At 43.6% G+C, this 1,153,433-nt stretch overlaps 3 protein-coding genes and 1 pseudogene across 4 annotated transcripts; all 4 read left to right on the plus strand.

Moving 5' to 3' along the window:
- The first annotated feature begins 274,998 nt into the window (after positions 1–274,998).
- Positions 274,999–333,448, plus strand: LOC126267739 (homeobox protein Hox-D9-like). Its single transcript, XM_049973042.1, has 2 exons — positions 274,999–275,339; positions 333,169–333,448. The coding sequence occupies exons 1-2, from the start codon at positions 274,999–275,001 to the stop codon at positions 333,446–333,448; spliced, it is 621 nt and encodes a 206-aa protein (XP_049828999.1).
- Positions 275,282–768,788, plus strand: LOC126267006 (zinc finger protein 629-like). Of its 2 annotated transcripts, XM_049971770.1 has the most exons (7): positions 275,282–275,339; positions 396,276–396,327; positions 505,887–505,960; positions 680,479–680,555; positions 753,273–753,501; positions 758,015–758,306; positions 760,852–768,788. In XM_049971770.1, exons 5-7 carry the CDS (start codon positions 753,305–753,307, stop codon positions 761,716–761,718), a joined length of 1,356 nt encoding a protein of 451 aa, XP_049827727.1. In that variant the 5' UTR covers positions 275,282–275,339; positions 396,276–396,327; positions 505,887–505,960; positions 680,479–680,555; positions 753,273–753,304; the 3' UTR covers positions 761,719–768,788. The 2 variants fall into 2 exon arrangements, with proteins under 2 accessions (XP_049827727.1, XP_049827725.1); XM_049971768.1 differs by lacking the exons at positions 275,282–275,339; positions 396,276–396,327; positions 505,887–505,960 and adding an exon at positions 543,169–543,350.
- LOC126268449 (5S ribosomal RNA) lies at positions 499,008–499,125 on the plus strand (annotated as a pseudogene).
- A 231,643-nt stretch (positions 768,789–1,000,431) lies between the features above and the next one.
- Positions 1,000,432–1,002,638, plus strand: LOC126266985 (uncharacterized). The gene is made up of 3 exons (XM_049971724.1): positions 1,000,432–1,000,830; positions 1,000,991–1,001,167; positions 1,002,077–1,002,638. The coding sequence occupies exons 1-3, from the start codon at positions 1,000,591–1,000,593 to the stop codon at positions 1,002,239–1,002,241; spliced, it is 582 nt and encodes a 193-aa protein (XP_049827681.1). The 5' UTR covers positions 1,000,432–1,000,590; the 3' UTR covers positions 1,002,242–1,002,638.
- Positions 1,002,639–1,153,433: the final 150,795 nt, after the last annotated feature.

The raw sequence follows: 1,153,433 nt of genomic DNA on the forward strand, positions 1-1,153,433 counted from the left end.
AGTTGATTCTGTGCACGCCTCTCGCTAAACAACTGTAAAATACATCCATTCAAACTAGCTCCTTGTCTTCTACAATTTTTAGTCCCATTCTTACCTCGTCACCAGACTGACATTCATTGGTGCCTCAGGATATCAATCGATATCATCTTTTTTTCGACTTCTGCCATAAATATCTTTTCTCCTCAGTTCGATTCAATGGACTACCAAGCGGGACTTCAAATAATAAGACTGCCCAACGAAAGGGAATGTTATAGGAGCCAGAAAGTCGAAAGTCAGAAGTCACAATGCAGAAACGAAGTTACAAAGTCTGAAAAAGCAAATGGGAATGCTCAAACTAGATATAGTAGGCGTCAGTGCAGTGAAATGGAAAGATAATTTTTCCAGGAAAATATATAGTATTATCCACAGCAGAAGGAAGTGTGTAACGGGAGCTATCTCCTTGTTTGTGATGAATTGGAAAGTAGTTTGCGACGAATAGGTAAGAAGGGCACAGAGTGAAGGGTTTCTCTCGTTAGAATCGGCAGCAATCCAGCGCCTGCCATAACAGTTCAGTTATACATGCTTACCTCAAAAGCAGAAGATGGAAAGAGAGAGAGAGAGAGAGAGAGAGAGAGAGAGAGAGAGAGAGAGACAGGGACGCAGTATATAAGGATATTCAATGGGTAATTTAGTATGTAAAGGCAGATGATAATCTAAATCATTCTAAGAAAAAAAAAAGAAAATGACGCACCACAAAAGAATTATCCAAGTTGGACTGAAATCGTTAGATGTGATGTATATTTACAAACAAAGAAATGATTACAATCTCAGAAAAACTTGATGATTTATTCAAGAGAATGGTTTCACAAGTTGAGTAACTCAATAACGCGTTGATCCATCTCTGGCCCTCATGCAAGCAGTTATTCGGGTTGACATCGATTAATAGAGTTGTTGGATGTTTTCCTGAGGGATGTTGTGCCAAACTGTCGCTTTACATCGTCAAAATACCGAACTGGCTAGAGGGCCCTGTGCTTGCCAAAGCCTACCTTGGCCAGTCAGGTTCCTGGATCTCTGCCTAACAGAGAACGTTTGCAGCATTAGAAGTAGGACCCTTCAATCATCTCGGCATTCTAAAGATGCAACGCGCCAATTGGACAGAATTTGGCTCGATATCTCTCAGGACATGCAAGATGTCTATCAATCAAAATGCGTTATTGACTTCCTGAATTGGTGAAGCTCATCCTCTTCAATAAATCATCCGTTCTTTAAAATTTTACTCATTTGTTTTGCCTGTACATGTACATCACAGCTATCGATTTTTGTTGAATTCGGATAATTCCTTAGTAACGCATCTTTTTTTTGGCTTAGAGAATATCATGAGGGAATGGATCATGGTAGAGGGAAGTTATAGGAGAAAGAGGCATGGGAGGATATGGAATTAGTAGTAGGAATTAGAGACAAAAAGAAAAATTGAGATTTGCAGTAAAGCTAGTAAAAGCGAATACTTTATTAAAAATTAACAGGGGAGGGCGGTTTTCTTAAAACAGGCCTGGAGACACGGGACTCTTTCATGTGGATTACATCATGGTCAGACAGACATTCTGAAACCAGATATCAGCTTGTTAAGTATACATCTAGAGGTTAAACAATAAAGAACAATAACACAATTCAAAACGAACTGTTTGTTAATAAAGACAAACACTTAACCTGTATAGTAGATGTAACCGGTATGTGAGATAGTAAAGAAGTAAGCGTAGATCCACTATTAATACAAAACTCAGTGTCCAGTCCACTGGGAGTGCAGTACAGTAGTTAGGCAGAGACACTCTGCGTAGACTACATAGAGTCATAGTGGACAGTGTCTGTTAACGCTTTTTGTCACACTCGTGTACCTCCACGGTACAAAACTCATGGCCAATCGCAGACTGAGCGTAGAGGCCTGTGAGGCTGGATACAAACAGCGGCAGCGCTGCAGAGCTTTCTCGTAGGTGTGGCCCTATCTCGCGTTGTAATTGGCCCCGCTATCTGGCTGCTACGGTTCCAGTAGTTCCTGTGGTGGTGCCAGCCTTGAGCCTCATGACAAATATTGATGACCGCCTTCGCACGTGGGCTTCCAGGAGGAGGGAGGACGGAGGAGGAGGGGGGAGGAGAGGTCTGGATGCAGAATTTGCTGAGGGGACAGGGTATGTGAGTATGACCGATGGCATTCCCCTATATACATTCAGGTATACACTATGCGAGTGGCTGAGAACACCAGCCGAAAAACCGGCCATCGCGTGTACGTCTGCATCCAAGAATGGAGTTGCTGTTGAATGGCCATCCACGACTACAGCTGTACCCTGCAGGGCGACCAGAAGTGATTCCTCGACGGATATCGTCTTGGGCTGTGGTGACACTGAAGGTGGCTGTTCCACATTCATTTACGTGGGTGGCCCCACAGGAGGTGGCGACTGTACTGAATGAAAAGACAGAGGAGACGGCTGTTGCTGTGGAGTCCTGCGGAGCACTTGATCTGTGGATAAAGAAACTGCAGCAAAATCACATAGCCAAGAATGGCGCAGTTGATACTGATGCCGCTGGTATAGCCCTATCAGACACAGAACGGTGTACAAAGATCTCCAATACATCTGTTCTCATTGACGACCACTGCCGAACTTCCTGAGAAACACAGTGTTCTGTAACTGAAACGTTGCGGGGCGTGACGGAATGTAGGGCTTACGTGGTGAAAGCATAAGATAAAGAAGCATTCGGTGGCGACGGCAATGCGGGATATCCGCCATCGACTTGCCGTCTCGAGGCAAGGAGAGACAGAACTGAATAAACGGTGCTATGGTGGCGTGCTGGATGCCACTGGCCTGGCAAAACTGACGGAAGTCCGCCGACGTGAATCGTGGTCCGTCGTCAGAGACAATGATTTTGGGTAGCCGTTCAAAACAAAAGATAGGTGTGAGGGCCAATACAGTATTGGTAGTTATTGTGGACTGCATGGCGACAACAAAGCGAACCTTGCTGTACACGTCCAACTGCAGAAACCGTGAAGTATTCAGAAGAGTCCTGCAAAATCTACTTGAAGACGTCGCCATGGCCAATCAAAATAACATTGTAGCAGAGTGTACTTAGGCTCCACACGGTCTGCACAGTGGATGGTCAACTGTTCTGTTTGGGCATCCATACCCGACCATCCACAGTGGGCCGAGATAATTACAACTTAATACACCCCAATGACCGTGACAGTAGAACGACTACAGCACCTGGAGGGACTGAACGATCAGAACACGCAAATCATCATTCTCCCATGTGGAGCAGTTGAACCCAGATGCAAAGAAATAGCGTGCGGTGCGCAGCGTAACAACTCACCAGAAGGTGGTTAATCTCTTTTAGAATCCAAGGCCAGCTGTTGGGCAATTACTACAGAATCCTATGCAGAGCTGGGTCAGATCCAGAGTAACGTACAATCTACTGACGAGAAACCCGTGAAGTGTGTCTAAATCCTGAGAATCTATGTAACAGTAGGAATCCTCAGACAAATTAAAGGCAGAATTAGCATTCGTTGGTAATTGAGATAACGTATCAGCATTGGAAGCTGTGCTGGGCTATACAGAAAATCATACCTGAAACTGGATAACAGGCCCCATCGTTGCAGCTTTTGCATTGCCAAGGGTGGGACAATCTTGGAGAGGCTGAGTAGAACTTTCAGCAACCTGTGGTCTATAACAAGTATGATATCGTCCAGAGATCATCGTGCTACAGAAAAGTCAGCACCGTGCATCGATACCACAAACATCAGCGAGGGCTTGATGCAATCAGCAACGATATATGGGAGGTGATCTAGAAGATCACGCTTCCCTCTCAGCAACAGCAGCGCCCTCACACTGAGGTCCCCATAGTATCGATCTTGCAAGAATTATGCTTGGTTCGAGACCTCTGCTATGACAGTCACCATCATAGTGTAGGGCCGGTGAGTAGTTAAAGATTCACATGAATATTGTAAATGTTGCGTTTCCTACTGTAAGAGAACAGTTTTTTACTTAGGTCATAGGCTATGACAGTTGTAAATTATCCAGTACTCCTGTGGCAAGAACTATGCCAAAGTTAAGTAAACCATTTATTATTTTATGCAATAAAGTGAAGTAATAATCTGTTGTAGTTAAATCCGTACCATCTCGCAGAGAACTCAAAGAACCCACAGCTGTGGCTGGACGATTGTAGTTTTGTCTGGTCACAACAAGATAAAAGTGTCGCCCATACAAGTATTGACGAAATTTGGTAAATCCATAAACAGTGGCGAGCACCTTTTTTTCCAGCTGACCATAATTTTCCTGGGATTTGTTCGAATTATTTTAAGGAAAAGCGATGAGTCTGTCAGTAGAACGTATCCTGTGGGAGAGAACCGCTCCAATCCTGCCGGATAACACATCGACTACGAGGACAACTGGCTTGTTAGGGTCGCAATGAATCAGACACCGATCGCTGAGAAGGTCATCCTTGAGATGCTGAAAAGCTTGCTCACATTCCTTGGACCACACAAACGGAATACCTTTCTGGCATAGCCGGTTCAGCGGAGAGCACCAATCTGTACTGCGTTACAGATAAATTTTATATGAGTTTGCACATCACTGTCTGTAGCTCTTTGAATTACAAGGCGCTGCCAAAACTTTCATAGCAGACTAATGCGGCTGTGCTGGATTAATGCCCTGATCATGAATGAAAACCTCGATATTCCATTTCCGTGTGGAAAAATGAGCACTTTGTCTTGTTGCTGTTGAGTCCTGCTTTTGAAAGCACTTTTTAGACCCTCCAAATTGTATAAATGTTATGCCTGTGTGTGACACGAAGCCACAATGTCATCCAGGTAGTTGGAACACGAAGGATCCTTTGCTTTCAGCTGTTCCAAAAACCATTGAATAACAGCGGGAGCCGATGCACTGCCAAATGGTAGGCATTGAAACTGAAGGAGCCCCAAGTGTATATTGATGACAAAAAAGTTTCGACTGTTCGTCCAATGGTATCTAAAAATACGCTTCTTGTAAGTCGATAGGTTGGTCAGCCCGAGGCAGAGCGAAAGAGTCAACAACTGGCTGAGGATTATCTGTAGATTTGAAATCTACACGGAGCTGTAATCCACCCAACGCCTTTTTTAGAACCAGGGTGGAAGCCTACTGACTCACGGAAACAGGATGAATTACCCAAAAATCCTGACACATTTGAGTTCCTAGACGATATTATCGCGAGTGGCATGTGGGACAGGCCTAGTGCGACAAAATATTGGATGAGCATTATCTTTAAGTGTTATGTGAATCTCGAAATACCGAGCTTTCCCAAGTCCTTCTTGAAATAATTGACTGTATTTATGACACAAATCATTGACATTGTCTTGAGCCGCTGTAGAATTAAACTGAAATACATTATTTTGAATAGCAAGAACAAAAAAACCAAGAGAATCAATACCAAAAACGTTTGGGCTGACTCTGGAACACAGTATATTGCAGAACGTTGCCGGACGGCTGCAAACGCCTATCACAGGATTATGATGTCCATTACGCGTCAATAGCATGGGATGAGGCTCCCGAAGCGTGGACTCCCTAACAACACGTAAGTATTTCTGTTCAGTAATGCAGCGGAAGCACCTGTTTCTAATCTCACTTTCACTGTACGTTGATGCATTCGTAAATATAAATAAAGTGTGTTCAACAGTCGAGGAATCACTACTGAACGTTTCTTTTTGCGTGAAGGTCAAGCCACTGCTGGCGTTCCGTGCACAGACTCGGCGGATATCAGGAAAGCTGCCTGGTTGTTGTAAATACACGGATTGAATATAGCCCCTGTTTCTGGTCATACGCACTAAAGCACTGCGCGGAAGACTTCCTAGCATTAAATTGTAAAGTGACACACACACAGTTACTTACTGAAACTGAGCTTTGCATGATATGTGAACTGTGATCGATGAGTGGATCGACTGCATTGCACACTGTTCACTAACGAAATGCTCGGAGACTGCAAGTCAAATTCAGCCACGTCTAAAATGTCCTACGAGTCTATAATGGGGAGTACAGTTTCCATAATATGTTTAGGTAACCTCAAAATTGAGGTGTGAATACGTGCATCACACACATTTTGTTTAATAGCGTCACTGGGCATAGCAACGTTGTATGATAATCCAAAAGAACACTTGAACTTACAGCGTCTGCTACGCCCCCGTAGTTCGGCTACCCTGTGTTCACTTGTTTTTTGGACAGTTTGCTTCCTCAACCGAAAGAACTTACAACGGGCAACTGCGACTTGCACCTGACATTCAAAGTGTGCATCTTGTCGCTCCATTAACACTCTGCCGACAAGATGGATTGGAATGGCGTTAACAATAAGGTTGGAATCCCACTCGCGTAGTACGTATCACGGAGCAGGCGACCATTCCAATATTGTGAGTGTGACGAGCTATAGACGGTACACTAGCTGGGGATTAAGACCTGAATCACACCGCCCAGGTGCACTAAGGTAAACAGGACGGGTGGGTGGTTTTCCACCCCACCTTGTGGGCAGAGGGTCAATGATTCAGATTCTATTTGCTCGGGACGATAGTCCGGAAATAATTTAAGGCGCAAGCGAAATACTTCGACACCCGTATTAGCAATAAGACGAGCTTCATGCTGCCTGCCTCGGGGCGCTGTAAGCAGAGAAGTGCGGACACGGCCCAGTCCACTCGCTGGCCCACAAGTCGTCGACCCTTGTGTGAATAAGTAGCTTGTTGAGGCGCAGCTGCTCCAGTTTGTAAATGCGTTAGCTCAGTGACGCTCTGCTACCTGTTCGACTGAATAGCTTCTGTCAGAGAAAGTTTCGGGGATGGAACGGACATGACGGACATGATTATTCAGAAAGAACACACAAACACAGTAAATGAAACGCCGCCGTTGGTCTCAAAACAACTGATCGCCGACGTTGTGTCACGCCTAGAAGGGAGTGACATTTAAAGATAAAACAATAAAGTAAAGAGGCATAATTCTAAACAAAGTATTTACTACTGAAGACAAACACTTAACTTGCATAGCAGATGCGGCCCGTACGAGTAACAGTTCAGCAAAGAGCGTAAATCCACAATTAACACGAAACTCAGTGCCCAGTTCACTGGCAGTACAGTACAGTAAGGCAGAGCCACTCTTCGTACACTACACGCACTTTGACACACTCGAGTAGCTTCGTGGTACAAGACTCGGGGCCGAGCTTAGAGCTCTGGGGGCTACGCTTCTAGTAGCGACTGTGGTGGTGCCACTTCGAGTCTCGTTGCAAGTTATGGATGACACCGCACGCAGGAGCACATGTAAACTCAGAGAGAATGTACTAATGTGGAAGAGTAGGGTGAAGTTTAAGAGAATCCTCAGGAAGAACCAATGTGAAAAGACGGACACTGAAGTACCGAGCTATGATGATATGCGTGTGAAGTTCTCTGAGGCAGCAGTTACAGCTACAATACACTGAAGCGCCAAAGAAACTGGTAGAGGCATGCGTTTTCAAGTCCAGAGATTTTAAACAAACAGAATACGTTAATGCGGTGGGCAACGTATGTAAAAGACAAGTGTCTGGCGCAGTCGCACAAGCGATGGTACACAGTATATCCGAGATAGCGATGAAGTGGGGATTTTCCCGTACGACCATTTCACGGGTTTACCGTGAATATAAGAAATTCGGTAAAACATCACATCTCCGACATCGCTGCGGCCGGAAAAAGATGTTGCAACAACGATACCAACGACGACTGAAGAGGATCGTTCAAAATGACAGAAGTGCAAGCCTTCCGCAAATTGCTGCAGATTTCAGTGCTGGGCCATCAAGAACAGTCAGTGTGAGACCCATTCAACGATACATCATCGATGGGCCCAAGGCCCATTCGCGTGTGCTTCATGACTGGACGGCACAAAGCCTTACGCCTCGCCTGGGCTCGCCAACACCGACACTGGAGTTTTGATGACTGGAAGCATGTTGCCTTGTCCGACGAGTCTCGTTTCAAATTGTATCGTGCGGATGGACGTGTACGGGTATGAGACAACCTCATGAATCGATGGACCCTGCATGTCAGTAGGGGACTGTTCAATCAGGTGGAGGATCTGTAATGGTGTGGCGCATGTGCAGTTGGGTTGATATGGGACCTGACTGACAGGCGACACGCACTTATGCATCCTGCCTGATCACCTGCATCCATCCACGTCCATTGTACAATCCGATGGATTTGGGATATTCCATTAGGACAATGCGGCACCCCAAACGCTCAGAATTGATATATTGTTGCTCCAGGAAGAGTTTCCTGAGTTAGACACTTCCGCTGGCCACTAAACAACCCAGACATGAACATTATTGAGCGGATCTGGGATGCCATGCAACAAGCTGTTCAGAAGAGATCTCCACTCCGTCGTACTCTTACGGATTTATGGACAGCCCTGCGGGATTTATGGTGTCAGTTGCCTCGAGCACTACTTCAGACGTTATTCGAGTCCATGACACGTCGTGCTGGGCATTTCTGAGTGCTTGCGGGGGCTCTACACGACATTAGTCAGGCGTGCCAGTTTCTTTCGCTCTTTAGTGTAGATACCATTGTATGCATTCTGCTGAAGAGGAAAGGATGTCTCTAAAAAGAACAGTTACAGAAGGTGGATTAGACAAATGTGGGTACAAGAAAGGTAATTTCGAGAAACAGAATATTAGAAGTAACACACTATCTGATCAAAAGTACCCGGACATCTATTAATGGACTTTAATAAGGGGAGTGTCCACCCTTTGCCTTTACGATGGCTTGAGCTCTAACGGGAACACTTTCAGTGACGTGACTGAATATCTGTGGAGGCACGACTGCCCATTTTTCTTCAAGAATCGAAGTCAGAGAAAGTAGTGATGTTGAACGGTGGATTGTACAGAGAAGCAGACGTCCTAAGTCAACCCAAAGTTGTTGCGTTGTGTTCAGTTCACACCTCTGGACAGGCCAGTCCATTTCAAGAATGTTGTCCATTAACCATTGAATTACTCATGCTGCTTTATGACACGGTGCCCTGTCATGCTGATGTAATACAAGAATCGTCTCCGAATTGTTCCTCTACTATACGGAGTACACAATGCTATAAAAGGACTCGTGTTCCTCTCCATTTAGCGGTTCCTTAAGCACAGGAAGTGGACCACACTATAATCGCAAAAATAACACCTCCATACCGTAACACCACCTCCTCCATACTTCACTGGTGGCATTACACACGGTGGCAGATACAGTCCTCTAGACATTCGTCAAATCAAAGCCCTTCTACTGGATTACCACAGGGTATAGCGTGATTCATCACTGCCAGTCATTCGTTTCTAGGCATCCACTGTCCAGTGGCGCAGCTCTTTACACAACCTCAAACGTCCCTTAGCATTGACTACAGAAATTTCGGGCTTTTGAGGAGCTGCTCGACCGTTGTACAAGATTCTTTTTAACTCCCTATGCATAGCCATTCTGCTAGTTGGACAGCTGGTAGCACCTTGGAACTCACGCAACTCACAAGTGATTCCTTCTCTAATTTCATGTAATTTTTTACAGCCAGGTTCCGTAGAGTTTGACTCTTCCTATCCACCAGTACATGAGTTCTGTCTGGTATTGTTTTAGGAATGGTTGTTGATTCGCGTTTCCGTTTGACAGTCGCATCACCAGCAGTTGATTTGGGCAGCTTTAGAACGGTTTAAATGTCCCTGGTGGATGTGTTATTCACGTGGCTTTCAGTGACAGGCCTACTTTTGAAGTCGCTGAGCCCTCCGGAGTGACCCACTCTGCTGTTGCTGCTTCTCTGCTGACAACACAGAACTCCCCGTCTCCTTTTACGCTGGATGGACTACCTCTCGGGGCATACAGTGATATATTTCCCAGTACATAGAGGCGTCTGCATATTTTTGATGAAATATTGTCTAAGTTCGTGCAATTAAAATTTTCTTGTCATCTGTTATATTCATCACTTGAAAAGCTATTAAGCAACGAGCTGTGGTGAATTTTAAAATTACCAAAGACCTGCTTCTGAGGAACTGCTTCACAGCGTCCTTATCTGATAGCTGAAAAATGCTAAGAAGCATATGTGGCGCATGCATTGTAAGGTGAATAGTGTTTTACTTTCAAAACCAGACAGGGAAATGGGATCCATAAGGTGATCTTGTATCAATATGAATGGACAAGGCCACGTGGCTGTATGCATGTATAAATGAAATCCTCTAACGAAATAAGTACGCAAAATATCAGAAATGAATGCTAAATGCTTCAAAGTAATTCTACAGAAATTTTAGTCCAAATGGATAGTACGAAACATCAATACAAGTTATGTAAAAATTCGCAGATTACATGCTCAATTGGCGAGACCTAAAACGGATGCTTAAAAATGTTTTACTTGTTTTATAAGGGAGAAAGAGAGATTGCAAGTCATTTATATTCACGGATGCGACAATTACCAATGAATACTGGCATCCAGCTGTAAATGTTAATTCGAACAAATGAGAACGTTGAAGCCCCCTTGCAAATCCAGTGTACAAGTGGCACGAGAACCCATTCTGAATCAATATGACTTGCAAAATATACTTGAAAAGCACGAAAAGTACTTGGAAAGCGTATGAAACGCACGACTAAAGCCTTCAGCAGGCATGCTGAAGCACTGAAACGGGCACCATCGTGCAACGGGGAGTCTATTTACACCAATGCCGGACCCAGAACCCGAAGCGCTGCTTCCTCTTTCACCCCGAGCATGTACAACTAACATTGGCGGTTTGTGCTCTAATTGGTTGGCGCTAATCAAAGCTCCTGAAGTGACAGAGATATATTGTACCCGGAGGCGGGAAGAAATCAGCCACTTGCTGATCGGAGTCGCCAGGCAGGCGACACTCGGCAGACAAGTGATTCGCTCTGGGCGTGCTTGCGCACAGTACATGAAAGTATGAAGTAGGGCGATGCGCATGGTACCAAAGTGTCTCAAAGGATCTACCGCAAGGAATAATAAGCAAAGAGCACATAGTATGTTTCATTGGTTATGTAGACAAATGTACACTCCTGGAAATGGAAAAAAAGAACACATTGACACCGGTGTGTCAGACCCACCATACTTGCTCCGGACACTGCGAGAGGGCTGTACAAGCAATGATCACACGCACGGCACAGCGGACACACCAGAAACCGCGGTGTTGGCCGTCGAATGGCGCTAGCTGCGCAGCATTTGTGCACCGCCGCCGTCAGTGTCAGCCAGTTCGCCGTGGCATACGGAGCTCCATCGCAGTCTTTAACACTGGTAGCATGCCGCGACAGCGTGGACGTGAACCGTATGTGCAGTTGACGGACTTTGAGCGAGGGCGTATAGTGGGCATGCGGGAGGCCGGGTGGACGTACCGCCGAATTGCTCAACACGTGGGGCGTGAGGTCTCCACAGTACATCGATGTTGTCGCCAGTGGTCGGCGGAAGGTGCACGTGCCCGTCGACCTGGGACCGGACCGCAGCGACGCACGGATGCACGCCAAGACCGTAGGATCCTACGCAGTGCCGTAGAGGACCGCACCGCCACTTCCCAGCAAATTAGGGACACTGTTGCTCCTGGGGTATCGGCGAGGACCATTCGCAACCGTCTCCATGAAGCTGGGCTATGGTCCCGCACACCGTTAGGCCGTCTTCCGCTCACGCCCCAACATCGTGCAGGCCGCCTCCAGTGGTGTCGCGACAGGCGTGAATGGAGGGACGAATGGAGACGTGTCGTCTTCAGCGATGACAGTCGCTTCTGCCTTGGTACCAATGATGGTCGTATGCGTGTTTGGCGCCGTGCAGGTGAGCGCCACAATCAGGACTGCATACGACCGAGGCACACAGGGCCAACACCCGGCATCATGGTGTGGGGAGCGATCTCCTACACTGGCCGTACACCTCTGGTGATCGTCGAGGGGACACTGAATAGTGCACGGTACATCCAAACCATCATCGAACCCATCTTTCTACCATTCCAAGACCGGCAAGGGAACTTGCTGTTCCAACAGGACAATGCACGTCCGCATGTATCCCGTGCCACCCAACGTGCTCTAGAAGGTGTAAGTCAACTACACTGGCCAGCAAGATCTCCGGATCTGTCCCCCATTGAGCATGTTTGGGACTGGATGAAGCGTCGTCTCACGCGGTCTGCACGTCCAGCGCGAACGCTGGTCCAACTGAGGCTCCAGGTGGAAATGGCATGGCAAGCCGTTCCACAGGACTACATCCAGAATCTCTACGATCGTCTCCATGGGAGAATAGCAGCCTGCATTGCTGCGAAAGGTGGATATACACTGTACTAGTGCCGACATTGTGATGCTCTGTTCCCTGTGTCTTCGTGCCTGTGGTTCTGTCAGTGTGATCATGTGATGTATCTGACCCCAGGAATGTGTCAATAAAGTTTCCCCTTCCTGGGACAATGAATTCACGGTGTTCTTATTTCAATTTCCAGGAGTGTATTATCAGATATCAATTTCTGTCATATTATGAACAGTACATGGAAATGTAAAGTTTGTGAAAACTTCACAATTTTGGCAAGCAGTAGTGATTATCAAGAGTAGTTAGGATATTCCTAGAAAAACTGTTCTGTCTTTGGGCTTTGACTCTGAAATGTACCAGAGTAAACAATTAATCATCTGTGAATGAATTACAGAAAAGCAATACTACACTGAATTTTTACGAAAAAATGAGGTATCAGATTTAAAGCGGCTACTGGTTTGCTCAGATAGATCACGTTATGAATAAATTTTGAGATCTTGATAGCGCAAGAGGAGTAGTAACAAATACAAGTCTCGATCAATGTGCAAGTGTTATTCTACTTAAGGCATTCGCTTATTGATGTGTGTCAATTTTTACAAATTAGCGACTGCCTTGGCTTCGCAAGGGTACAATTACAGGGTGGTTATAATTAAAATTACGTTACTTGAGAGGGCCCCCATTAAAAACGAGTGATCGTAGGACAATGAAAATTTGTAAAAACATTTGTAAGGACGAGTGGAACAAAAATAACGAATAAACCATTGAAAGAAACATATTTTAACTTCCAAATGAGAGTATAACATTTGCTAATTGCGTACCACGTTTACATTTCAGGTTAAAAATGTTGCTCTATGTGGCGACCATCTGAATCTACGACAGCCTGGAACCGCACTAGAAATAAAATTCCACAATGTTGTTCGCAACACTTTGGACTACGGAATGTTCAGCTGTCGTGCACAGCTCGAAGATAGCACATGGCGTCCACGATTCTCAGCCATGGCAACAGTAACTTCATCAATCTGTGGCGCAGTTGGCAGTCGGCTTCTCTCGATAGCAATTCCCAAATTGCCAGTTAATTCGAACATCCGAAACGTGTTCTTCAACCCCAGTACGGAAACAGGACCTCTCCGCATTCCTTTAGTGCGTCGATACTCGCAGAGAGCAGCCAGCAGTATTGCTGTTGTTTTGATAAAACAGCTTTCTGAGTGGCGCCCTGCTCACTTTGTTCAGACCTATGACTGCCTGCAACTGTAGTGCACATTTATGCTTGTGTTTCGAACCTATGTCACCATTCCATTACTGGTGCCTAACGGCAAATCTTGATACTGTAAAAACGTAAATCCTTCCGTGCACTGTTTGAACATCATTGGAATTATTTAGTTTCTAACGCACAATTCAACAAAACCTGACGTATTAATTTCACAGAATGGGCATACAATTAGTGAAACTGACAGTTCAAATTTCTAGGTGTTCAGATAGATAGTAAACTGTCGTGGAAAGCCTACGTCCAGGATCTTGTTCAAAGACATAATGCTGCCATTTTTACTATTGGAACGGTATCCTAAGTAATTGATAGTTCGACACGAAAGTTAGTTTAATTTATTTTCATTTGATTATGAAGTATGGTATTATATTTTGGTGTAACTCTCCCCATTCTCAAAGGATATTTTTGGCTCAGAAACGGGCGGGGCGAGCAATATGTGGTGTAAGTACACGAACCTCTTTTCCATCCCAGTTCATTCATTAGTCTGGGTACTCTGACACTGGCCTTTCAATATACATATTTTTTACTGTCGTTTCTTGTTAACAATATCAGCTTATTCCCAAGAATTAGCAGTTTTCACTGAGTTAAATACTAAGCAGAAATCCAATCTGCATCCGGATCGCACTTCCTTGACCAGTGTAGGAAGGTGTCCAATACACTGCTGCATTCATTTTCAATAAGCTACCACAAGAATTCAAAAATTTTATCAGTAATCCCAGCGCTTTCAAATCTAAACTGAAGAGTTTTTCATGGTCGATCTTTCTATTCTGTAGAGAGTTCCTTAAAAAATTAAGTAGATTCCTGTGTTATATTGTTGACTGCGATTACAGAAACATATGGCTTGCCTTTTTTGGGTTCATAAACATTTTATTTTGTCTGTTTTTATTTTTATGTTGTAATTCCATGTGCTTCCACGTTCCATGACCTTGGAGATTTGGTCTTCAATTTGGTCCTACCGAACTTGACGGGTAACATAAAATAAAATAAAGTTGGGTACCCATATGGTAAATAGTTCTGCGTTTACTCTGCCTCAAGCAGGGAAAGCCTAATTATGACCAGACTGCATCTACATATATATGGGAGGTATACTCAGCCTCATGATGGCAACTGAGGAACTACTTGACCGAGTAGTAACAGCTTCACGATCTGGAAATTTTGCGAAACGCCCAGGAGAACGTTGAGCTGCCTGCATCCCCCTCCATACCGCATCCTCATGAGGCCGCAAGGAGGAGGATGACACGGCGGCCCTAGACATCCCTTGGGCCCTCACGACCTGGCGAGGAGGTCGCCTCATTTTGTATACAGATACAGAAGATATGTATAGATATATAGATTCTGGTGAAGTTCGCTGCTCTCTAAAGTTTCGGCAGTTGTTCACTGCTTTTCTCAGCAGATACCGCCTCATCTGTAGCAGATCAACTCAAAGGTCCCTTAACTGCCACAGAATGTCACTCCAAACACCAATTCAATATGAACCGTTAATAATACATACATTACACATTTGTCGTTACTATAATTATTAATTATATACACAAACCTCCCTTGCGAGCACGCAAAAGTGCCGCAACATGACGTGGCATGGACTCGACTATTGTCTGAAGTAGTGCTGGAGGGAACTGACATCATGAATCCTGCAGGGCTGTCCATAAACCCGTAAGAGTACGACGGGATGGAGATCTCTTCTAAACATCACGTTGCAAGGCATCTCAGTTATTCCCAATGGTGTTCATGTCAGGGGAGTTTGGAGGCCAGCGGAAGTGCTTAACTCAGGAAAGTGTTCCTCGAGCAACTTTTTAGCAATTCTGAACGTTTGGGGTGCCGCATTGTCCTACTGGAATTGCCCAAGTCCATCGTAATGTACAATAGACATGGATGGATGTAGGTGATCAGGCAGGGGGCATACGTACGTGTCGCCTGTCAGAGTCGTATCTAGACATATCAGGGGTCCCATATCACTCCAACGTGTCGCCTGTCAGAGTCGTATCTAGTCATATCAGGGGGTCCCATATCACTCCAACTGCACACGCTCCACAACATTACACAGCCTCCACCAGCTTGAACAGTCCCCTACTGACATGCAGGGACCATTTATTCATGAAGTTTTCTCCATATCCGTACACGTTCCTCCGCTCTATACAATTTGAAACGAGATTCGTCCGACCAGGCAACATGTTTCCAGTCATCAACAGTCCAATGTCGGTGTTAACGGACTCAGGCATGGCGCAAAGCTTTGTGACGTGCCGTCATCAAGGGTACACCAGTGGGCCTTCGGCTCCGAAAGCCCATATCGATGATGTTTCGTCGAATGGTTCGCACACTGATACTTGTTGATGCTTTGTTCCACGCAGCCACTGTTACTGCTGAAAAGTGAAGCTCGCCAGAGGCAAGAGTTCATCTCATGATGATAGTAACCTTTTGCATTACGGTACTAAGCTGGTGCCTCCAGCAGAAAGCCACACTACGTAATCAAAAGTATCCTAACACCCCCAAAAATATACGTTTTTCATATTAGTTGCATTGAGCTCCCACCTACTGCCAGGTACTCCATATCAGCAACGTCAGGAGTCATTAGACATCGTGAGAGAGCAGAATGGGGCGCTCCACGGAACTCACGGACTTCGTACGTGGCCAGGTGATTGGGTGTCACTTGTGCCATACGTCTGTACGCGAGATTTCCGAACTCCTAAACATTCCTAGGTTCACTGTTTCCGACGTGATAATGAAGTGGAAACGTGAAGGGACACGTACAGCACAAAAGCGTACAGGCCGACCTCGTCTGTTAACTAACAGCGACCACCGACAGTTGAAGAGGTTCGTAATGTTTAATAGGCAGACATCCATCCAGAACATCACACAGGGATTCCAAACTGCATCATGATCCACAGCAAGTACTATGACAGTTGGGCGGGAGGTGAGAAAACTTGGATTTCATGGTCGAGCGGCTGCTCATAAGCCACACGTGACGCCGGTAAATGCCAAACGACACTTCGCTTGGGGTAACGAACGTAAACATTGGACGATTGAACGGTAGAAAAACGTTGTGTGGAGTGTGGCGATCAGAAGGCAGGTGTGGGTATGGCGAATGCCTAGTGAGCGTCATGTGGCACCGTGTGTAGTGCCTACAGAAAAAAAAGTTCAAATGGCTCTGAGCAATGTGGGACTTAACATCTATGGTCATCAGTCCCCTAGAACATAGAACTATTTAAACCTAACTAACCCTAGGACATCACACACATCCATGCCCGAGGCAGGATTCGAACCTGCGACCGTAGCGGTCACGCGGTTCCAGACTGAAGCGCCTTTAACCGCACGGCCACACCGGCCGGCACGATTGAGCACCTGTTCATAATGCACTGCCCGTGGCGGAGTGATTACACTACAATAACATCCCTTTAATGGACTGGCGTGCACAGTGTCCTGACCTGAATCCTATAGAACACGTTTGGGATGTTTTGGAACACCGACTTCGTGCCAGGCCTCACCGACCGATATCGATACCTCTCCTCCGTGCAGCACTCCGTGAAGAATGGGCTGCCATTCCCCAAGAAACTTTCTGATTGAAAGTATGCCTGCGACAGTGGAAGCTGTCATCAAGGCTAAGGGTGGACCAACACCATACTGAATTCCAGCGTTACCGATGGAGGTCGCCACGAACTTGGAAGTCATCTTCAGTCAGATGTCCGGATACTTTTGATCACATAGTGTATCTCTGTATTTCAATACGCATGCGTATACCTGTTTCTTTGGCAATTCAGTGTATATTTAGGTAGAGATATCGCTGATGAAAATATGCAGTAATGTTAACCGAGCGCAGTAGATCAGTTTGCACCCTACTACCTCAATCCGCGGAGGTCAGAAGTGGCCCTCGGCTGCGCGCAGAAGCAGTGGCCGGACAGGGCGTGCAGACGAGCGCCTGTCAGAGGGAGACCCCACGCCGACAGCGCGACAGCCTAGCGTCCAAGCGCGCCTTCCTTTATGTATGCACGCGACCGCGGGACGGGTCAACGGCCGTGCCGTGACATATTGTTCGCCAGCCCCCGTTACCTGAGCATCTCCAAGTCAATGAGAGCGGCCGCCGCGGAGCGCCCTCGCACACAGCTGTCGTCGTGGAGACCGCTGATAAAGTCGCCAGCAGCCGCTGCCTCCTACCTGCTACCTGCCCGCGAGACGTCGGCGGCCTCTTTGCGAGTTACGCCGGGCGATTTCGCGGAAAGAACATCCTCCGTCCGAGGAAGCTGGCTGACATCGTGTTGTTTCCTTACGTATACGCTCCCTCCGTGTTGCCTTCTAAACTACCGTTACGCAGGACGCGAACGTGGAGACCATTATCTATAAGGGAAAGATGTGCGACCGGATTGTAGTCTTCCTGTGGTAGGACTAGTCCGGAGTCGTCTTCTACGACGTCACGGCCATGATGGTCTACGAAGTCAGCAGCTGGTTATTGCTAGAGATACTAAGCACCTGGAGATACTTTGTTGTCGTTGTTTTGTGATGTTTAATCCGAAGACAGGCTTCACACATCCCTCTACGCTACTCTATCCTGTGCAAGTCCCTTCGTCTCTCGGTAACTACTGTAGCCTCCTTCCAAGCCTTGCTCTCCCCTTCACACTTCCCTCTTTATCCAAACTAACCGCACCCCGATCTCTTCTTTTGGTCAAGTTGTATCATGAATTTCTGTCCTGCTTCGATCGATTAAGAATCTGCTAATTGGTTATCCGTTCTATCTTCAGCGTTTTCTTGTAGCATCTCATTCCAAAAACTTCAAATCTCTTCATTTCTGAGCAGTTCATCCTTCACGTTTCACTTCCACAAAGGCACACACTACAGACAAACATCTTCAGAAAAGGTTTGTAACCAAATTTCTCTTGTTCAAAATGCTTTCCTTGCTCCTGTCAGTTTTCAGTTTATATGTTCTCTACTTCGTCCACCGTCAATTACACAACTGGCCGTCAAAACTGCTACACCACGAAGATGACGTGCTACAGACGAGAAATTTAATCCACAGGAAGAAGATGTTGCATATGCAAATGATTACCTTTTCAGAGCATTCACACAAGGATGGCGCCGGTGGCGACAGCTACAACGTGCTGACATGAGGAAAGTTTCCAATCGATTTCTCATACACAAACAGCAGTTGACCGCTGTTGCCTTGTGAAACGTTGTTATGATGCCTCGTGTAAGGACGAGAAATGCGTACCATCACGTTTCCGACTTTGATAAAGGTCGGATTGTAGCCTATCGCGATTGCGGATTATCGTATCGCGACATTGCTGCTAGCGTTGGTCTAGTTCCACTGACTGTTAGCAGAATATGGAATCGGTGGGTTCAGGAGGGTAATCCGAACGCCGTGCTGGATCCCAACGGATTCGTATCACTAGCAGTCGAGATGACAGGCATCTTATCCACATAGCTGTAATGGATTGTGCAGCCACGTCTCGATCCCTGAGTCAACAGATGGGGACGTTTGCAAGACAACAATCATCTGCATGAACAGTTCGACGGCGTTTGCAGCAGCATGGACTATCAGCTCGGAGACCATGTCTGCGGTTACCCTTGACGCTGCGTCACAGACAGGAGCGCCTGCGATGGTGTACTCAAAGACGAACTTGGGTGGACAAATGGCAAAACGTCATTTTTTCGGATGAATGCAGGTTCTGTTTACAGCATCATAATGGTCGTATCCGTGTTTGGCGACATCGCGGTGAACGCACATTGGAAGCGTGTATTCGTCATCGCCATACTGGCGTATCACCCGGCGTGATGGTATGAGGTGCCATTGGTTACACGACTCGGTCACCTATTGTTCGTATTGACGGCACTGTGAACAGTGGACGTTACATTTCAGATGTGTTACGACCCGTGGCTCTACCCTTCATTCGATCCCTGCGAATCCCTGCATTTCAGCATGATAATGCACAACCGCATGTTGCTGGTCCTGTACGGGCCTTTCTGGATACAGAAAATGTTCGACTGCTGCCCTGGCCGGCACATTCTCCAGATCTCTCACCAATTGAAAACGTCTGGTCAATCGTGGTCGAGCAACTGGTCGTCACAATACGCCAGTCACTACTCTTGATGAACTGTGGTATCGTGTTGAAGCTGCATGGGCAGCTGTACCTGTACACGCCATCCAAGCTCTGTTTGACTCAATGCCCAGGCGTATCAAGGCCGTTATTACGGCCAGAGGTGGTTGTTCTGGGTACTCATTTCTCAAGATGTATGCACCGAAATTGCGTAAGAATGTAATCACATGTCAGTTGTAGTATAATATATTTGTCCAATGAATACCCGTTTATCATCTTCATTTCTTCTTGGTGTAGCAATTTTAATGGTCAGTAGTGTACTCGTATTTTGCTGCCCAAACAGAATGTGTTACTTTTAGTGTCTCGTTTGCTTATTTGATTCCACCAGCATCGCCTGACTTAATAGCCTTCATTCCATTACCCTTGTTTTACTTTTATTGATATATTCCCACATCTTATAACACCTTCTCAAGACACTATTTATTGCGTGCAACAGATCTTCCATATTCTTTGTTATGTTATTAGCAATGTTTATTTATCCCTTTGAATTTTAATTTCTTTTGAAATTCCTCTTTGATTTCTTGCACTATGTGCTCACAAACAGATAAAATAATATTGGGAGTAGGATACAGTCCTGTCTATCTCCTAAGCCACTGTTTCCTTACACGTCTTTCAGATCATAGTTCCAATCTGGTTTCTGTAAAAGTTGTAGGAAGCTTTTCCCGCTTGCATTTCATTTCCGCCATCTGCAAATTTTCAAATAGAATCTCCCCTGTCACTCATCAACGCACAAACGTGAATATTTTTCGTCAGTGGTTCAGAGGTTAGTGAAATTACCTTAGATAACGAAGCTGTTAATAAGGTAATAAATCCACAGACAGGGAAATCTCAGCACCAAGAAAGAGTTATGTGACATAAACGAAAGTTGGTAGGAGTTTTCTTACACCTGAAAGATTATGTCTATTCAAATTTCATGCCAGTCGCAAAAGAGTGGCGCTAGCTGCGTCAGTATATTGATGCAAAATCTTTTGCTTTAAATGTACGCTGTTAGGGTCGTGAACGTTAATTATCCTGGAGACTGGACGTGGTTAGTTGATGTTAGTTAAGAAATCCTTTAAGGCTACAAATACCTCAATGAGTTTGAACTAGATCGTGTAATACAGCCACGAGAAACTGGATGCTCCTTCTGCGATATTGCAGAAAGCCTTGGCAGGAATGTAGCCACTGCATGTGATAGCTGGCAGCTGCGGCCACTGGAATGCACGGTCGCAAGAAGACTGGGGTACAGACGGCCACGTGCCACTACCGAGAGGGAAGAGCATCATGCTCGACGTATGGCTGTGGCGCATCGCACTGCACCGGCAGCCGCAAGCTCAACAGCAGTTGGTGCGATGTGGCACAACGAAGCGCTACACATCGGTCACATCAAGGACAGCTCCGAGCCAGACGCCCTGTAGCGTGCATCCCACTGACCCCAAACTACAGCCATTTGCGACTTCAGTGGTGTCAAGTGAGCGCTCATTAGAGGGCAGGGTGGAGTTGTGCTTTCTGATGAAAGCTGCTTCGGCCTCGGTGCCAGTGATGGCCGTGTGTTGGTTAGGAGGAGGCCAGTTGAGGTTAAACACTCAGGTATTTACAGAACCAAGTGTGGTTCTTGTGATGGCACATATGTGGAAGCACTTAGGGAGCACTTGGGTGTCATTTTCGAGAGAATGGTCATCAATTGCCTCCCCCCCCCCCCCCCCACACTCAATTCACGTGCATAGGCGTTCAGGTCTATATCGTTGAATTATGGAACATGTTTTATGCACAAAAATTATGAATTTTTTGGAGAACCAAAAATTGTTCCATATAAGTCAATATAGGTATCGCTAACAGAGACCTTGCGAAATAGCTCGCTCTGGTCCTGCATGATACCCAAAGTGCCGTAGCCAACGGCGCTCAGGTTGATGCCGTGTTCCTTTACTTCAGGAAGGCATTTGACACAGTCTTTCACTACCGTTTAGTGAAAAAAAAATACTAGCTTATAGAGTATCGGACCAGATTTGCGACTAGATTCAAGGGTTCGTTCCAGAAAGAACTCAACACGTCGCTCTTAAGGGAACAATCCACAGATGTAATTTCTGGAGCACCCCAGGTAAGTGTAATGGGACCGTTGCAGTTTACAGTTAATGTAAATGATCTAGCACAAAGCGCCGGATGCTCTTTAACACCGTTCACAGATGATACGGTTGCCTTAAGAAAGCAGCAACGCCAGTGGACAATACCGATCTGCACAAATGGCCTGCAAAGGATTGATGAATGGTGCAGGCCCTGCCATTTGACCCTGAACGTAAATCAATGTAACACATTGCGCATACACAGAAAAGAAATCCACTTCTATACAACTACACTACAGACTATAGATTGCTTAAAAAAGAATGTTCTGTAAAATTTCTAGGAATAACTGTCAAGAGCGACGTTAAGTGGAACGATCACATAAAAGAAATAGCAGGAAAAATAGATGCCAGACTGAGATTGATTGGAAGTATCTTAAGGAAATGTAACTCATCCCTGAAGGAAGTGACTTGCAAGACGCTTGTTTGGCAGATTTTTTTAAGTTTTGGTCATCATTACTGGGTAAGAGTGATAGAAGAAATACAGAAGAGCCGACGGAGAGGGGCACGTTTTGTCACGGGTTCAGAATTGCTACAGAGTAGCCACAGGGACACTCTTCTGAGATTAAACACTTCCGCTGGCCACAAAACTCCCCAAACATGAACATTATTGGGCATATCTGAGATGCTTTGCAACGTGCTGTTCAGAAGAGATCCCCACCCCCCTCGTACTCTTACGGATTTATGGACAGCCCTGCAGGATTCATGGTGTCAATTCCCACCAGTACTACTTCAGACATTAGTCGAGTCCATGCCACATCGTGTTGCGGCACTTCTGCGTGCTCGTGGGGGCCCTAGATAATATTAACCAGGTGTACCAGTTTGTCTGGCTCTTCAGTGTAGTTTTTCATTTCTGCCTACATTCAGGAAGTCAGACTTCCTATTTTTTCTCGTAGGGAAGGACGTTTCCCTTTCTGTCTTACGGCCCTCATACACAGATGAGTCTGGTCTGGTCTGCCCCGACCCGTTCGCCTGTATCTGGGTGATGGGCTCGGACTGGATCCATGGTCTGGGTCTGTAGTTTCTCTACCTGTTTCCCGCGACCGGCACCTGCAGGGCCACACTCTGTGTAGGGAAGTAGGGTTCAACGAGCAGTTGCCAGTGTCCACACACTGTTGGGCGGATTGGCGTGAGAGCCGGAAAAGGGTCGCCCAAACTGGAAATGGGCTCCTATACTGAAAGCTTCCTCGGGACTCATTACCCGTGTCGGTTCGACCCGTACCAGCCTTCTACCAGGCTGGAATGTTCGGTACAGTCAGTTAGGCCACAACTTGATGCATGTGGGGGGGGGGGGGGGGGGGGGGGGGAGAGAGAGAGAGAGAGAGAGAGAGAGAGAGAGAGAGAGAGAGAGAGAGAAGGCGGCATCACGCAAACAACTGAAATATTTGTGTTGAAAATATGGTGTAATTTCTAGAATTCCTTGGCATTTTCGAGACACTCTGTTTTCATTCTAATTTATTCTCCGAAATTTAGCTGAGCATTTCGGAAATTTCTGTATGTAAAGTTACAAACACCTTTACTAATATTTTTTTAAGGGCAAATGGAGGGGGAGAGGTGTCAAAACCAGAAAGATTTCCACTTTGTCGCCACATGACCTTTGAACTACGGAATAATCGTCAAACGCCTTACGAATTTGTGGCGAAGATCGATTATGTTTAAGAACGGCTTTTAACGTCGATTCATTCGCGTGACTGCTCTAGAAAAGAGGTGCGTCCTATCGAACAATCTGCGCACAGGCGTTCTAGCCGGCAATTGGCGACCTATATCCTGACGTTGAGAATAAGGTTGCCTTCATTATGGTTGCGTGTCAGACTGGATATCGTCGGTACATGCAGACCTTATCCAGCATCACAAAAGTGTTAGTTCCTAGCGCAAAATGTGAAACAGCACGAAATAGTAGGCACAGCAGGTTCATGGTTTCTATATTATCTGAATGAAATAAACAAATATGCATTTGTTTCATGCCAATCATACAGTCAAAGGCAGAATTTGAAGTAAACAGATATGGTGTACCATAACGTTCGATTTTTGATACTCTTCTGGATCTGATCTTCATTAACGATCTTTCACTTGTTGTTTCAGAAGGTGTACATTTTATGATTTTTGCAGATGATACTCGTATAGAGACAAAGAATACTATTAGTCCCAAACTCGAAAGGCACCTGATGGAATATTCGAGAACATAAGCAGGTGGCTCAAAGCTAATAGACTTACATTGAATGTCGCCAAGACTCAGTACATACAGTTCAGTACTTTTTACAGAAATCCACGAGCCAATAAAATAAGTTTCTCAAACAATGAAGTATATGAAGTAGAAATTGTTAGTTTTTGGGACTGCAGGTAGATCACAATCCAGTCCGAAAACCTGCAAATAATGAAGCACCTTGGTTTTTCTATGTTCGCACGACGTATGATTACTACTACAGGCGATTTAAAAGTGAAGAAAATAGTTTATTCTGCATATTTCCATTTACTGATACGTTATGGAATTATATTTTGGGAAAATTTAAGTTACAGGAATAGTATTTTCAGAATAGAGAGCTCGTTATAAGGATTACATCTGATGTTAATTCTAGAATATCCTGCCAAAATCTCTTCAATAAATTGGGTATTGTAACAACTACTTCACAGTATATAAATTCAAATTCATCCACGTCCTTTGTCATTACTAATATTTCACTTTTCGCGAAAGCTAACATTAGCACAGAAAGGAGTCAGATACAAGGGTACACATGTATTCAACCAGAACACATTAATTGTCACGTACATAAAGCCGTGTAGTTTATATCTGAATTTAAGAACTATCTGTCGGGCAATGCCTTTCATTTCATTCAAGTGTGCCTTCAGAGAAACTCTTAAATTTAATAAATGATAATTAACTGAAACCCTCAGCTGCCGATAGGTGTTGTTGGTATACCTCAATGGGGACATCTGAAAGTGTGTGCACATTTTCAGTTGTCCCCATTGAGGAATATCAATAACACTTGTCGGCATCTGAGGGTTTCAATTCATTATGATTTATTCTAGAGAAGCTTCATGGTCATCAGTGGTATCTGTTCTTTCGAGAACAGTTAGTATCTTCATATTCAGTTAAATGACAATCCGGCCATTGACCTTCATCTGTGTGAATGCTCAGAGGTTGCCCGAACTGTTACGGGAATCTTCACCTTAGTGTGGCGCAGTAATGAGTGCACGGGCAAATATCTATTAGGAACATTACGTATGTAGATTGTGGACAGTTGGGAATGTGGGGTCTCACGTGAAGCGTGCAAGGGATAAGTCCCTACAATCGTGCTGTTTATCTGTGTCCGCGGTGCCACAGTCTGCCTTCGGCAGTGCTACGGCACGGACGTCTGTTTACGTCCCTGCCGGAGTAGTTCGCGCTCGCGCAGTTGTTTACCTCTTCGGAGTACTCGCGCGTTTAGACGACTCGATACAGAATGGCACATGCATACCGAAAGTCGACTCTCAAGATTAGTTTTTCGAATGTATATGCGAGACCGAAAGCCTACGAAATAGAAAGGTTCCTACGAGACGAAGTTAAACTTGACTACAACGAACTTATCGGAATCCACCTCTCCATAGTGAGCAGTGTCGTTTACGTCAAGCTGATTAACGATGCAGTATGTGACAGAATCATCCGAGATACTAAACATGGACTCAAATTTCGTCACTCTGATGGACATGTTGGAGAAGTAACTATTGATCATGCAGGACTGGGCTTACGAAACATACGCATTTTCGAACTTCCCTTCGAGGTTCCGTCTGACTTGGTCATTGACGCCTTACGCCCGTATGGAAGAGTGCTCAGCCACGTTCAGGAAAAATGGTCCAACTTCACGACTTACCCCGTTCTCAATGGGGTGCGTCAAATCAGAATAGAACTGACACAACATGTACCCTCGTACTTGTTCATCGGCGGATGCAGAGCTATAGTCATCTACGATGGACAACCCAAAACATGCTCAGGATGCGGGAAAGAGGGCCACGTGCGTTCCGAATGTATGCAGTGGAGGATAGTGCAAGTTCCAAATGGCGAACCTGTACCTACGTCCACGTTGACGCCGCTGCCACTAACGTATGCGGACGCATTCCGAACAGATCCCATCCCGAAGAATGACCAGGTACAGAATCCTGCCAGTTTACGGCAACCGACTGCAGCAGAGACCGCCTCCAGTGACGAAACGACGCACACTTCTGCCGCTCCGGCGCCGACGACGCCCTTAACCGAGCGGAAAGGATCGGTAGGAGATATGGAAATTGATCCTACGGTTGTGCCGACAGCTGCTTTCGTCCCTGAGCACCGGGAGTCACTTCCGCACTCGGATACGGAGGCGCACACGCGCAAACAACGGTCGCCGAAGCACCACAAGAAACGACGGCTAGCGCCGTCGGATACCTGCTTACTGCAGTCCATGTCAGACGATCTTGGGTGTAACGTCGATACAGTGCATCCGGAGGCGCAACGGGAGGTTCTACCCCCCACACAGCAGTACGACGCCAATCACGCTAGACAGGAGTTGAATACAGACACACCGGACGGAAAGCCGACGGAAGGAGACCCTCCACCCACCGCAGCAACGCCACCGCCTTCGGTCAGCCCGGTCGGAGAGACGCGACGGGAGCTGGACCTCCAGCACAGTAACTGGGCCGACGAATCCGATGCTGACCCACACACTGACGACGCACCCGCAATGGCGAGTGCTGCGTCCACAGGATGTTAACCGCGCAGAAGATGCAGATTGACGCACAGACAGCAGGTCACCGGGCAGCAGCACACAAATTAACATAAGCGTTCATGTGCGCTTTACGCACTGAGGAACAGCGGCAGGCATATCGAACAGCCTCTATTAATATTAATACGATCAGAACGCCTGTAAAATTGCAGTTATTACGAGACATGTTGCATGCGTCAGACGTCGACATCGTTCTGCTGCAGGAAGTATGTGTTGAGAGCTTCCCCGACCTCTATGAGTACGATACGTACATTACACCTACTACCGACGGCGGCAGCGGAACAGCGATACTTCTACGTAGTGGCATAGTAGCCGAGGACGTGGTGTACCTGCCGTCAGCACGAGGACTGGCTCTCACAGTGCTGGGAGTACGGGTCGTTAACATTTACGCACCGTCGGGGTCCGACAGACGGCGCGACCGATCCCGATTTTACGCAGAGGAGATTGCAACACTATTCTTAGGTCGGTATGAAAATGTCTTATTTGGAGGCGACTTCAACTGCGTGCTCGCACCAAAGGATCAACACCCACGTTATACTTCATGCCCGGAGCTGCGACAACTCATACAGGACATGAATCTCATTGATACATGGGAGAAGATACATGGCGACAGACGTGGATACACCTACGTCACGAGTCACTCTGCAAGTCGGCTCGATCGCATTTACGTAACACGTCGTCTCGAACCTGCGATCCTCGATGCGGAATTGTGGCCTGTCGCCTTTTCAGATCACATAGCATATATTTGCACGGTCTCCCTGAGTCGCCAACAAGTTTGGAGGAGTCGCAGTGTTTGGAAACTGAATACAGCACACCTCAGGGAACCTGAGTGCAGACGCATAGTCGAAGATGCTTGGCACGTGTGTGAACGACGCCTCCCGACATATCCGACGACGTTGCAGTGGTGGCTGGAATGCGTTAAGCCTGCATTGCGCCGAGCGTTAATTGCATACGGAAGAGAGCAGATGATGTGGAGGCGACACACGACGGAATTTTATTTCACGATGCTCCGCGAACTTTCTGTACAAGCACCTTCACAGGAGCGTCGAGCCGGTATAAAACGAGCACAGGCCCAAATAATTTCCATAACGCGCCGCCGTCTGGAGGGAGTCGCAATCCGTACAAGGGCCTTTGAACGAGTCCGTGGAGAATCACCGTCGATGTATCACGTTATCAGAGAAAAACAACGTAGCCGCAGAACCTTAATACAGACGGTCGTACTGCCAGATGGTCGCCGCATGACAACGCAAAAAGACATTGCCAACGCTTTCGTGGAACACTACGGTTATCTCTATGAAGAAGCGGAACACGATCAGCCAGCCTTTCAGGAGGTCCGTCGAACGCTCTCCGCGTGTCTCGACGAGCCGGCCAACCTGGAGTTAACAGGTGAAATCACAGTTGACGACGTAATGGAAGCGATTGATAAGGGAGCGTCGCACAAATCGCCGGGGCCCGACGGGTTTCCGTTAGAGTTCTATCGTACATTTAAAGATCTCATGATTCCACGATGGACTGCCATGTACTGCGAATTGATGTCTCCCAACATGCCTCTTCCACCCGCCTTCGTGGAAGGAATGATCATCCCCATCCACAAACCATCTGGCGGCACAGGGATACAGGGCTACCGGCCACTGACCCTTCTTAATTGCGACTACAAGATCTACGCCAGGATACTTGCAGCACGTTTTAAACGCGTAATACGTCAAGTGATTTCACTCGACCAAACCCAGCTAGGAGGAGACAGCAATATACAAACGGCACTCAGTGACTACCGCGATGTTATCGCACTGGCATCAACATGTCGTCTCCGGGGTGTATTGGTATCGATAGACTTCGATCGCGCATTTGACAGGCTGAGTCATGCTTATCTCACGGACGTTATGACAAAAATGAAGTTTCCGGAAAGTTTTGTCACCGTCGTAATGAGACTACTCCACGGAGCCGCATCCAAAGTGCTCATCAACGGACGCTTGGTGGGGCCCATCACCATCTCACGATCGGTCAGACAAGGGTGCCCGCTGTCAACGATATTGTATGCCATCGCTGTCGAGCCCCTGCTCTGCGGGCTCCGGAATCGACTCCAAGGAATGACGATAAGGCACAACAAGTTTATATGCCGAACATACGCAGATGATCTAGTGTTTTTAGCACGGTCAGGAGACGAGGCAAGAGCCTCCTTGCATTGGATTAATTTGTATTGTATGGCTACGGGAAGTCGCCTGAACATGGCAAAGTCGGGAGCGATGAACATCGGGAGAGGACTCCCGACAGGAAGTGTAGCACCATTACAGCCGATCAACAAGATGAAATGCCTAGGAATTATCTTCACTACAGACGTTCGACGCACGGCGGCACTAAGTTACAGACATCTTCTGCAAACAATTCGTGCGAGTGTCCGAAGTCACAGGTTAAGAGCACTGGATATGATACAACGGGTCACCTTTGCCAACACTTATCTAGCCTCTCGCATCCCCCACCTGGCACAAGTTCTTCCTATGCCGGTGGTGCTGGCCCGCCGAATCCTGGCGGCACTAGGATATTTTGTGAGCACGGGTCTGCTTTTTAAGGTAGGATACGAAACCCTCACCCTTCCTCGTAGTCGTGGAGGTCTTGGACTAGTCCACGTACGCAACCGAGCAGTGGCTATTTATGTAACCACAATGATAAAGATGTGGACACGACACCAGACAAGTCTGACGGGCACCTTGATAGACGTACTCGCTCCACCTTCTCGTTCGGCTCCGGTAGCGGTGGCTCACATCTCACCATCGCTTATCCATATGCGAACCTTTTTTGTGGAGCACAGTTATGTACATATGGAACTACCGACTACCAGGACGGCAACGACACGTGATATATATCACATCTTAACTCGACGACGTCCGAACAATGGCGCAGAGCGCCGCCAACCAACAGTTACGTGGTCAGTGGTATGGCGTACAGTGCACCATCCACACCTTGATACAGGAACGCGCGCACTGTGGTATCAGGTGGTAAATGGGAAATACGTGACTCGTTCCAGGTTGCATACAATTCATATGGCGGACGAGCCACTGTGTCCGCAGTGCAATGTTATAGACACAGAGGAACATCGCCTGATATGCGGTCCTTCGGCGGACGTATGGTGTTTGGTCAAAAAAATGATCGCCTTCCTCCTTCGGGTGGGGCCGCAAACAGTAGAACCACGCACATTACTTCTCCCAGATAGGACATATTATCCCCGAACAAAGACAAACGCAGTGACTTGGATTCGAGGTTTGACTGTACGTTATCTTTTCCGAGACGGCAGTAAGAATGTGCTTGACTTCTGGGCCTTATTACAGGAACATCACTCACAGCTTATGAGACATCCGAGATATAGAACATATTACGCAAATTTTTTAGGGAGTGCCTTGCTTGATCCCCCACCCAGTTGGGGTGTCCCGGGTAGGAGAATGTAATTATTACCTATAAGTATTAGAACAAGAAAGGACCAGGACAGTGGAGAGGATCCACAAACACACGTGAAGACGTACCCGACACCAACGCGAGGTATGACGGGATTAGCGAGGTACGCGCCTGAAAGAGGAACGTAGACCGTTGTTGTTTTGTCCTGACGGAAGCAGGATTTTTTTTTATTTTTTTTTTCCACACTTATGTAAAAAAAAGGTGGACAGTCCACTTATTTACGTTTCCCAGAAAAAATTTATGTTATGAAGTCATCGTCTTCTATATTAAAAAAAATGCTAGAAGCAGTTTATGTTTGTAAAAAAAAAAAAAAAAAGTTGGTAGATCACTTGCCCGCGAAAGTACAAAAAAAAGAAAGATAGAGCATCTACCATGTAAGCAGGAGAGCCCGGGTTCGAGTCCCGGTCGGGGCACACATTTTGAGGTATATCAACAACACCTGTCAGCAGCTGAAGGTTTCAATTCATTATCATTTATTCTAGAGACGCTACACGGTCATCAATAGTATTGGTTATTTCGAGAACAGTTACTATCTTCATATACAGTTAAATGACTATCCGGCCATTGACCTTCATCTGTGCGAATGCTCAGAGGTTGCCCGAACTGTTACGGGAATCTTCACCTTAGTGTGGCGCAGTAATGAGTGCACGGGCAAATATCTATTAGGAACATTACGTATGTAGATTGTGGACAGTTGGGAATGTGGGGTCTCACGGGAAGCGTGCAAGGGATAAGTCCCTACAATCGTGCTGTTTATCTGTGTTTGCGGTGCCTCAGATGGATAGTCGGGTGTGTTGTTGTTTACCGCGCCGGCGCGCTAGTGTTACGTATTGCCGTCACGTTCCTGACACACGATGGCTCTTTCGTATCGGAAAGCCACGATCAAGCTGCAGTTCGACACTACGTACTCTAGACCCAAGGCCCACGAAGTAGAGCGTTTTTTACGCGATGTGGTACATGTTGATCCTAACGAGCTGATCGGTATCCACTTATCTATTGTCTCCAGCGTCGTATATCTTAAGTTCACTGACGACGAAGCATGTGACAAACTTCTCAGACGCTCGACGGCAGGTTATCGGTTCTGCCACTCAGACGGAAACGTGGGTGTGGTGACGCTTGAACGTGCTGGATTGGGAATCCAAAATGTGCGCGTGTTTGAGCTCCCTTTTGAAGTTCCAGCGGATTTGGTCACCCTTGCTCTTCGACCCTATGGAACAGTTCTCGGCCACACGGCCGAAAAATGGAAGACCTTCGACACCTACCATGTCCTTAACGGGGTGCGACAAGTCCGTATTGACCTGCATCGCCATATTCCTTCGTATCTCACGATCGCTGGTTGCAGGGCAATAATTATTTACGACGGTCAGCCGAGAACCTGCTCCGGTTGTGGCCAGACGGGACACATGCGTACCGAATGCCTGCAACGCCGTCTCGCGCAGACACCCTCGACCGACCAGATTCGTCCGTCGACACCGACCTCTCTGCCGATTACGTATGTTGCGGCGGCGAGACGGGAGACGCCAGCTGTATATGACGACCCCACTGTATTGGTGCGAGCTTTGGAGGACCCTGCAGTACCTTCCACGGAGCCCCAAGCGTCTTTCAGTGCTGATGCTACTGATGTCCTTTCGTCGGACCCCGGCGCACCGTCACAACGGCTCGCCGGCGGTGCGATGGAAGTTGAAGCACAGGATGCAGCGTCCTCCCCTTGCCCTACGTCGGAAACAGAGGCGCGGCAGCGTAAGCAGAAATCACCCAAGCGTCATAAGAAGCGGCGCAAGACAACCGACGACGTAGAACAGCCCGAGGCGACACCGCTGGATGACGAGGTGCCTCAACCGCTCCACCGCGCCGACACAGGCGACCCTACCGTCTCACACGGTTCGACGTCTTCTCCCACTACCGCTGGGTCTGGACCACATGGGGATGCGGGAGATCACCGCAGCTCCGACACCGGGGATGCACCCTTGCCTCCGTCTGCCTCTCGAGATCCAGTGGTGTCAACGTCCCTGGGCGACTGGGCGCAGGAGATGGAGTTGCAGGATGCGTTTCAGAACCAAGACGATGCACCGATGCCGATGGCAGCGTCTACGCGGCCGGCGACAGACGCCTAGGACGGCATGAGCACCTCTCGTCGCTGCCTAGCACTTCGCAAGAACGGCGCTCCACGTCACGACTACTGCCCTCCTGTCATACCATGGTCACCCCCCGAGACTTGATGGACCAGGCATACCGCCTCGCCACGATCAACGTCAATGGCATTACATCTGATGCCAAGACCCGTATGCTGAAGGATACGTTACGCGCTGCGGATCTGGACGTTGTTTTCCTTCAAGAAGTCCGATCAGGACTCTGTCTCGATGCCTACGGATATGACGCCTACACTATGCCTGCAGATGTGGGCGGCGGAGGTACGGCGATTCTACTGCGGGAAGGGATAATGGCCACTGATATCTCCTATTTACCGTCGGCCCGGGGGGTCGCACTCACGATTGGTACAGTACGTCTGGTGAACTTATATGCTCCTTCAGGCACCGGCAAAAGGAGAGAACGGCGCACCTTTTTTGCCGAAGATATAGCCCCGCTCTTCCAGGGCAATACCGACCACTTGGTAGTAGGCGGCGATTTTAATTGTGTGCTCCGCCCATCCGACCAGGAGCCACACTATACCACCTGCCCGGCACTCCAGGCACTTGTACAGGACTTGGCCTTGTTGGACACCTGGATCATCCAACACGGCGACCGTCGAGCACACACCTACTTTACTAGTCACTCCGCGAGCCGTTTGGATCGAGTCTACGTCACCCGCGGCCTACGATCGGCCGTTGTCGACGCTGAGATGTGGCCGGCAGCGTTCACGGATCACCTCACATATGTGTGTACTCTCACCCTTCCCCGCCAGCGCGTCCGCCGAAGTAGGGGTCCGTGGCGCCTCAATGTGGCCCTTCTTGATGAGATAAATTGCAGACGCGCAGTCGAGTCCACATGGAGCAATTGCCACCGGCGTTTACCCGCCTACCGTTCTGTACTTCAATGGTGGTTACGGTGTGCAAAACCCGCACTGTGCCGAACATTAGTCAGCCATGGACGCGACTGAGCGCGCTGGTATACTGCGACTACTGATTTTTACTATACTGCGCTCCGCGAACTGGCTGTACAACCGCCGTCGCCAGAGCGACAATCAGCAGTACAACGCGTCAAGGCACAACTGCTTCGTATCAACGCCGTACGTCTTGCGGGTGTGCGGGTGCGAGCGAGGACGACTGATGATGTTCGTGGTGAACGACCTTCCCTCCACCATATCATTCAAGAACGCCGAAGACGCAAGAGGCAGCTCATTACCGAGGTTGAGACGGAGGACGGGCGACGCGTTGACGCACAAATGGATATCGTCCGAGCGTTCACACAGTCATATAAACTTCTTTACGAGAGGGAGTCCCACATGAATGTAGGGGTCAGGGAAGTCCTATCTGACCTACCAGTCTCTCGGAACCTACAAGATGATGCTACGCTCTTGTCGGCGGTGACTTTGGAAGAACTGCGAGAGGCTCTGTTGCGTGGCTCTCCCAACAAAACGCCTGGCCCTGACGGCCTCCCTCTTGAATTTTACAAGCGGTTCTTTGATCTCATGGGCCCAATGTGGGTCAGGATGTACAGTGAACTCCTGGACGCCGATTTTCAGGTACCATCTGACTTTACTGAGGCTCTCTTGATCCCTGTGCCCAAACCCGGCGGAGGCCGTCGCCCTCTTGATTTTCGCCCGTTGACAATGCTAAACACTGACTATAAGCTGTTGACACGCATGCTCCGTGAGAGGCTCAAACCTACGGTAATGGCGGCCATTCACACTGATCAAACCTGCCTCGGGGGCGACACTAATGTGTTTACGACTTTAAGCACCTATAGAGACGTGGTGGCGCTCATGCAAACTTGCAGCCTCCAAGGCGCTCTTGTTGCGCTGGACTTCGACCATGCTTTCGACCGCGTTAACCATGGTTTCCTGCGTACTGTTATGGAACACATCGGTGTCCCGCGTCTGACGACGTCTGTTGTGCTTCGATTGATCCATGGGGCTGTCACGAGGATTATGATCAACGGCTGTCGGTCCGCCCCCGTCCGTGTCAACAGGTCCGTCCGGCAGGGTTGTCCTCTTTCTGCCATGCTCTTCGCCGTTGCCCTCGAACCAGCTCTTCACGGACTACGGCGACGCTTAGAAGGACTTACCCTCCGTTCCGTAACCTTTCGATGTGGTGCATACGCCGACGATGTGATGTTCTTAGCACGGTCTGGTGACGAAATACACACGGCGTTTTCCTGGCTCCACCAGTATGGGGCGGTGGCAGGCAGTGTGCTCAACCTTCGGAAATCACGCTACATGGAGGTGGGACGAGGAATGCCTGCAGGTCTGGCCGTACCTCTGACAAAGGTCCCGATGCTCAAGTGTCTAGGGATATCACTACATCGACAAATACAACGCACGGCGGCCTTTACGTATCGTATGGTCTTACGACGACTCCGTTTAGAGGCTCGTCTCAATAAATTCAGATCATTGAACATTTTGCAACGCGCCCAATACGTTAACGTGTACATGGCTTCTCACCTTAACCATTACGCCCATGTACTGCCGATAACGGACACGATGGCTTCCAGGATACAGGCAGTGTTTGGACACGTGGTGAACGATGGTGCTGTTTTCAAGATCCGTTTTGTTACGCTTACTTTACCCTTCGACAAAGGCGGTGTTGGACTCACTCACGTCAAGCACAGAGCGCTGGCACTGTATCTCCGTTCCATGAGGCGACTCTGGCTTTCACCAACAGCCAGTCTCCCCGGCCTACTGATTGAAGAAGTGGCCCCACGTACGCTGTACCCACCGGTACCAGTTGGACATTTATCGCCCTCGCTGTCACACATTAGAACGTTTTTCGTAGAGCATAGCTATGTGTTGCGGGTTATATCGGAGACACGGAATCCGACAGCGAAGACTTATTATAGTGCTCTCCAGCACTGGACTCCGGATAACGACATTGTACGGCGCCACCCTACGGTCGACTGGCCACGAGTATGGCGAGCCATCCACGCGCCGTTCCTGTCTATTTTCGTGCGGTCGACGTGGTATGTGGTCGTTAACGAGAAACTTCCAACCCGACAACGGCTGCATGCCATTCACCTAATTGACGACCCTGTGTGCCCCCGTTGCACGACGTTAGACACGGACGAACATAGACTGAACTGTGGCCCCGCGCGTGAGTGCTGGAAACTGATCCGCCAGATCCTGGCTTTCCTGCTCCGCCGCCCCTACGTTTCGATTTTACCCCAAGAACTCTTTCATCCCGACGCTGTCTATTTCCCTATGACCCGGATGAATGCGGTTAATTGGGTACGAGGAATGGCGATACACTACATATACCGCGATGGAGACAAAGACGTCCTCGATTTATGGTAGTATATGATCGACGAGTTTCTGGTCTTAACGAACAGACAGGATTACCGGAACCTTTTTGCGAACTATTTGGGTTCGTCATTCATGGACCCACCACCCAGCTGGGGTGTGAGAAGACATTAACTTGTAGATGTGATCTTTCCACGATTCCCCTATGGTAACAGAAACAGTCTCTGACTGTGTGCAGCGGCCCCGGGCGCTCCAACGATTGGTGGCTGGTGATGTCCAATGCAATGACGACCGCCCGTTCCTGGCCGCCCGCCTAGCAATGTGACCGCGCCGAGCAAGATGGCCCTTTTTAGTTCACTTTATTGGCAACTTTTTGCGCATGGCTGCCTTGTTTTTTTTATGCATTCTCAAAAAAAATGTAGTTAGTAGTTTGTGAAATAAGCATTGTAGGCTGTGATTATATTTTTGTAGAGCTTAATAATTAGTGTGTGTAGAAACACCATTTTCTTTAAGTATTCATTGACATATTTCTGTACATGTTATTTGCATAAGTGCCTTATTACAACTTCAGTTTTGTGGCTTTGTCATCGCATTTCCATGAAAGTAACCAAAAAGTTGGGAGGTTATTTTATGCACAGACTGATTTTTTCTTTTCTTTTTTTGTAATATTTTTATTTTCCATTTGAAGTGTAAAATTTGAGCTTAATAGTTATGTTCTGCATCACAAAGGTGAAGCTTTGTAAGCCTTTTCCCAATAAGTTGTTTTCTTGTGTACTATTTTGTAATTGAATCTCATTTGTATTAAAAAAATAAATTTTGTACTATAAAAAAAAAAAGTTGGATAGAGCGTCTGCCATGTATGCAGGAGATCCCGGGTTCGAGTACCAGTCGGGGCATTTAAAATAAAAAAAAAGATGGATAGAGCATCTACCATGTAAGCAGGAGAGCCCGGGTTCGAGTCCCGGTCGGGGCACACATTTTGAGGTATATCAACAACACCTGTCAGCAGCTGAAGGTTTCAATTCATTATCATTTATTCTGGAGACGCTACACGGTCATCAATAGTATTGGTTATTTCGAGAACAGTTACTATCTTCATATACAGTTAAATGACTATCCGGCCATTGACCTTCATCTGTGCGAATGCTCAGAGGTTGCCCGAACTGTTACGGGAATCTTCACCTTAGTGTGGCGCAGTAATGAGTGCACGGGCAAATATCTATTAGGAACATTACGTATGTAGATTGTGGACAGTTGGGAATGTGGGGTCTCACGGGAAGCGTGCAAGGGATAAGTCCCTACAATCGTGCTGTTTATCTGTGTCCGCGGTGCCTCACATGGTTAGAGCATCTACCATGTATGCAGGAGAGCCCGGGTTCGAGTCCCGGTCGGGGCACACATTTTGAGGTATATCAACAACACCTGTCAGCAGCTGAAGGTTTCAATTCATTATCATTTATTCTGGAGACGCTACACGGTCATCAATAGTATTGGTTATTTCGAGAACAGTTACTATCTTCATATACAGTTAAATGACTATCCGGCCATTGACCTTCATCTGTGCGAATGCTCAGAGGTTGCCCGAACTGTTACGGGAATCTTCACCTTAGTGTGGCGCAGTAATGAGTGCACGGGCAAATATCTATTAGGAACATTACGTATGTAGATTGTGGACAGTTGGGAATGTGGGGTCTCACGGGAAGCGTGCAAGGGATAAGTCCCTACAATCGTGCTGTTTATCTGTGTCCGCGGTGCCTCAGATGGATAGAGCATCTACCATGTAAGCAGGAGAGCCCGGGTTCGAGTCCCGGTCGGGGCACACATTTTGAGGTATATCAACAACACCTGTCAGCAGCTGAAGGTTTCAATTCATTATCATTTATTCTGGAGACGCTACACGGTCATCAATAGTATTGGTTATTTCGAGAACAGTTACTATCTTCATATACAGTTAAATGACTATCCGGCCATTGACCTTCATCTGTGCGAATGCTCAGAGGTTGCCCGAACTGTTACGGGAATCTTCACCTTAGTGTGGCGCAGTAATGAGTGCACGGGCAAATATCTATTAGGAACATTACGTATGTAGATTGTGGACAGTTGGGAATGTGGGGTCTCACGGGAAGCGTGCAAGGGATAAGTCCCTACAATCGTGCTGTTTATCTGTGTCCGCGGTGCCTCAGATGGATAGAGCATCTACCATGTAAGCAGGAGAGCCCGGGTTCGAGTCCCGGTCGGGGCACACATTTTGAGGTATATCAACAACACCTGTCAGCAGCTGAAGGTTTCAATTCATTATCATTTATTCTGGAGACGCTACACGGTCATCAATAGTATTGGTTATTTCGAGAACAGTTACTATCTTCATATACAGTTAAATGACTATCCGGCCATTGACCTTCATCTGTGCGAATGCTCAGAGGTTGCCCGAACTGTTACGGGAATCTTCACCTTAGTGTGGCGCAGTAATGAGTGCACGGGCAAATATCTATTAGGAACATTACGTATGTAGATTGTGGACAGTTGGGAATGTGGGGTCTCACGGGAAGCGTGCAAGGGATAAGTCCCTACAATCGTGCTGTTTATCTGTGTCCGCGGTGCCTCAGATGGATAGAGCATCTACCATGTAAGCAGGAGAGCCCGGGTTCGAGTCCCGGTCGGGGCACACATTTTGAGGTATATCAACAACACCTGTCAGCAGCTGAAGGTTTCAATTCATTATCATTTATTCTGGAGACGCTACACGGTCATCAATAGTATTGGTTATTTCGAGAACAGTTACTATCTTCATATACAGTTAAATGACTATCCGGCCATTGACCTTCATCTGTGCGAATGCTCAGAGGTTGCCCGAACTGTTACGGGAATCTTCACCTTAGTGTGGCGCAGTAATGAGTGCACGGGCAAATATCTATTAGGAACATTACGTATGTAGATTGTGGACAGTTGGGAATGTGGGGTCTCACGGGAAGCGTGCAAGGGATAAGTCCCTACAATCGTGCTGTTTATCTGTGTCCGCGGTGCCTCAGATGGATAGAGCATCTACCATGTAAGCAGGAGAGCCCGGGTTCGAGTCCCGGTCGGGGCACACATTTTGAGGTATATCAACAACACCTGTCAGCAGCTGAAGGTTTCAATTCATTATCATTTATTCTGGAGACGCTACACGGTCATCAATAGTATTGGTTATTTCGAGAACAGTTACTATCTTCATATACAGTTAAATGACTATCCGGCCATTGACCTTCATCTGTGCGAATGCTCAGAGGTTGCCCGAACTGTTACGGGAATCTTCACCTTAGTGTGGCGCAGTAATGAGTGCACGGGCAAATATCTATTAGGAACATTACGTATGTAGATTGTGGACAGTTGGGAATGTGGGGTCTCACGGGAAGCGTGCAAGGGATAAGTCCCTACAATCGTGCTGTTTATCTGTGTCCGCGGTGCCTCACATGGTTAGAGCATCTACCATGTATGCAGGAGAGCCCGGGTTCGAGTCCCGGTCGGGGCACACATTTTGAGGTATATCAACAACACCTGTCAGCAGCTGAAGGTTTCAATTCATTATCATTTATTCTGGAGACGCTACACGGTCATCAATAGTATTGGTTATTTCGAGAACAGTTACTATCTTCATATACAGTTAAATGACTATCCGGCCATTGACCTTCATCTGTGCGAATGCTCAGAGGTTGCCCGAACTGTTACGGGAATCTTCACCTTAGTGTGGCGCAGTAATGAGTGCACGGGCAAATATCTATTAGGAACATTACGTATGTAGATTGTGGACAGTTGGGAATGTGGGGTCTCACGGGAAGCGTGCAAGGGATAAGTCCCTACAATCGTGCTGTTTATCTGTGTCCGCGGTGCCTCAGATGGATAGAGCATCTACCATGTAAGCAGGAGAGCCCGGGTTCGAGTCCCGGTCGGGGCACACATTTTGAGGTATATCAACAACACCTGTCAGCAGCTGAAGGTTTCAATTCATTATCATTTATTCTGGAGACGCTACACGGTCATCAATAGTATTGGTTATTTCGAGAACAGTTACTATCTTCATATACAGTTAAATGACTATCCGGCCATTGACCTTCATCTGTGCGAATGCTCAGAGGTTGCCCGAACTGTTACGGGAATCTTCACCTTAGTGTGGCGCAGTAATGAGTGCACGGGCAAATATCTATTAGGAACATTACGTATGTAGATTGTGGACAGTTGGGAATGTGGGGTCTAACGGGAAGCGTGCAAGGGATAAGTCCCTACAATCGTGCTGTTTATCTGTGTCCGCGGTGCCTCACATGGTTAGAGCATCTACCATGTATGCAGGAGAGCCCGGGTTCGAGTCCCGGTCGGGGCACACATTTTGAGGTATATCAACAACACCTGTCAGCAGCTGAAGGTTTCAATTCATTATCATTTATTCTGGAGACGCTACACGGTCATCAATAGTATTGGTTATTTCGAGAACAGTTACTATCTTCATATACAGTTAAATGACTATCCGGCCATTGACCTTCATCTGTGCGAATGCTCAGAGGTTGCCCGAACTGTTACGGGAATCTTCACCTTAGTGTGGCGCAGTAATGAGTGCACGGGCAAATATCTATTAGGAACATTACGTATGTAGATTGTGGACAGTTGGGAATGTGGGGTCTCACGGGAAGCGTGCAAGGGATAAGTCCCTACAATCGTGCTGTTTATCTGTGTCCGCGGTGCCTCAGATGGATAGAGCATCTACCATGTAAGCAGGAGAGCCCGGGTTCGAGTCCCGGTCGGGGCACACATTTTGAGGTATATCAACAACACCTGTCAGCAGCTGAAGGTTTCAATTCATTATCATTTATTCTGGAGACGCTACACGGTCATCAATAGTATTGGTTATTTCGAGAACAGTTACTATCTTCATATACAGTTAAATGACTATCCGGCCATTGACCTTCATCTGTGCGAATGCTCAGAGGTTGCCCGAACTGTTACGGGAATCTTCACCTTAGTGTGGCGCAGTAATGAGTGCACGGGCAAATATCTATTAGGAACATTACGTATGTAGATTGTGGACAGTTGGGAATGTGGGGTCTCACGGGAAGCGTGCAAGGGATAAGTCCCTACAATCGTGCTGTTTATCTGTGTTCGCGGTGCCTCAGATGGATAGAGCATCTACCATGTAAGCAGGAGAGCCCGGGTTCGAGTCCCGGTCGGGGCATGCATTTTGAGGTATATCAACAACACCTGTCAGCAGCTGAAGGTTTCAATTCATTATCATTTATTCTGGAGACGCTACACGGTCATCAATAGTATTGGTTATTTCGAGAACAGTTACTATCTTCATATACAGTTAAATGACTATCCGGCCATTGACCTTCATCTGTGCGAATGCTCAGAGGTTGCCCGAACTGTTACGGGAATCTTCACCTTAGTGTGGCGCAGTAATGAGTGCACGGGCAAATATCTATTAGGAACATTACGTATGTAGATTGTGGACAGTTGGGAATGTGGGGTCTCACGGGAAGCGTGCAAGGATAAGTCCCTACAATCGTGCTGTTTATCTGTGTCCGCGGTGCCTCAGATGGATAGAGCATCTACCATGTAAGCAGGAGAGCCCGGGTTCGAGTCCCGGTCGGGGCATGCATTTTGAGGTATATCAACAACACCTGTCAGCAGCTGAAGGTTTCAATTCATTATCATTTATTCTGGAGACGCTACACGGTCATCAATAGTATTGGTTATTTCGAGAACAGTTACTATCTTCATATACAGTTAAATGACTATCCGGCCATTGACCTTCATCTGTGCGAATGCTCAGAGGTTGCCCGAACTGTTACGGGAATCTTCACCTTAGTGTGGCGCAGTAATGAGTGCACGGGCAAATATCTATTAGGAACATTACGTATGTAGATTGTGGACAGTTGGGAATGTGGGGTCTCACGGGAAGCGTGCAAGGGATAAGTCCCTACAATCGTGCTTTTTTATCTGTGTCCGCGGTGCCTCAGATGGATAGAGCATCTACCATGTAAGCAGGAGAGCCCGGGTTCGAGTCCCGGTAGGGGCATGCATTTTGAGGTATATCAACAACACCTGTCAGCAGCTGAAGGTTTCAATTCATTATCATTTATTCTGGAGACGCTACACGGTCATCAATAGTATTGGTTATTTCGAGAACAGTTACTATCTTCATATACAGTTAAATGACTATCCGGCCATTGACCTTCATCTGTGCGAATGCTCAGAGGTTGCCCGAACTGTTACGGGAATCTTCACCTTAGTGTGGCGCAGTAATGAGTGCACGGGCAAATATCTATTAGGAACATTACGTATGTAGATTGTGGACAGTTGGGAATGCGGGGTCTCACGGGAAGCGTGCAAGGGATAAGTCCCTACAATCGTGCTGTTTATCTGTGTCCGCGGTGCCTCACATGGTCAGTTGCGAGTCAGCCGCCGAGCGGGACGGACGTGTGGCGGAGCTGGACGTCTGACTGTAGTAAACACAGGCTGAGTCGCTGCGTTTGAGGTTAGTGGTGCTGCTAAGCCGCTATTCGTATTGCACTTGTATTCATGAAGTTCTAGAATGAATAGGTCGAATTATTTGAGGAAAGACACAATCAAGTTTACTTTCGATCGAAATTTCGTTCGACCTAAAGCATTTGAAATTAAAGCATGGTTTATCGAAAAAGTATTGATTAACGGTGATGATGTTGTCGGAGTTTATCTCTCGTTTGTGACAAATGCTGTGTATCTGAAGATGAAAAGTCCAGAATTATGTAGTTCCATTGTGGATCGTTGTGGAGGTAGCGTGAAGTTTAATCATTCTGATGGGAATGTGAGTGACGTTGCTGTTAGTCATGCTGGGTACGGGATTCGTACGATCAGAGTGTTTGAGCTCCCTTTTGAAATTCCGCCCGAAGAACTTAATGTTGCCCTTCGGCCTTATGGCAGAATTATTTCCAATGTGGCAGAAAGGTGGTCTGAAGCTCATATGTTTCCTGTCTTGAACGGCGTAAGGCAAATTAAGATTGAATTACAGAAGCATGTCCCCTCATATCTTAATATTTGTGGGTATCGTGCTTTGATTATCTATGATGGGCAACCGCGGACTTGCGGTTTATGCAATTCCACGGAACACATTCGTGCAGAATGTTCACGGAGGCGTGTCCTGCAGTTACCGCGTGACGAGATGCCGAGTTCCGGCCCTGTTGTTGGTATGAAGTTGTCATACGCTGCCGCTGCTGACTTCCGCAGCGAGTCGGTGCCGCCTGTGCGCGGGGAGCCTGCTGCCTCGCGGGCGGTTGTCGATGATACTCCGGCTTCAAGCTCTAGATTTGCGGATGGTCTGCCGATCAGCTCCGCGCCCCTCGAATCTATGCCGACGCCAACTTTTTCCAACTCTCCCACTGTGGTTGCTCGTTCTTCCGCGGACTCGGCCGAAGATCCCCAAATACCCGCAACGGAGGTTTCCTTGCGTCGTCAGGATTCCCACCAACGTGAGGATATTGCCACTAGCTTCCGAGGAGTGGACGCTCCAGGCATCCACTCTGCGGGAACTATGAACGAAGATAGCAATCTGGACATTGGTTTCACGTTGGCGCCCACAGAAGACACTTGCGTCAAGGAAACCACAACGAGCGATAGTGTAGAATTGGAGACTGGGTTGCTACCAGTGGGAGCCATGGAAAAAGATGCGCCTCCTTCTGCCGTTGTGGAATGCGATACGCGGACTTTTGTCCGAAAAAAGGAACAGGCGACGTCAGACGTATCATCCGGTACTTCTCCTGACAGGTCGCAAACTTCATCTCCTGCTAGATCGCCGAAGAGATCTTCGAAGAAAGGCAAGAAGAGGAGATTGGCACACAAAGCAGCAGAGAGTTTAGCTCCTGCATTGCGGGAAAAGTTAAAACATTTAAGGGATAATGAACGACTACGAGAACAATGCCCAGTAGCACGAGTTAACGAGTGTACTGAAGCGGAGATGAGTCGTGCCGATGCAGATGATCTTCAACAACAACCTCGCGCACCGCTTGGCGTCGCAGGTTTGCAGACCGGCACTACTATGGATTTAGACCGAACTGTCTCAGGAAAAGGACTTGATTGGGCCGATGCCCAAGAAGATCGCACCGACCACGGAATGGAGATGGACCTGACACATGCTAGTGGCATTTAATTTTTTTTTTAATGTCTATTTTTCTTTCTGACAGACAGAATGGAATGGTACAGACGTGACTCTGCATGGGGTATACTTCATTAGCCAATTTCTTTTACCTGCACCTATGCCAACGGAACTGACATATAATGTGACCACGATCAATATAAATCGGATTCGCAGTGAAACGAAAGTCGCTTCTTTAAAAGATTTCCTTTACCAGTCGGATACTGATATAGCCCTCCTACAGGAATTTAATGTCCACAACTTTTATGTCCCAGGTTTTCAAGAGATTTTAAATATTGCACCGGAAGCCACATGTGGGACTGCGATCCTTGTCAAAGATGGTATTGATGTGAAGGATATCTGTCTGTTAGAAAATGGGAGGGGCATCAGTTGTAAAATTTTTACTACTACTGTTTTAAATGTATATGTCCCCTCTGGTAACAACGCTAGAGATGATAGGGCTAATTTTTTTAAGAACGATATGGTCTATTTACTTAAGGGGAATCCGGCGGAAGCTTTAATCGGTGGTGACTTTAATTGTGTACTTCACAAAAAGGATCAGCGACCAAATTTTAACTTCTCCAGGGAACTGGCGGCTTTGGTGACAAACATGAAGTGGACAGACGTGTGGGAAAGCAAATACCCCACGTTAGTCAAATTTACGTACATCAGTAGTCGCTCGCAAAGCAGAATAGACAGAATATACGTCACAGCAAACCTGGAAAATAAAATCAGTAGTATCGAAGTAATTCCCACTACCTTTTCGGACCATCTCGCAGTGAAATGCAGCATTCGGTTTCAGAAGCAAGGAACGTATTGGGATCGCCCCTTATGGAAGCTGAATACCCATATGTTGTTCGAGGGTGCCCTATCAAGAACAGTAGCGGAGGTATGGCAGGCTGCTCTACGTATGCGCCATAAATACAGCTCTCGCCTTGCGTGGTGGACCTCATGTGCTAAAAAGAAATTGAGATCATCCCTAATAGCTTACGGGAGGGAGCGAGCGATGTGGTCTCGCAATACCGTTGAATTTTACTATACATGCTTAAGGGAACTATCAGCTCAGCAGATGACTGATGAGGTTTTCATTGAAATAAAGAAGATCAAGGCTCACCTCATAAGTCTCAAGCGACAACAGCTGGAGGGTTTAAAAATTAAATCTCGTGTCCCGACAACGGTGGAGGACGAAAACGCATCGCTGTACCACTTACTCGAACATGAAAGAAATAGAAGACGAGCGTTTATTGCTTGTCTTAGAGTGGGCGATAACCGGGTGCTGACGGAACACTCTGACATTTTAAATGCAGTTTATGGATTTTATCGTACGTTATATACTGATACCCGGTATAATCTAGACTGTGCGAACGATTTGCTACGAACTACAGGTATCGACAACGTTATCAATGACGAGGACAATGTGTCCCTTACCACTGCGATCACATGTGAGGAGGTGTTTGATATACTTAATATTCGCCTACCCGTAAGTCCCCAGGGCCTGATGGCTTGCCTGTAGAGTTTTATTGTAAATTTTGGCCTCTCATCGGTAATCAATTCACAGAAGTGATAAATGAAGTGTTGCAAGGTGTTACTGTTCCACGCGAGTTCAAAGAAAGCGTAACTGTGCTAATACCAAAGGGAAGGAACGCGACAGTTAAAGATCTCAATCAATTGAGACCAATATGTTTGATGAACTCGGATTATAAAATAATTGCACGTGTACTGAAGGAAAGACTGAGACCTCTAATGGAGAAGATCATAGGTGACCACCAAACCTGTCTCTCGGGGCGGAATATTTTTAAAACTGTTTGTGAATATAGGGATGTCTCTGCAATTTTTGCAACGTCATCCTCACCAGGAGGCCTTGCCTTTATCGACTTCTCAAAGGCTTTTGACAGGGTCAACCACTTATTTTTGTTCAGAACGTTGACCTATGTGGGTTTTAGTCAACATTTTGTGCAAGTTTTAATTAACATTGTTGAAGGCATCCAAACACAAGTGTCTGTAAATGGGCATTTCACTCCACCCATTGAAATTCGCAACGGCGTCCCGCAGGGAAGTCCTTTGTCAATGCTCCTGTATGTTGTTGCACTGGAGCCTTTACTAAGGAGACTCGATGTCGATCTTGAGGGCATCACGATATCTGGCGTTAACAACGTCACCAATGCATATGCTGATGACGTTGGAGTGGTTATTCGTAGTAACGAAGATTTAGAGAAATTAACTACGAATATTCAGATCTTTTGTGAAGCTACAGGCGCTAGGGTTAACGAGGTGAAGAGTTCGTTTTTAAATCTTAAAGGTCTTCAAAATGTCCGTTTGGAATGGGCACGCTCCGTCGATCGTCACACCGCTCTGGGTGTCACCTTTTACCGATGTCCGCTTCAGACCATGACCTACAATTGGAAGAAAGTACTGGATACAATCAGAGGAGCCACAATACTCAATCAGACCAGACATCTGAACATTAAACAACGAATCAGAATAATTAATTGGTCCATTTTATCAAAAGCTATATATATAGGTCAAATATTGCCAGTTTCGAAACCCATTGCCAAACGTATAATGAGTATCATTTGCCGATTTATATGGACAGGGAATATTTTTAGAGTAGCAGTCGGTACAGTTACGTTACCTTCCGCTGAAGGTGGCCTAGGTTTAACAGATATATGGCGGAAGACTACGGCGTTATATATAAAGAGGACCCTACAAATTATAGAAAAACATCCACATAGTATTACAGCCAGGCTGTATCGACTCCTACAGCCAGAAAATTTACGTCCACCCATAAATATAGGCGGAATTAATTATAAATTGAAATATATTCGCCAGTTCTTTTTAGAGATTAGCTACATGGACAGTATTGTCACGAATCCACAATCAAGGAATTGCAGGAAATTAATGGAACTCTTAACAACGAAAGAACATGTCAACAAAATGGAGTGCAGATATCCCGACAAAGACTGGAAAAGAATTTGGAAAAATATTAGTAATCGTGAACTGTCTTCCGACATTCAGGCAACCTGGTACCGAGTTGTTAATAACGTAGTTTCCACTAACGAAAAGTTGCACTCCATTGGTCTTAGTGACACGATTGTGTGCACCCGATGTGACGCAGTTGACACATTGATCCACCGCTTTCTCTGTGGCGGATACGCCGAAATATGGAGGGGACTCCAACGGCGGGTAGCCTTTATAACCAGAACTGTTAGTACTGAGATCAATGTTGAAAAATTACTCTTCCCCGATGGTGTTTTCTTCCCTGTCCAGAAAACCAATGCTGTGTTGTGGTTGTTTGGCAATTATGTACATTACGTTATATCTGAACACGGCAATGACCGTGTTTTAGAATACGAATTATACGAACGAGCAAAATATTATCAGATATGTACGCGCAGGGACCACAAAAAAACTTTTGGTAACATGTTACACATTCTGTTTCAGAGACAATGGATTGGATAAACATCTTAATAGCCCTCGTCTACGAAAAATGTAGTCACAGACCAAAGTAGGGGATCGCTGTTGAGGGTGAAGTACGGTGGGGACTTCGTGTGCCCCAGGGCCGCTACGGTAGCCGTGAAGGCCTCGGACAGAACCCCGAAACGGCACTGCGGCTTCACACTTACTGCTGGATGAACCCTATATCTCCAGCAACCACTTTCATCTATGATGATTTTCCAGGATCTCGGTAATATCGGAAGGTGGTTTCGTTGCACACAATGCAGTGGAAGCTTCTTGCACGTGTTCCTCAGTTACAGTCTTTCTATTTTTGTTTAATTTTTTCAGTATGAAGCAAGAGTGACAATTTATTAATTCCCAAGAAGCCTTAATTTTTCAATTTTCAGTTCTACGGAGGAGAAGCCTCACATGGCGAAGAAGCCAAACATCATTTCATTTCCCTAACTGTCACAGTCAATTTGAAAAAAAAAATCAGTCGATATAGCATAGAAGCTCGCCGAAGAAGGCATAAAAGGAGAGCGAATGGATGGGCTGTGTGGGGAGAAGGGAGGCCCAAAGAAAAAAAAGAAAAAAAAAAAACATGGATAGAGCATCTACCATGTATGCAGGAGAGCCCGGGTTCGAGTCCCGGTCGGGGCACACATTTTGAGGTATATCAACAACACCTGTCAGCAGCTGAAGGTTTCAATTCATTATCATTTATTCTGGAGACGCTACACGGTCATCAATAGTATTGGTTATTTCGAGAACAGTTACTATCTTCATATACAGTTAAATGACTATCCGGCCATTGACCTTCATCTGTGCGAATGCTCAGAGGTTGCCCGAACTGTTACGGGAATCTTCACCTTAATGTGGCGCAGTAATGAGTGCACGGGCAAATATCTATTAGGAACATTACGTATGTAGATTGTGGACAGTTGGGAATGTGGGGTCTCACGGGAAGCGTGCAAGGGATAAGTCCCTACAATCGTGCTGTTTATCTGTGTCCGCAGTGCCTCACATGGTTAGAGCATCTACCATGTATGCAGGAGAGCCCGGGTTCGAGTCCCGGTCGGGGCACACATTTTGAGGTATATCAACAACACCTGTCAGCAGCTGAAGGTTTCAATTCATTATCATTTATTCTGGAGACGCTACACGGTCATCAATAGTATTGGTTATTTCGAGAACAGTTACTATCTTCATATACAGTTAAATGACTATCCGGCCATTGACCTTCATCTGTGCGAATGCTCAGAGGTTGCCCGAACTGTTACGGGAATCTTCACCTTAGTGTGGCGCAGTAATGAGTGCACGGGCAAATATCTACTAGGAACATTACGTATGTAGATTGTGGACAGTTGGGAATGTGGGGTCTCACGGGAAGCGTGCAAGGGATAAGTCCCTACAATCGTGCTGTTTATCTGTGTCCGCGGTGCCGCAGATGGATAGAGCATCTACCATGTAAGCAGGAGAGCCCGGGTTCGAGTCCCGGTCGGGGCATGCATTTTGAGGTATATCAACAACACCTGTCAGCAGCTGAAGGTTTCAATTCATTATCATTTATTCTGGAGACGCTACACGGTCATCAATAGTATTGGTTATTTCGAGAACAGTTACTATCTTCATATACAGTTAAATGACTATCCGGCCATTGACCTTCATCTGTGCGAATGCTCAGAGGTTGCCCGAACTGTTACGGGAATCTTCACCTTAGTGTGGCGCAGTAATGAGTGCACGGGCAAATATCTATTAGGAACATTACGTATGTAGATTGTGGACAGTTGGGAATGTGGGGTCTCACGGGAAGCGTGCAAGGGATAAGTCCCTACAATCGTGCTGTTTACCTGTGTCCGCGGTGCCTCAGATGGATAGAGCATCTACCATGTAAGCAGGAGAGCCCGGGTTCGAGTCCCGGTCGGGGCACACATTTTGAGGTATATCAACAACACCTGTCAGCAGCTGAAGGTTTCAATTCATTATCATTTATTCTGGAGACGCTACACGGTCATCAATAGTATTGGTTATTTCGAGAACAGTTACTATCTTCATATACAGTTAAATGACTATCCGGCCATTGACCTTCATCTGTGCGAATGCTCAGAGGTTGCCCGAACTGTTACGGGAATCTTCACCTTAGTGTGGCGCAGTAATGAGTGCACGGGCAAATATCTATTAGGAACATTACGTATGTAGATTGTGGACAGTTGGGAATGTGGGGTCTCACGGGAAGCGTGCAAGGGATAAGTCCCTACAATCGTGCTGTTTACCTGTGTCCGCGGTGCCTCAGATGGGTAGAGCATCTACCATGTAAGCAGGAGAGCCCGGGTTCGAGTCCCGGTCGGGGCATGCATTTTGAGGTATATCAACAACACCTGTCAGCAGCTGAAGGTTTCAATTCATTATCATTTATTCTGGAGACGCTACACGGTCATCAATAGTATTGGTTATTTCGAGAACAGTTACTATCTTCATATACAGTTAAATGACTATCCGGCCATTGACCTTCATCTGTGCGAATGCTCAGAAGTTGCCCGAACTGTTACGGGAATCTTCACCTTAGTGTGGCGCAGTAATGAGTGCACGGGCAAATATCTATTAGGAACATTACGTATGTAGATTGTGGACAGTTGGGAATGTGGGGTCTCACGGGAAGCGTGCAAGGGATAAGTCCCTACAATCGTGCTGTTTATTTGTGTCCGCGGTGCCTCAGATGGATAGAGCATCTATCATGTAAGCAGGAGAGCCCGGGTTCGAGTCCCGGTCGGGGCACACATTTTGAGGTATATCAACAACACCTGTCAGCAGCTGAAGGTTTCAATTCATTATCATTTATTCTGGAGACGCTACACGGTCATCAATAGTATTGGTTATTTCGAGAACAGTTACTATCTTCATATACAGTTAAATGACTATCCGGCCATTGACCTTCATCTGTGCGAATGCTCAGAGGTTGCCCGAACTGTTACGGGAATCTTCACCTTAGTGTGGCGCAGTAATGAGTGCACGGGCAAATATCTATTAGGAACATTACGTATGTAGATTGTGGACAGTTGGGAATGTGGGGTCTCACGGGAAGCGTGCAAGGGATAAGTCCCTACAATCGTGCTGTTTATCTGTGTCCGCGGTGCCTCAGATGGATAGAGCATCTACCATGTAAGCAGGAGAGCCCGGGTTCGAGTCCCGGTCGGGGCACACATTTTGAGGTATATCAACAACACCTGTCAGCAGCTGAAGGTTTCAATTCATTATCATTTATTCTGGAGACGCTACACGGTCATCAATAGTATTGGTTATTTCGAGAACAGTTACTATCTTCATATACAGTTAAATGACTATCCGGCCATTGACCTTCATCTGTGCGAATGCTCAGAGGTTGCCCGAACTGTTACGGGAATCTTCACCTTAGTGTGGCGCAGTAATGAGTGCACGGGCAAATATCTATTAGGAACATTACGTATGTAGATTGTGGACAGTTGGGAATGTGGGGTCTCACGGGAAGCGTGCAAGGGATAAGTCCCTACAATCGTGCTGTTTATCTGTGTCCGCGGTGCCTCAGATGGATAGAGCATCTACCATGTAAGCAGGAGAGCCCGGGTTCGAGTCCCGGTCGGGGCATGCATTTTGAGGTATATCAACAACACCTGTCAGCAGCTGAAGGTTTCAATTCATTATCATTTATTCTGGAGACGCTACACGGTCATCAATAGTATTGGTTATTTCGAGAACAGTTACTATCTTCATATACAGTTAAATGACTATCCGGCCATTGACCTTCATCTGTGCGAATGCTCAGAGGTTGCCCGAACTGTTACGGGAATCTTCACCTTAGTGTGGCGCAGTAATGAGTGCACGGGCAAATATCTATTAGGAACATTACGTATGTAGATTGTGGACAGTTGGGAATGTGGGGTCTCACGGGAAGCGTGCAAGGGATAAGTCCCTACAATCGTGCTGTTTACCTGTGTCCGCGGTGCCTCAGATGGGTAGAGCATCTACCATGTAAGCAGGAGAGCCCGGGTTCGAGTCCCGGTCGGGGCATGCATTTTGAGGTATATCAACAACACCTGTCAGCAGCTGAAGGTTTCAATTCATTATCATTTATTCTGGAGACGCTACACGGTCATCAATAGTATTGGTTATTTCGAGAACAGTTACTATCTTCATATACAGTTAAATGACTATCCGGCCATTGACCTTCATCTGTGCGAATGCTCAGAAGTTGCCCGAACTGTTACGGGAATCTTCACCTTAGTGTGGCGCAGTAATGAGTGCACGGGCAAATATCTATTAGGAACATTACGTATGTAGATTGTGGACAGTTGGGAATGTGGGGTCTCACGGGAAGCGTGCAAGGGATAAGTCCCTACAATCGTGCTGTTTATTTGTGTCCGCGGTGCCTCAGATGGATAGAGCATCTATCATGTAAGCAGGAGAGCCCGGGTTCGAGTCCCGGTCGGGGCACACATTTTGAGGTATATCAACAACACCTGTCAGCAGCTGAAGGTTTCAATTCATTATCATTTATTCTGGAGACGCTACACGGTCATCAATAGTATTGGTTATTTCGAGAACAGTTACTATCTTCATATACAGTTAAATGACTATCCGGCCATTGACCTTCATCTGTGCGAATGCTCAGAGGTTGCCCGAACTGTTACGGGAATCTTCACCTTAGTGTGGCGCAGTAATGAGTGCACGGGCAAATATCTATTAGGAACATTACGTATGTAGATTGTGGACAGTTGGGAATGTGGGGTCTAACGGGAAGCGTGCAAGGGATAAGTCCCTACAATCGTGCTGTTTATCTGTGTCCGCGGTGCCTCAGATGGATAGAGCATCTACCATGTAAGCAGGAGAGGCCGGGTTCGAGTCCCGGTCGGGGCACACATTTTGAGGTATATCAACAACACCTGTCAGCAGCTGAAGGTTTCAATTCATTATCATTTATTCTGGAGACGCTACACGGTCATCAATAGTATTGGTTATTTCGAGAACAGTTACTATCTTCATATACAGTTAAATGACTATCCGGCCATTGACCTTCATCTGTGCGAATGCTCAGAGGTTGCCCGAACTGTTACGGGAATCTTCACCTTAGTGTGGCGCAGTAATGAGTGCACGGGCAAATATCTATTAGGAACATTACGTATGTAGATTGTGGACAGTTGGGAATGTGGGGTCTAACGGGAAGCGTGCAAGGGATAAGTCCCTACAATCGTGCTGTTTATCTGTGTCCGCGGTGCCTCAGATGGATAGAGCATCTATCATGTAAGCAGGAGAGCCCGGGTTCGAGTCCCGGTCGGGGCACACATTTTGAGGTATATCAACAACACCTGTCAGCAGCTGAAGGTTTCAATTCATTATCATTTATTCTGGAGACGCTACACGGTCATCAATAGTATTGGTTATTTCGAGAACAGTTACTATCTTCATATACAGTTAAATGACTATCCGGCCATTGACCTTCATCTGTGCGAATGCTCAGAGGTTGCCCGAACTGTTACGGGAATCTTCACCTTAGTGTGGCGCAGTAATGAGTGCACGGGCAAATATCTATTAGGAACATTACGTATGTAGATTGTGGACAGTTGGGAATGTGGGGTCTCACGGGAAGCGTGCAAGGGATAAGTCCCTACAATCGTGCTGTTTATCTGTGTCCGCGGTGCCTCAGATGGATAGAGCATCTACCATGTAAGCAGGAGAGCCCGGGTTCGAGTCCCGGTCGGGGCACACATTTTGAGGTATATCAACAACACCTGTCAGCAGCTGAAGGTTTCAATTCATTATCATTTATTCTGGAGACGCTACACGGTCATCAATAGTATTGGTTATTTCGAGAACAGTTACTATCTTCATATACAGTTAAATGACTATCCGGCCATTGACCTTCATCTGTGCGAATGCTCAGAGGTTGCCCGAACTGTTACGGGAATCTTCACCTTAGTGTGGCGCAGTAATGAGTGCACGGGCAAATATCTATTAGGAACATTACGTATGTAGATTGTGGACAGTTGGGAATGTGGGGTCTCACGGGAAGCGTGCAAGGGATAAGTCCCTACAATCGTGCTGTTTACCTGTGTCCGCGGTGCCTCAGATGGATAGAGCATCTACCATGTAAGCAGGAGAGCCCGGGTTCGAGTCCCGGTCGGGGCATGCATTTTGAGGTATATCAACAACACCTGTCAGCAGCTGAAGGTTTCAATTCATTATCATTTATTCTGGAGACGCTACACGGTCATCAATAGTATTGGTTATTTCGAGAACAGTTACTATCTTCATATACAGTTAAATGACTATCCGGCCATTGACCTTCATCTGTGCGAATGCTCAGAGGTTGCCCGAACTGTTACGGGAATCTTCACCTTAGTGTGGCGCAGTAATGAGTGCACGGGCAAATATCTATTAGGAACATTACGTATGTAGATTGTGGACAGTTGGGAATGTGGGGTCTCACGGGAAGCGTGCAAGGGATAAGTCCCTACAATCGTGCTGTTTACCTGTGTCCGCGGTGCCTCAGATGGGTAGAGCATCTACCATGTAAGCAGGAGAGCCCGGGTTCGAGTCCCGGTCGGGGCATGCATTTTGAGGTATATCAACAACACCTGTCAGCAGCTGAAGGTTTCAATTCATTATCATTTATTCTGGAGACGCTACACGGTCATCAATAGTATTGGTTATTTCGAGAACAGTTACTATCTTCATATACAGTTAAATGACTATCCGGCCATTGACCTTCATCTGTGCGAATGCTCAGAAGTTGCCCGAACTGTTACGGGAATCTTCACCTTAGTGTGGCGCAGTAATGAGTGCACGGGCAAATATCTATTAGGAACATTACGTATGTAGATTGTGGACAGTTGGGAATGTGGGGTCTCACGGGAAGCGTGCAAGGGATAAGTCCCTACAATCGTGCTGTTTATTTGTGTCCGCGGTGCCTCAGATGGATAGAGCATCTATCATGTAAGCAGGAGAGCCCGGGTTCGAGTCCCGGTCGGGGCACACATTTTGAGGTATATCAACAACACCTGTCAGCAGCTGAAGGTTTCAATTCATTATCATTTATTCTGGAGACGCTACACGGTCATCAATAGTATTGGTTATTTCGAGAACAGTTACTATCTTCATATACAGTTAAATGACTATCCGGCCATTGACCTTCATCTGTGCGAATGCTCAGAGGTTGCCCGAACTGTTACGGGAATCTTCACCTTAGTGTGGCGCAGTAATGAGTGCACGGGCAAATATCTATTAGGAACATTACGTATGTAGATTGTGGACAGTTGGGAATGTGGGGTCTAACGGGAAGCGTGCAAGGGATAAGTCCCTACAATCGTGCTGTTTATCTGTGTCCGCGGTGCCTCAGATGGATAGAGCATCTACCATGTAAGCAGGAGAGGCCGGGTTCGAGTCCCGGTCGGGGCACACATTTTGAGGTATATCAACAACACCTGTCAGCAGCTGAAGGTTTCAATTCATTATCATTTATTCTGGAGACGCTACACGGTCATCAATAGTATTGGTTATTTCGAGAACAGTTACTATCTTCATAAACACTTAAATTTAATGTTTTCGGTGTACTTGTAATTATAATTAAAAGAAGAATACAAGAATGTAATGACATTTCACTGTATTGCACTTAAATTTAATTAGCTGTACATCCTTCATTTATTGCCCCATTCTAGAGATCACTCTCCTTGTAATCCATGGAATACGACCAATGTAAAGCACGATTGTCAAGAATACTTGTTAGTTTGGTTCACAGTTAGCGTCAGTCTATTTTCTTCATATACTGGCTACTTTACCTAGACAAGTATTCACGATGCTAACTATGCGGAGAACAGCTTACACATCGTCTCATACACCACGCTAAGCACGGGCCCTGACAAATCAAAGTTAAGGATGAAAATTTAAGCGGGATGTCAGACGACCAGCTCAAGAAGTCGCAATTTCTAGTGCATGACACTGTCCGCCTCCGAGGCCACCATGCTAGATGACCAACTGCCTAACACACTGAAATCGCATTCAGAAGAGTAACGCTCAAATACCGTCCGCCCATCCTGATTTAGGTATTGCAGGGCTACTTCGAAGAACTGAAGATGTGCGAGAGCAGCAGTTAAAATGCCCATTACGTTACTGGCATAGGTAAGACGGATTTTATCTCTGTGCAAAGAACATGAAGTCTCCCGCATGGCAGAGCACTACATTTACCTTGACCAATCTTTCGTCGTCACATTACGATGCGCAGAATGGGAAAGGATTTATCAAGACTGACTCATTTCCTTGGCCTAGAGGATGTTCTCCGATGAGCTATTACTGCGGAAGATACTAATGTCGGTTTTGGTATTCTATAGAGACAAAATAGGCAACATTAGGAACAACCAAAAAGTTCACTGAAAGTCTAGAGGGTGGCCGAAGGGTTGGCGGTGGGAACCATAAACGGATGTCACACAAACTGCCTCACATCCGGTGACACTTCAGTGACCTACATGCAGGCAATATTTTAGTATACCGCCATGAGGTTTCCACTAGCTAATTCGAAACATTAACCAATTTTTGTGTGACGTGCAACCTTTGTTTTTGGTCAGTGTACTTAGTGGAACGGAGCCGTGAAACTTAGATGTCAATGGACGGTATATTCATTTCATAAGAGAAATAACATTTCAGTATCCTTAACTGAAGAGGCCCTTAATTTAGCACTGCTTCATGTCGGTCAATAACAAGAATCTACTCATTATAAAAACTTTATTGGCGCCTTTTGGGAGTACCCTGTGATTAGAATACAAGAAACAAACTTGATATGAAGTAAGGTGTGAAGCAGGAACTCTACTGTGAACCAGCGTTAGTAGAGTTACCATTTGGCAAAATAATTGTAGCAAGTTTATTTCTGAAACGCGTCAACAGAGTTTTGTGAGAAGTGAATTCTTGTTACTTAACTATCCGAAGCTGTGTAAAAGGCATGCTCGGTAAATTGTGCGATGGTCGCAGGTCCCCTGACCACATGTTGAAAGTTAAAGCTAGAAAATCTGTTCTAGAACATATTCTGAGTTGCTCCAGAAATCTAGAACATGTCCTGACTTCGAATGTAATACATTTCCTAGCGACCAAAAACCTTATGTTCACGAATCAGCACGGTTTTAGAAAGTATCGCTCGTGTGAAACTCAGATTTCCCTTTTCTCAAATGACATACTGTGAACTATTGATGAAAGGCAATGGGCAGATTCCATATTCCTAGATATCCGAAAAGCATTTTGTACCATACCCACTGCAGACTGTTGAAGATAAGAACGTAGGGATTAGGTTCTCAGACATGTGAGTGGCTCTGAGGCTTCTTAAGTAATAGGACCCATAAGAGAAAAGGGTATCATCGGGGAAGTATGACACGACCGCTATTGCTTTCTATACATGATCTAGCGGAAAGGATCGGAAGCAATCTGCGGTTGTTAGCTGCTGATGCTGAGGTGTGTGGGACGGTGTTGGCGATGGGTGACTGTGAGATCATACAAGATGACTGAGACAAAACGCCTAGTTGGTGTGATGAATGGGAGCTAGCTCTAAATGCAGAAGAATGTAAGTTAATGATGATAATTAGGAAAAACAAACCCGTAATGTTCGGATACAGCATTAATAATAATCTACTTGACGCAGTCCCTTCGTTTAAATATCTAGGCGTAACGTTGTAAAACGATATGAAACGGGACGAGCATGTGAGTATCGCTGAAGGGAAGGCGTGCGGTCGACTTCGGTTTATTGGGAGAATTTAAGGGAAGGGTGGTTTCTCTGTAAAGAAGAATGCCTAAAGGACGCTATTGCTACCTGTTCGTGAATAGTGCTCGAGCGTTTGCGAAACGCACCAGGTCGGTTTGAAGGAAGGTATCGAAACAGTTCACAGGCGGGCTGCTAGATTTGTTAGCGGTTGGTTCGAACAACATGTTTCTGAGGTGCTTAGGGAACTCAAATGAGAATCCTGGAGGGAAAGTGACATTCTTTTCGAGAGGCACTGTTGAGAAAATTTAAAGAACCGGCATTTGAAGCTGACTGCCGAACGTTTCTACTGCCAACAACATACATTTCGCGTAAGGACCGCGAAGTTACGAGAAACTAGGGCTCGTACGGAAACATATAGATAGTCGTTTTTCTCTCGCTCTATTTGTGAGTGGAACAGGAAAGGAAGTGACTATTAGTGGTACAGGGTACCGTCCACCTCTCACCGTACGGTGACCTGCGGATTATGTGTGCAGATGTAGATGTAGGTATAAACTAGCGGCCTTCTATGGCATGTGTCCTATGAACACTAGAAATTGACCATTCATTAAGTATGCTCGTAACCCTCTCCTTATATTGAATCTCTTATAGTAGATAAGCCAACGCGAATTTGCATAAGCAACACTACACAGGATAATTTTGCTACATTGGGACAACTCTAGGAAACGACCGTTGAGAGTACAAGGGGGGGGGGGGGGGGGGGGGGGGGAGGTCATATGGACGTATGGCCGCAAATGTATGGTATGTAGGCTAGAAGGTATTTATTAATTCGCCATGCCTCTGTAGTACAACGTAGTGCACGACATGCTGTGAAGAGACCACCGTTCGACATGGTGTTTGAAATGGCCTCCACAGCCATTGCAGGGGCGAACACCTTCGAATGAGCCATCCTGCAACCGGATGGCACCACAGGCAGCATGCGCTTCGTACACGCTACATCTTCCAGGTGCCCCCAAAGGTAGAAATGTAAAGGGTTGAGGTTCTGCAGCAGGGCGGGACATCCGACTCTAAAGCAGCCTTTGGCCACGGTAGATGTTTTGGAGATGTCTTCGTACGGAAATGCGTAAGTAACTTTCATATAACCGAAGACACGGTTTGTGGCACGGGAGGCAGGCTCGCCCGCAACTGTGCACACATGCCTTGCCTATGACGCTGTGGAACGATGGCTGGTCCCACGACGCGGTCGCCAGGAATTTCCTTCCTTACAATGATGCTGAACTGGTGGTTATGGTTCGCTGCCACCATAGCGATTCGCCGTAGCCCACAGGTCGGTATTGTGAAGGTGACGATACTGTTCCTCCTTAGGGTAGCCTCATCTGCGAATGGGACGGATAACAGAAGTCTCACCACGATGGAGACCTGTCCGACGAATCAGCATCGAAACCGCAACCACGGAGGCAAGTCCGTGGATAGTAAGGCCTGTTGGCGGTGTGATGCACATGGTGGCAGTTGTCGTGGAGAACGTTCCACGCGTCTGGCTCCATACTGGCAGGCCACCTTATACCGGGTTCGTGCTGCACAGTGATCGACAGCTGTTCCTCCGAAGCCGTAAGTATGTACCGGGTGCACTCACCTTTCTAGGTTACCCATTTTAGTACAAGGGCCTGTCCAACTCGAACGACGAAACACTGTTGCGGATATTTTATGCCGCGGTTGAAAAGGAGGGAAAAGGAAGATACAGTTTAACGTTCTGTTCATATGGAGATCATTACAGACAGAGCACAAGCTCGGATTGTTCCAAGCGGGATGGGTGGAAGGAAATCAGCTGTAAGCGTCCCAGCATGGAGAGACGCAAATCTGAATCGTCGTCCTCTCGAACTCGAGCACACTGTGTTAACCACTGCGCCACACAGGTCGATGGTAGTGGTGCGACAGCTGATGGCACAGGTACTTTTCTAGGTAAAATCGAGCTAGGCACTTCAGTCCGGAACTGTGCTGCTGCTGCCGTCGCAGGTTCGAATCCTGCCTCGGGCATGGATGGGTGTTCCGTCCTTGGGTTAGTTAGGTTTACGTAGTTCTAAGTCTAGGGGACTGATGACCTCAGATGTTAAGTCCCATAGTGCTTAGAGCCATTTGAATCCTTGTGCATTGTAATGTGTGCTTTCAGACAATGAAACATATGCTGTCAAAGAGCGTTGATCTTTGCCTTCGAGTGTATCTTCTTTGAAACTCATTTCCGGCCATATATGTGTATGAGCTTTTTCCTTCCTTATTCTCTCAGTGACTGTTTCCTGTAGTTTCTTCCCATCTAGCGAAATCCCTCTGTACAGCCCGGACCTCTCTGCGTCGGCAGTCGTACCGGGTGGTTATAACCACAGTGCAGCTACTCACTCAAGTCCAGCGTGGGCTGTAGCTATCATATGGCAGAGAAACTTGGTAGATCTTCTAATGCGTTAGTGCGGAACCGATCTGCGGTGGGAAAAAAATAGTTCCAATTTTGTCCACCAGGTGCAAATCTGATGCTTTGAATGCAAGAAATACATACAGAGATGTCTCCGCATGTAATGGATTAGAAACGGAACGTGGGGAGAAAGAGTCAAACAAATGAGAAAGGCATTGTTTGTTATTAATCGCCACTTAAACTGTTTGTATGAACACTACAGACGTCGATGAGATGCTGCCTCCGTAAAACGACGCGATCAATAGTTGCTCTCAGCATTTCCGGCGGAATCTGAGCAACGTATTCCTGTATACTGGCCTTCAGATCAGATAGAGACCGAACGTGTCCCCGGCAAACGCGTTCTTCTAGATATACCCACAGACAAAAGTCACATCGTGGAGTCAGATCAGATGATCTTGCAGGCCGTGCATCTGGTAAACCTCTGGAGATAGCACGTTCGTGGAAGTCTGCATTAAGCAGATCATTCACCGGGCGAGCGATATGAGTTGTTGCCTCACCTTTCATGAAAGCAGTGGTTTCCACATAACTGTGCTCTTCCAAGGCAGAAATCACATGCGGTAAAAGGTGGTCTCGGTCACGTGTAGACGTCACTGTATACCTGGTAGGCCCTCTCGGTGTATTCTCTTCAACGAAGAACGGGCCGAGAATAATGGTCTCATATTGGGGAGTGTAAGGTCTCTTGGGGTACAACACGCGATTTAACAGTACTCCGAATTTGGCAGTTTTGTGTATTCACAGATCCCTGTAGTGAAAAATGTGCCTCTTCACTCGATAGGACATGGCCCAGTCACATATCAACAACTTCGATCCGTGCCAGAAACAGAAGAGCAAATTCTGAACGTTGCTACGGACCATGTTGTTTCAGTTGCTGCGCCGTATGGACCTTGTACGGGTACCAGTGTAAGATAGACCTCAAAAGTTTCATATGCGATAGATATTTCTCAAGACGCTGCATGACCACCAATACCACTCGAGGCACGTGCTTCATGGTCAATTACAGCAACAACATTAAGGCTTGTCATATGACAGCGTAGTGTAGTACAGTGTACAGCTCCCAAACTGCTTCTATTGGCCACAACTGGAACTAATTTGTTTTCCAGCGTAAATCGATTCCACATTAACGCTTTATCGCATCTACCAAGTTTCGCTGCCATACACCAATTACAGCCCACACTGGGCGTCCCTGAGTAGCTGCGCTCTAATTACGATCACCCGGTATATGAAAACTTCTGAAAACACTCCGAGCCTCGTGCTGAACACAACCGGATGTGTTTCCTTTAGCCATCTTTATTACAAAACCAACTGTGCTATCGTTAGTCAAGTATCCCGCTGTTCTTCACATACTGGTAAGTAAACCTGTCCACAATCTAATCGCTGGCATGGATGCCGCGGTTTTTATAGGGATATTGCAATTGGGTGTGGGGATGCAATCTATGTGTTCCCACCTCTTCGAGAGCACAAGTCCACCCATTCAGCAACGTATGGTCATTCGGTGTAACGGCCGACTCCCTGGTAGCTGAGTGCTAGTCTGCCTTCGGCGGGGCAGCAGTGCGCAACGCGATCGGCCGTCCAAGGCGATGCGCACGCGGAGTGTTTGTTTACTTCGCCGTCACCGCTCTTTCAAAATGGTTCATATGGCTCTGAGCACTATGGGACTTAACATCTGAGGTCGTCAGTCCCCTAGACATAGAACTACTTAAACCTAACTAACCTAAGGCCATCACACACAGCCATGCCCGAGGCAGGATTCGAACCTGCGACCGCAACAGCAGCGCGGTTCCGGACTGAAGCGCCTTGAACCGCTCAGCCACAGCGGCCGGCGCCTCACTGCACTTCTCAGACGAACAAGCTATAATGGAAAACTTTTACACGAAGAACTCTCTTAAGTTCACCTTTTCAGATGAATATGCACGACTCAAAGCACTGGCCGTCGAATACTTCCTCCGCGAACATGTGAAGATCACCGTGACAATCTCATCGGCATGCACCTATCGATCATTAACAGCATCGTTTATGTTAAGATGACTTCCGACGCTGCCTGCAACAAGATTATTCAACGGACGCGACATGGACTAAAATTCCGACACTCCAACGGCAACTTTGGGCCTGTGGATGTCGAGCATGCAGGACTCGGCCTTCGAACGGTCCGTGTATTCGAACTGCCTTTCAAGATGAATGAAGATGAAGTCATCGCGGCGCTAAGGCCGTACGGAAAAGTCTAGAGTCACGTAGCGAACATATGGGCACATTTTACGGCGTGCCCGGTGCTTAATGGTGTGAGACAAGCCCTAATAGATCACAAACAGCATTTACGACGGACAACCTCGAACACGTTCCGGTTGTGGCAAACAAGGCCACGTCCAAAATGAATGCCTGCAGCCCCGCATCACAAGACTACAGCACGACGATACGAACACTGACCGAACCACAACCGCCCTGCGAATCACCTACACGGCTACACGGCATGTCCATCCCTCACAAGACGCCGTTCATGAGCGTCTCTCTGGACCGATATACCCGGAGGCGTCACAGCACCTTGCCGCCGGCAGTGCCGCCCGCGAACATGACTTACGGCCGGACGCACCCACGCTAGAAGATCACAAGGATACCAGCGAGAATTTTATGGAGACCGAAGACCGCATCATAGCACCCGCGGCTTTTGTACCATAACGACGCGAATCTCTTCCTTCCTCAGACACCGAAACACATTGCCGGAAGCAAAGTCGCCCAAACGACGAAAAAAACTGCGCGAGACGTCAGATTCGATCACTGAGCCCCTTACGCAGGAGGAAGAGATGGAACATAAATCTGACGAAGTATACGAAAACTCTTTTCCCTCTGCTACGGAGACGCGTCATCCACAAAATGGTGAGCCGTCCAAAAGAGATCGTGGGCAAGCCCCGCGCCCAGAAGCCATGGAACATAGCACGCCCTTCGTCAATGGCGCAACTGACCCGGCTCTGCCAGCGCTGCCACCTCTCAGTAATGTTGAAACTGGCGCACATTTTTCATGGGCGTATGACACGGATTTATATACCACCTCCTATACAACACAAGCCAAGCAACTGGGGTGGTGTTCCTGGACATCGAAAAGGCTTTCGATCGTCTATGGCACAACGGCCTAATACGCAAACTCAGCGACGCAGGGTTCCCCGACGGGCTCGTACGTCCCATACACTCATATCTCATGGACAGGAGTTTCAACACCGACGTGCAGGGCAAACAATCGACACGACACGATATCCAGGCAGGAGTTCCCCAAGGAAGCATCCTAGGGCCCTTACTGTTTAACCTCTATATTAACGACCTCCCAGCTACACACAACACGACGGTGGCAATCTAAGCGGATGACACCGCCATCCTTGCGCAATATTGGAAGCCGTCTAACATTAACTCACGACTACAGACTGCACTCCGAACGGCAGAGCCTTGGCTGGTAAAACGGCGTGTTAGGGTAAACGTCGACAAGTGCGAAGCCGTTCTGTTCACTAGAAGACCGAAGCTACTGCGCAAACATCAGCATAGCAACCCAATAACACTACATGCACGCCCAATACTTTTCCGCTAGAAGTTCAAATACCTCGGTGTCTGGCCGGAGCGGAAACTAATCTGAGGGGGGGGGGGGGACCACATTCAACACGTGACAAAGCAAACGCGAGGCTCAAACAACTCTACCCTATGCTTAACAGACGTACCACACTGAATAGGAGGGTGTCTAGGTCCATGTACATGACACTTATTCGACCGCTGATGACGTACGCAGCCCCTGTCTGGGGATACGCTGCGCCCACTCGCCTGCGCCGTCTGCAGCTCATACGGAACAAAGTACTCAAAATAATAAGCAACGCCCCGCGCTTCACATGCATCGCAGACTTTCACCAGGAATATCAGCTAGATACCATCTTTCAGGTATTCCAAAAACTCTCCACCCGACTGTACAATAACACGACACACTCGCGCAGCCCGTTTATCCTTTCTCTGGGTAATTACGACCACAGCCATAGATGGAAGCATAACAGACCAAAGACACTTTTGGCTAGGAACTAAACATCTATGGTCCATAGCGCGCTAACACGACAGTACCGGCGAGCCCCTGCAACACAGCTACTAGTGGCAACCCCAAAAAACAGGCAATCGCAGGGAAACTGTACTGTCCACAGTACGCAAACAAGCCACACACACACCCTACACTGTGAGCTGATCTATGACCGATCGTCCACTAATGTATTACGACCCTGAACTGTTGCAGGGACGCAGCAACTGCAGCAAGCCCCGCAACGAGCTCCCGCAACGGCAAAGGTAACGATGCACGTTACCTCGCACTAACAAAACCACACCTTGCATGCACTGTCGCAGATAGCAAGCCTTTACTACCCGTCCTACTGTCGCAGAGGTTTTTTTCCCTTGGCGCTTGCTTTGGCACTTTTTTTCCTCTGCCCTTACAACCGCTGCCCTTCGATCGCTTTCGACCACTTTCTATCTCCCGATGGACCATGTTAATGAGTAATCTTACCCAGACTCATGGATAACATCACAGCCCGCATCCTGTGTCTCCTGATTCAAAAACTATCATGTTACACGGAGGTGACAGTAGAACTTTCAGTTTGGTCACCACGTTGGTGTGGGCGAGGAGCGGTCCCATCCTTAATATTCCACCTCCACCCGATGCGGAAATGAGATCTATTCCTCCGTTAGACCAACACCAAAATGAGGGATGTTTCTACGACGACTTCTGCGACTACTACGGACTTCCAGAATCCGCCATGACAATATGCACCAGCTACGAACCTATCGACAGCACGGATCTCCCATCAGGTACACCGAACAGCTACCATCAACACTCATAATATCGGCTCCCACATTAAACTTCAACTGCTCCGCGACACGCTAAGAGCAGCGAACATCGACATAATACTGCCACAAGAACTCAGGATAGTAACTTGGTCCGGGTGTTATGGATACGATACGTTCGCCGTCCTGGCGGCTATGGAACACACAGGCGCAACCATCCTCCTTCGAGAAGTGGTTGCGTTTCCGATGTCGCACATCTCCCAATGACGCGAGGAGTGGTCATAGCAGTTGAAGGAATCAAAATCATAAATCTCTACGCCCCATCGGGCACTGATAAACGGAGGGATCGCCCCTAGTTCTACGCAGAAGATATCACGCCTTTATTCCTAGGAGATGGTCCACGACGACCGCCCGGGGCATACACACATCACGAGCCACTCCGCCAGCAGACTCGATAGAATATATATCTTTGACTCTCTAAAACCCTTTCTCCTCAATTCGGCCGTCTGCCTTTTCGGATCATGATTCTACTATAACGCTCTACAAGAGCTCATGGATCATCCCCCATCCCCGGATCGTCTAAAAGAAGCTCAACGCATCAAGGCAAAGATTTTAGCCTTGACCAGGTGCCGCGTAGAAGGAGCCATCGTACGAGCACGCAGCCAAGATAGAATTAACGGTGAAGAACCTTCTATGCATCAAAGTGTTCAAAACGTTCGTCGACGCCGACAGGCCTTAATGTCAACTTTAGATCTACCTGATGGACGATGGCTGACTTCGCAAGCTACCATTGCGGATGCCTTCACAACGCACTAGAGACTTCTTCTCTACCAAGAAGTACCTGCCCATACAGAGGCCATTGCTGAGGTTGCCCAGGAGATACATTGTACACTAAACGCCGCGACTGCGACCCTCCTTACTGTGGAAGTGACCACAGACGACGTCATGGCGCTGTGGCCAAAGGATCACTGAATCGGTCTCCCGGCCAGGTTGGTTTACCGCTCGAATTTTACAGAACCTTCCAAGATTTGATGATGCCACGATGGAGAGACATCTAGTGGGAACTTTTGTCCGGCTCAGCACTCTCGCCACGTTCATGGAAGGCTTACTCATACCAGTCCCAAAAACTGGAGGAGGAACACGACTCGATAGTTATCGGCCTATCACGTTAATCAATTCCGACTTCAAGATTTTCATACGCCTTCTAGCTGTGCGACTCAAACATGTATTACGAGAAATTGTTTCCCACGAACATCCTTAGGTGGCGCTCATAATATTCAAACAGCCCTCAGTGAATATCGATATGTGTTCGCTGTGGCAACACACTCGTGACTGACAGGCGCTTTAATCTTCATCGACTTCAGTCAAGCGTTTGACCGTGTTAATCATGCATTCCTCAACGCAATGATGGACAGGATGGCGATTCCCCCGAGGTTCACACTAGTGATTATGCGGCTACTTCGTGGGGCGACGTCCAGGCTTCTCGTCAACGGCAGACTTACAGGATCTATACGGATTGAACGCTCAGTACGGCAGGGTTGCCCACTGTCGAAGGGGCTTTATGTCACTGCGCTGGAACCACTCGTTTGCGGATTAGGCGACACTTGACAAGTATTCCACTCCGGGATCGTGTGTTCGGTTGCCGAGCCTACGCGGACGACTTGGCCCTCATCGTACGTTCAGCGGCCGACGTACAAACTGCGATGCAGTGGATTACCCGTTACAGTGCAGGGGCAGGGAGCGCTATGAACGGCACAAAATGATGCGCCATGAAGATCGGCCGCGGCCTTCTCGCAGACAGTGTAATCCACTGTCGTCTGGTGGACATCCTTCGCTGTCTCGGATTGGTGTACGCGTGAGACATTCGCTGCTTCTCAGCGATCAATTTTCCATCTGGCAACCCGGATACCGCGCATCGCGCAGATTCTGCCCATCACTGCGACAATGTCAGCCAGACTACAGGCGGCTTTCGGGTATTTTGTGTGTCCTGGACACATCTTCAAAGACCAGTATGCTGCTCTCACCTTACAGATGCGGGATGGTGGCCTCGATCTGGTTAATGTGAGAGCCAGGACTATGGCACTTTACACCAATATTATGCTCCGGTTATGGAACAGCCAAAATGATGGTTTTACTGGAATGTTGACCACCGAGCTTGCACCTGTTTCTAGACACCCTCCGGCGCCTTTGGCACACATTCCACCTCCGATGTCGCACATCGGCCGCTTCGTTTTGGAATACAGCTACCCATCCACTGAGCTCCCCAGGACCAGAAAGACGACCACCCGCGACATCTACGGCCTTCCCCGAAAGTATCCACCCCGAAACCCCGTCGAAGCACCTCACCTCCAGATCTCATGGCCTACGGTTTCGAAAACGATCCACCAACTATATCACACCAATGACACCACCGCGACGTGGTACCTTCTCGTAAACAGCAAATACACTGCAAGACAAAATTTGCATCGCATCGCGCGGGTGGACTCACCTCTGTGCCTCAGGTGCAGTGTCGAAGACGCAGATTTACATCTTTTTGAGTGTGGGCCAGCAGCAGCTGTCTGGACCTTTGTACAGAATATTGCGGCTTTCTACCTCTGAGTGTCCCCGCATCACGTTTCTCCTACAATGATGATATATCCTGGCACGACCTGCTTTCCATCGTCTAAGTTGCACGCCATCACATGGATCAGTGGCATGGCTATCAACCACCTCTTCCAGGACGACATCGTCGATCCAGCTGACTTTTGGACACGCCTTCAAGTACACCACCACACCCTTCACCGACATCGACACCATCGGGCCACTTTCACAACATGGGGGAGCACACGAGGAAGAAAACAAATAGGCTGCAGCTACAGAGCTATGCGTGAACTGGATAAATATGCGCAAGGAAATAAAACTTAGAAGATGAGCTGAAAAGAGAAGTGAAAGAAATTAGGAATATGTGCTGCGCCGTGCTCCACTTTGGCACGCTATCAGAACAACGCCCATTCTATCATTGACCATTAGAAGGGGAATCGTCCAGTCTTGGCTGGCAAGTTTCGTTGAGGTTCCAGCTCCAAGGCGGATTGGTGAAAATACTCTGAAAATAGTTTCTTGAGAGTGGCCCGATAGTGCTGATGTCGGCGGAGTGTGGTGGTCTACTTGGAGGCGTGTCCAGAAGTCCGTCGGATCGACGATGTCGTCCCAGAGGAGGTAGTTGAATACAGGTACTGTGAAAAATCAGCTGTGGCCAAGCACAGCCTGTTAAATAAAGACAACGAGAATTCTTGCTCATGTGTCGAACTACTGGGACTCTAAACAGTTTTTGATGCTGCTGAATAACAGTCACGCAATAATTTTTAAATGAACGCACCGCAATTTGACTGTATTGTTGTTTATTCAATTACGACCCACGTTTCGGCGTTTTATGTCATTTTCAATTGGCTGAGTTTGTCATTAACACATATTGCTGGACACATGTCCCTGAGCCGTAATGATAGGATTTCACTATCACTACAACTCAAGGATATATGTTCATCTTTTATATACAAAAATAAACCTGTTCTTATTAAATATGACGCGCTCTCACTATTGTTTACTGATATTTTTACAAGTCGATGATTTTTACATCTGGCATTTTGCTGGGGAATGAATATTTTTCTTAACTTGTGGCCAATTTTGAGCTTTATGAACTCCAATCACTTGACAATTGCGTAAAAGATCGAAACCTGGGTCATAATTAACAACAATACGGTCAAATGGGGTGGTTTTTTTTGTTTTTTTATTTACGAGGGTCGGTCAAAAAGTAATGCCTCCCATTTTTTTCCTACTTAAAAAAATTAAGTTAAGTGAAAAATTTGAATTTGGCGCCATTCCTCAAACCTTCTTCTGCAATCCACTGCAGTAGTAACTTTCTGTGTCAACAGGTGGCAGCACAGCAGAAGTTTGTAAGATGGCCGACATCGATGTTCGTTTGAGACAGCGTTGTGTGATTGAATTCTTGAATGCAGAAGGTGAAACGCCCATACGCATTCATGAAAGACTGAAGAAGGTGTATGGTGTTGTGACAGTGGATGTCAGCACTGTTAGACGATGGGTTCGTCGTTGTAAGGAAGCTGAAGGGCAAACACCGTTGACTGACGAAAAGCGGAGCGGCAGGCCGGTGAGTGCAGTGACTCCACACAACATTCAGCAAGTTGATGACAGCATTCGTGGTGACCGTCGGGTGACTGCAGATGAAGTGTCGCATTATTTCTCTTAGTAAAGGCAGTGTGATCACGATTATTAAACAATTGGGGTACTCAAAAGTTTGTGCACGGTGGGTTCCAAGAATGTTAACCGATCAGAATAAAGAGGCACGAAAAACAATAGCCTCCCAACACTTGCAGCGCTTCCGTTTGGAGGGAGACGAGTTTCTGAAAAAAATTGTGACCGGGGACGAAACATGGGTGCATTTTTTTGAACCCGAATCAAAGAGGCAGTCAATGGAGTGGCGTCACACAAGCTCGCCGAGGAAGAAAAAATTCAAAACTGTGCGATTGGCAGGGAAAGTTATGGCAACAGTTTTCTGGGATACAGAGGGTGTGATTCTGGTTGATTTTTTGGAGCAGGGATGCACAATAAATTCTGTTCAATACGTCACAACCCTCAAAAAACTTAAAGCACGTCTTCAGCGAGTTCGCCCAACAAAATCAATGGCAGATGTTCTTCTTTTGCATGACAATGCAAGACCACACACCAGTCGTCACACCTCTGACGAGATTGTCAAAATTGGATGGGAAGTTTTGCCTCATCCCCCATACAGCCCTGACCTGGCACCATCAGACCTCCATCTGTTCGGGCCACTAAAAGAAGCTCATCGTGGGATTCATTTTGAAGATGAGGAGGCCGTCAAAACATCCGTGCGTCAATGGCTTAGGAAGCAGAGCTGTGATTTTTACCGTGCTGGGATACATGCCCTTGTTCAAAGATGGACCAAAACTGTAGAGATGGGCGGAGATTACATTGAAAAGTGACAAAATGATCCTCAATGTTGTGGTTTTCAACCTATGTAATTGCATTTAAATTTCCTGACAATTAAACGTAGAAAAAAAATAGGAGGCATTACTTTTTGACTGACCCTCGTACGAATTATTGAGAGTGTGATCATGGAAACAGTTGAAATTAGACTATACGAAAACAACTTTAATAGCGACACAGACTATGCACTTAGCAATGCATGGGAACATGCACTTGATAAAGAAAGAGCACAGAGGAGCCGGCCGCGATGGCCGAGTGGTTCTAGGCGCTTCAGTCCGGAACCGCGCGACTGCTACGGTCGCAGGTTCGAATCCTGCCTCGGACATGGATGTGTGTGATGTCCTTAGGTTAGTTAGGTTTAAGTAGTTCTAGGGGACTGAGATGTTAAGTCCCATAGTGCTCACAGCCATTTTGAACCATAGCACAGAGGAAGACTCCTCGCAGTTTACAGCACGATGCGAGCGGCGACGCTGTATCGAGAGCTCAAACAAGAACTCGCCATTTGCGATACGTCATCATGACGTAATCTAGCCAATCAGATGCAGTCCTTTCGAGATAAAAGTGTGAGCCTCCCCAGTTCCACGACAGTCATGCTTAAGCCCTCAAGACGATGACGGAGACAATAACTGAAAACACGGGACTTTATCCGAATTTGACGCAGCAAGCATATTGAAAAACTTTTATCCTTTGAAAAATATTGTTTGTAAAATGATTCTACCATCTGTATTTAAAAGGTCTAAAGGTGACAAGCTGGAGAATGAAGCATAAATAGTACATAATCGGTACAGTTTATTAAGAAGTCAAAAAATGACGCGTAATACAAATTGCGAGCACCAACTTTGAAAATTTCAAAAACAGGTCTCAACACAGTAATATCCGTAGTTATTCTTCCCTCAAACGTATCGGCCATCAAGGGAAGCATGCACCCAACAGGTCAATGAGTGCTCATCTTTCGCACAAATGTTGAAAATACTTAGGTATAACAAATGCTGCTCTAGTATGAGTTTTCGAAAAAAAAATCGAAGGTTTACGGGCCAGTTGAATACCATAACATGGGGCCATTTTGCAATAAGGAAATTTTTTACTTGTTATGCAGACACAGCGGTGTCACTGTTCCTTATTATACCTCACCATGAATGCATCACAATGTCTGTCATAAATATTATTGTTCATTTCCGAAGAAACAGCATGTGTTGTAGCGAACGGGTGTTTCGTGGAAGATCAGGGAAAAAATTGACAAGTCTCGAACGCTTCCTGTCCTCCAGCCCGGCCTTGCGCTCACCATATTGGCCAAGACCTGCATTCGCTGTCTTCACAATCTTGTTCCACGAAATAAGCAGGATGATGTCCTTCTTCTAATGACGGCACTTAATAACTTGTAGCAAAAAGTCTTCTCGTGAAGTGTACCTCTGAACGAAATTATCGGTCTTCAAGTAGGAGATAAAGTATCGTACAGTTTCACGATGCCCTACTAGATAAAAATTGCTTAAATATGAAAATGGACCCAGCTCACGTGAAAAGAGCAATAGAAAATTTATCAGTGCCTATAAATCCAACCTATTGGGCTTATTCTGCCGCTCGATGACTGGCGCTCTAGTATGGTATTCAACTGACTGATAAAACTTTGAACCACGATTCCTCAAAATCATTTGAGAAGTACACTACCAAATCAAAAGTAGCATGATATCTATTAGTGGAGATTAATGTGGGGTGGGTCCGCTCTCCGCCTTTATGACGACGGTTTCAGTAAGATGCCTGAATGTCTGAGAAAGAATGATAGCCCATTATTTCACAAGACCCGAAACCAGAGATGGTACATATGTTTGACGCTAGAGTCTGGAGCAAAGTAGACGTTCTAATCAGTGGTGGTCAAACTGCGGTCCGCGGGTCGCATGCGGCCATAGTCAAGTATTCTTGCGCCCCGCGGCTCTCAGCCGTATTTCAGAGGCGTCTGCACCTAGTGGCTAACAGCCGAATCCAAAAACATCAGCTAACGTTACTAAGTTCTTAAGAGTGTAGTTTTCATTCCCCGTAGAAAACAAAAATACTTACATAGACAATAATATTTCGAGATGTACTTAATTTTAATTTATATTGGTTCTTTCGATCGTGAACTGAGGAAATTGGCCTCTTACCACTGTATTGAGGGGTAAGTACCACAACTTCTGCGGGGTGCGAGACAGGAAATGTTTTGTTGTTTCTCTTCCCGTACAGACAACACACAGGCGTGCGCAAACCTACCGATCGGCTGTTAAGGTATACCTTTTGACATGGAAGTAACGTGGATTAGTGACTGCTCATTATAGAGACGATAATCTTCAAAAGCGGTCGATATTTGCAACAAGGATTATTAAATTACATTAAGGCTATTGTACCAAAATGCAGTGAGCAGAAGGAAAATTACATTCAAAATATTTAGCAAACATTTGCGATCGTCTCTCATACGGCATAAGGCATTTAAATATGTTACAGTTAGCGTTATTAATCAATTAATCGCCCGGTCGCACGGACAGCACAACAAGACTTCGTTAGTATCACAACTTTGGGGTCGCTGAGGGTAGCAGCAGTACGAAACAGAGAGCAGTCTACACAAAGTGTTCCGAATGGAGACGACTTTTAACGGTCAGTACTAATGCGCCAGTTGCGAACTTATTACGCTCTTACTGCAGCTAATCTATTGGGGATTCATAAGATACTAAATTATGTAGCTTATCAATTAATAACACGATCTGTTAATATGCCGCCCATGGTGCCGGCCTGTAGTCTCAGTATTGGCTCTTGAGCATGAAAGTTCGACGACGGCTGTTCGTAGCAAATGTGCTCCATTGGGTTTAGATCTGGACTCTGGGCAGGCCAATCGATTTCAGGAATGTTAGTGTCCACAGATCACTGCCTCACATTTGCTGCTTTATGATAGGGAGCATTGTCATCATGAGATAAACAGTCTTCGTCTCTGAATTGATCCCTGCTGTATACAGAACGGAATAATGTAAAATGTGTTCATTCCCTCCGCATTTAGCGTTTTCTTAAGCACAATAATGAGACCATACCCTAACAACGAATAACATCATTATAGAGCAACACCACCTTCTGCATATATCCCAGTCACTATTTCCCTAGTGGTACTACACGTGATAGTAGGTAACTTTCTTCAGGCATTCATGAAAAGCGAACCCTTCATTCGACTTGCATGATTCATCACTGCAAATCACTGTTTCCCGGTCACCCACTGTCCAGTGGCGTCGCTGTTTACAGCATCTCAAGAGTGTTTCCTTCGGCCGATTTCATGCAGTTTTTTACAAGCAACCACTGCAATTCTCGACAGTCCCTGTACGTTAGGCCGGTATTACACTACCAAATATCTTTGTCAAATATCTTTGTCAAAAATATTTGTCAAAGATATTTGATGAAGCAATAGGAAACTTTGTCAAATGTCGTCCAATATTTGATCAATCTAGGGCCTCCCTGTAGATTTGATCAAAGAAGTCGCTTGTCTTCTGTTCACTGCAATGTGACATGTTACCACATGGAGCGCTAGCATCGCTGCAGCTTTCTGTCGTCTGTAGCGTTTTTATAAACATTGCCGATAAATACAATTGGTGTGTGCTGACAACTACAAAATTAATAGAGCTGTATGAAACTAATGCGGGGCTTTACAACATGAGGCACCCTGAATACAAAAATAGATTAAGAAGATTGGAGACCTGACCTGACCTGACCTAACCTAGCCCTCTCCTGTAGCAAGGAATCGGAGTGTTACAGTGAGCCTGTCTTCTGCAGATGTAGCAGTTCTTAAGTGAATATTTTGGTTTGTGATATGAGGATACACTTCACTGAGCACATACAGAAATGTAAGCTCATCCATTCTTAAGTAATTGATGTACGACTTGACGTCCTCCACTATAAGCTCACGTAACAAGTTTTGTTGAATGCTTTTATCGTGTCGTCGTAAAACCCACGGCTTCACCCAGGTATGTTTCCATTTTTTCCTCCGCTTCTCTTCCGCATGTGGACACAGTGCAATTGTGGTACATGCAACTGCTGCGGTTAATAACAAGTTGTTGTTGTCAGCCATCTTGAACTTTGGCGAAAAAATGTTGACAGTGTAATACCCCTTCTAGCGCTATGTCAAAGATCTTTGTCAAATATATTTGACGGAATATTGGATTACATCTTTGATCAAATCTTTGACTAAGAAACTTGATAGTGTGATACCGGCCTTAGTAAATGAGCTCTGACTGGTCTTGGTTTAGCTGTGATTGTTCCTTCGCGTTTCCACTGCACAGTCACATCACCGACTGTCAACTTGGGCAGATTTAGAAGAGTTCAATAGTCCCTGAGGTACTTGTCACTCAGATGACATCCAGTGACTGGTTTACTTCGAAAATCAGTGAGCTCTCCTGATCGATCCATTCTGATGTTGTTGCTTGTCTGCCGGCCGCGGTGGTCTTGCGGTTCTAGGCGCGCAGTCCGGAACCATGCGACTGCTACGGTCGCAGGTTCGAATTCTGCCTCGGGCATGGATGTGTGTGATGTCCTTAGGTTAGTTAGGTTTAAGTAGTTATAAGTTCTAGGGGACTGATGACCACAGCAGTTGAGTCCCATAGTGCTCAGAGCCATTTTGTTGCTTGTCTCTTGACAACACAGTACTCCCCGCCTCCTTTTATTCTAGTGCTCTGCCTGTGGTGACACCTAATGGTCATTTCCGCGTTACACAGACGTGTCCGGGTACTCTTGATCAGGTACTCTTGATCGTACTGTGTGTACTACTGATACGCGAAAGATAACCAAAATCAGTGATCCGTCTCGTGTACGCTTCCCTTGTAAAACGAAAATAGAATTGGAGCATAGACGAAACACTTCCCACGCTCCACCTGTGAACGTAATGGGGCGAAACATTAATACGTACGACAGGGAAAAGTAGCCGTTGTCATCCACTTTGAACTGAGTTGGTAGCTTGCGGACGTTCTTTTTTCCACTGTTGGTAATTCCCATCCTAACGCAACGCTGCAAGAATGTGAGAGTGTAGCCAGGTGTCTACTTCCTCCGCATAGTGAGGGAGCCGTGGGCTGCTTCGGAACGGGGAAGTAGGCGCCTCGATGAAAGGTTTGCTACCCTCGCGGGGCCTCCCCCGTTGACCAGGGGGCGGTGTGGGGCGACGCCCCGGCAAGACCGTTACCTTGCGAGGCGAGGCGTGGGAAAGGAGGCGTCGCCCAGACAGCTACGCAGATCCCCCACACAGCCGGCGTCGCAGCGTCCGCTGACGCGCCTCCCGGCGCAAAAACTGCGCGGGAAACTCCTGGCCGTCATTCTCTCAGCCCGTCACCAGCGGTAAACAACTAGCGAGATCTACATCTGCATCTACATCTACATCTGCAAGCCGATGTGAAGTTCATCGCAGGAGGTACTTCCCATTGCACCAATTATACTACTGGCCATCAAAATGATAAACGGGTATTCATTAGGCAAATATATTATACTAGAACTGACATGTGATTACTTTTTCAAGTAATTTGGGTGCATACATCCTGAGAAATCAGTACCCAGAACAACCAGATCTGGAGCCGGCCGGTGTGGCCGAGCGGTTCTAGGCGCTCCAGTCTGGAACCGCGCGACCGCAACGGTCGCAGGTTCGAATCCTGCCTCGGGCATGGATGTGTGTGATGTCCTTAGATTAGTTAGGTTTAAGTAGTTCTAAGTTCTAGGGGATTGATGACCTCAGAAGTTAAGTCCCATAGTGCTCAGAGCCATTTGAACCATCTGAACCACATCTGGCCGTAGAAACGGCCTTGATACGCCTGTGCATTGAGTCAAACAGAGCTTGGAGGGCATGTACATGTACAGCTGCCCATGCAGCTTCAACACGATACCACAGATCATCAAGACTAGTGACTGGCGAATTGTGCAAGGATCGCATGAGAGCTTCTGTAAAGTTTGGAAGGTAGGAAATGTGATACTGGCAGAAGTACAGCTGTGAGGACCGGGAGTGAGTCGTGCTTCGGTAGCTGGTAGAGCACTTGCCCGCGAAAGGCAAAGGTCCCGAGTTCGAATCTCGGTCGGGCACACAGTTTTAATCTCCCAGGAAGTTTCTAGTGCATACCCCTTTGCAAGATCCCATTCAACTTCCTGACTGTTACACCGATTATTAATGTACATTAATGTACACTTAACTCACACTTACATTAACCTGTGATCTTGCAATGTTAATCACTTAAATATGTTTCCTTTACAAACATATTCCCGAAATTTCATTGCTCCACATTTATTATTTTTTGAAGCTACGATTTTTTCCCGTGAGTGTATATAAACAGTTGTGAAATTTGAGAGCTGTGGAAGGCGATTGTCGAAGACTTCACCCGGCTGCCTTAACGTAAACTATTTCAAAAAATAAACAGTTATTACGCGTTCCACACGTTTGAGTAGGCCTAATATTCTAGGGTGTGTTGCAGGAATGATTTGTAAGCAATCTCCTATGTTTCGTTAATGTCTAACAACAAACCGGAGCCTATCATTTGGTTTCCCTACAACATTCCATTTTACATCCTCACATCCAACTATTTGTATAGCTGATCAATTCCATTTGTGAGTGATGTTGTAGTCATACAACACTACTTTTTTTTGTGAGGACCACAATTTTACGTTTCCGAAGATTTGAAGCAAATTTCCATTCTCTTTTCACTTACGTCTACATCTCTACTCTGCGAAACTACTGCGAAAAGTGCAAGGCAGAGAGTACTTCCCATTGCAGTGTTGGAAGGAGGATTGCTTCAATGCCTTTGTGTGCGGTGTAATCAATATCATCTTGTTGTAAGGAGCGATACGTAAGGAGTTACGGAATATTCCTGGACTGTTGTTCGTTCCCGAAATTTTCGAAGTAGGCTTTCACGGAAAAGGCGTCTTAAAAGGATCTGGGAGTTCAGATTTTTCAGCATCTCCGAAGACACTACCAGGGCTCAAACTCGCCACCATACATGCTGCCCTGCTTCATATCCCGTGATACTCCTATACGGTACGCATGAGCTATATATTCTGCGACGAATCGCTCGATTGTTTCGGAAGTAACCTCTTTTGAAGTCTGATTGTGTGTTCCCGGTAGCCTACCAATAGATCGATGTATGCCTCTTGCTTTACCTATGACTTGGCCTAAGTGATCATTCCACTCCTGCGTTTCCACTTTTGTCAAATGCACAGTTTTACATTTATGTACGTTTGCAACTAATTGCCAATCGTCGCAACGGGTTGAAAACTTTTCAGGATTTTTGTCGGACAGTGCTTCATTATAAATAACAGCAACACCTGCAAGAAGTCTGAGGTTACTATTAATTTTGGATGGCAGGTCATCGATACACAACACGAAGAGGATCTCGACAAACTTACGTGGCACATGACTGAAGTTACTCCAGTGAAACGGCTTTTGGTGCTCAGTATGATCGTACTTTCGTTGATAAGGTTTGGTGTGGTAGTGAATTAAATACTTTTCAGAAGTTTTGAAACATAGTCTCCTCCTGACTGCCATAATCCATGTCGTGTGAGAAAACCTCGAGTTGTGCTTCGCATGGCCGAAGTTTTCGGAATCTGTACCGGCTGGAATGAAGCACGTCATTATGTTTGGAAAACTCAGACTTTGTTCCAATATTCAACAACAGATATGAGGAAATAATATTGGACGGTAATTTTGTGGACCACTTATGCTATCCTTCTTTTAGATGGGCGTGAGCTGTGCTCTCTTCCAACGATTGTGCACAGGTTTCCGTCGAGGGATTCGCAGTATTAAAACAGGGGCTAGTTCAACTGCAAATTCTGATGGAGACCCAACTGGGTCCTAGAGCGTTGTTAAGTTTTTGCGATTTCAGATGCTTCTCAACGCTACTGACACTATTGCTGGACTGGACTGATTCTGGGGGAAGAGACCAAACAGCGAGATCAGCGGTCTCATTGGATTAGGGAAGGATGGGTACGGAAGTCGGCGGTGCCCTGTCAAAGGAACAATCCCGGAATTTGCCTGAAGAGATTTAGGAAAATCACCGAAAACCTCAATCAGGATGGCCGGACGCGGGACTGAACCGTCGTCCTCCCGAATGCGAGTGCAGTTTGATAACGGTCACTATCGCCTTCCTTATATTTGCTTCTCTGTTCTCTGCCGTCAAGGAAAACTGAGAGGGTAACTTTATTTATTTATTTATTGTATTTTTAAGCGATCCCACGATATCAGTCCTCTGACGGGTTTGACGCGACCCATCATAAATTCATCTCCTCAGATTCAAACTTACACCAGATACTGCCGGCCGGCGTGGCCGAGCGGTTCTAGGCGCTACAGTCTGAAACCGAGCGACCGCTACGGTCGCAGGTTCGAATCCTGCCTCGGGCATGGGTGTTTGTGATGTCCTTAGGTTAGTTAGGTGTAAGTAGTTCTAAGTTCTAGGGGACTGATGACCATAGCAGTTAAGTCCCATAGTGCTCAGAGCCATTTGAACCATTTACACCAAATATCCTCGATTTTTTCCTCTGATGCTTTCCCTACGCTAAATCGTTTTTTAAATTAAAAACGCTTTAAAAATGACATTACTTCATAAAGCACGCCAGGAGCGTCCAGTTTTAATCTCTGCGACAGTTTCCTTATAGCCTATACTGGACACGCTTTAGAAACTCGATACGAGCAAAACATTCGCAGAATAATACGGCGCCTGGGAAGCATACGACGGCGCGAAGTCACTAACTGATGAACATGGCATGAAAGCAGCCAATTTTACACACAATACCGAAAGAGAGGCTAAAGGAACTAGGGGTTTAAAGTGATCGTATTCGGACCGGATCTTATACGAGAAAAGTGAATTTAACGGAAACTTTTGTTAAAAATTTTTGAGAGTTTATATCTCGTGTTCAGTGATTTTCCGGCTAATGGAGTGTCTCATAGCAGGACGGTTGTTGTTTGCTTTCCATGTTTGCAAGAACTGACGCCGCAGTTCACAGTTGCCGTTACGTTCCGTGGGCGCGCGGTAGATGGCAGGCACGTTCCTCCTCGCCCATCTACACGTCGCTCTCGCACAACTCCAAATTTCACGATGCTGATTTGCGGATGGTAATCTTTCAAAAAAATAAAAAATAATCTTTATGTTACAATCATTTAAATTTTGATAATTTGTACATTGCTCTTCTGGCTCTCTTCACACTTAACTGTCCCAATTTTAAATTCCGACGTACGAACAAGCACGGCATTATTGTCAGTGATTTTATTATTTTAATTGCAATACAAAATCATCTAACTTTTTTAAAATTATAAATGTTCTGCACCAGTGTGTTCCTTTTTTAAAATCTTAATTTTGCCACCCGTTTTTCTGTTAAAATATTACCTACTGTCTACTAATGCGTTTTTAAAAAATCATCACTTATTTCCTATTGTTTTCATACATTCCAAGCCATCTTTTCAATGTGTGATGTAACCAGACTCGCATAAAAAGGGGGGGCAAGGGGCAAGTGCCACCCCTCCCCACACACACACACCTGGAATATTTTGGGTTAGTAAATGCAATGGAAATTTTGTAGTACCAAAATGCTTTCTTAATATTTTTCATTCTTGAACAGGACTCAAATCCAAGTGAAAGGAGATTCAGGTGTAAAGAAATTTATGAAAAACAGCAGAGGGAACATTCACGAAACTAAATGAGGCTTCAATTCTTATAGAGCGGAGGAGTAGATGGTGAACAGTTTCATAACATAATTAAATCTGCATTTGTGTACAAATTTCAGTGTAATTGAAAATGTCGTCAGTATACTAGCTGGAAGAAGGCGAAATGCTGTTGATGAATTGCATCAACTGTTTCTGTAAGTTGCAGAGCTCTGTAAAGAGCTTGGTGTCGACATCCGATTGCCACGTTTGGTAGGGAGACAACTATCCAGTGAGAGCACTTCTCACTCAACACTTGAACACTTCCGCATTAGTCTTTACACCCGTTACATTGAGATGTTACACAATTAACTGTCATAATTTTTTTTCCTGACATCAGAATGAGTGTCTTAAGTTTAGCAACACCTTGTCCCGAACTCCATTGTTGAAGTCGAATTGTCAGATGTACAGTCCATTAATCACCCCTACAGTAGTGGCTCCCCGAGTTCAGAAGTCTTTTGAAAAATGAATTCGGGAGACGGAAGAAGGAATGGGGAAATGTCGACCAGATAGACAAGCCGCAGAGCGCAGTCGAAACATCAGGAAAGTTCTCGGTGATTTTCTTCCCAAACATTTGAACACTGCTTCAAGTATTTGTTGTCCTCCTTGTATCAACCTGCAGTTGTGAGCGAAGTTTGAGCGGTCTGTGGTCGTCCGAAAACTCACTTGCGCTCGACAGTGAAAGCCGAGACACTGAATGGACTGGCACACCTGTCCATCAACTGTCATTAATGCGGACCCTGACGTTATAACTGACATTTTCGTTCGATCCCCTTGAAGATCTGAATTGACTTTGTAGCCTTCTGTTAGCTTCCTTGAATTTTTCTAGGTATTTGCTTTTCTACTGCGTACTATGTGACACTGATACTTCGTGAACATGGCTGTCAATTAAATAAATATTTATCTAATATGCGGAATTATTTGATAGCAACACCTCGTATAAGACACACATCCAGACACCCATCCAGATTTACGTTTCCCGTGATTTCCCTAAACCGCTCCAGGTAAATGTTGGGATGGTTTCTCTCAAAGGGCATGGTCGACTTTCTTCCCCGTCCTCGACAAAATCTGAGTTTGTGCTTCATCTCTGATGATGAAGACGGGAAGTTCCATCCTTCCTTCACAGCTGCACTAGAGCGGAGTTACTAAATACGGATTTCCGGAATTACTTCACCAATGAAACCGAAGTAAGTATTGGAATTCGAATGTAGAACTGCTGCCAACTTGAATAACTTAGAAGCAGATATCCTCTGGTGTAGCAAAGCACCTTACATCATTTAATAAAGGCAAATCCTCCGTTCCAGACTGTATATTAAATAGACTCCTTTCGGAGTATGCTGGTTTAATATCTCCGTACTTGACAATTATATACAACTGCTCGCCCGACGAAAGATCTGTACCTAAAGACTGGAAAGTTGTAATGGTCTCACCAGCACTCAAGAAAGGAACTGCGAGTAATCCGATGAGCTACAAATCCATATCACTGACGTAGTTTTCTAGTAGGATTTTGAAACATATGTTCTGCTCTAACATTATGAATTACCTTGAGGAAAATGATTTGTTGACGCACAGTCAGTGCAGATCGAGAAAATATACACTACTGGCCATTAAAATTGCTACACCACGAAGATGACGTGCTACAGACGAGAAATTTAACCCGTAGGAAGAAGATGCTGCGATACGCAAATGATTAGCTTTTCAGAGCATTCACACAAGGATGGCGCCGGTGGCGACAGCTACAACGTGATGACATCAGGAAAGTTTCCAATCGATTTCTCATACACAAACAGCAGTTGACCGCTGTTGCCTTGTGAAACGTTGTTATGATGCCTCGTGTAAGGACGAGAAATGCGTACCATCACGTTTCCGACTCTGATTAAGGTCGGATTGTAGCCTATCGCGATTGCGGATTATCGTATCGCGACATTGCTGCTCGCTTTGGTCTAGTTCCACTGACTGTTAGCAGAATATGGAATCGGTGGGTTCAGGAGGGTAATCCGAACGCCGTGCTGGATCCCAACGGATTCGTATCACTAGCAGTCGAGATGACAGGCATCTTATCCACATAGCTGTAATGGATTGTGCAGCCACGTCTCGATCCCTGAGTCAACAGATGGGGACGTTTGCAAGACAACAATCATCTGCATGAACAGTTCGACGGCGTTTGCAGCAACATGGACTATCAGCCCGCAGATCATGGCTGCGGTTACCCTTGTCGCTGCATCACAGACAGGAGCGCCTGCGATGGTGTACTCAACGACGAACTTGGGTGGACGAATGGCAAAACGTCATTTTTTCGGATCAATGCAGGTTCTGTTTACAGCATCATAATGGTCGTATCCGTGTTTGGTGACATCGCGGTGGACGCACATTGGAAGCGTGTATTCGTCATCGCCATACTGGCGTATCACCCGGCGTGATGGTATGGGGTGCCATTGGTTACACGACTCGGTCACCTATTGTTCGCATTGACGGCACTGTGAACAGTGGACGTTACATTTCAGATGTGTTACGACCGTGGCTCTACCCTTCATTCGATCCCTGCGAAACCCTACATTTCAGCAGGATAATGCACGATCGCATGTTGTAGGTCCTGTAGGGGCCTTTCTGGATACAGAAAATGTTCGGCTGCTGCCCTGGCCATCACATTCTCCATATCTCTTACTAAATGAAAACGTCTGGTCGATGGTGGCTGAGCAACTGGCTCGTCACAATACGCCAGTCACTACTCTTGATGAACTGTGGCATCGTGTTGAAGCTGCATGGGCAGCTGTACCTGTACACGCCATCCAAGCTCTTTTTGACTCAATTCCCAGGCGTATCAAGGCCGTTATTACGGCCAGAGCTGGTTGTTCTGGGTACTTATATCTCAAGATCTGTGCACCCAAATTGTGTGAAAATGTAACCACATGTCAATTCTAGTTTAATATATTTGTCCAATGAATACCCGTTTAACATCTGCCTATCTTCTTGGTGTAGCAATTTTAATGGCCAGTACTGTAATATAAAATGTCACACTAGGTAAGAATAGATTTTCGATTTGCACCCTTCCCCCCAGAAAAATAATCCTGTGTGCGTGTATGAGCTTAACCTATGGCTGAAGAGAGGTTTTATCCGCTGTCAAAGCGTCCATTCGTGGGGAAAAAAATAGGCACGGCAGTTAATTTTAAGTTATCACAGTTAGCGTTAGATGGCGACTTGGCGTGTTCGGATCTTAACTAGATGTAGGGTAAATGCTTGTTTTTCTCTTTAGCTTGCATTTTTTAATATTGTTCATTGTTGTTTGCATGTAACAGTAAGTTTTGCATTCTTGTCTCAGATAAGGTGTTTACTAAATGATCAGTCTTACACGTAAAGATGTAACAGGATAATTGTAAAATGACTACAGAATGTGACCAAGACATTTGTGAATAAAAACGCGTATTATAAATAGATCGTGTGAGGTAATTCGACGCTGCCAACTTTGAAAGAACTCCTTTCCAGTGAACTATTGTTGCTGAAATCTTCACCATAAAATCAGACTTTTATCGTTCCGTCGTTTCAAAGCTTAGATTTACCGTTATTTATGCAAAATACTTCGTGCCAGTACTGTGATGGTTACTTTACGATGACAAGGCTTATCCCATCACACTATCCCTGCCATGTTCAGTTACTGCTCCGTGGGCAAAAACCTCGATGGCGACGGGACGTTTAACGCTCTCCCTTCTTCCTTTTGAGCATATTTATGTTACATGGAGATACAAACATTTACTATCCCGACAACAAAATTATTATATCTTGATGAGGAAAGATTTCGGCATTTGAATTTAGAGGCTCAGATCAAAGCAACTTCGGGGTAAAAGTGGGCGTTCGTGCAAAGTGGAACCATCAAATACTTCAAGGACCAGTAAGCAAAGGCAGGCTATGGTTCATTGCTAAGGCCAAGTTCATCTGCAAAGAAAAGGTGATAAATAACACTTACTAGTGAAATGTACTCTAAGGTACGAATAAAGGGAAACTAATGTGTATCGACAACAGTTGGTAGATAGAAACATAAATTGACGAATGGCTGAAGTCCGTTTGGAAAAAATGTGTTTAATATTTTTCAGGCAGCAACATTCTGTTGCAAATTAGAAATATTACACAGTCTCCTACATACGAGCGTCCCAGGGAGAGCGGTCAGTATTCGAAGATATGACAAAAACGATCATTCGAAACAAAGAATTCTAGTTAACATGGGCTCTAAAACCTTCCATACTGTGGAACAATTCTCTTCTACAGTAAGCTCTTTCTTTTCATATTTTGGGAATAGGTAGTATGGACCAAAGCAATAAAAAATTGTCAGGTAAGCATGAAATCTACAATGTATACCGTAAGAACTATAAGCGCTTGTTAGTTTTCGCTACGGTGAAACACATCTCTTCTGCTGAATATGGACCATTTCTCCTGGGACACCGTGTGAGCCGGCCCCAGTGTCCCAGCAGGTTCGAATCCTGCCTCGAGCATGGCTGTGTGTGATGTTCTTAGGTTAGTTAGGTTTAAGTAGTTCTAAGTTCTAGGGGACTGACGACCACAGATGTTAAGTCCCACAGCGCTCAGAGCCATTTGAACCGTTTTAACACCGTGTGATGTTCATACAGTAGTTAACTACACCCGTTGCGGAGATATGTAAGTAGTCATTATTTACGCAATTCTTCACTTACTAAGTGTGATGCATATTTACTAGAATGGCACAATTATTTGCGTAAAACAGAGTCCTTTCGACCGTCAGCAATTGATTGTTGGACAGATGCTGGCCTATCGTGACAGAAGAAAGAACGATACCGTGTATGTTTTTGTCACCTGTCTCATGAACTCACGCCCAGTCTCTTGAGAGCGTTTAAAAATTATGTAACAACTGCAGTGGGTTCCAACCTTCCATGAACGAGTATCAAATACATTCAGTGACACCTGCAGTAGAAATGTCGTCGACCCTCAGGTTCACATCGAAATATCACTGAATCGCTGCCGGAATATTTAGAGGTCACCTTGACGCTGTGACGGTAAGTATTCATAATCTGATGCAAATCTCCGTCTCACGTCTTGAAAACATTTCCGAGCGTACGGCGGCCAGCAGTCGGACAGGCGCATTATTATAGGTTAATCAACCAATTTTTAGCATATTTATGAGACCTCGTGAGCGTTGTTATTCTGAGACCTTGAATAAACGACTCGAGCTTCCGTTTCAGTTGCTCTCATTTCGAGTACGGGAGACGGGCGACATCCAGGCGCTGATATGGTCTGGCGATAAGGACACATGTCGGTGACCTCTGTGCATATTGTTTGTGTGTGATTGCTTCAGGTTCACCAACCTGGTGCGTGTCATAACAGAAACGACATGGGATCACTCTGAAAATAATACCAACTTAGAATACACGAGTACTTACAAGACCTTCGATTATTTTGCCCCCAGCATTTGCAGTGTACACATGTTTGTTAGAAGTAAGTCTCAACAACTCTGCAAGTTCTAAGAGAATGGAGCACTCATTAAGACACTGAAGGTGTAGCCTATTCCAGATAAACGGAGCTAAAAATACGCACACTTGGCTATTTTCTACTTATGATTTTCGTGGCTGCGGCAAATTGCTCCAGATGCACTGCAGAATTATTCCGCTACTAATACGACGGCTGTTTTCTCCTTCTTTTGTTCTTCAAACAAACCGACGCTGTCGACGTGTTGTTCATTTGTAACAGCTTTTCCCCTCTTTCTGGCTTTCGAAATACAATCTAAGAGCAAAGTTTTAAAGATGACTGCTTGGTTCAGTGACCGTTTCTAAATTAAAATTGAAACAAGTGAGCCCTCGGTCACAATTATTTTAGTCTTATTGTTCAGTTTTCAACACTTCTAAGAGTGCCTTCATCAGAATTAAAACAATTAAAATGGCCTATAACATAGTTACAAAATTACAGGAAAAGACACATTTATATAAAAAGTATTAGTACTGACTAACAAAAGACAGAGGCAGGACTTACATGTCACATATCAAATAACTGCATATAAAATAATTGCAACCTGTGGCTGTACAGGTACGAGCAGCCCACAGTGGCTCGCTTTCACGCATTCCTTTTCATATATTTTGTGACTAAAGCCCTTCTGGCCTGTTAATTATTTTATATGTGACATGTATGTATGACTTGATATGAAGGGCAACACGGGACGTAGAATATCACCGACATACCGCTGTGGTATAAGGATGCCGCGTATGACAACAACAGGTTCAAATGGTTCACATGGCTCTGAGCACTATGGGACTCAACATCTGTGCTCATCAGTCCCCTAGACCTTAGAACTACTTAAACCTAACTAACCTAAGGACATCACAAATATCCATGCCCGATGCAGGATTCGAACTTGCGACCGTAGCGGTCACGCGGTTCCAGACTGACGTGCCTAGAACCGCACGGCCATACCGGCCGGCGACAACAACAGGGGTCCTGCTATGAAAGGAAATGGTACGTCGAAACAACACCCCTGGTTGTTGGGCCGTATGGCGGGCGACGGTCGGGTTGGTATCCCACCGCGGTCCGAGCGTCTTCAGAGACGTCATCGGCCTGAAATCCCATTGAATGGAGTAGAATTATCTTCAGCGATGAGTCTCGCTTTGAAATGAGCGCCGATGATCTCCTCATACAGGAGCTGACGTCATTTCCTTCAACGTCTCTATTATTTCCTTACTGCTCGCGTGTTTCCCTGTTATATATTCTCCACATATTTATAATTTGCCGACGGGGCCCTCTGGTATTTTCCAGTTCCCAGTGGTTCAAAAATGGTTCAAATGGCTCTGAGCACTATGGGACTTAACTTCTGAGACCATCAGTCCCCTAGAACGTAGAACTACTTACACCTAACGAACCTAAAGACATCACACACATCCATGCCCGAGGCAGGATTCGAACCTGTAGCGCCTAGAACCGCTCGGCCATCCCAGTGGTAATCAACTTCCGCTCTTAATCAGCTATGTCAATATACTGATCGTATGAATTCACTTATAATCATGTTTTCCTAGAGAAATTTAAGTCTCATCTTTATCTACGATAATGACGGAAGCTGAGTAAATGAATCAAGATTACTGCCACGGCCGGGACTTTATTATTGTAGATATAGGTGAGACTTAAATTTCCCGAGGAAAATTTAATTATAAGATCTATACAATCACCTGAGGTACAGGTCTTCCCCATTACGTCCAGTGTTAGGGGGCTATTTCAATGCCGGAGAGCCCTGCAAATAGTGATGATTTAGGGGGTAAACAAGCTGAAGGTATGAAATTTGTGTTGGGAGAGGGAATTTGGCGTCGGTAGTCCGAGCAGCAAAGTTTGACAGACTGCCACGGTAGCTTAGAGAGCTGGCTGTCCTCTGAAATAAAAAATAAAATGAATAAATAAATAAATAAACTGAGTGGAAAGATGAACAACGAACTTCCACGGATGTCATCTGACGTCCGCTACAACCAATTACGACGAAAAATTACGAAAACAAAGACATTGTGCTATGGTCATGTACTGGTCAGTATCCCTGCCTAAGTATGCAAGGAGACCCGGGATTAAGTCCCGGCCGTGGCAGAAATTTTAATTCATTTATTCAGCTTCCATCATTATCGTAGATAAAGATGAAACTTAAATTTCTTTAGGAAAATTTAATTATAAGATCTATACGATCACCTGAGGTACAGGATTTCCCCATTACGTCTAATGCTGGGGTGCTATTCCAATGCAGGAGAGCCCAGGCAATACTGACGATTTAGGGGGAAAGTAAGCTGAAGATATGAATTGAAGTTTGTGTTGGAGAGGGCACTGGACTTGGGTAGTCCGTGCAGAAGTGTTGACCACAGTGCTGTGGTGGTGTAATGGTCAGCATTCATGCCTAGCAACCAAGAAAACACTGATTCACGTCCCGGTCGTGGCAGTAGTTTTAATCCATTTATTCAGCTTCCACCATTATCGTATAAATTAACGTAACAGCTCCTATAACATATCGGTTCCAGGCGGTTTTGGCTTAGGCTACACAGCTTGAGGCTGTTTCCAATGGGCGTCACTGTGAGGGCCGGAAGTGAGGATCCGTGGGACGTCCGGCAGGTCCCACGCATTCTCCTATGGCTCACTACTGTGGCTGTCGCAGGTACTGCCCGCACTGAAATTGACCTGTCCCCCATGGTCGAATGGGAGGTCGCACCAAGGAGAGGCAGATAGCGAAAGATTTTTGGGAGGTCGCTACAAGGAGAGGCAGCCAGCGAAAGGCTTTCCGCGGAGCCGATCGGAGGGCCACTCCAATTTGTCTGACGAACAGGTTTCGGGCGCTATCTGTGTACTTCTGGATGCCATGAAGAGCACAGGATGCAGCCAACTGCAGTTGGCGGCTCACGTCGGTACCAATGATGTGTGTCGCTTTGGATCGGAAGAGATTCTCCTTGGTTCCGAGCGGCTAACAGAAGGCTCTCAGTCTTGCTAGCGAAATGAAAGCACACCTCGCCATTTGCAGCATAGTCAACAGGACCGATTGGTGACCTCTAGTCGTGCGGTTCTCGGCGCTGCAGTGTGGAACCGCGAGGCCGCTACGGTCGCAGGTTCGAATACTGCCTCAGGCATGGATGTGTGTGATGTACTTAGGTTAGCTAGGTTTAACTAGTTCTAAGTCCTAGGGGACTAATGACCTCAGATGTTGAGTTCCATAGTGCTCAGAGCCATTTGAACCATTTTTGACCTATAGTACAGAGCCAAGTGAAGAGTGGATCAGATGGAGGGGATTCCCTGAAGATCAGTGGCTTCAAAAATGGTTCAAATGGCTCTGAGCACTATGGGACTTGACTTCTGAGGTCATCAGTCCCCTAGAACTTAGAACTACTTAAACCTAACTAGCCTAAGGACATCACACAACACCCAGTCATCACGAGGCAGAGAAAATCCCTGACCCCGCCGGGAATCGAACCCGGGAATCCGGGCGCGGGAAGCGAGAAAGCTACCGCACGACCACGAGCTGCGGACGGTCTGGATCAGAGACTTAGACGGTTCTGCCACCGCGATGGTTGCAGATTCCTCGACTTGTGCCATACGGTGGTGGGTGTCCGGTTTCCGCTCATAGGAAGCAGCTATACGAGTGTCTGAGACTGTGTGGTGGGGACTGGGCGGTTTTTTAGGTTAGAGGGTCTCGCGAAACTACAGAAAGCGCGTCAGTCTAAAGCGGTGCAGGAAAAACACAGGAAAGCAGACCTAGAAACAATCGGTACTGTAGTTATAAATTGTCGTAGCTGTGATGGAAAAAAATCAGAGTTCCAATAGAAAACACTGAAGCTCAAATTGTTATATGTACGAAAAGCTGACTAAGCCCATAAACAAGTTCAGTCGAAATTTTTACAAACGACCTGACCGTTTTCAGAAAAGACAGATTAAATACATTTGGTGGCGGCGTGTTTATTGCTGTCAGATGTTGTTTGCCTTGTAATGAAATCGAAGTAGATAGTTCCTGTGAGTTAGTAGGGGTACAGGTTATACTTGACAACCGGAAGAAATTAATGACAGATTCCTTTTACCGACCCCTCATCTCAGATGATACAGTTAAAAGAAAACATGAGCCTCCTTTCAAATAGGTACCCCACTCATAAAGTCTACCCTCGATGTGATGGCGAAAGTATATGTTTCAAATCATTGTGAAGGCGTTATCAGAGTCCACAGCTCGTGGTCGTGCGGTAGCGTTCTCGCTTCCCGCGCCCGGGTTCCCGGGTTCGATTCCCGGCGGAGTCAAGGAATTTCTCTGCCTCGTGATGACTGGGTGTTGTGTGATGTCCTTAGGTTAGTTAGGTTTAAGTAGTTCTAGGGGACTGATGACCATAGCTGTTAAGTCCCATAGTGCCCAGAGCCATTTGAACCATTTTTTGCGTTGTCAGAAAATTAATTCGAACAATTCGTTCAGGAGCCAACTAGAAGTGTAAGCGGTTGCGAAAACATACTTGACTTGGTAGCTACAAATAATCCTGATCAATCAGGAAAAATCATCACGGACACAGGGGTTATTGACGACAAGGTTGTTGTATCGGGACTGACTGCCGTAGCATTCAAACCCACCAAAAATAAACACAAAATATACCTATTTAAAAAAGCAGATAAAAATCGCTTGAGGCCTTTCTAAGAGTCAGTTTCCACTCCTTCCAATTTGAATACGTAAGTGTAGACCAGATGTGGTTTAAATTCAATGAAATAATATAGAAAACTATTGAGAGACATACACCAAATAAATTAATAAGCGATGGTACTGATCCCCCAATGTACACTAAACAGATCAGAACATTGATGCAGAAGCAACAAAAAATGTATGTCAAATTTAAAAGGACACAAAACCCCCAAGATTAGCGAAGTTTTACAGGAGCTCGAAATGCACCACGAATTACATTGCAAGATGCTTTTAATAGTTTCAATAATGCAAGTCTCGAAAATTTAAAGAGTTCCTGGTCCTAAGCAAAGTATATCAGCGCAAAGATGTAATCAATATTATCACCGCGCGATAACAATGTTGATGTTACTGATGACAGTGCCAGTAAAGCAGAGTTGCTGAATACGGTTTTCCGAAATTTCTTCACCAAAAAGACGAAGTAAATATTTCAGAACTCGAACCAAGAACAACTGTCAACATGAGTACCTTGGAAGCAGATATCCTCGGTGTTTCAAAGTAATTTAAACCATTTAATAAAGATACGGCCTTCGGTTCTGACTGTTTGCCAGTCAGGTTCGTCTCAGAGTATGCTGATGCAATAGCTCCGTATTTAGCAGTCGTATACAACCGATCGCTCGTTGAAAGATCCTTACCGAAAGACTGGAAAGTTGCACAACTCACACCAGTACCAAGAAAGGAAGCAGGTTAATCCGCTGATTTACAGACTCGTATCGCTAACGTCGATTTGTAGCGAGATTTTGGAATATACACTGTGTTCGAACATTATGAGTTATCTCGAAGAAAAGCATTTATTGGCAAACACCTAGCACGGATTCAGAAAATATCGTTCTTGGGAAAGACAACCAGCTCTTTATTCTCGCGAAGTAAGGAGTACTATTGACAGGGCATGTCAATTTGATTTCATATTTCTAGATTTCCAGTAGGTTTTTGGCACAGTACGTCATAGATTAGATTAGATTAGATTGGTTTTTCGTTCCATAGATCCGTGCTGTGGAGATCCTCGTGGATGTGGAACATGTCAAATTTTTTTTAAGCTGAAATAACAATACTAATAGTATGAATATATACAATACATCATTTGTTTCTATTAAAAAATTCATCAATGGAGTAGAAGGAGTTGGCCACTAGTAAGTCTTTCAGGCTCCTTTTAAACTGATCTTTATTTGTAACTAAATTTTTTTATGTTTGCTGGCAAATTATTGAAGATGGATGTTCCTGAGTAGTGGACCCCTTTTTGAACTAAAGTAAGTGTTTTTAAGTCCTTGTGCATATCATTTTTGTTCCTGGTATTTTACGTATGAACTGAGCTGTTTGTTGGAAAAAGAGATATATTATTTAGGACAAATTTCATTAAGGAGTAAATATACTGAGAGGCAGTGGTTAGTATACCCAGTTCTTTGAAGAGGTTTCTACATGACGTCCGTGAATTTATTCCACAAATAATACGTATTACACGCTTTTTGACTCTGAAAACTTTTGTTTGACTTAAAGAGTTACCCCAAAATATTATACCATGTGACATTATGGAATAAAAGTAGGCAAAGTATGCAAACTTTTTCTTTTTTATGTCGCCTACGTCAGCTAACACTCGAATTGCAAATACAGATTTATTAAGACGTTGATGCAGTTCTGTGGTGTGCTCCTCTCAGCTGAATTTATTATCAAGTTGTAATCCCAGGAATTTAAGACTGACAACCTCTTCTATCTGCTCTTCTTCATACTTGATGTATATACTGGGTGGAAACCTCTTACAGATTCTGAATTGCATATAATGAGTCTTTTCGAAGTTTAATGTCAGTGAGTTGGCTTTAAACCATTCATTAATATCCATGAAAATATCATTAGCAGATCTTTCTAGAACTACACTCGACATACTATTTATTGCAATACTTGTGTCATCTGCAAACAAAACGAACTCTGCTTCTGGCAGTGTAACTGATGAGAGATCATTAATGTACACAAGAAACGACATCTAATCAAATTGTGTGTCTATGGACTATCGTCTCAGTTGTGCGACGGGTTTCGTGATGTCCTGTCAGAAATGTCATTTGTAGTAAGTGACGGAAAGTCATCGAATAAAACAGAAGTAATATCTGGTGTTCCCCAAGAAAGTGTTATAGGCCGTTTGCTATTCCTGGCCTACAAAAACCAGTTGAGAGACGATCTTAGCAGCACTCTTAGATTGTTTGCAGATGATTTTATCATTTACCGTCTTATGAACTCATCAGATTATCAAAACAAATTGCAAAACGGTTTAGACAAGATATCTGTACGGTGCTAAAAGTGGGAATTGACTCTAAATAATGAAAAATGTTAAGTCTCCCGCGTGAATACCATTAGGAACCGCCTAAATTTGGTTTACACTACAAATCACACAATTCTAAAGGCCGAGGCCGTAAATTCAACTAAATACTTAGTGGTTACAATTCTGAATAACTTACTTTGGAAAGATCACATAGCTAATGTTGTTGCTAAAGCAACCAGAACGCTGAGAAAATGCACCAGGTCTACTGAGAAGACTGCCTATACTACGCTTGTACGTCCTCTTATGAAGTACTGATGCTGCGTTGTGATATCCGCTTCAGATGGGATCGACGAAGGACATCAATATAGTTCAAACAAGGACAGCTCGTTTTACACTATCGCGAAATAGGAGAGAGAGCTCCAAGGAAATGATACGTGAATTGGGGTGTCAGTCATTCAACAAAGGCGTTCTTCGTTGTGACAGGATCTTCTCATGAAAATTAATCACCAACTTTCTCCTCAGAGTGTGAAACTATTTTTTTGCCGCCCATCTACGTAGGGATGAACGATACACATAATAAAATAAGATAAATCAGAGCTCACACAAAATTTTAAGTGCTCATTTTTCCTGCGCGCTGTTCGAGTGTGTAACGGTAGGGAAAGAACTTGAAAGTGATTCGATGAACCCTCTACCAGGTACTTAATTGTCAGTTGCAGAGTAGTGATGTAGATGTACACTGAAGTGCCAAAGAAGCTGGTTTGGGCATTCGTATTTACGTTAGGAGATACGTAAACAGGCAGAATACGGCGCTGCGGTTGGTAACGCCGATATAAGACAATAAGTGTCTGGCACAGTTGTTAGATCGGTTACTGCTGTTGGAATGGCAGGTTATCAAGATTTAAGTGCATTTCAACGTGGTGTTACAGTCGGTGCACGAGCGATGGGACACAGTATTTCCGAGGTAGCGATGAAGTGGGGATTTGCCATACGAACATTTCACGAGTGTACGGTGAATATCAGGAATCCGGTAAAAAATCAAATCTCCGACATCCCTGCGGCCGGAAGAAGATCCTGGAAGGACGGGTTCGATGACGACTGAAGACAATCGTTCAACGTGACAGACGTGCAACCCTTCCGCAATTTGGTGCAGATTTCAAGGCTGGGCCAGCAGTGTGTGAACCATTCAACGAAACATCATCGATTGGACTGTTGATGAATGCAAACATATTTCCTGGCCGGACGAGTTTCGTTTCAAATTGTATCGAGCGGATGGACGTATACGGTTATGGAGACAAGCTCATGAATCCATGGACCCATGTCAGGAGGAGACTGTTCAAGCTGGTGGAGGCTATGTAATGGTGTTGGGCATGTGCAGTCGGAGTGACGTGCGACCACTTATACGTCTACATACGACTCTGACAAGTGACAAGTACGTAAGCATCCTATCTGATCACTTGCATCCACTGTGCATTCCGATGAACAAGGGCAATGCCAGTATAACAATGCGACACCCACACTTCTAGAATTGCTACAGAGTGGCTCCGGGATCACAGTTCTGAGATTAAACACTTCCGCTGGCCACCAAACTCCTCAGACATGAACATTATTGACCATATTTGGGATACCTTACAGCGTGCTGTTCAGATGGAGATCTCCTCGTACTGTTACGGATTTATCGACAGCGCTACAGAATTCATGGTTTCAATTGCCTCCAGCACTACTTCAGAGATTGGTTGAGCCCATTCCACGTCGTGTTGCGGCAATTCTGCGTACTCGCGCGGGCCGTACCGGATATTAGGCACGTGTACCCGTTTCTTTGGTTTTTTAGTGTAAAATAAGAGAAATCAGAGTGCTTGTTTTTCCCACACGCTGTTTGAGTGTCACGGCAGGGAAATAGCTTGCAGATGATTCGCTGAACGTTCTGCCAGGTACTTAATTGTCAGTTTCATAGTACTGATGTAGATGTAGATGTAGGTATCATAAGATGAGTGAGAAGTGGTTCTTGGAAGAGTAGAGGAAGTCCCATATTAATGTCAGTAGTTCTGGAAATAGCTTACAAACTGCTACACTGCGGTAAAGAAGGAACACGATTTAATGAGACACAACAGCGCTGTTTGTTGATGACATTGCACTGTTTGCCCAAACTGCAAATAAACTTCAAGTACTAAGAGAAAATCTTAATAGAGTACGCTTTTACACTAGGTCTGAAAATCATTTATAACACCATAACGAATAATCTACACATGCAGAAGAAAATAGGACAACTTGTCAACTAACTCAAAGAACAACTTGGTATTTTTTAATTTTTTTGTTTTGAGGTGAGTTGTAAAAAATTACAACAGCGTGGACAACAAGAAGTGCAGGGTACTTTAGGTACGATGCAAGCGCTGTCTTGGGCATTGCACGGAACAAATATCGCTGCAGAGCCCTGCTGCACTAGATGCCAAAGGAGCTCTGATGGCAGAAGCGTCGGATACGAGCATGGGACATAGTGAAGCCTGCCGCACCTGCCACTTAGCAGAGACGGCAACAAGAGGTTCTGCTGGCAGCCGGTCCCACACCAGGACGCCAGCAAACCTAGAAAGAACTATGTGTCACTCACCCGCAGACGTACTTTCGTCCACGTGAGTGCTATGGACAGATTTGACACTGAATATCTTGTTGTTGTGGTCTTCAGTCCAGAGACTGATTTGATGCAGCTCTCCATGCTACTCTATCCTGTGCAAGCTTCTTCATCTCCCAGTACCTACTGCAATCTACATCCTTCCGAATCTGTTTAGTGTATTCATCTCTTGGTCTCCCCCTACAATTTTTATCCTCCACGCTGCCCTCAAATACCAAATTGGTGATCTATTGTTGTCTCAGAAAATTTTCTACCTACCGATCCCTTCTTCTAGTCAAGTTGTGCCACAAATTTCTCTTCTTCCCAATTCTTTTCAATACCTCCTCATTAGTTATGTGATCTACCCGTCAAATCTTCAGCATTCTTCTGTATCACCACATTTCGAAAGCTTCTATTCTCTTCTTGTCCAAATTATTTATCGTCCATGTTTCACTTCCATACATGGCTACACTCCGTACAAATACTTTAGGAAACGACTTCCTAACACTTAAATCTGCACCCGATGTTAACAAATTTCTCTTCTTCAGAAACGCTTTCCTTTCCATTGCCAGTCTACATTTTATATCCTCTCTACTTCGACCATCATCAGTTATTTTGCTCCCCAAATAGCATAACCCATTTACTGCTTTAAGTGTCTCATTTCCTAATCTAATTCCCTCAGCATCACCCGACTTAATTCGACTACATTCCATTATCCTCGTTTTGCTTTTGTTGATGTTCATCTTATATCTTCCTTTCAAGACACTGTCCATTCCGTTCAACTGCTCTTCCAAATCCTTTGATGTCCCTGACAGAATTACAATGTCATCAGCGAACCTCGACGCTTTTATTTCTTCTCCATGGATTTTAATACCTACTAAGAACTTTTCTTTTTTTCCTTTACTGCTTGCTCAATATACAGATTGAATAACATCGGGGACAGGCTAAAACCCTGTCTCAGTCCCTTCCCAAACACTGTTTCCCTTTAATGCCCGTTCGACTCTTATAACTGCCATCTGGTTTCTGTACAAATTGTAAATAGCCTTTCGCTCCCTGTATTTTAACCCTGCCACTTTCAGAATTTGAAAGAGAGTATTCCAGTCAACATTGTCAAAAGATTTCTCTAAGTCTACAAATGCTAGAAACGTAGGTTTGCCTATCCTTAATCTATTTTCTAACATAAGTCGTAGGGTCAGTATTTCCTCACGTGTTCCAACATTGCTACGGAATCCAAACTGTTCTTCCCTGAGGTCGGCTTCTACCAGTTTTTCCATTCTTCTGTAAAGAATTCGCGTTAGTATTTTGCAGCCGTGACTTATTAAACTAATAGTTTGGTAATTTTCAAATCTGTCAACACCTGCTTCCCAAAGAAAGGAGGTTTTGACAATCCCAATCCCAAAGAAAGCATGTGTTGACTGAATCTCTTATCAGTCAGAATGAGATGAGGGCAGTAACATGACGACCTTTACCAATCAGATCAAAGTCCCATGCTCGAGGAATGAGCGTAGAGGAGCTCATTCAGGAACTGTGTATCGTTGCCAAAGCCAAGGAGATGGTTTGCCAGTGCCTTTCTCCGACCTGTTATGAAGTATCAAGTGTGTATCTGTGCACACGCGGATGACTGAGTGTTTGTTATGGATGAAGGGAAGGGAAAGTATGAAAAAGCCGGTGCCAACACATAGCGTACTTCTCTTGGACAGCAACAAGAAGACCACCGAGCTTAAACCAGCCCACAATCTAGCATCAACCCAGAGGAACGGCTCGAACTTTTACTGTTTCTACTGGTATTTCCTACCTGATTGCATCAACATGGCTCTCATAATTCAAAATATTCACTGACAGCTCCAAAACAAGAGAGGGCATCGGCTTTGCTTACTTCTGTGCAGATCCACTATCTTGGTCTATGTTTAAACTACCGACGGGTGCCAGCATCTAAACTGTCGAAGTTCTTGCAATTAAGGAAGCCCTTCCATATGCGGCAAATCAATTCGACGACACCCTTATTATGACGGATTCGAGGAGTAGACTGGAAAACCTGGGAAAGCAGCGACGGGGATCCACCACTAACCGCCATGTGTTCGACGTAATTATCAGTGTAAAAGTCAACTCAAACGTGTCTGGTTATTATGGGTCAAGGGGCACTTTGGTATTTCATGTAACGAGATGGTGGACCACCTGGCGAAACAAAGTCTGATTGACGACAAATATTACTACACTTTCTTTCGGCATACAGATTGTATTACTGGCGTAACGAACGGTCACCGAAGACGTTATTCCACAGTTCAGCCGAGTATTCCGCGAAAAACCTTGCTCTCCCAAATCAAGCTATCCAGACGTCATACCACTATCATAACGCGCATCCGGCTGGATCAGGACTGTTACCCCTCACGTCTTTATAGGATGAAGGTTCAGTCATCTCCATACTGCAAGTTGACCCAACTGAGATTGCAGACGTCAACCATGTGATACTAGGGGGTTCACGCTATGACAGACAACGCCGTAAGTTTTTTAAGGACTTGACCAGGGTAGGAACTCTCCAACGTACATATGTGACGGACCTGTTTCGACAGCTGACCACAACGGACTACGCCCGTCTTGCCCAGTTTTTTCAAGAAGCGGATATCCAGTTATAATTTCGACTCTAAGGTTCCAGTGTAAGAAGTTGCTATATATGGATTGTGTTGAGTACGTGAATGTATAGAGTGTACCATGATGTTTACCTGCAGTTAATGTATTTCCTAATGTCTATGCTGTATAGGTGATATTGTGTACCAGATCTGTAGTAATTCAGTTCTCTGGCTAAATGGTTAATGAGAACGGCCAATAAATTATGTTCCACGCGATGGAAAGATTACACAAATTACTGACATCAATCTCACTGGCACTCACTCCATAAGACACTGAGGAGAGGTTTGGAATTTAATCCTAGGTACTGGCGCAAAGACTGGTAATTAGGAACTTTGCGCCAGCAACTGTCCTCCCACTGTCGGTCAAATAACGTCAGTTAAAGTTCAGCATCACCAGGATTTGATCCGACTTACCTTCGAGTCGAGCAGAGCCTCACAGGCGTGCGTTGTGACCTCGGCTATAGAGTCGGCTACCTTCAGTAATAGAGACTGGAAAACAAGTAAACGAATTCGGAGTAAACTTGAGCTCAAGGCAGAATGCAATTGAAATGGAGATGGCCAGGACATGTAGGCACACGAATGAGTGATCCACGGAGCAAATCATGGCTAACGGAATATAAGAAACGACTTACCAGAGTGCTTAGTGTGAGAGAGGTAGGCGACAGAAAAAGGTTTGATGCATGAGGCGTCCGCAGCTCGTGGTCGTGCGGTAGCGTTCTCGCTTCCCACGCCCGGGTTCCCGGGTTCGATTCCCGTCGGGGTCAGGGATTTTCTCTGCCTCGTGATGACTGGGTGTTGTGTGATGTCCTTAGGTTAGTTAGGTTTAAGTAGTTCTAAGTTCTAGGGGACTGATGACCATAGCTGTTAAGTCCCATAGTGCTCAGAGCCATTTGATGCATGAGGCGGAAGATCATAACGCATGGACAAGTATGGAGTGGGCGTTTCTTGGCTGCTGCATTTGTTGATGATAATGAGAAATTTCCAGATAGAGAGGATTCCAAGTGTGGGTCAGCTTCTCGGTGTAACGTGTAAGTGACACTGAAATGGAAAACGTCTCGCAATATTTCGTGAACCGAATGGATGGTGCTTGTCCTTGGGGAAGCTACTCTGTATTACCTTGATGAGAGGACAGTATGAATGCCTATTGTCCATGAGCTCCTTGTATTCGCCGGAGTTATTTATCGTCTTCATCAAGGACAGCAGCGAAAGACCAGAGCAGAGGGCTAAGTAAGACAGTAAAAATATTTACTGTAGAACACAGTATACAAAATAAGTGCGGTGCGTGCAGAATGTTGCAGCTTTGGATCGCGATCTATAGAACGTGCCTATCTCGGCATACACCCTATTACATGCCAAAGAACAGCACTGTCTGCTGCACAGCCAGAAATTGGAGGCGTTACCTAGAAAAACGTCCGTCCAAAAGGTTGAGAAAAAAATTCCTGCATTAGCATGACCGAACTTCCACTGGTGCCTCAAGACGGAGGGGAGATTGGTGCGCAATTAAGCGAATTGCCCTTTGTTTTAAATTTTTTTGTTGATTTATCATATTTAAAATTGTTTATTCCTTTAACATGGATATTGAAGTATTAATTGGTATACATACTTCTAACTCTGTTTTACATTAAGAGTCCAAAATAATTTAATGTAGCCTTAAATCGTGTGCATATACGTGCCCCGGTATGGATCAGCTTTACGATGGCATGCTCGCATACCAGAGAACACGGTAATGAGTAAACAAAACACACTACAAAAATCTTCAAAAGATGATTTATTGCCAGTGAACAAAATTACAGGCTTATTTGTACCATTTAGGATGGTAAAACACAACACTTTTACTGGCAGCAAGAACATTTCTTGGCAAACATCCATCTGTTAGTATAACATGGTCTACAAGAAGTTCGAATGTTGAACAAAGACCTAGTCGTCATCAGCGCCAGAGTTGCAATTCATGTACACAAAAAAGTGTTCCTTGTGTCTCAATCGTCGTCAGCCCAGCTTTTACATCTAAGGTCTAGAACTATTCTTGGTTTCTTTTTGATTGGTTGTATCGTTTCAAGCAGTAAATACAAAGGTAATTTTCAACCTCCTCATAAGACTGCAGCAGATGAAGAATTTACAGGACATTAGATGAGACGAAAGTGCTTGCAAACAGACGCTTTCAAAGAACTGCTTTGTGGGAGGACTTTGAGAGGAAAGAGGAAAGAGGAAATACAGATTGAGAGACGAGATAAGGGGAAGCGGAAATTACGCAGAAGACATGAAATTATGGCGACTCACCAGGTGAAAGCCTGCTTTTGTGCAGAGCGCTGATGACATCAGAATTAGGCCCATCTACATTGTTTCCTTTTCTTGCTTTTAGCATGTTTTTGCCCTTGCCTGTCCTTGCTCTCATAGAATTAATTCTTTCTGCTTGAGGTTCACTAGATTTAAAGAGGTTTTTTTTTAGTAATTCTTAGCTTTTACTATCCTCTGCCATAATTTTTTTAACTGGAATTTCCTGTTGTTGTCGTCCGAAAATTTCCATTACTCTGGTATCATTTAGAAGGCCAACGCAAAATAGTGCTTTGAGGTACACCAACAGAACTGCGAAAACATGCCCCATCCCAATGTTTCGATTAGTTTCAAAAATACAATAGTAACTTCCAGGATTTTAAATTACTAAAATGTACCTTGTAAAGTGGAGCTATTTCCTGTAAACGAACATAAATTTATGTGTTCACAGTTCTAAGAGGTATGCTCCCTAGCACCTCCGTCATTCTAGCACGAGTGGTTCCCAAAACCAATTTGATCCTTCTTCTGAACACAAGCGGCTCGTAGTGAAATTCCGTGCTTATGAAATATCGTCTCAGTTATGTGACTGGATATGTAATTTCCTGTCAGAGAGGTCACAGTTCGTAGTAATTGACGGAAACTCATGGATTAAAACAGAGGTGATATCTGGCGTTCCCCAAGGTAATGTTACAGGCCCTTTGCTGTTCCTTATCTATATAAACGATTTGGGAGACAATCTGAGCAGCCGTCTTCGGTTGTTTACACATGACGCTGTCGTTTATCGACTAATAAAGTCTCAGAAGATCAAAACAAACTGCAAAACGATTTAGAAGAAATATCGGAATAGTGCTAAAATTGGCAGTTGACCTTAAATAACGAAAAGTGTGACGTCGTTCACATCGGTGCTAAAAGGAACTCGTTAAACTTCGGTTACACGGTAAATCAGTCTAATCTGAAAGCCGTAAATTCAACTAAATACCTAGGTATTACAATTACGAACAACTTAAATTGGAAGGAACACATAGAAAATGTTGTGGGAAGGCTAACCGAAGATTGTGTTTTATTGGCAGAAAACTTAGAAAATGTAACAGACCTACTAAGGAGACTGCCTACACTACGCTTGTCCGTCCTAAAAAATGCTCTGAGCACTATGGGACTCAACTGCTGTGGTCATCAGTCGCCTAGAACTTAGAACTACTTAAACCTAACTAACCTAAGGACATCACACACATCCATGCCCGAGGCAGGATTCGAACCTGCGACCGTAGCAGTCGCACGGTTCCGGACTGCGCGCCTAGAACCGCGAGACCACCGCAGCCGGCTTATCCGTCCTCTTTTAGAATACTGCTACTCGGTGGGGATCCTTACCAGATAGCACTGACGGAGTACATCGAAAATGTTCAAAGAAAGGCAGCACGTTTTGTATTATCGCGAAATATGGGAGGGAGAGTCACAGAAATGATTTGGGCTGCAAATCATTAAAAGAAAGACTTTTTCGGTGCGGCGGAATCTTCTCACTAAATTCCAACCACCAAATTTCTCCTCCGAATGCGAAAATATTTTGTTGATACCGACTTACATAGGGAGGAACGATCACCAAGGTAAAATAAGGGAAAACAGAGCTCGCACGGAAAGATATAGGTGTTCATTCTTGCCGCTTGCTGTACGAGATTGGAATAATAGAGAATCATGAAGGTGGTTCGATTAACCCTCTGCCGGGCACTTAAATGTGATTTGCAGAGTATCCATGTAGATGTAGATATATGTAGAAACAGGATAGAAAGAAAGATTAAACTTTGGAGTATAAATGAATAGCACATTCTCTTTCGAAGCATAGTGTCTCGTCCAGGCTCGATAACCGATTGTACCACGTGGTGCGTAAAATCAATCACCTTTCATCGCTAAGAGATGCCGTGAGCAGTGGAGGTGAAAGCTTACATTTGAAGAGGAGTCGCGCAACTCGCTGTGATTAGCAACGGTCAAAGACTGCTTAAGTGTACTTTGTATGCTGTTAGTGTTTACCCGGCAAATCCATGAAATTGCAGATATCATCTGGTGAGAGATACCCGCCGGAATGTACGTGAGTGGAATGAAATTGTAAGTTCATAGACCTCGCACTTGTTCGCAGCTGATGGGTGTCGCTAGGAATGGAGATGACTGACTGACGTCACACCGTTACCTCGGAGCTTGAGAGTTCCTTGTTTCTATTAAAGGAATGCAGACGGCTAAGGTATGTTATCGCACTTGCGATGTTATACGAAATTGCTTCACAAAGTTTTACACAAGTAACACGGATATATACCCTAATCGATTATTATATTCGCATAGGAAACGTATTCGCAGCTGCGAGTACGGATAACTATCAGCTGTATAAGGAAATTACGACATATAAAATTTATGCTGCACCGGGACACGAACCCGGATTCCCTGCCTTATTCGCTGTGGCTATCCATGCACGATTCACGACCAGACCCAAACTACCAAAGTTCATTGTTGCTGCGTCACAACCTGTATTCTTACACACATGAAACCTCTGCCAGGCACTTAATTGTGAACTGCAGAGTAATCATGTAGATGTAGAAATCTATCTCTAGATGACTGTACACAGAAGGAAACTCCACTCTTCTCACAAACGAGACAAGTGTTGTTACCTCTGCACCACCTAGATCAGTGCTAAATTAAGGGCATTTAATTCGTTCTCTCCGAAATAACAACATTGAAAGGACTGTCATGCCTAACTTAAGGGGGGTAGGACGTCAAACGGGCCGACTTGGAGCAGGAGAGGCACCACAGTACATTTTAATTTCCACTGTCTATACTTTTACAAGTAAATTCATAAAACTTTGTCAGCATGACCAGTAAGGATTCAGGATTCACACTCGTAGCAGCGGAAGTTCAAACCATAACAAAATAATTTTTTTTGCATGTGAAATTTCATCATTTTTTTCACTTACTATTGGCTGCATTTGTTACTATAGGTACACTTTTCTTCATAAGTAAGTGAGACTGTTGGATCAATTTTGCACAGCATACAAACCATACTTACAGGTGTCTGAAACTCTAGAATCTATTTAATTTATGAAAAAGTGAATGAGCTATTAGGTTTTAAACTTTATGTTTAGAAAAAAATCAAATTTTGTAGTTAATTATCTTAATTTTTACCACAGTTCTTAATAGATTTGGAAAATTCTAGAGTGATGAAAAATTCACCTATAGCAACAAGTGCAGCCAACAGTAAGTGAAAAAATGATGAATGTTCATATCTAAAAAAAATTATTTTGTTATTTTTTTGCACTTCCACTGTTATGGGTGTGAATCCTGAATCCTTCCTGGTCATGCTGACAAAGTTTCATGAATTTATTTGTAAAAGTATAGACAATAGAAAATAAAATGTCCTGTGGTGACTCTCCTACTCCAAGTCGGCCCGTTTGACGTCGTACCCCCCCTTAACTACATTATTTCCTTCGCGGAAAATCTTACTTCCAAAATCGACACTACTGTCTGAGAAGTGAGGCGCATTACAAATAAAACAGTTTTTGCGTCAATCACTTGTTTATTTTACCAATACGGGTTTCGATGGTTCACACCATCATCTTCATGTGGAGAATTGTTTATTTACATGGCTGGATGGCTGGTGTTCGTGAAGAGTACAGACGTCTTTTTACAGTCGCAGACCAAAGGCAGTACAGATTATTTTGCTTCTTTTCATAATGATAAAAACTGTTTATTTAGCAAAAGCAGTGAACTGAACTTATTGGGACGGTAGACTCGTAAAAGGTCTGGAGAGGACATAACATCAGACAACAGTAAGCAGACCTTTTACAACTCTACTCTCCTTGCAAGTGCAATCCACTGCCAGAAATTCATGTTATGAACCTCTAAAGTGCCTTTTCGAAACAAACCAGTTTTATCATTGTCAAAAGACGCAAAATAACCTATATTTCCCGTGGTCTGCGACTGTAAAAAGACGTCTGTGCCCTCCACCAATACCAGTCATGCAAATAAATAGTTGTCCGCCTGAAGATAATGGTGTGAACCGTCGAAACGCGTAGTGGAAAATAAACAAGTGATTGAGATTGTTTATTGTATTGATAAACAGTCGGAGCCCTCGTAATGCCGTCCCTTATGGACGAAATATTCTTTCACGCGAGGAGCACGTTAAAGCCGACTGGGACGTCATGTATTCGTAATACGCATTAGGCGATATTTCGTGTCCATCTCCGCATTCTCTCGCGTAAGTGTCAAACGTCGCTTGCACATCGCTAAATTACATTACGCCACACCTGATTAGATGTATAATTAGCTCTCAGTTGCACACCCATTCTGATAGACACCGTGATTCTTGATGTACAAATGAATTTCAAATATTCACCAATCTGAGCACTCACGTCACGAAATAGAGTACTGGAAATTGCAGTGGACAATTCCATCAGAAAATCAGAGATGTCGTAATGTTAAACGCACAGGCTTACTCCTTGAGGGGAGGTTCAAGATCCATTCAGAGCGTGACGAAAGAGATTTCCACGATTTATCCAAATCCCTACAAGTTATTCCTCCAAAAGACAAAAGACACCTGAGCTAGCACTCCATCAATCAGATTTGCTCTCACTTCCTGCCACTCTTTTGTACTCAAATTCTCATTTTTGCCTCTCATTGACATTGTTCGGAAGGCAAGTATAACGTCGCACAAAAAATCTTTATTTTCTCTGATAGTACATATACAGGCTGTAACGGGTATAAGTGTACGAACAACGTTACATCAGTATTTACGTTATTTGCAGTCTAATAATTATAGCTATAGCAAGTCATATGGTTTTTGGTGGGATAGTACCTCCAAGTGCATGTGGCAAGAGCAAGGCATTAATACTTATTTTTCCCTTGCCACACGACCGGTTGGACGCAAAATGTTTACTTTATACTGAGAGACGTACTCCGTTTAGTGTTTGAGTTAAGACCATGCAAAAAACATCAGTTCGTAAAGTCCGTGACGTGTTACAAACACTAGACGCAGAGAAAGAAGAACCAACACTTTGATGAGTGTATATATCAACATGGAACATATAAAAATATCTGCACTTACACGCGTCACATGCTGTATTCTTCTTGAACACACAGAAAAACTCATAATTACAAGTTAATTGAATTTACAATACCTACAAAGCACATAAAATCACAGACATATATCCAACTACTAAATGTGTTCAGTTGATGTCCCATGTTTTAAATTTTCAGTATTTACAAAGCTCAGAAAGTCACATATATCCAACTGCTGAACACATTCAATTAATGTCTGTTTACACATTTGAATCGCCAGGAAATGATCGTTTTGGGCACGCACACAGGGGAAAGCGTTGCACCTTGCAACGATTTTCACACTTTCGCCCCATAATAATAGAAGCTTAATAAGCTTAACATACAGTATTATCTTATTTCATATTGCTGAAATGATAGAATTCACTTTATGTGTCCTGGAGTCTTATCCTGAAATTACAAAAACTACTCCAGAAAAGACCTATATGTCATTCTAAAATCACTAGACCGAAACACCGACCAGGAAGCATCGTGTGCTTCTAGGTGCACTGTCCCCCAGGTGCGACACTCCCCCTGCGATGTGTTGAACAATTTACGTTTGCAAGACAGTCACAACGGAGCCATGTTATTAATCTCGGTTTGTACACTGAGTCAGTGCATCTTCTGCTATTTGCGCTTTCAGTTCTCCTCAAAAGTAGGTGGCCATTAAGAGATGCAGGACATTTTAAGCTGTTCTGAGGTACCAGTTTTCTGACATATTTCTGCCCATTAATCTGTTATTATTACTACGTTGTCCATCAAAAATTTTGCACTGTCTAGAGATGGATGAAGGGAGCGAAGTCTGTGCAGGAATGTCATCGTGTGGAGGGAAATAAGGATTGCCATCTATGTTTGTGAACTCCCGCTTGAAAGCAGATTCTCGCCCAAAAATGGAAGAGCTATGTGCCTGAGAATAGGCAAGGTTGGATTGTTTCTGATTGTTCCTTTGATGGCACGCAAAATTTGGTTGAGCTATATGTTAACTCGTCTGCTGTATGGGCTTTTGACGAAACAGCTTCCAATAGGAGCAGGTTGTCTCGTCTATGATGACTTTTTTGGACACTAAGCAAGGCGTCTGTAGCAATAACACAAGTTTGTGAGCACGAATCCAGAAAAACTAAGCTGTTTCGCTCGTTCATCAAATACAAAAGGTCACACACAGCAGATCCATTGTGTGTTGATCTACATCTACATTACATGGATACTCCGCAACTCACACTTAAGTGCTTGGCAGAGGATTCTTCAAACCACATTCATAATAATGCTCTATTGTTCCAGTCTCGAGACTGTTCGAACAGCGCGAAGAAAAAACAAGCACTTATATCTTTTCCCTATTTTATTTTGATGCTTGTTTCTCCCTATGTAGGTCGGCGTTAACAAAATATTTTCACATTCGGAGGATAAAATTGGTGATTAAAATTTCGTGGGGAGATTCCGCCGCAACGAAAAGCGCTTTTCTTTTAATGATGTCATCCCCGGTTCCTGTATCGTGTCAGTGGAATTCTCTCCCCTATTTCGCGATAATACAAAATGTGCTCCTCTTCTTTAAACTTTCTCGATGTACTCCATTACTCCTATATGGTAAGGATCCCAGACTCGCGCAGCAGTACTCCAGAAGAGGACGGACAAGCTTAGTTTAGCCAATCGCTTTAGTAGATCTGTTGCATTTTCTAAGTGTTCTGACAATAAAACGCAGTCTTTGGTTTGTCTTCCCCACAACATTTTCTATGTGTTCTTTCCTATTTAAGTTGTTCGTAAACGTAATTTGTAGGTATTTAGCTGAATTTATGGCCTTTGGATTTGACAGATTCATCGTGTAACCGATTACCAGTGTTGTCGTTGTTGTTATTATTGTAATGATTTCTAAAGATGCTTTAGTGCAGGTGTCCATGCTTCACACATGAACAAAAGTGCTGCATCACTGCGAATTGTCGAACAGGTATTTTCCTACTGTGACAATTCCTGTAGCGTTGGGAAGGCCCCCTCTGAGCGCTATCTACAAAAAATGGTTCAAATGGCTCTGAGCACTATGGGACTTAACATCTGTGGTCATCAGTCCCCTAGAACTTAGAACTACTTAAACCTAAAGAACCTAAAGACATCACACACATCCATGCCTGAGACAGGATTCGAACCTGCGACCGTAGCGGTCACGCGGTTCCAGACTGAAGCGCCTAGAACCGCATGGCCACGCCGGTCGGCGTCGCTGTCTACAGGTAGAAGGCTGCACTCAAATGAATGGCAGAATTTCACTTGAAAGTAAGGCAACAGTAGGGACACACTAGAGACGTCTGTTGAACTATAAATTTAACATTCATCGTGCCAAAGAGGACAATCGTGACCAACATCGGGTCGGCATCATCACGTTACACGCAGAAAGCCAGGAAAGTCGCTCGCCGTGTGCGCCGGAGTCAAAGTGACATGGTGCGGATATGGAACCGATTCCCATTGACAGCTTCTGTTGAGAACTTACAACGACAGGCTGTCGACGTTCATCAGGTGTACAGAATGATCTATATCTAGGACTACTGAACGAAAGGAACCCTGGGATTAGCGCTCCAGAACTGAATTCGACGTCCGAAGAGGGTACAGAACATCATGTATCGCATCAAATCACTGGGAGACGATTGCATGATGCGAATCTCCATTCGTGACGACCATAGCGACCATCACGTCGTACACAACACAATGGGAGCGCCAAAACGTCATGCAGAATGGACGCCACAGTAGTGGGCAAAATATTCTCGGTTTTCGAGCCATGTCAATAATTCTCGAGCTTTCGATGACCAGCTCCGCCATCGTCGTCAGGAGTAAAACTACTGACTGCCGGGACTGTATTTTTTTTCCTTTATTGTAATTTCGTGCCCCTGCCCCATATAGGCAGGGGAGATCTGGCAGCGGCACAGTCCACCAGTCTTCAGCAGAGTGGATTTGCAAAAAATATAAAAAGGGGAACTCGTACATAAAAAGGGCGAAATAAAAACATAGTAAATGGAGATAGTGGAAGTTAAAATACACTAACACAGAGACATTCACTGAGGCCGGGACTGGCACTATTTACCGCTTATGTAACTACGATCACGGTCGCTAGGACCAATCAGAGAGGGTCGAAACGACGTGTGTGCGGAAAGCGAGCTGGGCAGCTCATAGCAGCTCCGGCCCGCCGCGGGACGGAGGCCTGCGAGAAAGACAGGCCGCGGCGCGTAGTCCACGAAGGTAGTCTTGCGCTTGTTCGCTCAACTCAGCAGACAAACGACCTTTCTACACCTATTAACTCGTAACTAGATGTGTACGTACAAACAAGTACTGCATCTTCTACTGGAATCCGCTATTATGGAGTCTTACTGTTATTAGTCCTACAATGATGGGAGATCCATGGGCCTACTTATAATCTGTTACGGTTGTAGTGGGATACAACAAAATTAAAGTCATGTCAAAATGATTATCAGTTGCACTGGGCATCACTTCTTGTGTGAAATGAGAACTGTTAAGCAGAAGAGACTAATTGCTATAAAAAAGCCCTTCTACCATTTATATCGAGTACTGATATTAAATTTTGTTGTAGTACTGTCAATGAGTGAGGCTTCATAGTAGCAGATTGCAGTAGAAGATGCAATTCTCGTTAGTGCGTACACGCCCAGCTGCGAGTTAACAGTTTTGGAAACGCATTTTGTCTGCTCAGCTGGGCGAGCGAGCGAGCGAGTTCAGGCCCACATCGCGCGGGACCGAGTGACGTCAGTTGGCGCGACAGGCCGACGCCACGTTTGAAACTTCCGCGTCGCCTCCCTATAAGCGTCAAGCGTCCGCCGTTGCTTCCTTTCGACATCCAGAGCCCGCCCCCATGACCAACTCAGTGTGCAACCCTAGTCTCTGTTGAAATTGTCGGCCGGAATGGCCGTGCGGTTCCAGGCGCTACACTCTGGAGCCGAGCGACCGCTACGGTCCCAGGTTCGAATCCTGCCTCGGGCATGGATGTGTGTGATGTCCTTAGCTTAGTTAGGTTTCATTAGTTCTAAGTTCTAGGCGACTGGTGACCTCAGAAGTTAAGTCGCATAGTGCTGAGAGCCATTTGTTGACATTGTCGCTGTTCATTCTAATCTCAGCCGCCTCTTTTACAACAGAGTCCCAGTAAATTGACGCATGAGCCAAGACGCTCGTGTTCTCGAACTGTATTCTGTGTCCGTTTTGGAGGCAATGCTCAGCTATGGCCGACTTGTCGAGCTCTCTTGTGCTCGGAACAACGTTCCGCAACTGTGCGAATTGTCTGACCTACATAGATGCTGCCGCACTAGCTAGGGACGCCATAGACACCGGGCACACGAAGAGCTATGTCGTCTTTAACAGGGCGCAACATATCACATATCTTGGGAGCGGGCCGGAACACTGGTCTCAGTCCATGTGTCTGCAGTAGACGCCCTAACTTGCTGCTCGTTGCTCCACAGTATGGCAGGAAAGCCGTCGGCTTACCTTCTTCTGCCGATTCACAAGGCGTCCTTCTTCGGTGACGCCTGGAAGAGTTTGCAATTTCTCTTTTGCTGTAGCTGTTCTTCCTCGACACATGCCTCAAGTACTGCAATTCGGAATGTAGGTGGTCGCCGTTAGAAATAACTTTAGCTCTGTGTATTGACGTGTTCAGGACCACTTTCATGTGCGTACAGGATGGTGAAAACTACCGTAGTTCAAATATCGATCAGTGTCCATCGGCTTCCTGTACACTGAACGACCTAGCCGAGCCTCCTGGCCACTTTTGCAGTGACGATTCTGCGTAAGTCGAGCAGAGGACGTAGTCGTTGTCGTCATCCAGACATAGCTCGTTTCAATCGATATCACGCATGTTCGACTGGGTTAATGTCCGGGCAGCAAGCAGGCCACCTCATGCTCGTGCTCCTAGTATGCTGAAGGGACGTGTTCGCGAGAACGGTACGACGAACACCCATAATCCATCGAGATGAAGCTGATACCAAAGTGTTGCCGATACGGTCTCATTATTGGTAGCAAAACTTTGTCACTGTAACGTAGAGCAGTGAGATTGTATTGGTTTCAGATCTTCGTCCCTGTAACGTAGAGCAGAGTTCAGAGCCTGTTCCTCAAAGTGCTCGAGACTCGCAGACAGTTGTTGGAACGCTCACGAAAATGAAAACAGGTCTAAAGGACATAACGGTTATTCTAGACGTGGTGTCACTCTTTACGAGGGTACCAGTACAAGACACACTGGATCTTTTGGCCCAATAATTTCCACCTGGAAGCGTCAAGTTGTTCCGCCATGTTCTAAGGACGACGTACTTCTTGTACCGCGACGAATATTATGAAATGACGGATGGGCTCGTCACTGTCTCCTGCAGTCGCGAATTTTTTCATGGAACACTTCGAGGAGCGGACTCGGAACTTTGCGGTGTTGCATCCGTCTTTCTTCCTTAGGTACGTCGATGACAGTTACCTGATATGGCCTCAAGGTGAAAATACACTACAGCAGTTCGTGGATCACATGAACGGGTCCACCCCAACGTCTTCAGGACAGCTTTCTTGTGTAGAGGGTGCTGAAAACTACCAGAGTTCAAATATCTATCAGTGGCTTGAGGAAGATTATGATGAATTCACGTTCATCTCTCGGCGGCCTAATTCGCTTGATGTAAATCCTATGGAACTCATCTGGGTTGCTATCGGGTGCTATCACCGAGTACTCGCAACAGCGGCCTGTTATTTACGCCAATTACGTGACCTGTACGTAGACATCGAATGCCAAATTCCTCCAACAAACTATCGGGTTCCTGACACGCATAATCAGTATAAAGCTATTAAGCAGGTGATCATAAGTGCTTTGGCTCATCAGTGTACATTTCCATGCAGTTTCTAACTTTTGACTGTAATATTTACACTTACCTGTTGTTGAACAGAAATTTAATGAGAATTATGAATATAAAATACAAAGAAGTAAATAAATGCCAAATGTATGGGTTAGAACGTAAGGTCAGCCTCTTACCTGGTGTATCTGTAAGACCGCAATAAACTCTTACTGTACTATGAGATTTTAATTGCACTTCGTACTTTATGTAAGCTCAATAGGCCGTGGTAGCAATTGGTAAATCACAGTTCAAGGTGACGATGACAAATATGTTTTTCGTTTCGGAAAGTACACTCGTTTAGAAAAGTCATCTTGTCCAGTGGGTAGAGATAATGAACTACTACAGTGGTCACGGTTATTATCTATACAAGCTGTATACAAATTACCTAGTTAAAAAGTACTTAAAACGAATAAAGTGGTACTTTTAATAAGATAATATGAAAAGGAAGTCTTTCATTCGTCATTAATAAGTTACCTTCGTAAAATGTAGGTATCAAGCTGGGCATCCATAATCCCTTTGGTAGTTAAAAGTTCAATTTATGTTAAAATTTTCCACAAATGGTTTTCGAGCAAAATCGGTATGCAAACTCAGAAGCCTGTTAAAAAAAACTTTCTAACGATACCTTGTTCATCCCTATACAATTAGTATGTGAAAAAGAGATGGCTTGAGGAATAAACTACTGGGTGGTTGTAATTAAGCTTTCCCTATTTAACACGTTATAACACGGAAACGAATTACAGTAGGAGTACCAAACTTGGTAGTATTAAAGTCTAGGGTATGGAGTGCATGATTTCCATGCGTTGCAGCGCCACCGTCCAGTTCCAACTATGGCCACCAGGTGGTCTCACACATCTGACCAATCGCTGTGCACTTGTTGATGTTTGGACAAAAGGAGCAGGGCATTATTGGTGAAGCTCCATTATCAAAACAACAGTAATGCTGCAGCTGCACTTCGAAAATATCGCCGGCTGAATGGATTACGGTAGAGTCCTCTTTTTCCTCTTACTGTGCAGAGTATAATGCAGAAGTTCGAATCAAGTGGGGAACTGGGCGTCGCTCTAGGAAGAGGCCGACGATTGGTTTCACCACAGGTGATTGACAAAATCGTTCTTGCTATGCCAGACAACGCTGCCCGCAATCCAGATCGTCAGGCTGTGTCACGACAGTTGAACATCCCGTGGTCCACTGTCCGGAAGGCGTTTCGGAACTTTCTCCGTACAGCTTGCACCACAGGACGTGCAACGACATGTTGACTTCGCTCTGCACTTTCTCGCTTGGACTGAAGTTGAGGAACATCTTCACCTCCCATCACAGTGGATGGCGTTCCTCTGTATGGTGAACTTGACACCGTATGGTATAGCTTGACGGCTGCGTTCATCATTGGCCCATTCTTTTCTGAACAGGTTGGGCCCCAGTGACCAAAGATATGCAGTGTGACTGCGATGTGCTTCGCCAGCATGTCATACCCGCCCTACAGGAAAGAGACGCATCGAACTCAACAGTGTTCATGCAAGAGGGGGCCTACCCTATATCGCTCGTGAAGTTCACCTGATTCTCAGAAACACATCTGGAAACGATCGAATTATCAGCCGATCGTTTCCAAATGCTTGACCGGCACGATCTCCTGACCTCACTCCCTGTGGTTTCTGGTTGTGCTGATCTGAAGCGCAGCATATCAAGAGAGGTAGCCAGCGTATCTACAGACAAGCTTCGTTCTGCTGTGCAGAATGCAGTTTTGGGCTTTCAGACTCTTCTTGACACTGATGGGCGCCATACTGAGCACCTTTTGTAGCAGTATGTAATGGTATGATGTACCGTATTAGAACATTAAAAGTGAAACTTCCTGGCAGATTAAAACTGTGTGCCCGATCGAGACTCGAACTCGGGACCTTTGCCTTTCGCGGGCAAGTTCTCTAACAACTGAGCTACCGAAGCACGACTCACGTCCGGTACTCACAGCTTTACTTCTGCCAGTATCCGTCTCCTACCTTCCAAACTTTACAGAAGCTCTTCTGCGAAACTTGCAGAACTAGCACTCCTGAAAGAAAGGATATTGCGGAGACATGGCACACTCCGCTGCAGAGTGAAAATCTCATTCTGGAAACATCTCCCAGGCTGTGGCTAAGCCATGTCTCCGCAATATCCTTTCTTTCAGGAGTGCTAGTTCTGCAAGTTTCGCAGAAGAGCTTCTGTAAAGTTTGGAAGGTAGGAGACGGATACTGGCAGAAGTAAAGCTGTGAGTACCGGACGTGAGTCGTGCTTCGGTAGCTCAGTTGTTAGAGCACTTGCCCGCGAAAGGCAAAGGTCCCGAGTTCGAGTCTCGGTCGGGCACACAGTTTTAATCTGCCAGGAAGTTTCATATCAGCGCACACTCCGCTGCAGAGTGAAAATCTCATTCTGGAAACATCCCCCAGGCTGTGGCTAAGCCATGTCTCCGCAATATCCTTTCTTTCAGGAGTGCTAGTTCTGCAAGTTTCGCAGAAGAGCTTCTGTAAAGTTTGGAAGGTAGGAGACGGATACTGGCAGAAGTAAAGCTGTGAGTACCGGACGTGAGTCGTGCTTCGGTAGCTCAGTTGTTAGAGCACTTGCCCGCGAAAGGCAAAGGTCCCGAGTTCGAGTCTCGGTCGGGCACACAGTTTTAATCTCCCAGGAAGTTTCATATCAGCGCACACTCCGCTGCAGAGTGAAAATCTCATTCTGGAAACATTAAAAGTGTTTCAGTTGAATTAATTCTGGGTTATTTCCCTACCACATATACTTGAAATTAATGCTACTGAGTTTGGTACTCGTACGGTAATTAGTTTCTGTGTTATAACGTGTCGAATAGGGGAAGTTTACTTATAACCACCCGGTATATGATAAATAATCGTACCAACGTACACACAACGATTATAATTTTGTTTCTGTCCTTTTTCTGTTTCTGCCACGTTTCCTGCGTTACAAACGAGACTCATACCAAGTTCATTTCTGGGCGCAGAACATTTCTCTATGTTGTTGTGGTCTTCAGTCCTGACACTGGTTTGATGCAGCTCTCCATGCTACTCTATCCTGTGCGAGTTTCTTCATCTCCCAGTACCTACTACAACCTACATCCTTCTGAATCTGCTTAGTGTATTCATCTCTTGGTCTCCCTCTACGATTTTTACCCTCCAATGCTAAATTTGTGGTCCCTTGATGCCTCAGAACATGTCCTATTCTCTTCTTGTTCAAACCATTTATCGTTCATGTTTCACTTCCATACATGGCTACACTCCATACAAATACTTTGAGAAACGACTTCCTGACATTTAATTCGACTACATTCCATTATCCTCGTTTTGATTTTGTTAATATTCATCTTATACCCTCCTTTCAAGACACTGTCCATTCCGTTCAGCTGCTCTTCCAGGTCCTTTGCTGTCTCTGACAGAATTACAATATCATCGGCGAACCTCAAAGTTTTATTTCTCCTGCAGGGATTTTAATACCTATTCCGAATTTTTCTTTTGTTTCCTTTACTGCTTGGTCAATATACAGATTGAATAACATCGGGAAGAAGCTACAACCCTGTCTCAGTCCCTTCCCAAACACTGTTTCCCTTTAATGCCCGTTCGACTCTTATAACTGCCATCTGGTTTCTGTACAAATTGTAAATAGCCTGTCGCTCCCTGTATTTTATCCCTGCCACCTTTAGAATTTGAAAGAGAGTGTTCCAGTCAACATTGTCAAAAGATTTCTCTAAGTCTACAAATGCTATAAACGTAGGTTTGCCGTTCCTTAATCTATTTTCTAAGATAAGTCGTAGGGTCAGTATTGCCTCACGTGTTCCAACATTGCTACGGAATCCAAACTGTTCTTCCCTGATGTCCGCTTCTACCAGTTTTTCCATTCTTCCGTAAAGAATTCGCTTTAGTATTTTGCAGCCGTGACTTATTAAACTAATAGTTTGGTAATTTTCAAATCTGTCAACACCTGCTTCCCAAAGAAAGGAGGTTTTGACAATCCCAATCCCAAAGATAGCAGGTGTTGACTGAATCTCTTATCAGTCAGAATGAGATGAGGGCAGCAACATGACGACCTTTACTAATCAGATCAAAGTCCCATGCTCGAGGAATGAGCGTAGAGGAGCTCATTCAGGAACTGTGTATCGTTGCCAAAGGCAAGGAGATGGTTTGCCAGTGCCTTTCTCCGACCTGTTATGAAGTATCTAGTGTGTATCTGTGCACACGTTGATGACTGAGTGCTTCCACACAGTAGTGTTTGGTCAGTGTTGTTGTGGATGAAGGAAAGGGAGAGCATGAAAAATCCGGTGCCAACACATAGCTTACTTCTTTTGGACAGCAACAAGAAGACCACCGAGCTTAAACCAGGCCACAATCTAACATTGACCCAGAGGAACGGCTCGAACTTTTACTATTTCTACTGGTATTTCCTACCTGATTGCATCAACATGGCTCTCATAATTCAAAATATTCACTGACAGCTCCAAAACAAGAGAGGGCATCGGCTTTGCTTACTTCTGTGCAGATCCACTATCTTGGTCTATGTTTAAACTACCGACGGGAGCCAGCATCTTAACTGTCGAAGTTCCGTCAATTAAGGAAGCCCTTCCATATACGACAAATCAATTCGACGACACCCTTATTATCGCGGACATTGCCAAAAGCTTTCTCTAAATCTACAAATGCTAGAAACGTAGGTGTTTCGTTTCCTTAATCTTTATTCTATGATAAGTCGGTCAGTATTTGCTCACGTGTTCCAACATTTCTACGGAATACTAACTGACCTTCCCCGAGGTCGGCTTCTACCAGTTTTTCCATTCGTCTGTAAAGAATTAGCGTTAGTATTTTGCAGCTGTGACTGTCAACACCTGCTTTCTTTGGGATTGGAATGATTATATTATTCTTGAAATCTGAGGGTATTTCGCCTGTCTCATACATCTTGCTCACCAGATAGTAGAGTTTTGTCAGGACTGGCTCTCCCAAGGCCATCAGTAGTTCCAATGGAATGTTGTCTACTCCCAGGGCCTTGTTTCGACATATGTCCGTCAATGTTCTATCAAACTCTTCACGCTGCATCATATCTCCTATTTCATTCTCATCTACATTCTCTTCCATTTCTATAAGATTGTCCTCAAGAACATCGCCCTTGTGCAGACCCTCTGTATACTCCTTCCACCTTTCTGCTTTCCCTTCTTCGCTTAGAACTGGGTTTCCATCTGAGCTCTTGATATTCATGCTGTTAGAAACGTCCAACGACAGGAGTAAAACGACGTCATGGAGCCGTTGCTTCGGCGCTTCCGCCAGCACTCCAGTTTGGCAGCGCGTTTGTCGAGGGCCGACTCACCCGTGACGGGCCCTGTGAGGTCAGCAGACGCCGGACAGAGGCGCCGCCCCGGTCCCTGTGTCCTCTAGGTGTTCCCCCGTGTCGCCGACGAGTCGCACCGCGCCGGCCCCGCTACGCAACAGCTCGCGCCTGACGGCCGCCACAAAGGCGATTCCGGCCGCTTTTTGTAATCTCCGCAGCGCGCCGGTCCGGCCCTTTGAGAGACGCTTTCATTAAGTTTGTTAATGAAATTAGGCGGTCGGGCGATGGCCGCGGCAGTGACTGCGCAGTTTTCGGCCGCGGCGCCGACTGCTCAATCCTGTGGCGCCGCGCTCGCCCGGTCTGGCCCACACCTAAATTGACGGCTCCTCTCGTAGACCGCAGACGGGGAAAAAAGCTGACCGGCAATTAATCCCTCGGCACCCAGACACCACTCAGCGCTCCCACCTCTAGAGAGCACAGCTTCGCCATCAGCTTCAAATTTTCTTCGAATTTCCAGACAGTGACAGCGTACCTGTATCGTGTCATTGGTCCGAACTGTGATCTTGTGACTAGAGTTGTAAAACTACCATGGACTACGATAGACTACGGTACGTAAGCGAAGACTACGGTAGTCTTCCTACTAGCTTTGATCAGATAAGGTTGCAACTGCGTTACTTGTACGTTAGGTGTGTTGCATACCAACAGGGCGTTACCTTATTTCGATTGCTTTGCGTATGCGATCAGTATCTTATACGGTACCGGTACCTCTACAAACAGAAAGCGTTGAACTGCCTGAGTAAGGAAAAGGGCCAGATAACCTAAGGGACATTCTTGTTCTGCATAGCTACCTCGCTATCTGTTCCTTAAAAATAAACAGTATTTATAGAAAAATTGAAACTGTCAATGTTTAAGTCCGGTTGGGATGTTATGAAAATAAAAAAAAGTATTATAGATTTATCATATAGGGCTTTAATGCTCAATTTCCTCAAAAAAAAAGATAAAATAAAAAAAACACAAAACCAAAATATATCAAACATCGCTTCAATCCTTTGTCGAGCTTATGTAGAACATGTTTGTGTTATTTCTAAACAAGTTTCGCACTTACCAGTAATATCACTAAGGTCACAATAAACTGTAACTATACTTTGAGATTTTAATTGCAGTTCCTATTATGGGAGGACATTAGACCGTGGTAGCAACAGGTAAATCACAATTCAAGGTGAAAATGCGAAATATATTTGTCTTTTCGGAAAGTATATTTGTTTAGAAAAGTCATCTTGTGTGATGAGCAGGGATAATGAACCACCACAGTAATCAGGCCTATTATCTTTGACAATGCTGTATACAAATTAAGCAGTTAATAAGTACTTTAAAACAAGTAAAATGATAATTGTAATAAGGTAATATGAAAAGGGAGTATCTTTTGCGTCATTAATAAGTTACCTTCGTAAAATGTAAGTATCAAGTTACTCTTTCCTTTGGTGATAATGGAGAACTTTCTAATGAGCACAAAATAACAATAATAATTTTAGAGGTTATTTTTGTTTACGCATGTTAACTGTACTTGCGTCAAAAAACTCTGATTTGATTATATAGAAACGTAGAATGTACACAAGCAGCTAATTTTTATTACTTGCAAAACACAATTTATGTTATGTAAGGATACTAAGTACCCAGTGGACTAACACTTAAAGACGTGCAGTTTTAATAAAGGGGAAAACAAACACATAAATAAAACAAAAAACAAAGAGAAGGCGTCGGCTCTCAGTTTCTCTGCAACACATTTATTCATGTTGCTGTCTATACCAATGCCGCCGATATAGCGGTAATCCTACCACTCACTACGTCATTTACGTACTGCAGCAAAAATAATACCGAACCATAGTTGTGGCAGAACACTATTCTACTTGCTACGAATTCTCATTTATGCTCGTCGGACACACACTGCCTCACTAAAAATCATCCAGAAGACGTGGTCGACTGTCAACATAACTTCGTACATACCACTCAATCGTTGGGTATGTAAATGATTGGAGCAGCAGTGCTCTTTGACAACTAGAGCGGCGACCAGTATGCATTCATGGTGTCAGGCCTGATAGGGCATGTGAAGCGTGAGATGTTGCGTGATCACTGTGAACGGCACAGACATGCCACACACGTCTGTGAGACAGCATTATCATCACTTGATAAAATTTGAAAGGTGCCTCTGTGTGGGTTTCCATTTGGCCGTCTGGTCGGATCGCTCAGTATCCAGATTTGTGGGGTATTCGAGAGTCACATTGGGTCCCATGTTGCACTGCATGGAAAGTTGGAATGTAGGTAGGGTACGAGCCCAGGGAAAGGGGGATAGACGACCTGCACGTCTGGTAGTATAGTGACACTGTAATTGACAAGCAGTCAATGTCGAAGGGAGGAGAGACTTACTGACAGAAGCTGCTGATATGAGCCACATGTGTAGACTAACTGGACAGCTCAGGCCTGCAAAAGGCAAGGTTTTAATATGCCAAGATGTTTCATTCTCATAATCATCGACATCAATATAAAATAAAAGGTCACACGCGCTCTGCACAGAGACGGGAAAAAACTATGATGCTCAAAACAGTTATAGTGCCATGGGCCTATCCAAGTGCTCACTGCCGTAACCACGTTTCTTCCCTACGTGAATGTAACTACCCCAGGTGTGTGACCTGACACCAGAAGCCCTTATCATTGACCTTGATATAAGATCTCTATCTGGTCCAGAACCGGTACTGATAACCTACTATTTGTCAATTACAGTGTCACTATATCACCAGACGTGCAGGTTGTCTATCCCTCTTTCCCTCTGAGCTATGCTTGAAGAAACAGATTTTTAACCTTTCCTTGTGTCACTGCGGTGCTAACTGCTGCTCGGATTGCTGCTGCAGACGCAGTGCGATGCACCCCAGCCATACGCCGGACACAAAGATCTTTCCTCTCGGTAGGGCCACGTGGCTGTTCAAATGGTTCATACGGCTCTAAGCACTATGGGACTTAACATCTGAGGTCATCAGTCCCCTAGACGTAGAACTACTTAAACGTAACTAACCTAAAGACATCACACACATCCATACCCGAGGCAGGATTAGAACCTGCGATCGTAGCAGCAGCGCGTTTCCGGAATGAAGCGCCTAAAACCTCTCGACCATCACGACCGGCCTCGGTGTAGTTCAACGACTTGACGTTTATTAGACTCAACAAGTATCTGGAAGTTCCCTGCAAAAATACTGACCCAATACTGCCTCTATCGTCGTCCTTAGATGCGAATGTGTTGCAGGTGGAGAATTTTGTGCACGAACTGACCTCTCGATTATGTCCCATAAATGTTTGATGAGATTCATGTCGGGTGATGTGGGTGGCCAAACCATTCGCTCGAATTATCCAGAATGTTCTTTAAGCCAAAAGCGAACAACTATGGCCGCGCGGGATTAGCCGAGCGGTCTCGGGCGCTGCAGTCATGGACTGTGCGGCTGGTCCCGGCGGAGGTTCGAGTCCTCCCTCGGGCATGGGTGTGTGTGTTTGTCCTTAGTATAATTTAGGTTAAGTAGTGTGTAACCTTAGGGACTGATGACCTTAGCAGTTACGTCCCATAAAATTTCATACACATTTGAACATTTGAACAACTATGTCGTACGTAAAAATGCCATCGTTGTTTGGGATTATGAAGCCCATGAAAGGCGCAAATGATTTCCAAGTGGCCGAACATTACCATTTCCAGTCACTGGTCGGATCAATGGGACCAGAGGACCCAGTCCATTCCATGTAAACACAGCTCATACCATTCTGGAACCATCACCAACTTCCACAGTGCCTTGCGGTCTGCACCACATTCGAACGCAACCATCAGCTAAACACACGTCTGCGGCTACTACCACAGCTCATTAACGCCGAATTCAACCTCTTTGTCCTAATGGATACGTTCGCTGTACGCCCCTCATTGATTTCTGCGGTTATTTCAGGCAAAGTTATTTGTCTGTTAGCCTGGAAACTTTACACAAACGCCGCTGCTTTCGATCGTTTTGTGAAGACCATCGACCATTGCGTTGTCCGTGATGAGATACGATGCTTGAAATTTGGTATTCTCGGCACATTCTTGACACTATGTATCTCAGAACAGTCAACTGCCTAACGATTTCCAAAATGTACTGTCCCAAGCATTTACCTCCAACTACCATTCCGCGTTCAAAGTCTGTTTATTCCCTTCGTCTGACCATTATTATGTCGGAAAGCTTTTCACATGAATCACCTGAGTACAAACGACAGCTCCGCCAACGTACTGCACTTTTATACCTTGTATACGCGATATCACCGCTCTCCTTATACGCGTATATCCCTATGCCATGATTTTTGTCACCTCAAAGTCAGTGTATATTTACAATATTCTCATTCTTCTTGCTTTATTTTCCGCGTTTATAAGCATGACACAAACACTTTCACCTCGTGTGACACACAAAAATAGCGCAGAGCGCGCCATGTTGGCGACTTACCAGTTAGTTAGGAAATTAGGTCTACAGTAAAAGATACACTTCGCTCAAAGACTTAAAAGTACTGCTAAACACAGTTACGTGCACAATTAAAATATTTTTGATTTAAGCTTCTGAATGACTAAAAATTAGAACTGCTTAGCAAGCAATGTACAGTGCCATAATGACTTGTCAAGTAAACTATACTTCTATATTATAAATATCATACAGAAAATTTTATACAAATGGATTAGTACTATATATAAAACGTACCGCACAGTTTTTGTAATATTCATTACAGTTTAGTAAAGCAATCACTAGAGAGGACTGTATAGTGTATACTAACGAAAAAAAAGTCACTCAAAAGCTTAAATTAAAAATATCTAAAGTATATACCTAACTGACTTCAGCAGTACTTTACGATTTTGTAAGCAACGGGTAACTTCGAGTGTAGGCCTAATTTTCCGACGTAAAAAATGAATGCTGCACTGTTTTTATGCAGCAAACAAAGAAAAAGTGTCCATGCCACGCTTATAAATGCAAAAATAAGAGCAATAAGGAGCAAAATAGAAAGTAAGTGCATCTATCGAGTAATATATTATAAATATACAGCTCACTAAGAGTAGCACATAAACAAAATTATTTTACGTAGGCTAGCTACAGTATCCAAATTTTAGTCGATGTTTTTAACGATATGCTGATTGAAGATTTAAATGTGTATGACACCAACTGAAGATGTGCTGAAGCCCGAAACGCATGTTGGTACAAATAAAAACATATGAAAAAGGGTCTGGTTGCTGTACTACTTAAAGAGAAATACGTGAGTCCTAGATGTGTATAATGAATAATGTAACAACTGCTATCGGAATTTCCTCTCTCTCACGGTACAAGTCATACTTTTTGTACCGACGAGTTCCACTGTATTTGCAGAGCATCGTCTTTTACCGTTTTAGTTTTCTCACTGTATATACTACCTTTCCAATAAAAGGAAATCCCTACTCCTTTACTGCTTTTGCACGACTGTAAAAACCACTTCTGCTTCAAATATTACGGCACAGATGCACTACAGCAGGTTGTTACCTCTGATAAATGTATCTCGGTTTTCTTGCTGCGTCTGTACCTATGTGACTTCTTTAAGTCATTGAAGGGCAAAGCCGAAATGGTTTGTTAAGCGAGAAACAACCGATTCCTTCCCAATTTTGTTTCAACCGTCTTAAATGAGTTTGATGTCGACGAGGTGTTATTTTTTGAGATGCTGTACCTATACGAGGTCAAGGCGGAAACAAACTAGGCTTTTCGGTGAAATACTGTGTCCGCTTTTTACGTACGTAGCTACTTTTTTTATTGTGTAGATTTTCTCCGTGAAGTATGATCTTCAGAACGGTAAATACCCACATATGCGTGGCATAAATTCTTAATTGGACTCAAAACGATTCGAAGCTGTATGTTCTTCACATGTCGTAATAACAGAAAGTGAGTTGTCATATTTGATGAATATGGTGTTTACTCCAACATTTCGATCTTAAAAGGACTTAGATGTACCATTTAAAAAGCTGTTTTTTCCCCCTGATATAATAACTTTTTTACTTTTGCAATCCACTCTCGACCTAAAACAGTTGCGTAGTATTAACCATTATATTACTGTCTACAAGGTAATGTTTCCAAAGACTGAATATCGCATAGAATAAAACTTTGTCCGAAGCATTTCTGGCAGAATAAAAAGTTTTAGTATTTTCTGGTGCAGGATCATCGGTTTACAGTATGCGTAGATAGCTGTTTCGTTTCTTCTCTAAAGAAGTGGACCAATCCCAGTTTGACAGTAATGATTCGGTACTTGAATAATTAGAATTTAATTTAAAACCGATCCACACATTTCGGAGAAATTCGTTTCAAAATTTTGGCTATATCCAACATATACAGCACTTGTCCTGAAAAAAGCACTTTTTCAAAATTAATTATTCAATTAAATGTGTAATACTGTTTCAGTATCTCCATTGCGTCAACTAAGTCGTATATCTATATATGCCGATTGACCACCACCGCATCATGCATTTTCTCAATTGCTACATAGGTGTTGCTGCTGCAGAAATTAGTCAAGAAGTATCAGTTTTAAGATATGGAAAAAATACTAAGTAGGATATGGTAGGAAAACGTCTATGGATGACCGTGAACAGAGGAGAGGCAGGGTAGTGAGACATCTGTTAACAACATCCAGGGATTGTTAGTTTAGCACTGGAAGGAGCAGTATAGCACAAATTTAGTAAAACCAGAATTTGCAAAATAGATTACACAGCGTGTAATCTGGCTAATATCGTGTAGGGCCCCCGCGAGCACACAAAAGTGCCGCAACAAGACGCGGCATGGACTAATGTCTGAAGTAGTGCTAGTGGGATCTGACACCATGAATCTTGCAGGGCTGCCCATAAATCCGTAAGAGTATGACGGAGTAGATATCTCTTCCGGACAGCACGTTGCAAGGCTGGGCAGTTTGGTGGCCACCGGAAGTGTTTCAACTCAGAAGGGTGTTCCTGGAGCCACTCTGTAGTAATTCGGAACGTGTGGGTTGTTGCATTGTTCTCCTAGAATTGCTCAAGTCCGTCGGAATGCACAACGGACATGAATGGACGCAGGTGATCAGACAGGATGCTTACGTACGTGTCAGAGTCGTATCTAGAGATATCAGGGGTCCCATATCACTCCAACTGCACACACCCCACACCACTACAGAGCCTCCACCAATTCGAACAGTCCCCTGCTGACATGCAGTTTCCATGAATTCATGCGGTTGTCTCTTTACCCGTACACTTCCATCCGCTCGATACAATTTGAAACGAGACTCGTCCGAATAGGCAACATGTTTCCAGTCATCACCAGTCCAATATCGGCGCTGATGGGCCCAGGCGAGGCGTAAAACTTTGAGTCGTGCACTCATCGACGGTACACGAGTGGGCCTTCGGCTCCGAAAGCCTATACAGGATGTTACAAAAAGGCACTGCCAAACTTTCAGTAAACATTGCTCACACACAAATAAAGAAAAACGCTTTTTTTTCATATTAGAGCTCATTTTATTACTTCTCTTGAAATCACATTAACCATGGAATGGAAACACACAGCAACAGAACGTACCAGCGTGACTTCAAACACTTTGTTACAGGAAATGTTCAAAATGTCCTCCGTTAGCGAGGATACATGCATCCACCCTCCGTCGCATGGAATCCCTGATCCGCTGATGCAGCCCTGGAGAATGGCGTATTGTATCACAGCCGTCCACAATACGAGCACGAAGAGTCTCTACTTTTGGTACCGGGGTTGCGTAGACAAGAGCTTTCTAATGCCCCCATAAATGAAAGTCGAGAGGGTTGAGGTCAGGAGAGCGTGGAGGCCATGGAATTGGTCCGCCTCTACCAATCCATCGGTCACCGAATCTGTTGTTGAGAAGCGTACGAACACTTCGACTGAAATGTGCAGGAGCTCCATCGTGCATGAACCACATGTTGTGTCGTACTTGTAAAGGCACATATTCTAGCAGCACAGGTAGAGTATCCCGTAAGAAATCATGATAACGTGCTCCATTGAGCGTAGGTGGAAGAAAATAAAATGAGCTCTAACATGGAAATTAAGCGTTTCCGGACACATGTCCACATAACATCTTTTCTTTATTTGTGTGTGAGGAATGTTTCCTGAAAGTTTGGCCGTACCTTTTGCTAGCACCCTGTATAAATGATGTTTCTTTGAATGGTTCGCACGCTGACACTTGCTGATGACCCAGCACTAAAATCTGCAGCAATTTGCGGAAGAGTTGCACTTCTGTCACGTTGAACGATTGTCTCCAGTCGTCGTTGTTCCCGTTCGTGCAGGATGTTTTTCCGGTCGCAGAGTTATCGGAGATTTTATGTTTTACTGGACTCCTGATATTCACGGTATACTCGTGAAATGGTCGTACGGGAAAATACCCACTTCATCGCTAACTGGGAGATGCTGTGTCCTATCGCTCGTGCGCCGACTATAATACGACGTTCAGACTTACTTAAATTGTGATATCCTGCCGTTGTAGCAGCAGTAACCGATTTAACAACTGCGTCAGACACTTATTATCTTATACAGGCGTTGCCGACCGCAGCGCTGTATTCTGCCTGTTTACATATCTCTATATTTGAATACGCATGTCTATAACAGTTTCTTTGGCGCTTCATTGTAGTTCGTATTTCATCAAAATAAAACTTCACACAGTATAGAAGAAGTGAACAGAGGTTGCTTCACACACAATTAAGTATCAAAAGTCACAGAACTGATATTATCCACAAATATCATTCAAATGATCCTAAACATCGTTTCATTGTCTAATGCTCATTATTGTAACACAGCTCTCTCAACCCGGTTTGCACGAACGGATATGTAACTCAAAAGGTTGCCGAGGCTGGGCTGGTGAACAGCCTAGCTGTTTGAACCGAAGGCTGTGAGTGACACCAACAGAATGACTGAAAATCGCGCGACCTTGAGCCTTATAAAGACTTGCTCCAGGATATTACTGAACTTGGTTATTTTATAACAGTTTGCAAATACAGTATCATGTGTAAAAAAGTTCATCTTCTATTGGTTACGGATTTTGTCATTATAATTTGTGTTTATATTATTTCTCATGAGCAATATCTATTGAAGTATGCAGTACTAGTTTGTGTCTATAGACTGGGAATCCGGGGTTTATGATCTTGGGATACCTCTCACACGTTAAAATTTAGCAATTGGAAATCCAGTCATTTCTAATTAAGTACTCCTGCACATTAATGTGGTTGTCAATAAATTCAGAAAAATTCAGGTGATCAGAAGCATGTCAACAGATCCCGGAAATTTACAGTAGTTTAGCTATAATTGAGATTGAAAGTTTGGACTAGGTGAACTCTTTAATTAATAATATATTTTAAACTAATTATGTATGGGTAAACGTCATCAGTTTACTGAAATAGGAAAAATAGCTCTTTAATTTGGTACTGGCCTTTACTTGTAAATTTACCTGTTAGCTCATGAGATTTTTCCAATGGATAGATGCACGAAAATTTATAATTGCAATAACTTTTGATCCATCTGAAATGTTTGATGGAATCGTTAATTAAGGACAGTGAATACTATGAAATTTGAATAAGCTTGCACGAAGGTCTCTCTAGCAATGTGCAGAAAGCTGGGGTCTGAGTCCCATTGTCTGCCATGTATGGGTGGGAAAAAAAGGAAAAAATAAAAAAAAAACATGCAAATGTGAATAAGTATCGTCACTTACGTTCTAAAACCTCAACCTTCACATTATCTCCTAGATAACAAGAAGACGGTATTAGGCGCCACAACTCTATCGACGAAGCAAAATTTGTATTAAAAGTGTTTATTCGTTGCAACAACCATTTCAGAAATATTTTTGTACACTGCTGTTTCCCGTTATGTGCCACTACGCATTTACATAGCTATTTAGCTAGCTGAAGGAATGCAATACTTCTTAAACTACGTAATAAGGAATTTTGATGGGATTTAAGGGAGGCAGTCTTAGAAGACGAAGCACAGTACCAAACCAGTCGAAAAACTCTGGACTTACAAGAAATCTCCCGTAAGAAAAACAAACAAATAAGTATGCCTTCTTAGTTGTCCATTTGTACGAAAGCTCTAAAGGACTACTACAAAACACCGTATAAATAAAATCGTTATTTATATTAAGTCGGCCCTCGACTCACATTATTGCGCAACATGTGCCAACATGGACAGCGCCAAGACATCTGGAGCCCCACGGATCACCAACACCGTTTCGATTGGTGCGGTTGGCTGTGAGGCAGCAACAGAAAGAGGCGCGGCGGCGCTCCGAACAATGAGAAGGTACTCAACGTCGTCTTTTCAAAAGAGTTCCAGTTCCACCTATCGCATCACGAAGGACTTACCCGCATGTGGAGGCTCCGAGGAGAAAGACGTTGCCAGACTGCATTCCTGATAGTTATTTATGCCCGGCACCTGGCACCGTGGCATGGGGCGTCATTACAGTCCAATTACAATTACTTGATAGTTAGCACTTCACGTGTTGGGGATCGTTTCCTCAAATCAAAGCGCTCAGAGTCACTTCTGAACCGTTTACCGATACCAAACTGACACAATATTTGGTCAGTTCACAGCTAATTCCTTGTCTCGCTTCCTTTTTTTGACATGTTTGTATCCCGAATTCTGCCTCTCGCCAAGGATGAGGGAAAAAATATCAGTGTGTCAAAATATCGATATTTTCCCATAGTAACATAGGTTTACACCGGCGAAATCTTAGATTGAAATATTGCTCAATCGATATTAGATACGATGTATCGAAAAGGATATTTTTTAGTGTCTGTCTTTTTTTGACTCGCAGGCACTATAGTTCTCATCGGCAGCTTTGTTGTCCATTCCATCTACTTTGTAATCTAGCAGTAAATGTCTTAGAACGGGCCTAATTTAATTTCATTTTCAGTACTACAAGTGAGCACCAGATTTGAATATGAATGTATCTGTATTGCACATTTATGAGAGTTTGTTACTTCCGTGTGTCATTACCGCGATTGCAAATTATACACTCCTGGAAATTGAAATAAGAACACCGTGAATTCATTGTCCCAGGGAGGGGAAACTTTATTGACACATTCCTGGGGTCAGATACATCACATGATCACACTGACAGAACCACAGGCACATAGACACAGGCAACAGAGCATGAACAATGTCGGCACTAGTACAGTGTATATCCACCTTTCGCAGCAATGCAGGCTGCTATTCTCCCATGGAGACGATCGTAGAGATGCTGGATGTAGTCCTGTGGAACGGCTTGCCATGCCATTTCCACCTGGCGCCTCAGTTGGACCAGCGTTCTTGCTGGACGTGCAGACCGCGTCAGACGACGCTTCATCCACCCCCAAACATGCTCAATGGGGGACAGATCCGGAGATCTTGCTGGCCAAGGTAGTTGACTTACACCTACTAGAGCACGTTGGGTGGCACGGGATACATGCGGACGTGCATTGTCCTGTTGGAACAGCAAGTTCCCTTGCCGGTCTAGTAATTGTAGAATGATGCGTTCGATGACGATTTGGATGTACCGTGCACTATTCAGTGTCCCCTCGACGATCACCAGAGGTGTACGGCCAGTGTAGGAGATCGCTCCCCACACCATGATGCCGGGTGTTGGCCCTGTGTGCCTCGGTCGTTTGCAGTCCTGATTGTGGCGCTCACCTGCACGGCGCCAAACACGCATACGACCATCATTGGCACCAAGGCAGAAGCGGCTCTCATCGCTGAAGACGACACGTCTCCATTCGTCCCTCCATTCACGCCTGTCGCGACACCCCTGGAGGCGGGCTGCACGATGTTGGGGCGTGAGCGGAAGACGGCCTAACGGTGTGCGGGACCGTAGCCCAGCTTCATGGAGACGGTTGCGAATGGTCCTCGCCGATACCCCAGAAGCAACAGTGTCCCTAATTTGCTGGGAAGTGGCGGTGCGGTCCCCTACGGCACTGCGTAGGATCCTACGGTCTTGGCGTGCATCCGTGCGTCGCTGCGGTCCGGTCCCAGGTCGACGGGCACGTGCACCTTCCGCCGACCACTGGCGACAACATCGATGTACTGTGGAGACCTCACGCCCCACGTGTTGAGCAATTCGGCGGTACGTCCACCCGGCGTCCCGCATGCCCACTATACGCCCTCGCTCAAAGTCCGTCAACTGCACATACGGTTCACGTCCACGCTGTCGCGGCATGCTACCAGTGTTAAAGACTGCGATGGAGCTCCGTATGCCACGGCGAACTGGCTGACACTGACGGCGGCGGTGCACAAATGCTGCGCAGCTAGCGCCATTCGACGGCCAACACCGCGGTTCCTGGTGTGTCCGCTGTGCCGTGCGTGTGATCATTGCTTGTACAGCCCTCTCGCAGTGTCCGGAGCAAGTATGGTGGGTCTGACACACCGGTGTCAATGTGTTCTTTTTTCCATTTCCAGGAGTGTATATTATTTGTGCATACTTGTTCGTTTCTCCCGTTTTATATTTTGTGAAGCCATTTATTTTACCCACTCTCGTTACAATATGTTTTTCACTATACTAATCTCGTTCAGTGTCGTGGACGTTCATCACAGCGTCTTTAAGCATTAACCTCATTACTGTTCATACGATAATGTACTTCTGGTCTTGTATGGGTTTTAAAGAAAGTTAGCAAGTCTTGCGTTACAATGGCGTCCTTTAACATTCTTTATTTCTCACTGGTGCATTCTTAGTTCTGCGCAACCTCCAAGAACTTCCACTTATTGGCCGTTTATGCCGCAAGCGTACTTTGATCTCGTCGCTCGCGCCTCCCAGCTTGTTTTCCTGGTGTTCAATCTCCGTTCCCTGCCTGTCGGCGTTCATAACGTGAAATGCCATTTTATTTGATTGGTTTTATTTCTGGATTGATTAATTCTTGCTTGACATGCGCTAATAATAGAGGCCAGCACAGTTAATAATGTATACAATGATGTGCATTAACAACGTATTTTCATTGGACTCACGTTACATCACATCGTTTTTTCCAATGTGAAATTTTTGTAAGTAGTAGTTTTATTCTTTTGTTTACGTTTTATGATACATGTGATGTTTCTGCCACTTAGTGGGGCTCTAGTCTCTGTATGCGGAGTACTTTTGGATACGTATGTACCCGGAATTGTAGTTATTGCTGTTACATTGGCTTCGGGTTATATGTACTTCTGAAGAAGACAGGTTTACATCCGTTGAAACCATGGTCAAAGGTTAAATAAAACTGCCTTCGGTTGCAACTGGTTGGCCGAATCCGAAGACTTCGAACCTATGCTGTACGAAAAGTAAAACGTGTGCATTAGGCTTGCATTGGATGTCTTATACGAGACGTGGCTAAGGCAGGAATTGATAATGTAAACAGCAGCGTGTGCTGATGAACAAAAATAAATAAAAATTGTATTCTTACTTCAAACGTCCCTTAATGAAATGTCATTCTACCAAAACATTGCATCCTGGTGGAGGTTCGAGTCCTCCCTCAGGCATGGTTGTGTGTTTTGTGCTTAGGATAAATTAGGTTAAGTAGTGTGTAAGCTCAGGGACTGATGACCTTAGCAGTTAAGACCCATAAGATTTCACACACAAAACAAAACATTGCATACTTCTGGTACCACGAAGCGTACTGATCAACAGTGCTCCTTAAAAAAGTTCATGAAAGTTCTGTACAAATCATCAGTAGCTAAAAGCCAAAGGATGATCGCCAATCGGGTTGCAGCTGGTCTGCAGTCTCTCATATTTGTATTGAATTAGGAATTTTCGGACCCATTGTTTGTATGATATATTCGAAATAGTGTTTCGACATTCTGGTAAAACCCTGGAACAGGTATGTATCCAGCATCAGTTCACGAGATAAATTTTCAGAAGCATTCCACTTAAGAACACATTCATAAAGCCCACTTTGGGCGCCCGTAAGCTTGTGCCCCCCCCCCCCCCCCCCCATAAAGTCCGATTTCTCTTGTTCTTTCTAACTTGACTCCTTGTGTGACGTATAAACAGTACAGACACACTCACTTCCACTGTCTGGTGTTCGTCAGTTTGTGGTAATACGCTGAGGAGCCAAAGAAATTGACACACTTGTGTAATATCGTGTAGAGCCCCCGAGAGCACGCACATCTGCCGGAACACGACGTGGCATGGACTAGACTAAAGTCTGTAGTAGTGCTGGAGGGAATTGAACCATGAATCCTGCAGGGTTGTCCATAAGTCCGTAAGAGTACGAGGGGCTGGAGATCTCTTCTGAACAACACGTTGCAAGGCATCTAAGACATGCTCAATAATGTTTATGTCTGGGGAGTTTGGTGGCCAGCGAAAGGGTTTAAACTCAGTAGATTGCTTCTGGAGCCACTCTGTAGAAATTCTGGACGCGTGGGGTGTCCCATTGTCCTGCTGGAATTGCTCAAGTTCGTTGGATTGCACAGTGGACATGAATACATGCAGGTGATCAGACAGGACGCTTACGTGTCTGCTATCAGAGTCGTATCTATACGTAGCAGGAGTCCCATATCACTCCAATTGCACACGCCACAAACCATTACAGAGCCTCCACCAGCTTCAACAGTACCCTGCTGACATGCAGGATCCATGGATTCATGAGGTTGTCTCCATACCCGTACACTGGAATGAGACTCGTCCGACCAGGCTACATATTTCCAATCAACATCAGTCCAATGTAGGTGCTGACGGGCCCAGGCGAAGCGTAAAGCTTTGCTTCGTGCAGTCATCAAGGGTACACGAGTGGGGCTTCGGCTCCGAAAGCCCATATCGATGATGTTTCGTTGAATGGTTCACACGCTGACACTAGGCCCAGCATTGAAATCTGCAGCAATTTGCAGAACGATTGCGCTTCTGTCGTGTTGAACGATTCTCTTCAGTCATCGTTGGTCTCGTTCCTGCAGGATCTTTTTCCGGCCGCAGCGATGTCGGAGATCTGATGTTTTACCGGATTCCTGATATTCACGGTGTACTCGTGAAATGCTCGTACGGGAAAATTCCCACTTCATCGCTAACTCGGAGATGCTGTGTCACATCGCTCGTGCGCCGACTGCACATAGGGTTCACGTCCACGCTGTCGCGGCATGCTACCAGTGTTAAAGACTGCGATGGAGCTCCGTATGCCACGGCAAACTGGCTGACACTGACGGCGGCGGTGCACAAATGCTGCGCAGCTAGCGCCATTCGACTGCCAACACCGCGGTTCCTGGTGTGTCCGCTGTGCCGTGCGTGTGATCATTGCTTGTACAGCCCTCTCGCAGTGTCCGGAGCAAGTATGGTGGGTCTGACACACCGGTGTCAATGTGTTCTTTTTTCCATTTCCATGAGTGTAGATAAGAGCTACAAAACGAATGCGCTTGGTAACAGCACTGTATAAGAATGGTGAAAATTACCACTCTTTGCTCCCAACTACTACACTCTTCTTACTCTCTCAGTACCTGGATCAAGAAAAGGTGGACGCACTAGAGTTGGCAGAAAAGTCACACCCAACCTTCACTTAGGGTTAGTGAAAAATGGGCTCTTGTTGTCTGAAATGATTATGATAAGTAGAATATTTCATGCACAGAGCTCATATCAGAAGTGTTTCACTCGCGAGACTTCTCTCGCGTAGGGTCGGCCCAAATATCGATACTTCAGAATATCGAAACTTGAAGATATCAATATTTTGTCTCGATAACATGACGTCTTTTCTAAAAGTCTGATCAATACAGATCGATATTTTTGAAATTTTTCCATCCGTAGATCTGGCCTTTAATTTCGTGTTTCATCACGCTTGATAATTACACCAAAAACAAAACACACCCACAATCATATTAAGGAAATACGCACGTTTCATACGCGGCACTGCCCAAACACTGATGGATCCTTCCACACAAGACGCGATTCAGCGTCACACGTACAGTTATCACAGTCACAGAGATCGGCTTACATAAGGAAGCTTCCCGTGACACCGCCTGACGCCGAATTTTAAATTCCTGCAATTCGTCGTTGCGACTGGGTCACCAAGGTGATAAATGTAACAACCTTAAACAGTACATTGGCGTAGTGTATAAACGCGACGTGTAGAAGATCTTAAGTTCGAATGTAGTCAAATGCACCAATTTATTTTATTTCTATTGTACTGAAAACACATTGATTACTATTTTTATTCCACTAACTGGCGTAAATGTATTTTTATCTATAATACATTACCGTGTCATTTTCGTCATCGTATTCACTTTTTTATTGGTTCTTAGTTTTCTTCCTATCATTTTGTTTTTGTTTGGAATATGCCCGTGTCGCCTATAATCTGCAACCAAGTGCCAACCACGCTGGCCAACGCAGCAGCTAGTGCAGCCAGCGTGAGGATGGTTTCTGGTAACCAGTAATAGCGAGAAGTTACAGTCTACTCTTCGCGCTGAAACTGAATTTGCTCGTAGTGGTTAACATTAAGCGCCATGAAAAAAGCGATAGGCATTTTAGTTCTGGCACAGATTATTGACCGCCGTTTTCTCGGATATTTTGCTAATCACGTGGCTGTGGTTAGATTAGGACATGAATTAAAATTCAGGGCTACAAAACGTGTCGTCTGCCGCAGTTCAATCACTGGTCTTTTAAAATCAGCTGTCGACAGGACAGCTCGCATCTCTGTCATACCTTGCGGCGGCCGCTTCCAACATTACTCTGCGTTACACATTAACAGGATTTGTGAATTTCTTCCAATCCATATGTGGCATACAGCAAACCAGTGCTTAACAGTATTGGTAAAAAACAGTCTTGGTTGCAATTTGGGTCTTTTCTTATTTTTCAACGACGCGTTTTGTCTTATTTAGGCATCTTTAGGTATCTTAATTTGGTATTTCTTAGAAGAATCCTTTACTCAGTGTAGCCAAAGGGCATCATCAAATATATCAGGCCAACATCGCCTTCGTTAAACTGTTTAAATAAGGCGAAACGCGTCGTTGTAAAATAAAAAACTAAAATTGCAACCAAGACTGTTTTTAACCAATAGGTTTTGTAAAGTCTTCGGACATGCTTGTGCATCGCCTCTAACCGAACGGCAGTCGGCAACCGATGTGGGAACAATGTAGCGGCAAGTGACAGACGTCGACTGTCAAGTCATTCTAATCGGGCTATAGGTACACAATATGACCACTTCTGGTCCGCACAGCCTGTAATTTGGACAACAGGCGGCACATTTCTGACGTGTTAATGCTGGTAGCAGAGCCCTAACCTCCAGATGTTCACTTCGTTATCTTTCAACGATATAACGCATGACTGCGTGTTATTGGTCGTGTTCTGCTCGACCTCGTTACAGAGCCTTTTCATGTGTTGCCCTAGCCAGCATGTTATTCAGACCTGTCAGCCGCAGAAAACATGCGGTCACGAGGTGCCGAGAGAACGGTTCGACTCCGCTCGCCAGCTACACAGATTGGTGGACTCTGGCATAGACCTGTATCCATCGCCCGAGCTCACCATGACACGATGCCTAGCCGGGTTAAAGCCATTGTTCCTACCAGATGTGGCAGCTCTGTGTACTAAATTTCCCTCCCTGTACACGCCCAAATTAAAAATGCGAAAGTAATTCTGTTTGTTACGTTTTCGCAACCAAACCACTTATCTGAGTCTTAACATTTTTAAATATGATATACGTGAGTCCAAGGACGTAGCCAGGATTTTGTCAAAAAGGGGGGGGGGGGGAGTCTGATTTGTTAGAGAGGACCTAAAGAAGGCTCGTGTTTTTATTTACTGTGAAAAAAAATTATTTACCCTTTTAATTTTATGTACATAACTCACTTTCGGGAGGTATTCATACGTGTAGTATTTGGTCTATAAAATGAAACAAGAAAAACTTTTCTAAGTAAGTATAACACATATTGGCAAACTGCCCGTTTAACTTCTGCCTGGGCTTCTTCCGCCGACGTTTGTTTGACGATTTTTTTGGCGTTTCGCCAGCACGAGTGTTTGGCATCGTCAAGCTTCACCCTCTATTGCTGGTGGTGGACTGGAGTCGAGATTATGAAATGTACCCGGCGCGCCAAAGTGCACGGGCTTTTCCGCAGGCTTTTCCGGTGCAGTTCTCCTGCTGCGTGCAACGGTTGTCCGCTGCAGCACGGGAATCCAGAACCCGTTCACCTTGAGGCTTTCTTCTTTCTTGCTGAGGCTGTTCGCATGTTTATGCATTTCTATAACTCCTCTGAACAAGCGGGCGCGATAACCCTTCTCTGCAGCCAGATCTTCCGTGTCGGCACGTAGTAAAATACGTGGTCGGCCTCACACAGCGCGTGCTCTGCCGCGGCCAATTTCTCAATCTGCCCCAACCCGCAATGCCGCTTATGTTCTGTGATCCTGGTCGCACTACCACGGAATTAATCATGCCTCTTTTCTGGCTCAGGTGGTGTTTTGACAATTTGCGCAGGTATCGGTTGGTGTGTGTCATTTTTTGATACACGGTGCGTCCCAGGTTTTCACGATCACATCTAGAAAGGGTAGCTGTCTTATCATTTTCTACTGCCATGGTAAATTTTATGTTAGGAAGGAGACTGTTCAAGTGTCTTTCGAAGTCACCGAACCGTTCCTCAACATGGCTCTACACAACGAAGATATCAATGGTTCAATGGCTCTGAGCACTATAGGACTTAACGTCTGAGGTCATCATGCTCGAGGCAGGATTCGAAACTGTGACCTTAGCGGTCGCGCGATTCCACACTGTAGCCCCTAGAACCCCTCGGCCACTCCGGCCGGCAAAGAAGATATCACCGACGTATGTGTACCACACCTTACGTTTTGAAGGAGCCAAATCCAGTGCCCGTGGTTCGAAAAGTTGCATGAAGAAGCTGGCCACCACTGGACAAAGAGGACTACCCACGACGACGCATTCCAGCTGTTCATAGAAGTTACCGTTCTACGTGAAACAGCTCGTGGTGAGACGTGGTTGTTGTTCGCAGCACTGTCTGGTATGTTGTGTTTGACCAACAACTACATCCATACCACCTCCAACACTCCATACCACTTCTAACCCCCTTTGGCACGTGAATGATGCTCGAACCAGATAAGAGAGATAGGATAGACGTCAAATGACGTCAGCCAGTCCGACATAAGCACCTCCCACCATGACTACCCTATTGCAAATCTACCTCACAAAGATGTTTTGAAACAGCTGTAGCACAGAAACTGTGCGTTTCCGGATATAGGTCCCTATTCAAAATATTATGCACTAGCTCCCTCCAGAAGTCCTAGAAGTCTGTAACGGATATTTCCGAACATCCTGTAGTACCACGTACATATTTGCAACTCATCATAACGCTAATAGACGAATCAAAATTTATTTGCCTCTTCTTTCCTGTTACAAACTTATCTGTAGTCAGAAACTATCACAACATCACACAGAACAGAAGCAATTGACGGCAAGTAAGAACTGAACTGATTAATAAAACAACAACTAACCTCAATAAAGGTCACCAATGTGCAATAGTTGGTCTTGTTAAAATATGGATGGCGATAACTGATCTTGCTGTTGTCTTCAGTCCTGAAAGTGGTTTGATACAGCTCTCCATGCTACTCTATCCTGTGCAAGCTTCTTCATCTCCCAGTACCTACTGCAACCTACATCCTTCTGAAGCTGCGTAGTGTAGTCATCTCTTGGTCTCCCACTACGATTTTTACCCTCCACGTTGCCCTCCAATACTAAATTTGTGATCCCTTGATGCCTCAGATCCTGTACTACCAATCGGTCCCTTATTCTTGTCAAGTTGTGCCACAAACTCCTCTTCTCCCCAATTCTGTTCAATACTTCCTCATTAGTTATGAGATCTAACCATCTAATCTTCAGCATTCTTCTGTAGCACCACATTTCGAAAGCTTCTATTCTCTTCTTGTTCAAACTATTTATCGTCCATGTTTCACTTCCATACATGGCTACACTCCATGCAAATACTTTCAGAAACGACTTCCTGACACTTAAATCAATACTCGATCTTAACAAATTTCTCTTCTTCAGAAACGCTTTCCTTCCCATTGCCAGTCTACATTTTATATCCTCTCTACTTCAACCATCATCAGTTATTTTGCTCCCCAAATAGCAAAACTCCTTTACTACTTTAAGTGTCTCATTTCCTAATCTAATTCCCTCAGCATCACCCGACATAATTCAACTACATTCCATTATCCTCGTTTTACTTTTGTTGATGTTCATCTTATATCCTCCTTTCAAGACACTGTCCATTCCGTTCAACTGCTCTTCCAAATCCTTTGCTGACCCTGACAGAATTACAATGTCATCAGCGAACCTCGAAGTTTTTATTTCTTCTCCATGGATTTTAATACCTACTAAGAACTTTTCTTTTGTTTCCTTTACTGCTTGCTCAATTTACAGATTGAATAACATCGGGGACAGGCTACAACCCTGTCTCACTCCCTTCCCAACCACTGCTTCCCTTTCATGCCCTTCGACTCTTATAACTGCCATCTGGTTTCTGTTCTAATTGTAAATAGCCTTTCGCTCCCTGTATTTTAACTCTGCCACCTTTAGAATTTGAAAGAGAGTATTCCAGTCAAAACTGTAAAAAGTTTTATCTAAGTCTACAAATGCTAGAAATGTAGGTTTGCCTATCCTTAATCTATTTTCTAAGATAAGTCGTAGGGTCAGTATTGCCTCACGTCTTCCAACATTTCTGCGGAATCCAAACTGATCTTCGCCGAGGTCGGCTTCTACCAGTTTTTCCACTTTTGTCTGTAAAGAATTTGCGTTAGTATTTTGCAGACGTGACTTATTAAAATGATAGTTCGATAATGTTCACATCTGTCAACACCTGCTTTCTTTGGGATTGGAATTATTATATTCTTCTAGAAGTCTGAGGGTATTTTGCCTGTCTCATACATCTTGCTCACCAGATGGTAGAGTTTTGTCATGACTGGCTCTCCCAAGGCCGTCAGTAGTTCCAAGGGAATGTTGTCTACTTTCGGAGCCTTGTTTCGACTCAGGTCTTTCAGTGCTCTGTCAAACTCTTCACGCAGTAGCATATCTCCCATTTCATCTTCATCTGCGTCCTCTTCCATTTCCGTAATATGGTCCTCAAGTACATCGCCCTTGTATAGACCCTCATACTCATTCCACCTTTCTGCTTTCCCTTCTTTGCTTAGGACTGGGTTTCCATCTGAGATCTTGATATTCGTACAAGTGGTTCTCTTTTCTCCAAAGGTCTCTTTAATTTTCCTGTAGGCAGTATCTATCTTACCCCTAGTGAGATAAGCCTCTACATCCTTACATTTGTCCTCTAGCCATTTTGCACTTCATGTCGATCTCATTTTTGAAACCTTTGTATTCCTTTTTGCCTGCTTCATCTACTGCATTTTTATATTTTCTCCTTTCATCAATTAAATTCAATATTTATTCTGTTACCCAGTGATTTCTACTAGCCCTCGTCTTTTTACCTACTTGATCCTCTGCTGCCTTCACTACTTCATCCCTCAGAGCTACCCATTCTTCTTCTACTGTATTTCTTTCCCCCATTCCTGTCAATTGTTTCCTTATACTGTCCCTGAAACTCTGTACAACCTCTGGTTTAGTCAGTTTATCCATGTCTCATCTCCTTAAATCCCCACCTTTTTGCAGTTTCTTTAGTTTTAATCTACAGTTCATAACCAATAGATTGTGGTCAGAGTCCACATCTGCCCCTGGAAATGTCTTACAATTTAAAACCTGGTCCCTAAATCTCTGCTTTACCTTTATATAATCTATCTGATACCTTCTAGTATCTCCAGGATTCTTCCATGTATACAACCTCCTTTTATGATTCTTGAACGAAGTGTTCGCTATGATTAAGTTATGCTTTGTGCAAAACTCTACCAGACGGCTTCCTCTTTCACTTCTCTCCCCCAATCCATATTCACCCACTATGTTTCCTTCTCTCCCTTTTCCTACTCTCGAATTCCAGTCACCCATGACTATTAAATTTTCGTCTCCCTTCACTACCTGAATAATTTCTTTTATCCCATCATACATTTCATCAATTTCTTCATCATCTGCAGAGCTAGTTGGCATATAATTTTGTACTACTGTAGTAGGCATGGGCTTCGTGTCTATCTTGGTCACAATTATTCGTTCACTGTGCTGTTGGGAGTAGCTTACCCGCACTCCTATTTTTTTATTCATTATTAAACCTACTCCTGCATTACCCCTATTTGATTTTGTGTTTATAACCCTGTATTCACCTGACCAAATGTCTTGTTCCTCCTGCCACCGAACTTCACTACTTCCCACTATATCTAACTTCAACCTATGAATTTCCCTTTTTAAATTTTCTAACCTATCTGCCTGATTAAGAGATCTGACATTCCACGCTCCGATCCGTAGAACGCCAGTTTTCTTTCTCCTGATAACGACGTCCTCTTGTGTAGTCCCCGCCCGGACATCCGAATGGGGGACTATTTTACCTCCGGAATATTTTACCCAAGAGGACGCCATCATCATTTAACCATACAGTAAAGCTGCATGCCCTCGGGAAAAATTACGGCTGTAGTTTCCCCTTGCTTTCAGCCGTTCGCAGTACCAGCACAGTAAGACCGTTTTGGTTAGTTTTACAAGGCCAGATCAGTCAATCATCCAGACTGTTGCCCCTGCAACTACTGTAAAGGCTGCTGCCCCTCTTCAGAAACCACACGTTTGTCTGGCCTCTCAACAGAAACCCCTCCGTTGTGGTTACACCTATGATACGGCCATCTGTATCGCTGAGGCACGCAAGCCCCCCCAGCAACGGCAATGTCCATGGTTCATGGGGGTAACTGATAGTGCTGTCGATATATCGCTAATTAGATCTATAGATGGCCTGGCTATCAAAAATGGGTCAAATGGCTCTGAGCACTATGGAACTTAACACCTGAGGTCATCAGTCCCCTAGAACTTAGAACTACTTAAACCTAACTAACCTAAGGACATCACACACATCCATGCCCGAGGCAGCAGCATTCGAACCTGCGTCAGTAGCGGTCACGCTGCTGCAGACTGAAGCGCCTAGAACCGCACGGCCACACCGGCCGGCGGTTGACTATCGACAGTGTGCATCCTTTTTTCGCTGTATGATTGAAAATCAATGTTGTCTTTCAGTTTCATTACAGTGCATCTAGGTCTTACGCAACATCATTTAGGTGACTGGGGGGGGGGGGGGGGGGGGGGGGGGAGGATAGGGTCCGGGTCAGTTGGACTCGCGTTTGGCTACGTCCTTGGTGAGCAGCATGTAAATGACGCTGGCGCTACGTTCGGCGACTATTAATGTCTATAGATTATTCTGTGACGGTGCAAATCCATTGCGTTTGGTTCACGATACAGAATTCCTACACCACATGGTGTAGCTGAAGGGTTTTAGTGGAGATACAACAATAAAATCGTAAGATGAGCCCGAGAACCATTTTTAAAACTATTACCATAGGCCTCGTAAGTCTAATTTGCCGCATAGTTGTAAGAGAGCTCAAGCTGCGAAAGTTACTCGAATCCAGCAGACATCAGAGCAATGTCGTGTCCACTGGAACTTGGATGCAGAACGTCAGACGGCCTTATGAGCTACAGAGGCATTAGAACAGTCACAAGCCCGTCGCATTTTAGACGCTGAGCGCCATTCGTCTCTTACAGCTTCCAAGACGCTTGAAGACTCACAATGACAGTGTTATTTGAAGGCTGTACGACGAACAAAAGCCATACCTTTACATGTGGAACGTGAGAGACTCTTTATTAGGTTGCATTCGATTATGATCTATTAACTATTTCAATCATACGTTAGTCATCATAGGAGGAGGAATCAAAAACGTAGGCGCCATAACGCATTAAAATGGAAGGTAGAAACGGTTGGTATGTGTTACTATGATGCCAGATTCTCACATCCAGTACTAGGTGACCCACAGAAACCCTAAAAACTCTTCTTATGGAAGAATATAATGAATCGATGGAATTTTAAATTTATACATGCTTTCAGATTCGACATACAGCAAAATAACACAAACATGTTCGTCATGTAACTACACACTAGCGTGGCATACATTTTTATACATACGTCTCTACACCACTATATACGTAGATACTTCGTAAAATTTCTAGCTTACTTAGACACCATCGCCACGACAACAAAACCATTGATGTGCAACTGAAGCAGCGGATAACAGTTCCTAAAATTTTAATCAGTATAAACTCCCTTCCCATTACCTGGTAATCTTCCTAGTGTTGCAAATTTAATGACCAGCGATGTATTAGGCTGTCCGCTAAATGCGGCATGTCTGACTGCCATGAGCAGGACCTGGGTTCGATTCGCGGTATTGTCACGGACTTTTCCTTACCAGGAGGACCGGATGGCACGTGATTTCAACCAACTGATGGACTACGAGGATTGAATGAAAAGTAGTGCATTCATCTTCGTTAATTCGGTTTGGATGGGTATGTTTTAATAAATCATACGCAGAATAATCACCTGCCCATTGGCTACATTCCTGCCAATGATGAACAAGTTTTCTGAGGCCGTCACGGAAGAAGTCGACACTCTGTTTCCGCAACAACAGTCTCACAGTTCTCTCAACGTCTTCATCAGAAGCATAATGATGTTCCCGCAGATCATCTTTCATTATCGGGAACAGATGGAAGTCAGACGGTGCTATCTCTGGACTGTATGGAGGACGCCGTTCGGTGGTGAGATTCAGTCTCTGAAGTTCTGCTGTGGTGGCACGTGAATTGTGTGGTTTGGCATTGTCATGCGGCAGGAAAACTTCTCGCTTTTCCTTTCGGACCCTTGTTAGCCGTCGTTTCAGAGTTCGCAGCGTTGTGATGTAACATTCTGAATTTATTGTTGTTCCACAACCAAGGAAATCAACATGGATAACACCATCTGCGTACCGGAACACTGTGGCCATGATTCTTCCAGCGGAGGGCTGCGTCTTGAATTTCTTTTTCTGAGGCGAGTCTTTGTGTCGATATTCCACAGACTGACGGTTCGTCTCCGGATCGTAAAGGTGTACCCAGGTTTCGTCTCCTGTCACAACTGAATGGAGAATGACGTCACCCTCATTCTCGTAATGCGAGAGCAGTTCCTGGCAAATTTCAAATCTGTGTGCTTTCATTTGCATCCGGGGTACCCATCGTGCACAGATCTTCCGATAGCCAAGCAAAGCAATACTGTGACCACACCTTCTTGTGAAATGCCGATTATGCTTGCCATTTCTCTCTGAGTGATACGACGATCGTCCTGAATCAACCTGTCAACATTTTGCTTGCGAAACTCGGTGGTTGCTGTCACAGGACGTCCAACTCTTTGTCTGTCACGCATATTTCCGCCTCAACATCTTTAAACTTACTCGCCCAATAACGCTCAGTACTCACATCAACAAAATGGCCATAAACTGCTTTCGTTCTCTGATGAATCTCCTTTGGGGTGACACCTTCTGCTGTCATGAATTCAATGACTACACGTTTCTTAAATGGCATTGACCGACCGCCTGCGCAGGATTTCATGCTTAAAACTGTAACAACACATCCGTTCAATGCTAAGGCTTCCAGCCGACTGGAGCTGTAGAGAAGAGGCTACGGAACAAGCCAGTACCTGCCGCATACCAATGCGGTCAACCGTTGAAGAGTTACGAAGGTGGGTGCATTACTTTTCAGGCAACCGTCGTACTTGAATGTGAACTAGCGGCTCCAAGGTCTAGGAACCTGCGACAATCGTAAGAGCTGTGTTGTGATGACGCACCCCTCCATAACGCACCCGAGTAACGGCGTTAACAGAGGATAACACGAAAGCCCGTTGGTGCTGAACTGCCCGACAATTATTTAGCTGAAAAAAAGGGGTACGGCCCACCCATACGATACCGCAAAAAAAAAAAAAATTGCTCTGAGCACTATGGGACTTAACATCTGTGGTCATCAGTCCCCTAGAACTTAGAACTACTTAAACCTAACTAACCTAAGGACATCACACAACAGCCAGCCATCACGAGGCAGAGAAAATCACTGACCCCGCCGGAAATGGAACCCGGAAACCCGGGCGTGGGAAGCGAGAACGCTACCGCACGACCACGAGATGCGGGCTACGATACCGCAGTTTTGATAACGTGACCCGCAGGTACTAGAATGTCGCTTACCTCTGCTTCATACTACTGCCACAGTTTTTACCTACAAGCGTGCGCCAGTGTCACTTTGACCCTGGGCTTCTTTTGTTTGTCACTGTGCATGCGCCACCATACATACACAGCTCGCTACAACCAGTGTAAATTCACCATTGAATGACACATAGTAGAGGACCTACGGTCGAAATCGTGACATACAGTTGGTTAATTAATTTGACAGAAATTTGTTCTGAATGGCCACTGTGACCCTGGAGTACAAACTTCGTAACTAACCAATCGCTGATTGAGAAGTGCATTATATGAAACTACCATGTAGAAACGACATGTAACTAACGGTGGACGCTGTATGGAAAGCACTGTCAGAAGAACTCAATGTGAAAGTGACATAAGTGACTTTCCTGATGAAAGTGATTCTGAAGCTGACGATCCTGCTGCAGGTATGGGCAATACAGAACCTGATCAGTCTCCCGAATCTTGAGACAACTATGAAGAAAATGCGGTAAGAATGGTCATTGTTGGAACACAGCTGTCCCTAATAGAAGAGGACGACCGATAACTTCATAACCCACATTTCAAGAGTTGGAAGTAATCAATGAACGGATTTACGGATAATTTAGGACACCTCAAAAAAATGAATAGCAACCTAATTAAACTACAAATAAAATATCTAGAGCTGAATCACTTTCAAGTTACATCATTTGTCTCGAATTCTGGATGTGTTAATATCAATATTAATTGAAAACGTACATGAGGGAGGTGAAATAAAAAGTGATTAGTACATTAGAGTCCAGTTCCCAGCAAATAAATGGTCATTAAGACCCTGGTGTACACTTTGTTGTTGTTGTTGTTGAGGTCTTCAGTCCTGAGACTGGTTTGATGCAGCTCTCCATGCTACTCTATCCTGTGCAAGCCTCATCTCCCAGTACCCACTGCAACCTACATCCTTCTGAATCTGCGTAGTGTAGTCATCTCTTGGTCTCCCTCTACGATTTTTACCCTGCACGCTGCCCTCCAATACTAAATTGGTGATCCCTTGATGCCTCAGAACATGTCCTACCAACCGATCCCTTCTTCTGGTCAACTTGTGCCACAAACATCTCTTCTCCCCAATTCTATTCAATATTTCCTCATTAGTTATGTGATCTACCCATCTAATCTTCAGCATTCTTCTGTAGCACCACATTTCGAAAGCTTCTAGTCTCTTCTTGTCCAATCTATTTATCGTCCATGTTTCACTTCCATACATGGCTACACTCCATACAAATACTTTCAGAAATGTCTTCCTGACACTTAAATCTATACTCCATGTTAACAAATTTCTCTTCTTCAGATACGCTTTCCTTTCCATTGCCAGTCTACATTTTATATCCTCTCTACTTCGACCATCAACAGTTATTTTGCTCCCCAAATAGCAATACTCCTTTACTACTTTAAGTGTCTCATTTCCTAATCTAATACCCTCAACATCACCCGACTTAATTCGACTACATTCCATTATCCTCTTTTTGCTTTTGTTGATGTTCATCTTATATCCTCCCTTCAAGACACCGTCCATTCCGTTCAACTGCTCTCCCAAGTCCTTTGCTGTCTCTGGCAGAATCAAAATGTCATTGGCGAACCTCTCCCTGAAGTTATTTAATCTGTATATTGAGCAAGCAGTAAAGGAAACAAAAGAAAAGGTTTACACTCAGAGTGACAATTTCAGAGGTGTACACTAATAGGGTGAAGTCTAAAAATTCAGAGAAATAATTTCCATTGCAGCGTCAGTGAGAGCGCAGTACGTCTGTCAAGCAGATTCCCAACCGCTTGCATCTGCTCTGCTGTATGTCTCTCGCCGCAGAACACGAGCGCGTTTAGTGGTGTGGAGTAATGTCTGGCAGACACGGAACAAGCCGACCAGTCGCTCTGTTCCCTCCGCCCACCCCTGCGCCTCGCGCTGTAACTCACTGACGTGCAGTAGGTACTGTACACTACCGCTGCTGCTGCCAGACATAGACCCTGTCCACAGCTGCTACTGCTGCAGCTGTCAACCGCAGTTACGACCCTTGTCTTGGCGTGGCTTAACGCTGCTGTTCTCGTAACCGTCGGGACATATCCAAGGCTGAGTCCAGAAGACACTAACTCTCACCGTGTTTCTCGCTGTTTCCTACTGGACGACGTAGCTGTGACCACCCGACACACAAGAAGTTGCTAGTTCATACTTATTGTAACCACCCTCCATGAACCATGGACCTTGCTGTTGTTGCGGTGGCATGCGCGCCTCAGCTATACACATAACTGTACCGCAGGTGCAGCCACAAGGAAGGGCTATCTGTCGAGAGGCCAGACAAACGTTTGGTTCCTAAAGGGGATAGCAGCCTTCTCAGTAGTTGCAGGGCAAAAGTCAGGGGCCGGCCACGGTGGCCGAGCGGTTCTAGGCGCTTCAGCCAGGAACCGCGCTGCTGCTACGGTCGCAGGTTCGAATCCTGCCTCGGGCATGGATGTGTGTGATGTCCTTAGGTTAGTTAGGTTTAAGTAGTTCTACGTTCTAGGGGACTGATGACCACAGATGTTAAGTCCCATAGTGCTCAGAGCCATTTGAACCATTTGAAAAGTCAGGGTGACTGACTGATCTGGCCTTCTAACATCAACTAAAATGGCCTTTTCGTGCTGTTACTGCGAACGGCTGAGAGGAAGAGGAAACCACAGTCGTAATTTGTGCCAAGGGCGTAGTGCTCTAATGTATGTTTAAATGATGTTGGCTTCTTGTTGTGTAAAATATTCCGGAGACAAAATAGTCCGCCATTCGGATCTCCGGGCACGGATTACTCAGAAGGATGTCGTCATCAGGATAAACAAAACTGGCGTTCTACGGATAGGAGCGTGGAATGTTAGATCTCTTAATCGCGCGGGTATGTTCGAAAATTTAAATAGGGAAATAGAGATGGTACAGTTGGACATAATGGGAAGTAGTGATGTTCCGTGCCACAAGGATCAGGACTTCGGTTCAGGTGAATATAGGGATATAAATTCAAAATCAAATAGGGGTAATGCAAGAGTGGATTTAATAATCAATAAGAAAATATGATTGCAGGTAAGCTGCTATTAACAGCATAGTGAACATATTATCGTAGCCAAGACAGACACAAAGCCAACACCCTCAGCAATAGTACAATTTTATTTGCTAACTAGCTCCGCAAATGATTAAGAGATTCAAGAAATCTATGATGAGATAAAAGACATTTTTCAGGTAGTTGAAGCAGGCGAAAATTTAATTATTATGGAGGGATTGTTACTAAGAAAAGGAAGAGAAGGAAAAATTCTAGGTGAATATAGACTGGAGAAAGGAATGAAAGAGGAAGCCTGGTAGAATTTTGCACAGAGCGTAATTTAATCATCGCTAACACTGGGTGTAAGAAGGCTGTATATTTGGAAGAGACCTGGACACGCAGGAAGGTTTCAGACTGATTATATAGCGCTAAAACAGAGATTTCGGAACCATATTTTAAATTGTAAGACATTTCCAGGTCCTGATGTAGACTGATCACTATCTATTTGTTATAAACTGTAGAGTAAAACTAAAGCAATTGCAAAAAGATAGGAAATTAAGGAGATGGGACCTGGGTAGGCTGAAAGAAACAGAGGTTATTGAGAGTATCAGAGGGAGCGCTTGACTAAAACAGGGTTATGGAATACAGCACAAGGCGAATGCGTAGCGTTGAGAGATGAAATAGTGAAGGCAGCAGGGGATCGAATATATAAAAAGACAATGTCTAGTAGAAGTCCTTGGATAATACAGAAGATATTCAATTTAACTGTCGAAAGAAGAAAATATTTTTTTTAAAAAAGAAATGAAGCAGACCAAAAAGTACACAAACGTCTAAAAATGAGACTGACAGGGACTGCAAAATGGCTAAGAAGGAATGGCTAGAGGACAAATTTAGGGATTTAGAAGTATAGCATACTAGGTGGGAGACAGATACAGCCAACAGAAAAATTAAAGAGGCCTTTGGAGAAAAGAGAATACGCTGTATGACTATGGAGAACTCAGAGGGAAAGCAGCCCCAAGCAAAGAAAGTAAAGCTGAAAGATGGAGAAGTATATAAATGGTCTGCACAAGGGAGACGAATTGGAAGGAAATATGATAGAAATGCAATAGGGCTTAGGTGAAGATGTGATGAGAGACGTGACATCGCGAGACGAATTTGATGGAGCACTAAAATGCCTAAGTGGAAACAAGGCCCCTGGAGTACACAACATTCCATCAGAACTTCCGATAGCCTTGAGAGAACCAGCCATGAAAAACTCTTCTTTTCTTTCCGGTGAGCAAGATATATATCAGACAAGCAAAATACCCTGAGACTTCAAGAATAATGGAATATTTCATTCCAAAGAAAGCACGTTCTGACAGGTTGAACATTACCGAACTATCAGCTTAATAAGCCATAATTACAAAATACTTACACGAATTCTCTAGAGAAGAATACGAAAGTTGATTGAAGCCGACCTCGGGGGAAGATCAACTTGGGTGCCGGAGGAATAAAGGATCGGCGAAGTAATACTGACCCTACGATATATCTTAGAAGATAGGTTAGGGAAAGGCAAGCCTGCGTTTACAGCATTTATAAACTTTGGAAAACCTTTTGACAACGTTAACTGGAACACTCTCTCTGAAATTCTGAAGGTAGCAGTGGTAAAATAGGGAGTGAAAGGCTATTTTCAATTCGTTCAGGAACCAGACGGAAGTTATAGGAATCGAGGGGCAGTGCGTGCGAGATCGCATTTACATATGCTTGAAAGGTTTTCGGACGTTAACGACGGAAGCACTGTGCAGACTGCACAGCTGCTCCACAGATGCACCTGAAGTGACTAGCAGCTGCCTCGTACAAATATTGTGCAGTTTCCACAATACCGTCCGACGTAACGCCAGAAAACTTTCAAGCGTTTATTTCGTCGGTAAAGCATCAAAAAGCATACCGTTTCGTTTATTGAGGTCGTCCAGTTAATCATTGGTTACTAACAGCTCGTAAAATTTACATTGTAGCTTGTAAAATAGGACTTTTTGTACTTAATTTGGTTTATAACATACCGTAGGATATCTGATGATAGTAATTAAGAATTGCGTAACCTATAAATTATGATAATTCCAGTCTTAGGTCACGATGTTTATTTGTAATCATGTATTTTTCCTCCGGTAAAGACCATCTTCAGACTTCTGTGCTGATTATCTGTTTCAGTTTACAAAGCCTTTTAACTTTTAGAAAGAAACTTTCACTCTTCAGCGGAGTGTGCACTGATATGAAACTTCCTGGCAGATTAAAACTGTGTGCCGGACCGAGACTCGAACTCGGGACCTTTGCTTTTCGCGTGCAAGTGCTCTACCAACTAAGCTACCCAAGCATGACTCACGCCCCGTCCTCACAGCTTTAATTCAGCCAGTACCTCGTCTCCCACCTTCCAAACTTCACAGAAGCTCTCCCTCTCGGTAGAGCACTTGCCCACGAAAGGTAAAGGTCCCGAGTTCGAGTCTCGGTCCGGCACACACTTTAAATCTGCCAGGAAGTTTCATATCAGCGCACACTCCGCTGTGGAGTGAAAGTTTCATTCTAGAAACATCCCTCAGGCTGTGACAAAGCCATGTCTCCGCAATATCCTTTCTTCCAGGAGTGCCAGTTCTGCAAGGTTCGCAGGACAGCTTCTGTGAAGTTTGGAAGGTAGGAGACGAGGTACTGGCGGAATTAAAGCTGTGAGGACGGAGCGTGAGTCGTGCTTGGGTAGCTCAGTTGGTGCCGGCACAGTAACTCAGCGAGTTCGGTCAGCTGCCCTCTGCAAAAAAGAAAACAACTGAGATAATAGATCAAAGACGACCTGAAACGATTGTCTAGCGACATCCGCCACGAGCAGACACAACGTACGTAAACGAAGAAAATGAGATAAAAAAAGTTGGTAGAGCACTTGCCCGCGAAGGGCAAAGGTCCCGAGTTCGAGTCTCGGTCCGGCACACAGTTTTAATCCTTTTGACTTTGTCGTGTGCCACACTTAGTCCCAAAACAAATTGTGACACAGTCACGGAAAGAAAACCTGTAAACTGAAACAGAAAATTAGCGCATAGGTCTGAAGTTGGCCATCAACGACTGAAATTATTAACTTGATTAACAATAAACATTGTGATCCAAGACTGCAGTTATAATGAGGCAAATATTTTCCTGTATCGCTGGACACTTTTTCATGACTACGTCGCCGGCAGGAGTGGCCGTGCGGTTCTAGGCGCTACAGTCTGGAACCGAGCTACCGCTACGGTCGCAGGTTCGAATCATGCCTCGGGCATGGATGTGTGTGATGTCCTTAGGTTGATTAGGTTTAATTAGTTCTATGTTCTAGGTGACTGATGACCTCAGCATTTAAGTCGCAGTGCTCAGAGCCATCTGATTATGACTACGTCGCAACTTGTAAAAATTATAACTTCCTTTGAATAAATATGGAATAGTATATTTCCCCTCTTTAATGTTTTAAGATTAAGCACAAAGTAGATGAATTCTGTGTGCAAGAAAATCCTAAATTGTGCTTTGGTTACTAAATAATATTAAATGGAAGAGCGTACTAGAGGTTTATGTGTAACATTGGTGGACCTAAGATAAAGCCTTGAGGAACCACTTCAAAGTTATAACATGCTGGGCACAACTGCCATGCTGACAGGGACAGTGCCTTCCCCTGAAGAGCCCCAGCGCCACCAAGATGCAAATGTGGATAAGTAGGCCAGGTCGCCTTGCTGTCAGGTGGGGCGGCGGCGGTCCAGAGCAGCTGTCGGCCACCGCGGGCTCTGCTTCCGATTTCCCGCGCTTTCCCACGTGGGCAGGTGTGTGGGTACGCGCCACAGCTGTCCGGCTGTTGCGTCACGGCCGTTTCTCACGCTGCGCCCCTCCTCGTGACGTCTTGCGCCCACGTCACGGCCGGCGCTGACTCGCAGTACCGGCGCGCAGCTCCACAAAAGGGCAGGGCGCGCCCTACACCCTTGCGCACCTTGCCTGCCTTCCTTCCTTCCTTCCTTCCTTCCGCTCTTTCCCACGTCGCGAGCCGGGGGCAGGCTGCGCACACTGTATACAAAATCTCCCAGGCCCGTAATTTACGGGACTCCCCAGTCCCCGGCTCACAGCTTTCGTTGGCCGTCGCGGAAGTGACATACCGGTAATGCCTTAATGTCCGCCCGCAGGCGACAACGGCAGCCCAGATAATATCGCCGTAGAACAGAACCGGAAGGACTGCGCCGACCGTGCTCGGAATTTTCCCCTGTGTCTTGCCACTAACCACTGGCGTATACAAAGCTTCAGGCTGCATCGCCCTCTTTTCTCCCTCTTTTTGTCGGTATATACCACCGGCGAAATTCCCACAGATTGTGTCTACCTCGTTTAGAGGGAGGAGCAGCACCGTCCCTCTAGTTATAACATTACCACCTGCTCCGTGAAAAATGAAGTTCTTTTGTTGTGACACATGGCGGTTCGTAAGCAAAACCAAACCGGTGATGCTGACTTATTGTTTTCGTCATAGTACTCGCTTTCACTTCCGTATCTCTTACTTATGACAGCGTTGCGCTAACATAAAATGTACTGATTTACTCACAACTGCGGTAGAGTATCTACAATTGGTGCTGCAGGTAATTTAAATCAGAAATATCCTGCCTAGCTTGATCCACTATTGCGGCTGTCACGAAAATAGCACCTCAGGGTCAGCTAACGGTTTGACAGCATTGCCAGTTACTGATAATTTCAAATCTTAGTAAAAATTCCGTAAAACATAAGACATCCCTATTTTCATTATAGAATATGATGGTGTCTTTCCAAAAGAAAATTCTCACCAATTGCTACTGATAAAAAATTAACGTTACAAGAACGTTTGGAAAAAATAGTTTCTTATTTCAACATGTGAGGAAAAACAGAGCCATTGACATATTTAAATTGAAAAAAACCTAGGAGCATTCACAAAGTTTATACATGCATTTGGTACATATTTCTTCGTCAAAACATACAAGTTTTCCGAGGTAAAAAATAAAATACGATAATAGGTGTGAAACTGTTCTGCCTGTGTAAAGAAAAATATCGGCACTGTTGAATTTGTGTTCTATTGAACCTTGTAGAAATTTCCAGCAAAACAATAGTTAAGAAAACTATAAAATTAATTTTGGTAACATGTGGGACATCATTATTGTATCGTGTGACCCAGGAATGCATTTTATTTACGAGAGACTCTGTGCGCGACAGCGCTCGAGTACTTGTAAGCCGCTGCCATGGCTGAAGTTCCGACAGCTCGCCCTATTACCACAGAGAATTACCCCACGAATGTTTCTTTATTTGCGTCCGTTACAGGCCCGTCGTGGCTGCACCCATCACCCATATCGCCGATATACACTATTCAAAGGAAACTGTAGGTATCTTCGCCCATAGTTTCCGTTGAAGTCGAGCAAAATATATTTGTCCTTATTGTTTTATTGTCAAACGCAAATTTTATCGAAGTTCTCAGAACGCAATAAGTGCATTGTACACAAAAACTTTGCTCTTCTTGGTGCAAAGTCTCTGCATTTCATTAAAATTTTCTGAACTGGAAACTAAGAAAGCCGAGAAGAAGAACAGAATTATTTGATGGAGATCGCCGTGTATTTTTTTTATCCGTCGGATGCTGTCCAAGTACTGTTCTACGCGCTAAATTTTTGTGAAAATCGTCAAGTTCCGTAGATTTCAGTTTTCTTTTGTATCGCTTTCTTGGAGGATCAAAGCAAGTGCTCACAACTGGATACTCTGCCGATACTACTGCAATATTAATATGGAATTCTCTCATTCCTGGAATACCACGAGGCATTGCTATCAGTTTATGAATATGTACAAAATTTATATTATGGTTCTTAACTGTAGGCCAAATCAGAAAAAAGAACTTAAGCACATTCGGAACGACAATCTTAGTTTATTTCCAGATGTCTTGTCACCCTTTACGCACACCAACCAATTGAGATCCTTGCTCCTCCATTACCCCCACTACAAAACGAGAGCTAATGCAACTTTCTACAGAAGACTGCAACTGTACTTGAACACACATATCACACGCGAACACTGAAAATGCAGCTGGAACGACCTCCATCTTTGCTGCAGTGCATGTATGTGGCACACAAAGCTGCTAAGCCGTTAACTCACAGTGGTGACGTCAAGCAGCGGGCCTGACGTTGAGGTACCTATTTTGGTGATGGACACTTAAAAGAGTCAATGATTTATATTTTGGAGAAATTTAACTAACGGGGGCAGTATTTTCAAAATGCAGAAGTAGATTGTCAGAAGTTTATCATGAGTTAGTTTTAACGTATGTTGTACAGTTGTCTTTAAAATTGTGATTTTAACAACCGATTCAGAACACATTAACATTTATAAGCCAAAACTTTATGACCACTGCCCACTGTAAGACTGAATATCGCATGGTGGGGTTGCGGGATATTGCGGGATATTGCAGTAGTATCGGCAGAGTATCCAGTTGTGAGCACCTGCTTTGATCCTCCAAGAAACGTAAAGCGGTAAAGAAAGTACGGTATACAGGGTGTTACAAAAAAATACGGCCAAACTTTCAGGAAACATTCCTCACACACAAAGAAATAAAATATGTTATCTGGACATGTGTCCGGAAATGCTTACTTTCCATGTTAGAGCTCATTACTTCTCTTCAAATCACATTAATCATGGAATGGAAACACACAGCAACGGAACGTACCAGCGTGACTTCAAACACTTTGTTACAGGAAATGTTCAAAATGTCCTCCGTTATCGATGATACATGCATCCACCCTCCGTCGCATGGAATACCTAATGCGCTGATGCAGCCCTGGAGAATGGCGTATTGTATCACAGCCGTCCACAATACGAGCACGAACAGTCTCTACATTTGGTACCCATAAATGAAAGTCAAGAGGGTTGAGGTCAGGAGAGCGTGGAGGCCATGGAATTGGTCCGCCTATACCAATCCATTGGTCACCGAATCTGTTGTTGAGAAGCGTACGAACACTTCGACTGAAAAGTGCAGGAGCTCCATCGTGCATGAACCACATGTTGTGTCGTACTTGTAAAGGCACATATTCTAGCAGCACAGGTAGAGTATCCCGTATGAAATCATGATAACGTGCTCCATTGAGCGTAGGTGGAAGAACATGGAGCCCAATCGAGACATCACCAACAATGCCTGACAAAACGTTCACAGAAAATCTGTGTTGATGACGTGATTGCACAATTGCGTGCTGATTCTCGTCAGCCCACACATGTTGACTGTGAAAATTTACAATTTGATCATGTTGGAATGAAGCCTCATCCGTAAAGAGAACATTTGCACTGAAATGAGGGTTGACACATTGTTGGATGAACCATTCGCAGAAGTGTACCCGTGGAGGCCAATCAGCTGCTGATAGTGCCTACACACGCTGTACATGGTACGGAAACAACTGGTTCTCCCGTAGCACTCTCCATACAGTGACATGGTCAACGTTACCTTGTACAGCAGCAACTTCTCTGACGCTGACATTACGGATATCGTCAACTGCACGAAGAATTGTCTCATCCATTGCAGGTGTCCTCGTCGTTCTAGGTCTTCCCCAATCGCGAGTCATAGGCTGGAATGTTCCGTGCTCCCTAAGACGCCGATCAATTGCTTCGAACGTCTTCCTGTCGGGACACCTTCGTACTGGAAATCTGTCTCGATACAAACGTACCGCGCCACGGCTATTGCCCCGTGCTAACCCATACATCAAATGGGCATCTGCCAACTCCGCATTTGTAAACATTGCACTGACTGCAAAACCACGTTCGTGATGAACACTAACCTGTAGATGCTACGTACTGATTTGCTTCATGCTAGTACTGTGGAGCAATGAGTCGCATGTCAACACAAGCACCGAAGTCAACATTACCTTCCTTCAATTGGGCCAACTGGCGGTGAATCGAGGAAGTACAGTACATACTAACGAAACCAAAATGATCTCTAACATGGAAATTAAGCGTTTCCGGACACATGTCCACATAACATCTTTTCTTTATTTGTGTGTGAGGAATGTTTCTTGAAAGTTTGGCCGTACCTTTTTGTAACACCCTGTATATGTCGAGTAAAAGCGAATGGTGAATCATTCAGTAGACGGAAAGAACCACAAATCACACGTAGGCGACTTAAGCGAATGGCAGTTTTTTATGGCCCAGCACCTGGAAACGATCATCTCGGAAAAGGTGAGGCTCGTCGGGTGCTAGCCTGCTACTACAATGAACAGCTACAGAAACTGGTTTCAGGACTGTAAAGAAGACAAGTAATGTAGGTTATATCCCAGGAGACCCCAAAATAAAGACGACAACATGTAGGAAACAAGAAGTTGAAAGTCCACTTCTCATTACAGAACGTCGAAGTAGAAGGCTTGCTCCCCCCCCATGAAGTATGAGGGTACGCGGCAAATGTGACAGATCTAACGACAGAGTACAATCCTGTTGCAGACACAACTGTTGCCGAACACACTGTTCATTGTATAATGTTCAACACGGGACTCCGTGAGAGACGATCTTTACAGGTTCACATGTTGACTCAGCAACTTCACTTATGATTCCAGTGGTCGGGAGATCATCGAGATTGGACCATGGATAAAAGGAAAAGTGTCGCCTGGTCGTACGAACATGTGTTTCTTATTACACCAGGTTAATGGTGGTATCCGGGATGCAGGCCGGTGGGTGCAGTGTTATGCTTCCAGCAGGAATGGGAATCTATCGGAGGAACAAAAAACGCCAATGTGCCCATGTTTTAAAACTACTATGACTGAAAAGTAGAGCAGCAGCTGCCTCATTCTTTAAAAATTTTGACATTCAAAAATATCACGCTCTTTTTAACATGCAACTCACATCACACTACAACTTCCCATGACTGTAACTAGCTCACAGCCTCTAGTCCATCGCTGTAAGTCGCTCATAACCATCCTCTCCCTGCGCGTTCTCACTCACTCACTTAGTGCAACTCATTGTCGTTATCTCTTTGTGTCTCTCTAACTTTCACTGCTTCCGGTGGCGCAGACGTGTACTTCTTCCTGTTCTAAAACAACTTTCTCCTCTCGTTGTCACTGTCTCCCTCTTGCTTTGTCTTACTGCTGCTATCTCATTCATTACTTGTCATTGCTGCTGTCTCTTCTCACTCTCACCATCTCTCTCTTCCTCTTTGACGTTGTCATAGACTCCGCCACACATTATTACTGGCTCCAACCACATCCAGTTTACCTTTCTCTTGATTCGTCTCCCACTGCCACTCGCTCCTTCACTGCTCTCTCACTATCATCATTGTTCAACTGCCACTTTGTCGCTCTCTTTAAGTCACTCTGCCATTTTTTCCTTCGCTCTTTCCATATCGCAACCACTGTCTACTATATTCCAGAATTTATTACTTTTCTGTCTCTTTGCCACTGCCACGGCCTCTCTCGCCATAAAAATGCGCGAATATATTTGCACGCCAAAAATTTTGGGGAAAATTTCAAAGGTGCTCAGGAAGGTAGAATGAGGCAACCGGTACCCCAATTTTGCAGAGTCCTTTAAACAGGAGCATTTTCGTCTTATTTATGTTCCGACAGCAGCATGTTTTCGCTGGATCCCCTATTTTCCCTGCCACAGCAGCGCATGTCACTAAAAATATCTTTAGAGATCAGTACAATTTTGATAGTTTACTGACGTTTACTGACGTGAAACTGAAAGAACGTAAAACTAATTTTATTCCTCAGACCGGAGTTTACGTGTACAAAAATTTTGCATGTTCTTCAGTACTACAAATTGGATTCCGAGAACCCTTCTGATGATAACGAAGATACTTTACATTCTCCATGTTACGTCACTTTAGAAACTGCATGTTAGCATCACACCGGATTTTACGCGTAAAAGTCAGGTGAATTGGAACCTCTGTATCTAGGTATCTGTCTTATACCAAGACAATTTTCAAGTCGGGTTCTTAGGATTATATCGTAAAAATTACAGCCATTTGCTGTCATGGAATAGGCGGTTCGGTTTTGGTACGGAAAAACCATGATTTTTTTTTTCTCGATAACGGAAGGCTGGCACTTCTAGATAAACGTCTACACAAAATAGCGTTAAAATTTGACCAATTTTCTGCTGTTATTTGTTATTTAGATTTCACCTCACCACACATTTTGTGTGCGTATTTCACGTGTGCAACTAGGTAAATTTTGAACCTCCATATCTCGGTAACGGTTAAAGATATCAATAGAATTTTCAAGGATGTTCGAGATCTGGATCTTAGGAAAATTTTGTGAAAAGTTTAGCCATTTGCTACTCATAGTCGTCGAAGAATCTGCGCTCGGTTTTTGTACCCAAAATCGGCTTTTCTCAGGAACTGCCAATGAACTAAATGATGTCTCCATAAGCCCCTCAAGGTGTACCACAGACCACAAATAGTTCAAAAAGAACTAACCGATTTGTTCCATTTGCCTAAGCTGGAAGAAAAGTGAGATATTCAAACTTTGACCCTATACTGTAGGATGGTTACAGTAAGACGACCCTTGTGTTGGGTATACAAATGGTCCCTAGCCCAAGGGCTGTCCGTAACACTTGACCCTATCTTTCTGTCACCATTGCAACCTGTGATGTACCTTTTGAATTTTTTGCTTTTATATTTTCGATTTCTTCAAAGGCAAAGAGAAAAGGCGAAGCGGTAGCCCAGCGTACAAATGTTAAAAAGTGTAAGATGTTTTTCCTGTTCCTCCGTTAGAGGAAGGACTCGCTCTCTGTTAATGAACAAAGGTAGACGCACGTTATTTTAGAGCGGAATCGGTGGTAGCCATTTTGGTTGTGAGAATGAGTAAAAAGTCTGTATTTTTTATAGAATATAGCATTATTTTACCAGTGAGGTTGTATGAGTCATTATCCCAAGTAGTACTGTAATATATAAAAATCCAAGAAGCCCACCTGTGTATTTCGGAGTTATCACGAAGATCCGATTACAATATCATGGACACTGTCAAGATTTTGTAGGTGGATACGGCGATCTGACGTAGTATTATTAATTGGTAAGCGTAAATCTACAACAAGAGAAGGACTATTTCGACTATGTAGTGCTAATATGAAAAGATTCTTTTCTCACTTACAGCCATAGCCCAGCTTATTGTGCTTATCCGACATGCCGAAAAATTAATCTCATTATCTCCATATATCTAAACATTTATTATAAATTTTTTATTATGTTATAAAAGCGAGGTATGAGTTCCGGAAAAATTCCGTTTTTGTGCACGGTGTTTTGGAACACGTCAGGTAGCGTACGATGGTAGGCAATGAAAACCTCGTAAATCCACCAGTCTGTGAAAACCTCTAATTCCAGTAACCGGGAACTCTATTATCAAAGACAAATCTCAACGTCCATGAATTTCTTTAATCTGTTAAAATAGGCTTCTGGTATGTAGTTACACTTGTTGTAACTTATCTGTATCACTTTATATTATTTTTAAGAAACCGTTTTTGCTTCTCATGTGAAATTTACCAAAATGGAGTTACGAGGTTTTTATTGCCTATCATCCATGCTGTCGCATGCGTACCGATGGGTTACGTTCACCTGGGCTTCTTTGGAACCTGTGGTAGTAATCGAAAGCACCATCACAGCTATAGACTACGTGAGCATTAATTCGGACCGCAAGCATTCATTTATGCTTTGTGTCTTCCTCGATGGTGATGCTACCTTCTAGTAGGATAACTGAGTCACAAGACCAGAATCGTGCTACATTGTTTTGTGGAAACTGGCAGTGAACTCAGGGCGATGTCTTGCTCACCGAATTCACCTGATCTGAACCCGATGTTACACATCTGGGACGCTATTGGGCGCTATCTCCGCATCGACAAACCACTCGTGCGTTATATACGGGAAATGCGTGACCTGTGCATACAAACCTTGTGCCACATTCCTTCGGAAATCTAGCAAGGACTTATCTAACCCATGTCACGCAGAATCGCTGTTTTATTGCGTTACGAAGCTTCACCAACACACAGCTAGGCAGGCGGTCATCAGTGTCTCTTGAAATGTCATCCTTGTTGCCAGCAACCTAGTTCAGTGAAATAACTGCAAATTGTTTGAAAAGAGGAATTGTCGCGAGCTACATGTCTAGCATCAGTGAGTGCTGGCGGATCCCAGTTTAATCACGGGAAGGTGCCCTGACGACGAACAGTATCACCTGGAAACCGCCTGCACATGGAATTTGCTTCTCAATAAATACAGGTAACGGAACAAAAATTATTTATGTCTAGTATTTGAATCAGCAAGATTTTTGATACAGCCATTTTCGCAGCAAGAAGAAAAATAATCGCTGCATAAATTAAGTGCCGTTTTTTTGATGTAATAAAAGTATTTAATCTACATTAGTGCAGCAAGAAAAAATTATTCACGTTATGAAACGACTGTTTCAAAATGAAACATTCAGAAAACTACGAGCAACAATATTCTGTTGTCTACATCTACATTGTAAGTAGGCTGTTTACGTTTTTTTTTTATTGGTAACGACACGTAGCGCTCTGTATCACCATCACAGCTATAGACTACGTGAGCATTAATTCGGACACTGGCTGTGCTGTGTGCAGTCTGTGGCTGGTTTGCAATGTTGTTTGCTATTGTAGTGTTGGGCAGCTGGATGTTATCAGCGCGTAGCGTTTGCGCAGTTGGAGGTGAGCCGCCAGCAGTGGTGGATGTGGGGACAGAGATTGCAGATTTTTAAGAGCGGACGATCTGGACGTGTGTCAGCCAGAAAGAGTAAATTTGTAATACTGTATATCATGAACTGATATATATGTATATGATCACTTTTGAACGTTATTAAGGTAAATACATTGTTTGTTCTCTATCAAAATCTTTCATTTGCTAATTATGCCTATCAGTAGTTAGAATCTTTTATTTACATGGCAGTAGTGGCGCTCGCTGTATTGCAGTAGTTCGAGTAACGAAGATTTTTGTGAGGTAAGTGATTTGTGAAAGGTATATGTTAATGTTAGTCAGGGCCATTCTTTTGTAGGAATTATTGAAAGTCAGATTTCATTGCGCTAAAAAAATATTGTGTGTCAGTTTAGTGTTGATCAGAATAGGTAAAGGGCGAAATGTCTGAGTACGTTCAGTTCTGCTCAGCAGTTTGAAAATCAAATAATGTAAGAGGTTTATCAGCAAAGTAATCCATTAATTTTTCTAAGGGGACGTTTCAATATACATATTCCACAAGCCACCACGCAGTGTCTGGCGGAGGATACTAGGATACTTTGCACCCCGCACCCCTCCCCCCCACCCCCTTCATCTGTCCTACATCAGTCACGAATGGTCCCACAGGAAGAACGATTCTTGGTAAGCTTTCGTGTGACCTCCAATCTCTCTAATTTTACCTGCATGTCCCTTTCTCGTGAAATGAGGGGCTTTCAAGACACAATGCAACACATTTTTTTTTTCTGAAAGCAGGTTGCCTTTATTCAGGGTTCCAATAAACCACATTGTTACCCATTCTTTTGACGATAAGACCTCATTTTCATCATAATCTCCGTTCAATGGGACGGCCTTACGCCACCTTGTATGCCCGCGTGGTACCAGTCTACCGATAGACGTGGGAGACTACGTCTTACTGCTTCAGTAATCTCCCCATCATCCACGTTTTGCTTCCCCCGGAGTGCAACCTTCATTGGGCCAAACAGATGGAAGTCGGAAGGTGCGAGATCTGGCCTGTAGGATGGATGAGCAAGAACAGTCCAATTTAGATTTGCGAGCTCCTACTGGGTGCACAGACTAGTGTGGGATCTAGCACTCTCACCGGAAAGAAGACCTTACTGAAGCCATCTCTTCAATTTTCTGGGGGTAGCCCAATACACTTATGAGTTCATCGTCGGACGTAGGGAGAAGACGTCAAACAGAAGAAATCCTTCAGTCCCAGAAGACCATCGCCATGACTTTAACGGCTGAAGGTGAAGGTTTGAACGTTTTCTTCGGACATGGCTCCGTCCCACACATTGCCGTTTTGTTTTCGGTTCGAAGTGATGAACACATGTCTCATCGCCCGTGACGACGTTCCACAAAAAACTCCGCACTTATGGTCCTTCGTTGCTCTTAATGGTTTTCTGTTAGGCGACGAGGAATCGAGCGCTGAGTATCCCAAATGGTGGACGAGTGTCAGACCTACCAACACAGACGTCCAGTTGTAGTGTCGATCGTCACGAATGAGAGTTTCCACACGTTCCAACACTGCATGAGTCATAGGTGTATGCGGGCTGCCGGCACGCGGGAGATCGGGCAGGTTGCGATGATGGCAGACGCCTCTTCCAGCGAATCAGCGTGCTTTACTTCACTGCTGGTCTGCGTGGACACGCTGCGTTCGGCAGTAGTTTAATAGTGGCATCGCTCCTCTTCAAATATCGAGCGATCCGCCGATTACTCCAACCGGCTGAGCCAATCACACGTACGCTCTCTAATGTTTTCATCTTCGTAAGGCCCCAGGAGTAGACAACATTCCATTAGAACTACTGACGACCTTGGGAGAGCCAGTCATGACAAAACTGTACCAGCTGGTGAGCAAGATGTGTGAGACAGGCGAAATACCCTCAGACTTCAAGAAGAATATAATAATTCCAATCCCAAAGAAAGCGGTGCTGACAGATGTGAAAATTACCGAACTATCAGTTGAATAAGTCACAGCTGCAAAATACTAACGCGAATTCTTTACAGACGAATGGAAAAACTGGTAGATGCGGACATCGGGGAGGATCAGTTTTGATTCCGTAGAAATGTTGGAACACGTGAGACAATACTGACCTTACGACTTGTCTTAGAAGAAAGATTAAGAAAAGGCAAACTTACGTTTGTAGCATTTGCAGACTTAGAGAAAGCTTTTGACAATGTTGACTGGAATACTCTCTTTCAAATTCTGAAGGTGGCAGGTGTAAAATACAGGGAGCGAAAGGCTATTTACAATTTGTACAGAAACCAGATGGCAGACATAAGAGTAGAGAGGCATGAAAGGGAAGAAGTGGTTGGGAAAGGAATAAGACAGGGTTGTAGCCTCTCCCCGATGTTATTCAATCTGTATATTGAGCAAGAAGTAAAGGAAACAAAAGAAAAATTTGGAGTAGGTATTAAAATTCATGGAGAAGAAGTAAAAACTTTGAGGTTCGCCGATGACATTGCAATTCTGTCAGAGACGGCAAAGGACTTGGAAGAGCAGTTGAACGGAATCGACAGCGTCTTGAAAGGAGGATATAAGATGAATATCAACAAAAGCAAAACGAGGATAATGGAATGTAGTCAAATTAAATCGGGTGATGCTGAGGGAATTAGATTAGGAAATGAGACACTTAAAACAGCAAATAAGTTTTGCTATTTAGGAAGTAAAATAACTGATGATGGTCGAAGTAGGGAGGATATAAAATGTAGACTGGCAATGGCAAGGAAAGCGTTTCTGAAGAAGAGAAATTTGTTAACATCGAGTATAGACTTATGTATCGGGAAGTCGTTTCTGAAAGTATTTGTTTGGAGTGTAGCCATGTATGGAAGTGAAACATGGACAATAACTAGTTTGGACAAGAAGAGAATAGAAGCTTTCGAAATGTGGTGCTACAGAAGAATGCTGAAGATAAGGTGGATAGATCACGTAACTAATGAGGAGGTATTGAATAGGATTGGGGAGAAGAGAAGTTTGTGGCACAACTTGACTAGAAGAAGGGATCGGTTGGTAGGACATGTTTTGAGGCATCAAGGGATCACAAATTTAGCATTGGAGGGCAGCGTGGAGGGTAAAAATCGTAGAGGGAGACCAAGAGATGAATACACTAAGCAGATTCAGAAGGATGTAGGTTGCAGTAGGTATTGGAAGATGAAGAAGCTTGCACTGGATAGAGTAGCATGGAGAGCTGCAACAAACCAGTCTCAGGACTGAAGACAACAACAACAACAACATAATGTTCACGCGCCTATCTGCGAGGCATAGCTACTGTTCAACTGAGTTCACGGAATGAAATTCGAAAAGACTATTCCCTGGTATCGACGTGTCCCCTGTGTTCTGTGCTCGCCCTTGGTGCAGTGAAATTGCGCTACAGTCTCACACAGTCATCCATCGGCTGCCACAGTTTAAAATTTTGCATTTTCCGGTGATACGTGGATGAGCATCAATTTGTGACCAATTTGAATAACTATTTCGTGCTGCGTCGTTTTTTTATTTTTTTTACCCTATTTATGTTTGAATTACTTCATGACGTTTTCTTTTTATTTCTGTAGTGCTACAGTTTGTATCTTTGTCACATTATGCTTACTTTTATAGTATTGTACGTCATTATCCCTCTTGTTTGTAGGTATGGATCTGAGGATGACCTGTTATAACAAACTGAAACCGGTTTTGCTGATGGAGCGTACCAAGTGACCCAATTTGTTTTTTCTTCGTTACAATTACAAGTGGTCACGTTTCGCTGAACATTACGTCTTTAAGTGTGACATCCGAAATTATTACGAATTTTCGTAAGTGTTTGTGTTCTGGCCAGTTTGTTGGCCACTTTGGACGTGGTGTTCAGTTTTCCCAAGTACCAAAGGCATGTTGAGAGCTGTGGCGCGAATTTAGATCTGGCAGACGCGAAGGTACATGAGCGAGGAGGGTGCAGCAGTAGGGCAGATGGAGATCAGAACCGCTGCAGGGATAATGTGGGGGTTGGGTCATTAGGATGAATGGGCAAAGACGGTTGCCGTCAGGAGGTCAGCCGCGAGGGAGTAGCGTGGGGCCCGAGCAGACTGCGGCGACGGCGGCGGCGGCGGCGGCGGTGGGCGGTTCTCACAGCGCAGGTTGGGGGGCGCCAGGAGCCGCCGGGGGGAGTTGAGACAGGCGCGCATTGTTCCGCGCACATTGTCGTGGTGTCGTCGAAGGGTGGGGCCGCCTAAGTCGCAGCTGCCGCCCGCCGGCCGGGTTCCCACGGAGCCGCGCCGAGCCGCCACCTGCGCGATGCCGGGACTCGAACCCTCGGGTGTGGCCAGCTGCCCGCGCCTCCACCTGTCCGCCGTCGCTGCCGAGATTCACAAAGACCGGCTTATTAACGCGGCACTCCCACTTCCCGCGCCTTTCACCGCGCGCTCTAATAGCTCCACAACCCGGCAGGCATGACCTCACATCAGCGGACGAAGCCAGCTTTTGGAGGATGCCCCTAACTCAAGGCACATTACAATAATCTGTCCTGACTTTAGCCACCAACGTACCACAACGTACGACGTAATGAAGTTTCTCCAAGACCCATACATTGTTGCATGTGTATTTTCTCTGACAATCACAATGAGATGCAAGTATAGGGGGTGGGCAAAAGAGAAACACTGCAAGAAAATGATGCTTGAACATATAATGGGCAGTTAAATGAAAACTAGGCACGGAAAAGAATTGCCCAAGTGCGAGTACGAATAGCGCACTGAGGTTTCCGTACAAATGTAATTATATATACAGACAGTTAATCCATTCCGAAAATATAGGATCTCGACCATTTTTGCCTATTATTAACACTGATATTGGCAAGGGATCACAAGACTTTCGACACTGTTTTAGTTTCCAATCTGAATTCGGATAACAAATAATAACAGAAATATTTTTTCGTGTGATATACTTACAAATTCACGATTATCAGATTCTTTCCTTTACTTGCACAGTGAATCATATCTTCTTGCCAAATACGTCAAGGGGAAGTACACTATAGACTTTTATGAGTGAGTTTGCGAACATCAAGTCGTGTACGTTGTCTTGACATAGAATCTAAATATTTTTCCACTACCATGGTACTACAGACCTCAGTATGTGACGTAAATTTCACCTTGATACGTCTATTTGTTCCCGAGAAAAAATGAGTGTTAACAGACGTACGGACAGACATACAGTCTGATAACAAATGACAATGTTTTTTCGTGTGATGTAACTACAAGTTAATAATTTTCATATATTTTTCTTTTCTTGTATTGTGAAACTTAGGTTCTCGGCAAAGTTCTTGATTCCCCGTCAACGGGAGGGACCTTGCAAGTTCTAATGAGACAGTTTGTGAGGATCAAAATGTATGACATAAATGGCTATACGGTTTGATTGCTTCGGCCCCCAAGAAATCGTAGTCCTTAGAATGCGACATAAATTTCACACAGACGAACAGACAGTCTGATAAAAATGACAAAACAAACTTTTTTAGTGTGAGACAGGTACAAAATAACAATTTTCGGACTTTTTCCTTTGGTTGCAGTGTGAAACCTTACTTTTTGCCATATCTGATTATTCTGGGTAAAGGGAAGTACCTCGCAGGTTTTGATGACTGAGTTTGCGAGTCCCAAAATGTGTGACATCAATCGCCGTATCTTGTGATTGCACTGACTTACAAGCGTCCCTTTCTACATTGCCAAGGAACGGTAGACTCAATATGCGAGACAAACTTCAACTCGATACGTCTACTCGTTGCCTTAAAAAAAAGTTTGGAACAGTCGGACTTACATACAGACGAAGAACAAAGTGATCCTACAACAATTCCGTTTTCATCGATTGAGATACGATATCCTAAAAAGTAAACAAACTGTTTATTACATCAAAAGTAATGGTCATAGCTGTTAATAAATTTATCTCACCGTGAAAAAAGACGATCAATATCTGCATGAATAAATGCTTGTGGCTGCCAACGGAACCGCGATTGTACAAGGGCGTGCGCCTCTCCGTCCGAAGCAAACTTACAGCCACGAACGTCTTTCTTGAGGACTCCAAAAACATGGAAATCGCAGGGGAGAGATCGGGATTGTACGCAGGATGTGTAAGGGCTTCTCAGCGAAACTTCTGCAGCATACTAGAAACAACCTAGGCAACATGTGGGTCTGCCTGTATACAACTTAAATGTGACACAGCAAAGCTAGACACATATGAGAAAAATGGATTGGCATTAATGTCAAATAAATTGATAATGAAATGTCCAAAAATAAATAATACCCACAGAAGCAGTGAACTAAAAAATTGAATAATATTAACAACAAAATGTCTGCAGGTAAAACACTCATAGTAAAAGCTGATAAGGAAATACGGTTGTCATTATGTATGAAAAAGAACTTGTAGTGAAAACCTTACAATTTTTCAAAACTAACATTGCCGTAATAAAATCTGTATTGTATTGTACTGTATATTTATTGATCCTGTGAATCATACACTGTACAGGGGTACATAATGATATAGTACAAGTTAAACAATTTGTAATAAAGTTTAACAGAAAAACTGTTGTATCGTTTTCAGTATATAGCAATATAACGCTAACATATGGGAATAACATTTCACAAATACACAAATAAACTTTACATGCACACATTTCATACTTTCTGCCTTGATTATACAGACACACACATATATGTAATAGACCACGTATAATACACAGATAAATCTACATGTACACATTTCTTATTTTGGCCTTAATTGTATAAACTATTTAAATTTTTCACGTATTTACATTGTGGATAAAAATTCATCAACACTGTAGTAGCAATTCTGTAGCAAGTAGTCACTCACTGCAGTTTTGAATTTATGCATGCCAGTTATTGCCTTAATTTTTTTTAGTTCGTTTGTTATACAGTTTTTTCCTGCTTTCAAGGGTTCTTTTTGTTTTAGTGTTGTATGTGAAAACTGCATATATAAATCTTGATCATTCCTTGTGTTGTATGAATGTATATTTTGGTTTTTTGGGGCAATCTTGCTATTTTCATCTACGATTTTCCTTATAAACATTATTGTTTCTAGGATATATAAGCATGGTACTTGAAGAATATGAAGCTTTTTAAATAAGGTTTTGCATGGGGATCGAGGTGCTGAGCCTCCCATGGCTCTCATAATTCTTTTTTGTGCAATAAAACAGCTTTTGCTGGGTGGTGAATTTCCCCAGCAAATTAAGCCATATGTTAATAGTGATTCTGCTTGGGCATAGTACACCTTTTTTATGGCTTGCATTGATGTGCATCCAGCAAGAATTTTTATACTATAACAAATGGTATTTAATTTACTACATAGGTGTTGTGTGTATTTCTACCATCTTAGGTCATCTTGGATCCAAACTCCCAAAAATTTGGTGCTATTTACAATTTCAAGTCTTTTGCCTAACAGTTCTATGGTTGCAATTAAAGGCTGTTTATTCTGCACTGTGTGTAGATGCATAGTGTTTGTTTTATGTGTGGTTATTATTAAGTTATTCATTGCAAACCATTCTGATACATGTAAAGTGCTGAGCTCACTATGAAATTCCAGAATAAATCCTGTAATTTACTTCGTAACAGTAACTTTCTATTGAACAAATATGAAGTCCACAACTGCAAAGCGACGAATCCCTCAGCAGGCAAGCTCATACAAATATTCATAAAGAGAACTGTCCCAAGTGCCCAATAGTTTACTCAGTAAAGAGTCCTGCGTACCTTATAAGCCAGAAGCTAAAAGACCTCATTGTGAAATAATATCCTTTTGAAAATAGCTACAACACACACAGCATATGCAACTTCATAGACTTTATTGAAAATATCTACATCCTATCCAGAGCGAAATTGAAATCACTAGACACTGTCAATCTACATACAACAACAGACGGACTCCACAACTCAATAAAACCGATAAAACAAAGCCCCATGGAACAGAAATTCAAAAAGTATTCACTTCAAAATAAATAAATCTTCCACAGAAGCCAAACGTAAATGTACTGTTATCTCATACACAGGCCCACTATCATACCATACACTAAACTTACTTAAAACCAAAAATATTAAAATCAGTTTCTCTACTAACAATAAATGTAATCCATCATGTAAATGCTTCCAAGCTCCCCCCCCCCCCCCCCCCCCCCCGCAGAAAATCACGTATCTACGTGCTCAAATGTGATTTATTCCCAAAATTCTACGTTGGTCAGACAGGCAGAAGTTTTCAAGTTAGATACAAAGAACATCTTGATGCTTTAAGACTTGGCAACTTAAACAAATGTATATTTGAAGCCCACATTGCTAACGAAAACAGTTAAATGAGAAACACAGAACTATATGAAAATACTATAGTTAGCAGAAAGATGAACCACTATGTATTTGTAACCACCCTGTACTTGATTTCATATGTTGTAAGTAAATCAAAACATGGGTGTGGATTGGTAATTAGTTTTGTGGCCCAACGAAAGTTATTAATAATGCAAACCACCGAGATGAGTGCAGCGCTGTAACAGATACTCATATGCCTTAAAACATCGCGCGCAGAATCGCTGTTAGCCAAGACAGCAGACACTTGTATAGCCATTCAGACATTTGTCTCACTATAGCTGTTACAGTATATCAAGCAAGCTTTGAACGACGAACTGGAGCTGCCGCCCAGGTAAAATAGTGCTAGTCGATTACTTCGTTTTGCAAAATATTTTAACTGGAATAAAATTAATGCTCAGTTAATGGCACCATATGTATGTGCACCACTCGGATTTTACGTGCAAAAACATACAAAAAACCACTTTTTTCTGGGAAGGTTTTGAAGCGCGCCACTTCTGTACTTTAAACTTGTACGAATGGGTTCAAACTTGGCACGAAGGTGATAAATGGATAAAATCAAAACGAAAATCTTTTTGCCCAATAATCTCTAACCGTTGTCGAGATACGGTGGTTGAAGTTCGTGCTAAGTGTAACACGTAAAATTGGTGCCTATGCGAACTGAATGCGCAGATACGGTTTAAACTAAGATAAATAAAAAATACTTTCTTAGATGGAATTGGAAACTCGTTTTCAAAAAATCTAACTTCAGTCAGATGATACGTGCAAAAAATACGTTCTTTGTGAGTTTCATTACGCGCGGAACTTCTATGTTTCAAATTTGTGTGAAACAGTTTAAGTTTTGTAAAAAGACAGACAAAGACATCTAATTAATCGTCGTCCTGTTGCTTTGTCAAATCTTTATCCGTTCCCACGATATAAAAAACAGGACTCAGACAAAAGCGTCAGGCATCAGTCGTTGCCCGACTCAACAAAAATCTACATCAGTTGCCAAGCTATGGCCATCTAATGACAAAATTATGGTAGAGTAAAAGTTAGGAATCAGAACGAAAAATGTCAGTCACTCAATGGTTACCACATCCGATGCAAGAGAAGTAAGTCAGTGGGTACCATATCAGGAGAATAAGGGTGGTGAGGCCAAAGAAGCAGAACGAAATGGGGCGCTGTCGCAATGAAAAAACAATCTCTCTGACAGCTTCTCGCTTCATCTCTACAGCATCCCGCAACTTCATCAGGAGATTTTGGTAATATGGGAGAGTGACAGGTCGTCCCTTACGAGAGTAATCTATTAACACCACGCCATGGCAGTCCCAAACAGCACTCAGCGTCATCTTGTCCATTGATGGTTGGTTCCTCGTCTTTTACGGTGGTGGTAAACCCACATACTTCTCATTTTTCTCTTAGGGTAATAGTGGTACACTCAGCACCCATCAATGGTTATTGGGAGTCTAAGGAAGTTACCTTAATTGACCTGACAAAGATTCAAAAGTTTCCTCGGCTCAAATGGCTCTGAGCACTATGGCACTTAACTTCTGAGGTCATCAGTCCCCTAGAAATTAGAACTACTTAAACCTAACTAACCAAAGGACATCACACACATCCATGTCCGAGGCAGGATTCTAACCTTCGACCGTAGCGGTCGCGCGGTTCCAGACTGTAGCGCCTAGAACAGTTCGGCCACTCCGGCCGGCAAAGTTTCCTCGGTTCGGCGGGCTTTCTGAACTGGTCTGAGAATTCGCGGAACTTATCCATAACTTATTTTCCCATAAATAAACTATGTAAGTGGGAGGCACAGTTACTCATTTCATCTGCAGTCATCTGACCGAGAAACAGTGCGAAAAGACAGCTTGTTACCTTTGTGGGGTAAACCAACCTAACTCCGTGACGTACTTTATTTCGTGAAAGCAGACATTTTCTTTGTCCTTAAGTAAAGTAGGCTCTCTATACACAGTTCCAACCCTCTTCAACAAATGGTAGGAATGTCTTCACACGAGAAAGACATTCTGAGCTGGAATGAACGCTTTGTGCGGAACAGCTCGTGTGCAGGGAAATACGTCGTTTGCTGCACTGGTCCTGTAATACCATTTCTTTAAAGTAAGTTGTTGTATTACCGATGGAACATACTTATAATCTTATTCGTCATAGTTGGATTTAAGTGCCTTATTATTGAATCATTCGCTTAGGAAAAAGGCGGCAACTCTCAAGGTTTGTGACCATTTAAAAAACAACAGCTCCATCTCTAAACAAATGTGCGAAGGAGAAGAAGCGAAAAATGTGTTATGTGAGCACGAGAGGATAATCTAATTCCACTTATAACCTTAGTGGAGCACTTTAGAAGGTTTTGGGAAAAGTGATCGATATACAAACAGGTCAAACATTTTTCCATTCCATGGAGTACTTTAAGAGACCATGTAGCCCTTAGTGATGGTAACATAGACAATGTGAGCATTGGGAAAATGAGTAGACCGTTTGCCTTACCAGTGATTTGGAAAATAATTACTTTCGTAATAAAAATGCAGAAAATAGTATTCGGCCTGAACGTCAACCGAATAATCTACTAAGCATTGTAGCACTGGGAAATCACTGTTTAAGCGAAAACAAAAGTCAAAGACAAAAGAAATTAAGAGACCTGTGCCAGTTGTAAAGAGAGCTACAGCTATGGAAGAACAAAAGTGCTCGGAATCAGTGCTGTCTTTGTCTGCGATGGTTCAATGAAAGTCGATGTATTCACCTGATGCAGCGGTATTTATATATATTAGTTGTGCAAATTTTAGTGACAGTGACACCGATACTGAAAATGAATGAAAAGTGCGTTATGTGCACTTTAACAATGAAAAAGAAAATTATCCCCCAATTAAGCACATTATGACGAAATTAAGTATATAGGCGCCACAGAATTAGGTACCCTATGACGAGATTAGGTAACAACCCCAGTTTGTTTACTAAGTTTTATAAGTTCAACAGTTTCTCTTTTCTTAAACGTTCTTTACCATGGTTTGGTAGAGCAATGAATTGGTTTCTTACATGTAAAATGTACAATCTGTTGATTAAATGATTGTTTTGCGTTTGCATTTACAATTCTTAATATCACGAAGTTGGCAGGCTTACCCTATGCAGGGCAAGAGCTCTTTGTTTCTCCCTATGGCGCAACCGATGCGAACGTCAGTGTTTTGTTTCCAGGACCGGCTGTGGCCACGCGCTTGACGGTTTTAGCTTCACAAAATATGCTTCCTCAACGAGACACAATGTTGTGTCGCCTCACTTAACGCCGCAATCGATGTTAAAATACGCTCTGAGACACGATCTGAATCACACTTTCTTCGTCCCGTTATTGGCTTTTTATAGTCGCTGCTTTGTAATTCCTATCAGGGCTCCCCGATTTCTTTTTGATGTAGATTATTGCTACTCGGGCGGCCAGCCGCGTATCATAGAGGCATTTCGGGAGGCACATTACCAGCGGAATACATCAGGAGGCAGTCCCGCCGTGTAGCCGCGTCGGAAGCTTGTCAGGTGTTTTAATGGTTCTTGCGGTTGCCGTTCGATGAAACACTACTATCATCTCCAGGAAGCAGTGTCACGAGCACTTACTGAAATGCACTACAATGAACGTAATTTTCCAAGTGATAGGAAGAGCGCAACGTTTTCACGCTGTGTCGCACAGGTATCCACATTCAGGTTCTGTGTTAGGTTTCTACGAACTGATATTGTTACGACGTTTCATTGTGCTACCTCAAAATGGTAATAAGTAAAGCCTGATTAAAAATTTTAAGTAGTTGATCCTCCCTTTGTTCTTTTGCAGTCTCTTTTCCAGCAGCTGAGAGCTGTTAGTGTAAAATAAGCTTTATATTTTGTTTAGACTGTGCGCTGGTCGACGCAAAAAGAAAAGCTTCACACAGCAGTGATAAGCCAGTAACGAGAAACAAACGAGGTATATTTTTTGCGAGGTGAATCGGTATTCATCATAGTACTTTCCGCCTGGCTGAAGCATTTAATGCGGTCGCTCCACAGCCCCTCACATTGTGTCCTCTGTCCTGTCGCACAAATTATTAATGTACAAAAAGTCAGATAGCTCCATATCCTCGAAACCAGAACATAACCGAATCCATGTAAGCAGGGAATCATATATGCTTTTCATTGTTACGAGTGCTGTATCACGTAATGAGTTTTGTAGGTGTGGAGAAGGGAAAAAGTTCAGGCCTCGTTGTGGAACAATGCCACCATTCGCCTGAACTGTTTTAGGAAAATCATAGAAAGTTTAAAAGTAGCAGACCCGTACAGTCTTCTGAAGCTTATTGCTCCCGTTTACGGAACTATTGTCGCGCCCATGTATCAGCATTCTTCTTTGTCCATAATTATCAGCATTCTTCTTTGTCCACAATTTCATGACGCCATCATCGTCCGAGTATAGACGTCGCGCACAAATTGACAGAGCTGATAGAGGAGTCGAAATGCAACAACTTTGGAACAGGAACTTACGGTCTTAGAAGTAATCTGAACAATGAAAGCTTTTAAATGCCAAGAAGAACAATGACAATCGATGCACGTCTCCTCATTTCACTCACAATGTTGACAATTACAGAAGGTATCCAAAGTGATGGCCATAGCATTCGATACAGTCGTAACATCTGCGTAGGGAATTCTAGTGCACCCTTCCTTGTATACTAGGTACCTCACAAACATTATCTACCTAAAAAAAAGAAGCGTCATGTCAGGGGAGCGAGGTAGTCATGCAACTGGACCTCACGTTCTGATCCAATGCATGGGATAAATGTTCAAATGTGTGTGAAATCTTATGGGACTTATCTGCAACGGTCATCAGTCCCTAAGCTTACACACTACTTAACCTAAATTATCCCAAGGACAAACACACACACCCATGCCCGAGGGAGGATTCGAACCTCCGCCGGGACCAGCCGCACAGTCCATGACTGCAGCGCCTTAGACCGCTGGGCTGCATTGGATATGTGGCGTTGAGTACGTCACGTATTAGCACAGAAATGTGTGAACGTGCTCCGTCTAGTTGCGTCGAGCCACACACACACAGAAGCATCACATCATCTTTGCTGAAGGTAAGGCACGCGTACATTCATTCTCTTTGTTGTTCCTGACGTTTCAGAGGTTTCACTGGCCCAGTATTCCTTACAAGAAGTCTATAACAGGAATTGTGAAACACACTATATATATATATATATATAATTGCGTCAGAGCCCCAGTATGGTGAAAGTTATGGTGATTCTCGTGTACGACTGTGATAGTGTTATCCTAACGCATTACGTTCCTTCACGGCAGATCGTCAATGCACAGTATTACTGTTCGTTTTTGGAGCATCACCTGCGACCAGCTTTGCGAAAGAGCGGCGCCACCTTCTGCGCAAGCCTTCCATAATTTTGCACGACAATGTGCGGGCGCGTCCAGTGCAAGCTGTGGCTGCTCTGTTCGGTCGATGGGACTGGGGAGTACTGTACCATCCACCATACTCCCTGGACTTAAGTCCTTGTGACTTTGATTTGATTCCGAAGATGAAGGAACACTTCGTGGCATTCGCTTCAGGACTGTTCCATTGATTCGGCAGGCAGTAGACCGCTCCATTCTACACCTACATCTACATGGTTACTCTGCAATTCACAGTTTAGTGCCTAGCAGAGGGTTTATCGAACCATTTTCATGCTTCTTCTCTACCATTACACTCTCGAATGACGCCTGAGAAAAAGGAACACCGTTCGAGCTCTGATTTCTCTTATTTTATTATGATGATCATTTCTCCCTACTTAAGTGGGACTCAACAAAATATTTTCGCATTCGGAAGAGAAAGTTGGTGATTGAAATTTCGTAAATAGATCTCGCTGCAAAGAAAACCGCCTTTGTTTCAGCTACCCCGACTCGCGTATCATACCAGTGACACTTTCACCCCTATTGTTCGATAACACGAAACGAGCTGCCCCTCTTTGCACTCTTTCTATGTCCTCCGTCAATCCCACCTGGCACGGATCACATACTGCGCAGCAATATTCCAGCAGAGGACGGACAAGTGTAATGTATGTTGTCTCTTTAGTGAGTGTGTCGCATCTTCTAAGTTTTCTGCTAACAAAGCGCAGTCTTTGTTTCGCCTTTCCCACAATATTATCTATGTGGTCTTTCCAATTTAAGTTGCTCGTAATTGTAATTCCTAGGTATTTAGTCGAATTGACAACCCTTAGACTTGCGCAATTTATCGTATACCCTAAATTTATCGGATTTCTTTTAGTACTCATGTCAAAGACCTCGCACTTTTATTTGTTTAGTGCCAATTGACACTTTTCACACCATACAGGAATTCTTTCTAGATCATTTTGTAATTGGAATTGATCATCTGATTATTTTACTAGATGGTAAATTATAGCGTCATCTGCAAACAATCTAAGGGGGCTTCTCAGATTATCACCTAGATCATTTATGTAAATCAGGAACAGCAGAGGGCCTACGACACTACCTTGGGGAACGCCAGATTTCACTTCTGTTCTGCTCGATGGTTTACCGTCTATCACTACGAACTGTGACCTCACATTCGCACCATCAACAGAATAGGCTCTGCCAACGGTATACTATTCCCTCCACATCGCTGGGAACGGGTTCTACACAACGCTGGTGATTACTAAGAAGCACAGTAACACGTGCGAACATATAACTCTTTTGCATCGGTCGTGAATAAATAGTTGCCACTACTTAAGTTGAGGGTTGGAACTAGAGTTTATTCACAAGAGATACAAAAGCGTTATATGTTTTCACATGTTACTGTGCTCCATAGTAGTCACCAGCATTGTGTAGAACCCGTTCCCAGCGATATGGAGGGAATAGTATACCGTTGGCAGAGCCTATTCTGTTGATGGTGCGAATGTGAGGTCACAGTTCTTGTGACAGACGGTAAATCATCGAGCAGAACAGAAGTGAATATCACAATTCCTGTTAGAGACTTACATGGATTGTAGAGCAGAGGAGACGGTGGCAAAATAAGTTTGAAGATAGGATCACTTTCAAACTTCCCGCTTCATGGTAGAGAAACAATTACACAGCTGTTAGCGTATGCTGTCGCATGCGTACCAGTAGACCATCTGATTGCTAGGCGCTGATAGAGACTAATTTTTATGTCACCGAACCATCACTCGTATATCACCCACACGTCTTCGTGAACGCCACCATCCAGCCAGGCTAGGAAATCCTTCTATAATCGTACTAATAATAGTCAGTTCTGATTATTTTCCATATCACCACCTCCCTGCCCTAACGCTTGGGGGTGGGTATCTTTCTAGCTAGTAAGTGATATATTTGTTTGAAATTGCTTCAACCCCTGCAGTTCATGTAACTATCTACGCATCTCACCAAATCGATCCCTATAAATCACTGGTCATAAAGGCTGCGACCATTCAGCCCGAATACTAAACATTCTACTCTGATATTCGTCGTTTTAGATTGATTTAATGTCATCATTTTTCTCATGTCGTCCCTTATCGCCAGCAAAATCTGATGGATAAATTGATTTCGTGGCTGTGACCAATCAACCTAAAAACATCAAAAACTATCGATTCCAGACTAATATAAATCATTTTGGATTATTTTTACCTTTCACGTCCTTCCCACCCACATCCTGGAAGTAGCTGTGTTGGCTTACATGCTCCCCCATTTACACACCACTCCCCGTCCCAAGCACTTCTTCCGTCAAACATTGAGTCATACACGGAGTAACTTCTATTGTAATATCTTCACGTGTTCCAAAGTTATGCTCACATGTGAACCATTTTCTCCCCTATCTCAGCTTCCAACCCACATCCATGGCAGTGCTAAGGATGTTTGTTCTGGCGTGGTATACGTATGTGTACTACTTTTGGTTGAAATTCCTCCAGACTAAATAAGTTTGAAGATCAGGTCACTTTCAGATGTACCGCTCAAAGACACACACACAAACTGAGCAGAGGGCGCCTTTGGCAGTTCCTTTCGTAATTATGACTTCACACATCGTTTCGTCCGACTGCAACAATGACTGCGAGAAACTAGCACGTACGCAACTATGAAGGACGAATGTGGTGCCCCACGGCCGTTGCCACTTTCGTCTTTGGAGATGACGTCCTTCGTCATGTAGAAGAGAAACCGACGATGAATATCCGAAACACTAGCCATGCCATGGGCTTCTGCGGAGCCCACAGGTAACAGTCCTCTCTGTGTGATCACCGTGAAGCAGGAGGTTTGAAAGTGATCCGATCTTCAGACATATTTTGCCTCAAAACTCTATACTTCTTGACATGAGTTCTTTGTCAAAACTTTGTCTACTAAGTCTCCTCTACAATCCCTAGTAGCCTATAATAGATATTGCGAAACACTCCATACACATAGTGATTCAAAATGTTGCTCAAGAACTAATAGATGAGCCGAAATACAACAAGATTGGAACAACAATTTGTGGTTTTGCCAGGAATCCAGGGCCAGTGAAACCTCTGGAACGTCAGGAACAAATAATAGAATGAATGCATACGTGTCTGACGTTCAGCAAAGATACTGTAATGGTTCTGTGTGCGTACGGCTCGACACAACTACACGGAGCGCGCTTAGAAACGGGATTTTAACGGGCTCGTGCTCTGGTATGAGAAAAGTGGGGTCAAGTGTTTTGATAGTCCTTGGATTAGGGATCATTTGTATACGCAACAGAAGGTTCATCTTCTTTAACTATGCTATAGTACAGTGTTGAAGTTTCAATGCTATACACTTCTCAGTAAGAGAGAGTTAGAGGGAGACAGTCACAGTGAGAGGAGATTGTAGTAGTAGGAAAGAGAGTAGGAAAGAACGAAGGAGACTGTGGTTGTAGGACAGGAGACAGTGTCAAACAGGCACAATGAGGTAATAATGATGAGGTGGGCTGAATGAGAGAGAAAGGGCAACTGAGAATGGCTGGGAATGAGCGACTTACAGTGATGGACTAGTGTGCGTGAGGGAGTTACAGTTAGGGGAGATTGTGGTAATGAAAGTCGAGTTGCATGTTAAAAATGGTGCGAATATGTGCACAAGCCAAAATATTTGGGGAAAATTTTACAAGTGCTGAGGAAGGTAGAACAAGGCAGCTGATACCACACTTTTCAGTCAGTCTTTTACTAAACAGGAGCATATTCGACTCTTTTCTGTCCCACATATGCACTAAAGTGCCAAACAAACTGATATAAGCATGCGTATTGAAATACAATGTAAAAAGGCAAAATACAGCTTAGCGGTCGACAACGCCTATATAAGATAGCAAGAGTCTGACGCGGTTCTTAGATCGGTTACTGTTGATCGGTTACAATCGCAGGTTATCAAGATCTGAGTGAGTTTGAACGTGGAGTTATAGTCGGTGCACGAGCGATGGGACACAGCAACTCCGAGGTAGCGACGAAGTGGGCATTTTCCCGTAAGACCATTTCACGAGTGTACCGTGAGTATCTGGAAACCGGTAAAACATCAAATCTCCGAAATCGCTGCTGCAGGAAAATGAAGTTCGGGACCAACGACGACTGAAGTGAATCGTCAACGTGACAGAAGCGCAACGCTTTTGCTGGTTGCTGCAGGTTTCGGTGCTGCGCCACCAACAAGTGTCAGCGTGCTAACCATTCAACGAAACATCGATATGGGCTTTCTGAGCCGAAGGACTACGCGTGTACCGTTGATGACTGCACGACCCAAACTTTACGCTTCGCCTGGATCCGTCAACACCGACGTTGAACTGTTGATGACTGGAAACATGTCGGTCGGACGAGTCTCGTTTCAAATTTTATCTAGCGTGTACGGGTCTGGAGAGAAGCTCGTTAATCCATGGACCCTGCATGTCAGCAAAGGAATGTTCAGGCTGGAGGAGGCTCTGCAATGCGTGTGCGGTTGGAGCGTATCGTTACGTCTAGATACGACTCTGACAGGTGACAAGTACTTAAGCATCCTCTCTGATCACCTGCATTCCTTCATGTCCATTGAGCATTCCGACGGACTTGGGCAATTCCAGCAGCAAAAGGTGAAACCCCAGACGAGCAGAATTGCTGTAGAGTGGCTCTAGGCACACTCTTCTGAGTTGAAACATTTCCGCTGGCACCTGTACTCCCCAGACAACAACATTATTGAGCATAACTGTGATGCCTCGCGACGTGCTGTTCAGAAGAGATCTCCACCCTCTAGTACTCTTACGGATTTATGGACAATCCTGCATGATTTATGGTGTCAATTCCCTCGAGCACTACTTCAGGCATTAGTCGAGTACATGGCACGTCGTGCTGCGCACAACTGTGTGCTATCGGGAGAGCTACACCATATTAGCCAGGTTGTAAGCAGGCTGTTTAGGTTATTATTGGTAGCGCTCTGTATGAAAACCACTGGCTGTGCTGTGTGCAGTCTCTGGCTGGTTGGCATTGTTGAAATATTCTCTATTGTAGTGGGTAGTTGGCTGCTAATAGCGTGTAGCGTTGCGCAGTTGGAGGTGAGCCGCCAGCAGTGTTGGATGTGGGGAGTGAGATGGCGGAGTTTTGAGAGCGGATGATCTGGACGTGTGTCCATCAGAGACACTAAATTTCTATATATATAGTTTGTTCTTTATCAAAATCTTTCATTTGCTAGCTATGTCTATCAGTAGTTAGTGACTTCAGTAGTTAGAATCTTTTATTTAGCTGGCAGTATTGGCGCTCGCTGTATTGCAGTAGTTCGAGTAATGAAGATTTTTGTGAGGTGAGTGATTCATGAAAGGTATAGGTTATTGCTAGGCAGGGCCATTCTTTTGTAGGGATTATTGAAAGTCAGATTGCATTGCGCTAAAAAATATTGTGTGTCAGTCTAAGTACAGTCGTTTATAATTTTTCTAAGGGGCGTTTCAAGGTGTACCAGTTTCTTTTGCTCTTCAGTTATATGGAGTAATAACACCGAAAGTAAAATCAGAGAAATTAGGTATTACACAGAGACCTTATAACTGGAATAAAATTATTGTGGTACACTCTGTATGCCCTACCATATACGTACAACACAAAAATGGCTCTGAGCACTAAGGGAATTAACATCTATGGTCATCAGTCCCCTAGAACTTAGAACTACTTAAACCAAACTAACCTAAGGAGATCACACAACACCCAGTCACCACGAGGCAGAGAAAATCCCTGACCCCGCCGGGACTCGAAACCTGGCGTGGGAAGCGAGAACGCTACCTCACGACCACGAGCTGCGGACCGTACAACACAATAGCTTGCAGATTAGGCATGTAGTTGCAAAATGTGAGTTCCGTTGCACTATTTTTGTACCTTCCCGATCAGCGCCGAAGTTCAGGTTTATCGGCTTGTAGTTACAGAAGCAGGGAGACAGAAATCATAACAACGGGGACAAGGACAGAAAGTCCAGATGAGGAATAGTGTCAACATGATCCTCACGCTGTGGCTGCACTGTACGTCATTAGTTGCCCGCTGCATGGCACCTTCATCCCATTGCTGCGCGCTTAATGTGGATGGTCGCAGCGGGAGATGTCGGTATCGGAACTGCCGCCGCCGTCGAGTTGCGCAGTGAAGAGGTGTCCACCGGCTACGCGCGGCCACTGCTCCCGGCGATCGGCCCGCGAGAATCGTCAGGTGGCCGGCGCTGGCGGAATGGCGGATGAACCAGGAACTGCGCCTCTGGGGCGCCCCGTTGAATATCATTGCTATTATAATGGCCGCGGGCCGTTAGTGCATCTTGCGTAACGCTGGCCTCCGCAGTGCCCCCCTGCCGTGGACCCGGACACGGGAGCTGTGGCTGCAGGCGTAACGGAGCAGCTGCATTACTGTGTCGCACCGTATCAGTACAGTTACCACTGCACCAGGAGTAGTCATAAAGCATTAATTATTATGAACAGTTAACATGAACTGCAGATTTAACTGTCTCATTAAAGCCCACTGAGATAATTATATCTGTATATATACATATGGATCCAAAATGCCACAAGATGATTCTACATCTACATACATACTCCGCAATCCACCATACGGTGCGTGGCGGAGGGTACCTCGTACCACAACTAGCATCTTCTCTCCCTGTTCCACTACCAAACAGAACGAGGGAAAAATGACTGTCTATATGCCTCTGTACGAGTCCTAATCTCTGTTAACCTATCTTTATGGTCTTTCCGTGAAATATAAGTTGGCGGCAGTAAACTTTGTACTGCAGTCAGCCTCAAATTCTGGTTCTCTAAATTTCCTCAGTAGCGATTCACGAAAAGAACGCCCCTTTCCTCCAGAGACTCCCACCCGAGTTCCTGAAGCATTTCCGTAACACTCGCGTGATGATGAAACCTACCAGTAACAAATCTAGCAGCCCGCCTCTGAATAACTTGTATGTCCTCCCTCAATCTGACCCAAACGCTCGAGCAGTACCAAGAACAGGTCGTATTAGTGTTATGTAAGCGGTCTCCTTTACAGATGAACCACATCTTCCCAAAATTCTACCAATGAACCAAAGACGACTATCCGCTTTCCCCACAATTGCGATTACATGCTTGTCCCACTTCAAATGTACGCTCAAATATTTAATCGACGTGACTGTGTCAGGCGCTACACTACTAATGGAGTATTCAAACATTACGCGATTCTTTTTCCTATTCATCTGCATTAATTTACATTTATCTATGTTCAGATTTAGCTTCCATTCTTTAAACCAATCACAAATCCTGTCCAAGTCATCTTCTACCCTCCTACAGTCACTTGACGACGACACCTTCCCGTACACCACAGCATTATCAGCAAACAGCCGCACATTGCTATCAAACCTATCCATAAGATCATTTATGTAGATAGAAAACAACAGCGGACCTACCATACTTATTATTATGCGATATTGCTTCTCTACACCCTCATATTCAAACCAGTGAAGTCTACGGATTAAAAATTTTTCAATTTTTACGGCGGAGGCTGTGGAAATTTTGGAAGCAATTAAGTTTGTATCTTCAACTTCTTAAAGATATTACACTTGTCGTATTCTCAGAGTGTTCTTAACAGTATTCAAAGCCGAAGATGGAATAAAATACGTAACCATAGTAAAGGACAGGTAATCATTCAGCTGTTGGTGCATTCCTATCCTGGCACCTGCTACAATGAGGAAGTCGATGTCTTAGTGAAGCAAGCTGCAGCTACAGATACTGTTCTTGATTTGCAATTGCCGGCATACAGATTACTTACGTTAAGTCAAGGGCAGTGGGAAATAGCAATGACAAGAGATGTGGAATAAGTCCCAACAAACGAAACTTGGATATTACGCTGTATTATAAACTTTTAATTCTGAAAAGTTGAATAATGATTAATGTTATATTTCTTCATTAATTCTTTAAATTCTTTGTTATAAAATTCTTTACCATTATCTGTCTACAGATTTTTTGGTCTCCTGGAGCAGAATATTTTTGCGAATGCATCAGCCACATTCTTACCTGTTTTTTCTTAACAGGAACAGCCCAAGTAAATTTTGAAAATACATCGATAACAGTCAATAAATATTTGTATCCTCGATTTATCTTCGAAATACCTTTCAACTTGCCCGAATCCATTTCGACTACGTCGGATTGCCATAAATCATTTATACCAGGAGAATTTACATTTCTTCTTGTAAAATTTTTTCTTATAGGCTTATGTAATTCATTAATTATTTCTTCACGAATATTACCACTTACAATTTTTTTTGACAAATTTACTTTTCTTCGTTTTACAAATTGTACAACGACCTTCAATTCTTTGGCTATCCTTTTTAGTTGCTACTCTATGTGGATTATGTGTACCAGTAAACTTTTTACACTTCAAGCAATAAATGTGATAGTCATGCGATGTGTGGTTGTCCTTTTATATATAGATAAAATTTATTTAACATTTAAATTATTTCACCAAATACAATCATATTTTCATCCACAGGAACAGTTTTAACAGAATCGTTCAATATTACAGTTATAAAATTTGATTTGTGTACCATTATTGATTGATTATTATTATTTATTTGATATAGCTTATCAGCTACACTTACAGTAACATCAAAGTCCAAGTCTTCATTTATATTTTTACCATTAACAATAATTCTTCTAAGCCTGAAATCGTATTCGAAAATGAGCATTTTTTGTTCGCCTCCTGTCAAAAAAGAAAATTCAATTATTTGTTTATCATATACTTTTTCTTTAAGATTACTTAACTCTTCTAAGTATTGAGTTAAATCTACTTTTGATAAATAATCCGAAAAAGCTTTTTCTTCTTCTTTTTTGGTAAAATAATTATTAAATTGTGCAAGATTTACGAGGCCGCATTTGGACCGATCCACGATTCCCACTATCATTCGACTCCGCTTTACCCTTTCCCTGTTTCCTGTGTACCTGCTTAGAATCAATATCCATGTTTCCCACAAGTGAATGTGTTTCAGGTCGGAAACTGATGTAAACCACATCTTGTTATCCTGTTCCAAATATGACGATGAACGATCGGAATTTCTAAACAGATGAGTATGGGTTACCTCCTGCCTCAAACAGAGTCTTCTCTTTTGGTTTCTGAAGACATTGACCAGGTCAAAATAATTTCTTAAGCGTGTAGGTAAAAATCTGCACGACACATATTATCATTTATCAGTATACTGATAACATGAATATGTATAGCTTACTTATCATTCTATTTGTTAAACACTTGTTGTGGGAAAAAAATTGAGAGCTTCAGCTTTCAGTTCTGTAAATATGCATTTATGTATTTTCTCTGTACAGTTATTTATTTCATGTAAATATAAGTTCTCGATGTCTAAATATATAATAGAATACAAATTCTGGAGGCAAAATAAAACAAACAAGTAAACAATCACAGAAAGAATGAAGTTGCACCCATAAAATCTGATGATGGAGTTAATCCGTCTCTACACAACTACGCTTCAATACAGCGCATTTTTCCCGATGATAGGTAACTTGGCGGAGACCTTGTTTGTTAGAAGTCTGCATTTTTCCTGTCCAGGAACGTTCCACCAAAAACTAACTTCGTCGCCGTTCTGTAAATGCATGGCAAGCAATTATTTCTCCATCCGAGGAAAGTGAGAATAGTTGGTTGCCTGTCAGGAGAATACGATAAGCGAGGTAAATTTGATAGCTCAAAGAAGCAACACGTGAAACTGTGTCCTTTGCCGAGTAACCTAGTGCGTTCTTATGAAATTTTGAAGTTGCCCCTTACGAGAATAATATGTTAGCGTCACAACATGGCAGTCCCAAAAGACAGCTTTAATGCCCTTAATCGTTAGGTCTTCGTAGTTTTCGGTGATGGTTAATTCACATACTGCCTGCTTTGCTTATTTGCGTCCGGGTCCTGCACTCGTCCTCCATGGTGATTAAGCGCCTAAAGAAGACATCTGGATTTTTCTGAGCGTTGCGACATTTCAGATTCTGCCTTTCGACTATCATTTTCAACAGGTATGAGGAGTTGCAGAGCCCAGCAGCCCGGTGATGTAAGTCACGTTCAATGTGAAAAGTGCAAAGTGCTGAAAATTGATCCGTGATGGATTTTCAGTTTTTTTTGCGATAACCGGTTCCTCACAGTGAGACGGTCTGCCACTTTGTCTTTCCCCGTTCAGACTTGTTTGACTACATTGGAAGCTTCTACGCCACTTGAGCACAGTGTCATATCATGATTCTATTTTGCAGCACATTCACGCCGTCACACGGTTGGGCAGAAACCCAAAAAAGTGGCCATAAATGAAAAAAATTTGGACTTAAAAAGTTTCGTTTAATAGGTTTGCTAGAATAACGATGTGACTATTGAAGTTCGGTCTTAGAAGCGCCCAGCTGTTTCTTCCGAAGGCTGAATTTCAGACCAACGCGACATTCATTCAGCGAAATAAGACCGATTTTTTTTTAAGTGGAGGCTACTCCAGGAGGTATGTACTTAATTAGTAACACTTATTTCATTATATACTCGCTAATCATTAATTGGCTTTTACTAATTAACTTCTTACCGGAATGTAAGCATACAAATTGTAAAACGCTAGCTAAAAAACAGTTACGTTTTACATTCCAGGACATTCCGCCTTTTTCATTCCGTCCTTAAGTACGTAAAAATTATCTTCGCGAATCCACCTACTACCCTCAACTCCGACTTTACGGCAGTTGTAAAATCCCGTTATTTACATTGAGAAACTAAAATTTAAAATTTTATTGCAATAGGAATGAAACAAATTGTGTCATAGAGTACTCATGTTGCAGTATGCCAACAGGTGTCCGTAGATCATAACTGCATCTACAATTTTACCAGTCGTCAACTGTCGGACGATGTACAGAAATCAACAAGCGAGTTTATAAAGCAGTATCGCCTAAGCTTTTCATGGAATTCTCGCTTGAAAAATATGGAGGATATGTTCCGGGGACTTCCGCCAACCGCTCATCCCTATATTTCTTCTTCTAAGGTGAGAGATAATCGCCGAATTGCCCCCTATGTCTCAACGTACCTCATCAAACCCCAAGAAAGTTCTACCTGCAGCTGCGTCTACATCATTTTGGTCCCTTGTGGAAGCTTGCACTTCAGAGCTGCTACTCGCCTTCTTGCAACACTCTGAACCATTCTTCTTCATTACATACTAATGGCGAAACACGTGAGCAGTGACACAAAATCCTCTTTGTTAAAAAAGATTCCCTGATGAGACTCTCCCTAACTGTTAATGACATTCGTTTCTCATTCTTTAGTATATATTACTTAATATCACGACTCTAGCGTACTACGAAAGCTTCAGCAGGAGACTGAAATTTTTGTTTGACTACAATGAACGGGGCAAAGCAGGAACAGATGTCTGAGCAGAAGGACTGTCACTTGAAGCGTTGTTAAAACAGCTCTTACATCATCTTAGTGTTAAATTCGTTGCTATAAAATGTCTAAACGTACTTATTTTCAAGACTTGTCTGAGCAATAAGATGTTCCATGGATTTGTTTACCTGTACACCTGTTAGTTCAGTCCATTAGTAACGCTGGGGATAGCCGAGTCGGTTTTGTTTTGCGGGTTGCCGAGAGCTGCCGCAGTAGGCGCTACGGTTACAGCTTCAATGCTCAGAGCGAGACTACCATGTGCCCGCCAAATTCCTTAGGGGCGATAACTGCTTGAACAGTCGGTCTTGAAAGCTGCTTCATGTGCATCGAAATTACTTCACAGAAAAACAAAAAATACTGTTATGAAGATTTAGGTAACGATTACACTTTTTTCATTATGAAGGAACATACGAATATTACACTATTTATAAGAAAGAAATGACAAAATTTGACCATGTTATTCACCAGAGAGGAGAGGTATCTGGGTGAAAGTACAGAAAAATAATATAGTATGCTTGACTGAGGGCTCAATGTCAATACTACAGTTTTCGGCCGGCCGAAGTGGCCGTGCGGTTCTAGGCGCTGCAGTCTGGAACCGCGAGACCGCTACGGTCGCAGGTTCGAATCCTGCCTCGGGCATGGATGTGTGTGATGTCCTTAGGTTGGTTAGGTTTAACTAGTTCTAAGTTCTAGGGGACTAATCACCTCAGAAGTTGAGTCCCATAGTGCTCAGAGCCATTTGAACCATTTTTTTTTTTTTTTACCGACAGTTTTCGAAGGAAACCTGTTCTTATCAGTAGGCATTCTTGATGCTAATATGTGGTAGGTAATTACCACCAAACTCATTACGGAAGAAAATTAACGGTTCCCGATTACACGAATTTCCGACAAACGTCAAGCACATTTCAAGTCCTGTGGTCCACTGGATGAGCTTTAAGATGTTAAGACAGAAAATTTCAAAAATACAAAGTAGGAACGGAAAAGCTTCTAACAACCAACACTTTGTGGGGAACAATGTTCACATCAAATATATGCTGTCTGTTACATCCGAAGTGTACTTAAAGAGATACGTCCCATTTCACTAGATTTAGGAAAGGCAGATTTCTGGATGTCACCCTCTCGACACAGAAGCGGTTTACGATCTAATTTCTCGCTATATAAAAATTGTCTTTGATAGTTCGTGAAATTCAGAAGAGCAGAATCATGAATATTCTTTCAAGAAGGGTGGTTTAGTAGAAATTAAAATAATTTTTGTGCTATTTTCTCGAATACTGACATTCTGAGCCCGTGGCCGTGTTCAAAATATAGGTTGACTTTTACAGGGAAGATAACAGCAACCAGCCACTTTTTACAATGCTATTTTTTATTTAAATATCGTCGATATCGGTTTCCAACCGACAGGTTCATTTTCAGACGGCTAGTTCACGTTAAGATACAGTTTACATTAGCTTTCACGTTTTGTTTTCCCAGATGATGAAATGTCGGATGGTGGTGCCCTGCAACCCCAAACAAGATGTGAGACAATGTCTTTTTAACTGCAATTGTGCCTCGCCAAGTTTTTGAATGATGTAAACAATTACAGTTAAAAAGACATTGTCTAACATCTTGTTTTGGTTGTAGGGCTCCACCACCCCAAGGAAATTTCATCATTTGGGAAAACAAAAAATGAGAGCTTATGTAAAGTGCATCTCAACATGGTCTATCCGTCTGAAGAAAAACCTGTCGGTTCGAAATCGGTAACGGTGCTATTTAAAAAAAAATAGATAGCATTGTAAAAAGTGGCTGGTAGCTGTTATCCTCCCTGTAAGAGTTAACCTATATTTTTTTGCACATCCACGTTGTAAATTGAACCATTGTCCATATTCATTTTTTTATTCGTTTTAGTCCCACATTTTAGCTCTATCAACAATGTAAATAGTTATGATAGTCACTATCAGTATGCACTTTTACACATAATCTGATTTTACGATCTTTTAGGTATTTCCCTATTCCTTATTTCCTTTATTTCTGATTATTTCTACTATAAACACTAATATTTCGATGATCCCCTACAAGTTATTCCACATTCAGTTTTCTTACACAGTATTTTTACATTCTCAAAATGGTATCCCTTTCTTATCACAAATAAAGATCCATAGGTTTTCGCCATGTTGAGTCTGTTTTAACTGACTTCATCACTGTCTTTGTAATGTTGTCTGCAAAACAATATCAACGCTTAATGACAGCAGAGACTGCAATGAGATCTAGAAATGTTAAGAGAAAATTTTCCCACAGTGTGACAGAAGTCGCCTTTTAGCCTCTGTAAATGATTATCATCCTCCACATCATCATCATCATTATACTTTTTCATCCTTTCCTGCGAACTAGTCGTCCAGAATTCTTCAAGAGTTACGTTACGTTAGTTTTACTGGATACGTTTGTCGTGTTTCCTAATTAAACCTATCTTACATTAATTAGGTCTTCATATGACAATTTCTTCTAGCGTATAATCTACTGAAGAATCTTCGTCCATCATCTTTCACTTCTTTTGGCCGCATACCATTCCCATATTCGTACAAATTTCACAACCTCCACTGTGCCTTCCTTAACTCCTGTTGCTCTTTAATTTGTTTTCTCATTGTATTGTATCATTTCTAACAGTCATCTTTCCATTTATCATTAAATACCTTCACTGTCTAGATACTTTGCGCATTTAGTGTTCACATCCAGCATCCGTAAATTATATCTGACGGTACACATTAAAGAATAAGTCAAACAGTTTTACATAAGCACATGCTCAAGAACTGGTTTGTTGTTTTCCCGCTTGCTGCGCCACATACAGAATGACAGTTATTGAACTATACGAAAAAAACCTAAATTGGTTACAAACTACGGCGTGCACACACTTTAACATGTAAACAACCTTACAGATATTCGTATATATTAAGGAAATTCTACATGATCCACTGAAGTGACGGAATATCTATGCTGTCGATGATCTCCTGAATTGCTTTTTTTCAGCTGAGCAATAGTGTTGGGGTTATTGCTGTACACCTTGTTTTAATATATCCCCACAAAAAGTAGTCGCATATGTTCAGATTTAGAGCATATGGCGGCCAACCGAGGCCCATGCCAGTGGCCTTTGCATACCCCAGAGCCAGAATGCGGTCCCCAAAGTGCTCCTCCAGGACATCAAACACTCTCCTGCTACGATGGCGTCGAGTACCGTCTAGCATGAACCACATCTTGTCAGGGTACCTTAGGAAATGGGGATGAAATCATCTTCCTAAATCTTCACGTACCGTCCGGTAGTCACGGTGCCATCAAGGAAACATTGACTGGACATTGCACACCATACAGTCATCCGTTGAGGGCGAAGAGACTTCTCGATCACAAAATGCGGATTCTCAGTCTCCCAAATGCGCCAATTTTGCATATTGACGAACCCATCAAAATGAAAGTGGGCTTCGTCGCTAAGCCAATCCATATTGTTGTTGTGATCTTCAGTACAGAGACTGGTTTGATGCAGCTCTCCATGCTACTCTATTCTGTGCAAGCTTCTTCATCTCCCAGTACCTACTGCAACCTACATCCTTCTGAATCTGTTTAATGCATTCATCTCTTGGTATCCCTCTACGACTTTTACCCTGCACGCTGCCCTCCAATACTAAATTGGTGATCCCTTGATGCCTCAGAACATGTCCTACCAACCGATCCCTTCTTCTAGTCAGGTTGTGCCACAAATTTGTCTTCTCTCCAATTGTATTCAACATCTCCTCATTAGTTATGTGATCTACCCATCTAATCTTCAGCATTCTTCTGTAGCACCACATTTAGAAAGCTCCTATTTTCTTCTTGTCCAAACTATTTATCGTCCACGTTTCTCTTCCATACATGGCTACACTACATGTAAATACTTTCAGAAACGACTTTCTGACACTTAAATCTATACTCGATCTTAACAAATTTCTCTCCTTCATAAACGTTTTCCTTGCTATTGCCAGTCTACATTTTACATCCTCTCTACTTCGACCATCATCAATTATTTTGCTCCCCAAATAGCAATCTTAAGCGTCTCATTTACTAATCTAGTTGCCTCTGCGTCACCCGATTTAATTCGACTACATTCCATTATCCTCGTTTTGATTTTGTTGATGTTCATCTTATATCCTCCTTTCAAGACACTGTCCGTTCCGTTCAGCTGCTCTTCCAGGTCCTTTGCTGTCTCTGACAGAATTACAATGTCATCGGCGAACCTCAAAGTTTTCATTTCTTCTCTATGGATTTTAATATCTACTCTAAATTTTTCTTTTGTTTCGTTTACTGCTTGCTCAATATACAGACTGAATAACATCGGGGATAGGCTACAACCCTGTCTCATTCCCTTCCCAACCACTGCTTCCCTTTCATGCCCCTCGACTCTTATAACTGCCATCTGGTTTCTGTACAAATTGTAAATAGCCTTTCACTCCCTGTATTTTACCCCTGCCACCTTCAGAATTTGAAAGAGAGCATTCCAGTCGTCATTGTCAAAAGCTTTCTCTAAGTCTACAAATACTAGAAACGTAGGTTTGCCTTTCCTTAATATTCCTTCTAAGGTAAGTCGTAAGGTCAGTATTGCCTCACGTGTTCCAACATTTCTACGGAATCCACACTGATCTTCCCCGAGGTCGGCTTCTACCAGTTTTTTCCATTCGTCTGTAAAGAATTCGTGTTAGTATTTTGCAGCCGTGGCTTATTAAACTGATGGTTCAGTAATTTTCACATCTGTCAACACCTACTTTCTTAGGGATTAGAATTATTACATTCTTCCTGAAGTCTGATGGTGTTTCGCCTGTCTCATACATCTTGATCGCTATATGGTAGAGTTTTGTTAGGCATAGCTCTCCCAAGGCCGTCAGTAGTTCTAATGGGATGTTGTCTACTCCCGGAGCCTTGTTTCGGTTCAAAAAAAAAAATTGTTCAAATGGCTCTGAGCATTATGGGACTTAACTTCTGAGTTCATCAGTCCACTAGAACTTAGAACTACTTAAACCTAACTAACCTAAGGACATCGCACACATCCATGTCCGAGGCAGGATTCGAACCTGCGACCGTAGCGGTCGCGCGGTTCCAGACTGTAGCGCCTAGAACCGCTCGGCCACTCCAGCCGGCCCTTGTTTCGGCTTAGGTCTTTCAGTGCTCTGTCAAACTCTTCACGCAGAATCATATCCCCTATTTCATCTTCATCTATATTCTCTTCCATTTCTATAATATTGTCCTCAAGAACATCGCCAAACCATATGCGCATACTATTTCCCATTATACCCCATGGCCAACCGTGCTATTTGGACGTCCTAACGCAAACCGTTTTATTTCAAATGTTCAATAATTGTCACCCTGTAGGCCACATACATAAATAGGGGACTCCTAAGCATAAAGCGTTTTGTGCTCTGATATTTGGTAAGAGCGAATCTCTAATTTTAATTGAGGTTTCAGAACTCGAAATATGTCGTGCTTCAAACAAAAAGAATTTTTGTGACTGGAGGCGAATGATTTTTCCTCCGTGCTTGAGTTATTATATGGGCTGTAGCGTTTCAGGGAAATCGACGACGTAAGAGGCGGCGGACGTTGCTCAGGTGGGAGCCGTTCAGAGTGCAGCGGCTGTAGCGAGCTAGGGGCCATCCGTCGCCGCGGCTGCCATTTAAGGGCGGCTGCGTCAGCCCGCATGCACGGCAGGCGTGTAGCGCGCGCCGAACGACGCGCCCGTCGACTGCAGCAGTAGTGGCGCAGCGGCGCCGGCACTTGTCCGCCGCTGGCAGCTGAACAGTAAGTGCCGTCCCGGGATGGCGGCGATCGCGCGCCGCCTCCGCGTTTAGCATTCAATAGGCGGGCGGGCTCGGGGGGACACCGGCTGCTAGGCTACGGCCGGCGCTCCGTACTGTCCGAAGCGACACGGCGGCCCAGCCGGGACACCCTTCACTGCTGCCAGCCCAGCCGCCACCGAGGCTGCCTCACCTTTCACACCCAGTATCAGATATACGGGAAATTGACGTTTCGCCGACGACACTGTAACTGACCGCAAATCGAGTGGAACTCTGTACATACGAAAGTAGCTTCATTGACTTTCAGCGTTGATACCCAGTTTACGTTTCTCAGCAGCATCACTTACAAGTGGAGGCCATAACTTTGGGATCACAGATTTATTTCAAACTTTATACACCTTTAGTAGGCCATTAAAACAACATGACGTGAAAGTAGTAAGGTACACTATTCTGACAATTCTCAGAAATAGCGAGCGAAGTTAAAAAAAAAAAAAAAACAAGATTCAAATGGCTCTGAGGAGCATGGGACTTAACTTCTGAGGTCATCAGTCCCCTAGAACTTAGAACTACTTAAACCTAACTAACGTAAGGACATCACACACATCCACGCTCGAGGCACGATTCGAACCTGCGACCGTAGCGGTCGCGCGGCTCCCGACTGTAGCGCCTAGAACCGCTCGGCCACTCCGGCCAGCGAAGCTCTACACGTCTATTACGTGGCGTATGTACTTGTACGTAGGTTCCGGACGATATTGTTCATTGTGGTCAAGCGGTTAGTGTTCGAGCTTCGTAACACGAATGAGGCGACGATTTGGCTCCAACTGAGACATAATTTTTAGTACATACTATCGGAAAAAATCTCGGCCTTACGGCAGGTCTTGTCATGGGAGAAGTCTCGTCAGAGAGGTCCACCGCATGAGAGATAGGGAAGTGATTCCAGTGGTGGTTTGCCGTTGCCTTCCAATGATAATGTTGATGATGATGATGATGAAATGATAATGCGGACAAAACGACATTCAGTCGCTGAGCGGCGAAAATTTCCTATCCAGCCGGAAATCGAACCCGGGCCCCTTGGCGTGACAGACCGCCGCGCTGACCACTCAGCTATCGAGAAAGAAAAATTTTTCAAAGTGTCAACGAAGTGTGTTTTCCCTCAGAAGCTCTGAACATTCCCTGTAAATGCGGGAAAACTGCATTCATTCGCTGTAGTAGACGCCGTTTAAAATTATGTTTTCCACATCTGTATGACAAATACCATCCTGCAGCGTGCGATATCGAGAGCACATCCGAGGAGTAATAGTACATTACTCTTGTGGCCTGACAATCTGTGACTTACAACATGATTTATCACGTTTTGACGTTGGCTTTCTAAGCCTGTCCGGCTACACACTATAAAGAAAAATCGATAAAATATATTACAAAATCACGATAAGAAAGATCACGAAATCAACCATAAATTTAATTAAAAATAGAAAATAGTCAAATAACACATGAAATTCACGACAACTTCATGAAAATGCGCGTGTTTTTTTTCATTATCTTTCCTCTCAAACGTCATATCAGTTAAATAATGTGACAAGTAATGAAAAAGTTTAGATTAAAAAATAAATGTTGACTGGACTGGAGCCGTTGTCTCGTCCGCGACCCACTTACCTAGTGCGAGCGCTAACCACTTCACCACAACGACTCTACAGCCTGTCTCTTCGAGCACATACACCAGTCACATAATAGACGAGTAGAGCTTCTCTTGCGATTTTTTCAGAATTGTCAGAGTAGTACACCTTGCTACTTGCACATCATGTTGTTTTAATGGCCTAGTAAAGACGTACAAAGTATGAAGTAAATCCGTGTTCCCAACGTCGTGGCGTCTCCTTGTTATATATCGGTGCTTCTATAAATTCACAGCGAAACGACGATCGGCTGGATGCTATATCTGGCAGCCCTGCAGCCATTGTGATATTTCAACATTAAACTACCATATCTGAATTGTTTTTCATATTAAAATCATTTTCCACATTAGTTAGAGTTAAATCTGAAACAGAAAAGGAAAAACCATATATTTGCGTTGTCACATTATGTTTTCGTTGTTCCATCCCTCTTGTTGTCTGCTTGGAAGAGTGTTCATCGTCTGTTGGAGTGTCCATAAGTCTTTGGACTTGGGGTAAGTTCCTCGGAATGTAGGGACAGTTTAGCCATCTTTTGTGTGTGGCAAAGGGCACTTCTTCTGGGTCAGAGAGACACCGGCGAGCAATGATACGTCGCGTTTGTGATAGAGTGCGAGAAAGTGTGCATACTGTCTGTGCGCCGGTTTACAGTCCGCCGTCTTTAATTCATTCCTTAGTGGGTTTCATTTAGTACAGAAAACTGGCGTAGGTAGGAGCTGAGAATAATTTCACGATTTTGTAATTTTCAGCAATGTTTTAGTTACGCTCTATAATTTTGGCTCTATGAGTGTGACTAGATTCTTGAATAAACCGTGTAACTGATTATGAGCACTGCGTACGGTTTAAAATTCGGTAGTCATATTAAGAAAAGGCCAATGTGTTTTGTACACGTTTGTGTGAGGTTTTTTGAGTGCCTGGTCGGTAATCGTTAACACTTGCCTTGTCCGTGAGATTCTGCTTTAGTATTCTGTAGTTGAAAATGAGTCAGTTTTCCTGCTTAAATAAATTCCCGTGCTTTAATGGTTGATTTCGTGATCTTTCTTATCGTGATTTTGTAATATATTTTATCGATTTTTCTTTATAGTGTGTAGCCGCGTGGTTAGTTGTGAATTTTCTGAAGAAATGTTCACAGAACGTGGTTCCTATTCATTGTTCTCAACTGCAATTTCGCTTAATTTTTTATAAATATGGGAATAATTTTCTGTTAAAGTATTCGACCATCGAGTCTAGTCTCTCACTAAACCAATTTCATTTATGAAGGTATTGAACAAATACTTTCTCTGCGATGAATGGTTAGTCTGAATGTGTGCTTGTGTAATCCATCTTTCACACAACACCTCCACTTTCAAATGAACGTGTTATTCATGTACGTATTTCAGTTCGTTAACCAGCAATATCAGTTCCAAAACTCTATGGCAGGTTGAGGTTATTCTCTTAATTATACTTTTCTTCATATGATTCCCTTTTAAATAATAAATCTTGAAGTAAATATATAGTAGAAGGCTGTCCTGATGTTAAATAACTCACTCGTTATCTACCTGATTTCCTATTGAGGCTCTTCCATGCCAGCTCAAACGTGGATAATTATTAATGTATTTAAGAGCATTTCCCAAAGCTGATTCTCATAGAGATTTGATCAAGAACTATCGTGGAATATCAGTATTTCAATAAGTTTTCCTGAACTGAGTTCTATTCACAAATTTTTTTAAGTATATGTTCAGGGTAATTAAGTTGCAGTTCGATTAGGTGGCGACCCGAGGTTTCTTGTTTTACATATTCCCTATTTACACTCCTGGAAATTGAAATAAGAACACCGTGAATTCATTGTCCCAGGAAGGGGAAACTTTATTGACACATTCCTCGGGTCAGATACATCACATGATAACACTGACAGAACCACAGGCACATAGACACAGGCAACAGAGCATGCACAATGTCGGCACTAGTACAGTGTATATCCACCTTTCGCAGCAATGCAGGCTGCTATTCTCCCATGGAGACGATCATAGAGATGCTGGATGTAGTCCTGTGGAACGGCTTGCCATGCCATTTCCACCTGGCGCCTCAGTTGGACCAGCGTTCGTGCTGGACGTGCAGACCGCGTGAGACGACGCTTCATCCAGTCCCAAACATCCTCGATGGGGGACAGATCCGGAGATCTTGCTGGCCAGGGTAGTTGACTTACACCTTCTAGAGCACGTTGGGTGGCACGGGATACATGCGGACGTGCATTGTCCTGTTGGAACAGCAAGTTCCCTTGCCGGTCTAGGAATGGTAGAACGATGGGTTCGATGACGGTTTGGATGTTCCGTGCACTATTCAGTGTCCCCTCGACGATCACCAGAGGTGTACGGCCAGTGTAGGAGATCGCTCCCCACACCATGATGGCGGGTGTTGGCCCTGTGTGCCTCGGTCGTATGCAGTCCTGATTGTGGCGCTCACCTGCACGGCGCCAAACACGCATACGACCATCATTGGCACCAAGGCAGAAGCGTCTCTCATCGCTGAAGACGACACTTCTCCATTCGTCCCTCCATTCACGCCTGTCGCGACACCACTGGAGGCGGGCTGCACGATGTTGGGGCGTGAGCGGAAGACGGCCTAACGGTGTGCGGGACCGTAGCCCAGCTTCATGGAGACGGTTGCGAATGGTCCTCGCCGATACCCCAGGAGCAACAGTGACCCTAATTTGCTGGGAAGTGGCGGTGCGGTCCCCTACGGCACTGCGTAGGATCCTACGGTCTTGGCGTGCATCCGTGCGTCGCTGCGGTACGGTCCCAGGTCGACGGGCATGTGCACCTTCCGCCGACCACTGGCGACAACATCAATGTACTGTGGAGACCTCACGCCCCACGTGTTGAGCAATTCGGCGGTACGTCCACCCGGCCTCCCGCATGCCCACTATACGCCCTCGCTCAAAGTCCGTCAACTGCACATACGGTTCACGTCCACGCAGTCGCGGCATGCTACCAGTGTTAAAGACTGCGATGTAGCTGCGTATGCCACGGCAAACTGGCTGACACTGACGGCGGCGGTGCACAAATGCTGCGCAGCTAGCGCCATTCGACGGCCAACACCGCGGTTCCTGGTGTGTACGCTGTGCCGTGCGTGTGATCATTGCTTGTACAGCCCTCTCGCAGTGTCCGGAGCAAGTATGGTGGGTCTGACACACCGGTGTCAATGTGTTCTTTTTTCCATTTCCAGGAGTGTATATTCGCATAATAATGTACCTGGCTACGTAATAGAGTAACGTTCCATTGGCCAAGCTAACAGGTAGGCTAATTTTTCAAATTATGGGTATAGCGCGACCTGACATTCACTAAAGAACAGTAGCAGAAATGAAGAAAAACAAGCAGGAAATAGACCCCAACCATTCCTCGTCTGGATATGAACCATAAAAACCTAGGTTGAGGTCAAGGAGGAACTTCATGGGCACATCAGCACTTAGACCACCCCCTGGAATTTGCCGAACAGAGTTATTGCGAAATGTATTAGCTGAAGCGGTTGGGAGGAAGTCAAAGAGAAACATGTTGAGGTATTTCATCTGACTTCCTGGCAAGAGTGCCGCGATGCAAGCCGATCTCAGGTCGTGGGGCGTCAAGACTGAGATGACTCCTGTGAGTGTGCCGACGTGCAGGCCCCACAGCTCTTCCTGGTCTGCAGAAACCTGCCCAATGCTTGCACCAGAGAAGATCTATATGCAGCAAGCGATACGGCCATCAAGACAGTTAAATGCTGGAGCTTAAGGTACATCTTCCGGAAAATAAGCAATGCCTGGAAGAATTTTACTATTGTTTTTATTTTTCAGTATTATCTCAGTCCTGGACGAACAAAATAAATACTGTCTCTAGTACATGGCGTTCCATCTCACTTTAGATAAGTTCATAAGCACGGATTGGACAATAGGTCTCAATACATCTTGTCCCGTCCAACTTTATGACGTTATCACAGTGAGATGTGTGTTCATTTACACGGGGTGTATCATAATCGATGGCGAAAACTGACATAGGTGAAAGTGTCTGATAATAGAATTTAAAACGTTCCAAGATACATTGTAAGCTGCCACTCATTTCAGAACTGTATTCGCGTGTTCACAAAATATTATGAACACGGATTATGCCGTTAAATATACCCCCGACAGTCAATATAAGCCGAATAACGAGATCTGGTTTTCGAATATCAATAAATAGACGGTAAAGTTTAGGGAAAGAGCAACGAAAAAAAAGGGGAAAGTTGCTCAAGAGTAACACAATTGAATATTGGACACGAGCACGAACTGAAAACCACATACTATAAAGCCAAAAATAACAGAAATCGTGTCTTATAGGACCGATTTGTGCAAGGTCAAATGTATTTGTCGTCTGCTACCAGCACTACCCAAGAATCTGAAATCACAGAACTCATGCGGCGAAATCGAAGACTTCCAATTGCTCCGTCTTCGCCAATGGATATCAAGAAGAACTGCAGCCACATAAATGTACCTGGATTGCTAAAATTTCTTATGAAAAAAATGGAAGAGAGTCACGCACGTACAATGCAGTCGCTGAACAAAATTAAACGTAACTGTATGGAACATCTCGCACATAGAGCCGAGCATTACGATACAAACATGGTGGCAAAATACACGAGGGAGAACTGGCAAGTCAGGGAAAAAGAGTACAAGATAACTAAGTCGTGAAGTCGAAATGCATAATAAACCCAATATAATACACTTAGAAATCATATTATGGCTATGAACAAACATCCAGTCAGAATATCTAACATCTCTTCCGAAAATCATATCACAGAATTGGAAAAAAAATTTCGTTGGAAATGGTTTAGAAAGAAAGTCGCAAGTGAGAGAAGCTGTTTATAAATCACTTGAATTTGCAAGATTCGTAGCACAGAGGAACATACCGACCACCGCATTTACATTTAAATCTACATGAATAATCTGCAATCCAGAATTAAGTGACTGGCAGATGGTTCATGGAAGCACCATCGGCTCATGAACGGCGTTCGGGGTAAATTAACAATTCAGTCTTTCCTTGCGACCTCCGATATTTCTTATTTCCTGGTGATGATCATTTCTCCCTATGTAGGGGTGGGCGTGAACAAAATATTTTCGCATTCGGAGGGGAACACTGGTGATTGAAATTTCACGAAAACATTTCGCCGCAAAAAAAGTGTCTTTTGCATCAAAGACTGGCGTCCCAACTCACACATCATTTCCGTGACACTCTCCCCTTTATTTCGTAATAATGCAGAACGAGATGTCATTCTTTGAAGTTTTTCAGAGTCTTCCGTCAGGCATATCTGGGAAGGATCCAACACCGCGCAGCAATATTACAGCAATGTACTATGTGTTCTGAAGCAGTTGAAAATGAGAACAAAGACCCAACATAATTAATTTTATTTTGGATTTGAGGTCCGCCAGTTATGCAAAACACCGTTTTTCTTTAACACCCAAACATGTTTCGGCACCACTGTGCCATCATCAGTGGGTTTCCTTTTTATTTTGCACTGTAATATGAACATTTATGTTAGAAGTTTGTGAGGTTATGTTAATATTTAGTAGAAACAATCGATCGCTTTTTTGTATATACCTTTACATTTGATGAATGTGAAATTTACAGATCCCTTTTATGTTGTAGCTTGTCATCTGTAACCAAACAATGTTGTTTAGAACGTTTTTTGGTGGGAATTAACCTATCATCTGGAATGTAATTTAGTTACTCGCGATGTTTTCGCGCCTATATTCGGTTATTACTTACAGTTTTCCGTGGCCAGCACTCTCATTTCCCGCATTATGTTGACGTGTAGTGATGCACACGCAAGTATAGCCGGTTTTATCACAAATATCTTGATGAAAACACTTTTCCACCTCGCCAAAACACAGTATGATCGCGGTTTGTTGTGTGTCCCATCCCAGTCGATGTTCATTTGTTCACTAGAGAGTTCGGCGCTAAATTTGAATCTTGTTTGTGTTTTATCTTTGTGTGTGCGTGTGTGTGTGTGGGTGTGTGTGTGTTTTCTGTACGCTTCTTTAGCTTTTTGCGTTGTCATTTTTATGTGGTATTTCTTTTGTGTGTGAATGGTGCGTCTTTGTGAATTTTTTTTTTTGTATGTGTGTGTGTGTGTGTGTGTGTGTGTGTGTGTGTGTGTATGTGTGTGTGTGTGTGTGTGTGACATAAAGCTTACCACTCACGAAAAGAGCCTACTAGAAAAAGGACCAAAACACAACATTAACACAAACATATCACACAAAACGATAGAAAACCTCATAACTGAAACAGAACACATTATAAAGGAACAAGAAAGACTGAACACGCCAAATTTTAATGCAAACTTGACAAGAGAATTAGTAGCTGCAGAAATAACACAGATAATCAGAATACACAAATCCACAATCATTTCTAATCATAAAACATCAGAGGAAACCACAGCCAGCAAGCTAAAACAAAAACTAAAACAGAACAATGCCATAGTAACAAGAGCAGACAAAGGGAATATTACTGTAATTATGGATGAAAAAGAATACACAGAGAAAACACTAGACTTTCTCAAAGACAACAACATCACAAAGCTGACCAGTGACCCAACAGCAAGATACCAGAGAAACATTCAACAGACACTGAAAAACATCAATAATACATTCTCAAAAGGCCAGATAAAGAGAATGATACAGAAAAATCCAAAAGCACCCACCCTAAATTCCCTACCAAAGGTTCACAAGGATAATATCCCAATAAGGCCTGTCATTAACTTCCGAAGTGCTCCATCCTACCACGTAGCCCAGCAAACGCACTTACTACTGAAAAAACTGTACACTTTTGACAACAACAGAAATCTGGAAAACTGAATGGAGTTAATCGACAGAATCAAGAACATACACATACCGGACACAGCAACCCTCATATCATTCGATGTCACATCAATGTACACTTGTATTCCAATAAATGAAACAATCAACATCATCACACAAAGACTGAAACAACAAGGAAACACACCGGACACACACATCAAGGAAATAACAACCATACTCAAGACCATAACATCACAAAATTATTTCACATTCAACAAAGAATTTTATTCTCAACAAGAAGGACTGCCAATGGGATCACCAATCAGTGGCCTCCTGGCTAACATATTCATGAACAACCTGGAGAACATGATCTTCAGATGCATAATAAAACCAAAAAACTACAAAATTATATACTGGTACCGTTATGTCGATGACATTATATGCCTGATCGATGAACCACATACACACATAGAACAGCTACACAATGAGATAAACAATTTACACCCAAAAATAAAGTTCACATTAGAAACACAAACTAACAACACACTACATTTTCTAGATCTCACCATACATAAAACAAACAACACACACAACTTCACAATATTCAGGAAACCAACAACCACAAGCACCACCATTCACAACCTATCAAACCACCCATCAACTCATAAGCAAGCAAACTTCAGATTCATGCTCCACAGATTAAACAGAACACCCATGAACAAACAGAATTACACACAGGAACTAAACACAATAAAACAAATAGCAGTGCAGAATGGTTATACAACACATATGGTAGACAAGTTAAATCAAAAAATATACAAGCAGTACAGGAAGGAACATACCACACACAACCAAATCCTCACCCAACACCGAACAACACTAAACACAAACAATGACCACACACGAGACACAACAGAGCAACAACAAACACACAAAACAAAATGGCATATACTCACTTACGATAACAAGATTGTTCACAGAATAGGGAACATATTAAAGAAACAGGGGCTCCAAATAGGATACCGGACGGAGAACACAACACAGAAAAAGATCAGAACACAAGAAACACCCATGGATAAATTCAGCAGATCAGGAATATATGAACTCACATGCAACACTTGCCAATCAGTGTACATAGGACAAACATGCAGAAACTTCAAAACTAGATATTCAGAACATCTCAGAGCTTTAAAAAGCAACAGCTCCCATAGTACATTCGCTGACCACCTTGTAGCCCACAATCACCACCCAACCACAATAGAAACAGACTTAAGAATACTAAAACCCAGGCACAGCCTATACAGCAAACTGACCATTGAAGAAAACTTCCATATACAAAAGGCAATAGCAGAGGGAAAACAGGTCTTAAACGAATACACTACACTCTGCAAGGGCACACTATTCAACACATTAAAGGAACTTTACAAATAAAGACAGCACAAACAGATAAAGTCCACACACACACACACACACACACACACACACACACACACACACATACAAAAAAAAAATTCACAAAGACGCACCATTCACACACAAAAGAAATACCACATAAAAATGACAACGCAAAAAAGCTAAAGAAGCGTACAGAAAACACACACACACCCACACACACACACACGCACACACAAAGATAAAACACAAACAAGATTCAAATTTAGCGCCGAACTCTCTAGTGAACAAATGAACATCGACTGGGATGGGACACACAACAAACCGCGATCATACTGTGTTTTGGCGAGGTGGAAAAGTGTTTTCATCAAGATATTTGTGATAAAATCGGCTATACTTGCGTGTGCATCACTACACGTCAACATAATGCGGGAAATGAGAGTGCTGGCCACGGAAAACTGTAAGTAATAACCGAATATAGGCGCGAAAACATCGCGAGTAACTAAATTACATTCCAGATGATAGGTTAATTCCCACCAAAAAACGTTCTAAACAACATTGTTTGGTTACAGATGACAAGCTACAACATAAAAGGGATCTGTAAATTTCACATTCATCAAATGTAAAGGTATATACAAAAAAGCGATCGATTGTTTCTACTAAATATTAACATAACTTTACAAACTTCTAACATAAATGTTCATATTACAGTGCAAAATAAAAAGGAAACCCACTGATGATGGCACAGTGGTGCCGAAACATGTTTGGGTGTTAAAGAAAAACGGTGTGCCGAAACATGTTTGGGTGTTAAAGAAAAACGGTGTTTTGCATAACTGGCGGACCTCAAATCCAAAATATTTTTAACTGCAAACACGGCCAATACAAGGAGCTGCACATCAAAATGATGAATATAATTAATTTTAATTTTAATAATGAATGCCTCAGTTGCACCGTTTATCTAGAAATTTACCTAGGTTTCAGTCGGGATAACCCAACCTTCTTCAGAATAACAGTATCTATCGTTTGTCCATAGTGGACATCGTCAAGCTAAAACTACAAATCCATAAATTATCGTCAGAATGTAAAACTTACCTGGCATTGCCTCGGCTCCCACTTCGCGACCGCGATGCGGCAGCCACGAATGCTGTGTACAGTGTCAGATAAGCTTTACATTCCGACGATAATTTATGGATTTGTAGTTTTAGCTTGACAATGTCCACTATGAACAAACGACAGATACTGTTATTCTGAAGAAGGTTGCGTTATCCCGACTGAAACGTAGGTAAATTTCTAGGTAAACGGTGCAACTGAGGCTGCTCATTATTAAAATTAAAAGTAATATTTATACAGTTGCTGTCAGGGCCGCGAAATGTTGAAGATATTTACCCAGCATTCTGCACGTGAAGACACATGCAAAACACAAGGCGAGTAAGGTAGCTCACTAGCATGTTATCACTGATCCCAGTCATATGAATGCAGCTGAAATCCTCGCTCCTTATTGCCTTTTCGCATTTGTACTAAAGGTTGCTGGTCGAGAGCGTCCCTACGGAGAGGTTTGCTGTTAAGGGGATATGTTCCAAAAACAATTTACTCCCTCGTATTTTCATATCATGAAAGTGAAGTCGGGAAAAGTTGAGCTCATAAGGAGGCTTATCTCTAAGATCGTTCTTCAGGCGCACCCTTCTACACTGCTGTCCAAAATTAAAGCAACAATCCGCTATTTCCACGTCCTGTATCTAATTCCCGATATAATCATACAAACTGTCACGAAATCGTGTTCTGCAACACGGAAGATGCCATTCCGGTCAACGAACAATCACGGAGACGATGACCTAAGGGCGCCTGACAAACGGAGTAGTATTTGCCGGGTAATCCCAAATCCACACAGTCACAGACGGTGCAGTATGGCACAGTGAAGACACCTACCAGACTCTCGGAGGTGGAGTACCATAGGATTGAGTACTATGGGACTTAACATCTGAGGTCGTCAGTCCCATAGAATTTAGAACTGCTTGAACCTAACTAACCTAAGGACATCACACACACCCATTCGGACCTGCGACCGTAGCAGTCGCGCGGTTCCGGACTGAAGCGCCTAGAGCCGCGTGGCCACACAGGCCGGCAGAGGACCATAGGAAGAACGGAAGCAGGACAGTTGCAAACTGGTGTGGCCCGATGGGTCAATGTGAACCGTTCTGTTCTTTTAAGGATATGGCGACACTTTATAGAGATCAAAATTGTATCCCTTGACAAGGGCTGCGTGAGTCCCGATTTCACCTGGACAGTGATACTCGACGGATTCGCATCTGGAGGGAAGGTGGAAAATGATTTCGAGATCGAACCGTCGTTGAAAGAGACCGATATCGAGGAAAATCCATTATGGTGTGAGCAGGGGTAATGTTTACCATTCGAACGCATCTTCATGAAATTGTACGGGTGAATAGGCAGGGTTTAACTGGTGTCGGGTGTCGTGACGAGATATTGGGACCTCAGGTACGATTGTTGCGAGGTGGTGCGGGCCCAGACTTCTTAGGTGGACGATAATGCTCCACCTCATAACGCACGGGTCGTTGACGCTTTCTTGGAAATGGAAGATACCTCACGCATTGACTGACCTGCTCTTTCTCCCGATTTGAATCATGTAGAGCACGTCTGAGTTGCACTAGGAAGACGGGCTGCATAACGTCAGCATCCATCAGCCACTCTCCAAGACTTGTGAGCAGCTGTACAGGAAAAATGATCGTATTTGCCCCAACATGAGTCTGAGTACATCATTCTCAGCATACCCCGACGTTGTCAGGGCTGAATTGCTGCCAGAGGTGGTCACCACCCCATACTGAGTACATTAACAAGTTGTCAGAATATATGTACAAATCCGTCGAGTTGGAAAAAAAAACAAATAACACTTTTATCTACTGTTGTGCGTGTTGCAGTTGTTTACGTTCTGTATTCTTTAGTTTGTTTCTACTTTACTGTCACCTGCTTATGCTGTTTTGTGGCAAAATAAACACAACCTTGCAAAATTTCCGTTTGCTGCATAATTTGGACATCAGTGTACGTCTGTAATCAACAAACAATGTGGTGGCGAGGGCAGTGTAGCACTGTCGTTTTCCGCCTCTCCTGTTCCAGTTACGACTGGTGCTGGGAAAGAACGATTGAAAACCACCGTTTGAGAGATTCCCTCCAACTTTACATTCATACTGTTTTAGAGAGTTACATGCAGGACGAAACGATATGTTGTTGACTCTTTTAGCACCGCATACTCTCTGAACACTGAGCCACACTGTGACGCACAACCTTTCTCTTGTAGCGTCGGTCAGAGGAGAAGTATGGGCAATGCCATGAGGTTCTCGGGCTTACCAAACGAATCCGTGATGAAGTGCTCTGGTTCTGTCTGGAAGTTCTCTATTTCATCTATCAATTCTGCGTGGTAAGGATCCCAGACTGATAGGCTATACACAGGTACCAGTCAACCGAGTATTTTGTAGCCTACATCCTTCTTGGATGTACTTCTCTTCGTGGGATTTTTTTCCAGTAAGCATCAGGCAGGTTCAAATGGATCAAATGGCTCTGAGCACTATGGGATTTAACATCTGAGGTCATCAGTCCCCTAGAACTTAGAACTACTTAAACCTAACTAACCTAAGGACATCACACACATCCATGCCCGAGGCAGGAGTCGAACCTGCGACCGTAGCGGTCGCTCGGTTCCAGAATGAAGCGCCTAGAACCGCTCGCTCACACCGGCCGGCCATCAGGCAGGAGTTTTGTGTGAGTACTTTTACGTAATCGTACCACTCACTTGTTTTACATAATCGTACCACTGACTTGAAACACAACACAACATCGGGGGAGGGGGGGGGGGGGGGTGGCGGTCCACTCTTCACCATTAAGAAGGCTTGAATTCTGATGGGGATATTTTCATAAAGCAGAATTTCTATGGAGGAAAAGACGAAACCATTGAAGGTAGCAACGTAGGACACTGGCGCGTCACAAAGCTGTTCCATTGGGTTCAGGTCGGGAATCGGAGCAGACGAGTCCATTTCAGAGATGTTCTTGTCCACAAAACATTTCCTCACAGAGGCCACTTTGTGGCAGGGTGCACGGCCGTGCTGGTACAGTCGTCGTCTCTGATCTGTACCTATACTGTACGCAGTACACAATTCTGTAAAATGTCATTCAGCGTTTACGTAAGGGCAATAAGGGGATCCCACCTTAGGCAGGAAACACACCCCGATGCCATAAGACCACTTCCTCCGTACTTACTGCTGGTAATACAGATGATGGCAGGTAACGTTCTCCGGGCATACGCCTAATCCAAATCCTTCCATAGTATTACCACGAGGTATAGCATGATTCATATCGCTAAGTCACTCGCTAAGTCATCGACGGCCCAGTGGCGTCGTTCTTTACACCATTTCAATTGTAGCTTACCGTTAAGAACAGAAGTGAGTGGCTTATGAGGAACTGCTCGACCATGTATCCCATTCTTTTTAACTCCCTATGTATAGTCACTGTGCTAGCTGGTCTGCAGGTAGCATTTTGGATCACAAGACTACTTGCGTGTGACCCTTACAACCAGCTTCTGCAATGCTTCACGGTCCCCGTGCGTCAGTCTGCCTTGTCTTGGTTTGGGTGCGGTTGTTCCTTCGTATTTACACTTCACAGTGACAACACTAACAGTTTACCTGGGCAGCTTTAGAAAGATCGATGTACCGTTGAGGGATTTGTTAATCAGGCGGCATGCAATGAAACGAAATGATCGTGTGGCATTGATGGCCGGTAGGCCCCATCAGGGGAAGTTCGGCTGCCGAGTTGCGAGTCTTCTTTCAGGTGACGCCTCACTGGGCGATTTGCGTGTTCAAATGGTTCAAATGGCTCTGAGCACTATGGGACTTAACATCTGAGGTCATCAATCCCCTAGAACTTATAACTACTTAAACCTAACTAACTTAAGGACAACACACACATTCATGCACGAGGCAGGATTCGAACCTGCGCCTAGAACCGCTTGGCCACACCGGCCGGCGATTTGCGTGTCGGTGATGATCGAATGATGACGAGTACAACATGACACCCAGTCTACGAACGGAAAAAAATCTCAAACCCGGCCAGGAATCGAACCCGGGCTCGCTGCATAATAGGCAAACACGACGCAGCTAAGCAGGTGTACATCCAATACCTACACCACGTTTAAATCCACTGAGCTCTCCAGACAGACACATTCTGCTGTTATATTTCTACTGACAAGATATTACTCCCTGCCTCTTTTCAAACTGGGAGGAAGGCCTCTCGCGACATGTAGTGGTCAATTCCGCATTGTGTAGGGATGTTCAGATACTTTTGATCAGGTACTCAGATCTGTTTAATCGATTAGATTTCCGCAGACGGAGGAAAGGGAGGAAATGGTAGTGGTACCATCCGTGGCAAACGGTAAACTGGTTTCGCAGAGTATTTACGCAGTTGTATAGGTGTCGGCGGGCAGAATCGCTGCGGAGGCGAGCGCGGTGTTGTGCTGTGTTCGGCGTGTCGGTGCTCGGTCCTTGGCGGAGAGAGCGCGCATGTGCACATATATGCATGTGTGGTAGTTTTGAGGGCGGTGCTGCGGCGGCGTGGGCCGCGAGACAATGGTAATGTCGGGCGGGGCCGGGCGCGGCGCGGCGCGGGCGGCAGCGGGCGGCGGGCTGCGGCGGCCACAGCCGAGGCTCCGAGCAGCCAGCGGGGCCAGCTGCCGCCGCACACGTGCCGCCCTATCCACGCAGCTCTCTGCACCTCCCCTCACCCCTCACCTTCTCCTCCTCTACGCCTCCGCTTCTCCTCACAAGTGAGTAAAGCAATGTAGTGCACTTCACCCCTGACAATACCTCGGGAGAGAACGGCAGGTAGAAGCTCTGCTGCATACCCCCGACTTTCATGGGTGCGTCTAGACACGAGGTGTGGCTACAAAATAACGGGACGGATGCTGTCACAGAATAAGTAAGCATCCACCAAAGATGAACGACCAACAGCAGTGAAGCGCGAAGCCTCAGTCGAATGCAGCATCTCTGGTGTCTGTAGAGCAAGCATGGGCTTCGTTTGTGTAACAGCTGTTATTTTAGAATGAAATTTTCACTCTACAGCTAGTTATGCAATGTTCGCAGGAGAGATTCTGTGAAGTGTGGAAGGTAGGAGACGAGGTACTGGCGGAATTAAAGCTGTGACGACGGGGCGTAAGTCGTGCTTGGGTAGCTCAGTTGGTAGAAAACTTTCCCGCGAAAGGGAAAGGTCTCGAGTTCGAGTCTCGGTCCGGCACACAGTTTTAATCTGCCAGGAAGATTCAGCTGTTATTTTGTTTTGCCAGAAAAATGGGTGTTAACAGAATAGCGAATTGTCGTGGAGTTTCATATGAAGCTTGAAAAAACTGCTATTGAAAACTGTCTTTTACTAAAAGGAAAGTATGGCAAAGACTGTTTATCGCGTACACGAGTTTTTGTGTGTTTCAAGCCGAGAAGACGTTGACGACGACTCACGCCTGGGACGCCCTTCAGCATAAAAAACGGATAAAAATATCGAAAAAGTATGTAATCTGATCCGATCGGACCGTCGCTTGAGTATTCAATCGACTGGTAAAACTGGAGGAAGCGACAAACAATACATAACGCAAATGTTACATGGCCAATTTAACGTAAGAAAACTGTGTGCAAAACTGTTGCGGAAATTCTTCCGATCGAACAAACAGAAGCTGATCAAAATGTTTGTACTGACACTTTGAATATTATTGAAGATAACCCTAATTACTTGGAATGAGTAATAACTTGTGATACATCTCACATTTTCACTTATGATCCAGAAAATAAGTGCGAGTCCATGCACTGGAGGGGACCACCTTCACCGACAGCAAAAGAAGCTCGAATGAACAAATCAAAATTCAGAGCGATTATTTTTTTTCGATATTCATAGAATTGTGTATCTTCAGTCCGCGTTACTACCTTGTGGTTCTTGATAAACTCCGTAACGAAAACGAAAATGACCCGAATTGTGGAAGAACAAGTCGGGTTCTGCGTCAGGACCGGGTACCATCTCATACCGCACTGTCTGTTAACAGGTTTCTAGCGAAGTAGAGTATACCACTGTTAAGCGACACACCTCACTCACGTGACCTGGCACCGTATGACTTTTATCTATTCCCCAAGGTTCAACCTGCATTACAAGGAACAATATTTCAGTCCGTTGAAACAGTGACAGAAAAAGCGCCATGCGTCATCAAGAAGCTCACGGAGGAGAACTTGAAGTATTGTTTCCATCAATGGAAAATTCGCATGGGTCGTTGTAGGGATAGAGAAGAGGAGTAAGGAGAATATTAAGGGTGACAATAACTAAGTATGGATGTTTTTTAAACTAAATGTTTTACAGTAATACTCCCATTATTTGATAGCAACACCTCGTATAAGGCACACATCCAGACACCCATCCAGATTTAGGTTTCCCGTGATTTCCCTAAACCGCTCCAGGCAAATGTTGGGATGGTTTCTCTCAAAGGGCATGGTCGACTTTCTTCCCCGTCCTCGACACAATCTGAGTTTGTGCTTCATCTCTGATGACTTCGATGAAGACGGGAAGTTCCATCCTTCCTTCACAGCTGCACTAGAGCGGAGTTACTAAATACGGATTTCCGGAATTACTTCACCAATGAAAACGAAGTAAGTATTGGAATTCGAATGTAGAACTGCTGCCAACTTGAGTAACTTAGAAGCAGATATCCTCTGGTGTAGCAAAGCACCTTACATCATTTAATAAAGATAAATCCTCCGTTCCAGTCTGTATATCAAATAGACTCCTTTCGGAGTATTCTGGTATAATATCTCCGTACTTCGCAATTATACAACTGCCCGCCCGACGAAAGATCTGTACCTAAAGACTGGAAAGTTGTAATGGTCTCACCAGCACTCAAGAAAGGAGCTGCAAGTAATCCGATGAGCTACAAATCCATATCACTGACGTAGTTTTCTAGTAGGATTTTGAAATATATGTTCTGCTCTAACATTATGAATTACCTTGAGGAAAATGATTTGTTGACGCACAGTCAGTGCAGATCGAGAAAATATACACTACTGGCCATTAAAATTGCTCCACCCCGAAGATGACATGCTACAGACGCGAAATTTAACCGTCAGGAAGAAGATGCTGTGATATGCAAATGATTATCTTTTCAGAGCATTCACACAAAGTTGGCGCCGGTGGCAACACCTACAACGAGCTGACATGAGGAAAGTTTCCAACCTATTTCTCATACACAAACAACAGTTGACCGGCGTTGCCTGGTGAAACGTGTTTGTGATGCGTCGTGTACCATCACGTTTCTGACTTTGATAAAGGTCGGATCGTAGCCTATCGCAATTGGGGTTTATCGTATGGTGACATTGCTGCTCGCGTTGTTCGAGATCCAATGACTGTTAGCACAATATGGAATCGGTGGGTTCAGGAGGGTAATACGGAACGCCGTGCTGGATCCCAACGGCCTCGAATCACTAGCAGTCGAGATGACAGGAATCTCATCGCTTGGCTGTAACGGATTGTGCAGCCACGTCTGGTCCCTGAGTCAACAGATGGGGTCGTTTGCAAATCAAGAATCATCTGCACGAACAGTTCGACGACGTTTGCAGCAGCATGGACTAACAGCTAGGAGACCATGGCTGCGGTTACCCTTGACGCTGCATCACAGTCAGGAGCCCCTGCGATGGTGTACTCAACGACGAACCTGGGTGCACGAATGGCAAAACGTCATTTTTTCGGGGGATCCTGGTTCTGTTTACAGCATCATGATGGTCGAATCCGTGTTTGGCGACATCGCGGTGAACACACATTGGAAGCGTGTATTCGTCATCGCCATACTGGCGTACCATTCGGCGTGATGGTATGGGGTGCCATTGGTTACACATATCGGCCACCTCTTGTCCGTTTTGACGGCACTTTGAACAGTGAACGTTACATTTCAGATGTGTTACGACCCGTGGCTCAACCCATCATTCCATCCCCGCGAAACCCTAAATTTCAGCAGGATAATGCACGGCCGCATGTTGCAGGCCCTGTACGAGCCTTTCTGGATACAGAAAATGTTCGACTGCTGCCCTGGCCAGCACATTCTTCAGATCACTCACCAACTGAAAACGTCTGGTCAACTGTGGCCGAGCATTTGGCTCGTCACAATAAGCCAGTCACTACTCTTGATGAACTGTGGTATCGTGTTGAAGCTGCATGGGCAGCTGTGCTTGTACACGCCATCCAAGCTCTGTTTGACTCAATGCCCAGGCGTATCAAGGCCGTTATTACGGCCAGAGCTGGTTGTTCTGAGTACTTATATCTCAGGATCTGTGCACCCAAATTGTGTGAAAATGTAACCACATGTCAGTTCTAGTATAATATATTTGTCCAATGAATACCCGTTTATCATCTCCATTTCTTCTTGGTGTAGCAATTTTAATGGCCATTAGTGTAGTTCTTATGAATCACGGCTAGCTCTTCATTCACACTAAATACTGAGTGCTTTCGACAGGGTATCTCAAATTGTTTTTTATGTTTCTAGATTTTCAGAAGGCATTCGACAACATTCCTTACAAGTGACTTCTTATAAAACTGCGTGTCTATGGAGTATCGGTCTCAGTTGTGCGACTGGATTCATGATTTCCTGTCGGAAAGTTCGCCGTTCGTAGCAACTGACGGAAAAAATCATGGATCAGAAATGATATCTGGCGATCCCAGAGGAGGCGTTACAGCTTCCCTCTCGTTCCTAATCTGTATAAATGATTTAGGAGAGAATCTGAGTAGCGCTCTTACAGTGTTTGCAGATAAAGCTGTCATTTATCGTCACTTAAGATCATGAGAAGATCAAAATCAAATACAAAATGATTCAGACAAGACACCTGGATAGTGTGACAAGTGGCAGTTGACCGTAAATATTGAAAAGTGTGAGGTCACCCACATGACTGCTAGAAGGAATTCCTTAAATTTCAATTACACTGTAAATGGCTCTAATCTAAAGGCTGTCAATACTTATGGATTACAATTAAGAAAAAAATTGGAACGATCATATAGATAGGATTGAGGGAAACACAAACCAAATGCTGCGTTTTATTGACAGAACACTTAGAAGATGCAACAGGTCTACTAAAGAGACTGCTTGCATTGCGCTTGTTCGTCTTCTACTAGAGTATTCCTTACCAGATACAACTGACGGAGGACTTCGCAAAAGTCCAAATAAGGCAGCTTGTTTCGTATTATCGTAAAGTGGGGTAGAGTGTCATAGATCCGATATGATAGTTGGCGTGGCGATCACGACGTTTTGCTTTCGGTAAGATTTCCCAGTAAATTTTAATCTCTAACTTTCAAAAACGAAATTTTTTTGTTGACAACCACCTGTATAGGGAGAAAAATGTTCAAATGTGTGTGAAATCTTATGGGACTTAACTGCTAAGGTCATCAGTCCCTAACCTTACACACTACTTAACCTAAATTATCCTAAGGACAAACACACACACCCATGCCCGAGGGAGGACTCGAACCTCCGCCGGGACCAGCCGCACAGTCCACGATTGCAGCAGCTCAGACCGCTCGGCTACTCCCGCGTGGCTGTATAAGGAGAAATTATCATTCTAATAAAATAAGAGAAACGAGAGCTTTCACTGAAAGATTTAAGTGCGCGCTTTTCAATAGTGGAAAGGTAGAGAAGTGTGAATCACAGAGTAGTGATGTAGACGAACGCAAAATATATGCTGTACCAATATTATCCATTTTGTGTCCTATTCCATTTGGTATTGAACGAGTGCAATAATTACTGTCTGTGTACGCCCCGTAATCTCTCTTATCTTATTGTCATGATCCTGACACGAGAAATACGAAGGTGGCAGCTTTATCGTGGCACAGTTTTCGTCGAATACACGTTCTCTAAATTTACGAAACAGGGTTTCAGGACAAGTGGGTCGTTTTTTTTCCCACGAGTTTACATTTAAGTTTGCGAGCTTCTGTGTTACACTTTCGCATGGGCTATATTCCGGTCTGCTTCGGTTCTATCTGCGCGTCCCTGAATTCGTCCAATGGCGGTTGGCACCCCTACTCATAAGGAATCTAAACAATGGAGTGATACAAAGTTCTTAAAGGTTTCTTGGCCACTTTCTGACGTACTGCCCGTTGGTTTTCGTTTCGCGATCTTCAGTCGACGTCTGATTAATAATTTTTTTAACGTTTCGAGGGCACGACTGGCTGACATTGTCAGAAATTCTCCCTCCATTGCTGATGGCGGATGGTCTGCGGATTGCTAAATTCCATGTTGTTTCTGTTGTTCACTTCTGACAACCATAATGGTTTTCCTACTTCCACAATAACAGTGTACGGATAGATGAAGTCATATGCCATGCCCGTACCGTAGCAGTACGCAATACAAGAAACGACTCTGTATCAACGTGACCATACTTTATAAACCGGAAGCATATAGAATGGAGAGTACTGATTGACCTGCAGCTACATTCTGATCACAAACAACATATCCAACCAATCCACGGAGCGAGGTGGCGCAGTGAGTAACACACTGGGCTCGCATTGGGAGGACGACTATTCAAGCCTATGTCTGGCCAACATGATTTAGGTTCTCGTGATTTTCCTAAATTGCTTTAGGCAAAAGTCAGGACGATTCCTTTGCAAGGGCACGGCCTGTTTCCTCTCCCATCCTTCCCTAATCCGGTGGGACCCATGACCTCGCTGTTTGGTCTCTTCCCCCAAAACAACCAACCAACCACACCAAATGATGATAAATCCAGAGTTCTGTTGTGTCAATGCAGTGAGCTGCGCTTTACTACAGAGCCCAACTTGCTACTGTTTGTTTTGACTAAGGATGAGACCTGTGTCTGAACTGACGCAATAGTCGTGCTTGTTTCAAGTTGCCAGCTACAATTCTGAATCAGCTTGTAGGCTTTAACTGCACTAGTAGCACCTTATTTGCTGCCACTTCGTTTGGATGGAACACCTGCAGGTGCGCTGAGTTGCAGTTAGAAACCTAAGTAGGTCTCGTCGGGCCCTCTGACCGGACTATAAAAAGCACTCAATATCCTCTTTAACTTATTTAAAAGACAGTAGGTGTGCTATAAAAAGATAATTTCAATAAATGAATCCCTGTAAAAATTACAATTATGGCATATGATAATGGGTCCACAGCAAACAACTCACGATTAGGCAATTATGTAGGATGTAGCAATTTAGTGATGTATAATTTCTTCAAAAAATGGTTCAAATGGCTCTGAGCACTATGGGACTCAACATCTATTATCATCAGTCCCCTAGAACTTAGAATTACTGAAACCTAACTAACCTAAGAACATCACACGACACCCAGCCATCATGAGGCAGAGAAAATCCCTGACCCCGCCGGAAATCGAACCCGAAAACCCGGGCGCGGGAAGCGAGAACGCTACCGCACGACCACGAGATGCGGACATATAATTTCTGATGTGATTTCTTGGTGAGTCAATGCTGAACTAATGAACTTCGGATACAAAGGTTATGAGATTTTCATCTATCACTTATCACTTCTTTCAGCTGTGTCAACGTTTGTTGCAGCTAAAAATGGCGAGTGTCAGCGTGGATCGTGGTTACATTAAAATATGGGTATCCCTACAACTGACTGGGTAAGTCAGGACAAAGATTGGAGGACGTCAACGGCATACCACTTGCTATACGACCATGGCTGAAAAGCACTACCTTGTTCAATCCAAGTTTCAGGTCTTTGACAGCTTTACCTTTTTTCTAGTTTCTAATACATTGTAAATACGCGACTTACTGAATAGTTTAAGAAGTGTATCAGACGGTCAGATGGCGTCTTCCATGATACACAGATATAACCTGCCAAACAGGGTGGAAGAGGGGGGAGGGAGGAGAAGGGGGAGAGAAAGGGGCGGTTCACAGTACTTCAGTATCCTACTTCTGTCCTCATTATTCTTTCTAAGATTCTCCTAAGTTTCAACCGTTTTCCATCATTACTACATTATCGTCTGAATCTACCTGCTCCTGGATACGCCTTAGAATTCAGTATCCGATTTCTTAATCTGTCTCACTCTAATGTAATGCAGCTGTTATCGTCTCATGGCTCCAGGCCTTTTCCCAGTATACCTCCTCCACTTGTGATTTTTGAACTGTGATTCGCTGTTACCAGCTGAAGTTTATTTCAGGACTCTATTCGTCTTTCTTATCTCTCTTTCCTACTACCAAGCCCATATTTCCCCGTAAGTCTGTTTTCTGTTCCTTTCCCTAATACTGCGTTCCAGTGACTCACTATTATTAGATTTTCTTCTTTGCATAGTAAATTGCACTTTCAATATGCCCATATACTTTCTCTTCATCTTCTGCCTCAATGTCTGGAGGTATAAATGAAATATAGTAGTCGGTACTGGTTTGCAGTAGAATCTAATGAGGACAACCCTATCACTGAACTGTTCATGACAACTCAATCTCTACTCTACCTTCCTATTCCTGGTCCCGTTATACCATTTTCTGCTGCTGTTGATCTTCTAACATTTGTTCCATTTCACTTCCCTGACCCCCCACTGTATCTAGATTGGGAATTCGCATTTCCCTCAGATTATAAAATACAAGCCGTGTTTCAGTTCCGCCACTGTGGAAATCATGTCACTTACGATCTGAGGGTGCCCGACGCCAGCCAAAACTGGGAAATTCGTTAGAGATAAATGTGACTGTACCGGATAACTAAACTATTCTCAAAACAATAAAGTTCTGTGATCTCCACCTTCTCAGAAATGTCGTTCCTTCCAACAAAGAACAAAATTTACGCGATTCACAGATAGACTCCTACACAACTTGCCTCTAACGACCGTGGCGGCAGCGAGAGCGTCCGGCCATTAAAGTCAAAAAATGAAATCAGTTTGTCAAGCCTTTTTTTAAAAAAAGTAGACTCAGGCCCCGTTCTACGGGAAAATGCTAAGAAAGGCAGAAAAATACTCAGTTTATTAATGTCTACCAGCTACAATTTGACCCCAGAGTTTTGGCACTCACCTTATAATGAACACTGCTGGAAGCGCAGAACTTTTACGTGCTGAAGTAAACCGCAAGTTCAGCCGTGGGGGAAATACCTTGGTCACTATGAATACAGGAGTTTTTCACACCTAAGTAATGAACACAGTGAACTTCTTAAAATATTAACATAATTAAATATCAACAGCTATATACGCGATTACCTGTAATTATTGTAGACGCTTAAGTGGTAGGGGCCGCTGTTGCAGTCTGCACACAAAAGATTTATTTCAAAAAGCACTGCTAAAACAGGCTCAGCACGCGAACGCCCTCCAGGCAGTTCCTCCTTTCTAACATTTTTCAGTCTGTCCTTCTGGCGAATAATTTCGCAACGGAATGCATAACTGAATAGGAATGCTAAGCTTAAACTGCATATTATGCTTGCTGCAACATTTATTTGTGTACATCTATTCGAAGTCAGCTTAGACTGGTTTTAAACAGTATGAAACACTCTCTAAATATTACCTGTCGGCTTGAGAATTGTCAGTTTCAGTATAACCAACAGTCAGTCTCTTCGAAACGTAATGCAGGAAGTGACCTCAGGATTCGTTATTTATTTATTGTTGTTTAGCCGTATCCAATTAGGGCGTTAAGACTCTCTCTTACATCGGACCAAGAGCAACACATACCAAAAAATGTTACCGAACATTCTCAGTTCTGTGCTTATTACTACCTCTTATGTGCACCTGAGAAATTATTATAAAAATTGTGTCTATCAACGCAACAGTAATAGTGAATAATAATAACTGGCATTAATAATTAGAACAACAACAAGAAGCTCTAGAACAAAGAGCTCAAAATAGAGAAAATGGAGGTATCCAAGAAAGGAACCTATAACAATTCAGACAATAAAGAAAATAAACATAAACATAATCGGGAAAATCAAAAGAACCCTCGGAAAATCTCAGTGTATAGAAATACAAGGTAATTTCACTAAACGTAACACTAAATTAGCAGCTGGAGCTAGCCAGTATGCAATTTCTAAATAATTTACTAGAATTGTCCACAGAAATTAAACACAACTACAGCCCCTAACAATCATAACTATGCACAAAAATGAAACCTGTTTATGACGTCAGTATATAATATAAACTATCATGGTGAAGAAATGTGTTGCTCTCATCCCACCCTCTCCCTTTTTCATTTTGCATTTCTCTCCATAAATTTAAAACCGTAATGATAATCAAACGTCTATATACTCGGATATAAATAGTATGCACTCAGTTGGCTTTAAAATATTTCGTCATTTCAAATTGTTCAAATGGCTCTGAGCACTATGGGACTCAACTGCTGTGGTCATTAGTCCCCTAGAACTTAGAACTAGTTAAACCTAACTAACCTAAGGACATCACACACATCCACGCCCGAGGCAGGATTCGAACCTGCGACCGTAGCAGTCGCACGGTTCCGGACCGCGGCCGACATTTCGTCATTTGGTCAGAATCTCCGCTGGCAATTACATAAAAAAGAAATTTAAAAAAAAAGCTGAAAACAGCTTGTCCTATAACACTTTAACAAGTTCACTCTAGAGTGCAAACATTTTTCTGTTATCACCATTATCTTTGTACCTTTGCTTAATGTATAATATTTCCACTGTACACAAAAGCATCAAGTGTATAATACGTGTTTGACGCTCAAGAGTGACTTTAAGAGTATTACGAAGTCTGCCACACTAATTTATTTACAATATGTGTGTTGTTCACAATTCAGCAACACATACTTCGACTAAAAAAAACAATATGGGAAACAACAAAACATTCGTCGTCTACTGGAACTCATGTAACTGAACTGTATCGCATTATATCTAAATGAATGTAAGCACTTAAGCATCTTCTTATTAATGAAACAACTTATAAAGTGGCAGTGAATATTCAAACATTCTCGTGCGCTGCAGCAGTAGACGAAATTCTATTCATCAAAACATCTACGTAAATGAAAATAGTGGATGCCCGAAAGTGGTTACAGCACTGAAATAACACATTTTAAAAAGTGTGCGTGGCTAGTTACATCATCGTCCAACTATACTAAAACAATTACAAACTTTTAGATACGCACTGGAAGTGTATCAAGCACCAGGTATTTGATTTATTTGTTTCAAAGTTGAAATTGGCGAAATAGGATTAAATTAAAAAGAAAACTAAGAAATACCAGAAATATGAGCTCTAAAACAGTCTAGTTCCGACAATCAAAATTAGAGCATCCAGATAAAGCAGAAAATCTTGAGGAAGATTTCTCACAAACATAGCGAGAAATTCAGGAAGCTGTCAAATCACTAAAAAACAATAAAACAAATGGCAAACACTCCAGCAGAATTATTGAAATGGAATTATTGAAATGGTCAGAACTAAAAACTGTAAGTGATCTGCACTTGAGTTTTGAGCACATTTGGAAAACAGAAAATATTCCAGAAGAATGAAAAATAGCATTAATCCACTTGCAATGAAATGTCAGCAACTACAGAGTGGCATACAAAATATTACCAAAAATTTTCCCGAACTGAGTTGAAGAAACTTCAAGCAACTGGGAGAATATCATGGCGATTTTCGAAAGGAAAGTGCCCTTACAGAAGAAATTTTTAACTAAAAGTCAATAATTCGCCGCAGAATGTTAACCAGTAATACTATAATAGTATCATTTATTGGTTTCAAGAAAGCATTTCATTCGTAATCAGAGAAACAATTCATATATTCATTAGAGACTTTGGTTTTAAAGCAAAATTAGCTAATATAATACGTGGTACTCTAAGAAATACGATATCTAAAGTTAAATTTATGAGAGAAGTGTCTCAGTTATTTTAAATAAAAACTGGGTAAGAGAAAGGGAATGCCTTTACCCTTTATTGCTTAACTGCGTTTTGGAAAAAAATTTACGAACCTGGAATTACGGGTTAAAAAAATTACAAAATATATGCAATAACCCTGGGAACTAAAATAAATGGAATTAAGATAAAATGTCTGGTATATGCAGAGGATTTTGCAATACTTTCATAAAATATAACAGAATCAATTACTCAAAATTCCTGTAAAAATAGCGAGCAGAACTGGTCTCAAAATTGTTACTGTGAAAAATACACGAAAGATACAAAAAGTGTACCAAAAGACAGAGAAACACAAATAGGTAAAGCAAAGCGAGTTAGTAAATCTGAAAATCTTGCAAAACTGTGCGGCATTATGAACTGCAAAAGTGTGCAGTAGATGTAAAATGTAAGAATAGATAAATGGAAAAGCGTTGACAAGAAATATCTACAACAAGAAACTCACATCTAGAAAAACGAAACTACTCGGATAGTGAGGAAGAATCGATGAGTTGAGCAACTGTTAACAGATTTTTCCCGGCGAAATGAACACTTGATGAATTGTTGGGCCTACCCCAGGGGTGTCATTCAGTTACTGTATTATCATTTCGGTTACAGATCTTTCTAATCATTTTCAGAGTTATTCGAGAATTTTGCTGTAGTTATAGTATTTGAATTTATGCCCTCACACTACGGCAAAGTGTAAGGACGTGTCCGTGTAACTCAACGCAAGACGAATCACCCTCGGAACATGGTTGGAACGTCACCCAGGAGTGGCATGTCCTGCTGTGTGGCGAGCGAAGGAGATCCGCGCCACCTGGTGCCTTACGGTCAACGAAAAGTTTCAGACAATACTTAGACTACGCGACATTGCTATAGCTTTAGCTGACTCCCCATTGTGCAATCGATACGGATGAACATCACCTAGAATGTGAACCTTCCACTGATGTGTGGCCTCTAATTCAGGAGATGACCATAACTGTTAATATTTTTATCTCACTGTGAGACAAGCCCGTCAACGTCTTCATGGAAAAGTGTCTGCGGTTGCCTATGGAACCATAATTGTACCCAGGTGAGCACCTCTTCGTCCGATGCCAATCGACGGTCACAAATGTCTTTCTTCAGATATCCAAAGTTGTGGAAATAGCAAGCGGAGAGATCGGGACCGCGGGCAGGATGTCTAAGGACCTCCAAGTGAAACTTCTTCAACGTAGTCGAAACAACATGTGAACAGAACGCCAGCCCACATGTCGCCAAGGTTGTTTCGAATATGCTGCAGAAGTTTCGCTTAGAAGTAGCGATTTCTCCCCTTGCGATTTCTGTATTTTGGATCCCTGAAGAAAGATATTCGTGACCTTCGATTTGCTTCAGACGAAAAGCTGCTGGGTACAATCATGTTTCCGAAGGCAACTGCAAACATTTTTCCACGAACTTATTAACCATCTTGTTTCACAGTGGCATTAATGCATTAACAGTTATGGCGACTACTTTTGAAATAATGCATTTACTTTTTTCCATCCATTCTGTTTTTTCGTGCTTGGCGAATGTACTACGCAAATCATTGTACAGTATAGGATTATCACCAGTTGGTCTGCACGTTCGTTGTACCTAATACCAAGACATCCCGTATACGCTCTAGGTGAATCTGATGGGGCAGTTCATTTTTCTGTTGGGATTTCTCAGTATATCATGTGCCAAGGGATTTACAACTTTTCCTTCGGCTCACCCGTTAAGAAACTGTAGAGCACTCGTCAAGTTAGTAAGTGTGAGTATTTTGTCGACTTGTAAATCTACTAGGTAAAGATTAGCTTGACGAAGAGCAAACAACTACGTAGTTAACACAAACACATCTGTTGGTAACAAGAAGAATTACACGACAGTGTTTGGTCATCACAAAAGAGGGCAACTCCACCCTACTGTTTGGAATCGTCCATATATCACTCAGGCTAGTTACGGCATAGTTTTGACAGTAAAGAGGCTTTCAGTTCAGTCGAGAGTACGAGTCGTTTAGTTATTCGTCCAATTGTCCTCTCTTGTATTACCTGCCGACAAGGAGAACACCCAGCCATAAAGATTAAAACGGAAATAGACTGCCTTACAGAAAAGCACACAGAAGACATGGTAGAAGTCAATATAACTCGTACACAACATCGATCGCCTCGTAGATGACTGTATATTAAATTCTTTGCGTCAGGTAGAACGCTCTCGATAGTGTTGTTCGTCTTTAATGTAGTTTCAGGAGCTTATATACCCTAACATTACACTAACATAAGTAATGTTAGGGTATGTAAGGGCGTAAAGAGCATGAGATGTGCAGTGGTAACGGAGTTCAAAAGGTGTTTAATTGTGGGTCTGGAATTGGCCTTCTGGTCGAATAGTGCAATGTCCAGGTTTGTGGAGTATTTGGATGTGGCAGTAGCTCGGTTTTGGACTGCGTGATAACACTATGGCAAGCGTATTCATCGTGAAGTGTCCGATCGGCCATGTTTCACCACTAGGAATGATTGTCGCATTGTGCACCAACCACATCATAATCCCTTGACATCTACGCTTGCTATCCAAAAACAGGTAGTGAACCCCTGCAAAATTCTCTGTTGTCTCGGACCGATAGTGTGAGGCTAACAACAGCCGGACTACGGAATCACCGTGCCATGCGTAGGCAGCCTCCGACACCACAACACAAACAGAATCGTTTTGAGTGGTGCCGTGTTAGGAAAGTATGGCCTGCTGAGGAATGGTGCCGCACTACCTTCTGCGATGAATTGAGGTTCTGCTCTTCCATGGATGACCGTCACCGGCAAGTTTGGTGGTGTCTGAGTAGAGATCCCATTTGGTGCCGCGGTGTGTGGAGCCATCGAGAACAGGTCACGACTTGTAGTGATTGAGGGAACACTGACGATCCTAGTGCGTCAGCTCTCATATGACAGTATCTTAATGCCATGTTCCAACACAACACTTCTCGTCGACGCACGGAATGTGTCTCTATGAGCAGTCTGCGTGATGCTGGCTCATCCCGTGGCCAGCTAATTCCTCGGATTTTCCCCCGATCTGTTGGACCGCTCGGACGTCAACTACTTCCCGCTGCCAGCATCGAGGATATTAAGGACCAATTACAACAGGTATGGGCCACTTAAGGGAGAATACTACAGCTTTAGGACTTAGCGAGTGAACCAAGTGAGAGTAGCTGCAACGTCATAGTGATAAGTGGGCTCGTACTGCTAAGTTACCTGTAATTTTGGCTCGATATTATAATCAATGAGGTAACATCACACAATCTCAACCCCTGAACGTTTGTTTTGTTTCCCTCTTTTGGGTGCTTCGTTTTTATTTATTTATTAATTTTTTTAGGTAGTTTAAATTTGCATTGTCATGTGCGCCGAGATAATCACTTGTAAAGTGAAACTGTGAAAAATGCATTTCGTTACTACTATTTATCTAGTATATGGGTCTCGCGTATATTGCCGAAACACAATTTGTAAAACACACAACGTTTCTACGAGATACCTGGTTCAAATGGCTCTGAGCAGTATGCGACTTAACTTCTGAGGTCATCAGTCCCCTAGAACTTAGAACTACTTAAACCTAACTAACCTAAGGACATCACGCACATCCATGCCCGAGGCAGGATTCGAACCTGCGGCCGTAGCGGTCGCTCGGTTCCAGTCTGTAGCGCCTGGAACCGCATGGCCACTCCGGCCGGACCGAGACGTCTGCTCGACATCGTCAGGTGCCGGCTGCTTGTTACTGCTGGCAAGCAGCAGCTGCAGAAATTCTGTGATATTTGCAATCTGTGGTCCAGCGGAAGATCTGAATGCCATTTATCGAACGTACCTGCCGGGAAAGCCTGCACAGTTCAAAAGTTGTTTACTGCTGAACTCTGCTTATCTTAAGTGCATTTTGTTGCACATCCTCTTGGAAAGGAACCAGTGCTCGGTCCCTATTGACGTCACCGTTGGCTGTGCTGCAAACTCCAACCTTCGTCCCCTCGACGTGCGCCGGAGGCGGAGGCAGCAGAAAAAGAAGTGAGGTTCCTAGGATCACCCAACTGTTGTTCGAATTTACGCCTCGTCCGTGCACGAATTCCTCGGCCGAGGGAAGGGGCCGGATAGAGTTTAGCATGTAGTTGGAAGGCAGCTGCTGCGTTTGCGGCGCTGATTTACAAGGACGCCAGCGCGGGGGTAACGCAGCAGGAATGCGCGCCCGGCCTGCGTGGCTGCTGGCTATCGGTGCGTTGCAGACGAGCGCCGGCCGGCGCGCCGCAGCATACAAAGCGGCCGAGGCGGCGACGGCAGCGGCGGCGGCGACGACGGCAGCGACACGCGTATGAGCGGCGGCGGGCGCGCGCATTCCGCTCCACTGCCCTGGCGCTGCCTGCCTGATCAGGCCGGGCTGCGGCCGCTGCCTGCCAGCGCGTCCGCCTAATGGCCGGCGCTCGGCGCTCGCCACCTCTTCGCGGAAACGCCTCCGTAACCTTTCACGCGACGCCGGGAGCGAGACTTGCGGACGTGCCTCCCACAAGGAGGGGCATTCAGAAAGAAACGAGCCGGATGCTCTGATATGAAAACCACTGAAAGGATCGTGATGTTCAAAATGAACATAAACTGTCTCGACCGCAAGAAATCTTTATTTTTGTGGTTAGTGGATACGGTCAGTTACTCACCATCTTCAGACTTGATACCACGTTGTTAGCCGGTGGCGGTGAACGGAACAGGCTTTACGAACTCCACGAAAGTCAACTGCACAGTTGACGATGCTCATACTCTTACCAAACCTTGTGCAACATTTCAGTGGCGTACCGGACGGTTGAAGCGTCGGCGTGCTCGCTCTGTTGCCACGCGTGTGAGCGACTGTGTCCCTCTCGCGTTGAGTCTGGGACCTGAGCGTTCTCATTGTAAGATGGCAAGAACTGTGCCCCTTACATGAAGTCATTAAAGATCACCTAACTCGCGTTGAGCGAACAGTAGGGCTGAACAAAATGATTGATAGGGCAGAATGAATCTAGTAGAGGGTATAGTATGGACATAGTGGAATAATTAATGTCGGGTGATGGTTTTAAAGCAATTCACACGAAATGAAAACTTTGTGGAAATGAGTCAATTTACTGGACGCTAGTTTACCCCAGGGAAGTATTTGACCATGGCCGGCCTACAGAGCGGCTGAGGGAAGCGACAATAGACAGCTTAGAGCGGTTCAAGCTCTGAGAAAGCGGTAACAGGGCGCGGCCTCCAGCCGCCTTAAGATGAGTGACAGTGAGTGGGTGGTTGACCCCGACTCCATGCTGGTGTACCGGGAAACAGATGGAGAACTTGTACGCCTGTTGATAAATGTCTGTCGTCCTATTTTCTGTGAAACATGCGAGAAAGCCGCGCAAAGCTATAGTGGAGCGGTCAACAGAGGTCAAAATATGTGTGTTCGTGACTATTTCAACTTCACGCTGAATTCACTGTCCGCAGAGCCTGAAGTAAATCAGATGGAGTGCGACAGCATGAAATACGCCAGCCTCCGATGGGAACGTAGGACCAAGGAATTTGAAGTACTCTCCTGGGAGTCAGAATTCCGGAAAACTTGGTGTTTGTGCTGACGCTAATCTTGATGGGTGGCCTGGGGGGAGCTAAATAGAAGAAGTTGAGAGGAAGGGAAATTTTCTGGGAATTTGTTCACCTCCCAGAGCAGGCATTGGTCTGCACTGGGAAGCGACGCGTAATTAACATGACTTGTGCTGCAATTGGCGGAAGTGATTTTGCTGGAGGGGAAACTGAGGTGAAGAGCGGACTGGCAGAAGTCTCAGAAGTGGTCTTCTGTTCCCAGCTTCCCTAGAGTGCGGACGTGGCGTTCTTTACTCAGCTTGCCTGAGAAGGAGTGAGCATCTCTGCAGTTTAGGACTTAGCAAATGGAACAATTGAGCTTGGAGATAGAAAGTTTTGGTTCAGCTACGTACTGAACAAGATAGCTTGAAGTGAATAGACGAGCACAGCCTCGCAGCACCACGAGGTTGGCTGACGCCCACACAACGACGCTGCTCCACCACGCTGTATTCGGTGATATTGCGCCCGCTCCGGCCACTGATTAATTTGTTGGATCACGTCGGCAAAGTTTCCACGAGGGTTTCATGGGCCATGTACTGTATAATTCTTCTCGCACTTCATATTACGCCTGGGTCAGTCGATAGGAATTACTTTTGAGTTATCGAGCTTTACTCCACGCAAACGCAATTTATTCCCACTGCCTGGTAGAGAGTCATGTAATGTAATGGTTGAAGGTAGTGAGTTAAAATAAATTTGTGATAATCGACTGGATCTGTTTTCAAGCAAGTAGTTGAAATCCCAAGTCACTTAATTTTACGTTCAACATTTGCATCTGGTGTTCAATAGCTGCATATAACATCAATTTGCACCCCTTTTTAATTAAAAGTGATCAATTCTGAATAAATTAATGTCAACACTGCCACCGCAGTTCAATCAGGAGTCACAGGGCCTTCTTACTTTCTTTGCGTTATCCGATATTGCGGCAGTTTTGCACTCTCTGTTGATCTGTTAGTCAATTAGCTGATAAGCCAGATAAGTGACGGGTGAGGTGTTACATTATAGCGACCGCACCTTCATCCGCATGCAATAAAATCACGATCAGTAATTTTTGAGAACTTATCTCGTGGAGAACAGCGGTTTTTCTTAGTACTTTAAAATGGACGTTGGCAGGATTCGAACCAGCGACCGTAGCGCCTAGAACCGCTCGTCCACAACGGCCGGCTGAGCGGTGGCCGCTAAGCGTTCAAATGACGTTAGGCCAAAGAGAGTTTAGAAGAGAAGACGTATCGTGTTCGACCATTAGGGATATTTTATTGCTCTAAACCGAGGAGAGAGGAGGCAACGGCTTTATAGCCCTTCAGGCAGTCTCCCCGCTAAAATATCGCTGAAAACAGCGAGTTATAAGAAACAAAGGGAGGAGAGCGACAGCATCTTACAACAGAAGGAAGCATTCTTTTAATAAACCGAGCGAGGTGGCGCAGTGGTTAGCACACTGGACTCGCATTCGGGAGGACGACGGTTCAATCCCGTCTCCGGCCATCCTGATTTAGGTTTTCCGTGATTTCCCTAAATCGCTTCAGGCAAATGCCGAGATAGTTCCTTTGAAAGGGCACGGCCGATTTCCTTCCCCATCCTTCCCTCACCCGAGCTTGCGCTCCGTCTCTAATGACCTCGTTGTCGACGGGACGTTAAACACTAATCTCCTCCTTTTAATAAGGAATGTGCGAGGTCATTCACGCCGGACACGGGTTGTCCTTCTGCAGATCTTCTCTAGTACGCCTTAGGACAGTTTTCTGTACAGAGTATGAACTGCGGGCGATTAGCTGGCAGCTTCATGGCCCTGGAGTGGGAGGCACTGCTCTTAGCGCAGGGTTTCGTTGCCGAGAGCGCACACGCGGACACGGCGAGCGTTGCTTTAACGGGCATGGTGTGTGTAAAGGCTCATTTACATCTGTGCGCCTTGAGGCTAGTCGCCGTGTGGCTGTAGCTTACCCAGTGTGAACGGAGGTGTAAATGGAATCACTCGCACGCACATGTCGCGAAAGAGGCACGTACCAACATGCGTGCCTCTACTCGCATGTGGGGCAAGCTAGCCGCAAGACGCACAGTTGTAAACTCATCACAAAAAGTACTCTCCTGCAGGTGTCGAAAGGGGACACATCGCGACTAGAAATTTTGCTGACAACGGCGTCCGTTAGAATTTACAAAGTGTCGACTTCGCCACTAGGAGCGAGTTCAGTCACTTCTCTGTAAGGAGAGTGACGATTCTGTGCTTCTCTGTGGACTCTGAGGCATATTGAAGTGCTTATCAGCAAACAGAAATCTCGACTCGTGTTTTTGTCGTACTGAAGTAGTTTCAGCTCTAGGAGTTTTTGGGCGGTGCATTACGTCCACTGTGTTGAAAGAATTTATAGGTGGGCAAGGTGCATCCTCAGCACGGCGAACAACGGCATCGAGCAGATCGACGCTGCAGAACCACGCCTACAAGAGCTGTAATCGGTGATACACACAGCAGACAGGAAAGCGGTCGCAGTAAATGTGGTGAGTTCCATTTGCGTGTTCTCTGAGATCTTTGCTGACTGTGCCAGTCAGGGCGGAGATCTTCTGTTTCCCAAGCCTAATCACTATCAGCCAACTTAATAAGTCCGTCTGACGATTTTGAGGAAAGTTACGAATGTTCTCCCAATCTCTAAGCTAGTTTAAGAGTAGAATTTAATATTCTGTAAGTAATTTTACGGTATCTAGTTGTATTGATTCTAGTAATTTATTTTTTTCAGCATTATCGATCTTCTAAGTACGCTAGAGTAAAATATCATCACGACTAGGTATCTCATCTAATGTATTTGGACGGATTACTTCGCTGTTTGGTCCCCTCCCCCAAATCAACCAATCAATCTAATCTATTCCTCTAGGTGTCGGTTATCAGTGGCAGGGCTATTTTTGATACGTTTGTAGAGTAGAATATTTTCCCTTACTTTACACAAAATTAAACAACCATACTTACGCGCACCCTATTACACAAAAACACCGGGGTTTTACAAAGGAATGAGCATTATATCTCCTGGTGTAACTGATGTTTCTCCGCTGTCCTAGTGCAGACTTCAGTGACGTGTAATATAAGAATTATTTCTTATTTAGTTTTTGTAAGTTCAGACATCAGTCTCTTTCGATTACGCGAGATCTGCTATGGTGACTGGTTGTCTGCTATATCAGACGGTAAAATACACTGAGTAGCTGAAAGTCATGGGAAGCCACAGGAGAGGATGTTTGGTCACCCTTTGCTGAAGCCTATATTATCCATGTGTTTCCGTATATTATTGACAGAAATGGGTTCCTGACGCCCTACATTCAAATCGACGGTGACTTGACACACAATATACCTAAATGTTAATAAAAACCACCAGGCTGTATTGTGGTACTTTCGTTACTCCTCTGTTGGTTTCGTTCCAAACGAAAATCTTCAGCTGACGCTGAAAGATCACCAAGTCTGCATAATCAATTCTCATAAAATGGCAGAAGTGTGCCTCTGTCATGATTCTAATCACCACACGTAATGATAAAAGCCACGCTTGGTTTTCTAAATTCTTTTATGAGTATCGAGAAACTTAGCGAACAACTTCATCGTTGCTATGTACAAGGAGACTGGCTACTGAACGAAATCGTGACCGGTGATGAGACGTGAGTTTCCTATGTTAATGCATAGATGAAACATTATCCAATGTCGTGGAGGCATGCTGCCTCATCCAACAAACCAGTGATAGTACATCCAATTGCGTCAGTCAGAAAGGTTTATGGCTATCGTTTCTTAACGAAGCTCAAGTAATTTTGTTTGTGTATTTCATTCAACGTGGAACGGTAACTGGTTCTGAAGGATATTATGAGACACTGACAAAAATGAGAACAGACGCGGTCTCTTGACTACAAGTGTGGTGCTCTCGCACGACGACGCTCGGCCACACTCCATCCGAGAAACATAAGACTTACTGCGTCGGTTCAAATTGGATATTTTGGGGCATCCGCTCTGCAGCTCAGATGCGGCCCCGATGGTATCCACCAATTGACGCACGAGAAAAGTGGCTTGGTTCCCAACGCTTTAACTCGACGAAGAGTTCCAAGATACTTCCACGGGCAGACAGCAATCTCAAGTTGCCGAAGTCATGGGATGTTCGGTCGTCGGATCCTGAAGTCTAAGAAGTGGATTTGACTCCCTACAGCTCTGGTAGGAAACCGTTGCTGACGCCTCATTTTAAATCGGCGACGTTCCAATCGACTGGCCCTTGCGGAGGCGACGTGACGTCGGTTCGTCAAGCTCCTTTGGTCGCCTTGACCGACGTTTATATGTGTGGAAACATTATCTCTTCGATACTGAAAACGACCCTACAAACTACTGACCCTCGAAATCCAAATTCTTGTGTAAGGCGGTCCATTGATAGTGACCGGGCCAAATATCTCACGAAATAAGCATCAAACGAAAAAACTACAAAGAACAAAACTCGTCTAGCTTAAAGGGGGAATCCAGATGACGCTATGGTTGGCCCGTTAGATGGTGCTGCCATAGGTCAAACGGATGTCAACTTCGTTTTTTTTTTAAATAGGAACCCTCAATTTTTATTAGATATTCGTGTAGTACGTAAAGAAATACGAATATTTTAGTTGGACCACTTTTTTCGCTTTGTGGTAGATGGCGCTGTAATAGTCACAACGTATAAGTGCGTGGTATCACGTAACATTCCGCCAGTGCGGACGGTATTTGCTTCGTGATACATTACCCGTATTAAAATGCACCGTTTACCAATTGCGGAAAAGGTCGATATCGTGTTGATGTATGGCTATTGTGATCAAAATGCCCAGTGGCTAGTTACGTTATTTAAGGAAACACGAAATGTTCAGCCACATGTGAAACGTCAACCACGACCTGCAACAAATGATGATGCCCAAGTAGGAGTTTTAGCTGCTGTCGCGGCTAAGCCGCACATCAGTAGCAGACAAGTGGCGCGAGAATCGGGAATCTCAAAAACGTCGATGTCGACAATGCTACATCAACATCGATTGCACCCATACCACATTTCTACGCACGAGGAATTGCATGGCGACGACTTTGAACGTCGTGTACAGTTCTGCCACTGGGCACAAGAGAAATTACGGAACGATGACAGATGTTTTACACGCGTTCTATTTAGCGACGAAGCGTCATTCACCAACGACGGTAACGTAAACCGGCATAATACGCACTACTGAGCAACGGAAAATCCACGATGGCTGCGACAAGTGGACCATCAGCGACCTTGGCGGGTTAATGTATGGTGCGGCATTATGGGAGGAAGGATAATTGGCCCCCATTTTACCGGTGGCAATCTAAATGGTGGAATGTATGCTGATTTCCTACGTAGTGTTCTATCGATGTTACTACAAGATGTTTCACTGCATGACAGAATGGCGATGTACTTCCAACATGATGGATGTCCGGCACAAAGCTCGCGTGCGGTTGAAGCGGTATTTGAATAGCGTATTTCATGACAGGTGGACTGGTCGTCGAAGCACCATACCATGGCCCGAATCTGAACTCCTCGGATTTCTTTCTGTGGGGAAAGTTGAAGGATATTTGCTATAGTGATCCACCGACAACTCCTGACAACATGCTTCAGCGCATTGTCAGTGCATGTGGGAACATTACGGAATATTTCTCGCTGACCTGCGTTACATGAAATATGTAACGCACTAATACATTTGTAAAGTAAACAGAAGTTTGAAGCTGTTGTATATATTGGAGTTGGATTCTTTAAAGAATCGTGCGGTTTGCTCGTAACTTACTACCCGGAAAGAGGCACTGTGCCAGTATGAATCACTTGCCTTCCATACCGCTGGGAGTGGAAGAAAAACGGGTGACACGGAAGTGTAACTCAGGAATGTCCGGAGCAATTTCCACAAAAATTGATTTTTATTTATTTTTCTTTACACGTCAAGTTCCGTAGGACCAAACTGAGCAGCAAATCTCCAAGCTCGTGGAACATATCAGTACACGAAATTACAACTTAAAAGTAATAAAAGATAAAGTTATGGCTTGAGTGTTTTCGGGTTCATAAACAGTTTATTTTTAAGTAAATGCAGTCAACAATACAACAAGAATCAGCTCAATTTTTCAAGGAAGTCCTTGACAGAATAGAAGGAATGACCCATAAGGAAACTTTTCAATTTCGATTTGAAAAAGCGTGGATTACTGCTAAGATTTTTGAATTCTAGTGCTAACTTATTGAAAATGGCTTCAGCAGTATACTGCACACCTTTCTGCACAAGAGTTAAGGAAGTCCGATCCAAATGCGGGTTTGATTTCTGCCGAGTATTAACTGAGTGAAAGCTGCTTATTCTTGTGAATAAGCTAATATTGTTAACAAGAAATGATACTAAGGAATATATTATTGAGAGGCCAATGTCAAAATACCAAGAATCGTGAGCAGTGGTCTACAAGCTGTTCGTGCACTTACACGACTAACTGCCCGAATCGCCCATTTCTGAGTCAAAAATGTCCTCTTAGAATGGAAGAGTTACTCGAAAGTATAATACCATACGACATAAGCGAAAGAAAATAAGCAAAGTAGATTAATTTTCATGTTGAATGATCACTTTCTTCAGATACCGTTCGAATAGTAAAAATGACAGCATTAAGATCCTGAGCGTGGGCTTTCCACGACAGTTTACTATATGTCTGAACTCACAGAAATTTGAACGTTCAGTTTCACTAATCGCAAGTCCATTCTGTGAAATTAAAAAGTCAGGTTTTATTTATTTGTGTGTTATAATCCTTAAAAACTGATTCTTACTGTAATTTAGCGTTAGTTTATTTTCTATAAGCTATGAACTTATGTCATGAACTGCACTATAAGAAACAGATGTTGCACACAACATCCTTTACTACCAAGCTAGTGTCATCAGCAAACAGAAATATTTTCGAATGACCCATAATACTAGAGGGCATATCATTTATATACATAAGGAACAGGAGTCGCTCCAACACTGATCCGGACCTTACTCCGCTGGAGCATTTCCTTTGGGGAGCAGTGAAGGATGCTGTTTACCAACAGGAACCAACAACACCAGAGGACATGAAGCAACGCATTATTGATGCTTGTACAGCCATCAAAGAGGAAACAGTAGCACGAAGTAGGGCATCCTTCATCCCCAGAGAGACCCTATGTATGCAAGCCAATGGGCATCACTTGGAGCATGAGATGTGAACGCTATGTTTAGTATGTAGTGCTGGTATCAGAGTAGAAGTTTCTACAAAGGGCCATTTTACCCAGTGATGTTAAGAAACATTTGTTTGCAACAATTTTTCATCTAACGCATTAGATAAACATAACATTGATAATTATGTGATAATAAAACTAATTGGTTAAACATGTTTACATTCATCTTCTATGTCCTATCTGAACTTCCCAAATCAAAACTTTTTACCTAAACAACGGTAAAACTTTTAGTCCACTTGCTCGTTTCACTAAAATCATCAACATGAATTTTACTATCGCGAGCGAATGATTAACTGTCACTTGCGCTAGATCTACAGTAAAGTAAAGTTTTAACGTTGAACGGCATTACCTTTTTAGTAACGGATTAACGATAAGCGAAGTTAACTTTGTGACTAACGTTGCGGTACACGGATATGTTACAGAACAGCATCCCCCCTAGCCTATGGGATAACTACCTGCTGGAATGTACGACGTTAATGCAGGATGGCAACAGACCGTATTATTCGTTTCGGACCTCTTGATAAGTATGGAAGTGTGATTACGCATGCCAATCACATCGCGATTACGGGCAGCATGGGGTTCACGCCTGAGCCTCAGGACGTGCGCTAGCAGCGCATGTCGGGTGTTTCAAGCGTCAACTTCGTGTCTCAATATCTCGGGATGTAATGGGAATATTGCGATGCAATCAACGCCATTGTGTATGTGCTTCGTCATGCTATGGACTGCTGAAGAAAAAATATAGGAGGTCCATTTAAAAAAAAAACATAAGTTTGTGTTAAAAAACACATATGTTTTCGTTTTAGAATGTTTACAAATATGTACATTCATGGGCCCCAGCCCTACATTGATACCGGTGAAAGTCGTTGTTATTGTTCCAGAGATATTTTGGGTGGACAAGATAGCTGGGACACCCTGTGTTTGTGTTAAAAAACACATATGTTTTCGTTTTAGAATGTTTACAAATATGTACATTCATGGGCCCCAGCCCTACATTGATACCGGTGAAAGTCGTTGTTATTGTTCCAGAGATATTTTGGGTGGACAAGATAGCTGGGACACCCTGTATATTTAATCTGCCTTGCTAGTAACATTTTTAAGCACCTTACAGTACTGTTTGTAATGGGGTACTGTAGCTTGATTGACACACACATGATTCACATTTAGTATATAGGTATTGTGGGAATAAGATAACCCTGTTACCCCAAGGGATGGGGATGAGAAGGGCTGATATATAAAAGTGTTCTAAAACGACCTGTTCGCATTTCTTTCATATACTGAGTTGACTAGACATATTTTAAGGCAATGAAGTGCAGTTTGTCTCTTACTTCTGCTGTTCAGTGTGCCAACAAGGTAGAGAGAATAATCACTGAGTGAGCCAGTAATATTTTGAATGTGTTTCTATACGTAAGATCATGCCTCACGGCTGAACACCATATATATGGCTCGAATGGCTCTGAGCACTATGGGACTTAACATCTGAGGTCATCAGTCCCCTAGAGCTTAGAACTACTTAAACCTAACTAACCTAAGGACATCACACACATTCATGCTGGAGGCAGGATTCGAACCTGCGATCGTAGCAGCAGCGAAGTTCGGGGCTGAAGCGCATAGAACCGCTCTGCCACAGAGGCCGGCAACACCATATATAAATTCATTGTCCTCTATGGAGTATTGTGCAAAGCAGCAGAGAATCAGACATATCGATGGTAGACATTGAAAACCTTGTAACTCCATTTTATTAAATTTTACAGGAGACGCAAAAATAGTATCTTAAAAAATAATGTAAGTGATGCAGATAAAGTTGCTACACGTGTAACTATATGGTAGAAGGCTAGTTACTTACAATTAGAAAAATTCATGCACTTTCAAATCTTTCTTTGTTAATGGAGTTACTCGTTACTGGAATTACGAGTTTTCCACACACATATGGAGTTACCAGGTTTTCATTGCCTACCATAGATATATGACTGCAATATAAGTGACATGTGCGTATGTGGGCGAAGCCGCGGTTAAAAAGCTAGTCTATATGCTACGACCTTTGCGTTTTGTATAGATTATCATCCCACGCTCAAAATCGGAAACAGCTCACGAGCTGGTGCCATGTTCAACATTCACCTGTCGGTAACAGACTGTTAGATACTGAGTCTACACCGACGCTATAAGCCGCATCTATCCGCAACATTCGGAAGTCGTACACGGTGCATCCTCAAATGGGACAATCCTTCCCGTGACTTTTGGCCCCTCAGTTAAGTATGTACCGCTAATCTGTCAGCTCGTTAATAGTTACAGTTAATGCTTAAATCTGAATAATGATTATGAAGAGAAGTTATATAAAGATGTAAAGATCTTGATAAAATGTTTGTTTTTAGTTATTCGGGCATTTATTCGTAGGCCACTGGAGGTCAGTATCCGGAGAGCTCTCGTAAATCTACTGCAATTTGTGGAATTTACCGCGGAGGAGTAGAGGGTTATGGCGACAGGTTGTTTGGAAAGAAGGCAGAGGCATTGGGGGGAGAGAGGGGAGAGGTCATGCAAAGCGTCGCTGCATAGAAGAAGGGCCTGGCGCTGGTAGAGAGATCCGGGAATTTCCAGCGGCCATCGCAACAGTGCAGCGCATCCTGATGTAGACGAGTAGCGAACACTCTTCCTCAGCCGCATCCTACGGGTGACTGACGCCTTTGATGATCATTAATAAACTCTTTACCCTGTGGATGCAGATATTGCTGTACCCTCGTCACTGTGACGTCATACGTGGAACTAATGTGCACAGAGAACTATACTGCCTGAGAAACCCTACGACCTAGAAGACGTGGTCATTGTAACTTCGTTGGCGCACACACCGGCATTGGGTATGTAGATGATTAGATATGCAATTCGCTGTGGCAGGTGGAACGACCGCCAGTACACGTTAGTGTTGTTCGTGTTTAGTTTGTTACTAGGCATACGAGGGTATACAAGGAGCATGAACAATATGTTCAGCGATCACTGTTGAGGGCACAGAGATAGTGTATGTGAGACAGAGACCTAATTGTGAGTCTCCGCTCGGCAGACTGGTCGAATCGGGCAAGATCCAGATTTGTGGGACAACCGGCTGTGACGGTAGCCCGATTTTGGACTACACGGGAACGTGATGGCAGGCATACTCTTACTCTAGTTTCTGTTCCACCACGTTGTCGCATTGTGCACCAACCACATCATAATCCCTTGACATCTACATTTGATGAGCACAAAGGAAGATTGCTGTATTGTGCACCAACACGTCGTAACTCATTCACATCTGGGCCTGGAATACAAGAGAATGTAAGGGGCGACCAGTGAATTTGTGTGTCATACCGCACAATTGGACGGAGACTAGCAGCAGCCAGGCAAGGGGATTTCCGTCACATGTGTAGGCTGACACTTGATTTCAGAATCATGAAAGGAGTTTGTATACATGGAAGAACCCTGCAGGTACTAAAAGGTATCAGATAGATTATATAATGGTAAGACAGAGAATTGCGAACCAGGTTTTAAATTGTAAGACATTTCCAGGGGCAGATGTGGACTCTGACCACAATCTATTGGTTATGAACTGTATATTAAAACTGAAGAAACTGCAAAAAGGTGGGAATTTAAGGGGATGGGACCTGGATAAACTGAAAGAGCCAGAGGTTGTACAGAGTTTCGGGGAGAGCATAGGGAACAATTGACAGAAATGGGGGAAAGAAATACAGTAGAAGAAGAATGGGTAGCTTTGAGGGATGAAGTAGTGAAGGCAGCAGAGGATCAAGTAGGTAAAAAGATGAGGGCTAGTAGAAATCCTTGGGTAACAGAGGAAATATTGAATTTAATTGATGAAAGGAGAAAATATAAAAATGCAGTAAATGAAGCAGGGAAAAAGGAATACAAACGTCTCAAAAATGAGATCGATAGGAAGTGCAAAATGGCTAAGCAGGGATGGCTAGAGGACAAATATAAGGATGTAGAGGCTTATCTCACTAGGGGTAAGATAGATACCGCCTACAGGAAAATCAAAGAGACCTTTGGAGAAAAGAGAACCACTTGTATGAATATCAAGAGCTCAGATGGAAACCCAGTTCTAAGCAAAGAAGGGAAAGCAGAAAGGTGGAAGGAGTATATAGAGGGTCTATACAAGGGCATTGTACTTGAGGACAATATTATGGAAATGGAAGAGGATGTAGATGAAAATGAAATGGGAGATACGATACTACGTGAAGAGTATGACAGAGCACTGAAAGACCTGAGTCGAAACAAGGCCCCCTGAGTAGACAACATTCCATTGGAACTACTGACGGCCTTGGGAGAGACAGTTCTGACAAAACTCTACCATCTGGTGAGCCAGATGTATGAAACAGGCGAAATACCCTCAGACTTCAAGAAGAATATAATAATTCCAATCCCAAAGAAAGCAGGTGTTGACAGATGTGAAAATTACCGAGCTATCAGTTTAATAAGCCACAGCTGCAAAATACTAACACGAATTCTTTACAGACGAATGGAAAAACTAATAGAAGCCGACCTCGAGGAAGATCAGTTTGGATTCCGTAGAAATACTGGAACACGTGAGGCAATACTGACCTTACGACTTATCTTAGAAGAAAGATTAAGGAAAGGCAAACCTACGTTTCTAGCATTTGTAGACTTAGAGAAAGCTTTTGACAATGTTGACTGGAATACTCTCTTTCAAATTCTGAAGGTGGCAGGGGTAAAATACAGATAGCGAAAGGCTATTTACAATATGTACAGAAACCAGATGGCAGTTATAAGAGTCGAGGGGCATGGAAGGGAAGCAGTGGTTGGGAAGGGAGTGAGACAGGGTTGTAGTCTCTCCCCTATGTTATTCAATCTGTATTTCGAGCAAGCAGTAAAGGAAACAAAAGAAAAATTCGGAGTAGGTATTAAAATCCATGGAGAAGAAATAAAAACTTTGAGGTTCGCCGATGACATTGTAATTCTGTCAGAGACAGCAAAGGACTTGGAAGAGCAGTTGAACGGAATGGACAGTGTCTTGAAAGGAGGGTATAAGATGAACATCAACAAAAGCAAAACGAGAATAATGGAATTACATTAGGAAATGAGACACTTAAAGTAGTAAAGGAGTTTTGCTATTTGGGGAGCAAAATAACTGATGATGGTCGAAGTAGAGAGGATATAAAATGTAGACTGGCAATGGCAAGGAAAGCGTTTCTGAAGAAGAGAAATTTGTTATCATCGAGTATAAATTTAAGTGTCAGGAAGTTATTTCTGAAAGTATTTGTATGGAGTGTAGCCATGTATGGAAGTGAAACATGGACGATCAATAGTTTGGACAAGAAGAGAATAGAAGTTTTCGAAATGTGGTGCTACAGAAGAATGGTGAAGATTAGATGGGTAGATCACATAACTAATGAGGAAGTATTGAATAGGATTGGGAGAAGAGAAGTTTGTGGCACAACTTGACCAGAAGAAGGGATCGGTTGGTAGGACATGTTCTGAGGCATCAAGGGATCACCAATTTAGTATTGGAGGGCAGCGTGGAGGGTAAAAATCGTAGAGGGAGACTAAAAGATTAATACACTAAGCAGATTCAGAAGGATGTAGGTTGCAGTAGGTACTGGGTGATGAAGCAAGCAGCTTGCACAGGATAGGGCATCATGGAGAGCTGCATCAAACCAGTCTCAGGACTGAAGACAACAACAACAACAACAACGTGTTGGCTGACTTTGGTGCCGCACTGCATTCAGCATTCAGTCGTGGTTCTGCACTGCCACGGATGACCATCGTCGATGAGTATGCCGGTGATTTGGGGAGAGGTCCCATCTGGCGTCTTGGTCTGGGCAACCAACATGTATGACTTCACATCTAGGCTGTTAGTGACTGACAATCCTAATGAGTCAGCTATGACAGTATCATGGTGCCTTGTTTCAACACGTCAATACTCGTCCACAAACAGAACATACATTGTGATCAGAAATGAGTCGCGGTTCTGCACTACCCGGACAACCATCGTCGGTGAGTATGGAGGCAGCCTGGTGGGAGGTCTTAGTTTTCCAATGTTTTGGAGAGGCACAGCGGTTTGCCACCTGGCGTTATGGTGTCACTGCTGGTGATGATTACGGTAATACTATCGGCACAACGGTACGTCATCGACGTCCTGCGTCATCGCATGCTACCTTTCATGCGACGGTATCATGGTGCCAGTCTTCAATATGACCATGCTCCTCCACACATGGCACGAGTTTCTGTTAAATGACTGCGTGATGCTGATAAATTCCCTGGGCCAGCGAGGTTCCCAGACCTGTCCCCGACAGAAGGTGTGTGGAACTGGCTCAGTCGTCTACTATATCCCAGTGGCGGTATCTACACTCCTGGAAATTGAAATAAGAAAACCGTGAATTCATTGTCCCAGGAAGGGGAAACTTTATTGACACATTCCTGGGGTCAGATACATCACATGATCACACTGACAGAACCACAGGCACATAGACACAGGCAACAGAGCATGCACAATGTCGGCACTAGTACAGTGTATATCCACCTTTCGCAGCAATGCAGGCTGCTATTCACCCATGGAGACGATCGTAGAGATGCTGGATATAGTCCTGTGGAACGGCTTGCCATGCCATTTCCACCTGGCGCCTCAGTTGGACCAGCGTTCGTGCTGGACGTGCAGACCGCGTGAGACGACGCTTCATCCAGTCCCAAACATGCTCAATGAGGGACAGATCCGGAGATCTTGCTGGCCAGGGTAGTTGACTTACACCTTCTAGAGCATGTTGGGTGGCACGGGATACATGCGGACGTGCATTGTCCTGCTGGAACAGCAAGTTCCCTTGCCGGTCTAGGAATGGTAGAACGATGGGTTCGATTACGGTTTGGATGTACCGTACACTATTCAGTGTCCCCTCGACGATCACCAGAGGTGTACGGCCAGTGTAGGAGATCGCTCCCCACACCATGATGCCGGGTGTTGGCCCTGTGTGCCTCGGTCGTATGCAGTCCTGATTGTGGCGCTCACCTGCACGGCGCCAAACACGCATACGACCGTCATTGGCACCAAGGCAGAAGCGACTCTCATCGCTGAAGACGACACGTCTCCATTCGTCCCTCCATTCACACCTGTCGCGACACCACTGGAGGCGGGCTGCACGATGTTGGGGCGTGAGCGGAAGACGGCCTAACGGTGTGCGGGACCGTAGCCCAGCTTCATGGAGACGGTTGCGAATGGTCCTCGCCGATACCCCAGGAGCAACAGTGTCCCTAATTTGCTGGGAAGTGGCGGTGCGGTCCCCTACGGCACTGCGTAGGATCCTACGGTCTTGGCGTGCATCCGTGCGTCGCTGCGGTCCGGTCCCAGGTCGACGGGCACGTGCACCTTCCGCCGACCACTGGCGACAACATCGATGTACTGTGGAGACCTCACGCCCCACGTGTTGAGCAATTCGGCGGTACGTCCACCCGGCCTCCCGCATGCCCACTATACGCCCTCGCTCAAAGTCCGTCAACTGCACATACGGTTCACGTCCACGCTGTCGCGGCATGCTACCAGTGTTAAAGACTGCGATGGAGCTCCGTATGCCACGGCAAACTGGCTGACACTGACGGCGGCGGTGCACAAATGCTGTGCAGCTAGCGCCATTCGATAGCCAACACCGCGGTTCCTGGTGTGTCCGCTGTGCCGTGCGTGTGATCATTGCTTGTCCGGAGCAAGTATGGTGGGTCTGACACACCGGTGTCTATGTGTTTTTTTTTTCTATTTCCAGGAGTGTAGTATATCGAGAACCATTTACGACAGTTGTGGGCTAGCTTGCCCCAGGACAGCATATATTGGGTTTATTAAATCCTTCCCAACCGAATGAGGGCATGCATCCAGGCCACAGGAGATGCAGTGCCTCTTTGATAACAGAGCTCTGCTACCAAGTTCTTTGTAAATTAGACTCTATTTTGTAGCCTCTGCAATAACATCAGACACCGTTTCAAGACACGAAACTTTATTTTGTTTCCTCCTCCCCTTCTGCGATCTTTCTTCTTTTCCTCTTCAGCCAATGAGCCGTGTGTGGTTCGCGGTCATGCCGTTTATTGCTTGTCATCTTGTCTTTATCGTTCCGTCGCCTCGTTTTTTTAATTTTTTTGTTCGATTTACTGGCGTCACTAAGTTGCTGGTTTGCTTGCCCGTGAGTAGCAGCAGCAGCGCTTATCGATAAGTGCACTGTCGTACTATCCTTGGAGCGACCGCTAGTATTTCCGGGTTGTCGTCTGTTTGAGGTCAGTTGGGACGGAGCGCCAGTGAGGTCCGGACAACCAGTACTCGCCGACCGCTGGTGACACACATGCACTATCCGACGGAAGGAGACTGGAGCGGGAACGACCCCTGGTTGGTCGTTGGGTAGGTCGTCTCATCGGGCGATGTGTGTTTGGTCTTTTGACCGTTTCTGGCCCTCGTCAGTTGGTCATCTTGCCGGACATGGGTCGGTTCCTTCCTTGTGCAGAGATGTTGGGTCGCCAATGGACAAGTGTTCCCTCTGCATGGTTGGGTCCGAGCCAGTGTGTCCGGGCCGTCGTGTCTCAAAGTTCCGAACGGACATCAAGGGAGTCGGGATGGAGCTGCAGTGAGGTCCGGACAGCCAAGTCTAACCCCACCGTTGACGATACACATGACTTGAGTGGGGTCGACCTTGGTTGGTTATTCGGTCGGTCCGCTGATCGGACGACGTGTATTTGGTCCCCGACCGCTTACGGGTTCTCTGTGTGTCTCGACTTGTGATTCGTCCTTGTTGTTCCATAGTGATTGCTTTTAGGATTGTTTGAGTTCTTTTGGACTGAGCAGTTATGTTAATGTTGCCTGCGTACTGGAGTTGTCAGTCGGTCGGTTGGGACAGAGTCCGGCACGGCTTGTAGTTCGGCAGCCTTTGGTGTTGTTCGTATTTTTGAGTTACTATTGCGCCTTGGCTGTACTTACACGTCAATATTTGAAGTCGTAGTGCTGCTGGTATCTTCGTCCTAGCTGACATTTTCCATTGTCGTGCCGTTGGTCGGGTGGAAGGGAATTGATTAGGTGGTTGGTCGGTCCTTCAGCCGTCCCTGGGTTGGGTTGCCATCCGATTGCTTAATCTTACTTTGGCTGCCTGTCTCACATAACTTTACGTTGGAGTTACCTCCTCAGGCCGACCCTTGGATCACTTCTGAGCACCACTGGTCTGTTGGTTTTACATTGCGATTTTCTGTTAGCCTGAAGTACTGTGTGTGGCCTTGAGCCGTCTATTAGTTTAGTTTGTTTTAATTCTAAAATAAGGCCATCAGCCAACTTAAACTAAGCTTTCAAGACTGATTTGTTTAAAACTATTTTCAAAAAGAGATTTAGCTCCATTTGAAATCTTTGTTATCCAGGCCTTAAGCTTTGAGTTGTTCAATGTTTAGTATGTGGCCTTCAGCCGAGGTTTTACGGGAAATGTTTTTAAGATAAGGCGTTCAGCCGTCTTAAATTAAAACTTCGAAGATTCTTGTTTAAACTAATTTTGTTTAAAAACAAAGAGGAATTTTGCTCTAGTGGGAAGGCCTTAAGCCTTGAGTTGTTCTGTGTTCAGTATGATGCCTTTAGCCGAGCTTTTACGTGAAGTATTTTTAAGTAAGGCCTTCAGCCGCGTGTATTCCTTAAAGCAATTTTTAATAACTTGTGCTCGGGCTTTCAGTCGTATTGTTTTGAGTTCTTTTAAGGGCATGTGTGATTAACTTTTTTAGGAAAATAAAGTCTGTGTGTTTGGTGCAAGCGATAGTAACTGATTTTGGCCCCTTTCCACAACCATAACCTCATCCGCTCAGTCCTGCGAAACCAGATTTCAGCTAATAAACAAAATTTGTGTGAGCATTGACTACATCCTTTATAGCCAAATTTAATCAACCCATAGATGCTCTCTGCCGACAGTATGACAAATGATAACTCTTCAGAAGTTATGAGCTTGAAATACCTATCCGGCTATTCTAATGTTACTCCAGATCTTGTCCAATTTACATAACGCTTTGTCTAATCAGCTTGACTTCGAAGAAACGTTAAAGTTTCCATCTTTTCAGTCAAAAAGAAACCGATGAGTATGAAAGGAAGTGCATTAAGTGAATTTAGCATTGTACAGTCCCAGAACCTTAACCGTAAACCACACCGTGACGATCAATGCCTCTTTTGTAGCGTCTGCCACTGGGGCTGAATGAATGTGTTCATGACGCTTCCGTGCTTACAAATAGTACCCGTCACGAAACAGGCTGCTCATCTTTGAATATTCTCTTTTCAACTTACAATCCCAGAGCGATGAATATTATTCAGGTATCTGCTACACGAAACTGTTGATGGCTACCTCCTTCAGCGGATGGACTACTCTTCCTGAGGTCTCTTCCAATGACTTTCGTACTGCCATCCATCCACCTTTTACGCAATATTTCCGCTTAAAGTTGTTCCGTACACGTACTCACATTTATTTAAAGGATGCGGACGTTTCCAGTGATTGTTTGGCAAGTCTTCGTGCATTTCGCTGTAATTTTATAGCTCTGCGACTCTCTGTGAGTTGGTATTACTCTCGGACAGCTACATAGATCTCTCGATGTTATCCTCATGTCATCTATATATATTATGTTGAAACGACTACCGCATTTTTCTCTTCGTATTTTAAGATTAGCATCACGAACTACTGTAGGGTCTTTGATACAGTTTTCTCTAACAGATAGTCTGCTTCCTAGGGAAAGTCTGTGTGTACAACGCGTTCGAAAATTCCCTTTACTAACTTCTAGGACTTGTGGAGGGAGTGAATACATAATATTTTGAATAGCAACCGTTCCAGAAACGTACCATTTCCGATCTACGACGGTTTCAGTTCAGATGTTTAACTCATCCACTTCTGCTTGGGGAAACTGAATTAGGCGTGACGTAGTACGATTATTAAGTAACAGTTCGAAAGGAAACATAACGGAACATCCATTTATCACTTAAGCGCATTTGTTTTCCAAAAAAATGGTTCAAATGGCTCTGAGCACTATGGGACTCAACTGCTGTGGTCATTAGTCCCCTAGAACTTAGAACTACTTAAACCTAACTAACCTAAGAACATCACACACATCCATGCCCGAAGCAGGATTCGAACCTGCGACCGTAACAGTCGCACGGTTCCGGACTGCGCGCCTAGAACCGCGAGACCACCGCGGCCGGCGCATTTGTTTTCTTTTAACGCGTGAATATTATGTGTTTTTGCATTCTTCCAAAACAAAAACAAACTCAGCATACTGGGTGTACAGAACAGTACTGATGTGTCAGTTAACAGACGTTGTGACTACGAAACATGTTCTGGTGCATACTCTGCATCCCACCTGGTGTCTCTTCAGTGTATAATGCAGCGACCAGAAATCGTGCCAGCAGATCTTCATGTGTCTCTACAGGAGTTAGACATTGGATATGCCCCATAAGAAGTAGTCCATAGAAGTCAAATCCAGCGGTCACAGGGGCCACGCGATTGGACCACTTCGGCATACCCATCTTTCATCGTATTGTCTGTTGAGATGTCTCCGAACCGCAGGTGAGAAATGAGGTGATGAACCATCATGCTGAAACCACATTTCCTGACGGACATTCACTAGCACGGCTTCCATGAACCGGTCCAGTACATTTTGCAGGAATGTCAAGTATGCAGGACCAGTTAGCTTGAGTGGTAGGAGGTGTGGCCCAATCACTTGATAGTCCAGCAGCAAGGCAGACGCTAAGTGACATCACGTGACCGTCTGACGTAGTGTACGTCATCTTGTCTGCACTGTTGCATACCAGGACAAACAGCTCAGAGACTTCTCTCTTTCTCTTAGCAGATGTACACGCGTTACACATCTGAACTGAAACCGTCGTAGAACTGAAACGGTACATTTCCGAAGATGCGTTTCTATTGAAAAGATTATGTACTTCCCACCCTCTACAAGTTCTAAAAGGTTGTAACGGAAATTTCCGAAAACCCTGTATAATTTACTACTGCTACGCTGGAGAGGTCTCCCGGCCGGAGGTTCTCACTCGCTTACAGGTATTGTGAACAGTTATGAACCTATAAAACTCCTTCGGTGAGCGCCTGAAGTTACTTTAACATCCACAGATATCTCTCCGTTAAGAATGCCATTATTGGAAAGTGTTCAACCTAATCACAAAGCTAGGCTAATATTCCATATCCCCGTATTTTGTTCACTAGGTGGCAAGTATATCAGACTATTTGCGGAAATCAAGGAAAGTGGGAGCAACCTTCGCGCAGGTATCTACTACCTTTAATGATCTGTAACGTGGGCATAGCGCTTCTTCTGTGGATCAACCGCGGTTGATGGAACACCTAGATCGTGGGGAATGATATATTGCCAAGCAGCGAAGGGATGTAACGCACACTGCTCGTTTATTGTTGGAGATGTAGCCTGGGGTGGGAAGGGGAGGAGGCGCTTACTTCCGAGTCTGGTGGCCAGGTGGAAGTCGCGCCCCTGCCCTGGGAACTTGTGCCATAGTGGGAGCGGGGCTAGCAGGCATTCTTCAGGTGCAGGGAAGCTCCGTCTCTGTGAGCTGCCAACGTCGAGAACAAATGGGAATTGTTCATTGGACCTCCTAACTCCAGATTAACCCTCTTCTGCATCGGTGTGCTGTAACTTGCAGGGATGGTGTGGCGTCCCTTTAGTCTTCTTGTCCGTGATGCAGTTGCAAACGGTATTCATGCAGCGCAGGACGTGTGACAAAACAGCGTGTAAACAACGCGAAGGTGCGTAAGAGATGCGATTCAGAAGCAATAAGGGACGAGAGTTCCGTATGAGACTGATGACACTTGTCTGTGAACACAATTACAGAAAACTGTAACCTTATGAAACAAGCTGTGTAAACTACCTGCAGTTGAAATACTCCATTGTACAGCGGCAAATATTTTGCGACATTATCTGGAGGCTCCGTTCAAATGGTTCAGATGGCTCTGAGCACTATGGGACTTAACTTTTGAGGTCATCAGCCCCCTACAACTTAGAACTAGTTAAACCTAACTAAACTAAGGACATCACACACATCCATGCCCGAGGCAGGATTCGAACCTGCGACCGTAGCGGTCGCGCGGTTCCAGACTGCGGCGCCTAGAACCGCTCGGCCACTCCGGCCGGCAGAAGCTCCGTGAAAGTTCGGACTGTACAGTTTTATTTTATTGGTATTTATATTAACAAGCGTGATTTTTAACTATTCGTGATTTTCATTACCAAATTAGATTTTTTCCTTACTCCTTTTCGAAAGACACTGATTACGACGTACAACTCATTCTTTTGTAATTACTTGTCAGGTTCTGGCAAACAACATGGTGTATTCTTTGTTTTTCGCCCTATTTTTTTCTGGAGTCTCAGACACACAAGAATTGTGTAGTTTAAATACCGTCTTTCGCAACTATAATGAAGTATTATTAAGACCAAACGCGTTTCGCGTCATTCTAAAGCATGTTCAGTGGGCACTGTAACAATATCATTTTTTTCTTTTACAATTTTGTTTGCTAGTCATGGACAGATCGTATGTTTTAACTTGTTACTATAAACAGTATCAATTACTATCATTACTCACGGTTTCTTGTTGCCTTCGTCACAATTCCTGTTCTACAAATGTGTGCTGTATTTTAGCACACAGTACATTCAATGACACTAAATATATTCACGTTTTTGTTTTGTGAAGAACCACTGTCATCTCGCCGTTTCGTGTGGTTTGTTTTGCGGGATGCGTTCCTGTTTTCTTTTTGCTGTGGTAGTAGTGGCAGCGTGCTGGTGTGTACATTTTCTGATGAGTATTTTCGTTTGTGTGTGTGTTTATGTTATTCCACAGGTTTTGTGTGTGTGTGTGTGTATGTGTGTGTGTGTGTGTGTGTGTGTGTGTGTGTGTGTGTGTGTGTGTGTGTGTGTGTGCGTGGTTGTGTGTGTGTGTTTGTGTGTTTTTATGTTTCTAGATGATTTCATTGATTCATGAGTTACTGTGTTTGCTTCTTATCTTATAGTGGTGATACATTTTATTCTTAGGAAAAGCAAGAAAGATTAGGTTTTAACGCTCCGTCGAGACATCAAAAATTCTTCAAATGGTTCTGAGCCCTATGGGACATAACATCTATGGTCATCAGTCCCCTAGACCTTGTTGTTGTTGTGGTCTTCAGTCCTGAGACTGGTTTGATGCAGCTCTCCATGCTACTCTATCCTGTGCAAGCTTCTTCATCTCCCAGTACCTACTGCAACCTACATCCTTCTGAATCTGCTTAGTGTACTCATCTCTCGGTCTCCCTCTACGATTTTTACCCTCCACACTGCCCTCCAATGCTAAATTTGTGATCCCTTGATGCCTCAAAACACGTCCTACCAACCGATCCCTTCTTCTAGTCAAGTTGTGCCACAAACTTCTCTTCTCCCCAATCCTATTCAATACCTCCTCATTAGTTACGTGATCTATCCACCTTATCTTCAGTATTCTTCTGTAGCACCACATTTCGAAAGCTTCTATTCTCTTCTTGTCCAAACTAGTTATCGTCCATGTTTCACTTCCATACATGGCTACACCCCAAACAAATATTTTCAGAAATGACTTCCTGACACTTAAATCTATATTCGATGTTAACAAATTTCTCTTCTTCAGAAACGCTTTCCTTGCCATTGCCAGTCTACATTTTATATCCTCTCTACTTCGACCATCATCAGTTATTTTACTTCCTAAATAGCAAAACTCCTTTACTACTTTAAGTGTCTCATTTCCTAATCTAATTCCCTCAGCATCACCCGATTTAATTTGACTACATTCCATTATCCTCGTTTTGCTTTTGTTGATGTTCATCTTATATCCTCCTTTCAAGACACTGTCCATTCCGTTCAACTGCTCTTCCAAGTCCTTTGCCGTCTCTGACAGAATTACAATGTCATCGGCGAACCTCAAAGTTTTTACTTCGTCTCCATGAATTTTAATACCTACTCCAAATTTTTCTTTTGTTTCCTTTACTGCTTGCTCCATATACAGATTGAATAACATCGGGGAGAGGCTACAACCCTGTCTCACTCCTTTCCCAACCACTGCTTCCCTTTCATGCCCCTCGACTCTTATGACTGCCATCTGGTTTCTGTACAAATTGTAAATAGCCTTTCGCTCCCTGTATTTTACCCCTGCCACCTTTAGAATTTGAAAAAGAGTATTCCAGTCAACATTGTCAAAAGCTTTCTCTAAGTCTACAAATGCTAGAAACGTAGGTTTGCCTTTTCTTAATATTTCTTCTAAGGTAAGTCGTAAGGTCAGTATTGCCTCACATGTTCCAACATTTCTACGGAATCCAACTGATCTTCCCCGAGGTCGGCTTCTACCAGTTTTTCCATTCGTCTGTAAAGAATTCGCGTTAGTATTTTGCAGCTGTGACTTATTAAACTGATAGTTCGGTAATTTTCACATCTGTCAGCACCTGCTTTCTTTGGGATTGGAATTATTATATTCTTCTTGAAGTCTGAGGGTATTTGGCCTGTCTCATACATCTTGCTCACCAGCTGGTAGAGTTTTGTCATGACTGGCTCTCCCAAGGCCGTCAGTAGTTCCAATGGAATGTTGTCTACTCCGGGGGCCTTGTTCAGACTCAGGTCTTTCAGTGCTCTGTCAAACTCTTCACGCAATATCGTATCACCCATTTCGTCTTCATCTACATCCTCTTCCATTTCCATAATATTGTCCTCAAGTACATCACCCTTGTATAAACCTTCTATATACTCCTTCCACCTTTCTGCCTTCCCTTCTTTGCTTAGAACTGGGTTTCCATCTGAGCTCTTGATATTCATACACGTGGTTCTCTTCTCTCCAAAGGTCTCTTTAATTTTCCTGTAGGCAGTATCTATCTTACCCCTAGTGAGATAAGCCTCTACATCCTTACATTTATCCTCTAGCCATCCCTGTTTAGCCATTTTGCACTTCCTCTCGATCTCATTTTTGAGACGTTTGTATTCCTTTTTGCCTGCTTCATTTACTGCATTTTTATATTTTCTCCTTTCATCAATTAAATTCAATATTTCTTCTGTTACCCAAGGATTTCTAGCAGCCCTCGTCTTTTTACCTACTTTATCCTCTGCTGCCTTCACTACTTCATCCCTCAGAGCTACCCATTCTTCTTCTACTGTATTTCTTTCCCCTATTCCTGTCAATTGTTCCCTTATGCTCTCCCTGAAACTCTGTACAACCTCTGGTTCTTTCAGTTTATCCAGGTCCCATCTCCTTAATCTCCCACATTTTTGCAGTTTCTTCAGTTTTAATCTACAGGTCATAACCAATAGATTGTGGTCAGAGTCCACATCTGCTCCTGGAAATGTCTTACAACTTAAAACCTGGTTCCTAAATCTCTGTCTTACGATTATATAATCTATCTGATACCTTTTAGTATCTCCAGGGTTCTTCCACGTATACAACCTTCTTTCATGATTCTTAAACCAAGTGTTACCTATGACTAAGTTGTGCTCTGTACAAAATTCTACTAGGCGGCTTCCTCTTTCATTTCTTAGCCCCAATCCATATTCACCTACTATGTTTCCTTCTCTCCCTTTTCCTACACTCGAATTCCAGTCACCCATTACTATTAAATTTTCGTCTCCCTTCACTATCTGAATAATTTCTTTTATTTCATCGTACATTTCTTCAATTTCTTCGTCATCTGCAGAGCTAGTTGGCATATAAACTTGTACTACTGTAGTAGGTGTGGGCTTCGTATCTATCTTGGCCACAATAATGCGTTCACTGTGCTGTTTGTAGTAGCTTACCCGCATTCCTATTTTCCTATTCATTATTAAACCTACTCCTGCATTACCCCTATTTGATTTTGTGTTTATAACCCTGTAATCACCTGACCAGAAGTCTTGTTCCTCCTGCCACCGAACTTCACTAATTCCCACTATATCTAACTTTAACCTATCCACTTCCCTTTTTAAATTTTCTAACCTACCTGCCCGATTAAGGGATCTGACATTCCACGCTCCGATCCGTAGAACGCCAGTTTTCTTTCTCCTGATAACGACATCCTCCTGAGTAGTCCCCCTTAGACCTGAGAACTACTTAAACCTAACTAACCTAAGGACATCACACAGACATCGTCATTAGGGATGGACCAGAAGCTCGACTGGGGGACGAGGTGGTGCATGGACCGTGCGCTTTCTATGGGAGCATCCCGGCATTTGTTTTGAGCAAATTAAGGCTATCATGCAAAACCTAAATCTGGATGGCCGGTTGGTTATTTGAACCGTCGTCCTACCGAGTAGTAGACCAGGGTCTTACACTTGCGAGATCTCACTCGGTTTTTTGTTCTTGGCATAGGGAAACATACTCCCCTGCAATGCAGTCATTTATCTCTGTAACTCTTTCATCTACAATTTCTTCTCTTGATAGCAGTACTGTTCGCACATTTGTCGGAAAATCTCTTTCCAGCTTGGCGTGACGTCACAAAATATGATTCTATTTGATGTTATTTAATGGCGATGACCTGAAACTTTAATCCCTTACGGGAATCGAGAGTGTTATCATGCAATAAGCCGTGCGCGGTGGCCGCGCGGTTAGAGGCGCTATGTCACGGATGGTGCGGAACCTCCTCCCGGAGGTTCGAGTCCTCCCACGGGCATGGGTGTGTGTGTTGTTCTTAGCATAAGTTAAATGAAGTTAGTTTGAGTAGTGTGTAAGTCTAGGGACCGGTGGACTCAGCAGTTTTGTCCTGCAGGAATTCACACACATTTGAACACATGCAATACAAGTTTCTAATATCTCACACCGCTTGCATGATGTCGCTATTTTTAAGAGGTTTTTTCTTGTTTCCACAATGTTTTAACCTTTTACCAGAAGCATCCTAATACTTTTGATAAGAATGTGTTTGTTACGAAATTAACTCTTCGTGCTTCTAGTACCATGCCCCACCAACTCCACTATCTGCGCAAGATTCAGGGACGCAAACTGGAGGGGCAAATGTTCTGAAGCACTGGGGTACGTTTAGTGTGCATATCTTTTTTTAAAATTTAATTTTATTTTATTTCTTTACAGAATAACCCTGTTTCCGACGGGACAACAAACAGTAATCTCTCTTCCTTCCTTTCAAAAGGAGAAACGGCCGGTGCACTGCTATCCTGACGTTAATTACTTTTGGAACGGGAGCTGGCTTCATCTCCAAGTACCTCCTTTGCTGTCCTCGCGTGGCTGACCACACACCTCTCCAGTCTTTCCCCCAAAGAAAACTCGTTGATTATTCCCGGGTTAGATATCTGTTCCTTCACGTAGCAACGATCAGCTCTGACCACAGAGCTGCAGAGGCGGACGGGGAGTAATAATAATAACTTCGCATTAGTGAATTACTCTAGCTTATAGTAGGGATGTAAATGGCAGTTGGAGGTAGACCGAAAGCACGTGTAAGCGGTCTCCTGGGCGGGCAGAGGCGGGCGGCGCTGCCCCCGCGCGTGGGCGGCGCCCAGATGCGTCGGCAGCGCGCGGATTCCATAAAGTGGCGGCTTTACGGCGCGACCTCAGTACACTTCCCACGGCCGGCTGTCAGCGGAGGCGTCGCCTCACACACGCCACGCACCTGTGGGTTTCCAGCGCCGTGGGCTGCGCCGGCCACCGGCTATTCCTGTCACGGGGTGCCGCGTAAGGCTCTGGATAGTTTCTCACATTGACACACTTATACACTTGGACTTCACTGGTCTCGTATATGTTGATTTCTACTGCCCGTACTAGGTATTCCGTAAGTAACGCAACGCGAGACCCTCACAGTGAACACCTTGGAACAACTGCACTGTCTACAAAGTCAGCCCCCATAATCTTTTTCTCTCCCCTCTAATTTACAATCCTAGAACGCTCATGCGCCAAACCGAAACATTCCACCAAACCTGTATCTACACATACTCCACATCCTCTCCTATCGAAATTGCAAACGTGTCCCTCTTCCACCGAATGAAATCCGCCCCAGTAATTATTCGTCGTAGCAACTAGAATACCATCCCACGGCTCCCCCTCTCCCCTTCCATCCTTGGCTTTCGCTATCCCTTTCCCCTCCCCTCCCCATCGTTCCATACCCCTTTATATGTTGGCCCTACTCACACCCCAAACTACTATCCTCTTCCTGTCTTCTCAACATCCACTCCTGCCCTACTAAACAACTTATTCCCTTTCACAAGCATACAAATTTTACCGAGTGCAGGTCCTTGAACTTTTGGTGAAAGTGCGGTGCTCACGTTTTTATTTGAAGGATCGGTTTATAGGACGAGTTTCAAATGTATTCTTATTCTTCTACTTTAGTTCTTAAGTTTTTTCTTGTTTTGCGTTTCTTTTGTACAGGGTGTTCAGAAATAGTCTGAAAAATTTGTAAGGGTGTTTGTTGTAGGGAAGGCTGTGCTGAGAAATAATTGTTAAGAAAAAAATCGATACGTTCCTCCGATTCCGAATTAATTAGCGTTGAAGTTAGCCAGTCAGGCCGTTGCTGTCGCAAATTCAAGCTGCTCGCCAGAGAAGGTGTCGTCACATGAGTTCTTCGTTCGGTTTCCCACAACTGGAAAAGAAAGCAATACAGAAATTTAAAATGGGACACTAGTTAGAATCGAAACTGAGGCAAAGGCTGAACAGTCTCGTGTGCTATCATCTACGCTATGAGGACAACTGAACTAATTGTATCTGGCGGGCTACTTGAAGTTTCGCGCGTAACGGCCTGATTGGCTAACTTCAATGCTAATTAACTCGGAAAAGGTTCAACGTATCGAATTTTTTTTCTTAACGATTATTTCTAGCCCGTCTTATCCTGCAACATCCTCACAGAAATCAGAAAAATTATTTTCATGTACCCTTGGCCTCCTTGTCTAAGGTTCAGAGGGGAGGTATGCCTCCAGATGCACAGGTTTTTGACAAGCTCTCATTTCAAATAACGCAAGAAATCAGTCTCTGCATAATCAGATTGTCTGATTATCTCACTTCCTAAATTGGAATTCCATGTTAGTTGAATGACATATAGTATTATACACTGTATATGGATCTGTACGTAGTCGGCAAACAAAAAACTATTGTGCTAAAAACGTTGTCGTCATTTATACGTTAAGCTAACAATACGAGCTAGCCTAAAACGATGTCTTCATTTATGCGTTAAGCTAACAATACGAGCTGACCTAAAACGATGTCTTCATTTATGCGTCAATCTAGCTATACGAGCTAGCCTAAACAATAACCGTTTAAAATAACTGAGGAAGCAATAGCATTTTTGTTTTTTAAATTAGCGGCTTCCTTGTTAATTTCAGTGCGGCGAACTTAGCTTGAGTAAGGACAAATACTTTGTAATGACTAAATGATAGTTCATTGTAGATACCGTTTCTAACAGTGGCTTTGATTATATCATAATTAATGGTGTTAATGCATACAGTTCAAGATACACGATAAAAATCTAGTAAAATGGGCTCTAATATGCATACCTTAACATGTATGAGCATTTCTTTAGTTTAAATACTGTGAAACAAATCCCTTCTACTGCAAACTCTTTGTTTCCCGTGTTTTGCGAGATGGTAGTATGTACCAAAACAAGAAAAAAATATGCAGTAAACATAGGCTCTAAAGTGCATACCTTAACAACTACAGATATGAGCACTTGTTCATCTTCACTATTATGAAACACGTCTCTTCATCTGTATAAGTACACGTTTTGAAGCCCATGTTTATTAGACAATTTTTTCTTGTTTTGGTTCATACTACTTTCTCCCAAAACATAGAAAGCAAAGAGCTTGCAGCAGAAGAGACTTGCTTCACATTCTCGAAGACGAAGTAGTGCTCATAGCTCTTTCCCTCCACAGGCATAGGTACCAGGTTCTAGTTTAGCCCAGATCCGACACACAGTTTTAATATGCTGGCAAATTTCATATTCCTGAAGGTTCCTTCACGACGGGACCTGCGGAACACGATGATTGAATGGATCGATGAGAGCGGCTGGCATTAACTTAGCCACAGGTGTTGGAGCGACGTGAGAGCTGGAAATGGACTGAAATTCGGAAATATGAGCCCATGTAAGTCATGGGATTTGTGTTTCACCTGACAATGCGAACAACAAATTCCTCTTATTGCCCAAACATATTTCAGCACGTCATTGCATAATTTCTCTCATTCATACCTGCTTTATTCAGATCTTAGTAGGTAGAACGTTAAGATGTGTAGGACGTTCTTTAAATCGTTATATAACTTGTCATTGCTATTCTCTCAGTCCTTGTTCTCATATGCATGTTTCTTTCTTGCAAGTAGTGGCCCTACAACACGGAACAAACTTTTTAAAATCTCCCCATTGTTGTTGTCGATGCAATCTCGGAAATTCGCGCCCGCAATTCCTTTTATTATATGAAATACTATAGTCTTCTTCCGGCTGCAGTTTACTGGTCTTAATAGTCCGAATAATATACATGATCAATTTTGCAATACTCATTCCAACATCAGATGTTTCTGGGAAACTGATCACGTCTTTGTCGATTCAATCAAATATGTGCATGCTTGGATAGCAGTTAACATACAAAAAAATTGCGTAACTGTTCGTGATTTAAAAACTATTTTCACATAACGTTACATGATTTTATCTACGTCATAAAGGTTTATGAAGGAGACTATTAGTGATTTTCCGGTACCCTGCATGGACGTAATTGATTAAATTGGTACAGATGTTATTGGTTCCTCAGAGAGATCTGATGATGGAATATGTATTGCGAAATAGATTGTGCATGTAGAACTAACTTGTCCTCTTTGTTCCATATTATTGTCTACGCTGTTAGATCAGTTCACTATATCTACTTCTACATGACGACCCTACAGTTCACATCTAAGTGGCTGACGGATGGTTTATGGAACACTGTGAAAGTACTTCTCTTCCGTTTCACTCTGAAACAGCAAGGGTGAAAAATGAACAATTAAATCTCTGATTTCTCTTACTTTTACCGCGATGATAGTTTATCCCTACGTAGGTGGGAGTCGATAAAATATTTTTTGCATTTGTAAGAGAAAGATGGTAACTGAAATTTCGTGAAAGATCTCACAGCAACGGAAAAACCTTTGTTTCAATTTTTACCACCCCAACTTGTGTGTCATAACCATGACGTTCTCTCCCTTATTTCACTACTGTTTTTTGAACGAACTCTACCTCCGTCAGTTATACCTGATAAGAAACCGATACAGCACGGCAATACTCGATAGTTGGTCTACTAATAAAATACAGACTTTCGTTCGCCTCCCCAGTAACATAATCTATGTGATTGTTTCAAATTTAAATTGTTCTAAATTTTTATCCATAGGTATTAAGTTGAAATGAAAGCTTCAGATATATGTGATTTGTCTCGTAACCGACATTTAACGGATCCTTTTTGTAACCATATGGCTGACCTCAAACTTTTCATTGTTTAATGTCAATTGGCATTTTTTGCATCGTATGGATATATTGTCTAAACCATTCTGCAACTGGTTTTGATCCTCTGATGACTTTACTGTATGGTAAACGACAGCATCATCAACAAACAATGTATGAGAGCTGCTCCAATTGTGGCCTAAATCGTTTATATAGATTATGAACAGCAGAGAACCTGCAACACTTTCTTGGGACCACAGACATAATTTCCGTTTCATTGAACGACTTCTCGTCAATTACGAACTGTGACCTAAGTGACCGGAAATCACCAATCCAGGAGGGCAACTGATATGAGAGTTCGTAGGCAAGCAGTTTTATTAGAAGCCACCTCTAAGGAGCAGTAATTAACATAATCTTGTCCTCGCGGGCCGTACGGGAGTGATACGAGGGTGTTTGCAATTTATTCCTAGAGTCTTTATTTGCTGATGCTTCTTGAAGGTTTGTGAGTAGACTTCTGGAAGTCTAGAAGTACGGAATCAATTTGCGATACAAACTCTTGTACATCTACATGTACGTTCACGTCCATACTCTGCATGAAGTGCATGGCAGAAAGTACGTCCCATTGTACCGGCTGTTAGGGCTTTTTCCCGTTCCATTCACTTATGGAGCCCGGGAAGATAGATTTCTTTTAAATGCTGTGCGCGCAGTAATTAATATACTCTTGTCCTCTCGATCTCTATGGCAGTGATACTGGGGGAGGGGGGGAGCTTCTAGTTCATTCCTTGAGTCGTCATCATTTAAACCGGGCCTTGGAAGTTTGTTAGTAGCTCTTCCTGGGATAGTTTACGTCTACTTCCAAAAGTCTACTGGTTCAGTTCTCTCGCTATCTTCGTGACATTCTCGCACGGCTCATTCGAACCTGCGAACATTCGTGCTGTCCTTCTCTCTATAGGTTTAACACATTCTGTCAGTCCTACTTCGTTCGGATCCCACAAACCTGATCAATGTCTCAGGATGAGTTGCACGAGTGACTTGTAAAAAATCACTTTTGTAGACAGACTGCATTTCCATAGAATTCTAGCATTAAATCCAAGTCTTCCACCTGTTGTATCCAAGTCTGAGATTACGTTATCGTTCCATTCCATATCGCTAATAAGTGCTACACCCAGATAATTGCATAAATTGACCGATTCCAATTGTGACATTGATATTATAGACATTTCTTTTCGTTTTGTGAAGTGCTCAGTTTTAAAATTCTGAACATTTATAGCAGGTTGCCAGTCGTTGAATCACTTTGAAATCTTTTCAAGATCTGGCTGAATGTTTGTACAGCTTCTTTCAGACAGTACTTAGTTGTAGATAAGTGTATCATCGGCAAATATTTTGAGGTTACTATTAATACTGTCGCAAGGTCATTAATACACGCGAACAGCAAAGGATCCGACACACATCTCTGGGGCATACCCGAAGTTACATCTACAGGGTGATCAAAAAGTCAGTATAAATTTGAAAACTTAATAAACCACGGAATAATGTAGAAGAGAGGTAAAAATTGACAGACATGCTTGGAATATCATGGGGTTTTATTAGAACAAAAAAAAAAACAAAGTTCACAAAATGTCCGACAGATGGCGCGTGAAAGATCTCTTGTGCGCTTCGTTTGGTGATGATCGTGTGTTCAGCCGCCACTTTCGTCATGCTTGGCCTCCCAGGTCCACAGACATCAGTCCGTGCGATTATTGGCTTTGGCGTTACCTGAAGTCGCAAGTGTATCGTGATCGGCCGACATCTGTAGGGATGCTGAAAGACAACATCCGACGCCAATGCCTCACCGTAACTCCGGACATGCTTTACAGTGCTGTCCACAACATTATTCCTCGACTACAGCTATTGTTGAGGAATGATGGTGGATATATTGAGTATTTCCTGTAAAAAACATCATCTTTGCTTTGTCTTACTTCGTTTTGCTAATTATTGCTATTCTGGTCAGATGAAGCGCCAACTATCGGACATTTTTTGAACTTTTGTATTGTTTTGGTTCTAATAAAACCCCATGTCATTGCAAGCATGTGTGTCAATTTGTACCTCTCTATCTACATTATTACGTGATTTATTCAGTTTTCGAATTTGTACTGACATTTTGATCAACTGGTATATCTGTCGACGATTCTCCGTCCAGAATAACTAGTTGCGTCGTCCCTACCTAAAGATCCTCAGTCCAGTGTCAATTTTTCCCTCGATACCCCCCATACGGTTGTACTTCCTGTAACAAACGTAAGTGTGCCTCTGGGTCACATGCTTTTCACAAACCAAGAAATAGAGCATGTACATGACTACCTTGATCGACGGCTCTCAGTATACTATATGAGAAGTGTGAAAAGTAGCTATCACAAGATTCATGTTTCCATAATCCATACTGGTTGGCGTGGAGGTGGATATTCTGTTCGAGATACTTCATGACATTTGAGCTCGTAATACGTTCTAAGATTATACAAGATACGAATGTCAAGAATATTGGACGGCAGTTTTGTGCGTTACTTCTGCTACAGACAGGTGTGTCCTTTGCTTTGTGAATAAAGAGGCAGCTGCGCATCACGAGAACGCCGTTTTCTGTCCCGCTGTGCAACCACTCCCGTCGCACGGCTCGGTTTCACCCGCGCCGCACGAGACGCCCGGAGGGTTCCCACGGCGGACACGGAGGGGGAAGTGACGTGGTGTGTCGCAAGGCTGGAGGCGGTGGCGGCGGCGGCGGCGGTGGCACCACTTCCTCTCCCGCCGATAATTGGCGCCGTGCTTGCAGGAAGGTGGCGGTTTCTCCCGCTGACCACACCTCGGCCTCCGATAAGGAAGCTCCGGTCCAGCCCACGGTGCGTCTCGCCTTCTGCAGAGCAGCTGCACAGGGAACGGTGGGCGCACGAGGATCGTCCAATAAAACCTCGTCAGCAGCAGCAGCCAAATCACTCACTTAGAGATGTGGCCTCCCTGAGTCGGCGTGCTACGTAGGCTTCCAGCAGGTTCTTCCAATTCTGCCTATTTTGCGCTTCTTGTTGCCGTCTGAATACAGTTGTCTTTCATCATCTGGACTTACCTCCCTTGCACTCGCCTTGCTTGAAGCTAAAATTATTACACTACTGGCCATTAAAATTGCTACACGAAGAAGAAATGCAGATGATAAACGGGTATTCATTAGACAAATATGTTATACTAGAACTGACGTTTTCACGCAATTTGGGTGCATAGGTCCTGAGAAATCAATACCCAGAACGACCACCTCTGGCCGTAATAACAGTCTTGATATACCTGGTCATTGACTCAAACAGAGCTCGGATGGCGTGTACAGCTACAGCTCCTCATGTAACTTCAACGCGATATCACAGTTCATCAACAGTAGTGGCTGGCGTATTGTGACGAGACAGTTGCTCGGCCACCATTGACCAGACGTTTTCTGTTGGTGAGAGTCCTGGAGAATGTGCTGGCCAGCGCAGCAGTCGAACATTTTCTGTATCCAGAAAGGGTCGTACAGGACCTGCAACATGCAGTCGTGCATTATCCTGCTGAAATGTAAGGTTTCGCAGGGATGGAATGAAGGGTAGAGCCACGGGTCGTAACACATCTAAAATGTAACGTCCACTGTTCAAAGTGCCGTCAGTGCGAACAAGAGGTGACCGAGACGTGTAACCAGTGGCACCCCATACCATCACGCCGGGTGATACGCCAGTATGGCGATGACGAATACACGCTTTCAATGTGCGTTCACTGAGATGTCGCCAGACACAGATGCGACCATCATTATGCTGTAAACAGAACCTGGATTCATCCGAAAAAAATGACGTTTTGCCATTCGTGCACTCAAGTTCGTCGTTGAGTACACCATCGCAGGGGCTCCTGTCTGTGATGCAGCGTCAAGGGTAACCGCAACCATGGTCTCCGAGCTGATAATCCATGCTGCTGTAAACATCGTCGAATTGTTCGTGCAGATGGTTGTTGTCTTGCAAACGTCCCCATCAAATTCAAATGGTTCAAATGGCTATGAGCACTATGGGAATTAACAGCTGAGGTCATCAGTCCCCTAGAACTTAGAACTACTTAAACCTAACTAACCTAAGTACATCACACACATCCATGCCTGAGGCAGGATTCGAACCTGTGACCGTAGAGGTCGCGCGGTTCCGGACTGAAGCGCCTAGAACCGCTCGGCCACAACGGTCGGCAAACGTTCCCATCTATTGACTCAGGGATCGAGACGTGGCTGCACGATCCGTTACAGCCATGCGGATAAGATGCCTGTCATATCGACTGCTAGTGATACGAGGCCGTTGGGATCCAGCACGGCGTTCCGTATTACCCTCCTGAACCCATCGAATCGATATTCTGCTAACAGTCATTGGATCTCGACCAACGCGAGCAGCAATGTCGCGATACGATAAACGGCAATCGCGATAGGCTACAATCCGACCTTTATCAAAGTCTAAAACGTGATGGTATGCATTTCTCCTCGATACACGAGGTCTCACAACAACGTTTCACCAGACAGCGCCTGTCAACTGCTGTTTGTGTATAAGAAAGCGGTTGGAAACTCATGTCAGCAAGTTGTAGCTGTCGCCACCGGTGCCAACCTTGTGTGAATGCTCTGAAAAGCTGATCATTTGTATATTGCAGCATCTTCTTCCTTTCCATTAAATTTCGCGTCTGTAGCGCGTCATCTTCGTGGTGTAGCAATTTTAATGGCCAGTAGTGTAGACACACTGATGAGCCAAAACATTATTACCAACTGTTTAATAGCTTGTTTGTCTGTTTTTAGAACGAAATACTTCATTGGTTCTGTTTATCTAGGATCCGACAGGCTCTTAATGGGTTGTGTAGGTATGCGGCATTAGATGTCTACGCGCAGCACATGTAAATCACGTAAATAACGGTCCGCTGATTTGCGTACGCGCTGATGACGTTCGATAGCAACCCAGATGAGTTCCATAGGATCTACGTCAGTTTACATAAGGCGAATTAGGTCAACAAGACATCACTATCATGCTCCTCAGGCCACCGTAGCAATATTCTGGCTCCGAGACGCGTACATTTATGCTGCTTAAAGATGACATCGAAGTCGGGACTGACATCAAGCACGAAAGGATGCAGGTGGTTCGCAGCTGTCTGCGTGTATTTGATTACTACCGCATATCCCATGCAAGGGCGGGAGAATATCTGTCACAGCGTCATACTGCTCCCACCAGCCTGTGTCCCAGGAGCGCTGCACGTTTCCAGCCGCCGTTCACCTCGATGACGGCGCTTGTAGAGACGACCATCGACCCAGTGTAGCAAACATGTGATTCACTCGAAGAGCCGCCACGTCCTCATAGATCGGCGGTCGAATTCCAATGCTCCCGTACCCACTACTATCGCAGTTGACGAAGTCATTGGGTCAACATGTGAACACGTAGGTATGCTGCTGCGGAGCTCAATGTCCAACAATGTACGATGAATGGTGTGCTCCGAAACACTTGTGCGTGCAAAAAAAAAAAAGGCTCTGAGCACTATGGGACTCAACTGCTGTGGTCATTAGTCCCCTAGAACTTAGAAATACTTGAACCTAACTAACCTAAGGACGTCACACACATCCATGCCCGAGGCAGGATTCGAACCTGCGACCGTAGCAGTCGCACGGTTTCGGACTGTGCGCCTAGAACCGCGAGACCACGGCGGCCGGCTTGTGCGTTCACCAACATTGTGCTCTTTCGGCAGATATATTACAAATCACCATCTATACTGCTTTACAGAGCACACAAGCCTCCGAACCCCACGTACTGTGAAGAGTTGTGGACGTCCAATCATTTAGCACCTAGTGATTGTTTCTCTGCCCTTCTACCTCTTTCCGGAGATGCTCACGACAGCAGCACGGGAACATACGACAAGCTACTCCGTTTTGGAGATACTCGTTGATAGGCTGTGCGTAATAATAATCTGTCTTGGTCTAGATAGAAAAACAATAAATCTGATAAGCGCCACTTTAAATAACACAGTGTCAAAGGTTAAGTTCAGAGGCGAACTATCACAAAAAATGGTTCAAATGGCTCTGAGCACAATGGGACTCAACATCTGAGGTCATAAGTCCTCTAGAACTTAGAACTACTTAAACCTAACTATCCTAAGGACATCACACACATCCATTCCCGAGGCAGGATTCGAACCTGCGGCCGTAGCAGTCATGCGGTTCCGAACTGAAGTGCCTAGAACCGCACGGCCACCGCGGCCGGCCGAACTATCACAACCATTTGAAATCTGTACAGGGATGAGACAAGGTGACCTGCTCTCTCCACTGCTTTTCAACTGTGTCCTGGAAAAGATCGTCTGAGAGGGGAAAACAGCCGTACCGCCAGGTTACGGGATTCACATTGGACACAAAAGAAATGGTCTCAGTGGAAACGGTTTGGCTTTTGCTGATGATCTGGCACACATTGCAAATAATATTGAGGAAGCTAAGGTTAAAGTGTCCAGCCTACAATCAATTGCTGCTAAGACTGGCCTAAAAATACCATTTAACAAAACTGAATTCATCGCAAATATCAAACACGCTCCTTCTCATTTTGAAATGCAGCAAAAGAAAATCAATCAGTCGAAGAAATTTAAATATCTTGGAGAAATAATTGCACCTGACGGATCAGAAAATCCACTTGTAGAAAGTTGTTGTTATAAACTAAAGGTGCGTTTCATCTGTGCAAAGACTTATACAAAAGCAAAAGCATGTCTTTAAACCTAAAACTTCGACATTATAACATCGTAATTAGACCGTCGTCTTTGTATGCATCAGAATGTTTAAGCATGACGAAGAAAGGACCACTACGAAAACTTGAAATAAAAGACCGAAAAATTTTGAGGAAAATCCTTGGCCCTGTCAAAGGAAACGGAAAATTCCGCCCAAGACACAACTGTGAATTATACGAACATACAGAAGACATCGATCGCTACCAGCATCAGGAAGCGGAGATTGATGTTTTTTGGTCATCTGGAAAGAATGAACCCGCAAAGACTTACTCATCGCATACATTCATCAATTTCAAAATCAAAATCGTATTCAAAATGGGCAAGCCAAGTTAAAAAGGATTTACAGGAAGCTGAAATGTCATTTGATTACATTCAGGATCGAGAAATTGTCAGAGAAATAGTCAAAATTACTAAAAACCTTATTTCACTTACTACGCCAGTTCCACGTCCTGCTTGCAAATGGTCAAAACAGAGAAAATAAGCACAGTCAGCCAAAATGAAAACCTATTGGCAAAAGAGGAAAATACAGTCAGGGAAGAGATAAAAATCTTCGTGGTTCATAGCAGGCCTAAACGATAGCAAAAAGCTGCCTTATGTCAAAGTCGCTTATTTCAATGCACTTCCCCATTTGCAGCCCATATCTTCGCTGGGGTAATCCCTGTCCGTGTCCCTGCTAAAAAAAATTTTGCTATCGCGCCACGTGCCCGCAACGCTACCAGGCGGCATGCCACGTCGCGGTGGGCAGTGACCGTAATGTTTTCGCTGATTAGTGTATAAAGTCCGCCTGTAATGCAACACAGCTTTTTCATTTGATCCAAACATATTACAGCACCTCTGTCAGTGAGTTTAGTTTACCAAAATATGTGAAAAGTAACTCTAATCTACAAAAATTAAGCTTGTTTTGTCATTACTTTAATTTTACATTATACGCTTCTACAGGGCCACTCGTGCATTATCTTGCACTGGTAACCTGTCATCTGCAACCAAACGGTGTTAATGCGAATTTGGTTGGCGGGTTAACACATAACTTTACGTTTCGAGCTATGGGATTTGTGGCCAGGTTCCCCCTTCAAGAGAATTAAGCTGCGGGGTGCAAGCATTTTTATTTTACGCCATTTCGGTGCCTTGAGCGTCAATGATGATGAAGAGCACACACACACACACACACACACACAGTCCCGAGCGGAAAAAATCCACGTACCGGCCGGTAAGCGAACCCAGGGCTCCGAGATCAATAGTCAGGAACGCTAACCAAGTGCACACGAGCTACTGACTGTTTAAACGCAATTTCTTGTCACGAACCAAAAAGTGATGTGTTAACCCGCCAAAAAAATTCATATTAACATCGTTTGCTTGCAGATGACACGCTACGAGTACATGATAATGCACAAATATTCCTGCAGAAGCGTATAGTGTAAAATTAAGGTAATGACAAAACATTCAAAACTTGTCAAGAACCATAAAGTTATGTGTTAACCGCCAACAAAATTCATATTAACATCGTTTGGTTGCAGATGACACGCTATGAGTACATGATAATGCACAAATATTCTTGCAGAAGCGTATCACGTAAAATTAAGGTAATGACAAAACACACAAAAATCCGTTCTTCAGGCTTAATTTTTGTAGATAAGTTACCACTCAAAATATTTTCACATTTCAGAGATTTTCATAAATAAAACCCACTGATGATGACACAGAGCTGCTAAAACATGTTTGGGCCTAAAAGAAAACGATGTTTTACTTAATAAGCGGACCTTATATCCAATTATTTTAACAGCTGTCTTTCTTAAGTCTCTATGCCATCTGCCCAGTGGTCTTCCCTTCAATCTTTTTTGGTAACCTAACCCCAATATAGTATTCCTTCTGGCCATCTGCCATTCTTCCTTTGAGCGACATGACCAGCCCATTTCCATTATGTTGCTAAGCTTTGTTCTACGTCTGATATCTACTGCTTATTTTCTGACTTCCTTGTGTAGCCCAACTTTGATTTTTTCACTCGTCTTTGGGCTATTGTGAGGTTTCTGACATTGAGTGCGCTTAAGGGGGTAGCCCTCATTGAATGGATGAATAAATAGTTAATTTTTATGATGTTTCAAGTAAAATAAAAAGTAATGCTAAATCTGATGATATAGGTTTATTTCTTACACTTTTGTCTCCAGCAAATCATTTTAACGTCCACACTGGACGCTCCCGGCAACCGTTTCACCAGGTGCAAGGATCTCTTGCAGTCCCAAAATTGGTCACCCGCGGAAGTTCCCGAAGCCTCCTATTGGACCTGTAACAAAATAATTTTCTGTAATTCATTTTCAACATATTTTATATGAGTATACATAGGACAACTGAAAATATTAAGTTATAACAAAATGGTGCTATGTGGATACAAATGTCATTTTTTTCGTCAACAAAATTGACACACAAGAGTGCACCGAAAATAGACTTTTGAAGATATCCGAAATGGCTACGTACGCTGGTAGAGAACTCAGTTTAAGGTGGCGCCATCATATTCCGATCAAAATTGTATGTTCTGTTCTCAAGCTATGTTTCCTACTAATTTGGAAAACACGGTTTCGAAAAAAAACGTGTTTAATGTTTAGGGTAACATTCCTTCTACTTAAGTTCAATACATCTCTAGTCACCGACCCCTTGACCACACAACAATCCTTCCAGATCCCAAAGGAGGCCCCCCTCCATGTTCTTCGTGGAAGTTGTGGTCATATGGGTGTATTTGGCAGCTTCTGCCATCTGCTGCCCTGCTCGCTTGATAAGCTTTTCGTCCGCTTTTCTGTTCAAGTTGTAATAGGCTGTTCCGATCTAAAGTTCGAAAACGTTCATAATTTCCACAATGTCTGTCATGTAGTCCTTGAAATCACATATAATTTATTTTCCCGCCATGAAAGTTTTGGAGACGCTTCTCCACATATCGCCTTGTAACTCTATAGCGAAATTTCTGGAGAACTTTCGATGAACACTACTATAAAGCTGACATCTCAGACAACATTTCAAGCGAAAAATCGCTTTTTTTTTTAAATTTATATGAGGATCGCTTACATTAATGTCCAGTCTCACAGCCACAACTTATTACTGGTAAAATACATTGGTCAAAAACTGTTTTCTCAACTCAGCCGACATCTTCGACTTGAAAACTGAAGATTATCTTTCGTAAGCCTGCTAGCCCAGTTTAATACTTCGAAACATTTCTTGTTTCAAGTCATCTTTCATATTTACAAGCTGGCCAAGATAAACATGTTCTGTGAGCCTTTGTAGTTGTATATTTCCAAAACACATATTTCCCTCCGGTGTGATAAATGGACACCATTCAGTATACAATGCCACACAATTTTCTCTGAACATCTTATTCTTAAGAGTTAGAATTTGGTGAGCACATCAATTTATATTTTTTTCAAGTAGTCTGCTATTTTTCTACATAGTCTCCATCACGTTCAATGACCTCACACCAGGATTGTGTAGAGCATGTATTTCCTGTCGGTAACCATGATTTCACTGCTTGAATTATTCTCTCATCATCTTCAAAATGTATCCCACGTAAAGAATCCTTAATTAGCTGAAAGTAATGGGCGTCCTAGGGCGACAGGTTTGGGTTATAAGTTTGAAGAGGCCGTAATTTCCAACCCAATTTGGCGATGTTTTTTCAGGTTCAGAGACTTGTGTATGGGCGTGCATTGTCGTATTGGACCAAGACTTCTTTTAGATTCTTGTCAGACGAAAATGTCGAAAACGGTCCTTGAAATAGTTTAGGGTCTTCACATAGACTACGTATCTGAATTAATGGTTTGCTCTTTTGCCAACACATTCAGAAGAATGACAGTATCACTATCCCAAAAGACTGTCACACGACTTTGCCAACAGAGGGAGCTGCCTTAAATTCCTTATTTTTACGGTGAGTGGAAATGATGCCACAACAGTGACCGCTTTTTTGTTTCTGGCTCAAAATGATGCTCCCAAGTTTCGTCATATTTGCCTGTAATGCTACGTGACAGAAACATCACTCCATTTGGGCTCAAACTGCTCCAACAGTTTAGATGGTTCACTACTGTTCTACCATTTAAAGGAATTGTTCGCATGTGCAGACGAACCATCAAATTTGAAGCGCCTACAAGGTAATCTTCCTTAATTTATTAATGATCGTGAAAAAAATGGAGCAGTACTTACTAAACCACTCCAGGAACATCTTCATGGTACTTTTCCCTCAAAGGAAAGTCTTTTCACTACACAGACGAAAAAATGAATTAATGAACCTTCTCAGGCTCCCGTAGTCAAAATGACTAACGCATTATAATAAGTTGCTGCCTCTAATTTTGGTATTGGCAGTTTGTTTTCAACGCAGGAGATGACACTGAAGTAGGCAACGTAGAAATGATAGCACCGGTGGGAGCAAGACATAAGATTAACAGATAGAGAATGACCTAAGTGAAACAGTTTCTCAATCACATCGAGCCAACATATGTAAGTATGATAAAGTCAGAAACCAATAAATCAAAAAAATATTCGTGCTATTTCTTTCTAACTGTGTCATATTTACATACATTGGCTCGATATGGTTAAAACTGGTTTCTACTCAGGTCTTCAGATGTTCATGATGGACCGAATTTAATTATCGGGTCCGTTACTGGAATCAATATAAAAGAACATTCCCTGGACCGCTGTGGATCTTGCTGCGACTGTATTGCAATTCGTATATTTATCCTCTGCGATTAAGAAAGGAAGTAAAAAGGAATGTGTAAACTATAGAGGCATAAGTATAATGTAGGGTAGACTCTGCAGACGAGTGTTAAAAATCAGGACTGAGAAATAATTCAAAGAATCAGAAAATAAATATTAGTTAAGAGACGGTCACTCACCAGATAGTGGTATAGAACTGTGGAAGTAGTTCCTGAAGGTGCTCGTCTGGAACACAGCATGGATGTGAAAAGTGGACCATGAGGAACAGGGAGACGAAGAAACTCGAAGCATCTGAAATGCAGCGTCACTTAAATATTTTAAGAGTTAAGTAGAAGTCGAGATGCAGGATATTTGCGAGAAGATCGTGAAAGAAGAAAGGACACGTTAATAGGTCATTTGCTTCGACATCGAGGAATAGTTAACTCGGTGCTGGCACAAGCAGTTGGGAAAAATATAGGAGGTGCACATAAAGACTAAAATATGGAAAACAGGTTATTGAATATGTCTAGTATAGTAACACAAGGTAAGGAAAGATGGAGGACAGCGTCCAGTCAGGCAAATGGCTGTGTGAGCAAGGTAAATTGTCTTGGTGAGCGGACGTGAATTTAAATCGTTGTACCCCTAACGCAGTCCGGTGTGTAAACTAGTGCGCCATCTTGTATGCTTTGTTAATGGAGAGGAATGCAGTCGAAACGGAACTACGAGAGCTGGTGCAGTGATGGACGCTAGAGTCGTGTCGAAGAGGTGTGACATGCCAGTACCAGTGCAGCTACGCGTTTTAAAGTTGCCGGGGCTTTCCCAAGTCATGTGAGGCGTACACTGGGATGGCTCTTATCAACGCCACTGTCAATCTCGTCCACTGTCGCAAACTAATGTAACTCTTGCTTCGTCCCCAATAACCTAAGGGCGACAAACGCTATATTCTGAACTTGTTCGAAAGGAAAATTATAAATTCTTGCTCTGGGGCACTTTGTCTTGCGGCTAGTGCTTGCTTTGTATTGTACGCCACAGAGAGAGTTGCAAAAAGTGTTCGACGTTATCCATCACAGATGCGAGGACTCGTAAGTAGTGAGGAAGCGAGGTGGATCGATGCTTTTGGGGCACTGGATTGGCATTTTGCAGCAGCGCTGGTCAAAAATCGCCTTCCGACTATATGTTGTTCCCCGGATTAAGTAAGGCGGACACCAGGATACCTCCTTTCAAAATATTCCGACCCATTTCCCGTCCTATCCTTGACCCTTCGGAGCTGGAGCTCCATCTCTTATATTCTTGTTGACCGGGAGTCAAACTTTTATCTTTCTTAATTACATTTTTGAAAGGTACGCTAGCAAAACCATCCCTACCTGACGTACTCCTAGAGAAAATTCTACGTTATAAATTCCCACTTGATGATTGGTCTCATGTTGGGAAGTGTCAAGGATAAGGCGTTACAGTATGTGATGTCAGAAGGCGACAACCAATAAAAGGAATAATTCTGCAACGATGTCAAGCGACTACGAAATTAAAACTTGAGCAGACGCCAGTGCGATCGGTACGATCTAATTAGAAACGATCGAGCGAATAAGATAACACATTTTTTTGTGATGAATGCAATCGTTTAAAGCAGGAAGATATCAGAGACAAGAAAACGGAGTATTTAGAGGGAAAAACGGAGAGAAATTGGATAGAAAGAAGAAAGATGACCACATCGTCAGGCTAATATAGGCATGACAAATTCGGATTTATGAAACTGAAAGTCCTAATAAGCGGGTCTCACATACTTCATTGGACTGTCCTTCTTTATCCAGAATACCGCCAGGATCTCGCACCTTCCGACTTCCATCTGTTTGGCACAATGAAGGATGCACTCCGTGGAAAGCAGCACATGGATGAAGTGGAGCCGGTAGAGCGGTACTATATGGGGGTACGGGCTCTCCAAGTAAGGTGGCGTAAGGCCGTCGCAGTGAACGGAGATTACATAGCAACATAGGCCTTTGTAACCAAAAGAGCAGGGAATAATAAGGCGCATCGGAATCCTGAATAAAACCAGCCTGCTTTCATAAAAAAAAAATGTGTTGGATTACTTATTGAGGTCCCCTCGTATGTTCCTAATTGTTAACGTAATGTTATCAACGAGTTTATTTTGCACTTAACCGGTTCTGAACAAAACAGCAGTCAGACGTTTTGGTTCTCAATAGTTGTGCAAGCAGCCACGGTGAAATTAGGCAGGTGGCGTTTGCTTGCACCAGAGCTTGTGTGTTCCCCTTCCCGCATCTGTACTGTTCCTCGGCTGAATGACCGCAGACGAGCAAGTTAGCTGCGGAGGGAGCGGGAGGTGGAGCGAAAGAGGGCACCAACAATGCTTCCTATTCACGCCACTAGCTCCCCCTTCTGTTGTACCCTGAACCGCTCAATCACTAACGTGCCAGACATATATAATTTTGTGTTTAGCTTGAGCGGCACTAGAATAAATTCCCTCGCTATTGTCTTCCTCTAATGTCCAACTGAATTTAACATATCCAGACTAACAAAACGGTTATGTTGTGCGGCAGCCGATAACGTTTCTTCTTTTGCTGTCTTTATTAGGCAGATGAGAGGCCTTTCATACTGTATATAGCACGTGTAGCACATGTTACGGGCCCCGTGATGATGAGTGCACCACACCATGTTTGTTTTCTCCACGGCAAATTAACGATCGATAGTTTCAAATTGAAAGTAATGATACCGTTTAGGACTACCAGCGAATGATTGTGCAATATTGCTAAAGCATTGGAAATCGCGTTATGTCTACAACTTTGCTTCCGCCTTTTTGTAATAGATGGCACTAGCGGCAAGTGATGGTGCAGGTGGTTTGGTCGTAAGTGTAGTAGAATAAGCTTAGAAATTTGTAAACATAACGCCATCAAAACATTAGTTGATTTGTGATTTTATCATAAAGTTGTTCTTGACTGAATATGTCAACTTGTGAGCCCAATTCTCGTCATTTGAGGGGTGTTTTAATTTTCTGCTTTAACAAGAAGAAATCTGCGACGCAGGCTCATAAAAGGCATGGTAAGACCTATGGCGAAACACCTGTTAGTGAAACAACGTTCAGAGAATGATTTCAGCGGTTCCAGGTCGATGATCTTGACGGTGGAGACCGGCATGGTGGTGGAAGAGAGCAGATTTTCGAAGCTACTAAAACCGACGGTACCAATCACTTGAGATCGTTATCGAAGGCAATTGATGCGTATGAGCCGAGCACTGAAAGACAAACAGCCCACAAAACACCGACAGTAATGAAAAGGCGATTTAGCATCCTGACAGTGCTGAACACTATATCGCAAAAGCAGTCAAAACATACTTGAAAACGTTGAAATGGAAAGTCCTACCCCACTCGCCGTATTCTCCAGACGTTTCTCTCTCTGATGACCACATTTTTCAATCAATGGCTCACGGTCTGGATGAACAACACTTCTGGTCAGATGAACAAGAGCAAAACACGATCGATTGCAGGATCTCTTCAAAAGAGTCCTACTTCTTCCGCCATGGGATTAATATGTTTCCAGGTAAATTGGAGAAAGTAGTGGGCAACGATGGCCAGTACTCTGAGTCGTAAATTTTTTGTAAGCTTATCACAATAAAGCTTTGAACTTTAAGAAAATAACGTCGGAAGCTAGGTTGTAGACCTAATAGATCGCTGTCATAAATCTATTCATATTTTCAAACCTTTCAAAAATGTATTAGATATAATGCTATTTTATTAAACCACTTTACAAAACACACATTACAAACAGGCACAAGAGTTTATTCAGATAGTATGTTTCAGTATTATCTATTGTGGATTTTTACGAACCTGCGCCACAGTATTGTCGACAGCCTTTGTCTGCTTTACATGCTTAACGAAGATTGTCTATAATTCGTTTGTCGATATACGCTGTGTAGCGTCATTTTAATATGTGACGAAGAGTTACTTAATGTTTTGCGAAATTTTGTCGCATACAGAGTATTATACTTTGCAAAGTTATAGTATGACGTATTTTACTTTATAACGTGAGTTACAATAAAATGAAAAAACTTTCGAGACAGTCTGCTCAAGTCAGCAACTGCAGCGACGGGGAAATTTAAGTTCTGCCTCGTTGTATTTAGAAAAATGGTAAAAATGAGGAAAGTGATGAAATCTTTACGGGTTATCAGCCGAGTGGCGTCGACTTCTAGTCGCAACGTTTCAGTGGATTGCGTATCCATCATCTTCAGGCGAAGTAGAATGTATATCAAAAAATGGGTCTCTATACTTAGCCTAATGACGAGTGACAAAAAAATCTAATTTTAAAATTTAAATTTCAAATTTTTATATTTGCTGTTTTTTTTAAATTGCATAGTATGCGTAGGTGTATAAATCAGTGATAAGAAAATTTTGTTACACGTTGTGTTCCTTTCTTTTATGGAAGTAAAGTAAGACATTTGAGGCAATTTCTAAATACAGGCTCAGTAGTTTATCATGGTACGAGTCCTGCGCTGCCTTAAACTGGCAAAGGACACTGTACCAACAATAAGCATAATGTACGTGCAAAATTATGTAAAAACATCATTTAAAACTAACATCGTATGGGAATAAAACGTTCATGAATTTTCTTATTTCGAGTGCATTCTGCGTAGCTCATTAACTGCACAAAATTGCCTGGCAATGTATTTTTCACGTACGAAGAAGACACGGTGTTTTCATACAGGTTCCAAGTACGGGTATTCTGGGGAAACGCCCGACGTAGATAATGTTTTATAGGAGGAGGTTGTGTATGCCCGTTACTCTTTCAACCATAAACTAAACTAAAGTCCGTCCGACAGGCTTTGGAAGGTCCAACGGTACCGACCGGCCGCCCTGTCATCCTCAGCTCACAGGCGTCACTGGATGCGGATACGGAGGGGCGCGTGGCCGGCACACCGCTCTCCCGGCCGTAGGTCAGTTTACGAGACCGCTTTCCACTAAAGCGTGATCACAAAATAATTCATAATTTTCTCACTATAATTACTAATTTCACACAAGCGGATTTCAGGACTAAACACTGTGTTTTCCCTTGGAAATGGATAATAACAAAGGCTAAGCACATCTTTAGGAAGTGAAAATATCACACGTAAAAGTTTGCTACTCTTTCCCTTTATCACAATATCGCTGTCGTAATGTAGCTGAAAACGCATGCTCAAATTTCGAGAGAGGGCGCTCCTGCAGTCATAATACTGACAACGTATATTTGTCGTAGTGTGTTGTAGTAGATCAGATAAATTAAAGTTTCATGAAAATACCATGTAACTAACTTGCTAGGTACCGTACAGAGGAATCTGTTCCGAGGAGTTAAAAAAAAAAAAAAGAAAAAAAAAGAAAAAAAAAGAAAAAAAACTAAATTCCAGATCTCAAAATTTGTTAAAGGCTTACATACATTGCAAAATATTCGTAATTATAAACTGTTGACAAATACCCTCATAAGAAACCGGTTCACTACTTCTGTTACTGGGGAATAAGCCCTCTGGTTGGGTATTGTGTACATAAAGTCGTTCAAATTACTCTCTTCTTCTCGGTCAAAGCGAGAGAGATGCGAGGAGAAAGGGGAACGGGGGGGGGGGGGGAGTATTTGTCTTGGTTCTTCACTTAGCACCGGTTCCTGTAACTTTGTAAGTAGACTTCCGCGCAGTAGTTGCCACCTGCCAGTTCAGATTTTTTTTCTTGTTTTTTTTTATTTTTTCAGGAGGGTAATACGGAACGCCGAGCTGGATTTCAACGGCCTCATATCACTAGCAGTCGAGATTACAGGCATCTTATCCGTATGGCTGTAACGGATCGTGCAGCCACGTCTCGATCCCTGGGTCAACAGATGGGGACGTTTGCAAGATAACAACCATCTGCACGAACAGTTGGATGACGTTTAAAGCAGCATGTGGACTATCAGCTCGGAGACCATGGCTGCGGTTACCCTTGACGCTGCATCACAGACAGGAGCGCCTGCGCCTGCGATGGGTGCACGAATGGCAAAACGTCATTTTTTCGGATGAATCCAGGTTCTGTTTACAGCATCATGATAGTCGCATCCGTGTTTGGCGACATCACGGTGAACGCACATTGGAAGCGTGTATTCGTCATCGCCATACTGGCGTATCACCGGGCGTGATGGTATGGGGTACCACTGGTTACACGTCTCTGTCACCCCTTTTCGCTTTGACGGCACTTTGAACAGTGGACGTTTCATTTCAGATGTGTTACGACCCGTGGCTCTACCCTTCATTCGATCCCCGCGAAACCTTACATTTCAGCAGGATAATGCACGACCGCATGTTGCAGGTCCTGTACGGACCTTTCTGGATACAGAAAATGTTAGACAGCTGCCCTGGACAGCACATTCTCCAGATCTCTCTCCAACTGAAAACGTCTGGTCAATGGTGACCGAGCAACTGGCTCGTCACAATACGCCAGTCACTTGATGAACTGTGGTATCGTTTTGAACCTGCTTGGGCAGCTGTACTTGTACACGCCATCCAAGCTCTGTTTGATTCAATGCCCAGGCGCATCAAGGCCGTTAATGCGGCCAGAGGTGGTTGTTCTGGGTACTGATTTCTCAGGATCTATGCACCCAAATTGCGTGAAAATGTAATCACATGTCAGTTCTAGTATAAAATATTCGTCCAATGAATACCCGTTTATCATCTGGATTTCTTCTTGGTTTTACAATTTTAATGGCCGATAGTGTATATGTTACCCACATGGCCAAGGATTAGTAGGAGCCCTCATTTAAGATGAGCAGATTAGGCTCTGGTTGGAAGGATCGGGTGCGTTGTGGTCAAGGAGGTAATGGCGATTAAAATTAGATTGGTATATAGCATGTAGTGTCTGGAGATGAAAGGGAAGTTACATGTGTTCATGCAGGAGCGACAACAATCCAGGTTTCTCATGAAGGCTACAGGCAGTTGGAACTCAAGTTTACAGGAGATGTAGGTGAGGCCAAGACGTTCTAGGTTTTTGCGGTGTGGGAGCTTTGTGAACTCATTCAGGATATGAATGGAGAACCTATCCATGGTGGCTCAGAGTATGCCCTATTATTGTACAACAGATGCAAGCCATTGACAAAACTTTTGACCATTACCACCAAAGTCATTGTCAGGAAAGATGGATTATCGGGACACCTGCCGAGGTGGCAGTACTCAGCCCACAGACGGCTTCTGATTGCTAGGAAATTAAGTAACGCTGCCATAATTAGCGTCAATGTCTACGCCACCGCTCTTGTAGCAGCGTAAAAGATGCGGTTCTGTTTCTTCTCCAAGTCGAAAGCTGGTTTCCATGCACCATTAAGATTACACGTACTGTCTCCGTTGAAATTATTCTCACAAATTCTTATTTCCATCGCTTATTTAATAGCCAAATCCGAATTAACAGCATTTTGTGTCTGTTTTGGAGGTTGTTTCCAGCAACTGATGATTTCACAATTCAGAAAATTTTAATTTGTCGTTGGTATTCTACACAGTGATCGGAAACGATGTAGTTGCTTCTGCACTCACAAGAGATATTTTATGTCCCAGAGACCGTGATGCCGATACCGTCCTGAACTGCGTTCTAGACTTCCCTTATAGTCTTAACAAACTCCTCGTCCAGGTCCAAAGTATCTCAACCGGCCGCCTTATAGTCTTAACAAACTCCTCGTCCAGGTCCAAAGTATCTCAACCGGCCGCCGTGTCATCCTCGGTCTTGCAGCGTATGCGAATGCGGTAGGGAGAGGCAAGTCGACAGCACATGGCCCTCGCGGCAGTTTCGCCAACTTTGCAGACCGTGGAGACGAATATCCTTGGCAGTACCAGAAATCGAACACATGTCCTCCGTATGGCAGCAATCAATGCTGACCATTCAGCTACGTAGGCGGGCATCTTAATTTTTTTAGGTGATCCGAAATTAGGTCTTATTTCTCGTCATTATAGAACTCTGCCTCTTTGGCTAGATGTTGCACTGCAATACAGTCGGTCTCTCATCAGTTGATTGTTCCATATTTTGACGCTTCTGTTTCTTTGGAGTGACCAACTTTATATCTCATGATCTTTAGCCACTCTTTCAGAACATGTACTTCAGATGGTTAATTTTTGAATCAAGGTGGTCCTCGCCAGAAACAGTCGTTGCTCTATACATCAATAAATCTAAAACAGCTCTTTTCTAGATTGTATGGTAAAGGTATAAACCAATGTACTTCATTTTGTGGCACACAGAGTGGCCGAAAGTTGCCCATCTGATCATCGTTGTACCAAAACATTGGCAGCTGTTCTTCTTTCTCTGTTCTGACAGTCAACTTGATGTATGGGTGCACGCTATTCATGTGTTCTGGGACTCAGGAGCTTTGACTGCATAGGACCACACCATAAATGTGTCGTCAACATAACGATAAAATGAAGGTGGGCAAAATGTAGCAACATTTAATGCACGTTCCTCAAAATGTTCCACAAAAAGGCTTATCACTGCAGGAGACAATAGAGAACCTATAGCTATTCTGTCCATCATTTCACAAACTTCACAGCCATGTAATAAGTAGGTGGTCATCGTAGCAGGCTGGAACAACTTTATAGTTTCAGGAGGAAAGCTCTTTACTAACAGTTTGTGCTCTTGAGAGAAAGTTTAGTACCTTGAGATACCACATCCAGGTCGACAAACATATCGTTTGGGTGAACCTGATCTTCTCAATGAACAATCAGAATTATTAATGCGATGTTCACAGTGGCCATATATAGGACTCATTAACCTGATTAGACGTTTGGATGGCCTGTAGGTGGGAGAACCGATAGCACTAACAATAGGTCTCAATAGTACGCCTTATTTGTTGAATTTTGGTAATCTTTATAGCCTGGGAGGTTTAGGACCTAGAGCTCTTTAGTGTTATTAAGAAATGTGGGAAGAAGTCCGAGAATCGATGCAAATTATAAAAGTGGTTGTATGTAAGTACGTATGTATGTATATGTGCATGTATGTATGCATATTTATTTCAAATTTCCTCCTAAACCACTGAATCGATTTCAACCAGTTCTGGAGCATATCCTACTTACTGTCTGAAAATAACCACTGTGATGGTTAGAACCACCTATCTGTCAAAGTGGTGGGGGCGCAAGTGAAAAAAAGCGTAGGTCACAACGTACAAATAGATTATACTCATCCAGTATTTGAGATGAGAGTACTTTAGTGTCTTGCAACAAGCATTACACACGATTTGAAACATTTACAAAACTTTTTCTCGCTCACATCCCCACAAAATGATGGAAGGAAAAAGGTTTATCGCTTACTAATTCTTTCTGTTCATGCAGTAAAACTGCCACATCAGCCATGATCTTTTAATTTAATACTTCTATACTAATAGCTTTATTTGTAACGCTCTTTGCAGACAGTATTTACATACACTATTGTATGTACGTGCAAAAACGTATCATTGTATGAGATGTAGTCTAGGAAACATGAAGTCATAAACACTGAGACGCAGGAAAAACTACGGCATCATGCAAGAAGTTTTAACCTATTACTTTTTTACTACTAACTCCGTTTGCTACACATTTTGCAGACAGTGTCCACATATACCTATGGATATTTCTGCGAAATGATACAAGGTCCAGGCGATATGATGTCATAAACACTAAGCTACGTGAAAACGAAATTGCAGGCGAAATTCGGTAGAGATAAAGGTGAAGTACGTTTAAAGATATTTGTGAAATAATGAAATATGTTCGAAATGTACGTTAGATGTGTGTATGTGGGCAAATCTGAGGGTAGAAAGCTCGTTCTGACCCCGTGGACCGATTTCAACCAAACTTGGCACACATATTACTAACTATCTGGAATAGGTAAGAACAGCATTCGGTCCTTTTTTATTGTGTAGCGTATGGCTTAAAGAATTATATTTTAGAAGTACATACAATTATGCTGATGTAAGATAAAATAATAGGAATCAGTTCAGGCATATATATATATATCAGTTCAGGCATATATATATATATATATATATATATATATATATATATATATATATATATATATATATATATATGAATTTTTGTTTTGGGCAGTCATGCGAAATGTGCCCCAGGTTGGTTTTGATGTTCCGCACTCGTAGTGATCATCACTGGTAATTCTACACTTGTATAGCTTCCCTTTGGTCACGGCGTGTCCAGTGCTGATACGGTTGTGGGAGCTCCATATTTTTATTGGTTGAGTCGCACCCGGGAGTTGGATGTTCAGATGTATATTACCAAACTTCTTATGACCATGGAAGGATGTCTACTGATTTCCCCATTCATCTCATAGATTATAACTTTCTGGGGCGGGATGGCCAGTATTTACCCAGACTGGATTTCTAGATTTTAATCGAGTGAGTGACGGTCTGTTCGGTGTTCCATGTATAGGTAAGTCTCTGGTTGTTTTGAGTTTCATCCATTCATGTATTGCTGCTTTTTGTCTTCGGAGCTTTGGAGGGCAACATTGGCGAATACTGACAACCATGGTGTTGATCGCATCATTTTGTTGACGTGGCTACTTCTGTTCCGAACAGGAGAACAGTGTGCGGCGACAGGTTATCAAAAGTCCTTGTGCTGTACTTCTTAACGTGTTTGCATTAGATCCCTAGCTAGGACGGGGTGATAGCGTGGAGAGAGAAGGAGGAGGAAGAGATGGACAGATAGAGAGGGGGGAGGAGAGATTTGGACACAGACATAGAGGAGGAGAAGTTGCACAGCAAGAGGGGGATGTGAAACGAACAGAGAACGGGGAGAGGAGAAGATGGATGGAGAGAGGAGGGGAGGAGATGGACAGAGAAAGGAAAGAGGAGGCGACGAACAGAGAGAGACAGGGGGGGAGGAGATATTCAGATCCAACTTTAGTATTGTCCTGCTTGGTACAGTTACATCTTTCAAATATCTAAATGTAACGTAACAAAGCAGTATGAAATGGAACGAGCATTTGAGGACTGATATAGGGAAAGCTTACGGTCGACCTGGGTTTATTGGGAGAATTTTAAGGAACTGTGGTTCATCTGTAAAGGAGACCACATACACGACGCCAGTGATACCTATTCTTGAGTACTGCTCGAGTGTTTGGGATTTGCATCATATCTGATTAAAGAAGGACACTGAAGCGCTTCAGAGGCAAACCTGCAGATTTGTTACTGGTAGCTTTGAACAACACGCAAGTGTTATGGAGATGTTTACGGAACTTATATGGGAACCCCTGAAAGGAAGGCGGCGTTCTTTTCGAGAAACACTATTGAGAAAATTTAGAGGACTGGCATTTGAAGCTGACTGCAGAAAGATTCTACTGCCAGTATCATAAAATTCGTGTAAGGACCACGAGGCGTATAGACAGTCACTTCCCCTCGCTCTATCTGCGAGTGGGACAAAGGAAACGTGTAGTAGTGGTATGGTTACCATCCACTATGCACTTTACAGTGGCTTGTAGAGTATTGATGTAGAAGTAGATGTAGAAGTAGAGAGAGAGGGGAAGAGAAACTGGACAGAGAGGGAAGAGGAGGGAATGGACAAAGAAAGGAGGAGGAGGGTCAGAGAGAAGGGAGGTGGAAATGGATAGAAAAAGGAAGATGAGATGGACAGAGAAAGGAAAGAAGAGGTGATAGACAGAGAGAGAGAGAGAGAGAGAGAGAGAGAGAGAGAGAGAGAGAGAGAGAGAAGATGGAAAGGAAGAGGGGGAGAAGGAGATGGACAGAGAAAGGGGATCAGGAGATGGACAGAGAAGGAAAGAGCAGATGGAGAGAATAGGGAGGAACAGGTGGAGAGCGACAGGGTATGTAGCAGATGGACAGACAGAGGGGCAGCAGGACATGGAAAGAGAAGTGGGACAAGGAGAGGAGGGGAAAGGAGACGGACAGAGAGGGGTAAGGATGAGATGTAGCAATAGAACTGAAAGAATTACACACCTGGACAGCGTCAGGCGCTAGAAGAAAGAAGGATGAAAATTAGCAGGACAAAGAATATTTAGCACTGAAGGATGTGCAGATGAGGTCCTGCAAGATCCAGGATAATGAGCTGAAATCGGTCTGGAAATTTAAATATCTCTGGTCGTACATACAGAGGGACAGAGGACTGGAAAGCGAGATACAACACCGAATAAATTGCGGTTGGAACAACTGGAGGAAAATAAGTGGAGTGTTGTGTGACAAGAAGGTGAGCATTGGGTTGAAAGGGAAAGTGTACAAGTTGGTGGTAAGGCATGCTATGATATACGGGGCAGAGACATGGCCAATCACAGTAGCCCAGGAAAGGAAGATGGAAGTGGCGGAAATGAGGATGCTGAGGTGGATGTGTGGGGTAACAAGGAAGGACAGGATTAGAAATTAATTTGTTAGAATATCTGTAAAAGTGGGACCCACGTGGAAAAAGATACAAGAGAGAAGACTAAGGTGGTATGGACACTTACAGAGAAAAAGGGAAGAGTATATCGGAAACAAAGTTGAAGATATAAAGATTGAAGGTGCGAGAAGGAGAGCAAGAACGAAGATGAGGTGGAAGGATAAGATATCCCTGGGACCTTGTGAGGTAGCATGAGCCCCCTCTCATATTTTTATCTTTGAGTAATTTCAATTCCCTCTCTAATTGCATGAGGTGAAAAGTCGCTATTCCTTCACATGCGGACTTCCCACGCAGCGTCTCTCGTCACCCGGGTGGTCCGGTGACAGGCGGGCTCTGCTGATCTTGAAAGGGTTAAGCTAACGGGTGTGAGGGAGTCGTGTGGATGCTTCCCAGACGCCGACATTGTCATAAGAGCGGGAGCAACATGCCCACAGGGGTCTGACGGAGTGGCTGGACTAGAGATTCCATTACTTCACAGAAACTTACTGAAAACACTTTCTGGCGGGCTACCAGCGAGGCGTGGGAATGACTTGTGTTCCCAGGCAGTCTTGGCGGGCAAATTCCCGCGTTTTCTGCAGAATCATGACTGTGATTGGCTGGCTCAGGGGATAGCTCTGTGACGTAGCAAAATCGGCGCAGAAATTGGCGCCAAGTATCTCCATTGGTGGAATAGTAGTGCGTCGGAAAAAGAGTGGAATTTTCCGCCGGTTTTCGATTTGCTGACTGGAACGTTTAACAACCGTTACTGTCGTGGGTGTGGCAATGTTCTGTGTTCGGCTTGTACAGGTGCTCTTGAGAGAGTCGGCTCTCGCCTTTTCGGTCGGAGTAGGTTACAAGACTGAGCTCTCGCTACTATGGACAGCCTGCCTTCTGTTAGCTGTGTAATATACTTTCATTTACATGTAACTGTTTGAAGAAGTTGCTGAAGTTTCCACTTCAACGTAACTTTCCGAGTACAGTTGGTAATTGAGAATTCTGTGTACAAGCGGCCTATGTTGTCCGTCTTGAGCAGTTTTGGCTAAAGTTGACTGTATAGGAGTCACTGTGTGACTTCTCTTGTTAAAACCACTCACTGTACCTTCAGTGCTTGTGTAGCGAGCCTTTTTCGTCTTCCTCTGAGGCATATTTTTGTTGCTAGGAAGTCTTTAGTCTGGAACAACCAGACCAGGAGAATTTGTTTCGCCCTATACTCGCCACATTATCATCACCATGACGGGACGTCGAAGCAACCAGCCATCGCCTCCGGTACGGCAGATCGTGTCCTTGCAGTTAAGAAGACAGCTTGGTAATGTATGTCCGCAGCACCGGCAGATTAGGGAATTTTGCTCTGTGATAATAAGAGCTCAGGCCTGTTCCAGTCTTTTCTTACGTGGTTCTGTCTTGGATGTTCATTGTCTGAGTTCTCACTACTGTAGCAGCAATTAACGTTGGGTTGGCTGGGTGTTTCTCTTCAGATTTGAGTTGCAAGGAATTAGCACCACATACCACTTGGTCATAAACGTCACAAGCTAGTTTATGGACAACTTCACCTTCACAACATTTATTTGAATATCCTATTTGACGTATTGTAAATGTTTCATGTGTTTTGATCATTCTTTTGAGTTTAGTCATAATAAATCAAATTGTTATTTTGTGAAGAACTATCATTCCGTGGATCGGTAAAGCAACCCTTTCATTTCTCACTACGTTAATGAAACTTTCCTTTATCTAATTAATTTCTATTCAATCAAATTATTGCAGGTGCCAAACTCTTTTCTACTCCACTTGCAGGGTCGATTACAGTCAGTTCGCGTTTCTTGTTAATCCATGTGCAACAGCAAAAGTCGGAGTTAGAAAAGGGGGGGCTTAATTTCATATGAAGATTCTAGAAGAATTTAGTGTTAAATACACTGCTCCTCGGCACCTCGCAACCTAAGGGAGAAAGGATGGAAGAAGGAAGAGGCAATGGTTATAGTATGGAGGAGAAGGATCCAGAAGAGTAACGCCGACCCTACGTGACGTGGGACAAGGCGACGATAAAGAAGAAGAAGAAAAAGAAGAAGAAGAAGAAGACAAGGTCAGGTAATCAGTATTTTACAAAAGAGTGTCGTCGCGAAAAACTGCGTTCTCAATGGACGGTGTTTTGGCTTCACTTTTTGCAGACGGGTTTGAGCTGTGCTGACTCTGTTCGTTCAGACAGGTGATGCGGCCAGCGACATCAGCACTACGCGTCAGGACAAGACGCGACCGCAGCAACCCGACATCGGCAAAAGCTGCGGCAGGCGGTCGAAGAGGCGGCGGCCGCGGTCGCGGCTGGGGATTTGTTTTGGCGGCGGCGTGTCGTGTGCTGCGGCGCAGCGTGCCGTGGCCGGCAGGGGCAGCCGCGGGGGGTGGAGTGGGCAGCGGCGGCGGCGACGGCAGCGCCGGCCGGCGGGTGGTGGGGGAGGGAGGCGGGCCGCCCGCACCCCGGCGCGCCGCAGTGCTGCCGCGGCCGCACCGCCGACCGGACCCACGCCGCGCGCGCTCCTCGCCGCAGCACAACAGGTAGGCTCTCGTGGGCGGCGCGCGCCTCTCCCTCTCGCTGTCCCCGCCCTGTGCTCTACGTCTGCTGTCATCGCGTAAGCAGCTTTACCTGAAGCATGTCACGCACACGCTATTGTTATGGAAGAGAAATCCAAACAACTGTCACTTTTCTTTCGCGACGCTTTTTTCCAGGTGCACCACAGCTTTACACGAATCTTTCTTTTTCTTCTCCCCCCCCCCCCCCCCTTTTTTACTGATTGTCATCAGAAGAATTTCGCTTCTTTTCGAAGACGTGCCAACAAAAAACACGTTGCACTTCGTCGTATACACATACACTTGTTTTGATATGATTCTTCGTGCAGAGAACCTTGCTACGGTTCAGCTGTTTTCCATTAATGCACTGGATAATTCATTCGCCTGTTTCGTTGATGCCATTTAATTCACGTGATCGATTTCAAAATTACAGAATTTCATCTTTATGAACAAAAACACTAAAGTACTTAAAGTGAGCTACGAATTTTTCGATCTTCCTAGCTCGCTTAGTTGGGCAGGCTTGAATCTTCGCCTATTGCGTGATTCGCCTTCATATTGCGTGCACGTAAGAAATGGCGTGTTTACGCTTACAGCAGCATTACTGATCTTCGACAAGTTACGTCAACGTTTTGGTTCAATTGGATACAACTACAAACACGTCTGAAGGCGAAATCGACTAATTTCGAAAACGGTCATGCGAATTAAATATCGTAACAGTACATTAACACATATAAGAACCATTCAGTATCATGTATTTTATCAACATGTAAGCCCTCGAAACGCGTCGTGCAAGGAAATGAAAGACAGGTAATTAATTTTTTTTTATATATCATAAACACTGGTAATTTCCAAATCCCACTCCAATATTGACGAAATAAGGTTATGACATCATTGTTACACAATACAAATGTGTTGTTACGTACTTCTGTGTAATTCTGCTTAATTATTGACACAAAAAAACTCCTGTCAAATGAAACACGCGTTTGCAACTAACCATCAAAGCACTTTCCAGTATTTCAATCATCCTCCCCGTAGACTTGCTGCAAGTGTATACGGGTTCCGCACATATCGCTTGGTTTATAAAAGGCTTTTACGATTTACGACGTACTTGTTGCGCAAGGTATATGAGGCACCATATGTAATATGACACTACGAGAGAAGGCCAGAGATTGTGTTGACGTTGTTACGTAATCCAGTCCAAAACTAGTGGACTGTTTACATAGTAAAACCAAAGTCAGGCAAGATACGTATCCGTCAGTAACAACCAAAACAAGCCTTCCCAAAGTCTATTTCATTTCCCCTATCTATTGCAGGTTTGTAGAGACGTTGTATATAAGGTTTAGCTTCCAAAGAGTTTTATTTTAAGACTTTCCTAATGCTTTCTCAGCATTTAAGTTGACTATCAAGGAATTTTGTACGTGCTTCTACTACACGATTTTTATAACAAGTTAATTTGCATGGCCATCGCCCGCAGCAAGGTCAGAAATTTTCGTTTGGTAAACAAAAACCGCCTCATTCTTGTTGCTGTGTACTTTCTTTGTTCCAGAGCCGTTTCGCCTTTTACTTTAAGGCATCTTCACTGGAATCTAAAATGACACAGTTTTGTTTCTATCTGCGATATTTGTAGATTATAAAACTGTTCACTTCTTGTTTCTTATGAAAAATAAGTAATTCGAGAGTTTGGCTGGCCAAAAAGTCGAATAACTTTAAGCAATCGCTTATTTACGTAAAACAACAAGACGCGAACTGTTTTATAATCTACATATCGCATGTAAAAACAAAACTGTGTCGTTCTAGATTCCACTGAAGGCGTCTAAAAGTAGGAGGCGAAACGGGTCTGGAAGAAATAAAATATGTTGCAGCAAGAAAAAGGTGGTTTTTATTTACAAAACGAAAACAATTTTTATGTTTAGCATTCTGTGCGGCAACAAACTTTTCCCCGGCGTACATATCACACAGTATTCAGTCGCCATCAATACCTGCTGCCTCCACATATTAAAAGTGTAGCGTGTAGCTACTGTCATTGCGTAACAGGTCTCAACTGAAGCATTTCATATACACTGTGTTGTTAGTAAAAGTAGGCTAAAGCTGTCACAAGGCTGGTTTAACCGACACTGTGCTTTGCCAGGCGTAGTTCTACTGCACGTAATATGCCGTTGCCTTCCCCCGACCTCTGACCTATTATTACCCAGCCATTTATAGGGATACCAACAATATTTGACGTGAATTCCGAGACACTGTACAACTCGACATTTTTCTCATTAAAAAATATTCCCAGGGGTGAACGAAGTGCTAAGTAACAGATAAAAATCGTTGGACCTGCCGAGGTTTGAACCTCTGACTTTTGGATTGTTAGTCCTGCAAGACAAATTTATCTGATTAACATGACACTACGACAAGAAGACAGATATTCATCCCGTGTGTGTGTGTGTGTGTGTGTGTGTGTGTGTGTGTGTGTGTGTGTGTGCGCGCGCCCGTTCATGTGTCATTTGTTACACATTTTTAATTCTGCTCAGCTGTTTATATGAGAAAAACATTCGAAGTCAAATAAAATAGTTGTTCGTCACTAAGAATCAAAAACAAACTTTCTCAACAGGTTTTGCTGACCGGGCAATTTCCGATAAAAAGTATGTGAATATCCGTTAGAGAAAGTTCAGACACTTTTACTTGTTGCCGTATAATATTTACGTTTGAGACGCATTTCTTATTTTATATTAAATCTTCAACTGTGGATTTTTTTTAAGAAAACCAGTTTCTTGTTCTGTGTCCTTCAAAAATCTGCTTTTCTACACATTGTAATCTGTGACAAGATGAGAGGATACGCAAATTTTGGCAGTACACAATAATATAAAAAAATAAAATTTAAATTAAATTCACTGAAGACACATTTAATATGAAAAGAGAAGTGCGTGTGAAAAGGAAAGATTGTATCGCAAGACGAAAGAGGCGTTTTGATTTACAAAAGAAAAATTTTCCGAAGTTCCAAGCGTTGTCTCCGTAGAGCTGTTTACGGTTCACACGAACCGCGCACATAGCGTTTAGTTTCTAACACGTTTCATTTTACCGTCAAAGACATCATTGTGTGTGTGTGTGTGTGTGTGTGTGTTTGTGTGTTTGTGTGTTTGTGTGTTTGTTTGTTTTCTACGAAACTGTATCAAATTATTGTTGACTCCTTATGTCAGGTGTCCCAGTACAAATGTTCAAGATTCAGGGGTATCACAGGAACGATCGCTCGAAGCAATAATTTGTAAACATGGGTTCCGCAATGCAAACCTTTTGAGCTGTGAGTACTTATTCATCTACTTTATTGTGAAACACCTCCCGGCTACTGAACACGTGTCCATAGCTCTTATGGTATGCGTTTTAGAGCCCATGTTTACCAGACAGTTTCTTCTTGTTTTTATCCATATCATCTTCTCCTAAAATATGGAAATTAAAGAGCTTCCAGTAAAAGAGGTTTACTTCACAGGATCAGATGGAGAAGTACTCATTGCTCTAGTTTGCGTCTTTGCTTAGAATGATCGATTCTGTCACATCCCTGAACATTAATAATTTCACCTTGTACGGTCCCTATGAATCAAAACAAATTTTACGCCGTTTGATTATTCTAATTCTACAGCTGTAGCAGACCTACTGTGACACCACTTGCAAGGACTGGTATCCATCTCATTTCACGCTTGTCCCTGTGCTTTCTCGAAATGGGAAGTTACAGTTGAGCTATTTCTTTACGCAGGACTCTGCCGCAAAACTTTTATGTTTATCTTTCTTTGGAGCTGCGAAAGTGAGAATGGTTTCAGTCTTCTTATTTCTTGGTGAGTCAGTTATGTTGAGAGAACATTTATATTTAGTACACTGACATCTTGTCATTCTTTGCAGTATTTCAAAGAATTCCGTTGAGAAACACAGTTTCGGGCTTAAATAACAAATATTTTTAACTAGTCGCAGTTCAACGTTGTGATAATTTATTCCTTTTTTTATATTGCGACTTTCATCATTATAAAAAACTGAAATTTTGTAACCCAAGTCCCTAATGAATCATTATTGCAAAAATTGCAGTCTTATGTTATAGCAGTTTTTCCTACGCTAGCAAACGCTTGACGTTCGTGGCTCCGAGCACATTGCATTAATAGAGATTGTACTTTGTTGAAAGTGTATGGTATTGTCAGTGAATAGTATTCATTAATTTTAATCATCAGTGATGGTCGAAAAGTATCCAGTAAGGATGTAGAGCCTTTTCAAGTATCCTTGTGTACAACTGGTCTAGTTACCTAGCGATGAGACATATCTCATAAGTTAAAAAAAATCAGTATGTGTGTGTTCCCATAATACAAATATATATACTATGGTAGATTTCTGCGGCAGTGATTCAGCAATTACTAGTGGCACATTGCAGCTTCATAAAGGAAGGAGTCTGATGAGAAACGAGCTATTACTTTCGATTACATTAAATAGGAGTAATCATGAAATTATGTTTATCGCATTTGCGTAATCTATTGTATCTATGAGTTTTACTTTAAAGTACGTCACACGCCCCCCTTCCTTTCTCTCTGCGACGTCGAACGCGTTCTTTCCCGCATTTCACTGAATGTATGACATTTGTTACTTAGGAGTTATTTGGTGTATGGCAATGGTTAATGACGATGGTAGTACTTTGTATTCCGTCTGGTGTCACTTTAGTAGGTAATTGAGAGACTGTTGATTATCATGGAAACAGTTCTTTACTGTTGTGCAACATGACGCATTTCTGCCCTGATATACTATGTAGGTGCTGTTTGCTGACATAGGCGATAGTGCCATAAGACATGTAATACTATCTTTTATCCAATTAACACTAACGTGTTTATTTCTGTGGCTCTTAATGTATATTATGTACTAATCTTGACTGAGATATTTATTTTTGTTATTGTTGCTCGAATTCCATCTGTATGGTGCCAAGGTGAATCCTCATAGCGTGATGAACTGTCAACTATGACTTGTTTATTGGATCTGGTTTGAAAAAGTGAGATAAAAATCAAATACTTTACTCGGTTACTGCTGGCTATTATGACAGCATGTAGCAGTGCGACCAGTGACATAGCACATTAACATACTAAGCGAGAGATGTAGGCCTATATAGTCTGTAAATGCTACGTATAAGCAGGCTATAACAGTTGATTAAAAATCATAACGACAGTTGTCAAAATAACACTGTGATATCGCTTCGTAGAACATATGAACATATTCGAATATTAACTTAGGTTGCTAATAGTTCAGAAAAAATAGTTTTTCTCTGTTTTCCTACAAGATATAGGGCACGCTTTAGTTGAAACGTCCCCTTTGAACAATTATACAAGATTGTGCTTAAACTGACACAATAATTTTACCGCAACGCAATGTGACTTTCAAAAATCCCTACAAAAGAATGGCCCTTACTAACATTAACCTATACGTTTCACGAATCACTTACCTCACAAAAATCTTCGTTACTCGAACTACTGCAATACAGCGAGCGCCACTACTGCCAGCTAAATAAAAGATTCAAACTACGGAAGGCACTAACTACTGATAGGCATAGTTAGCAAATGAATGATTTTAATAGAGAAGAAACAATGTATTTACCTTAATAGTCATAATATATATAGCAGTTCATGACATCCAGTCTTACAAATTTCAAAGCTCCGCAATCTCTCTCCCCACATCCACCACTGCTGGCGGCTCACCTCTAACTGTGCAACGCTACGCGCTGTTAACATCCAGCTGCCCAACACTACAATGGCGAGTAATACAACAATGCCAACCAGCCACAGACTGCGCACAGCACAGCCAGTGATCTTCATACAGAGCGCTACATGGCGTTACCAATAAAAAAAACCTAAACAGCCTACTTACATAGTTTATATTTACTCGAGAGAATTACCCTGCAAATTAACATAGTGTTTTATTTTCTCAAGTTCTTATTATATATTGGCGTTATATGTAGAAAACATTGAAATCGTTTTACGATCCCAGTCTCTACGAAATGTTATAGCAGTAACACGTAGGCGAATTGCTGAATTCTTACCCTTCGTCCACACATGATGCCAACGCTGGCGCCAACATTGGGCAATATTTATGGGATAGCGTTCCAAACATTGGAACCAACATTCACTTGAATTCGTGTACGTAAACATGTCTGATCCACAGATTGCGGCCGGTGCATTTGCGATTTCGCAAGTGAATGATATTGCTCCACTTTCCTGAGATATTTCGAAAAACTCAACATGCAGATAAATGCCGCGACGATGAACGAGCGAACGAACGAACAAACGGACGAACGAATAAGCAAGCAAACTCGGTTTCTAAAAGGCAGAGAGAGAGAGAGAGAGAGAGAGAGAGAGAGAGAGAGAGAGAGAAACAACGTTTGAACAAATGCGTAGTCGGCGTATCGATATTGGCATAACGGCCTTTGATGTTTGGTCACAATACCGATAAGTAGCGGAGTCGTACCAACATATGTTCCATTGCTGTTTCATCGATCCACACGTTGGCGCCAAACTTGGCCCCAAAGTGTGAACCCGGCCTTAGCTTCAGCAGCGGAGCAGCGTTGCGTGTAAGTTAAACACGGACTGCTGCTGCAACGTTTGCCTATGTATGACACGTCGTGATAAATCTCAAAATATGCGTGCTCGTTGGTCCGGCGTTCGCCCTCCCAGCATCGGCAAGTGGCTCATCTGATACCAGTCGCTGCATTAACTTCAAGCAGCATTCAAACGAGTGTCAGCTAAAACTGGGTTAGCGCGTAAAAGGACTCCATTACGAACGCGCGCATTTCTTTCGGAACAACGGGGGGAGTTCTAGGTGGCCGACATCTCCCTCCGTGACGCTTTCCATTGCCATGCTATGGCATCGGTAATAAACTGTCGCTTTGGAGATTAAGTCTGCTTCGAGAAATAAGAGACTAGTGGATATTATCGCGAGAGGGGACAGTGCCGACTTGCAATCAACATACGTCACCTAAGAACCATGGCAACTGCAATGAGTTCTGGTACCTAAATTGAGTGTGTGTGTGTGTGTGTGTGTGTGTGTGTGTGTGTGTGTGTGTGTGTGTGTTAAAGGCATCTAATAAAAATCGACTTTCTTGCAGCCGTCTCTCTGCTTTGCAGATCAACGATTATTTTGATATGACGCACTTCTCAGTATAGCACTCATTCATTTTTTTTCTACGAATAGAACTACACTAGTAGAACTAATAACGTGTGTTTGTCTTATCAGTCGTGTTGCTGAAGCTAATATTAGATCGCATTCAAAATACAAAATTATTTCCTATAATTAGGCTCTGCTGTGTCGATCTCGTCGGAAACTGAGTACAGTGAGATGTTCGAATACTTTAAGTTTAAAATTTTCATTTTACTCAACGTTTCAGATTTAGTATGAGTTCGGCAGATACAATTTAATTTCCATTAATCAAAATAAGGATGAAAATATAAATAGAGCAAAACATACAAGGAAGTTACACGGAGTCGTCGTCTTGAACCTGTATCCTTTTACGCTCACGATAAACCCTTCAGTTATCCTTCGCGCCCGACAGATTTTCATCCATTATTGTTGAAAAAAGATACGACTATAATTTCATTTCCATCAACATTCTGTAACTAAATAAAATCACGAAATTTGCCTAGATTCAACAGGAAAAATAAATTTTTCTATCCTTCAACAACTAGCCTTGACACGGAACTGAATGTTATTTCTTGCGCTTGTTGTGTAATTATTCACAGGAAAAGAAAATATTTGGGTTTGTTGTATGATTATTCAACAGAAAAGAAAATAAATCTGCACTTTATAATAGTACTAGCGGAGAAATCCGACGTTGCTCAGGTATTTATTTATAGCTGTGCGTCGACGCCCGTATCATAGAGCGTTTGGCCGTGTGCTTCATGTTTGTGACGTAATATCTCTTGAACTACGTGTCGTACAGTGATATAAGTTCGGAGATACATTCAGCAGCACATGACGATGCTGTCTGCAAAATGTCTTGCGAATGGAGCTAGCAACAATGAAGTAGTAAATTTCAATTTCATGCAAAATGCTTCACGCATTTCACCCTTTATGACGTTATACCTCATGAACCATGTGTCGTACAATGATATGTAGGTATATGCAGCGGTGTACGTGGATACTGTCTGCGAAATTTATTCCTAGTAGAGTAAGTAGCAAAGAAGTAATAAATTTCAACGTCATGCATGATGCGTCAGTTTTCTCGCATGCTATTGCTCATGATGTCATCTTGAACCACGTGTCGTAAAATTTTGCACCTACATTCAGTGACATATGTGTTACTTTCTGTAAAATGTGTTGCGAATACAATTAGTAGTAAATTATAACGCCATGCCTCATGCGGCACTTTTACTAAATGACTAGTGCAAAAGTAGTAACTGGTTAACATTTTCCTAGTTTTCTAGGGGTTGTCAGCGAGAAAAGAATTCTTAAAGGTTTGAATTTATGGGTGAAGTTTGTTGCAAGTAGCTAAGTGCTCTCTCCCCAAACTTTGGATGAGTAAGTTTTGGGAATTCACGTGTATCGGGCTAAGCATCTTTTTGATCCTCACGTCCTCTGCTTTGCTAGATAGGTGGTTATAACCCCCACACTCACTGTCGCCTGACAGTAAGGAATATGTGTTCTAAGTCTGAGAAACGCTGGGTAGCCGAGCGGTCTTAGGCGGCTTGTCACGGTTCGAGCGGCTCCCCCCGTCGGAGGTTCGAGTCCTTCCTCGGGCATGGGTGTGTGTGTTGTCCTTAGCGTAAGTTAGTTTAAGTAAGATTAAGTAGTGTGTAACAGTTTGGTTCCGTAACACCTTACCACAAATTTCCAAAATTTACTAAGTTTGGTTGAAATCGGCCCAGTCGTTTAGGAGGAGATGTGGAAAACACACACACACACACACACACACACACACATACTGAATATAGATTTCTATAATATGTATGGATTTATATTATTTGTTTCATAAAAATTAGCCGTGGAGCGCATGCTGTTTCCGGCACCTTTCTGTTACTGCTTCTGCAGTATTTGTCCATAGGACAAGCCTTTCCGGTAAGTTATTACAGACTGCAAATCCTAACACTTCTGGCTTTTCTGAAGCATGTTTATTCTCTGTTAGACAACGAGGTATACTGAAGTCATAAATCATGTTGTAACTACATCAAAAGGAAAGTATAACAAGAGCAATGAAGTGTAGCTGAATTAAATCTGATGGGGCTGAGCGAATCAAATTAGGAAATGAGGGGCTAAAAGTAGTAAACAAGTTCTGCTGTTTGGGCAACAAAATAATTGACGATAGCAGAAGTAAAGATGGTATAGCATGCAGAACAGCAAAAGCAAGAAAAGCTTTTCTGAAGAAGAGATATAGAATGGAATAGAATCTACAGAAACGTGAGGCTGCAGAAGAGTAGGTCGAGTGACTAATAGAGTGGTACTTAATACAATTGGGGAGCAATGAACTATACATTACGACTCAACGACTAGGATACATCACTAGCAATAGGGAACAGATAACTTAGATGTAGTTCGCAGTAGTTACACAGGGAGGAAGAGGCACGGGCAGGATGGGCTAGAGTAGAGCCCTGTATCAACCAGTCTCGGAGACAAATACATCAACGGTCTCAATTGTACAGTGATCGCCTAGGATAGGCAATCAGAGCAATGCCTGTGGGCACCTTTGTTACGCTACAAGTAATTACAAAGACGTTTAATAGGCATTATGTCGGGCCGTCCGGGTGGCCGAGCGGTTCTAGGCGCTACAGTCTGGAACTGCACGACCGCTACGGTCGCAGGTTCGAATCCTGCCTCGGGCATGGATATGTGTGATGTCCTTATGTTAGTTAGGTTTAAGTAGTTCTAAGTTCTAGGGGACTGATGACCTCAGAAGTTAAGCCCCATAGTGCTCGGAGCCAATTGAACTATTATGTCGGGTCTCTGAGCATGTTATTTCAGCAAATCCATCAGAGTTTCTAAAAACGACACGATTAGTTCTGCTGGCTTATCGTACTGATCCAGAAAAGGGAAGAGTCTAAACAGTTACCTTCCTGTCTGAAGTTGCTAGTATCTAAAAACTTCATTTCCTCATAGAGTAAATGGAGAAGTCGGAACCGAAGGGAAAATGGGAGCTCCAGACACTCCGACGACGTCCACGGAATTTCACCGCCACCTTGACTCTTTAGTACGTACAGTTCAGAAGAGATCTACTGGTGCACTCACTTCCACCTGATGACAAAAACGAATAGCGAGACTCGTCACTTCGTAAGTCCTTCTTCCATCATTCCACAGACAAACGGAAATGACTATTTTCCCAATATCCGACAAGGGAACCGCCCATACCAGTCATCACCGAATTCGTTCAAATTTGTTATATATGCAGGACTTGGCAATATATGGAAGTGACAGAACTGATAACTCCAGACGGCCAAGCGTTTAAAAAACAATAGCATTTATGGCGCGGGTGGGTCAAAGCAAGAGTCGTCTGTGCTACTGTGGTTTCCAGGCAGCGGTTGTCGCAGAGGGGAAAATTCAGAACTGTAACACGAGGGTGGTGGAATCCAGTCCCTATGTGGACACATTTTTTTTTCTTTTCTATATTTACGTTTTACGTTACTTTCGCCGCAAATAAATCGAAATAATGCTCACTGTATTGCATTTATTAACATATTCATAAAAGGCAAGAGAAAGCAATGCAAATTAAAATTTCGATTTGCAAATAATTTCCAAGAGACGTTTGTATTTGCATCCATGAAAACTTATCACTGTGCCGTGTTTTCCTTCCTTTGTGTGTGTGTGTGTGTGTGTGTGTGTGTGTGTGTGTGTGTGTGTGTGTGTGTGTGTGTGTGTGTGTGTGTCTAACTGGCCGTAAAGCTGTCACTACGTGGCGGATCTGTCAGTGTAATCTGGTCTAAGTTACCTTCCACTATTCAGTCGCTTTTTTGTTTTGTTCTCCCTTACCACTGCCGTTCGCGAACTTATTCCTCTTGACTTCGGCTGCTGGCAAGGTGATGCTGTAAGAGAGAGTGTCACTACTTCCATCTACTGACTGACGAATACGTCTTTTGTATATTTTTTTTCAACTGTGTACATCAATTGTGAAAACAGATCCTAATATTTGTAATTCATAAATTCAAATACATCAACTTGTCTTTTACAATCTTCATTTGTCTTAAGCGTTTTCATTCTAGTGTTCATGACACCTTCGAGGGGCGTCACCAAGGTACAAACGGCCACGTCCAGCGTGTGCTACCGCGCACACAACGCCGCGCCTTGCCCCTGCTGCGTTACGTCCCTGCATACTTACCATCTCTAGAGCTCACAGATCGCGACGCGCACAATGTATTTTGCCCACTACATAAAATGCTTATAAAAGACCCGACCATCTTTCACCAGCGTGAGAGCCCATAGAGGAACATAGATCGTTACCACGAATAACCCATTTCAGACTACAACTGTACTCGTAATTAAGGCTTACAGGACTTTGGTCGGTTTCATTTTGATCTGTTTTGATCTCTCAGCCGCCCTCGGTAGCTACACCCGATCAATACGTTCCCCTGTTTTACCCTATCAACCCATCACGTGTAAATCTTCAGCTATAAAATAATAAAATCTAATTTTACATACGAAGTTCTCACGAACTCGTTACATACTCTTCCTGAAAATCTATTTGCAGTGCCAAATTTTCTTTCACCTTTTCTGTGCATGCCTGTTAAGAAAATATTAATACATACATTATACTGAGCATTACTTCTGTTTATTTAAACAAGTGACGTAAAAACTGAAACAGAAAAATTTCGAATTGGGGACTCAACCTCATGATCCTCAGATCACCGTTTTGCATCCTTTTCTATGCGCCAGCTGATGTTTGCGAACCATGTTAGCATAGATGGCTCATGTATCGCCCGACCCGAGCCAAAAGTACTATTTTTTTTAATAAACGCTTGGCCGTCTGGGTCTCCTACTTCACCACTTTCATTTCTAGCAAAGCCATGGATACACCATAAATTTTGACGGGTTCGGTGATGACGAGTAATCGCGATCCCCTTGTGAGAAATGGTCAATATCCGTTTTGATGAACGGCTTCTGGGCAAGTTGGAAACAGTTGTTTGCTTGTAGACGGATCATTCCCGCTCTGTACAGTGAGCTGCAGCAAAAATCCTCTGCAACTTTCGATGATAATGGCTGTTAGGGCAGTGGGCTTGGGATTTTTACCCTCGTGGCCTCTTATTTCTTAATGTACATGAATAGTAATTGTGTTGATTGCTATCTTGGCGTTTGTTGTTCACAATGATAATGTGAACAGTGGATGTTCCCACTTGGTAACGCGCGTGAAATTTCGGAGGATGTATCTGAATTTACAGGTCTTTAGTTGCGCTCATTTTGCCGAAAAGAGGCAACTACGATGACTTCCCTGCACTTGCATGCGCTAGTAGGTCGCAGGGAAAGCATTCTTCGGGACGTGCGGAGACTTGACGCAACACATTGGATGCCAGGCAAAATCAGATGCTAATCAATAATTCCTGAGAATGTGAATCCGAAGAATAAGATGGACCTTCTATAGTTTTACCGGATTACTGTAACAATACTAAAGGGCAGAGTCATACTCAGAGGTCTACGTTGGTTGGAAGGAAAAGTTGTAGAAGCCAACTAATGTGAATATGAAATAAAGTATGTTCGAAGTTGAAAACATTTCCTCCATATTTAATACACGACATTACGCCGACAAGTGAGTCCTGCTTCGTAAAGGGTACAATCATTTCTAATTTTCCTGTGAATCCAACGTTTTAGTTCACATTCACTCCACATTTAACGCACTTATCTACAAAATAACAAAAAATTGTACCCTACAGAACATAATAGACAAATCTCCGAGGAGTTTTTTAGTGCGTACTATGTACACACATTGCACATCAACCATGAAAAATCCAAGGCGGAGGGGAGAGGGGGGCACTTACTAACTGTAATCCTTTACCGAAGAAATAGTCTGCTGAACTCAACGTGTTTCAGGTTACAAGAATATAATTAATACGTAAATACGTACGTAGGAGGTAAAGGCGTCTCTAACCGGATCCTCTAACTACCGACATACAGGTAGCAATATGTTCAACAAGGAAACAGCATTCTGCTCATTATGTATAATTCTAATCTTAAGAGAATCTGATGTTTCCTCTTGTAAGAATTGGTGTCACGAACTGATATATATATTATGACTATTAAGGTAAATACATTGTTTGTTCTGTATTAAAATCTTTCATTTACTAACTATGCCTATCAGTAGTTAGTGCCTTCAGTAGTTTGAATCTTTTATTTAGCTGGCAGTAGTGGCGCTCGCTGTATTGCAGTAGCTTGAGTAACGAAGATTTTTGGGAGGTAAGTGATTTGTGAAACGTATAGGTTATTGTTAGTCAGGGCCATTCTTTCGTAGGGATGTTTGAAAGTCAGATTGCGTTGCGCTAAAAACTATTGTGTGTCAGCTTAAGCACAGTCTTGTATAATTTTTCAAAGTGGACGTTTCACTCTTAATAAATAATTCTCACATCAATTCGCATTCTTCGGTAGACCTGAGTTTGTTAGGTTTCCAGTTCATGGCGCGAATGAAAGGGCAGTCCTAACAAAGAGGGCGTACTGAAAGTAATGCCTTCAAATTTTATAAGTGAAAGCTCTTAAACGTTTCTAAGAAAACAAACGTTACTAACATTCTACATCTTTATTTTTCGTGTCTGTCTCTGCCGCTACAGGGCTCCGAATTGTAGCGTGTAACATGGCTGTGGGTAACCCACCTATGTCGGTGCGTGAGAAACAGCGTGCTGTGATCGGGTTTAGAATTCGAAAACTTCGTCCACACATGCTGTACCCTCTCCTTCAGTACGATAATGCAAGACCACACACGAGCGCTGGGACATCTGCAATAAACCGATGCCTTGGGTTCACTGTCTTCCATCACCCTCGCCGCTCGGGATTAGCCGTGCGGTCTTAGGGCGCTGCAGTCATGGACAGTGCGGCTGGTCCCGGCGGAGGTTCGAGTCCTCCCTCGGGCATGGGTGTGTGTGTTTGTCCTTAGGATAATTTAGATTAAGTCGTGTGTAAGCTTAGGGACTGAAGACCTTAGCAGTTAAGTCCCATAAGCATTCACACACATCTGAACATCACCCTCCACACATTCCCGACCTGGTCCCATCCGAGTTTCATCTGTTTCCAAAACTTAAAGAACACCTTCGAGAACTTCATTTTGATAGTGACGAAGCGGTGCAAGTAGAGATGGTGATGTGGCCCCGTCAACGGTGTCAGACATTCTACAACGACGGTATCAAAAAATTGGTTACTCGTTGGAAGAAATGTGTTCGTTACCAGCAGAGAAATAAGCATGTAGATATGATGAATAAAGATTAGAATGTTACTATATGTGTTTTATTTGAAAGGTTTTACAAGTTTTCACATAAAATAATGAGAGGCATTACTTTTCACCACGCCGTAGTATTTTATCATTTTTTCGCCGATTCAAGCAATAGATTCCACTCTCCCGCGAATTTAACTGAAGTTTAGACACATCGTCAATTCACAAAGCAATCCGTGAATGACTTATGTAGTGTTGGTAAGTAATGCTCCCCCAACAACTGGCTGATCCCATTCCGCCTTTCCTTACATTTCCTGTATAACTTCTCACTTCTTAAATCCATGTTAAAAGCTAGGGTATTTACTGCTTAAGACTCCATTCCTAATACCTTGTTCCGTACTCTTCAACAGCGATACCACTGGACGTAAGCAAAGACGAATCCCAGTCGCATAATAATCTTACAGGCTCTCTCGAATTTCATTAAAAAATAATTTATCGTGCGCATCATGGCATCAACATTTCCTGGATTATTATCTAGCTGTTGCCACAACGTTGCTATTCATAACCCTTTGTAAAATATCATCTGTAGCCGGCTGAGAAATGGCAACGCTCCTAATTTAGAAAAACTAGCAAAAACAGGTTGTATGAGCATGGAAACGTGATGCAGACCAGTCGCTGGCGTTTTGAGTACTGTTTTGGTGATGTTTCTCTGACCGCTATTCACAACCGGCACTTTGTTCTTTTTCGGGAGTGAATTGACATGATTCTTCATCTTACTTGAGGGTTGAAACGTGAATATGTTCCAATTTGCTGTCTGTCGACGAGTAAACATTTCTATAAATCTAGCTGAAAATATTAGTAGCAGACAAACCTTTAGTGAAAAGTTACATAAAACACATGAAGGTATATTGCCAATTAGAGGACAGCTGTCCACGAAAACGAAGATGGTGTCACTGGTAACCGAATATGTCCTGAGTGTAGAGAATCTAAAAGAAATGTGGCACGTACGAGCGAGTGACATGGGTGACAAGTCGACTTCCGCCGACAATACCACTGAAGTTCCTTGAGCACATCTATTAGACTTTGGCACGAGCTACAATGGCTTGTTAACATTCTGGCAGCGCCTCTCTGAATACCCTGTCTGCTGTCATGCCACCTTGACAAGGACTTCAAGCATTGGAGCTATACTGCAGAATTGTTTGCACCAGCATCTTCTATGCACGGCAGTTTCTCATGATGACTCCCCCCAACAAAGCTGTGTCTGTCTTCGATTTGCCTTCCTCGCTACTGATTTTACTTGTCATCTCATTTAATATCGTTTCTCGCTATTTATTCTAAATATTTTCGATCGCGATTGAGGCTGCACTTCAGTTGTTGAAGTCTTTGAGAGGTGTGAAGTGTGTCTCAAAAGCAATTTCCACTGGCATCTGGACATCATCAATTAACGGAAGCACTTAATGAAGCAGTCAGAAACCGAAAGAGAGTCTTATTGTAGCTAGTTATAGGGAAAATAATTTAATGAGTAATTCATGAAGCTATACTAATGCTTTGGCAGAGATAAGGTATCACTTTTTTCTCATCATTTAAAAAGAAGAACCTGTTAATATCGAATATACATTTAAGTATCAAAAACCCTTTATGGAAGTATTTGTCGGTAGTGTAACCCTATATAACAGTCAAAACAAAACGAAATGGCACCCCAGACGATCCTTTTGGTTGTCGGGCTGTAGCGGGCCGCTGTGGCCGAGCTGTTGTAGGCGCTTCAATCCGAAACCGTGCTGCTGCTACGGTCGCAGGTTCGAATCCTGCCTCGGGCATGGATGTGTGTGATGTCCTTAGGTTAGTTAGGTTTAAGTAGTTCCAAGTTCTAAGGGACTGATGACCTCAGATGGTAAGTCCCGTAGTGCTCAGAGACATTTGGACCAATTTGTCGGGCTGTGTGGTGGGCGACAGTCAGGTTAATATCCCACTGCTGTCCGGACGTCTCCAGGCACATCTTCGCTGATCATCGTGGCTCAGTTTGAAGCGGAACTTGTCATTGAATACAATACCACCACAGTGAATGAGATTCCAGACCGAAGACTTATCTGGAGATGCTACGGACAGAGGTGGGATACGAACCTGACGGTCGGCCACCCTACGGCTCGATAACCAGGAGTGGTGCTCTAGGGTGCCATTCTTTTCACAACAGAATCCCTTAGGTTGTCACCCGCAGCACCCTTGCAGCACAGCGGCTCGTCGACGACATTCTACGTCCCGTTTTGTTGCCATGCAGGGCTTAAATTTCAGCAAGTTAATTCCCGCCCGCACACTGCGAGAGTTTCTACTCCTTTTCTTCGTGCTTCCCAAACCCCTTCTGTGGAAACAAGGAGCTGCGCGGGATTAGCTGAGCGGTCTGGGGCGCTGCAGTCATGGACTGTGCCGCTGATCCCGACGGAGGTTCGAGTCCTCCCTCGGGCATGGGTGTGTGTGTGTTTGTCCTTAGGATAATTTAGTTAAGTAGTGTGTAAGCTTAGGGACTGATGACCTTAGCAGTTAAGTCCCATAAGATTTCACACACATTTGAACAATCTTTTGGAAACAAGGTCGCCGAATCTCTCCCCCATTGGGAACGTTTAGGGTAATATGGACATGACCTTCCAACTATCTCGGGATTTTGACGACACCAGTTGAATAGAATTAGGCACGATATCCCTCCGGAGGACATCCAAAACCTCCATCAATCAAAGCCAAAGGGCCGGCGGCGCCCCTATGCGTTATTGACTTGCTCGATTTATGCAGGTCTTTTTCTTGGATAAATTATCCAATTTTACAGAAATTGCATTCATTGGTTTGTATATGTACACCACATTCAATGATTTGCATCCCATTTGGATAATTGCTTCGTGGTACGTCAGTTCTTTTTTTTCTCTTTTTTGCCTTAGAGTATACTTCTGCAATGGGGGAAGGGTGGAGGTTACAGTTGTAAAGGGAGTCCAAGACTATACTATAGACTGCAGATCTAAATGGATGCAGGTTGCAGTAGTTATGCAAAGATGAAGAAACGCACAGGGAAGACTATCATGAAGTGGTGCAACGACCCAGTCTTTGGAAGGAGAGCCAAAACAACAAAAACAACGGTTTTCAGACACGTTTTATGCGGTGTTACGTTGTGACAATCTCCTCCTCTCAAAGTGGAACATACTCCTAATGTCTCCAGTTATTTTTTCCATATATTCTAGTTTATGTCCTCCTCCACAATCTTTCCCCTCTACTTCTCCCTCTAGTTCCACTGAAGTTACTCCCTAATCCCTTTAGCACATCTTTTATCATTTTGCCACTTTTTATTTTGTATTTGTCGCATATTATTCTGATGTTTTATCACATAAAGAAGAACATGTCATCCGTCACGCACAACCGAATTTTAATTATCGTTTTTCACCTCATCGTATCCGGCATTTCAGCAGCTCCACGAAGAATAAGAGTGATGATTCTATAACTAAAAACTTGTTATTGTGAAGTATGTAATGTTTCCTGGCAGAATATTTACAATTACGGGATTATGATTTAGCAATAAATTTTTCGTGCAAGCAAGCAACGCACAGCAAGAAAGGTCATGTGCACTCAAATGTAAAATATTGGTATGCAGTTAACTGAAAATTTGTATTGTGGTCATCTAATGCTTAACAAGAATCAATCGGTGAGGATAAAGAATAGGAGAGATAAGTAAGTACTAGACCACAATCTTGTAACTGTAAGTAGTGTAAACAGTAAGATAGACCGAGGTACTGCCACATAAGGCACCATTCATCACAATACAACTATTGCCCTTGCTTTTTTCTTTCTTTTCTTTTCTTTTTTTTATATAAAGTCAGTGAAGATGGCTAATACGAGTAGGTGAAATACTCCTGGTAAAAACAATAACAAAAATTGAGTTGCAAACAAGAATAATATCTGTCCTTGTGTACATGACACCCACAACTGCGAAAGAATGGATGCATATACAAGCTGCCTGTTCCTTTCCTCGTCTTATTTTATAGGTCTTCTCAAATTTTACTATTTTTCTGTAACGTCGGTTCTCAAACGTTTCGATTCTCTTCTTTTGCAGATATCCTTCAGTCCATAATTCACTTCCATATATTTTGTGCCACAGGCGTATATTCTGAGAAACTTGTTCCCCAAATTAAGGTCTATGTTTGATACAGGTAGACTTGTTTTAACGAGGAATGTCCTCTTTGCCTATGCTAGTCTGTTTCTTGTATACTCCTTGCTTCGACCATCATGTGTTCCACTCTGTCTAGTATGTGGATACCAATTTTGATGTTAAGTTTGTCCCTGATCTCATTTCTGCTCTTCCTCACTATTCCCGCCTTTCTTTGGTATCTCAGTTCATATTCCGTGGTTAGGCGACTGATCATTCCATTCAGTACTCCTTCACTTTTCCAGAAGTTCGCAATGTCATCAGCGAAACTTGTCATTGATATATTTTCACGCTGAATGTAATCCGGCTCCTGAAACTTTCTTCTATTTATTCAGTTCTTCTTTTGTGGTCAGGTTGGGCAATACAGCCCTTTGTAAATCGAGCACCCTGGTCTTGGTCTTTGAGTCTTAATGTTTCCTCGTAGTTTTGCACACCCCTCTGCCCAGTGTACAAGTTGACTTCTCTAAACGAATATACCTTCCGAAAAGGTAAACATATTTATCATTGTCGCCTTGAACTGTGATTTACCTATTGTCATCAAAGCTATTAGTGCCAAATACGTGAAGGAATATACCAACACATCAATAGTGTGCGTTAAAAATCAAGATTGCACTATAATAAATGAAGAATGTGAAGAACATTGTGGAGGAAAATGGAAAGATTTCCTACACTTGTCACTCTGTTCAGTTCGACAAGTGGACTGACAACCAATTCTATCAGCCTGTAGAATTCTTACACTCATTAAATCCGTCAGGATTCCAGCCATATAAACTTAGAATGAAGAAAAACACAATCGTCATGTTGATAAGAAACCTCAACGCCAAACAGGGCTTAGTCACTGGAGCGCGTATTGTTCTAAGAAAACTCAGTGAATTTACAATTAATGCTCGGCTAATTGACACCGGGAAAACTGTTGTAATATCACGGATAAACTTAAAACCATCTGATCCAACCATGCCTGCGTGCCTTTTCAATTGACAAGAAGACAACTGAAACTTGAACATAGCATTTGTACTGTATTTTACGAAATGTGCTGAAACTGATGATCACCAACCACAATGCAAGCAAGACACCCGCGAACAAGATTATGACGTACCCTAACAAATAACATTGGTGTGTTTCGAATCACATCACAAGCAGCTACAATTCAGGCCACTAATTCCATCTCCGTATCCACTGGGTTCTCACATACAAGTGACTTTAGATATTCCCATACAAAATAATCAACGGCATTCAGGTCAGGTGACCTCGCAGGTCGTGGAATAGGATCTGCCCTTCCAAACCAGCGACCAGGAAATGCCGTACCGGTATTTCTCCATTGTATTGTACTGTACGTCTCTGAATAGAGCTGAGTAATGAACGGGTCTGCCGTTGATTCGTAGCACGTTCTGTCATTGGGAAACGTAAATATGATACCACAGAGCAATCTTATGGACAAGTTAGCAAAACCTGCATCGCGACTTCCCAGTAATCAGGCTCGTCCTCCTTTGGAGAAAATAATGTACACGTAAATAATCAGAACAGTACGTGTAAACTTGTACGCATGTTAGTTGTAAATAAGCTGGAAAGCACTAATGCTAGACAAATCGGTCGACATGAGGAACGTAGAAGTAGATATCCTCGGAGTAGTGAAACTACTTAAATAACTTAAAAAACAAAGTCTTCCGGTCCAGAGAGTATATAAGTTAAGTTCCTTTCAGAGTATGCTGATACAATAGTTCCAGACTTAACAATCATATACAACCGTCCGCTCGACGAAAGATCAGTAGCCAAAGACAGGAAAGTAGCGCAGATCACAACAATATTCAAGAAAAGTAGTAGGAGTAACTCACTAAATTACAGGCCTATACCATCAACGTCGATATGCAGCAGGATTTTGGAACGTATACGAACATCATGCATTACCTCGAAGAGAACGGTCTATTGAGACACAATCAACACGGGTTTAGAAAACACCGTTCTTGTCAAACAGAACTAGCACTTTAATCACGACGCGCTGTGTAGCCGTGCGGTCTATTTCGCCTTGCCACGGTTCGCGCGACTCTCCCCGTCGGAAGTTCGAGTCCTCCCTCGTGCACGAGTGTGTGTGTTGTCCTTAGCGTAAGTTAGTTTCAGTTAGATTAAGTGGTGTATAAGTCTATGGACCGATGACCACCGCAGTTTGGTTCCATAGGAAATTACCACAAATTTCCAAATTTTTTCTTTAATCTCACGAAATGTTGAGTGCTATTGGCAAGGGATTTCAAATTGATTCTGTATTTCTAGACTTCCAGAAAGCTTTTGGCGCTGTACCACACAAGAGGCTTGAAGTTAAATTGCGTGCTTATGGGATGTCGTCTCAGTTATGTGACTGGATTCGCGATTTCCTATCAGAGAGATCACAGTTCGTAGTAACTGACTGAAAGTCATCGAATAAAACAGAAGTGGTTTCTGGCGTTCCCAAGGTAGTGTTACAGGCACTTTGGTGTTCCTTACCTACGTAAACGATTTAGGAGGAATCCGAGCAGTCGTCTTGGGTTGTTTGTATATGATGTTGTCGTTTATCGACTAATAAAGTCATCAGAAAATAAAAAAAAATTAAAAAATTGCAAAACGATTTAGAAAAGATATCTGTATGAAGTTAAATTTGGCAATTGACTCTAAATAACGAAACGTTTGAGGTCATTCACATAAGTGCTATAAGGAATCCGTTAAACGTTTTCGATTTCACAATAAATCAGTCAAATCTAAAGGCTGTAAATTCAACTAAATACCTACGAGCAACTTAAATTGGAAGAAACACACACAAAATGTTGTAAAGGAGGCTAACCAAAGATTGGGTTTTATTGGGAGGACACTAAAAAAATGTAACGGATCTACTAAAGAGACACTACGCTGGTCCGCCTTCTTTTAGAATACTGCTGGACGGTGTGGGATCCTTACCAAATAGGACTGACGTAGTACATCGAGAAAGTCAAAGAATAGCAGGACGTTTTCTATTATAGCGAGATAGGGGAGAGAGTGTCACTAAAATTATACAAGATTTGGGGTGGACACCATCAAAAAATTCTCACGAAATTTCAATGACCAGCTTCCTTCTCCGAATGCGAAAATATTTTGTTGACGCCAACCTACATAGGCAGAAACGAACATCATAATAAAATAAGGGAAATTGGAGTTCGCACGGAAAGATATAGGTGTTCGTTTATTCCACACGCTACACGGGCTCGGAACAAGAGAGAATTTTTGTGAATGTTATTCGATGAACCCTCTGCCAGGCACTTAAATGTGATTTGCAGAGTATCCTTGTAGATGTAGAAGTTTACTTCCATATCTCTTTAAGCTGGCTCCTCCAACCCCATGTTCACTACCTCAAATTGTGAAGTGGAGCATTGTCTATGTCCTGTTACATTTTTGGACCCTCTTATGGAAACACCGTGTCTAGTATGACAATATGTTACTTTATTGCAACAACTGAGTGCTGACAGAGACGGGCTCTGCGGGCGTTTGTGGACGCCACGTGCCTTCAGTGTCGGCTGCCGGCTCTGATATACTGTTACGAGTATTTACCACGGGCCCGCGCCTTCACTCGGCGTGTAGTCACTTCCCCGGCACGTCACTCGACAGCCCTCCGGCGCACAGGTACAAAGGACCGGCCCGAGCCATTAATAAATCCGGCGCCACGCAAGAGCTCTTGCTGTAGCTGGGGAGCTGCTGCCCGACACAGCACAGTGCTGTCCCAGTTTCGGCTCTACCGTTCCGTGGTCCTCGACGGAGCGCCTTGGCGTCTTCTGACTGGTCGCCAGAGGGGTGACGGAGCAAAATTCACGCCTTCACCGTAGCGACTTATCTAATAAGACTAATACCGTAATGTGCCTTCCTTATCATTTTTTTTCTTTTCGACTTAGGTGGAAAACTGTCCAGTTATCTCTGACGCTAGGTTCATACTAGGCCAGACAGGGGTGAACGTCTCGTTCCCTGCTGCTTTCCCTGAAGAACCAAAAGTGCCCTTTCGTCAGTAGACATCTGACGGATCATATTTCCCTGATTTCTGTTTACACATACGGGGATTGGTGCCTAGGTGGGTATGTGTCACATAACACTTCCAGAGACCCTACATTCGAACCCCTTTTCTAGCGAGCACGTAACAAGACGTCGGTTGATTTGAACAGCTGATAACTTTGCCGTGCGCAGTCGCACTGCCGTCTTCTGAACTGAGAACCACCTCACTCTGCCAATCACAACAGAGGCTACAGTTTTGCACGTAATTTGAATCGTGAGCCAACTTGTTTTTGGTCAGATGTTTGCGCAGAGGGAAAACAAGGCACCCTAGACGTTAAATGATGCATTTTTTGTGAGAATTTTCATAGCTAACGAAGGGTGAGGAAATGCACAGATTGAGAATATTTAGTTATGAAAAACTTAATTAGTGATTTCAGGAAAAATTGAAAAATTTCTGAACATCTGCTGCGATGTAAATAAAGTCTAAAGAAGTTTACCTCTTCATGGTCTACCAACTTTTCACGTTTAACTGACAAAATTTTATAAAATATTGAAAAAATGACTAACGTTTTCTGGAATTATTTGTCTAGAAGTAAGAAGTAAAGCAGAATAGAGAAATTTGGCATGCCGTTGAATGATGCTCGAAATAACTTTAGCAAATGTAATGATGATAGGGAATTTAAAGTTCAGTTTTTAACATAGAATCTTAAAGTTTTAAAGAGGACTAGATGAAGCGCATCTTGATATTTTCGCATCGTATTAATCCATCTACTACGACTCGGAAGTGCAGGCTCAGTTTATGCTCCTGCAGTCCCGGAATTTAATTGATGAAATACGAGATGATACACGGTTCAGTCACATTAATGTGACCACCGTCTATGTTCGACGTGTAATAACCACTCACAGACGGAAGGTGGCTACACTAGCACTGTAGGATATATAAAGCGTGTAGAAGGGGGGGAGGGGGAGGCGGGAGGAATGGGAGGTGGAGAGAAGGGGAGGCGCATCCGTTGTAATGCAGAAACTGAACGATTTATCTGACGTCCAAATGTGCATTATCATTGGCTTTCGGGCCAAGGGTGAGAGGATTTCAGAAACTGCTATGCCTGAAATCTGTTCGCGTGTCGCTGTGGTTAAAATACACCGCGCATGGCAAAATGGCGCTACCCAAAACCGTGGTGTAACACCGGCTATAGATGACAGAGATGAATGATGGCTGCAGAGATGTGTACAGGGGAACAGACGTGCAGCCGTTGAGCGACTGACCTAACAGGTGAACCACGGGGTTATCAACAGTGTCTCCTCAACGACCGTACAGCGAACGTTGCTGCATATGGGCCTCCATAACAGGCGCCCGGTTCGTGCAACTGTGCTGACTATTGTCTGTCGCCGACTAAGACTTCAATTTGCAGTAACGCAACAAGACCTTCACTGAGTGGCGGAAAGTGGTCTTTTTTAGATGAATCACAATTTATGCTCCGTCGGACACATGGCCGTCGGATCGTTGGAGTCCCAGGCCGGAGGAGGGAGCGTTATGTTCTGGGGGAATGTTTTCCTACCATTCTCTGGGTGTTTTGTGATCTCGCCATTCTGAAAGGTACAGTGGATCAACACAAGCATGCATCTATACTTGGGGATCACGTCTACTCCTAGATCATGTAAGAGCAACATGCTGCACAGCTCGCAGTGTAAGGGCGTGGTTCGAAGATCGCCAGGATGAGTTCATCGCACACTCGTGTCTACGAAACTCGCCGCATCTATAACCAATCTAGAATCTGTGGGACCACATCGATCGGGCTCTTTGCACCACTGATCCTCAACCGGAAACTTAGTGCAGCTGGTCTCGACACTAGCGTCGGCATCGCTCCACATACCTGCCTGTTCCTTCCATAACTCTCTGGCTCTCTTCCTGCACCTCGTGGTCTCGCGGTCGCCTTCTCCCTTCCCCAGGACGGGGTCCCGAGTTCGATTCCCGGCGGGGACAGGGATTTTCAGCTGCCTCGAGATGACTGGGTGGTTGTGCTGTCCTCATCATTTCATCATCATTCATGAAAGTGGCGAGACTAGACTGAGCAAATAGTTGGGAATTTGTACGGGCGCTGATAACCGCGCAGTTGAGCGCCCCACAAACCAAACATCATAATCATCATCATTTTCCTGCACGTTTCGCAGTGGTCCGCACTGTAAAAGGTGGTTGTTCAGGCTTCTGACGGGTGCTAACATTAATGTGACTAGACAGTGTATTTGTCTAGTGGATTATTATAGACCATGCAGTCCCATTTGCTGTACGTGATTTCGAACCTCATAAAAGGCGCGTCACATGTTTTTTCTAATCTATTTTATTTCTTACTTTTAGACAAATAATTTAACTAAACATGACCGATTTTTAAATTTTTTAAATACTTTTTTACGTCTGTAAAACTGTCAACATCCAACTTAGCTCTACACATGTACAAAAATCAACTTGTTCTGTGGCTCGAGTTACATGGAAGCTGTAAAGCTCCATTATGATTGACACGGGAAGCTGGTCCTTGACTCGAAAGACCGCAGTGGGATTGTGAACTACAAGATCAGTGCTGTTCAGATCAGCCAACCAGAAGATTTACCAAAAATTGACAGACTGTTGTTTTTAGAAAATCCGCAATCAGAGATTAGTGGCTATGTAACTAACTTGATCTGTCTGGATTCTATATACTCGTAAAGTGGTGATCACTTTCGTTTTCATTAAACCATGCTTAGATCTAAGTAGCTCGTCTAAAAGAATACTACGTCAGTTTGCATACCCAAATGTGCACGCGTCGTCTTATAACAATATGATATCACACTGGTACGTCACAATTTTAAAAATGCAATTTAGACAGTCAGTACCATTTGTCATAAGATATATGACCGCTTTACTATTATCACGGACAAAGAGCGTTTAACATTCAAGATTCTGATCTACGCTTCTTGGAACGTAGAACATAAATTGTGTTATTCGTGATTTTAAATACAAAGTACGTAACATTAGCTCATTTCCCTAAAAGGAATGTCTCTCTTTTTCTCAACCGCCCCCTTCTCCAGTCTCTCTCTCTCTCTCTCTCTCTCTCTCTCTCTCTCTCTCTCTCTCTCTCTCATGAAAGATAGTAAGTGAATAAAGAATTTTCAAAAGTAATTTCATGGTTTCCAGAATTTACTGCGCATTTTGTTTACTGCAGAGTAAAAAAAAAAAGAATGGTTCAAATGGCTCTAAGCACTATGGGACTTAACATCTGAGGCCATCAGTCCCCTAGAACTTAGAACTACTTAAACTTAACTAACCTAAGGACATCACACACATCCATGCCAGAGGCAGGGTTCGAGCCTGCGACCGTAGCAGCAGCGCGGTTCCTGACTGAAGCGCCTAAAACCGCTCGGCCACAGCGGCCGGCTATTGCAGAGTCGGTTATCTATTTGTGACCATTCTTTGTTATATCAGTGATGTACTGCGTAGACACCAGTTTGAACAACAAAATTTCACAGGTTATTCTGGGATATTTTCTGAGTATGTTGGTAAAAGAAACCCACGGTATACGGTGGCTCTTTACACAATAATAATGTAATTATTAATTATTCTTTCTGACTGCATAGTTCCCATTAATTCTGTTAAAATACTCTCATAACAGTGAGAAAGCATATAATATGCAATCATCAAAGTGCGAAACACTGTATTCGGTTTGTGCAGAAGCAATAATAATGTGGTGTGATTGCCGTTGCAGTGGGAACAGCTTACTTTAGTGACGTTGTACTGCTCTTCTATTACACTCAGTGACCCCATACACGAGTTGCATATCGGCCAATTCTTAAGCAGAACACTGTTTCGTATAGCGAGTGATGTTAAAATTCGGACATCACGAGATTTTTTTAGTTTGTACCACCATAAATTTATTCTTGACAAAACAAACAGAAAATATAACCAAGTATTAGGTCAAGTTACACGTCTTGTAAAAAAATAGCAAAAACTTTATTAACGTAACTTACAAAAATTCTTTAGTATTACGATTTAAATAAAACTAGGTCCTATTTTCATGTTACTTCAATATTCGGATACTTTTCAGAATTAGTCATTTCAAGAGAGTTTTTTTTGTGTAAAATATATGTTTCAATGTCTTTTCGGCTAGTCATTTTATTGTCTCACTTCTTTCAAACGCTGCCGCATACTGATGATGATCTTTTGCAGAAAATACACAGACAGCCCAATTCTTCTTTTAACCGACGCTTCGAAGTTTCTATGGGAGATAATGACGTTATTCTAACACGTCGCTCTAGTTCCCTCCACACATTCTCAATATACAGTCAGCTCAATATTCATGATTTTAAATTCTTCATTCTTCTTCCGCCATTCCATCATTCATCCATCTGAAACAAAAAAATGTTAAACTTACTTTAATTAGTAAAATTAACCTCGTTCCACGATGTTTCTTCCTTCGTACTATACTCTTTAAGTAAAGTCCAATCCATTCTTTAGATTCTGTTCATGCCGGTACGGTTTCTTCCTAGTCACTCCTTCATTGTAGCCACTATCTTTCAATGTTCTACGAATCGTTTGAGGATTTACCTTCTTTCCAGTCTCATTTAGAAGCTGATTTCCTGATTTGTGTGTACCGAATGTAGACTCCTTCTTTATTTTTCGTATTAGCTTCCTCTTGTCTCGTGCATCCAACTTATCAGTTTCGCACTTTTGAGGTATACAGTCTATACGGTCATCGGTTTTGAAATCGTCAGACGATATGTACTACCATACTCTTACTCATGTTGAGCGTGGCAGCAGTTTGTGTATGTGATTTACCTATTTAATTATGAAAAATCACAAATTTTCTATATTAAAACTGGTTTAGTTTTGTATCGTCTCGACAGTCGACCGCGCTTGTAAACAAATACTGCCTTGTGACTCAGAATATATAACTTGACGTCAACCATCAAAGCAAATGTTACTACACTGCCAATTGTCCACATATTAAAGTAACTTGAAAATCGAACGACGTTTTATTTAAATCGTATTATTTAACGACTATTAAAGGTTGTGTATCAAAAGTTCAGCTGTTATATATATTCGATATGTATCTCAGTATAGTACTTGATTATTTTTATATTTGTTTTGTTAAGAATAAACTTACGATGCTGCAAATTAAAAATCTCTTAATGACTGAATATTAACATTATTCGCTGTATCACTGTTAAAGTACAACGAACACTGCGGAAAAACAAACCCGAGACTGAACCGAGCAGTACATATTGCAGGCTTCAGGCCGGAGAGTAAAGTGGGCGTTACTGTGGCCAACAGCAAGCGCCGTTAGTTGTTTCCAAACAAGACAAACAACGCATACCTTCGACACCTGCACTGTTACGCAGATATTTTCACTGCAGTACTCACACAGAGAGAAATGAGAGTGAAAAATGAAACGAAATGTAACCACGCCGCAACGAGCCACTGGAGATCACGGGCCCTGTACACCAAATTACTCAGAAAATATCTCTGCATAATTTCCGCAATTTTGCCGGTGGATCTCTTGTTCTCCCTGTGGAAGGAAAAGTCGTCTACGCGAAGCTGATGTTACTTTCAGTTGGAATTAACACACTAGTTTATCATTTTAACAAACGACCGCTAGCGGTATTTAAAAGCGGCAGTTGTGGTTTCGTTAATATTCATAAACTGCGAGTTGACAGTAGTTCACTTTGTCGTTTCCGCGCACCACTTACCTTCTCTCTGCGGTTGGCATGCACGCGTATTTCGTGTTCAGGATCAACCGATAATGAACCGTGAACGCGTCTACAAATCTACATCACGATACACTTCAAATTTTTCCGATGCCTTCGTATCAGTTTCTGACCAAGTGGGAACTTGACTAGGTTGTCCCCGATAGGGAGCTCATTATACGGCGACATAACAGATTGTGGGCGTCTTCTAATGTGCAGCTGTTATGCAGGGATTCCCGGCGCCCCCGCTTCTGACACCGCGCCGTACTTTTCCACGGCAAACACCTCGGCTCACCTGTCCTCCCACCGCCTACATAAACACGCCACCCAGCGCCCGCTCTCGGCGCACTTAGCTTCCAAGTACCTGTTGCTCACTTAACGCTTGTTGCGGTGACTAACAGAAACGGTTGCAGCAGGTACACTGACTCATCAAAAGTATTCAACCGTGTAATGCGGAATTGAGCACTCGATGTCGCGAGAAGTTTGTGCGCCAGTCTAAAAAGAGGCGGGGAGTATTGTGTTGTCAGCACAGAAATAGCAACAGCAAAATCGGTTGGTCAGCAGAGCTCAATGACTGGTCACTGAATGTCGACTACTAAGGGGAACTCACCATCGCAACCACCTCATATTTAATTGTAAGATAGCCCACTCGATAGCCGTCAAAAACTAAAGGCAGGCCAAGAAAGAAAACAGGAAGATGTACTGAACTATGAAAAAAGAAGCAATATGGAAGCAGTGAACGATCCCAGCTCAAGATATACAGCAACGTGCGACGGTAAGTGACTTTGGTGTCATGGTCATGCGGTGATAGTGTTGGACTGCGAAGGAGAGGATCTGCGTTGAAATCTCTCCGATTCCTCACTTTTTTGCACAAAATTATGAACTGTCCTTTCGGTCATTGATGTATCTGCTCGTTCTATTCAAATTAGTGCCTGTGTCGTGGTGTAATGTCCGTTTGCGACAGCGTCGCGTAACGAAGGAACCTCCTGACGCACATATCTTTTATTTGTTCTACATAAGTACCAAATGTCATGCCTCTTGCGTTCCGTTTCGCAGGTTTTCACTCTTAAATTCTTCGTTGTAACGTAGTTCACAACCGTTTATTTGTTGTTTTCAATTCTGTGAGAGGTCTATGAGGCATCTTGCCTGTTCTCACCCTGTTTAATTACCATGCTAATTTATCCGTACCACATGACTCAATTTCTGTAACCAATGTATAGTATGACAATTGCCAATACTACAGAAGGAGAACAGACACGTAGTGACTGAACGAACAACTCATAGCCGGCCGAGGTGGCCGAGCGGTTCTAGGCGCTACAGTCTGGAACTGCGCGACGGCTACGGTCGCAGGTTTGAATCCTGCCTCGGGCATGGGTGTGTGTGATGTCCTTAGGTTAGTTAGGTTTAAGTAGTTCTAAGTTCTAGAGGTCTGATGACCTTAGAAGTTAAGTTCCATAGTGCTCAGAGCCATTTGAACCATTTTTGAACTGTTCATAAATTTTTGAAAAAAAAGAAAGGCGCGAGAGAAGTTTGAACTTGGACATCCCACTTGGCAGTCCAACAGCGCGACTACACGACCACGACGCTGTGTTGCTTGCGAGTCACTCGATGTTGCACATCTTGACCTTGGTCTGTTCATTGTTTCTATTTTGCTTCTTTTCTCACATTTCAGTACGCTTTCTTCCTGTTTTCATGCTTGAGCTGTGCTCAGCTTTTGACTGGCTACCCTCTGGGCCATTTTACCATTAAATCTGAGGGGCTTTTCTTGATGGAATGATTTACCTACAGCCGTATGTACTGTAGAAATTTATTTCATTTTATGAACTTCTATACGCTACTAGTTTCGGCATTAGATTGATGACATCTTCAGGTCCCACATGTCAGAGTCGCAAAATCGCTATACACGGAAGGAGCCGTATAACTGGATCCGCGAATCAAATCTAAAATACAAAACAGTGGGGTAAATAATAGAGTTTCAAGAAGACATCAACACACTACGTTTTATGCTCGACAAACCGTCATGCAACAGCTCTTGGTGGCCAGGTGACATAGACTATGGCATGTGGGGCCTGAAGATGGCATCAATGTAATGCCGAAACTGGTAGCACATAGAAGTTCATAAAATAAAATAAATTTCTACAATACATACGGCTGTTGGTAAATCAATGCATCGAGAAATTCATGCCAGCCGTTGTCCCACGGTCCATGATGGATTAACGAAGTTTAAATCTGAGGGGCTGCGATGGGGAGTTTCCCTTGTCAGTAAAAAAACCGTAAGAGACATTTAGACCCTTCTAAAGCTTCCTCAGGCGACTGTTGGTGATGTGACTGCGAAGTGGTAACGCGAAGGAACAACCATAGTTAAACCACGACCAGACAGACATCATCTACGGACACACAGAGACCATCGAGCACTGCAGAGGCTGGGTGTAGAGAAAAACGCATGAAATCAATGTAAAGAATCACTTGTGAGTTCCAAAGTGCTACTAGCAGTCCAGCTATGGCAATTATTGTGCGTAGGCACTTAAAAAGAATGGAGTACGATGGTCGAATAGCTTCTCATCGACCACATATTTCCGCAGTGAATGCTTAGTGACACTTGACAGGGTGAAAAGATCGATACCACTGTACGGTGGGTGCTTGGAAACTAGTCACCTGCAGTGATGAATTCACTTCATAGCCAGTGGCAATCCGATGGAAGGGTTGGAACTTCGCGAATGCCAGGGAAACTTTACCTGTAGCCTTGCGTAATGCCAACGGTGACGTATAGAGGAGGTCGTGTTACCGTATGGCAGTGTTTTTCGTGGGTAGCGCGTGTCCCCTTACTGCGCTGAAGAAGACGTTAAATTTACATGGATATTAATATCTTTTACAGCACTGTTTACAGCGCACAGTGGAAGAACAGTCTGGAGATGCTGAGTGTTTGTATCAGTATAACAATGCACTTGCCGCGTGGTTGGAGGCGCCATGTCACGGATTGCGCGGCCTCTCCCACCGGAGGATCGAGTCCTCCCTCGGGCAGGGGTATGTGTGTTGTTCTTAGCATAAGTTTCTTTAAATAGCGTTTAAGACGTGGGACCGATGACCTCAGCAGTTTGGTCCCTTGGGAATTCACACATAATGCACCCTGTCATACAGCAGGACAAATAACGCATAAGTTCGTGAACAATAACATTTCTGAAATAATTTTCCGAATTGAACACCTTACGAGTGAGTTAGAACGTCCTTTTCGCACCAGATCCGGCATGTAACGTCAATAGCTTCTCTGGTTTCGGCTCTTAAAAATGAATAGGCTGCCATTCGTCCTCAGACCTACAGACACCTCATTGTAAATGGCCACAGCAAAGTTAAAGTCGTCGTAAAGGAGGGTGAACGTAGCCCGTATTAATGTCCAATAATAAGTGTCTCTTTATTTTAGATCAGATAGTGCATTTTTTGAAATGTAGTAAGCCTGGCGCTAAACACCTGTCTGCCGTGCGTCCAAGCCATTGTATCCTCATCGTGGTTCCCACGTATTCTTCTTTTATTTATTTATCTGTTTATTCAGTGGGTCCCGTGAGGTGATGTGACCCAAAGCTACTTGATCATGTGACAAATCAGTTTTACAGATTGCTGATGATGATAAAATTTAGAAACTAAAAAAAACTGATAAAATTTGTGTGAGTATATAGGAATAAATGACAGTTGATGGAGAAAAATATCAGCTACTGCAAGGAATTCTCCTGTACAGAGTAGGAGCGTGTCACGCGGAAGCATTTGGAGATTTTAAAACTTGTTTTACATTCCTAAGTTTTGTCAGTTGTGCTGGGTATCTACCGAAAAAGTAATCTGCTGAACAGCGCACAACATTCTGTAGGAAGGTTAAGGAAGTGTCATCTAAATGTAATTCCTTTTTGTGTTTAGTTTTCACGAAACACATGTTTCGGTTTCCTCGGAAGGAGACAATATAGCTAACAACAAAGCCAGTCATTTAGTGTGTGTACAGGGTAGCAGACGTAGAATTCTAAGACACCTGCAAAGTCTGTGCACCCCATCCGCTGTCTTCACACTGAATGGAATCAGTTCCTCAATCGGCCCCTGGCAAGTCTGCAAAACACCCATTTACAGCTTCTATTAAGTTCTACATTGAGTTCTAACGGCATTTCAAGCACCTTTCAGACGTGGGGATCAATGCCAAAACATCTGAATAAGGTGGAAATTCCAGCAATTCGTATTTCAGATGTCTGTTTTTTCCCTTGTTATTCTCTAAATGAAAGATAACTTTTATTTCGCAATCCAGGTTTCGTGTCTCACTTTTCTCCGAAAACTTCATTAAGAAATGCATATTTATCCACCCCTTAGAAAGTGATTATTAAAAAACAGCCTCTTCTGTATCTGAGAACCTTTTGGTTCTAACGTTTCCTGCACATAATACCAAGTAGTCTCGCTCGAGTGCTGGGCCACCAGCGTCGCCACACTCCCTATAGCCACTTGCATACAATTTCCAATCCGAATAACTTAATGCGTAACAGTTCTTAACGTGTTTAGAATTTGTGCCCATCTTTTAACTACGTCGATATTTATGGAGTTGGAAGGAATCTTCAGAATTGGACATTATGTGGTATCACGTAGGCCATTTAAGGAACGAGACAGACGAAAAATAGCACCGTGTATGTGACACACACACACACACACACACACACACACACACACACACACACACACACACAAATTCGATACGACGAGGAACCTTCGTTGAACTTAATGTACTGTTAACCTGTATTTATCTGCTACCAGAGGACCCATACGAAACTTTCGCACTTTTGTAGTTTTAAATAATGACAATATTTGGAGTAAGCGTAGACGTTAGGATAAGGGAAGTTGTGGGAATGAAGAGAACTATCTTTTGTAATTTTTCCTCCTATCTATGTAATTATGTAGTTCTCAATTCGTTCGAGAAATCATTCATTCATAATAGGAAAGTCACTCAAAATGATTCAGAAATTTTATTTGTTAGAATGAAATCAGGCGATGATTCTTCTTCTCTGCAGGCTCGTGCTTTGCGGCAGTCTGCTAATCTGTACAAATAAAATGCCTCGTATTTTTGGGAGAGTTATATAATCAGTCGGGAAACCTCAGATCAAGCGGATATTTGGCTTTGATGAAGTTTAACCTTCCGAAGAAGTAATGGAGCTCTTGGATTATTAAATGCAGGTTCGTATCCAGTCTTTCGGAAGTTCCCTTCTGATTAACAACTACGCAATATATCGATGACTATCATTAATTCTCAAATGACAAATAATGTAAATTGTTACACACCTTTTTTTATGAAGGAGCAATATATATATATATATATATATATATATATATATATATATATATATATATATATATATATATATTTCCCTTTTACTCGTACAGTTTCGTATCAGTTATCTTTTGTCATAAATCTCAATATTCAGATTACAATTCTTCAAACAATACTCAGGCTAATCGGCACGAAGACAATCTCGGAAGCTTTTTTCTAACAACCACCAGAGAGAGTACTACAAACAATAATTATGCGCTCATGGGATAGCTATTGTATGAAACTACTTTCCGCATGGATTCTGCGAGTATGAAGATAGAAAATTAGTAGACGTCATTCAAGGGTAGAATTGTATCAGAATAACTCATCGAATCTAAAGAGGTATTGCACTTTAAACATGAAGCGAACAACGTCAAATAAGAATCATGAATTTGTGATACATCCTTGTATATACATTTCTGTGTGTCCAAAAATGCGTTCTGCACTCGAGAGTGTCTTTCCTGGCTTGTACGACGGTCAGAGAGCAGTGTCAGTAGGGCCACATAACCTATAACTTTAGCTAGACTAACATTTCCAATTACAGTAAACACGTTTGGCCATAGCAGGAATACGAAAATAACAATTCAAGAGGCAATGGCAAATATGTTTGTCGTTTCGGAAAGTATATTCGTTTAGAAAAGTGAACCTCTACATCGAGGCGGTTCTAGGCGCTTCAGTTGTGAACCGCGTGACCGCTACGGTCGTAGGTTCGAATCCTGCCTCGGGCATGGATGTGTGTGATGTCCTTAGGTTAGTTAGGTTTAAGTAGTTCTAAGTTCTGGTGGACTGATGACCACAGATGTTACGTCCCATAGTGCTCAGAGCCATTTGAACCAATTTTTTCTACGTCGGGCAGAGAGAATGGATTACCGCAGTGGTCACGGCTGTTTTCTGTGACAATGCTATATACAAATTTATCCTGTTAGTAAGTACTTTCAAACAAAATCGTATTTGTAATAAGATAATAGGAAAGGGGGACTCTTATTCCTGATTAATAATTTATTTTCGTAAAATACAGCAATGAAGCTGACGCCCTTCTTTCTGTGATACTTGAAATGGTCTTTTATGTTAAATTTTTACACAAATAATAAGTTTCAGCGTCCAATCGATGTGCAATGTCAGACGCCGGCAAAGAAACCTTTCCAACGATATCACATTCATCCCTGTATGATTAGTAGGTTTTGGAAAAGAGGGATGTTGACTTGAGAAATAATATACATGATATACAGTAGTTCACTTTAGCTATTTTGTCGCATAATGTCCCTTGTAGACTTTATGCATACGTAGCTCACTTGATAATAGCCAACTGACCAAAACCAGCTGTCTGTGAATGACGATTCGTCACAACAGCTGTCGGTGTTTTGACGACGCCGTTCCTGAAATCTGAATGACTATTCTGTAGATACGACCAGATACATCGAACAAATGAAGTTGCGCCATCTACTAATAATTCAGCTGAACCGAAAACGCTGAAGGAAGCAGGACGTGGCATTTCCGGGTCCGACTTTTAAAGTTACGGCACTAGACACGCATCTGTTGCTTGCGTAGTCGGATACACTGTGTGCAATTTTTTCAGTCTTCCGCTCCGCTGATGTGCTCACTGGAGACTTGATGCAGTCAGAAGCATCCAGCATATCGCAGTTACTAGCAAGCGTTTTAGGTGCATCTATTCGGCATGCAGACCGTACTGTGTTATACCGTAACGAGCAAAACATTTGTTAAGAACATTCTCAGCCGAAATCCCCAGCACACTCATGGTTAGAAGTCTCTTTCCCGCTTTATGTACAATCACTTAAATGCTTCCGGTGATTTTCGTTCTCTACCTTGTATGCTCTCTTATCAAAATCCATGATAGTAATATTCAGGACCTCAACTATTTGATATGGTGCAACTATGAACTTCCACATTTGTAATTTTCGGTTCGTATATACACCGCGCAACAGAATTAAAGTATCACTTTTTCGAAACTGCGTAATGGCATCACATTGCGACGCTCAAATTTCAGATTTGGCTGGAAGGAGTCTGTAGCCCTCCTCAATAACGTTGCTAAAGCTTGGCGCCCTGCGACGTCATCCTCAGGCTCGACTATACTTCAAACAGCAAGGTGACAACACATGCCAGAAATAGGCAACAGCTCGGAAGTTCATGTGCACTCTTATGTGGCTTAATAACATCTCATTGGCACCAAATTTCACCGCAACTCTGCTCAACGCAACAGTGGACGTATCATACGATGAGAAGGTCGTCACAGCCTTTCTTACCCACATTTATTCATTGTATCGTATTGTATTGTATGTTAACCGGGGGCCTAGAAACGACGGAGAGGCTCCGTCCCCGCCGCAACCGCAGTGGTCCACAACCCCACGACGACTATCGCAGTCCACTTCACCCCTCCGCCGCCCCACACCGAACCCAGGGTTATTGTGCGGTTCGGCCCCCGGTGGACCACTCCAGGGAACGTCTCACACCAGACGAGTGTAACCCTTATGTTTGCGTGGTAGAGTACTGGTGGTGTACGCGTACGTGGAGAACTTGTTTGCGTAGCAATCGCCGACATAGTGTAACTGAGGCGGAATAAGGGTAACCAGCAGCATTCGCCGAGGCAGATGGAAAACCGCCTAAAAACCATCCACAGACTGGCCGGTTCACCGGACTTCGACACAAATCCGCCGGGCGGATTCGTGCCGGGGATCAGGCGCTCCTTCCCGCCCGGAAAGCCGTGCGTTAGACCGCACGGTCAACCGGGCTTTCATTCCGTACTTCGGCATCTTTGCGTTAGAGGACAGCGACGCGACGCCCAGAATTAAAATCACGCGGTTTTCCTGTGGGCGACCGAGGAAAAAATTCCGGACACACCGCCGTCCAGCACTGACACGGAATGGCCTCAGGGGGTGGCATAAAGGACGTCAATGAAAACACCCCTTTCCCTGGAGCGTTAATTCCCACGCACTTCGCGGTCGAAAATCACAGTTCGCTGTGCGATGAGCAACAGGAAGATAATCTTGACAACTTTTGACACTGACAACACCCCTGGATGTTTCAACTCTTCTCTAAGGACTTAGTGTTGTTGCATCCCCATCAAAAGTGATCGCACCCCTTTGGAATGCAGCGTGACCGCAGGTTTTGCCCTCGTGTACATGGTGGAGCCATTAAGGACAGTTCAAAACCATTCGACAAAATATTAACACGAGCTGAAGCAGCAAGAGTACTTAAGCTTTTTCAACTTTCCCGTTTACCGCCCTCCTGTAGCGGATTACGCGAGAGTGTGTAACGTTATGGTTACAAACTGTTCACATAACATTTCGACAGATAACATTTGTAGATACCCTATAATTTCTATAGACAAGAAATAAAAGATGATTTTTACAGCCAATCGAAAAGTATCTTCATTGTAGATTTACAACCAAATTAGCAAGCACACAGTTGTCAAGAAAACATAAATTTCTAGAACAGACAAAATGCATATTACACGTAAAAAAACTTCTGAGCACTAACATCATAGAAAATGTTAATTTCAATAACGAACGAAAAGACGAAAATTACAAATTGTGCAATATTGTGAAATTATTAATTAAGACAGAGACACTGAAATGCTACCTAGTTTTGTCGGATCTATTCCAAACAAAAAATAGTTAAGTTTGAAATATGAAAATTTCGTCGTAATTTTTAATTAAAAAGCATCGTTGATTCACAAAACTATTCACACCAAAACCACTTTTATTATTTGTAAGTCTTGATATGAAATACAAAACAGATGTGACCTATTTGTAGAAAAACACAAAACTGCAAACACCTATTTGACAAACAGAGTGGAAAACACGCCGGAGTCAAGTATACCTCCATCAACTCAATACAAACATCATATTCTCATAAATAATTACCAATAGTTACAGTAAATATTATTCTCAACTTGTAAGTTTCATATTTTTCTAGATTTTGTAACCGCATTAACCCGTGTCACAAGCTTCCAAACAAACTATAGAATGACAACTCCAGCCTGAAACTGGAGGTTTTACAAGGTTTATGACGTCTCGAGGTAGACGACATACTTGGTTGTCACAGATGGTAGGAAATGCACATGCTTTTAGGGTCACTAGTAGATGTGAATTTTGTAACCAGTAGTGAAAGAGTATCAGAATTTGGGAAAAAAACATCTGGTGGAAAATGACAATATGGCCAAGACTTTTTATTTAATGAAAAACGTCAAACCTCTTACCAGAACCTATTTTTATAAATTTGCACAACAAACAGCAGCAGCAGCAGCAACTGGGAGACATCGTCCGAAACTTCAACAACATCAAAAAGCTAAGTGAACACTAGTTCAGCTATGCCTTCTTTACTTTGACCAAATTTAAATAATTTAGACTAGAAGACGAGTGCTGGAATCTGGTCGTACTCGAAGGGGTATTAGGACAGGTGGATGAAGTGACGTTAAAAGTCGTCAGTTACATGTGCGTGAATGAAGCAGCAAAGGGTCTCCTAAGAAGGCTGGCAACACCTTCGGTCCGCTCACGCACCTTTGTTGAAACCGTTAAAAATGTACCTTCACAAATTTCAAAATCGAATCAGCATGGTGCGGGCTGTAACGCCTGAGTTTTGCGCAACCCCTTCGACACCCCTTGGATGCGGTTTGTCTACCATGCTTTTACACCATTAAAGAGGAAGACTGTAGGCACCTATGAGCAAATTTCAAACTTGCCCGTCGCAGTGGGAGGCAATTATGCGGTTTCGAAAAAGCAATCTTCTAATTTTGTTGTGTAGTGTATTTATGTAACACTCACCCGTGTTTGTTCCTGCTTAAAATAAAAGTCTCAATGCACACGTTTTAGGTAAATCCTTCACTAGTACCCTGGCGAAGAAGCTGATACTCTTAGATCATCTTAAGAAATTAAATATTAACAGTGGATAAGGCAACTAATTTAAAGCCATGAACAGAAAGCATATAACGGGTAACACTATTTAAAATTTCACCACAGGACATTTATAAAATTAATTTTTTTGGCTTAATTCATGTCTTGATTCTGCTTCTGACACAGAGGTGGAACTCACATGCGCGTCTAAAATATACCAAGTAACTAGGTGATAATGATTAATGTGAAGTTACTCAGAGAGGTCCAGTGTGGGTTATAATTATCGTATGGTAGTAAAAGTTGGTAGGTAATCTAATGCGTTAATGTACAACCGATTTACACTGAAAAAAAATTAATTCCAGCTTTGGCCACTAGGTGCAAATCTGGCGCTGTGAATGCAAGAAAGACGTATATAAATGTTTCCATATGCAATCAATTACGAGTGGGAGGTGGGTAGAAAAGATCAAACAAGCGAGAACGGCGTAACGTTGATGTTGCTATTAACCGCCATTTACACTTTTTGTTGCGCATTATAACGGAGACGTCTCGAGACGCAGTACAACGTCAAATTTGCACCTAGTGGCCAAAACCGTAACTAATATTGCAGCGTAACTAGGTCCCGTGTTAACACATTAAAATATCCACGAAGTTTCGGTGCCATACGATAATTACAGCCACACTAGACCTCTGTGACCAGCTGCACACTAATTATAACCACGCGGTACGTTGGGACAGACTTACCATTATAATTCGTACGGCAAACACAGTTGAAATGGACTTGATACGGCTGCTACGCTCTTCTGTCACGATCAACGATGCAATGCGATTTTGTTTTCGTTTCTATGGTAACGCCTGTGTTGCCGCACTGTTAGTCAGCTACGGCTTAGTCAGTGTTGCGGCAGCAGTTTCCACTTCGCGGTTCAAAGCTGGCAACAACGCTGATCTTCTCTCGTCGTACGGAGTACAGCGAGGTGTGAAATTTGCTTTCTCTTTCTGATCTTTGAAGAGAATGAGAATTTTTACTGTATTAATTAACATAACGAATCAAGGTAATCGCCTGGTATTCTTTGTAGAGCAGTGGATCCCCAGCTTTCTGAATTTGTCAACATATAGGGACATCAGATGTCAACAAAGTGTACCACTTAACTAAAATTTAGGACGGAATAAATTGTTTGGTTTATTAAGGATCTTATTTTTAATATGACTAAAAATAAATCAATTTATATAACGTTCAGCCAAATATAATTTCCATAGATTGGTATATATCTTATTAAAGCAAGAAATAATGTGTCAATGGTATGGTTTTTGCTGTTTGTTTATATCATTCCCTTTATATTCGGTTTGGTCTCATTCCATGCATATCGTATGTCATTCACCACCTTTATTCTATTCTTTGCTTTTTCCGTTGTTACTATAGACGAAACGTCACTTTCATTTCTTAACTTGTGCTGAAAGGAATCAGTTTTTTTAAGGCTTTCTGTGAACCTTTCGCCAATATGTTACCTGTTTTGCTTTATTAAAATCTTCGGTGTGTTGTCAGAGTCCGAGAAGTTGTACTTTGTTTCGACGTTCACTGTGTGAAAATGTTTCTCTATTCACTGAAACTGGCCTTAAAACCCAGGAACTTACTTTCCATTTCCCAAACAAAAAATAGTTGTGAATAGAATGGATTTCTAGTGATAAGATCTGACTAATTTCATCTGTGACTGAACATTTTTCATTGTTTGCGTCGGGCATCATTATTTTTTTGTGAATGCGCTGGATTATCTTCAGCTTCAGCCTTGCATTAGTAATTTTCCAATTTTTGTAGATAACTTGTAATGCTATTGTAAATATAATACTGCCATTAATCAAAATATTTTAAAATTTTTTGTTCCGTAATAATTTTTGAAAAATTAAGCAAATACTATAACGAGAGTAATCTTTGTTAAGTATAGATTATCTGTTTAAAATAACCTCTTTGGCGTAGGTGTAATAAATGTATTAAAACATATTTCGTAAATAATTATGTAATGTTTCAAGTACAACTGTAATTCCAGAATGAGATTTTCACTCTGCAGCGGAGTGTGCGCTGATATGAAACTTCCTGGCACACAGTTTCGATCTGCCAGAAAGTTTCACAGCTGTAATTAATTATGTAAATTTTGTATGCATATTCTGTCATGCAATTGTAGATGGTTCATACATAGGGTTTTTGTAAGCAGATGTGTAAATTGAAAAGGTGTAGGGATCATAGGTAGAACGGAACTCCGTTCTGTGGTGGACTGGAAAAGGTGGTGGTGCGCGCGAGTGATAATTTGCGCGCAAGTGGCACACACAGTCGGTAGCTGCACTTGGACGTGTTCTACATGATTGGCGCAGTACGGCAATAAATTAATAGCTCAGAAATTTGCAATTTTATCGTCGCCACAAAGAGGAAGACAGAGCTATGTACAACAAGAGCCGTACCTGTGCAATGTTACTACGCAGCACCGCCTCACGCCACCCTCGACATCAGTAACAGGCAATGTACTTTATTTGGAAGTGTATCACAGTATGAACCATCCATCTTCAAGCAGTGGAATATAAGTGTTGAATGTACCTTTGTGTTTAACCGTAAATTTCCTATTTCATTTAGCTCAGTAGGGTCCTTACCTAAACGAATTTATTCCGAGTATCCTGATGTTTATTGAAGCTTGAATAATAGTAAATTACTGGCAATAGTACTGTTTTGGTAGTAAATTCTGAAAATCATTATTAAATACTAAAGTTTGCATGTATCAGTTTAAGGGCCACCACTTTGCGTCACCATGAAGATAAGTTTTCAATAGCATTTCTGAAAGTAAAGTAACATAATTGTTTAACTGCAACAATCTTAAGAGTAATTGTTCGTGTTGCTTCTCCATGTCAAAGAAAGCCAGACAAATATTGGTGTCCTAAAGAAATGAAATTTAGTCGTGTTAAATAATAGTTTTGGTCATATGAATGATAGCTGTAAGTTTAATTTCTTTTTTTTTTTTTTGTATCCTTGTTGAATCATATGAGTCTCTTCTTCAAATAATAACTGAAGTATAGTGATAAATTCAATAAGTAACAGAAAGTGGGATTAATAGTACTTACTGCCAAGTGACCGTAGTAAATGGAAATTAAGTGGTTGTGTTTAAATTACGTAGTAATTGAAAGCTATTATTTATTCAGTGTCGAAATTTGACTTCATCTTTTTGTATAGTCACTGTGCCCGATTTGGGCTGCCGGCCGTTTTATAAAGCGAAACAGTTTATTGTTATAACAGGCTTTGTCTGATAAAAGAGATCCAAAAGTAATTATTCTCACTGCTTTTCCCACAAACTGTATGATTCGGAGATAAATAGTTCGATACTTTACCATTGGGTTGAACACGGTTAAAATCTCTCTCCGAGAGTCGATGGTTTGGAGTGTTAGTGCTGCGTGATTTTGTGGTAGTGTTCCTGCCGCTACTTACTACACAGTTCTGACATTCCGAATCGCGGATCTTCCGTCTTTACAGTGGTAGAACTTAAACATTCTGATACCGTACTGACGAAAACGCGAAAGTAACGTTGCACATGTAGCCGCGTGACAGGACGTTTGAAGCGGCGAAAGTGTAGAAAGGTCCAGGGATACGAATTTGTAGCAGTTTGGGAGATGTGAGTCATTTACGGGACCATTTAAAAGTAATTTGTTAGCTATATTTAATAAAATCATGGATAAAGAAGTAGGCATGAGTAGCCCAGTAACAACAACAGGGAATGTAATTGAGCAGGCCGAAATGGACAGCCAGACAGACAAAAATACAAAGCAACAACAAAACACAAAACATAGCAAGAGACAAAGAAAGGGATGATGTCATATGTGAGATGTGGAGTCCATCACCCATTAAGAAAGAAAGAGTAGACGAGGAAACTGTAGAAGAATCAGGCTATGTAGCTGAGAAAGCCAAAATTGAATGTAGTAATGTCTTGGACATTCACGACTTACTGAGAACATCAGTTCAACAAAATAGTAACCTAGAAAAGAAAATCGGTACACAGATTAGAGCACAAAATCAACAAATTTGAGGAAAAGAGTAATCAAATTAGTAAACAGGGAGAATACATCATTAAGAGAATTGATGATGTGGGCCAAGTGTTAAATATAGTTACAGGCGAAGTTAAACGAGTGAAAACAAGAATTAAAGGGGTCGAGGATAGAGTAACAACTGTAGAAAGTCAGGTCAAGGGAATTAAGGAAAGATTCGACTCCGAAATTGAACACATTCAAGAGAATGTTAAACCCCTCATTAATGAGACTATAACCGAGCGGTTTGAAGAAATTAAATCTGAAATACATATTGAATGCCAAACAGAAATCTCAAATTTGAGAGGAACTGTTTGGAAGTCTGAAAATATGTTAGCAGAGAAAGTAGACAATTGTAAACAAAAGTGTAATAGGAACACTTCCAATATTCTCGGTCATATTAAGGAGCTGGAAAAGAAAATACAGCAGGTGGCACTTAGTCAAGTGGTAACTAAAGTAGAGTATCATAAGGTATTGGAAGGGGAGGAAAAAATCGATCCTTCCAAGAAACATAATGGATGGCATCCATTAGATTTTCTGAAAAATTGTGAAAGAGATTTCCCCGGTAATCTGAGTGACAAGGAGAAAATAAATTTGGTAATTAATGCTATGACAGGAGACGCCGAAAGATGGAGTCTCAATCTAGAAACTGAACGTATGTCTTTTGATGAACTCAAACAGCAATTCATCGACGAATACTGGCCTACACAGAAGCAGGATTGCTTGTGGCGTGATTTTATGATGGCTAAAATGTATGACAACAGGGGCAGAACGTCTATGAAAAACTTCTGTGAGTCGTGGTAGAATAAATTGATACATTTAATAGGTCGCAGATCCGACTCCGAAATTATCTGGGGGGCTTTGGAAGAAGCACCCAGAAGACTCGAAAAGATACGTAGGAAGCGACCATCGCAATTTAACGGTCCTTCTAGAGCGCATTGAAGACGGAGATCATTGGAGAAATAACCGTGACAATAGACCGAATAATTCTATTAGGAATTATCGGAATGTAGACGATGATAACAGGGACGATCACGACGATGGGTACCGAGTCAACGCCATAGTGCGGGGGCGTGGAAGAGGTCGCGGTCGGGGTGGACCAATTGATAGCGGGAGAAATTATGGCCCGCGAACACAAGAATTCAATGAACAGGAAAACTAAGGCCCGCGTGGGTGGAGGGTCGTCGAAGCGCGGAAAGACAAGACCCGGTAGAGAAAAGTTCCAGCCGCTAGGTAGGCTGCGTACGCAAAGTAATGGAGAGGGCAGCCAGGCGAGCACAGCGATGCAATGTAACGCTCACAACACGCCATACGGCGCCGGCAGTGGGACTCGGCCGGCAAGCCGACACTAGTCAACGGGGATCGGGCGAGAAACAGTACAGAGATAAATCACAGAACGATCTACCGCAATATCGTTCACGAGGCGGAGCAATTAACAGCTGTGCGTGACACCACAGGAGAGTTCGATGAACTCGTAACCAGCAGGAATGATCCGGTACGCGTGAAAACCACGCAGAATTTCAATCAAGTAAATCGTCCTCATCTCAGCACACCAACTAATGTGAAACAAAATATACGCAGGAGTAGGACTAGGAGATCGATTTCTAATGTATACTGCGTTTTCCGGTGTTTCCACGAAGATGTAGAGTTGGAGAAAACAGGCGATGTGTCTCAGAGTTTGATGCACATGACTACTGTTTAGAAAGAATTGATGGAGGCGGGGTTCAAATCCTTGTACGGTCATTTAGGATTACTGTGGTTTCTCTAAGTCATACCAGATGAATTTAAGATTACTTCTTCTGACGAGGCTGCGAATGATTTCCTGATCCCGAACGTGCACAACTGAGCACTTGGAGAGGCCTCTAATAACACTAATGTCAACAGGGCGTTAGTGCTTCAGCGAGGTATCATAGATAGAGTACAGCGAAAGTACATACACTAGCAACCATTGCCTACATCCAGATCACAATACTTTACTAAGCACTGAGTTTCCCGGCTCCGACGTGAAAATTGGCTTTTGTAACCACTCATGAAACGGCCATAGGCTTCCGCGACGGGGGTCAGTTTCCATAAAATTATTCTGCCACATGAAGGTTAGCAGTGTCAAAAAACGGTCGTTCGTTATTCCACGACGTGACACGGTCCACAACCCAGAATCATTTTCCTGATACATTTATATAAGAGACTACAGTTTAATGCAGTGTCCTAGTCGGGATTTTATCTCAGTACAGAAAACATTACTAGAAACATAAATAATGGTCAGTTATAGTAAACGTCACCACTGCTTCGATTCAATAACCTTCGATTAGCAGACTCACACTCGTTCAACCACCAGGCTCCACAGCTGTTGGAGCAGAATTCATAACTGTGTCAGTAGATCTCTGTTACACTGAAGAGCCAAAGAAACTCGTACATCTGCCTAATATCGAGTAGCTCACCCGCAAGCACGCAGAAGTGACGTAATACGACGCGGCATGGACTCAACTAATGTCTGATGTAGTGCTAGAGGGAACTGACAGCATGAATCCTGCAGGCTGTTCATATATCCGGAAGAGTACGAGTGGGTGGAGATCTTTCCTGAACAGCAGGTTCCAAGGCCTCCCAGATACGCTCCATAATCCTGAATGAGATTTTCACACTGCAGCGGAGTGTGCGCTGATATGAAACTTCCTGGCAGATTAAAACTGTGTGTGAAGGACCGAGATTCGAACCCGGGACTTTTGCCTTTCGCCGGCAAGTGCTCTACCAACTGAGCTACCCAAGCACGACTCACGCCCCGTCCTCACAGCTTTACTTCTGCCAGTACCTCGTCTCCGACCTTCCAAACTTTACAGAAGAGTGGGTGGAGATCTCTCCTGAACAGCAGGTTCCAAGGCCTCCCAGATACGCTCCATAATCCTGAATGAGATTTTCACACTGCAGCGGAGTGTGCGCTGATATGAAACTTCCTGGCAGATTAAAACTGTGTGTGCCGGACCGAGACTCGAACCCGGGACTTTTGCCTTTCGCCGGCAAGTGCTCTACCAACTGAGCTACCCAAGCACGACTCTCGCCCCGTCCTCACAGCTTTACTTCTGCCAGTACCTCGTCTCCGACCTTCCAAACTTTACAGAAGCTCTCCTGCGAAGCTTGCAGAACTAGCACCCCTGAAAGAAAGGATATTGAAGAGACATGGCAAAGGTCCAGAGTTCGAGTCTCGGTCCGGCACACAGTTTTAATCTACCAGGAAGTTTAACGCTCCATAACGTTCATGTCTGGGGAGTTTGGTGGCCAATGGAAGTCTTTAAACTCGGAAGAGTATCCTGGAGCCACTCTGCAGCAATGCTTTACGTGTCCTCCTGGAATTTCCCAAGTCCGTCGGAATGCACAATGGACATTAATGGATGCATTTGATCAGACAGAATGTTTGCGTACGTGTCACCTGTCTGAGTTGTATCTAGACGTTTCAGGGGTCCCATATCACTCCAATTGCGCATGGCCCCACACCATTACAGAGTCCCCACCTGCTTGAACAGTCCCCTCCTGACAGGCAGGGTCCATGGATTCATGAGGTTGTCTCCATACCCGTAAACGTCCATACGCTCGATACAATTTGAAACGAGACTCGTCCGACCAGGCAACACGTTTTCAGTCATCAACAGTTCAATGTCGGTACTGATGGGCCCAGGCGAGGCGTAAAGCTTTGTGTCGTGCAGTCATCAAGAGTACATGAGTAGGCCTTCGTTTTGGAAAGCCCATATCGATGATGTTTCGTTGAATGATTCGCACGCTGACACTTGTTGCCGGCCCAGCATTGAAATCTGCAGCAATTCGCGGAAGGGTTGCACTTTCGTCAGTCGTTGTTGGTCCCGTTCTTGCAGGATCTTTTTCCGGCGGTAGCGATTTGAGAGATTTGGTGTTTTATCGGATTCCTGATATTCACGGTACACTCGTGAAATGGTCGTACGGGAAAATCCCTATTCCACCGCTACATCGGAGATGCTGTGCCCCATCGCTAGTGCGTCGTCTATAACAGCACGTTCAAACACACTGCTGCACCACTGTAGCAGCAGTAACCGATCTAACAATTGCGCCGGACGTTTGTTGTCTTATATACGCGTTGCCGGCAGCTGCCTGTATTCTACCTGTTTACATTTTTCCGTACTGAAGCTTATACCAGTTTCTTTGGCGCTTCAGTGTACAAAAGTCATTTTCCTGACTGACTCATCATCGCCCCGCCCAAACCGCTAAGGATAGAAACTTGAAGTTTAGAAAGGGTGTCGATCTCATACTGCAGGTATGGTTTAAGAAGGGATTGTCCGAAATGCCACTCGTAATTGGCTGAAACAGGGGATGAAAGGCTTTTTGAAAATATTTCGTTGTTATGAGAATTTTGAAAATAATACTACGAAAACTGGTATTTGGTTTCCGAGACAGAAAATAAAAAAAACCACGTGTTTCAGCAGTTTTGGAAATTCAACCACTAAGAGAGTAAAATAGCTGGTGAAAGTTTTTTTCGAAAATAAACAATTACTAAAGGCTTTTAAGGCTACATCTATGAAAATTGGTATTTGAATCGTAGGTTAGAAATTAAAAAAATACGTGTCTTCAAGTGTTTCTGGAAATTCAGTCCCTAGGGGAAGGCAGAAGAGGATGACAGTTTTTAACAAAAAAATTCGTTACATTAAAAAAATTTAAATCTAAATTTATAAAAATTTCTGCTTCACTTTTCGGTTAGATATAAATAAATATTTATTACGGGATGAAAGTTGCTATGAAAATACCTCCTCAAGAAGGCAAAAGAAATGATTAGCAAACACTTTCGACCCCGGCTACCAGAATCGCTTTTTGGTCAGAAGTACATTCCTAAAAGACCATGCTTATATGGCCTTAACTAATGTGAAAAGCTTAGATGATGTTGCAATTACTGAACGACATAAATATTCGATTAAATAAATACAAAAACAAAAGAAAACAAAAATCTCTGCAGGTCATACAGTCCACGCGAGCGAAGCATTGGACGCTAAGCTAGTGAGATATATAGCTGTGGTAAAAGATTTCCGTTTCTATATCGCGTCCTCACTGTAAACGTAAACAGTCTCCGTGGCTGATGTCGCCAACACACCGCTCGACCCTAATCACTCCACAGACTTTTAATAGATACACACGAAACATTGCGGAAGAATGGTGAGAATATACGCGAACAATTCTTCCAAATACTCAGCTGAACAGCCTTGCGGTCTCAGGGCCTACAATGCAGTACGTCAGTCTCTTTTCTACCACAAGAGTTAGTGTTGGTCTGTGCTTTTACTGATCACATTGGCTGTAGTACTGATACTTAAAAGTAATTACAGAACTCATGTGTCCATTAAGGAAGCCATTTCAATGTTCCGTTTCCCAAAATATTTGGAGTCTTAATTTTACTTCTGTGGCAAATCAAATGAGAACTTTTGACGACCTCACCCGGAGAAGAAGCACAGTATACAGCCGTATGGTAGGTTTAGAATACCCATTCGTTTGCTACTTCACGTCCTTAGTTTGCGTCCTAGCCTTATCCCACACGTCTGAGACGCAGTGCGTGTATTGAGCAAAGAACGACTACGGAAAATGCCGCAGTTCTCGATACTTCTTATCACTAACAGTACCGCACGTCGATTAGTTCACTCACGATGTCATACGCCTCAACACAATAAAATTCTTTACTTACTATCACATCCAGGAATTTCTCTTTCTGAGAAGTTTCAACTAACTTCGCGATGCGAGATCTTTTTCCCCGAAAGGAGACAGAGAAATGATAAGAGGAGAGACAGATTCTTATCTTGAAAGCTTCTATTTCGAATATGTTTTAAGATTCGATCATAATACAAGGCACCTTTACCAATGGTCATTCAATATAGCACTCGAATATAATGCACGATCAATGGTTTGGAAGTTAGTAGTCGTACAACACAGGAAACGGCTTGCAACTTGTTGATCATATTACTGTAAGGAAAAAAAGACGTTTACCTCCGTATAACAGTATGTCAAAATACGCATTAGCTCACCCTGCATACGAACTGAAAAGTGTCAGTGGCGGAATGTCGGGGATTATGGCACTATAAACGAATATATGATTGTACCATCATCAATCTATGCAATTAGAAATAGCTGTTAATAGAATCGGTACCTACCACGTCTGAGAAGTCCTAAGAGAGACTTACTTCAGCATATTATTTTGCCTATATTTCAACAGGACGATAATCTCGCAGTGTATTGCACTAAATATGAATACTTCCTCGTAACATTTCGTTTACGATGTCTTCTGGGCTATTATGTAAAAGGCCCCGTCTTCAAACACGCAGGCCACTGCGACTGTTTGCTTCCAGAAATTTGTACTAGTTAACAGTAATTCTAATGGAAAAAAGGATACCAGGCAGTTTCCCAGACAGTAATGCGAGGGACGTTCAATAAATAATGCAACACATTTTTTCTGAAAGCATTTTGGTTTCATTCAGGATTGCAACACACCATATTATTCCGCACTATCTTGGCTACAAAACCTATTTATTAAAATAACCTCTGCTCTGTGCGATGCCCTTACAGCACCTTACTGGAAGTACGTGCATGCCTTCACTCTACCGGTCAACATCGGGGCAAACGTCTTGGTGCATCAGTAACTTTCCCACCATCCACGTACTATACCCTGCGGAGTGCATACTTAAGTGGGTCAAACAGATAAAATTTGAAGGTGCGGGGATCTGGCTGTAGGGTCGATGAGGAAGAACAGTTCAATGAAGCTTTGTGAGCTCCTTTCGGGTACATAGACTTGAGCGGTGCCTTGCGTTGTCATGCAAGAGGACAGGTTCGTTTTCCATTTTTGTGAGGATGGACACGCTGAAGTCGTTTCTTCAGTCTCCGATGGTAGCGTAATACACTTCGGAGTTGATCCTTGTACCATGAGGGATGACATCAAACAGAATAAACCCTTCAGAGTCCTAGAGGACCGTCACCATGAGTTTGCCGGCTGATGGTGCAGCTTGAAGCTATTTCTTCGACCCTCCATGGATTACTGTTTTGTTTCGGGTGCGAAGCGATGAACCCATGTTTCACAGCCTGAGAGGAATTTCGACTAAAAATGGTCACGTTCAGCCTCGTAACGCGTAAACAATTCCGCACACCCAAGGACTCACGGTTCTGTTATGAGTTCGTCCATGGCGCCCACGGGGCTCTGAGATATTACAGCCCACTCTTCTTCCTTCCCAGGTTGCATTTCCTTCCCTGTGCCCCTCCCTCCCCATCCTCGCTCCTCCCCCCATGCCCCCGCCTCCCCCCCCCCCCTCTCTCTCTCTCTCTCTCTCTCTCTCTCTCTCTCTCTCTCTCTCTCTCTCTCTCTCTCTCTTTTCCAGTGTTCGTACTTACGTCGATGTGGCTATTCATCTCGTTTCTTGTATTTCATACGGTTTTGTCCCCCTTGCCTTTTCTTTTTCCTCATTCCTTTTTGACATTTTTGGTCCGTCTGTGAGGTCTGACCTCCACTTGTAAAATTTCTCTCAATTGTGTGAGCCATTTGGGGAAGAACTCCCTCCCTAACGTCCCCTCACCCCTTCCTTCCCCTCTCCCCTCCCCGCTGTAGCCCTCCTCTGCCCTGCTAGGTCATCAGCACTGATAGCTAGTCCGTGTGGTGGGGCTGTTATGTACCCATCTGGCTGAGCCCATGACAACACAGGGATCACACTTCTGATACCTAAGCTGTTGCTTCCCCATGTACGTCTAGGAGTGGCTGGTTGTCATTCTGGGGCATTTGAACTCTCAGCAAGGGCCACCATGCCAGACAGACGTTGCTGTGCATAGCTGGCACCCATGGGGAGACCTCCTGCTTCTTAAGACCCTGAAGCCTTCCCTTCCATGGCTACACCCAGGGAGGTGGGCCAGGCTCGATGGCTTGGGGTGAATCACTTTCCCTGGTACATTGTCTGTACTAGAACAGATGGGGACACGTTCACCGCCAAAAAGCTGTTATTCTTTGTAGAAAATGTCGAAGACAAGTTTGTCAAAGTGGAGTCTCTCAGTAAGATGTGATCCGGTTCTCTGTTCTTCAAAACTTCTTCTGCCATCCAATCTGAACCCTTTTGCTCATCTTGGCGACGTCCCAGTGTCCATTAATCCTCACCAGTCTTTATATGGTTCAGGAAGTCATTTTTCATATGGACCTCATCCTCCAAACTGATGAGGAACTTGGAACAATCTACAGTGACAGGGTATTCATTTTGTTCACTGTGTACAGGAAGGTCATAATGACAATCGCAACGATAGTGGCCGCCTTCATTCTGACTTTTGAAGGAGATAACCCTCCGATATATGGTCATAGTTACAGGTTATCAGTGTGATGGTGGACTTTCCAACGTGCTGCCTGGCCTCTGTATACCAACCAGGTCGTGTTTACACTTTCTCTGTCAGGTTGAATTGATGAAATCCTCTGTGATCTGTCCGATAAATTAATTCACACTGTCCCATCTCCACTCCCACTTACCGAGCGAGGTGGCGCAGTGGTTATCACACTGGACTCGCATTCGGGAGGACGGCGTTTCAATCCCGTCTCCGGCCATCCTGATTCAGGTTTTCCGTGATTTCCCTAAATCGCTTCAGGCAAATGCCGGGATGGTTCCTTTGAAAGGGCACAGCCGATTTCCTTCCCCATCCTTCTCTCACCCGAGCTTGCGCTCCGTCTCTAATGACCTCGTTGTCGACGGGACGTTAAACAATAATCTCCTCCTACTCCCCCACTCCCACTTAAGGCCTCATTCGCCATTCACCAGTTCCATGGTGGAGCACGGCCACTGCTACTGCTATCCATAATTGTCTTTGTGCCTTGCTATATATTAAGTGGCACCTGTCCTCCGATCGTCTGGGTACCTTTAAAAATCTTTGCACCAAAACCTATTACGTAACCAGAGCAGTGCGTGTGTTGGGAATGCTTTGTCTCCTCTCTAGGGCCTTCTGTTCCTTCGTCACAGCTGTGGACTACTCTATGAACTATGCAAGGTTGTCAGCAGCAGTCTTCCATTCTGGATCTTTCCCCACCAGATTTCCCTTGTAAAGATCCATCAGTTCTTGCAGAACACCTCACGACTCATTTTGCGATAGCATCGTTGTCAGCCTCCTATACAGCCGCCTTTCTCCTCCGGAAATAGTGGGCTGAAGCTTCCCACTTATGTTCTACCCCTTGTCAGGTAATGAATCTTTTACTGGAAGGGATGTTCTTCTGGTCTTCTCCTGTTCCCATGGTTCAGCTCTTGGCCATGATTCCATCCATAACCAATTACCTCAACACCAGATTCCTCCACAACTACAATATCTCCTTCAGTTTTTTAACCATATTTGGCTCCAAGGCATTTTCCCCTCTCAGTGGAGAGAGAGTAGTGTGGTTCCTGCCCTTAAGCCTAGCAAGGATCCGCCATCCCTTGATAGTTACTGACCAGTCAGTGTGACCAATGTCCCCTGCAAGTTACTAGAACGGATGGTGGCTTGTTGACTCAGTTGGGTTCTTGAACCTCATGACATTTTATCTCAACAGTGCGACTTTCGAGAGGGACAGTCTCTCATTTGGAAACTGCAGTTTTGCAGGCCTTTTCTAAGCACCGCCATCTTACTACCGTTTTCTTCGATCTCCATAAGGCCTATGACACAGCTTGGCGCCATCACATCCACCTTACACTCCATGAGTAGGGTCATCGAGGCCCTTTCCCGATTTTTGTTCGCCAGTTCTTGTCCCAGGGGTCACTCAGAGTCCAGGTTGCTGACGTTCTCAGCTCTCCACGAACCCAGGAAAACGGAATTCCACAGGTCTCCATATTAAGCTCCAGGGAGCAATCTAGCGCACTTCTGTGTGGAGACTCTGGCATGGTTTTCAGTTCTTCCATTAAATCAAGTGTGGTGCATTTCTGTCACTCTACTATGGTCCATCCTGACCTGGACCTCTACCTCAGCGCCCAACACCTGACCATGGTCTGCCAGTACCTTGTCTTGGGTCTTCATTTTGTCAATGAGCTTACTTGATTGCTCCATATTTGCCCTCTCAGTGTAGACTGTTTTTGAAAACTCAATGTCATTTGCTTCCTTGCACACACTTCTTGGGTTATAGATCGTTTGACCCTCCGCTGCCTTACAGAGCAGTATTTCTCTCTCATCTGGCGTATAGTTGAGAAGCTTATGGATCAGCTGCCCCTTCCACGCTGCTCCTCTTGGACCTGGTTCACATCCTTGTATCTGTTGAAGCACCAGTGCCTTTAACACTAGCCCTTTCAATCGTCTTTAGGTTGGCATTGGGATATGTCGCCTTTCGATTCGGCAGTCTCAACTCCTTCTGGCTTACTGTGCTATCACCATCTGCTTTAGCCCTGCTCATCCCTCCTATTCTACTGTTTTCGCAACTTTGGGCCATCGCCTGCCCACTGCCTGCCCTTGTGTGGGTTTACTGGTTGGGCTTCGTCTCTCTTCACCATGACTTCCATCATCCCTCTTTGTCCTCTTACCCACATTCTCTCCAGACTATCCCCCATTGGTTAGTTCCTTAGCCCTGGATACGGATCGATCTCTTTCAGGGCCTGAAAGGCTCTGTCGCTCCAGCGGTCTTCCGTTGTTTGTTCTGAATGCTCTTAGTTGTTTTTCACTCCAATGGCTCTAAATCCGCCGATCATGTGGGATATACCTTACATCATATGTTGTGATGGGACACCATCTCTTGCCTACCACACGTGAGGCGTTTACTGCGTAATGATGACCATCCATCAGGCCCTCTGATTCATTAAACAGTTTTCACTTCCCAAGTTTCATGATGTACAGACTCAATGAGCGGCCTTCAGGCTATCGTTAAGAGTTTTTCCCACCACCCCTTGGTCTCTTTCACTGGCGATCTTTGTGATGCTGCTTGTTTGTTTGATTTGCTTTGGGTTCCTGACCACGTAGGTATCCCTAATAAAAAACTTGCTGACCGTCTGGTTGCAGGGGAGGCCACCTACCCCCTGTCCTCTTTGTCCCCTCTGGGAATGGGTTTGTGGCTTTTCATCAACCCCCTTTTGCTCAGTCATGGGCCAATTATCGAAGGGCTACCCCCTGTCTAATAATCTACGAGACTCTTACCATTTTGTGTTTTTGTCTCTGCCTTCCCAGTGGGAACCTATCATCCTCGGCCTTTTTCATATTGGCCATACTAAGCTGACCCATGGTCTTTTACTCTGTAATGAGCCGATGATGCACCTACCCCCCCCCCCCCCTCCGCCCACCCCAAACCCCATGTAGTTGCGGGGCTCCCCTCATGGTGAATCATATTTTGCTGGGTTGCCTCTGCCTTTTGGCCTTCCACAGTAAATATGCCCTCCCACCTTCCTTTCTCGGGTGTTAACAGACTACCATCGCATGTTTGCACCTGTCCTCGGTTTTCTTCGCGAAAGTGATTTGTTCTCTCAGATTTAAGTCCTTGAAGTTGCCTTTGGAATTTGAGTTCCTCAGTTAGTTATGGAGGCCTTGACCTTGCCTCCACACTGGACAGATTTTCCCTGCCTTTTCCCTACAATTTGTCTGGTATGTAATGCAGATTTATTTCTCATTTTCTTGTGTCTTCTTCCCTTCGTATTGTCCCCCTTGTAACGTGATAATATCATGATTAGGGTATCGGAGCGGGTTGCTGATGGTGCTGGTGCCTCACCACGCATAGCACCCCCTCTCCCCTCCTTGCTCTTTCCTCTTTCTGCTACCTTGACGTCCCTTTTCCCTCTTGTGTGCACATTAGCCCTTATCCTTTACTAGACTGTGCTGTTTGTGTTGTTCCCACCTTGATGTCTGCCATCTTAGATCATGGGAATGATGACCTCGCTGTTTGGTCCTGTCCTTCCCGCAATCAACCAACCATTCGTTGGTCTTTATGGTCTCATGTTAGCCGGCGACGAACCCAGCGGGCACACACCTTTGTGTACCGCAACTGGTGGAAGAGTGTGTCTTCATTACCAACAGAGACGTCCAGTTGAACAGCGAGGTGTTTGATTGTGATCGTCGATCACCTCGAATGAGAGAGTCCGCACGTTCCAATATCGCAGGGTCACAGCCGTGTGCGGCTGTCAGGCGCGCGGGAGGTCGGACAGGTTTGCACTATCTTGTTGCAATGACGACAGACGCCTCGCCCAACGACTTACCGCGCTTTCGTTCGCTGCCAGCTCTCCGTAGATATTCTACAGTCACCTACGAATCTCTGCAACGCTCTGGTTTTTCGCCAAAAGAAACTCAATGACAGCTCTTTGCTTGGAACGCCCCTCAGTTACAGTTTGCCATTTTGAAGACTACGTGTAGCGCTGCCACCTATCGGAGCTTTATGATACTAGCCTATAAGGGGTGAAGCGAGAATATTCCACGATGTTCCACAGCAAGTTCCGCATTTTTCAACCGAAATTGGCTGGGAAAACATGTTTTGAATTACCTATTGAATACCCCTTGTAGAAGCAAAAGCATTCCAGCAAAAGAGGTGTTTGCGAGATAACTGTGAATGTGTGGTTACGACCTGCTACTTACCTCAGAATAAAATTTTGTCCCAGTCAGTGAAAATGGATTTGAAGTGTAAACTTTTCGGTTAAGTTCACATCAAATTGACCTCAAGTTTTAGCAATGGCCTTCCTTGACAAGAAATACAATAACTCTTCAGTGCGTTACATGTTACATTTTAACGCACACTTTTACCTGTGGAAAGGAGGCGCTTCACCTGTCGTCCTCGCATTTGAGTGCAACACTGCATTTGTCTCTGCAGTGAGTTACATATTTTTTCAAACACCTACGTGTCATCACATGAATTTTGACAGCACCATACAATCTGCTGTTCCAATTCTTCAACTACATCACTTTTGAGACGACGCAATGCAGAAAAATCCAGGGGATTGAAGAGCTGTCATCCTTTTCGTCTTGCCGGCCGCGGTGGTCTCGCGGTTCTAGGCGCGCAGTCCGGAACCGTGGGACTGCTACGGTCGCAGGTTCGAATCCTGCCACGGGCATGGATGTGTGTGATGTCCTTAGGTTAGTTAGGTTTAAGTAGTTCTAAGTTCTAGGGGACTAATGACCACAGCAGTTGAGTCCCATAGTGCTCAGAGCCATTTGAACCATCTTTTCGTCTTGGACCATACTGGAGCGTTAGATGTTGGCTAATATAAACAGCAAATCGTGCTGGTGCCCCTACTTGCATCCACCATACTCTCCAACCATGGCGTATAGAATAAATTAGAACCAAGTTACATGGAGACTTGATCGAAAGGTTTAAATTTCAAATTGTCCTAAGTAGCAGGTGGTTATAATAAAATAGAAGCTACACACGAAAGTCAGTGGACTCTAACTATCGTATGGCAACAAAACTTGTTGGATTTGTAATGTGTTACTGTGGAATTGAATTGCACTGAAAAAAATTCTAGTTCCAGTTTCGGTCACCAGGTGCAAATCTGGCGCGGTACCGCTTCTCGTCGACGTTTCCGGTCCTCACATTGAACAAACTGTTGAAACAGCACTTCATAACATCATCAATATTATGCCTTTCTCACTTGTTCGTCTTTTTCTTCCCACGTCCCGTTCGTAATCCACCACATGTGAAACTTTTCACAGCGCCAGATTTGCAACTGGTGGCCAAAATTGGAAATAATTTTTTTCCAGTGTAAAGTGGTTCCGCCCTAGCGCATGTGAACATCTATCAAATTTCACTGCCATACGATAATTAAAGCTCACACTGGGCCTTTGTGAGCCGATGCACTTTAATTAAACCACCCTGTAAGGCACTTTTCGTACTGAAATCAGCGACCACTTGTAAGCAGACATTTGCAATTATCTCGCAAGCGCCTCGTTTGCGAACTCATCTTTAGTGGTTCATTTTTGCTTCTATTGTTGTATACTTTCACCTGTGTCAGTCTTCAGTGTTAATTTTCACACCTCCTGGATATGAGCTAAATTTGTATTTTGCTGTCTTTTTTCTTTTTATTTGTCTTGTCTTGGTCGGGTATTAAGTGAGAGGAACCGAAGGCCTAATGGTGATACTGATGTGAGAACTACATCTGAGTAGCAACGGCTGAGTCGCAGATGGATGGAGGAATTAGCATCAACGGCGTCCCATTCTCTCACTCCGTGAGCTACCGCAGGGAGCTTTAGTTGAGTCCAGCCCAGGAAGCTGTCCCTCAGCAAAGTGATCGAGAATTGTGTCTCATTAACTTTATTTCCATTACTTTACCCATTTGGTTGGAGAAGCTGCTGCTGTTTTTGTAAAGTACACAGTAGGAAATACTGCAAGCAGCTACACGTTTTCCTAAAATGATTTTATTACACCATTACTAGTTTCGGGCCTGAGCCCATAGTCAAATAGTATTGTTGCCTTCTTTGCAAGTTATAAATATACAAGGACATCCACAGTAAACCTAACAGCATACTGAATGGTGAACCAGAATTCAAAAACCAAATGCACCTGCAAAATTTCATACAACACCTATAATTTGAAGCGATGGAAACAATAAATAATTAACAGGAAGGAAATTTTTCATTGACCTTTACTAGCATTTTTCAAGCCTAAATTATTAAACGCCTAACTTACTAAAATAATGTGTATGTAGAAGTATCTTTGAAGTAACTCCATAAGTCTAACATATCTCTACACATATCAGGTTGTTTGACACTTCAGATGAGCAGGGGATGTAAACAATACATCCGCCATCTTGTTTTTAGGTCATTTCATTGATCTGTATGGATTGAAAAAGAATATCAAACCTCTATCCTAGAATACGTAAAGGAGGGCTTTTAAGGAAGGAAGTACAAATGATTGAAATGCCTGTGAGCACTATGGGACTTAACATCTGAGGTCATCAGTCCCCTAGAACTTAGAACTAATTAAACCTAACTAACATAAGGACATCACACACATCCATGCCCGAGGCAGGATTCGAACCTGTGACTGTAGCGGTCGCGCGGTTCCAGACTGAAGCTGAAGCACCTAGAACCGCTCGGCCACAGCGGCTGGCGTAAGTAAGTACAAAGTATGGAGGATGTATAATGTAACACTACGTAATCATAAAAACTTTGTCAAATTTTACGACGAGATTGTAAAATGTTTTGTAAGCTATACACCACAAAAATGTTGTTATATTTTATGACATAAATGCAAAACTTGCAAAGAAATTGGCGCTATCATCTGACGGTGGGCTCAGGCCCGGAACTAATGATGATATAACAAAATCATTTCAAGAAAGCTAGTGGCTGGTTGCAGTATTTCCTACAAAGTAATTGCTTCCTGTTGCTTTTCAAATTCTGGGGGTGAGAGTGTAACGAGCTACAGTGGGATAGAACGCCTCCGGCTACCCACACCCCTAAGGAAGTGTAGTCTTAATTTGCCGCTTGTGTTGTTCAGTCGCTGCTATCAGGAGCTTCTCAGCGCCAGGATGTGCCCGTGCCGCGCGCCGTGTTTGTGTAGGAGACGGCGGGTCGGCCTTCCGCAGCGGGGCAGCGGCGTGGCGTGTCGCAAGTGTCCGTGCTTTCACCCACACTGCGGCAGGCCGGCCCACGGCGCGGCATTCCACGCAGTACTTCCCGACCACGTGCGCCCTTGGCGGCGCCTCCGCAGCTTCGACCCTGCCACCAGGGTGTAGACGGCTGCGAGCGGGCCCCGTCTTCACCCAGTTGCTGTCATCAACGCCTTACTAACACAGCGCTTCGGAAACGAAGTGTCACTAGCAATTTTTTTATTTTCTCTGTGGCTTCGTTTAAAGAAAGAGATAGCGTGATCCGCTCACAACTAGCAGGCGCCGAGGTAGTCGTCCTATCATCATCATCATCATTTAAGACTGATTATGCCTTTCAGCGTTCAGTCTGGAGCATAGCCCCCTTATAAAATTCCTCCATGGTCCCCTATTCAGTGCTAACATTGGTGCCTCTTCTGATGTTAAACCTATTACTTCAAAATCATTCTTAACCGAATCCATGTACCTTCTCCTTGGTCTGCCCCGACTCCTCCTACCCTCTACTGCTGAACCCATGAGTCTCTTGGGTAACCTTGCTTCTCCCATGCGTGCAACATGACCCCACCATCTAAGCCTGTTCGCCCTGACTGCTACATCTATAGAGTTCATTCTTAGTTTTTCTTTGATTTCCTCATTGTGGACGCCCTCCTGCCATTGTTCCCATCTACTAGTACCTGCAATCATCCTAGCTACTTTCATATCCGTAACCTCAACCTTGTTGATAAGGTAACCTGAATCCACCCAGCTTTCGCTCCCGTACAGCAAAGTTGGTCGAAAGATTGACCGGTGCACACATAACTTAGTCTTGGTACTGACTTCCTTCTTCCAAAAGAGAGTAGATCGTAGCCGAGCGCTCACTGCATTAGCTTTGGTACACCTCGCTTCCAGTTCTTTCACTATGTTGCCATCATGTGAGAATATGCATCCTAAGTACTTGAAACCGTCCACCTGTTCTAACTTTGTTCCTTCTATTTGGCACTCAATCCGTTTATATTTCTTTCCCACTGACATTACTTTCGTTTTGGAGATGCTAATCTTCATACCATAGTTCTTACATTTCTGATCTAGCTCTGAAATATTACTTTGCAAACATTCAATCGAATCTGCCATCACAACTAAGTCATCCGCATATGCAAGACTGCTTATTTTGTGTTCACATATCTTAATCTCACCCAGCCAGTCTATTGTTTTCAACATAAGAGCCATAAATAATATGAACAACAGTGGAGACAGGTTGCACCCTTGTCTTACCCCTGAAACTACTCTGAACCATGAACTCAATTTACCGTCAACTCTGACTGATGCCTGACTGTCTATGTAAAGACCTTTAATTGCTTGCAAAAATTTGCCTCCTATTCCATAATCTCGTAGAACAGACAATAACTTCCTCCTAGGAACCCGGTCATATGCCTTTTATAGATCTATAAAGCATAGATACAATTCCCTGTTCCACTCATAACACTTCTCCATTATTTGCCGTGAGCTACAGATCTGGTCCTGACAACCTCTAAGAGGCCTAAACCCACATTGATTTTCATCCAATTGGTCTTCAACTAATACTCGCACTTTCCTTTCAACAATACCTGAGAAGATTTTACCCACAACGCTGATTAAAAGGATACCTCTGTAGTTGTTACAACCTTTTCTGTTTCCATGTTTAAAGATTGGTGTGATTACTGCTTTTGTCCAGTGTGATAGAACCTGTCCCGAATCCCAGGCCTTTTCAATTATCCTGTGTAGCCATTTAAGACCTGGCATTCCACTGTGTTTGATGAGTTCCGACTTAATTTCATCCACCCCAGCTGCTTTATTGCACTGCAATCTATTGACCATTTTCTCCACTTCCTCAAATGTGATTCTATTTCCATCATCATTCCTATCCCATTCCACCTCGAAATCTGAAACACTACCGATCGTATTTTCACCTACATTGAGCAACTCTTCAAAATATTCCCTCCATCTGCCCAAGGCATCCACACGATTCACCAGCAGTTTTCCTGACCTGTCCAAAATACTTGTCACTTCCTTCTTACCTCCCTTTCGAAGATTGCTAATTACACGTCCCATGTCAAAAGAAAATATTTACAGAATGAGATTTTCACTCTGCAGCGGAGTGTGCGCTGATATGAAACTTCCTGGCAGATTAAAACTGTGTGCCGGCCCGAGACTCGAACTCGGGACCTTTGCCTTTCGCGGGCAAGTGCTTGCTCGGTCCGGCACACAGTTTTAATCTGCCAGGAAGTTTCAAATGTTCAAAGTGTGTGAAATCTGATGGGACTCAACTGCTAAAGTCATCAGTCCTTAAGCTTACACACTACGTAACCTAAATTATCCTAAGGACAAACAAACACACACACCCATGCCTGAGGGAGGACTCCAACCTTCGCCGGGACCAGCCGCACAATCCATGACTGCAGCGCGTCAGACCGCTCGGCTAATCCAGCGCGGCGCAGGAAGTTTCAGAAAATATTTTATCTGCGCTGTGATGCACAGCTTTGATAAAAGACATTGTTATACCGGCTGAACATTTAATAAAACGGACAAAATGCAAGGGCGTATTCCTGACTGGAAATGGAGGAAAAAAGTTCTGTCAGCCCGTCCCGGAAATGGACGGCGCGTGTGCAACGACAACAAATCGTCCCGGAGCACAGAATAGAGCCTCATAGTAGCCACGTGACAGCAGATGTTCAGAGCGACCTCCAAAGGACTGCAGGTGATAGGGATAGTAATGTTGGTGATGCAGGATACAAATAATCCTTTCTCTTAGACCATGTTGGCGGGCCACTTGGCTGGAGATTGAGCTAGCGTTCGGCTCAATATCCTGTAGAACACGGTCCTTCAAACCTGGCGTACCCACAGTCCGCCGCCACCCTGCAAGTTCGTTCGTCTGTCTGGAAGGACTCATGGCCACACAAACGCCCAAAAAGGGTTTCTAATTTTGTGTTGCCGGTCGTTGTGGCAGAGCGGTTCTAGGTGATTCAATCTGTAACCGCGCGAAAGCTACGGTCGCAGGTTCGAATCCTGCCTCGAGCATGGATGTGTGTGATGTCCTTAGGTTAGTTAGGTTTACGTAGTTCTAAGTTCTAGGGGACTGATGACCTCAGAAGTTAAGTCCCATAGTGCTCAGAGCCATTTGAACCATCTCCAAATGTTATGTGATGTGGTTGGTATCTGTGGGGGTATTTGTTTGTGACATAGCCCCCGGCCGGAGTGGTCGTACGGTTCTAGGCGCTGCAGTCTGGAGCCGAGCGACCGCTAAGGTCGCAGGTTCGAATCCTGTCTCGGGCATGGATGTGTGTGATGTCCTTAGGTTAGTTAGGTTTATGAGTTCTAAGTTCTAGGCGACTGATGACGTCAGAAGTTCAGTCGCATAGTGCTCAGAGCCATTTGAACCATTTGATTTGTGACATAGCCGTACTGCCTCTCGGCTGTTTCCGTCTGCTTGGACATACAAAAACACGATTTCGGCTTCTTCCCTACATGAATACTGGACCATTCTACTGCTTACAGTACACTGCATTGATCACACAGCCTGTAACACACAAGGACACGGAACGTAATCATAGGAACTGTCATGCTCCAGCTCCGTCTACAGCGGCGACAATGTATTTCCGGATACATGATCATAGCATCATTTTTTCATCCATTTCCAGTGGGGAATTTGTCCCTGCAGTTCGTCGGTTTTATTAACGTTCATCCTGTATATAAGTCACCAGAAAACTGCTGTAACTCTTTATTTTCTGCATCTACTTCGACATATTTTGTCTTCATATGTCAGACCTGGATATACACCTCCTGATAAAAAGAGTCCGGACACCTGTTCGTGCCGCGCGGGATAGCCGCGAGGCTTGAGACGTCTTGTTATGGTTCGCGCGGCTCCCCCCGTCGGAGGTTGGAGTCCGCCTTCGGGCACTGGTGTATGTGTTGTCCTTAGCGTAAGTTAGTTTAAGTAGTGTGTAAGTATAGGGACCGATGACCTCATCAGTTTGGTCACATTGATGATGAGATCCCATACTCCGACAGCGTAGGGGACGATGCGGGAGACCCGCACCGCTGTAGTAGGCAAGGTCCTAGTGGAGGTGGTCTGCCATTGCCTTCCTCCGACGGTAATGGGGATGAATGATGATGATGAAGACGTCACAACAACATCCAGGGATCTCGAGGCAGGAAAAATCCCTGACCCCGCCAGGAGTCGAACCCGGGACCCCGTGCGTGGGAAAACGAGAACGCTACCGCAAGACCACGAGCTGCGGACGGTCCCATAGAAGCTTTCTATAAATATTACACCTGTTGCTGGACATTACTTTGGGCTGTGTCCACCCTCCGCATTTATGACAGCTTGAACCCTGCTGATGACACTTTCAGTAAGGTGTCTAAATGTCTGTGGAGGAATGGCGGCTCATTCTTCCTAAATGGCACAAACCAGTAAAGGTTGTGATATTGGACGTTTGGGGGTCTGGAACGTAGTCAACGTTCTAGCACGTTCCACCGAGCTCAAGTCTAGACTCCGGGGAGACCAGTCCATTTCAAGAGTGTTGCTGCCCCAAACCAACACAGGCTTTGCTTTGACAGGCTGCACTGTCAGCTGATACAAACAACATCTACATCTACATCTACATGACTACTCTGCAATTCACATTTAAGTGCTTGGCAGAGGGTTAATCGAACCACAATCATACTATCTCTCTACTATTCCACTCCCGAACAGCAAGCGGGAAAAACGAACACCTAAACCTTTCTGTTCGAGCTCTGATTTCTCTTATTTTATTTTGATGATCATTCCTACCTATGTAGGTTGGGCTCAACAAAATATTTTCGCATTCGGAAGAGAAAGTTGGTGACTGAAATTTCGTAAAAAGGTCTCACCGCGACGAAAAACGTCTACGCTGTAATGACTTCCATCCCAACTCGTGTATCATATCTGCCACACTCTCTCCCCTATAACGTGATAATACAAAACGAGCTGCCCTTTTTTGCACCCTTTCGATGTCCTCCGTCAATCCCACCTGGTAAGGATCCCACACCGCGCAGCAATATTCTAACAGAGGACGAACGAGTGTAGTGTAAGCTGTCTCTTTAGTGGACTTGTTGCATCTTCTAAGTATCCTGCCAATGAAACGCAACCTTTGGCTCGCCTTCCCCACAATATTATCTATGTGGTCCTTCCAACTGAAGTTGTTCGTAATTTTAACACCCAGGTACTTAGTTGAATTGACAGCCTTGAGAATTGTACTATTTATCGAGTAATCGAATTCCAACGGATTTCTTTTGGAACTCATGTGGATCATCTCACACTTTTCGTTATTTAGCGTCAACTGCCACCTGCCACACCATACAGCAATCTTTTCTAAATCGCTTTGCAACTGATACTGGTCTTCGGATGACCTTACTAGACGGTAAATTACAGCATCATCTGCGAACAGTCTAAGAGAACTGCTCAGATTGTCACCCAGGTCATTTATATAGATCAGGAACAGTAGAGGTCCCAGGACGCTTCCCTGGGGAACACCTGGTATCACTTCAGTTTTACTCGATGATTTACCGTCTATTACTACGAACTGCGACCTTCCTGACAGGAAATCACGAATCCAGTCGCACAACTGAGACGATACCCCATAGCTCCGCAGCTTTACCTCCGAATCATTCCTCTACTTTACGCAATACAGAATGCTGCAAAATGTAGTTGTTGATGAGGCTCCAGAGCTGTATGGCCGTGGTCAAGGAAGCTTTTAGGTTCCTGGCTTTTCACTCAGAACAGTGCTGGACATCTTCGGAGTGCTCCGGCGACTCTGAGTCTTTCCTATTGACGAGTCGGACCTCGCAGAGCGACAATAATGCTGTGGGCGAGGTCGATTTTACATATGATTGCACATAACGTTCTCCAGACATTCACCAAACCTAAAGCCTTCCATCGGATTGAAAAAGGGTATAGTGTGATTCACCACTCCAAGTCACTCATTTCCAATCATCTATTCCCCAGTGGCTTCGTCGTTTACGCGGCCTGAAGCGTGGCTTAGCACTGGCTGAAGAAATGTGTGGCTTACGAAAGAACTGCTCGACAACTGTACTCCATTCTTTTCAGCTCTCTACGCAAAGTACTAGTGCTAGTAGCATCCCGGGTTCGATTCCCGGCGGGGTCAGGGATTTTCTCTGCCTCATGGTGAGTGGGTGTCGTGTGATGTCCTTAGGTTAGTTAGGTTTAATTAGTTCTAAATTCTAGGGGACTGATGACCATAGATGTTAAGTCCCATAGTGCTCAGAGCCATTTGAACCATTTGAACCATTGCTAGTAGCAGTTTGGAATACACGAGTGATTCTTTCCGTTAATTTCGTTCTACTTTTTACAACTGTCCGTAATGCTAACGATGCCTGACCGTCAGAGCAACAGAGGTTTCTTCGCGTTTCCATTTGTTTTGGGTAAAAACAATGCTCCTTCAGAATAAATATTCACTATTTCAACCATTCTGACATGTTTGTGAACGACACGTTTTCGTTTCTACATCTGCGTTAGTGGACGTGCAGATCGTTCAGTTCGTGCTATTAGTCTATCGAAGTGAATTGTGCGGCTGAAGGGTGGAATTTTAGAATCTTTTAAGTGTGCCGATGCCCTCTTTGTCAACGAATGCCAACGAATTTGTACTCTAGGAATCAAATGAACTGTCAAATATTATAGTTCGTTTTTGCCATTAACGTCTACATTTCTTACGGCTCATATACAGGTAAAATTTTAATTTCTAGCAGCAGGAGTTGTAACACATAAAGTACACGACACTATTTTCAAACGCACTGTGGCTAGAACCAAGAGACCCAGTGAATTACTCATAGTAATCTACAGGGTGAATGAGGTACCGTCACAAAGATTTTTTAACCGGTTTCTAGCACTGCCCACTGACTTGGCGCTGAAACTTACTGTTTGTGGATGATATTAACATATGCGATCTCTATAAAAAAAGTCTCAGGAAAAAGTGCTTCAAAGAACAGGACTGTTTTTAGCAAACAGTGTGTTTATTCACGGACCATTGTGTAAAGCCTTTTCAGGGGTAACTAAATCAACTAAAATTTTTGTATCCCTTTAAGAATATGAAAAACAAAAAGTACGTCAAGATTATATTCTTACGTCACATATCGTTTGCACCGAGGTATTGTAATGCTTTGTAGAGAATTTTGTTCAAAATTATGTGCAGGAAAATGTATACACAAGGATGTATTACAAATTCATGACTATTAGTTCATATCGTTCGGTTCATTTTTAAAGATGTCATCTCTTCATTCCCACAACTGCCCTTATCCCAACGGGTGGACTCATTCCCAATACTGTCATTATTTACAACTGTGAAAGTGCAATAGTTTCGCATAGGTCCCCAAATGCTTTATAAACAGCAGAAGCTAATTTCACAATTCCTTCAGTAAATATCAGACTTCTAAAACATACAAACTGCAGCTTTCATATCAGCTTTGGTTTCTTCGCTTTTACTTTGATAAATGTTCTGACAACGACCGCTTTCGAAACAATTCACATACCATGGGAGGGGAGGGTACCTTGATTCTATGGCCCTGCTTTATTCATGTTCCGCCTATATATTTCTTAATTTGACACTGGTCGTATTACTACTCCCGCCGCCTTGTTACCGCACCGTCGAGATATTAATTGACAGTCGTTGAAATCCTCCTTTTATATTAGTTACCTCGTTTTCTTCGATTATGGACGCATCTTGCGCAATGTTTCGATGCTGCGATTACCTCTCGTCGATGTTGCTTTTGTTTCTTATAGATTTTCGGTGGAATACCTCATGTTTCAAACATAATATGACTGCTAGTGACAGATAGTGGGGTGAAAATTTATTAGGTCTACACACCAACAGTCAGTCTGTTTTCTGGACGAGGGGCCAGTTTGGAAGTAGAAACTCTTATTTATAACTGTTGCGTCGATGAATATTGCAAGACTGAAGGATGTTCGGCATTGGTAGACGTATAGTGTGGGAAATCAAAGTGCAGCTCCAGTTTTGATTCTGATTTATTTCCATGAACGGTTTTACATCATCAGGTTGGATAAAGTTGTATCTTTAGTTGGGAGGCAATCAGTTTTTGAGCAAAGTAAATGCTAGACAAATGAGAGGATTAATTCCATTTTTTTCTATTCAGAAAAAATGAGGAAATAAGGGCCAATCGGAGTAGGTCCTTACCAACATTCTTTTTTATGAAGTACAAGCCGTACCCGGCCGCGCTTTACTGTGGCTTAGTCTGCTTCCATAGAAAAGAAAGAAAAGGAAAGCACAGGTTTCTGATATGCAAAGGAATTGGACTTATATCCTGATTTCCTTCTCTCCCCTGTCTCTGCCTATCCCCCTCCCCTATCTTTGTCCATATCCTCTCCCCTCTGTCTATCCCCTCCTTCCCCCTCTGTCCATCTTCCCCACCGCTCTCTCCCTCGATCTCCTCCTCCCCTTTCTCCGTCCATATTCTCGTCACCCCTCTCTGTCTCCTCCTGCCCTCTCTCTATCTCCTCCTTCCCCTTTTCTAAGTCCATTTCTTCCCATCCTCTTCTTTCCTCTCTCTGTCCTTGACCCTTGTCTACTGTTACTGCAAAATCAGATACTGTAGCAGTATTCTAAACATAAATTAATAAGGAAAAAATACAACGTTCCTATTTGCTAACAACGTTTTACTATTGTATAATTAATGTATATATTTCTATATTAAGCTGTATATGGTCTATATATGTGTGTACGTTTATTTCAATAACGTGTAAAAATCTGAAGTAAATCGGAAAGGTTTATTTTGAGTTTTTTTTGTGAAAAATGTTTACCTGTTAAAATAGATATATATTTTAAAGATTAACGTACATAAAAACAACAGGTTTTAGAATCCAACATTGGGTCAAAATATCAAAGCAATTGATCAAGAACTTTCGGAGACTAATGATTTTCAATCTTACAAAACTCTCAAAAAGTTACATAGTCTTACATTATACAAATCATATTAAAATAATTAGGTACCTAAACACACGTCCGTATTAGAATTCAGTAGCACGTTTTGTTAAATTTTCGAAGCAATCGGTCCAGAACTTTCAAGAGAGACACGATTTTGAACAAACCAATATTTACATTTTTATTTATTTACACACATCAAAAAAAGTTTTGCATCACTCTGGTTCCCACAACACATGAAGATAGACGTTGACTATGGATATTGTATGACAGAAACAGTCCCTTTGACTGTTCAGAGATGTCATTAAACCCGCCGCCGGCCGGGGTGGTCGAGTGGTTCTAAGCGCTACAGTCTGGAACCGCGCGACCGCTACGGTCGCAGGTTCAATCCTGCCTCGGGCATGGATGTGTGTGATGTCCTTAGGTTAGTTAGGTTTAAGTAGTTCTAAGTTCTAGGGGACTGATGACCAAAGATGTTAAGTCCCATAGTGCTCAGAGCCATTTGAACCATTTTGAACTAAACCCGTCCAAAGATATGAACAACCATGCATGAGCAGCAACTATTAGACGGATGTGGTCTGACAGGCGATCAGTTCGTCATTCCACCAGGAAGGAGGTAGACGGCTCGTGTTGTGTGTAGTTCAACCGTGCCTTGACGGTCAATAGCGCGGTTCGATCGCGTCCGCGTTGTTGCTTTTTGCCAGGAAGGGCTCTCAACACGTAAAGCAAACGGGTGTCTCGGAGTGAACCAAAGCGATGTTGTTCGGACATGGACGATATACAGAGAGACAGGAACTGTCGATGCTGTACCTTGCTCAGGCCGCCCAAGGGCTGTGGATCCACTTCCTACGGATTATGGGTCAGAGGAACCCTGACGGCAACGCCACCATGTTAAATAATGATTTTCGTGCAGCCACAGGACGTCGTGATAAAACTCAAGTTGTGCACAACGGGCTGCATGATACACATCTTCACTCCCGACGTCCATGGCGAGGTCCATCTGTGCAACCACGACACCATAGAGCGCGGTACATATGGTCTCAACAACATGCCGAATGGACCGCTCAGGATTGGCATCACGTTCCCTTCACCGATGAGTGTCGCATATGCCTTCAACCAGACAATCGTCGGAGACGTGTTTGGAGGCAACCCAGTTAGGCTGAACGCCTTAGATATACTGACCAGCGATTGCAATAAGGTGGAGGTTTCCTGTTGTTTTGGGGTGGCATTATATGGGGCCGACGTACGCCGCTGGTGGCCATGGAAAGCGCCATAACGGCTGTACGATACGTGAAGGCCATCGTCCGACCGATAGTGCATCCATATCAGCAGCATATTGGTGAAGCATTCGTCTTCATGGACGAGAATTCGCGCCCCCATCGCGCACATCATGTGAATTACTTACTTCAGGATAACGACATCGCTCGACTGGAGTGGCCAGATTGTTCTCCCGACATGAACCCTATCGAACATGCCTTGGATGGATTAAAAAGGGCTGTTTATGGATGACGTGACCCACCAACGACTCTGATGGATCTATGTCGAATCGCCGTTGAGGAGTGGGACACTCTGGACCAACAGTGCCTTGATGAACTTGTGGATAGTATGCCACGACGAATACAGGCATGCATCAATGCAAGAGGACGTGCTACTGGGTATTAGAGGTACTGGTGTGTACAGCAATCTAGACTACCACCTCTGAAGGTGTTGCTGTATGGTGGTACAACATGCAGTGTGTAGTTTTCATGAGCAATAAAAAGTTCGGAAATGATGTTTATATTGACCTCTATTCGAATTTTCTGTACAGGTTCCGAAACTCTCTGAACCGAGGTAATGCAAAATTTTTTTTGATGGATGTAAATCCATTAGAAATTTCTGCAGTGTTGCTTTACTTCACACAAATCAAACAGTGTGCTTAAGAGAGCCGAACTTACTAAGTACACATGGTATGTAAGAAGCGACCTTAATGAAACAGCATTGTGTCAAAAATAACGGCTTTTTAGTAATGTCTGTGTGTCACTCCAGATCACATATGTGAGAAAACACGAGCAAGAAAATGGGTATGGCGAAAGAGACATTCCATGATTGCACGTTCTTACATTGTTTAGATTTGTGACCGACAAACTTGATTAGTGAAACTTGAATTACGTTAGAGCATTCACCTGACGGTTGCAGTAGCGGAAAGAGACTAAATGGTAAACATGAATGTTAAACTTTCCTGCTAGCCTCATTATGTCGAGCAGTTGCAAGTATAATCATTGAAGTGATTCTTTCCAGTCCGAGAGTGGAAATATAAAAATGGCTCTGAACACTATGGGACTTAACAGCTGTGGTCATCAGTCCCCTAGAACTTAGAACTACTTAAACCTAACTAACCTAAGAACGTCACACACATCCATGCCCGAGGCAGGATTCGAACCTGCGACCGTAGCAGTCGTGCGGTTCCTGACTGAGCGCCTAGAACCGCGAGACCACCGCGGCTGGCAGTGGAAATATAAAACTGTAAATACTATACATGAGCTTCTAAAATAAATGAGTCATGGGTCTATTACAAAGAATGTACAGTTGACATTGTGGAATGGAAGAATGTGTTTTCGGAACTGAGTTACGAATCCTTTCAAGACTGAGTTATTTGTATGTATGTATCGAGGTATCGAGGTGCCCACACAACCGTAAATAATTCAGCTGCTTCATTTACGTGGACCCATATAAGCCTAGAAGGCAGTAGGCAATAAGGATGCTGAAAAAAAAGAGATTAGAAGTTAGGGATGTTCAGCGATCGTTCTGAAAGAATGCTGGAGGGTAAAATAGTAGACATCGCATATATCTGACAAAGATCTCATCTGTAGACTACCAGTGAATTTATGGAAGCTCAGAGGCTGTCTCTTAACTAATCATAACAATCTGTTGCCTGATTAAAGATGTATTGAAATGGAAATTCCTGAATATCGATTTACAACGTTGTTTGAAGAATGCGATAGACTTTGAGAATTAATTCAATACCTGTAGAGGCGAACATTCGTTTTTGCAACGACAAAAGAAATGAAAACCGTCAGTCCACTCAAAGATTTACTCTGGAGTTAAGATAACGGTGAAACGAACGTACCTGTGACCAGCTTTGTTAGAGCAGAGATCCGTTTTGGTCATTGGTAGTTTGCAACCTGGCTCTAGCACGCTTGCGTGGCTGTGAATATGGTTCAAATGGCACTATGGGACTTAACTTCTAAAATCATCAGTCCCCTACAACTTAGAACTACTTAAACCTAACTAACCTAAGGAATTCACACACATCCATGCCCGAGACAGGATTCGAACCTGCGACCGTAGCGGTTGCGCAGTTCCAGACTGTAGCGCCTAGAACCGCTCGGTCACCCCGGCCGGCGGCTGTGAATAGCTTAAACAATTTGGGCAATATCAGCTGTTACTCTTGGAAATATTCATCCATGGCCACTTGAGGAATACCGAGACCCTGAATGAAATGACAGACTTCAAAAATTCGCATTTCTCTCCAATTTCACTACAGTAGATTTAGAATAAAATTCGTTTGACTCTAGCCCCAGCAGTAGCTTAGAAATATATAAAAGAAATTAGTTTATATCATCATTTGCACAATAATATTATAACAGGTGCTCAATTTGTAATGTATTTCGTCAACCTACATCTGGAATACGATAACAAGACGTGCAGAAGACATGTAAACATCTGACACCAGATAGATCGACAGAGCGATAGTCAAATCGAAACGGGCTGTATTTTGACCGCCATTTTGTCCACTGCACTAAAGATTTGTTTTTGTGATCGTGTTTCCAAGTTACTGTTACGTGTGTGAAAATTTGAGAACAGTGATCAAGAAAGCCAAGAGAGCCACGAAAATGGAAACACCTCAGCTCATCATAACGAGACTGCCACGCCAGAAGAACAAAGTGAGTGACTGTTACAAAACATTTTCATGTAAACAACAGTCTAGCTTAAAACGTGACATCGCCTCTTACTAAGTTTTCTCTCCTTCCACAGGATAACCACAGCATATAAGACTGTGTAATATCTGGATGATCTTATTGTGAAATTGTTTTTGTAATGCCATTTAGCCTGAAGATGTATTCTCTCAAAACATGTCTTGACTGGTAGCAGTAATTAAAATAAAAACTTTACAAAGCTGTTACTCTGTTATTTGGAGTATTAATGAACTCTCCAGCTGTATCGAAAGGTCTTGCTTCATTTGCTAATGATTTTGGTACTACAATGCACCGTCATCAGGCTCTTGTATGATAAAGCGATATCCGATTGCAACAGGAAGGAACCCTATCGTCTGGTTCAATAATTACTCTCTGCCATAAATTCCATAGTGGTTTTCAAAGTATGCAGAAAATACGTGTACATAAAGTTTTAGTCAGTTTCGAAGGTCAGATGAAATTAGTTTCACAATTTGGTACTGGGGGGCAACCGAATATTGTTTAAAATATACTGGTGAAAGATACTGGTGGGAGAATATTTTACACGAAGAGAAAAGAAACAATTACGACACAAAAGCATCAGAAAGGCGACACTGTGTCGATGGAGGTTGCTGTGATCTAGTTTTATTGCTGTAGTAAACTCGGCCGAAAACGGTAGTCTCTGTAAATAAGAGGAAATATCCTGACTGACGGGCTCATCACCGCTCAGCCTAAACCGCTAACGACAGAAATTTGAAATTTTGAGAGGACATTTTGAGAGGGATTTTTTGAAATTCCGCTCCTAAGACTCTGAAATAGTGGATACAAGTTTTTCTTCATCATGTCGTTATTCTAGCATTTCTAAAGCTATAACTACGAAAATTGATATTTGGTTTCTCGATCAGGTATAAAAGAGTAGGCGTTTCGGAATTTTTGGAAATTCAATCCGCAACGGAGTGAAATAGTGGTTGAAGTTCTTCTGATAATTAATCATTATTAGAGAACAGTTAAAGCATTTTTAAAGCTACATCTATGAAAACTGGTATTTGACTCGTATAGAAAAATACGAGCTTCGATGTTTCTGGAAATTCAACCTCTGAGGGGGTGAAGCCGGCAGCAGTGGCCGAGCGGTTCTAGGCGCTTTAGTCTGGAACCGCGCGACCACTACGGCGGCAGGTTCTAATCCTGCCTCGGGCATGAATGTGTGTGATGTCCTTAGGTTAGTTAGGTTTAAGTAGTTCTAAGTTCTAGGGGACTGATGACCTCAGAAGTTAAGTCTCATAGTGCTCAGAGCCATTTGAACCATTTGAACTTAAGGGGGTGAAACAGTTTTATGAAAATATTTCGTTATCTCAGTTCCTCCTGAAAAGTGCTGTTCCGAAATTTCAATAGTAAATCTCTCCGTGATGCCCAACGCCTCTCTTGCAACGTCTGCCAATGGAGTTTGTCTATCATCTGCGTAACGCTCTCCAACCAGCTAAACGTTCTCGTGACGAAACGCGCCGCTCTTCGTTGGATCTTCTCTATCTCCTCTATTAGTCCCACCTGATAGGGATCCCAGATAGATGAACAATATTCAAGTATCGGGAGAACAAGCGCCTTATAAGCCACTTGTTTCGTGGATGAGTTACATTTCCTTAAGATTCTCACGATGAATCTGAGTCTGGTGTCTGCTTTTCCCACTATCTATTTTATATGGTCATTCCACTTAAGGTCGCTCTGGATAGTTACGTCCAGATATTTTACGGCAGATGCTGTCTCCAGCTGTTCGTCACCAATAGTGTAGCTGTATAGTAGTGGATTTCTTTTCCTATCAATGCGCGTTATGTTACCTTTATTTACGTTCCGGGTCAACTGGCACAGTCTGCACCATTCATCAATTCTCTGCAGGTCGTTCTGTAAGTTTTACTATCTTCTGGCGTTGCTACTGTGGTATAGACAACGGCATCATCTGCGAATAGCCTTAAAGAGCATCTGACGCTTTTTACTAGATCATTTATAGATACTGTAAACAGCAACGGACCTGTCACACCGAGCGAGGTGGCGCAGTGCTTAGCATTCGGGAGGACGACGGTTCTAACCTGTCTCTGGCCATCCTGATTTAGGTTTTCCGTGATTTCCCTCAAACGCTTCAGGCAAATGCCGGGATGGTTTCCTTTGAAAGGGCACGGCCGATTTCCTTAACTAATCTGAGCCCGTGCTCCGTCTCTAATGACCTCGTTGTAGACGGGACGTTAAACACATATCTCCTCCTATCACATTTCGCTGTGGTACTCCGGATATTACCTTTACATCTGCCGATTTAATTCTGTTAAGAGCAACGTGTTGAGTTCTATCTGCAAGAAATTCTTGAATCCAATCGCAAGTCTGCTCCGACACCCCGTAAGTTCGTTTTTTTTTTTTCATTAATCGGCAGTGCGGGACGGTGTCAAACGGAGAATGTGAAAATTATTCTACCTCCTCCGTTTGATAGTCTTCCATGTAGGCAATCCTTCGGTGATACTAATTAGCTGGGTAAAATAAACCTAACGATATAAAACGATTAATTTAGCTTTATGAGTTATTTATTAATTAATCCGACCAGTTTCAGTCTATTACAAATGAGTTCGAAAATTTATAGGCAGCTGGAATCTGTGGTTGAAATCATCAAACTAATTTTACTTTTTCTATCTTTCTTTGTGATGTGGACTGGTTGGTACAGCCGTTGTGGCCGCGCCATCCTAGTTGTATGGCCTCAGAAAATAATAATAGTGAAATTGCAATAAAAGTGCAGTTGCGCGGGAGCAACCAACGTGACTGCTGCAAGTTTCCGAACGCGAACCATACTAACCCACACGGACAGTTCTGGGTGTTGTTGGGCGCTTAAGACGTTTGGCTAGGAGCGTCCGGATTTCCCTAATGTCCCTTGGTACACGGCCGTCCCTGGCAAACAGAAGGAATGCGGCGAGCCCGCAGATCGCTCTGTGTGTAATCCTTTTCCTGCTTTCGTGTCCCTCAGGGTTAGGTAGCCGGCGCGGTTAGTAGACGGTAGCAGATAGGATGTAGCTGCTCCTGAAACCTGTCTCCTCCGCTACCTTACCTTTGTGTAGAAGGCAGCTATTCGGATTTCCCGAAAGAATTAAACTGCGTCTTTTGAAAGCTGTCTCTAAGTGAGGAAAGGAAGGAAGAAACGTTAAGGCCACACACGGGAGCAACGGATCGTTGCGACCCCCCACGAATACTTGCAAAAATATAATAAAAAAACGGGAATTGTAATTTATTAAACTTGTTTTGAAACGCTTGTCTTGGCAACCGTAGGTTACTTTACAGAATATATTGCATTTTTCAGTGACGCCAACTGCGTTGTGTACATCTTCCTACTGTGCTAATATAGTTCGTTTTCCTGTGTTAGTCCTCAATTCCATTTTTATTTATTGGTCTTATACTTACATAACAAAACGAACGAACCGTTGTCTAACTTTAAAACTTTTATGGTTTTAAATAACGACAGTATTTCGAAGAGGTGTAGACATTGGGATAAGAGTAGTTGTGAGACTGAAAGGAAATTTCCTTAAAAAAAAACCGAACGACGCGAAATAATAATCATGAACTTATGGTACATCTTTGTACATACACTTCCATGTGTCTAAAAAGGTGTTTTGCATTCGGAATGTTTGTCCTGGCTTGTACGACGAACAGAGATCAGAGTCTGTCAGTAGGGCCACATAACCTATATATAACTTTACCTCGACAGTGATTTTCTATTACAGCAGTCACTTTAGGTCGTAGCAGCAATAGGTGAATCACTGTTCGAGATGACAATGACAAATATGTCTGTCGTATCAGAAAGTATATTATTTAGAAAAGTCAACTTGTATACAGGCAAAGATAATGGACTGTCACAGTGGTCCCGGTTATTATCTATGACAATGCCGTATCCAAATTAACCATTTAATAAGTATAATGTTACTTAAAAACCGACTTGATTGCAAATATTTTTATTCATATGACCGGTTTCGGTTCATTCAGAACCATCTTCAGATCTGATATTTCAGTTACAGGAGTAACCCTTCCAAATCCAGCAGTTTTCACATGGGTGTAGCATGCAACTTAGAACTACTTAAACCTAACTAACCTAAGGACATCACAAACACCCAGTCATCACGAGGCAGAGAAAATACCTGACCCCGCCGGGGATCGAACCCGGGAACCCTGGAAAATGATCTACATGATTTGTTTTAAAATCTCGATGTGTCTGGAGAAATGTTGTCAATAGGATCTCTCCTGATTCCCATAATCCTTTTTATAAAATGTAGGAGGGTAAGTTTAATTCTACGTAAGTAACGACAAGGGACTTGAGTATAGCTGTATAATAGATTTCCCATGAACATTTAAATTACAGTGCCCACCTAATATTACGGTACCTGCACTCATTCTGTTTAGAAGTGAAAAACTTCAATTATACGGTAAATATTTGATAAATAACCCAAAATCATCAGATGGAGCTCAGTGTATCGTGACAATTGCTGCGAACTTCCTATCAAGTCTAGTTCTACAACACAAGCTTCGAAATGCTTATCACTGCAAAACCTGGGGAGGGGGTGCATTTTGCATTACTTCTTAATATAAATGGCTACTAGAGCCTCCATTTCAGTTCTCAGAAAGGTCCCTCAGTAACTATAAGTTCTAACGTAAAGTTACTTCTCAACGTGGGAATGCGAAACGAAACGAGAAATAGCACTACCACGCTTAATAACTCGCTGCGATTTGCCCATACACGTGCGATCTACGAAGCGATTCGTCGCGATTTGTCGCTCATATGTGGAGCCGTTTAGGCGCCCGGCGAGAGACAGCTGGTATTACTTACATATGCATAGAAACTAGTATTCAGTGTACCAGAACCATTTGTCGCGAAAACTCAAAACTATTTCACCATTCTCCGCTACTCTCATTCCAGTTGAAAATGCCATATGACTCTGGATTCTAATAGTTTCCTTTCAGTTCACAATGATGTTTTCTTTTGTCCAGCAAGGTGATTCTATTTTTTTGTAAACTACTAAAAATGTGAACATAGAAAGTATTCGCATAAATCTGGAAATAACCTGCCTGATAGCAAAGTAAAATGTACAAATATCAAACTATACTCCCTCAATTAAGAATATTATATACAGTAGGATTCTGTAATACAGAGTGATAGTATTGGTTTGTTTGGTAATTAATAAACAGAGTTCTTCGACAACTCCAAATACTCTTCTGCGCCCAGCGGCTGTACGGCATACGAATTGACCCAACTTCACAGTCTTTGGGATTCAGTTGCTTACATCTATCAAGCAAATATTTTTGCAGCCGGGAGCAAAGTAAAGGGTGGAGCCTGGGTTTTATATAATGTGTATGAAGCAATTAAATGTAAAATCCCAATTTTTTTTCTAGAAAATATAGGTCCACAGCTAGGCAAGTCAAATATCTATGTTAACTATTAATCAGTACATTTCTGCTACAAAGTACTGAAGTACAAGAGTCTCCTGTTTAAGCATTTGCATCACACTGGAACGGGATACACAATTAACTATAATATACTTTTCCAAATGTTCTGTTGCCATGCACACTGTTTTGGTAATGTTTTTATAAACAGAGGAAGATCGCACAACTTAGCAAGAAGTCAACGGTGCATATTTGGACATAGAGACTGTGCAAATGAATAATGTTCTCAGGGGGTCTACAATTTCACCATTAAATAAACGCGACAAAATAACAAGAGTTGGATATCCAGGATTCTTATTCAGCACAGACTGCAGTTTACTGATAACTGCACTGCCCACTTCACCTGGTAGAACGCTGACCATCCGAAATGAATCTTCCATTATTCTCATAGCCTCTTGGAAAGGATACCTCAAGTCTTCACTTTCTTGATGGTGTCGGGAAGCCAGTTGAAGTGAACTGCGATGTATGAAACTGAACTGACCACTTTGTAACTGTTGAATGCTGACAAGGATTCACTCACACACACTGCGGGATCACACTGCAACACGTTTGAGAAAAAGAAAGGAAAGCAGTTAAAACGAGTCATAGTTGCTGTCATGGAAATTGTACATTTCAGCTTTGAGTGTAACGGGATTGACTGCAGTATAAGAAAAACAATGAAGAAAATTATTTTTCCCCTTTTTTGCAGTGTAGCGAAAATGTTACGAAAACGTATAATAATAACCACAATAATATTACATAATAAAAAATTATGTAGTATAGTATGAAATACGTATTATACCTCGAAACATGTAAAAAATGTAATTTAAAACTTTGAAATAATGGTCCTCTCAGTGTAATTCGTCGACATTTTAGTTTCTCTTGTAACTACATATAAAGTACAAAATATGTTATTACATAAAATCTGGGCTCTAGTAATAAGTTAAATGGAAAACATACCAAGCGTCAACATCAACGACTGCATTTTTCTTCCATAAAACTGTCTAGCAGATGACGCGGAACTTCAAAGTTATTCCCTCCCAGTCTTGCACAGTGAAGGATGGATAAGCTGTCAACACGCCACCTGATATCCATTAATCCTTTTGGTACAGAGGCAATAAGCAATCATTCTTCCCGCACTCCATACATGAATGGAGCTGTGAGAAACCTTAGTACGTGGTACAGAGAGAAGTATCCCAGCCATGCACTTAATGGGATTTGCAGAGTGTAAATGTAGATGGAGAGCTAGACGCCTTTATGTGAGTGTGACAAAGGGATGTTAATCATAGCCATTAACCAGCTGTCAATGTTTTTAATGTCCTCACAACAAGCTACAAATTCCGTTTCAGTATTGCTGGTGGAACGTAAGGATCAAAATGTTGGATGAGTAGGCCGATGCAGTGCATCAGAGATTTTTGTGGTATCTTTCGGGTTGATGTACAACATGCTTGACTTAAACAACACTCAAGGTTATCGGTGGCATTCTGTCTTGGATTCCCTGCCATTTATTTTGACGTATAAATTTCAGTTTAAGATACAGTCAGAAGTTTGGAACGCTAGTACCCATATAAACGAAGTTTTTGACTATTATAGCCACAAACGAAAGAGTAAGTGGAGGACGATGAAAGAAGCAAATAATCCTGGTAAACATAGGTCCGGGAACCAGTGGTTTTCCCGATACAACGTATGCTCAAGTGCAGTCATGCCAGTGTTAAAAACACTGTTGAAGTCTAAGGTTACTTTTATTTTGAAACGCCCCAAGTCAGACACAAAATACAAAGTGATAAATTCCCTCGTTCGATTTTATCGTCATTCCGGATACCTTTGTACTGGAATTGGCGATTCGACAACAAATTTACCGGTCATGTTTTGCCAATATCATCGCCCCCTACCGCCCGGCCCTTCCCCAGGTCACACGACTTGAATTCGATGGATTTTTTTTCTTTTTGTGGGGATGTTTAAAAACGTTTGTGTACTCCAGCCCTGTTGATAGCACCGATGAATTACGAGAACGCATTTTCCATGGTTGACAATGTATTACGGACACGCCTGGTATTTTTAAACGTGTACCGGCATCGGTAAAGAAACATTGTGAAGCATGATTCAACATGAATGGAGGCGTTGTGGAACACCTGTTGTAGTGTACTTGTCCTCAAGTGGCCGGCCGGAGTGGCCGAGCGGTTCTAGGCGCTTCAGTGTGGAACCGCGCGACCGCTACGATCGCAGGTTCGTATCCTGCCTCGGGCATGGATGTGTGTGATGTCCTTAGGTTAGTTAGGTTTAAATAGTTCTAAGTTATAGGGGACTGATGACCTCAGAAGTTAAGTCCCATAGTGCTCAGAGCCATTTGAACCATTTTTTCTCCTCAAGTGCATATCTAAAGTTTGCATCCTCAACGAGTTTGTTAAAAAGTGTTCATATATTCAGTCATATTACTTAGTGTCATGGAAACCATTGGTTTCCACACCCCTGTTTATTAGAGTTACTTGCTTGTTTCATTGTCCCCTACTCATCCTTTCAGTTTCTACCTACAACGGTCGAACTCCATGTATCTATAAAATATTTCATATCCACTAGAGGTGGTTCCCTGAGGCTGGCCTACATCATGTTGCCAAATGTAGAGATATAGCATTGGTAAAATGATTGATCTTCTGCAGTAGGGAGAAACTTGTGCATCCACGTCTGCATAATGGTACAAATGGCTCTGAGCACTATGGGAGTTAACATCTGAGGACCCCTAGAACTTAGAACTACTTAAACCTAACTAACCTAAGGACATCACACACATCCATGCCCGAGGCAGGATTCAAACCTGCGACAGTAGCGGTCGCGCGGTTCCACACTGAAGCGCCTAGAACCGCTCGGCCACTAACGTCTGCACACTGGAAATCGCTATAAAATATATTTTTCGCTATAGCCAGTTGTCGATATTGCGGGGGAAGGGTATTTACATACATGTGTGTGAAATGTTGTTATGCAAAACTGCCGTTACCATGTCTTCAAGAACGACATGTAAGCGGAAAAAAATTCCTGTACACTGATGCTGGAAAACCGCTTCCCCTTTTAGTCTAGTCCTACAATATTGGTTAGCGTTCACTAAATCTCGTTTCATGCATTCTCCAGAGTTTTTATGGTGAGATAAAAATAGCTGCGGCTAGCGCAAATACAGGGTGTTACAAAAAGGTACGGCCAAACTTTCAGGAAACATTCCTCACACCCAAAGAAAGAAAATATGTTATGTCGTCATTGTGTCCTGAAGCGGTTACTTTCCATGTTAGAGCTCATTTTATTACTTCTCTTCAAATCACATTAATCATGGAATGGAAACACACAGCAACAGAACGTACCAGCGTGACTTCAAACACTTTGTTACAGGAAATGTTCAAAATATCGTTCGTTAGCGAGGATACATGCATCCACCCTCCGCCGTATGGAATCCCTGATGCTCTGTTGCAGCCCTGGAGAATGGCGTACTGTATCAGAGCCGTCCACAATACGAGCACGAAGAGTCTCTACTCTTGGTACCGGGGTTGCGTAGACAAGAGCTTTCAAATGCCCCCATAAATGAAAGTCAAGGGGGTTGAGGTCAGGAGAGCGTGGAGGCCATGGAATTGGTCCGCCTCTACCAATCCATCGGTCACCGAATCTGTTGTTGAGAAGCTGCGAACACTTCGACTGAAATATGCATTAGCTCCATCGTGCATGAACCACATGTTGTGTCGTACTTGTAAAGGTACGCGTTCTAGGAGCACAGGTAGAGTATCCCATATGAAAACATGATAACGTGCTCCATTGAGCTTAGGCGGAAGAACAAACTAAAATGAGGTCTAACATGGAAATTAAGCGTTTCCGGACACATGTCCACATAACATCTTTTCTTTATTTGTGTGTGAGAAATGTTTCTTGAAATTTTGGCCGTACCTTTTTGTAACATCCTGTATAGTCATTTTTCTTAACTTTCTGAAGGAAAAAATGTGTTTTTTACGGTGAAACAATTCAAAAAATGGCTCTAAGCATTGTGGGACATACCACACACATCCATGCCCGAGGCAGGATTCGAACCTGCGACGGTAGCAGCAACGTCGTTCCGGACTGAAGTGTCCAGAACCGCTCGGTCACAGAGTGAGACAGTTGTTCTTGTGGGCACAACGTAGGATATCAAGCTCACTGGTAGTATTGTCTGTCGCAGACCAACGTATTTTTATGGTCAGTCCACTGAAGTACTATTTCAAGAATTAGATTATGCCAACAGTAATGAACTACTGAAATCAGTGTTATCGACTAAATGTATAGGAACAAACTTTTAAAATCATGAGAAGTAGCAAGTAAAATAATTCCGCAATTTGTGACATTTAGTTTAACGGGAGGGTTATACAACAGATATGTCGACCAACTGTACCATTCTTAATGACGCAGTGTCCCCTACGATCCATTCTTATGCGTCAGGGATGTCTGTCGCGCTCAGAAAGTTGTCGTTTAGAATTGCATTAGGTTTCTTCTGCTACTATCGGAATATTACGAAGTTTGTAAGAACGCCGATATAGCAGTCGTAAAATAAACTACGACCTCATACTCGCATAAGGCTACTAAATATATTTAGAAAGACAGTACTGCGGATTATTTGTAAAATTATACTGTCGTGTCAACCTTGAATTTCGTGCTAGTACGTATTGCAGGATTGTATGACTGAGGTAGGTAGAAGCTGCTTCTTTTTGTAGTGCGTTCTCGTTTACAAGACTGACCATCATGAAAGTAATTGTCTTATCCACTATAGTTGGAAGGCTCCGTGAACGTTCAGGAGTAAATGGCTAATTAACAACGATGCAGTCACACACACTTAGCCGAAAGAACTACATATTTAACTATTTAAGTCCATATAACAGAGTGAACATCATGATCTTGCATACAGGGTATCCCGCCTATCTTTGCCAGTGATATGTTTCCGAAATGAAACGAAATATGACAAATGCAGCTCGCCAGGGATGCACCTATTTCAAGGGCATACACAATGCCTACATGTAAACAAACATCACTTTCAACACAAAGTTACGTTTCTTTTAAAAAACGGGAAATGCATGTCTTATCCAACGAAATGGAAAGTACACTTAATGATGGCCGACTTGGTTTCTCTGCTCTAAGCCGCGCGGGATTAGCCGAGCGATCTAAGGGCGCTGCAGTCATGGACTGTGCAGCTGGTCCCGTCGGAGGTTCGACTCCTCCCTCGGGCATGGGTGTTTGTTTGTCCTTAGGATAATTTAAATTAAGTAGTGTGTAAGCTTAGGGACTGATGACCTTAGCAGTTAAGTCCCCTAAGATTTCACAAACATTCTTGTCTGCTCTAAACCTTAACTTTCTGGAATACTGGGCTTTAAACCATGCAAACAGTGCCACAGTTTCTGCCGTAACGTTGTAACGCCGTAATACGGGTTGCCCGCACCGTCTTGAAATCTGCTGTAGGCAACCCTTGCTCTGCACATCACGGCAGAAACTTTAGCGCCGTTGGCATCGTTTAAAATCTACGTATTTCAGAAGGTTGAGTTTTATAAGAGTGAAAACAAGTGTGGGGTTACTAACTATATCTCTAGTTTCCATTTCCGTAGAAAAACCATGCACGTGCCATTGAAAAAAATAACTTTCTGTTGAAAGTTATGTTTGTTTACATTTTTGGATTGTGCATTCCTGCCCACTGTGCGAGTCCCTGACGTAGGTGCGTCCCTGGCGGTTGCAATTTTCACATTTTGTATCGTTTCGGAAATACGAGGCCTATCTAAAAAGTATCCGATCTTCGGCCAGAAAAAATATTTCGAATACCTGACGAGGTTGGGACCCTAATCCCCTTGAAAGTAGGCCCCTTGTGCTTGCACACACTTAGCCTTCCACTGCTGGAAACACCTCTGGAACTCTTCTTTTGGAATGGTGTTCAGCTCCGTTGTCGTGTTCCGCATTATCTCTTCAAAATGGTTCAAACTGCTCTGAGCACTATGTGACTTAACTTCTGAGGTCATCAGTCGCCTAGAACTTAGAACTAATTAAACCTAACTAACCAAAGGACATCACACCCATCCATGCCCGAGGCAGGATTCGAACCAGCGACCGTAGCAGTCGATCGGTTCCAGACTGTAGCGCCTAGAACCGCCGTCCACATGTCTGGTCTTTAGAGCCGAACTGTTTCCATTGCGACGACTGTCTTTTTGTCTCTGGGTCGTACCCGTACACCCATGACTCATCTCCAGTTATCACGGTGTTCAGAAACCCAGGATCAGTGTTTGTGGTGTCGAGTAGGTCCTGTGCAACGTCGAAACGGAGGTCTTTTTGTTCCGGTGACACTCGGTGCATGTTCAAGTCATCACGAAAAATTGCATGTGCAGAATCGTTACTCACTCCAACCTCTTGGACAATCCATCGCACGGTCAAACGACGATCTGCCATCACCAAATTTTGCACCCTCTCAACAACAGCTGCACTCCGAACAGTGTGGGGTTTGCCAGAACGCTGGTCACTCTCCGCTGATATGCGGCCATTTTTGAATCGGTTGAACAACTCCTCAATTTGTGTTACACCCATCGCATCTTCTCCAAACACCTGCCGAATCCTACGAATTGCTTCGCTTTGAGAATCACCAAGCTTTTGACAAAATTTGATGCGGTATCTTTGCTCAACACGATCAGTCATGTTGTGAGAATCGGTAATCCGACGAACACGTTGTGTAGCACCCCACTCAGCGACTGACGCGCTGGAAGGCGGGGACAAAATTCACGCCTGCCCATGAAGGTACAGTGGCGCCGTGCAATCGTCTCTATTGACAGACCTCGTACATTAGGTGGCAGAGTTCGTTGGGACACCCTGATAAGAAAAACGAGCAGTAATGACAGATACGCGTTTTTGGCTTGTTGACACTGGACTGAAGGTCCTTCAGAAGCAACTGCAGTTGTCATGCATTGGTCAAATAAAAACTGTATTGAAAAGACAGTAGACGTAATTTTATTATTTTATTTTCGTTTTACTCAGCAGTAAAAAGTTTTGATCCTATGTGACACACATTTCTTGTGCTGATTGCATATAGTTTGTCGCATAATAGGAATGTACAAATTTACTATTTTTCCCCTCGTCATTGCCGTTCTGCGCTGTTCCAGAGTTCTTGTTTTATCATGGCCGTCACTGTCTGTAAGAGAGAGACAGAGAGAGCATGATTTCAAAAAGTATTAAGTATAGTTTTTCAGATTCTAGGAAAACAAATTAATTTTCAAAAGAAATATACGACGCTGTTTTAAGGTGGACTTATGCACAAAATTAATTAAGCACTTACAAGCAGTTCATTTGGGGAAACTGTTACTGATGACTTTAGTGTTCTATTTCAGCGTGCTAATTCGAACGTTCTTCTAACACTTCACTGCCTTTTTATCAACCCTCTAATAAATTATAGTGTGGGTGGTATCTTCATCTTACAATAAACAGCTGTGACATTTTACTTTTCCCCGCTCTGAACTTAGCTCATAGTCATTTCGTTTAACACACACATAATTTCAACGTACTTCCATTATTATTCATTATAGCCACATTTCCGAATCATCCAGTTGAAATTCATATTCGTTGCTACATGATATTCTTTCAGTGCCGTAATTTAGAACTGAAAGGAAATTATATTGCACATTATATTGTTTTGTAAACCCTTGTCGCCAGTTCTGTAAAGGCCTCGTCGCCACTGCTGTGGAGGCCGAATCGCCACGGTTGTTACGGTATGTCGAGTTCGTGATTTCGAGAAACGGCTTCTGGTGCAGTACATTGCTAAAATAATTACTCCCTGCCACTATTACACAGCTATGACCCAGGGTCAGGTAACATGATAGGAGACCGAAGATTCTACAACACTCCAGCAAATTAGTAACAAAGTCACACAAATGAATTAAAAAGGTTTAATTACGTTTGTGACTTGTCGAATAATGAAGTCTGCAACAGCGCTGTAATGTAACACAAAATGGACCCTCAATGGCTAAGTGCAAAAAATTGTAAGTAAACTTCACAGTACATAGCAAATGCAATTTACAACAACTGTCTGTTCACTTCTGAGCTCACTAAACGACGTTCCCTGTCTAAAAATGGTTCAAATGGCTCTGAGCACTATGGGACTTAACATCTGAGGTTATCAGTCCCCTAGACTTAGAACTACTTAAACCTAACTAACCTAAGGACATCACACACATCCATGCCCGAGGCGGGATTCGAACCTGCGACTGTAGCAGTCGCGCGGTTCCGGACTGAAGCGCCCAGAACCGCTCGGCCAACGCGGCCGGCGTTCCCTGTCTAAGTCATCCCTGGACGATGATCTATAACCAAGTGGGTGAGGGCTGCTCCTCTGTCTTCCGAGTAGGCTTCTGTCCGTTGTCGTCCAGTGATTGGTGGATTGTACTCGGAAGGCAACTGGCCAAGGCGAAGTCGATATCTTCATCCTCAGCGACGCCCGTGGCGTGGTGGACCTCGGGCAAGTAGCGAGTCTCTATGGCAAGGCACCAGCTCGCTTCTTGGCGCCTGAGGTACTTTTGCCCTGGCTGTCTCTTGTTCGGACGACACGGCATATTGTACTAGTGCTAGTATGCTTGGTTCGTAAACAGTCAGTTCTCAATCGCGCTATTCGTTTAAAAAAATAGTGGAGGCAGGGGTATTACGACGACGTTAAAAGGTACGATGTACCAGGTGCATTCAAGTTCTAAGGCCTCCGATTTTTTTTTCTCCGGACTGGAAAGAGATAGAAACATGCGCATTATTTTAAAATGAGGCTGCGCTCATTGTCAATACGTCCCAGAGATGGCAGCACCGTACGTCAGATGGAATTTTACTGCCAGCTGCGAGAAGAGAACTGTTTTAAATACTTAAAATGGCGACGTTTTCCTTACTTGAACAGTGTGCAATCATTCGTTTTCTGAATTTGCGTGGTGTGAAACCAATTGAAATTCATCGACAGTTGGAGATATGTGGTGATGGAGTTATGGATGTGTCGAAAGTGCATTTGTGGGTGCGACAGTTTAATGAAGGCAGAACATCGTGTGACAACAAACCGAAACAACCTCAGGATCGCACAAGCCGGTCTGACGACATGATCGAGAAACTGGAGAGAATTGTTTGGGGGGATCGCCGAATGACTGTTGAACAGATCGCCTCCAGAGTTGGCATTTCTGTGGGTTCTGTGCACACAATCCTGCATGACGACCAGAAAATGCGAAAAGTGTCATCCAGGTGGGTGTCACGAATGCTGACGGACGACCACATGGCTGTCTGTGTGGCATGTTGCCAAGCAATGTTGACGCGCAACGAAAGCATGAGTGGGGCTTTCTTTTCGTCGGTTGTGACAATGGATGAGACGTGGATGCCATTTCTCAATCCAGAAACAAAGCGCCAGTCAGGTGAATGGAAGCACACAGATTTACCACCACCAAAAAAATTTCGGTTAACCGCCAGTGCTGAAAAAATGATGGTGTCCATGTTCTGGGACAGCGAGGGCGTAATCCTTACCCATTGCGTTCCAAAGGGCACTAGGGTAACAGGTGCATCCTACGAAAATGTTTTCAAGAACAAATTCCTTCCTGCACTGCAACAAGAACGTCCGGGAATGGCTGCGCGTGTGCTGTTTCACCAAGACAACGCACCCGCACATCGAGCTAACGTTACTCAACAATTTCTTCGTGATAACAACTTTGAAGTGATTCCTCATGGTCCCTACTCACCTGACCTGGCTCCTAGTGACTTTTGGCTTTTTCCAACAATGAAAGACACTTTCCGTGGCCGCACATTCACCAGCCGTGCTGCTATTGCCTCAGCGATTTTCCAGTGGTCAAAACAGACTCCTAAAGAAGCCTTCGCCGCTGCCATGGAATCATGCGCGATGTGAAAACTGTGTACGTCTCCAGGGCGATTACGTCGAGAAGTAACGCCAGTTTCATCGATTTTGGGTGAGTAGTTAATTAGAAAAAAAATAGAAGGCCTTAGAACTTGAATGCACCTCGTACAATGTATTGCGAAGCATATGTAACTTGCAGGTTTCTTGTGTATTTAGAGAAGCCGAGGTAACTTCTAGACGAACTAAAATTCGCAGGCTGCGCTGCAACTTTTAACTGTGCGAGAGACGAGTTAGGAGTGGAATGATAGCAGTTGTGCATCGGACTGGTAATTATGACGCGGAACAGAAAAAGCCTCTGGCGGTCAGGTGGCCCAGATTGTTGTTAAGTTTGTGCGTGCGTATAATATATTCGTTTGGCGGGCCGGCCCGGCGTATGCATATAAGACGCATCCTCACGCAGAGGCTCGGTGTAGGCGCTGCTGACGAACTTTTTGTACGGTTATTTGAACCGGCTGGGGGCCTTTGTGCCCGTCATCCCAAGTTCCCCTCACCTAATTAACTCCTCCTCTTAGCTGGCCGTTTCGGAGAGTTAATTGCCGCACGCTGCGCCGATACACCGCGCAATACACGGCGCGCGGGCCGCGCCGCTGCTTTGCATGGTAATAACCGAACGCGCTCGATAACCGGGGAGCGCGCCTCAAAAGCGAAGGCGGGGTATGCGTACCTCAGGAGTGCGGCTACTTCTGTCGGCGGTGCGCGCTTTGGTTCACACAGGTCGGCAACAGTACGTTTCCCACGGGGATCTCAACACTCGCCTAGCGGGCACAGTTGAGGGAATTCCCTGGAAGGCATCGCTCGTCGGCCGCGTATCGCTGGTCGAGCCGGATGCACCCGTTGACTCGTCGCTGACCAAACTGGCGGAGAGTGTAACTTCCTTGTCTTCAGCGAGTTCTGTGAACAGTGAGGACGTATGTTGCTCATTTCTCGCTATGCTAATGCCTATTGTGGCATCAGGATTGCTCAGCAAGAGCGCACAAGAGCAAGTCCTGGGACAGCAAATCTCACCCACATTAAAATCCAAAGTCCAACAGAGTTGCAATAAAAACAAAGGAATTGCTCTGGATCCAGTTTAAACCAATTGCGTCTAAATTTTGTGTATCTTTAGTTGAGTTCTTATATTGTACAGCACCTGGCGGTGTTTGTTTCAAGTGCTGTTTTGCTGCTTGGGCAGCGAAATAATTAATTTCCGCCAAAGCAGAGAGGATATAAGATTCAGATCGACAATAGCAAGAAAAGCGTTTCTAATAGTGAGAAATAAGTTAACATCGAATATAAATTAAAGTGTTTGTCTGGAATGTAGACTTGTACGGAAGTGAAACATCAACGATAAACTTTTCAACAAGTACAGAATAGCGGATTTTGAAATGTGGTGACAGAGAAGAAAGCTGAGCATGAGATGGATATAAAGAGTAACAAAAGCAGAGGTGCGGAATCGGATTCGGGGAAAAAAATATTTCTCGCGATTTGACTAAAATAAGGATAGGATAAACCAGAGGCATCAAGGAATAGTCAATCTGATGAAAGGGTGTTCATGGAGGCAGCAAAGACTTGACCACAGTAAACAGTTTCAAATAGGTTTAGCTTTTAATAGTTATGCAAACATGAAGAGACTTGCACACGGTACACTAGAGTGCAGATTTGCATCAAACCTGTATTCCGACTGAAGACCACAACCACATCCTCACATAGCGTGTTCCCTTATAAAGTTCAAATGGCTCTAAGCACTATGGGACTTAACATCTGAAGTCATCAGTCCCCTAGACTTAGAACTACTTAAACGTAACTAACCTGCGGACACACACACATCCATTCCCGAGGCAGGATTCGAACCTACGACCGCAGCAACAGCGCGGTTCCGGACTGAAGCACCTAGAACCGCTCGGACACAGAGCCCGGCTGTTCCTTTATAATTTAAAATTTATTATAACGGCACGTTTCTAAGCATAAACCTCGTCATCTGCCGTGCGTGATAGTACATAAATTAACATGAGCATAGGCGATTCTCAGAACTGTGCAGCGAGGTCTCCTGACGAACACGCGCAAAGTATCCCATGCCAGCGTAGTTACTAAGTCGCAAGTTTCAGTCTCGATCACTTTCCGCGATATATTTCTTACCAGAGATTTTGTTAAACCGTAAGATGTCTCTTCTTTTCCAGTTACCGTCTGAGATCTAAAGTACTTTAAATCAACACATTTCATACATTTCATCAACGTCCAGTTGAAATTTAGCAGTGACGTTGTCCTGTTTTATTTATTTAGTTAGTTATTTATTTTTTGTTTTTCTTTTTTGGGGTAGAGGATGGGCGGAGGAGATCATATTACCAACTCGTTCGATGTTGACCGCCACGATTTTCTCTCACGTTCCAAACTCTTCATCTCATTTAGCAAACCCAGTATCATCTATTTGTTGCACATATTCCAGTCCCTATATTCCCTGTAGTTTGCGCCTCCTACAGCGCCGCTAGTAAGATGGAGGTTACTCTCTGGTGTCTTAACAAAGGTGATATTATTCTGTACCTTTCTCTAGGTACTGTTTTTCGGTTATTCCCTTCCTCGCCGATTCTGTGGAGGATCTCCTGTTTCCAATCACTTCACTTAATTTTCAGAATCGACATAAACCAGTTTTCTGCTGAGAGAAAGAAGGAAAGAAAGATTTGAATTAACCTTTTTGTTAACGTTGAAGTACTCTTTAGTTGGAAACTCGAAAGACTAACATATATGACGGTGCGCTAACCTTTATGTGAAAACTCTTAAAGCATATTGAATGAAACAAAATTAACATTCTGTATCTTTATGCTTCAGGTCTATACATTTATTCCTCAACATAGTCAATCTATCGACGAACACATTCCTCCTACGGGAGATCAGTTTGTTGATATCGTCATTGTAGAATGTTTGACTTCGTTGACGGAGCCGCAAGCTCAAGACTGCTTGCATCGCTTCATCGGCAAATTGAAGTCCTCGAAGGGGTTTCTTATGTTTTGTAAACCGATGAAAATCGGATGGGGACAAGTTGGGACTGTATGGAGGATGATTGACGACAGTGGAAAAATGGCGTCGGATTGTTACAGATATAGCAGTATTTATGTACGTTCTGGCATTATCATGCTGAAAGAGAAGGTGCTCCGTGTGTGGAAACACACTTCGAATTTGTACTTTGTTTTCTGAGGGTTTCTCACGCATCGACATAGTTACGTTACACACCGCCATGTTACACTCTACAATTCGAGCCCGTTAGCGGCAGAGGATTGCAACGTACGTCAGCGAAGCGACAAAGCAATACTTTTCAGCACGTCCACTCATAGTTCAGTGAATGGCGGCGGGAACTTCGCTCCAGTTGGAGCCTTCTCTTCCTATTCCATTCGCATATCGAGCGAGGGGGGAAAGATGTCATATGCTTCAGTAGATGCCTTAATCCCTCATATCTTATTCTCATGATCCCTACGCAAGATATACGACACAGGCAATGTAATCATCCGACAGTTTTGCTCGTATACCAGTCTTCCTAATCTATCCAACTGTCTCGCGAGAACAACTCGTCTCCTCTCTTTCTTATGAAGTTGCTGCCCGGGGGGAGATCGGCTACTACACTACTTATAGATATCATCCCAATATACAGCTCGATAATTTAAGGGACTGTGCGGAATGGAGACTTCATGATTAATTGTTTGGTGCGTATTTCTGTGTGCTCGTCTTCGACACGGTTGCGCAGATGATTATAGAGATGACGCGCTGCTTCATCGCGTGATTCATTATGAGGAGGGACGGAGTTCGAATTTCTCTTCGGTCGTCCTGATATAGACAGCCTGCCTCTTTTTCCCTATAACATGACAGGCTGGGACGACACATATATCTAGAATACGACTGATTCTCCGTTCAAATCTTCTGTAGTTTCATTCGTCATGACCACTAAATTCGAACAGGATTTTCACGTGCTGTTTTCTATACCTACTTCGCAATCTGTCGTATATCATGGGGACGTCTCATACGTTGCTTGAAGTCCTTCATAGAGTTTCACAATGTTAAATGAATAAGTCCGAACTGCCAAAGTAATAGTTTACGAATTGTGTCATTCGTTTCTGTCTTTCAACTTCCAGTTGTTGAAATGACAGCTTTCGTACGGTTTTGAAGTTGGCATTGGTGACGTTCACGTCCCTACACACACTGAGTAGCTGCGTTCCTAGAGTCTTTTTACGAATGGTGCACCCAGTGGTCTTATGTTTCATATGCATTACGAACTGAACAGGGCATTGATATATTATTTTATCGTGAAAGCCTATTGGTTTGCTCTGCACGCCACTTATAATCCAATCAGTATACGGAGATGACGATGTAGAAATTAGTATGGTTCCACAAACGCCCGCCCACCCCGCTATTCTACCCCCGTCGTAATCCTCCAACACGAACCGATGTGAACCACCAACCAGTTTCTTCCCTTGTTGATCTGTGCCAAAAACCTTATCAAATCTCACTCGCAGATGACGTCCACTGGGCATTCGCCATACCCACGCCCTTCCGTCGGATCGCCACTTTGTGTACCGTGATTCGTCTCTCCACACAACATTTTTCCACTCTTCAATCGTCCCATGTTTACGCTTCTTACGCCAAGCGAGGCGTCTTTTGGCTTTTACCGGCGTGATGTGTGGCTCCTGTGCAGCCGCTCGACCATGAAATTCAAGTTTTCTCGCCTCCCACCTAACTTTCATAGTACTTGCAGTGCATCCTGATGCAGTTTGGAATTCCTGTGTTATGGTCTGGATAGATGTCTGCCTATTACACATTACGACCCTCTTGAACTGTCAACGGTCTCTGTCACTGAACAGACGAGGTCGGCCTGTACGCCTTTGTGCCAGTATCACATTGGAAACAGTGCACCTAGGGATGTTTAGGAGTGTGGAAATCTCGCGTGCAAACGTATGGCACAAGTGACACCCAATCGCCTGACCACGTTCGAAGTCCGTGAGTTCCGCGAAGCACCCCATTCTGGTCTCTCACGATGTCTAATGACTACCGAGGTCGCTGATATGGAGTACCTGTCAATAGGGGCAGCACAATGCACCTAATATGAACAACGTATGATTTTGGGGGTGTCCGGATACTTTCGATCACATAGTGTAGCTTTCTGCTGGAGGTAGTAGCTTTGTACCACAGTGCACTAGTTTACTTTCGTAAGATGAGCTCTTGCCTCTGGCGAGCTTCACTTGTCAGCAGTAACAATGGCTGCGTGGAACAAAGCAGATACGTGGAGGACTCACTCGGAGCAGTTTGGGGAGGTCCTAATCCCCTTTCTTTCCAACAGTCAAAGAGCACTTCACCTCATCTCAACAACAAGCCAGGCCAAATCGGTGGGAAGTGGGACTTTCGGGGCTGAAGGGAAGGTGTGGGTGACCGCGGAGTTGTGGGATTAGCGCGCCTGTCGGCTGTCAGAGCAGCTTGTTCCGCTACCCGCCTGCGCGCCCGACTAATGGCAGGTATTGTCGGCAGCGACCGCGTCTTTGATCCTCCAGCAGGTGGGGGAGCTGGTCAGCGGACGTCTGTTGGGCAACAAGGCCTCTGGCTGGTAGCCGCTATTGTCGCCGAAGGGTCAAATCACTGCGCCGCAGCAGACACTTGCTAAAGGGGCCTGCACAAGTTCAATATTCCTTGACAATACTAGTGTGTCAAACCATCAATATGTTGAAGCGACCTCACACTATCAAATATATTGAAAAAAAATTGTCAGTGGAAAACTTGGTTTTACAAGGTTCAGATGTCGAACATCCAAAAGGGAGACTGTGCTGTAACTATATTACCTATAGCTTGCAAGCAACAGAAAACAACGAAAAAGGGGAAATGGGGCCGGGAGCGGTTGAAAAACGGAGCAACTGACTAATTTGTTGACTGAAATCAGAACCACGGACCCGAAAGATCAAATAAATTATTTTTCGTTGAGTCTTGCATCATACGACAGATTATTAATGTTAATATGAGATGAAATAGAGGAGCAAAATACGTTAATGAGATAGGCAATCGCAGTCGACGAGATACTAGGAACAACTTTCAGATCTCGGGTGATAGTAAGATAATTGAAATGCTATAGGTATAATTAGGAATATCAGCAAACACAATTATCAAAATTTTATGGACACGTCTGAAGCAAATATACACTGAAGCGCTAAAGAAACTGGTATAGGCATGGATTTTCAAATACAGAGATATGAAAAACAGGCAGAATACGGCGTTGCTTTCGGCAACACCTGTATAACAAGTGTCTGGCGCAGTTATTAGTTACGGCTGCTACAATGGCAAGATGTCAAGACTTACGTGAGTTTGAACGTGGTGTTATAGTCGGAGCACGAGCCATGGGACACAGCATCTCCTAGGGAGCGGTGAAGTGGGGATTTGCCCATATGACCATTTCATGAGTGTACCGTGAATATCAGGAATCTGGAAAAACATCAACTCTCCGACATCTCTGCGGAAGGAAAAAGATCCGGTATGAACGGGGCCAACGACGACTGAAGAGAGTCGTCCAACGTGACAGAAGTGCAACTCTTCCGCAAATTGCTCCAGATTTCAATGCTGGGCCGTCAACAAGTCTCAGCGTTCGAATCATTCGACGAAACATTGTCCATATGGGCTTTCGGAGCCGAAGACTCACTTGTGTACTATTGATGACTGCAAGACACAAAGCTTTACGCCTCGCCTGGGCCCGTCAACACCGACACTGGACTGTAGATGACTGGAAATACTTTGCCTGGTCGGACGAGCCTCGTTTCAAATTACATCGAGCGGATGGAAGCGTACGGGTACAGAGACAGCGTCATTAATCCATGGACCCTGCATGTCAGTAGGGGCTGCTCAGGCTGGTGGAGGCTCTGTAATAGTGTGAGGTGTGTGTAGTTGGAGTGATATGGGACCCCTGATACCTCTAAATATGACTCTGACAGGTGACAAGTACGTAAGCATCCTGTCTGATCACCTGCATCCATTCATGTCCACTGTGCTTTGCGCCCGACTTGGGCAATCACAGCTAGCCAATACGACACCCCACACTTCTAGATTTGCTACAGAGTGGCTCCAGAAACACTCTTCTGAGTTTAAACACTTCCGCTGGCCACCAAATCATCCAGACATGAACATTATCGAGCATATCTGGGATGCCTTGCAACGTGCTGTTCAGAAGACATTGCCACCCCCACGCACTCTTAAGGATTTATTGACAGCCCTGCAGGATCCATGGTGTCAATTTCCTCCAGCGCTACATCAGACGTTAATCGAGTCCATGCCACATCGTGTTGCGGCACTTCTGCGTGATCCCGGGGATCCTACTCGATATTAGGCAGGCGTACCAGTTCCTTTGGCTCTTCAGTGTAGCTGCCTGTCAAGGATACGTTCAAGCAATTAAGATAAACCTTAACGTTACAGCTGGAACCACATCAAATACTGATGAACCGATTCTACAGACCGAACGTGAGGAGAGGGGCTAGTGTAATTGTTTAATACAAACCATACAAACATGCACGGAAGTATGTTTTTTAACACAAACCTACGTTTTTTTAAATGGAACCACGTTAGTTTTGTTAGCAAATCTGAACATATAAACAACTACGTAACCAGTGCCGTTTGTTGCAATGTAAAATTTTAATTACATCCGGAGATATTGTAACCTAAAGTTAACGCTTGAGTACCATTCCTCCGCTGTTCGATCGTGTGTATCGGAGAGCACCGAATTACCTAGCGATCCAAAGGGAACGGTGATGGACCTTAGGTACAGAAGAGAATGGAACAGCACATTACGTCCACATGCTAACACCTTTTTTATTGGTCTTTTTCACTGACGCACATGTACTTTACCATGAGGAGTGAGGTACACGTACACACGTGGTTTCCGTTTTCAGTTACGGTGTGGAATAGAGTGTGTCCCGATATGTCAGGCCAATAGATGTTCAATGTGGTGACCATCATTTGCTGCACACAATTGCAATCTCTGGTGTAATGAATGTCGTACACGCCGCAGTACATCTGGTGTAATGTCGCCGCAGGCTACCACAATACGTTGTTCCATATCCTCTGGGGTTGTAGGCACATCACGGTACACATTATCCTGTAACGTACCCCACGGAAAGAAGTCCAGAGGTGTAAGATCAGAAGAACGGGCTGGCCAATTTATGCGTCCTCCACGTGCTATGAAACGCCCGTCGAACATCCTGTCAAGGGTCAGCCTAGTGTTAATTGTGGAATGTGCAGGTGCACCATCATGCTGATACCACATACGTCGACGCGTTTCCAGTGGCACATTTTCGAGCTACGTTGGCAGATCATTCTGTAGAAACGCGATGTATGTTGCAGTGCTCTCCCATACACACGATCGAACAGCGGAGGAGTGGTACTCAAGCGTCAACTTTAGGTTACAATATCTCCGGATGTAATTAACATTTTACATTGCAACAAACGGCACTGATTACGTATTTCTTTATATGTTCAGATGTGCTAACAAAACTAACATGGTTCCATTTAAAAAACGTAGGTTTGTGTTAAAAAACATACTTCCGTGCATTTTTGTATGGTTTGTATTAAACAATTACACTAGCCCCTCTCCTCACGTTCGGTCTGGTGAATCGGTTCGTCAGTATTTGATGTGGTTTACGAAATATATCCAGCGGTAACGTTTCACAGACCTCTTACGACTCATTGCAGATATATGGCGTGTTTTTCAAAGTGGAAGCGTTCCTTCAAACTGCTATCTAATTCACCAAACTACGAATAGACCTTATAATATTTTCAAATTAATCTAGTAAGGAGTGTCACAGAGAAACCTTCAGTAGCCGTTCTAAAGTGGTATATACAATTATTACCATTGCATAGGCTTATCAAAATTGTTTTGTGTTAAATGGGTACTTGAAAAATTTAATCTGAGATATGAAGTGCAAAATGGCTGATTGAAAATATGAACAGTGCACGCTAACGCCGTGTCGCTGGTTCCTGAAGCTCCGTCAACATCTGATGTGGAGTTTTGCAAACAGTCAGTACTTGACCTAACACGTTCAGTATGTACTGAAAAAACTAAGAATATTCTGAGGGCCATTAGTACTACTCGTCAGTATTTTTAGTGTTGACTGGACTCCAATACGCGCCCTCAGACGGTTGATGTATCGACGGTTTGACAATATTTTTTGACAGTTTGACAATATTATTGATAGTTTGACAATATTATTGAACGTATCAGGATCCCTTAATTCTGTTGTTTGAGGACGACAGTAGGTATTGTGAAAAGTGTTGCACCAAGAATATTGATTGAAATGAGCTCTGTGCCACAGACAGACCATCAGCACATGACAGTACACATGATTACCGTTACAGAATCGTACATTCTCTCGAACTGTCCACAATCTTCTTCAAACAAGTCGCGAACAGTTGTAGCCTGGTGACATGACATTGTTGTTTGGAAACGTGAAGTCTATCAATGGTTGCAAATGCTCTCCAAGTATCCGAGCATAATCATTTCCGACCAACGAACGGTTCAGTTGGACCAGAGGATCCAGTTCATTCCACGTAGACAACCCACGCCACTATGGATCCGCCGCCAGCTTGTACAGTGCCTTGTTGACAACTTGGGTCCATGGGGCCTGTGACGCACTCGAACCCTACCATCAACTCTTACCGACTGAAGCCGGGATTCACGTGACCAGGCCACGGTTTTCCAGTCGTCCAGAGCCCAGCCGATATGATCACGAGCCCAGGAGAGGCGCTGCAGACGATATCGTGTGTTAGCCGAGGCTATGGTCTGCTGCCATAGCCCGTTAGCGCTAAATTTCGCCTCGCTGTCCTGTCGGGTATGTTCGTCGTGCGTCCCACATTGATTTCTGCCGTTATTTCACGTTATGTTTCTTGTCTTTTAGCACTGACAACTCTACGCAAAGGCCGCAACTCTCGGTCATTACGTAACTCCTTCACCAAAGAAGACGAAGTAAATATTCCTGAATTCCAATCAAGAACAACTGCAAAGATAAGAAACATAAAAATAGATATCGTCGGTGTCGCAAAGCAGCTTAAATTACTTAATAAAAACAAGGCTTCCGGTCCAGATTGTAAAGTCAGGTTTCTCTTAGAGTATGCTGACAAAATAGCTCCATATTTAGCAATTATATACAACCCCTCGCTCACAGAAAGATCCGTACCTAAAGGTTGAAAAATTGCTCAAGTCACACTGATACCAAAAAGGGAAGTAGGAGTAACCTGTTGAATTACAGGCCATATCACTAACGTCGATTGGCAGTAGGGTTTTGAAACATATACTGTATTCGAACATGATGAAGTACCTCGAAAAAAAAATTTATTGACACGTAGTCAGCATCGAATCAGAAAATATCTTTTATGCGAAACGCAACTAGCTCTTTACACTCATGAAGTAATGAGTGCTATCGACAGGAGATGTCAAATTGATTCCATATTTTTAGATTTCCAGAAGGCTTTCGACATCGTTCCTCACATGCGTCTTCCAACTAAACTGCGTGCCTATGGAATATCGCCTCAGTTGTGCGACTGGATTCGTGATTTCCTGTCAGAAAGTTCACAGTTCGTAGTAACTGACGGAAAGTCATCGAGTAAAACAGAAGTGATTTCTGGCGTTCTCCAAGATATTGTTATAAGCCCTTTGCTGTTCCTTATCTATACAGGGTGGTCCATCGAGAGTGACGGGGCCAAATATCTCACGAAATAAGCGTCAAACGAAAAAAACACAAAGAACAAAACTCGTCTAGCTTGAAGGGGGAAACCAGATGGCGCTATGGTTGGCCCGCTAGATGGCGCTGCCATACGTCAAACGGATATCAACTGCGTTTCTTTAAATAGGAACCCCCATTTTTTATTCCATATTCATCTAGTACGTAAAAAAATGAATGTTTCAGTTGGACCACTTTTTCCGCTTTGTGATAGATGGCGCTGTAATAGTCACAAACATGTAAGTACGTGGTATCAAGTAACATTCCACCAGTGCGGACAATATTTGCTTCGTGATACATTACCCGTGTTAAAATGGACAGTTTACCAATTGCGGAAAAAATCGATATCGTGTTGATGTATGGCTATTGTGATCAAAATGCCCAACGGGCGTATGCTATGTACGCCGCTCGGTATCCTGGACGACATCATCCAAGTGTCCGGACCGTTCGAAGGATAGTTACGTTATTTAAGATAACAGGAAGTGATCAGCCACATGTGAAACGTCAATCCCGACCTCCAAAAAATAATGATGCCCAAGTAGGTGTTTTAGCTGCTGTCGCGGCTAATCCGCACATCAGTAGCAGACAAACTGCGCGAGTATCTGGAATCTCAAGAATGTCTGTGCTGAGAATGCTACATCAACATCGATTGCACCCGTACCATATTTCTATGCACCAGGAATTGCATGGCGACAACTCTGAAGGTCGTGTACAGTCCTGCCACTGGGCACAAGAGAAATTGAGGGACGATGACTGATTTTTTGCACGTCTTTTATTTAGCGACGAAGCGTCATTCACAAACAGCGGTAACGTAAACCGACATAATATGCACTATTGGGCAACGGAAAATCCATGATGGCTGCGACAAGTGAAACATCAGCGACATGGCGGGTTAATGTATGGTGCAGCATTATTATGGGAGGAAGGATAATTGGCCCCCATTTTATCGATGGCAGTTTAAATTGTGCAATATATGCTGATTTCCTAAGTAATGTTCTACCGATGTTACTACAAGATGTTTCACTGCATGACACTATGACGATGTACTTCCAACATGATGGATGTCCGGCACATAGCTCGCGTGCGGTTGAAGCGGTATTGAATAGCATATTTCATGACAGGTGGATTGGCCCGCACGTTCACCGGATCTGACGTCCCCAGATTTCTTTCTGTGGGGAAAGTTGAAGGATATTTGCTATCGTGATACACCGACAGCGGCTGACAACATGCGTCAGCGCATTGTCAATGCATGTGCGAACATTACGGAAGGCGAACTACTCGCTGTTAAGAGGAATGTCGTTACACGTATTGTCAAATGGCTTGAGGTTGACGGACATCATTTTGAACATTTATTGCATTAATGTGGTATTTACAGGTAATCACACTGTAACAGCATGCGTTCTCAGAAATGATAAGTTCACAAAGGAACATGTATCACATTGGAACACCCGAAATAAAATGTTCAAAGGCACCTACGTTCTGTATTTTAATTTAAAAGACCTACCTGTTACCAACTGTTCGTCTAAAATTGTGAGCCATAAGTTTGTGACTATTACAGCACCATCTATCACAAAGCGAAAAAAGTGGTCAAACTAAAACATTCATATTTCTTTACGTACTACACGAATATGTAATAAAAAATGGGAGTTCCTATTTATAAAAAAAAAAGAACAGTTGATATCCGTTTGACATGTGACAGCGCCTTCTAGCGGGCCAATCATAGCGCCATGTGGCTCTCCCCCTTCAAGCTAGACAAGTTTAGTTCCTTGTAGTTTTTTCGTTTGACGCTTATTTCGTGAGATATTTGGCCCGGTCACGATCAATGGACCATCCTGTATAAACGATTTAGGGGCCACCACCTATCTGAACTCCGTTAAACTATAGGCGATAAAGCGGGAATATTACACGATGTCCCACAAAAATTCCGCATTTTTTCAAGTGAAACTGCCCGGGAAAAAATATGTTGCGTTACTTATTGAACATCTGTCGTAATTATTATTGTTATTATTATTATTATTATTATTATTATTATTATTATTATTATTATTATTTTATCTTCAGAAGAAGAGGAAAGAAGTCGGGTTTTCTGATAGAGCGTAAAAAATATATATTCGTAGAAGATGAATTAAACTGAGAATAGATAGCATCTTTGTGTAACATCGCCTTTGATCTACTACAGAATTTGTAATCGACTGAGACGAAAGTGTTGGAAGAAATAAACAATGATCTGAGCAAAAAATGCACAGATATACCAAACAGCATGTCTAAATAATAAATAAAACAATATATTTTGGAAAAATAAATAAAAAGGAAGTACTAACATCAATGAAGCTTCTGCAGTGTAACAAGAGGTGACAGACAGTCGGAGACAGTGACATTTATTATGGTGTGGGAGCGGGCGGTCATGGGGTCAGTGCAGAGGCGCAGATGACGATCTGTGCGGCCGACCGCAGGAGCTGCTGCGGCTGCAGCAAGGCTGCGCCGCCCCCGCCACGCCGCCCCCGTGCAGACCGCCGCCGCCACAGCCGCAGCCGTCTCCGCCCCCGCCCCCGCCCCCGCCTCCGCGTCGGCGGCCAGCTCAAGGCTTCCTGCCGCCCCCGCAGGCCCGCAGCGCTGGCCGCACGAGCAGTCACACGCCGCCTGACCTGATTAGCCGAATGTCACTCCTGTAGTCGGCTCGCCGCCTTCGCGTCCGCTCCTAATAACCGTCACGCCGAACCAGCTCTGACGAGAGGATTCCAGCAGTGCAGTCGAAACATCGGCCGAAGACAAGAACATAGAGGCATTAAAATACCCAGATGACGTATTAAATCGTCTAGCTCAGAAGTATGTGGTTAGTTCCCAATCCTCGAAGCGCCCGTAACTGCTATTGGCATTTTTACTGAAACAAAATACTACACATTTAGTCCGACAGTATAAGATTTACACGTCGCGCAGTTTTCGGCAATGCTGCTGTAGGACTTTTCAGAATAATAAGTGAATCCGCACCGGTTCTTGTTGTTCTTTGATTGCAGTCTCCTTACACACGGTGAACGATTATCGCGGAGCATTCGTCCCTCTTCCCACAGCCATTCTGATTAAGGCATCGCGGTGAACAGCGGATAAGTTGAACAGTGGCCATAGTGGTTGTTAATTTACATCTAAGTCTCGCCTTTCTTGCACTTCAGCGTCTTTGAAGTCCTATAGTTAAAATAAAATCTGATATACCCTATTTTATACAAAAGTAATTGACATTCTGCTTTATACGGTTCGGATAACAAAAGACAGATGGAACCCTACCTCCTCAGAGTCTTTGTTTTCCTAAAAGCAGTGGTTTTCAAACTGGAAATGAAACGCACGTTCGCTACGTTATTACTTTGTAGACACATTCATCAACAAGTGCGTTAAGATACAAAACATCTAAAGATATCCTCTCACCTATAAAAAGTAATATTGGTTCCTTTCTCAGATTTATTTGTGTAATTACAGACTGCGCAACTCTACATCTGTTTATTTCGCGTACGCTGTATAGACAGAACTATTATGATTAACATATACTGTATATATATCCCCTGATAAACATTTATTTGATCTGTGTCCTTAAAAGCCACAATACACACTCTTACCACCGCAATAGTGTCCAGTCGAAGGTTCAAAATATCCCGCAACTGCAGCACTGCCGGGGAATCTAGTGTTGGGTTCTATGGTGGCGATGTCCGAGATGTTGGACCACCCTCGAAGATATCACTACAACGAAATTCTTCTCCGTCCGCACCCACGTTTTCGTACTACTTTTCCTTAGATGCGTGAAGCTGTACTCTGCGCTTTGGTAAATTTCTCCAAAATACGCTGATTTTCTGTGTTTGGTGAAAGTTATGGCTTCAGGGCTTTTTTACTTGCATGGTGAAGTACAGCACTTCGTCGTCCTTCGCGCGATCTGTTCGCGTAATTCTTAGCATATAGTGGTTCATCGACATTTCCAATGTATTTTAGCCTGTTCGTGGACGAATACTGAATTGTTCCGGCTTCTACTCCATATCATAAGACATAATACTCGTATTTCACGATTCACCAATAGGTGTTAAATAGAACATCCCGACCTAGCACCAGATATGTAACTTACTGATATCTGAAACTTACTGAAATCTTCTTGGAGCAATGCAGGTTCTAATTTCTCTTTTCACTTTAACTCATTTTACTGTCAGATAGCATCCAACAACGCCAGTTATGGAAATAAAATGCTGCATACTTGGCATATGAGAGGTTTTCTTTCACATCATCATCTTAAAATTCTTATTAAGAGTTGTCCTTCACAGCATTGCTTTTATCTCTTGTTTTCTTCTTCTTCTTCTTCTTCTTCTTGTTTTTCCTTATCTCGTCTGTTAACGGTGTCGGAATGATGGTCTGGATTCAGCATTGTTATGGGTAGAGAGTGATCAGCTGCTTTTCTTGTTGCCACCCCTTACGTCCTCGAACGGAATTTCTCTACCTCATCCGCCTGCATCTAGTGTTAACCCGTGTCAAAGAGTAAGGACGTTTTCGAAATGTTTTCGAATCGTGTAACAGAGGCGGGATGTGGTTACCAACGGATTTTACCTGGTTGTATGCGGGAAACCGCATAAGAACCGCACACAGGCTGGCCGGTACACCGGCCCTCTAGGACCCGAATCCAGGATCGTGCAAACGCCTGGGTCTATTTATAAGTCGTTTTAAATAATACTAAGAGTATAAACTTTTCATGTTTCATATAAAAGAGTGCGTCACTTTAGAGACGTGTCCAGGTACAAACACTGAAGTTTTATAAGTGACAAAAAAATTATTATGTCCCAGAGAACCGATGGTTAACGAATCATTTCTAGAACTGTATGAGAGTTCTGAAATAAACTCAGTACTCCACAGTCCAGGGGGAGGAGGACAAGTGCCCTCTCTTGCGGACACTTATATATAGGACTAAACCTTGTGAAGTACAATTTTTCTTAATCCGTGAGTCGCTTCTCTGCCTTAATAAGATCCATATTTTTTCTCTTGTGCTAATCTTTCCACCTCTACACTGGGCACTGTCGATGATTTGTTTTCCATACTCTAGTCTTTGTCTGTGCTTTAAGGTTTCCCACCTCTGCTGCTCCTTCCAGCTGCAAGGTAACTGTTCCTGGATGCCGTAGTAGATTTTAGACTAACCATCCCTTCTGATGAGAGTCTTTCGTAGATATTTTTCCTCGTCCTATTTTCACAGCTATCTTCGTTTTGCACTGTCTCCCCACTTAATTTTCAACTTTTTTCATAGCACATCACTTAAGATGATTCGCGTTTATTCTTTTCCGCATTTCCAATGGTCCTCGTTTCATGTTCATACAATGCTGTGTTCCGAGCTTACACTATTAGGAATTTCTTGCGCGGTTCTGTACCGGTATCTGTCTAATCTCGTTTACTGACGAGAACTTTGCCTGTGCCAGTCATATTCTAGAATCTTCCTAGCTTCAGTCATCCGGTGAAATCTTGCTTCATAGACAGTAACTAACGTCTACATCACACTTTAGGGCTTGGCAGTGTGTGCATAGAGCCACATGCAGATTATTTCTCGACCTTTTTAATCTCGAATACGATGTTGAAAAAATGAAGACCTAAATCTTCCCATGCAGGTTCCGATTTCTCTCATTTCAATACTTTGGCCATTTCTCCCTACGCAGGTAGGAGTCGATAGAATACTTTTGCATTCGGAGGAGAAGATTGATTATTGAAATTTCGTGAAAAGACTTCACCTCAACGAAAACCGGCTTTGTTTTAATGATTGCCACTGTAACTCTCTTCTCATATCCGCGACACTCTCTTTAGTTTTTTGCCAATAAAACGCAGTCTTTGGTTCGCCTTCACCTTTAGTTCATAACTGTAACCCCTAGGCATTTAGATGGATCGCTTTTTAAATTTATATGATTTATGGTACAACAAATTTACAGTAAATTTTCATAATTACTGTTTGGTAATCATGTGAAGGACCTCACACTTCTTGTATCATACAGATATCTTGTCTAAGTCATTTTGCAACTGGTTTGGATCTTCTGAAGACGTTACTAAATGGTGGACGACGGCATCATCTGTATATAATCTAAGAGGGCTGTTGAGATTTACTCCTAAATAGTTTATATCATTATGAACAGCGGAGACTCTATAGCACTTAGTTGGGGTAGGCTCGCTATCAATTCTGCTTTACTCGATGACTTTCCGTCAGTTATTATGAGCTGTGACCTTTCAGACAGGAAATCACGAATCCATTCGCACAAGTGAGACGGTACTCCACAGCACACAGTCTGATAAGATGGCACTCGTAACAAACAATCTCAAAAGCTTTCTAGAAATTTAGAAATATGGGATCAAATGGAGATCCCCTGTTGATAAAACTCATCACTTCCTTGAATGAAGAGGCAGTTGTGTTCCATAGCCTTTCATTCCTTTAACTACTTGATCGTTCCCAATTTTGTTATTAAGGACGTCATTTTTTTCGTTCAAACTGCCCTTCGTTGCCTTCGATTTTGTTATATATACCGTATTGCCAGATTCTGTGATAGAAAACCCTCCAGTTGTTTCAGCATGTCTTCTAACTCTTTACTACATACAGCCAGCAATGCTGTGGCCTGTGGAAACATTAGCACCGGTAACTGCAGTTTTATGCCTCTTCCTAAATTTTCTCTGGCTTCTTTCCGTGTATATTAGACATATAATATGAAAATCAGTGCTGGTAAGCTGTAAACTTGCCTTGCAAGAACTTGTCTTTTTTCATCTCTTATTTTTATTACCCCTCTTCTCTTTTCTTTTTAAGACGTTTTAGATTATTTGTCTATCTGTGTACCTATTCATCAGTTATGGAACGAATTTTTATTTATTTATTGCCAAATTATAGACCTGTTACCTATTTTTTTTAAACAGTGCGTACATCTTACAGTTTTCGTTTTACATATTTTGCAGTTTTCTTTTCTTTTGTTTTATACGCCACATTTACAAAGAATAACACTTTTCAAAATAAGAATAATTTAAGTTTGAAATGTAAATAAAAGTTGGTTGTTTTTTAAGAAGACTAATAAGATGATAGGGTAGAGGAGAGATTTGTTAGTACCATCACCGAATGTGACTGACGGCAAATACCTCGGAATCATGTCTTCGAGCGGTTGACCGTCATTCACGCGCGAGCACACACACACACACACACACACACACACACACACACACACACACACACACACACACACAAATTGTTATTAGTAGAGAAATAGTATTGCTTATCCTGTTTATTACTAATCCTATGTATTAACTCTAGGTGCCTATCCGTGTAAAGCATTTGGTGTTTTCCTGGATAGATCGCGAGCACCTTATGCTCATTTACTGTCACATCTCGGATTCCTCCTCCTGTTCCTCCTAATTGTCAATATTTTCGCTGCCACTGTGGGTATCGCTGTTTACCCTCTGGAGATTGTTGTTGTGTTGCACATAGGCATGTCTGTTATGTAGTGTCCTCATTTATTCTTCCTGTACATTTTATTCCAGAATGAAATTTTCACTCTGTAGCGGAGTGTGTGCTTATATGAAACTTCTTGGCAGATTAAAACTGTGTGCCGAACCGAGACTCGAACTCGGGACGTTTGCATTTTGCGGGCAACGTCCCGAGGCACACAGCTTTAACCTGCCAAGAAGTTTCATTTTAATCCAGGTTGCACTGCCGAAGGCTTTCTCTAGGCTAGACAGCAGCTCTTCGTCTAGTGCTTAGCCGACACAGTAGTTCAGGTGCTCGGTGCCAACCTGTGGAATAAAAAAATAAAAAAAAGAAGAAACTCAGTGTAGTTTTCAGCGAGTGGGTTTGTGAGAAATGCCATGCTTCGTCTGCACAGAACTTGTGATGAAATACAACTACGGAACAAATAAGAAAGAAAGGAAAGTAAGGAAAAAAATCGTCAGCGTTGCTGCCTCCAAATCGCGAGGCTAAGGCTATAGGTTGGCTTTCCAGCCGGGTCGAGGATTTTCTCCGATTGGGTCTGTGTGTGTTTTTGTAGTTCTTATCAGTAACCCCTTCTTCATCGGACGCGCAAGTCACCGAAGTGGTGTCAAATAGAAAGACTTGTACCGTGTTGCCGAACAACCCCATACGGGTCACCTGGGCAATAAAACAATATGATCACTTGACGAAATAAATCTCTGGTGAACAGCCTGGTATGAGTGTGCATAGGACACAATATTTCGGCACTCGACCACGTTGCCATCATCAGGTGCGCTGATGTAGTGACCGGCGGTGGGCCGGCGCCATGTAGACATGTATACGTGGCGCCGGCCCACCGCCGGTCAGTACATTAGCGTACCTGATGATGGCAACGCGTGGTCGACTGCCGAAATATTGTGTCCTATGCACACTCATACCAGGCTGTTCACCCGAGATTTATTTAGTCATAAAATACTCCTGGAGAAATTGAAGAATCACAATATGATCATTTCGTTTTTCTAGCCCACAAGCGCTAGGGATGTGCCCTGCGTTTTCGCCTCTATTCGAAATTTCAGCGTTTATTCTCTGATACCTTTTCCCCTACTGATGTTAGGTGGTCAGTTTTCTCTGTGTCTGTCACCCAACATACTTCAGAATATTTTATGCTCATTTCCCTTGATCGAGAAGTCAACCGCCGATGCTGCACAATAATTGCATCAAGATTCAGTACCTCCGGTGATTGTCTCTTTTTATTGTTCGTGTTCACTTGTTTTTTTAGTTGACTGCAGAGTAGGGAGCCTATGAGGTGGTTAGCAAAAGATAAGAATCCTTTTAATAGGAGCTGGCTACCATAAAAATGTTCGGCATTGGAGGCGAAGTTGCAGCCTCTGACAGACAGGCTTTCAATTCCCTCACCCCGCGCTCTCCAGGCGGGAAGTCGGATGGCCGCTATCTCTCGAAAAAACACAGTATTTTCCATAGAGGACTTCTAGATCTCTAACTGGATATCGCTTCTCAGAGGTTTGCGTGTGAATATTCGTTACTTCAGTAGCAACGTCACGAAATAACGATCGGTTTTAACTTTCAGAATCCAGCATTCTGGTTGGTTCTTACTGTTATTTTCTGTAGACTTTGCAGTGTTTCAACTGTCAACCGTCTCATTGAGCTGTTTCAAAATTGTGTCATGTGTTGGGAGAGATTTTCTGCCTTTCTCCCCACCTCAGGGCAACATTTGTTGGAAACAGCAGAAATCTGCAAAAATACGAGATTGTTTATAATCTTTATTTGAGTTCTACTCCACAGAACTCACAGTGTCTATCACTATCGGTTGACGAGTTCCAGCTCTGACAGACAAACAGCGAGGCTACATAGCTTCCAGAAAGAGAACACTTCACGTAAGGAGATGGAAGGGTGATGACATCGATGGAGTAATCACTTCACTTTAGGCTTTTGGAGAGAGATGACTTCAGGGGGTAATGAAACAGTATACTTCTCGTTAGGGGTTTAGAGAGTAATGAATTCATTTTAGGCGATGGAAGAGTACATTTGCTATTGGGAAATCGGGGAGTAATGACGAGTTGTTGGACGACTAATAAGACGTCACAGAGGAGGATGTTTCTACTTGAGTTCTGAGAACAGAAAGAGGGCTGAACTGTGGGCGTGCAGCCGCGCTTGCAGCTGCCTTTCCTTTTACGCTAAGAGTGTGGTAAGATGCGTCATCGTTTGAATCAGCAATTGCATATGGATGCGATGTTAGTTTACTCCCTTGAGGAGCTGTTTATTTTGTTTTGATATTTTGCAGGCAGCTAATTTGCTCACAATTTGCGCTTTGGTGATCTCACAGGTTCAAAATGGTTGAAATGGCTCTAAGCACTATGGGACTTAACATCTAAGGCCATCAGTCCCCTAGACTTAGAAACTACTTAAACCTAACTAACCTAAGGACATCACACACATCCATGCCCGAGGCAGGATTCGAACCTGCGACCGTAGCAGCTGCGTGGTTCCGGACTGAAGCGCCTAGAACCGCTCAGCTACCGCGGCCGGCGATCTCACTGGTATTAAGTCTTATTTTTCTGTGTTCTTCCTGTAATTTTCTGATCATGTTCACATTCACTGGACACATTCACATATTCTCCGAAAAACTTCGCATTTTTCATGTTCAACTATCTGTGCTGTTTGTTTCAGTGGGTAACTCATGTGTTTTACTTTGTTACAATAAATCTTATTGCTAGAGTGACCACTTGTTTCTGTTATAGATGATACGGTCCTTCTTCTCATTAATTAGCCTATTGCGTGGTGTGGTACCGCTATTGTAATGTTTCATTGGCCCATCTCTTTAATTATCATTCAATAAGACGTTACCGTTGCACGATATTACTGTTTCCTTTAATTAACTTGCATGAACACATGGGTTGCTTCCCATCTCTGTAGAGCACCAGAGATTGGACTTGAGTAGCATAGGGTATGGAAGACAACACAACTGTCACTCTACACTGAAATCGAAATACCTTCCTCCAGTACGACTTCAATTTTTTTCTTCCATTTTTATATCATTCTGATCAACAGTTTACAAACATTACATTTCAGACAAGTCTTCCGATAGTTTTCACACTGAAGTTCAAATCCTCTGGATTGTTAGGCCGCTTCAAATTTCTTCAAACGATCGACGTTTCGACCCCACTGCTGGGATATTCTTCTTTTCAAACTCATACACACTTGCCTAGTTTGTTAATCGGATGAGAACGCCATTTTTTGGAAATTTGGAGATGGGTCACCTTTTTTTTTTTAGATTTTGGGCATCATCTCAACCTTGTTCTTTGCACTCCTGTGAAATTCCGGTGCTACAGTGACAAAGCTGACGAGCAGCACGTAACGGCTTTACTTATAAACGGGTTTACACAAAAGTGCTGTACGTATAGAAGTGGCCTGAAACGTGCCGGTGTAGGCTAATGCGCGTTCTCTGAATAGCACGTCCCTCACGGACAGATGCGTCCGCGAGGCGACGTCTTTTCTGGTGCGGGGTGACAGGTACGGCAGCGCATCTGCGGACGGGCCGTTGGCGAGGGCGCGCCCTGGCAGATGCGCCTCCCCGCTTTTAAAGGTCTGCTCGCACCCACAGCTGCCGCCGGACGTCTTCAGGCGACAGGCGAGGGGGGGGGGGGGGGGGGGGGGGCAAGAGGCGGCGTGGGCTGCTTCCGCTCACCCTCGCCTAGCGCATCCCCGTGCGTCGTCATAGCGTCATTGCGTGCACTAAGACGAAGCGGCACTTTCATTCTGAAACACTCACTTGACTTTTTGTGCACGTCCTTCGTCCCGTGCAAGCATACTTGTGCGTTGTCATAAATTTGCATTCGACTCACAAAATTAAATTGCCTATTTCCTTTAGGATCACTACTACTCTTTTTCCGAAGAATATTGTTGCACGTCGTTTAAAATTTTAGAGAGAATAAAAGAGCATGTCCATTTCATTTTCTTCAAAAAATGGGACGCTTTAAAAAATTTAGTATAAAATTGAGACAGTTAAAGAAAAAAAACTAGACGCAAAATGTATTGACAAAACCTAACGAACACAGAAATTTACATTTGCATCATGGACTCAGACGATACCAAATGACTTCTTACAATTATTCTGCTGCACTGTCGTCGTACATTTCACTTTTATGAATTTTATCAACATGTGTCTGCGAAGTCTGTCTTCTCAATGTGATTCACGTTGTCAGGCCTTCAATCATGTGCAACAGCAAAGTTTGAAGTGCACAACGCACCTGCTATAGACTCGCCACTACTAGTAATAAAAGTGAACTCGCTTTTTATATTACTATTAAAATTATACTGTCGGTTTGGTATAATGGAACAGTGAACATGAATCGGTACTATCAATTATGCAAGACGTTAACAGCAAATAAACAAAGATTGTGGGACAAGTTGTACAAGTGCCCCTTCCTAGAGTATATAGTCGTAGCTGCGCAATGCACAGCATATTGCAAATCGAAAGACCGGCAGCGTACAATACTTCAAGCAAGCGGAATCATAACAATGCGGGATATTTGAGCGCTAAAGGAAGTCGGAACAGCGGGACATTTTGGAAAAAGCGGAAGTGCCTCGGGAAACAGTAGAAGTCCAAATTAAAGTTCTACGTAATCTCCACGCTGCTCTTTCCGTGTTACTAGGGAAACCAGCGATGTGATAATATTGCCACACAGCAGTTTTCTTTGCCCTCTGGATACATATTCATCGTTCTCTGAGAAATTCAAATTGTTTGTTCAAGATTAGTTCTCATTACAAACATTTTCTGGAAAATTTATTAGCGTGTTTTCTATTGGTAGATAGCTTATAGCGTCTTTCCTTTCGGAAAATATTAAAACAATCTGTTAAAAACCATAAATCAATTTACCAATTTCTAGGAATGTTTGCATTTCAGTTTTAATTCAGATGTATCGATTATTTTTAAGTATCTTTGCTGTACGCAAATTGTAAAATAATTTCCCTATGAATACTTTCAAAACTAATCCACACACAAACACATTTTATCTTCAAGACTTTAAATAAATCAATATAACAGATCAATATACGTGTTATCGCCACCTAATATAACTTTCAGTTACTGAACATATATCTGAAAGCAACTGTGGTTAAGTCAGAAATGCTACAAAGTTAACATGAATATTTTTTCTAAGAAAAAAGCCAACAATAGACAGTGGAATTTTTGACAAAGCTTAAGGTATCCTCTTGCGATCCTGCGACTGGAAAATCTCGTACCCTTGCGTAAGATGCGTCAAGTCTCCGCGTCTACCATGCAATAAATAGAAAACACCGACAAACATTTTTAATCTTCCATAAATAACAATTAATAATGCATAATCGGTTAACGTACGTAAAAACAAATTATATAACATACTTTCCCACAAATCGTCCAGACGAAAAGATCCACAGTGGTACCGCCCACCTTCTGTGCAACTGGAGCTCGCAAACTATCCGATCATTCATCAGTCTTTTTCTCTGCATCTTTCCTCTCGATGCAACTACTACACGTTAAATTTTCTATAAACTAGTTTGCTTATCTTCTTCTTCATCTGCCTCTACTATTTTTCTTTTCCGGACTTCTGCATCTCTTACTTTGGCTGTAAAATACCGTACTTTCACCGTACACTATGCTTTTCTTTGTATGTGATGTATACATTTCTGACATCGCCGTGCGGTGCCCTGTCCCAGCCAAAGGCAATTTCCAAAGGTCGAGTATATAAACAAAAAGTTTGATATTTAACCAAAAGGAAAACACAACGAATGCAAGAGGAATTTTCGTTAGCAAATTTTCAGTATTTTATATAGGCGACGTTTCAGCACACAGCGAGAAGTCATCTCGTATTATGTATGTTACAGAGGGCATCTCAACACGACTGGCCAACACTCAGCGAAATGTCAGCAAAAAAGTCTAGCAAACGTGGGCTCTAAATTGCATACCTTTGTTTATCGTCGCTAGTGTGAATCACACCTCTTCTACTGAACAAGTGCTTGTAGTTCTTAAAGTAAGAATATTAGAGTCCATTTTGACCTTTTTGCTTCGAATGATCGTTCCTGTCATATTCCTGAATATTGGCCATTCCTCTGGCGACACACTGTTTACAGGTACAAAATGTTGTGAATAACGTGATGGAAATCAACTCGATACATGCAGCATGAACTAGTAAACTTTTGCAATTCCTAAATTGTGCCTAGATGAACAGAATATACGGCGCTGCGCGTGTACGTATTTATTCTGGTTCTATTAGTTTATCCTCTCCTTGCCCCCTTCGGACCTCATCGATGATGTCACTATAGAGACGGGGATTAGTGATCATGATGATATCATCATAGCGACTATGGTTATGAAAATTAATAAATCGGTCAAGAGGGGTAGGAAAGTGTTTCTGCTAGAAAGAGCAAATAAGCATTTGTTAGCATCTCGCATAGACAATGAAATGCAATCATCTAGTTCCAGAAAGATGGACATAGACGACTTATGGGCAAAGTTTAAACAGATTGTAAATCGTGCTCTGGACAAGTATGTGCGTAGCAAGTGGTTTAAGGTTGGTAAATGCTGATGAAGCATAGTTTCGTACGATGATATAACTTTGTAGGTACATTTAGGGGTATATGTGAATACTGTCTCCAAAGTATGCCGGGAATACAGTAAGTAGTAAAGACGTAACAAATTAAAACGTCATGCCTGAGGCTTCAGTCTTACTGCATGGACAGCGAAAATGTAGTAGCCGATAAACTTTTTGCCTTTCATCATTTTATGGGCGTTGGCAGCGACAAAAAGTTTCACAAAGGTTTGAAATGATGTGTAAAGTTCGTTGCAAGTAATTACGCTTTTTGGGTCCATGGGCTTCTTTCTCACTGTCTAACGCTTCCTGTGGGTTAGGCTTCTTAATCTGAGATCTCCGTTTACAGTGTCAAGTCACTGTAATTTAGGTCTTCCACGTTGTCTCTGGCCTTCGACAGTGAGATGGTAGGCTGAGCTGATGCCTGAAGTAGGTGATGCCCGTATGATGTGTCTATGACACCGAAGTCTTTGTTCTCGCATCTTTTCATTGATAGGAGCCACTCCATCTACTTGTCGGATCGTTGTATTGTTGATGTGGTCCAGCAGCAAAATCCCTAATAATCTTTTCAATATCCTCATTTCCATAACACGTACTTGGAGGTTGGCATTTCAAGGTGAGGGCCAACATTCAGTACTATATAACGCATCTGGCCTCAGTATTGTGCGGTGTATCTTTGGTTTTAGGTGGGGGAGCAACTTATTATCACAAAGAGTACCAGTGACGTCCCTCTATATACCATCCAGTTGGTTCTAGGTGCTTCAGACTGGAACTGCGGGACCGCTAAGCTCGCAGGTTCGAATCCTTCCTCGTGCATGGATGTGTGTGATGTCTTTGGGTTAGTTACGTTTCAGTAGTTCTAGAGGAATGATGACATCAGATGTTAAATCCCATAGTGCTCAGAGCCATTTGAACCATTTGAACCATCCAATTCACTTTGACTCTTGCTCGCACATCCTCATTCACGAAACGGTTCCTGTGTTGTCGAGAACGAAGATATCAAAATGCGCCCACCTGGATAAGAGGAGATTCGTTAATACGTATTGTTTTAGGAGATGGAATCGTTACTCAGTCTTGTGGGTGTTTAAACGGAAGCCAGAACTTCATAGATGATGATACCGTGATCGAACTTGAATTTGAAGATACTCGCCGATATCCGCTACAAGCATCGGATCATCAGCGTATAGCGGTAGACACTTCTGATGGTATCCTTTATAGTAACAAAGAGCAGCTGAGACGGAGGTGCGCCTTGATTAACGTCAACTGTCACAGGGAAGCTGTCAGTCAGTTCTTCACAACACCGCACACGCCTGCTGGTGGTTCTGTACATCATTTTTACCCAGCTGATGTAGGTTTCAAGATCTTGAAGATCGTGAAGAGCATAGCAAATCATCTGATATGGTACTCGACTAGATGCCTCTCGACGGTGAAATAAGCAAGATGTAGTAACTTTCTTTTCCCGCAGAATGTCTCCATCAGCTGGCTCGTAGCAAAACTTGACTCAGTCGTGACACGTCCCTTCACAAACTCAGATCGATTTATTGCGAGATGGACAATGTTCCGCAGGCTGTCGTCAAGGGCACGTTGGAATATCTTCACAGTATTGAAGAGGAGTCGGATTGGGCGATGGCTGATGCATTCAGCAGTGCCACTCTTGCCCTAAAAAGTAGGTACGTGATACTAGAAGGCCAATCGGTGGATATATGACTCAGTGAATGACGGAGTTGTAGACTTCTACCAGCCAGGTGGTCGCTCTGACAGTAACGACCCTCAGTTTTCCAAATGTCTGCAGGAAGGTCGTCTTGTCCCGAAACCTTTCCATCTATCATGTTACGAATAGATACTTTGACCTCATCTGATATAAATGGTCCAGTTGTGACATTAGCTTTTGATATTGGTAGCTGAGGGAATTCAGTGCTTGATATTCCACTGAAATACTCACGTCAATATCCGAGAATCATATTGCTGTCACGGGGCCAAGGACCATTCTCACCTTTTACTCACTTGTAGTTTTCTCTGTGCTGACTTGCTCTACATCGCGCTCAGGCCAGTGGGTAGGGGATCTTGTCCCCTTCTATACTTGCTAGCTGGTTATCTAAATGTTGGTAGTGATTCGCTTTTGTCTGTGCAGCTCGTAGGCACTTCCTTCTTGGTAACTTTGTAGTTTCGGAGATTGAGCTGTTCTAATTACAGAGTTGTTATATATTGACCAAGTGTGACTGATATGCGCAGAATTAACGGAAGGGAACACAGTCTCCTCAAAGATGGTTACTTTATATTGTTGTAGCTTCCAACATTTGGTTTTGGCTTGACCTTTCACATGCTTATGTAACCTTTCACTCGGATGTCGTCGAGGGGCTAGGCATTCAGAAGATATGATCTTAGTCCATGACGATTAGGAGGTCACGTCTGTGGAGTAACATCTAGTCAGTATAAGTATTGTGCCCACCGCTAGTGAAGATGATCGTGTGTAATATGCAATACTTAAAAACATATTGGCGATAGCTAGGTCATTTCCTTTAACGAATTCTAGGATCCTGCGCCCATCTTCATTACTGAAACCACAGCCATAAACCACAGCCTCCAATAGTGGATGACTAAAATCTGGAAATTCACGTGTCGTAGGCTACACTCCATTTTCACTCTCACGCCCAATGATATGCAGGTGGTTCTTACCCCCACAGCGATTCTTTGCAAACAATGATTCAAATGGCTCTGAGCACTATGGGAGTTAGCTTGTGAGGTCACCAGTCTCCTAGAACTTTGAACTACTTAGACGTATCTAACCTAAGGACATCACACATATCCATGCCCGAAGAAGGATTCGAACCTGCGACCGTAGCGGCCGTGCGGTTCCAGATTGAAGCGCCTAGAACCGCTCGGCCACAGAGGTCGACCAGCAACAATGGAAAGTCGTCTAAAATTCACGTAATAATTAAATGAAATTAGAATAAAATCAGTCTTGTCAGTTATATAACGAACATCATTTATTCTGCCGGACACACAAATGTTGCGATTGTTATACTATGAGCGCATCTTTCGTTTTTGTGTACTTGCAGTTTCACAGTAAGAAAAAAAGTGAATTGTTTCTTATACTCTCTTTTTTTTCTAATTGAAAATATTTTATGTACTCCGGCGGCAGTCAGGTACAGGAATAAAACTCAGTAGGGTACCTAAGAGATCGAAACAGAATAACCATAACAAAAGTGGAGCGGCATTAGTGACGTGATACTGTATATTGTGTGCCGTATGTCCCCCCTCCTGCCCCCTTCCTTCAGCTCCCCCCCCCCCCCCCCCCCGCCTCCCTCGCCCCGCAGCATTAACTGTATTTAGTTTGTGGCCGGATGCTTTCCCTGAAGTTACAGTCGTCAAGATAACTTTAGGGAGAGAAGTCGTGAGCTCGTCATTCTGTGAATCACGTACAGTGTTCTGTGTATTACCGTATTGGAGTTATTTGGTATCTTATTACATGGAGTGGAACGTGGGGACCATCCCAGCATTTATCCGAGCGTGAGAAACCCTCTAAATACCATACTCTGGCTGGCCAATTTACCAGCCACGATCGTTAATCCGCCGTGCGAACTCGTTCCGGACCTGGCGCATCTCCCTGTCTTTCAAGGTAGCGCGCTGTGCGTTACGCTACATGAGTAGATCAGTTCCTAATGTAAATGCTTTTGTTATTTTTATTACAGTAGAGCGTCGATTATGCGAACGTCGGTCAGCCGAGCGACCGCTTAACCGAACTGTGTACTCGCTCGCACCTGTTGCTCTCTCACCCTACCGTCCGTCACTCCCAAACCAAGTTTCCCACAGTAGACCCCGCACTGGGCCACCGCTGGCGGAACATTGCTTCTAATGGGGCCTTCACAAGGCGCTGCTGACAAGCCAAGCAGCCAGCCTCTGTTTTCCAACAATCAGCATACGTCTGTCGGCTCGGCACTGGTAGTAGAAGTAGCGGCAGTATCAAAGCTGTTCACAGCAACATCTGCGCCAGCTTAGAGCTGAGGTGTGCCGTTCCGCGCAGTTTGAAGGATTGCGCGCCCCCAGGAAGAGCTTCTCACGATGCAGTCACCTTCTGTTCTCTGTTACGACCACTTGTGTGCTGCTGCGTGAAGAAGTGAACATGACAATACAAAATTCTTAAACGTAAACGTGTTGTCCGTTCTATGAGGGACAAGTACGAGATTATTACTATATATTCCTACTGAAGTTGCGTTTGTATGTTACTTTGTAATAGGTACTAAAAGAGATGCCTCTTTTATGAATAAATTGACTGTACAGTACTTCTTTTTGGCAAATAAACATGTACAGTTCGATTATCCGAATAAACCATTTTTCCGAACACCCGTGTCCCCCAGTTACTTCGGATAATCGACGCTCTAATGGAAGTAAAAGGCTGCCAAAAGCTTTACAGCCAACGAGAGACCTTGTGTGTGGCGCCAGTTAACCGCTTAACCTATAACGCGAAATGTGTGTGTGTGTGTGTGTGTGTGTGTGTGTGTGTGTGTGTGTGTCGGCGCCGCGGCCCTTGCGTCTGCTGATGACCGCAGAAATCACAGTGCGGCCGGCCCAAATAAAAGCCCGTCAGCCGCTTTCGGCAAACGCCGCCGCTAGCCAGGGGTGCGTGGGCGCCGCGGGCCGCGCTGTAGGCGGGCGAGGCCGCGGGAGGCGGCGCCGGACACCCCTGCGCCTCGGGCTAACGTTTTTCTCACCCCCTCCCGCCGGGGGGTCCGAACAAAAAATTTGGCGCCCCCGGCTGCCGTGGAAGACGCCGCCCACCCGGTCCTAACTGCCCTCGCGCACGTGCCCGCCCGGCCGGCCCCGGGGTGAGGTGAGGTGAGGGCATTCAACAAGTCCTCTCCGCTCTCCGGCACCCCTGACAGCCCCCCCAACCCCCCCGCCGTGCTTTGTGGGCGCAAGCGAAAGCGGAAAAAAGCGACGCGCCCGGCCGCTCGCTCGGCTGCCTGGCAAAGCGCCGGCTGGGGGCGTTGTCCGCCGGACACGCCGCAGACTCCCTGTGGAACCAGCAACGGCCTCCCAAGGTACCCGCCGTGTCACTGTGGCAGCGCGCCAGGTGCTAGTCGAACACGGTGCCTCGGTCCCGAGCTGAATTAATGTAATTCAGTTGCATGTTGTCTTCTCTGTTTTTCGGTCTCTTGTATTCCGCAGTCGCAGTTGTACAAGTTACATACGTTAAATACACTCTTCAGCGAATGTAATAAAGACTGATTTAGATCAAACGCGTTTCGCTTTACCAAAACTGTAAGAAAAACTATATTGTTACAGTGACCACAGAAACTGATTTAAAATACCGGGTGATCAAAAAGTCAGTATAAGTTTGAAAACTTAATAAACCATGGAATAATGTAGGTAGGTAGAGAGGTCCAAATTGACTGACACACGTGCTTGAAATGACATAGGGTTTTACTAGAACAAACAAAAAAAGAAAGAAAACACCACCCCGTATTACTAGGCGCGAGAAAGATCTCTTGAGCGCGTCGTTCGGTGATAATCGTGTGCTCAGCCACTAGTTTCGTCATGCTTGGCCTCCCACGTACTCAGACCTCAGTCCGTGCGATTATTGCCTTCGCGGTTACATGAACTCGCAAGTGTAACACGATCGATCGACATCTCTCCTCTAGGGATGCTGAAAGACAACAACCGACGCCAATGTCTCACCATAACTCCGGACATGCTTTACAGTGCTGTTCACAACGTTATTCCTCGACTACAGCGATTGTTGAGGAATGATGGTGGACATATTGAGCATTTCCTGTAAAGAACATCATCTTTGCTTTGTCTTACTTTGTTATCCTAATTATTTGCTATTCTGATCAGATGAAGCGCCATCTGTTGGACATTTTTTTAACGTTTGTATTTTTTTTCTTCTAATGAAACCCCATGTCATACCAAGCATGTCTGTCAATTTGTACCTTTCCATCTACATTATTCCGTGATTTATTCAGTTTTGAAATTTATACTGACTTTTTGATCATCTGGTAAACATGGCTGAAAAGGGCAAATAGGAAGCCCTAAAACAGGCCGCTCTGTCCCCTCAGAGAGGGTGTTACAAAAAGGTACGGCCAAACTTTCAGGAAACATTCCTCACACACAAATAAAGAAATAATTTCCATGTTAGAGCGCATTTTAGTTTCGCCAGTTGGCCTAATTGAAGGAAGGTAATGTTGACTTCGGTCGTTGTGTTGACATGCGATTCATTGCTCTACAGTACTAGCATCAAGCACATCAGTACGTAGCATCAACAGGTTAGTGTTAATCACGAACTTGGTTTTGCAGTCAGTGCAATGTTTACAAATGCGGCGTTGGCAGATGCCCATTTGATGTATGGATTAGCACGGGGAAATAGCCGTGGCGCCGTACGTTTGTATCGAGACAGATTTCCAGAACGAAGGTGTCCCGACAGGAAGACGTTCGAAGCAATTGATCGGCGTCTTAGGGAGCACGGAACATTCCAGCCTATGACTCGCGACTGGGGAAGACCTAGAACGACGAGGACACCTGCAATGGTCGAGGCAATTCTTCGTGCAGTAGACGGTAACCCTAATGTCAGCGTCAGAGAAGTTGCTGCTGTACAAGGTAAGGTTGACCACGTCACTGTATGGAGACTGCTACGGGAGAACCAGTTGTTTCCGTGCCATGTACAGCGTGTGCAGGCACTATCAGCAGCTGATTGGCCTCCACGGGTACACTTCTGCGAATGGTTCATCCAACAATATGTCAATCCTCATTTCACTGCAAATGTTCTCTTTACGGACGAGGCTTCATTCCTACGTGATAAAGTAATAAAATGAGCTCCAACATGGAAAGTAAGCGTTTCCGGACACATGTCCACATATCATATTTTCTTTCGTTGTGTGTGAGGAATGTTTCCTGAACGTTTGGCCGTACCTTTATATATAGGGTATAACAAAAAGGTACGGCTATATATATATATATATATATATATATATATATATATATATATATATATGGCCGTACCTTTTAGGCGGGCTGTTTTAGGGCTTGCTATTTGCCCTTTTCAACCATGTTTACCGGGTGATCAAAAAGTCAGTATAAATTAGAAAACTGAATAAATCGCGAAATAATGTAGATGGAGAGGTACAAATTGACACACATGCTTGGAATGACATGGGATTTCATTAGAAGTAAAAAAAAAAAAAAAAAAAAAAAAAAAAAAAAAAAAAAAAAAAACTACAAACTTTCAAAAAATGTCCGACAGATGACGCTTCATCTGATCAGAATAGTAATAATTAGCATAACAAAGTAAGACAAAGCAAAGATGATCTTCTTTACAGGAAATGCTGAATATTTCCACCTTCATTCCTCAACAATAGCTGTAGTCGAGGAATAATGTTGTGAACAGCACTGTAAAGCATGTCCGGAGTTATGGTGAGGCATTGGCGTCGGATGTTGTCTTTCAGCATCCCTAGATATGTCGGTCGATCACGATACACTTGCGACTTCAGGTAACCCTAAAGCCAATAATCGCACGGACTGAGGTCTGGGGACGTGGGAGGCCAAGCATGACGAAAGTGGCGGTTGAGCACACGATCGTCACCAAACGACGATCGCTAGAGATCTTTCACGCGTCTAGCAAAATGGTTTTTTTTTTTTGTTTTAATAAAACCCCGTGTCATTCCAAGCATGTGTGTCAATTTTTACCTCTCTCTCTACATTATTCCGTGGTTTATTATTTTTTCAAATTTATACTGACTCTTTGATCACACGGTATTTTAAATCATCTACTGTGGTCACTGTAACAATATAGTTTTTCTTATAGTTTTGGTTTGCTAGGATGATAAACACTTTGCTTCAACTTATTACTACAAACAGCATTAATTATTATCGTTACTCATTAACGGACTGGAATCTGCTCTTTGAAATTCTTAAAGTAGCAGAGGTAAAATACACGAAGCGAATAGTTAACTACAACTCGAACAGAAACCAGACGGTAGTTAGCTAAAAGAGTCAAAGGATGTAAAAGGTAACATGTGGTTTAGAAGGAAGTGAGACAGGATTGTTGCCTGTCTGCAGTGTTTTTCTGTGTTTACATTGAACAAGCAGTGAAGGAAAACCGAAAGAAAAAATTGCAGCTGTAATATGAATTCAGGTAGAACAAATGAAAACTTCACAGTTTGCCGGTAGCATTGTAATCCTGTCAGAGACTGGAAAGGACTTGAAAGAGCAGTTGAACGGAATGGATAGTATCTTCAATAGAGGTTACAAGATGAATATCAACAAAAGTAAATCATATGATCTTGACTGTATCAGATTTATGAACGAGGCACTAAAAGTAGTCGGTAAGTTTTGCCACCTGGGCATTAAAATAAATGACCATGGCTGAACTAGAGTGGATATAAAAAGTAAAGACAGCACTTCTCAAAAATATAAAATTGTTAATATCGAATACAAAACTAAATGTTATGAACTCTCTTCTGGAGGTATTTGTATGTTCAAATGGCTCTAAGCACTATGGGACTTAACATCTGAGGTCATCAGTCCCCTAGAACTTAGAACTACTTAAACCTAACTAACCCAAGGACATCACTCACATCCATGCCCGAGGCAGGATTCGAACCTGCGACCGTAACGGTTGTGCGGTTCCATACTGTAGCGCCTAGAACAGCTCGGCCACAGCGGCCGGCTACCAATCAGCTGCTGAACAAAATGTTTCTTAAAGATGGTACTCAACACCGCGCACAGATTGCCCAAACATATTCATGCATTATCAACAATGTATATCTTTAAGGAACTGCTTCTTGAATAAAAACTTTTTGTTGACCATCAATTACTATCACACAGATCACAATCAGGTCCATATAAAAATCAAATCAATATACTTAACATAGGTAATACCGTGGAACCATTAATAAAATGTAATCTGAGTATTTCTTTTATAATCACGTCCTGAACACATGGCAATATCTCTAATGGATATGATAATAAAAGAATAACTTAAATTACATTTTGTTATTGATGCCCTGATATTACAGTTGTTTAGTACATTAGGTTGCTTTTTATGGACCTTATGATGATGTGTGTCATCAAAGCTGATGATGGACGTTATCAAAACCACTGCTCAATGAAAACTTTTTATTCAAACAGCAGCTCATGTTGGTGAACGTGATGTTCTTTCACATCAAATGATATGGGGCACCATGTACATCAAATTTATTCTTCCAGGAAATGCTGAAGTCATGATCAAAAGCACCTTTCGTTTTGTAAAAGTCTTTGATTCATGTCCTTAATGAGCCACTGAAACCAAGAACACCTCACACAAACAATTTCCGAAATTTGTGGGAGTAATATACGAAGTCCAAGTAGCCCCGATACTTTGGGAATGACTTAGGGGAGCAGATGTAGGAATCCTGCATCGCCGTTCTAGGCAAGATCCTAGTGGGGGTGGTTTGACATTACTGTACTTTACTCCGATCTTTTATGAAGTGCCAGGTGTGTACCTGTGTCGTTTGTACCTGTGTCGTTTGAAATGATTGTGATGACAGTTCTACAGTGTCGTGTTCGGTCTGTGTTGTTAAGGATGAAGGGGAGGTCACAGTGAGAAACACCGTACCGGCACCTAGCCCATTCCTCTCGAATAGCACCAAGGGGCAACCGTGCTTAACATCCCTATCCGACAGAGGGATCTCCATCAAAAGTGTGGTGGTAAGCTCCTCTGAGATCAAACGGTAGCAAAGGCCCCCACAGACCGCACGGCATCAAATCTGTCACATGCCCTCACTTCATGAGACATTGCGGAGAGGTTTGGAATTTAATCCAGACCATTGGTGCAAGGACTGGTGATCAGGAACTTCACGTTACTACCTGCCCTCACCTAGCCAGCCGAATACTGAAAATTTTCTACCCCAGGACTCGAACTGAGAGAAGGAAGCCACCACACACGCGACATCGGGTGCGGAGGCAGGGATGCACGAGTAATAAACATTCACCCTGTCCACTAGTGTAAAAGTTCGTTTGGCTGAAGTAGCATGATAATCAGAGCAGCTACTGCTTTTATTACTAGATTTCTATTCAAATACTGACATCTATCTTTCTTTATTTTATGTTTCAGACCATAGGCGACTGTCGTTTGTCGTTTACTTCACCTGTTCTGTTCACAACAGGTACGTATTGTATTACCTTGAGCAAATACGAACACACATAACCTCAATCAAAAAAAGGGTTCAAATGGCTCTAAGCACTATCGGACTTAACTTCTGAGGTCATCAGTCCCCTAGAACTACTTAAACCTAACTAACCTAAGGACATCACACACACCCATGCCCGAGGCAGGATTCGAACCTGCGACCGTAGCGGATGCGCGGTTCCGGACTGTAGCGTCTAGAACCGCTCGGCCACTCTGGCCGGCCTAACCTTAATCAAATTTATGAGATGATTTGTATTGTGTGTGTCTGTAAGTGTCTTGTGTTCCTGTATCTTTTGCCACTCTAACGATGTTGATGGTATTTTCTAGGCACAAAAAGATTTTTTTCTGATCTAGATATTCGAAGCACCAGGCAGCTGTTCACTGCTAGAGTACGGTGTTAAACGCCTTCCAGTAAATAGATAGATGGATAGATAGATAGATAGAAATATCGCGTTTGTAATGAACATATACTGTTCATCACATTCAGATAGAAGAACATAGTGTCATCACAGTCTCAATCAAAGGCAATTTGCTTCACGGCCGTCGATTCCACATTAAAAGTGTCTCCGCGATAACTCAATGTCAACGCAAGACATATGCAAACGCCCTCTGAGGCGCTAAACATAAATCAGAGTTGATTATCGACACATAATGTAGCCATGGACACTCGAGTTATTTACATGACGTGTGCTGATGAAGAACTGTTTATATTGGTAACTAAAATACCACATTGTGTATCGTATTAAATCTGAGGTCATGTGACTCTAGTTCTAATACTGCTGTGTACGGTTAGTCCTATGCCAAAACAAGTAGTATACCGCTGAAAATTTGATTATGTTCTTGAATAGTCACCTGATGATCACTGAGTCTCAAATCATGGTGTGACTTATTGAATACGAAAATGTAATTTTCTCGACGCTACGCAAACTGTGTATGGCATTACAAGTATATTGGAGTGATCACTTTCTGCAGCTACTGCAAGAATATTCCTTTTATGGCGAATAAAACTGTCATTCTACGTTGTGTAATAGACTAAAAGCTTCCTATCCAGCATGGTATTTGTGCTTTTACTTAAACGATCTGGCATAAAATACTGCAAAATCTAGTGGAAGGCAAGATTCAAATGGCGCTAACAAGTGCAATAACACCTGAAATCAGAAAAAAGTATATGGCTGCTTATTACAGACAGTAGCACTTTTCGCTGACAGAAATTTCACTGAAAAACAGAAAAATTCTATTAGATTACTGTAGCAGCTATGAAGCTGTTTCTTGAATGGAGTGGAAACGTGGCTCTGCTGTGCAACGTGTAATGTACTGCTGCGTGTATGAATGCATTTTTGTTGTTATTTCAGTATAGGAATTTGTAACGGTGAAGTTGGCGATGCTGTAACTGGACTTTCAAAAGGGTTCGGTGTGCGGGACGCAGAGTAACAACTGAACAGCCGGGTATTTCCGGTGCGGCCGCAACCCTTTTGCGTAACGTCTGCGCCGACGCCCCCGGCTACGCGCACCCAGCTGGTGGGTAGGCAGTTGCACAATGCGCTACGTGGAAGGAGAGGGACCTGTCTGGCCTCCTCCCCGGATCCCTTTAAGGCCAGGTGCGCCACCGAATCCCGTCCCGTCCCATCCCCTGCTGTAGCGGGCTGTCCCACTGGGCGGTCCCGGGCCGAAGCCAGCAGCACGTGCCCACCTCACAACGGATGCACCGTGCTCGGCTACGTCACAGGCGGGCAGGTAGACTTCTGCAGAAGCACGCGTCGCAGTAATTCAGGGTCCATATTTCTCGTCGACACCCGCCACGGTAGCCGAGAGCGCTAATGCGCTGCTTCCTGGAGTCGGGTAGCACGCCGATCCCGGATCGACCAGCCAGGATGTGGTTTTTAGGCGGTTTTCCACATCCCGATACGTGAATACTGGGCTAGTCCCCATGTCCCATCTCAGGTACACGACTCACAGACATCTTGAACACGTTCGCTCTACGTCAAGGCTTACACTAGACGCAGACAGCTGGGGTACACTACTTACGTCCTGGGGGGGGGGGGGGGGGGGGGGGGGGCGGCATCCGGACACCCTCTGCAGCTACCACTGCCATATCAGTAATAATAAGGCCGACCCTGCGTTGGCGCGGGACAAGGCCCAAATACAGACAGAAACTTCTCATCGCCAGGGTCTGTAAAACAAAGTAAGCTGTAAAAGGTTTTGAATCTCGCCACTGATGTGATGCCAGTGTGTTCAGTACACTGGAGTGACGACATTTCCCGCCTTCCACATGTTTATTATTTATTTCTACAACTGGCTAATTATGGTTATTTTTCCATTTTCAAGCGGTAGTTGACAAGTATGAGCACAGTCCTCCAGGCTGCCCAGTCACCAGTATCGGCTCACACAAACTTCATAACTTGTCCAAAGCTATTCTTTCGCCAATACGCGAAATCCCAAACTCAAGGAATATTCGTTTTTAGGATGTATACAAGTGCTTTTCTGCTTGCTGTAATGGATTAAAAGCTTCTTACTCTGGATAAGACAGGACAGGATTTTACGGTACACTGGCTCCAAGGCGGACGCAAATGAAAGCGACCAAAATTGTTTAAAAAATTTTATTGGCTCTTTATTAACTACAGGGTATTAAAATTTCAGTCTGTGAATATTACATTTCACTTCCACTCCTAAGAGTGACAAAAATAATAATTGGCAAAAGCTTGCACGAGGCCAAGTTCCTTTCTTGTTCTCTATTCTGTATTTTATTCTTGCGACGTTTTCTTCCAGTTTTACGCAATTGCCGCTCGGGGAATGTTTGTGTAGTATAACAAGAAGGCTCTGGAATAGCATCACTGCCACTGATTTTGTATTCTTTGATTTATGGTGTTTCTGTACATGCTGCAGCAAAGAAGTAAAGGTTACGAACGTTCTGTGTGTGTCTACTATTACGCCTACCATCTGCAGCATGCCTCGTTCCAGTAAAGCGTAATTACTACACTTTAATAATCTTAGCAGACTGAAAGGTCTACAGAGGCTAGGATTTGATCCAGGAGTTTTCAACCTGTCGATATTGAAGGAAATCTGTAACAGGAGGATTGCTGCAGCTGAAATTATTGCTACTCGGCTAGAAAATCGAGTTAACCAAAGTAGACAGGCAAAGGAAAGAGTGTGAGCGGGGTGCTCGATGTAGCTGCTCAATTAGAACAGGTGACTTAGCTCAAGTGCTTGCAAGAGAGTGAGCTTTTTTCTCTTTGTTGCATATATGTAGCACTACTGTGTTCACTCTGTATTCATGACCTTTCTTCCGCAAAAGCTGAGTCTGACCTGGGCAAACATCTAAATCCTTGCTCAATCTATCCTATCCCCTTTAGGTTTCTATTTGCTGTGTTTATTGGCATTTTTTTAAATTTACCAGTAGCGTCTCTCTTTCTTAAAAACCCTTTAGAACCTTCAAATTGCATGCGTTCCCACGGTGGCTCTAGGTCATTTACATAAAAATCTCTGGGAACCGTACCCGTTTCGCATCTAAACTGCGCGTAGTGGCATTGGAATCTCAAGTTTCCTTACAAGACAGCTACAGCATCATAATTATGAATAGGAATAGATCTACAGATGGACTTCCTCGGTTCTGAAAGATAATATAATCGTGTATGAAGAAAGATATGGAGATCTCCGCAGAACAGTGGAGTATAAAAGCAGAGTAGGAGGATGAGGCAAATATACAACAGGAGAGTGAGGTGTCTGAAAATAAGAGGAGGGAGATCTTACGGGCCGGAACAGAAGAACGGCTTGAGGCACGGACGTGCACTTTCGTTGTGGAGATGAATGAGAAAACTACCATAGCGGCACCAGCAATTGGTGAGGAAAAGATGAATGCAAAGGTGTTTGCAAACGCTTTGATTATTCTGGGAAACAGGGAGGAGGAAGTGTAGGAGCTGTTGAACTCATGGCAACAAAAAGTAAAAGGATATGGGCTGAAATTTAGCATAAGTACCAGTGAATGAATTATCACACAAAGAAGAACTGGAATAACAACGGATGGGAAACAACCGAGGAAGGTGGAGAGCTTGAAGTACCTGGGAAGATTAATAAAAGAGAATGGAAGAAACGACAGAGGCATAAATAGCGGAAGAGACAAGCAGAAGCATTCTGGGACAGAGTTACAAGCCTGATCTGGGGCAACGATGTACCTCAAGATGGCGAAAGGGTTATATGTTGGGCGTACTATGTTCCAATCCTGACGTATGTCTGGAAGACGCGGTTAATGACAGGAAAGATAGAGAAGCAAAATACAATCTAGTGAGATGAAATTATTGGGAAACAGTGCTGGAGTGACAGAGATGGGCAGGTTAAGGAATGAGACGATCGGGGCATTAGTGAAGGAGGAACCATCACAAGGTAACGTAGAGGACTCAACGCTTACATGGTTGGACATGTTGAGCGAATGCGGGAGAAGGGGGGGACCCAGGAAATACACGAGATTAAACGGAAGGGTTAAAGACCAAAAGGAAGATACAGTTGGCTGAAGGTGGTGAAGGACTGACGAAGAAAGGAGAAGACAGCATCAAGATGGAGACAGACAGATGGCGGGAATAAAGAAGGCGATGGTGTAGTCTATGTCGCAAACAGACCTGGCCAGAGGCTTCAGACTGTAGCAAATGATCATTCATTAATTCCCGTGCCCGGACCCCTTTTCCAGAACGCACCAACTCCAATGGCTGTCTTATTTGCCTTGATCAAGTCTCATGCAGTGGAAGGTTGTTCCAGTACAGGGCATATGAAGAGATGGCCAGCATCCTGTGTTGTTCCGCACTCACAGGACACGTCTCCATCCGCTGTAAGGATTTTTGCATATTGGCCTTGCAACTGGGGACGCCCACCGTAAGACAAATAACTGATCTCCAAACAGGGTTGGGCAGATCGTCTCCCGGGCTAGTTTTTCCTTTGCAGGGATATCCGACGGCAGCTTAATCTTCCATCTGGTGACGCGGTTAGGCTCCAGTGTTCCGTCTAGTGGTTGCGTCCTAGCAATGATCGTTCTAGATTTCCGTCGATAGACTACAGCTTGATGATCATACAGTGGATGACCGGGGTTACTGTTCTGCTTTGCCCTCTGTGCATCGGCAGCGATTGCTCTTCTGACAGTAGGGGGGAGCTACTGCAGCAACAAGGCAGCGTTTGTCGACGGGAGTAGGAGTGTTTTGTAAGTTTTCTCCAAATATTGTTTATTGCACTGACCTTCTGGGTGGTGTCACGGCAGATTTTCTTAAAGGAAAGCACACCGTCAAGAGTAACATCCAGATACACTGGTGTTGGACTATGTTGAAGTTGTTCGCATTGCCTCGTGACGTACAGTTCGCGCGAGCTTCTCTCGTCTTCTCTTCTCTCTTTCAAATTCTAAAGGTGGCAGGGGTAGAATACAGGCCGCGAAAGGCTATTTACAATTTGTACAGAAACCAGATGGCAGTCATAAGAGTGAAGGGGCACGAAAGGGAAGCAGCGGTTGGGAAGAGAGTGAGACAGTGTTGTAGCCTCTCCCCGATGTTATTAAATGTGTATATTGAGCAAGCAGTAAAGGAAACAAAAGAATAATTCGGAGTAAATATTAAAATCCATGGAGAAGAAATAAAAAGTTTGAGGTTTGCCGATGACATTGTAATTGTGTCAGAGACAGCAGAGGACCTGTAAGAGCAGTTGAACGGAATGGACAGTGTCTTGAAAGGAGGATGTAAGATGAACATCAACAAAAGCAAAACGAGGATTATGGAATGTAGTCGAATTCAGTCGGTTGATGCTGAGGGAATTAGATTAGGAAACGAGAAACTTAAAGTAGTAAAGGAGTTTTGCTATTTGGGGAGTAAAATAACGGATGATGGTCGAAGTAGAGAAAATATAAAATATAGACTGGCAATGGCAAGGAAAGCGTTTCTGAAGAAGAGAAATTTGTTAACATCGAGTATAGATTTAAGTGTCAGGAAGTCGTTTCTCAAAGTATTTGTACGGAGTGTACCCATGTATGGAAGTGAAACGTGGACAGTAAATAGTTCGGACAGGAAGAGAATAGAAGCTTTCGAAATGTAGTGCTACAGAAGAATGATGAAGATTAGATGGGTAGATCAAATAACTAATGAGGAAGTATTGAATAGAATTAGGGAGAACAGGAGTTTGTGGCACAACTTGACAAGAAGAAGGGACCAGTTGGTAGGACATGTTCTGAGGCAACAAGGGATCACAAATTTAGCATTGGAGGGCAGCGTGGACGGTAAAAATCGTAGAGGAAGACCAAGAGATGAATACACTAAGCAGATTCAGAAGGATGCAGGTTGGAGTAAGCACTGGGAGATGAAGAAGCTTGCACAGGATAGAGTAGCATGGAGAGCTGCATCAAACCAGTCTCAGGACTGAAGACCACAACAACAACATCTCTAGTCCGTAAGTGAAATGCGCACACCTGATTCTTGTTGAGATTTAGCTTCAGGTGCCGGAAGTCATAATGAAGGCCAAGCGTATTCAATTTAGTTTTCTTCCACCTCTTTCAACGCCTTCCTTCGGGCTGCAACCGCTGCATCATCAGTATAGACGAAGTGCTGCCGTATTCTGTAATGGCTGACCGTTGGCGTAAACGTTATAAGGCACTGGAAAGTGGCTGCAGTAAGGTAGGACGTCCTCCTGTACGCTTCATCTGCTCTTCTTACCCTGGAGAAAGATCCGGAATCCGTTCTGCCTATGGTGAGCTGGTAAATATCGACGACCACTGGAACCTTGTGACCTCGGTGAGCGTACGTACGGAAGCACAACCAGCGCGCCAGTACCGTTGAGAAGAAGCGCCGGTCCAGGTGAGCCGCGGTCTGCGCGGCTGGTAGGGGCAGGTGTGGGCACCCCTGCGGCGTGGCACGCGCCCTCCGCGCCGCTGCAGGCTCGGCCCGCTGCCCTGAATGGAGCGCAATAGGCGCGAGCTTTTTGCTGCGCCCGATGATGTAACGGCCGCCTCGATACTCCAGCACCCGGCGCGACGTGGCGGCCGCGTGGGTGCCGCGTGGCGTGGGAGGCTGGACCTACTGTGCGCGGGGTGTTCCGGAGCAGTCGCAGCTGCCGCGGCTTCCTGCCGCGCCGGGGCAGTGGCGGTGCCGCAGCGTCCCAGCCCTACTGCCCCTTCCGGCTGGCTACGCAGATTTCCCAGTAGTACGAGTGTTCACGACCAAAACCACGTGTCATTCTGAATGCGACCAGATGGGTAGCATCGATCATAAATGTCACGACTCCACAAGTGTACATTTGTCCCACGAAAAAAAAAAACCTACATGGTATTACGACAGTACGTCTGATATTAAAAATGTTCGGAGATTTTGTCATTTTATTACGTATTTGTTTTGTAGTTGACATTTTGCGCATAGCATTTTACTGAGTACATTTTCGAAAACGTCAACGAGTTTTACCGAACTGTATTACAGCCAACCGGTTCAATTTTTTGAAAACCTTTGGAATGGCTGTTGTTGTTGTTGTTGGGGTCTTCAGGTCGAAAACTGGTGTGATGCAGCTCTTCTGCGCAAATCTCTTCATCTCCGAATAACTACTGCAACCTACATACTTCTGAATCCGCTTACGCATTCATCTCTTGGTCTCCGTCTACAGCCTTTACTATCCGCCCCTCTCTTCTAAACCAACACACACGATCGTGGTATCACGAAAAAACCGAAGAGCCGACAGCACCAGACATAGCGGGCCAAAAATTCTGAAGATGGCTTTTACGTAAGCCGAAACCGGTTAATAAACAAATATTACTGCGATCTTGACTGTTCATTTTAACCTATACACACACATTTCCCTCAAATACTAAATTGGTGGTCCCTTGCTGTCTCAGAATGTGTCCTATCAAGCGATCCCTTCTTCTAGTCAGGTTATGTCATAAACTTCTTCCCTCCACAATTCTGTTCAATTCCTCCTCATTAGGTACGTGATCTACCCATCTAAGCTTCAGCATTCTCCTGCAGCACGACATTACAAAAGCTTCCATTCTCTTCTTGTCTAGACTGGTTATCGTCCATTTCTCACAGGCCTACCTCGCTGCACACCTGAAACTACTTTCAGAAAATCTTCCTGATACTTAAATCTACATCTGATGTTAACTAATTTCTCTTCATCTGAAACACTTTTCTTGATATGGACCTTCTACTTTTACATCCTCGCTACTTCGGTCATCAGTCATTTTACAGACCAAATAACAAAACACTAATTTAAGTGGCTCGTTTGCTAATCTAATTCCCTCAACATCACCGGATTTAATTGTAATACATTCCATTATCTTCGCCTAAAACATCCGGGCTGATAGGCCGTGGTCGAAGTATAAAACTCTCCCGTGACGTTTGGTCTCCGACTGCGGGAGACATCCTCGGAGGCACAGCGGCGAACTCCGAGGATGTCTTCCGCAGTCGGAGACGAAACGTCAGGGGAGAGTTTTATACTTCGATCACGGCCTATCAGCCCGGAAGTTTCAAGTCAAGACAATACCGGCCGTGAAAGCTTACATTGTATGATCGTGCCATTATACTCGTCTTTTGTTGATGTTCATCTTACATCCTCCTTTCAAGACTTTGTCCATTCCGTTTAACTGCTCTTCCCGTTTTTTTACTGCTTCTGGCAGAATTACAATGTCATCGGCAAATCTCAAACTATTTATTTCTTCTCAGTGGACTTTAATTTCTACTCCAGATTTATCTTTGGTTATCTTTACTGTTTGCTCAGTAAAGGGATTGAATATCATCGGGGATAGGGCATAATCCTGTCTCACCCCATTCTCAACCACTGCTTCCCTTTCATGGCCCTCTACTCTTGTAACTAGTGTCCGTACAAGTCGTAAATTGGCCTTCGCTCCCTGTATTTTACGCCTGCTTATCTTCAGAATTTCAATGATGGTATTCCAGTCAACATTATCAAAAGCTTTCTCTAAGTCTAGAAATGCTATAAAAGTAGGTTTTCCTTTCCTAAAGCTATCTTGTAAGAGAAGCCGCAGGGCCAGTATTGCCTCGCATGTTCCTACGTTTCTCCAGAATGCAAACTAATCTTCCCCGATGTCGACTTCTACCAGATTCCATTCTTCTGTAAAGAATTGGTGTTATTAATTTGCAGCCGTAACTTATTAAACTGATAGTTATTCACACCTGTCAGCACCTGCTTTCTTTGGAATTGGAATCATTATATTCCTCTTGAAATCTGAGGGTATTTCGCCTGCCTCATATATCTTACACACCAGACGGAAGTTTCGACAAGGCTGGTTCTGCCAAGGCTGTCAGTAGTTCTGATGGGATGCAGTCTACTCCAGGGGCTTTGTTTCGTTTTGGGTTTTCAACACTCTGTCACATTCTTCTCGCAGTATCAAATCTCTCATCTCACCTTCATTTGCGTCCTCTTTCATTTCTTTAATACTGGCCCCAAGTACGTCGCCCTTGTATAGACGCTCTAGCCGCGTGGAGTCGCCGCGCGATTTGAGGCGCCATGTCACGGGATGCGCGTGTCTGCTCCCGCCGGAGGTTCGAGTCCTCCCTCAGGCAGGGTGTGTGTGTTGTTCTTACCATGAGTTGGTTTAAGTAGTGTGTAAGTCTAGGGACCGATGCCCTCAGCAGTTTGGTCCCTTAGGAATTCACACACATATATAGACACACTATACACTCCTTCCATCTTTCAGCTTTCCCTTCCTTGCTTAGGAGTGCTTTTCCATCTGAGCTCTCCATATTCACGCAACTGCTTCCCTTTTCTCCAAAAGGGTTACCAAAGTATTTATTCAGAGATTTTTGATTTCACCTCCACTTCCAGAAATGAAAAGAACGTTTCGGCGTTTTTTATGCTGAGAATTATTTATTTGGATGGGTTTTAGTATAATTCTTAAGGGTGAAAAAATAAGTATTGAAAAATTACTGTGTTATCCCGTAACTCCAAACACCGCTATCACGTTGTAACATGGGCGTAATAATAAATAACACAGACGAATTAGCACTGATGGGAGATCTTGATAAAAAAATAAAAAAAAAATTAAAAAAAACGTGGAAGCACTGAGCCAGCATCTGTAGGTGATTTAGTCTTTGATAGATTCTGTTAACTGAATACCTAAAGAGACATTCTACGAACACTCGTATATCCCTCTGAACAAAATTTTGAGTATTTTGTGTGAGCATAATGTTGCAACTAACAATCAAATATTTGACAGATAACTTTGCCCGTCTATGAAGGATACCGAATGTGGACTGCGCGAAAGTATAGCTTCGGTAGAATTTCACATCTCAGGACCGCAACAAGTTACACCTCTAGATTTCGTGAAAGAAATGAAGAATATAAAATTTAAATAAAGTCTGGTCAAGTTTTTAATTTATAACTGGCCACAACAGGAAATGGCGCAGGTTATCTCGAACAAAACCATCCGTAATAATCATGATATACGCTATTAATATTGAGTTGAAGATGGTACTGCTAATCACACAATTAATAAAATCTAACTTACCAAAAACACAAGGAGGTAGATACCAAGCGCGCGAACCATGTCTGTCAAATTAATCAACGGAGTTGGTATCTGTTCGATGTTTGACACTGACATTTTAATTATAATGCTTGGAAATACAGAATTTGTAAAACGTTCATAAAGATTTGGATGGATTCTGGCATTGGTACCCCCCCCCCCCCCTCCATTACATTGACGATTCGAGTTTGTATAAGACATTGAGATCCTCCTTAGCAAGATATTTATTTTCTATGAGCGGCTGCGGCTGCAAATCCGCATTCTATCGAAAGGGGAAAAAAAGGGCATTGACAATTCTGAAAAATTTTTCGCGGTGTCGAAATTATTCCGAGGATTTAGACAGATATACTTCCAGTGCCGGGAATATATTGAACGTTTTAGAAGAATTCACATGCAGATTACACAGCGAAAAACAAAACTAATGATACCGATTAGACTAGAGTAAATACTGAAACTTCCTGGCGGATTAAGACAGTGTGCCAGACCGAGACTCGAACTCGGGACCTTTGCCTTCCGCAGACAAGTACCCTCCTAAATTGAAGCTGTGAGGACGGGTCGTGAGTCGTACTTGGGTAGCTCAGATGTTGCCGCAAGTCATTAACCGAGCGGTCTTTGGCGCTGCAGTCATGGACAGTGCGGCTGGTCCCGGCGGAGGTTCGAGTCCTCCCTCGGGCATGGGTGTGTGTGTTTGTCCTTAGGATTATTTAGGTTAAGTAGTGTGTAAGCTTAGGGACTGATGGCCTTAGCAGTTAAGTCCCATAAGATTTCACACACATTTGAACATTGCCGGCACGGTAACTCAGCGTGCTCGGTCAGGGGGTTAGCTGACATTCGTAAAAAAAAAAAAAAAAAAAAAAAAAAAAAAAAAAAAAAAAAAAAAAAACACAGTTAACGGATCAACGACGAATTGAAATAGGTGTCTTGCGACGTCCGCCACGAGCAGATACAACGAACGAAAACCCCGAGCAGATAAAAAAAAAAGGATGGTAGAGCACTTGCCCGCAAAAGGCAAAGGTCACGAGTTCGAGTCTCGTTTTGGCACACAGTTTTAACGTGCCGGGAATTTTCATATCAGCGCACACTCCGATGCAGAGTGAAAATATAATTCTAGATTAAATATTTTTACAAAAACACACAAAGTGAAAAGTGAACTTGCCTCTATAACTCTAAATATGGATTTATCTAATTACATCACCTGCAATAAGCGAAACAGGATTTGTTGAGAACAAAATACATTTCGCCAATATAGACCAACACTCGTACGAAAAATCTAAGCGATCTAAATCCCACAGATTTCGGTTGCTGTGACAACGAGGGACGGTACGATTTTTCATGGTTGTCTGGTAGCCAATTACTAGAAATGAGCGAAGTTATCTTAGACGAAGACCAACATCCACAACAGGTACAGTACACATTGATATTACTTTAAATTTTTTTTATAAATAAATGAGTGATTCTGACTAATTACATTTACTTTCCAGAAGAAGACATTTAAGAACTTGATAGTGTGCTGGAGAGTGATTTTGAGGCGGTGATAATGGCAATGGATCCGACGGTGAACAAAACCGGTTACATGTTTTCGCGTTAAATAAACTGTAATTTTCAAAGTTTATCCCAGCTTCCTTTTGGGCGCCTTATTTAAAACGAAAGTTCAACTTCAGTACGAGGTTTCGAATAAGCTCTTTATGAAGCATCTCAGAATTTGAGGGCTGCAACTTATTCATTGGCTTGCAACATACACTTTCATACGGTTAAGTTTGATTTTTTGATGATCTTTGAGAGTTTAAAATTGTCTGATTAGTAATATGCTGCAATAAAGTAGTCTGTCAATTTTTTCTACATCCGATCGACTTATTTTATTATGTCCAACAGTTATCAGACATAATGCTTTGTTACCAGACGATAAATTTTTTAACGTTTTCAAAACGGTCTCAAAATGGAAGGAGCTAACATTTTCTTCTGAAAGATATTTTTTACGCCTTAATTACCCCAAATCTACTAGTAAAACAGATTTCAGACAATTTTCAATGTTTTCTTTTTTGGTCTCATTTTTATTTTTTCAAATGGTTCCCTGAGTTTGTGGTACGAAACAGGCAACTGGAAAACGTTTTTCTGTATCTTAGATCTATCATTCAGCTACATTCAAAAAATCAGACGTATTTCTGTGACACAGTACGGTGAAATTTTTCGATATATTTGAAAATGCTGTCAGATCAGGATCAGGAAAATTTCTAAAATTAGTATTTTTTGGTCTAGCGCAATCGAGAAATGGTTCACATGGCTCTGAGCACTATGGGACTGAACATCTGAGGTCATCAGTCCCCTTGACTTAGAACTACTTATACCTAACAAACCCGAGGACATCACAAACATATCCATGCCCGAGGCACTATTCGAACCTGCGACCGTAGCAGCAGCGTGGTTCCGGACTGAAGCGCGTAGAACCGTTCGGCCACAGCGCTAGCAGCGTAATCGAATCTATCGATTTTATACGGTTTTGGCCGTATTGGTGTAAGTTATAAATTTCGGTCATGGCTCTTGTAATGTTGAGTAGTCTTACAGTTTCAGTTATCAAGGCTAAAAATATAGTCACGTGATCAATTTTTTGTTTGTTTGCAGATACGTGACTTGAACAGAAACCAGACTGCAGTTACGGTTACGGGTATAAGGGCATGAAAGGGAAGCAGGTGTTGTCACTCGTGTGTCACGGAGTTATAGCGTGTCCCTCATGTTATCCAATCAGTGCACTGAGCGAGCAATAGGTATAACAGAGGAGAACTTTAGAAAGGTAATTAATGTTCAGAGATAAGAAATGGAGACTTGGAGGTTTGCCGATGACACTGCAATTCTATCACAGGTAGCAAACTATTTGCATTAGCAGGTGAATGGAATGGATAGTCTATTGAAACGACGATATAACATAAATATCAACAACAGTACAGAAAGGAGAATAGAAAGTGTGTGTTGTTGTTGTGGTCTTCAGTCCTGAGACTGGTTTGATGCAGCTCTCCATGCTACTCTATCCTGTGCAAGGTTCTTCATCTACTGCAACCTACATCCTTCTGAATCTGCTTAGTGTATTCATCTCTTGGTCTCCCTCTACGATTTTTACCCTCCACGCTGCCCTCCAATACTAAATTGGTGATCCCTTGATGCCTCAGAACATGTCCTGCCAATCGATCCCTTCTTCTCGTCAAGCTATGCCACAAACGTCTCTTCTCCTCAATCCTATTCAATACTTCTTCATTAGTTATGTGATCTACCCATCTAATCCTCAGCATTCTTCTGTAGCATCACATTTCGAAAGCTTCTATTCTCTTCTTGTTCAGACTATTTATCGTCCATGTTTCACTTCCATACATGGCTACACTCCATACAAATACTTCCAGAAAAAACTTCCTGACACTTAAATCTATACTCGATGTTGACAAATATCTCTTCTTCAGAAACGCTTTCCTTGCCATTGCCAGTCTACATTTTATATCCTCTCTACTTCGACCATCATCAGTTATTTTGCTCCTCAAATAGCAAAACTCCTTTACTTCTTTAAGTGTCTCATTTCCTATTCTAATTCCCTCAGCATCACCCGACTTAATTCGACTACATTCCATTATCCTCGTTTTGCTTTTGTTGATGTTCACCTTATATCCTCCTTTCAAGACACTGTCCATTCCATTCAACTGCTCTTCCAAGTCCTTTGCTGTCTCTGACACAATTACAATGTCATCGGCAAACCTCAAATTTTTGTTTCTTCTCCATGGATTTTAATACCTTCTCCGAATTATTCTTTTGTTTCCTTTACTGCTTGCTCAATATACAGATTGAATAACATCAGGGATAGGCTACAACCATGTCTCACTCCCTTCCCAACCACTGCTTCCCTTTCATGTCCCTCGACTCTTGTAACTGCCATCTGGTTTCTGTACAAATTGTAAATAGCCTTTCGCTGCCTGTATTTTACCCCTGCCACCTTTAGAATTTGAAAGAGAGTGTTCCAGTCAACATCGTCAAAAGCTTTCTCTAAGTCTACAAATGCTAGAAACGTAGGTTTGCTTCTCCTTAATCTTTCTTCTAAGATAAGTCGTAAGGTCAGTATTGCCTCACGTGTTCCAGTATTTCTACGAAATCCAAACTGGTCTTCCCCGAGGTCGGCTTCTACTAGTTTTTCCATTCGTCTGTAAAGAATTCGTGTTAGCATTTTGCAGCTGTGGCTTATTAAACTGATTGTTCGGTAATTTTCACATCTGTCAACACCTGCTTTCTTTGGGATTTGAATTATTATATTCTTCTTGAAGTCTGAGGGTCTTTCGCCTGTTTTATACATCTTGCTCACCAGATGGTAGAGTTTTGTCAGGACTGGCTCTCCCCAGGCCGTCAGTAGTTCCAATGGAATGTTGTCTACTCCGGGGGCGTTGTTTCGACTCAGGTATTTCAGTGCTCTGTCAAACTCTTCACGCAGTATCGTATCTCCCATTTCATCTTAATCTACATCCTCTTCCATTTCCATAATATTGTCCTCAAGTACATCGCCCTTGTATAGACCCTCTATATACTCCTCCCATCTTTCTGCTTTCCCTTCTTTGCTTAGAACTGGGTTTTCATCTGAGCTCTTGATGTTCATACTAGTGGTTCTCTTATCTCCAAAGGTCTCCTTAATTTTCCTGTAGGCAGTAGCTATCTTACCCCTAGTGAGATAAGCCTCTACATCCTTACATTTGTCCTCTAGCCATCCCTGCTTAGCCATTTTGCACTTCTTGCCGATCTCATTTTTGAGACGTTTGTATTCCTTTTTGCCTGCTTCATTTATTGCATTTTTATATTTCCCCCTTTCATCAATTAAATTCAATATTTCTTCTGTTACCCAAGGATTTCTACTAGCCCTCGTCTTTTTACCTACTTGATCCTCTGCTGCCTTCACTATTTCATCCCTCGAAGCTACCCATTCTTCTTCTACTGTATTTCTTTCCCTCATTCCTGTCAATTGTTCCCTTATGCTCTCCCTGAAACTCTGTACAACCTCTGGTTCTTTCAGTTTATCCAGGTCCCATGTCCTTAAATTCCCACCTTTTTGCACTTTCTTCAGTTTTAATCTACAGGTCATAACCAATAGATTGTGGTCAGAATCCACATCAGCCCCTGGAAATGTCTTACAATTTAAAACCTGGTTCCTAAATCTCTGCTTTACCATTATATAATCTATCTGATACCTTTTAGTATCTCCAGGGTTCTTCCATGTATACAACCTTCTTTCATGATTCTTAAACCAAGTGTTAGCTATGATTAAGTTGTGCTCTGTGCAAAATTCTACCAGGCGGCTTCCTCGAAGTAGTCGAATTAAATCAGGTGATGCTGAAGTAATTAAATTAGGAAATGAGACGCTAAAAGTACCGGATGAGTTATGCTAGTTGGGCAGCAGAATAACTGGCGATGGCTCAAGTAGAGAGAATGTAAATTGCAGTCTGGATATGACAAGAAAAGCGTTCCATAAGAAGAGAAATTTGTTGACATCTAAGATAAGTGCTAAAAAGTAGCCTCTTCTGAAGGTGTTTGAATGCACCGTTAACGATTAGCTGACAAGAAGAGAAATCGTGTTCTGAAAAGTGGTGCTACAGGAAAATCCTGAAAGTTAGAATGTTGATTTGATTTTGTGGTAAGAACTTATGGGACCAAACTGCTGAGGTCATCGGTCCCTATGCTTACACACTATTTAATCTAACTTAAACAAAATTACGCTAAGGACGACACACACAGCCATGCTCGAGGGAGGACTCCGACGGGGAGAGCCGCGCGGAAAGTTAGAAGGGTGGAGCTCCGTAGCCGTATCTAGCTTAGTCGCATCTACCGGGAAGCTACTGTTCGCACGCAGCTGTCGAGGGGTGTTTGAAGTTCAAAATTAAACTAGTAGATATGAAGTTTGTTGGGTTATTATTTGCCAGGTCCTCGTGCTCGCTAGATGTACAACTTCCTTTTTTGGAAATTTATGTGCAATCCCATATTTTCCTTTGCCTTTCGTTGTCAAGACTTTGATGAAAATATTAACTAATACAATATATTGATGATTATTTCGGTTTATTTGCAGTGTAAGTAACATAATAACTGGAAAAACTGAGTACGTTTCCGCCTAGGGACTCGATCCCACGACCTTCGGATTACCATTCTGTATTCTTTTCGCTGCTCAAGCCGCTGCCTGGAAACTGCCCTAACAGAAATGGCACATGTCTCGCCTAAAACGCGCCAGAAATGCTATTCTGAGAGATCCGTGTCTTAGTCTGTAAAAACGGAGCCCTTACGGGATAGCTCTGTCGTGCGTCCGTCCGTGTGTCAGTCTGTCGCCGGCTGGTGTGGCCAAGCGGTTCTAGGCGCTACAGTCTGGAACCGCGCGACCACTACGATCGCAGGTTCGAATCCTGCCTCGGGCATGGATGTGTGTGATGTCGTTAGGTTTAAGTAGTTCTAAGTTCTAGGGGACTGATGACCTCAGATGTTAAGTTCCATAGTGCTCAGAGCCATTTTTTTGTCCATTAGTCTGGCTGTGCAGAACCCTTTTTCTCAGTGAAGGTCAGACGTCCAAGTTCAAATTTGTGTCATATACTAAGGATTACGGTCCCTTGGCGGAGTAAAAATTTTAACTTTCGAAGTCAGTGAAATATGGCCATTTATGTATCATATTTTGATATTAAAAATTCGCTCATAAAAACCTATAGGGCACTTCCCGTTGACCTAGAACCACGAAATTTGACGAGAAGCTAAGTTTCACAGTACAAGTACAGAAAAAAAATCTGGAACTTGTTAAACTGAAATTATATCACATAAAAATGTCCTTTCACTATTTGAAGACACATTGCATTCATCAACTGTCAGAAACATAATAGAGAAACGTTATTGCATGCAAACATAAATGTAAGTTGTAGTCATGTTTTAGTAGGTAAATAAAAACGTTTTGTTAAATCTTCTTCCTCTTGGTATATGAACTGAAGTCCTCTGCCTGCTTCTTTATGTATGTCCGAGCTACACTGAGAAGCTGCTGCAGAGGTTTTGATGCAGTATTGGAATTCCTGGGTCCAATATCTTGCCAGTATCGATATCGATAACAGACAAAAATCTTGGAGATCCATGACTCCCAGGATGGAAAACTACATACATGCATAATTAAGTTTGTACGGTACTCTCAGTGTGCAAGTCCTACGCAAAGAACAAATTTTTATTTATTTATTTATTTTACGCTTGGACATTTGGAGCTCCTATTCCTGTCACTATCGTTCCTGGTTCCTGATCAAGCCATGCGTGTACCACAAATCTGGACGAAATATGTGGTGAGAGTAGGCGCGGTCCCCTCGTAAGCCCAGTACAGAGTCGCGCCCTTACTGGGAGAGACAGACTTGACTGCTGGAGGAATGCGGAAGGCGTAGCTGGCGACCGCTGGCTGCCGCTGGCACGCCACGGAGCTTCCCTCCTTGACCACGACCTTGCCAGTGTGGCCAAAACGACCCGCCTGCTGTATCGGCTCAAGGTCGGGTTCTGCACCGCCTTTGTCACTCAGTCAGTTTACTCCTCTGTTCCGTCTCGTTCTAGGGTAATGCCTCCCACATTCACTGGTGTGTGTGTGTGTGTGTGTGTGTGTGTGTGTGTGTGTGTGTGTGTTTGTCCGTCTGTATGTCTCCCTCGAATCGCCGGCCCGGTTGCCGAGCGGTTCTAAACGCTTCAGTCCGGAACCGCGCGACTGCTACGGTCGCAGGTTCGAATCCGGCCTCGGGCGTGGATGTGTGTGATGTTCTTAGGTTAGATAGGTTTAAGTAGTTCTAAGTTCTAGGAGACTGATGACCTCAGATGTTAAGTTCCATAGTGCTCAGTGCCATTTTAACCATTTTTGCCTCGAATCATCAGCGGACAATTTGCATTGAATGTCAACTACGCTCAGTCGATATATCCTTAGGTTAAATTATACGATGGTTGGAACTTTAATAGTGGCAACTATTTATTTACTATTCGTACAAAATAGATACGTGTTTAAAAGTTTTACTGACCTTCAAACTAGTCACCAGCATTGTGTATAGCCCGCTGCCAGCGATGTGGAAGTCGTAGCATACTCTCAGCAGTGCCAGTTGTGTCGACAGTTCGAGCGGCGCGGTCTATTGCCCTACGAATTTGGAGCAGTTTTGAGGCGAATGCCATGCAGTGTTTCCTTCAGTTTCGAAATCGAGTTGAACTCACGAGGGCTTAAGTCAGGGGAGTGCAGTAGGTGGTATAGCATTTAGCAGCCGCATCAGTCAAACAAATCAGTAACAGCTTGTACGTGCTTGAGCACTGTCCTACAAAATGATGGTCAGGTCCTGCAGAAAATGTCATCACTTCTGTCTCTGTGCTGTTCATTTTTGGATCACAACCTACGACCAGCTTTGAAGCCCAGTAAAACTTTGAAACACATATCTATTTTGTACGAGCTGTAAATAAATAGTTGCCTTTATGAAAGTTCCAACCCTCGTGCTTTATAGCAAATTTTAGAATGGACATTGCCCTTTCGCTGTGCGCCAAAGGGAATCGCAATTTCAGAGCGTCAAAATACTGAGATGACAAAAGTCGTGGGATAGCGCTATGCACAAATACAGATGGTAGCAGTATCGCGTACACAAGGTATGAGAGGGCAGTGCATTGGCGGAGCTGTCATTTGTACTCGGGCGACCCATGAGGAAAGGTTTCCGACATGGTTGTGGCCGCACGACGCGAATTAACAGACGTACAACGCAGAGTGATAGCTGGAGCTAGACGCATGGGACATTCTATTTCGGAAATCGTTTGGGAATTCAGTATTCCGATATCCGCAGTATCAAGAGTGTGCCGAGAATACCAAATTTTGGGCTTTACATCTCACAATGGACAACGCATCACGGATGGTCTTTACTTAACGACCGAGAGCAGTGGCGTTTGCGTTCAGTTATCAGTGTTAACAGACAAGCATCACTGCGTGAAATAACAGCAGAAATCAATGTGGGATGTACGACGGACATATCCGTCAGGACAGCGCCGCGAAATTTGGCGTTCACAGGCTATGGCAGCAAACGCACGACATCGCCAGCAGAGCGTCTCGTTGGCCCGTGACCACATCGGGTGGAACATAGACGATTGGAAAACCGTGGCTGTGTCAGATGAGTCCGATTTCAGTTGGTAAGAGCTGAAGGTAGGGATCGAGTGTGGCGCAGACTCCACGAGGACACGGACCCAAGTTGTCAACAAGGCATTGTGCAAACTGATGGTAACTCCATAATGGTGTGTGCTTTGTTTACGTGGAGTAGACTCGGCCCTCTGGTCCAACTGAACCGACCATTGAATGGAAATGGTTATGTTCGGCTACTTGAAGACCATTTGCAGCCGTTTATGGGCTTCATATTCCCGAACAACGAATGAATTTTTATGGTTGACGCAGTTGTTCGCGATTGGTTTGAAGAACATTCTGGACAATTGGAGCGAATGATTTGGTCACTCAGGCTGCCTGACGCTAATGCCATCGAATATTTATGGGATATAATCGAGAGGTCAGTTCGTGCACAAAATCCTGGATCTGCAATACTTTCGCAACTATAGACGGCTATAGAGGGGGCATGGCTCAATATTTCTGCAAGAGACTTCCAGCAGCTTGTTGAGTCCACGTCGAATTGCTGCGCTATGCAGGGAAAAATGAGGTCCATCGCCATATTAGGAGGTATCCCATGCCTTTTCTTACTTCAGTGTACATTCTAGAACAACGCGTTTAGAATTAACATGTTGTAGGCGACAAGGCTTACCGTGAGATTCGAATCCATTTTCGACCAAATTTTTCGATATTTAAAAAATGTCTAGAAGATTCTAAATAAACAATTCACATGCCTAGTTTGACAAGTAGCACTCAGTCTGCGACTGGGTTTCCACAGCGTCGTATACGAAAATACTGTATACCATTTAGCTGAAAATACTCTGGTATGAAAAACTTAAAGATGAAAGGAACTTTCGCCTGTTGTGTCGCTGCCAAGTAAAATAACTCGATGAATGAAACGGTTTCACATTTTTTCAGTCTCACATACGTTCGCTTTTGACACGAGACAGTTGTAACTCGAAGGGCTTCAAAGAAGGATATAGATATGCTGCAGTCTCCTAGCACTTATGCAGACGCAGACCCCCAAAAAGTTCTCTCACAGTTGGTAAGAGATACCTTTGTTATCTGTCAGAAACAAACATAAGATTGGCTTATTAGGACAAACGCATTACTCAGACTGTTAAGGAAAATAAGATTGAAAATTCAGAAACCAAACATGCAAAGAAAAAGAAAATGAAGCAGTTAGCTTTCGAGGAAAAGATCTGAGTCATCTCGTTAGTAATGAAACAAAGACGATTTTTGAATTGTTTGGAATGCACGACATGACAGAAGATTGCTGCCATTCTCTAAGAAGCCAAGTGAATGCTCTTAAGATGGTCAACGATACTATAGAGAAAGGAATCGGTCAGATAAAAAAGTTAAACGAATCGGTCAGGGACAAACAACAAAACCAGTTCTTGTTGAAAGTAGTCGAGTACCACAAAGTCGTCACCAAAAGGACTAAAGAAGAGATTGCATCTTTCAAAGTTCAATAACATATAACATGTTTTTCCTGTCAGTCTTACCTATTAATTTTAGCGTATAGTTTTAATATTGTGATTTCTAGTTCCCCTCATAAAAGTGATTGAAACTGAAAAATAGTTTTTTTGCCCACTTTCACCAAATTTGTCAAAGTGAGCAACCTCTAAATAGTATCCAATCTTCTTGAATTTGGCATATATGTCTTTTACATCCCTGAAAGCCGAGGCGTAAGCAAGGTCTACAAAAATTTTTATTTTATTTTGTGGCTTAGAAAATGAAGCAACTTCCTGTATTTAATCTTAAATTTCTAGCGGTTTTCGTAACTGCCGAATACAAATGAAATTGTCAAAAGGCTATTAATTTCTTACGTACGTAAATCTTGAGTCGAAAGTTAAACTAGTTATCTGGCCACTGTTTCTCCATTTATTCACTCAAACAACTTCCGGGATACAACAAAGCTACATTAGCACCGCGATCAGCGTCTGAACTAATCGCGACAGTTTTCACTTGATCGGTACACAGCGACCCGATCATCTTTGACTACCATAGAAACTGTCTCAAATCCTGAGGATAGTGGCGTTACAAAAAACCTATTAGGATTTAACGGAGACTTCCCAAATATTTTGTTTACGCTTGAAGATATCAACTTACAATATTTTCACTGTCAATGGCACGCAGAGGGGTGAATATATTTCCGAATGGCAGCAACACTTTTTTTCTCTTTTTACCTACTGAAGTATTGGGGCAACTATGGTGGAAAAATATATTTCTGTTAAAAGTATTTCACAGCTCTTGAGAAGAAGAGTGCAGTGCTACAATACATATCGGTGATCAAAGCGAAACTTTTCGCAGCCGTAGCCGGGAAACGTACCAAATGTAGGGTAGAATACTTCGTTCCTGTCATCCACTGTTTACACAGAAATGATGATAAGAAAGTAGTTTCGATGCCTCATTCTGCCCCGCCCCCTACCCCCTGAGTATTGCAGCCCACTTTCGTGAATATTTCACCGAGCGAACTTTGGCACGCTGCATCTCACTGAACCGCATTACGCAAGCTAAAGCAAAAAAACAGATATCCAAATTAAAAGTACGTTGCTACTTGAGTATTTCGGCAGATTTCCGTTTAAATCCTAGTAGTCAAATAATGGATAAGAGTCAGTGTCCCACTCGCACCAGAGTGCTTGTTGTGGGGGACAAGAGCCTGGGAATGTTCCGGCCCGCGCGCTACCTCAGACCAGTGAGTCCACTTGCTGGCTCTAACGCATTGCCGCTATGAGGGCCGCTAACGTGCGTCGTTCATCTTTCTGCTCACAGCAAGAAAAGACGCAGTCCTCACGTACCGCTAAGAGCAGGACGGTGTATGGTACGACGTTTGTGGCTTCAGGTTCACATCGGAGTGTCATCTCTCCATGACCTGTATGTTCCTTCTTTCATCAGTATACGATTCTAAAACTGGCCTCACAGGGTCGTGTATGCGCAAAGTCACAAAGTGTGTGTGTGTGTATGTGTGTGCATGTGTGCGTGCGTTCGTGCATGCGTACGTGTGTGTGTGTGTGTGTGTGTGTGTGTGTGTGTGTGTGTGCGCGCGTGCGTGCGCGTGCGTGTGTGTGTGTGTGTTATCCATTTTAATGAAAGTGTGGTGAACACGCATCCGTTAAGAAAATTCATTAAAGTACGAAAAAATAAAAAGAATAGTTTCTTTTCATCTTAGGTCTAGATGGACTGCTACAACCAATAAATGACCATATGAATAGATTTTCTGCTAATAATTGTGATGACTAAATAAATTAAACAACTAAGCGATCGATTCTTCGAAAAAGCTAGTATCACAACAGTAACTGTTGTGGCATTTAATACAGGCTTCCCGGAAAAATGAAAAAACTGCGACAGGTAATATTAAGTGATAGCAGAGTAGCCATATATTTGTCTCTCCCGTTCTCTACTCTTCGATTACAAAACACAGGTCAGTCAATATTTGAGACACAAGAGGACAATGGTTTTCTGTGCCAGTCGGATGCCTCCAGCATGATATTGACCCAGCGGAAATGAAAGACTCTTCCAATGCAAGTTCTCATTTCATTGGATCGTTGTAAGAGTTACACAGCGGACTGTGTTACGTTTGTAAACTAGTCGGTTTTGGGTACTGTTCGAGAGGCTAGGCGCATGATTACTACATTGAATGACGTCGAGTGGTAATTCAGAATGTCTCCATTTTATATCGTGTCACATTTGACAAGTCAAAACTGTACTCCTCGTTCCTACCTTCTGTGGACTGTGCGATACTAATTGCACTGTCCGAATACGCTTAAATAACCAGCACAAAATTTCAGACGCCAATAACTTCTCTCTGGACATTCCAGAGTCGGCATAGACTCCGTCACAATGATCCAGGAAGAAATTTTGGGAGAAACGATATAGTGGAGGCTTTGACCGTAGTAAAATCACGTTGCTCTGTTGTGTGGGACGGCCGCAGGGATGGGTTCAGCTGTCTAATTGGAAAGGGTTGCGTTCTTCGCGCTAGTTTCACCTTTACGTGCACATATTGTATGTAGGTGACTGTGGCGAGCGCGAATGAAGTGTGGTGTATTTTTGTTGTTCGATGACTATAAGAGAAATAGAGAGAGTAATCCATATCGACATATAGCCTACTCGTCTCGAATAGCACCACGGGGGTCGCCGAGCACAATGTCACCATCCGAAGGACGGTCACCTTCGTTGTCACACGTCCTCGTCTAGTGAGATTCTGCGGGAAGGCTAGAAATTTAACCTAGACTGGTAATCAGTAACTGCACTTCTCCTTCCTTCTTGGTCGAAAACCGGAGAAAATTGAACTTAACCACAACTTCATCGATGTTAAACAGACGAAACACACACGTATTAATGGCAGGGTTGCCAGCCCTGCAAATTCACGGGAGACCAAGTAGCAGCGTGGATGCAATCCACAGATAGTACGCGAAGTTAGGTCTTTTCGGGTAGCTCGGCAGGCTGCGCGCTGCCCGAAACAGAGTGAGTTCTGGATTTGATCCTCGCATCCTCATAGTTTTCCATTGTCACAAATGTTCATCGAAACACGTTGAATACATGTCTCAGAATCCGAAAGATCTCTGTCTTGTATTTAGTAAATTTATGTGCAAAATTCAAGGGTGAAGATAGCTTTCACATGCTCTGCCACTGCCAAATAACATATATCGATGAAACTTGGACCATACGTAGAAAGAAGTTTAATAGTACAACATAGAATGTAACTGAAAGAAATGTGTTGTGAACCTAACATAAATGACACATTTATTCAAAGACAATAATTACGCTGAAGTCACCACGATTCTCGTTGGTCCCCTGGACATTACTGAGCGAAGTAGTGCAGTGGTTAGCACACTGGACCTGCATTCGGGAGAACGGCGGTTCAAACCCGCGTCCGGCGATCCTGATTAAGGTTTTCCGTCAATTCCCTAAATCGCGTCAGGCAAATGCTGGGCTGATTCATTTGAAAGGGCACGGCCGACTTCCTTCCTCATCCTTCCCTAATCGGATGGGACTGATGACCTCGCTGTTTGGTCCCCTCCCCCAAATGGTTCAAATGGCTCTGAGCACTATGGGACTTAACTGCTGAGGTCATCAGTTTTAGAACTACTTAAACCTAACTAATCTAAGGACACCATACACATCCATGCCCCAGGCAGGATTCGAAGCTGCGACCGTAGCGCTCGCGCGGTTCCAGACTGAAGAGCCTAGAACCGCTCGGGCACCCCGGCCGGCCCCTCCCCCAAACCAGCCAACCAACCTGTACATCACAAAAGACTGGACTTCGTGTTAAATACGATGTGTGATCACCACGGACGGCAATGCATGCTTTACAACGTGCTTCCATGGTGACCACAAAGTTAGTAAGGAGTTCTTGTGGTAGATCATTCCATTCCTCCACCAGTGCGGTTGAGAAGTACTGAATGGTTGTTGGTGCACGTAGACGTGCTACAACACTTCACCCCTAATGCGTCCCACACGTACTCGATGGCATTTAAATCGGGAGAACGGACAGCCTAGTCCATTAGCCGAACATCCTTTTATTCCCAGACACACCTCTACTTACGCTGGTCGATGCGATCCCGCATTGACATCCATAAAAATGAAGTCATGACCTAATGCAGCCCTGGAAAGACGCATATGGGGAGGTAGTACACTGCCACAAAAACGTTGCCTGGTAAGTGTACCGCGTCCATAGATTTGGAGTTCAGTGCGCCCATGTAACACTATGCCTCCCCACACCATAACATCTGGACCACAAAAATGACCCTGTTGGACACTGTTCATGCGTGTATTACGTGTACCCAGGTCTCGCCATTTGAGGGCACGTCCAAAGTAACTACGCAGGTTGAATCTGCTCTCAGTCGAAAAGAGCACGCGGCCCCACTCCTCGTTGGTCCAATCCCTCATGCCCCTGAGCCCCTGACACTGAAAAAAAAAAAAAAAAAAAAAAGTATGGCGTTATTGGCCGGGAGACCCCATCGTTCCGCCGCCGAGTGCAAGTCTTATTTCAGTCGACGCAACATTGGGCGACTTACGTGCCGCTGATGAGGATGAAATGATGATGAGGACAACACAACAGCCAGTAGTCCACGAGCGGAGAAAATTTCCGACCCGGCCGGGAGTCCAACCCGGGCCCGCTGCATGGGAGGCAAGCACGTTACCACCTAGCCACAACAAAAAAAATGGTTTAAAGATAAAGACGTTGGTGTCTTGCCCTGGCCTGCACCTAGCCTCCATTTAAAAAACGTCTAAAACCTTTGCAGAATACTTCCATGGCGTGTTCATCACAATGGGAGGCAATTAGAGGCCGTATTTGATTTGAAAAGAACGATGCGAGAAGAGTGGGTGACAATTTCACTGCTAGCACAAAAAGCCCGAACAAAATTAATGCCGAAGAGAAATTTTGAGGTAATCTGGAAAAACGGAGATTGGACAAAATACTAACAATGCAATAACACAAAAGGAGAGGGAGTGCCATCATACCAGTTTCCATTCAGGAAATGCAAATGTCTTATTTTGTTACTTGTGATACGAAAGATACTATGTGATCTCGTCATGATTGGTCATGTCTTATATGTATCTACTACTTTTTATTATGAACTCGATACATGTATGCTTCAGACATTGTATACAACTTTGGAAGGAACGCTACCTTGATACTGATTTCCAGTACTGTATACTTATGGCGCAATGCTTGCAGTGATGAGTTACCTATTTTAAATCGATGAGTAACTTCAAAGCCAACGACACACACCAACATCCATTTTAGTGTGTTAAAAGTTTGTAGCTACGATATGTCGATGTTTGGACTTATATACTTACCTGATGACGTTTTTCCGCAGTGAAAGGGACGAAACCTACCCACAGAAGGTCACTGACATATTTCAACTTAAGCACTTGTCTTCTAATCAGCAGTGCTCAAAATGTGGTACAGTAGGTTGATGCTACTTCGCTTGATCTTTTAAAATGTAAGTGTAATTTCATTGTCATTTCTCATCATTGTAACTGTCATACAAGGAATGAGTGCGAGGTCGCAAGTTCTGTCTTCAGTAAGGCACATTTGAAAGCATTGAGTTAACACTTGCGACAGGAAAAATATTAGCTGCTAATGACTCATCATGTGCATCAGGAGGGCGACGGTAAATGAGTGCCCGGGAGCTGCAGAGATCAATCTTCTGTGGGAAGCACGTATTACACTTCACAAAATGGACATCGTCGACAGTCAAGAAATGTTAAAAACAAACCACTAACATGCACAATGAACACCGAATGAGAAATGGTGCGCCACAGTGATCACACCGTCAGATGGTTCAAATGGCTCTGAGCACTATGGGACTTAACTTCTGAGGTCATCAGTCCCCTAGAACTTAGAACTACTAAACCTAACTAACCTAAGGACATCACACACATTAATGCCCGAGACAGGATTCGAACCTGCGATCGTAGAGGTTGCGCGGTTCCAGACTGAAGCGCCTAGAACCGCTCGGCCACTCCGGCCGGCGATCACACCGTCAGGATCAAAGGCTGCAGATAGTCCAATAATATGTTTTATAGGCAGGGTAAAAACAAACATCCAGAAGCTGAATTTGACCAGCGATTCCAGGTGGTGTGAATTGCAATTTAACACACTTTTCAGGAGCAATATTTTGCTCTTAAAGAGTATGATTTTTATACACAGATCAGGTATCAAACAGAAACTAGTTATTTTGATCAGCTATTGGCAAAAAGCAGTGCCCATACCATGGATGTTCTCTTACGCCCATTTTCCCACTGCTGCTCGCTGTGACGTAAATATTCCCCATTTCCCTTGGAAGATCACGCACACGAGAAGAATTATAGGTGGCAGAGCACCTTCAACTTCGCACAAAGGTAAATAACTTTCCAGTCAATTTACAGTCCAGATTAGCTGTCGGCATAATTGTATACGAATGTGTCAAGGCTTTGATGTTAGTTGGTCTTGATACAAATCTCTTGGTGCCTCTAATCTCCAGGGTTCCTTTCTTATGCATTTCGTCTTCAAATCCCGATTGGTCGCAGTTGAGAAACAAATTCCTTACTGAGCGATGGGATAAGTTTGTTTATCTCATCTACAAATTTCCGGGCCAGTTCTACAGTTTGCTGTGCATCGTGAAGTTGACACTTTGTTTGAAATTTCGCTATCTTACGTTTTCCAATTCTGTAGCGCGGTTTGAAGTTATGCAAGCATCTACTGCTTCCGTTCAAATCACTGTGACCTATGTCGTTTGTCCGCAGCTCGTGGTCGTGCGATAGCGTTCTCGCTTCCCGCGCCCGGGTTCGATTCCCGGCGGGGTCAGGGATTTTCTCTGTCTCTTTATGACTTGGTGTTGTGTGATGTACTTAGGTTAGTTAGGTTTAAGTAGTTCTAAGTTCTAGGGAACTGATGACCATAGCTGTTAAGTCCCATAGTGCTCAGAGCCATTTGAACCTTTATGTCGTTCATAATTTGATATGCCTAACGCAGTAGGTCACTATTGTGCACATCACGTAAACTGTATCGAGCATCCTTAAAACGCGCAAACACCAGTTTTTGTAACAAGTGTACCCCTTCTTCCCTTGAATGTCTTTGTTTCTTTTATGCCCTATGCGGCTATTTTGCTGCGGACTTATTCGAAATCTGTTCATAATTGTATTTTTTACTATGCTACGGATGATACTCGATGTATGTAATCATGTTCAACACCCGACCCGTGTATAACGATACTCCTTTTACTACGTTTCGCTGAAGACGGATTTGTAGCTCTCTGTTCGACAAGGATTGTGAACTCCATGGATCGACATCTGTTTCAGTATCACTTTCACTTGTAAAGCACGTGTCGTCATCATCGTACTTCTCACGTACATTGTCGACATAGTTGAGCGTATACACCACACATTACACTGACTCATCTCACAGAAACGCTAACATTTCATATGCCACTTCTTTCTCAGTCTACAAAATTTCTTAATTTCCTTTCTGACGAAATGTCAACTTCGGTAACTGTTGTTGTAGGTATAACGCTTGCTTTGTTTATTGTTGCCATTGCTCCCACTGTAGCAATGTCGCGAATTAGCCGTCGACTAAGCAGTTAAACTGCGCTCCGTAGTCTCATGTTGTGCTCACCACTGGATACTTCCAATTCCGCTGCCTGCAGCCACTGGCAGCCAATATTTTGATTGCGTGGTAGACAATATCTGGGGCGTCAGATGTCATCAACATCAATGGCCTTGTCAGAAAATAAATTTATAACGAGAGGCAACCGTGAGTGGCTACATCTCCGGTGTACTAACATTAGTGACAATAGAATACACTCGTTGACAGTTTCTCATGCAGAGCTACCTTATTCCGATTCCTCCTTCCCCTCCCCTCATCCTCATTGCCCCCTCCTGTCCCTCCCCCCCCCCCCTTCCCTCCCTCTACCTCACGCGCTATGAGCGGGCCTATTGCTCACTGCCGTGGCCTGGGCGCGAGCCATCTCGCACGAGCAGATCAGTGCACAGTCCTGTCCTGGGATCTCCTGAGACGTCGACATCAGTGTTCCTGACTGCTGGCGCCGAACGCCTGGCCGGGGCTTACCTGCGGACGGTGAGGCTGCAGAAAGCGGCTCGGCGCGTTTTCGCGGCCAGACGTCAGACAGCGCCCCTGGCACGACCGGCGCCGGCCTCTAGTCCTGCTCCGTATCATTACCAGCCGCGCTCTGCCCCCCCCCCCCCCCGCCTCCGCCCCCGCGCCCATCCGCCCCCTGCTCAAGGCGCCACGCCGCTCTTTGTGTTGCCGCCAATCCATTTCACTTCGGCTCTCCTGTCCAACTTACAGACCCTCCTCTCTCTCTCTCTCTCTCTCTCTCTCTCTCTCTCTCTCTCTCTCTCTCTCTCCCTCCCTCCCTCCGGCTCTCCTGTCCAACTTACAGACCCTCCTCGCTCTCTCTCGCTCTCTCTCTCTCTCTCTCTCTCTCTCTCTCTCTCTCTCTCTCTCTCTCTCTCTCTCTCTCTCTCTCTCACTCTCACTCTCATACACACTCACTTCCCCCCCCCCCCCCCCCCACACACACACACATACTATACCTGACTCTACATGGTCCTGTTGGGAGTGATGTGCCCTCTATCACTGGTGATGCTACAAACTTCACTTATGAGATGATCCCAAACAGTCGGCCGCTGTGGCCGAGCTGTTCTAGGCCCTTCAGTCCGGAACAGCGCTGCTGCTACGGTCGCAGGTTCCAATCCTGCCTCGGGCCTGAATGTGTGTGATGTCCTTAGGTTAGTTAGGTTTAAGTAGTCCTAAGTCTAGGGGACTGATGACCTCAGATGTTAAGTCCCATAGTGCTTGGAGCCATTTGCTTTGGTCCAAAACACGCGAACCCTGAGGACTGAGGTCACGTGACCTTGGAGGCCAACATACAGGCCCTGTTCGACTTATCCATCATTGATGATGACAGCGAGTTATGCTGCGGTCACAGTTACTATGCTTACAAGAGGCTCCAAAAACCGGATTTCGCGAATGAATTTCGCAATATCGCTTCTGGCTAGCCATGTATACACTTCAAAATCTATGCCGCAAATCCGGTTATAGCTGCCGGTTTTCCATTTCCACAACAGATTTTCGCTCCCATGTAAACGCTCAACCGCTTTTGAAATAAAGAGTTCTTCTTATCGGGCAGCGGCAGCTGCATACGTCCATTTTGTAAAATGAAGAAACCGCACAACAGCTGCTTAATTCGTAATCTTTTATATGTACATATCCAGTTTCGGAACACTTGAAGTTCCATCATCTGGTGTAGACTATAATAATGGAAGTATTGTGTTACCCGAGAAATGGAGGGAATCCTCAAGTCTGAAAATGTCAGATAAGGAACCATGCAGCTAAAATTTCTGAATTAAGATAAATCAACAGAGAGAAAACGACGTTACTTACAAGAAAAGAAGTTCATAAAAATCAAAGGTTCCACGTCAAAAGGATAAAAGGGACCAAAAAAAGGGCGGAAAAAGACGTATTCACGATCGGACACCAGAAGTTACCAGAAGTTACCAGAGTATTGTAACTGGTTAAACGCAATAAAAACGGGAGGGGGGGGGGGGGCAGAAGTCATGTGTTGCGTGGAATTACTTAGATAAGTGCCATAAAAACCGTTCCCCCGTGCTGTGTGACTGGGAACACACACACAGGAAAACTATGTTATAGTATAATTTTCTGTTGACAGCAACTGCAGCCCAGTAACCAAGGGGACTGATGACCTCAGATGTTAAGTTCCATAGTGCTCAGAGCCATTTTAAGTAACCCATGTTTCTGAAATAAACCGCTCTGAGCTGTATACGAAATTTCGCAGGAACACGACCGTTTCGTGATTTCATATCAGATATTCAGGTGTACATTCACATGACAGGACACGTATAATCGTTATTATGATTGTCACGAGCATAGATTATTAGGACAGGTATCTGCTTTTTATCATAATGGGCGGCTACCCCGCGCGGCTCGAACTGTACGTAAAAATAATTATTTTACAAGAATCTTCTTTTCTTTCATTGCCCTCACGGGAAAGTTAATATTAATAATTTCAACTTAATAACCGAATAAACCAGTGGCATAATAGCCCAGTTAATAATAAAAACCGAAAAAAATGGTAGGAGAGAGTGCCACGAGCAATGTACTACAAATTCTGACCGGTGGGGATTGACTTTAGGGGATGGGGACGCGTTTGTAGGTCACTTCTGTACGCTATTCTTGATTAAGTTGAAAACTGCAGTCCCTAGCGAAAACATAACGCAGTGATAACTGAAACTAAATAAAATTTACTACAACATAAGTCTGATAGATTTTTCTCTGGGACTAATACGTTGCGCGAAGAAAGCGAGAGAGTGCTTCAAATCACACGCGACTTGCATGCGCTGTAGCTTAGATAGTTTGTATAGGATTGAGGTACTTTTCCGACTTGATAGACCACAAGTGTCCTATATCAAAGAGTTTGCCTCGGCGTCCTCTATACCACTGTGGTACGTTGTGAGCAGTTATAGTTTACATCCTGTATATGAATGGAGTCAGTACTGTGACTACACTGTAAGAAAGAAAAAGGATGCACCATTAAGTAGTTATTCGGCATGGCTTTGATTGACTGTTGTTGGACCTCCTACTGAGGGATGTTCAATCGGCGCATTAAAAGGTCAAAATCCTGAGATGGTTGGAGGGGCCTGCCCACGATTCTCCAAACGTCCTCGCCGCCCGATGTGGACGAGCGGTTCTAGGTGCTTCAACCTGAAATCGCGCTGCTGCTACGGTCGCAGGTTCGAATCGTGCCTCGGACATGGTTGTGTGTGATGTCCTTTGGTTAGTTAGATTTGCATATCACAGCATCTTCTTCCTGTCGGTTAAATTTCGCGTCTGTAGCAAGTCATCTTTGTGGTTTTAATTGGCAGTAGTGTAGAATGTATGAGGACCTAGAGGAAGAGCGTCCAATGCTTCCACAGCGTAATGCATCTGTGCATGTTTCTGCTACCACGAACAGCGAAGACGCATCTGGAGGCGTCCCAGAGAGTTGTGAGGTACCAGCATGACTGCCGCCCGCCGTATGATCCGACAATCAGGAATTAGGGCCTCGGGAGCCATTTCATTTCAAAGCAGGACCCGTTTGGATGTCATCCGCGCCACCCTTATAGCACATTGGTATTTCGACGATATTCTACGACCCGTTCTGTTGCTTTTCTTGGCAAGATATTACCCACCCCTACATAGCGTTTGGGTGTCACCCGCGCCACCGTTATAGCACAGTGGCATTTCGACGATTTTCTACGCCCCTTTTCGTTGCTCTACCCATCCGTACACAACGAGAGTTTCTATTTCTTGTCTCCGTTCTTCACTAACCTTAGCTTGTCCGGCAAGACCATCGGATCTCTCCCTAACTGAGAGCGTTGACAGAATTATGTGTAGGGGCCTCCAACCAGCCCGGGATTTTGGCGATGTAACGCGCCAATTGGCAACTAGACAGCATTTAGCACGATATCCCCCAGGAGGACACCCAACAACTCTTGCGTGAACCGACGTGTTGTTGACTTGCACAACTTGTGAAGCTCTTTCTGTTGAATAAATCATCTGTTGTTTCCGAAATTGTTGCCACGTGTTTGTCTCTAGAAGTGTATTACATGTACCGATTTCTACATCTACAATATACTCCGCTAGGCACCAAGCGGTGTGGGGCGGAGGGCACAATTCGCGCCAAAGTCATATTTCCCCCCTCTGTTCCACTCGCGGATCGCGGGAGGGAAAAACGACTGTCTGAACGCCTCAGTACGAGCTATTATTTCTCTTATCTTTGAATGATGATCATGACGCGATTTGAAAGTTGGTGGTAATAATACACTCCTGGAAATTGAAATAAGAACACCGTGAATTCATTGTCCCAGGAAGGGGAAACTTTATTGACACATTCCTGGGGTCAGATACATCACATGATCACACTGACAGAACCACAGGCACATAGACACAGGCAACAGAGCATGCACAATGTCGCCACTAGTACAGTGTATATCCACCTTTCGCAGCAATGCAGGCTGCTATTCTCCCATGCAGACGATCGTAGAGATGCTGGATGTAGTCCTGTGGAACGGCTTGCCATGCCATTTCCACCTGGCGCCTCAGTTGGACCAGCGTTCGTGCTGGACGTGCAGACTGCGTGAGACGACGCTTCATCCAGTCCCAAACATGCTCAATGGGGAACAGATCCGGAGATCTTGCTGGACAGGGTAGTTGACTTACACCTTCTAGAGCACGTTGGGTGGCACGGGATACATGCGGACGTGCATTGTCCTGTTGGAACAGCAAGTTCCCTTGCCGGTCTAGGAATGGTAGAACGATGGGTTCGATGACGGTTTGGATGTACCGTGCACTATTCAGTGTCTCCTCGACGATCACCAGAGGTGTACGGCCAGTGTAGGAGACCGTTCCCCACACCATGATGCCGGGTGTTGGCCCTGTGTGCCTCGGTCGTATGCAGTCCTGATTGTGGCGCTCATCTGCTCACGCATATGACCATCATTGGCACCAAGGGAGAGGCGACTCTCATCGCTTAAGACGACACGTCTCCATTCGTCCCTCCATTCAGGCCTGTCGCGACACCACTGGAGGCGGGCTGCACGATGTTGGGGCGTGAGCGGAAGACGGCCTAACGGTGTGCGGGACCGTAGCCCAGCTTCATGGAGACGGTTGCGAATGATCCTCGCCGATACCCCAGGAGCAACAGTGTCCCTAATTTGCTGGGAAGTGGCGGTGCGGTCCCCTACGGCACTGCGTAGAATCCTACGGTCTTGGCGTGCATCCGTGTGTCGCTGCGGTCCGGTCCCAGGTCGACGGGCACGTGCACCTTCCGCCGACCACTGGCGACAACATCGATGTACTGTGGAGACCTCACGCCCCACGTGTTGAGCAATTCGGCGGTACGTCCACCCGGCCTCCCGCATGCCCACTATACGCCCTCGCTCAAAGTCCGTCAACTGCACATACGGTTCACGTCCACGCTGTCGCGGCATGCTACCAGTGTTAAAGACTGCGATGGAGCTCCGTATGCCACGGCAAACTGGCTGACACTGACGGCGGCGGTGCACAAACGCTGCGCAGCTAGCGCCATTCGATGGCGAACACCGCTGTTCGTGGTGTGTCCGCTGTGCCGTGCGTGTGATCATAGCTTGTACAGCCCTCTCGCAGTGTCCGGAGCAAGTATGGTGGGTCTGACACACCGGTGTCAATGTGTTCTTTTTTCCATTTCCAGGAGTGTATATGCTCTACATCGTCGGTGAAGATTGGATTTCGGAATTTAGTGAGCAGCCCCTTCTGTTTAGCGCATCGTCTTTCTGCAAGTGTGTCCCACTTCAAACTTCCTGTGAGATATGTAACACTCTCGCGATGGCTAAATGTACCAGTCACGAATCTTGCCGCTCTTCTTTGAACCTTCCCAATCTCTTGAATCAGACCCAACTGTTAGGGGTCCCATACAGACGAACAATGCTCTAAGACAGGACGCACTACCGTATTGTAAGCAATTTCCTTTGTTGAATGACTGCATCGCTTCAGGATTCTACCAAAAAACCGCAATCTAGAGTTCGCCTTACCCGTTACTTGTGTAATCTGATCATTCCATTTGAGATCATTTCGAATAGTCACACCAATATACTTCACTTATGTTACCGCTTCGAAAGACTGATCATTTATTTTGTACTCATACATTAATGGGGATTTTCGCCTTGTTATACGCAGTAGGTTACACTTACTAATATTGAGAGATAACTGCCAGTCATTACACAACGCATTTATTTTCTGCAAATCCTCGCTGATTTGTTCACAACTTTCTTGTGATACTACTTTCCTGTAGACTACAGCATCATCGGCAAACAGTCTAAGGCCGCTGTCAATACCATCAACCAGATCGTTTATGTAAATCGTAAAAGCAGAGGACCTTTTACGCTGCCCTGGGGCACACCTGAAGTTACTCTTGTTTCTGTCGAATTTTCTCTCTCTCTCTCTCTCTCTCTCTCTCTCTCTCTCTCTCTCTCTCTCTCTCTGTGTGTGTGTGTGTGTGTGTGTGTGTGTTTTTATCTTCGAATGTATTTGCACTTACATTGGCGTTCGCTGATATCGCCTCGAAGGGATGCCGGCAGGTCAGCGAGAGACAAAGGCGCGCGCCGTTGTCGGCGGTCAGGTAGGCCGAGCACTGCGAATCTGCGGGCGGTCCGCATTGGACTGCGGCAGATGTGGGCGTCGCCGGCCGTGGCGTGGCCGCAGGCGCGCATTCCGGGTCCCGGCTTCGGCGTCGGCGTCGGCGTCGGCTCCCGCCGTGTCATTACCACACACCCCCACACCCACCTCCCCCTCCCCCTCCGCCCACGGCGCGGTCGGCCGCCGACTCTCAAAATATAGGCCGCCGCTGCCTGGAGACTTCTCTGCTCTCCTCTGTTCTGTTCCGAGTCCTGCCGGAATGCCGGGCCCCGGGGCGCACAGCGCCAGCACTCGTCCTAACTTACTGTAATAGTTGTGCTTTGTCTTCCGAGTGGGATTCTGGGAAAGTCGCTTCCTCCACATATTTTTCGTCCACGCCTTCTTCTTCTTAAAACAGATATCAGAACACGCAAGAGATAGATGTACAGGGATCGTTCAATGAGTAATGCAACATATTTTTTTCTCGGCCAGTTTAGGTTGAAAATATACGGAATTGTCGTGAAAAATGATGACATAATGTTTGGCTTAATGAAGGATGCAATTTGTGGGGTGGGAAGCAGTGCATGGATGATGGGGTGATTATTGATGCAGCAAGACGTTGCCCCAGACGTCAACCAGTAGAGTGATACCACCCGAGGATACAGGAATTCCCACTAAGGTGGCGTAAGGCTGTCGCATTAAGCGGAGATTATGTTGAAAAATAGAGTTTTGTAGCCAGAAGCGTGAGAAATAAACTCGTCTATTGGAATCGAGAATAAAACCAACCTGCTTTCATAAAAAAAAAGTGTTGTATTACTTGCTGAAAGCCCTTCGTACATTCGGGGAACTTTCGCACGTATCCTTCGACACGGGGTTAAGAAGAAGTGCTTTTTTTTTTTTCAAGGTCAGATGAGCCGTTAACCACAGGTAAAATGAAATTAGAATTATATTAATACCTTCAGCTGCTAACGGGCGTTGATGTACAGGTATATCAACGGGGACAGGTGAAAATGGTTGCCCCAACCGAGACTCGAACCTGGGATCTCCTGCTTGGAGGGCAGATGCTCTATCCATCTGAGCCGGCCTCCCACGGGATCCACGTTCTCACGTTTTATGTCCACAAACTACATTCGTAGTGTCAAACCCCAACACAAACATTACTCGTGGAAGACATTCTTATCAAGCCCCGTAAGAGTTTGGGGAATATGTATGGATCCGCACACAAGGAGGTCATGGATGGTGTTACCAGAACTATATACTACCATATCCATATTATATAGTTAAAATGTGATGACGCTTTAAGCAGATGTGTTGCGCAGCGTCCCCAGTATGCGTATCGATCACTTTTCAGTTCTGGGCGCACAATGAGCAGGTGCAGATGCCCAGAGCAAGGCAGTGTTCTGCCAAGTGCGACATGTGTGTTGTCGGTCGATTTTTTCATGCTGAGGGATCCTACCTGATATTATGCAGCCCACATAACGTAACAGAACTGCGTGACAGCAAAGTGCGGCAGTGGTGCAGGAACTTTGAAGCAGGACGCACAGACGCTCATAACGCAGGCGGTCAGGGAAGGAAGCGAGTGTCAACTGATTGAGTCAAATGGCTCTGAGCACTATGGGACTTAACAGCTATGGTCATCAGTCCCTTAGAACTTAGAACTACTTAAACCTAACTAACCTAAGGACATCACACAACACCCAGTCATCACGAGGCAGAGAAATGTCAAATGATGATCTTGTTCAACAAGTGGATCAAGCTAATCGCGAAAATCGTCTATGAAGGATAACTCAGAACAAGCGTAGTGATATGTTGTTATTCGCCAGTGTCCTTCTTCGTGAAAATTCTCGGTAGCACACTGCAGCTCCAACAAAGACGCCCCCTGCAGCGTTTTCGATGGGGACTGTTTCATCACCCAGTCCAGACTTCGCTCCTTCCGGTTTTCATCTTTCTCCTCACATGAAACGCTACCTATGATGACAGTTCTATCCGCCTCCATAGCTGTGTAGTCAGTGCTGCAGAATGCCTTACGAGGAGTCCGAGTTTGATTCCCAGTGAGTCGGAGATTTTCTCCAGTTGGTGACTGGGTTTCATATTGTCTTCATAGTCATCATCATCGACACGCAAGTCGCCGAAGTGGCGTCAACCAAAAATGCTTGTACCAGGCGACCGGTTTACCCACGGGAGACCCTAACTACACGACATTTCATTAGAGGGCAGTATTTTCCCAGAGACTAAGAGCTTCAGACCAGCGTAGAGAATTGGCAGACGACGACGCTAAGACGAATCTCCAAGTCGAAGCGGCGACCATATAGAGCGGTTGCTGGAACGTATACCGAAATTATTTATTTTTCCTGTGGTTTCTATTTCGCGACCGCTCGATCTTAAAAATGAAAAATAGCCCACATGTTTTACGATTGTGTTCAGTTACTACACCTAACATTAGGTCAGTCAACTACTTCCGGCTCACATTCTCATATTTCTAGTGAAGCTCTTAAGAATCCCAGGCAACGGCCTTGCCACAGTGGATACACCGGTTCCCGTGAGATCACCGAAGTTATGCGCTGTTGGGCGTGACTGGCACTTGGATGGCTGACCATCCAGCCGCCATGTGCTGTTGCCATTTATCGGGGTGCACTCAGCCTCCTGATGCCAACTGAGGAGCTACTCGACCGAATAGTAGCGGCTTCGGTCAAGAATACCATCCTACGACCGGGAGAGCGGTGTGCTGACCCCACGGCCTTCCTATCCGCATCCTCCTCTGAGGATGACACGGTAGGCCACTTGTGGCCTGAAGAAAGAGTGCTTTCTTAAGTATTCCATATGTGAACATTGGATAGCTACTGTGAAAGAAACAAACCTTTTGAACAGACTTTTCGAATACTTAAAACGTTATGAAAATAGGTGTCGCCCATATAATCTAAGTGGCCAAAAAGTCACGGGAAGCGATGTCCCATTTAGAATGTGCCGTGTACGACGCTTGTATGTTGCTGCCATACACGGCGTATGTCGCGAGTGCAGACATGATATCTGAGCGGTCTGTCACAGGCAGCTCTGTAGTGAACTTGTCAGAAATTCGTGGGTTAGAGAGAACACACATCAGAATTGTTCCATATCAGGTTATCCTTGGCCACCTTAAATACCTTCAAGGGAATGATAGCACGCTTCGTTTTTTCTGGTCAACGTATATCATCGCTCTTGTCCAGTTTGTTTCGTCTTTAAATATCAGCTTTACCCACGGAACATTAATCCCACATTTTCACGATTTTAGGCCAACGGGAAGTACCGTGTAGGTTTTGATGAGTGAGTTTGTATCAAAATGTGTGACATAAATGACCCAGTGTTTTGATTCCACTGACTTAAAAATGGCTCTGAGCACTAAGGGACTTAATATCTGAGGTCATCAGTCGCCTAGAACTTAGAACTAACTAACCTAAGGACATCACACACATCCATGCCCGAGGCAGGATTTGAACCTGCGACCTTAGCGGTCACGCGGTTCCAGACTGTAGCGCCTAGAACCGCACGGCCACTCCGGTCGGACTGAATTAAAAGCTTAAATCTTTTACACCGCCAAGGGACCATAGACTTTAGTGTGACGTACATTTGAAATTGATACGCCAAACTACTCCACAGAAAAAGAGTCTTAACAGACGAACGGACAAACAGACGGATAAAAAAAAAATATTTTTTGGTGTTCTATAATTACAAATTAACCCTTCTCGGATTTTTTTCCTTTACTTCTACTGTGAAACCTTGTTTTTTGCCAAATTTCATGATTCTAGGTCAACGTGAAGCATCCTATTGATTTTGATGAGTGAGCTGTCGAGTATCAAAATGTGTGGCATAAATGGCAGTATCTTTTGATTGGAGTGACTTAGAAGCTTAAAACATTTACATGTGCTAGGGACCACAGTCCTTAACATGTGACACCAGTTTGAACTTAATCCGTCTACCTGTTCTGGAGAAAAAGATTTCTTAACAGTCCGACAGACAGACACCAAAGCGGCCCTAGAAGACTTCTATTTTTACAGATTGATGTACGGAACCCTTAAAAAGAAAATATTTTGATTTGAAAATTAATAAAGTGGTTGTATAGATGTACACATACTAAATTGGAGAAATATTTCCTAAATCGCTATAATGAAGCAAGATAAAGAAAGAGAGTTGACGATATTCTCTCTCTCTTTGATAATAGGCTATGTTGTATTATTGTGCGGAAAATATCAATAAATGAATAATAGCCTATAGTTAGAAACACTAAGTATGCTCAGTTGATTGAACAGGCTTACACAGGACATTCTCGATATCATATCGCAAATAATGATTCGTGTTTCACAGACGTATCGGCTTTGAGCTTAGACACACTAGGCCAAAGAGGTCCGAAACGTTGCTCCAGTTCCCCTACTCAGGAATGCAGAGGAATGACCCAGAATCCAGAGCTGCAGTCGCCCAGCAATCATCTCCCTCGCTCACAGATGCAGCGGCACCGCCCCCTCTCGTTCCGACACCTAGTGCGAGGTATTTGCGTGCCGAGCGACACAACCTGGGGGTCTGCTCCGTGGACGGACACGTTTCATAAATGATTCATGCCAGCCTCCCCGTCTCTCTGTCGTTAAACGGCTGTGGATATAACGAGGGGCATACCTTCCAAATAGATGTTCATTTCCCGGAATTACAGGCAAATTCCAGTTATTGGGTGGAAAGCCGTAATTCGGCCCCGAGGCCGCTGCGCGGCGCTCGGCGTACGCGCGCCCGCGTCAGTTAGTTCGGCGTCGCCCCGCGCGTGGCGCTGCCGTAGACACTTTGCGCCTCGCCTCGCTTGGCGTCGCCAGTTTTGCGTTCAGCTCGTGGAATGAGCGCGTGATTAGCGGCCGTGTGAGGGAGGGGGAAGGGGGGAGACGGCACAATTTTTGCACCAGTAATGCGTTGTGGACCCACTTGTTTAGAGCGTCGAGATGTGGAGAAGACGCCGTGATGGACACGGCCGGCGTAATTGCAGAGCCCGGCAGCGCGAGCGTGCGTGCGCGGCGGCAGGGCGGGGCGGCAGGCCGCATGAGTTATGATGCCTGGCGGTCGCGGGCCGGCCCCGCGGCGTCCACTTTAACGACGGCGCCTTCTCGGTATGGGGTAATTCCGAGGCCCGCTCGCCGCCGCATTATAAAGCAATGTATCCGAAAAGACTGGCTGCAGCCAACCTTGGCACGGATGGATAGCTGTTTGCAGTCCCTACTGATGTATACATTAGCGCTCAGGCTGTGTTGTTTCGTGGCGATCTCCATTAACTGTTCTCGCGTTATCCGAACTGACTAGATGCTTACACTAGACCAGGGCTCCCCAACCTTTCCAGCTGGCGGACCCCTTCTTCAGTCGAAAATCCATGGCGGTACCCCTAGTCAGTCGAGAGCATAGTAACTTTAAATTTTAAATTTCAGAGCGAAACCCATGGGAACTGAAAGCTTCTTGGTGCAAGTGCCATGTTCTTAATGAACACCCCCCCCCCCCGCTCGAAGTATCATTAGTCTTTAGTTTAGAGATGAATGAAAACAACTTGAAATTAACTGTCCAATTTGAATTCCTATTGGATCCAAACAATTACTAGTGGATTTATTCAATTTTTTCAAAAATTGAATAAATTAAATTACCTGATTAAAATTACTTGGAAATTGAAATTTCTCACAATGGAGCTGTCTTCCTCCTAGAACAATCAATGTCACGTCCAAACTGCTCGCTGTTGACAAGCTGCCGCTTATGGTCTGCTCACTTCCACTATTTGGCTACTACTGTGTGAGGAGCATGCATATTTCGTAACAGTCGTGTGTGTGTGTGGTGGTGGTGGGGGGGGGGGGGGGGTTCGTGAAACCCGAAGAAAGTGTTCAAATGTATGTAAAGTCTTCCTTTGGTCCTCCCCCCTTCTCATTCATTTTAACTGGAAACTTCCCTTGTTGTTAAGGCGATGGAGAAACTGCACCCTTCTTCAGTGATCCTGACTTCTGTCACCGATCCATGTTAGAAGTAATAAACTGGTCAAAAATCGACTTATGAAATAGGTAGTGCACTGACAAAGCAAGCTTAATATTTAATGATGCCTGGGACCGCATACGTGCCAGCGAGCGCTTTGATTGGTCGACAAAGCTCGCTCCGCGGATGCGTAAAAGGTTTCAGCGCATCTAGCACCGTGAGCCGGCGCACAAACGACCCTCGTATTGTTGCGAAACAGTCGATCAGAGAAGAAACAGTCGATCAGAGAAGTCGCATTCTCCGGCACTAAACTGTGTATACGTTCTCACTTAGGAACCGCAAAGGCTGCTTGGGGATCACACGAAAAAAAAATAGTGATGAATTTGATTTTCACATTTTTATTCCGGAAACAGCGATCGTGTGAGACCCAGCTCGCTTTATTTGTTCATGAGACCCAGAAAATATTAGATACAGGCTCCCAAGTAGATGCCATTTTCCTTGACGTCCGGAAGTCGTTCGATACAGTTCCGCACTGTCGTCTGATAAACAAAGTAAGAGCCTACGGAATATCAGACCAGATGTGTGGCTGGATTGAAGAGTTTTTAGCAAGCAGAACACAGCATGTTGTTCTCAATGGAGAGACGTCTACAGACGTTAAAGTAACCTCTGGCGTGCCACAGGGGAGTGTTACGGGACCATTGCTGTTCACAATATATATATAAATGGCCTAGTAGATAGTGTCGGAAGTTCCATGCGGCTTTTCGTGGATGATGCTGTAGTATACAGAGAGGTTTCAGCATTAGAAAATTGCAGTGAAATGCAGGAAGATCTGCAGAGGATAGGCACTTGGTGCAGGGACTGGCAATTAACCCTTAACATAGACAAATGTAACGTATTGCGAATACATAGAAAGAAGGATCCTTTATTGTATGATTATATGATAGCGGAACAAATACTGATAGCAGTTACTTCAGTAAAATATCTGGGAGTATGCGTGCGGAACGATTTGAAGTGGAATGATCATATAAAATTAATTGTTGGTAAGACGGGTACCAGGTTGAGATTGATTGGGAGAGTCCTTGAAAATGTAGTCCATCAACAAAGGAAGTGGTACAAAACTCTCGTTTGATCTATACTTCAGTGTTGCTCATCAGTGTAAGATCCGTACCAGGTCGGGTTGGCACAGGAGATAGAGGAGATCCAAAGACGAGCGGCGCGTTTCGTGACAGGTTTATTTGACAAGCGTGACAGCGTTACAGAGATGTTTAGCAAACTCAAGTGGCAAACTCTGCAAGAGAAGCGCTCTGCATCGCGGTGTAGCTTGCTGTCCAGGTTTCGAGAGGTTGCGTTTCTGGATGAGGTATCGAATATATTGCTTCCCCCTACTTATACCTCCCGAGGAGATAACGAATGTAAAATTAGAGAGATTGGAGCGCGCACGGAGGCTTTCCGGTAGTCGTTCTTCCCGCGAACCATACGCGAGTGGAACAGGAATGGGAGGTAATGACAGTGGCACGTAAAGTGCCCTCCGCCACACACCGTTGGGTGGCTTGCGGAGTATAAAGGCAGACGTAGATGTACGTTGGCCTTGGGAGTATGGATGTTCCGATATTACTGATGTAAGTATCGGTTCTTGCAGGTATAGTAGACGTCGGTATGTGACACCTACAGTGGTGGGTGGACTAAGCTACTGGTACGTCAGAATGAAGTGCCGTTCCACTGCCTGACTGTGGGTGCAGTGATTGTAACTGGAGTCGCGCGGCGGTTCATCAGTAGAATATCCCTGGTTGAGAAAACCTTTTATTCGTGACAGCTACAGAGATGGAAGCATAGCTGGAGATGAGGTCGTTGGTCTTGGTCATGTAGTAGGCCACAGTCACTGGAGCGTACTGGTATAAGCAGTTGTCCACCAGGAAAGTTGTGTGTGGTGGTATCGGCGAAGCCACATACAGCTGATGCAACACGTTGCGTTCTCAGCCATGGGCGACAGAGTACAGACCAGTCTGCTTGATTACTCCCACTGCAGCAGTGTGCAACACACCAGAAAGGGCGGTGCTAGTCTGTGGCTTCCAGCATGGCCGAACAATGTCATGTGCCCATTCTGGGAATTGGACAGCAACATGTAGGGCCGCACGGACTAGTGGGCAGTGAAAAAGCATCTGGGCAGTTAGGTTCCAGCACAAGGCTCGCCAGACAGATGTCTAACACCAGAAGGCGTCACCAGCAGGTGACTCAACACTATAATGGTGCCAAGTTGACTGCACGCAGACATGAGCTCAGGCAGAGGCCTGATGCTATTGATAGTAAAGTTTGCCAATGATGGCTGCTTGCTTCGTCTTGTTCTGGAAGAGGTCTTCTTCTCATAATTATCGGCTGGAGTTGACTGTGTTGGTGGACAAACTGTGCACACCTGGATACTACTGAGTACAATGTAACAATCAGGGTCTGATTTGGGTGGTATATGCATGTGAGCCATATGGTTCATGTTTCTCCTATAGTAACATTCCCACCCCAGAAACCTTAACACGCCGGCGTGCCTGGGAGTCGGCACAGGGCAATAATGATGTCATTGGCCTCAGTTTCCCTGTCTCGTCAATTGTTTCAGAAGCCCAGCCAGAGCAGTACGTTGTCCTAACTTCGGCTTTCAGAGGTGCTGACTGGCGCCTTCCACACAGTCAGAAGGCTGAATAAGTATAACTGCAACCCGAATATACTCTCTTGCATCAAAGTGCGTGGTCGTCAGGTTCATGGGTGCTTCCACCCGTATGACATTGTTCTGCTGGTCAACGCAGGAACACTTCATCGTCTGCTGCAAAACCATGGTGCAACTGTATCAAATATTAGATAATTTCATTGCACCTTAAAAATATCAGTAGTATCGGTATCATTCTACAGCGTTGTGGAATGCAACCTTTCAGTACAAGTTCTACGAGAATTAAAATGTAGCCTATACAGTATGTATGTAATACACAGAAAACGTAAGTGCAATAGTAAACTTTATATACAGTACGCTGTCTGTAGCAGACACACCAGATTTCAATGACGTGTATCAGTAATATTGGGCATTTTACCTAACTTGGAAAAGTTTTTCTAGTATTGATTTCAAACTCTGTTTGGTTCAGGCAGACATAAATCCCATTTTTAGCCATCTAACTGAGTTGACCGCTTTAAAAAGCCTGGTATAAAACTGTAGTGATGCATTATAAAAATAACACATCTGTGTAGCATAAAATGTATGTCAAGTTCAGTATTGTCTTTTTCATTAGAATATTAATTTACTTCTTACATTTGCCTTTGATTCTGTACAGGAGTGTTTTGTGTCGGAGAAAAGCTTAAAACATAGACACAGTCAATATCTTGCGATATTGTCGGAATCCAAAGAAAATCATAACGTGTTTTGGTTCTAAGCACAGTAGGTCAGGCGACTGTCATGCAGTAGCCATACTGCGGCTGAAACTAGAGATAACAGGGAGAATGCAGAAATATTGAATTCAGTCTTCCAAGATCATTTCACTGGGGGGGAGATCATAATACAGTTCCCCGTGTGAAACATTGCCCGAAAGTCAAAATAGCAAATTTTGAGAAGTGATAGCAGAATAGAAAACAAATTAAAATCGCTCATTTCTGAAAAGGCATCACAGCCGGATGAGATTATGCGAAGGAACTTGTTCTCCTTCAAGCGGCAGTTTGTGTTAAGATACTGGAGCAACTAATACTACCCAAAGATCTGAAAGAAGCGCACATTAGTCCCATTTTTAAGACGGATCGTTGTAGTGATGTCATAATTGTAGGCTTATACGACTGACATCAGTTGTAGATTTATGAAACATATCCTATGCTCACATACTGTGACACTTTTGGCGAACGGAAAACTCCTCTACAGAAATCAGTTTCGATTCCGTAAACAGAGATCTTCAGAAAGACGGTTCACTTCGTTCGTCCATGACATCCAAAGCGCCACAGACAATGGCGCCCATGTTACCTTTTTCGTTGATTTCAGGAAGGCATCCGATACAGTTCCGCACTGTCGCTTAGAGAGCAAACTTATTACGTGGTGGACCAGATTTGTGAATGGATTCAGGATATGCTTTCAGGTAGAAATCAACATGTCGTTATTGGTGAACCATGCCACGATCTGGGTCGGCGTGCCTCTGTTCCTACCGCTGCTTGATACCTGGGGAAAAAAGCTTAGATCTGTGCCGCGTATCACCGTTCCCACATCTCCGTCGCCAACTGTTCGCTGGTCACGTCATTAAATGGTCTTCCTCCTGTTTCTCCTTTCGGATTATGACATTTATCTTGTCCGGTCGTTCCTACAACATGATGGAGCTCCGTATGTGATGGTGTAACCTACCTGATGTAGTCCCAGAAACAAGAACAGTGCTGCCACCGATGTACAAATGAAATTTTACATATTGTGCATATAACTATAGAAAGCAGATAGCACAAATATACGAGAGACGTTACATAAGTAATGCAACACAAGTTTTTGCCGACCAGTTTCGTTGAAAAAATGCGGAATCTGTTCTGGGGCATCGTGAAATATTCCCGCTTCAGCCCCTACGTTTCATGAAGTTTCTATAGGTAGCCTTACAAATAGCGTCTGTAACGAAAGTCTGTTGTAGGCAGAGACATCTCATTGAGTTTCCTTTGGCGGAAAACCAGAGCATCGCAGATATTCATAGGTGCTTGCAGAATGTGTACAGTGACCTGGCAGTGCTTCTGTTCACCGCAATTTTGGCTGGTTTTCCATTCCACGATCACTTCTCAATATTTGCCATTTTGGAGTTCGGGTAGTCATTCAGACGACGAACTGCATTATGACTTTCCCAAGTGAAATGATTTCGGAAGATCGAATCCATGTGAGTCGTTGGGCGAGGCGTCTGTCATCATCGCAATAAGGTCGGTGTAGTGGTACTTGAATTACGTAACCATTACGGCACCTCACCTCAACCTCTCGATACCAGCAATATTCTACTGCGTTTCTGTAAAATAGTTAACATATTTCTGTGACAACATTCAGAATTGATTTCATTAATGTAGTGGTACTTCGATACATCGATATGTATATATCGCAATTATATTATTATTATGTATATGCTTTCTTTTGTCACTATGATCTTTGACGTACTTTTAACGCCGATTTTTGGGCGCGTAAGCGGTTATTAGAGTGTCAAGCTTTGGTCGTCATGTTCAAAAGACGCAAATTGTAGTCAGTTTATGAAATGTGAACTTTAACAGTGAGGAAGATATTTTCAAGTATGTTTTATATTGTGAAGTGATGTTTTGGAACGAGTTACGTGATATTGCAACTAAAGTAATAAAAAAGAAGTGTAACTTAAATTCGGAGTGCTGATTACTTTTTTACATCACCATTGTCCTAACTTGCGTAAGTTTAATCTTCAAGAATGGTTTATGAAACACATCTATAAAACTTTTGAATATCGCAGAATAACAACTATGCCTCTTTGCATCCGAGCTTGGAATCATCACTACCTAGATTTTCGACGATTGAGCCATGAGTTCACAACGAGACCAGCGTGGAAAACACGAAAAGATGAGTGCCTAGTTTATCCATTATTTCAAGAAATGACTTCATTAACTGTGCTCTAATGACACCTGCCACATAATATAACTTTGTTGTTTTCCGAAAATGCAATATTTAGCAGCGTGAGCAACACTACAATCAGAATTAATTTTTGACCTTTGTTATGGTAGGGTTGTTAGACCGGGCAAACCTGTCCGGTCTCCCGCGTGCCGGCCAGCCGCGCACAGGAGTGACTCCTGTTATGTTAAAACGAGAATACATTTGCATTGGAGGTGATCGACGGACCACAATCGAACACTTCGCTGCACAACAGCTGTCGTCCACCAGTTTTGGTTCTCAAAGGTGTGTGACCACTAGGCTCCTCGCCTTCCTGCTTCCATCTCTTTGGCCCAATGAAGGATACACTCCGTGGGAAGCAGTTCGTGGATTATGGGGAGGTTGTTGATGCAACAAAACGCTGTCTCCTACTTCGACCAGTAGAGTTGTACCTGAGGGCATATGGGCCCTCCCAATAAGGTAGCGCAAGGTCGTCGCACTGAGCGGTGTTTATGTTGAAAAATAAGATTTTGTATCTAAAAGAGTGGGAACCCGTATGCTGCTTTGGACTCCTGAATAAAACCAACCTGCTTTCTGAAAATAAATGTGATCCATTAATTACTGAACGCTCCTCATACTCGTATTTGTAGCTGATTTAAGTGCGTAAGGTTGCGAAATTAGTACACAAAACTGCCGTCTCTGACGGCAATTATGGCTATAATCTGGTTGGTCGTCCCGTCGATTCAATCTCGGATGAAAGACAGGCGCACGTGATTCCATGTTAGTTCAACTCTATGCCAGAGGTGATCAAAGTGGCTGACGAGTGGTGGCGTAACAGTCTCTCGGTAGCCCAGATGGTTCAATACGTGAGAGATCTGGAGAACGTGCTCCCAGGAGAATGCTCGAACACCCTCTGTATCGAGGCAGATCACAGCACTGGTGACATGTGAAGCCCTCGAAGATGGGGCACAGCCAAACCCTTACCACGTCAGTAACGTACCACACGCTGTCCAACTTACCAGATGTGATCGTGTCGCGTACTCATGGCTGCCACACGTCGCTACGTCGATCACGATTTTATACACAGAACCAGACACGCCTGAAAAGCCAACACGTTGCCACACTTGTGTCCTGTGTTTTCATTGGGAGCACCGCTGTCTCTCTACTACGAAGCGAGGGAAGCCACAACGTGGTCGCTGTGTGTACAGTTCTAGGCGCTCCAAAAGTCACCAACTGCACGTATGTATGGTATCGTCCAAAGATCGCCGCGCCATACGAAAGTAGGCAATGCAAATCGATACCACAGACATTAGTGAGGTCTCAGTGCAATCCGCAATGACGAATGAGTTAGACTGAAGAAGACACTCCCTCTCTCTCAGCACAGCAGCGCCCTCGCACGGAGGTCAAAATAGAGTGGAGCCTGGAAGCCCCTGCCCCAGGGCGTGACCTCAGGTGGTCAATATCATCGCGTAGGACTAAAGAGTTAATCAACTCTCAGACGGAAATATACCTTTGTGAATGTTGAACGTTGTACTTCGACAGAAGAAACGTAATTGTTTGCATCAAGTGATGCTTTGATAGTCAGCGACAATTGTAAAGTATCAAGAACTCCTGTGCCAAAGGATTGTATCAAGTTAAGTACATCTTTTTTATCATTTATGTAATAAACTGAACAAACATTTCGTATGTTGTAGTTCAAATGAACCACCTCCAGAGCAACCGAAGAGTCCATAGGTATTGTAGGACGACTGTAATTGCCATGTTGCAAATAAACCCTGAGGTGGCTGTACAATAGTGCACGGACGATCGAACCGTGTGTATCCTCTCAGGCGCTCCTCGCAAGGGGCTTGTGAGTTCGTTCATGAGATTATGGCCCTGCTGAAACCATCGGTAGCTTATTCGCACGACAGTCGTAGGACGCCGGCTAACACTAGCGGGAATATCGCCAAACGGTAAAACTACAATCTTGATAGCCCACGACCTTGTCTCCCTTGAATTCCGATACCTGCTGGTAAATGTTTCTCCTTACTCTAACACGGTATTCTCACAACAACCTGCTGCGTAGAGCTCCCTTGCATGTAGAACGTAGGTGGCGTTACTCTTTCCTAGTTCATGCGGCGGCGCCGAAATGCTAATCATTTTCGTATCCAGACGCTGTAAACGTTCCAATACTTTCAAAATTGTATTCGACTATTCATCGAAGACGGCGAACCCGGTTTATGTGCTGAAATGTAGCCCAGACACTGAATAAGATGCACTAATAACGCGGTTTGATTTTTGAATGGAGTTCGGAGGTAGCAGAGCCTAAGTCAAGCGCAACGAAAGGATGGAAAAGTACTCGTAAGTAACACAACTGACTATTGAACTAGAACGTTAACTGTAGACCACATACTACACTGCGTAAAGTGTACTAAATCATCACTTATAGGCTCGATATGTGCAGGGACAAATTTTCTTATCGTCTGTTGCATATACTAACTAATAACCTGAAAATAAAGACTATGTGTTGTAAAAGTAATGACTTACGGTAATGTCATCGGCGCGCCGTCGTATAACTCGAACAACTGCTTTACGGATGCCTTACCTCGACTGCTGAAAACTTATTACGAAAGATAAATCCCTGCATGCATGAATTTGTAACGTAGCCCTTGAGTAAAATATAATTGGAGACATTTTCCATGAAAAAGGATTAAGTACTCAAACTACTCAAACAAGGAGGCAAGGTACACTAGGTAGTGTCTGTGGTGAAGGCAAGATGTAAGACAACGAACTGGGGTAAGTTAAAATGTATGAAAACCCCAGTACAGTAAATGAGCGGAGCTGAAATGCAAAATAGCCATTATGTCTATGAGCAGGCATGGAGTGAGGACATATATAACGTTATTACCGATAGCATACAACAAAATTACGTAAACCGTCCTCCTGTTCCTTATTTATATAAATGATGTGCCCTCAAGTATTATGGGTAACTCTAAAATATTTCTGTTTGCTGCTGATACTAGCTTGGTAGTAAAGGATGTTGGGTGCAACATTGGCTCGGTTTCAAACAGTGCAGTACATGAGCTCAGTTCATGGCTTGTAGAAAATAAACTAACGCTAAATCACTGTAAGATCAGTTTTTTACCGTTTCTAACACATAATTCAACAAAACCTGACGTTTTAATTTCACAGAATGGGCAGATGATTAGTGAAGTTGAACAGTTCAAATTTCTAGGTGTTCAGATAGATAGTAAGCTGTCGTGGAAAGCCCACGTTCAGGATCTTGTTCAAAGACTTAATACTGCCACTTTTACTATTCGAACGGTATCAGAAGTGAGTGATCGTTCGACACAAAAATTAGTCTACTTTGCTTATTTTCATTCACTATTGTCGTATGGTATTATATTTTGGGGTAACTCTTCCCATTCCAAAAGGATATTTTAGGCTCAGAAACGGGCGGTTCGGGCAATAAGTGGTGTGAGTTCACGAACCTCTTGTCGACCTCTGTTCACGAGTCTGGTTATTTTGACATTGGCCTCTCAATACGTATACTCCTTATTGTCGTTTCTTGTTACCAATATTAGTTTATTCCGAAGAATAAGCAGCTTTCACTCGGTTAATACTCGTCAGAAATCAAACCTGCATTTGGATCGGACTTCCTTAGCTCTTGCTCAAAAAGGTGTGCAGTGTATTGCTGTACCATTTTCAATAAGCTGCCACTCGAAGTCAAAAATCTTAGCAGTAATCCACGCGCTTTCAAATCGAGACCGAAGAGTTTCTTCATGGGTCCTTCATTCTATTCTGTCGAGGAGTTCCTTGAAAAATTAATTTGTTTTTTATTGTATTGCTGATACCGTTTACTTAAACTTATGGACTGAGTTTCTTAAGGTTCATGAACATTTATTTTTATCTGTTAGTACGTTTATGTTGTAATTTCATGTACTGACACGTTCCATGACCTTGGAGATTTACTCCTCAATTTGGTCCTATGGAACTTGGCGAGTAAATAAAGAAATAAAAAAATTACGTAAAAATAACTTTACATATTGTTCCGAAATATACTTACGAGTGAGAGAGAAGCTGTTAGTAAGTCACTTGAGTTTACAGATGGTTAACTTAGAAAGGGATGCCAGTCACCTCGTATTCTGAAGCAATCGAAAAAGAGAGCAAACATCCACCATTGTGCACAACAAACCTACATACAAATGCCAAAGAGATAAGGACACAATTTTACTTTATAACGTAGCAATTTTAGAGGCCAGTAGTAAAGTTTGGTAATTCGTATAGTTCCCTGAATGATATTACGTTACAGTGGAATATCCTCTAGCCTGAAAGTTCCTGTGGAGGTCCAGAGTTCGAACCTGCGACTTTTTCCATTTGCGGACAAGTGCTCTATCAACTGAGCTACGCAAGCACGGCTCATAAACTGTCCTCACAGCTTCACTGCTACCTCTAACTCATCTCCAGTCTTCACAGAAAATCTCCTGCCCAAGAAAACTTGTGTGAAGTTTGGAAGATAGAAATGAGTTACTAGCGGAAGCAATGGTGTGAGGACGGGTTATGAGTCGCGGTTGGGTAGCTCGGTTGGTAGAGCACTTACCCACGAAAGGCAAAGGTCCCACGTTCGAGACCACATCCGGCACACAATTTTTATATGCCTGACGTTACATCCCCATAGTTCTCTGCATGCGCCTAAATGGTGTCCTGTTGGTAGTAACTCTTAGACCGTACGTCCTCGCACTGCCAGCAAAGCGACCAGTGGAGTCAGTGAGCGTACAGTGCTATGTTGTGTGGTAGAGGGTCGTGGTAGCGGTGCAGTGTGGGCGTGTTCCCGGGCAGGTGCTCGCGGCTGCTTCTGCTTCTGGCTCTGCCTCTACCCTGGCGTCGCGTGCTGATGGGATGCGGGGCTGGCCGGCCACAGCCACGCGACCCCAGGGGCCGCAGCACGGCCTCTCCTGTCATTAGGGGCGCTGTCCGGCCCTCGCCGCCAGCGCACACGTGCGCCTGCCCCACACACGCACACACACACACACACACACACACACACACACACACACACACACACACACACACATTGACACGCATCTTTCAAATTTTGTTTCCCTTAAGTTTCGAGGAGACTGGTACAGGTAGGCGTATTCAAAAACAGAGATATGTAAACAGGCAGGATGCGGCGCTGCGGTCGGCAAAGCCTATATAAGACAAGTGTCTGGCGCAGTTTTTAGGTGGGTTACTGCTGCTACAATTGCAGGTTATCATGATTTAAGAGCTGTTATAGTCGGCGCAAGATCGATGGGACACGGCATCTCCGAGGTAGCGACGAAGTGCGAATTTTGCCGTAAGACCATTTCACAATTGTACCGTGAATATCAGGAATCCCGTAAAACATCAAATCTCCGACATCGCTGCGGCCGGAAAACGATCCTGCAAGAACGAGACCAACGACGGCTGAAGAGAGTCGTTCATCGTGACAGAACCGCAATGCTTACGGCTGCAGATATCAATGCTGGGCCATCAACAAGTGTCAGCGTGAGAATCATTGAACGAAACATCATCGATGTGGGCTTTCGGAGCCGAAGGACAACTCGTTATCCTTGACGACTGCACGACAGAAAGCATTACACCTCACCTGGACTCTTCAACACAGACATTGGCCTGTTGGTGATTGGAAACATGTTGCCTGGTCGGAGGAGTCTCGTTTCAAATTTTATCGAGCGCATAGACGTGTACAGATACGGAGACAACCTCATGAATCCATGGATCCTACATATCAGCAGAGGGCTCTGTAATGGTCGGACTCGTGTGCGGTTGGAGTGATATGGGACCCCTGATACCTCTAGATCCGACTCTGACAAGTGACACGTACGTAAGCATCCTGTCTGATCACCTGGATCCATTCATGTCCATTGTGGATTGCGACGGGCTTAGGCAACTCAACAATGCGACACCCCACGCGCCCAGAATTGCTTCAGAGTGGCTCCAGGAACATTCTTCTGAGTTTGAACAATTCCGGTCCCCAGACGTCAACATTATAGAGCATATCTGGGCTGCCTTGCAACGTGCTGTTCAAAAGAGATCTCCCCGCTCGTACTCTTACTTATTTATGGACAGGATTCATGGTGTCAGCTCCCACCAGCACCACTTCATTCATTAATCGAGGCCATGCCACGTCGCGTTGCGTGGGGCCTCTACACGATATTGGGCAGGTGTACCAGTTTCTTTCGCTCTTCAGTGTATATCGTCAAGTGTAAAGGGGTTAAACATCATGTACAATCAATCAATCAATCCACACCATCGAGCGACAGAATAATTCTTCGCAAAATATAAACAAGGAGGGCTCGTTGTGTATCAAGTATTTTCATAGCACACGACGTCCAGTTATTTCTCTCGAGAAACACAATATATGACATGAGCTGCAGAATGACATTCCACTGTCACCAAGTAACCGTCCTCCATCTAGCCCTTATAACGGCGTCAGTTTGGCAAGGAAACACCAGGTATGAATGCGGTATTTTTTCCCACTCAGGGTTGCTCTATTATTCTAAGTCCCATTTCTAAGAGTACATCAGAAATTTTTTAATATGTAGGGTGGTCAGAGACAGTATGAATAGCTTGTAAGGATGTACCAATTTTTAATGATAAAATCCTACACGTTCCCCTATTTCCTATTTAATTAGCATTGAAGGTAGCCAATCAGACCGTTGCGCCCTCAAATTCAAGTGGCCCACTAGAAACGGTTAGGGTCACTTGTTCATATAGTGTAGTTGCTAGCGCACGAGACTCCTCTGCTCGATCCCTTCTACCGTCCCATGTCGAAATTTTGTACTGCTCTCTTATTCGGTTTTATAAAACCTAACGACGAATAAGTTTGGCGATGCTGTCTCTGGTGGGTCACTTGAATTTGCGCACGCAACGGCCTGATTGGCTAACTTCCGTACTAATTAACTCGGGAACGGCGCAACGAATCGAATTGTTTTCTTAACAACTATTTCTCAGCACAAGCTACCCTGCAACACTCTTACAAGGTTTCAAGGCTATTTCCACCACCCTGTATAATTGCGGACTGCACTATGCCATACTACACAACACAATACTAAATAGTGATCCATTACAATAAACTACTGTACTTGCTATCCTTCGCAGAACTTTGTTTCCTCATTTTGACTGGATTGACAGCCCCTGGTGCGCCGCGGTGAAGCTCTCAGACTATGTTGCCATGCAACCCAGGATGTAGAGACTCGATAATGCGTGTCAGAGTGTCAGGAAATTCTACTAGGTCCTCCTAGTGGATCATCTGTTAGCTCCTTCCATAAGGTCGTTGTATACGACGCTCCAATAAAATTGACTCGCGCGTACATCATTCATTGCCACGACACGTAAGCGACATAGGGTCACATCACCCAACTGGTACAAGTTACACACCATCTACGTCACAACAAAGCGACCAGTCTGCTCTTTTAAGGGATTCAGTATTTTTTCCGGTGAGCTGATTTGTACTGCACGTTTGAGCTTTTACATGTCCATCTAGAACACTAATGGTTCAAATGGCTCTGAGCACTGTGGAACTTAACTTCTAGGGTCTTCAGTCCCGTAGAACTTAGAACTACTTAAACCTAACTAACCTAAGGACATCACACCTCCATGTCCGAGGCAGGATTCGAACCTGCGACCGTAGCGGTCGCGCGGTTCCAGACTGAAGCGCCTATAAGCGCTCGGCCACTGCGGCCGGCCATCATCCAGAACTCTAAGTCTTAGGACAAGTATCCCGGACACACTGTCTGATCAGAAGTATCCGCAGACCTATTACTGAACATTAATATGAGGTGTGCCCACACTTCTTCATTGTGATAGCTTGAATTCTGGCTAGAAAATGTTAGAAATGCTATTGTCCACAGCCAATTCCCTCAAATAAGCTAGTTTATGACAGGGTGCACTGTCATTCTCATACACTCAATCATTGTCTCTGAACTGTTCCTCAACCGGACGCAACACACAGCGCTGTAAAATGTGTTCTCGATTCGGCGCTCTCTTAAGCGCAACAAGTGGACCACACCCTAACCACATCCAACTCCGCTGCACTTCACTCCTGGCACTACACACGACGACAGACAACATTCTCCTGACGTTCGCCTCCTATCTCTTTGTCAAAGATACAGTGTGATTCATCACTACAAATCACTCGTTGTCAGTCATCCACCATCCAGTGGCGTCGCTTTCTATGCTACCTTGGCGTCTCTTAGCGTCGTTTGGCGTTGATTCTAGAAGTGTGTGGACCGTTCGATCACTGTACACCATTATTTTTAACTCCCTACGAATTCACTGTGCTAACTGGACCGCTGGTAGCACTTTGGAATTCACGACTGATTCCTTCCGGTGATTTCGTGCGACTTTTTTCCAATCAACGTCTGAAATACTCGACTGTCCCTGTTCGTCAGTACATGAGATCTCCTGGTCTCGGTTTAGCTGTAGCTGTTCCACTGTGTTTCCACCTCACAATCACTTCACCAACAGTGGATATCGGCGGTTTCAGATGGATTCAAATGACCCTGATGGGTTGTTACTTAGGTCGCATCCAATGAATAATCCACGTTCGAAGCTGCTGAGCTCCCATGACTGACTTATTCAGCTGTTACTGCTTCTGTACTGGCACATAACACTCCCCGCCAAATGTTGATGTGCTGCAACCACACACGCCATAAGCGATACGATCCACGGAGACCGGTGTTGTCTGCTGCTTTTAGTAGAGATGTGGTGATGACGATGATGATGATCGTGATCAACCAATGTTCCAGAGGGGCCTGAAACTGGTTGCAATTAAATAAAACCAATACACACACACCTGATGGCGTTACTGTTGCCACACACACATTAAAACAGTCCCAGAATTCATTATTCAGTATAAGATGGATGTGCGTATTTCTTTTTACCGGTGAGTTTACTTGTGCGTGTTTATGCGAGCTTCTACATGACTATGCTGAAGTCAGCCTCGGTTCATATTAGGATAAGCAGCCCGGATAGTTCAGCATGATGGATCCTCTGACTTGATGCGCTCTAATTGGGCCTCGATAATCCGCTGAGACCAGCGCGTACCGCAGCGGCGGCTGGTGCAGAGTTCGCCTCTCGAGCGGGCGCCGCCTTCCCCTCCAGCGCCCGCGGTTTCCCCCTCCTGCTCCTCCTCCGCACTTCCCCTCTTCAGTCCTGCCCCCCCCCCCCCCCAGCCATCCACCCAGCTGGACCGCTGCTGACACGAGGCGGCGCACCTCGGCGGCTGCCGGGCCTCGCGTGGGCGGCCCAGCCGCGGCGACACCTGTTGCGCGCGCGGCCAGCAACAGCTGGGCCCGAGAATGTGTGCTGCCAGCCGTCTCGGCCTTTTATTTCCACCTCTGTTGTGAGCGTGTCTGTGTGTTATTTACGTCTGAAGGCAGCGGCGCGTGTCCGTTCACCCACATCAATTTTCGGCGGCTCACAGCTGTGTGTGGCGAGGAAGACAGAAGTCCGGCATTGTTGTTTGTACGCTGCTTTATGCGCTGAACGGAAGTGGGCCAAGTAGTGAGACGCCGGAAGCTCAGACCTTCATCATTCTTCGTGCCCTCTAGTACGATGAGTAAATACACACGCCCACCCCTTCCTTCCTTCCACACACTATCTTCACTCCTCCCCCTCCACTTTAGCCTTTCGTGTCTCTCTTCATCCAATTCTCGGAGTCCATCTGACATAATGTACATTACTTCTTTACTTGCGACTATTTCGCCGTTTTCTACAAACATTGTTAGATATCGGCTTCGGCTGTGTTACTGACATTTGGTGATTGGACGCCTTTTATGAGGACACAACTCCTCCCGGGGAGAAATGTGTGTACCCCATCTGTTTGCGCCTAATGAAGATCCCATGTTGTGAGAAAGTTTTCTAAGTGCCTCCGTAATGCGTGTCTTAGGCGGATCGTCTCTACCATCCTGGTATTTACTTATTGGGATGTGCAAAACTGCCCCGAAAGTACATCCAGGCTCGATGGCTCACCAACCCTCCTCGTTACTGCATGAGGAGGATTCGCCTGCCCGTGTCCTGGGAAGCATACGCTTTAGAGCCCTCTGATGTCTGAGTGGGTGATATAATGTACATTGCTGGCAATGCCAGCATACAATAACATTTTACTTTGCGGCCGTGTTCCGTATAGTAGAAAGAAAAAAAACAGTATGTAATTTTAGGTGATCTGTGGGTATACACGGCGTGAAATTTAGCACAGAGGGCTGTTGTTTCTGACGGCAACGATGGTTCTATGCCGGGTGGTCCTCAACTCAAACACTTGAATAACAGATACCGGTGCGTCATCCATGCTGCTCCTGCGCTACGGCACAAATTGTCAATTGTAGCTTCTGGCCAGTGGTAGCTTGCCACTCACTCGACATCCCATGACCATATGTTTTTAGTGGGTGAAAAGTCTATGTTCAACAAATGTTCAAATGTGTGCCAATTCCTAAGGGACTAAACTGCTTCGGTCATCGGACCCTACACTTACACACTCCTTAGAGTAAGTTAAACTAAGTTATGCTAAGAACAATACACACACCCATGCCCGAGGGAGGACTCGAACCTTCGGCGGGAGGGGCCGCACAGCCCGTGACATGATCCCTTAAACCGCGCGGTCACTCCGCGACGCGAGAAGTCGATGGAATTGCTAGCGAAGGTTACAGTCGAACACCGACAGTAAACAGCTGTGTCAGGACAGTGGGGGCACCGAATGTATAGAGCCGGTCAGGACAGCACGGGCAACAAGCGATTTTGCGTTGTTTTGTAGAAAGATAACCTCACGGAGACCTCGAAGAGAAGACACTTCGTTCGCTAGACCATTTACAAGACTTTGTCCAGAAGACGTACAATGTGCGCCTTGTCCGTTTTTATCTGTGGTTTTGGGGCGCGCTCCGACTGCATGATCTTTACGCAAGGTATGATCATGTTCGAATTTAAATGGCCATTTATGGACTGTCGAGACTGAAAGAACAGACGCCCTAAGAACCTCCGCCAGACCGGGACGAATATACAGTGACGGAAAAAGCACAACACCAACAAATAATTGCCGTAGAATCATGCAATTTCGGGAATACATTTTCCTAGGTAGTATATGTGAGTGATTAGCGTTGCAAGTTCACAGGTTAACGTAAACGCGAGGAAAATCATTGCAAACATGAATTCGCGGTACATTAATAACCGGTAAACCTCCGGAATGTTGAATGCAAGCATGCAAACGTGCGTGCACTGTGTCGCATAGATTCCCGATGTTAGTTTGTAGGATGGAGTTCCATATCTGTTGCACTTCGCCGGTTAACACAGGTACGGTTAATGCTGGTTGTGGACGAGGCTGGAGTTTTCTTCCGATGATTTCCAATATGTCCTCAATTGGAGACAGATCTGGTGATTCGAGCAGCCCAAGGCAAAGTGTCGTAGCTCTGTAGAGCATTACGGCACGTTGGGTTACAACAGCGGTATGTGAGCGAGCGTTATCCCGCTGAAACACACTCCCTAGAATGTCACTCATGAATGGCAGCTCAACACGTCGAATCGGCAGCCTGACACAAAATCGCATCCCAGACCATAACTTGTTGTAGGTCAAGCGTGGCTAACACGCAGACAGGTCGGTTGCAGGCACTCAAAAAATGGTTCAAATGGCTCTGAGCACTATGGGACTTAACTACTTTGGTCATCAGTCCCCTAGAACTTAGAACTACTTAAACCTAACTAACCTAAAGACAACACACACATCCATGCCCGAGGCAGGATTCGAACCTGCGACCGTAGCAGTCGCGCGGTCCCTGACTGTAGCGCCTAGAACCGCATGCAGGCACTCAACTGGCCGCCTTCTAACCAACAGATGGCCATCATTGGAACTGAGACAGAACAGCTTTCAACAGAAAACAGAATAGACCTCCACATTACCCTCCAAAGAGCTCTTGCTTGACACCTATGTAGTCGTAAATGGCGGTTGTTTGGGGTCACTGGAACGCACGGTACAGAGCGGCTGGCTCGGTGCTGTTCTTGAAGTAACCGATTTGTAGCAGTTGGTTGTGCCACTGTGGTGCCTACTGCTGCTCAGATTGCTGCTGCACACGATGTACGATGGGCCAAAGCCAGACGCCGAACACGGTGGTCTTCCCTTTCGGTAGAGCCACGGGACGTCCGGAGTCCGGTCTTTTTGCGAGCGCACATTCCCGTGCTGCTGCCAAATTTGTAAATTATGAAATATATTTTTACCATTACTGACAGCTAAATTATGGATTACTATTTTTCTAATGACGAATTTTTCATATTAATGAAAACTGTTACAGTTATCGTATGCAGGAGAAACATTTGAGGAAATTAACTGATTCACTATCTAGTTCTTCATTGAGAATTTTTTCTGCTAGCACAGAAAGCAAGAAAAAAATTGCACCCTTATACATGTACATAACGTAATCCAATAACACTGTAAAAACTGACTGTGTACAAACTCGTTTTGAAACGATAATGTCGTAATATCTTCGTAAACAAATAGTGTGATGATTTGCGTGTGTGTGATATTCTGTTTAATGCACAAGGTACAATACCTCTAAGTAGTCAAACAAAAGGACCATTTCTAATATTAGCGTTTTGAAACACTCAATAATTCATTTTGTCCCATTTTCGGATTGCAGTTTAACTTAAAAAAAAATTGCTCTGAGCGCTATGGGACTTAACATCTGAGGTCATCAGTACCCTAGAACTTAGGACTACTTAAACGTAACTAACCTAAAGACAACACACACATCCATGCCCGAGACAGGATTCGAACCTGCGACCGTAGCGGTCTCGTGGTTCCTGACTGTAGCGCCTAGAACCGTTAACTTCAAAAAACGCAAGAGAGGCAGAAAATCACATATGGAAACATATCAAACACGTTCATGTAAACAGATGCACAAATGCACTTGAAAATGTGAACAAATCCTCGAAACGCCTTGTGCTAAGCGTCGAAAAATAAGTGACTGGTGCAGTTTTCATTTAAGAAGTGCTCGTAATCTCATTTCTGCTACTCATTAATCCGTCTTTCTTTTGTTTGCTCTCTATCCACATTCTCTACGTAGTAGACTATTCTGTTCATTATGTTTCACGTTTTCTGCAATTCTTCGTATTTTCAGGTAGAAAGCCAATGTCATTAGCGAATTATCACCTAAAAATGCGATGTTGCGTAATTAATTTTTTGTTTGAATATGCATGCAGTCCTGGTACACATTAAAACAGCTGTGCTGCAGTACTGTAGCACACCGCTAGTGACGCCAGACCAAAATGGTAATATTGACTGCGGCACGGTAATTCGTTTTCGCCAGAGCAGAAACGTCGTAGCCTCGTTAGGTCAATCTAGTTGGCTAAATAAGTCATTTGTATTAGTCTGACAAGTTGCAAAATTTGCGCTGCTGGCGAAAATGAATTACTGCACGATGCTCCACTTCATCAAAGGGCCGCGCAATTTTGTCTTGGGTTCTCTATTATGATGACGATACGTTGGCGTGTGCGCAAGGCCATTAAAATTACGAACAACTTCAGTTGGAAGGACCACATAGATAATATTGTCGGGAAGGCGAGCCAAAGGTTGCGTTTCATTGGCAGGACACTTAGAAGATGCAACAAGTCCACTAAATAAACAGCTTACACTACACTCGTTCGTCCTCTGTTAGAATATTGCTGCGCGGTGTGGGATCCTTACCAGGTGGGATTGACGGAGGACATCGAAAGAGTGCAAAAAAGGGCAGCTCGTTTTGTATTATCGCGTTATAGGGGAGAGAGTGTGGCAGATATGATACACGAGTTGGGATGGAAGTCATTACAGCATAGACGTTTTTCGTCGCGGCGAGACCTTTTTACGAAATTTCAGTCATCAACTTTCTCTTCCGAATGCGAAAATATTTTGTTGAGCCCAACCTACATAGGTAGGAATGATCATCAAAATAAAATAAGAGAAATCAGAGCTCGAACAGAAAGGTTTAGGAGTTCGTTTTTCCCGCTCGCTGTTCGGGAGTGGAATAGTAGAGAGATAGTATGATTGTGGTTCGATGAACCCTCTGCCAAGCACTTAAATGTGAATTGCAGAGTAGTCATGTAGATGTAGATACTGAAATGTAATGAGACAAGTGTGAATAAAGGTCACAAAACTATTAAAACGCGAACTGCCGGAAAACTTACACACACACACACACACACACACACACACACACACACACACACACACGCACACACACACACACACCGTAAAAGCTTAGACCAGAGTCCACGCATGTGACAGAATTTTAAAAACTTGGCCACACTCTTCTCGGCATCAATTAAAATAGAGGGCAAGTCCCCACCTGAATTTGTTGAGTAGTTCTCTCGCCGGAGTAAGAAGCAAAGCGCTAGGGGACAGTAGCCAGTTAAGAGGCGGGTCAGGACTCCTTCATCCTGCCAGACTGACCGGCGTGAGGAATGCCACGGTCGGGTAGTTGGCTTCTCTAGAGGCGTGCTGTAGTAGTGCGGCGCGGGGCTTTCAGTGTGTACCAGGGCTGCAGCCGTGTACCTACGAACAAACAAAATCAGCTGCATTTTTCTTCTATGTGACACTATTAGAATCTGACTAGCGACCTGCTCTGGCTTCACACAGGTACAATTAAGCATCTACAGTCGGGCCACTTGTCAGGAGTAGCGGCAATAAACAACATCTACATCATTACTCTGCATTTCACAGTTAAGTGCCTGGCAAAAGTGATCATCGAACCATTTCTAAACTACCATTCCATTCTCAAGCAGCGCGTGGGGAAAACGAACACTTAAATCTTGCCGTGCGACCTCTCGTTTCTTTTATTTTATTATGATGATAATTTCTACCTATGTAGGCGGCCGTTAACAAAATATTTTCACACTCTGAGAAAAGGTCGGTGATTGATATTTCATGACAAGATCCTGCTGCAGTGAAAAACGCCTCTGTTTTAATAACTGCCACCCCAATTCGTGTAACATATCCGAGGCAGTCTCTCTCCTGTTTCGCGATAACACAAAACGAGCTGCCCTTCTTTGAACTTTTTTGATATCCTCCGACAGTTCTGTCTGATGCGGATCACACATCGCATAGCAACACTCCAGAAGAGAGCGGACAAACGTAGTGTAAGCAGTCTCCTTAGTAGATCTGTAACATTTGTAAGTCTTCTGCCAATAAATCGCAATCTTTGGTTTGCTTTCTCCAAAACATTATCTATGTGATCTTCCCGATTTAAGTTATTCATAATTGTAATACCTAACTATATAGTTGAGTTTACAGCCTTTACATTTGTTTCACTTGGTCGTAAACCGAAATTTAGTGGATTATTTTTAGTGTTCATGTGGCTGACTTCACATATTTCATGATTTGGAGTCAGTTGCCACCTTTTGCATCATGTAGATATCTTGTCTAAATTATTTTGCAGTTCGTTTTGAACATGTGATGACATTACATAACGGTAAATGACAGCACTATCTGCAAACACTCTAAGAGGACTGCTCATATTGTCTCCTAAATCGTATACAGGGTGATTCAGAAATGCATGTAAATATTTTAAGGGTGTATTTGTGAGGTAAATATAAGACAAAAATGTTCTATAAATGTTTTTCCATAAACGTTTAATTCCAGAGTTATCGTTAAAATACGAAAGTCATGTCCGTATCAAAACGACGTCAGTGCAAGCAGCAGGATGCCATATTCTGGTACGTAATGCACATACGTATCTCCCAACAGTTGATTCGAAACTGCATGAATAGTGTTTGTTTGTGTTTGCAATTGCTGTTTACTCCTACTGTACAGAAGATGGCGCTGATGTTGTTGGTAACGGAAACGTACTTCCTGTCGTTCATTCATCGTCGGAAGGCTACAGGTTTCGTGCACATGATGTACTCAGTGAGTATGCTGATATGCACCTTGTGTATGGTGCAGCAGATGGAAACGCACTTGCAGCAAGACGAAGGTACAGTGAGCTGTTTCCAAGACGACGGTTACCAAGTCATCAGACGTTTGTATCTGTGGACAGACGTATGCGGGAGTATGGCATTCGTCCTGGGCCACATTCAGGTCGACCACTTGAGCATGCAGTGAACGTCGAGGAACATGTTTTGGACCTGGTAGACCAAGATCCAGCCATCAGTACGAGACAAATTAGTGCAGCTGTACGACTTCCACAATCTACTGTATGGCGGCTGCTTCGGAGACAACAGTTGCATCCATTTCACCTGCACAAAGTGCACGAATTGACACCTGCAGACTATCCTCGCCGTCAGCAATTCTGCCAGTGGTTACAAGAGCGTCATTTGAATGATCCAATGTTCATTCGGCGGATATTACTCACAGATGAGGCCATGTTTACTCGTGCGGGTGTAATCAATTCGCATAATATGCACCAGTGGGCTGTCGAGAATCCTGGCGCGAGAATTGTGCGTGGATATCAACATCAGTTCTCCATAAACATTTGGTGTGGTATTGTGGGGAATGACTTACTCGGACCTCATGTTCTACCTCCAAGGCTGACTGGGCACGCTTAACGCGAATTTTTGGAGGGGGAATTGCCTGGATTGTTACAGGATGTCCCTCTTGCAACACGAGCCACCTTGTGGTTTATGCACGATGGTGCTCCTGCCCATTACAGCCGCAACGTAAGGGCGTACCTCAATGATGCGTATCCACATCGATGGATAGGTCGCGGAGGACCAATTGCTTGGCCAGTCAGATCACCTGACCTGAACCCTTTAGACTTTTATTTATGGGGCCGACTAAAGACATTGGTGTATTCTTCTGCAGTACCGAACAGAGAAGTGCTACAACAAAGAATTGAAGGTGGTTGTGAAATTATTCGTGGAGAGTTGAACGGACTGTGTAATGTGCAGAGATCGTTGCGGCGACGAGCACGGGTCTGTCTGCAAGTTCAGGGACAGCATTTTGAACATGCATTGCATTAAGATTTGTGCAAATACAGTACAGTACAGTCTGTAAATTCCTCACGTATTTTCCTTAGTTATTTTGCATTGATTTAGTTCAATCAACAGGAACTAAAGTAATACAGTATTCGCGAGGAATTGTTTCAGTTTGTTACGTCACGTTTATTTACCAGTTTGCGTTTTTAGTCCAAATGCACTGTAATTAAACTGTGAACTCTGGGAAGTAAATACTTTACGTTGTATTGAATGTATTATCATGTTTTGTTCATAACTCTGTAATAAGCCAAGTATAGCAAAAGTTGTATAGAACATTTTTGTCTTATATTTACCTCACAAATACACCCTTAAAATATTTACATGCATTTTTGAATCACCCTGTATGTTGATCAGGAACAACAGAGGGCCTACAAAATTACCTTGGGGAACGCCAAACACTGCTTCTGTTTTACTCGATGACTTTCCGTCAGCTTTTAAGAACTGTGACCCTTTGACAGGAAATCACAAATCGAGTCACAGAACTGAGGTGATACGCCACAGGCATGTAATTTAATTGGAAATCGCTTGTGAGGAACGATATCAAAAGTCTTCTGGAATTAAAAAATATGTAATCAATTTGAGTCCACTGTCGACGGTGCTTATTTACTTCGCGAGAATGAAGAGCTAGTTTTGTTTCACAAAAACGATATATTCTTGATCCGTGTTGGCTATTTGTCAGTAAATCAAAATTTTTAAGGCTTTCGTGGCTACTTGTTGACAAACAGCCTATTGGCTTCTGTCTCGGGTTCTTCGTCCGACGTTCGTCTGATGATTTTACTGACGTTTCACCGGCACGAATGGCTGACATTGTCAAAGCTTCACCCCCCATTGCCAGTAAAATCTTCAGACGAAGGTCGCCCGAAGAACCCGAGGCAGAACCCAATCGTCAGTTTGTCAATAAATCGTTTTCTTCGAGGTGATATATAATATTAGGGCACGGTACATGTCCCAAAAACCTACTGTAAATCGACATAAGTGATACAGGTTCGTAATTCAGCGGATTACTCATATATCCTTTCTTGGTTATTGGTGTGACTTTTGCATTTCCCAGTCTACGGGTAAGGTACGAATCTTTCTACGAGCGAGTGGTCGTGCATACTACAAACTTCCTCGTTAATCAGTAGATCAGTGAAAACGGTAGCAAAATCCCTGTAGCTAATCCTGAGATTAGACGGCAGAGCACTTTAATTTACTCGTATAATACAGAGTGTCCCAGGAGGAATGGTCAATATTCAGCGACATAACAGGAACCATCATTCGAAGCAACAAAGACTAAAGCCTAATACACAAACGCTCCGAAATGCATACGTTAAGTGATGTGAGCACTAATTCGTCTCCGATACTGTGAAACACATTTCTTCTACTGAACAAGTCCTCATAGCTCTTATGCCACGCATTTTAGAGAACATGTTCACTAGACCTTTTTTGTTAGAATGATTATGCCTGCCATATCTCTGAATATCGACCATTCCTGCTGGGACAGCCTCTACGTATAGACTGAAGATACACTGAAGCGCCAAAGAAACTGGTATAGGCATGCGTATTCAAATGCGGAAATATGCAAACAGGCAGAATACGCGGCTGCGATCGGCAACGTCTATATAAGGCAAGTGTCTAGCGAAGTTGTTAGATCGTTTACTGCTGCTACAACGGCAGGTTATCAGTATTTGAGTTTGAACGCGGTGTTATAGTCGGTGCAGGGGCGATGGGACAAAGCATCGCCTAGGTATCGATGAAATGGGGATTTTCCGGTACGACCATTTCACGAGTGTACAGTGAATATTGGGAATCCGGTAAAACTTCAAATCTCCGACATCGCTGCGACTGGAAAAAGATCCTGCAAGAACGGGACCAATGACGACTAAACAGGATCGTTCAAAGTGATAGAAGTGTAGCCCTTCCGCAAATTGCTACAGGTTTCAATGCTGGGCCATCAACAAGTTTTAGCGTGGTGCGAACCATTCAGCGAAACATCATCGATATGGGCTTTCGCAGCCGAAGGCCCACTCCTCACCCTTAGTGCCAGCAGGGCACAAAGCTTTACGCTGTCTGATCACCTGCATGCATTCATTTCCATTGTGCATTCCGACGAACGTGGGTAATTCCAGCAGGACAATGCGACGTCTAGAATTGCTACAGAGTCGCTCCTGGAACACTCCTCTGAGTTTAAACACTTCCGATGGCCACCAACCTTCCCAGACATCAACATTATTGAGCACATCTGGGACATCTTACAACGTACTGTTCAGAAGAGATCTCTATTCCCTCGTACTCTTACGGATTTATGGATATCCCTGCAGGATTCATGGTGTCAGTTCTCTAAAGAACTACTTCGACATTAGTCGAGTCCATACCACGTCGTGTTGCGGCACCTCTGCGTGCTTGCGGGGGCCCTACATGATATTAGGCAGGTGTACCAGTTTCTTCGGCTCTTGAGAGTATGCCTAGATGTATAGATTCTGGGCAAGATTCGCTGCTCTCTGGAGTTGCGGCGATTGTTTACTGCTTTTACCGCAAGTTACCGCCGCCTATGTAACTGATCGGCTCGTAGCTGTCGTCATTGCCAGGAGATGACACTCCAAATGTCAATTAAATTTGAAACTGATAAGAATACATATGCTACACAGTCATGCTCACTATAATTACGGATTACACTGCCGGCCGTTAAAACTGCTACACCAAGAAGAAATGCGGATGATAAACGGGTATTCATTGGACAAATATATTATACTAGAACTGACATGTGATTACATTTTCACGCAATTTGGGTACAAAGATCCTGAGACATCAGTACACAGAACAACCACCTCTGGCTGTAATAATGGTATTGATAAGCCTGGGAATCGAGTCAAACAGAGTTTCGATGGCGTTTGAGGTACAGCTGCCCATGCAGCTTCAACACGATACCACAGTTCATCAAGACTAGTGACTGGCGTATTGTGACGAGCCAGTTGCTCGGCCACCATTGACCAGACGTTTTCAGTTGGTGAGAGATCTGGAGAATGTGCTGGCCAGGGCAGCAGTCGAACATTTTCTGTATCCAGAAAGGCCCGTACAGGACCTGCAACAGACGGTCGTGCATTATCCTGCTGAAATGTAGGGGGATTGAATGAAGGGTAGAGCCACGAGTCGTAATACATCTGAAATATAACGTCCACTGTTCAAAGTGCCGTCAATACGAACAAGAGGTGACCGAGACGTGTAACCAACGGCACCCAATACCATCACGCCGGGTGATACGCGAGTATGGCGATGACGAATAGACGCTTCCAGTGCGCGTTCACCGAGAAGTCGCAAAACACGGATGCGACCATCATGATGTTGTAAACAGAACCTGGATTCATCCGTAAAAGTGTCGTTTTCCCATTCGTGCACCCAGGTTCGTCGTTGAATACACCATCACAGGCGCTCCTGTCTGTGATGCAGCGTCAAGGGTAACCGCAGAAATGGTCTCCGAGCTGATAGTCCATGCAGCAGCAAACGTTGTCGAACTCTTCGTGCAGATGGTTGTTGTCTTGAAAACGTCCCCATTTGTTGATTCAGGGATCGATACGTGGCTGCACGATCCGTTACAGTCATGCGGATAATATGCCTGTCATCTCGACTGCTAGTGATACATGGCCGTTGGGATCCAGCACGGCGGTCCGTATTACCCTCCTGAACCCACCAATTCCATATTCTCTTTAGTCATTGGATCTCGACCAACGCGAGCAGCAATGTCGCGATACGATAAACCGCAATCGCGATTGGCTGCAATCCGACTTTTATCAAAGTCGGAAACGTGATGGTACGCATTTCTCCTCCTTACACGAGGCATCACAACAACGTTTCACCCGGCAACGCCGGTCAACAGCTGTTTGTATATGAGGAATCGATTGGAAACTTTCCTCACGTCAACCTTGTGTGAATGCTCTGAAAAGCTTATCATTTTGCATATCACAGCATCTTATTCTTGTCGGTTAAATTTCGCGTCTGTAGCACGTCATCTTCGTGGTGTAGCAATTTCAATGGCCAGTAGTGTATATACCTAACCCTTCCTAATTAATCAGTCTGTCTGTTTGCAAAAACAGCATTCAAATCTCTGCAGGTATTCCGCGATTCTCTCTCACATACAGGCAGAACACCGCGACGGGCCCGTTTGATTTGTAATACGTATAGATGGGTACTCCTCGTCCAGCTTTAGCCTTTCACTCTTAATTTTAATACCAACGTAAGAGGAAAGAATATTTCGTTGACGTCGGTAAGTACGGCGCCTCCCGTCGCCTAGGTGTTTGCTGTCTGGCAGTGGTTTGAGGCGGAGCCTGCCCTGGCGAGGAGCGCCGGCGGCTCGGGCGCAGGTGCCGGCGGGCGGCGGCGGTGTCCGGGTGCTCCAGCTGCGGCAGTCGCGCCCCACGAGATTATTCATTTCAGTTGCCCGCTGTAATTTTGTCTAATGAGTATCGCAGGGGGCGAGGGCACGAGCACAAAAAGAAAACCGCCCGAAAAAAGGTCGGCCGAAGGTGAAAGCCGGACCGAGCCGGGCAGCGCCGGCCGCGGACACTCCAGGCGCGGCAGCCGCAGCGGGGCACGGCGGACAACTGGAGCGCCCTGCGGTTTGTCATTACAACGCGTGTGATTCGCGCCAGCCCGCACCGAAATTAGGTGGCGCAGCAGCGGCGGCGGCGCCTGTGAGCTGCGAGCCAGTCGCAAAAAGAATACCGTTTGCAGCTCACACGTGCGTTCTCGTGCGCCCACAGGATTTATCCGGCCTCTCCCACTTCTTGCGATCCGCAAAGTGAATCAAAAGGAATCCGATTTTTGAAAAAGAAAAGAAACGCAACTATTATGTTATTTGAGATATGCGCGTGAACAACGTACAGCCGGCCGGGGTGGCCGAGCGGTTCTAGGCGCTACGGTCTGGAACCGCGCGACCGCTACGATCGCAGGTTCGAATCCTGCCTCGGGAATGGATGTGTGTGATGTCCTTAGGTTAGTTAGGTTTAAGTAGTTCTAAGTCCTAGGGGACTGATGACCTCAGAAGTTAAGTCCCATAGTGCTCGGAGCCATTTGAACAACGTACTGTTGGAAGGAGCAAACTCTCGAGTTTTACACGGTTCCTGCTAGGTAGCTGCAGTGTGCGCCCACATCACTTCCAGTAAAAATGGTTTCGGAACAACAGAAACCGTTCTGTGTTCTACGATTTGCGCAGTGCGGGTCAATAACTGTTCAGCGTGACTTTTGTACTAGGTATGGTGTGGATCCTCCTACACCAAAGAGCATTAGACGATGGCATGAACAATTCCGAGAAAAGTTTGTTTGTTAAAAGCAAATTGCTCGCCCGTCCCCTAGTGCCTGACACAGACGTCGAACACGTTCGCGATAGTTTCACAAGGAGCTCGCAGAAATCCGTTCGCTGTGGCGCTCAACATGCCCCCAATGTCAGTCTGGCGTGTCTTGTGTCGATGTTTACATATGAAAACATACAAAACTCAGCTACCGCAAGCTCTTCGTGAAGGCGACAACAGCGCGTGAAGTTCTGTAATTTCTTTCTTGGCAAGATGGAGGACGACAGTTTCCTTCTACGTTTAGTGTTTAGTGACGAAGTAATATTCCATTTAAATGTAAAGGTGAACAGTCATAATGTGAGAATATGGGTTACGGAACAACCACATGAAGTTGTACAATATCAGAGGAACTCTCCAAAAGGTTTATTGTCAATTTTTCTTTGCCGAAAACTCTGTTACAGGAAGCACATACCTCGACATGCTTGAGAACTTTCTTTTCCCACAGTTGGAGACTGATTCGAACGGCTTCATTTACCAACAGGTTGGGGCAGCGCTACACTGGCATCTCGAAGTGCGGGAGTTTTTAAATGAAAGGTTTGCTAAACGATGGACCAGTCGCACTGCACCATATGATTCAGCCTTATATTACTGGCCACCAAGGCCACATGACCAGACTGTATGTGATTATTTCTTGTGGGGGTGCATAAAAGACTCTGTTTACGTGCCTCCGTTACCAGCAACAATGAACGAATTGAGACATCGCACAACGGCAGCTGTGGAACCTGTAACTCAAGACAAGCTCGCTGCAGTGCGGGAACAATCTGAATACGGTATTGACATATATGCAGTGCATCTCGAGGGCGGTATATTGAACACCCACGGAAAGGTACGAAAAAGAACGTTTTCAGTTTCTCGCTCATCAAAAAACAAAATTCATTGTATATGTTAGTTTCAGAAATATAGACATGTAAAATCGGATGATTCTTTTTGGTACACCTTTATAGTATTTCAGGCAATTCCTCATTATAGAAAATATGGTTTGTTCTAGCGTCACACATGTACGTCACGTATGATACACCTCGTTTCCTTTATTCCAGTGGGTTTTTTGCATTTCAGTAAACTTCTTCTGGGCATATGAACTCCTAATATGTGATAAAACTGCAACGTTCCTGCTGCAGTTGCAGACAGCCTTTACCAGAGTGATTTACTTGTTCTTTGTCACATTGAATAGCGACATGTCTAAAGCTTTTCACTTACATCCATAACCCGCAAGTCTCTTACCATCTGCGGCGGAGGGTATTTCTGATATTAGTATTATTTGATAGGCAGGTGTGTAATCGTAAAATTGTGCGCGCCAAAAACAAACAAGTAGTATCCTACAACTGCAATGTTACTGAGTCACAGTTTGAGTCAGTCAACTCACATAAATACCTGCTTTTTAAAGTTTCAAGGGAAAAAAGAAGTGGAATGATAGCATAGGTTCAGTCGTAGATAATACAGGTCAAGGTTTCGGTCAATTGGTTCGACACTGGGAAAAAGCAATAAGTCTGCATAGGACATTGCTTACAAAAGATTCTTGCGAGTCAGCCATACCAGAACCGTGCTCAAGTGTGTGGGATCCATACCAAACAGGAGATGTTGAAGGTATAAAAGGAAAGGCAGAACGAATGGCCAAAAGCTGTTTTACCCATTGGAGTGTGTCAAAGAGACGCTGAATACCTGTCCTGAAAGATGGTTGAAGATAAACACCAAATATCACGCGAATGGATACTTAAAAAATTCAAGAGCTAGTATTAATGATGAATCTCCTAATATGCTACAGCGTAGCCCCTACCCCCCCCCCCCTCCCCCTCCATATCGTTCCAATAGGGAAGGTGAAGACAAGATCAGACTAATAGCACTCCGCGCAGATACATTTAGGTAGTTATAATTCCTGCGTCCACGCGTCAATGAAACGGGAAGAAGCCCTAAAAAGTTATATAATGTGAAGTACCCTCCGCCATGAACTTCATAGTGTTTTGCAGAGTATAGACATAGCTGTAAATGTAGATTTGCTCCTTCCGTGTTCCGTTGATGAATGGCGCGTGGGAATATCGACACCCGGTAAGCCTCTGTATCGCTTCTAACTTGTGTGATTCTGTCGTCGTGGTCATTTTGCGAAACACACGTGAGTGGAACTTTATGTTACAACGCCCACACGCCCCGCACCCTCTCCGAATTTCAGCACTAAATTTCTCAGTGATACAGGTATCTCTTACAGCATCTGTCACTAGTGTTCCTTGGTCACCTCTGTGACACTGCCGCGCGTACTAAATGAAACTGTGACTAACTGTCCAACTCTTCATTGGATTGTATCTATTATTTCTGCCACATGGTAAGGGTCCCCATTAACCAGCAATACTCAAGAATCGCTCGAACGTATAATTTTTCTTCTGATCACTGTTTTCGTGAATTTCCATTTCTTCCAAGGATTCACAACCTGCCATCTTCATTCCTTACAACTAGTTTCAGGTGGGCATTGCGATTTACGTCACTCGGGACGGTTACTCCTAGGTAATTTGATATTGATTGTGTATCTGCTGATTTATCTCCGATATTGTAAGACAATACTAATGGACCTCTTCGCTTCACTTAACAATCACTCAGTATTTGTTTCTACGCTTCTTTCAGAGCCTGAGATGATTTAATACGCCGTAAAGTGGACGTTGTCCAAAGACATTTTTCGTTGCTAGTTCTGATGAATATCATCCATAAATTTTGGCAAATGTCAACGGTTGGCCAAAAAGAAAAAAGAGTAGTTATAGATAACTGGTAATTTCAAGACATTTGGATGAAGAATTATCATCGTTTCTGAATAATGACTTGTCTACGAAGTTTGTCTTTCAACATTGAAAATAAGTCTGAGAACTTGTATGTAGGAGTTACTGAGATTCTGGCCGCTCTAGAGATTATATTTACAGCTGGACAACGTCGCCTTAGAGATAATTATGACGTTTATTTAGTCAACAAAAATTTACGACTTTATGTTTGAAGAAAAATGTTATTTTTTCCATATAATATTTTCTCCGAAATCACGTAATTCCCACCTGTGGCGTCCAAGTCGCGGGGATGTGTGCAACTAAATAATTTGTACCTAAGATGTGCTGAGGTCCACTACTCCGGAGTACAACGCAGTCCAGTTATGCGGGGATACGGACGAAGACCACAAATGCAGCGAAGGTGCAGACTGACTTCACTACATTTGAGCAAGTAGAAGTGGCAACCTTTAAAAGAACTTGTCTCTTAAGCCTAGAAATTCAACCAGTTTCAGGCAAGAGCACCCCGACACAGAATCACCTGTCCTACATGTTGCGGGGTTGAAGCGATGGGTTTGGGTATGCAACCATCAATCAAAGAAAAATAAAATTGTCAACAAACTCTTGGAAATGGGCTGTCAAAAAGGAAACGAAAACTAGCAAGGAAACGGAATTTACACAAAAATGTTTAAATGTGTGTGAAATCTTATGGGACTTAACTGCTAAGGTTGAAACGTCCCCTTACATAAATTATACAAGACTGTGGTTAAACTGACACACAATATTTTTAGCGCAACGCAATCTGACTTTCAAAAATCCCTACAAAAGAATGGCCCTGACTAACATTAACTTATACGTTTCACAAATCACTTACCTCACAAAAATCTTCGTTACTCGAACTACTGCAATACAGCGAGCGCCACTACTGCCAGCTAAATAAAAGATTCAAACTACTGAAGGCACTAACTACTGATCGGCATAGTTAGCAAATGAAAGATTTTGATAGAGAACAAACAATGTGTTTACCTCAACAGTGTTCAAAAGTGATAATATATATAGCAGTTCATGACATCCAGTCTTACAAATTTCAAAACTCCGCCATTTCTCTCCCCACATCCACCACTGCTGGCGGCTCACCTCCAACTGCGCAACGTTACGCGCTGTTAACATCCAGCTGCCCAACACTACAATGGCAGACAACAATGCAAACTAGCCACAGACTGCACACAGCACAGCCAGTGATTTTCATACAGAGCGCTACGTGGCGTTACCAATAAGAAAACCTAAACAGCCTACTTACAAGGTCATCAGTCCCTAAGCCTACACACTACTTAACCTAAATTATCCTAAGGACAAACACACACACACACACCCATGCCTGAGGGATGACTCGAACCTCCGCGGGGGGCCAGCCGCACAGTCCATGACTGCAGCGCCTAAGACCGCTCGGCTAATCCCGCGCGGCGATTTTACGCAAAGGAATACGTATTGTTCAAGGTATATCAACTAAAAGAGAAGTATTTAAAAAATGAAAAAGGGATGATATGAACATAGTAGATTTCAGACATCGAGAAAAAGGGGAAAGGAACAAGGAAAGAGGTGGATATGTGCATACATACAATGCACCATAGAAGAACGAACTCTAGCACAAGTATCCCTAGCAGTTAGAAAGACGTACAGAAATGTATAAAGTTCTTGGACCAAATCAATGACAGAGCTTTGAGAATGAATATCTGTGTGAGAAATGATTCTTTGGTAATCACAGTAGCATATGCCCCAATGGAGGATGCCGTAAACTACTGGAAAAGACAAAGTAAATTCAGTATAGAAGGCAATCAAAGGCATACGAATGCTACATACAGACGTTGCAGGAACTAGTCTTATCTATATGAAGGAGTGGAAGATGTATTACGAAAATATTGTAAAAAAAAGCTGGGCAGACTTCAAAGCCGATTATGAAAACTATCCTGCTAATGCAACACAAACCCGACAAGAAACACTAATGATTCAAACATAAAGGAATTAATGACATTTAGCTACTAGTGGGCATTCATTTACGTCACAACGGTGAATGTTGAAAATTGGTGTCGGACGGTGATTCGAACGTTGGTTCCTGCTCACTAGGCAGATGCCTGACGACTAAGCCACCGGAAGACAGTGCTCATCGCAAGTGCAAGGACTCAGACTCAGGTTCTAAGTTTATCCACTTTGTGGGTGGGTGGTGGGTGGGTGTAGCGGGGAGGAGGGGGGGGGGGGGGAGGAGGAGGTTGTAAGAGGAGTGTGGCTGGACTTTCTGGATAAAAATGTGAATGGGTATTGTTATCTTTACTTACTCGTAAGGAGTACTGCGTGTCGTCGGCCCATAAGCCCTTCTGTAATGGTAATTTCTACACGTTTTTGTTGCTTCTTTAGGAGCTTCGATTACGGCCTTTGGTATCCGAATCAGTGAGTGTGTGGGGCGACACATGCAACACAGTCCGGATAGCCAGTGCTCGGCCAGAGGTCTTCAATGCTGCCCAGAAATTTACGTGTTGTCTTCCTGTAAGAGTAGTTCTTTATCAATTATGATTCACATATAACGGATGTTGTCAGTCCAAGGAACTAGAATGTTGTTTATAGCCAGGCTGTCAAGGAAGGTCAGGTCGTCGTCTGGTGAAGAGAGCTGCCCTCGTCTTCTTTGCCTTACGTTTTATACGATGTTTGTTTTGTGATGTAGGCGCCATATTACCGCGATGATGCGTCGACTACTTGTTACTAACGAGGTGTCGTCCGCGAACTGCGCGAGGACAACCTGCGGCACCACCAGCACGTCGTTCACGTACGACATAAAAGGGCACTGGCGAGAGGATGGAGCCTTGTGTTAAGCCTGCTTGCAACTGTAGCGTACTGCAGCGTTGTCCGTTTATCTTGACACAGATTCGCCGTCCTTGGAGGAAACTGTCAACAATCTTGATACAGTAGACCGGCATCGAAGCTAAGGCGTAAAGTTTGACGACCAATTTGTGCTTCCACACTTTGTCGTAGGCTATTTCAACGTCCAGGAAAGAAGTCTCAGGGTAGTTCGATCGATTCACGGTGTATGAAAAAAAAAAAAAATGGTTCAAATGGCTCTGAGCACTATGCGACTTAACATCTGTGGCCATCAGTCGCCTAGAACTTAGAACTAATTAAACCTAACTAACCTAAGGACATCACACACATCCATGCCCGAGGCAGGATTCGAACTTGTGACCGTAGCAGTCGCGCGGTTCCGGACTGAGCGCCTAGAACCGCGACGGTGTATGCTTCATATCCTTCAACGCGCAGTAGTTGAAGTTTCGCCAATAGCCTTGGTTGAAAGGCGAACTGATCTGCTCTAATTACGTCCTCCAAGGCTATGGATTGTCGAAGTCGTTTTAAGAGTGTCCTTCCGAGGACCGTTCACAAAGTAGGTAATAAACTGATGGGCCGAGGGTTTGTCGTTAGGCTCAAGTCCTTTCCTGGTTTGGGAATAGGTAAAGGCGAGCTATTTCCCAAGCAACCGGGAAGTAGCTCAGTTGGGGACAAGTATTGAAGATCCTCATGATGAGCGCCAATGGCTTCCACGGCAGTTGTCTGAGGTGTTCGGTAGTGATCCCATCAGGTGATAGGCGGCATATGATCCGTGGTTGAGAATGATAGCACTGACTTCCGCTGATGATATTAGGAGAGGATCATCCCTTCGCACAGCTTTTCTAATGTCCTTCACCTGTCGGGTAACCCTCTTAGTTTCTTCCTCTTCCTCCATGATGTCCGGTGCGTTTTGTGCCATGTAGATTGAGGCGAACAGTAATGCCTGTCCCAAGGCGTCGTAGATGTGACTTGTTGGCCCCTAATGGCTAAGTTTGCTAGTCGTGGGCTGCGGAATGCTCGTACTAATTTCCACTGGTATCGAGACTAAACTTTCAGCGAAATAATTTTGTCCTCCCAAACTAATCTATGTTCCACTGTACGGTAGTTCTCTTAAGAGGCTTCAGTCTATCCACACTCAATTGACATAGTGCCCTTGCTCATTATCGTCATTGCTCGCAGCGTTTCGCCGAATCCCGTGAGAGCTCGATCATGGTTTGTATTTGCACTGAAGGAATCATTGGCCAGCTCGCCTTAATTGTATATGCGGTCTTTGTTCTTCTGGACATCTCCGAAAGAACACAGATTCATCAGATGCAACTAAAGCTCTCCAACAAATGAAAAATGGAGAAGCTACGGGCTTGCGAAATGCACCTGTGCAACTCCTAAAGGCAGGCCACTCAGCATTTTCAGAAATTATTGCTAAAATATTTATAAGATTTATGCTTGTGAGTGTTTACTGTTGAATTTCCAAGAGCTTGTGTTCAAGAAGAGTAAGGACACACTATTTCCCCCTATTTCCTCTCGCGAAATGGCCATGACGAGAATATTAGAGTAACTAGAGCTCGTAAGTAGCTTCGTCGGCAGGTATTGGTTAGTAAATGCTACAAGGAAATAACATCCGCCACACACCGTAGGACGGCTTGTGGAGTGTAGTCAGCCCGCCTGCTGTACTTGCGTGGCAGCCGCGGTGCCGCTGTGCCGCCCCGCCGCCCCCGCGGCGCGCGTCCCCGGCCGCCGCCTCCGCCCCCACCTCCGCCTCCGCCTCCGCCGCCGTGGCGCCCGGTGCGGGTCTTGGAATGCGGGCCTGGCGGCCGCTACTGTAATTATGCCGCCCCCCGCCATGGCCCGCGGCGTGGACCAGGTAGCCGGCCGGCTCCTTCCTACACCTGCTGCCGCGGCGCCGCTACCGAGCCGTAATCTCCATCTGGGCGCGCCTCGCCGCTGCCCGCTTCACTTACCAGTAGCTCAATGCGTACAACAGTGCACCAGGCGCCGCGCACCAGCTCCTTGTTTATGTACTCCCTGTCCTCGGCTCGCACACGGAGCAGGTCGACGCATAACGCGACGAGGCAAGTTCGTGTCTCGCCGTGTTTGATACCGCGTCTTGTTAAAGCACGAGAAACAGATGGTTCAAATGGCTCTGAGCACTATGGGACTTAACATCTATGGTCACCAGTCCCCTAGAACTTAGAACTACTTAAACCTAACTAACCTAAGGACATGACACAACACCCAGCCATCACGAGGCAGAGAAAATCCCTGACCCCGCCGAGAAACAGAAAAAAGAGTTCTTCTTAAGGCGCAGCCGCAACAATCAAATCCATTTTGAAAATAGTAGTAATCGCACAATCATTTATTGTGTGCATGGCACGGTCGCTCAGCATGGGGAACGGTTGGTTTTTAATTTTTGTCTCTTTTACTATTTTGACAAGGAACGTTTGGTTTCATGACAACACTGGGGTGAGGAGGACCTCAGATGATGAAGTGATCTTATTTCTTACACCAGATGATGGAACTTTAAGTGTTCCGCAACCGGCCGTGTACGCAATAAAAGGTTGTGCATTAAGCAACTGTCCTGCGGTTTCTTCATTTTTCAAAACAAAGAATATAGCAATGGAGGGGGCAAAAATGCATGCTCCGAAGTTATTACAAGAGCGGAGCTGTCATTTACATCCGTACTCTGCAGACCACTGTGTGGTGCACGGCCGAGGGTACTTCTCATTCCGTAATTATTCGATTGACGCGCAAGTTCGTAGCATACTAGTTTTGCTTGTTGATATTCCCGTTACCATGGGTTTATTTATGTTCAAATGTTCAATTGCGTGTGAAATCTTATGGGACTTAACTGCTAAGGTCATCAGTCCCTAAGCTTACACGCTACTTAACCTAAATTATCCTAAGGACAAACACACACACACCCATGCCCTAGGGAGGACTCGAATCTCCTCCGGAAGCAGCCGAACAGTCCATGACTGCAGCGCCCTAGACCGCTCAGCTAATCCCGCGCGGTGGTTTATTTATCAATTGACATTTTATTTGTAGTTCATTCTACGTGATTACAACTTTGGAGATGGGGCTCGGATCTGTGGATGGTAGAAAATGGAGTGCCAAGTGGAGATATGGGAACATTTTCTTCGTATTCTTCTGTTTGAGTTCAATAGAAGGGTGACAGTAGCGGAGGCAGCCAGAAACACACTGAAGCGCCAAAGAAACTGGAATGGGCATGCGTATTCAAATACAGATATGTAAACAGGTAGAACACGGTTCTGCGGTCGGCAGTGCCTATACAGGGTGTATCATAATTAATAGCGCTAACGCATACAGTTGGAAGTACACAATACTAGAAGCAAAAAAGTGCAGTACAAGACATTTATTTCACAGTACAGAAGATGAAAAATTGCTCGTAGCTCTTAATGTATGCAGTTTAGACCCTATGCTTAATGAGACACTTTTGCTTCTAGTATCGTGTACTTCCAACTGCACGCGTTTACGCCATTAATTGTGATACCCTCTATATAAGACAACAAGTGTCTGGCGCAGTTGTTATATAGATTACTGCTGCTACAATGGGAGGTTATCAAGGTTTAAGTTAGTCTGAACGTGGTGTTACAGTCGACGCACGGGCGACGGAACGCAGCATCTCTGAGGTAGCGATGAACGGGGAATTTTCTAGTACCACCATTCGGCGAGTGTACCGTAGAGAATCGTTCAACGTGACAGAAGTGCAACCCTTCCGCAAATTGCTGTAGATTTCAGTACTGGGCCATCAACAAGTGTGAGCGTGCGATCCACTCAACGAAACATCGTCGATATGGGCTTTCGCAGCCGAAGGCCCACTCGTTCACCCTTGATGACTACATGACACAAAGCTTTACGCCTCGCCTAAACCCGTCAACACCGACATTGGACTGTTGATGACGGGAAACATGTTCCCTGGTCGGACGAGTCTCGTTTCAAATTGTATAGAGCAGATGGACGTGTGTGGGTTTGGAGATAACCTGCATGTCAGCAGGGGACTATTCACGCTGGTGGAGACTCTGGTACGTCTAGATACGACTCTGACAGGTGACACGCACGTAAGCATCCAGTCTGATCATCTGCATCCGTTCATGTCCATTGTGCATTCCGATGGATTTGGGTAATTTCAGCAGGATTGTGCGACACCCCACACGTCCAGAAGAGCTACAGAATGGCTCCAGTAACACTCTTCTGGAGCTTAAACACTTCCGCTAGCCGCCAACCTCTCCAGTCATCAACATTATTGAGCATATCTGGGATACCTTGCAATCTGCTGTTCGTAAGAGATCTCCACCTCCTCGTACTCTAATAGATTTATGGACAGCCCTGCAGGATTCATGGTGTCAGTTCTCTGAAGCACTACTTCGACATTAGTCGAGTCCATACCACGTCGTGTTATGGCACCTCTGCGTGTTCGCGGGGGACCTACACGATATTAGGAAGGTGTACCAATTTCTTTGGGTCGTCAGTGTATTTCCACTGTGTATGAGAATAATGCCATTGGACACCGCAAGACGAGGAAAAAGTTTTCTTGTTTTAAGGAGGATCGTTTTGATATTTGTGAGTCTCCACGTCCAGGCAGACTTTCTGGATATGATGATCGTTTAAACGCATTAATTCATAACGATCCACGTCAGAGTATTAGTGAACTGACAAGTGTGTTGAACTGTGATCATTCCTTCCCACGCCCGGGTTACCGGGTTCGATCCCCGGCGGGGTCAGGGATTTTCTCTGCCTCGTGATGACTGGGTGTTGTGTGATGTCCTTAGGTTAGTTAGGTTTAAGTAGTTCTAAGTTCTAGGGGACTGATGACCATAGATGTTAAGTCCCATAGTGCTCAGAGCCATTTGAACCATTTTTGTGATCATTCCACCATTGGGAAGATTAAAAAATTGGGTGTATGTATACCGAATACTCTAAGATAAAATCACAAAAATCAGCTGGTGACCATATGTGCACATCTGCTTGCTTGGCATCAGTTGGTTCGTGACCAACAACTTCCACTCCTGTACTGTACCGTTACTGGTGACGAAAAATGAACGGCTGAAAAACAAAGCAGCAATTTCCCGTATGGTTTGCTATGAATTGCTTGCCCGAGTTGTAACCATCAGTGCTGACTTTCACAGTCAACAACTGAGACGTTTTGAAGACGCAATACAAACCTAACGACGACGGGGAGGGAAATTGGGTTTAACGTCCCTTCGACACCGAGGTCATTAGAGACGAAGCACATACTCGGATTGTGGCAAGAATGGGGAAGAAAATCGACAGTGTCCTTTCAAAGAAACCATCCCGGCATTTGCCAAGAGCGATTTAGGGAAATCAACGAAAACCTAAATCTAGATGGCCGAGTTCATCGTGCTAACCACCGCTCCACCACGCCCGGTAGTAATTACCACGAAGACTGCGTGAAGTGAAGCTACTCCACCGCCAGCATTCTGCTAAACTGACAACAAGCATAACACAGGAGTCGGGTTGGAAAGTCATTCGGCACCCACCTTATTCATCTGATCTTTGTCAGACTTCCACTTTTTCTGCTCGCTATAGAGTAAGCACCTAGGAACTTCGTTAACGGATAAAAATGCGCTCCGAATATTGCTCGACGTGTTCTTCGCCTCAAAGCCACGTGATTTACACAGTCGCGGAATCGAAAAGATACCTCAGCTTTCGCAGACTTGTAAATAGTTACGCAGAACATATTATTGATGATTAATGGTTCAAATGGCTCTGAGCAATATGGGACTCAACTGCTGTGGTCATCAGTCCCCTAGAACTTAGAACTACTTAAACCTAACTAACCTAAGGACATCACACACATCCATGCCCGAGGCAGGATTCGAACCTGCGACCGTAGCAGTCGCACGGTTCCGGACTACGCGCCTAGAACTGCGAGACCACCGCGGCCGGCGACGATTAATGTCTCTGTTATGTTTATCTGTTGTGTTTACTGAACTGATGGAAAAACGCTACGAACTTATGCACCACCACTATACATGTACATGTATATACCGCAAGCCCCTGTGTGGTATGTAACGGAGAGTACTTTCGCTACGTTTACATGAGGCACTAGTACTAGAAGCCAAAAAACAAATTTTGGAAACTGTTTTTAGGAGTTATGTTTACATGTTGAGGCCTGAAGCGATTCGGCAAGACCAGTTAAATATCGATCTTCCGATCGTTAGTTGTGTTACACAAATGGTACCTGGAAATCAGCTATTCTGGTTTCCGATTTATTCAATACAATAGCTGTTTCGCAGCAATTGAATTTCGTAAGTAGTCAGTTTCGTGCTCTGCTAACATTCCTACTTCTCTGTAACTGAAAAAAAAGGCACCCCGTCCAGATTAGCCGTAATTTTTAGAAACAAAACGAAATCCTGAAAAACCTAGAGGTGTTTCGAAAACTGTTGTGCGTTTACCTGGCAGCGAAAATCAGTTATGGGACAGAAAATCCAACAGCTAGAACTGCACAGCCAGAATAGCTGTTGGAGTGTTTACATGTCTAACCAGAAGCGGTATTGGGAAATTGGTTTAAGAAATCCCTTTTTGGGAGCGGTAGGTAAACATAGTGTTCGTGAACCATTCTCGTTTCCATCCTTTTCTCGGCTAGTCGTGAATACTGCGCGGGGCTAACGGACGTTGGTAACCCTCCCAGTGTGCTCGTTTCTTTTTAATTTTACATTCATGATATGTTCGCGAGACGTACCTAGATGGAAGCGACATACCGGTTTACTCTTCTAGGAAAACGCGCTGTTAAATTTTAACCCCAAACCGTATCGTGATAAGCTACGCGTCTCTATCAAAGTCTATCACTGCAAATGGACGAGCACCTCCGAGACGCCTTCGCGGTTACTAAACTAAACTTTGAGTAAACATTCTAATTGTGTTGATACATTCTCTATTTCCTCTATCAATCTCTTTGACACTATTCCCAGACTGACGAGCAATATGGAAGTATCGGTAGAGAAACGGTTTTGTAAGCTACCTCCGTTGGTGGACTACGCTTTCTGAGAATTCACGCAATGAAACTCAGCCTGGCGTCTGTCATCCTCTTAATTAATCGTCTCGCGCAAGGAAAAGCAGGAAAAATGAGAGCTTAAAACGCTCTATGCACAATGAAGTTAATCTACTACGACGTTAATGAAGTTAATCTACTACGACGTTGCGATGTCTTTGGTAGCTGACCTTTGGGTGTATTCTCAAGAAATGTAGTACACCAAGGAAGGAAGTAGATTACAAAACTTTTGTTCTACCGATACTTGAATGTTGTGCATTAGTCTGAAACCAATACCACAACGGAACTGAAGTACACTGAAAGACCAAAAATAAATAAATAAAATTTAAAAAAACGGGCGGAAATCGGTAGATGTGATGTACATGTACAGACAAACGAACGATTACAGTTTCAGAAAAATTGGGCGATTTGTTCAAGAGGAAGAGCTTCACAAACTGAGCAAGTCAATAACGCCTTGGTCCACCTCCAGTCATTATGCAAACAATTATTTGCCTTAACACTGACCTATGTCCTCCTGAGGGATATCGCACAAATTCTGTCAAATTAGTGCGTTAGACCTTCAAAAACCTAAGTTCGTTTAGGACCCTCCCTTAATGCTCCGAAAATTCTCGCCGAGCGGTTCTAGGCGCTTCTGTCCGGTACCGCGCGACTGCTACGGTAGTAGGTTCGAATCCTGCCTCGGGCGTGGATGTGTGTGATGTCCTTAGGTTAGTTACGTTTAAGCAGTTCTAAGTTCTAGGGGACTGGTGGCCTCAGATGTTAAGTCCCATAGTACTCAGAGCCATTTGAACCATTTTGAACATCAACTGTCTCATAAATACGTTCAGCTATGTGCAACAGTTACTAATGAGTGAGCGTTCAGCGCATCTGCTTATCTGTTAAATCGTGTGTTACCCTATGCTGTGCGAGTCAGCCAGCCAAGGGAGCCCACCCAGTAAATATATGTATGTGTGGCTTTCGCTAGGCTATAGCGGACGATGTGACCAATTTTCCGATGTATGCAAACACACTGTCAAGTCATATTACTGTGATCACTTGTTAGACGCCAGAATAACCACATTTGCAAGCGTGTCCCGCTATCAGATGTGCAGAAAGAGACTCAGTGTTGTTATGGCAGTACCGACAGGTATGTATACCGTGCCCACTCCAATGCCGTGGTCAGCTACGCTAGGATAAACTGATCCCGGCGCGCTTCGAACCAAGCACATTCACTGAGAGCTTTGTGACACACTGCACTGTCCTGCTGGGGTAAGCCACAGTGCCGAAGAAACACAAGTTGCATGTTAGCGGTGAACATAGTGCTCAAGGAAAGTCGCATAGTTGTGTTGAACTATTGCGCCTTCCAGAACGGTGAGATCACCGAGGGAATAACATGAAACATTCGTCAGACCATCACGCTCCCTTTTCCGACTAGGAGCCTTCTGATGAGGACAGGATAAACGCCTGCATACTTCGGTTATAAACATATTGATCCATATTTAGCAATCAAACAAAACCGCTCACTCGACGAAGTATCTGTACCTGAAACGTTGCACGGGTCTCACCAGTAGTGAAGAAAGGAAATAGGATTGGTACTCTGAATTACAGACTAATATCAATAAAGTTGATTTACAGTAGGACTCTGGGACATACACTCCTGGAAATTGAAATAAGAACACCGTGAATTCATTGTCCCAGGAAGGGGAAACTTTATTGACACATTCCTGGGGTCAGATACATCACATGATCACACTGACAGAACCACAGGCACATAGACACAGGCAACAGAGCATGCACAATGTTGGCACTAGTACAGTGTATATCCACCTTTCGCAGCAATGCAGGCTGCTATTCTCCCATGGAGACGATCGTAGAGATGCTGGATGTAGTCCTGTGGAACGGCTTGCCATGCCATTTCCACCTGGCGCCTCAGTTGGACCAGCGTTCGTGCTGGACGTGCAGACCGCGTGAGACGACGCTTCATCCAGTCCCAAACATGCTCAATGGGGGACAGATCCGAAGATCTTGCTGGCCAGGGTAGTTGACTTACACCTTCTAGAGCACGTTGGGTGGCACGGGATATATGCGGACGTACATTGTCCTGTTGGAACAGCAAGTTCCCTTGCCGGTCTAGGAATGGTAGAACGATGGGTTCGATGACGGTTTGGCTGTACCGTGCACTATTCAGTGTCCCCTCGACGATCACCAGAGGTGTACGGCCAGTGTAGGAGATCGCTCCCCACACCATGATGCCGGGTGTTGGCCCTGTGTGCCTCGGTCGTATGCAGTCCTGATTGTGGCGCTCACCTGCACGGCGCCAAACACGCATACGACTATCATTGGCACCAAGTCAGAAGCGACTCTCATCGCTGAAGACGACACGTCTCCATTCGTCCCTCCATTCACGCCTGTCGCGACACCACTGGAGGCGGGCTGCACGATGTTGGGGCGTGAGCGGAAGACGGCCTAACGGTGTGCGGGACCGTAGCCCAGCTTCATGGAGACGGTTGCGAATGGTCCTCGCCGATACCCCAAGAGCAACAGTGTCCCTAATTTGCTGGGAAGTGGCGGTGCGGTCCCCTACGGCACTGCGTAGGATCCTACGGTCTTGGCGTGCATCCGTGCGTCGCTGCGGTCCGGTCCCAGGTCGACGGGCACGTGCACCTTCCGCCGACCACTGGCGACAACATCGATGTACTGTGGAGACCTCACGCCCCACGTGTTGAGCAATTCGGCGGTACGTCCACCCGGCCTCCCGCATGCCCACTATACGCCCTCGCTGAAAGTCCGTCAACTGCACATACGGTTCACGTCCACGCTGTCGCGGCATGCTACCAGTGTTAAAGACTGCGATGGAGCTCCGTATGCCACGGCAAACTGGCTGACACTGACAGCGGCGGTGCACAAATGCTGCGCAGCTAGCGCCATTCGACGGCCAACACCGCGGTTCCTGGTGTGTCCGCTGTGCCGTGCGTGTGATCATTGCTTGTACAGCCCTCTCGCAGTGTCCGGAGCATGTATGGTGGGTCTGACACACCGGTGTCAATGTGTTCTTTTTTTCCATTTCCAGGAGTGTATAACGTGTTCAAACTTTATGAATTACCTCGAAGGAAACTATCTACTGACGTTTAGTCACCACGGGTGCAGAATACATCGTTCGTGTGAAACAGAGTTGGGTCTTTTTTCATACGAAGTAATGAGTACCTTAGGCAGAGGGTCTCAAAACTGATGATATACTTGTAGATTTCCTGGAGGCTTTAGACAGTGTTCCTCAAAAGCGGCTTCCAGTTAGATTACCTGCAGTTGTACGACTGGATTTGCGATTTCCTTTCAGAAAGGACGTAAATCGTAATAATGGAAGGAAACTCATCAGTAAAACGGAAGTGAAATCTGGCGTTGCCAAAGGAAATGTGCCGCGCGGGATTAGCAGAGCTGTTTAGGCGCTGCAGTCATGGACTGTGCGGCTGGTCCCGGCGGAGGTTCGAGTCCTCCTTCGGGCATGGGTGTGTGTGTTTGTCCTTAGTATAATTTAGGTTAAGTAGTGTGTAAGCTAAGGGACTGATGACCTTACCAGTTAAGTCCCATAAGATTTCACACACATTTAAACATTTGAAAGGAAATGTTACACGCTGTCTGTTGTTCCTAATCCTAGTAGACGCTCTCGTCCTCTTAGATTGCTAGCATATGATGCTCTCGTTTACAGTTTAGTACAGCCATCAGAAGATCAAAACGAATTCAAAATTATTTAGACAAAATATCCTTATGGTGCGAAAAGTGGAAACTGACCCTAAACAGTAAAAAGGGTGAAGTAATATACGTAAGTACTGAAAGAATTCGTTAAATTTCGGTTACACCATAAATCATACAAATTTAAAAGGTGTCAATTCAACTGAGTACCTAGGGATTACAATTACGAACAATTTGTATTGTAACGGTCACACAGATAATATTGAGGGGAGGGCAATCCAAAAACTGCATTATCTTGGCAGAATAGTCTGAAGAGGAAACAGATCCACTAAAGAGACTATCTACGTTACGCCTGTCCGTGCTCTTCTGGAGTACTGCAGTTGTTGTGTGGTATCCTTACCAGATACGATTCATGGTGGACGTCGAAAAAGTTCAAAGAAGAGCAGCTCGTTTTTTTACTATTACGATAAAGAGGAGAGAGCGTCACATATATGATACATGATTTACGGTGACAATCATTAAAACAAAGGACAAAGGCTTTTCACGAAATTTCAGTTACCAATATTCTCCTACGAATGCAAAAATGTGTTGCTGATACTCACTTACATAGTGAGAAATGGTCATCGTTATAAAATAAGAGAAATCAGAGTTTGCACGTTAAGATGTAACTGTTCGTTTTTCCCTTGTGTTAGTCGAGAGTGAAACGGTTAAGCAACAGTCTGGGTGTGGTTTAGTGTAAAATGGATCCTGCCTTCCCCGTAGTCATGAGAATTAATGAATTCTCTCGTAGGAATTCACGAATTCGTGCGTCCGTTCACGCTGTAGCTGCTGGTCGGGCTTTGGTGCGAGATGCTGGCGACCCGCGCGGCGCTGCTGTGGCCCGTCAAGCCAGCGGCGCTTTGTCCAATTCAAGCACTCACTGCCCGACATTATTCACTGCCAGCTGATGTGTGTGTTTATTCGGTCTCTCCAGAAAGGCGATTGTGTCTATCGCTCTTCACTCAGCAGTGGTCGGCTGTGGAGCGTGGCCACCGTAATAGCTGTACTGAAGGGTCGGCCGACTGCCTCCAGCATCAAACCTTTATACCAAAGAGTCAGCTACGATTATCTTCTATCAGCCCTTTATTCATTTTAAGCGGCTGAGTAACTCAGTGGAGTTAACGGCCGTCACGCAGCGGATACACCGGTTGCAGTCATAAAAAGTGGTTCAAATTGGTGTAAGCGCTATAGGACTTGACATCTGAGGTCATCGGTTCCCTACACTTAGAACTACTTAAACCTAACAAACATAAGGACATGACACACGTCCATGCTCGAGGCAGGATTCGAACCTGCAACCGTAGCAGCAGCGCGGTTCCGGACTGAAGCGCCTAGAACCGCTCGTCCACAGCGGCCGGCGTTCCAGTCATATTGCTGAAGTTAAGCACCGTCGGGCGCGGCTAGTACTTCGGTGGGTGACCGTCCGATTATACCGCACGCGGTTGACAATTTTTCCTTTGCCTGAAGGCAGAGGGGATAGGAGGGGTCCTGATGACCAGTCTTTGCGCCAGTGTCCTGGATCAAGTCCCAAATCTTCCCGCAGTGCCACGTGAAGTGAGGCGACACTGTTACTAGTGATCTCTCCGCTGGATGGGGACGTTAAGCTAGGCGGCCCCCTTTGTGCTATTAGAGAGGAGTAGGCTATGTGCCGGCACCGGGTTTCTCTCTCTCCTTTCTCTCACTAGCGTTCAACACACTCACACACACACACACACACACACACACACACACACACACACACGAAAGTCCCACATATAGTGTTTACATCGGTTTATACAGAACAATTAAATCTACTTGTTCATCTACATAGATACTCTGCAAATCACATTTAAGTCCCTGGCGGAGTGTTCATCGAACCACCTTCACAATTCTCTATTGTTCCAATCTCGTATAGCGCGCAGAAGGAATGAACACACATATCTTTCCGTACGAGCTCTGATTTCCCTTATCTTATCGAAGTGATCGTTCCTCCGTATGTAGGTCGGCGTCAACAAAATATTTTCGCATTCGGAGGAGAAAATCGGTGATTGGAATTTCGTGAGAAGATTCCGTCGCAACGAAAAACGTCTTTCTTTTAATGATTTCCAGTCAAAATCCTGTATCATTAATGTGACACTCCCTCCCATATTTCGCGACAATACAAAACGTGCTGCCTTTCTTTGAAAGCCGCGGTGGTCTAGCGGTTGTAGGCGCTCAGTCCGGAACCGCGTGACTGCTACGGTCGCAGGTTCGAATCCTGCCTCGGGCATTGATGTGTGTGATGTCCTTAGGTTAGTTAGGTTTAAGTAGTTCTAAGTTCTAGGGGACTTATGACCACAGCAGTTGAGTCCCATAGTGCTCAGAACCATTTGAACCATCTTTCTTTGAACTTTTTCGATGTACTCCGTCAGTCCTATCTGGTAAGGATCCCACACCGCGCAGAAGTAAAAAGAGGACGGACAGGCGCAGTGTAGGCAGTCTCCTTAGTAGGTCTGTTACATTTTCTAAGTGTCCTGCCAATAAAACGCACTCTTTGGTTAACCTTCCCCACATTTTCTGTGCGTTCCTTCCAATTTAAGTTGTTCGTAATTGTAATCACGATGGATTCAGCTGCTAAAAAGTGATAATATACATGTCTAAAGAAACACATCACGCGTTGCAAGTAGTGTTTTCACAGTGGTAGGAACCTGTTGTTCACTAAGCACAAAGCACTGCACCGATCCTATGGTAAGGCGGTATCGCAGTGTGCAGCCGAGAATAACGCGGTCGATGTCCTCCCCCGTGCCACAATCATACAGGGCTCAGTCAATCAGCTGCCGCCGTTAGACGTGCGGTCGGAACCGTCCATGGTTAGAAAGGAGGCGGAACATGGTGATCGGAAACTTTTTGTGGGGCATGGCGAGAGATTACCGCGGTACAGGGATACGTGGTAGTAGGGCTACATAAGGCTTCCCCCTTAGTTGTTACGATAGGCGCTAATTGTTGTTGCACAAGATTCTGATATGCTGCAAGGAACATGTTGCTACTGAAACGCCCCCTTAGAAAAATTATGAATGACAGTGCTGGAAAACCCCTTACGTTATTTGATTTTCAAACAACTCAGCAAAACTGCACGTACTCTCAGACGTTTCCCTCTTTACTTATTCTGATCATCACTAAACTGACACACAATATTTTTAGCGCAACGCAATCTGACTTTCAATAATCCCTACAAAAGAATGGCCCTGACTAGCAATAAAGTATACCCCTCATGAATCATTTACCTCACAAAAATCTTCGTTACTCGAACTACTGCAATACAGCCATCGCCAATACTGCCAGCTACATAAAATATTCTAACTACTTAAGGCATTAACTACTGATATGCAGCCGCGCAGGATTAGCCGAGCAGTCTGAGGCGCTGCAGTCATGGACTGTGCGGCTGGTCCCGGCGGAGGTTCGAGTCCTCCCTCGGGCATGTGTGTGTGTGTGTGTGTGTGTGTGTGTGTGTGTGTGTGTGTGTGTGTGTCCTTCGGATAATTTAGGTTAAATAGTGCGTAAGCTTAGGGACTGATGATCTTAGCAGTTAATTTCCATAAGATTTCACACACATTTGAACATTTTTTAACTGATAGGCATAGTTAGCAAATGAAAGATTTTGTTAGAGAATAAACAATTTATTTACCTTAATAATGTTCAAAAGTTATCACATATATATATGTATATATATATCAACTCATCACATCCATCTTTACAAATTTCCTTTTTCTGGCGGACACACTTCCGGATCGTCCGCTTATGGTAACTTCTCAAAACTCTGACATATCTCTCTCCACATCCACCACTGCTGGCGGCTCACCTCCAACTGCGCAACGCTACGCGCTGTTCACATCCAACTGCCGAACATTACGATAGCGAATATTCCAACAATGAGTCCAACCAGCCAGTGACTGCACACAATACAGTCAGTGATTTTCATACAGAGCACTACGTGGCGTTACCAACATAAAAACCTAAACAGCCTACTTACAGTACGTCCTTGTGCCATAGTGGATGACACTCTTAGCGGGAGCGTCGACAATTTCATTGCCTCTGATAACATGGTCACCCTTCACCCACAGCATAGTCATTTTCTTGTTACGACTCTATTGTGCCGCAGTGCAGTCTGTGAAAAAAAAAAAAAATTCGAAATTTGTGGTAAGGTCTCATGGGATCAAACTGCTGAGGTCATCGGTCCATAAGCTTACACGATACTTAAAGTAACTTAAACTAACGTACGCTAAGGACGACACACACACCCATGCCCGAGGGAGGACTCGAACCACCGACGTGGGAAACTGCGCGGACCATGACAAGACGCCTGAGACCGCTCGGCTATCCCACGCGACTAAAGTCTGTGATCTGGTACACTAAATAATTGTTGGTGCTGCCGAAGACAAGATTCCGTATGAGTAGCAGTGCTGATCACGACTCTCAGAATAATGATTGTATCTTTATCTAAGCCGTCAGCATATCTAAGGCCCTTCAGTATTGGTGTAAACGCCGCTGTGAGTCCCGAGGCTTCCGGAGGGAGCTGTAATTGGCCACTATGGTGTGTCTGTTCGTAATAATATGCGATTCCGACGCAATCTGGAAAAAGTGAAGCATCTATGCAGAGACGGCGCTCGTGACCTCAACCACTTAAAAACACCTTTAACATATGCGGGCTCATATTAGGTTCCGTGTATGGTGTGTGTACTCAAATGGGTAAATCCGTCATCGTATTCCTGTAATGTGTCATGAAAACACGGATGGTGCGAAACTGTTGCGACTGGGCGACACATTGGCGAAACACCATAAAAGATATATTGTGACAGAAGTTAATTTATAAATGAATATCTAATGTTAACGCTACTGTACCCTCGTACACGCGACGACTGACTGACCTGCAGTCTTTTCTGCACCGTGTGCGCTACAAGGGGGCGGTTACTCACAACAGTCTAGTATTTCCCCGACAGGTGGATACAAGCGTACGACGGCCGGACAATGGCGCCAGCCAGCCGCAGTCCCTAAGTGGCGGCTCTCGGTGCGCCGGCAGCGGCGTGCGGCGCGCGGCGCGCGGCGTCTCCGTTTTCATCGGCCATGACGAGCCCGCGCGCCAACAAATCATAGCCGCTCTAAATTACACCTGCTGGCCGGCCCTGCTCGCTGCTCGCCGCTCGCCGCTACTGCCGCGCCTACGCTGCACGCGCACCGCCACCTGCGCCACTGGGCCAGCCGCATCTGCTTCCGGCGAACACCCAGTCCAGTCCCAGCACCTCGGCGCTCTCTCTCTCTCTCTCTCTCTCTCACCCTCACCACTTTGTTGGGCCTAGGCTCACAGTTGCTGGAATAGCTATACAAATAAAAATAAATACAAATAAAAATAAAAATTCAGGATACTAATGCACCATTTACTGCTCACTCTTTCCGCTACAAGACGCTATTTCCGACAAAATCTCTGTTCAATGCAGGCCACCTTACTGGGAGGGCCTTTTTGTCCGCTTGGTACCAGTCTAATGGTCGACACCGGAGCCAACGTCTTTCTGCACCAATAATCTCCCCATAATCCACGTACTGCTTCCCGCGTAGTGCATCTTCAAAAATGGTTCAAATGGCTCTGAGCACTATGGGACTTTACATCGGTGGTCATCAGTTCCCTAGTATTAGAACTACTTAAACCTAACTAACCTAAGGACATCACACACATCCATGCCCGAGGCAGGATTCGAACCTGCGACCGTAGCGGTCACGCGGTTCCAGACTGAAGCGCCAGAACCGCTCGGCCACACCGGCCGGCGTGGTGCAACTCTCATTGGGGAAAACAGAGGGATGGTGCGAGATCCGGGCTGTAGGTTGGATAAGGAAGAGCAGTCCAATGACATTTTGTGAGCTCCTCTAGAGCGCACCGTCATTCTGAAGGAGAAGCTCGTTTGCAGTTTCGTGATGACAAACACGCCATAGTCGTTTCTTCAATTCTTGCGGATAACGCAACACACTTCTGGATTCATCATTGAAGCATAAGGGAGAACATCAAACAGAATAGCCCCTGAAGAGTCGCAGAAGACTGTTACTATAGCTTCACCGGCGCAGGGTACGGTTTTGAACTCTTTTTTTTTTCGGAATAGACGTAGCGTGACCCCACTCCATGGATTCCCGTTTTGTTTCCGGTTCGAAATGACAAAACCATGTTTCATCGTCAGTCTTGATGTTAGACAAAAAATTGCCGTGATCAACCTCACAACGACCAGGTATGGGTCAAATGGTTCAAAATGGCTCTGAGCACTATGGGACTTAATTGCTCAGGTCATCAGTCCCCTAGAACTTAGAACCACTTAAACTTAACTAACCCAAGGACATCACATACACCCATGCCCAAGGCAGGATTCGAACCTGCGACCGTAGCCGTCGCGCGGTTCCAGACTGTAGCGCCTACAACCGCTCGGCCACAGCGGCCGGCTAACGAGCAGGTAATTCCGCATAAATGTTGCTCTCTATGGTATTCATTTAGACGAGAGGAACCGGCGGGCACGCTCCCTTGAGTGACCCAAGTGGGGGACGAGTGTGTCGGCATTACCAACAGAGACTGCCACGTGTGCAGCGAGGTGTTTGCTTGTGATCGTCGATCACCTCGAATAAGTGTGTCCGCACGTGCAATCATTGCAGGAATCAGAGCTTTGTGCCACCGGCATGCACGTGGGAGATCGGACAGGTTTGCGCAACATTGTGGCGATTATGACAGACACCTTGCCCAACGACTCGCCGTGCTTTTGTTCGAGATTTCCGTAAACATTCTGCAGGCGCCTATGAATTGGGTTGCTTTGGTTTTCCGTCAAAACGAAATCAATGACAACTCTCTGCTTGAAACGCACCACTTTACACCTGTCCTATTAAAGGCTACGTATATCGCCGCCACCTATTGTAACTTCATGACACTATAGGGGCTGAAGCGAGACTATTCGATGATATCCCACAAGGAATTCTGCATTTATCAACTGAAACTGCCCGGGAAAAATGTGTTACATTACTTATTGAACGCCTCTCGTAGATTTGTGCACTAATTGCGGGTACATTGCACTGTACTTAGGTTTTTAATCGTAAGGGACCATCGCTGGAGCTGAATCTTTTACCTGCCAGCAGTAACTTCAAGAGCGTAAACCAGGGGTCGTTCAAGTTCACTAGTCGTAAGAAACTACCAAATTTCTCCGCAAGGATTAACCATAATATACCGTAGATCCATCGAGCAAACAACTACGGCCAGTTGTGGTTCGAAGAAAGTACAGGTCACAATCGTCTTTAAGAAAGATAGCGGAAGTGATCCGCAAAACTACCGTCCAATTTCATCTATACTGTAAAATCTTAGAACATATTCTGTGCGCAATTATAATGAGGTATCTACATCTATACTCCGCAAACCACTGTGACATGCAGGGCAGAGGGCACGTCCCATTGTACCGTTCATCAGGGCTTTCCCGTTGCATTCACATATGGAGCGCGGGAAGTAGTAGCATCCGTATAATACCCTGTCAGCCCAAACAGAGAAACTAATTTTAGTGTGCAGTTTTACGTTGTAATGATAACAGAAATGTTTAGGTTTAGGTGTTCGTTTTTCCCGCTCGCTGTTCGGGAGTGGAATAGTAGAGAGATAGTATGATTGTGGTTCGATGAACCCTCTGCCAAGCACTTAAATGTGAATTGCAGAGTAGTCATGTAGATGTAGATGTAGATGTAGATATACAATGTTCTTATAGATATCTTTTTTCAGGCACGTCTTTACCGTCTGTAGAAATATAAGATTTCTCATTGTTCCTCGTAATTTTCTTGGCATTCTGATTCCAATTTGATGTATCTCTTTTCTTTTCTATGATTTTATTTAATGATACAATACCCTTTGAAATACAACGTCGATCCACGATAGCGAGCTTCAAAATTACAAACAGCTCAACTTGTGAACAGAAAGACATCTGTTGCTATGGTAGCTGATGTACCACTTTACTCCAGAGAAAATTCAGCTTTGCCAAAAATGTGACGAACGACCTTCTTTTATGGAGGTCTTCAAGTCATTCAGGAGACGACGCAGAAGGTCCAGAACTGTTTTACAGGCGGTTAATCAGCGCTAAGAACGCGTGGCTCAGTTGCAGCCTCTGGCGGCAGCGAGGCGAGTACGTGGCGAGCGCCTGCCAGCGGTTCCGCCGTGCCGAGGGAGCTGAGCGCTCAGTCTCGGTCATTTTGATGTGCCCAGCGCTCGTTAGCGCTTTACGATGCCAGGGGGGGGGGGGGGCGTTTTACGCCGCCGGGACCTCACTCGTGGGCTAATTACGAGCTGTAAAGGAGCACTACAACGGCCTCTCGATGCAGTTTTCCGTATTGAAAGACACTGTTGCAGTTTATCTTCAGTATATTAGTCCTCACTGCAGGGTGTGCCTGCAGCATGCCTCGCGAAATCTAAACGAGGCTACGTACGACTCATGTCACCTATACAGGCCAAACCGGAACTGCGCAGACTGACTTTCGTAGGCTGTTAAAAGAAATTTTCCATGTATTTTAGTATAAGGCACTTACGGTCTCCTGTGGTTCGTTAAGTAATAATATAAGTAATTATGATATATTTGGCGTTGTTACCATAATTATCTTCTTTTCTCTGGAAATATTTTCACGATAGTGAAAAATCCTGTAATACGCAATCAGCCGGCCGTTGTGGCCGAGCGGTTCTAGGCGCTCAAGTCTGGAACGGCGCTGCTGCTACGGTCGCAGGTTCGAATCCTGCCTCGGGCATGGATGTGTGCGGTGTCCTTAGGTTAGTTAGGTTTAAGCAGTTTTAAGTCTATGGAGCTGATGACCTCAGACGTTAAGTCCCATAGTGCTCAGCGCCATTTGAACCATTTTGTGCTGTGCTGCTCTCAGGAGACTGAAGAAACGACTTCAGCGTACTCGTCGCCACAAAAATGCAAACGAACTACTTCTCAATGACAACGCAAGGCCTCACACAAGCCTGCGCACCCGAGAAGAGCTCACAAAAGTTCATTGGACTGCTCTTCCTCATCTGTTCCACACAAGGGACCTCGCACCTTCTGACTTCCATCTGTTTGGCCCAATGGAAGATACAATGCGCGGGTAGCAGTACATGGGCAGGTTACTGATGCAGCAAAACATTCGCTCCGACGTCGACCAATAGAGTGGTATCATGCTGGTATACAGCCCCTCTCAGTAAGGTGGCGTAGGGCTGTCGCTCTGAACGTAGTTTATGTTGACAAGCATGGTTTTGTACCCAGAAGAGTGGGGAATAACATGGCGCATTGGAATCCTTAATAAAGCCAACCTGCTTTCAGAAAAAAAAATGCGTTGCTTTATTCTTAACGCTCATGAGCACCGACGAAGAAAGGGTAGGAATGGTCCTCATCTAGAGGGAGTGTAATACAGTAGTGTACTACATGTACACATAAATAAGAAAACACTACTACAATTACTGTTCATCTAACTTAGAATCTCCACAAAACCGTTCAAATGGCTCTGAGCACTAAGGGACTTAACATCTGAGGTCAACAGTCCCCTACAACTTAGAACTACTTAAACCTAACTAACCTGAGGACATCACAGACACCCAGGCAGGATTCGAACCTGCGACGTAGCAGTCGCGCGGTTCCAAACTGGTGCGCCTAGAACCGAATTACTGTTCATCTAACAAAATCTCCATAGATGAGTAGCATCTCCACCCTCTCTTCGTCAGTTGACATAGTACTCGCAGACACCTTCAACTGCATGCGGCTGACAGAATGACCGGTGTGCAGTTGGGTTGTGTTTCCATTTGCTTACTGACATCTCCAGTAAGTAGACGAGTTAAATTTCCCTGGGTATCTGTTCTGTCTGATACTACAAAAGAGGCAGAGACAGTAGTGTGTTCCGTTTTTAATTAAGTCATGAGCACTGTAGTGGCACATCTTGTAATGTTGTTATTTGATATAGCAACATCTCTCACATCTTTATACTGTAGCGATAAAAGATGATCTTGGAGAAACATGATTTTAATTAGTAGTGTAGGAAGAACGGCCTACTGTACCCGCATTTTTTGACGTATGGAAGGCGAAATGGCAGCGCAGTGCATTAACAAGACATCGTCTTTACTTGCGAAGGACAAGTCGTTTGCACTTTGCAGTCGCCCTTTGGGGATGCTGTGGACTCCTGAGAAGAAGGGGCCTGCCTACAATGGTGTGGCCCAGCTGCATTATATAACCTGTCACTTACTTACTGTCATTCAACGAGTTATCATGTTCAGACTGGTTACGAGCGTGTAGTAAATAAAATGATCTTCACACTCGATGTTGCAATAGTTTCTTAGAAACGTTAAATGCAGAAGAGTTCTTTAAACGGTAGTTACGTGATTTCGTAGCTAGTAGATACGAGTTCTCTTACAGCCATCGGCCCCTCTGCAGAAGAAAAAGAAGTCCCACGGTACAGCATAGCAGGAAGGCAACGGTGAAGTCGGAATATGGCAACAGTAGTAGCGAACAGCATCAGGGTGACGGATCTATTCATGAAGTAGGTGCCCTCAGCAACGCAAAACTGAGTGAACTGTACCATTGCAGATTCATAGCTGATAGGATCCCGTTAAAAGCAAGAAGAATACTAGTAAGTGTAATAAAGTTCTCTCGATAGTATCGAACCCCTTTCCCTACATGGCTCTTGGAGGGCAGTAGCGGGACAATGAGGCCAGATCTCGGAAGACGACCCCTGCTCTCTTTGCCCCCGACTCTTCTCTCAGGCCCTTAATTTAAGAAAAAAGAAAACTGTCAGTGCGGTAGAATGCCATGCGGAGTGGGGGAGGGGGGCCCGGATTCGATTCCCGGCCGGCTAGGAGATTTTCTCCTCTCGGGGACAGGGTGTTGTGTCCTTTTGATCGTCATTTCATTCTCATCTACACGCACGTCGCCAAAATGGCGCCAATTAAAAAGACTTACACCAGACGACCGGTTTACAAGATAGGAGGCCCTAGCCACTAGCTCATTTCAATTCGTGAATGGAACTCGGTGATACGTTTCTGAGCAAGTGCTGAGGAGAAATAGTGAATTACCAAATAAAAAATGTAGAGTGCTACATAAAAAAGACGTATTTTTTCATGTTTTTGTACAGGACTAAGTTAAAAAAAGGGAAGTCTTGCCAGTTGCTGCCATCCTGCTAGCTAAACAACTTTTTCGCGGCGTGTTTTTATTTAGCTTCTGGACAAAAAGTAATTTGGGACTAAAATCAATGAAACACCCTGTATGTGGATAATACATAAAGTTTTGTTATTTATTATCTTTCTCGCGGTTGCAGTTTTCATGGATACAGCTGTACATTAAACGTGTACGCTGCACCGAGAGTCAAGACGGCATCCCTGCCTATCTTGAGCAATGGACAACGAAACTGAATTAATCGCACGTACCTCAGAGTCAAACTCAAAGTTTATGTTCAAAACAACACAAGGTGGTGGAAGGAAATCGACAGCCATACACGGACAGAGTGAGACGTTTTGTCTTCGCTAGAAGTTTGGGTAGGCGACCGTGAATTATCCGCGGGGTTGTCGGTTTTTATTGGGTACAAAGGCCACAGATCGTGCCTGTGCCTGTGTGGGGCCGGGTCGCGCCCACACGGGACGAGTCTGGCCGCGGGATTGATTCCGGCGCTGGCGCGCTAATGGCACTCCGGCCGCGCTCCCACTCGCCGATTACGGCCGCCTCTGCCACCTCCGCGGGCGAGCGCGCGTGAAAAGCGCGGCGCTGCCGCCCCCGCTCCGCCCCCGCCACTAATTTGGAGGCCAGCTGCGAGCCAGTGACAGCACGCCCACGCCCCGACGTCCACCTCTGGTAGTTTTCCCTGGCCGCGTCTGCACGCCGCTTCGCTGCACTTCTTCCAGTTCGTTCCGATAAGCAAAGTCTACGACCAAGTTGTATCGAGACACTTAGCCTGCAGCAACACCCTTTCCGTACACCAGTATACACGCTTTGAAGTCCTGTAGGTGCCAGGGACTATTATTATTATTATTATTATTATATTGGTATGCATGAGTTACAACAGCAAACTTGTTTAACTTGTCGTCGTCGGTGTTGATGCTGCTGCTGTTGTGACCTTAATCCGAAGACTGGTTTGATGCATCTCTCCATGCAGCTCTGCCCTGTCCAAGCCTCTTCATCATGTTACATCATTAGTAATCTGCTTACTATATTCACCTATTAGTCTCCGTGTGCAATTTCTACCCCCCATGCTTCCCTACAGTATTAAATTGGTGATCTCTTGAAGTCTCAGAATGTTTCCATTCAACGGATCCCTTCTTGTCAGGTTGTGCCACAAATGTGTTTTCTCCCCAGTTCTGTTCAGTAGCTCCTCATTAGTTACGTGATGTACCCATCCAAACGAAGCATTCTTTGGAGCGCCACATTTAAAAATCTTCTCTTCTTGTCTAGCCTGTTTATCGTTCATGTTTCACTTCCATACATGGTACACTAAAGACAAATATCTGCAGCAAAGACTTCCTAAAACATAAATCGATATTCGATGTTAACAAATTTCTCTTCTTCAGAAATGCTTTTGTTGCCATTCCTAGTCTACATTTTATATTCTTTACTTCGTCCATCATCAACTATTTTGCTGCCCAAATAACAAAACCCGTCTACCAAGTATCTCGTTTAATAACCTAATTCCGTTAGCATCACCTCATTTAATTTCACCACAGCCGGCCGCTGTGGCAGAGTGGTTCTAGGCGCTTCAGTCTGGAACCATGCGGCTGCTACGATCGCATATTCCAGTCCTGTCTCGGTCATGGACGTGTGTGGTGTCCTTAGGTTAGTTAGGTTTAAGTAGTTCTAAGTTTAGGGGACTGATGACCTCAGATGTTAAGTCCCATAGTGCTTAGGGTCATTTGAACCATTTTGTTACTTCTTCGGAACCGAGAACATAATCTCTTTTATACTGGCGTATCTGCCTCTTGTGACATCTAGCGGTCAGTTACGCAGTACGTAGGTTGGTTGATTTTGGGGGAGGGGACCAAACAGTGGGGGTTGTTTTGAGGTCATCGGTCTCATCGGATTAGGGAAGGACGGGGAAGGAAGTCGGCCGTGCCCTTTAAAAGGAACCATCCCAGCAGCATTTGCTGGAGCGATTTAGGGAAATCACGGAAAACCTAAATCAGGATGACCGGACGCGGATTTGAACCGTCGTCTCCCCGAATGCGAGTCCACTGTGCTAACCACTGCACCACCTCACTCGGTCCGCATTACATAGGTGAATGAGGATACTCTGACGGGTTAATGTATTTTAACATAGCGGAAAAATAAATTGTTAACATTCTTTCTGAAAATAATTGTGTTGCCATTAATCGATTTGAAACGAGGACGATAAACAGTCCAGACAATTCTTTTGGAATGCACTAGTACATGAGTATGTTCTGACTGATGTCGAAGGACAGAGTAACTACTTACTGAATCGAATATGGGAGGCATGTAATTTATGCACAACTTGACTGAAAAAATTGCTCTGAGCACTATGGGACTTAACATCTGAGGTCATCAGTCCCCTAGAACTTAGAACTATTTAAACCTAACTAACCGAAGGACATCACACACATCCATGCCCGAGGCAGGATTCGAACCTGCGACCGTAGCGGTCGCACGGTTCAAGACTGAAGCGCCTAGAACCGCTCGGCCACGTCGGTCGGCACTTGACTAAAAGAACGGAATATTTGATAGGGCACACCCAGAGGCATCAAGGAAGCGTCTAATCGCAAATGGTGGGAAGGGCGGGGGGAGAGGGGAGAGGTTGAGGGCATTATAATAGCAAACCAATATTTGACTACGGTAAGGCGGTTCAAATGGATATAGACTGCAGCATTTACCAGAGATAAAGAGACCTGCACACGACAGACTACCATTGAGAGCTTAATTAAACAAGACTACATCATTCGCAAGCTATTACACTGCTTGACACTTGCTAGGGGACAACTGACACTTGCTGAGGAAGAACCACCGAAAATTACTACGGAACAACCGAGTAATAGTGGTAAAAGGAAATGTAGAGAGCGGGACGTGTTAATTGCAGCGCAGCCTGTGCACGAGCGTTGTGTGTGCATTCGACACCTCAACCACAACGGTGATAAACGAAGGTTGTTGCGGGTTAGTGTGACTTCCCGCGTGATACTGCCACATGTCTGCATGATATCATTTGAGTGTTCACGATCGTGGACGAGCCGATGGAAGGCCTGCTGCCTGTCAACGCGTCACTTCTGTTGCCACAGTAATGAGTATGTTCAAATTTGTCATCTGGAGATTTAAAAAGGAGGCTGAAATCAATGTGGGAAATCAATGCGAAAGCATGCCGTTACTCAAAGACGGACTACCACACCGCCAGAGGGTCGATACGTAGCACCCTAGTGACAAGACCAATGCTAGGTGTTTTGCCCGAGGTGAGAACAGAAAAATGACGGCCCCTCATTTTCACTACCGTCATTCTCCCCACCCCTCGCCCACCTCCAACATCCAACGGCACAACTTTTAATCATTAATTTAAAGTGACCAGACGTCCTCAGTTTTCATGCTTTGTCCTCAGTTCCTTCAAAACTAATTGAGAACAACAGGTTTTTTATTTTTTTCTCCTCATTTCCTCAATATTTTGCGGCTTCATATGGAATTAATTTTTGTCGCCCTTTGCCACCCCTAAAATGTCGCTTAGTCTTGCCTACTGGTACAAACGGCGCAGACTTCTGGCGAAAAGGAACAACATCTCAGGCTTAGGCAGACTGCTGCAGACCTTGCAAGCGCTACCCGGTAGACATGTCTCTGTCAGAATCATTTCGCACCGATTAAATCAGTCTAGCTTGCGCCTGCAAAACGCATCGCACTTACACCGCGCCATTCGATTAGAAACTTTCCGTTGGTGTAGGGAGCACGTCGGCTGCGGTCAGTAACAGTGGTCCAGAGTGACGTTCTCCGACGAACACCGCTTCACTGTGGCAAGTGACTCCGGTCGCCATTTAGTGTGAAGAGAGAGGGAAACGTATTAGACACCACAGAATGTTCGTGAATGACATAAATTTAGCCACGTGTTATGGTGGAGGCAGGCATTACGCACAATGGTCAAACACCGCTGCATATCTTTGCGCGAGGTACCGTTACAGAAGAGAGATTATTCTGTATCATGCGCATATGTTTAGAGGTGCAGCAGACTCCGACTTTCTGTTTATGGATGACAATGTCCGCCCACATAGAACCGCTGAGGTGTCGGACATATTGGAAAGTGAAGATACCGAACGTAACAACTGGCCTGCTACCGCCGCACCTAAAGCCTATAGTGCTGGGGTGTCCAATATTTTAACTTACCTGGGCCACATTGGAAGAAAACCAGTATTATTGGGCCGCACATAATATACTTAACACTAGGAGGAAAAATGCTATGGATCAGAATAGCATCGTGTATGGGAGTTTTCATATTGAAAGTATTCAATTTATCATAACTTTACATAAACAGAATTTTATGGAAATTTTTTAGCGGTCGTGTGATAGATGATCACATCTTGGGACGCTCTGACTCTTGCTTCGGACCGTATGCGGCCCGCGGATCGCGGTTTGGGCATCCCTGCTATAGTGCATGTCTGAAATGCTCTTTGCACACGCGTTTCTCAACGAACACACCCACCCCGTATCGTGCAAGAACTGAAGACCGCCTTCAGATAGGTGTGGGGCAGGACCACCTAAGGTTTCCTCCACAGTTTGAGAGCCAGCATGAATAACAGGTGCGAAATGTGCATTAATGCTCGAGCAGGGCATATTTCGTTCTGAGAGTATTTTATTCTTGGAGACTGACCTGTGTCCAACATGAACGTTATTTATATGTGTTATCCTGCTTTCCCATGTGGTAAAATCCGTGTCGTTTTTCGTTGTAAATTTAACTGAAGCGCCAAAGAAACTGGTATAGGCATGCGTATTCAAATACAGAGATACATAAACAGGCAGAATACGGGGTTGCGGTCGGCAACGCCTATATAAGGCAACAAGTGTCTGCGCAGTTGTTAGATTGGTTACTGCTACTACAGTGACAGGCCATCAAAATTTAAGTGAGTTTGAACGTGGTGTTTAGTCGGCATACGAGCGATGGACGCAGTATCTCCGAGGTGGCGATGAAGTGGGGATTTGGCCCGTGCGACCATTTCACGAGTATCAAATCTCCGACATCGCTGCGACCGGAAAAACATCCTGCAAGCAAGGGACTAACGACGACTGAAGGGAATTGTTCAACGTGACAAAAGTGCAACACTTCCACAAATTCATGCAGATTTTCATGGTGGGCCATCAACAAGTGAATGCGTGCCAACCATTCAACGAAACATCATAAATACGGGTTTTCGGAGCCGAAGGATTACTCGTGTACCGTTGATGACTGCTCGACACAAAGCTTTACGCCTCCCGGATGGGGCCTACGGCAAATAATGCCATATTCCCATTTCCATTTTTTTCCTCGCCTGGGCCCGTCAACACCGACATTGGACTGTTGATGAGTGGTAAAATGATGTCTGGTCGGACGAGTCTCGTTTCAAATTATATGGAGCGGATGGAAATATAAGGGGAATAGAGGCAACCTCATGAATCCATTGACCCTGCATGTCAGCAGGGGACTGTTCAAGCTGATGGAGGGTCTGTAATGGTGTGGGTTGTGTGTAATTGGAGAGATATGGGACCCGTGATACGTCTAGATATGACTCTGACATGTAATACATATGCATCCTGTCTGATCACCTACATCTGTTCCTGTCCACTGTGCATTCCGACGGAATTGGACAATTCCAGCAGGACAATGCGACACCCCACAAGTCCAGAATTCCTACAGAATGGCTCCAGGAAAACTCTTCTGAGTTTAAACACTTCCGCTGGCAACCAAAGACCCCAGACATGAAAATTATTGAGCGAATCTGGGATGCCTTGCAACGTGCTGTTCAGAAGAGATCTCCACCCCGTCGTTCTCTTACGGATTTATGGACAACCCTACAGAATTTATGGTGTCAGTTCCCTCCAGTACTATCTGATATATTAGTCGAGTCCATGCCACGACATGTTTAGGCACTTCTGCTTGCTCGCTGGGGCCCTGCACGATGTTAGGCAGGTGTACCAGTTTCCTTCGCTCTTCAGTGTACAACTCCACTTCTATAACGTGTACTGTGTTTCATGTCGATCATCATTGCCTGTGATTATTCGTGTCCGACAAAATCTCTGTTCCTTAGTAACTGTGGGCAACGGCCTTGCCGCAGTGGATACACCGGTTCCTGTGAGATCACCGAAGTTAAGCGCTGTCGTGCGTGGTCGGCACTTGGATGGGTGACCATCCAAGCCACCACGCGCTGTTGCCACTTTTCGGGGTGCACTCAGCCTCGTGATGCCAATTGAGGAGCTACTCGACCGAATAGTAGCGGCTTCGGTCAAGAATACCATCATAACGACCGAGAGAGCGGTGTGCCGACCCCACGCCCCTCCTATCCGCATCCACCACTGAGGATGACACGGCGATCGGATGGTCCCGATAGGCCACTCGTGGCCTGAAGACGGAGTGCCTAGCAACTGTCTAGCGGTGTGGATCTCGGAACTTAGCGATCAGCGGTGTCGCGCAGCCACCGTAGGCTCGACATCCCCGTTTGGCTGGGACAGACACTCGGCAGCTGGCCACGCCGCGGACCCGGCGGCGCCTCCTCCCACGCGCGCGTTGCCCAGCACTGCAGGACGCTACCCGACACTGGCTGCAAGCCGGCGCTGCCCGCCACGCCGCCAGCGCGTGCCGCCCGTCTCACGTCTCTCTCTCGCTCTTTTGTCTGCTCTGCTCGAGACCAGCACTGACAGACGACGCAGTATTAATAGGCGCCACCGCTCAAACCGGCTGGCTCCTCCACTTTGCTAGAACTGAAAATTTCAGCTACCATCTAATAAGCAAGATATATGAGACAGGCGAAATACCCTCAGACTTCAAGTGGAATATGATAATTTCAATCCCAAAGAAAGCAGGTGTTGACAGATGTGAAAATTACCGAACCCCCATGCACCATGGTTCTTGCCGTTGGTGGGGAGGCTTGCGTGCCTCAGCGATACAGATAGCCGTACCATAGGTGCTACCACAACGGAGGGGTATCTGTTGAGAGGCCACACAAACGTGTGGTTCCTGCATAGGAGCAGCAGCCTTTTCAGTAGTTGCAGGGGCAACAGTCTGTATGACTGACTGATCTGGCCTTGTAACACTAACCAAAACGGCCTTGCTGTGCTGGTACTGAGAACGGCTGAAAGCAAGGGGAAACTACAGCCGTAATTTTTCCCGAGGACATGCAGCTTTACTGTATGGTCAAATGATGATGGCGTCCTCTAGGGTAAAACTTTCCGGAAGTAAAATAGTCCCCCATTCGGATCTCCAGGCGGGGAATACTCAAGAGGACGTCGTTATCAGGAGAAAGAAAACTGGCGTTCCACGGATTGGAGCGTGGAATGTCAGATCCCTTAATCGGGCAGGTAGGTTAGAAGATTTAAAAAGGGAAATGGATAGGTTGAAGTTAGATATAGTGGGAATTAGTGAAGTTCGGTGACAGGAGAAACAAGACTTCTGGTCAGGTGACTACAGGGTTATAAACAGAAAATCAAATAGGGCTAATGCAGGAGTAGGTTTAATAATGAATAGGAAAATAGGAATGCGGGTAAGCTACTACAGCCGACCAGAGTGGCCGAGCGGTTCTAGGCGCTACAGTCTGGAACCGCACAACCGCTACGGTCGCAGGTTCGAATCCTGCCTCGGGCATGGATATGTGTGATGTCCTTAGGTTTAAATAGTTCTAAGTTCTAGGGGACTGATGACCTCATACGTTAAGTCCCATAGTGCTCAGAGCCATTTGAACCATTTAAGCTACTACAAACAGAATAGTGAACACATTATTGTGGCCAAGATAGATACGAAGTCCACGCCTACCACAGTAGTACAAGTTTATATGCCAACTAGCTCTGCAGATGACGAAGAAATTGAAGAAATGTATGATGAAATAAAAAAAATTATTCAGATAGTGAAGGGAGACGAAAATTTAATAGTCAAGGGTGACTGGAATACGTCAGTAGCAACAGGGAGATGGAAACGTAGTAGGTGAATATGGATTGGGGGTAAGAAACGAAAGAGGAAGCCGCCTGGTAGAATTTTGCGCAGAGCACAACTTAATTATACGAGTAGCTAACACTTGGTTCAAGAATCATAAAAGAAGACTGTATACATGGAAGAAGCCTTGAGATACTGACAGGTTTCAGATAGATTATGTAATGGTAAGACAGAGATTTAGGAACCAGGTTTTAAATTGTAAGACATTTCCAGGGGCAGATGTGGACTCTGACCACAATCTATTGGTTATGAACTATAGATTAAAACTGAAGAAACTGCAAAAGGTGAGAATTTAAGGAGATGGGACCTGGATAAACTGAAAGAACCAGAGGTTGCACAGAGTTTCAGGGACATCATAAGGGAACAATTGACAGGAATGGTGGAAAGAAATACAGTAGAAGAAGAATGGGTAGCTTTCAGGGACGAAATAGTGAAGGCAGCAGAGGATCAAATAGGTACAAAGACGAGGGCTAGTAGAAACCCTTGGGTAACAAAAGAAATATTGAATCTAATTGATCAAAGGAGAAAATATAAATATGCAGTAAATGAAGCAGGCAAAAGTAATACAAACGTCTCCAAAATGAAATCGACAGTAAGTAGAAAATGGCTAAGCAGGGATGACTAGAGGACAAATGTAAGGATGTAGAGGCTTATCTCACTAGGGGTAAGATAGATACTGCCTACAGGAAAGTTAAAGATACCTTTGCAGAAAGGGAACCAGTTGCATGAATATCAAGAGCTTTGATGCTAACCCAGTTCTAAACAAAGAAGGGAAAGCAGAAAGGTACGGCCAAACTTTCAGGAAACATTCCTCACACACAAAGAAAGAAAATATGTTATGTGGACATGTGTCCGGAAACACTTACTTTCCATGTTAGAGCTCATTTTATTACTTCTCTTCAAATCACATTAATCGTGGAATGGAAACACACAGCAATAGAACGTACCTTCAAACACTTTGTTACAGGAAATGTTCAAAATGTCCTCCGTTAGCGAGGATACATGCATCAACCCTCCGTCACATGGAATCCCTGATGCGCTGATGGAGCCCTAGAGAATGGCGTATTTATCACAGGCGTCCACAATACGGGCACGAAGAGTCTCTACATTTGGTACCGGGGTTGCGTAGACAAGAGTTTTCAAATGCCCCATAAATGGAAGTCAAGAGGGTTGAGGTCAGGAGAGCGTGGAGGCCATGGAATTGGTCACTCTCTACCAATCCATGGGTCACGGAATCTGTTGTTGAGAAGCGTACGAACACTTCGACTGAATTGTGCAGGAGCTCCATCGTGCATGAAGCACATGTTGTGTCGTACTTGTAAAGGCACATGTTCTAGCAGCACAGGTAGAGTATCCCGTATGAAATCATGGCGGTGAATAGAGGGAGTACAGTACATACTGACGAAATTAAAATGAGCTCTAACATGGAAATTAAGCGTTTCTGGACACATGTCCACATAACATCTTTTCTTTATTTGTGTGTGAGGAATGTTTTCTAAAAGTTCGGCCGTACCTTTCTGTGACACCCTGTAGTGGGTTTACACAAGGGCAATGTACTCGAGGACAATATTATGGAAATGGAAGAGGACGTAGATGAAGATGAAATGGGAGATACGATACCGCGTGAAGAGTTTGACAGAGCTCTGAAAGACCTGAGTCGAAACAAGGCCCCGGGAGTAGACAACATTCCATTAGAACTACTGACGGCCTTCGGAGAGCCAGACCTGACAAAACTCTACCATCTGGTGAGCAAGATGTATCAGACTTCAAGAAGAATATAATAATTCCAATCCCAAAGAAAGCAGGTGTTGACAGATGTGAAAATTAACGAACTATCAGTTTAAATAAGTCACAGCTGCAAAATACTAAAGCGAATTCTTTTCAGACGAATGCAAAAACTGGTAGAAGCCGACCTCGGGGAAGATCAGTTTGGATTCCGTAGAGGCAATACACAGCAATACCAGGCAATACTGACCCTACGACTTATCTTAGAAGAAAGATTAAGGAAAGGCAAACCCACGGTTCTAGTATTAGTAGACTTAGAGAAAATGTTGACAATGTTGACTGCAATACTCTGTTTCAAATTCTGAAGGTGGCAGGGCTAAAATACAGGGAGCGAAAGGCTATTTCCAATTTGTATAGAAACCAGATGGCAGTTATAAGAGTCGAGGGACATGAAAGGGAAGCAGTGGTTGGGAAGCGAGTGAGACAGGGTTGTAGCCTCTCCCCGATGCTATTCAATCTGTATATTTAGCAAGCAGTAAAGGAAACAAAAGTTCGGAGTAGGTATTAAAATCCATGGAGAAGAAACAAAAACTTTGAGACTCGCTGATGACATTGTAATTCTGTCAGAGACAGCAAAGGACTTGGAAGAGCAGTTGAACGGAATGGACAGTGCCTTGATAGGAGGGTATAAGATGAACATCAACAAAATCAAAACGAGGATAAAAGAATATAGTAGGAAATGAGACACTTAAAGTAGTAAAGGAGTTTTGCTATTTGGGGAGCAGAATAATTGATGATGGTCGAAGTAGAGAGGATATAAAACGTAGACTGGCACTGTGAAAGAAAGCGTTTCTGAAAAAGAGAAATTTGTTGACATCGAGTATTGATTTAATTGTCAGGAAGTCGTTTCTGAAAGTATTTGTATGGAGTGTAGCCATGCATGGAAGTGAAAGATGGACGATAAATAGTTTGCACAAGAAGAGAATATAAGCTTTCGAAATGTTGTGCTACAGAAGAATGCTGAAGATTAGATGGGTAGATCACATAACTAATGAGGAGGTATTGAATAGAATTGAGGAGGAGAGGAGTATGTGGCTCAACTTGAGAAGAAGAACCGACCGGTTGGTAGGACATGTTCTGAGGCATCAAGGGATCACCAATTTAGTACTGGAGGGCAGCGTGGAGGGTAAAAATCGTGTAGGGAGACCAAGAGATGAATACACTAAGCAGATTCAGAAGGACGTAGGTTGCAGTAGGTACTGGTAGATGAAGAAGCTTGCATAGGATAGAGTAGCAAGGAGAGTTGCATCAAACCAGTCTCATGACTGAAGACCACAACAACAACAACGTCGAAGCCGATGCTACAAATGGCAGAGCGTGATGCTGCGTCAGCAAACTCGTGGTAGATCTGGTCACCACACTATCTTACAGTCCCACCGCAAGTTGCAGACACTCGTCTCTTTGTAGTTGATACCTGTGTCAGCCTGCTACAAAGGGATAACTGTTTAACATCTACATATACGAGGTGTGGCTATAACATAACGGAACTACTGCTCTAACACATATTATTTCGGAAAGATAAATATTTAGTAATTGCTACCTCAATGTGCTCTCTTCCTCTGTCCCTACAATGCTCCAGGTGGAATTTCCATTGGTGAAACAGTGCTGGAAGTCTTCTTCTGTGAGCTCCTTGCTGACGCGTGCCGGTGTTTCCTTCATTACTTGAACGGCCTGAGATCTTGTGAGTTACTCAACGAGCACACCCATCCCATATCGTGCAAAAACTAAAAACCACCTTCAGAGAGGTGTGGGGCAGGATCACCCGAGGTTTCCTCGACATTTTGGGAACGAGCATAAATAACAGGTGCGAAATGTGCGTTAACGCTCGAGGAGGGAATATTTCGTACTGAATGTCTTTTATTCTTGGAGTCTGACCTGTGTCGAACATGAATGTTATTTATATCTGTTATCCTGCTTTCCCATGTGGTGAAATCGGTAAAATTTTTCGTTGAAAATATACACTGAAGTTCCAAAGAAACTGGTGTAGCCATGCGTATTCAAATACAGAGATACATAAACAGGCAGAATACGCGTTGCGGTCGCCAATGCCTATATATAAACAACAAGTGTCTGCGCAGTTGTTAGATTGGTTACTGGTGCTACAGTGGCAGGCTATCAAGATTTAAGTGAGTTTGAACGTGGTGCTATAGTCGGCGCACGAGCTATGGACACAGTATCTCCGAGGTGGCGATGGAGTGTGGATTTTCCCGTGCGATCATTTCACGAGTGTATCAAATCTCCGACAACGCTGCGACCGGAAAAAGATTCTGCAAGCAAGGGACCAACGACGACTGAAGGGAATCGTTCAACGTGACAGAAGTGCAACCCTTCTGCAAATTGTTGCAGATTTCGATAGTGGACCATCAACAAGTGGCTGCGTGCCAACCATTCAACGAAACATCATCGATACCGGCTTTCGGAGACGAAGGATTACTCGTGTACTCTTGACGACTGCTCGATATAAAGCTTTACGCCTCCCGGATGGGGCCTACGGCAAAAAATGCCATATGCTCATTTCCATTTTTTTTTTCCTCGTCTGGGCCCGTCAACACCGACATTGGACTGTTGATGAGTGGTAAAATGTTGTTTGGTCGGAAGAGTTTCGTTTCGAATTATATGGAGCGGATGGAAGTATACGGGTATGGCGTGAACTTCATGAATCTTTTAATTGACTTTGGGGAATAGAGTAAAGTTATTTGGTGCTGGGTCAGGCAACTAAGGTGAGTAGACTAACAATAGGATGCTGCACTTCGCTAGAAACCTCTTAACAGACAATACGCTATGAGCCGATGCATTGTCTTGATGCAGAACCCATGACTTGTTCTCCCACTGCTCAAGTCGTTTCATTCTTATTCAGCCGGCCGCTGTGACCGAGTGGTTCTAGGCGCTTCAGTCCGGAGCCGCGCTGCTGCTACGGTCGCAGGTTCGAATCCTGCCTCGGGCATGGATGTGTGTGATGTCCTTAGGTTAGCCAGGTTTAAGTAGTTCTAAGTCTAGGGGACTGATGACCTCAGATGTTAAGTCCCATAGTGCTCAGAGCCATTTGAACCATCTTTCTTATTCACTCACTGAATCCCGGCGTTAGTACAAATTTTCATTCGTCGCTCCGGTCTGCCTGTATACATCTTTTTAATGTGTCAGTGGAAAGTGTTTTTTTGTGTAAACACTATAAGAAACGATGTCACAAGTTATTCTTTTTCCTTACAGATTCAGAAGTTTGAGGAAAATTGCGACGCAGTACGTCGAAATTGGCCTGCACTGATTCTACTTCAGTATCAGAGGTGAGTTACATTGGCACTATGTGTTACTTGCAACTAACTTGATAGTAACATTCTGTTAACAGAAGCTAAATAATCAACTGCCCTGAGTAATCGACAATAGCTCATTATTTTTACCTTATATGGCTTCCTGAATCTCACAACATTGCATACAGACGATGCAATACCTGACATGGATCTCTCGACTCTACACATTTGTGCATAGCTTAAGGACTAGAGTTATAATGAGGACAATGACTTATCGGTGCAAAAAACCACTTGAAATCTTTCTGAACGATCCAAACATTGTTACGAATTTTCTACTGTGTCTCTACAAAAAATGCGGCTCTTTGCGAGCGTATCCGGAAAGTAATCTCGGTTTTAATGTAGCGCGTGGAGTACACTGATTCACCGAGGCGATAGGCCGGTGAGAAACTGCGATAGCGAAAATGCCACATTGCTTCTTCGTCGCCTACAACAACCGTACAAAATGAGAGCTGCAATTGAAAGTTGTGAAATTCGTTCGGTAACAATGTTTTAGTGGCGAAAATCTCCAAGCTGCTGTATTGTATAAGAACGGAATTTGATTGGTGAAGTTTTTGGGCCTCATGGCACTTCCGATAACTGACGAAAGATCGTTTTCAGATCCTAATGATATCACTATAGAAGAGAAAACGGAAGATTCTTCACCAGACACAAAGGTTCTGATGACTTTAGTAGACGCTAAACGTCAGCATCATCTGCAAAAATTCCAAGAGGGTGGCAGATTGTGTGCTAAATCGTGTATACATACACTACTGGCCATTAAAATTGCTGCACCAAGAAGAAATGCTGATGATAAACGGGTATTCACTGGACAAATAGATTATACTAGAACTGACATGTGATTACATTTTCGTGCAGTTTGGGTGCATAGATCCTGAGAAATCTATACCCAGAACAACCACCTCTGTCCGTAATAACGGCCTTGATACGCCTGGCCATTGAGTCAAACAGGGCTTGGATGGCGTGTACAGGTACAGCTGTCCATGCAGCTTCAACAAATTACCGCAGTTCATCAAGAGTAGTGACAGGCGTATTGTGATGACCCAGTTGCTCGCCCACCTTTGACCAGACGTTTTCAATTGGTGAGAGATCTGGATAATGTGCTGGCCAGGGCAGCAGTCCAACATTTGCTGTATCCAGAAAGGCCCGTACAGGACCTTCAGCATGCAGTTGTGCATTATCTTGCTTAAGTGTAGGGTTTCGCAGGGATCGAATGAAGGGTAGAGCCACGGGTCGTAACACATCTGAAATGTAACGTCCACAGTTCAAAGTGCCGTCAATGCGAACAAGAGGTGACCGAGACGTGTAACCAATGACATCCCATAGTATCACGCTGGGTGATACGCCAGTATGGCGATGACGAATACACGCTTCCAATGCGCGTTCACCGCGGCGTCGACAAAAACGGATGCGACCATCATGCTGCTGTAAACAGAACCTGGATTCATCCGAAAAAATGACGTTTTGCCATTCGTGCACTCAGGTTCGTCGTTGAGTACACTATCGCAGGCGCTCCTGTGTGTGATGCGGCATCAAGGGTAACCGCAGGCATGGTCTCCGAGCTGATAGTCCATGTTGCTGCCAACGTCGTCGAACTGTTCGTGCAGATGGCTGTTGCCTTGCAAACGGCCCCACCTGTTGACTCAGTGATCGAGACGTGGCTACACGATCCGTTACAGCCATGCGGATAAGATGCCTGTCATCTCGACTGCTAGTGATACGAGGCCGTTGGGATCCAGCACGGCGTTCCGTATTACCCTCCTGAATCCACCGATTCCATATTCTGCTAACAGCAATTGGATCTCGACCAACGCGAGCAGAAACGTCGCGATACGATAAACTCCAATCGCGATAGGCTACAATCCGACCTTTATCGAAGTCGGAAACGTGATGGTAAGAATTTCGCCTCCTTGCACGAGGCATCACAAGAACGTTTTACCATGCAACGCCGGTCAACTGCTATTTGTGTATGAGAAATCGGTTGGACACTTTCCTCATGTGAGCACGTTGTATGTGTCGCCACCGGCGCCATCCTTGTGTGAATGCTCTGAAAAGCTAATCATTTGCATATCACAGCATCTTATTCCTGTGTGTTAAATTTCGCCTCTGTAGGACGTCATCATTGTGGTGTAGGAATTTCAATGGCCAGTAGTGTACTCAGAACAGCCTTATAATACATCCTCGGGGAACCCCAGATATCAGTTCTGTTTCACTCGATGACTTTCTGTCAGTTATTACGAGCTGTGATGTTCCTGAAAGGAAATCAGGAATACATTCGCACAACAGCGACACTACTCCATAGGCAAGTAGTTTGATTAGAAGACGCTTGTTAGGAACAGTGTCAAAGGCTTCTGAAAATCGAGAAATATGAAATCAAGTAGAGATGCCCTGTCGATAGCTCTCATAACTTTGTGCGAATAAGGATTCAGTTGCGTTTCACAAGTACCATGTTTGTTGAAACCTGTCAGTAGGCTCAAGGCCTGACGGCGGGCAGGTATGGATCATGGTTCTCCTGCGTCAGTGAAGACCATGTTCTCAGGGGGCGACTATCAGACCAGATGCAGAAGAAACGTAACATCCTCGCTGCGGCAAAATCCGACTCAGATGATGTACTCCTCTGACCGGTTGCTCCTTCAAGCTAGGAAATGACTCGTTACAGATGGACTCCCTCTTGACCCTGGCACGCAAGAGCAGGGGTAAGTGTCATCTGGCTTGGTAGCTTCGACGTTCGGTGGCCGGCCTGGGCCGGAGCTGGTGGAGTGGAAGCGCCCCGTCGGCTCCCCGGGTCCCGGAGGCGGTGCTGATGCTTCCGCGGCGACGCCGACGTCCACGTCCACCTCCGCCACCGCCGCTTTATCTGGCTGCGCCCGCAGCTGCCGGGTAGGGCGGATGCCTGAGGTTTCCTGCCCTGCTGTGGCCACGGCTCTCGTAACTCACTTCCCTTGCTACACACACACAGTACCAGCGAAATTTCTCATTCCTTCCAAAGTCAACTATTCCGTTGACTTTCCGACAGTCAGATTTCATTAAACTGGAAGTGCCTGTTGCGTTTATGGCGGCGGACGGAAGTATACACTGACGGAAAAAAATCGCAGCACTGAAAAATAGGTAATGCAGAGAAATGAAATTTCGAGTATACAGCTATATAGGTAACATAATTAAATGATTAACACTGCAAGATCACGGCTTAATGTAAGCAGGGATAAGGTATTTCAAATGTGAAATGCTGGTAAGAGGGGTAACAGCCAGAATGTTCAATGCAAGCATGGAAAGAAGCGTGCATTGTGTTGTGCACGTGTCAGATATCAATTCATGGGATGGAGTTCCATGCCTGTTGCACTATGGAGTTCCATGCCTGTTGCACTATGGAGTTCCATGCCTGTTGCACTATGGAGTTCCATGCCTGTTGCACTATGGAGTTCCATGCCTGTTGCACTACGGAGTTCCAGGCCTGTTTCTTTTGTTCGGTCTATACAGAGATGGTTAAAGCTGTTTGTGGATAACGATAGAGTTTTCATCCGATGGTGTGTCATATGTGCCCGATTGGAGACACATCTGGTGATAGAGCACGCCAAGGCAACATGTCGACACTCTGTAAAGCATGTTGGGTTACAACAGCGATATGTAGGCGAGCGTTATTCTGTTGGAAAACACTCCCTGTAATGCTGTTCATGAATGGCACCACAACAGGTCCCGTCACCAAATTAACGTAGAAATTTGGAGTAAGGGTGGGGCGGGGGGGTTAACCACGTGTGTGCTCCTTTTGTAATACAAAATCGCAACCCACACCATAGTTCAACGTTTAGATTCAGTGTGTGTGACTCGCAGACAGGTTGGCTGCAGACCCTCAACTGGCCTCATTCTATGCAACACACGGGCAAGAGTGGCACCGAGCCAGAACCAGCTTTCATCAGAAAACACAACAGATCTCCTCTCTGCCCTCCGAAACACTTTCGCTTAACTAAACTGAAGTTGCAAATGGTGGTGGTTTGGGGTCAATGGAAAGCAGGCTACAGGGCGTCTGGATCATAGCTGTCCTTGAAATAACCGATTTGTAACACTTCGTTGTGTCACTGTGGTGCCAACTGCTGCTCAAATAGCTGCTGCAGATGCAGTACGATGTGCCAGAGCCATACGCCAAACACGATGGTCTCCTCTCTCGGTAGTGCCATGTGGCCGTCCGGAGCACGGTCTTCTTGCGAGCATACAGCGAGTCCAAAAAGTATTCGTCCAGTTGTAATTTTTTCAAACAACTAAGTATACGTCACGTGAAAGGAAGGAAACATAAAATGTGAACATCCAGTCATATGCAATGAAACCTTGTAAGTCATTTTCATTGATAGAGAAGGAAATAAATACATCCATAGCAACAACAAATTTGACAAAGTGGAGAAAATGGAGAATTTATTCAAGGGCTACTTCAAAAAGGGTTTGTCCATTCATTTTTTTTTTCAGTCTGAAAATACGATTTCCGTTACAAAAATTAATATTTAGTGGGGTTCCCCTTGGCAGCTATTACTGCTTGTAGTAGTCTGGGCATCGGCTGGATCAAGTTTGCCGTCAGAGGGGCTGGAATTTTGTCCCAATCGTCTTGAAGTGCTTGTTTTAGGCCTCTCGTGTTAGGAATGTTTTCTCCTGATGCTATCTTCCAGTACTTTCCGAAGGTGTTCAGTAGGATTAACGTCTAGACTCTGAGGAGGGGTGTTGAGTTGTACAGGAGCCGCAGCCTTGTATTTAGAGCCGTATGCTTCGGGTCGTTATCTTGTTGAAAACTTTAATTTCCTTGCAGACCCAATTTTTCGGCTCTAGCATTCATATTGTCCTTTAAGATGTTGATATACATTTGGTGATCCATTGTACCTTCAATGAAATGTAATTTTCCACCACCTGCAGCACTCATACAGCCCCACACCATCAGGGAGCCACCCCTGTGTTTAACCGTTAGCACAAGATTGCGTGGCAGTATCTCCGCATTCTTCTTAAGCCACACCATTCGCCTTCCGTCCGACCAGAATACGTCATATTTAGTCTCATCAGAAAATATTACTCTGTTCCAGAAGTCTTCCTTTTTGAATCTATGTTCCATCGCAAAGCGAAGACGTTCCTTTCGATTCTGTTAACTGACCCAAAATTTCTTGCACGCTACCCGGCCGTAATACCCATACGTTTTGAAGGTGTTTCTGATTGTGTTGGCACATACTCTCTTTTCCCTAGCCTCTAACTCCCCAGCCAACTTAAGGGGACGCTGATTTTAGGTTTCTTCTTCATTTCCCTCATGATAAATCTCAAATCTGCATCAGTCAAAGTGTGAGGGCGTCCGGTACGTGGTTGGTTTCTTAATGATTTTGTTGCGCAAAATCAATCTAGTATCGACTGAACCATCGATCTAGGTCTACCGACTACTTCAGCAATCTCTTACGAAGATTTTCACTCATTATGTAAGCGCAGAATAAGTTTCCTTTCGATCAGCGTCGTCTCACAACCCTTATGGCCCAAGGCCCTAATTTTCATTGTATCGGCGGCGTTCAGAACCACAACAGGCGATAGGGTTGACTCTAGTGTGTGCCGTGGGTCAGCGTTATAGTTTAATCATTGCGCGCAGAATTTCGGCATGTTCAGATGCTGGACGAATACTTAATGAACTAGCTCTTGTATTACATTTTCTATTTTGTTAACCTTGCTGTTGATTTGGATGTGTTTCTTTCCTTGCTCTTCAACAAAAATGTCTTACCGAGATAATTCTTACATGACTGCCTCTTTAGATTTTGTATACATTGCTTTTCGTGCTACACAGACTTTGTTTTCTGAAAGATATGCAGCTAGACGAATACTTTTTGGACTCAGTGTACATTCTGGTGACCATCGCTGCCAGCAGTCTTGCTACATTCCTGCCAGGTATTTCTGCAGTAAAGCAGAAGGAGCATCCAGCATAGCATAACACTATTTAACAACCTCCTCCAAGCTCAGTGAGGTGCTGATAATGTCTTTGTCGCCGTAAAGACATTCTTCGCTAACATCAGCTCACTAGCGCTATTCTATCGCGACTGGCACGAAATCTGGACAGACATCGTCTTTCCGATGTAGAAACACGCCCCACAACTTTCGTTTATGTCGCACAACTCCTCCTTAGCGCTGCGATTTTCTTTTGTCAGTGTATTTATCCTAGTTTTCTTCATAGCTGGTTAAGAGACACTGTGATTGTAACGTACGTTACTGAGGAAGGATTTACAGCCACCTCATCAAATGAATTTCTCGATTGTAATGAGTGATGCAGTAAAGAACTCATGGGAACCAGTGCAAGTGATCACGTAGTAGGACCTCCTTCAAACATAGCGAGATTTTACTACCACATCGGCATGTGTAACCTGCAAACTACGGTACACTGCTTCGGATAGGGTACTTTGTTCTAAACGTCAGCGGCTTTCCACCCCATTCCATTCGCGCATTAAGCGAGGCTGAAAGTGACAGTCTGTGTCGCTGGACGCGATAGGATGGAGCAGCAGTATTATCACACAGACTGTCTCGCATACCAGTTACCTAAGTTTACACAAAAAACGCTTACAGGAACAGTTGCATTTCTCCCATGTAATCTAAATTCCATTAAAATATTTGTTACACTAGTTATGCCTACGTCTTTTCGTCCACGAGACTTATAGGACAGTAGATACCGGCGCCCAGGCTGATGGTGTATCCCTTAACTCCCGGGAAACACTGTAGAGCTCTAAACTGTCACCTGACGACCCAAATACGTGCTTATGGAAACTCAGAGAGCTTCGTGATTGAGGCGAAGAGTATCGAGCAAATAGACCATATATGTCATTCTTAACGGAGAAAAATATATAGACATCAAAACAGCACAGTGTAGAGTGTGCTGAGAAGTAACTATTAAGAAAAAAAATCGTCCGAGCGAGGTGGCGCAGTGATCAACACACTGCACTTTCCTTCGGGAGGACAACGCTTCAATCCCGCATCCGGCCATTCTCGTTAGGGTTTTCCGGGATTTTCCTAAATCGCTTCTGAAAAATATCGCAATTGTTCCTTTGAAAGAGCACGCCCGGGTTCCCGGGTTCGATTCCCGGCGGGGTCAGGGATTTTCCCTGCCTCGTGATGACTGGGTGTTGTGTGATGCCCTTAGGTTAGTTAGGTTTAAGTAGTTCTAAGTTCTGGGGGACTAAGACCATAGATGTTAAGTCCCATAGTGCTCAGAGCCATTTGAACCATTTTTTTGTAAGGACACGGCCGACTTCCTTCCCCATCCTCTCCTTATCCGATGGGACCGATGACCCCGTTGTTTCGATCCTTCCCGCCAAATCAACCAACTAAAAAATTCGATACTTTACGCACTCTCGGAGTTAACTAGCATTGAAATTAGCCAACCAGGTCACTGCTCGGTCAAATTCAAGCAGCTCATCAGAGCCGGTGTCGCCAAAAGTGTTCTAATTTGGTTTCTTAAAACCAAACAAGATTTCAATAAAAACTAGACGTGGGAGAATAGTAAAAATCGAACCCAAGCCAGAGACTGAGCAGTCTCGTGCCCTATCACAACGCTTTGAGAACGGCTGACATTAATTGTATCTGGCGGGCCGCTTCAATTTGCGCGCCCAGTTGCCTGAATGGCTAACTTCAATGTTAATTAGCTCTGAAACTGCACAACATATCGGGTTTTTTCCTGAATATTTATCTTTAGCACAGTATACCCTGCAACAGTCTTACAACCTTTTCAGACTGCTTCTGACCCCAGTATATAACTTAGTATATAATGTCGGAGGCCCGATAAGACTATTCGTGGATGATGCTGTTGTAGTAGAAAAGATGCATGCTAGAAAATTATAGGGAGATGCAATAACATGATTCTTGGTAGAAGTACTGGCAGTTCAAACTCAGCATAACCAAATAAGTGGAACGGCTACGAAAATCTAAATAGAAGAAAGACGTATGTTAGACAGAGATTCACGAGAAAAATTCTCAGCGATTGTAATCCATCGACGTTGGATATACAGTAGCTTACAAAACCCACGTTCAACAGACACTTGCCTAATGCTCGTCAGTCTTGGACTCTTACCACATAGGACTGAAGAAGGAAATGGAGAAGATCCAAATAGGAGCAGAAGGTTCCATCAAATCTTCGTTTAGTAGGCGCGAAAGGGTCGCGAAGATGCTCATTCATCGCTAATAGCAGACGTTACAGGAGAGGCGTTGTGCATCTTGGTATGGTTTACTTTTATGTAAGTTCCCAGTGGAGTTAGCGAGTATATTGTTTCCCCCTAGATGTAGCTCACGAGAGAAACTACGACGGTAAAACCACGAAGATTTGAGCTCAGACATAGGCTTATTAGCTTTTGTTCAACTCCCACACTTTTCACCTCCGGAAGAGGAAAATGATCGCTGTGAGGGGCAGATGGGACAGGATGATGATGATGATGATGATGATGACGACGACGACGACGACGACGACGACGACGACGACGCATACTAAATTCCACCCAGCCACACATTGTTAGGTATCTTCCAGAACATGTAGCGCGTCCTTGTATTACTTGGATGTCTTCTGTCATTCCTATTTGCTCAGTCCTCTGAAAGCTGGACCTGTGCTCTACAACTGGCCGCACTAGTATCTCCTATGTGGTGTCCTTTACAGTGCACCCGCCGTTCACAAAACACAACAAATCTAAGTCATCAATTCGCCTTCCCTACTACAGACTTTATGTGATCAACACATTTCATATCGAGCAAACGGCATGCATGCGACAGCATACGCTGCCTAATACACTCATGTTCAGAAAAAGCAGAACAACCTTAACGACTAGAGATAGCACGTTCATATTCACAGGACACGTACAGAGGTACGTTCTGATAAAAAAATAAAATAAAAAAGAAAGGGAATTTGACCCATGTCGGCGCTCGAGTTCAAGGTCAACATCGATATCGTGACGTAACACCAGCTACCTGTAAAATGTGCCTGCGGCTCTCGTTGTCACTACAAAACGAAGGTAATGGATCAGTGTGACTTGAGCAGACGTGCGGGATGCCTCGCAGAGATATACGCGAACCGCACCACCAAATTAGTAAGTTTCACAGAGGGGCCCATTATTGGCATGAGAGAATGTGATGAATCCATCCGAGAAACTGCTGCTCGTGAGGGACGAAGTGTCTCGGCAGAGCAACGGGTGTGTGCAGAACGGTTCACGGAAGGCCATAGAACACGACGAGATGTCAGGTTACACCATCCAAACCACCCCCCGATAAGATCGACACCTCATCCGAATGGCATTGCAGGACAGAGCTGTGTCGTCCTCGGATGTGGCGCAATAGTAGAACAGTTTACCACATTGTACAGTCCGTCGCTGTTTATTACAGCAAGGGTTACGTGCGCGTCATCCACTTCTCCGCCATCTTTGACGAATGTATAGAAATATGCTAGATGGCAATAGCGTATGGAATGACGTCACTGGGGACAGGAATGGCATCGGATAATGTTTTTGGACGAATCCAGGCTCTGTTTGTTTGAAAATGATTACCTCATCTTGGTTCACCGCAGTCAGGGGGAGCGGCGTCACAATGACTGTATTCGCACAAGACGCACAGTGCCAACTCAAGGTCTGACTGCGTGGAGTGCTGTTTGGGTACAACCACAAATCATAGTTGGGGCGTGTCCAGCGCACTGTGACCAGTGTGACCTACGTGCATAACACCCTGCGACCCGTAACCAGACCCTTTCTGCACAACACCCCAGACGCCATTTTTCAGCAAGACAATGAACGACCACAAGTTGCTACCAGACCACGTGCCTTCTTAGTGTCACAATATGTCAGCCTTTTGGTCTGGCCCACCAGAGCACTAGACTTGCCACCAATCGAAAATGTGTGGGATATGGTGAAACGACGGGTTCAGCACTGTGACGCAATGCCAATCACCGCAGATGAACTTCGGTACGAGGTAATGCAGCACACTATACTACAGGACGCCACTCGTGCTATATACACTCCTGGAAATTGAAATAAGAACACCGTGAATTCATTGTCCCAGGAAGGGGAAACTTTATCGACACATTCCTGGGGTCAGATACATCACATGATCACACTGACAGAACCACAGGCACATAGACACAGGCAACAGAGCATGCACAATGTCGGCATTACGAGTAGTACAGTGTATATCCACCTTTCGCAGAAATGCAGGCTGCTATTCTCCCATGGAGACGATCGAAGAGATGCTGGATGTAGTCCTGTGGAACGGCTTGCCATGTCATTTCCACCTGGCGCCTCAGTTGGACCAGCGTTCGTGCTGGACGTGCAGACCGCGTGAGACGACGCTTCATCCAGTCCCAAACATGCTCAATGGGGAACAGATCCGGAGATCTTGCTGGCCAGGGTAGTTGACTTACACCTTCTAGAGCACGTTGGGTGGCACGGGATACATGCGGACGTGCATTGTCCTGTTGGAACAGCAAGTTCCCTTGACGGTCTACTAATGGTAGAACGATGTGTTCGATGACGGTTTGGATGTACCGTGCACTATTCAGTGTCCCCTCGACGATCACCAGAGGTGTACGGCCAGTGTAGGAGATCGCTACCCACACCATGATGCCGGGTGTTGGCCCTGTGTGCCTCGGTCGTATGCAGTCCTGATTGTGGCGCTCACCTGCACGGCGCCAAACACGCATACGACCATCATTGGCACCAAGGCAGAAGCGACTCTCATCGCTGAAGACGACACGTCACCATTCGTCCCTCCATTCACGCCTGTCGCGACACCACTGGAGGCGGGCTGCACGATGTTGGGGCGTGAGCGGAAGACGGCCTAACGGTGTGCGGGACCGTAGCCCAGCTTCATGGAGACGGTTGCGAAAGGTACTCTCCGATACCCCAGGAGCAACAGTGTCCCTAATTTGCTGGGAAGTGGCGGTGCGGTCCCCTACGGCACTGCGTAGGATCCTACGATCATCGCGTGCATCCGTGCGTCGCTGCGGTCCGGTCCCAGGTCGACGGGCACGTGCACCTTCCGCCCACTACTGGCGACAACATCGATGTACTGTGGAGACCTCACGCGCCACGTGTTGAGCAATTCGGCGGTACGTCCACCCGGCCTCCCGCATGCCCACTATACGCCCTCGCTCAAAGTCCGTCAACTGCACATACGGTTCACGTCCACGCTGTCGCGGCATGCTACCAGTGTTAAAGACTGCGATGGAGCTCCGTATGCCACGGCAAACTGGCTGACACTGACAGCGGCGGTGCACAAATGCTGCGCAGCTAGCGCCATTAGACGGCCAACACCGCGGTTCCTGGTGTGTCCGCTGTGCCGTGCGTGTGATCATTGCTTGTACAGCCCTCTCGCAGTGTCCGGAGCAAGTATGGTGGGTCTGACACACCGGTGTCAATGTGTTCTTTTTTCCATTTCCAGGAGTGTACGCTTCGACGTCATAGCGCGTCGAGCAAGTTATCACGAGTATGGCAGACCCTGTGCCTATTAGGCAAAACCACACGTGCTGAATCGAGGTGACTGCAATGCTAACTATTTGTGCAGGATATACTAATGTAAATGTCCTCTAAATATGGACGTCCTATCTCTAGTCGTTCAAGGTGTACTGTTCTCTTCTGAACGTTAGTGTATGTTCCAAAACGCCGCAAATAAAAACGGGACCGTTCCGGGGCCCGTACCTCGAGTGGCTAAAAAGGTAGAGTCAACCCCCTGGGCTAGAGATCATTTGTATACTCAACGGAAAGCTCGTCTTCTGTCTAACAGTATAGGGTCAAAATATGAAAATTACACACTTCCTCCTGCTCTGGCATATGGAGCAAATCGGTTGCTTCTTTTCGCATTTGATGTTGTCTGTCATGGGCCTTAAGGGGCTTACGGAGTCACCATTAGTTCGTGAGCAGTGTTTCTTTACCAAAACCGAGAACGGATTCCAAGATGACTATGAACAGCACTCACTGAAATTTTTACGATATGTTCCGGAACAATCTTGCAGATCTTCTTGATATCTTCGTCTGTTTCCAAGTTCAAAGCTACCTTACCTTTACAACTAAAATATGAACGGAAAATTCGTTGTGTGGCAAAGACGTAATCTATAAAGTGACGTAGCACGGAAACACATGCTGCAAAGTGTCTCCGTTATCATCAGAAGAGTTCTGGGAACCTTATGTTGTAGTACTGAATCACATGAAAAATTTCAGTGCACGTAAAATCCGGTCTGAGGTGTAATATTAGTTTCGTGTATTTCGTGTTCACGTAAGCAAACTATTAAAATTTTACTGAACCATAAGGTTCCTTTCCTATGATTGACCTGCATTGCTGTGGCAGGGAAAGTAAAGGAACCAGCGGACAAATTCTCCTATCGGAGCACAGAAAAAGCAGATACGCTCCAGTTTAAAAGACCCCGAGTGAAAGGTGGGGTACCAGCTGCCTCGTTCTACCTTCCTCACACCTTCAACAGTTTTCTCAAAAATTTTGGCTGGGAACAAAAAAATGTTCAAATGTGTGTGGACTCTTATGAGACTGAACTGCTGAGGTCATCAGTCTCTAAGCTTACACACTACTGAACCTAAATTATCCTAAGGACAAACACACACACCCATGCCCGAGGGAGGACTTGAACCTCCGCCGGGACCAGCAGAACAGTCCGTGACTGTAGCGCCTAGACCGCTCGGCTAATCCCGCGTGGCCGGCTGGGAACATATTCGCCCTTTTTGTGCGAAGAGAGGAAGAGACAAAGGAAGTTGGCAAGAGATGGAAAAACAATAAATACTGGAAGATAGTAGAGAGTGGTTGTGGTTTAGAAAGAGTGAAGGAGATAAGGGCAGTGTGGGACAGAGAGAGGGAAGCAGTGGTAGTGGAACATAGCTGACAGAGACAGAACAGTGCTAGGAAAAGAGTGAAGCATACACTGCCAGTGGGGAATGAATAAAGAGACGAGAAAGTGAAAATCGGTGAGAGCCAGTAATAATGAGAAACAGACTCTGTGACGGTGAAAACGAGGAAGAGAGAAATAGTGGCAGTGATAAGAGGTAGCAGCAGTGGGAAAGAATGAATAAGCTAGTAGGAGTAAGACAGAACTAGTGAGGAGGCAGTAGTAGTAGGACAGAACGAAGGAGACTGTGGCTATGAGACAGGAGACAATGATGGTTCGAGAGACTCAAAAAGATAGTGACAATGAGTTGAGCTGAATGAATGAGTGAGAATGGGCAAGTGTGAGAGGGCGGATAACTTACATCGATGTAGTAGTGCGTGCGAGCGAGCTACAGTTGGGAGTGAGAAGTTAGCTGCATACCAAAAAGCACGCAAATATGTTCACATTCCAAATTATTTTGAGAGAAATTTTCAATGTCCTGAGGAAGGTAGAATGAGGCAGCTGTTACGCTACATTTCAGTCAGTCTTTTAAATAGGAGCAAATTCGCCTTTTTCCGCTGGTAGTACACACGTAAATTTCCATGCAATGTGACGGACTCCAGAACTGTACTTATTAATCTTGTGATCGGAAGGAATTGGTTCTATCATTTTCTGATGTAAATTGTCTTATTTTTATGCACATTTGACACTCATTAGACCCAGAGGAAATACAATCTACTTGTCCCTGATTACATTGTGATCACCGAGTGGTCGACAATAGACCCACCAGCGAGCATCCTGAGAGTGCTGCCTTATGTGGTAAATCATTTACGTCTATTGAAAACATTAGCGATCCTGTTATGCTTCTTCGGGCACACCTGATGCTATTTTTAGTTTCTGTCGGCTATCTCCCCGGCAGTATAGCATCCCAGATTTTCTTAGTCAAACGCGTTCTCTGAGACACACTTTCGCGCAACTACTGTAACCCTACAGTGTGGTCTAATACATAAAACATTAACTCATTTGTAAAGTAATCACACGTTTGAAGCATTTTTACACGTGGGATTTCGATTCCTTAAAGTATCGTGGATTTATTATCTAGAAGAGAGAGACTTCGTCTGTAATTAAATTAACTGATAAGAGTCGATTATCCATAATTCAGCATTACTAAAATTTCTTCATCGATGAACTCCAGAAGCAAGTTCCCTCTTTTTCATTCCTTCTACAATCCCACGCTAGCTGTTGACCGTGGAAGCTCCCCAGAATCGCCTTGCGGTTGTCCACTTGACGTAGTATGCTGCCCATCGCCTCCGTCCACGCATGTATGTTGGGAAGTACGTGTACTCGACGGCAACGACTTTAAATGGCTCTGATCACTATGGGACTTAAATTCTGAGGTCATCAGTCTCCTAGGACTTAGAACTACTTAAACCTAACTAACCTAAGGACATCACACACACCCATGCCCGAGGCAGGATTCGAACCTGCGACCGTAGCAGCCGCGCGGTTCCAGACTGTAGCGCCTAGAACTGTTCGGCCACACTGGCCGTCACAATGACTGCGTCACTACACAAACCTGCTTCCGTTATTTAACTGTGTTAACGTCCTCTCGCTGAGGTACCAAAGGTTCACGGCCATTTTCAATTTTTCTTATCATTATGAGCAGCGGTAGTGTGGATTTGAGTGGACGAGATCTTGATTACGGAGTACATGAATCATAAATTTTAGCTATTCCACAAGGGCGTGAAGCAGTAACTAAATAATGAGCAACGCCGTATATCCTTTAGGTGCCGTTTCTGCTTCTAGTGTGCTGAGTTAACGAGGAACGCTTCTGAGAAGCCTGACGCCCACCTATGCTAATACATGCCGTCTCGGAGATTATGCGCAGTTAAAACTATGGCTCCGCAACTGAACACCCTGTCTGGTTCCCCGTGTGTAATTGTTGCTGGCAGGGTGAAAGGTAGAAGAAACTAGCCCAGTATAGTAATTAGAGTGATGCCACTGCTTAATTACTTGCTGCGGAGCGAACGTTGCGGCACGAGGAGTAAAAGAGCGACTGTCAGAGTCAATTTCGTAGATTCTGTTTTGTTCGTGACGTAGTCTTTAGTTATTCCGAAGCTAAATATCAGCATGAAGCCAGGTGGAATCGTTTCAATCGGATGGAAATATGGTGCTGGTAAGGGAAAATCGGTGATTTTTTGAGAAACCAAGGGGTTGGCGGGGAAGGGGGGGGGGGGGGGGGGAGGCAGGGTGCCAAATCCCAAATATCCGTACAAATGGCTCAATGACAATTCACGGGGTTTAAAGGCTATTTAGTGTTTATTACATTCAGCTTACAATAACAAATAATAAATCAAATAAAAGAACGTTTGAGCCTTTCTCGCGTAGCTCCAAATAATCAGTTCGGATGGCTCGTCGTGAATCGGAAATTCTAATGGTGTCTGTTTGGAGACGTTTAAGGATACGCTTACAACTACGTCCTTACCGTTTGCAGTTGTTAAAAGCTGTAAAGCCTACAATCTATGATTTAAGTGCCAACTTTGTAAACGAATAGTTGCTGCACGACGATGAAGATTTTCTGGATCGTGTCGTCTTCAGTGATGAACCGACGGTTCATCTAAGTGGAAATGTTATCACACATAACGTGTGCATTTGGGGGTCAGCAAATCTCCACGCGATGGTACAGCTGTAACAAGTTTCTCCTAAATTTGAATTTTTTTGTGCCATATCCGGCGGAAAGTTTATGGGCCTTTCTTTTTCGGTGAAGCAACTGAAAGTGGTGTTTCTTATCTTGATGCTTTAGAACTATGGCTCTTTCCTCAGTTGGAAGAAGATGAACAATAAGACTTTATCTGACAGTGACTGGCGTAACTCAGGAGACGATTGATTAAAAGAATTTGTATCTGACCGCTGGATTGCCCGAAAGGGTCTGGATGACAGAGTTTGTTTTGCATGACGTCCACGCTCACACACGATCTGCGATTTTTACCTTTGGGGATTCACAAAGGACTATGTGTATGTGCCTCTGCTACCAGCTGATCGACCCAATATTAGGAGCGGCATTGTTGCAACAATTACTCGAGACACGCTGACCTACGTTTAGGAAAAACTTGACTGCCGATCCGATGTGTGACAAATGGTGCTGACACTGATTACTTGCAAGAAAGACTGTTCGAGTTGCTCTTTCGTTTGAAGTGTTATTCATTTTTGCAAGTTGAATCTAACAAGCGCTGCCAAGCCGTAAAACCCGTATATTCAGTTTGAAACACCCTTTATTGCGTATACTGTAAATATCGTAAAGAAATACAACCTCTCTTAGGCCGGTATCCTTAGTTTGGTAACTGTAGGCGTGTGGCAGTCTTGTATTGGCACTTTGGTATGTTCTGCCCGCAAAAAGGAACTATTTTCTAACTGTAAACAACAGAGCAGCATGCCATCGTACTACATTGTGCTGGGCGTGTTCATGACGTATAGTTACTGACGTACACATTCACAAAGCAGGGTCAGAATACGTATCAGGCTGAAAACCACGTCTGTGAAGTCCGCCGTTTCGAAAAGATGTCGTTCGGCGCCTTTGCTTTCTTGTCGTAATACGTAAATCTTTCGAAACAAACTACATCCTAAATCTCTTAGAGTCTACTTTCATATTCTAACCATTGTCTGCTCTCACAGTTCGTTCGATCATCACAGTGCCAAGTTATCATATACTTTGGTCAGAAACGACGCCTGATTCCTCTGTAATAAATCGTTAATCTGTTAGTTGCTGATGATTGATCCTCCACTTGTGCACACGTATTGCATGCTGGAACGCGTTGTGTTCAGGTATCCCTTCACTTGTTCCATAGCTGCGTTCTGTGGGAGCCCTCCTTCCTCTGCGATGTAAACACACGGGATGAGGTCCATGACCACTGAGAACAAGCACGAGTAGGTTTCAAATTCCATTCTTATCCCGTCTCTTATCTGATTCATTAGATAGGAACTTCTACATTCCCAATTCGTGTGTCATATAATCCGACTTCCTGGTCTGATATCAAAGATTTTGCTTTTTATTTCAAGACTATTTTAGCATATGCATGCCATCATGCGGGACGTAATTAGTCTGCGTCTAGTGTAAGCCATGCTAACGTGCTCAAATGTCTTATATGAATATTGTGTCTGTTCTTTCGGACATGTCCGAAAAAAACAGACACAATACCCATATAAGTATATAGCTCTGGCAACACTGACCATGACCTTCTTCTTCTATGCGGATGCACACATATTCCCCGAACTCTTACGGGACTTGGAAAGAATGTCTTCCACGAGTAATGTGTGTGTGTTGGGGCGGGGCACAACGAATGTAGCGTGTGGACATACAAGGTGAGTGTGTGGGTCTCGCGTGAGGGGTGTGCGAGATAGTCCCTGCAGTCGCGCTATCCTCTGTGCCCTCGGTGGCTCAGATGGATAGAGCGTCTGCCATGAAGTAGGAGATCCTGGGTTTGAGTCCCGGTCGGGGCACACATTTTCACCCGTCCCCGTTGGTCTATATTAACCCCCTTCCGCATCTGAAGGTATTAATATAATACTAATTTGTTCAAATGTCTGTCAGTCGTGTAACTGAGGCGGAACGTAGGAACCAGCCCGGTATACACCTAGCGGGATGTGGAAAACCGCCTAAAACCCACATTCAGGCTGGCCAGCAGACCAGCCCTCGTCGTTCATCCGCCGGGTGGATTCGATCCGAGGCCGGTGCACCTACCCGATTCCATGAAGTAGCGCATTAGCGCTCTCGGCTACCCTGGCGGGTAGAAGACTTGATAAATATATCGACGTTATTATATTATCCTGCTAAAATTCACAAACCTCTTAGTTAAAACTTACTCAAACGTCAAATTTACAATGTGTAAGTTCAAAAATCAAATGGCTCTGAGCACTATGGGACTTAACATCTGAGATCATCAGTCCCCTAGACTTAGAACTACTTAAGCCTAACTAACCTAAGGATATCACACACATACATGCCCGAGGCAGGCTTCGAACCTGTGACCCTAGCAGCAGCGCGGTTCCAGACTGAAGCGCCTAGAACCTCTTGGCCACACAGAATGTGTAAGTGCTCGGTTAAGCCGGTGGCGTAGTAAGGCCAGAGAATGGAGGCCAAAAAATGTCGAGTGTGGAAAATAATTGGTGCAGCCTCAAATTTTTGTGCATTGGTAGGAAGGAGTGCCATGAATCCTCACCGGTGGGGCTGAGTCGGGGAGTGGAGGTGCGTTTGAGGGTCACTTTCGTACGCTTTTCTTGGATAACTCGAAAACTACGTCCTCTGGTGAAAACGTATCCCAGTACAAAATTTAACTACATTAAATTTTCTACAAAAAGGCCCTGTTCCTTTTTTTGCTGTGGGACTAACAGTGTGCGTGTAGCGAACAAGAGAATATGAAAAGCCCGCTCGTGGTTTTCGAAGACCTGATATAAAATTTCAGTTTTCATAACACAACAACGGTAGGGCAGCTGAATCACACTGTAAACTGGTATGATGAGCTGCATCTGGGCAGTTTTCGCACTGAAGGCCACAACAGCAGCTTGCTGAGATTTTTTTTTTTTTCCGGAAGAGGAGCAGCCACCCTCCGCTTCCTCTCGCTGGGGAAGCCGCTCTTGGTACGGGGCTGAGCGATTTGGCGTTATGTCGACGTTTTGTATAGAGTGACCCGTTCCGCTATGTTCCATCGCCTTCGTGCGAGCCATGCTCGACAGGTCGAGGTAGCTCGCCAGCGGAATCGGCAACACACGGGCAGAGTGGCCGGCGCTCGGACGAGCAGCGCGCGGAGCGTCCAGTACTCGCTCACAGACTGCAGAGCGCACAGACACAAGACACAGACAGGTAGCGGCGCACCTGTAACGCGAGTCGCGCCTCCGGCCCGGCTCCAGGTCTGCCGCCGACCGGATGTCCTGAGGCTGGAGACACACACGGCTCGTGTCGTAAATAGCCGCAGCCGCTCTCAGCCCGGAGTCGGCATTCCAGCCACAGCCACGGCAGCAGCAGCCGCCTACACCGCCCGATCTCCGCTCTCACAGCTGTCTGCCTCGCCTCTCCACGGCAGGCCAGGCCGTGGCTCTCTGGCTGCAGGTGCTTGCTGCGCCCTCACGCACTGCGTACGAGCTCCACGCATCACTCCCACAAGCTTCCTTGTCACTTCGGCCAGTTTCGTTTCCAGGATTCCCACCGACAGGACTCACTCCTTGCTTAAGATACACGAACAAAGAGCGGTTAATGCCTGACCAGCATTCAGATAATGGGAGACGGAACATTGACCCCTCTAGACAGAGAGTGATAAGGTAATCTCATGCTATTCCTCTCTGCTAGGATCTCCTTCAGGGTTATACTGCTGTCCCTGGGTGGCTTCTCAGTCAGCTATGTAGTTAGGCCACGTCATATTCCAACTCAAACTAATAGAGTGGTCGGCGTTTAGACCAATATGCTAGGATCTTCTGCAGGACACTATTCTACTTGTGTCTTTGGTTGTTTGAGCAGCTGTTCAGCCACGCCGGGACGAAAACAAAACCCTGAAGAAGATCGCAGCAGAGAATTCGAAACGTCTAGCACTCTAGAAGGTTAAAGAGGAAATGATGAGTCATAGCTACACACAAGATTTTACCATGAACGACACCTGTCACAAAAGCCTGCAGATCTTTAAGAATCAGTCAAATGAAAACGAGACACATGGAAAAAGTAAGTAAAGTGTTTATTATTTGAAAAGTAATTATCATGATTGTTCTATATTCATCCCACTGTGAGAAGCAATGCCTTCATGAAGAAATTTTCGCTGTTGCCTACGGAACCGTGATTGCAGCGAAGCCTGCACCTCTTCGTTCGAGCAAGTCGACGGCCACTAATCTCTTTCTCGCGGGCTCCAAAAATATGGAAATTGCACGAGGAGAAATCGGCGCTTCCCAGTGAAAATTCTGCAGCAAAGTCGAAACAACATTGGCAACATGTGCACATGAGTGCACTGGGGAGCCCTTACACAACCACCATACAGTTCTGATCTCTTTCTACGCGATTTCCATACTTCTGGAGCCGTCAACAAAGACAGCCGCGGCCATAGATTTCCCTCGGACGCATGCCTGTGTACAACCATGGTTCTGTAGGCAATCGCAAAGATTTTTCGATGAAGACACTGAAGTATTGTTTGACATTAGGATAAATGTATCAAGAGTTATGGCAAATAATTTTGAAATGATGAACAGTTTACTTACTTTCTTCCGTCTATGTCGTTTTCATTTCACTGCCCCTTAGACGTACACTATGTGACCAAAAGTATCCGGACAACTGGCTGAAAATGACTTACAAGTTCGTGGTTTGGCCCACCGTTAGCCTGCTGCTACCTAGAGGCCCGCTGTTGATACGCTCCAACTAACTGACAGAGCTGTGCAACCGCTCTTAACTGTCTTTGGTGGATGAATGTTCACTTGGTAAATATTTGCTGATGTAAGGCGGAAGCATAGCATAGCCCGTGTTGTGTGTGCCCCGTGTGGAGTCTGACCGTAAATACTGTAAATTTTGCTTCTCTGAAGGCTGGCCCTGCCGTGTGGCGTCGGCTCTCTGTGTGTCTTACGGACCAGCAGAGAGGAAGTGATGAGTACACTACGTACTCTTCGCCACACGCTGCACTGTCCTGCGCTGGAGAAATGTGGGCGTAGAAAGACAACAGACTCGCTTCCGGCGGAAGCAGCGTTCAACTGCCTATCCTACCTCACTGGTGTGGCTTTTTTTGTCGTTTTCGTACACCACTACAGCGAATACTCTTGAAATTATTAGGGCAGAAATCCTGTTACACTCTGTGATCAAAAGCATCTGCACACCTCCAAAAACATACGTTTTTCATATTAGGTGAATTGTGCTGCCACCTACTACCAGGTCCTCCATATCAGCAACCTTAATATTCATTAGACATCGTGAGAGAGCAGAATAGGGCTCTCTGCTGAACTCACGGACTTCGTAAGTCGTCAGCTGATTGGGTATCACTTGTGTCATACGTCTGTACGCGAGATTTCCACACTCCTAACCACCCTAGGTCCACTGTTTCCGATGTGATAGTGGAGTGGAAACGTGAAGGGGCACGTACAGCACGAAAACGTACAGGCCGACCTCGTCTGTTGACTACCACAGCACAGGCCTACATTGATGTTTTAAGCACCTTCTTGCTTCCCACTGTTGAAGAGCTATTCGCGGATGGCGATTACATCTTTCAACACGATCGAGCACCTGTTCATAATGCACGGCCTGTGGCGGAGTGGTTACAGGACAGTAATATCCCTGTATGGGACTGGCCTGCACAGAGTCCTGACCTGAATGCCTCAGGCCACCTTTGGAAAGTTTTGGAACGCTGACTTCGTGACAGGTCTGGCTGACCGACATCGATACCTCTCCTCAGCGCAGCATTCCGTGAAGAACGGGCTGCCATTCCCCAAGAAACCGTCCAGCATCTGATTGAAAGTATTCCTGCGACAATGGAAGCTGTCATCAAGACTAAGGGTGGGCCAACACCATATTGAATTCCAGCATTACCGATGGAGGGCGCCACAAGCTTGTAAGTTATTTTCAGCCAGGTGTCCGGACACTGTTGATCTCATAGTGTATTTATAGCGGATGTTTGCGTTCTCCAAATACGTCATAATTCTTCAGCACAAAACGTGTTCTATAATTCTACAACAAATTGATGTCAACGATATTGGCCAATGATTATGGGCATCTGTCCTACGCCCCTCCTTGGAAACGGGAATGACCTGCGTAGCCGGCCGCGGTGGTCTCGCGATTCTAGGCGCGCAGTCCGGAACCGTGCGACTGCTACGGCCGCAGGTTCGAATCCTGCCTCGGGCATGGATGTGTGTGATGTCCTTAGGTTAGTTAGGTTTAAGTAGTTCTAAGTTCTAGGGGACTTATGACCACAGCAGTTGAGTCCCATAGTGCTCAGAGCCATTTTTTTTGACCTGCGTATTTTTCCAGTTGCTAGGTATCCGTCGTTGCTCAAGCGAACTACGTTATCTGCTACTCGAAGAGGAGCAAGTTCTTTCGCACAATCTTTTTAGAACCTTTTGTCATCTGGTCCTGATGCCTTTCCACTATTAAGTGACTGTGTTTGCTTTTCTGTTCCGTGATATGTTATCTTAATATCTGACATTTCGACGTTCGTACGACGATAGAAAGGAGGGACAGTAGTATTAAGATCTTCCGTGGTAAAAAAATTTCAGGAGACTGAATTCAATATTTCGACAAGTCTCTCTGTTCTTTTAAGTTTCCGTATCTGTAAGGTCACTGAATGACTGAATAGATGATTTCGAATCGCACACTGATTTTACGTAAGACCAAAACCTTTTAGGGTTTTTAGTCAGACCGGTTGAAAAAAATTGTACTTTCGAAGCCATTGAACGCTTCTCTCATTGCCCTCCTTACGCTAATTTTCACTTCGTTTAGCGTTTGTTTGTGTCCTAGGTTTTGACTTATATTGAATCTAAGATGACGCTCTCATTGTTTACGTAGCAGTTTTCCAACACGGGTTTAAAGACACGGCGAGTCTTTCCCATCCCTGGGCACCTTTCTTGGAACATACTTGTCTGAGGGCCGGCCGTGGTGGTGTCGCGGTTCTAGGCGCGCAGTCCGGAACCGCGTGACTGCTACGGCCGCAGGTTCGAATCCTGCCTCGGGCATGGATGTGTGTGATGTCCTTAGGTTAGTTAGGTTTAAGTAGTTCTAAGCTCTAGGGGACTGATGACCACGGTAGGTAAGTCCCATAGTTCTCAGAGCCATTTTTGAACTTGTCTGAGGCACGTATTTATGGGCAACAAGTTACACTGTTTATTTTGAAAGTAATCTGGCAGGCCTTTGGAAGACACTAATTAGAGGAGGGGACAGGATGATAGGAAGTGTGTTGAGACGTCGTGGTAATAGTTACACTGTACTGATGAGGGACATATAGGCAAAAGTGAAGCACCCAGTAGAGGAGGACGAAACAAAATGAAACTTAAAGTGTTGAGAAAGTATGTGATGTTATTGATGTGATAGCGAAGTCGAGTCTATTTTACAATGAACTTGGCACTGTGCGCCCACTTATAAGTATGACGTTGCTCCAACTCTGGCCCGGGTGCATACAGTGATTCGGTCGGGAATGATGCTACAAGGCCATTGTGTCCTCTGCTGAGGTAAAATGACCGACAATTTTTGTGATTGGTCTTTGAATCCTAGATATTGGGACTGAAAAGGAGCTGGTCTCACACATGTTCTATAGGGGACAAATCGAGGGATCTTTCTGGCCACGGGAATACCTTCAACATCAGCCAGAAAGCCCATAGTGTCACGGGCCATATGTAGGCGAGCATTGTCCTGTTGAAAAGTGGCACCAAGATACTGTCACATGAGAGGTCACACTAGTGATCTTGGTGGTCTGAGGATACCCCTAACGTACCTCGCGCCTCAATTACGACCAGCCACTACCTGGTATCATACCCGATGGCTGCATCAAACTGTCCAAAACATTGGAAGAATGAGTTCACTCCCATTGCCGTTGGTATACTGCCGACAATGGTCATACGGAGTAGCGCAAAACCACGGTTCATCTGTGAATGCAGTGCGACGCCATTCACCAGCAGGCGGTGTTTCCTACTCATTATAGCACTCGAAACGCAGCCGTTTGTTTTGTCGTGTTGACGGCAGCCAACGCGTGGCAGAGTAATTCGGTCGGCCAGCTGTTGTTAAGGCTCTGACCAATGGTGCAGGATGATGCAGAAAGTTGCAGGGACTGTCGGATGGCAGGCGCATTTGTGAAGCAGTTATCTGGTGCACAATATAGCGAACCTCTCTTGTAGTGCTTAGACATGGTCGGTCGGAACCCTGACGATAAATATGCCTGCCCTCATGCTTTCATCTAGTCCAGAATCTGGCCCCTCGCACATACAAATGACCCAAAAATCCGGATCTTGCGCAATTCGATCAGCCGGCCACGTAAAGCCCCACACGGAGACCCCTTTGAGACTGAGTCAGGTGCTGAGAACGATCTCTCACACAAATACGCGGTATTTGTGAGCCCTTCGCAGTGATGACTTATCTGATAGTCTCCATGCCCCTTATATACACTCATGCTCATAAATTAAAGGATAATGCTGGTACATGGTGAAACAACGCTCTGGTGGGCGGTTTTCGGGCTTAAATCACCTCGGGGTTTGACCATGCGGTGCACCAGACCTGCGGTCGTCGCACGGTGGCGCTGGCCGCTGGCAGCAGTCCACATACGCACAGTTGTATTGGTGCTTGTTAGAGTACGATGCAGGGAGTGAGTGTGCAGACGTTTTCAGACGTGCTAATTGTGACTGTGTGCTGAAAAGAATACATAATGATGACGTTATGAGGGGTAGAATACTAGGGCGACAGGGGCTGGTCAAACACAGCAGGTCGTAGCAAGGGCCCTCCGTGTGCCACAAAGTGTGATCTCAAGACTATGGCAACGATTCCAGCAGACAGCAAACGTATCCAGACGCTACAGTACGGGACTTCCACAGTGTACAACACCACAAGAAGACCGATATCTCACCATCAGCGTCCGCAGACGGACACGGATTACTGCAGGAAGCCTTGGTCGGGACCTTACCGCAGCGACTGGAACAGTTGTCTCCAGACACCCAGTCTACAGACGACTGAACAGGCATGGTTTATTCGCCCGGAGACCTGCAAGGTTCATTCCACTGACCCCTGGTCACAGGAGAGCCCGTAAAGCATGGTGTAGAGAACACGGTACATGGTCATTGCAGCAGTGGTCCCAGGTTATGTTCACGGACAAGTCCGGGTATAGTCTGAACAGTGATTCTCGCCGGATTTATGGGACATCTGGTGTGAAGCAGGTAGCAACCCCTTAATATCGTTAAAAGGGACCTGTAGGAGGTCGTCGTTTGATGGTGAGGGGTGGGATTATGATTGGTGTACGTACACCCATGCATGTCTCTGACAGAGGAACTGTAACAAGTCAGGTGTATCGGGACATCATTTTGCACCAGTATGTCCGCCTTTGCACGGGTGCAGTGGGTCCCACCTTCCTCCTAACGGATGATAACGCACGGCCCCACCGAGCTTTTATCGTTGAGGAGAACCTTGAAACAGAAGATACCAGACGAATGGAGCGGCCTGCCTGTTCTCCAGATGTAAACACCATCGAGCATGTCTGGGATGCTCTCGATCGACGTATCGCTGCACGTCTTCAAACCCCTAGGACACTTCAGGAGCTCCGACAGGCAATGGTGCAAGAAGGCTGCAACCCAGCAGCTGCTCGACCACCTGATCCAGAGTATGCCAACCCGTTGTGCGGCCTGTGTACGTCTGCGTGGTGATCATATCCCATACTGGTGTCGGGGTACATGCGGAGGAAACAGTGGCGTTTTGTAGCAGATGTGTTTCGGGACGGTTTTCTCAACTTATCATCAATACCGTGGACTTACAGACATGTGTCGTGTGTGTTCCCTATGTGCCTATGCTATTAGCGCCAGTCTTGTGTAGTGCCACGTTGTGTGGCACCACATTCTGCAATTATCCTTAATTTATGAGCATGAGTGTGCCCTACTAGTTCTGGTATCAACACTACACATTAACAAGAGTAATGCACTGTGGCACACGTTGCAATACTCTGAGGGTGCCTACATTTACGATGTTACATTGACATCCGGCCATGTTTTCTGGAGCTTAACTTTTTTTGTCAAGCAATGTATACCCAACAAGTACCTGAGGACCGATGGTAGAAACGGTATTTTGTGACGAAGAGGGGGAACTGGTAGCGGTCAGCTTCACCGCAGTCGGAAGAGTTACTACCACGAAAAATGACAGTGTTAGGGAATATTTACCAACCGGTGTGGTACGGTAAGGTGTGGGCGACGTCCTGAGCAGCGTCTGAGCAGTGCGGGGAGCGGCGCTGGCAGCAGATGTTGCGAGCTGACGCAGCGGCCCCGCCCGGTCTGCGCGGCGCGTCCCGCGGGCTGATGTGTTAAATGACGGCGGCCGGCCCTGCGTGGAGCGCGGTGCGTGGCGAGCGCTCCTACGCAGCCCTGCCACCCACTCCGCCGCCCACACCCGCCGGCGCCCAGCCTTCGCGTGTCCAGGCTTCCACAAAGGTCACGCCACACTCCGCCCCGCGCGTTCGCTCCAGCTCTGTCGGCCGAAGATTGGCTGTACTCACTGACAGGCACTTCGTCTGCTGAAAGAAGTGATGCACCCAGAAGACCTGGTTGGACGTCGATGTAACTTCGTACACGTAAATACACTGACGGAAAAAAGAGCAACATCAGGAACCAGTTGTGCGTCATAAACGAAAGTTGGTAGCCGTGTCTCTCCATCCCAAAGATGATGTCTATGACAGGATGCATACTGAGTTTGCTTTAAAGACACCATGTAACAGTCGTGAATGTTAGTTACCTTTGACATTGCAGATGCTGAGTTGATATTAAGTCACGGATGTTTTTAAGGCGACAAACATGCCATTAGAATGAAATTTTCACTCTACTGCGGAGTGTGCTACGATATGAAACTTCCTGGCAGATTAAAACTGTGTTCCCGACCGAGACTCGAACTCGGGACCTTTGCCTTTCGCGGGCAAGTGCTCTACCATCTGAGTCACCGAAGCAGGACTCACGCCCCGTCCTCACAGTTTTAATTCCGCCAGTACCTCGTCTCCTACCTTCCAGCTGAAGCTGTGAGGACGGGGCGTGAATCGTGCTTGGGTAGCTATGTTGGTAGAGCACATGCCCGCGAAAGGCAAAAGGTCCCGAGTTCGAGTCTCGGTCCGGCACACAGTTTTAATCTGCCAGGAAGTTTCAAAGACACCATTGTCAACACGTCACAGTTAAAACGAGATCGTGTAGTACCGCTACGAAAAGCTGGATGTTCCTTGTGCTACATTGTACAAAGACTTGGCAAAAATGTAGCCACTGTAAATCATTGCTGGCAGTGTTGGTCACGAGAACATTCGGTCGCAATGGCTGTGGCGCATCGTACTACATCTGCAGCAGCAGTCTGAGCAATAGTTGTCACCAAAGTGACACGACGAACTCTTAAAAATCAGTTACTTCAAGGACAGATCCGAGTCAAACACCCTCTAGCGTGCATTCCGCTCACCCCAAACCAAATCCATTTGCGACTTGGTGGTCTCAAGTGATTGCTCATTTGGAGGGCCTGATGTAGGTGTTTCCTGATGAACGCTGGTTCTGCCTCGGTGCCAATGATAGCGGTGTGTTGGTTAGAAGGAAGACAGTTGAGGGCCTGCAACCATGCTGCCTGCCTGATACACACATTGGACGTACACCTGGAGTTACATTCTGGGGCGCGATTTCGTATGACAGCAGGAGTACTCTACATCTACATCCATACTCCGCAAGCCACCTGACGGTGTGTGGCGGAGGGGTACCTTCAGTACTTCTATCGGTTCTCCCTTCTATTCCAGTCTCGTGGTTACCCCATGCACACTGACTTAGAATTTGCACGTCAACCTGGTGACTGGACCTGTTGTGGCACCATTCATGAACAGCATAACAACAGGTGTTTTCCAACAGGATAACCTCACCCACATATCTTTGTTGTGTCCATCCCTGCTAGCTGAGTGGTCAGTGCGACGGAATGTCATACCTAACGGCCCGGGTTCGATTCCCGGCTGGGTCGGGGATTTTCTCCGCTAAAGGACTGGGTGTAGTATTGTCCTTATCATCATCATTTCATCCCCACCGACACGCATGTCGCCGAAGTGGCGTCAACTCGAAGTATTTGCAGCAGGCGACCGGTTTACCCCACGGGAGGGCCTAACCACATGGCATTTCCATTTTACCACTGTTGTAACCCAACATCCTCTACAGAGTGTGGACACGTTGCCCTGGCCTCCTCGATCACCCGCTCTCTCTCCAATCGAACATATATGGGACATTATCGTACAACTCCAGCATCATCCATAAACAGCGTTAACCGTCCGAGTGTTGACCAACGAAGGGCAACTGGCATGGAACTTCATCCCGCAAACTGACATTCAGCTCCTGTACAGTACAACGCGTGCACGTTTGTAAGCTTGCATTCATATTCTGGCTGTTACATTGGTTATTAATGTACCACATTTTCTTATTTGCAACGGCCTAGCTAGCGCTTTCATTATCCTGTAATCTTGCAATGTTAATCACTCAAATATATTACCTAAATAAATGTATTGGCGAAATTTCATTACTGTATATTAATTATTTTTCGGTGCTGCAATTTTTCCAACAGTGTGTAATCACTTGCTATGGAAATGATTAGAACTGCAATTCTCTATGAAGGTGGAACAGCAACCAGACTGCACTAGTGTTGTTCTTGTTTAGTGTTGTTATCAGGCCTGATAGTGTGTATAAGAGGAGTCAAAAACATCAGATATATAGTGACCACTGTGAAGGACACGGAGAAGCCGCGTACTCGTGTGAGACAGCGTTATCAGCACTTGACAGAGATTGAAATGGATCTCACTGTGCGTCTCTATCTTGCCACCTGGTCGAATCGTGCGATATCTGGATTCGTAGGCCGTTCGTATGTCACCGAGCGAGGTGGCGCAGTGGTTAGCACACTGGACTCGCGTTCGGGAGGACGACGGTTCAATCCCGTCTCCAACCATCCTGATTTAGGTTTTCCGTGATTTCCCTAAATCGTTTCAGGCAAATGCCGGGATGGTTCCTTTGAAAGGGCACGGCCGATTTCCTTCCCAATCCTTCCCTCACCCGAGCTTGCGCTCCGTCTCTAATGACCTCGTTGTCGACGGGACGTTAAACACTAACCACCTACATACACTACGTTCGTATGTCATAGGGGGCCTATATTGTACTACGTAAAAGCACATACGCACCATTCGATAAGGTTACCGTCCACCACCACCAGGGAGGATTACAGTATTGTGTACAAAGCACATCATGAACAATTCACAGCCAGCCGCTGTGGCCGAGCGGTCCTAGGCGCTTCAGTCTTGAACCGTGCGACCGCTCCGGTCGCAGGTTCGAATCCTGCCTCGGGCATGGATGTGTGTGATGTCGTTCGGTTAGTTAGGTTTAAGTAGTTCTAAGTTCTAGGGGACTGATGACCTCAGAAGTTAAGTCCCATAGTGCTCAGAGCCATTTGAATTTTTGAACAATTCACATCTGCGCCTGCCATCTGTGAATTAGTAGTTGATTCCGTGCAACATTCCGTTATCCCACATCATTGTCCAAAGACTAGCGGTAGCCTGAAAAGGCAATTATGTCCCGTGCGTATGCTGGCCATAACACAACAACTCAAACGGCTGCGTTTGGAGTGTTGCCGTGATCGGGATGACTGATAAATGGCTTCGCACTGCGCTCAGCGGTGAATCGTGGTTCTGTACTACGGCACATGACCATAGTAAGCGAGTGTGACGGATACGGGGACAGAGATCCCCTTCTTCCACTGTTCTGGAGAGCCATAGTCGTGTTATGCTGGCGTCATCGTGTGAGGAGCCACGGCGCATGACTTTAGGTCACGGCAGGTTGTGACTGAGGGGTCTCTGACGGCACTACGGTACTAAGGGACAGCCTGCGTCCTCATGTGTTACCGTATCTCATGCCACAGTAGCCTGGCGCCATTTCTCAGCAGGGAAACGTTCGTTCACTCATAGCACGATGCTCGTACGTCTAATCTCTCTGTGTCAGTATCCACGATATGAATGACTATTTGCAACAATTGGGCGCGCGGTTGCCACCGGAAGAGAGACAACGGTTATATGAAATCCTTCCCAACTGAATTGGAACATGTAATCCAGACCAGAGGGGATACAGTGTCACACTGATAAGTGGACACATAGTGTCAATTTCTTATGACTCCATTTTCTAATCACCAAAATACATCACGTCCTTTCAACCCGTGAAGTCTCATTTCGTCTCCTCCTCCCCTATTGCATGTTTCAGTTTTTTTGTCAGACAATGTAATCAACGGTCTCCTTCGCAACTCGGGGAACGAGTATTAGATGGTAACTGTGGAGATTTGGCACATTTTTCGAACAAGTTTCTCAAGGTGTTATTGGGATCTACCTTTTGTTTGTGTAATTTGGCATTCGTGCGAGTCCCAACTAATAACGTAATAACAATTCAGTGTTCAAGTCATCGACGAGTCCGGACTCTTTACAGCTATTTTCTCCGCTCTTCTTCGACGATCGCTACACAATTCACCCAACTGTTCTACCCAGGCCCATTTTCGTAAACGCACTGTTTGATTAGCGCCTCAGATGCAGCTAGCTGCCGCCGGAGAGCACAGCGGTCGCAAATCACGATGAGGAGCACGTTTCGTGAAGTCGCTTCAGAGCATGCTGCAATCACGACGGATACCACGTTTTGCACGCTTCGCGATGAGTGTACCAACGCCATTACGAAAGTTATCTATGTTTCAGTCAATAAATGGCAATTAAAACGTATCTTTTGAGTAAAACTGGTTATCAGAATGGTTGTTGTTTGTTCTCTCACTTCGATTTAAATTCATCAGCTGCTTGAAAAAGCGTTTCTAAAAAGTGCCAAAATAAAGATAAGCAGTGCTCGCAGGCTTTACACGATTATTTGGTGAAACCTGTACCGCGCCAAAACCTATAATGTCATTTAAAATAAGAGGCCGTTCTGAGTTGCAATGATTTTGGTAAAGCTAGGGATAATTCCTAAAAGACAAATTAAACATGACAGTAAACTGATAAAGCAAATAAAAGTAAAAATTTGAAGATGGAAATGGGAGTGTAATTTCGAGCAGTTTTATGTAGTAGTCGAAACTGTCTGTTACGCTAAATCAGTAGCAACTTCTGATCCGTAGAATTTAGGTTATAACGATCAAAGCACTTTTCATCTGAGGAAATCAATCTCAGATTTCTGAAGAGGCAGGGTTATTGAGCTACCCCTTGGGATCCGTTTCGTGCAGCCCACACTGCACCCGGATCAGGAGTGGCACCCAGACAAGCGACTGCCACGTAGTCGATGAAGTTTCCTCTCAGAGCTTTCAGCGACTGTTGGCCAACGTAATCATACAGTACAAAATGCGAGTGTGGACAGGCCATGAGTTACACGATAGTTTTCCACCGAGATACACTTTACTTCTGCCGTACTTATCCAATTGTCTCCAATCTTTCTTTGTGTGAAAAGCAATATAGTTGTACAGGTTTTGGATGTTCATTTATAGTACCTAATTTACCGTACGTTCTTCAGAAACTTCGCCTTGTAAAGTGTGTTCCACCAATGAAAACAACGAAATTAACATGATATATCAAAATGGGAAGTGTCGAAGTAACAGCTTTCTGGTGTGTAATCTCTGAAACATTTATGAAAGGTCAAGTACTATAAATGGAATAAACTTACAGAGACATCCAAAACCTGTACGACTACACCGCTAATTTCACAAAAAAAGATTGGAGACAGCTGGACAAGAGTGGCAGACAGTATATTTTGGTCCAAAAACATTAGGCAACTAATGACCAAACCCCACTTGTATTTTATATAGGATGATTCCGTTTACTTACATTCGTCCAAAGCTCTGCGAGGGAAATTGTATCGATTACATGGCTGTCTCCTGATTGTACACCGTTCCTGATGCAGATGTGGTGTGGGTTGTATAAAACGAATCGGTAGAGGCAGCTAAATCACCTCACAGAGGGTCGATCAGTAAGGCCACACTAAAGCCTTGCCTACGTGTGAGTGTACAAACGCCCACATCGAGTCGCGCTGGGTTGCATATAAACTCCAGCAAAGCCCTCAATCAGAAACTTTTTGATCGCCCCTTCTACATTACAACAAACCAGATTGCTTTTCTGTTTATGTATGTGGCTTCCTGAGGTAAATGTAATCTTGTTATCAATCCTCTTACTAGAAACAGTATGTCCCTCACTTCCTGCGGCTTTTAACCTGACCAGTCATTTACCGAGCCACGGTAAAACGCGGCATTTTCCACAGTAGCCAATGGATCTGAAGATGTTCAGATATGGATGAAACCGGTAATCATTATAAACACATGCGTCCATAGACTGCAATTAGAACAGAATAACAATTCAACTACTTTACGTTTAGACCACTACTGCCGCAGGTTCGAATCCTGCCTCGGGCATGGATGTGTGTGATATCCTTAGGTTAGTTAGGTTTAATTAGTTCTAAGTTCTAGGCGACTGATGACCTCAGAAGTTAAGTCCCATAGTGTCCAGAACCATTACTTTACGTTTATCTTCACTTTACATCCTGTTAAACTTTCATAGTTAACTTTGTTGCAACATGTTAATGTCAAACAATTAATCTGCATGTTTGAGGTTGTATGTAGTTCTTCAGCACGGAACGACTCTCCATATTGTAAGAGGGAGTGCCTGTCACAACTCTCGGTACGTACGTGGGAAACGATAAAACAAATCGACCAACTGAGTGAAAACAAATCTTCATTAACTTCACAGCGAACATGACTTAACAGGCGCAGAAGAACGAAATGTTAGTGATTAATTGGCGACTGTATACAGTTGCTGGTAACCATGGTGTATAAGGAAGTTTGAATGGATGGAAAGGTGGGGAGGTGGAGGGGGGAGGGGATCTTCATACCGTTAGCTGTGCTTTAGACAATAGTCCACCCAACCCAAGTACAAATTCCAGTGGTCTATTGTGGGAATGTTGGAGGTGGTGATACTTGACTCATCCAGAAATCGTTCACTTTTAGCCCGAGATTGGCCACATAGAACCATGTGAGGGCAATGCCTAATAACTGACGGTATCAGCCATATGGTGTATTTGGCTGGTACAATCGTTAGTTCTGTACAACTCTCAACGCTAGCGCATCCCGTGCAACCCTCTTCATATCTGCATAACCGCTCTCTTCTTCCATTTGAAACTGCTTACCGTATTCAATCCTTGGTCCCCTTCAAAAAATTTTACTCCTCTACATTGCTCCATTGCGAAATCAGCTAACCCTTGATTCCGCAGGACGTGTTCTATCAATTATTCCCTTCGTTTAGTGAAGTTGTATCATAAAGCTTCCATCTAAACAGTTTGATTCAGTACCTCTTCGGGGCATTTTCCATCTGAGTAAGATGCTATGTGGCCACAATGCTGTCGCCGTTGGGCGCCTGAGGCTGGTCTGACCCATATGCTGACGAGCCCTCCTCCTAACTTCCGAGCCATTGTAAATGTACCCGCGCTGTAGAGGGGGCGACAAAAGCGCTGCGCTGCCCTGCGCCCCTCCCCCTGGCCAACCCCCCCCCCCCCCCCCCACCCTCCTCCCCACGTAGGGAAGGACCTCTCACCTCACCCTAGCGTTATAAGCTGTACGTTGGGGGAGCACCACCCGCAAGACGCTGGTTGCGAGGACAACGTCCGCGTAACACCAGCTGTTACGCTAGTTAGGGCTTAATGTCCTGAATAGGCAAGAACTGACGCAATGGAAATATCTTCGCAAAGTTATTTAGTTGGTTGGTTAGTTAGTTCCGTAGATCATATAAACGATTCTTGACTCGAAACGGTGTGGAACAAGTCAGTTTACAGGATACGTATACACGTTGTAAAGCGCCTCATCAGCTTGTTACATTTCTTTTAATTTTGTAGTTGACGGTACACACGAATTAAACTTCGGAGCCATGTTTACAAACACACTACTGGTGACAGAACGCTCCAGCGATGCTAGCGCTCCAAGTGGTAACATTTCACATTGCAGTGAACAGAAGACAAGCGACTCTTATGATCAAATCTCCAGCGAGGCCTTAGATTTGATCATATTTAGTTGACGACAAGCGGGATTTAACAATGTTACCTATTACACCATCAAATTTCTTTGACGTAAATATTTGACATATCAACTTTGACAAAGAAATATGATAGTGTAATACTGGTCTCAGCTATGTAGCTGCGCCGTAGCAGAGACGCGCTATGCTGTAACAAAGAAGAGCAAGGGGCAGATTAGATTTGTCCAGTGCCGGATCGATATCTATACCCTTACAATCTGTCGACTATAGAGGCCAGACAACCGAGTGGTTGGCGAAGAGGGAAGCAGCTGCTTCAGTAGCCGCACAGGATGACTGACTGATCCGGCCTTGTAACATTAATTCATATGACCTTGCTATGTTGGTACTGTGAACGGCTGAAAACAAGCTTTTACTCTTCAAAATGGTTCAAATGTCTCTGAGCACTAGGGACTTAACATCTATGGTCATCAGTCCCCTAGAACTTAGAACAACTTAAACCTAACTAACCTAAGGACATCACACACATCCATCCCCGAGGCAGGATTCGAACCTTGCTTCCAGACGGCCACACCGGCCGGCCCGTTATTCTTCCGGGCGCCTGCATTTATACTGTGTGGCTTAATGATAACCGCATCCTCTTAGGTAAAATATTCCGGAGGTAAAATGTTCCCCAATCGGATCTCCGGGCAGTGACTGCTCTGGAGGATATCATCATCTGGATTAAGGACTGATTAGGAGGTGTAAATGGAACTGTGGAACGTATGCTACTGTCTGTGAAAATTGCAACACTCAAAAGGAAGGGTCTGCATCGCTCCAAAATTGGAGAGTGTGTAGGACAGTGGAATCATGATAAATGATTAAGACTGCATATAAATGGCGTACACGTAGACTCAGCAGCGCCCTGTTTTGTATGACTGGACAAGTTAGTGTCACGCCACACTCAGAGCCGCCACACAAGAGGAAATGTGCAAGTAGCTGCTAGTATGCGTCGTCCACAATATAGCTCACAATTCGATCAGGGCAGAATGATGCGCGTGTGGGACCAGTGAATAGAAGAGGGTTGTACACAGCGAAGAACGGGTACGGATCACGTGATGTGACCACAGCTCGAGAAGACCGCCATCTTGTCCGCTTACAGCCGTGAGCGAGAACAGCTAAAAAAAAAAAAAAAAAAAAAAAAAAAAAAGCCGCCTCAAATGGCTCTAAGCACTATGGGACTTAACATCTAAGGTCATCAGCCCCCTAGGCTTAGAACTACTTAAACCTAACTAACCTAAGGACATCACACACATCAATGCCCGAGGCAGGATTCAACCTGCGACCGTAGCAGCAACGCGGTTCCGAACGGAAGCGCCTAGAACCGCTCGGTCACCGAGACGGGCAGTACAGCTCCTTCCACAGAGTAGGCTTGGCGTTGGAGCATAGCAAGGTGTGTACAGCATGTCTCCTTCGACGTTTCGGTCCCGTCTGCTATGACACGCAAGGCATTGAGTATGTTTCCAAGGATCAGAAATCACCAACGCCTCAGTTTGCAGTGGGTACGCGAAAGCCGTCAGTAATGTACCTCGTGGCAAAGTGTGGTAGTTTTCGGACTTCAAATTGTCGTATTGTGATGGTTCTGTATGTTTTAGCTGCTACTGTGGTGAACGCAATCGGGCAGGCTTTGTTGTTGAGCGGTATGGTGGACAAACGACGAGAGTGGTGGTTTGGGGTGACGGATCCGCTAAATTAGGAAGATTTCAGAGCCCGAGGCAGCGCTGCACGGCATGTTTCAGCAGGACGCTGCACAGCCACATAAGGCGAGGAATGTGCAAGCCCTCTGCGAAGAACTAGGGGTTACCCTGCTTCCCTAGTCTGCACGTTCGTCTGAAGGCGCGTACTCACTAGGCCAAGGAAGGGCAACGAACTACAGCCAGCAGCTTCCTTGGCCGATATTTGCTTAGTGATTACGGGCGGCAAATCTGAGTCAACGAAGCGGTTGGCCTTGGTTGTGGTTTGATCCGCTGCCGGTAACACGAAAGCGTTGGCGGTAGATGGCCTCGGGTCCCCTTTCCTAGTGCCGACGCCTGGTCTAATGTTCGCTGGTTCAGTAGGGGTTTGCTGTGTGTCTACAACTAGTGTGTATTTAACTTTTTCAGCACGGCTTCAAGTAGTCCTTAAGCATGTTTTATTGACGGGTTTTGCTTAACCTGCCGACAATGCCTGATCTCGCTTAAAGTGTGTATTTATTGTGCTTAAAAATACCGGAGCGTGGAGTGGAATGTGGAGAGAGGATTAAAGCTGATACTTCTGTCGTGAACGGGAATGTTTACAAGGCCTTACGAACTGCGATTGTAAAAACAAACTGAAAAAATTGGACGGTTGGAGGGAAATGAATGAACCGTTCGAAAGAAATGTGCACGATGTGAAAAAGAAAATGAAGTCTTTATTGACATATTTTCGATTTGAACTACAAAATATATAAACAAAATTGGTAATAACCATCAATCTCTCTGTACAAGTGACTTTCAAAATATTAGGACTTACGCAATTCAATAACAATTTAAAAAACCGGTAGCTTTCATTCGGAAAAAATTTCTGAAATAGTCCATCTCCCAATTCAACATTAACGTAGACATTTGTGCCAGCACACTGCTCCATACTTTTTAAAAGATGTCGCCTACCAGCGTCGTTTCTTCCTTTTCTGATTATCAACTTCTTGTAGTAAAATAAATGCTGCAAATGCGGCGACAGCTAAATCCTCCTCTTCCCTCATAAAATCGGCCGGTGAAACTTTAATTAAATGCTACATTATAACAACAAAACGGGAACAACGTCGGCAAGTTATCAGAACCAACTACGATTCCACATAGTCGAATGTGTTGGCCCCAAGCCCTTCGTTTGGTGTGGGTCAGAGGCGGATCGCTAACGCATTGATGACTAACGTTCGACCGAATCCAGTGTCTATCCTTCGTTGGCCTTGTGCGTACGCGCCTTCATTTGCAGCCCATCGAGCATGACTGCTACACGTTCAGTCGGCAATTTGTTCGTTCCGATCCTTCTGCAACCACTGTAGATAGTTTCTGGCTGCGCCTACAAACGCGTGGTAGCGCGTTGCCCAGGAGTAGATTCTCTTTGATTCCATGCGAGGACCTCTGGAGGCTATGATCGTAGCACGTGGCAACTGCACAACGTACTAAATTCTCACGGTCAACGCGCACGTACAGTTGTGTTATTCTGATCATTTGTGTATTGTTATGTTCCTAATATATGGAATAAATTTCACACGCCTCCTTGGTGTTGCAGTTTTCACAAATGCTAGTGTACATCGTAATACCAGCAGAGGGATTCCGAATAGGAGCAGATTGTTTTCAGCAGTCTCTTGTTTCGGATTGTTAAGACGGTGCGGGCAGGTGTAAGGTAGAGAGGAGACCGTTACGGGAGGGAGCGAGTGCCTGGGGATTTGGCAGTGCCGACAGCACCGGCACGCACGACCTGGAGCCGCGGCGGCCGCGCCGGTCGCACTGCCCTCGGGCTGCGTCTGGGACAGCGGGAGACGCCGCCGGTCCCCTCGGCCGCCTCCGCCGGTCGTCGGAGGGAGTCGGGCGGGGGCGCCGCGCCGCGCAGCTCGGCCGGCATCGGGCGGCTCAGTCGAGCGGCGGCCGCCGATCGCTAAGGGTGTGCGGAGTGCAGTGGGAGGTGCACGGATCCCAGCGCAGCGGCCCGACCGTACGCGACGCGTTGCGCGACCACCGACTAGCGTGACTCCATGTAGCAGAGGGACACCGCCGATCGACCATCCGGCGCCTCCAGCAGGTGCGCACTCTACCCGTGCGTCGACTTGCAGCAGGTGCGTCTGCACTACGTGCCCCCCGCAATCTGCGCTCTTACTATTTAAAGTGTATGTGTGCATAGTGTGCAACCGCGTCGCTCGATGCCATTCATTCGTCTAACAGTACGCCTTTCTTATTTTACGCCGTGTCAGTAACACTGGAGGAGACACAGCAGCTTTTTATTTCGTGTGGCACACCCTTCCGATGTGGTGCAGCTTGTTCAAACGTGTGACATTCGAACACTGCTCCTGTCGTGAAAGTCAGATGCCATAATGTCGACACTTGAAACGAAATTAACTTGCGTCGGTACGAAATATTTTACAGACTTTCGCCATCTGCCGAAATTACCTGCGTGTTTTTCTTGCTTTATTCAAGAGCAGTTGACAACTGGACATTAGCCGCCGATAGATTCCTGAGGCGTCACGACTGAGATGTACCTCCCCAGAAGTGGTCGCGGCGGAAAAGCGGTTTGCGCCGCAGCAGGTGCGTGGGTCGCTACACCTGTCCCCGCCCGCGCAGTGCGCGGCGTCGGCCGTCCGCTGGGTGGCGACGTCAGCTCGGCCTCTCCCATTTGACGCCCGCGCGTCCTCCTGAGAACACAGTGTGCGCCCACCCGTGGCCAGGTGACACGTAATCCGGCGTGGCGGCTGCTGCCTGCCTTTATGTAATTACCTCGCGCGCGAGGCTTGTTCAGCTGGAGGCCCGAGTGGACAAGCGTTGACCTCCAGGATAGCCCGCGGTTATATGTGCTGCCCGGCCACCGCCCGAAACCTTGTTGGCTGGTGTCGCCGAACGAGTGATTGCGGCCAGTGTTGAAAGCTATCGACGCTGTCAGTATCTCGCTATTTCCCTACGGGCTTGCACGCTGGTTAATCGAAAACTTCATGCGAAAGTAAGAAGTAGTGCATCTGCGGTGTTGACCGTTTGTCGTTTTTGCACATTTTTGTGTGATGCACGCGGCAGTTTCCGCATGAGACTTTGCACTACATTTTTGCCGGGCCTATATTATAGAATGCATGTCTGCGAGGGAAAAAAGTGAACTATTTCTGATTCTAATTTTTAGATAATTACCAACTGGCTTGGAGATACCTGTTCCTTTGCTGGCCTTTGATAATGTGATTGTAAATCATGTTTCCAAACGACTGCGGGGAGATTACACACTATGGAAAAAAAAACCGAAAGATGCCTCAGAGGCAAAACTGTAAAAGACAGTTTAGTTTATAATGTATAAAAATTTTATACGTGTAAAATATCAAAGTAATACATTTTGGCCCTCAAGGACTAGGGAACAGATGTGCTTTCGACGTACTGCGAGTCACAATCTCCTTTTAACAGAAGGGGCGATGTACACACCGTTTCTCTCAAATTTTAAAATACGTCATAAGTGTATGAAAGGTTATGTAGCATGTATTATGTACTGTAAACTGATAACTCATCAACAAATTTTCAGAAGTTTAATATGGTTTGTAGTTTAAGAAAATAAACATGTTTGACGCTAAAATAGATAATTTTCAGGTACAACATTTAGTCGCCATCTCAGGTGGAAAGAAAGACTGCACGTCATACCAGAAGCAGATGTTATAATATGTTTTTCAGTTGTCTGGAGTACTATAAACAGTTTATCCAAAGCAGTTTGGCCCGTATTACACACATTCTTAAGATCGAAGACCTTTTTAAAAGTTTTCTCACAATTTTTGGCTCAAACTATTTAACTGGCGCATTATACGAGCGTAAAATTTTTCGCCATAGTTGTCCGAGAATGGATGCTGAATAGTTCATCGTCTCTGCAGCTTTGCTTCGTGAACTATAGTGCGAATATATACAGAGCTACGAAAATCATTTGCGAATGGATGAACAAACATTTCAATTTGTCATTGTGAAAGTAGCCCTCACTCTGCAGATAAAAATTCGAACTTGCAATATCGTACTCGCTTCCGCTATGTACCATTTCACGAGTTGTTCCACAAAGATGAGAAGCAGTAAAAGAACCACTTAAGGCGGAATTTATGAATGTTAGGTTACATCATTAAGAGTAACATATACATGTTTCACATGAGTACACTTTATTGACAACACTGTTACTCCCACACCAACACAGTCACCTTAGCCATTGATAACACTGTTACACCCATACCAACACAGTCACCTTAACCCAGATTATTTCTTCCTTACATCACCCACAGTGCAACCACTATGAATGCAGGAAATGGCTGCAGCTACTTATTTGTCAGTCTAACCGCTTATTGTTGTCTTTATAATCAATTTGTTTGACGTTACAAAGAATGCCGTATTCTTTGCACTTGAGAATTATCAATAAGGTAGTAGCCACACACCAAGTAAATTTTGAAGTCATTTTACAGGTGAGAAGCAACTGAAGCAAGTCAAACAAATACATAATATGGCGAACTTTGATCAAATTTAGTCCAAAACTCTACCTTTGAATCAAATGGCGATGGACAAATGCTAATAATAATACTGAAACTTTGGACGAAGATTTTTGATCAAAGAGAAGAAATAGTAGCTTTGCTAGAACATTGTCAAAGATTTGGTCAAAGAAAATTTGACAGTGCAATACTGGCCTTAGTTTCGAAACCTAGGACTCAGATAACCCGTTATGTGGACGTAAATCGCTGCTTATTTGCCTTTTTTTTATACTTGGTATGTATTCAATTTTGATGATATAATTGAAGATTTCCGTGAGAATTGTTCATAACAATATCGGCACAGATTTGTTGCTTCGAGCAATAATAAATTAGCTATTACAGATGCGCTTCTGGTTCTCCAATCATTTAAAGATAGTTGCTAGTATTATTTGACTGCAAATGTATGCATATGCAGTATGGTGCTCACTTGTCGCTACCTGTTAACAGAAACACGAAACGTCGGCGGTAAACAGGCTGTGTTTTAATACCAAAACATGAAAAATAAATTTTTTAACGTCGTGAAAGATGTTTCTACCGTGTGATATCACTTAGTGTGCTAGGAATTGTTTAAGTACCTGTAATAGAACATAAAACCATCCTGTGACGAAAAAGACTTTGTACAGCTTTAAATCGGGCTGAAATACGATATGTTAAAAATATCAAAAAGTGTTATTGAGAAATGTGGTTCAGTGGTGGATCGTCAACGGATCCAGTCTATAGTAATGTACCTCTCATATTTTCTGGGTATTCCTTGGCAACTGTGTGCGTTTCGATAGACGTAGTATAATTTGGCAGCTGTAGTGCCGTAGCATAAGACTTAGTTCCAAGTATGTGAGGGACGGTGGGGGGGGGGGGGAGGGGGGGTTGGAAAAGAGCTCACTTGTGGAGGCGTTCCTCGAAGAAATTAGCCGCGTGTGGGCTAGCATTGTTTTGTCGAAGGAGCGGCGTGGGAGGCAAGACGTGAGGGGACTGAATAACTCCTGTATGCAGCGCTAGTGAATTTGGGACTGAAATGTGTGCCTAGACGGGCGTCCTAATGGCACTAGCTGTGCGTCGCAGGCAGCACCATTAAGTTTCACCCTGTCTACAAAACAAATACGACGATTAAATCGTTGATGAACACCAGAAATAAAACATTCCTTTGGCAATTCACCCGTCATTTCGAAGAGCAGCAGTCGTTGGGCAGGCATACTTCGGCAACAGCCGTGGCTTCGTGTTTGCACGATCAGGACCTTCCCAGTATGTGTAAACCGCCTCTAGTTCGGATTCGGCCTGAGGAAGTTCTTTCGGCTGAAATACCACGCCAGTTGGAATTAGTGGGCTGCTTCGCCGAGCCGTGGATGACACCAGGTCCCTCGTGCACAGACAAAGGTGGCGCACAGCCAATTAATGAAGAGCCCAGGAACGCCTGGCTTGATCGCAGATAAGTCTTTATTCATTTTCAAAATCGCTTCTAGAGGCCTGGAATAGTTATTACTGAACGCTCTCCTTTACTCACTTCCCCCTACTACATCAAAACTATCAGTCATTCTTAATGTTGATTGTTATAAACAATATGCTGCCTTGTCAAAAACATGATTGCTTACTGTGCAGATAACTAATAATATTTCGTGGGTGACGGACGATTTCCTTTCGTCTTGCTGCTTTAGCCGACTTAAGCGTCCCATGGTAAGAAAGGAATAGAGGCAGAGCCTTTTAAAATTGAGTCGGGTAGAAAAATTGGCCTCAGATATAGAATCCATTGTATTTTCTAGTTAGGATTGATATTATTAACCAACATCACTTGCATAACTAAGAGTAAGAGAGGTTCAGTGTCAATAACCAATGAGAAAATAATTTCTGTAAGTTGTGTCCCACAGTTCGTTAAGTATTTGAAGAAAAGAAGTCATATTTCAAACCCGCCAAGAGTAGCAAATGAAGTAATTTTTAATGTTCTCTATTGGTTTCGATCACGTGGTCGTTGTCAGGAATCATAAAATTGTTTACAACAGCCTATAAGGCAACGTCCTCACTGAGACTTCAAATAAAATAAAAGCCATCCTGCACCACTGCTAAGTACTAATATACATTTACTGGCAGTAATACGAAAGTGTACGGAATCGATCTTCGTTTTCCAACCGTAATCAAGTTCGTGCTCGGAGTGTTCTCCTCTTATTCTGAGAAGCTCTTGGCTATTTTGAAATGACTTTTTTTTTTCCCAAAAGAAAAAGTCAATCGCTTGTCGATGATTGGTAAAGCACCTCCTTCCGCCGAAAAAAAGAGTTAGCACACATTTTCAGTAGCCGGAAGCTCACACCTAGCAGATATTTATCGCAAGTCAAATTGCTACGAAAACTTTTCATTTGTTATCTCCCTAGACTGTTACAAATCATAATACGGCTCCTAAGATAGCATACATAAACGAACAGACCTCATGGAAAATACATGATTTTTAACAGTCGAATAAATAAGAAATGTTTGCATAGCGACAGATGGCGATAGAATGAGTTTCGACGGTGCGAAAATTGAACACGAGTGCCGCAGGATACCTGCAGCTGACATTCGACGGGAGACTGTAGTAGTTGTGAGTTAAAAAGTCGACAGAAACCGCTCCACAGCGGGTGGTCGCGTGATTTATGTCGTTACTTAGGGCGATTTAATAGGCGATGTGGTACATCGTGCGCAGTAGAAACAGCGGCAGCACTTCCTGTTTTGCGCACAAATCTTCCGCCTTCCGTTATGTGCTCACCTCCTTTCTGTACATCCCATTTGTTTCATGTACTGTTCTACAAATTATTCGTAGCTTCGGTATTTCTGCATTCTGTATGGGAAACTCCTTTAAAGAATTCTCCCGACGCCCAGCATACGGTATCTTCTCATCTACATGTAGCTAACTATTGGTTATCGGTTGCAGTATGTTGTTCTTCACTTTTCGAACAATGCATTAGTTTTTCACTATTTCGTTTGAGCTTAATACAACTGCTTTATTTACTTTCTTATAGCAGAGACGACGGAGAAAAATGTGATTTGGTTTTTATTAACAGCTGAAGAGCTTGGTATAGACAAAGGCAATAAAAACAATCGCTACGTCATAACAGCTATGGTATCGGCTTTATTGGCAGCAAATACCCCGGCAAGAGCGGCAAGTATTTCGCTTTGCAGTAGTCGGGGGCCGCATAAAATTACTTTCTGGTACTTCACAACTCACAATTATTGTAGTTTCGCGTAGTTCTTCGTACCCTTATTTATATCGTCTTTAAGGCCCCCGTTAACGAGAAAAATTGTTTGTCAATTTCACCCTTGTCTAGCCGCGGATTTTTCGAACAAGCCTCTGCACGTACAAAGTTTGTCAGTTGAACCTTAATTTTGAAGCACATGCTTACCGTGTATGGTGTATTTTGACACTAGTGCAAAACGGCTACGACTGCTGATAAACTATTTCTAACACTGGCTGTGGTACTGTTTTTAAATAAGTAGTTAACAAAACGCTGCTCCAGGAAATGGTTTTAAATTAGATATGAATATACACATGATAAACTATTAAAGAACGTATTTGACTCAGTACGTGGGTAATGAAACCTTTAGTGATTTGTTTAGACTTACTTCGCCCTCACACCAAAAATGAAGAAAAGATAGAGAAAATCTCCTCTACTCAGTCCCCTAACGACAGTTCATTGAAATACCACGACTTGGAAACATATAGTCCATATCGTTCATGGAAGAACGGAGAACTTCCGTATTTTTCTTTAATTGCATTACACTCCCACTTGTTTTTTAGGCGTAGAGAATTGACTTTTCTTCTTAATATCATCCTTTGTAATTTATGGCTGGAAAAGATGTGACACCTTTACCATTTTGGTAATTGCTAGTGCTATTTTGTTTTTGTCCTTGATTGTAGTTTCCGTAGTTGTGGAATTCGCGTTACAGAGAGATATGTTGTAATAAAACTACTTTTCACTAAACATGTCTGGCGAGTCCGCCATCTTGACAAACTTTCCGTCGGTCAAAACTTCTCGCAAACAGTTCAGACACTATTTATGCTGTACAACCACATCAAACAACACAATACAGGGTCAGATGTTTGCCAAATATCGTAAAGTTTGACATTCTTTGACCGCATATGGCAGCCTTTAATTGTGACTAAAGGACTAAAGACGTTGTTGACTGTTCGCCTCGAGCGGCTATCAGTTCGTTCGCTCCAGCTGTATTCAAGAGCTTGATATTCAGCTCTATCTAGGCTGAAAGTGTCGATGCCCGTTCATTTGCATAGGAAGAATTACCCTGTGTACCCTAAGGAAAAATACAGGAGTGTCCCCTCTTTCCTTCTTCTTAAAGCGAAGGTGATTTTCAGTTAAGCTATACTGAAAAAAAGTACTGAACGCAAACGGTCACGAGTGACTGAAATATATTTTCCCATTTGCTTAAGGATATTTTGTACAATATCATGCAGTGCGTCAAGTGTAGTTATCCAAAACGGCGTTCTAATTCATGGGCGATACGATGGTCTTACACTCAAAAAGAATAGATCCCGCCCTTTCTTTATACATGTGGTCTCCTAGTCCCTGTCACTATGTGCTGGTAAGTTCGACGGTGGTTTCTGAAAGAAAAAAAAATGTTGCCAGCTTCTAGTTTATGACTGGGTACCAAACATAACTTCAGAAGCCGAAATTCAGTTTGATATCGTTCTGCTATAATGTGGTATCTGGGAGGACGGCGCATTCGCCTCGTTGGAATACTTCAGTATTACAAGAGAACAAGTGTTTTAACTGGTATTAACCAAGCATTTCTTTCCATTATTATTATTATTATTATTATTATTATTATTATTATTATTATTATTTATAGTATTTATTTATTTACATAACTACATTGTAGTTCACACTTAAGTCCTGGCAGGGGTATCTTCGAACCACCTTCAGACTATTTTTCTACCGCTTCACTTTCTTAACAGCGCGTGGGAAAAATGAACACTTAAATATTCCTGTACGAGATCTGATCTCTCTTTATTTTATTGCGATGATCATTTCTTCCTATATAGGTTCGTGACAGTAAAAATGTTTTCATGTTCAGAGGAGCAAGTTGGTGATTGAAATTTCGCGAAGAGGAAGTCAGTGATCGAAATTTCGTGAAAAGATCTCACCGCAACGAAAAACGCCTTTGCATTAATTATTGACATCCCAGCTCGGTTACCGTATCTATGACACTCCATCCCCTAATTCGCGATAGTACAAAACGAGCTGCCCTTCTCTGAATTTCTTTGTTGTCCTACGTCAAACATATCTGGTAAGCATCCCATACACGACAGCAATACTCCGAACTAGCGTAATGTAGATTGTTCTTTAGTAGTCCTGTTGCCTCTTCTAAGTGTAAGCCAATAAAACGTAGTCTTTGATTTGCCTTACTCACAACATTAGCTATGTGATCGTTTCAACTTACGCTCGTTATTACAATTCCTAGTTATTTAATCGATATAACTACCTTAAAATTTGTATGATTTATTGTGTAATTGAAGTTTAGGGGCTTTGTTTATGTACGCTGGTTGGTGACCCCATACTTTCCTTCCTTAATGGGAACTTTCCGCTGTGGCCGAGCGCTTGTAGGCGCTTCAGTCTGGAACCGCGCGACCGCTACGGTCGCAGGTTCGAATCCTGCCTTGGGCATGGACGTGTGTGATGTCCTTAGGTTAGCTAGGTCTAAGTAGTTCTAAGTTCTAGGGGACTGATGACCTCAGATGTTAAGTCCCATAGTGCTCAGGGCCATTTGCACCATTTTTGGACACTTTTCGCTCAGTTCAGATGTGTAATTTTGCAGTTGGTTTTAATCTTCTGATAATTTTAGCAGCCGGTAAATGACAGCATCACCAGCAAACAGTCTGACTACTGCCCAGATTTCTCCTAAATCGTTTATACCGATCAGGAACGGCAGAGGGCATAAAACGCTTCTTTAGGGAAGGCCGAGTATCAGTTGCTTTACTCGATTTTCCGTAGCGCCACGCACCGGCTCCACACTGATCACACCAAGTATGTACGGCCGGACGATTTGTCTGGCGTAGCTATCACGAATTATTCACCCGGACCTTTCTCGTGAATCAGTCAGTATTAATGAAAACTATGTCAAAACTCCTCCTGTAGTTCTTCGGGTTGACCTTCACGTGCAGACAGAAAGACACGGAGGGGGGGACTTCAATTTATGATATGTATGGATTTATTGTTTGGCATTACACGTTTCTACATTTCTTTCACCGTTAACATGTTTTCAGCTCTCAGTACATATCACTTCGTGTAATTTCAGTAATGTGCAGTGTACTAATAACGGCTTTTAACGTCATGTACATCTTTTCTCTCCTATGCCGTTCACCCCATTGCCAGATTAACAAGAGCAGTATGAAGTAGTTCGTGTCCCATGTTGTCCTTTCTTCCGTCCCAGTTTATTCTGTTTTAATCATCAGTGTGTAGTTACTTTCTGTATTAAAATTCCCCTTCTGTTGAATGATTTCATTAGGCTGTGATATTCTCTCATGTCACATTTATTTTCGTTTTCTACAAGTATGTCCGCTTGTCTGTGAAAATCTGCTGCTCAAGCGCTCTGTCTCCGGCAGTCTTGTTTTAGCTTTATTCACGAGATGTGTAGCTATTTCAGTATTGCTGCATCGTATTCTTCGTAGTTTCCTGAGCTAGTGTGATGGTTATTATTACTCTCGACTTTTGTCATTGCTGATACCTTAGCGTGAAAGTTGAACTAGTTAGGTCCTCAGTTACATTTAACAGAGTCTTAAATCTCCCCTGAGTTGCATCAGACAAGCAGTCTCCTGCGCTAATCTTAGGCGTTCTCTTTGATTTTTACTCATTTCAGAAATTTCTCTTCTGCCCTGTCAATATTTCTCCGGGAAGCAGTTTAAACTGCAGTCGTGTTTCAATTTTAATGTAAGTTGTACATTGCTATTATTCTGATTTGACGTTCGTAAGATTATTCAGTTACTGAGGAGACGAGGGAAAGATGAGCGCTAATCCTAAAAGGTGTGCACAAATAGGCGACTTCGCGTCCTGAAACAAGTAGGACGGAGAAAGATAATACCAGTATAAAGTATTGGTCAAATGTCTACAAAATGGAGAAAAATATATCGAATACATTCCGAGGAGCCTTGAGCTCCACAAATAGGAAATGTGGACGACAAATGGCAAAGTGAGCATTTAGACATAGAGGTTTTATATCAGGTGTAATATTTTACTGTTGTGAAACATAAGTAATGAAATAAGCGAAGGCATAACGAACTTGTGTATCTCATTTACTGGTCTGAAATAGTCTGGAAGCTGTGAAGGAAGTAAATTTCGGTCGGCGACTAGATGCAACACGCATGGATAAGTGAAGGCAGTGGCTTTGGATTGGATTAGATTAGTTCTGAGCGAAGCATGACAGCTGTTGATTCAACCTGAACCTGCAGTATGCTCCGTTGGTTGAGCGGACCGACGACGGAAGCACAGAACACTTGTGTGGGACTGTGGTCGTGAAGCTCACGTGTTTCTACATAATTTACAATTAGATGAAATTATTCGAATACTTCTTGAACAGGACCCGTCCGTCAGAGTTACGGAACCGGCACCAGTTCACCAAATTCTCCCTTGTCGCTATAGCAGAGCGGACCACTGGAATTTCACGTGCCGTCTGAAGGTAACTGGCGAGCACTTTAAAACCGGCCCGTTGCAGCTGGTGGCTATCCTATCACTGCAACCCCACCATAGCTGTGTAATATTTGTTTTTATTCCCAGAATTAGATTTTTATTGCACACAGTCATGGTGCACAGTGTAGCTACTTTTTCAGTGTAGTCTGTACTGTGAGATTTCCCCTACGACGGCCATGCTAGTACGTAATGCGCAGTGTAGATACTATACGCGCTCTGTGGGCGACTGATGGGAACGACCGTTTAGTCATATCCGATTTACAGTTTAGTCAAATTGGATTTACAGATGCTTCAATCAGCCATCGCGCCGAGTGTGAACTTCGTTTGCGCGAATTGTACGATGGGCAATGTTCTTTCGGTTGATTTGGTTTATTTACATTTTGTCTGTGCAACAGTAAAGGTATAGATTTCTAAGTTCATTGGAAACATAAACCCTTAAAAAAAAGTAAAATCACTGGTGAATGTCGCGTGTATTTACAGTGTCATGAAACCATAGTTGTGTTTAACGAGCACAATCTGAGGCGATGTTATTTACAGCGCATTGACACTTCAAAGTTGAGGTACAGAAGCAAGTTTTAAGGTAGCCTATAACTTGCTGAAAGCAACAAGCCGTTTCCAACGGCGAGCTTATGAAGCAGTATATGGTGTAGTGTGCAACCATGTTGTGTCTTGAGGTTATAAGCAAATGTGAAAGCATTTCATTGTCAAGTAGGACTACAGTACGGCGCCCTGGCTTACTTAATGACGAACTCCCAGAACAGCTGAGGACTGAGAGCGAAGATTCTGTGTACGGTTTTCCCTGGCAGTGGATGAGAGGACAGACAACGAAGACACTGCACAATTACTCATCTTTACCAATTTTTCCTTCACAGAGTAATTGCTTGACCTAGAATCAGGAAAGATATAATCGCTGGTTAGGACTTGCTTTCGTGTGCTGGGAATTGTGTGAAGAAGAGTGGCTTGTCCTGCAACAAAATGGTAAGCATTACAACATGTGGGGTCAGAGCTTCCAATGAGAAAAAATGTAGATACGGTAAAGCTTTTAAAAAGCAAGTTACCAGCACAAGGCTTAGACAGTGATATCTTGTCTTTTGATTGGAGTTTGTATCAGAAGAGCCTTTGTAAAGCTGCACTGGATTTAAAGCATGTGGTAGAACCTGCTGATGATAATGTAAACACAGAACAAGGGCTCCACCATCGAGAGTTAAATCTTTTCAGGAGATTTTAGTGACGGAGTATGAAGACGCAGTTCACCACAACAGTGTGAGATGGTTGAGTCGGGGCAAAGTGTTAAAACACAGTATGGGCAGTGCAGAATGAAATCCTCTTGTTTATGGACACGAAGGAGATAGTAATGATTTTGTTACAAAAATAGGATGTGAGGAGTGGAGATATGAGATGACGTTTGCAGCTGGTTTATTTGAAAAATTGAATGAAATGAGTGTTACATTGCTTGTTTGCACGTGAAATGTGGACACATGTACAATCATTCAAAGCAAATCTAGGTATATTTGCAAAGCAAGCAGGTGAAAGCAATTATTTTGATTTCCCTTTGTTAGGAAAACAGAAAGTTCCTGGAAATGTTTCTGCTAAGATTAGGGATCATTTGCACTGTGTGGAGGACTAGTTCACAATGTGATTTCAGGGCGTTAAGAAATTTTGAGTTGGGTAAATTTAGAGAACTTGTATTCGAAGACGACTCGGACCATAGTCTGTCTCGCCGTAGAGACCACGACAGTAAAATATGAGAGATTATGGCACGGGCAAAGCGATATTAGACTTCCAGTTTTTCCCTCGCTCAGTAAACGAGTACAGAAGTAAATAAAATCGATAACATTTTAGCGCTGTACCTTCTGCTCGCTCTACACTGTGTGTTGCAGAGTCTACTTACGAAACTGTAGATTCAGAATGAATCTTATGGTCAATCTGTGGACTGACTGTATGACTCACATCTCACATTGGCAGAAGAAACGCTGTCTGGTAACGCACGTTGCTCTTCAGACCAACCGTGATTGTTTTACATCTGTAAGTGTTAAACCGAAAACATTCAGCTTACGTTTGGGAAAGCATCATTTTATAATTATTTTGAGAAGTTCTAAACGTTCTGATAGCTCCCTTTGCTAAGGAACAAGAGTATTGATGCCTAGATTTTGCTCGACATCGAGGACTGTCCCTGTGCTATAACAAAATGGTTAAATCAGCGGCAGTGGAGGAACGGTTTATTTCATACGTGGTTTTACGATCCGCCAGAAACTACAGCGTACCTTGTCTGATGATAAAGAAAAACAAATATATTTTAGTGTAGGTGGCGTCCCCAAGGATTGTAAATGTTGGACCAAAGGAAGACATGCTCTCTGGAAAACTGCAGTATGACTTCACATTATTCGGCAACTAGTTTGACAGCATTACCATCATGTAGGAGAATGCAAGAGTGTCATTTTGTCCTACTGTGGTGAGCCATTGTCGTCACGCGCCGTGAATTTTTAAACGTTCTAATTCTAAAAGTTTGTAAATGTACGTAATGTTAATAGTTGCAGTCATTCTTCCTCGGTGGCTACTTTAGTCAGGTAAAGCATGTGGATGAGAATGAATTTCATCCGACTTTCGCAACCGAATGTTTATAATTGTTACCGCGTTAGACAACTTCACTTGTTTTTGCGCCTCATATTGTTTTGTGTGTCTGTTTGCTCTTGGGTAAGCACTAGATAAATATATTGTATTTGGTGTGGGGTGACAGTCACGTGGAATTTTTAAATGACTTCTTATTCGTCATTGGTTATACACTTACTACATTATGCACTACCGCAATTTCATTTCTGAGTCTTTTCAAGTGGTTACAGGTGCTGAAAACCAGTAGTCAACGTTACTGTTACGTTTTACTGGAGCTTCCTTGAGTCAACAGGTTCTCTGACATTGCCAACCAAGTTGTCGAGAACGTATTCATTTCATCTCTGGGATCCCTTCAATATCTTCTTTGGCCTTCTGTTATCATCCATGTGTTCTAACTAGCCTTATTCTTTCGTTTCCTAGTTTAGCAGCGCAAATTTTTTTTGTTCTCTTTCTTATTTCCCAAACTCCTGACCCGCGTGTAATTATGCTTTCTGCTACTGTTTGGTATACACTAACGACCTGCCCTGGGTTTGCACGGATAGCACATAAGAATGTACGGCCGCTAGACTTCATCGCCGAAGCGGGAAATAAATCATACACACAAACCTTCCTCGGGAATTAGTCATTTATTGGTGAAAATACCCACATTAGTTTCTGAGATTATCCATCATACACAGACTGAAAAACACGGCGGAAGACTTTAGTTATATATGAAGATTGTGTTCATGTAGTGCTTAAACAAGCGCCATTGGACACGGGAAATGAAGTCACAAAAACTATTCATAATGCTATTCAATTGCTGAAACATATTTCGTTAAAAACAATAATAGACATTGGTTGCAAAAAGATGCTTAATATTCGTTTTATCTACATGAAAATATGTTTGTAAGCTGTATTGTATATGCAGTGCATATTCTGTTTGACACAGTACAAACATGGTTCAAAATGAAAGTTGAATCCGTCACCATTCCAGAGGCCAAAGAAAATGGCAAAAGTTACAATAACTTGTCATTCAACAAAATCGTGTTCCGAAAGTTGGGTCTTTTTCAAAATAAACTAGATTGATGACACAATTTTTTTTAATTACCAAAAATATGTTCAGGCAGCGATGGAGGTCTTCAGAATACGAGCTATTGATTACTGTCCACGTCTGCATCCTTTGATTCCATGACTCAGTATATTCCTACAAGTTGTTTTCTATTAATTCCAGGTAACTTAAGTGCCCAAGTGCCACTAAGTCAGTCGGTTTTGAGGAAATTAATCACCTATGAAGATCGAGGAACCGCCTCCCAATAGTACACCGTCTACATACATTTCCCACGGTATCGTTCCTTTCGTGTCGGAAATCGTTAAATGATAAAACGTGGAATGGGCCAACACCTGCAGAAACTTCCTACAAACTCTTCCATTTTCATGTCTGAAGCAAAGTGTGGGGGACTTATCGCTACTAGGCAGAGTAAAACGTACGCTGTAGCGTTGTGTTTCTCATTCCTCACATCTGATAACACCCGAACGGCGACGACGGCAGGAACCGTGTGTTGCCTCAGATATGGTACGAGGGTGAGTCAGATCACCTGCACTGTTTTACGAGTGGCAGGGAGAGATTTCACTTGGCTGGACGTGCCAGTTCGCGAGACAAGGCATAGTGGTTCGCAGAAAACTTTCTCAAAGTGCTCGAGAAACTCTTTTGCGATGAATGAACCCAGCGCTTAATGTCTTCGGCCTGTTTTTGTTTTTCCTTCTTGCGGTGACTGTAAACATACCAGGTTGAACACTTCAACAAAGCCAAGATATCGGCCTAGAGCGTTTGTATCTTTCCCATTGAGAGAGTGGAACATGCTAGGAGCCCGGCAATCATAGCGACTACGTTACCGAAGGTATCAGTGAAGAACTAGATACAACCAAAATTTGTCTCGATCTTTTCCTTCTATTGGTCAACATGAGATTTTTACCTATTTAAAGGATAAACTATGACACACGTGCTTGTGCTTTGGAGAACTAAAGATGACTGCTGTGAGCGTTGGATGTAGGTATTCTATTTAACATTTTGGACTATGCTAGATACGCAACAGTTCCTTTCACAAAGGGAGAGATCGCACTGTGTCAGAAGGTGGTGTGTATCCTGTTTTAATGTAAGCACTACGCCTGCCTTACTACTAAACTAGTTCGTTTTCCGAAAAATCAGAAATATACGTTGAAAGGACTGATGCTGTAGTTTGTATAAAAGTTTATCGAGATCGTAATACGTAGAGCAAGCAGAGCATAGGTTCGCTCATGATTTGGAAATCGTGCCATAGAGGGTAATATAATGGGGGAAGACAGAGAGTGTAATAAATATAACAAATAATTGAGGACGTCGGGTTCAAGTGCTAATTTGGGATGAAGATGTTGCGTAGAAGAGGAAATCGTGAACAGACGTGTCGAATGACGAGGAAGTGTGATGAGTAAAATTGTCTCATATATATTTTGTATAGGCCCAGTGTAAGTACTGCTAAGTAATTTGGTAACTTGAAGTCCAGTCAGTGTTTAACAACGGCAACGAAAGTAACAATATTCTTGAAAATATATATTTCAAGACCGATGCGAAATAGAGGAAATGTGTAAAATGGGATCTAGAGTCTCTTCTTATCCGATGATATTGCCCATTTTAATTTTGAAACATGTCTTTGTATATATCCTGGATTAATTTTCCATTATCACGATCTAACAACAAAAAATTAATCAAAGATTCAAATGCAGATTACTTCGTTCCTAGATATCTTCAGTTTTACCCCTGCACAGCAAGTTGCACATATCCTGTCCCCCAGGAATGTCGTGTTTATTTTGTAACGTTATTATCTTGAAACCTTTCATTTGTATTTCGTTCTTGGTATTACTTGCAATGTTTCCGCACAAAGTTTGCGTTTCTCATTTCCAGCGCGAGCTTTCTGTTCTCCCCTTACTTCCATCGTTGATTATCTGTACCTCTTGAGCGTTTCACCTTCCCTAAAAAATAATTTACCGATCTTAACCCCGTTGTTTTTGAAACGGAGTACTGGTTTTAAATCTTTGCTACAAGGGAATACTTGTTCTACCTACTGAGCTGACACATCATCAATGTACATTACGATGTTGTATTTGACTTAGTGCTAATATAGATAATAATTTACCGTTGCCACTTATTTACATATGAGATAATGCCACAGGATAAAGCCTTTCGTGAGCATAACGGACTTGTTCAGTTGTGAGAGAGGTTCAGTTGTCGGTTCGACGAATAGTCTTGTCCGAAGAAAATGTATGTGAGGGCCAGAAAAAAAAACTAGTTTAACGTAATATATTGTCGCGAAGAATAACGTATACCGATACAAAGACGTAAACATCGAACGAACATGGGAGGCGTACACACATCGGGAGCTTCAAAAACGGAGAAACCCACCTTACGTCATTTCTGTGTGTGATGCGGTAGCCCAACGGTTCATTTCTGTGATAAACGGATCCAGGACATTGTGTGCACATTTTAACCGTACTAACTTCTCTAGGAAGCGGTGATCTTCGATAATGCGACATTACCAACAAGCGCCCACTGGATGAGGTATACTAGACACAGTAAGTCTTCTAGGATTCGTGGTAATTTATTTATCTGCTCCATCTCGAGCGATATGAAACAAAACATTCCGCTGCGAAAACATGAAGATGCACAAAACGGTTTTGTGCATTACTGGAATAATTTCTTCCAGCGCATGATAGTCATGTATTTTTTTTGGGGGGGGGGGGGGATATTTAAATCGAAAGTCTATTACGATAAGACAAAGAAAGGTGTTGCATTCCATCTCTCTTAGCAAAATATTAAGCATTTATACGTAAATGATATTTAAAAAGACGCATTTCATTAGGCAGTAACTAATTACTATTCAGCTTCCCGTAGATAGAATGACAGGCTTCAGGTATGAAATTAAATGGTTCGCCTGTAAATCTGTGTGAAGGACGTGAACACAGGGAACACCTCACCCCCCCCCCCCCCCCCAAAGAAACTATCACGTTTTAGGGTTTTTACACATTAAATTCAGTTACGAATTACGCGAGGAATGGCTGTTCAAATACCTCTTGCGCTAATTAATTCCCTGCGAAGCAACAAGTAGAGAGCTGTAGTATATTCCTAGATTCTCCAATTAATACTTGGTCTTGAAACTTTTGAGTAGGTTTTCGCGAGATATATGGCTCCTTTCTTCCAAGCTTCTGCCAGATCTGTTTTTTTACATGTGTGTGACACTTTCCTTTCATTCCAACTTGTGACCATTCGTGCCGAACATCTCTGATTACTTTCAGTGTCTTATTTGTCGTACAAGACATGTGTCATACATGAAGTGTACCAGTTGCATTCGGTTAGAGGGCGCCCTGTTCTCTTGGGCTCTAATCTTGTTTCCGCAGTCCATGTGGGAGCGATATGTAGCAAGCATCCGGCCATCCTGATTCAGGTTTATTGAGATTTGCCTGGATGGTTCCGTTGAAGGGGGACGACTTCCTTCCCCATCCTTCCCTAATCCGATGGAACCGATGATCTTGCTCTTTGGTCCCCTCCCCCAAATTAGCCGACCAACCAATCAACCGATATGTAGCGAGCTGTAGTGTATATCTAAATCTCCCACTTAATACTGGTCCTTGATACTCTGTGAATAGGCTTTCATTTTCCAGTAGCCGGCCGCGGTGGTCTCGCGGTTCTAGGCGCGCAGTCCGGAACCGTGCGACTGCAACGGTCGCAGGTTCGAATCCTGCCTCAGGCATGGATGTGTGTGATGTCCTTAGGTTAGTAGGTTTAAGTAGTTCTAAGTTCTAGGGGACTAATGATCACAGCAGTTGAGTCCCATAGTGCTCAGAGCCATTTGAACCATGGTCCAGTCACCTTGTTTATTCAAGAACCTGCAAGTTGAGATTTTTTAGTATTTGCGTGACGCTCTGCCCTAAGTCGAACAGACCTCTAAGCATACGTGTTGCCCCTTTGTGTGTCCGTTCCCCAGCGTCTCCAGTTAATCTTATTTGGTATGCGTCCCACACTCTTGAGCGCACTGTAACGTCTTTGTCAATTATGTTCGAATTTTTGTCATGACTGTGACGTTCTTTTTATCAAAGGAGTTACGAATGACGGAAGGTTCGTCCACGTGACATCGTTCTTATTTTATTAAGTTAATAGCGTATGAATAAGAATTTCATTTGATTTACTAGCCTTTAAACAAAAAATCACGTTTCATCTTTTTTCTTTTTTTACGTATGAGCCTTTTGGGCTACGGTTATTTCAAGTGTTGCTATTTTGTTCTTTTCAACAAATCTTTCAGCATTTCTCGACATTTCTCTCGACTTACTTCTGTCCAAGTGGGCTATAGTCGTCTTTATTATTTTTTCTCAAAAGTTTTATTCTTTTTTTATTCATTTTGTCTTTGGGTGGAAACATTTGGAATCTTGCAGTTTCTTTCTATGTGGCAATCGTTCAGTATATTGCGGAGTAATTCGGAGTTCTTCTGTGACCCTTCCAACTTCTTTGCACCACGTTTTAATTTACTGAAATAGGTGAAGTCTCTTTGTCAGTCTCAAGGGTTTCATCCTTATGATACGGGCCATAGAAACCTATTCTTCTTTCCCTTATCACGTCTGTAATTGTTTTTTCTCAATTTGTGTGTAAAATTCACCATTGTCAAATCTTATGTATAGCTTTTTCTATTTAATTAGTCTCAAAATTTTCTTCCTGATTTCCAGTGCTTCCATCATCGCCTTTTTGTTTAGAGTAAATATAGTGCTGCATAAAATGCTTCTGGGCGAATTACTGTACAGTGATGCCTTAGTTTTGCGTTGGGGAATACTGATTTCTTGCTATACAGATTGTAACAGTTATGTAAGTGCAGATTCTGTTCTATATCGTGCCGTTATATGTACACACATAATTGTGCTGACTTTTCCTTCTCTGCATCGAAGAGTCTTCCCACAAACAAGTCACAACTTTTACGATTTGGTGTTTTCTGCACAGCCGTAACTGCACCACTAAGTTGACTACGCCTGTAAGCGTAGACTAGACGTTTAGCGTCCACGCACATCCTCACTGCAACCCCTGACCTACCGCCCAGGGAAAATAAGCATCGACATGCTCTTGCCACATGTATTTCGGGGTACTAACCAACCTAAAAATATACGGTTTGTAATAGCTACAATTATTAGTCGGCGAATGAAGTAAATACTGATGTAATGTTATTCAGTACACTGTGCTCAGTCACCAATACATAAGCGGCACCTGTACCCATTACATCCTGTATACTTCCTCAGTAAAGTAGGGCACTGGCTTCGTCTTCCAGGCTCTTGCTTTAATGTCTTCTCTCTCCCAGTTGTCTCATTAGATTACATCTCTTATATGCATGAATTTATTGATTCCCTCAGATTTTCCTCATGCCTCTTATTTATTTGTTTACGTATTTTAATACTTTTTCTCGCACGCGCAATGGCTGCAGAAAGAGCGCCTTGTTATAGCGCAACATAGATTGTAAACACGAACTTATGCGTAGAGCTATAATGAATTTGCGCATGCTCGAGCAAAATACTCGACCGTGCACGGTTGTCGATGCTGCAAATACGTGTGCAGGTACCTTCAGTCCCGTGAGAAAAGTGTCTAAAAAACACAGGCAGGCAGGCGGCTCGATGCGCCAGACAAGCGGAGAGGTCCCAACAGGTTTGGGATCGGCTTCCCGTTGTGGGAGCCGCATACTTAACGGGCACGGAGAACACTGGCCGCCGAGGCAGTGTCGCGTCGCGTCGCCGAAGTGGGGCGAGCAGGGCAGGCGGAAGAAGCAACAGGTTGCGGGGCGTGTCGCCGTCGTGACCCGGGGTCACATCGCGGCGGCGGCGGCGGCGGCGGCGTCTGCGTCTGCGGCGACGACTCCAGCAGGTGCACGTATCCAGTAGCAGGTGCGGCGGCCGCCGAGGCAACAGGTTTCCAGCGGCCAGTCGCCGCGGGCGGCGAGGCACCTGCCGCTACCGCTGCCCCCGCCACCGCCGCCGCCCACTACTCCCTGCGCTCTCTCTCTCTCTCACACACACACACACACACACTTTTTTCCCTCTCCTGCCTTATCTCGTTTTCTCTCTTCTTATTTCCATTTTCCACCCACGCATCATGCCATCGCTCTCTCTCTCTGCGCTCCGGCCGCTTCCAACACGCAAGCATCTGCAGGTTTCGAAGCTTTGTTCAGCTGTTGGTGCACCCACTCGCTGTACACTCGTGAAATAGTGTGTTAATACTTTCGTGCCTCCTGAAATGTAAGGAGGAATCGATCCATTATTTCACGCGACAGCTGAGGTGTTAGTCTCCTCGCAGGGTAACACGCGAGAGAGCACAAGCACTATCAGTTGCACAGAGAACAACCAGTTTATACAATTGTAACCTTCTCTTGACCACAAGAGGTTTACTTATTTACTTACGCGTTTCAGCCACGGGCCATCTTCAAAAGGACGCGAATCAGACTATTGCGAGTTCTCTCGTCGATGTTGTCGGTACAAGTAACAAATGCGAAACTTTTATGCATGTGTTTTTTACCGACAACATTGACAAGATATTTCGAAATCGATGTTTCATCCTTTTGAAGGTAGCCAGCAGCAGGAACATGTCAGGAAATTAATAAAGTGTTTGCACGCTAGAAAAACACATAATAAAATTACGTTAGCTTGAACTATGACCTTTGCAGCTCATTTTGCGTTTATGTAGTATATTTCCAAATTCCTCGCATCGTACAGACCTCTGAACTCTCAAGCAGGAGGAACTCATTCACGAAGATGCATGAAATACACTCTCAGCCGAGAGTACGAACAACCCTAAACCTTATAATGAAATTACGACAATGAAAACCTGCACCGGGACTCGAACCAGGATTCCCCTCTTTACGCGACCGGTCACGTCAACTGCTCTGGCTATCCGTGCGCCACTCACTGCCAGACCCAAACTTCTATGTATCGTCGTTCTGGCGTGACTACCTGTACTCGAACACACACTGCATAATTCCCGTACAGAGGCGACATTTTAGTTGGAAATCGCTAACTGGTATCGGCGTGTAAATGTGATATCATCAAATTCACGAAGAGATCCACGCCACGAGATGTGTGCGAAGTTGAAACACGCCTACATAGATAACGAGCGTTTTAGAAAACACTGCTGGGGCTTTATTTATTGTACACCCAACACTTTGGAAAGTAGACTTGGCAGAAAGTTCCCGACTGAGTGATAACACATTCCTATACCCATATATAGCTTTAGCGATTGTTTCGTCACCAGTCACTGACAGCACGCGAAAGCCATTGGCACTAACAGAGACACTAGGGTGTAGTAGTTTACAATTTACCCAGCTACGGAGGGTTTAGGGTTGTTGTCAATCACTGTGATTTTGCGAATCCAGGAAATACAAAGTGATTCAGCTGCCCCTACCGCGATCGTTTTATGCAACCAGCAATATCATAACTAGCCTTCATCAACTACGTGCGAGATTTCCAAATTCTCTCGTTCGATCGTTACGAGCAAAAGTATTAGAAAAAAAACTTTTGAAGGAAATTTAATGTAGTCGATTTTTGTACTGTAGCAGGTTTAGCGAGTGGCCATAGTTTTTCAGTTTCAGTACATTTACTGGCCATAATAAGCCACCTGCTTGGTTGAGCACTTAAAAATTGAAAAACTGACGTTTCCTCAGGGCACTTACAAATTAATAATGTCAACGTAATAGCCGATTATGCTGGTGGCTTAACAGCCCAGTCAATTGAGACAAAAAAGTCGAATATCGGGAATAGTTCGTGCAGTCGTAAATATTTGTACACTGGTCGGAGAGAGTGCCATGGCCAACATATTAGAAATCCTGATTGGTGAGGGATGAGTGTGGGGGGTGGAGTTGCGTTTAAAAGTCAGTTTGTACTTTTTTCTTGAGTAACTCGAAAACCTTGGCACCCAGTGAAAACCTACTGCAGTACAAAATTGCAGTGAAAACCTATTGCAGTGCAAAATTGAATTACATTAAGTTTCCTATAAATATGTCCTCATTTCTTCTGTGGACTAACAGTTTGCGTCTAACGAGCAAGAAAATATGGAAACATCGCGCTTGATTTATGAAGGCGAGCAGTAACATTGCGGGTTGCATAAAACGACAGCAGTAGGGACATCTGAATCACCCTGTATATCAGCACTAATGTGCATATATCTCAGTCTCATAAGGAAAAAATGACTTTATTTTCAGTCAGACAATAACCTGATGAAACTAATAATTCCTCTGTAGAAAATCATGGCATTCATATTAGGCAACATACTGAAGAGGAAGCAGTAAGCTGAAACCCCAGTCACAAACAAAAACGCTACAGAGCGGCCGGTCGAAGAGACCGAGTGGTTCTAGGCGCCTCAGTCTGGAACCGTGTGACCGCTACGGTCGCAGTTTCTAATCCTGCCTCGGGCATGGATGTGTGTGATGTCCTTAGGTTAGTTAGCTTTAAGTAGTTTTAAGTTCTAGGGAACTGTTGACCTCAGCTTTTAAGTCCCATAGTGCTCAGAGCCATTTGAACCATCTGAAGCTACAAAGCGTCTGTGGAGCGAAAATGAATTCTTGGAGCTCAGATTGGGTAGCCAAGCCCTCTTTACCAGAATGGCCAACCAGAAGCTGTATAGAGAGGTCTGTTTATGGGAAACCTGGTTTTTGGAGTCTTTGTATGCGTGTGTCTGCTGGAGTTCTTGTATTTTCTTATGTGAATATCAGTACATCTTCGCATGTGTTTTTCCGCGTGCATATCGGTGGGGTTGTGTGTGTGTGTGTGTGTGTGTGTGTGTGTGTGTGTGTGTAACAGAACACGAACAGAGGTACAAGCATGCGCGTCTCATTTTTTTTTTTTTAAATTGAATATGCACAGCGTTGCCACAGGCAGAGCAGAAAAAAGCTAAGACGGACCCTCTGTTCTTTGCTTTTGAGAGGTCTGCGGTGTATAAGTCTTTTAACTCGGTGTTATTCCGTCGGATCTTTCTCCGCTCTCTCTCTCTCTCTCTCTCTCTCTCTCTCTCTCTCTCTTACATGCACACATTTTACGCCAGCCGCCAGCGCCATCGTCGTTACCACAAACCGCTAATTTCGGCGGTCGAAAGAGATGTTTCCCTAGACCCTTAAATTTGAATTTCAGAGTGCGCCTTTATATGGAGTAAAGCGGGCGCGATAAATTCTCGGACCGCGACTCGTTTGATGGGGCTGGTAGCGGAAAATGGAAGTTACCGTGCGTTGTTAGTTCGCTAATGTCTGTGATATGTGAAGTCGCGATTGCGTGAACGAGAGAGGAATAAGTATTCGATTATAAGCTAATCGATCATACCGGGAGGAAACCTGCTTGTGTTTTTCTTAGCAATAAGTCTTCTGCTCGTAGTAATTGTCAGTTTGTCACACTTGTTCTCGAATCGGATTTTCTTTTGGTTATGGCATGTGGAGCGCTGCGTTGTTGTTTCCTACTAGTTAAAATCTGCTTTTATCAATTCCGCATTATTTGTAACTAACGTCTTGTTGGGCGAATAAATTAAACCGCTGTTCTTTAGAGACATAGACTAGATTCATTTTACGGTAGACGCTAACGCAAGAAAATCTCCAGTCCGATTTGCGACTGTTGTGTCCCTCTATACTGGTCAGTTCGAAATGCCCTATTGTGGAAGCAGTCCCATCCACAGTCGGTGAAGTTAACTTTCTACCTCAACCAGGGAAGCTAGTACCGGGTGGTTATAATTAAAAAGTGCAGCTTCTTACAGAAGTCCAATGTGGACTGTAATTGTCGTATGGAAACGAAACTTTGTAGAATTCGGGACACCAGATGCAAATCTGGTGCTGTGAATGCAAGAAAGACGGTATAGAAATGTTTTCATACGTTATGGATTAGGAACGGGAAGTGAGCAGAAAAGATCAAACAAGTGAAAAAGTCATAATGTTTTTTTACTAATGACCACTTTCATAATTTGTTGCATATGAGCATCAGAGACGGCGACGAGATGGAGGACAGCGCCAGATTTGCAACTGATGGCCAAAATTGAAACTAATATTTTAACGCGAAAATCGGTTCCGCCTAAAGGCAGTAGCACATCTTTTAAGTTTCACCTCCCGTTATTATCAACACTACCACCGTCCTAATTATTTAGGTTCTTCATGGGTTTTATTTGTTGCAGCTTCATACTTGTCCACAGAGGGCTTGATTATTTATGAAATCAGCAGGAAAAAGTTTTATAGTTACTGCATTGTTGTCCGGAAGACGACAATTTGTTGCATGGATTTGCAACTGGTTTTGGTTGGAAAGAAAGAAGACACGGGTTTAACGTCCTGTCGACGACGTGGTCATTAGAGAAACCATACCGGAATTTTCCTAAACCAGAATTAGAGTAACCCTGGAAAACCTAATAAGGATGGCCGGACGGAGATTGGATCCGTCGTTGTCTCAAATGCATCACCGTGTTTGATCGTTCTAATTGAAAGTGAATGCTAGGTTGTTTATTTTACATAAAATGAAAATTTAGTAGCCTTTGACAACAACGATACTCATTCCGCGGCAGTCAATGAAACCTATCCTCGCGTTGGGGATATTCGTTCCTTTAGGTCGATGTGGTAAGCCTATTACATTCCGCCGACCCGTTATAAAATGTAAACTAAGTATCTGTATCGTGTGGACAACTGTGATAATGGCTTGTGGAGCGCTGCGTTGGTATTTTTAAGTGAACGGTAGAAAGGTATCAACACAAACAACACTTCCCATGTGCTGCACCAAATGTGTCCACGGCAATTAATTATATTGAAATTAGTTTTTTTGCAAGCGACATACTCCGGCTTCACCCGAGTAGCACTAATTGTAAGTAGCTATCGCTGGGCATTTTTGGCGGAGCGATAATAAATTATATACACAGACCTTTCTCGGGAATCGGACTATTAGTGATACATTAAAATCCCTACAGTAGCTCTAGAGATTTTCATATATAGACGCGACGGGGGACGTCAGTTTAGTAATGCTTACAGATGTGTACGAATAATTTATGCAGTCTCATGAGATTTGGGGATTCCTATTATGCCTAATTGTCCTTCTTTTTGTATTCCGAGTTCTTTTCAAATTATTTGTGAGGTAGTGATTCGTTGCAACACAGTCTAGTCTCCATTCTCGGAATAATGAGCGGGAAAGCACATATGCACAAGCGTTCATATGTGTTAATGAGAGAGAGAGAGAGAGAGAGAGAGAGAGAGAGAGAGAGAGATATCTGCCGGTTCGTAGTGACGGAGTTGGCTTATCGTTACTTTTCCCCAATATAATGGTCGTTATCGGTTGGGTCAGCTGAGCTTCATCCGACGTCATTCAGCAGCACGTCCGAACCTTTGCCGAAGAGCAGTCAACTTCATCGCCGACGTAACGTTATCGCACGAAAGCGTAAGTCCTCCTCCGTCTCACTGCTTTGGTGGGACGGATACCAAGAGGGGAGCGGTGGCGTGCGTGTGTGTTCATGTGTTTGTGACAGTGATAATGACGTGGCGTGGCGCTGGTCGATAAAAGCAGTTGGGCAATCCTGGCGCACGAGTTTGCCGAAGCGGTGTTTACTTGAAGACTGTTTTCTTCGCGTTTCTCGCATGTCGTGTGCCTTCTGGAAGCATTTGCCGCCGTATTCGTGGCTGAATTTCGAAATTAGTAACAGGTAATATCTCTGGCGGTATTGGCGCAGGCTGTCTAAGCTGCAGCCACAAAAATTTAAAATCAGCGCTTGAATACTTTGGTGGCGCAGGCCTGTGACTGCAATAGGTCTACTGGCCTGACTGCAGGCCTTTCTGTTCGTCGAGACTCTAGGAGGGTAGGGGGGTGGCGTGTCCCTCGCCCCAGCTGGCCTTTGCCCCTAGGAAAGAACTTCGGCAGAGGCTGGGTGAGTGCATCTTAGGCTGCCATGGAGGGAAATGGAACGATGAAAAATCACCGCCCCAACACGGCTCTGAACCTAGGACCTCTCCTCAGTCTGAGTATAGCACTCTGCCCGCTAGACCACCACGGCACAATCCTAAAATACGTGTGCTTAATAGTGTTGTATGGGCGTATTTGGCTGTATTTTTCAGTAGGCAGCTGATACGTGACGCTCAGGCCTCGTGCTCCTCGAATCAGTTCCCAGTGACATACGAACGAACACGTGGCGCTTCCGTTGGGAAAAGCGCAACTACTTTTACAAGAATGTTTAACGGAATTTGGACTGTTAAATAAAGGAAAAAATATGCAACACAGCGATACGTTTATCAATACATTGCTTCTTGCTACACGGGAAAATACAAGGTTTCAAAGCTATTAGGACACATACAATGTAAATACATGTACTCTACGTTTATCATGCAACTTTCAGCTTAAATTTATCTTCCTTTTTAAGTTCCTATTCGAATATTTATCAATTTGAAATGTTTTCACTCTATGGGGGCATGACATTCAAAGCATTCCACAGCCGATTACCGATTCATCCCGTAAATACGACGCAGCACTAACAAGGGAGCCTCCCCATACAACCCCCTTAGATTTAATGGTAAGATGGCCCAGTGGACAGCGCGTCAAAAACTGAACATAGATCAAGCATGAAAAAGGAAGCAGGAATACTAAACTCTGAAGAAAAAAAATGGAAAATAGAAACAGTGAACGGTCCGCGCTCATCAAGTGTAATATTGCCCAAAACTTCAAAGTCGTGGTTAAGTGGTCACAATGTTCGATTGCAAAGCGGACGAGCCATGTTCTAAATTCTCTTCTGCGCTTTATTTTTATTTATTTATTTTTCGCGACATTATGAACTGTCCGTCCGGTCATTGAAGTGTTTGTTCTCTTCCTGTAGTCTTGGCAGTTGTCATATATTGCTTGTAGAATATAAGTCATGTGGTAAGAATACTTGACCGTTGCAAGTAAACGTGATGAGTAATGAGAGTAGATGAGATATCACATAGACTTCTCACCGAAACAAAAACAACATGTAAACGGTTGTGGATTGTGTGACAACAAAGGATTCAAGAGTGTAAACTTCCTGAACGGAAAGTAACTTCAAAAACGTTACGAATATATGTTTTGACAGAGCACAGAGAAACTGACTGATTGTGAAGCTGTTGCGTTCATTTGTTGCAAAATATGTAACAAACTATTATGTTTTCATTATTTCCTTGGGGGGGGGGGGGGGGGGGGGAGAGATCAAATTCATTCGTACAAACATCTAAATCGGGCAAAGAGGCATATCTCTCTCCCGATTACCAGACGTAAAAATTATGTGCGTCGGTTAAGTGATGCCTATGAAATGACACACATACTGTCACTAATGCTGTGTACGACAAACCAGACATTTGTTCCGGTGGAGGATTCGGTTGATTTGTCGCTTGTCATCAAACGTTTGCGATTCCCATTCGAAAGCCAGTTCCATTCGGCTGCTAATAGGGTAGTTGCGCAGAATCAGCTGTCATTATAGGGCCCTTCCTTACACCCAGCTGTTGCAACCGGACGTTACATCACGACACAGGCGAAAAAGTGAATACAGCGATGAACGGAAGAGAGGGGGGGGGGGGGGGGGAAATCGCGACCGAGGTTTGAACAAGGATCGTCTGCTTGGTACTCCAACACAGTAACCACTTAACCACGATGCTGTTGCTTTTGCTGTCACTAGCTGCTCTATGTTGCACTTCTTGTTCTGGGACCGTTCACTGTTTCTATTTTCTTTTTTTCCCACAGTTCAGTACACGTTCTTCCTGTTCCCATGCTTGATCTGTGTTCAGGTTTTGATGGGCTGTCCACTGAGCCCTCTTACCACAAAATCGGGGTGAGGGGGTGATGGGGAGTTTCCCGTGTATGTATCTACAGTCGGACGTTTGTAGTGATATACACAAACCTTCTTCGTAAATCGGTCTGAGTATTAGCGAACTCGTAAGAGAATCACTACAGTAGTTCCTGAGATTAACCTCCACTTACAGACAGAAAAACGCTTACAATACACATACTGGTCGAACTTCGCTACTATCTGGATTCACAGCTCCTGTTAGTTCACTGCCATTCCCACCAGATCCCGTCTCCTCTCCAGCTGACCAACTCGCAGCTCCCACCATTGCCACGAGATGTCAGTCCAAACGCCATTTAAATATGAAACCGATAAAGATTCATATATTACACAGTCATCACTAAGTAGCGTTAACTAATTACACACCCACACCTTCCTCGCGAATCAGTCTTTCCTGTATAAAACACCGTATCCAAATCGGAAGAGCAGTTCCTGAGATAAGGTTGCACATAAATACAAAAACTATGGCGGAGTAAAAACGAGGCAATTCTTTTTTTCTCCACCAGACGCAGATGCTTGTAATTTTGAAGCTGGTGAAAACCATTTTAGGTAACTTCATTAGTTAATAAGATATTGCGGAAAATTACCAGATATTTTTAAGATCTATTGTATCTGAAAAGAAGCTTACCGGCTAGAGCGTCATTGCATGGTTACGCGAGTTCCGTGATGGGTTACGCGGAAAATTCAAAAGTCAGATTAACAAACGTGCTTCTATAAAGATACGGATAAGAGTTCATAAAAAAAAATGTTTTGATAGTAATCGATGTACGCTACTAATTTGCTTACAGTTATATATGTCACTTTTCAAATTGTTATACCGAATTTTATATGGACATGAATCAAATTTTTTAGTTCCTATTTTTATAACAGTTGTTCGTAGCAATGTTAATAAATCTTTTTTGAACACCTTTATGATTTCAACTCCGTTAATATTTTGAATCTCATCAATTAATTAAAACATACAATTGTACACAAAAGTGTTGCATAAAAAAATAATAACCCTAACTGTTCCCTTAAAGGATTTTAAATTCGACAGTCATGCAAATTTTTTTTGTGTGTGTTATCCAAAAACTTCGCTTGGTAATGGCCGCCCCGCGGGTTCAGCCGTGGAGTGTACTCACCCATAGGCCCTACTGTCACCTCCACCCCCACCCCCACCCCGCCACTGACCAATGTCTCCGCTTGGCGAAAACCTTTCCATCACGTATACATTTAAATATCTATATATTCATTACCGCTATAAATGACGACGTTAAGGATAATAACAATCTAAGGGAAATTTAGTTTTCGAATATGTTGACAACAGTGTGTTTTTAACTCAACGTGACTCTATACTGCTTAAAATGTATGCGTCTAGGCGTGGCTGCGGACCAATACGCATTGTGTGTCACGCAATTACTTCATAAAAAGTTTTTTCGCTAATTCCTGTTAATTTTTTGTTGAGGTTGTACAATTTATGAAATAGCTTTACTGCTTCTTTACAGTCACTTTTTACTAACATTTATTAGCGCCGCCTGTTTCGGCAGCATTTTGCTCTCATCAGATGCGTCACAGTTACACGAACATTAATCCGAAGTGTGATGAGGAATATTTGCACACCGAGGAATTAATCCCTATCACATTTCATATTAATGTACGTACATGTGTAACCCACGTGATGGCAGTATTCTTTCGAAACGCGTCGCCGCGCTAATAGTTATTAGCAAAAACTGACTGAAGCAGCTGGCATATGTGACCGAGTGGTTCTAGGCGCTTCAGTCGGGAACCGCGCTGCTGCTACGGTCGCAGGTTCGAATCCTGCCTCGGGCATGGATGTGTGTGATGTCCCTAGGTTAGTTAGGTTTAAGTAGTTCTAATTCTAGGGGACTGACGACCTCAGATGTGAAGTACCATAGTTCTTAGACTCAGTTGAACCATTTGACTGAAGCAATAAAATTATTTCATTTTTTTGTTCCATTGTCTGAATTTCTTTCGTCAGCGTATCGAAAGTAATACTTTTCGTACCGCAGCCGTATTCCAATGCGCCGTAAAAGAAGCAAATACAACTTTGTTAGGAACACATAATTATTCAGTAATGAGAGCACGAATCGCATTTAATGTATTGAAGTTAAAATAAATCGAAATTTAGGACTGTAATGTTGAATGTGTAGACGCTACCATGTGTAAAGCTTCCGACTGAATGACGTAACTAATGGGATTATGGTTACGTGGCTGAAAAGCCACCATTGTGATTGACCGATTTGATGGACGTCTCTCTAGCTGCTTGACATTATTGTTCGAGTTAACGATACGATGGAAGGGGTTACTTGTGCCTGTAACAACGTGCTTCAGTTCTTGAACGACTATTATCAAAATTGTTCCAGTGCTAGGGCAGAACAGTGCTATGTCTTCGCGTACACTTAACACGGAAACTGAAAGGTTGTACGTGGGAAGTTCGGATATTCGGTAAATCATTTGGAATTTTAGCAGCCAATCACCTATTCCTGTATTCTTCTTTCCTTAAATCTAAGTCAGACATTTTTTCTTGTGTTCACGTCACTAATTCAACTCTCCTTCACCTGAGTATACAATAAAAACGTTTTAACACGTAAGAGTAAATTTGGTAGATACTGAAGCACGGCGTGTTTCATAGATCCGGCAGTATTGCAGACGTTGCAGTAGTTGCGAACGGGGGATATATGATATTGTTGTTGCGTTCCTTGCCTTCTCTGATCGTATCACGCCTTGAATTAATTGATTTCCGTTAATTGCCTTTTAAATTAATTGACATGGGCGTACGATATTATCGTGAATGGAGAACGTGTTGCGCAAAGCATGGCCTAGTAAGGACTGGGGTAAAAGGTAGAAGAAGAAAGGTCAGTTTCTTACTGATTGAGCGCACAGTTAAGTAAGCATTTCATTGTAAGCTATTCATCACAGGGCATGAAAACTGGAAGTGTCCGTAGCAGCCAACGCATTTTATCATGCCTGAAGTGTTGTTTCGCCATCCGTATAGTAGCCACGGACATTTTGTTGCCCTCTGAAGTATTGGTAAATTTCTGCCTCACCCTTCCCGAGTATCAGCCCTAACTGCACTGCGTTCTCTGACATCTGCATTATCTGGAGGTATTTTGTTTCATGTAGTTTACGTCCACTTAAAAGAAGTTGTGTGTGTGTGTGTGTGTGTGTGTGTGTGTGTGTGTGTGTGTGTGTGTGTGTTAGAGAGAGAGAGAGAGAGAGAGAGAGAGAGAGAGAGCGCCGCGTTAACATCCCGATTTAATATAACGTTTCTGCAGTCCTGTCATACAACAGGGTCTATGGTAGAGACTGGACGAGTAGGCGCTTGAGCATCGTGCTGCTGCTGAACGCACGCTAGTGTGGTCATCGTTACTGTAAAAATCACGTCACAGTATTTCATTCTTCTGCGATAGTTTGAAATGTTTGCTCACAGGTTTCTGAGTATGGGTACTACAACTATGGCTTGATTATTCTGCAGAGCTATAGAAGCTGCTTAAATATTTTTACTGTTAGGAGTCCTGCCTGTTAGTTACCATCACGTTGGACGTACGAAATCACTCATTAATGCAGAAAACTATTTTCTTTCGGCGACATTCCACCGTTACTCCGCGCTGCGCCCGACATTCGTTGATCTAAATCTCACAATAAATGTTGCAAATAACGTTGTCCTTATCTTTTACAATGTCTTGGAAAACGTTTTCTAGATTAAATTATTATATTCTTTTCTCCCTGACATTCGATATCGCTATAGTGTAGGATACGTCTCGTTTTGGATAGAGTAACTTTATTTCCTCGGAAGGGGCATTAATGAAGACTAAATTTCATAAAACTCAGAAAATGTGATACAGGAATCAGTAACTAACATGCAAAAAGATTTACGTTGTTTCATTAGTTTTGAAAAAATCTTAAAAATCGCTAAGGAGACTGAGGAGAATGGACCCTTCACAGTTTACAAGCTCTGTGCCAAGGTAAATTTTCAAAACTCAGTGTGTAGTGGAAACGTAGTACCACACAGTTTGGAAACGAATTTAACTTTCTAAATTCTGAAAGGAAGGTTTTAAAATCTTTTTCCTGTGTGATGACTGGTATACTTCACTGTGTGTGTGTGTGTGTGTGTGTGTGTGTGTGTGTGAGAGAGAGAGAGAGAGAGAGAGAGAGAGAGAGAGAGAGAGAGTTAAATATCAGACACCGCTTCGTGGCTTGCAGCAGTATTTGAACGTCGTCATTAGTACTTGTGCAAGTAATGGAAATAGTACCAAGGATACTTTTTGTCTGGTATCGTGAGTCCGTGGAAGTGAGAAACAAGATGCTTGCAAAAAAATCGATATTCGTCATCATCTGCGGAAGTTCGTATTCAATCAAAAGCTGCCGCGATAGGATAACAGCTAGCTACCGCTGTCGTCAGACAGCTGATTCGCGCCTCCCGGCAGCCGCCTAGCGCTGATTACTGCGTCATCAGGCGCTGCGTGTAACGCTTTCATTGACGAACACTGTTACGCGATGCCCAATTCATTTAGCTCAGAGCCACTCGGTCTCGTAACTCTACTATCTATTGAACACCATACTTACGACAAAGCCGGTGACGGTTCTTATTTGAAAGGTTTGCCGGTAGATGACTCTCCCGCCTTTCAGTGGAGCAACCATCGTGACCATTACGACAAAGCCGGTGACGGTTCTTATTTGAAAGGTTTGCCGGTAGATGACTCTGCCGCCTTTCAGTGGAGCAACCATCGTGACCAGATTCAGCTACCTGCAGTTCAAGAACGAATACGTCGTTGTTAGTTACGAAGGTTTCTATTTGTGATGGTTTATTTCCTGCATATTTTGTTCTGTCTCGAAAGGGCTTACGAAGAGCTGGACGATTATTACAAAGACGGGTTTGTGTAATATATCAACTAAATGCAACGTAGCTCAGGTACGTCGTTGAATAACGCTGGATGTGTGATGCAAAGGCCTGTTAACCTATAATCTTCCATAAAAACTAAGTCCATATTTTTGTATGTTAGCGTGCGCTTTCTTCAACGCAGTGCAATGGACACAAGTCAACGCCAAACATGCGATTATTTTGTCCTTTATCGTCATGAGGCTCAAGAGCGTTTGAAAAACGTTAAGTGTCTAACCATTAGGTAGTAACGTCTGTTAGATGCTCTTTTGCAACATGTCGTGATATTATTAACGAGGAGTATAAGGGTTAGCATTCTTAGGCGAGTACACTTGAAACAAACGTAGAAATATGCGCCAGCGTGAACTCAAGAAAATACGAATCCAGATTACAGGACGCATTTCAATTTGCTTCTTCTGAGCGTGAAGTTGTGACTAAAGTGCAAAATATTGTTTCGCATGTTTTTAGGTACGTCATTTGAAATGCGAGCAAGGAAAGAAAACTTACTGTTCCGTATCCTGCGTTAATGCATTAGAATATCCACCACGTTTCGCTGCCATACGGTAATTACAACCCACAGTAGACCTATGTGATTAGTTGGATTTAAATTATAACCACCAGATATTTTCAGTGCAGTACCAAGATAAATGAGGGTAATAAATAAAAATAAATGCAACTGAGTACAGCCGTGACCAACTCGACAGTTTGGCTGTATACATGAATGATCGCTTAAGAATGTAACAACGATCTCGAGAATAGTATGCGAAAAAGACATGTAAATGAAGACAAAGTGGATTTGTGGATCTACTGTTTCCAAAACAAATACCCTGTAGCGCGCTACCAGAGGCCGCAATTTTCTTATGGCAAGCCACCCGGTGAATATTCCCGAACACTCTCAGAAACGTTGTCGAAGGAGCTTGTGTCCATGCCGCATACGGCCGTACACTTGTACGCCACATTTTGGAGATAACGCGGGTACTACCACAGATGTCTGTGACCGAAAGAGCTTTCCAACGGGTGTTCCTAAAGGTAGATGTGATGGCGCTTTCATTTTCTAGGATGCAGTCGGTTCCGTGCTAATGAAGCAAGGCACAGGGTAGGGCAGTGGGTTCACCGGCCCTTGTTGCTCGTCCTCAACAAGTGTGTGCTATCGAGCGCGGCGTCAGCTGTGTGTGACGTCAGAGGGTGGCTATTGACGTCAGCACAGTGACCGAGGTCCCGGCTGTCTGGCTTGCACGGCCGTGCCTGCGTGCTGGACCAGCGAGCAGCATCGACCGCTGCGTCGCGCAACGCGCTGCTGCTGTTGCCGCTGTCGTGCCGGGAGAGTGAACGCGATCGACAGCAGTCGCCAACCACGGATCGGTATATGACCAACAGATGCGCAAAACTACAGTCTTTTATGAAGAGATCAGCGCAAAAAAGAAAAAAAAAAATAGTCACATCAGCAAATATAAAATTTTTATAAACCACTATAACCCGTTCCGATCGACGGATCTAGCGGTAGGATCTTAAGGTAATACATTTCATCCACGAAAGAAGTAGCTTACAAGACACTTGTTCGACCGATTCTTGAGAACTGTTCATCCCCCTGGGACCATTCTCGATTTGGATTAATAGAAGAGATAGGAAAGATCCAACGAAGAGCAGCATGTTTCGTCACGGGATCATTCAGTCTGCGCGTGAGCGTTATAAAGACGACCATAAACTCCGGTGGCAGACGTTACAAGAGACGCGTAATGCATCACGGGGAGGTCTATTGTCGAAATTCCGAGACTAACTTCCCGGGAAGATCCGGGCGACAAAACGCTTCATTCCACATGCGTCTGCCGAGATGACAACGAAAGAAATTTGAGAAATGACAACTAATGCGAAGATCTACCCACATTCATTCTTGCTACGCGCCACGGGACTGGAACAGCGGAACAAGGAAGCAGGGAGGGGGGTTAGAAAATTTTTATTGCTGTGTATTCGTAAAACACCTGTGACAGCATGAAACAATTTTTATAGGTTGGCGCAGCTGCTACGCGTATCTAACACACGATTTTATAGCTGTCTCTGTGGCAACATCGCCTCGTGGCTCCATAGACGGCTATTGTTTTCGCCACAGACGGTTGCGCTCCCCAGTTGAATGTTATCAAAAGCGCTGCTAGGTTTACGGGTATATTCGTAAGTTGACTCGCTTGTAGGAGTGTCTTAGTAGTAAAGAACAAATGTATTAAGACCTCTTGCGCGACGCGGCATTTTGTTCACGCATCTCAGTGTTATTGACATTACACTATGTGATCAAAAGTATCCGGACACCCCCAAAACATACGTTTTTCATATTAAGGAGCATTGTGCTGCCACCTACATCCAGGTACTCCATATCAGAGATCATAGTAGTCATTCGACATCGTGAGACAGCAGAATGGGGAGCTCCGCGGAACTAACGGACTTCGAACGTGGTCAGGTGATTGGGTGTCACTTGTGCCATACGTCTGTACGCGAGATTTCGATAGTCTTAAACTCCCCTAGGTCCACTGTTCCCGATGTGATAGTTAAATGGAAACGTGAAGGGGCACGTGCAGCACAAAAGGGTACAGGCCGACCTCGTCTGTTGACTGACAGACTGCCGACTGTTGAAGAGGGTCGTAATGTGTAATAGGGAGACATCTATCCAGACCCTCACACAGGAATTCCAAACTGCATCAGGATCCACTGCAGTACTATGACAGTTCCGCGGAAGGTGAGAAAACTCGATTTCATGGTCGAGCGGCTGCTCATAAGCGAAACATCACGCCGGTTAATGCGAAACGACGCCTCGGTTCGTGATGGAACCGTAAATGTTGGACGATTGACCAGTGGAAAAATGTTGTGTAAAGTGACGAACCACAGTATACAATGGGGTGATCCGATGGCAGAGTGTGGGTAGGGTGAATGCTCGGTGAACGTTATCTGAGTAGCGCCAACAGTAAAATTCGGAGGCGGTGTTGTTATGGAGTGGCAGTGTTTTTCATGGAGGGGGCTTGGACCCCTTGTTTTTTTTTTTTTTTTTTTTTTTTTTTTGTTGCATGTCACTATCACATCAAAGGCCTACATTGATGTTTCAAGCACCTTCTTGCTCCCCAATGTTAAAGAGCAATTCGGGGATGGCGACTGCGTCTTTCAACACGATCGAGCACCTGTTCATAATGCACGGCCTGTGGCGGAGTGGTTACAGGACAGTAATATCCCTGTATGGGACTGGTCTGCACAGAGTCCTGAACTGAATCCTGCAGAGCACCTTTGGAATCTTTTAGAACGCCGACTTCGCACTAAGGCTGACCGACCGACATCGATATCTCTCCTCAGTGCAGCACTACGTAAAGAATGGACTGCCATTCCCCAAGAAACCGTCCAGCACCTGATCGAAAGTATGCCTGCCAGAGTGGAAGCTGCAATCAAGGCTAACGGTGGGCCAACACCATACTGAATTCCAGCATTATCGATGGATGGCGCCGGATACTTTTATTCACACAGTGTATGTGTCGTACACTTGTGATTTATCTATGTAGGCACACTGTATTTATACATACAACGGCATATGTGGGTACTATCTCCGAATTATGTTGCGAACACAATTAGCAGAAAAGACGTACTTCAGGTTATGCACGATGCGTGAGTCTTTCACGTATCTCTTTCACCTATCCCCTGATCTATAATAGCTAGGTGGTTCTTACCCCCACAGTTTGATAGAAATCGGTCCAGTGGTTTAGGAGATGTGAGACACACACACACACACACACACACACACACACACACACACACACACACACATATATATATATATATATATATATATATATATATATATATATATAAGTGTAGATATATTTCGTAATTTGTCTAATTCTATTCTGCATTGATGAGGTGAGGTGATCAGCATATGTCTATGGTATCAGAATACCTTCTGAATTTTTTAAATGTAAAAAGAGAGGTTTTTTTAGTTTCCTGACAGATACGAGATTCGTGAGACATTGTTTCGAAAAGCACCAGGTTGGTTTTTTTTCCGCAATAGGAATACTTGCTCTGGCTCCAGCGACTTAGTCGTCGAAGGGATGCTGCAGTCTAAGCTTGCTTTGACGAAGGCAAAGTAAGAGGAAGGGATCGGCCGTCGACAAACAGTGCCAACATTTACATGAACTGCTGTTGTGAAACGGCACGTACCGTGCATCGGGCGCACGAGCCCTGCGCCTATACCGTTGCGCCATCTCACTCGGTATCTGCTGCAATTATTAAAAGAGTGGGTCGCCAATAACGACGACTTGGCAGTAAACAAGACTGATACATGTCAAGTTCGTTAGAGCGGCGCGTGCGGACAAGGACAAGGGGGAGGAGGTGGTGAGTGCGGGGGAGACACGTGGCCTGATAGAGCGGTTGCGTGGGCGCCGCCTCCGCGGAAACTGGGCGCTGCGCGGGAGGCAGAGCGGAGCGGAGCGGAGGTGACCTCTGGATGCGTCACAAGGCCGCGGAGCGCCGGCCGCGCCGGCCACCCAGAACGCGGCCGAGTCGAAGACGCGGCTTTCGCAAGCCGCGCCGCCGCGCCGGCAGAAGAGCGGTAGATGCCTCACGGACGGTGTAGACCAGCCCGGGCGGTACTGAAACGTTACTTTCGTCCGTCCTCCGAGTTTCCGAGGTATCGCGCGATTTTCCATTCGCAGCTGGGGCCCAAATAAAAGCCCTCCGGTGACCTGAACCCTCGAAGCAGCCGGCCGCTGTGGCTGAGCGGTTCTGGGCGCTTCAGTCCGGAACCGCGCTGCTGCTACTGTCGTAGGTTCGAATCCTGCCTCGGGTATGGATGTGTGCGATATCCTTAGGTTAGTTAGGTTTAAGTAGTTCTAAGTCCAGGGGACTGGTGATCTCAGATGTTAAGTCACCTAGTGCTTACGAGGGAACCTCCCCATCGCACCCCCTCAGATTTAGTTATAAGTTGGCACAGTGCATAGGCCTTGAAAAACGAGAAAACAGGAAGAAGTTGTTTGGAACTATGAAAAACATAAGCAAAATATACAAACTGAGTAGTCCATGCGCAACATAAGCAACATCAAGAACAGTGTGAGCTCATGAGTGCCGTGGGGTCAATTCTTCCCTCGAGTGAAAAGTTTAATTTTTTATTTTCAGACAATTATCAAAGTTCAGGCACTCACACACAATCAACTTCGCTCTCCAAAATTCCAGGACATGTTCAGATTTGCTTGGACATATGCAGGATTTGACGGTCTACACACGGAAAAATTTGAAAACTTTAAAAAGATATGTTTTGACAGAGCACAGGGAACACTGTGCGACTGTGAAACTGTTGCATTCATTTGTTGCAGTTTATGTGACAAACTCTTATGTCTTCGTTACTTTTTTGGGAGTGATTATCACATCCACAAGAAAACCTAAATCAGGCAAGCTAGAAGAATCTTCTTACCCATTCGCCAAGTGTAAAAGCTAGGTGGGTCGACAACATATTCCTGTCATGTGACGCACATGCCGTCACCAGTGTCGTTTAGAATATTATGAGACGTGTTTTCCTGTGGAGGAATCGGTTGACCTATGACCAAATGTTCTCGGTTCCTGTTGGAGAGGCGCGTCCTTTCGTCTACTAATAGCACGGTTTTGCGGTGCGGTCGCAAAACACAGACACTAAGCTTATTACAGTGAACAGAGACGTCAATGAACGAACGGGCAGATCATAACTTTGAAAGAAAGTAAACTTTTCACTCGAGAGTAGACTTGAACCGAGGACCTCTCATTCCGCAGCTGCTCACGCTAACCACGGGACCACGGCGCTCCTGAGCTCAAACTCCCCTTGATGTTGCCTGTGATGTTGATCTGTGTTCAGTTTTTCAAGGCTTATCCACTGTACCAACTTATAAATAAATCTGAGGGGGGTGCGATGGGGAGGTTCCCTTGTTAAAACCATTTGAACCTCGAAGCAAATTCAAGTGACACATTGCTCCGCAAAAGAATGCTCGGAAACATTTATTGCAGGACCCGGATTAACCATCTGCACTGTTACATTATTCAGAGTCAAAGGAGTCCCATCCACAGGGCATAAGCATAGGAGAGCAGATGTAGGAAGGCTGCACCGGCGCTCATGGCAGGGTCCTTGTGAAAGTGGTTTGCCAATGCCCTCCTCCGACATGTTATGAATTGTGAAGTGTGTATCTGTGTCGCCTGGATGACTGTGGCGAGTACTTGTGCAGTGTTGTGTTAGTTTTGTGCCGTTATGGATGACAGCAAGAGAGAGGGTGAAACCCGTTGCTGGCACGTAGTTCACTCCTCACGAATAGCATCAAGGGAGCCGCCGATCTTGACGTCACACACCTTCAGTTCGTGGTATACTGCGGCCAAATGCTGACAGTGAAACATATTCACTACCTGTGTTCGAATCGGCTTACTACACAGCCGTGAGTTTGACGTCGGCTACGCGGGCGGGTGTTCCGTTATTAAATCAGTCTAAATAAGGACTGCCACCCTCGCTGTGAACCGCGAGACAGGTTACACAACTGTCACTGCACCTATGCCTCCACAAATCTAAGCATTTTCAGAAAGATTTCGCAATTTGGCCGCTGCAACGGTTAATGTACACCTGTAACAGTTCAGTACGTCGCTTTCAGCTGGCTCCTAGCAAACTCCAGCAATGATCTCCACATAAAACATGACACCGTAACAATTCAAAGGTTACATTTAGGAAGCTAAAGATCAATTTCGCGAATCAGAATTAATTCTCAGAAAATGGACATATGGATGATGTTGGAATGGTCAGGCGGGCGAAGGAAGTACTAGAGAAGATCCTCAGGACTATGGAAATGATTTCTTGTAATCAGTATCGGATGAGAATAAAAAAGAGAGACTAAAGAATTGACTGAGGAGTTTACCTATTTGGAAAGCAGGTTCATGAAGAGATGGTGGAATCTGTAAAGAAATTGCAAACAGAATACAGAGGCGAAAATTGCATTTCATTAGAGAAAGGACTTTCTCACTAACAAGAACATCAGTCTGGAAATGACATGAACCGTGAAAGCATTTGTTAGGAGTGTGAAAGTTTGAAAGGTGAAAAAGGAGGGAAGACGGCCAAAATCCTTATAGATTTGGTGCTGCAGAAAGAGAACAGGTGCCGAGAAGACTGCAGCAAACCGTCTCCTTAGATGCACATCTAAACAAGACGAGATAAAAGTCGTACGATACATCTTAAGACACAGAAACGTCATTGGAACAATGGCAGGAGGACGGCGAAGGATGTCATGCACGTAGCAGATTACATCTAGATGTATATCTACATGGATACTCTGCAAATCACATTTAATTGCCTGGCAGAGGGTTAATCGAACCACCTTCACAATTCTCTATTATTCCAATCTCGTATGGCGCGCGGAAAGAACGAACACCTATATCTTTCCGTACGAGCTCTGAGTTCCCTTATTTTATTGTGGTGATCGTTTCTCCCTATGTAGGTCGGCGTCAAAAAACTATTTTCGCATTGGGAGGAGAATGTTGGTGATTGGAATTTCGTGAGAAGATTCCGTCTCAACGAAAAACGCCTTTCTTTTAATGATGTCCAGCCCAAATCCTGTATCATTTCAGTGACACCCTCTCCGATATTTCGCGATAATACAAAAAGTGCTGTCCTCCTTTGAACTTTTTCGATGTACTCCGTCAGTGCTATCTGGTAAGGATCCCACACCGTGCAGCAGTATTATAAAAGAGGACGGAGTCTCCTTATTAGATCTGTTACATTTGCTAAGTGTCCTGCCAATAAAACGCAGTCTTTCGTTATTATGGGTGATACGTAAGCGGAAAAGGTGAGGATGGCAGACACAAGAGTGGAAACGTACTGCTCAGAGCTAAACACTACCGGAGACCAAGATATGGAGGAGAGGCCATCTCACGCCTGACCAGCAATAGGAACAGGAAAGCTCATCCAACCTTCGAACCATGACTTCCTAGCAGAATCCACGGGAACGAAAGAAAAAAGTTACCGGAACTGCTAAAATGAAGGCTGTTCAGTTGCACAATTCGTTGCTTGGATTAAACAGCTGGCTTTATAGACACAAGTTTAGTCTCATTCGTTAGCTGCTCATACGGGAAATGCTCGCATTGGCCCTTTACGGAATGACATGCTAGTATGACGTTTTCAGGCAAACTGAGTTGTTGTTGTTGTCGACCCTGCCGGAGCTGCTATCAGCGTTGTTTCAGTGCGTGAAGTGAGGACAATTCTCAACTAGCGTAAATATTCCTCCAGACAGTTGCTGCGACGAACAGAAGTGGCGGTTTCGCCAGCCGATCGTATTTTGTAGCGCCCGGAGGGCATGCGTCGAGGCGACGACAGAGCGCCGCGTCGTCCAGCGCGGAAAGCGTGCAGCGTCGCTGTCGGCGCGGCGAAGGGAAGACGAACGGACGGCAGCGCACCGCAGCGGGCAGGCCACAGAAATAACGCGCGCCGCGCTGAGCCGGGCCTGAGCGACGGCCGATCGTTAAGCGCCACATGTCCTATTGGCGGCCGCCCAACCACCCGATAGCGATCCTACCTTGCCGCCTCCTTTTAGACGTTTTATTATTAGACGGCCCGTTATCATCACTGACCTCTCGACGGTTCGCAGAGTTATCCGCAGCAGTGGGTGAGCGTATTGGGTGCTGCGTTAATTAAACGCGAGGTATCGTCCAAACATCACGGCGCCACACGAAAGGCGGCAACACACATCGATAGCACAGACAGTGATGTCCTGCTGCAGTCCGTAACGACGAATCGGAGAGGCTGACGAAGACTCTCCCTCGGCATATCAGAGCCCTCGTGCGGAAGTCAATATACGGCCGAGCATGGAAGCGCTCGCCCCAGCTCCTGACCTCAGCTGAAGCAGTCAACATCTTCGAATAGGGCCAAGAGTTATTCAAGTTTAAGGTGGAAATGTAATTCTGTAAATATTGGAAAGTGTACTTCAAGCGAACTAGTTGTCAAATAATGCATCAAGTAATGCCCCAATAGTCAGTGACAGTTGTACGTGATGAAGCACTCCCCTGGCAAAGGATTGTATAAAGTTAAGTAAATGAAACTCCCTATCAGATTGAAACTGTTTGCCGGACGGAGACTTCAACTCAGGGCCGTTGTCTTTCGTGGCCAAGTGCTCTGCCGGCTGAGCTACCCGAGCTACGAGTTCGAGTCTCGGTCCGACACACTATTTTAATCTTCCAGGATGTTTCACATCAGGCCACACTCCGCGCCAGAATGAAAATTTCACTCTTCAATTTAAGTAAATTGGATTTTCATTAATTTAATGACGTGAACTAATATTTGATAGGTTGTAGTTCCAATGAGTGATCTACCAGAGCAATCAAAGAACCCACAGTGACGTGGGACACTTGTAGTTTCGTCTGATCATGACACAACGGAGTGGCCACAAGTCACTGGAAGGTTAGCCCATTTGAAGATGCGGCTGTGAATTGTTGTGGCTAGACGCGGCGTATGGCGACAGTGTAGACACGGTATTCGAGCAGTTTGTTACTGGCAGGTGACAGCATGTTGAGAACGAGGTGTGATGACCGATGCAAGCACATCTGCATATACATGGTGTTTAAAAACACATATGTACCTAAAAAATGGTTCAAATGGCTCTGTGCACTATGGGACTTAATCTGAGGTCGTTAGTTCCCTAGAACTTAGAACTACTTAAACCTAACTAACCTAAGGACATCACACACACCCATGCCCGAGGCAGGATTTGAACCTGCGACCGTAGCGGTCGAGCGGTTCCAGACTGTAGCGCATAGAACCGCTCGGCCACTCTGGCCGGCCCTAAAAAACATGTGTACTTACAGGAGGTACTGTTGCTCAAAACTGAATAAGAGTCCTAAAATGGTACGTCGTGAAACTAATATTTGTTGTGATATGAGTCACTCTGTCCTCTCATTCCCATCTATATGTTACGCAGAAGTAGACACCACAGGCAATGCTGCATGTGGTTACAAGCATTGTGGGACATCCTTCAGCCCTTCCTCGCAGTGTGTCACGCAGTCTTTCAAATAAATGCATCTGGCTGCATTCGTATAGGGTCACAAGCATGGGTTACTCGGTCTTGTAATATCTGTAGAGTGTCAATGAGCTGGACTTATACCAGAGCCTTTAAATGGCCCCATAGGCAGAAACATGAAGTATTCAGGTCTGGTGAATGGGGAGGGGATGCCAGCGGATTGTCTTTTCTAAATCCGACCAAAAGGCGTTATAGCTTGTGTTTATGTAACTCTATTACAGTGATTAACACACGTAACTGTCCCGTTTAAGTTTTACTTCGTGTACTAGAAAGTTTATTTTGTCTTTCATTGTTGTCAAAGTAAAGAAAATTTGCCCAAGGCTGTTGCAAATAGTGGGAAACTACTTATTTTATTTGCGACTATTGTCACGGAAGGGCAAAGAAACAGAAAATTTACCTTGTTAAGAAGTGCTGAAGGCACGAATCGATAATACGAGGTGATTTAGTTGCCCGTGCCTACGAGTAGATGTAGATGGGATTTATGCAACGCCTCAGATACAACGTGTGAGAATTTCATATTTTCTCCCTCGTTGCCCGCAAACAATTAGTCGTACAATTTTCGACTATTCAAGAGAAATGTACAAATGCGTTTTTATTGAATAAGTCAAAAACGGTCGCCAGCAGCGAAAATGTATCCCAGTACAAAATTTAATTACATTAAATTTCCTACAAAAAGGCTCTGCGCATATCGAGCTAGAGAAGATTAAAACCTCGTGCGGGTTTTTTGTCGGCGTTGCGGGTTGCATAAAACACATGGGTTGGGGCAGCTGAATCGCTCTGTGTAGTCTGATAGACATTAGTTGTCATCTGACTTTTAAGGTCCAAAGTTGCTTCGTTGTCGAGACTGGTACCTTCGGCAGGCACACGCCATAACGCTAGCGATACAAAATCACAATGAAGTTCTGTCTCCTGTAAAAAAAAAAAAAAAAAAAAATAAAAAAAAAAATAGTATCTGCAGTTTACATACGTTTCGCCGGCCTGTGTGAGCGAGCGGTTCTATGCGCTACAGTCTGGAACAGCGCGACCGCTACGGTCGCAGGTTCGAATCCTGCCTCGGGCATGGATGTGTGTGATGTCTTTAGGTTAGTTAGGTTTAAGTAGTTCTAAGTTCTAGGGGACTGATGACCTCAGATGTTCAGTCCCATAGTGCTCAGAGGCATTTGAACCATTTTTTTTTACATACGTTTCTCTAACCATGACGACAATCTGTTACTAAATTTCATCATGGCCGGAATTACGATAATTGGAAAGAGAGGAATTTTCACTTTGAAGTTCTGTTTCCTGCAGGAGTTCTGTAAATAAACATACTAAGCGGTCACTTACGTTTCTCTAAACATTACAAAAATGTTATTAAATTTCATTACGGTCGGAGTTATGGCAATTGAAACGGGTGCAACTGTCTCGTCCGGGAAACAGGTTCATACGTATCATCGAATATCTCGAAAGCTATTGGACTCACTGGCAAAACTGTTTCTTTCGTTGTTTACTAAAATACCTCACTTGGTAAGGGTTCAAATGGTTCAAATGGCTCTGAGCACTATGGGACTCAACTGCTGTGGTCATTAGTCCCCTAGAACTTAGAACTACTTAAACCTAACTAACCTAAGGACATCACACACATCCATGCCCGAGGCAGGATTCGAACCTGCGACCGTAGCAGTCGCACGGTTCCGGACTGCGCGCCTAGAACCGCGAGACCACCGCGGCCGGCACTTGGTAAGGGATCTTCACAAAACTGCACATCGGATTGCGTTTGCTACGTGTAAGCTTCGGAAAAGGTTGTGAGTGGATAGTGACAGGCTCCCACTGTTGTATTGGCGGGAGCAGACCTGCCCTCCAGCTGTCAAATGCCAACTAGTTTAAATAGGACTATAGGGCGCAGGTATTTTGAGGGACAAGAACACTTGAAGGGAATTTACATATTAGCGGCACACAAGATGCGACGCCAGCGTGTTAATCAGCATGTGGCTAACATAGTCCGGAGCTGTGCTGCCCATGGCAGAACGATGACGTCACTTTGTGCTACCGCTGTGTGACGTTAAACATCCAGGGAGTAGTCGGCGTGTGCTCCAGGCGGTTGGGCGGGGCTGGCGCACAGCCTGCTGGACTGTCGGCGACGGGAGCCGCGGTGTGGCGCAGCGCGGCGCGGTGCGACAGGCGTGCTGGAGCTCGACAGGTAGCCGGCCTGGCCGGCGGACTGGGAAAGTGCGTGCGGCGGCGGCGGCGGCGGCGGCGGGCCTCGCGTTGCTCGTTTTGCGCCGGCCGGCGGCCGCGACCTCCGGCGTTGCGTAGCGCTTGTTGCGTGTCGCACCACGCACCCACCCGCCCAGCACAGCTCCTTTACAACTCCTTTCGCGCCACGGTTCCTGCCATCCGACACTTCGCCACGATCCGACAATATTCCCACTGCTGTATGATTCGAAGGGACTTCTTATAAGGCTCCATTCGTTCATCCTCGGAGCCTCCACTGCGTTCTCAGTCTCTCACTCGCGGTCGCGGTAAGAATCGGAGTGCGAGGCAAATTTCACGACTCACTGCTCCGCCAGTTTGCTCTAATGCGAAACTTCCTGGCAGATTAAAACTGTGTGCCAGACCGAGACTGGAACTCGGGAACTTTGCCTTTCGCTGGCAAGTGCTCTACCAACTGAGCTACCCAAGCACGACTCATACCCCGTCCTCACAGTTTTTTTTCTGCCAGTACCTCGTCTCCTACCTTCCGAACTTCACGGAAGCTCTCCTGCGGTAGCTCAGTAGGTAGAGCACTTGTTTGCGAAAGGCAAAGATCCCGAGTTCGAATTTCGGTCTAACACACAGTTTTAATCTGCCAGGAAGTTTCATATTAGCGCACACTCAGTCCTTCAGCACTCTGGCTGCTTTCAGAAATATTCCGAGATCCCGCCTCTGGACCGGGATATGGTCATCTTTCCCGGTTCTTACACCGCCTCCAACTTCGTTCTAACAGCCTCAATTGCTAATCTCCGCAAAACGGAACAAAATCACACTACAGCGTCGATAGGAGGAAAAACTTCACACAAAAACATTGCATTCGAATTTCCACGAAAAGAAATGAAATTTATTGGCATCACTCGTCCCTAGTGTCTGACTTTTATCCAAGACAGCTTCCGCTGCTGCACACTCTGCTGCGAGACCCCTTTTTACCGAACAAATCCACGCTCATAAATCCGCAACGCTCGCCGAGAATACCAGCAAAATGTGTGTCCAGTGCGCTAATTCGTATGTTTCGCCCGAGAACAGGCCGAAAGCCGACGACACATGGGCTGTGCTTTCGAACGTCAACTGTGAGCGTGCCGAATTGAACGTGTTGCTGAACGCTCAGACACGACGCGATTTGTGCGTATGGTACGTGTGCCAACGTGGTGTGCGCGATCGCAGCGGCAGTTTTCGGCTATTGTGTGTGTCGCAAATCACACTTGACGAAATGGACGTGAGCAAAATAACTGCGTTAGCTTATTAAAATGCACATTTCCTCCACTGTCCACATGCGATGCTGTTGTCTGTATTATACATAAATAAAAACTTCCATGAACCCATCTTGAGGCAAAAAAATACCACATCCAGTCAGGAAGAGCAACAGTTACAAACAGTGCGATACAACTTTACAACAATTCTCCGCATAAAAAAGAAATTAATCATTCTCACTTTTTGGTAAAACCTTATCGTTACTTTTGCTTCCTCACTGTTCTGATTCAGTAGTAGAATCTTTACATGTGAAATACAAAACTTGAAAGAAGAAAGTGCAAAATATCTTACTGCAAGTGGTGCAAGGTGTCTGATATATAAAGCCAATCGAACTCACTCCTCAGAAAGAGCGCTCTTAAAACATCGAGTATTATGGAGTATACTTCTATTAACTTAATAAGGAAGTATCGGAACTTCTAAGAAGACGCGAAATTTGATTAAAAAATGTATTTGGGCGCAGTGGGACGCAAGGCAGTGACACATCAGTTCCATCATTTTACAATTCTGCACTGTTAACTGACATTCTAATTACAACAAATTATACGAAGAACAATGCGTTTTTTACGGATCGTCAATGTGTCGTTACCTTGAAACGTCATACTTTCGAAAAACGAAATTTACAATAATTCTTTAACCACTAATATGATGTTTCCCGTCAATTTACAACAACAAATCGTACAATTAACGACGAGTTTTCGAGAGATCAACTTGCTGGTGCTTAGAAACGGGATATATAAACATAGGCTGCAAATGAAAGCCAATATCCCGTCTCGCGGCACACTAGGGAAGAGGGATGAGTCATGTGACCTAGAACGCATTCTTCCACTTTACAGGTCTATCTTCAAACGCACGTTCAGAATATATAAAATGCACGAGATTGCTTACCGCGTTAGGTAAAGACCCCCCAACGTGCGTTTTCCACGCTGTGACATCAGAAACTCGGCACCCATCTATACGTTGCTCATCATTTCAGACCGATTTTAAAAATAAATAAATAAAATAAGCAACCTCCCTTCCCCTGCAACAGGAAACTGGTCCTTGCGACCACAATAGCGAACAGAATCACACGGAACTGGCCAGGAAATGACAAATTAAAATTTCATCCACTCCCTCAGTCTGCATTTAACATCAACACGGCGCCAATGATATGAACCGGCATACGTTCCTTACGATTAGACGTCTGTGTGAAAAAGAAAAATACTGCCCGCATTCGAAGAACTTTTATCCGCTTCCGCCGATACTGAAATCTTGAAAACAACTTAAAACCGTTCCGTAGCTGAGTTCTGACTGCAGGCTTGCGCCTGGCCTGAATTTTCGTTTGCTGAAATCTGACCACCATATTCATATCCCACAGATTAAGACCATAGATACCAGTCATGACCCTATTTTTATATAACATCGTTTGTCGTAGTCTTGATATACTGTATATTGAAATTAATGAAACGGAATTCTTGAAATATTTCCTTAACAATGGGAAGACCGTGTGCTGCAAGCTGTCGTCATATCTTTGCATACCGTTGGTTAAGAAATGAACATTAATTCATCATAATAAATCATGGAACTTCTTGGGAGATTAAAACTCAGTCCCGGACCGGGACTCGAACCTGGGACCTTTGCCTTATGCATAAAAGTGCTCTGTCAGTTTCATTCATTCGTTCAGGATGTTAAATTATGTCAAATGAAACTATATGGTACCAGAGATATTTCCAGGTTTCAAACACCTACGATGTAAATATGCACACCAAAATTATGAATGAAAGCTTGTACCAAGGCTGGGATTCAAAGACGGGCCTACTGCTCACTAGGCTGATGCGCTAACCACTACGCCATCCTCGTACAACGACTTTGCAGAGCTGCACGGACTTCCCTAGTACGCCTCCTTCCTTAGTCCAAATTTCCATTCATGCCCACTTGGTATTCCCCCAGGAAAGCCACTGTGTCAGGTGGCGTAGTGGTTAGTGCACGTGCCTTACGAGCAGGAGACCCAGTTTCGCATCGCGCCCTTGGTACAAATTTCCATTCTTCGCTTCAGTCTGCAGCCATATAGTTTCATTTGATTAAAGCACTGATGCCAGGGTTCCAGGCAGGATCCTCAGTTTCATTCTATGCTGAGGTGCTATTCCAATACAGCTGTAGGGCCTCTGCAATGCTGTCCGGGTTTAGGGGGGATACAAAGTGGGCTAAGGCGTGATTAAAAATTCATTCAGAAGAGTAAGGCGTGCTAGGGTAGTCGTGCAGAGCCACTGTGACGGCGTGTCGTGGTGGTTAGTGAATCTGCTTAGTGAACAGAAGAGCTGGCTTCGAATCCCAACCTTGGTACAAATTTTCATTCGTCGCATCAGTCTACATATTCGTAATACATCATCTTAATGTGGTAAACTTGTCGGTATAATAAGTGTTGCATTGTGTTCTAGTATAAATTTTTAACAGAAACGTGGCTGTAGTACCACTGTTTTCATAGCGAGCATCATTTATGTCGTTCGTGATAAACAGCATCGGTTCAGGCCTTAATGTCACTGATGTGTCCCTCGTTTAACTACCGAGCACATAGCAGACTGGACTCGTATTCGGGAGGACGTCGGTTCGAATTAGCGTTCGGCCATCCTGATTTAGGTTTTCCGGAATTTGCGTGAATCGCTTACGGCAAAAGTTTGAATGGTTCCGGTGGAAGGTATTTCCGATTTTCTTCTACATCCTTCGTTAATCGGAGCTTGTGCTTCGTCTCTAACGATCGAGCTGTAGAAGAGACAGTAAGCTATAATCTTCCTTCCTTTCTTCCTGGGCCCGCCACGAATTTATTGTCCCAGAGGTGCTTTTTCTAGAGATATCTGATGCTCCGAAGTAACAGACTGTGAAATTTAAGGATTCAGTCAGTGCTGCGTATCCGATCGGTTTGCTTCTGTGGTAACGGCGACGGCTGGATGACAAGGAGATCTGAATTCAAATTCCGCACTGTAATCTCCAACATTACTGTGTATCGAAGCAAGGCCCTCTGTCTATGAAGCAAAGCAGTTGACAATAGGGCTGGCTGTTCCTATAAATGGGGTAATCTTTGTCTGACATTTTTCTGTCATATACAGTGTATCGCCGGTTATTTCTAACGTATGTGCACGTACGCTCGTGTGGTCTCAGTGGTGAACAACTGGTTGTTATTCAGTGGTGTTCCAGTTTCGATTCGCGGTGACCACCCCTCATTTTTCTAGAGTGTGAAGTTCTGTAATAGCATCCACTCAACTTAGTGAGGCGAAATGAGAAGTTGCTTGAGGAAACAAGCCGCGAAATTGACACGTAAGCCGCCAAAGTGGCGTCAAATCGATAGGCTTGCGTTAGGCTGGGCGCCACGCGGCACTCGTTAATTAACTAGCAGACTACCGGGCGTTGGTCGACCAGCGCGGCCTTCTGGTAGCCGGGAGAAGAAATCGAATGTACGGAAGTTTAAAAGTGAAGTTATTTTGTTTACACAACTAGCACAGTAAACAGCTTAGGAAGGAATATGACGTAATTGACACAAAATTATTACAAGTAGTAGTTCCCCTATCAGTAGAAAGAGTTAGGCTAAGGAAAACAACATTTTGAACCCAGCACAATTCAGGAAATGCTGAAGGAATAAAATGCGCCACCTGTGTATAATGCCATTATGTCTCAACCACTCCCACAACCGTTTATAAAAGTGTTTGTATGTAGTTGGGTGTTGTGGCCGAGCGGTTCTAGGCGCTTCAGTCCAGAACCGCGCTGTTGCTACGGTCGCAGGTTAGAATCCTGCCTCGGGCATGGATGTGTGTGACCTCCTTAGGTTAGTTAGGTTTAAGTAGTTCTACGTTCTAGGGGACTGATGACCTCAACAGTTAAGTCCCATAGTGCTCAGAGCCATTTGAACCAACCATTTTTCCATCAGTCCCCTAGAACCTAGAACTACTTAAACCTAACTAACCTAAGGACATCGCACACATCCATGCCCGAGGCAGGATTCGAACCTGCAACAATAGCAGGAGCACGGTTCCGGACTAAAGCGCCTAGAACCGCTCGCTCACAACGGCCCGCGCGTGTAAGACAATCATTAACACACAGATGGCATTTGCGCATTAACGTAAGCGGATGACGGTCTCAGCAACACCTCTAAAGCAATATTCATCAGACGGCAGTTCGAACGTCTTCTCCGACCATCAGTAGCGTCAGAATTTCATGGACGCCCACCGGGGAAGCGGTGCATCTGTGCCATTTCTGTCACAAAAAGAGTTTGTTTTTATCTCCTATAAATACTATAAAATTTTGTATATGTAGGTTATTTTACCACTCTATATATGGCGAACCAAAACTGGTGTCCTCGAATGCCACAGCGCGATTCCATGCATACGAAATGTACGAAATTATAATAGAACTTTTTGTATATATCAACGCAAGACAATTTGAGAACGCCGAATCACATGTACGAGAAATGTTCTCATTCAAAACTGTGTACGTTTGCTGCTCAGTTAGCGCAGTCGGTAGTTTTACGTTAAGGGGCAACACAAGCAACTGCATGCTTGACAGGCTCGCTTGCTTGCGCAAGCATACACAAGTTTCTCTTGCCCCCCCCCCCCCCCCCCTCCCCCTACAGAGCTCAAGCATGGTTATACTAGCTTCAGTTTCTGGCAGCCTTCTTATTTGCACTTGGAAGAAAAAGAGCAAATTTGATAAAAAGAACTAAAGAGTGATTATAGAAAAGAAAATATTATTCCCATATTAATGCTCTGTACAGAGTGTGTCTCATATCATTGTTGTTTTCCATCTCTTTGCTCCATATAGTATTGTATTCTTTGACTTGACCTACATTACAGTACAGCCTTTGAACAGAATGTAATTTAACAGGGGCAAATAAAAATTAAATTAAATCAAATCAAATAACTAACGACTGCTTGCACAAGGCTCCTTATTCATCGTACACAGAGTCAAGCATGAACACTCTTTAAATCTTGCACAAGCATGCATAATCGAAATTCGATCAAGCATCAAGCGTTTTGCACAGTCCCGATGCTTGCTCTAATGTAGCCTACGCACGCTTGCGCAAGCATGCTTGTGCATGCATGCGTGCTTGTCAAGAAAGCAGCTATGTGTGTGGCCGCCTTTAGAATACTCTAGATCGAGAGGTCAGTTCCGGGCTATGGTGTATTCTTTAATTATTTTTTAATTTTCAATTCAGCAGTGTTGCTTAAACGATACACATCCTTAAACTCTCGGATTATGTCGATCTATCTAATGGTCTCACGGTTGGAATCATCCCAAGGTGAGAGAAATTCTTCTCCTCCTCCTCCTCCTCCTCCTCCTTCTCTAGTGAATCTGTTGTAGGAATTGTTTCAATTGGAGGCTCCATGTCCAGTGCAAGCATATTCCTTCACCTGTTTGTATGTTCATCTACTTCTGATGTCATCCATCATTCCGTTTCTGTACCTTCCTCTTCCTCTCATTCCTTCCACATTTTCCCCTCTATAATCCTTTGTTGCAGACAATTCCTACGGACTGTATGTCCCAGACAAGAAATATTTCTCATTCTTATCACTTACAATATTCTTCTTCCTTTCCATATTTTGTTCATGCCAGTTCGCTTTAAGTAGTCTTCTCCATAGCCACATTTCAAAGTTTTCTAAATATCTTTCTTCTTTCTTTTTAACTATCACTAATTCACTGCTGTTTAGCACTTTACTCCGGCCATAACGTTTAGCAATTATTCTTTCTTCGGCTTCGTTGGAATTCTTGATGTCAATGAATGCTTCACCTTTCCCACAGATATCCTCCTCCTTATTTCTTCCTCAGCTTCCGTTCCATGTCGCTGTGCTTGGTACTCTTCAGCATCTTCTGTAGTCCCTTTTTGATTCAACCAGCACTTCTTGACGATCCGCGTATTTCATAGTCATTATCGTTTCACCTCCTGTTGAAGTCAAACATCAGGAAATAACAACCATACTAAAGCTGTAATGATGGAAAACGCATGAGTGTCAAAGAAACTGGAAGAAATGTCACAACGGGTCCCGTGGTCTGTAGCAGGTTTCCCTCGAGGCTTAACTGTTGGCTCCCCCTGCGACGAGGACGGTGTGAGTTTATAATGAGATGTGCGGCACGAGCCGGCGTGACGACACGCAGGTAGTGCAGCGGCTGCGGCTGGCGGCTGTCAGCCACTTGCTGGCCCGGCCGGGTTGACACACCTCACCGGCGCAGCGCGGCGCCCGCTGATAAAGGCCGCTCCTCTTTTTTCCGCCTCGCCTCCCGCGAGTGCCCAATTAAGTGTTCCGATACGAGTCGCTCTGTCCAATTAAGTCTGCGGCTGGGGATTTCTTTCGCCTTTCACAAACAATTACGCCTGTTTATCGGCGGACGGTAGCGTGGCGGTCCCTGGCGGCCGGCGCGTGGAAGCCGGCGGCGGGTGGCGGGCGCGAGCCGGCTTTTCATCTCGCGCCGCTGTTCCAGCGGGCCCGGAATGCCGCCGACGCCGCTCCGTATTCGGATTTGCGAGGCACCGCGCATGCGTCACCTGTCACTCGGCACGGGGTTAGCGTGTTTAGGACGCCTGCCCGCCGCCTGGAATGCGTAAGGCGAGGCGCGAGTCGGACGTTCCGAAAATTTGCCGCGCCTGTGCTGCTTGTAGGGGAATACTGCCTCCGTGGATCACCACGGCCGCACTAAATTTATTTCACCTGTGCCATCTGCCCAAGCCACGCACCGGGCGAGGTGACCCAGCTTTTGTGGGGATGTACTCGCGTTTGGGTTGGGCTTACTCCACGTCCAGGTAGATGTGGGTTTTCTGTGATCGTCCTAAGACGCTTCAGTCAAGTGCCAGAATGGTTCGTTTTGAAAAAGGCCGCGGTCGTTTTTCGCACCAGTGTCTCGTGATCTAAGGCTACCTATAATGCTCCTAGTCGTGAATGTGTTGTTAAATACGAATTTTGCAGCAGTATTTTATTTAGTGGTCTAGGATTGAACTTTTTGTTTTGGTTTTGGATCTAGAAGTGCCACAACTACACTATATTTCATAATTTTTTTACATTTCCTACTTTACTACTGGTTTGCGGGCCTCAGCCCCATTCTTAAACTTTCATAATTACACTGCTTGACAGAAAAAAGTAAATCACCCAGAAGACATGGCTGGATGTCAGCGGTACTTAGTACACGTACACATGATTGGCGAGTATGTAAATAATTAAAATTCCAGTTTTCTTGGACAAGTAGGATGACCACTGTAGTGCACTGTTGGTGTTTGTGTTAGTGTTGTTAACAGGCCTGTCAGGGTATAGAAGGACAAGCTGATGAGTGATCACTGTGAAGGTCACGGAGATGCAGCGTATTGGTGAGAAAGCGTTGAGCACCTGAGAGAATAAGGGGGCCTCCTCGTGGGTCTCCATTTTTCTCGCTGGTCGAATCGCGCACCATCCAGATTTGTGGGCATTCATGTGAACCAGCGGACGGCTTACTCGTCGTCAAGATTCCGGTCGGCCACCTCTGATCATCCAAAGAGAGGATCGGCCGACCGTGTCTCGTCATCAAAAGTGAGTATTATGCACCAAACACATTCTAAGCCCTTCACTTTCGTGCCTGCCATCCAAGAAAGGTAATGGATCCCTGCAACATTATGCGTAATCCCGCAACATTGCTCAGAGAATAGCAGCAACCATCTCAGCAACTGTCGTCGCATCCCTAGGCTGCCGTTAACACAACACGAATGGTTGCTACGACTGGGAAGTGCAGACTATTGATGAATGGCTGGCCACTGTGTTCAGCAATAAATCGTGGTTCGGCGAGTATGGCGGCGATTTGGGAACAGGTCCCATCCTTCCAATGTTTTGGAGAGACAGAGCGGTCTTATACGTTGCGTCGTAGTGTGAGGAGTCATCCGGTGACGCCACAATGGCACTTCATAGACATACTGCGTTCTCATCTCTTAACTCTTATGCGGCAGTGTCGTGCCACAATTTTGCAACTGGACAATGCTTGTTCACAGGTGGCACGTATCTCTGTGAACTGTCTGCTTGATGTTGAAATACTCCTGTGACCAGCAAGATCCTCATTTCTGTCACTGATCGAAGATTTCTGGGACCAGCTCGGATGTCAACTCGGTCTCAGTGCCACTATCCAGGATATCAAGGATCATTCACAACGGTTGTGGGCCGGCTTGCCTCAGGCCAGAAACGGGTTTTTGACACCTTTCCCATCCGTATCAGTGCACGCATCCAGGCCAGAGAGCTGCAACGTCATCCTGATAAGTGCACTCGTACTCAGAAGTTCGTTGTTAATTCGACTTTGTATTGCAGTCACTGAAATAGCACCACGCACCCTCTCAAATACTGAAGTTTCATTTCGTTTCTTTCTCCCCTTCCGAGTTCCTCACATTTTTTGTGAGGCAGAGTATAATCAGAATAGCTGCCTACAGGGATGTAACATGTCGCGCCTCACATCATCAATAGTCTCATTTAAGACTCGAAATATTGGCTGATTATAATTATGAGCGCTTTATAATGGGGCTGCGACCTCATAAAAGGTCACATAGAAATGAAATATAAATAAATAAAATGGCACAAAACAATAAAGTGTGTCTGTTGAACTTCCTATTCGAAAACAAATGTTTCATATGCTGCAAACCTGCAAACAGAATTTTTCTGTGAAAATAATGGAGACAATCATGGTGACAGATTTTCAAACAGTTCATCTGCAGATGTAGCAGTATCTCTTTTGTGCAAACGGCGGGGTCAGGGATTTTCTCTGCCTCGTGATGGCTGGGTGTTGTGTGATGTCCTTAGGTTAGTAAGGTTTAAGTAGTTCTAAGTTCTAGGGGACTGATGACCATAGATGTTAAGTCCCATAGTGCTCAGAGCCATTTGAACCATTTTGTGCAAACATGGATTGCGCTTGTTTTTTTCCTTTTAAAATCAGTTTTCTGACTGGTTCGATATCAGCCCCAAGGACTTAGCCTTCCGTAACAATCTGTTTATCTCTAACTTGCATTTACAAATATTGTGCTCGGTTATTTGTCGAATATTTTCCAATGTGTTTCTTTCCCATACAGTCTGTGCCCCACGTGGCTCCGTCTACTAAGACAGAGGTTATTCCCTGGTGTCTTGTCCTATCGTACTGTACCTCATTTTAGTGAATGTTTCACATATTGTTAGATGACCCATGAATGCTCACCCATGGGGGATGAAATGAAGCGTCAGGACGATTTCTTTACTCCAGCCCTCAGCTGTAGCACATCCCAGGAGCAGCTTGGTGGAGGCGCCCAGTTCCCTCCCATGCGAAACAGTAGACACTGATTATTGCTGACAGTGCACAGAGCGGGGCTGGACATGGCGCAGCCGACAATACCGTGGAGGCGGCTGTGACCTCCCTCCAACGAGTGGGCAGCTCTGTTCAAGGAGGGGCTGTTCTCGTCACTCAGGGTAGGTTGTCCCGTCCCGTGGTCGAACAGCCCACCCCGTGCTGCATTCAGGAATATCACTCTGGGTGTCACACGCTTGTGCTGTATGCTGTGATGCTGAGACGAGAATATTTTAGTACATGAATGGCTGAGTAGTTACACACTGGAGACTGTTCATTTAGGGCTTGAGGCATGTACGCTAAACACTTCTGTGGTGGCAAGTGAGGAAAGGTTCCGTCCTTCCGCTAGCATATTGCACTGTCGGCTTGTGCTATACCGCACCCAGCCGGCTCTGTTTCGCAACGTGTGTCAACTATCTTTTGCTTTCACAATGCTTAACAAGCTTGCTTGCTTGTGGCTCGCTCTGTTACAACTGTTTTCGTTCTTGGCGTACTTTTTGACTGAATAAGTTTGATATGCGCCCACAATTGTCTTCCATATTGCGCTGTGGTTCTAGTTGGAAAGTAACTGATATATTCAGCAGCTATGCAGCCTCCACCTGTCGATTTATTTTGTGTGAGTTCTGGTAAATCTCTGCAGGTGAGTGCCGAGATGATATGTCACTCCTTTTCTCACCCACGCCGATTAAGCCCGTACGTAGTCTCTTAAAGACCAGATTTACGATGGGGTCGTCTCCTTGTAGTGACCCACTGCGGGCGGCACCCACGCGCACTCAATTAGTTGCGTAAGTGAGCAGTGAGGATTATATAACGCCAAGGAAACTGCAGGCCGACTGATTTACACTCTGATGTGATGTCGAAACCTGGCTGTTCAGCTGTCATAACTGGTACTATAGCAACAAAAGTTAACAACACACAGGACGTTAAATTTCGAATATCAGTTGCCACAATTCAATTGCATGGGTAATGTGCCACATCCTACTTATGAATTGGATTTATAAGCATTGTCAACGACTGGATGCGACCTGCAAGGACAAAATAGGGGCCAATCAGGAGGTCTGAACGCAGAAAGTATCTCGCTTGAGTGATGTCTGAAAAATAGGTTTTGATGCCTTCGCAAGATCGTGTTTATTTTTCATTTTCCTTTCCTTCTGATTGGGTGTAGAAGGACTTAAGAGCATGTTGAAAGATATGGAGAGCATATGCAGAATATGTTTTAAGCAACAGACAAAACAGAGGTGATGAGTAGTAGAAAAAAAAGTCTCGCTTATCTACAAAACTGGGAACGACACTGCAGTCGAAGAAGGAAGGAATTCTGCTGTCGTAATATCAAGATCATACGAGATAGCTAAAGCATGAGAGACGTCGGACGTGGATTGGCACAGGCGAGGAAAGCTTTTGTCACTCATACTGGTAATATATAGTAATATGGAAACAAAGAATTGTTTCCAGAAAATGAAAGTCCATGTCTGTAGCACAGCATTTTATGCAAATGAAACCTGGACCATCCGAAATATCTAGAAGAAGAAACTCTGAAGCGCGTGAAAGAAGCTGCTTTCGGAGTAAGTTTTAAAATGAAGTGAGCAAATAAGTGTGAAATGGAGGAATAATTAATTCCGAGGTATTGGAAAGAACAGCAGTAGAGAGGAAAAACAGTTAGGGCACTCAAAGAGCAGAATATGAGAACCACATTATAGGGTATGTTGGCTGTAGTTATCAGGATGAGATGAAAAGATAAGCACAGGGTAGGAAGCAGTTGGGGACAGCATCAAACCAGGCAAAATGCTGACGTCCAAACGGAAGTTGTAGTTAGCGATCTTGTAGTATTCACTTGTTGTGTGCGTGGGACGGCTAAAGATATCAGCCACGAGTCAAGGATCCACTACATCTCGAAAAACACCAAACTAGCAAAACCTCACAGAAAAAAGCCTCGATCAGACGAGTGTGAATAAATCTTTGGTGGTTGAACGTTTTTCCAAACGCGTCCTAAGTAAAACGTTATAAAATGTGTTTTTCTTAACGATAAGTGTTTGGCAAATGCTGATTAGTAAACATATCGTTAAAACAGTGAAATAATACACATTCGTGGGGCGACTGACTGTTGTCCCAGTATTTTGTCACGGTTTTCTTTGTCAGAGAAAGTGAAGTGCTGTGCCGGCCTTGAAAATACGCGCACTTGCGGGAGTAGCAGGGCTAGCTGGAGGACTGACACTTCGGCGAGGCTTTTAAAGCGACGCCAGCCCAGCCTTGCGCAACACTTTCCCGCTGCTGGACCGTGAGAGACGGCGTGGCCGCGGTTTACCCGCGCTCTGTGTGCCGGCGTTTACGTTTACGTCTGTGCTGGCGTTTGCCTTTCGGTCGCACGGTTTTCGGATTTGTTGTGTTTGCGGATATCGTGGGAGCGCTGCAGTGCGGGAGCGGAGTCTGATAGCGGCGCAGGGCAAACAGGCGCGCCGATGCGGCCGAACAGAGCCGGCCGCGATAACGGCCCGCCGCGAGACGCGGCGATTCTGCGTGCCGGTGCCGACTACCTTCTGTTGACAGCCGGAGAGTCACTTACGAGCACTCAGTTGCAGCAAAATACAAAAATGACGCGATATTGTGTGTTTCCTCCGATAGAAATGTTGAAATTGAGCGGCGAGACTTGAATGCGCCGCTGTATGGTACCTCGTGATCCAGCACAACTCTTCGGTCGACACAGCACAGCGGGACAGCAGGGAGAGACCTCCAACACAGCCTGGAGAGGATCCAGATAACGCTGCAATGTTTGGCAACAAGAGACTGAACAGAACACAGCCACAGGTCGCGTACTGTTTGATGTATTTTGACGCTTTCACTTGTACGCCAGCGCCCTCATGTATGTGGAAATTACAGCGTATAATAACAGCGTCAGATAAAGTCAATCCTGAAATTCCCTTAAGATTACTGGAGTGGCGACACATTACAAATCACCGCTTGGCATCATCGTCAATCTAATTGGTGAGAGTTGTCTCTATGATGTTTATTGTAACCTCACTGGTCACATGTATGATTTGGCACAGCTGACAAAATTATCAGCTCTTATAGACAGCGTAAAAGCCATATCGATGCACAAAGGTGGAAGCCACATGAATTACGTTCATACCGGACACGTTATGACCTGTCGCCAATCCAGCTGTTATAACTTATGTGGGCTTCCTTGGTTGGTTGGTTGATTTGGAGGAAGGGACCAAACAGCGGCGTCATCGGTCCCATCGGATTAGGGAAGGATGGGGAACGAATTCGGTCGTACCCTTTCAAAGGAACCATCATGGCATTTGCCCTTAAGCGATTTATTGAGATCACGGAAAACCTAAACAGGATGGCCGGGCGCGGGTTTGAATCGTCGTCCTCTAGAACGCGAATCCAGTGTGCTAATCACTGCGTCACCTCGCTTGGGATATGAGCTTCCTTGCATAGTCAGTTTTTTTTCTGTTTACGTAGTTTGTGTCAATTGGGGCTCAGTGACAAACGCACTGTATAAAGTATAAAATAAACTGTTAACCAAAAGACACACATTTTTTGGTGATCAAAAATACATTAAGCAGTAGAACAAAACCAAAGTGTTACGACAACGGCTTATACCGGTGTTAGAACACTAAAACAAGTCCTCTTTTATACTCTATTCCAATTCTAAATTTTAAAAGGGTTTTAGTAGCTGACGGTTAATATGCACTAGTGTGGAAAACTTAAAGAACGGAAGTAACTTTCGTATGTGTGACCGCCGTGTAATACAGCTGATGGAACTTGAATCATACAGAGGAAGAACTGCAACTATATTGTACAAAAGGTAACTGAAAGAAATACGCAATGAGACGAACAGGAATGACACTTTTATTCAAAGACAAGAATTATATTCAAGTAGACGCGATTTATGGTGTTGCCTGAACATTACAAACGGCGGGATATCGTTCTTAATAGCGCGTGTTCAGCTGTTCTCCACGGACCGCAGTACGTGCTCTGCAACGCGCTCCGATGCTGAGCACAAGGTGGATAAGGAGTTCATGCGGTGGGCCGACCCAGTCATGCAACAGCGCGCTTGACAACTGCTGGGCGTTCGTGGCTGCAGCACACAAATGCACTGACAGGTCAGTCCATTCACCTAATATCCTCTCGTTCGTAGTCTTCTTCCACATGTTCGATGCGGTTGCACAACATCACCTTTAAAAATGAAGGGCCGAACGCATCCAGGAAAAGACGAACATGGGGAAGGAATGTAGTGTCAAAATAACGTTGACCGGCCGAGTGAACTGTTAAAGATTTGGAGATCAGTGTGCTCTGGCATCATTATGCCTGGACTACCAAACGATAGTGTTCGACAGTGCTGGACACATCCTAATATGGCGAGAGATGGGAACCTAGAACATTGTTCAACATGATCCATTTGATGGCCTAGATATTATGATGTGAATCTCAGGCGTCTCAGGCGAAAGCGAATAATGTGTCATTATAAGGTAAAATCTTTAAAGTAACGAAAAATTTGACTTCTGCACTTACTCAGAGCTTTAATGCGATAGCTTTAATGCGATAGTGTAAATTAGTGTCGTGAGTTAATTTTCTGTTCTGTGATCAATGGCTACAATACGTACGAATTATCACTGTACATTCACATTTCTTATAACTTCTTAGATGAAAATATGTTCGAGATCTTTTGATGCATTGCACACTCATGGCGACCACTCCATTTTGAGTCTGTAGAATGGGCGTTAGCAAATCTCTTTGTAATATATGTATGTTCAACAGGACTGTATGTTCCCAGGCCCGACACTTTGCCAGTATCAATGTCGACGACGGGCAAAAATCGTTGAGATTCTCGATTCCCAGGATGGATGAACTGTCTGTACACGTTATTAAGTTTGAACGAAATCCACAAAGCGCGAGACCTCGTACATGGCGAATTTTTGTATCTAAGAGGAAGTTTGCTGTCACAAAAGAGTAGATATATCATTGAATTCATCCATGATTGGATATGATTTAATAGCTGTACTCAACGTGAAGGCTCTATATGTGGACTCCGCAATTAACAATGTAAAAATACTAGTTAAATTAGTGTATCTTCCAAGAATTTTAAACCTTAGCCTTGTTTGTTGTTTACGTTCAACGATTAGTATTGAAGGATTCACACGTATCATTGAGGGAAAATCATTTTCTTTTGAAGGAGACAGAAAGGGGAGGAGAGGGTGTACAAAAGATTTTGTCTCGTGGGCATGGAGGTCATTAAGAGACGGAGCGCTAGTTCGCACGGGAGGCGACAGCCCCTCTCAGCGACCGGCACTTGCTGACACAGCCGGCCGTTCCCGCTGGCTGCCGCGGCCAGTCGCCCGACTGTTTGCCCACAACTTTCGCTATCGCCACAGGCTCAAGAGCAGAGCCGCTGGCTGTGCCGTACGGTGTTGACACGGCTCGGCCCTTATCGAGGGGCGCGGACGCTCCCACGATCTGCAAGACTTGTTGCCCCATCACTCAGTCACGTGCGCTCGCTCGCCCTCTCTCTCTCTCTCTCTCTCTCTCTCTCTCTCTCTCTCTCTCTCTCTCTCTCTCTCTCTCTCTCTCCCTCTCCTTCTCCTTCTCTCTCTCCTCCTTCTCTCTCTCTCCTTCTCTCTCCCCTCCATCTCTCTCCGCCGTCTCAGGCACGCACACATACATATACACACAAGCGTATCACCGGCGATAGATCGATTTTCGTTGGTCACCAAAAGCATAAGTAATAGATTAGGTTTCCCAGCCTGTAGGTGCATTTAGTTACTCACTTACATTCAATGCCACTTCACTCTTTGGGCCCTCGTAAATACTGATTTCCAGTTCATCCGTATTCCATTTTATTTATATTTACAGTGCTGTATAGTGTTTGATACTCCGGAAGTAACAAGGGCAAGAATCGAGACTGCAATCATTAAATCTGATTGCAGCCAAATCTCCTTACACAGATCCTGGCATGGTGCCAGTGAACAAGTTAACATTGATATTTACTGTAAAGTATTATAGACAGATTCACTGCATAGGACGGCTAAAGTCGAGTTGGTGAAAACCTTTGCTGCTCATTTTGATATTGAGACCTCAGCTCTGTCGGATCAGAATAATAACTGGTAACACGTTTGATGGTCTTGTCTTCAAAATTAGAATTTCTCACGACGAAATTATCGCCGTTTCTGTTTCTGCAGACAATGACGATAGTGGTGATGGATTAAGTGACGAAGTTGGCGCTGAGTCTGAAGATATTATTACACAAAGTGGGACAAGAACGCAGATGGACAAAATAATTGTTTGATTCGGAACTCCAGGCGTAAACGACTCAAATCTAACTAACGCTATGTGATGGTGTTGCACAAAAACAACTCACGAATCTGGTTCAAAACAAACTTACTAAGTATCTAAAACTCAGTCTTTTTATTTTCAGTATCCGGCCATAATTAAATGCGAAAATGAAGAATAATGTGTCTACGAGAAATTAAACACAGTACGTATCTTAAGCAATTTATTTCATGTAATTTTAATTAAGTCATAAGTACATGTTATACGTATTTTATCGCACGTAAACATATTATATATTAATGTCACATAAATTTGGACCGGATATTTAAAAAACGGCCAAGTTTAAGTAGAACTCGAGCTCTCACGGTTCCGTAGCGTTTGTAAATAGTTCATCCATCCCAGGTGTGGAGAATCTCGACCATTTTTACCTATTATCGATCTCTCCCGGGAATTCCAAAACCTACGTGTCATATGACAACAAATTAACAATTAAGATTTTTTCTTTTACTTGTATTGCAAAATCTTTATTCTTGCCATATTTCATTCTTAAGTTTTTGATGAGCAAGTTTACGAGTACCAAAATATGCGACAGAAATGGATGCATCATTTGATTGCATTGACTCGGAAGCCACAGTCGGACGGACGGATGGGCTGACTGACTGACAACTAACTGATACCACAAGCGTTCCGTCTTTACCGACTGATGTACGGTATCCTAAAAAACAGTGAATTTTATACACTGGAATAAGCAGGAAGTTTCTTTCGAGTTTGTGTGTCGTTTATATGCAGCATTTTCACAAGCAGTATCACGCTAACTGACCATTCTCCGTAGCCGAATGGTTCGACTGATTTCGCTTAGTGTGTTCTGTCAGAGGACTGGTCACGGCCAGGAATAAAAAAAAAATAAAAATAAAAAAAATTGGAGTAAAGTTCTTATCGTTGGGATTTGAGAGGTCTAAGGCCCAATCTCCGAATAGTGTTTACATTTACGACATCCCATTTTATCTGAACTTACGGATTTTCGGTGATGTGGGTTAATTACGGTCCCATTGTCCAAATAAATGTTTCACTGCAATTCGACAATGGTATAAGCGTGACGATGCAGTCAGCCGGGTGACACAGTAGTCAATACGGTGGTCTCATATACCAGCTATTATCTGATGGTTATATAAAGCAACAATACCGGTTGAAAAGATATTTCTATTACAAACAACGCGTTTCGAATGATTAAGGCTTCCTCAGATTTTTCCAAAAGAAAATGAAAAGCAACGATGTATTATTGATGGAGCGGAAAACCCTTTCCACTCCCAATGGTTGATCCCCTTTTTTTTCTCAGTTATTTTTGACGCTACGTGTACTAGGTGCGGCCCAAAAATACTCGTCGTCTTTCAGTGTCGCCCAGGTAAGCTAATCGGTTGGACACGCCTCGGTTAGAGGATAATCAAAAACATGCAGAACAACTGTCACACTGGAACTGTGTTTGCATCTGTTTTGAAGTGCTTTTTACTCGGACGTTACTGTAGTGGAATACTTGTGTCGTTGATACAGAAGAAATAAATGCACAGAAGTCCCGTTGTTTCAAATAGCAGTCACCAAAAGAATTCCAGGTGGAATGGGCAAAACTGCCCGGATAATTTCACGTGACTTCTTAAATTTTAATTTGGTTGTCGAAAGCGTCCATCGTTTCTTAGCACAAGACATGCCTCTAGTTGTAAATTATTTTAGAATGTGTGCTTCTTTAGTAATTCGGATCACCATGCACGTGTTCATACTCCATAGTCCTGCCCGGAGTTAATCTGTTCGTTGACATCTAATCTTTCTTCACATATTCCAGTTTTCGGGTCAGCTATCTCGGGGATCTATTTACGCCGAAGTGTTGGAGCTCGAGCATCCTCATTAAGATCACATCGCCGAAATGCTCACATGTGGTTTAGATGTCACAAAGGCTCGAGTAGATGCTGCGAGCTGTCCAAAGCACCTATTCAAGTTTGAAGAATAGAACCGGTCCGGTCACTCCTGACGTGTACTTGCGCTGCGCCCCCGATGGTCTGCACCGGATCGCATGCCGCACAGGCATTCTGTGAGCCACTCGCGCTGATACGTCCGAGACAACGAGCCCGGCCGCACAAAGAGTCCGCGTTTTTGGCCGACGTGCCACGGGACGACCGAGCAAAATATTTGGCTCCGCCGCGGGTAACGCTTGGCTATCTAGCAGCGCCGTTTCCACTTTTTGTTTAACGTCTTCTGGGTCCGGTGAGCCACCGGCAGAAAATGCGGAAAGTCGACTCTTAGCTGTTCTCAGATACGAGGCCAGTTTGGTTGGCGGCCCAAGTACATAATGTAATCTGGAATATCTGCATGACCACAATGCGAGCAGTCGTATGCGTCCGTCAGTGATACATCATTGTGTTCCCAAGAGTCGTTGGCCCGGCCTAGCGGGACCCAGTAACGACCTTCATCGTTTTTTTTTAACGGGCGCGCAGTCATTCCACTGAAAGTATTTAGTAAAGCGAAACAAACCGGTTTTTAAAATCTACTTTTTCACTACAGTAGTTAACAAAAGTTCTGAGCTGTTTCCATTCATGGTATCGAGCCCAACAGCATTAACACTACATGCGGTGCAGTACTGAGTTTCCAAAAGCTGGTAATACATATAAATATTTCCTTTTTTTGTAAGCATCTTATCCTCGTTTCTGTGTAAAAAGGAAAGTTAGTCCGAAAGTACATCCGTGGCTCCGCTGTCGTGGGATATTTCCTATCATCAGATATGTAGACATACACCATTCGATCAAACGTATCCGCACATCCCATGTAATGGTGAACTGACCACTGTACGTCACAAGATGCTGACCCGACAGTGTAGAAGGAGGTGGGGAATAAACTGTTTCTCAGTAGAGAGGCAGTGACGTCGAACGTGGACTAACAAATCCAGCAAGGCCATTTAAACCCTTCTAAGGCTCCCCGTGTCGAATTTAGGTGATGTGGTCGCGAAGTGGAGACGTGAAGGAACAGCACAGCCAGCTAAACCAAGGCCTGGCAGACCTCATCTTCTTATGGACAGGCAGTCGAAGGAATCACTCGGGAAAGAGCCTTTAGCACTCGAGCTAGGACAATGACTGTGCGTGGGTGGTTAGAAAGAATGAGGTAAAATGGTCTAGCAGCTCCAGAAGCCATAGATTTCCGTATTCAATGCTAGGCGATGCTTGGGGTGATGTAACACTACTGGACAGTGGATGGCGAGAAAGGAGTGACTTGCAATGATAAATCACTGTGGCAGTCAGATGGTAGAGTTTGGGTTTGGCGAATGCTCGGAGAAAGTTATCTGCTGTCATGTGAAGTGCCATCAGTGAATTACGGAGGAGATGGTGTTACGGTTTGGGGGTGTTTTTCGTGATGGGGGTGCCATCCCCATAATGCGCGTAAGAAAACGCTAAATGGGGGACGGTATGACACATTTTACAGCAATGTGTACTGCGTACAGTAGAGGAACAGTTCGCAGGTGACGACTGTATGACAGTGCACCCTGTCATAAAGCAGCGTCGGTGACACAATCGTTTGTCAACAACAACATCCGTAAAATGGACTGACCTGCTCCGAGTCCCGACCTGAACCCAATGGAGTACCTTTGGCCTTCGGGATGAGTTAGAACGTCGACGTCGTTCCAGACCCCCACTTCCTTCCCTGGTTTCGGTTCCTGAGGGAGAACTGGCTGTCATACCTACATAGACATTCAGACACCTTACTTGAAAGTATCTCCAGCTGAGTTGAAGCCGCTGTCTTCAACACGAATATGCTTACTATATCAATAATGGTGTTGTACCTGCATGGTATTCAGTTTTTTATGAAGTTCTCACGGTGATGAAAAAGCCTATAACCAGTTTTCGAAAGGCCTATAGGGGTGGCGCGTAAAAATATCAGTACAGTGAAATCAACTGTAGTATATAACTGCCACCTACCATCTCAAGTCTATATCGCTCAGAACCTCTCGTTCTTCCTAGCGTATTCATTGATATAAAAGGAAGATCTTTTCGCAGCAGTTACTGATTATTGTTAATCGTGGGCACACTGAAATCCTCATCGATTTCCGTTTAATAGTCTCTTCTGCAGGAATGAGAAGTCTAAAGTAGAAATCTGTGTTCGATGATACTTTTGCCTGAAAGGTACGTGATGCTGGACCCACATATTATTCTGATCAATTTCCGTGACCCTATTCCGTAACATCAGTTTCATATTGCTTTCGCGCTGTTATGTTTACATACATGAGAGGTATGTTACTGTAGCGTCAACAATAATTTTGTAATGCATATGCCTGTTGTGTTGCACATAAAAACCTATTACTCAAGATTCTTACGTGCAAGTCTAGTGTGAAGGAGGGGAGATTTTGCGTATCCTTTCTGGAACAGCCACGCGCAAACGCCAGATAGTGTACGCCGAGCCAGTCCTCAGGCAGAAATATCAAGTGGCTCCCTTTCGCTTAAAAATCCTCTATACAACCAATTAGCAGACTGACAGGCGTACCTTCATGTCCATAAACATCCATTAGTTGTCAAGCATAATGTGTTACAAACACACACACACACACACACACACACACACACACACACACACACACAAAGTCCAGCTGTGATTCTCTTAATTTTTTTTTTGTGGACCGGCAGCTGACGTGGTCGTCAAACTTGACTATCATGTCTATAAGCGGTGAAAGATAATTTTTCTTCTCCTCGGTTTGGCCGATGGCATCGGACAGATTGCGCCTCTGACACTGGCCTCGCAGTGATGGGTGAATGGCGCATGTCATAGTTGAAATCATTGTAGAAATTTTTAAGTGAGCTCGGGTTGGGTAGTGATGAGGAAGGAAATCGCCTGCGTCCATTTGATAGGAACCATCCGTGCATTTTCTATTCACTGTTTTGCAAGACTTAGTGAACAATTACTACATGATTTGGAGGAGATGTTTACTTCACGAATGCGAGACCACTGTCTTTCCACTGCGTCACGTACCTCACTCGGTGGGTCAGTGCCTACGGTTGGGCTACGTATGGCGATTCAGACGATGTTACCAGTAGCCGGCCGGAGTGGCCGTGCGGTTCTAGGCGGTACAGTCTGGAGCCGAGCGACCGCTACGGTCGCAGGTTCGAATCCTACCTCGGGCATGCATGTGTGTGATGTCCTTAGGTTAGTTAGGTTTAAGTAGTTCTAAGTTCTAGGCGATTTTTTTTGTTACCAGTAAGTATGTAGTGGCGATTATGACTGTGCTGATGCATCAAATAAATATCGTTATTCAGCTAGGCAGAATGAGCAAAATTCACAGGAGAGATTCGTTCACCATACGCAAGTGAATGGGGCAGCTGGAGCGACATGTGTTACGCCGTGGTAACAGGACGAGCCGGGAGACATTCCCACGGGCCTGGAGGAGGCGCAGGCAGTTGTAGATAACTTGTTATCTGTGGCCCTACTTCTCTCTCCTGGACGCTGCACACGATGCGATCTTCGGTAAACACGGAGTAGACAGGCCGTCATTAGATGGTGGCCAGTGCGTGCCCATGTCTACGCCAAGACAAATCTCTACTGATCCGCGTATCTCGTATTTGTAGGTCAGTAGACAATTCAAAATGTTACAGCTCTTCTTTTATTACTGCATTTTTAGTCAGGTTAAACATCATTTGCCTGCTCGTATGGAAGAGGTGACACTTGTTTATAGGACGAAAAAAAGGCGTAAATCAAACGAAATGATCATGTATAAGATATTGAAATGCATGTAATGTCGATATTAACAATGCATTGCACGATCATATGGTTTTGTGTTGATGTAAATAACTACACATACGTCGTTCTGCGTACGCCGACGCCAGTCAGTGAACGGCATGATTAGTGAATGGATGAACGTGACTAACTCTCTAGCCACGGAAAGCACTTCCGAAAGATATCTTAACACAAAGTCTGATGCGAAAGAAGAAATAAGCGATTGATGTTGTTATTAAGAACCTATCATTATAGCTGTCAAGGTAGACAGACTACAATAGAGTAGTTCTGTCACAGTTGTCGGCTGACGAGTCGCACGAGTCACTTCTCGTTCCGTCATATCCCACACGGGCCCCCTATCGAAGATAGGTCTGGAGATCGTGCTGTCCAGGGAAGCTGCTGCACGTGTTGCAGAGCACATTGAGATTCACAGGCAGTGTGTGGGCAAGCATTATCCTGTTGAGACAACACGTCACCTTCCTGTTGCAAGAACGCCAAAAGAACGGATCTAACAACATTCTACACGTACCGAGCACTGGTTAGCGTCCCCACCAAAAGTGGACGACAGTTGTAGCTTATAGGACCCCAAACCACAACATCTGGGGTAGAGCAGTGTGTCTTGGACGAATGCACCCCAAGAGACAGCGCTCACTAGGTCTGCGTCGTACGTGCAAACGACCATCACTTGCTTGCAGGCAGAATCTGCTTTCTTCGCCGAAGACCACGGCGCGTCGTTCCATCTTCCAAGTGATCCTTTGACGGCACCATTCGAGCCGTGCACGTCGACGGCCTGAGTCGAAGGCAGGTTAGAGGTACGCGTGCTCGTAGTCACACGGCTAATAATCAGTTCACAACAGTTCGTGTTGACACGTCTGAGCACACAAGCCCTCTTACCTATGCTGTAGTAACTGTTCAATCTGCTGCTGCTGCTGCTGCTGCTGCTGCTGCCGCCCTTAACAATAAGACTATCCTTGCGGGCGCCTATGCTACGTGGACTTAAGTCTCGTCTACGGGTGTGAGAGTGTGGCCACTGATACCAACGTGGTTGCACGACTGATACAGCACGTCCAACTTGCGTGGAAATTCTCTGAAAGGACCCTAGCGCCACTCGGTAGGCCACATTTTGACCCCGTTCAGAACCGATCAGTTGGCTGTACGAACCAGGGCTGCCTGCTTGCTTCACACGTTTGTATCACTCTGAGCCTTCTAGCTGTGAGCATTCTCTATTGAAGGGTAGACACAGATGGCGCTGTGGTAGCTATGCCGCCACGCTATCTTGGCAGATACGTTGAAACCATAATCGGTACATCTACTATCCCCCAGGTGGCATATGCCGTCACCAGATCAAAATCGACGTCGTCTTTCCAGGTGAATTTCTTTTTCAGTGCATGTATTACAACGAACCGATGTCAAGGATATTGGGTGGCAATTTTGTGAATCACTTGTACTACCCTTCTTATGGACGGTTGTGCAACTAATGGGCACGATTTTTTGTTTGACAGACCTACGATAGATTGTAGTTACAATTAGTTAGGTTATTTGGCAGAATGAAGTATAGATGAAAATGCGGGAAAGACAGTGAGAGTGAACTACCAAGCTAAGAAAAGTGAACAAAGTGTAAGGCGATGTGGATCACGATGTTAAAGGGCAAGTGCGGCAACGGAGCAACATGCCTATTTCTACCGCCTGAACTGAAGCGTTAAGGGTTTCTGGTGGCAGTTGGACGCCGGTGCATCCGCAAAGGATGGTGCGGGCATCAAGAGAAGAGACGGGGCTCGTGGAGCGCAGCGCCGTGGGCGTGTGAGGTGGCAGCCGATATCTGGCTGGCTGCTGTTTGCTCGCCACCTGCCGATACGATAGCGGCGCTGCTGCCGCCCTGCCCGTGGGAACGCGTCGTCTCGATAAGTGCGCGGCCGCGCGACCACACCCACCCGCTACGCCCACGCACCACCCCGGCCGGTCGGTCGCCCCCGCACACGGTGCTTCCACTGCGCATGGCGTCACTGCCTCTTCGCGGCTCCAAATAAGTGCCGCTCAGACCTCAGCTGTGTCGAGCTCATCCAGTGAGCCACATGCCGTGCCTGATGGCTAGTTGCTGCCGGTGTCTGCGATTATGTATTGTTCTGCTCCCCATAATCCCTCAGCCTTCGTGATTTATCCTTCCAGTGGCACAGATTAAGACGCCGAACAATGCAACATTTGTTCTACAGATTACTCGTGGCACAGAGCGCGTTTCACTTGAGTGCCAATAACTGACCGTTATACCTGTTAAAGATATCCCACGCAGTTTTCTTGGCAGTCATAGTGTGGTATGTCGCAGGAATTGCATTCTGATTAATAACTTCAGCTGCTGAACTAAACAGTTTCATTCACTAGCTGCTAGTCGCTTACCTGGCGAGCAGCTATTAAGCGGCATATGCGCAGGTTAAACATTAAATTGTTATTCCTGCTGAACCACTCATTGTGGTGTTACGTTTCCCCTCACGCTGCTCTGTAAAAAATTATTCTCGCAGCAGTTACGGCCAACGTGTTGTCGGCCTCCGGTGTTCATTTACTACTGGACTCATTGTACATGACCAACTTCAGGCACAAAATTTGATATTAACAGCTGTGTGTCAGTTTTTATTAGTAGTAATAGCACCATGTAATTTTCAAAGGCTGTTTACAGTGTATCAAATGGTTCAAATGGCTCTTACCGCTACGGGACTTACCATCATCAGTCCCCTAGAACTCAGAACTACTTAAACCTAACCAACCTAAGAACATCACGCACATCTATGTCCGAGGTAGGATTCGAACCTGCGACTATAGCAGCAGCGCGGTTCCAGAATGAAGAGCCTAGAACCGCCAGCCACTCCGGTCGGCCTTAGAGGCTGTTTCCATATACACTGATTATACTGCACGTATACAACTATTTCAATTGTTATGTGCCTATATTACACTGACTATTTATGTCCACTTAATGTGACAATGACACACATGAGTTTCAATTCTTTCTGTATACGATTATGTAGCTTGAACCGGTAGTTGAATAAACGTGTTGGATACAGCAGCTGACGGTGTTACCCACAATACCACTCCCGCTTCAGTGGATGTGCTTGTCTACTATTCTCTTTAAGGCTTAGTGATTTGAGGCGCGTAATTGTACACTTCGAGCGACTGTGATGAGTATTTCTCTACATGGTGTTGTCACGGGTATACATACAAATACACAACACACTGGAAGTGGTTGAACGGAATATTAACATATTGCACGGATTTCTCGAATAGATCCAAACGTTCGGCTCTATCAGACTATCCGATCGTCGTCACAGAAAAAATCCTGGACATTCCCGCACAATCTAGCAATCAGCAACTACAAGCCACCATCTCCTCTCCCACTGCAAGCGAAATAAGGGTTTTGAAAAACTCATCCAGCACCTGATGTCCAACAAGATCCTGAACCACCTCACTGTGTTACATTAGCTATTTCCAGTAAATAATAAGAACGTTCCGCCGAGAAAAGTACAACAGGATGAAGACAGCATGACCGTCAACGGTAGCTTCCGTAGTGCAGACAATGTTGTAAAAGGAGACGTACTGGCAGAAGTAAAGCTGTGAGGACGGTCGTGAGTCGTGCTAGTGCAGCTCTGTCGTTAGAGCACTTGCCCGCGAAAGGCCACGGTCCCGAGTCGAGTGTCTGTCCGGCACAAAGTTTTTGACCTGGCAGCAATTTTCTCTGCTTGTAAAATGTCTTCTATTTCTTCTCGGAAAAGGGAAATAATCAGGGTACATCATTATGAATAAGTATGTAGTTTGTTACTGGACCTTCACGGACCGAGTATTTAGTCATGTGAGTCCCTTATCAATTTTTGTCGCGGTGTCGAAAATTGTGAACAGGAATTTCGAACAGCCCACAAATACACACACACACTCAGCAAAGCACTGTATAGTGCATGGCGGAGAGTACTTTGCATTTCTCTACCTGTTAAGGTTTCTTGGAGTTCCCCGGGACGCAGAAATAAATATTGCATGAATACTGTTGTATGCGCAGTAATTAGTTTGCTGTACATGTGTAGGACTACTATGCAGGTCGCTGTTAACTGTTCTGGCAGAGGGTTCCTAGAAATACTTTCAGACTATTTCTCGGCCGTTAGTCCCGAACACCACAGCTAAATCTTTTCGTAGCAGTTCTGATATCTCTTATTTTATGATAATGGTCATTTCTTAATATGTAGGAAGTAATCAAGTATTTTGGCATTCGGAGACGGAAAGGGTGTGAAATTTCGTCAAAAGTTCTAGCTGCAGCGAAAAAGTTTTTGTTTTAATGATTGCCCTAACTCGTTTATCGCACGCGTGACTCTCTTTCCCCTATTTCGCCATAATATAAAATGAGCTGCCGTTCTTTGAACTTCTTCGATGTCATCCGTCGATAATATCTGATGATAATCCCGTGCCGCGAAGCAGTACTACAGAAGAAAAGCGTACTGTAAGTAGTCTCTTTCGTACATTCCTTACATCTTTAAGTGTTCTACTAATAAAGCTCTGTCAACGGTTCGCCTTTCCCGTGGACTAACATTTCTTGTATGATCGTTCTAATAATTGTAATCCCTATATATCCAATTGAATCGACAACCTTTAAATTTATGCAATTTATAGTGTAACCGAAATTTAACAGATGCTTGTAGTATACAGTGGACCTACTATATCTTGACTAAATCATTTTGCAACTCGTTTTTGATCTTCTGAAGACTTACCTAATCAGAGTCGCCCTAACGCGATTTTTTATATCTCTGTGACAACACCCCAGTGTTGTGGTAGCTCTGTAGACGAGCGTTGTTTTCGCAATTAAGAACATCATAAGAGCCATAACACAACCTTAAACACTCCATACAACACTTCTTCCACTAGACCCACTCTCGTCAATCAATACGAACTGTGAACTTTCTGAATCCATTTGTATAACTGAGGCGATACCCCATAAGCACGCAACCTCATTAGAAGCTGCTTTTGAAGAACGGTGTCAAAACCCTTCTGGAAATCTAGAAATAAGGAATCAGTTTGATATCTCCTGTCGATAGCATTCATTAGGTCGTGTGAATAAAGAGCCAGTTGTGTTTCAGAAGAACGAATTATATGAATCCGTGCGGTGTGTGTGTCAATGGACTGTTTTCTTCGAGGTAATTTATAATGTTGGAACAAGGTATATGTTCCAGAATCCTACCACAGATCGATACCAATGAAATTGGTCTATAATTTAGCGGATTACCTCTGTTTTCCTTTTTGTATATTATTGTGCACTGTGCAACTTTGCAGTCCTCTGGTGGAGGTACTTTTCGTCAAACTAGCTGTCGTATGTATTGCTAAAAATGGAGCTCTTTCTTCGGGGCACTCCGAATGGGACCCAGTTGTAAACGGCCTGGACCGCAAGACTTACCTCTATTAACTGAGTTATTTCGCTATGCTGAGGGTATCAACTTCCAAATTACTCATGTTGACAGCTGATCTTAATTCGATTTGTTTAGTGAAGGGATTTGGGAAAGTCATATTTACTAACTGGGTGCAATTTACTGATTGGGCGCTGTCATAGGCAACATTAACATAATATCGTGCAGTGAAGGTATCGATTGTGTGTTGCTTCTGGTGTACGTTACATACAACCCGAATTTCTTTGAACTTTCTGCCAGGTTTCGAGAAAGTGTTTCGATCCGGATACTATAAAAAGCATCTAGGATTGAAGACAATGCTAAGTTTGGGGATTTGTAAACCGTTGCCAGATTTTGCGTCGTTTTTAAAATCAGGATGTTTTTTTCCGTTGCTTATTCAACATTCACATGCCTGTTTTGTGTACCATGGGGGATCTGTCTCAATCTTGCGTTTGTGGCTACTGAATTCGTATTTACAGGCTTTAGTGTATTGTCATGTTCGTCATTTAGTATTGTTCTTTAAAGCTTGACAATTATGCTTTGGCGTGATGTTTGGTATCCATTTCCAAGCGGATGCCAGTTGAGGTTTATCAGCACCTAGTGACCCTCTGAGTGGATCAAACAACCCTTCACCATTTGTTGTATATTTTTAAGATCTTCTGTTAGCTCTATTTGCTATGCGTCCCACATACTTTGGCAATGTGCTAGGGTGAGTCGCACGAACGTTTTGTAAGCGTTCTCCTTTCTAGACTCATTGCACTTTCCCAGTGTCGTACCAGTGAACCGAAGTACACCCCCGCTTTCCCTACGACTGAGGCTATAAGACGGCTAAGTGCGCTACATCTCCTATCAACATAGTGATGGACCGTAAGGTCAGAAAAATGTCGCAGGCATCCCAGCGTCTGTCAGTGGAATGTCTCGTACGCAACGCTCTGTGGCGAAAGATCGACCAGTGATCATCAAGCAACAGAACGAATGATTACCGATGACAGGGCCAGCCTTCACACTCGATGAGTTACCAACACTGTGAGGCTACCAAAGTTTTTTATCCAATCATATTTTGCTACGAAGCCGCGCGGTCGTAGTGGCTCGTCGAGCTGAAGAGCTTGTCGCCAGTAGGAATGCCAGTGCCTGCCTCTGCGGCTTCGCAGTAGCCGCAGGTGACGGTGGTCGAAGGTCAGTGAGGATCGCAAAACCGTTCGACGGAAAGACAAGCCTCTTTGCGTCGAACTCTGTGACCTGTAACTGTGTTAGACAGCTGCACAGACGTTGTGTCTGACATTGTAGGTGACGACGCTGCAACAATGTGCCTATGTGGCATCCCAGTCTTGTTATTACGAAGTCCTGTGACACCTTGCCGATTTGCTCCACCGCCAGCTGACTAGCGGTTCGATGTCAGCGTGGCTGTACTTGGGGTCATCAGGGCTGCATGGTAATGTGGCGCCACAAGAAAACACAACAAGGATACCTCTGTCTGTCTGACAAATCGAAACGTACATGTTTGCTTGTACTGAACGTCTACAGCATCTCGTCAGTATGTGCTAGTGTATTTGGCGTGAAAGGAGCACGAGTGGTGTGGCAGCCCTGATACTTGTTGCCCTCTCGCATGGCTCCTTTTTTTTTTTGTTGTTGTCACGTTGGCGTCCCCGCCCGTCTGTCGCCAAGACGCGCGTAGGAGGCAATGGGCGCATTGTCTTTTCCGGGCTTTCGTGAAGGCGTCTGGAAAGCGCAGCGCCGTTCATAATAAACTCCGGCCACACAAAGGCTGCTCGTCTTGCCATCGCGGGCGTGACATGCAAGTTAGCCTGCAGTGCAACCACGTGAGTGCGACTCCCTGCAATATTTAGAAACGCTGAAAAACAGTGTTGGATTAGTAGGAAATTAATACGCATTAGTTTATTTTACATGAATGATATTGGTAGCTTAACAGGCTAATTTCATTTGCATTTTTTGTGCGAAACGTAGATCTACATCTAGAAGCAAACGCAGATCTACATCTAGAAGCAACGTTAGGTTGCGTGGTAGAAGGTGTTTGGCTTACTACTGCCCCTCTCCCCCCTCGCTTTTCTCATCTGGCGGGAAGCCCTCTTGACCTCTTGAGAGCTCATATCCCTCTCGAATTTCGCTTTCGCGATGTATATGTTGGAGGAAGCAATATCTTAGTTGACTCTTGTAGAACATACGCTTTAGAAATTTTAACAGCAGACCTTTTAGTGATGTAAAACGCCTCTACTGAAACGTCTGCCATTGCAGTTGGCTCCCTTACATTTTCTCTGTTTCTTCTATCAATCCTATGTGCTTAGGGCCCAGAACTGACGAATAAGACTCAGATATCAGCTGAGCGAGAGCTTTGTGAACTAACTGATTTAGCGGTGGACTGCATTTCGCGAGGATTCTTCCAACTGGTCTGTCTGGCAGTTGCCACTTCTACGAATAATTTTATGTGCGCGTTCCACTGTGTAACTGATCCAGTATTTGTTTGCCAATCATGTAATCATACACTGGCAGAACATGGATTTAAATACGCTCCGGAAACCATCAGTTTCATAGGAAGTTATGTACCATAATTTTTCGCTACGTTACCACTGATGACAGCTATGTACAATGAGAATGTTAACAAATAAAATGTTTATCCGCAAAATTAGTTTTACTATAGACAGTGCAGTTATCTCAGATTCACAAATGTAACACATGCTATCAGTCAGAGCCGTACTGCAGGAGCCTGGTTACATTCCAGTTATCTATCATGGACGAACATTGCAGTGATCCGCAACACGTTTCTCGTATGCTTGGTAGTGAAAGAGAACACAATCGAAGCTTTTGAGATGTGCTACAGAATGGTGTTGAAAATGAAATGGACTGAGAAGTCAAATGAGGAAGTTCTCTGCAAAATCGGTGTGGAAACGGAGAGGTGGACAACACAGACTGGAAGTGACAGGATGATGAAACACCTGAATTGACATCCGGTCCTATACGGAGCCGGTTAGGGAAAAAAACCTGTTATGGAAAGCACAGATTGGACTACAGGCAGCAAAAAATTGAAGATGTTGGGAAGATGTATAAACGACTGTACGTGAACTTACATTCTCCACATCATCTCCGAGAATGCCTTCATCTGTTTCCTGGGAATACTATCGTCCCATTGCTGCACAGAATAGTGATGTAGAGCCACAAATACGTCCCAGGCGACACATACCTGCCACTGTCAGTGTATAGTCGTGGACAAACCGCTCTGCGGAGACAGATCGATCGGCGCTTGTCAAGCGTCACCTCGAATGAGTACGACGATCTTCACTCCGGGAGACGAGTTATCAAACGTGAGAAGACCAAAGATTTAAAAATAGTCGCCTTTTGCTATGAAGCCATTCGGCGTTTGGAGATGCTAGTATGAGAAGAAGCAACTGGCACAGATGAGGTAGTTTTGGCGGTCCGCATCAAACCATTAAAAGACTCATGACAACATAATATTTCTACTGAATCGCCCTAACTGTAAAGACATTCTGCCCACGCACTCTGATATCCCACAATCAACTGCGTCGTCAGCCAGGGAGTTCACTCTGAGTAGGATAAACCACAACACTGCACAACTGTGTACGTGATGGAAAGCTCCACGGTTTCCGCCGGCCGCGGTGGTCTCGCGGTTCTAGGCGCGCAGTCCGGAACCGTGCGACTGCTACGGTCGCAGGTTCGAATCCTGCCTCGGGCATGGATGTGTATGATGTCCTTAGGTTAGTTAGGTTTAAGTAGTTCTAAGTTCTAGGGGACTGATGACCACAGCAGTTGAGTCCCATAGTGCTCAGAGCCATTTGAACCATTTTCCACGGTTTCCAGCCGAGTCACTACTTCGCAGTGTCTCAACACTGGTACCAGGTTGGAAGTCCGAGACTTATCAGCAGTCTCGGTTGCCAACTGTCCCGTACCATAAGGAGTTTCCTTTATTTAAAAGCTAAAAAAAATCCTTTATGGGCATTATACACGGGGTCCCTTCCGTAACGAGCTGCATTGTGTCGTGGTTGGAAAGATGGACCTCGCCATGGACGTCGGGAGTCAACTGCGAATATATTTCATGTTCATGTAATAAGCTTATGTTAGACCTTAAAACAAACGAACATTTTAATAGTTCTACTTGTGCGTTAAGTAATGTGCAGTTAAAATACAAATGGATCACACTTATGGTTGGCACTTGGTAAACGTTCATCCATTGTCAAAATCAGAGAATTACATACATACAACTAAGTGTATATTCTTTCACTGCTAATTGCGCTAGATATGCGCGTCCTCTCTAGGACAATTCTTTAATAGTGAAAAGCATACAGTATATCAGATAAACAATCAAAGTTCAATCAGCGGCACCCATAGGTATAATACAAAGGTTTTTAATTGTTCATTATATATCTCACAAGTAGGCCTAGTAAATACATTCTTGTGTTAGTCACATACAACGTTTTTTCTTTGTATAAGACTGTTTTTCCTACTGTAACTAGCCATTTTGGGCCGAAACAGGTTATGACTTTGTACAGAATCTTTCTGTTGCGTGCGGGGTAGGCGATGCGGGATAGGCGATCTGAACCACAATAATCCATATAATATACATGCACAACAAATGCATTGAGCTGAGCTGGAGTTAGTGAATAGTGTTAAAGTGTAAGATTCATCTATTTTGTTAGTAAAACTGATTAAGATAAGTTTTCTGGTTATACTTTGCGTACGTGCTTCCGTTAATAAAATAACAGCTGATCTGCGTAAAAATTTGGCATTTCCGTTGGTGTACCGTTTTTTTTGGTTAGCAACGCTGTCAACAATATACACGGAGAAAGTCTAGGTTCACAGGTCTGTGCACGTTCTTGTCGAGAGGTTGGAGCTTCACCACTGAAAAACACATGTGAGCGGTCTTCGTGGGGTGAAGGACACGAAAAATAGAGTTCTACGAGCCAGGATTCGCGGTTATTCGATCATTTTGTATATGGAAGCAGCTGGGGTGGAGAAGAGTAGCTTTACGGCTCGAGGCCGGGTAAGAGTGCGGATCGCCGCGCTGGGAACCCCCCGGTGGACGTCGCAGTGCAGCACAGCGCCGTGGAATGCGCCCCAGTGGCCGCGTGGAGGCGGCGGCTCGCCCACGCGACGCCCACGCTAATTGAGCCGACACTGGCGCAGGGCGGCATCACTCACGCCGCGACAGCCGCCTCCGCCCGCCGCGGCCGCCGCCGCCGCCTCCGCCTTCCAGTTCGCTACCGCGCCACAAGCGCGCCTTCCTTGAGCAGTGCTACTTGTTAGCACCAGGCCGGTTGCGGAACAAATAACGCGATACAGCGTGACGCAAGTACGATACACCCAAATATCCCCAGGTAGTACCGAACATTTTATCAGAGACTGACTGGAATGTGCTCTTCAGGAGTGAACAGTTTCAGTCCTGCTCTGCCGTCGTATGCGCTGCTCAGACGTCGACTCAAATTTTACTAGTTCGGACTTGTCACTACGCAACGTACACAGGGGCAGTACTTAGCAGTAAACTAACTGACCACCGGCAGTAGTAGGGTACAATCAACAGCTATGATTTACACTGAGGTGACAAGTCATGGAATATCCCTCATATACGTTAAATGTATTCGCAATTGCGAATATGGACAACCATTCAGCCGCAGAATGGACTGAAGGCAAGGAAACTTTGTGCCGGACCGAGACTCGAACCCGGATTTCCTGCTTATAGCGAGCGGTCGCCTTACCGTTCGGCCATCCGTGCACGAATCACGGCCAGACAAAAATATCCGTATGTCGACAACCACGCGTTCAATCCATGCTGCCGCAATAGCCGTCTATAGTTGCGAAAGTACTGCCGGTGCTGGGTATTGTGCACGAACTTACCTCTCAATTATGTCGATCTGGGTGGTCAAAACATTCACTGGAACCATCCAGAATGTTCTTCCAACCGATCGTGAACAGTTTTGGCCCGGTGACAATTTCATCATTGTTTGGAAACGTAATGTCCATTAACGGCTGCAAGTGCTCTCCAAGTAGCCGAAGATAAATATTTCCAGTCAATGATTGGTTCAGTTGGACCAGAATAATCCAACAGATAATTAAATGAAAAACGTACTGTGCCGATTGTTTTCATTCGGATATTCCCATAGACTGGTTCCATTCAAAAGAATCAATTAATAACTCAGCCAATACGTAATACAACAACAGAAAGCATAGTGTGTTTTCTAACAACCGACTGAATCAGTACTTTTCACTCAGTTGTTACAACCACTAATGGCAAGAGGGTACTTCCCACTGAAGGACCTATTACCGTTTCTTCCCTTTTCATTCACCCCAGGTGTCACAAATATCCAACTTTTAGTAAATTGTAAGAGTACAATCTGATGTTCTCCCTGTCCTCTCCAGCATATCCGTTCCCATCTGATACTGCTTCCATGTACCCTGTGGGACAACCTCTGAGGGCACTGCACCGCTCTTGTTCCTCAGTGCGAATGAGTAAGGTGGTAATGAGAAATTAAAGTCGGAACGGAACGGGTCTCAGATCTCCGTGCTGCTTTCTAGATTTACGCCGAGGCGACACAAGTCATGGGGTAGGTATGCACACATACAGATGGCGGTAGTATCGTGTACACAAGGTTTAAAAAGGGCAGTGCATTGGCGGACCTGTCATTTGTACTCAGTCGATGCATGTGGAATAGTTTCAGATGGGACTATGGTCATACAACTGCAATTAACAAACTTTAAACACGGAATCGTAGTTGGAGCTGGACGCAAGGTTATATACCATTACGGAAATCGTTAGGGAATTTAATAATCGTAAATCCACAGTGTCAACAGATTGTCGAGAATACCCAATTTCAGGCATTACCTCTCACCACGGACAACAAAGTGGTCGACGGCTTTCACTTAACCGAGAGTAGCTGTGTTTGCGTAGTCAATGCTAAGATACAAGCAACATTGCGTGAAATAACCGCAGAGGTGAATGTGGGACGTACGACGGAAGTATTCGTTAGGACAGTGCGGCGAAATTTAGCGTTAATGGGTAACGACAGCAGAGGACCGACGCGAGTGCCTCTGCTAACATCACGACATCGCCTCCAGCGCCTGTCCTGGGCTCGTGACCATATCGGTTGTTCCCTGGACGACTGGAAAATCGTTGCCTGGTCAGATGAGCCCCGATTTCAGTTGGTAAGAGCAGATTGTAGGGTGTGAGAGTCGCGCGGAACCCAGGAAGCCATGGATCCAATTTATCAACAAGGCTCTATGCAAGCTGATGGTGATTCCGTAGCGCTGTGGGCTGTTAGGCTGTATTTTTGTTGAATGGACTTCATCCTCTGGCCCCCCTTAACCGGCCATTGACTGAAAATGATTATATTCGAACTACCTGGACACCATTTGCAGCCTTTCATGGGCGTAATAATCCCAAACAACGACGGAATTTTTATGGATGACAGTGCGCCAGGTTACTGGGCCAAAATTGTACGCGATTGTTTTGAAGAACTTTCTGGACAATTGGAGCGTATGATTTGTCCACAGAGATCACACGATATGAGTCCCATCGAACATTTATGAAACGTAATCGAGATTGTCAGTTCTTTCACCAAATCCTACACTGTCAACATTTTCGCAGTCACGGACGGCTATAGAGCCAGCATGGATCAATATTTCTGTGGGGGATTTCCAATGGCTTGTCGACTCGACGCCTTGTCGAGTTGCTGGACTGCAAAAGGAGGACCGACACCATATTGGGAGATATCCAATGACTTTCGTCAGCTCGTGGTAGGTGTCGTATAGTTTCCTACCACATCTTTGTACATTCCGAACTAGTGCTCCGTCTCTAGCGACTACACCGTCGGCGGAATGATTAAATGGCTCTGAGCACGATGGGACTTAACATCTATGGTCATCAGTCACCTAGAACTTAGAACTACTTAAACCTAACTAACCTAAGGGCATCACACAACACCCAGTCATCACGAGGCAGAGAAAACACCTGCCCCCGCTCGGCGGAATGTAAAACCTTTACCTTAACATTTCTTTTTCTGCACGAGTAAGGGTTGATTAATAGTGACCCTTATTTCCCGTTTAAATAACCGACTAACGACATGGTTTCGTTGCTCATGTGGCCGACAGAGAATGAAGCGATAACTTTTTTCCTTCGTGTCGGTGGCGATAATTAAATACGTATGGCGCAATAACACTGTTTGCGGGCTTAATAATGTATAATGGTGTTTCATAGCTAACGCTTTTTACATTTCAGTGCCAGTAGTGGGAGATAAGGAATGTTGTGTGTGTGTATGTGTGTCATTGACACGGAGGGAAAAACGGTAGTAAAGAGCTACCTTGCCTTTAGTCTTCGGGCAGGGCAGTTGGTTGCGATAATTCTGAGGGCGAAGAGGAGAAGAGGAGGCGATGAGTCAGAGAGGCGGTGGCTGCGGCGCCTCTGGTTCCGCGGGCGGCGGGCGGCAAAGGCACGGGCTGAGAGGTCGCTGCGCGGGACGCCCCGGCAAAAACGTCGCCGCACGGCACTGCACGGCACGGCACGGCACGGCACGTGTCCGCCGTTTGCCCACGTGGCAGGGCAGGCCGACTGACACGTGGCGTGGCCCTCCACATGTCTTCCCTCCGGTAGCGAATAAGACAAAAACGCCCGCCTCGCAGCTGGAGTCGATGTCCTCAGACGACGCCAAAGAAACCCTTCGACACCTCGGTGTCTCATACGCCGATAAAGAAGCTGCTGCAGATTTTCTTAAAGCCGACAGGCTTTAGGAACCTCGTGATAAATTCGACCGAAACAAATTTGTAGGTCGAGGTATTAGACCCAGGAACAGCTACAAAGGGGATTTGCCTGTAAAACACAGCCAAGTGCTGAGTTCAGCTGTTGGACAGTGCAGCGCCTGTTGGTGACAGGATAATCGCGTCGAGTGGGACTCAGCTGCTTCGAAGGTTTGAGACTGTTTTGAAATCACACTCGTACAGAGAAAAGATTTAGTTTCTAAAATTTATTAGCCCCGTAATTGTGACGTTTTAATATATATTTATATCTGGTTTGAAAAATCGGGAATACTAAGATACTGCCGTGTTATTAGTGTATTAAACTGTGATTAGGGTAACTGAAGCTGAGATCAAACTTCGACTTTGCGCCCTGCCCTCTTCCATTCCCTCAAAAATGGCTCTGAGCACTATGGGACTTAACTTCTGAGGTCACCAGTCTCCTAGAACTTAGAACTACTTAAACCTAACTAACCTAAGGACACCACGCACATCCATCCCCGAGGCAGGATTCGAACCTGCAATCATAGTGGTCGCGCGGTTCTAGTCTGAAGCGCCTAGAACCGCTCGGTCACCCATGCCGGCTCCATTCCCTCACCCCACAGGCGTCCGCAAAAGAGTCAGTGAGAGAAATGGGGAGGGGGAGAGGGGGGGGAGGTGGTAAGAGCGGGCATTAGCCCCTGCTCCACTGGAATCTGCAATACAGACTTTTTATTCATTAAGGAATTCTTATGCTATTCTATAAGTGCTTTCCCGTGATTCCGCTAAATCTGTAGATTAGCCAGGTTTATATTATGGGGTGGTCGCAGTGAGACAATTGCACAGGTTTAGGAATTACTATGTAATTTACGTTTGTTTATAACATTGTTCAGTTATATCAGAATGGAAATTAAGAGTCTTGACGTACCCCCCTCAGCTCCCGTCCTCTACTGAATAGATTTATGCGAACGCCCGTGCCTCCCCATGCAGCACCTGACGGTGGCGAAATGTCTGATGCCGGTATATAGTGCCCGCTTGACACCACGAGCTGACAATACACCAGTGGACCGTTAGGTCAACTAATGCGTCCGTAGAATCTCAACATTCATTTTTTTGTTTAATCTGCAGACGCTGCTTAGCCTTTTTATTCGTTTATTTCGATCAATTCAGATTTATAATGAAGTAAAAGATATAATTTCAGTATTTCTCTTTTTGTCTGATACATCGAATACAAACAGTTGAAGTCCTTCTTCATTTTCAGAAGAAAGGAGAACGGGTCTCAGAGGCCAACTTTGATAACGCGAGGCAATAGTAACTACGATATATCTTAGAAGAATTTTTAGATCTAGAGAAAGTTGACAGTGTGGGCTAGACTAAGTCTTTGATATTTTGAAAGTAGCAAGGAGAAAATACAGGGACTGAAAGATTATTTTCAACGAGAAATCAGAGTGCAGTCCAAGGACATCGAAGGGAGCCCTAGTTGGAAAGAGAAAGAATAGGGTTGAAACCTATCGTTGATGTTGTTCAGTCTGTACATTGAGCAAACCTGTTAATGAGAGTAAAGAGGAATTTGCACAGAGAACTGAAGTTTAGGGAGAAGAAATAAAAAAAAAAGATAATGCGGTTCGCTGCTCCGATGCCCAATGACTGAGGATGACACGGCGGTCGGTCGATTATCGTGTGGTTGGTTTCCTTTAAGATGTCACTTAGATTCTGTCAAAGGCACCAGAGGAGTTAAACGGAACTGGTAGTGTCTTGGAGGAGGAGGAAGAGGAAGAGGAAGAGATTAGTGTTTAACGTCCCGTCGACAAGGAGGTCATTAGAGACGGAGCGCAAGCTCGGGTTAGGGAAGGGCGGGGAAGGAAATCGGCCGTACCGTTTCAAAGGAAGCATCCGGGCATTTGCCTGAAAGGATTTAGGGAAGTCACGGAAAACCTAAATCAGGATGGCCGGAGACGGGATTGAACCGTCGTCCTCCCGAATGCGACTCCAGTGTGCTAACCACTGCGCCACCTCGCTCGTTGGTGTCTTGGAAAGAGATATCAGTTTACCTATTTGGACAGCAAAAAGCTCATGGCGGCCAAAATAAGACGACATAAAATGCAGACTGACAACGACAAGAAAACCATTTCTGAATATAAGGAAACCAGAATCCAAACTGCTCCTGTCATAGCACAACAAAGGCGAAAATGTCTTGGGGCAAACTTTAGGGATGTAAAAGAAAACTAGCTTTTCGACTTACCTGGCAGCTTGAAAGACATAAGACATCAAAAAAACATCTTGAGATATTCGCGCAGAATTGTTTTAGCGTGCCCCTTCCCCCGTCCCCATGAACATATCCACCCTCAACAATTTTATCGTCCCAGAATTTTTTTTTACTTATTACATGTATGCTCTTCGGCCATATGATGCTATATACTTTTTCGTTTACTGTGGCTGACGAATCATCGATATTTTAGGCACAGGATCAGGTATTTTAGACCAAAAATTGAACCAGGCGTGGAAACACTTCGCAGCTAAGAGAGCTTACTGCGCAGGTGAAATAGGGTTAATTCGTAAAAAAAATGCTCCAATATGTCAAGATGTTTTGATTTACACATCTCGTTTTGTGCTTCTATTTACTATCAAAAACAGTCTTGTTCACAATTTATTTGTTCCGGTGACCGGTTTCGACCACTATTATGGTCATCTTCAGACCAATGATTAAGAACCTCCTTCTGGAGGTAAATCACTAGTATTCATTTACCACCAGGAGGAGGTTCTTACTCATTGCTCTGAAGATGACCACAGTAGTGGTCGAAACCGGTCATCGTAATAAATAGTGATCGAGACTGTTTCGTATAGCAAATATTTACAACACACTGATCACTGTTCACTCTCTCTATTTATTCAAAAGTAATCTATTTGTGCTAGGTAGGAGCATTTGTCATTCTTATTCCTAACATCTGCTCTATGATAATTTTGACATTAGATGCAGTTCGACAACCGATGTAGATATTTGTCGACTTGGGTATGGACAGATGCGGAATAGGTTTTTTTTGTTGTATTTCGACCGTGTTCGCATATCGTGGCAACGGTAAATCTCTCACAAAACAACAGGACGACCATTAATTACATGTATTTTTTCACCCATTTACAAATCCGCACAGGGTAGCCGCACGGTCTATGGGCGCCTTGCCACGGTTCGCACGACTCGCCCGTCGGAGTTTTTTTTTCCCCCTTTCACAGAAGAATGTGAAGATTGGATGGGTAGGTCGAATATTTTAAGAGGCACTAAATCGAGAAGGGGAAAACGAAACTCATGGCACAACTTGAGTAAAAGGAAGAGATGAGTTGATGGGACACATCCTGAGGGGGGAGGGGGGTATGAGGGGAACGGAACACGGCATACGGCCTAAACTACCTTGAAAGGAGGAAGTAGTTTTTATGACAAGTAATCAGGATTGCTGAAGATTAGATGGGCAGATCACATAACTAATGAGGAGGTTTGAATAGAATTGGAGAGAAAAGAAATTTGTGGCACAACTTGACTAGAAGAAGGGATCGGTTGGTAGGGCATATTCTGAGGCATCAGGGGATCACCAATTTAGTATTGGAGGACAGCGTGGAGGGTAAAAATGGTAGAGGGAGACCAAGAGATGAATACACCAAACAGATTCAGAAGGATGTAGGTTGCACTAGGTACCGGGAGATGAAGCAGCTTGCACAGGATAGAGTAGCATGGAGAGTGCATCAACCAGTCCCCGGATTGAAGACCACAACAGCAACAATTAGGGTTTGAGCAGTCTCTGCTAGTAAGAGGCGGGTGAGAAATTCCTCACTGCGTAGTGTGTCTGGTTATCGATGGAGCAGGGATTTGGGCGTGACGTGGCAGCTGCGGCGTGCAGTGACGTGCCAGGACGTGGTGCGGGCGGGCACGTGCGCACGTGGCGGTCTGGACCTACCGCAATGCCGTCCGGGCGGCCGCGGGCCGCGGGCCGCGATAACCCCGGAGGCGGCGGCGGCGGCGGCGGTCACGGCGAGGCGTGTCCGCAGGTCAGGGCCGGCCGGCGCGCGTGCGGGCCTTCCGTCTTGCGGCGCCTATCAGCAAGGACGCCTCCACGTGCGCCCCCGCCGCCCGCCGTTTTTGCAGGTCCACACTACAGACGCCCGGCTGTTGACCGCAAGGTATTCCAAAATCGCGAATGTTTGTGGAGGCACTTCACAGATCCAGGCCAGTGGTGGCACGATAGAAATGCTGGAGTTCTTCTCCTAGAGCTAGTAGCAGGCATATGCCCACGACACTTCAATCGAAACCTCAAGGACTGGGCGCTGAAAAAGAAAAATCCGCCACACTCGAACCCAGTACATCTACATCTACAGGCTACTCACCAGTCCACACTGAACTTGTTAGTGTACGGTACTTCGCCCCACAACTGAAAGTCGGCGACTGAAAGTTAGCGAAGAGATTTGGCCTCGAAGGTAATAGCCTTTGTTGTGACAAACTCTCTCTCCAATTTCGAAATATTACAAATGCGTTGGCCTTCTTCTTTGGACTTCCTCGATATCCTCCGTCAGTCCTATCTGATAAGGATCACATACCGCACAGCAATGTGCTAACAGAGGACGGTAAAGCGTAGTGCAGGTAGTCTCTTTATTAACCTTAGCCGGGAGTTTTTTAATCGTAATTTACTATCCAAAAACTGTACACGAATGTAATATTTTCTGATACATCCCAATATGTTCACCCAAAAGAAAAATTTAAGATTGTTAGGATTGCTCACACTTTTTATGAAATAATGAATCGCATAGAAAACTTGAACTATAATCTTAGGCTGGCAAAAAAAATTGTTGATTTATAAAAGGGAGACAGTTTAATTATAAAGCTGACTTTGGACCAGTCAATTATTTTAGCAAACGTTATATAACGTTTTCAAAATGTTCGATGAGAGAGAAAAGCCCGGTGTTTGTAGGCACACTTTTCTGGCTTTGGTTATGGGTCTCTCTCCCTTGTTCATTATATAATGTAGACCTATCACAGCTACCACTGTTGCACTCTTCTTTTTCGCTGGTCAATTGACTCTTCTGTTCCCTTGATGTGATACTTTGAAACTGTTCTTGAGAGACATCCGTCATCGTGACGATGTGGCGTACTTTTTAGACCTTTCAGGCGGATAATAATAATAATAATAATAATAATAATAATAATAAATAATGTAGTAATCAAAATAATCAATATTTGCTATCACATGATAGTAATCCACCCTTACTTCAAAAAGTTTGCCAGACTGCTCAGAAATTGGCGAAAGCGAACGTATTAAGATTTGGTAAAAAAATCCACACTCGCTAAGAATAATTCATTAACTCCGAGAAGACACTATATAACTTTTAAAAAATATTTCTCCATCTCTATGAGGGTGGCTATACTCAATTTGGACTTCGAACTGACTCGCACATTATCATATTAGCCCATCGAAACAACATTAAAGTATTGACAAATTAGTCACCGCGGGCTGAAATTAGCACAAATATATTATTGTCTCAAATTTATCACAGTAATGCGCCACTTAGAACTCTTATCATTGCTTCGTGATAACTACTAAAATAGCCTCTTTATATTCAGTATAATTCACTGCTAGCTGGACGCTGAGATCTTTCAAATATCAAATCAGAATAGTACTTTCTTTCGACATTTTTAAATAATACCAGTCTGCGGTCGGCAAGATTACGGTCTTTTCGGCTGTCTATGTAACTTTTTCATTACGTGCCTACACCGCGCGATTTCCGGGTCATTTAAGATGGCCAATATTAGCTACCCCTCACAACGGTGGTGGTGGTGGTGGTGGTGGTGGTGGTGGTGGTGGTGGTGGTGGTGGTGGTCGTCGTCGTCGTCGTTATAGGGCGGAAAACGCCATCATCACAGAACCATTTATAAACTCAGCAAACACGTATTAATTATTAATTATTTTAAGTTATGTATAAAGTTAACCACATTAAAATAAAGAATGAAAGTAAGATTCCAGTACTAATCCTTCACCCAACAGCTGAATCTGTGTACCGTTTTTAAAATTCTGAGTGTCGGACTGGAACTGAAACTTGCGAACATTGTCTTTCGCGGACAACGCTCTTACCCACTGAGCTAGTCAAGATTAGCGCGAAGTTTGTACTGTAGAAGATGAAGTACTGGCGGAAGTAGAGCCATGAGGTTGCGTCCTGAGACGTGCCTGCGCGGCTCAGGCGCAGACTTGCTGCCCGGGAAAGGGAAGGTTCTGTTCGAGTCACGGTTTGACACAAAGTATTAATCTGTCACGAAGGTTGACTAAAAACATGTGGTTGTGTTTTAACGTGTGCGCTCAAATACATGTCGTTAAATTTATGGTAGTTTTAACATTCTACACTACCTGGGAAGTAAACATTTGCTGTATAAAACCATTAAAACTTTCCCTTAAATATTCGGCTGCCTGAGTACCGTTGTTAAAAAAATAAAAACTGGAAGGAACTTGCGACAGAAACATTAAAATCTGATCCTTAACAGTCGAATAACATTCAGTCAAAATATGTAACACTGCTGCAATGACACCACACTCGTCACATTCTGGAGACTTGCTGACGCCGGAGGAATCCACCGGGGATAAGCAGACGAGACAGACGATGTCTCGCCGGAGTGTCTGGGTGAAGTACGCCGCGGTCGAGAGTCGTCCGTTCATTGTTCGTGGCTTAATTTATTCCGGTACTTGTCAGCTATTTGCAGAATACTGTGCGCTTTGGGTTGCTTCTGACTCATTCCTTTTGCATCTACTCGTGAGGCAGCTGATGCTCCTGCAGAGGAGAAACACGTGTGCCACTACACGAATATGCACTCATCACAGCAACGTGCAATAAACGTGGACACATTTCTCATGCTACTGTGTTCTCAGACAGAAAACCTTTGCAGTCAGGCAAGTGAACGTCTCTAGGCCAGCGATCAATATACTAAAGTGTGAATTACTATTTGTTTGTCGCAACACCGGTCTAGTGTATCACTTTACAAACACACACACACACACACACACACACACACACACACACACACACACACACAAGTTTTGCATCACCTCAGTTCCGACAGTTCCGGAACCTGTACAGGAAATTGGAACAGACATCAACATAAACATCATTTCCGCCCATTTTACTGTTCATGAAAAGCACACATTGCATGTTCTACCACTATACAGCGAGATGTCTGTATAGTGGTCCATATTGCTTTACATACCGGTACCTCTAATACCCAGTAGCACGTCCCCTTGCATTAATGCGTGCCCGTATTCGTCGTGGCGTACTGTCTACAAGTTCATCAAGGCACTGTTGGTCCAATTTGTCCCTCTCCTCAACGGCGATTCGGCGTACATCCCTCAGAGTGCTTGGTTAGTGTCGTCGTCCATAAACAGTCCTTTTCAATCAATCGCACGTATGTTCGATAGTGTTAAAGTCAGTAGAACATGCTGGCCACTCTAGTCGAGCGATGTCGTTATCCTGTAGGAAGTCATTCACAAGATGTGCACGATGCGGGAGCAAATTGTCGTCCATGAAGACGAATGCCTCGCCAGTGTGCTGCCGATGTGGTTGCACTATTGATGGCATTCACGTATCGTACAGCCGTTACGGCGCCTTCCATGGCCACCAGCCGTATATGTCGGCCACTCTTAATGCCACCCCGAAACAACAGGGAACCTCCACCTTGCTGCACTCGCTGAACTGTGTGTATAAGGTGTTCAGCCTTGTCTGGTTGAAGGCATATGCGACACTCATCGGAGAAGAGAACGTGATGCCAATCCTGAGCAGTCAATTCGGTATGTTGTTGGGCCCATCTGTACCGCCCTGCGTGGTGTCGTGGTTTCAAAGATGAACCTCACCATGGACGTCGGGAGTGAAGTTGCGTATCATGCAACCTACAGCGCACAGTTTGAGTCGTTAACACGACGTCCCGTGGGTGCACGAAACGCATTATTCAACATGGTGGCGTTGCTGTCAGGCTTCCTCCGAGCCATAATCCATAGGTAGCGGCCATCCACTTCAGTAGGAGTCTTTGGGCGGCCTGAGCGAGTCACCTCATGGAGAGTTCCTGCCTGTCGTATCTCCTCCATGTCCTAACAACATCGCTTTGGTTCACTCCGAGACGCCTGGACACTTCCCCTTGTTGAGAGCCCTTTCTGGCACAAAGTAACAATGCGGACGCAGTGAACCGCCGAATTGACGGTCTAGACACGAGCCGTGTACCCCTTCTCGGTGGAATGACCGGAACTGATAGGCTGTCGGACCACCTCCGTCTAATAGGCGCAGGTCATGCATGATTATTTACATCTTTGGGCTGGTTAAATAACATCTTTGAACAGTCAAAGGGACTGTGTCTGTGATACAATATCCACAGTCAACGTCTATCTTCATGTGTTCTGGGAACCGGTGTGAAGCAAAACTTTTTTTGATGTGCCTGTTTACTGACAGGCGCCCGGTTCGGAACTCAGTGTAGTCTATAATTTTAGACACCCCTTTGTGTGTCGCCTGTGATGTTGCGGACACAGACGAGCACCGCTTGGTGTGCAGATCGGCAAGAGGTGTCTGGTAATGGGAGCGACAGATGTCCCTAACTCATTAGATACCTACTCGACCGTTCCTCTTTCCGAACGCGGGATTCTTCCCACAAACGAAGACGTACTCTGTGAAGTTGATTTGTGGACACGCAGGACACTACTTGTTTGCTGATAGCAAGAGAATTATCTTTATTTTTGGCAGTTCCTAAATGAATGCCATTTTGCAGTTGTCTGCAATCCAAAATACAGACAGTTGTCTGCAATCCAAAATACAGACAGTTGTCTGCAATCCAAAATACAGACAATTTTTCTCCAGTTTCCTTTGCAGTGTCTTTCTTAACACACTCCAGCGCTGTGGTATTCCGGTCATGAAGAGTTGATCCCGGTCACTAAGGACCGATATATTCTCTGCTCACTGGAATGTTGTTCTCGAAAAACTATACGTTGACAATCTTAATTTGTCTGACGTCTTCCTGCACCCTCCTCCTCGCGATGCCAGTTTCCTGCTGTTCTCTGTCGTATTAACGTTAAATAAATAAATATAAAAAATAAAGAAAACGAAAATAAATAAATAAACGATGTTCATTGTACCTGTACTCTGCATTCCCTACACTTTCCTTGGTTCTTCGAGGGTGGAAACGGAACATTGGAGACAACCCTTCGGGCTGCGCCCCCTGCCCACTTTGCCCCCACCCCCTCCCTTTTGGCGCCGGGAATGTTCATCCTCCCCCCCCCCCCCCCAATAAAAGAAAACTGCGTCGCGTTCGAGCTTTTTAGGACGAACGTGTCTAAGGCGACGGTTCGACTCCCACCCAAACTTAATTTTTAATGCATATTTCTTTCATTACTAGTAATATATGGTTTGTATCCAAACTATCAGAAGATAGAGAAATTTCTCAAAATGTCAACGAGTTGTGTTTTCCCTTAGAATGAATATTCGCTATAAATACGAGAAAACTGCTTCTGATGTAGTACCATCTTGCAACGTGCGGTGTCGAGAGCACATCCGATGAGTAACTGTCCATTGCTGCTGTGGTGTGGCACATTGTGACGTGTTATATTACTGAATAACGTCGTTCGCATTATTATTTATAGAGGTTTGACTTGAGCTTTCCAAGCTTGTCTCTCGTCCTTGTAAATGTAATGGAAAAATAGTAAATAGTCAAATAATACATGAAAGTCTCTACAGTTTACTGAAAATGCACGTTTTTTTATTCTTCATTATATTAACTCTCATATGTCATATAAATTAGTGACCGCTTATGAAAAAAATCTAGAGTAGAAGAGCAGTGTTAGCGGCATTCGAACCGTTGCCTCGTCCGCGACCGTCTTGCTAAACTCGAACGCTAACCACTTGATCACACTATATTTTTACGACCAGCCCCTGCGCACAGATACAGCAGGTACGTAGTAGACACTTAACACTTCTCTTGCGATTTTCTCTGAAGTGCCAGAGTAGTGCACCTTACTATTTGCACGTTATGTTGTTTTAATGGCCCACTAAAAGTGAACAATGTTTGAAAAGTAAATCCGTAATCCCAATGTCGTGGCCGCCTTTTGTGAGTCAATCGGAGAAGCGGCGAGTGTGTCAAAAAAATAGGTTTGAATCGATCTAGCAAACATCTTAAAAGAAGGTGGTTTTTTCCATGGGTGAGTACACTCCGTTGCATGATACGAAAGAGTCCCCCCGACTCGACGGTGGAGCGTCGTGCAAAGGCCCAATCGCGGACGCGACCAGGGTCCACGAGCTTCAGGCGGAGTTCAGATGTGACGCGCGGTGACGCACGGTGAGGCGCGATCGAATGTCGAGAGAGTTCACACGGCGAGCGGTTCAGTGCGTTAGTTCTTGCAGTCACTCTAGACCTGAGAGGCCATCGGTGATGAAGTTCATCTTCTGCCCTCCTCTTACAATCCAACGTCCTGGATGGACTTGTGTAATCGTATTTTTATCTTCAAACTGATTTTTGAGGACCAAAGTACAGGATTAATTTTTTTGAGAGCCTCCTTTAGCTACATGATCCTTCGTTGAATGCGTGTCTCACATCTTCCGTCATGTGATACGATACTAGCCGTGTGCTTAAGCTCTTTAACACACACAAATTTGATGTAAACTGATGTCCAAGATACTCCATCTTCTCAAAATTAATTTTCAAGTTTCACTTTTCATATTCTCCCAACAACTTCCTAAGCATGTAAGATGTATCCTCTTCTTAGTTGATTGCAAACGACATGATATTTCTTTCCCCACTTCAATGACACACTATAGAAGTTTATTATTCTTCTTACATAAATTTTTGGCTGTTCCTCCAACTACAACACCTCAAACAATCATCTTCAGCCATATGTGCCGTATGCTTTCTCAAGATCCATGAAGACCAGATAACTGTTATGATTCCTATCCTATCTCATCCACGGTTCGTGACAGGCTACATGACCTGCCTCTTCGAATGTCACTTGGTCATGGACTTCAATTATAATCCTCTCCACATCTGATTTTAAAATCCACCCGTATAAGCTGCTAGAAGATTTCGTGCTTTCTTTCTTACGTATTGTGGCTTAGAGTACACGAAGTTCCACTCTACTGGAATTTCCTCATCATACCACGTAAATTTGTTAAATAAGTTGTTTAGATATTCATACAGAATAATTAACCATTTCCAGTTTTATTTCTTTGTACGCTGTCCTTTCTTCTGTTACAGGCTTTTAAAATGCTTCTCCCACATTCAGCAGACTGGTAATAGGCAGGTTTGGTCTTTTACCTCTTCCTTCATCTGTGCAACCATTTATCATTTGCATCCTTGCTTATCACAATTGATGGCTCCACATTTCGGAATATGTCGCGATTTCAGAGGGTGCAGTTAGGCAGGAACCTAAGCACACAGCTTATGACGGTAGTCTCGCGTCAAAGAAAGCCGCAACAGTGGGAGGACTCTGGTCGGAAATACCACAGTGCAAAACTGGTTGGTCGGAAGTGGCCTGGTACCTGTGGCAGCTACAAAAAGGTCGGAAAGACCACGGACACTCACCGCCAGTGAGGGGGAGGGGAGTTGCGTACGTGTGTGAGGAACCACCCGGCCCGGCCCGCCTCGCCTGCTGTGCGACGCAGCGCGGTCGCCTCCTCCGATCTCCTACTGCTGCGGGCCGTCCCGGCTTACGTAAGGCTGTCAGCGCCGCCACATCCAAGATTGACGACCGACCGCTGCACGTGCTGGGTCACCGCCGCTGCCGCCCCCGCCGCCTCTGCCCCCCCCCCCCCTCCCTCCATCCTTCGTCCCACCCCTCACCCACGCTGCTGTGACGGGGATTCCGCTGGCGCCGCCGAACGCAAACTCGGCCCTGGCCGTTGCCCGCGCCTGCGCCTGCGATAGCCAGCCTGCCACTGCCAACCGACGTACTGTGACTGTGACGTACAGCTCCACGATTGCTCTAGCATTTAATTTCTTCGATTAAATCTCTTAACATGCGTCACTGCCCAACTGATGCGACTCAAAACATCGTTTTTAGCCAAATCGACGTAAGTAATGATTTATCACAAGAGCTGTATGTCACTTCATTGAAACCAACAGTTTCGAACAACAAACCATTTCCCATCGGCAGATGTTAAAAAAAAATTTAAAACGATTTTCCGTAATACCTGATGATGGTTTGTTGTGTGATCGAAACCGGTAGTTTTAATAAAATTATATACAGCTATTGTCAGATAACGGTTTTCAATAATACGTAAAAGCCGTAGATCTACTTCTCCTTAAAATAGTGACTGATTTTTCTCTCTCGATAATTATGCCCTCCTCTTTGTCAGCGGATGGATGGTGCCATGGTCCATTAATTATGGCTTACCCGTTTTGTTATTGACAAATGAAGACCGTGCGTTGTCCCGAAAAGTAAGGAATTGTTATCCTAAGAGCCATAACATAGTGATTTAAAACAGCTTCCATCCCACGTACAAATTATGTTCTCGAATGACGAAGAGTAAACAGCCACTGTGACTGCCTGAAGTTACAGACGCCTCTTGCCACTTGAAATTTTTTTACAAGTTTTCTCATACTGCCGATATTTAGGATGAGAACTGTGTCCATTACTACGACGTTCGGTTTCCATCGTCTCCATGGCGATACGCTAACAGCGTCAGCGAGTAACGGAAGGGCTAAGGCATGTGTAAGGAGACAGGGTGCGCCAACAATATTTACGATATTTCAGTGCCCGCGTTATTCTGATGTCGATGTGAAATTCCTTTGGACATTTATGCATGGCACTGCGGCGACAACAGCCGTTATGTAATTTATTACACGAACTCGATGACGTCAGCAGTTTGGTCCCATAGGAACTTACCACAAATTTCCATACGAAAGTCGCTTGCCCACTATCAGCACATCTCTGGACAAAGTAACTTTGCATCGTAATCAGAATAACAGGGGCACTCCAATATCGTTTTCATCTGCCGATAGCGGACAAGACTAAAGTACAACGTCTGACCTGTACGGGAATGCACAAGTATGTACGAGTACAGGTCGTAGACGCATGGGTGACGGCATATGAAGTCTGGGTCTGGTCGCGATAAGCGGTAAATATGGGTTCGAGTCCCAGTCCGGCAGAAATTTTCATTGTCATTTCATTCTACAGCTGATGGTTGTCCTTATTCGCAATTGCGAATTCTTGTAATGTACAACAATTTTTACTGGTGACTTAGAGGAGTGTGGTAATTCTCCAGACGCTCTGTGACAATTCGCAACGGTCGTCTCTGGATCGCCGAAATACCACTTTCGCCCGAATATAAGCTGCAATTTCTCCCCAAAATTACACCTGGAAAACTAGGGCATGGCTTCGATTCTTGGCGTTTCATTTAGGTAGTGACAATGATTGTACTCACACTTCTATTGTTTTATGACACACAATAGAAGCACTTGTTCTCTGACTAAAGAGTACAATTTCAGTCTTCAGTGATAATGTCTACATGGCATCAACAGACTACTGAAATGGGCCCCGTTATGATTTTCAAGCCCTTCGGTTACTCGTTGTGCAAAGAGTAAGGCGTAGCAACAAAGAAGCTCACAAAAAGTAATGTGATGTGTAGCGCTGAATCACACTGTAGAAGAAGCTGCGAAGTGGAGTTTTATCGCGGAAACACAGCACAGGGCCAAAAAGCTAGAAAATATCCTGAACATGAAACAGGGTTCTTTCGTTTCTACAAAATAACAGGAAAAAGGAACAGCTATCTCTCGATAAACAGAACAGTTTTCAGGCCTCCGGAATTACATAGATTTTAAACATACCACGGAGAGTACGTGAGAGTATTAGTTAGCGTCTCAGGTTTATTCGTAGAAGAGATCTGTCTTTCCGATGATGTGCTACACTTCTTTATATATGGAACGTATGGTCTCAAAACGGTGGCTGTGGGATGTCGTAAACGTGCCGTATACTCGCAGTCTTCAAAAATACTACTGCGATTGCCTTTCAGAACGGAATCCTGCACTCACTCCGTCTACTAAGATTAAAAAGCCACCTGCTTGCTTTATGTGTGAGTGAGTTCTCCATTTATGGCCCATTACATCAGCGGATTCCGAAGGACGAAGTAGTGCTGCATGTCTAGTGCTCTGGGTGGCAGCAAGGACAACGCACACTGATCAGAAGTATCGAGGCAGCCCTATGTATTGTGAAATTGAGCAATAGATGTCACTGTCACAAAGGACGGACACGCCAGTATAAAAGGAGGCGGGGATTGTTGTGTTTTCAGTACAGAAGCAGTAATAGTAGGATGGGTCGGTCAAGAGAGCTTAGTGACTTCGAACGTGGATGTCAGCTAAGTAACAAATCCACCAGTGACATTTCAGGGAATCTAAAGCTGCACAAGTCGACGGTTGATGCATTTTTGAAACAGAAACGCAGAGAAACAACCAGAGATAAACCAAGATCAGGGTGTATCAGCAGTTCAGCTAACGCAATTATTGTACATAAAGAGCTAAAAGGAATGCTGTGCAATGCTCGAGCAGTTCCTCATAAGCCGCACATTTTTCTTCGCTTGGGCTATTGCAAAGTGCGACGGCACTGGACGGTGGTTTTGTGGAAACGAGTAATTTGGAGCGATGAAGCACGCTGTATCCTGTGGCAACCTGTTGAAGCGGTTTGCATTTGGCGAGCGCCTCGCGAACTTCGCGGAGTCATCTTGTGAAGTATGGAGAAGGTGGTGTGGCGGTAGGGTGGTGTTTTCCGTGATTAGGGTGTGATCTCCTTATTACGCCTAAGAAAATGCTAAATGTGGAAGTATGTGAACACATGGTACAGGAGTGTGTACTGCGCACACTTAGAGGACCAGTTCGAAGGAGACGACTATATCAGTATGACAATGCACCCTGTCATAAGACAGCATCTGCGAGGCAATGGTTTGTGGACAACATTTCTGAAATGGAGTGTTGTGCCCAGAGCCCAACCCTGAAACCAGAAGAAAAACTTCAGGCTGAGTTAGAACATAGACTTTTCTCCCATACTCCAGGATCAATACCTGTTCTGGCTTCCGCTCTTTGGAAGAGTGAGCCGTCGTTTCCCCACAGAGATTGACACCTCACGGAAAGTGTCACCGGAGAGCTGAAGCCGTCACTGAAGGTGAAGGATGGACACGCTGCATATTAGTACGTGTGCGGAACATTTTGATTTGATCAGATTGTGTACTTCCGGAGGAGGGTGACGTAAATAGACAGTGATGTAAGAAATAAGTTTACTGAATTGAACAGTAACACCAGGCTGAGCGATGAGCGAGGTGGCGCAGTTGTTGGCACACTGGACTCCCATTCGGGAGGACGATTTACTTTTTCCGTGATTTTTCTAAGTGGCTTCAGGCAAATACCGGGATGATTTCTTTGAAAGGGCACGGCCGACTTTCTTCCCTACCCTTCCCTAATTCGATGGGACCGATGACCTCGCTCTCTAGTCCCCTCACCCAAATCAACCAACCAACCAACCATCCAACCAACAGTAACACCAGTGAAGAGTATGAATGGAAGTCTAATATTTCTTTGTAATTCATCTACACCACAAAGTAAAGTGTTGAGAGTGGCCATATTGGAAAAAGTATTATGGCAAGTAGGTACTGTGATAGAAATTATTATGTTTTTTTTCCATTTTTCCTCCTGATTAAAATTAAGGCTGTGGGTTGTATCAAGTGCGGGTTATTTTTGAGCAGTAGTATCTTTTATAGAAATAGCCTAGAATTTTGACTGCACTTCAGTCTGAGGAAGAAAAAAAAAGCTCTGGTGAGGTGTATTAATGCTGTCAGCGTTAAAATAGCCCCTTAATGTGAGACGGTTGGTGCAGAAATGGGCCACTTTGTGGCTGTGCGGCGAGCTTTGGCTGCCGTGGTGGGTGGGTGTAGCGTCCTCGGGGCCTCCTACGCGCCACCCACGCAGAGCCGCCGCCGCCACCCACACCTCTGCCTCCGCCGCCCCAGCTGACGCCGTTTTGTCCTCCGGGCCGACGACGCCCCCGCGCCTGCCGCCCACCAGCTCCTGCGCTCTAACTTCTGCCCGACACCGCGGCAATCTTCCCGCCTCCAAGGGTCTGTCGTTCTGTGACGGACACAGGGTAACGTTCTTTTGAAAATGTTCGCCGTGACGACATCTTCCCTATTTTGTGTGCCTGACAAAAAAAGTTGAGCACCCAGAAGACACGGTCGGATATCAGTGTAAATTCCGATACATACACGCCACCGCGTGATTAGAGCTGCAATTCTCTGTGACAGATAGGACGGCCACTAGAGTTCATTGCCGGTTTCAGCGACTGAGGTCTACTGATTTAGACATCGTTAACTTCGGCTGATGGTGCTGTTCTGAAGATGGCCTAAGACTGGGCCGAAACCTGTCACTTTAATAATATACCCATCATATCTAGACTGTTCTTTCACTGACTTTAAATAGCTTAGAAGAGCGCTGTGTCCCAAAAATGTTGCAAAAAATTTTGAACGTCACTTATCCTTTAACACTGTAAAGTTCAATATGATTTGCGACTCCCCTTCTGGGTGCTTCACTTTTTCAGTCCGGCAGTGTAAAATTCGACTATGTACAGTTTCTTATTTACATGCGACTCCCTTTATTAGAAGTTAAATGGTTCAAATGGCTCTGAGCACTATGGGACTCAACTGCTGTGGTCATTAGTCCCCTAGAACTTAGAACTACTTAAACCTAACTAACCTAAGGACATCACACACATCCATGCCCGAGGCAGGATTCGAACCTGCGACCGTAGCAGTCGCACGGTTCCGGACTGCGCGCCTAGAACCGCGAGACCACCGCGGCCGGCATTAGAAGTTAAAGGGACTTAAGAAAAGTATGAATACCTGAGAGTTCGACTTAAAGAAATACTTTACTGATCAACATGGAATAAGAAAAACGTTACTCTAAGTTTAAAAATGGTACTGTACTTGCAGTGACATTAGTTTTTCTTTCCAAAAGCGAGCGAAAGGTAAAGACTAGGAATCAATTGAAAGAAAATTAATTTTTTAGCTACTTGATTACTTTGTGACATTTTAGACAAAAGACACACAAAAAATTTTCCATGATTACAGAAAAATTCAGTTTCATTATTTTTTACGTTGCTGAACAGTCACCAACGCTCACATTCTCTCCATATATCTTCTTGCAAACGAAGTAATGTCTTCCTTTGAAGGAAATGAGCCACCCCTCACTAACGGCGAACCCTTCAGTGCTCGGACTAAGCCATTTCAATAGGCGTTATTGTGACGAAGGATCTCCCTGGGTCAGTTTCTCCTGGATTGTCAACAGTGTGGATGATGGAATCCCAAAAGACTTTGCTACATCCTTTATTTTTTTAATTGTCTGTACAGTCCATTAATCAACAACCAGCTTCCTTCTGCGAAAGGCAAACACTGGTAATTCTTCGAAGTCGTTTTCATAACTGATTAATGAGCTGTTGTAAATTATGAATTGTTGCGAAAACAAAAGAGTAGAGCAAAGAATTGAATGACGAAGCAATTATCTGAACAAATGACGAAACAATTCGAATTACCGAGTGTTACAAATGGAGTGTTTGCGGAGTGGTTTGCCGTGATAATCCCTTACCTTAGTTGAGAGTACCACAACAGATAGAATTTCTTCGATTTATAGAGATTTTTCCAAAGTTGGATTTGTCCAAGTTCGAATTACAGAGAGTCGACTTCGTTTGGCATTAGAAATGAAGCGCATGCAGCTACTTCATTTATTTACATTTATTATTAATTTACATGTACCTACTTAGGGGAATACAGTACAGTGAGGGTTACCTTTCTGTATAATATACGCCAAATCCATATCACTCAAATTGTTTAATTAAATTTTTTCACTTACTAACAAGCTATCATCAGGTGATGTGTTTAAAAACAAAAAAGTTAAGGGAGATAGCGCGATAGTAGGGAAAAAATTACTTTAGTGATTATACCAACTTCTGTACACAGTTAAATATACTTTAACATGTTAATGTAATAACGGGTCACCTGAACTGGCCCGGAGTAACCGTTGTAACTCAGGTCTACAGTGAACTACGTATCAGTACAAAGATAGTAACTCTCACATCGCAAATACAACAAAGCTAACCGAGCGTCAGAGATCGCCTTCTCAAAATGAATACGAGTGAAAAATTACTTAACTATTGGTGTAGAAAAGCTTCAAGTGCACTAGAGACCAGTCTGCAGACACCATCCGCGAGCAAGAAATTACTCGTAGTAGCCGGAGGTCGCAAGTGTAAACGGCCAGAACAAAACAACTGTTAAACTGTTACTAGAAAAGTGCATATCGACAGAAAAAGGAACCGCTCCTTGGAGCTCTTTTTTCTGCCATTAACTTCGGGACTCCTTTCACCGTTTTTTGTTAAAAAAACTCACATACGATTATTATGATTACGCTTAAAGTGATTTCTTAGGTGAGATAAGAATTGACAAATACTATCACGAAAATGTCGTCTGTTGCTTCTTGGAAGTATTTCGCTGCGGTCAACGTTGGAATCAGTATTATTGTTGCTGCCAGTGAATGTTGTTCAATCCAAACTGCGTAATTGTTGTACCTTTATAAGCATTTTCAGTAATATTATACGTTCACCATAGTGTGGTCTGTGGAAGCTACCATTATTGTATTCTACTGAACTGGGGACCTAGAAATGACGGAGAGGCTTCGCCGAGCCATACCCCACAGTGGTTCGCAGCCCCACAACAGGCTACAGCAGTCCACCCACCCCACCGCCGCCCCTCACCAGGGTTATTGTGCCGGGGACCGTCACGCCTTCCCGCCCGGAGAGCAATGCGTTAGACCGTAAAAGGGGAGTCTCAAACCATGTTGAACTTTACAGTGTTAAAGGATAAGTGATGTTCAAAATTTTTTGCAACATTTTTGGAAAACAGCGCTCTTCTAAGCTATAAAAAGTCAGTGAAAGAACAGTGTTGAGAGTGTCCATATTGGAAACAGTATTTGTAAGTAGGTAATGTGATAAAAATTTCTATGTTTTTTTTTTCATTTATCCTCGTAATTAAAATGCTGTGATTTGCAAAGAGCACAATTTAGATGTCCGCCCAGTAATGCTGTTTTACGGTATGCAGTGTTGTAAACCACTTAAGCAACCCAAGGGAGGCTCCTTGGCCGAATGCAATGGCACTTTCTCGCCTTAACGTTATAAGTGAGCTTATACAGTCCAGTGTCTAATTTTATTTTTGTCGTTGCAAAAAACTTAGGGTTGGTAGAAACACAATGGAAAATCTTTTTTTCACTTTTGGTTCCCTACTGAAGCACAGGCGGGTGGTGGCGGCGTTTTAGACGACTATCAAACACACCGGTGCCTGAAGTTTCTTTCTCCATGACAACGTAAGGCCTTGTTCACCCACGAGCTCGCACTTTCCGACTTCCATCTGTCTGGTCGAATGAAATATGCACTCCGAGGGAAGCAGCATGTGAGTAATGGGGACGCTGTTACAGCAAGAAGTTCGCACCGACGTCGACCAGTAGAGTGGTACGATGCGGGCGTACAGGTCATCCAAGAAATATGGCAAAAGGCCGTCGTATTGAACGGAGATTATGTTGAAAAACAGTGTCTTGTACCTGAAAGGTTGGAGAACATTACCGTGTTTTGGAATCCCGAATAAAACCAACAAGATTTCAGAAAAAGTGTTACATTACTTGTTGAACGCCCCTCGTAGCCTGAGTAAATATTTTTGTGTCATGTGATGCTGAAAGGTCGATCGGAGATGGCAGAGAGTAAAAGTTCATTTCAGCGGTCCACCTCCGTAGCTGAGACGTCGGCGCGGATCCTTGCCATGGGAGGGACACGAGTTCAATTCCCGGTTCTGCTTGGGATTTTTTCTTGCACGGTGGGCTGGAATGCGGTGCAATCGGGCTCTTGACGCCAGGTGAGGAATGAGAAGTAGCGCCAACAGGCCCGTTAACCCGACAGCGGCCGCGAGAGCTGTGTGCTGACGCCACGCCCCTGCATACCGCCCCAAAACAAAACAAACGCCTTTGACTGAGGATAACACGGCAGTCGGTCAGGCCAGATTAGCACGTCTAGGGTCAGAACGGCGATCACCTTCCGTTTTCAGTGTACGCCTGTAGGGCAGCATCTGCGAAATATATATTGGGATGTCGAAGACGTAGCCACACTCCGAGACTGACGTTTCATAAATGTACGTTTCTGAAATAATGTTGCACTTAACTCCATTGTTTGTATGTACATGTCGCGTTTTCCATGCTCCCTGCACGTATCAAAGTGGATCGAGGCGTGCAAAGTGATACAGATTGCACAGTACAACCTTTTTTCGCAATTACAGTTCTGCAGCAAGTTACTCGGAAGCATACTTGTTTAGTACTCCGCGGTACCAGTACCACCCACGGACAACACCCCCTAATTGCTGGCGGTGCCCCTCGCGCCCTGGCCGTCGCAGTGCCACGCCCACGCGCCCTTGCCGGCGAGCGCCCTCGCCCTCGCCCTTGCCTCCATCCCCCCACCCCCGCGCCGGCGCTGTATCGAGCGGTTTGTGCGGGTCGGGTCCGGGCAGGGCCGGGTCAAGGCCGGCGGCCGCACGTGGCGTCAAGGTCAGGCCGCAGAGGGAGCGGCGTCCCGACGCCCGGACCGCCTGTTGCTCCCGGCCGAGGCGCCGTAAACAGCTCGCCAGCCGCGCCTGCCGCGGGCACCGGGAACGACAGCTACTAGTGAACTTTAAGCAAGGGGTGCGGACTGAACTCCGCTGGAGACACATTCAATCAAGTGTCTCAATGTCTGTGGCGGAATGACCGCCGAAAACAGAGAAGGCGGCGATTTTAGACACTCGATCTGGAACGAAGTCGACGTTTTACCTCATCCCACAGATGTTCCTTTGGCTTTACGTCAGAACTCTGTGCAGGCCATGTCATTTCAGGAATCTTGCCTGAGACATTTTGCTCTTTGACAGAGTGCATAAAGTACCCTCGTACTGAGGGATAACTTTATGATCAAAATTAAACTCAGTTATAATGTCCTTGGATGAACAACCACACAGCTACGTATAACAGAATTATCTCTCCAGCGACGTTGTTGTCTAAGACGTGCCTAGACGGCGAACCCCCCTGAGTCGAGGTAGGCGGCGGTGTGTAGACGTGGGCCGGTGTATGATGGCTGACGTGCTGCTGGTGCAGGGGCTGGCGGCGTGGAGCGCTGAGACGAAACAGCCGCTACTGCCAACTTGAGGCGCATGGCTGGCGTAACTGACTTCGCGCGGTAGCATAAATAGTCGGCGCGGATGGATATCAGTGAGGCGCTGCGAGAGCACGTGATCTGCCGTAGGAAAATAGTGCCTTCCCGACAGAGCTCTGTGCTGCGACAGACGCGCTGTCTGTCGGCGAGGTTGGCGCTCCAATACGCTATGGAGCCAGTGTGTAATTCCGCGGTAAACAGCGCAAGCCATACGAGGAAATATTTGGGTGTCGATGAAAGCCATTTACCCCCGTCCTCCGTATGGACGGCTGCCCCCACGACCAGCCTGGTGTGTGGAGGAAACTGCTACAAAGTGGATAGGCTGCAACAGTGCATTTTCATGGTGATGCACCAAGCAGAGTCCCCGAACTATTCTCCTACTGTACACGCTACTAATGGTGTTCAGTGTGTTCATGTCACTACGCATTAAGCGTTTTACTTACGCGAAATGAGGGTACTACACCCAAACCACGAAAAAGTCGTCTCGTGCCGTAACGGCAACTCCTGCGTGCTTTACTCACTTCGTCATCCATAGTCCAGTGCTGCCTTTACACCATCTCAAGCTACCTAATGTGTGGCTTATGAGGAGCTGCTCAGTCATTGTAAATTATACTTTTTAAATCCTCACGCACAGTCATTGTTCTAGCTGGACCGCTGGTAGCGCTCTGGAACTCACCAGTCGTTCTTTCCGCTGTTTCCGTGAGATTTTCAACAACCACGGTATGCAGTCTTCGACCATCACTTCCATCACGACCTCAGGTTTAGCTGTGTTTGTTCTTTCGCGTATCCACTGCATCACGTCACCAACAGTCTACTCGAGAAAGTTTGGAAGAATTTAAATGTATCTTATGTAGTTGTTATTCAGTTCACGGTCAATGATTAGTCCTCGATCAAAGGCAGTGAGCTGTCCTGACCGATCCATTCTGCTGTTATCGAACAACAGACTGTCGTTAAGTATCCTGCTATGCCCTCTAACATGCAAGTAAAATGACGTGAAAGTATATGAAAACTTTTATCTTTTACAATACATACGAAACTACAGCTGAATGTCGAGCATACTGATAAAGGGAACCAACTTGTCATTAATCTGTACACTGTAAAAAGTACAGTGCCCAGTAGGTCTCTGCATCTTAGTTAAAAAGCCAGTTTCTGCAGGGTGACGAAATAAAACTATCCCTAAAAATATTTCTCGCCCCCTAAGATAGACAACCCAGCTGAATACCTTCTTCGTCTGGGGCAGACGGATGTCGGATATACATCTATTTCATTTAAGCACACTCTACTGACAACATCTGGATGAGACGTCCTTTTAGAAAGTTTCATAACAGCACACACTCGGCTTCAGAGTGAAAAATTCATGAAACTCTTGGATTTACACATCACCATAGATTCGTAGGTCCATGTAATTTCTTCGTGCAATCACTTCGAATGCAACTGCACCAAATACACTTCTATGTCATTCTGTAGGTTAAAGGCAATAAAGCAAGTGAACCGACAAGTATACAGGGAGTTAGGAAATTGTTGTAGATGGGACTGAGTAGATAATATTTTGAGTGAAGAACCGTTTCCGTGCTACAGCCATTTCAAAATATGTTTGATGGGCAGGTAGGTAGGTATGGAAGAGGGTAGTTACGATGCGGCGCGGTTACATCGCATCGGCTGATGTCATTTGGCATGTATCCTACCTGTCTGACCTGGTTTGAGCTTCATTCAGTTGTCTGTGTTCCTTCTGTATGGCGAAATTCACGTTAATCGAAGAGATTTACGCCGCCTTTATTAGGATTGTTATCCACAATGTCCGACTCCATGGCATACCCTTTTCGCTACAATTACGGAATGGCTTCGAAGAAGGGGTAACTTCACCGTCAGCAGGTGTGACTGCGGTGCTCCAAAGAGACGCGGCACACTCGAAATGGAAGAGGTCTTGCTGTAAAAGACAGAGTTTGTGAAACTGATTAACTTTCCTTTTTATTTCTTTGGTTATTAATGAGTGGAGTGATAAAGTGAAGTACCGGGTTGCCTGTAATAAATTACTTGTATAAATCGTCGCGTTACCAACATGTTTTCAAATGGTTGTTGCACGGAAACGGCGCCTTTCCGGTTATGGGCTCCAATTCAAACTATTGTCTACTCAGTCCCCTGTACAAGTCATAAAATTTGTAATGGGAATTTTCGAACACCGTATTGATCAGAACGAAGCCCACGCCCTGACTTGTAGCGAATTTCTTTGGTAGCAGATATCTTTCATAAAAGCACACTGTCAAAAGATGTGATGAGAGGGCTGTGATTGAAGATCATCTACAGTGGAATGATGGAAATGGTAATCCTCTTCCATTTGCAACTAGCAGAGAATCGCTCGGCCCCGCAACTACCTCGCCAGGCTGAGAGATTAGGCGAGGCAGGAACGTTCAACTTCTGCAACTTCCGCCAAGTCGAAGTTTATTCTCTCTCTCTCTCTCTCTCTCTCTCTCTCTCTCTCTCTCTCTCTCCCCCTCTCTCTCTCTCTCTCTCTCCCCCTCTCTCCCTCTCTCTCTCTCTCTCTCTCTCTCTCTCTCTCTCTCCCCTTCTCTGTATCCGCTCCAGCCGCGTGCAGACCACTCGGATGGAGCAGGAGCCTGTCTTCGGCCAGCGTCGCCTGTGTCGGGAGCGGCTATGCGCGGTCGTCGCAGGGGACGGCCGCAAGCCGCCGGCCACGCCACGCCACGCTGGTTGCGGGCGCGCCCCGCGCCGCTCTGCTCTCTCGCTGAGTCCGCTCTGCCTTTGGCTCTTGTCATCCGTCTCAGATTAGAAGTTCTACGGCTCCGTCAAAGTGTTCCGTCTAGAGAGTAGGCGTAGACGATGGTATTTCTCCTGGTAGCTTTGGTAAGGAAAGGTCGGTACCGCTTTACCGGTATGTTAGGCGCGTCGCATACTTATCGGTCGATACCTCATTTGGATCGCTTTATTTGTGCGTGCGATCAGAGTCTTACTAGATTCCCCCACAAACCGGCAACGGTGAACCGTCTAGAAACTGAGTGAAGATATGTAATGGGCCTCATAACGTACAGAACATTTATGTTTCACATAGTTGTTTTCCTGTCTGCTACTTAAAAATGAATAGTATTTCAAGCAACATAGAAATTGTCAATAATTATTCAGATTTTATTCGAAAATTGTTGATTCGTAACGTGAAACAGAGTTACGTTGTAGTGCAAATAAAAAACAATACATATAGCGCTCGGAAACGCAATTTCTTGAAAGAAGTTCAATTAAAAAAAAAATGAACACAGATCAAACAGCTCTTCAGTACTTCGTCGAGCTTATGTAAGACATGTTTTTGTTATCCATAAACAGCTTTTGCATTTATCAATGTTGTTGTTGTTGTGGTCTTCAGTCCTGACACTGGTTTGATGCAGCTCTCCATGCTTATCAATATTAAAAAGAAATACCTGCCTTTGATCATGATGAATTTTCTTTTTGGTACAAAGAAAGCAATAATAATATATTTTTTTATGTTTGTTCCTGTAAACTCCACTTGAATCAAAACTAATTGCTTTGGTTACACAAAAGCGCTGAAGTTACGCTATCATGTGATATTTATTATGTATAAAATGCAATTTATATTTTGTAGGGGTATAGAAAACATAATGGACTAAGACTGGACGATGTGCGGTTCTAACTATGTGCAAAACAAACAAAAAGCAAAGAAGTATTTATCTCGCTCACATTCATTTATGTTTTGTTCCCTACCAGTGCTACCAATACTGTCGATAACCCTGACATTTACTACGTTATTTCTGTATCGTAAAAAAGCTACCGAACCGTAGTTCTGATTGAGTACAACTCTAGTTCTGATGCTCCGCCTGTTAATCGCTTTGTTCACAGATCGTTTTACAAAAAAAAAAAAAAAGGTTCAAATGGCTCTGAGCAATATGGGGCTTAACTTCTGAGGTCATCAGTCCCCTAGAACTTAGAACTACTTAAACCTAACCAACCTAAGGACATCACACACATCCATGCCTGAGGCAGGATTCTAACCTGACACCGTAGCGGTCGCGTGGTACCAGAATGTAGCGAATAGAACCGCTCGGCCACCTCGGCCGGCAGATCGTTTTACTATGATATCATTTTTTCTAATATTAATGCTGATTGGCCGTGTTTTGTAGCAAGTATTTGTTTCATAAATGCAAACGCCTTTTTAACGCAGTTCTGATTTTACATGTGATATGGATTCGAAGCTGTCCACATCATCAAAAATAATGAACTGTTTCGAATCTACAAGTGTCGCATGTAAATCAAAACTATGTTAAGATTGAACATTTTATCTGCACATATGGGATGGTAAGAAAGAAAAAATGAGTAAGTAAGAATAGGACCAGTGCCTAGGAGGAACCAGGTATGTGGAAGTGTGAAATGCTCATTGTGCCGAAAATGTATTTAAAAAAAAGTAAATTAGTACATGGTTTAACTTCCTGTCGATGACGAGGTTATTAGCGACCAGCACAAGCTCAAAGTGGGGGAGTATTGGGAACAAAATATGCCCTGTCCTTTTCAAAGCAACCACCCCAGAGCCTCATTAAAAAATGAAACTAGGAAATAAAAAATGCATTTGTAGCGTTAATGCTGATATTCATCTGGCCTCAGCCAACACTTGTTCTCGATTGACTATATATATATTAGGTTAAACTACGTCCTATGATTTTATTACGTTACTTCAGTGTTTTGTCAAAGAAGTTTTGCATTCTCTAAAAGAGACATGCGTAAGGCGGTAAACCGTCGGAATTCGCTAACCACACGAGTCGGGTATACAAATGAGTTAACACTACCTTTTTATAATCAAAAGAACCAGAAATATGAACGCTGGAAAAACCCGTTTTTATGCGCGGCGCTTTGAAACATAGCCGCGCATGCTGCCGCATGCATACCTACAAATGGGTGGTACTGCGTGTGTAGAGAGTTCTCTCAAACTTGTGCGTGGTAACGCATAGCTGCCTGGCAGTGCCGGTCTGGCAGATTGGTCCGCTAGCAGTGCCAGGAGACGCAGACAATACGTCGCCTGCTGTGTGCGAAGTGGGCTAGCGCGCGCCGCGTGTGCGGGCGTCGGCGCCGCAGCCGCCGCCGCGGCAGCGGGCATGCAACAAGTGACCGCAGGGTTAACTGGCCTCATCGCATCGGCAGTCCTGACCACGCTCCGGACGCCGCACGCCGCCTCCACCTTCTGCGCCGTCGCTGCGGGCCGCCTCTCACAAAGTCCACTGCTAAACGCTGTCTTTTTATTGCACATTCGTCACAAATTACGTGATGTACGAAGCGAGGTGGACGTAAGAAGCATATTAGCACAGGCAAAGAGGCCTGCCCAAGGGAGGTCTCGCATTGTTAAACATATGTCGTAATTTGAAGGCAACATTTCTGACTATGATATGTTGGGAGCTCAGCGTTGTACGGTACTAAATTATGCATCGTGGGAAAATCAAAGAATTAAATGGCTCTAAGCATTAAGAGAGTTAACATCTGAGGTCATCAGTCCCCTAGATTTAGAACTACTTAAACCTAACTAACCTAAGGACATCACACACATCTATGCCCGAGGCAAGATTCGAACTTGCAACCGTAGCAGCAGCGCGGTTCCGTACTGAAGCGCCTAGAACCGCTCGGCCGCAGGGCCGGCGTGGGAAAATCGGGAAGGACGAGAATGGAGGCGTTTGAGACGTGGTGTTTACAGCACGCTAATTGTCCGGGAACTCCTGCACCTTTGCAGCCCGATGGAAACAAGAGCCAGTGTTCACCACAAGAAACGTCCTGAGTAATCCCTCCTCTATATTGCTACAGATTGTGCGCAACTATCCGAATTTGTACTTTGAATGCAGAGCGTCCCCGCGGGGCCACACCTGTCGTCTGCCGCATCACGACAGACCACAAGGCTGGTGTCATCTATTGATGTAAAAGCAGAGAAGTAGCTCGTTGGTCGTAGAGCTCGACTGTCTTGATGTGAGGTTGAAAGAAAATCACTAGCGAGTGGGCTAAAGCTCTCAATGCTACTAACTGAAAAGTCAAATTTGGTTCAAATGGTACGAATTAGCGTTTAGTGTAATTTTATTTAAAAAAGGATACATTTATGGAGAAAATTCCATTTTTTTGGCAAGAATGGGGGTTGTTTCATTACTGTTCCACTCATGAAATTGCACCACAGTGGGGGGCTGAGGCTATGCCTATGGCACGCATCGTAAGGGAAGAAAGTACAATTTTTTTCAACATTACTCATTAACGTAACAAATACTTTCTTCGCAGACAAGACAATTTATAAAAGAGATATGCATGTTTTACATTATTAGTTTGATCACGCGCAGGCAGCCGCTTGGAAAGGGCCCCTCTTTTTTTTTTTTTTTTAAATATAATCGTGGACATGACTGCGGCAGGTTGAAGTAAGTCAATTACAAAGACATTAAAAACAGTTTGCAGTAACTTAACACTATGTTTCCACTCAGTAATAAAACTGGCATTACATCCATGCTATCCGGTCGGTGAGGGGGAGAAAAAAAAAAAGGAAACGGGATCCTTACTCTGATCTAAAAAATAATTCGCTCTTTTCCGCTGTTTACTCGAAAGAGAGCCTCATTAACATTTAGAGACGCATATTCAAATGCACTATTATCTATGCCACTGTATTTGCACTGAAATTACCTTATTATGGCGAAAGAAAAAATAATTATTAAAAAAGGTTCAGACGAGCATATAGCTAAATTTCTGATCCTTTCTGGCTCCATATTTATTTGTTTCTTATACTTAAAGTGCACAAAGTCGTAAACAACTTACAACCGATATAATTAAAGTTTGATTACAATGTCGCACTTCGTACACGTCAAACAGTTAATATTATTAATACTTGTTCATGAAAGTTTACATAATCCGCTTAACAAAATAACTCGCTCTCGCTCTTCACGTATTCTACTCCGCATTGCTCACAGAGTTGCGGTACACTGATATTTAAGTAAGGTGTTACATGTGGCCTCCACCAGTCGACTCCTATTCTGGTCAGCCCCAAACACTTCGCTCGGCTCTTACTGCCCTGTTGCATCGCCGAAGTGCTTCGTCTGCATTATGCAGTACCTGCCAGTTTAGGAAAGAAAACTGTTAGTTAAAAGAACCGGAATAACGAGTGTGGTCGCTGCTTTGACTGTCCGTCAAACCGACGTTAGATATAAAGTAACGTTAAAAAATGAGAGAATGTTTCTCATTTCATGTCATATGTCGCGGGTTCAAATTATGCCAGTTCAATTCCTAAGTGAGGTTTGGGAGCAAATTCTATGGTTCCCAGATTCAGAAATACTACGTTATAGAAATATGTTGAAAATTAGGTTAAAGGATACTGTAACTGAAGAGATTGAGGAAAAAAGAACAGATGACTCCGGTATATAAGAAGGGTAACAAAACTATAACGCTCGGATATAGTATAATTGGGCTTAACGTTACAAAGCGATATGTAATGGAGCAAAGATGTGACGACTGTGGTGGGGAAGGCGAATGGTCGATTTCGGTTTATTGTGAGAATTTTGGGAAAGAGTGGTTCACCTGTAGAACAGACCACATATAGGAAGCTGGTGCGACATATTCTATAGTACTGCTTGAGTCTTTGGGGATCCTTACCAGGACCGATTCAAGGAAGACATCGAAGCAAGATTCGTTACCGGTAGGTTTGAACAACACGTAAGTGTGACGGAGATGCATCGGGAACCCAAATTGGAATCCCTGGAGAGAAGGTGGCATTCCTTTCTACAAACACTATTGAGAAAATTTAGAGGTAGATAGGATTAATGTTTATCGTCTCGTCGACACCGAGGTCATACAAGACGGAGCACACGCTCGGATTAGGGAAGGATGGGGAAGGAAATCGGCCGTGCCCTTTCAAAGCAACCAACCCGGCATTTGCCTGAAACGACTTAGGGAAACCACGGAAAACCTAAATCAGGATACGGACGCGGGTTTGAACCGTCGTCCTCCCGAATGCGAATCCAGTATGCTAACCACTGCGCCAACCTGCTCAGTGAAAATTTAGAGAGCCGACATTTGAAGCTGACTGCCGTACGATTCCACAGCCGCCAGCATACATTACGGGTAAGGACCACGAAGACAAAATTATAAAGTTAGGGCACATACACAGATATATTTGCGAGTGTAACGGGCAATTAAACGACATGTCGCGGTACAGCTCTCCCTCGCCACGCACCGTACTGTGGCTTGCCAAGTATCCATGTAGACCTTCGCACAATCGGCGAAAACTGGCACGTGCGGAAGACTCTGACAAAAAGAAAGGACAGGTTGACAGGACATGCGTTGAGACACCAGGGAATAACTTCCATAGTAGTAGAGAGAGCTGTAGATAGTAGAAATGATAGGGGAAAACAGAGATAAGTACAACCGACAAATTAATTAGGACACAGGGTGGAAGAGCTACTCTGAATTTGAGAGTTTGGCACAAGAGAGAAGATCGTGGCAGGCCGCATCAAACCATTCAGAAGACTGACGAATCAAAATGTGTGGTTGTGGTATGCTGATGCCCAAAAAGTAACTCCAAGCTGTACCGTTCTGCCTGGATGTCACTTCCAACAGACTGCACGTGCATCGTCTGTGACATTTCTAAAGATAGTGTCTATACTGCTTTTTCTCTGTACTAGTAGAATCAGCCAAACCGAAAGCGGAAACGGCTCGTCAGTTTTATCGTGTGATGCCAAACGTAAAATATTAAACGCGCACGAACGCACTGGACACGTATTCTTAAGGTCAGCGGTTCAAATCCCCGTCTGGCCATTCAGATTTATGTCTTCCTGCCGGAATGTTTGTTTGGAGCTAAGCGGGCCCACTCAGTGTCGAGCACGGGTCCTCTGTCAGGTCCAGGGAGTTTCATGGTATTCAGACAGTAGTAAGCGTGTTGTCAGCGTAAGTGTGTATTCGACGGGTTGCTGCCTATGTTGTTTACGCTTTACCTCTACCGCACACCTATATTTCCAACCTTCGCACGAGGGATTAGATACTCAACAGATAAGCTGTAGGACTGACGCCAACTTACCTTCCCTTTTTTCTCTGTAGATCTCGCAGCTTCACCACAATCCGAATGTTGTACTACTGATTTTTCAGTCCAAAGTGTATCCATAGTATGTAGCCAAATTTCGAAGTACCTTCTCCTTGACTCCTCAGAATTCCACCGAATTGACATTTCTTCGTTATTATCTGCAGTACCTCATACAAAACGTTTGATGATTTTCACTGTGAGAGATGCGGCCTAAGATGTTAATAAACTATAGTTATTGTTAAAAGCTTTGATTGGTGAAAATGTACGTTTCAAGTTTCCATGGGGGGAAAATGCCCTACCTGAAAAAATGAGCTGCATTCAAATTCTCGTTAAAAAGCAAAGATACATCACTGACTAAAAACGGGTTTCTCGCTTGAATAGTTAAAGCAAAAGAACGCAACAACTGTTACAGATAAGCTTATTATTTGCCTGCCATGTCTATGAAATAATAAAAAAACACAGTTATTGTATGAGTATAGATTAAAAACTAATTAGATGACTGCTACGGTCGCAGGTTCGAATCCTGCCTCGGGCATGGATGTGTGTGAAGTCCTTAGGTTAGTGAGGTTTAAGTAGTTCTAAGTTGAAGGCGACTGATGACCACAGATGTTAAGTCCCATAGTGCTCAGAACCATTTGAACCATTCTTTTAACTAAATAGTTGACTCATAGTGTATTTTAAAAAGAGAAATTAGTTGAAACTGCTGACTGTGCCTCCATAATATGCCTTTACCCGTTCGCAGACCTTACGAACGGCCATAGTTGTCACCCTATTGCAGTGATGTTTCGTAATACTCAAATAGCGTTACAATCTTAGAAGAAAACTGTACTTTCAAACGATTAAAAAAGGAACTAGACTCAGTGCGACAGTACTGCTGAATTTCTTGTAATGATCAAACCCAGTTTACTTTCCGAGAAAAGCAGTGAATGGTGGACGAACGAAGTTTTCTTTTATTTACATACACTATTTGATACTGTGATTCTAGGTATCTTGAAAGCTGTAACGCGAAAGTCTGAGGTGAGGTGGTCGTAGAATTTTTGAACTTTAGTCCGATATCTACGTTTATTATTGTAAATAATAACAATAACAAATCGAAAATAAATTATTTCAGAAACAGAGTATTTAGAGCGGTTTTAACAAATGATTCAAATGGCTCTAAGCACTATGAGAGTTAACATCTGAGGTCATCAGTCCCCTAGATTTAGAACTACTTAAACCTAACTAACCTAAGGTCATCACACACATCCATGCCCGAGGCAGGATTCGAACCTGCGACCGTAGCGGTCGCGCAGTTCCAGACTGTAGCGCCTAGAACAGCTCGGCCCTACCGGCCGGACGGTTTTAACAGTTAACCTGGAGATGAAAAGCGATTGTTTCAGCGATAAGACGCCATTCCTAGCTGCTAGTACCACGTGCGGAATAGCGCCGACGCTTAGTAACGCTGTGGCTTTGTTAACGTAGGTGGCGAGTCATTACACGAATTGCTGAATTACGAGGAGAAAGCAGCGATCGGCCGTGGCGCGGGGCCGGCGCGGCGGTGCGTAGCGGCTAGCGGTCAGTGTCCGCGGCCGGCGGCAACCTGCGACCCGCAGCAGCGGGACCCCGCGCCGGGTCAATAGGGTCCGGAGGCGGCGGCGCTCAACTGTGTGTGGAATGCCTCCGCCCCCGCCGCCGCCGCCGCCACCGCTCTCCCACGCCGAATTGCCGGCGCGCGTGGGCGGCGGACGCGGCACCGGGGGCACTTAGCGCTGTTATTTATAGAACAAAAGCACGCGTCGCCGTTCCGACCGAAGCAAAGAGACGCGTGTCAGTCTCGGCGGCACTCGACGAGACTGCAGCAGCGTCGACGCGATGAGGAACACGGCGTAGCGGCCGTATTGTCGCAGCGTCCGAGGGCAGTGGACTCGCATCTCGGAGGATCCGGGTTCAAACACTGGTTTGCCCGTCCCAAGCCAAAGTGGCGGCAGCTGGAATATCTAGAGATGGTGACTGTCGTGACAGCGGTGGGTCCCACCTCATTTCGACTACTCCAGTTGTAGTAAAATAAACAATTCGTCAGCGAAATGAGTTTTATCACAAAATTTAGTACACCTCATAGTCCGTGTCGGTTTCGTTGGTGGTCGTGATTAAATGCCCTCTTCTCTTACGCCCCAGGGGCCTCCTGCTATGTTCCGTCCCTGTGTCGTCATATACGCCACACTTTTTTCTAACTGTTTGAGATAACTACCTCTCACGCCATTTTGGAGAAAATTCAAAAGCCTTCTTATTGCTTCCCACATTGACACTGTGTGTCGCAGGCGCGGTCGGTTCTCCCGCCATAGTTATTCGTCCCATAGCGTCCCTAGCCGGAGCCGCTTCGGCTTCGGACATGTAATCCGCGATTCAGAGCAGGATGAGGAAAGTCCGCTAATCACCCTACACCAGTTCCTGGACCTGTCTTCAGATAGAAAAGGGCGTACATATTGGGTTGAGGCATAAGTTCGTACCGAGCGAGGTGGCGCGGTGGTGAGCAGACTGGGGTCGCATTCGGGACGATGACGGTTCAAACCCGCGTCTCGCCATCTTGATTTAGGTTTCCAGTGATCTCCTATGCCAGCGCGTGGCCAACTTCCTTCCGTTTCCTTTCCAAGTCCGACGGGACCGATGACCTCGCTGTTTGGCCTTCCCCGATACAACCAACCAACCGCAAGCTAGTACTGTTTGTCAGTAAGTCTAATAAAGATAACATATACACATAAGAGACTTTATTTATCAATGACATATCCTTTTTCACTATTTACAACAGTATGCCAACGCTGCCGAAGGCTGTAGAAATCGCGTGGTTTTGAGGCGAAAAACTCGTTGAGCCCATGTTCGGAACGCATTTTCATCCGGAAAGGAAATTTCGTGAAGGCTGTTAGACAGAGCGCGGAAAAGTGTTTTTTGTCAGTCTAGCAGTATGCGTGCCGTCGTTATCGTGCAGTAGCATCACTGCACGCAGTCTTCCCTGTCTTTGTTCTTGTATTGCATCTGCAAGACGTCTTAACTGTTGACAATAGGTGTCAGCAGTGATGTTTACATCTCGGTCACGCGATTTGCAGTACACCAGATCGTAGCTGTTCCACAAGATGCATATATATATATATATATATATATATATATATATATATATATATATATAGCCACCAGCTGATTTCTGTGATTTTGGCTAACAGCATGCGCTACCCACACAACCGATGTTTGATGTTTTCTCACTGCATGCACACGTCGCACGATGGTGGACTGATCACAGTTCATTACATTTGCCAGTTCCCGAGTACATTTATATGGAACATTGTGCATTAAAGCGTTTAACGATCTCTATGAAACCCCGAAGGTCTTCCTGAACGTGGAGAATCACAAATTTCAGAACGATCCTCCATAAAACGAGAAAATAATTTTCTTGCCGTACTCTCTCCAGTGGCATTATCCCCATACACGGCGCAAATGTTTCTGGCTGCCTGGTTGTGAGCAGGTGAACGCGGCTCGGTAAGCAGCACTGAACAGCAGACTTGCCACCTGGTGTAAAGTACCACGTAAGCAGGCTGCGTCTTTGCACGCACGCAGCGGTCAAGCGGCGGCGGGCGCGTGTACGCGCACACGTGTGGGGCCGGGCCCAGCCCACGTGGCGGCGCGAGCTGTCCATTAGCAGAGCAAACAGCGGCCATTCCGTGGCCACACAGCCGCCGTGTTTGGCTGACTGGACTCGCTGCGCCGCGGAGCCAGGACGCGTGCAGCGGGACTTCGGTCACGTGACGGCTGCTACGCACTCCACTGCGTGTGGCGAAAGAAGCGTCCTCACTCTTGGAGTGGGCTCAGCACGGCTGCTACGCCCGTCTGCTACAAACCACGCGATTTTGTATATGTCTCTACTGCAATGCCTCACTTTTGCCACAGTTGTATAAATAAATACTGGTTTTCATTTACGTTGCTTCCACAGCACCGCAGCCTTCCGTGCATCGCAACAACGATGCCAGCTTTCGGCGCCCTTTTTCTGCCGTGCGAAGTGTAGTCCCTGTACGAAGTGTAGCTGAGAGGGTACTGACGACTCAACTACACGGCACCCCTTATTGGAATGACACAATACGTGGGCGAACACTGTTTCGGGATAACCTAAGTTTCGCACGTCCAGTGATAACCAAACCATTCTACCTAGCACCACAATACGCTTACTACCGAAAGTACAATCGTATCGGATATCAAGGGAAATTTCTGACAGGACTGAGGATTTCTTGGCAGAGACGATGCAGTGTGTTATTTAGGATGGACATCCATCGAAAGATGTACTGGGAAAGCAACTTCGAGCGTGTTCTAGGGAAGTGTGTTACAACCCTTACTGTTAATATTATAAATTAATGGCCAGCAGAGAATATTATAATAACCTTCGACTTTCTTCATATGAGATCATGATCTATAATTAATTAATCTCTGAAGAAAGCTACTTAAAATTGTTAGATCTCGACACGTTTTCAGTATTTGTAAGGATTGGCAACTTGCTTTAAATTTTCAGAAATGTAGAACTATACACTAAACAAAATGCTTCCTTCGAGTACAGTATCACTGAGTCACATTTGAAATCACTCATCTCGTACAAGTACTTGGGCGTAGCAATTAGAGTATGAAATTGAACGATCGCAAAGTCTCGGTCGTACATGTAGCAGGTGGCAGACTTAGTTTCGCACGCAGGATGCTAGGAAGAAGCTGTCTACAGAAGGCGACCGCTTTCAGAACACTCGTACCGCTCATAGAACCAAGTGTGGGGCCCGAGGCCAAATGGGACTGACAGGGGATATTGACGTATACATAGAAGAGCTTTTCCATTGCTGAGAAGCGTTACAGAAGTGATGAAAAACTTGAACTGCCAGACGCTCGAAGGTAGGCATCAACTATCCCATGAAAGGCCACTTATAAAGTTCCAAGAGATGGTACTGAGGAACTAAGGGATATCGTACAGTCCTTCTACTTATCATTAACTTACGGATCGCCAAGACGAGATTAGCCGTTACACTACATGCAATGCGCTTAGAGGAATTTAAGCAGTTCTTCTTTCTACGCTGCATGTACGAGAGTGAAACAAGAAGAAACCCCAATATGAGATACCATTTGAATTGCCATCTCAATGCACAGCCAGTAAATACTTTTAACTGCTCTAGTGCATATGTTGTGAACTTTGCGTCGCTGCAGTCAGAGACCAGCCTATTTCATTTCCCATCTTCGTCGTCTGTGTGATCTAAGGAACTGTAAAACAGACATACAAATTTTAAAGGAGTTTTGTGATTACTCAACACAACACTGCCAAATCGTTACACACATTTTTGTACTTATAACTGTAGTTAGCCTTATGGTGTATTTTTGTCACCCTCGTCATTGAATTATAATAATAAAAAAAACCGTTAACACAGCAACAGTCGAATGGCTCCCAGTTTAGACGTCTAAAGACTTCCTGTAGAATGGTTCACGTAATATGGAATCTGCTACCTGACTCCTATTACATTTCTATATTTCGCAACGTCGTTTAAACGGAAGCTGTAGCGCCGATGTACATAGTTGGATTGACGTAAATGTTCTTTATTATTCTAACATGCTTTGGTTTAAGGGCTTGAGAGACATCGATTGCAACGTTGTCTGAGAGGCGAGTCACAACATAAGCCGAACAAGGGTGAGAAAAAATCGACTGTCTTCTTGCTGGAAATATATCGATTCTTTTCTTGGCCTTATGTCGTGTGTTCATGGGGTCGGAATATTAATCTGATTTTGGCAGTGTTAGTAATAGAGGCTGGCTGGATTCCCTTTCTGTCGCCACCTCTTCCCCTGAAAAGGAAATAGTGCACGCCGTCTGTCTGCGTCTAGTGTCATCGAGCGTGAAAGTGAGGGACCATTTTTGACAGTTTGCGAATCGTGTGTGGGAATCCGGCTAAAAACCACATCCAGGCTAGTCGGCACATGCCTCGTCGTTCGTCGTTAATTCTCTGAGCGGATTCGATCTGGGGCCAGCGCGTCTCCCTCGAATCGCGGAAATGATATGCTAACGCGCCCAGCTATCCCGGTGGGTCTGTCGAAATTTATCTATATTCGCTAAAAAGTCATTACGGAAAGTCCATAGCAGAAGAAGCATTAAAACAAAAATATAGTGAACCTTTCCTCCACTAGTAAATCTACTCGTATATGGGAAACGAAGCATCCACATAAAAATCGACAGCAGGATATACCGTTAGGTTTTTTCCTCTTGTGTTTTTTGTTTGCTCAAAGTGCGAACTATCAATCGTTACATTGGTTTGCAAATAATTTGTTGGGAATCCAGTCTTCGTTTCCTCATGCGTTTCAAATTAGTAACTTGCAAGGCAATAGAAAATGAGCTTTCTGCAGGTACTAAAGGCGAAGTGAAACCTGTGAATATAACTGAAATAGTTTGGTTAGTTAACTATGCATCATCATTAGGTTGGCCCTTTCATCGAAAGACACCACTGTTAAAGAGGTAGCACTTTCTATTTCGAAATTCTAAACATGTTTGTTGGTAAAGTTCCGTCAAATGTTTTAACTCAAAATACGCGGTCAGCTAGAGAGGTCCATTTCACACTCTTAGCATGCACTTGAATCAGTTCACAGATCGAAACTGTTGGTATTGCGGCCTGGTTACGACACAGCGCTCGTACTCAACTTACGCAGGTTCATCTACTTGCAGCAACAATGAACGGGGAATCCAAAGTTCCCTGAATTCCAGAACTGTTCCTATGTCTCCGCTGGTGGTAAAACAGTTGCTCAAGTCGACAATTTTATATTTTTAGGACTAGAGGGTAGATGGAAAGCTCTCTTCAAAAGGTCACGCTCAAGATCTTGGGCAGACACTCAACGCTGCTATCTTCACTGTAAGTGATCGCCGTTGCCTCTGGTACTGACATACAAAGTTTTGCCTACTTTGCTTGCTTTCACTCGGTTTTCTCCTATGGTGTTGTACTTTTGGAGCAACTCTGTGCTCTCACTACGAATATTCGTAGCCCCGAAACGGCCGATCTCACTGACCTGCGTTGTCAGTTCACGAAGTTTATTTATTTATTTATTTATTTTTATTTTAAATTTAGTGGCTTGCAGGTTGTACCTATTCAGCCATCACAGTAACAGAATGTCAATTACGACGCTGTGAACGGAAGACCAACGCAACACCTAGTCTGCGACTCTGCTGGGAGTCGAAACCAGGCCCCTGCGCTCAACAATCCGCCGCACTGGCTGCGCAGCCAGTGAATTTCGTTAAGGTAGTCGTCCAGGCGTCTCGGAAATCTGTCAACTCTGGCGTCCCTGTACATGCACGGAGATTCAGCTGCCCCTACCTATTAGTTCATGCAACCCGCAACGCCTTCAAATACCACAAGCACTGTTTTCGTATACTCTCGCTCACTATACGCAAACTATTAGTTTTAAAGAAAACGAACAGGATCTTTTTCTAGGCGGTTTAATGTCGGTACTTAAATTTTGTACAGGGATACATTTTTGCTGGAGGCCGCAATTTTTGAGTTATTCAAGGAAAACATACATAAGTGAACTGTGCATTTTTTGTGTAGGACTAATACATAGTTTGCGTGTAGCGAGCGGGAGCATATGAAAATCTCGCTCTTGGTTTTTGAAGACGTTGTGGCCTGCATAAAACACACAGGTAGGGACAGCTGAATCACCATGTACATCCCATCACAAGATATGTTGTTTACGTAGTTGCTCTTTCAGAAGAAGTTATGACACTCACTCAGAAGGAAAAACGCTACACATTTGGGTAACACTTCCTTAACCAATGTGCAGAAAGATGTGCAATATTCAGCACATTCTTCAAAATGCTTCCAGCAGAACTGAAAAATATTAATTGACAGACCACAGATACTCAAATTCAGGTTGACTGGTTTTTTTGTGTCACACTCCTTCTATTCTGTAATGGACTGCATTGAAGTAGCTATTTTTCTCTGCATGTGTTATTTATTCTTATACTATGTTATTTTCGTATTTTGTTAATCCTTAATTCTTTATTTGCAATTTTTTCTAATCAGCACGCTCTTTACTATGTACAGACAGATTCCGTGGATAAGAAGCTTTGTCTCGCATGGTCCCACGGAACCTGATAAAACAATAAAAAGGCTGGTTTTATACCATAACTGATACCTGGTCCCGCCTGTAATACTCTCCCCAGGATGTGAAATCTGCCGCCACGGACGGCAAGACGATTTCTCGGCTCCGCTTTCCAGTTGTACAGTCGGCAAGGTTCCTTCTCTAGCGAGTGCGTAGTAAATCACGAGACCTCCGCCGTGCTCCATATGTAACAGCGGTCCGTCAGCACCGCATTGTGTGGTTACGCTGATGAAGGCGGACGCACTGGTAACACACACACTGGCGCTAATTCAGTCACGGAACGCGTCAGAACCTCGTTAGCCTGGTTCGCAATGCCACATTCAATGGTGGACGCGGATGCCCGTGCCAGCTTCCTGTCACCTAAGTGTCGCCGTTTCAGTGCGTCGCGCGTGAACTCGTGTGTGTGTGTGTGTGTGTGTGTGTGTGTGTGTGTGTGTGTGTGTGTGTGTGTGAGAGAGAGAGAGAGAGAGAGAGAGAGAGAGAGAGAGAGAGAGAGAGAGAGAGAGAGAGAGAGAGAGAGAGAAGTAGGAAGGGGGAGGGGAAGTACCATATTGGGCCGAATAAAACCAGCACGTAATTTTGAGGAAGAGGGGAGACAGAAAATCAGTGGAGGAACTTTCATGTATCGTTGTCCGTTTAAAAATCTTTTCGCAGTATGATCACATTTTATTATGTCTTATTGCAGATAATGACACGGAAGTACCACCCTTCTAACCACAGTATTCACTGACGTCACTTTTATCTTCGCTACCGGTATTTATTTCATCCCTAGTTTCGTCACTCTCCTTCCAAAGTACTCCTCATTTAACGAATAACTGCGAGTTTTAATTCGCATAATAACTGCCCTGAATTTCGAAGTCAGTTGATTTTCTTCGGATATTACGTCTCACTGGTGACGACTAAATTTTACTGTGGCTAAAATAGCGAAAGTGTGAGTCACTATCCAAATACAATATTAACAACCGCAATCGGTTACTGTACTACCTCATCTGCAACAATTAATTTCCAAACACTAGCTTTTTTTATTTCTTCCAGTCACATCACGCTTTATTCTTCAGTCGCTAGAAATTTGTAAAAATCGAAAGCCTTACGTCAAACAGCATATTGTCCAGCCGTAGAGATTTTGTTATACGATGTAGCAGCAAGTACTCTATTGTTCAAATGGCTCTGAGCATTATGGGTCTTAACTTCTGAGGTCATCAGTCCCCTAGAACTTAGAACTACTTAAACCTAAGGACATCACACACATCCATGCCCGAGGCAGGATTCGAACCTGCAACCGTAGCGGTAGTTTCTTTATGATGCTGCTTGGAAATGACACTTCGACAACAGTATGCGTCTGCGATCGCGGGGCGAGGGAAAGACTTCTTGTTAGCAGAAGATCTGAATTCGAGGGGTGGGAGACATCTCGTACCTCTTCTGTTTAATTCTTAAACCGCCTTTCTGTCTTGTTCTTCTTTCGATCAGTTTCCTTAAACCCTCTGTACCTGCTTCTTTGGCGGGTCTCATTTCGCGGCGCCTTCGATACAGCCCTGATCTTTTGGCGTATTTATTTCAGTCTTTTATCATTCAGAACAGTTGCTCCAGATAATATCGATTCAGTGAGTGTCCCCCATTGACATTCGAACAATATATAGGATTTCCACGTCGGAATTAATATTCATTTTTAACTGTACTTTGTATAATTCCCAGCTGTCTCTTTACTTTTAGAACGGCAAACATTACCCTGTTCAACAAGACAATAACTTTGAAACCTCTCCTCCTTTCCTACACCTATATGACCGTTATCTGTCCTGATAGACTGGAAGTCTGCAGCACGTGCTACATGGAAATCAACGAATTTACGTTCTAAGATGATATGATAATGTCATCCAGAATTTCCCTGAAAATACTTCAGGTTTCTCAGAAATTTCAACCATGTATAGGGTTGCTAATTTTATTCATCGATTTTACATTAGCTTGACCTGATTGAACATACTGCCTTCTTACGTCAATGAACATCTGGACGACAGTAAGAGATAGTAGCTGAAACTAGTTCATTGTCTTCAAGAACTACAAAGGAAAGTGATGTACATATGCGTACTACCATCAATATGGATATAAATTTGGTTTAGCTCATGTGCTTAAACTGGGATATTTCTCTTTTCCTCCATTATTTAACCGGACAACAATCACAGCTTTTTTCATACTTCCCCTGAAAGACGACGAGAAAAACAACAAGAAAAAAGAAAAGGAGTTCAGTATTACTGCTGACTATACTGATGAAACTGCAAATGAAACAAATTTTTCCGGATATTTTCGTACTGAATAGGAGAGTGAAAATAGCCTCGAATTATATTGGTGGAAAATTTACCATAAAAAGAATTCCAGTGTGTTTGAGACTGGCAGTGTATAGTATTGTGTCTTACCATACATAATTAGCGGCAGTGAGATACAAGATATAAAAGCGAAAACCGATCGAAAGCTGAGCAACGCAAACACGCGTGTTGAGAATTACTAGGGAAAATAGAAAATCTAACAAATGTATCAGGAACAAACCAAATGGAATATGTAATTATATCTGCAATGAAGATGAAGTAAATGTGGATGGAAGATACACTCAGCTCATTGCCGGCCGCTGTGGCCGAGCGGTTCTAGGCGCTTCAGTCCGGAATCGCGCAGCTGCTACGGTCGCAGGTTCTCATCCTGCCTCGAGAATCGATGTATGTGATATCCCTAGGTTAGTTAGGTATAAGTAGTTTTAAGTCTAGGGGACTGATGACCTCAGATGTTAAGTCCCATAGTGCTTAGAACCATTTGAACTCAGCTCAATGGATAGAATGTCAACAAAAATATATACTGGATTCTAAGAGAGCGAGACGAAACCCTCATGGAAGGTGACTGGATAAATTTGGAAAACTGGTAGAAGCACCATGAATCGGTGTAGCCCAACACGATAAGACACGGGAAAGTCTAGAGAAGGGCTTTTCCGAACAACGGCTTCTTGACGAAGGCGACAGTGATGATGGTGATGATGAGGAGGAAGAAGAAGAAGAAGAAGAAACTATCCTACCACCACATTTGACTACCAATTCCAGTATCTGCTCGATGGTCGCTGGAAAGTGGCGGCAAAGGAATTGTGCAGGTGGCTTCAAGCAACGAGAATGCAAGGTTTATTGGCTGGTGGAACCTCGTCGAGCCACCGCTGGCAGGAATGGCAGGAATCCAGGCAAGGCTCTCTCCACGCTGCAGTAAGCCGCAGCGGAGGGGACAACACTCCATGGTTGTAACGTTTGTTGCTTGAGCGAGGGTACATCCGACGTGCTCGCCGACCTCTGGAATCATCGTTACTGCCCGTGGGTTCTCAGGCTTCCGTTTAGATTCCCATTCCGTGATTGTGAGCGCGATGGAGTGTAGAGTGCGCGTGAGTATTTGTGATGCAGCTGTGAATTCGTGATAAGCGCAAAGGCAAGTAACTAATTCTTGTTTAATTTCATAAAACTATAATTCCGGATCCGTGCTTGAAATCGCTAGTTTTGTAGACCAACATTGACTATAAAGGCTTCGATTCTTTCTTACTAACTTCAATGTAAAGTAGTACTTTCTTGAGTTTGAACCGAGTACCTCCAGGGCCCGGATAAAACTGAGCCACGTTTATTAGAAGACATTACCTGTTGTCTTGGATTAACGAACGTTTATACAGTAGCATGACTCTCTTCAGACGTCTACACAAAACTATTTTCTTCGACAACTGAATTCTTGAGAGTATTTTGTTCTCATAATACGGAAGTTATGTTTTGTCACTCTCTTGTTAACCAGGAATTCAGCATCAGTTAATAAACATCAAAATATTTTTCGAGAGGAATATCCTCAGGAAAACATTTCTTGCTCTTAAAATAGTGCAACAACTAAAAATGGAGAAGAACAGGTTTTGTTTCAGTCTCCCATTTGCAGTTCATTGAGCTTAAAACATAGCACACATTCTTGCAACCACCTGGCGTGCAAAATAAGTAAACCACAGTAGAGTTGCCTCCTCTCGCTTAAAAACGGCTGTGAATGTTTTGTACGTCGCACATAGTGACGTCTTACAGCAAAATGCCAATATTTATGTATTATTGAGCGAGACTAGTTTCTATTATAGGCTATTGTATGCAATTTGCATTCTTAGGTTCAGGTTGTAGCGTTTCACTTCTCTACGGTCCTGGTTCTTTACTATTGTATACTTCTAAAGTGATTTGCTGTTATTGTTCGTGTCTTACGCGATGATGTTAATCGGCGCTTACATCATATATCCTATGTAGAACATCACACAGCGCTTAATTCTGCGGAGAAGTAGCTATTTGATCATAAAGTCAGAAACGGGTAAATCTTATTTCCAAGAAATCATTTGCACCGTATATTATAAACTTTGATTTTTGTACCTGTTTTTTAGTTTGCATTGTGAATATCTGTTTATTATTCCGACATATTACATATTTTACGTCCTCTAAAGAAACTTGGGCGGTGATAACGCTGCTTTCTCTATCGTCATAAGCAATTATGCCCGCGGTTGATCAGTATTTTATGTATTCTTGCGTTATTTCAGAAGCTGATATAATTAAGTAGGCTATACTCGGAAGATAGACCATTTTATCAAACTCATTAATATCTGAGTTACGTCTGAAACTAATAATTTCCAGATGATAGTAATCTGAAACTAACAAATTTTCGGTGCCAAGGAATTGTCTGAAATGCAAGAACTTACCACCATTTAATTGGGGCTTGTTAGGGTTCTTTCATGCTATATATATTCAGAGACGAAATTTCGTTATGGGTCTGTTTCTGTTAACTTGGTCAAACTTTTACCAGTGTGTACACGTTTTGATATAGAATATTATCCAGAATATTGTTATTAGTTTCCAGTTAATCACTGCTTCTTCGGCCACTAATTTAAACCATATAAGACTGTGTTATAAACTTGAAGACAGATACAAGACGACAATGTCTCTTCAAAATATGAAATTTTTCACGCCTTATTAGTTTTTATGCACTGCGTCGTGTCACTAATAACCTTGCATATACAGTATATCGAACGCCTCCACGATGTAATCCCGTCATTTTATCACACTGCTAACTGTTGTAGAAACCTGTCTCTCTTTACCTGTATTACGTCTAACTTCGTAGTGCGGAACAGCACTTCGTAGTGTTTGGGAAGGGACTTCCAGTTCTGACTTTTGTCTTACTGCCGAGGAAAATAACCCTTTCCGTGACGGAATGAGATGGCACAACCGTATTAAAGGCAAAACGGAGCCAAAACAAATTTTCATTTAGCTCATATATATTTCCCTAATTCATTGAAAGTGTAACAAGTGTAGACCTCGCGATTCTTTTTTAAGACTTCACTAATAATATTGATATTACAAATTGCTGTGTATATAAACTTAGCGATAAGTAACAGGAAAGCTATCTTTATTTCAAGAAATAAGACATTACTTTATTTTTGTGTCTGTGGAAATTTGAATTGTCGAGTTCTTGTAGCATTTGTCATGAACAGTTTTGATGTTGGGATGGTGTGAAAGCGCTTTATGTATGTAGTGATATGGTGTCCAGTGTTTGGCGGGAGTCGCTGTATCGATAGAAGACGAATGGCCTCGAACGGTGCCGACAACATTCTCGGTATGGCCAATCTGTAAACCTGTGTTTAGTGCGTCTATATACTTGTGAATTATTGCAGATATGAGATGTTGAAGAGAGATAAACCGCAACAGTTCACGTTGCACCAGTCTCGACACGGCACGGTACTCATAACACTATCAATGTGGCTACAACAGTGCCAGTGCCCCATACACATTACTAGGTAAACGGTCAAACTTGTTTGTCAAATTCGCGGTTTTATCAAATTAGCGCGGTAGACATACCAACCGAGTTCCTCAAATTTGACTTCACCTTCGAAGCACCTGTCATGCTGTGCATATAGTCTCTGAAAGCATTTCACGCTAGTGAGCATTTGAACAGTGTACGAGGTGCAGTTCAGGATACGAGCTTTAAATTTTTGAAACCTGTTCCAGTCGCTATATATCTCAAACTTATTGATAACAATGCGGTAAGTTACTGGCTACTGTTTGACAAACGTTTGCGTAAACCGTAAACCTGTTTGTTAGATCGCTCCTGCATGAAAATTCCTCTCAGACACGTGAAACGCACTTGTGTTTGACAAACACATGAAGCACCTCATAGCCAAATAATTTTACAAACACTTCAAGTCTGAGAAATTGTTTGATCGTCTACGGGTGCCTTAATATTGATAGCGGCTCCAAACAATTGAAGTCCCTCACCTTCTTTGACTTTTATCGAAACAGCTAATCACATCAGCACCGCGCCGAGCGTCTTCTGCGAACGAACGATTATTATGCATTGGCAGCACTACTCGCGGTCGCTGCTAAGATGTTTCGGCGTAGAAGAGAAACGTCACCGTCAGGAAGTGGGACAGGCTATGGCAGGTTGTCCTGGCAGCCGTGCATCCATTGACGGGTGACGCGGGCTGACGCCGGCTGACGTGACGTAACGTAACGGCGTCCGATCGCGCGCAGTGGCCGCGGCCCGCCAGTATTGTCCTATATTTTAATGTGGGGCTGCGGGTAAAAATAATGCCTTGTTCTTATATTAGAAGGCGCGACTCCTTTTAATAGCCGCGCGGCTGGCACGGCGCCACGCGTGTCGGCCATTTCTCCCGCTTTGTTGTCTGTGAATGAGCCGGCTGCGCGCCACGGAGGTGTCCGCTATTCCCTGTCAACACGGCCCCGTCGTGCTGTTGCCACACGGACGGTGCAGCGTGTCACAATGATTCGGATTACGCCCACTCAAAATGGCTAACAGCGCCGATTGAAAACAACGGGAAGAACATGGGGCAAAGATCCAGGCGACTAAATTTCACGAGAGAGCAATTACAAAACAAAAAACAATGATTCATACAATAAAATCCTGATCCCGAAACTTTTATTTTTATTAGTACATTCTTATGGGAGTAATTTGATACATTTAAGCTGCTACACGAGCTTTTTGATAATAAATTAAAAACAATGGGAACTAGAGTGGCACGAACATGCTCCGGATCAGGGAAGGAGCAAGGAAGCGTTTTAGCGTATAGTGCGAAGAATAGATGTTCCATTCAAATTGGAAGGTTATCTATTTATCTAATTCCCTAGGATTTTAAGCATCATACACAAAATAACGTGAGGAAGGCGACCTGTATACTACATTATATTGGCAAAACATGTAGGAGATGCAACAAATCTTCTAAAGAGACTACACTACGTTTGACCGTTCTCTAATGGAGCACTGCTGAGCGGTATGGGATCCTTAAGAGCTATAATTGACAAAAGACTTCGAAAAAGTTCAGAGGAAGGCAACTCATTTTGTATTACGTGTCACGAAATAACATGTAGACACATGGATATTACGAGCGACTTGGAAATCATTAAAAGACTACATTTATTCACAGTCTTTCAATCGAATGTAATATCCCGGAATTCTGAGGTATTTATTGACTATCACCAGCATAGAAAGACTAAAATAGGAGAAATAAGAGCTCGCCTGCTTTTTGAGAGTGGATCGGTAGAGAAACAGTCCGAAAGCGATTTTTGTGCATCCTGTGCCAAACGCTTAAATGTGAACTACATATTTTATGTACATAAGTGCAAAAAACAATGTTTGTTATTTTCGGGTTTAAAATATGTAACATTCGCATTAAAGTGACGGTTAGCGGTCTCGGGTGAGCAGAAGTATTTCCATATTTAATTATTTGTGACATTTCTGCTTGTCTCACTTTGGCTGGCTCTGAGCACTATAAGGTAAACGCCAAGCTGGCTCTGTATCCTCAGCAGAGAGAGGATCGTTAGTAACGGTTGTTACTTGCATGAGTGCGACAGGTCACTTTATACCTACTTTATTTGTATTTCCACGGAAAAAATCAAAAGCCAGAGCTATTAGATGGGGCACAGCATGGAAACATGGCTGTCTACCTCACTCTTCTCATAAGATGCAACCTCTTGACAGCGCATTCATGTTTAACCTGAAAACTTACTATGAAAAGGAAATAGAAAACTGGTAGAAAAATCATGTAGGTAGAGTGGTGAGTCATTTTCAGATTGCAAAGCTGTTTGCTGAAGCTTACAAAAAGTCAGCCACAGTAGCTACAGCAGAACATGGTTTTAGAATAACTGGGCTGTATCCACTGAACAGAAATATTTTCCAAACATTGAAATTTCAGGGGCTGACTCTACCATGTCCACTGCTCAGCAAGACACCCCACAAGACTGTCTGTCATTCACCAAAAAATGACATATCCAGCTGAAACAAGTCGCATCAGACAGGAACTACTTGAGCCCCAGCCTGGACGTAGTGGCTCCCAATCACCTGTAAACAAGAGTGGTACACCCATTGTTCGAGGACAGGCCACCATCTGCAAATGACCGCAACATTTTTCCGAGAGATACAAGCCCCTTGCCACAACTGAAAGACCAAACTGGTCATTCGAAGAAAAGAGGATGACCAAGCTGCCCAGCAACTTTTCTGACAGGTAGACCGTTATAAAATGAAGCTCAGTGAAGACATTTTCAAAAATTCAAACACCAATGTTGCAAAAAAACTATTTTTGCTGATAGATAAAACACAGATAATCAACTCACTATAAAACATAAAAAGGAAAAAAATCATGTGTAAGAAAAAAAACTACTGTAATTAAGAAAAGGAATGTCCCACATAAGCCATTATTGCAGACATCCTCAGAATCAGATGTAGATTCTGATAAACCATTGACAGTGTCTACAGACGACGAAAATGATTGTGAGTGTCCTTTCTGCAACCAGCTTTATATGACTGACAGGTCCGGAGAAAAATGGATAACGTGTATTAAATGTCGTATGTGGTGTCATGAACAACGTTCTAGAGCTTTTTCCAAACTGCCTAAATGTTGTGGCTTTTTATTTTTGAATTGTTTATTAGACGAGATATTCACTTAATTGTTTCGGATTAGGGGCAGCAATAACCAGCTACTAAAAAATTAAGAAATGCAACTTGATAAAAATAATAACAGCAAAATTACACCAAAAAATAGAAATGGGTGTGATATTAGGCATAGTTCCCCTGACATCTATTTATGCGATTGTTCTCCTTTCCAATCTTAGGGCTCTTGTATATTAACCATCAATTTAAAGGGAATCATCCGACATAATGCGTTTTCTGCCTTATCTAATGGTTTGAATTCCTCTAATCTTCTGTGTCAATTGTTTCTTCATTACTGCATATCACCTAGACAGCGCTGAATGCCTTAGAACCGTCAAAAGGAATGATGAAATTACATGCTTGTAAAACCACTGTGGAAGATTTAAATTTTTATGGGCACTTGTGAACGGAATAAATTCTATTTCTTCATTATAAGGCTTTAAATACAAAGTTCCTCTATTTGAAGATTCTTTTTGTTTTTATTACAAAACATTCTGGTATTTCATAAATTTGTAACTGAGGTTACTGTAAATTGAGAAATTAGGCTTTTGATGAATGATTAGTGCCACACAAAGCAACAAGGAAGTAAAAATTAACTGTATCTGTAAATTATATACTGTTTATTACTTCTACTCGCCCTGCCCGCCCCTTGATCACCGTAGTCTACAAATTCTTTCATTCTTTTTGTGTCTCGTTCACTTCCATGAATATTATAGAATTCTCTAACAACTTTGTGCCGAAATACTGATTGTGTGCAGTGTGATGCCGTGCGGTTAACTACCTTGTACAGTTTCAGTAAACATAATTTAGGGAGTGAGCTAAAGAGCTAGTGTCTAAATAAGTCTAACGGCATAATTTATAGATGAATTTCAGTGATTCTTTGTATACAACAAAGAGTTCACCGCATTCACCTAAGGAGATGTCTATTGATTACGTGATGTCAAAATAGAGGGGTGGGGCTGTCCGGCAAAATATCACCAAATCTCATTTAAAGGGGGCGTGAGTGGGGGCGGGGCGGGGACAAGTGAAAATTCACTTTAACTATTTAACTCAGAGAATGTACAGTATTATAACGGATAACATCTTATTTGTATATAATTAATCCCAGTGTGGACAACATCAAAGTGCCCAGCTATATTTATGGCCTCTCTGAACTGAACTGATTGCCTTACAAATGTGTATGCCCGGGATTCCCCGATTTGAGACAAGCATCGTACAAGTATTACATTTCATTCGAGGAGTTAGTTCTATGCTTCGCTGGGAACTGCATGTCAGTGAGTTGGTCGCGATATTCTCAACGCATATAAAGCCTATATTATTGTGTTCATCGTGCATTTGTATTAAAACTTTCACAATGCGTGTGTTAAGCAGCCTGCCGGTAAGTCGGAACACACGTGCGAGCAAGAAGTTATTAGTTTATGGAAGGAATATAAGCTGAAGTTCACTGACAAGGATTCTCTAAGTTATGATATAAATCAAGAGATTGGAAAGCTGCGTGATCATAAGATTCAAAGGAAAGTACAAACAATGTTGTTATTCATCCGCAAAGTAAGTAGAAGTTCAATGACATTTAATGAGTATAACATAACAATAAAAGGTCAATTTTTTAAAGTATCTGTCAGAACGGTTAACAATATTTTCGCGGAGCCTTTTTAACCGTCTGTCTGGGTGTGTCCGTCCGTCCGAATACTACACGGGATAAGCATGTTTTTATAGTTTTTAATTACGTGTGAAATACACTGTTTAATACACTTCATAGTTAAAACATGATTTTACTTAGTGTTTTTGTCAATGTTTTGAAAAATAAAATTTTAATTTTCTACAATTTTTATCCGAGTAAGAGATAAACCACACATAAGGGTGGAGGAGGGGGCTTACAAATATTGCAGAAAGCTGCTTACGTAATTAATGGATTTCCCCTAACCTTATCTGTGGAAGATACTTGTCAGAAATAGAACGAAAAATTTGTCTTTTCGGAGTCCCTCCTTGCTCAGTCCAGAGAGAGTACAATGTTTCGAAATTTTGTAAGTTCAGTTTTAAGGCACAAAAATACGCCTATGTTGTTCTGTTCACTATTTCTACTTTCACACTATTTATCTCAGATGTCTGATAGCAATGCTGTGTTATTGATTGCTGGTTGCATATTTAGGGCAGTAGGGCGAATTCACTACTGAAACAGCATTTGTTCTTAAATAAATAAGTTAATAAACGCTGTATTAGCTGTTTCAAATAGACTGTAGTAGTTGTAGAAGTAATTCGAACATTTCATCATTTACTTATATACTTCATTCAGAATTCCTTATTAACTTTCGCTTAGTATCTCTGCTCTTTAGTAATTTAAACACAATTTATTGTTGAAAGTTTAAAATACTGTTACTTTTGGCTTGTATATTTCGTCAAAGAATGATGCTTTATTATATGGAAACAATGTTTCGTCAGCCTTTTCAGAGATCTGCACGCGAAAGAAGTTTCTCGCAACGCATAGCTGGGTGCGCTACGCCTGAAAATACGCCTAGCGGATTTCTCGTGCTCGCGGCCTTCTCCGATGAGGCCGATGGCTGTAGTCTTTGGACTTCTGAGCCGTGCTGTTAGCTGCTTCACCAACTTCTCTGATTCTTCGTAAGAGGAGATTTAACGGCTCCCAGTGAAATGTGAAGTCGCTCACTTGTTAGGGGCTACTTCCTCCCACGTAATTGAATTTTGTTTAATGACCCAGGCAGCCGCAGGGACGCTGCGCCTGGGAAACCGTGCCGGTGGCCCCCGAGGGAAGGCGGCGAGCGTTAAACGTGCGATGGAACTGCAAACAGAGGCTACCAGTTGAACGAAATACCTGTGTGACTAGAAGGTCTGAAGCGAAACTCACTGTGCATCTCGGAGCTCGCAACAGCTGTGCAAATGAGATTTCAAAATAGTATTTTTTTTTACTCTGGACTTAAATGTACGAAACGTCGTCATGGAATACACCCAAAACTCATAAACTAGAATTACTGAACTGTAAAAAGCCAAAAATGAAAATTAGACACATAATAAAAACATTTAGCATATAATGTAGGCCTTCGTGCTTTAGTTTACAGATTTAGTATCTGCACTCTTGCACATTTCTGTACACGTGGCATATATGAGGGCTGTAACATAGTGCTGAGAGCAATGTAAGCCGAAAATCATCAAAATGAAGAAGCTAGAGAAAATATGTTTCTCAATACTTCTTATAGAAAATACGAATAAAACAGGAAGCGCGAAATATGTGTTATAAAAAGTGACGTTGATAACAGTGCAAAGCCGACCGGGGTGGCCGAGCGGTTCTGGGCGCTCCAGTCTGGAACCGCGCGACCGCTACGGTCGTAGGTTCGAATCCTGCCTCGGGCATGGATGTGTGTGATGTCCTTAGGTTAGTTAGGTTTAAGTAGTTCTCTGTTCTAGGGGACTGATGACCTCAGAAGTTAAGTCCCATAGTGCTCAGAGCCATTTTTGATAACAGTGCAAAGTAAATAGCATTCTGTACGTTTAAAAACAACATGTAAATATCTACTAATTAAGAATAAAGGCAGATGATTTTTGTTAAATCTTCAGGCTATAAATGCCAACTAAGAGATCAGCAGAAATAGCAAATTAAAAAGTAAAAAAATACTAAAAAAATAGAAACATTCAACCATGTTCGGCAAATCATAAGCTTTTAAGGAAGTATTGTGCCTGCTATTAGTTTTTCTGTCCATGCTATCATGCTTCTTTAAAATTTGGCGATGTAGCTATCAGAAGCTGGATATGAAATTAAAAATTTAACAGGTTAGCGATCCTTGAAAGCAAGTAACTTCACTTTCATGTAGTTTCGATCGAAAAATGTAACTGGTTGTTACAAATTGCGATACACAAATATAGCCAGCATGTTAACAACTTAATACTTATTTTATGTGATAAATAACGAAGCGTTGACAATATTTTTCATTTGTCTACCTAGTACATTATTGCACCCGTTGTGTAAGGTGACCGAAGGTAAATGGTTTCCACAAATCAGCCACTGCGAATGCCGGGACACGCGAGTAGATAATAAGCTTTGCAAAAGTCTCGGCCGCCTAGTCTATTGATGCAGTTAATAAAACGAGAAGATTTTTATTGCAAACTGTTCGTCTAAAGTTTCGCACATAATTTGTCAATCGCTATAGAGATTTCACATCTGGTGTCTTGGATGTACTTTCTACGCATAATGATTAATGCAACACTATATGACGTATTACATAACATTGCGAAAATATACGAAATATTTTATATGAATAAATTGTTCACCTATATTTAAAACTTTCGGCCCAGTTAGGTAAGTCTTACGAACACATCACTAACCCCTATTTATATATAGAAATGAAACGAGATCTACTGAAGACGAGACGAAGGTTTCGAAACATTTTTGTACGGTGCGTAGTTTCCCCCTGCAAATCTAGTGAGAATACGCAGCTCGTGGTCGTGCGGTAGCGTTCTCGCTTCCCACGCATGGGTTTCCGGGTTCGATTCCCGGCGGAGTCAGGGATTTTCTCTACCTCGTGATGACTGGGTGTTGTGTGATTTCCTAAGGTTAGTTTGGTTTAAGTAGTTCTAAGTTCTAGGGGACTGATGACCATAGATGTTAAGTCCCGTAGTGCTCAGAGCCATTTGAACCATTTTGAATTCTAGGGGGGAGAGGGGTGGAGAAATGTTACAATCTCATTGAACCATCCTAAATTTTGCCACTACATAGTTTGTTCGAACAAAGTCATAATTTGTAGTTTATGCAGTAGTTAATTAAATGGTCTCCAGCGGTACGTCACACACAAAATAAGTACAAAATGCCCTGTTTTGCACGCTATACTGATAATACCAGAATACCGTGAATCGCGAATTTGTACCAGCTGCAGCTGGAAATTTTAGGAGGGTTTAGTAATCTAGGGTAATAACCGAATGTAGTGCCAAAGGTATCGCACCTTCCACCCTGATGGTTGAAACGCACCTGAACGATCGAAAACGGGCTGTTGAGTCCAGCATGTTCACCTTTCGACGCACAAGCGTCAACATATGGCTATTGATTGATTGTGGTTCTACGGTTTCGTCAAGATACGAACTCTGTCGAAGTAGTATGATGTTGACAATGCACTCTTATCCGAAGCGATTCATAGTATTATGGTGAATGTAAACAACTGTTCGATAAAGAATCGTACTTGTCTCTAGCGAGAAAATGTGATAAAAACCACTGATCTGAGGCTCCAGGTAGCAGCTGGAAGGTGCTGCAGCGAGAGACTGAAGAGCTTGCTAGAGAAACGCAGAGTCTACCATGAAATTAAGAGATCAATTCTGGAAACAAAGTGACAGCTTTTTCCGCCCCCATAACAAGGGTGAGTTGTTTTCATGAAATTCAGCCTCGACCTATACAGTGGACGTTTGCCAGAGGCGAAAGAGAAAGTCAGGAATGAAGAAAAGTGAGCGCGTGGAGCGGGAGTGGAAACACGAACAAAAGAATAGACGACGTTATCTGTAGTTGGGATATTTATATACATAAAAAAATACATTGTCGGCGCTTGAGCTTTAAATTGTTTATGCAAATTGCAATCGTCAGCAGTGGCCCCGGGCAGCTGTACAGAAAGTCCTGTCAGGCTGTGGGCGCGGGACGTATTATTTCCCATTTGGCTGTCAGTCGTCGGCGGGATGCCGGCTATTTGGGGCGCGCCGCGGGCAGATCGCGTGGCGCCGCGACAGGTGGCGCGGTGGGCGTGTGACGTCAGCGGCCGGCCTGCCCCCACCCCGCCCTCGCCCCTCCCCCCTCCCCCGCGAGCAGGCGCCCCACGCCCACCCGCGCTCTCCCGGCCGGGGGTGCGACAGTCGCGCGCTAAGGCCGCGACCGGCCGCACCACTACCGCGACGAGCAGGTAACACTCTCAAGTAACTGTCCGCCTCCTGCCTAAACGCTACCCTCGCAGCCTCCCTGCTCCGTCCTTTCCTCGCATCGCTCAAAACAAGTTTGTAGCAAGCACGACGCATTCGTCCCATGACGTCAAGTCTGGCGTGCAACATACCAGTCGGTAACGTGTTCCTCGCGAGGGATCGGTTGACTTACCACTCTACTATCCCGCAACTGTTAATTGCATGCTTATTGAAATCAGACGGCCCAGTTCCCAACTTAAATCTTTTTTCACGCACAGTAAGCTTCTAAACACTTGATCACATATTACAATTCATAAGATCGGACACGGTGCGTCGTTGCCAGATGAAGTAAGTATTGACGGGAAATTGTTCCATCAATCTGACAGACCGGCAGTAAGTTCCACTTTAGGCTAAGTATTACCCCATCTGACTAATGTCGCATATTTTACTATGTGACAGTGGTCCCCTCGGCATAACCACTTAACATGCTTCGGAATGATTCGTAATTGAGTTGAAACCGGTTCTGCGAGTAAAACAACTATATTGGCAACTGGATCGTTTCATTTCAATAAACAAGAGTAGTAAATTGCGTTGTCAGTTTATTCATTTATACCACTGTTTTGGTGTCGTTAACAGTTCTTGTGTTTCAATCTTGCAACTCTAAAAACTAGTACTTCTTATAAAACCAATACAGGAATCTAATGAGTAGGAAATTTTAATTATTCAGTGTCTTGCATTGTCATGGCTGCTGAATTTAAATTTTCTCGTGATTAAGTTCTCAGCATATATACAGTTGATCTGTCTTTTCTGACATTTGGATCAACTTCTTTCATACACTGAAATCTTAGCCATACTTCGGGACCATTTGCTAGGCTTTCATAAGGTAGGGGTTTTCAGTAACCACTATTGAGACGGACTCGATGGCTAATATGCGATTTGGGGTGAAATAATGAGTCATTGAATGCAGTGCTGTAGGACGATCTTTCTTTCGTGGAGAAATTATTTTCTCCATTATTCTGTCTCAGCTGTTGAAATTTATGTAACAGTGACAATCGATATTTGGTTTGGTGACAGGCTACACCGACACTGGATCTGTAACCCTCCCAATCCGATGTCTGGCGGCTGATGAATTGACGGACCAAACGTGTGTTTCTAGTCCATATCTCCACACGACAGCACATGACAGCGAAAACTATCTATAGATCATACAATTTTTTGTTAATAATAGCCAATATATGTATGAAAACGTCATTAAACAAATTTGATTGTGTGCTGTTGTGATGTAAGAATAAGCTTTTGTTCTAGACTGCTGGATACCCTGAAAGATCAACCTGTTGCATTCTTTTTTATGTATTCAACAATGTAGTCAAACGTTTATATAGTCGTATGATGATAGCACTTAAATTTATCTGGATAATTTCATCAAGGCTGGTAGATACAATAAAACTCCCCTGCTGATCTGTCTTCATTAAACTAGTACACCTATACCTTTCTCTAAGTCTCTTATTAAGGAGAACATTCTTCTCCTGCAGGCAGGAACCTATAATCAATCACGCTACCCACACAACACACCTGCAGCTGCTTTCCGATCGGGCGTTAATCGAGGCCAGTGTAGGCACTCAATAAGAACGACGTCGGACGACATCGGCTCACGTAATTGCTCTACGTCGGATCAGGAGAATCATGCCAAAGTAGGCACAAGTTCAGAGCTTGATGTTAGAGTTTCGATTGCCAATCGGTGCAGTGTGTCAATGAGGCAGAGAGCACGCGTAAGACAAGTCACTCGCGGCACACAATGAAATATAAAAAGATAATCGGTAACTCTCCATGACAATCGCAATTCGTTTACTAATCTCAACGGCAACCTTGAATCACATACAGTTAAAAAACTGCTGGCAGAGTTTTTAGAATTTTACCCAACATAATACCATACCATTAACAAAATCGCGACAAAGGAATTCCACAGCAAAACCTTATTTTACAGTGTTGTGTATTGCTTGTCACACGACGGGCCAGGAATTTCGTGTTATTACCGGTGTATCCGACATAAATGGATTTTGCACAACTTATCGGATATTCGATTAGCATCGTAATGATATATGCCTCGTCTTTTTGGGACTAAAAATCGAGAGAATGAAGAGCACATTGTTTTCAGTTTTATTAAACACCAGAAAGAGATGGGAAATTGACGCCTTGCCGGTAAGAATGTATAGTTTAGTGCAAAAGATTCTCTTAGGACGTCTGTGCCTCCCTTAACTGTTGTATATAATAGACACCATTCGCTTTCCTATTCACAAAAGCAACAAGCAAGGAGAGAAATTGAAGGAATCAACGTACTACCGGTATTACTAAATGAACGTTTGAGGGAGAAAGGAAGAAATTTTGAGTGCGAACGTCTTCAGTATAGGCTGATGGAAGCCATATATATATATATATATATAGCTTTACAGTATAGTGATGGACCTTATTTCCTGTCTTGCGTGTCCGTGAAGAATGGCCATTTTGAGTGAAAAGTGATGTTGAGAAACTGCTAACTGGAGCGTGGTGTGTTGTTGCAGGCAGCAGTGAGCGCTGACGGCGGAGCGCCGTCCATGGGCTGAGCCTCCCGGCGCACAGCCCCACTCTCTTCGTACCGGTGAGTACATGACACTGAAGGAGGCTTCTCCAATAACGCCGAAACATCGACAGTTCTGCTATTTAAGGCGACTCTATACGATCACTTTATCGTTTAAACCTACATAATTATACTACCTCAGCAATATCAGATGATACGCAGGATGTTGGAAAATTCAGTGCCGAAACTAAGAGATAAAAATATATTTCGTACGGAAATCGTGTGCCGGAAACGCATATTGTTGGCGTAATGAGTATCCAGGAGGTTGTTATGTGTGACTGGGAATAAAACGATGTTCAATATTCTTCATTGCTGTTTTGTTTTGATCCTTATTACATTGCAATATATGTTCAAACTGAGTGCCTTTAACTTCAGTACAGAATCGATATCGACGTAGCAGGGAGTCCCGTGTTCGCTGGAAAATGCGTAGTGTGTTCTGTATTTGTGTGGCTGATGCAAGAATTCTTGTAACCAATTCCGCCTCCTAGTGGCGCTCACGTAGCCCCGGAGAAAGAAATCTGATGGGGTGAAATTCGGGGATTTTGCAAGCAAACGCGTAAGTCCCTACCGGCAGCTCCAAAAGTACAGGGTATTACTGCTCCAAATGATTCTGTAATGTGCTCTGGGGCACCATCATACTGAAACCTCATCCTCCTCCTGCCTTCAGACGCACCGTAAGCAATGCGTATCTGTCGCAAATCTCCCCATGTATAGCACTCTATGTTGACACTGCAACTGTCATGCTGGCACTAGAGATACCCATCTTTTACCAACTCAGTGTCGAATAACATGACATAACAGCATGCTACGTATCTGAAACTAACATTGGTGTAACAACGTGCTCACGCAATATGGGTTTCCGACACATAGTTGCTTTACGAAATATATTTGTTTCTGTCTCCTCTAGCATCCATGTTAGTTGGGGCACTGAATTTTTGAATACTCTGTATAGCAGCATTAAATGAGATTTATCGCAAAAAGTCTATCATCTCGAAACTTTTGTCAGAGCGTAAGACAATATGAAGAAAGAATAAGGGATGCAATATGGTCTATGTGGCCCTTTACGCACGATAAGAGTCACGAAAACCAACTAATCTAAATTCTGCGGCCATAGTGCACTCCGAATGTGCCTTTAATTTTGACTGACAACACGAATAATAGAAACGATCAAAGGCTTTTCGCGAAAGACTTATAAGAATATGGATGTTCCAGTACCCACAGCATGCAGCACAATCCATCCTGGATAGTTTCGGTCTATCTCGTGACCACCAGGGAAAAGTGCGGGGTCACACAAAGAGAAACACTTGAGTTTCTCTCCAGTCGGAAGTTTTTGTCATTTTCTGTAACTTAAGAAACAGAAGTAACACACGTGTCTTGTGCCCAAAAACTTTCCTGCTTCAGGAGTATCGATAATGACAAGATGTCTTGCTTCAGCAGATATTTCATCTGCTGAAGACTGAGCGAGAATCCTGAAAATCTGGCCAAAATTGCAAAATTTGCACCAACATGGCCAAAACTGAGAACAAAGGCATTTCTAACCCTTCTTTAGATCAAAACAGTGAACACACAGTGTTTTGTGGGGCGATCACTCTGTTGTAGAAATAATTCAAAAGCCAAGATCGCTTAAACACTCTTTACTAGATGACCGGCGTAACACGACAGGTTTGAGCGAGGGCTTCCATGAGTTACACTATATACATTGCTACAGTACCATATACCTGAAAGTAGCTTAACATATATAAATCATTTGGATAAAACTATACATGAGGCAGACCAGCTGATATAAAATCATTGTCGCAGAAATAAAAATTAAAAAACAGTACTGCACCAGAGTGCTGAAACTTCAGTTAATGATTCTTTAATTGAAGAATTTGTTTTTCTCTAAAGTTTCTTTGCGAGCCTAGGGTTTGAGAACTCGTGGTGGTCAGCGGTGTAGCCAGGTTTACTATTTATGGCTTATGAATTTCAAATCGAGTGGCGCCTCGATAAATAAAGACGCGTTCCGATGCCTGGAAACCCCGAGGGAATTATAAGCGAGAGGATGAAGCATAAGGGGGGAGGGGGGGGGGGGGGGAGAAAGAGGATGTAGTCAGGACGGCTTGGTTAGCCAGCACAGGTTTCTTCTCGCCGCCTCCGTCAAACAGGTTACCCCTCCCACCATTTCCATCGTACGAGGAAAAAAATAAAGGAGTAGTGTTGATTGAATTTTGCTGCTGCGTTAGTATTAAATTAGTGAAACAGTCATTTGTTTCTAAGAGGCAGTTTGCGTCCTCGATTTATTTAGTTAAGACAAACTGGGGGGCCAGTGATCCGCGCGGAAGCGGCGGAAAGAGTGAGATCGTGTGTAGATCTCTGTAAACAGCAGCTAAAAGTATTCGAATGTGGAGTCGAGTAGATTACGGTGTGTCGTGTTCGTCAAGATACAATGCTATACAAGCGTTGCACACTGCTCGCACGTCAGACTCTCACGCATTCATCGTCATTTTAGTTATGAGAGTGCAAAAAGTATACCTCTTCAACAAAAAGCAAGGTTTACAGTGAGGAAACGTTCGGATTGTGTCCGTCAGAAATTTAATCGAATTTTACGTATGACAGTGCTTTGAAAATTTGCTTAGTGTACTGGAGCGTTTCACTTAGTCGTGAGTGAGTATACAGTTTATTACACTTATTGACCTAAAATTCGCTTTATATTGTTCCAATATTTACTTCAACACTAGTTTCATTTGGTAGTAATTTCACATGTCAGTCATTTAGAAACAGTGCAAACATTGAACATTCCAAAGTTAGCTATCTTCTAAAAAGCATCAAGTCTCTTCTTCGTCATTAGCCACTTTTAATATAAAAATTGCGTCAAATGTTAACATTTAATTTTTCATATCGCTGAATGCTTCGACGCTCAGTCGATGTTTGCCTTCACCCTAAAGTACGAAATAACGTATACCAAGAAATATGAGAGGAAAATATCTTTAAAAATATCACAAATTATGTCAGAGCGCACAAAAATATGATTAATTACAGAAGATTGACAGAGTGAGTATAGGCTAATACTGGCTTGTGGTCGGCCAAAATAAAGACGAATGGCTACAATTCCTACCACGTATGCTGCCTTGTAACCCTTCTAGTAATGTGTTTTTTAATATACGTTTTGGTTAGGAAACACAAAACCCAATCGTTTCACAGTATTTTCTAAGAAGCTCAAGAATATAAAACCCAAAACATTACCTCAGATAGACAATGCTTCACTTGCATAATAGAATGGCACAGTGTAACCCCTCTTGCCCTTCCTCGCTAAGGCTGTGCAAACAGCAGGACATTTGACAGTAGTTGTTCCACTCTCATATTGCTCAGTCTGATACTGTATGCAATTTTATGCACCCATTGTCGACAGCTTAATTTTTTTCTGGTAACGGCGGTTTCTAGGTAATACTTGAAAATTGTATCAGTTCTGAAACTGCACTTATCCCTCCTTTCTGCCGGGAAATGATGAAGTACTGTGTAATTCAGAGTCTTTTACTTGCGACACCTCTGAGCGCGTAGGATGGTACTATTATGACAATGTCGGGACCAACGTTGCAAGCAAACTGAGATAATACACAAGGGAAGCGCTTTCCAAAAATCAGAAAATCAAATGTTGATATCTTATGGGACTTAACTGCTAAGGTCATCAGTCCCTAAGCTTACTCGCTGTGTATACTAGCGAAGACGGTTCTCAACACCTCCCCCCCCCCCCCCCCCCCCACACACACACACACACACACACACACACACACTCACAGTTTTTCATAGTTGTAAAATTTGTTGTCGCACCTACCTATTATGTTATATACGCAACAATTTTTTGGTACAAGCATCCGTATTACATTTCCTCGATGTGGTGTCCCCTCTGAATGACCGGTGATAAAACTATAGCTCTCATAAATAATGAAGCCAGAGAAATGAAACTGATTATACCGAGTATGAATCATGAAGTATGGCGTCATTACCTGCGTTATGCGAGAATGCTACTGACAGATACTCACGGGCGGCGCCCTCCGACCAGCAGTCCATTACTTTCATTTGACACTCCACTGAACGAAGGATGTTCTCCAGGAGCAGAGCCTGCTCGGTTGCCTCCTAGCAGGTCGCTGGCGCTTAAGAGTATTACTCTGTTCCACACGCGATACCAGATTTGTGTGGGTTCGGTTTCCTTCCATGCGGACTGCAGTGTCAGAGCAGCCTAGCAAATATGACAAAAATAAGTTGTCCTCCATATAACGCTGAGGCAAGGGAGAGAATCATAAATACTTAGGAGGCGGAATTGCGTTACATCTCAAAGACACCGCAGGCCGTGGCACTAGTCCGTGGGCCTCCACACAGTAATGGAAGTGCGTATGCGAGGGTCAGGGATCGGCAAATTGGAGCCCGATTGGTGGGAAAATAATACTTGCTGTGATCAGTATGGCACTTACTGTCTGTAGTCGTGACTGCTCTATAATGTAAGATGTAAGTGGTTCTGAGCCTAGATAGACACAATAGTGAGTGCAAGATATACGTATCTCATTTCGCAGTATGTAGCGTAAAACAGCTGCCTGTCTCTATTCTTCTGCGGAGGTAGCACAATTGAGTCGCCTAGCGGTCCATGATGAACCCTATTCCGTCGTTATCCACTACAAGATTGTGTGTCACCTATCGAAGTACACGATCATCGGCTGACCGCTAGTCATCTAAGAGGTTTTAGAACTATCAGTTGCATTCCAACAAAATCACTTGTGTGTATAGCGTTGATTGTTTTTTTTTTAATTTTTTTTATTTGATGTGGTTCTACGAATTGCAGTTCAATATACGTTCTGTCTTTTAAGCTATCGTAGCTGCTGCTTTCACGTTTACTCCTTGTTTGTACTTGAGCTCCAGTAGTTCACCAATAGCGACGCTGCCAATGCAATCAACTGTGTATCTCAATTTTCGTGCGAATTTCGTTCCTGGGATGTCTCTCATATCAGGTCTCACACAGTCATGTGCCTTCGAAATATTGCAGAAATTATGTAGGGTGTTACAGTTGCAGTTAGCTCAGTATGGGTTTACAATGTCAATTTCCATCTGGGTACGTGCATTCATAAACCACTGGGTAAGGTCTCGTGGCACGATGTCGGGGTAACCATCTCTTAGCACATTCCTGTTATTTTTTTTTATGTCTGCTATCGGTTCCCTAGCTAGCCCCTAAAATGAACAATAATGTTCCTTCGTGAAATGTCTGCTTTTACACTTAACTAAAATATTTTTAATGTCAGCTATACGCGTTACATTTCATTTATTCTGGCAGCAATTGCAGGGGCTATTTTTTGCATACATTTTTCAGATCAGCTTCTGGGTATTTTGTACATTAAGATAAATTGCTGAAACACGCTCACATACAAAGCAGTGACACGGCGAGATATAAAACGCCCGTCACTGTAGCTGTTCAGTCGACGTGTCTTCCGTGTGGAGGACTCCAGGGGTCACCAGCGATCCATTTTTAGTTGGCTTGTACTAACAGCACAGTGTATTCAGCCTCGTGGGGTTCATACGAAGCTAACAGAGGAAGTACTAGCATGAAACGCCGCAGTTCCAAGAACTGAGTGTGACTGCGAGAGCGGTGTGTTGACAACTTACTACATCCAAATGACATCGTTGAAATAGTCTTCAAAGCATGATCACGTAGTTAATTAGTTTTTAAAGATATAAAACACTGAAATGTCAGTGCAGGTATCAAAGAAAAGAAGTATTTCAGTGTACCAGTTAGCCAGAAATGATCCAGCACAGCAGGGATGTGCCAAATGAAGATGCTTAGTAAATAGGGGATGCCGATGATTATTATTATACGTACCTTTAAAAGCAATAATAATGTACACAAAACAATTTCATTTAATGTTCTTTCTTTATTTGTTATCTTTCGCTTCCTTAGTCACGTGCAGTTCTAGTTCTGCTTTGATTTTGCTTCTTCTTCATCCTCCTCCTTAGTGTGTTTGACCCGCAATGTAACAGGGTCCGTTCTTCTGGCTTTCTCTATCCACTCGCGATCTTGTTCTTGATCAAGGTGGAGGCCCGCTATTTTGAGGTCTATGAGGGTCTCTAGCCCGCGTTGCCTCGGTCTTCCCGACAGATCGATTTACTTTTAACGGAAACACGCGTTTTGATATTGTACCTTGGTCTGGTCGAAGTACGTGCCGTATCACCGAAGACGGCTTTCCCACATCTTCTGAAAGACAGGTGTGACTCCGTACAGCTGGCATGTACGAGGGTTGGAACTTTAATAGTGGCAACTATTTGTTGACAACTCGTTCAAAATGGATACGTGCTTCAAAGTTTCACTGACCTTCAAAGTCGTCACCAGCATTGTGTATAACCCGATGCCAGCGATGTGGAAGTCTTTAGGGCACTCTTTGCACTACCAGTTGTGTTGACAGTTCCAGCGGCGCGGTTTGTTGCCCGACGAAACTGTAGCAGTTCTGAAGCGAATGCCGGGAAGCGTTTCCTTCAGTTTAGAAATAAAGTTGAACTTACGAGGGCTTACGTCAGGGCAGTGCTGTAGGTGGTATAGCACTTAAAAGCCCCGTCAGTCAAACAAATCAGTAACAGCTTGCGCTGTACGTGTTTGAACCTTGTCGTGAAAAGTGATGCTCAGGTCCTGCAGAAAGTGTCATCACTTCTGTCTCTATGCTGTTAACAGCATACGACCAGCTTAGAGATAACGATGTACAGAATAAAATCAATAAATTGCAATAAATGTGTGGGACTATAAATAAAATTTTAAAGAACAAGACGGGAAATAAAATTTTAAAGAACAAGTCGGGGAAAGACACAAAATTAAAGCTTTATAAAACATCAACTGTGCCTGTCTTGCTTTATCCTAGTGAAAAAAGAAAACAAAAGTATACAATCGGCTAAAATCAGGTTTTTAAGATCTGTCAAAGGCTGCTTAAGGAGAGACCTTAGGAGAATGAGAATACGCGAGTAGAATTCGGTACATTTAACTTAAACGACAAAGTTGGAAAAATATATGGAGAAATGGAGGCCAAATTTTAAACGTATGGAAGAAAACACAATTCTAGTCACTGAAAACAAGTACAAGCTCTCAGGAGAACAAGAAGATGTAAGACTAAGAAAGACATGGTCTTAAAAATGTGAAGTAGGAATGAGTGTGTGTATCTTCTAAATCTTAAAGTGAGAAGAAAATGTCCAACTGCAGAAACGAATAGAAGCAAAAAGAAATGAGCGACGAACGTTAACAGGAAGAAAGTCTACTCCAGTGGGTAATCGCCCTTCTTGACACAAGTAGAATCTCCTGTATCACAGGAAGTGTCTGTTTTGACGCATGGCCACAGGACTTCTTCCCCTCATGTTCATTACTATAAAAATATGCTTCCGTTTAAGACTCGTCCTCAGGTTCGTTGAGACACTGGCTTTGTAAGTTGACTGACCTTTGACGATTTTATAAACTGTTTATTTGCTTGACCTGTTGTTTGCTGTCGTACTGTTTCGGTATCGGACTACTTGTTCCAGTAGTTCGAGAAAGCGATACTCGCGTATTCCTACAATGATTTATATAACTCAATAAACGTACTATGGTAAAAAGAGATCTTGAAATTAAACAGTTTGTGTTTAACATTGGGTTTAACACATCACGAGTTCATCAGGATGTCGCTATTTCGGCTTAAGGTCAGTTCAGAGTACACGACAATCACACTGTTCACACTGTCAGTTAACGAGTGATCAATTAGTTTACATTCGGCCGCCGTAGAGAAATACGTTATTCTATATTGCAGCATACTAATCTTTCAACGCATATTGCGCGCCAACGGTGGCGGCACCCGACTCGTACTTTTCACCCCATTTGCGCGACTTTGAGCCTTTTATGGAAGCGCTGTCCGTATCTCGTGGTCCGGTTATCGGCGTCGCTGCCTTTAGAGCGTGGGATTCCCGATTCGATTTCCGGCAGAGTCAGCGATTTTCCTCGCTCGGGACTGGATGTTTTTGTTGTCCTAACCATTTCATCTGAGCAAGTCTCTGAAATACCTTCAAATATTGCTGGTGAACAACCACAGCTTGGTTCTCCCAGCCAATAATGCCTCACGATCATTTTACTTCTTTTCTAGAGGCGCTGAAAGTTCATCCCTCTCCTTTGGTGGCGGCGCGTCCCCGCGCCACTTGTGATGAAATTAATTATATTAATAAAATAGATCAGTTATATTATGTAATTAATAATATCAATTACAATTAAACACCCTGTACTCAATATCGCAGTAGGTGTTGGAAATGTTTTCCTCTTTCTTGAAGGCATAGTTCATCGTGTTTACATTTATTTGCGAACACCTGCACCAATGTTTCACATGCAGTCGAATGCAGATAATCAATCATCACTGTCTTCAGTTCGCTTGCTGTGTTGGGGGTTGTTATGAAGCGCAAATATTTTAGTCGCACCCCAAAGGAAATAGTCGGGTGCAGACAGATCTGGTAAGCGTGGGGCCCCAGATCTTTCGTAATTACTTTGTCTCCAAAGATTTCATCTAAAAGTCGTAGGGACTGGTGTGTTGTATAAGCAGTAGCGTTGTCTTGTTGAAAAGAAAATGACTGATCTCATTTTCATTCAGCAGGGCAATGAATGGATAAATGGTTCAAATGGCTCTGAGCACTATGGGACTTCACAGCTATGGTCATCAGTACCCTAGAACTTAGAACGATTTAAACTTAACTAACCTAAGGACACCACACAACACCCAGTCATCACGAGGCAGAGAAAATTCCTGACCCCGCCGGAAATCGAACCCGGGAACCCGGGCGCGGGAAGCGAGAACGCTACCGCACGATCACGAGCTACGGACTGAATGGATAAATTATCTAGGAACAAGACATGGGAAGTGACGGTAGTATCGATAACGACAGGCCCTATAATTCGCGCACGCGTTATGACAAACAACATTCAGGTTTTCTCTGCGTGCAATGGCGTTTGTCTTAGGGCATGTGGATTTTCTGATTACCACACTCGTGAATTTTCGGAATTTTACAGGCACATAGATGGAATAACGTCTCATCAGTCAAAAAGGTCGATCTAACATAGCAACTCCATGTCGCTTAACAAATCGCTGAAACCATTCACAATACGCTACTCCTTTTGCATGGCCCATACAATAAAATCGTTGCACTGCAGTAATTTTATGCGGATAAATCCCCAGTTCTTTGGTTACGGTCTTACGGTCGTACGAGAAACTTTAGCCTCTTGCGATTATCTCCTCACAGATTTTTTTAAGACTCCGCACATGATGTCCGAAGTGTCATGCACACGCAACACTATTACCCCCCACCCCCCCACCCCAGCCCACCCTACCACAGCAGCTCCACAGATTACATAGCGGCGAGACCTGAATGTGCTACCAACCTTACGCGCCCCGCAAGACGAGACACGCGAGGCTCGCCGCTGTGGAGAGTCTTTGCGGAAGCACGGTATCATAACCGTAGTGACGACTCATTAGTGAGACAGGAAAGGACGTAATACAAATATCAAAAGAAGTTTTGCATCACCCCGGTTCCCAGAACTTCTGGAGATAGTTGTTAACTGTAGATATTTTACCACAGACACAGTCCCATTCACTGTACAGAGATGTCACTAAACCTGCCCAAAGATGTAAACAACCATGCATGAGCAACGGCTATTAGACGGAAGGTGTCAGACAGCCGCTCAGTTCCAGGCATTCCACAGGGAAGGAGTTACAAGGCTCGTGTTGTTTAAGTTCAACAATACCTAGACGGTCAATTCTGCGGTTCGATTGCGACCACATTGTTACTTTGTGCCAGGAAGGGCTCTCAACAAGGGGAATATGGAGGAGATACAGAGAGACGGGAACAGTCGATGACATGCTTCGCTCAGGCCGCCCAAGGGCTACTACTGCAAATGATGACCGCTGCCTATGGATTATGGCTCGGAGGAACCATGACAGCAACGCCACCATGTTGAATAATGCTTTTCATGCAACCACAGGACGTCTTGTTAAGACTCAAACTGTGCACAATAGGCTGCATGATACAACTTCACTCTCGACATCCCTGGCGAGGCCCATCGCTGCAACCACGACATCATGCGACGCGGTGCAGATGGGCCCAGCAACATGCCGAATGGACCGCTCAGGATTGGCATCACGTTTTCTTCACCGATGAGTATCGCATATGCCTTCAACGAGACTATCGTCGGAGACGTTTTTGGAGGTAACCCGGTCAGGCTGAACGCCTTAGACACACTCCAGCGAGTGCAGCAAGGTGGAGGTTCCCTGCTGTTTTGGGATGGCATTATTTGGGGCCGACGCACACCGCTGGTGGTCATGGAAAGCACCGAAACGGCTGTAAGACACGTGAGTGCGATCCTCATACCGATAGTGTACTCATATCGGCAGAATATTGGCGAGGTATTCGTCTTCATGAACGACAATTCGCTTCCCCATCGTGCACATCTTGTGAATGGCTCCTTCAGGATAAAGCCATCGCTCGTCTAGTGTGGCCAGCATGAACCCTATCGAACATGCCAGGGATATATTGAAAAAGGCTGTTCGTGGACGACGTGACCCACCAATCACTCTGATGGATCTACACCGAACCGCCGTCGAGGAGTGGGACAATCTGGACCAACAGTGTCTAGATGAACTTTTGGATAGTATGCCACGACGAATACAGACACCCATCAACGCAAGAGGACGTGCTACTGGGTATTAGATTTATCTGTGTGTACAGCACTCTGGACCACCACATCTGAAAGTCTCCCTGTATGGTGGTACAACATGCAATGTGTGGTTTTCATGAGCAGTAAAATGGGCGGAAATGATGTTTATGTTGATCTCTATTCAAATTTTCTGTACAGGTTCCGCAAGTCTCGGAACCGAGGTGACGCAAAACTTTTTTTTGGCGGTGTGATGATTTGAGGGGTACCGACTTTACAGAATGGCTACTCGTGAAAGCTGTCAATGTATTTGCAGATCAAAGTTAATTTCTCTGCAACTTCGACGTATGTATTTATTCCCGGAGGCCAGTGACAGAATGTGCTGTCGGCAGGTGCCACGCCTCGGTTTGCCTTTGCCTGTCGCTGCGCCTGGCGGTATGTTTTCCGCAAAGCGACCGAGCGGAAGCCTCCACCGTGGGAGTCGGTCAGCGACGCCGAGTTGAGCTACATGCTGCTGCTGCTGTTTGTTGGTGGTGGTGGTGCCGGCCGTGTTCGTCAGTCAGCTGTATGTAATCGCGCGCGGCGCACGGCAAATACTGCTGTGCGCTGCCGCAGATAACAGCTCGCCCACGGCTAGCTGCGGAAAGCGCGCCTGCGCTGCATCACCAGGGGCACTTGGCGTGTCGTCTAGAGCCGCCGCTTTCTTTGATGCTTAGACATCAGAAGAGCACACTGTGACTGGATTTAGCTGTCTCTATATGTGGAGCATTGCACTGCAAGCTGTAACACATAGACCAGGGTGAAAATTATCAAAACCGACGAACTCTGGGATCTGCTCGGGTCATCAATACAAATATTCTTCTTTGCTGTCATATTTTCGTCTGAGTATTTTCTGACCTATAGAAAGAGTTTTCTGCGGATGAAAATTGATTAAACCAACAACCTCTGGGAGATTGCACGGGACTTTGAAAATACTTTTCCTAATATGTTTTCCTGTGTGGCACTATTTTGTGAGGACATCGAATCTTATTTACGGTAGATAATTTTTAACACAATACAAGTACTTCAACTACAGTGAAGGTTAAAAAATTCCTTCATTGACTTGAAACGAAGCTTACACTTGCAGCATATGTTCTGTCTAACACCGACGAAGAGTGCAGGATTGTACTTAAAATCTCCTGCTGTTGCTACTATTTGGGCAACTAGGTCCTCATACGATACAACAGCGGTTTTGTTGCGCATTTGAACCCACGCCGCAAATGTTCAGAGTAGACCACGGTACAGGACCACTTTTCTGGAAACTATCTGTTCGAGTATAGACGCATAGGACTGCTGAAATGTTACTGCGCACCACCATGCTAGAACCACATGCGCTGTCTTGTAGCGAGTGGCACGTCCTCCAGCAATTTTAGTAATATTCTGGCTAGGAAATTGTAATAGCTGCCATTTAATGTCCTAGATAGAAGATATCGCCCAGTTACCAAAACACTTGCCACATATTCACGCCGGACGTCACTTGACGAGCGCCTGTAAAATTGGTAGACGGATAAAAAAACTCAATCTAAACACGTGAATTGTGGACGTAGAAGGCCCCGTCGCTATGAAGTAACCACCAACCGAAACTATGTACTCACTCTACGGGCATCGCTCCATTAGGATACAAGTACTTTGCTACGTCAAGACGTACAACTAAATTTGAACGTGAAACAGCTACCGCAACTGAAGACTAAAATATGCCTTCTACCGGTGCAATACGAACCGTTACAACAACAAATCAGTTACTACAACTGAGGAGTCAAAAACATCCTCTGCCGAATTAAATAATGGTCACAGGATATTATGACAAAAAATACTTGTTTTGGTGTCCCGTGGAACCTCCCAGACTTCGGCAGTTTAAATAATTCCCACCCTGTGTGTTTCGGACTCTCTCTCTCTCTCTCTCTCTCTCTCTCTCTCTCTCTCTCTCTCTCAAACCTTCCGATCTTTTTATTAGTGAAATATACTTCGTGATTAATTGCGCGGAATCAAAAACAGAATAATTGAAGTAGAAAAGGAAAATGTTGTACGCAGACGTTCGTGGGGTTAAGAATGTAAAAGAGGTACGCTGTCAGTTAATTTTTTTAAAGGTATTATACTTCCAAAAATGAGCCGTTAAATGAAAAGAAAGATTTAGGGTTATCGTTATTATCTACATAGAAATCAAATTTAAATTCTGAAAGACTGAAATCTAGCCGACAGACCCTTGGTCTTGTCGATACAAATTTGTTCGTTAACATTTATAGCCACGCCTAAATGTTACTCCGCAAGACACTGTACGGTGGTTGGTAATGTTTGCTGTACTGGATGTAGCTGCTTGCCTGTTTTGAGTTTCCTTTCGCTAAAAAGAAAGTATAATCGGCCCTCGTCAACGTAATATGACACTAAATATCAGTTTCAAATGATAATTGATGGCTTATAATACGTTCCAGAACTAGAAACCCTGAGGTTCGTCATAAATATACATTTTCGTCTTTTTATGTCACATGAACACGAAATAGCAACATAAACAGTCTTGAAACAGTAGAGTTTTAGAAACGCAGTCCCATGTAAGTCGAAGGGTATTCATTACTAGCATACTTCGCGAATGAAAGATACAAACAAAAATATATGTTTAATTCTTTGCGACAATGTCGTTTAAGGATAGCATTATTGCAAAAACTAAAAAATCTTTACAAATTTAGTCACTCAAAATTAGGTGATAGTAAAAGTTAGTGTGCATCTTCTAGTATGTTTGATAAGCTTCTAAAAACGTTCACTACCACTGTCTCAGCTTCGTAATTGAATGTGTTCTGCCGACGTTTGCTGTTATGAATGAAAATGAAATTCAAAACAGGCAACTTTATACGCCCCGGAAACAAGAATGTAATTTAATCCACTGATACACCTGAAGATAAGGTTAATGATCCCGAAACGCGTCGTGGGAGAAAATAAAGACTGCCACATCAAATTGCTTGTCTAATTGAACGACATAATATTAATTTTCCCTCGGGCAGTTCGTGAGTGTAAGAGGACAGCAAATCAGTAATACTTTTACGAAGTGCGCCCTTCCACACAGTGAACAGTGGCTTCCGGAGTGCCCATGTAGATAAGGAAGAACAAGAAAATGAAGGCGAAGACAGGGAAGACAGGCTTGGAAATTACGTGCACAGTTCAGACCAGTCAGTCTCGATCATTCAGGTCACTGCAACAGCAGATCATAGAAGGCCATCCGTGATTTAGACGTCACGCTGCGATTGAAAGAGCGCTGTTTTATTTTGAGGTTTTGCCATATCTAGTTAACGAGCTGTCAAACGCGACCGTTGTCAGAGGTAACGAGATCGTGTTTACGCGTTCCAAAGAACTTCCCGATTGCCGGATAGGGATTAAGCTGCAGACCTGGCGCGGCGGGGTGAGGCGTCACGGGGTTGTGTACAGTTTCTCGTCTGGCAGCAGCCGGTTCCGTTTCCTGTGGCGCTGGCTCGCAGGAACGCGCGCGCGCGGCCGTTCCCACGGCTCCGCCTCGCCTCTGCTCACACTACACACCACCACCACTTGCCCTTTTCTTCAGCTGCTCACTCCCCTATTAGAGTCGCGTTGCACATTTACAAATCTCTCCCACTTTGCCGGTACACCGGGGACTGCAACTCAGCTGGTCGTTACCGCGCACAGTAACCCTACCCGTGAACGCCGTTATGCATTTATACTTGCACACCTTGTTTTAACCATTGTCATCAGAGTTTCTGCGTTTTTTGTGAAATTAGTAACGTCCGCTGTCCGTGTAATGTACTGTGTGAGCTTGCTGCTTGTACTCACCTTGTTGCTCTGTTATTTAGCACTGGCTAAGACGGCCGAGGTGGACGAGCGGTTCTAGGCGCTACAGTCTGGAACCGAGAGACCTCTGCGGTCGCAGTTTCGAATCCTGCTTCGGGCATGGATGTGTGTGATGTCCTTAGGTTAGTTAGGTTTAAGTAGTTCTAAGTTCTAGGGGACGGATGACCTTAGAAGTTAAGTCCCACAGTCTCGTCGAACGGGAACAGTAATACCAAGATTTTTACACTCTAAAGTGATTTTTTTTTGTCTGATGCAAATCACAAAATGCTCTCTATCGGCCCGTAAAAGAAATCTGCAACCGTCATTGATAATTAGTACCCCAGCTTGAAGAACAGCTTCCTACCACGATTTTCTAATTTTCGGGTGATGTGACCCAATGACCGCATAACGTCCATGTCTTTGCTTGCTGTTCTGGCCTTTCAGTAACAAAATCATAAACCCAAATGTGCAGGTCACCTAACTCTTCACAATACATTTAACTGTAATACTCTGACTACTGCTTTGAACAGCATCAAATCACGGTCCAGTCGACTTCGATCCTCTTTACGATGTATGAGTAACCTTCCTAGTGGCCACACACACACACACACACACACACACACACACACACACACAAATAGCGAACGCACTGAACTCTACGAAAGTTAGACATTGCTCAAGCCATTAACCTCTGGGGTGGGCGACGATCCTCTGGGTGCAGGTTGGCCATGATCTAATGGACGGGTGCTTCCGAGTAATACTGGGCGCAGTTTTCATATATCTGGAGCGTTCGAGTTCCTCTTGTTGAACACTAGGCTCGGGAACCTCCAATAAGTGGATCGAGCTCACTGCCTTGTGCCACTGTCAAAACTTTCTTAAACATTTACATACAAAAATCTTCCGACACATTCGTGTTTACGTGTGCTTCAGAGAGATTAGGAGAGGATAGAAAAAGAAATGTGGTTAACATCTAGTATTCCATATCTATCTTGAGGTTGAAACTCGCTCTTTGTATCGCTATTCGCTTACAGATAAATTTGTTTTTGGGTATGTTCCTGCTTGAGCAAACACAATTTTTCATTTCTTTTATCCATACATGTTTCTGTAAAGCTGCAGCATCAACAGTGGATTGCTAAATTTGGGGTGTCAAATCGAACATAATCTGGGCAGTCAGATCAAAAAACACAGTTTCACAGTCATTAAACTCGAGCTACAACTAAAAATGGTCATATATTTACGTATGTAGGCAACTATGCCAGCAGCGTAGTTTAAATTGTTGATGAGTGTGGAACGTTGTTCGGATTCGTGTCTACCACAGCAGCGTTTATATATATTTAAATGACAGACGTACATGTTACAAGTAAGTACTTAAAATGGAACATTACGGAAACCAGCTGATTCTGTGAAATAAATTGCTAAGGTCGTAATACGTGCAAGATGGAATACTGAATTATCTACGAAAAAGTCATTTCTGCTTAGACGAAAATAGGCTTTCGGTTCTCCATTCTTTCAAAAACACGACCTCACATCTGATCTCCTTGTGACGTTACTAAAACTAATCTCTTGCGACAGCAAACGCAACAGAGAAAATATTTCTGTTTAGTATACGCGAACACAAGGTGTGAATGTCCGTTAGGGCTGCCTTTCGTCATAGAGCGCCCTTGCGTTTTTTCTTTGCCGCCTACAATCTTACCGGAAGTAGTCGTTCAGAGAGCCGGTAACTCTTCCAAATTTCTCAGCTAACTTCCGCAGTACGAAGTACGGTGACAATTAATAATCTCGAAAAATGGCAAGGAATTTTGGATTTATAAAATATTTAACACAGTTTTGGCATTTTCTGCCGTGACGTCCCGCTCACGTGGATGAGCCTCTGTTGTCACTGCCGGCAGGTAAAGGCGGCGCACATCCCTTGCAGACCGACTTACCTGCTGACAGCAACAAATCCGACACGGTTCGTGAGGCTACAGGTACTCACGGAGAACGACAGGAAGTTCAGTAACGGGACTAACAAAGAAAGTAGCGGACAGACTGACTTCAAGAACGTAGGCGGAAAAGACTGAAAAAAAACAAAGTTCGTCTTATTTACCTGCTGGCTCTCAAAGCAATGATCTGTAGACCTCTGTTATAGTACAACGTGAAACACCGATAATGGTGAGCGCCCACTACAATCTCATACTGCGTCAATTTCACATTGTCAGATTTTTTTAGATTTTCTTCAGGTGTAGTTTTTAAATCAGTTGAACGGCACTTGTATTTCTCAAATTTTCGGAAATGCTTTTCAAAGGCTGTATTTCCACGAATTGCAGTTTCTTGAAAATTATACCAGAACGATGCACTTTGCTTATCACTGATGCAAACAATTTATTATTTATTTATTTATATAGTTTGCGCTCACACTGGAGCACTAAAATCAAACATAGTACAACATCGTCTACAGTGAGTAAGTTCAGACCTTAGCAGTCAACAATTGCTTCCTTTCCCAAAACTTCTTTTTCGGAGTGGTTTGTTCTTCTGGAGATATGACGTACTTCTTCTGTAGTGTAGTTCAAGTCTATGTATTTGTTCTTCAGAAGCAGCTTCTTTCCTGTATGTTGAAGGTGATGTTTGGTACTGTTCAGTTCTTTTAGCTCCATTTGTACGCCTTTCAGTTGTTTTTTTGTGTTATTGTTCCCAAAGTCGTAAAAAAGTTTCAGGAGTCTAGTATTCGGTAAGCAAGAAATGTGGGCAAAAAGTGCAACCCTTCGTTTTTGCGTCGTACCACCAATGGTTTCACTTTCTTGGTAAATCACAAAATTGGCCAAAAGTCTTCAAGGACCACTTACTAGGTGTTTTCTTTTTTTGTTGTTCAAAATGGCTCTGAGCACTATGGGACTCAACTGCTGTGGTCATTAGTCCCCTAGAACTTAGAACTACTTAAACCTAACTAACCTAAGGACATCACACACATCCATGCCCGAGGCAGGATTCGAACCTGCGACCGTAGCAGTCGCACGGTTCCGGACTGCGCGCCTAGAACCGCGAGACCACCGCGGCCGGTTTTTTTTTTTTTTTTTTTTTTTTTTTTTTTTTTTTTTTGTTGTTGTAATCGTTCGGAGAATATTTCTGTCAACCTTTTGCAATTCGACAGTTGCCGCTTGAGTGTTAACATTTAAATATTTTTATCAGTTACAAACATTGCTTCCGGCTTAAAGACGGAGGAATAATGCCGAAGTTCGGGATTTATTGAAAGACTTTTTTTGTGTAAGTTGGCCACGTAGTTCTCTGTGCTCCTTTTAGTAGTAATGTTCTACTAACTCTTCATGCTTTTTCCTTCGCAATCCAAGTAAATTGTCTCGCCAAGATATTCAAACTTTTTTGACATCTAAGTTTTTGAGCATTATGGATTCTAATATGGGGTTTGTCAACTGGGAAAGAGGGCAGCATTTCTGTTTTCTCTAAAGAAATTTGCAACCCAACCTTTGCTGCTAATCGTTTTAGTTCTTCTATCTGAAAGTTTGCTTCATCGATACTGTTTGCTAACAATGCCAAATTGCCTGTAAAATCTTTCTTCCAATCTTAACAGATGCGGTCTTGTTCCATTAACGCATGATTTTCTCTAGGACGTAATTAAACAGTAACGCAGACAATCTGTCACCTTGTCGAAGGCTAGTTCGTGTCTCAAAAGCTTCAGAGAATCCATTTCTAAACCTTAGTATTTCGAAGGGTGACCGCAACGAGGTCGACAAGTTTCTAATGTAAACCAAATTCTGTAGCAACAGACAGTAGAGATGCACGATGGATACTGTCATAGACTTCTTTAAAAACCAGCAAACCTGATCGCTAGCTTCTTTTTCTGGCTCTTTGGTGTTTCATTTATCCTTTTAAGATTAATAATAATAATAATAATACTAGTCAAAAGCTCTAATTTTATCGTTAATCAATCACATCCGCTGAAGGTCTAAAAAAAAATTAACATCTATGGTCATCAGTCCCGTTGAACTTAGAACTACTTAAACCTAACTAACCTAAGGACATCACACAACACCCAGTCATCACGAGGCAGAGAAAATCCCTGACCCCGCCGGGAATCGAACCCGGGCGCGGGAGCGCGAACTCTACCGCACGACCGCTGAGCGGCTCCATTACTATAACTTTGGCGAAATCGTTCCACGTTACCGCAAGTTCCGCCCTCTTTTTACAATGTTCTAGTGTTCTCTAAATATAGCCATGACGTTCCCCTTAAATTAACACCCTCTACTTAATTAAATCCATCCGTATTTTGTAGTATTCGCGCTCTCCTCGACAGGTATATATATATATATATATATATGTGTGTGTGTGTGTGTGTGTGTGTGTCTTCATCGCTGATGACTCCCATCACACATGTTGTCACGTCTTACGTGGAATGCATTTGACAACTATGATAAGATCGCCCACGCCAGTATCTTTCTCGGTAACAGCGAGTGTTTATTTTTACTGGAAACCATTATTATTTGATTTTCTTCAGTATCAATTGGCGATGTGTCACACTAAAAATGAATATCATAGAGTCACGTTTTTTTCTAAGTAAAACTTTGCGAATTGGTTGCCTGTGATTTCTTTTGACATGATACGTTCTCATTCCAAGATATGCATGTTTTAAATGTACAACTTACGGAAAAAATCCATATCTACTTTCTCTGATCTTACATTACCCCTGTTCTAGAGAGGGGGCGAAATTAATGCGTGTCACCTGACACAAGAACGCGCGATTGGTTCACTAGATAGATGCGCCACAACAAACGAACGCGTAAACACGTTTGTGGCATAGTGGACTTGTGTTATTTAGAAATATCAACTAAATTGTATTATAAGAACATTTCTGTGACGTACCAATGTAAGGCCAATAATGTCGCTAGTCACCTCTAATTACAGCAAGAAAATTGCAGTGTAGTCTGCACAGAGCTAAGAGCTTATTGTGAAAGAAGAAACGTTAAACAGCCTATGGCGGTGCCGCCAAATTTGCGTCATCGACTTCAATTAAAGTGAGACCGGCATGTGAAACCTGGGAGCTTTTTTAACGTAAGTAAACACATGAATACCATCAAGCAGACGCAAAACCGAGGAAACGAATTGTTCCGCCCAGATGCTAATCTCAGAACTACGTTAATCGACAACGAATTTATTAAACCACGATTCAACGCGTACTAATTACTCTCATCCAAACACTTCACGCAAGTGACAGGAAAATAGTCTATAAATCGTAAAATGGTTTTCATGTAATTCATCAAATCCCTACTTTGCCTCGCCCAGAACTCTCGAGCCTATGAAGGCAACCTAGCGTACGTTTTTCTTTGTTCAGTCGATCCTCAGTACACTTTTTGTGCGCGTTCTACCCGAACAGCCTTAACCTAGCAGAGTAGCAAACTCGAAATTCACAATTAAGGTGTGAACTGGTAATCCTATGTAACTCGAGTACTGTCACACGTAAGTTCACTGTTAACAGGTCAAGAATTTAATGTTAGACATTTGCAGGGCACTTTTTACTATCGATTTCCATGCCAGTATATTCACCACAGCAAAAATGTTGTCTGTTACGTTAGACCACGTTAATACTTCAGAAATTAATTTCCTTCCGACCTCTTCAGTACATATGCTTCACATAAAAAGTCCCTGCTTCGTACAGATCGTACTGTAACATTTTCATTCTTGTTTGAGAAGAATTATTGCCCGCTTACCACATCATTTAGAATCTCGGTGTCTTACTATAGGCAATCCGCGTGAAGGTCTTGACTTTTCTCTCGATTGTCAAAAATAAAAGAGCTGTCACGAGACTCGTTTAGTTATTATGTAATCGCCAACAAAAGCTCGTTCCTGTTTGTGCTCCCTGTGCCGGATTACTTTGTTTCCTCTTTCTCGATCAGTTTCGTTTGACTCGAATACATCTGCGATTCCGGCTGGGGAATACGAGTCCTGTTTCGATCTCTTCGTACAGTCTTGTGCACTATAAAGAAGCGCAACATTTTGATTGCTCCCTTTTTGCCTCGCTGCATTCACCTCATTTGCGCTCACTTTTAGTCGATAGTTGCTGAAGTGAATGTGTCTGAAATGTTACTACCTCTTTAAGTATGAGGGTACTCACGGCTCCCTCCACGTCATCATACAGAAATTCCATTAGCTTCGTTACGTCGCTTTTAGCGATCTTTTGTCTTCTAGCGTAAATAATACAGCGTCGAACTATATTTCATATGATACAACCAAAATTTTAGGTACTAACATGTAGCCATTACCTTAGATATATGGCAACGTTCAAAATTTCTATTGACACTTGTGGCATCTGTTTCATAACTTCAAGAGAATGGGGATGAACCTGAATAATACGGTTTTTGTCTCTGTAGCGAGAAACCAAGATTCGTTTCGTTTCCTCACTAGAATCAGCAGTGACTGGAATACCTTCAACCAGATTCTTTAGCTCCTTATACGCTTCGAAGAAGACGTGCTTGTGTGTATCAGAAACTGAAGGCTTGCTGTCTATAGAAGAATTAAAATTTTCTCTAAATTGAGGCCACTTCTTAACTTCTGCTGAAAGTAGTTTTAATCTGACAGCTGGAAGTTTGGTGGTATCTGTCACAAATACAGAAGTTGCTATTGCAATTGAAGCTGGCGTGTCAGGTTCGCAACGGATGAGAAACTATCTGCAGTCTTCTTGTTGCCTTCAGAATTGCAATCCTGGAGATGTTGACATCTTCTTCGCACTTAATGATGTCGGAAAGCATATCCTGGTTTGCATCGTCAAGTACCTTCAAACGATCTAACGTCTCTTGCTATCTCGTCCGAAAATACTCATAATCTACATCTTTGCTTGTGTCTCCATCCATTTCCGTAGGCCCTATTGAACCATACTACCAGAGTTCTTTTTCTTTCCGTCTGGCATGATACCTTGAACCGCTGTCACACGCGTACAATCAAAGAATGTAGTTCGAAGAACTGTTCATAGATAGCGCTGTGGGAACAGTCACGGTTTGTAGTACCATAAACAATAGATGGCGTTCGTTGGGGTTCAATAATTTATAACCTTGAACTGTCACTACTTCTGTTACTGATATTTCGCTATAACAGCAGCAGTACTGCTCTGCTCTTTTGTGAATTTCGCAATACTTGCAGTTTTTATTAAATATGCAGTTACCATAACAGAAGAGCAAACTACTTACTTGCTGCGCCGAGATAATGTGATTTCAGGCTGCACTGCTACTGGCGTCTCCGTTCTTACGTTGATTTCAGGACATTAAACAAGCGGGCGTCGTTTTTCGTCTTGCAGCTGCACATCCACTCCTGCACACGTCTGTTCCTCGGTTTCGGCACCGTGTTACACATTGTTTATTAACTAACAAGACACAACGTGTAGTTCCTTGCAGTTTTATTCCTACGTCTAGTCAAAGATATTACATTTCAGAGATAAACAACAAACGGAGTATTTATTTACAGTCCTCAACAATTGCGGCTTCTCTGCATAGTTTCTTGGTAAGTCAGAATCCAATTAACACTACAGCGCATCCACGCCTTCCACAACACATTTCAAAGCTCGTCGTTATGGTACAAAAAATGTTACTAATCTTTTGACTTTTTGTTTGATGTAACATGCCCAATCTCTTTTGAAAGTTACTTTTATCGGATGACTATAGTATTCAGTTACGCGGCTGATTGAGCTAACTACGATAATTTACTAGTAGAGTCAAGAAACCTTTGCCACTATATTTAGCTAGAATGGAAATGACACCTGTCAGTGAAATGCAGTCTCACTTGCTGTATTGTGATGAGGATCCCCCATCTGGCGTGTAATTATCATGGTGCAGTCATCTTGAAATGAGAGTGTTTGTGTATTGATACTTCAATTTGTAAGCGTAACAAATTGTGTTTGTTCTTGGTTTTACACAATGAGTCTTAATAAGATCCACAGCACTCAGTACGATCTGTTTTAATGTACTCTTAAGACATAATGATGATACAATAAATTATGTCACTATTCCTTCAAGCTACCCGCTCATTTTCTACAACAGCTCTCGGACATGTCATTATTGAAGTTAAGTACGTCTTGTCACGGTACGGAACTGAAATTACCACAGATCATTTTCTCTATGCTAGAATGTGAACAATTAATCCATGATGTACCCTTCACACAATAATTTAGGGGGCAAATGCATTGCGGTAGTTTCTTTAAAAAGCGTATCGTTCTATACTTAGCCAACTGAATTAGGGAATAACCCTGAAATCTACTATGACGTAGTAAGATCTTTGTAATGTAGAAATTGAAACTTCTAGCTTTTCTATCATGGTTGGTTTCTGCAGAGACCACCACAATCACTCTGTTTCAGGACTGTTGTCATGGACGTCGTCAACAATTTCCTGACATTATACCGCTGGCACCAGCGATAAATCAGTGCTATGTAATCGGCACCTCACCTAGTGGCTTATAAATTAAGGTAATTCGTATTGCACTCATGAAGATTTCATCGTTTAGATTGGTTGCAGCAACAACTGTCAGGAACTTCATAGACTGTAGCGCAGTACTGTGTATGTAGGAACAACATTCAGAACACCGATGCAAATGAATGACATTAATTTTGTGGCACGTATCACTTTCTCAGACATAATCAGAACCTATTTATGTAGAAATATTCACATATATTATTATAATGTTATCTCATGCATGTTTTATTTGGGATTTGTTATTTCCACAACAAGATAAGCGTGTTACATATTTTCTGTCATTTTATTCCTGCAGCGCATTCGCATGTTACAGATTAAATCCATTTGCGAAATGTTGTCGCTTTGCTGCGCCAACCTATGGAGACCTCTTTTCCTCCTAGTGGTTCAGTGTATCATTTATTCCGCAGCTTCTTTTTTTGGCTGTTCTGCATACAATGCCTCTTTGTCACTTACAATTTTTGTAGTCTCTCCTCAATTTACCTCTGTTAAACGTACGTGTTCATGGTTGCAGAGAAGTGAAACACGCACTTCGAATGATCTGTCTCCGTATTAAAAACTAGTCGCGTCCGACAGAGATGCGCAGAATGCTTTAGTTTTCTCGTGTCTTGAGCAATACCTTCCAGTCGGAACGAGGTGTAGAAAATTAGCAAAGCAACGGCGCTTTCGTGAACTCAACTGAACGTTATAGCCACCGTCGGTCATACCAAAGGTAATTTTCATTTCCCAAATGAGAAAACAGAGAGCAGCACCATCTTGCGAATATTACGATTCTAAAAGTGAGAACATCTCAGGTTCACAAGATGGAGTTTGTTCAGTACGGCGCTTTTTCGCTGATGGAATCAAAGCACGTTACTTGTTCTTGGCGTAAAAACGGCTTCGGTTACAGCCGAGTCCAGCTATAGTTTGGTATGAAACATCAACAGTTTACAAACCTTTGCCTCACACACATTGCTCAACTGAAATGCTCATTTCATACGTTTAGATCCTTACGCCAAAGTACTCATTAAGATCCTCTAGGTTCAGCCTTCCTCACACAAAATGTAAAATCTGATGTGGACTCAGAGCTGTAAAAGTGTTGTGACATCACTTCCTATTTCACGTTGAGAAAGCATACACGCGCGTGAAACAAGTAAGTACTGCAATATTACAGTAACGTGCAACGCAACAGTTGACCAGTAAGAGGTAAGAACGGTCTCTGCGTCACCAGCAGAGATCGGGAGACACCATATTAGATTTGGTTGTTTTTATTTGAAGACCGTATTTGGTGGATTTTGTGTTATGTTTGTACTTACCTCCTGTCAATATATTAGGTTTCAAAGCACCAGCACATTGAAAGTCTTTCGAAAAACGCGTCGCAATCGCTACAATCCGTTGTAATGAAAAGGCGGGAAGTATCATATTAGTGGTTAAAGGATTTTCGTTTTGATTATTTTGGCGTTGTAACTCGGGTGTTATGAAAACATGCCGTTTCAAGGCAAAGGGACGTTGAAGTTGATCAAACATTCGTTGTTCTTGGTGCGATTTGTTATAATTAGAAATACAAATTGAGTGTAGTTTAGCGTACAGGTATGCGTCTCGCTAAACTATATAAGTAAGTTGAGCTCATGTCCTATTCAAATCCCAAATCAGGAATTTGGTCAGTGTGGGGGCGATCTGCAATGTATGGTAACTGAAGAAAATATCACAAGTCAAGATTCTATTGCATGACCGGTTTCGAGCTATGCTGTCATCATCAGATATTACCCTTTTAATTTTTACAACATTTTATTCATCAGTGATACAAGTTGCTTGACATTGCATATGTACGCCTCACTGCCATGAGGATCACTACAGAAAGGCATGTCAAACGTAAAAGTATTGTGTACAAACACAAAAACAGATATCTTGCGCCGATTGCTAGTTTTCACGTTCACTACCAGCTGACGTCACATCCAGTCACATCCAGCTGGATTTAGCGATCTTGGCTTGTGAAGTTTTCTTCAGTTATCATTCACTTTCGTTATTTCTAAAAGTTGAGTGTAATTTGTTTAGTTAATTGATGATACGTAAATAAAGGTGCACCTCTTTCAGGAGTGAGTTTGTTCTATTTTATGATGATGCGAACGAACATGAACCAACAGCTCATAAAATTACGATTTTCTTGATTCGATCGCAATTCAGTATTTATTTACTCTTTCAGCAAAGTTCTTAATTTTTGAATATAGATTCTTTTTATAAATATCGTTTATGACTGTGGTTGTGTGTGTGTGTGTGTGTGGGGGGGGGGGGGGGGGAGGTCGTCGTGTGTATGTGCACGGTACTTGAAGTAGGATATTTTATGGGTACTGAGTAGAAACAGCGAAGAAGTAAGGTTGATGTTACGGTTTTACTAAAAAGTGAGAAAGATGAAATAATTTTTATGTTACATGGAAGACTTGTAAATTTGTGTCGCACTATTTGTAATGCATATTTCATTTCATAAGGCGATGCCCTTGCCGACTGGACATGTAACTATCCTTTTTGCATTATAACATGTTCATGGATGTTGAATATTTATTTGTGTATAGTGGAGACGACACTAGCAAATAGACTAGGGAAGAAATGTGCATGTTAATAGAGCTAACCAAGGAATTTTACGCTCATCCAGTTTGGCAAACAGTGTGATTTCCTAGCCAGATAGAACCAACAACTATTGCTGGAAAGTCCTTCAGTTGCAGATTAAGTTAACCACCACGGGTCCCACGTGACTCGGGCGCTGCGTCTCGATATTTTCGCTAGTAGTATGCAGTTCAGTTGCAGTATTTTATCTTTCTATTGGATCCGACGTGATTGGGGTAAAATTCCATTTTGAAGGACTACATTGTCGTTTTTTGGTTTTATATCTGATTAAGTTTATCGTCTAGCTTTAAATAAGCGACACGTTCTTCTCTTCCGCGCCATTGGGCGTCCTGCCTTGGTCAGAACCCAAGCACTCTTGTGGGTGTGCAGCTCGTGAGACAAATTCGTAGATTTTAGTTGGAAAGGTTTGTTGGCGGACCTGGATCAATTCTCTGCACTGCTGAACGTGTAAAATAAAAATAAGGGTCTGTAGCTTCGCTTTGACACGTGATACAGGATTAACCTTCTCAACATTCTAAAGTCAGTATTTCAAAGCCCTTAAGAAAGCAAACAATTTTCATTTTATTTTGAAGTCCGGTCACTAGACTAGAATATGTATACCGTCCATAGTTCCTACGTCACCTGCAACTGACATTGTAAACTTCCGCCAACAATCTGCATGTAGGAAAACAAGAGTATACTTCAGTTTTCATAAGGGAACAAGTCACGGATATCACTCTTATATTTCCACAGAAATTTATTGGTTTCTAGTAATCCCTGCAAAGTTCGTCTCATTCACTAAAATATCACAGTCGAGGCACCTACTGCCTCAGCGATTACACGTTAGGGCTCCCAGTCGGGCACTTAGAAGGAACCCAGTCCTAGAAAACAGGAAAATACTTTGTCAGAATTCAACGCTAGCTGACGGGGTGGCACTTCTGAAAACCTTTAGACTTCCGCACTGTAAAAATAGCTTCGTAGATCACTCTGAACCACCAGCTCCCGACTGATCAGACTGAACAGCACTTGTAGCGCTTCCTTAAGGTGCTGCTTCCTGCAATAACTAGATTAGAAGGTTCCCTGCAGTTGGTGTTTGAGAACACTGCCGAACATGGGGAAATCACTCAAAACTATGCCGGTCTCTTACGCTGATCATCACCCATTTAGGGGAATTAGGAAAAGACCCGCCAATTACCACCAAGTTGGAGACACTCTCTTTCCTCGGCGCACACAATACTCAGTAACGAGGAAACAGGTGCGTTCTAGAAATGATACATGAAAAGTTTTAGTTTCCGACATAAAATAATAAATTAATACTCGTGATTATCTTCATTTGACCACAAAACTTCGTCTTTCGCATTGGTAAGGGTCTTCTAAGCGACGCCCTGTGTGTAGGAAGGGCGGCAAACGGGAAGAACTGAGGCTAGCAGTCGACCCTATATGTAAATAAACGTAACATTCTGCGTGCAAATAGATGGAATGACTCACTACTGCTCTATTACACTAACGACAATGAGTCACTGGAAACAGTACCAACCCAAAAACGTGTCAGTCTCCGGGCGGAGCGACTTGAAGTGAAACGACGTTTCAGCAGTTGTGGGCAAAGCGCGAGCCTATGGAGCTGAACCTGATCCGCGAAAGAAGTGGTTGCGGAAATTGACAAAAGTGAAAGGGTACTGGTTCTTCGAAAACAAAACAACGCAAGAGACACGAAGAAGCACAAATAGCACAGACACAATGTGCGTTGTTATGTAAAAGAGTCGGCTAGCGTTGAAGATTGTCTTTAATGTAACGTTTCTGTGAACGTTCTTCTGGAGTACAGGATTGTGAGTAGCGGACTGTGGGATGTTTGGGGAAAAAGAGAATCGAAGAGTTTGAGATGTGATGTTACAGACTAATGCTGATAAATTAGTGGTCTGATAAGTAAAAAGGAAAAGGTTTTCAGCACTATCGGCGAGGGAAAACACTGACTTGAAGAAAATGGATTAAATGGCTCTGAGCACTATGGGACTTAACATCTATGGTCATCAGTCCCCTAGAATCACACAACACCCAGTCATCACGAGGCAGAGAAAATCCCTGACCCCGCCGGAAATCGAACTCGGGAACCCGGGCGCGGGAAGCGAGAACGCTACCGCACGACCACGAGCTGCGGACCGGACTAGAAAAAGGGGGGGGGGGCATGTGTTACGACATCAGGGAATCGCTTCTTTGGTACTAGAGAAAGCTGTAGTGTAAAAAATGTAGGGGAAGACAGAGACTGGAATATATCGAGTAAACAATTGAGGGTGTTGAGTGCAAGGGTTGCGATGAGATGGAGGAGGCGGCACGCGAGACCAATTCGTTGGCGTGTCCCATGATACCAGTCAGAACATTGGTGGCTCTTTAAAAGGAAAACAGTCATGGTTTGTGGAAGGATCAATTATCTGACACAGGTGGGACATTTTCACTACCTGGAATACTCAAGTGTTCATGTTTCTAGTGGTGGACTCTACAAGAGGGGCGAACTGCATCCCGGAGAAACTTAGTGTTAAATATCCGAGTGCGTACCTTCTAAGAAGAGTCGGGCAGCTCGTTACTTCCAGCCACATACACACGCTAAATGACTACGGAAAGAAAATGAGAGAACTTAGAGCTCAATAAGTGGCTGGAATTATTTACAGAGGAACGGAAACACTGGTAGAAGACAGCGTCTGGGAAGATCAGTTTGGCTTCTGGACAAAAGAGGGAACCCGCGAGACAATAGTGGACCTACGATTTAAGGATCAAAGGAGGAAGGCAGAAATACGTTTGACATTCGTACATTTATAGAAAGCTTTCAACAATATTGACTGGAAGACACTCTCTTAAATTTGCTTATTTACGACTTGCATAGAAACCAGGCAGTAGTTAAGAGTCAAAGTACACGAAAGGCAAGCAGTGTTTGAAAGGGCAGTAGGCTATCTCCAATATTGTTAAGTCTGTCTCTCCAATATTGTTAAGTCTGTCTCTCCAATATTGTTCAGTCTGTCTCTCCAATATTGTTCAGTCTGTCTCTCCAATATTGTTCAGTCTGTACATTGAGCAAGCAGTAGAAGGATACCGAGGAGAAATATGGAAGGAGAATTAAAGTTCAGGGAGAAGAAATTAAAACTTTGAACTTTGCCAATGACTTTGCAATCGTATCAAAGGCGGCAAAGGAGACTAAAAATCAGGTGAACGGAGCGGATAGTGGCTTGAAAAAGAGAAAAGACTTTTGCTATTTGGGCAGTTGAATAATTGAAAATGCCCGAAGTAGAAAGGACATAAAATGCAGACTGGCAATAGGAAGAAAAACGTACCTGAAAAAGGTGTTCTTAACATACGAAGATTAAGTGTTAGGAGGTCTTTTCTGAAAGTATTTGACTGTAGTATAGCCTTGTACGGTAGATAAATATGGACGATAAGCAGTTCTGACAAGATGAGAACGGAATCTTTTGAAATGTTTTGCCATAGAAGAATACTGAAGATTGGTTGGACAGGTCGAATAAGTATTGAGGAGGTACTGAGTCGAATAGGGAGAGAGCAAAATGTATGGCACAACTTGACTAAAAGAAGGGCTCTGATGGGACGCACCGTGAGGGCAGAGGGGGGGGGGGGGGTGAAAACAGTAGAGGGAGACCAACGCAGAAATGAAGATGTCGGTACGGTCGGTCGCAGGTTCGAATCCTGCTTCGGGCATGAATGTGTGCGATGTCCTTAGGTTAGTTAGGTTTAATTAGTTCTAAGTTGCAGGCGACTGATGACGTCATAAGTTAAGTCGGATAGTGCTCAGAGCCAATTGAACCATTTTTTGAAGATGCTTGCTCAGCGTAGTCGAATGTGGAGAACTGCACCAAAGGAGTGTTTGGGCTGAAGATCAGACCACCACCACCACCAAGAACAACAACAACAACGCGGCGGCTTACCGACAATAGCTCTTCCCACGCACTCGTCTTACCATAAGTACCCTCCGCCATACGCCATCAGGTGGCTTGCGGATACACACGTAACGACGGAGATGCTAGGGTGTTATTTTATGAGGACAGATAGGACTCGTAATCGGGAAGCGAGGCGGACTGCAGTGCTGGCCGTCAGCTGCTCTGAGCCATTGAGCGCACCTGCCGCCGGCTGCGGCTGCGGCTGCGTCTACGGCAGCTCGGCGGAGCGCGGCGCGGCGCTGCGCTGCGTGCCGTATATGGCGGCCGGCGTGGGTGTCCTCGGGCCGGCCACGTGACCGCGTGTGTGCAGTTTTTACGCGTCTGCGCCTCGCCTGCCCGGCCGCCGCGCCGCGCCGCTGCATTCCCAGACGCCGGGCCCGGCCGCCCGGCTCCACGCGCCGTCCCCTACCTACCGCTCGCCGCCTTAATTAATTGCGCCGACCCACACGCGTCAGCCAGCGCTGCCGTCGACGCGACGACCGCGAGGTGTTAATGCAGGCGGGCAGCCCAAGTCTCCCGCCCACCTGCGTGTGGAGTGTCGAACGGACCGGTCGCATTCTCACTAACCCGCGTGAAATGCGACAAAAGGTTGAGATGGAACGCTTTGTACGCAGGTGGTGCCAGGTGGTGAGGGGAATAGGGCGATATAAATAAATATCGAACAAGCGTTTCAGATTCTCGGAGGCAAAACACTACATGTTGAGACTCCACCTGAATGTAATGTTGACGCTTGTCCTGACGAAGTCCCGATCTGTCTGCCTGAAGAATGCATCCAACGGGTCACCGATTAGGAAGCTGCGACGGAGTGTGGAGACCATTGTTCCACTTCGTTGTAGTAAACAGCGAATCTTACCAGTGCTCTTCTCAGAGGCAATTTCGTGGTGAAAACTGATCTTCTAAACTAATCCTTCTTGAAAAAGTGGAATGGTGACGACTGTGGCAGCCTGAGAACAAGGACGTGAGACAGGACCGTTACTGTTTGCAATGTATATAAACGACCTAATAGAATGCGTCGGAAGCTCTTTGAGGCTGTTCGCAGATGATGAGGTTGTAGATAAGAAGGTAGCAACGTCTGAAACGGTAACTTTTTGCAGAAGGACCTACAGAGGACTGATGAATGGTGCAGGGACTGGCAGTTGACACTGATTGCAAATAAATGTGACGTATTGCGCTGGCATGAGAAAAGAAATCCAGTGCTGTACAACTAAACTATTGATTACTAACTCCTGGAAACAGTACCTACCGCGAAATATCTAGTAGTAGCTGTACGTAGTGACCTTCAGTGTAATCACCACATAAGCATTTGTCTGACTGAGAGTCATAGAAATGTAATTCATCTAGTAAAGAAGTAACTCACAAGGCACTTGTTCGAAACATTCTCGAATATTGTCATGGAGTCATTACTGGGTATGCCTGATAGAAGAGTTAGAAAAGGTCCAACGAAGAGCGGCGCGTTGAGTTCGAGCCTCGGTCCGGCACACAGTTTAATGCCCCAGGAAGTTCAGCACAGAGGCTTACCGACAATCATTTACCACGCGCGATTCGCAAGTGGAACAGGGAAGAGCGGATTAGTTAGCGGTGCCAAAAGTACACTCTGCCACATATCGTTAGGTGGCTTGAGGAGTGTTGACGCAGGTGTAGATGAAATGTTCCATCTCTGCCACTGTGAATTAGTTACTCATCACGTTATGCTTCAGATGGCAAGTTTCCATTATCAGGTATGGTACGTCAAATAACCGAACTATTCTTATAAATACAAGACCTATGTAAATTAAAAAGCATTTGATACAGTCACAATTGATTTTATTTTGTCTACTGGCTATCAGTTTGTGTACAGTACCATCCTCAGACCATTCTATGATAAAAAATAATCACTGTACTATGTTAAAATAACAACGTGAGAAACATTTACAAAATATCAAAATATTTTCTCTCCATAACAGCTAAGGTATGGTATTAAGTGCAGTCGAAAATATACAGGTAGCCCTTTTTTCTCTGGCACGCAGTCGTCACGCTTGCTTCTCTTCTTGAGATGAGCCCACCAATATATGTTTTAAGATTCTACTTAATACCACACGTTGTTTTGTAAATGTTTCTCCTATCATTATTTTAACATAGTACTCCGTTATCTTGATCATAGCATGACCCAAGGATGGTACTGTGTGCTGAAACCGGTAGCCAATAAACAAAATTTAAAAAAAAATGCAGCTATTGGGCGCTGTTTCAACCGGCAGTATATTGGCAATATATACGACGAGTGCGTATGCGGAGTGTGTGTTCCCTATTCGGTGACCTCAGATGTGCTTAGAGCCATATGAACCATTTGAACTCATGCCTATCATTTGTTTTCTTCCTTCTCTTTCATCTGCTAATTTTACCCTATTGCATCTCGCTCTTCCTTGTGTCATCAACTGCTGCCGTGTATTTCTGTTCGATGTCATTACTCACAGTGAATAAGAACATAGAGAGGAAATTGCGTAACACAGTTTTTAAAATTTCACGTATTTGTTACTGCATGTGTTATTATTATTATTATTATTATTATTATTGTTACTATCATCTGTTGGTCATTTACTATACTGATCTTGACTCACAATGTGTGGTTAGATGAGAGAACCAGAAGACCGTGATCTCACGAGGTGAGATAAACGCATTAAGAAATCCATACGTTTTATAACAACAAATGTATGTACCGGTATGTGTGTTTATATTTACGTCTCCTCAAAAACCACTGTACAGGTTTCAACCAAATTTTGCACACAACATCCATTACTGTCAGGCAACAATCGCTGCGGTGGTAAGGACGAACTATCATATTTCAGGGGACGTAATAAAAAATGAAATGCGAGAAAAACTGCCGCATCATGCATAACGTTGAGTTTTATTGATTTTGTGCTGCTAACTCAATTCGCAATGAATTTCCCAGACTATAGTGCTCAATTCACCTACAAAATTATATCGTGATACCATACATATTTCAGGGGACATGACGTCATAAACACAGAATGCGTGAAAAACTCCCGAATCATGTATGACGTTTAGATTTATTATTTCTTTGCTACTAACTCTGTTACATATTTGACGGACGGTATCCTCAATATGTACCCACACAAATATATCATTATACGGCACATAGTTAGAGAGATAACGTCATAACACTAAGATACGAGGAAAAAATGCCGCATGATGCTTGAAGTTTTAATACATTTATTCTTTACTGTGAAGACACTCCTACAGTCGAAGGAAATCCTTGACATCTGGCAGAACTTTTGACAGCTTTCAACTGCGAAGCGCAAACGGCTCTAGGCGAAAACGGTAGTCGTGCACAGAGCTCTGAAGAGATGTTGCCATAGAGACGTTTACAAAATCGAGTTACGCGAAGCAGCTGCGCCCAGTGTACAAGAACTACCCAGCATCATGTTTACTAATTACTGTACCCAATAATTTGTACATGTACATTTCTTGGTACGACTGTTTCATGATTTAAAAGGTGTTTTCGTGACTACGTCTCTATGAAATTTTATCGATATTACACAATACAGTTAATTTTTTTATTTCGTAGAAAACTACAAAATGAACACCCGCGCACTGCCGTCATTGTCAACTGATAAAGGTATAAACTGACAGTGGCAAACGTTTTAGCGCTGCAAACTGATCTAGTATCCCTGAGGAGTCGAATGCGCAAGAAAACTGCAGCACAAGGTAAATGAAGTCAAGGGAGGGAGAAGAGAAAACACAAACGCACACACGCGCGCGCGCACACACACACACGGGTAGGGGAGGGGCTGGTGGTCCACGTCAGCCTTATTAGACTCACTAAGCGTCCCGCAGTCACAGGGGTCTGTCCATTGAGACAGATACTGCTTGACTATTCCTGCCCTGTCCAGCCGGCCGGCCCGGTTCCGTTCGCTATTTTCATACTCGCCGCACGTTTGTTGGCGTATTCGCGTCGCGCGCAGCTTTTTGCTCTCAGCGCTGTTTCCACCGTCGATGTTGCCGTCGCAGGGTCTGCATTCTGCAGGGGACGCGCCAGCCCGAGCTGCATGTGGGACGTGCCGCGCGGCGGCGCTGCCCCGGACGAGAAATAGATCCCTTTCTTAATTAGCTGAGTGAAACACCAGGAATCACTGCAGGCCGCCTCGTACTTCCACTGCAACACCTGTTCGCTTGCAGTAGCAGGCGGCCCTCACATCCACAGCGAGAGGGCAGACTCTTACCCATTCAAGCCGACACACATTATGACTACCAAACGTCACGTGGTGTATCACCAAACAAGGAAAAAAAACAATTTTTTTTCGAACTAATTCCCTTTAAGCATTACCTGCGGTTTTTGTAGAAACTGTTTTAATGAATTTACGACATTATAATCGTGTGGAAACAATAGTGATTCCTATATTTGTAAGTTTTATTTAATTCCTTTTCGTAGCCGACGGTCGTCAATGCCACTAGAAACCGAAGTGCTGTAATAAATATACATGAAAAATCCGCGCACGGAATCATGGCATTGCGGGTGGGGGAGGGGGGGGGCCTTCGTATTCGGCTCCTTCTTGAGCTAGGAATATTGGGTAAAATGTTTCTGGACTAGCCCGGACCAGCAGCAAAGTATATAGCCATTCGAACATCTGTTTTAATATAGCTACTTTACATTATATTAAGCAAGGTTTCAACAAACGAACCGAAGCTGCCGTCCAGGCAGATTTTGAGGACTGATAAATTCCTTTTTGAGAAAGATTTTAATTGGGCTAACATTAATGTTCATCTAATGGTACAATTTGTATGCGCAATATTCGGATTCTACGTGCAAAAACAGTCACGCTCGTTCGGATTTTAAGTGCAAAAACAGTCGCCTGTAAATAACGTTGGCTGGAGCGAGACTGAAGATTCGTATCTGGTCCACCGGTATATCGAACCTTTGCCTAAGATAAAGTTTTAAAAGTTTCTTGCTCTGTATGTATTTTAAGTTCAAAAAACCCTGTTTTTCTAAGATTTTTTCATGTAATAATCTTTGTCCGTTGCTGAGATACGAGGGTTTAAAGTGGAGCTAAATGTAGCACGTAAAGTTTGTTCTTGCGTGACTTGAAAGCGCGGAAATTGTTTACAGAGAATCAAATAAAACAAAATGCATTCTCACGATAAAATAAAATAGAAAACTCGCTTTCAAAAATCTAACTTAATTTGAATTTTATAGCACGATGTAGCTGTCCGAAGCTGTATATAATATGCACGTAAAATCAGCTTTTAAGTGAGTCGGTTTAAAGTGATACAGATGATGAAAAAAAAAATGGAAAATGAAAACTGAAGATCTCTTAGATGTCGATCAGATCGGCTTTACGAAAGGTAAAGGCGCTACGTAGGCAGTTCTGACGCTTCGCTTGATGATGGAAGCATGACTTCAGAAAAATAAAGATTCTTTCATAGAATTTTTAGCCCTAGCAAAAAGTTCGCCAATGTAAAATGGTTCAAGATGTTCGAAATTTCTAAGGCTAATATGTGTGATGGGGTAATATGGGTAATATGAAATATGCGCGAGAACTAGGAAGGGACAATGAGAATTTAACACCAACATGGAAATGCTCCGATTAAAAAAAAGGTTGTGAGACAAGGATGCCACTTTTTTTCCTAGTGTTCAGTCTGTACAACGAAGAAATAAAATTGCAAGCAAGTGACAGGTTTAGGATAAGGATTAAAATTCAGAGTGAAATAGTGAATGGTTGATTACATTGCTATCCACTAGGGAAAGCGAGTAAGAATTACAGAACATACTGAGTGAAATCGACAGCTTATTGAGAATGGAATACGAGTATGCAGTAAACCGAAGAAAGACTAATGAGGAGTAGCAGAAAAGAGGTTAGTGAGAAACTTAAGACTGGGGCTCACAAACTAAAGAAATTACGCTACCTTGGAAGCAGTATGACGAAAGAGGGAGGAAGAAAAGATGACGTAAAAAGGAGGCAGAAAGGCGAATTCCTGGTCAAATGACGTAGCAAAAATGGGCTATAATATGAGGAAGAAATATGTGAGAATTTGTATGTGGAGCTCAGAATTGTATGGAAGTGACTCTTGGAGTGTGGGCGAACCGAAAGATAACAGGTTCAAAATGTTTGAAGATTGACGCTACAGGAAGACGCTAAAAATTAAACCTTTCAGATGTAATTATTTTCTGGGGAATGAAAATTTTTCTTTATGCTGTAATGCACTTAAGTGATTTTTTAAACGATTTTAGCTGCAAGATTTGTATTAATAACTGTACCCGTTTCAGTATGTGCTTCATACACTTGGCTTCTTTTCATGGACTAAACTAATTTTGAAATATTCACTGGTCTAATAAATACACCGAAAATTCAATAATCACCATGTAAAATAACAGCAATAACATTCAGTTATACAATGGAGTATGGTTCAAATGGCCCTGAGCACTATGGGAGTTAACATCTTAGGTCATCAGTTCCCTAGAACTTAGAACTATTTAAACCTAACTAACCTAAGGACATCACACACATCCTTGCCCGAGGCAGGATTCGAAACTGCGACCGTAGCAGTCGCGCGGTTCCGTACTGAAGCGCCTAGAACCGCTCGGTCACCGCGGCCGTCTACAGTGGAGTATGACTGATCAACGCTTCCGTGAATTCTGGCGTCACAAGCTACTGTGCGCTCTGCAGTCACTTGTTGATATTTTTACAGTGATTCCAGGCAGGTGCGAGCACCTGCGATGGTATGTCATGTATTAAGACGTGTAAAAAAAAAAAAGAATCAGCATTCACATGTTAGGCCTTAGGCCAGTCGTGGGAACCCGACTGCTGGCTACAAGACAGTACGAGGAGCATTCTGTACCATGGGACATGTGATCAACCTGTCGCCAGTCCCTCCAGCCGTTATTACCAGTAGGTGAACCCGGATGATGCCACTGCTTCTTTATTCAAGCTGCTCTTCATTTCTCCTCAAGAGGTTGAGTGGACCCCTTCTCAGGACTCACTACGTCAGAAAATATATGAGGAGGAACTAGGAATCCAATCCGGGTCTTACCACACAAAAGACAGTAAGGCTAAAAATATATGGGGGAAGACGAAGATTGGAATGTAGCTAACAAATGATTGAGGGCACTGGGTATTGACGCTGTGGAGCCTGCACGCATCTGCAGCCTCATGACTGAAAACTGCAGTGAAAATCGAGCACCATGGGATTAAGTAATACTTTGAGAGAACGGGATGGCACACGACAGAAAGTCCTGGCGGATCGCATCAAGGCAGTCGGAAGACTGGTGACAAGAAAGAAGCCCCATTAGGGGCCACGCCAGTGGACCCTGCAAAAATTCGGTATAGCGCAATTCTTGGTGCCACAGCGACACCCGTGGTATTTTATTGGGCTCGTGGACGCGGCTGTGGCGCGGCACCTGCTACCCACTGCGTCTGCTGCGTTTCACCGCCCGCGTCCCGCCCTCTGGCAGTAAAACGCTGCCCGCCGTCTCGTAAATCGCGGCGCGCCCTTTCAGCAAAGCACATTGTTTCTGCTGGCGCCGCGTTTGTCGCGATCGCTACTAGCTGTGCACTGCCGGGGATTTGGGCCGCAGTAAAATACGCGACGGCATGCCGTGCCGTGCCGTTTAGTAAGAATGACGGGAGGCTTTAAGAGCCGGCTGGCCCGCTGACGTACGGCCGCCGCACCCGCTGCCCACCACCGCCAAAACACTGGCCGAACCGCCAGCGGCTTCATAACTCCTCACCTTCACTGCCGGTCCGACCTTGTGCTAGCTTCCCGTCGGCCCGGGCCGCACCGTTAGCTGTGAAATTATCTATGCGGGCGTTCTTTGTCAACTTCTCGAGTCCAAGTTCCTAACCTAACCTAACAATAATAATAATAATAATAATAATAATAATAGGGGACCCGTGCGAAACTTTCGTACTTTTATAGTTTTCAGTAACCACAGTATTTGTAATAAGTGCAGTTGAAAAGATAAGGGTAGTTCTGGGAATAAAGGTCTTTAAAAATAAACCGAACAGCGTGACACAATAACCATGAACTTACGATAGATTATTGTATATGTATATACACTGAAGCGCCAAAGCAAGTGTATGGGCATGCGTGTTCAGATATGGAAACAGGCAGAATACGGCGCTGCGGTCGGCAACGCCTGTGTAAGACAATAAGTGTGTGGCGTAGTTGTTAGATCCGTTACTGCTGCTACAATGGCAAGTTATCAACATTTGAGTGAGTTTGAACCTGGTGCTATAGTCGGTGCACGAACGATGGGGCACAGCATCTCCGATGTTGCGGTGAAGTGGGGATTTTCCCGTATGACCACTTCACGAGTGTACCGTGAATATCAGGAATCCGATAAAACATAAAATCACCGACGTCACTGCGGCCGGAAAAAGATGATGATGATGATGTTTCGGATTGCGGGGCGCTCACCTGCATGATTATCAGCGTCCGTACAAATTCCCAACCTTTACTCAGTCCAATCTCACCACTTTCATGAATGATGATGAAACGATGAGGACAACACAAACACCCAGTCATCTTGAGGCAGGTGAAAATCCCCGACTCCGCCGGAAATCGAACCCGGGACCCCGTGCTCGGGATAGCAAGAGCGCGACCAGAGAAAGATCCTGCAAGAACGGGATCAACGACGAATCGTTCACGTAACAGAAGTGCAGCCCTTCCGCAAATTGCTGCAGATTTCAATACTGGGCTATCAACAAGTGTCAGTTTACAAACCATTCAACGAAACATCATCGATATGGGCTTTCGGAACCGAAGGCCCACTCGGGTACATTTGCTGATGCATGGCACAATGCTTTACGCCTTGCCTGGGCCAGTCAACACCGACATTGGACTGTTGATGACTGGAAAAATCTTGCTTTGTCAGACGAGTCTCGTTTCAAGTCGTATCGAGCGGATGGACGTATACGGGTATGGAGACAAACTCATGAATCCATCTACCCTTCATGTCAGCAGGGGACTGTTCAAGCTGGTGGAGGCTCTGTGACGGTGTGGGAGGTGTGCAGTTGGAGTGATGTGGAACCACTGATACGTCTAGATGTCCATTGTGCATTCCGACGTACTTGGGCAATTCCAGCAGGACAATGGGCCACCCCATACGTCCAGAATTGCGCAGAGTGAATCCAGAAATACTCTTCTGAATTTAAACACTTCCGCTGGCCACCAAACTCACCAGAAATGAACATTACTGAGCATATTTGGAATGCCTTGCAACGTGCTGTATAGAAGAGATCTCTACTCCCAGTACTTTCACGGTTTTATAGACAGCCCTGCAGGAATCACGGCGTCAGTTCCATACAGCAGTACTTCAGACACCAGTCGAGTCCATTTCTTTGGCTCTCCAATTATTTGAATGCACATAATTTTCGAAAAAAATTCATTTCTGAGCATTACAATACCTCGGTATGGACGATATTTGACGTAAGAATGTGATCTTCGTGTACTTCTTATTTTTTCGTTTTCTTTAAGGGATACAGAAATGCTAGTTGATTTTGTTACCGTTGAAAAGGCGGGGTTTAGTAAACAGAATTCCGCTCTTTGAAACGTTCGTCCGTGCGACATCTTTTTAGTGATCGCAAGTGCAATTATAAAAGGAACAGTGTTCTTGTCAGTTGAAAAGGCATGCTTGGATCAGATGACTAATAGGTTATCCATGGTATTACATCAGTTTTTCCGCTGTACAAGTATTTTCTTACATTTAGTACTGTAGTTCAGACACGTTTGTGTGACCTCTTCTCCTGACGGCGAGGCAGTGACCTGCATCGTTCTTATCTTCTTACTTGCTTTAAAGTTCCATACGTGTCTTATCGGTAGGTCCGCTTCGAAGTTTAATCGGAATACCACTGGACCACTGGACCACTGGACCACGAACCGAATCTCCACTTAAAAAAATCCGGAGGTTCTTCACAGATATTATCTCAGTATTTTGCTATGAGGACTCCTTAAGACGATTACCTTATTTTCTGTGAAAATACTTTCTAATCAGTGAAAAACTCATAACTCAATAATGGAACAAGCCCGCGATGCGAAAGTGCTGTGATGTGGTTAGCACCACTGCAATAACAGCTCATCACACCGTCGTATCATTCTTTCATTACACACACACACACACACACACACACACACACACACACACACACACGCGCGCGCGCGCGCACAGAGACAGAGAGAGAGAGAGAGAGAGAGAGAGAGAGACCGTAGACGTACGTATCAGCCAATTCCTCACCAGTAAACCTGTACCTGTTGTTGTATATCATTGTTAACGTGGAAATAACACACAAGAGCAGTACTGAATACGAACTTGTGGACGAAGAGGAGAGAGGGGCTCGCTAATGCCAGTAGCAAGTACCGTGAGTGAATGCAACAAGTTTGTTATCAAACCAGACACACCTAATCGTAGATGTTTGTACTGTTGTGCACATACTTTCGGTGCTATACAGATACATATAAATGAGTGTAAGAAACAAACGAAATACAGCTAACATGTAACGAGCCACCGGAAGCTACGGGTCCCTTATACCAAAATGTCACGAGAAGCGGACCTATCAGAAATAAACGGATGCGGGGAGTGTTGTGTTTGTCAGTACAGAAGCAATAACAACTTTTTGGATGAACCAGGAAATTAAGTGCTTTGGGAATTTGGCTAGAGTCAATGAATGACACCTGAGTAATAATAAATCGAAAGCAGACTGACTTCGTGTAATGACGGACGGGGATGTCGACCATCGCATCCGAAGTGCTGTCAGCAGTGATGTTAGTTCAATGACTGTGCGTGGAGAATTAAAAAAGAACGGTGTACAGTGGTGCAGCAGCCGCACGTGAGCCACAGACTTCTGTAAGAAATGCTATGCGATGCTACTGCACAGTCGCCGCGCGTGATTAAACGAGTGGTCTCAGGCGCTGCAGTCATGGAGTGTGCGGCTGGTCCCGGCAGAGGTTCGAGTCCTCCCTCGGGCATGGGTGTGTGTGTTTCTCCTTAGGATAATTTAGGTTAAGTAGTGTGTAAATTTAGGGACTGATGACCTTAGGAGGTAAGTCGCATAAGATTTCACACACATTTGAACATTTTTCACTGGACAGTGATGACTGCAAACGATTGGCTGTCCGACGGCGAATGGGTGGAGAACGTTAGCTGCCATCATGTGTAGTGTCAACAGTGAAGTATGGAGGAAGTTGTGTTGCGGTATAGGAGTGTTTTCGGTAGGCAGCATGTGATCCCCTTGTTGGGCTCAAGAAAACGCTAAATGAGGGAGGATGTCAACTATTTTACAGCGTTATGTATTGCGTACAGTATACTAGAACAACAATTCGGAGGGGATGACTGTTCGTATGAGCATGGAAATGCACCCTGTTAAAAAGCAGGAACTGTGAGGCAATTGTTTGGGGACCATTCATGAAATGGACTGGCGTGTCCAGAGTCCCGACGTGAATTAAGTGGATCACCTATGGGATGAGTTACACTATAGGCATCACTCCACGCCTCAGCGTTCAAAATGTGTAACTTACCTGGTTTCTACCATTCCTCCATAGACACCTCATTGACGATGTCTCCAGCAGAGTTCAAGCCGTCGCTCTATATTACTACTCTTTTGTTTTTGTAGGCGGCGGCGTGCGTTTGATTAGGTAGTGCATTTGGGGGGGGGGGGGCGTACCTTAGCTGTCTTACCCCCTTATATAAGAGCAGATACCACACAAGGCTGAGATGGGACCTGTTTTATTACTACGCACCTGGCGAGCGAGCGAGTGTGACACAGCCCGAGCGCGGCGTGGTTTGCTAGCGGCAGCGCGCTGCCCCGCGACGCCCCGGCGCGCCCTCACCTCTGCCGGCGCGGCGGCAGCAGCGCGCGCGTCCGCCGCTGCACCTGCGGCGCCAGCTGCGCCGCCGCGGCCGCCGGCCACCACCTTCCTCCAGGGGCGCGTGAAGCTCGGCGGGCGGCGAGGCGGTTTCAGCGTTGTGCCAACATACTTTCGCTCGATGTATTATTAGATGCGCGTGCCGCGGGTTATTAATGAAACCGCGGAGTCGAGTGTCGCGGCCGTCAGTCGCTAGCGGCGGCGGCGCTGAATGGCTGCAGTGGCAGCGGCAGCGGCAGCGGCGACGCTATTTCTGCGTGAGGCGAGGCGATATTCTGGTGAGCGATTAGCGCCCGTGAGGCCGGCCGGCCGCCGGGAATAGCGGCCGTGGGTGTAGGCCGGTGGCATTTGGTCGGACGACAATGCGCGTGCCGGGCATGGCAGGCGACGCCGACGCCGCCGACGCCACGCGCGGGCCGGCGGCTGCGGCGTGCCGACGACAGGCGCCCACCGCCAGCCTCCGCGCTGGCGCCTCTGCTCCGATCTCCACTGTAAACTCTATGCCAAGTCCACGCTGTTTCAGTTTTAGGTCGTTTGCTGGATTTGGGGGCAGTGGACCAAACAGCGAGGTCATCGGTCCCATCCGATAAGTAATGATGGGGAAGGAAGCGGCCGTGCCCTCTCAAAGCAACCATCCTCGCATTTGCTTGAAGCGATCACGGAAAACAACCAGGATGGCCGGACGCGGGTCTGAATCGTCCTCCCGTATTCGAGTCCAGTGTGCCAACCAGTCCGCCACCTCGCTCCGTCAGTTTAAGGCAGGCACTCATTATCCCCACATTTCAATATCACATGAAGGCTCGTTTCGTAATGTGGAGTAATCCAGGATCTATGGCCTCACGCCACGTCGTTGTTGTTGTTGTTGGTGGTGGTGGTGGTGGTGGTGGTGGTGGTGGTGGTGGTGGTGGTGGTGGTGTGTGTGTGGGGGGGGGGGGGGGCAGCGGTGGGGGCCGTTATCCTTCGTGACGGTAAAAAGGTCAAGTGCGATGAGCAAGAAGTAGGATGTTTCTTGTAATGGGCAAGCGTGGATTTTAGCTGTTATCAGGCGTCGATTACGGTGCTGTGATAACGGCATGGATCCGAAAAAGAACAATTATTTTGTAGTCAGTTTGGCCTTGGAGCCGGCCTCTGTGGCCGAGCGGTTTTAGGCGCTTCAGTCCGGAACCGCGCTGATGCTACGGTCGCAGGTTCGAATCCTGCCCCGGACATCGATGTGTGTGCTGACCTCGTTATGTTTAAGTAGTTCTAAATCTAGGGGAGTGACGTCCTCAGATGTTAAGTCCCATAGTGCTCAGAGCCATTTGAACCATTTTTGAATACATCATGCAACACTGAAATTAAATCCTAAAGCTGTTCTTATTTCAAGATTTTGGAGCGCCGATATCTCATTTCTCGACACCTCAGCATTACGAACGATACTAAGAATGACCCGCTTTGGAGAAACCTTCTATTCCTTGTATAACTGAAACTGCGTGTTTTCCTGAAACGCAAATATAAAAACGAAAACCACCAAATACGGCATTTCGGCTTCACGGAGACTTCAATCAACATACCGACTGCTTGGTTTGTTTCTGTCAGCAAATCGCAAATCAGGACATATGACATTAAGGAAACACCGCTATTATGTCGCGCGAACACACAAACGACTTGGATTGAAACACACACACGAAATGCATTAAAGTTCAGAATTAAAAACACAAAGCATGCAGCACGAATTAAATAGGAATGGTGACACTCTCATATTCCTTACGAACAGTATTTTTGCACTAAAAAAGATACCAAAAAAACTACAGGCACGGAATTGTAGCCGTCAGTCATGTCCGCAAACTCTTCGAAAGAACTATGCCATCGCCAGAACGGCTATAATTCTGTGCCTGCACCCTTTTTTGCCATTTTTTTGTGCAAAAGTTTCGGAGAACCCGGCACCCTTCCAAACCGAAGCCATGGCTTTGCTGCATACTGTACTGTTTGTATTTGTATGTTTATCTGAGAGATTTTCCATTCCCATTTTATTTGTGAAATGTCTTTCGTATGTGTTTCCAGATGACATCGTTCGTGTGTTCGCGCGGCAAAATACTAATGTTTCCTGGAGGTCACGTGTCCTGTGTTCTGATTGGATGACTGAAGAAAACCGAGAAGTCTCCATGTTGATTTAAGTGTCTACGAAGCTAACATATTTAGTATTTATACTTCTGTATTACGAAAATATGTAGTTCCGTGGAACACCACAGCGTTCTCCTAAATGCGTCGTTTTTAATACTGTTTATTGTACTAAAGTGTCGGAAAACGTGACGTCGGCATATAAACATTTAATTAATAATATATAATTTGTACCTAGAAAACAAACAGTGGTCATATTTCTGAAAGGCACGCGGTCTTTGTGTGCATGAACGTTAACAAATTACAATAGGATAAACATGTAAGGGGCTTACCTTTTCATGATTGTGTGGTCTTCGCTTATCTTGCAGGAGAGAGTTGTGTGTAGCGTTTTACTTTTTTTCCTTAGGTGCTTTTTATAATTTTTTCAGTTTTAGGGCATTATGACAGAAATAATCACATTTTACGCATTCCTTAACACAGAAGGCGTGATGTTGACTGAGAGTGCGTCTTAATTTGAATTCTTAACGAAAGTTTCAGAATAGAAAGAAATGTGCTGGGGTGGTTAAATATAATAATAATAAATGTTGTTCTGCTTCTTATTCATAGAATTCGCTTATTATTACCGCCCACGTGCAGGAAGTTGTCCTTGTCTCCGTGCCGGTTACAACATTTCGCACCAGAATCAAGGCTGTATCGCGAAGTCATAAAGGCAATTTTGAATGCGCTAAATTCTCGACTTGATTTGAGTGCGACGGCGACGGAGGGGAGGATAAAATACCTAAATCACACACTGTAATAAAGTTTCGACCTGTTGTATGCATTGATATTTTGGGTTCATTTAACTCGACGACAAAACGTATCTCGGTAATTGACCCAATAGCAGCATTTTTACTAACCTCGAAATGAAACCGTGGAGGCTTCTGCTTCAGGTATTACCGTTTGTTTCTGAAAATTACAGTGGCAGTCTACAGTTGAATCAACAATGTCACTCGGTATACTCGTAGGTCACATCACGTTTTGAAGAGTTACTCCGTTCCATAACGGCAATCTTGGGCTTTCGTTGCTCATCATAGCTCCCATAAAAGCGGCAGCGTTGGATGAACTGCAATTTTCCTCGTTTGCGCTGTATTTTATCTGGAGAGAACTGTATACACATTTTACATTTAATTAATTGAAGGACTGAGATGAAATTGTTTCTCAGAGGACAAACAGTGGAATATAACGCCGCGTTGATATCTTCCTTGACGTGTGCTTCTTTCTCGTAATTGTGCCAGCTTTCTGTAAACTTAAAACCGTACGACTGACGACCTGTAGGACGTGCATTGTGCATTTCTGGGTTAGGTAGCAGGTCTGATTTCCGTCCTTTCAATGGGTCGTTCTGAAAACAAAGTGTTACGTCTCCCGCTGAATGGGTTTCTATTTTTGAGAAGGTTAAAGAAGTGGCGAGATCAACAAAGGGTGGAGAAAAGAAACGACACGACTCTGATGTCCCGCTCTGACGCCCCTAAGTCGCCGAGCCGTGAAATTCCAAGGCAGGACTCTGTTCTGCTTTCAGTTTGCCTCTGTATCGTGTCGCTCTCGGTGGGGCAAAATCAATCAGGACACTGTAGCTACAGAAATTTCTGTTACCACATACGCGAAACACGCACATATAATATTCTGTGGGGACAATTAATGTATGTTGCCGCCGTTGTCGTCGCCTCTCTCTCTCTCGCTCGCTCTGTGCATATATATGATATCCTTTGACTCCCCCTTCCCCTAACTTTTCCTACTGTCCAGAAATATGCGTGTGTGTCTTGCCTCCATCAGTGTACGCTTTGTGATCTAATTTAGCGGCTCTGTCACTTAGTGGAAACAGCATAACGATTTAGGTACGCCATACAAGTGATACAAGATACACTCTATTTGCGTTAATATGTCATTCTATTGCTTCGTCCTGTAAACGAGGAGTACCTATAACATGCGAAGGATGGGGATCAGTGCTTTTATTTTGAATTATTATCGATGGTTATGGAAGTAAAAGGAAGGCAGAGGACGTAGCGCTGTGCCATTTCATAAAATACTCCTGTCACGTAGTGCTGAACGTTTTCCATTAACAGCGTCCCACGTCCTCATTCGGAATACAGTTGAGTGGAGAGGGAGTAATGGGGTTCCATTCCCTCTCCGACCACCCACGTTCCTGTTTCCACTTGTTTGCAGAAATCACTTCAAATGAAGGAATGCTTTATTTAAGAAGACCGAGCCGATTTCCTGCTCCATACTTGTCCAGTCGGAGATCGTGTTCTTTCCTTAGTGACCGCGTCTTCGACAGTGTGTTGAACTCTTCTACTTCCCCTGTACTTTATGTGGCTTCCAGAGCATGACATGACTGGAACCTTAATCAGAGGTAGCGTCTAAAGACCGGCAAAGTAACTAAATCCGAGTCCTCCTCGATAGCTGAGCAAGGTCGGGACGATCTAATTTCGATTACCCGCTCGGCATTACATGTTTAAGTACCGACTCCCTTCTCCATCATTCCTCTCTTTGGGCTTCACATAGTATTGAATGATCTCGTCATATGTGAGAGGTAAGACATCTTCCTTCGGTTTCCTCTTTGATATTATGACCGCCACTCAAGAAATAATGTCAAGTTTTTTTTTTTCTTGACCTATCCTTTGATTGGTTTGATACGACCTGCCAGGACTTCCTGCCAGTCCCTTCACCTTAGAACAGAACTTAGACCCAACACCTTCAGCTGTTATATTCCAGTCTCTTGCGTTGCACTACAGTTTCTTCCCCTCTGTGGTTGTCTTTAGTCCTACGAAAGCTCCTTTTGTCTTAATCCAGGTACTATCCTCATTCTGTCCGTTCTAGTAGTCAGTGTTTTGCACATATTAATTTCCTCGCCGATTCTGAGGAGAAGTTTTTCATTTGTTGTCTTACCAGTAGATTTAATTTTGAACATGGTTCTCTTAGACCACATCTCAGACGCTTCGATCATTGTCTTCTTTTCCGGTCATTCCACAGTTCATGATCCACTCTCGTAGAATATTGTGCTCCTTACTTACATATTCAGAATTTTATTTATTGAGTTATATCCTATGTTTGTTACTAGAAACGTCGTTGCCTTTGCTATTCTGCTTCTTATATCCGTATTTTTTTCGTCTGTCATGCATTATTTCGCCGTAAGCTGATACAGTTTACGAGGAAGTAGATACAGACAGCGAAAGCCTTACTTTTATAATCATGATCGATGAGCTTTCCTATTACGGACCATGAAATCGAACGTCAACATGCTATGTGGTGATTTTCTGGCGTGAGAGCATGGGAAACGCAAGGTGCCGTGCCTTTTCGATCGTACAGGGCATTACCAGGCATGTGAGATATCTTGAACTCGCAATCGAACGTGAACCAAAGAAGGTGAAAACGTCACAAGCAGGACGCTTCTAGACTCATTGCAGAGAGAGCGGTATCGTTGACTGTACACGGGACGATTCCAGTACGTTGTCAGAAGTGCCAATTACCACGATAAAATTTTTGCGCGGTGGCTGCATCCCGTGTCTGTATCTCGTGTCTGTAACGAAGTGAAATTCTACATTATGTTTTTCCGTTTCGAAAACTCTTACACCATGCAATCAAAAGTATCCGCATACGTGTTTTTAATGTGGAACTGACCACTACCTGTCACGAGGGACGGACCCAGCACTATAAGGGGAGAGTATATTCCGTTTTAAGTGCAGAAGCAGTAAAGGCAGAGTAGGTGGCTTAAGAGATCTCTGTGACTTGGAACGTGGATCTGGACTTTCCATTCGGTGTCCCCTGAGCAATAAATACAGCAGGGACACTTCAGCCCTGCTAAACATGCCCACGTCGACTGTTGGTGAAGTGCAAACGCAAAGAAAGAGTAATAGGTAAAATAAGATGAGGGAGAGCTTCCAACCACGGACAGGAACCCTGTAGCACTGTGGAAGGTGGTTGTAAAAAATAGTGGAAAATCAACGAAAGGAGTAACTTTGATTTCGAAAGCACTGCCAGCAGTCCAGTTGGCACAGTGACTGTGCGTAGGGAGTTGAAAGGAATGGGTTACCATGGTCGATTAGCTCCGCTGACGTCACACGTTTCTGTAATCAGCGGTAAGCGACGCTTGAGATGACGTAAAGGACGAAGCCAGTGGACTATGGAAGAGTGTGTAACGAGTGATGTATAGTGGTCAGTCGCATTGAACGCTGTGGCAATCGGACGAAAGAGTTTGGGTTTGGCCAATGGGTGAAGAACTTTAGGTGCCATCATGTGTAGTGCCAACAATGAAGTACAGAGGAGATGGTGTTACTGCACGGGGGTGTTTTTCGTAATAGGGGTTGTGGTCGCCTTATTGCGCTAAAGAAAACCCTAAATGGGGAAGGATATGAACCCATTGCACATGCCGTCCTGCTACAGTAGAGGAAGAGTTCGGAGACGCTGATTATTGGCATCAGCATGATAATGCACCCTGTCGTGAAGCAGGTTGTGTGAGGCAATGGTATGTGGGCAATAACATTCCTGAAATGGACTGATCTGCCCAGAGCGCCGATCTGAACCGGATGGAACACTTCAGAACGTCGACTTTGCTTCAGACAGCAGGCAGTAGTGTGCAACATCACTGCCTTACCTGGTTTTGGCTAATGAGGAAGGTAGGACAGTCATTCCAAGACAGTCATTCGGACACCTCGCTGAAAGTGTCCCCAACAGAGTTCGAGTCGTCATAGAAGCGAAGGGTTGACACGCCGTCCGAACAGGCCTCCGAAGGCCCAACGGTACCGACCGACCGCCGATAGGTGTCACTAGACGAAGATATGGAGGGGCATGGGGTTAACACACCGCCGTTATCAGTTTCCGTGACGGGACCCGTAACTCCTTAATTGGCCTCACAAGTGCTGAGTGCGCCCCGCTTGCCAACAGCGCTCTGCAGACCTGGGCGGTCACCAAGTGCTAGCCAAGCGTGATTGGTGATCTGACGGGAACTGGTGATAACAGGGCGACAAGGCCGTTGGCGAAGGGTGGACACACCCCATATTAATGTTCGCTAGTGGCCTGACAATTGCCGTTGCAGTTCGCTGCGTACATATATGATAATGTCGCTGTTCGTTTGCCGTGTGAACAAAGCGGATATTCTTCGAGCGTTCGACCGTGTGGTGGACTTTAGATGGCGAATTCGACTGGAGGCCGGTGGGCGTCGGCGGTTGCTGGGGTGACGCGGTCGGGCGGCTGTGTCGCGCCGCGCCGCGTCGCAGCGCGGCCTGAAATAAAGCGGAGTGGGTGTCGGCGGCGCGCCGGCTGGGCCCGGCAACAATGCACGGCGAGGCGAGGCGCTGCGCTGGACGCGCGCCAGGCCGCCGACGCCACACCGACGCCGACGCGCCGCGCCGCGATGCCCGAGCCCGAGGCCCTTTGTCCCGGCCCTGCGTCCAGCGCGTTCCGCGCGGCGCTCCTCCGTGAATCACGTCCGGGTCTCTCACAGGTCGCGTCTCTCAACTGCGCTCACCGCTCAAAATATTAGTCACCTCCTGTGTCTACGCTATGGCTTCCTCACTAAGCTGTACCCGTTGTCTTCTCCGCAACATTTACTTTCGTTAACCGAGCTGCCACCGTTGCACTAATTGATAAAAGTCATTTGTTGTCGTCCGATGAAGTCTCATACTGTAAGGCTGTATTCTTAAAAGCGTGCAGCGTGAAACTAGTCACAAACAGAGAATTTGTTACAAGCTTTTCCTCCCGGAGTGCCTCCTGTTTTTATTACACGAACTTGAACAAAGTAATAATTAAGGTATATTACGGTAAACCGCACCAGCAAGACACGGGGAAACACAACGGTTCCGAGTCCAGTTCACCTCGCGGATTGACTGCAGCGACCGGTGTGCAGGCCAGCAGGCCAGCGTGGGTGTGGTTTTCGGGCGGTTTTTCACATTCATCTAGGTAAATTATGGGGCTGGCTTCCATGTCCCACCTGAGATACACGTAACGCAAACACTTTGAAAAACGGTGTAAAATTGGACGGTGCAGCTGCACTACGACAAGCAGAAGAGGTACGCGGATTCCTGCCCGGTTGGGGTAGCTGACAGTAGCTTTAAAATGCCTTTCGGAGTTATATCCGGGAACGTTTGATTACCGGCGAAATTGGACAAGTACCGTACCAGTCTCGACCTTCTTTTGGCTATATAAAGGACACAGTGAACGAAAGAAGATGTAACGCCCAGTTGGAAAGGAGGTCAATAGGAGCACCGTCTGTAAAGGGACACAGATAGGGCAGGAAATGGGACTGGATGAAAGTTTCGATGGAGGCATCCCAGTTCAAATGGCTCTGAGCACTATGGGACTTAACTTATGAGGTCATCAGTCCCCTAGGACTTAGAACTACTTAAACCTAACTAGCCTAAGGACATCACACACAACCATGCCCGAGGCAGGATTCGAACGTGCGACCGTAGCGGTCGCGCGGTACCTGACTAGCGGCTACAACCGCTCGGCCACCTCATCGGCAGCATCCCAGTGCTCAGCTCTGATACGGAGATGACCTAAAGGCACAGCTGCAATTTGCAGTTTCGGTGGACTAGAACCACTGAGCCATCTCTCTTCGTCACAAGATCATTGTATAAAGTCGTCACTTCGTATGGTATCCTCGTTTGTGCTCAATATGTAGCAAACAGAAATTCCAAGACGAAGAATCCGCCCGAACAATTTTCCTTGACACACAGGTCCAAGTAATTAGGACGCAGTAGTAAATAAATACCAAATCAGTTCAAAAGAGGAAACCATAAAATCCAAAAAGAGTGACAAGAAAATCGTATTGTTCCATATAGCGAGGCGATAGTCTGATCAGGCGCGGATGTGTAGAGGGGCAAAATAATGCAATACATAGTTTATTGTTTGCGTCCAATTACACTTTTAAGAGGTAACTCCACGAAAGGTAACTTCGCACGTTCGATTTGGAGAGAATACCTCTGAAACCATGGTATATGAAAAATGTTTTGCTCACATAAAAGTTCATACGTAATTTACGCTTGAAAATTATATAATGGAATTTTGTATTAATTTGAAATTTTCCAAATTCTCCTTCTCATTAATTAATTTTGAAGAAAGAAAACTTTTGATAAAACATAAATTAAACAAGGTTTAAAGCTACATACATCCATCTGTAACAAAACTGGTTTCGGAAACACCATTTGTGGAAAATAAGCTGTACACTTTGTTCCCCCAGAGTACTTTCAACATACGTAGTTAAAATATATACACATTCATTATTAGTCTAGTTGTTTATTTTACTTCCATTTATTTCATGGTTTAAGTTGTTTCACATTTTACATTCATTTTTGTTTTTCAGCTTACTATTTCACATCATGTATTTTGTTTATTGAAGATACTAATAACTCATTATTATGATACAAAATCATTACGATAATGATAATCTGTAAGGAAATACTGAAAACATAACGTTCTCTTACACAATGCGCATAAAACGGAGGAAATTTCTTCACATAATATTCATAACTGAGAACACTATATTAAAAAACAACTTCGGGAGGGTTTCAAATTTTCGCGGCCCTTGCTCTAAATATCCTGATTGTGTTAGCCAGATTTCAGTATATTGGTAAGCCTTGGTGAAAAAAACTGATTATGTACTAGACACTGCAGCTTAATTATATTTTTTCTCAAGTGGAAACTGACTTAAAAATCAATCAGCAGAACTATAGCTAAAAATCTTCTCGCAAATTTCTTCCAACGTCGCAAGCCCTATTACATCAGGTCTGTACCTGTGACGTTGAGTCCTTTGAGATCATTAGGTGATAAGTTTCTTGTCCTCGGGTAGGATGGTCAAAACGGTTTTTTTTACATTGACCATCCATCTCTTCATAAAGAAACTAATGATACGTTTGGACCGAGAATTCGAGACACACTCTTCCGGGCCGCAAATGTTCTTGTGACAACATCGAAATCTGGTAAACATATATTTGACCAGCTCAAGATATATTTGAAAGATGTTTTCTTTCCCAGTGAGATCTGTCAATGTGAAAGAACCGTGAAGAGCATCGGAGCTCAGGACAAGGAACACGTTAATCTAGTCTGGTGATCCTACAGAACTCGACAGCACAGTTGAGACTTCATACACGTAAGGCTTTGGATGTTGGAATAATCTTGCGGGAAGATTATCCGATCTAGTTCATTTGAACGATTTTTATGTCAATCTCCAATTGAGAAGCAGTAAAATTAAGCTGCAGTCTCTAGTACATCGTTGATGAGTGGTTTTGGAATTCCAGCTGGCCCTGCAGTTCCCTGCCTTTGGAGATCCCTTCCTCGTTGTTGTGACGCTGGCAGGGATCGCGAGTGCGACATTCAGTTCTGCGGTAGCTGCCCTGGAGTCCTTTTTTTTTTTTTTTTTTTTCCGCCACAATCGTCTTCAATGACCGTCTCCCTCTATCACTCAATATATACCTTCATCCGCGTTGTGACATACATAAGAATGTTGCCAAATGTCAATAAACGATGTTGATGAACTTGGCGGCAGTAGATAGGGGGCAAAATAATGGAATACGTATCTTTGTTTCACTTTTAAACATACCCCAAAAGGTAATTTGGCATATTGGGTTTGGAGAGAATATCGTCGAAGCGATGATAAAAATGAACATATAAAAGTTGATATGTAATGAACGTTCTTGAAAACTGTACACTCTAATTTTGTAATAAATTGAAATTTTGGAAAATAATCTACCTCATTAATTAATTTCGAAAAATGAAAACTTTTGTTACCACATAAATAAAAAGAAGATTCCTGGGTACATACATTCATCCGTAATGAAGCTGGTTTCTGAAACACTATTTTTGGGAAATAAGCTGCACACATTGTGCTTTCAGTATTTTCAACACATCTAATTACAATATCTAAACATTCATTATTAGTGTAGTTATTTATTTTATTTACAAGCCTTATTTGTTTTATTTTTAAATTGTTATTTTGCTTTTTAAATTCATTTTTGTTTCATTTCTTAGTTTGCCGATTCACATGCGTGTATTTTATTAATTTAAAATATTAAGTAACTCATTATTATGATACAAAATCATTACAATAATGATAGTCTGTAAATAAATGCTTAAAATATCTCATTTCCTCACACCATGCTCATAAAATGAACTAAATTTCTTTACATACATGCATGAGGGAGAACACAATATAAAACAAAATTCGGCAGTCTAACAGACTGTCGCAGGTGATCTTCTAAATATCCTTATTTGTATCAGGCATGTTTCAGTAGACTGGTAAGCCATGGCGAATGAATTTCTCGCCGCGGACTGGCCGATGTGGTTAGAGGGAATGGTGTACCGCTTGTTTCCGTGTAATGCAGTGTAAGAAAAATAGCCGTAAAAAGATCCTAGCCGGCAATGGCCGCTGATTAGTGACACGCCATGTCAGTGCCAACCAGTTTCAAACTCGAAAGGAATTGTTGGTGTCAGTAAATATAGATCCATCTCAACCACTTTTCGAGTGAACACTGTGAAGGACATAGTCGGGTACCACGCAAATGGACATTGATCACAGCAGCACGTGAATCTGCAAGTCTTCGATGGGCATTTTTTTTCCAAATGACAGGCTGCAATGACTGTCTCCTGAACCGTTTAACCAACATTGTGTGAAACTTCTTGGCAGATAAAAACTGTGTACCGGACGGAGACTCGAACTGGGGACCTATGCCTTTCGTTGGCAAGTGGTCCACCAACTGAGCTACCCAAGCACGACTCATGCCCCGTCCTCACAGCTTCACTTCTGCCAATACCACGTTTCCTACCTTCCAAACTTTACAGAAGCTCTCCTGCACTTTCCTGCGAAAGGCAAAGGCCCCGAGTTCGAGTCTCGGTCCGGCATGCAGTTTCAATCCGCCAGGAAGTTTCATATCAGCTTTCAGCGCACACTCCGCTGCAATCTCATTCTGGAAACATTGTGAGAGTTTCCAGGCCGGAGTTATCCCTTTATTTAACATATTCATGATGAGTGTGCTGTGGACACCACTGTCTTCCAAAATAACAAGCGACCCGAATCCCATAGAAAATTTCTCGTATTATATGGGACAGTGACTGTAACGTTGCAAACAACATCGCCCCAGTTTGGTAGCTGTGCGGCATTAAATCATTAATCAGTGGCTTCAGCAGAACTTGTCACACGGGAAGAAAATAGTGGACTCTCGTTCTCGCGAAATAGAGGCCATTATCGAGATGGCACGATATTAGCGTGATGCCTACTGGAGCGACTAATGTGTCTCGTGTGCTTGTGACATATTTGTGGACTTCGCTCCTTGTCTTCCGATAAACAGACTTGACTTAGTTCACCATTCAACCCTTCTGCTTTGTTGTTCAAGTGGCTCTGATCACTATGGGACTTAACATCTGAGGTCATCAGTCCCCTAGAACTTATAACTACTTAAACCTAACTAACCTAAGGCCATCACACACATCCATGCCCGTGGCAGGATTCGAACCTGCGACCGTAGCAGCAGTGCGGTTCCGGACTGAAGCGCCTAGAACCACTCGGTCACCGCGGCCGGCTCTCCTATGTGCATACAACAGTTTGACGGAACGTACAGGTGGTGAACGAAATATTGTAATGGATTACCAGCATGCTATGGGGATCGCAGTGTTGTTGGGTGTTTACTAACACGATTTATTCGAGTAATGGTTAAGGTAGAGGTTCGCCTTCTAACACACGCTATAGTCTTACTGTCAATTCAGAAGAATGGAAATGTATTAAATGTGATGTTCGACCAAATAAATGTGTGTGATGTATCTAGAGATATACTGCATATGGTGTGTTCTAGCTACGTGTCTTACGTAGTTTTGTAGTGATTCCACGCTTCTATAATTTTTTCATATCTTCGTTTATGCTTTTGTAAATGGCAGTGAACGAATTGTGTAGCAGAATTACCACTGACAGTATTAATACGTGGGTGTGAAGGTGCGATGGATACCGGTACAGTGAAGGCCAAGTGCTTGTAGTCGGAAAAAATGGACACCCATTCTTCGAGGCAGCCTTACTGTGTTCATAGGACTTATGTTACCATGTCAAGGAACACATTCCTTGGTGCTTAAGGGAGCTGTAGAGGGCAAAAAAAAAAAAAGTATTCTAAGATCGAGATTGTGAAACATTCATTGATACTTGAAGGATGTGATTGTAAGTGCTCCTCTTAGATGAGGAGGTTGGTACAGGAGAGGAATTTGTGGCAGACCTCATCAAATCAGTCAGAAAACTGATGAAAAAAATAGCCAGTCCCTCTTTTATTCTAGGTATGGGTGGGCAGGCGGGAACTTACGTACGAATATTTTTCACACTGTGCTTTCAGATAAGTTTACTATATTTTCAGACTGCCTTTCATGTCGTCGCTCTATTGTGGCTAGAATAGCCTGTAATCAATAACTAAATGAAATAATTGTTAGTTTACTGTTTTCTAGTCATTTATACTCCTCTTCAGTTGAGAAATACTGAAGGTGTAGATGGTCATTATTAAAGTACCATATTTGGCACTGGAGATTTCATCAATGCCGATAAAAAAGCTTTAATATCGCACACTGAATGCTAGTTACTCTGTAGATTAGGTGGAATCTTGAACTTGTTCGCTTACTGAGACGGCGCAGACGGCATCTGTGCTAGAGTTTCAGTGACATCTTCCACTGTGGAGTAGCTTTATTCGATGTTTCATAGTTATTTGGTCAAGAGTGTTGTGCAGATCTTTTATTGCTCTTGTAGTACTGGACGTTGTGTTCAGACAGCGGACGGTATGAGCACAGAAGTAAAATAAAAAGGGTACAACTTTGTTAAGATAATTATTTTCTTCTTCCGCCACGACATGCGCTATTAAACAAGTGTGATTAGGTTAATTATGCAATCTTCTTAAAATATTTTTTACAGGTGTTACTTCTTGACAGAGAGCAGGACATCTAAGAAGCCGCTGGCACGAAGGCACACAGTCATAATTCTACGGAGATGAATCGTTCCTGATGCAGCTCGTCTTCAATAATTTTCGTAACTTGCATGGCGATTTTTCAGAGCAGTCTTTATAATTAAAGAATAACTTGTACGATGAGGTTCTAATATATTTTGTCAAGCCTGACCTCATTAGCTTGCGGTCGGTAACCTTTCGTTCTTCGTCGATTGTTTCTTCCTTTTGCCATTTTATTTGTTGGCGACCCTCTACGTTTATTAGCGTGGTTAAGGAGGACTAATGACACGCGTTACTTGTTTCCGGACAGAAATCTGATTAAATGCGGAAGAGACGGGTTGCTCTGGCACCTTAAATTAAGTGAATTTATTAACGAGGCGGCAGCCTTACATCAGTAGCCAAATGACGAGATAAGCCTCGAAATTCTCCATCTTCGTGTGTGAATTATCCGCCACAGATGAGATGGAAGTTCTGCCTTGGATCCTTCTTTCCTCTAAAGATTGATGGAGGCAGTTAAAGTTATTTATTGAGCTGTCCCAGGGGTCTGATACGTGTTTTGCCTACGCGTTTAGTTCCAGCGTTAAAGAACGTTGTGGGTCACCGTTGATGGGATGATCGTCTGTGCTGACGCGTAGTCTAGCTTTGACTCCATTTTAAAAGAATGATCGATAACCTTTTGTAAACAGAAAACAAAAGTAATTAGGATCGAAGTAGTCCTCGCTCCCACCTGCTCACATACTCGATACCGGAACGGTTCATTATAGCAAGGAATCGTTGAGGTTCGCTAACAGTTCTACAATCGGAGAAGTGATCCAACGCTGGAAATTTCACGACAAGAACAGAGCCGTATGCTGTGAATGGGATAACAGGTAACTCAGCCGCAGCGCGAATGTTTCCGGTAGTAGAACTAGTGTTTGGGAAGATCGTCGTTCTAATTTTCAGACGGTCATTCGGATGTAGGTTTCCCATGACTTACGTACTGGCCGCGGTGGCCTCGCGGTTCTAGGCGCGCTGTCCGGAACCGTGAGACTGCTACGGTCGCAGGTTCGAATCCTGCCTCGGGCATGGATGTGTGTGATGTCCTTAGGTTAGGTAGGTTTAAGTAGTTCTAAGTTCTAGGGGACTTATGACCTAAGATGTTGAGTCCCATAGTGCTCAGAGCCATTTGAACCATTTTTTGACTTAGTAAAACGGGCAGTAAGCGTACGTTGAGTTTGACGACCGCTCAGATGCACTCTATCCACCTCGACTGTCTCGCTAAATCAACCGATGGTAATCTCATGGACAATGTCTGACAAGGAAGCCCTTGAGTGTGCGAGGTCGCAAGTTCCTTCTTTAATAAGGCTCATTTGAAAGTGTGCTGCTAATGACGCACTCCTTGCATCAGGAGGGCGACAGAAATGAGTGTCCGGGAGGTGCAGAGATCAACTTTCTATGGTATGTATGTATTACATTTCGTGCAACGGATAACGTCTATATTCAAGAATGTTCAGACCAAACCATTAACGTGCACCATGAACTCCGAATGAAAAAGGGCGCGCCACCGTCGTCACAAAGGTTCGCACCATCAAAATCGAAGACGAACCCCTTGGGAGTTACAAACCTTGCAGGATGTTCAGCTAGGCATCCACTCTCAATATAGAATAATATTGGTGTAAAGGGGTAGTGAGAACTTGTGGAATGTGATGTCACGCAACTGAATGCGAAACAGTCTGTCGTGGAGATTCTTGTGAAACTGGCTATAGGCGTAGCCGCAGACAGTACAATAATTTGTTCTTCAGGCATGGAAACAACAAACAACCAGAGGCTGAATTTGTCCAGCGGTTCCGTGTGGTGTGAACTGCAATATCACACACTTTTCAGGAGGGCTAGCTTGCTATAAAGGAATATGAGTTTTGTGTGCAGACCAAGAATCAAGCAAAATCAAGTTTTTTGACCAGCTGTTGGGCAGTAGTAGTGCTCATGCCATAGTTGTAGATCCCTTGCGCCCATTTTCCCACTCTTGCTTGCTGTGACGTAAATATTTCCCACTTCCTTTGCAAGATCTCGCACACGAAAGAGAATGGTTGGGAGCGGAGCACCTCGAACTTCTTGCTGCACAAGAAATAACTTTCCAGCCAATTTACCACCCAGACCAACAGTCTGCGTAATTGTATACGAATGCGTTAAGGCATTATGTTAGTTGATCTGGATACAACTCTCTTAGTACCTCTAATTTCCACGGAATCTTTTACATGTATATCCTGTTCAAATCCCGATTGGTCGAAGTTGAAACCAAACTCCTTACTGAACTAAGGGATAAGTTTGTTTTTCTCATCTACAAATTTTCAGGCCGATTCCGCTGTTTGCTGTGATTCGTCAAGTTGATGCTTTCTTTGAAACTTTACCTTTTCCAATTATATAGCACTGTTTGAAGTTATGTAGCCTTCCAATGCTCCTCTTGAAATCACAGTAACCTATGTCGCTCACAATTTGATTTGCATAATGTAGTAGGCCACTGTCATGTGCGTCCTGTTAATTGTATCGAGCATCCTTAAAACGCGCGAACGCGAATTTTTGTAAGAAGTGCGCCTTGTTCTCCATGGAATACCTGTAATTTTGCTCTTGCACTACGCGGTCATATTGCTACGGAATTATTCGAAATTTGTTCATAATTGACGGGGTTTGTGGCTCCCTGTCTGACTCGGATGACGAACCACATTCCTAGACACCTGGTCCTGTATCACTTTCACTTGTTAAGCGCGTATCGCCAACACTGCTCGTGTAGATTGTCCGCGCCGTCGAGCGTATGCGACACCACACATTCCACTGACGTATCTTGCGGAAACGCTGATATTTGATGTGCCACTTGTTTCTCATTACGGGAGATTCCTTGATGTCGTTTCTGACCAAATGTCAAATTCGGCAACTGTTGTTGTACATACAATGCAGTGTTAGCTTTGTTTACCGCTGCCATTGCTCTGCTCTGGATCTACATTTTTTGCACTGTAGCACTGCTGGGGGATACTCGGTAACTAAGCTGTTCAGCTACGCTCCGTAGCCTCGAGTTGTGCTCAGCATTGGATACCTCCAGTCCCGCCCCTGTCGCCGTTAGTATTCAGTACTGTCGTTGCGTCGTAGACAATATGTGGGGCCTCGAGTGCCGTAAACATCATCGGCCTTGTGTCACCTGGCGCTCGAGGCGTTCCTTGTGAGAGAACTGGGGAAAGCGCGTCAAATGTAGCACGCGTGCTAGCTCTGCTGGATCGGATAGTCAGTAAGTGGATTCAGCTGGATGTGGCGTACCTGAAGAAACCTACGGACTCGTTTAGTCGCCGAAGTAAGCCGTTGCCAAGGCGTAAGGCGGTAGTACAGAGTGAAACCTGTCAATAAAACACACTAAGCGTGACTTGCGGCTACCCTGCAAAGCTTAAATACACGCCCGTTCTAAAGACACAATCACTACTGAACTGAAGAATGTTCGACCAGGCATCCACATTAGGAGAGGGATCCCAACGGTTAGATATTACCGCCAGCAGACCGAACTGCAACCAAGCCCAATCGCTTCGTTGGTTCCGATTTTCTGCCCGTACACACTAAGCAAATCTTGGCAACGAAGCTGTTGATTGCCTTTCGTTGCCTTTCTTTGGTCAAGTGTGTACGTGCTTTTAGAGGGACGTCTCCAGGCGCTGAGTTATTCTTTGTCTCGTGTGCTTACACACGTCTTTATCATCCATTGAAGAAAATGTGCTATTGTTAAGATATGTGGTAGCAATAATTACGCCATCATCAAAAAGTTTGCATGTATTCCGTACGGAACATTTACATGCCATGGACGCCAACATTAGACTTGACGAAATGAAAGGAGGTCTCCAGGGCGGCTAGAAACAGTTTGAAAAGCTTTGTAAGAGTGTTGCAGGGTAGGTTGTGATGAGAAACAATTGTTATGAAAAACTTCGATACGTTTCGCCGTTTCCGAGTTAATTACCATTGCGTACACCAATTCTAGCGGTCCTTCAGGTAAAACGGTTCAAATGACTCTGAGCACTATGGAACTTAAAATCTGTGGTCATCAGTCCCCTAGGACTTCGAACTACTTAAACCTAACTAATCTAAGGACATAAAACATATTCATGCCCGATGCAGGATTCGAACCTGCGACCGTAGCAGTCGCGCGGCTCCGGACTGAGCGCCTAGAACCGCGAGACCACCGCGGCCGGCTCCACCAGGTACGATTAGTGTCAGTTCTCATAGCGTAGATAATAGCTGACGATACTGCTTAGTCTGTACGGATAAGTATTCTTATTGTGTGCACTTGGAACAACAAGTAACTCAAATGGATTATTTTTGTGATGTCTAGGATGATAGTTTTATGTATCATCAACCTGTATGATGTGGACGGAATCGGTCTTTGGCAGCACCTGGTTTTACGCCAGAACCACAGAGACAAGTGGATAACTATACTCAGCTGCTGATAACGGATTGGTGCCGAAACCGACATGTAGATGTTTTAGTAGTATTATACATGGCGACATGAACTGTAAGACACGTTTAGCCGGTCGCTGCGGTTCTAGGCGCTTCAGTCCGGAACCGCGCTTCTGCTACGGTCACAGGTGTGTGATATCCTTAGGTTAGTTAGGTTTAAGTAGCTCTAAGTGTAGGGGACTTATGACCTGAGATGTTGTCCTTAGAGCCATTTGTAAGCGACGTTTCCTTGTCAGAATTCGGTAGCGGAGTGCGGATTTCTGTGGCATAGGACGGCCCCCCTGGAGCGAGACGGGCAGCCGCAGCGCGGCGGCACCTCCGCTAGGTGCAGCGCGAGACGCGGACTAATTGGGCGTGCGCTTCCGTGTGAGAGCGCGCATTTGCTCGCAGTAATTCACAATTATACGGCTAAGGCGGCTGGCAGCGGCGGCCGGCCCGGCAGCTAAATCATGTTAAAGTAGCCGCGTCGCTATATTTGCGTGCCGGCCGCTGAAAGGGCGCGCCGTTTTGTCCCGCGACGCAATTAGCGTAATTAACGGGGGCGGCGGGGGCGGTCGAGCGCCGCCAGCATTGTCCGCGCGTCTGTCTTCGAGGCGGCTGTCCAACGCGCGCGTTCACGCATACTACACTGCGGGAATCAAACAATGCTGGTTTCACAGAGGCTGGCGTCGGACATTCTCTGGGCGGTACTAAATCGAAAGGCAGTCCCACACTTAATTACTGAGCGTTGGGGACAAAGCGGAAATGTCACACTGCTGGCCTGGAGAAAGGCGCTGTACTGATGGAGGTGCTGTAAGCCATGGCGACCCTCTTGCCGTTTTGTTTGTGCGGATACCAGCCAGGCGAATCTGCAATTATTGAGAACGTAACAATGAGCAATCGGCTGATCTTACAGTCGATGTTAGGCGAGTTGGCATCGCGTTGTGGAGCCATGCGGACGTGGAAAACGCTCAAGTCACGGAATATCGGATACGCACACCCTATAGAACTGATGCCAGCGAGGAATTCCAAAACGAAGCCGTTAATTTATCTGATGGAATTAAATTTTCCTTGATACATAATTATAAGGACTGAAGCTGATGCAATGAAATAAAATTTGTACCATACCAAGGACTTGAACCCGGGTGTCCTGTGTACTAGGCGGATGTGCTAACCACTAATCATTGCGGCTACCGATGCTGCATGGATTTCCCCGTGACATACAAAGCTTGGGTGCTAGTCCAGTGTCAGAGAGACTCGGCAATACTGATGATTTAAGAAGGGGAAAAATGGGCTGCAGATGTGAATTTGAAGTTTGTGTGTGGAAGGGCAGTGCGTGCAACCCCAGCAGCCACAACACTACGGTTGTGTAGTGTGATTAGCAAATGTGTCCAGTAAGCATGAGATCCTGGTTCAAGCACTAGTAGTGGCATATATTTTAATTTATTGCTTCAGCTTGTGCCCTTACAGAAGATGTTATTAGACTTATCCGAAAAAATTTAAAGCAGTTGTTACGGGAAACTGTACTTTGTAAACAGTTCGACCTTAATGCATGTAAGTCATTACTTGGGCTCTTGATACTCAGCCATCGTACGTAGCATATAATTTAGAGTAAACTGTAGCTTAAATTGAATACCTTACGCAGCAGTAGAGGAAATCGTATGTTCTGTTAACGTTACCAGTGCGGGGATCGATTTAAAGGAAGGACTAGGGTCAGTATGATGTTGCCACAACGTAGTTTTCTCCGCTCGAGTAGTACAAATCGCGTCTACGGGTTTAAAGTCTGCATCTGTCAGACGGACCAGTTCTGTCAAAAGTGCCATGTGCCCTCGCTGCACGAGACGCCGCGAACAGCCTTGACTTCCACCCAGTTTGCTGACAAACAGTTTTGTTGCCTTTTAATGTACGCCGTGTTTCTCTCCTTTCCAGACAAAAACTGGTGACATTTTCATTAAAACATTGGCGTTCAGCAGCTTCAGTATGTTACAGGAAGATAAATTTCGATATGATAATATCGACTTAATTTGCGTCATGTGGATATTTATTTATAGTCTCGCCGATACAGCATCGGGAGTTACGTCGTACAAATCGGCTATATTCTAAATAAATATTCATATTACATAGATTAATTTGATATTGGGGAATAAAATCATGCCATGAGATTAACTTCCCATCCATCATCAGTGTTTGTAGAAGCTATCTCTGACGGGAATGGCATCGCGCTAGGGTGAGTTTCAATGTAGCCAACTTTTTAGTACTTTCAGTTTAACACACCTTCTAGACCACTTTATTCCCGTAAAAAGTGCCCTCGTTGGCGTTATAGCACGACAAAAAATTGTCTTGTCCAGGAAGTTCACAAATTCTTGACAACTAAAATCTGTCTTGGAAACAAAATTATACTCCGCAAGTAATACTCGTGTAACAAGTAAGATTTCTTTCTGATTACTAACCTTTACCAGATTCAAAATTTCTTAGCCAAGTAGACTCGTTTTCGAAATTAAATTTCTTCTTGTAAACCGAGGGGGTACGGAGCTGAGTGGTCCGTACACTTCTCGGCAGCAGCATTGCGAGCGTCGAGCGCGATCGGCAGTACCCACAGCAGGAGAAAATACCTTCTCCGTAAACGCCGGATACGTCATTCCGTGACCGAAGGAACCGAGCCCCCACCAAGGCCCAGTCTCCGCCGCGGAAAGAAAGCCACAGTTTTCTGCAGTTACCTCCAGTGTCGTAGCAGGCCACCGTGTAGTCCGGCGCGTCATACTTTTTAAAATAGTTGCCAGTCTCTTGTACAGAAGGCTGATCAAACGCTCCTGCTTCTCTGCACAATAACGACCATCCCTTTGTTACAGTGGGGCTTCCATTTGGTGCTGCCTGTATTCAACAATAAGGCACAGCAGATGAAAAGCTTCTTCGCTGAACCACAGATCGGGGAGACGTGGTTATTCCATTATGGAACGATGCGAGTAACTTTACGCTGCTGTAAGACTTTTCTTTCATGTTAATGGATTTATTTAAACCTTCCGTGTCAAATATAGATCTCGAGAGGGAAATATTAATAAATGTAACCATTGTCCGAAACGTTAGTCATCGGAAGTCAACTGAGAAAACCGCCCTGTGCTCTGCATGTGATGGAATATGCAGTACGTCTTTAGTTTGCGATGCGTAATTGGCGGCAAACTTACTACACAACAGCCGAGAGAAATTTTATCACGATAAGATTATGTTCCGAGAATGAAGCGTTTCTTGCAGAAACTGAAAACGCTTCGTTGGAAAATATTACGAAGGAATGGAATTTCCTGTCAAAGTGTCAATGCTAAGATGTACTGTCGCCGCTGCCACGGTTAAGGGGATGCTGGATGCTACCAGGCGCAAATTTCCAATTGAATTACTCATGAGTGTGGTTCGTCTGATAGAGATCCAAGAGACAGTTTTTGTGGAGAGATTTTAAAAAGAGAGATGTAACGGAAACAAAATTTCAAATTCAGCTATTAGAAAAGCCCTACCATAATCCCTGTAAACATAACCTGACATCTTAGCGGCGGTTCTAGAGATACACCCGCTGTGGCACGTGGCAGTAAAAATGGTTCAAATGGCTCTGAGCACTATGCGACTTAACATCTCAGGTCATCAGTCGCCTAGAACTAATTAAACCTAACTAACCTAAGGACATCACACACATCCATGTCCGAGGCACGATTCGAACCTGCGACCGTAGCGGTCGCTCGGTTCCAGACTGTAGCGCCTAGAACCGCACTGCCACTCCGGCTGGCCATGGCAGTAAAAAGCGGAACAGAATATAGGAGAAAAAAGTCATTCTTCAGAAATGCAAATGACCTTGTTAACTATCGGTTTCAAACGTCTACAGGGATCATAAAACTAATTGCAACAGCTTATATGACTGCTGCGTTTTTACTGTGGCGTCGCATAAAATAAAAAGCATTCTTCGTCACTACCCTCATTGTCGTTAATAGCGAAATGCACTGATATAATTAATTAACATTAAGAAGATAGCGTTATGGGCCTCTATAAATAACTTAATAGTACCTGAAGATCATGAGGTAATCGTAATGAGGAGTTAATATTTATTGCTCAGCATCTCCTGGCGCTTCAGAAATATTACTTTAAAATGCTTATCAGCTACAGAGAATAGATAACGACTATATTGGAAATTGTAAGTGCGGAAAGCGGTCATAGAGACGTTGCCTGGAAGTCTGGCTACAGCCGCCCGTAGACTCAGATATTTTCCTTGCTGGAGAGGTACGAGGCCAGTGAGAAGCAAGATTGCGTTCTACATCACAAGCAGAACTTGCAGATGACATATTGGACTCCATCTTCTCGGCTGAAACCATATTTGGCGGGTTTTACGTCGTACGGATGTCGACGGTTTCAAAGCAGCGGTACGTTGAGCACCTGTCGCGTGGCTGTTGTAATGAAATGACGGGAACCGTCGTATTGGTGGTTAAGGAATTTTCGTATTATGTTATTTCTGCATTATGATTGAGGTGTTACGGGAGTACGACGTTTCAGGGCAACGGCACAATGAAGATTTATCGGAAACATGTTTTTCTTGGTACGACTTTTTGTAATTAAATGGCAGTTAATAACATGTGGGCTATTAAAAGCATCAAGATATTGTAACATAAGACATTGTCGTATGTTAGCGCAAGTTAATTTAAAAGTAATATGTTCTGTAGTATTCGATCTTATGTAAACATAAGAGTGCTAGAGTGCTATTTCCCAGTAGCGAGTTTGTTCTATTTTGGTGACATGCCAGGAAACGTGAACCGACGAAGTGTAAGACTGATTTTTACGCCACTGTCTGATTTCTATCGCAATGAGCGCGCGCGCAAAACAAAAACACACACACACACACACACACACACACACACACACACACACACACACACACACACACACACACACACACACACACACACACGAGAGAGAGAGAGAGAGAGAGAGAGAGAGAGAGAGAGAGAGAGAGAGGGGGGGGGGGTGCATGGACAGTGGGGAGAGGGAGAGAGGGACTGCTTTATATACAGAGAGAGCTTGCACTAGATGTAGTAGCGAATATTTGGCACTTCCTTGTTTCAAGTTTTGTAATTCACATGTCCTAAAAATGCTTCCACTGAATAGAACTACGAAAGGGCGGAGGATTTTACTTTAAAAAAGAGTGAAAACGAAGACATATTTTTTCTATTATTTGGAGGAATATTATAATTTTGATTGGACTTTCTCATGTTGAGAAAAGAGTAGAAGTGATCTGTTATACTTGGTAAAAGAAAACTTTCTGTAGCAAAGATTGCATAATACTTATTTATGACAAGTAGGTTCGACAGGCTTTGCTTTTTGTTATAAAACGTGGTCAGTGAGAGATAGAACCTAATGACAGGTTGCCATATGGATGGATAAAACGTGGTACGTTACACAAAGCTTTGTCAGGAATAAAACATTTACAATAGAAAATCATCTTGTATAAGTGGCAATGTCCGTATATGTAGCGCATAAGTCTCCAAAAATTATCATATACAGTAAACGCACATTAGCACATCTGTGTACATTAGCTAGGTACGTTCCATTCCTGGATGACAGCGAAGTCTGTGGAAACCAGTAGGCGAAAATAAAGAAGTATTTATGCAACCTTTGCTATAGAAAGTTTTTTACTGTTACAATTTCGCATCGCGTTTATTTATAATGGGATATTTACAAGGTAAGCCCCTCACTGTCTGGACAGGCATTTTCTCTTGTTGCCTTGTAATATGTTCATGGGTATTGAAATTTTTACTTATAAGTACTGCAGACAGAACAACACGACTAGAATATTGGCAGGGAAGGAAATGTGCATTTCAATAGAGTTAACGTGGAGATTTTACGGCCAGTATCGTAAGCAACCCGTGTGATGTCGAGAGCGAGATAGAGCAAACAACTGCCGCTGGAGAGCGTTGCAGTCACTCGTGTGGTGTTATGCGGCAGTCCGTTTCCAAGCGTACACCCCATCCGCATTGTTAACCGCGTGTGACGTGTTTGAGGGGAAGCACGTCCCGCGTGGAGCCGCTGCTAGACGGGGCGGCGTTCCGCTTTAAGGCGGTGTCTGGCCGGCCGGCGGCCGCCCACGCGTCCGCACTGCACCAGCGGCCGGTCCGCAGTGCAGCCACGCCACGCCACGCCGTACCTACGGCAGCCACGGCACTGCCACAGCCACCTGCAGTGGCCACGGCACGCCCTCGCAGCAACGCGCCCGACGCCGTCTATCGCGCACAAATTCCTGACCGCGTGTCTGTTACCAGTGTGCACCCGAGCTCGTCAGCAAGTGACGTTCTGTGCGTCGTTATACCTTACCGAGGAGCGCGACGCAATTTCTGTGTCGATCTCCTGCTTTAAGTTTGTTTGCTCAGGGTTCTGTCAAGTCCACATTCTCCGTTTGTCATTACCTCAACGATGCACGACAAGTGTTTCTGAATGTGGATCTGTCCTATAGTGCCTAACCTGTGACGCAAATATATTTCAGTTTTGAGCACTTTGACTTTATCGTCGTATGAAAAGACTGAGAATTCTTTCCGTCAGCCTTTCATCATTAATTCTGAGCGTCTGATCGTAAGATTTTGCTCTTCTCTTCCGGATATTCTTAGAGATTTCCTCAATTTGCAGCGATTTTTCTTTTAGTCCTATAAGGGGTGATAAAGTTACTGTTTGAGGGCGTTGCTGTAGAGTATGTGCAACGTCACGCGACTCCGATGCGGGTATAAATCACCGATATATACCGATGGGATTAATATGCCATTCGTGTATTTCCGACGTACTTGCGGTAAATCCGGGAACGTGAAATGTGGTGACGATATTACCAAATGCGTCCATAAATATTCATCCGAGAGTGAATGATGTTTATGGGGTAGCGTGTTTGTTGACAACCGCAGTTGTGGAATGGTGCGCCAAGCTCAGTTCTGCTCTCTGGCATTAGTAATAAGGGGGAAGACACTCGACCACCCGCCCTGCAGACCTGATCTCTCCCCGTGCGATTATCACGCATTTGGTACCTTCAAAAAAGCCTTCAGGTGCTGGTGGTTCGTGTCGGACGAAGATGTGCTGCAGGCAGTTATGTGCTTCTTTACGCAGCAGAACACGTTCTTCTACCAAACGGCGCATTCAACCTGACTAATGTATCTGTGAGATGACTGTCTCCATGGTTCAAATGGCTCTGAGCACTATGGCACTTCACTCCTGAGGTCATCAGTCCCCAAGAACTTAGAACTATTTAAACCTAACTAACCTAAGGACGTCACACACGTCCATGCCCGAGGCAAGATTAGAAACCTGCGACCGTAGCGGTCGCGCGGTTCCAGACTGTTGCACCTAGAGCCGGTCGGAGTGGACGTGCGGTTCTCGGCGCTGCAGTCTGGAGCCGGGCGACCGCTACGGTCGCATGTTTGAATCCTGCCTCGGGCATGGATGTGTGTGATGTCCTTAGGTTAGTTAGGTTTAATTAGTTCTAAGTTCTAGGCGACAGATGACCTGAGAAGTTAAGTCGCATGGTCCTCAGAGCCATTTGAACCATTTTTGTAGCAGCTAGAACCGCTCGGCCACTCCGGCCGGCACTGTCTCCATGCTCACGGAGATTTTGCCTGATTGCCATTTCGGTTGTGGCCTGTATGACCCTCATATGGAAAGTTTTTGATCGTTTCTAATAATTCAAACCATGGAGGCTCCTCCAAAAATGTTCCTCTGAATTTTACTTAATTGCTTCTCCACTTCTTGATTCAGACAAATGCCTCCAATTAGCAAGGCTACACACGCTGTTAATGTGTTTAGTGCTTACACTTTTATTGGAATGTTGTTGTGCCTTCGTTTCACGTTCTTGGGTACTGATTTTTCTGTTATATCTGTACCAGGTGATTCTGTAGCCTTTTCTTGATTTACGGATCATTCCTTTGTTGGATGTACAGTTTAATCAAGGAGGACGGATAGATTCCCCTTGGTATCCCAACTTTGGTATCTGAGGTACACTGCCGAAGTAAATTGCTATACGCTGACAATCCAGTTACCGTAGAATTCTTACCTTGTACGGACTTGTTATGTATGTGATTTGAAGTCTAATTTTTGCTATAATTCTGCGAAATTTTCGTACGAAGTGTATAGCTTCTTTTTCCAGGATGTCTGCACAGATCAGACATAGTAAATGATTTTTAGTTTCGTAGTGTTTGCCCAAATATTTTATTCCTTTTATTTCTGTCATATGACACTAATACTATCTTCTTGTTTAACGCTCGCCCAATGTAATGTTATGGATCGTCTCGAAAATTACACCGTATGATGCGCAGGGAAATTTTGTAATATTTCCCCTAAGATGCTCCATTCTCCGCAATGCCCTAGCTCTAGCAACAATACATCATTTCTTTATGTAGGTCTTTTCGACCATCGAATTTTCTCGGTAGGGAATAGAGATCTGTGAAGCTATCGTGTTTAAGGCCTCGAACCCATGCTCGGAAGAAACGTGATTCAAATGCGCATGCGGCCATTCAAATTGAGCATTTTGGCTTTTTCCTTACGTACGCCAAGAGCGATTTGCTCCAGTAAACTAGTTCCTCAGTTGTAATTATATTGACGTAGACGAGACGTTTACCCTCTGTTTCTGCTTGTTAAAGGAGCGTGACGGGTGTATAAAAGCAAGTGAAGAACGATGGTTTATATCGGATTTGCAATGGCAATTCACTTTTTCTGTACAAACAGCGAAATTCGTTGCAGCATATAATAATCTTCGTAATGCATAAATGCCTCATGTCGACGAACTCCTAACTTTGTCGGTCTCAAAATTGAAATGTACTCGAATTTTTAAACGCCCATCTTGAAAGTCATTTAATTCTCTGCTTCTCTCGTTAATGAGTCGCGGAATAACACCACCATCAGATTCTGTCGTCCTTGGCGGCGTCGTAATTTAAACAGCGGAGACATCATTATAAGACTGTCCAAAACGAGTCCAAACTCCAGAAACCAATGCTCAAGTGAAAGATTGCCTGCACAAAAATCCGCACGAATCGCAAACGCGGTTTGGCCCTGGGAGCGGTAGTTGATGAAAGATGTAACTACTCATCAATACGTACAGTACAACAATGCTCGGAGTCGCTATAGACGTGGCTACGATTTCACTTGGCCACAGAATGCGGCAGACTCCCGCCCAACGCCTTCAACCTTCGTGCTCTGTCGTCTAAATTCCTTCAGGGCCGGCATCTGAGGCAGCTGCTTGCTGAGGGAGCGGCCGTCGTGTCTTTGCGCTAGGCGAGGCTGCGCTATTGGATCGGCCAGCCAGTTCTTTCCTCGCCCGACGCGTGCGGCGAGCGGCGCGGTGCGCAGCCTCCCGCTGGCGCGGCGCGGCGCGGCGCGGCGCGGCTCGGCCAGCGTGCCGGATTGCAATCTCGCGGCCCGCTGCGTCACCTATCGACCTGGCGCGTGACGTCACGCCAGTCGATGGCGGCCTTCCTTCCGCCTGACAGGTCGCGGTCGCACCGGTGTGTGTGTGTGTGTGTGTGTGTGTGTGTGTGTGTGTGTGTGTGTGTGCGCGCGCGCGACAACACGGGCTTCCCAGACAAGCCGCAGTTGCTCCAGCTAACTTCCGTCTGGTTAAGTGAGCTTGTGCAGGGAACGCGGTGGAGGGGCTTATTATAATGATCGTTGATGTTTTTCGGTTGTAGGTTATCAGACGGAGATAATAAAGACGAACGTGCCGCATTCTCAATTCAGCAATGAAGGTAAATGTGTCTGCTTGTCGGTACGCCTGAGTAGACTCATAAACTCATGATGTCTAAGGAAACTGAAAAGACATGATGCCTAAGAAAGCTGAAAAGAGTGCGCGCCGATGGCCACCAACACGAAAATACAGATAACGAGAAGCAAAAATAGGTGGACCAAACTTGTTGATACTGACCAAATACAGTTTTTCAACATCAGTTACGGTATTGTTTTTAAATATATACTGGCAAGACACGTTTCAGCAACATGCTGTCGTCATCCGGTGACGTGAAATATTTTTAATTGTTAAACAACACGTTCCTGGTGAGGGCGAAAGAAGTTTTTGCTGTTGCTGCCAGTGAGGTTGTGTTCCGAAGTATGGTTTCTCCTTCTCTTTGTCATCGTCATGACCATCACCAACAAGTACAGCACTAAAACTGTGCACGCGCTCATCATGCCACATACACGTAAGGCAGATAATATAACACAATTCTCTCACTTGGCGAAGGAAAGATGTCATTGTGCACGAAGAAAGGAAACCACTCCGATTTGACGCCGACCCTAACTTTACGAGTGTCATATTACTTTATTTCAGTATAAGCACGAGTTCATGTAATATTTCCCTTATTTATCATTAAGCAAGATGCGTATTACTAATAATCAGTTCGAATCATCTTGCAAAATCAGGTATCGTTACTCCAAGAGAAAGCCCTTACGTGTTCTTATTCTTACCTGAAGTGTCACCAGCGAGATTTTATTGGGTATTTTTGGGAGAATCTTGCACTCTGGATTAATTTTATGACTTTTCCTTGAATCATTTCTGTCCAGTTAATAAGACTATACAAGGCAGTTGCACTAAGAAAGGAGCTACAGAAAAATCGAACGATAGTTTTGGAAGCTCATTTCTCCATGGATAAAATACATATTTTTGAATTATTGTTACGTCTCTTATCCTTACGGAAACTTATCATGGTTTCATCTTAAAGTAGTCCAAATGGATTTCTGTCATAGTTCTTCGGCATTACTAAAAGCGTTCGACCCGCAGGAACAATTATTGGTGTTTTACTGGACGTGTATGAACATGAATCTCAGTTTCAGTTCAGAATAACCACTCTCGATGTAGGATCACACATTTCTTGACACGCTTAATGAAAGTATTTATTCCCAACAGTGTGAACGTCCCGTGACAGCTAGAACATGTACACAGTTGCTGTCTTCGCTAAGTGGTGGTTGTTCTGACTGCTGTGAGTGACATACCTTCTCCTGTAGAGCGCCGCATCTATGGTGAGTCAACATGCGCCGGTCGTAATGTGGCCCAGGGAGACTTAAGAGCCACGCTATAATCGCCCGACGAGGGAGTTTATTGGGCGGTAACTAGCTGCGCGGCATTAAGGAGAGCAGGGCTTGTTCCTCGGCCCGGAAATTGGCCGCTTGTGGCGAATTTAAGAAGATATCGCCGGTCCGTCGCCAGACGCGCCGCCCTTAACAGCAGTGGAGCTTCGTAGCCCGTGTCGGGCCGCCGCGGCGCTCATCCGTGCACGTTGTGAAACGTCCCACCCGTAAACACTGCTTATGCAACAGTCGGCGGGCTGGGGAACCAGTTCGCGGCTCATTTCCATGTTCACGGGCGGCCTAATGAGCGGACACCGAGGCGTGATAACCGAGCCGCGTGTGGCGTCACCGCTGTGTACACTGACTGACAGGTGACCCGCGTCGGCGTGTTTCCCTGCTTCCACCCAGAAGCCGGCGCCTCTAAGTCACCGCACGAGTGAGCAATCTGTATCTGGTACCAGCTTGCATGACAATTTTCGGTTTTTCGCTTCTAAGGCATATCGGGAAGGATTGCTTATGTCTGTCATGTATAAAAAACAGTGCTTAAACGAAAACACGACGTGGTGGAAATAGCATTGTCAGAGACGAAACGATAACGTGGCAAACCTTATGATAATTTGCAAACAGTGGTTGGTTGGTTTGGGAGAGGGACCAAACAGCGAGGTCACCGGTCCCATCTGATTAGGGAGGGATGGGGAAGGAAGTCGGCCGTGTCCTTTCACAGAAACCAACCCGGCGTTTACCTGAAGCGATTTAGGGAAATCACGGAAAACCTAAATCAGAATGGCCGGGCGGGGGGTCTGAACCGTCGTCCTCCCGAATGCGAGTTCAGTGTGCTAATCACGGCGCCTCCTCGCTCGGTTGCAATCAGTGGAACAAAAAAATAAAAATAAATACCGAAGAAGAAAATGATGATGCATTAATCAAGACTTTAATGTTACGCGCTACCAACAACTATTACTTTCGATCAAAAAAGATCAGTAAATCAATTACAAAGACTATTATTTCGCGAAAAACAGTTGTTAATCTTACGATGACGGTATTTGTTATGGAATATCGAAATTTTTTGCGTATCAAATAGGAAATTGACCTGCAAACTTTTCATGACCTGGGCCATACTTCCCGAAAAATATGGATAACTGCTAAGATTAGGTTAAGGTGATACGAAAGGCACATCCACGGTGATACATCACTGGTCACGTGAGAACAAACAGGTGGATAACAATAGAGTCATGACAGTGACACAAACACTTCGATTTCGTTCGTTGGTTGCGTCAGGAGCTCGAGCGCCCAACCTTAGACGTTCAAATTGGAAATGTGAGTGTTTTTATGCAGATCTTAACTGATTAAGAATAAAATGTTGAAGTAGTAGGTTCTGTAAGTCGGTGTGGACTGCTCATTCAGTAATGCCCCTCTTTGCTTCCCGATATTTCTATTACAGAAGTAGTTCAGCAACTTCTTTGTCTGTGAGATATGGAACTATTCATTTGCATTAGTCAGTGTTAATCGAGGAAGCGCCTAGAACTGTTGGGGTGGTAGGAAGGTGACGTGAATCTGTTTTTGTCCACAGCATCTCAGATTTAATTACTAACGCCGCGTCCTGTAGTCGTCCACGACGGCGCGGTGTCACACCTGATGACAGGAGTCTAAGAGCTCGAAACCAGTCGTGTTCTAAATAAAATAACGTTACTCTAAATAAAAGAACCTTGCAGCTGTAGCGGTGTTTTCAATATCAGGTATAATGTTCATTTGCGGATGTTCCTACGACAGAATCGTCTGCGTTTAAGAGTGGTTTTGATTCATGTACTTCCAAGGCAGCTATCTTTGAAGAAACGTTATGTTTTGAAGTTTGAATTCGCTTTGCTGCGTGTCGGCCAGTTTCACTGTAGAGCTGTGTGTTGCGCAGGAGGCGGCGAGTCCGAGCACTTGTCGCGGGTCATGACGATGGCGGAGGCGGCGGCGGAGGCAGCGCCGGCCCCGGCGCCCGACCACCGCAAGCAGCGCAAGCGCAAGCGGCTCAGCGCCGTCGTCGACCAGCTGGCCCTGCACAACAACAACAACAACAATAACAACAACAACAACGTGCCGCCCAGCGGCGCCAACAGCCCCGACTGCGAGGATGAGGACGTCTTCAGGTGAGTCACGCCTCCGTACTCCTTCAGTCATTAAGTAGAAATTATCACATCGGAAAATGTAGCTGCGACCATGAATCTTGATGGTTGAGATAGTCCCTTACTACCTATTCACACTTCAGTGTGGCATGTTTTTCACAACAATGTATGACTTGGCGGGGACCTAGATTGTACGAGACAGCATGACGGCAGTTCAGGGTACACTGAAACGCTTGTCTGTCATTTCGGTTTTTATTACTATTAGTCATTCTTCGATCATCCAGTAATCAAATTTTCCTTTTTTTTCTCGAATAAATTAGCTTGGAATCCCGTCTGAAGTATTTATGTATAGCTGTGCCCAAGTGTTTGTACGTGCAGAATTTATTCTTGAATATAAAGTTTCTTTGTGTAGAACGTTTGAAGATGTGCGATTAGGGACATGGGCGAAGAACTTGTTTGCTTCACTAATACGCGAAAGAGCCACGTACAGATCTCTGAGCGGAAAACAGCTGACACTAAGGCGCACGCCCGCAACACGCAGTATCTGGCCTGTGCTCTGATTATGGTCATGGCATGACGTACGACTGCGAGGAAATATACGTTTTAAGCGAAATGGTAAATGCAGATGTCAGGAATAAGCGGGGCTCAGGATGAAAGCTTGCTCACCTGCACCAGTTCCCGTCAAAATTTCCGCTTCTGTGATGTTAAGTTGTAGAGAAGTAACTTCAAGCCACTGTGAGTGAACGGTTCTGAGGAGCCAGGTGAGGCAAGACACTCTCGATCATACTTGCACCGTGTCTCGCTTTCAGGAGGAGTTTCGAAATACCGAATTACGGCCCGCTCTCTAGCAGCAGCAAGTCTCGTCTGACGATCTTAACACAGCACAGTCTCTTTTAGACCTTCTGGTGTAAGAGTATTCGGGAAGACTCGACCATTTCCTAGACGTTTTTGTTCGTAAGCGACACAAAATCAGAATGTAATGAGCAGGCACCTAATCACAAAGTAGACTTAATAAATTTATTTTTAGTGCCAAACAATATAAATAAAATTGAAAAATACAAAGCATTGTCGTGACGTTTTTAATACACAAAGCAAAGTCAATAAACCGTATGTCCTAGTCCAGTAAATTGTTAATTTATATTCGTTAAGATAAGATTCTGGCAGGTAATTCTGTCACTGAAGTAAACTGCCAAATATACTTCTGTCACTAAGAAGACACATACCCAGAAAAGAAGCCAAAATAAATAAAACCTATCAAAAGAAGGAAAGCAACAACGTTAAGTTTTTAATATACAAAGCGAAATCATGAAAATCCGTGTATCCTAGCAAAGTAAATTCACTGTTAGTTTGTAACTATAAAGATAAGATTGCGGAACTTATTTCTTTCACCGGTTTAAACTTCCGAAAAGAGACTAACAGCGCCATCTAAGCCATGTTGACTAAACATCTACACTAGTAAATTGAGCCAACGGCTTCATCTAAAGCTGTAAATTATATTTTCTTCCGTCTTCCAATGTTCATGAAATAAAACTTATACATTGCCCCAAGCTATGCTCACGTTACCTGTGCAAATCACATAAAAATTTGTCAGTTTTGGAAATTAGCATGTTGAAATAGACACGTCACTGTTATAGTTTTATTATTAGTGTATATGGCGCACAGATTATTGCTGAGGTCAAGCCAACCCTCTATTATGCGATCCGATGAGTGTTTGGTCTGCATGCTGTACTGGGCTGGAGAATGAAAGAGTCTTGGCGAGCCATCGGAACAACAGACGACCTGCTGGCGAGAGATATGTGGCCCCAAGGAACACGCTTAACACTCGAGATTCACAAAACAGTGCCACGGCCTCGGGCCGCAATTAAGAGTGCGCAGTGCCATGAAGGAGCGTTTGTTGATATACACCGTAAAATAATTCGCAGTTAGTCTTAACAGGCAGCGCTTATTTCCCATATAATATTCAAAACAGCGAGCATGGCTGACACAGAGTTCGAACATTACTCCAATACTCTAACGCTTGCCTCCTTCCTGCCCAACAAGAGTCGCAAATAACTTTCGTACGACAGCGGAGCAATACGTACTTCCTCGGTGGCGTATTCGCCCTAACTGTTTCTTATTACGTAGCTTAGTGCAGAACGTAGTAATAGTAACGATCTCTTAGGTTTCCACAAGTATTTATTATGATAAAAGTCGATTCTAATAGTTAATATTTGAGAGAGAAAAACTAGTTGTTTCGCGCCTAAATGTAAAATGGTCTCCGGCATCCGCGATTGCTACGATGGGCGCACTTTCTACGAGTCATTCAGTCGCTGCCAACACGAGCTTTCCCACGAAGACATACGGCGTGACCACACTTACCATCTGGCCGCCGCCCACCCGATGCATTGCAGTAACGCTCCTTATTACCGTCTGGCACTTTGGGCTCAGCCGCATAGGTCCACCAGACAGATGGGCTGGGCTGCAACACCCATCTTACACGTAGCGTTCAAATACACTCTTGGAGAAAAAAGGAAAGCAATAAACGCACCACGAAAGAACTATCCGAAAGAGACGTAAATCGATAGATGTGTCGTACAGACAAACAAAAGATCACTATTTCAGACAAACTTGATCATTTATTCAAGAGAAAGAGCTTCACTAATTAGTACGTCAGTAACGTCTTGGTCCACCTGTGGCCCTTACGCGAGTAGTTATTCGGCTTCCCATGGACTGACAAACTTATTGGATGCCCTCCTGAGGAATATTGTGTCTAATTGGCGCGTCGGATCGTCAAGATCCCGACCTCGTTGGAGGTCCCTGTCCATAATGCTCGAACGTTCTCGGTTCCAGCTACCTTGCTGGACAAGGAAGGATTTGGACAGCACAAAGATAAGCAGTAGAAACTCTCACTGTCTGCGGACGGGCGCTATCTTGCTGAAATGTAAGCAAAGGATGGCTTGCCATGAAGGGCGACTAAACAGGGCATAGAATAACTGAAAGGTGCCGCGGATGACAGCAAAAGAGATTCTGTAATGAAATTAAATCGCACCTCATACCATGAATCCTGGTTGGTGAGCAACAGTCAGTTTGGCATGCGACCGCTGTCAAGGGTGTCTCCAGACACGTCTTCGCCGGTCATTGGGATTCGAAGCCTAACTCATAACTGAAGGCAATTCTAATCCAGTCAATGAGATTCCTGGCCGAAGACATGTCTGGAGACGCTGAAGGGGGGGGGGGGGGTGAGGAGGGGGGGGGGGGGATACCATGCTGACAGTCACCCGCCCTACGGCCTGACGATCAGAACCATTTTGTCATCTTGTGTGACAGCGTTAGCGCACAGCAGTACGTCGACGATATTCTATGCCGCGTTTTGCTGCCCTTCATGGCAAGAATCCTGGGCTTATATTTCAGCAACATAATGCGCGACCATACACGGTGAGAGTTTCTACTGATTGTCTTCTTTCTTACCAGATTCTACCTTGCCCAGGAAAGTCGCTGGAATTGAGTATGTGTGGAGCGTTATAGACAGAGATCTCCAACCACCTCGGGTTTTGACGATCCAGCACACCATCTTGGGCAGAATTTCGCACGGTGTGTCTCTGGAGGATATCCAATAACTATCAGTCAATGCCAAAGCGAATGAATGGTTGCGTAAGGGCCAGAGGTAGACCAATGTGTTACTGCCTTGTTTAATTTGTGAAACTTTTCTCTTGAATAAGTAATCCACTTTTTCTGTGATTCGTTTACATGTACATTATATTTATCGGTTTCAGTCCCATTCGGATAATACGATCGTGGTGCGTCGTTTTTTATTTCGTATTTTAACAGTAAAGGGTGTGGGATTCAAATATGTACCCAGACACGTATCTAAAAACAAATAATTACCTAACTCTTTCGAGCTGATAATTACAACTTTGACTAATCCGTCGTACCTGTTCCTCGTATTTAGTTAGATTGTCTTGCTTAATAAAATCATAGCTTCTGGTGGCCGAATTAGTGTCTCTTGGTATCTCTGTGCTTTCACTGTTGTTGCAGGCATGTACTATTCTATTTTGTCTAAAACTGACATGGTGAGACCGTGGCTGTGTACAATTAATGTAGGTTAATTCTTAGAAAGAAGAAAACAGCAATTTCTCTTTGGTGTGTGTGTGTGGGGGGGGGGGGGGGAGGCTTTGCACAATATGGTGATGTACAAATTGCGTAAGTGCTGGATATATTGTGAAATATTCGAAAAATACAATCCTGCAACTTCGCAACAAAACCGCGCGGATTTTTCGACGGCAACAACTCACCAAAAATTCTTCGCCACAGTGGAAAAATAAAAATCGGAAGCGGACGATAATGTAAAGTGTATCTTGAAAATCATGTGAACAGCCGTCTGATGATGAACTTGCCAGTTCGAAACCGGTAACGTCGCTATGTACCTAAACAAATAGCAGTATTAATAGTGGCTGGTTGCTGTTTTCTTCTTTGTAAGAACTAACCTACATTAAATGTACTACTCTCTCTAGAGTTTGATGTTGATAATGACAAGCAACGTGCCCGCGATGTGTTGCAGCGACAGCACGACGCCTCCGCCGGTGACCGCGCTGTCGCAGGCGCCGGCGCCGCAGGCCGGTGTGACGGCGGGGGCGGCTGCGGCGGCGGTGGCGGGGGCGGCCGTGGGCGGCGAGTCCGCGGGCAGCTCGGGCCCGGAGCCGGGCACGCCGCTGTCGTGCGGCTGCGCCAGCTGCTTCAGCTTCGAGTACTACCTGCACTCCCAGTACCTGCACGCCGCCTCGCCCGACGCTTTCCGCCGCCGCTCGCACTCCGACTCCGACCTGCCGCTATGGCTCGACACGCGGGAAATGGTACGTCGCCGCCCGCCACTGCACGCTGCTGCGGCCTGCTTCAGCCCATCCCACCCCACCAGACTCGTTTCGCGCGCTCGCTCCTGCTGACCAGAGAGCACTTCAAGTGAGCGGCTAAAGAAAGAAGTACACAAATGTTCAGAGAAAGACAGGAATGTAAATCACCTAAAAACGAAATAATTAAAAGCGCCGGGCTGCCAAGGCGAAAGACTGCACAAAAAATGTGAAGAAATGGTAACGGAAATGGGAGTGGCTCAACGTATAGAATATTAGTCTGAATTTAAAAGGGCTTTGGAACACTTAACAACGGATGAGGCAGAACGGATAGACAACATATAATTTATACCCGGAATGGTCTACAGTTATTACGTTTGTTTTTATCACCGATTTTAAAGGTAGATGTTACTTTGAGTTTTAGCCAGTCTTTTGTTACCTGCTTAGTTCTCCATCGATTATTAAAATTCGAGAAAAATTTTAGACGTAAGTAATTTCAAAAGGACAATAACGAAAAACTTGACAGTGGCAACAAAGCAGAAATTGGAGTAAAATACACAGGATATAAAAATAGTTATATGACTGGATTCGTGATTTCCTATCAGAGAGGTCACAGTTCGTAGTAATTGACGGAAAGTCATCGAGTAAAATAATGTGATTTCTGGCGTTCTCAAGGCAGTGTTATAAGCCCTTTCCTGTTCCTTTCTGCCTCGTGACTACTTGGTGTTGGGTGATGTCCTTAGGTTAGTTAGGTTTAAGTTGTTCTAGGTTCTAGGGGACTGATGACCATAGAAGTTAACTCCCATAGCGTTCTGAGTCATTTGAACCATTTTTTTGCTTTTCCTTGTCCATATAAACGATTCAGGAGAGAACCTGAACAGCCGTCTTAGGTTGTTTGCAGATGTGCTGTCCTTTATCGACTAGTAAAGTCATCAGAAGATTAAAACAAATTGCAAAACTATCTAGAAAAAAATATCTGTGTTGCACAAAAATTGGCAATTGACACTAAATAACGAATAGTGTGAGCTCATGCACATGAGTGCTAAAAGTAGTCCGTTAAACTTCGGTTAATCGATAAATCAGTCAAATCTAAAGATGGTAAATACCTAGGATTTACAATTACGAACAACTTAAATTGGAAGGAACACAGAAAATGTTGTTGGGAAGGCTAACTGAAGACTGCGTTTTAGTGGCACCACACTTCGAAAATGTAATAGATATGCCAAGGACAACACCTGCACTACGCTCGTTCGTCCTCTTTAAGAATACTGCTGCGTGGTGTGGGATCCTTACTGGATAGGATTGACAGAGTACATCGGGAAATTTCAAACAATCTACCCACGTTTTGTAGGGGAGAGAGTGTCACTGAAATGTTAGAGGATTTGGGGTTGTTGTTGTTGTTGTTGTTGTTGTGGTGGTTTACCGTCCTGAGACTGGTTTGATGCAGCTCTCCATGCTACCCTATCCTGTGCAAGCTTCATCATCTCCCAGTATCTACTGCAGCCTACATCCTTCTAAATCTGCTTAGTGTATTCATCTCTTGGTCTCCCTCTACGATTTTTACCCTCCACGCTGCCCTCCAATGCTAAATTTGTGATCCATTGATGCCTCAGAACATGTCCTACCAACTGGTCCCTTCTTCTAGTCAAGTTGTGCCACAAACTCCTCTTCTCCCCAATTCTATTCAATACCTCCTCATTAGTTACGTGATCTACCCATCTAATCTTCAGCATTCTTCTGTACCACCAAATTTCGAAAGCTTCTATTCTCTTCTTGTCCAAACAATTTACTGTCCATGTTTCACTTCCATACATGGCTACACTCCATACAAATACTTTCAGAAAAGACTTCCTGACACTTAAATCTATACTCGATGTTAACAAATTTCTCTTCTTCAGAAACGCTTTCCTTGCCATTGTCAGTCGACATGTTTCATCTTCTCTACTTCGACCATCATCAGTTATTTTGCTCCCCAAATAGCAAAATTCCTTTGGGGTAGACATCATTAAAACAAACGCGTTTTTAGTTGCGGTGGAATCTTCTCACGACATTTCAATCACCAACAATCTTCTCAAAATGCGAAAATATTTTGACGACGCCAGCCTATATCGGGAGAAACTATCACTAAAATAAAATAAGAGAAATTAGAGCTCGCACGGAGAGATAAAAATGGTCGTTTTTTCCGCGCGCTGCACGAGATTGGATTAATAGAGAATTATTGGGAAGGTGACTCGATGAACCCTCTGCAGAGAATTCATGTAAATGTAGAGTCAGACGAAACACTATTAACTTCGCCACGCGGGCTAGGGCATCTTGCCACGGTTCGGGCGGCTCCCCCCCTCGTTGGGGGTTGGAGTCCACCTTCGGGCATAGGTGTGTGTGTTGTCCTTAGCGTAAGTTTGTTTAAGTTATAATAACTAGTGTATAAGCGTAGGGACCGATGATCTCAGCAGTTTGATCCCATAGGAACCTACCACGAATTTCCAAAAAAATTGCTACTAATTACTGGCGCTGTGATGGTAGTTGGTAATGTGGCGGTGGCGTGTTGCAGGCGGCACGGCGGCCAGCAGCGCTGTCGGCGCCGAGCAAGGGCGGCTCCCTGGAGTCGGAGGGCTCGGGCTCCCAAGACTCGCCGCTCGACCTGTCGATGAAGGCGGCGTCGGCGTCGGCGTCGACATCCGCGTCGGCGTGGTCGTGCCACACGAGCAGCAGCACGGGCTCGTCGGAGCCCGGCACGCCCGCCGCCGTCGTGACGGCCGGCGGCGTCGCGGTGCCCGTGGTGCGCGGGGACGTGGCGTCGCCCACCACCATGGCGAGCGTCGCGGTGCGCTACAACCTGGAGGTGTCGCCCGTCGTCGAGGAGATGCCGCCGGGCGCCGACGTCGCCTACGTGTGCCCCGTCTGCGGCCAGATGTTCAGCCTGCACGACCGCCTCGCCAAGCACATGGCCAGCCGGCACCGCAACTCGGCGTCGGGCGGCGGCGGGGGCGGCGCGGGCGGCTCGTGCTCCGGGTCCGGCGGCGGCGGCGGCAGCGGCGCACCCGAGCGCGCCTACCTGTGCGAGGTGTGCCGGCGCTCGTTCGCGCGCTCCGACATGCTGACGCGGCACATGCGGCTGCACACGGGCATCAAGCCGTACACTTGCCGCGTCTGCGGGCAGGTGTTCTCGCGCTCGGACCACCTGAGCACGCACCAGCGCACGCACACGGGCGAGAAGCCGTACAAGTGCCCGCAGTGCCCGTACGCGGCGTGCCGGCGCGACATGATCACGCGCCACATGCGCACGCACGCGCGAGGCGGCGCCGGCGCCGCCCCCGGCCTCGGACTCAACCTGGTGCAGCCCAAGCAGGAGCTCGAGGAACCGGCCAGCCCCTCGCAGGCGCTCTCCGCGCTCTCCATGGAACCCGGCCTGCAGTAGCGCCGGCACCGGCACCGCGCTCACCCTCCTCCCGTGTCTCCGAGAGCCGCTCGCGACGGACGGACTGTGCGCCGATTTACCGGCTAGTGGTCACCGAGCATCATCTGGACGACTGCAACTTCGAGACGGCGCACTGCCAGGTTCAGGTGCTCGTCTCCGGGCGTTGCTGTGAAAAGTCATCCTCCGATTAACTGTATGCTGTGGGGACTACTCTTCTGTTTCTCCCAAGCTTCTAATAGGTATCAAAATGTCATTACTTGTACACCAATCTGCATCGCACCTAGAGTCAGTTTCAGAGAGCCTCCAGGAAAACATCTGTCCATCACGACGTCCACCTGTCGACACAGTGGCATACTGCACACTGTAGCATACTCCTGTGGCCCGGCGGGTGTCAACACGAACACGTCAGGGGCCTCTGCCAGACTTTCTACACCGTGGAGCCCAAGTGAACACTCTTTGGTGTGGAATATGAAACCGGGATTAACACTGAAATTCTACTGAAAATTCTATTCCCCGAACAGATTCCATTCTCCCCTTCGGTTCGCCAAACAATGGCACCATAGTACTCGTACGTCCATCAGCTCGACTGCTTGCAGGCAGTCTTATCTGTGGCAGCCGGTAATTGGAACTGGATCAACTTCGGAGCTGCCAGAAAATCACATCTGTCGCCGACGACTTCCACCTGTAAACACAGTGCTGGCACTGTGCGCACTTTTTCTGCGGCCACATGGATAGCAACATGAAAGCAGTTAGAAGCTGCGACACTTCCTACACCGCAAAGCCCAAGTGTACACTCGTGGGAAGGCAGTACGAGCCAAGTAGAGGCGATATCGATATCAAAAGCTGGGAGCCACAGCGATGATCAACACGAGCGCAGGGCTCCGCTTCCCTATAAAGTGCTGACAAACAAGTGTTGCAGAGTGGCTGACGCGATGGAGGTGCAAGGACAATGTATACATCACATGAAATACTGTGAGGTGACTCTCGAGAGTCGGTAAGTACGGGAAGAGCATGTGGCCTCGGATGCTGCGGAGCGGCGGAGTGGGTGGTAGTATCGGCGTGTTTTGACGTCACTGTGGGGCGAGGCGACCAGCGTAGCGTGTCGTGGCTGCCGTGCCGTGCTCGGCCTCGGCCAATATCGATCTGGCGGCGGGCTGACGCTCGCACGCGTGTCGCCGCCGCCGCCGCCGCCGCCGCCACAGCGGGCCATTATAATTAGAACGGCGGAACAGACGACAATTCTTTACCTGAGCGGGGCTCGAACGGGCACGCGGCCAGCAGGTGGGGCCGCGATCGCCAGCGCTATTAAAAACTGGCTGCGCCCGACCGGCGGCTGCCCACGCCTCGCCGCCCCCCCTCCCCTCCCCCTCCCCTCCTCCGCCACGCTTCCCGGCCGCTGCAAGTACGTGTCTGGACACCCGCACCTGTTATTGTTACAAACTACTGCACTTCCTCCGTACTGCCGGCGGCGGAAATAATCGAGGGACGGGAGCTTTTTGTAAATGCTTTGCTGGTCTCTAAGAGGCCCGTCTACTTGTAAAAATTGTTGTTGTTGTTGTTGTTGTTCTTGTTATTCTTATTGTCTGACAGGTGAGACCTCGAGCTGCCCTCGTACGATGGCGTTCTTGCGCCTCATTACACTTTTCATCTCGTTTATTGAGGGGATATTTGGAAATTAAAATACTCACAACTCGAGTTCTCACATTTCGTCCTTTGGCGTCTCCAGCGGACACTTGCCAATCCTTTTGCCCAACAAAATGATTGTCCCCATTGTATGTAGTCCAATAAGTACTGTGACCCTTCTGTGTTCGTACCTACTGCCCTGTTTACCTCTCGCATTGTCGAAGAATCTGTGTGTGTCACGCGAAGCAAGTGCCATACTGACTCGTTAACAAGTGTTGTAAATAAAGTTTCGTGTTGCGCTGGATTCAGCTCAGTCTTTTCCAGGACAAAACTTGTAAAGTCGAACATTCGCAGCCTAGAAGAGAAATACATTTGATTTTTTGAAACGAACTGATATGCGTCTGATTTGGAGCGGGAGAAATATCGTCTCTTATGGGGACAAGAGGCCATTACTCACTCGACTGCAATGTCCAAAGAAAGTAGGACTGCAGACTTTACAAGTAGATACTCCCTTTGCTGAGGCGGTTGAGTGGGATAGACTGAGTTGAGAATGCGAGAGATATGGGCATTAAGAGTGCCAGTCGATATGAAAAGTGCCAAGCTTATTCAGATGTAGATGGTAAAACCATGCATACAGCCAGCATATGAAAAGAAAGCAGAAAGTGCGAAACTTGCTAGTAATAACGGTCATGTGAAAATGCTGGGTGCTGCAAAATGTCTCTGAAGTGGAAGGCAGAAATATTACAGAAATTTATAATATTACAGAAAAAAAACCATTATGGAAAGGCGAGAGCCATGATTTAGCAAAGTTGGGTGCTAATACGTTGTCTGGTACGGCTGACGGCTGTCTAACCTAGCTTGTAATGTTGGTGCGTATTGTGAAGATGCCAGTGTACAATTAAATGAGAGAAGAAAGACTGACGTGCTTTGTTTTCCAAATGGTCCCATCAGCCTAGTTGACACATCTCCAGAGTTTCGCATTTCCTTTTGAGAGCTGACCGCGTACTTAATTTTCACAGATTTTTGATATTCATCGAGTTCGTTACTGGCCATTGCACCAGTACACATTCTGTTGAATTTTCATGTGAATTGTTTCTTGGAATGATTTATAGCTTCGTTTGTCGAGTACCCATGCGTAGTAGTGCTTGTTTTTCATTTAAAAAGGAAGAAATCTGTTACTCGTCATTTTCATGTTTCGTCGCTGTTCGGCAATAAACTTTAATTTTAAATCGACTTTTGAAGACAATTATTGTCTTTTTTGCCCCTTGTTTTTCGCGCTGAAGTAGCGCGTTTTAATTTATTAATATTCTTTTGTTGACTTCTTTGTGTTTCCTATCGTAATCGAAGTTGGGTTTGAAGCGAGGAGTTGCAATTGCTAGTTTTGTTTTTATGCAGTACAAATGTTTGTGTTTTGTGATAGTCTTTTTCAACATTTCCTTTTCTGTGGTCTTTGGCGTTTTAGTGATACTCAGGGATGCAAGGTTGTCGTGTAATTTTGCCCTTCGGTGCTTCAGTTGTCCACGAATGAGTTTGCTGTTCCTTTTTGCTGCAGATGACGAAGTTCCTCTGTCACTTTTCTAGTATTCGTGATTGGAAAAATATTTTTTAGGGTACCTAAGTATCAGAAACCAAACGTAGAGTGGTATGTCCTTATATAATGTTTCGTACTAAAACTAAAAGAATTAAACGGAATCGCATTTTCACCTCCTCTTCATATAATCGAAGCGAGTTTCTGCATACTTCAGCGAAGATTGTCATCCTTTGCTGGTAATGTCAGAGGCTTTAGCTATGTGAGATAACTGCGTACTTGGCGTTTTGCTCTCGAGTATTAGATCACAGCTTTCTGTCGTATATTGTGCGATCAGTGGTACTGTCTGCAATGTAATCTTTCGCTTTCTACGATTGCAGTCTACGTTTAAAATGCTCCCGAAGCGTAAATGAAGGGAATATCATACTGAAGAACTTTTATGGGGACTCAGCTGACGATTCCCTTTCAGACACAGGTGTCTGTCCCTCTCCTCCTACCGCAATTCCCTTTCACTGCCCAGTGCTTCGAATAAAAATTGTAACGTAGCTAATCTTGAGCGCACACATAGACAGTTCTACGATAGTGAAAGTAAACCCTTTCAATTTCACGTAAAACGATTCACTAATTTAAGGAGGTTCGAAAGGATTTCTTCATTGAAGCCTCTAAAGCGATGAATTACTGGTTTTGCAGTAGCGCAGGTAAAGAATATGCTTGAGAAGGAACGAAATTTTCTAAATATAAAACAGAAAGGTAGTGGTCAGTTAACAACCCTCGAGAGCATACTTCAGGTCTTTCAAAGATTCTCTTTTACACCCGCTTTGAGCCATTATAAACGGCGGCCCACTCCACACTCGGTCAGCTCTGCTCGATCCAGTCTTTTGCACCGTACCTCGGTACGCAGTAGAACGACGTTGGCGTAGGCAGTCTCAGGGTAGCACCGCCGGTGGGTCGCCTTCTGCCAGGTGTGGCCCGCCACCCCGACGCGGAGCCTCGCCGGCTCAGAGCTCAGCCGACGAGAGCAGAGCGCGCCGCGTCCGGCGGCGCGGGGTCGCGAGGTCTGCGCGCCGTTATTCCCAGAAGCCGCACTGGTCTGCGCTGCGCAAAAAGCGGCAGCCACCAGCCTCGAGCCTCCAGTGCCGGCGCGCTGCCGCCGGTGCTCTGTGCTCTACCTGTCCCGGGTTCTCCTCTCCTGTACTGCAGCCCAGGCCCTCTGGTCTGGCTAACGCCTCCAACAGACGTGTGCCAGTGTCACGTCTTCGTTCTAAAGTGCTTCGTCTCACTCAGCTCCAGTGGCATCATACGACACACTCCCGCTCTAACACTTTCATGTCCCCAAATCTTACATATACCGAGAAAAAAAGAGAGTTATGACATAGTCCGTGCCTGTTGTATAAAGAAGCCAAGGGCCTTGTTGACCTTGGTCAGTAACTTACACGCCGTTTGTGTTACTTCGCTGACATGTGTGGCGGTCTCTCTGTTCGAACACCAACTCCAATGCGTCATCGACGTATTGCAGTGTATCGTCTCAGTTTCTGGCCTACTTTACCTCCATTCCAATGGTGTCATCTAGTTACAGTGCAGGAACTCCTCTCCTGTGGTGCAGCGCAGGCCCTCCTTTTTGGCAAAAGCCTCGACCAGGCTTATGGCAGCATCACTACTTCAAACACCACTCCATGTTAACGTGCATCGTTCCACTCAACTTTTCTTCTCTGAATCTCACTACTTTACCGCCACTCCAGTGGCATCATCAAGTTTCAGCGCACTGCTTCCCTAAATTTCTCCCGTCTCAGAACCTCACACTAAAGTCTACGTATACAACGAAAAAATGCATGTGCTGTAACATAGCCCAGACGTGGCTAATGCACGTGGGTACAAAGAGGCCACAAGCTTCATAGACCTTGATCACTACATTACATGTCGAGTATATTACCTTCACTCAGTTGGTAGTCGTTAACAGCGTTGCCCACACCTTGTGGGCTTCCATAGCAACAGCAGAATCTCTAGAGACAAAACCTGAAACTATGATAGACGAGGGTAATACAGTTACTTGGCGCCGAGAAGCCGTACCGCGTTTATGAAGATGTAACGGTGAAATTAAACAAGGACGTCGTTTTGTGATCAGTCTTCTTGTAACGCGATCATTCCAGTTTCCTGGGCTCCAGATTTTTTGAGTTTGGAGCCAAGTTAATGTTATTTCTGTAGTTTCCAAGCGCAAATATCGACTGCTCGCTATGTACACTATAAAAATGATGTATTTTTATTGTTGCTTTCATTCTGGCTAATGAGTGTTGGTTGTCGTTGGGTGTAGCTCGATGAGCCAAATTTATCCTGGCATTAAAAAAATACTAAACTGTGTTTGGTGAGTGTTTTTCAGTTGACGTCTTCTCTTTCTGTGGGAGTAATTGTCACACCCATAACACCTGCCTCAGTTCAGAAGCAAGCCTCTCCCAACCCTGAGCAGGGTCAGTCCTCCACTGTTAATACGTGAACCCTTCATCTCATTTCTCTTTTCAGTTTCTTTTGCGGGTCAGTTTAGTGCTCTGCCATTTTTGTCTACCGTTGGCTTGTAATAGATCTCTATCTCGATTGGGGTGACTTCCTCACTGTGTTGTTACTGTAAGTATTTAATGGTGAACTGCCCACTGCAAAAGCAGTTCATTGCCTTTTCTGACAACAGTTACTCGCTGGCAACGATGATGGTGTTCGGTATATGGAACTGATAGGAATCCCTGAAGAAGGCATCTGGGGAAGCTCTCAAAATATCGTGTGAAACTGCATTTATGCGGTTCAGAATTCGGAAGTATCAGGGTCGGCGTGACGGTCTTCAAGATCATATCAAACAGTGCCCTTGTTCAGTGCCATCATTTTAACTTAGTACACAAATGGCAGCTGACTTCTCAGTACCATTTAGCTACTTTATTCCTCGTTTTTAGTTATTTTAATTTGCTTCCATGTATAGCTTTAACATTGTGCATTGGAGCTCTTTACATAACCTTTCACGACTTTTGTGAAAGAGCAAACGGGCATACTGTTTAATTTTTTGGATTTTGTGTGCCTCTAAACTTCGTTCTTTACTGTTATTCTTCCTCTTACACTCTTTAATATTTTCGAACGATGAAACATAATTATAACATATGTACTAGTTTTTCCTCATCCAACTCTCTGATCGCTGTAAATCGAAAATGTTATATAAATCTATGACACATTCGAGAGTAAAAATTTGCAGCTTAACACGATTGGAGAAGACTGGAAGTGACACACATTGGATTACAATGGACTCAAGGCACCTACTATGACAGACACACAACTGGAGTTCATTCTCTGTATTAAAGCTAGCAGCTGGTACCAGATGACAAAAGTAAATGCAACAAATCCACGACACCTTCCCAATAAATTGGTGATTTCAATCTGACTAAGCAAAATTCCAATCTAGCTAATGCCAAACAACCAGACTTACAATACATTGTCAAAATATTAAAAAATGCATTGTAAGTATTGTAATATTTCTGCCATGCACTTATTCTCAGCCTATCATAAAATTAGAATATGCGACTTATGACTGATAGTGATATTTCATATGCGGCAGTATGATTGGTACAATTCGTTGTAAATTATCGGTTGAAGAAAATAATGCACAACAGTGCATTGCCAGTGAAATGGTACACTTATTTAAGTAGAAGTAAGTTATTTTGTTACCTTTATGACATTTATATTTTGTTGTAGCGTGCCTCCCCAAGAAAGGGATGCACACAAGTGTATAATACGCAATTGTACAGTGAAGCTGTGTATCTTTAACTTATGCTGGTCAGTAGGCGGGTTGCCGCCCTTTAATGTTAATCTTTAGTTTCTCGAGAAGGCTCGACATGAATGCTCGAACTGCATTTCGTCTGCGGACGTGATCACTTTTTACGCTCAAAAAGTACAAAGAGACTTATTCGTCAACAGTGTTGTTGTTTGTTTTTTATGTGACAGTAAACGTGTTGGTTGTTTCCAGGTGGACAGAATACATGTGGTTGTTGACAATACGCTTGTCCCCATTCTCCACTGTTCTTTCTTTTTTTGTAATTTTCAACAGAAAGAAAAAAATACGGTGCTAAAAATTTGTCCAAACCTCTCTTGTTTTCTGGAGTGATACCTGTCGCGAGATTTTCTAGCAGTATTAGCTAGTTACAAGGAAGAAAACGTTATTTTTGATGGGAAGGAAAAACAGATGCTATATTGTGAGAATGTCTTATATACACATATTGCCACTTTAACTTTACTGCATATTTTTTATACTTAGAATCAAACACACATGCACATTTGCAGGTGCATTCTTGATACCAAAATATTTACGTATAAATTTCTATTTCCATGTTACTGAATATTATTGTTGAAGTATTTCGGTGCAGTTCTTCTCAGGGGTTTCAAAATTCTCCCTTTCGAATATTCTGAACACATTTTGGTTCTGGTGGTTTCTAGTGTGCCACAAATGTTCATGATTTCCATACCAAAAAAGTGGACAAAATTACGTTCCTTGTTGGGATGAGCTATGAAAAACATTTTTGTTTTGGTTCGTTGTTGTTGTGAAATACATTATCTAACTTTGGAAATGTAGCACATGCAGTATGTCAGAGGTGTGTGTGTGTCGTAGAGGAAGCGACAGGGGGCAGAGACGTGGCCAGGCGGTGGTGCCCTCCTTCCTTCCCCTCCCCCTCACCCCCTCCCCCACCTCCACCCCTGCTGGGACCAAAGCCCCTGGTTGGCACCCCCGCCTACGCACACGGCGAGCCCACGTACTCCACATTGTTGTTACACTTACATTTGCTCAACATTTGTCTGTATACACTATTATTGTTACTGCCGAGCTTCAGATATTGCATTTCGATGATATCATATTAATGTATAATGAATATTTTCAATAAATGACTCATTGTGGTTCTTAAACTGTTGTTTGTGTTTATACCAACCCTTTCCCTAAAAATTATATAATCATGAATAACCTGTCGACGAACAGAACTATTGCAGCTCAACAAGATGGTAGAGTACAACTTGATTGCTGAAATAAAATGGGAGCAAAGGAGAGCCAATTGCAATATTAATTGCAACCTGTTGTAAATATTGAATACAATTTAGAAAACCCAAAACGAGTAAAGGACAGTAGAAGCAAAACATAATAAAACTGTAGCGTCGTAATGGTAAGTGCTAGGAAAAAAAGATTTATGGAATTGCCATTAAGTTTCCTTGTGCTGCAGACACTTGTGTTTCCATGACACGAATGGTTGCTCAAAAGATTCTTGGGCTTGGTCTTAACACTTCTCACAATTAACACATTTTGTTCAGGTCAGGTAGTATCACTTCTCTACACAAATTACTACAAAATTATATTCTATTAGCGACCGAAAAATTGGCATGTACAACACCAACACTGACGAAATCACAGAATGCTGAGTCGACGACCTTTCAGGAGAATGAAAAAACCAGAGAAGCAGCATTGCCACTATTCAAAGAAGTAGACTGGAACATCTTTAGAAAAGAATCTTGTCAACACATTTTACTGTAACGTTGTTTGTTGATAGAAGCGTCTCAGTTTTGCTATGTGTTGCTTCTAGTGATATGCAGTAATGCAGTCCAGAAGATGGTGTTTGTTCTCTGTAGCGTGCCGAGCGTTGTCCAGTATCACATTATCTGATCGAAAGTATCTCGAGATCTGTAAGTGGACATTAACGTGGGACGTCTCAACCCTTCGTCTTTTTGGTGGCTTGATCTCCGTTGGAGACACTTCTAATGAGGCGTGTGAATAGCTGTGGAGGAAAGGCAACCAATTCTTTAAGAGCCAAAACTAGAGAAGGTAGAAATGTTGGACGCTGTGGTCTACAGCGAAGTCGGCGTTGTAACTCAAACCCAAAGCAGTTGTGTTGGGCCCAGTTTGGGCTCTGGGCAGGCCAGTCCATTTCGTGAATGTTATTGTCCATAAACCATTGTCTCACAGATACTGTTCTAAGGCAGGATGTACTGTCATGCTAATACAGTCATCATCTTCGAACTGTTTCTCTGCTATAAGCAATAAAATGTGTCAATGAAAACCACCCCAAACCATAACATCCACTTCCTCCGTACTTCTCTGCTGGCAACACATTTGATGGCAGGTTACGTTCTCCAGGCATTCACTAAACCCAAACCCTTCCATCGGAATATCACAGGGTATAGCGTGATTCATCACTCCAAATCTGTGGTTTCCAGTCATCCACTGTTCATTGCCTTCGCTCTTCTACACCACCTGAAGCATGGCTCAGCGTAGAAATGTGTGGCTTATGAGGAGCTGCTCGACCATTACACACCATTCTGCTGAACTCTCTACGCGAAGTCATTGTGCTGGTTCCACTGCTGGTGGCACTTTGCGACTCATCAGCGATTCCTTCTGCTTACTTCATGCAGTTTCATACAATCACTCTACACTGTCCTTGACGGTCTCCACGGCCTAATCGTGGTTTAGTTGTTGTTAATCCTTTGCGTTTCTATTTCGAAATCAAGTCACCAATGTCGACTTTGGTAGTTTTACAAGGGTTGAAGTGAGACTGGTGTATTTGTTACTCGGGTAATATCCCGTGAACTCTCCTGACTGACCCATTCTGTTGTTAACCGCTTCTTTACTGACAACACAATATTACCTGCCTCCTTTTTGACTGGCGTTTCCGTATCTTGTGACATCTAGTGGTCAGCTGCACATTACGTAGCAGTATCCAAACACTCTCGGTCAGATGGTGTACTTAAAATTAGATTCATAAGAAAAGATGGTTTGTTGCTAGTCAATACGCTGTTGTCTCGGACACTGTAAATAACAAAACAAATACTACTTTACTTCTGGATCAGAAACTGCACAAACGACTTTTTTTTTTTTTGAAGCCCTGTGCGATTTTACTACAGATGTAAATAATTTAATGAGTTGGCATTGTCCCTAAGCATTAAAGAAAGCTCTGTAACTAAACTGATTTAGGATCAGTACATAACTATCTATAGATTTGTAGAGAACACTTTCTAATTTCACTACAAGCATTTTAAACACATTTTAACAACGTAAGGTGTTGCTGAACGAATCCGGTGTAAGTTACTGTGCTATAAAGTCTGTTAACGTGTTTCTCCAACGTTTCAAATGGAGATGGCGCAGCTCTGTTTGAATATGTATCGGTCCTTTTACAGAAAGAATTTCTTGTGTTAAATGCTAGTAAAACCTGTAACAATAATTACGACTGAAATTAGTGTTTAATTGAAAGAATAACACTGAGTCTCGCTCATCCGCATTTGCTAATGCACTCGTAAAATGTCTTTTACAACGTGAGCGTTGTTTTGAATTATCATTTGACCATTGATGAAAATCATTCATTGTGCTCATACTGGTATAAAGTGCTGTACGAAAGGTAAGTCTCCATGTCGTCATTGGTAAAACAAATGTAATAATAGATTACCATCAGCGTTCTGGCTGATGGAGGGTTCATGAACAGTTAGCGAAGTTCGTTCTCCCTTGGCTTCCGATTATAGCATTCACTTCTTCAATGCCAGTATTTCTTACTGGTCTTTAAGGAATCATTTAATAGTGACTTTTTCCCAATTTCCATTTCGCCACATGACGTCATGCAGAACATAATTATGTTCTAAAATGTGTATGTCATAAGATTTTGTGAAAAGGATATTTCAAAGAAATATTATCTACTTTCTGCTCCTCAGAACGCCTCCTCGTTTGCTATTTTGTTTATCTTTTTAATCGTTATTCAGCATTACACCTCAGAGTTCACTAAATATTTTCTATTAATTTTACTAATGATTCTGTCTCAGTGTCACAGTCAGAATATAACATCTGAGCATTTCTCGCCCCCCCCCCCCCTCTTGCGTGCCAGTAGGCAGTTTTTCTTTTTATTAATTAAATGCTTGATACTGTCATGACCTTTTATACATTAATTTTGATGTTATATTTTCTTCCAGTGGCAAATATTGTACCTTCTTCTGGAAATATTTTTTCTCCTTTTAGAAATAACCAGTGCATCATCTGCATACTTTACCTATTTTGAATCTTAAAATGTATTCTCTGATCGTTCCTCTCAACAGCTATTGTCCACATACACTGATTCGCCTGGTGCACATGAGACAACTTCGTTTCACTGATTTCCAAATTTTTACGCTACTTGTGTCTACAATCATCATACACAGTCACACATGTTTGATCGATTTTGTTGTCTTTGTCTTCAGTCCAATAACAGGTTTGACATAGCTATCTACGATAGTTTAATTGCTCTAACCTACCTACCTACCTACCCGATTAAGGGATCTTAATCATCCACGCTCCAACCTGTAGAACGCTAATTTCTTTCTTCTGGTGATAACATCCTTCTGAATAGCTCCCGTCCGGAGATCCAAAGCGGGGGACTATTTCACATCCGGAATATTTTATATAACAGAAAGCTATCATCAGTAAGCTACACGGTAGAGCTGCATGCCCTTGGGAAATACAATGGCAATAGATTTCAGCCGCACCGACGTAGAGAGGCCATATTGACTAGTATTACAAGGCCTGATCGGTCAAATCACCTAGACTGAAACTAATAAGAAGACTGGTGCCCATCACCCAGGAAACAGGAGTTATTATTGTTTCTCCATGTATCTCCTCTGATGTAGCATCCAAGGTGTGGCTATGTGTATCGTGGAGGCAAGTTGGGCACACCACCTCGTTAACATCCATGGTACGTGGGGTGGGGTTTTGATCCATGAGTAAAATTAGGCTTTGATCTCTCCGAGCTACTGGAATTTATTTAGTATTTAAAAGTAATCCTAGTGGGGACTGTATAAATGATTGATAATGTTGGCATAATTTTAGTGTTCTAACAACATTTATTTTTCTTTTAAAACATACATAAATTATGCTAAATAAGTTATTGATTAAATACCGTAAGAAACTAACAGGTGATTCAAAACTGTGTGCCCGACCGAGACTCGAACTCGGGACCTTTTGCCTTTCGCGGGCAAGTGCTCTACCAACTGAGCTACCGAAGCACCACTTACGCCCGGTACTCACAGCTTTACTTCTGCCAGTATCCGTCTCCTACCTTCCAAACTTTACAGAAGCTCTTCTGCGAACCTTGCAGAACTAGCACTACTGAAAGAAAGGATACTGCGGAGACATGGCTTAGCCACAGCCTGGGGGATGTTTCCAGAATGAGATTTCCACTCTGCAGCGGAGTGTGCGCTGATATGAAACTTCCTGGCAGATTAAAACTGTGTGCCCGACCGAGACTCGAATTCGGGACCTTTGCCTTTCGCGGGCAAGTGCACACTCCGCTGCAGAGTGAAAATCTCATTCTGGAAACATCCCCCAGGCTGTGGCTAAGCCATGTCTCCGCAGTATCCTTTCTTTCAGGAGTGCTAGTTCTGCAAGGTTCGCAGAAGTGAAGTTTGGAAGGTAGGAGACGGATACTGGCAGAAGTAAAGCTGTGAGTACCGGGCGTGAGTCGTGCTTCGGTAGCTCAGTTGGTAGAGCACTTGCCCGCGAAAGGCAAAAGGTCCCAAGTTCGAGTCTCGGTCGGGCACACAGTTTTAATCTGCCAGGAAGTTTCATATCAGCGCACACTCCGCTGCAGAGTGGAAATCTCATTCTGAGGTGATTCAAGACTACACTGGACAAGGATCCTGGGTGGCAGAGACTGTATAACTAGTGGAGTGAGTCAAGTTTTCTGGCCCTAAAAATGTGGATAACGCAGTTTGAATTGATCTCACGCTGAGCAGACTTTGATTGATCAAATCTACTGTAGTTTCTCTACATAGGTGCAGCTGAGAGGAAGTGGCGATTGAGATCTGTGTACCCTGACAATGCTGGACCGGCAGTACATTACCCTGTTTGCATCATGTGGCGATGTAACTTGCAGCTCGCGAGATGTGTGCGGCGGAGGTGAGGCGTGGAGGCGGCACCTGTGCATCGATCACGGCCACCAAAGAAATGCAAAAATCTCATGGTCTAGTGATCAGGCAAATGGATCGCAATTTACTCTGTACCAGAGCCCTGAAGTCACCATACATTTCAGTTGTGAAACACCCGTTCATTGGTCATACCAAGGACCAATATGGCTCACTTATTGGACAAAGGCTTACCAAGACTGGTAAACCAAAAACAAATAAGTGTGCCCTCAGCAAACGAGTAGTCTGAGACATTTGAAGTCACACTGTCAGTATAGTAAGAACTTCACCACTGGCTCCCCAGTCTAAACTACTCGCAAGTGAAGTCAGTCTCAGGACAGGTCCCAAGTACCAACGACATATGCCAGAGCTTCGACCAGACGTGATTCCACACCAAAGACCTGCACCTAAGTGCTTCACACCGCTCCAGAAAAAAATTCTGTTTTCCCGCAAAATGCACGAATGACACTGCCTTCACGCCGTCTTGAACCAATAACAGTGCTCTAGAGGCGCTAAATCTCCCCTCCCACACGACAGCACAAACTTATGTTGAACCATGGCAAGAGTTAAGAAACATGCGTCTCTGAAGAAGAAAAAAAAAGAAGAATGTCAATTACTGGCTTTTTTAAGTTTTTGCAGTGGGAGAGGGGAAGTGACGATTTTCTCTGAAGACATGTTGCTTACCATGGCAGCAAGGTAACAGATACAATCTTAAAGATTTTTATCTAAATCACCTGTGCCTTGGAGCTTGTTAGTCCTAGCTATGACGTTTAATGAGGATTCTATCTCTAAACGTTTCTCACACAGATTCTTCTTATACAACTGTGGTGGCCAGGGGAAGTGGCTCACTGGCCCATTTGCACTATGGGCAAACACGATAACTTGTGAATTTTTATTACATGTGGCTCTGCACACCATGAGCAGTTTACGACTCCACTGTGTGGACACATTTCTTCAGACTGTCCCTCTCAGCCCACGCTACTGCTGGCGCCGAGGCAGGTATCGCAGCATTGTTCTGCTGGAGACCTGTCTCGATGAGGGGCTGCCCTGTATGGCTATGGACCTGTCTGGCAAGATTTACTAACGGATGGGCTCGCCGCCAATTGCTTTCAACTCCCGACGTGCCATTTCTACAAGCTAAGAACCATAAAAAATACCTCGTGCTTTTAGTGCCCTGCCAGGCTCCGTGAATGTCTGCGCAGGCTGTTAACTTTCTAGAGTCTCGCTCAAGGTGCATCAGGTTATAACAAAATCTTTAATAATTTTCTGTATATGAAAATTAGGTGAGAGAGTAACTTGTCCTCTCTTGGTATTACCAGGTTTCTGGTCCAACTGAAATGGACAGAAACATTTTTTCCATTTGGTGAAACAGAAACACAGTTCCTCATTTATCTCATTTACATTTCACTTTCACCAATCACGTAGCACCTTTTGTTCTTTACATTTTCTAAATACAAACCTTTTTTTTTTTCATTGCCTATTTCACAGTCTTTAAAACATTCATAAATTATACATGCAATAATTTCTCCTGTGTGTGAAATAAAACTGATGGTCCTGTAATCCGTGCATCTCTTTAACAATGTTTTTTTTTGTTATGTTCAAGAAATAACTTAACCATTTCCGACTTCGTTTCATGGATATTCGATTCTTTGGTAAGTACATTCAGTGTGTGTATTCCATTCATCCCTAATTCTCAGAGGAAAGCAGTTGACGTTGAAGTAAATACGTTACCTGTTAAATGTAGGAAGATCAGAGAGGTAATAGAAATAGGCAAGCAACCCGCCAACATGAACAGGGGGAACGGGTATAGGCCTCCGGCGTCCTGGCTGCCAGCACTGACAGCGCTACACGAAGGTAGCGCCGCAAAGCAACTCTCACAGGCGCGCACGAGACTACGGTAATCGTATGTACACATGTCACAGGCACGCCGGAAACGAGCAAACAGCGCTACGTCACAGCTACCGCCCGTTTCTAATTAGCTCATTTCCACCAATGATAAGAAATAATGTAAACACCAATAAGGCACATCTTTATCCATCAGTGACACGGAATAATATAAAGAACGGCTAACACCCCTCCTCCTATCCTCAAGTGTCCCATCAAATAACGTATACAGCTTCCTCCGCTACTATACAAGGTCTACGGTCTCTCTCTTTCAGCAGTATAGCGCAGTACAAAGACCTGAGGAAGGCCGTATGCAACAGCGGCCTTAACGTCGAGCAGTTTTATGTACTGACAATGCGGTCAACAACCCAAAAGAATTTTATTAACTTGTTACCTGTTGTAAACAAGGTTTACCCAAGGGAGAAACGAGGAAAAGATTTCTTAGACGTAACAGTCACTGCACCACCATCACAGAAAGCAATGGCGAATAGATGTTGTGATGGAGTAACCAGCAACTAAAAACGCATTTCTTAATAGTATCAAAATGGCATGTTATTGTCGTAGTCTTCAGTCAGAAGATTGTTTTCATACAGTTCTCCACAATAGCCTATCTTGCGAAAATCTATTTCCAGATAAGTACTGCAACAAGCATCTATTTGCACCTGTTTACTGTACTCAAGCGTTCGTACCCCTCTACAATTTGTGCCACATACACTTCGGTACATTGCAAAGTTAATTGTTCCTTGATTTGTGAAGGTGTGTCCTATAAACCAATTCCTTTTTTTAGTTAGGTTGTGCAGTAAAGTTCTAATCTGCACGTGTAGATTCAGTACCTCTCCATTGGTTGTTTGATCTACAAATGCAATTTTCAGCATTTATCTTTAACATTCCTGTCTGTACTATATACCTTCCAGAATGAGATAAGTACGGAGTGGTTATAATTAATGTGCAGCTACTCACAGAGGTCCAGTGTGAGTTGTAATTATCGTATGGCAGCGAAACTTCGTAGATATTCTAATGCGTTAAAATGGAACCGATTTATGGTGGAAAAAATTAGCTGCAAATCCGGCATTGTGACTACAAGAAGCAGGTATGGAAATGCTTATGTATGTAATGGATTAAGAATGGGACGTGGGCAGGAAAGGTCAAACTACTGACAAAGGCATAGTGTCGAGTTTATTAACCAGCGCTCACACAATTTGTTCAATATGAGCACCGAAGACTCGACGAGAAGCTGTACAGCGCCAGACTTGCGCCTAGTGGCCAGAATATGAACTAATTTATTCCAGCGTAAATCGGTTCTGCATTAATGCAATAGCATTTCTACCAAGTTTTGCTGCCATGTGATAATTTCAGCCCACACTAGAATTCCGTGAGTAGGCGCATTTTAATTAATACAATCCGGTATTATTGTACAGGAAGCAAATCGTGTGTGCTCTAAATATCTGATGAAATGCACTTATGGACAGGCATTAGTTATATTTTTACTGTCAGAAAAGAATATACACGAATTTTTCGTCGGCGTGTCGACGTCATTATCGTTTCCAGCATACTTAGAAAATAATGAGAATAATTTCCTAAGGCTTCTAGAGAAAGTTGCCAAGCGTAACAGGTAACTTATGTCTCGTGCAAGAAGATCAGAAAAGAAACGCTCTGTACCGCTGCTGGCAGGTAGCGTATAATGCGGACAGGCAAACGCACGCCAGTTTCCATCAAACATATGGCTGTACACGACAAAATGATGGGAGCACTTGAGGTATTCGGTGATCAGGTACTGGGTGACCAGGAGCAGCAACAGTTTACCTTCAGCATTTTGTGGCGTTTGTCCATAGGCTATTGTAGCGATGCATGCAGGTAGTGACAAGTGGTCGTGATATGTGGACAGGGAGTGAGGGGGACCAGCGCGAGTAGGCTAAGCTGAGCTTGAGCAAGAAGAAATCGTAGCAAATTCTGTATCGTATTTGGCTCCACGCTGCTTGATGTCAAGTATTGATATTTAATGATTAACTGGATCAATCTGAAAACGCTCAAGACCTCATATTGACGCCTATATAATTATGATATCATTTATAAATAACCGACCGGAAGAAAGGTTAGTTTAATACTACGAATGTCGGTGAACACTGCCAGGCAGGAAACAATAAGACACTGTCTAATGTAGTGTAGCTATATCGTCTGTCGTGTGAACACACATTAATAACGAGTGCTTCACTTTACTTAAGGAAATGATTTAAAGTGCAATTTAGACTAATCCAGTGGTAGTCTGACCAGAAGGCACATATATATTATATAAAAATAGACAAATAGTAAAAAGTCACAAAGCTAATAAATTAATAGAGAAGCATTTTAAAAATCCAATAAAAACTGAACAGGAGGCGCAGTTGCTTAAAAACATCAACAATAAGGTCAATAAGGGCACTTCACTGGCACTGAAAAATGACAAACGTTCTGTAGTAGTGATTATTGACAAACGTGAATATGTAAATGATGACTTCTTTCATAATAATCACATACAGGAAATTACACTTGATCCCACACACAAGTGCAACAATAAGCTAAAGAAGCAGTTGGAAAAAGCATATTTTATTCACAAGGGAAGAATCTGAGTAGATTAACGATAATGAAGCCAACAGCTCCAAAGGTACAGGTACAATGAAAAATCCATAAAAGGGTTGTCCCTCTTACACTGATTATTAATGCTATGGCTCACCAGGATACAAAGTTACTAAAAATCTACATTCATTTCTTACAAAATTAATATAAATTTAAAATCTCTCCTTCAGTAAGTAATAGCCATCAACAAATTCAAGGAATCAAAGAACTTCATACCCCTGTCAGTGCAAAGCCTATTTCCCTAGATATAGTAAATTTGCACTCCAGGAATCCGTCAAACAATTCATAGATTATTTAATCACAATTTATTAAAATACCTGATAATAACAACAGCTGAAATGGTTGTACTAACAGAATTACAGATTCTTCTTCTCTCGCACAGATATTTCACGTTCAAAGGTAAAATGTCTAAACAGGATGTGGACCAAGCAAACGGTGAACCACTTGTTGCGATCACTGCAGAAATTTTCATTAACAACCTTGAAAATAAACTTTTGAACAGGAATTACATCACACTGAAAAATATGCACTCCTGAGGATACGTCACTTATTCATGGTCTATAATGGGTTTGAAGAAAATATATGAACTTTGTTAAACAAAGTCCATAATTTACACAAAAATCTGCACACCACTATCGAACACCATAGGGACAACAAAATAAATTTTTTAGACATGACAACTAATAAAAACCAGATCCTGAACATCAGTGCACACAGCAAACCAACAAAGACAATGTTATTGATATGTCTTCAGCATACATCAACTTACATAAACAAGTTGCATTGAGAGAGTTTTCAAACACAGCTCATAAATTCTCATTTAGTGCTGACGACTATGAGACAAACATGAACATAATCAAATACATTGCACGCAACAATTGGTATCATGGACACGAAATAGATGCACATAACACATGATAAAAGGTGAAACCAAACAAAACCCACAACAGTCTACAAAAACCCAAAAATATATAACTATTCGATATCCAGGAGTCATGTCAGACAAAATAGCCGAGCTCTTTGAAAAAGTGCAGATATCAGGATCACTTTTGCTAACACAACTTAAGGAAGAAACTAGTGCATGACATCTCACAACCTGGTGAGGAACTGAGCAAGTCAGGAATTTATGAAGTAACTTGTAACAAATAATACAGTGGCCACATCGGCAGAAACTTTAACACCTTTGTTAAAGAACACATTGGCTGTTTCAGACTTGGTAAAGCTAACACATCAGCTGCAGCGAAACATATAGACAAAACAAGACGAAGTGTTGCAAACAACAACGATCTTAAAGTAAGCGGGTTCAACAGACTGAGTTTTGTCAGTAAAAATGAATTACAAATGACTGCCACTAAATCTACTAACAAGTATGCATAACACGTGAATCAAGTGGATAACGCTTTCCAAAATATAGAAAGGATAACAAGTCACGCCACTGGTTGAGGCTGTTGGAAAGCTCAAACAACCTATAAGCCTTAATAAAATTCCTTAAGCAATAAAATCCTCAATCCCCCAAAATACAAGCAGAGCTGGGAAGGCATACAATTTAAATGTGACGTCCAACAGGTATACACCGGCAAAAACATTGACAATGACACATAACTAAATGTACAATAACCCAAAACACAAGATAAGTTGGGAGGATATACAATTTAAATGTGGCTCCCAACTGGTACACACCAATAGAGACATTAACAATGACCCTTTAAATAAATATTCACTCCCCCGAAATACAAGATAAACAGGCAAACACAGCTGGCGGCTATCGCAACCAACAGCAAGAAGCAGGCAAGTAGCAGGCAAGTTTCACAGAATGTGGCCTGGAACAACAAATTACCATGTTACACTGACTGATGATCATGCACAGTCATTCCGAGACACGAGTATATAACAGGTCCAATTCCACATAATACAGTTGTGGCCTTACAATAACAAATGCCCCAAAAAAACTAAAAAAAAATTTACTCCATTCAGGCTTGAAGAAGCCGTGACTTAGAGGATTCCAAGTAGGCAGTCAACGCGCTTAGGCGCATATTTGAGCGGGAAGATACCACTGAGGGAGATCGAGCCCTACACTCCGATGATCTTGCTTGTACTGTTTTGAACGAAGTGCTCCATTTATTTGCTGACCTTAAAATTGAGCAGGAACGGGATCCGTTAGGGGACTGGTTAGGAGGCAATTGTCTGGAAAGGAGATACCGAGGTTTTCGCTGAAGAGTGTTGTCCTGTGTAAACAAGTGGGCGAACCTGGGGAATTCAGGATTTGCTTGTCTCTTAAGTTAGTCCCTGCCACCTTTCATTTCTTCCACAGTTCATTGGTGGGTGGGCATTTAGGTCTGTACCAGACCTCCCTTGACCCTCACCGTACAGGGATATCTGGCGTTTGGTTGTTGAGTGCCGCTCTTGTAGAAGGGGGAAACCCAATAAAACACGCCTAGTGGGTTATTGCAGTCCGACCCTGTAGAGAAAAATCTTTATTGATTTTGTGGGACCCCTTCCTCGTAATAAGAAACGAAACCGTTATATCCTTGTGGGCGCTGACGTGTTCTCGTGATTTGTTTGTCTCGTTCCTAACCCAGGGGTTACAGCCGCTATTACTTCCGGGCACGTGACCAGCATCTCCTCATGGTTTGGCTCTCCCAAGTCTCTGGTGAGCGATAACGCTCCGGCGTTTGTATCTGAGCAATTTAAACAGTTCTGTTTTTGCAATGCCATTAAGCAAATCACTACCACGTCACATTATCCTTAGGCGTCCTTCTCCCAAAGCGAAGTTGGCCTTTATTGTACACCATAATAAGTCTCCGAGTAAATGGGATACTACCCTCCCTTGGCTTAACATCGCGTTTCATTCCGTTCAATTCGAAGCATCAAAAGCTGCTCCTGCCGCCCTTATGTTGTCGTATCCACTTAATACTGCCCACATCCATCACTCCTGATACCCTTAAGGAAAATTGGCAATAGGCTAGGAACAATATCGAATTGACCCATCGTCAACAGGCAAACCGCTATAATCAGGGTAGACATCTCTTTCAAGGCAAGGTAGGGGATAAGATCTTTGATAGAAACTTTGTTGGGCGAGCCCAAGCGACTTGGCAGGTTCACCTCCCACTTTATCGGTCCTTGTTCTATTGTTATGGTTCTGGGGCCGGTTCATTTGCCGGTCAAAGATTTAGCCAAGGGCAAGACCCTCAGAGTTTACCTTAGTCAAGTTAAGCTGTGTAGCTGACCTTCCGCCTTTTCTCAAGGCGGGGAATTATGGGTTTAAGGAGGGGGTATTTGAGCCGTGGCGGATTTCATTATGGAGGCGTGGTACTCCACTGGCGCCACTAACTACTTAGGTTGTCAATATCGATATCTTCATGTGTCGGAGCTATTGTGACAATTATTGGATTATATGAAATAAAAACGTCATAACTTCTGAACGGGTTGCCTTAGGACGTTCAAACTGCACGGTTGGTCACGGGGTATGATGGCAATTAGTATGCGCATGCATAGTTTGTTTTAGTGACGAAGCCCACTTTCATTTGGATGGGTTCGTCAATAAGCAAAATGGGTGCATTTGGGGGACTGAGGATCCGTAATACGCGATCGAGAAGTGACTTCATCCTCAACAGATGACTGTGGTGTCCTATGTCCAGTCACAGAGTAATCGGGGCGATATTCCATGATGGCACAATGACTACCGAACGGTACTTGAAGGTTTTGGAAGATGATTTCATCCCCACAATCCAAAGTGTGTCTGATTTCGACAAGATGTGGTTCATGCAAGATGGAGCTCGACCGCTTTGAAACAGGACAGTATTTGATGTCCTGGAGGAGCACTTTAGGGAACGCTTTCTGGCTCTGGGGCACCCACAGGCCACTGGCATGGGCCACCATATTCTCCGGATCTGAACACATGTGACTCCTTTTTGTAGGCTATATTAAAGACAAGATGTACAGCAATAACCCAAAAACCAAAGCTGAGCTGAAAACAGCGTCGATATTTCGACACGTCAGAGGGTCATGCAGATTTTGCAATTCGTCTGCCCCACATAACCGCCAATGATGGCAGGCAAATCGAACATATCATAAACTAAATCCGAATATCTGTAGTAACGTATGAATAAAGTGTGTGCCCGCCTTAGTTTGTAACTATTTTACGTTTTTTCATACAGTTCAATAACTGTCACCCTGTATCTCTTTAAGCATGGGCTTTAAAGTGCATACTTTAGGAACTATGAGCACTTGGTCAAAAAGGACAACTCCTTTCGTTTTACAGTAACGAAGATAAACAAGTGCTGGGAGCTGCTCAGGCATTCATTTTAAAGCCTACTTTTACTGAACAGTTTTTCCTTGTTTTGGTCCATACTACCACTTCGGAAAGTGCTTACCCTACAGTCTTAGAAACAGTACCAGTACGTGTATTCCAGTGTCAGAGGTATAAGAACGCTTTTCATGTATAACTTTCGACTCGTTCGTTTCCGAGCAAGGGACCATTATTTCAGATTGATATATTTATACTTCTCCATCATCTTAGAAAGTTCGTAAGATCAGCACCGAATCTATCTGTGTATACATACATTTAGAGGCACCGGCGCCTACAGCTTTGACACGTTGTAGCGTCGTTGGAAGACGTTTCCGGAAATGGGTCCCTATTCAAAATATTATGTACTCACAGCCCTCCACAATCACTAGAAGTCTGTAACAGGATTTCCGGATATTCTGCATTCACTAATTTCGAGTAGATATCACTAGTAAAATATGATGCGTCACACTTCAGATTCTCAGAACATACATGCCATCTTAATATCGCCAAATGAGCGGTAAAATAAACATATGCAGAAAGAAACATAAAAAGCGATTCCATTTTCTCTTTGGCGCATCAGCCGTGATTGGTACATACAGGGGAACAAATGCAACTGGATCCAGCTGTTTGCCGTTACCACAGGTAAGAGGTGAGATATTTATGTAGAAGACAAGATAAACCAGTAGGAAGTTTAAGGATAGAAAAAGGATGATCGACGGAGAAGTGGAAAGAGCGTGCTAGGCGAGAACATTAATTACCACGGCTCAAGTGGATAGTTGCTAGCGCATCCGAATGTCAGAAGTTCAGATCTCAGTTAGTCCCGGGAATTCTTGTGGATAGTAAAGTGGTCGTGACATTTATATATGAACAACGCCAATTCAAGCGTTCAGTGCTGCTTTCACTTTAACTGACGGGATAGCTGTCTTGTTGCAACTGGAGGTGTGATCAAAGCTCCTTTCGTGTTGACGACAGTTTTATTACCCTACTCCCGCGTAAAAGACAACGGTATAGACACAAATTCTTTACTACGTAAGAACGAATGACTGCATTCTGGTGAGTGGTGGGACACATGAGGAGGGTAGGAAAGAAGGAAGTACAGCTTCTGGGTAGGTGGTAAACTGAAGTTGATCATAATAATAATTAGAGACAGACCATTAACACAGTAGGAGCAACAGCGGCAGGAAACAAGCCTAAGTATAATATTAGTAATCAATGAAATATCAGTAGCATCAGTTAAGTACGACGAGCTTATAAAAGGCGCCCGGAAAAAAGGTTGCAATGTTTACAGAGGATGTAGATTGCATCAAGAGAAGGAGAAAGATTCGTATAGACATTAGTCGTAAAATACAGGGCATGTGCGTGGCAAAGGAGTACATATTGCACACCTTGAACTATGGCACGAGCTAAATTAGGAAATAGCTTGCGTGGTAGACTCTTATGCAGCACAAAGTGTTTGCAATGATATGAAGCACAAAACAAAAACAAAAACACGTAGAGCATTCCACAGCGTACTACAGTTCGTAGTGTATCGGTTAGGTGTGTTATTTTCATTTGGTGTATCTGTAGTCTTACGACGACACGTTGTTTCTTGTGGCACAACAGTAGATTACTGTAATTTGTTTCAGAGTTCGTCACAGCTCCTAATAGAGGCCTACTATTCAACACAGGAGATGGCAGATATGGCCTTATGCTACGGGCAAATACACGGAAGCAGCCTACGGGCATGTAACGTATATGTTGCCAAATATCCACGACGCCGTACACCGTCTGTTAGATTTTTAGTGCCCTATTCTAGTGACTTTCGGAGTCCTTCGCATCACGAACACAGGATAGTAGCATACCTCAAGCAATTCGCACACCTGAATTGGAGCAACGGGTATAAGAACATGTGGAGGACAATCCTGCAACGGGTGCCCGAAGAATAGCTGCTTGCTAAGTCCGCTGTTTGGACAGTCTTCCATGAACAGTTGCTCTCTCCCTACCACGTGCAGCTGGTCCAAGCTGAGAGTCCGCCAGATGGCAATTCTGCCTATGGTTTCTGCAAATAAAACCTACAGTTCAAGCGAAGGCGTTATTTGTTTTCGAGGGGGGATTGACAACGGATGGTGTTCTAGTTACCATAATACGCACTATGGACCGATGTAGAGCCGCATGCATTTGAAGAGAGAAAATACCAGCACGCATCTACTTTCAACGTTTGGACTGGCGGCCATGGGGACATATTGTCAGGTCCCTATGTTGTGCACAACACATTAAATAGTGCCAGATATCGTCACTTCCTTCAGAACCAGTTGTTACCTGTGTTGCTGAAGATGTATCGTTACATGAACGACTGAAAATATGATACATGCGTGGTGGGGCAGCGGCCCATTTTCAACTTAGGATGAGGCGACATCTAACATGAGTCTTTCAGGAGTGATGGAGTGGTCCAAGAGGGCTTGTCCGTTCGCTTGACCTTCAACCTGTGGATTTTTGGCTTGGGGACATGTAAAGATCTTGGTGTATGTGGTCTTAATAAGTGATGTGGATACACTACAGGAACACATATTCAATGTCTGTGGCGCAATTCGGTAACAACCAGGATGCGGATGGACGTAGATGGTCCACAATAATGTTCACGTAGTCTAGTGGTACTAATTAAGAAGTCCTTGGTTCCGGTTTAGAAACCTGCCACCACTTAAATTTTGAATAAAAATCATCAGCAATGGCGGCAGAAGACTTACGGCATAACAAGTCGTCCTCACTCAGCCAACAGACCTTGTGGTGGCAAATTACCCCTAAAGTTGGAAGAATCAGTAATGATCAACGGCACGAGGATGCAGAAGGCAATGTTAACCACTGCATTAAAGAACATAACGTCCATGCAAAGGATATGTGGCCTTTAACTGAAAAACTGTCATGATGATCTCTCAATTGGCAAAAGATTCCGGACGGAGAAAGACTGAAAAACCAACGAAAGGGTAACATTCTACCAGTAAATGGTTCAAATGGTTCTGAGCACTATGGGACTTAACATCTGAGTTCATCAGTCCCCTAGAACGTTGAACTACTACATTAGGACATCACACACACCCATGCTTGAGGCAGGATTCGAACCTGCGACGTAGCGGATCCCGCGGTTCGAGTCTGAAGCGCCTAGAACCGATCGGGGACACCGGCAGGCATTCTACCAGTCAGGGCGTGGAAAATCATAACGCTAAACGTGACAGGGAAGCTAGAAAATCTGGGAAGGGAAACGCCGAGGTACAGTCTAGATATAATGGGGGTCAGTGAAGTGAAGTTTCTGGTCAGATGGGTATGGGCTAACATCAACAGTAGCAGAAAATGATATAACGAGAGTAGGATTCGTTATGAGCAGGGATTAGGGCAGAGAGTGAGTTACTGTGAACAGTTGAGTGATAGGGTTGTCCTTATCACACTCGACTGCAAACCAACACCTACAACAGTAGTTCAGGCTTGTATGCGGATGTCGCAAGCCGAAGATGAAGAGAAAGTATATGAGGATATTGAACGGATAATTCAGTTCGTAAAGCAAGGTGAAAATCTAATAGTGCCGGACGACTGGAATGCGGTTGTATGGGAAGAAGGAGAAGAATGGGTACCGTAGAATATAGCCTTGGTGTTAAGAATGTGAAAGGGGAAAGACTAATAAAGTTCTGCAATAAATTTCAGCTAGTAATAGCGAATACTCTGTTCAAGTATCATAAGAGGAGGCGGTATACTTGGAAAAGGCTGAGAGATACGGAAATATTTCAGTTAGATTACGTCTGGGTCAGTCAGAGATTCCGAAATCAGATACTGGAGTATAAGGCGCATCCAGGGGCATACGCGAACTCAGATCACAATTTAGTAGTGATGAAGAGTAGGCTGAAGCTTAAGAGACATGTCAGGAAGAATCAGTGTTCAAAGAAGTGGGATACGGAAAAATTATGTAGTGAGCAAATACTTTTGAAGTTCTCTGACGCTATAGATATTGCTACGATGAATAGCACAGTACGAAGTTCAATTGACGTGGAATGGACCTCTATAAGAACGGCAATCACAGAATCCGGAAGGAAAAACAAGGTACAAAGAAGGCAGCTGCGGAGAAGCCATGGGTAACAGAAGAAATACTTTGTTGATGTATGAAACAAGGAAGGTTCATCTTTCGTAATTACTTTGTCTCCAAAGATTTCATCTAAAAGTTGTAGGGACTGGTGTGTTGTATAAGCAGTAGCGTTGTCTTGTTGAAAAAAACGACTGATCTCATTTTCATTCAGCAGGGCAATGAATGGATAAATGGTTCAAATGGCTCTGAGCACTATGAGACTTAACAGCTATGGTCATCAGTCCCCTAGAACTTAGAACGATTTAAACCTAACTATCCTAAGGACATCACACAACACCCAGTCATCACGAGGCAGAGAAAATCCCTTACCCCGCCGGGAATCGAACCCGGGAACCCGGGCGTGGGTAGCGAGAACGCTACCGCACGATCACGAGCTGCGGACGAAACAACGAAGGACAAAATTGTTAAGAAAAAACTAAGAAATACAAAAATACAAGTGACTTAGGAATAAAACAAGTAGGAAGTGCAGGAAAGCTAAGATGTAACGGTTCCATGAAAAATGTGAAGAAATCGGAAATGAAATGATTGTCGGAAGGACTGACTCAGCATATAGGAAAGTCGAAAGAACGTACGGAGAAATTAAGAGCAAGTTCAATGGGAATTTCAGTGTTATATGCAGAGGAGAGAGCGAACAGGTGAAAAGAATACATTGAAGATCTCTCTGAGGAGGAAGACTTGTCTGATGAAGTAATGAAGAAGACGCAGGAGACGATATAGAAATGATAGCGGATCCAGTATTAGAATCGGAATTTAAAAAGCTCTGGGAGACTTAACAACGAATAAGGCAGAAGGTATAGATAACATTCCGTCAAAGTTTCTAACAACATGGGGGAAGTGGCAACGAAAGGAGTACAGAATGTATAGGATGTGTGAGACTGCCGATATACCATCAGACTTTCGGAAAAACATCATCCCCACAAAGATTGCAATAGCCGACAAGAGAGAGAACTATCGCACGAATAGCTTAACCACTTATACATCCAAGATCCTGACAAGAATAATATACAGAAGAATCGAAAAGAAAATTGAGGATTTGTTAGATGATGATCAGATTGGGTTTAGGAAAGGTGAAGGGAACGGAGAGGCAGTTCTGACGTTGCGATTGGAAAAAAAAGACATGTTCGACAATGTCAAAAGGTGTAAGATGTTCGAAATTCCGAGAAAAATAGGGTAAGCTATAAGGAAAGACGGGTCACATACAATATCTATAAGACCCACGAAGGGACAATAAGAGTGAAAGAGCAAGAACGAAGTGCTCGGACTAAAAAGGGTGTAAGACGGATGTAGTCTTTCGTCCCTGCGGTTCAGTCTATACATCGAAGAAGCGATGTCACAAATAAAGGTTCAAGCGTGGAATTCAAATTCAGGGTGAGAGGATATCAGTGATAAGATTCACTGATGACATTGCTATCCGCAGTTGAAGTGAAGAAGAATTTCGGGATCTGTCGATCGGAATAAACAGTGTATTGAGTACATAATAAAGAGTGAGAGTAAACAGAAGAAAGTAATGAGAAGTAGCAGAAATGAGAACAGCTAGAAACTTAACATCTGTATTGGCGAAATCGGAGTAGATGAAGTTTTAGAATTCTGCTACTTAGGCAGCAAAATAACCCACGACAGACGAAGCAGGAAGGACATAAAAACCAGACTGGCACTGGGAAAAAGGGCATTTCTGACCAGGAGAAGTCTATTAGCATCAAACATAAATAGCAATTTGAGGAATAAAGTTATGAGAATATAGTTTGGAGCACAGCTTTGTGTGGTAGTGAGACATGGTGCGTGGGAGAACCGGAAAAAAAGAGAATCGAAGTGTTTTGAGTTGTGGCGCCATAGTTGAAAATTAGGTGGACTCATAAGGTAATAAATGAGGAAGTTCTTCGCAGAATGGGTGAGGAAAGGAACATATAGAAAACAACAATAAGAAGAAGGGGCAGTATGGTTGGGCACCTATTATGACATCAGGGATTTATTTCTGCAGTGCGGTTCATTTTTTCTACCCATTGATGTTACTCCTCGTAATGTCTTTACAAGTCGCATAAATTCTCTTGATGTTCAATATCCTGTCTCCACAACCTAGTCAATGAGTGTTGCTATGGGCACGAGGCTGACATCGGAATTTAACAGAATTATTTGTTAGTCTGCTCAACGATCACAGCATAAACTGCACAAAATCCCATTGTATTGTGCAAATGCGTTAGAAGAACTAGAGGGAACTGTAGAAGGTAAAAACTGTACGGGAAGAAAGAGCTTGGAATACATCCAGAAAATAATTAAGGAAGTGGGCTGCAAATGCTGCTCTAAGATAAAAAGGTTGGTACGGGAAAGAAATTCGTGGTTGGATGTATCAAACCAATCAGACGACTGATGACACAAAAAAAGAAAAGTCGGCAACTGTGATGGCGCGTTGGATGGCTACCATAGTTCAAAATGGCTCTGAGCACTATGCGACTTGACTTCTGAGGTCATCAGTCGCCTAGAACTTAGAACTAATTAAACCTAACTAACCTAAGGGGATCACACACATTCATGCCCGAGGCAGGATTCGAACCTTCGACCGTAGCGGTCGCTCGGCTCCAGACCGTAGCGCCTACAAGCGCACGGCCACTCCGGCCGGCTACCAGAGTTCCTATGATAGCCTAGGTTAATATCCCCCTCCCCCCCATCAACCTGCATGTTTTGAGCAGCCGTTCCCCTCGATGATGATGTGTCCACATCAGGTGTAATAATAAATTCAATATTCTCGACTAGGCGAAATCTTTCCACTGATCCAGCGTCCAGTATCGATGTTACTGTGTCCACTGCAAAGGTAACTGACGATTTACTTGGGACATCGTTGGAGCCCGATGTTCAACAGTGGGCGCTGAACAGTGTGTTCCGAAACATATTCGTCTGCATCAGCACCGCGCTCTGTCGTCCGATCTACCACAGATCGCTCCCTGTCCTGCTTTCCAGAATGGGCAAACCTCCGACCTCCATGTTCTGTGATGAGGTGTGGATGTCCAGTACCTCAGCACCTGCTCGTGGGGTCACCTTCCTTCAACCACTTTCCGTAGATACTAACGGTAGTAGTCCGCGAACAGCCGACCAGCTTCACCGCTCCACCGCTTCCGAGATGGCCCCTGAACATAAGGATCTGCCATTTGTTATTAAAGTCGCTTATGTCAGTAATTTCCTCTGTCTGAGACCTCTACTAGCGTCGGAGAACGATTCCCCATTCGCCTCTGTCCCTCGTATATACGAGTACTTTCCTTTCGGCGCCACGTGCCCGCATCGCCAGCAGGTGGTATATTTAGCCTCGCGGTGGGCGGTGGTCATACTACGAGGGTAATCCCAAAAGGAAGGTCTCCTATTTTTTTATAAGTACATAGACCTATTTAGTTCTACAATTGTTTACATCAGTTTACAGCTTGAACATTTAGCTGTTTTTCGACGCAATCACCATTTCTGTCGATGCATTTTTGTAGACGTTGTGGCAGTTTTTGTATGCCCATGTCATACCAGCTCAAAGCCATGCTGTTCAGAAAGTTATGAACCTCTTCTTTCACCTCGTCGTCGGAGCTGAATCGCTTTCCGCCCAAATATTATTTTAACCTAGGGAACAGGTGATAGTCACTGGGCGTCAAGTCAGGACTATAGGGAAGGTGGGTGATTATGTTCCACTGAAACTGTTGCAGGAGCGCAACGGTTTGCTGAGCGATGTGTGGGCGAGCATTGTCGTGGAGAAGGTGTACGCCCTAGCTCAACATTCATCTCCTTCGGTTCTGAATTGGCCTTTTGAGTTTTTTCAGACTGTCACAGTACCTGTCAGCGTTAATTGTGGACCCAGTGGGCATAAAGTCGACCAACAATACCCCTTTACGATCCCAAAAAACGGTTGTCATGAACTTACCGGCAGACTGTTTGAATTTCCGCGGCTTTGGCGAAGAAGGATATCGCCACTGGCGTGTTTGTTGCTTGGTCTAAGGTGTTAAGTGGCACGCCCAGGTTTCGTCGCCCGTGAGATGTCCTGGTCGGCTGCAAGGCGGTGAAGAAATGCGCGGGAAGTGTCTACTCGTTGCCGCATGTGGTACTCAGTCAGCATGCGTGGCACCTATCTTGCGCACACCTTCTGGTAGTTCAGTGTTTCCGTTAAAATTCTGTGAGTGGTGCTTCGGGAAACCTCAGAAACCAACGTGCAGAGATCGTCCAGGGTGATCCGCTGATCTTCACGCACGCTTTGCTCAACCTTCAACACTGTCTCCTCAGAAATAGACCGTCCCCCACTCCTTTGTTCGTTGTGAATTTCCGCCCGACCAGCTGCAAACTCTCTACACCACTTACGAACATTTTCGACATCCATGCACGACTCACCATACACTTCCGTCAATTGGCGATGGATTTCAATCGGTGCAGCGTCCCTTGCGTTCAAAAACCGAATAACTGCGCGCAATTCGTACTTGGCATTAACATCCAACGGGAGCTCCATTCTCAACGGCTGCCAAGCCGAGCGCCTCAGCGAAGCGCGCGAAGCACTCTTTATAACAGTGGGACCAACTGCCACACAAACAGAGTTTTGTACTTATAAAAAAAAGTTACTTTTGGGATTACCCTCGTATTTTGGAAGGGTGTATGACGTCGTTTGCTTTCACACGTTATGGATAAAACTAGATGACATACTCTTTCACTATGTTGCGAAGTTCCTTTTTGAGATCTATTTCTGCACTGCGGTTCACTTTTGTCTACCCATTGATGTTACGCCTCGTAGTGTCTTTACAAGTCGCATAAATTATCTAATGTTCAGTATTCTGTCTCCATAACCAAGTCAATGAGTGCTGCTATGGACGCGAGGTTGACACCGGAATTTAACAGAATTATTTGTTAGTCTGTTCAACGATCACAGCATAATCTGCACAAAATCCCAGGATATCACCACGAGAAGCATCTGATCTCACTAATACCAACGGATTTTAATTAATTAATTAATTAATGGAAATAGAAATACGACAAACATTTCTCCGATTTTTTTTGTCTCGTACACAATATATAGACAAAATAACACACAAATGTGAATCAATTCGGTGATAAATTGCAGTATTCTTTCAGGAGTGACAATGTACGTATACGTAAATGATACGGTGGATTCTTTTTCTATAGTTATCTTCATCGGCATTATCAGAAAATAAGCTTTTCACAGACAATTGATTGGCTTCGTACTACCGCTTCACGTGCGTTTTCTGTCCTTACTATTCCACCAAAAGAAAACTGATGCGTGATGGAGAGAGGAATCGTACGTAAATAAAGTCTGCAATATTTGTTAGCTCAGGAAACAGGTGGCCACCTGGCATCTAAATGAAACTCTTTCTGCCTTATATATGGTGTGTTATAACCTCGGACAGACTGTACAGTTGCACACCTGCGTGGCATGGGCGGTATGAGGTTATCATTCAGTTCTTGAAGAATATTTGGCCATTCTTCCATGAGTGCAATATCCAGTTCTGCAACCGTTGTGGGATGTACTGATCTGACTGCAGTGCGTCTCCCAAGTGCAACCCAGACATGCTCAATCAGGTTTCAGTTCGGTCAACAAGCTGGCCACCACTCCATTCGTTCAGTTCCCTCAGCTTCAAGCATGTTGTCCCCCAGTGCAGCTCTGTGGGGACGAGCGTAATCGTCCACCAGAAGGAACGCATCTCCTAAGGCACCAACGTAAGGTGCAACAAAAGGTCGAAAGATCTCGTCTCTATACCTCTGAGCAGGCAAAGCGCCATTCTGGACGGCGTAGAGGTCCGTATGTCCGCCAATACTGACTGCTGCCCACACCACTCTCCCAGCGCCACGATATGGTGATGTTTTCTGCACATACGCAGGGTTGTTCCGAGTTCCACGTTCTGTCCAGATGAGGAAAAGACGATTGTCCGGCTGAATATAAAATCTAGACTCATCTGTGAACAGCGCCCGGTGCCATTCGTTACGACTCCAATCCCGATGTTCCTCCGCCCAGTTTCTGCGGACTAAACGGTGTCGTGGTTTTAATAGGAAACACACCATAGGCCTCCGTGCGTAGAGGCCACGTTCCCGAAGGCGGTTTCGGACTGTTTGTGTTGATATTGCGCGTCCTGTTGCTGCCTGAAAGGCGCGTTGCAGCTGAGTTGCATTCAGCCTCCTGTCTCGACGGGCTGATAACCGGAGATAACGGTCATCTCTTGCTGATGTTATCCTTGGACGACCTTGGCCTTGCCTTCTTTTAATGGTACCTGTTGTCTGAAATAGCGTCCAGATCCTGAAAATTACACTGGGACACTCCAATAGCTGCAGCCACCTTCCTCTGTGTCTGTCCCGCTTCCAACCGTCCTATGGCTCTCCATGCCATAGCTTCGGGTAAGTCACGTTGTTGTTGCATTGCACTAGCTGCTCACTGGACTATGTGAACTCAACTGCTTCTGTAATTCGTTTGGTGGAGTAAACACAAGTCAACACCAAACCCCTCTACAGCAACTTTCCGTTATTACCACTATCTCGGTGACCGTAACGTTGTTGTCTCCACTCCGTAGAATCGACAAAAAGACGCAGAACCATTTTAGTTCATGCTGATGATGACAGTACTTCAGAACCTAGATATTTCAGCGGTTTCCCTAATTGCTTTGACCTGTCTAATTTATGTGAAAGTTAGCATCATATAGTGTGCTGCAAAGTTTCACACAATAAATGATCCTTTCATCTACCTTCTTTCTAACGTCAAAAATTGAAGTTTCCTATTGTATTGCGTGAAATATCACCATAATGCAGTTAATAATTAAAAACTGCAGTAATTTTTTGTCAGTGTGAGTGTATAGGTGTTCAAAGTACAATGTACAGTGTGGTCGCATGGTTGCATGCTTCAACCACAAATTTGTATGTAAATTTGTGTCTTAACGAAACGAACTGGGACTGAGGTACACTGTAATTGTGACCAGTTACTGTTAGTCTAGCACTCCACCCGTTTGACCCCTTCAGTTCTAGTGAATTATTACCTCATTTTATCCAACAGAAAATTTTACGTATTTTAACAGTGAATTTAGTGAAAGAAGCAATACCCTACGATCTGTTGCTGTTGTGCTCAATTCGAAGACTGCAGTTGTCTGTGCCAATCTGTCATGCTCAACACACATGAAATTACAGTTTTCAGTCAAGTGATAGCTTGTGTTTTGACATCCTTTTGTTTAGAAACACAAGGAAATTTCTCAAGGGTATTGTTTTCTTCATGTTCACATTTCCTAAAAATTATGTTGAACTAGCCTTACCCCATGGCTTCTCTCTCTAATGCATTCGACACATATTCTGCACATATCTCCTCTCTCTGTCCACCTCATCCTCCCACCTCTGTTCATCCATTTCCTCCACCCCACTCTCGCTGCTTCTCCATCTCTTACTCCCACCTCTCTTTGTCCTCCTCCTCTGCCCCCTTCATACAACCATATCTTCCTCGTCCCTCTCTCTGTCCCCACCCCTCCTCTGTCTGTCCATCGCCTCCTCCCCTCCTTTTCCACCTACCTGCTAACACTCTGCACATTCCACCTGCCCCCTACATCTCACCCTCGTTCCCGTCTGTCTCTGTCCAGCTCCTCCTTCCACTCTCTCTGACAACTCCTCCCTCTTCCCTCTGTCACCTCCTTGCCTCTCTGTCCATCTCCTCCTTCCCACCCCATCCATCCCATCCTCCCCCTCTCTGTCTTTTTGCTCCTCTCCAGTCTCTCTGTCCCACACATCTTCTCCTTCTCTTTCTGCTCCTTCTCCCCCTTTATCTGTCCATCTCATCCTCCTCCCTCTCTTATTATCCATCTCCTCCCATCCCCTCTCCCTTCTGAATCGTGTAGCACGCAAGGCATGTTTATACTATACTCACAACATGCAAGTCATGCAGGACATTCTACAAGTCAGGATAGAAAAACTCTGTTCTCAAGGGAGTTAGAAGGTTTTATTCCCACTGTGCTGACTCTTTATAGCAAGCAGTATGTGTACCAGATTTGGTTGAGGTGTTTTAAGAGAAGTTGCTGGACACACACACACACACACACACACACACACACACACACACACACACACACTCCCACATACGCATAATATACATGAGAACTGATCGCAAATAAAGCTTAAGTATCAGTGAATATGGGCAAAGGCTGCACTATCTGCGGAAGGTGAATTTACAGTTCTTGTGCTGTATCAATGCGCTAAGCAGACAGCTCAATCGTCCTTTTTTTTTTAGTAATAATGAGACGTATTTTTAAAATTACAAGTCATAGAATGTTAACTTCATGAGGAATAGAGTCGAGAATTATCTAGAAACATCCACATGCTACGCAATAAACCAAACACAAAGGAACATTCAAAGCGGTAACGAGGGCAACCAGTGGATGTTTCACAAATACGTCAAGTTATCGACACTAAAACAAAAGTTGTATCAGGGTATACTACGAAATGTGTAATACTCATAAGTCTGTCTGTGGCTGCATGAGTAGGTAATTAAATGAAAATGTGGATGACAAGGAATATACAGGAAACATTAGGTCGAGTAGTATCAAAGTAAAAGAAGTACAGGCACATAATCCGAAACAAAATAGCCACGTCAGGTAATAAAGATGTTGACGTGTAAAACCAAAACAATCGCCATATACTATGAAGTCAGCCTTAAGTTTTACATCTGTGCGCCTTGCGGCTAGTCGCGGTGTGACGGTGTTTTCCCCGTACGGAACTAAGAGGCAGGCGTGTAGGTTGCATGCCTCTTCCTCATCATATGCGTGAGAGTGATTCCATTCTCACCTCTGTTCACACTGGGCGCCTTCCGTGTGGAGCAAGCTATAGATGCAGGGCGACTAGCCGCAAGGCACGCAAGAGTAAACGCACATTAAGGAGGAAAGTACTCGCTACATTAACACCATAATGCTAACAAATGTATTGTAGCAGCTGCGTTGATCACACATCGAAGAATAAAAGTAAGCGATTGGGTAGGTCAAGAAAATGTCAACTAACATCATACAGGATTTGTGAAAACCGGAAAGACACTAAAATAAAACATCTGTGATATACAATGAATAGTAAAACCGAGCGGATGTAATGTAGTCTAGAAAGATGACTTAATATTCAGGTAAGAAATATGCGTGAAAAACGTACATGTGCATTTAGAAGACTAGTAAAATAGTATCATCTGGAGTAACACGCCGAGGGTAGTAAGCGAAATAGCTAGCGAAAAATATTACAGTTACAACCTACAATTATTCATCGTTTGTAAAGTTATTTTCCTTTAATTCGGTCCACATAAATGTGTTGTATAACACCATTGTTAAGTCATAACAAGGATACTATATTAATAGTAATATAGGGCTAAAATCAGACGCAGACTGGATCCCAGTGTAATTATAAATGAATTAAACGATCATAAATTTAAAACCCTCTGATATGTTGTACATTAGTCTGCAACCATAACTGGGAAGCCAAGTCCCTGTGCCCTTGCTGGTTTCTGTCAGTGCGTTAAGCATTTATTCATATCGGTTGATTCTAAACCAAGACCGTTGCTGGTGTTTTGTTCAGCCTATTTTTTTTCTTTTAATATTGGTCTACATGAAGTGCAGACGCTTCGGTTCCCTATTAGGGCTCCAGAATAATGTACAACGTATTTGAGGGTTTTAAATTTCTGATCGCTCTGACAAGCATCTCAGTAATTGTGAGGGAATGCCGTCCAATGGAGGCGCCTTGTTTCGACTTAGGTTTTTCGGCGTGAGAGATACATTGGAAAAATGTTGACTCAGTTTGGAGCGTGTGAGCGCGGAAATTCTTTTCTACACGGGCCATGCGTAATGCACAACTTCTTTCTTGTGGCCCTTCCCCTGACTTTGCTGAGCAACACTGTGGCATTCTGACATTGAGTAAATGAGCTCGCAAAGGAATCACCCAGCTCTACCATCTATTTGTCTATCTCTTCCGCTAATATAAAGTGGTATGGGTCACAGACAGCGAACTATTCTCCAAAATTTGGCAGGCGAGGATGTTGCATGCGACTTCTTCTGTGAATTAATTACATTTCTTTAAGATTGTTGAAATAAACCACTCCAGCATAGTTTTCCTGTCTTACTTCAACCGGTCGTTTATTGCAGGATTTTACTTATATAATTACCGGTTTCAGGTTTAGATCCGTAGCTACGAGGCCACTTACGTTGCCTAATCTGGCAATTGTGAAATCAGTCACGGAATTCTCCAGTACGACGATTATGTTGTACACTGAAGCTCCAAACAAATTGGTATGGGCATGCGTATTCAAATACAGATATATGTGAACAGGCAGAATACGGCGCTACGGTTGGCAACGCCTATATAAGACAACACTTGCCTGGCGCAGGTGTTGGATCGGTTACTGCTGCTACAATGACGGGTTATCAAGATTTAAATGAGTTTGAACGTGGTGTTATAGTCGGCACATGAGCGATGGGACAAAGCATCTCCGAGGTAGCAATGAAATGGGGATTTTTCCGTACGACCATTTCAGGAGTGTACCATGATTAGAAGTCTGATAAAACATCAAGTCTTCGACATCGCTGTGGCCGGAAAAAGATCCTGCAATAACGGGACCAACGACCACTGAATAGAATAGTTCAACGTTACAGAAGCGCAATCATTCCTCAAATTTCTGCAGACTTCAATACTGGGCCGCAAACAAGTGCCAGCGTGCGAACCATTCAACGAAACGTCATCGATATGCGCTTCCGGAGCCGAAGGCCCAAACGTGTACCCTTGATGACTGGACGACACAAAGTTTGCGTCGCCTGGGCCCGTCAACACCGACATTGGACTGTTGATGACTGGAAACATGTTGCCTGGTCTGACGAGTAAAATTTTGTCGAGCGGATAGACGTGTACGGGTATGGAGACACCCTCATGAATCCGTGGACCCTGCATGTCAACAGGGGACTGTTCAAACTGGTGGGGGCTCTGTAATTCTGTGGTGCGGTTGCAATTGGAATGGTATGGGACCCCTGATACGTCTAGGTACGACTTTGACAGGTAACACGTACGTGAGCATCATGTCTCATCACGCGCATCCATTCACGTCCATTGTGCATTCCGACGAACTTGGGCAATTCCAGCAGAACAATGCGACAGCCCATACCTCCAGAATTGCTATACAGTGGCTCCAGGAACACTTTTCTGAGTTTAAACACCTCCGCTGGCTACAAGACTTCCCAGACATGAACATTATTGAGCAGATCTAGCATGCGTTGCAACGTGCTGTTAAGACTGCTCCACCCCCTCGTACTCTTACGTATTTATGGACAGCCCTGCAGAAGTCAGGGTGTCAGTTCCCTTTTGTGTGCTCCCGATGACCGTACGCGATATTAGGCGCGTGTGCCAGTTTCTTTGGCTCTTCAATGTATTTTAAATGTGTAGTGTCTTCCTTTCCCAGTTACGGATGAGGATAAGCCCTGAATTAAGGCAACAAGCATCGCACAGAGCCCCTCGAGCCACGAATGCATTCGGCTGTATTCATTCTTAGCGAGCAGCAGCTGCCGCAGAGCGATCTCCACGACGACCACTACGAGCCGACGCTTAGTTCGTTTCCGACTTAGCTGCTATTTTGCTGAAAGACTTCCAATAACAAGCAACTATTCCCTCTGTGCATGTCGGGACCGTTCAGGAAGATCAACTCCTATCCCAGTTGCGCTTTTCGAAAACACTTTACGAGACGACTCAGCCAGCTTGTCGCTGGTGCCTCCCAATATTTCCCGTCTTTACAGAGACACAGTTGCGTCGAATCTGTCTCATACTCTTTCTGTCAGGACTGCTAGTCTTAGAGCGTAGTGGGACAGCCGACGCGTTTGAGAAGCCTGGAAAGGAACTAGCGGCAAGCAGAATCTTTGAGTCAGTCCGTGAGGTATACTTATGTGCTCTGTGGACCAAATATCGGAATCGTTTCAGAGTTTTCTGTGATTTACTGTGCCTCAGCCTCATCTCACCGCTGGGTCGAATTCATATGAAGACAACCTGCTTTTATATTGAAAGGTCTCAGTTGGATTCTTTTCATGTTGATTTCTTAAATCTGTTGTCATTTACGGCATAAATTCCTCTTCTAAATTTACTGTGGTGCTTCTGACTGTCTGGGAGGAGACTGAGCAGTGGAACGTGTTACTTTTCACATAAACAAGAACGATCTGTCACTTTAAAACACAGTTTATATGTAATTCATGTCACACAGTCTCATACGGAAGCTACATCCGCTTTCTTTTATATACTGTGTGTGATAAGATACTGTCATCCCCTTCCCTTCTGTGTGAGAGGATGAACGAGCAAATGTATTTCTAGTTGCATGCTTGATGGTAGCAGACAAGCCTGTCTGCTAGAGAACAGTAGGACCAATGTCGGAACAGGTAGCTACGCTTTCTAAAAGCATAGAGGTTTCTATTCTTAGTATGGTCCTGTCCGTCCCTTGTCATGTTGGTATAGGAAGCTGCCTCACTTCCGTTTGTATCTGTTAATCACGCTTAGTAGGGGCCCAGGTCAGTCTGTCCGCGGCGAGCGTCTGAAGTGTTAAGATTTCCGGCTAAGCGCGCGTCTGCTAAGTCCGTAGCACAATGGATTTCTTAAGTTCAGCCCAACTGAAAATTTAATCACCTTTATTTCAGGTTTAGCTCTAAAATATCTAATGTTATCTTAAATTGCAACGCAGTGTAATTCGAGTGTGAAGTTCAGAATATCTTCCGGTAGTTGCTTTGTCACTACTTTGTGAGTAAAGTGGAACCACGCGTTGATCAGTAACACTAACTAAGATCATCAGTCTTAAGTGCGAATGTGCGTGAGATTATAACGTCTCGTCTTGACAATATTTTTCAATATAGCAACTTTTCTTTATGTTCAACCCACGTCGGGTGTACTTTGTGAGACCAGTACCATATGCTTATACAATTGTTTGACCCATCAGGTTAATAGTAAGACGATAGTAACCAGTTCGAGGTTTTTCTTTTGTAAATTGCGTTTCGATGTAATTTACTTTAATTATCCAAATTATTGTGGAGTTACACTCTTTGTGTAGACCAAGTTGACCACGTGAAGCTTGTGGTGTAAGCACCAAAGTAGCCCTCAGCTATTCTTTTCGGGAAGATTTCACAGAGAGTTAGTATGAATTTAGTATACCAGTGTGTGGTAATTTCATGATGGACAAGATTGCGCTACGAACGTAACTTCTTTGGGTAAAAATTGAATCGGTTGGTTGTGGTTAATTTCCTCTTGCATATGCTTCAACGTTCTTCGTGTGTTATTTTATGATTGCAGTGCTGTATGTAGTCTCCCAATCTTGGCTCCCTATTTGAGTGTTCCGTAAGATTACAAACTCACATTTACACAATTCTTAATAAGGCACCAGTTTAGTTATGAATCAAGTTTGATATGCTGAAATTTTAACGGAACAGTGATCAATGTTAAAATAAATGTCCAAATATAAACTGATTTATTTATTTTTATTTAAATTGTCTTTTTATATATATATATATATCACCGGTTAACGTAAGATGAGTACTAAAAGATTATGATTAATGTTAGTCTGGTTGGGAATTTTGTAAGCTAGACTGGATACCTGGTGAAACAGTTGCGCAGTAATGCAAGGTTAACTTCCTCAGATAACTCACAGCTTTTAACCCACTTTTATGGTCTTGAATATCGGCACCGCTTTCAGAACAAATTAATGCAACAACTTTACAATATACTATTCATATATTTCTGCAAGAAGGCACTTGTTATTTAACTACTACAACTGTCCACTATGGAACAAAATGAGTAATAAGAAAACAACCTTTCTTTTAATTTGCCAGCGAACGTTGGCGCTGACGAAGGAGACATAGGTGTATGTCAACTACCCTGGCCAGCAAGATCTCCGGATCTGTCCCCCATTGAGCATGTTTGGGACTGGATGAAGCGTCGTCTCACGCGGTCTGCACGTCCAGCACGAACGCTGGTCCAACTGAGGCGCCAGGTGGAAATGGCATGGCAAGCCCTTCCACAGGACTACATCCAGCATCTCTACGATCGCCTCCATGGGAGAATAGCCGCCTGCATTGCTGCGAAAGGTGGATATACACTGTACTAGTGCCGACATTGTGCATGCTCTGTTGCCTGTGTCTATGTGCCTGTGGTTCTGTCAGTGTGATCATGTGATGTATCTGACCCCAGGAATGTGTCAATAAAGTTTCCCCTTCCTGGGACAATGAATTCACGGTGTTCTTATTTCAATTTACAGGAGTGTAATTGACTTACCATCGTAGTACAATAATTGCTAAATATCTATCGTAACTGGAAAATTATAACTTAAATCTAAAAAAAAAAGAAAAAAACAGAAGAGCTGCCTTTTGAAGTGCCAGAGACAAATTATCTTACCTACTTAATATTAATTGGCATTGACACAAAAAGAAAATCAACCGTGCTCGGTTACAGTATCGGTAATATGGCGCCATATTCGACAGCACAGCGCTAATAGATTGTAACAGCTGAACGCACTTGCACAATTATCGGTGTAAACGCAGTTGTTCTGAAACCACCCTCTCGGTTGTGAAACAATAGATACCGGAAACAATAGGAACCAACGATCTTTCAGAAGTTTATTGATCTCTGTTTATTACGCCTGCTCAAAGGAGTAGGTTGCTACCAGAAGGAATTTTCACTCTGCAGCGGAGTGTGTATGACTTGAATCTTCCCGGAAGAGTAAAGCTGCCTTTGGACCGGGGCCCGAACCTGGCACCTTACCATCTCGTGAGCAAGTGCTCTACTGACTGAGCAATGCAAAGACGACATACGTAGCCGTCTCCCACAGTTTTCCTTCCGCCAATACCTCATCCCATACCTTACAAACTTCACAGAAGTTCTCCCGCAAACCTTGCGAGTTGTTAGTCGTGCTTGGATAGCTCAATCTATAGAACACTCGTCCGCGAAAGGCTAAGGTGCCAACTTCGAGTCCCAGGGCAGCACATAGTTTTAATCTGCCGGGAGGTTTGTAGCACGATACTTACTGAATCGTGGTATTAAAGCCACTGAACGAATGTCCGGTCACTTTGCTAGAAACTTTCACTGTTAGTGCATGTGATATGTAACTTTTAAATGCCATTAATGTTAAATGAAGTACCTGATACTGTCAATAACGCCTTCAGGCAATTTTTCAGATGCGATTTGCCAAAAAGTCATACAATAATTGCACCGCATTACATAACACTTCTCATAAATTCAAAATCTCTCCGCAATGCACGTGGTGTCAAGATGCACCAGGTAGTTATAATTAAAGTGACGATGTTCCAAGCGCAGCAGTACGGGCTATATACACTACTGGCCATTAAAATTGCTACACCACGAAGATGACGCACTACAGACGCGAAATTTAACCTACAGGAAAAAGATGCTGTGATATGCAGATGATTAGTTTTTCAGAGCATTCATACAAGGTTAGCGCCGGTGGCGACACCTACAACGTGCTGACACGAGGAAAGTTTCCAACCGATTTCTCATACACAAACAGCAGTTGACCGACGTTGCCTGGTGAAAAGTTGTTGTGATGCCTCGTGTAAGGCGGAGAAATGCGTACCATCACGTTTCCGACTTTTATAAAGGTCGGATTGTAGCTTATAGCGATTGCGGTTTATCGTATCGTGACATTGCTGCTCGCGTTGGTCGAGATTCAATGAATGTCAGCAGAATATGAAATAGGTGGGTTCAGCAGGGTAATACGGTACGCCGTGCTGGATCCCAACGGCCTCGCATGACAAGCAGTCAAGATGACAGGCATCTTATCCGCATGGCTGTAACGGATCCTGCAGCCACGTCTCGATCCGTGAGTCAACAGATGGGGACGTTTGAAAGACAACAAACATCTGCATTAACAGTTCGACGACGTATGCAGCATCATGGACTATCAGCTCGGAGACCATGGCTGCGGTTACCCTTGACGCTGCATCACAGACAGAAGCGCCTGCGATGGTGTACTCCACGACGAACCTGGGTGCACGAATGGAAAAAAGTCATTTTTTCGGATGAATCCAGGTTCTATTTACAGCATCCGTTTTTGGCGACGCCGCGGTGAACGCGCATTGGAAGCGTGTATTCGTCATCGCCATACAGGGTATCACCCGGCGTGAACGTATGGAGTGCCATTGGTTACACGTCTCGGTCTCTTGTTCGCATTGATGGCACTTTGAACAGTGTACGTTACATTTCAGATGTGTTACGACCCGTGGCTCTACACTTCATTCGATCCTTGCGAAACCCTACATTTGAGCAGGATAATGCACGATCGCATGTTGCAGGTCCTGTATGGGCCTTCCTTGATACAGCAAATGTTCGACTGCTGCCCTGGCCAGCACTTTCTCCAGATCTCTCACCAATTGGAAACATCTGGTCAAAGGTGGCCGAGCAAGTGGCTCGTCACAATACGCCAGTCACTACTCTTGATGAACTGTGGTACCGTGTTGAATCTGCATGGGCAGCTGTACCTGTACACACCATCCAAGCTCTGTTTGACTCAATGCCCAGGCGTATCAAGGCCGTTTTACGCCCAGAGGTGGCTGTTCTGGGTACTGATTTCTCAGGAGCTATGCACCCAAATTGCGTGAAAATGTAATCACATGTCAGTTCTAATATAATATATTTGTCCAACGAATACCCTTTTATCATCTTCATTTCCTCTTGGTGCAGCAATTTTAATGGCCAGTAGTGTACATCGCAGAAAACTGAAACGTCGTAGGTATGTTCATAAATCGGTGCGCTCGCTGCGTTTGCTGAAAAAAAAAAGTTCCACTTTCACAAATCTCTGTAATATTTTAATTTTTAAATCAATATGAAGGTTGTCGATTGGTGACATATGTTGATTTCTTTTGCGAACTGACTGTTGATGTAAAGAGTTAAGAAGGTTGAAGATTTCCCTACGAAAATGCAATGGCTGTTGAGAAGCAATACTGTGCACTGCTGGTAAAATTGTTTTATCAGAACGACAGCAACAGCAGTGCTGCATTACGGGAATATTGCCGACAAAAACAGCTGCGAAGAGAATCCATTTTAATTAATGGGCTAAAGCAGTGTTTTTCACCCTACATCTACATATACATGGCTACTCTGTAAATCACGCTGAAGTATTTGGCAGAGAGTTTATCGAACCATCTTCAAATAATTCTCTGTTATTCCACTCCATAACAGCGTGCGGAAAAAAACGAACACCTATATTGTTCCACGAAAGCTCTGAATTCCCTTATTTTATTACGATGATTGTTTCTCCCTATGTAGATCGGCGTCAAAAAAAAAAAAAAAAAAAAGTTCACACTCTGAGGAGAAAGTTGGTGATTGAAATGCGGTGAGAATCCGCCGCAACGAGAAACGCCTTTGTTTTAATGATGTCCACCCCAAATCCTGTATCATATTGGTGACACTCTCTCCCCTTTCTCGGAAGCACAAAACGTGCTGCTTCTTTGAAATTTCTGGATGTACTCTGTTAATCTTATCTGGTAAGGACTCCACACCGCGCAGGAGTATCCCAAAAGAGGACGGACAGCGGGATGTAGCCAGTGTCTTCAGTAGATCTGTTCATTCTTCCAAGAATTTTGCCAAAAAAACGAAATCTTTGATTCGCTTTCCCCACAACGTTTTCTGTGTGTTCTTTCCAATTTAAGTTGATCGTAATTGTAATTCCTTTATATTTACTTGAATTTACGGTCTTTGGATTTGATTGATTTATCGTGTAACCCACGTTTAACTGATTACTTTTACCACTCATGTAGATGACCTCGTTTCATTATTTCGGGTCAATCGCCAATTTTTACGCCACGCAGATATCTTTTGTAAGACGTTTTGCAATTTCTTTTCATCTTCTAATGACTTTACTGGACGATAAACGACAGCATCATCTGCAAATAACCGAGGACGGCAGCTGAGATTGTCAACTAAATCGTTTAAATAGATAAGGAACAGCAGAAATTATTTCTGTTGTACTCGATGACTATCCGTCAATTATTGCGACCTCTCTGACAGGAAATCCAGTCGCATAACTGAGACGATATTCCATAAGCACGCAATTTGGTTTCAAGCCGCTTGTGAGGAACGGTGCCAAAAGCCTTTTGGTAGTCTAGAAGCACGAAATCAATTTGAAATTCTTTGTGGATAGCGTTCAACACTTCGTGTTAAGGATGTAGTTGTGTTTCATAAGAACGATGTTTTCTAAATCCTTGTTGACTATGTATCAATAGACCGTTCTCTTCGAGGTAATTCATAATGTTCGAACTCAATATATGTTCCGAAAGACTGCTGCATATCTGCGTTAATGATATGGACCTGTAATTTAGTGAATTACTTCTACTGCTTTTGCTAAATATTGGTGGGACCTGTACAGACTTTCTGAATACGTGACCCATTTGCAAGTAAACGATTCAGAATCGTAATAAAACTACACTCCTGGAAATTGAAATAAGAACACCGTTAATTCATTGTCCCAGGAAGGGGAAACTTTATTGACACATTCCTGGGGTCAGATACATCACATGATCACACTGACAGAACCACAGGCACATAGACACAGGCAACAGAGCATGCACAATGTCGGCACTAGTACAGTGTATATCCACCTTTCGCAGCAATGCAGGCTGCTATTCTCCCATGGAGACGATCGTAGAGATGCTGGATGTAGTCCTGTGGAACGGCTTGCCATGCCATTTCCACCTGGCGCCTCAGTTGGACCAGCGTTCGAGCTGGACGTGCAGACCGCTGGAGACGACGCTTCATCCAGTCCCAAACATGCTCAATGGGGGACAGATCCGGAGATCTTGCTGGCCAGGGTAGTTGACTTACACCTTCTAGAGCACGTTGGGTGGCACGGGATACATGCGGACGTGCATTGTCCTGTTGGAACAGCAAGTTCCCTTGCCGGTCTAGGAAAGGTAGAACGATGGGTTCGATGACGGTTTGGATGTACCGTGCACTATTCAGTGTCCCCTCGACGATCACCAGAGGTGTACGGCCAGTGTAGGAGATCGCTCCCCACACCACGATGCCGGGTGTTGGCCCTGTGTGCCTCGGTCGTATGCAGTCCTCATTGTGGCGCTCACCTGCACGACATCAAACACGCATACGACCATCATTGGCACCAAGGCAGAAGCGACTCTCATCGCTGAAGACGACACGTCTCCATTCGTCCCTCCATTCACGCCTGTCGCGACACCACTGGAGGTGGGCTGCACGATGTTGGGGCGTGAGCGGAAGACGGCCTAACGGTGTGCGGGACCGTAGCCCAGCTTCATGGAGACGGTTGCGAATGGTCCTCGTCGACACCCCAGGAGCAACAGTGTCCCTAATTTGCTGGGAAGTGGCGGTGCGGTCCCCTACGGCACTGCGTAGGATCCTACGGTCTTGGCGTGCATCCGTGCGTCGCTGCGGTCCAGTCCCAGGTCGACGGGCACGTGCACCTTCCACCGACCACTGGCGACAACATCGATGTACTGTGGAGACCTCACGCCCCACGTGTTGAGCAATTCAGCGGTACGTCCACCCGGCCTCCCGCATGCCCACTATACGCCCTCGCTCAAAGTCCGTCAACTGCACATACGGTTCACGTCCACGCTGTCGCGGCATGCTACCAGTGTTAAAGACTGCGATGGAGCTCCGTATGCCACGGCAAACTGGCTGACACTGACGGCGGCGGTGCACAAATGCTGCGCAGCTAGCGCCATTCGACGGCCAACACCGCGGTTCCTGGTGTGTCCGCTGTGCCGTGCGTGTGATGATTGCTTGTACAGCCCTCTCGCAGTGTCCGGAGCAAGTATGGTGGGTCTGACACACCGGTGTCAATGTGTTCTTTTTTCCATTTCCAGGAGTGTATGTCACTGATTTCAGAGGCAACTTATTTAATTTTCTTTCTTTTATTACTATACTGATCGAGAAATCTAGTGCACTGTGCATGGTAGTCACAGCGCTATGCGGACAGTGATACATACAATATTGCGTTCAAAATGTTTTGCATAGTCGTCTCTAATTTTTTTTATTTTTTGCAGGACGAGAATGAAATTTTTTGTGAACGTACTTGGAACATTTAGCTATACATTGAGCCTACCCAATGTAGTCTCCATCAGCTGTGATGCATCCGGCCCAACGATTTTTTCCATGATGTAAATGCATCATCGCTTGGCACAGGAAATACGGTCTTTCGAACTATCAAATGTTTTACCGCGCAGATGGGCCTTCAGACGATCAAAGAGGTAAATATCATCCTGGGTAATGGCGCCCTCAAAACACTGTTTCCACTCTTCGGTAAAGGTCTTCATGAGACCCTCGCACACATTCTTCCTCATCGTTTTCATTTCTATTGTCAATAATCTTGGCACTCAACGTGCACAGATTTTTCTGTAACCTAGTGACTGCCCAATGACAAACGAGTCATTTCAGTAAGTTGTCGTGTCGTCACACATCTGTCATTTTGGATGATATGATCAATGGTGTCCTTATTCACTCACTGCCGTCGATGGTCTACCGCATCGTGGATTGTCCAGTTGAGAGAAATCACCTTCTGTAAACCTCTGCAACCACCACTGGATACTGCTACGATCCAGTGTGTCCTCCCCATAAACAGGAAGCAACTTCCTGTGAATCGATGTGGCAGAGACATCGCCAGTCGTGAAGAGGAACTCCATAACCTACCGTTGTCGCAACCTGACATCAGCTTCACGGTCCACTATGGCTCACCTATAAATAAAAGAAAATACTTTTATCTACCATCTTGTAGCTAAGTGTTCCAAGTATGTTCACAAAAAATTTCATTCTCCTCCTGCAAAAAAAAAAAAAAAAAAAAAAAAAAAAATTAGAGACGACTGTGCAAAACTTTTTGAACGCTATATATATATTTCTTTGGCGCGGTGGAGAAGTGGGGGAGGGGGGTGGAGGGGGGGCAGATGGGGTCAGCGAACGCATTGGTGCGCGTTTTCACTCGCTTTAATTAGTTGCCCGAGTACTCCAGCGAGTACGGACGTGATTATTGTGTCTTTGCGCTTCCCTCCTAGCGAGCGTAAAATGGAGAAGTTTCTCAAAAGATCTTCGCAGCCTTCCACGTCTGCTGCAAAAAGGTAAAGCGTTGCAAACTCGATTGTTTAAAATCTTTTGTGAAGACATGGGCTCGCTCCAGAAAAATCTCCTTTATCAGACGGAAGCCAGGCGGCTGTCCAATGGAAAAGTATTGACTCGAGTTCTGGAACTAAAAACTCTTCTGACAAGATTCTAAAGCTGGATATGCGAATTATTATTGGAACCCTATTTGGCTTAAAAATTGACATTTCTCGCTGAGTTTTTTAACCGCCAAGTATTTTAAATATGAGACTGCAAGGGAGAGAAAAACCACTATAGCGACCAAGTACAGAATCAAAGAATTTATCGCAAAATTTAGTTTTTGGTTAACGTCTTTCCAAAAGATGATGTTTGACTCTCTCTCATGTTTTCAGAAGATTGTCGAAGACGTAGACATCTCGGTGGTACTAAGTTCTCAGATACAGAGATTGCATAATTTGGAAGAGAAACTATGAAGTCACTTTCGAAAACCGAATTCTGAAGCTGACAACGGGTGCAGACGGATAATTCATCATTTTTGGATACGTCAGTACAAGTAGCTGATTTGGGCATGAGGATGAAAGAAACACCTATAGATTTGCTGCCGATGGCGTGCTTAAAACGGAATTTAATTCGCAAAACACTGACTTCTTTTGGATGAATAGTAAAAAAGAACATCCGCGACTGACAAGGAAAGCTTTGAATTTATTAGTACCGTTTGTCTTTTCCTATCTAAGCCAATTACGTTTTTCTTCTTCGGTGAACATAAAGACTAAGAAGACAGACAGGCTTAGATTAGAAATTGATTTGGTTATTTGTGTCTCAAAAATAGAACGAGGATTTGACGAGTTGTTCTTAATCAGCTACAGCCTTCTCACTGAAAGTGTTCTATTTTTATTGTAGTGTAGGACCTATAACGCTTGCTTACTTTTATCTGGCGAAGTGGCACCCAAGACTGATATCACCGTGTCACCCACCCTGTGAATAAAAAGAGTTAAAAACAATAAAAATCCTAATAAATGTCAACTACGCTTTCAAATGATACAAATGACTGACAGTGGTCATTAATCATCAAATTGTAGTGAGTTTAGTATCTCGTTTTGAAGAGCAGATAAAAACAAATGTCTTTAGATAACTTTATTGTAAATTTGGACGTAGAGTATTTGCATTATGTTGCTATTTTACGTATAAACTCTTTTAATTTTTTGCGAAAAGCAACACAATATGCTATTTTTACGTGAATTCCTACACAAAAACATGTTTCGCATAACATTTGTTTCTTATTCCAGGTAAGACTAAGAAGCGAATTATGCTCGCTAAGTGAGATCCCATTGTATAGTCAGTTGGTAAAGACGTGAATCTTTTTCCGAATATCTCAAAGTTACTCACTGGATATTGTTCACTTAATTATCGATCTGCTCCTGCAAACAGTTTCAGGTCTTGTGTTTATTCGTCGTTAACACAGTGTATTTATTGTAAAGCAGTCCACGTTCTATTGAATTCAGAATTAATGTTGGACATGTAATTAAGTAATTTTAATAAAAAGTAAATTTCACCGTGTAAATTTCACTTTTCTTAGGCCTACGTTTTTGTATTACAGACGCCCTAGCATCCAGACATGCACTGTGCTGATTTCGTCGTTTACTTTCATCCAGTTTCAAAAGGAGACAACATTTTCTTTTTAATTAATTCCGAGGATATCTTATATATTTCATTACAAATTATTCTACCGGCATTTTAGAAGATGCTTTTCACCTATTTCATAAAGCACTATCAAAATAACAGTGATTCACGCCACGGCAACCACAATCAACCACACGAAAGAAATGAGAAATGGACAATATGGCAAGCAAAGACGATTTTGTGGGAATCCCGATCAAGCCACAGAGCTATGAAAATAGAAGCTACGGCAACTCCTAGTGTGTCAATTATAATCGCAGATGAGCTGAACCGTCCTAGGTCCGCTCGATACAAATTCCTTCACTTTGTATCTTCTCGCGTTGCTGCCAATCCTAGCGAACTGTTGTTTGGTTCGAAGGACTGTTACTGAAATACATTATAGCAACTGGGGTGCGAAGTATTGTACGTTAGCTGGGTGTATGTTGCAGCCAATTTGCACCACCTTTAAACGCTTACAACTCTTAAACGTAAATATTTCCTCTTGTGTGTGATATTTTTACCGCAGCAGGTGGTCGACACGAAAACTAAGTTGTCAGTACGCCACAAGATGCTAGCCCCGCACCCCCTTTCCCATTCGGAAATTAGTGCTGTCCATCCTCTTTCCCCGCAAATCTCTCGGAGGTGAAGTCATGAATACAGTCTGTACAGGACTCAGTGACCTTCGCCGTCATAATTACGTTTTGAAGATATCGGAAGAGTTCGATGAATCACTTCTCACGGCTGAATGCCTTTTTCATATTTGAAGAGTTCAACAGGTTTAAATTAAATTCATGTTCTTCACCACATATAAGTACCATATCACATGAGCGAGTGTATAATGTGCTTTCACGAAACCTTGTCACTTCTCTGCCAGATTTGTACCATAGCAGAATTATTGTCACAAAATACTTTTTTATCGGCCAAGCTGCAGCTGATTCCTCCTACGACTGCAAATCCCCGAGCAAGACTTTGCGTCCTCCATGGGGCTCAACACCCACAGGTTGGGAAACACTGGGATAAAGAATCTTTCTTTCTTTCTCGAGGCCTTGTCCCATTCCAACGCGTAGTTGGCCTAGTTACTATTGATATGGCAGTGTTAGTTGCACAGGCGGCATGATGACCTTGCTGCCGCCACACCGAACCCCTCCCCCCCCCCCCCCCCTCCCCCGGGAACGAATTAGCGGACCCCAGCTGTTTGCGTCTAGTGGTATAGCGTAAGCCATGTAATAGTGAAAACGTTTTCAAACGTCTGCAAGTCGTGGAACTGAGGCAGAACATGGGGACCAGGCCAGTATTCACCCAGCAGGATGTGGAAAACCGCCTAAAAACCACATCCAGGCTGGTCAGCATAGCGGCCCTCGCCGTCAATCCGCCGGGCCGGCGCGCCAGCCGAGTCCAGGAAGCAGCACATTAGCGCTCTCGGCTACCCTGGCGGGTGACTGGGATAAAGAATATAATGAAGAAATTCAAAGAAACAGGTGAATTAGGTGGCGCAGCAGGCAGAGGAAGGCGGCCCATTTCCGTGTTTGAAGTTGCATTACCTTTAGCCAACCGCGCAGCGCGTGCCCCAAATTCTGCACCCAGCGCTCGAGCTGTGTTACGTGATTCTCTCCTGGCCAACAGTTGCAAAGACTTGCGGACTATTTGACAGAAGATTCAGAGTGTGCGCCAAATGAAGCCCCGTGACAGGCTGGAATGCCGTGACTTTGCCCTTCATTTTATGGCACGCGTGGGAATGTATGACACGCGGCAGGCGAGTATTCTTTGGTTGGACAAGGCGCATTTTACTCTGCACAGTGCCATGAATATACAGAAACGTCGCATATGGCGTTGTACTTCGCCACATGTTGTGCAGAAACATCCAATGCACTCTGTTATATGACTGTGTGGTGTGGTTTCACAAGCTGTGCCATGCTCCGTCCGTTGTTCTTCGAGGAAATGACACCCTGCGGGCCTGTTACCTGTACGGAGGACCACGTTATAAGGACCTCGCCGTGCAACACGTGATTCCAGCTTTAGGAGAACGCAGCGATGTCCGCACTACTATTTTCATGCAAGGTGGGGCAACACCGCATGTCGCTTCCCAGGGGAAAGCTTTGCTTCGAGAAACCTTCGGTAAGGACCGCAGCATCTCCAGACAATTTCAAGATGCGTGGTCTTCCGGATCCTCCGACCTAAATCCATGTGACTTCTGATTGTGGGGATATCTGAAAGATCGTGTCTATCCGGACTCTTCGTGGTCTGAAGGATATCATATGACTTTAAGCGCTCCGATTACACCTGACATGCTATGAGCAACTGTCGACCAAGCCGTGTTGCGAACGCAGTAACGTTGTCGAATTGGGAGACCATATTGAACACATGTTGTAACTAGTGACGACATCCTAATATCCTACCAAACGTGCCAGAACTACCGATATTATGTATCTGATAGTTTCTTCCCTTTTTCTGCACCCACAACACGTTCTGCTTGCTTACGGCGCATTTTCACGTAGTGGCAGAAAGTTGGACTACTACTTTTTTCAGCATACTCCAGGAGCTAACCGACTAATGAACAAATCCACAATGTTTCATCGTCCTGCAATATATACACTGAAGCACTCGGAACAACCTCATTTTAATTATAACCACACATTTTTTTTGGGTCATCCGTCTCCTGCCTGGTTTGATACAACCAGCCACGAATTCCTCTCATGTGCCAGCATCTTCATCTCAGAGTAGCACTTGCAACCTACGTCCTCAATTATTTGCTGGATATATTCCAATTTCTGTCTTCCTCTACGGTTATTGCCCTCTACAGCTCCCTCTAGCACCATGGAAGTAATTCCTGAGTTTTCCACATGTTCCTTTCCTCGTCGATTCTACACAAAACCTCCTAATTCTTTACCTTATCAGTCCACTTAATTTTCCACATTCACCTGTAGCACAACATCTCAAATGCTTCGATCATCTCCTGTCCCGATCTTCCAACAGTCCATGTTTCATTACCATACAATCCTATGCACCAGTCGCACATTCTCAGAAATTTCTTCCTCAAATTAAGGCCAATGTTTGAAACTAGGAGACTTCTCTGAGCCAGGAATGCCCTTTTTGCCAGTGCTAGTCTGCTTTTGATGTCCTCTTTGCTCCGTCCGTCGTGCGTTATTTTGGTGCCAAGGTAGTAGAATTCCCTAGCTTCATCTAATTCGTGATCATCAATCCTGATGTTAACTTACCCGCTGTTCTCATTTCTGCTACTTCTCATTACTTTCGTCTTTCTTAGATTTACTCTCATTCCATATTCTGTACTCATTACATTATTCATTCCATTCCGCGTATCATGTAATTCTTCTTCACTTTCACTCAGGATAGCAATGTCGTCAGCGATTCGTGCCATTGATATCCTTTCACCTTGAATTTTAATTCCACTCCTGAACCTTTCTTTTATTTCCATCATTGCTTCTTCGATGTGCAGTAGGGGAAGAAGGCTGCATCCTTCTCTTACACCTTTTTTAATCCCAGCACTTCGTTCTTGGTCGTCCACTCTTATTGTATATTACCCATCTCTCCCTACAGCTTGCCCCTACTTTTCTCAGAATTTCGAAAATCTTGCATCATTTCACGTTGTCTAACGCTTTTTCCAGGTCGACAAATCCTATGAACGTGTCTTGATTTTTCTGTAGTCTTTCTCCCATTATCAACCGCAACGTCAGAATAGCTTCTTTGGTGCCTTTACCTTTCCTAAAGACACACTGATCGTCATGTAACAGATCCTCAATTTTCTTCTTCATTCTTCAATGCATTATACTTCTCAGCACCGTGGACGCATGAGCTGTTAAGCTAATTGTGTGATAATTCTCAAACTTGTCATCTCTTGCAATCTTCGGAATTGTGTGGATTATATTTTTCCGAAAGCCTAACAATCTTCCCCCTCATAGGGGCCTTCAATGTACTTTTTCCACCTATCCGCTCTCTCCTCCGCATTTAAGACTGAAATTCCCGTTGCCCTCTTAATGTTACCATCCTTGCTTTTAATGTCACCGAAGGTTGTTTTGACTTTCCTGTATGCTGCTGTCAGTCCTTCCGACAATCATAACCACCCATAGTTACAGTTAACAGGAATATGTTCACGGTGTGGACCTCCGCTCAAACACGTAAATCGCTGTTTCCTTAGGCGAGAAGGACATATGGCAGCATCGCATTTCCTCCTCTCGCTTCATCTCACTCATGTACCATTTACCAACTATCGTAATATACGTTTTTGTCACAAATGACTCTTTACAAGCAGACAGGATAGTGGCAACAGCCCTTCGCTTTCACTTTGTCAGCCCTTAGCAACAAAGCGATCTTCAAAGTTCCCGATGCTCATTGTGAAATTTGGGACTGCTGTTAAAGTTTACTCTTTCCCAAAGCATGCTAATGAGAAACCAAGGGAGATTACAATATGGCTGGAGACATATCGGGTAATATCTGTACGGCCCTTCGAGGCTGCTGACTGTAGACTGCAATGTTTTAAGAGCATCAAATTAATCCCACATACGACTAAATGTGAATCGCGAACTATTTAAATTGCTGATTCATATTACCAAGTGAAAGTAGTATTTTGGCAAGATACTCCACATTGACAAGTCACCTACTCAATACAACACAGAATCAAGAAAGCACTGGATGTATTTCATTTGTGTTTCTTGGATTCATATTCATAGTTCATCGTCACTGACTTCTGGGAACAACAACGCTGGAACTGTAGATTATTGTATGCTGTATTTGACCGCGGAGTGGCCGCGCTGTTAGAGGCGCCATGTCACGGATTACTCGTCCCCTCCCGTCGGAGGTTCGAGTCCTCCCTCGGGCATGGGTGTGTGTGTTGTTGTTAGCATGAGTTAGTTTAAGTAGTGTGTAAGTCTAGGGACCGATGACCTCAGCAGTTTGGTCCATTAGGAATTCACACACATTTTAACACATTTGAACCGTCTGATGCTGCATGTGGAACAGTGGTATAGTCAGGAAACACTTTTTATATAGGATGGGGCCCCTCCACGCCCACACCAACGTGGTGACCAAACCAAAAGTTCTATTGTCGCCTCCGTATAACATGTTAGTTTTTAAATCAGGAGTCACAGAGTGCGGGCTGTGATGTTATCCATGCGTCTGGGTAAGATTACTCAGTAACATGGTCCAACAGGAGATAGAGAGTGGACCAAAGCGATCGAAGGGTAGCGATTGCAAGGGCAGAGGGAAAAAAGTGGCAAGGCAAGATCCAACGGAAAAAAACCTCTGCGACAGTAGAACGGGTAGTAAGGCCAGTAGCGGCTTGCTATCTGCGACAGTGCATGCAAGGTGTGGTTATGTTAGTTCGAGGTGTCGTGCATCGTTACCTTTGTCGTTGTTGGAGCTGCTTGTGGCGCTTGCTGTAGTTGCTGCGTCCCTGCAACAGTTCAAGGTCGTTGTAGATTAGTGGGCGATCGGTCATAGATCGGCTCACAGACGGTGTAGGGTGTGTGTGTGTGGCTGGTTTGCGTGCTGTTGCCTGTTTTTCGGCTGGTCGAACATTTAGGGTATCCAGTAATAACTGTATTGCAGAGGCTCGCGAGTACTGTCGTGTTAGCGTTCTATGGACCATAGATGTTTAGTTCCTAGCCAGTAATGTCTTTGGTCTGTTATGCTTCCATCTATGTTGTGGAGAATCAGGAAACACGTATGTCCAGCTGCGCTACGAGGAGGCCATGGACATCCTGAACACGAAGTGGATGAGCGATTTATACTTGATACGTAGCTACGGGAATATGCTGAAGGATGAGAGTGGCCACTGTTATTAAATTATTGTAAGGAGGGCTATACGAGAAGCGTTCGACGAGTTCCAAAGTGAAATTCTGCCTACCGACATGACAACCAGTCCTAAGACGTTTTGGTCAAATATTAAATCAGTAAACGGATCTAAGCTAGCTATCCAGACACTCAGTGATAGACTGATAGTAACGGCACTGAAACAGACGAAAGAGAAAAGGCAGAAATACTAAACGTCTTTTTACAAAACTGTTTCACAGTGGAAGATCACGCTGTACTTTTTCCTTTAAATCATGGCACGAACCAAAAATGACATAAGTCGAAATAATCGTCCAGGGAATAGAAAAGCAACTGTAATCGCTCAACAGAGGAAAGGCAGTGGACCTGACAAAACATCAGCTAGACACTACACAATAGCTTGCCCGCCCTTTAGCAGCAGTGTATCTCATATCTCTAGCGGATCGCAGCATTACTAATAATTGGAAAAAACACAGGTCATTCCCGTTTCCAAGAAGGGTCGTCGTACAGATGCACAAAACTATAGACCCTTATCTCAGACCAACTGTATGGCTGGACTGAAAAGTTTCGACAAGACGGAACACAGCACGTCATTCTGAACGGAGAAAAAGCTCCTGAGGTAAAAGTGACTTCGGTCGCGCTCCCAAGGGAGTGTCGTAGGATCATAAATTTTCACAATGAATATAAATAACCTAGTACATAACGTCGGAAATTCCATCAGGCTTTTCGCGGAGGATGCTGTTGTATACAGAGAAGTCAAGACGCTAAAAAATTGTGGGGAAATACAGGAAGACCAGCAGAGGATCGACAGTTCATGGAGGGAGTAGCAGCTGACCCTCACCATAAACAAATGTAACACACTGTGCACTAACAGAATGATAAACCTTTCATTGTATGATTACACGATTGCAGGACAATCACTGGAAGCAGTTACTTCCGTAAAATATCTAGGAGTGCGAGTACGGAGGGATCTGAAGTGGAGCGACCACATAAAAGTTACTGAGGGTAAGGCAGATGACAGGCTGAGATTAGTTACAAGAAACCTCAGAAAATGTTGTCCATCTACAAATGACGTAGAATACAAAACACTCGTTCGACCAACACCTGAATATTGCTCGTCAGTCTAGGAACTACACCATGATCCAAAGAAGAGCAGCACGTTTCGTTACAGGCTTATTTAGAATCTGCGGTGCAGTCACAGAGATGCTGAGCCAACTCCAGTGGCAGACCGCTGTTAACATTCCGAGAGCGTTCATTCCTCTAACAGTCATTCATTGTATTGCTTCCTCCTACGTAAATCCCTTGAAAACACGATGAAGGATAAATTAGACTTATTCGGGCCCACACGGAAGCTTATCAGCAGTCGTTCTTTCCGCGAACCTCATACGACTGGAACAGCAAAAGGAGCAAATGTGACAGTGGCACACGAAGTACTTTCCACCACGCACCACATGATTGCTTGCGGAGTATTCTATCTACCGCGTGATCGTCTGTATTCATCCATTGGTTCCTATCTGTTTATAGTGCGTGTTCCGAAACTATTCGTTAAAATTAATATACGACATAGAGAACATCAAAACAAATATAATTAGTTACGGTAAATAAGGTCACTGACGGCAGTTTACACGGAAGGTAGTTTGTCATGATGATTACAGCAGTGGTATTCGCAAGAATTGCTCGAATGCGCGACCATTGGCCTGTACGCACGTAGACATCGTCGGACCGTTGATTGTCGTTCCCGTTCGAAGATCTGGGCGTGTCCGCAATGGTACCAGGTGCGACGAAAATTCTAGCCAAGAGGTCCTCTTCTGCTTCCACAACGGATCCATACACCACCTGATTCATATGTCCTCAGAGGAAGAAATACAGACGCTTGATGGCGGCCGATGGTGGCCGAGCGGCTCTAGGCGCTTCAGTCTGGAACCGCGCGACCGCTACGGTCGCAGGTTCGAATCCTGCCTCGGGCATGGATGTGTGTACTGTCTTTAGGTTAGTTAGGTTTAAATAGTTCTAAGTTCTAGGGGACTGATGCCCTGAGATGTCAAGTCCCATAGTGCTCAGAGCCATTTGAACAGACGCTTGATGTCGCGTGACCTGGGTGGCCAGGCTACAAGGCTACCTCGGCCAACCTCAGACGATACCTCACAGCAGTGCTGAAATGGGCTGGTGCGCCATCTCGGTGGCAGAACACCGTTTCTCTAATATTCAGAGGTATGCCATCTAGCAGTTCTGACAGCACATGTTCCGCGAAAGTGAAATATTTCCGTCCGTTGAGATGTAGTGGGAGAATGTATGGTCTACTCAGTCTATCACCGATGATGCTCATCCACACTAACACTGAATCGCTGCTGATGAACATGAGGTCAAGTATCTACTGAATTCAAACGTGCCATACATGTGAAAAAGGTTCAAATGCGTGTGAAATCTTATGGGACTTAACTGCCAAGGTCAATAGTCCCTAAGCTTACACACTGCCGGGACGCAGCCGCACAGTCCATGACTGCAGAGCCTAAGACCGCTCGGCTAATCCCGCGCGGCGCCATACATGTGACTTGTGGATATGTGAATCTCAGTACACATTCCCAGTCAGCGGCACCAACACAACAGCTTACTTCAGCACCACTAACAAAATGTTCCCTAACATTACAAGATGACTTCACAGATTATATGTTCCCTATTGGAATAACGTCGTTTTGATGTTTTCTATCCCCTGTATTAATTTGAATAAATTTACAGCCTTTCTTCATCTCTCTATGAGAGCTGCATCTAACATCCTTTATAATATGTTACCTAGATCTGTATCTATGCTACGTAATCCAATTTACGGCGTGCAGCAGACGGTAATTTTCATATCACAGACACTTCCTCTTCCAGCCGCGAATGGTATACGGGAAGTACGATTGATTGTAAGAATTCGTGTGAGCTCTGATCTCTGTAATTCATGGCCTTTTCGCGAAATATACGTAGGAGGTCGGGATATACTCGTTGAGTCGTCTAGGAATGTAAGCTCGTGGGCTTTTGACAGTAAAGCAGACCATGACGGAGAACGCCTCACTCGTAGCATCTGTCACTGGCATTTGATGAGAATTCCAGTGACTATTTCACACTTATTAAACAAACCTATGCCAAATCATGCTGCTCTTCTTTGGATCGTCTCTTTTTTTCCTATCAGTGCTATTCGTCAGGGGTCCCAGACTGACGTGAAATACTGGTCGAACAAGGGTTTTGCAAGCGACGCTCATCGTGGATGGACCAGACATCCTGATGATTCTTCCAAGGAAACTCAGCCTGCCATCAGCCTTTCCTTGGATTAGTTTTATATTTTCGTTCTGATTTAAATAGCTCTGTTCACATAATCCCAGATATTTAACGGATATGACTTCTCCCAGTGACAGCTCGGCAAGCGTGTATACATACACTAAACATTCTTCACCCTTATTTATGCGCATTATGTTACGTTTGTTTATTTTTGGGGTCCGCTGAAATCCCTGCACTAAGCGTCGATGCTCTGCATGTTACTACAATATTCTATTGTTGTGACTACCCTGGATACAACAGCATTTTAAGCGATGTTACTTTTAAGTCTGGAAATTTCCCTTCATTAAGAATAATGTGTTCTGTTTTCTAGGAACTCCTCAATGAACTCATAAAGCTGGTATAATATTTCATACCCTCGTATTCCGTTAATTACTCGACAGCACAGAACAGTATCGAGCCCCTTCAGGCAATCAAGGCACACGCTATCAACCAGAGCACCGGTAGCTGCTGCCTTGTAGGCGTCGTGGACGAATACAGCGAGCTGTGCTTCACACAATCGTTGCTTGCGAAATTCATGTTGACTCCCATCGATAAGATTTTTCGGTATGCAGAAAGGTCGTAATACTCGAGCTTCAAACATTTTCCAAAATTCTACAACAGTCGCAGAGATGTCCCCGACGAACTCTTCTGAAAGCGGTAATGACTTGCCCTTTTTGCTAATTCCGTAAAACTTTTCGGTGCTTCAGACTGCCGACAGAAGAGTTGCAAGTTCTTTCAAATGGTTCAAATGGCTCTGAGCACTATGGCACTTAACATCTGAGGTCATCAGTCCCCTAGACTTAGAACTACTTAAACCTAACTGACCTAAGGAAATCACACACATCCATGTCCGAGGCAGCATTCGATCCTGCGACCGTAGCAGCAGCGCGGTTCCGGACTTAAGCGCCTAGAACCACTCGACCACAGCGGCCGGCTGCAAGTTCTTTCTTGTATGTACAATCCTATAGGTATCTTTTCAGGGTCAGTCCTCCGCTGAACAATTTTATTATAATTGCTATTCCACAGTCACTTATTTCGATATCTGCCATTTTGACGTTCGTGGCATGATTATCGTGTTCTCTTTTTCGTCTTACACCACAGCTTGCCCCTCTATTACTCAGTCTACTGGGCAAGTTAACTATTTGTACATGTAACTGGACATTACTCGCTTACGTTTGGCATGCGTTTTGGAAATACTTCTGTCAATAACTGTTTTCCAGTACCTCTTCATTTTATTTCTTTTATTGCCATTATCATTGTTAATACGTTTTACAGTACTAAATCTCAATAGCTCATTTTCACACAGCTTAATGATGCAGCAAATTGTTTTACAACCGCTTTCCGCAACTCCATGGTAATATACGGTCCAGTGCTGTTAATGAGCTCCTCTGTCAAAAGGTTGAATAACCACGTCTTGCAGCACCGACGTGCAGGAAGAGAGTCAGTGAGGTGCTGGAAGGTACCGACAGGGACATGGAATCATGCAGACAGCAGTGTCGTCAGTTGAGGACCCACGGCGCGATCAGCCCTACCGGGATGGTCCCACAGATTTTCGGTCGTGTTTTAATCCGGAGAGTTTGGTGCTCAGGAGAGTACGATATACTCACCCTGGTGCTGTGTCCGTCTCCTTAGTTGAGTACTTTGACTGCCATGCAGGGGACCTTGGTTCGATTCCCGGTCGGGTCGGAGATGTTCTCCGCTAGGGGACTGAGTGTCGTGTTGTCCTCATTTCATCATCACCGTCATGCAAGTTACTCGATGTGGCGTCAACTGAAAAGACTTGCAACTAGACGGCGGAACTCCCCCAGGTGGGGTAGGGCCGGCCATCAGTTCGATCCAATCATTTCATATCATCCTGGCGCTCTTCGAACCACGCACGTATACCGCAACCTGTGTGACACTTTGCATTGTCCTGCCGGTATATGCCGTTGTGGTGAGGAAAATGCGAACTGCATGTCGGGGTGGACACGGCCCCGAAGGAGAGATGTATACTTGTGATGATCCACTGCGCCTTCCACAATGACGCGATCGACCACAAAGGCCATGAAAACATTCCCCACACCGTAACGCTGCCTCCTCCTGCCTGCTCCTCCCTTCCGACTACTGTTGCAAAGCCGTACATGCCAGCAGAAATCTGCCCGATGGAGCATACAACGTGACTCATCTGGAATGGCCACCTTTAGCCACTCAGTGGTCGTCTAGTTGTGGACTGGCGTGGAAATTCCAGCCTACGTCGCCTCTGAGCAGCAGTCAGCATGGGTGCATGTACCAGGCGCCTGCTGCGGATGTCCTACACAGCGTCTACCGCTGAACGGTCACTGATGATACACTGTTGGTGCCCCTTCGTTAGTCTGTACCGTCAGTTGCTCAACAGTTGCACGTCTATTCGCCCATATACTTCTCCGCTGCCGTTTAGCTATGGCTGAACTCTCATTTCAGTAGTTTTCTTATGATGAATGGTGGTGACGATGTAGTAACGCCCATTGGCCTCACAGGTCTGCCTACTCGGGTAGGCATAGCTGCGAATACATAGAAAGAAGGATCCTTTTTTGTATGATTATATGATAGCGGAACAAACACTGGTAGCAGTTACTTCTGTAAAATGTCTGGGAGAGTGGGTACGGAATGATCATATGAACGATCATATGAAATTAATTGTTGGTAAGGCGGGTGCCAGGTTGAGATTCATTGGGAGAGTCCTTATAAAATGCAGTACATCAACAAAGGAGGTGGCTTACAAAACACTCGTTCGACCTATACTTGAGTATTGCTCATCAGTGTGGAATCCGTACCAGGTCATGTTGACAGAGAAAATAGAGAAGATCCAAAGAAGAGAGGCGCGTTTCGTCACAGGGTTATTTGGTAAGCGTGATAGCGTTACGGAGATGTTTAGCAAACTCAAGTGGCAGACTCTGCAAGAGAGGCGCTCTGCATCGCGGTGTAGCTTGCTGTCCAGGTTTCGAGAGGGTGCGTTTCTGGATGAGGTATCGAATATATTGCTTCCCCCTACTTATACCTCCCGAGGAGAGCACGAATGTAAAATTAGATTCCAGCGCGCTCGGAGGCTTTCCGTCAGTCGCTCTTCCCGCGAACCATACGCGACTGGAACAGGAAAGGGAGGTAATGACAGTGGCACGTAAAGTGCCCTCTGCCACACACCGTTGGGTGCCTTGCGGAGTATAAATGTAGATGTAGATGTATTGTTCTCCCTCCCCTCTCCCCCCTCTCAGAGCCGTGGGTCACAGTGCGCCGCTATGCACCTTGCTACTGAAGCACCTAGCTATACATTATAAAACCTGTATATTGCGTTCACCCCTGTCATCTATGGCCTGTGGTGCACCACAGGTAGCTCAGTGCCGGTTTTGGATAGCGCCATTTTGCTATCCACGGTATACTTTAGCCATGGTTGTAGATGAATAGAAATTTAGCCGTTACGGAAATTCTTCCACCCTCGGTCCGAAAGGCACTGATCATGCCCTTTTGGACGTCAGATAAATCGCTACGTTTCCGCATTACGACAACGACTGCACTATTTTTGCGCGCCTCACCTCCCCCCCCCCCCCTTCCCCCCTGCACACGCTCTATATACCTTCCACTGCTAGCACTGGCTCCTGCCCTCTGTTAGTAGTTATTGCACACTGAAGTCGAACGTAGGCGGTGGTCACATTAATATGACTGGGCCGTGTATACAGGGTGAAAAGTATTTAAACCGACAAACTCTGGGAGGTTGTAGGGGACATCATAACAAATATTTTTCCCTAATGGCATTTTTTCCTATGAGGATTATTTAAACTGGTGGAGGCCGTACTACGCTCGTCAGTTGTTGGAGGCCCTATTACGATCTTCAGTTGTTAGAGGGCTTATTACGGTCTTAACTTGTAGGCAACTGCTGTCCACCAGTGTAGTAGTGCATTGTCGCTGTTTACTAATGGAGCGATACACCTGGAGTGAGTACACTGATATGGTTGGTGCGTACTACTCAGCGCACCACAACGGACGGGCTGCACAGCGGGTTTATCAACAACAATGTCCTAATCGCCGTATCCCGCATCATACGACCTTTGCTGCTGTGTACCAACGTCTGCGTGAGACCGGGTTATTTACCAGATTACCAGGACAGGGACGCCGTCTCACGGTAAGAACGCTGCAATTCGAGGAAGCTGTCTTTGCAGCATGTGGAGCGGGATCCTTCAATCAGTGCGATTCTTCGTTAATGTGTGGGCCGCTGTTGTTGGGGACTGTTTAATTGGGCCGTATCTGCTACCTAGGCACTATGAAATGGCAGGCACTATTACAATTTTCTCGCCAGAGTATTGTCAGAATTGCTGGAAGACGTCCCGGTCCCTACAAGACAACGCATGTGGTTCCAACATGACGGGGCGCCGGCACTTTTCAGTCGTCGTGTGCGTCGATTCCTGGACCGACGGTTCCCAGAAACGTGGATTGGCAGAGGCGGTCCTGGACCATGGCCTGCTCGATCTCCAGATATGTCCCCTCTGGACTTTTTTGTGTGGGCTAGACGCGCAATCCTGTTTACGCAACTCCTGTTGCACCAGAAGAGGCTCTGGTTGCCCGGATAGTAGCAGCAGCAGGAACAATTCAGGATGTTCGTGGGGTTTTTGCCCGTTTCAGACAGAACAAGATCCAACGGTGTAACCTTTGTTTACGTGACAATGGAGGCATTTTAAAAATCTAATGTAATTCAAATTGGGTTGTGTTAATGTGTTGTCTCTTGGTTATAAAAAAATGAAAAAGCGTTTGTTGGTTTAATTAATTTAGGACCAGAGAAATCTTCCTCTACCGGTTTAAATACTCCTCATAGGAAAAAATGACATTAGGGAAAAATATTTGTTTTGATGCCCCTTACGACCTCCCAGAGTTCGTCGGTTTAAATACTTTTCACCCTGTATAATGCCAGTATCGTTCTTTTGCTTTTGTTGGTAGCATTGGTGTAGCTTCCCTTATGGCTTATAACAGCTGTGTTCCTACTGTCGAGGAATACCGCTGTCCGTACCCTCCAACTTTCCTCATTCCTATTAGTTACTTGTTTTGTATTTATTTTTCTGTTTTTTTTTCCTTCCATCTCTTTTCCTAACTATACTATTATTTCTCGTTATTCTCCGGACCAATTAACTCCCCCTCCCTTCCTCCCGTGCTGCTGACATGTTTTGGACTTAGTGTCGCATTATTTCCATTTTATGGGAACTTACGATTGCGAGAACATAATATTAATAGGACTGACATTAATTTAACGTCGATGTTCGTCACTGTGAGTGCAATTATACTATTAATCTGTGTAACTTACGTATCATGCGCATTGCGTTTTTAAAGGTAGACAGACTCTCAAAAAAATATTGAAAAGCAATATTAGTTGAATGTAAAAGGTAGTCTGGATGCTCTAATCTTGCCGCATAAAGTATATTCATCAGCAGGTAAATTAACTTATTTGTTTCTCTGCTTCGATGTTTTGAGACATTTTCTGGTTTACTGTGTTATCTGTGTTTACTGCCTTATGCGCGTATGTTGCGCATTGTGTGGACGGCAAAGCGGCAAGCCGAATTCCCACGCTGTCCAGTAAGAACGTGGCGTAAGTTAGAAACCAACTGCGCGAAATTATACGTTTCGCGAGAAATGAGAAATGCGTTCATTATTAATTTTAGTGTGCTGAGAAGCACTTCCCAATCGGACAGACATATCTGAAAACTTGATTAAAAGATGTTTTGTCATCGTATTACTCTGGGGTAAAAATAAACAAATGAATTAATATATGAATAGCAAATGCGACTGAACGCCGGCATAGTGGCTTATTAAAGCTAAGTAACTTCGCCTATGAGCTTGTTCCGTGGACTGTACGATTGATGATTACACTTTCATGGTAAATGAGTATTCAAGCACGCAATTAGTATCTAAAGGGTAATCTTCACCGACAAATTCGACGACGCTGTGGTCGCAATAACTGGTGTGTTAATGTCAGCCTTCAGTTATTTGATGAATTCACAACGATGTCTAGAACGTTTCAGCAACTTTAATCTTCACTGTGAAGATTATGGTACCCCGTGAGAACTGTTACGAAGATGAACAGTTAAATTTGCTGGAAGTTGCTGGGATTGACATCGCGTGAACGTCTACTGATACCATGCCTTATCTTCGGACGTCTTCGACAGTTTGTGTCTCAGGCAGAAGAGCCAATCCAGTTTAGTTTTCGAGCAAGTTAAAGAGCGTAGGAATAAATTTTCAAGTCTCCTTACTACGTAAGAGACTGAACAGACCTAGATTCAGCTGAAAAACGGATTCTCAATTCTACAATCAGTTGTTTTTAGCGTCCAATTGATCGACAGCAGTGCCATACATGCAAAGGAGTCGGACTCAAATCATGAACTAGTTCGTTGTAGTTTTCTTACAGCACTCTAAATGTACGCCACTGTACTTCGTACAGCAAAAGGCAGTTGGTAATTTTCTACAGAGTATCATGCAACTCGATATTTCCTCTCTAAGAATTCAGAAAACCGCACAGTAAAATATGGCATTAAAATATTTTCCCCTATGAGTCACTTTTCGACATGAAGAATTTCGCTACCTATTGTTTACCTGTCTCTCTGCCTTGTGATAGAGTGTAAACACATTTGCATCGCTGGCATCTGGATAAGTGAGCTCTCCGATTGTGGTGTTTCCGACCCTTTTGCAGGTCCACCACTGCTGATTCAAGCTTCATTGACCAGCGGAGGATGTATTACCACCGTCAGACAGTGCTCTCGTCGACTGACTTCGATTCCATTTAGATTCGAATGCCTAAGCTACTTGTATTTTTTATGTCGTCTCGTTATCATTTGTAGGCTTCTACCAAGGCAAGCAAGGAGAGGATGTTGAGTGGTGGACAGTACGCCCTTTCTCTAACACAAACTGCATCCGTATATTAACTGAGTCGTTTACTCATAAGAATAGTAAATTACTTATCTCAACGTAGCCGTTATGATGCAAACTCCCTGTAACAGTTCACACTCGCCTCACTGCTGTTTAGGTACAAAGTCCACTATATACACCACTCTGGTCGCTATGGGCTGCCTGACACTGAGATAGAGGCTGTGACTGCGACTGTGACTGGACTGCGACTGATGAGAGACTCGAACTCACTCGGCGCGACAGACAGCGACAGACTGCCCCTCCGGTCTGTGGCGGCGGTCTTAAATCTGAGAGCTTAGAGGCCGTTGGCGGCCCATTTCCTGTGAGTCTGTCGTTGGTCTCCAGCTTACGCCAGCACAGTATTCACTGTGAGTAATGGAAGTAATTACAACAATCTAAGGGAAGCTGTCCCTCCTCAAGGATGATCATCGCTACCAGAAGCCCAGAAAGTGTGATAACTACACAAATTGATTGTGGGTAAATTCTGAACAGAGCAAGTACTGAAGTGGTTTAAAAATTGCAAATGGCAGAATCATGGCTGAAGGGCAACATTCATGCCCACCTGGTGAAACAGATATGCAGATTAAGAGATGGATGTTCAACAGAATACACGAGGAAAAGACAGGTCCTGTTTTCTATATTTACAAACAGGAATTTCAAGATCTGAAAGATAAAGATTTAATAATAAATGAAAAGCACCAGTTTGCTTTTGTTCTACAATATTACTTTTATTGCTAACCGGTTTTTGGCTTACAAGGCCACCTTCAGACATTTACTGAGTATTATCACCAAAGAAGTTAAGTGTTAGCAGACAACATTGGAAGAGAAGTAACACATCTAGAGTGAAGTAGAAATATACAGTGAGTAACATCTTTGCAATGAAATGGTAAAAACTGAACAGTACATAAATAACAATGGAGTTGACAGGAAAACCTTTAGCACAAAATAGGAATAGCATGCCTACATAACAGTTTCTATTAATAAACAAAACTAATAAAATAAGATAAAATTAGTACTAGACAAGGCTGCATCAAGAGGTATGAAACATGGAGAGTGATACACAACCAATTAAAAAAGAAGAGACAGTTGTCAATGTAAATACAGAATACATGAGGAACTTGAGAAATATGAAGAAGATAAACAGAAATTCCTCCCCCCATGAACCATGGACCTTGCCGTTGGTGGGGAGGCTTGCGTGCCTCAGCGATACAGATGGCCGTACCGTAGGTGCAACCACAACGGAGGGGTATCTGTTGAGAGGCCAGACAAACGTGTGGTTCCTGAAGAGGGGCAGCAGCCTTTTCAGTAGTTGCAGGGGCAACAGTCTGGATGATTGACTGATCTGGCCTTGCAACATTAACCAAAACAGCCTTGCTGTGCTGGTACTGCGAACGGCTGAAAGCAAGGGGAAACTACAGCCGTAATTTTTCCCGAGGACATGCAGCTTTACTGTATGATTAAATGATGATGGCATCCTCTTGGGTAAAATATTCCGGAGGTAAAATAGTCCCCCATTCGGATCTCCGGGCGGGGACTACTCAGGAGGATGTCGTTATCAGGAGAAAGAAAACTGGCGTTCTACGGATCGGAGCGTGGAATGTCAGATCCCTTAATCGGGCAGGTAGGTTAGAAAATTTAAAAAGGGAAATGGATAGGTTAAAGTTAGATATAGTGGGAATTAGTGAAGTTCGGTGGCAGGAGGAACAAGACTTCTGGTCAGGTGACTACAGGGTTATAAACACAAAATCAAATAGGGGTAATGCAGGAGTAGGTTTAATAATGAATAGGAAAATAGGAATGCGGGTAAGCTACTACAAACAGTAAAGTGAACGCATTATTGTGGCCAAGATAGATACGAAGCCCACACCTACTACAGTAGTACAAGTTTATATGCCAACTAGCTCTGCAGATGATGAAGAAATTGAAGAAATGTACGATGAAATAAAAGAAATTATTCAGATAGTGAAGGGAGACGAAAATTTAATAGTAATGGGTGACTGGAATTCGAGTGTAGGAAAAGGGAGAGAAGGAAACATAGTAGGTGAATATGGATTGGGGCTAAGAAATGAAAGAGGAAGCCGCCTAGTAGAATTTTGCACAGAGCACAACTTAATCATAGCTAACACTTGGTTTAAGAATCATGAAAGAAGGTTGTATACGTGGAAGAACCCTGGAGATACTAAAAGGTATCAGATAGATTATATAATGGTAAGACAGAGATTTAGGAACCAGGTTTTAAGTTGTAAGGCATTTCCAGGGGCAGATGTGGACTCTGACCACAATCTATTGGTTATGACCTGTAGATTAAAACTGAAAAAACTGCAAAAATGTGAGAAATTAAGGAGATGGGACCTGGATAAACTGAAAGAACCAGAGGTTGTTCAGAGTTTCAGAGAGAGCATAAGGGAACAATTGACAGGAATAGGGAAAAGAAATACAGTAGAAGAAGAATGGGTAGCTCTGAGGGATGTAGTAGTGAAGGCAGCAGAGGATAAAGTAGGTACAAAGACGAGGGCTGCTAGAAATCCTTGGGTAACAGAAGAAATATTGAATTTAATTGATGAAAGGAGAAAATATAAAAATGCAGTAAATGAAGCAGGCGAAAAGGAATACAAACGTCTCAAAAATGAGATCGACAGGAAGTGCAAAATGGCTAAACAGGGATGGCTAGAGGACAAATGTAAGGATGTAGAAGCTTATCTCACTAGGGGTAAGATAGATACTGCCTACAGGAAAATTAAACAGACCTTTGGAGAGAAGAGAACCACGTGTATGAATATCAAGAGCTCAGATGGCAGCCCAGTTCTAAGCAAAGAAGGGAAGGCAGAAAGGTGGAAGGAGTATATAGAAGGTTTATACAAGGGCGATGTACTTGAGGACAATATTATGGAAATAGAAGAGGATGTAGATGAAGACGAAATGGGAGATACGATACTGCGTGAAGAGTTTGACAGAGCACTGAAAGACCTGAGTTGAAACAAGGCCCCCGGAGTAGACAACATTCCATTAGAACTACTGACGGCCTTGGGAGAGCCAGTCATGACAAAACTCTACCAGCTGGTGAGCAAGATGTATGAGACAGGCGAAATACCCTCAGACTTCAAGAAGAATATAATAATTCCAATTCCAAAGAAAGCAGGTGTTGACAGATGTGAAAATTACAGAACTATCAGTTTAATAAGCCACGGCTGCAAAATACTAACGCGAATTCTTTACAGACGAATGGAAAAACTGGTAGATGCAGACCTCGGGGAGGATCAGTTTGGATTCCGTCGAAATGTTGGAACACGTGAGGCAATACTGACCTTACGACTTATCTTAGAAGAAAGATTAAGAAAAGGCAAACCTACGTTTCTAGCATTTGTAGACTTAGAGAAAGCTTTTGACGATGTTGACTGGAATACTCTTTTTCAAATTCTAAAGGTGGCAGGGGTAAAATACAGGGAGCGAAAGGCTATTTATAATTTGTACAGAAACCAGATGGCAGTAATAAGAGTCGAGGGGCATGAAAGGGAAGCAGTGGTTGGGAAAGGAGTGAGACAGGGTTGTAGCCTCTCCCCGATGTTATTCAATCTGTATATTGAGCAAGCAGTAAAGGAAACAAAAGAAAAATTTGGAGTAGGTATTAAAATTCATGGAGACGAAGTAAAAACTTTGAGGTTCGCCGATGACATTGTAATTCTGTCAGAGACGGCAAAGGACTTGGAAGAGCAGTTGAACGGAATGGACAGTGTCTTGAAAGGAGGATATAAGATGAACATTAACAAAAGCAAAACGAGGATAATGGAATGTAGTCAAATTAAATCGGGTGATGCTGAGGGAATTAGATTAGGAAATGAGACACTTAAAGTAGTAAAGGAGTTTTGCTATTTAGGAAGTAAAATAACTGATGATGGTCAAAGTAGAGAGGATATAAAATGTAGACTGGCAATGGCAAGGAAAGCGTTTCTCAAGAAGAGAAATTTGTTAACATCGAATATAGATTTATGTATCAGGAAGTCGTTTCTGAAAGTATTTTTTTGGAGTGTAGCCATGTATGGAAGTGAAACATGGACGATTACTAGTTTGGACAAGAAGAGAATAGAAGCTTTCGAAATGTGGTGCTACAGAAGAATACTGAAGATAAGGTGGATAGATCACGTAACTAATGAGGAGGTATTGAATAGGATTGGGGAGAAGAGAAGTTTGTGGCACAACTTGACTAGAAGAAGGGATCGGTTGGTAGGACATGTTTTGAGGCATCAAGGGATCACAAATTTAGCATTGGAGGGCAGCGTGGAGGGTAAAAATCGTAGAGGGAGACCGAGAGATGAGTACACTAAGCAGATTCAGAAGGATGTAGGTTGCAGTAGGTACTGGGAGATGAAGCAGCTTGCACAGGATAGAGTAGCATGGAGAGCTGCATCAAACCAGTCTCAGGACTGAAGACAACAACAACAACAACAACAAAACAGAAATTAATAAATGCAGGAAAATTGAGGTGTTTGAGGGAACCTACAGTTTGAGAGTGTGGTGGTACTGCATTTTAACATTAACATTATAGTCAAAGCAGTGGCTGTGTACCAGCTTTCATTAAATAAATGAGCAAAGTAAAATATGAACACTACTTGAAGAGATAACTACAAGGGGAGTTAAACATGGACAGTAATACAAGTACAAGTTAAAAGGAAACCCTTAACTATTGAAATTACAGCCTATGTGGAATACAAAGACAACTGCAACAAATAAAACAACTTAATGACTACAGGAAAATGGGAATATGTAGGAAGAGAGAGTGTGGGAAGTAATGAACAACAAAGATGATTATATGAAGGTCAGGAGAGGGGAAGTGTTAAGCTGTGGCTGGTCATTTAGGATGAGATCTGGACTGTGAGCAAGATGTTTGTTAATTTTCAGGGCTTCCTGCAGGTTGAGTTTATGGCCTTTGTTTGCTAAGTGAAGTACATGGGACACTGGTTGGTAGTTGTGACCCTCACTCAGTACATGCTCAGCAAAGCTGATGTCATGACACATTTCTTAACACGCTCTCCCTTCTTCTTGTCAGTGTTTTCCACGTGTTCCTCTCGTCGCCGATTTTGTGGAAAATCTCTTTCCTTAACTTGTCAGACCACCTAATTTTTAACATCCTTACATAGCAGCATGTCTCAGAAACTTCGATTCTTTTTTTTCTGATTGTTTCATATGATCTACGAACATACAGTGCCGTGTACCAGTCGTACATTATGAGAAATTTCTTCCTCAAGGGAAATCATTACTTAGTCTCTTTATTTGACAAGAAGATGATCTCATCTACTGAGCATGGGGAGAGTGACTGAACTAAGGAGCCAATTGGTAGGCACAGCACTTAACTTTCTAAATATAATTCTCATGCCGCTGTTAATTCTCCATCGACCTTCTTTTTTATAGAAACTATTGATCCTCACACATTGTAGAGGGTGTAACAGGTAAAAGTGCAGATATTTCTATTGGTGACTGAAGATGGTTTACTGAACAACCTTACATGAGTGTTTATGTCATTTCCAGACTAATAATTTTAGCTTTTAGAAGTCATATGTTTTTAGGTTGTATAGTATCTTCAAGTACATGTGACGAGAACGAGAAATTAATGCTTATTTTCCCCCGGGCAGAGGTCAGGTGTTGAAGTCTGAATATGTGGATGCAAAATGATTAGTGTGTACTGACAGGTGTAGTCCACTTAGTGAGGCATTATGGCCATGCAGAAAACATCACATCGTAAAGTTGGTGATGTGTCTGTGGGAACATTTTTCGACACATAGAAAAAACAACAAACACTGATGTTTGTACATATAAAGGTACCCCAAATAAAAATATTTGCAGTATACCCATTTTAATCTGTATCCCGCAGCAGAGCACACCAGACTCAAAATTGAAATTCAGAGAATAGAAGCTGACGATTCACATGTGGTGGTTCAAATATTGTTCGTTGTTCAGGGTCACACTGAGATATGTTGGAGTTTTGCTGTAGGGAAGAACTGTTCTCTAAATGTACTTAATGTGGTTGGCCAGTCGGTTGAGTGGAAACATGTGATCTCGGTTTTGGCTGGACTGGGTTCAAGTCTCCATGAGCGAAAGTATCTTGTAAGAGCAGTTATGACTGTAACGATGATGAAACTAGGGTGGAAGGGCCACATAACCAGTGAGAAAGATGGAAGATACTCTAAAGCAATTATTTGCTGGATTCAAAAAAAGACTGATATGGCATTCTAATGAAAATGGGTATATATTAGTAAATGTGGAGGGCAAAGTGGATTTGTATCGCTATAAAGCGTAAAACGCGCAAGTCTTCAGAAACTCTTTATCCAGCATTGAGAAGCCTTCACGAACCATTGATATTTCAGCTGTGGGTTTGCTTGTTTTGCCTGAGCTGTACAGATAGGCATACCGTAGGTGTAATAACATCGCAGGCGTACTGTCGAGATTCCTGAGTAATTAAGATATTGTTCTTGAAGAGGGCACCAGCCTCTCCAGTAGCCACAGTGGCAACAGTCTAGATGACTGACTGGTCTGGCCTGCCCCGAAAGAGTTACCATTACGGGCTTGCTATGTTGCTATTGCTAGAAGAAACCTACGGCTCTGATATTTCCATAGGACCATTTGGTTTAATGATGATGGTATCCACTTATGTAGAATATTTCGAAGAGGGGACAAGACTGCTCAGGAGGATGTAATCAGGGGAGAAGAAAGAGATTATCAGATAAACATCAATAGAAGTAAGATGAAGATAATGAATTTCATTAAAGTCACTTGATGCTCAGAGGATTAAATTAGGGAACGATACGTTACAAGTATTGGACGAGTTTTGTTATCTGGGCAGCAAAATAAGTAACGACGGCTAAAGTGGGAGTATAGGTAATGTAGACTGACAATAGTAAGAAAATTTGTTAAAATCGAATATAAAGGTAAGTGTTTTCTGAAGGTATTTGTTTGGGGTGTAGCCTTGCACCTAATTAAACGATAGTTCAGACAAGAAAAGAATAGAGGCGTTTGAAATGTGATCCTACAGGACAATGCTGGAGGCAGTCAGGAGCAGGCGCTGATTAGTGCTGGGGAGAAAGAAATTTATGGCATAATTTGCTTTTTATGTTTTGATAAGAGGTAATATTTGACCCGTGAATTTACTTTCAAAACCTTTTCTTAAGAATTTATTGTATTTACTAGCGATTCATCAAGAACTTTAACACATTTAATCACACTATGTGAGCGTGGAAGTAGTTACCAGGGAGTAACTGATTAAATCAAAATCAAATTGCTTTTGACAAATGGAAATTTTATTCCTAAAAGCTTTTTTTTAAGAAACAGATTTAAAATTATAAGCAGAAAATACCCTCTAAATATCAAGTTATTCAGAGGCAGAAAGAAACAAATTTTTGAGTGTATGAGCTTTCGGGCTGAGAACCTTGCCGCTCCCTTTTGACACAGCCGTATTCACGACCGCTCACAAAAACCTCTGAAAGACTACACTAGTGCAAATCTGCAACACACCAGATTACCTTAAAGTAAAGTTTTAGCAATTCACACAAGCACACAAACTATGCATGCTGTAGGAGGGATGGAAATGGTACAAAACACTAAAATTAAAAGATAAACTTGCCACCGAAAGTGCAACTTGATTTTAACTTCTAAGAAAGTCTTACGGTGGATGGGTGGCAACATTATATACTAAATTCACCATTTAAATAAAAAGCCATTGAAATGCAATCTTACATAAAATTATACAAGGTTGACCAAACATGCTCTACAGTACACATATACCGCCTCTCCAGATTACAGGCAAGATAAAAACATATTTCAGGAATTAGGCCGTTACACTTCAAGCAATGCATTCGTTAACATACCGAATCCGACAAACATGACAGAGGCAGCTCCGAACGACTGACAGACACTAACTGCCTAACAAATTAGAACGAGAGACAGACGAGCAAGCTGGGGGCGAGAGACTGACCAAGAAAAGAAGTAAAATTTAACAAGAGTAAATCACAGAACGTATCACCAATCACTTCTAATAAACTGTGATTCCTCTAGAAGACCTGGCGCAGCACCCCCAAATCGCTCTCCCGAACCGTCCGCTGCCAGCCGCTTCAACGGTCGCAGGAAGGCGCGCTGATCTCCAGTCTCTCCTGGTCCGCACCAACCGACCGACTGCCTGCTGCTCCGTCCGCGACTGCTGCTCCGTCGCAACTGCACTGCTGCTGCGTCTCCCACTCACTTACAAAGACACGACGGCGGAAATACTGGCCCGGACCCAACCATGCTGAGGAAACACGCCCACCGGCAAAACGATAGCCCTGCACCAGGAAAGGACCGAGCCAAGCTCCACAAGACGGTAACTGAAGGGGCCCAGTAGCGCCCGGAGAACCAGTTACACCACGGCGTCGCAGCTCGCACCGGCCAGACTGATGTCGTGGTTGACTCCTGTTGCTCTCCTGTCGACCACGAAGTCACTACCCCTCGCTATACGGCGCGGCCCACTGGACTCAAGTGGCGACCTCACATGCCCCGACGCTCACGACGGACAAGTCATCTTGTGTCTCAGTGGGCGACCGACCAACCGATCGATCCAACCGCCAATGAACGTTGCCTAATGCGCAGACTCAGATGCAAGAACTAAATCCCGGCGGGCGACCAACTCACTGAGTTCTCTTACTGGCGGAGAGGAAAGACTCTCATTTATCCGGCTTTAAAGGTTGAACCGAAAGACATACTAGCACTCCGGACGACAGACAGACACAAACTGCCGCACAAATGCGGACGAGAGACAGACCAGCAACTGGTGACGAGTGACTGACCCAGACTCACTCCGACTGACCTTCTGACGAGCTCATAGCGCCCCTGAAATGCACGTGAACAGGCAACCTTTCCACTTTTCCACCAAAGGGGGGACACCGAAGCAGCGATTGCCACAGCGGCGCCACCGTGAGAAACGGAGGGAGACTGCTTCACACTACGCGCTGTGGCGCGCTCTTCAAAACCGCAGTTTTTACCACGGCTCATTACCAAGGCTCAATGTTGAACAAAACAAGAAAAAAATATCTAGTAAGCACGGGCTTTAAAATAAATGCCTTATAGAGGGAGATTAAGACTCAAACACAATAACCAGGTTAAAGGTTGCAATAGTTATGTGGAAATGATGAAATTTGCACAGGGTAAACCAAGGTGGAAAGCTACATCAAAACCAGTCCTAGGACTGAAGACTATAGCACACCGACAAAGACCGGTTGGTCCATATCTTCTGATGTAAGTTGCAAACTGTTTTTTTTTCTGTAATACGGAAAGGTCGAAATGTCTTACTGCTGTTTCTACCATTCTTCGGTGTTATTGAAACTGGTGGTATAGCCAAATCGTTTATAAGCAAAAAGGGTCTCAGGAGGGCAGTCTGTCGGTTTCTACTCCTCGGACTGTAGGTGCATCGGAAGTATAGGCTTAGTTTGTCTTTCAGTATATTCTCTGACAAGAGATACATTCTATTACCAGCTGTATTTCGTGGGAGTTAATGTGGTTGAATATATGGAGTCATAGCTAGTATTCCTACGCTAAGTTATCGTTCTAAGTAATATCCGTATGGCGCAGTTTTAAATGTTCAAATGTGTGTGAATGCCTAAGGGACCAAACTGCTGAGGTCATCGGTCCCTAGACTTAAACACCACTTAAACTAACTTAATCTAACTTATGCTTAGAACGACATACACACCCATGTCCGAGGGACGACTCGAACCTCCAGCGGGAGGGGCCGCGCAATCCGTGACATGACACCTCTAACAGCGCGGCGACTCATCGCGGCTGCCGCAGTTTAGTTGTGCTTAAACCTACAGATGGGAGCTTTTGACCCGCACAAGTGTACTACACTGTGCAGTCACATCAATGTGACTGTTGTGGTTGGCAGGAGAGCCAAACGTGTTTTTCTAAAGGAGGCCGAAATGCACGTGTTTTAGCTCACGCAGGCTGGCGTGAGGTCAGGAACATGAGAAGGGAATTAGAATTGAGGAAAACGGGCGTAGCTAGTGGAATACTTAACTCTAACCCATTAATGGAGAACGTCGCTCTTTATCGTACATGATTCACAATATCAATAGTACGGATACTGGCGCCTTGCTAGGCCGTAGCAATTAACGTAGCTGAAGGCTATGCTAACTATCGTCTCGGCAAATGAGAGCGTAGAAGTCAGTGAACCATCGCTAGCAAAGTCGGCTGTACAACTGGGGCGAGTGCTAGGAAGTCTCTCTAGACCTGCCGTGTGGCGGCGCTCGGTCTGCAATCACTGATAGTGGCGACACGCGGGTCCGACGTATACTAACGGACCGCGGTCGATTTAAAGGCTACCACCTAGCAAGTGTGCTGTCTGGCGGTGACACCACAGTGACCACCACCTATGATTGACGTTAGCGAGCGATAACCACTCACAGGCGGCAGGCAGCACTAGCAAGGGATGGTATATAAAGCGAGTACAGGGTATGAGGAAAACAGTGCAGCCGTTGTCGTAATGAGGGAACTAAGCGGTGTATCCGACATCCAAAAGGAACTGATCATCGGCTTTCCCAGGGTGATCTCATCAGTATGGAAGGCACGATGTATCAACAGAAGTATGCGTCTGTCCTTGGGGATCATGTCCACCCCTACACGCAGTTTGCTTTTCCTCGGTCCAGCAGGACAATGCAACGTGTCACAAAGCACGCAGTGTATGTGCTTGGTTCGACGAGCATCAGGATGAGTATACCGTACTCTTCTGGCCATCAAACCCACCGGGTTTAAACTCAGTCGAGAATCTGTGGAACCACCTCGTCTAGAATCTGTGGAATCACCTCGATCGGTATGTTCGCGCCATGGATCCTCATCCGAGAGACTTCAGCGCAGCTGGCCACAGCACTGGGCCGGCCGGGGTGACCGAGCGGTTCTAGGCGCTACAGCCTGGAACCGCGCGACCACTGCGGTCGCAGGTTCGAATCCTGCCTCGGGCATGGATGTGTGTGATGTCCTTAGGTTAGTTAGCTTTAAGTAGTTCTAAGTTCTAGGGGACTGATGACCTCAGATGTTAAGTCCCATAGTGCTCAGAGCAGTTTGAACCATTTGAACCACAGCACTGGAGTCGGCATGGCTCCACAACCCTGTAGGTACCTTCCAGGACCTGACTCGCAGACGTTCGCGGTGCAAAAGGTAGTTATTCGGACTTCTGACAGCTGGTCACATTAATGTGACTGGACAGTGTATATTCCGCAGCGGAGTATACCACGCTGAGAGGCGAAATTCGAAGAGGTCGACGGTTCGCTATTGGTAGCAGACTAGAGTAATTTTTGCTTACAGAAGGATGTGTACAGTCATGTTGAGGCCTACTGCAGTTTCAGTGCAGGGACGAATGGTTTCCTTAAACTGATCTGTAAGTTTTTGGTTATTACTTATTTTCACGTTCCATGGATCATTTGCGCGACAAATCGTCATGAAGTACAACGAGTCATTTTATATTCACGTCACAAACTATCTTGTGAGTGTAGCCACAAGCTGATCATTTACAAGCTTTTTATTATTTTTGTTAACGTACTAATGTGAGACAGCAAATCCTGCCCACCATCTTTTAGGCTTTACAATAAGAGAAATTCTAGTACAGAATGAAAGGAGTTGTCAGGGAGAAATTTTTTTCAGTTTGTTTTCAGATTTAACTTTGCTGTCTGTCAGAAACTCTAAGTGATCAAAGATTTTGGTTGCTGCATTTTTCACACCTTTTTTGCGCTAAAGACAACCTTGATGTGGCAATGGATGCCAACATTTCATCTGGTGTTGTAATTATGTAGATAAATATTGCTTTTGAACTGCATGGGTTATTTACAACACGGTTCGAGAGGGAATAAATACGTGGTGTCCCAGGAGAAATGGTCAGTATCCAGGGATACGCCACGAACGAACATTTGAAGCAAAATATTGCAAAGAACATGGGCTCTAAAATGCATACATTAAGGGCTTTGAGCACTTCGTCACTTTCGATATTGTTAAACAAATCTCTTTGTTGCAAGTTCTTTGTTTTGCATATTTTTAGTGGTGGCACTATGTACCAAAAGAAGAAAGAATGTCCAATAAAAATGGGCTCTGAAGTGCGTACCTTAACAGCTATGAGCACTATTGTGAAACTCCTTATAGTCGTAATAAAATGACAGGTTTAGCGATCAATTGCTTTTCTTCTCTCCATTGTATTTCTGTACTGTTTTGGTTGGATATGACATTATCCATTGGTTGGCTATACCATGAATCCCATAAAACCACAATTCATCTAGGAGAATATTTTGCAGAATGAGATTTTCACTCTGCAGCGGAGTGTGCGCTGATATGAAACTTCCTGACAGATTAAAACTGTGTGCCCGACCGAGACTCGAACTCGGGACCTTTGCCTTTCGCCGGCAAGTGCTCTACGCAGTGATTTACACAGTCGACTGCCTTTGAGAGGTCGCAGAAGATACGAAACGGCTCTATTTCGTTATTTAATGATTGTAAAAACTACTGTTAATGACATTCTCAGCAAAAAAATTCTTCTGAAATCTAAACTCTGTAGGACGTTGTTGTTACTCAGGTGGGATGCTATTATAGAATACAGCACCTTGTAAAAAATTTGAAAAATCATGTCAGTAATAAAATAGGTCGCTAGATATTGACATCTCTCCTATTACCCCTCTTTTATAGGGATTTAAAAATTCATATTTCAGTCTTTTCAGAAAAATATCTTGCGTTAGTGATGCATTACAATTTTCAGATAAGACAGGGCTTATTGCATGGGAACATATGTTTAGTGCTGTGCTGGAAGCACCTTCAAATCCGGATGAGCTTTTGATTTTGAGAGAACATACACTGAAGCGCCAAAGAAACCGTCTTAGGCATTCTTATTCAAATACAGAGATATGTAAACAGGCAGAATACGTCGCTGCTACAGTGGCATGTTATCAAGATTTAAGCGAGTTTGAACCTAGTGTTATAGTCGGCGCACGAGCGATGGGACACAGCAACTCCGAGGTAGCGATGAAGTGCGGATTTTCCCGTAGAACAATTTCACGACTGTATGTGACTATCAGGAATCCGATAAAACAACAAATCTCCGACATCGCAGAGACCGGAAAAAGATGGTGCAAGAACGGGATCAACGACGACCGAAGAGAACCGTTCAATGTGACAGAAGTGCAACCCTTCCGAAAATTGCTACAGATTTCAGTTCTGGGCCATCAGCAAGTGTCAGCGTGCGAACCATTCAACGAAACGTCATCGATATGGTCTTTCCGAGCTGACGGCCCACTCGTATTCTCTTGATGACTGCACGACACAAAGCTTTGCTCCTCGCCTGGGCTCGTCGACACCGGCATTGGATCATTGATGATTGGAAGCATGTTGCCTGGTCGGCCGTGTACGGGTATGGGTATAGAGACAACCTCATGAATCCATGGAGGCTGCATGTCAACAGGGGACTGTTCAAGCTGGTGGAGGCTCTATAATTGTATGGGGCGTGTGGAGTTCGAGAGCTGTGGGGCTCCTGATATGTCTAGATACGACTCTGACAGGTGACACGTACGTAAGCAACCTGTCTGGACACCTGCATCCATTCACGTCCATTACGAATTCCGATGAACCTGGGTAATTCCAGCAGGACAATGCGGCACCGTACACGTCCAGAATTACTATAGAGTGGCTCCAGGAACATTCTTCCGAGTTCAAAGACTTCCGCTGGCCACCAAACTTCCCAAACATCAACATTATTGAACAGATCTGGGATGCCTTGCACCGTGCTGTTCAGAAGCTTTGCGTCTCGCCTGGGCTCGTCGACACCGACATTGGACCGTTAATGGCTGGAAACATGTTGCCTGGTCAGACGTGTATGGGTACGGGCATGCAGACAACCTCATGGACGCTGCATGTCGACAGGGAACTGTTCAAGCTGGTGGACAGCCCTGCCGGATTCATGATATGAATTCCTTCCAACACTGCTTCGGACATTAATCACGTCCATGCCACGTCGTGTTGCAGCACTTCAGCTGCTTGCGGGGGTGCTACACGGTATTAGGCAATTGTACCAGTTTCTTTGGTTCTTCATTGCATCAAAGTACTGATTTCAGAGGATGGTGGTGATGCATTGATGTGATGGAATTTTGTTAACATCCCGACCTAATCAGGGCCGCTATGCATCAGGATGGGAGAAATACACGAGAGAGGACTGATTTATGCCAGGGCACACAGTGAAACAGTGGCAGCATTAACTAGTGTTTGTATCCAGGAGAAATCTACAGCACGACGGCCGTCGTCTCGGGCGCGCATTGCATGTATCAGCACAGCCGGTTGCGGAATGTACTGATGCCGAAAATGCCTGTATCGTCCATTGCCCTGCGTTGTTGACCATCCGCTGTGCCACATGGCTTGTAAGCAAAGAGAGAAACGGGCGCAGCCGACTCAGGGGTTCCAGAGTTTGGATGCCTATACACCAACGCGCTTAATTGTGGTCACCACGTCGTGCGCTTGGGCGCTATAGCCAACACTAGAATGGTTGACGCCGAGCAGCAACGGCCAGGGTCACCAAACAGAAGTCTACTAGGTTGGTGGCTGATGACGTCTAAGTGGCCACGAGGCCGTAGGGCGCTCCTACCCCAACCGGGTTGTAGACAGCTTGCAGTCCGTCGCCCGAGTTCTCTCAGAGCGCGGAGCCAGGTCGCACACCATCTTCTTGCATCGGTGAAGTTTCCAAGTCCAGCAGCTGCTACGCCACGGTTGTGGCGCTCTTCGGGGCGGAACTTGACAAGTTGATCACCTGACAGGGAGCCAGCAAAGCTTCATCACTAAAGCGTTGGTCGCAATTTCTCTGAAACTCAACAGACTTTCGTTCTCTGAGGTCGAAGACGCAGACGGAATGTCGGCATGGGTTAATATCCAGTCGCTAGTCTCGACGTAGGCTTACTGGAGACGAGGAGGACGAATGGGTTTGTTCGAAATTACTCACCCCATCTGCTTTTCCGGGCTCGCTCCAGGGCTCTGCATTTAGCACGGTTTGCTAGGAGCTGTCATATTTCCATTTTGTGGGTCGTCCGCAACACACAAGTACTCTGAGTTACAAGGTGTTAATTCAGTCTCGCTAACACTGTGTTGCAACGTTAGCTGTTCTGTGCGCTTTAGCAGTGCGTGGTGTCGCATGTCAGTCTGGCCAGAATGTTTGACGTAATGTGAGCAGTGCTACTCAGTGGCATAGTTGAAAAGCACATCGGGCAGACACGGCGTCTAGGGCCTGGCAGCTGCAAGAATTTCCTCGCCGGTTTTTTTCGGGATACAGTTGCTCTTTCAACGTGCTGATTTGATTATTCTCTTGGTTTCTGTGTAAATTTTCTACTATACTTAAGAACTGAATATTAAACAGTAAGTAAAGACATGTGAGCTTTGTTTTGGTTCTGATTGGATGAAGAGTGTCATTCGCGAAATTATTGTACAGCAGTAAATATGGTCATATTGTTCATGAAATGGAAGAGGCAGACGCAATATGGTAGTCAGGAACGGTCTGAAAACATTGAAAGGGTGTTGCAGGGTAGGTTGTGCAGATAAATCTTTGTTAAGAAAAAGTTCGATACGCTGCGCCGTTTCGAAGTTAATTAGCACTGAGGTTAACCAATCAGACGATTGCATATGCAAATTCAAGCGAACCGCCAGAGACGGTGTCGCCAAACATTTTCTTCGTTTGACTTCCCAAAACCGAACAAGAGCGCGACACAAAATTGGACGTAGGCCTGTAGCATGGATCGAACTCGAGCAAAAGGCTGAGCAGTCTCGTGCGCCATTATCTACGCTATGAGAAAAACTGACACTAATTGTATCTGGCGCCTTTATTGGCTAACTTTAATGCTAATTAAACGGCGTAGTGTATCGATTGTTTCTGTTAACAGTTGTTTCTCAGCACAGCCGACACTGCAGCAGCCTTACAACCTTTTCAGACGGTTTCTATCCACCCTGTATAACCAGACGAAAAGATTGAATAGCCTACAAGGACGTTCTTTGCAGTGATCGGTGGTCCAAGGGACAATGAAAAGGGCGCTGGGACGGTCCAGAGTACTTACTAGAAAACCTGGAGGAGCAATGTGGATGTGTCATGTCTATTGCAATTATCCGGACTGTTATGCCGTATTGAAAGTCTCTGCGGGTTTGCTGCCGGATCCTAAAATCAACTTGACTCGATATTTCGGCGATCCAACTGGTCGTCATCTTCGGGAAAATGCTGCTTCTGCTGATGAGTCCCGCTGAGAACTGACGCCAGGTTGCAAATCGACGTCCTATATAGGCCACAGCAACGCAGTGCGTCCTTACGACTTTGGTACGGAGAGCATATGCCATTTCCGACGCAGACAGCTTAACCCAAGAACTTGAGCATTTGATGGCTGTTTTTAAGGAAAATGGATACACAGAGAAGCAGATTCGTCGGGATATGGAGTTTGGACCATCTCCGGAGGTGTATGAAGAGGAACATAGATCTGTGGCCTTTCTTCCTTATGCTGGGGGCTTTACGTTTAAGATTGGACGAATTTTAAGGAATTTTAACATTAAGAGTGTGTTCCGTCCACCTTCTAAGATTAGGGGACTGCCCGGCTCTGTGAAAGATGATTTGGGGCCTAGGAAACCTGGTGTGTACAAAATTCCGTGTCAATGTGGGAAAGCTTACATTGGCCGTTCGATTCGCACAGTGCATGACAGGTGTGTGGAACATCGCCGTCATACGAGGCTACAACAGCCGGAAAAATCGGCAGTAGCAGAACTAAATGAGGGACACAGTATGAAATTTGATGAAACTTTGGTTGTTGCAAACATTTCCGTTTTTTGGAACAGTGTCTATGAGGGGACTATGCGCCAGACTGAACGCTGAAAGGCATAATCAGTCTTAAATTTTGATGATGATGATGTCTATAAAGAGGTGATTGAAATTAGGGTGGCTGATAATTTAATCAACAGAGACAATGGGTTTCCTCTTAGCAAGACGTGGAATCCTGTATTTTCTCGCATCAAAACTGGACGTTCTTCGGCGCGGCCTTGATTGCGATATATCGTTGCCAGGAGTGCTTCACTAAGGGCGGCGCCACCTCCCTGTCTAGGAAGGCAGAAACCGTGATGGGCGGCGCATGCGCCATGTACTGAACGGTGGCCTATATAGGACGTCGATTTGCAACCTGGCGTCAGTTCTCAGCGGGACTCATCAGCAGAAGCAGCATTTTCCTGAAGATGGCGACCAGTTGGATCGCCGAAATATCGAGTCAAGTTGATTTTAGGATCCGGCAGCAAACCCGAAGGCACTTTCAAGACTTATTACGCCGAGAAAGCCTACGAAATCGCATGTTATGCCGTGGTAGGTTGATGAATTCTGTGCCAATTCCCAACGTTTCGTCCCCGTCTGCGGAGAATATCTTCAAGGGGGTCTGTAGCTCGATGGAAGGCTACAGATCCCCTTGAAGATATCCTCCGCAGACGGGGACGAAACGTTGGGAATTGGCACAGAATTCATCAACCGACCGCGGCATAACAGCCCGGATAATTGTAATGGACATGACATTTCCGGCCGTGAAAGTCTACATTTTAGTATAATGCGGATGTGTGTTGCTCGAGAGGGGAAACGATGGAAGTTCGTAGGCAGCGTCTATCCAGCAGGAAGTATCGTGAAGACTGACGGGTACCGAGAGAGAGGTAAGGAGCGAGACTGCGACCTGATGGTGATTGTTGTGCTCCGGTAGTTATCGAGGTCGAAGCTCGAGAAATGCCGGCGGGACTATTAGAGAGAGGTGAAAGACCCGGAACGCCGATCGAGACCGCCGACGCGGACCGTCCGCCGTTACTTTCCCTAGTGGCGTGCATCAGACTGCAGGCTGCAGGAGATCTGTCCACGCTCTCTAGAGGCCTCGTCGAGCGTAAAGAATGCAGTCTCGGTGCGACGCGCCGTGCGTCCGGCGCAGTTCACAGAAGCGGGCGCGAGACACCGGGAGCAGCCTCGAGCCGCGAGCCGCGAGCCGCGAGCCGCGACCTCCGCGCGCGGCCAGCCGCTTTGATCTCGCGCCCGCTGGCCGCCGCGCGCTGTCGTCCAAACGGTTACGCGCCGCGGACATGCGGCGTACGGGATGCGATGCGACGCTCATCGCGGCCGAAGATCCTACCTCCACATTCCTCCGCAATCATCGCCACTGCATTTGCTGTTCCGGTGCTCAGGGCGTCGTTAGCTGATACGCCGTCGACACAAGGGACGATTTAGCTAATGTACACGTGGCGTTGTACAAGATTTGCGGCCTCACTTCCTGTTACTTCAAGTTAAGCAGCCATTTCGTCACTTTAAACACAAAAATTTCTGCGATATTCCAGCAACGAGCCGTGTAAAGTACACTACTGGCCATTATATTGCTACACCACTAAGATGACGTGCTACTGACGCGGAATTTAACAGACAGAAAGAAGATGCTGTGATACGCAAATGATTATCATTTCAGAGCATTCACACAAGGTTCGAGCCGGTGGCGGCACCTAAAACGTGCTGACGTAAGGAAAGTTTCCAACCGTTTTCTCATACACAAACAACAGTTGACCGGCGTTGCATGGTGAAACGTTGTTGTGATGCCTCGTGTAAGGCGGAGAAATGAGTACCATCACGTTTCCGACTTTGATAAAGGTTGCGGATTATCGTATTGCGACATTGCTGCTCGCGTTGGTCGAGATCCAACGACTGTTAGCAGAATATGGAATCGGTGGGTTCAGGAGGGTAATATGGAACGCCGTGCTGGATTCCAACGGCCTCGTAATACTAGCAGTCGAGATGACAGGCATCTTATCCGCATGGCTGTAACGGATCGTGCAGCCACGTCTCGATCCCTCAGTCAACAAATAGGGACGTTTTCAAGACAACAACCATCTGCACGAACAGTGCGACGACGTTTACAGCAGCATGGACTATCAGCTCGGAGACCACGGCTGCGGTTACCCTTGACGCTACATCACAGACAGGAGCACCTGCTATGGTGTACTCAACGACGAACCTGTGTGCACGAATGGCAAAACGTCATTTTTTCGGATGAATCCAGGTTCTGTTTACAGCATCATGAGGGTCGCATCCGTGTTTGTCGACATCGCGCTGAACGCACATTGGAAGCGTGTATTCGTCATCGCCATACAGGGTATCACCCGGCGTGAACGTATGGAGTGCCATTGGTTACACGTCTCGGTCTCTTGTTCGCACTGATGGCACTTTCAACAGTGTACGTTACATTTCAGATGTGTTACGACCCGTGGCTCTACCCTTCATTCTATCCCTACGAAACCCTACATTTCAGCAGGATAATGCACGACCGCATGCTGCAGGTCCTGTACGTTCCTTTCTGGATATACAAAATGTTCGACTGCTGCCCTGGTCAGCACATTCTCCAAATCTCTCACCAATTGAAAACTTCTGGTCAATGGTGGCCTAGCAACTGGCTCGTCACAATACGCCAGTCACTTCTCTATGAACTGTGGTATCGAGTTGAATCTGCGTGGGCAGCTGTACCTGTACACGCCATCCAAGCCCTGTTTGGCTCAATGCCCAAGGGTATCAAGGCCGTTATTAGGGCCAGAGATGGATGTTTTGGGTACTGATTTCTCAGGATCTATGCACCAAAATTGCGTGAAAATGTACTCACATGTCAGTTCTAGTATAATATATTTGTCCAATGCATACCCGTTAATCTTTTGCATTTCTTCTTGGTGTAGCAATTTTAATGGCCAGTAGTGTAGAACCAGCAGGAAGCAAGAACGCTCCCTACATCCACAAGCAGAAAACAAGACGCCATACTGTACAAGGGGCGTCCAGAAATTAATCCAACACATTCTTTTATGAAAGGAGGTTGGTTTTATTCAGGATTTCAGTACAGCATATTATTCCTCCCTCCTTTGGTTACAAAACCCTGTGTTTCAGTATGTTCTCAGTTCAATGAGACGGCCTTACTTAGTGGGAGACCCTTTATGCCCGCAAAGTACCTTTCTACTGGTAGACGTCGGAGCCAACGTCTTGCTACATCAATAACCTCCCCATTATCCACGTGCTTCTTTCTGCGGAGTGCCTCCATCATTGGCCCAAACAGGTGGAATTCAGAAGGTACGAGATCCGGGCTGTAGAGAATACGCGGAAGAACAGTTCAATAAAGTTTTCTGAGCTTTTCTTGGGTGAACATGCATGTGTGAGGCCTTGCGTTGTCATGGAGAAGGAGACGTTGAGCGTCGATGTGTTTGGCAGTGATCTGTCGATCGCCTCGAATGAGAGTGTCCGCACGTTCCAGCATTTTCATTAGTCACAGCTGTATGCGGTCGACCGGACAAGTTTGCGCGACCTTGTTGCGATGACGACAGACGCCTTGCCAAACGACTCACCGCGCTTTTGTTCAGTGACATGTCACCATAGACATTCTGCAAGCGACTATTAATATTTGCAATGCTCTGGTTTTTCGCCAAAAGGAACTCAAAGACAGATCTATGCTTGGAACTCACCTCCTTTACAGACGGCATTCTGAAGGTTACGTATAGCTCGGCCAGTTATCGGAACAATAGGAGCTAAGGCGGGAATGTTCCACGACCTCCCACAACACATTCCGCGTTTTTAAACTGAAACTGCTCGAGGAAATCAACTCTTGCGTTACTTACTGAACGTCCCTCGTATTTGGCGTTTTCAGTAGAAGCCCATATTCGGTGGGTTTCATGATATACCTTACACTGTATGAATATATGCTGATTCTAAGCACTAACACATTGAACGTCTCTAGAACGAATCGTTACTGGTACGCTATGTTGTAATAAGATGACGGAAAACGTGATATTGACAGTTAAAGAATTTTCGTATTCAGTTGCTTTCGCGATATGACTCGCGTGTTACGGAAGTAAGCCGTTTTAAGGCAACGACACATGGAAGATTCACTAAAACGTGTCGTTCTTGTTAGGCTTTGTTATAATTATGTCAGTTAATTACATTTCGGCTATTAAATCATGCAGAAGACGGTAACATGAAAAATAAGTTCATTCACTGCAGTGTAAATTTTAATGACAGCAGGACTGGGTATTTATTGACTGTTCCATTTATTTGTTCATGTATTCATTTATAGCTTTATTACTGAACTAGTTATTAATCTATGTTCTTATGATTTTTATATTTTTCTGCTTTAAAACGAAATAAAAATGATGCAATCCTATCCGTTTACAACTTTAAATATTGACAGGATAACGCCAAAATCAAGAGTTGCTGCCATAAAAGAATATTTATATCAATAAGTGACGGATATGGCCTTGTTGCAAGCACTTGTGCAGTCTGATTTTAAGACGGCGGGAACCGTTGAAATACTAAATGTTTCTCTCGAAACAAATGTGGGGACTGCCATTTTAAGCAGAGAAGGGTTAACTGTATATGAAATTGAATGATCAGAATCCGGCAGAGCAACGGGTATAAGAAGGTTTGACTTCATTCTCATTAATCGGTAAGCTCCGTCAGGAAGCTCAAACAAAACGGACAGGGAAAAATTTTTTAAAGAAGGAATTATTAATATATCACGAAGAAATCCGGAAGACCTTTTAATTGGAGATGATTTTAACTGCGTTTTAAGCAACAATGATTGGATTTCGAATTTTAATGTATCTAGTGAATTAAACAGCCTACCCCCGACTTACAACTTAAGGTAGCGTGGGAAATCAGATATCTCACGTTTGTTGAGTTCAGATATGTGGCTCCAAAGTCTTGTAGCAGAATCGACAGAGTCTGTGTGTCACAGAGTCTGTAAATATCTCTGATTAAAGATGAAACTAATCCCGTGCAGACGGCCAGAGTGGCCGAGCGGTTCTAGGCGCTACAGTCTGGAACCGCGCGACAGCTACGAACGCGGGTTCGAATCCTGCCTCGGGCATGGATGTGTGTGATGTCCTTAGGTTAGTTAGATTTAAGTAGTTGTAAGTTCTAGGGGACTGATGACCTCAGAAGTTAAGTCCCATAGTGCTCAGAGCCATTTGAACCAATCCCGTGTATTTCACTGACCACTGAAACATGTTGGCCTGACAGCAATCTTGCAACACAATCGACTCGACGGTTCAGGAGCCAGTGGAACCTAATCTATTATTGTTACAAGAAAGAGGCTGAGAAGACAGTCTGAAAGACGTATGCGCATTGTGCCTGCACTTGACTGATAGGCGTGGTGATAGATTGGTGGTTCAACAATGCGAAACCAAAGGTGAGGGAAGTTATTATACAATACGGCCAACAACAATCTAGAGATATGAAAAATATTATAGAATTTTTTTTTCACACTGTTGAGGAACTTTTCCATCAGGCAAACACGTCCAACATTCGCATAGAAGATACATAAAAAATCAAGGCCAGATTGCTAAACATTAAGAGGAAGAAGAAGGAAGGACTTAGATTAAAATCTGAGGTAAAGACTTTACTGGAGGATGAAACTGCTTCTCTGTATCCTCTCGTGAGGCACGCCAAGAGTACAGTACGAACCTTCATTGATGAACTCCGAACTAAGAATGGTACGGTCCTCACATCTCCGAAAGAGAAAATCTCTGTTCTACAGGTCAGCTTGATATCATCGTTCTACAGCTGCCAGAAGAGGAAAATAAATATCTTCTTACTGAATTCAGTGAACAGTGTTTCCCAGACATGTCACATAATTCACTACCTGATCTTTTCTGCGCAGTCATAACTGCACCACTAAGTGAACTACGTCAGTTAGTATAGACAAACTGTTTTTCACCCATGCATCCGTGCTTAAACACCTGACCTGTTGCCCAGGGGAAAATACGCATTAATGGGTTGCTCTTGCCAAATGCAGTTGGAGGTACCAAACAAAGTAAAAACACTCGACTTGTGATAGGTGTAATTATTAATATGCAGATGACGTAGATATTGATGTAATGTTGTTGAGCACACAGCTCTCGGTCATCAATAGAAACATCTGCAAGTACATCCTATATAGAATTGAGACATCTAATGACGTGGAGCACTTCACATGCTTCTGAAGTATCGCCCTGTAAGTTACTTACGTAGGACTCCGCAATTCGTTCGAACAAACCTCTGGAAAACACTTAAGGTAAAGCTGCTTACCTGTATGCACCAAACTCACGCTTAGTCCAAAGAAGGGCCTACACGTATACCGAAGGTAAGATATGAAAGTATCAATAACTTCAGAAAACCAATAGAGGCTTTTGGAAAATGTCCGCTATTTCTAGTACTCGCTCCGTTCAGTTCGTCAGTGATTCAGTGTGACATAAAAAGCGTGTGCGGATATCTAGCTACAACTGAATGTTAATGTGAGTCATTCCAGTCCACAATAAACAACGATCATCCAACAATACAACGTGTTCGGAGTTTGTTCAACTTTCACTATTAATTCACTAGAAAAAGCATTATTTCAATGGTATGTCCGATAATGTATATTGTTGCGTTGATTTGCAAGAAAGCGGAAAACTAAGGAAGTCTGCACCTTTAACATTCTGCTATTTACAGAGCACAATGCATCGATTGCCTCAGAGATCGACCATGTTGTTTGCCCCGCATTTCCGGCAGCTACTTCCTTCCAAGCGCGTAGGCCAGCACTCACTTCCCTGAGCAACCATTCCATCCTTATGGACACGCGCCTCAAGGTTCTGATGTGTCCGCTCATCTCCTTTACTTGGCGGAAGTGTAATTTTCTCCCATTCACTTGTCAGAGTATGCCGGTGACACCACTTTCATAGCCCTCCATTTACTCTCCAGGCTTCCCAGTTGCCTCCTCCTATCCGCCTCAATAATTTCATTTCATCGAGCAACGTCAAATGAATTTAAATCACTTCCACTGAACCCCATGCAACAACTACTCAATTGGAATTCCACAACGCAATCCGTAACCAGTCGACCCACCCTACAAATGAAAACATTTTGGCCTAATGCTCTCAATTTTACTTTCATTTTTCCTTCTTCTACACAAGAAATCTACCAGATGATTAAATTTCCTAAAAATACACATATTGTCTATTTAGGAGAAAATCTGCAATCGATGATTGAACAATAAAACTTATTTTTCGTCTAGATTCCGTCTATTTCTAATATTGTGAACAGTTTCGTTTCCATTTGATCATCTTCAGATCCGAAAATGTCTGTTAAAAGAGTAGCCCGTCAACCTCTGTAAGCAATATGCGTGTAGCAGCGGAACAAGCATATTGATTTGTTAATTAAATTCCCTTCTCTCTACAAATTCTTCGAGCATTGTCGTAAATACAGCTCCTCTTCTGAAGTCAGATACCAAAATTCTGTCGTCTTGTCAGCTCTTTTTCATACCCATACACTTTACATCATCACTTCTGTAAGCGACAGTCAAATGAAAACAGAACATCCAGCACAACGGGACCATGGAACGGTTCCATTCAAAAAACGAGATGATCCATTCCTGTTTTATAAAAGGCGGTCGGCCGCTGATGAATGCAAAACCGCATCCACTCTTTGCACAGCCTTTTCCGATTGAAACCGACGTCCACTCACATCTTTCTTCAGGTCGCCAAAGATGCGAAAATCGCAAGGTGAAGAGTCGAGGATGTTACAGAGTTTCCCACCTAAATTATTGAAGAGTAGCCTTTGTCCGATTAGCAGTGTGGGGGCAGGCGTTATCGTGCAACATAATGATTCCGTCACTCAGTATTCCTGTGCGTTTCTGCAAAATGTCTTCGTAGCACTGTGCACTGATTGTGGTTCCCCATTCGAGAAACTCGACGAGCAGTGGACCCTTGCAGTCGAATAAGTTCATTCCGACCTACCGGAATTTGTGCGAACAGCTTTTAATTTCAGTGTGTTGTATTCCTTTGAATCTCGCACACCGGATACACTGTTTGCGATGGTGCCAAAAGCGTAGCGACTAGACCAGTGAGAAGTGCGGTCGCGTGCCCGTCTCCGATGATAGCAGATACAGCCTGACTAGTTATTTGGGACGTACCCTCATATGATGAGAGGTTGAGCCACGTAATGCAGCCAGGCACATTGTCGAATATGATCTTTGGTGGTCCAGGTGCTATGATGTGCGTAGGTATAATGCTGCATGGGTGTACTAACCTCCATATATTTGAACACGGTACTCTCACTGGTCAGCGTTATTGATACACTACTCCTTTCCCATGTGCGTCTTTTCAGGGGTGCAGCAAGCTCAACTAGCCACACCAGCAGTAAGACCAAGCGCACATCTACAAATAACCAAATAACAAAAGCAATGAACTAACATCAAACACAAAAAATACTCGCGACACGAGAGTAAGTGTGCCGTGCAAGCATTGCTTTAGCTACTCGTAAGTCTGTCAGTTCAATGGAGAGATGCGTGTTCAATCAGTTTCAAGGTGAAAGTGTAGAATGATTAAGTATTCACGTCAATCAGTCGTTCGTAGTCGGCGACTGACGGTGCAGATAGTCAATCTCCTAGGTTGACAACATATCTTCTTCACACCTGTATAAAAGTCAATATGAAAATTGCTTTAAAAATTTACGTAACTGGTGTAAGAATTCGGCGCAGACGAATCTCTTCTTTCTCCTTCTGCTGCTGAAAAAAACAGCTGAAATAAAACTCTTATACTACGTAGCTTCTCTGTAGAAGTACTGTGAGATACGCGTATTTAATAGTTGTGTATAACTTAAGCATGATCCATAGATGTGTTTGCCGGCCGGGGTGGCCGAGCGGTTCTAGGCGCTTCAGTCCGGAACCGCGTGACTGCTACGGTCGCAGGTTCGAATCCTGCCTCGGGCATGGATGTGTGTGATCTCCTTGGGTTAGTTATGTTTAAGTAGTTCTAAGTCCTATGGAACTGATGACCTCAGATGTTAAGTCCCATAATGCTCAGAGCCATTTGAACCATAGATGTGTTTATTGTTGAGCATGGTATACTCTAAGATCACGGTCAGCATATAGTCCAATAATTCTGTTTGTATCAGGACGCTGCAGCAGATATGCACCAGGATGCGGAATGCTAACAATAACATAAGGACCGTCGTACAGCAGACAACACTTCGCGTTGCGCCACCAAAGAACAGACGACTTATGGTAAGTACGCGAAAGCACTAACATACCACCTTTAAATTTCTGCTTCCTCTTGACAGTGCACGCATAAGTTTTGTTCCTAATTTTGGATTCCGCAGACAGCATAGCATAGACTTCCCTTACCTTTTTGTCGTGTATTGTTTGCTGAAAAGATAGCTCTGATAACGGCGTTGTCCAATCGTTGTCTTCTTTGCGATCGAATATGAGCTCATTAGGTGTGTGCGGACTTTCATAAGCATTGAGGTTGTCGTGTACCTCTTCAAATAAAGACAAATATGTTACGCAATTGGTATGTCTGGTAGAAATGTAGCTTCTCATATAGCTGTTAATCTCACGGATCCAGTGGGATTGCACTGGGGACTATACCTTGAGATAAAAATACTCTTAATACTATTGTCTTTGAGAAATTTACGCCATTTGTACCAATATAGTATGTAGCATTGTTAGATAAATAGTTTTTAATTTTTCCACATGAGGAATGTTTAAAAGTCCACACAAAAATGTTCAAATGTGTGTGAAATATAATGGGACTTAACTGCAAAGGTCATCAGTCCCTAAGCTAACACACTACTTAACTTAAATTATCCTATGGAGAAACACCCACTCATGCCCGAGGGAGGACTCGAACCTCCGCCGGACCAGCCGCTCAGTCCAGGACTGCAGCACCCGAGACCGCTCGGTTAATTCCACGCGGCAAACGCCCACACAATAGAGAGTGTTTCCTGTACTGTGGTAGAGTAAGTGCGTTCACATTCACTAAGTGTACGGTTCGCAAATATTTTCACATGTTCTTGTGTTCATTGCCAAACTGTATGTTTTGGTTGCTATTACCGTCATTGCGCACAAATTGTACGTAATTTTCAAACCTTATTACGTGTTTTTTGTTATTTACAAATTCCTCGACAGTGACGTGGACAACAGCAGGCATTTTTACTTGTAAGCGCTCGTCAAAATATTTGTCTTTTTGGTCTATCCAACTGTGAAATTCTCTATTGATGCATGAGAATTGGTTGTCGTGCGTAGTCTTACTTTATCAGAAAGCTATTTGCCAATTGTGTCAACCTTGTTGTCTTCACGGGCAATACACGTTTTTATATCATCATCCACTGCCGGATAAGATTTAATCTGAGTAACTGCAGACGCGCATGTTTTACTGAGATTGTTTACTTGTGCTTGGATATCTTTCACATCTTTATTTGTGTATCCTTGTTGTAATGTAAACTCTAAAAATTTTGGGTTGAGGTCGGACACTTGTCCAGTCAGTCTGTTAATTATCTCCTCAACACGGCTACACAAAGTGTCGTTTGACGTTTTAAGTGCAGCTAAATCTGATTTAATTTCGTCACGTCGTGTTTTCATCGCGTCATGAGCTGTTTTCAAAGTGGCGAGTATAGTCGTCATCTGTTGGTCGATATGTCCGTCAATGTCCTGTGTATGCCGTGTCATTTAATTCTGAATGGATTCCATGTGATTTACGTTGTCGGTCATGATGTGTTTCTGTGCGTTTATCTGTTTCATACTAGCATCGAACATACTGGTAATACTAGTGATGTGCAACTGTTCCGCCCCGGCCAGATCGTTAGACATGACGTCAGACACCAAAATGGGTTCGGAACTAGATTTAGGCACATTACTGGTGGCCGGCCTATTTTCTAAATTTTCATCACTAGAATAGTCAATAATATGTTGCTCGTTAGTATTCGAGTCAGCAGTAACGTCACTTTCATTATTCAATGGCATGTCAAAGTCGGATTGCGTCTGTGTTTGAAGTCTCTGGTTCTCCATCTTTGCTAACTGTTTTCTGGTCAATACCATGCCACACGTAATGTATGACACAATAAAAATTTAAATTCGTATGTATAATTAGAATAAATGTAATAATTTACCTCGCCGTGCGAGAATGTCTGAACAAGAAAATAACTGTCGTAAGTAATGGTGGAATTTTGAACACTAATGGCTGCACGCCGTATTACGTCGCACAGAGCTAAAGTAGGCCATATTGTGAACTGATAAAACTGTATTGTTGCACTGTATGAATAATGAAAATAATTTTGGAAACCACGATGTAGCTAAAAATCACTGCTACGGAAACGGAAAATTGTGATAGATCTACTAAGCAAGTTACGATAATACAAAGCGCTTGGGGAAGATTGCTGATGTAAAGATGCGGTGCCTTACCTTGTGTCTGCGAGTGCAGCGTAATTTCAGGTGACGACATACAATTCGTCTTACATCAATGTATTCCAATGGACTTGTATCCGGTTTTCCGTATCCAATAAACATGTAACAAATGAAGACAATATAGCACATATAACAATGCGTCCAGACACGAAGTCGCCAATTTAATTTTGCTGAACAGTTCGCACCTGGGTCGAGACAATACAATGAATTATAGTAATGAATATTAAATATCATACAACCTCTCGGCGCTTGAGCATGGATTTATTTGTTTGTTAAAGGTCGGTTAATGTATTTTTTAACCGTGTTTCTTCTCTCTGTGTTTTACTACAATCGGACTTTCGTAATAAGACAGCACCCGAAGACGACGGTGGATTTAGCTGGACGATTTTTTGTTTAGAAGTACGGAACCTTTTGCCATGCCAAGTCACGCAACAATCTTACAATAACTAAAGATACAAAATAAAACATACGTAGGGCAGCAATAACAATTAAATTGCGACACTTACATTGAGACTTAAGTTATGCAATTACGACTGCCGTTTTGTTGCATCTCGTGAATGTATTAATAAAATAACGTAGTATTAATGGCGGTGTGCCAAAATACGTCCGATCTGGACAAGACCTAGAAAACAAATGGTGCCTCTTATTCTGCTAATGATCTAACGATCAAAATTCTTCAAATGTTTCCAGCGGCTGCATTAAGTATCTATACAGTCGTGGGCTATATCTATGGCTCAAATTGTTTCTTTATTTCATTATATATAAATTACGTTTTCTGCTAATAAAAGCTCAGCATGCAAATGTGCCTTTAAACACATCATCGCCAATGAATGCAGGCGTATCGAAAATGTCGTAACCTAAATCTGAATATTTTTAGTGACGTTTACATGTTGAATGAAGTATGTGCGCACCGTGGTTTGTAACTAACTTACGTTTCTTTCATAATTTCATAATTGTCACCCTGAACGTTTAATGAATATAGAGATCGGCGACGATGCATTTCTATTCAGGGTAATTTGATTTGGCAAACCAGTCATGCAGACTGTTTACCAAGGTTTCCCTAAGACTGTTTGTGTTGGAGGAGCATGAATTTCCGTAGCCAGTGATCTCTGTGTTCACTCATATAGACACTGTTCAGCAAGGGGAGTGTGCCACCGGGGTGTTATGAAACACACGTTTCACGTTTTCCATGCCCATATAATAAGAAATAACATATTTTTGCAACGCTTTCTGCCGACTATAGATCTATTTCAAACATAAATCTGTATTTCTGTCAGAAGTCTGTCTTTTAAATCATAGGTGTCTTATAAACGAGATGACCTACGATTTGAAAGTGTTGTACAATTACGTAGGGACTTCAGAAAGTGTTACATGTCGTTCCGTGCTAAGACCACAGTACAAAAAGACTGCTTCAATACTGAAGTTCTTAGAATTTGATCAAAGCCTAACATACGTGAATAGTGCTGATCGGGAAGTGAAGATCTTGCACCGTGCTGTTTCCATGGTTTCTTTTCTTTTCGTTTACAGAGAGCTGCTGACTATGTTCAAAAACTAATGTCAGATATCTTGTCGCTTTTAAGTGAAAGTTAGTTGGCCGGTCATGAGAATGAGGAATTTACTTTTCGAAGCCCACTCGTAGATAAGGTGGACCAGTTTTCACCTTTCTGCCGTTGCTGTTCGTATCCTCAATTCCAGTAGAGTGCGCCTACATTTACTTGGTTTCTCGTTTCCATATGACTGAAACGGAAGATGTCGCTGGAACTCGAGCAGCTACTACGACGAGTCTTCTGCTGTCAGCTTTGGCGACCAAATGATACTGAGCGCAATACACCTGACGCTATAGTCAACGTTGTTTCATTTCGGTGCCAGGGGGTTGCAGGCCAGTGGTTGTCAACCTTTTTCAGCTCAGCACCCCATCGCTGTCTTGTCAGGAGTGCTCCCCCGTCCTCACAGCCTCGCCTCCCTGCGTCATATGTTGCCAGTGTAAACGCAATCAAAGTTTACTCTTTACACAAACCCCGCTGTCTACAATATACTGCCTTTATCACACACATAGGAATGTTTTTGTACTAACTGTACAACAAGACAAATTAGTATGTAGGCAACAACGACTTTGAACCATATTTCATATTTAGCCGGCAGCTTGCCAACATTAAGGTGTGGTGCAAACGCATGACGTCTTAATTTTTTTGGAAACAGGTCAATTAGAGAGATTCTAAACTAACACACATATTTAGTTCTGCCAATTCATAGTTCAATATTTTACTGCTATACCAGGTAGGTTATACACATTTCTGAACTTCTTCTTAAGCCACGCTACTTTCTTGGATATAGGTCAATCAGGGGGCTTCTAAGAGAATTGTGTTACACTAATTTATCTCTCCCAATTACCAGCTCATTATCTTACTGCCATAAAAACGAGACAGCCGATCAGAGAGCTCCATACAGTGAGGGCATAGCATTATTTTCTTGCACTGAAGTTGGCGTACACCTGTTTGAATACTTTCTCTGCAATTGTCCACTACGAACATTGGAACACTTGGGGATATATAACGGTAACGATTTTACTAACTCAAAAATGTCCCATTGCTACTCTGCCTGGTTGAGTCTGTCCTTGAAGAAGCTGGCAGGCTGCTGTAGGATCCAGGCCTGGACCCAGTCACACACTTCGTCGTCCGTTACGTATCGATGTCCGCAAATAGTTTGTTTTCGAGGTCCAAACACATGAAAGTCACACAGTGAAAGGTCGGGACTTCAGGGTGGATGTTCTAGCGTTTGCTGCAATGTCGTCGTCATCGCATTGGCCTTGTGTGGGCGGGCATATGCCCGGGTTCCCGGGTTCGATTCCCGGCGGGGTCAGGGATTTTCTCTGCCTCGTGATGGCTGCGTGTTGTGTGCTGTCCTTAGGTTAGTTAGGTTTAAGTAGTTCTAAGTTCTAGAGGACTGATGACCATAGATGTTAAGTCCCATAGTGCTCAGAGCCATTTGAACCATTTGAACCATTTGTGGGCGGGCATTATCTTGCAGGAGGATAACGCCATTGGACAACGTGCCTCGGCGTTTCGACTTGATGCCACATCCAAAGTTCTGTAAAGAGGCTTAATAACGCTGGACATTGATGGTGGTTCCCCGTTCCAGGAACTCGACAAGCAGTGGCCCTTGTGGTCAAAAAAGGACACCAGAAGTGGTGTGCAACCGCGTGACTGCTACGGTCGCAGGTTCGAATCCTGCCTCGGGCACGGATGTGTATGATGTCCTTAGGTTAGTTATGTTTACCTAATTCTAAGTTCTAGGGGACTAATGACCCCAGGAGTTGAGTCCCATAGTGCTCAGAGCCATTTGAACCAAAGCCGTATTCCTCCTGATGATAACGTTGCAGATGACTCAAAGACAGAGCCATTCGAGTATGGCGCTGTTCGGGGGTCAGTTGGTGGGAAACCGACGGCGCACAGAGTTTTCGTAACTTCAGGTGTTGATGCCTTATGGTGTGGGCCGTGCCCACACTAATACCCAGTAACCGATGGATCTCGTGCACGGTGATTCTGCGGTTGTCCGAGACGAAAGCATTTCCGCAACCATTTCCGGTTTGATGACACAGTGAGCCTGTCCAGGACGAGCATCATCTTCAAGTGACTCGTGCCCCGCAAGGAATCGTTTGCGCCATTCCACAACACTTGAACGACTCAGACCGTACTCACCGTACACAGCCTTCATCCGTCGATACATTTCACGGCCTCCAACTCCCTCCGTTGCCAAAAATCTAATCACTCCTCGTTGTTCCTGCTTACTCGCTTGCATATTCGGTAGTGGAGGGTAACTTGTGTGACCACCTTCTCTTCGGCGTGAAACCACAAGCGCTATGCAACATCAAACGGTGGGCACGCGTCAGTCTCTGTACCAATAGATGGCATCGCCATACCCTCACCTACGTGGTACCACCTTACGTGTGAGGAAAAGGTAGACGCACTGACCAGGTTTCATTTGAATGAATCTCATATACACTCCTGGAAATTGAAATAAGAACACCTTGAATTCATTGTCCCAGGAAGGGGAAACTTTATTGATACATTCCTGGGGTCAGATACATCACATGATCACACTGACACAACCACAGGCACATAGACACAGGCAACAGAGCATGCACAATGTCGGCACTAGTACAGTGTATATCCACCTTTCGCAGCAATGCAGGCTGCTATTGTCCCATGGAGACGATCGTAGAGATGCTGGATGTAGTCCTGTGGAACGGCTTGCCATGCCATTTCCCCCTGGCGCCTCAGTTGGACCAGCGTTCGTGCTGGACGTGCAGACCGCGTGAGACGACGCTTCATCCAGTCCCAAACATGCTCAATGGGGGACAGATCCGGAGATCTTGCTGGCCAGGGTAGTTGACTTACACCTTCTAGAGCACGTTGGGTGGCACGGGATACATGCGGACGTGCGTTGTCCTGTTGGAACAGCAAGTTCCCTTGCCGGTCTAGGAAAGGTAGAACGATGGGTTCGATGACGGTTTGGATGTAGCGTGCACTATTCTGTGTCCCCTCGACGATCACCAGAGGAGTACGGCCAGTGTAGGAGATCGCTCCCCACACCATGATGCAGGTTTTTGGCCCTGTGTGCCTCGGTCGTATGCAGTCCTGATTGTGGCGCTCACCTGCACGGCGCCAAACACGCATACGACCATCATTGGCACCAAGGCAGAAGCGACTCTCATCGCTGAAGACGACACGTCTCCATTCTTCCCTCCATTCACGCCTGTCGCGACACCACTGGCGGCGGGCTGCACGATGTTGGGGCGTGAGCGGAAGACGGCCTAACGGTGTGCGGGACCGTAGCCCAGCTTCATGGAGACGGTTGCGAATGGTCCTCGCCGATACCCCAGGAGCAACAGTGTCCCTAATTTGCTGGGAAGTGGCGGTGCGGTCTCCTACGGCACTGCGTAGTATCCTACGGTCTTGGCGTGCATCCGTGCGTCGCTGCGGTCCGGTCGCAGGTCGACGGGCACGTGCACCTTCCGCCGACCACTGGCGACAACATCGATGTACTGTGGAGACTTCACGCCCCACGTGTTGAGCAATTCGGCGGTACGTCCACCCGGCCTCCCGCATGCCCACTATACGTCCTCGCTCAAAGTCCGTCAACTGCACATACGGTTCACGTCCACGCTGTCGCGGCATGCTACCAGTGTTAAAGACTGCGATGGAGCTCCGTATGCCACGGCAAACTGGCTGACACTTGACGGCGGCGGTGCACAAATGCTGCGCAGCTAGCGCCATTCGACGGCCAACACCGTGGTTCCTGGTGTGTCCGCTGTGCCGTGCGTGTGATCATTGCTTGTACAGCCCTCTCGCAGTGTCCGCAGCAAGTATGGTGGGTCTGACACACCGGTGTCAATGTGTTCTTTTTTCCATTTCCAGGAGTGTATTTCGCTTGTGTACACACTGCCAAGTCCTTATACAGCGTGGAATGCACTCTCTTACAAAATAAGCCATTTCATCAAAGTTATCACATGATATAAAAAGCCAATTGTACACATGATGAACGAGACGGAATTTTGCGTCTGTCACAATGGTACAAACTGGCATGATAGGTACAGATCACAAAATCACAGTAGAAATTACGGTCGAACTCGAAAACGATTGCCATTTACTAGACGTGACGCTCGTTTGCGTTCCTTGTCGGGTACGATCTTATTACGACCATTGTTGTATGGTTGCGAGTGGTACACCATTCGTCGTAGAAATTTTGGACATTCCGCGTTGATACACCGGGCAACTCCATTCGCGGTGTGACCTTGGGCACATTCAACAACAGTTCTTTTCTGCTATTCTGTCCAGTCTTAGAGCGCTGATTCCATACAACCAACTGGGACATACACACCACTTCATTGCCGTGACTTACGTCAGCGCTCCAAAGCAACCACTGTGTCTCTTACGGAAATTACAAATATTTCGTCCAGTGAGCTTACATTTATTGCTCAAGCAAGAGCGGACACAAATATTGAGATTTTTTGGAGAAAATCAACACATGACGATTAGTGTATGCCAGATTTCATATTGTACTAGCCGTTTCCGGTTACACGTTGCTGTGGATCACTCTCATTAAGTGGAAAGGAAGGAAAAGAGAAAGCTCACATTTGTTTACGTATGGGAAACGGATATACGTCCTAGTCCACTTCTCCTCCCTGACCCCATGTCCCTCTCTCCCTCTCTTTGTCCATGTCTCCTCCTCCTTCCCTTCTCTCCGTACATAACCTCCTGTCTCCCCTCTCCAACTGTCCAATTTCTCATCTCCCAACTCTCTCCATCTCCTCCTACGCCACTCTCTTCCCCTCTCTCTGTCAGTCACCTCACCCCCTTTCCATCTCCATCTTCTCCCCCCCCCCTCTCTCCATCTTGTCCTGTCTTCTCTCTCTATCCACTTTCTATCTCCATTTCTTCCCATTCCTCTGTCCATCTCCTCTTCTCCTTCTTTCTGAACCGTATCTATTGTTACTGCATATTCAGATCGTGTAGTAGTACTCTAATCATAAGCCGACAAATTCAATTTTTCTGTTTCCTCATATATATACAGGGCCGTGAGAAAATGTCTGAAACGCTTGAACGCTTGTATAGATGTTGGAGGGCAGGTTGTACTGAGACATAAATGTTAAGAAAGAAATTCGAGACATTGAGCCGTTTCCGAGTTATTTAGTATCGTAACGCCTATTTTTTATTCCAAATTCGTATTCCACATGAAAAAATACGCATTGTTTGCAGGGAACATTTTTTTCTAAGAGCCAATGGTTTGTCACCAGGGGGCACTTCAGTGTAACTTTCCCCGGTTACCAGTATCTCGAGAACGAAGCGAGATTGGGAAAAATTTTCAGGGAAAATCTGGTATGTTTTCTGAACTCTGTCCACTGGTGAAATTTTCATGAACTTGAAAGGGCCCTGAAATTCTTCAGTAGGGATTAACCTGAAAGCAAATACCGTCGGCATTAGTGGAACCCAATGTACACCACTTGGAGGCTGCCGAATCAGAGATCAGCATTGTGCTTTTGCCGGCACAATCGGAGAAGAGAAGGGTGGAGCTTTGAGGCTAACTAATAAGCGTCACTATCGGGGAATTTGAAATCACGGCTGGGATTCAAAGAAATTTTACCTTTGGAGACCCTCACAATTTCTCGGCTGTATTTACTTCAATGATTCTTGACTGTCTGTTAAGGGATTTAGAAAAACTCCACCTTGTCGAACTTTGATGAATTTCGCCTCGTGCGACTCACAACAACCTCGTCTGCCGCGCGGTCTGGGTATCTTGTCACGGTTCGCGCACCTCTTCCCGTCGGAGGTCCGAGTCCTCCCTCGGGCATGAGTGTGTGTGTGTGTGTGTGTGTGTGTGTGTGTTGTCCTTAGTTTAAGTTAGATTAAGTAGTGTGTAAGCCTAGGGACCGATGACCTCAGCAGTTTGGTCCCATAAGATATTACCGCAAATTTCCAATTTCCAGTCTCGTCTAGCGAGACTCTAATGAGTTCCTGCGAAGTGAAGTTTTTCCAAATTGGTACAAGGATAATCATTCTCAAAAAATGGCTCTAAGCACTATGGGACTTAACATCTGAGAGCAGCAGCGCGGTTCCGGACTGAAGAGTCTAGAACCGCTCGGCCACAGAGACCAGCAATTATTCTCAACACGAATATTTGGAGCCCATAAAAGAAAAATTTTATCTGAGTCACCATGTATCGACTTTCTCGGGCCCGCCTTTCTTTTCTGCCTTCTCTCCATACATGGAATGGACGGATTACCATTCGTTTTTTATTATTTACATCTATATCGAGATATGTAAAGGTGCCATACTGAAAGACACACATCCATTAGGCACCTAACTAATTTTCTGAAAGAGCGCACTTGAATACTGTATGTTTCGGCGTCACGTTGTGGCGTTAACAAGTGAGCACGTGTAAACAAACGGGTCGCGTACGCTGTAATAAGTCACTTGTCCTGCAACACGCTTGCCGGATGTTTCATTGAAGGAAAGAAACCTAAGAAAACCAATAATAGTAAAAGTGATCAGTACAATTTATTTTTCGACCCTAATCTGTCCGAAATGGCTGATTACACGCCGTTAGAAATAGTGAGAATGATACAAATTGTTGGCGAGTGCCCCAATAATTATGCAGATGAGGCAATTTTAGACAACGCGGAAGGAGTCAATCTCCATAATGCACACTTCAGGGCGGAAGCAAATCCTCGCTAGCAACGACACCACCCAACACAGAGAAGGTGGTCAATCAGTGTCTGGGCGGGCGTAGTTGGAGATTATGTGATAGGTCCTGTTTTTTTTTTACGGCGAAACGTTGAACGGCTTGCGCTATCTTTATATTCTTCAGGAGCTGGTACTTCCTTTACTAGAAAATATCCCCCTAGACATACGAGCACGTATGTGGTTTTAACATGACGGCGCCCCTGCAAATCAATCCTTACCTATCAGAAGGTACCTTAATGCAACTTACTCAATTGACGGATTGGTATCGGTAGTGCAATTCGTGAATTCCCGTCGAGATCGCCAGACTTAACACCAATGGACTTCTTCTTATGGGGAACTGTGAAGCAGAAGGTGTGCTCCACTTCCCCGATGACGCCAGAAGATTTGAGAGCAAGGACTGTGCTGGCTTTCAGGGCAATTACCCATCAGACATTGAATGATGTCGAGACTAGTTTCCGACAGAGAGTGTAAATGTCCATTACGCAAACTGGGCAGTTGATCGAGCATCTGAGATGCTAAATTTCCAGCGAGAACCATTTTAATCAGCACTTTTCATGGCTAACGACGTCCGATGTCCGGTGGGCAACCTGCACGTGTTGCACTTTGGGTTCCGCTAATGCCGATGGTATTTGCTTTCGGGTTACTCCCTGCTGAAGAATTTCAAGGCCATTTCAAGTTCACGAAAATTTCACCAGTGGACAGAGTTCAGAAACCATATAAGATTTTCATTGAAAATTTTTCCCGATTTCGCTTCGTTCTCGAGATACTGGAAACTTGGGAAAGTTACACTGAAGTGTTCTCTAGCGACAAACCATTGGTTTTTCGAAAAGAAGGTTCCGTTAAAACAATGCGTATTATTTGGCGTAGAATACGGATACGGAATAAAAATGGAATTACCATTTGCAAAAATGAACTTGATCTTGCTTTGACCTTCAATTGAGGGTTCAGGGTCGTTTCGATGTAACCAATCCATGACTCCCTTCAAACCTTACAACTTTTACTAGAGACTTTTTTGCAGAATTGTGCCACTCCAGAGATATCGGGACACTTTATATAAATCCTATCTCTGTGCGATGTCCGAATGTTCATTAGCGTATTGCATAAAAATTTATAAGAAATCGGTCAATCATTTATCAAGATTTTCGATAATAACGTTTCAAACTACTGCGTGAACACACAGTATTCAACATGTAAAGGTCATTACAGATATTGGGATTTAGGTTAGGACATGTTCGATATGGCTGACTTCATTGGCTATGATATGGCACAATAAAACATCGAAATTCTGCATGACTCGCTGATGCTGTCGATGACCTCCTGAATGGTTGTTTTCAGCTCAGAAATGGTTTTAGGGTTATTGCTGTACGCCTTCTCTTTAATATATCTCGGCAGAAAGGTGTCGCAAGCGTTCAGATCCGGAGAATATGGCGGCCGGTCGAGGCCCATGCCAGTAGCCGCTAGGTACCTCAGAGCCAGAATGCGGTCTACAATGTGTCCCTCCATGACATCAAACACTCTTCTACTTCGATGAAGTCGAGGTTCCGTCTTGCATGAACCACATCTTGTCGAAATAAGGGTCAATTTGGATGATGTGGAGGAAATCATCTTCTGAAACCTTCACGTACCGTTTGGTACTCACCGTGACATCAAGGATTATGCCATCAAGGATTATTCTGTGATTGGATACCGCTCAGCACACAGACACTCGTTGAGTGTGAAGAGACGTCTCGGTCGCGACGTGTGGATTCTCAATCTACCAAATTCTCCAATTTTGCTTATTGATGATCCCATTCAAATGAAAGCGAGATTCGCTGCTAAAGCAAGCCGTACTAACCACACCAATTTTCATTATGCTCCGCTGCCAACCGTGCATTTTGGACGTCCTAACGCAAACCGTTCTGAAGTTACGACGATTTTATTTCATATAGTTCAATAACTGTCACCCTGTATATTAAAAACAGGCATTTAGAACACGCGCGTATTCCAATCAAGCGTCGTGTAGAAATTTCAAACAAATCTGTGAGGAACTTCGAAGATTTACGATTTTGTACCATTTTTCTATGCAGCAGGAATTGCATGGCGATGACTTTGAACGTCGTGTACAGTTCTGCCACTGGGCACAAGAAAGATTAGGGGACGATGACAGATTCTTTGCACGCGTTCTATTTAGCGACGAAGCGTCATTGACCAACAGCGGTGACGTAAATCGGCATAATATGCACTGTGCACTATTGGGCAACGGAAAATCCACGATGGCTGCGACAAGTGGAACATCAGCGACCTTGGCTGGTTAATGTGTGGTGCGGCATTATGGGAGGAAGGATAATTGGCCCCCATTTTATCGATGGCTATCTCAATGGTGCAATGTATGCTGATTTCCTACGTAACGTTCTACCGATGTTGCTACAAGATGTTTCACTGCATGACAGAATGGCGATGTACTTCCAACATGATGGATATCCGGCACATAGCTCGCGTGAATGAATAGCATATTTCATGACAGGTGGATTGGCCCGCACGTTCACCGGATCTGACGTCCCTGGATTTCTTTCTGTGGGGGAAGTTGAAGGATATTTGCTATCTCGATCCACCGACAACGCCTGACAACATCTGTCAGCGCATTGTGAATGCGTGTGCGAACAGTACGGAAGGCGAACTACTCGCTGTTGAGAGGAATGTCGTTACACTATTGCCAAATGCAATGAGGCTGACATACATCATTTTGAGCATTTATTGCATTAATGTGGTATTTACAGGTGATCACGCTGTAACAACATGCCTTCTCAGAAATGATAAGTTTACAAAGGTACATGTATCACATTGGAACAACCGAAATAAAATGTTCAAACGTACCTATGTTCTGTATTTTAATTTAAAAAACCTACCTGTTACCAACTGTCCGTCTAAAATAGTGAGCCATATGTTTGTGACTATTACAGCGCCATCTACAACAAAGCGAAAAAAGTGGTCCAACTAAAACATTCATATTTCTTTACGTACTACACGAATATGTACTAAAATGGGGGTTCCTATTTAAAAAAACGCAGTTGATATCCGTTTGACGTATGGCAGCGCCATCTAGCGGGCCAACCATAGCGCCATATGGTTTCCCCCTTCAAGCTACCCAAGTTTCGTTCCTTGTAGTTTTTTCGTTTGACGCTTATTTAGTGAAATATTTGGTCGGGTCACGATCAATGGACCACCACGTCCATATTCTAATGCAACGTATCGGTGAAGAAATATCAGACGTATTAGATCTTGATTAAACGAACATTTCCATTTTTGTTCGTACAGACTGTATAAGTTTAATACTGCTTTCTAGTTTATTAACTCAGGAAGAGATATAAAAGTTATAAGATATGCCACAGTTCTCCACGTTCGGTTGGTGACAAACTTAACCCTGAAATGCATAGCGTAGCTGATTAGCTGCAGACTTCGTTTCTTCAATATATCCTACAATGAGCAACATTTTGTAACAATTTCGTTATGTAGTGAAGTGCATACACTCTACTGCAGCTGCTAGTTGTTCTTCATAGCGATCGTATATGTCAGGATGAACTGAACCAGTTCGACAATCAGCTGTGTGGATGTACTGCCGCTCGTGTGTTTTGGCTGTAATTAGGAAGGTTTTTTGCGTTTGTGCACTGATTTATGAGTTTGAAAATTACTTTTTTTATTTTGAAAACGTAAGTAGATATGGTGTAGACTGTTAATTCAAGTGTGTGTACGATATGTTTGAAATTAGCTCTGTTTTTGTGTTTGTAGAGATTGTCAACAATAATATTTTCTTAATTAGATTTAAAAAATTTCAATATTATTTTCGTAAGGTAGGCACTATAAACTAAACGTGGTAATTTTTACAGCTTGAAATTAAAAAAATTATCCATTTAAGGGTTAATCGATGAATGCATAAGATTGCATCATACCAAGAAAATGACTCCTTGCGCTGGAAGGTCGGCAGAACTCAATGAATGGAATATTTTTGTTTTGATAGGCAACGCATTCAAATTATGTTGTATCCACTGACCTCCGTGAGGGAGTGAAACACTTCCCTTGGTCCGGCTACAAGATGTCAGATCAGTCTATGGAATCTCTTTAAGACTTCATAGAAAATATTGCTCTGTTTCCATGTAGGTTTCCTCTTTACTCCAGCACACCTTGTCGGGACTTTATAGATAATTAAACGTCAGCGAACGACTAAAATTTTTGACAGTAGTATCTGATAATATGTTAGACAGATTGTTCGTATCTTACTATATCATCGTACCTTCGGGCGCATTGCACGATCGAATACGCACGACGCGTGTGCAGCTGACAGAATTTATCTCGTGTCTGGTATTAAATCTGCTACTGAATTAATTTCATGATTAACTAACCCACTGTGAAATCTCTCAGCTGGTGTTTATGAAATTTGCGACTCAATTAAATCCCTGATTAACAGTTCCATAATGAAATGTCTTTTGTAGTTCATGCAACTTGACAGAGGAACTCGCAGCTGTTTATGATAACTGAAAAACAAGTTCTGCATTAGGACGTTGGTTAAGGAAGATACTATCTGTTTTTAGAGCACTCAAAAATCAGAAGAAAATATTTACGTATATAGTCATACATGAAAGGTAGATTAAAACTGAAGAAATTGCAAAAATGTGGGAATTTAAGGAGATGGGACCTGGATAAGCTGATTAAATCAGAGGCTGTACATTCAGGGAGAGCATAAGGGAACAATTGACAGGAATGAGGGAAAGAAATACAGTAGAAGACGAAAGGGTAGCTCTGAGGGATAAAGTAGTGAAGGCAGCAGAGGATCAAGTAGGTAAAAAGACGAGGGCTAGTAGAAATCCTTGGATAACAGAAGAAATATTGAATTTAATTGATGAAAGGAGAAAATATAAAAACTCAGTAAATGAAGCAGGCAAAAAGGAATACAAACGTCTCAAAAATGAGATCGACAGGAAGTGCAAAATGGCTAAGCAGGCATGGCTAGAGGACAAATGTAAGGATTTAGAGGCTTATCTCACTAGGGGTAAGATAGATACAGCCTACAGGAAAATTAAAGAGACCTTTGGAGAAAAGAGAACCACTTGTATGAATATCAAGAGCTCAGATGGAAACCCAGTTCTAAGCAAAGAGGGGAAAGCGGAAAGGTGGAAGCAGTATATAGAGGGCCTACACAAGGGCGATGTACTTGAGGACAATATTATGGAAATGGAAGAGGATGTAGATGAAGGTGAAATAGGAGATACGATACTGCGTGAAGAGTTTGACAGAGCTCTGAAAGACCTGAGTAGAAACAAGGCCCAGGGAGTAGACACCGTTCCATTACAACTACTGATGGCCTTGGGAGAGCCAGTTCTAACAAAACTCTACCATCTGGTGAGAAAGTTGTACGAGACAAGTGAAATACCCTCAGACTTCAAGAAGAATATAATAATTCCAATACCAAAGAAAGCAGTTTAATAAGTCACAGCTGCAAAATACTAACGCGAATTCTTTACAGACGAATGGAAAAACTGGTGGTAGCCAACCTCGGGGAAGATCAGTTTGGATTCCTTAGAAATGTTGGAACACGTGAGGCAATACTGACCTTACGACTTGTCTTAGAAGAAAGATTAAGGAAAGGCAAACCTACGTTTCTAGCATTTGTAGACTTAGAGAAAGCTTTTGACAATGTTGACTGGAATACTCTCTTTCAAATTCTAAAGGTAGCAGGGGTAAAATACAGGGAGCGAAAGGCTATTTACAATTTGTACTGAAACCAGATGGCAGTTATAAGAGTCGAGGGGCATGAAAGGGAAGCAGTGGTTGGGAAGGGAGTGAGACAGGATTGTAGCCTCTCCCCGATGTTATTCAATCTGTATATTGAGCAAGCAATAAAGGAAACAAAAGAAAAGTTTAGAGTAGGTATTAAAATCCATGGAGAAGAAATTAAAACTTCGAGGTTCGCCGATGACATTGTAATTCTGTCAGAGACAGCAAAGGACTTGGAAGGGCAGTTGAACGGCATGGACAGTGTCTTGAAAGGGGGATATAAGATGAACATCAACAAAAGCAAAACGAGGATAATGGAATGTAGTCGAATTAAGTCGGGTGATGCTGAGGGAATTAGATTAGGAAATGAGACACTTAAAGTAGTAAAGGAGTTTTGCTATTTGGGGAGCAAAATAACTAATGATGGTCGAAGTAGAGAGGATATAAAATGTAGACTGGCAATGGCAAGGAAAGCGTTTCTGAAGAAGAAAAATTTGTTAACATCGAGTATAGATTTAAGTGTCAGGAAGTAATTTCTGAAAGTATTTGTATGGAGTGTAGCCATGTATGGAAGTGAAACATGGACAATAAATAGTTTGGACAAGAAGAGAATAGACGCTTTCGTAATATGGTGCTACAGAAGAATGTTGGTAGGACATGTCCTGAGGCATCAAGTGGTCACAAATTTAGCATTGGAGGGCAGCATGGAGGGTAAAATCGTAGAGGGAGACCAAGAGATGAATACACTAAGCAGATTCAGTAGGATGTAGGTTGCAGTAGGTACTGGGAGATGAAGGAGCTTGCACACGATGAATTAGCATGGAGAGCTGCATGAAACCAGTCTCAGGACTGAAGACTACAACAACAACGTCAATAGTCATACATTAGCGTGATGATGTTTCCAAGCAATTTATGACGTCTTGTCAACAAGCATTGCCTCAGTTCTTCTTCTTCGAAAGTCTTCTTCTACTCAGAAAGATACATGTTAACTCATAATTTCTTTACAAAACAGTGACCGATAATGAAGAATACGAAATTTAGTTAGTTTCTTCTGAGCCCCAACTTCCGCAATATCTTAAGAATGATCTAATAGATGACCCTGAACTAAAATGAATGTAACGTTACATACAGAATTTAGGTACGCAGTATCTGAAGTTTTCGTAGTGCGCTTGCGAATTCTTCGTTTACTCCGACAGGAAATAGCGTTGTTGCAGCAATGTTTCAAAATGGCGTGTCGTCACTTGATTTCTCACTGCGGAGAAACACACTGTTGGGAATATTCACAAACGTTTGTGTGCAGTATGTGGAGTATCGTCTGTCAACAGGAATACGGCTAGTCGGCGGACAACGAGAGTGAAGCCATCTGTGGGGCGGTCAACTGCCCGGTCATCAGGGCCCATACAAAGTCTCAGTTTTTACACAGTCCAGTCTGTTTACACAGTGCAATCTAGCCATTGTCACGAATGATGATGATGACGATGAAAATGATGAGGGCAACACTAACACCCAGTCCCCGGGCAGAGAAAGAAGTGATTACGAGAAGGCGGTTTGGTATAGCTTTCAGTGAGGCGTTCTAGGGCTGTCACACATGAAAGATGCAGCTTACTGGTACGGTTATTCGTGATGCCAAGAGGCATAAGCTGACACATTAACCAAATAGAAGAAGCGCTTTCAACGACTTCGGCCCAATAGCAACCAAGGTGATTGTTTTATTCACCATTATGCTCGGCTTTACACAAGTTTGAAGAATTCGGAACACGTCACTGAACAGGGTTGGACAGTGAACCCTGCCCACCCTAGAGCCTTGACCTAGCTCTCTCAAACTTCCAGCTGTTTTGGCTGTTAAAGGATGACATTAGTGGAAGACGTTTTGAGGATGACGAAGAGGTGATTCATACGGCGAAGAAATGGATTCTTGAACATAACAAGGCTTGATACCGACAAGGCATACAAGCCCTTGTGTCTCGCTGGAGGAAGGCCATAGAACGGGAGGGGGATTACGTGGAAAAATAGTGAGTGTAGAAGAAACATCATTCCTTCTTGTCTACATTTCACTGAGTTCAGTAAATAATGGTTGAGGAAATACATGTGGTGCATTACCTATTGGGCGATCCTCGCTGATTTCGCTATTCGTAATTTTAGTTTCTCTATGCTGAGTAATTGTAATGAACGTTAGCAATAGTAGTAATCTGTGCCATAAATTCTAATTTTGGAATGGCAGAATGTCAACCAGAACTTCCCTTACACTGATTTCGCAATTTTCTAAATGTGCTTCATTCGGCATTGTACTGAGCAGCTTATTTGAAATGTCAGAACAAACTTGTAACAACTATTTGCACTGTCGTAGCAGATTTAGAAATGATCACTGTTACTGTGGTCTGTGGTTTACGTATATGAATAATGTATCACTGCGCTGACAGGACTGTGTTAATTACTGCGTTTTAAAATGAAGTGGTTCAGGTTAGTTGTGCGTACTTTTCGTCTCGTAGTCAGCGTATTGATTAAAGTTCTATTCGTAATATACTACTATATATTGTGTAATTCCTTCTGCTACAGTGTTGCAAAAGTTCGTGAATTATGTTGTAGAGGACGTCATATTCACCAACTCAAGCAGCTTACTGTGGCGAGTAATGCATTCTTTATATCCAGAATGTGGGACACGTACTGCATAAAATGTTGGAGAGGGTTTATTTTGATTCGGTTCGGTTATGTCCTGTGTAAGAGCCAGAAAAATAGCGCTGGTCGCTAATTATAATTTATGAGCCTGATTAGCAGTAGGACTTATTTGAAACTGAATTGATTCGCTGCAGAATAAATTTGGTAAGAGTTGCGTAATGGATCTCCCCCCTTTCCTCTTGGGTGGGCTGAAATGGAATGAAATGATCGTATGGCATCAGTGAGTGGCCGGGAGGTCCCAGGCGGGAAGTTCGGCCGCCAAGTCAGGTCTTACTGAGTGCGACGCCACACTGGGCGACTAGCACGTCGACAGTGGGGATGAAATGATGATGAGGACAGCACAACACCCAGTCACTGAGGGGAGAAACTCTCCCACCCTATCCGGGAATCGAACCCGGACCCCCGTGAGTGGTTTTCCAACGCGCTGACCTTTCAGCTATTGGGGTGGACTTGGGTGGGCTATGTATGCTATACTGTGTGTATACTTGTGTGGAAAACTTAAGGACGAAAGTAAATTTTGTATGACGTCTCCTGAAAAGTAACATAGATCAACGAAAGTTGGATCGCAGATCGTAGTAACTGCTACAGTAATTATAGTACAGAAATGAAAGAAATACGCAATGAGACGAACGAAGATAACGCAGTTACAGAGATTCGTAATGGTCCACTGGGACATTAAAACAGGCGGGTCATGGTTACAAACAGGTTGCCTGATCACCTCAGATGGTAATGCATAATCTGCAACGTGATCCTATGCTGATCACAAGGTTGGTTCGACAAATTTCCTGGGTGCGTTATGTGTTCTCTTCTCTTGCCATATGATGGTTCGTTCAGTACTGTCGAAAATTATCGTTTTGGTTCTCCAGGTATTATGGTGTGGGAAGGTATAACGCTGCCTGAGCTTAAAATGACAGCCGTGTCATTGAACACGGAACACTCGCCGATCAACGTAATTGCGACTCTGTTCTCCGTCTCCATGGTCGTCTTCTGAGCAGTGCTTTCGGTCCTGACTTCAGTTTTATGGGTGACAATCCATGACCGCATGGAACAGCACAGGTGTGGAGGAGCTTTTCGGACGAGAGCGTATTCGGCGAATTGACTGGCGTGCCCGTCTTAAATCCCACCGAACACGTGTGTGATGAGTAGGGAAGACATAATGCAGCGCTCCACATGCACCAACGGTCATCCAGTAGCAATCAAACGCGCTGCTGGAGGTTATTATAGAACGCCTTACCACAAGAACTTCTTACCAGCCTTGGGTTCACGTGCAGAGTATGCACTGCCACTCTTGGTGACGGCACACACTGTTGAGATCTGTGTCCCGCCATCTGTAATGTCCGTGGGACCCTCACGAATCGCGGTGATTTCAGTCGTTGAACAAAAGTGTCATTTCTGTTCTTCTCACTGAGTATTTCTTTCAGTTACCTTCCGTACTATATAGTAACAATTCTGTCTATGTGCGGTCCAAATTTCATCGAGCGCAGAGTCACATCATGCAAAAGTTAGTTTCTTCTTTTAGTTTTGCAAACCAATGAACATAATCTACACATAATCTACACCAAGATAGTGATCGGAGCTTCCTCTGTTATCTAACACGGCACTCCTGTATTTAATTCGTAGTTTCAGGGTTTCATAGCAAAGATTACATTAAATATGGTGCGAATGTAGATAACGGGCGAGACTATGGATCAACCTGTTTATGTAGGATTCAGATTCGTTGGCTTCCACAGCGCACAACGAATTTACCACCTGCCATTCTAACGTAGAGTGTAGACCTCACGTTACATTATCCATCAGTCTGTCACCGCACCCAAGGCTTCAGGAGGGGGCGTCATAAATTTGTTTTGACACACTAGTAGTGACAGTGGTTTCCCATTGACCGACTTCAGTGCAGCTTTCCAAAGTCACATTTACCTCAAATAGTTCAAGTGGCTCTGAGCACTATGGGACTTAACTTCTGAGGTCATCAATCCCCTAGAACTTAGAACTACTTAAACCTAACTAACATAAGGACATCACACACATCCATGCCCGAGGCAGGATTCGAACCTGCGACCGTAGCAGTCAAGCGGCTACGTGAATTACAAAGAAAAATCATTTTTATAAATATACACGTTGTTTCCACATTCGATTACACGTAAATCCAATCGAACCGTTGCTCTACGAATCAGCTTGTGAGAAAATTAGAAGACTTGTGCTACCCCAATAGCGTAATGATCTTGCGTTAATGACAAAGGTCTTTATTTCAATCCGCCAACGTACAAAGTACCGTAGCTCGATATCTGCTTGTCTTTGATTACATCTACATTACATAAGGTCTGCGCCAGATATAGCGCTTCAGAGCACGGTGCAAATATCACATGGCAACAAAATGTGCATAAAAATTATGCAGCTGTTTCAGGATTGTCAGCAGTTACAGGAAACTGTTGTTCTTACGTCCTACAAGATGTCATATCTGGGTGAAAGTTTAAAGGTCTGGTAATCCATAGGAATGAAGCAATCGTTGACGGAAAGGGTGTGAGCTAAAAGTCGAATTTATTATGAAGACCTGGAAGTAGAAAAGGAGACAAATCCTAAGGCCCACTAAAGAATGATCTTAGGCACTCCTGATATTAATTTATGTTCTCATGTAAAGGTAGCCCTTTATTGCATGAAGAAATATTTTGCCTCGGGAAAAGCAGAAGGGCTGTGTATCGGCCAGGAAAGCACACAAAGTTATATATAAAATAGCTTAGTCTACAGTATTTGAAAGATTAGAAGTATAAGAAAGAAATATCTCTAACATTTTCTCAGTGCACTGCAGTTCATTCAGTATTACTAATTTAATTGAAATCAGTTTTCGGAACTAACAGGAGGAAAGATCAGTAACACTGAATATATGAAGCGGGATTGAAGGATTGCTAGGATAGCCTAATGAAATATTACAAAAAAGTCGGAAATAGAAGTAATAATTAACCTAATAGCAAGTAAAAAATCAAATGGTTCTCACAAACAATCGGTGCAACTTACGTATGCTTATATGTGTTAATATGGAGAATCTCACTGGAAAATACCTCGCCGAAATACGCAACCAATTGTTCTAAATACAGACTTTTCTCCCGTTAACCTAAAGTATGGTCTTTATCGTTCACCAGAAAGTCGATAGCAAAGACTATGCAAAGTTGTCGACTTATTCTCCCGCACAATGCCGATTATAAAATTCAGAGTTTGCTATTAACGCAAAAATTTTAGAAAAAAATGTTGTAGTACCATAGTACGTACTTCGATGTTGAGTACTGTATCCGAATGCAAGGACACCGTCAACTTAATCTCGATCTGGAAATAAAAACTTCTTTTCATGGACATCAACATAACATTTGAAGGAATCAATCACAGGCACGAATCCCTCGTGGGTAAGTGGGAGAGTGGTGGGGGTGGTGGCGGGAGGGGGCGGTTTACGGGAATGAATGCCAGGGAACGTTATGGGGGTCATTTTAGCAGACGCTTTTAAATTTTTATATATATAAATTTTTAGACTTCACAGCTAACGTTCAGAGAAAGGAGCTGCACGATAGTGACAAGGAATTCTAGAAATTACAAAGTACTTTAACACTGGATACTTCTCATATGCAAGACTGATGGCCTACCCACGTAGATGAGGTTACGATCTGACCTTTAAGATTTCAGGTAGGTAATGGTACACATTGATAGGGTGATCGTACAAGCTGTAAACACCAGAGGCCTCATAGTTCACGATTCCACAGATAGCACCAAAAAATCACAGGAAGCTGAGTACGTGAAGATTTAAGGGAAGGAAACTACACCAAAAAAAAAACACGACAGAAACGACTGAAAGAAACAGCATTGCAGTCTCTCAGAGCCCTAGTCTGCTTAAAAAACATCTGGCACTAACGTGCCGACCGGTTTCGTAACTCTGGCTATATTACCTCCCATAGACTCTGATAGACGAAGGAAATCCATATAGTTGGAAAAATTACAGATATTTAGTAGACTTGAATGGACGTTTCTGCACTCCTTTTGTAATATTAGACTGGTAACAGCCATCGAATTTCCTCTGTTAGCAACCTGTAGTAATCGCACCAGTTATTAAACGGAATGGTGCAGGGCAACTTTTGTTCTGTGTTCGCACAAGTATTTTATCAGAGACGTTTGCGAAGCTCTAGACGCTTTTACTGCCGAAGATGGCAATAAGAAGGTAACGGTAAAATCAGGAGAGGGCAGAGAGCGGGATCGCCAGCGGTCGAAGGACGCTCTTGTCCTACATTCTAGGGTGGATGCGCGTACAGTTCGTCTACTTGTGTATACTTTAGCCCGACATGAGGAACTGGTGTATCTCCTCTACACAAATTTCTGAGTGCTATTTAATTCTCTATAAAATTGCGGAAGCATTTTGATTTAATATACTCGTAGATTCAGAATTAACTGAGATGGTGCCACTTCCTTTGTGCAAAAAATTACGTGGCCGTAAGTCAGCCTATTCACTTTGTAATACCAGTAAATGTTTCCAAACTCCTTTTATTCATTATCTGAAACATCACAGAAGTGTATTTCTTATTGATTTTATATATTTCACCTTAATTAAATGAATGTTCGCCATTTTCATTGTGCATTGAACCCTGTGACCATCGTTCAGTTTGAGGTATGTCAGGATACGAGTACAGGTTTTGTAGCTGTTTGTTTGTGTATGTGTGTGTGTGTGTGTGTGTGTGTGTGTGTGTGTGTGTGATGTGCAACACATTCTGTTTCACATGCCTCCCCATGACTGAGTAAATAGCAGACAAATTGTCGTTTCTCCAAACAATGCCATTACATAAAAAGTGCAACTGACTATCGCGTATCACCTTCCCTGTCCACATCTGAAATGTGTTTTTTGTTTTGCGGGCAGTGCGATGTGTTCTCCACCAACAATTTCGTGCAAGTAATAAGTCTGCTGTTGTAATGAACTGATGTCATTGAATTTATGTTTCTGGTTTACTGCAGGCTATCAGAATTACAAGGTATGGTACCTAAGTTATCCATACAATTTATATCACAACATATCATTGTTCTTTTATCACCAACCAATACCTACAGCACCAACCAGGTAATGATTAATTAGCTGAAATGCTCTTGGAATCCAGGCGAGGTGGCCGAGCGGTTGTAGGCGCTACAGTCTGGAACGGCACGACCGCTACGTTCGCAGGTTCGAATCCTGCCTCGAGCATGGATGTGTGTGATGTCCTTAGGTTAGTTAGGTTTAAGTAGTTCTAAGTTCTAGGGGGCTGTGGACCTCAGAAGTTAAGTCCCAAAGTGCTCATAGCCATTTGAACCATTTTTTGGTCTTGGAACCTTTACTTTCTATGTTTGTAAGGACAAACATTCTCAAATTTTTAAAGTGGCTTTCGTGCAAGACCGTAGTGAAAGATTGATAATCGATTGAAATTGCGTAAATTTTGATATTGTCGGAGTTGTGAGAGTTTGTTGCCATTCCAGTTCTTAAATCAATTGTACAACGCACGCACTTCTCAAATTTTAGAAGCTGTTCTCTGAATTACAATTTCTTTGATATTATAGTAAAGCCTTATACTAAGCACTGATGTAAGCAAATAATTATAATTATTGAAACTTTCAATGTATTTTAGTGCTATCGTTATTAAAATATTAGGCATCTGCTGCACACTGAAAGTGAGCGCGACTACAAGATATATACTGGGGAGGAGGGGAGAGACTACAATAAACGGTGACTTTCCTCAGGACCCTGCCCTGTATCTGCACCTTATCATCCACAACTTCTTAATTGGAACAATGAATATCATAAGCTTTAGTAAAGATTTTAATCAAAAATAAAATAACGACGGGGTGTGAGACTGTAGAGAAACATTTCATGCCAACACTCTTACGAGCTCCAATCGCAGCTCTTGGGACTTATTGCCACGCTGAATCATTAATCAGAGATGAGGTGCAGTTGTATAATCCATATTTGGTATATTCCTATTGATTTCTCCCTGGTTCGATTTCACAAGCGCGGGAAGTCGCTTGTCCACCTCGTGGCGAGAGGGGTGCGCCGGAATTTGACAGAGTTTTAAAAGGTGCACAAGCGTGAAACGGGGTCTTGTCTTTGAAATGGGTAGTGAGCTTATGCAGAACAGCAAGAAGCCGGCGCTCTCGGACAAGTGTTGGAGTCCACACATGAGGCCGAAAGCAAGCAAGCCAGGCTAAGACGAGAACACGCCAAGTGCCATATCCCGGTTTTCCAGAACGTCAGTGGATGAAGAGTCAAAAATATGAGAACATGTGTCTCAACTTCTCGGTAGGTACTGGACCATTTCTGACAAAACGACGGTCATAGTTTTAGATGTAATTTAGGTGCCTTTTAGGGCGCAGGTGTGTTAGAAGAAATGGTGATGCAGAGACGAGCGTTGCCGCCTTTCACTTTCGCACTCCATGTTCGAAACCCGATTATTGTTCTTATTTATTTTATTTTTTATTTTTCATCTATCTAACCATGTCTATAGAAAGTTACTACACGAAGGTTTCTTATCAAGTTAGGGTATTCAAGGGCGAGAACACGCCAAGTGCCATATCCCGGTTTTCCAGAACGTCAGTGGATGAAGAGTCAAAAATATGAGAACATGTGTCTCAACTTCTCGGTAGGTACTGGACCATTTCTGACAAAACGACGTTCATAGTTTTAGATGTAATTTAGGTGCCTTTTAGGGCGCAGGTGTGTTAGAAGAAATGGTGATGCAGAGACGAGCGTTGCCGCCTTTCACTGTCGCACTCCATGTTGGAAACCCGATTATTGTTCTTATTTATTTTATTTTTTATTTTTCATCTATCTAACCATGTCTATAGAAAGTTACTACACGAAGGTTTCTTATCAAGTTAGGGTATTCAAGGGCGAGAACACGCCAAGTGCCATATCCCGGTTTTCCAGAACGTCAGTGGATGAAGAGTCAAAAATATGAGAACATGTGTCTCAACTTCTCGGTAGGTACTGGACCATTTCTGACAAAACGACGGTCATAGTTTTAGATGTAATTTAGGTGCCTTTTAGGGCGCAGGTGTGTTAGAAGAAATGGTGATGCAGAGACGAGCGTTGCCGCCTTTCACTTTCGCACTCCATGTTCGAAACCCGATTATTGTTCTTATTTATTTTATTTTTTATTTTTCATCTATCTAACCATGTCTATAGAAAGTTACTACACGAAGGTTTCTTATCAAGTTAGGGTATTCAAGGGCGTTACATTAATTGTAAAATTACAACTTCGTTTCATAATGTCATACATTTACTATAAAATATATGTGTGTGTAAGGTATTTTCAGGTTTACATTCTTTATAAATTCTTGTATTACTATACTTCATTATTGAATTATTCCTTATATTAATTTTTATATTTTATTCTTATGTGTATTCTTCAGGAAGATTTTTGCATTTCCTTGGATGACACCGACTGTAGAAACATTCGAAACATAGAAATTTTGAACATGTGTTCATCGTGCGAAGGGAGATTTGCCACAGTGACATTTCTTCGTATGTATCTCACTCGTGAAAGAAACGTCGTTAACGTTGCTGAAGATGTAAGAAGTAAGCAATAATTTAGAGACAAACCACGCACAACGGATCATTTTTCGGAAAACTAGCGCTTGCATTTGATTATGAATCGAGATAAACTACAGGAAATTATAGAAAACGATTTCAGATAATTTTCTCGTTCATTTGTTTAGTTCATTCACCAGACATACAATTAGTAGACGAATTAGGACAACGTTATTTCAATACAAATTGTAAAACAATCGTGTAATAATGAGAGGTTGAAAAATCAGCCAACCAGTTGCAATTGTCAATTTTTGTATATGACAAGAGCCGGTCGGCTGAATCTAATCTAATGTACCACCATGTGATGTAACAAGACCCACTCCTTCTTAAGAAGATATTTTTACAAATATCGAAACCAAGGTCAAGGGATAATAAACCTTTATTTGCAACTGGTTGGCTGATTTTTCAATCTCTTCAGATTTACACTGTAGCTGTTTCGAAGCTATGTTTAAGATTTTGAAATTATTGTAATAATCTTCGATGGACATGGGAAGATAAATGGAAAATAAAAATAATAATCGGGTTTCGAACAAGGAACGCAGAAGTGTAAAGCCGTGACGCTAGCCACTGTCCCACCGTTCTGAGCTGTTTACTCCCTAAAAGGCAGCTAAACCACCTAAAAAATTTTGGCCGTCGTTTTCTCAGAAAGTGTCGATTATCAAAGTATAAGACAAGGCATACGTCTGCTTGTTTTGGCTCCTCTTCCGCCGAGCGAAGTTTCTGGGAAATCCGGTTATGGCACTTGATGTGTTCTCCTCGTTACATTTGTCGCCGTCTGGACATACGAGAAAGACACAGAGAGAGAGAGAGAGAGAGAAAGAGACAGAGACAGAGACAGAGAGAGAGATTAAAGAGCACGGCGTTGAACGGTGAACTCACTGTTGAACTGTAAATACCCATTCTGTTTGTAGTGATGAGCTGTTGACCAATGCGATCGTGATTTAACTGTCAATACTTCTCATTGCCAGTCGCAGCCATTTGCTCGCCTGGGCGACACGATAATGTTAATCCTTCTGTAATTAACCTGCTTTATTATGTGTAAATTAATTGAGCTCCTCTCTCTGTTGTAGAAGCCCTCTAGTATTTGTGAGCATTAAACTAATTTGGCACGGAGCGTAACACACTGATGGACGACACAAGTGGTTGTCGGAAATTGTTTCTTCGGCTAGGCTTGGTAGAGCATTTTCCTGAACGTGTTTCCCAAATGATTATTTGTACTGTTGGATAATTCAATTTAGGAAAGATTGTATTTATAAATAATGTTTTTATACTGTGTACCGTACTTTTTTATTAATGCTGTTAATTTCATCTGTAACGCAAAACTTTGTTACATAGCGGAAAGTAAATTATGTCCCTAATCCGTGCACTATTTCTCTAATTTCGCTACTGAGCATCCTTTTAATTTAAAATTTGTGTTTCGATTATGAGTAATTGCATGCCTTCTCGGGTACAGTTCAATTAACTGGAATTTTCTTAATGTGCCTAAGAGCTTTCTAACTGTATGCCTGATTTGTTGGGTTCTGCTGTTTAAATTCTGAACTGTTAAGGCTTGTTGTTTGTTTGCAAGTATTAACTTATTATTTGTTTGAGGGCCTAAGCCCGTTATCCTGTTGGAGGGTATGTTTTGGATACATTAACGTCCAGTGGGACGGTTGTCCCAGTACCATTATATGCAAAAATTTTAACCATGTCTGTTTGCCAGAATAAATGTTTAACGAAAGGCTCAGTGGCTTACTTCTCAAGGACCCCTGTATACAAACCAACATGCTCCATGGTTAACCGATGCCTACCCTTAACCTATAGTATCTCATACCAGTGTCATTGGTCTCGTACATAGAATGTGATTTAAAGCTGATTTCACGCTCATGAACCCTTCTTAAAAAATATTAGTTTTTTCTTACTGATAATAAAAGGGAAGAGAATATAAAAAACGGTCCAGCGAGTTTAGAGAACTGATGTTACTGCTTAGACTCCAACGTAGTCCTGTATTAACCACATATTGTAAAACCAAAAGGCTTCAGAGAGATTTTTCTGTTAGTTACGAAACATGTAATTCTGCTTCTGTCTGAAGCAGACTATTTACAAAGCTCGCGAAAAAAGAAGGGAAAATAAAACTATACACAATGCGCTCAGAAAAGAAGGGGAATTTGTTGTCATAGTCAATGTGGTTGCACATTACTAGGCCATTACAAAGATATCCGAAGGTGTCCATACTAAAATCACGAGGACGTTTAGAAAAGTTAATTCCTTTTCTTCATATTATGGTGCAATAATCTCTGCCCTGTATTCGAGGGACATGGCGTGATGTCACAGGAAATGTCTGGCTGTGTTTAAGTGAATTTTAAACTATAAATTCTAAGATCACATTTTCAAAGCCTAGTCGGTACAGAGAGTATTTTCTGTCACATGACTTCGTTTAACCCTTACGATGTTTTTTTTATATGTGAAAACAGCCAACATGCTTTGAAGTTCGGAGTGCGTACGAAACTGCATGTCCCCCGATATCCTACTGACGAAGGAAATAAATTTATTGAATAGAATCATTGTGGATACTGTATCACGTTTTTATTAAGTCGCTTTCTTGCCTACATGTCTGCTTGGTACAAATTTTGTAGTTCATTTTAACCAACTTCCCTATGAGCTAGTGACTTGAAATTTTACACATATCTCAGAACAGGATGACAATGCAGTATCAGTTCGCTTTGTTGTCCGGGCGCATGCAATACACAATTGATGCATAAACAGTTCGCCTAATATCTATTATCTATTGCATCCGCCCATAAAGTGCCGAATGCTTTACTAAAGTGAACGACAGCTGGATAAATTTTTCTTTTCAGTTCCTGTGAAATACCTCTGACAGACTTTTGGACCTGTAGGTGTTTACAGTCATTTATCGTTCGTGCTCGGTTCTAGAGTTACCCTTCCTGACAGAAAATACGTCTATGACAGGAGCATTCGACCATCTTGGCAGACTCGAGGCGTACGTGAGTCTTGCACGGGTTGTTGGGAAACTTTCGGTCAAATAAACTACGCATGAACACTTTCAGCGAGTGAAAAAACGAACCTCCCGGCGCAACAAAGAATGTAATGATCTTCTTCTTCATTATCAATCTTTCTACTGGTTGTGAGCTCTACATCTGGATCCATTAGAATCGAATTACCTTATTCTGCATGATCAGAGACTGCTGCAATACGTATTTTTCGATTTAAAAATGACAGTCGGGGTCTTTCTTGGGCCATCTCCTCTTGTGATCTGCCTTCAAGGTCATTTGAAACGAACTGTTTGTGCTATATTATGCGACCAATCCACTCGTGTCTTCTTCTCTCTACTGTACTCATAGATGAACTTTTTTAGTCAGTTCCTGGTTGGTAGTTTTATCTGTCCGGTTTATCTTTAAGAGGTCTCTCCAGAGCGCCTCAAATGCTTAAAGAGAGTTCATTTTGTGTTTGCCTACTGTTCTTGTTTCACACCTATAATGTGTTACGCTCCCCAATAGGTCTTAAACACATTTTTGCTTGCTTAAGTATTTGTATTATTTGAACAAAGAATTTTTCCTCTACCCATAAACTTGACTTTTGGTTCTACATTTCTTTGTTTTATATCTTCGTTGCTTCTTCTGTCTTCCTTATCCTAAATATTTGTACGATCATTTTTGTATTATTTCGTTTCCTCAATTTTTAATGTTTATTCCTTATGGATCGTTGATGCATATGAGTGTTTTTGTACTATTTGGGTTAGTTTCCATTTTGTACACGTACTTGTACTGTATCAATAACTTCTAAAATTCCTTGGAGATTTCTTTCATATCGGCCTACCATAACTACTTCCTCTGCTCCCCATTTGTTATGATACCAGTACAGTACGCCAGGCACTTGTTTATTGCTCGTTTTATGTAGATTTTGAATAGGGATGGCGACAGATTGCATCTGTTCCTTAAGCTTTTAAGAATTCCGGCTTCTTTTTGTGTATTTCTTCTCTTTACTGGTTTTGTACAAATTTTTAATCCTTGTAAACCTGTATAGTCTAATTTAATCATTAATAATATTTCCATTAATTTGTTCGAGTTGACAGAGTAGAATGCTTTCCTGAGGTCAACGAAAGCTGTATAAATTTTTCTGTCGATCCTAAAGCTTCCTTCCGTTATAAAGCGAAGGTGTAGGATAGTTTCTGTTACGTCCCTGTCTTCGCAGAGGTCATGTTGGTCCTCAGCTACACCGGTTTCAGTTTGGTTCTTAATACGTCTGTGTATTATTTTTGTCAATATTTTCTAACCATGAGTTACAATACTCAGTACTGTGATACATATAGCTGTTTTTTTCATCTTTGAAATCATTATCAAGACACTTTTCTTGAAGTCTTTTGGAATAATACTAGTTTTATGGATATCACTGATTAAAAATTACATCAAATGCTTTATTTCTGGGTCTATAGCTTTAAGCTTTTCGTATACAATGTTACCAGTACCACTAGCCACCTTTGTTTTAGATCAGCCGGCCGGAGTGGCCGAGCGGTTCTAGGCGCTTCAGTCTGGAACCACGCGAATGCTATGGTCGCGGGTCGAATCCTGCCTCGGGCATGGATGTGTGTGATGTCCTTAGGTTAGTTAGGTTTAAGTAGTTCTAAGTTCTAGGGGACTGATGACCTCAGAAGTTAAGTTCCATAGTGCTCAGTGCCATTTGAACCATTTGTTTTAGATCAACTTATCGGATTCGTTTTTGCAGTTTCCTCATTTCGATTTATTCAATTTTTTTCTTCAGCTTCTGTTTCATTTAATTGTTCTAATTTGTAATACAACACTTCAACATATTATTTCGTTTGTTAGATACATCCTCATTTACTATAAGAATCCTCTCCTCCTTGGGGCAGATTGAATTGCCGAGTTATTTTCGTTTTCCAAATTGCTTCTTATCTGTTCATGTCCCTTTCCTTTGTTTCCCTTCTTTGTGCTTTTCATTTATATCGGCGCATATGGCGTCTTCCATTCTTTAGGTTTTTTTGGTTTCCCTGTTAATTAAGTTCTTTAATCTGTCGTATTCCGATTCATTTTTCCCTTTGCCCTTTCTTATCTGTTCCATTAATTTTATTATGATTTCATGGAATCGTTTGATGAAAGACCAATTGGTCCTCTGGTGAAGTTACTGTTGTTTACTGACCTACATTGTCTATTAATTATAACTTCACTGAATATCGATAGTTTTCTCTGCTACTCAATGTTGCTAATTTATCTGTTACCAAATCTCAGATTTTATTTTGAATTTTCAATTTATTTTCGGTTGTACTTTGTACTGCATTGCAGCTACCCAAGTTATGATCCAAATGATTATTTAAACACATTTTTTCTTGTATTTTAAAAATATGAGTGGGCTGCAAATTAGTGTGTGTATTTCTTGTAGGCTGAACTTATTACAAAGTGAATGGAAGTACCGGGTTCCCGGGTTCGATTCCCGGCGGGGTCAGGGATTTTCTCTGCCTCGTGATGACTGGGTGTTGTGTGATGTCCTTGGGTTAGTTAGGTTTAAGTAGTTCTAAGTTCTAGGGGACTGATGACCATATCTGTTAAGTCCCATAGTGCTCAGTGCCATTTTTTTAATGGAAGTAGTTAAATAAATTATTGTGAGTTGAAATTGTAAATTGTGTCAGAGCTTTAAGTACCTTGTTAAAGCTTTTGAAAAAATTGGTTGAGCCTCATTCATTATTGTTGTAGAGTAGATTTTCGCCAAGTTTCTTTCTGTGGTCTAGATTTCTGGTTGTTCACACAGACACAACTTGTGCTCTTGGTTTGAAGTGTGTAATATCGTCAGGTTGTCCCGCTCACTGTCGAATGGAAATCCTTTATTGTTTATATGGGGAGCTACTGCAGATTTGTTTGGTGTGTTCTATCGGAAAATGTTGATGTATGCTTCGAATCCAGTGTGCAAGTCAAGGTATGTTTGAGCATTCACGTCATGAGATTTTATTTATGCCAGAGGATGAAAATTTATCTTGGCTCCTTTTTGGCCTATGAGGTAGTCTGTGGCAAATTTTATTGTTTGTTTGAAGTGCACTTCTTATTTTGTGTCGTTGAAGAACTTGGCATCTTTTTGGGAGAGACTATCGAATAAGGCGTTGCATGTTGTTAGAGCATTTCCTGGTTTTTGATGGCTTTGTTGTTCATTTTCTTTTTTATCAAAATTGTCGGTTATTGTGAGTTTATACCCATTAGCTGTAATTATTTGTTTTATGATTATTGTTTCATTCTGGAGTTTCTCATCAATCAGCGATAACTCTGTGAATCATTGGGCGGTATGTTGTTAATTTGTGCGTGTTGGGGTGGCAGGAGGAGACATGCATGTTAATGTCTGTGGTGCTTTCTTTCCTGTAAATCTGAGAGTCATATTTGTCATCTTGTTCTCAGGTGGTTAAATCGAGGAAGTTAATGATAAAATATATTTCCTGCTCACAGATGAATTTAACGTTCTGGTGCGTTTTGTTGACTGTTTGGAGGATGTCTTGGAGATCATTCTGTTTTCCCTTCAATAAATAGAAACGTACAGCTATATATCTTGTGTAGAATTGGAAGTTTTGAATACATGTTGGTTTTTTTGTGAAAAGTTTATGCTCTAGGTGATGAAAAGTATTTCATCAACAAAGGACGGCACTATGAATCTGCGACTGTTGTAAAATACAAATAAAACAGTTTCTGCTTCAGTCACTTGTTTATTTTTCCACTACGCGTTTCGGTGATTCACACCATCATCTTCAGGTAGGTAATTATTTAGTTACATAGCTGGTATTAGTGAGGAACAGATGCCTTTTCACAGCAGCAGACTGAGGACAATGTAGATTATGATGTGTAATTCGCTGATGATTTTTTTTTCAGGAAAGGTAATATTTAAGTTTAATACTCAAGGCCCTCCTCAAAACTACTAAGTTTATGCTTACTGAAAGAGAGACGCCCCACTCTCTGTACATGAAGCCAACAGCACCATGCCTAAGACCTCAATTAAAAGCTCGCAAATAGACGGTCTCCATTATGTCGATACCAAACTCAATAAATTATCTTGGGAATAAAATTCTACAGAAACTCAACAATATCTTGCAGGAAAACTATGTATTTCAAAGTAACTACTCAATAAAAAATAGCCTGTCCTTTGCCAGTGATCTGAAACACGTCCTTAGTACTAACAAACGCCAAATGATATCTTCAGAAGTAAGAAATTTGTTTGCCAAGATTCCTATTCAGGTTGCTATGACTGTTGTTAAACAGAACCTAATAAAATACAAGAAGCTCTCCGTGACAGAAATCACAGAATTCATTAACATTCTGGACCTGGTACTGAAACATAATTACTCCCCTTTCAACGGAAAAATCAACAGACAAACAAATGGGCTAGCTATGGGTGCCTGCATGTCAGAAAATTATAGCCAAAATATTTCAGTGATCCATAAATAAGATTCTGTCTTCCACACACAGTAGAACTTTCTTTAGTTGTCTGTGCACTACGCTCAGTTGTTGGCATATATACCTGGATAACAGTTAAATCTGTTGGTTATGCTTTCAGTTTAATTAGTATTATTCTGTCACTACACAGCAGGTATGTTTTGACTCTCTTTTCCAAATCTTGGACAATACTACCCTAACTAGTATTTTTTTTTTTTTCATCGCCTGAGTAGATTACACGGAAACTGTCTCTCCGGAAATCCTCTTCATCTTACCGTTCAATTTTGCTCATTCTTAAAACACAAGTTGTTGCAAAAACGCCGGCCGGAGTGGCCGAGCGGTTCTAGGCTCTACAGCCTGGAACCGCGCGACAGCTACATTCGCAGGTTCGAATCCTGCCTCGGGCATGGAGGTGTGTGATGTCCTTAGGTTAATTAGGTTTAAGTTGTTCTAAGTTCTAGGGGACTGATGACCTTAGAAGTTAAGTTCCATGGTGCTCAGAGCCATTTGAACCATTTTTGTTGCAAAAACACATTTACAAACTTTGGGGACATGATCGTTACACAAAAAAAAAAAAAATTCTAGTAAACATCCGCTCTGAAATATTTGCATTGAGAGTTCTGAGCACTTGTTCATTTTCGCTCTGTGAAACACTTATCTTCTGTTGAATCTACAATCAATACTACAAGTACTGTTGGTACGTTCGCTCCGAGGATTTCATTCCCTCGGTACTAAGCCTACCTGGGAGGTACTTCCATATCTGCCACCTGGGGAGGAGCGCTATGGAAGAGAAAACTAAATGTCACAAGGTTTTATAGTGCTAATGCTTCCTATCTCTACACTGCGGCTCTCTTCTCTTCGACTCCAAGGAGCTATCTGAAGATGCTTAACGTTACAAAAACACGGAAGAGTTCAAATACGAGTTACGTTTAAAAAAATCGTGAAACATTCGTAATTTCGGCCAATGGTGAGTTGGAACGAAATGTGGTTGGCATCACTGCACAGTTGTATGTCTTAGTTATTTTCTGTGCTCTATGGAATAGAACGTTGTGTCGCACAATTTGGAAATTTTGAGGTGGAAGAGCTAGAGGAGCAACGTGTCTGCATTAAATTTTGCGTGAAACTTAAAAAAATCTCTACAAAGATGCACCAAATCATGCAGGAAACCGACGGTGAGGAATGCTTAAGTCGTAATCGGCGTTACAAATCGTTAAAAAAATGGTTCAAATGGCTCTGAGTACTATGTGACTTAACATCTTAGGTCATCAGTCCCCTAGAACTTAGAACTACTTAAACCTAACTAACCTAAGGACATCACACACATCCATGCCCGAGGCAGGATTCGAACCTGCGACCGTAGAAGTCCCGCGGTTCCGGACTGAAGCGCCTAGAACCGCACGGTCACCGCGGCCGGTTACAAATCGTTCACAAGCTTCAAAAATGGCCGGATGGCAGTTACAGATTCGTTCCGGACGCCCTTAGACGTCTACAGAATTCGTGCCACAGGGACAAACTGTTACTCGATGGTACTATCGGGACGTTTTGTGACGTCTTCGAGAAAATGTGAGAAGGAAATGGCCTCAAATGTGGCGAGACAATTCATGGCTCTTGTCTTGCATCACGATAACGCATTCACACATTAATCCCTGTTGGTGCGTTTGACTATTGCACAAAATCCGAAATCACTGTGCTGCGTCGTACTTGGTACTTTCCAGACTCTATGGACTTTTTATTTATTTCCAAAGTTGAAAACCCTGTTGAAAGGACGAAGATTTGCAACGACAGACAAAAGAAAAGAAAATTCGCAGACGAAACTTCGCGCTATCCAACAAAAGGCATACCAAGACTGCTTCCGGAAGTGTAAACGGCATTGGGAGCCGTGTATCAATTGTGGAGGAGAGTATATCGAAGGAGACCATGTACAATAAGCAAAATATGAGCGTAAAAAAAATTTGTGGACGAAGTTCCGACCGGGGTGGCCGAGTGCTTCTAGGCCCTACAGTATGGAACTGCACGACCGCTACGGTCGCAAGTTTGAATCCTGCCTCGGGCATGGACGTGTGTGATGTCCTTAGGTTAGTTAATTTAAGTAGTTCTAAGTCCTAGGGGACTGATGACCTGAGCAGTTAAGTCCCATAGTGGTGAGAGCTATTTGAAGTTCCGGAATGTTTTCAACAGATGTACTGCTTCAGACAAGCGCCCGTATTCAGATTTTGATCGTATTAACATGTGGTGTTTTGCTGCTACTTACCACGATATCGCTGTGAGTAGTATTTTATCCATTACAGCACATCAGCACATTACTGAGTTCGTTGAAGACCAGCTGTGCACTGTGACCTGGTCGTTTCGCTTAGTAACCTCCCTTGGCTTCGCAGAGCTCTACGCCTACATACTGCGGTATTAGTAAAGATCTTTACGGAAATTGTAGAGCTCCCATACGATCTTTTACCTCCTATTTGAAGATATGTAAGCACGTCGAGGAAGTCAACGGCAGAAACTACAGCTTGAATTACATCGATGGAAATGGATCCAATTCATTGTCAGATCTTTGCATATGCTGATACCAGCAATAAAATTACGTAGACTGTAGCAAAATATATCTTCGTGGCTGAAGCAAATATTAAAAGATGGACAGACATGCTGAGGAGCAAATGTGTATAATTGGAATTGCACCACTGACGTCAGTGCTGGCAGTCATCAGGATGGATAATAATTAAGTATTTATTAGAGATACGTACTAGAGCTGATCCGAATTGCACTCCCTGTGCTCATCGATGTCATGAAAATCTGAGAACTTACTCAGCTAGACAACATTTGGAGAAGAATCAGCCGCATTTTAACTGAAGCAAAATGATTTATCGAAACCAAGGAAACTCAGAATATGGGTGAAGGGGCGAAGATTTGAATCCTACCTCTCCAGAACAGGAGTCCAATATGGTACATTTTCTCTGGGTCACTCTCATGAACAGAAGGTATCCCAGATCTGTTGTATTATACCGACGATTACGAAATATATTCCGCACGTTCTAGTTCAAGATTCTAGTTCTCTTACGTGCTTTGGCAAATGCTGAATCATTGCTTTCAAAAAGTCTATATCGTCAGTTCGATTGTACTTCGTAACTACGTTAATATTCTGTCTGCAGTAACGTCATCGTCAGTTCTTAAAAATAATATATTCTCATGCAAGAGTAAGCTAATTGCTTTCGCATGTAAATTGACCGGAACTTTCTTGCTCCGCGTGCCATCATAGTTTATGATCTTAGTAATCTGTGTCTGCATTCACATCTGTATCTACAGCTATATTACCTAAAACCAGCTTACAGTGTGTTGCAGAGGGTACTTCTGGTACAACTACTTTTTCGCTCCTCCTCTGTTCCATTTACGAATGACGCTTGGGGAAAATGATTGTTATTAAAGCTCCTTACGGCATTCAGTTTCTCTGATTTTCCGGAAGTGATCATTTCGCGAGACCATGTGTGAGAGGAAGTAATATTATGCCCGACTCCTCTTGGAAAGTAAGCTGTCGAAAGCACAACAGTTCTTCCCGTGAAGCTCGACGCCTCTCTTGTGGCGTCTGCTACTGCAATTTATTGTGTGTCTTTGTAACGCTCTCCTGCTATGTCAATGGGCCCGTGACCAAACGCGCTGCCCTTTGTCGGATCTTGTCTCTCTCTTCTATTAACGCTAGCTGGTAAGGGTCTCAGACTGATGAACAGTCGTCAAGAATCAGTCGAACGAGTCCTTTGTAAGCCACGTCTTACGCGCGTTAATTACATTTCCTTAAGATATTCCAAATGAATCTAAGTCTGACATCTGCATTTCCTACTATCTATTTTGTATGGTCATTGAACTGAAGGTCGCTCCGGATGGTTATACAGTGTGATTATAATTAAACTTCCGCTGCTTGAGCAGGTTCACAAGAAAAACGAGTGATCGTAGGACAATAGGAAACAGTTGTAAGGACGTGGGGAAAAGAAATAATGAATAAACCATTGAAAGAAATACATTTTAAATTCCATAAGAGAGGTTGTTAATTGGGTACAATGTTTACGTTCCAGGTAACAAACGTTGCTCAGTGTGACGACCATCTGCATCCACGACAGCTTGAAACCGGACTGGGGATACCGTTTCACAGTTGTTAGCACCACTTTTAGAACGGTAGGCCATGGAATGTTCGGCTGTCATGATACAGCTCGTGCAGTGCTTAAAGATCGCACATTGCGTCCAGCGCGTAAGCATCCTGTCTGATCACCTACATCCATTCATGTCCATTGTGCACTCCGGTGGACTTGGGAACTTCCAGCAGGACAATACACCACCCCACACGCAAAGAATTGCTACAGAGTGGCTCCAGGAACCATCTTCTGAGTTTAAACATTTCCGCTAGCCACCAAACTCCTCAGGCATGAACATTATTGAGTGTATCTGAGATGCTTTTCAACGTGCTGCTCAGAAGAGATCTCCATCCCCTCGTACTCTTACGGATTTATGGAGAGCCCTGAAGGATTCGTGGTGTCAGTTCCCTCCAGAACTACTTCAGACATTAGTCGAGTCCATGCGACGTCGTGTTACGGCACTTCTGCGTGGTCGCGGGGACTCTAAACGATATAATGCAGGTGTACCAGTTTCTTTTGCTCTTCAGTGTACAGTACATCGTGTAAAGTAAAGTAACATGATAGATGATGTCATGCCCACAGGAACAAATCCAAACACATAAATTTTATAGCCTCAGAAGAACTTTTTAGCTGTTGTTGATGTGGTCTTCAGTCCTGAAACTGGTTTGATGCAGCTCTCCATGCTACTCTATCCTGTGCAAGCTTCTTCATCTCCCAGTACCTACTGCAGCACACATCCTTCTGAATCTGCTTAGTGTAGTCATCTCTTGGTCTCCCTCTACGAGTTTTACACTCCACACTGCCCTCAAATACTAAATTGGTGATCCCTTGATGCCTCAGAACATGTCCTACCAACCGATCCCTTCTTCTGGTCAAGTTGTGCCACAAACTTCTCTTCTCCCCAATCCGATTCAATACTTCCTCATTAGTTATGTGATCTACCCATCCAATCTTCAGCATTCTTCTGTAGCACCACATTTCAAAAGCTTCTATTCTCTTCTTGTCCAAACTATTTATCGTCCATGATTCACTTCCATACATGGCTACACTCCATACAAATACTTTCAGAAATGACTTCCTGACACTTAAATCTATACTCGATGTTAACAAACTTCTCTTCTTCAGAAACGCTTTCCTTGCCATTGCCAGTCTACATTTTATATCCTCTCTACTTCGACCATCATCAGTTATTTTGCTCCCCAAATAGAAAAACTCCTTTACTATTTTAAGTGTCTCATTTCCTAATCTAATTCCCTCAGCATCACCCGACTTAATTCGACTACATTCCATTATCCTCGTTTTGCTTTTGTTGATGTTCATCTTATATACTTCTGTCAAGACACTGTCCATTCCATTCAACTGCTCTTCCAAGTCCTTTGCTGTCTCTGACAGAATTACAATGTCATCGGCGAACCTCAAAGTTTTAATTTCTTCTCCATGGACTTAAATACCTACTCCAATTTTTTCTTTTGTTTCCTTCACTGCTTGCTCAATATACAGATTGAATAATATCGGGGATAGACTACAGCCCTGTCTCACTCCCTTCCCAACCACTGCTTCCCTTTCACGTCCCTCCACTCTTATAACTGCCATCTGGTTTCTGTACAAATTGTAAATAGCCTTTCGCTCCCTGTATTTTACCCCTGCCACCTTCAGAATTTGAAAGAGAGTATTCCAGTCAACATTGTCAAAAGCTTTCTCTAAGACTACAAATGCTAGAAACGTAGGTTTGCCCTTCCTTAATCTTGCTTCTAAGATAAGTCGTAGGGTCAGTATTGCCTCACGTGTTCCAACATTTCTACGGAATCCAAATTGATCTTCCCCGAGGTCGGCTTCTACTAGTTTTTCCATTCGTCTGTAAAGAACTCGCGTTAGTATTTTGCAGCTATGGCTTATTAAACTGATAGTTCGGTAATTTTCACATCTATCAACACCTGCTTTCTTTGGGATTGGAATTATTATATTCTTATTGAAGTCTGAGGGTATTTCGCCTGTTTCATACATCTTGCTCACCAGATGGTAGAGTTTTGTCAGGACTGGCTCTCCCAAGGCCGTCAGTAGTTCCAATGGAATGTTGTCTACTACGGGGGCCTTGTTTCGACTCAGGTCTTTCAGTGCTCTTTCAAACTCTTCACGCAGTATCTTATCTCCCATTTCGTCTTCATCTACATCCTCTTCCATTTCCATAATATTGTCCTCAAGTACATCGCCCTTGTATAAACCTTCTATATACTCCTTCCACCTTTCTGCCTTCCCTTCTTTGCTTAGAACTGGGATGCCATCTGAGCTCTTGATATTCATACACGTGGTTCTCTTCTCTCCAAAGGTCTCTTTAATTTTCCTGTAGGCAGTATCTATCTTACCCCTAGTGAGATAAGCCTCTACATCCTTACATTTGTCCTCTAGCCATCCCTGCTTAGCCATTTTGCACTTCCTGTCGATGTCATTTTTGAGACGTTTGTATTCCTTTTTGCCTGCTTCATTTACTGCATTTTTATATTTTCTCCTTTCATCAATTAAATTCAATATTTCTTCTGTTACCCAAGGATTTCTACTAGCCCTCGTCTTTTTACCTACTTGATATTCTGCTGCCTTCAGTACTTCATCCCTCAGAGCTACCCATTCTTCTTCTACTGTATTTCTTTCCCCCATTCCTGTCAATTGCTCTCTTATGCTCTCCTTGAAACGCCGTACAACCTCTGGTTCTTTCAGTTTATCCAGGTCCCATCTCCTTAAATTCCCACCTTTTTGCAGTTTCTTCAGTTTTAATCTACAGGTCATAACCAACAGATTGTGGTCAGAGTCCACATCTGCCCCTGGAAATGTCTTACAATTTAAAACCTGGTTCCTAAATCTCTGTCTTACCATTATATAATCTATCTGAAACCTGTCAGTATCTCCAGGCTTCTTCCATGTATACAGCCTTCTTTTATGATTCTTGAACCAAGTGTTAGCTATGATTAAGTTGTGCTCTGTGCAAAATTCTACCAGGCGGCTTCCTCTTTCATTTCTTTGCCCCAGTTCATATTCACCTACTACGTTTCCTTCTCTCCCTTTTCCCACTACCGAATTCCAGTCATCCATGACTATTAAATTTTCGTCACCCTTCACTTTTTAGCTATGAATCATATATGCCCTTCAGCCATGTGATATTGAATATTGTATACTGTGACTGCAGACTTTTCTGAATTTTGGTCACTGAATCGGGAAATTTAGCCAATAAATTGCAAGATGCAGATGTGCCAGCATCTTGCAACTAATGCCCTGGGGAAGTAGAGTTCAAGTGCGAATTTGTCGATATTTTTTTTATTTAAACGTCTCTTAAGCTTCCAGATAAATCGAAAAGCTAGTCCCCTACTTTTATATCCCTGTCTCTGCCCAGGATATATTCACCTTTTTTATCCTATGACAGGAGCATTTTTTTCGGGTTTCCAGCTTTTACTCTGCCACAACTTTGACATTAGATTGTGATAGCTTGGGAGTGATACAGATTTTTGTTGACTCGGTCAACGACTGGTCAGGTATAAGTTTCTTTGTTGTCTTTCGAACTATGTTGCTTACATTGAGGCAACGGATAAGGCTTTCAAGAAACAATAGGACGACTGAAATCCCCAGGAATAGGTCAAGATTCAGGATTCATCGTGGAAGGCTAAGCCCCAGTAATGACATCATTGAACATTTCTCACAGCCGGAATTTTTTTTTAAGGATGTAATCACAACTGGAAAAGGGGTAACTTGCCCAAAGAATTCGAATCATTGTAAAACAGTTAATGGCATTACAAGTTCAAATATTGTGCTTCACAATCCAAATTTTTTGTTTTTATTTTTTTAAAGAGGAGCACCAAAAATTAAAATTCTTAAACTGAGACGATGCAGAATTACAATTACAACCACAGAATTGACGTATAGGCTGCTGGACAAATATTCAGTATTAAATAACTTGTGAATTTAACAAAACCAAACAGGTGCAGAAAATTTACAACTGTATTTAAAGCAGTGCCAAGTTAGCAGCAGGCCCCACAACAATTTCAGAAGAACAATTTTAAAGAAAGGTCTACTAAAAGAATGAATTAATTAGTAAAAATACAATTGAATAACAAGCGTTTGAGCCAAGGGCAGTAAGTCCTTAATACCCCAGAATTGCACCGGCACTAACGACCAAGAGGCTAGACAGAATCTCACTACGTGAGACACTGAGGAACAAGCGGCTAAAGGTTACAGGAGGAAAGGCAAACAACTTAGAGAACTGACGAAGCGGCATGGATGCTACCCGCAGAGGTAAGTGACCGTGTCAAACCTCGCGTTGTCCGACAAACAGCAAGCCGCAGTCGCGCCGCTCCGCGCCCAGCAGACGCACGCGGCGGTACACAGGCCCCTCAACCAAGGCGAGGAGCGCTGCCACGTAAGAAACAGCACAGCGAAGGAATAACCTAAGCGAGGAAGGTCCAAATCCAATAGTAATACAGGTTCAATAACCGTTCACCAAATGAAGTGCAACGTAAACAGACACCTAAGCCCCATCAATTACATGCCTATTACAAAAAAAAAAGGACAAGCTGATTCAACTTACTGGCCGTTAACTAAGTATCCATTAGATTATGTCCTTAAAAAAACGTATGGTAAGTTCCTATGGGACCAAACTGCTGAGGTCATCGGTCCCTAGGCACTTAATCTAACTTAAACTAACTTACTCTAAGGACAACATAAACACCCGCGCCCAAGGGAGGATTCGAACCTCCGACGCAGGTTATTTATTAAACAAATCCATTTAGTAAAAGCTCTAGAAGATACAACTCAAACTTAAAACATTTCGCAAGACCAATTAATGAAATTGGAAATAGTTAAAAATAATTGCCCTGAGGGATAATGAGGAAGGTCAAGTAGCATCCTCCTCCCCACCCCCCACCCCCACCCCAATTTTTGGGTGTTGAGGAATGGGGTGGATGCAGTCACATAAGAAAATCCAAACAAGGCCTTACCTCATAATCAGTAAGGGAAATGGCGAGCAGCTAATCAATTTCTCCTTATAACGACCTCAATAAACACCTGGAGTACCTGAAACTCCCTGGCAGATTAAAACTGTGTGCCGGACCGAGACTCGACTTCGGGACCTTTACCTTTCAGGAGTGCTAGTTCTGCAAGTTTCCCAGGAGAGCGTCTGTGAAGTTTGGAAGGTAGCAGACGAGGTACTGGCAGAAGTACAGCTGTGAGGATGGGGCGTGAGTCGTGCTTGGGTAGCTCAGTTGGTAGAGCACTTGTCCGCGAAAAGTAAAGGTCCCGAGTTCGAGTCTCGGTCCGGCACACAGTTTTAATCTGCCAGGAAGTTTCATATCAGCTCACACTCCGCTGCAGAGTAAGTATCTCATTCTGGACCTGGAGTACCTGGTCAGGGCACTAGTCTAATAGATAACTAAAACTAATACATATTAAAACACGCGCACACATTAAATGAATAACCAGAATTGAGTACAAACGAGTAGAAACTGATGTGATACCAGCACGCCGGGAGGGGGGAATATTAAACAACAGTGACGTGCCCCGAAACCTTCAGCTGCGTACAGTAACCTTAAACACACTATAAGGTCACTATGAAGGGCACTGATCAATACCTGCAGAGGAATTTTTGCGAATTAGATGGTTGTTTAACAGAGGAAAAAGCTTAAGGATATATCGAAACAACTACACTCACAGTACCATTGATTAAGTGCCGGAGAGCAATATGACGCAAAGGGAAGGCAGTGGCGGCCCTTCCCAAAATCACTCGCGGCATCAGTAACCGTGCGATTGAGCGTCTCGCCAAATGGGGCGAGGAAACTGTAGACTGTCGTAGGCGGACGCACGGCACCGAAGTTGGTGCGTCATAAACAGCAGAAAATGCGGTGGGCTGCACCACTTAGCCCACGAATGGAATGCACCAGAAAAACACCTTTCCAGGCACCGAGCTTTCTAGGTTCCTCATAGATCAACCTTCCCCCTTTATGACTCCCGCGTGCAATGCAGTACACTGTTTCAACACGGGCACCGCCTCGTGCCACAACGACCGCGTCTTCCCCTCCTCCTCTCCCTGAACAGACCCGGTCTCGCACTCGATGCAAAACTCGCAACGGCGCGCCGTCGCGCCACTTCCCGGCGCACCGGAACAGTGGAGCAACGCCGGAAGGCCACGCAGCAGGTATCGATTCAAGCCCGCATGGCTCACTGACCAATCATTAAATGTCTTTGTCTACCTCCTTACAAAATTAGAATCGGTTTGCATAAGTCTGAAACATGGAAGTTGTTGTTGTTGTCTTCAGTCCTGGGACTGGTTTGATGAAGCTCTCCATGCTACTCTATTGTGTGCAAGCTTCTTCATCTCCCAGTACCTACTGCAGCACACATCCTTCTGAATCTGCTTATTGTATCCATCTCTTGGTCTCCCTCTACGATTTTTACCCTCCCCGCTGCCCTCCAGTAGTAAACTGGTGATCCCTTGATGCCTCAGAACATGTCCTACCAACCGATCCCTTCTTCTGGTCAAGTTGTGCCACAAACTTCTCTTCTCCCCAATCCGATTCAATACTTCCTCATTAGTTATGTGATCTACCCATCAAATCTTGAGCATTCTTCTGTAGCACCACATTTCGAAAGCTTCTATTCTGTCCTTGTCTAAACTATTTATCGTCCATGTTTCATTTCCATACATGGGTACACTCCATACAAATACTTTCAGAAACTACTTCCTGACACTTAAATCAATACTCGATGTTAACAAATTTTTCTTCTTCAGAAACGCTTTCCTTGCCATTGCCAGTCTACATTTTATATCCTCTCTACTTCAACCATCATCAGTTATTTTGCTCCCCAAATAGCAAAACTCCTTTGCTACTTTAAGTGTCTCATATCCTAATATAATTCCCTCAGCATCACCCGACTTAATTCGACTACATTCCATTATCCTCGTTTTGCTTTTGTTGATGTTCATCTTATATCCTCCTTTCAAGACACTGTCCATTCCGTTCAACTGCTCTTCCAAGTCCTTTGCCGTCTCTGACAGAATTACAATGTCATCGGCGAACCTCAACGTCTTTATTTCTTCTCCATGGATTTTAATACCTACTCCGAACTTTTCTTTTGTTTTCTTTACTGCTTGCTCAATATACAGATTAAATAGCATCAGGGATACGCTAAAACACTGTCTCACTCCCTTCCAAACCACAGCTTCCCTTTCATGTCCCTCGACATGGAAGTGGCGTACGTGAAAAGACTCACAAGCAGTTTATTTTTTCCACGTAAAATCCCAATGAAGTTTGATTTTTGAAAGCAAGTTTATAATTCTATCGTAAGAATGCGTTTTTTATTTATCTGAATCACTTTAAACAATCTCCGTGCAATCAAGTCACGTAGAATGACTTTTACATGCCACATTTAAATCAATTTTAACCAGCCGTAGTGGCCGAGCGGTTCTGGGGCTTCAGTCTGGAACCGCGTGACCGCTACGTTCGCAGGTTCGAATCCTGCCTCGGGCATGGATGTGTGTGATGTCCTTAGGTTAGCTAGGTTTAAGTAGTTCTAAGTTCTGAGTCCCATAGTGCTCAGAGACATTTGAAATAAATTTTAAACCATAGTATTTCGACAACCGATAAAGAATAGTAGATAACAAAATTTCGCTTTGAGTTCATTCATTTATCTGTGTTTTTGCACGTATTTGCAACTGAAATCTTATATGTGCACATACAAATGGTTCCATTAACTGACCATTAATTTCAGACCTATTAAAATCATTTACAAAAGGAATTAATCTATTCCCAAAATTTTCTTGGACGCCAGCTCCAGTTTGTCGCTCAAACCTTGCTTAATATATTATAACATAACGCAGCTACATTAAGATAGATGTTCGAATGGCTATGCAAATGGTTTTGGGTCAGGGATAGGTTAAAAATGTTACCCCACGTTGCTAGTTCAAACAGAAACCGAGCACCAAGACACCCCCCGCCCCACACACACACACACACTAGGATTCTGCGCGCTGCCGTTTCACACATATTTGGTACAGCGCTACCGCACTGTAACGATACCGCAAGCTACTGTACACTGCATGGGGAAGGGTACACAGTACCAATAGTATCGATTATCTATCCCATTCCATTGGCCAGTTCAGCGAGGGTGAGAATGACTGTCTACGTACCTATGTGTCTGACGTGATCTCTCTTAGTTTATTCTCATGATTCCTACGGGAAATGTAATGTATTGGCTTATAATGGTCAGACAGTCCTTTTCGTATACAGGTTTTGCGTCCAGCAGGGTTTCACGTGAACTATGTGGTATTCATTCCATGAATTCCCACTGAAGTTCCCCGAACACTTCCTTAAACTTTCGTATGGGCTATTCCCATCTGCTGGGATCCTAGAAGCGCGATTCTGAATATGTTGTGTCAAGCCTACTTGATGACTAGATCAATAACATAATTGGTCGCTCTAGCGTCTTACATGCTATTTCTGCATTTTGCATTTTCCGAGTGTCCTTCGAACAACCTATTTCTTGCGTTCGCCTTCCTTAGTAATTGATTTTACTTGTTCAGAAATATAAGTTCAAAACAGAGAACAGCTGGGATTAAATGAGACATCTCTCACTCGTTGTCTTTCAGTGATTTTACGACTGAGCGCAATTGGTCGTGCACCTTCAATGTTAAAACAGTCTTTATTGGAAATCTATTACGAAACGTTGTCTCGTATGATAGTCACCGAATGTGAATGTCTCAATTAAAGCTTATACATGAATTCTCTTTGGAAACCTGTCAGCTGACTTTTGGTAATAAGTCATGGGTAGTGAGATCTGTAAAATGAACAACCCGCGCTGATATGCCGCCTCGAGTGAGGGTGGCTCTCGCGCTGCGAGAGACATCTACGGGCGGGCGAATGTACCACGTGAGCCAACAAGTGGGTTGCCAACCTCTGCGAGCTGCCAAACCCCGGTAGGGGGTGCGCGAACCCTCTCAAGACGGGTGACAGGAATTTTTTTTCGCGTAATGGCTTTCAGAGACTTCTGACTGAACTCAGAATATTCTTCCTGCCTTCTTGATCTGATATCAAAATTGTGGATCTTTTCAGACGTGACGAAGTTTCTACGATCCACAGTAACTTCATAGTATTATTTTTGTTAGAAAGCCATCTGATATGACTTGTACTTATAAAAGTTTTGTATTTTCGCGAGAATTTTGTTTCACTGCAAGAGCACTATAGTGCTACGAGGATGGCGAAGCTCGACAGGATATCTGGTAGGCATCGTACTTCCGTCGATGACATGATGAGCCACGCACACGCAGAAATTTGACAGAAATGTCAGATTCAACAGCGCTCCTGCAGGAGGCAGTGACTGCACGCGAAGTCCACGTTCAGCAGTGGTGAGGTTGTGGGGTGCAGACAGTGGACAGCATTAACTGATCTTCCTCCAGAAGACGGAGGAGAGGTATCCGACAACGTCGAGGTAGTGATGAGTAATGTTCTTGGGCCCCCACAACCAATCGCAGGTCTTTACTTTGTTTAAGGATATGTCTTTGTGTAGTATATTGTACTACTCCCAAAGTGTATCTTGTAGACAATCACATTTCAAACAAAATTATAAAAAATAGACACAGACCTCTGTGCTTTGGAATAGTGTGATGGAACGCCCCTTCAAAGTAGACTGTCGTAAAAGGAGGTGACTGCAGTCTTTTATTTATTTATTATTTATCATAGCCGGCCGCGGTGGTCTCGCGGTTCTAGGCGCGCAGTCCGGAACCGTGCGACTGCTACGGTAGCAGGTTCGAATCCTGCCTCGGGCATGGATGTGTGTGATATCCTTAGGTTAGTTAGGTTTAAGTAGTTCTAGGGGACTGATGACCACAGCAGTTAAGTCCCATTGTGCTCAATGCCATTTGAACCATTTTTTATCCATCTGGCAACATGTTACTTCCTCCCAACTACGCCTCGCTCAGTGACCACTGAAAGAAAATAAAAGAAATGAAATATCTTTCGGAGGTTGTTCTGATACAGGGGAATGTTCAAGATTAGATGTATAAAAAATGGTTCAAATGGCTCTGAGCACTATGGGACTTAACTGCTGTGGTCATCAGTCCCCTAGAACTTAGAACTACTTAAACCTAACTAACCTAAGGACATCACACACATCCATGCCCGAGGCAGGATTCGAACCTGCGACCGTAGCGGTCGCGCGGTTCCAGACTGTAGCGCCTAGAACCGCTCGGCCATCTCGGCCGGCTTTAGATGGATAGACGGCGTAACTAATTGCGAGATACTGAATAGAACCGAGGAGAAAAGGTGAGGCACAAGTCGGCTAAAAGAGGTGATCGGTTGATGGGACACTTTGTGAGACATCAAGGAATCATTAATGCAACATTGGAGGAACAGCGAGGTGGCGGGTACAATTCGTAGAAGGAGACCAAGAGATGAATACACTAATCACGTTCAGATGGGTGTAGGCTGCAGTAGTTATTCGGAGATGAAAAGTCTTGTACAAAACGGACTAGCGAGGAGAACTGCACCAAAACTCTATTCGGACTCAAGATCGCAATAACGAAAACTCGTCAGTCGTTCTTTTCCCGCACAATTCATGCTAATAGAATAGAAAAAGGTTGAGGTACCAGAAGTACCCTCAGCGTCTTGCTTAAGATGACTTCCAGAGGACAGGTGAGGTGTAGATGTAGAAAAACCGCTGGCGACTTCTTTCCCCAGCCTTGTTTAATCCGAGCCTTAGCTTCGATCCTAATTACCCAGACGAAAGTTAAAAAGTCTAGACGGGACACTGGTTGTTGATACAACAAAACTAAGAATAGATCGCTTTTTCTAGATATGTGACTTTAGTCTGTAACCTCCCACATCAGGACTGTTATGTTATACTCTCTGCATATATTTCATCAACAGAACGACTCTTGTCTGCTGAAAACGATGTGTCATCACTATGTAATGATGTAATGTTTCTTAGCTGGCGTCGGGGATAGAGTTGCGAGCATTTAACTATGCAACTACTGTCAAGAACTCCCTCTTAACTATAAGTGGAGACATTTTTAGCCTGTTTTCAGGACAGCGGGCTCATTTAACCTCTGGTAATAAGCTGCCGTTCGCAGCTGAGTCAGCTCACGCTTTTGGTTCACCAAACACCTTTCAAATCTTCAACGGTCATTGATGAATTTTTTTGTCTTTTAGGTACGACAATTACAGTAAAACTCCCCCCCCCCCCCCCCCTTGTCACAGTAACACTAGTGAGCACAACGAAACAAACTTGTGGTGGTGAACTGTGGGAATAGAGGCTGACAGGCGTTATAGATCTCGGAAAGTGCTATCGGTCCGTCGTATTAGACAAAGCGTTTCAATACGGTCCCAGTGGAATATTTCGCAGCCTCTATAAGTGTCCAACAAATTACAGAATGTCTAGGAAATGCCGGCCGGTGTGGCCGAGCGGCTCTAGGCGCTTCAGTCTGGAACCGCGCTACCGCTACGGTCGCAGGTTCGAATCCTGCCTTGGGCATGGATGTATGTGATGTCCTTAGGTTAATTAGGTTTAAGTAGTTCTACGTTCTAGGGGACTGATGACGTCAGATGTTAAGTCTCATAGTGCTCAGAGCCATTTGAACCATTTGTCTTGGAAATGTTTGGCAGAAAGAAATTGTAAGGAGTGCACTAATGCGAACAATAAAGTAAACAAAAAACTTTCGTTGGAAAACAAAAACACTGAAGAGTGTCTTATGCAACCCCTCAAGCATCGATGGTACGATCTCCTTCTCGTTGTTAACAATGAAGATGATGAAGTATGGCGTATGAGTATCTACCGGGTGATCAAAAAAGTCAGTATAAATTTGAAAACTTAATAAACCACGGAATGTTGATAGAGAGGTAAACATTGACACACATGCTTGGAATGCCGTGGGGTTTTATTAGAACCAAAAAAAGACAAACTTCACAAAATGTCCGACAGATGGCGCGTGAAAGATCTCTTGCACGTCGTTTGGTGATGATCGTGTGCTCAGTAATGCTTGGCCTCCCAGGTCCCCAGACCTCAGTCCGTGCGAATATTGGCTTTGGGGTTACCTGAAGGCGCAAGTGTATCGTGATCGACCGACATCGCTAGGGATGCTGAAAGACAACATCCGACGCCAATGCCTCACCATAACTCTGGACATGCTTTAAGTGCTGTTCACAACATTATTCCTTGACTACAGTTATTGTTGAGGAATGATGGTGGACATATTGAGCATTTCCTGTAAAGAACATCATCTTTCCTTTGTCTTACTTTGTTATGTTAATTATTGCTATTCTGATCAGATGAAGCGCCATCTGTCGGGCATTTTTTGAACTTTTGTATTTTTTTTTTGGTTCTAATAAAACCCCATGTCATTCCTAGCGTGTCTGTCAATTTGTACGTCTCTATCTTCATTATTCCGTAATTTATTCAGTTTTCAAATTTATACTGACTTTTTGATCACCCGGTATATTCGAACGTGTGTGTGTGTGTGTGTGTGTGTGTGTTTGTGTGTGTGTGTGTGTGTGTGTGTGTGTGTGTCTTTAGGTGTAGGTGTGCGTTTGCGTTGTATGTGTTTGTCCCTTTGATCCTGCGGTGAGACAAAGAAATAATACGAATAGAAGGTAAATTCTTTCAGCCACATAATTCACTGAGGCCGCTGAAGCCTACTTATGCAAGTTTTAAATACAGTTCCCCACAGCGTAACGGAGAGCCTCATTATTCATCAGTTCTCTTAACAAGCCACTCGAAATAAATATTCACCTTGTTTCTCCCCCCCCCCCCCCCTCTTCTCTGCAGCTGTCTTGTGTTACGTAATCCTCGTAGTATTTATACACACACACTACCTCTCCAAAACCTTTCGCAAACCCATTTCTGTTGGTTAATAAGACTTGTACCATATAATTAATGACATGTAGTACTTTTTGTAGCTGCTGTTACAGTATTTAATTTTCTTGGAAGGTAATCCACTAAGTACAGATACGCTACATACAGAATTGTTTCCATGCTTTCTGAAATTTAATAAGTAGCTATAGTTAAGTTATTCTGTTTAATAATCTACCAAGTAATCAGTGACCTAATCTATCTCAAAGATAAATTCAGTGTCATCAAGATCAGTTCTAGGAGCAAGTCTGTTCCGCATATCTACCTTATTTCCTTCGAGATGTAGTGTTAGTCCAGTGGTTGTCATTTTATAAACAGAACCTTTATCACTCTGACACAAACAAGATTCGATGCCAAACTGTTGCCTCAAAGGAGGAGCAAAATGCTACTATTTGTAAAGTCTTCACAGACTCTTGCATTCACTTTGGTTTCGAGGAAAATAAATATTCCGAATCCAAGCCAAGAAACAGGGCTTCACATCATTACAACACCTCCACCAAATTTTATTGTCGGCACAAAACACGTAAAACCATTCGACAGGTATCCAATAGCTCTACCTACGCCACCCGAGTTCTGTATTATGCGACGTGCTTCACCACTCCTCCTATTCAAATGTCGATAGTGGCATTGCTTGCGCTACTCTAAGCGACGCACTGGATCCATTCTCATGGTCAGTGGCGTTTAGGAAGCTGTATATGAATATTTCGTCCTCACGGCGGTTCGTTTCATTACTGAATTTGTAAGCAATGTAAGCATTAGGTATCTAAGTTCCCAAAATGTCCTAGGCGCTACAGTCTGGAGACGAGCGACCGCTCCGGTAGCAGGTTCGAATCCTCCCTCGGGAATGGATGTGTTTGATGTCCTTAGGTTAGTTAGGTTTAATTAGTTCTACATTCTAGGCGACTGATGACCTCAGAAGTTAAGTCGCATAGTGCTCAGAGCCATTTGAACGATTTTTGAACCCGAAGTGACTCTCTGTGACCAGTGAAATGATACGTTGATAAACTCAAGAGATTGCATTCTCACACTGAATGCAAACTTGTGAATAATGATAATATTTGTTAGGACCTTCAATTTGTGCTACAATTTAACCAGGTTCAAATCACTATCTATACAAAAAGATGAGGTGAAGGAAGGATTGGAAGTGTCGGATCCGCAACAACTCTATGCCTGGCTATGTCAGTGATAGACTCGCCAGGCGCGCTGAAACCGGCGGCACAAAAAGACGCTGTTCTGACACAGCTGGTCACTGGCCTATACCGGTTCTAATGGAATCAACTGATTACCAAGGTACGAACACTGTACTGGAATCACAAAATGCTAACAGTCTCTGCCTATACGGGGACTGTCTCTTTGCACCGAACTCTACAATCTCAGCACAGACGAAAGTTCTCGGGATAACATTTAAATGATGTGAAGGTACGATTGTCGCACAAAATCAAATACTCTGTGCCAATCGTGCAAGTCCAGATCATTGACGGTAACGGCGCAGAACATTAAATCTACCTTCTCTACATGCCATTTCTGGCTGGGGAACTCAGAGGATTCATCCATGTACAGTGGCCGGTTTTCCTGCGGATAAATGAGAGTTGTTCCGTATGAGTATTTGCACATTATTGCAATGGACGCTTGTATACTGTACTATTATGTTTGTGCCGTGTGATGATAACGAGAGAAAAGTAGAGGGTGAAACCTGATACCGGCACATAGCCTCCTACTCTCGAACAGCAGCAAGAGGGCTGTCGAGCCCATTGTCCTCACCTGACCGACGGATGGATCGCTCCACAAGACACTGTGGAGAGCGTTGGAATTTAAGATATTGACACAAAGTCTAATGATCAGGAATATCACACCACTACCTCGCCTCACCTTGCCGACCAAATACTGGCTGCGAAAATTCTTCCACAACCAGGTTTGGAACCTGCTTATCCTCCCAGGAGAGCGCCACTGCACAGACATGCCTTAGCGACCTCGGCTACACAGGTACGTGCTATGGAGCAACGAGAAACGAGAACGAACAGCACTCAGAATGAGCATGCGCTTCTACGCCGAGGCCACGTCATTTTTGCGCGAGCTCTAACACTCCCCTTACAGTCCATATGGACTTGCCTTTTTCCCTCCACATCAATCCACAACCAGCTCTGTGATTTCGCAACATGAGGGTTTATCGTTGCACAACTGCTGGCCAAAACAGCAGACGTCTGTCCCACAAGTACAATGGCTCGGGAAGGTCGGTGGCAGCGTCACTGCCTGGTGATGTGCTTTCTCCCTCCGTCAGGTTTTCGATGCGCGACGTCTCAGTGACTGGAAAAGAATAATACAGGGCCTCGCACTTTTTATGCAGCGTTACTGGACGCTTTAAGATGAAGCCGAAGTGAATGAGATACGATCACGAGAGTGTGCTCTAGCTACAGGACAATGCGCTGGCTCAAGTACTCGATCTGGGCTTCAAAATAATTCCACATCCACCGTACATTGCAGATTTGGTGCCACGTCATCTTGTTCGGCTGCTAAAATCAGTAAAGGTATTGCATGCAAGAAATGTCTATCGACGAAGAGGTTATCTCTGTTGAAAACAAATATTCATATCGTAAATAAAATTATTTTTTGAAAGAAGCAGGCATAAGCCAGGGAGTCAGACATGGACGCAGTGTATCCTCCATGAGCACGTATTTGAAGTTTGAATGGTAGGAGATGAGGTACTGTTGGAAGTAAGGCTGAGAAATCAGTACCCAGAACAACCACCTCTGGCCGTAATAACGGCCTTGATATGCCTGGGCATTGAGTCAAACAGAGCTTGGATGGCGTGTACAGGTACAACTGCCCATGCACCTTCAACACGATACCACAGTTCATCAAGAGTAATGACTGGCGTATTGCAACGAGCCAGTTACTCGGTCACCATTGACCAGACATTTTCAGTTGGTGAGAGATCTGGAGAATGTGCTGGCCAGGGCAGCAGTCGAACATTTTCTATATCCAGAAAGGCCCGTACAAGACCTGCATCATGCGGTCGTGCATTATCCTGCTGAAGTGTAGGGTTTCGCAGGGATCGAATGAAGGGTAGAGCCACGGGTCATAACACATCTGAAATGTAACGTCCACTGCTCAAAGTGCCGTCAATGCGAACAAGAGGTGACCGAGACGTGTAACCAATGGCACCCCATACATTCACGCCGGGTGATACCCTGTATGGCGATGACGAATACACGCTTCCAATGTGCGTTCACCACGATGTCGCCAAACACGGATGCGACCCTCATGATGCTGTAAACAGAACCTGGATTCATCCGAAAAAATGACTTTTTGCCATTCGTGCACCCAGGTTCGTCGTTGAGTACACCACCGCAGGCGCTCCTGTCTGTGATGCAGCGTCAAGGGTATCCTCAGCCATGGTCTCTGAGTTGATAGTCCACGCTGCTGCAAACGTCGTCGAATTGTCCGTACAGATGGTTGTTGTCTTACAGACGTCCCCATCTGTTGACTCAGGGATCGAGACGTGGCTGCACGATCCGTTACAGCAATGTTGATAAGATGCCTGTCGTCTCGACTGCTAGTTATACGAGGCCGCTGGGATCCAGCACGGCGTTCCGTATTACGCTCCTGAACCCAACGATTCCATATTCTGCTAACAGTCATTCGATCTCGACCAACCGACCAGCAATGTCGCGATACGATAAACCACAATCGCGATAGGCTACAATCCGATATCTATCAAAGTCGGAAACGTGATGCTACGCATTTCTCCTCCCTACGCGAGGCATCACAACAACTTTCCACCAGGTAACGCCGGTCTACTGTTGTTTGTGTATCAGAAATCGGTTGGAAACTTTCCTCATGTCAGCACGTTGTAGGTGTCGCCACCGACGCCAACCTTGTGTGAATGTCTGAAACGCTAATCATTTGCATATCGCAGCATCTTCTTCCTGTCGGTTAAATTTCGCATCTGCTGTACGTCATTCTTCGTGGTGTTGCAACTTTAATGGCCAATAGTGTACATTCGTTCCATAAGCTGTGGCTTTTCCCTCGATTCATCACCTCCAGAGATGGTATCTGAAAATTTTAGGTAACATTAGAGTCTAAAGTAATAGTAATGACTGATATACTCTCTTAAAATAGTTTTAACCACTAATTTAAATATAATCACATCTTTTTAGTTTTACCTCTGAGAAAATGTTGTTTTTCGCCAAGGAGAAATTACGCTGCTACCTCATCTTGCACGGTCCTGCATTGTGTCTCGTGATGCAAAATGTTGCGTTAGATTCCTTCAGCAGTCACTGAAGGAACTAGCAAAATGAGGTGCAAGGTAGAGTGAGTCCGGTGCGGGTATATGAGCACCTACATGTAGGCATGGTAGTAGCACTTTATTTTTGTGTCTTTCCGACGTTTTTATGGTAAACGCGGAAATGTGAACTGTGAAGAATTATTACAGATGCGTCGAACCAGGAACAACGTGCTGTTTTCTTTTAGCAGCATGTCTGTCGAGGGTACTGCTGCTGAGGGGTACTGCTGCTTCATGATAACGTACATTCCCATACTGCAAATGTCGTAACGCAGACGTTACGCCGACTCTCCAGCACCCACCTTATGTGTTTGCGAGATAAGTTGCTAACAATTAATGAAGCAAAAAATAAGCGTGGTATATTTGTAGGACAGCAAATAATGGAATTAAAGGGAAGTGAACTTTTCCTTGATTTGTTGAAGAAAATTGAATTTCCACCCGGAAATTTCTCACCTGGATAAGCGTTATCAAGGCAATTGGTTCTTACAAAGACACGTTCCTGAGGCAAAGTATCGCAGTAAATCAGGAAGAAATTATTATTAGGTCGATTTATTCACTTTTCTTTACTCTTTTGTTGCTAATTTCTTTGATTAACACAGGTTTTTCTGTTTTCGTTTCCGCAGACACATATAACGACGTAATACATAGGCTGACGTAAGAATTTACAGAAACCAGTATAACATAGAAAGTGGCGCCAATACAGAAATTCTGAAATTAGATCTGGAATCAGGGACAAAATAGACTTACAGAAACTGCATGGGCTGAATTTATGACTGAGTTTTCCTTAGACCAGTTGCATGGGGCTTAATTAAAATGCGATAATTTTACTCGCTGTGTGTCCGGTTACGAAGTCTCGTAACCGGTCGGCCCTGAGTGGTATTAGTACGCAATCTGATTGCATAAAATAACAATAAAGAATGAAGGGAAATTTCCGTTAACACAATTGATTAATTAAGTCCCCTGAAACTATAAAAGCTACGAAACAACAAAGCACAAGTGTAACTGTTCTGTGTGTGGTAGTGTGATTCAACGTACATGTATCTGGCACGGTTCTCCCTCAATACGACAAGAAATTTTAAACACCATTTATAATGAACTAGTTGAAAAACCAGAAATACTATAATTGCACATAGAAACAAGAATTACAAGTGTAATACATGAACACGTGCCAGATGCTTTGTTGACTGAACCTGTGACCAAGAGGCAATGTCATTAAGGAAATTTGAATTTTTTTTGTTATCTCCATCTATATTGACGAAAAATACACTGTGATCATTGCAACATCTTCCATCTATACATTAAACCAACCAAACATCATCTACTCTCTCACCCAACAGAACAACAACTACACACGACATCCTCTGAACTAGTACTGCTATCGACATACTCTTACAAGTACTGCCCACGGCAACCTCTGAACTACTACTGCCCCAGTGGAGGTGGCGTAATAATAATCTCTGGCGCATTGACTCAGTGTAGCCACCTTTCATATGCCCCTCCTTCACGGGCCAGAATTTGATGATATTTTTGCCAGAATTCGTGGTGAAAATACCACCAAATTCGTCCAAAAAAAAAAACAGACAAAAATAAAGATGATATTAATAAGTAAGTATCACATAACTAAATAAATTTTGGCTTTGCACTGACCCTTCTATAACCTAATATATAAAACACAGTAAGGAATACAAATGCTTGCATACATGTGATTTTACATAATAGTTTACACAAGTATCATTTGTCAGAGTGGTTAAATAATTCAATCAACGGCACCAGCAATGACGAATAGGTGCAGGTAAGAGTCTCATAACATTTCATAAACAGTAAATACACAAAAAATCAGTTTATACAAATTTCTCATCAAATCTTTTCAATAGTTCAATAAACAAGTAGCACTCCTCAGAGTAGTTGACAGTTCCATCAGTAGCACCCAGCAATGGTCAACAGGTGCAAACAGCAGTCCCATAACATTTCATCAGCAGTATTTAAACAGCTCCAACAGTGGCACTCAGCAATGGCGGTCAGGCGCAGACACCAACAAGTGACATTATCTCAATAGCAGCAGTTCCATCAGTGCACCCAGCGATGTTGAATAGGTGCAGACAGCAACAAGTGACATCATTTCAGTAGGAGCAGTTTCATCAGTGGCAACCAGCAATGTTGAACAAGTGCAGGTAACAGTCCATAATATTCACTGTCGATAATTAAACAGTTCATCAGCAGAAATTAAACATTTCCAAGTGGAACCCATAGGTGCAAGCATGAACAACAGTTTGAATGCACACACAACTGCTTTTACAAAATTATTATCAATACTCTTACACTAAAGATACAAATTATAATAAACACACAAATGATATCAGATAATTGTCATATTAACTATTACAAATACACAATTATCAGTAAACAGATAATATTTATGGTTGTCAGTGCAAGCCACAACAAACAATAACATAATATTTAGGAGGTAGGTCGGTACCAATTATTTGGGATTAGGAAAGGAAAACACACAAAAAACACTCACTCATCTTTGTAATTGAATAGTGTTAACTGTGTAAATGCAATTCTGTCAAAATTTGATGTTCAACATGTGTATCAAGTAGTAGTGGGAACAGTGTATAATAGTCAATAATAGTTAGTCAACGTCATAGTCATCATGTCAACACCAATGTTTGCAAAGCCAAATCAAAATGGACGGTTGCTGAACAACTGTCAGTGTGGCAAGATATGCAATTACTTCCTCTCTCCAAAAAACTTACATACTGCTTATTGATTTAACAAAATGTGTGTGTAGACAATCTTCTTTCCACTTGAGTATTCTAGTCTGTGATCTTCATCCTCCTTGTTCCACATAAATCAACAAAAAAAAGAAGTATGCTCCTGACTTACTTTACCTCTTATCCACCAAAACTCCAATAATCATCTGCATCACATAATCTCAATACCTCAATAATACCTCTTCAATACGTCGATGCATATAAACCTTATCACCAATATCATTTCACTTCCATAACAACTCTTTTCTCTAGTCAGTCTCCTCGAACAAGTACAGATAAAATCCTAGTGCAAATTTCAATTCATCGTCCCATACAATCCGAAGACACAATGTCCACATACAACCTCTGTGTAATCCACCTGACGCAAATCTTCTACTCGTTATGAATTATAAAATACATTTTGGTTACCTTGTCCATCATTAAATAAAAGAAATGCATACATGACCTCTAACAGCCTTTGGTTTGAATAACTTTCAGTAAGTAAGTACGAGTACGGAGTATGAATGATTACATAAGAATTTGAATGAATAAATCGTAATATTTCACAATGTGTACACCACTTCAAGAATCATGCCAAAACACAAGTGACACTTTTGTGTCAAGTGTCACTTGCTATTTCAATTTCTCACGAAGAATGCAGTGCAATAACTGTCAATGGTCTAAACCTAGTGTAGGTATTTCATGTCGTTAGCTTCCTTCCTATTAGCATAAATTTATACATCTTCCATAAAACCTCCAGCCCATGTGACTTCAATGAAATTTCATGTACCAATGTCGTTCGTAGAATTACAGCAGTTCATTTTCTTATCTTAAAATATAAAGCACTGAGCGTAAGCAAAACATGCAATAGCGAGTAAATATACCAGTAGAGAACAGGATGTCAACAAGTGGATGTAGCACAATCCCTACAACGAGGCTCTGCCAGCGAACAACCTATAATTAATACCATAGTATGACCTAAACTCCATGTTCGTACACAGTATATCAGCATTTCTATATACCAAATTAAAGAGTAGTTATGACAACAAAACAGAAATGTGTTAAATATGCAATCCATACGCAAAGCAGCAAGTGTATATCTTACATAATAAACAGGTCATTTGCACCATATCAGCATAAGCAAATAAATGTTCATATATAATCTTAATAAGTAAACATGAAGGCGCAAGCACATAAATCACACAGTATAACTTACATACATAACCATATCAGCACAAGTAATCAGGTGACAATTATAATTTAAATAAATAAGCACAGCAGGCACATAACAAAAAAAATACGACATCAGTGAAAAAGCAGAGCACCCAAGCGATGCGTAATATACGTAAGTAACAACCCTGTTCAGTAATCAATCATTATCAAAATCAGTTAACACAAAGTATAAATCAGGTAATCGCGAGCAGCAAATTACGTATAAAGTACATACCTAAGTAGAAATATGTTACCTGAAAATTAACTCAATTAATAGTTACCTTTTCAGTTTATTACATTCTTCTTCAAAATTACATTCTTCCTGAAATTTTCTCGATAGCAAGTCCTCTTAAGGTCGGACACACACAGAATTTACCTGAAGTTCTTAAATATTTTGTGCAACTGTATCCTGAAAAAACTGAACGTTAATAACATAATTTATCAAGTCACTATAGCTTTATACTGTATTTAATCGGAGAAATTAGACTGTCTAAATGTTTACGGTTGTCAGTGCATTCGCACTGAGCACTCGATCAGCTGTAGGTACGCGTGGCGTACAAAGTGATTGTTTGCGGTCTACAACTGCCTTGTGCGGCGCGCAGAGTTGACTGTTGCTTTGAGTATGTGCCGCCGCCAGAACACGGTGCGGTATCCTTGTACTCTCCGTGTGTTTACGTATAACTGTTAGTTTCTCAAAAGTATGTCATTCCACAAAAATTTTAACGTTCGATATATGATGTATTCCCTTAGAGCGCCGAGATTTAAGAGTTTCTACTTCGACAGTGTTATAATGAATAATTTTGCGAATTCTATATGGACCGTTATAAAGCACAAAAAATTTGCGACACAAACCCTTTCCTTTGTGAGACAAACGATGAGACTTAATTAACACCTTTTGACCAACTGACAAAGTTTTTAAACGACCAGGACGTTTAGCTGATTTCTCTCTTCTAGCAGCCGCAGATGCAATATTTTGCAGAGCCAGATTGACAACTTCAGAATGCCGCAGTTTCCGTGAAGGCGGAAAGGAACGATTTCAGAAATGCGATTTGTTGGTGCTTTATTTTTTAATATCAATATAGGCGGTAAAGAAGTTGAATCATTAGGGAGTTCATTCAGAATGTTTTGAAAAATATGAAGATACTGATCCCACGTTCTGTGATTCTGATGACAATAAAGTCGACACAATTTATTGATTTCCTCCATCCATCTCTCTGAAGCGTTAGATTGAAGGTGAAAAAATTGGTTTAATCTTACGACGACGAAGAGTACGAAGCCAAATTTTGAAGAGAAACTGTGATCCATTATCTGATAACCTTATCAACATGACCCACTTCTTTAAGAAAATGTTTGATGAAAGCATTAGATACTGAACGAGCTGTTGCTTTGCGTAAAGGTGCAAAACACACATATCTTGATGTCAGTTCCACTGCTACCAAAATGTACGCAAAACCATTAGTAGAACGAACCACTGGACCGAACAAATCGACTGCAGCCATGTCCTTTAATTTCTCTGGAATGATAGGAAACAACGGTGCTCTATGGGAAATAGTTGGCGGCTTAGCCTTTTGGCATAATTTGCATTTGGCAAGAACAAATCGAATACGTTTTTCCATATTAGTGAAGTAGCAATTTTCTCGTAATTTATGAAAGCATTTTCTGGGGCTAAAGTGGGCATAACTGAAATGTGTATACCAAATCAATTTATTAACCCACTCATCAGGAATGCAAACTAACCAAACAGAGTTGTCAACCGATTTTCGTTTAAAAATAATATCATTGTGAACTAAATAATACTGTCTATTCGCTACGCTTTCCTATCTCCTCCACTTCTCCTTAATGTCCTTCCAGATTGGATCTTTGTTTTGCTCCTTAGCGATGTCCTGGAGCGAAGACGAAATAAAATTTTCAAACACAACACCTTGAATATACATCAAACAATAATTGTTTTCTTTGCAGTCCTCCTCAACACTTTGTTGCAAACCCATAGGTGCACGTGATAAAGCATCAGCAATAATATTTGAAGAACTCTGTATGTAAACAATACCAAGCCAAATTCCCGTAGATACTGCTCCCATCGTGACAATCTTCCATGTGTTAATTTTGCTGACATAAGAAATTCCAGAGCTCGATGATCGGTGTAAACCTTAGTATGCCTGCCATACAAAAAGATGCGAAATTTTGTGAAAGCCTAAACAACAGCCAGAGCTTCAAGTTCCGTAATCGAATAATTCTTTTCTGACTTAGAGAGAACACGACTTCCAAATGCAATAGTTTTCTGTTCTACAACGCCGTTTTCTTCTATCTCTTGAAATAAAGGTGCACCTAGGCCTTTGTGTGATGAGTCCGTCGTCAAACAAAAATCTTTAGATAAATCCGGATGTGAAAGAAGTGGAGCAGCAACTAAAGCATCACGAAGTTGTTCAAATTCTGATTGAGCTTCCTGATTCCAACACCAATTAGAGCTATTTCCAGATAGTTCACATAAACGAGGTGTGGCCAAATTGTCTAATCTAACAAAGCGTCTAAGAAAATTACAGACACCAAGGAAACTACGAACATCCCATTTTGTGGTAGGAACAGCATAATTACGAATAGCCTCCAGTTTCTCTGGATCAGGAAGAATACCTTCTGTAGAAATAATATGACCAAGAAATTTCACCAGAGAACGACTAAATTCAGATTTTTCCAAGTTCACTGTAATGCCAACTCTTGCAAAAATACCTAATAATGAATCAAAAATTTTGTTATGCTCACTCCAAGAACGTTTAGCAATAAGAATATCGTCAACATATGAAGTAATATTGTCACGAAGATAAACAGGTAAAATTTCGTTTAAACCACGAATGAATGCTGCTGATGATACAGTAAGTCCAAACGGTAATTTCCGAAACTGATAACTGTTACCAAAGGCCAAAAAGGCAGTGTATTTTCTACAATCAGGGTGGAGTTCTATTTGCCAAAAACTTGCGCGCATATCAATCGTGGATAAAACTTTAATTCCATGGAAATGTTGAAGAAGTTCTTCTAGATTTTGTGGAAGGTCAGTTTCAGGAATGATGATATTATTTATCTGTCTGGAATCCAGAAGCAAACGAAATGATCCATCGTTTTTGAGAACGACGTGTAGTGGGCTGGTATAAGGACTGACTGCTTGCTCAATAATGCCTTGATCTAACATATATTGAAGTTCACTCTTAACCTTGTCTCTATAAGCCAAATGAATAGCGTACGTTTTCCCCCGAAATGATGTGTGTTCTTTTACTTTAAATAATTATTGTAAGCCTTGTATAGTTCCTGAGTGATAACTAAATACAGTAGCATGTGAAGTCAAAATTTGGTGCAATTCTTCTCTTGCAACATCATCTTGCACTTCAGCTTTGTTAACCTTTTCATTAATTAATTCTTCACTATTAATTATATCATCCACCGCGTCTCTGTATCTATTGTCGTTGTCATGAATGAACACATTGTCGTCATAATGATCAGCGAAAACATCAGAACTAAGAAACCTTAAACATTTTGTGTCTGATTCAGATTTCGTTAAACACTCGAAAAATTTCAAACATCTCGTCATTCCGGAAACAGTCAAGTTCATACTTCCTTCATTAAAGTTTAAAATTGCCTTATGTGTCTTAAGAAAATCCATACCTAATATAATTTGTGTACTGAGTAATGGAACAATAATAAAATTAGCAGAAAATTCGTATCCTTGACAAATGAAATTTAAGTTGGACTTTGGTTTGACTTCCACACTTTTTCCAGAAATAGCTCCTCGAATTGTAGTTTTAGAAAGAGGTAACACAGGACAAGATATAGTTCTTACACATATACGAAAAACTGATTCACTAATAACATTCATTGGGTTCCCAGAATCTAAAACCGCAGTGCACTTATTCTTACTCACACATACTTCAATAACAGGATGTAAAAATGCGTCTACATTACTTTCCTTTTCGTCTAGCAAAATATCTCTCATGTCTTCCAGGCGTACGTAGTGTAAAGTCGTAGTGTCATTTCTTTCTGAACCGTCTATATTGCTGCCAGAAGCCGAAGCTACAAGTCATTGTCGATTGTTTGCGTCACGTCTTTGATTATTCGTGTCATTTCGCGGATCGATTTGCACTTGTCTCTCTGAATTTCTGTCACGTGGAGGATGCCAATTCGGTCCCCCCTGTCTGTTACACGTAAATTCTTGGTTCTTTCTGTTATTAAAATTTCTATTTTCCTGGCTATCTGCATGACTACTCCTTGTGTAATTTCGACTGTCACTTCTGAAATTATTGTTATATCTACTACCCTGGTTATTTCTGTAGTAAGAATTTCTATTATAGTACGAATAATTTCTGTCTTGATGATACCAATTACTGTTTCCGTATGATTGACCATTCCGGTAGGAATTTCCGTTATTATAATTGCCTGTGTAATTTCTGTTGCAACGTCTGTTATTGTCATAAGGCTGGTATCTATTGTCGTGTCTGTTTCGTCTGTCATTCTCAAAATTACCGCCATAACGTCCGTTCCGATCATTATCCCTTTTCTCTAAAAATCTATTGTGATTACCGTTACTGAAAAAATTACAAGAAGTCCCGTCGTCGTTGTCATGCTCAAGTTCTTGTAGCAAAGTCTTAAAAAGTTTCCATGCCGTCTTTACATCTTCCGGCTAAAGCAATGTGTCTTATCGAGTGTGGCAGCTTAGTTAAACAAATGCGAATTAATTCAGCCGGGCTATAAGGGTTGGAAAGGAATTGATTCTTTCGAATCATGTCTTCGAAGTATTCTGCCTGCGTGCGGAACTCAGACTGCTTAAAATTACGCTGCATAATAAGACTGTGTTTGACTCTGTCTTGCGTGTTTTCGGACCAATATGCCGATAAAAATGCATGATAAAAATCATTTAAATTATTACAATCTCTAATAAGTGCGCGCATGCGCGTCGCCGGTACGTTTTTCATTAATATCCTGAAAACTGTCACTTTTGGGTAAAATAGTCATATCCGGTTATTCTTTACTGACTCCTTTTCTAGATAGATTGATAGTTGAAGAGTTGTTTTGATAGATACAAAGAATAGTAAAAGAGTAGGCAGCAGTGCAGGAAACTAAAAGGGAAATAGCACCACTACAGCTCGGGGCCCTGTGCACGCTACGGCACATTTTCACTTAGTGTAGTGAATCCCCTGAGGACTTAAGTAGCCACACATAAAGTCCAGTTTGTGATTTAGTGGTCAATTTGGTGGAAGTGAGTACATAAATTGATCTAACCATGAACATGGATGTATGTCATTATTAGAATTGCGAAATATCTTAAGTTTCCGAACAGTTAAAAAGTGTTTATAATCAAAGTTTTCGTCTCGTGGCGACAAAGACCTACCGCGTCTGTCCCCGTCCCAATGTCGATTATTGTCAAGTTCGCGCGCCTGGCGCTCTCTTGTTGCATCTCGTAAATGAAAAAAAAATTATTGTCTTCAAAACCCGCTGCTGTCGGTGATTCCAAATTTCTTCTACTGTCTTTTCCTACGATTTCGCTTTCAATTTGTTTAACTTGGTTTCGTAACGCCTCAAATTCCCTTTTAACGCGTTCATTAAATTTTCCCTGATTTTCAAAATGTTTATTTATATTTCTGCAAATGGCAATGGAGCTGTATCATCTGAATCTCTGACCCCATTTAAACTAAGATTTCCGATAAGTCAACTATTTGTTCTTTCTGTTTATTTACGTCTTCCATAAGTGTTGCGACTTGGGTTTCAGTATTGACACATTTAGTAGTTAACTGTTCATATTGTTGTGTTAGGTTATTTATTCTGTCATTACGTACAGATTCCTCGATTCTTTCAAATATTTCTTCCTTATCGTGTGCACATTGTAAATTTAACTCTGAAAATTTTTGTACTATCAAGCGATCTCTTTCTTCCTGTTCTCTATCCTGTTCCTTTTGTCTAATTTCTATTGAAATTAATCTATTATTGCGAGCATTCAAAATCGGTTGTACTTCTTCTCTAATTTCTTTTTTAATTCATCTTTCATGGTTTTGAAACTTGTCCGTGTTCGTGAGTCTAGCCATGTTTCCATTGTTCCCATATCAGTTTTAATTGTTCCTATTTGTGAGTCTATCCGTGTTGCCAATGTTCCCATCTCTGTTTTTAATTCAGATCTTAACTGTGTTTCCATTGTTACCACACCAGTTTTAATTGTTCCTATTTGTTATCCCATATTTAATTTGCACTCATCAATTGCTCCATATTAACTGGTTCGAAATTCTATTCACCCCTAATATTTCCAGTAAAACTAACTTCCTTCGTCATAGCCATCTGTGTTCGATACTATTCCAGAATATTCTATCGTTAATCTCATATTCTGAAAATTTGTAGATTGTGAAAAATTTTGTACTGGTTCCGGATAATTTTCCTGGCTGATTAAATTGTTTTCTACTTCATTATTCATCATACTGTTCTCCTGTGTTGGCGAGTTCGCCATGTTAACAATTTCGTAATTCTGACTATCCACCATTTTTGCCTTTTTCATCTATCGTATAATCATTTACAAAAAATACAAAACTCGTCACTATACGAAAATGACACACAATATAACACTTTATCACCAACAATACCATTCACACGAAATGCTTCCCGAAAAAGACGATTAGCGAACAATTAAAACCTTCATAATTGCACAAAATTGTCAAACCCGTATGTTAGACATTAAATATTAAATTCTGCAAAAATACCATTAGAAGTGTAAGTAGGCTGTTTAGGTTTTTTCATTGGTAACGCCACATAGCGCTCTGTATGAAAAATCACTCGCTGTGCTGTGTGCAGTCAGTGGCTGGTTGGCATTCTTGTAATACTCGCCATTGTAGTGTTGGGCAGCTGGATGTTAACAGCGCGTAGCGTTGCGCAGTTGGAGGTGAGCCGCTAGCAGTGGTGGACGTGGGGAGAGAGATGGCAGAGTTTTGAAATTTGTAAGTCTGGATGTCATGAACTGCTATGTATATTATGACTATTAAGGTAAATACATTGTTTGTTCTCTATCAAAATCTTTCATTTGCTAGCTATGCCTATCATTATTTAGTGCCTTCAGCAGTTTGAATCTTTTATTTAGTTGGCAGTAGTGGAGCTCGCTGTATTGCAGTAGTTTGAGTAACCAAGATTTTTGGTGAGGTAAGTGATTTGTGAAAGGTATAGGTTAATGTTAGTGAGGGCCATTCTTTTGTAGGGATTATTGAAGGTCAGATTGCGTTGCGCTAAAAATATTGTGTGTCAGCTTAAGCACAGTGATGTATAATTTTTCTAAGGGGACGTTTCATATGGCGACCCTGCCAGGATACCTCACTGGAATCTTCTGATTTTTTCTTACAGTTTGTGTAATTAGTGTAGATATTGTTTATTGCTAGTACATAATTGTAGAGAGTATCTCCTTTGTAGTTGCAGTCTTTCATTGTTGTACAGTAAAACAGTTGTGGCATTCATGTAGATTTGCACCAAGTATTTCGCAGCTGTGCTTGCAATTAACAAGATATTATTTTCAGTGCTATGTTAATGTGTTCTCTTATTTTTGCTCTTCAAATTGTGCTTTTATGTGTTATCGTGTGAAATATTGTGACAATAATGGTGTGTGAAAAACGTAATACTAGGCTCCAAAGTAAACTGGGAAATGACAGTGAAGACGAAAGCAGTGTGTTAGCGCCACCATGTAATGAATTAACTAATGTTCAATGTAGTAATTTGGTAATTGTGCATAGGGAAATGGAGCGGGCTGCAAATAATGGTGTAGGCAGTGAAACAATTAGTGAACAGGGAAGCATTATCGATGGATCAGTCGGCAACAGCTCGCCTCAGGATTCCGAAATGACAGGACACAATCTTGGAAATACTGTAGATTCAGGTTTTGCGTCCTCACCGTTTTCTCAAATAAATCAAGACGCAATTTCTGCTTTTCAAAATGCGAATATTGCCGGTTCAAATGCACTGCCGAATAGCACTGTGGAACATGTTTCAGACACCAGTGCACTGTTATTACAGTTAATGCAACAAATGGGACAAAGGCTACAAAAGTTAGACACAACACTTGAACAAAATCAGAAACAAATGGGACAAAATCTTCAAAAGTTAGAGATTGTGGAACAAAATCTTAAAAAGTTAGACACAATGGAACAAAAGCATCAAAAGTTAGACTTAGTGGAACATATGCTTGAACAAACACGAGAAGATTTAACTACTGAGTTGCATAAAATCGAATCGAAATGTCAAAAAGTCTGTAATGACGTAAAAACACAAATTTGCGAGCATTTCCAACCTATTTTTTCGCGGCATGAAAATATATTACAGAATCACGAATCAGCCATAAAAGAACTGCAAACTATTGTTCATGAAAATCATGAGACCTTGCAAGCTAAAATTGACTCAGTTGCATCTACCGATTCGGTTACGCAACTTGCAAGAACTCAGCAAAACTTAAAGGACACAGTAGATACGATTTCAACAACAAATGGACACTCTGAAATTTGGTTCAGAAAAACACACTGGGGAAATAATTACACTATCGGAGAAAGTAGCCGAACTTTCGGATCAGTTCATTAACTTATCTGAAAAGGTAGATGATGACCTGAATGACACAGAAGAGAGCGAACAAATTAGGAAATTCAAACAAAATCAGAATCAAATTAATACGCAACACCAAAGAGAAATCCAGGAAGTACAAGATCAGCTGACACAGGTAATACAAGAATTATGTATTTCAGAGGACACACGCGCTCCAACACGGGAAGAGGGACTTAGAAATACGGAAAAGCCACAAAATAATAACACAGGACATTTCGGAAATAATGAAAGAAATTGGCAAGGTGCACCGAATTTTGAGATGGAACCGCCAACACGACATAACAATGACCGATATGCTACACGCCGACTCGATGATTTTGACTATAAGCTGTTCATTACTACACGTTAATTCAAAACATTTAAGAATTCTGGCAACGACATTCATCCACAAGCGTGGCTCCATCAATTCATTGTTTTCCTCCCAATTGGTCATTAGAGCACAGATTAGAATTTATGTGTGGCTACTTGGAGAATGAGCCAGCGGTAAGAATGCGATCGGTCATTCACGATTGTCACAGTGAAGGAGAGTTTTATCATGCCTTCCTCTCAGCATATTGGTCTCAAGCTACACAAGACCGAGTAAAACATAGCATCATAATGATGAAACATTACGAACAATCTGAATTTTCCAGTCTTGTAAAATATTTCGAAGACATGTTACATAAGAATCAGTATCTTTCAAACCCATACAGCCCCTCAGAACTCATCCGAATTTGCTTAATCAAATTACCTGAACATTTACGACATATTATTTTGGCAGGACGTTGCAAAGACGACATTGAAGCTTTTCAGGGACTCTTACAAGAACTGGAAATTGACACTGACAATCGCGGAACGCGAAAACAGGAACACAACAATTACAGGTCACATCCGTCATAATTCCGCGATGAAAGAAATAATAACTAGAGACGACAAGGCTATTATTAAAACGCAAATCGTGAACGGAACAGACACCACCCATATGACAACCACTTGCAGACTAATAGTTACAGAGAAAGATCGCATTTCCGTAGTAATGAATATGACAGAGACAGTCATAGAAACAGATGATATTGCAACCAGAACTATTATTATCAAGGGAGACAGAATAACTTCAGACACAACGGTCCTCCGCGTAGTTACGACTCAGGGAGAAGTTCTCCACCACGTGACCGACAAGAAATTAATTACAGAAAATACCGACATGACGACAGTCGATATAATCGTAACGACAGACCTGAATTGCATCAGAACTGGCGGGATTCAAACAGAGCAGGGCCCTCTCGACAAGGTGAATTTGTAGAAGTTAGGTCTCCTAATCCCAATAACGACGCGCGCCAACAAAGAGACAGACAATGACTCGTACCGCAGGCGGTCACGTGCGCAGGCTGGCTCATCGCAAAACAATATAAACGCAAACCTTGAGAAAAATTTTAGCATTCCTTACCGACGTATACAACATGATAATTGCTGTGAAGTTTAAACTCTGTCCACTAGGAAGAGTAAAGGATTGCACCACATTTCACATGTAAAACCATTTATTGAGAGATAATCTGCCTTTTAACTTAGTCGTTCCTATAAAATTTTTCACTTCACATTACTAGTACTCTTTGTCACACTTAGAAACTGTTAACATGTAACTATGTTTTAAAGTTAACTATCCAGTCTATAACCTAGGGAACATATTTAGACAGTAATTACAAATGCATTGTTATAGTGAACAGACGACACAGTGTTATTGTGTGTGTACATTCTTGCTTGTTAGTTGCACGATTACATAACGACTATAAGGCTGACATACTTAGAACATGTACCTGTACTGCTAATGAGATTTTTATGCAACATTTTGGTTTACTTGAAAATACATTCTAGATTTAAAGTATTTTCTGAGAGATACCAGATGTCACAGTGGTTAGTTTATTTCACAGCTACACGATTATATCACGACGCTACTAATATGTGACACAATTTACATTGTTGATTTTGTGGTGTATCTGTTTTATATCTTCACAGTTTTTCTGTATTATTTTGGAAAGTAAAACATGTTTCAGTAGTAACTTTTGTGGTATAGCTACAATGAGACAGCCTTTTCCGTAGCACAACAATACGTTACAGCACAGTACTTAATTCATCACGGCAATAAGCGTAATAACTAAGATATCTATACGCAAAGCATTTCACTTTTGTTTATCATGAGGTAAGTACATTGACTTCTGTAGAACTTAGCTTTCGGAGGACGATAACTACGACACTTCCACAGAGATTATCTTACAACACGACGCACAGCTTAGCGCTACAGTACACGTATTTGAGTGATTAATTTTGTACTTAAAACATTTATTTTTAAAGATATTTGAAGTACAATGATACAAAGGTTTTCCGTGATACATTTCATTCCATTGCTGTAATCTGCAACACCTGAGGATATAATTACATTAATCCTCAGGGGGGTACACGCTTACTTTGTGTACCATGTGTATGGCAAGCACAAGGATCCCTAGCTAATATGGTATTTGCTTATACAACTTTACAAATCGGTACCATATTTCTCTAACACATAAATTACACAGCTATCTGCTCATCTAACTGGGATAGACAATCATTTATTTTACTACATCAGTGACAGATGTTTATGTAATTACACAGTTGGATAATTTCACACTTACGAAATTGTATTTTGTCTGTACTTTGTGAACTGTTCATATTTTTTCGGAATCATTGTGATACTATGATAGCTTTGAATGACATATTTGGTATGGGATGATGATTTTTAAAGTACGTTTGAGGTAGATGACACTATTGAAATGAGCAGAGAATATTATTTAGCTTTTGAAGTTATTGCAGAAAGCTACGATGATTTTGAGATTTGGCTGAGGTTTTACGATGTTATGATGACAATGTGTATTATGCTGTTGCGGTATGTTTATGATCAATAAGCTGATGCTATATGAGTTATTTGATTATGCTACGTATCTGTTATGATGAAATATTGAAGAAATGTCTACGAATATGGTATGGAATAATGAGTAGTGGTTAGGGACTCTGGTTTGTCAAAAAGGTTGTTGGAAACATGGAATCCTACTTTAAGAGTTATGAAATGTGTCGATATGAGTGAATGTATCACTATGCTGGCGAAAATTTTTTGGACACTTATATTTATAGGATTTTGTTTCTACACATTTGTAACGCAAATTCTCGACCTGTGACATTTTTTATATGAGACTGCCACTGTAGCGGAAACTGGTGTCGTAAATATTTCGGTAAGACAGTTAAGTGACCACCTGCACGTAATGCGTCGTGGGCACCCAGCTGCGCGACAGCCACCTGACAAAAAAAAGCCATTAGGTGAAAAAAAAAGAGGGCATTATCTTCGCTATTGACATTCCTTTGTAGAAAGCATCGCAAAAACGACACGCTCATTACTTGGAAAGATACTTTTATACATCTGCACACCTGATAATGACAAGCGTCTTTCTACGAGAGTTGAGAGAATTTGTACTAACTTATGAAATGTCACATGACTATTGAATGATATTTTTATGCTTTGCCTTTCATAGTTGCTTATTTCATTTGATATCTGGTTTCCAGCTGTGTTGCAGCATTGGTTTTATAAAATAAAATTAAATGCGTTTGCTAATGTGAACACTTGCTGTCAACAGATCTATTAAAAAATCATTTTATGATTCACCTTCTTCGAAAAAGGAGCACTTGGAAAGGAAAGAACAATAAGAAGGGATTAATAACAGGAACTGCATACATAATTTTCTTTTCAAGTACTTGGTAATTCATTTCACAGAATAAGTTTTTGTGGTGCACCACTTTAATTATATAGACATTAAGATGCGAATATACATTTCTTTAGTATACTATTTTTTCTGTTTGTGGGTTTGTCATGTTTAGGTATAAGTTATTACATTTATTGCTGCTTGCTTTGCTTACTTGCATTTTTTTGTCATTGCTGTTTGTATTAATTGTTTTGTGCTGCTGCATTGCCTCGTCCCTTAGTTTAGCATCTGAGCTCAGTAGGTTTAAGTTAGCTTAAGAGGGGGTAGACTATATAAGAAACTATCTATGATGAATTGGAAGAAAAGCATTGAGAAGCTGTAAGAAAATGGTTTGGCCCAAAAAAGTAGTGTACAGTGGTGAAAAACTATTTTTGAAAGAGGATGTGAACAGAATACAGAAAGCATGCTTGGAAAGGATTTTTTTTTTGGCTGGAGCAAATGTTGAAATAAGAGGCACGATCTATGGAATGAATTTTTGGGTTGGACTGCAGTACCAAATGTTACCCTGAAAACAAACTCTGTCCTTTCCTTTTGTGTTATCCCACTATGTGTTTGAGTAACCTTGTGTATTTATTTTCTTCCTGTCTTTGTGTACTGTTTCATAGAATTTTTTCTCTTCTAATACTATGCTACATTTACTATGATGAGGAATACTGTTATCCTCAAATATAATTTCCATTAATAACATGTTATTTACTTCATAAAGATGTTTACACATTATTTATTCTGTTTTGTTCTAATGCTCATGTGTGAAGTTGATGTTTCAAAAGTTATTCTGATTTTTTTGTGTATGTACTTATGTCATAATTTTTATATCACTGATGTATTTGTTATTTCGATTCTTTTGTAAAGCCTGTATTACTGCAAATGTTATCTGTACTATTATGTTCTTTAATGATATATTGTGTACCTTTGTTATTGTGTTCTCATGTTATAAAATTGTAATTGACACCAGTTCATCAAATTAAGTAACTTGTAAATTACATTTCACTGCACTTTCTGTTGGTCATAGTATATGGAAAATATGTGAGAAGTAGGGACTGATAGTGTTTGCACGTGTGTTAATAATTCAGCAAGGGACTGGATAACAGTGTTGCTGGTTCTAAGGACATTTCAAACAAATTCTTTGTGAGTGGACAAGTGGTGGTTTATGGACTTTCTATATTGTCCACAAGACTCTTTGATGGTGATTGTGCACCTGCACAGTCGCAACAGTTGGCTGCTAGCCATCTCTACAAGTACTACAGTGGGTCTACACCTTTGATGACTCACCAATACCATTATTTCTACAAGGACTGCAGTGGGTCTGAGCCTCTGGTGGCCCACCAATAACATTATCTCTACTAGGACTACAGTGGGTATGCTCTGTGATGACCAACCTACCAATATTCTTCAAAACTTCGACTGACTCAGGTGTGGGTTTGCTCTGTTGTGGCCCATTACCTGTCAGCATGTCAAGAGTCAGCACTGTCTTTCCGTTGGAAGGACAACACCACCTCTTCAAGACCGCATGGAAATCCACTACTTCCGTGTGCATTTTCTTTTACTGCTCAGGCATTGAGCAAAAACACTGCTATTTTACTGTGATGAACGATCAGGACTGTCTTTATGGACTGTGAGAAAATTTTAGCTTTTGACCAACATTGTATCGATAAGTGTATGCATTTCATTTCTATGTTATTGTAATTATCAAAAAAATTTTTCAAATCTGTATTGGCCACTGCCCAAAACAATTTGTAAATTTTTTTGTGGGGAGCATGGGGGATATGTAAGTAGGCTGTTTAGGTTTTTTTAATTGGTAACGCCACATAGCGCTCTGTATGAAAAATCACTGGCTGTGCTGTGTGCAGTCAGTGGCTGGTTGGCATTGTTGTAATACACGCCATTGTAGTGTTGGGCAGCTAGATGTTAACAGCGCGAAGCGTTGCGCAGTTGGAGGTGAGCCGCCAACAGTGGTGGACGTGGGGAGAGAGATGGCGGAGTTTTGAAATTTGTAATACTGGATGTCATGAACTGCTGTATATATTATGACCATTAAGGTAAATACATTGTTTGTTCTCTATTAAAATCTTTCATTTGCTAACTATGGCTATCAGTAGTTAGTGCCTTCACTAGTTTGAATCTTTTATTTAGTTGGCAGTAGTGGCGATCGCTGTATTGCAGTAGTTCGAGTAACCAAGATTTTTGGTGAGGTAAGTGATTTGTGAAAGGTATAGGTTAATGTTTGTCAGGGCCATTCTTTTGTAGGGATTATTGAAGGTCAGATTGCGTTGCGCTAAAAATATTGTGTGTCAGTTTAAGCACAGTCATGTATAATTTTTCTAAGGGGACGTTTCAGAAGAATGACAAGACAACTACAACTGTTCAATTACCAAATCTACACATGCAATAGAGACTACAATTACTAAACTACAAATTACTGCAACAATACTACTGTCTGCTATTTTTACTGTCAAAAGAAATCCAAGGGACGATCCTGGTAGGGTCACCATGTGCATGGGGGCTTAATTAAAATGCGATAATTTTACTCGCTGTGTGTCTGGTTACAAAGTGTCGTAACCGGTTGGCCCTGAGTGGTATTAGTACGCAATCTGACTGCATAAAATAACAATAAAGAATAAAGGGAAATTTCCGTTAACACAATTGATTAATTAAGTCCCCTGAAACTATAAAAGCTACGAAACAACAAAGCACAAGTGTAACTGTTCTGTGTGTGGTAGTGTGATTCAACGTACATGTATCTGGCACGATTCTTCCTCAATACGACAAGAAATTTTAAACACCATTTATAATGAACTAATTGAAAAACCAGAAATATTATACTTGCACATAGAAATCAGAATTACAAGTGTAATACATGAACACGAGCAAGATGCTTTGTTGACTGAACCTGTGACCAAGAGGCATTGTCATTAAGGGAATGTGAAATAATTTTTTTTTTGTTACCACCATATATATTGACGAAAAATACACTGTGATAATTGCTACATCTTCCATCTATACATTAAACCAATCGAACATCATCTACTCTGTCACCCAACAGAACAACAACTACACACGACATCCTCTGAACTAGTACTGCTCTCGACATCCTCTCAACAAGTACTGCCCACGGCAACCTCTGAACTACTACTGCCCCAGTGGAGGCGGCGGAATAATAATCTTTGGCGCAATCTCTGGCGCTGTGACTCAGTGTAGCCACCTTTCACAGTGTTACTTGGCCGTACATCTGAGCTCTTACTCTTTTGAAAACTTATTTCCCTTATTGGTTTATTCTCAAACACTAACAGTAAACGTAAGGGGGTTATGAATGCAATAGTTACATAATTCACGCATCAAGTGGTCTTACTACGGTGTCGCTAGAAATTCATACGATTATCACGCCATTTGTCCCTTAAAATAGGCCCAGAGGAGTCGTCGATTCTTGTCGGACAACGATGTGCAGCAGCCAGTTACGGATTTCTTCATGCAGCAGGATACGGTATTTTAGAAAACGGATATCTTCAACCTGGCGCGTCTGTGGGTCGAGTGGGTCAAAGCTCACGTCGATTCTACCTGATTGGCATACCGATTCTGGACTGTAAGGGCTTCGATCGGCCAACTTTTTGGCCGTCCATTATACTCGTATTTCCGTTTCTTCATGCTCACTTTTTTGTCTACTGCGATGCTGAGAGTAGAATTAACCGCAAATACTCTTATTGCAAAGAATGCAGGTGCTGATAGTCATTAATATTAACGAGATATCAGTCTAAAAAATCATGGTGGCTGATAGTGACACTAATTATATACGGTACAGCGAAACACTGGTAGAGGCCAACACTGGGGAAGGTAAGTTTCGGTTCTAGAGAATAGTAGGAACATGCAGGCAGTACTGACTCTACGACTTATCTAAGACAGGTTAAAGAAAGGCAAACCTAGATATATAAAATTTATATTTTTAGAGGTAGATTCAAATGGCTCTAAGCACATCTGTGGTCATCAGTACCCTAGAACTTAGAACCACTTAAACCTAACTAAGCTAAGGACATCACACACATCCATGCTCGAAGTAGGATTCGAACCTGCGAGCAGCAACGCGGTTCCAGACTGAAGCGCCTACAACCGCTCGGCCACAGTGGCCGGCATTTAGAGGAAGTTTTTGACGAAGTTCTCCTGAACATATTCTTCGAAAACCTGTAGGCAGCAGGGATAAAATACAGATGGCGAAAAGTTATCTAAAACTTGTACAGAACGCACACTACAGTTACAAGAGTCGAATGAAATGAAAGGAAAGCAGTGGCTGAGGATAGTCAGGGTTAGAGAAAGTAGTAAAAGTATCTAAGAAAAAGTTTGGATAGTAATGTAATGTCCAGGGAGAAATAACTATAAGTATGAGGTCTGCCGGTGACATTGAAATTCTATCAATGGCAGCAAAGGACTAAGAAAATGAGTTAAATTCAACGGGGCTATGAGATGAACGTCAACAAAAGTAAATGAGGGTAACGGTATGTAGTCGAATTAAATCACGAGATGCTGAAGGAATTAGATTAGGAAATGTGCCACTAGCCGGCCGGGGTGGCCGAGCGGTTCTAGGCGCTACAGTCTGGAATCGTGCGACCGCTACGGTCGCAGGTTCGAATCCTGCCTCGGACAAGGGTGTGTGTGCTGTCCTTTAGGTTAGTTAGGTTTAAGTAGTTCTACGTCGTAGGGGACTGATGATCTCAGAAGTTAAGCCCCGTAGTGCTCAGAGCCATTGGCACCATTTGAATGAGGCACTAAAATCAGTAGACGAGTTTTGCTATTTGTGCAACAAAGTAACTGGTGATCACAAAAGTAGGGAGAATACAAACTGCACATTGACAACAGGAAGAAAAGCGTTCCTGAAAAAGAGTAATTTGTTAGCATGATAACTAAATTTGAATTTCGGGAACTCTTCTCTGAGTGTATTTGTCAAAATTGAAGTCTTGTACGGAAGTGAAACATGGACAATAACAGTATAGACAAGAAGAGAATGTGATGCTTAGAAGATTAATTAGGTATGTCGAATAACTATCTAGAAGATACTTTTTTTAGAGGGTTATATCTCAGATTTTGTTAATGAGAGAGCTAAGAAGTCTAGTGTTTCTGATAGCCGTTGACGCTGTGACTACTTGTATACGTATTGGAAATAGGGACATACTATTGCTATCCTACAGTACAGGGTCAAAATTTAAACATCACATATTTCCTCCAGCCCAGGCAAATTAAGCAAATCTGTTGATTCTTTTGCGTTAGATGTGTTCTAGGGTTCAGCGTTGACTTTATGCGGCTTATAATAGCACTATTTGTTCAAGGGCGATTCTTGAGAAAACTTCTAAAAATCTTGATTTTTGGGTGGGTATGACAACTTCTGCAATTTCTAATCATGGTAGATTGTCGAAATTTTTGCCATATGTTTTTAAGACGAAATCTCGGGGAACGTCAAAACTTCTTTCGAAGTCCAGAGATTCAAAGTTAAAATACTTACACAGAAAACCGTAAAACTGGTTTTAGCTCTTTCTCAAACTTGGGCCGCATTATCTAAATAACTAATCATAAAAAATGGCTCGAAATTTAACTGTACATTGTTCAGACATTCAACTGAAAATTCCATTTTCCCATATCCGAAAATCTGCATCCATTATCAAGATACAGCCGAAAAACGTGGCTACGGGTGCGGAAAGTATCAGTCGTGGCGATGGCCATTTCTATAATTTATATTCATGGCAAATCGTCGGAACTTTTACATATGTTTTTAAGATGATATTCTGAGAAATCCTGAAAGTTTTCTGGATATCGTTATCGGTTATCGACATCCAGAGGTTCAAAGTTACCGTACTTACGCACAAAGCCGCAAAAACCGTCTGAGGCATAAATGTAATTTTCACTGACGTATTAAACTCTTGACAACGGTTCTAGAATCATCGCAAAGGTTCTGAGTTCATTGTACTATGTTTTTAGACAGAATTTTTTGCCAATAAAACTTTATGACGCGCTGTCTCTGTGTAATGGGCACTTCGCAACTGTAGATATATGGCCAAAGTGATAGTTCAGTGACAAAAAATGGCCTAAAGAGAATTTCAACACATGGGTTGCTTCTTTCACAGAAGATTACAGCAACTAGCAACTTTTTACAGTGCTATTTCCTTATTTAAACAGCGCCCTTACCGGTTTAGGACCGCCAGGTTCATCTTCAGACAGCTACTTGACGTTTTACATTTGATTCCGCCTTTTGTTTCACCACCTGACGAAATTTTCTTGGGGTGGTGATGCCGATGAGGAATCCGCGCAATTATGTTCCACTGCAGGTTGCTCATCATCTTGCATCAGCGAAAACTGTATAAAGCCCTTTGAACGTAAGGCACCACTCATACACTAAGAAGTTTCATCATGTGATGATGAAACATATAACAGACTAAATCAGAAAATTAGGGCATTCAACTTCCAACAGAGTCATACAGATTACATGATTTTGTGTAAAAACTTTTAGATGATGATTCCTTTAGTTTACTGAGACGCACTTAGCGCATGCCATCCATAGATGGATTATGGGGGAGACGCTATGATAGTGAAATGCTATGTACATTCCACACGGCAATGTTGGGAGTACAAATATTGACGTAGATTCTACTTTATGTGACTGGTTTTTTTATTAAACTGTGACAATCAGGTAGTGTCCATGCAGCCACTCTTCTGCAAATAATTAAAACATTTACATTCATAAACTTATAATTGAGGCACCAAGAACCATAAGAGCCAATAGGATAGACAGAAATTATTGAGAGAAATGTATGGTTGAAAAAACCATATCTGTAGGCAAACCACGTCTCTTACAGATCTGAAGTGTATTTTTATCGCCTGAACACCTTATACCTCCTACGGAAAAATAATGTTCCCACTATATGTGATGAAATATTAATTAATTTTTAGGATTATATTTATTATTAATGTTAATTCACAAAATTTCCATATGTAGACTAGTAACAATAGTGTCGGTTGAGAGTGTCTCTTGAGAGTTGTGAAGTTTGTAATTACGGTGTAATCAGACTTAGAGCATAAAGAACATTTACTAAATTCACCACACATTCAATTATGAGCTACAGCAAGTATTCATGGTCCTAGTTTTCATCATTTTCTTCAAGTACATTCTGTGGCTTGAGTTTCTGATAAAACTGCCGATTTACCTCCGATTACGATGTACTACTACTACGAACATGACGCAGACGCTAAATTATGTGGCAACACTAGATAACAATTGAGCAACGCAGAGTTACAAAATTAAGCTTTGGGCTTTGAGCCCATATGGAAATGAATATCCGAGAAATCGATGAGACAGCTTTACTCGAGTGTTCATATAAACAATGTGGGCCTACAGTATGGATGAAACTGGTTCGCCATGAAGTCAATAGATGTCAGCAGCATGCATATTAGCTACAATCTCAAAATCGATAACGGTGTTCCTTAGGTCCTTATCGTCTCGCCTGTAAGAACAAAAACAACAGTATAACTTATGATGTTATAACGTTGACTGTCTTTTCGAGACGTGTATGGATGATGATGCTGTGGGCTCCTGGTACCATTCCCTAGGTGAAGAATTTGGATGAAGATGGACTGTAAGGGGTGTGATATAATAAAGAGTATTAGGAACAGTAAGTGGCGTTATGGAGGTGGTAAGAGGTGGGTAAAATTGCGGTTATGGAGGAAAAATGGGGGTTGCTGCCTTCACTTCAAAAAGAAAGATGTAAAATAAGTTATAATTGATTGTAATAAAATTATGAACAGCCGACCAGTTGTAATGGATAAAGAATTCTTTACCTAGGTTTCGACAAACATAAAGTTGTCTTCTTCAGAAGGTGGCAATTTTAAATTAGCAAGGACTAATGTACCATCGCCGTTTTTACAAATGTCGGCATAGATCCATTTGTCAAAAATGAAATATAGCCCTAGAATTAGGGTTTGTCACGTAAATATAAAATAGGGCTGTATTTCATTTTTGACAAATGGATCTATGCCGACATTTGTAAAAACGGCGATGGTACATTAATCTTTACTAATGTACAATTGCCACCTTCTGAAGAAGACAAGTTTATTTTTGTCGAAACCTAGGTAAAGAATTCTTTATCCGTTGCAACTGGTCGGCCGTTTATAATTTTATTACGTGGAATCGTTGCTGTTTTGCAGCTATGTTAAAAAATTATAATTGATAGGGTAGGTAGATCACAGGAACGAGCGGAAGACGGTTCAAATTACCCTAGGAAAAGACACAAAGTGTGTCGGGATGTAAAGAAGATAGGATTTGCTACAGCAGTGCAGAAGCAGAAAAGTATTCTCAAGGAGATGGGTTGTAGTGGGATGTTGGAATTCAATGCTAAGGGAACACAACTGGATGCTGATTTTTCTTATTAAGTCCTAAACACCAGAAAAAATCATTCACAATATTTCCACACGTTACAAATAGAAGTGAAATAAAACCCTTCGTACTTCGATTACGAAGTTTCTACAAATATACGCAACATGATATAAAGTATCTGGCCAGCTATTAAGTGAACGTTAACACGGGGTGTGTCCACACTTCGCCTTTATGACGGCTTGAACTGTGCTGATGTCACTTTCAATGAGGTTTGTGAGTATTTGTGGAGGGATGGCAGCCCATTCTTCCTCACGAGCCAACACGAGAGAGGGTAGTGACGTTGAACGCCGGGCTGTGAAGCGAGGTCAACGTTCTAACTCATCCCAGACGTGTCGCACTGGGTTCAGGTCAGGACTCTGGACAGTCCAATCTTATTTAAAAACATATCATACATGAACTACGTCTCAAAGATGCTGCTTTAAGGCAGAGTTCACTGGCATGCTGATTGTTATTATTATTTATTTATTTACAATTCAAGTTCCGTAGGATCAAACTGAGGACAAAATCTCCAAGGTCATGGAACATGTCAGTACATGAAATTACGTTGTAAAAGTAATAACAGATAAAACAAAATTGTTTGTGAACCCACAAAAAGTCAGGCCATAAGTTTAAGTACACGGAATCGACAATGTAACACAAAATGAGATTAATTTTTCAACAGAATAGAAGAAGTGACCCTTCAGGAAACAGTTCAGTTTCGATTTGAAAGCGCGTGGATAACTGCTAAGATTTCTGAATTCTTGTGGTACCTTACTGAAAATGGATGGAGCAGTATACTGTACACCTTTCTGCACAAGAGTTAAGGAAGTGCGATTTAAACTTAGGTTGCAATTCTGCCGGGTATTAAATGAATGAAAGCTGCTTATTCTTGGGAATAAGCTGATATTGTTAACAAAATATATGTATTGAGAGGCCAGTGTCAAAATACCCAGACCATTGAACAGGGGTCGACAAGAGGTCGCGAACTTACTCCACTTAATGTCCGAACCTCCAGTTTCTGAGCCAAAAATATCGTTGGAAGAGTTACCCCAAAAAATATACCATATGACATAAGCGAATGAAAATAAGAGAAGTAGACTAACTTTCGTGCCGAACGATCACATACTTCAGATACCGTTCGAATAGTAAAAATGGCAGCATTAAGTCTTTGAGCAAGATGCTGAACGTGGGCTTTCCACGACAGTTTATTGCCTGTCTGAATACCTAGAAATTTCAACTGTTCAGTTTCACTAATCATATGCCCATTCTGTAAAATTAAAACGTCGGGTTTTGTCGGATTGAGTGTTAGAAACTGTAAAAAAAAACTGAGTCTTTCTGTGATTTAGCGTTAGTTTATTTTCTATAAGCGATGAAATTATGTTATGAACTGCACTATTAGAAATCGAGCCAATTCTGCACACAACATCCTTTACTACCGAGGTAGTGTCGTCAGCAAACAGAAATGTTTTAGAGTTACCCGTATACTCGAGGGCATATCATTTATACAAATAAGGAATAGGAGCGGCCCCAACACTGGGACAAGCCCCACATGTCTGTTCCCCACTCAGACCCCACATCATAGCCACTCTCAACACTGTGAATAATGTCTGTTGTTAAAGTAACAGGTGAATCAGTTGTGAGCTACTCCCTGTATTCCGTAATGGTCCAACTTCTGGACCAATATTTTCTGATCTACACAATCAATCGCCTTAGATAAATCAAAAAAATATGCCTAGCCTTCGAAACCTTTTGTTTAACCCAAACAGTATCTCACAGACAAAAGAGAATATAGCATTTTCAGTTGCTGAACGACTTCTAAAGCCGTGTGATATAAAATGATCAATTATCCTTACACACAGCCTTTTCAATAACTGTAGGACACACTGACGGCATAGAAATAGGTCTAAAAACGTCTACATCATCGCTTTCGCCCTTTTTATTAAGCGAATGTACTATTGAGTACTTTAATCTTTCAGGAAACTGACCATTCCTAAAGAAAAGATTTCAAATATGGTTAAGTACAAGCCTAACATGTGCAGCACAGTACTTTAATATTCTGCTAGATATTCCATCATATCTATGAGAGTCCTTAGTCTTTAGTGATTTAATTACTGACTCAATCTCCTCCTTGTCTGTATTACAGAGGAGTGTTTCAGACGTCAGTCTCGGAAAGGCTTTTGCCAGGCAGTAGAAACTAAATTTTATTTAATTCACCAGCAATGCTCAGAAAATGATTGTTAAATATTGTACATATATCTCATTAATCAGTAACAGAAATATTTTTTACTACGAACAGATTTTACATCGTCGACCTTGTGCTGCTGACCAGACACTTCCTTCACAACTAACCACATGGTTTTAATTTTATCCTGTGAATTATCGATTCTGTTTGCGTACCAAATACTGTTTGCCTTCCTAATAACATTTTTAAGCACCTTACAGCACTGTTTGTAATGGGCTACTTCTAACATTTTGATATAATTCCCGCTTTGTTCTACATGATATCCTTACCATAGTAGTCAGCCCGCCAGGCTCCCTTCTGCTGCTAGCACCCTGTTTAGAACGTTCTGCTGGAAAGCAACTCTCAAAGAGTACGAGAAATTTGTTAAGTAAAGCATTATGTTTGTCATTTGTGTTACCGGTACTATAAACATTTTGCCACTCTTATTCCCAGACGAGGTTTAAGAAACTCTCTATTGCCATTGGATTAACTTTCCTACATAGTTTGTAATGACATGTGACATTTGTTTGAATACAAAAGCCTTTAAGAGTTACGATTTGTGCATCATGGTCTGGAAGGCCATTCACCCTTTTACTAACAGAATGCCCACCTAGTAACGAAGAATGAAAAAAAAAAATTGTCTATGGCTGTGCTACTGTTCCCCTGGACCCTAGCTGAAAAAACACAGTCTGCATCAGATCATATGACTTTAGGAGATCTGCCAACATCCTTTTTCTTGAATAATCATATACAACATTGATACTGAAGTCACCACGCATTATTAATTTCCGGTACTTGCTATAAAGTACATCGAGAACCCCTCTAGCTTCAGCAGAAATATTCTGGTGTCAAAGTTAGGGGACCTATAAACCACAAAAATTACTAGTTTACTTTCACTAAATTCAACTACCCCTGCACAACATTCAAATATCTGTTCAGTGCAGTGCCGTGATACATCTATGGCCTCACATGAAATACGGTTTTTTACGTACATGGCCACTCTCCCACCCCGCAAGGAGCTCGTTGAAAAACAGTCAGCTAATCTGTACCCTGGTAAAGAAAGGCTCTGAACTGTCAAATCATTTAAGTAGTGCTCCGATATTATCCATTAATTTCACAGACAACATCTGTAAGCAGTTCACTAACTGTATCTCTAATACTTCTTATATTTTGACCGGCCAGAGTGGCCGTGCAGTTCTAGGCGTTACATCTGGAGCGGAGCGACCGCTACGGTCCGCGGTTCGAATCCTGCCTCGAGCATGGATGTGTGTGATGTCCTTAGGTTAGTTAGGTTTAGTTAGTTCTAAGTTCTAGGCGACTGATGACCTCAGAAGTTCAGTCGCATTGTGCTCAGAGCCATTTCTTATATTTTGATGAAATATATTAATTACTTCTCTACTTGGAAACGTGACGTTCTCTGAAAGTGATTCTTTAGTTAGAGGGAATACCTTTAAGCAGGTATACCTATCAGCTGACCTCAATCTAAAAAAGGTGCAACTCCAATAGCAACTACTACACGAATTTTTCCATGGGTGATTCCACCACCACCCACCACACTGTCACCTATAAGCTTTGCCAGCCTCCCCTTTCCATACCCACTGAGGTGCAGGCCATGCCTAGTGAAACCCGATCTACCAATACACTGAAATGGCACCATTGCAGAATCATTGTTCCCGAACTATTCGTCTAATGCCCACTTTACATATTGCTGTAAAATATATTCATACTCTTATACATTTTCTTAAGCACACTGAAGGGACCGGAAACTGACCACGAAAAGACTCCCATAATGTAACACCACCTCCTTGTTACTTTAGTGTTGGCACTATACACGATGACATTGAACTGTCTTCGAGCATTCGCCAAACCTAAGCCCTGCCATCGGTTTTCCACATGGTATGGCGCGACACATCGCGCCAAATAATTCGTTTACACTCATCCACGGTTCAGCGCGTACACGCTTTACACCACCTCAAGCGCCCCTTAGTGGTGACTACATACAATACTGGCCATTAAAATTGCTACTCCACGAAGATGACGTGCTACAGACGCGAAATTTAACCGACAGGAAGAAGATGCTGTGATATGCAAATGATTAGCTTTTCAGAGCATTCACACAAGGTTGGCGCCGGTGGCGACACCTACAACGTGCTGATATGAGAAAAGTTTCCAACCTATTTCTCATACACAAACAGCAGTTGACCGGTGTTGACTGGTGAAGTGTTCTTGTCATGCATTGTGTAAGGAGGATAAATGCGTACCATCACGTTTCCGACTTTGATAAAGGTCGGATTGTAGCCTAAGGCGATTGCAGTTCATCGTATCGCGACATTGCTGCTCGCGTTGGCCGAGATCGAATGACTGTTTGCAGAATATGGAATCGTTGGGTTCAGGAGGGTAATACGGAACGCCGTGCCGGATTCCAACGGCCTCGTATCACTATCAGTCGACATGACAAGCATCTCATCCGCATGGCTGTAACGGATCGTGCAACCACGCCTCGATCCCTGGGTCAACAGATGGGGACGTTTGCAAGACAAAAACCATCTGCACGAACAGTTGGACGACGTTTGCAGCAGCATGGAGTATCAGCTCGGAGACCATCGCTGCGGTTATCCTTGACGCTGCATCACAGACAGGAGCGCCTGTACTCAACGAAGAACCTGCGTGCGCGAATGGCAAAACTTTAATTTTTAGGATGAATCCAGTTTCTGTTTACAGCATCATGATGGTTGCATCCGTGTTTGGCGACATCGCGATGAACGCACATTGGAACCGTGTATTCGTCATCGCCATACTGGCGCATCACCCGGCGTGATAGTATGGGTTGCCACTGGTTACAAGTCTATGTCACCTCTTGTTGGCATTGACGGTACTTTGAACAGTGGACGTTACATTTCAGATGTGTTCGACCCGTAGCTCTACCCTTCATTCGATCCCTGCGAAATCCTACATTTGAGCAGGATAATGCACGACCGCATGTTGAAGGACCTGTACGGGCCTTTCTGGATACAGAAACTGTTCGACTGCTGCCCTGGCCAGCACATTCTCCAGATCTCTCACCAATTGAAAACGTCTTGTCAATGGTGGCCGAGGAACTGGCTCGTCACAAAACGCCAGTCACTACTCTTGATGAACTGTGGTATCGTGTTGAAGCTGCATGGGCAGTTGTACCTGTACACGTCATCCAAGCTCTGTTTGACTCAATGCCCAGGCGTATCAAGGCGGTTATTACGGCCAGAGGTGGTTGTTCTGGGTAGAGATTTCGCAGGATCTATGCACCCAAATTGCGTGAAAATGTAAGCACAAGTCAGTTCTAGTATAATATATTTGTCCAATGAATACCCGTTTATCATCTGCATTTCTTCTTGGTGTAGCAGTTTTAATGGCCATTAGTGTATATGTGTGGCTTTTGAGGAGTTGCTCGCCTATTGTACTCCATTGCTTTTAATTCCCCAGGCAAGGTCTTTATGCTAACTGGAATGTTGATTGTATTCCGGAACTGAGGAGCGTTTTTTTCGCTGTTTTCGTGCGTTTTTTTATATCTACCCTCTGCAATGTTCGACGGTGCCTGTGCGCTAGATCATGAGGTCTGCCTGGGCTAGGTTTCGCTGCGGTTATTCTTTCGCGTTTTCACTTCATAATCAAATCACGAACAATCGTCTTCGGCAGCTTCAGAAGCGTTGAAATAACTCTGATGGACTTGTTACTCAGCTGATATCCAATAACAGGTCGACGCTCAAAATTACTGCCCTCTCCCGTCCGACCCATTCTGTTTCTCTATAGTACTCCTCGCTTCCTTGTATACTGGTCGGTCCGCCTCTCGTGACGTCTAATGGTCAATTACACATTACACAGCGGTGTCCGGAAACGTTTGATAGCAGAGTGTGCATTGCCACGTAAAACACGTTAAAGTTCTACAACTGGCGAGACCAAACGTAAAAATATTGTCATGAGGAAGAGAGACAAAAGAGTAACTGTTGTTTTACGTGTATTTACAGTGACAGCAGGGAGATGGCGCTCCTGATGGACGCGATAAAGACTTAAATTCATGAATGTATTTTCGTTAGGAGACTGAGCCAAAGAGATAATTTCACATTAAATTTCGTAAAGAGCTTTCAGCATCGTAAGGCAGGCACAGAGACATGAGCATATTTACACGATCAAAGATTTTATTAATAGATAAAACAAGTGCTTCAGCGTTTATGTGTCCAGTTAGAAAAGCGACCTCTTGTAGAGGAATTCAGACATGCACAAACTTTGCGAAAGTTAGCAACACAAAATTTATTGTAATCTTAGTGGTAGGCACATTTGTTTGTTGTGTTCTGTTTATCGACCGTGGCTATTGCTCTATAACGAGCGAGACGAAGTTATGCCGAGAGCTATAATTGCTGCATAAAGAAAGATGTGCACTGTGAAGCATTGCCAGAAACAATACGACCGTTTGTGTGACCCAGGCAGCGTCATACAAAAGACAGTGTAAATCATGTTTACTGCTGGCGTTAACAGTTACCAGGCGGGCACGATGTTCGTTTTGTGGAGTCAGCGAGGAACTCTAACCGTTCTCCGTGAGTAGGGTGACTATGACTGAATTTCAAACAGCTGTTTAGGCAGCAAGAATCTGGACCATTATTGAAAACTTCGCCCTTGATTCGAATCTCTTCAGTTTATCTGAACTGATGGTAAAACTTTTCTTCAGTTTCTTTACAGACCAAGGTATTTCAATAGGCATGTTACGCTTGCTTTTATCTTACCTGTCACTTACTTGTTTAGTTAACCAGATCGTAACAGGACCTACAAGGTTTCTTTTATGTCAGTGTTAGTCATTACATAGATCGCATCTATATAATTCCTTGCGGAATACCCCTATCAAAAAGAAGTTTTCGTACTATACGTTTCATCCACATCTACATAAATACTCCGCAATCCACCATACGGTGCGTGGTGGAGGGTACCTCGTACCACAACTAGGATCTTCTCTCCCTGTTCCACTCCCAAACAGAACGAGGGAAAAATGTCTGTCTATATGCCTCTGTACGAGCCGTAATCTCTCTTATCCTATATTTGTGGTTTTTCCGTGAAATGTAAGTTGGCGGCAGTAAAATTGTACTGCAGTCAGCCTCAAATTCTGGTTCTCTAAACTTCCTCAGTAGCGATTCACGAAAAGAACGCCTCCTTTCCTCTAGGGACTCCCACCCGAGTTCCTGAAGCAATTCCGTAACACTCGCTTGATGATCAAACCTACCAGTAACAAATCTAGCAGCTCGCCTCTGAATTGCTTCTATGTCCTCCCTCAATCCGATCTGATAGGGATCCCAAACGCTCGAGCAGTACTCAAGAATACGTCGTATTAATGTTTTATAAGCGGTCTCGTTTACAGATGAACCACATCTTCCCAAAATTCTACCAATGAACCGAAGACGACTATCCGCCTTCCCCACAACTGCAATTACATGCTTGTCCCACTTCATATCGCTCTGCAATGTTACTCCCAAATATTTAACCGACGTGACTGTGTCAAGCGCTACGATACTAATCTAGTATTCAAACATTACACGATTATTATTCGTATTCATCTGCATTAATTTACGTTTATCTATATTTAGAGTTAGCTGCCATTCTTTACACCAATCACAAATCCTGTCCAAGTCATCTTGTATCTTCCTACAGTCACTCAACGACGACACCTTCCGTACACCACCATTAGCAAACAGCCGCACATTGCTATCCACCCTATCCAAAAGATCATTTATGTAGATAGAAAACAGCGGACCTACCACACTTCCCTGTGGTACTCCAGATGATACGCTCACCTCCGATGAACACTCACCATCGAGGACAACGTACTGAGTTGTCTTTTCGACAAAGCTAAGATGGAGTGGACAATGTTAGTGTACTAGGACCATAACTTCGAAGGGACACAGCGTCGGACAATACACAAACTGGTTTCACGCCATCCTCGGCCTTTCTACTATGACCTCAAGACAAAAGAAACTGTTATTATTAAAAGGCAACGACCTCGCTGAAGCGCACCCGGTACTTGTCTTAGTAGTAAAATCACTCAATATCGTCTAAACTGTACAAGATCTTAAAAATCACAGGTTGTATTTTTCTTAGACAATTATTAGCTCTATCGATTCTCTGTTGTTAAGTGTATTTTCATCTCTCTAAAAAGCAACTTAAATTTCAATAATAATTTTTGTACATATAATGCATATACTTTTGCGTTTATAATTATCTTTTAAGTTATAAATTATACCTTATGTTCTTGTAGTGTATGCATACAAATGTCTTCTTTAAGTTTGTCATCAAATCACATAAGGAACGATCGGTCGCGAAATGGAAACCACAGTGAAAATCCGATGAAGTTTTGCACACGTGTGTTGGGAAGTGTTTCTTGTATGCCCGTCGATCGCGTTACGTCGTTCTTTTTAGTTCTGAGCACACAAGGAACACATAAAGATACCTGGAACAATAGTGTCTCCCGCCAAGTACGAGGGCCCAGTGAGAAATTTCGCCTGAAGCTATGCAGCCAACATTACATAACAGTCGTGCGATTTCTTCTTCAAGACAGTTCTCAACCGCATTCTGTAGGGACAATGAAGATGCTTCTGCATCGTTTTCAATAGGAAATGTTTGATTACCCACAATGAACCCGGTAACTGTCTCACACTGATTTTCATCTCTGCTCACATGAACCGCTGGCGATGAAGACAACATTTTGTCCATTTTGGCACAAACAACGAGCTGTAGGCCAGCAAAGAGAGTAAGCGGAAAGCACCGGTGGGTGCCTTCTATAACGAAGGCATTGGAAAGGTGGTACAACGCTACGACGTCTAAGTCGGGTCGGCGACTGTGGAGATAAGTAGCTAGAAGTTGTAGCTAACTGTTGCAAATAAAACAGTTTTGATTTTCACTGTGGTGTCCATTTCGCGACCTATCGTTCCTTACTTTCCGAATAGCCCTCGTACGTGTCGAAACAATAACACAATTAACTGTTAGAGTAAGTTTCATTTAATCGGAATCAGTTCCGGTGATACAATTCACAATCTTCAAGCCCATCTGCACCAAAGAGTGCCACACTTTCAACGGGCATCATCACGTTATCTCATTAAACGGGAGCCGCACGGTGTAGCCGCGTGGTCTTAGGGGTACTGACACGGTTCGCGCGGTTAACCCCCGTCGGAGTTGTAAGTAGGCTGTTTAGGTTTTCTTATTGGTAACGCCGCTTAGCGCTCGGTATGAAAAATCACTAGCTGTGCTGTGCGCAGTCTGTGTTTAGTTTGCATTGTTGTCTGCCATTGTAGTGTTGGGCAGCGGCAGCTGGATGCTAATAGCGCGTAGCGTTGCGCAGTTGGAGGTGAGCCGCCAGCAGTGGTGGACGTGGGGAGAGAGATGGGGGAGTTTTGAAATTTGTAAGAATTGGTGTCATGAACTGATATATATTATGACTATAAAGGTAAATACATTGTTTGTTCTCTATTAAAATCTTTCATTTGCTAACTATACCTATCAGTAGTTAGTGCCTTCCGTAGTTTGAATCTTTTATTTAGCTGGCAGTAGTGGTGCTCGCTGTATTGCAGTAGTTCGAGTAATGAAGATTTTTGGTGAGGTAAGTGATTTGTGAAACGTATAGGTTAATGTTAGTGAGGGCCATTCTTTTGTAGGGATTTTTGGAAGTCAGATTGCGTTGCGCTAAAAATATTGTGTGTCAGTTTAAGCAAAGTCTTGTATAATTGTTCAAAGAGGACGTTTCACATAGACCAGTCTTGTATAATTCTTCTAAGGGGACGTTTCATATGGCGACCCTGCCAGGATACCTCACTGGAATCTTCTGATTATTTCTTGTAGTTTGTGTAGTTAGTGTACCCTTTGTTTATTGCTAGCGTGTAATCATAGAGAGAATTTCCTTTGTAGTTGCAGTCTTTCATTGTTGTACAGTAAAACAGTTGTGGCATGCATGTAGATTTGCACAAAGTATTTCGAAGTTTCGCTTGCAATTAACTAGATATTATTTTCAGTGCTATGTTAATGTGTTCTCTTATTTTTGTTCTTCAAATTGTGTTTTTCTGTGTTGTTGAGTGAAAAATTGTGACAATAATGGCGTGTGAAAAACGTAACACTAGGCTCCAAAGTAAACTGAGAAATGACAGTGAAGACGAAAGCAGTATGTTAGCGTCACTATGTAATGAAGTCACTAATGTTCAAAGTAGTAATTTGGTAATAGCGCATGGGGAAATGAAGCGGGCTGCAAATAATGGTGTAGGCAGTGAAACAATTAGTGAACAGGGAAGCATTATCGATCGATCGGTCGGCAACAACTCGCCTCAGGATTCCGAAATGACAGGACACAATCTTGCAAATACTGTAGATTCAGATTTTGCGTCCTCACCGTTTTCTCAAATAAATCAAGACACTTTTCTGCTTTTCAAAATGCGAATATTGCCGGTTCAAATGCACTGCCGAAAAGCACTGAGGAACATGTTTCAGACACCAGTGCACTGTTATTACAGTTAATGCAACAAATGGAACAAAGGCTACAAAAGTTGGACACAACGCTTGAACAAAATCAGAAACAAATGGGACAAAATCTTCAAAAGTTAGACACAATGGAACAAAATCAGAGACAAACACAGCAAAAGCTTCAAAAGTTAGACTCAATGGAACAAAATCAGAGACAAACACAGCGAAAGCTTCAAAAGTTAGACACAATGGAACATAATCTTCAAAAGTTAGACACAATGGAACAAAATCTTCGGAAGTTAGACACCACACTTGAACAAACACGTGAAGATTTAACTACTGAGTTACATAACATTGAATCGAAATGTCAAAAAATCTGTAATGACGTAAAAACACAAATTTGTGAGCATTTTCAACCTATTTTTTCGCGGCATGAAAACACATTACAGAATCACGAAGCAGCCATAAAAGGATTGCAAACTGTTGTTCGTGAAAATCACGACACCTTGCAAGCTAAAATGGACTCAGTTGCATCTTCCGATTCGGTTACGCAACTTGCAAGAACTCAGGAAAACTTAAAGGTCACAGTAGATTCGATTTCAACACAAATGGACACTCTGAAACTTGGTTCAGAAAAACACACTGAGGAAATGTGTTCACTATCGGAGAAAGTAGCCGAACTTTCAGATCAGTTCACTAACTTATCTACAAAGGTAGATGATGATCTGAATGATACAGAAGAGTGCGAACAAATTAGGAAATTCAAACAAAATCAGAATCAAATTAATACACAACACCAAAGAGAAATCCAGGAAGTGCAAGATCAGCTGACACAGGTAATACAAGAATTACGTATTTCAGAGGACAGTCGCGCTCCAACACGGGAAGAGAGACTTATAAATACGGAAAAGCCACACAGGGCATTTCGGAAATTGTGAAAGAAATTGGCAAGGTGCACCGAATTTTGAGATGGAACTGCCGACACGACGTAACAATGAACGATATGCTACCCGCCGACACGATGATTTTGACTATAAGCTGTTCATTACTGCACGTAAATTCAAAACATTTAAGAATTCTGGCAACGACATTCATCCACAAGCGTGGCTCCATCAATTCTCTCATTGTTTTCCTCCCAACTGGTTATTAGAGCACAGATTAGAATTTATGTGTGGCTACTTGGAGAATGAACCAGCTGTAAGAATGCGATCGGTCATTCACGATTGTAATAGTGAAGGAGAATTTTATCATGCCTTCCTCTCAGCATATTGGTCTCAAGCTACACAAGACCGAGTAAAACATAGCATCATAATGATGAAACATTACGAACAATCTGAATTTTCCAGTCTTGTCAAATATTTTGAAGACATGTTACATAAGAATCAGTATCTTTCAAACCCATACAGCCCCTCAGAACTCATCCGCATTTGCTTAATCAAATTACCTGAACATTTACGACAGATTATTTTAGCAGGACGATGCAAAGACGACATTGAAGCTTTTCAGGGACTCTTACAAGAACTGGAAATTGACACTGACAATCGCGGAACGCGAAAGCAGGAGCGCAACAATTACAGGTCACACCTGTCACAATTCCGCGATGACAGAAATAATACACGACAAGGCTATTCGTACAACGTAAATCGTGACCAAAACAGACACCAGCCGTATGACAACCGTTGGCAGAGTAGTAATTATTACAGGGAAAGATCACCTCTCCGCGGTAATGACTATCACAGAGACAATCAGAGAAACAGACAATATGGAAACCAAAATAATTATTATCACGGGAGACAGAATAACTTCAGACGCAACGGTCCACCACGCAGTTACGATTCTGGGAGAAATTCTCGACCACATGACCGACAAACAAGAAACTTTGTAAACTACCGACAGAACGACAGACCTGAATTGCATCAGAACTGGCGGGTTTCCTACAGAGCTGGGCCCTTTCGGCAAGGTGAATTTGTAGAAGTTAGGTCTCCTAATCCTAATAACGGCGCGCGCCAACAAAGAGACAGACAATGACTCGCACTGCAGGCAGCCGCGTGCGCCGGCCGGCTCAGAGAAAAATAACATAAGCTAACCTTGAGCAAAATTCCAATGTTCCTTACCGACGTAATCACATGATAATTGCTTTTCAGTTGACAGTCTGCGTACTAGGAAGAGTAAAGGTTTACACCACATTTCATATGTAAAACCGTTTATTGAAAGATAATCTACTTTTTAACTTTGTCTTTGCCATAAAACATTTCACTTCACATTTCTAGTATGCTTTGTCACACTGAGAAACTGTTAACATGCAACAATGTTTGAAGTTTACTATCCAGTCTAGAGCCTACGGAACATATTTAGACAGTATTTACGAGTGCATTGTTATAGTGAACAGACATCACTGTGTTATTTCGTGTGTACATTCTTGCTTGTTAGTTGCACGATTACGTAACGACTATAAGGCTCACATACTTAGAACATTTACCAGTATTGCTAATGAGATTTTAATGCAACATTTTGGTTTACTTGAAAATACGTTCTGGATTTAAAGTACTTTCTGAGAGATACTAGATGACACAGTTGTTAGTTTATATGACAGCTACACGATTTTATCACGACGCTACTAATGAGTGACAATTTACAATGTTGCTTTTGCGGTGTTTCTGTTTTATATCTGCACAGTTTTTCTGTATTATTCTGGAAAGTAAAACATGTTTTAGTAGTAACTTTGGTGGTATAGCTACAATGAGACAGCCTTTATCGTAGCACAACAATAAGTTACATTATAATACTTTCTTGATCACGGTAAGGTACGTAATAAATACGATATCTATACGCAAAGCATTTCACTTTTGTTTATCATGAGGTAAGTACATTGACTTCTGTAGAACTTAGCTTTCGGAGGACGATAACTACGACACTTCCACAGAGATTATCTTACAACACGACGCACAGCTTAGCGCTACAGTACACGTATTTGAGTGATTAATTTTGTACTTGAACCTTTTTTTTTTTCAAGATATTTGAATTACAAAGCAAGTTTTCCGTGATACATTTCATTCCATTGCTGTAATCTGTAACACCTGAGGATATAATTACATTAATTCTCAGGGGGGTACACGCTTACTTTGTGTACCATGTGTTTGGCAAGCACAAGGAGCCCTAGCTAATATGGTATTTGTTTATACAACTTTACACATCGGTACCATATTTCTCTAACACATCAATTACACAGCTATCTGATCATTTAACTGAGAGAGACAAACATTTATTTTACTTCAGCAGTGACAGATGTTAACGTAATTACACCGTTGGATAACTTCACACTTACGAAGTTGTATTATGTCTGTACTTTGTGAACTGTTCATATTTTTTCAGAACCATTGTGATACTATGAGAGCTTTGAATGATGTATTTGGTATGGGATCATGATTTTTAAAGTACGTTTGAGGTAGATGACACTTTTGACATGAGCAGAGAATTTTTTTAGGTTTTGAAATTAGTGGAGGAAGCTACGACGATTTTGAGAATTTGACTAAGGTGTTATGATGTTGTTATTATGATGACTACGTGTATAATGCTGTTGCGGTATGTTTATGATGAATAAGCTGATGCTATAAGAGTTATTTGATTATGCTACTTATCTGTTATGATGGAATATTGAAGAAGTGTCGATGAATAAGGTAAGGAATAATGAATAGTGGTTAGGGACTCTGGTTTGTGAAAAAGGTTGTTGGAAACCAAGAATCGTACTTTAAGAGTTATGAAATGTTTGTACATGCGTGAATGTATTACAATGCCGACGAAAACTTTTTGGACACTGTTATACTAACAGAATTTTGTTTCTACAGATGTGTAACGCAAATTCTTGACCTGTGAAATTTTTTATATGAGACTGCTGTCGTAAATATTTCAGTAAGAAAGGTAAGCGACCTTGAGGTAATGCGTTTTGGGCGCCCAGCTGAGAGGTAGTCGTCTGGCAAAAGAAAGCCATTAGGTGGAAAAAAAGAGGACATTATCCTCGCTATTGACATTCCTTTGTAGAAAGCATTGCAAATACGACACGCTCATTACTTGGAAAGATACTTACATCTGCACACCTGATAATGACAAGCGTCTTTCTACGAGAGTTGAGAGAATTTCTACTAACTTATGAAATGTCACATGACGATTGAATGATATTTTTATGCTTTGCTTTTCATAGTTGCTTATTTCATTTGATATCTGTTTTCCAGCTGTGTTACAGCATTGGTTTTATAAAATAAAATTAAATGCATTTGCTAATGTGAAAACTTTCTGTCAACAGATATGTTAAATAATAATTTTATGATCCACATTCTTCAAAAAAAAAAAAAAAAAAAGGAGCACTTGGAAAGGAAAGAACAATAAGAAGGGACTAGTAACATGAACTGCATACATAATTTTCTTTTCAAGTACTTGGTAATATCTTTTGCAGAATTAGTTTTGTGGTGCACCACTTTAATTATATAGACATTAATATATGAATATACATTTCCCTTATCTGCATTGTTGTCTTTAGTGTAATATTTCTTCTGCTTGAGCTTTGTCATGTTTAGATATAAGTTATAGCATTTGCTGCGGCTGTTTGCCATTCATAGTGCTACTGAATGTCACTTAGTATTACTAGGTTAAGCCAATTTTATTACTGATTTATTTTTCTTGTTTGCTGAGCATTGCCTTATATTAGTTGTAATATTGCTGCCTTTTTTTGCCAATTTCCATTTTTTAACATTGCTGTTTGTGTAAATTGTTTTGTGCTGCTGCATTGCCTCGTCCCTTAGTTAAGAATCTGAGCTCAGTAGATTTAAGTTAGCTTAAGAGGGGGTAGCCTATATAAGGGAATGATTTATGATGGATTGGAAGAAATACATTGAGAAGTTATACGAAAAAAGTACAGAAATCAGTTATACATAGGACTTTTTGGAAATAATGAAGAACGAAGGGAGATCTCCGAGAAGTAAAGAAAGTTTTGTTTGCAAAATACTGCAGTAAAACAAACCCTGTCCTTTCCTTTCGTATTATCCCTCTATGTGTTTATGTACCCTTGTGTATTTGTCTTTTTCCTGTCTTTATGTGTTTAGCTAATAAGATTTATGTTGTAGAATTTTTCAAATACTGTGTTATTTTCTTTGTAAATATGTTCAGACATTATTTATTGTGTTTTGTTTTAATGCTCATGTGTGAAGTTGATGTTTCAAAAGTTATTCTGATCTTTTATGTATGTACTTACGTCGTAATTTTTGTAACACTGATGTATTTGCTATTTCGACTCTTTTGTAAAGCCTGTACTACTGCTAATGTTATCTGCATTGTTATGTTCTTTAATTATGTATTTTGTACCTTTGTTATTGTATTCTTATGTTATAAAATTGTAATTGACACCAGTTCATCAAATTACGTAACTTGTAAATTACATTTCACTGCACACATTTCTGTTGGTCATAGTATATGGACAATATGTGAGAAGTAGGGACTGATAGTGTTTGCACGTGTGTTAATAATTCAGTAAGGGACTGGATAAGAGCATTGCTGGTTGTAAGGACATTTCAAAAACAATTTTTGTGAGTGCACAAGTGGTGGTTATGGACTTGCTATGTTATCCACAAGACTCTTCCATGGTGATTATGCGCCTGCACAGTCAAACAGATGGCTGCTGGCCATCTCTACAAGGACTACAGTGGGTCTACACCTATGATGATCCACCAATACCATTATTTCTACAAGGACTGCAATGGGTCTGCACCTCTGGTGGCCCACCAATACCGTAATCTCTACCAGGACTACAGTGGGTCTGCTCTGTGATGACCTACCTACCGATAGTCTTCAACGTCGACTGACTCTGCTGTGAGTTTGCTCTGTTGTGGCCCATTACCTGTCACCATGTCAAGAGTCAGCACTGTCTTTCGTTGGAAGGACAACACTACTTCTTCAAGACTGCATGGAAATCCACTACTTCCGTGTGCATTTTCTTTTATTGCTCAGTCTTTGAGAAAAACACTACTATTTTACTGTGATGAATGATCAGGACTGTCTATATGGACTGTGAGAAAATTTTAGCTTTTGACCAACATTGTATCAATAAGTGTGTGCATTTGATATCTTTGTTATAGTAATTATGAAAAATTTCATCAAATCATTATTGGCCACTGCCCAAAACAATTTGTAAAAAATTTTTGTGGGGAGCGTGGAGGCTATGTGAGTAGGCTGTTTAGGTTTTCTTATTGGTAACGCCGCTTGGCGCTCGGTATGAAAAATCACTAGCTGTGCTGTGCGCAGTCTGTGTTTAGTTTGCATTGTTGTCTGCCATTGTAGTGTTGGGCAGCGGCAGCTGGATGCTAACAGCGCGTAGCATTGCGCAGTTGGAGGTGAGCCGCCAGCAGTGGTGGACGTGGGGAGAGAGATGGGGGAGTTTTGAAATTTGTAAGAATTGGTGTCATGAACTGATATATATTATGACTATAAAGGTAAATACATTGTTTGTTCTCTATTGAAATCTTTCATTTGCTAACTATACCTATCAGTAGTTAGTGCCTTCCGTAGTTTGAATCTTTTATTTAGCTGGCAGTAGTGGTGCTCGCTGTATTGCAGTAGTTCAAGTAATGAAAATTTGTCGTGAGGTAAGTGATTTGTGAAACGTATAGGTTAATGTTAGTGAGGGCCATTCTTTCGTAGGGATTTTTGAAAGTCAGATTGCGTTGCGCTAAAAATATTGTGTGTCAGTTTAAGCACAGTCTTGTATAAATTTTTCTAAGGGGACGTTTCATATGTCGACCCTTAGCCAAGGATACCTCACTGGAATCTTCTGATTTTTTCCTTGTAGTTTGTGTAATTAGTGTAGCTTTTGTTTATTGTTAGTGCGTAATCATAGAGGACGAGCACAGTCTTGTATAATTGTTCAAAGAGGACGTTTCACATAGACCAGTCTTGTATAATTCTTCTAAGGGGACGTTTCAGAGGTTCGAGTGCTCCCTCGGGCACGGGTGTGTGTGTGTGTTGTCCTTAGCGTAAGTTAGTTTAAGGTAGATTAAGTAGTGTGTAAGCTTAGGGACCGATGACCTCAGCAGTTTGGTACCATAATATTTTACCACAAATTTTCTTTGTCACAAAAGAGGCATAAAACACCGGCGTCCGCGGAATTACGGTTTATGGTGTGTCTGGTTACAGCTGCAACCAGAGTGGACTGCATAGATGTGCTGCACTCAGATGTACCATAAACGATAATTCCGCAGACGCCGGTGGGTTTTGCTCCCTTTATGAGATACACAGGTAATATTCATTGAAAGGATGATCACCTTACATTGGAGAGGGGTCTCAAGACGTTTGATTGTATTACCTCAATCACTTCCAATTAAGTAAAACTGGTACACACAGCTGAAGGTGTTACTATTTCTACACATAAATGTAAACAGTTACTATTCTGTTATCTATTAAAATAATGGATGTATGGAGATAGTTACGAGCAGTAAGTTCAAATGTTCAAATGTGTGTGAAATCTTATGGGACTTAACTACTAAGGTCATCAGTTCCTAACCTTACACACTTCTTAACCTGTATTATCCTAAGGACAAACACACACACACACATGCCCGAGAAAGTTCTCTAAACTCCGCCGGAGCATTAAATATATAGCAGTATTTGTTGAGCGTTATTTCAGGTAGTCCGACCATATAACTAGGTGCTGTGGGAAGTCAGATGAGGGACTGAGATTTATCACAAGTGTCTAAAGTACACTTTAAGAGAAAAAACGACGCACCGCTAAGGAATTAGCCTTAGGAGACCTAAATTGGCAGATTTGATATACATGTACAGACAAACAAATGATTATAATTTCATAAAAAAAATGATTGAAATGGCTCTGAGCACTATGGGACTTAACATCTATGGTCATCAGTTCCCTAGAACTTAGAACTACGTAAACCTAACTAACCTAAGGGCAGCACACAACACCCAGTCATCACGAGGCAGAGAATATCCCTGACCCCGCCGGGAATCGAAGCCGGGAACCCGGGCGCGGGAAGCGAGAACGCTACACCACGACCACGAGCTGCGGACAATTTCAGAACAACTGGATTATTTATTCAAGAGGACTCTGCCCCGTATGCAAGAAGTTATCCGTCTTCACACTGACTGATAGAATTGTTGGACGTCCCCCTGAGATGTAGCGTGCCAAATTCCGTCCAATTGGCTCGTTAGATAGTCGTAATCCTGAGATTATTGGAAGACCCGGCAGATAATACTTAAGAGATCTCAGTTGGAGAAAGATCCGACGATCTAGCTCTCCAAGCTAGGGTGTGGCAAGTACGAAAACAAGCAGTAGAAACTCTCAGCATGTGCGGGCAAACATTATGTTGCTGAATTGTTCAAATGGTTCAAATGGCTCTGAGCACTATGGGACTTCACATCTGAGGTCATCAGTCCCCTAGATCTACTTAAACCTAACTAACCTAAGGACATCACAAACGTCTATGCCCGAGGCAGGATTCGAACCTGTGACCGTAGCGGTCGCGCGGTTCCCATTTTCTACGTCGCCGTACCAGTACCAGCGCCTAACGGCAATTCATGACACAATGAACAACGCAAATCCTACAGCGCACACACTGAATACCATTCGTATATTCCTATGAAGTTGGGGACCCGTAAATAAAGCGTTTTTTGTCGTCCGCCTCGGTATCTCCGCGGCCATCGCTGTGGATTGCTAACCGAAGGGACCCGGGTGCGATTCCCGTCCGGGTCGGAGATTTTCTCCGCTCGGGGACTGTGTGTTGTGTTCTTACTTTCGTATCGTCATATTACACTGTTGAGATGGCTGTATGGGCACTTCCTGAAAAAAAAAAAATATAAAAAGACGTTTCCCGTCTACGCTGGTGCAAGTAGCGAAAGTTTAAATATAACCATCCTGTACATGAAGTGACAGTAAGCATTAATGAATAAATTATAAAATTCGTATTACAGGGCAGCCAAAAGTCGCATTCAGTATGTCTTACTGACAGGTTTCCGTCTTTTAATTTTACAAGCGCTTCATCAGAATCTCTGGAAAAAGTGATAGACCTGTGAAAATGTAATGCATATATTGTAATACCTGTGTTATTGTCTGAAGCCTGCTTTAATCAGTGCAGCCACAAATCCCTCCACATAAATCCTTCCACATGGCTTACGTAAAATCGTCATCAACCAGTGGCCCAAATATTAGCGCTACATCATTCAGAGCCGGCGTGGAATAATTAATCTACAGTAAATAATCCACCCAGACCAAACACTGTTTGAAGCACTGGTCAATTGTTTGCCGGCCGCTGTGGCCGAGCGGTTCCAGGCGCTTCAGTCTAGAACCGTACTTCTTCTACGGTTCTAGACTGCCTCGGGCATGGATGTGCGTGATGTCCTTAGGTTAGTTAGGTTTAAGTAGTTCTAAGTCTAGGGGACTGGTGCCCTCAAATATTAAGGCCCATAGTGCTCAGAGCCTTTGGAACCATTTGTTTACTTTCCCTTTTAAAATAAAAATTAATAAAGCATTAGTCTGATCTAATGTTTGTCGCTTGTGATCGAAAGGGCTGCAGCGGGAGCGACAATGACTCTATTCAGATTTTACATAAGATATGATTTGAACAAGCCCCCGCTGTAGCTGACTCTACGCGTGTCACTATTCTTCTTCTTCTTCTTCCTCTTCCTCCTCCTCCTCCTCCTCCTCCCCTTGTGATGAAACGAGACGCCGAAGCCGCTGTAGGAAATTGATAAATTGGGTGGTGGTTGACCGTGTTAAAAAGTAGCACAATGCGACGAAATATGTCGCAGTGGACTGCAAGAATACTCAGTCTTCGAATAACAAACAATTTAGACAGTAGTTTGTAAGGAAAAGAATGCGTATATGCATACGGTACCACGCTAATGGCGCGTAATCGTCACATCACCGAACTTTCGCTTCCCAGCGAACTTAAGCTGCTGAAACACATAACAAACTTGTACAGAGAATTAGTCATATTTAAGGTACATATTTAATAAATAGTAAGTCGTTTTAGCTAAAGAATAAGATCATTATTCATAATTAGCTTAAAGTCATAAATAAGGCGTTCCTCTTTGTACTGAGACAGAAGTACTTTCGTATAAAAGAGGAACCAAATTAACCCAATACATCGAGATCAAGGCTATATAAATACCATTACAGAGAACTTAATTAGACAAAAATTAATTTGTTATATAGTGTAAACTACAACAATAAATAAAAACTTTCACAATTACAGTATTTACGGGCCGAAACATTAGTACAACTTAAATAGCCGGATAGTCATTTCCATATTTTCACAAGAAAATAAACGAAGCGGGATGGTTTTGAAGTTCCAGAAGTTCTGCTTCTATCAGAGGATACCATTTGATAGTAAATAGATTAGGTTCAGACTGTGCCAGACGGTACGGCCCTCAGTAACACTGCACAGGGTATGTGTTGCGTGGCAATCACCTGAAGTCGATCGCTACTCACAGAGTCAAGGTATTGTGGCAGCACAACAGGGAGAGACAACGAAATCGGCAAAGTCCAGCGAGGGGGAGCGACGTCTTACTCAAGAGTCCAGTGGAATGGATGCGGGAAGGCGGCGTCTCAGTGAAGCTGGCGGTGATCTGCTAGAGCCGCCTGCTTGGAAAGAACTCGCTTCCGTCTGCCCTACGACCGATTGCACAATCTCCACGCGGCCTATATGCTCGGCCAACGGTCACGTCGGGTAGTCACCTCTGGTTGTGCTGGAGCCGCTAAACCTATGTTGTCCATGGTCTCTGCCATGGAGCCGTCTACGTCCATAGACAGCAAAGATTTAAGATACGTGATTCCCTCTATTAGCCAGTTTTGTCAAATACGGTCTGTTCCTGATACCACCAATTTGATTATTGTTTGCTTATGAAGAGTGTGGCTTTCAAGAAACATTAAAACGATTGACAGGACAGAAGGGAGATATTTATTTTTCCGAGGTGAGGGTCGGCAATATATATCTCTCAAATATTCGTTTATCCTCTTCCCATTGCGTGGAAAAGTTTATGAATGCTTCACTAAACTTTCTTCGTCCTCTAAAAACTGCTGTACTGAATATTCCTGTGAGTGGTATTCACAAGAAGGTTAACGCTAATCGCGCCGCCGACAGAGTTTGGGAGGGATACTGATCACTTTCCATTTACCTTGGTGTGGCGCCAGCGGCCCGACCTGGCGCTGCTCCACGTTCTTATGAGGTCCGGCTGCAGGACTGAATTAATTCCTGTTTATCGCTGGCAGCTCCTTCGGCAAATAAATACAGTAGCTTTCTTCTAGGGAAAGAAACAGTTTGATTGTTATTCGCGTCGGAACACTTGACACATTGGCTCATTGTTGTTTTGACATTTCGATTTATAATGACGTCTGTTTACTCATCAGGTATAAATTATCTCCAAGTTAAATTCTTCATCTGTGATGCCTCAGCACACTAATTTTTCCGTTTTATATAAATGCTTTCTTAAAACTCACGTACTGCCTTCTTGGTTACTTAACCGCATTTCTCCGAAACTATACGGATTTATTTATTGGATAATATTTAGGCTCCAGGCAAATATTTTTGCTTAACGAAATGCTCAGTATTTACATAGACGGTATCTGATTTAAGAAACTTTTCCAATTCGTAAACACCGGCTAAGAACTTTCATAACAAGCACTGTGCTAAGTAACTAACACGCTGCGTTCTTTTCGAGAGGAGAAGGACTTCCCCCCCCCCCCCCCCCCCCCAGGACTTTCTGGTTTTGTGATTGATTTTAGGAAAGGTACATGCACCAGATAGGCAGTTCTTACATTGCGCTTTACAGTGGAAGCAAGACTAAACAAAAATCAAGACACGTTCATAGGATTTGTCGACCTGGAAAATGCATTCGACAAAGTAAAATAGTGCAAGATGTTCCAAAGCGTGAGAAAAATAGGGGTAAGCTGTAGGGAAAGACGGTTAATATACAGTATGTATAAGAGCCAAGAGCGAGCAATAAGATTGGAAGAGCAAGGAGGAAGTGCTCGAATTAAAGAGGGTTTAAGACAGGGATTTAGTCTCTCGCTACTACTGTTCAATCTACACATCGAAAAAGCGATAATGAAAATAAAATAAGGGTTCAAGGGCGCGATTACGTGATGACATTGCTATTCTCAGTGAAAGAGAAGAAGAATTACAAGATATGTTGAATGAGATGAACAGTGTAATGAGTACAGAGTATGGACTGAGAGTAAATCGACGAAAGGCGAAATTAGTCAGAAGTAGCAGAAATGAGAACAGCGAGAAACTTAACATCAATGCTGGTGATCACGAAGTAGATGAAGTTAGGGGATTCTGCAGCAAAATAACCCGTGACGGACGGAACAATGAGGGCGTAAAAAGCAGACTAGCATTGGCAAAGAGGGCATTCCTGGCCAAGAGAAGTATACCAGTATAAAAATAGGACTTGATTTGAGAAGGAAATTTCTGAGAATGTACGTTTGGCAGCGAAACATGGGCCGTGGGATAACGGAAACAGAAGAGAATCGAAGCATTGGGATGTGGTGCTACAGAAAAATGTTGAAAATTAGGTGGACCGATAAAACAAGCAATAAAGAGGCTCTCCACAGTATCGGCGAGGAAAGGATTATGTGGAAAACACTGACAAGAAGAAGGGACAGGAAGAGAGCACATCTGTTAAGCCTTCAGGGAATAACTTCCAGTCTGGTAGAGGGGCACAAAAATTGGAATACATCCAGCAAATAATTGAGGACGTAGGTTGCAATTGCTACTGTGAAATAGAAAAGTTGGCAAAGGAGAGTGGTTCTTGGCGGGCTGCATCAAACCAACAAAGAATTGGTTTCCCTACGTCAGTTTATGCAGAATGGTTCTGCAATCGGCCGCTTCATTCTGTCGTCACCATCCCGCCTGAAATGTTGCAGGCCTTCAGTGATTCACCATCGATGAGATGTGAAACTCATAAACTTAGTTCCTTCCGCAAGTCGTCCTCGCAGCTTTTTCATCTCATATTGAACCGTTTTGTACAACAATTCACAGCTGAAAATGAAAATAGCTGCTACACACGTCTATAAATATTTAATACTCGTACATAGCGATACATAGGTAAGAATTACAGAGAATGTGAAAGAAGTTCAAAATTTTGATAGTTGCGCCAGTGCCGTGAATCCGAAGCCGCTGCATACGCAGTGATGCGTAAGTGAAAAGTTCCGTGTAACAAATGAAAAAAAAGGAAAAACTGCTCCCGTAGAGATCGTATTGATTGTTAGAATTTAGCAATCGTGTCCTTTCAGCACACTGCAGATAAGATTTTGTCAGAGATTGAAGCAGGCACCTACATACCCCACCAATATTCTCAGATTTCATCGGCATTCTGAAGAAACTGTTGCTGTTGCAAAGGATGAGGTACAGATCCACCACGTGTAACGAGACAAAACGTTGGAATATTTCACGTTTCATTTGAACGTGGTGCACGGAAAACGACGTACAAGGCCAATATGGAGCTAAAAATTCCACAAACAGTGTCTGGCGTGTTCTCAAAACAAAACTGAAAATTAAATCAAAATGGTTCAAATGGCTCTGAGCACTATGGGACTCAACTGCTGTGGTCATTAGTCCCCTAGAACTTAGAACTACTTAAACCTAACTAACCTAAGGACATCACACACATCCATGCCCGAGGCAGGATTCGAACCTGCGACCGTAGCAGTCGCACGGTTCCGGACTGCGCGCCTAGAACCGCGAGACCACAGCGGCCGGCTGAAAATTAAATCGTACGTAATTCAAATTTTACAGAAAATAAAACAGGAAGACTATGTAAATCGTAAAAATTATGCTATAGCAGTGTTGGAAGCCATAGATGAACAAGAAGTTGCTTCATTTCTCATTTTTAGCGGTGGGATAACTTTCCTAAGTGGCAAGATTGATCCACTTAATATGGTGACACCACATATACTTCAGAATATGTAGCGTGTAATGAACTGTCGCTTACATGTTGTCCCTATGACCAATCGGAGCAACTACACAGTACGCAAAAAAAATTAAAATTCTTTTTGCAATCTTATCAATGTATAGTTATGCATTACAAAGTTACGGCCGTTTGTAATCGCTGTACTTATTTTGAACTGTGCTGTATTTTAAGAAACAATTCCACTCAGTTTTTGGTTTCAAGAATATTAATGTCAAGTGCAAGAAAATATTTATCGTGATCATTACTAGTAAGGGATACGAATCGCCTATTTCGGAGTACTAACCGTAAACTTACAAAATTATGGGGAGTTCTGAAGACACATTCATTTTACATAGCTGGATTGTATAAAAAGTGTATATCACAGTGTAACGAAGACTGAAACAAGCACCGGTCAAAAGAAAAGAAACAAAATGTAAGTTTATTCATAAAAACCATCAGACAGAAAACCAACGAAAACAGAACTGAGAAGCGCAGTACAGCTGACCACTACTGTACTAGATAACAATAAAAATTACTCCTGATGCATTAATGAAAATGAGAAAATTTAAAAAAAAGCTTTCTAAAGTGAAAAGAATCAAAAAGCCTAGAAATAAAAAAAAACTCGTTCTATTATTGTTGTTGTTGTTCTGGTCTTCAGTCCAAAGATTGGTTTGATGCAGCTCTCCACACTACTTTAACCTGTACAAGCATCTTCATCTCCGAATAGCTGCTACAATCTACATCCATTTGAACCTGCTTATTGTAGTCATCTCTTGGTCTCTCTGTAATCTTTACCTCCCATTCTATTCAGTACCTCGTCATTACTTACGTGGTGTACCAATCTAATCTTCAAATTCATTTGTAGCAGCACAAAGATTCTATTCTTTTTTTGTTTTAGCTACTACTTATCGTCCAAGTTTCACTTCCCTACCAGGCTACACTCCAGACAAATACCTTCAGAAAAGACTTCCTTGTATGTAAACTTATTTTCCACATTAACAAATGTATCTTCTTCAGAAACGTTTTTCTTACCATTGTCGGTCTATATTTACATCCTCTGTACTTCGGCCATCATCAGCTGTTGCACTGCCCGGTTAGCAAAACTGTTCTACTTCCAATGTCTCATTTCCTAATCTAATTCCCTCAGCATCAACTGATTTAATTCTACTAAATTCCATTACCCTTGTTTTGCTTTTGATAATGTTCATCTTATATCCTTCTTTCAATACTTTTCATTAGCTTCAACATTGCTGTCTCTGACATAATTCGTTCTACATCTTTCAAATCTGAAAATACGTGCAATTCTCAGCGCGAACATCACTAAATAAAGAATTATAAATAAGTGGATTCTGAAACCTAAAAGAAAATTGTTTTTTTTAAATCTGACTCAATCCAAAATATATTAGCATCTCAAATGTTTAATAAAATACACGGTTATTAGTACAGCATGACAGTTTTCTGTGTTCCAGATCATCTTCGCAAAATCAATCTTCTATATAAAACTGTCGTATGTAGTTAGTCAAAATCTAAGTCAACTGCGTAATTGTATCTGTGGTGTTGACACATATAGCACCAAATGAAAGTATGAACGCAAACGAAAAAACCCGCAGGTAGCTTTCCAAGATGGACATATAGGCAGTCGTGGGACATCACACCTACAAACAGAATATTCGTAATTCCCGCGGAATTTCACTAAAAAAATTAAATAAGACAAGGCTCAGGCCTTTCTGCGTCAGTTTTGTTACTTGGATAACTGACACAATCACAGATCTCTTTAATTGTCATGCTTTAATAACATCACTGCACATTCGGTTCGCATTTAAAACTCTTAGTGGTATAGCTGAGAGTTTTTAGGAGAGTGTCATGTCTGTTGCATCCGGAGGCTTCCTAAGAGGATTTGAATGTTCATACCATAGTGTCTTTAACCAATGAGGCGGCGAAGAAAATTTGGTTCTCTTACAGCTTGTTTCATTAGCAATATGTTGTAGCCGCAATCCTCACCCCGTATATCGCCTATATGGCTGATGCTTCGGTATCCAAAATTGAGGTAGCCGCACTAATGCCTCGGAACGTGTTAGCTGTCAGCTGCTCTCAGTAGCTCTACCCCTTCGGAATAGTACCGATTTCCGGAGTTCATTTTGCATTTCTCGAATATAATCTGAAGCCCGTTTCTGCCACTTTCTCCTTTTATTTTTCCTGCTTGTCTTTCGATTTGGAAGTTTTCCACGCATAAAAACTAGTTAACAGTTTTCTCATGCTATGTCTCCTATTATATTCTCTGATTCTTGTGGATCTCTCTCATACTCCGTTGCCAAACATTTAATATTAAAGGCATGAGAGGTAACTTAATTCCATTCTTATACATTAAAAACATTGCATCCTCCAGAGTATTTTGGAAAATAATTCGTCTATTTCCCGACGTTCTTGGTCACTTAGTTCTTTTCATATGCTTGCTACTGTAATCTAAATTGCTCAGAAATATCTAGCCACTTCTTTCTTCCTCCTGTTCCTTCTTCATAGATTCTACCTCAGTCTATTTACCTCACGATCTTTCCTGGTTGGCCTCCTTCTGTGCATTACTAGGTAACATCGCTCTCTCTTTCTCCCTTCCTTTCTTTCGTAACCATATTGAGGTGTCATAAGAACTTTCTTGTTTGTACCATTGTATCAGCAGTCCGCAGCTCGTGGTCTAGTTGTTGCCGGCACGGTAGCTCAGCGTGTTCAGTCAGAGGGTTAGCTTCCCTGTGTAATAAAAAATATAAAAAAATGAGTGAATGGATCAACGATGAACTTGAATGAGTGTCTTGGGACATCCGCCCAGAAAAATGCAAGGAACAAAATGAGATTAAAAACAGTGGTTAGCATTGCTACCTCTGGATCACGGTGTCTCGGATTCGATTCCAGGTCATATCGGAGATTTTCTCCGCGAGGGGACTGGGTGTTTGTGTTGCCCTCCTCATTTCATGATCATTCGGAAAAATGGCGAAACTGGACAGTGAAAGGATTGGAAATTTGTACGGGGGCTGATAACCAAACCGCCGAGCGCCCCACAAACCAAGGTCATCATTACTATTTTATCAGCACTACCATAGGTCAGTTTTCTCCCTTGCTGTACCTCTGTTTCCTTTCTTCTCTTTCTCTGTTTTTTCTTCTTTCTTCGCCTCGCTCGATCTCTTGTGCAACACCGTATCTGTTTCACAACTTCTTCCTTTAAATTTAACTGTATTCCGACATGACAGATCCTCGACCAAATTGCAGCAGCTCACAGCACTAAAGAGAAAAGCGTTGGCCCGAGCACAAAACTGAGCACTCGCTCCTACAGATTCCTCCGAAATGGGTTGCGCGAACCCGTAGGATTGACGGTGCAAGCTTGCTTACGTTATAAGCACTACGGCCGACGCTCAGTGTTAGTGAAGATAAAATTGTGTATTTTGGGCCCGATGCTTCACGGTTGGCAGGTGAAACATTCCTCCTGTGTCGTTTATACACGTCTACCAGATGGATCGTGGCAACTTCCATCGATAAACAGCACCCAAGCGTGCAAAGAAAACGTTCAAAGTCCACAGTTCAAAACCTAATACAGCACTCTCCAAGTCTACATAAAAAACAAGTAACGTTTATTGGCTTCAATTAAATATCACCAAGGCTGTCTCTTTTAGTCAGTTCCACCTCCACTAACCGAAATTGTCGAACAACTCGGTGCGCAATCTTTCCCAACTAATCTCATGAGCTCGCGATAAGATGCAACACACGGCAATAAAAGCAGAAATGAGCTCTCGGTAAGCCTTGCGCATGCACGGTAAGGACATCGCAAATTCTTTTAAACTTGTCGCACCATAGAATAAGGGTATCAGTCAGTAAGAATCGTTCATTTCCAAGTTGACATACGCAACACACTTAAAACAGCACATCCAACCCATTTGGTTTATGACTCGTATATGCTGTCAGCAAACACTGCGATTTCGCCAATCCCCGAGCAACTATATGAAATTTGTTTTAACATCTATGCCTTTTAGCTGATGGGCATCCGGAGCAGCGTACGTACATTTTTATTGATCGTTTGGTCCTACCAGTAACAGTATTCCTCTGCAGGATGCTATATCCTGCCAGGCGATGCCATCACAAGAAAGTCACTGACGCTGACGCCAGCATAGTAAGCTCCGACGGTAAGACGGATACGTTATTCCCAGGCTAGACAAATCCCCATGGATATGGAGACTGTCCCTGGTGTGTACAATAGTCAAGATGATAAGCCCAGAGATGATGTTACATGTCCCCTCACACGTCAAGACTTCATATTTTTTTAGCTACCACACTTCATTAATTCTCATTGTATCTAATATCAACCTATGTATTTTTCTTTTTAGTTTTCTAATCTACTTGCTTCTAGAATATTTTTCACATGAGAGTGTCATTAATCATTAACACTTACAGCTGTGTTGCATATCCTCAGGAAACATAGCGACTGTAATTTCCCCTTGCTTTCAGATGTGCATGCAGTGCCAACATAGAAGACTCACGTTAGCTATAGTCACAAGGTCAGTCATTTAATAATCAAAACTTGTGAAAAGGCTGCTGCACGTCTTCAGGAACCATACTTTACTCTGGCCTCTGCACAGTATCCATCCTATATGATTCCACCTAGGGTTAGGCTATCTGCATTACTGAAGCACACCAACCATATCACCCTTGCGAGTAAAACGTTTCGTCCGTCGTCGAAGCTTCCGTGTCGGCAGCGGGTAGAAGCCATACACATTTAAGGCGATAGTCCTCTTCGAAAATGTCAGAAAATAGATTTTTGGATTTAAAATGCTCTCTAGGGTGTCTGATTTATTGTAGTGTTCATCCAAAGTTTGCCAGGATCTCCGCTATCGACTTACATGACGATTTATGGAAAAATCGAAAACCTTTCACAACGGGGGAAAAAAGTCGATATCGCAGTGAATACCGCCGCATGTAATTTCAACGACGACCTAACAGGCATTACGGAAATTATGAATGTGCTCGAACTTGAGATCGGACCAGCCTGTTACAACTTCTGCTCAAGAGCGGACGAAAAGCGTATCGAGCGAGCCGAGTACCGGATTACAGAAGCTGCCAGAGAGACCCCAGGGCCACCATGGCCACTAAGAAGATGGGAGACACAGCTGGAGAACGGTACATACGACCTTGAACGGAAATTAATGCTGGCATTCTACATGGAATTAGCCTTTCTCCGATATCTTCAAAATTCTATTTCCAATGTTTTGGTCGAAAACCAAGACATTTGTTTCAACACGTCACCATTTTGTTAGAACCTAATGTTTCTCATTTGTCCTGTATATGTTGTTAGAATACTCATTGAAAACGACTGATAAAAAATTAATTTGGTACAGGTCCAGTAGCAGGGCTTCGGGAATTCCCTTCGATGACCAATGTTCTGGCTGCAAGAGTTCCTTCCAATTGGTGCAGCGGCTACAGGGAGCGCCCGATGTTGTCACAAAAATGATTTCTTAAAGACAAACGTGTAAGGGATAGAACTATGTCATCAGACTTAGGATTACGTTTTGTTTTACCTGAAAAAAGTCACAAAATTCATTTACTTTTCGTGCGCTCACACGGCACGCATTGGGTAACATTGACGCGAAGCTCTAAGAGTTTTGTGGCGACACTTCATGCTATTTCACGTTGAGACGCCATTTCGTCACGTGAAACTCAAAATAAGTTCTATGACATTTCGGTAAACTGCATTGCAGCACGTAACCAATGCGAACCAAGACCGCGCTCTACAGAACTTGCAAAGACACCATGTTAGCATTCGTCATTCTCAGTTGAAGCTAAAATTTTTTTGGGTTTTGTATTACAATTTACACTCTATGAATAGATATGCTGTCTTTAAGCACCAGCACACTGAGCATCTTCCGAAAACACGTCTTTACTGCTACGATTTATGGTAATGAAATGCAGGGAAATGTCATGTTGATAATCAAGGAATTTTCATTTGTGGTTATTTTCGTATTATAATGTTACGAAAGTACGTCGTTCTAAGGCAATGGCACATTGAAGACGTATCAAAACCACGTCGTTCTTGGTAGGATTCGTTATAATTAAATGTCAATTAAGAGCATATCGGCGATTAAAGGCTTCATAAGATCGTAAAATAAAAGACAAGGACATTTTTAAATATATGTGTGATCTCTATCAAGAGTTAGTTTGTCCGATTTTGTGAAGTTTTATAAGTTGACGTCTTCACTGATTTGGCTTATAACAAGCCCATGGGTGTTGAAGTTTTTATTTGTGTATTGTCGGAAAAATCCGATGTTGTCGAGGTATTTATTTACAGATGTGCGGCCACACCCGTACCAGAGTCTGGCCGTTTGCTGAATGTATACATCATATCTCCTGAACTGTGTCGTATAATTACATAATTTTGTTGGTACATTCAGTGGCATATGTGGATATTGTCTGAAACATTTGTTGCGAATGAAGTTAGTAGCAACGAAGCTGCCTGTTAGCCCTTCAGTTGCAAATCAAGTTAACCAGCACGTCCCGCGTGACGCTCCCGCTGTCTCTCGTAAAGTTGGATGTCGTGTCCGCGTCCTCGGCTTGTCTCTTGTTAAGACGGCTTTTAGCGAAGTGCGGTGCTTAAGACAAATTACGCGACTTTCTGCTCCACAGATTTATTAAAACGTATATTGGCGGACCCAGATTAATCCCCTGCAGTGTTACATTATTAAATCGATTGAAATAACAGTCGGCAGCCTCGCACTGACCCTTGAGACTAGGTTAAACTTCTCAGTAGACCTCACCGACAACTATGTACTGGACTGTGTAAGCCTGCAGGCTTTCGTGGTCGTTGTCACCAATGTTAAAACCTTCTGGGTTGTTAGACAGCGTCATATTTCCTCTAAAGTAATCGACGTTTCGATCCTGCTGTTGGGATCTTCTTCAGGGGCTTCCTGTGTCCACCGCTGTCTGGCAGTGTTCTAGCGATAGTGGACACCGGAAGCTTCTGAAGAAGATCCCAGCAGAGGCGTCGAAACGTCGATTATTTTAGAGGAAACGTGACGCGGCCTATTAACCCAAAAGATTTTAACTTTATCTACGGGGTTCTCCGTCTAAGTCATGTCATCTGCATTCTGAGTATTAGCACGTTCACTTAAACCCAGCAGGCGCCTAGAAAATCCCTAAATACTAAATAAAATCTCATCCATTTCTAGTTCTTGTAACTTTCAGTACTTGAATTGGAACTCTGGAAGTTGTTTATCAGAATCACAACATTCAGTATTAATTTTTTTCTGCGTATTCTAAATCGCAGAAACTCTGAAAAGATGTAGACTGTATCTAGCAATCGATCTTTGAAAGCATAGCTGTCTTTGACACACTCAGTAGGAGTCTGTGACCAAGCTCTTTGGCGGGACAGTTACAACGGCCAATAACAGCACTACCTAGTTCTGTGGGAACGTTTAGTTTGAATGCACAAAGAATGGCCTAGCTGGACGCGGGTGATTGACGGGGCCGGTGTAGTAAGTTGCTGTTATGGTTAGTAAGATTTAAATTTTCATAACTTTAGCGAGTACTTGGCAATGTTGACACAGTAAATTTGTTGTTCGGAGAGATGGGTAACTTTCGAAGCACGGGACATAATCGGTTTACATTACGCCATCCAAATATTGGGGCATTTGAATTCACCACACATCCGCTCAGTGAGCTTCTTTCAATACCTTCTGATGCAATAGACCTCTTTTTGTTAAAGTGTTGATTCATTGTACCACGTGTTCCACGCATGGATGTTGCGTACGTCGTAATGACCATAAATATGCTTTAAATGGAATTATACATTTTCTTGTTCAAAGATTCTAAAGTTTATCCTTGATCCGTTATCACTGCTTTAAAATTCTGACATCTTTACGGCTGAGGTGCACTTTGCAATCGGTCTCGAGCTATGTAACGGGGTTATTGTGAACTTTTGCACTCAGCTGCCACATCAATTATCCCGAACCATTACTGCAGTCAGTGTACGCATTTCGAAATTGTAATGAGCAATACGTTTTGTGTATTTTGTATATGTTTACAGGCTAAAAGGTTAGTCAGCAGATGGAGTTGCAGAGAGAGCTTTCAGTTCATCGCTTCCTATATGACATGATTGCCTTGTGTCTCTTAATTTCAAACTTGGCCAACTATGCCCACAACCACGTAACTGGTTGCAAGCCGAGTTGCGTACTCGTTATTAATATTAATTCGTGTGCTGATAACGGCTTAGTACGTACATGGAATTCAGTGTAATGTCTACTTATAACTATTATTATTAAGTTGCTCGAAGTAAGCTATACATGTTCTCTTGTTCTACTTCTTTTTTAAAAAAGTGCAATCAGATAGCATTATTATACCATTTCATGGATTTTAAGTTCATGTAGAAGAGGGAATCTTATTCAGTTTATGTTTCCGGGATACATATTTGGATGTAGCACTGGCAGAAAAGAAAACTAGAGGCTTACAACTGGCTTGTTTACAAATGATCAATAAATTCTTATTTATCAAGTCTACGACACTAACTCCACCTCATAGGACACAAGCCTTCTACCTCCTGCCCATGCGATGGCCGCCGTGTTTCTCCTAGATTGTTTGCAGACGACGTTGCCATTTATCGTCTCGTAAAGTTATCTGAAGCTGAAAACCAATTGCACAAAGATTTATTTGTATAGTACAAATAGTCGCACTTGACTCTAAATAATGAAAAGTGTGGTCATACAGGTGAGTACTAACAGGAATCAAGTAAATCTAGAGGCTATGAAGTAAAAAAATACTAAGGGATCACTGTTACGAATAACTTAAATTGGAACTATTACATAGATAATGTTGTGATGAAAGCTTACCAAAGTCTGCGTTTTATAGACAGAACACTTGGAAGTTGCAGCATATCTGGCAGAGAGACTGCCCACACTGTACTTGTCCGTTCCCCTCTGAGTATTGCTGTGCCGTGTGGGATCCGCATCAGATCGGACTGACGGAGGACACTGGAATAGTCCAAAGAAGGGCCTCCCTCGTTTTGAATTAGCGCGAAATAGGGTAGGTAGTGTCAGGGACAGATACGTCAGTTGGGGTGCCAATCATTAAAACAAAGGCGTTTTTCGTTGCATCAGGATCTTTTCACGAAATTTCAATCATCACCTCTCCTCTGAGTGCGAAAATATTTTGTCGAAGGCAACTTACATGGAGAGAAAAGATCATCGTAATAAAATAGGAAGAATCAGAGCTCGCACGATAATATTTAAGTATTCGTTTCTCCCGCTTGCTGTTACGAGTGTTAAACGGTGGAGAAATGGCTTGAAGATGGTTTGATGTCCCTTCTGTGAGGCACTTAAGTGTGAATCGCAGAGTAGTCGTTAAGTTGCTAGATGTAGATTTCGTGAATAAACTGTTACAATAAACTGTTTTAACATTCAGCCAATCAGCCTCCAGAGCGGTATGTAGGCACTTTCACTGGCCAATTCGCGCTACAGCCAGCTGAAATTCTTTAGGTGGTGCTGCAATTTGCCAGGACATACAAAAGTTTATTTTCACCGCTAGCTGTCTTGGGAAAATGACTCGCCATGAAATCAGCCTTATCGGCCTAGATCACAACCGATTTATGACGATCAGGAAAAGATTGCCCCATCGTCTACAAGATGAACAAAAATCCCTGTAGCGAAGTCCGCTACAGTGAAAAATGTACGTCGCGAACAGTTCATACACTATCTCCGGTTGGCTACAAACAAATTTGCACCAGTAATCTCTGCAACTAAGAAACAAGGATACAATTTAAAGTCATGAAGAAAGAGACACCGCACTCAAATTTCCGTAGAAACAAATAGAATTTCTGGGGTTTGATTAAACCTCGCCGAGTATTTAGCTAATGGATGCTCGATATGATATAAGGTATTTGCCTATCTAATAGCAGTTTGCTCACTAAAACGCAACGCAACACTCGCCTATATAAACCAGCAAAGAACTCAACAGAACCCACGCTCGCACGCAGGGATATGTTGCCGAATACTGTAGTCTTTCCATATTTGTAAAGTACATTTGTTCACTACGAAAAATTACTAACTCTCGATTTCAGAAAAGCTATATAACACCAACTCTGTCCCAGGTCACACAATACTTCTCTTCCTAATCCAACGAGGGCCATCGTTTACTTTTTCGATTTCACGCGCTTTAAACTGCTCCACGTAATTGTTTCAACATTTATCCTCCGGAGAAGAATGTATGCACCTTCGTTGCGATTTCCTTCTCTCGCTAGTGTACATTCTCAAGAAGGCGCTGATTCCACCAGGATCTCTAGATGCCGGCCGTTGTGGCCGAGCGGTTCTAGGCGCTTCAGTCTGGAACCATGCGACCGCTACGGTCGTAGATTCGAATCCTGCCTCGGGCATGGATGTGTGTGATGTCCTTAGGTTAGTTAGGTTTAAGTAGTTCTAAGATCTACGGGACTGATGACCTCTGATGTTAAGTCCCATAGTGCTCAGAGCCATGTGATCTCTAGATGTTTACTTCCACCAGGGGCTGGAAAAACAATTTCCCGTAACGGAAAAATTACTCGCCACTCAAACCAGCATAGACCGCTCAGACCACAACCCATTTAAAAGGATTCGGTAAAGAGGGAATTCATCCCCAGGATGAACAAAGGCCCTGCATCTAAAATGTTCAAATGTGTGTTAAATCTTATGGGACTTAACTGCTAAGGTCATCAGTCCCTAAGCTTACACACTACTTACCCTAAATTATCCTAAGGACAAACACACACATCCATGCCCGAGGCAGGATTCGAACCTCCGCCGGGATCAGCCGTACAGTCGATGACTGCAGCGCCTAAGACCGCTCGGCTAATCCCGCGCGGCAAGCCCTGCATCTCTCGGACACCAGGAACTGCCCTGGCGTCCGCATTAGTCCCATTACTTTCACTCTCATCTGCCATGGATGTCTGGAATTCTGACCATCAGCTATCGGTAGGAGTGGCGTCATTGTTCATACTACAAAAGCTAAAACCAGTTACCAACACTGCTGCGATACTCTCTGTAACGGCATATTGACCAAATCGTACTTTCATTCTAAAGTCCACATTTTGCGTTTGTAGGAAGTGATCACATTTACCTAAGAGAAGTTTCTCCTTCATTTTTCATTTAACACGCTATTGAGGAACCATTGAAGCGAGGATATGATTATATAGGACTATTTTAAAAATAATTAGTAAGAGGGAAAATAGCGATAAAAAAAGACAAAGTATATTTTTATCAAGAATTAAATAAAGTTTTCTGGTGACCTGGTTGTACTAATATAGAAATTGCTTGTTGAGGTCGTGATATTGATCTCGACGTAAAGTTTCAGTGTTGCTGCATACTGTGTCTGCTGACGTGTCAGCCATTCATGCACTTCATGTTTCCAAACAACGATAGGATTTTTATGGATGACAATGCGGTATCTCGTTGGACCATAGTTGACCGCAATTGGTTTTAAGAACATTCTGGACAGTTCGAACGGATGATTTGGCTATCCAGGTCGCCCTGCACGAATACCATTGAACGTTTATAGGACGCAGTCGAGAGTTAGTGCACAAAATCCTTCACCGGCAACACTAACGCAATTATGAAAAGCTATTGAGGATGTAAGGTCCAGTATTGCTGCCGGGAACTTCCAATACTTGTTAAGACCATACCACGTCGAGAAGCTTCACTAAGCCGAGCAAGAGCAGGTCAGCACGATATTAGGAGGCATACGATGAGTTTTGTTACCTCAGTGTAATGTGTGCATACTGTGGGTTTGTAGTTTTGGTGATTCATTCGTCCACCTGATGGCGCTGAGAAAGCTTGACTAAGCTCCCTCTGTTTTCACTCTCGAGACAGTAACTGTGCTGAGCTCAGAGGTGCACAGTGGTCGCAGCATTCATTGTAGGTCACAACCACGCTCCACCGACTAGTATGCACTCCCGTTGAACAGTTTCAGCCACTTAAACGGGGTCATATTGTGGACCTGTGCAAAGCTGGATGGGTGTAGGGAAGGACTGCTGCACATTTGGGCACAATGGTTCGGCCACGTGTGGTTGCTGTCAACAGTGGTCCGTGGAACGTTCCCACACATGTAGGCTAGGTTCTTGGCGTCCGCGTAGAGAAGACGCACGTCAAAATCGCAGATGTGGCCAACCGAGCGCCATCCAGCGACGAAATTCGGACGCATAAGGTACCTGCTGAGTCACTACGAACGACTGTAAACCGTCTGCTTGTAGCAGTATTAAGATCAAATGTGCCTCTGAACATGTTACCACTGACATCAGTACACTTCCAAGCGTGGGTACCCTGATGTAAAGGATCGACTAGAGAGTTGAACGGCGTTCTGCTGTCTTCAGTGATGAGAGTATGTTCTGTCTATATGCAAGTGATAGACGCACATGTGTATGACCTGAACCTGGTGAACTGTCTGTACCAGAGTACATTGCCCACGACACACAGGGCCCATAACAGGCTTCATGGTGTGTGTGTGGGGGGGGAGGGGGGGGGGGGGGAATGGCAGTTACTACTCGCGGTCACATTTCATGTTTCTGCAGGGTAAAGTAATCAGTGTCCGCTACATTAGACCGGCTGTTATCTCCGAGCTGTTACCATTTCCTCGAGACCAAGGTGATGTGCTTTTTCAGCAGAAAATTGTACGTACACGTATGGCTGTTGCGATGCAGCGGGCTCTTCGTGGTGAACAACAAAAGTCCTGGCCAGGAAGATCACTCGACCTCTCAACAACTGATTAGGTATGGGACGTGATGAGCGGAAACTTACTCGTTCTCTAGGGCCTGCAAGAACCATCGACGAATTCAAACAAAAGGAGGACGGTGTTTGGGCAGTCTATCGCAGGATCCCATTCGGCATCTTTTGTGGTCGTGGATACCAGCGTTGCCTCCAGATGGGTGTGCACTGTGTGTCGATGTGGCTGTTTGGGCACCCTTGTGAAAAACTGGAAATTTGTGGTTATGTCTTTTGGGACCAAACTGCTTAGGTCATCGGTCCCTAAGCTTACACACTACTTAAACTAACTTACGCTAAGGACGACATACACACCCATGCCCGAGGGAGGACTCGAACCTCCGACTGGGGGAGCCGCGCGGACCGTGACAAGGCGCTCTAGACTGCGCGGCTATCCGGCGCGGCTTTACTGTGACATATCTGTTTCATTTGGTCTCAATTTGTTATCATATTCTCCTACAATGATGAACAACCTGTCACCAGACTTACTGGTAAAATTACACTACTGGCCATTAAAATTGCTACACCATGAAGATGACGTGCTACAGACGCGAAATTTGACCGACAGGAAGAAGATGCTATGATATACGAATGGTTAGCTTTTCAGAGCATTCACACAAGGTTGGCGCCGGTGGCGACATCTACAACGTGCTGACATGAGGAAAGTTTCCAACAGATTTCTCATACACAAACGGCAGTTGACCGGCGTTGCCTGGTGAAATGTTATTGTGATGTCTCGTGTAAGGAGGAGAAATGCGTACCATCACGTTTCCGACTTCGATAAAAATAGGATTGTAGCCTATCGTGATTGCGTTGCGGTTTATCGTATCGCGACATTGCTGCTCCCGTTGATCGAGATCCAATGACCGTTAGTAGAATATGGAATCGGTGGATTCAGGAGGGTAATACGGAACGCCGTGCTGGATCTGAACGGCCTCTTATCACTAACAGTCGAGATGACAGGCGCCTTATCCGCATGGCTGTAAGGGATCCTGAAGCCACATCCCGATCCCTGAGTCAAAGATGGGGACGTTTGCAAGACAACAACCATCTACACGAAGAGTTCGACGACGTTTGCAGCAGCATGGACTATCAGCTCGGAGACCATGGCTGCGGTTACCCTTGACGCTGCATCACAGGCAGGAGCGCCTGCGATGGTGTACTCAACGACGAACCTAGCTGCACGAATGGCAAAACGTCATTTTTTCGGATGAATCCAGGTTCTGTTTACAGCATCATGCTGGTCACATCCGTGTTTGGCGCGGTGAAAACACATTGGAAGGGTGTATTCGTCATCGCCATACTGGTGTATCACCCGGCGTTATGGTATGGGGTTCCATTGGTTACACGTCTCGGTCACCTTTTGTTCGCATTGACGTCACTTTGAACAGTGGACGTTACATTTCAGATGTGTTATGACCCGTGGCTCTACCCTTCATTAAATCCCTGCGAAACCCTACACATCAGCAGGATAATGCACGACCGCATGATGCAGGTCCTGTACGGGCCTTTCTAGATACAGAAAATGTTCGACTGCTGCTCTGGCCAGCACCTTCTCCAGATCTCTCACCAACTGAAAACGTCTGGTAAATGGTGGCCGAGCAACTGGCTCGTCACAATACGCCAGTCACTATTCTTGATGAACTGTGGTTTCGCGTTGACGCTGCATAGGGAGCTGTACCTATACACGCCATCCAAGCTCTGTTTGGCTCAATGCCCAGGCGTATCAAAATGGCTCTGAGCACTATGCGACTTAACTTCTGAGGTCATCAGTCTCCTAGAACGCAGAACTAATTAAACCTAACTAACCTAAGGACATCACACACATCAATGCCCGAGGCAGCCTAGAACCGCATGGCCACTCCGGCCGGCCCATGCGTACCAAGCCCGTTATTACGGCCAGAGGTGGTTGTTCTGGGTACTGATTTCTCAGGATCTACGCGCCCAAAATGCATCCAAATGTAATCACATGTCAGTTCTAGTTGGTCCAATGAATGCCCGTTTATCACCTGCATTTCTTCTTGGTGTAGCGATTTTAATGGCCAATAGTGTACCTTGTCATTGAGCATGTTGTATTTTTTCCGGCAGTGTGTTTACTATATGTGTGAGTAACCGAGCTGTAGCTGCCCCGCCTGGGTGTCGCCGGTATTTGCGATGAGTGGGCTCTTTGTACGGCGCACCTGCCGGGATGAGTCGTTTATTGAGACGGGCTCGTTCTTCCAGCGGGCACCCCGGGGGGTGGGCGTCGCAGCGGCAGCAGCAGCTGGCGCAGACGCCGCTTCAAAATACTTGGCGCGTGCCGCGACGCCGCCTAAAAGATGGCCGCCAGCTGCGCCGTGCCGCGCCACGCCGCACAATGGCTCGCAGCCGCCAGGTGGCCACCCACGCGGCGGGCTGCCACGCACGCGACACGCGGACGCGGGCGACCAGTTGCCGTGTCCGCTGCCGGCGCGGCGGGCGGAGGCAGCCGCAAGCGCTGCCAGGCGGTGCAAGGTGAGTCACGTACTCTGACGCAGTGCTCTACCTGTTGCGCTGGATGCTCGGCTGCCGACGTCGCGGAGGAAGGTACCGGGCGGTGGGGGACAGAGAATACTCTCCTCGAGAACATCATCCTGCTTACGTGAAACTTCATGTTGTCGTTAGCCCTTCTCTACACACTCATCGTTCTGTGAGACACATTTTCCACCGTTGGATGGTTTGTTACAAACCTCGCTAGCACAAGTCTGCATTACGACTGTTCAGGATGTGATCCACTAAGTACATGAGCTTGTCGTCATTCTGCAAATGTATGCCACGCATTGGTGTCTGCACTGGAGTAATGACATCTCTGCCTTTCCATATCAGGTAAATACGGTTGGTGAGGCAAAGCAGCAGCATGTCTGACTATGCCCTATCCAGAATGAGTTGGGGAATCGTCCTGATGCATAAACACTACCTTGGACGGCTTCCAGAAGGCTTAATCTTGACAGTACCATGTACACTGAGGTGAAAAAAGCCATGCGATTGTGATATGCTACGCGGTACATCGGTAGCATCACAAACACAAGGTATAAAAGGGCAGTTCACTGACCGATCGTTCATTTGTACTTGGGTGATCCATGGGGAAAGTGTTCTGATGTGATTCAATGATAGGTGGAGCTAGACGCATGCGACATTCCATTCCAGAGGTCGGTGGAGAATCCAATATTCCGAGATCCAAAGTGTCAAGAGCGTGCCGAGAATACCAAATTTCAAGCATTACCTCTCACCATGGACAGCGCAGTGGACGACGGCCTTTCCTTAAAGACCGAGAGCAGTCGCGTTGGCGTAGAGTTGTTAGTGCTAACAGACAGGCAACATCGCCTGAAATAACTGCTGAAATCAATGTTGGACGTACGACGACGTATCCGCTTGGGTAGTGAGGCGAAATTTGGCATTAATGGGCTATGGTAGCAGACGATTGACGCTAGCGCCTATGCTGACAGCACGATATCGCCCTCAGCGCCTCTCCTGGCCTCGTGGCCATATTGGTTGGACCTTAGACGACTGGAAAACCGTGCCCTTGTCGTCCCGATTTCAGTTGGTAAGAACTGGTAGTAGGGTTCGAGTGTGGCGCCGACCCCACAATGTTATGGACCCATGTTATCAGGAAGTCACTGTGCAGGCCAGTGGTGGCTCCATAGTGGTGTGTGCTGTGTTTACATGGAACGGTCTAGGTCCTCTGCTCTAGCTGAACCGATCGTTGACGGAAGTTTTTGTTTGGCTACTAGGAGAGCATTTGTTCCCAAACAACGATGGGATTTTTTTGGATGACAATGCGCCATGTTACCAGTCCACAATTGTTCGCGATTCGTTTGAAGAACATTTCGGACCAATTCGAGCGAATGATTTGGCCTCTCAGGCCACCCGACATAAGTCCACAACATGGCAGTTCCAAAAATGCTCAGCATCACCTTGTCCGATGATGCTTAGGTCTCTACTTCTTCCGCCGCTGGTGAAACGACTACTGCTTGCTTTGCTTCATTGTTTCGCGGTCACAGTGACACACCCAGCAACCACCCATGGTGATTAGGTGTATGAAAAACGCGTCTTGATTAGCTTGGTGCAAAATTTCCGATGCTGCCTTATTTCGGCAGACTTTTTCAATATGTGAGAGCAGTCGCAAAGCGCAGCAGGCGCCGACCTATTTAATGTTTAAATGTACTAGAGATACTTTTTCCATTGTCGTCTCGATTGCGGTAAGCCGGTATTCCAGCTGCAAGGCCTCCACTTGTCTTGCTAATCCCAACTCTCCACGGAGAGACGGTCTTCCACTTCGTTCTTCCTCATTCAGATTTGTCTGAAATCGTCCCACAACTCAGCATGGATTACCGAACCCACCGACGGCCGCGGTGGCCGAGCGGTTCTAGGCCCTTCAGTCTGGAACCTTGCGACTGCTACGGTCGCAGGTTCGAATCTTGCCTCGGGCATGGATGTGTATGATGTCCTTAGGTTGGTTAGGTTTAAGTGATTCTAAGTTCTAGGGGACTGATGACTCAGATGTTAAGTCCCATAGTGCTCAGAGCCATTTGAACCACCTTTTGAACCGAACCCGTCCTTCGTGGTCTCAAATGTTCAAATGTGTGTGAATTCCTAGGGGACCAAACTGCCGAGGTCATCGGTCCCTAGACTTACACACTACTTATACTAACGTAAACTAACTTATGCTAAGAACGACACACACACACACACACACACACACACACACACACACACACACACACACACTCGTGCCCGAGGGAGGACTCGAACCTCCGGCGGGACCGACCACGGATGTGACACGGCGCCTTCGGGATCTCCCAGCCGTCCATGCCATACGATTTCAGTATATTTAGTTATTTGAACGGTATTACCCATCGAATGTCTGTGTTCAGCTCCGTTTTACTTTGGCTGCTCTAGAGGCCTGTTACGAAACTTTGGCAGGGGTACACCGGTGTGTATCAGGACTGCTGATAAACTGAGGTGACCAAATCATGGGATATCTCTAGTATTTTATATTCGTCAATAATTGCGAAAGCGTTGCCGAAGCAGGATTTTGTGCACGAACTAACCTCTCGAATATGTCCCAAAGTTGTACGGTGGGATTCATAACGGGCGATTTGGGTGACCATATCATTTGCTCGAACTGGCCAGAATGTTCTCCAAACCAGTCGTGACAACTGTGGTCCTTTGACACGGCACATCGTTGTTTAGGAATATGAAGTCCATGAATGACTCTAAATGGTGTCTAAGTAATCTAATATAATCATTTCCGGTCAATGATAGTTTCATTTGGACCACAGGACCCAGACCATTCCACAGTCCACACTGTTGCGGAGCCACCACTAGCTTGTGCAGCGCCTTGTTTGGGCCGCGCGGGATTAGCCGAGCGGTGAAAGGCGCTTCAATCATGGCTGTGCGGCTGGTCCCGGCGGAGGTTCGAGTGCACCCTCGGGCATGGGTGTGTGTGTGTTTGTTCTTAGGATAGTATGTAAGCTTAGGGACTGATGACCTTCGCAGCTAAGTCCCATACGATTTCACACACATTTGACAACTTGGGTCCATGGCTTGGTGGACCCTGGGCCACACTCAAATGCTACCAACAGCTCTCACCAACTAAAATCCGGACTCATTTGACGAGGCTACGGTTTTCCTTTCGTCTAGAGTCCTACTGATATCACGAGCCCAGAAGTGGCACTGCAGATGATGTCGTGCTGTTAGCAAAGGTACTCGCGTCGGTCGTCTGCTGCCATACCCTACACTGTCCTAATGGATACGTTCGTTGTACGGTGCACATCGATTTCTGCGGTTACTTGTGTGTTAGCGCTGACACCTCCAAAACGCCACTGCTCTCGGACGTTAAGGCTGTCGGCCACTGCGTTGTCCGTGCGAGATAATACTTGAAATTTGGTATTCAAGGCACACTCTTGACACTCTGGATCTAGGAATATTGAATTTCCTAACGATGTCCCAAGCGTCTAACTTCCATTCCACGTTCTAAGTCTGTTAATTCCAGTCGTGCGGTCATAATCATGTCGGAAACCTTTTAGCGTGAATCATCTGAGTACAAATGACAGCTCTAGTAATCCACTGCCTTTCCATGCCTTGTGTCGCGATACTACCGCCGTCTTTATATGTACATTTCGTTATTCCATGATTTTTGTCACCTGCAAACAAACAAAAAATTAGGTATGTAACTTTCTTTTCGTTAGTTAGTCGTCTCTCGTGAGTGGATGTAAAGGAATGCAAATCGAATTAGCAACTACGGTGGACTTACAAACACGCATTTTAGATATGTTCGCTAATCTCACAATTGACAAATCTGCTACGCCTTTCGCGACAGAGTCATTGGATAATTTGTCGCGTCAGATTTGGTTTAAATCCCAAGGGGTAGATGATTACCGTCCCCTCCGTCATCAGGGACTAAGTCTGGCTATCACAAAACTTGCGAGGTTCTAATTTTTACATCCAGGGGAAGGCGTCTGGCAGGCAACATTACGTCATGGAGAATAGCGCATGCTGAGGTGGCACCCTTTACGTCCATAGATTGCATGTGCACTCGCTGTCCTTCCACCATTTGTATTCGGCTATAAAATACGAGAAGTCTTCCTCTGTGCTCTTTCTTTATCGAGTGCACGTTTCGACGCGTTGTTAAGTGCACAACCAGTGTTCTAGCTGAGCACCTGGCATTGCCCGCGTATGTATTTATTCAAATGATATTGGTCAGTCTTCTGCTTCCCCTTCTCTCTGTCCATCTCCATTTCCATATTTGTCCACTTCCTCCACCCCACCCCTCCTCTCTTTTCTCCACCTGCCCTCTCTCTGTCCGTCTGCCAGAGCCCTCTCTCTCTCTGTCCATCACCTCCTCCGCCCTCTTTGTACATCACCTTCTCCCCCTTTCTATGTGCATCACCTCCTCCACCTCTCTCAAAAAACCTTATCTTCCGTTTGCCCGTCTCCTCTTTCGTTCTTCGGCTCACTTTCCCCTCACCGTGTCTCCGACAATTTAAAAAATTGTTCAAGTGGCTCTGAGCATAATGGGACTTAACATCTATGGTCATCAGTCCCCTAGAACTTAGAACTACTTAAACCTAACTAACCTAAGGACAGCACACAACACCCAGTCATCACGAGGCAGAGGAAATCCCTGACCCCGACAATTTCCTTCTACCTCATATTTGTGTTCACGTCCTCCTTCACCCTCTGTCTGTCCGTCTCTTCCTGCCCCCCCTTCTCTCTGAAGGTTATCATGGCCACTTGAATAGGAAGCTGCTGATTCTTACACCTACAGTATTTATTTCATTATAGTAAGTAGCATGTGTACCAAGTTTGATTTAAATTCATCCTGGTCCTCAAGAGGAGACCTACTGAACTGTCCGCTTACATATGGAACATGCTTCTACTGTACCTCTAGCGAATTTCGCCTTGCTGTTTCGATTTCATGCAGTTTAATGTTTATTATATCATATCTCCTGAACTATGTGTCGTAATATGTTATTTTGTAGGTATATTCGTCGGCTTCTGTGTATACCGCATGCAAAACGTGTACTAAGGAAGTAATAAATTAAATACGTTACGCATGATGCAGCAATTTTCCAAGAATCTCGATATTTGATGTCATATCCCCTCAACTGTGTGTCGTCAAACGATGTATTATTGTAGCTATATATACTGCCTGTGAAATGCGTTGCGGATAGAGTTAGTAGCAAAGAAGTAATAAATTAAATGTCATGCATGATGGGGTAGCTTTTCCAAGCATCTCTGTGTTTATGACATCATATCTCGTGAACTATGTGTCGTACAATAATGTAATTTTTCTGGTACATCCAGTGGTATATGAGAATACGATTCAAATGGCTCTGAGCACTATGGGACTCAGCTGCTGAGGTCATAAGTCCCCTAGAACTTAGAACTACTTAAACCTAACTAACCTAAGGACAACACACACATCCATGCCCGAGGCAGGATTTGAACCTGCGACCGTAGCGGTCGCGCGGTTCCAGACTGTAGCGCCTAGAACCGCTCGGCCACAGCGGCCGGCTATGAGAATACGGTCTGCATAATCTGTTGCGAATAGCGCTAGTAGAAAAGAAGTAAGAAATTGAAACGTCGAGCTTCAGGCTGCATTGCATGAACAGTGAAAATGTAGTAAGCGATAAACTTTTTTCCTTTTACTATTTAGTGTGAGTTGTCACCAAGAAAAAGTTTCCTAAAGGTCTGAAATTACGTGTAAAACTTGTTATAAGTCATTAAGTGCTCTTATTCTCAAATACTGTAGCAATAAATTTTGGTTATTCGCGGGTCTTGTGCTACATTACTTTTTCTCCCCTCCCTGTCTGTCTTTGCAGACAGTGAGTGGCATGTGTACCACGTCCATTTGAAATCGGCCAGTGGTATAGTAAGATCTGTGGAACATACATACATAAGTATACCCATTTTTATAATAAGTATGGATTTATCCCATAGTGTAATTCACGTTACATGCCTCATTAAAAACAGCCAACAGTTTGAAATGTGAGCTAGAATTCTCGTGTGTTCAAACATAACCCTGTGTTTATTTAACACCCTATCCTCAGCCATCTTTGATGTCTCTTAATTCTTGTATTTAAGGTGACTCTGATGTTCAACGCGGCGGTCGGCAGTATTCGATATGCCACGTACCAAGTAGCTGCTGTCATACCGGTACTCGCAATGGATGTTATAAATCTCTGATAGTCCCAGGCTGAGATTTGCATTAACAAGGCGAAACACTTCTTTAATTTTTCGTTGGTGGGCGGAAGACTGGTTAGGTTGGTTTCCTATTTTACTAGATGCTCACCATAGAATGGAAAGTGCACCATGTGTTGGTCCCCCTTGGTTTGATGAATGGCGTTGCATCATGGTTTCTTCAAGAGTGTTGATCTAATATCATGAAGAATTTACACTTTCTTATGAATACCATCGTCTGATCATTAATTCGGAGCGAAGGTGGCCTTTGTCAGAAGTAGTCCTGGCCCTGCATATTAGGATGTTCAGCATATCTCTCTCCTTAACTACGTCTGCTGATACATATATCCGCAGACTTCGATTTCGATTCACAAACTGGCAGAGTTCATCTGCTTACCGTTCGAGCAACGCCTCTAAGAAAGGCAGCTTCGCTTCCTGCTCCATCTCGGCCGTAAATGTTATGTTTGGATGTATGCTGTTGATATGGTTGACGAACTGCTACAGCACGTCGCTACCACGCGATGAGATTAAAAAAGTGTCGTCAACATATCTGAATAAGCAGGAGGACAGAGGGGGACACTGTTGAACGCTTGTTCTTCGAAAACTCAAGTAAAAATTCAGAGATGGCTTCTGACAGTGCCGAGTCCATGCCTGTTCCATCAATCACTTTATAATACGTTCCACTGTAGAAAACAGATGTGGTCATCAAGGTGTGTTCAAACAATTTAAAATCTCAGGGGAGAAATGAACACCAGTAGTTTAAATGTATCTGTCACTGTTATCTTCATGAAAAGGGAGATCATGTCAATGCTGATTATAACTGCACTTGGGCTACAATCACCTGCTTTATGATATCTATAAACATTTGTCAGTCCTTGATACAGTGTCTATAGCGACCAACTACGGGTGTCAACAACTTAGTTAAATACCATTCCAGTCTGTGTGTAGGAGACCCAGTGGCACTAACAGTTGGTCTCGGTGGCATGCATCTTTGTATTTTTTTATGCCAACTGTACAGCGTGGGTGGCCAGGTACTCTTGGCGTTAAGATAATCACAGGTTTGTCAGAGAGGCACAGCGTTATTTAGTAGCTCCCATGCGTTCTCGTTTAAAGAATCTGGTATGAGCTATCTTCCAATAATAGACGCACTGTCCTATATAATCTGCAGCTTTGAGAATAGCCGTAACATTTTTTTGTCAGCCAGTAAGACTGCTGACTCTTCAGCCTCCTCCAACAATTTCAGTTCTTGTTTTTCACCCCGCCAATATTGAACTTAGGGGGATTGATTACCACCAAAATAATGATGGCAGCGAGCCTTACCTCCTCTCTTGCTTCCTGAGGAAGATGCTGCGCAACTTGTGTCATGATGGCAAGTTGCAGCATTCGTGGAGCTCGAGCAAAATTCAGGCCTTTACTCAGAACTGCTACAGTTGGTGTGTGAAAGTCCTCGAAGAAGAAGATGACAATATTGTCAACGCCGCTGCACCCACCATTCCCTCACTCATGGGTAAGGTGCTCAAATCTAACAGCCTGTTTCGCCGTTCTGCTGTTTAAATTAGCTCGTTTATGTGCTGCCACAGTCGTTTCTACCCATTCACAGTCCCATGGTGAGAGAGCTGCCTAGAGAAACAGATGACAACTAAATAAGAAGCGAGCGTTTGCATCAAGTTCATATCTCGTGTAATGCATCCTGTCCTTGATGGTAGCATGACCGTTTTCCCTAAAATTCTGTTCACTGCAGCAGTTCTTATTTGGCATTTGACCACTGTAAACATTGGTAGGACCTCATACGCCAGCGTTGTACTAAAGTCAGATTACTGAGCAGCTGTAACTAAGACGTAGCTTCTGCAACCGAATGACGCTGCACGCCATGTCCTCCCTCTAGGGAAAGATAGTATGATTATGAGGCCTTTCGCGATGGAGGTCTTGAGTAAAAAATTCTCCGTTAACTTGCCACGTCGAGTTCGAAATAAGCCGAAGCTTTCGATGTTGTCACCATCATCGCATCATGGGCTAACGAGGAGAACACGGCAAGGGCCATAACCCGGTTTCTCAGAAAATTCACTCAGTCGAAGAAGTTTCATAAGCAAGGGAACACGTGTCTCGGCTTATATGTAGATACTTAAACGTTTTTTAGTAAAAGACAGTCAATGTTTTCGATATAATTTAGCAGCCTTTTAGTTTGCGGTACTTTGAACGGAAATGGCGGCGCAGTGGCAAGCGTTGCAGCCTCACACTGTTGCGTTCCATGTCGAAAGGCTATTAGGAGGTTACACTTTATTTCCTTCCAGTTTTCTACCCACGTCCGTAAGCGGTTACTGCACGATTATTTCTCATCACGTTATGGGATACAACGCCATTATATTAGCTGTGAAATTACATTTATTATAAAATACATGTGTGTACGAGTACGGTATTATCAAGGATTACAATCTTTTTAAATTCTCGTATTCGTATATTTCATTCTTAAATCAATTCTTGTATTAATTCTTATAATTTATTCTTATGTTTATTGTTCAGGAAGACCTGGTACATTACTTTGGATTATACCGAACGAAGAAACATTGGAAACATAGAAGTTTCAAACACCAGGAGCAGAGGCAGGTTTTCTGCAGTTACATTTCTTCGTATGAATCACATTCGGGAAATAAATTTTAACATTACTGAAAACTTCAAGCGTTGGCAATAATTTCGGGGCAACTAACGCTTTACAGATCACTTTTCCGAAAACTTGCGCTTGCAGCTGGTTATGAATCAAGATACTATACAGGAATTTCATGGAAAACTATTTAAAATATTTTCTCATTCATTTATTGTTTTTTACTTAATCATTAGACACACAATTTGTAGACGAATAAGGAAAATGTTATTTCAATATACGTTGGAAAACGTTAGCGTAGTGATCTTCTACGGACATGGGTAGATAAAAGAAAAACGAAAAGAAAAATAATAATCGAGTTTCGAACATGGGGCACCAAAGTGTAAAACTCAACGCTAGCCACCGTACTATCGCTTCAGTTAAATACGTGCTCACTAAAAGGCATCTAAATTATGTCATAAACTTTGACCGCCATTTACTCGGATAAGATCGAGTATCTATGGATAAGCTGAGACACATGTTCGCGTATTTTGACCCCTCTTTTAGTGAGTGAAGTTTCTGGGAAATCAGGTTGTGGCACTTGCCGTGTTGGCTGCAATCATGGACTGTGCGGCTGGTCCCAGCGGATGTTCGAGTCCTCCCTCGGGCATGGGTGTGTGTGTGTTCGTCCTTAGGATAATTTAGGTTAAATAGTGTGTAAGCTTAGGGGCTGATGACCTTAGCAGGTAGGTCCCATAAGACTTCAAACACATTTTTTTTGAACTCGCCGTCTTGTCCTCTTAAGTGTATCGTGAATTTGGCGAGGTATGTCTTTTTTACCTCGAGGACGGTATCTGCACTTGACATAATGTGAAAACGCACTTTTTATAAAAAAATCTCAGAGGACGCTTTCTCATAGTTCGTCGCGTGATGTAAGTGCTGGCGCTGCAAGTCAGGGAGGACAGCGAATTCAAACGTAATCTAAGGCTCGAGAGGACGCCACCTCAGCGTGCGTCACCTACCAAATCGGACATAAAAGTGGAAGCTTCTCCCGTTTCATGACGGACAGAGTCCCTGGCGATAATGATGGAAGCAGTCATCGAAAGCTTGGGATTTTAATCGAAGTTGATGCGGCAAGTTAACCGAAAACGTTTTCTCCAGTCGACAAATTTCCGACATTGGCCGATTTACGCCTGCATCTACAGACATTCCGATATTACCCATATGAGTAAGTTCCATTACTTTTGTATCGATATCTATGATATCAGTATCAGTTCGAAGTATTCGGTCATTACATAGATCGTAGGGAAAATCATGTATCGTTGTCAGAAGAACTATATAGCGTCAGAGCAAATAATAACCTTTAATTTAAAGAAAATTAAAATCTATTCCGTATACTTCTGCCACACAGGAAACAAATGCAGTCGTAAAAATTACATACCGCTTACAGTCTATAACATACCAGATTTCACCAACGTATTCAACTACCATGGAAATGTGATTCGACTATTCATTTTATATTTCATTTCGTTCATGTAAATGTAGCATAATTCCCATATTTTGCCTCATATTGAAAATGAATTCTTTGTTTTAAAAATCTTTCTGAAATGAGTGCTTTTGTCTTAAAAATTAACATTTACTGATACACTGCAGTACAGTTAGCATAAATTTTATCAAGGGTTTTATTTGCTTGTGATTGGAATATTTTGTCCTTTACTCCTTACGTTTGTATTATAATTCATACACAAGTTGGTTTATGGAAACGTAATATAGTTTTCAAACTTTGCCTTTTATTCCAAATACTTGCTTTTATATTGTAGATAGGTTTAAAGACCCATAAGCAATTAATAACTAGCGGTGACGTCGGTACCGATATCAGCAAGGTTTTGATGGGATTTTAAGCATTAGTATCGAAATCAAGCATCGTATCGAACTCAGTATTGGAATGTCCCCGTCTGCAAGTAGTAGTCATCAGTGAGTATTTATTTTTACGATGGCAGTTCCGAGAAATCTTTTTCGTTACTTAACTCGGGTTACTGCCAGTGAGACCGCCAAGCAGAGACTACATGGGACCAGTCATAAATCACGATGTCCTCGAGCCAGCTTTCAGACAGATGTATCGCCCAGTATACAAATCGTTCTTCTTATTGTAAATGTCGCTTGGAGGCTGTTTTCTGTGATGAAACGTTACAGAGCAACACATAACAGAACTAGCATTTCACTTAATTCACTTTTGAGTGACGTGTCTTTGAGACCCAGTTAGCGTGTACTTTTCTAGAATTCCTTGGCATTTTTAGACCATTTTCACGCTACCTTACTTTCCAAACGGTATCTAAGAAACTTGGAAAATAGTATACGTAAAAACAGGTGGAAGGTGGATACACCCACCCAAACTGTTCTGAAATCTTGTTCACTAACACATGTTATTTTATGCGAAAAGTTGGTAACTAACGTGAGTACGTAATATGCCAATCTCACGCACATATATAGGGCGGTTCCGTGATGATCTTATAAACTTTCAGGAATTATAGAGAAGGGCAAATGTATCAATCTCAGGTAATTGACCCTCGTCTGCAAACGACCGACTCGAAACTCATAAGCGAAAATCGTTGTGATGCATCTGACAGTGGAATACACGTACCGATACTATTCTTACTAAGAGTATAGCGTTTCAGAGGACCAAAAAAAAAGTCCAGTAAACATGGGCTCTAAAATGCATACCTTAAGAGCTGTCGGCACTTATTCATCTTTCATATTGTAAAGCTCATCTCTTCTACTGCAAGATCTTTGGTTCCCATGTTTCTGGATGGGTAGTATAAATCAAAACAAGAAAAAAAGTACAGTAAATGTGGGCTCTAAAATGAATACCTAAAAACCCGTGGTCACTTGTTCAGTAGGAGAGTATTTCACAGTATCGAGGGCGAAAAAGTGCTCATAGATCTTAAAGTATGCATTTTAGAGCCCATATTTACTGAACTTTTTTCTTTTTTGTTCCATACTATCACCTCTGAAAGCTGTGTACACTAAAACCTTTGTAACAACTGTGCCGGTACATTTACTCCACTATCAGAGGTAACAGAATGACTTCCGCTTATACCTGTCGAATCAGTAGTTTCTGAACCAGAGCCCTTACCTCAAACTGACAGATTTGCCGTTCTCCATCGTCCCTGAAAGTTTGTACCGAGCGAGGTGGCGTAGTGGTTAGCACACTGGACTCGCATTCGGGAGGACGACGGTTCAATCCCGTCTCCAGCCATCCTGATTTAGGTTTTCCGTGATTTCCCTAGATCGTTTCAGGCAAATGCCGGGATGGTTCCTTTGAAAGGGCACGGCCGATTTCGTTCCCAATCATTCCCTAACCCGAGCTTGCGCTCCGTCTCTAATGACCTCGTTGTCGATGGGACGTTAAAACACTACCCTAACCTAACCTGAAAGTTTGTAACCTCACGCGGAATCACATTCAATATTATTTTAACAGCATTCCGTAGCTGTATATACTCCCCAAAATCAAAGTGAATAAATCTAAGCCAGAAGTTTAACACATGTTATTTTATGCGAAAAATTGGTAACTAACGTGAGTACGTAATATGCCAACCTCACGCACAGATATCGAGTGGTTCCGTGATGATGTTATAAACTTTCAGGGATGATGGAGAAGGGTAAATGTCCAATCTGAAGTAAAGCTTTTGCTTCTTTTGGCTTGAGGGTCATTTTGTGGAAGAAGCGGAGGTTAGATGTGGGCCGCCCTTTTAAAATGGTTGCGTTCATTAGTTAATTTTGCGTATTAGAAAAGGTATAAATTGTACCGTAAAAATCAAAAAATAAAAATAAAATAAATAGTGGAAATTTTATTCGGTTTATATATCGTGTTAACTTCATAGTATTTACAGCTGCAAACACATTTAATTTAATGACCCAAATATGGAGAATATTTTTACAGCAAATTTCTTCGTACACGAAAATTTTTCAGCAGGTAAATATTGTAAAAGTGAGTTTATGTCACAGATTTAAATTTTATTTCACAATGCAGTCGGACTGCATGTCAGTAAGTTCAGGCTGCACTTGGAAATATCAGCAGTGATCGGATAGGAGAGAAAATTGGATTGAGGCGCAATTTTTCTTAAGCCTTGAAATCTTCTTGCTACCTCTTCCTTCAAACTCTGCAACGATCTCTAATTTCAGCAGAAGTCCTTCCAGGTGCTTTCTATTTCACTAAGAAACGTAAATGACAAAAATGTATTCTCCTACTTGCCTTGCAAATATACCTATTTTTGCTTTCAAGGATTTTACATGCTTCCACATATCATGTGCAAACAACTCCTTTACCTGCAATTTTACATCCAGTTCATTCAATTTCTCAAATGTATCAACTGCAAACATCATCTCTCATATCTCAATTCCTCACATCCCATATTTGTAAGAAAATCGTGATATCTCTCCTTCGCTTTGAGAAACTAAAGAATTTCATTCTGCAATACCCAGACCCTTTACAACACTAACACTTTTGTGGTAAATAACGTCTTAACACTGGTGGAGTGCCATTGTTCTGGTTGTGTTCACCACATCAACAATACAATCTGCCACTTGCTTTCCGTCCAGTACAGTTTTACAAACGCTCCCCTGATACAAAATGCAATGAAAAGACATCATTATCTGTGCCTTGTGCTTGTAACTCAAGCAGGTCCTGACCACTGGTTTTATTTTTCACCGATTCTACGCCAGGTAATTTCTGTGTGATGAGGAAATTTTCATTAATTGCGTAGATAAAGGTGAGTAATTGTGCAGCGTCTTCGTTACCTGTGCTCTCATCACATGCCTTGCATTTACCAAAATACAGGCTACCATAAAAATTGTTTCTGAAGTGCTATTTTGAAGTGTTGATTGCTTTGAAAATAAAGTTTGTCCCTTCTTTAGCCGTTTCACACACTCCATCGCTTTCATTTTGCGTTATTTTCAGCTGTTTTCGCTATATTTAGCATTGCTAGGTCGTTTCAGATTGTACTCTTTAAGTAGGGCTATCGTTTCATGATAAAATACACACATCGCTTTATAGCTCATGTTAACAAAGAAAACGTGTTTGTTACCCGTCTGAGTAGCCGTTTGTGTTGACGCGACCGCTTTAGAGCTGGAGAGGCTTGCTAACCCCCGATCAAATCCACCTGGAAGCCCAACGACAAAGGATCGGTGTGTCAGCCAGCGTGAATGTGGTTTTCTACATCCCACTAGGTGAATGCCAGGCTGGTTCCCCTGTTCCTCCTCAGATACACACTCTGCTAACATTTAGCACATTTTATCACATTTGCACGACCAATTTACTCTGTATGCAGACAGACTGGGTATACTGTTTCTGTCATCAGAGGTAATCAGAAGACTGAAGACCTTAGCTGCCTGATCTCCTTAAACACTTTCTCAGCATCATGTGTATGTGCATATCTTCACTAAACAGACGATATCCACCACTGCTTTTTCGTTTTTTCGGAGGGTTCACGGTTTAGCTGAAGTTGGAAATTTACATGTTTGTTGTTGCATGGTCAAAATGAAAATAATTCGGGTCAACCGGGAAACCTGTACACTACACATAGAAATGGACGTGGACATCCTAGTGGAAATTTTCAGTCGCCCATGGGAAGGAAATCTCGATTCAAGGTGGATTTTTCTGGCGGTACTGGAAGACCATACGGAAACCGCGGGTAGGCGGCATGTGGCCTGTGGGTCGCTATTTGCCCACTCCTGACCTAGCCAAATGCAAAATTTTCATGAAGTGTAGTTAATGAGTTTTTACTTAAAATTTAATAGCGCCAATCACGTTGAAGAATAGCAAATGTCTTGCAAGTGTGCTTGACTTTAACAGTATCAGTTTTAAAATCCAAAGAAAATAACGCACAACTGCGACGTTAAAAGCTGAATACTTCTACGGTACTTCTTTAATGACACATTCGTTTTTCACATTGATTTACACTGCATTTGCGAATAGCAACATGTTAGTGATAAAGAAAAGACCTCTGGCACCAGCTGGAGGCTAGAAACCGCGCACTTTGACACGGTGAACAAAGTATGTCACTGAAACTTCCTGGCAGATTAAAACTGTGTACCGGACCGAGACTCGAATTCGGGACCTTTGCCTTTCGCGGGAAAGTGCTCTACCAACTGAGCTACCCAAGCACGACTCACGCCTCGTCCTCCCAGCTTTACTTCCGCCAGTACCTCGCCTCCTTCCTTCCAAACTTCACAGAAGCTCTCCTGCGAACCTTCCTCTTCATCTCAGAGTATCACTTCCACCCATCGCCCCCAGTTATTTGTTGGATCCATTCCAGTCTCTGCTTTTCTTGCGGTTTTTACCCTCTACAACTCCTTCAAGTACTATGAGTTCCACTTCTCACTGATTCTGTCGAGAATCTCTTCATTTATTATGTTACGAGTCCCCTAATTTTCAACACTCTTTTACAGCAACACGTCCCAATCGCTTCGCCGGCCATTGGGGCCGAGCGGTTCTAGGCGCTTCAGTCCGGAACCGCGCTGCTGCTACGGTCGCAGGTTCGAATCCTGCCTCGGGCATGGTTATGTGTGATGTCCCCAGGTTAGTTAGGTTTAAGTAGTTCTAAGCCCAAGGGACTGATGACCTCAGATGTTAAGTCCCATAGTTCTTAGAGCCATTTTGAACCATACTCAATGTCTTCGATTCTCATCTTTTCCACTTTACGATAATAATGATTTAGACCATATAAAATGGAAATGCGCACTCGCCATTATCAATATTTCACTTATCACTACGACTACAGACCTGCAGACTATGGTTACGTGAGTGTGTAAATGGGAGGACCGCTGTTTCATTCAATCGCGTTCGGCTACATTCGATAATAAAGTGTGGTATTGTCCAAAGATCGCTGTGCCGTAACAAAGTCGGTATCTCGCATCGAGACCGTAGAAGTTAAAAATGTCTCGCTGGATTCCAGAATGACGAATAGGGGGCGATGGTGAAGCCACGCACTTGCTCCCATGTCGCAGTGCCACCGCACGGATGCCTGATCTACAGCCGGGCAAAGAAGGCTCGGCTCCAATTCGTGACCTCCGATCAAGCAGACAACGTTGTCTAACTGAGACACATGTGTAGCTCACGTCTTACAAGGAATCACTTCTGTGAGGTCGCAAAAGGTCGATAATATTTACGGCATTCGATGCCCCACATATTGTCTACCATGCAACCATAATACTGGCTGCGAATGACAACAAGGCATAGGACTGGAGGTACCCAATGGTGAGCACAGCACGAGGCTGCGAAGCGTATTTGAACTGCATAATCAAATGATTCAAATGGCTCTGAGCACTATGGGACTTAACTTCTGAAGTTATCAGTCCCCTAGAACTTAGAAATAGTTAAATCAACTAACCTAAGGACATCACACACATCTATGCCCGAGGCAGGATTCGAACCTGCGACCGTAGCGGTCGCGCTATTCTAGACTGTAGCGCCTAGAACCTCTCGGCCATCCCGGCACCCCGGCCGGCGAACTGCATAATCGACGAGTGACTCACCAACAGTGCTACATCAGTGGAATGTATGGAGTCTTATACGTTCGACTGTGCGGGCAATCTGTATATGGAGTACAGTGACGACGGTACGTGCTTAACAAGTGAAAGTTAACTGAAACCGGTGTCGAGCCACGAAATTCATCATCCTTGTCGGACAGGGAGGCTCAAATTCTGTCCCCAGTGAAATGTAGTAAAGGAGAACAGTTGCCCAAGGAGCGGTAAAAAAAGATCAATTATGAACAGATTCCGAATAAACCCGTAGCAATATAAGAAATAGTACGGATATTCGAGGGGAGATACGGTGCACTTGTTACAAAAACTGGTGTTTGCCCGTTTCAAGGATGCTCGATACAATTTACAGGATGTGCAAGATAGTGACCTACTACGTTAAGAACATCAGACTGCGCGCGACATAGAGTACAGTGATTCGAAGGGAAGCAGTTCCACAGATTTGGAAGACGTAAGATAACAAAATTTCAATTAATGGCGAGAGCGCATTTCCATTTTATATGGTCTAAATTATTATTATCCTAAAGTGGGAAAGATGAGAATCGAAGCGATTGAGACGCGTTTCTGTAAAAGAAATGAAGAGATTATTGACAGAATCGGTGAGAAGGGGAATTCATGGTGCTTGAAGGAGTTGTAGAGGGTAAAAACCGCAAGGAAAGCAGAGGCTGGAATTGATCCAACAAATAAGTGGGGGCGATGGGTGCAAGTGACGCTCTGAGATAAAGAGGAATTCGTGGCGGGCCGTGTCAAACTAATAAGAAGGCTCATAAAAAGTTGATGCTTAGTATATCACTTTAGTGATGAAGTTAAGCAAGTCTTTTTTATCTATCACTTATTTTTTCAGCTCTCAGTGTATTTTGACGTGGAAAATACCCAGTTACACCGTGGTTCGGAATCCACATTAAGCTACAGATACCCCTAAATCTGTCTATGAAGTCGGTACAAACGTCGGAGGAACGCAACGACATACCATCTCCAACAGGACCATGCCTATTAAAGCACTGGCGTATTCAAAACTGTCTTCGGATTGATGGCAACTTTAATTTATGTATGTTATTATCGAGCCCTAACCAACTCTAAGTCATTGAAAGAGGGAGTGACAGTAAATCACACCGAGATGACGGAAGTTGTGGGATACCTCCTAACATTATGTTCGAACTCTTTTGCCCGCCTTAGAGCAGCAAATCGACGTGGTATGGACCCAACAAGTCGTTGGAAGTCCTCTGCAGAAATACTGAGCCACTCTGCCTCTATAGCGGTCCATAACTGCGAAAGTGTTGCCGGTGCACGATTTTGTGCACGAACTGAGCTCTCGATTACGTCCTGTAAATGTTCGAGCATTCAGGTAGGGCTGTCTGGGTGGGCAAATCATTCGCTAGAATTGCGCAGAACGTTCTTCAAGTCAGTTACGAACAATGGTGATCCGGTGACATGGCGCTCTGTTATCTATACGAATTCCAACCTTATTTGGAAACATGACGTCCATGAATGGCTGCAAATGGTCTCTAAGTAGCCGAATATCCAGTGGACCCAGTCCACTGCATGTAAACACAGTCCACACCATTATGGAGTTACCACCAAACTGCATAGTGCCTTGTTGACAACTTGGGTCCATGGCTTCGTGGGGTCTGCACCACTCTCGAGCCCTACCATTTGCTCTTACCAACTGATATCGGGACTCACCTGACCAGCCTACTGTTTTTCAGTCGTCTGGGGTCCAACCAATGTGGTCACGAGTGCACGAGAGGCGACGCAGGCAATGTCGTGCTATTGTTGTTGTTGTTGTGGTCTTCAGTCCTGAGACTGGTTTGATGCAGCTCTTCGTGCTACTCTATCCTGTGCAAGCTTCTTCATCTCCCAGTACCCACTGCAAACCACAGTAGGTGATATAGCACTAGGCAGCCCCATCAAACAAATCAGTATCAGCTTGCACTGTACATGACTGAGCATTATCCTGCAAAATGATGGCCAGGTCGTGCAAAAAGTGTCATCACTTCTGTCTCTAAGCTGGTCGTAGGTTGTGTTCCAAAAATGAACATACGAGTTGATGTTAAGATTTTTCAGTTAGTATTCCAGCAATCTGTGTTGTAGCGAGAGGGTTTTGGTCTCTGTTATCGTTTCTCCAAATGACTATATCAAAGTATGGTGGGTCTCTGTTGTCTTTTATTACCGTGTTTAGTATGCATATTTCTAGTCCGCTGTTGTTAACAACTTTCTTCTTCAGTCACAACTGTCCTACTTTTACTGGATCTGAACTAAATGCTCTTGGTTCGTATGTTAAGGAGGTATTTAGTGACTGATCAGTGTGACCTTACTCAAATACCTTCCCAGCATCGTTGACGACATTTTCATCTTTGGTGACTATCGTTCGTATTATGCCATCGAAAAAAACCTTTGACCGTCTACAGTGCGGCTAGGAAATGCACAAAACCTCCCGAGTGCACGGGGAATGCTACAGGCACATGGATAATGAAGGCTTATCCAAAAATCGCAGCTCCTTAGATGTACGAACATCGTAACTATGATTCCTGTTCGAATGCAATAACAACGAAACGGATACGAATGAAGAAAAAGCACGGGATCAATCATTAATACCGATATTAATTGATTAAAAAATTGTAGCGATATTGAGGCCTGGGACAGAGTCTCCAGAGAGGGAGGACTTCTGAGAGATCTCGATGACAGATGGAATTTGAACTGCGATTCAGCATTTGGTTTTTGAAGTGGGAGTAAATTCCAGACGGAACTGTGCGTCGCTTTATGAGTTTCGTGGAGAGTATCTGACAACTGTCGGGAGAGCTCAAACTGTCTTGTAGAGAACATAGTTTCAGATTTGGGGCTTAGTGAGAAGTGCTAGAGCAAGGACTGTGTCTGACAAGATGTAAGGACAACAATATTTCTACTGAACATACTTCATTTTGTGACAGTATCAGCAGTAGGCTGGAACTGCTGTTGGAAGTATCGTTAAGCTTCTATGAAAGTATGCAGTCTTCTTGTTGCAATTTTATTATTAAGTTTGTTGTCCTAGAGAATAGTGAGTAACAAAACATGTCCGAGCTTGTAGAGACAGGTTACTCTAGCGCTTTATTATCTGGTGTGGACTTTAATTTGGGGATTTATGCCACTTGTCGCGAGAGACTACTGCTCTGGAAGAAATTTATGTCCACTGAGAGTACTTCAGGCGTTCAGTGGACTTCCGTCTAGTGAGAGGGGACTCCGGAGGCTCATAAGTGGCGAACATCTTCACTACTGAGTTCATCACTTACGGAATGATTAAGATTTCCCTACCCGAAATCGCTTCAAGCTCGGGCTTCTAGATTGGGAAAAGGGCTGGTGAGTTTCCCAGACCGAAAGTGGTAGATTTCAGAGTTATGTTGTAAATGAGAGCAGAAAAGTGTAGAGAAACGCTGTTAGAAGGTGAGGTTGCAGCCCAATAAAAATTTCCATTACTGACGCAAAAATAAACCACGTGGTAAACACAGCGTTCATTGGATAAAAGGCTATTGGGTGAACACTTTTTGGGAATTGTCCTACTCTTGATTTTTGTCGGAGAATGACGTTAAGCATCGTGAAAGATAGGTGCTCTTTTTTTTTTCTTCCTGTTCCTTCGTTCTGAAACGCTCCTTTTGTCCGGGCCAGGAGCTTCCGTAGCGCCGCGCGAAATCACACTCGCGGTCGCGGCTAACATCCACGCTCTTGGCGGTGAGCTGCGGGTAGGGCAAATTACGCTACGCACTGCTCCGTAGATTTAATCAAAGCGTTTAATGGTGCATCCGGAATATTTACCTGTACCAGTCTACCAGTCAGTTACGTTAAATACGGTTCGCCAGTCTCACGTTGCCCTGCGACACAGAGTTCCAAAGAAAATAATTATAAGCCCTGACTTGCATCTGCTGTTTACTAGTTTCAGGAAAGATCCTTAAATCCGACAAATGGACTGGAAAATGTTCACCGCTAACATTCAGTACACCACATTGAACTGACTAAGGCCGTTATTCGCCACAACAATACGGGAATCCAATTCACAGTAGTTAGCCAAAAAGTCCCACAGAAACATCACTCTCAAATTTCCACAGAAACAAATGCAAATTATTGGCTTCTAAAAGCTCGTCAAGCCCGTCTCGCTCACTAAAACGCTACCGTCAAGCCAGCTACTGGTTCCTTGCTGAAAAGTACGGAACACATGCACCCACGTAGAACAGCAACGTCCTCTTAGAACACAAGGAAGTTCAACCCAAAATCCAAAGTTCAATCCAAATCCACAATCCAAAGTTCAATCCAGAATCCACGCATGCACTTTCAAAATCTCTGCAAGAAATAACCCCTGAAAAGTGTCTCTCGACACTACGAAGACACCACCTCTGTCACAGAGGGCACTCGTCTTCCACACAACACGACCGCGGCCGGCCGACTCCTCGATTCAGCGAACTCCAAACCGCTCCACAAGATCATTTATCATTTAGGCCTTTCAAACAATCAAATAAGAGCAGAATGTAGACATTCTCGTTGCCTATTTCCTTCTTCCTCTTACAGTGCTTCTGAATGGTACTGTTTCCTGGGGTAGGTAGTAGAACTTTCTCCGCTATACGTTTGAGAAAATACTGGCCATCATGGAAAATGACAAACTTGTACGTCAGCCATGTTGGCTCCGACTATAATAGAAAATCGGCAATTTTGGTACGAATTACCATCCGGCATGAATACTGTACAGTGATATAGTGCAATTTAATGGTAGTATTCGAAGGATCCTCCCCGCGCTACAGCTGAAAAATCGGTGTCTTGCCTCTTGCCAAAGAAGTCCGAGCAGCATAGTACTCGTGTTGCAAAAATAATAAGAGTCGCCTCCACTTAGTGGGACTTGCGCAACAGTATGTGTGGAGGGGTTGGTGCTGGAGGCAGCTGTAATCAACCCCCCCCCCTCCACCCCCCTCCTTACACCCTCAACCTGACATAGCGACTAAGTGGCCAAGTCAAGACCCACCTTGACAAATCAGTGGTGGGTCATTAAAAATAAAGCAGCAAGTAAAAAGAAAAGCAGCATAGAGACCTAGTGGCAGCCGCCGGATCATAACTTTCCCATCAGATCGTTCGTTGTTGGTTTCCAGTAGCAGTGCTATATGACCAGCGGCTCTCGCGCAAAGACAACGCATGACTGGGCGAAAGTGATGTCTGGCCAACGTGAATATCAGAACGTGTCAGTTTAAAAACATTTCATCAGATATAAATCCTTTGTCGTATAGGCAACATAATTTTGTGGATTACGTTAACTGGCGTTAGTAATGCATTTATTTTGCCTCTCTTAGTTTAAAAAGTATAACAGTAAGATTTCTTTTGTTTAGAAATGTTTGAAATGGGGATTTCGTAGAAAAACAAAATTTAGATAGAAAGTAATTCAACTGTTTTGCGCATGACTGATGTACTTATACTAGCTGACGTGAGCATACAACAGATCAAATTGTAATCAGCAGCAGACGAATCTTAAAAAAAATAATAAATAAAAAATAAACGAGCGCTTCGTCCAGGCTTTCAAGGCCCAAGGGATGCTAATCGGCCGTGTCAGCCTCTCCCTTTCGGCGTCACGCGGATGCGTTATGATGGAGGGGCATGAGGTCAGCACACCTCCTTCTGGCCGTTTTGCAGACTTTCCATACCTTTGCGAGCTAACATCCCTGAGAAGTGCGGCATCACATGCGGTTCCTCTTCGTCTAAATGACTTTGCTCAAACTTGTCTAGGAGTTGAACCACACGTGTCGCATTAAAAAAAAAAAAGGTTCAAATGGCTCTGAGCACTATGGGACTTAACATCTGTGGTCATCAGTCCCCTAGAAATTAGAACTACTTAAACCCAACTAACCTAAGGACATCACACACATCCATGCCCGAGGTAGGATTCGAACTTGCGACCGTAGCTGTCGCTCGGCTACGGACTGAGCGCCTAGAACCGCTAGACCACCGCGGCCGGCGTGTCGCATTACACACCCTAAATTAGACGCTTGTGACCCTTTGGTTAAATTGTCTGGCTGATAGCAAGTTTGCGAAATACAGAGTTAATATAACATATAATAACAGTAATAATAATATCGGGAACTAAATTAACGGCCCATAAATGATGTAGACCACACAGTTGAGATTTAGTAAGAATAATGTTTATTCAGAAAGCAAACTAATAGCGAAAGTGGTGTATTTAGAACTGCTATTACACTCGAGCACACATCCAGTTCGATCATTCGCAATCCCATCACGACACAAATCCAATTTTCCACCTCGATATTTACTCGAAAAATTAGGGTTCACACCAGGCGCTTAGAGACTAAGTCCCGCGATATCCATTACATCATAAATGTTAAATTCTTTTACATAAAACCAATACAATTTCCTTCCTAACTTTGAACGTCACGGCCAGTAGCCTTGCACCAATGTGCTTTCTGATAAATAAATAAAGAACAAAAGTAACTATTATGCACTAAACCATACAACAAATATTCCATTACCTAATGGTTCAAAAGGTGTCATGCTGTCGTCGTTCAATGCGTTTTGTGTGGAGGAAAGGGTGATCTGATACTTAACTGAAAATACTGATAATTTAAATTTGCTATATCTTTCAAACAAATAGTTAGAGTTGATATTTACAATGTTTGTCATTTTAATGATGCGCTTCTATATGAAATGTCGAGCGTTAAGATCGACCAAAGCGTTCAGATTTTAGCATTCAGGTCTTTGTTACAAAACTTGTTAATTTCACTTTAACAGTAAATCCTAAAGTATTATAGATGTGATCAATATTCAAGTTTTTTTGAGATCACCATGAAAACTTATGGAGGATGGCAGATTAAAATTACTGTGGCTTCATTCCCTGCATTACTACAGAATTAAATAATTTTCATAAATGTTTCCTTTTGTTGCCTATCGTAGGTCCGCCATATTTAACACTGCTATGCTTCCCTGGGTTTCCCTATAACGTAGGTTCTCGTCTGTCTCACTCGCACACTACAGCGCTTAGGCCTCAATAGGCAACAGACGCCTGTGAGCTTCCCCATCTCATGGTGAATCTGCACTCTTTGTGACATCCGGTCCTGGACGTCGGGGTTCGTTTCACAATTCCGGCCATATATTGAAATTAGAACGCAATGTTCGTTAACTCACACCTTGGAGCCGCCACTTTCGATTCCTGTAGCACCTCAACTGGAATTAGAAGGTCGAGTGCATCCCTTACCAGTCCTAGTGCCAAGTAAAATCCTTTGCAGTACCGGTAATCGAACCCGGGTCTTCCGCATGTAGGTCACGTAAGCTGACAACTGCTGTACGGAAGCAAACCAATAGACGAAAATGGATTGTATATAATTGCTTGAATCACATCTTTTATTTAAAAAAGTTTTGTTTTATTTGAAAAGCAAAAATAGCTCCGTAGTCAGAGCCTCAAGACCACGCGATGCAGACTGACCGCGGCGTCATCCTCTGCGAAATGGCGTCATTTGGATGCGGTATATAAGCGCTTGAGGGCAGCTGTTGTCGGCTCTCCACACCTAAGAGCCGCTGCTTCCCATACAAGTAGCTTCGCAGTTGGCCACAAGGGACCGAGTGCACCCCTTTCCAGTCCATCCAACAAGAAAAAAATCCTAAAAGTACCGGAAAACGAATTCGCTTCTTCCTCACACTTCCTTCCCGCTCGCTCACGTAGGCGCCCTTTTTTTATTTTCTCTTTATCCGGTCTCTGCGATAATAGTAGAGATGACCATGTCTGAAACGCTGGTACTGATACGAATGAAAATCACGTACATCTACAAATAGTATGTAATCGAAAGTATCCGGACACTTATTAGTGGACATTAATACTGAACGTGTCCATCCTTCACCTTTGTAACTGCTTGAACTCTGCTGGGGACACTTTCAGTGAGGTATCTGAAAGTCTGTGGAGGAATATTTCGTCAAGAGCTGAACCAGAAAAGAACATGAGGTTGGAAACTGAGGTCTGGAGCGAGGTCGAAGTTCTATCTCATCCCGAAGGTGTTCGATTGGGTTGAAGTTAGGACTCTTGGCAGGGCATTCCATTTCAGGAATGTCATTGTCCATAAACCGTTGCCTCACATATGCTGCTTTATGGCAGGATGCACTGTCAGGCTGATACAATGGTCTGTCATCTCTACATAACACACAATACTGTAAGATGTGTTCACGCCCTTTCCCATTAAGCATTTTCTTAAGGACAATAAGGCATCACAACCTAACCGCGAAACATATTCTCATACTGGAACACCACCTCCTCCGCACAGTTGGCACTGCACATTGCGGCAGCTAACGTTCTCCATGCTTTCGTCATACCCAAACCCCTCCATACGATTGTCGGAGAGTACAGGTGACACATCACTCGTTTCCGTTCATCAACTGTCCAATGGCTTCACTCTTTACACCACCTCAAGCTACGCTTAGCATTCACCACAGAAATGTGAGTTTATGAGGACCTGCTACGTCATTGTAGCCCACTATTTTTAACTCCCTAAGCATAGTCATTGCGTTAGCTTGATTACTAGTAGCTGTTTGGAACTCACGAGTCATGCCTTCCGCTGAATTCATGAGACCTTTTACAGCCACCCTTCCCGATGCTCGACGGTCCCTGTCTGTCCGTGTATGAGGTCTGCATAATCTTGGTTTAAGTGCGATTGTTCCTTTGCGTTCCACTTCACCATCACGTTACCTACAGTCGCGTAGGCAGCTTAGGCGGGGGTTGAAATGTCACTGATGGATATGTAACTCAGCTGACATTCAACGACTGTTTCACGTTTGATGGCATTGAGCTTTCCTGGTCAACCCACACTGCTCCTGTATTGGCAAAACAACCACTCTCCTTCCCCTTTTATACTGGCGGGTCCGCTTCTCCTGACACCTACTGGCCAAATGAGAATTATATAGGCGTATCCAGATACAGATACTTGTGATCAGGGCTGTACAAGGTACCATGTGGTGGGTGCATGGTGGAGGGGGGCGTGTACCAATGCAACCCCCTTTCCTGTTCCAGTCACAAAAAAGTCTGTTGTGCGTCCATCCGTTATTTCTCTTATTTTGTCTTCGCGATCCTTACGCGAGATATAAGTTGGTTCCTGTCGGATCATTCTACAGCTGGTTCTCTGGACTTTCTCAATAGTATTTCGCGAAAAGCACATTATTTTGTGTCCAGGGATTACCATTAGAGTTCACGGAAAGCTAACGGAAAATTCGCATGTCTTAATGCTACGTTATTTGCGATATATTTGCGTCAACTAATTCTAAGTGTGTCCAGTCTGTAAGCTGTTAATTCTTACACTACCCATTACTTATCCCTCACATGACCATATCAAATTGCTTCAATTGGTCTGAGCACTATGCGACTTAACTTCTGAGATCATCAGTCGCCTAGAACTTAGAACTAATTAAACATAACTAACCTAAGGACATCACACACATCCATGCTCGAGGCAGGATTCGATCCTGCGACCGTAGCGGTCGCTCGGCTCCAGTCTGTAGCGCCTAGAACCGCACGGCCACTCCGGCCCGCCATGACCATATCGATCCATGATGATCGCATGGTTGAAAAATAGCACCAGTATCTTATGAACCTAGCTGGAAGTCAGACGCATAACAGTGGGAATTATGCACTAGGACAAAGATTGTCTAAGTTGAAGGATAGTGCTTCGCTTGAAAACACTAAAATAACTTTTTCTACCGTCAAGATAACCCTTACATAGAGGTGGCATTGGCGACAAAACTGAAACAGCGCACGTCAACGCAGGTGACACTGGAGAACAGTCCAGCTGGGTCCACGCGGAACAATGAGTGCGGGGAACAGATATAGCTGTCCGCGTCCCTGTCGCGACAGCTGCCTCTGTGTCGCCACACAATTCGCCCTGGCACAGCCCCAGCACACACTGACAAATGTCGCCGACTCCCACGGAAATATCAGTTTTTTCCTCTACCTATACGGGCCCCAGCTGGTCACTCAGAATACAACTGCTTCTCGTCCGCCTAGAAACGGAAGGCAGGAGTCCAGGGTAGGTTTCAGGCTTAAACTGCGGTCCTACATCCACATGTAAAGGATGGAGCACCTAAAACTGGCACCGCAAATATTGAGGAAATGGGAAGTGCAGATTTCACAGAATGGAATGATAGTCAGGGGCTCGTATTATTAGCCAACAAACAGACTCTAATAATACTTAGAAATGCATACGCGCACTTGTTTAAATGGAACAATGCCAACCGACATTAACAAAGTAAAAGTAGGGTAAGTAAGAATGTCAGTGGTGTTTGTCGCAAGTGCGATTAGTTTACGAGATATTGTATTTTGAGAAGTTCTCGCACAGGCACTTGCACAATACCCGTGGTAGCATACACTAAAGAACAACACAAGAGCATGCACTGATTATGTGGATTCTGACCAATAACGAAATAACTGATCATCACAGACTGTGTTCAAAATGACCACGGGCAGCGGCAGTACACGCTTCCAGTCTGGTATGGAGCAACTGCTGCACAGTGCTACCTTTTCAGCTTAGATGTCCGAGTAGACTGTAGGAATACGTCGTTGCACATCATCGGGTGTAGATGGTACGTCCTTGTAGACAGCGTCCTCCAGCTTTCCCCACAGAAGAAAGTCTTTAGGCGTCAGATTCGGGGAACAGGGCGTCTAAGGTAAAGGTCCTCTGCGTCCAATTTATCGATTCGGTCCGGAACACAGTTTTAACCTGCCAGGAAGTTTCGTATCAGCGCACACTCCGCTGCAGAGTGAAAATCTCATTCTGGATTATTGCAATCTATTTGTTGGCTAACAATATGAGCCCCTGACTACCAATCCATTCTGCAAAAACCGCACGTCAATAACACTTCCCATTTCGGCAATATTGCGGTGCAAGTTTTAAACTCCACAAGAAGTCTTACAGTGTATGGCGGAGAATATTTCCTGTTCTATTCTCAAATTGTGTGGCGGAATAACGCCTGTCAGCAAGACTATGTACGAGTCCGAAAACAGCTACAAAATAGCCAGCCGGTGTAGCCAAGCGGTTCTAGGCGCTACAGTCCGGAACCGCGCGGCCGCTACGGTCGTAGGTTCGAATCCTGCCTCGGGCATGGATGTGTGTGATGTCCTTACGCTAGTTAGGTTTAAGTGGTTCTAAGTTCTAGGGGACTGATGACCTCAGAAGTTAAGTCCTATAGAGCCATTTGAACCCTTTTTGAGCTACAAAATAATCTACACATTGCTCCAAGGGAATTTGTCACGAATAAGAAAATATGCGGCGGTGCGGTTCCTTCCATCCCTTTACGACGAACCTGCGCCTGCTGTGAACATTGTCTCAGCATATATCAGTAGGGAAGCCGAGCGAAACCTACTGTAATTCGCCGTGAACCAGGCTGCAATTAAAGTCACTAATCTACGTTTCAGGAGAAAGTTTTCACACGAAATGAAAGGTTGGAAATTTTGTCCTTAATTAATATATTCTGAAACTTAGGTGAACAAGTATCACTGTCAAGACCGTGCTAGTCTTAACACAGTCACTCACAATCCCTTTCTCTCACGTTAGCAAGTTTATGGTGTTGCATTTCCCGAAAACGCAATAGCTACAAAAATACGGATTGTTTTTGATTGAGAATGCTCGACAAATATTAAGTCTGTCGGTACCTAATGCAGTTACAATTTTTAGCCACTGATCTGCTCAATACGCCACGCGGAATATATGTCTTTTCTCGTTACAAAATTCACTTAAAAATTCCAAAATTTCTACACACACATGGGAATAATTATGCCGTCACTTTCCAACACTTTTGATGTATGAAACACTGCTAGATCCGGCAACTTCTTGTTTCCATCGGAACTACTACTATACACGTCCGATCTGTTTCATGGCTAGGCTTCGACTCTTCCCTGGAATACTCTAAGGCCGGTATTACACTATCAAATTTATTTGTCCAATATCTTTGTCAAAGATATTTGATAGTGTAATAAGGAAATTTGACAAATGTCGTCCAATATTTGATCAAATCTAGGGCGAGGCCGTATATTTGATCAAAGAAATCGCCTGTCTTCTGTTCATTGCAATGCGATATGTTACCACGCGGAGCGCCAGCATCGCTGGAGCGTTCTGTCATCTTTTGTGTTTGTAAACATGGCTGCTAAATATAGTTGGTGTGTGGCGTCTACCACAAAATTAATTGAAATGTATGAGGCGGATGAAGCGCTTTACAATGTGAGGCACCCTGATTACAAAAACAGATTACGAAGATTGGAGAGCTATAAAAATATAGCAGAGATCATTAGCCATGACATAAGGCCTGGATGTACGGCCGAGGACATAAAGAGGAAGATAAATGGCCTCCGCACAAGCTACTCGTACGAGAAAGCAAAAGTAGGTATTGACATATTAATTTATATTTATTTATGCAAGTAAAGTTTACATGTCATACCAATGATTTGCATTAATTTGTTCACTGCAGCGACTTGAAGCATACAATAATTTTTACGTAACCTACAAGTAGTTTAAATTATTTTCATTGCTAATATTGCAGATGCATAAAAGCAAAAGTGGAGCCAGTGCACAGGCGGCGTACACACCACAAGTGTACTGGTTTCAAATGCTCAAATTTCTCGACCAAGCAACCGAGGCAGACGAGAGTGTGTGTAATCTAGAGAGTACGGAAAGTGAGAGTGAACGTGCCACACCCACGTTTGAGGAAATGTTTGAGGTATGTACATTTGTTTACATTTTACGTTACTAAATGTGATTATCTTGCCAGGGCACTTTCCCAGCGCCATTGTAAAATGTCTTAAAGTATTCCCTAACTGCTCTCCCATGTACTGAACGTCCAGAAGCAGCTTGGCAAGCTATTGGTTCCATTCGCTGTAGGTCCTCAGTGCTTTGTGTCTCAAGATAAGTGCAGTCTCCTACTACGGCAGACACTGTTTCCTGACGAGTGTACAAGTGTTTTCTTCTCTCAGTTAACAAATTGTGCAATGTGCAGGCAGCCAGTGTTATAGTGGTAACTTTTTCAGGAGGCAGATTAATGGTAGTAAGAAAAATCCTGAAACGACTTGCAAGAATGCCAAAACTGCTCTCCACTAATCTTCTCCCTCGTGACAGTCGGTAATTGAAAACCTTTTCTTCTTTTGTGATCCCTTTTAAGGGGTATGGCTTCATAATGTTATAACTGAGTGGAAAAGCGTCATCTGCCAGTACTACCATTGGAGTTGTAATGTTTGTGTTCCCAAGCTTCCTGCTTTCAGGAATGTTGAGCATAGATCGGTCAATGAGACACTCACGTAGTTTGCTTTTTGAAAACACTCCAGCATCACCAACACGCCCATTAGTTCCTACATCTACATACAAAAATTTGTAGGAAGCATCTACCATGGCAAATAAAATGATACTGTTGAAGGATTTATAATTGAAAAAGTGAGATCCACTAGCTTGTGGACATTTGATACGAATGTGCTTTCCGTCCATTGCTCCTATAGTGTTATAACAGTTCCACTTCTTCTCGAAATCCTCTGCAATTTGCTCCCACTCTCCTCTGCTTTCGGGTACCTGTAAATAAATAAGATTTATGTATGTGCAAGGAAGTACGTAACTAATGGCTTTTATCTTTTATTTATAGCGTGAGATGCAAGAGCCTGTCGCATGTAGCGAGGCACAGCCACAGCCCCAGCGTCAAGAACGGCCTCCCACTAAAAGAAGGAAAGTCACGCCAGACGTGGCAACAAACGTCATGGAGGAGGCCAGCAGAACACTTAAGGCTATGGCTGATGTGCCAGAACCATGACTGTCCATGAAGACCGCTACAGCACCCTTGGCGCCCACATCGCAGCAGAACTTCGTGAAATGGAGAAAGTGGGCGGCAGGGAATACACCACTGCCACTATGCACGGTCTGGAGCGGACATTAATGGACAGGTGGGATTTTCTGCATGCGACAGCCCGTACACAACCGTCGACCTCAGGATATATCCAGGCTGCCTTGCAACAGGCTGGAATAGAGGAAGATGATTCTATTCTTTAAATATGTATGCATATAATTTTTGTATCTCTCCAATCTTTGTAATCTGTTTTTATAATCAGGGTGCCTCACATTGTAAAGCGTCTCATCCGCTTCATACATCTCTATTAATTTTGTGGTATCACACATCCATTGTAATTTGATAAGTAACTAAAATAAAATAAATAAAATAATAACAATTTATCTTCATGGGAATAAAGTGCATTTATTTACCTTCAGACAACGTTCTTTTAGCGCTTTATAAATTGCTTCACACGTTTCAGGTATTATTTTACTTAATGTGCATTGTGGAATTCGAGTGCTGTACTGTAAGCTAGAGTAACTTTCTCCTGTAGCAAGGAATCGAAGTGTTACAGTGAGCCTGTCTTCTGCAGATATAGCAGTTCGTAGGTGAGTATTGTGTTTTGAGATATGAGGAATCACTTCACTGAGAACATACTGAAAAGTATGCTCATCCATTCGCAAGAAATTGATGTATGATTTGACGTCTTCCACTATTAGCTCACGTAACAAGTTTTGCTGAATACTTTTTTCGTCTCGTCGTGAAACCCACGGCTTCACCCAAGTACGTTTCCGTATTTTCCCCCGCTTCTGTATCACATGGGTACACACAGCAATTGTGGCACAAGCAGCCGCTGCTGCGGTTAAAAACAACAATTTGTTTTTGTCAGCCATCTTGAACTTTGACGAAAACTTTGATGACAGTGTAATACCTCCGTCTAGCGCTACGTCAAAGATCTTTGTCAAATATATTGGACGGAATATTGGATGACATCTTTGATCAAATCTTTGACAAAGAAATTTGATAGTGTAATACCGGCCTAAGTCTGCTCTACCAGCAGAGAAAGGCGCTCGAAGAATATTGCTTTACCATTGGTCAGTTTACTCAACAGCCAATAGCAAAACACATTCTCCCGCGTAAGTCCGCGCTTTTCATCAATAACCAATCGCAAAATAGTAAACCTAACGACTGCTCTTTTTACCGACGTAATTATCTAATATGCTGAAGTTTTGTTTATGCATAAAGTTGTTTGCTATTGTTATTTATGCCGGAATTAACTTTCCCTTTGCCATAAACTTACCTTACAAATCTAATCTACAAAAATCCCCTTTGTCCACATCCATACTTCTTCGAAATGTTCCCACACTAAATCCCGCTACATAACTCGTTAAACAATTATCTTCATATTGACCTTAAACCACACTCACACAACATTCATAATGCTAAAACACATGTATAACATTTTACATACACAAAAAGACATAATAACACTTTATGAAAATACTAGAACAGTTTATGACAAACATTCTATTACTTTAGTGCACTCTAGTGGGCACAATCGAAACTAAATCACAATTCCCTATCCAATACCGTCCTCTATCGGCTGATACATAATCTACGTGCGCGTCCAGTCTGTAGTCACCATCTGTCACTATCCAGCTCTGAGAAACATCTCCCACTTAACCGCCTCCAAGGCAGGATCGGTATACGTCGCTACGCCTAAAGACACTGAGAATAAATAATAATTCGATTAAGGGATGTGGGGTAACCAGGCACTTGGAGATTCACATAAACAAAAATCAAAAGTTTCATGCACATATTCAAACTGTCTGCCATGGAGCTCTTAGTCTCATGAAGGAATCTACAACGACCGTCCAAAGTAAATTCGGTCAACCACTAGACACCATGGGACTGCGTCGCGATGCTAACTTCCCTCAACTGCAGTCTGCGCTGCAAGTTCGTGGGTGCGTAGGGCAAGACTAGACCTTGAAAGCTTACATTATCAGCATTACACAGGTAACTGTCAAACTCTCCAGTGAAGGTGATTAATGAAGCTATTAGTGATCAAATGTTTCCAAAAACGTATCCTTGCGCAGGGCTGGGTGTTCATGGAAAAATTCTGAAAATAGCTTACTCCGAAATTTACCCTAAAATTATTGCGCATGGTCCGCAGGAAATGCAGTTTAACCCAAATAATAAAAAATTAGATTTGGCACAAGTTTCGAAATTGTTGCAATGAGCTGTTATCAAATGATTCTGGGAAATTTAGATTTGAACACTGAGATTTAGGTTTGAAAACTGCCTAAAAATACTGTATGATTAAATGTCGTCGTATATTAAGTCATGCTGTGTGTAGGGTGTTTTTTTTTCCACCGTGTACAAACTCTAGTGATAGATCGATGAAGGAATACACACCAAAAAACGTCTAATGAACTTATGACCGGAAATGAGTGCTTTCCGTGCTAGAGACCATTTATTCAATCATACATGGTTACAGAGAGTGCGGTCCAATACGCGCTGTAACACGCAGCCACAGTTACAGTATGCACGGCAGCGCATTAGCATTAGCCGAGCGATCTAGGGCGCTGAAGTCATGGACAGTGCGGCTGGTCCCGGCGGAGGTTCGAGTCCTCCCTCGGGCGTGGGTATGTGTGTTTGTCCTTAGGATAATGTAGGTTAAGTAGTGCAACAGTTTTCCGCTGTTTGTATTGGACAGGATCGTTTCTGGAAGCAGGAAGTCGTAAAGGACGTATCCGAAAAGTTCGGACACCAGACTTAGAGAAAAATGTGATTGACACTGCGGAAGACGACCCCTATGTCACTATCCCTAGAGTTTGTACACGGTGGAAAAAATCACTAAGTAGACTCAGATCGCACAGGGTAAATGTATTTGCCATCTGTAACCCCCGCCCCCCCCCCCCCCCCGCCCCCGCCCCAATGCATGAAAAATCTGATAATCTGTAAGGAGGCTTGGTCGAAAGACAAAATACTGGTGATACTGTCTCCGCAATTATATGCCTCGGAGAACTGTATCACGTAGCCTTACGTGTCATCCTGTGAAAATTCTAAGGAAGACAGTATCAAAAGTGCTGTACAATTAAATGCTGTTGTCCTTGAAAATAACACAATGTAGATAAATTATACTAATTGCCATGGAGCAGCACCGATATAAATTTGATGAGGCGAGCGGCATGTAGTTGGTAGCATATTCATACGAATGTATGAAAAGTAATGGATTCACGAACGCCAAAAGTGCTGAATAAGAATTATAAAGATCCAAATAATTACAGAGAATGAATTACCCCTCATGGGTATACAAGACATATGATCCTTGGAATTTAACATCGCAGATGTATATCGTCACACAAGAGACCTTCAAAATAGTATTAAAAAGTGGATACCATGATTTTACGAGAGAGAGAGAGAGAGAGATATTGAGAGAGATACAGTAAGTCACCTGCATCTACGTGTGGATGTATTCAAACAAGAAAATGACTTGCACGTACGTAAGTGAAATATAATGAACCACAAAAGAATACTAAGTTCCTTCGGAAATCGAATGACCCGGCCTGAGAAATAGTGTGGTTGAGCCATATGCAAAATTCCACTAACATAAATGCAATTCCAATGCACGAAGGAAGCAGCTATCCCATTTAATACTTTGAAACAACGTGTTGAATGTGCCCATCCCGAAACACACAATACAAGCTTTTACTTTAAACTCACTTGATGAAGAAGGTGGAAAGATACATCTCTTTGGCAGACGAATTGGCCAGCAACCGATTATCTAAGGAAAAAAGTAACCCTCATTTGTCGCATGGGTGTGCATAATATAAGACAATGTCGCACGGGGAGCAGCCATGTTTCGATCTGAACAAGCTGTCTATGAAATCATTCAGATTGGAGCTAGTGCAGAACACAGAGCTCCCGCATACATGGATCGGCCGTGCTACAGAAGGGGACAGCTGTTTCATGAAATGACCTCCCCGATCACCACATCTCACTCCGTGTGACTTTTTTCTGTGGAGACACATAAAACATCTGGTGTATGTAACGCCTCTGCCAGGTGCTGTAGCAGAGCTCCGGGAGAAAATGCACGAAGCGATTGCCACAATTGATGATGCCATGCTGTGACGGATATGCCAAGGATTCGATTACGCTATTGGCGTCTTCCCGTTCGCATTTCGAATGTTTGTAAAAAAAATCAGAGTTTCTTTTCAAAATACAATATGTATGACATCTGTACAATCTTTAGTTCCTGTGCAATAAATAATTGAAAGTGTTCCTAGACTTTATGTACATCCTATATTTCTGTACGAGATCTTATTTCTCTTATTTTATTATGATGATCATTTCTCCCTATGTAGAATAGTTTCAATAAAACATTTTGATGTTCAGAGGAGAAAGTTGGTGGTTGAACGTACATGAGAAGATTCTGCTGCAGTGAAAAATGCCTTTATGTTAATGATAGCCACCACAATTGATGAATAATATCTGTGCGTCTCTCTACCCTTCTCCGCGATAATGCAAAATGAACTGTCCTTCTTTGAACCTTTTCGAACACCTCCATCAATCCTGTCTGACGCGAATCGCACACTGCACTGCAGTACTCTAGAAGAGGGTGGACAAGCGTAGTGTAAGCAGTCTCTTTAGCAAACTTGCTACATTTTCTAAGTGTTCTGCAAATAAATCGCAGTCTTTGTTTTACTTTTCTCACAACATTATCTATGTGATCGATCCAGTTTAACTTATTTGCAATTGTAATCCCTAAGTACTCGTACGTAGCTGAATTTATCGGTTTTAGATGTGTATGATTTGTCGTATAACCGAAATTTATCGGATACCTTTTAGTACTCATGTGCGTGACTTTTCACTTTTCTTTGTTTGGGGACAACTGGCATTCTCCACACCATACAGATATCTTGTCTAAACAATTTTACAATTGATTTTGATCGTCTAAAGACTTTACCATATGGTACATGACAGCATCATCTGCAAACAATATAAGAGAGCTGCTGAGATTGTGTCCTAAATCGTTTATGTAGGATAGGAGCAGCAGAGGCCCTGTAAGATTTCCTTGGAGAACACTCGGATATCACTTCTGTCTTACTCGATGATTTTCTGTCGATTACAACATGCTGTGACGTTTCTGACAGGTAATCACGAATCAAGTTGCACAGCTGAAGTGATACTCTATAACCACACAAGTTGATTAGAAGTCTCTTGTGAGGAGCGGTGTCAAAAGCCTTCTGGAAATCTAGAGATATGAATTCAATTTGAGATCACCCGTCGATAGCACTCATCACTTTGTGCGAATAAAGAGCTAGTTGTGTTTCACAAGAACGATATTCCCTGAATATGTGTTGACCATGTGTCAATAGACTGTTTTCTTCGGTGTAATTCACGATGTTGTTTCAACACAGAATATGCTCCATACTCTTACTGCACACCCATATAAATCCTAAATAGCATTCTACAGAAGTGTTACTGATCAACGAACTTCTGAAATCGCAGTCTGCAAGAATTTCAGTGTTGAGCGATAGCATCAAACCTCTTAACAACCCCGTTCAGCCTCATAACGCTGAAATTAAAACCCCTGCTTGGTTGATTACTTTGACTACGAAAACTCTGAAGTCTATAAATGTTCAACAAAACAACTGCAGAGATATCATTGCTGACTCAATTTGAGAACTGCAGCCGCGCGGGATTAGCCGAGCGGTTTAGAGCGCTGAAGTCGTCTGTGCAACTGGTCCCGGCGGAGATTCGAGTCCTCCCTCGGGAATGGGTGGGTGTGTTTGTCCTTAGGATAATTTAGGTTAAGTAGTGTGTAAGCTTAGGGAGTGATGACGTTAGCAGTTAAGTCCCATAAGATTTCACACACATCTGAACGTTTAGAGAACTGCAAAGTTTCGTGAAATTAAAGAAATGCTAGAAAATGTAAAGAAAAACCTTTCACATAGCTAGTCTCATTGTATGCAGGGGTCTCACCAAAAAGTTATCAGAACCATTTTCCTGGTATTTCAGCAGATATTTACATTGTCGTTTTTGCAAAGTGTAGCTGTAATCAGCCCAAACAAATGTTGTTCATCACGCCCTTCAAGCGATGGCCAAACTCATCGGAAAGCGTCAATTTGTTTCCAGTTACAAAGAAAATGATTTTTAAGTCGGAATAATATGTACCCATTTGACAGAGTTGTCCCAAATTAGTGTGATACTCGTTTTATCAACATGTATTAACAGAATGAGATTTTCACTCTGCAGCGGAGTGTGCGCTGATATGAAACTTCCTGGCAGATTAAAACCGTGTGCCGGACCGAGACTCGAACTCGGGACCTTTGCCTTTCGCGGGCAAGTGCTCTTCCATCTGAGCTCACGCCCCGTCGTCACAGCTGTACTTTTGCCTGTACCTTATCTTTTTACAGAAGCTCTCCTGCGAACCGGTTCGAGTCTCGGTCCGGCACACAGTTTTAATCTGCCAGGAAGTTTCATGCATTAACAGAAACAGTAAAACAAAAAGAATAACCAATACTCCGGCAGTGACACCACAGACGTGGCCCACTGACTACCACTTCCAGGCAGGAACGTTGCTCCGTTGCTGCTGGAGTTCCAGGTTATTCTTCATGTTTTACTGTTCCAACTAATGCTTATCAATAAAATGAATATCGTCTTAAACTAATTTGGGACAGCTCTGTCGATAGGCACATAAAATTCCGAATTAAAAATCATTTTGTTAGTAACAGGAAACAAGCCTGTGCTTTCCATCGAAACTAGGCGTCTCATGAGACACTTAATGAGTAATATTTGTTTGAGCTGATTCCAGCTACACATTGAAAGAACATCATTGCAAATATCTGCTGAACGACGAGAGAAAAATTTGCCTGACGACTCCTGTATACTCTCTCAAAGCCTTCTTAGCATGCAACAGCGAGTCGACAAAACGCAAAGTTATCAAGGTGCAGAAGGCAGTTTGGCAGAAATTAAAGCTGCTGAAATAAGTACAACTGCAATGAGATCAATCTCTCGTAGAAGCGTTCAGACCTATCACTAAACCCTTAAATGGATCCAATACACAGCCGATTAGATGATGGAGGCATAAGTCGGGGAAGAGGAGGAGGAGAAGAAGAAGAAGAAGAAAAAGAAAAAAAGGATACACTATATATTAGTCATTAATCATCACATAGATAGTGAGATAGATGGAGCATAGGGGGTCAGAAGTGGTCAACCATACTGCCTGGGTAAGCACCCTGTAACTTTAACTAAGAATGCAATGCAGGTTGCAGATAGAGAATTTCAAAGGACTGCTTTGTTTAGTGCATCTAATATTCTTAAAAACTTTGAAACCTCAGAAGTGTTTTACAAAAGAGGTATAAATGTCTGTTGCAATATGATTAATGTGACTCACACCCGTAGGAAAGACAGCACCCCGGATGGACAAATAAAAGCCCTAGCAGCAGGAAATAGGAAAATATTATTAAACCTTTGTTAGCTAAGGTCCTAAGATTCAGCATAAAATATGAACAACCGATATTTGCAGTATATGTAATATGAAGACTCCAATAAAATAACAGAACGGTTACGACTGCTCACAGCATCAGCCACTGCTGAGAGTACGAGAGCTCATCAATCATTTCAAAGTTGAGAAAGATGTAATACTGAATAATTATGGAGATAACAGTTCAAGAAATTCTCGAACTTGCACACAAAACATTACCGTGCAGATGAATTATATTTCTAGTCTGGGTGATTTTAGATATGAGACACCATTAATGAGAAAATAACGGTTTCAAATACATTATAGTACTTATTGATACCTACTCAAAATCTGCTTATGCCCTACCTGTGAAAACAAAGCCTGGGGAGGAAGTTGCAAAGGTGCATGAACAACTGCTGTAGACAAAGATGAATCAACGTCCTGTAAACCTTCAAAATGATCATGGCAGAGAGTTTTACTACAGATATTTCAAGAAGTAATGGATTGGTGTTGGAGTACACCACTACTCAACAATCTACCAGTTGAAGGCAGATATGATGAAATGTTTGAACAGACGGCAATAAAAATTTGTATATGGATACATTTTGATCTTTGTGAATCATAATAAATAGACAGATATTCTTCAACATATAACTGGACACTATAACCAGATAATGCAAAAATTAAACCAATTGATATTCATAATAATGATCTCCCACCCACAAGCCATGGACCTTGCCATTGGTGGGGAGGTTTGCGTGTCTCAGTGGTACAGAGAGCACTACCGTAGATGCAACCACAATGGAGGGATATCTGTTGAGAGGCTAGACAAATGTGTGGTTCCCGAAGAGGGGCAGCAGCCTTTTCAGTAGTTGCAGGGGCAACAGTCTGAGTGACTGACTCATCTGGCCTTGTAACACAAACCTCAACAGCCTTGCTGTGATGGTACTGTGAACGGCTGAAAGTAAGACGAAACTACAGCCATAATTTTCCTAAGGGCATGCAGCAATACTGTGTGATTAAATCTTGACGGTATCCTCTTTGGTAAAGTACTCTGGAGGTAAAATATTCACCCATTCGGTTCTCCGGGCAGGTACCATTCAGGAGGATGTCATTATGAGGAGAAACAAAAGTGGCCTTCTACTTGCAGTAGCGTGGAATGTCAGTTCCCTTAACCAGGAAGGTAGGTAAGAAAATTTAAAAAGGGAAATGGATCAATTGAATTTAGATACAGTGGGGGCTAGTGAAACTTGGTGGCAGGAGGAAGAGGACTTCGGCCAGGTGAATACAGGGTTATAAATACAAAATCAAAAAGGGGTAATGTAGGAGTAGTTTTAATAATCAATTAAAGAATATAGCAATATGGATAAGGGGGGAAAGGAGTGAAAGAGGAAGCCACCTGGTAGAATTTCACACAGAGCATAATTTAATCATAGCTAATCATGAAATAAGGTTGTATATGTGAAAGAGACCTGGAAAAAACTGCAAGGTTTCAGATTGATTATATAACGGTAAGACAGATTTACAAACCAAATTTTAAACTGTAAGACTTTTTTAGCGAGAGGTGTGAACTCTGATTACAATTTATTGGTTGTGAAGATTATAAATGAAGAAACGGCAAAAATGTAGAAATTTAAGGAGATGGGACCTGGATAAACTGAAAGAACCAGACATTGTAGAGAGTTTCAGAGTGAGCATTAGCTAATGATTGACATGAACAGTGAACAGGAATGCAGAAGAAGAAGAATGGACAGTTTTGAGAAACGAAATAGTGAAGGCAGCAGAGGAACAAGTATGTAAAAAGACGAGGGCTAGTAGAAATGCGTGGTTAAATTTAATTGACGAAAGGAGAAAATATAAAAATTCAGTAAATGAATCAAGTGAACGGAAATACTAACGTCTAAAGATTAGATAGACAAGAATTGCAGAATGGCTAAGCAGGAATTGCTAGAGGACAAATGTAAGGATTGAGAAACATATATCACTGGGGGAAATATAGATGGCACCAACAGGAAAATTAAAGACACCTTTGAAGAAAAGAGAAACACGTGCATAAAGACCTCAGATGCAAAGAAGGGAAAGCAGAAACGTGGAATAAATATTAGAGGGTACATGGGAGTGTACATACTTAAGGGCGGTATTATGGAAATGGAAGAGGACGTAGATGAAGGTGACATGGGAGAAATGATATTGTACGAAGAATTTGACAGAGCAGTGAAAGACCTAAGTCGAAACAAGACCCTGGGAGTAGACAACATTCCGTTAGAACTATTGATAGCCTTGGGAGAGCCTGCCACGACAAAACTCTTCCATTTGGTGAGTACGATGTATGTGAGACACGTGAAATACCCTCACACTCCAAGAAGAATATAATAATTCCAATTCTAAAGAAACGTGTACTTACGGGTATGAAAACTAACGAATTATCAGTATAATAAATTATGGTTGTAAAATACTGACAAGGAATTCTTTAGAGAAGAATGGAAAGACAGATAGAAGCCGACCTCAGGTAAGATCAATTTGGATTCCAGACAGAAATGTACAAACACACGAAGCAAAAAAAAAAAAAATGGTTCAAATGGCTCTGAGCACTATGGAACTTAACATCTGTGGTCATCAGTTCCCTAGAACTTATAACTACTTAAACCTAACTAACCTAAGGGCATCACACACATCCATGCTCCAGGCAGGATTCGAACCTGCGGCCGTAGCGGTCACACGGTTCCAGACACGAGGCAATACTGACCCTATGACTTCTCACAGAAGATGGATAACTAAACGCAAAAGTACGTTTATAGCATTTGTAGACTTAGAGAAGGCTTTTGACAAAACTGACTGGAATCCTTTATTTAAATTCTTAAGGTGGCAAGGGTAAAATAGAGGTAGCGAAAGGCTATTTACAATTTGTACAGAAACCAGATGGCAGTTACAAGAGTCGAGGGTCATGAAAGAAAAGCGTGGTTGAGAAGGGAGTGAGACAGGGATATAGGCTATTCCTGATGTTATTCAGTCTGTATAATGAACAAGTATTTAAGAAATAACAAAAAAAAACCATATGGAGTAGGAGATTAAGCCCATGCCATTTTAATTCTGTCAGAGACATCAAAGGGAAGAGGAGTTGAATGGAACGGACAGTGTCTTAAAAGACGAAAATCAACACAAGTAAAACAAGGATAACGGTATGTGGTCGAATTAGATTAGGAAATGAGACACTTAAAGTAGTAGACGAGTTTTGCTACTTGGGCAGCAAAAAAACTGATGGTCGAAGCAGAGAGGGCATAAAATATGGATGGGCAATGGCAAGAAAAGTGTTTCTGAAGAAGAGAAATTTCTTAATGTCGAGTTTAGATTTAAGTGTCAGGAAGAATTTTCTGACATTATTTGTAAGGAATGTAGCCACACATGTAAGTGACAAAATACAAGTCTGCTTTTGAGAAAGTATACGTACTCAACTTGTCCACGGAGATATATATAGTTTCCAAAGTGCAATTATGGCGGCAGTGAAATAGCTGGTAGTTTTCACATATCGAAATTACAGAGAAGGAGTGAATCAGACTTTTCTCATAGTGTGCCATAAGATGGTGGTGGAACAAGGTCTTCGTTAAATGCCTTGGCTTCCCTCCACCTCGTAACAGATGTGTGGATGCTAAAGACATGCTACATAATAGGGCGTGCAAACCCTCAATCAGTGAAGACAGAATAATAAGTGTTGCAGGATGTGCTTTGTTCCTGGTAATGGTAGTATCCTCAACAAAGTGCCAGTGGAATTACACACTCATTCGTATGACTACTGTGGGCAGGGAACAAAGCTGGAGAAATAGTTAGCACACTGCGAGAAGAGAATTAAACTGCGGGGTGAGGCTCGTAAAGAGCACGATATCGCATTTGTCGTACATAAAGGTTTGGCAGGTAGTATTTTAGCTGATAAAACCAAGCAAATGCAACTAGGATGGGACACAGAAATTGCAGAATTTGCAGTTGATAAACCAATATACCAAATTTAAATTGGGTGTTATGAGAGATCCCTTCAACTCGTCGTCCACTTAAGAGGAGGAGCATACCTGTGGCATGTTTACAAAATTACCTCCAAACATCACTGTCATCAACTAGAATAATCCTGAAGTAGAGTGGAAAAAGAAGAGGGAGGGGGTTAAAGCACCTCAATTTCTACCAATATCTAAGACTTTTTTGGAATTAACCCATTCCTAATTCCTGTGCTTGCAAGACTTTCGGCTGTTGGATCGTTAGCCGGAGGAGCATCAGGCATCACCCGAACTGTGAAAAATGCACAGAGCGTCAAGAACATTTTGAGAGGCGAAAAGAGACAATAGCAAAGGATTATATTTAAAAAAAAACACACACACAGAAAAAGGCCTGGACTGTTCATAAGAAAAAGCTTGTAGCTATCGGGTCGCTTCCAAACATAGATCTTCTTTAATTCTTCAGAAAATTTCGCAATCCCAGATTTTGTGGAGTGTTTATGCAGATCCTCGACGCCTAACACTATGTGGAAATCCAGAGAATGTGGAATTGTAAGCTTAGATGTTGCTACAGGTCCTGGAGCTCACTGGGTTGCATATGTTAAGAATGAACCTAAAAAACGTGTGCTACTTGCATTTTTGTGGAGACTTATACCCACAAGAGGATTGCGCTGTTACTGTACCAACGATTTTCAACACTAGCAAGACTTCGATATATATTTGTGTGAACATTTCTGCCTCATGCCTTTCCTGATAACTGAATAAAGAAAGGCAGCAAGCATTGTAAACTGGGTTACAGTACCCGTCTGCAAACTGCCCTTTCTTCCCCTTTATACTCAGCCGATTCACGTGAAAAGGTGCTCAACCTAATTATGGCCGCACAACGGGAATTAACAGACTTTTATCGCGGGACATTGCATTTGGGGAATCGTTAAGGAATTCATTACTCCGAGAGCCACAGCCTCAAGAGTGATGAGAATACCAAATTTGAGGCATTACCTCTCACCACAGGGAACACGACCAAGAGCAGCGGTGTTTGCGTAGAGCTGTCAGAACTAACAGATAAGCAACAATGCGGGAAATAACCACACTAATCAATGTGGGATGTACGACGAACGTATCCGTTAGGACAGTGCGGTGAAATTTGGCGTTCATGGGCTGTGGTAGCAGATGACCGACGAGAGAGTCTTTGCTAATAGCAAGACATCGCTGCAGCGCCTCTCCTGGCCTCCTGAGCATACCGGTTGGACCCTAGCCGCCTAGAAAACCGTTGTGTGCTCAGATGAGTCCCGATTTCAGTTGGCAAGAGCTGATGGTTGGTTCCGAATGTGGCGCAGGCCCCGCAGAGCCCAAGTTGTCAACAAGGCATTGTGCAAGCTGCTAGAGGTTTCATAATGGTATAGGCTGTGTTTATATGGAATTGACTTGGTGCGCCGGCCGGGGTGGCCGAGCGGTTCTAGGCGCTTCAGTCTGGAACCGCGCGACCGTTAGGTCGGTCATAGGTGTGTGTGATGTCCTTAGGTTAGTTAGGTTTAAGAAGTTCTAAGTTGTAGGGGACTGATGACCTCAGATGTTGTTAAGTCCCTTAGTGCTCAGAGCCAGTTGAACCATTTCAGTTGGTGCAGCTGAAGCGGTCGTAGACTAGAAATGGTTGTGTTCGTCTACTTGGTGACCATTTGCAGCCACTCCTGGACTTGAAGTTTTCAAATAACTTTGAAATTGTTTGTATGGCAATACACTATGTCGCTGGGTCACAATTGTTCGCAATCTGTTTGAAGAACATTCTGGACAGTTCGAGGGAATGATTTGGCCACTCGTATCTCTCGGCATGTATCCCACGGAACATTTATGAGACATAATCGAGAGGTCAATTCTTGCAAAAAATCCTGCACCGGCATAAGTTATTGTTATTATTGTACAAATAAGAATTACTATTCACTTATCGACTCATAAACAATCGGACCTCAGCCCTGAGAACTTAGGACTGAAAATGGCGTCATTGCTTGGAATGGGAAGATCTCTTTGTGCTCAGTTTCAGTGGCTGTAACACATTTCGCCTTCGTATCATCATTTCCTAAGCTACTTAAAAAAATCCTACAAGCAATGAATACAAGCATAAATTATTATAGTGGAAACATTGTTATGTGAATTACTGCTAATGTACCCGCTGATCCACAATCAGCCCTGATAACTTAGGGCCGAAAATGGCGTCCTGACTTGGGATTCGATAATCTCATCATGCTCAAGTTCCAGTGGCTGTGGCATCTACCCCTTAAATCGTTGGAAACGAAATAAATAAATCTGTTAGCTAATATGTGCAAACGTGAATTACTACTTTAGAAAACTATCACATATCCGCTGATCAGAATCCAGTCCTGAGAACTTAGGGCTGGAAATGCTGTTATAGCTTGAGACGGAAAATACTCCTCAGTAACCTGGCGAACACGAGAGGTGAGAGAGAGAGAGAGAGAGAGAGAGAGAGAGAGAGAGAGAGAGACAGAGAGACAGACGGATAGAAAGGGTCATATTACTTATAGTGATGAGCAGCTAGTGGATTGGCCTCCTCTGGTAGACGCATATGCAACCTGGGCTCAGTCATACGTATTTCCGTGGGACTGAGTTGATTCAAAAATCCCGTAAAACATAAATTTTTGGGGACGACCTGGCCATTTCTGCTAACAACATAGTCAGCAGTCAACAAGATCAATAGCCTGTCAGAAATTGCTGAACAAGTTGGACTCCAGATCTCTATTCAAAAGACAAAATATATGACGAACATCTGTGATGGACCTGAATGGATGATCACCAATCTGGGAAACATCGAACGAGTTAAGAGTTTCAGGTATCTCGGTGAAGTCATCCAGGAGAATGGATTAGAAGAAGAAGCAATTAGGATAAGAATGTTAGACCAAGCATACCAACTGATAGAGAATACCTATAACAAAAAGTATATGAGTATAGGGGCCAAGTTCCGACATTATAATACACTTGTAAAACCTGAGGCTTATTTGCGTCCAAACTTTGACCATGAATAGACAAGGTCAAGCTGAGCAGCTGGAAAAGCGAGAGCGTAGGATATTAAGGAAAACCCTAGGTAATAGACGGGTTGATGGACAATGGCGAATGAGAGCAAATGAGGACTTGTACAGCAAGGCAGAACCTATTACAGCATCCATTAAGAAGAGACGATTGTTATTTTAAGGTCATCTCATGAGGATGGACGATGACCGACTAACATAAAGAATATGGAATTTCACCCAATCTAAGAAAAAACAAGGCCAAGGTGGTCCGAAGAATGTGAGAAAGATCTTCGGCAGGTTGGTATCTCAGAGAGAGAAATTCCTGACAGGAACAAATTTGGAAAATTGGTGAACAACTACCAAGGTTTTAAAATGGCATCAACGTCCAAAAAACGGAGAGGACCATTATCCGAAGAGCATAAACAGGCACTTCTTGGTTGTCTCAGAAGATACTGGCAGGAGGTCAAAGCTGGAACAAGAACACCTAGACGCTAATAATGAAATTGGCTGTTTCCACGAAGTCCATAGAGGCTCAACACGATAATAAAAAAATATCGAGAGCACAGACTCACAAACACACACACACTAGTCTTGTCTGAGATACGTGTAGTGCCTATGGCGGTGGAGCTAACCGCATGCAGAGCCGGCAGACTGCGTGTAGTGTCTACGTCTTGGGAGCACACAGTTAGTGCACTGCACTCAGCCATAATATGCTCATCCATCCACATCTGACCAACATCGTTCAAAAATCGTCCAGGGAGAAAGGAAAGCAACAGATAATCATTGTAAAAATATTCACTCACAGATACAGGCATATGGAGACGAGTACTTGTGATACAATCTTTGTTCGTTAACAGTGCTGTTGCAGCCACCTTCCAACACACCAGTTATCAAGAGGTCCAATGTTGTGTCCCCTATCAACAGGACGGTATGCTACAATCTGTAACAGAAAAAAAATCTTGCGACCATGACAGTATATATACACTGCCACACACACATAGTGTTTCAGACAAATAAATGCAATCTTGTCACCATCCAAACGGAGGCACCTACAGCCCTCATTGCTATCGCCTGATGGATCATAAGAGAGCTTCATAACTACTAGCGTTGATGGACGTGGTAAGACGGGGTAACACTGAAGCTGATCCAATCTCTGCAGCATGCCTACATGCCTAGTACATGATCGAGTGCAAGGAGGACGTGCTCATGTGTAATTTGTGTGTCAGTGGGGTCAAATCGAACCAATGTGGTAACGTTCCACCATTTTTCAACCAATAGGAAAACAGAATGCCGATGGAACTGTTTTACAAAGCAAGCACTGAGTGTGGTGGGAGGAGGCAATTGTATATGGTCTGTTTATGCAATTGTAGTGTGTGAGATTGCATTGACATACTGAATCCAACCACTGCATGGAGGATTGATAGAGTGTAATAAGTTTACAAGAAATTATCAGCTGTGAGTATGCGTTATTCAACTTTTTTTTTTCAGGCTCCATTAACGCACAGACTGCTTGCATTATGACGTCTATTTTTCCAAGTACATAGAACTTGTGATGCAGCAAAATTGGAAGGCTTCAGTTTTGTATTATTTAGATTGCGTTGGGAGTCTATGTGTGAAGATTTGAATGTACTGTTTAAGATAAGTGAGCTATGCACGGCTCGTGTTCATGCCATTTATTGTTTGTCATCTTCAAAAAATTGTTCAAATGGCTCTGAGCACTATGGGACTTAACATCTATGGTCATCAGTCCCCTAGAACTTAGAACTACTTAAACCTAACTAACCTAAGGACTTCACACAACACCCAGTCATCACGAGGCAGAGAAAATCCCTGACCCTTGTCATCTTCGATTACGGTGCTGCAGCCTCGTTTTCTTATTCCATTTACTGGCGTTACTAACTTCCTGTCTTACTTGTCCATGAGTGGCAGCAGCAGCGCGTATCGATAGTGCACTGTCGTACCATCTCTGGAGCGACCGATAGTATTTCCAGGTCGTCGTGTGTCGGGAAGTCAGTTGGAGACGGACCAGCAGTGCAGTCGGGCACGGAGCAGCGGTTGGGGACGAAGGAGTGTCGAGGATGGAGCGCCAGCAAGGTCTGCACAGCCAGTACTCGCCGACCGCTGGCGACATACATGCACTGTCCAGCTAGCCAGTGAGCATTTTCCCTCTGCATAGTTGGGTCTGAGCCAGTGTCTCCGGGTCGTCGTGTGTCTGGAGTTGGTCGGGCAGGGAGCAGCGGTCGGGGAAGGAGCGTCGGGCACGGAACTCCAGTGAGGTGCGGATCAGCTGGCGATGCACATGGACTGTCCGACTGAAGGAGACTGGGGCGGGATCGACCGTTGGTTGGTCGTCCGGTCGGTCGTCTCACCGACCGATGTGCATTTGATCTTTTGACCATTTCTGGGTGTGGGAGTTGGTCGGTTGCGGCGGAGCAGCGAGTAAGTCTCGGCGGCGTGTGACAAGGCCGGGGCCGCTGGTGGTATGCACTCGCGGTAGGAGTCGTGTGGCACTAGCTGCAACTGCTGAGATCGTACTCCACTGCACCTGCATACTGGAGTTGTGTAACTAGTGAAAATGTATCGATCTCCTTCACTCTTAGAATGTTTATTGTGCCTTGGCTCTGTTTTATACGCCAATTATTAAGACATAATACTGCTGCGATCTTCGTCTTCGCTGGTACTTTGGTTGTCGTGCTGTTGGTCGGGTGGAAGGCAACTGATTAGGCGTTTGGTTGGTTCGTCAGCCGTCCGTAGGTCGTGCTGCAACCCGATTGTTTAGTGTTAAGCTTGGCTGCCTGTCTCACCTAAACGTGCGTTTGTTTTACCTTCCCAGGCCAACCCTTGGAACCTTCTGAGCGCTGCTCCTTATGTTTTACGTAGTGATTTTAGACTTAAGTACTCTGTGTGGTCTTTAGCCGAGTTTTAGTTTATTAAAATTGCTGGTTTTTCTTCTTAGGTCTTAAGCGGCGCATGGTGTGTAGCCTTCAGCTAAGTTTTAGTCTCTCTTAAATTAAAAATTCAAAATCCTTGTCTTGCCCTTAAGTCATCAGATTGTTATTCTTTAGTATGAGGCCTTCAGCTTAGTTTTACAGCCGGCCAGGGTGGCCGAGCGGTTCTAGGCGCTACAGTCTGAAACCGAGCGACCGCTACGGTCGCAGGCTCGAATCCTGCCTCGGGCATGGATGTGTGTGATGTCCATATGTTAGTTAAGTTTAAGTAGTTCTAAGTCGTAGGGGACTGATGACCTCAGAAGTTAAGTCCCATAGTGCTCAGAGCCATTTGAACCGAGTTTTACACGAAATATTTTTAAGACAAAGCCTTCAGCCTTTTCAGATTGAAAGCTCCTTTTCCTAGGCCTTAAGCCGTTAAATTGTTTGTTGACATGCGGCATTTAGCCGAGTTTTCACCCTATTTAGATTAAAGTTCGAAAATCTTTGTCTCAGCCTTAAACCGTAACACTGTTTTTGATTGATGTGAGGCCTTCAGCCGAGTTCTACGGAAAAATTTAAGCTAAGGCTTTCATCCTATTTATATTGAAGACTAAAATTTTTTTTGAAGAAGTGAAACCTCCAGAAGGACTCTTGTACCTCAGTTCCTTGCTTAGGCCTTGTGCCTTGGATTTTCGATGTGGCCTTCAGCCGATCTAAGTTAAATCAATGGAAGTCTTTCGTTAAAAACTTGGAAGCTTTTGTTTTCTTGCTTGTGTTATTGCGTGTTTTCACAAATAAAGTTTATATGTTGAGTGCAACTGACAGTAACTTATTTTGGCCCCTTTCCACAAATATAACCGCATCCACTGTGTCCTGCTAGTCCAGGGTTTTGGGAGTGTATGTGTGAAGATTTGAATGTACTGTTTAAGATAAGAGCAGCCTGTTTGATGAAATGACATTATGCTGCACTTGCTGGATTGTGGTGCAAAACGCCGCTGGTGAGTCAGCAGCTGCAGTGGCAGACTCAGTGCTAACTATCACTGAGACCTCTGTACGCTCACTGCTACAGACATTTGGTGGTGGTGAGTCAGCAGCGCCTTCACCTCTATGCAGTGTGTGCCACGTATGCAAGTAGCAATCTACCACACAATGAGTGAATGGACTGAATACACACGTAGAAGAAGCCTGCTGCCCAGTGTGTCGATAGGCAAGTGATTGCTGCACAGTGCTGGGTAAACGTGTGAAAGCTGGAGCAGCAGGGCGTGGGCCACATGAGTCGCCAGTCCAATAGAAGCCGCTCCACTGTGCAACGTCCATCACCTGACATGTGAAGCATTTGATGACTGCGGATTTGTTTCTATAAAAATTATAACCCATCGGTGAGTGCAGTGTGACGTCTTGTAACACACGTCTGTAATGTTGATGCATTAAGTAGTTCTGAAAGCGGTGCTGATATTCAAGACAATAAAAGCGGGTTAAAAGCCGTGAGCTATCTGGGGAAGTTAACCTTGCATTACTGAGCAACTGTTTCACCAGGTATCCAGTCTAGCTTATCAAATTCCCAACCAGACTAACATTAATTATAATCTTTTAATAGTCATCTTACGACAACCATAAAGAGAATTTAAATAAAAAGATAAAAAGAAATAAATCAGTTTATATTTGGACATTTATTTTAACATTGATCATTGTTCCGTTAAAATTTCAGCATATTAAACTTGATTCATAACTAAAGTGGTGCCTTATTTCGGATTGTGAAAATGTAAGTTTCTAATCTTACGGAACACATCAAATATGGAGCCAAGATTGGGAGACTGCGTACAACACTGCATTCATAAAACAATACACGAAGAACGTTGAAACATATGCAAGAGGAAATTAACCACAACCAACCGATTCAATTTTCACCCAAAGAAGTTACGTTCGTAGCGCAATCCTGTCCGTTATGAAATTACCACACCAGAGTGCAACTCCACAATAATTTTGATAATTAAAATAAATTACATCGAAACGCAATTTACAAAAGAAAAACCTCGAACAGGTTACTATCGTCTTACTATTAAGCTGATTGATCAACAATTGTATAAGCACGTGGTACTGGTCTCACAAAGTACACCCCACGTGGGTTGAACATAAAGAAAAGTTGCTACATTGAAAAATATTGTTAAGGCGAGACGTTATAATCTCACGCACATTCGCATTTAAGATTGATGATCTTGGTTAGAGTTACTGATCAACACGTTGTTCCACTTTACTCACAAAGTAGTGACAAAGCAACTACTGGAAGATATTCTGAACTTCACACTCGAATTACACTGGGTCGCAATTTAAGATAACATAAGATATTTTAGATCTAAACTTGAAATAAAGGTGATTAAATTTTCAGTTAGGCTGAACTTAAGAAATCCATTGTCCTACGGACTTAGCAGACACTCGCTTAGCCGGAGAGCTGACCACTTCAGACGCTCGCCGCGGACAGATTGAACTGGCCCGCTACCGAGAGTGCTTTACAAATACAAACGGAAGTGACCAGAGAGGCAGCTCCCTATACCAGCATGACAAGGGACGGACAGGACCATACTAAGAATAGAAACATCTGGGCTTTTAGAAAGCGTAGCTACCTGTTCCGACGTTGGTCCTACTGTTCTCTAGGAGGCAGGCTTGTCTGCTACCATTAAGCATGCAACTACAAATACATTTGCTCATTCATCCTCTCACACAGAAGAGAAGGGGGATGACAGTATCTTATCATACACAGTATATAAAAGAAATCGGATGTAGGTTCCCTATGAGACTGTGTGACATGAATTACATATAAACTGTGTTTTAAAGTGCAGTAGTGTGACAGATCGTTCTTGTTTATGTCTAAAAGTAACACGCTCCACTGCTCAGTCTCCTCCCAGATAGTGACAAACACCACAGTAAATTTAGAAGTGGAATTTATGCCGTAAATGACAACAGATTTAAGAAATTAACATGAAAGGAATCCAACAGAGACCTTTCACATCTAATGTGAAAAGGAGATGCTTTAGTTTTTTTTAAAACTTTATAAAGTGCAGTGCAATGTAGTTTAATACAATTAAAATGCGAGGAGGAGTGCCTTACGTTTTTAAAATGTTATAATATGTCAATTAGTGTACTGCAACGTATTTTAACAAATCGGTAATGAGAGAACGAGTTCTTTACGTTTTTTTTCTTTCAAAGTTATGCTCACCTAAAGACCGGAAAAGTAAGGAGACCTGCAATTTGGCTAACCAAAGAACTAAAACAGCTCACGATTCTCATAGATGCTGCACATCGGGCTTAAAAGCTGCACTCTACGCCTGAAAATCATATTGCTTACAGGCAGAAGCGGACAGAATTAGTCAAGCTGCGAGAAATGCCAAACTCAGGTCTGTTCAGCTGCATGCTCTTGGTATAGACGAAGTGAAAGCAGCAGCTGATCACATTGTCCCAACCGAAGAGTTGGACCGGTACTTCTAGAGATGGGCAGACTCGTTCGTCCTTGGGAACTAGTTCACTGGTGATCGCTCGTTTTGGGAATCGCTCATTTTTACTGGTTCACCGTTCACTGTAGTTGATATATGGTTCTTACGAAAAACTGAGAATTACTAGCAACGATGGCTGAAGATGGAAGGCGCAAAGAGGTGGCACTTGCCTGCCCCCTGGAGTACAGAGTTTTTATTCATAACAGAATTCTCACGCACTTGTAATTTTCTAGATTCTGCAAAACATCTCGTTTAGCCAACTGTAGCGTTATGTGGCTAATCGCGGTGAAATAGTATAACGTGATGCACAAGAAACCGGCCCCGAGTACAGACTGCTCGCCAATTACTCACGATTTGTTGACCGCTACGAGCATAACAGATAAACATGTAATAATTAGAAACTTCCTGGCAGATTAAAACTGTGTGCCGAACCGAGACTCGAAATCGGGACCTTTGCCTTTCGCGGGCAAGTGCTCTACCAACTGAGCTACCCAAGCACGACTCACGTCCCGTCCTCACAGCTTTAATTAAGCCAGTACCTCGTCTCCTACCTTCCAAACTTAGCAGAAACTCTCCTGCGAACCTTGCACAACTAGCACTCCTGAAAGAAAGGATATTGCAGAGACATGGCTTAGCCACAGCCTGGGGGATGTATCCAGAATGAGATTTTCACTCTGCAGCGGAGTGTGCGTTGATATGAAACTTCCTGGCAGATTAAAACTGTGTGCCGGACCGAGACTCGAACTCGGGACCTTTGCCTTTCGCGGGCAAGTGTTCTACCAATGTGTAATAATTAGGCAGTGAAGAAATAACAACTAAGCTAATGCAAACAACTTCGAAACAAGATATGACGATTGGTAAGCGACAATGAGCAGTCTAGTACTCGGGGCCGATTTTTCGTGCGCCACACTGTACCGCTGAAATAATATTGCACGAGTTATCATATTTTCTTTACAAAATGTGACAACCGACACTCGATTACGAAGCGCACGCTGCATTTGGTTGTAAGTCGGTATGCCTTCCATAACAATGAACATGCTCTTTTACCTTTGATAAAAAAAAGACGGAAAATGGCCACTCGTGTGTACCTTGCCGACGTCTTTGCATGTGCAATAACAAAAAATCTTGCCTATTTACAGGTATTTCTTCTGCTGTTTATCGAAATAGTGATACGTCATTTTGTAACCTGAAAAGACTTATATATTACGAGTAAATACCACGTAAGTTAATCTAATTTACGTAATTAGAAAATATATTTTCATTACCGGTCGTGGACGCTGAATAGAGTACGAGAAGAACCAGAAGTACAGAGTTCAAAAAGGTTTGAAACAGATCTATAATGTGCGTGCGAAGCGAACGAAACGAACAACTCGATACTGAACTAACTATGAGCAGTCGGCAGCGGAACAGCGACGAGTGGCTACGCGAAGAAGGACGACTCCAGCCGAGAGAGACCGAGTCCGAGACGGAAACAGATGGGAACGAGACAGACGCTGGAGCGAGACCGGCCGACGTGCCGTTCGGGAACGAGACCGACCGTTTCCCGTTCCCGGGAACTATAAGTAGGAAGCCGCGACTGAAGTGAACTATGAAAGACCGTTCCTTAGAATTCGTTCCTCACTCGTTCCGTTCACCTTGGTGGACCGTTCCTTTGGACCCGTTAGTTCGCGAAAGACCCATCTCTAGGTACTTCACAATGTTTGCAACCGCAAACGAAACAGCGACTCATTGATCACTTCAAGGGTCTAAACAGCTGTAGCCATCAAAAATTGTATCTAAAGCATGTCACTTGCAATACCGTCAAAAATGCCATCAAACATCTCAAATCAGAATCTACTGGACATAATGGCATCACAGCCAAAATAATGAAGCTTATTATTGAGCGACTGCTGCCCGCTACCACTCTTTACCCAAAACTGTTTTCCCAGATACCTAGAAACAGGAAGTAGTTAAGCCAATGCCTTAAAAGGACGTTGCAAAGCGCCCTCCGATTACCGACCTGTTTGCATTCTTCCTGCACTGCCAAATGCCTTAGAATATATAGTCAATAATCACATAACTACCTAATTACAAACCAAACGGATACCAATCTGGTTTCCACAAGAATCGCATTGCAATATCTGCTTTAATAAAGGTAACAAATGACCTGAAGCTTGCCATGGCTTCACAAGAGGCGACTACCATGTGCTTCTTAGAATTCCGCAAAGTCTTTGAAAGCTTTGGTATTTTATTTGGCAACCCTTTTAGTCTAAATTTTTCGCAAAACTTCAGTGCAATGGTTTCGTTCATACCTGACCTCTCTCCAGCAGTACATCACGTCCAGCACCACACAGTCATGATGGAGGCCAGTAGTATCAGGTGTCCCCCAGGGTTTGGTGTTAGGTCCTATACACTTTTCATTGTGTGTCAAAGACGTGTCACTACTTTTGTCCTTATGCAAAATATAGGGTTAATCCTCAACCCATCCAAAATCCAAGCGGTACTGGTTGGTCATTCTAGGATCATTAACGCGAAATATCAGGAATCCCTACCATCTTTAACCCTAAATGGGACAAATACCAACTTCTCTTCCTCAGCAAAAAGTCTATGAGTAATAATAGATGAAAATCAAAATTGCTCTGAACACGTATCTACAGTGTACAGAAAGGCATCAGCATCTCCCCATTTCCTACAAAAATATAAAAAGCTCTTACCTCTTGACCTGCATAACCAGATAGTGCAAAGGCTTATACTTCCAATTATTGATTACAGCTATGTTCTCCTGCAAGGTATTTCTCTGGAAAGTTCACTGTGCCTGGGACTGTTACGTATTCCTGTGTTCGTTATATCTCTGATCTTCGACTCTGATCATATTTCACCACCATATGCACAGCTATACTGGCTCTGTCCAGGCAAATGCAAAAATTTCCATACCCCCGTGTTCTCTGCTGTCTTATATACTTACACTGTCGTTCACATGTCTCCTCGACAAAACACTCGTGACTGAACAACATGGCAGAAACAACCGTTACAATAAGAGCAAAATCTTTTCTGTCCCACTGCGTCATACAATCGCTTTCTTTTTAATGACAATTGCACTAAAGCAACAACAATGATTACCATAGTCCCTGTACTCACTCGTTGTCTGTATATCCTTCTTTCCAACCAGATCTTTTTATTTCCCAATATTCTTAGCTGATGCAATCTCTTTAAATTTCCTTTCTCTAGAACTTGCTATAGCAGAAAACAACAATATTGTACACTTGTGAAATATTTACATATCTGTCACCACTATACTGTTAGGGCCTATTATTGTAGTAATTATTATTATTATTATTAGTGGTAGCAGGTAGTAGAAGTACTGCCAGTATTAGCCTTCTTAGTTCATAATCATATTTACTCACATTTTCACTATGGACACTCACGTCATTTTAATAGTGTTTGTCGTATTAAAACCGTTATTTTCTATGTCACTATGATGTATAAAAGTACTGCATACGTGAAAATCTGGTTCAGTGTAAGAAACGGCCTGATGGCCCTAATTAGATTAGGTTAAATAACATATTTGTACAGTAGCACAGTGCTGGTGTGTTTTGTGGTAGATACCTGCCATATCAGTTGTGTTTCACCCATCCACCGTAATATGAAAGTGTGTGGGCAGCTATGACGTCATTTTTTGCTTATAAATTATAGTACTTAAGATTATTCAACCAATAGGATAACACCCAACCATTTACAAATAGTCCAAATGGCTCTGAGCCCCATGTGACTTAACATCTGAGGTCATCAGTCCCGTAGAACTTAGAATGGATTAAACCTAACTAACCTGAGGACATCACACACATCCATGCCCGAGGCAGGATTCGAACCTGCGACCGTAGCGGTCACGCGGTTCCAGACTGAAGCGCCTAGAACCGCTCGGCCACACCGGCCAGCCAACCATTTACACTTCATCCAGCAGGGAATGAGGTAGGGGGAAGGAGTATGATGACCATTTTTTGGGCCATAAATTATCAACATGAAGATAACTTGGTCATAAATTAGACTTACACAAGTACAACATAAGATCACAAGTGACTAGTTTGTTTACATAAAGGTCAAGTGGCCGGTGTGCTTACATGTGGAGAACAACATTGTGCTACAAACCGCTCTGCCCCCGCACTGTAGATCGATGTACAATAGCTGTGCGAAATTATCAAACAGTTTTCATTAATAATGTGGGCTGGTGTCATGGGCTACTACTAGCTTGAGCTCTATTTTATTTACACGTCAAGTTCCTCAGGCCCAAATTGAGGAACAAATCTCCAAGGTCCATGGAATGTGTCAGCATGTGAAATTACAACATAAAAGTAATAACAGATAAAAGTAAAATGTTTATGAATAAAAACAGCAAAGCTATAAGCTTAAGTAAACGCAATCAACAATACAACAACAATCATCTTAATTTTTCAACGATCTCCTCGACAGAATAGAAGTAATGACCCATGAGGATTAAAAGGCACATGGATTACGGCTAAGATTTTTGAATTCTAGTGGTAGCTTATTGAAAGTGGATGGAGCAGTATACTGCGCACATTTCTGCACAAGAGCTAAGGAAGTCCAATCAAAGTGCAGGTCTGCTATTTACCGAGTATTAACTGAGTGAAAGTTGCTTATTCTTGGAAATAATAAAATAAGCAGACTAATTTAGGTGTCGAACGATCACTTTTTTCAGAGAACGTTCGAATAGTAAAAATGGTAGCATTAGGGTCTAACAATAAGTCTTTGAGCAAGATCCTGAACGTGGGCTTTCCATGACAGTTTGCTATCTATCTGAACACCTAGATATTTGAACTGTTCAGTTTCCCTAATCATATGTCCATTCTATAAAATTAAAACGTCGGGTTTTGTCGAATTGTGTGTTAGGCACTGTAAAACCTGAGTCTTTCTGTGATTTAGCGTTAGTTTATTTTTTACAAGCCATGAACTTATGTCATAAACTGAACTATTTGGAACCGAGCCATTGTTGCACACAACATCCTTTACTACCAAGCTAGTGTCATTAGCAAACAGAAATATACTAGAGGGCATATCATTTATATAAATAACGAACAGGAATATACCCAACATTGATCCCGTAGGCACCCCCGATTTGATCGTACCCCAAATCACAGGCCTTCTCAACACACATGACCTTTTGCTGTCTGTTGTTAAAGTAAGAGATAAACCAATTGTGAGCTACTCCCCATATTCCGTAATGATCCAACCTCTGGGGAAATATTTTGTGATCAACATAATCAAACACCGTAGTTAAATAAAAATATGTGCCTAGCGTTCGAAACCTTTCTCACAGAGAAAGGAAAATATAGCATTTTCAACTGTTAAACGAGCTCTGAAGCCGAACTGTACATTTGATAGCAAATCGTAGAATATAAAGTGATCAATTGTCCTTACATATACAGCCTTTTCAATAACTTTAGCAGACACTTGTAACACAGAAATAGGTCTAAAATTCTCTACATTATCCCTTTCTCCCTTTTTACAAAGCTGCTTTGCTACTGAGTACTTTAATCGCTCAGGAAACTGACCGTTCCTAAAGGAAAAATTACAAATATGGGTACCTTCCTCGACTCAGGTGGGCAATATACACATTGTTCTTCCAGGAACACTCTTTGACGTTAATGGAGGAGGTACTATTACGTATTCGAGGAAGTATCTGTGCTTAGTACGACCTGGCACACATTCCAGAATCGGTATCTGCAGCAAGCATTAACCCCCCTTTGAGCAAACGGTGGATCAACGGGGAAGGGCCTTTGTATTGGCTTGCAGCATCCTTGAACCTCATTCAATTAGACTTTTTTCTCTGGAACTACATGAAAATCGATTTACTCCTGCGGGCTGAGAGGAGGAATCATTTTTAGCGCTACCAACACGTGCTCCTGGTGACGGAGCGACGAGTGAGGGGGGAGAGGACGAGAAGTGGTGGGTGCGGACCGAGCAGAGAGAGGCAGGTCAGTGAGAGCGTGGGACAGAAAAGCAGTTGAAAATGTCTGCATCACATTACGTCTATAGTTCCTACTGCCTTGTCGCCTGAGCTTTTGGTGTTCATACACCTACTTCTCTTTAATTTTTCTATGTACGATATCTGGCTTTCACATGCAAACTTCTGTAGCTTGCCATTTCTTCTCCAGCCGTTCTTGCTTTACCATTTTCTAGTTTCTGCCAATTTTATTTTTTAGACTTTTGTACTTACTTTTGCCTTCTTCATTTAACCCATTTTTTGCGTTTTCTCCTCTTAACAGTTTAATTCAAGGTTACATACTGCGAAGGTTTTGCCAAATTTTTTTCTCTATTTCCTGCGCTATTTCGACTCTCAATGCTAGCTGTTCATCTTCTGTTGTATTCTATGCGCTGTGTGAGTCAATCGTTACCTAACACTTCCTGTGAAACTTTCAAAAAATCTTTGTTTCCTTCAACTTATATGGGCCCCGTCTCCTTAATTTTCTACGTTTCTTCAGTCTCTTCAATTTCAATCTGCAATTCATATGCATTTGCATGTTACGCAGTTTAAAATCCAGTTTAGAATCCTCTGTCACCACATTAGATAATATATTTTAAATTGTTAAATGTCTCCATGTCGTTTGCCTCTACCATGATTCATAAACCAAATACTCATCTTTTGGATCTGCAGCTCTTGGATTTCTTTCCGTGTCTTTAGTTAAATTATTCACTATAGATTCCGCCTTTTATGCGAAAACAGTTTTCTCGTGTTACCTCTGTGCTATCACCAATGGATTTTGTTTGCTCATAACTATAAAAAGTGAGCATACTATAGGTTGTAACTGATTTAACGGAGTGAAACCTAAGGAAAGTTCTTTTTCGTTTTTCTTCTTACAGTGATTTTACATTACATGTTTTGCAAGACCGTGTGTATGGTGTCTGCACTGATAGCTTGTCACCTGCAAACCACACTATGTAAATGTGAATTTCATCGGCGAGTTAATACATCTCTCGATTAACAAAAAAAAAAAAAAAAAAAAAAAAAAAAAAAAAAAAAAAAAAAACTGATTTTGGTGTGGCAAAATGCTTTTCGTATATATTTGTTATTACTTAAGTTGTGACTGATCCTTCTTCTTTTTCATTCTGAGGGCACTGTACACACATATTAATATACTTTGTGCACTTTCGTTTCTACAAACGCCTTTTTCACTTCGCAAAACGAAGTGAGCGTTATGTTGTGTTTTTTTCCGTTATCTTTCCCGTAAAGTTTCTTTGATGCGTTAAATAATGGGCGTTTACAGAGTATAGGGTTTTCATTTAAAACTTGTTTGCTTGCTGCTGTTTCCTTCTCTATCTGTAACTTCTCTTTCATTGTCAGTTTGTGGCGTAGGCTGTGGTTGGATTTCAGTATTTTTAAACATGTTGCTGTTGTAGATGGGTGGTCGGTACGGGCTGTTAGATGGTCCGCAAATGTTCTGTGGTTGCTGTTACTTTTTAGGGCTCTGAGTATCTTGTTTTAAAGTTCCTGCATGTTGTCGTTTGTATACGAAGCAAAAATCACATTCGTTGTTTGTGGTCGAGTTTTCCCAAGATGGGACGAAACTGTACCTTTAGAGGGGCGACCAGCCTCAACAATTAGTTTCTACAAATAAATTTGAGAGTTCTGTAATGTAAATTTAAAAAAAGAAAATAACGAGTGATAATTCGCAGAACCCTCTACTTGTTGTTGTTGTTGTGGTCTTCAGTCCTGAGACTGGTTTGATGCAGCTCTCCATGCTACTCTATCCTTTGCAAGCTTCTTCATCTCCCAGTACCTACTACAACCTACATCCTTCTGAATCTGCTTAGTGTACTCATCTCTCGGTCTCCCTCTACGATTTTTACCCTCCACACTGCCCTCCAATGCTAAATTTGTGATCCCTTGATGCCTCAAAACATGTCCTACCAACCGATCCCTTCCTCTAGTCAAGTTGTGCCACAAACTTCTCTTCTCCCCAATCCTATTCAATACCTCCTCATTAGTTACGTAATCTATCCACCTTATCTTCAGTATTCTTCTGTAGCACCACATTTCGAAAGCTTCTATTCTTTTCTTGTCCAAACTAGTTATCGTCCATGTTTCACTTCCATACATGGCTACACTCCAAACAAATATTTTCAGAAATGATTTCCTGACACTTAAATCTATATTCGATGTTAACAAATTTCTCTTCTTCAGAAACGCTTTCCTTGCCATTGCCAGTCTACATTTTATATCCTCTCTACTTCGACCATCATCAGTTATTTTACTTCCTAAATAGCAAAACTCCTTTACTACTTTAAGTGTCTCATTTCCTAATCTAATTCCCTCAGCATCACCCGATTTAATTGGACTACATTCCATTATCCTCTTTTTGCTTTTGTTGATGTTCATCTTATATCCTCCTTTCAAGACACTGTCCATTCCGTTCAACTGCTCTTCCAAGTCCTTTGCAGTCTCTGACAGAATTACAATGTCATCGGCGAACCTCAAAGTTTTTACTTCGTCTCCATGAATTTTAATACCTACTCCAAATTTTTCTTTTGTTTCCTTTACTGCTTGCTCAATATACAGATTGAATAACATCGGGGAGAGGCTACAACCCTGTCTCACTCCTTTCCCAACCACTGCTTCCCTTTCATGCCCCTCGACTCTTATGACTGCCATCTGGTTTCTGTACAAATTGTAAATAGCCTTTCGCTCCCTGTATTTTACCCCTGCCACCTTTAGAATTTTACTTATCGATTCATAAAACAGACTTTGCAGAACGAATTTAGCAACTTAGCTACAAACTATAAAACTAATTTATTACGCAAGTTAATAATAAAAAAATTGGTTCTACGTGGCGAAGTAGGAAAATTTGTCCATTTTTAGTTTGTTACTCAAGGAAAGGAGGGAGTACATGCCTTTTAATAATGACGTTTACTGCAATCAAGTAGCAACGTGAAATAGCTTAGCCACTACAACGGCTCAACAATCGTTTTCAGCAGTGCATATTCATTCTTGTCCTGCGTCAGATGTGTTGCGGCTTTTTATTTCATACTTTTCTTGGGGGGGGGGGGGGGAGGGGGGAGACGGGCACATGTTGAACAATCACTTTTATTCCTTAGTTTATACTGTTGGGTCGCTGTTTATTTCTTATTGTTTGTAACTTGGCAGACGAGGATCGTTCTTCTAAATAGCAATTATTGGAAACACCTCCGGTACATTCAGAGGAGCCGGCCGCGGTGGTCTAACGGTTCTAGGCGCGCAGTCCGGAGCTGCGCGAATGCTACGGTCGCAGGTTCGAATCCTGCCTCGGGCATGGACGTGTGTGATGTCCTTAGGTTAGTTAGGTTTAATTAGTTCCAAGTTCTAGGCGACTGATGACCTGAGAATTTAAGTCGCATAGTGCTCAGAGCCATTTGAACCATTCAGAGGAAACCTCCTAAATCTCTGGCCAGAGATGCGTTAACGTCGACACGTGATCTAAGCCACTATGACTTAAATATGTAATCCCACTATTTCATTATACGAAACTTTTTTGTTGGAAGTCAAGTAGGACGACATGTTCACTCGAATGAATACGACTGTCAGTTGTCATACAGTTACCTGTTCACACTTCAAAAACGATGTTGAAAGACGAAAATACACTTGTGTCATAAGAAGGACGTCTAAAATTGTCTCTGTCACTGAACAGTCTACACACGCGAGTAGGGAGCGATACAGTTGTGCACCTGTTAGCGCTGCGCAGCGCCGTGCCCGTTGCAAACAGCTGTTAGTGACAGCTGTCACTGGGCCGCGGCCAACCGGGAGCGAGGTGGCGGGCGTGGCGGTCGCTATTGGTTAGCAGGTCGGCGGGGCTCTGCGGCGCGGGTTACGCAACAGCGGCGTGGGCGTGGGCGTGGGCGTGCGCGGCGCGCGGGCGTCGGGGCGCACGGCGAAGCGCGGCGCGGCGTGCTCTACCGGCTGCCAAGGGGCCGGGCCGAGGCTCGGGGCGGGGCCGCGCACGCGCGCTGCCGCGGCAGGGGGCGGAGCCTGCACCGCTGCCAACCAACCGCCGGCTACCGATCTGCGACGCGCCACGCCTCGCCGCGCGGACCGCGTTGCGTTCGCAATGAGTTGCGGAGCCAGATGTGGGCTGCCAGCCAGCTGAGACGTTTTGCTCCCTCAATTTGGCCGCAGTTTCTGCTTCGCAGTGAGCTCTCGAATTTCCTGCAGGCGGGGATACGCAGTTCACTTTACACTGCGGGGCACCGTATATGGTAGCGCCGCCTCCACGTGACGTGGGAGGCAGAAACTGACGTAGGCTACAAACTTTCCAACGTTCCTCTCCTGAAACACGATCTGCATGTAATGACGCGCACCCGTTGCATCCTTCTTAAGGCTTATCCCCTTTTCACATACGGGTGTAACACGAAAAGTACAACTGTTTCTCTCTGTGTGCACTGTAATTGGTGTAATCTTATCTTCACGAACCGTACAGCAGCGATATCAAGGAGGCTGTTTGGAACTTTATTAGCCGATTTTCTCGCGGTATTTGGTGTAAAGGATCTGAAAGTTTAGGATTTTCAATGTCTCCATAACGCTCTGTCATCAGTTTAAACAAATCTGTAACTATTCACGCTACGCTTATTTACGTTTCTTCAATGTCTCTTTTTAGTTCTATTCGGTATAGGACCCACAGACTTGAGTAATACAATTACATGGGACGTAGAAGCTTTTTTTTAGAGTAAGCAGACACTTTGCAGGTTGACTGGACATTTCCAGTACCTTGCTGATACTCCAAACGATCATACTTTCGTTACTATACGATGGTGTACGGAGCCAAATACCTTCGAGAAGTCAACAAATACCGCGTTCACCGTACTGTCTTGCTCCATGCCATTCATGATGTCATTTGAGGAAATGGGTGAGTTGGGTTGCATGCCCACGTTCTGCTCTGATGTGACAGAAATGATTTTTTGAAAATGTTGCTGCGAGGGGAGCTGTCTAACACATCGAACAGTTCTTTACTGGATATGGATGCATGGCAGGTAGCATGCCCTTTGCTTCCTCCCACCCCCCTCCCCTCATGTGCTGCGTAGAGGTCTATAGTTAGACACAGAATCCAAAACACGGTGCATAATGGCATTTTCTTACACTGAGGTGTCGTTGCCAGAGATAAATTCAGATTCTAATACATAATAATTTCAGAGATAATTTCTGGAGGTGTTGCTTATTGTAGTGATTGTAAAAAGAAAGCTTCAATCACGTTTGTTTACCTTTGTAAGCGCTTTCAGTCCATAGACCGTCACCAGACGAATGTGAATATAAAGAGTCATGAGACATACAAACAGGAACATAATAACGACATAATACAATAAAAAATGAAAAAAAGTTGAATGTGTCTAACATTTGAGGCAGCAGAGACGTGACTATAGAGGTAATACCGAATGGTATCTGTCACATGTTGAACAGAGGTTTAATGAGTAAACGGCAGACTTATGAAGGTTGAGATACGCCCCCTTTGCCTCGCGGGGAATATAGTTTAATTTATAAGATGTGGCCATTAGGAATAAAAGTAAAAAAATGAAGATATGTTTGACAATTTTAAAAGTTAAAAACAATTAAAAATAAATTACTGAACTAATATTCGTATAAAATCGAGTAAACGTAAGAATACACTACATAACGTCCGCCGTAAGAGGAAATCTTCGGCTTACTGCCTGCGGTGAGAGTGGACGCTACAGTTTGCACATCAGTGGTATAGTTGTGAGACCTCCATTATTTCTCGCTGTCAATAGATCTGTGCCTAACAAGTGACAGAAACCATTCGGCATTATTTGAGATCAAATAACAGTACCCTCTAGGTGCACTTTTATTTTTATTTTTGATTACCACGACCGATTTCATGCACCAATATCGTTTTCCTGTTCCTGTCTGAACACAATTGAAAAACAAAGTACAATACGTTAATTACATGAAGAAGAAAATAACAGCTCACAACGTCAAAATAAGCGAAGTAAAACAAGTGATGTTGTATAATAGCTCGTCTACAAACATCACAAAAAAGACGTAGCAAAGTAAATTGTGTTGGAACTCGTCCACTACTTAAGAAAGTAACATAGCCCATTGTAATATGAACTTATTCGAAAATGTCTATCGTCGTGAGAGTTTACAGATAGACTTCTGAGACATGTGGAGGGGCAGTGCTTAAACAAGCGAAGGGAAGGTTACTGCAGGAGCCTGTAGAAAGCCGCCAAAACGGACAGAAGGAAGCAAATAATTACAGTGATATAAAAATGTTTTAAAAGGAAAAAATTTGCAAAAGTACATGACATTTAAAATTTACATTGATACATAACAGGCGGACACGTATAAAGTACTAAGGGCGAAGAGCAAAGACAGCAGTCTGCGTTTGGACTGCGGAATACGAAAGATGAGTCCTGCTTGCAGACCCAGCGACGTTTGCGTACACAGATACATTTGCTGATTCCACTTGTTTTATCACCACTGGCTTTGCAACGCATTGGAACACATAAATGGGACAGAGACTTTCTGCAGTCATTCTGCATCTACACTTAGCAAAACACTTCACGGGGTGTTGTGGAGCGTACTTTGGGTGCAATTATCATTTGTAAGTAATTTCTGTATGAAATTTAGCCCAAATTTACCGCCCTCTCTGTGAAAAGTCTACGTGTTACCAAAACTATGTACCCGCAAACTGTTATCCAACTTAAACCAATATGCTAACCTTTGACTAGACAGAACCTAATTTGAATTGAACTGTAACTGGTCTGAATACAACTTGTCTTTATATTAAATGCGCAACTAAAGTAAAGCAATTATCTGACCCTCATGAAAATTTCCACCTACCATGCGTCTTGTAAACATAGTTGCAGATGTCTCGAAAGCATAACACCAAACAGCAAGCAGGCAGCGGCTAAGGTAGGTGTCTATTTTTAAATAAAATTTCCAAACAGTATTCGAACCACATGGTGCAATGTGGTAATGCGTAATGGTAAACCTTCTTTAAACAGTGGGATGAAATGATTTCCAAGACAACGATTTTAGAATGGAATCATAAATACAGTAAGACTTCGCGTGTTCTTCACACATAACATTGGTCTGAACAATACCATGCTTAACAAAGTCAACAATGATTTAAAGAAAGTACAGTGTTAACAGAGATTTTCTATAGGAACCAAACAGCTTAATCAGTTGATACGTTAATGCATGACTCAGGGAAGTGGGTTGGCCTTTCTCTCAGCCCTGAGCAAGTGAACGAAGTTAACTAGCTAACAATAATCCTTCCGAAAAACTAGCTGCGCAGTGTTGCAGTCTTATCTCAAACTTCTTGTCTTAAAAGAAATAACGTTATTCAAAATTTATATTATTTTTGCCTTTCAGTATCTACATCGTATTCATCCTTGCTGTCCTTTGCAATAAATATTTCTTCAAGTAACAGATATTATCACAAGTCAACACAATACTACAAAATACGATCATCACCTGCCACACTCCAACAAATAATGTATCAGACTGCGCAAAGGCAAAGACTCTCCCGCAACAAGGCCAAAGATTGTTTAACAGTAACGTAGATTGCTCTCTCTCCTATGTGTACATTGATAACTTCCAAAATATCAAAATGACATGCCCACCTTACAGATCCTCAACCTTCTCCGAGCAGAATTTTGTATAAGGATCATTTCAGACAGGAATGGGACGACGACAGATTTCTAAACGTCATGGGAAGGAATATACAAAACATGTTACAAATTCAAAGAGAAAAATAGGTTTACAAGCATATAAGTTAAAGAACTATAAGTAAAAAATATTTACAAAGTTCAAGAACACGTGAATGAAATAAGCGATAGAATTCACGTCAGCTAGTTTACCATGTTTCATGACATCTATGAGAACATTCTGCACAGGGCTCTGTTGAAAGTTGAAATGTCACATATTATATTGTAGTAAGTAGTATTGGTGATCTACCCTGTTTTTGTAGCACACAGGAAATAGATTAGAGAGTTTCTATATCACACAGGGCCTACATTTCTGTAGGACAGTTACATATGGCAGTATTGATTTGCACAACGGAAGTAGGGAGAAGAGCGTCCTTGTCACAAACGATTCAACTTTCTCTAGCTCGTTGTAATTATGTCACTGTTTTGGGAAGTTATGTGGAAGCGGACTCAGTGAGACTAAGCACAGTTCTCAGGTGACAACCTAAACATGCATAGACAGTAAAACACGTAGTAGTATCTCTTTGAGGCAGACTGCAGATCCATTGAAAACTCCAAAGCCATCTTGTAGTATCGAAGAGCTCCTTATAAAAGTCAGCTGCAGCTTGTATCGGTGATATGTGCCAACATTTGGCAGAGAATATTTCAGTCCAAAGTCTGTAGATATACAAGTATCTCTTCTGCCTTGGCAAGTCTCAGTCATTTGTGGTGAATAGGCAATCAGTTACAATTTGTTACAGTTACAACATACAATTACCTACATTAAGACGGGAGTAATAATATTTTATTAGCTGTACGTACGGGCTGGCGTGTAGTGTAATGGTAACAACAGATTTCTATGTCTATGAAAAAAAATGGCATCATAGTTTTACAATACTTGATTATAGAAACGTCAGACGAATAAATCATATGAAACAGTGTACAGTAATAGACATGGTAAGAAGCAATTATTGTATGTATACAGAATGACCTTCAGAAAATTGTAAATCTATTCAAAGAAATGTTAGCATGGTCTTCAATAAAATACACAAAAGTATTTCTTTTTTTTAATTTTAATAACCAACAGCCTCAGTTGCACCGTTTACCTAGAATTTACCTAGGTTTCAGTCGGGATAACCCATCCTTCTTCAGAATAACAGTAACTACCATTTGTCCATAGTGGACATCGTCAAGCTAAATTTATTGATTTGTAGTCTTAGCTCGACGATGTCCACTATGGACAAACGGTAGTTACTGTTATTCTGAAGAAGGTTGGGTTATCCAGACTGAAACATAGGTAAATTCTAGGTAAACGATGCAACTGAGGCTGTCGGTTATTAAAATTAAAATTAATTTTTATACAGTTGCTGACAGTGCCGTGAAATGTTGAAGATACTTAATACACAAAAGTATGTCATGTGTAAATACAAGAAGACAGTTAATATGCAATATCACACATGCTAGGAGAAAAATATGTATAAAAGAATGTTATCCTATGCCATGGCAAAAAGAATGAAGCTAAAAAAATTGTTATTAGTTTCCCACATACTTTTTGCATCTCACCGCTTTTTTTACTTCTCCTAAGTATACTGTCTATCCATGTGACACCTCACAAATCATGAATTTCATCTTCACTTCCAAAATTTCCCAAACACGTACACTAAAGCACAATATCGTTTCACACATATGTAAAGTTTAACTGTTAGACAATGCAAATGTAGATTGGATCTGCAGAACTCAGCAGAAGTTAAATTTTGGGTGCATGTAATTGTACACAAATCAGGAAGAAAATGTCATTCATCTGTATAAAAAAGAAAATAGACACTACCACAAGGACAAGGCAGAAAAAGTTGAGAGATACCATACGCTAAAACATTGTGTCACAGTACAGAGTAGCAATCAATGCCGAACCTAAACTTTGTAAAACATTTTTGTGCGCAAATGGACACAAAAACGTACACTTCTCGAATTACTGTACTATTTGCTTAATTGTTCCATGTCATATTGTTCCGATGAAAAACATTACACTTATTTTTAGTAAAAGGTTGAATAATTTGCATCACATAACCATAAACTCCACATCAAAGAAATAACCGTGTTGTCTCAAGTTACCTTCGTTCTCTGTTGCCATCTACCCACGACTTTTCAAAAATTTACCTTTTACGTTTTTAAATACGAAACGCATCCACAAAGCACAAAAATTGACTGTAACTAGGAATAGGGCCCCTATGCCCTGACAATTACTCACTCTTCTCTACATTAATTATCAGAATCATTGGCTCATTCTATTACAGTATTCATCGTAAATCTCATAACTATCATTCTGTGTACCTAACAAAGGTAAAGCTTATTAGCCTATTACAACATTAATCTCATTCGCTGTTTTCGTCTCAATATACACTTCAAATAACAATTCCCTGCTCCTTTTTCGTCCCCTTATTTCCACACAAACAATATCGCATAGCTATAACTGTAAATATTTCACTTCAATAAACACAACTTCACCACCTCACAATATATCATCAAAAGCTTCTTACATGAATATACCTATTCTCTTCTTTCCAGACAACACAACTACCATCCTAATAGCCTGTATATCTCATCAAAAGTGGTAGAAATTGTTATACGTTTCTGTATTATCGTCAGTGTATATAGCCAAAAAATATTTCTCAAGTGAACAAATTGCTGATAACCTGTTTATTCTCTCAGAACTGGTTAAAAGATACTGTCAATAATCATTATATTATAAATTAGTCGAGCTTATTCGGATTCTAAATGAATTTATTGCGTACTGTTTGTGGCTTTATTGCGTACTGTTTGTGGCAGCAAATCGTTCGATTTGTTGAGTGAGTAATGAATTTCGTTGAGCGACAAAACTCGTCCGACTTTGTCAGAAATTGCCTCCCGCGAGACGGGAGTCTCTCTGGCATGCGGTGCAGTGGCGTTGTTTATCGCTAACTGTTGCTGTGCGCTGCAACTCAAGAAATATTTTAGAACGAGGTGATATGTAGTTCTAACATCTGGGTACAACTTCAGTAAATAGAATTATCCTATGTATTATAGTTTCATTGTCATTGCATTTTTCGTGGATTTGGTGACCTGACTTCAATTATTTTTGTCGCACTTCCAGAATTTTGCCACTATAAATCATGATGCTGATTACTGTGACTGTGTTGGTTGCTGTTTGCTTAATTATTGTTGTGCCATGTATTTTTCTGATGTAACCTACATGAATTGTGCCCATGAGAATTTTCATGATGCCCATCTGAGTTAGAATATTATCTGCGATTGTTTTGATTGTTATGATAATTATGATTACGCCTGTTCTCATAACTGTAATTCCTTTGATGTCTGTTATTATGTTTACAGTCAGAGCTCCGGAAAGAACTTATATCACAAGAATCATTATTCAGTTGTGAAAATTGTGTCACACAGACGATGTTGGTTTACCCGTCTGTAATTGTTTCTATAGTTGTTTTTCTTATGCAAGTTCCCATAGTCTTTTTTTCACGCAGAAGAAAAGCATCTTCTGTGTCCTAGTTTCTGTTGTGATTGTTACCGTGTTTTCTCGTTAAGCTGTCGTCACAGTCCATTTCAATTCCTGAAGTAATGTTTGAAATGCTTCTAAATCATCTTTACATCTGCCGGCTAAAATTACGTGTCTCAAAGGTGTAGTTACGGGGGTCGTTCAATAAGTAATGACCTACATTTTTTTTTAAAAAGTCATTAATATACATAGACAAACGTCCTTGTTGGTGCTTCACATTTGATGTTTGTTCTGTGCGCCGGTGAAGTTGCGAACCGCTATGGCAGATGACAGAACCGCAGTACAGCGTCAAACTGACGTCTACATACGACTCACGTTACAAGCAACGTGCTGTTATTGGGTTCTTGTGTGCAGAAAAAGAAACCGTGGTGAACATCCATAAACGTTTGTTCGCAATGTATGGCGATACTGCAGTTTATGGGAGTACAGCTGGCGATGGGTAAAGAAAGCTACAGCCTCAGGAAATTCTGAAACAGAGCTCCATGATCAGCCACGTTCGGGGTGTCCTCTCACAACCGCTGCTCCAGACATGCTGAATCGTGCGGATGCCATTATTCGTGCCGACCGGCGCATCACAACACGACAGTTGGATCTACAGCTGCTGTCGGTCAGCATGGGAAGTGCGTCTGCAATGATCGAGACTCCCGGTTATTCAAAGAGGTGCTCACGATGGGTTCCACGAATGCTCGCAGCAGACCACAAGATTCAAAGAAAGGCCACTTCATCTGAATTGTTGGAGCAGCTTGAAACCGACGGAGAGGCCTTTCTGTCAAGGATCGTTGCGGGGGAGAAAGATGGACACACCACTCTGCTCCGGAAACAAAAATCCAAAAATCCAGTCCATGGAGTGGCGTCATCCTCATTCACCACAAAATAAGAAATTCAAGACAACCCCTCTGCCGGAAAAGTCATGGTGACAGTCTGCTGGGGTTGTGATGGTGTCATTTTCGTGGATGTGATGGCAAGAGGGTCAACCATCAATCCAGAGGCGTACGCCAGACTCTGAATAAACTCGAGAACCGTTTCCGACGTGTTCGATCGGACAAGAATCCAGCAGAAATCTTGTTGCAACACGATAATGCACGCCCATTCACAAGTCTGAGAACCCGGGAACACATCGCCTTATCCACCTTACAGTCCAGACCTGACTCGCTTAAAGATTGTCTACGGGGAACACGCTTTAAAGATGATGACGGTGTCAGTCATGGGGTGAAATCTTAGCTACGCCTACAGAGCAAGATCTTTTACCAGCAGTGAATACATGGTCTTCCACAACGTTTGCGTACGGCCATAGAACGTGATAGAGATTACGTAGAAGTATAGTACATGGACAAGACATGATGACGTATATTGTCACCTAATTCAGACTCTTAACAATAAAAATGTTCTGAGGAAAAAATGTGGAGCATTACTTATTGACCGACCCTCGTATCTTTGTTAAACAAATGGGAATTAGCGTTAACGGACTGTACAGGTTTGATAAGTAATGATTTCTGCGTACTATGTCGACAAAGTATTTTGATGGACTAGAGAGGTCAGACTGTTGTAAGTTTCGTGACATTATAATGCTATGTTCCACCCGATCTTGTGTAGTCTCCGACCAACAGGCTGAGAAAAATGCTTAATATAAATCCTTTACGCTTTGGCAATCCCTCACTGTCGAGCGCATTCTTGCTGCAGGTTCATTTTCTAAATAACTGCAGAGAAATTCTAATTTATTTTCAAGAGGTTAGTTTGGTGGTAATTAATATAGGAGCTGATCAATCCAAGCTTGAGGTGAATTTCCTTACTGTCATTCTTGAAAACTTTGAATTTACTTACTGTCAAAAAGTTGTAAGTAGGCTGTTTAGGTTTTCTTATTGGTAACGCCGCTTAGCGCTCGGTATGAAAAATCACTGGCTGTGCTGTGCGCAGTGTGTGTTTAGTTCGCATTGTTGTCTGCCATTGTAGTGTTGAGCAGAGGCAGCTGGATGCTAACAGCGTGTAGCGTTGCGCAGTTGGAGGTGAGCCGCCAGCAGTGGTGGATGTGGGGAGAGAGATGGCGGAGTTTTGAAATTTGTAAGAATTGGTGTCATGAACTGATATATATATATATATATATATATATATATATATATATATATATATATATATATATATTATGACTATTAAGTCTGAATCTTCTAGTTAGCTGGCAGTAGTGGCGCTCGAAGTATTGCAGTAGTTCGAGTAACGAAGATTTTTGAGAGGTAAGTAATTTGTGAAACATATAGGTTAATGTTAGTCAGGGCCATTCTTTCGTAGGGATTTTTGAAAGTCAGATTGCGTTGAGCTAAAAACTATTGTGTGTCAGTTTAAGTACAGTCTTGTATAAATTTTTCAAAGGGGACGTTTCATATGGCGACCCTGCCAGGATACCTCACTGGAACTTCTGATTTTTCCTTGTAGTTTGTGTAATTAGTGTAGCTTTTGTTTATTGCTGGCGCGTAATCATAGAGACAATTTCCTTTGTAGTTGTAGTCTTTCATTGTTGTACAGCAAAATAGTTGTGGCATGCATGTAGTTTTGCACAAAGTATTTCGCAGCTGCGCTTGCAATTAACTAGATATTATTTTCAGTGATATGTTAATGTGTTCTCTTATTTTTGCTTTTCAAATTGTGCTTTTTTGTGTTGTCATGTGAAATATTGTGACAATAATGGCGTGTGAAAAACGTAATACTAGGCTCCAAAGTAAACTGAGAAATGACAGTGAAGACGAAAGCAGTGTGTTAGCGCCACCGAGTAATGAATTAACTAATGTTCAAAGTAGTAATTTGGTAATTGTACATAGGGAAATGGAGCGGGCTGCAAACGATGGTGTAGACAGTGAAATAAGTAGTGAACAGGGAACAATTATCGATCGATCAGTCGGCAACAGCTCGCCTCAGGATTCCGAAATGACAGGACACATTCTTGCAAATACTGTAGATTCAGGTTTTGCGTCCTCACCGTTTTCTCAAATAAGTCAAGACACATTTTCTGTTTTTCAAACTGCGAATATTGCCTGTGCAAATGCATTGCCGAATAGGACTGAGGAACATGTTTCAGACACCAGTGCACTGTTATTACAGTTAATACAACAAATGGGACAAAAGCTTCAAAAGTTAGACACAATGGAACAAACTCTTCAAAAGTTAGACACAATGGAACAAAATCTTCAAAAGTTGGACACAATGGAACAACACCAGAGACAAGCACAGCAAAAGCTTCAAAAGTTAGACACAATGGAACAAAATCTTCGGAAGTTAGACACCACACTTGAACAAACACGTGAAGATTTAACTACTGAGTTACATAACATTGAATCGAAATGTCAAAAAATCTGTAATGACGTAAAAACACAAATTTGTGAGCATTTTCAACCTATTTTTTCGCGGCATGAAAACGCATTACAGAATCATGAAGCAGCCATAAAAGAACTGCAAGCTATTGTTCGTGAAAATCACGACACCTTGCAAGCTAAAATGGACTCAGTTGCATCCACCGATTCGGTTACGCAACTTGCAAGAACTCAGGAAAACTTAAAGGACACAGTAGATACGATTTCAACAAAAGTGGACACTCTGAAATTTGGTTCAGAAAAACACACTGAGGAAATAAGTACACTATCGGAGAAAGTAGCCGAACTTTCGGATCAGTTCATTAACTTATCTGCTAAGGTAGATGATGATCTGACTGACACAGAAGAGTGCGAACAAATTAGGAAATTCAAACAAAATCAGAGTCAAATTAATACGCAACACCAAAGAGAAATCCGGGAAGTACAAGATCAGCTGACACAGGTAATACAAGAATTACGTATTTCAGAGGACACTCGCGCTCCAACACGGGAAGAGGAACTCAGAAATACGGAAAAGCCACAATATAATAACACAGGGCATTTCGAAAATTATGAAAGAAATTGGCAAGGTACACCGAATTTCGAGATGGAACCGCCGACACGACGTAACAATGACCGATATGCTACCCGCCGACACGATGATTTTGACTATAAGCTGTTCATTACTGCACGTAAATTCAAAACATTTAAGAATTCTGGCAACGACATTCATCCACAAGCGTGGCTCCATCAATTCATTGTTTTCCTCCCAACTGGTCATTAGAGCACAGATTAGAATTTATGTGTGGCTACTTGGAGAATGAACCAGCTGTAAGAATGCGATCGGTCATTCACGATTGTCATAGTGAAGGAGAATTTTATCATGCCTTCGTCTCAGCATATTTGTCTCAAGCTACACAAGACCGAGTAAAACATAGCATCATAATGATGAAACATTTCGAACAATCTGAATTTTCCAGTCTTGTCAAATATTTTGAAGACATGTTACATAGGAATCAGTATCTTTCAAACCCATAAAGCCCCTCAGAACTCATCCGCATTTGCTTAATCAAATTACCTGAACATTTACGACAGATTATTTTAGCAGGACGATGCAAAGACGACATTGAAGCTTTTCAGGGACTCTTACAAGAATTAGAAATTGACACAGACAGTCACAGAATGCGAAAACAGGAAAACAATCACTACAGTTCACATCCGTCACAATTCCGTGACGACAGAAACAATAACTGGACACGACAGGTCTATTCTTACAACGCAAATCGTGACCATAACAGACACCACCCATATGACAACCCCTGGCGGAGTAATAATAATTACAGAGAAAGATCGCATTTCCGTAGTAATGAATATGACAGAGACAATCATAGAAACAGACAATATGGCAACCAGAACTATTATCATCACGGGAGACGGAATAACTTCAGACGCAACGGTCCAGCGCGCAGTTACGATTCAGAGAGAAATTCTCCACCACGTGACCGACAAGAAATTAATTACAGAAATTACCGACATGACGACAGACGATATGATCTTAACGACAGACCTGAATTGCATCAGAACTGGCGGGATTCAAACAGAGCAGGGCCCTCTCGACAAGGTGAATTTGTAGAAGTTAGGCCTCCTAATCCCAATAACGACGCGCGCCAACAAAGAAACAGACAATGACTCGCACCGCAGGCAGCCGCGTGCGCCGGCTGGCTCAGAGAAAAGTAACATCAGCTAACCTTGAGCAAAATTCCAGTGTTCTTTACTGCCGTATACCAGATGATGTTTGACTTCAAGTTGATTTGCTGCATACTGAGGAAGAGTAAAGGTTTACACCATATTTCACATGTAAAACCGTTTTTTGAAATATAATCTCTTTTTAACTTTGTCTTTGCCATAAAACATTTCACTTTACATTTCTAGTATGCTTTGTCACACTGAGAAACTGTTAACATGCAACAATGTTTTGAAGTTAACTATACAGTCTAGAACCTAGGGAACATTTTAAAACAGAAATTACGAATGCATTGTTATAGTGAACAGACGACACAGTGTTGTTATTTGTACATTCTTGCTTGTTAGTTGCACGATTACATAACGACTATAAGGCTTACATACTTAGAACATTTACCAGTACTGCTAATGAGATTTTAATGCAACATTTTGGTTTACTTGAAAACACATTCTTTATTTCAAGTTCATTCGGTGAGATTAAAGATGACTTAGCATTTGGTTTCTCTAATAGCTACACGATTATATCACGACGCTACTAATATGTGACACGATTTACATTGTTGCTTTTGCGGTGTATCTGTTTTATATCTGCACAGTTTTTCTGTATTATTCTGGAAAGTAAAACATGTTTTAGTAGTAACTTTTGTGGTATAGCTACAATGAGACAGCCTTTATCGTAGCACAACAATATGTTACATTATAGTACTTTCTTGATCACGGTAAGGTACCTAATAACTACGATATCTATACGGAAAGCATTTCACCTTCGTTTATGATGAGGTAAGTCCATTGACTTCAGCAGAACTTTGCTTACAGAGGACGACAACTACGACAGTTCCACAGAATTATCTTACAGCAAAACGCACATTTAGCACTACAGGGCACGCATTTGAGTGATTAATTTGGTACTTAAACCATTTATTTATCAATATTGTTGAATTAAAAAGAAAGTTTTTTGTGATACATTTCATTCCATTGCTGTAATCTGTAACACCTGAGGGTATAATTACATTAATCCTCAGGGGGGTACACGCTTACTTTGTGTACCATGTGTATGGCAAGCACAAGGAGCCCTAGCTAATATGGTATTTGCTTATACAAATTTACGCATCGGTACTGTATTTCTCTAACACATTAATTACACAGCTATCTGATCATTTAACTGGGAGAGACAAACATTCATTTTACTACATCAGTGACAGATGTTTACGTAATTACACAGTTGGATAACTTCACACTTACGAAATTTTATTTTGTCTGTACTTTGTGAACAGTTCATATTTTTTCGGAACCATTGTGATATTATGAGAGATTTGAATGACATATTTGGTATGGGATCATGATTTTTAAAGTACGTTTGAGGTAGATGACACTTTTGACATGAGCAGATAATTTTTTTTAGGTTTTGAAATTATTGGAGGAAGCTACGACGATTTTGAGATTTGACTGAGGTCTTATGATGTTATTATTACGACGACGATGTGTATTATCCTGTTGCGGTATGTTTATGATCAATAAGCTGATGCTATATGAGGAATTTGATTATGCTACATATTTATTATGATGAGATATTGAAGAAGTGTCGACGCATATGTATATGTGTAATAAGGTAAGGAATAATGAGTAGTGGTTAGGGACTCTGGTTTGTGAAAAAGGATGTTGGAAACCAAGAATCGTACTTTAAGAGTTAAGAAATTTGTGTATATGCGTGAATGTATCACTATGCTGGCGAAAATTTTTTGGACACTATTAAATTTAAAGGATTTTGTTTCTACAGATTTGTAATGCAAATTCTCAACCTGTGAAAATATTTTTATATGAGACTGTCACTGTATCGGAAACTGCTGTCGTAAATTTTTCAGTTAGAAAGGTAAGTGACCACCTGCACGTAATGCGTCGTGGGCACCCAGCTGTGCGACAGTCGCCTGGGAAAAAAGCCATTAGTGTGTCCCTTTCAGAGGCACAGGTAAAAAAAAAAAAAGGGAAGCCATTATCCTCGCTATTGACATTCCATTGTAGAAAGCATCGTAAATACGACACCCTCAAACTTGAAAACATGATTACACTGTAGAGTTCTTAATTTATGACATTTACTGAAACGAAATGATGATAAACATTTTATATCTATTGTCTTTCTAGCTGAGAGATTGCTCATTTTGTTTAATATCTAGTTTCTATCTGCACTGCAGCATTGGTTAAAATACAATTTAATAGATGTACTAATATAGTTATTTTATGCCTACAGATGCAGTAAATAATAACTTTACGATGTACTTAAAAAAACGAAGGAGCACCAAAAAGACTTCCCTTCACAGGAACTGCATACATAATTGTACTTGGTAATTTTTATGGTAGGATAACTTCTTGTGGTGCACCACTTTAATGACATAGATGTTAATATGTGAATAGACATTTCCCTTTTCTGCATTGTTGTCTTTACTGTAGTATTTTTTCTGCTTGAGCTTTGTCATGTTTAGTTATAAGCTATTGCATTTGCTGCTGTTGTGTGCCAGGCGTAATGTTACTGAATTTGACTTTGTATTACTCCGTTAAGCCAGTTTTACTAGGGATTTGTTTTTCTTGTTTGCTGCACAGCGCCTTATATTAGTTGTAATATTGCAATTGCTTTACCAATTTCCATTTTTTGGGAAATTGCTGTTTGTATTAATATGTTTTGTGCTGCTGCTTTGCCTCGTCCCTTAGTTTAGCATCTGAGCTCAGTAGATTTAAGTTAGCTTAAGAGGGGGTAGACTATATGAGAATCTAACTATGATGAATTGGGAGAAAAGCATTGAGAAGCTATAAGAAAATGGTTTGGCCAAAAAAGTAGTGTACAGTGGAGAAAAACTATTTTTGAAAGAGGATGTGAACAGAATACAGAAAGCATGCTTGGATAGGATTTTTTTTTTTTTGGAGGAAACAAATGTTGTGATACGACGAAAGATCTACATAATGAAGTACCAAATGTTACCCTGAAAACAAACCCAGTCCTTTCTATTTGTGTATCCCACTATGTGTTTGTGTACCCTTGTGTATTTATTTTCTTCCTGTCTCTGTGTACTGTTTCATAGAATTTTTTCTGTTATAATACTAAGCTACATTCACTATGATGAGGAATACTGTTATCCTCAAATATAATTTGCATCAATAATATGTTATTTACTTTGTAAAGATGTTTAGACATTATTTATTCTATTTTGTTCTAATGCTCATGTGTGAAGTTGATGTTTCAAAAGTTATTCTGATCTTTTATGTATGTACTTATGTCGTAATTTTTGTAACACTGATGTATTTGCTATTTCGATTCTTTTGTAAAGCCTGTACTACTACAAATGTTATCTGTAGTGTTATGTTCTTTAAAGATGAATTTTGTACCTTTGTTATTGCATTCTTATGTTATAAAATTGTAATTGACACCAGTTCATCAAATTAAGTAACTTGTAAATTACATTTCACTGCACACGTTTCTGTTGGTCATAGTATATGGACAATATGTGAGAAGTAGGGACTGATAGTGTTTGCACATGTGTTAATAACTCAGTAAGGGACTGGATAACAGCATTGCTGGTTCTAAGGACATTTCAAAAACAATTTTTCTGAGTGCACAAGTGGTGGTTATGGACTTGTTATATTATTCGCAAGACTCTTCAATGGTGATTGTGCGCCTGCACAGTCAAACAGATGGCGGCTGGCCATCTCTACAAGGACTACAGTAGGTCTACACCTTTGATGACCCACCAATACCATTATTTCTACAAGGACTGCAATGGGTCTGCATCTCTGGTGGCCCACCAATACCATAATCTCCCTGCCGCCGTTGGATAAGCAGCTGCAGCAGCAAGTCGTATAACCCTAGCTTACTTATTTGTTAGATAGTTTAATTAATTTCTTTGCATGTTTTTGGGTACTTGCATTGTTTAATTCATATATTTCGGACGTATTATAGTATTTGAGGGTTGTAGCATCGCGCCTTAGTACCTGAATAGTGCAAATTCGCGTAGTCGTCTGTCTTCTGTTTTTGTTGTGAACGGCCAGTGTCGGTTGGTCAGTCAGTGTGCTCCCTGCCGCCGTTGGATAAGCAGCTGCAGCAGCAAGTCGTATAACCCTAGCCTACTTGTTTGTTAGATAGTTTAATTAATTTCTTTGCCTGTTTTTGGGTACTTGCATTGTTTAATTCATATATTTCTGGCGTATTATAGTATTTGACAGTTGTAGCATCGCGCTTTAGTGTTTACTTCGTAGATTCTTATTTAAATTGCATGTGAGTTTCGTATAGGAGGTGCAATTTCGGGTTTTAGTTACTGTAATCGTAAATTCAGCAGATTGTAGCGCAGTCGTTAGGCATTTGTACAGGTTAGTTGATACATTCTTTGCGTGTTCCACTTGCGTTATCTAGGCACGGACTCGTGTTTCGGTAACTGTTGTTAAACATCGATTAGAATGGACAGGGACTGCGATTGCTGTGTTCGGATGAGGGCTGACTTGGCATCCCTTCACTCACAGCTGCAATCGGCGCTGACATCGGTCGCGCAGCTTGAGGCTGTTGCCAGTGGGCACCACTGTGGGGAGCCGGACTCGGGTATCACGGAGATGTCAACCTCGTCCCGTCTGTCCCCAGATCGGTCTGCCGCTGTGGTTGCCCCGGTTGCTGCCCGCAGTGGGGCTGAGCCCTCGCCTGTGGTTGATTGGGAGGTCGTTCCAAGGCGTGGCAGGCAGCGAAAGGCGTCCCCGGAGGCTCATCAGAAAGCCTCCCCGGTGCGTCTGACAAACCGGTTTCAGGCACTGTCTCTGGCTGAGCCAGATGCAGCTGCCTGCCCTGTTTCAGAGGATCATTCTCAGCCTTCAGGGTCAGGGCAATCGCAGAGGGTGGGCTTCCTGGTAGTTGGGAGCTCCAATGTTGGGCGCGTAATGGGGCCCCTTAGGGATACGGCGGCTAAGGAGGGGAAGAAATCCAGTGTGCACTCCGTGTGCATTCCGGGAGGAGTCATTCCTGATGTGGAAAGGGTCCTTCCGGATGTCATGAAGAGCACAGGGTGCAGCCAGCTGCAGGTGGTGGCACATGTCGGCACTAATGACGTGTGTCGCTTTGGATCTGAGGAAATTCTCTCTGGATTCCAGCGGCTATCTGATTTGGTGAAGGCTGCCGGTCTTGCTTACGAGATGAAGGCAGAGCTCACCATCTGTAGCATCGTTGACAGAACCGACTGCGGACCTTTGGTGCAGAGCCAGGTGGAGGGTCTGAATCAGAGGCTCAGACGGTTTTGCGACCGTATTGGCTGCAGATTCCTTGACTTGCGCCATAGGGTGGTGGGGTTTCGGGTTCCGCTGAATAGGTCAGGAGTTCACTACACTCAGCTGGCGGCTACACGGGTAGCGGAGGCTATGTGGCGTGGACTGGGCGGTTTTTTAGGTTAGAAGGCCTCGGGAAAGTGCGGGATGGGCTGCAATGTCAAAGGGTGCTTGGCAATTACAGGACGTGCTTGGATCAAGGAACAGTCGGAATTATAGTTGTAAATTGTTGCAGTTGCGCTGGAAAAGTCCCTGAGCTTCAAGCGCTAATAGAAAACACAGAATCTGATATCGTTATAGGTACAGAAAGGTGGCTAAAGCCTGAAATAAGTTCTGCAGAAATTTTTACGAAGTCTCAGACAGTGTTCAGGAAAGATGGATTAGGCAGAATTGGTGGTGGAGTGTTTGTGTCTGTCAGTAGTGGTTTATCTTGTAGTGAAGTCGAAGTAGATACTCCGTGCGAATTGATGTGGGTGGAGGTTATACTTAACAGCCGAATTAAGTTAATAATTGGCTCCTTCTACCGACCCCCAGACTCCGATGATACAGTTGCGGAACAGTTCAGAGAAAGTTTGAGTCTCGTAACAAATAAATACCCCACTCATACGGTTATAGTTGGTGGGGACTTCAACCTACCCTCGGTATGTTGGCAAAAATACTTGTTCAAAACCGGTGGTAGGCAGAAAACGTCTTCCGAGATTGTCCTAAATGCATTCTCCGAAAATTATTTCGAGCAGTTAGTCCACGAACCCACGCGAATTGTAAATGGTTGCGAAAACACACTTGACCTCTTGGCCACAAACAGTCCAGAGCTGATAGAGCATCATGACTGATACAGGGATTAGTAATCACAAGGTCATTGTAGCTAGGCTCAATACCATTTCTTCCAAATCCGTCAGAAACAAACGCAAAATAATTTTATTTAAAAAAGCGGATAAAGTGCCACTAGAAGCCTTCCTAAAAGACAATTTCCATTCCTTCCGAACTGACTATGCGAATGTAGACGAGATGTGGCTCAAATTCAAAGATATAGTAGCAACAGCAATTGAGATATTCATACCTCATAAATTGGTAAGAGATGGAAAGGATCCCCCGTGGTACACAAAAAAGGTCCGAACGCTGTTGCAGAGGCAACGGAAGAAGCATGCGAAGTTCAGAAGAACGCGAAATCCCGAAGATGGGCTAAAATTTACAGACATGCGAAATTTGACACGTACTTCGATGCGAGATGCCTTTAATAGGTTCCACAACGAAACATTGTCTCGAAATTTGGTAGAAAATCCGAAGAAATTATGGTCGTATGTAAAGTACACAAGCGGCGAGACGCAGTCAATACCTTCACTGCGCAGTGCCGATGGTGCTGTTATCGACGACTGTGCCGCTAAAGCGGAGTTATTGAACGCAGTTTTCCGAAATTCCTTCACCAGGGAAGACGAATGGAATATTCCAGAATTTGAAACACGAATATCTGCTAGCATGATTTTATTAGAAGTAGATACCTTAGGGGTTGCGAAGCAACTTAAATCGCTTGATACGGGCAAGTCTTCAGGTCCAGATTGTATACCGATTAGGTTCCTTTCAGATTACGCTGATACTATAGCTCCCTACTTAGCACTCATATACAACTGCTCGCTCACCGATAGATCTGTACCTACAGATTGGAAAATTGCGCAGGTCGCACCAGTGTTCAAGAAGGGTAGCAGGAGTAATCCATTTAACTACAGACCTATATCATTGACGTCGGTTTGCAGTAGGGTTTTGGAGCATATACTGTATTCAAACATTATGAATCACCTCGAAGGGAACGATCTATTGACACGTATCAGCATCGCTTCAGAAAACATCGCTCTTGTGCAACGCAGCTAGCTCTTTATTCGCACGAAGTAATGGCCGCTATCGACAGGGGATCTCAAGTTGATTCCGTATTTCTAGATTTCCGGAAAGCTTTTGACACCGTTCCTCACAAGCGACTTCTAATCAAGCTGCGGGCCTATGGGGTATCGTCTCAGTTGTGCGACTGGATTCGTGATTTCCTGTCAGGAAGGTCGCAGTTCGTAGTAATAGACGGCAAATCATCGAGTAAAACTGAAGTGATATCAGGTGTTCCCCAGGGAAGCGTCCTGGGACCTCTACTGTTCCTGATCTATATAAATGACCTGGGTGACAATCTGAGCAGTTCTCTTAGGTTGTTCGCAGATGATGCTGTAATTTACCGTCTAGTAAGGTCATCCGAAGACCAGTATCAGCTGCAAAGCGATTTAGAAAAGATTGCTGTATGGTGTGTCAGGTGGCAGTTGACGCTAAATAACGAAAAGTGTGAGATGATCCACATGAGTTCCAAAAGAAATCCGTTGGAATTCGATTACTCGATAAATAGTACATTTCTCAAGGCTGTCAATTCAACTAAGTACCTGGGTGTTAAAATTACGAAGTTGGAAGGACCACATAGATAATATTGTCGGGAAGGCGAGCCAAAGGCTGCGTTTCATTAGCAGGACACTTAGAAAATGCAACAAGTCCACTAAAGAGACAGCTTACACTATACTCGTTCGTCTTCTGTTAGAATATTGCTGCGCGGTGTGGGATCCTTACCAGGTGGGATTGACGGAGGACATCGAAAGGGTGCAAAAAAGGGCAGCTCGTTTTGTATTATCGCGTTATAGGGGAGAGAGTGTGGCAGATATGATACACGAGTTGGGATGGAAGTCATTACAGCATAGACGTTTTTCGTCGCGGCGAGACCTTTTTACGAAATTTCAGTCACCAACTTTCTCTTCCGAATGCGAAAACATTTTGTTGGACCCAACCTACATAGGTAGGAATGATCATCAAAATAAAATAAGAGAAATCAGAGCTCGAACAGAAAGGTTTAGGTGTTCGTTTTCCCGCTCGCTGTTCGGGAGTGGAATAGTAGAGAGATAGTATGATTGTGGTTCGATGAACCCTCTGCCAAGCACTTAAATGTGAATTGCACAGTAGTCATGTAGATGTAGATGTAGGACTACAGTAGGTCTGCTCTGTGATGACCTACTTACCGATAGTCTTCAACGTCGACTGACTCTGTTGTGGCCCATTACCTGTCTGCATGTCAAGAGTCAGCACTGTCATTCGTTGGAAGGACAACACTACTTCTTCAAGAATGCATGGAAATCCACTACTTCCATGTGCGTTTTCTTTTATTGTTCAGTCTTTGAGAAAAACACTACTATTTTACTGCGATGAATGATCAGGACTGTCTATATGGAGTGTGAGAAAATTTTAGCTTTTGACCAACATTGTATCGATAAGTGTGTGCATTTCATTTCTTTGTTAGAATAATTATGAAAAATTTTATCAAATCATTATTGGCCACTGCCCAAAACAATTTGTAAAAATTTTTTGTGGGGAGCATGGGGGCTATGTAAGTAGGCTGTTTAGGTTTTCTTATTGGTAACGCCGCTTAGCGCTCGGTATGAAAAATCACTGGCTGTGCTGTGCGCAGTGTGTGTTTAGTTCGCATTGTTGTCTGCCATTGTAGTGTTGAGCAGAGGCAGCTGGATGCTAACAGCGTGTAGCGTTGCGCAGTTGGAGGTGAGCCGCCAGCAGTGGTGGACGTGGGGAGAGAGATGGCGGAGTTTTGAAATTTGTAAGAATTGGTGTCATGAACTGATATATATATTATGACTATTAAGTTTGAATCTTCTAGTTAGCTGGCAGTAGTGGCGCTCGAAGTATTGCAGTAGTTCGAGTAACGAAGACTTTCGAGAGGTAAGTAATTTGTGAAACATATAGGTTAATGTTAGTCAGGGCCATTCTTTCGTAGGGATTTTTGAAAGTCAGATTGCGTTGCGCTAAGAACTATTGTGTGTCAGTGTAAGCACAGTCTTGTATAAATTTTTCAAAGGGGACGTTTCAAAGTGTTTGTGTGAACTAGATAGTTATATGTTGCACCACGTCAGCGATTCATTGTCGTATCTGGGTGTGTGGTACTGTTCCCGTGGAATGCCATAAATTTGTATGGTCACCAAAATTTTATGAATACGAACGTAAACGTTCAAATTCGACTTCGCGGTTAACCTTTCTTTCAATAACCTCGACTTTTTCAGTCATAGTGGTCCTATAACGCTTATTTTCCCAATTAATTTTCTGCTGTTTGTCTGTAAAATTTATTAATGACTAATATTCTGCTGTGTCTGAAAATTATTCTGTTATAAAAAAGTGTTCAAATGTGTGTGAAATCTTATGGGACTTAACTGCAAAGGTCATCAGTCCCTAAGCTTACACACTACTTAACCTAAATTATCCTAAGGGCAAACACACACACCCATGCCCGAGGGAGGACTCGAACCTCCGCCGGGACCAGCCGCACAGATTCTGTTATCGTGTCATTTGAATCTCTGTCTGCACTGGTTGACATATTTGCAATCGTCATTGTCAGAGAATCATTTTTTTATTAAATTGTGCTAAATTGTTCTTTTTGTTCTTCAGAATTTAATGTCAACATTTCCATTTATTCGCTAATTTCTTTCACCGTTTTGTTAAGTCGTTCTGTTCTTTTATGAGTGAAACTATCGCACTCGTAAGTAAAGTGTTGATTTTAGCTAACACTTCGTCGTTGTCATTACTCTGGTTAGTTTTTATGTTTTAGTGTTTTGTTTCAAGGTTAAATAATGTAGTTGCAAAACTGATCGTTTTTGGCTGAATGTCATTTTTAATACCTTCCCTAATCTCAGCTGATGAATTTTGTATTTTCAGTTTCATTTCTTTCTGTGATTTTCTGTTCTCTTCTTGTGATTTTTTTATTCCCTTCCTGTGGCTTGTCGATTTTCTCACTCATTTCACCTTTTATTCCTTTAAGAAACTGACGAACAGATTCTAGAAAATTTGTCAGATTCGCGCAGTGCTGTTCTGGGGTCAATGAAGGTGATAGAGTTGTGTTCGTTCAAAAGACATTGCCGCAGAACATGATTCTGGTTTCTCTGTTACCAGCTGTTGTAATGTTTCCCACGACTGTGGCGACTTTTGTAAGCTTTCACTAGACTGTGCCGACTTATCGCCGACCGACTCAGCTTCAGAATTTGCGTGTTCATTACCCATCGTTTGTTCGGTTTCCTTATTGTCAACTCAATCGGTTAATAATTAGGGATCAGCGCAATTTCCTGCAGCCTCATGTAAAATATTGATAGCTGCTAATTGCTCAAGGTGAATTATTTCATTCTATAGCGACTCGTTAATTTGTAACACACTCTGTTACACTGTGCTACGACAGACTTTCATATTGTTTTTGGTTGTGTCAAACATGATGAAATACTATTTCCTGAAAAAATAAAATTGTAATAACGAAAAAACAAACAAACAAAGCTGTACTATCGTGCACGCAAATACGTAGCAATGAATGAAATCATCACAGAACCTGTACTACTATGCCAACTGTTTACGTAATAAAGTAATCGATAATCGTCACACGACACAAAAATTTGCAAGTTAAACATAAAATTTTAAATGAATTGCCTAAAAAAAAGAGCAACCTCAGTAAAATTAGCACAGCTGTATTTTTTTGCTTTCGAGAAACTCGCCACCATCTGAGTACGTATTACCAAACGAACCAACGAACTATCGTGGCAGAAAAGGTCGACATATGTACGTTCCCCACTTTGTGTTTCTGTATGGAGTTTAGTCCAAATTTACCTCGCTCCCTATGAAAAGGCTACGTATTACCAAAATAATGTACCCACAAATAGTTATGAAACTTAAACTCGAATGCTAACCTTTGAGTAAACAGAAACTCTTTTGAAATGACCTGTAGCTGGTCCGAATACATCTTGTCTTTATATTAGATGCGCAACTGAAGTAGGACAATTATGTAGCCATAATAAAAATTCCCACTTACCTCGCTTCCTGACAACGTTGTTGCAGATTTCTCGAAAGCACAGTAGCTAACAGCAAGGGGGCAGCGGCTAAGTTAGATTTCTATTTTAAAATAAAATTTCCAAACAATATTCAAACTGGTGAAATGTGGTAATGCGTAAGGGTAAACGTTCTTGAAACAGTGGGATGGGGAAAGTAACTGTTCGTATAAAATTCCAAAACAAGGATTTTAGAAAGAAGTCAAAAAGACAGAGTAAAACTTCGCGTGATCTTCACACATAACACTGTTTTTAACAATACTACGCTTAAGAAAGTGAACAGGGATTAAAAAAGGGTACAATTTTAACAGAGAATTTCTAAAGAAACCAAACAGCTTAATGAGTTGATATGTTAATGAATGGCTTAGGGCAGTGGGGTAACCTTTTCCTCAGCTCTGAGGCCTAAGAAAGTGAAAAAAGTTAATTAGCTACAGTAATCCTTCCGACAAACTAGATGCGCAGTGCTGCAGTCCTACCTCAAACTTTCTTTTTAAAAAAATATCATTTAAAAAAATGTATATTGTTTTTTCCTTTCAGTACCGACATCATATTCATTCTTGCTTTCCTTTACAACATATCTTTCTTCATCTAACAGATACAATCACAAGTCAACATAGCACTACTGAATAGGTGTATCATCTACGACATTTCAGCTAATAATGTATCAGATTGCGCAGAGGCCAAGATGTGCCACAACAAGGCCAAAGATTAACAGTAACATAACTTGCTCTCTCTGACATGCACATCGATATCTTAGAAAAGAATCAAAATGATATGCCCCACGTTACACATTCTCCCCTAACCATTTCCACTAGCGAAGGGTGCGCAGTGTATAACGAATTTCTGTAAGGGGTTCTAACGTTTTTACTTTCTATGATATTTTTGCCATCGTAATTCGACGAGGTGTTTGCGGTAGAAAGAACACATGCTTCACGCTTTATGGCGTGTTCTCGGAATTTCAGTAGTATACATCTTCTTGGCTTAGCCCCGTTCTCTTCAAACCTCTGCAATTGGAACTGGATGTGCATCTCCGTTTCATTCTCCCCAACTGAGCTATTAATCCTAGACGGAAAATGTACGAGCAAACCAAGAATTTCTCAGACTAGTATTTACTTAGGTACCGCCCCTCGTGGATGAATTACATTCTGTTTGGACTCTTCTTATGGATTCCGGTCTGACAACTCACATCTCTACAGCTAGGTTTATGTGGTCATTTCACTACTTGCTCTGGGCGCACAGACCCTTCACTAAGTGTCGTTCAACTGCAGTTCTTATCTTCGTGCGTTTCTGTAGAATTTCCTGCTATTGTCACCAACCCAAATGCACTAACACTATCTGCAAATAGCCTCACTCCCTCTACTGCATATTCTGGCGCCAATTAAGCTAGTCGTAAATGCCTTAGTAAATGTCACACTTTCCTACCCGATGTCCTGATGAGAATGACTCTTAGATTTTACGAAATTTAGGTACTTTATATCAAAAAGATAACCGCCACCAGTGTGCCCAGACAGTTTTTATTTAACAATAGGATTGTCTAATTCTTCACACATGAGCCGCTTCGTAAATACCGGGTGTTTCTCTCCTGGGTCGTCAGGCGCATTTCTCTCGTATTTCAGCGGATATTTGTAGCTTACTTTTCGCAACGTGTGTCTGGAGCCAGCCCGAAGAAATCCTGTTGATTAGGTGTCTCACGCGACGCTCAGCGTCGACGGATAGCAAGATGATTTTTAAATCGGAATTTTACGTGTGCCCATTCGACAGACGGGCCGCATATCAGTCTAGTGAGATATTTGCTTTGTCGATATGTATCAACAGGGACAGCAAAAGGAAAAATACCCAGTAGCTAGCGGCAACAGCTCCTCCTTGGCCCGTGTTGATGCCGCCGTCCAGAGGTTCTGCTCTGTTGCTACTGGGGTACTGGTTATTCTTCGTGTTTTGCTGTCCCTGTTAATATATATCGATATAGTGAATATAGCACGACTAATTTGTGGCCACTCTGTCGAATCGGCACACAAAATTTTGATTTTAAAATCATTTTGTTTGTAATGGGCAAGTAACAGACGCTTCCCGTTATTTCTGGGCGTCGCATGAAAGACGTGACGAGCACTGTTTGGACTGATTTAAGAACACCGTCAAAATGGCAATGGAATTAACAGAAAAATGATTCAGATAGGTGCTCTTGATCTAGCTCTTCAGTGGACCTTAACTGACCTTAAAGCTCTGTGCAGACGGAGATATTTCTTGTGTCACGACTGGCCTAGCGAGTAAACTGCTTCGTGTGAACAGTTACCTTGCGTGCCATTGCTTTGCTGGTAAATGGCATGCAACCAAACGAAGCTATACTCCGCGCCATATGGCTGCCATTTGACTGCATACGTCTGTTTCTTTTTTACCTTGTGTTATGAGTAGTGCACTGTGTGATAATGGAGCGGTTTAAGAAAGCTATATCAATTATTATTGAGGCCTACAGACAGGAAACATGTTTTCATGACACAAAATTACCCGTATTTCAGACAAACATGCCAGGAAATACTCACTCGACAAAATAGTTGATTCATTTTCATCTCATGATGGAATTATAGCTAAGATGAAAAGTATACGCAAGACTTTGGTGTTGGAACTTAATAAAATAAAAACTCCGACAGAAAGGGGTATGGGATATGCTGACGTGTATGAGCCCACGTTGTGATATTTTAAGAAACTTGTGGTCTTGCGAGACCACGTCTAGGCAAGGAAAGGAATTTGCAGCGCAGGGTCCACACAAGAAAGCATGGACTACACTAAAAACACTCACGTCACAGTAAGTAATACTTTTCAGTTCAGTTTCCTCTGCAGATACTAAATTAAGTGAAAAAATTAAGCTGATAACTCGTTGTCTTGGCGAGCTTCGCTAGATACATTATACTATCAAATATACAATGTTTTTGACATGTATACATCTAATTTAAATACAATCCAAAAGTTTTGTGATACCCGTTGGTGAATAAATTTATATAAACATTTTAAAAAATACTCCATTTCACATCCCCTCTTATATTGTCACTTGAGACATTTAAGTCTCTAATTTATCTACGATAACGTTGGAAGCTGAAGAAGCGAATTAAAAGTTGTGATGCTGTCGGAACTAGAACCCGGGTCTTTTTGCTTACTAGGCAGATATGCTGACCATTAGCTCGGTTGTCTGTTGCGTTAAGTTTATAATTCCAAGATTGGGGATCGAACCCTTTTTTCCCTTTGTAACTTAAAATTAAATACGATGTGAGGCTGATTTCGTGACTCATTATCTCGTACAGTGTCCTGTATTGGCCACAAATATCCAATCACAGAAAGTATAAGGTACGTACTGCAGGTTGTGCGCAATTGTTATCATTAATTTTGAGGATGACTGTCTGTCAGTGAGATCCCAGAGTCTCTCGTTGATGTTAGTGAGGAGTTCTTAATTATAGGCAATATAAAGATGGCCAGCCATTTTAAACAGTATCACTGTCATCAACAAACAGCGTTCCATGAGGAAGTGGTATGGCCAAGGGGACAAAAAGGAAGAGAGCTTACAATGAAGAAAAAAATGCTATTTTGGAAAGAGCTGACAATATACTGACCAGCATAAATAAACCTAAAACAGCTCCAACTGATACTTAAATATTTGGTTCAAATGTAACTGCTTCTCTACAGTAAATAAAAAGTCAAGCTCTTGTAATGAAAGCTAAGAGAGAGCTGTTTAACATACTTTGTACTGAATAAGAGGAAGACCTGGGCAATAGTGAGTAACAGGACTGTCTATTTGCTTATTCTGAGTAACAAGACTGTTTATTTCTTTATTTTGAGTAACAAGTCTGTTTATTTGTTTATTTCCATTAAAATTTAATTGCTTGATATCTATAAAATGCAAGTTGAATGTAGTGACTTTATCTTGAATGTGGATTGTAATTATAGCAAATTCAAATTACAAAATTTATTGCTAATATCAACTAAATTAATTTATGAATACCATAAACTCTCCTGCATACTGTATTAACTTTTTAGTCATAATTTACTTATTTTCAAGATTTGGCTCTGTATCAGTACTGTTTTTTTACAGATTCCCACTGCCACTGTACATACAGAGTGGTGTTAAAATATTACTGAAGAGTGTCCATCACTTTCCTAACTTCTTTAACTGATTTGTGTTTACCTAATTTTCCGGTGTCTCAGAGATATCTTTGCAGCCATTCTCCTGGAATGATAACACAGTGATCTGTGTCCCTTTCCTTTACAGTTTTACATTTGTTCGACATAATTCTTCTCACATGGGCCCAGAAATAAAATTATGTAGCACACAATTAGAAATTTTCTCCACAGTTTCAACAGATAGCTCCTTTTCTCAAGGAGAATTCTGAACGTATTGCTTAGTATTCCAAAAGCGTTTTCGGAAATTCTTCTTGCCCTGCTCAAACAGTGATTAAATATTTTCGTTGCTGCATTAGGTTTCCCTTATATGGCTTCATTATATGCTCTGTTAAGGGAAAAGCATCATCAGCTACAACTATAGAAGACACTGCAGTTTGAGCTCCTGATAATATCTCTGATGTAGGAATGTTCATTGAATTTTAAGCACCAGTAGGAATTTCGCAGGGTGGAATGTTCTGGAACATTGCTCCATCACTAATCTTCACATTATAACCTACATCCACAAATGTAAATTTATACTGTACATCAGCAAGTGCCAGTAACACAATGCTATTACCTCCTTTGTAACTGTGGTAGTATGATCTCTTACATCTTGGTGCTCATAATTCCACATGCTTCCTGTCTAAAGAGCCAAGACAATTTGGAAAATTCTACATATCTTGAAACTGTTTTGAGATACGTTACCATTCTTTTTCTGTTGATGGCATGTGAACGACAGAAAACCTAATGCGAATATGTCAATGTGACATTCATAGAGGCGAACTGAAAAGTAAGTTTATCTTAAAGTCCAAAATCACTATGTATGAGACACATTTTACACTAACTGAAAATGATGAATTATGAAGTGAACTGATTTTGTTTGAAACAGTTTTGGCCCATAAATTGTAAGGTTTAATTCTTAACATAAACTTTTACAATGTAGGGCTACATGTCGAATATAATTACCAAACTATAAAAATATGCGATAATGTCTGGACACAGCCATAGCTGAAGATTGGATAAGAGCGACATCCTTACCCCAAAATATGTTTCGAAAATTGCTGAGAATGCCACTTTAAAGAATTTTTTGCTATTTCTAATGAATATAGCAAAATACAGGAAATTCTTGGGCTTTGCCAATTAACAAAATGTAACAAATAAAACGCAACAAAAGATGTGGTGCACATGGGGCTCGAAGCTATTGGAGCCCATTCTCCCTTCCCTAACTGCATTTCATTCACTGTGCTCCTCCCTCCCTATTCTCACTCCTTCCCCATTGCCCCCTGCTTCCCTTCTCTTGGTCTTCTGATTTATGTCGGCCTGACTATTCACCCAGTTCTGTGCCTACAGTTTTGTTCCTCCTGGCTGTTATCGTTCATCTACACGTCTACATCTACATGGATGCTCTGCAAATCACATTTAAGTGCTCGGCAGAGGGTTCTCGTGTTCGGTGTTTTGTTCTCCATTTGGGGTTTGACCTTCACTTCTAAATTTTCTGCTTTTAGTGTGAGCCATCTGTGAAAGAACTCTCTCTATAGTGTCTACAGCCTGAATTCCTCTTCCCCTTTCCTTCCCCTCTTCCTTCCCCACTGTAGCCCTCCCCCCCCCCCCTCCACCCTGCTAGGTTACCAGCATGTGTAATCAGTCTGTCTGGTGAGGTTGTTAAGTACGCATGTGGTTGAGCCGCTTGCCAACACAAGGACCACACTGTGAAACCTGAGCTGATCCTTCCCCATATATGCCAATGAGTGGTATCTTGTCTTTCTGTAGCATCGGAACTCTTAGCAACAACCACTGTGCCAGGCAGCCATTGCTGTGGCTCATTGGGTCCCAAGGAGAGAGCTCCTGATCGGAGTGGACGGTATCATCTAAACATTCATGGTGGTGTCTGTTTGTTCTATATCGTGTCTCCCTACCACTTTCGCGCAACGACGCTCTGAGCGTGTTTTTCTAGGGAATTGACTTGTTTGAACCTGGGACCTGTTGCTGGTAAGGAGACGCCAGACCAGAAGAGTTCAGCGAGACTAGCGATGATGTAACCAAATGCTAAATGATCTCAGCGTCAGCTCCACTGCACTCCCTGTAAAAGAATCGTAATACTAACTAAATTTAGTGGAAGGGGTTGAAGGCTTTCCTATTTTTAGTTAGCTGGTAAAATAACGTCGAAAAAGCAGTTAAGTTTACCATTGGAAATTTTATTCTACTCACAAAACATCGTTTATAAATTGCACTTTTGATAAAAGGAAATGTTTTAATACAGGATGGTAAAAACCAAGTGCGTTCAACAAAAATGTGAACGAATATTCCCTGAATGGGTTTCCAAGTTCTAAAACGGATCGAAGGATGGCCTATGCCATATCACATCTATAATCTAGGTTTAAATTAAGTTTCACAAAAGAGAAAACTATCAAAATGGTCTACAGTGACCCTCAATTATCCTTAATTACTTATCTAACTTGTCGTAAATTCCAGTGGCTGATGTGGCTTCTCAATAACTACGTAACAGAAAAATCATCGCGTTTCAGATTTTTACTTCACGTGGCAAATGTGAAAACCATGAGCCTTAATTGACGATCGACACTAGTATTACGCAAAAAGGGGGTGTAACAGATGAGACTTCTGCAGTTCTGAGTGAAGCCTTATGCGCTCAAAACTGCGGCATCGCGTGCGTTCATTACCTTGTCGGTGTTTAGGTAGCGCCAGGGCAGCGACCGGCGCAGCACAGCTCCGCTCACCTCGCCATCTCGGAAGCAACTCTCTCCTAACTTCTCCTTACTACAATTTGCCGAAGTTGGTTTAAAAAAACTATCTGGCTGTGTTTTCATCTGACCCATTAGGGTCTCAGTGTCAACCTTAAGCTCCGCCTACAAAAATTCTGTCTATCCAATGAGAAACGTTATACTTTTCATGGTGGGGCAATGTTTTTAAAGTTTGCAACGTAACAGAGACGCGAAAAAGTCTCACGCTAAAACCTGCAGCTGGTGTGGTCGTTTTAACGTTATCGTAAGATCTTTACTGTTCTTCTGGAGGGCTCTATCTTTTAACATGGACTGGGAGGTGGTCCTAATGTAACAGACACGCGAAAAAGTCTCACGCTAAAACTTGCGGGTGGTAATGGCCCTTTTTGTGTTATCGTAAGATCTAAAATGTTTTTCTGGAGGGCTCTAGCTTTTAACATGAGCTGGGGGATGGTCCTTGACGTAACAGAGGTGCAAAAATGTCTCACACTAAAACTGCGGGTGGTGTGGCCCTAGTACTTAGCTGGCGACGTGGGTGTCCAGTCCGTCCCTTATCGAAGGGCCTTCTAGCTTAACACGGTTCTGCTCTCGGCTTCTGTTCTCGTTTCTCCCCTCGGAACTGCGTCGGTCCCCGGTGAGAAGGTACGACATGCATTTAGGCATTCTTGTGTTAGTCTGTGGTATTGCATTTGCTCACTCGTTACTCGTATTACTTTGCCGGCCGCGGTGGTCTCGCGGTTCTAGGCGCGCAGTCTGGAACCGTGCGACTGCTACGGTCGCAGGTTCGAATCCTGCCTCGGGCATGGATGTGTGTGATGTCCTTAGGTTAGTTAGGTTTAAGTAGTTCTAAGTTCTAGGGGACTAACGACCACAACAGTTGAGTCCCATAGTGCTCAGAGCCATTTGAACCAACTCGTATTACTTTGGTTAATTTAATGTCACGATTTATTCGGAGCTATGTGACATATTACTGGATTTGCTTATCATGTCAGGGTTTTCATGGAAGGTGTTGGATTTGCCTGACACCTTACAATCAGATCGGATGCTTGGCACATAAAGCACATCAAGATGCAAAAATCTGACTGTTCTCTAAGTGGTAAATGTTCATTGAATGCAGCTTCGTATAACCTTGCAGCCTTTCCTTCTCTGGCCAGCCCCTGGGAGGAGGGTCAGGCTCGCCATCTTGGAATGAAACACTTTCCCCGCTATCTGGTCTGTACTAGGATGGGCGGGAATGCATCCACTGCCAAAAGCCGTAGTTTTTTGTGGAGAACATCGAGGACAGGTTTGTCCAAGTGGATTCTCCCATTTAGATGCAACTGAGCTCCCTATTGATCTTCTGCCACCCAATCTGCAGCTGTTTGTGCTTGTGATCGTCTTGGCGACGTTCTGGTATCTACTACCCCTCACTAGTCACTGACTATGGTCCAGAGAGTGATTATTCATTGGGACCTCATCCTACAAACTGATGAGGAACTCTGGAGCGATGTGGCGTCTTCCCACTGTACAGAGGACCCTCTTCGTCATGACTGTAGACACCCACTCCATGAGCGCAGCCCTGTGTTCCGCCACCTGTGTGTGTAAACTGTAATGTGCGCCACACTCCATGCTCGCCAGATAACCCAGCTCACAAGAGAGAAAATAAGATCCAAGAGCAGAAGTCCCTGGATCGCTTATCTTATGCTGAGGCCCACTAAAAATATGACAGACTCCATGTGATGTCACTTTCTTCGACTATTGACTCTGTTACATATTTTCCCCCTGCTCACTATCCTTTTCCCTTCCGCGCACTTCCTTACCCAGACCCATTCCCTTCCCCTGTAATTCCCCCACCTTCCCCTCTGGGTGCTGTTATCCCTCCCCAGTAGAGAAGTGCCACCTTCTTCGGCACCCACTGGTGATGGAGCTCTCCAGTCCCCCGGAGCCCCTTCCCACTAGTGTCTCGCAGGCTGGAAACCTGCTACCACAACTTGGCCATGAGACACATCGTCTGTGCTCCCCAAGGTTGCTCCCTCTGCTTTGGTCACAGATCTTGCAAAGCCTGCTCTCCCTCTGTGCCCTGCCCTTCTCATCCTCTGAAAGAGAAGTAGAAGAAACGTGAGTTCCAGAACAAGGCCCCCCACCCTCACATCCCCTGGAGGTGCCATATCATACATTGCAACCTGAGTCTGACTTCTTATTTATGGATGTTACGTTGTTCTTGTCGGTGATGTCCACTGACCAGGTGATGTGAACTCTTCTTGATTTCTTTATGTCTAACCTGGACTCTCGCCACACACTAATCCAGTGGAATTGCAGCGGATATTATCATCACCTACTGGAAATACAACATGTTGTTTCCTTATTATGCATTCTGTCTTGCTCTTCAAGTAACGCACTTCTGTCATGACCACTCTCCAATGTTTCATGGTTATTGGACGTTCTGTCGGAAGTGCGCCGTCTCCAGGATAGCATCTGGAGGGTCTGCACTATGGTTCACACTGATGTCATTAGTGACTGGATCCCCCTTTGTACCAACCTGGAAACAATAGTGGTTAGAGTGCAAACAACCCCAGCAATCATCGTTTGCAGTTTCTACCTCCTTCCAGGTACGCCACTTCTTTATGTTGAACTGTCTACCTTAATACAAAAACTCCCACCCCTGTTTCTCCTCCTTGGGGACTTCAATGCACACCACTTCCTGGGGGGTAGTGCCACTTCGACAGACAGGAGTCTGTCCAATTGACCAATTAATTACAGACTTTCTCCTCAATGACGGCTCTTCTATCCACTTTACTGCTATCAGTCTCACAATCTCCTCCCCTGCTTTTGTGACGTCCCTATATTGGTCACCTCATGAAGATCTTTGTGACAATGATCCCTTTCCAGTGATATTGTCTTTCCCCTGAAGCCATTAGGCAGATAGACCCCCCCCACAGTGGGCATTCTGCAAAGCCAGTTGGCATTTGTATACATCTGCTGTGCACTTCGACACCTCTCCCTCAGACAGCACTGATGCGGTCGTACAAGAAGTCTCTGCCACTATTCTCCATGCTGCTGGCACTATTATCCCCCTATCCACTGGTCCCCATGGTCTTCGACTGGTACTATGCTGGACCAAGCACGTAACAGTCGCTAACCAGGACCATCGATGGACGATGCAGCGATTTAAACGACACCCTTCACAGACCAACGTTATCGCTTTTAAGCATATCCATGCTACAGCTCGCTATCTGATTAAGCGGAGTAAAAAGGAACGTTGGGAGTGCTATGTTTCTTTCCTGGGGACATAGGCATCTCAGATTCCATCCAAGCTTCTTCTGGGCTGCCAGCAATAATCAGCTTATCCTCCAGGATGCTCTGTGTACCGATCCATCGGTCCTTTGCAGGATACCTCGTGACAAACCTTGCGGTAGCATCGACATCCTCTTCCTATTCAGCTACCTTTCTCCAGCAGAAACGCTGACTTGAACAGACCCCCCACCCCACCCCACCTCTCTTTTTCAACCTCCACTAAGTTGAACCGTGAATGGGAACTCTTGGGCTCTTACCTTTTCACAAGATATGGCCCCAGGTCCAAATTCCATCCTCAACTAGATGATCCAACATTGGAAGTTACCCAGAGGCAACATCTCCTCAGGGTCTTCAACTGCATTTGGTTCATGGGTGACTTTCCTCACAATGGCGAGACAGCTTAGTTAGCTCTGTCCTGAAGTCGAGCAAGAACCCAATATCTCTCGATATCTACTGCCACATTAGACTGACTGGCGTACTTGTAAGCTGCTCTAAAGGATGGTTAGCTTTCGATTATACTGAGTACTCGAATCACGGGATCTTTTGTCCCCATATCAGCGTGGCTTCCAAGAAGAACGATCTTCAACTGATCATTTACTCAGATTGGTATCCGACAGGCTTTTACTAACCGCTGGCACCTTGTTGCTGCTTTCTTTGTCGTGCATAAGGCATATGACACGGGTTGGAGCCACCACATTTTACTTACCCTCCATGACTGGGGCTTTCGTGCCCCCCTTCCGATTTTTATTCACGAGTTTTTATTCGATTCGCTCATTCAGGTTACAGTTGGCACTTCACTCAGCACCCATCGGACTCAGGAGAACAGTGTCCACATGGTTCTGTGTTGAGTGTCACACTCTTCCTCATAACCATCAACAAGCTTGTAACCTCTGTTAGGCCTCCTACTATCCCATCATTGTATATCGACGATCTTTGCATTTCGTGTCGATCCCACCCGGCAGCATCTGCTGAATGCCAACTCCAAGGCGTCATCGGATGGGCCTCTCTGTGGACTCTCTCCTGTGGTTTCCAATTTTCTCCCTCCATAACGCTGGTTGTGCATTTTTGCCATCGACCCACAGTACACACCAATCCACAACTTTATTTAGACGACCAGCGCATAGATAATGTAACACAGTCCCGTTTATTGGGCGTTTTGATAAAAAGCTGACGTGGCTACCGCTTATACTCCACCTAAAGATCCCATGAATGCCCAAGCTTAATGCTCTCTGCCTCCTGGCCCACATACCTTGGGGTGCAGACCATGCTACCCTTCTCCATTTGTATGTGGTCTTGTTTGTCCAGACTAGATTATCGTATTCAGGTTTATGGCTCAGCAGCTCCTTCCACTCTGAAACTACTCAACGCTGTTCATCATTGTGGAGTGCATCTGGCTATTGGTGCTCGTTGACAGTCTCCTCGCAGATGTGGGGATTCCTCCCTCTATAAATGCGATGGGGCCGACTCCTGGTTCTTACGCAATCGCCATTCGCTGATTCTCTGACCATCCAATGTACCCTATCTCCTTTGCAAATGAGGAATGTCTCCCTACTGATACACACCTGTGGGTGGCATTGCCAGTTGGGACGCGTCTCACTTGCCTGTGTCAAGATATCCACCTCCACTGGGTGGAATGTATCCCGTGTAATTCCTCCGGCACTACCCCATTCCGTTGGATGGTGCCTAAACAGCGGATTAGGACCGACCTATTCAGGATGCTAAGGTGTTTGTCGCCTCTATGGACCCCAGCACCTTGTATGTTACATCCTTGCAGAGTTCCGTGGCTCTACCATCTTCTATACTGATGGGTCTAATACGATATATAAGACAGGATACGCTTTCACCATCTCCTACTGGCATGGAATACCATTTATTACTGGGATCATGTAGTGCATTCACATAAGAGCTGCTAGCCATTAACAGGGCCTTCGTTTTTTTTACTAGAGGGCTACAGTGTTTTAATATGTACCGACTCAATGAGCAGCCTGCAGGCTATGTGGGGTGTTTTTTCCGTCATGAACAAACTCTAGGGATTTATCGACGAAAGAGTGCGAAACAAAAAAAGGTCTATTGACCTTATGTCGGGAAATGTACGATTTCCATGCTAAAGACCATTTATTCAATCACACTTCGTTACAGAGACTGCAGTCTAATATGCAATACACTGTGCAGCCATAGCTACAGTATGCATGGTTTCCTCTTAGAGGGTGGTACTGTTCCTCATACACCAAGCCCTAGAGCCCTCTCTTGATATAGTAATTGACTATGTTGTGCCCAATTCACTGCTCTTGCTGACTCATCTTGTAGTAATTGTGATGCAGAATTATAAACAAAGGTTCTATATTCGAATCGAGAGCTTGCCGATACAGTGTTTACTTACAGAATGGCTAATTGAACCGTGATTTATTTCCAAAGAATATTCTTAAGAATTTATTTTATTTACTAGCGATTCATCAAGAACATTAACACATTTAATTACACTATGTAAGCATGGAAGTAACTGGCAGGGAGTAACTGATGAAATGAAAACCAAATTCCTTTTAACAAATGGGAATTTTATTCACTTTAATAGGGCCTAAAAGCATTTTTTAATAGAAACAGATTTAAAATTATAATCAGAAAGCACCCTCTAAATATCAAAGTTACAATTTATTCAGAGGCAGAAAGAAACAAGTTTTGACGGTATGAGCTTTCGGGCAGAGAACCTTGAAGCTCCATTTTGACACGGCCGTAGTTACGGCCGCTCACAACAGCCTCTGAAAGACTATACTGCCTGAACAAAATCGAGCAGACTGTCGGCCTAACGCGCAGACTCGGATGCAGGAACTAAGCTTCGACCGGGATACCACTCGCTGAATTCTCTTACTGGCGGAATGGGAAGACTCATTTTGCCGGCTTTAAAAGTTGATCCGAATGACCGAGGCACTAACTGTCTATCAAATGCAGACGAGAGACAGACTAGCAAGCTGGGGACGAGAGACTGAACCAGACTGACCTACTGGCGAGCTCATAGCGCCCCTTAAATGCACGTGAACAGGCAACCTTTCCCCTTTCCCACCAGAGGGAGACACCAAAGCTGCGATTGCCACAGCGGCGCCACCGCCAGAAACGGAGGGCGACTGCTTCACACTACGTTCTGTGGCGCGCTCTTCAAAACAGCAATTTTTACCATGGCTCAGCGTCCTCCCCTCAAACTAGAACAGGCGCCCGAACTCAGAGACTTCACCCGGCTCCAATGTACTCTATATTACCTGCCGGTCTGATCATCTCAGACTAACAGGTTAACCCGCCCCAACACACGGGGCACCGTGCATGGACCTATAAAGCGGGGTGTGAACTTCCCTACTCGGCCCCTCATCCTTCCTCAACCCTGAACATTCCTAATACAGCCTTGATCCCCCGGTTTTCCCTGATAAGGACGCCTGTTGCGGTTGTACCACACGGCTTGACGACCATGGGCAGCCGCTATATTGCGACGAGCCCGTTTCCAGTTCCTTCTAATTAACCCCGGGGTTACCCGCTCAGGAAGTAAGTCTTGGATGCGCCATAAGTTAGACAAAGGCAAATTGATAGGATAGGCCAGTAAGAGAGAGGCCGGAGTAGTCTTCAATGCCTCATGAACCGCAAACACGAAATTAATCCAGGGCAAGTAGTATCCCCCTTACTCGGTTGAACTTGATGGTAAATTATTAAAACTGATTTTAGGTTGCGATTCACACGTTCAGCATGGACCCCTGAGGGTAATACGGTGTTGTGTTTATGCGCTTGATGCCGTTCCCGAAACAAAATGCCTTAAACTTATCTGCCACAGAAGCAGGGGTATTATCACTAACCAAGCTCTTAAGAGGCCCAAAGATCGAAAATATGTTAGTAAAGTTAGAAATAGTTATGTTAGTAGTACTACTTCTACTGGGAATAAGCCAAGTAAAACGAGAAAAGGCATCAATTACCACCAAAATATACATATTCCCTCTACTGGAACGTGGAAACGGACCACATAATCGATATAAAGACGATCCATCGGATAATTTTCACGTTCCGAAGACAACAAACCTTGCTGTCAGGCATTACTAGGTTTCGCGGTCCGACAGTGATGACAACCGGCTACTAATTTCCTAATGTCGCGCTCCAGATGAGGCCAAGTCACATACTGCTTAATTTTGTGAATCGTTTTATATGTTCCTAAGTGACCTCCCACCGAAGAGTAATGGAAATACTGAAATATTGGCTGGATTAATGTTCGTGGCATGCAAATTCGAGGGTGGCGCTCTCGGCCCACTGCTTTACATAGGATACCTTTCCTCAAGCTGTAATTTCCATTAACCTCACCTGACCTAGTCCGCTGCTTGATGGGATCAAATTCATCATCCTGTTCCTGGTTTTAATTAAGATTACTAAACAACTAAGGTACCTCCCTCAAAACCAAAAGTTGACCCTGAATTGGACTCTGATTGGTGAGTCAAACATACGGCCTAGAGCATCAGCCACCACATTCTCAGAACCTCTGATATGCTTAACCCTAAATTAAAAGGCTGAGATTCTCACTGCCCAACGGGCGATTCTATCGGTCTTGCGTGGCGTAGCCAAAACCCAACTTAAGGCTTGGTTATCCGTTTCCAGCAAAAAAGGTTTGTGCTCAAGGTAAAACCGGAATTTTTCTAATGCAAATAGGACCACCAAAAGCCTCACATTCGTGAACTGAATATTTTGTCTCAGCATTATTCAAATGGCGCGAGGCATAGGCCGAAGGTTGCCGCTGTAATAAGACTGCTGACACACCCGCACTCGACGCGTCCGTCTGAACTATAAAAGGCTTATCAAAATCAGGCACCCCCAAGCACCGGTGGTTTAGCGATGGCGGTTTTGATCTGTTCGAAGGCCGCCTGCTGGGTGGGATCCCAAGTAAATTTAACTCCTTTTTTACGAAGCTGATACAAAGGGGCAGCCAAGGCCGCAAAATTCGAAACGAACCTCCTGAAATAATTTGCCATACCAAGAAACTTAGCGACTCCTCGCTTATCAGTAGGAGGTGGGAATGCGTGCAAGGCTTTCGTGCGCTCTTGATCGATCCGAACCTCATCACCTGAAACAATATAACCTAGAAAGGAAATCTGTGGCCTCGCAAGTGTAACCTTCGAGAGTTTAACGGTTAAACCAGCCTGCTGAAGCTTAGTAAATACTTGATATAAATGACTCAAATGCTCTTCATACGAGTCAACACAGCAGCTCCGGTAGCCTGCCCCAATGGGATCCGGTTAAATTCGAATAGATTCCAATCGGTGCAAAACGCTGTAACATGTTTACACTCCTCCGTCAACGGAATCTGATAATAAGCTTGATTTAAATCAAGAACGGTGAACCAAGGCGCGCTTGAAAACCAAGTAAAGGAATTGTGTAGATCAGGCAACGGAACTGATTCCAACACCAACTTCTCATTCAAATGACGGTAATCAACCACCGCCCTGAAATCGGTACCAAGAATATCGGAGAGTCATACGCAAAAGCGAGGGACGGATAACCGAGTGATTTAACATCTTCTGCACCTTCTCCCGCAATACTTTCATCTTAGGTGGTGAGAGACGGTATGGGGACTGACTAACCGGAATACTGTCAGTCAAACGAATATGATATTCTAATTTATTCGTTACTCCAAGTTTATCGCAAAATTAGTCAGGAAAAGCCTCCAGTAACTGATGGACCTGTTGAACCTGACTCGGACAAAGATAATCAAGATTGACATTATCGATAGTAGTGACCGACAAGGAAGAAGGCATGGATGTCACAAAATCCGAACTTCAGACTTGGCGCAAATTAAAAAAAAAGGAAAGAAACTTTCCCCCTGAATAATCCAGAACAAGTTGATATTCAGAAATGAAATCACAACCCAGCACCATATTTACCGGCAGATTAGCAACGATAGCAAACGTCATTGGCCAGGAGAACCGTCCTACCGAGATAGCCAGAGACAACACCTGACCATTTGCCGTACGACATCTCCGAAGCGGGATCTTTTCAGGTTTGAGCCTGCTAAGATTGCCAAATTCCAGAAACCAAGCCTCATTAAGCAAGGAATAAGTGCTACCCGTACCCAATAAGGCGCAGAGGGATTCCCGATTCAAACCCAGACAAAAATAAGGTCGACGTAACCGGGAATCAGCAACTACTACACGCCCCTCACTAAACAATAAGTTACTCCTGGAAACGTGCCGGCTGCTCTTATGTCACTTAATACTTCTTGCCCGACGTAAAACCGAACAACTAACCAAATGCGTACTAGCCCCACATCGAAAACATTTCTTGTGTACGAGAGTCCTCGCTTAACTTTAGCGCAGAAGCGGAAGTAACAACAATAGAGAGTTCTTCCCAGGTCTTCGGGGGTGACGTGAAAATAAAATTTACTTTATCAGCAATTAATTGTTCTTCTGACAAATCACTTAGCAAGGCCTGCGAAGCCACCCTTACCCTTTCCACATACAGCCGGCCAGGTTGCCCGAGTGGTTCTAGGCGCTACAGTCTGGAACCACGCGACCGTTACGGTCGCAGGTTCGAATCCTGCCTCGGGCATAGATGTGTGTGATGTCAAAAAAAAATATATATAAAATATGTTCAAATCTGTGTGAAATCTTATGGGACTTAACTGCTAAGGTCATCAGTCCCTAAGCTTACACACTACTTAACCTAAATTATCCTAAGGGCAAATACACACACCCATGCCCGAAGGAGGACTCGAACCTCCGCCGGGACCAGCCGCACAGTCCACGGCTGCAGGGCCTCAGACCGTTCGGCTAATCCCGCGCGGCCATGAAATGCAATCTTATATAAAATTTTACAAGGTTGGCCAAACAATAATTCAGATGTTCTACAGTACACAGATACCGTCTGTTAAGGTCATAGGCAATAATATCAAAGTTTCCAAAGACGAAAACATATTTCAGATATTAGGCCGTTACACTCCAAGCAACAAATTCGTTAAACACCTAATCCGACAAACATGGCAGAGGCAACTACTAACGTACGGTAGATTGATAGGGAGATTACCGAACAACCCGAAGCTCAGGTTGCTCTAACCCGCCCCTACTCCACTATCCAATTTACAAACAACCACCTTCCCGCGGGTGGGCAAACGGAGAATAATGGTGGGACGACCGCAAAGCAAAACAGCTGCTGACCTCGCCAAGAAAATAAGCAGAATTTAACTAGAGTAAATCAAACAACATATCACCAATCACCTAACTTCCAATAAACTGCGATTTTTCGAGAAGACCTGGCGCAGCACCCCCAAATCGCTCTCCCGAACCGTCCGCTGCCAGCCGCTTCAACGGACGCAGGAAGGCGCGCCGATCGCCCGTCTCGCGGCGTCGCAGCTCACACCGGCCAGACTGATGTCGTGGGTTGACTCCTGATGTTCTCGTGTCGACCGTGAAGCCACTACCCCTCGCTATACGCCGCGGCCCACTGGACTCAACGTGGCGACAGCACATGCGCCGACGCTCAAGACGGACAAGTCATCTTGTGTCTCAGTGCGCGACCGACCAACCAATCGATCCAACTGCCAATGACCATTGCCTGAGCAAACTCGAGCAGACTGGCGGCCTAACGCGCAGACTCAGATGCAGGAACTAAGCCCCGACCGCGCGACCACTCGCTGAGTTCTCTTACTGGCGGAGTGGAAAGACTCTAATTTTGCAGGCTTTAAAGGTTGATCCGAACGACAGATAAACACTAACAGCCTAACAAATGCGGACGGGAGACAGACCCAGACTGATCCACTGGCGAGCTCATAGCGCCCCTTAAATGCACGTGAACAGGCAACCTTTTCCCTTTCCCACCAGAGGGAGACACCGAAGCTGCGATTGCCACAGCGGCGCCACCGCCAGAAACGGAGGGCGACTGCCTCACACTACGCGCTGCGGCGCGCTCTTCAAAACAGCAATTTTACCACGGTTCACTAATGACAATGGGCCGTTGGCAGCAAGGTTGTATCTACAAACCTATCCCCGACGACAACAAGTACAGCATTCAAGGTTTGCAACACTGCCTCACCCTTTTTCTTAGACATGGTCGTTTGAGAAAGCAGGAAGTCTTGAAGGAGGTACCAGAAATGTTCGCACAACAGACATGGAGGAAATGTGATCAACACTGTGGAAGGCGACCGCCGTGTCACCACCAGGCAGTTAGCCCGCCAGTATAGAGTAAGCCAGACGACCGTGTGGAACATTGTCTGTGTCAATTGTTTCTACCCTTATCACTTACAGCGTGTGCAAGGCTTACTAACGACGGATTTCCACATTGGGAGGAATTTTGCCACTGGTTTCTTCACCAGCCAAGCCTGATTTTGGGATTTGTTCATATATCCTACACACAGATGAGGCCGCCTTTATGCGGAGTGTATCTTTAACTTTCATAACAGCCATGTGTGGAACAGTATGCAGAACGCCCATGGTATGGTGACAGCGAATCATCAGCATCGGAGCAGCAGGAATGTGTGGGCCAGGATAATTGGCTAATATATTTTGTTACCAGTCTTCTTTCTACGCCGCCTAACAGGCCGGAACTATCGGCATTCCTTGTGGGTGACTTTTCGTTCCCTGCTGGAAGAAGTGTCATCGACGATTTGAGGGCTATGCTTCTGCTACAACATAGTGTTCCAGCCAACTCCGCCGTTAACGTTCGGATGTCTGTGTCATGTCTTCCCTGGTCGATGGATCGTAAGAAAGGATCCAGCTGCATGGCCGGCTCTTCACTGGTTATGGGGCCATCTCAAAAGTATCGTGCATGCAGAGTCCATTCCAGATGCGGAGACACTGGAGCAGCGTATTCATGGTGCCTTTGACTCTTTGGATGCAAACTTGTCTATCTGAACGTGTGAGACAGAACATACTACGGCGCGTACACGCAAGCGTTGAGACACATGGGAACCATTTTCAACGCAAACTGAACTGTGGCTGCATAACCAGCGCATATTAGACCGCAGTCTCTGTGACAATGTATGATTGAATAACTGGTCTCTAGTAGCGAAACCATCTATTTCCGGCCGTAAGTTCATTAGGCCTTTCTTGTTCCGCATCCTCTCACTGATAAATGCCTACAGTTTACACACAGGGGGGGAAAAATCATCCTGTGGACCGATGCTATTCTCGTCACCCTTTGGTCCCTGCTATCCATGACCTTCTTTCTGCCCTTGGCCGTGCCACCTGCCACCTGCTTATTTGTCTTTCTGTAGATCCCATGTCATGTGGGCATCCCAGGGAATGAACCAGCTGACCTTTTTTTTATAGCGAGGCGGATTCTTATCCGCCATTCCCTTTCATGATTCCTGGTGCAGATATGTAGATCCACATCAATTCTCTCTTTGCCAGAAGTGGAATGACAACTGGTTCGCTATTGCTCTCAGTAATAAACTCTGTACAATCAAAGAGACTGTTGCAGTTTCACACTCTTCCTTCCCCTCCTCTTGAAATGAGTCCACTGTCTTATACCGTCTACGCATTGGTCATACCAGGCTCATCCATTGTTTTCTCTTGGGTAACGATCCATTTCCCACAATGTGGCTTTGAACCCAGCCTGACGGTATCCCATGTATTGGTGGAATGTCCCCTTCTTTTGAGCATTCGTATTAAGTTCTGCCTTCCAGACTCTTTGCCTTTAATATTAACAGATGATTCACAGAGGATTAAACTGGTCCTTAGTTTTTTATTTTCAGCTATAAGGTTTTGCTGTACTCCTGGAGCAGGGGTAGAGCGATTATGTTTGTGGCCTCTCTTCATGAGTTTTCGGTCTGTGAGCCATTGACTACTCCCCCGCACAAAGACCACTCTTTTATCGTTCTGTGTTCCCAGTTTCTCGATTTGATGTACCCTTATATACCTCATAGTATGTGTGTTAATTTTCTCGTTTTATAGATTGACCCCTATGAATCGATCCTCCCCTTCCAGGAAATCACCTCTCTTCTACAAGTAACTTTGGAATCGCGGGACTGTAACATCACCATTTAGTCCTATAAAACCCCCTCAGTCAATAAATCAACCAAAAAGTTGTGGCAGAGGCACCTAGAATACACCCCCACCCCGAAATATGTTTCTTGCTGAGAGTAACATATCTGAACAAAAATGGTTCCCATACTATACTTTTTATTTTATTTGAATGTGTTATTACATTAACTTATTTTACTCATGTTCTAGTGAAATTTAACAAAACCAACCTGCCTTCATGTATGAATCCTTCAAGCACTGGCAAACATGCGTCAGAAATAATTGAGGATATCATGTCTCCAGGTATTCTGAATGAAAACATTGGGCTTCCGTAGCTTTCTCCAGTAGCTAGAATCCTCAGTGTTAGAACTAACATAAAGAAAATTATTTAATTAGTTACAGCTTACAAGCATGCACTGTATGTGCGTATCTTGCTTCGTTATTATTGGATCTACTAAACGAAGTAATGTCAGGAATTCCATCACTCCCATTCTTAGAAAATTGCGGTATGATTCCCTGTCCTCCATCCTCAGTTCATCGTGTAATAGACTGTGCAATTCCCGACCGCCGTCGTCACGCCTTAAAATCCGAGGTCTACTCCACCATCTTCTATTATGCCAACGTAATTTTCTTCGTCGCCGAGATATTATTGCAATAAATACTGTACAAGCAGCAGCTGCCACTCTCAGTTCCTCATCAGCTATTCTCTGAAATAATGCTGCGCCAACTCCAGCCATTGTGCGTATAAACGCAGCTACTAGATAGCTTGGAACATGAAGTTGTACTATCTTATTGCACCTTCAGTGGCGCAGTATGTGTCCTCGTCTGTACAGGCTTAAGCGTGGAGTTGTTTGGTGCTGCAGGTTTATGAAGTGTCATGGACTTAGCATGCGAACCAAAGCCGAGTTAGGCCTATCTCCGAAAATGCCACAAGAGCGTTCCTTCCATCGCTATATTATTCAACGTTGAAAGAAAACCAGTGTGTAACTAAACCAAATAGAGACTGTGAACGGAGCTCCTCTGACATTTGACGTTCCGAGTAACAGAACTGCTACTATGAAAGGTGCTAAAACTGTAACTTTAAAAACAAGTGGACATGAAAAAATGCACTACACTGTTGTGCTTTTGTTTTGTGCTGACGCTTCTAAACTATATCCAATGATCATTTTCAAGCGAAAAACAATGCCAAATCCTTCTGAAATACCGCCAGGTGTTATTCACGGACATGACAAGGGTTGAATGGACGAGCCCGTTATGAAATTATGGATTAACAGACAGTGCGAGAAAGGAAAGGTGCTCTACTAAAGAAGAGTTCTCTTCTTGTGCTAGATCAGTTTAGTAGGCATTCCAAAAATTCTGTAAAAAAGAAACTGAGACATGGAAATACAGAGCTTTCTATTATTCCGGGAGGACTTACTTCAAAATTTCTACCTCTTGACGTCTCGATAGATAAACCATTTAAAGTGTGTAAGAGAGGGGAACAGAACAAATGGATAATGGATTAAACCCAACATGAATGCACGCCGAAGGGAGTTTTAAAGCGACAAGTGTGTCAGTGGATAAAACAATCATGGACCAGAATGAGAGAAGACATTACCGCTAAATCTTTCAAGAAGTGCGGTATAGCTTACTCTCTCGATGGTAGTGAAGACCATCTTATATAAAAAGACAGTAACTATGACGAGGAATGGGGAAGAAGAAGAAGAAGAAGAAGAAAGCTCAGATGTCGATTTTCAGGGATTTAGAAAGTAAGTTCGATTTTATAAACTAAGAATTTTTTTTAGTCTGGCTTGGCAACCTCAAAAATTAAGGTGCGTCTTATATTCTGTAAAATACGGTATATACTACTGCGACTTCCATCAATTCATTTGTTTATTGTGTGATGAGCGAAGTTTCTCGTACTGTTGTACACTTTGTGGCAGCATTTGAGAACTTCTTCAGCAGTGTGAATCTAATGCAAATACTGTTCAACAGCGATGTATCTATTCTATAAGCACTACGAGACAAACTGTAAAGAACTGCCATCAGTGATGAAGTAGATATACGCGCTGAAATGAGGAGAATTTCAGATCCAGTGTAAAATTGGAGCTCTTGTAGAATAGATGGACAACAAATCTGTCACTATTTTAACAACTTCAGACAACCCTAGAGACACTTAACTTCGTCAAGGAAGAGCAGGGATGTTACTACTGCCGAGTCTCTTTATTGTTAATTGTCTTCTTCGAAGTATTGTTGTCTAGTTAGTTACGAGGCGTTTCCTAACTATTGTGGAATCAGATGCCATGTCACTGTCTCCTTAGCGTAATTAACAATAGTTAAACGCAACGCTTCCTGGAGCATTGTTTTTGCTTTCACAGAATGCCAAGTGCGGTGCCGTTACACTACGCTATGGATTACAATTTGTTTTTGCGTTATCATTTCCACGAAAGAGTTGTCAAAAGCTCTTTACGACTGGTAATTTTTGTTTATAACGAACAGTATTCTCACTTCTGATTATACCCTACTTTAGATTTTTGCATTCAGTACCAATAAACATTAGATCGTCAACTTCAAAAATGAGTCTCATCCATAATTAATTTAATAACAAAAAAGGTTTGCTTTGAAGGTAACGCTTACCTTTTAATAATCGAGTTATAACAAATATAAATATCGTGTGGATAACCGTCAATTCTCTGGAATGTAATAAATTTTTTGTGTCACCTATCAACTTGATCAAGTAATTTACATCTAAAATGGGAGTTTCAAGGTATAGACCTCTCCCCCTGTGACAAAATTTTTGTGGACGCCAATAGTCCAATATTAATTAACAAAGCATTTAGCAATGAATGACGATGAAGATATTCGTAGCACATCGGACTCAGGTACAATTCCGACCTCCGGAAAAGTTAGAAAAAAAGAAACAAGGTGTGACATGGGACGCAGAGCTAGACAGGTAGCAAATGCTTTAAATGTTACTTGCCTTCTACTTGCTGAGTTGTATAGCTAGTTAGTTGGTTGGTTGCGTGTTCCACTGATAAATAGCACGGTACGGAAGCGGTTATGATGAGGAACGTCCTAAGTGCACAAGAAATGCACATATGAAACAAATTTTTAATATATATATTATTTACAATACAGAGTTAAAGATTAAATTCCCTTAAATGACAAAAATGCATCAACTATATTTATAGATTTATTTATTCCTATTCAAGAATTCATCTAAAGTATAGAAGGACTTGTCAAGGAGATACGATTTAAATTTATTTTTGAAGCTATTACTGCTGTCTGTCAGACACGTTATTTCATCTGGCAATTTGTCGAAAATTTTTATAGCACCATATTTTGCCCCTTTCTGAGCCAAAGATAGGTTGAGCAAACGATAGTGTAAGTCTTTCTTTTTCTGGCATTATAATCATAAATGTCACTGTTGTCTTTAAATTGGTACATGTTGTTGAGAACAAGTTTCATTACTGAGTAGATGTAGCGTGAGGTTGTTGAAAGAATTCCCAATCTTTTAAACATGTGCCTACAAGATGTGCGACTATGAACCCCACACATTATTCTAACCACTTTCTCTTGAGCAGTGAATACGTTTTGTCTAAATGTTGAGTTACCCCCAAATATTATTCCATTTGACATCAGAGAGTGACAGTATGCGAAGTATATTATCTTTATAACGTCTATAGCCTCAAAATTGGCAATTATTCTGATCGCAAAAGTTGCTGAACCTAGTCGCATTAGGAGATCCAAAATATGAATTTTCCAATTAAGATTCTCATCTATATGTACACCCAAAAACTTAGTATGCTCTACCCTGTCTATAGACTTCTGTTGATGTGTTATATTTATTTAAGGAACTGCACTTTTTGTAGTAGAAAATTGTTTTTTCGAAGTTTAGAGCAAGCCCATTTGCAGAAAACCAATTAATGACTTTTCCGAAGACCTTATTTGTATCATTTTCAATTTGACTTTCTTTTACTGGATTAATAATGATGGTTGTATCATCAGCAAACAGTGTCAGTTCAGCTTCCTGTTTCAGATCGGAAGGGAGGTAAATCACATACATCAAGAACAGAAGGGGGCCTGTGATTGAACCATGTGGAACAGCTAATGTAATTTCACCCCAGTTAGATGAAGTGGCAAACTTATTTAAATCACTTGACCCATATAAGGAAACTTTTTGCTTCCTGTTCTGTAGGTATGACTTAAACCACTCATACACTATACCATTTATACCATAGAATTGTAATTTCTGCAACATAACGTCATGGTTCACACAATGAAATGCTTTGGAGAAGTCAGAAAATTCCTATTGGTGACATTTTACTATTTAAAGACTCTACTATGTGGACAGTGAAACTATATAAGTGGAACAGCATTTTTGAAATCCGAACTGTGATTTACTAAGTATCCCATTAATGTCGAGATGACTTACCACTCTTGAGTACATTACTTTCTCAAAGATTTTTGAGAATGCTGTAAGCAAGGATACTGGCTGATAATTATTGACATCTGTGGTGCCCCCCTTTTTGTAGAGAGGCCTGACAATGGCATATTTTGACCTGTCTGGGAAAATACTTTGAGTTAGTTGTGCATTACATATGTGACTCAGAACATTAGCTGTAATTGCTCCACATTGTTTTAATATCTTATTAGAGATGTCATCTACTCCAACAGAACATTTATTTTTCAGAGATTTAATAATTTTTCTTATTTCACAAGAGGTAGTTAGGTGAAACTTAATCTGACTAATTTTTTTCAAAATAGACTCTTCCATGTACTGCCTGGCTTTTTCTTTTGAACTGTTCTCACTAATTTTTTCTCCTACACTTACGAAATGGTTGTTAAATACATTAGCTACCTTGTGTACTGTTGGTTAGGATGGTCTCGTTCTCTTTAACAGTAATACTACCTACCCCAGTGGTTACTTTTCCTGTCTCCCTTCTAACAACATTCCATACTGATTTTGTTTTATGGCCAGAGTTGTTAATTTCTTCTCTAACATACATATTTCTTGATTTCCTCACAACTTTTCTCAGTATGTTACAATAACTTCTATAGTGTAAAACTACTTCTGGATCTTTACTAGTTCTTGCTGTCTCATACAGTATTACAACTGAATTCATCTGAGGTCATTTATTACTACAAATAAGCAACACATTTGAACGCGAACGTCACAATAATGTGTCAAACATCGTCGCTTTTACTGGTGTCGGCGCAGTGCCAAATTATAGTTACTTTGTGATTTAACAAATGTGTACTTTTTAAATTTCCGCTGGCGACTTGTACCAGTGGGTTCCAGAAAATTTCCCTAGGAGATGCCGGAACGTGTTACGGCGCCTTCCTGCCGAAATGAATCCACGCCAGCGCGCAGTAATGTACTTACCTGGAAGCAGATGTAGAATGACCCATGAGGATATTTCGTGCTCCGCGAGAATAATTTCTTGCGACGTTCATCGATCTGTTCATTCCTATAGAGCACACTGCGTTGTTACGATGTGAGAACATTAGACAGAAACTAAACCCAAAGTTCAAATCTGAATCAATTGTTGTTGTGATCGTAACTATCGCATTCTACAAGTATTTGATCCTGTCTTCGGTATTTAACCCTTGGTCTCCCTCTGGAAATTTGAACTCCACATATTACAGTTTCTTAACGAATTAACGATTTCTTGATGCTTCAAGACGTGTCCTGTCAACCTACTGATTGTTTTAGGGAAGCACTACTGTAATTCTCTGTTCGCCCAACATGATTCAGTACCTCTCCATTAGTTATACGACATAACAGTTCAAACTTAAGTTCTTCTGTAGCACCACATTTCAAAAGCTCCTATTCTCGTCTTGTCATCCATGTTTAATTTACATACGAAGCTACATACCAAACAAATATTTCCAAAAAGGCTTTCAGCCAGTTAAATTTATATTATATGTTAAGCCGTTTCTTCTATTCAGGAAATTTTTTCTTGCTACAGTCTGTCTATGTTTTTCAAATTCTAGGTTGCAGCAATTATCTCTTTGTTGATAAGTATGCTAAACTTCTTAATAAAGCCAAAACTAGTTAAAACGCCTCTAACCTGTACTGCAACACTGATTTCAATTGATCTATGACATGGAGGGATCCATTGCTTCTTAAACTTGTTGGTTTCGTGTACAGTAATGTCGAGGAAATTTTGACTACTTCAGACTCAATTGTAAGTTTTGGGTGGACTGTGATTCTATCTCCGTGTACTTGTTTTATCAAGTGTCGATTTCGTTTACTAAACAAATAATATCGTTCACATTGCAGCACTTTGTATTGTATTGGATATATAATTCCACTGGATATGTTGTTTTAGATGTGTTTCAGAAATATTTTGGCGGTACAGCACTGATGGACTGATCCATTGGCAGGTCATCTTTTTGTAAACACAACTTGATTTCCACTACTCAAAATAGTCATCTGGATGTAGTTCTGTTTCATTCCTTTTATGTCGACAAACGAATTTTGACCTCACAGCTGGGTGTCTTTTAGTCTGCATGATCTGACTGTACGATGTGGAGGATATGGTGCCTGTTCCATTAATTAACTGTGAACATGACTGTACATTTGGAAGGATTCTAATTATAATTTATTTTAAAGAATATAAGAGATCACAACATAGATGTAACATATTGGTGTACAAAGGTGCTGATGAAAACTGAAGGGTAGCAACCACAAGGATATTTATATGAGAATTAACTGGGAGGCAAATACTGACTGAAGAAATGGAACAGGCAAGATGTATATGAAGAAACTTCTCCTCCTGAATTATTGTAAGGTAACGCTAATTGTTTTGAAAATGAGATAGGAATTGGTAAAAGTGTAAAATAAAAGGTGAAGCACTTCAAATCACATTTTCGACATTGAGAATCTTTGGTAATCTTCAGTGTTGAAAGTAACATTTGTAGTGAAGTGACTGAGCAGAAAGATTTAGTGTATTTTGAGTAATTTTCTTTTCCTTGCAATAGTGTGTGATTTGATATAAGCATTATGTGATGAAACAATGTCAGGGTTTTTGTATGGATGTTTTGTTTCTCAGTGGTAGAATGATTGTCTCCATATACAGGGTGTTTCAAAAATGACCGGTATATTTGAAACGGCAATACAAACTAAACGAGCAGCGATAGAAATACACCGTTTGTTGCAATATGCTTGGGACAACAGTACATTTTCAGGAAGACAAACTTTCGAAATTACAGTTGTTACAATTGTCCACAACGGATGGCGCTGCGGTCTGGGAAACTCTATAGTACGATATTTTCCACATATCCACCATGCGTAGCAATAATATGGCGTAGTCTCTGAATGAAATTACCCGAAACCTTTGACAACGTGTCTGGCGGAATGGCTTCACATGCAGATGAGATGTACTGCTTCAGCTGTTCAATTGTTTCTGGATTCTGGCGGTACACCAGGTCTTTCAAGTGTCCCCACAGAAAGAAGTCACAGGGGTTCATGTCTGGCGAATAGGGAGGCCAATCCACGCCGCCTCCAGTATGTTTCGGATAGCCCAAAGCAATCACGCGATCATCGAAATATTCATTCAGGAAATTAAAGACATCGGCCGTGCGATGTGGTCAGGCACCATCTTGCATAAACCACGAGGTGTTCGCAGTGTCGTCTAAGGCAGTTTGTACCGCCACAAATTCACGAAGAATGTCCAGATAGCGTGATGCAGTAATCGTTTCGGATCTGACAAATGGGCCAATGATTCCTTTGGAAGAAATGACGGCCCAGACCAGTACTATTTGAGGATGCAGGGACGATGGGACTGCAACATGGGGCTTTTCGGTTCCCCATATGCGCCAGTTCTGTTTATTGACGAAGCCGTCCAGGTAAAAATAAGCTTCGTCAGTAAACCAAATGCTGCCCACATGCATATCGCCGTCATCAATCCTGTGCAGTATATCGTTAGTGAATGTCTCTCGTGCAGCAATGGTAGCGGCGCTGAGGGGTTGCCGCGTTTGAATTTTGTATGGATAGAGGTGTAAACTCTGGCGCATGAGACGATACGTGGACGTTGGCGTCATTTGGACCGCAGCTGCAACACGGCGAACGGAAACCCGAGGCCGCTGTTGAATCACTTGCTGCACTAGCTGCACGTTGCGCTCTGTGGTTGCCGTACGCGGTCGCCCTACCTTTCCAGCACGTTCATCCGTCACGTTCCCAGTCCGTTGAAATTTTTCAAACAGATCCTTTATTGTATCGCTTTTCGGTCCTTTGGTTACATTAAACCTCCGTTGAAAACTTCGTCTTGTTGCAACAACACTGTGTTCTAGGCGGTGGAATTCCAACACCAGAAAAATCCTCTGTTCTAAGGAATAAACCATGTTGTCCACAGCACACTTGCACGTTGTGAACAGCACACGCTTACAGCAGAAAGACGACGTACAGAATGGCGCACCCACAGACTGCGTTGTCTTCTATATCTTTCACATCACTTGCAGCGCCATCTGTTGTTGAAAATTGTAACTACTGTAATTTCGAAAGTTTGTCCGCCTGAAAATGTACTGTTGTCCCAAGCATATTGCAACAAACGGTGTATTTCTATCGCTGCTCGTTTAGTTTTTATTGCCGTTTCAAATATACCGGTCATTTTTGAAACACCCTGTATTATGATAACTATATCTACTGAGGCAATGCATATGGACACTTTTTGATTGCATTATTTCAGCCACGGATTCTGAGATATACTGGTACAATTAATTACTATATTATATTACACAGATAGCACATTTTGTCTGGTATTATGCTGTACTAAGTTAAGCTGATTATAGATGATGAGTCTGTGCACATGCCTCTGGAATGAGACAGATGTGCCATTATATTCATGTATTTATGTAATTTTTTTTGTTTCCTTGGTTTGAATTTGTGTGAATTTAAATGTGTTTAACATGTGAAATGATCCTTTCTAATGCACAAGCAATGCAAAAGAAGTGATGGTTAGAGGAGTTGTACATGTAACAATGTTGTTCTCTTTTTTCAGATGAGGTGGAGGAATATTTGGCGTGACTCATACTACGCTGTTATTCAGCGTTCTATACTCACAAAATTTCACTTTCAGCAAAAACTGTTCCGATCCTGATGCGAGTGCAGTGGGATGTACATGAGCACATGTTGTTGCGAATCATTAACTGAAAATTTACATGATTTAACACACTGGAAGTAACATATGCAGAAAACTGATTGCAGTTTGCAGAGTTTGTAATATGCGGATTTTTGAAGTGCACTTCCTGCAGTGTTGCCTGTGATGTAGTGTAATATTCTGGTATGTGATGTACTGAATGACACTAATGCGAAGAGATCCAGTGATGAGGAGATAAAACTATTTCCATAGAAGGCTTTTTAAGATGTATTTTGATTGTGTGCGGAAAGAGTGCATTTGCAATATGATAATATTTTTAATAATTTTCAGTGAGCTATGGATTACGCATGGTTATGTTCTCAATCTACCTAGCGAAATTACTGAGACTTTCATTATGTGGATGTATGTTTCACATATGGAAATCCAGTCTTTGTATCTTCATGAGGAGGGTATGTTTTGAGGATTGGTAGAGAATCTGTTTGCTATTAGTTCAGACAAACAGTAGGAATGTTAATTTCTTCACTCTTCCTATCACTGATTCGTTATTTGTACTGATTTTGATTTGTTTGACTTTCTGATGTTATGAAACTCTGAGTGTTATGTGTTTTCCCAGCACTATTATTACATGTGCTGTTGCGATTTAATTGCGTTTATGAAATCGTTGTATGAATATACGATCAAGTGTTCTTCCAAATCAATTTCTCCTTGTCAACCAGTTTCCTGTCCAGATGAGTTTGTGCTGTCTTGCAGTCAGCAGTCAGCATACGATCACTTGATATGAAATGTAATACTTGCCTTAAGGGATTTTTTAATCATGATTTACATCAAAACTACCAGTAATTACTGTGGATGTTATACTTCACATTCCGTGCATGATTTTTCAGCATGAAAGGTAAGTGTCAATGTTGATGCGTCAGGCCATAGCTATTTATTCTACAGACAATGTGTTTATTCAGTGTCTCATATTCGTATTCTATTATAACAGGATGGTTTCACATGCACGCAACACTGAAGAGGTCTATAAGCCATGCTGCATTACCCATTTTCGTGCTTAGTGAAGTGTTGATTCTGATTACATTAACATAAATTCAATCTGTTTAGCTATGACCATTACAAAATTGTTGGGCAAAGTAAGTATTCTCTACCTAGGTAAGATTTCATGTTGCTTTACCAGTTTCTTTTAATGGGTCCAAACAGTGTATGTGAGAGGGCATTTTTAACTTAATTCAAGGCATATTCGGACGCACTTCCATAGGTAACCCATGTTTCAAGCCTAGCAGGGACCTTGCGAACTCACAGCTGACAGTGAACCAGTTCTGATCTGTTACAAGCTTGAGAGTGGCTTCAGTTCCTTCTACATGCACGTCTGTTGGGTTTCCTTGTTTCTGTAGTTGTTTCTGAAAACGCTAAATCTTTCTTCTATTGGCACATTTGTGTACATAGATGTTATGTCAAAGGACATGAGATTTGCCGCTGGTGGTATATTTATGTCTTACATTTTCTGTATGTTCCTTGGTATGTTATGATTCTTAATTTTTATGAATTTTATTTTTATTTTATTTATACGTCAAGTTTCGTAGGGCGAAATTAATGGGCAAATTCCAAGGTCATGGAACTGGTCAGTGCATCAAATTACAGCATAACAGTAATCACATATAAAAATAAAATGTTTATGGACCTGAAAAAAGTCAAGCCATTAGTTTAAGTAAACGCAATCAACTATACAACAAGAAGTCTCTGCAGCATGTAATCAGGCCGGGGCAGCTGGCGGCGTCCATGTACGGCCGGAGTTGTGTGGCACTAGCTGCAAGAACTGCTAAGTTCTTCGCCCACCGCACGTGCATACTGGAGTTGAGTAATTAGTGAACCTGTCATGAAAGCTCAACCGTTGTGACATCTCTTCATTGATTGCTGGTTGTTGCACCCTGATTATAATTTATTAGTGAAGTGCACCATCAGTATCTTCTGCCTTCTGGTCGTTAACGTTCCAGTTACCTGCCATGGTCGTTAGCGCAGTTTTGTGGCAGTGTGTTTTTCTCTCCATGTTGATGCTGTCCGGCACGGCGTGTAGTTCGACAGATTGGTGTTGTTCTATAATTTTCTCTTTGAGTGTTTATTGTGCCTTGACTGTGTTTATACGCCAATTATTAAGACTTAATCTTGCTGCGATCCTCGTCTTTGCTGGTACTTTTGGTTGTCGTGCTGTTGGTCGGGTGGAAGGGAATTGATTAGGCGGTTGGTTGGTTCGTCATCCATCCGTTGGTCGTGGTGCAAACCGATTATTTAGTGTTATGGTTGGCTGTCTGTCTCACCTAAACTGTGGTTAGAGTTTCCTCCCCAGGCCGACCCTTGGAACACTTCTGAGAGCCAGGCCTTCAGCTGTGTATTAATATTGTCTGTTTTATTTTTAATATACGGCCATCAGCCGAACTTCAACTTTAAGATTAGGCCATTAACCGTGTTTCATTTAAAATTCTTGTTGCTCTGCATTTAGGCCTTCAGCTGCATTTGTTTCAGAATCTGTGGCTTTAATATGTAAATCCTTGTCCATAAGGTTTCTCTTTCAGTATCTTGAATTCTTGAAACGGCCTTCAGCCGTATTCTGTAAATGTTTATCGTAAGGTTGTCTTTATTATTTTTGAGTAATTGTTTGGAGCCTCAGCCGACAAAATATTTCAAATTTTCTTAAGGGGGTAGGACGCCAATCGGGCCGACTTGAAGCAGGAGTGGCATTACAGGACATTTTAATTTCCAGTGTCTATACTTTTACAAATAAATTCATAGAACTTTGTCAGCATCACCAGGAAGGATTCAGGATTTATACTCATTGCAGTCGAAGTTCGAAAACAAAACAAAATAATTTTTTTTTTCACGTGTGAAATTGCATCATTTTTTCACTTACTAATAGCTGCATTTGTTGCTATAGGTACACTTTTCTTCATAAGTTAGAGAGATTCTTCGATGAATTTTGCACAGCATACATACCATACTTACAGATGTATGAAACTATAGAATTTATTAAATATATGAAAAAACGAATGATCTGTTGTATTTTAAACTTCATGTTTAGAAAAAACAGAAATGTTGTAGTTAATTACCTCAATTTTTACCACAGTTTTTAATAGATTTGGAAAATTGTACAGTTTCATACACCTTTAAGTATTTTTTGTGTGCTGTGCAAAAATCATCGAACCATCTCTCTTACTTATGAAGAAAAGTGTACCTGTAGCACCAAATGCTGCCATTAGTAAGTGAAAAAAGGATGAAATTTCATATGCAAAAAAAAAAAAAAATTACTTCGTTATGTTTTCGAACTTCCACTGCTATGAGTGTGAATTCTGAATCCTGAATCCCGAAGAATTAACTTGAATTTTCCTTAATATGGCCTTCAGCCGGAATTTGTAAATGCTTGACTTTAAAGAATTTCCTTAGCTGATCTGAAATATTATTTCGGCCTTTAGACGAGAAGATATTGTAAATTTTACTTAAGTAAGGCCTTCAGCCGTTACTTTAAATCCTGGTGTTTTAAAAGCAATGATTTAAACTTATTTTGGAGAAGTTACTTGGGCCCTCAGCCGTGAATTGATCTTTGTTGTTTTAAAGAGAAAACTGTACATTGGTTTGAGAAATAAAGTTCTGTGTTCTTGTGTAACTAACAGTAACTGATCTTGTCCCCTTTCCACAACCTGATCCACTCTGTCCTGCGAAACCAGGTTTCAATTTCTTAATAATTTTCTTGTGTACAATTACTTTCCTTGACCCTTGTTTGAATTATAAGACAAAACTGTATAATGAATTATATTTCTACAGTAAACTTCAAAAATACGCAAAGTTCTAACAATAAGAAACTACATAATAAGAAATATAAAAAAACTAGGTTACCTTATACGTAGGCTTACATAATTTCTCAATTAGTACAATCCCACTTACTGAGGGTTTTTTTTTTTCATGAAAATGTGTTGTTGCAAAATCTTTCTAAATACTGCTGCCTCCACTGCACGGCAGGCCAGCTTCCATCCTTTTCGCGCCAAGTACATTTCCAGACGAGCACACAGTGCCTGCTACTCTCTTCAAAATAAGTAACCTCTCTGACCAACGTCTGTGATCTCAATAAGAGACTTATAAAGAATAAATGGGCATATCCATACTATGGAAGTTGAGTACATTCATCAGATTCACATCTTCCTTTCCATTTACGTTCAAAACTTCTTGACAATCTTAATTGCAAATAGGACAGTTGCCTTCCAGTAGGTCAGACGTGACCCACCAGAACGCTGATGAGGAGTCTGCCTGCCATCACGTTCACGTGCAGTACAATGGCGGGCCACCGTGACATCGGGATTCCTCACAAATCTGCATACTGCGCTATTCGACGAGCCGGCCAAATGGAGGTCCACAATGAGGCCACTTTCACACCCTATTAAATGCTGATAATGTTGTCTCAGACGGGTATGGAATATCCGTGTTCTTCATAGCGATCTCTCAGAAACGAACGCTGTTCACGGCCCTTATACAATGTGTTACAAAAAGGTACGGCCAAACTTTCAGGAAACATTCCTCACACACAAAGAAAGAAAATATGTTATGTAAACGTGTGTCCGGAAACGCTTACTTTCCATGTTAGAGCTCATTACTTCCCTTCAAATCACATTAATCATGGAATGGAAATACACAGCAACAGAACGTACCAGCGTGACTTCAAACACTTTGTTACAGGAAATGTTCAAAATGTCCTCCGTTAGCGAGGATACATGCATCCACCTTCCGTCGCATGGAATCCCTGATGCGCTGATGCAGCCCTGGAGAATGGCGAATTGTATCACAGCCGTCCACAATACGAGCACAAAGAGTCTCTATATTTGGTACCGGGGTTGCGTAGACAAGAGCTTTCAAATGCCCCCATAAATGAAAGTCAAGAGGGTTGAGGTCAGGAGAGTGTGGAGGCCATGGAATTGGTCCGCCTCTACCAGTCAATAGGTCACCGAATCTGTTGTTGAGAAGCGTACGAACACTTCGACTGAAATGTGCAGGAACTCCATCGTGCATGAACCACATGTCGTGTCGTATTTGTAAAGGCACATGCTCCAGCAGCACAGGTAGAGTATCTCGTATGAAATCATGGCGGTGAATCGAGGACGTACAGTACTTACTGACGAAACTAACATTAGCTGTAACATGGAAATTAAGCGTTTCCGGACACATGTCCACATAACATCTTTTCTTTATTTGTGTGTGAGGAATGTTTCCTGAAAGTTTGGCAGTACCTTTTTGTAACACCCTGTATACTCTTACAAGGGGCTGTTAACAACACTAAAGACAAGGAACACAAATGCATTCTGGTGGGCGCTTTACATTTCACAGAGAATTGTGAGTGTAATCATTTATATACCCGCCGATGGTGCGTGTATGTGCGACACTGGCATTTGACCATGTCTTCTGAACGTTCACACAGGAACCGGTTGGATGACATTTCTTCATTCTGCACTTCTCTCTTCCGTAGAAAGTCAATAAAGACATCATTTTGTTTTTCAGCTCCTGAACTGGCCTAGTCATTTCGCTGCTTATGTCCTTCATGCCTCCTCACATGTTTTTCTTTCTTTATGGTCTGTGTTGTTTGGGTTTCACAACACCTCATTTGTATTGTACAGCTCTGTCAGAGCAAGGCACGCCTCGCTGTTGATTTTGGTGGCACAGAAACAGCAGAACCACGCTTGACTTCGGATCGGTGGGCGGGAAGTTCGACTGCGCCAGTTGAATGCTGCAACACGGTATCTATTGCACGAGGCAAACACTGCCGCGCTCAGTCAGCACTCTGGTTCTAACGGTCCTGCTGTCTGCGTCCTGCTGTACGGCAACTATGAATACGTAATAGAAAATCACGCTTTCCAAGTCCTGAGGACACTCATCTAATGGACACACGAAGTCTCGTCGCGATGTATGAGACAGGATCGTGACACAGCACCTGCTTCAAGGTATCCGGGCATCTGTTAGTGGACATTAATATGACGTGTCTCCACCTTTCAGATTCATGACGACTGGAATTCTGTTTGGGACATTTTCATTGAGGCGTCTGAATGTTCGCGCAGGAATGGTAGCTCGTTCTTCATCAGGAGTCGAAACCAGAGAAGGCAGAGATGTTGGTTGCTGGGGTCTGGAGGAGAGTCGACGTTCTAAGCCACCTCAGAGGCGTTCCATTGGGTTCATGTCGGGTGTCTGGAAAGACAAATCCACTGCAGGAATGTTACTGTTCACAAACCATTGGCTCACACATGCTGCTTTATGATGAAGTACATTATCTTGCTGATACTGTTATCGACTCCAAACTGTTCCCCTTCCGCACGCAGTACACAACGCTCTAAAATTTGTTCATATTCTTCCGCATGTGGCATTTTCGTAAGCACGGTAATGGGACCACAACGCTACCCCGGAAAATACATGCATACTGAAAAAAAAACCTGCCTCCGCACTTCACTGTTGCTAATACACGTAATCGCAGATAATGTTGTCCAGGTATTCGACGAAACCCAAACCTTCCTATCGGATTTCTGCAGCCGGCCGCGGTGGTCTCACGGTTCTAGGCGCGCAGTCCGGAACCGTGCGCTGCTACGGTCGCAGGTTCGAATCCTGCCTCGGGCATGGATGTGTGTGATGTCCTTAGGTTAGTTAGATTTAAATAGTTCTAAGTTCTAGGGGACTGATGACCACAGCAGTTGAGTCCCATAGTACTCAGAGCCATTTGAACCATTTTTTTTTATTTCTGTAGGACGTAGTGTGATTCGCCATCGAAAATTATTTTTTTCCAGTCGTGCAGTGTCCACCGGTGAGGCTACCTCCACCTCTTGAGGCGTGGCTTAGTACTGAGAATAGAAATGTGTGGCTAATGGGGAACTGGTCGACCATTGTTTCTCATTCATTTTAGCTCTCCAACCACAGCTACCGTACTAGCCGGATTGCTGGCAGCAACTTGCAACTCACGAGTAAAACTTTCAGCTGATTTAATGCAAATTTTTACAACCACGCTTTGCGACGCTCGACTGTCACTGTTCGTTAGTTCATGAGGTCTTCGTAGCCTTGGTTTAGCTATGATTGTTTCTTCGCGTTTCTGTTTCACAATTACATGACCAACAGTCGACTTGGGTAGCTTTAGAAGAATTGAAGTGTTCCTGATGAGTGTGTTACTCAGATGATATCCAGTGACCAGTGTACGTTCGCAGTGACTGAGCTCTCATGACGGACCCATTCTGGTGTTACTGCCTCTCCACTGACAACACAGTAGTCCCCGCCTCTGGCACGTTCGCCTCTCGTGCCATCTAGTGGCTGATTCCGCACTGCACAGAGGTGCCGCAATAGTTTTGATCAGGCGGTGGTTTCAGTCTTTTAAAATGCATCACTATGGACGCACGTGGAAAGAGTGGGGAATCGGCTAGCGGGGTCTACAGCGGCACCGCAGTGAATGGAGCGGGCCGAGATAATGCGCCGGTGGTCGTGACCGGCACGGGCCCGCGTGACTGGAGCGCCCCACTGCCGGCCGCCGGCCCTGCTCAATGCAGCTCCGCCATGCGCCTCCTCCCGCTTACGTAACGCTAACCACTGCCGTCCGTCCGCAGTCCCCGCTCCTCCTACGTTAATGTTTTGCCTCTCGACGGCGTCGAGTCAGAGATACAGCCAGGGCGAAAGAAACTGTGACGTGCCAACTTCCTCATAACGCAGCCAGCTATCACTACTGTGCATGACCGCATCTGCGGAAATCTCCGTTTGCGCTTGTATCAGATAAGCTGCAGTACTATTCTGTACAGGCATAAAAGTTGATTCCAAGGCGTTACATTAACAAAGAAAGCCGGCCGGTGTGGCCGAGCGGTTCTAGGCGCTTCAGTCTGGAACCGCACGACCGCTACGGTCGCAGGTTCGAATCCTGCCTCGGGGATGGATGTGTGTGCTGTCCTTAGGTTAGTTAGGTTTAAGTAGTTCTAAGTTCTAGGGGACTGATGGTTCAAATGGCTCTGAGCACTATGGGACTCAACTACTGTGGTCATTAGTCCCCTAGAACTTAGAACTACTTAAACCTAACTTACCTAAGGACATCACACACATCCATGCCCGAGGCAGGATTCGAACCTGCGACCGTAGCAGCGCATGGTTCCGGACTGCGCGCCTAGAACCGCGAGACCACCGCGGCCGGCAGGGACTGATGCCCTCATATGTTAAGTCCCATAGTGCTCAGAGCCATTAAAAAGGAAAGCTTTTTGATCGCTTCTTGAAAGTGGCAATCGGACAGAAGCTATTCTCCAAGTAAAGAATAGCATGTACGATTCCGTTGTTTACATCTGAGACTGTAAACAAATTAAAAAAAAAAACATCTTTTCACACATTCATCAATGCGTATATTTTCGTTACATTATTCTTCTTATTTATTGTCATATCTCTGGTTTGCTACTTAGATACAACAAAAATACAGTAATATAACAGAAAATCAGAAAAGGTATGTTGTGTACATAGTTCCTCGTAGTCAGCGCGTTCACAACTTTCCCACTAGGCGCGTCCCGCTAAGTACAACAGCGTAGGCGCAGCGCTCGTCCGTCTCCGCTCTACGAGATGGCGCTGCCATAAAGACAGACCAAATTCTGCTTCCGCCGATCCGCGTATTAATATGTAACGCAGTCAGTGAGATTGCTGCTAACGTAGAACCTTTTCTCTACATCTCTACATCTACATCCATACTCCGCAAGCCACCTGATGGTGTGTGGCGGAGGGTACCCTGAGTACCTCTATCTGTTCTTTCTATTCCAGTCACGTATTGTTCGTGGAAAGAAGGATTGTCGGTATGCTTCTGTGTGGACTCTAATCTCCCTGATTGTATCCTCATGGTCTCTTCGTGAGATATACGTAGGAGGGAGCAATATACTGCTTGACTCTTCGGTGAAGGCATGTTCTCGAAACTTTAACAAAAGCCCGTGCCGAGCTACTGAGCGTCTCTCCTCCAGAGTCTTCCACTGGAGTTTATCTATCATCTCAGTAACGCTTTCGCGATTACTAAATGATCCTGTAACGAAGTGCGCTGCATTCCGTTGGATCTTCTCTATATCTTCAATCAACCCTATCTGGTACGGATCCCACACTGCTGAGTGTGTATTTAATTCGAGCAGTGGGCGAGCAAGCGTACTGTAACCTACTTCCTTTGTTTTCGGATTGCATTTCCTTAGGATTCTTCCAATGAATCTCAGTCTGGCATCTGCTTTACCGACGATCAACTTTATATGATCATTCCGTTTTAAATCACTCCTAATGCGTACTCCCAGATAATTTATGGAATTAACTGCTTCCAGTTGCTGACCTATTTTGTAGCTAAATGATAAGGGATCTATCTTTCTATGTATTCGTTGCACATTACACTTGTCTACACTGAGATTCAATTGCCTTCCCTGCACCATGCGTCAATTCGCTGCATTTCAGTACAATTTTCCATTGTTACAACCTCTCGATACACCACAGCATCATCTGAAAAAAGCCTCAGTGAACTTCCGTTGTCATCCACAAGGTCATTTATGTAAATTGTGAATAGCAACGGTCCTATGACACTCCCCTGCGGCACACCTGAAATCACTCTTACTTCGGATGACTTCTCTCCATTGAGAATGACATGCTGCCTTCTGTTATCTAGGAACTCTTCAATCCAATCACACAATTGGATTGAACAGTTCCTAGATAACAGGACGCAGCATGTCATTCTCAATGGAGAGAATCACACTCGCGCAGTGATACCTGAACGCGCGAAGTATTATAACGAGTGTTCAGACCTCCGATTAGTCAGTCTGCATTAGTCTGCATTTGTCTGTACCAGTGTATAGTCAAGTTTCAGTCTGCGCCTAATAATATTATCATATCCCTGTACATAGCCATTAAGATAAATGTATAGACATTTTGTCAAGTATCAGAGATATGTGAGAATAAGATTAACGTATCAATACCAAAGGAACTTCAGACTGTCAGTTGTAAATAGCATCCAGAATCAAGTTAAGTAAGATTTATGATTGTTATTATTTTAATAAATGTGTGTGAAAGTTAATCAAGTTCTGATTAAAGTTGGTCACCGTCAATCTGCTACTTTAAGCGTGCAAGTGGCATTTCTATCGTCTGACCTAACGGAAGAAAATAAACACGCCACGATAATACCACGAGACATATTGCTGACACTCGCCCACTTCGCTTGAGCGACAAGTCAAATAATCTGATGGTGTGTGTACCGAAGGTCTTACAGTAAGCACACAACAAGAAAAAATTATATTGGTCACATAACGAAATAAATCCTAGCAATAGAAACTGATTATTTTACAAAGTATAATTCTAAATTGAAATATAAATCTATAATTAAAATATAAATCTAAATTAAAATTATTGTTTCATTTGGGTATCAGACCACCGTACGCTCGTTTTCCCAACTGATAGTCTCATGTTCTACATCTTCGTAACACCTTGTTCTTGTTCCTAGATGTTCCACCTGTTATTAGATACCATAGACGGTATTTTTAAATAAAGTGTCACATATTGCTACAGGAGATAGTATTGGTCAAGTCTAGGAGAAAAGCTGTGATAATTAAATGTTTCGAAAACCAATAGGGTTGGTGGATGTAAAACAACACATGACTGAACTGACCGCCATCGATTCAGGAGTTGACCACCATGTCACATTGTAACACATTGTTCCATGAAAGTTCGTCCCGGCAGGTCGCTCCAGAGATGGGAAAATGAGGTAAGTCTGTTTTCTACTACTTACATATAACTTTCTGATGCTTTACTTGAACACTTTATAACGTATGGTTTGAGAAGATGAATCAACAAATTACTCGTTCATACTACCGTATTTAAGCTTCAGTTTCACGAGAAAACCATAGTTCCCGTGGATTGCCAAAATAAAGTGACATGTTTATCAGAAAACGGGGAAATGAGGCAAATCCGCACAGGTGTTTTGGGGTAAATCCCCGCAACTTCAACAATGTGATCACAATTCTTCAATGATAACCGCCACAGAAGATAGCATTCAACCCTCACTGCGTGATACTATCTCACCTAAAGATCTAATTCCATTGTCTAAAATAAAGTTTTAAGAAAAATGTTGTAGCAAAACCGTGCTTCTTAGGCCGATACCCAACAAAGAACGAATGCAAGAAGAATGAATGCTAGAAGGCTATCTTGCTGCTGAGAAGGAAAGACGTGCCAAAGAAGAGCGTGGGTGCTATAGAAAGAAAACGATATACGCTAGATTCCATTACATGAGTATCCAAAAAGGAAGAAAACAGCTAAAACATCCAGTTGACTATTCTTTAGAGCCAGATTCAGATTTCCGACATCATAACATTAGCTCAGGTAGAGCTACTATGGCAAAGAAGTTTCCGAAGAATAAGAACAAGAGCCTAGGACTTCAAGGGAGAATGGATTTTCTCTTCCATTCAATGACTCCTCTGTAGTAACAGTGAGGTAAAACCTTGCACTTCTTTGCTAATTGCAAATTTCTCTGTAGTTAATTATCAGAATGAGCTGGAATTTGGGTGAGATATGGGTAACAATCCAGTCAATGATTGCAATTCGAAAGTGCTGTATAGTCTACCCCTCACTGACCACACCATCAGAAACACTGGTAATTACGGGCTTTACACCCACCTACCCTACTTGTTGAAAAATGAGCCATTTTTCTTATGACGAAAAGTGTACAATATTTGCAGATAGGACAGGATTTACAGGTGATTGCATAACAGATTACCACAATATGCTCGTGAGGGCAGATGTGAATCCTTCATCAGTCATGGGGATGAGGCTTCAGGATCGCTTCAATGTCAGTGTATGGGCAGGAATTATCGCTGACAGATTCATAGGGCCACATAGATTATCAAATAGAATATAAGGTACTTCGCATCACTGATTTGTACGTGATGTTAATGTGCGCTATTTGTGAACGTTACCCTTGCAAATAGGGGTAATGCAGGAGTAGGTTTCCTAATGAATAAACAAGTAGAAAGGCGGGTAAGCTACAACCAACAGCATAGTCAACTCATGATTGTAGCCAACATTTATACGAAGCCCACGCCTACCACAGTAGTACAAGTTTATATGCCAACTAGCTCCGCATATGACGAAGAGATTGATGATGTGTATGATGAGATAAAAGAAATTATTCAGATAGTTACGGGAGACGAAAATGTAATAGTCATGGGGTACTGTAATTAGATAGTAGGAAAAGGAAGAGAAGGAAACGTAGTAGGTGAATATGGAATGGGGGTAAGGAATGAAAGAGGAAGCCGCCTAGTAGAATTTTGCACAGAGCGCAACTTAATCATAGCTAACACTTTCTTCAAGAATCATGAAAGAATGTTGTATGGTTGTATACTTGGAAGAGGGCTGGAGATACTGGAAGGTTTCAGATAGATTATATAATGGTAAGACAGAGATTTAGGAACCAGCTTTAAATTGTAAGACATTTCCAGGGGCAGATGTGAACTCTGACCACAATTTATTGGTTATAAATTGTAGATTAAAACTGAAGAAACTGCAAAAAGGTGGGAATTTAAGGAGATACGACCTGGATAAACTGACTAAACCAGAAGTTTTACAGAGTCACAAGGAGAGCATTAGGGAAGGATTGACAACAATGGGGGAACAAAATACAGTAGAAGAGGAATGGGTACCTTTGACAGATGAAATAGTGAAGGTAGCACAGGATCAAGTAGGTAAAAAGACGAGGGCTAATAGAAATCTTTGGGTATCAGAAGATATATTGAATTTAATTGATGAAAGGAGAAAATGTAAAAATGCACTAAAGGAAGCAGGCAAAAAGCAATACAAACGTCTCAAAAGTGAGATTGACAGGAAGTGCAAAATGCCTAAGCAGGGATGGTTAGAGGACAAATATAAGAATGCAGAAGCAAATATCACTAGGGGTAAGATAGATACAGCCTACAGGAAAACAAAGTGACATTTGGAGAAAAGAGAACCATTTGTATGTATATCAAGAGCTCAGATGGAAAACCAATTCCAAGGAAAGAAGGGAGAGCAGAAAGGTATATAGAGGGTCTATACAAGGGCGATGTACTTTGGGACAATATTATGGAAATGGGAGAGGATGTAGATGAAAGTGAAATGGGAGATACGATACTGCGTGAAGAGTTTGACAGAGCACTAAAGGACCTAAGTCGAAACAAGGTCCCTGGAGAAGACATCATTCCATTAGAATTACTGATTGCCTTGGAAAAGCCAGCCCTGACAAAACTCTACCATCAGGTGAGCAAGATGTATGAGACGCAATATCCTCGGACTTCAAGAAGAACATAATAATTCCAATCCCAAAGAAAGCAGGTGCTGACAGATGTGAAAATTACCGAAGTATCCGTTTAATAAGTCACAGCTGCAAAATATTAACGCGAATTCTTTACAGACGAGTAGAAAAATTGATAGAAGCCGACCTCAGGAAGATCAGTTTGGAATCCGCAGAAGTGTTTGAACACACGAGGCAATACTGACTCTACGACTTATCTTAGAAAACAGATTAAGGAAATGCAAACCTATTTTTCTAGCATTTTTAGACTTAAAGAAAGCTTTTGACAATGTTGAATGAAAATTCTGAAGGTGGCAGGGAGAAAATACAGGGAGCGAAAGGCTATTTACAATTTGTACAGAAACCAGACGGTAGTTATAAGAGCCGAGGGGCATGAAAGGGAAGCAGTGGTTGGGAAGGGAGTGAGACAGGGTAGTATCCTATCCCCGATGTTATTCAATCTGTATATTGAGCAAGCAGTGAAGGAAACAAAAGAAAAATTTGGAGTAGGAAATAAAATCCATGGAGAAGAAATAAAAACTTGAAGGTTCAACGATGAGCTTGTAATTCTGTCAGAGACTACAAAGGACCTGGAAGAGCAGTTGAACGGAATGAACAGTGTCTTGAAAGGAGGATATAAGATGAACACCAACAAAAGCAAAACGAGGATAATGGGATGCAGTCGAATTAAATTGGGTGATACTGAGGGAATTAGATTAGGAAATGAGACGCTTAAAGTAGTAAATGAGTTTTTCTATTTGAGGGGAAAATAACTGATGATGGTCGGAGTAGAGAGGATATAAAATGTAGACTGGCAATGGAAAGGAAAGCGTTTCTGAAGAAGAGTATAGATTTCAGTGTCAGGAAGTCGTTTCTGAAAGTTTTTGTGTGGAGTGTAGCCATGTATGGAAGTGAAACGTGGACGATAAATAGTTCAGACAAGAAGAGAATAGAAGCTTACGAAATGTGGTGCTACAGAAGAATGCTGAAGATTAGATGGGTAGATCGTGTAACTAGTGAGCAAGTACTGAATAGAAGTGGGGAGAAGAGAAATTTTTACACAACTTGAGTAGAAGAAGGGATCGGTTGGTAGGACATGTTCTATCAAGGGATCACCAAAAGAAAGAAAAAAAAAGAAAAGAAAAGAGAGGATCACCGTGAAGAAATTACCCGAATGGGACGGAAATCGCTAGATGTGATGTCCATGTACAGACAAAGAAATACTTGCAATACAAGTGGATACGTAGTTCAAGAGAAAGAGCTTCACAAATTGAGCAAACCAAGCCGAATAACTGCTTGCGTAAAGGCCTGAGGTGGCCCTATGCGTCATTGATTTGTTCAATTTGTGAAGCTACACTCCTGGAAGTGGAAAAAAGAACACATTGACACCGGTGTGTCAGACCCACCATACTTGCTCCGGACACTGCGAGAGGGCTGTACAAGCAATGATCACACGCACGGCACAGCGGACGCACCAGGAACCGCGGTGTTGGCCGTCGAATGGCGTTAACTGCGCAGCATTTGTGCACGGCCGCCGTCAGTGTCAGCCAGTTTGCCGTGGCATACGGAGCTCCATCGCAGTCTCTAACACTGTTAGCATGCCGCGACAGCGTGGACGTGAACCGTACCTGCAGTTGACGGTCTTTGAGCGAGGGCGTATAGTGGGCATGCGGGAGGCCGGGTGGACGTACCGCCGAATTGCTCAACACGTGGGGCGTGAGGTTTCCACAGTACATCGATGTTGTCGCCAGTGGTCGGCGGAAGGTGCACGTGCCCGTCGACCTGGGACCGGACCGCAGCGACGCACGGATGCACGCCAAGACCGTAGGATCCTACGCAGTGCCATAGGGGACCGCACCGCCACTTCCCAGCAAATTAGGGACACTGTTGCTCTTGGGGTATCGGCGAGGACCATTCGCAACCGTCTCCATGAAGCTGGGCTGCGGTCCCGCACACCGTTAGGCCGTCTTCCGCTCACGCCCCAACATCGTGCAGCCCGCCTCCAGTGGTGTCGCGACAGGCGTGAATGGAGGGACGAATGGAGACGTGTCGTCTTCAGTGATGAGAGTCGCTTCTGCCTTGGTGCCAATGATGGTCGTATGCGTGTTTGGCGCCGTGCAGGTGAGCGCCACAATCAGGACTGCTTTCGACCGAGGCACACAGGGCCAACACCCGGCATCATGGTGTGGGGAGCGATCTCCTACACTGGCCGTACACCTCTGGTGATCGTCGAGGGGACACTGAATAGTGCACGGTACATCCAAACTGTCATCGAACCCATCGTTCTACCATTCCTAGACCGGCAAGGGAACTTGCTGTTCCAACAGGACAATGCACGTCCGCATGTATCCCGTGCCACCCAACGTGCTCTAGAAGGTGTAAGTTAACTACCCTGGCCAGCAAGATCTCCGGATCTGTCCCCCATTGAGTATGTTTGGGACTGGATGAAGCGTCGTCTCACGCGGTCTGCACGTCCAGCACGAACGCTGGTCCAACTGAGGCGCCAAGTGGAAATGGCATGGCAAGCCGTTCCATAGGTCTACATCCAGCATCTCTACGATCGTCTCCATGGGAGAATAGCAGCCTGCATTGCTGCGAAAGGTGGATATATACTGTAATAGTGCCAACATTGTGCATGCTCTGTTGCCTGTGTCTATGTGCCTGTGGTTCTGTCAGTGTGATCATGTGATGTATCTGACCCCAGGAATGTGTCAATAAAATTTCCCCTTTCTGGGACAATGAATTCACGGTGTTCTTATTTCAATTTCCAGGAGTGTACTTCTCTTGAATAAATCGTTCAATTTTTTCTGAAATTGTAGTCATTTGTTTCTCTGTACACGTATATTACCAACATTTCAGTTCGATTCGGATAATTCCTTTGTGGTGCGTTGTTTATTAATTAATTAATTAATTTTTTGTCTTAGAATGCATTTTCCTCTGCTAGTGCTTTGTCGGCCAAGACAGGTGGTGGGATAAAATTCCCAATCAGTTATGTTGTAATTTAATTTTAAAAGTACCCATATTGTCACACGGCCTTAGATTAAGCGAAACTGTTGATATATTCATTGACACTAGTCACGGTGGTCCCACTGCTGCTATTCGAAACGGTAAGCTAAGTCCTAGCACCAGAGTATTAACTTTTCTTCTGTCATCATCATCAGCAATAACACTACACACAATACACTGCACACGACAGTTACTATTAACACACCTGACATAGGAGGCATCCATGTAGCGGGGAATGGCCGTGAACTGAAATAACAACAGGCAGTATTAGTGCTATATGCTGATCACAATTAGCTAGAATACGTACATATCGTCACTAATGAATTTAAAAGATTTACTGACTGATTTTGTGTAAATTGTAATGTTATTAATTTAATACAAAATTAGAATACACTGTTCTGCGCATCGCGTCACAATTTAAAAAAAGCGTAATCTCAAGTTTCAATTGTGTACGGTCGTTTGACATTTTATGTTGCAAATGTCATTGTCATGATGCAGAATCATGCGACGTTTGTGGTTGCTTTTCTCTTTTTATCAATGTCTTGTGGCAAATGAATTGTTACGTACAGTTCAGCATTATCTGTTCTTAATTCTGCAAAGCAATGGTAGCAAGATGGTCAGATGTCCAGAAAAAAAAGTTGTTGGTATCGGTTTATCTTGCAACACCGAAACAGCTGGCTGCTATTCCTTCTCCTGTTACAATTTTGCTTCTGGACTTTCCTGTATTTCAATCACATTTGTTGAGCATTTCCTTACCCCAGTTGACAGGAACCCTTTTTCGGGCTGAGCCAAAATTTTTTATGATACATCGGTAACTCATCTTTCTTACAGTTAAATGTGCAAGCAAATTTGTGTGTACTACGGCCTTCGACATTTCGAAAGTTACCTCTGTCTCATGCTGATCTTCTTCACCCATGTATGGAACAATATCTACGTTACACTGGGAAAACTATCGGTTTTGGTCGACCTTCACGAAATACATCGGTGACGGAAGCACAACTACGATGCAGTCCCGCAAGCTAAGTATAAATATTTTTTTTTGGAGGTGACTGATTGCAGGAAGTGGAACTAAGTGATTCGATGTCAGTAGTATATGTATGAGATTTTCAGCCCAATTGAGCCAACATAATTAAAAGCTGTTATGCAAACAAACTTTCTCCTCGGCACGTGTTTTGTTTATTTAAGACATAATGAGTTAGTAATTACTGTCATGATAATTTTACCATAATTTAAGAAGCTTTTACCTAAAAGCGACGCTGTCATTATTGATGAATATAGTTTATGGCCAAAAATATGAAGGTTTCCCACTCCCACTGCACGCCCCCACTTACGCCCTAACCCCTCTTTAGTGTCCTCCCAGCATCCTGAGACTGATTTTCAATCTGGGCATCACTGAACCAACAGCAGCAGCAACACAATCAGTAAATTCAGATGATATTGCAAATCTCTAACAGAATATAGCACCCAGCGGTACTGGCCTAGTGTTCGTAAATGTTCGGCACCCAACACTACTTTCTGCAACATATGAGGCTATTTACAGTTTCATGGCAAATTTATACCGTTTTTTTAAGAACAAGCAAATTTAATTGCTATTTTATTGATTTCTCGTACTTTTTAAGAAAATACATGTAAACATAGGTTTCACTGCCATTTTCCCCCTTTTCAAGAAGATACTCATAAGTGTGGATTTCATGAGTAATTTACCGATTTTTAAAGATGATGCACATAATGTGGGTTTCGCTGCTATTTTATGGATTTTTGGGAAATACTTATAAAAATGTGTAAATAATATTTTCCTAGTACTCAACTTAAGGCTACATTTTTTCCCGGAAGTCGTATGTAAAAATAACATTCAAACGGTCACCGCACCATGGTAATCTAACAAAATACATGGACATTAAGTGTTACACAATTTTTATTTAATAACAAAATACGCACAGGGCATACTGTCGCTAAAACAAAATGATCACACTGAGTGCGCCTGGGTGGACGTAAACAAATCCATGCATGTCATCTCTGAACTGATGCACATTGGGCATTGCAGTTTCCTGCAGTGGCCACCTACTGCATCTGTCATTCACAGGCACAGAGACACAGGCGCTTTGTGCGACCAGCTGGGACTGCCCGTATAGCCACCGGAAGCTCGCCGAGCTGCCCTCAGCCCCAGTTCCACCAAACGTCATGCACGTCTGTTGAGCCCTGTGGTCTGGACTCCGGGAGGAACGTCCGTCCATACATATCTCAATTAAAAGGTCAATAATACACCTGCTCTACACTAGGCCTAGGAATTCGAGCAGACCTCACAAGCGAATCTGCATTTTTGCTACTCGTTTGTAGTTTGATAAAAAGAAATCTGGACACTTCCTCATACAATCGCCGGCCCTCCATGTGCCTCAGCTCCTGTGGTTCGCTGCAGCTTGGGATGGCTAGTCAAGCAACCACAGCCGCACTACTTAATTACGTACACACGCTCTCATAAAATGCCGTGAATCAATCGTCCTACAACAGCTCTTGGTGGCCAGGTGACACAGAGTCTGTGTCACCTGGCCACCAAGAGCTGTTGCAGAACGAATGTTTCATGGATCCAGTTATATGGCTCCTTCCGTGTATACAGATTTTACGACTATGACGAGCGGGCCCTGAAGATGGCATCAGTGTAATGCCGAAACAGGTAGCACATAGAAGTTCATAAAATAAAACAAATTTCTACAATACATACGGCTGTTGGTAAATTATTGCATCAAGAACTTCACGCCAGCCGTCATCACAAGATCCATAATGGATCAACGAAAATCCAATCTGTGGTTGTTTGCTCGTGATGCTGTGGTGTATAGGAACGTGTCGAAGTTGAGTGTAGGAGAATACACGACGATACATAGAAAGTTTCTAGTTCGAGTATTGAGTGGCATCTAGCTCTAAATGTAGAAAAAATTTAATGTAATGTGCATGAGTAGGAAAAACAGATTTGTAATATTCGGATACAGTATTAGTAACGTCCCGCTTGACTCAGTCACCTCGTTTATATATCTGGGGGTAATCTCAAATGTGATAGGGAAGGCAAGTGGTCGACTACAGTTTCTTGGGACAAATTTGGGAGAGTGTGGTTCGTCTGTAAAGGAAACCGTACATAGGGTGCTAGTGGGACGCATTCATGAGTACTGCTTGCGTGTTTGAGTTCTGCACCAAGTCGGATTAAATGAAGGCATCGAAGCAGTTTAGAGGTTAACCTGCTAGGTTTGTCACCAGTATGTTTCAACAACATGCAGGTGTTATGGACACGCTTCGGGAACTCAAATGGAAATTCCTAGGGAAAAGTTACGTTCTTTTCAAGAAATACTATTGAGAAAATTTAGAGAACTGACATTTGAAGCTGGATGGAGAACGATTCTTCTGTCGCCTACATACATTTTGCATAACAATCACAAAGATAAAATACGAGGAATTAAAGCTCGTATGAAAGTGTATACACAGTCGTTTCTTTCCTATCGCTCTATTTGCAAGAGGAACAGAAAAGGAAATGACTAGTCCTGGTTCATGGTACCCTCCGCCACATACCACACTATGTCTAGTGAGATATGTGCGTAGTTATCTATGTAGATGTAGATATAATTTTAATCTACCTATTAAGATGCAGTTCATCCAATTACAGGGACACAAAATTCAAGGAAGAATGTTGTCTCTTATTTATCGACGAAAAAAAGACGCAGCTTCTGCTCCTGAATGTCTTTCAGTAAAAACCTTCCTATTAGCCCCTAATTTTCTCATTCCAGTCACTTCACAAGACGTATGTATAAGTCAGTAATATGTTTGCTCACAACACTTAGAATAAGCGATATGGAGATCACTTCTCAGCCTCCGTTTTGTCAGATTAAAGTTTACCGTCATATTCTTATGAATGTTCCAGTGTGCGATATATGGCACTTTGCATCTACCAGATTTTGACGAATGTGGCTGGCTCTAGATGTCCCCAGCCTAGTCACAGAGATCTGCTAATTCCATCACGTTGCGACAGCACTGTTTCATTGATTAGAAGGATGTCCAGCCCTTTGTTCGTCACTGAATACGTAGAGAGCTACCACAACGAGAAAAATAGCACACTAACGCACAGGAAGAAATTCGCAAGCATGTGGAAGCTTATACCCTGATATTTTTTTTTTTTACGATTGGTGTTTCTTCTAGTGATCTGTAGTTAATGGCCTAATAGAACAGTAGCAGGTATCTTCAGCTGGTTTATATTCAATAGTTACGTCAGTTTACATTCATCTCCTGTTCCCACCAATCCTCAATCGTCTGCAGATTGCTATATGTTACTAGTCTCACAGGCTTGCAGTCGTTCCTGATCCAGTCATACACGTAATGATCGAGTAAAAAATGATTGCCTATATGCCTCTACACGTACCCTAATGTCCTCTATGATCGCAACACCAGATACAGGTTTTTTAAAGGTAAAGGAAGCCTTACTACTGTACATTTGGTGCAGGAGGACTCCACGAAGAAAACCTGATACATAAGACCTGCGGTTCATCGATATCGAATTACTGTCTATAAAAATTTCCATGAACGTGTGCTAATCTCCATTATCGTATTCCTATGACCACAGTGCTACAAATACGACAGCATAATGACATCAGATTCGTCGGAGACATAGTGGTGCTTCATGAGAAATACATCACCTTTTTAAAATGGGGCGTACCTCTATAATACGAATCTAACAGTATACACTATACATTGGATCGTTCACATTCCTACTGTAGCCTAGCACCTGCAAATACAGCTCGGAGCTACTACAAGAGAAGCGAGAGATTTGGGACTTAATCACAGCATTATTTGCCCCCCCCCCCCCCGCTCCCCCTTTCTACGCGCTGTTTGATGGTGGACTGATCATGATACGTATTCTATCTTTGGAGGATATTTAAGTACAGTGATGCTCTGTGCGCAGCACACTCTCCCACCGTTAACACAAGTTCCATTAAGTCTACAGTCAAAAATGGCTCTGAGCACTATGGGACTCAACTGCTGTCGTCATTAGTCCCCTAGAACATAGAACTACTTAAACCTAACTAACCTAAGGACATGACACACATCCATGCCCGAGGCAGGATTCGAACCTGCGACCGTAGCAGTCGCACGGCTCCGGACTGCGCGCCTAGAACCGCGAGACCACCGCGGCCGGTAAATCTACAGTCTTCCATGCCATATACACTCCTGGAAAATGAAATAAGAACACCGTGAATTCATTGTCCCAGAAAGGGGAAACTTTATTGACACATTCCCGCGGTCAGATACATCACATGATCACACTGACAGAACCACAGGCACATAGACACAGGCAACAGAGCATGCACAATGTCGGCACTAGTACAGTGTATATCCACCTTTCGCAGCAATGCAGGCTGCTATTCTCCCATGGAGACGATCGTAGAGATGCTGGATGTAGTCCTGTGGAACGGCTTGCCATGCCATTTCCACCTGGCGCCTCAGTTGGACCAGCGTTCGTGCTGGACGTGCAGACCGCGTGAGACGACGCTTCATCCGGTCCCAAACATGCTCAATGGGGGACAGATCCGGAGATCTTGCTGGCCAGGGTAGTTGACTTACACCTTCTAGAGCACGTTGGGTGGCACGGGATACATGCAGACGTGCATTGTCCTGTTGGAACAGCAAGTTCCCTTGCCGGTCTAGGAATGGTAGAACGATGGGTTCGATGACAGTTTGGATGTACCGTGCACTATTCAGTGTCCCCTCGACGATCACCAGAGGTGTACGGCCAGTGTAGGAGATCGCGCCCCACACCATGATGCCGGGTGTTGGCCCTGTGTGCCTCGGTCGAAAGCAGTCCTGATTGTGGCGCTCACCTGCACGGCGCCAAACACGCATACTACCATCATTGGCACCAAGGCAGAAGCGACTCTCATCGCTGAAGACGACAAGTCTCCATTCGTCCCTCCATTCACGCCTGTCGCGACACCACTGGAGGCGGGCTGCACGATGTTGGGGCGTGAGCGGAAGACGGCCTAACGGTGTGCGGGACCGTAGCCCAGCTTCATGGAGACGGTTGCGTATGGTCCTCGCCGATACCCCAGGAGCAACAGTGTCCCTAATTTGCTGGGAAGTGGCGGTGCGGTCCCCTACGGCACTGCGTAGGATCCTACGGTCTTGGCGTGCATCCGTGCGTCGCTGCGGTCCGGTCCCAGGTCGACGGGCACGTGCACCTTCCGCCGACCACTGGCGACAACATCGATGTACTGTGGAGACCTCACGCCCCACGTGTTGAGCAATTCGGCGGTACGTCCACCCGGCCTCCTGCATGCCCACTATACGCCCTCGCTCATAGTCCGTCAACTGCACATACGGTTCACGTCCACGCTGTCGCGGCATGCTACCAGTGTTAAAGACTGCGAAGGAGCTCCGTTTGCCACGGCAAACTGGCTGACACTGACGGCGGCGGTGCACAAATCCTGCGCAGCTAGCGCCATTCGACGGCCAACACCGCGGTTCCTGGTGTGTCCGCTGTGCCGTGCGTGTGATCATTGCTTGTACAGCCCTCTCGCAGTGTCCGGAGCAAGTATGGTGGGTCTGACACACCGGTGTCAATGTGTTCTTTTTTCCATTTCCAGGAGTGTATATGCATATAGACTCCCTCCTGATTTCAAAATGTAATTTGCCTATGACCAGAATATCCATTCATACGATGGAGAAATGGAATCAGATCTGTGTAACAGTTACGAATCGTCTTTCAGTGACTGTTTAAGTACAGTATACACCCCATACTGATCCTCCAGCATGTTACTATTGTTAAGACATGTGCTACTCAGCTCCATATGGTCCGGTTACAACTGCTTTGCGACATATACACCCCACTGGGACTAGATTCTATATTGGAGTGATTGCAGGGAGAAAAGGAAACTATGAGTGCTGCCTAAAACCATGTGTCATATTACTTCAGGAAAGAGCACTACGCAGACGACGTAAGCGGAATTGGCGGTAGAAGGCGCTTAGTTTCTTAATGCATGCGCTATATATAGGACGGTAGGACGATATCATAAATCAGTAGTTTAATAGGAGCGGTCTATGCATTCTTGAGGCATTGTACAATTTCCTAATCAGGAGGCATATTAGGCGAAATTGGTAGAGATGCAGCTCTACTAGCTTATGGATTCGGATTAAACGCGAGGTTTTCTTTTTCAGAATGGAAATGTACGTACCCAACGTCTGTCATAAACGTGTACAGCTTCCTCTCCTAAAAAGAACCAGGTTTTTTGAGCTCGGATGAATAACTACGGAAGTAGACTGTTCGAGTTTGTTTTTGTCTAAATGCTAGCAAGACGGAAAAATACTTCAAAAATCAATGTGGGATGTATATTGTGCGGAAGACTGTAGTTTTAATGGAACATTTGTTAATAATGGCAAGGAGTACCCAGGACAGCATCACTGTCATTAAATTCTTCCTGAAAGAAATTTAGAAACTGTACACACATCTGACTCTATTGCTCCACTGGATGAATGAGTTTTTTCGTCATAAGCAAATTATATTTCGTAATTAGGAGTGTGTCTACACGGGCGTATGTGGCACGGAAGACAGTAGTTTAAATGGAAATGCCAGATACTCCATATCAGCGACCTCAGTAGTCATTAGACATCGTGAGAGAGCAGAATGGGGCGCCCCGTGAACTCACGGACTTCGAACGTGGTCAAGTGATTTTGTGTCACTTGTGTCATACGTCTGTACGCGAGATTTGCACCCTCCTAAACATCCCTAGATCCACTGTTTCCGATGTTATAGTGAAGTGGAAACGTGAAGGGACACGTACAGCACAAAAGCGTACAGGCCGACCTGGTCTGTTGACTGACAGAGACCACCGACAGTTGAAGAGGGTCATAATATGTAATAGGCAGACATCTATCCAGACCATCGCACTGGAATTCCAAACTGCATCAGGATGCACTGCAAGTACTATGAAAGTTAGGTGGGAGGTGAGAAAACTTGGATTTCATGGTCGAGCGGCTGCTCATAAGCTACGCATCACGCCGGTAAATGCCAAACGACGCCTCGCTTGGTGTAAGGAGCATAAACATTGGACGATTGAACAGTGGAAAAACGTTGCGTGGAGTGACGAATCGCGGTACACAATATGGCGATCCGATGGCAGGGTATGGGTATGGCGAATGCCCGGTTAACGTCATCTGCCAGAGTGTGTGGTGCAAACAGTAATACTCGGAGGCGGTGGTATTATGGTGTGGTCGTGTTTTTCACGGGAGGGGCTTGCACTTCTTGTTGTTTAGCGCGACACTATCACAGCACAGGCCTACATCGATGATTTAAGCACTTTATTGCTTCCCACTGGTGAAGAGCAATTCAGAAATGGTGACTGCATCTTTCAACACGATCGAGCACCTGTTCATAATGCACGGCCTGTGGCGGAGTGGTTACATGACAATAACATACCTGTAATGGATTGGCCTGCACAGAGTCCTGACTTGAATCCTACAAAACTTCTTTGGGATTTTTTGGAACGCCGACTATGTGCCAGGCCTCACCGACCTTTATCGATGCCTCTCCTCTGTGCAGCAGTCCGTGAAGAATGGACTGCCATTCCCCAAGAATCCTTCCAGTACCTGATTGAACTATGTCTGCGAGACTGGAAGCTATCATCAAGGCTAAGGGAAGGACAACACCATATTGAATTCCAGCATTACAGATGGAGGGTGCCACGAACTCGTAAATCCCTTTCAGCCAGGTGTCCGGATACTTAGGAGAGCTTGGCAGACGTTTGGAACATATGCGACAGTATTTTGCAAATAATTTTTTTGTATGCTTAGAATTCCACATTTATTGCATACAAAACCTGTTGGAACAGGTATACCATTCAGTGAAATAAATCACAAAAAGCATATCTTTATCACAACGCTCTCATTATCTTAAGCAACAGAATACCACAAATCTACTCTCGCTCCACTGCAGCACATACCGCTTCCTGCAGACCAAGTATGTTCATGACACGTTGACGCTTTACGAATACGCTCTGCGATTAATCTTGAGCTATTAACATTAACTTAGCAATACCAAGCACAATGAGTAGTGATGCACGATCACTGCTGCTGTCGAAGAAGGGAATGCAGTTACAGAATGTGTCGGACACAGCTGTCAGCTGCGTATCGATGTATGCCAGTCCGCCGCACAGCTTTTCTCATTCTATCTGAGAGAGCCCCACCAGCAATTTCCATTATAACTTTGAGGTCACTGTCAGCTGCTATCCCGACATTGACATGCATAGACCCATTTGTGGTTAAATAATGCATACTGGTGAATAGTAACATCGATTTTACAGTTCACTACTTCATAGTCACTGTCTACAAATCACGTGCGTCAACATCTGTTAATGTTAAACAACGTGGAGTAAAGGTACCATCTGGATGCCGTTAGTACCATATAGGTTGGCACAATGCACTAGAATGTGTTACGGAAAGAAACAATCTCTGGGAGAGGATACGTATTTCTTCTGGAAACGTAAGGACCGATTAGGATACGTACGCAGGTACATAGTCAATCTTGTTTTACTCGTCCAGTTACTGAGTTTGCGATGGAAGAGTAATCGATTGTACCTGTGCGACGTACTTTCCTCGTACACAGTGCACCGACTCGCGGCATATTTGTTTTAGATGCAGGATGTTCGCAAGTGATGAGTTGTCTATAAAGAAGGCGGGAAGACCTGTGGTGGGTCTGGTACTTGATCTGAACGTAACTAAATCTATTGTACATTAATAGGACTAGAAATAGTTTACACTGTCATTGGGGGCATTAACTGCAGTAAAGTGAGTAGCAGTAAGCATCTGGAGCGAGCTGAAGTAGAATGCATATATTGGGCTAGTATTCATTTTCTGGAATCTTAAGGAAAGCAATCCAAACATTAACAACTGAGAGATTGGTGAGCCAAAGCAGAAGAATACGTCAGGCTCAAATTCATTTGCATGGATTTTTAAGGGGTTGTTATCTACCCTCTAAGAAGTGACAGAGAAGGTTGCAAGATATCGCAAATCCCGTCGGTTTACCACCTAGAGGTTGTGGCACTACGGTTAGAATCGACATGTAAGAGGCAAAAAGATAACTACTGTTGCTGGAAGTATCACAGACATTGACTTGGTCTGGGTTGTACTTGTTTGTTGACTGGCTCTCGATGTTCGATAGTCGGATAAGCATGTAAGTGCTGGGTTTTCTTCTAAATAAATAACTACAACAACTCATATTCATACTACCTATGGTGTTACAATGGTCGGTCCACTACGGAAAATTGCGTGGTGGGGGGGGGGGGGGGCGGCGAAAGAAAGAATGCTGTCATTGAACTCTGAATCTCTCCTCACTCTTGTAGTAGCTCTGAACTGTACATGGATGTGTGAAGCTGCTGCGCCAGTGTGAATGATTCAGTTGAGTGGTGTACTGGAAGTTTGAGATACTACGAGATTCGCGTTATGGCGGTATGCCACTATGGAAAACGTAATGTTTTCTCACGAAATGCTATGCTGTCAACGACCAGTCTGACACCAACACACCGTCGTATTTGTAGTGTAGTGATCACAGGAATACGATAAGGAGATGATGACATGTACAGGGGCACATTTGTAGACAATCATTCGATATCGATGAAATGCAGCTCTCTTCGTATCAGATATTCTTGGTGGAGTCCTCGTATTGTAGAAGTACAGTAGTAAGGCGTCCTCGGCCATTACAAAAATCTATATCTGGGTACCGATTAGGTATGCACAACGAAATAAAGTCAATCTTTTACTCGTTCATTAGATGTGTGAGTGGAAGAGGAACGAGGAAATCGAACATACTGCTGCGACTTAGTACACAGTGTGCAGTTGTCTACGGAATATGAAATTATATGTAGATACTTTTCTATTGGAACAATGCAATACCGGTAGGCTGTACCGATTTGCAGAGGACTGAGAATTGGTGGGAGTTGGAGTTGAATGTAAATTAACATAACTATTGAATATAAAATAGCTGAAAAGATCTCCTACTGCTCTGTTACGCAGTTGACTACAAGTTACTGGAAGCAGCAGCAATGGCAAAAAAATCTGGACGTAAGCATCCACATCCTTGTGAATTTCTTCAAAAAATGGTTCAAATGGCTCTGAGCACTATGGGACTCAACTTCTGAGGTCATTAGTCCCCTAGAACTTAGAACTACTTAAACCTAACTAACCTAAGGCCGTCACACACATCCATGCCTGAGGCAGGATTCGAACCAGCGACCGTAGCGGTCTCGCGGTTCCAGACTGCAGCGCCTAGAACCGCACGGCCACTTCGGCCGGCTGAACTTCTTCCTGTGCGTTAGTGTGCTGTTTTTTCGCTGTAGTAGGTCTACCAGCCGGTGACGAGTAGAGGGCTAGACATCCTTCTAAGCAATGGGACAGTGTTGTCGCAACGTGATGGAATTAGCAGATCTCTGTGAATCAGCTGGGGGCATCTAGAGCCAGCGTCATTCATCAAAATCAGGTATATGCAAATGCTATATATCGCAGTCTGTAAGATTCATGAGGATACGAGGATAAGTCTTACCCTGACAAAAGGGAGGCTGAGAAGTGACTTCCATATCGCTTCTTCTAAGTGTTGCGAGCAAACATATTACTCCTGAGCTGGTGCGCTGCTGGCGCCAGTCTCCATCGATTGTCATCCCGATCGTTGTGATTCGATTTTCGATGCTTGCTTGTCTTCTTAGCACCTTTGGCGGATGGCTATTTAACCGCGGTTCGCGCGCCCTGCTGGGGCTTGCGTTTGGGCATCAGCTGTGTGAGCGACAGTGGCGCGTGGCGCTGGCGAGCGGACATGTCGGTGCGACGGAGGAACGGGGGCAGCTGCTGCGGCGTGTTTAGCCGCTGGAATGCAGATCCTCTGCACACAGTGATTGGGGTCTCCTTGATATTTGGAAGACAGATTTCCTTCGCGTCTGTTACATGTTACTCAAAGTGAATGAACTCGAGTTGGCGAATTGTTCTTTTGTGGGTTCTGCTCATGTTAACTGAATATCCGAGTGCACTGAAAACTATCTTCATTGTTTCAGTTACTTGTCACTGTATGTGGTCTGGCATCCTGATATGCTGCGGTATTTAAGCTACCCACAACAAATGGACATGGAGCTGTGTTAATGCGTAGTACTGCGTAAGTCGGTGCCTCACGTTGGAGCGTGGGCCAAAATAATTTGGTGGTCACAGAGAGGTTAGTGCAGGAAACTGCATTGCCTAATGTGCATCAGTTTAGAGGAGACGCACATGACGTAGTTTACGTCCAGTCAGGTGCACTCAGTGTGATAACTTTGTCTTTAGTGACACGTACCCTTGGTGCGTATTTTGTTATTAAATAGTAGTTGTTTAACGCTGAATGTCCATGTAATTTGTTAATTTCCATGGTGTGATCATTGTTTGAACGATATTTTTACATTTGTCTTTCTGAAAAAAGTATTTGTTGAATACTAGCAAAAAATTATGTTAACATTTAAAACCACGTACAGAAACGAAACTAAAATCATATGCCTCGTCTTAAAAAATCGGTAAGATTAGCCATGCGACCGATATTTAAATGTATCTCCTTAAAAAGTGTGGGAAAATAGCAACGAAACCTAGATTTACCTGTATTTTCTTAAAAAGTTGGGAAATCAGTAAAATAACAACAAAATATGAGTGTTCTTCAAAATTTGTCACAAAATCGTAAATAGTATTGTATATTGCAGAAAGTTGCATTGAGTGCCCAACATTTGGGAAAAGGTGGCCAGTACCGCTGGGTGCTGTACTATGTTGGAGATTTGCAACATCGTCTGTTTTACTTATGTTGCTGTGCTGCTACTCCAGTGAGGTCCAGATAAAAATAATAGTCTTGGGATGCTGGAAGCACTTTAAGGAGGAGAGTGGGTGTGGTTGGTCGTATGGCCAATAGCAGTACAGTGGGGGAGGGGGCAGTGGGAGAGGGAAAACATAATTTCCTTGGGCTGTAAACTAGCACAATTAGAAATGACAGTATCACATTAAGCTAAATGGACACCAGAATCAAGATGCTATTATCTTGCATATAAATTATGGTACTTTAATGGTAGTAACTGCCCATTAATTATTACCTAAGTAAACGAAACCTACATCCAAATGAACCATTAAATTAGGCTAGGGCAAACAGCTGCTTCGTTTACTTAAGGAGAACAGTGCCACATTTAGGCTGATACTCTCATATGCATACTACTGAAGTACTGTTGATGTCTTAGGCCTGGTGAGTATCTAGAACAATCGTCGAACGAAAGTGCTTGCATGAAGATTTCATTTTATTTTCCAAGCTACTGTTTCTTTAAATGCTCACTATAAACAAGCAGAGTTTCTTAGCTGTTAAATATTAAAGTGATATTAATGTCACATCGCAGTACCACCATATGGTGGTTGTTTGTCAGAACTTAAAAGGTAACTCTTGTGCCTGATTTCCTTGGAGATTCTACTTGTATGAGATGGAAAAGAACAGAGGTAACAACACGAACAGGTGTTTTGAAACATCCTGGCAGAAAATGTTGTTGTGGGACAGGGACTTGAACCAGAATCCCTGCCTTTCACTGACAATTATCCAACCAACACTTGTTTCATACACCATTCAAAATTTAATTAGTTACTGCTACCTTTAGTTTTGAATGTTGTTTTGTTTTTCGCTTCCTATAGAAATATTCTTCTTCATTTGCCACGTCCCTCTTTTCAAAAACTTCTCCATCTTCCCCAAAGGCGCCTCCAAGACCACCACCACATTATGTAGCTCCCCTCTCCGCTGAGTCACCACTGTCATTACTGTACTGGACTTGACTGTCGTTAAAGACTGCTGCAGATGTTTTATAGTAAGTCTTCCAGAAACCTTTCAGCTAGCATTCATTTCTAACAATGTATATTACCACAAGAACCTAAAGCAAGGAACAAGTGCCAGTTATCCATGTAAATCTCTCATCTTGTTGTACTTCCAACAGTCTGTCTCTTTCACCGAATTATCCATGTAAATCTCACAACTTGTTGTGCTTCCAACGGTCTGTCTCTTTCACCTTACATCTTATTCAGAAGTTTCAGAGCAAAGAGCACTCCACTGCAGAGTGAGAGATTCGTTCTGATAACATTCCCCTACGCAGTGGATAAGCCATTTCTCCGCAATATTGTCATAAGTGCTAATATGTATTGAGGTTCTGCGAACTTTAGATGGTAGTGGAGAGTTACTGGCGGAAATAAAGAAGTGAGTGCTCATCGTGGGCCATGCCTGAATACAATCTGATTAAAATTATCCATACTTCCATTAATGGACGTTAATATGGGGTGTGTCCACCCTTCACCTTCATACAGCTTGAATTCTACTGTGGACAATTTGAGTGAGGAGTCTGAATGTCTGCAGAGGAATAGCAGCTTGTTCGTCCTGAAGATCTACAGTTACAGAACTTAGTGATGATGGACACAGGGCTCTGGACCGACGTCGACGCTCTCACTCATCCAAAACGCGTTACATTGGGTGTGCTCTGGCCAGGCAGCTCCAGTTTAGGAATGTTTTTGCCAACAAACACCTGCCTCAAGGATGCTGCATTATGACACAGTGCATTGTCATGCTGAAACGAACGATTATCGTCTCTGAACTGTACATCTACTGTATGCAGCACATAATGCTGTAAAATTTGTTCATAAGTGGTTTTTCAGCACCAGTTCTAGATTTAAAGACTCAATTGACTTAAGATGATGAGACTTAAAGGGACAGCTAACGTGACTTAAAGGGAGAGTGGGATAGCAGCTCAGGTACCAGCACAAATTCAAGGTCACTGACGACATCATTTCAGGTGTCAGGTTCCACTATTGGGCGAGCTATATTCAAGGTCATCAAGGGAACATCCCATCATGTCCAAAGACCTGATGAGGACTGACAGTGACATGTTACACAACTGCACGACTTCAGGAACAAACGATGCTGTCACGTCCAACTCCCCCCAAGACCTGTCCATGAACTTGGCAAAGACTTGTGGTCTCATGTTACACTTGACATTGGGAGTGTGTATCATGTTAAAGCTGAGACAGTTGCATGACTTATATTCAGCGTAACTGTCCTTCCCCACAGGCCTGGTCATAAGCCTGACATGCAGCTGTTTCTGGATGCAGATGACCTTGAAAGGTATCACATGACACTGATAACGAATTCTGGGAAGGCATATGAATGTGGTACTTTTTAAGTCACCACCAACTTACCTGACAGACTGCCTCGAAACTGTGCAGTCCATCTGGACCAATCGGATTCGAACTCCCCCTTCCTCTCATCTCCTAGTTTTATAACTATGAAGTTTGTGTGAGGGTGACATCATTCCAGTACTGGACACCTTAGGGAATCAGGTTTTCTATAAACAATAATTTTCTCTCTGAATAGAAATGGTCAGAAAATAATAACAAATTTATAGCAAATTAACTTCTAGTTAATTAACAATTTAACCATACAATTTGTTAACGATAAATTTTTACAATTTTTCTGTCTGTATATACATTGTTTACATTTTAGTTGTTTTTTTCTGATCATTTTTCTGTTTACAGTATATGGGAAACAGGACTAGGAGCATCAGGTGAAGAAGACACCCTGCTCCCCCCCCCCCACTCCACACACTCAAATAATTACACTTGTACATAGTGAGCAGTCACTCATACATATTCACACACACACACACACACACACACACACACATAAGACAATTGGGTCATCTGACCATCCCACACTCCATTACCACATACTCAGTCACTGTCAAGTGGATAGTGTGAGTACAGAAGAGTGCTAATCTTGCTCCCACAGATGAACCATTTGCATCATGACGTGACAGCCTGACTTTCAGATGCAGCACAGTCCACATCTCGTTGCCTTGCAGCCTTGCAGACTACTTGGTGCACTAAACACACAATGGCGCCAATGCCCTTCAGCAAGCACCTCTTGTAATCATCTATCGTGACAGTCTTTGAGGTAGCGTGATGCAGACCCTTACCCTGTTGTCTGGTGGCACCTGCTTGTAAATGGTAGATGTACTTCTTTGAGTGAGCCCCATGAACTCCACAGTCAGCCACGTATTCAACTCGTCTTTTCAGGCTGATAATCTTCTTGTTTTCAGATATTATTCCATAAGGACTATCGGCTGTATATCCAAATGTGTGTTTTGGGATTTCACATGGGTCATAGCATTTCAACTAGTAGATGAAACAGTCTGTATCTATAATACGTCATTAATGATCAACAAAGTTTGGCATTGCAGGCTTGTAGTGAATGCCATATATAAAGACCCCAGCAACTACTCCTTGATTGATGATAGTGGCCCAGTTCAAATTTGGCCTGACAGTATAATCTCTTGGGCCACAACGCCTATCCAAATGGTTAACTAAATGACTTTCACCATATTCCCTTCATTTTCCATTGGTTTCCTGAAAATTGGTTGTTCATTAATTTATAAAAATCCTTTTTGAAATCACACTTCACAGTACCATCATTTCAGTGTTTAATTCAATGAATTTCTTCAAGCTGCATGACTGTGGGTGATTCTAACTAGTTTCATCCCCAACCTGAGACATTCCTGCAAAATGTATTTCTGTTTCAAAAAAATTACAAAACTGTGAAAGTTGAACATAATTTCGTTTTTATTTAAATAGTGACTAGTTTCGGACAGAGTGCACAATCAAACCATCCTGTAGAACCGAGTGCACCATGTTACAAATAACATTTACAATACATTAGGTCTACTAAAGAACAAATAAATTTGACATGATGATCACATAACACTTTAGATCCTACCATAACACCGTAATATGTGCACACTAACCACATTGCTTGTATAAGTGGCTAAATGCCAAATAGTATTTGCATACAACCATACAGTGCTCCATGCATCAAAACAGCGTTACATGATCATTGAACATCGTAAGATAAATTGAAGTAGGGAGGCACTAAGGGAGTGTGCCACTGGAGTTCGTTTATTTTATTTTACAAAACTGCAAAACAGCAGTTACGTATGACCTTAAACAGTATCCATTTTAGCTTCATGTGAAAACACAGTCAAATGTGTAAGATGCATGTATAAAGGAGCTCTCAAGAATGTATGCATGTCACACCTCCTATTGCCATCAGCGGCTGGTCAATATAACAATAAAATGACTGTAGCATACATAATGGTACACAATTCAAAATTTTGTACATAAAAACTACAATACCCAAACACAATACAAAAGGTAGCATGTGCCGAACGGATTTTGCAAATACATGTGTGTCACAGCTCGTAGTACCACTAGTGATCAGTCAGTATAACAGCAAATGAGTGTACATTAAAAACTGGTACACAATCCAAGTTATTTAAACACATACGCTAAAATGTCCAAGACCACTTAAGCAAGGGCACAACATAGCTCCAACATATTTCTACTGTCAATAAAACATATTGCAATATATAATCACTCAATGAGCCTTATACAACACATAATAGAACATCATAATGCATCATCCATTGCACAATGGCAATAAAACGTGTAATGCTTTAAATTCCATACTCATGAGTACTGTATCGCTAGTGGTACAACTACTAATAATCTAAAAACAACTGTCAAAACAGAATAGACCAGACCACACATTAAAGACATACTAAGAATGTCTGTAGAGAATATTCACAATGAACATAAACCTCTCACTGGTAAGATACTGATGTCCAATGTTAACAATGAAAGGGATCATGTAACTTGTCATCTTCCAAGTCATGTCAAAACTGTCACATGCAAAAATTAGAACTTCAAGCTAGGGAAAGGGGTGGGGAATAAGGGGCAGAGGGAGAAAGGGCGAAGAGAATATATCAGTACTACATGAATTAACCTTATATGCACAATATAAAAATAGATACATCGAAATGATTAATCTAATCCATGTAAATAATGGTTTCTTAGTATCAGACAAACTCAGAGTTATTGATCTCCTATGTTGTACCACGTAAGCAATACATGTAGAAAGTTTCCGTACAATAATATTACTTTATTTTCTCTCTGCACTTGTTACTTAAACAACGTAAAATGGGTATATAAAATAACAAATTGGCAATTTTTATGTTTAATGGCTTAGGTGAGTAGGTACCCAAAGACCTATCCAGGCCTCTACCTCATTAACCAGCTTCAGTGATTTATTTGAGACAGAAGCAACATAACGTAATATGAATGTAGAGAGCTGTACACATTGAAAGGAGTATTAGGAAAGATGGAGTTTGAGGGGGAGAGGAGGGTAGGAAGGGAGTGTAAGACCAGAATATACATGGCTACAGGGGTTAGTAGGGGATGGGGGAGGGAGGACTGTGCAGCGTAAAAGAGAAGTGTAGTTAACCATTGGAACATACCATTCCAAATAATTTCAAGAAGCAAATCTTATTGCTGTTCAAATGAGTTATTCACTGCCTAATTCCTGTTCTGACTACTCTCACATTTAATATTCCTGTAGATGCTCTTATAAAAACAACAAAAGAAAATATGACATAAAAAGAATGATATGTAGAGGGAGGTTGCGATGAATACAGGATTACATAGAGGACATAAGGCCAAGTAATGATCAGAAGTGCATCATCACAAAATATGCTGAGACTGTTCGAAATCAGAAGTTACTCACTCTAAAATGTTTTAGAATGACAAATGCACAGGGAGGCACTATATCTCATTTTTTAATAGTGCAAAAGAAAAACACTGGAAATGAAAGTCAACCTGCTCATTAAATACCTTATCAGTTTCTTTTATCCCTTTCCTATATATCTCTGACTCTTCTAATACATTGAGATGTAAGCCTTTAGGTGTATGATGTAGTACTTCAGTCTCTTAGCTGCTGGCCAAAAACCATCTTAATATTTGGACTTAAGTAGGTAATAAATGTTCTGCACTTTTGACAGATGTAAATTGCATGTGTCATACTGGAGCTTATTGTCTGATTACCAAAATTTTTTTTAGGTAGAGGCATTGGGATCGCTTTCACATCGCAGAACAGGATTTAGGATGCATTCAAAGTCTGTGTAGGTAACGAAGGGACAATGCTCGTGGTCATGGGCATTCTTAAACTTTAAGAACTTTTTATCCTGGGTAGGCATTTCCGCACATACCAGTTCCTGATTCAAGCAATCTCTCAGATGCATTTCAAGACACTTACTCATAGTAAAACAGTTGACACATCTGCAGCAGAAATGTTGTTTATATCTGTCTTTATTCAACTGGGGAAAAAAGGCTAAACATGTTTTCACCCAAAATGTGGTGTTGCTTCTCACCCCTTGAGAATAGCAAAAAATTTACATATTTTGGTCGTCAGCTGGCGAATCTTGAAAAGTAGAGAAGTGTAACTGCTTTATACTTGACCTCTTTGTTCTGCACAGTATGCTGATTGTCATCTTCTTCTTCTAATTTGCTATCATCATCATTATTCAAACTGTAAACATATACAAATAATGAGAGTTCTGGCTCTCGAATTTAGATTCTAGAGCTTTACAGGGAATGAGATGTCTTTGAAATTATAATGCCTGATGACATCAGGTGTTTTGTAAGTACTAGTAAGCACTGTATTTTTAGAGTAATTTCTATTACTAGCCAGAATTAACCATGCAAAGCGATATTCATACCTCTCATATAGATTACAGACATTAATACAAGCTGTTTTATCAGCAATATCTTTCAAAAGATGTATGAAACTGGATCCCCCATTAAGTGGATGAAAGACATGTAAGTATACATCAGTAATAGGGCAAAGAGAGTTCTGCACCCATTTTCAAATAAAATTCATATGCTGATTAATTAAATTGCTGATATAATTCCCTTAACCTATTATTATATTAAGTCAATTAGCATAACAAAAGGTCAAGGGGATTATATCATCAATTTAATTAATTGGCATATCAGTTTGGTATAAAAAGTGGCACAGAACTCTCTGTGCCCCACTACTTACATCAATCTGGTGTTCATGGCTGAGTACCTTACCTGACCATCTTTCCTGTTCTTTGGAAAAATTGTCGAGTATGACAAGTTCAGAGCCACTCTGCAATTGAAACACCCCATGATACATGCCATTTCTAATCAAAATTTGAATGACGCTCCTCTTCTTACCAGTATCATTGTCTTCCTTCAAGAGGTGTGTGAGCTCACAGTACAGTACACAATACAAACTGGATGATTTAGATGACTGCCAGTTGTAGCATAAAGATATGTAACAAATTGATGTGTCAAATCACAAGCCCAGGAGTGAACAATGTTATCAGTAATAACTTTATCGATTTTACAGAGTGTCCAGACATGTATCTGTGAGAAATATTTATGCCCTTTGTGACTAAAGAACGTTGTATTACATGGTAGGGGCTACAATATAACTCTACAGAGTGTATCCTGTGTTTCGCCCTTCGCCAGACACTTCAAATGTATTAAACACTAACAAACAGTATCTACAATATTCTTCACTGTACCCCTTGCTAACTACTTAGATTTTGTGCCTCTCAACGAATAAGTTACAGAACAGCAGATGTGTATTGTTGAGCACTGTTCTCCAGTTTGACTACTGGGCTAATAAGAATACCCACAAATTGACTGGTGTACAAGTAACCTACCAGACCCTCAAGACTGACAAAAGTTTATAAACTATCCTCTATCTGGATATAGTTTTAATTATCTACATGTAAACTACATGGAGATTCTTATCACTGACTCCAAAAGGACTATATTAGTGTTATAAAGAAGTGCTGTATAAAAACAGGAGAGACATATTTCTCTCAATCTAGGACACTGTTCTCCACAATGCTGACAGATATAGATATCGCTGAATTAGGATTGATACTCATAAATAACTTTATCCACAGGTGTTAAAAAAAAACAGTGTATAAAACAGACTTAAACCACTCCCCATTATAGAAATTAAGCCTTTAAGTGTAATTAATGTTTTACCTTCAAAAAAAGAAAAACAGCAAATTGAATAGGTGGAAGTCAAGAAACGAACACTGGAGAATGTAGCGAAGTCAACTGCCATAAAGGATGAATATAAACTGCAATGGGAAAAAGAACAAGCTATTACAGATGTGCAGATAAAAGTTCCGTTTTACATTAAAAACAGTTTATGGTGAAATCTGGCTACAGCTGGAGAATATAAAATATCTGCACAGATGGTAAGTGGCCATATGGAGGATTCCCAGCCGAAAATAATGTATTGGATCATGTTTACTACAGTAAAGGACATACTAAAGATCTGTTTATAAAGCTCCATTCCTACTGGGCTCTGATTAAAAAGGATGGCTACATTGTATCTAATTTTGGGAACTGATTGTTGTATGCTTAGCAAGAGAACAACTGTTTGCAGAGCTTAAAACCAATGGAATAACAATACTTAATTACCACTTGTCTGCAAAAATTGTAAACCTGAATTTCTGTATAGAAATTCCACAAGACTGTGCTCCAGAAGCGGTGGTAGTGTACAACCAGATATATGTGGTGTGTTTTAGCGATAATTATGTACTGGAAACGAGAGGGAAAATTTAAATCCCCAAATGTCTCTCACCTAGAAGAACTCGTGGAAAGAACAAAGGTGATTTAAATTACAAGTTAAAAATTAAGGTGCATGTTATTAAATCAGTTCCAAACAAAAATAAAGAATGATTTATTTTCTGTGTGTAAAAGCATATATACAACCTAGCAAAGATTTTGTACAAGAACTTTCGATTTCATATTTTCTACCCTGCCAAAAATCCTAAAAAGTACTCTATTTCTGGTGAACCATGTGTATGGGGAATGAATAGTTGGGTAACCTTGGAAAGTAATTGAAACTAGATAACTGACATCAAAGCAGACCTCGTTTATTACCAATATGAGATTTTTTGTGGACTTCATGCCATGACTGCTTGTCGACAGACGGTACGTGAATGCTGCATATGCATTGATCCTATAGTTGCAATCTTGGTAGAAGTGTGGTGACATCAGGGAATTGATGAGTTGATGTGCAGAAATAGTTTGCTTTTGCTGCACCATGGTCATTGCTCTGTCTCATTTTGTTGGCAGGACTGTTTTCCATAGTTACTTACAAGTCTTATATGACATCACACACATAGTTTATTTGCTTAAAATATTGTGTTGTGGTAGTTTAATTGTCTTCTTACTCTGTTTTAGTTTGCCTGGGAGCATTAGCTGACCAACACTGATTTCTCTTACACAGTTTCTTTGGTACTAACATTGTTTGTTTTTGGGAGCTAATTTCTTATTGGTCCACACAAAATGGAAAGTGGGGGATTGCACTTATCTACAAAGCCGCCAGAATATTTCCGATGGCGTGTCAAGGCTTCTTTTCTCGATATTTATGTGAGTGGAATGACTCTCCCTAAGTGCATGCATTTATACATCTTTCCCACTAGCAACCACATTGGTTGTGTCAGTGATGATTACACAAACATTGTTAAATTAAGGCACATTTCAGGGGGAGATGGGCTGGTGCAGTCTGTCTGCTGTCCATTGCATTCAGACTCTATGCATCAGCATTTGAAGTTTTGCCTATCCTGCAGGCAACTCACTGGTGGCATATGATCCGCATTTATCTGCAAGTTCCTTGTAATATAGGTGTGTACTTGTAGCACTATGGTATTCGTTATACATTCCACACTCCAAGTATCTTGGGAATCAGTAAGCCTCAGTATTTTTGCTATGACATCATAAATTTAGTTTGTATCTAACGAAATTTTGTCGTGACATCATTGTTATGAGAATGCATACAGTATGAAGTCACACACATCAGTAATTTTAGGATGACTTAGGATATGTTTATTTGGCTTATCTGGTGCTATATGTTATTTATTTAACATCTAAACTTTCTGGAATAGTGTGTTCATTGTTAAATAATGTGTTACAATAAGAGTGTATGTTCTTGTATATTTACATACACTGATAAGCCAGAATATTATGACCACCTACCTAACAGCCGGTATGTCCACCTTTGGCTGGATGACAGTGGCAACGCATCATTACATGGTTGCAGTGAGGCCTTCATAGGTTGCTGGAAGGAGCTGGCACCACATCTGCACACACGTGTCACCTAATTCCCCTAAATTCCGTGGAGGGGGGCGATGAGCTCTGACGTCATGCAATCACATCCCAGTTGTGTTCGACTGGATTCAGATCTGGCAAAGTGTGGCGCCAGCACGTCAATTGGAGCTTGGGCACTGTGTTCCTCGAACTACTCCATTTCACTCCTGGCCTTGTGACATGGCCCATTATCTTGCTGAAATATGCCACTGCCATCAAGAAACATGATCGCCATGAAGAAGTGTACATAGTTTGCCACCAGTGTGTGATACTCCTTGTCACTGATGGTGCCTTGCGTGAGCTCCGCTGGATCCATGGGTGCCCACATGAATATTTCCGATAGCGTCATGGAGCCACTGCCAGCTTTGTTTCCATCTCACAGCTCAGGTGTCAACGAGCTAATGCCCTGGAAGACACGGATTTGCGTCATCCCATCTGCATTATGGTAAAGGTATTGGGATACATCAGACCATGCACTGCTGTGCCACTGTACCAACGTCCAGCCCCAATGGTCACGTGCCCATTTCAGTTGTAGTTACCAATGTCATGAGGTTAATATTGGCACGCACATGGGTCATCAGCTGCGGAGGCCCATCGTCAGTGTTCAGTGCAGTGTATGTTCAGACACACCTGTACCCTGAACAGCGTTAATGCTTGATGTCAATTCTGCAACCGTTTGCTGCCTATCCTGGCTTATCAATCTCCCCCACCTATGATGTCCGACATCAGTGATGACGAATGGTCGCTCAGCCCCATGACGTCTGCATGTGGTGTCACCATTGTTTCACCATGTTTGAAGACACCACAGCACTCCTAGAACTCCTGACAAGTCACGCAGTTTCTAAAATGCTCCAACTGAGCCTCAAGGCTATCACAATCCGCCCCTGGTCGAACTCAGATCGCGTGCCTTCCCCGATCTACACACTGACAGCATGCTCACTGGTATTACATGCAGTGTGTGTGTGCCTGACTAGCAGTCATTCCTCTCCATGTGATGCTGTTATTGCCTGGACAGGTTTATATCGACACAAAGTCGGTGATCATTATTTTCTGGCTGATCAATGTGTAGACTAGCTCTTTATTCACAAGAAGTGTTGAGAGCAATTGACAAGAGATTTCAGATCGATTTCCTATTTCTGGATTTCCGGAAGGCTTTTGACACTGCATCACACAAGCGGCTTTTAGTGAAACTGCGTTCTTATGAAATATTGTCTCAGTTATGTGGCTGGATTTGTGATTTCCTGTCAGAGAGGTTACATTTTGTAGTAACTGAGGGAAAGTCATCGAGTAAAACAGAAGTGATTTCTGGCATTCGCCAAGGTAGTGTATTATAGGACCTTTGCTGTTCCTTATCTATATAAACTATTTGGGAGACAATCTGAGCAGCCGTCTTAGGTTGTTTGCAGGTGACGCTGTCGTTTATCGACTAATAAAATCATCAGAAAATCATATCAAATTGCTAAACGATTTGGAAAATATATCTGAATGGTGCGAAAATTGGCAGTTGATCCTAAATAACGAAAAGTGTGAAGTTATCCACATGAGTGCTAAAAGGAATTCGTTAAACTTCGGTTACACGCTAAACCAGTCTAATCTAAAAGCCGTAAATTCAACTAAATACCTAGATATTACAATCACATACAACTTAAAGTGAAAGGAACACATAGAACATGTTGTGGGGAAGGCTAACCAAAGACTGCGTTTTATTGGCAGGACACTTAGAAAATGTAACAGATGTACTAAGGAGACTGCCTACACTACGTTTGTCCGTTCCCTTTTAGGATACTGCTGCGCGGTGTGGGATCTTACCAGATAGCACTGACAGAGTACATCGGAAAAGTTCGAAGAAGGGCAGCACGTTTGTATTATCGTGAAATATGGGAGAGAGTGTCACAGAAATGATACAGAGTGTGGACTGGACATCACTAAAAGAAAGGCGTTTTTCATTGCGACGGACTCTTCTCATGAAATTCCAATCACCAACTTTCTCTTCTGAATGCGAAAATATTTTATTGACACTGAGCTACATAGGGAAAAACGATCATCACGATAAAATAAGGAAAATCAGAGCTCGTACGGAAAGATATAGGTGTTCGTTCTTTCCGCGCGCTATACGAGATTGGAATAATAGAGAACTATGAAGGTGGTTCGATGAACCCTCTGCCAGTGATTTGCAGAGTACCCATGTAGAAGTAGATGTAGACCGTGGATAGGATGCGAAAAATGTTATATAAATATTGGTTATATTTTGGAAAATTTGGAAAGACAGGGAAAACGGTAAAAATACGAAAAAATATGCAAAAAATGGTGAAATTGTGGAAAACATGAAAAACATGGAAAATACGCAACATGTGGACAAAACGGAAAGCGACAGTACTTATATTTCCTCCTAGGATTGGTGCTTGTTTTCTGTTGACACGTCGAATAACAACATTCATGTATCCAGAATCAGAATTTCACTCTGCAGCGGAGTATGTGCTGACATGAAACTTCCTGGCAGATTAAAACTGTGTGCCGGACCAAGACTCGAACTCGGGACCTTTGTATTTCGCGGACAATTCATGTAGTTCGAAAAATTTTTAATTTAATTTTTTGTTAAACATCTGCACGCTGGTCCACTTCCTAAACTTGAATGACGAAACTTCCATAGTTATAACAATAAGAAAATTAACTCATAGCAAATATCTACACCCTGATCCTCTACCTAGTGCTCGAATGATGAAACTTATGTAGTTGAAGAAACATTTAATGGCCAAGATAGCATTCAGTATCATTTACTCCTGATGGATGGTTTCAACACGAAAATTGTCGTTTTTTGTCCTTCAAAAATTTTTTAAGTATGTCTGTTCCTCTATGACTATCACACATGCTGTACGCATTTCGCTTGCACGTCTATAGCTCTGCACTGGTACATTTTATTGTGAAGTTTGTAGTGGAGAGGAATCACTGCTCTCCCCTTATTTCCACTCCCCAATGGTGAGACGGATTATAACATTTACATGAAAATACTTTATTCCGTACTACTTTATTCTGTTACCAGTGCACAAAGTGATATTTCAGTAAACCATTACAAGCTGCTAACGAACCACGGCCTTTGGCTGGTCGAGACATACGACTGCTCGCTACAGTGTCTCCAGGCTGCCATGAGGCATCCGCTCTCAACGGATACTTGGCAGTACCCGAATAAACAAAGGACCCAGAAAGTCCAGTGCCGCTCACACAAAATTACAATTATCACCTGACAGTGAGCAGATTATACTTGACGGACTGACCTGTCTGGTGTGCAAAATGCCGCTAGATGGCACTTGGAGTGGCGAGTGGCATGTGAATTACGGAACTCAGTATACTCCCTCTCTAGAATGAGTGTTCTCATTTTACAAGATACGCATGAATTTAACGAGTAGCGAAATTAAAAAAGTAAAGTCCAAAGAACTAAAACAATAAAAATGCAACTAGACATAATTTCAAGGCACAAGGTAATGCAATACAATAACATTTAGGATACACAAAGCCAACGAAACGTTACTGTCACACTGTATATTAAATTTAGGAAGTCAATGCTGACAAGTCAGTCCACAAGAAACTGTACACAGCTTCTCAAGCTGATATTACGAATTAAAATTTTGTTGCTGTAAATAGTAATTTGACGATGGGTTTTTACCATGTACGTAGCACCAAACATGTATGAGAGGACACGTCACTGATTCACTGCTTAGGCAAGGAACGCAATTTTGCTACACGCCTCTTAATCTGGCTACTATCACTTTTTACCATTACTACACGCACACGTTATTAAATTCTGGAAACAGTTGCTCGCCGGTACCTAGCACCCACACCATGGGTATAAGTTACCCTTCTCGACCAGAACATGATCGCCAATCTGAGGTACTGTGCTCCTTCAGATGTCCGTCTACTGCGTTACTGCAGCTGTCACGTACTCAGTGAACCACCTGTTCAAAAGTAATAGTACAACTGTTTTACAAGTTGCCACCTGTGCAACATGGTGAATCTCCGGGATAGATGGTTCAAGAACTGACGATTCTGGATAGGCATGAAAAGAATTACCCATTAAATACCAGGTGTTCCAGTCGTCAAGAGAATCGTCCTGATTCGCTAAACCGGCCTAAAAATCTCCGATTTGCATAATTAGCTGCATTTTGGAGAATGTATGTCCCACACAGTTCATTTTGTTTGCACGCAGCCTTGCATGGAGTTCTACATGAGATCGAAGAAAACAGCTGGCCCAAGACCATATCTATTCTAGCAGACTTACAGAAGCCGTGATCAGCTACAGGCAGACAAAATGGAACGTTACAACTTGTTGTTTGTATGTATCTAGATGGCAACTCACTGTTGACACTGTACACGACAGCACAAGTAGTTATAAAACGAGAATCATTAAACTTAGAACATATATCGATCTTACAAGTATGTGACACAAAAGTGGCATGACGATTGTTTATGCTATTCACTGCGAATGAGCGTTTTCTCAATTTCAGGTTCACTTTCTCAGCCATGTCCTTGGAAATAAAGCACCCTTGGCTATCACTGTTTAGACTCTAGGAGCACCCTACAAGATTGCTGTCTACTCATGCTACACTGACACAGGTGTTGCTAACAGTGCCTTACAATTGTCATGTGGTCTCCACTTACTAACCCTGTTCGACAAGGAGCAGTCTCTAGAGTCATCAGTCTTGTGTCAGCTGGTTTGGGGAGCAATTTATTGTGCCTTCAATTACATATCTTACAAGTATGAGCCTTGCACTTACTAAAAAAGTGATCAGGGCCGGTGCATAAAAAACACAATTTATTTTTCGTGAAAATTGTTATTCGCTCCTCGATGCCTATTTCCTGAAATGCCTTGCACTTGGTGACAGAGTGAAGTTGTTACCAAATTTGCGATTTTCTTTTGAATCAGCGTAAGCCAGGTATGCCTTCCCCACGTGTTTCATCTAACTAATATAACTGCCTTGAAAATCTTCTGAAATGCTCTTCCTGAGTTGAGCCCACTGGACAGCCTGACGTTTTGTTTCCAAGAACTTTAGAGTGGTCAACATGCACCCATATACACTCCTGGAAATTGAAATAAGAACACCGTGAATTCATTGTCCCAGGAAGGGGAAACTTTATTGACACATTCCTGGGGTCAGATACATCACATGATCACACTGACAGAACCACAGGCACATAGACACACGCAACAGAGCATGCACAATGTCGGCACTAGTACAGTGTATATCCACCTTTCGCAGCAATGCAGGCTGCTATTCTCCCATGGAGACGATCGTAGAGATGCTGGATGTAGTCCTGTGAAACGGCTTGCCATGCCATTTTTACCTGGCGCCTCAGTTGAACCAGCGTTCGTGCTGGACGTGCAGACCGCGTGAGACGACGATTCATCCAGTCCCAAACATGCTCAATGGGGGACAGATCCGGAGATCTTGCTGGCCAGGGTAGTTGACTTACACCTTCTAGAGCACGTTGGGTGGCACGGGATACATGCGGACGTGCATTTTCCTGTTGGAACAGCAAGTTCCCTTGCCGGTCTAGGAATGGTAGAACGATGGCTTCGATGACGGTTTGGATGTACCGTGCACTATTCAGTGTCCCCTCGACGATCACCAGAGGTGTACGGCCAGTGTAGGAGATCGCTCCCCACACCATGATGCCGGGTGTTGGCCCTGTGTGCCTCGGTCGTATGCAGTCCTGATTGTGGCGCTCACCTGCACGGCGCCAAACACGCATACGACCATCATTGGCTCCAAGGCAGAAGCGACTCTCATCGCTGAAGACGACACATCTCCATTCGTCCCTCCATTCACGCCTGTCGCGACACCACTGGAGGCGGGCTGCACGATGTTGGGGCGTGAGCGGAAGACGGCCTAACGGTGTGCGGGACCGTAGCCCAGCTTCATGGAGACGGTTGCGAATGGTCCTCGCCGATACCCCAGGAGCAACAGTGTCCCTAATTTGCTGGAAAGTGGCGGTGCGGTCCCCTACGGCACTGCGTAGGATCCTACGGTCTTGGCGTGCATCCGTGCGTCGCTGAGGTCCGGTCCCAGGTCGACGGGCATGTGCACCTTCCGCCGACCACTGGCGACGACAACATTGATGTACTGTGGAGACCTCACGCCCCACGTGTTGAGCAATTCGGCGGTACGTCCACCCGGCCTCCCGCATGCCCACTATACGCCCTCGCTCAAAGTCCGTCAACTGCACATACGGTTCACGTCCACGCTGTCGCGGCATGCTACCAGTGTTAAAGACTGCGATGGAGCTCCGTATGCCACGGCAAATTGGCTGACACTGACGGCGGCGGTGCACAAATGCTGCGCAGCTAGCGCCATTCGACGGCCAACACCGCGGTTCCTGGTGTGTCCGCTGTGCCGTGCGTGTGATGATTGCTTGTACAGCCCTCTCGCAGTGTCCGGAGCAAGTATGGTGGTTCTGACACACCGGTGTCAATGTGTTCTTTTTCCATTTCCAGGAGTGTATTTGTGTTCGCAAGCCAGCCAGAATTTCTTTCGAAATAATGACTTCATGAAATGGGACGTGACAGTTACATTTTTCAAAAGGTCCCTTGGTTCACATTGCAAAGAACAACTGAGCTAGTGAAACATCTGCACATCATTAACTGAATTATTGCTCATAATTAGACTGAGAAAGGCATCTCTATAGAGCGACCACTTAAGATAGACTTCTTCTAAATGTGGCAAGTTAACAGCATGTAGTTTCAAAATACTGACACTGCTTGAAAAATTCAGTTCCACATGCTTTGATAGCTGTATGTGGCTCTTCACTAAACCTTTGATAGTGGAGACAAAGTGGTCACAGGAACCCATAAATTCTCCCCTGTCTCTACTATGATCCGCAGATTCGTCTTCGATTTGCAGCCGAGCTTGAGACGACTCAAAATCAATCTTAATCCACGTCAGTCTACTTAATTTTGTTTCCAGAAGTTCAGTGCTAGTATTGTCTGCAGCCTGCAAGAAACTCCCTATTCATGCAGGGGCGGCCTTAACAATCCATCCCGCATCTTGTGGTCGTGCGGTAGCGTTCTCGCTTCCCACGTCCGGGTTCCCGGGTTCGATTACCGGCGGGGTCAGGGATTTTCTGTGCCTCGTGATGGCTGGGTTTTGTGTGGTGTCCTTAGGTTAGTTAGGTTGAAGTAATTCTGAGTTCTAGGCGACTGATGACCATAGATGTTAAGTCCCATAGTGCTCAGAGCCAACAATCCATCTCTGTTTGACTAATCGTGTTCTCTCATAAGAATCCATTCAGGAATAGGCAGATGGAAACAGGAAGCCAAGAGCTGCACTTAGCACGTTGCAGTCGGCTCGGAGTGGAACAGCAGTGGCGCTTCAGACGCAAGCAACTTGAGCGAAGTTTCGGTGGGAGATGACGTCACAGGAGCTGGTTGGCGCTGTCCGTGTCTGAATTCCTCATTGGTTGCGTTGGATAATACACATTAAAATGGACGAAAAACGTTTCGAACACTGGCGTTAAGGCTGTTGTTATCGAAGTTCCGAACAGGCCATGGAACACTCGGTAGCGCTTACCGACGAAACCGAGAATGCGTGCAACTCACACGTAGTAGTTTCTCGCGGTTTTTTAAACGTTCAGACATACCGGAACAAACACGTGCTGGAACCTAACTATTCCTCGTGCTCACAGTTCCCGACCTGGAGGACCAAACAATGCACGAATTTCACTTGCAGGCCTGCACAGGGAAATTTAAGTCCGGAGTGTTAGTATGAGAGGATTCACTGGTCTTACCTAATTGCCACTCACTAGTGATGAGACGGAACAAACCTTTACGTTAAAATACTTCATTTTGTGCCACCCTTGGCTGGCCGAGACATAAGTCTGCTCGCTGCAGTGTCTCCAGACTACCCTGAGGTACCCGCTCTCAACAGATGCTTGGTAGTACCTGTGTGTACAAAGGGCCCGGAAAGTCCAGTTCTGCAAAACACCAAGTTACAATATTTCCTGATAAGGAACGGAATATAGTGGATACAATGACATGTCTGGTTTGCAAAATGCCATTAGATGGCTCTTGGAGTGGTAAGTGCCAGATAAGTTACGGAACTCAAGACATGCCATGTTGACAATATAATGGAGAGTACGTCAGGATGACATGTGTGATACAGTCATAATGGAACAGGATGTATAACAACAAACTTTTTTTTGAAGATCAGAAAATTTCAGCCTTGTCTGTTGAAATAAATAGTAAAGGAATAAATAGTACTGAAGGCGATCGTGATCATTAAAAGTTTCTTTCCATCTCTAATTTCCAGAAATTTCTAAACTTACATGACTATAACAAGAATAAATACAATTTATAATATGAACATCCTGACCCCAAAGAAACCTGGTAGTCCTCTCCCTACAGTGCACAGGGCTTGAATGGAGCATCCCACACAACCGCTCTAGTAATAAAAGGAGGGAGGTGGGAGCTTTATTCTTATTAGTCCAGGGTGAGGGGGTGGAGGAAGTGTACGTGGGCAGGATGTGAAACCTGATACTCAAGACTAAAATTAACGTGACGCCGGAAGCCATTATCAAATGCATGGTCAAGGCTGGGGGCGGAGGGGTTACCTCCAGTATCAGTCGCTTAACTGCGTCAGCAGTAACATGATACCCATATCTCTAGGTCGAAGTGTTACCTGATATCTGAGGACCTCAGCAGATGTGCAGATGGAGAGAGGGGAGGAGGGTGACGACGTCTTTTGTTTCAGAGTCGCACAGTTGTGTAATATGACATTGGAAGTGCATGTATAGGATGGAAATTCCCCTGGATGGCCTTAATATAACTCTCACAACTGCATAACCTTCACTGGAGGTGACGTCAGACTGGAAGACACACAGTAGTTTGAGCGAGAACTCGTCCTGCTATCCTATTGTCCGTTTAAATCACGATGTCTGTCCCTTTAAATCCCGTTATCTTGGAAAAAGTCTCCCTTTATATATAGAATTGGTACTGCGTAACTATTTTCATATCCTTCTGTGGTTAGCGTCTTCTTAAGTGAAATACGATGTGTAACATTATGTGATTGCCTTATCATTTTAAATCATTCACTAATCGAGCAGTCACTCGGCAATAGCTACAGTTAGCAAATAATGTTGCGAGAATGTAAAAGGTGAACGACCTGTGACGTAACTTGTTTATTGTCGAAAACCGCGGTGCGAAAACGGACAGAAGAAGAACACTTTTACACATTTTCTTTTTTTTATGTACGAGATATTCTCGATGAACAGTTACTCATTCCTCTCTTGTCTCTTGTAACTTGTGTCGGACGCGCATGTCTTGCCACCGTATTATTATCGTTAAAAATAATATTATTTTAGTGTAAAGTAAAGTGCAATACTAAAAGTGCAATAATGCATAGCAGTAAATTTATTGTGCGACTTGTATGTGAAAACGTCAAAGGAATTATTGTCATTACCAGAAGAGAAGTGCCAGTCAAAACGGCATCCATGTTAAATTTTTCATTGCAGTGTAAATTCTTCTATTAATTGCCATAAATTCAGATTTAAATGGAATTGGTGTATGGACTATTTATTTAGTGTAGAATCTATGTCTCACTCCTTCATGAATTTATTTAATTTTCTTTATGTTTCTGCCAAATAGACAGTTCACAGTCACGAATTCTTTCGTCGAACTCGGACGGAAGTTGTATGGGGCGAAATATTTTCTCCGCGCCACATTCTACTGGTAAATGCATGATAAACTACGGTCCCTTAGGAAATTCATGTTGAGCTATCCAAAAAATAATTATATTTTGAATAGGCATTTACTCTCCCCTGCAATGCAACTTCCGACTGATCAGACGATCCAACAAGAGGGAGCCGCACACGGTCGGCGTTCGCAAATATATTTCCACCGCTGATTATAGCTATATGTTGCAGCACAAAAGAAACATGTTGTTATAATTAGCGACTACGAACGGGGACGTTTATAACGTATGTTTATGTATACACATTACGTAAACATATCGTTATAGATGCCACACCCAAATTCCTCTGAACTTCCATCAGATAACCACGGGGTACAACGTTATTCGTCATTGCAGTAATCGACTGTCCAGTGGCGTCGCTCTTTATATCACCTTTTACGTCGCTTGGCACTGACTGCAGAATTGCGTGACTTACGATGAGCTGCTGGACCACTGTAGCCCATTCCTTTTAACTCCCTATTCACAGTCGTCGACCTGGATCGACTGCTGGTAGCACTTCCGAACTCACGAGCAATCTCTTCCATTTATTTCATGCTATTACTTACAACCAGCCGCGGCAGTGCTTGAAAGTCCCTGCCCGTCAGTGTACGAGACCTGTCCTGTCTTGGTTTAGCTATGATTGTTTCTTCGCGTTTCCAGTTCACAATCACATCACTGTCGGTCTGGGTAGCTTTACAAATATTGAAACGTCCCAGAGGAGTCTTTTAGAGAGGTGACATCCAACGACTCTGATCGAAGCAACCGAGTTCTCGTTACCAAGCCATTGTCTACTGACAATACAAGGTCTCCATCTCCTTACATACCGTCAGGTCCACCTCTCCTCCATCACATCCAGTAGTCAGTTCCACATCATGGATGTCCGGACTGATGTGACAGAAGTCATGGGATAGCTGCTAATATTGTGTTGGATCTCCTTTTGTCCACCATAGAGCAGCAACTCGGCGTGGCATGGACTCAGCAACTGTTTGGAAGTCCCCCGCAAAAATACTGAGCAATGCTGTCACTACAGATGCAAATTACTGTGAAAGTGTTACCAGTGGAGGATTCTGTGCAAGAAATGACCTCTCGATTATATCTCATAAACGATCGATGGGATTCATGTCAGACGACTAGGGTGGCCAAATCATTCGCTCGATTTGTCCAGAATGTTGTTCAGATTAACTGCGAACATCTCGGGCCGGGCACAATTCCATCGTTGTTTGGAAACTTGAAGTCCATGAAAGGCTGCAGATTGTCTCCAAGTGGCTGAACATAACCATTTCCAGTCAATGATCGGTTCAGTTGGACCATTGTATGTACACGCAACCCCAACTATGGTGGAGCCACAACCAGCCTGCACAGCGCCTTGTTAACAACTTGGGTCCACGGCTTCGTGGATGTGCGCCACTGTTAAACCTTACCATGAGCGTATGGAATTGGTGACCGGGAGACCCCTCGCGGGGCAGTTCGGCCGCCACTCCACAAGTTCTTTAACGCCACTACGGTGACTTGCGAGAGAATGAGGATGAAATGATAATGGTTCAAATGGCTCTGAGCACTATGGGACTTAACATCTATGGTCATCAGTTCCCTAGAACTTAGAACTACTTAAACCTAACTAACCTAAGGACATCACACAACACCCAGCCATCACGAGGCAGAGAAAATCCCTGACCCCGCTGAAATGATAATGAAAGACACACAACACCTAGTCATCTCGAGGCAGAGAAAATCCCTGACCCCACGGGGAATCGATCCCGGGACCCCGTGCGCGGGAAGCGAGAACGCTACCGCAAGACCACGAGCAGCGGACAACCTTACCATCAGCTGTCAGATGTGGCTACAAGACCAGGAGAGGCGCTACAGACGTTAGCGAGGGTACTCGTGTCGGTCCTCTGCTGCCATAGCCCATTAGCGTCAAATTTCACCGCATTGTCCTAACGGATGCGTTCGTCGTACATCCCACAATGATTTCTGCGGTTATTTCATGCAGTGTTGCTTGTCTTTTAGCACTGGCAACTCTAGTCAAACGCCGCTGCTGTCGGTCGTTATGGTATTCTCGGCGCACTCTGTGGGTCTAATGACTTCCGAGATGGAATGTCCCATGCGTCTAGCTCCAACTATCATTTCGCGTTCAAAGTCTGTTAACTCCCGTGTTGGGGCGACAATCAAGTCGGCAACCTTTTCACATGACTCACCTGAATACAAAACGACAGCTCCACCAGTGCACCGCTCTTTTTTTTATCTCGTGCCGCGATGCTACCGCCATCTGTATATGTGCATATCGCTCTCCCATACCTCTGTATGATCAAGATAGTGCAGCTCAGTTGGCTAGGATCACTGTCACAGATTCTGAATTTGTGGCCGGCACACAAGTTTAACCAGCCAGGTAATGATACGAGCAGGCGGCCCTGCGGATGGCGACAACCGGCCAGCCTGCCGGCTCGACGGCCCCCTCCAGCCCGTGTGCCCTCGGCCGGCTGACTCCTTTTGGCAGCGCGGGATCAGCGGCGGTTGCGCCGCCAGCCATGAAGCTCCGTGCCGAATGGCTGCCGCCGTCTCTGGACGAGGTCCAGATCGCCAGTTAAACTGACCGTTTAAGCAAATTGCCTCATACGTACGTGGACGTCGGGCTTTGGCCGAAAGGCACACTGCCAACCGCCCCGATTATTTGCGGTCTGCACCGTAATTGTACGACGACTGCTCCGGAACAAAAACCGACGCTCGAGCCGAAATGAGCGACTGTAAAGACGTTCCTCTGGCCGAGTGAGACGGCTGGGCCAGTTTCCGGGGGCCGAATGACCTGGCATACCGACAACTTGCGACTCGATGGGCCGAATGCGACGTGATTGGGTTCAAACACACCTGCCGGAACTGGTCGACGCACTGGACGTATTCTATTCGAAACGAGTACTCCCAGTGTTTGAAAACTTGACCACTTTGATCATTTGTGTTTCGCAAAAACGAAGAAAGTGTTTAGTACTCTCTAGCACCATCCATACTACGATGCCAGAGGTTCTGTGCAGCTGATCGGGCGAGGTCGTGCTGTGGTTGAGGTATTTGAAAGCCTCCTACTCGTTTTCAAATTTAATCTTGAGTACATAACCGGTACATATTCGCATTCGTATAAAAAATTTTGATCCGCGAATCAACAGAAACGCGATGTGATTTCTTTTTATGAGACATTCGGAAGTACTGTAGGAAAGACTTTCATAGCCCAATGATAAATTTAGGAGATATTCAACAGATCGTTAACCAGTACGTTATTTCAGTAGTACACAACCCTAAATTATAAAGCGTTCTCCTTTACAGAGAAAATGCTTGCAATAATGATGTAGACTCCACGCTGTATAAACTAACACCTGCTTACAAGAAGCATTAATCACAGTATCCATTCTCAACATATTCAGGATCAGCACATATCTCGATTTTCTCAGCAGCTCAGACCTATGTTACACGTACTGTAACATGCATGTAAAGAAATATATGCAGTATATGCCGATGACAGTTTGTCTAAATAACGATTCCACTGAAGGTAGAACGCGTTCAGCTAAGTGTGCACGCATAAACTACGGTTTAGACAGAGAAAAGATGATCACATGTGATGTGACCATGAATACGTCATAAATATTATAAGTGGTTTTGGAATGAAAAATCATTGAAGAGATTGGAGAGCAATTGAAGAAATTGAGCATATTGAAGAAATAAGCACGAACAAATCCAAATGGCTCTACGCACTATGGGACTTAACACCTGAGGTCATCAGTGCTCTAAACTTAGAACTACTTAAACCTAATTAACCTAAGGACATCACATACATCCATGCCCGAGACAGGATTCGAACCTGCGACCGTAGCAGCTGCGTGGTTCCGGACTGGAAAGCACTAACATTTATGTAATGAAATTGCATTTATCTTCCTGTGATGCAAGAAATATATCTTTAATAATGAATTATCAACAGTTCCACACTGAAAAAATATCTCAGAAAAGCAGCAGCTGGGTAATCGTCTGTAGGCAGAACATCCTGTCCCTGGCACGCCAAAACCTCAAATTTCGCATCCTACACCCAGTTCAGTGAGTACTTTTATGTTCGCTAGACAGCAGAAACAAAATAGATTACATGTTGAAATAATCCGAAAGATTGAAAATACGGCGAAATCCCATTACTATAATCATAATTTTTCATTACTAATAATGGCTGAATTTATGTTAGCTTATCGGAAATGTTCATTAATTATAGCACGGCGAACTGCTCTTCCAGGTAATGTATCATTATGATACATATGCTGTCCAGGTAGCACAGGTTCGTTATCTTCAATGTTGGGGCCTCTATCATCACGTAACTGATTTAAAAGTCAAGAAATTTCTGGATCTTCTGGTGGTTCTTCACTGCTTGTACTCCTCGCAATATTATGCAAGACACCCGTACCCACAATTATTGACATTGCTGTCTGTGGATTACTTCTTATTCCTACAGATAATATGGGAAATCTTCTCTTCCACACACCATATTTTCTCCTACAGTGTTTCTAGTTTTAATATGAGTCCTGTTATATCGATGCTCTGCTTCATTTTGCGGATTTAAAAGTGGAGTTAACAAGTAGGATCTACGTGCATAACCACTATTTCCCAATAAGTGACCTTGTGGTATTTCTCCGTTTTAAAATTGAGCTCTGCGTGCGCAGTTGAGAAATATGGTACTGTCGTGCACGGAGCCCGACCATCGAGCGGCAATATCTCTTATTAACAAATTGTGATCACTAATGGTTTGACAGTTAAAGGGAAAATATGATTTCCTATTGCGGAAAAGGTCTTCATTATGTCCTCCGGGAGACTGAATTCTTATATGGGTACAATCTAAGGTACCAAGAACGCCAGGAAATCGGTCCAATTGACTGAAATCATACAACACAGAGCGCAGTACTTCTCTTGTAGTAAATTTTATAAAGCGAGGAGACATTAATGCTACGATGTCTGATACATCACTGACGATTCGTTGTCCCCAATAAGAATGTTGAATGCACCTGTTGCATATGCCCTTAAAGTAATCAAAAGTCTGTTTATCGGAGAAACAGGGTTATTCCGATCAGTAGGAAATTTTAGCCTATCATTAATTTGACTTAATAACCACCATACTGTTTCTTTTACAGACGAAATCTCTCTTCAAACTTCCTGTCACCATAATCTTCAAATGGGTTTCCCCTTTCCACAATCACTCCAACACGATTTCGGTCACGTTTTAAATGGTCAAGGTATTCAAATCTACATCAATGCCACCCGTAACACCAAAACGCGCGGCCGTCTTAACAGCGTATGCTTCTAAAACCCCCGGTTATGTCGAGAAAACCGGGAATGAGCCCCGGTTAAGTACAACCGAGGTCGATTCCCTCGTTTAACTTAGATCGATGTTGATGCACCAGAATACTGTGCTGAACAGGATTATACAGGGTGTTACAAAAAGGTACCGCCAAACTTTCAGGAAACATTCCTCACACACAAATAAAGAAAAGATTTTATGTGGACATGTGTCCGGAAAGGCTTAATTTCCATGTTAGAGCTCATTTTAGTTTCGTCAGTATGTACTGTACTTCCTCGATTCAGCGTCAGTTGGCCCAATTGTAGGAAGGTAATGCTGACTTCGGTGCTTGTGTTGACATGCGAACGTTTGGGCAGGCATTGTTGGTGATGTCTTGATTGGGCCCCATGTTCTTCCACATACGCTCAATGGAGCACGTTATCATGATTTCATACGGGATACTCTACCTGTGCTGCTAGAACATGTGCCATTACAAGTGCGACACAACATGTATTCGTGCACGATGGAGCTCGTGCACATTTCAGTCGAAGTGTTTGTACGCTTCTCAACAATACATTCGGTGACCGATGGATTGGTAGAGGCGGACCAATTCCATGGCCTCCACGCTCTCCTGACCTCAACCCTCTTGACTCTCATTTATGGGGGCATTTGAAAGCTCTTGTCTACGCGACCCCGATACCAAATGTAGAGACTCTTCGTGCTCTTATTGTGGACGGCTGTGATACAATACGCCATTCTCCAGGGGTGTATCAGCGCATCAGGGATTCCATGCGACGGAGGGTGGATGCATGTATACTCGCTAATGGAGGACATTTTGAACATTTACTGTAACAAAGTGTTTGAAGTCACGCTGGTACGTTCTGTTGCTGTGTGTTTCCATTCCATGATTAAGAGAAGTAATAAAATGAACTCTAACATGGTAAGTAAGCGTTTCCGGACACATGTCCACCTAAAATATTTTCTTACTTTGTGTGTGAGGAATGTTTCTTGAAAGTTTGGCCGTATCTTTTTGTAACACCCTGTATATCGACTTAACCGCGGTTAACTGTTAATCGAGATTGGTACACTTGGCCATGAGAATGGCCTACTCGTCACACAACAGGAGGTGCTCGGCGTTTTCGACTTTTTTAGCGTGGCGAGCAGGGTGTCGGGGACCTTGGAACATCGGTGCTGGCGCCTTGCAAATCGTTTTAGTGCACTGGTGCTCGCCTACCAGACGACGTTGGACGGCTGCATTGTCTGCATTGGTTCAGAGAATTTTTATGTGTGTGTCCACAGAGGGTCGACAGTACGGGCCCACACAGATCACTGCCGTTCAAAATGCCTATGCTCTTCCATGCATAGACCGAAAAACGCCATCTGACCGATGGACTGGTACGACGGGTGCTGACGCAAAAGGGCATAATCCGAATTTGGCTTAATGACTCAGTCAGATGATGTTTGAAGGGGTCACTGCAGCAAGTAGATATCTACTAATGCCAGAATTCCTAGCCCCTATTTCGATCACACGTCACTCAAGGGCCTCAAGACGGCGTAATAAAGCGCCGAACTGGTTTCCTAATAGAATAAGGTCGAGAACTGACAGATTTGTGTTTAATTTTACATCCTCAATCGAGCAGCCGAGTCGCACGAACATCGCTAAATATATGGACATACAGAGACAGTCGGTATTGTTTGTCGTTTCGCGCTTGCCCTGTTTCGGTCGGATAGGCGCGTAATGGGGCCCCTTAGGGATATGGTGGCTAAGGAGGGGAAGAAATCCTGTGTGCACTCCGTGTGCATTCCGGGTGGAGTCAGTCCTGATGTGGAAAGGGTCCTTCCGGATGCCATAAAGAGCACAGGGTGCAGCCAGCTGCAGGTGGTGGCACATGTCGGCACTAATGACGTGTGTCGCTTTGGACCTGAGGAAATTCTCTCTGGATTCCAGCGGCTATCTGAATTGGTGAAGACTGCCGGTCTTGCTTACGAGATGAAGGCAGAGCTCACCATCTGCACCATAGCTGACAGAACCGACTGCGGACCTTTGGTGCAGAGCCGGGTGCAGGATCTGAATCAGAGGCTCAGACGGTTTTGCGACCTTGTTGGCTGCAGATTCCTTGACTTGCGCCATAGGGTGGTGGGTTTTCGTGTTCCGCTGAATAAGTCAGGAGTTCACTACACTCAGCTGGCGGCTACACGGGTAGCGGAGGCTGTCTGGCGTGGACTGGGCGGTTTTTTAGGTTAGAAGGCCTCGGCAAAGTACGGGGTGGGCTGCAATCTCAAAGAGTGCATGACAAATACAAGACGTGCTTGGATCAAGGAACAGTCGGAATTGTAGTAGTAAATTGTTGTAGTTGTGCCGGGAAAGTCCCTGAGCTTCAAGCGCAGAAGCTGAAATCGTTATAGGTACAGAAAGCTGGTTAAAGCCTGAAATAAGTTCTGCAGAATTTTTTACGAAGTCTCAGACGGTGTTCAGGAAAGATAGATTGGGCAGAATTGGTGGTGGAGTGTCTGTGTCTGTCAGTAATGAGTTATCTTATAGTGAAATCGAAGCAGATACTCTGTGCGAATTGGTATGGGTGGAGGTTATACTTAACAGGTGAATAATTGGCTCCTCCTACCGACCCCCAGACTCCGATGATACAGTTGCTGAACAGTTCAGCGAAAATTTGAATCTCGTAACAAATAAATACCCCACTCATACGGTTATAGTTGGTGGGGACTTCAACCTTCCCTCGATATGTTGGCAAAAATACTTGTTCAAAACCGGTGTTAGGCAGAAAACATCTTCCGAGATTGTCCTAAATGATTTCCCCGAAAATTATTTCGAGCAGTTAGTCCACGAACCCACTCTGATTGTAAGTGGTTGCGAAAACACACTTGACCTCTTAGCCGCAAACAATCCAGAGATAATAGAGAGCATCATGACTGATTCAGGGAATAGTGATCACAAGGTCGTTGTAGCTAGGCTCAACACCGGTTCTTCCAAATCCACAAGAAACAAACGCAAAATAATTTTATTTGAAAAAGCGGATAAAGTGTCACTAGAAGCCTTCCTAAGAGACAATCTCCAATACTTCCGAACTGACTATGCAAATGTAGACGAGATGTGGCTCAAATTCAAAGAAATAATAGCAACAGCAATTGAGAGATTCATACCTCATAAACTGGTAAGAGATGGAAGTGATGGTACACAAAACAGGTCCGAACGCTGTTGCAGAGGCAACGGAAAAAGCATGCGAAGTTCAGAAGAACGCGAAATCCCGACGATTGGCTAAAATTTACAGACGCCCGAAATTTGGCACGGACTTCGATGCGTGATGCCTTTAATAGGTTCCACAACGAAACATTGTCTCTAAATTTGGTAGAAAATCCGAAGAAATTCTGGTCGTATGTAAAGTACACAAGCGGCAAGACGCAGTCAATACCTTCGCTGCGCAGTGCCGATGGTACTGTTACCGACGACTGTGCCGTTAAAACGAAGTTATTGAACGCAGTTTTCCGAAATTCCTTCACCAGGGAAGACGAATGGAATATTCCAGAATTTGAAACACGAACAGCTGCTAGCATGAGTTTCTTAGAAGTAGATACCTTAGGGGTTGCGAAGCAACTCAAATCGCTTGATACGGGCAAGTATTCAGGTCCAGATTCTATACCGATTAGGTTCCTTTCAGATTACGCTGATACAATAGCTCCCTACTTAGCAATCATATACAACCGCTCGCTCACCGATAGATCTGTACCTACAGGTTGGAAAATTGCACAGGTCGCACCAGGGTTTAAGAAGGGTAGTAGGAGCAATCCATCAAACTACAGACCTATATCATTGACGTCGGTTTACAGTAGGGTTTTGGGGCAGGTGCTGAATTCAAACATTATGAATCACCTCGAAGGGAACGATCTATTGTAACGTAATGAGCATGGTTTCAGAAAACATCGTTTATGTGCAACGCAGCTAGCTCTTTATTCGCATGAAGTAATGGCCGCTATCGACAGGGGATCTCAAGTTGATTCAGTATTTCTAGATTTCCGGAAAGCTTTTGACACCGTTCCTCATAAGCGACCGTCTCAGTTGTGCGACTGGATTCGTGATTTCCAGTCAGAAAGGTTCGTAGTAATAGACGGCAAATCATCGAGTAAAGCTCAAGTGATATCAGGTGTTCCCCAGGGAAGCGTCCTGGGACCTCTGTTGTTCCTGATCTATATAAATGAACTGGATGACAATCTGAGCAGTTCTCTTATATTGTTCGCAGATGATGCTGTAGTTTACCGTCTAGTAAGGTCATCCGAAGACCAGTATCAGTTGCAAAGCGATTTAGAAAAGAGTGCTGTATGGTGTGTCAGGTGGCAGTTGACGCTAAATAACGAAAAGTGTGAGGTGATCCACATGAGTTCCAAAAGAAATCCGCCGGAATTCGATTACTGGATAAATAGTACAATTCTCAAGGATGTCAATTTAACTAAGTACCTGGGTGTTAAAATTACGAACAACTTCAGTTGGAAAGACCACATAGATAATATTGTGGGGAAGGCGAGCCAAAGGTTGGGTTTCATTGGCAGGACACTTAGAAGATGCAACAAGTCCACTGAAGAGACAGCTTACACTACACTCGTTAATCCTCTGTTAAGAATATTGCTGCGCGGCGTGGGATCATTACCAGGTGGGATTGACGCAGGACATCGAAAGGGTGCAAAAAATGGCAGCTCGTTTTGTATTATCACGTAATAGGGGAGTGAGTGTGGTAGATATGATACGCGAATTGGGATGGAAGTCATTAAAGAAAAGACGTTTTTCGTTGCGGCGAGATCTATTTATGAAATTTCAGTCACCAACTTTCTCTTCAGAATGCGAAAATATTTGATTGAGCCCAACCTACATAGGTAGGAATGATAATCAAAATAAAATAAGAGAAATCAGAGCTCGAAGAGAAAGGTTTAGGTGTTCGTTTTTCCCACGCGCTTTTCGGGAGTGGAATGATAGAGATTTAGTATGATTGTGGTTCGATGAACCCTCTGGCAATCTCTTAAATGTGAATTGCAGAGTAATCATGTAGATGTAGATGTAGATCTAGATATAGATGTGTTTACCCATAGACGCGAACCGCCACTAAGAGCAGCTGCAACATTATACATTTGCTCCGAGCTGTCGACACAAGCACAGTTTTGCAGGTTCAAAAAATGGTTCAAATGGCTCTAAGCACTATGGGACTCAACTGCTGTGGTCATTAGTCCCCTAGAATTTAGAACTACGTAAACCTAACTAACCTAAGGACATCACACACATCCATGCCCGAGGCAGGATTCGAACCTGCGACCGTAGCAGTCGCACGGTTCCGGACTGCGCGCCTAGATCCACGAGACCACCGCGGTCGGCCGTTTTGCAGGTGGTAATTTATTTGCAGAACCGGCGCGGTAGGGACTTTTTTAATTAAACTGACCCCTCGCAGTTTACGCTGTTACCCTGTCGCCGTACACAGGCATGGCTTGCATGTGTAATCTGAATCATGGGCTATCATTCCCGATGCTTCGTAATAGTCAGGGGTAACACGTTAGGGCATACTCTCACTCACAAAGTGTGTAACGCTCTATATCGTGGCAGTTGATCACACTCCTGGCCTGGTCTGACTGTTGTTGTATACTCCTACAGTGGTCAACTACCTGTCACCTCACTTGCCAATAAAAGACCTTGTCCTTGAGGAGATTGTTCTTCTTTCCAGTAGTGTAGATGTGCTGTATTTGTGACCAAAGTTAAAGGGAGAATCTTTGTTACATTCACAACGATCAACATAGGTTTTTGATTACTCATACATACAAGTAGGTCATCGTTCACAATTCTACCCCACTTATTTAATATTGTTACGGGGTTATATGGAGTTGTTTTTTGTTCCGTTTTTTGATGATTTGCTGTCTTATATTCCACGTGGTACCGACGAAGATAAATGCAATTTCATTACATAAATGTTAGTGCTTTCCAGTCCGGAACCACGCAGCTGCTACGGTTGGAGGTTCGAATCCTGCCTCGGGCATGGATGTATGTGATGTCCTTAGGTTAATTAGGTTTAAGTAGTTCTAAGTCTAGAGCACTGATGACCTCAGGTGTTAAGCCCCATAGTGCGTAGAGCCATTTGGATTTGTTCGTGCTTATTTCTTCAATATGCTCAATTTCTTCAATTGCTCTCCATTCTCTTCAATGATTTTTCATTCCAAAACCACTTATAATATTTATGACGTATTCATGGTCACATCACATGTGATCATCTTTTCTCTGTCTAAACCGTAGTTTATGCGTGCACACTTAGCTGAACGCGTTCTACCTTCAGTGGAATCGTTATTTAGACAAACTGTCATCGGCATATACTGCATATATTTCTTTATATGCATGTTACAGTACGTGTAACATAGGTCTGAGCTGCTGAGAAAATCGAGATATGTGCTGATCCTGAATATGTTGAGAATGGATACTGTGATTAATGCTTCTTGTAAGCAGGTGTTAGTTTATACAGCGTGGAGTCTACATCATTATTGCAAGCATTTTCTCTGTAAAGGAGAACGCTTTGTAATTTAGGGTTGTGTACTACTGAAATAACGTACTGGTTAACGATCTGTTGAATATCTCCTAAATTTATCATTGGGCTATGAAAGTCTTTCCTACAGTACTTCCGAATGTCTCATAAAAAGAAATCACATCGCGTTTCTGTTCATTCGCGGATCAAAATTTTTAATACGAATGCGAATATTTTCAGTGCATTAACACTGAAGTCATACCGGTTATGTACTCAAGATTAAATTTGAAACCGGGTAGGAGGCTTTCAAATACCTCAACCACAGCTGCACAGACCCTCTGGCGTCGTAGTATGGATGGTGCTAGAGAGTACTAAACACTTTCTTCGTTTTTGCGAAACACAAATGATCAAAGTGGTCAACCTTTCAAACACTTGGAGCACTCGTTTCGAATAGAATACGTCCAGTGCGTCGACCAGTTCCGGCAGGTGTGTTTGAACCCAATCACGTCGCATTCGGCCCATCGAGTCGCAAGTTGTCGGTATGCCAGGTCATTCGGCCCCCGGAAACTGGCCCAGCCGTCTCACTCGGCCAGAGTGAAAGCAATGCAGTACTCAGTTATTTATATAAATGTTCAGTTTCTGGGTATGTACTTAAATTTGAGAACAAATGACGCCATTACATTTAGAGAGTGTGAGAGTAAAAGCGAGTGCAATGAAATATAATGGATATTTCTGTATTATGTTCACTATAGATCCTAAACACCTCTTAAATTTTCTACTGTAACAAGAAATATTTGCATGTCCAACAGTTTTGCAATATTAAAAGAGAACCTTCTTTATTATTAGAACCTTTTAGTTTAGAGATTATTTTACTGCACTTCTGCTCAGTATTAATGCAGTCTTATCACCTAGATTAGCTTAAACTTGTGAATATGCAGTAAACACATAGGCACAAAATAAATAACCATTGGTGTAATAACATAAAATGTCAGTTTGGGATTGTCTATTTGTTAAATTGTTTCCATATTAATCACTACTCTTTGTTTACAATAAGATTTTCTTCAAACATAAATGTGTGTGGCTATAAGGTTGTACAAAGAATTGAATTACATTGTTAATTCTAGTCTGTCATGCGTGTAGCAGCACTTTACACAATATTATGTACAACTGTATGCTATAGAAAAATTCATGAAATTGAAGACAAATTTGTGTTTAGAAATTGCCACCAAAAACAAGTTCTCATTGCTACAAAAGACAAAGGAATTTTGTCAGCAATGTCTAATACTTTGGGGATCAGTGCAAGAGCAATAATTAATTAAGGAGCGTGCTACTTAGGAAGATATGAAAGCAGAACCGTAATTCTGTGGGTTGACGGTACGAAGTGTCATACTTTAAGTTATTACTGAGGAAAACTCCGTCCCTCACTCTATCACTGATATTGATGCAGTTTTTTCACATATTTAATGCTCATCTTTACAGAAGGGAATTCCTTGTCATTGCATAGTGACACTGAAAAGTGCCTCACTACAAATGCAGTTGTGTGACGAGCGGGCCTTGTCACTCAGCTAACCGCACTCATCGTCCCACTGTTAATAAAATGCGCCAGCATCGTCACCCAGGAGCTATCTAAAGACAATCAAAGCTCTCATTCCAGATTTCATTTCTCGCAAGACATTAATTGGCCGTCACCTTTCGGGAACATAACGAGAAAGTTGACTCAAGACAAAAAATGGAAGGGGACAAGCCACGAGGGCTTGGCGTCTTTCAAGTTCACTGTTAAACTCGAACTCCACAGCTGCCAACTCCCCAGTTGGTGGCATGTCCTTAACGTGATGCGACTTATTAAAACTTTGGACTCACTACAGACAAGAGATTGACTCGAGCGTTGTACGTAAGCAGCATTGCCAGCAAGAGTTGTGACGTACTGAATCACAAGCAGCCATTCTTTAAGAGTGACAGGCTATAAGATGACGCAACATTTATAATCTGGCTCTCCATCATATTTTCAAACATCTTGGGTAGTTCAGAAGTGTGACCTATGGCCGCTAATCTGAAACAACTGGAAATTCTTCGAAACAAGGTAGTTAGAGATATAAGAAAATCTATATTCTATATTGTCAACACACACTTTAGGCAACGCTTAGGATACTACAGAGCTACCATGTCATTCGGAGAAAATCCATTCTACACTACCGAAAAAAAGCGTTACGCCTATCAGAGAAGGGGGAAACGAAATTAAACTTGACAGGTTGATAGGGCATGTGATGTTATTTCAGTGATTACAACATCGACTTAAATTCAGAATGTACTTAATAGTATCAGCCCACATATCAGTATGACGTTGGACCCTATCTGCTCTGCACACACGCTTTGCTTGGGTAGGGAAGAGTACTGCAAGGCTCTCATATCCACTCTTGAGGCAAGTAGGCTCACAAGTGTTGTAACTGGTCTTTTCCATCCTGGATGCTGCAACAGGTACGGAACTGATGGTTGCGCTGCTCCCACTATGTTCTATCAGAGACAGGTCTGGAGATCTTACTGGCCACGAGAGTACGTCAGCATCATATAGAGAGTTCATAGATATGTGCGCGATACGTGGATAATCATGGGACTATTGAAAAATGAGGCTACCATACTGTCTCATGTGAGGAACTCATAAGGACACCGCAAGCCGTGAACTGACTTCATATCTGGTGAATTCAGGAGTAGCACCGCTGTGCATCTCCGAAACACTGGAAGAATGGGACAACTTCTCAGACCGCCGCCGTATTCGCAGATAATGGTCATCCGGGCAGTGCAGAATCACGATTAAGAGCTGAACACAGTGCGCGCCATACATCAGTAGACCATGCTTCCCTGTCACGGCACCAGTCCAAATGCAACCGTTTCCATTAAAGTGTAAACAGCAGCCTACACACGAGACGGTAATTCCGTAGTCCGGTTGCTGCTATCTCTGGCCAATGATGCGGAATGACACATAACTTGAAATTAAGTCTTTAATTATTTTTATCGTTTAAACACTGACCTACAGAATCTCCCCAACAAAGACAACTCAAGCTTAACCTATACATGTATTAAACACAATATACAATCCCAACGCAATCTGACTCCAGTACAGTGACAACATTACTTCCAATAATTAACACAAAAGAATGGCCCTGAACTGCAAGAAATCCTAACAATAATAAAAGTTCAAAAAATATAAAATTAAAGAAATATGAAATTACCTCAAACTCTGTTAATTGCCTGAACTCATTTCAATCACGAACCCCATTTTTTTATGTCAGATACCTCACAGAAAATCTTCATAACACGAACTACTGGAATTACTGCAAGCAGCAACTACAGCAAGCTAAATAAAAAGATTCTAACTAAATGGTTCAAATGGCTCTAAGCGCTATGGGACTTAATATCTGAGGTCATCAGTCTCCTACTCTTAGAACTATTTAAAGCTAACTAACCTAAGGACATCACACACATCCATGGCCGAGGAAGGATTCGAACCTGCGACCGTAGCAGTCGCTCGTTTCCGGACTGAAGTGCATAGAACCGCTCGGCGGCCGGCAGATTCTAACTACTATAGACTCTAACTACTAGGAGGCATATGGTTAGCACAAGAAAGATTTTGCTGAACAACAAACAATGTATTTCGAAAATATTACTTTATTCATGTGACATCCAGTTCTAAAAATTATGTAGTTGTCAATAATTCTACTGCCCAAACATTAGCAATCAGACATTCATTTATTTGTGTCTCACTTTACAATGCATGTCTTACCAACACAGAGATTCATCTAAAAATAAAATTGCGCTGGCAACATACAAACAGGCTACTTAGAAATGTTGCAGGAGTCCATTACTTGTTCTCGGGTGGCAGGTGGACATGTACAATACGGCGATCTAGGTGACGACTGGGGTGGGAACCTGTATTACAATTGCCCTCATGTTCCCATGCAGTCAAACATCAGGCACTGTCAAATTCTAATGAACCAGAAATCTGAATATTGCACGATTCGACAAGCCGGCCAAATTGAGACAGACCATAAAACCCCTTTATAAGTTTCTCAGGTGATGACAAAGCTGTCTCGCTCGAGTACGAAGCATCTGCATGTCGTTCACAGTGATCACCCAACAGTTGATGCTGTTATGTCCATTATTTACCCTAACAGGTCTAGTGACAAAACTGGAACAACGCCAACGTATACTGGTGGCCATTCTACCTGTCATACGGAATGCAACTCGAATCATTTATGTGCCCTCTGTTAGAGTGTACTTGTATGAAGTTACGTTGATATCCAATAATGGCTTCTAGGTGTTCCACTTTTTTTGTCAACAGTGTATTATATATGGAAATTACTTTTTTGTCCCACACTCTCATTAATTAACTGTCCCAAGAACTTACAAAAGACCGAAGATAACAGTCACACGACACTTTAGGGAGTGGCATATATCTACAGACTATAGAAATATTAAAATTATTAACAGTTCAGATCTCTAGTTTTTCTAATCGTCCATCAGTATAGGGTAAATTTGAGTTCTTACGCGGAAGCGTTCCCCAGAATGTCAACACACCGGGCAAGAAGTTAGTCACCCCGTTACAAGAGCGCACTGTTGGAGTCAAAGCTCAGAAAGGAATGTAGAAGAGCTGTCAGGCGGTCATGAGCCCCTCAACCGCTGACATGAGTGATGGCAGTGAACTACTGTTGTGTCGCAGTACGGAGTCGGATTATATTTCAGTAGTTCTAAGTTCTAGGGGAGTGATGACCTCAGATGTTAAGTCCCATAGTGCTCAGAGCCATTTGAACCATTTTTGAGCCTTCGGGGGTCAGACGGTACAGAACTTCGATATTTGCTGTATGGAGTCTAGGTCTGCCTCTTTTCAATTCATGCGACGCGTTCAGTGTGCTGACAGACCAACGAGGCGTTTAATCCGTGGTATGAGGAGGGTCTAATTCAGGTAGGAGGTGGTTCTTGAGTTGTTTCGGTGATGATTCTCGTTCCATGACTTGGAACCACTCATTAAGGTTACCGTGAACACGAAGCACGATGTTTATTTCAACACAATCGTTGACACAGAGTTGCCTTTTCTTCTACAATTTCGTGATAAGTACGCTCTGGACATCCCCATTTTCCAAGACAACAACAGGCGTGTTCGCAGGGCGGCAGGCATACGTTCTTGGTTTGATAAACACTCAGGCACCAGGGCTTGATCAAATCATCCGGTCTCAATCCCGCAGATAACGACTGGGAGCACTTGGAGTAGCAGGTCGATCGAAACATTCAGTATCCTCACGGTTCGGTAGCTCTACGGGATCCCATCAGTGACAGGATTCAGTTAGACATGGGACATGGGAAGAAACTGGTGGACTTGCTCCATCGCCAGCCGAGGCGCGAGAAGCGATGTTGTTGGATGCTAGCGTGATCCACTGTGAGGCTGACAGATTTTTTTTTGTTCAGTGTGCTTATGTTGTCCTGACTGGTGCGATTTAAATAGTGCGGTCCTCATAATTCCCAGTAAGAGTAAGCAACCCTTCCGCCCGCCGCGCTATCAAACTCTCTGTGTACAGCATGTTGGCAGCAGTGTAACGGGTTACGAGCAGGACAGAAGTGGCATTTGTTGAAGTCACTGTCGAACGTCCGTGTCACACCGGTTTCCTGATCTCAACTACTATGGCATCGATCCCTACAGCTTTTTTAATCTGTTCGTTCCAGATACGGACTCAGTCTATTAACAACGTCACTCAGGCGAACTTCAGCTGCTATAGCTGAAGTCACGAACGATGCCCGTCGAGTTTAGGCTTGTTCTGCGCAACTACGTCGCGCATTCTCCGACAGCCACTGAGCGTTTAGTAACGTTCTGAGCGCTCTGCTGTGCATGTCATAGCCAGTGTGAGCACAAAACATAATCGTAGCTAGTTGTTTAGATAAATCAGTACCCAGAACAACGACCTCTGGCCGTAATAATAGCCTTGATATGCCTGGGCATTGAGTCAAACAGAGTTTGGATGGCGTGTACAGATACACCTGCCCATGCACCTTCAACACGATACCACAGATCATCAAGAGTAGTGACTGGCGTATTGTGACGAGCCAGTTGCTCGGCCACTATTGACCAGACGCTTTCAATTGGTGAGAGATCTGGAATATGTGCTGGCCAGGGCAGCACTCCAACATATTCTGTATCCAGAAAGACCCGTACAGGACCTGCAACATGCGGTCGTGCGTTATCCTGCTGAAATGTTGCGTTTCACAGGGTTCGAATGAAGTGTTGAGCCACGGACGGGTCGTAACACATCTGCAATGTAACGTACACTGTTCAAAGTGCCGTCAATGCAAACAAGAGGTGACCGAGACGTGTAATCAATGGCATTCCATACCATCACGCCGGGTGATGCGCCAGTATAGCGAAGACTAATATACGCTTCGAATGTGCGTTCACCGCGATGTCGCCAAACACTGATGCGACCATCACGATGCTGTAAACAGGACCTCGGTTCATCCGAAAAAATGACGTTTTGCCATTCGTGCACCCAGGTCCGACGTTGAGTACACCACCGCAGGCGCTCCTGTCTATGATGTATCGTCAAGGGTAACCGCAGCCACGGTCTCCGAGCTGATAGTCCATGCTGCTGCAAATGTCGTCGAACTGTTCGTGCAGATGGTTGTTGTCTTGCAATCGTCCCCATCTGTTGACTCAGCGATCGAAACGTGGCTGCACG

The sequence above is a fragment of the Schistocerca gregaria genome, chromosome 4, assembly GCF_023897955.1.
Source record: "Schistocerca gregaria isolate iqSchGreg1 chromosome 4, iqSchGreg1.2, whole genome shotgun sequence".
In the NCBI taxonomy this organism is placed as follows: Eukaryota; Metazoa; Arthropoda; class Insecta; order Orthoptera; family Acrididae; genus Schistocerca; species Schistocerca gregaria.

Coding starts and splice junctions, on each gene's coding strand:
- LOC126267739 (XM_049973042.1), top strand. CDS start 274,999: ATGCGGCCAGCGACATCAGCACTACGCGTCAGGACAAGACGCGACCGC. Junction 275,340..333,168: donor TCCTCGCCGCAGCACAACAG/GTAGGCTCTCGT, acceptor CGCTGCTATCAG/GAGCTTCTCAGCGCCAGGAT.
- LOC126266985 (XM_049971724.1), top strand. CDS start 1,000,591: ATGGCTGCTAAATATAGTTGGTGTGTGGCGTCTACCACAAAATTAATT. Junction 1,000,831..1,000,990: donor ACTCGTACGAGAAAGCAAAA/GTAGGTATTGAC, acceptor CTAATATTGCAG/ATGCATAAAAGCAAAAGTGG. Junction 1,001,168..1,002,076: donor CGTTTGAGGAAATGTTTGAG/GTATGTACATTT, acceptor TTTTATTTATAG/CGTGAGATGCAAGAGCCTGT.
- LOC126267006 (XM_049971770.1), top strand. CDS start 753,305: ATGACGATGGCGGAGGCGGCGGCGGAGGCAGCGCCGGCCCCGGCGCCC. Junction 753,502..758,014: donor GAGGATGAGGACGTCTTCAG/GTGAGTCACGCC, acceptor GATGTGTTGCAG/CGACAGCACGACGCCTCCGC. Junction 758,307..760,851: donor GGCTCGACACGCGGGAAATG/GTACGTCGCCGC, acceptor GGCGTGTTGCAG/GCGGCACGGCGGCCAGCAGC.